Source organism: Grus americana, chromosome 3 (assembly GCF_028858705.1).
Source record: "Grus americana isolate bGruAme1 chromosome 3, bGruAme1.mat, whole genome shotgun sequence".
NCBI lineage: Eukaryota > Metazoa > Chordata > Aves > Gruiformes > Gruidae > Grus > Grus americana.
The window spans coordinates 75,223,564-76,376,996 of record NC_072854.1 but is presented as its reverse complement, the minus strand read 5'-3'; the positions used below and the strand labels follow the sequence as shown (position 1 = coordinate 76,376,996).

Sequence of the window (1,153,433 nt, the reverse complement as noted above, 5' to 3'; positions counted from 1 at the left end):
TTCAACTCCTGCCAGCTCACGTGTTCCCAACTTTGATTGCTTGTGATTGCTTTGGGGTGAGGAAGGGAACATATCAGATCTCTGCCAATCACGGGTCTAAGTTATTTGCAGACAGAAAGCTGCACTTTTTCTCCTTCGATAACAAGTAGTAACACAAGCAACAGCAGAAGCAGCCAAATCTTGTTTCCCATGAGCTGTGTCCCCAGCTGAGCTCCCATATGGGGTCTCTAGGAAAAGGGTGAGCTTGCAGCCCCAACCTCCTCCATGGTGGAAGCAGGAGAATGAGCTTGCACTGATGATTTCCTTAGAGCTTGTAGGATTTACTGTCCATGAGCGCTGTACCTCTCTGCCTCGCCAGGCTGAAATGAGCTCATGGGGACAGCTTGGAAGGGGTCTGACACAGGTACCCACACAGAGCAATTGCACAAATCTCATTTCATGGAAAACCTGGTCTGCATTCAGATCACCTTCTTGCCGAGATTAATAGCAAGACTAGAGGATTCAAGCCACAGCCTTTGGCAAGAACTAGCGAGGCCAGAAAACCTCAGCACCTTTTAGTGTTTCATTAAAAGCTGTCCTCCCAGTGGCACCTTGCTTGAGGAAATTACGCTCAGTTTATGGACAGGGAAACTGAGGAATGGCTTTTCCAAGAGATTTGTCAAACATTGGTCACAACTCAAAATAAAACCACTGCAAGCACGCTCCTGCTCCGGGGCGTGAGGCACAGCTCACTGGCCGGGTGAAGGTCTCCCTCGCCAGCCGTCAGACCACGGCGTGGGGTGACGATGGCATGGGCACGGGTGCATGGGGGCCATCGGTGGGAAGCCTTCTGCCCAGGCAACCTCCCTCCTCTGCCTGGATGAGCTGCGTGACCTGTGCGAGTGCCGAAACAATTGTTTTTGCAGTGCCAGAGTTAGTTATGTCTGAAAGGGTACCCGCGAGCACGGCGAGGATTGTCATTAGGCTGCTGGCTGGGCACAGGAAGATGGATGTGTTGTTCACTTTCGTGCAGGCAGTTAACAGCACAGCTATTTGGTTACATGAATTTACAAGCTTAGCTGCCGAATAAAGGAGACCACAGGTTAACAGCGAGGGGTGAAGGTGCTTGTAAAGGTGCAAGCTGAGCCCTGAACCAAGGTGATTACAGCTCACTGGGAGCTCCTGAGGCCCATTAGTGCCAGAGCAAGGAGCTGTCAAGATCCACAGATGAGCAGTTAAGTTTGCAATCTAGGAGGTGACCACGTGCAGGGAAGGGAATTTGCTTTGCTCTCACATAGTCTGTCCCTTTCCTCTCTCCCTCACCAAACAGCCACCTGCAAACCAGCCCCAGACTTCCCCCGGCAGGGACAAGGGACTCCCAGCCCGTCCTCCCCTCAAACACCACGCTCCTACCTTCACCCCTGTGTCTTCCCAGCTCTGCGGGCAGCGTCCTTGTACTCGCCAGCGCCTCTCAGGAGCCCTCTCACCAGAAAGTACTGCTGATCCCCGACCTGGACCAAGCCCTCAGGCGTGCACAACTGCTGCACGCTTTGGAAAACAACAGAAAATAGTTTTCCCTAATAGGCATCTTATTTCCTCACACTGTCCTCTCCCCCAAAATAAATAAAGGTACTTCAAGGTGTCAGACAAGCTGCCGCACTTTAATTTCTCCCTTTGGCAAGCCTGGCCACTAATTCAGTCTTGTTATGGTTTTCCCACTAGGGACAAAATACATACTGAGCTTTGAAAACCCATTGTGTAGCAGCAATTGTTGCTGTAAGCCAGTGGCTGTTTTGCTTTGTTCAGCACTGTGTGCTTGTGTCTCCTGTGAGATATTGTTTTGTTAAGGCCTGCTATTGATTAACAGGGAGAGGAATTGAATTCCAAATGGGAGTAGCTGAGAGGCTCCAAAACGCTGCATAAAAAATGTGAACATTTAAAATCATCTTAAAGACAGGTAGCTCTCCTAAACCAGATCCATTTTTCCCTCAAGCTGTACCCACCGCAGCATCTCACCTCAGGGCAGTCTGGCAGTTCAGGCTCAGGATAAGGGCCGCATCCTCACCCACATCTTTGGGGCTGATGGATGTTGCTGAGCAATCTGGGGGCTACACCAGGGCTGACATCAAACTCGGGGGCACTCTACAGGGAGCAGCTCTGGGGATTTGTCCTGTCTTCTAATGCTGCCTCAGAGGCATCACAGTCCCCGGTGTGGCTACAGTAATAAGTAAATAGGCATAAAGGTGTCCTAGGCTCCTACAGCTTCGCCTTCTACCCTGTACAAAGAAATTGATCATTCCCTGGTTGAGCATCAAATAGATTATCTTCATCTACAACGGAGGATTTTTATTGCTGTAAGTACTGAGCCACACCAGAGTAACACAACAGGGGCTGCTGCAGCAGAGCAGCCAGTGCTGAGCGCTGCTCTCCCGGGGCAGGGGCTGAGCCCCACCGCAAGCAGCGGGGAGGGAGGACAGGGCTCCTGTGGGGTGCTGGGCGGCAGCACCGCCACCGAGTCAGACCTGCTCTTCTGCCTCGCCAGCGCCGCACAGCACACGCCGTTACCTGTGCCCAAGCCACAGGCAATTGCCCCGACAGGTCTTGGCCCCTCTCGGTGGCACCAGCTGGACGCTGAGCTGCAGCACCGCGAGGCTCGTGGCAGTTTCACAGTCGCCTGCTCCAGGCATTTGCCGTGGATTGTTTTAGCCCTCCTGTGCAGAAACCCACAGGAATGAGGAGACACTGCGACACACTGTTTTTCATCTGTCTGGGGAAAATTTATTTCATTGACCTATGAAGTAATTTGTGGAGGGGAACTGAGGAGAGAAGGGGTAGATTTCTAAATCCTCTTCAACCAGTTTAAGCATTTGTACTAGAGTAATGATTGCAGGGTTGCAACATCCTTTGTGCAACCTGCTAGGGTTAGTGGATTTACCCAGCTGGGAAAACCTGATGTCATTTAATAAGAGGGCAATGCAAGACTGTACTGTAGGAGTTAGCCAGATAGGGAAAAGCGTAGATTTAGATTAGATATAAGGAAGAAATTTTTCACAAGGTTGATGAGGCACTGGAACAGGTTGCCCAGAGAGGTTGTGGAGGCCCCCTCCCTGGCAGTGTTCAAGGCCAGGTTGGATGGGGCTTTGGGCAACCTGGTCTAGTGGAGGGTGTCCCTGCCCATGGCAGGGGGGTTGGAACTAGATGGTCTTTGAGGTCCCTTCCAACCCAAACCATTCTATGATTCTATGATCTTCTGGTCATCCCATAGAAATAATAGAGAAAAGTGGAACCCATATCAGGTTTGCTGTAGGATTTAGTAGAAAACAGAGGTTTTCATAAGAGCTGACATGCAGCCTGACAGTCTTCAATCACAAAAAGTCTACTCGTGCCACTGTGCTGGAGGCAACTTATCAGAAGACACAATGGCAGAGACAGACAGGAGGAACCAGGTCCCTCTTCCCACCTGCTGCTGGAGGAATGGCCCCAAATAAATGCAACTGAAAAGCACAAGGGATCACAGCTCGTGCCTCCACCATTGAGTCCCATCCACTTTACCTTAGAGCCAATTAGCCTTTGTCCTCAAGAGTTTCAGCTCATTTTGCACATTACCATGTCAACATTTAGGTATGAATGATAGAAGTAGCATATCTGTAAGAACTCGTCTTGGACTCAAGAGTTCTCGATAGCCACTAAGTCCAGCACTAAAATCCCTATTAGAAGAATATGGAGCTAAAATGCTGCCCTAAAGCAGGTGATCTGGATGATCTGCTTCCTTAGGTGAGATCCTGACAGTGCTCTTACCATGAACAGCACCTTCCCAAGCTAGCTATGCTTGGCTGTGCAGCTCTCCCAGAGCAGCCACTTCTGAAAGACACGAACTCCGTGCGCTGAATAGCACAATTGTACTCACAATATCTTAGATTGCAGCATCAAACAGAAAAGCACTCGGCAAAAATAATGGTTACAAAACAGGCACACTTAATCGAAATGTTGTTATCGGAGAGATTTCTGGAAATGGGAGCTGTGCTTGGCAGGGACAGTCCCGTGTTTCAGCTGAAGGAGCACCGGCAGCAATGCACCCCACGGTGATGCGTGGCAGTGTTTGTGGAAATAAGGGTACAGGGTGGATCAAGAGTGTACACAGATTGCAGCAGCCTCCGCCCATGTATACATCCCTGGCCCCAGCCCAGGCTGCCACGTAACCCTGAGCTGGACAGTGATCAAAGGGTTCAGCATGAGCCGCGAAAGTCACACAGGGAGGAGAGGGAGCAGGGATCTCCAGCCTCCAGCCCGCTCTTTGTTTGGATCGCTCACGAGTTTCCCGGTTGTGTTTGAACTCCCGTCTCACACTCACCAGCGCTCAGTCACTGCCAGTGGTTTCAGGGAGATGAGCAATCAACCTTGACTTCACATTAACTTCATCTGAATTACATTCGAGTCCTTTCCAGAAGAGCATTTTAAAGCTTTTTGTTCAAGACAGGGTGTAGACAGGAGGGGGGGGGGGGGAAAGAAGAGACTGCAAACATGGGGGAGGGAAATAGATTTAAAAGAGCCCTTTGGAGTTATTTCAATTAATCTCGGTACTGGAGACCTCTGGAGAAAGGCTCCTCTTAGAGCTACTGAAGTAGAACAGAGCATTTCAGGGTCTCACTTTCACATTAAAATAGCAGCAGCACAGCAAAAGTGCTTTTCCTCCCGATTCATTTATCTTCACGAATGCATAGGGCTGCACTCGATGCCACGTAGCTCTCAGCAGCAGCTTACCTCTGACGTGTTTTACAGAAGCGTGTGCCCGTGCCCTGGCAGAGAGGACACATGCAGGCACAGCACCATTTTGAACCCTCAGACACGATGGTTCAAGAAGCCGAAACAAAAGTTTAATCCCGGCACTAGTGAAAAGCGGGGGCCTGCTGGTCATTCCTCACTTTGCTGGTTGTTGATGCTAGCTGGGTGGTGAACACTTTGAAGCATGGAGTATGAAACAGCACTTGAGTTAGAGGATCCATTTGTAATAGGCAGAACTTTTGTAAGGTGCTGCAAAAGCAATGTGTTTGCTTTCAATATTTCCAAATGTTTAAAAAAAAAAACCAAAACCAACCAAACAAACAAACAAAAAACACAACCAAAAAACCCTAAAAGGCTACGGTAGTGTTGCCTAACGGCCTCACACTGCATCGGTGGCAGGACTAAGAGAATCTAACATAGGCTGCCTCTCAACTATAAATTTCCAGGCTTTCATCAATCTTTATAATGCCAAGAAGATCCCTCAAAACCATCAGACCAAGACCCAGAGAAACTCACTGACTGGTTTGCTTGAGAAAACTCTTGCCATTTCTGTCTCTGGTAGTTCAGCTATTTTAGCAGGAGAAACTGAGTGACTGTGTACATTGGCCTAAGTACGTGCAGCAATATTTATTCACAAGAGCAACACGAAGCAGAGCAGTAAGAAGAGCAAGACTGGCTGAACTGTACAACGTGTGGCAGGGGAGGCTGTAAAGGTAATGTGCCTAGGCCTATCTATTTTTGTTGCAAGCTAACAGGCCAGGTTTCTCAAGCAGAAGCCCCTAATTGACAAGAGTACGTCCTGAAGGTTGGGAACAAATTGATGGCTGACACTGAATAAAAGCCTATTTCCTTTTGGCTCATGGGGGTTTTGGCACTGTTGCTGATACCACAAATGTCTGAGCCCAGTATCAGTGCGTATGTAGCAGAGCGAATATTTGTTGGAAACAGAGCCTAAATTATTCATGAAGGCTTTACAGTCTTGAATCCTTTAATTCCTTCATGTCTCCAGTACAAAAGAAAACACCAGTGGTCCCTACTTACAGATTTTGTAAAGCAAAATTGGCCAGCAAAGCTTGACAGGTGAAACAAAAAAAATTAATTGTTAAGCATCAGATACTGTACCTCCCCTGCTGACATTAATAGAGCCACCACTTGAAACAAAAACTGAGACAGGACTCTCAAGGAAGCAGTGGACAAGTTTGTTTGCAGGTTGTTTGTAATCATCCATTCCAGCAATATTTGCATCTTCCTCCAAATACTCAGCGCTACTACAGACAGGATTCAAGGCCAGATGGACTACAGGTCGGGTCCAGTTACTTGGCAATTCCCATCAATGCGCATTTGTTTTCCAGCTATTCCTTCCAGAAGAGGGAATCTGAGACAAATGTTTGCTGCCACTAGAAAAAGAAAAGACCTGGGTTCTGTAAACTGCTGCGTGGATTCCAAGTTCAATACCAAAGTACTTTGTAATTACTAGTCAAGTGCAGGTTTTGCAGCCCATAACTTTTCAGCAGGAGCTCACAGATACCATTAAACGTTAGAACGAGCTTTCTCATAGGCAGGAAAATTCACCGATGGGCTGCTGGAGCCATCCTTCATCTTCTCAAAGGGTGCTGTGGGAGCTTTCAGCTGGACAATATCGCTTTACACAGAGCAGAGAAATGTTAGCTTGGACAGAAATGCCTTCCACCTAAAAACCTCTGTCTCGTCTTTCCTCAGAAGGCACTGGGCTACAGGAGGAAAATAAGTCCTTTGTCAAGAGCAATGTCCAGGTCTTCCAACCAGGGCTGCATCTTACCACTGATTTTCAAAGGTTACTTCTCATTATTCTATATGGAAGATCCTCTCTCTGTTCTTAGAGGGGAATTGGCTGCACGGCACGGGATGGCCACCAAAACGCGCTATATGTAAAGTTGCCCACTACACAGAGCAAACAAAGGGAAGATGCAAAAATTTCTTCACTGACAAATAACCTTACATGTTACTTGTAACAGTGGGGAGTAAACAACATTCAGGCAGAAAGATGATTTTTCAAGCTGACAGAACTGCTTCCAAGCGTAGTGCCTAGCAGAGCCCCGTTCCAAGCGCGCAGCGAGCGCTTGCAAGGCCCTTTTCACTTACAGTGGAATAGATGGGGCCAGACAGTCTGGCAGCCTCACAAAGGCACAATGAGCAGGAGCCCTCTCTCCCCGTACACGTATAAACACACACACTCTACAATCTTTCACAGCAACACGCCAAAGCAAACACCAAATCGACTGTAGTATTTCAGAGAGATGGCCAAAGCTCACAGATATTTTCCATGCGATCCCCTGGAACAATCCAGTGCTTTCATTAGCACAAAGGTGGAAATATGCATAGTGGGGAAAAGAGAGATTAGTTTTAGAAAGGAACATAAACAGAAGCGGGTCTCGGCTTGGCCAGGGTTCACTCTGATCCCAGCAGAAGCAATGCCAAGGTTGAGCACTAGAGTGCAGGATCATGCCCGCCTCATGCAAGGCATCACGCTTTCTTGCCAGGTGAGGTTAGCTGGCAGTCACAGCTCCTCAAAACCCTGTCCTCCTTGGCACAGATTTTCTTGAAAGTAGCTGACGCATTCACGTTGTGCTCAGACACAATCTCTGGTTATAAAATAGCAACGAGGTTGAGGCAATCAGATAGAGAACAGCCACCGGGCTAGCCAGTCTTAGTACAGTCAGGGTAAAACAGCAGCAGGACCTGAAAAGTTGCAAGGTCCCATTCTGAATGGCTCAGGAGACACTGATCATCTCAGTAGGCCGACAATGAATCTCAGCGTCCAGTAGCAATGTGCGATGGAGCCAATTAACAAATGGTTAGATCGCAACCCAAAAAATGGCAAAACAGCATAAGTGAAATATTGTGCACCAGTGTTTAGTTGAGTTCCACCATTCTTTGCAGCCTATTTTTGCCACAAACTTGGCTTGAAATCTGGCTTCACAAACAAACAGAAAAGGATTACTTTTAGCCAGAACTGGTTCCCCTAATGTTTTGCCATGCTGCCTTACCAGACTTTTGCTGGCACCACTGAGTTAACAACACAGGAATGCAAGGCTATCATTGCTGCAAGGCAAATGCTCCTCAGATTGCATCCAAAGGAAAGCAAGGCTCATTAGTAGACTGCTATGGTCCACTTTCCAATGGGAAACATCTGTCAGCTAGGTGTGTAGTTTCGCCTCCCCTCACAGAGCAAGTGCTCCAGCTCTGGGCATCTGTGGAGGACCTCAAGATTTCCCAATTGAAACTTTACTTACTGGTCTAAACTCTCACTTAAAAACGTGCATTCACAAGATTCACAAGACTCTCATACCATTATAAAGTGAAACTCAGGATAAGTTTCCCAGAAGACTTGTGACTCTCATGTGAAACCACTATAAAGAAGATTTAATGGTTGTTGCAGTAGGAATCTTATGCAACAAAGATAACTGCACTAGGCTCAGCCTCCAGCACACTAGGGCCATGGACAGGGTTTCACATGAAGGTCATGAGAAGCTTCAAATGTTTTAAAACTTCAAAAAAGATGTCATAATAGAGAAATAAAGGCAGGGACATCTTGCATTTGCCTGGTAACCCAAAGGGATCTGATTTGCATCTATGGGATTCATTCAGAAAAAGCGAAGCTTGCAACAGCATATCGTTGGAGGTCCCTCCACACAGCATGGACCACGCTGAAGGCAGGGGTGAAACCAAGACAGACTGAGAAACAGAAGATGGCAGGAGGCCTGCCCTTCCACCCTTTCTTTCCCAAAGCTATTTCAAAGGGTTAACTCAAAGGAGTTCATCTCCACCAACAGCTCGCAATTTGGGCTGACTGGCAAACCACAGCTGACCAGATGGATTCAGTGCAAGTCACCTTCTCCCAAAAGGAAATAAAATACAGAAGAGCAATGTCAATTTTGAATTAATATAGGTAGAAAAGTACATCCTATCACTTCTTAATGTCATTCTACTTTATCTATGCCTAATGCTCTAATTTGTCACTGTGTAAGCTCCATTTACTGTTGGTGTTTCTCCCCGGGTGAGTAACAAAGATCAGAGTAATATAAGTTTTATTTTTAGTTTCTGATTTTGAGAGACATTTCATCTATGGCCCACAGAAGTTCATATTTCTCTATATTCAGTGGAGAAAGACTGTAGAAATCACTGGGAGGACTGACACAAGATACCCACGGCAAAGTTAGCATTTGCAAACGCTATCCTCTCCAGGCTTAAGTGCTGTAACTTTGTTGCAAATACAGCAAGGGCAAGTTTTAATAAAGTTATCTATTAGTTTCTCTAGTAATTTATTAATCTTTGCTTAATAAACTTATCTATTAGTTTATTTTCATATTACATTTTCTAGGGGGAAAAGTCCTACTCTGCTCATAGACTTTACATTTTTATATGCAACGTAAGATAAATTTTAAACCTAACATTTCATGCAGGTCCTTAGTTTTCAGAAATCCTTTTCATATCTATGTCTTCAGAATTACACAGCACACTTTGCTTATAAGCTATGTAATAAGTACAGATCAGTGAACACCTGAAAAAGGAAGAAATAATACTCAGAAAAGCCCACATCTTAAAGTACTGTATGAAATTCTGGTTACATCCTCTCAAAAAGCACACAGCAAAAAGAGGAAGGGGACAGATACAGAGATGACAAGGATGCACAGAGGAATGGGTCAGCTCCAGAAAAGGGGAGACTAAATAAACCTTGGAAAAGAAGGGGACAACAGAGCAGGATGAGGCAGACATCTCTCTGTTTATGAAATAGAAAAAGTGAACAGCTAACAATTATCCATTGCTTCTCTTAACACAAGAGTAAGAAGGTACTGAAAGAACTCATCAGGCAGAAAGTTGAAAAACAAGAACAAAAAAGTACTATTTTACCAAGCCACATGACAGCACTGTGCGACGCACCACCACAAGATGCTGTGAAGCCCAAGACTGTCCAAAGGTTCAACAAGTGATTAAACAAAGTAATGGAAGAAAGGGCCCTTCAGGGATGTTAGACAGGCACAAACATATCCCACAGCTCAGAACATCCCGAGCTGTGCAGGATGCAAGGATCAAAGAGGGTTATGATGTGGCCAGCATTATTGTACACTTGCCCCCTTTCTTCTGCTCCTTCCCGAAGCGCTTGCTATCGGCCGCAGCTAGGCACGGTGCAGGGAAGACTCTGGGGAGCTGAAAGGCCCTGCTCTCGCCTTCTCCCTTCAGGATTCGTCTGCTTGAGCCGGCACGCTCTGTCACTTAGCCGAGCTTCAGAGGTGACAGCATCGGGCAGGCTGAGAAGAAGCACCACAGCACTTCTAAATGCTTCCAAGAAAAACGATCCTTCTTTCTTTATTATGCTATAGCTTGTCATATAATAGCAATAATCACAATTGCTTTGTAATATACTTGGAGCAGCTTTGGAGATTGATTAAATGCTTCAGCTTCCCTTCAGCTTTAATCAAACCCAGCAGCTGTTTATCGCTCAGAATACTTTAGATCAATAGAGCTTATGCCTTACTTATACCTTTAAAATAGTATGTTCTATACCAGCTCCCTTGAAGCTGCAAGCAGTAATTACAATAAGTGATCATACATTGTAGAGTTAAAAGTAAGTAGCTGTTATAAAATTGATAAAATCACCGCAGCCAGTAGCGTAAGACACGTCTGAAAGGTGGCCTTTCCTAGTTGCAGATTTGTCCCAAGTTCTTTGACAAAGGAGGGACTGGAAAGGCTGTGAGCAAAATTCTGCTCAGCCCCTGCCGTCAGCTTGAACATAAGGACCACGAGACAGAGCAGGACACCTGCTCCATCAGCTGCAGACCTGTCCTCCAGGAGCCCAGCAGCAGGGTAAGGCTGCCAGGAAATCCTAAGCACAAATGAGAATACCTCAATTTAGATGGTAGTGCAACAACTAAACTCGTCGGTTTTAGTGACTCTATGAGATACATTTCTGTCTTGTGACTGCGCTCAGCTCGCGATTTCAGAGGCATTACATCAATAAAGCTTTAAGAATATTTTGATTACATAAAAATAAGCAAAATCCTACCGAAGACAGTGTAGAAAACTTCTGCTGACTTCCATGAGACCGGGACTTCATTCTCTGTGTTAATCATGGCAAGTTAAGCAAATGAAAGTTGAACTCCGGGCATAAAATCATCAAAACCAGATGAAAGATACTGGAAAAGTCCATTTCATCATGTTGCCAGACAAGACAAGACAAACTCTTGGCTGGTGCCTTGAAAAGACAAATATTTGGATAGGAAAAGAAAGAGCAGTAAAGTCATTGCTTCTAAAATGATATGTTATGGAAAATCATTGCATCACTTTTACTAGCAGTTCACAGCTACTCATTAATTTTGCAAAATTACAGCAGCTGCTGCTCTAAGGTCTTCTGGAGCAGCAGAGTGTCTTGCCTGCTCATAAGGGGACAAAAAGCAATGCCCAAGAGTACAGCCACATGAAAAATAGTGTTTATGTGGAAGGTAACAATATTTGGTTCATTTTATACACAGCCAGGACCTGTGTTTGAAAGAGACAATATTAGAACTGTTTTTTCCACCCACATATCCACAGCAATACAGGTCATTTTCAGCATCAGGAAAGACACTGTAAAGTGGTATTAATGTCACGATCTGTCAAGAGATACACAGCACACCAGGATTTAGGTGGGCTAGCCCTTGAAACCTCACCTGATCCCAGCACAGAAAAGGGAGAGGAGTGAGAAAATTGTCAGATCACTTTTAGAAGCACTGCAAAATATGCCATATACTACATTTGCTTTGTTAGAGATTGAGGCATATTAAGTTGACGATCATTAAAATCCAATTAAGAACGGGGGCAGGGGGGAAACACTCTGGGTGCTTAGAAGGCCCCAGTTTTCCAGTTGATCAGGCAAGGGAAGGAGAAAGTGGATAAAAACGAGATAAAGGCAGCCTGCTATTATTGTTGCCATTCAGAACAGGAGGAACGCTGGGGAATCTAGGGCTTTTCCATTTTATTTTGTTTTGCTGTTTTTCCTCAGACCTGTCTGGGACTTCAGCTGTTTAAAAAAAAAGGAGGGAGATGGGGAAAGACGGGCTCTTCAAGCAAATGCTTCACACGTTTCAATTTCTGCCACTCTGTGTTCCTTTTCACACTGCTAACCACTTGAAAGCATCTTGCAAGGGAGAAGCTACCAGTGAAAATAGTTTTGGATGCTCCTTGTTTATTATATGCAGATCAAGCAGTTCTTATTAACTCAGTTTCCGTTCTTCCTTCATAGGTAGCAGTGCTGTGATATTATTTGCAAGCAGCCAAGGTAATTACCATCCAGCAGGGTCCAATTGTTTTCAATTAAAAGCTTGACTGAAGTCTTTAGTTTTTAATACCATTGTGACCATCTGCTTTCACTGAAGTTCATCAGCAAAGGCACAGGCCTCATTCTAATGCTGCTTAATTATATGGAGGCACTTTTTTTTTTTTTTTTTTGGTCAGAGATTCATTTTTCCCTGCTAAAGAAATGGGCAGCAAAGGGGCTGCCTGGCTTTGCTAATAGCCTGCAGCAAGATGAATTATCTGGGAAGATTATTATCTTCCTGGGAGATCCAGCTGTTACGCACTGACAAGATCCAGGGGACCAACAGGAGAAAGCAGTTAACCTCAGCCGCCCTCCTCTCTGTTCAGTCACTTGCTTCCTTTTTCTTCCAGCGAATCCGAAAAGGCCACAAGGAAGAGGAGTTCATCTAAAACCAGGCAGTATGATCCTCCCCTGCCGATTACACTTTCAGAGTCTGTTCCAGGCCGGGAACGCAGGCAGGCTCTCCCGCCTGGGTACCCGCTCCCTCCTCTTTGCACGTGCCGTGAATCTTTTGCAGTCCTGTATCATCTCAGATCTGAGGATCTCCAAATCCCTTACAGGCATTCATTAAGCCCCGCGCAATCCTCAGAAGAAGTAAGTAAATATAATTTTCCGGATGGGGAAATTAGGGCAGCAAGAGGTTAAGTGACTAGCCTGAGGCCAAACAATAAATAAGTGGCAGAATCAGCATGAGGATCTGCAAAGTCCCAGGTTTAACACAAGTCTCTTGAGTGTTCAGCTCCAGAAAAGGAAAAACAACACCCCAGCCCTCAAATCCTCAGGACACTTAACTCATTTACTGCAGCTCTGCTTTATATGTGCCAGTGCTAATAAGCATGACTCTTAACATTTCCAACTGTACTGTGCGGAGAAAGGCATTTTGTAGATTTAATGTGGGAACCGCTGTCTCGAGGCAGGGAAGCATGCTTGATATTGCTCCGTACCATCGACCCAGGCAGGCACACAGTTTCCTTACGGGTGCCTGCTGCCACTTCTGTTACACATGGCTGTTTCCAAGGATTGTCCCCCAAGAGGCAGGTACTTTGCCAACTGCCAGTTAAAAAGGAAAAATACGTGGTACAACACTGTCAAAGCTGGGGCGATGCACTGCTCCGGTGCCAGTTTGAATCCCTGAAACAAGAAGCCAGAGACCTTTCCGTCATCTTGGCCAACCATATAGGTGCACCCCTCTGAGGTAAATATCACAACCGTTCATCCCGTGATTAAATCCCTGCCTCTCACTAATCTTCGGAGAGACAGAAAGTCTGAGGGTGCCTCTCCGCTTGGCACGTGTCTTCACTCCCAACGCAGTGTGTGTCAGATCCCCCTTAACGCTCCCTCCCAAGGGCCAGCAGTCCTGCTCTGAGTTGGTACATCACACAGGAGCTCTAACTCCACTTCAAGGCTGCGATACAGCTGAGCCCAGGTCCTTTATGCTATATTGAAACCTCTACAGTTCCTGTGCAGTAAACTGGAATCTGAGGGCTGGGAGATAATTACTGCAGAAAATGGTGTAAATGACTTCAGTATTTTGAAAGACTTGAGGTGTTGCTGTTCAACTACCTTCAGCTACTGCAAATGTAATTCAATTTGTTTCCATACAGATTTCTTTTAAAGCTGTGTGTAGTATGTGTCCTAAATACATAATTACACATCACAGTATAATGGCTCATTCGGGTTTATTTTGTAACCAATATGCATTTTAAAAGCAAATTCTGAAGGAATATGTGGCAACAAACATGCAGCACACATTCTGGAAGATGTTTTTTTCTTACATTTTCACTCCTAAGAAGCTCCCAATGGCCTATTCCTGCCAGAGAAACAGACAAGAAAAAGGGAGAAGAAATAAACCCTTTCTTTAAGAATTACCTTGAAGGAAACATAATGACCCTGTTAAGAAAATAGTCCAGTAAACACATTTTTGGCATGAGTGTCCTGTGAATTGGATGGCCTAGGAAATTGGTAATAAGATTTTGCATTTTTTTTCCTGCACTTGAAACTAATCTGTGCTCACAGCAAGTCAGCATAGCTATTCCAAAGAGTTTTTCATTGACTTATGCAAAATCATTTGGCAGCGTCCATTTGGGCAGTTCTTAGAGAGCTCTGTGTGCACTGCAAGAATTATAGCAAAATTTCTGTCTTTTTCCAAAGTACTCTCTATAATCCTCCAAAAAGCCAGTTTCCAATTAGAAGTCCTACGGTGACAGGAGCAAAAATGCATCAGTTCATGCAGGTGAAAGATTTGAACATGAATCACCTGGGGTTGATCTCCAAGAGTATTTCAGACAACCACTCTCACTTAAGTTATTAGTAGTTCAACATGCTGCTTTATTCACTAGTTCTAGCCAAAAATATTTGGACTCTTTTCCTTCTCTTGTAACCCCACGAGTTGCCTTAAGACAAGGACCTGCCTTTTGACAGGACTGCTTGACCGGCAGTGCCTTTACTTATGTCTTCTCAGCAAGCTCCCAACGCTGTGAAGAGCACTAGGTTCATCCTGTTTAATTGGAAGCATTTAGAATTGAGACACTGAAATCAGGTACCATCTGCATCAGGAAACAGGCACTTCCAAAGGGCACCTAAGAGCTAAATCTCCCTTCAGAAGCGCTTCTCTTTCTCCATCAACTACAGAGGCAATTTAGCACAAACAGGCTCCTAATTCTAGCACCTGAGTTAATTGCTTAAAGAAAAATAAAAATGAATCAATTCTGCCTCTTTGAAACTACCTGTTAGCTATGTCTAAGCAGAGGAACTTACTGGATGTAAGAAGTTCCCTGTTTTAAAGATGAACGGGAGAGAAATACTTTGCTTTCTACCTTATGGTCATTGTGTGTGTGAGTAGGTGAGGCAAAGCAAGACTTGAGATATCACGAGGCTGGACCCCGGTGGGCAAAGCCAGTGGTGTAGTCTGTGGGAATCCAGTTAGGCAGAGGGGCAGGCAGCTGTGTGGATAACAAGGACTTGTTCTGCTTTGGTATCTGCCAATGACTCTACAGCATCCTTCACAGCAATAAATAAATAAACTGACACTGTCATGCATGGAGGCTTTGCCCATCTTTGTAGAGGGGACCAAATCGAGCACAGAAGGCAGCCCAGGTTTAGCAGAGGCAGAAGGAAGAGCCTGAACTGCATTCTGGCTAAATATGAAACTACGCTACCAAATTTTACGTGCAAAGTATACAGCTCATCTCTCTTACTCTCTCGGTAGGCTATGCACCTGTACTGTACAGAAATGTGCTTTCCTGTCCATGTGGCAATCCTGTGCACCAGCTAGCAGACAAGGCCTGCACATAAACATCCGTGAAGTATAGCTATAGGTTTCTCAGTTTGTTTCTGGAAGTACAAGTAAGTCTGAGGGAAGCTGACATGGAAAGAGACAACAGATGGAAAGTAATAATCTCTTCCTTATCAAGTGAGAGAATCCCGTTTCCTGTACTATTTTCAATCTAATATTACTAAAGTCAAAAATCTAAATGTCATTTTTCTTTCTCCTTGCTCTTTTGATTAGTTCAATAAAAATACTACAGAATTTTTAAGTGAAAGTACATGGAAAATTATTCATGGCCCTGGGATTTGTCCAGAAGGTCTGCAGCACCTCCCTGCTGGAGCTCCAAAGTGAGGAAAGCTTCATTCATTTGCCTTATTTGCCTTCTTGTGAAAATTTCACATTCGTTGAATCCAGATGGGATCTGCATTTTCAGTGTATGCATTTGAGGTCAAAGAGCTGCAATATTAGCATTCAGATTCATCCTTTTTCAGACCTGAGGAAAAGCGAGATTTCCAAGAGCATCTGCATCATAACAACTCTATTGTATCTCCTGGTCCTTTCTCTTTAGATTTAATAATGTTGCAGTTCAAGTCAGAGGCAGCTGAGCCTGAGATATATTGGTGGAAAAGGACCCTTCGGCCTCAGGACACGATAGGTGTGTCACACTGGTCAGTGCTAAGGGGAAAGCTGATTGCTATTTCAGGTCTTTCTGGATGATCTCTGTTTTGGTTTCCTGACTTCTTTTACCTCTTCTCTCTAAGTCAGCCCCACACGTGTTTTTTGTAGAAACATGTATGGTGTAGCAAAATGCTTCAGACTCAGCTGGGGGGAAGAAAACTGGTATCTCACACTTTGTGCTTTTTCTTCCGTGTAAAAGGAAAAGCTCCCTCGTTTTTCCACTGTCCTTATCCCTTCTCAAAGCACCCAGACAGCTTAAAGACATAGGTGTAGAGTCTGAGTATCAAGAATCTATGTGAAAAACAATATCATCAGAGGATCACTCTGAAAACCTGTTTTTCAGTGAGCTTTGTGCCATTTCCTGAAAAACACCCTCAGATCTCATGTACTGTCTTATAATTATGAAAAATATAACTTGGTATAGCATGCACTATGTCAGCTTCGATTATGCCAGCAGAGAAAGACATGGGATAGAGAGAGAGAATAAAGGGAGAATGATGGCTGTCTACTGGCTTATCAATTTACATCTCTCTACAGTAAATCTAAGTCTTTTGTGCTGTCAGTCATGCACTCCTACGGCAGTGATTGCTGGGATATGAAAATCACGGCTTGGAGATACATTTGTACGTTCACATATTTGCACAGCCTTTCTGGGTTTATTGCTTCAGTGGCTGCAGCATCCCCCATCAGCGTGGGACCCATGATTTGAGGCTTGACGTTCCCTCTACTATGCAGCTTATGTGCAACAGTTCATACCAACACTCTCTGAATCACCACCTCTCCAGTTCAAATTACGAAGGAAAATGGAAAAAACCTTCAGGAAACTGTAAAGGTAACAAACGATCATGACAAATTTCAGGCCTATAAATCCCAATAACATGTTGTGATTGCGGCTAAAAATAACACACCCCCTCATCAAATATTTACTGTGACATAAATAGCCGCCTAGCCAACATCATGCTTTTGAACACATTTACAGCAACAGCATATTTTCAGCTGGAATGACACACTGGAAATTAATGAAGACAAGAAGACATGAACAAAAACCGTCTCACTGCTGCCATCGCCACTGTAGCAACTGTCAGCAGCAAAGAGCAGCTTCCTGGAAATTTCAGAGGCGTGGTGTTCAGAAAACAAAAATTATACTTGTTACAGGCACAACACGTGGTTATGCACGCATACACACACTGTATTTCCTATAAGCTGAGCAGTAATTTAGGGCCTCACAACCAAGGGCAAACACTCGGCCATGTAAAATTTCCTGCAGGACCACAGGTAACTAGCAAAGAAGGAAAGAATCGAAAACCATCCTCGCCCTAAGAACTGCACTCAGCTATTCCCTCAACATGGAGTAAGCATTAAAATCTGTAGCAGAGTACAACCCTCATCTAAATACTTGAATTTGCCTCTAATGGGTTAAGAATTGTGATGTAAGGAAAACAAAAGCCACTGGAAAATATGGCAGGATAATAAATTATTGCCAATTTCCTGAACTTACGTAAGTTGATCAGAATCCCTTAGAAAACTCTCCAAGCAATGTTTCTCTCTTAAATTTCTCTGCATTAAAAAACAGAAAACTGTCATATTCATGCACTCGGCTTTTGAGCTGCATTCCGTAAGGCAAGTACAATTCTTCCAGATCAGCAAATCTGTACAATATGGCAGTGTTTGGTTCCCACACTGAATAAAACATGGTCTGTGCTATCCGATCCATTTATTAGACTCGGCATTATTTTCTCACTATAAACATTCCTAATAGCTTTGGACCATTTTCATCATGAAGTAACAAGAAGAGCACGAAATCACTACTGTCTTTAAAATAAACACATACATTATGTTTTGGGTTTTTTCCTTGTGTTGAGGCTGAAGTCTCCTAACGCTTGGCACGCGATGGGGCTTCTACTGCAGAAGGTTATTTCCTCCTTGCCATCTTGTAAAATCACAAAATTCCTCTGCCTGGGAGGAAGGGTTATTGCAAGCAAGTAAATGAAAACAGAGAGAGCAGAAGGCCAGTGTTTTCCTAATTTACCCTCAGTTTTAACTGGCAAAGATATTTGAGTCCTGGAGTTTGATTTGAACCAGTAAGGATCCTTATTTGGGGAACAGAAACTTAGCAGCAACAAACACCATTTTGCAGCATGTGTTATTGGTAATAAATAACCCTATATTTGCTATTTTTGCAGCTCCTTAGATATCTGTGTTACTTCCACTTGAAGCCAGTCTCCCTTATGGCAAGACCATCACCTTCTGCACCATCAGGAGGAACAGCGCTGGGATTAACCAAAGGTCAGCTGAAGTCAGTAGCCTGTTACTGACAGTGGTCGACTGAAGATGTCCAGGAAGCAGTGAAAGAGCAAAGAAAGCCCACAGTGAGCCACAGTTATGGCCTTGAGTTTCTCTTCCATGTATGTGTGTCATTTGAACCAGCCTGAATTTTCATTTTAAGCTGCTGCCTGCTAAAATTGCCTTGGCGAGTCAAAGACAAAGCCCAGAATGTGGTGCAGTGAGTGGGACCTGAAAGCGGGACCCGATGAGATGTATCTGCAGGTCCTGAGGGAACTGGTGGATGAAATTGCTAAACCACCCTCTGTCCTATTTGAGAAGTTTCGTCAGTCCAGTGAAGTTCCCACTGACTGGAAAAGGGGAAACAGAATCCCCATTTTTAAAAAGGGAAAAAAGGAAGACCTGGGGTACTACAAGCCGGTCAGTCTCACCTCTGTTCCCAGGAAGATCATGGAGTAGATCCTCCTGGAAACTATGCTCAGGCACATGGAAAACAAGGAGGTGATTGATTAAACATTAGGAAAAAAATTCTTTACTGTGAAGGTGGTGAGGCACTGTAACAGGTTGCCCAGAGAGGTTGTGGATGCCCCATCCCTGGCAGTGTTCAAGGCCAGGTTGGATGGGGCTTTGGGCAACCTGGTCTGGTGGAGGGTGTCCCTGCCCATGGCAGGGGGGTTGGAACTAGATGGTCTTTAGGGTCCCTTCCAACCCAAACCATTCTATGATTCTATGAATGCACAGTCTGGAGTTTTAACTACCAGGCCTTGAAAATCTTGCCAAAACTTGAAGATGTATCTATGCCCATAACACCAGAAAATCCATTAAAACACTATTCATTCTTTCACCTACTCCATGTTCTTTCACCTTTGAGACATGTTTTTGCATGTGAAGTACTTGAATGACAGCCCTAGCAGCGGCCTATCACACCAGAATAATAAAGGATTAATTACCTCCATCATCAGCACTCTATTATTATTTGTAGCATCAAGCGCCTGCTCTTTTCTTGCGAGCTACAAATGCCTGGGAACATAGAAAAGAAGACACTTTGCATTAATTCAACAAGTCTTCTAGCCTGCACCTGCGTTTAATTAGTTACTCTCAAATCAGACCTGCAGAGCCAGAAGCAGCAAGTGAGAGCACCGCTGACTGCTGGCCTGGCTGGGCTGCCAGCGTAATTAATTGCATTCTTTCCGTGGCTCTGTCCTCTGCACAAACAAAAGTTAATCATGTATTGGGAAAGTCTGAGCTGATGCTTCTCCACCATTTAAGCCAGGACATGGAACATTTCAATAACGGCATCCCCCTCCCCTTTGTATTTACTGCTTGCCTCCCAAAATGGCATGCTGACCACCTCAGTTCTGCTGGAGACCTACATGGAGGCAGGCAGTGAGAAAATATAAAGGAAAAAAAGAGCAGTGAAAACCTGAACTAAAGAAGTGCTGACCACAGAAAACCACTACTCAGCAGCTGTCCTGAAAACAAAGGCTTGCTTGGGCAGAGGTTTGGCAAAATGACAGCTAATAACCTGGCTGTGTTGGCATTCCTCTAGCCCTCAATGTTTCAGTGTTCATGTAAGCTTCAAGCTATTCATACATATTAATGACTGTATCCTCAAAGCACTCTTTTGGAAAGAGGGAAGCATCATTATTGCTATTTAATACATGACAAAGAGAGTAGCTAAAGGTCTTCTCCAAAGTTTCTACAGAAACCAGCAGAAAAGCAAGGTCCACTGCACCTTGGCGTGGCTGCTGTTTTCAGCACAGGAACATCCCTCTCAGCTCAGGAGACCATGGGCTACACCTCACCAGAGGGCTGGCAAGGAGACAGTGCAGAAAGAGAGGTTTAGGCATGGAGCTGGTACTTCCGAACCCAGTGGTACCTGTGGGGTGTGTCTGAATGGAGAGGACAGGGTACAGGTCTGAACGGGAGCCTTGCACTTTGATCACTGCAGGCGAGTAGGTGGGTTATTGCTCACAGCTCCGTGTCTTCTGCCCCTTCCTCCCAGGATGGCCAGCACCATATTCATGGGGTTGGAGCAAGGACAGGAGGGAGAGGGATGGCGGAACTCAGCAAGCCTGGGAACGAGGAGATGTTTCCTTTCCCTGCTTGCTGGAATAACCCTCTGGGGTGATGTGAACTTTCTTCCATATGAATAAACTGCGAACGGACTGTTTGTTTGCAAAGGGGGGAGAGGGACTTAAGCAACAACCACCTCTGAAGCTTTTGAAACATGCATTTTAGAAATTATGGGCTTTCTTTTTAAATCTTTTTATTGCACTTTTTGAGAGCAGCCTGGTACATCGCTTTTTAAAATTAATGGCATATACTTGATCAAAAATGCTAAAATGCTGGTTCCAGCAAATTACACAGATAATTAAGCCTAATTTCAATAATGCTCCAAAACACTACTAATAAATCTTTGGGTTCTTGCATTCCTTGAATGTACACAAACTACTTCATGAACACCAAATTCCACCCTCACAGCTCCTTTTCTGTCGAGCTTTGGCAACCCCGAGCTAAATTCTGCTGTCAGTTATATCCCTGTAAGTCTGGAGCAATTGCTTGTCCTCGGTGGCATAACTCAAGATTACAGCTGTGTAAATGAGCACAGAATGTAGCTTGAAACGTTGTAAATCTGACCTTCAGCTTGCTTCCATGAAAGGGGAAAACCTAGGAACTTGTTTTCACATCCAGTAAGCTTCTTGAAATACTACCCTGCATAAATATTATGATTTCAGTCATAGATATAGCAGCATTAAAACAGAGTTAAAACTGCCCAGTATCTAGGTCTACCGGGAGGAGGCAAGATGCTGAGTGTTATATTTATGAGCTACCACGAGCAAGACTTGCTTTTAATCACTGACGTGCATGTTGCCCCCCTACTATGACACATCAAGACCTTCAGCTCATTCTTGGTTAACAGGTCGCTGTCTGACCTCAAGATACCGCAGCATTTCATCACAGGTAGCGCTTGAATGTTGATCACCCACCTCCCAACCCACATAGCTGGATCTGTTGTTTTGGGGGGACTCCAGGGGTGCGTGCCTCCCAGACCACCGGAGAGTGTGAGACCTCTACGGACCTGGGCATCACCGTTGCTCCTGCTGAGCTGATAGCTCACTGCCCCCCCACCCCAAAAAGGTAACCCGAGGCATTTGGGGCCACATCTTCACATGGGGATGGACAGATTGAGTCCTAGTACCCCCCACACACACCCCGCCATGCAATGGGGTTTTGCACTGGCTCAGTGACACGTCTGCCTGTACTCTCGAAATACCTGTGAGCAGAGAAGGACCGAGGAAGTGAAATCTTCCTTCTTGCCCCAAATCCTCATGATAAGCAGGTCCAGCAAATAAGAAAAACACTCTCATAGCCCTGAGTACTTTCCCAGACTCCTTTTAGCTGTCATTTCTCTGAAGGGTGTTGTAGAAGACTTGTCAAACGGAGGGTATCGTAACACACTTACCAACCTGAGTTAGAAGGAAGAATATCACAAAAAAAAGGCTTCTAAACAAAACACCAAAAAGAAAAGAGAAAATAATAATTTCAGTGTCTTTTGTTTGTAGAAGCGCAAGTTAAATAATTCATTATTTGTTAAACAACTGGGTTTGGAGAAAACATCATTTGCCAAAAGTGCAGTACAATCCTTGCAGGGTTGCCATTTGCAGATATGAAAGAATATCTTAGTTATTACTTATATACACATCTACAGCATTAGCTAGATTCAGGCTAGAAAAAAACCCTGCAAATATGTGTGCAAAATGCTGCACAATAAGTGCTCCTATACATGTTGATTTTGATCATCACACCATCCAAATCTCTTTACCCTGTCCTGATATGTCCATGTGACATTCAGAAATCTCTATCAGACCGCTAAGTATAACAAATTACTGGCCTATACTTTCAGTACTTCTGTCTGCCCAAAGAATAAAATGATGGCTCTGTACTACAGCACACAGCTGGACAAAGCTGGACAAAGATGCACATATCTGTGGCAGCAAGGATATTTATCAACGGAAGAAAAGCTTGCAGAGGATATGCCAGCATTTTATTCGCTTCTAGACTGCATTATCAATCTTTGGCATTACCCAAAATTAAAAGTCACTGCACTTATGCAAAATACTTTTAAACAAGCAGCATCTCTTGCCTTCATTTCTAACTTTCTTAAAGCATAATTTGATGCATTACCATAAATGAATGAAAGAGCCATGAAATCTCATCAAAATGTGAAGGGAGACTGGATCCAAGTACAACGGCTTGTAATTAACCTGCCATTGGGGGGCTGCTTTTAAAAAAAGGACCAAACTCACTTCATGCTGATTGCTATTTAAAACACTTTAAATATTTTAAAATAACATTTCCATTTTTCTTTCTGTATTAAGGAGTGAATGTGCTTTCTATTTTAATTCCCAAACTGAAAAAGCAATAGAACAGTGTTTGAAGAAGCCATTTCACATACATGTCAACACAGACATGTACCTGGAGATAGCAGAGGGGGCCTTATTCTTGTCTAGCACCATCAACAGATCGGCAGACTACTAGGAAACTCTGGCAGGTCAGCTAAGGACCTATATCAATGATGAGAAATAAGGGAATTTCTCTTCACTTAACAATCAAAACAGTTTCCATGATAAACTCTTCCTAGTGCCTGGTTTGTTTTGGAAACTCTGAGAGATCTCCAATTGCTTCTGCAAGAGGGGACTGTTTCTGTGGAATCACAACAAAACTATCCACAGGTATTTAAACTAAACAATCATTAATAAAATTACCTAGATTAAATTTATTTTTTTTCCTCCCTTGCTTTTTACTAGCTTATCACTTCTTCAGAGTTTGTCTTGAGCTAAATGTCACTGCAAACTGATGTGCTGGGTGCAGAATAATAAATTTTATCCAAGACCTTTTGAGTTACAGGTCATTTAATATACTAACTGTGGGCAAGCTGGGCCCCTATTGTGCTCCCACTAATGTCAATGAGTATTTCTTACCCGTGAGTTCAGAAATGGATACCATCCCTGGCTGTGACAGATTGCTCCTAATCTAAATTTGTCACACACTGCCACTGTCTGTACCTCATTTTCTGGGTGCCCATCTTCAGGCATCCAAAGATTAATTTGTGGAGTAGGCAGGTGCTATTGGAAGCGGAGGGAAGACAATCTCCACTTTACGTGCGGAGACTCTTGCCGTTTGGATGTGGTTGCTGTCCTTCACGCACAACCCTTGCGAGGGACTCTTCGCCGCTTCCATCCTAAATGCAGGCGAGTAAATGCAGGTGCAAAGGGGAGAGCTTATCTGGTTATTGCTTTGTGTCTGCAGCGGAGTGGCAATAGTCCAGGGAAGCAGAGAACATAAAAAAAGGAAACAAGAACTGGGAATTTATGCCCAGGACAGACCGAAAAAAAAAAAAAAGCCATTTTGAGTTAGTGCTGGCAGAAAGTTGGGTGCAAAGACACTGTCATTTGTTCTGTGGTTCTGGATGTGGTCAGGATTTACAAATCCTGCTTTAGTAAAGAAGCCCATCTGCATTTTAAAAAAAAAAAAAAAACAAACAAAAACCCCCACAACAAAACAACAACAACCACCAAAAAACACCAAACAACCAAAACAACCATCTTCTCTTTTCAGTAAAAACTAACCATGACTTCTTGTATCCGGCTAACTTACCGGGTGGAAAAGATTAACATCATGAAGCTCCAAGCAATTTCAACGAAAGCAAGGTCCTTAAGTTCCCTACAGGGACCTGCCCAGTTAGCTGACCCTTTTTTTGATTTTTCTCTCTACAACTAAGATTTTCAGGAAACAGAGTAAGAGCACTTCAGTGCGCCAGTCAGCTGTGAATATGCACAGGATGAAGATGCTCTGCTGAGAATGCCACAGGGAGAAAATGACTGATCCTCTGCAGAGTCCAGGAAACCCAAAGCCCCCTACTGAACAGTTAGAGTGAAAAATACAGAGATAAAATAACCCCTAGCCAACCACAAAGGATATTTATTCAGTCAGGAAACACCGTCCATCCATAGCCCAGTGTTTCATTTCACAATTCTGATATGTTTCAATACATTTTTTCTGGGCTACATAATATGCCATTCATTAAATGCATGCATATATATTAGTCCTAAAAGACCAAACAGTTTCCCTTGCCAGCTTTTCTGTATCAGATTTTTCCCCGTGTTTATAACTTCTTTCTCTGTTGCTGCAAGATAGACCTATACAAACAAAAATCAATCCCTGCCTGACTGCACAGGGAAACACTGACCCTGAGTAACCACCACATGCAAACAGTGTGGACAGCCTAGATTTCACTCCTTTAACCTGTTCAGCTCTTGGAAGATGAAAAGCAGGTCAGAATTTTTGCAGCAGGTCTTTGACTTTTTTTTTTTTTTTAACAGTCTTGTTCTCCTGAGGTCTTCACATCACTACCGGAGGATAGGAGTTGCTGGCTGAACATGAGGAGAGCCGCTGGCACACAACAGGTCAGTAAAACATGGAATCTGCAAACCCTTAGATGTGTATTTAAGCATATGAGTAGCAGGTGAAACCCTGGCCCCAATGATACCCATGGCAGTTTTGCTGTCAACATCAGTGGAGGCAAGATTTTGTCCAGTGAGGTTAACTTATGATACTAATGTAATAGACAGGGCCCAAATTGTTCTTTACTCATCAGAAATGAATAATACTGAATTTGAAGTAACGCCAGATAACCAAATTACACATGCAAATAAACACGTTATGATGGACTGCAGCAGTGTAAGTGAAAAATATTATTCACCTTCCAGGAGAAAAGAAATAGTTTTTAAATGAACCTTTAATTTAATCTATCCCTTTAGAATATTAGCTTAAAAGAAAAACTTATTACCCTTTAGGAAATATACCCATAATGGTGGCTTCCCAGGTAGCTCTCATGAAAACATTCAAAATAGATGTGAACACACACTCCAGGTTTCCATAAATGTCAACATTTATTTCTGGTAAATATTGTCCCTTGCTTTATCTCTGCTAGTGGTGTCCCCTCAGACCAATAAATCCATGCAGGAGTTCATACCTACTTATTACTCTCATTGGATTAGCAATGATTACAAGTGACTGCTGCATGAATGTCCTGGATGGAGTCCGAATTCTTCCCCTATGGGACATGGCCTCACACTGCTGTATGACCCCCAGGAGATATTTTCCTGCTCTCAAGCAGTACGGGTGTTCCTGGTGAACCAGGAAAGTGCAAGGTCTGCCCCTGCTCTCAGGTCAGCATGACCACCAAGCATTTGTTAATGATGAGTTGTCCCATAGCTAGAAGGGCCATTTCAACATCCTACGCTGCCTTGCTATGTACGTCTACCTGGTCGACATGCAGTAACCACATATACTAATCATACAGACCAGAGGTTAGGATAATTTAACATATCATCTTCTTCAGAACGCCCGTAGGAGAGATGGAAGAATTGCCATGCCCATTTCTCAAATGGGAAACAGTCCGTATGTACCAGCACAGGCCTATAAGCAGGGCTTTGCTACGGGTGTGGCAAATGGCAACCACAGCCAAAAAAGTGGGGCCGTATGGAGAAAAGACTCTGCGAAAAAGGAAAGGACTGAATTCACCCTGGGACTGCACTAGGCATACAGGGTCCTGCAAAGCAGACAGTCCGAGCACAGAGAAGCGGAGGCTAACACTAAGCAATTCACTTGTTTCCCAAAGAAGACAGTAATGGCTGTGGAGGGCTCATGGCCAAGACAAATAGAGATGTATTGATTGTACATCTGCCCACAGGCTAACTTTGTTATGGGAGAAGGGAGCCTCAGAAACCTTGAGCTATTTTCCATTGCAGGAAGCCCTTGGTGATAATGGGAATGCACAAATTGCCCGTCCTTTCCCTGGGAGTGACTTGTTCCTGGAATGCACCAGGCGTGAAGAAGTCTGCTGGCATGAGGTCCCTTGGAACCAAGACCAAAGACCTGAGGGGAGCAGGAGGGAAAGATGAAAGCAAGAACAATTTCATGGGAATGTGGATAAAGGCCTTTAGCCTTTTGCTGAAGGCAAAAATAGGAGCAAAACCCACTGGATGTCAACTCCAGTGCCCCTGAGTGACAGCCCATCCCTACCTCAGGAGGCTGAGAAATCGAGCTATGGAAAAGTAGCTGCGATAACACGTAGCAGTCAGACTCGCTGTGAACTTCTCTTTTATTGACCACAAGCAAGGAACACTCAAGGGAATCCAAAGAAAATACATCTTGTGATACTGGTGAAAAATAAATACTTGTTCTGTGGCAAAGGAGTAACCTGGAAACAAAAGAGAGACTGGGAAGCCACTGTGGTAACTTAGCCTAAATAGCAATTGCAGTGAAATGTCTGGGAACCCTGCCTCTGTACAAGTAACAATATGTTCAGTGCTCCTGAAGCTGTTCTCAAAACATGCTCTAACAATGATGCATTTGCACTGTTTCAAATTTGTGCTGAAGACAGTTAATTCATATAGATGGAAAAGGCCAAATGGATGGCTTGACCTTGGAACTTGGCCTGGAAGGTATTCTTAGTCTCAGCAAGAAAAGCACCGTTCATTTTGCATAGCAAAGCCTGAGAAGAGGGCATGAGAAACCCAGGGATGTGCTAGTGACCTACTTGGATTTTCTGTTCACCTAAAGCCACCTCAAGCTTCAAATGGAGTCATTTCTCCGTTTGCTACAAACATTCCCCAAAGCCCACAGGGGCTTGAAATCTGATCCAGTACTTTTCCCAACATGTTTCTGCACAGACCAACAAGTCAGGAACGATGCAACAAGCTGCAGGTCAAACTTTCTTCCCTGGTTTGGGGGAGGCTAAGGCCTGACCTTGCAGTGCATGTAGCCTTCCACTGGGAACTCACCCTTCTGCCCTAAGACCCTTTGACTGTCAGTAAATGACAAATGAAGCAAGGAGAACCTGCCCTCAGAGCCAGGTAAACCTGCTCACTCCTTTTCACAAGGTGGATGGAGCATTTCGGGAGATGTAGCTCCTGTCTCTGCAATAACAGCAGCTGGTTTGTCTTCTGAAAGGTGGGAGGTAGCTATCACCTAGATTGCTGTTACTGGAGCTATCCTGACTGTGGGTGTGGAAGATATCAATGGGCAATGATCCCTCTCACCTTTCAATCTCTGTGCTGGCTTATTCTCTTGAATAATGTGCTGCAGTCTATGGACTGGAGCCTGAACTGAGTCACTGAGTATCTTCACTGCAGTTAGGCACATTTAGATGCTGCCTTGATATCCTTCTCGAGCCCATGTAAAGCCCTCAGACTTGAACTCCGTGGGGGTTGTGTTCATATGCAGTGCTTTAAGTGCCGGACTCTGTCCCCCTGGGTTGACAGCCCACCTGCTTTCCAACAAGAATTCAGGGAAAAACTCCAGTGCTATCCATACCTGGATGCCAGGACGACAGCCAGGCTCTCCAAAGCGACATGGGGAAGAGCCACAAGGCACCCCAGTGTACTGCAACGCAACAGCTGCCATGAGAAGCCGGAGCAGATTCTCAGGGGTGGGGATGCAGCGCCGGTGGCTGTGATGTGGCAGCTCTCACGTGGGCTAGCCTAATCCATCATTGCTCCCACAGCCCTGCCACTAGGAGCCACCCTTTCCAAGGGTGACAGTCCTTCCTATCTGCTGCCTTCCCGGCTCCCAATCCAGCATAAATCATACCACAAGGCAGAAGAGGTAGAAGCCAGTTAGCTTTTCCCCTTCGCTCACTCACCTGTCCCTCTGCCCACGTCGCCTCACCAGGATGGGAAGCGGAGGCTCCAAAATGCCCAGAGGGCTGTCCCTCAGGTTGTCCAGCCTGGTTGGAAGCAGAAGGTCCTGATGCAGGTGTCACGAAACCTAGCCTTGTGAGAGCTCATCTTGGAAGTGCAGAGAGCTCAAGACATGGTTTGAATTTGGCAGCTCCCCTACAAGCTGCCCACTGATTCCTTGGCAGAAGAGTGAGCCTGGGACATGTCCCATCTGGAGTCTTGGATCCACTCTCCTCTATGTGAGGCTCTAAAAACAAAGGGACAGAGCCTATAAGCTGCAGAAGGCCTCCTCCTGAACTCAGTGAGAGACCAAAAACAAACAAAAAAACCCCCCAGTTCATTGAAAATACAAGCCCAAACTTGTTTCTTGGTCCTATGCAATATACCTTCTGCAAGTGCATTTTAACCATGTCTCTGTTGATCCTGCCTTGTGCCCACTCTGACTTGTATTTAACTTTCCACAACAGACCATACTCAGCTTTTGGCACAATAAAACAAATAGGTGTCTTCCTTTTTATTTGCGCGTGTCATTAACATTAAAGACATGATGCTGCAATGACAATGGAATTGATGGCTTAATGGGATGAATTTTAATTTAAGTAATATTTCCATTAATCTAAAAGCTCTCCCTTAAAAGTCTGTAGAATTTATTTATTGGAAAAATTCCAGCATAATTCTACTGAAAATTCTCCTCTGAATGATAATATGTCAGACTTTTAAGGCGCTCTTCTGGCAGGATTTTTTTTTTTTTTTTTGCCTCTGAATGTTACTGACATAAGAATACATTTCTCAAGTCTTCTGTGTAACAAAAAAAAAAAGAAAAGAAAAGAAAAAGAAAGAAGGACTGCTGCAGAAATCACAGTAGGCACAAAATGCCACAGCCCCAGATCTGTCCCCTTGGCTGGAGAAGCGCATCCCAGATTTGTTACTGGTTTATTTTAGGTTATGGAAAATGCAGAGGATTAAAAAGGCAGAGGGAAGCAGATGCCATGCAGGCAGAGGCAGCTAAAAGCCAATCTCCATCCGAGAGCGCAGAGGCACTGCACCCAGCACAAGAATGTGTTTTGAGGCAAAGCTAAGCTGCGGCAGCTGGGGCTGGGACAGAGAGGTGCAGCTGCGCTAGAGGAGGCAAACAAGCGGGTGGCATTCCTGCTCTCGGAAAACAGCAAAATCCACCGTGCAAACGAAATCAGCGCTGGTCTGAGGTGGGTGTCCTCACCCCCGCCCTCGTACTTGTGCACACTGGCTGCAGAGCACAGGGCAACAGGATGGGGTTGGAGCTGCCTTTGAGCCCAAGCTCAGCCTGCAGAAAAGTCCTGCTTCAGTTTTGCCCCTTTCCAGCTCCACACAAAGGGAGATTTTGTCTCCTCTAAGCATGGGCCATCAAGGGTGCATGTACATGTCTGCACATGCCTTTCTGTGGGATGACAAACCCAGGTACTCTTCTGTCCAGACTCCATTCAGGGAGAAGAGGGAAGGCCAGAGCCATGTGACAGTTGTCGTCACGTCGCTTCACGCTCTGCTGGACAGCACACGCAGTCTGGGACAACTCCAATTAGGCAATGGAAAGTGCCTAAATAGGACAGCATGGAGCAGCTCCCCTGGGAGCACAGCCCTGAGCTCGGGATGCCACAGCTCCATCCAGGTGCAGGCACATGAGGATGACTACCTCTCTCCTAAATGGCAGCAGGCTCCCTGCCAGACATCCAGCGCGGAGCCCTGTGAGTCAGCACAGACGAGAGAGGCCCACTCGGGCAGGCCCACTGGGCTCGCCTCCTCCCTGTGCTGCCCAGACCCGCCAGCCCCAAGGCACAGCCAAGGCTGCGTGTGCACGAAAATAAGGCACAGCAGCCCAGCACCACCCCCAGCACAGCCAGATCCTCCACCTCGCTGCAGCTGCTTTGAAGAGTGTAGATCCAAACTGAGCACACTAGACAAGCTACCTGGTCTGCTCTGGCCAGCACGGGTGGATGTCCCTGCACCATGGCAAGTCCTCTCCTGGCTGCACAGGAGCTAGGTACAGGGCAGCGCTGTGCTGAGATCCTGAAGACATCCAGAGCACAACTGGCGGGCAGTGCTGCTGTCCCCACCGCAGACCCAGGTTAAGCAGGAGGAGTGAGGTCTGGGTCAGGACACTGCATCTCTCCCCCTTCCTCTCCCCAAAACACCCTTGGCTGTACCAAACAACGCTGCGCTGCAGCCAGCGGACCATTCATTTTAATTTAGGGTAATTGTCAACAAAAGCTCAGAAATTAATCGTGCAAAGCAGCAACACCTCAGCACAGCAAAAGTTGCTTAGGTTTTGGAAGCACTTTAAGCCCACAAGAACCCGTCTCCACCCATGGGTCATACCTCCAAGACAGGCTGGTTTCTTGAGCAGGGGAGGTGGAGCTGCTCTAGCAGCAGGAAGACTTTCCACCCAACTGTCTAGCTCAGCAGTGGGAACACAGCACTTCCAGCAACTCTGTATGGGGCCAAACAAAACCCATTTCTCTTCCCTGCCTACAGGAGATTTCTTCTGGAAGATGGCACCAACCCCAGTTTCATGGTACTCGCACACAGACACGAGCAGAGAAGAGCGTGCTCCCTCCCTTCCGGCCGCAGCCCTGTCGAGGTCTGTCTGTCTCCACGGTTAGGGAGGGTCAGGAAGGGCAGGCAGCCCTTCGTGTGTGGCCTGAGCCTGCTCAGCATCTTGCACTCTTCATCGCTCAGCCATGCCTCTCATCTGCACCGGCTGTAGATCTCTCTCTCCCCTCCTCCTTGCATAGACTGATTTTGTGATACATCCAAAGGAAGACAGCGAAAAATACATTAACTCCTGCCTGGATGATATAAATGCTCCCACTTTTTGCCACCTGCAGAGCTAAGTAAACCCGCCTGCTTTCTACTACATAAAGCATACTGATGCTGACCATCTCCTTATAGTCTTGTGCAGGGAAACATCACTAAGACACAGCTATGCTAAATACCTGATACAGACCACATTGAAGGAAGTCACTCTTATTAGCAGCCGGTCAGTTAGTTCATAAGCCCTCTGGAGACAGATGAGGACTTTGCCATCACATGCCTCATTCTTCTCATTCATGCATTACCCTCTTTCTTTTTCCCTTGTCTCCCCCTCCACTCCTAACACCTCCCCACACCCACTCCACGTTTCGGCCATGGTCTAGTGGATAAGGCACAGGGCTGACTGGCAGCTCTTGTAACTGGGGAGCCAATTCACACCTCTGCAGCTGGCTCAGCCCATATCACTGAAGTCCTCAGTGGCTCTTCTTCCCCACCTGGGAAGCAGTTATGCTTATCTACTTTGGGAAAGACATTATTATTTCCACTTCATATATCTAAACATAGCATGAGGTGTTGTTAAACTGGAAATCTAAGGTGAGAGAGCGTGTCTACGGGCTGTTTTGCATGGCCACACGCAGCTCCAGGAGAGCCATCTAGGATGTGCATCCCCTGGGGCTGAACTAAAAAAAGCAGCATCAAGATGGCATCTGGAGGAGCCCATCCATCTCCCTCCCAGCAGGGCGTTAAGCAGCTACACTAACAGCAGTTGACAGTGGGAAAGTTAATGGGTGCGTGCATTAACCTACATAAGCATGTTTAAGCTAGAAGGGCTATGCAGAAATCAAATGGGTTAAGTTTCCAGGCCTTCTGTTCCAGAGATCGTGAAACCAGCTCCAAGGGCTTGAGCTCTGTCTTGGGATGGCAGTAAAGCGACTTCACATCATCTCATTTTTTTACCTCAGACTTGTATGTGTGTGCATATATGTGGGTGTCTGTATATGCTACTCAAACTGATTTTTTTTTTTTTAAATTCTCCCTACTACCTCCAGAAATGTAGATCTATTAAATGCATGATAAAGGAGGGGTTTATTTCTTTAGGCTCAGAAATTTTCAAGTGTAAACGTACCCCTACTGTATTCACTGGTCCAGGCAAGAGACAGCAGACAGCTCGCTGTGGCTTGGCATGGGCCCGGCACCAGCTACCTAATAGATCTGTGCTGTAGCACTGAAAGGTTATGGTGAAATTTTATTTCCTTGGCATAAGCAATAGACACTACTGTTGGGCTTAAGAGCAGATGCAGAGCCTTAAAGTAAATATTTCATGACAAACAAGAAACCTGTGTAAACACTGAGTATAGATATATAATTGATGATGGATGCACTTGGGACTGGAGCAAGATCTGGAGCACTTGGCTTTAGACACAGTATCCAAAGGAGTTACTTCTCCCTCCAGGTCTGACCTCTGACATGTCCTCCAGGGCAAGCTTGTTCAGCTCAGCTGTATTTAGGAGCTCGAGCTGCCCTAGAAAGCTTAAGCCATGTGGGCTGGGAAGAGGGAGAGGGAACAGGAGCAAAGCCAAACTTGGTGAGTGGAAAATCTCTCCCGTAAAAGCTTGCAAGACCTTTAAGGATCATTGTAATGGCTTTTTGTTGTTGTAGTTGCAGGGATCATTTTTTAAAACAAAGAGATAACATTTGGTTCATTTCTTTCATTTTGGAAAAGGGCAGCTCCTAAGCCCTTATCGTTAAGAAATAAGAGCAGTGTTACATGTTCAAACAATTTATGTGAGGATCCTGCCGTTTGTTATGGGAACAGCAAGTACAACTGCAAGTCCATTATCATCCCTCCCTGCCTCTGCATGCACAGCATGAGCAAGTGAAGAAGATTAGGGGTAAGAGCAATGGAGCCTGCAAAGTCAGTGACAAATATTCAGTACTCAAAACTCTCTCTGAGGCTTCCCACACTGAAGTGAGGCTTTGATTTGGTCAGCAGCCGGACAAGGACCCACTGATTTTTCTCCAATTTACTCCAAGTCTCAAAAAATAGCAACCTCTATTTGTGACCTGATGGCTGAGAAACCCAGCGGCACTCTCCCCGTGCCCCGACAAGCAGTTGGTGACGGGAGGTGGGTGGCAGAACTGATACAGATAAGTTACTAGTGTTAGAAGGAGTTTCTGGACACTTGCCCATGTTAAAACCTGCCAGTTTTATCTGCCTTTTTACTTAAAAAAAAAAAAAATCACAGAGCAGTGGGATTACATTCTGGTCTTGTTTTCAAACCCACACTTCCTCTGACCTCCACTCCCTGTATCTTCACCCTCCCACTCACAGCTAATCTCTCCATGCCTCCCCTTGCTCCTCTGTTGTTTCTGCAGATAACACGTTTATGTTGCTACGAGTCTGCAGCAGCCGACAGACCATTTCTCATAATAAACCACTCCTGGCTGCACAGCCAGGCTGGGCCCCACCACGTGAGCAGTTGCGAGTTTATGGGTCTTGAAAAGAAGGAGCTTTGCACATAAGAAGAAACCTACATCTGTAACCAGGGGGTTACACTGCCCATGGCGGGGCAATCGCAGCGGGGTGGAGGAGGAGGAGAGCGAGGACTGGGAGGTTTTGGTGCAGCCCTCCATGGCGTCCTGCGCGGTAAGTTCTCAGCAGGGACCCATCGTGGGCAGGGAAAAGGAAAGTCAGCTACCAACAGGCAGCAAGGAATGGCAAGGCACCTGCTGGATTTACTTAGCAAAAGCTTAGCTGCCTTTAAACAAAGAGAAGGTTTCTGAGGAGTGATAGAGATCAAAACAGCAATTTAAGCGGCTTTCTGAGAGCGTGGTCTGGCTGTTCAGGCACATCCTTCTGTTCAGCGCCTCTGCCTGCAGACGTAATTAGGCACAGGTGCAAACAGAGGGCCTGGAAAGAAGAGGCTGTCTGCTGTGCCTGTTTAAGCAGAGAGCTGCGACGTTCCCGTCACAGTGACCTGTCAGGGCAGCAGCCGATGCTGGGGCGGGTTTCAGGGGCAATTTCCAAGGAAAGGTGTCCATAAATGAGAAGTTGTTAGCTCCTACGCAGAAGCCGATAGCAGCGGGAGAGCCAACCCTGCGCCCGGCTGCCTCTGCCACCCCACAGACGCGGTGCTGCTCCCGGCACGGGGTCGGGGTCCAGCGTACCCGATTTCCCGGAGGGGACGGCAGCTTGCTCCAGCGTGCCAGGCTGTCACCGAGGGGCAAGAGGGGCTGGAGCAGGCGGCACCTTGACATCACTCCTGGCAATGATGCTTTACCATGGACCAAAGCAGAAAAGGGGAGGGGGAGAAACCTTACCCAGGGAAACAACTAAATAAAGCAACGAGACCCTGAGCTGATGAGGTGCCAGGGGGCCGACAGGGCCCCTCAAGCTGAGGGCCACCCCCCATACAGACTTGCTGCTTTAGGAAAGAGAGGAGCATCAAAGGAAACGCTCTTCAGGAAGGCTGCATGGGCAACAGAGGAGCACCTTGCCAGGGGAGGAGAGGAGGAATCTGAGGAAGTTGCAATAATTGTTCAGCCTAATTGCGATCGTGTCCTCCTCAGCCTCTCCAGCGGCATTCCCGTGCCTGTGGTGTCTTCCTCCCCTTTCAGAGGGAAACAGATTTACGGGCTCAGCTGACATTATTCATTTCACCGGAAATTTGAGAGGGAGCCACTTGTAAAAGTCTGTGTAAAACAACAAAAGAAAAATGGCAGAGGGATAGGGCTGGTAGATATTGGCAGTTACAGATGTCTTTATCTGCCTGAAACAGAACTGCACAGAGTACTCCAGCCACCCGCACCAGCAACAGGGAAAGGAAGAAAAGAAAAAAAAGGCATAGTTAAAGGACAAACAGGCCCCTAGGCTTGGAGAAACCTGTGTGTCCCTACACCTGAGCCGAACCGCTTGCTGCAGGTCCCTGCAGCCACCCCTGTGCCAGAACAGGCCTGTCGTGAGGGGCCAACACAGCTACAACGCCGAGCCTGAAGTACAGCATGGTAACTTCTAAAGAAATTGAGATATGATAGGAAGTACCAAAGCTGTGGGAACTGCAACTTTGCTCCCTTCTAGCTCTTCTGTTGGAGCCTCAGATGCTTTGGACAGTGATCAATGAGGGGAAAACAACAGCATTTTCCATCTGTACTTGCTAAACAGACATACTGGTATGAGCAGCTGCTGCAACCAGGGCATCCCACTGGCATCTTCTGCCCATGAAGCTGTGGCTGGAGCGAGATGACTCCTGCTACAGAGGCTTGGAAAACATACTGCTTCATAGAATAAGAAGTTTTGCACCAGTGAGAGAAGAATCAAAGCATTGCTCCAAGGAAACACCGCTTTTAGTAGCAAAACTCTGGTGTCAAGGCACTAAGTGAAGGCTGCCAAAGGGCACAGCCAAATGTGCTAAAGCAGTGCGGCACTGAGGAGTTGATGGCTGCAGCCTCCAGAACAGCTCTGGCACCCCAACACGTAGCAGATACAAGGCCAGACACCTGGAGGGTCCAAAAGCCCTGGCTCTGGGACTGAAAGAGACACATTTCAAACTGAAACTACCAAAGCTTTCTGGAACAAAAGAAATAATCACCTTATGGGACCAAGCAGCAAAATGAAGACTTTGAACCACAGGCCAAAATGTGGACAAGAGCCCTTGGGAGCAGAGGCATCATGAGATATGGGAGCTCAGAAGGTGGCACATGGTTAAACCTCCTTGTCTGAAGGGGTCCAGCAGAGCCACAGCCCAGCAGTGTGGATGGTACTGGCAACTCCACAGCGTAACGATCTCTGACCCCAGGGACCTAAACCTATCAACTGGTTCTGTGTCCTGGCAGCAGTAGGCAGGAAATTCAGAAGCTTGAGCACCCTCCCTGTGGACACAAATCCAGCTCTCCCGTATCTCCTAATGCTTTTTGCCCAGCAATCCCTCATGCAGAATTTAATTCATACAGTTCAGCACATGTTGGCAGAGATGCGCGTCAGAAGCAACGTGAAGGTGCCTCTCTTAGAGCCTCACCATAATTCCCCGGTTTCTGTAACTGAGTCCTGTAATTGAATGGATGGGAACATCAGCAGAATTTTCTATCACTTATAGAGAACAAAAGACTTAAAATTTAACCTGAGTGACCTCTGAGGGCTCAAAACCATAGACTCAATAAAATGCATGGCAGAGAACACCAACATGTTTGGGATTTTCATGAACATTTTTGTCAGCTAGTCTTATCATTTACGAGTCAGGGAGATCTGACTCACGATTTTATAATGTTTGGGGTTGGCAGCAAAAGATGCCCCATGCATGTTTGTACCTCGCCGTCTCTGAAAAGGTCAACACCACTCATTAAGTGGTGTGTCCATGCTCTTGCGAATAAAGGACCCACACAGCTGGACAAGAGATGTACAATGAAGTTGCGGTGTGTATTATGTTTTATGGAGTAGGATGCTCTTTCACTGAGGAGATGACCTGAATAGGCAGATTGGTCTCTTTCCGTCTTTCTAATTTCCTGACATCCTGTGATGTCAGACAAGGTTCATGCAAAGAAAATGTTACAATATCCAGCATATTCATGTATCCACCACACAGCAGAGGTGTAAATGTGAGATTTATTTCTGCAAAATTCACCTTTACCTCTCTATTCTAGTCAGTAGCATCCTTTCACACAGCTCAGGTGAAGTTCCATACTGAGCCAGAGAGTTCACCAAGTGCACAGAATATGTCACAATTTACTTTGGGGATTAAAATCCTTACCTACTGCTCGTCTGTTTCCAAAGAGTCATGGAACCTGTGGATGGGCAAACCTGCAAAAGAAAAATACAAGAAAAAACTCATACACATATATTAAAACATCGAAACTGTCTATAAAATGAAAGCTTTCTCCTTGCTCTTCTTAGAAAAACAAACAAACCAACCAACCAAACGTATTTGAAATCATGAGCGTATAAAGAAGGATTTGTTTCTATTCTCGTAGCAAGCAGGATGCAACGCATACTGCTGAAGGTTCACAACTATGCAGCTCTAAAGGGGTTTATGTCAGAAACACTGCAAAAACAAACATGGAGCTATACAAACCCAGAGTGGTTTGCTATGGCTCAGTCTTATTATCCAAGTTAATGATGCTGCCGTGCGACAGCTGCACACCCAGGCGGCATGGGTCTCCAGCAGCGCAGTTTGCATCCCTGGAGCTGGCTCAGCCTCCGGAGGAGCTGCCTGAGGCTGCGGGGCCAGGGCCCTTCCTTGCTTGGGGAGGTGGAAGTGGGGCAAAACCCAGGGGGTGGGGGGCAAAGGGGGGGGCTTGGTCGCAGCTCTGATGGCTGGAGAGGCAGGAGGGGAAGGGTGAAGATGGCTAAGCGTGAGGAGCACTGGGAAGGGCAACTCCCCTCTCTCGTCCCTTCCCAGCAGGAGCCGCTTCCCTGCATCCCCCCTGCCCTCCCTCCACAGCTCCACCCAGCTTGGCCTCTCAGGGCTGTAGGATGCACAGTGCAAACGATGAGGATGGCTGCCGTTTTTCTGCCAGAGGTTTGCATTACCCCTGCCTGACACCAGCCTCGTGTGCTGCACTTCGTGCTTGGTTATAGCTCTGTGATTTTGTTCTAAGCAGATAACCCACCTTAAGACCTGATGTTGGTTGAAGTTCCCTGCATGGACCAGAGATAGCTAATAAAACAATGTGTTAGTTTGGTAATAATGACTCTTATTGTCCAGAAATTAATAAAAGTTGTGCCTATTAACATGCATTTGATGTTTGCATTGAGTGATACATCCAAAGTCTGTTCGTTTAAGCCAGAGACAACTTAGTCATCGGCATGCTGGTTTTACCAGGTACGGTTTTTGGAAATCCTTCCCCTCCTCACTTTTTTTCAATCTACATCACCCATTTTTCTGCCTCCTCCCCAGCTCCTGTGCCCAACAGCAGAGCAGGAGAGGCAAGAGGAGCTGGCAGTCAGAGCCCAGGACCCTGCTACAGCACACAAGAGCTCAGGACTCGCCTCACAGGACCTGGCTTGCCATTGCTTTCAGTCTGTGTGCATGTATTGCACCAATCCTGCAGTTGCAAGGTCAATAAAATCAAAGCAGTGTAAGACTAGCGTCACGCTGCACTGAACCAGACCACTGACATCCAGGTGAAAGTTTCAGAGCATCAAATACGTGTTTCTTCTCCTATAAAGGTTGCAGCTAAGAAAGGTTTTGCATGAGATTCAGACAGACTCTCTGCTCTAACTCCCTGAAGAAAACCCCAAAGCAGAGAGTGAGACCAGCATTGCATTGGTATATTGGCTGATGAGTACAAAATCTTCTGACAAGTCGTTTGCTTGGCCGTGATTGGAAAATATCTTTAATTAAAACACCACATCAGAATCCTGAACCAATTTCATCCCAGCTCCACTAAGTGCTTTGTACAAAACATTAACTCTAAAATCTCATTACACATTAGCAATCCCTGTGACAAACATAAATGATAATTTAGCTCTAATGCATTCTGGAGCAAGCCATTTTTAAGAGAGGCACATGATATCAGCTTGCTAGGAGACGAAGAAGAGTTGAATTTATCTGTCTCTTTATTTTTTAAACAAATGGCTCTAGCTGGTTCAGCAATGGGCTGTACAAATCATTGTAGTGTGTAGATCTGACAGTACACAGCAGCTGTTTAGCCCAAATCTGGCACTTGAGCCTGGGCTAGGTTTTGAAATCCCACCAGCAGTGCTGAGTTCCCAGGTCTTTAAGCATTCAGAGAAGGGAAACAGGGATGGGGAAGGTGGGGATGTAGTTGATTTTGCAGGACAAAGGGGAAGGAGACATATCCAGAGACTGCAGGTAATCTGAGCTTGCTGAAAAGCACAGGCAGAGTCAGGGAGGGGGAAGGAGAAGGTGGGACTGCCTGCCTGCAGGCACCGCAGCTGGCTTCCAAGGCAAGACCCGTGAGTGCAAAAAAGGCCACACTTGCAGCGAGCGGTGGTGTGATCCCTAGCACTGGTGGAAATTTTGCACCACTAAACATTGCACAACCCAGCCAGGACAACAGAGGACGCTGCCGTGGTTAGTATTTATTTTAAGTACAAGAACTGTCTTAACAGCACTTCTAGGCCAGAGGGATGGCAGTGCAACTAATGTTATTTGCATTGTTTATTGTCAGAAAGATGTTAAACATCCCTTCTTTGATTAACAGCAACACCCTCAGTCTCTCCCCAGTCTTGAAAATGACCTTTCTACACTCTGAAGGCTGCATCTGGATCAATTTTTCTGTGTGCAAGTGGGCATGTGGGCATTTAACTTTGTGAAATGGGAAAATTATGGCTATTTACTATGGGATTATGAAGCATGTACATGATGAATGTTATACAGGGATTTTAAAACCAGGCAAAACCCACCCAGCCTATCTTCCCCCACGTTTCTTCCAAGTACCACCTACCAGATTTGATCATTGCCTTGAAATCTAGAGCTGGAACTAGGTTTTGTTCTGGCTGACATGAAGTCACTGAAGTTTTTGGTGAAGGGAGGGCTTTTCCCTCATCTGCCACTTTCTGGCTGCACGAGAGTCAGCCAGAGTATTTCCGATCAATTTTTTGGTTGGGAGGTGGGAGGAGAGAGATCACCTACATCTCCATTGTTTTGTCAGAGCTGAAACATATCTCTGTGGCTTTATGGATGTGACAACGTCTCCTGTGGAGAGAGACTGTTACATCTGGAGAGAAAAAGGTGCAAATAAAAAAACCTTGACTTTGACAATGCACATCTCTCTTCTGTAAAAACACTTGAAAACATGTATGTTTGCTCCAGCAAGGAAGAAATTCCCTTAAAACATGTTGCAAGATGGGTGCAATCTTCAACCAGCTCTTCTTTCAGCAGCATCTATACTTTAACTCTGCTCTGCAGAAGTCGAGAGATGTTTACCATCAGCTTCAGTGGGTGCCAAGGCAGGTTAGCTCCATATACTTTTGAAGCCCCTTTCTTGTATGGCAGAAGGAGGAAAATAACCACATTAGACTAAAAAAAAAGGGGTTAATTTTTCCTGGCATTCTGTGATTTTTCACATCTCCAGTCCTGGAGCGGCTGCCCAGTAATGACACAGCAAGGCAGCTCTGCAGAGGGAAAGGGGCTGTTCCTGCCCCCTCCCAGAGCTCAGCAGCGGGTGTAAAGTCCCACAGTCTCCATACAGAGACCTACTAAGTGCATGGTGTTTTACTTACACTTCCTTTCCAAAACATCTAAAAACTGTCACACAGATCAGACAATGAATGTCTGCCTGAGATTCAGGAAAAAAATGAGAAGCCCCATAGGAGGATCTTGTGAAAAGGCAATGAACTTTTCTGTAGGGAGGCTGACAGCAGTCAGATGCGGGGGGGGAGGGGGGGGGCTGTCTGATTACTGCAAGCCCAACAGTTCCTTGATTTTTGCTGCTTAAGAATAAATAGTAGCTTGGGGTTGCATCTCTCTCTCTCTGTCGTAGTCTGCAGTGAAGACCAAAGTCCCCAGATTGTTCAGCTTCTTCAGAAGACATTTCCTTGAAGCGTTCTGCTTTTCCACCCTGGCCACTCAATGGACCCACCAGTTCTCAGGAAAGCCTCTCTGATATATACTTTCTGGTTAGCTGCTCTTACCTCTTCAACTGCTAGCTCTTGCAAAATTCGAAGGGGGAAGCAACTAACATTTTACTGTCTGTATCTAATTTTCCTTCCTTTTAGTCTTGCTCAGGTTGGATTTATCTTTTCGGAAAAAGACAAGATGGGCTTAAATCAGGTATTGGAGTTTGCCTCTTTATTATATTGGGTTTTCCTGCTTGCCTTGCTGCTTATTGCTGCAAAAGCCTCCTCTGCCTTACATTCAGATCATATCACTTGGAGCCTTTCTGGTGAGCCCACAGATCTTAATTTTTTTCACTTACAGTAAAGCTTTCCCAAATTACTTACTTTCTTCTAGAGGATTTGTCTTCCAAACCACCCTGTCATACTGCCAGATTTCAGCACAATTTCCCTTCCTCTCCCCTTGCCACACTTGCCTCAGATACTGAACACTTTTATCATACACTTTAAAAAAAAATCTTATTTAGTAAAACTTTCATTAACAAGTAGCATGACATGAAGGTAGCCCTACTGCTGTAACTGCACCTGTGTCAGGTAGCTGCACTGTTTCTGTCCTCGGCTGAGACCAGCGCACCACGCTTCCAACACAGGTCAGTCAGAAACCATTGCGTGTTGCCCATGGAAGGGGTGGGGACTAATTTGAGCTGATGATACTCTTCTTTCCGACTCTGCGTGGCCTTTGGCGAATTGCTAAGTCATGTCTGCTGGCTCTGCAGAAGCAAGTCCATTTTGGAGGGGACCAGCTTGATAAGCACTGCAGGGTGGGAATGGGAGCTGTGCTTAAATTTGTGTTTGGCAGTGACGACCAGCATTACTGAGTCATGCTTCATTAATCAGGTGAAGAACTGGACAATGCTGTTCCTTTATATTACAGCCTTCTGCCTCAGTTACAAATTCATATCCTGACCTTGGTCTATATAACTCCAGTCATAACATTGTCCTTCTGCGGACAAAAAGTCATTAAGGTCTTTGATCACTCTTGATGTGCTTCACAGCTCTGTCTACATCCCTGTATGATGAGCACCACACCTGCCCGGGACCTCACCACCCTTGTTCAAAGGCAGCAATTCAGCCAAGGTAGCTTAAAAAAAATTTGGGGGGGGGGGGAAGTTCAACTCGTCCCACTCCTTAGTTCAGCTTATCCTTGCAGAAAGTCACTGTCAGTATATTTTGTGCCAATCACATGTTCAAAACCTACATTCGGTTCACATCAAGAGGAATTTATTTCTCAACACTGCTCCAGCAGAAAGCATAAGCTTCACTTTCTGTGGAACACATTGCATCATTCCAAAAATAGTCTGATACTTTTTCAGCTTGTTTAAGAACAACCAAGCTACCTGTTGGAGAGAAAAGCTATAGCTACAGGCAGGAAACATGCCGGAGCAAGGCAGAAGACAAACCAGCCCCTGAGAAGCAGCAAGGCAGCAGCAGGAAGGGGCAGGGGAAATAAATCAGGATGGGAAGCCTGGGGAGCGCAAGGAAATGGACACGCTGAAGGACAAGAGAGAAGTGTGGACAGCCATTGCGTATGCTCTCAAAAACCATGGATCAGATATGTCTGGATGTGAATCAGTTAGATGGGTGGGTTAAATACAAATAAGCGTGCATTTGTGAGAGATGAAGTAAGTCTAAGCTGGCAACGACACCACAACAATTAGACAACGACCATTTCAGACCTGCAGCTCTTCATGCTGCAGACTGTGGCTCACCCACTTGCGGCAGCAGGAAGGCTCCTCAGTGCCCTTACTGCTTTCTCCCGGCAAGGGCCCCCGTGCTGCTTGCTCAGCTTCCGTAGGCTGTTTCTCCATGGGTGCCCGTGCCATGGCCGGCCCCGTTAGGCTGCAGCTCCTCTGCTCGGCTGGCGCCCGGGGAAGGGAAGCGTGAGGCAGGGGCACATCACAGCCTGCTTGGGACCAGCCTGGCCGCGCCACTGCCCAGCCACCCCAGCAGCCTCTTGCCTCCCATTGCATGAAGGTGGCGTGGATGCATCAGTCTTCACAGGGTAACCATTGCCTAGGTGGAAAACACCCCCCTCGGGACTTCTGCTCTCCATTCCTTGCTCTCCCCCTTTGCTCGACCAGATGTTGTTCTCTGCCAGCAACATTTCTGGGAGGTGTTCATGGTAGGACACCCACAAGTGCTGCTGGGAGCCGTTGGGAAATGAGGCAGCAGGAGGACTGTATCTGCTCTCGCAGATCGGTGCCCCCCCTCAGGAGGGGCCAGTAGGGATCGTTTTCTAACTCTGCAGCCCTTGCAATTTCTGTGGCATCCCCTGCATAGTATCCTGCTGCTGGTTCTGCTACAGGGAAGAAATTCCCCACCCCATCACACCTGTACCCAGGCTCTACCTGTCCCAAGGAGTGGCTGCCCCAGCTCGTGGTGGTCGTGCTGTCCTTTTCAGTAACCTGCATTCACAGTGATTTGTGGCTGCCTATAAATCTGCCACCTGTGCCTGGTGGCATCAGAGCTCTCCCAGGAAAGCCCATCGCCATGGCCTCTCCACCTGATGCTCATCCTGTGAGGGAGGCTGGGATAAAAGCGAGCTGTGCCGTGCACTCTGCTGCAGGCGAGGCATCCCAGGGCATAAAGCACAGCCGTCCCTGGGGAGCAGCTAGGCTGGCCCGCAGGAGAGCACTGGGGTGGCCCACTGGCCATGCAGGCAAGTCCTGTCATGAGTTTTGCTCCAGCGTCATCCTGCGCAGCACAGTAAGGGCGCAGCCACGACCACCCAAGCAAATGCAGATCGACTGCATCGGCTGAGGGGATGACAAACATAAGGAGGAGGAACAGGGTGTGCAGCAGCTCCTGGTGGGATCAGAAGCAGTGCTGCTTTCACACAGGTTTTGCTTAGCATAAAGGCTCCTCTGATGTTTCATGACTACCAAAGGCTTTGAAATTCACAGGATTTTCAAGGAAGGCAGAAGTTCATCTGAAATGAAAGAAAGATTACATTTTCCCTCCCACCATATTTCCAGCTTCCCAAGAATTTTCCTTTGAAGACTCCACTGCTCCCAGAAATGTCTTTATGATATTTTTCAAGTCATTTCCCATACAGGTTAATCACTGCACAGTGCAAGCAAGAGGTTCTGAAAGCAAAGGATGGGGGGTGAGAAGTGAGGCTGTTGGTGAGCTTTGGCTTCTCAACAAAACCAAATCATCCCACCACGAAGTAGCGTGGTTAGGAGGCAAGTATACTAGGTATCCAATATTGGAGAGAGAGTGGAGGCTTTCTGAGGGGCAAGCTTGACTGAGCAGTTCCTTACTGCCTCATTGTTGACTGGAACAAGGATATAGATTTGGGCTAAGGGAGAAATTCTCCTTTTTCAAACTTTTTTCTCCAGTCTGGGTATGGGCAACTCCCATCTGGGAAAGAAAGCACCAGCAAACTGCCTGCAGCAAGGAGGAAAGGAGAAGGGTCTCACGGCCTGGCATTTTGCTTTCCAGCCCCTGGAAGGGGACTCCTCCAGCTGATCTGTTCTGATATCTGTCTGCCAGGGAATAGATAAGCATGGGGCAGACTGCAGAAACTATGACATGAAACTGCTCCTCTCCCTCTGATAAGAGGGAGCTGGTGTTGAACCTGTTACTCAGATTATGGTGGATCTGTATTCGTTTCCCCTTGAGCAGCAGCTACAGAGACAGAACAGTTGGATTAAGTTTCACTTTCCTATGTAAAATGACTTAACTGGGTAGATAAAGCTTAATATATTTGTGAAGCCTCATGTGTTTCCCTGAGACTTGATCTGAATAATGTCTTATGAATGCCTTGCTGATTGTTTAATGAATTATTTTTCTCCCTCTCAGACTGTTAATAATAAATTATAAGTAGAAGGAATGTACAGACTGCTTGAAATAATTTCTCTAATATGAGTTCAGTTGCAGAACTCGCACTATTTTGTCTCCTGCTACCTCTGAGCAAATGCTTTTTGATGAGGATTTTGGGGCAGAGGACTTCCCCCTCTTCTTGTGATGTAGGAAACCCTTAGGCACCTGAAGGGCAATGAGTGAGCCGCATCAGGGAAGGCCAGCTTGACAAACACATGAGGCTTCAGCGGAAACCAGCTACTTTGTGTGCACACCGTTGTATAGCTTCCCGATGGGCTTCCAGTCAGGAAAGCAGAGGCAGGAGGGACAGAGATGTTTTGGAGACAGAAGAGGGGAGATGACAGTCACGTTCTAATGCTGTGGTACAGGACTAGGACCTTGCTGTCCACCTCACCTGCCCGTGGCCTTTGGGAGAGGTTCAGCATGAGTCATATTCACCTCACATAGGTCTCGTTGTCTGAAGGGCTCGTGTCCAGCCAAGCTACCGACGGGGAGAATGATTCCCCCTGTTTGTATTAGACTTTTCTCCTAATCTGGGATGAACCGCCCTTAGAGCTGCCAATGTCCTGCAGCTGACAAGGGAGGCAGCCTAGCTGAGAAGCCCAGACCAGGACTAGAGTCAGGCATCCCACTGCTGGTGCCAACAACACGCACTCACATAGGACTGTTACGTGGATGGGTCTCTGTTAAAAGCTCTTAACTACAAGAGGGTTTTTTTAATAGCCATGAGCTATAAGAGCTTGAAGTTCTTAACATCTGAAACTATTTTCAGTATAATCCACAGATTATGAAAGTCCGTCCCTTCGCACAGTTCACCTTGGAAGTTTCATGGATCATTTCGCTTGCAGGGTTAAAATAACAGTCCACACTACACCCATAGGCATGTAAACGGATCAAACTCAGCTACCCCAGTTACTCTCAGCAGCACTCTGCTAAGGGGGGAGGGGGGGGGAACAACAGAGCGTTAAAAGAGAAGGCGAGAGTACCAGGAGAGTAAATGAAGGATGGCATGAAAGACATGGAGTGCTATAATGTCAGCTGCATTTATAAACTTCCATTATTAGCTTTCACCTTCATCCTTGCCTTTTCAACCTCGCCTTTTCCAAATCAAAGCGCTTTCACTTTAAATAGCACCATGCATGCAGGGGAAGCTGCTGAAAACATCCAGTGGTGCAGTTTTCCACATGCAGCCAAGCCAGCCCATGCCTTGCATTCAAACCAGAGGCAAACAGCTTTCATAACCCTTGACATGCCAGTACCACAGGTGGAGCTTAAAGCCAAGCGAGGACATTGAGGACATCAACTCAGCGGAGTGGAAGGTGGCAGAGTGACCTTTGAAGGGCTCTGATGGGCACTCCCACCCAGAACAGTTGTGGATGCCCCCTTCCTGGCAGTGTTCAAGGCCAGGTTGGGTGGGGCTTTGGGCAACCTGGTCTAGTGGAGGGTGTCCCTGCCCATGGCAGGGGGGGGTGGAACTAGGTGATCTTTGAGGTCCCTTCCAACCCAAACCATTCTATGATTCTATGGCAGAGGGGGCTGGCGTAATTTGTGCTGTCTCCAGGAATGCAGGGTCATGGATTTCCCCAGAGACGATCCCATGTGCTTCTCTGCCTGGTTGCTGCATACCAGCCCAACCAGCTCTAGCAAGCCAGGTTTGTGTGTGCAAGATGAGAGAGTGATCCACAACTGAAACCCTGATGGTGAGGGGTAAGAAAGAGTTATGCAAATAAAAAAAAAACAATTCTGCAGCTTTAGAGGGAAATGCCAAATACAGAAAAACCTTGGAAAGCTTCCTAATTACTTATACTGAGTGTTTGAGCATACATACATACTACAGAAGCATTTCTTCCATCAATAAAGTTTGCATTAAAACCACTGTCCTGGGTCTCCTCTGCCCACAACATGGCACTGAGGCACACCGAGACTGCAGGTTAACTTGGACTCTCGAGTGAAGACGCATGAGATGGGCAGGTCAGCACTTTTGGTATTGCTCGTTAGAGTGACTCACAGCGTAGTTACAAAGCCACATAGATGAGGATTACTCACTGCTCCTTTCAGCTAATCAGAGCTCATCTCTTTCCAAAACCAGAGTTAGCAATTGTCACCTTTGCAAGCTAAGGGAGAGCTGCACCTGCAGCTGAGCTCGTTACCATCGTTCAGACACGTCTAAGTCATCTTGTGGCGAGACACCACAGTGCTGCAGAAGGGCTGGGAGGATGCTCTGGCTTCTCTGCTCTGGCTGCTTTCTCTATGGCTCCCACAGCACCAACCGGCTGGTGGCACGCCAGCACTCCACCGCGCAGGGTGGGGGGCTCCCGATCCCTGCACAGGACACAGTCAAGTCACAGGTGGTCCCCAGGTTGGAGGCTGCCAGGTTTTAAGTCACTGAATACCATTGCTTCATGACTGTCATTTGTGTGAGCCAAGCTGTGGGTCTGCCTTTCTCATGGGACCCTGGAGTCACCGAGGTCATTTCAGAAGAAAAAAATCTCAAAGAAAAGTGTGAAAGAAAGAAAAATTATGAAGAACAAGTTTCACTAGAAAGCAAAGGCAAGAGGAAAGGGCTGGAAAAATATGAATGACACAAGAAGTCTGAAAAGTGGTGGCTGGCAGACACCAATGCCCTTAAAGACATGTAGGCACCTATCTGCTGACTGAAATCAAGGGTGAGGTAGATATCTTTGTACCTTTAAAATTCAGGGTGTGGATTCCTCCCAGGCTGACACCTGATCCTCAGAAGTGGCACAGGCTGAGTGAGGACTGAGCCGCAGAGCCCCAGAAAGGTGCTTCTGTTTCATCCCAGGTATTACAAAATGGGATGTTACAAACACCTGAGGTATCTCAGTTCCTTTTTTGCTGCTCTGATAATGAATGTTTTGACCTTAGCTAGTCTCCCCACCTCCTTATCTATATGAAACCACCATTTTAAAAGTACTGGTTTTGGTGCTGCATTGCTGACTCCTGCATTTGGGCAAAATCGCTCCAGAAATCAGAAACCACTTGCAGGTCAACATTTAATAACCTTGTATTAAACTGTGTGGTCATTATTGTCCTTGTGTTACACTATGCTCTTGGCAGTCACTACAAGTTCACTTGTAAAAATACCTACTTGTGTCTATACTTTCATCGTGCTGGCTTATTAAAATAGCACCCACATGGCAAACGCTCTGCCATGGCTACTTCTCTCTCTCTCTCCAGCCGTATTGCTTGTACAGCTGCTTTTCCTTTGGTTGTCAGACCCGCGTGGCACCAAACCACTGACATCTCCTGTGTTTCGCACAGGAATGCTAGGAAGCATTTCCATATTTCCCCACAATGGTAACATCATTATTTTTAGTGTTTGGGATATTAGAGAATAGGTAGAGAAAGGAAAGGAGATTTCTGCCAAAAATACGTGCCCTAGTTCTTAAAAAACTTCATGTTTCAGGCATTAATTCAGCCTCTAATTATTAGGGAGACAAATAAGATAACCCTACAACTAACAAGCACTATAGATTCTGGTCGAAAGATCTTTGGGCCTTCCTGTAACAAATCACAATAAAATGTCCGGTGGTTGGAGTTGTAGCTTATTTATAAGGATGCCTTAAGCAAAATCAGTTGGAGATGGAGAGGAGGGGAGAAAACATCTGACCAGAAATTGTATTTAATCTATGGAGGAGCAGGAGATCCAAGAATGCTGGTTTTACAGTCTTGAAAATAACACCAAACACTGTAGGTCTGCATTCAGGCCACCAAAGGAGAAATCTTGTGAAGCAAGCAGGTGGGGCTGATTTTAATGCAAGGAGGAAGTGTCTCTGAAGTTATCAATTTTCTTTTCAAAAAGATTCTTGCAGCAGGCAGGGATCAAGTAATTACTTTGCCCCTGTTCACAAGATATCTCAGAATAGTAACAGACCACACACCCAGGAGATGATTAAAGGAAGTCAGGGGTCAGGAACACAGAAAAGCTTGTGATACAGAAGAGAAGATTTGCATGGCCATTAATATTTCATGACTTACCAGCCATGTGGTTCAGAACAAGTATCTGCACAATAAAGTAGAATTGTCTGCCATCAGGTTGCATATTTCAAGACATACCTGAGTCATAAAAGTATTATTTACATGCCTTTGCCCACGAACAGAATGCAAACCTCTCTGGATCCCTGTACCCATCGGAGCGGAACCTGGAAGGCCTGTCTGAGGCCTTAGCAGGGTTTCAGTGGGGCCTCTGCCCTGGGCTACACCTCTGCACAGGGTGACTTTCAGCCTAAAAGCAAAGCATAAGCGGTACTTTTCTTACTGCAGGCCTATTAGATCCGGTACAAAGGAAAAGAGATATTGCGCCGTTGGTACGTCTCTTCAGCCATTATTCCAACCCATGAAACAAAAGCGCTGTTTATATGCAAGCGTATAGGTAGCAGCGCAGACAGAAGACCTCGTATTCTCTGCCATTATTCCCATTATAGCACATCAAAGCTGATAATGAAATTTGGGGGAAAAAACCCATCAATGACTACTTTTCTCCCAGTGAAAAGAGCAAGAAATGTCAGGGATTAAGCAGAAGAATCCGTCCCAGGATTTTGGCAATTACACTTTGTGAGATTTTATCCTGGGCAAACAGAGTTTACTGTGGCAGCCTAAGCAGGTCCTTTCCTCACACGCAATCAAAGCTAGGGATTTTCCCTGCCTGCACACGCCTGTACGCGGCTGGGGTAAGCGAGCGGAGCGAGTGGTTCGGCTGACTCACCGGCACGACCAGACTCTCCTGCTGCCGCCAGCCACTGATGTAACTTTTTTCCCTGCCTGGGCGACTGGGCTCTCCCTTACCCAACCTGCTATCAGCGATGAGGCTCTTGACTCAAAAGGAACGTTTAGAGCCGGAGTGACATTGCTAAATCGTCCGAAGCAGTCCCTCAGAGGAACAAGGCACGTTAGCATTGCTCACCAGAGCTGCTGCCGCTGCTCTCGTTCTTGTAGCGCTCTGCGTGTGGGAAGAAAATGGCGAGAGAAAATGAGAAGCTGTAGAAAGGCAAAAAAAAAAAAAAACCCAAAAAAACGCAGCACTGCACCAGAATTGCACCCAGTGTTTTACTGACAAGAAATATAAGTCTTTGCCCAGAGAATTTATAGCTGAAATGAGTCTAATAGCACCAGGCCTGATGGCCCTGTCTGTGTGCATTGCAAATTACTCACATGAGCAGCCCCACTGACTCCATCCGAAGGATTCTTCGACATGCACAGTCTGGCTGACAGTGATTAGTGACAGCAAACTGCAAGGGGAAAAGGGATGACAAGGGAGAAATTGCTCTAAGGCAACATTATTTATTTCTTCCCTCCCTCCTAAAAAGAGCCAGAAGTCTGACTATTTCATTCATCGGTTTCACTTTTGTTTTAAACTAGGCCTTTGCCAGAGTGGAAATCATTTATTTCAAGGTTCCCTCACACAGGGAAGTCACAAGATAAATCCAGAGTAAGTGAAAGTCCTACTTCATTGATATAATTCATTATTATCACTGTGACATACATGTCAACTTATAAAATGCAGCTGTTTACTTCACCAAGATAAAATCTTAGAAGAGTCTTGCCTGAGGAGCTAAATGCCCACTTCTCCACCTTCCCCCAACTGGGGTTGGCCAAAAGCGTTTGGTTGCCAGCTGACTTGTGGTTGAGTGTGACCAAGGATAAACCAGCTAATATCGGGCTTTGCTGGCACTAGTGGTATATGGCTGATGAGGTGATTCTGTTTCATACCTACCTGCTAACACTGGCTCTTGCTTGAGAAACCCAAAGCTCTGTCTCTTACAACAGCATTTATCTCTTTCCTTCAGAAGCAAACAGAAAGCTCACTGCAAAATTGGCATCCCAAATGTAACCATTCACAGCTACAAGCCTGAGGCTGCAAACATTGTTCTTTCATCGAAGTTAATTATTTTAAGGCATTTCAGTTTCAAAAATCATATGGTAGCCTGAGAGTCGAGTGATCGGAACCTCACGTGATTGCAGAAGAGACCTGGTGGTTTTATGCTAACGTTTGTTCCAAAACGCAGTTAAGGAAGAACAGTACTAATGAAATAAAAGGCAACATCCAGCACCCAGGTGTGGATTTTTTAAAAAAGCCACCCAATTTTTACGTTCAACTCTCAAATGGAGATCGAGTAGTTCACAAGTGTCCTCTCCTACATCCAATAACACTCGCACCTTTATTTAACACTAATGCAGAACGCTGCCTCACTGCATCTTTTTCCAGCCCCTTGAATTTACTGCATATTACAATAGATCTAGATTTGTAAAGGGCATCATGTGGTAAACCGTCGCTGTATTGTAACAGTACCAGGATTGCTACAGTCAGAAGCTCAAAGCTGTTCAACCTCAGCACACAAAGATGAGTGAGACTATCTGTGTGCTGGACTTCAGTGGGCTCTGTGACACCAAAGAGTTCTCGGAGCAGATGATAGGCATTTTCCCAAAAGGCAGCAGAAAATTTAAGCAACCTTGGTATTTTGCCATCTGACAATACTAACAATCCGACATGTAAAAAGCAGAGTGTTAGATACGCTAGCACTATCATCATGACTGTCCCCCTTATCGTACTGGGAAAACCTGACTTCCACCAAGCAGGGTTGCAATACAGCCCCATCTTGCCTGCCCTGCTGGGCCTCAAGTGCAGTCGGCACTCCCTGCTTCTACCTTCCACCCGTGAAGAGGCAAAGCAGCGCCATTCCCTGCAGCCGCATCTCTCTCCCTTCGCCTCTCCTCAGACTTCCCGACTGAAGAACTGGAATGCAGCTCAGCCCATCCACAGTGAGCCTGCAGGATGGAGAAAGTTATGAACACAAATCCAGGCAAAGCAAGAGACAGCCATCTCTGGCACTGCCGGTGCCCACTGAGTAACCTGGTCTGAGACTCGGCTGGCCTAGGACACTGTGCAACCTTTTTGTTCTGTGGGCTTGACTAAGTAAGAAGTCAAAGATATTTTGTTTTGCTTACACGCTTTATTTTTAAGCACATTCAAGATCGTAAAACACTTGGACGCCGTGATGATTCTAGAGAGCACTCAGCATTGTTCTGTCTGAGCACTCCAGAGCCTTGCATGCAGTCATCCACAGCTGACACGCTACTGGGGAACTCCTCTAACCTCATTTCACCGACGGGGAACTGAGGTGCAAAGATTCAGAACAAGAGCAGCAAAGGTACTTGAGTGAAACAGTACTGAGCTTATTTACGGGTAGCTGAGGAACGCAAAAGGCTTAGTTACGACCGTGCACACTGTGCATGTGAAAATAGGGAGAGACGTACCCGAGCAGCTGAGCTGCTAAGCTAGTTACTGTGGGTGCGGTTGGGAAACTGGGATTTATTGACCAGTACTTTCCCCTCTGCACTCGAGCAGTTATGTTGTCTCTGGGTACCAGGGAATTTCTTTTTTTTGTAGATATTGTTGCTAAAAACAGACAAAAGAAGATAAGGTGATGGTCTTTTCTTTTATGGAATAGCATAAAAAGACTTTTCTGTTGAAAACCTGGGCCATCACACCCCTTATTTTGACACCCAAATAAGGCCTAATTCCCACTTCAGGTGACTGTTTTTTTGTGGATTTGGCTGCAAGGGTCTTGTCAAAATTGCACAAATCATCAGCAATGAAAGAAGCATCTCAAACCTAGGTGTTCCAAGTGTTAGACTTGTGCCCTCGCCATCGAGACATTCCTCTTCCATCTGCTTGGACAGAGTCACGTATATTTAAAACAGGCTTTGTAAATAATGTCACACTTGCACATCCTGATTTAGACCTGAAGTCTTGCTTGTAGTCTTTCTATACCAAGACCAAACTGTGCCACCTGGCCATCCTAATGAAGGGAGCATTTGTCTATGAAATGTAAGACAGCACAGAAGGGGGCAGGGCAGAACCTTAGAAGAAAAAACATGAAATTCAAATTAGGCTGAAGAAGGGAAAGATTTCCAACAGAGAAATTAACAAGTTTGCCTAAGATAACAGGGAGATATGGCAAACCAGCTCTTCAAGGACTGAGATAATTTCAATTTTCTTCACTTAAAATTCCAGCCTACAGTCTCCGATGAACTTCTTGTCAACATAGCACGGGCTTCTTGACAATGCTGCTCTTGTTTAGCTTTGTCTTCTCCTCCTGGCTCATATAAAGTCCAAAGTAATTTTATTCATCTGTTAGGACAGGATTCAAAGCTCTGACATTATTGTCATTGTTTATCTTCTTTCAGTCCAGATAGGTGTACATTTCCTATTTTCTCTCAGAAACAAAGCTGAAGATCTGCTTCATTCATTGCCTTTCAGGGAAAGAATCAAAATTATCTCATCACTAAGGTTATATGGGAAAAGTCACACAAGAGCATGCAAGTAATGGCCCTGTGGTCCCCTCCGCGGTACTGGATCCACCGTCTATGAAACGATCCAGAGATTTACTAGAGTAATATGCATGTGAAGGTCTCCAGATTGCACCCATGCGAAAAATCAGATGGATTTTGCCGTGGCAATTAGCATGCAGTAACATCTCGGAACTGGTAACAGATGTTTAAACTTTTGGAAATTAGCAGGTAGGCTAGCAAATAAACTGTGCTCCCTGCATCGCAATTTTACCATGTGCTACCTAACATCTGAGGCCAAGACCTTAAAACCTTCCTTTGAAAAAGGCTGTGCTCCCTGGAAAGGCACATGCATAGCAGTGATTTGCAGTGTCTTGTCATTTCACTACCTCTGAACTGCACAAGGTACATCGTTAGTCCCGTGAAAACCACTTTGCCCATTGTTACAAATTACCAAACAACAGAGTCTGGAAATCATAGTTGGAATGGTGCACATGACTAACAACTGAATAGTACACTATTATTACATTGTGCATTTCTAATGTACCTAATACAGCGAGACTCCAAAATAGTGATCCTAGAATCTTTATTGTATAATGTGTCCCATAATACTCTTGCTTACACAATCCACCTTTTTACTGTAGTAACTTCAATTAAAAAAATCCCCCTTTAAAACACTGCCCAGAAGCTAGAGACCGATACATCTGTCATGATACAAAAAGATCTGGATACAAAAGATGGGGTTTCATTTTCATAATGTAAGAGACTCAGAAATCAAACCAGCAGTAACACTGAGCCCAGTGCTTGCTGAATGACTGACCCGTGGCAGGACCAAGAGGACCTGGGATCGTCCTAGCTTCAGGCAGTGGAAGCACCACCCGCTTCAGAAAGGCCACCCTCAGTGAACTGAAAATCAACAGAATTCATTCTGAAAAGGTCCCAGTGACAAAAGCAGTTTGTCTGCTCAGCCTCTTGGCTGCATAAGGGGTTTACGAATCTATAAAACTTACAGCAAGCACCTCCATTTGCTGATGAGCTGCTGAAATGATGCAATGTTGAGAGGTGTGCCATTATCTGGCATATTTTCCTTGAACCTCACCTCTGAGTTTATCCAGTTTAGTATTCTAAGTAGTCAACCTTGTTTATTGCTGAAGACGAAAACACTCTGAAAATGCAGTGACAGAAATTGAAAAAGGCAAATATATTCTATGCTATTTTGTAACAAAAGCTTTAAAATGTGTAGTTTGGGGAGTTACTGGTTATTTGTGGTTGATAATTTTAGAAAAGTTCAACTCAACAGGAACTGCCTGTCAGTTGTCTATTTTTAACTGAGAACTTGATATGGATACTGAGAAAACAATTGGATAGTATCTCTTTCTGCTTTTGCTGCTAGACCTGAATGTCAAAGACATTCATTTCAGACACTGCATTTGGCACTCTTTGGTACGAATGCCTCTCATTATTTTGCCATAGATAATGGCTAAATTTGTATTTCCTCAAGGGAACTACAGTAACTGTAGTAAAAACATTCAGGAGACATCCAGTAAGATGAGGCCATCCTCCATAACCATACCAAAACACTAATGCAGAAAGTGCTGGTAGAACAGTAGTAAAGTCTCTTCACAGAATTTTTCCAGTCACTGAATTCCACATCTAACTTTAATTTGTAGACCAAAAAATGCAATTTCTAGCATGAACATGATCATAAATAGATACTACTGACTTGGTGCAAGAGATAAGGAAGATCATCACAATTCTGTTTTCTAGGGGTCTGGATGGATGAAGGAGGGGGTTTGCACAGTGCAGCCAGAGACAGCACAGAAAGTCAGGCTGTGCCCACACTTCAACCCAGGACTGCAGCGCACAGGCGCGCTTGGGTTTGATGCAGAGTAACAGCAAAGATGTTGAGGGCTTCTTTACCTCCTCAGGTGGCACACACCAAATTGCATCTCTACGATCTATGAACTACCAAGATGAAAGCCAGCTCAGATACGACTATATGCCACCACTTGGATACCATGGACGATATTTTTGAATGCTACTTTTTTTGCCAATTTTTCGTCCTGCCTGCAAGAGGGCAGGAGAAGAAGTGTACCTAAATGTTGGTATTTAGCCTCCTCTCCCCTGTTCTACCAGACGCCACATTTAACCTCATCTGTTGTACACTTACTTCTGAAGCAAACCATTTTTCATTTAAGCAGCATAAAGTAGGATGACTTTTTAGCATAGTAAAACATTTCTTTGTAAAGAAATTGTCTTAAACTATAACCAGGTATCATCACATAAATATTAATGAAAGTGTTAAAAGACCATAATCTATTTCGTCTCCAAAGTGTGTTTCTCACTAGATTCATACCAGGTAGGGTGGCAGATTTATCATCTTCATTTTCTATAGTAACCAGAACCTCCCCCCCAAACCAGAATGTTAGCTTTGCTACAAAGTAGTACTGTCTTCCTTATTTGCCCTAAACAATTGTAACAGTGATGCTTACAGAAGTACAACAACATCATGGTCATCTTTAAGAAATTTATAGAACCGGTGCATCCACAAATCTATATTCAAAATGTGTATCGCATGTTTACGGTATGTAATGCATACTTGCTTCATTTACAGTTACAGACAACAACAACAGCATATGCAATAAGAAACTCTTAAGCAAAAAAACACCCTGGTAATCAGATGACCATGAAAATTTAAACCTCTTCAACAATTAACATCTTTCAGAACACTGCTAAAAGCATTAATGAAAATTGAAGTGTGAAAAATGTACATTCTTTATTCTGCTGTTTAGATACAGAATAGAATTTCTCTTTTCAGAAAATAAAACTATAGCTACAGCTTTGAGAGCTGTCAGTTTGCTTTTGAGGATAAAGTACATGCACTTTTTCCAGTTACTTTATTGCACATAATGTACAGTCATAAATGGTGTTTTATTTACATGTGTTTTGGCAATGTCCATGTTTGTTTTTCCCCTCAGAATACATTATTTTGCACAAACAAAACCTTAAATGTTTCACACAAACTGCCATAATACAAGTCAAAGCATATATGTATATATGTTGTTTTGTTGTTGCTGTTTTTCCAATTAATTCTCCTACGAGTTTCAGATCTCGGTTAATCTTTGCCTTGGGAGTCAGGATTCCTCCCAGTTAGTCTGTTGTCAAAGACGGACATCGGAACTGCTGGCACCAAGACATTAGCACTGCAACCTGCCGTGCCCAACACCCGCCTCCTACGCAGAACCACACCACCTGCCATTAGCGCGCAGGCACATAGAAGGAAGAGCACTGCACCTTCGCTAACCAGTTTGATTCAACATTGATTACCATGTGTTAATGTTACGGTTCACGTGTTATTTGGACAGTATTCCATTAATAGTGTTTTAGAAAAATATATCAAATATAGTAAAAACAAAAGAGAAATTCCGATAACAACTGTGCACTTTGAACCCTAGGAATGTGTTACGCGGATCCCATTCTGTACAATGTGCTGTTTATGATGACTACTGTTTTTACCCAGACACGAAGAATTAAGTTTCGTATACTCTTAAGTATGTTTTCCCCAAGTTAAAAGCAATTTCTTAACGGATGGTAACACACTTCAGTGTTTCCTTGCATTTTCAGGGCCGAAAACTTTTTAGTGGTCCCCCTCAAAGAGTGTGATCTGGGAATAAACTATTCATTACATGCAGATTTTGGACATACTTTCTCAAGATATGTTCAAATAAAATATCCATATTGTCAGTATACACTGAACATATGTTCAATTAAAAATATTTGAAAGATGTCCCTGAAGACTCTTATGAAATATATTCTGGATTGATAACACACACACAAAAAAATACTCTCAGAGAAACCAAATTTGTTGTACTTTGGTACAACAGTTCACTTTTAAGAAGTGCATAGCATTGCTCAGATTTTACTTCGAAAGGCTCCGTGATGTTTTTGTTTATATTCTGACCTACTAAAAGAAATAAATAGATTTACCCTAAGATAAATCCCACTTTATTGGATGGAACAGCAGCTCTCTAACTGACTTGAATGTATGATCTTCCAAATGTTAGGACAATTTAACCCCAGAATAAAAATAAACAACAACAGTGATGTAGCAATAAAAATAAAGAACAATCAGTGATGTAGCAATATCGAAGCCATCCTCAAATTCAGTTCTAAAAATATCTTCTTTCCTATAAGCAGGCAAAGTATAAAATAGTTAAATTTTCAGACAGGCACTTAGGTAAACTGAAAAATGCATTTGGTGGACAGCAATAATTAGTATAAAATTTTAGAGTTTTCCTTTTCTTGCTGTCCTTCAGCTCTAAAGTACTTTAAAACTTACAGCAACTTTCACTACTGCATATAATGAAGAATGAGATGAAAAGTATGACAGTAGTTCATATCTAATAAAAATACAAAATAATAAAAATGTTACAGAAAAGCAGTAGTTCTGGGAATAGAAGTAATCTTCAATATAAAACACTAATCTTTTGTCCCATCTAAATAGTTTCACCTATACTGGAGAGAGTACTTCACCAAGTTTAAATGTATGCCTCTGATAAAATTCTTCAGGAATATAAATTATTAGTTCTGAAATTACACTTGTGTCATTAGCCGATCAAAAGGTCCTGACATTATCTGTTGTAAATGTCTGATTTATCATCTCCCTGTGGCTAACTTTTAGGATACTAATATATTCACGATCTGTTAAATTAAAAATATGTCTGTACAAGTGAAATGCATTGATATGTCAGCTATACCTATACATTTTTGTAAAACAAAGAGCTACATGCCATTAAAAAACTAACAAACATCTTCATCAGAGCTAGACTATTTTTCCTCCATAAAATAAAGAGGCATTCTATTTTAATGACTACCAATACTGTGAGAACGTTTTAAAATTAAAGTTTTATATTGCATGGATTTCAAGATACGTAGTTTGAAACACCATAAATTAAAGAAGGGATCTGAACAGATGCAAAGACTCCTCATCTAAATTCTTACTATCTAGATGAAAAAGCCTGGGCTTTCACGAAAACTGTTGATATCTGAAGAGTGATCTACATCGAGGATCTCCCTCGACATTAGCTGTAATCACTGTCCACTTAAGACTACAAATCTAGGAGGATGACCCAGGATATGTAAAGGAGCCTCAGACAGCAGAAGCTTTAAAAAGGAGAAATGTTTCTGTAAAAATATTTGCATAGAAGTACATTCAAAACAGCATTTTCACCATTTCAATTCCCTGCGCTCATGTCGCTACAGTCATCCACGGGGGTAAAGATCACACAAAGGCAGCCCTGGAATTTGAAATGGCTGTTGCTTGGTAATTTAGCGAAAGGTGTATTTTTGTACTTTCTGCAGTCATTAGGAAATGATCCAGTCTGACCTTTGGCTTACAGAAATTGTACTCCCCTGAGCTAGGCAATACTGATAGACTATAGCAGAAGTACCAAAAAAAAAAAAAAAAAAAAAGGTTACTTAAAAACAGCGTGACATGAAGAAAACAAGGCACTTCTGGCAAGGAAAACCCCCAGATTTTGTATTTCGATGTACGGTACTTCTATCTAGAAGTATTTTGTGCTTAGAAATGTCACGTGATGCAACAGTGATTCAGGTGCCAAAACCAACAAATCACAAGCTCCTACGAGATTAACTGCAACCTCTGAATGGTTCAACAAAGAATCAAACTGGTTTCTGTACACTCTCACGATTTACCAATACACTGGCATCTTTGCTCTTTTGCTGTGAGCCGATAGTAATTATTTTAGAGAAAGAAAAAGAAAGTGTGGAATTAGTAATGCAGACGCTGAAAGGCAAGTGGCAAGACTCTACAAGAAGAATGCCTCAAAAAATGCTACTTTGTTCCCATTTCTACTGGCACCTATTCCCCACGGTAAAAGGCCAGAATGACCAAAGCCAATTTAATAGTAGTGTGCAGAATGTCAGCCGACAAACAACATAAAAACAAGTCACGTTGTGTTATCTGTGGTCACGTTCTTCAGGGTTAGTCCAGTAACTCAAGACTTTACATTCTTCCGTCTTTATTTGTTTATTTTAATTAAACATGTAATGGTTAATAAACAGACATAGTCCAGAGTTAGTAGGTTGGTATTATAACATTTATTAAAATAATGCTATGGGTTAATAGAAACAGCAAAGAACCAAAGAATTAAAATGCAAGCTATGTAAAAACCCAACTAAAACCCAAATATGTCTAATGTATTCATCCAGTAGCTAACTAAAAGCCCAAGAAAGACAACACTCCCAATATAATAAAGTACTGCAAAACAATTGGCAATTTTTCAGTTATCAAAATTGTGGGTTTTGCATTTTGTATCCTTTTTTCTCAATCAGGAAAAAAATTCTTTTGAATGTTATATAACATACATATAAAACAAGATAGAAAAATACATTATAAACTTGTAACAATGGCTGTAAATACATTATCTTACATGTTTCTCATAGGCAATAGGTTGGTTATGGTACATACATAGCATGAAACTACTAAGATAATAAAGAATAGACAAATACATGTCATCTGTACGGTTACATACAAGCGACACTCCCATCTACCCACTCTAAAAAAATTACATAATACTGTCAGAAAGAAGTCTTAAAACTACTTATTTTAATAAAGAAAAAGTCATTAAAGAATGATAATACTGAGAACCAAGGCATTCAGAGATTTCAAAAGTCATGCTTTTTTTTTTTAAGTTGATCCAAAATTTTGTCAACTAAGTTTTCAGAAGTTTGTTCAGAGCAAACATTACTTTCACATGTCACACATCTATTTCATACACTTCCCCTCCCCCCCAGTAAAAGACCTTTGATAAACATCTAAAATGTCCAGGTTTTATCATAGTTGAGATGAAACTGGATCAAATACTGGTACTGTTTTAGCAAATCTCTCTTCAAATGTTCGAGTGTCGCAAGTTTATTCAACCAACCAACCAAAATAAAATCAAAATGGCACAGCATATACTGTAAGTAAAATCAACACAACTGTATGTGTAACAGGAAGACAAAGCCGGTGGCACAATAAACAAAAAGCTAGCTGAATACGGAAGGATGAATGTCTATTGCATAGTAAATAAACTGATAATTATTTCCAGGTGAGACAAGATGTTAGATGAGGTCACCATGCAGGTGCTTAAAAATGTAAGCCCTCTTAGCTTACTATTGACCTTTCATTTGGAAGCTGCGAAGATTTGCAGGAGGAGAATAAGTTGACAAGAGGGGAATAAAGTTATCACCTGATGTTTGCCAAGTTTAGTACTGAGCCCCACGTGAAGTAATACTTAATGTTTTCAGAATTAAATACTGTGCGTTTAACAGCTTCAGCTCTTGCAATTGCCCAGCTATGTGAATCTCACGTGGAAAACAGAGCATGGCTGGACTTCAAACAAGTAGCTGATGTCCCTCTCCTGCTTATCTTATGACGAAAAGCCAGCGGGCAGATCGAACAATAGTCAAAGAGGAGCTGAAAAACAAGTAACTTGTATGCTGTTTGCCACTGCAGGAGCTGCTTGCAAAAACCGGGGACCTGCTCAGACTAGAACTGAAAACTAGCTAAGCGCTTTCAATTTCATTATCCGCAGAACATCAGTTTTCTGGGTGATGCCGAAGACTACTATATTGGATGTATATTTATTCCAACCAAAATCAAGAAAACTCCTCTCCATCCCTGAACAAAAATGACACACTTCCAGCTCTACAAACATTTGTCAGCTAATAGTCCCCTTTAGCATGAGACAGTCTGTATCACAGAACCCTTTGGTTTACATTGCACAAGTACGGCATTTGCTATGATTTAAAAAGTAGAGTTGCTGAAATAATGGTGGGCTGGTTTGACAAAAACTTAGCAAATTATTTTACGCAATGAGATTTTGGCAAAGTCACATCACACTAGTATGGCAAAAATCAGGTAATTAATATGGTCAACTCATCATTTGTCTTTCCTCACAGCTTCTTTCACATACTGGGCGACTGAGTGGCATGCAGTAACTTGTCTGAGGGAGAAGCTGATTATACAAGACATTTGACTAAATGACCATGAAGAAAATAAGGCACTTCCTTTTCTTTAGACTTATTCCAATACTTAAAAAATAAAAAAGAAAGACTAAAAGGCTCTTTTGGTCTTTTGTTTTCTTGACAACCACCAGAAAAAATCATTTAATGAAATAAAGGGTTTCTTTGTTCTTTTTTTCTTTTTTTATAACACTTGAAAGTATAAAATGCTACATTTCCAAAAATATATTTTTTTTCTGCACCAGCACCCTTGTATAGTAAAAGTATCTACTTTTTTGTTCATTTTGTTTCAATGCACTACACTTTATCTACAATTTCATTACATGTATACAGCAAATAGGCAAGCATGGCTTTTACATCCTTAATGAATTTTTTCTATACAGGGAGGTTTAAAAAAAATATTTGAACAGTTTGCCCAGTAATGTGACACATAATGCATGTACCTTGTTCTCATGTAATCTTCCGAGGAGATTAAAATATGGTTAAAATAATTTAAACTCAGATTTTGCTTTAATAGTGTTGCTGTTTTGTTCTCTGCATTAATGTAGTTCTGAAAAGTCATCGTAATCTGCATTTCATGGCACACTTTCCTTTAAAACGTCCAATTTGGCAGGCAATAGAAAAAAAGGCTGCAACATCTGCCCTTTGAGGGCACCGGTAGTGACTAAACAGCGTATCAAATTTTGAATACTTTTTGGAATCCCTTCCCCAATGACATCCCTGACCAAAGGTTCATGCATGATGCATCATCACACAGTACATTCAGAGAGAGCTTTGACTTCTTTTTTTCCTTTTTCTTTTTTTCTTTTTTTTTTCTTTTTTTTTGAGAAGAAAAATATTCCTAGAAGTCTCTCACAGTAACTGCCTCTGTCATCGGGTAGTTAAGGGACATCTGTCTCCATCTCGTGCGAGGCCTCCTTACCGTTCGCTTGGGGTGGGACACTAGAGGATGATCAGTGCGGAGGGATGAGTTGGACCTTATTGCTTTACTACTATTCAGTGCAGGTTCTAGAACCACTTTCACCCAAACAGGAGAACAACAAAAAGCGGAGTTGGAGGACAACAATTTCTTTGTCTGTTTTGTTAGATGGTAAGACGAACGGACAAGTGCCCCAGCTCGCTGCACTGAAGACAGGCAAGCAAAGGCGTTTACCAGTTAACTGATCAGCAGGCAGGCATGGTCAGGTCATCATTGGGTGAAGAGTTCAGAGGTCAGAAGGTCATAGGTTAGTTGCCGGTGGCGGCTGGGTGGTTAGAAACAAAAAAAAACAAAACAAAAAAAAGAAAGAAAAGATAGAGAAGAGATTAGTTCCAGCTAGTGACGGCTTAATGACAACATGAAAACTAATCACAACTAATAAAAAAAACAAGCATGTTTAATTCTGACATACTGATCGACACCATCTACAGAATGCAATAAAATCATGACAGCCCTCCATCATGATTTGGACACGTGAAGGAGAAGCCCGCTCCCACAAAACTGGTTAACAGGAGAAATAGAGATAAAATACGACTAACGACTAATGGTTAGTAGCAGTCGATGAAGGAAATTGGAAAACAAAAACGATGAACAGTTTTGGAACTGGGTAGAAGATTTCTGGAACAACAGTCAGTGCACAGCATCAGTATCTGACTGCTATTAAGCATTAGTACCTCCCCAGGTGCAAGCATTGAAGCAACTATTAATGATGGATGTGATTATTAATAACTGGTTGTTAAAAGAATGGAGTCATCTACGGAATTCTGGACTTAGAGAAACAATTTGGTTCAACAAACTATGGGCCAAACAAAGGGTTTTTGTTCAATAAATTTTTTATTGCCTTTCATTTATTCTATTTACAAACAACATGGAATTTCTTGGCCTCATGATACAAAGCAATACTAAACTGTAGTCTAGCAACGTAGGCATCATTGTGGGAACCAGGAAAATGCCCAGCCTGCTAGTTTAGCCAGCATTTTCCCGTTCAAAATACTATTTTACACATATAGGACACTTATAAAATGCACTTGCATGTAAACACTGTAAAAGTCCTGCCATTTTAAAGTCTATACTTAAAAAGCTCTAAGTACATCAAAAAATAGAGAAAATATCTAATTGATACTAATAAGGCATTTTAAAACTACAAACAGCTCTCTTTATTCATTTTCAAAGCTAATACTCTGCAAATACAATAAAATCTGACATTTCATATACATTCCTGCTTTATATTTTTATATTTTAAAAGAAGCCACCTGTAAATACTATTTTCTTTTGCAAAAAAAAAAAAAACCAAAACAAAAAAACCAACAACAAAAAAGTAAAACCCAAAAACACAAACAAATTACAGTAAAACATAAAAAAGTTCTCAAGTGGAAAGTTATCATTCCCAATGTTCTTGAGCTGTTCCTTCTTTAATCATTCTCTCACATTCTCCTTCACCAAACTTGGTCCACTTAACAGTAGTATGATTTATTTTTTTTTAAGACTCATTCAACAGCTTAATTATAGCTAATAAATTCTGAGGTTGATAAAGTTTTTGTACTGTTGCCATTTTTGACTAAGGCAGAGGAGATGAAAGTGAGAAAGGTATTCAGTGCAAAGTCAGATTTGTGCCATTACATAAAATGAAGTCCAGTAGGTGTAAGAGTCACAGATAGCATCGATTTAGCAATCTTTCTCATGGGCTTATATACTTTCACATAATAAAAATGGCCTATCATTTAGGATACAGTTTATAACACTACAAAAAATTACTACTGTAACGTAAATGAGACCACATGCTCCCTGAATTTTTTCAGAATCATGCTAAGTGGGATTTGTTTAAATTAAAATGGCTGTTTCAAAAATAAGCAAAAATAAAAATAAATATTTTATATGGCACAATCTCACCACTTTACAGGTATACTAGAAACAGACTCTTAAAGCATTTTGATACTGATTACAATTTTGATTAAATGGTATTAAAATTATATATAAAATTATGTGACAGTTGGTTTGGATAAAACATTCAAGAAAATTCTCAGCATTAATATTTCTTGTGGAGTTTATAATCAAAGCAAGCTACCTTTTAAAAATACCAGTACACCTGTGATACATCCTCTGCCAAGTCTCTGGCCTTCTACAGTACACACAGGTTTGTCAACTGTGCAACACCATTTACAGTTTATTACAATTAAATCAGTCAGTCTCTCTGTTATATGCATCAAATTCAATTTTGTATTATTTATAAATGGGGGTTTTATTCTTAGTTAAGATGAGCTATATTTTTCAACCCTTCACCAATTCTAAATGCTTAGTTGTAAGAGTAAAACATTTACACATTTGGGGATTCTTGCTTTAAATGCAGTGCTTATCTCTAAAAAAACAAAACAAACCCCAAAAAAACCCCAAAATACCTAGGCAAAGAATAAAAGCCTACTTAAAAAGTGAATGCAGTAGTACTACAAAGTCATCTGAAAGTCGATTTAGAATTTTAAAATAACCTTAGACCCAATGAATGCGAATATAAATTCAGTGACATTTAACTATATATAAAAAAAGTTTCCGCATTGAAAAAAAAAGTATTTCGGTTTGCTGACATTGTTTTTCATGGCTATACCTACAGAAGTATACTGGTGACAGAACAACCAAATAGGTGACTATGGTAAATATTGACAGTATTTTAATTCTAACACATAATTTTAGCACATTAAAAGAAACTGTTTTATTGCTGAGCAAAGTTCTCTTCAAAACCTTTTGTGAAACTGTTAAATCTGTGCAGTGATAATCTAGGATTTCAAATTCAAAATACAATGAAGTACAGTTGTAAAATTGACTTTGTGTAAGTTTCTTAATATACACTGGGATTATTTAGGTAAGACTTTAAAATATCATTCTCCTGAATGGTTGTCATGCTAAAAGAGAGAGGTATGCACGACTTATTCCACAGGAGATAAGCCATGTGTATTTATTAATCTATTTAAGACAGTAGGCATCCAATATTACTAGAGAAGAACACTGTATTATCAGTAAATAGCTGTATTTTAAAAGAAGGTGAAATTATACCAATAATTAATGTCAATTACTTGTAAGTGACCCAGGTGCAACATCTAGGCCCTTTGCAAAATATTTAAAATCTATGTTGAGTAAATCCTACAATGATGAACTTGGTACAAATTGGTATTTCCCCCTCCCCGTGCTTTATCAGTATATTTACTGGTTGTCTCAGGCAATATCTAATTAAACAAAAAGGTAGTCCCACCTGTCACCTGAAACTACAATTGCAGATCATGAAAGACCATTAGCAAAAACCTGATTTTTGCAACATCAGGTCAAACTTTCAAAGACAACCAAATCCTTACAACCCATTACTCTTGACAGAGATAGGCTTTAATCTTTCTTCTAGTTTCTTTTTTCTATTTCCTTTTGTTACTCTTTTTTTTTTTTTTTTTTTTGGTAAACATGGGCTATGACCTTATTCTGATTATACCCTGTTGCCCATTGAAGAATTCTCTAGAAATGAAAACAAGCCAATGGGCTGTAAATGGTGTGCGGTGATAAAAAAGAAAAAGCAATCTTCTAAAAAACCTAAGTAGTGTTTGTTATCAGCTTTACACTTTCTGTAAAGGGTAAGATCATACGAAAGATGAAAGTTTTACATAAATATAGCAAATATCCAGGATGGCCTTTTTTACTGTTTGGACTGAAATCTGTGTTGTTTCTTGTACTTAATTTATGGAAGGTTGTGAGAAGTGAAGTGTAGTCAATGTTAGGAGATGTCAGATCTGTCACCTGAATTTGGCTTTTGAATATTACAATATCATGGAAGCCTGCACAACACTGATTTTGATGACAGCAGAATAATAATACTTGGCACATAATGCTTTGCATCCTCAAAGCCCTGTACAAAACAAGAACCCCCACAACACCCCTGTGAGGTAGGGAAGTATTATTATCCTTATTTTACAGATGGGAAAACATACACAGAGAGATTAAATGACTTGCCGAAACCCACAGTGAGTCAGCAGCAGGGATGGGATAAGAATTCAGCCCACACGCTGCTTTCTAGCCAATGTCAATAAACCGAAAATATCACTTTTCTCAATAAGCTTAAATACTTCATTCAGGGGTCCAAAGGCATTATACTCGAGGAACAGGAGAAAAATGAAGATTTACTTTCCGTTCAAGGGTTAAAGAGAGATGCCCAAATATTGGATGTCATCTCACAAACAGGACTTCAAAAGTTGCTTCTCCTTCAGGTTACACATTTTAGCAGCAAAAGGCAAATACCAAGAAAAAGATTTTGGCAAAAAAACCAAAACACCCTCCCTTCCCCCACCCTTAGTAATTCAAACTCAAACAACTTTTGAAGTATTATCTTCACAGCCCTTACCTTTCTGAATTCAGTCAGGTATCTGAGAACATGCATCCTCCTCATAATATACAGTACAGTGGCTCAAAAGTTTATTGGGAAAAAAGGAATCTAAATCTTCAGATTTCTCCAGACACAGACAGGAGGCATTTATTCCTTTACTTCTTTCTCATTAAGCAACCATCCATTCATTTTATTTTGCAACACCAATCTGATATTTCCACACCAATTAAAAGAACAAATTGAGGGGAGAGGGGGGAACCACAACCAAATTAATTATTGCAGCACTGAATTCATAGTGTTTCCTGATGCAATGGATCTTTAAATAGTTTTTAAAAGGGAATCAGTTATAGCATTTAGATTAAATATATCACAAAGTTTCTATATTTAATTGAGCTGGGAAAGCCAAGTTTACAAAACGTTTTTAAAAACACAAGTATTCCCAAAGCTTTAAAATATTAACTATTCAGATTTTTGAGAAAAATAATGAATGGGTCAAAATAGGGTATTTGGTTAACCAGCTGTGGTGTTGCAAATCTCATGTACACTCAAAGCACTTCTTACAAACAAGAACTGCAGAACTAAACTAACCTCGGTCTGCGGTCACAATCCTTTGGTAAGGATGGACACGCATATCGTGCCTTCGAACTTTAGTAGCCACCGCACCTAGTTAAATTGCAATTACCAAGACAAAGTTAGAAAACATTCAAAGAAAACATTAACAGCAGGTTTATCAAAATGGATTTAAATGATCATTAACTACAAAAGTTCATTTTAAGAAAAGCAACAAGTTAAGGCACAGTAGTTTCAAATCTTAATCTTAAAAAGACGTTTATCTGTGCAGATTAATATTGCATTTATTTTAAACATCCTGGCCTTAACCTGTTTAATCCATTCATTTACAATCCCAAAATTACAGTATTTCATGAAATCTATTAGACCCAAGCACATTTAAGCTTTACTAGTCACATATTCACTGAAGTGCCTTTCTTGCAGCAGGACTATTTTAAATAATGCCATCTTTTAATACTGACAATTATTTGCTAACCTTAAGATCACTTCCAGTTCTACCACAAAAAAAAGTTTTAAAGCAATTCTTCAAGCCTACAGATTGTGATTTTTAACTTTAAGTCAATAAGTATGAACTGCAATGAATTAGGTGATTAGTAAAGCAAACACTATATAGAACACTTAGCAGTCAGTATACTACTATACACTCATAAATTACAGCTACTCTGTAATAATAGGAGCTAATCCAAATTAATAGCACTATTTTATTTTAAATCTATGTGCAAAAAAGTGCAAGTAAGTCACTGACTGCTAGGCCAAGCTTTTTTCAAGGCTGCTGAAACTAAGCATTTGTTAAAATTCAGATCTGATGAAGGATCAGTTAAGACCGTTCTTGAATTCTTAGCCTTTCGTTGGGAAAGCCATACCTGAAGATAAAAGGAAGGGAATTAAAAGTTAGTCACCAACTAAAATTTGATCCCAACACCAATATCCCCAAAAATACTAATAGGGATGCATTTCTCTGCCATTTTTAACAGAACTATTTTAAGACATCTTAAAGGTCCACCACAGAAATGGACAAACTATACCCTACTATTAATGAGAATGAGTGTATTACGAAAAAAACTCAAAGAAAAACTAATTTAATTCAATTAACTCCATTACAATTGCTCAGATAATACAGCAGATGTATTAAGAGTTATTGATTCTATGCTACCTAAGTGGGAGTGTGATTTCCCCCCCCTTTTCCTTTTTTAAATCAGATTGTTTGGTGAGATCTGTTTTGCGCCATAAACCTGTGCCCTCACAGCTAAGCCCAAAAGTATGCAATGATTTCAGATGCCATTTTAGGAGTAATTTTACACTCCTCTCTCTTTAGAGAAAATTCTGTGAGAAATCAAAGTTCCCTCATCCTATTAAATTATTACTATGGAATCGTGTATTTCTTTACTCTCTATTAACTGAATTCAGGAGAGGGGTTTGCCACTAACCAGCAACTGATAGCTACTGTGACAATGCCTGTAACTGTGACTTTACCCCAGGATGCACCACAAGTGGACTTGCAGATTGGGGGCAGAGGAGCTGGGGAGAATATTTACGTGTTTGTGGCAAATTAATAAATGATGACATTATCATATGTTCACTGAATTTTGGCTATGGGTTAACAGACAACAACCGTTAAGTTTCTCAGACAGACCTACTGCGTATTTTTGCCCTACTAAAGTTTTTATTATTGGTTCACTAACCCTGAAAGGCAGAAGTCTGAAATACGCTTTCTTTTTTACTGTACAAAATATAACATGGGAACATGCACACATACAGATAACTCAAAAAGTATTTGTCACTTAACTGAAACGCTGATTTTTTGCAATACTTTCAACAAAATAGTGACTTTGAACCTTATTGTCCAGTGTTCATTAGAGATGTTTAGAAATTGTGTAAATCAATAACTGCCCCTGAACAAACTAAGATCAAAGTCCTATAAAATCAACATTATGCAGCACCAAGGTCATATGCAATTCAGAACAAACTGAAGAGAAAAGATTATTTAGATTCTGTAGAGGGTAGAGAAGGAAGAAACTATTGGAACTGCTTGTTCCATATTGACCAGTTAACTGAATTGTCACGGCTGCTTTATCATTCTCGCCTTCACACAGCAAGTCAATGGTCTGAAATATTAGGAATGATGGATATTTCAATCCAATGTATATAAAAGAATCCATCAGTAAAGTTGCTAATTGTATCATCCTTTGGTCAGAACTTAGTTTGCTTTATAGTCATTCACTTTTCTACTTACAAAATGATTTACAGCTTTCTGACACTGAGGAGAGATTTGTCAGTTGTGTACTAAATAAAGAAGTAAAAACTCCAACAAACTGAGAAAACATCTTTCCATTCTCTCCAGTTTTGCTACTAAAAAGGTACAGCGAAATAGGAAGTTCTCTCTTCCAAAGATTACTGGAAATTAATTGACGTTAAAGAGAGCACAAACGAATCTGGTATTTATGGGAGCCCAAATGACATATAAGAGATGACAACTTCTATTTTTTTTTCCTTGCCTATGTATCCACCATCTAGTGTCATGGAAACATTAAGATTTTATTTTCAGTAATCTTATTAATATACTAAACACACACATACACTAATGCAAAACATGTTTAAAATGTTTAAGAGTTACACCATTTGAGCAGTTTTCCCAGGCAGTTTTGATATACGTGAGATAAGATTGTTACTTCAAATTTTTTTCCTTTGAGCTCCGTGACCTCTACCTTGCAAATATTATAAAAGCATAAGCAATATATTCTCCAGTCATCCGTGTACAAAGATCTTACCTAATACACCACTAGGTTCAATAGGATACTCAAGGATTGACGTAGCTGGTGCCAGCGTGTAGGGGTATTCATATGGTGTGTAAATTAAACCAGCTTCGGGTCCAGGTGGAACTATTGCAGCGGTGGGATGAGGAGTTCCGTTTGGCATGACAGCGGTTTGTATTTGTCTGATCAAAGGCATTATGGTAGGGCCAGCTGGCGTAGGAGTACGCAGGGCAGCTGGTGGGAGAACAGGCGCAGGCCCAGTAATAATCCTTGGAGCCTGGGCTGTTGCTGCAAGAGAAAAGGCAAGGGCTGCTACAGTAAGCAAAGAAATTTAGAGGAAAGTATGGAGATAGCAGTACAAAACGTGGAAAGAATGGGAAAAAAGGGGAAAAGTAGGAAAGAAGAAAAATAAAAGGAAATCATTAGTACATGCGCTGATCACACAGTGCCAAAGCACACCATTCAAATGCAAACAGCTTTCCATTTTCCAGTGTGATTAAGTATGAACATGCAAAATAAAAAAGCCATTGTAAAACAGTGAGGTAGATTTCTCAAACAGGTTACACAGCACAAAAGCTCCATTTAGACCACATTTCTTCATTTATGCTATCAAGACTGCATGAGACTGAGATGCATGCAGGAGATACAAGGAAAATACTGTCATAATCAAATACAGAGTACAAAATTTAGTGCAACTACAGAGTCCACAGATACTCAGTTATGCAGAGCTGCCATACGAGTCTACAGTTGTATACGTCTTAAGACTGTATTTAAACATATACACAATTCCAATTTCCAGGATCAGTGAAGATGACCCAGAAACACAATGCATCTCCTCTCCTACTCTAGCATGAATACTCACTCAAAAGTGATTTCCACATCAATTTCCCCGAAATAAAATACTTTCTTTGTATAAAAAGTTCACTATGGCCTTGCTTAGCTTACAGAAAATAGGTGGGGGTTTTTGTTTAGTGGGGTTTTATTTGTTTGGGTTTTATTTTTTTTAAACATTGCTAGCACATTTCATTAAGTGTTATTTGAAGCCTGTTGGCACAAAAGATGAACAGCTTCTTAAATGCTAACACATCAGCTGGTAACAGTCAATCTTAAATGGTTATAATTTATAGATTTCTACGCACTACATTGATTTAATTAACTTATAGGTGGTCAGAGAGAAATGTGGTGGAAGTTTCTCAGATTTGAGACTGTTGTGGGTTTTATTTTTATTTTTTAAACAAAAGTGCTCAGATTGAATATATTATTAAAAAACCCTCAAACATTTTCATTTCCTTTCTTAAACCAGTATGGATTCTACATCTTCAAGTTTTCAGTAAAATCAAAACACAGAGTGAAATTGTCTTATTATCAAAAAGTGAATATTAGTGTGGAAATCTCTAGTCAAAAAATGGAAAAAAAACCCAAAATTCCATCTTCCCACTTACAATGATAAAATAGACCAATGGGAATAGATCAGACAAAGAAATTGTCAAATTAATATAAAGGTTTCTATGCAACAGTTTGCATCAATTTAAGCTAATCTGAAAGCTATTTTACTCACACATTTGTAATAATTTAGAGACTAAAATATATTTAAAACTGATCTAGCTTCAAATATTACACTGTTCATTAAGGCTGAAAGATTTACCACTACCACTGTAGTGGTAAGAGCCCTTGCTTATGTCTCTTTCCGAATCAGAATAATTACACTGGTGTAAGCACTCTCAAATTGACCTAACGGCATTCCACCCTTTAAATATATTCAACATTGAAATGGTGACTGTGAGGAGAAACAAATTTGCAAATATCAGTAGGCCCTTAGTGAAAAGATTGATTTAACTGTGCTTACATTTGACATCTGTATCACAGCTACAGCAAAAATCTACTATGCAACAGTATCAGCAACTACATTTTCACGAGGAGAAATTAAGACTTTCAACTAGAGAAAATAATCTGTATCACGCATAATACATATAAGCTCTCATTAGTAGGTGTATGTAATTAATTTTCAAGTGTAAACCTGTGCATACATGCATTTGCAAAAGCATTCTCACACAAATGTAATGGAAGAAATTGTAAAAATGGCTCATTACATCACTGATCCCTGTGAACTCGGCTGTGAAATCAGTTGATGAATTGTTGGAAAAACATAACATTGGGGGGACACATGCAAGCAAGATGAAAGGAAGGAATATAATACAGAAAAATGTATTCACAGTATCCTCAACATCTGTAACATTTTTCAAATTAAATATCTTAAAATAAAATTGAAAAGGAGTCTATTGTCCTTTATATGTATTTAGGAAAAAAATGATTGTAAAACAGAAAAATCTAGCTTAAGGGTTGAATTTTTTAAAACTATGTATTTGTAAATATTTTAACCCAGGCATACTGTTCTAAAAAAAAAAAAAGGGGAGGAGGGGGGTAATGACCCAAACAAAAAAACCCAAAACTGACATAGCTTATCTCCAGAAGATCTTTTGCAACAGCTACCTATTGTTTTGTTGTTTTTCTACTGCCTTCCATTCTCCAACACAGTTGCTACTGCACATTTGCCAAAAAGTAGCTTTAGGAATCAAACCCTGCAAACATTATTATGGCATTGACCCTCAAGTTTATGACATGCTTACGTGATTTGATGTTGGCATCTCTGTAGGTGCCATTCAGAATTGCAAGCTCCATCAGCTGCATCTTTTTAAGGCTGTCTTCTCCTTCTGCCTGCATGTGAAAAGATGGGAAGAAAGTCAGGCTTATTAATTCACTAGTGCACAAGATTGAACGGACCTAGAATAAAATGCCTTCGAGTTTTAACCAAGCAAAATACCTGCTTACCATTAGTCACAAAAACAATAAGCTTTGTGAACTCTTCCTTAAGTGCAAGCTGCCTGTTGTCTATCACTAAGTGATGTTGATAAATATCTTGAAAGAGTTGGCTCATACCATAAATTATAAAAATAGGGTTACATTTTGTTTGATATAAATTAAGCACTTTTTTTCTCAGTTTTAGTAAATGTTTTCATGTAGTCCTAAAGGGATCTTTTACAAGATTGCAGTATTGGGCTAGAGGAAGAACAGACAACACAAATTTTAAACAACTTCAATTTATTGTAACTTGCTCCACTGTAGTTGATACTGACTACTTTTGGGGAAGTGGGGGTTGGGGTGGCAAACCAACAAAACTTTGACAGGCTTTCCAAACAGGACATCAACAACTGCCGTAAGGCAGAATTCGTAATTCTGGCACATGTAGATGTATTCCGATTAGGATATAACTGCTATTTACACAGCAGACATTATTCTTATTTCTGCTTCCATATAAATTACTTCCTTGAAGTTATCTAATCCATCGGTATCCTGCAGCTTGTATAACTATTACGCAGTATTCGGTAAAAAAGCTCACTTTTTCAGTTCCTAACAAAAACTTCTAATTAGTACCATTTTCGTTTTAAGACCAGACATTTTCTGATCTATCTCTCCAGAACTACTGTTTGTTCAGTCTACATCCTATCAACCAGAAAACAAGATTATGATATAGGAAACGCAACAGAGATGGTCAGCCACTATCTTAATGTTAACCACCTTACTTCTTGTATTGAATGCCACTGCAGAAATTCTCAAGTCAGATGGAAAATATGGCAGCTTCAGTGTCAGCTGCACTGCATTCTTCCTTTGCTAAATAGGATTTCTTCTATTTTTTACTTATCTTGTCTATTCACACAATGTTTTCCACGTATTCAGAACAGCATTTTCCAAGTTAATGGAAACCTGGATAATAACGTACTGTGCTATCCACTCTGAAATCTTAAAGTCTGATTTCAGAGAGAGTTGGTCACCTGTTTTAAAATACAACTCTTGCAGATGGTTTGAACTAGGACTTCCAAGAACATGAGTGACTACAAAAAAACAGAATTAAAAGCCACAAAGAATGGCAATCACCACCAATAACAGCAACAACAAAACATTTATTAAATAACTTACAGCATTGCACCAGTGAAACATCATCTCAAACTAGTTAAGAGTTAACGGTATTATCTACATGCAGTGTTCCAAATGTATAGGGAAATATTTTTTCAGGCTAGTTTGCAGCAAACTATTGTTGCACGTACTTTACTCCCAAACTACGGAGAAGTAATTTACTAAATTACAAGACACAGAAAGTGTTTAAATTATATTTAAGCAAATATAGTACTTAATGTGAGGTGTGCTCAAGGACCACCACCCCTTGCAATGGAAATTTTAACATCTGATTTTTATCAACAACTTAAAATCAACATGGTAAGATGGGTCAATGCTAAATTACTTTCAGATGTCAGAAATGAAAGTTCTAACTGTAATACTGAGGACTTGCATAAACACACAAAGATTACACAGTAACAATTTATGTTGTTGTTAAACATTCAGAATATGCTGAAAGTTAGACTTTTTCTTTATATATTAAATAATGTTTGACAGACCAAGCTAACACTAATATTGAAAAAGTAAACACACATTCAATTACCATTTTAACTAAAAATTAGTTGCACTGTTAAGTACTGTACTACCCAAAAACCTCAGACTCCATAGTCATTAAAATGAGACCCTCTGGAATACAAAATGTACTCATTATAGCATGCTTAATATGACATACTCAGAATAGACTTACAATTTACATGCAAAAGAAATGTATTTTGGTTTTAGAAACTATTATTTCATTGCATTTTTGCTGGCAAATTACCTAGACAATCACGATGCAATAACAACAGCTCCGAATCTATCTGCCTATCCAGAGCTCTCAAATTCTTGTCATTCTGGATATACCTTATCTAATTTATTTCAGCAATAAAGATTTTTAACACATTGATTTCTCTTTTCCTCTCCACCCACAATGGTTATACTTTGTTACTGCTTTTTTGCTTGGGTTCCTTTATTTATTTATTTGAAAGCATGTAACGAAAAAACCTCCTCACAACATCAGCTGCATCTCCCATATAGTTCCATTAATGTTACTAAAATTGCTCACTTCCTCCAACTAAGAGTTCAGGTGATTGATCTGACACCATTAATGAGTCTCAGTAAATGCTGAATCTTACGTTCCACTTGCTAGGATAATTTTAGTAACTCTAATCCCAGATTTTGCACCACAGTGATTTCCCAAATGTAACTATTTATAAGATAGTTTTAAGACAGAAAAGATTTTTTTCCCTTCTGACATCCCCAAAAGAAGGAGTTATAACAACATAAAAGCAATAAAAGATGGATATTCCTACTTTGGGTCTTTAACATTTTCCTATAGGTCTCTATGCTTCCTATGAGAAAAGATGTTGCAATTATCTAGGTTTTATAAAGTATGTTTACAAAAATAATAATGGACTTCAGCAGACATAGCAGACCAAGTGCTTAACTTTTATTTTTGAGATTTACCTCTCTGGAGTACTGCTCAGCAGTTGATAAACTTTTGTTCTTTTAAACAGGCTCCAAAACATAGTTTAAAACTTTTCCTTAAAGACTGTATCAGTGATAATTCACAGATATAAGATGTGAACTTGCATTATCAGACATTTACACTGTCTTTCAACTTGTGGTATTTTGTTTTTCAAAGCATTTATTAGACAGAGAGAAAAAACCCAACCCAAACAAACAAACAAAAACCCCCCAAAAAACCAATCAACCAAACAACCCCCCCCCCGAAATTAAAAACCATCTCTAACGCTGACCACAAGGGCATCATTCCGAGTCCTCCCAGAAGATGGCACTGTTTATTATACAATAGTATCTCTTCAAAACATGGGTGCTTGGCACTATTTGCACCACCCTACTACTACTGCTCAAAATCCTGCTATCCCCTCGCACCCTAAACTTGCAACAGTCGCTTGCCACCGCTCTTCAAGGCGTAAGTCACAGAAGTGGTGAGGACTCTTTCAGATATGCTGCCATGTCCTTCATTCCATGGTATCAAGCTCTCTGCTTGAACACCATTCACCAACAGCCAAACCCTCACATTTCCAAGAGCTGGGATAGAGCAATGGGCACATGTTTTTGCCGGCCCTATCCTCTCCCTCCGTTGCTGACAGATGATCAAATGAGACACACCGATGCAATCTATCTTAGCTCCAGGCATTTCTGCAGGCACTCTCTGTTAAAGCAAAGAGGTTGCATCAGGGATACAAAGGCAATCTCTAAAGGGACGGTTCGTTACCTTTACAATAGCTACAACAAAGCTCAGTCATTTGTACCAAAAGGAAGCTACTTTGAGCAAACATCAATAAGGTCACTTAAAGCCAGATTTGCATTACTAAGTTGAAGCTCAAGTGATTGACTCAAACCTCTCATCCTCTTAAATCTCTAGTGCTTTCCTTGTATTTCTCATGTACAATATAACATGCAGATTAAGAAAAAACCTTAAATGGTATCTCGAAACATAATTCTTTAAATGTAAGCACTTGCAGCTGCTCACTGAATACAAATACCGAAGGGATGCAAGCAGTAAATCCTGACAAAGCCAACTGTGCACAGACAACAGTGGTTACCGTTTTGCGAACACATGGCCAGTACTCCTCACAGTAGCTCAGCTCTACTTGGGCTAGCAATAAAAAACCCCGAAGGTGACCAAACGCCAGTGACCACTATCACTTTAAGTAACTTTTTTCTAATCTTTATCACAGCATGATTAATAGTCACAAGGTTCAAAATGCTAGTAACAACTACGTGTGCCACCTACATGAAGTCTCTGGGGAAACACTTACCAAAATAAATTTCAAATTAAATACACAACGCTGACCATATTGACGCCCAGTTAAAACCACAATTCTGTCTCCTACATTAGGCAACACTGTCTGTTTAAAAAAAAAGAGGAATGTAGTTATGTAATAAACTGCTATTAGTAAGAGCTTGTTTCATGTCATGAAATAGGGAGCTCAGATAAAGCACTCCATTTAATTTTTTTAATGACTTCTTCTCATTATCAATGTCCAAGCTATACTTTAACCTCAGATACCCAAACATCCTCAGAAAATTCTTTTAACTAATACTTCTGAAATTATTATTAGGCACTTAAATGCTTCAGATTCTCATATGCATACAGTGCACCCTTAAAAGTATCATACAGTTTAACTTCTTATTTATATACAAAGCATACACACACTAGATAGATGTGGCGTCAAGGTGGAAGAAGGCATGCAGACTCAAAACAGCAGCACATTCACTGTGCTAAGTCAATGAAGGACTTCAGAAGATGACAACAGTCTTCAGAGGTGACAGGTAGACTGTCAGATTCTGTGTACAGTCAACTCTGAGAAGCCTATAACAAATTACAGTAGAGAAGGAAAGAAAGATACTATCTTAAAAAAAAAAGAAGGATCAAATAGCAATGTTTCTATAGAGCAGAGATCCCTGAGGTAGCATCCAGTGGAGCCAGTCAGTGCCCATACTGCCCTGCCGTACTGCTGCCATCCCAAACTGACCCACGTGGAAGGTGACTGCAGCTGAGTTAATTCACAAACCAAACAATCCAGTCACTCAAATGACAGCAGAGATACCTTATCCAGGCAGAGCTCCTTGAGCCTCACAGTCTTACTCGGTTAAGACTCAGAATGTACTCTGATTCTTATTATTACCAATGCTGGCAGGGAATGCTTTCAGCATTTCTGTACAAACATATATACTTTCCTCGTATAATGCTCATTTTCCTTTTAAAGTAACTGCTTTGGAAAATATATTTTTTTTCCCCTACTTTCATAATAATATAGACACACTTGTTTAGGTGATGTCAGTAACTTTCACTGACAGTCTAGCTTCCAAATATAATGCATTCTGGATGACATTTTTGCAAACCTGTCACACATCCCTGCACTTCAGCTGAATTCTCATTAACTGAACTGAGCCCAACCCTAGGAAAGGCTGCAGACAGTTTTATCTTGCACCAAATGCAGCCAAGTCTGACTTTGGTTAAGGGAGCAGTCCTTTATAAGCTGTTCCAGGGCTATCCTTTCAGGATCAGAGCAGGAGCAGCAAGTGGGAAGAGGAAATGATGGTGAAGCAAAATGATGGATAAATCAACTGCAAATACAGAGGCCAAAATCAGTCTTAATCTTCCCTAGCCAACTGCAGCAAGCCTGTCCCACCAGGCTCATGGAAAGAATGACCAGGCAGGCAGCCTCAGCAACGCAAGAGCACCAAAGAGCAGCGCTCACCTTCCAAGCACCTCAGCAACTTCTCAAGCAGACTACCTGCCTGCCCGCCCCACACCACCTCTGGTTAAACAGCAATACTCAACAGCAGCTTGGCACCTTTCCTGCCACCCTCAGAGACACCTCTACCACCTACCACATTTTGTCCAAGTCCACATGCTTTTTTTCCACATTTACTTCAGATAGAGAATTTTTCCAGTAACACATTGCATTTTTCAGTACACAGGTAAGGCATTAAATCATTTTACACACACTCCAAACAGAAGGGCAGAGAATTTGGCAGTTATGGAAGAACACTATATTAATGAACAAGAACAGATACTTAAAATTCTTCCTTAAGCAGAAAAATTATTTACAATTGCCACATACAGTAAACGTAACTTTTATACCACTGTATCTCTGGAAATACACACATTAAATACAAAGACTTTAACTATTCTTTAAACTGCACATCTGTATAGTATAAGCCACCTGCAATTTATTAATTTAATACAGATTTTGGTAAAACACAATAGCACCACCAAAATATTTTACTGTTACTGATCTTATCCTCCTTACCCAGGAGGTGCTGCTGCCCCTAAGGAGTCTGTCACCCTGCCTTCCTACAGTCCCCAGCTGCTGTAGAGCCACACAGCTGCAGCTCCGAGGCTTGTGCTGTGACACTGCTGGACTCTCCAGGCTCTAGAATGCTTTTATCTCCCTGACAAAGAAAAACGTTCCACTGCAATTCACTTGTAGATCAGTAAGTATTCCTAACATACCACATGCCAGTCAAACAGCCTTTACACATGAATGTCTCCATTCAGGGACAAAACCCTTCCATTCATAATTTATAAAAAAAAAACTCACAAAAAATATACTACAAATTCCTAGACATACACGTATTAAACCAAAAAAGGTATACAAAGGTATACATACGTAAAATCCATTCTATGTTTGGAAGGTCTTTTGTTAACACCCAAGTTGTTAAAAGACTAAAGTATCTATGGCAGTGAAACCCTCGGCAAGATGACAGGTAACCAGATGTAAAACACAAAGAAAAGAGCTTTTTAAAAGAATCTGAATGTGAGTACCTAAACTATTAATCAAATACCTAATGCAAGACATCAGATTGCACTTTTGCAAAGGCTTACTTCTGGTAAGCTACTCCATTACTCAGTGTTAAGGGAAACATCTTGTCACCCCTTCTCCTCAAAAAAATTGACATAGACTTCCAAGTTTCCCATGCCCAGAATGTTAATATTAATAGTTAGAAGTTGTTGGTAAACACATGTTACTTAGACTTTCTCATCCTTGATTATTTACTTCTAATGGTGATGGAGCAGAAAGCCAACAGCATAGCTTTGTTCATGCTGAGAAGAGTTTGCCAAAGAGGTCTTTTCTGGCATAATTTGGCAGCTCTTCTTCTATCAGAGGAAACTTTTCCAAATACTTTAAAGACAAAGTAAAATAAATCACTACTTTAAGACCAGCCATATTTCTTAGAGCCCTGTATGCCATCAACAACACTGTGGCATTGAATAGGTGGCAAGCTATAGCTCAGTTATTTCTCTATTTCCTTTTCAACACTGACGCATACTGCTATGTCTATGAGGACAGGCAAAGATAAATTAGCATCATTATTTCTTCTGGGCAACACAGTCTGCTTATCTTCTTCAAAGCAAGCTCTCAGTTCAAATGATATGCAAAGAAGGCTGTGCTGTTTCACTTGACAAATTCATTGGTCATAATGTTAAAGATACACTAGGGGGAAAAGGCAGCATATCTTTTTACACTTCCCATCACCTTATCTGACATATCCCTGTTTAATCATGATACTTGGCTTACCAGCAATACTTTCAAGAGTCCTTATGCCCTCCCTCCCCCACTTTCCCTTGCTGCAAGAAGAAAATACAGATAAGGTACAGAAAATCAGCATGAAGCGCATTTTATAAGCCAGACTGAAATACAGCATCAGTGGAACTTATGGGTTTGCTTCATCATACACCCTCTGGGTATTAGTTGTTAATATATTGGCAGAGGGGAAATCACCAGTAGCATTCTGCTTGACCATAACAGATTTTTATGTCTGTCTCAACATTTCTTTAGGAGAGATGTGATAGGCTCATATTTAAATCACCGGGTTTTGGGCTTTCAAGGAAATAAGGTCCCTTGGGTCAGTCATACTAGACACTCAACAATATGTAATTCCAGAATTTCCTTGTTGTTTAGTCTTTTTTTTTAATTATCCCTCCTCTTTCCCTCACAACTCAATCTTTTAATGGTGTTAATAAAATCAGTGGCAAGAATCTTTATACACCACACAGAACAGCTTCAGCAATTCATAAAGCTCCAAAACAGAAAAGCATTTTTCATGACATATACACACACCAAACCCCCAAAAATCCTAAAAGAAAAAAACATTTATACAGTACCTTCTAAAATGTTTTCAAAACCACAGAATTATACTGAAATACATTAAGATTTATTTGTTAGCATAGACATTTGCTAGCATTTGTATTAAGATTCAAATGAGTCAGCTATCAATAATGCAAACTGAAGCATTAGATCTATTTTTAGCAATGTGCAAGCCCAGTTAAAAAACTTCCAGAGCTAAATACTTTATTTTTGGTATTTCTAATTTTGGAATGCTAGACATTCACAATTCCTCCTCACTGGGTAGTTTAATCCTGAACACAAGAGCTAAACCAGAAGCATGCTGAATGAGATACTACTGGGCAAGCCTCTGGTAAAAAATTTCCCACATATGGCTCTACCAGCAACATCCCGAGTTCCATGAACATCCAAGGAATCTGAACAGAGCAGAAATCAAGCACAACCTATATTATGCAGGTCTTTATTCCAGCTGTAGCCTTTTGAACAGACTGAACAGTGCCAAAACACTTTGAGAGACTGCATTGACACACTCCACTTATATCGGGACAAATGCTTTAACCTATCCTGAGTTTTAAGTAAATTATAAAAATAATTTAACCAACTTATGCTACACAACTACCTATGATCAAGGTGGTTGTTCTAATAGGTACAGATTAGAGGCAGTTGTTAGAAATAGAACAATGGAATGATTAATTAAAGTGATTGCAGATAAGCCTGGTCTGACTTGTAACATACATTTCTCCTCTGCCATCCCAGGAGGTATCTATTCAAAGTTTGAGTTTATACACTCTGAATGGCTGCAAATTTCCCTGCAGTGCAAAGACACTGAATTCAGATATCAGGGAGGGGGAGGAACAAACCTCATTAAGGGGTTTCAAAACTAATATTTTGTTGCAAGAATTCCAGCTAATTTTGTTTCCAGCTATGCTAATGTTTTAGTACATAAACAAAGCCTTTCATTCTCAAAATGGTTCTGAAATATGACCCCATGTTTTCATATGGAAAACATGGCCATTATGTTTTTAATCTGTTCCCACCCAGAAATTAAAAAAAAAAAATTTGTAAGAAAAATAACATTTCATATCAAATTTAGTAACCTTGAAAGCATGCAAGAAGTCTCTTTTTTAGAGCAACAAAAGAAAACTAACTGCTGGTGACAAGGAGTACAAAGACGGTTGCTGTGAATTAGTACACATCTTTCAAGTATACCTTCTCTTACGTGTTTCATTAAACACAGGATTCAGGGCTGCAGGCTACCACATGGGAATTCATGCTGCAGTACTAACTTTTAAGACATTTTTTGCTTCAGCTTGAGATGTCCTGAAAAGGTAATACTGACTAATTAAAATAAATTCATGTATTACAATACAAAGTAAAAACATGAATGTTTACGCTTGTCCAATTATACAATGTTAGTATTCAGGGAACAGTGGTCTTCCAATAGGTTCTTAGACTGTCACTGCTGTAGTCACATTTTCAACAAGAAAGAGTTGACACTCGTTTTCTACGCACACACACAACTCCAAAGTCTGATGACTATTTAATTTAGATCTCTGTATAAAGCTACCATCTAGAGAAATAACAGTATTTTTTTAATGTAAGATGCCCCAAAATTTAACTAACCTAAGCTTTAAAGTTCTAGTCCAACTGAGAAAACACAACATTGAAAGTTTAAAAGGACCTATGCACTCAGTATATACTTTCAGTAATTCTCAACAGCTGCTAAAAAGTGAATGAGTACTAAAAGCTCACAATGACTTCCAGCTGCTTACAAGTATATGCGCAACCCATAGCTCTGTTGAATATAATATATGTCTTATGTGCATTTTACTGGTACTCTAATACAAACGTTACTGTTTAAAAATCTAAGTTAACTCTGCCATAAACACCACAGATGCCTCTCCTGTTCTTGAATTCTCAGAGCTGATGAAGTCCGGGAGGCAGCAGCGGTAGTATTCCAACTGGCTGGTCTCCTCTTGTACGGCTGGCTAAAACCTGCTTTCACACAGCTTAAAAGTAGAGAGAAGTGAAAAAATGAATTGTGTGCACTCTCTTTAGGGGACAAATATGTCAATCATATGACCTTCCGTTTGAAGGCTCAAGCTGCTCAAGGCACTGTGTTGCTAGGGAGAAGGTTTTCTTTGCTATTTATTGAGCTTTCTTTTCAGCTTTTAGAGACCAGCCAATGCTTATTTTCCAGAGACAGGAGGGAGAACTCGGCGCTGCCTGGCCCTGGCGGGGGCTGGCACAAAGGGCCTTTGAGGAGCCTCTCTTCCCCAGGGGCTGGAGCAGCACCGCTGGGCCCACCTGACCAGCTAACCACAGTCCCTCACCCACATAGAGCTGTATGGAACCTGTGGGTATCTCCCGGCCAAGTAACCCTTCCTGCCCCAAGAAGGAAAATTCAGCCAGCGATTCTTGCTGTTGAAGGCTGCTACTAGGAGGAGCAGCCATACGTGTGTACTGAGTTGTTCACCAGGTAAGAGCATGAGCTGCTGCAGCATCATCTGATGAGAAACTAACAGAAGGCAGCCTGGTCTCCAGCTTGCCCTGAACGTTTACTCATCCCATCCCATTAGAGCCAAGGGAAGGCATGAAAGTTTCTTCTATCAGTTTGTATCATTATTTCTACATAACATAAGTTTAGCATTAAAACCAAGTTTAAAAGCCTTTTAACTCCAATTCTCATGCATTTAGCCAAAAGACTTTTGACATTTGTAAGCATAACAGCAAAATATACATGCAACAGATTTTCGTTTTGTAATCAATTCCTTTAATCTTAGCAACTTTAGTTACAAAAGATTAGTAAATCATGCAACATACTTCAGTTTCTTGTAACTACTCCAGAATGTCAGAAGTGATAATTTGACTTTTTTTTAATGCAGTCACATAATTTTCCAGTGTAATCATCCAGATTAATTCAAACATGCGCAAGTCTTATTTTAATTATTCATTATCGTTCTTGGGGAAAAAAATGGAACTTGAAGCTGGAGTTAGACCCATTGGTTGTGTTAAAGAAAATTAAAGCAGCTTCTTGTTTCAAGATATTCACCCCTTTGGCTTCGGGAATTTATCACATACTTAAAGGTCAGTATTTAACATCCAGATTTTGACAAATAAGAACCACTTATTTTTCATAATGTAGTAACACAGAAGAAGTTTCTTATGATGTTCAACTTCGCAATTTTATTATGCTGCATGTTTTAAGGGCAGATTATAAATCCTTAATATTAAAATTAGGAGACATTAACAGTAACAATAATTTAGTTTTGAAAGTGTTTCTAGCACTTCAAAAAAAACCCCTTTCTGAAAAAAGGCTACTCAATAAAAATACCTTTCCATTATTTACCAATTTGCACGAGAAATATGTATTTCAACAATTTATATATATAGCACAGTTTGAGAAACTTTCCTAAAACTGTTGTTTAATTAAAAAAAAAACAAAATAAAACAAAACAACAGAACCACAACAGAACAAGTTTCCATAAAAAATGTTTTCTAGAATCTGGGGTAAAACCTACACATTTTTCATTTTTTTCTCTACCAAAGACTATTCAGATGCCTTGCACAAATAACAGACTCTACCATTTTTGTATGTGGGCCATGTTTCAGAACTGTATCTCCCACAAGCAGTTATAGGTAACGACAGTTCACATACAGAAAAGAGACTGCAGTATAACAAACACAATGTAGTCTTCTGTCCAGAAGGGACTGGGATCGTGACGTATCTGAGTATCAACGAGAGATCCGCCAAAATAAAGGACTGTTTAACCTATTGGAAAGTCCCCAAAGAAATTACTGACCAGAAATTTTTCACCTCTTCTTTCCTAAAATGCTACGTTACCAGAATCTACAGAGCCTACATGATAAACCAATTAAAGGTCTTTCATTTTCTGTCCTAGAATGAGAGATGTGTGTATCAGGCCTATCTTAAATAATTAATTTCACCATCCTTCCCTGCTGCTCTACACACTAATTTAAAAATCTGCCTCCTCAGCAGAAACACAGACACTACACTTAAGTAATCATTTAGCAGGACTCACAGTATAAATTTGATCAAATTTCACTGCAAGTTAAAGGCTATACTGGGACAGAAATAATCCAAGACTTCTGTGCTTCTATTTGTTGCTGATCTTTGCATATTTTACAGTGTTGTATCTGAACAGCTTGCTACAGACTCTGGATCAGATATTACACCAAAACTTCATGTAATGGTTTTCCTTTTTCATTTTCTAAGCAGTCGAGTACCATGGCTGAAACAAACCACAGTCACCGAGCCATCCTGGATCAATGCTGTCATGTCACGCTCAGAAAACCGTTCTTGATAGGATAATCCTACAATATTTCTATGTAGGATCTCCCTTGCGGCCTTCTAACTGACCTTAAATGCCAAATGCATATTGCGTCAACTTTGGGGAGAACAAACAATGTTTACATTAAAAAAAGAACACCAAACTGTTCAGGTGGTAACTTACTTCCTACACATTCACTACCGGTGCCTTGCCTATCACTCTTACTCTATATTGTATTGTCAACCGCATATTGATATGCAATCTCCACCTGTTTTCAGAATGATCCTCGAGTCCTTGTTATACAAGTAAAACCCTCACATTTTCCCATTTCTAGATTTCATCCTCGATTATTTTTTTCATCTCTCTGTATAAATCTGCTGAAATATTTTTCAAACACTCTGGTTCTCTAAACACTTACTGTTCTAATCCAATCATTAGGAGAAACAAACTCTTTCCATTTAGATATTTGAAATATGTGCAATTAAACTGTCTTTCAGAGACTGTAGAATTATAATTTCATATTCCAACAGACAAGGTGCACACCCATAAGCAAAAGCAGCTTAAAATACATTTTCTACAACAGGATAAATCACTTTAGTCCCTCTTAATCTCCTGAACTCCAGAATCTCATGAATATTTAAAAATAATACCTAAATTCACATATTCTCTAAGTTTATGGATTATATACTTATACACAGTATTTTGCACTGAAAGTCTCCTTTAATGTGTGTAAACGTTATACATAGAAATAAAAAAAAAATCCCAAACCAACCAACCCAAAAAACCTCAGAAAAAGTACAATTAAAGCTTTCAGTTACAAGATGTGGCTGAAAAATTAAGAAGCAACCCTAAAAAGGAATGCAAAGTTTTGGACACTATCTGAAAGTAACTGAAGAATACTCATTTACTCATCATCAACAAGAAGAGACAAACGTAGTCCTTTTCCTTAAGTAGAGGGAAATACAGACAACAAAGGTCCAAAAGGCCTGAAAAGCTAGGGCAATTCTGAAGCAATTCAAATAAGTGGAAAAAAATGAATGGAATTTTGTTTCCCGAATGTGTAAAAATAAGCTGTCGTGTATCTGCACATGATTGAATTCAGAAAGATGAGACCTTAAAAAACAGAGAATGGAATGGGAATCAATCAGATGGAAAACTTACGGAGAATAAATTCAGAGGAAACATGTTCACATAGGTTTACCTAGAAAATACAACAGCCAATGCTAGAACATAAAAAATTAAAATGCTATCTTAAGATTTTTTCCCAGGCTACAAATTAGTTCTGGACGATTAGGCTGAGGTTTTACACTGCTGTCAAAGGAGTCAAAAATTGCTTTTGAAGATGTAAAAAGCCTCTCAGCTGGCACTCCTGTGGTACTTTAAGCCAATTTAACTGGTAGTGGTCACAATCCTACTCTTTCCTCCCTGTTGATCTCCTCAATCCACCACCATATGACTGAGTCATGTCAACCTGCTAATCTGGCAAGACAATTTTTTAAAATCTGAATAGTTTTCTGCAAGATTACAAAACTGAAAGAGCTCACTGCAGGCTCAAATGTGTGCCAGCATAAGGGAGGAGAGATTGAGGGGAGCTGAGACCTCCCCTGTGCAGCACTGTCAACTGACTCAGCTGCATGTGGAATTAGTCTTGCTAATTCTGAGGCCCAGCAGTCTAATTTCCAAACTTTTCTAACTGGAATCCACCACCTGACAACCAACTGAATTGTTTTCATATTAAAATATTTTCATTTTTCTTATTCTTCTTTCTCCTACAATATTATTTCTTATTTTACTCAGTTTCTGCCCATTTCTCTTTACTTAAAATCATTCTCCTTTCTGAGTTTCTTCTCTCTTGATGCTGACCTTCAGTGGAGGCATACCATTATAGCTTCCTTGACCAACTGTACTCATCACACTCCTTTAGTGGTTACCCTGAACTATGTGAAGTACGCTTTCTCCATTTGCAGATTTGCTCATCAGAAGCAAAGGCTACAAACTCAACCATTTACTACTATAAATATCTCTATACATTCATGCTTTGCAGAGACCTTTGAGCTGCTTTGGTATTTGCACTCCATGTTCTAACAACACTGAAAAAAGCTAGTTTTTAATCTCTTCTAAAACATCATCATCCTAAACTGGTAATTTTTATACCTTAGACCACCAAGTTTAAATCCATACCAGTTAAATGGTGTATTTAAAACTTACAAAGCTCCATGTCAACAAACTGAAAATAATGCATGAGTTGACAGTGTGAGGAGCCTACAAAAATCAATTTCCTTATTATTATTTTTTCCTTATTCTATATTATATTCTTCTATTGAACTACACTAAGTGAGAACTGTTGATTTTCTTTAGCCGAGAATTGTATGACTTAGAATGATGAATTTTCATTTTCACGCCTCTGCGTGCAACGTTAATTTTAGCGTAACAGTATATAAGCAATATTCTGATCTGGAGTTCAGATACCAGCAATATGCACGCGTAGCTTCTGCTCCCAAACGCTTACAAGTCAGTGACTAAGTGAAAAGAATTGCAGAAAGAAACAAACCGTTGGAATCTAAAGATCAGAGGCCAATGTAACAATGCCCCAGCAGAAGCAAAATTAAATGGAGAATGGATAAAAATACTTTAAGAGAATTTATCAGAAAAGAGGGAGTGCCTTGAGAAGAAACAGCTGCTACCCCTACTGGTCTAGCAGAATGCACATTTCTTTGATTCTCTGGATTCCTGGACCAGCAGGAGCCAAGAACCCTCGAAATACAACAAATTAAACACAGAGAACAAGTACGTTGCATAGCTTCCCACTCCTTCCCCACTATGGTATGACCACCTTTTCTGTGGCACACTCCTGACACTTCCTCTGTGTGCTCTGGTGCTTGTGAGACATTCAGCAAGGTGATTTACCTCTCAGAGAACACCAGAAAAATTTGTGGGTTACTTTTCTACCAGTCTGTAAATAAAATCAGCTCATGGAAAGGCCTGACAAGTGCTATTTTATTATATCCATCCACACAATAAGTAGTCTGCAGTTGGATTCAGCAGTGAAGCAGAAAGAGGACTTTTGCTTCTAACTGTTTAACGGGCTCATCACATCTCATGAAAACATACTGTAGCTGGAATCAGATTCAGATCTCAGCAGGTCCAACTCAGTTTTACATAAGGCAACATAATAGTTAACTTGCCTCCTATCCAGACTTTTTAAATATATATGTCATACTTCTAGATGATAAAACCGTACTTTTTTTTTCTGCACTGCTCATGAGGTAAAAGACAGAATATCCTTCAAAGAAAATATTCATCTTCTATCTGTAACCTGTTCGATGCATGTCTTCATTCACTTCAGAGAAGGATGTTTCTGATGTGACTGATCAATAATTTTTTAGGTTATGAAAACCCTTCATAAAAAAATTAAGTATTAGGTAGCGATTCCACTTTTCCCCACACTTTCCTCCCAGGTATTGCAGAACTAAGCTGTATATGCTACATACTATGCAGCCCAGATTCCATTATCAGTAATTATCAAATATCCCTATCCCAACATTTGACCTGGCAGAACAAACAGTTTAAGCTGTTCCTGTGCTCCCATTGTCACTTACTTCCATCTCAGCTGTGCAAGTTAAGCAAAGGGGAGGAGAGGAAGAGGGTACAATACTTGAACTAAGATAGGTCCTAATCAAGCCCCCACCCCCTGCCCCAATCTATAGAACCAAAACTCTGAAATGCAGAAAAAATCCCAGAGTACAAAATTTGAAAACTGTAATACCAGCAAGCCTTTTTTTTTTTTTTTTTTTTTTTTGCTGCCTGGTTTCTGTAAATAGCATTGATTTGCAGAGCTACTATAAACTATTGGTACTATGGTTTTAAGTGATGCACTTAGTATCCCAAACAGTTCTCTATAGCACTGCCTTTGCTATACTTTTTTTTTTAATGCTGTTAATGTTCTTTAATCATTTAGCATCCCTCTTATAATACAGAATGCAGAAGTATTCATAGTTTCAACTCCGCAAGCCACTTCACAAACACTTAGATAATACCTTTAAATTTTGCTGTCGCCTTCTACTAACTCATCTAAGAAAGCATGGGGGTGAGGATCAAGTCTGATGAAACAATTCGCTGGCAATTTTAAGCACACACACACACTGAGCACAAATAATTAATATGAGGAACCAATACTTCTCAAAGTAACTTTAAATGAACAGCTAAAATTCTGAGTATTAGTAATAGTAAATGCTGCTCTTGTCTTCATCTAATTTCTTTGGAGATAGTTCTAAAGTTTCACAGAAACAGTACCCTGAGGCTACCACACAGTTTCAGCTGCATCATTAGAAACAGTTCAGGAATCTGTTAGAACTTAGCAGCTGTTCAACTACTGAATCACCAGCACAAATTTACTATTTTCCTTTGCTAATTTACAGGATTCCTGCTAGTGATGTAAGATTATATCAAGGATTTCTAAGCATATTTTTACTGCTTTAAACAAAAGTCTAAATTACTGCCATTACAGCAGTACTGCTCTCTTTTTAATTAGTTCCTCCACCATATCCTAATAGTTATGATGAGTAAAGACTTGAGATACATATTAAAAAGGATCACAAGGAAACATTTAAGCCTTAAGCTACATAGCCAATATAAATTATTTTGGGGAAAAATACTGCATACTGTTCCAAGCATGACATGTCCTTGAATATATATATTTTAAATCTAATATCAAAATATTCAAGCACGTATAAGCTTCCCTATTTCTTTCTGTAAGTTATCAAATCTAAGTGGCAAGGAGAGCATTAATGCGCGCTTCCAAACAAGCGGTGCAAAACACTGGTCATCAGCTCTTGCTACTACAGCTGACTTCTTGAGCACAACTGAAGGTTAAACAAGCATAAGTGATGTTCATCACTTGAGGCATTTGTGAAAGCACCAAGTCCATCTTCTCACATTTCAATAGCATTGGTGCTGACAAAGAAGTCAGCAGGTCAAAGCCCAAGTCCCTCAGAGAGAAGGCAGGCCTGAGCTGGGAAAGCATTTACATGTGGCCCGAAAAAATCAGTTTGAAGGGCCATAGCACCTTATTTGTTTTCAAAAGAAACCTTTGATGCCCTCCTCCCCTTTCAGAAGGAGATTTGACAAGTGTTGTAATAAATATTACATGCACAGAGGAAAGTTGAAATCAATAGCAGGTTAACGTTTATTGAAACAATACAGAGAACCATTTTTAATAGCATTACTTGAAAACAGATCTAATCTAGCAAAGGAAATTCAATTTATGTTTAGAGCAATCAGATTTTGTTTTTTTACTCCAGGGATTTGTTGCAAACTCTGTCTCTCAAAATGTGCTTACTGTACTGTATTTAGCAGAAACAGTTTAGCCTTAATAAGCTGATAGTCTGCACGGGAGCATGGATCAACTTATTCTCATTAAGAATGTAAGCAGCTTTCTAACAGCCTTCTTTGCTGTTCAGCCTATGCCAGAGAAAGCAGGGATCTCTCCTCTAAACCCCGTAATTTATGAGTTTATTCAAACCCGCCAAATTGCTTTAAGTAAACGCCTCTTATATTTGAAAATTCCCATGGCAACTCATTTAGTTTGGCAGGAAGGCAGACCCAAATTCAATCCTTTTATCCTCCAGCTAAACCATTACAATGGTAATTCTGCTCTGACACTCTGAAGAGACTGCTAATTACTGTACTCGGGTCCCTAGACAGATTTCCCATTCAGATTAAAATGGCTGTGCAGGGCAGAGAACAGTAGCAACACCTTTGTGTACAGGAGGGGATGTACTCTCGCATTACTGCTTTTTACAAGAGAGGCTCCATGACTGCAAAGACAAAGAATCTTCTATCGGCAAAGTTATGCAGAACAAACATTAGGGAAAGAAGAAACCAAGGAGCATCATGACAACAAAGCAGACAACTGAACCACTGACTTAAGCGTTTCGACTACTGAAGACATTTAGTCACCTCTCAAATAAAATTAATTTGTCTTCCGTTATTGCTATTATATACTGAATGTAATCGTCTAAACTACAGATCAAGGAACTACATAAACCGCTACTGAATAGTGTGTCTTGTGTCATTACGCTGAATGTGTAAGCGCCACTGCCACACTGTCACCACAACGTCTCAATTTTTAAAAAGCCATCGAGGTCCTTCCACGACATTATTTAGTTTGAGAAGGGTGTGTGTGGGGGTTGTGACAATGCTTTTTTCCCCTGTCATTTCTAATCAAGAAAATGTGAAGGAAACTAATGACTGCTCCCTTGCCCTTCTGCCCCAGCTGTTCCCTCTACCATTGAAATGTAAACAGCAGCTCGATGTTGAACAGAATAAACATTTGCTGTCTCAAATCAACATCTATTGCATTGGAAAAGCCTAAACCCTGGCTTAATTTTGTCTTCTAGAAAGAATGAAGATGGTGGTCTTGCTGTCCTCCCATAAAATCTATTTTCTTAGTACTCTGAAGAAGTGGAAGGTCATTTTCACTTTTGAAAAATTGGAAAAAGAGAAGGTATAGGTATTATAAATGTGTACAGCAGCTGGAAAATCAGATGAGAACATCCTCCCTGAGGTGAACTAAACAAGACCAACATCCTCCCTAGACTAGCAACTTCCAACACATTTGAAGAAATGCCTTTTGGAAAAATCTTAAAATACATCAGCATCTTTACAAGACATCATAAAAACAAGCACTAAATCTTCAGATAAAATTTGAGTATGCTCTCCTATACATACTACCTTCTTCCCTCCTTAAGTGGCAGAACTAACTACCCTACCCCAATGGTTTAGCATAGGCACTGACAACAGGAGTTACCCACAAGAAAGCTAGGAGGAGAGAGCAAATGCACTAGGTCATAGTGATTACCAGCTTATGAACCCTTAAATATTTTTTCCAGTGGAGGCAATGACCTCTTTACCAAGAGTTCTGGGCACAGGAAAATAGGTTTATATGGTTTTATTTATTTTTACATCTTCCACAGTTCCTTTATAAATAACCTACAACTCCTCAGTGTTACGGGATTGTCTCTTGAAAACCTGTTTTAACCATCTATCCTATTTAGCTACTGATGGACTGTATTAATGAATCTGCCGTAGTTTTGATCAGCCTGCATTTCAGGTTCCACTAAATATCATAGCTCCATCCAGTGAAAGAGTCAGACATCATGAAGAAAGATATTTAAGTACTGCCAGACCATTCTGGCACTGAATTTGAGGACTTCTATGGCATTTAACCTGGAGAACAACATCCATGCCAGTGAGCTGCACTTCAGAATGCATGTGGCTGGTTTGCACAAGGCTGTTCATCAGCAAAAAAAGTCACTGGTGTGTGGTTAACCAAACACACATTTTAAAAAATCATAAACTAAGTGGTATGGCCATGGCTGCAAAATTATCACATAACCCTTTTCAGGAAGGTAAATATCAACCTCTAAATAGATTCCCTCTAAACAACAACTTGCTCATTTTTTTTCAGGAAAGCCTCTCCCCCTTGCCTAAGAACCACCTGTATGGTGACAGTGCCAGCTCCAACAGGTCCTTCCAAGTAACTGCTACAGCTGGGAATTCTTTGGATATAAACCTGACCTCCCTCTTTCTTAATACTAGATTTAAGAACTGACCTATCTTCAACGACTTTTCTTCACTTCCTTTCCCCTGTATAACCTTAGGATTAGATAAATTCTACTATTTCTGTAAGTTTATAAAGATTCTACTTCCTCTCTTGTTTATAACCCACAGAAGAAACTCATTGATACGCCTTGGCTAAACCTTTGCAAATCCACATATGAAACTGATTTCTTCACTTTTACAAAAAAAAAGGTTGAGGCTCTTGTCATAAATGCACTGCTACATCTGTTTTACAAGGTTCAGAGATACATGAATACAAATGTTCCTCCCACATTATCCAAAAATGTTCATGTCTACAAATTGTCTTTTTGTTTTGTTTTTGTTTTAAACTCCATCTCCTTATCAGCTTAGAGAAACAAAACAAGGATGCCATAGATATCAAGCATGCTTACAAATCACCCCATCACTTTCTAAAAATGTTTTATGAAGAAATATTCATAACGAGGCATACTGCTGTACCTTTCATATGATACAATCTGTTATCCGGATATCACATCCATTGGTCCATTCAGAAACTGAACTGGTGCACAGTTAGGTGACCTCTCAGTTGGAGTTTTTTTTACCCCTTTTCCTGAATGCTAAAGATCCACTAGATTCTAATAATTTATTTCAATACTGTATTCTTGCTATTTTTTCCCCATTTACACTTGACTTTCTCACTTGCTTCACTTAAATGTTTAGCTTAATAAACATGTAATTGACATTTCTAAAAAGCAAGTCAATGAGGAAAAAGAACAAACTGTTGAATACCACCTTCGGTCAGCCTGTTTTCCACCATTGACTCTGACCTGAATAGCTTTTGTTTCTAGTCATAGTTAATACAATTAATTTTAAAATAATCTGTTTACATGAACAATATTTTAAATGGTCCGAATTAAAGTCTTATTTCAATTTGATGGTTGCCACTGGCTTGTCACTGAGGCAACCAATCCGTCAGACGAGCTATCAGCATTTGCTCTGAAGTTTGACTGTCTTTGTGCAATGCTCTTCATTAGACGTAGGGTTTCAGACTTCTAATATATATGTGTAAAACCCTAGTTAAGCTTTGTTTACACAATGCTGGCTATTCTTGTATTTATCATCACATTTCATTCAGACATTTCAGCTGAAAAAAATGTGTTGTCAGCTTCCACTCAGAGGCCTCCATTTACTGCCATAAGCAAAGAACATTCACAATTCAAAGTGTTTTGACATTTTCACATCAGAAAACATTATCGCAGTGAAATGAAATATTTTCATACTACAGCTACTGTATTAGCTTTTAAATCCTCAGGATGCATGTATACATTTATTGTCTCTTTTTAAACAAAAGCATTGCAATTTTGGAACAATGAGCTGAGATGTCACAGCTGTAAATGTGTAAGTTCAACAGGTATTCATCACAAGAAAGGTAACTGTGAGATGCCCAGCATATCTAGGACTGTATGGCAATCAAGACTAACAACAGGAATATGTCTCCAAAAAGCTTATGAAAATGTAGATGCACCAGATCAAAGCTATGTGAAAAGAATGGTGTAGCATCACTAAATATTTCACTGATGAGATGAAATCAATTAGACACGATGCTTTCTGAGTCATTTCAGGGTACACAGAACGTAAATCTAAAAGCTGTTTCAGATATATGCCCAGGACAAGACGATAGCAAGGAAGGAAACAACAGCTGTGAGCCTAACAGAATTGCACTTGGATAGTAAGCTGTTGTAGGAAAAATGCAATGAACTCTTGCAGGAAAAGTTATGACCATTAGTGAAAATAGTGTTTTGAAAGGGAAAAATCTGACATGTAGCTGGAAAAAGACAGATCTTTTACATAAAATACAGGACTAAGAACAACTATCCAGCTGAACTTTTGACCTTTTTCTAGGAACTACTTAGTTTTGGTCATATTGCCATTTCTTTTAGAGCAAGAACACCTACAGCAAACATCACAACAACTTTTCTTCCTTCCTCCAGATGAAAATTTACCAGAACTGGTAAAGAACTGAGACACATTCTTAGAAAGATATACAAAATGGAAGCAAAGACAACTGTTAAAATGTTAGAGAGACATCAAGCAACACATTTAATTTCAAAACATATTGTCTGCTTTTCTCTTTAATCTAAAATGTCATAAAAGCTAACTTCTCATATTTGTTTTCTCGAAGAATGATTTTTAATTCCGTATTAGCTTGGTTCACAACATTTGAGAAAGTTAAAACTTTCAAGTAACCTTCATTTAAAAAATTACCGAGATATTCTAAACTTGCCACATTTTTCTTTTAAGAACAGATTTAGTTCTAAAATCCTATATGCAATGGCAAACAAGAAACCAAAAGACAATTTTATCATGAGACATTTCTAATGAAATACAGCCGTATTGTTAAAAACATCTTTCAAGTGTAGGCTGACTCATCTAAGAAAGCAGTCAGACCCATCTGGCCCAATTAGTGAAGCAGAGTCTACAACTTCTATCAACAGAAAAGAGAAAAGAAAAAAACCCCAGTAACTCCGATATATTGCTCCATCTGACCCCTACATGCAATTCATTCAGTGGTTTATACAGATGCTAGTGAAGTCAGGACTAGTACCAAAGAACAGATACAAACAATCAAGTAATATACTTTAATCTGACATGTAAGGAGCATTCAAGGTAAAACCATACTGATGCATTAATTATGCTTGCCCAAATTATTTTATTTTTTTCTAAAGTCCCTGTTGGTGTTCTAGAAGTCTGTTATATATCTTCATATGCCTGTAAAACAATTCAATGCATACCTATACTGTAGCATCAAACACTGCACGTATTCCTCTACATACAGCATAAGTACTACAACCAGAATAGAAGATCAGTTCCTCTAAACAGGAGCAATAGTGCAGAAGCCCATACAAGAAAGCTCTTGTAAGTCTTTTGTATGAAATTTCCCTTCAGTACGTTAGATATCGAAGTTTACAAGCATATTATATGTGAGACACCAACTACGCATACTAAATGTAGTATGTTCCCAAGTATTTAGATTAGATCATAGAATGGTTTGGGTTGGAAGGGACGTCAAAGATCATCTAGTTCCAACCCCCCTGCCATGGGCAGGGACACCCTCCACTAGACCACGTTGCCCAAAGCCCCATCCAACCTGGTCTTAAACACTGCCAGGGATGGGGCCTCCACAACCTCTCTGGGCAACCTGTTCCAGTGCCTCACCACCCTCACAGGGAAGAATTTCTTCCTTATATCTATATCTAATCTAAATTGACCCTCCTTCAGCTTAAAGCCATTACCCCTTGTCCTGCCACTACATGTCCTTGTAAACAGTCCCTCTCCAGCTTTCCTGTAAGGCCACAATCAGGTCTCCCCGGAGCCACCTTTTCTCCAGGCTGAACAACCCCAACTCTCTCAGCCTGTCCTCACAGGAGAGGTGCTCCAGCCCTCTGATCAGCTTCGTGGCCCTCCTCTGGACTCGCTCCAACAGCTCCATGTCTCTCCTGTACTGGGACCCCCAGAGCTGGACGCAGTACTCCAGGTGGGGTCTCACAAGAGCGGAGTAGAGGGGCAGGATCACCTCCCTCGACCTGCTGGTCACACTTCTTTTGATGCAGCCCAGGACACGGTTGGCTTTCTGGGCTGCAAGCGCACACTGCCAGCTCATGTTGAGCTTTTCATCAATCAATACCCCCAAGTCCTCCTCCTCGGGGCTGCTTTCAATCCATTCCTCGCCCAGCCTATAGTTGTGCTTGGGATTGCGCCAACCCAGGTGCAGGACCTTGCACTTTAAATTAGTTAGAAACGTTAGAAAGAAATTCTTTACTGTGAGGGTGGTGAGGCACTGGAACAGGTTGCTCAGAGAGGTTGTGGATGCCCCCTCCCTGGCAGTGTTCAAGGCCAGGTTGGATGGGGCTTTGGGCAACGTGGTCTAGTGGAGGGTGTCCCTGCCCATGGCGGGGGGGTTGGAACTAGACGATCTTTGAGGTCCCTTCCAACGCAAACCATTCTACGATTCTATGATACTACATACAAATTCTTCTACAGATGAACGAGTACCACTTCCACCCTCCCTAAGAAAAGCTCGACATCAAACTTCAACTACAGAAATATTGCTTGTCTTCATTTAAAACAAGTAAGAATTAGTGCCTGGTGTTATTACTTAATATTTTAATAAGAACACAATTTCATTTTCATTTTAGGGTTTCTGATCATTTTCTAGGTTGAAAACTATACTATATGCTTATATTTGGCAGCTTATGAACAGAAAGCTCCATTTGCCTTATTGCGAGTTAAAACACAGATGACCACCCACACCTCCTCATGTTGCTTTGTCGCTTTGAAGTATTTGTACACAGTTAATCAGCCCACCTGGACCGGGTCTGAAATCACTATATGGCTTTATATCTTATATTGCAGTAAGGTTGTTCTTTTTTCTTTGGTTACCTCATGAGCCACCAAACAACAACAACAAAAATCTGGTTTTGCTTAAGTTTTGATGACAGAAATAGATTATCCATTTACTAAAAAGTCACCTTTATTATCATTTGTGCCCCCAGTTTTAACCCTTCTGGAAGCTCCTATTTCAACAGTCTAAGACTTGTGTCTAAAATACAATTAAGCATTCTAAATAAGAAAGATCTTCAAAGGTGGCATTCAACAGCTTTCTTTGCTCTTTTTAGTTTGAACCTATTTATACTCGCATACCTGGAAGGTTTCTTGCTGCTTCTTCCAATCCCTACTTACACAGACTAATTTTTGGAGGGTAGAAACATCTCTACAAAGAAAGCCTTGAAACAATTTCCTGATTCACAGAAGAGTGAATTGGCCTAAAGCTTGCATTACAAGATACATATTAAGTGCAAACATGTACCATAACATATGACAGCAGCAATCAGAGAAATACCACTTACTCTATTCCCCATCACAAACTTCTTTTTGTATGTTTTACAGCGCAGCACATTTGATCTCAAACTCCTGCCATACAAAGACATTCATATGGATTAATAAGAATTTTTAATCAAGAGTTTTGTTACAGAGATATAATTAGCAGTACTGATATTGTAAGATAAATTAACTATCCCTCCACAATTTAAAGACTCACAATACAAAATCTGAAAACATTTCATGGTAAGGTAATGGTTAAGCAGTCATTTCTGGGAAAAGTTCTCCATGAAATCATCATAGTAAAACCAACACTTGATAAAGATATTTGCTCAAAATTCTGAATACTGACATTAACATAGACTATTTTGGAAATTGTATTTTGCAATAGAGAAACTTTCTCCAGGAAGCTGTCTTTATAAAATTATCTGTAAAGGAAAACTCTCGTATGTAACCTCCAGAAACAAAAGTTAAATAGCGTAAGGATGAAGTATACTAGTGTTTCTAATTAATTATCTCCTCCAAAGAATGCTACTTTCTTGTAATTTTTTATTAACTATGTGATGCAGAAGAGACATATGGTCTTGGGAACTACAAACTCCAGAACACATTCAGAGCCATCTCTAGTTTTTAAAACAGTCAGGAAAATCTTCACAAGTCTTACAATGACTTAATTCTTTTAGGATTAAAAAGTCAAAACAGTAAATGAATTTAATAACATTTCAACTATGGTACATTTTTCTTTCTGCAAAAACAGTCACCTTCATTTTGTGGCTACTATGATACTTCAGAAACCAAAATCAGCTGAGCTATGCTGCGGCAAGAAATGCCATCTTTACCTTAAATGCCCAAGTCTCTTGAGAGCAAGACATTCAGTATTAAAAAAAACTGAATCAGACATGAAACTGATTGGCAATGGAGAAGAGTATGAGTGGCCATTGGGTGGCTTTTCTTTTTAGCTTCCAAAGGACTGTTGAGAAATTAACAGGATAGTCAGGACAACTGGTGCTGACTGATCATTTACATATTTTGAAGGATCTTCTATCACCTAATTATTCCTGACATGAAACCATCATTGCCGCACTTCCCATTACTGCCAGCATATCTTGCCCAGGGAAAGCAGCTGGAAGACACCCATGACAGTCTGCAGTTCCAGGATCTGGATGTACAGCCTGTACCGATTTGAAATCCACAGACCTGTATCATTTGATCTTGAGTGAGGTTCACCTATCAGAGGCAATAATTATCCTTTGCACAAAGAAGAAAGACATAGCATCCCTTTACAAACACTGTCCAGGGTTTGCAATAGATGTCAAAACTTGGAAGGTTGACTGTTCCTTCATAAATCACTCAGTATCTGGCATCTGAGGTCATCTAAGCACACAGGTGCCAAGAGACCTGGATGTCAGTCAAAACAGCTGCTGGTATTACTGACAGATTCCATTTATGTTCAATGGATGAAATCTGCTCCAAGAAAGAAGTGGCATAACCTCTGAAAAGTCCAACATTGCTCTATGAATTCTGCATGGTAAGTAGGAAACGGATGTTATTTTTGTAAATTTCATCCTGAAATTTAATGGAGATACAATGTTTAAAGCAGGATCAACCATGTCCTTTGCAAAAAGCTAGGAATCTACAAGCTCATCATTCAGATAAGGAAAAAATACGATGCTTTATCTTTGTTTGGAGATAGTGCTTCTCTGAGGATCTTTGCACATATGGACAGACAAAAGTCTGCACTGAACTGACAGTGTCTCTGGCCTACTGGGAAGAAATGAAAACGTGTCTAAATCCCAAATCTGACTTAAATATGGTTCTTAACTCCTTCCCAAAGCAATGGTCCCATGCATGCCAGAGTCCAGATAAAAATACTTTCATAGATGAAAAGTGTAGTTGCTAAACTGCAAGTCTTTTCAAGATCCATAGATACATTCATCATTATGTGCCCACACATGAAGCGGCAGAGATGCTCTTGGCACCAACAAAAGACACTCTTGAAACCAGGAACCAGTCCTGAAATCATAGCAAGAACAAAGATTTATCTGTTCTACATTTTAGTGGCAGAATGGTACAACTATTAGGGAGAGTAAGGCGTATCTCAAGAGTAAGAAAACCAAACTGTGGTTTACCTAAAGGAAGACAAAACAATCAGCAAATAACATAGCAGAGGCTTTTTTGCAAGGCAGTACATAAACTGTTGAGTGTGCATAGAATATAGAAGCAACCAAAGGTACTCTTTGTACATCTTCTTATAGTTGTGAGTGCAAGGTCTGGATGTTAACCGCAGAGGCCTAAGTGACTGACTGGTTCATATACCATTTTATGAATTCTTTTCCCAGAATATCTTTTGGAGGAGGCTGCAGGACTCAGCAGGGATTCAGAAATACCAGTTGCTATGGTTTTCCAAAAGCAACGTATTTGTGACGAGGCAGCAGAACATAATGTATAGCAGAGATTCTGGAAGGTGGTGGAGAGTCTACAGAAGACCTAGGAGACTACTTCCAAAAGCACATGTGGATAGATTTATGTACCAAAGAACTCTGCTTGAGGGAGATGATCATTACTGAGATGAGAGGCAATTTCACTCACATCAGTTCCTTTAGGATTATACGCACTGTCCAAGCAGGATGATACTCTGGTTTTAAGACATTCTTCTCCTCCCTTATGTAACTGTGTAGAACTAAGATTTACAGGAAGGACAGGAACACCACACTCTGGTTAGCATCCCTAAGATGCCACACTTTGGGTACCAAGAGTACAGGTGGGCCCTGCACTGTAACAACAAGCACTTCTCTTAGGAAAAGGAACTGAGACTTAAATCATGATCTGATCTTTTTATTCTTCTAGATCAACAAACACTGATACAAGTGTAGGAATAGTCACCTGTATCAATCTCTCTTTTCCAACAAACTCAATGGAAAAACACTTCAGGTTCAACGACACTTTCTAGATGGTGCCATTGTTTGTCCCTCTTAACTGTGGATTATGTGCCACACAGGGAAGATGATGTTCTCTGCCAGAAAGGCAACGCATTGATGTTCTTGTGAGGAACAGCAACTTTTATCATGAGAAACACAAAAATGCTCCTGACAAAATTAAGGAAATGTAGCCATATGCCTGAGGTCCAAGCCAAGAAAAGAACTGGTCTAATTAGTTAGACATCTAAAGGATGCCCCAATAGTAAAGTGGAAGGTTTGTAGAGAGGAACACTGAAAGGATAATTTGAAAAAAAAAAGATTGTCCTCCCAAAAAATCCACAGTAAACCAGTATTTCTATGCTTTTAGGTGTATTATTTAACTTGTTTGGATTGGTAATACATGCTAATAAAATTAATGCTTTAGAGTAATATAGACATGTTTACTGTTTAATTTCTATAATTACAACTCTCAAACTAAGACTTTTTCTGAAATTACTTTTTTAATCATAAATAACATGATATTCTAAAGACCTTCAAAGACAAAACTTCATTTTTCTACTTTTTATATAAGCTTCCCTTGAAATACAAGCTGGTTAGAGAAGTCATAAAGGAGTGATATTTACTGTTCTTATGCCAGTTAAGGTTCCCTGCTAATAAACTGTTTTAATTAAACAGGATTCTACTTTAATAATTTTTCACAGAAGTGTCAAAGTAAAGCAAAGCTTATAAAAATCCAAGCTGATATCAGAACACCAAAAGGAGGGGTTTTTTTCTTCCTATGAGCTACTAGAGCCACCCCCATCAGAAAGAGTTTACAGAATCTAGTAAGAGAAGCCATGCCTTAAACCACAGGTGCTTTTCATTAAATGACATTTAATCATATATCTAGTTTCCTTGGTTCCCCTCAACCTTAAAATTGGGCTGAAAGGGTATGTGTGATTCACGTTTGAAGGAAACTGATTAAACAGATTAAAATGGAGCAAAACCAAATAAAACTAACACCTAGAGTATGTTGGGGATTATGTCTTAACTACTTCGTCATAAAAGTTGTCTTAGCAAAGATTTCCAAAGTTTCTAAACAAAAAGCCTTCAACACGGTCTCCCACAGCATTCTCCTAGAGAAGCTGGCGGCTCATGGCTTAGACGGGTGCACTCTTCGCTGGGTAAAAAACTGGCTGGAAGGCCGAGCCCAGACAGTAGTGGTGAACGGAGTTAAATCCAGTTGGCAGCCAGTCACGAGCAGTGTTCCCCAGGGGTCATTACTGAGGCCAGTCTTGTTTAATGCCTTTATCAACGATCTGGATGAGGGGGATCAAGTGTGCCCTGAGTAAGTTTGTGGGTGACACTAAGTTGGGAGGGAGTGTCAATCTGCTTGAGGATAGGAAGGTTCTGCAGAGGGATCTGGACAAGCTGGATCAATGGGCCAAGGCCAACTGTATGAGGTTTAACAAGGCCAAGTGCTGGGTCCTGCACTTGGGTCACAACAGCCCCAGGCAACGCTACAGGCTTGGGGAAGAATGGCTGGAAAGCTGCCTGGTGGAAAAGGACCTGGGGGTGCTGGTTGACAGCTGGCTAAACATGAGCCAGCAGTGTGCCCAGGTGGCCAAGGCGACCAACAGCATCCTGGCTTGCACCAGGAATAGTGTGGCCAGCAAGAGTAGGGAAGTGATTGTCCCCCTGTACTCAGCTCTGGTGAGGCTGCACCTCGAGTACTGTTTTCAGTGTTGGGTCCCTCACTACAAGAAGGACATTGAGGTGCTGGAGCGTGTCCAAAGAAAGACAACAAAGCTAGCGAAGGGTCTGGAGCACAAGTCTTACAAGGAGCGGCTGAGGGAACTGGGGTGGTTTAGTCTGGAGAAGAGGAGGCTGAGGGGAGACTTTATCGCTCTCTACGACTACCTGAAAGGAGGTTGTGGTGAGGTGGGTGTTAGTCTCTTCTCCCAAGCAACAAGTGATAGGACAAGAGGAAATGGCCTCAAATTGCTCCAGGGGAGGTCTAGGTTGGATATTAGGAAAAATTTCTTCACTGAAAGGGTGGTCAGACATTGGAATAGGCTCCCCAGAGAGGTGGTGGAGTCACCGTCCCTGGAGGTGTTCAAAAAGCACGTAGACATGGCATTTCGGGACATGGTCTAGTAGACATGGTGGTGGTGGGTTGACGGTTGGACTTGATGATCCTAGAGGTCTTTTCCAACCTTAAAGATTCTATGATTCTAAATCAATTTGAGACTTTTAGTAAAAATCAATTCCTAGACTTCAAACATAAACCATTGATCATTACTATCATATCCACACAATCGTGCATCGTACTTTCAAATTCCTAAAAGTATCTTAGACTAGGATTTTTAAAAGAGGCTGTATACCTCAAATGTATAAAGTACAATTAATTTTAATTGTTTTAATTATTATTAAGATCTACTTACTGGACTCACTTAGGATTTTTTAAAAAAATCCCAGCTACAGTAAGCAGTGAAAGAATGTACTATTTAACCATGATTAACATTTATATGTTGGGACTCCTACAAACATTACTTCTAACAGCTACAAAACATGTACAATGTAAAGCACGGCATAATAAGAATAAATTGCACAATTTATCAGCTTTAGTGTCGTACATGCTTCACTTTTCCTAGCACTGCAATATGATTTACACAGGAACAAGAGATGGCATTTTCTCAAATGGTACTGTTAAGAGTCCCTTTAAGGCTGCCCAGTTGAGCATGGCTCCTAGGTGACTGCAAAACTGCTAATCTTCCCATTTACTTTCTAAGGAAGACAAGACACATCATTTAATACCTACTTTGCTAAAGCCTAAAAGCACAAAGGCTACATAGCTGGATATATATAGTTATATTTTTTAAAATGGCTCCACAAAAATATTTCAGTAAAATGTAGAATTTACATGAAGACTTATGCAACAACACAATTTCCAAGATAATTTTAAATCAATTCTCTGCTGCAATCAATGAAACTATTTATTAGCACAACTTTCTGTATGAACACCAAGAACCCTTCAGAATTCCCCTCCCCAATCTCCGATTTTACAGGATAACATAAACTTTGATAATTTTTGTGTTTTCAGGATCACCTGCAAAACTACAGATTGCTACAAAAGAATTAGCATTCCAGTAATGACCTTTCACATTTTTTTTTTTTAAAGTAAACAGTTACCCCTCAGAGTATTTTACAAATCAGTAAGCAGCTATCACCACACTTTGCAGATGAGGAAGTTAACATTTATTTAAAGAGTATATTTGCTAGCACAGGGGAAAACAAGTGTTTCTATGACCAGAGGAATTTTAGAAGCCTGAATTTTTTTATGTGTATCTTTCTTGAATCTGATTGACCTTTGGATCTTCAAAAGTAACAGATTTCCCTGAAGCTTTTATTACTGTTGAGTCATAAAGCATCTATTTGCAGAGTTCTCCACCATCCACTAAGACCAGAGCTCATACTGCAAGGATCACTAAAGGAGTCCCTCTCTACAGCCCAACTACCTTCTTTGTAAGTCAATCACTAGTTTCAGGAATGACTACTGAAAGGCAAATACAAGCCTTGCTTTTGCAGGCTTAAGAAAACACAGTATTCTTCTCAATGCTACAGCAATAGTCTATCTGTTCCAAACAACAAGAAATACTGTTAACTGAAAAATCAGGTTAGCACACCATTTATTACCATACGTACTACAGTGGGTTAAAAACGTGGGAGAAATTCAGACACTCCTCTTAGCTCCCTTTTTCTTTCATAATTTATCTTCCAAGGCAAAGCAAGTGGTTATACTCTCTCAAACAGCTTTCCTGTACAATATGACATGAAGATTTTATTATTCAACTCATCTCTGTTGATAGCACTGATTTTGATTATAAAGTCTAACAAACTAAGAAAGCAAGCTCTCAGTTTAGAACTTTGAAACTTCTCTTTAAGAAAGCTTTAGGCCTACTCATTAAAAACTAAAAGAAGTGGACTTCAAGTCTCAGACCAGCAGGTACACAAAAGTAAGGCCACTAGCTGCCTAACATAGCCAAAAGGCTTAGAACTAGAATTGCCTACTTGCGTAACTTCCAGCACTACAACATTCAAGTGCCTGTGAGTACACAAGACAAATCTCTGCTCCTCCTTGTTTCATTTCACCTTTCCAGACGTATTATTTGCTTGTGTTAGTACAAGTCTAGCAGTATAGTTACTACGGTTCCCAAGAAAGCCAAGTTAGTCAAAGTTTAAAACTTTGTTTTCAAACTAGGACACATCAGCTAGAGAGTGAAGAAAACCTGAAGAAGCTGCTTCTAAGATGAAAGCATAGTGGTGCACGCAATTACACAACTGAAAATTAGTTTTCATCAAAATTACTACAAATGATCCTAAGACAGCCAACTCCAAATAGTGGTTTGGGGGTTTGATTTTTTTAGTCTCACGTAAAAGGATTTGCAACATACATTTTTGGAGACTGTAGAAAAGTACCTACTGAAGGTAGGAATTATTTATTTATAAACAAAGCAAGTGAAATTCTCTAGTAACTACAGCTGTGTTTGGTCAAAAATAAAACTTCACATCTGCCAATTCATTTATAAGAGGCTGCAATATCAAAGGATTGGATATTGTGTTAGAGACCCCTGACGTTGTCCTAAGATTTGCTGGTGTTCAGATTTCCTTCTATCCAGTAATTCCAAGTGATTTGGAATTTAAAATACACTTCACTTTCCAACACAATTTGAATTTGATGAATATAACTTACTATGTACACAGGTGTTGTAGAAGTATTAAAAATCAGCTAATAATGGTACTACTGAAGATGTAGAAGGCAGTTCTGTTTTCATTAAGTTATTCCTATTAATAAAGTATGTTTGAAAATAAGGCAGAGCTTTTAAATTACTTATTAAAATACATAAGATTAAAGAAAGGAAAAAAACCCCAACCATACCATTTCCAACAACACACACACACAAAAATGTACAACTTGATGGAGTCTTAAATGCTTCTCATTAATAACTGTGTTCCAAGCAGTGCAACTTTCCAGTAACATCTCATCTAATTTTTCACTTTGCAGGACAGTTTACCAGTCTCCAGTTTAAATTAAACTGATGTTACAAATGGCTAAGTCCAAAATGATGTAAGCTATTTAAAATAGTTAGCTCCAGTCTCTTATGTCATGCTCACCTATGTTTCTCCTGATAACAGGGTCCAGAACATTCCCATATTAAAGCCATAGCCTATAAACAACTTATGAGAGAAATCTTATTAGTCCTCCACTGGAAATGCAAGCATTTCTGTACTGTTTTTAAAAAAAAAGAAACACTTTTCTATGGAATAGTAAGTGAAAAACCCTGGGCGCTTTTCCAAAGGTCAGAATTTTCTGTATTCTGACGTCAAAACAGCATAATGTAGAGCAACTTGATGACTATAAATCATCAGTCAGCATTAAACCACAGATGTTTGTATGACAAGCTTTATTTCTGTATAATTAGAAATCTGGATTTCAAAACTAACACTAGCAATAAAGAATGCTTTAAATAGCTGGAAAAGGGAAATGTTTACTGGTTGCTTTACTATTACTTCACACAAAAATCTTTGCAACTGCTAAGATCTCTCCAGAAACCACTGCCAAGATAATTTGTACATAAAGTGATCTGACCTCCTTCACATAGTCTGGTTAGTATTTAGTATAAAAATGTGTTAAAAATGCAGGACAACAAATTTCTACTATTTACACTATGTCTACCCAGGAATCACAATTCTACAATTAGCATTTCTTCCACTTAGGTATAAGGCTGTGACTTCAAAAAAGAAAACCAACCAACCAACCAACCAACAACTGTAACTAGAAATTAAGGATAAGGAAAACAATGCATGGGTAATTTGTCCCAGTTTTCTCATCTTTATCAAGATAGACAAGAAGAATCGTAGTTTCATCATATAATTCTTGCATAAGGGGAGAAATACTTTTAACAAGATTTTACGTAAAGACCGCAGGTTACATGTTCTGTTCCAGGGCCATCAACAGAAAGAAAACAAAGCTGGGGGAGGGGGAAGACTACAGGAAGCACTAGAAAACCAGCCAAGAATAGAAGCAGCAAGTTTAAAAAATGGGATGAAGAATGAATTAGAGATACCACAAAATGAATTACCAGAATAGGGCAATGTCATTTTTTCTTCCACAACTATGTCTACCAAAAAACAAACAGATTAAACACATTTCTGGAAGACAGACAAAACCCATGTAGAACCTAATTAGAGCTTCCAATCAATGCATAATCCTGCTTTGGAAGGGCATGTGCCTACTGAGTTGCAGGCAATAGAGCTTCTTTGTTTCTCTTTGAGAAGAGATTATTTTGTAAGTTTCCTCAAAGTCTTTTTCAGAAATTATGATCTACCATTTCTCAAATTATACATCTGTAACACCTTAAATAAATGAATACAGAGGACGGTGACATACATCTCCAATAAATATTTTGGAGAAGAAAGAAAAGGGGAAAACAGATAGGGTATTCAACAGTAACTGTATGTAGGCACAATTAGCTGATTTCCCTGGGTTCTAGAAGCCATCAAATAGGTCCAGAAGAAGATTCAGAGTTAAAGTTGGATCAACGTGCCTAGAAATAACTGTTGAAGGAACTTTTTTCTCCCATTAATATAAGGAAATTCTAGGGAGAACAAGAATCAGTATGAACTGCTACCTAAGTTATAAGCTAATAAAACTAGACATATTTCATAGAATCACAGACTGGTTTGGGTTGAAGGGACCTTAAAGATCGTCTAGTTCCAATCCCCCTGCCATGGGCAGGGATACCTTCCACTAGACCAAGTTGCTCAAAGCCTTATCCAATCTGGCCTTTACTATTTTTACATAATAATATCTGATTATGACATGCCCAAATTTGTAAAATACTCAACTGAAATATGTGAGGGCATAGATAATCATAAATTTGTATCTACCCTTTAATTATGTGCCTTAACTTTCTGAAAATGTAAAGTTGAAAACAAATTTATAATCATAATATAGAAGAGCACATTTTATATCCCCTTTTAAAATTATTCTCATGAACAATATTCTGATGAATAGTATTAGTTTTCTCCTTAGTACCACAAATATAATTTCAGGAGTTAAAGAATTCAGAGTTTAAACAAGGTTTCATTCAATTAAGTTGCAAATCACCTGGATATCTTGTAGTAAATATGTGGTAATGAACCACTGGTCTACAGTTTCCATCACAGTACACAATGATGGAGAACGCTGCTTCACACTTGCAGCTGGCCTGAAATAATTTTGTTAATAGTCAATACCAGTGTAAACTCAAAAATGTAACACTGCAGGAAGTGTCAAGTACAATATGTAAATACTTCCTATGTGAACTGGTGTAAGAGATTCTTGTCCTCATTTTTAAAACTCAGACTTGCATTACAATAAAAACTTTCAGTGGAATAAGACAGTTAAAAGGCATACCAGAATTTACTTAAGGACTGCTCACCATAACTAATTCTTCATTCAATTTGTGAATAAGCTACTGAAATTACTAGTACTAGACATACTGGACAGTGGAAAACAGAAGAGAACCTACATACTAGTAGGCTTTTTTGAGGCTTTCCTCTTCTGTTTTCCACTGTCACATTCTGCTACACCGAGTTTCTGATTATTTTGTTTTCATTCTATCTGCAGGTGAACATACTCACAGTTCTACATAAGTTTAGGTTTATTTAAGGGTGGTCTGCTACCATCCCATTTTTCCCTGGCCGCGTGTTCTCATTCCGTCACTTCTGTCAGTGCTAAAACAAAACTGACTCCATAGCAAGTCTGCTAATCCAAGGTTAAGCTCTCCACCAAATGGCCTCGCTACACAGTCAGATGAAAGCCAGTGCTTTCTGATTCAAAACAGGAAGCAGGAACAGCAAATCATGAAGAATGGCAGGACTGCAGCAGCCCTCGGTTCATACTGTCATGGAAATATTAAGTCTGTTTCACACTACTAAAAATAACACACTATCACCTCTCCTCCACATCAAAAAGTTTACCATGTGTTATCTGGCAGTCACTCCCAAGAAGTTTGGCTGCTTCGTTACCCTACCCTACAGAGCTTCCCCTTTGATCATTTACATGATGTGCACTGTGAGAGACTTGCATCTGAACTGACAAAAACACGTGTAGTGCAGGAATTCCCTAAAAAGCTTTAAGGACAGCAGTGCCTTTTGTCTGCTACTGTATCGCTTATTCATTTCATAACTTTAATGGAACAGGCAGCAAACAATGGATTGCACGGCATGACCAACATTTCAACAGGGAGACTATAGAAGGCGGCACTGTATTCTCACTTGTGAAAGCAAAAATGTAAAACCAGCACACCATGCGGGAATGAATTAGAGCTATTCAGGGAAGTCAAACTTGCATGCAGAATTTATTGTAGCATTTTAGATAGCTAAAACAAATGAAATCTTCTTCTAATATCTTTCAGATTTGAAGCTTTTGCTAGTCTTAGCTAGAGCAACAAATTATGTACAGCATTACTACAAAATCTTTTTTTTTTTTTTTTTTACTAAATCTAAAGCACAATTAAGAATTCTTAATTTTTTCCTACTGTATCAGTTTTTTGCTATGGAATTCACAGCAAACAAAGTTCTCAGAGTAAAACTGAAGACATCCTTCAGTTTATTTTAAGAAGCTCAAAATAAACCACAATGGAAATTTCCAAATACACTTATAAGGAAGTTATTAGAAATTTACTTTTATTAATAAAGAAGCCCCATCTCACCACACTTGCTGAAGGCAGTCTTTGGGAAAGAAATGCTTTTTACTTATCCAACTGAAAAATAAAACATTCTGCAAATACTGTTGCTCCTTCATTATATACTCACCTGTTATATACAGAAAATGTATTGTATATAGGAATGACTAAAAATAGAAATACCGTCAAAATAACTTCTCTAATAACAGGGAGTAAACAGAAGGAGGGCAGTTAGTGAGTACTTACATACCAAGCATCACTATAAAGAGCTTCAATTTGTAAAAATCATGCAGTATACAGCACATTAAACCAGATGAAACACTAGAATTCCATTTTCTGCTGCTGTTTTGATCAGGAGCACAGCAAGCATTTGGAAGAAGAAAGTCTGTGAGTAAAATCGTTGCATATTAACTGGACCACCATGTAAAAGACTCACTTCTTTAGCAAAGCAAGCCGTTCAGCATAACCACAAAATGCTTGTACTGTGTTCTACTAACATCTCTTCACTATTTAAGGCAACAGATACCAAAGAAAAGATTCTATCCCATTTAACACAGATATTTTTGTTTAACCATTGGGTCACATACATTTGTTGTAGCCGTCTGCACTACATCTTCATACAAAGCTTTGCTGATATTTTTGTTGATATACTATGCTTCAAGACACTGAACATAAAGAAGAGTATCATGTTCCATGATGCTTACAGTGAATAGTTTGCCATTTCAATCTTTTATTCAATGATTTTGTTCTTCATAGCAAAAAGATGGCTAACATCATCTTGAAGGTGAAAAGCAAATCCTACTTCCCCGGACTTCCTTCCACTGTTTACTTTATTCTTAATTCCTCTGCCTTCTATACAGAATATAATAAGTCCTTTGTTTTATAAACAATGTATGTTATCTATTTTAATCTTTTGACATACAAAAAAAATTCTTAGAAGTTTTTCCCAGTCCCATCTTTTGTCACAGCTGATATTGAAGGCAGCCATCATCAGCACAGGTTTTCTCCATTTTCTGCATGATGTAGAATTCAGTTGCAACTTGGTAAGGCTGTTTTTATTGCATTACAAATGAAGTGAAATACAAGATCTTACAGTGTTAAGTTGCTTATTTTCCTCTGACAACAGCCAGTACTTCTTATCTTATTGCACTGGTTAACACATCTTCTAAGCATTCTGTTTGCTGCTCCTACTTTTACTTTTCTAGTAGTGCCTTGCACTTAACCTTACTGGCCCCTCAGGCCAAAGTAAATTCACCCAATAGTAAAACCTTAGCTCAGGAAGATTCAATCAATCACTTTCAGCAACTGCTTGAGCCTCTTGGGCAATTTTCAGGCATTTCCACAGTTGTTCTCATTCTGATTTTTACTACTCTATTATTTGTTAAGCATAACTATTTTCTCTCTGTTGTTTATGAAGATATTTAGAGGCAAGAGTGTATGCTTTACTTCCTTTATTTCACAGTTTCACTAATTCAGACTTAAACAGCTTGCTGGAAACAGAGCACAGTCATAGCTGCAACTATGATATGGTTAAAAGGCAGTAACATAAGTTAATCCAGCATTCTTCAGGTCAGTTTGCTATTTCTGCTTTAACATATGAGGCTTTGTAGCTCTGCAAAGTTGGTTTTGGTTTGTGGGGTTTTTGTTGTTTTTTTTTTTTTAATTTCACCTGACAACAGGCAAAATTCATTCCCAACCTCAGCTCCTCCATACGGCAAGAATTACCCAAACTTTCCTCTCTTATTAAATGGCTTATTAGGTTTTGGTAATTTGGAGACTCTATGAATTTATGTTATAGATCATCTTGGTGTGGAAACTGAATTCTAGTAACATCTTTATTTTGCATCCTTTCCTTACTCCATTTTTACAAACACTGAGACATCTATTACTAAACAGGATGAAATGCTTGAGAACACTATTGAAGACTGACGGCAATTGTTGTTCAATGCATAAAGCTGCTACCAAATACACAAAAATAACTATTATAAAATTGGTTGTTTGTTGACTCCCATCTACTTTAAGTGATAATTAATGTTATTCCATATTAAGGAATAATTATCTTTTATATAGCATAGTTTTATTTGTGTTTGAATTACCTTTAAAAAAATCATTGCCATTGACATTCATCTAGTCTAAGGATTTTGACATTATGAAATCAATATTTCTACAGTATTTATTTTAATTAAGCTCAATGATTTTTTTCTTGTTGAAATTATACCTTCCTCCATACCACACAGCTAAATTTAAAGATATCCAGGACTGAAAAGTCTAGAATCACTATTACAGGCAAGAACCAAACGTACACACAAAATTAAACAATCTTCTATTGAAACATTATTTCCTACCCATCACAATCTTAATATTCCATTACTGTAGTAGCAAATGATATACACAGTTTTGACAGGGACCATCACTGACTAATGTTATGTTGCAGCTGTCTTCAGACAAGATGGAGGCAGCAACCAAGTAAAGCCACAGGTACCTTGATGCAGGAAGAGTAATACAAAGAATTTGAAAAACACCAAATCCAGATCAAATTAGAATAGCTAACTAGAAGCCAGAAATATGATTTTTTCCTCAGAAAGGAAGAATGTGGAGTCAAAGGAAAAAGGGGTAAAAAGTATTTGCCTGAAATTTGAATTCTGTTGTATGTGCCTCATCCTATGTAAAGACAGTCAGTATAAAGGTGAATTGGTAATTAAAGAGACCTGGACATCTGTATAAAAAAGGAATATCAAGAAAGCACATTCAGCTATGAGAGTTTATTCAACACTACTTGGAACATGTAGAAGCCTTACATATTTCTAGCAGAGGAATTCAGCCCTACTGCCCAGGACCACAAAGAGTAATTTCAAACCCGTAATGACACTGTAACTCAGTATGCTACACTTAATTACTATATACATCCCCTTACGCAGGCTCTGCATTTTTTCTTACATTCTGCAGTGCACAATACAGAGCATCTTTTGCTTCTCCTTTGCAAAAGAACCACCCATCCTTACTGAACTCTTGTGAATAACAAATAAACTCTCAAAGCTCTCACAATGAAGAGAGATCAATAACCTGTAGGATTCACTTTAGAAGGAGACATAAGGACAGTACAGCTCAATGTGATCCCAAAAGCCTGCAGACTGCTTTATTCTTCCTGTTTTTCTTCCGAGAAAAACATGAAAGAAGCAGTACCACATGATCTTGCAGGTCCAGATAATGACCAGTATCTCACTGAACTATGGGAAGAGGAAAAGAATTAGTCCTATAGAACTTGAAGTACAGCCAAAATAAAAAAGTTTCATACCAAAGAAATGTAAATTAAATACAAAACAATAATAATTTAAAAAAAAAATTAGCCTTTCTCCTTAAGGAGAAAAAATGGCTCATTCAGCCAGTCTGCCTCAAGTTCTTTTCATTTCTAAAGATAAACTGTTGGACTACACCACCATCTTGGTAAAAATCCACGAGCAAGTGGAAAGGGAAATTAATAATTCACATTCACAAGAAAAGAAATCACTAGTGATCCAGATTCATAAAGATGAAAAGAAACACACTTTACTACTGAAATAGTCTCTGTTCACCCAAGTACCTTCAAATGGAAATCCATTTTAGAAATATGCCTATTTGTGCACTGTTGCTATAAAATGTAATTAGGCTTTTTAGTATCTTGAGTGTAAAAATAATTGATTGTTCCAAGAAATGAGTAACTCCTTCCCAACTCTAACACTAGCTTGCTTTTCTGAAATGTATCTCAGAGAACCAAAGCATTGCTACTATATGGCAAGAATGAGACTGAATCTTCTCTCCTACATAACCTTAAATTTTATTCAAGCTGGATGGACTAAAAACAGAAATACATTAATATCTTTTTATCAATTTTAATCCTCTGACATTTATTTAGAAAACAGTAATAGTTACATGTATTCTGCAACATGAAATGGAATTTCCCATTTTCCATTCATACATTTTAGAGCATCTTTGGAATCTTCCAACATCCACAATTTCCCCTATCTTATTATAATTAGCTAGGATTTCTTTTTTCGCTCATGCTTACCCTGATTATTTAAAGGTTTATGGCTTCCTTCATAGAAGTTTTCAATTCATATCTTTAAATCCTAAACCAGAATTCTTCAACTCTCCAACTGCCTGAAACCGTAATTTGATTAAACAGCCATCTTTGGTACTAACTGAACAGATGCAATAGGTAGTGCAAAAACCAAGTTCACCTATATACTAATTCATTAGTACTACACATGCCTGTTTCAACGAGGCATAATTTTCAGAAATGAGAGCCAACAGACCTTTAACTCTTGCGCATGTAATAAGCACCACCCAAATCTCTTATGCCAACACATATATATAAAGATGTTAATGAAATGAACTGACAAAGTGTTTTGCAACTGATGCTATATTTGGACAACAGTTAGCCCTGTGCTGTTTTCTTCTGAAGGGCAAAAAAATATTCTGTAATCAGGATTATAGAGCTCCCCCAACTGATTTACTGAATGAAGCAGAATATTTTCAAGACAAAGAGCTGGCTGACAATAACACAATGAAAAACTACTAATGTATTCCTTCTTTTTGGAGGCTGAAAGCACACCCATCCACCAGCTCCAGAAATCAAGCATAACACAAACATACACTGAGGAAACATGTTAGTACTTCAGACATACTGAGGTTTTGTGACCTATCAGGTCATCTTGAACATGACCCTTCAGTCAATAAGAGGGAGCTAGAAGAATCAACGGATGTTTGACAAAATTAATTCTGTATCACACAGAAGTTTGAGTTGTGCGTCTTTCAAACTATTTGCTGCATAGCTGCTACAGAATGAACGTAAGGGCTTCAAGTTTTGCCCATATAAAGTCTTTTTCTTATTACCATTTCTAATCCTGATTATAAACTCAATCGTAATGTGCTCAACACCTCTTTAGTAAATGAATAAATTCTGAAGATGTACTTTCTCTAGTTGTCTTCTGCTTTTAGAAACTGACAGTGTGCAATGTGAAGAGGTCTAAATTATGTTTTCTTCATATCTCATGCTTAATATTTTTACCATATTTTGTTAATTCAAAAATTATGTCTCCCTCCTGATCTTTGGTAACTTTTATAAATGTGTCCTGAATAAATGTGCTTATACAGCATGCGTCACCACAAGTTTCCTCACAGTCAGCATCTGTTAGCATTCACTAAGCACCCAAAATCGCTAGGCCATTTTAATACCAGCCACTACCTTCCTTCACAAGATAATCTCAATTTTTCCTCTTAATATGGAAATTTCTTCCTCCACTGAAAAAGATATTATTTCTTTTTATCATTTTATAATGGCACAAAAGCGGTGGTAAAAATCAGCACAAGATAGAAGTTAATGGCATGGGATGCACTATACAGCCAGGCTGAGTCACCTTGCTTTGAGTGAGAATACAGAGCAGATCAAAGAGAAGGGCTCTCACAGGGTAATTCTGGTCCCTGCAAAAGGCTTTAAGTCATCTGGCTGGGCAGAAGGCAGTTTATATTATCAGGAAATGAGAAAGACATCCCATTTTCCAGTTTCACTATGTTTATTCTTCCCCAGTATATTGACAGCAAATTTTTTTGATACTGCGTTCCTGAAGGGTTTTGTTCATTTAGCAAGGTGTTTAATGCGATGATTCAAGAAAACATGCCTTCTTTTCTTAAAGTATCAGAATCATCTCAAAGCAAAACATAAAAGCATGTCATATATCCCCAGCTTTAAAGTGAAGCATCCTTATACTGAAAGAAGGTGCGAAAGGTAGTGTTTGTAACAGTTGAACATTGCTTTTTAAAGGCAATAAGAATTTCCTGCATTTGTATCTAATACAGGCAAAAAACCCCCAACCATCTCTTAAGAATATTATTTTGTTCTGAGGAATAATTTGATCTGGGATGAGATAGTTTAAAGATCACTCGAGTATTACAAAATAATACCTAAACTTCATTTTAGGATGCTGCTCTGCAGGCTTACTCTTACTGCTGCAGTATTAATTGTATTTAAGAAGTAACTTCTGGAAATGGAAATCAAAGAATTGCATACAAATACTTACTGCAGGTATCAGTAACTTTTTTACTTCTTCAACGGCCCTCTTCAGTTTAATTTCTGCTCTGTTCTGAGCATCCTCCACAGTGATAAGTACATGTAAATCTTCATTCAGGTGTTCCCAGTTGGGCTTGCCTCGGTTCTGTTCTTCCTAAAAAAATTAAAACATGGAGGCTGTGAAGCACTGCTACATTCTGTATAAAACAATCACATAAACAGCAGACTAACTCAATTTTGTGAATAGTACAAACTGTATTTTCAGCAAGATGGGAAAAGATTTCTTCATACTGTGGAGACTGTTTTATTTTCTGTGGTTACTTAGAAGAACTTAGACCTCAAAATATCTTTTGGGGTATTTCCTCTGTGTTTTGGAACCTCATACTTTTTTTCTTTTTTTTTTTTTTTTTTTTTTTTAGGACTACAAAGCTAATGTGATTTCTTAGACTACATTTCCTATCCGAAGAAAGGAACAAGAAGTACTACAAACACAGCATTGCTTTCAATATTCTTTAGAGTCTTTCAAGGGCTGAACAGATAAAACACACCAGTGGTTAAGCAACCTAATATTTTCAAAAAAAGTGAAACAGACACCATACATAGAAACTCCATCAGAATCACTCTAAAGACAAGAGAGCAACTCTTCAGTGTTAAAATAGCTTTTAAATACTCATGAAGAAAAGATTCAAGAATCAAACATTACAAAAAGAAAAGAAGTTGCAATTTTCATAACAGAGCTACATGTACTGGATGAAGGGCAGAAAAGAGGAGATGACAAGGCTTTAACACTGAAGTCACAGAAGAGCATGTAACAACAACGTGACCATTAGACAGGTACTCTGTTACATTAATGGCATTAATAACCCCAAAGATAAATCTTAGTAACATTTTCAGAAAGGAAGGACATGCTAAAAACACATTTCAATGTAAACATTTTTAAAGAACAGATCTCAGTAAATTTAAGTAACACATTCATTCAAGTATCCAGTCTTTCAAAAAACAAGATAATGAACACAACACAGAAGAAACTTTCCAAATCTGTTTTTATTAAACAGTGAAAAAGGTAGCTAAATTTACTAGAAACAGAATTTAAAGTTGACAATATTTTAAATGTAATAAAACAAGTAAAAAAATGGAGGGAGGGGCAGGGTGGTGGTGTTAAATGAGAAAGGTTTATTTTAACTTGAATCTAAATAAAGTCCCACATAAAAGATAAAACACTTATTTAAAGTTCAAAATCCTGGGCATAATAAAAGAGCCTCCTATTTGTAAGACAAACATTTGTGGCTTAACCACAATTCACATTTAAAAAAAAAAAAAAAAAGGCAAGCGAATTACAAATATGTCTTTTCCCCCAAATTTCATTAATATTCTTCCAGGAAAGCACACATGCACAGGAAACGTTTGAAGATTTAATACCAACAAATATTTGCAGTACTTTATATACATATATACCTGAGGGAGCACTGTTCCTTAGATTTTTGTATCTTTAAATCACAGAATGGTCAAGAAGGGACCTTAAAGATCATCTAGTTCCAACCCCCCTGCCATGGGCAGGGACACCCTCCACTAGACCACGTTGCCCAAAGCCCCATCCAACCTGACCTTGAACACTGCCAGGGAGGGGGCATCCACAGCCTCTCTGGGCAACCTGTTCCAGTGCCTCACCACCCTCACAGGGAAGAATTTCTTCCTTATATCTATATCTAATCTAAATTGACCCTCCTTCAGCTTAAAGCCATTACCCCTTGTCCTGCCACTACATGTCCTTGTAAACAGTCCCTCTCCAGCTTTCCTGTAAGGCCACAATCAGGTCTCCCCGGAGCCACCTTTTCTCCAGGCTGAACAACCCCAACTCTCTCAGCCTGTCCTCACAGGAGAGGTGCTCCAGCCCTCTGATCAGCTTCGTGGCCCTCCTCTGGACTCGCTCCAACAGCTCCATGTCTCTCCTGTACTGGGACCCCCAGAGCTGGACGCAGTACTCCAGGTGGGGTCTCACAAGAGCGGAGTAGAGGGGCAGGATCACCTCCCTCGACCTGCTGGTCACACTTCTTTTGATGCAGCCCAGGACACGGTTGGCTTTCTGGGCTGCAAGCGCACACTGCCGGCTCATGCTGAGCTTTTCATCAGTCAACACCCCCAAGTCCTTCTCCTCAGGGCTGGTCTCAATCCATTCCTCGCCCAGCCTGTAGCTGTGCTTGGGATTGCCCTGACCCATGTGCAGGACCTTGCACTTGGCCTTGTTAAACTTCATGCAGTTCACACGGGCTCACCTCTCCAGCCTGTCCAGGTCCCTCTGGATGGCATCCCTTCCCTCCAGCGTGTCGACCCCACCACACAGCTTGGTGTTGTCGGCAGACTTGCTGAGGGTGCACTTGATCCCACTGTCCATGTCACTGACAAAGATGTGAAACAGTGCCAGTCCCAATACTGACCCCTAAGGAATGCCACTTGGCACTGGTCTCCACTTGGACATCAAACTGTTGACCACAACTCTTTGAGTGCGACCATCCAGCCAATTCCTTATCCACCGAGCAGTCCATCCATTGAATCCATGCCTGTCTGATTTAGAGACAAAATGTCATGCGGGACAGTGTCAAATGCCTTGCACAAATCCAGGTAGGTGACATCTGTCACTTTTCCCTTATCCACCAATGCTGTAGCCCCGTTGTAGAAAGCCACCAAATTTGTCAGGCATAATTTACCCTTAGTGAAGCCATGTTGGCTGTCACCAATCACCTCCTTATTTTCCATGTGCCTGAGCATGGTTTCCAGGAGCATTTGCTTCGTGATCTTCCTGGGCACAGAGGTGAGACTGACCGGCCTGTAGCTCCCCAGGTCTTCCTTTTTTTCTCTGTTTAAAAATGGGGGTTGTTTCCCCTTTTCCAGTTAGTGGGGACTCCACTGGACTGCCACGACTTCTCAAATAGGATAGATAGTGGCTTTGCAGCTTCATCCACCAGTTCCCTCCAGGACCCATGGATGCATCTCATCAGGTCCCATGGACTTGTTTGTGCACCTTCAGGTTCCTTAGACGGTCTCAAACCTGATCTTCCCCCACAGTGGGCAGTTCTTCATTCTCCCAGTCCCTGCCTTTGCCTTCTGTGACATGGGCAGTGTGGCTAGAGCACTTGCTGGTGAAGAGGGAGGTAAAAAAAACTTGTTGATACCTCAGCCTTCTCCATATCCCAGGTAGCCAGGCCTCCCGTTTCCTTCCGGAGACGGCCCACATTTTCCCTGATCTTCCTTTTATCACTGACGTACCTAAAGAAGCCCTTGACAGATTTAATGCTATCAGGGCTTTAGCTTTCCTAACCTGATCCCTGGCTGCTTGGACAATTTCTGTGTATTCCTCCCAGGCTACCTACCCTTGCTTCTATCCTCTGTAGGCTTCATTTTTGTGTGGGAGTTTGTCCAGGAGCTCCCTGTTCATCCATGCAGGCCTCCTGGTGTTTTTGCCTGACTTCCTCTCTGTTGGGATGCATCACTTCTGAGCTTGGAGAAGGTGGTCCTTAAATACTAACCAGCTGTCTTGGGCTCCTCTTCTGTCCAATAGCACTCTACCAAGAAGATCCCTGAAGATGCCAAGGTCTGCTCTCCTGAAGTTCAGAGTAGTGAGCTTGTGCAGGCTTGTACCCTCCTTGCTGCCCTGAGGATCTTCAATTCCACCATTTCATGGTCACTGCAGCCAAGGCTGCCCTTGAGCTTCACATTCCTCACCAGCCCCTCCTTGTTGGTAAGAACAAGGTCCAGCATGGCACCTCTCCCTGCTGGCTCCTCTATTCAGCACTTTAAGTCTGAAATGTTTTGTGGAACAGACAAGGATAAAAATGGGGAAAAAACAGAATCACGAGAGATATATGGAAAATCTATGTAACAGAATCAGTACTTTGAAGGAAATTTCACTAATCTTCATGTAACTTGCACATATGCACTACTCCGTACTATCAGCTACAGTGATTATTTTTTTTAAATGTTATCTTAGCCAACTTTCTAAACAATGGTGTCTGTGAAAATAACTCTGAATTTCAGAAGCTGAAAAAAGAGAGAGAGAAAAAATAACCCTCATTTATAAAACAGAACCTGACGCAAAGTGCAGCTGAGTTATAATGTGTTCTCTGCTGTAATTTAATCTTTGAAAGAACTATCTACCACAAGGTATTTGCAGCTTATTTCACTCAATCATGATCAAAACTCCACTATTACTGTTTAAACAATTCAATTTTTTATTATTATTTTTAATCCAAAGCAGGAGTGAGTTGTTTTCTTTTAAGATGATGACAAGCTATATTAATACAAGGTAGTACAAAGTATTATGTTACAGGTATGATGAATGAGAGATGGTTCCTAAACCAGCAGAGGGCAGAGCAAGAAACATGCTGCTACCACTGACTGAAGGTGAGCTGACACAACACTGGAATGGGAAAGGTACCAATTACTAACACATGAGATGCATGATCACCTGCACCACTCTAGTATGGGGACGGGGGGGGACGGGGGAAGGCAAGAGAGACAAACGACAAGGAAAGGTGTCCCCAGGTAAAACAGCAAGTTCTGTTCCTAAAAGAGAAGGAATGCCTAAATGCAGTTTTAGCTACCATGCGATTAAATGGCATGCTTATACATAGTGTGGGCAAACGTAAAGGGGCCTTACTGTGCTGCATCTGTTTCTTTCATAATGAAAATAATATGGTGCCAAGTCTCAAAAACTTGGAAGAGTTAGAGGAGTTACAACTTGTCAGTAACAAAACAAACAAACAAACAAAGGCATATTATTGTAGTGGATGTATGCCTGATCTGCAACTTTTAGAACACAGGAAAACACTTTGTTATATAAAACAAGGTAGCCTGCCTCTCTCTTATTAGGTATTTAAATATTTAAGATTAACATAATTTCAATTATTGGTGCTGTACTTCAAATTATTCTGTTGCAGCATGATGATTTTTTTGTTCAGTTAAAAAAAAAGCTGCACATAGGACAATAAGCAGATGAAACTGTAGATTTTTTTCCCCACACCCCTTAATTTACTTTTAGGTGGAACACGTTGTGTGTAAGGTCAATAATCACATGTATTATTAAGGCCAGACCTCACAGCACAATCATACAAATATCTATCAGTAAGATAACTAAACTAGTATATGACTAGTTCTATATATGCTCTTCTACCATCATGAAGTACATTAATAAAAGTCCTGTTGTTGTGCAGAGTACCATTTCTTAAGTCAAATGGTAAGACTGAAAGAAAGGTTAAGAAGAATAAAAGTCCGCACAATGAGTTTTGAGAAAACAATTACTCAAAAAAGATGAGAGAATAGAGTTTGAAATGGGCTTCCAATTTCTTCTGTTCTACCTCAACGCACTGGGGCTTGAAATTCCTCCACTGCTTCCATTCTGTCCCACGAGGTTGCTTTCTTAGTGGGTTAACAGTGTTCTAAGAAATGTCTTTTGGTTTATTGAAAGTGCTAGTTCAATGTTATACCAATACATATGTTCAATTGTTTGCTTGTTTTTACCAAAAGCAGGAAATTCAGATCTACACTAGGTCATTCATTCTAACAGAAAGTCAGATGCAAAATGTATGACAGGGCTAGGCTCAAAGGAGGAGAGAGAATCTGCAACCCCTTGCAGTTAAGAGCTGCAATTTTTTATGCTACCTCATTCTCCTTTTAAATCCTGAAATGATGGTTTGGAAAAACATATCTTCCCCAAAGTAAAATCTTTGCTTAAGTTAAACTAGTCCTCTGTCCAACAAGTCTTGAAAACATCTTTTCCCAACCCTGTTTTATTATAGAAAAGGCTGAATGGGTAAATTGAATGTACGTGGAGTTGGAAGGTATCTTTCTTAAGACACATGAAATATGGTCCAAGACTTTAAGGGTTGGTTAGTGTTTTCTTTTGAAATTGGGGAGAAAATAGTGAAAAGATGGGCAGGAGAGAATGATTACAACTTGCCCTGCTGCATAAGTCTGTAGCAAGAAACTACAAACTGTGGCTATCTTGAAGTGAATTGCAGCTAAGACAAACCAGATTACTTCACAGAACCAGAGAATGGCTGAGGTGGGAAGGGACCCCAGACATCAATCCAATCCCCCTCTCAGGGCAGGCTCAACTCAAGCGTGTTGCTGAGGGCTAGGTTTTAAGTATCTCCAAGAATGGAGACTCCACCACCTCTCCAGGTGACTTGTTCAGTGTTCAACCAGTGTTCAGCCACAACTAAAAACAAAAAAGCTTTCTCTTATATTTAAATGTAATTTCTCTCATTTCAGCGTACCCATTGCTTCTTTTCCTTCAGTAGCAACTGTTGAGCAATTCAGCCTGGTTGCCAGGTCTACCTACAGAAAAAGCAGCAAGGAGTAACAGAAATTGCCATGAGAGTTATTTTGGGCAAAAAACATTTGTTACCACAGCAGGAGGAGTATGCACATAGAAGAAAAACAGCACCAAGAAAACCAGAAAACCTGAATAAAAGACTCAGGGAAAAGAAATTCAATTGCATATATTCAAAATTGTATTACATACACAAGAAGTAATATACCGCATGAAGTTTTCCTGCATCCCAGAAATTGTTTATGGAAGAATTATACAGGAAAAATGGAGGCAGTGAAGATGCAGGAAACTATGGAGTAAAATGATTTATGCCACAACCTTGGGGAACAACAATATTAGAAAAGCTTAATTACAACCAAACTATCTTGTCTGCTAAATTAAAGAACATTAAGAGCAACATAACTGGCAGATGAAATTTCACTGTGCTCCTTGTTTAGGAGAAATTTCAGTATCCTTAAATATAGCCTAATTCTGTAAATAGATTTTGCTATCATTCTGTTGCCTGTGCATATACACTCATTATCCTCAGGGTACCTATACATAATAACAGACTTGAAGAAACTGCTCAATATTTATCTTGCTATTAAGGTCAATGGATCAGGTAGTTTAAAAAAAAAAAAGTCTTGCTACAACTCGAAATTTAGTTGCACAAAAAAGTAACATAATTACAGAAAATTTTGTGTGTTTTTTATCTAATTATTTTTACTTTTCTTGGGGAGGGATTTAGGGGGGAGACAAAAAGCAGGCAGAGGATGCAATAGACTTGCATCTATACAGCCAAGCATTAATATTAGAAAAGTTGTTCCATCAAGAGAAATACTGAAGTCCAGCTCCCTGTTGACTTGTGTCCTGTGTCCTCCATATACGTCACCCTGTCACAGTAATTACAAGTCGTGGTCCTATACATCCTGCATCTCAGTCTTTTAAGGCCATTTCTATTTACAACTTTGTATCCCATTCCAAAGCTTCCTCCTTAATACCTCAACTATTAACTTAACAAGAAAGAGACAGCAGCTTACTAGCCTTCTTCTAGTAAGCGATGCAAAGCAGATGACTGAAAACTAAGTAATCCCTTCCTTAAACTAAAGGTATTGTTAGGCCTCTCCTCTGTGAAGCCAACAATTTTCAAAAAACATTAAAACCAAAGGAAGAAGTGCCTGTCAAGCTTGACTGAAATTTTTCAAAAGACTCAAATGGTGAAAGGGGAAAATATTTTCAGAAAGGAAGCCATCGCAAAATATTTTATCAAGAACTTTTAAAAAAATGTCAAACTTTATTTCTCACCACACAGGCCTAAAGACCTTTACAGTATGGCCGACTGACTAAAAATAAGTTTTTAATTAAAAACTGAAGTAGAATCCAGTGACTTCCAGCTGTCACAATGCCACTAAAGGAAAATGAAATAAACACTGAAAAGAAATACTTTTTTAGTTCCTGCTTATATGCAGGCAGAGATATATTAGACAATAAAGAAAGAAAAAATACAACGTGGCAATAGTGGAAGGAAGTTTTCCTCACGGCATTTTTTTCAGAAAGCCATGGTCCGTAGTATTTAAAAAAAATGCAGCTCTATCCTATGCACTTTTTTCACTCTAACACATACACTTTCCAGTACTGTTGGCCACTAGAAAATACAAACACAGCTCAGTACCAACAGCAGGGGCCTTTTAAAGAAATAAAGGCACTGGCTCAAGGAAATGTTGAGAATGAACCCTAGTATCCTCACTCATCTTGAAGTTCTGTTTTCATCAACCCATCGCCACAAGCTACTCTCCCTACTGAATGACAAAAAATGTAGAAAAGCTAGAGTAAAAGGGAAGAAAGTTTTCATATAACATCAAATTGAACACTAAACCAAAAAGGCATCAGAATAGCTTTAGTAATTTAAACAGTACACAGGTTTAATTCAAGTACATTGTAAGAACTTTAAAATTATCCTAAGGTATAAGAAACAGTATGATCACTTACAGCCACTTCTTACAGTGAAACGGAGGAGGTAAGATGTGGAAAGAAGAAATTCAGCTGTTTAGTAAAATTACCACAATATACTTTGTTAAACAGATTGTGCTAAAGGTACATTAAAATTGACAGTAGTTCTAGGTCAATGTTTCTTTTACATAATGAAAACATTCACACATATAGATCAAATTTTTAAAAGTAATTGGAAAAGCAGTTTAGAATAAGCTGTATGAATTAAAAAGAGTTAACATGTTGATTTAAAGCAATTTTGAAACACAAGTTAAATTTAACTACAAAGTGATAAATTAGAAAGGTCATTGTAAGCAAATTCTAGTCCTGCTCTAGTTTAAGTATTTTAAAATAAGAGTTGATATGTATTGTAGCCATGAAACAATGTCAGGTCTGAATTAATGAGTCCGAGAAAAACATTATTCAACCATTCAATACGGATTACACCTTACTTAACAACCTTATGTCGACACAGTTGGACCGGTAAAACCAAGCCAGAGGAATTGAAGAAGAATGGTCTTTCCTTAGTGATTACTCCCAGCCTCTCATGGGCCACAAGAATTGTCCATCTTGTGTTGCTCAGCCTAACTTTTGTTCTCGTAACTGTTCTTTCTGCCAACCTGAGCTACAGAATTTTATTTTTAAGTTTTTGGCATCTCTGCTGCAGAGATAGTTCAAAACAAATATTTGGAAGACAGGATTTCTGTAACATATTGTGCAAGGAATAAGAGGCCTCAGATATACAAATAATTCCACATCAGCTGATACATATTCATGAGTGCTCTAGCTCTAATGAAACAAACAAACAAAAAAAAATCACTTGAATTGTCTCAGACTGTTGTCTTATTGTATCGTTCTGTGACCAATGTAACAACCTCCAAAGGTTTACTCCCCTTACCAGGCAGTCCTTATTCCTCCACTAGGAGTGATCCCAGTGCCACGCCAGCCTTTCAGGGACCTTGGCCAGCGTGCTGATACAGCACAAACACACCCTCCCCCCCATTTTCTGCTGGACAAGTGAGTTGAATAAAATCATAAGGGGCTACTGAGTGCCAACACAAGGTCAGTGCTATAACTGGGAAAGGGAGAAGATGAAGGACCATATTTAACATGTAACTGCCACTTAAAGACTGGCTTACCGTGTCTCATGAAACCATCCTAAGTGAAATCTAATTTTGCATGTGCCAGGGACAGAACACACAGTTATCTTTATTATCTGACATGAAGCAACTTGTTCATCTATGTAAGAACTAGGTATTAAATGCTAGTATGTAGTAATAATTGTAAATACAAACATGGAGTTTTCTCCTTCCGTTTTTGCCAGTGAATCTAAGTATTGACAGGACTGACCAGTGAAAAACAAACCAACCAACCTGAAAAACAACCCACCCACCTCAACCTGTATTCACATGATATACTCCTGACATTAACATTTCCATAAAAGTTGTTACTTTAGAAGAGGCCTGCAAACAAAATGAGTGCTTAGGTAAGTAGTAAAAATAGAGGTTTTTACCAGATGAAACTCCAAGTCAGCTCTGCAGAAAACCAGTTCAAAATGATGCACTAATTACAGTATCTGTTTGAACAACAGAAGTAATTTTATAACATGAAGCATCAGAACACACTGATTGTCCTAACCCCTGCTGATAAACTGCTTTAATTGTGCAGTTACAGTCAGGCAAATTAACATAGACTTTTGCTCCTACTGAGCTTCTAATGGTAGCAGTTCACAAGCAGAAAGCTGGTGAAAAAATAATGTAACAAAAGAAATGCTGAAAGGGTGACACCTGGTCCGGGAGAACACTGTAGTGAATGTGAAGTAAGCTTCACATTTAGAATTTCTGATTGAAGTTTTCTCCTATAGAAGCAACAGATCAATTGCTTAAATTAAGTCATGTACTTACCATATTGCAAGTCAGACAAGCTAGTATTATTTAGTGTGTCTTTAAATATCTATTATTATTGTATACTAAGCCCCCTTCAAGACAATTCTGGAACAAGAAGTGAGTGTCTTCTAGCTCATATTAAACTAGCTGGTAGCTGTCAAATATTGTCAAAGGACATTATAAAAAAAAAAAAAATCTAAGTATTCTGAAAAAAATCTGATGTCATAAACAACGTAATGTATAAACGCACAGAAGACGATTCTGTTCTCTTTCTCGGCACCCCAACACAGACTTTGCGCTCCGGAAACTTCAAACCAAGCATCACCCCAAGTTCAGGTCTGCTGTGCAGTCAAAATGGTTCCTACATGCCCAAACCCCATGCTGGATAGCTCTAAAGCTGTGGCTGCACAGCACAAGGGAGCTGATCCCACAGCCCCTGTCTGCTGACAGAAGAGATGTCCCTGCCACCACCCAAGCCAGGGCACTCACCCCCCTGCTCTGCACGGTTATAGCTGGAACGTGAACTAGTCCAGCAAGCGGAGTCAGCAGAAACTCTCCATTGCGAAGGGCAAGTTTCTGTGAAAGAGGTAACAGGATTGCATCTCTCCAGGATTTTTTCTTGCATATTTGTCTCAAGTTGTGCCAGTGAAAAACACAGCAATGATTTATGGAACGAGCTGTATTGGTGAGTGCTATCAAAACCCAGGAGGCTGTTAAGACTGAATATTTCACTGTTCTGTGATGAAAGGAAAGAAGTTTTATATGCATCAGTATCCTCAGGGAATAAATGAGAATTTAGCACATGAAATGCACAGCATAAACACCATATCTGGATGTACTTGTTACAGATGAATGCAATTGTTAATACTGATACTTAAAATTACCACGAAGTGCCAAACTTTACCTAGTCAGAGGAGCAAGGCTGTCTATTTCTCTGACTTCGGAGTACAGGTAAGAGTTTTAACATTTTAACTTTACCAGTGTTCCTGAAGTAGTACACTTCATATGGAGACAGAGTTATACTGATATCCAATTATAATTTTATTCCCCTACAGAAAAGGGGATAAGCAGTACAAGGCATTTCACAAAACTGTGATTATTTTCACATATTGACCACTGTTAATGTAACAATATTTGTAAACAAATACCAAATTCCCTCAAAAGAAAATGAAATACCAATAAATCCTGAATGCAGTAGTCTTCTTGATACAGGGTTACCTTCAGATGGCTTTTTGAAGGGAAGTACCTCCATATTCTGAATCTCAAGGTACAAAAGACATTTTTAAATGAAGGCTTAGATCAACAAAACCTAATCTGTGACAGCGGACGCATTCCTCAGAGCATTCTCTAATCAGGAAATACAGACAGTAAGTTTATTTCAACTCATGACTCAAGTTCATTCACTAGCAGTCACTAATGAGATTAACTTCAAAATAACCTGCGACCGCTCTAACATCGCTTCTGCATAAACCTATCTGCCTCTAAGTTTATGAGCATTATTAATCAGTATAAAACTGATTCTGCTATTCAGCTTTAGACAGAGAAAGGCTGACAAAAGTAAGTATTCTTTCATCTACCTTAGTATCAAGCAGCACCTATATCCCATGCACTTTTATACACACAGGTATTAAATTACTCAGTTTAGAGTCTTAACATACTTTAGAAGTTTAATTTTACCGATCAATAACAGGACATTAAAAACAAAACAGAAAATATATCCAGAATAGACCAGTTTTTAAGAACTAGTTATTCCCTGTCATGACCTAAAAAGGTATTTCTTAAGGTAGGATCAACATGTCAGTAACATCATATTTTACTATATAATACTATTACATTTAAAGTACATAAAGATTCTTCTATCTCCATTTTTACTTAAGCAGTATTCTAGTTGTATTGTATTTTAGTTTACCATTATATTTCTACCCAGGAGGAGGACTAGTACACCAAGGTACTAGCCTTGCTAACATATGCCTCTGCGTTCCACACAAAAACTTACCAAGGTGTCTAAAACTCTGCTAAAGTACATGCTGAAAGGCAAAATAGTCTTAATTAAACTGAAAGTCTGATACCTGTTTTTCATCTGGGATTCTCAAACTAGGAGAGTTGAAAGTGTTGACCTCCGAAAGGACCTAATCTAATATACTTTGCAAAACTAACTCAAGGCATGGCAGCTTCAAGAAAGTTGCTTTAAGAAAGAAGTTATAACTCCAGGAAAATGCAATGTAACAGTCCAGCGGATGGTACGTTGGTCCAGGAAATGACAATCAAGACCCTAGTACTGTCTCAGCCAAAAATTTATCAACATCACCATGCTGATGTTCCAGGAGTGCCCTAACGCCAGGCCAAAGGCAGAACAAGGTACTCTCCACTTCACCGTTTAAGAAAGCAGATCACTGCCGGGGGTGGGGGAGCGGGGAGGAGGAGGAAATGCATGAAGTGTTGGAGGCATCTCAAGCCCAGAAGGCTTGACATCAGGACATCCTTGATGCAGGACATCACCAGGAGGTGGGTTCCTGATCACTTACTTGGGACTGGAACCTTTTTGCAGTCGTAAATGACTGGGTAAAATGCATAAGTAGCACTTTGAGGAGATCCTTTATTTCCAACTTCAAGATGAGCCCATTAGTTTTACTTTTTTCCATTCATATGAAATTTTTACTTTCATCTGTGCAGTGAACACAGAAGATGGAAAGCATCATCAGAGCCTGTGGTTTACTGATTTGCGAACTTACAGGAAATACCCAAGCTGTGATTTCACATTTCTGAATAGTTACTCTATCATTTAAAGAAAAGTACTACCACTACTGCTCAGCTGTATTTAAAGGAGAAAAAAGTGTTTGTTCATTGGTTTCTCAGTCTTCTAGTTCACACAGTATAGTACTCCCAAATATTTCTTTAGAGATTTTTTTTAAGTTTAAAAAAAACCCAAAACAATAACAAAAAAACCCAATCCAACCCCAAAACACCGTTCTTGACTACTATTTGGACTACCGTTTACAGAATACTGAATTTTGAACACTGCAATCAATGTAGTATTTAGTCACTAGCACTTGTAAAAGTAAAAAAACATAAATTATATTTTTGTATTCAATGGAGAACATTATCAGCTCTTAGGCTAGTGGTATAATTTTACACTTTTGGAAACATTTTCTTTCCTCTTTTGAAGTACTATCATGTAACTTTCATCAACAGTAACTGCCCCAGATAATTGTGGCATCTGTCTTTACTGAATTTCGAGCATTTTTATTTCTCTAATCCATGTTTTATTTCATCTATGCCTTGCTTAGATTTGATTGCTACCTTGCATAGCAAACCTGGTCGATGCATGAATACTCCCCTCCTCAATAATTTGAGTTCAGTGTTAAATGATCGACTTCTCAGTTAAGCTCATCCTCAAACTGTGCTCTGGCTCTTCTATGACAGCTCCACATATAACTGATGTTGAACAAACCATGAGGGTCAAGAAATAACAAAATAAACCCACACTTTTCTTCAGGTGCTATTCCGGCTTAATTAAACATGAATTCCAGCAATTTCACTCATTTATGTTAAAAGTCTAAGAAACAGACAAAGCCACATAAATTCATACATAATTGTTAAATTGAATTTTAATATAATTAAAATATAATAATATAATAATAAATATAATTAATATGAGCAGGGGTAAATTTTTTTTTGTTTCTTTCAGACTGAATTTACAGCACTGTTAAAGAAAAGGAGGAGAAAGAAATGTAAAGAGAAAAAAATGTAATAGCTAAGCAACCTTTTGGAGCTATCAGAATAAACACAGCTGCTTACACCTTGCATTTTAATGCCAATATATCCACACTTCTACTTTCCTAATCTCAATTTGCCTATCACTTCCACAGTCCAGTGACTCAGCCTCTACTTGAAAATCCAACCATTTTGCTTGTAATGTTTCCTCAAGAATGAGATGTATATGTGTCTCATAAATATGAAAAATAAAAGATATATTAATAGGGATTCCTCTGCATAAATCTTGGTGAAGGTCTTAAGGGAACATATTGTAAAGACAACTTTGTAAAACAACAATATCGTCATGTCAACTCTTCACTTTTTTCAGTTACAAAATAATTCTAAGCTTTTAAGAGAGAACTACTCCTCCCCATTTTCTCATGCCGTTAAAATTTACAGTAATATTTGATTACTAACCTCCTTAACATCTTTTCAGAAACTGCTTAACACATAGTAAAAGTGAAATTTCACTCACTCTAAATCTTTGCACAAAAGTATATCAAGATGTTACTATAGAACATTTTTAACTGAAACTCAGATTGAACATGTTAACATATCCTCAGTGTGCCAAGAAAATTGAAAAGTACCACCTCTTAACCTGCAATGTAATAGACAAGTTTCAGATATAGTTACAAAACTGCCAGCTAGACTTAAGAAAATCAAAAGGAAGACTCTTCCCTATTCCCCACCCCCAAAAAAACCCCAACTGAAGTAAAAAAAGAACAGGTTCATAGTTTTTATTCTTTGCATGCACAAAAAAGTTGAAGTGATGTCTGTTTAAGAATATGAAGTTACCACTGTTTCTTTAAAATCAGATGACTTGTAATGTAAAATAAAATTATTTTTATAGTAATATGTTGTTAGCTTTATTTTAGGACATTGTGATCTTTAGGCTTTTACTATTTGTCAGAGCAACAAAAATAAAAGACTCATGACTCAAACCAAACATACCTAGGTAGTAGTTAAGCTCTGAATAACTTTCCAAGCCATAAAGAAACTGTTCTTGCTCAGTGAAGTTTAAAAAAAATTGAGAGATAAACATTCATCGCCTCTGGTTTTTTTTAGATTGGTTCAGGGGCAGGTTGGGGAGGGGAAAGGGTAGAGGAAGGGGAGTAACTTTTAAGGTTTAATACTTTAACCAGTGACACTTGGCTAAGAGTACTTTACTGCTGGGCTACAAGAACACAGCAAAATGCAGCAAAGCAGCAGTGCAGAGAAAAGCAAAGCTGTTTTTACTGCCAGGGCCAGGCTTACAGGGTTGCAATGCCAGAGCATTAGCTCAAAACCTGTATCTTACACTGCTTGGGAATGACTCTGTGTTCTGGATAAAACTGTAGGTTAACGATAACTGTGAGTTTTGACAAGAACATGCACAGTCAGACTGCAAAACACAGAGGTGGGGGGGAGTAATCAATGTTACAACATATCTCATGCATAAGCTGAAGTGTTTTGCGGAATCCTGACCTTAATGACAAGCAGGGTATCAGCATTGATATGATTACACCTAATATTTTTCTTATTTCCCCTTTCTTATTTCAGTCCTTGGGATGAATCTGCCTCAAAGATTTCCTCAAAGATGCATAATGAAGAGCAGGTGTCTGAATCACTCCTGCTTCCTGTAGGGTCTTGCAGGGATGGCAAGAAGATTCAAGTGCCTAGGCAGCTAAATGGTATCTTGAATAATTAGATTCAAATCACCTCTTATGCCAACAAGAAAACGTGGCACTAAACATAAACCAAACTTTTTCATAAGCGGTCGCTTAAATGAATATTGCCAGCTTTAGACACAATGTCTGTGCTTATAATTAGAATGCTTATCTTATATAGCCACCTCAGAGGAAGAAACTCTCCCAAATCACAAGTCAGAACTATTCTGAGTTTTCTTCTATAGAAGGGTTTCTTGCCTACACTTCAGTTCAAAAACAGAGCTGAAATGGTAACTGCGCACTCCCACTAACACAAGCGACTGCATTCCTCTCTCCTTCTCAGCTGCCTGCAGAGTCCTTCCCTCTTCCTTGCACGAGCACCAGCTCTCACTGGGCCCTTCTAGAGCCATTTTAACGTAGCAGCAAACTACTGCTGTCAGATGAGGTTTTGCCTGTTCAGCACGCTGAACTGGCTCAGTGACACACCCCACAAGTAGCAGACAGCACAAAGGAGGGCACAGGCACATCCCTTTGCGGGAAGCTGCCAGTCACACCTTCAGCAGACTGCACAGCAAGCCCAGGGGTGAGGGAGCCCCATGCTCTCATTGCCTGACTTGCAACTCTCTAGACATGTTGGGCACTTACCAGTGCCGCTTACATCAAATGTAATTTTACTATAATACATAAATTGCTATTTAAAAGTTAAGTATTCTGAAAACTCAGTTTCCACTCACCTCAAGTTAGGTGTGCAAAGCAATCAACATTTTCCACTTCAAATGTTACACCTCAGTTGCCTACCTGAGAAATGAACATGCTATGTCCCATTTGTTTAAATAAGGGTGTGGCAAAGAAAAAAAATATTAAAAGAATCACAGCATAGTGATTAACTCCAAGGGGAAGTTCATGTATACAAAAATGTCATAACTAGCAACCTTAATTGTAGCATCTTCTAATTTGAATTTGCAATCTCAACACTCTTAAAAATGTGTAATTTCACAGGAGGCATGAGCTGGGTTTCAGTGGCCTTGTTTCCCTGTTCATCATACAGCAGCACTAATACTGCTCTATTACATAAGGTGTTGGGTTTTTAAGAAAAACCCACCAAATTATATAGTTAATATGTCACTCTGGTATCTGTTCTCTCTCATTTCTTTACACTGACTTCTTCCACAGTACTAACTTCTGGAATTTTCAGACTCACAGAAGCGTTAGAAGCATGCCTTGTACTTTGGATTACAGAGGGGAGTGAGACCAAAAATGATGCTCGAAGTTAATTCTGCAGTCAGCAGGCCTCCTGAAACTACCTATTAGAGAAGTCCGTTACCTTAGTGACCAGGTACTGTTAGGTAGATGGCTGCCAAGGTTCTTATCCCACTGCTTAGACTGTGGCTTGCTCAGCTCTAAATAGTGCCCCCCCTCTACAATTTGCGGGTCTTTCGGACAAGATAAACAGTCAAATTCATTGACTAATGTAACAAACTTCTTTTCCACAGAATATTATTGTTAAATAGACATTATGTTACAGATGACCTAAGTTCACAGCATGTTACCAAATACATGGTGTTGTCCAGAAAGGGTAAGAGGTTCTTTACCAGTTGGAAACGACTGAAAAGCTAAATTTCTGGGACGCTCTAATTCATACACTGATTTGCTCCATAGCTAGAAAACTCACCAGTTCATTGTAATGTTTTTATTCAGGTTGAGACTTCATTTATACAGGTTTTCTGAGGTTTTGGGTTTTTTCCTTTTTTGTTGTTTTTGTTTTGAGGAATGAGCTATGTGAGCTATGTGTTGTCTGCTTTCGATTCATACTGTGGTAATACTTTTAAGCAGTGCATAAATAATAGCATAGTATGTTGTTGTCCATGATTTATTCAACTTTTTCTTCATCACCCACAATCAGTAGCACAGCACTGAGTGGAACAAAGAATATAGCATTTCTATAGCATTTTGTATAGCACTACTGTTAAGACTGTTAAACACATTTAATAACAGTCTAGCCATACATTTTATCTCCATTCTCTTATTTTTTCACTCAGCTATTAAAACAGCAAACGTTTACTCTAAAACTATAATAATTTAATCTTATGGTGACTACACAACCATATATAAATCTATCTGGTTTTTAATCATTTTACTCCCTCCTCCTGAAATAGGTTTGTTCTTTCCGTATTTACTCAGTTGTAACAATTACAAAACAAATTTACTTGTAAACAAACAACCCAGACAACAGTTCAAAACAAATAGAAAGTAACAGACAAGATGCTAATGCAAATTAAATACAACTAACTTCTACTTTAAAAATAAAACAAAATTTTGTTATAGAGAATACAGAAAACTCCCCACATTTGTCACTAAGTACGGAATTGATAATAAATATTAGCTAACGAACTGAAGTTGAATCCTTGAAAGAATTCAGAACTACTGCCTCAAATGATCTCAAGCAAACAAACTTTCCATGTATTTATGACTGAAAACTTGCACACGGTCTGTAATTATATTGGTTTATTGCAGCAGTTGCCCCAAATCCTTGCTACAATTACGTAGCATTTGACACACCCAAGTTACCGCCTAGATAACTCAAAGGGTGATCACTGCTCTAAACCTTCTTTATGACCAATTTCATGCAACAACTCTACTGATTATAATGACCACAGAATGAGAGGTATCCAGCACGTGGCACGTGTTCTCAAGGCTAGATTAAAATGTAGTAATATTCATGCCAGTTAAAGACTGCATAGCTGAGTGCCAGCTTGGCTCTGATATTAAATGGCTCTTAAGAATATCACTGATAATACATGAGGGAAGCCTTCCCTACGGTACAGAGATGATGGATCTTCAGGATCAGTGTCCCCCTTTACCTCCCAAGTGGCATCAATCCAGTGATGAAGAAAAAAAAAAATAAATCCATCAGTAAGCCAGTGGGTAGTTCCCTTCAGCAGTGCTACTTTAATGATTCATAAGAATTAGAACACTGCAACCCATCAGTACTCTCTGGTGGCTTTCACAGAGAGCTCTGGTCCTTCACAGAATCTGTCCTGAAGGTCGGGGTTTGGAATTCTTTATTCACTTTCTACACACAATGCGCTGAAAATCACAAATGTTTCAGTTCATTTATAATACTATACACTACCATCAGTTCTTTATATAGTATGGGTGCAACACATTTAAAATAAAAACCTTGTGAAAATACTTACTAGAAAAAAATAATTTTAAGTTAAATTATTGAAGTAACATTTCTGCTAAGGAGTAATAATGAAAAATATTTCTGACCACTTTCTAAACATGAGAATAAAGTGTAATAAACCCCTTGCTCATTACATAAACACAAAAGAAAGTGAAAGCTAGTCATAATTATAATTCAAAGTAAAATATCACAATAATTACATTGCATACATGTATATTGGTCTTACAAGAGAACGCCTAGATATGCATCCTTCACAATTATTTTCAATTAGCAGTCTCCTAAACAGCAGTTGTAGGACAACATTATCCTTCCAAAAAGACATCCAGTTTCACATGAACTTTTTGAATCCCACAAATTTTAGTAAAATGTACAAAAACATTCACCAAAGGAATGTAATTTTAAAAAAATCTCATTAAATAGTGAATCTGCCAACATTCATTTGCAACACTAAGTAAAACTGAGTGTGCAAACTGAATAAAAACTACAATTAACCAAATTATCACAGCTCCACTGCAAGCCACCGTAATGTGAAAAATTAAGACTTACTTAATTGTGCAGAATTTCAAGTTCTGCTTTTTCAACACAGTGCCCAAAGAGAAGTAATCTCCCTCAGCTAAACAAAGATATTAATAAAGAGAGAAGTATCATTGATAAATACTGGACAGATTAAAAGAACCAAACAGAATGTCATTACAGTATGAAGCCACAGAAGCACAGTAAATCCTTGATGGGTTAACCCAGTCTGAAGACATTTAAAGTGAGTAATTTTAAATAGATTCCAGTATATTATCAGAAACATGCAAAATGTTATTAAAAAAATTAAACTGCTTCTACTCTTCAGAAAACAAGTTCCAAACCTGTTTTGTTAAAATGTCCATTATATACGGTTTTAGATTGCATGCTTATCTGCCCACACAAAAATCAAACCAAAGTTTTACAGTTTAAATTAATATACTTCTGAATAACAAAAGTTGAAGAAAGAAGGTACAGCTGGGGGAGAAAAGGTCATTATGTGCATGCCTTTCTTACATGCTACAATGGTTTCACACATCTTAGAAAATAAGACAGCATTGTGCATGAATTGAGGACAAAAATAATTACATGCTCAGCTCACATCCTAGAGAGATAGCTAGGAGAAAGGTGGCTTCCTTCATTCTAAATGTTTCCTATTCTTCCGGGAAGCACAAGCATAATCCCTTTGCTCAAAATGCACTTCCAACTGATGACAAAGATTTACTGCCAACCGACAGGTGCTGACCTCCCACGTCCTGACCTGGCCACTTTCTTTTTCCCCTCCTCTCCCTTCTCAAACCGGCACAGGTATTAATTCGGGTCAATACAGCTTATTATTATTAGCAAAAATTGTTTATCCCACTGAACTATACTCTCACAATAGCTGACCAAAATCTAGCTTCTTTCGTGTCCCCATTGTAACCCTTTAACATGGAATAGCACGTTTCCCTCCACGTCCCAAAAGAGAAGTTGAGCAAAAGTGTCCCAAATACATGTAATCCTGTATTGTTATGGAACAATGCAAAATGTCCTTTTTTATTGATGATAAGGAAGAGGAAGGTCCAAAAGAATAACTAGTTTCCTAACTGAATAGGTTGGAAGAAAGTTCTTTACAAACCATTTAAAGAAACATGGTAAGAATTGTCATTAATATTCTCCATATGACAACTGTAGGCTGCCAACAAAATGAAAACATTCGTTATTACATTTTAATCTTTGCACTGTATTATGACTTAAGAAATCATCCAGATGTGTCACAAATGAACTTCACTACTTTCAAACAGGAATAAGATGCCAAAAACACTGAAAAATTCCAGCTCTTCCCAAAAAAAAGCTCTGATATTTCAATCAACTAAAACCCAAGTGTACAGTTTCACAACTTCACTTCTCTCAGCATCCATCTGGTATCATTCACGGTCAAAAAATTCTGATCTGTTTCAAATGTCTGCATCTTTAAATAAGGAAATTAAACACAGCAGGAAGTTCATTAGTGGTGGAAAGAACAGGTATTTCAAGCCTGTATGTTCCATACCTTGTGTCTAAAAAGCAAGCTGGGAACCCTGCATTTATCATCTGAAGATGTAAAAAGCATCATCTCCACGGCATACTAAGAAGCCACGGTCATCCAGTTCAACTAATTCAAGAACAATTTCTGCACTTTGCCTAAAGTTTGTAGTCCCACAACAGTTTAAGCTATTCTAAGTTGGCACTGCAAGTCCCACCGTGCTGTACTAAAGTGCTTGTGATCCAGTTCATAGTTCTCAAAAGCAACAGGAAGTTTCCAGCTTACTTAGCACTGAGGCAGGTCATCATATTCATTTAAACTGCCAGTAACTGTCACAAAGGGAGAAAGTATGCCTAGCCAGGGCTGTGCGAGTGGTACTGAGCAGCAGATTTTGACTTAAATTGTCATAAGAGCAGCCCTGGAACTGCAGCCTGAGAAACCTGAAGGAGTCAAATTTCCTGATGAGCAGTAGCACTCAGAGGCTGACTGATTTTTAAAAAACTTCTGCAATACAGATTGATAGTTCCTTCCTGCATATCCTTCAGCCTTCAGAAAAGAAAAAAAAATACTAATTTAAGAACACAAGTGATACCTTAAGGAGAAACCCAACATGAGCTCTCAGAATGTCCCCAGCACAGAAATAATGACAGGTTTAGACCCAGTATGTAAGAGGTTGTTCAACTGCCCTTAGTGAGACTGCTGAAGAACTAATTTGAACACCAGCAGTTGGAGGTAGCAAATATGAGCCACTTTTTTTTTTTTTTTAAAAAAGAGAATCACTATGATGAACGACCCAACACAATTTACATTTTGAAGATAGGTTCAAAAGAAAAAAACTTCAGCAACTAAAAGCCTTACTAATATTAAATTTGTATATTTTTCACACCAATTAAGAATTGCAATAGCGTGTAACTGATGTGAATGTCAATAATCATTAAAAGCTTAAATATATTTTTCCTGACATGAAGCAAACAAAACAAATTCACCATTTAGGGAAGGGGGGTTGAGATTCTTTTCCAATCAGGGTCTCCTCAAATTATAGGTGATTTGCAAAAAATAATTGGAATGTTTACAAGTAGTAAAACATTTACTTGCCTCTACCTCCAAAACTGCTGGATCATGGTTGTCTCTGCTCTTAAAGGAGACCTGAAAAGCAAAAAAAAATTGGGCTTGTGCCCTACTTTGCTTCTTTAAGATGTTTAAGAGAGGCATGAAGAGTTGGAATTGGGGTTTTTATTTTATCCTGTGATGGATGCAATTTATTCTTCCTTGTTTACACTTGAGATTGAAATACCAAAAAGCCGTAATATAAGACAACCTAGTTAAGGGAAAACAATAACAGAAGAAAGAACAAACTTCAGTTTTCTTCGCCTTGCCCCAACATCCTTCAAGTTCTCCTTCATTTGAGTGACAAATAACACAAAATCCCTTTCCAGACTTAAGTATTCCTGAATTATCACTACTGGTGATTTGCACACAGTTTTATGAAAACAGAAGGAGAGGAGAAAGAGAAATCAGTTAGAAATTTAATTGAGATTGTGTTTTAAAATTTTAAGATAAAAAGCAAACTGGAAAAAAAGCTCAAGTCCTTTTCAGAGCTTCTTAATGTTTCAAAATAGCAAAATAAATAAAAACCCAATTTTTAGAAGTTCTTTGCAAATGGGAAAGGGTGAAAAAAACCATGCACTGGCTAGCTATAAAAAGGGAGACAAATACGACTTTTTCTTCCACTACTAACATGCCTGTAAGACATTTTGTATGTATGCTATAGTGATGCAGTTATCAGAACATAAAAGCTGCTGCAATGGTTTTTCTAAAAAATAGTGCATTTCATCTGATAGCAAGATGCTAATTAAAAAAATAAATAAAAGTCAAAATCATATCAGGTGTAAATGAGCAAAGAGGATAGCTTATGAGCAAAGAGGATACTTTATTTTAACTAGTATCTGTTACTGTTGGGGCAACTATAATAGCTCATTAATTTTAAGCGAGATGGGATGGTACTACGTAATCCATTCAAAAAAATTCAAAAAAAGCCCCTTCTCTATTCTTTCAACCCACACTTCAACTATGTAATTACCATATATGAAAGAGGAAAGTCCAATTTTTTTCGTAAATAGGGAAGTTAAAAATCTTGCTTATGAAAAACATGCAATCATCGAGAAAAACAAAAGCAGGATACCTAAAAAATAATAAGAAAAATATATCCAAAGTACATTAAAGTACATACTTAAAACACTATTATGAGAAGTTACGTTGTCTTTAAATTATGTATCACAGCTAAGCTATGTTCAATCAGTACAGGGTTGTAATCAATGTTTTAAGTCAAATCAGTGAACTGGCTGAACTTCCTCATCGTTACATACATGAAATGTGATCTTGCTGAAATGCTAAACCAGCATTAGACAGCCTCAACACCTTTCTCTGACAAAAGCGTATTTTATTTTGATATACTTAGATAGGAACATAAGGTATAGTTTAATAAGTATTTCTTTCAGGGACGGCACTGGCTTAAGCAAGTTACTTAGATAACATGAATTCTGCAGAAGAGTAGGCCGAAGACCTGGGCATCTTTAATCCTAGGTCTACTCCTTAACTTCGCTCTCTATTAACAGCAATTATAATGTTACTTCTCCAGCTGCAATAAGCAGCAAACACCAATTCAAACAGTACTGGCACTGAATTAAATGCCCCAGTGTCATGATTCAAAGGTACGTTGTTTTGGAGGGGTTTTTTGTTGTTTTGGAGGGGTTTTGGTGTGATTTTGGTTAGTATGGGGTTTGGGGTTTTTTGTTTGTTTGCTGTTGTTGGGTTGGGGGTGGGGGGAGGGGGGCGGGGGGCACACTAGTGTTTGGGGTTTTTTTCCACAGATGAACTATAAGCAGAGAATGGAATTTTTAAAAAAAAAAAAAGATGAAAATTCATCTTTCTTTTAAATATTGAAAATAAAGTATTAGAAAATAAGTCAAAATTAAGAAAATTCAAGTTTAGTTCAGAAGAGAAACAGAGGTCTACAAAGCATAAGATTCCAGCATCATACACAAGATTCTTGTTTCAAAGCTATGAAGAAAATATTCACAAAATTATACTCTTTTCTCCTTTCCGTTGAACAAAAATCCTTTTCATCAAAAACTTTTTACTTTACTGGGTGAAATTAATAGTGAAATAGCAAACTAGGAGTTAAAAGTAAAAACATTTTTAATGCAGACCCTCATGCATCTCGTTTCATGGAATGTGAAGGTGAAGTTTAACTCTGCAAGTGAGTTTTATTTAACAGCCAGCTATCACCGAAAATAGTGGTTCTGACTCTGCTACTTCCCCTGAGCTGCCCCTGCTGCTTAGACAATTGTGCAGGGGTCAATTTAAGAGACTCACAAATTCAACTGACTCCTGAGGATGCACGTGAAACAGTGGGAACAGTCCCAAGACTTTTAGTGGGAACTAACCATTAGATCAATCCAAACAGTGCTATACCACTCACAGAAAACCCTCAATAATTTGCGATAGCAAGAAGATTTTGTCCTTTGCAGACTACTAATATGATTAATTTACAGAGCTCTGGCATTACTCTGCCTAAGAGTGTTCAAGCCTTTTCAATCCCGCATAATTTGACAAAAAAGAAAAGACCCTTTGAATTAAATTCTGATTTAAGGATATCTGTGGTTATTTCAATACTCATTCTACCACCCACTTAAAAGAAAAGTGTATTTATGTTGTGTTGAATTTAAGATTACCAAATATGCCAATGACATAAAAATATCTTACTTTAGTAATGTTTTTAATACCCTTTTTACTATGCAACATATCTTACACATGCAACTATTTATCTTGATAGTGCTGTGCCCATTGCCCCCCCCCCGCAACTATTTCATACAAAGCATTAAATACCATTTAAATGTTAAGGAGCAGAAGTGGTGACTAAAAGACTTTTTTAAATAACTGAGAATTAAATCAAAGTATCCCAACTAACTACCAGTTTCAATACTACTCTCCACAGTGATATACAGTAATCTGAAATAAATTTATCTTCTGCTGTAATTTACAAACAATGCCTAGACCATATAAACAAAGTTCTTGCAGCAAAACCATATGGTCTCACAGGGAAAGACACCTTCATTAAAAAGTGCACAGAAAAGAAAGAAAAAATTATCAGAAAAAGTTGGCAATAGGATTTTTTCACCTCTGTTAGTAAAGTATGTTTTAACTATTTAACAAACTACAATAATACTCAACAAGAGTAAAAAAAAAAAGTTTTCAGTACAAGTCATGCTCAGCCAAGCGTACACAGTGTAAGGTCCATATCCTCCTTGTCCCACCCCCAACCCTTACCCTGCAAGCAGGGTTAATAAGATGTATATCACTTTTGTAAGTAGAACGTCACATTCCCATAATGGAGATCAAGTCTGAAACCTACTGCAATAAAATTTTAGCAACTAAACTGACTTAGACAATATACAACTACTTAAGACACCAGCACTCAAGCTCCACTAGGCAAGAAAGGGATACATTGCAGTTGCAGCGTATGCAAAGTAAGAACTAGGCACAGCTCATCTTCTGTGAAGAAGTTAAAACAGATCAACAGGATAAAATGTACAGACAAATCAATGGATGAACAAAGCACTTCAAAAAAGAAAAGAAAAAAGCTGTCATCTTTGAGACGAGGTGTCTCAAAGCAAGATGCGAAATGTTTTTATTTGGGCACTTAAACATATATAAACTGTTTTAACAGCTTTCTCTAACATAATACAACATGCAGAATAACTTAACTATTATAGTTTTAAAACACTGCTCCATCTTAGGCAGGAGATGTTATTTCAATTCTTTACTCTGAAGATACCAATGATTAAACTCTTAAATCTGATAATCAATTAGTACATAAAAATCCCACACACAAAGGTTCAAAAAACACAGGCATGCAAACAGTTTTTCCCAATATACATACATCAGCATAGGCACTAAGAAAATAAAGAATTAAATTAAGAAATAAAGCTTGCACTGTATATATTCACCCAGTCCAAAGAGCAGCTGAATTAACTCTGAGTAAGCACATAACATCCGAAACTCCAGACACAGAAATAACTAGTACACAGCTTCATATTGAGCTTTTCATTTGTGTACTTCAAATGTTTCCCTTCCATAAGGGGATATGCATTTCTTTTTTGTAGACAAACCATACACAGTCCTGTTAGCTAACTCATCCCAGGATACTGAAATCCCCGCATTCTGCAAGTTCTGTATGTCCTAATATTCACCCCACCTCCAAGTAATTACGTAGCTCTTAACACTATAGCCACTGTAACTGCTGGTATGAAGACAGACTGAACAGACTAGAATTCAAAGCAGTATTAAAATACCTCATTTGATACATCGGAAAATTGCTCTTCTCAGTTGCAGAAAGCAAGAAGCTGTTCAGCATCATAGAAAAAGTATTTGTAAAAATCACAGATAAATCAGCATTTATGAATATGTTAAGAGGGAAAAAAATGCCTTCTGCTACTGTTGTCACTATTTTACAGAGACTTAACACCTTGTTCTCAGTTGCCTCCTGATCTCTCAGGCCTCATCTTGTTCATTTCATCAAACTTGCTGCAGAATTTCATTTCCTGTTGCCTATTAGTGCGATCATGCCTCACTTCCTTCTTTCTCTTTCAAAATCCTTGAAGACAGTCTCAAATTTGTCACACAAGTAAACATACTTTACTTCTTTTCTTAAAAACAAACAAAAAATCTCCAGGCTAAGCCTGTTAAAACTAAGAAGTTTCTCTAAGCCAAGTTAAGGGCAGTAACAAAACACACAACAAAAGCCCAGTACTCCAATTATTAAAATTTGTTGCTGAGTATTTTTCTTGAATTCAGTATTAATGAGGCATTGGCTAACTACAGAAGTGCCTATACACAGTATGACCAAAGCAATAGAATATAAAAAAATATCTACACAATTAAAATTTGAGTTCTCCAATAGTACATGTAGGTAAACCCATACCAGAGCCCCAAAATTTCATCTTGATCCTCACCAATAAATTATTTTCATTTTAACATATAAAAATACATGTATGAAGTCCGTGATGCACTAAGCTGGATATGGGGAAAAAACCCAAACCCTTAAATTCAACCTGACTGTAGAATTGTTACATAATTCTGTAGTATACACACTATATATATATATATATAGGGAGAATTAAAGTTTTTGTGATTTGTATAAAACTTTGATAAATTAAATGTTCCATTATATTGAAATTTTATGCAGTTCATCTGACTGTTATCCCTCTTTTCATACCTAAGCTTAACTCCAAGTAATTTTTTTTTTCCAATTTCAGGGACTTTGACCAGAAGGAATCATCAGGATGATCTAATGTGGCCTCCAATATATCATAGGCTGTTACTTTTCAACAGAAAAAGAACTGCTCTGACAGTAATCATTACAAATTGGTTTAGAGCGTATCCAAGGTCATCATAACTTGACTCTGCTAATACATGGAATTAGAGTTTGTTTCTAGATGGAGTCTTCACATTTTCTTGGAGAGAATTCTAAATCACTGAAAATCTGATTTTAAAAATTCTCAGCTTTGATGCGTAGACATTCCAAGGGCTAAATGGTAAATTCTCCTTACTTTCTTTCACAGTAAATCTTTAATTTTTACCCCTCAGAAAATCGCATGCTCCTCTCAACTGTCCAAATGGCTAAGAAAAGGGAGAGTGGGCATAAAGAACCTCAGTATCACTACTACCTGCTTTAAAATCTTATCTAGTTGTGCTCAGAATGACCTCAGTAGAGAGAAGACTTCAAATAGCAGATGCATGCAAGTACTTGGTTATGCAGCTAAAAGGCAAAAGTACAAATGTGAGATATGCTCTATAGGTTCCAACCATAAATAAAATATTGTTCACATTTTCAGTGTTTTAGTTGCTGATCCTACATAGGCAGGATCTGAGCCTGCTAGAAATTATGACTCTTTGTGTACATCTGTAATAAAAACAAGTTTTATGACATGCTTTCAGCAGTACTGTTTTCATCAGAGAAAAAAGCATGTTTAGCAGGTGTGTATATATATACTTCAAAGGACAAGTACCATCAACTCAGATTATGGGGGGAGATAAAGGGATCTGAATTTTCCTCACATGGTACTTAAACCCTGCCACCAGGACACTTAACAAACAGTATTCTTCTGGATGAATATTTGGAGAGCTGAAAGTCAATCCTCAACTTCTAGATTTTTCATATCCTAAAGCTTCTTGGTAGAAGAAATTTGAGGTTCTTTTTTTCCAAAGGTTAACAAGATAGTGAGCTTTTGCTATTTGAACTATAAACACAACGTTTTTGTCCAACTTAAAAATGAAATTCAGGGAAAATTGTCGATGGGGTGAGTGCAGAAAATTACCTGATTTTTTCATTCCAGCTAGCATTTTTCAAATGGAAAAAAGTAAAGAAAATCTTTCAAAGTTTTCCACATCTTACAAAGCCTTTTAAGATAAAATTATCTGCAATGGTTGTTTTGTGGGGTTTTTTTTGTTTAAGTCTAAGGTTATATCTGAGACTAGTCATTACTGCTAACCATTCAGTATGTGCAATGTGCCTTCTGAACAAACTTTATTAATCGTGCCTAATTATTGCAGGCAGCCAATCTTACTTTCTGCATGTGACCTCTGTTCACCTAAGAGTTGAAGCTCTGAAGTTCTAGTTGAATTACCATGCATGGCCATATCCACTGAGATCTTCAAAAGAATTTCATGTACATGCTTTAAAGCTGTTACATTCATTACTCCTTTTCACTTACTGTTTCACATTTTTGGCCAAATTAGTCTAGCATCAAACATTCAGTTTTCACTCCAGAATAAAGCTGTTCAAGCTTGTTGAACACAGACCTTCCAAATTTCGTAAGTAAAGCAACCAAGCCATTCCTTAATTTCCTTTGGATGAATGAAATCAAAAGCGTTTAAGTGTTACTCTAACAATTCTATACCCTTTCTGATTGCCTACTGATGTATTTTGTAAATTTTCAATGTTAGAATATGTTTCCTTCAGGTAGCAAAGCTGAAGAAAAGATCCACGCAGATTGCTAAGTCTTTCTTCTACATTAACTTACTCCTCCTTGTTATTTCTGTTTAGGTATGCAAAAATTAGCTGCTACTTAAAGAATCCTATCTCAGACTGAAGGGTTCCCACCTGAAATACTGCATTCAGTTTTGACACATTCTTAAGAATCTAAAAGGATTACAAAATCTTACAAAATCAGATCTGTTATTCTTATAACAAATATTAACAGAAGCTGGGAAAACCAGCTACGTTAGAAAACATGCTTCAAACACTTGGTATAGAAAAGCTCAGGCAATAAATTTCTTTAAAAAACCTCCTCTTTTTCTGACATGTAAGCAATGCAATAAAATTAAACAAACAAAAAAAAACCCAACAGTGACATAAGGACCCATTGCAACAGCTTCACATAGAGGAATGACACGGAACAGGATAGGGCAAGTGTCTTCCAAATTTGTAACTTCCACATTACAGTTAAGAATTCTTTTTAACTTCTACTGTAGCCACTATTAGTAAAGTACAAGATTTAAGAGTCATAAAGAATTAAAAAAAAACCCCACACCAAAACCAACCAACAACACACCAAAACCCACCACACCAAAAATTCAAACATCGTTTTTCTTTGCTGTCACTAAGTTCATGAAAAGAAAACAAAGCCGCCTCCAAACAGCTGAAAAAATCCTGTTAATTTTCCTCACCTCACGTCTTCCCCACCAGATAAACGAGGGCATTATCGCTGTTTAATACAAGTTTTAATTGAGTACTGTCGCTGGTGGGAAGAAAAGTGCGGAACCACTACTTTCCATATCAAACAAAGCAGGTAATTAACAGCTATTCTGGCACAATCCCTTATCACCAAAATACACAACACTGTTAAGTTCTCTCAATGCCAATGCTTTGCTTCAACAAAGGAAAGCTGATGTTTCAGGGTCACATTCACTCCTTTAATACACAGGCATAAATTTACTGTGCAGTCAGACACCTATAATTAAACACAAGAAGAATATAATTCTAATATTCAGACAGGCTTGCATATGAGTGGGATATTTCCCCCTGTATAGATGATTGCCTTTCATTTTTTGGTTTCAAGTAGCTACAGTTCACTAAGTTTTGATTACATAGCAATTAGATATGCAAATACAAGAGATCTAAAAAAATGCTTTTTCAAATGTCAGATTGTAAGCAATCAAGCTTATTCTTTTCTCCTGTACACACAAGCTATTCATTAAATAGCTATTGTCTTAAAAACATTCCAACAGATTACATTTATCAGGGTTTTAGAAGCAAATATGGGAGTGCGCATTACTCAGAACACGGCTCATCAGGAAATGAAAACGATCTTACAATTAATTTAATATATACATGATAGTGGTTAACTAAATACCATATTCTTTGGGCACTTTTCCCACTACTGTTATTATCAATACCTAAGCTCACTGCATCTTCAAATTAACAAAAAATCATTAGTTTGTATGTTTAATGATACTGTGTAAGTAGTACATTTCAGTTAAAAATGGAGAATTACTGCGTATCAATGATTTTTTCATTGTATATTGAAAATACATTCATATAAAGAAAGTCTCTATGAAACCATGTGGTTAGTACATTTTTGGCAAGAACAGCCATTTTGACACACCCACCCCCCCCACCCCGCTTTTTGAGGGCCCACAGATACGTTCTATTAGAAGTGCAGACTTACAATTTCATGGGCCTAGATCACATATATGAGCTTGGTTCTTTGTGACACATTTCATGGGGCCTCAAGAAGCAGCCCACAGAGATCCACTGATCATAGGTTAAAATGGTGGGAAAGGATGTTTGGCAGCAGCTCTGAAGAGTCTGAAAAAGCAGAACTACTGCAATATTAGATGGACTAGTCTATAAAATATTGTTACTCACAACTATGGTCTGCCATTGACAGTTTGAAAGCTTGCTCTTGCAAAACTCTAAAGAAGCAAGAATAAAATGCGATGGGGGCAGGGTTTGGTTGGTTGTTTCTCTAAGTGATCACAAAATCACCTCCACGCTAATAAGGAGGGGAAAAAAGATCCCTAAAAGCAAGCCAGTGTTTTCAGTGACTCAGCTGTGAAGAAATGTACACTAACAAAGGAAGCTGAAACAGTTCTTTCCTAAGGCTTAGCTTTCAAGCCAGGTAACTGAAGTAAACAATATGTTTTCCCAGTTGATTCCACGATTGCCAACCACCCTTCAAGATGTCTCTCGCAGGAGCACAGATCCTTTTTTAAGGTCAGGAGAGCAACAAAAATTACAGGAGATGCCTGATTCAGAGGTCTGTTTAAAAACCTGGAGAAAAAAATAATCAGTTTAACTCTGAAGCACAGCTGTAGGCCTTGAAACGTTCTGGAGACTCAGATCCAAGGAAAAGCTGGAAAGGCTTTTTACAAGAACTGACATTTATGAGCTAACAACATATGAATATGTGCAACAATTATTTGACATTTTGAGGGTCTTAAAATTTGCTTCATATTTTTTTCCCCTTAAAATGTTCACCTTATCTTTCCCTCCACTTGCAAAAAATAAAGGAGCTTTATTTAACCAGCCAGTAAGGCAAAAGTCATTGCTTGCCAGCTTGCTGTTGTTGCCCATGCAACGTTTATATCCCTTCTGTTCCTTCTTCCCTAAGGGTCACTATAAACAACTGTCTGAGCAGCAAACGTAACCTGTGTATTTCAACTCCTACCCACTACAGCCTGACGTAAAGAATGATACTGCTGATGGGGGAACCTGTATATTCCCTCCCAGTGGTGCCTCTGCAAACACTCCCCCATCTATTATGTGGTTCTCCAAGGAAGACACTGAAAAAATCCTGTATCTACTACTGTTAAAGGCCAGAATCTGAAAAGCATACTCAAAATGCCAGATTCTTCCCAGTTTCTCCATCTGACAAGATTGGTGGTACAGCATCATTTAGTCAAATTTACTATACTTAATACTCTGACTTGCAAAAACAGCCAATTAAAAGTGGGCTTAATAGGAACACAAGTAATAGGACAAATATGATTAATTTTAAACCATTACACTTTATTCTACCTGGTAGATTCTTCTACTATGTCATGAAACGCATATTCAATTAGACTGCAAATAATAGCTCTGAAGCCTGCAGTAACCAAATAAAATCAGACTTCCTTAAGAGAACTGAAACACATGATGAATAGGAAATGTGTTTTTCTCTTCAAAACATTTGTTTCTTCAGGTGTGCATAGAAGACATAGCAAATTCAAAATACCTGATTTTTCTTAGAAATGAAAAAGTGAGTAGTTTTTAAAGGGAGGGTTAATTTACTACCAAATTAACCATTCCAAAAAGATGCATTTCAAGCTAAATTGAACTTATTTAAAAGGCTGGATACTGAAGAATTCCACTAGTCGGGCTGCAAAAAAACCAATTTTGACATTTGCAATACTCTTGTCTCCTTACCACATACTGACTAATTTCCAGATTAGCTTCAGGATTTTAAACCACATTAATAACTATAAAGTTCATCACTTATTTTGGCTTGTAACACAGCTTATCTTAAGACCTCTTCTGATTAATGCTGTTGTGAGTCAGTGTGAGTTAACAGATTTAAGTTCTAGGTCTTCTTCCTCAGTCAAAATTTAGGTGAACATTCAATTCCAGTGTTGTCAACTTGAACCATAAATGACTGTTTCAAAGCCACCTCAAAGACTGCTTGGTCATTTGAAGATCACTTACTAGATGGAGAGTGAATACAACATATATTATCAACACAAAACAACCTATACTTTTCTTTGTAAAAAATCACTCTAAATCTTAAATTTGTCAACTACTAGCTTTTAGTTCTTCAAATTATGTATTACAATATGTTTTGTCAGTTCAGCAAGCTAGTTAAAACAAAATACCCCCCAAGACCCTTAGCAACCTAAAAATTAAATTCGCTTGAATACATATGGTATTCATATACATGGGGCATTTGAAATCAATAGTACTGCCTCTTAAGTGGCTCCCAAAACGTTTCCGTCAAGCGAATCAATTAAATCAGTCAGGTACTTCAGGTGGATTCAGTCGGCTAAATGTGGTTTGGCATTGCAATCCTTTAGCAACATCTGATTGCCAGGAAAGCATTAATTGTTTCTGTATGGCTGCAGGACTAAACGTTCCAGACGACCATTTATAAAAATACTCCAAACTGTACACAAGCAGTGACAGAGTCAGTATTAACGTGCTAGTCGTACCATATTTCAAAAGACTGCTTCTTCCTTATTCAAGACAGTTTTCAGCTTTTGCTTCATAACACTGGGGTCTGACTTTGCTGACTATTGAGCTGAAGAAGTTTTCTTAAGATAAATTGCTGTCAACGGTGTTTAAAAAAAAATCCAACAAATCACCACAATACCAACATTCAAAGAAAGTAATTTAAAAAAAAAATCTCCAAATAATTAAATAACTCCACATCGGAATGTCCAATTCCTTTTTGCTTCCATGAAATTTTACCCTCACTGGAAACAGTCATACCAACCTCGTGCCACAACACATGGTCAGAATAGGAAAAGATTGGGAAAAAAGTTAACACGTGCCCCAGACTTACTAACCACAGAAAAATTTATTATCATAATTTGCATAATATGTATTATATCCAAACATTTAGGTTATATACGCTCACTGGCCACATTCCAGATCAAGGCATTCAACTCTTCACTTTTGAAGAAGAAATCCTTCCATTTGTGCATGGAAAACCACCACTAGCATACTTGCAAAATAATGCACGAAAGCCAGGACAATTTGGTTCATTATTACATTGCCTATTTTACTTCTGTCAGGAATCAAAAGAGATTTCAATAATTCTAGTTGAGATACCAATTAAACTTAACCTTTAATTTTCACTCATTCCTCATGTCACACCTACTAATTACCTACAGTAACCTCTGGCCAAGTCTGAGGGCAACATCGGTATCTTCTCTCCACGTCTCTTCAGAAGCTACTACATTCAGAGTTGATGTTCAAGTAACTTCAAGGCAAGTAAATAGTGCAAAATCACCAATTACCCTGACTCTTAGGAAATATTAAATAATTTTTGCTGTTGGATTTTTTCTTCCCTTTCACATGGTCTTCTGCATGTTAAATGACTTTAACTGTTAATTAGTTAGTAGTATGAGAAGTCTGTCATTGATTTCCTTATGCCTCATGTTATCTACTTTGCTTGAATTACTCAAGTCCCCCAGTTGCAACACTATTTTAATTCCAGTGTTTATATTATTTGCTACCTTCATGCAAAGATATAAAGTGTTGTAGAAACCAAAACTCAGTTTAGTGCACTTTCACAGCATCTCATCATATTTTCAGACGATAAATGAAGCACCGTGGAAGTTAACCAACCTTTATTATAATGATTTATAAAGCACATGACCATTCAGGAGGAGGTCAGCAAGGACCAAAATGGAAAAAGACAGCCAGAGAAGATCTCCCTACAGAATTAAGAGGAACCATATGTCAAAGCAAGGAAAATGAATATAACTTATGAAACAAGGGAGAAATTCATGAAAGAGGACACACACAAAAAAACGTTGACCTAGTTCAAAACAAAAGGAACAAAAAGAGAGATTCATGATCCTACAAAGACTCAAGAAAAAAAATCTCCCATAGCTCTTACAATGAAAATATAACTGCTCCATAAATTATTTTGGATTGCTCTCTACACTACTGTGCATATGTTCATTCCCCAGAAATAGTTCTTCACACATGAAAACATCCCGCTTCTTCCCAGCAACTCTGTGGCAAATTCATGACATTTTTGTACCAACTTCTAATGAAACCAACCAAGAATTTGATATTCCTATTGTTTTCTTAAAACGAGAGTCTTCCTGTTACTTCAGCTGCCAGTTATTCCATTTGTCAGGCACACGAGCTATTGCCTGAATGAAGTCACTGTTTTGCAGATTTTACTTTCACCACCCAAAACTAGCCTAGTGTTTTCTTCATTTCAGGCTATTAAGGTTAGAAGACAAGATTTTGGTTGTCTTGTAGGAATATACTACTGAAGTGATTTATGATCCAAATTACATTCAAGGATTACTCACATTAACAAATTTGTCAAACAAGCATGAATACTGGTGCTGTGTGTGTTCCATAGCAAGTTTGTGGCACTTAACAATCAAATCAGGTAATTTACACAGAGTGTCAGATTCTATTAAGTTAAACAGCCTCCAAGCAAGTTCAGTACTGGCCGTTGCTAAGTTAAGTGTTCTACTACTGTAAGAGTAACAAGTTTTAACAGAAAAATAAATTTGTGTACCTGACCTTAACAAACATTTGAGTAAGTTCTCATCCTTTCATGCAGATACTCAACACATATCTTAAACTGAGTTGTTAGGAGTTTTAAACACATGGGGTTTTTTAAGGTATAGTCACAGTGTGAACACACTTCCGTGAGTCCTACATTCATCAAAACATTCCCCATTTACTGCCCAAAAATATCTAAAAAAATTATTTAATTAGCAGACAGAAGCTGCTAATTATTCTCAGAGAAGGCTAATAAAAATCTGCAACTGTCTGTCAACAAATTTTTATATATATATATCAGAAAACTGTAAAGACCAGTAATAAAATCTTGCAACTATAGCTGCATAAACTGTAAAATAAGGATACTGTCCCACTGCATACCCATTAACTTTTACCCAGCTACTTGAATTTCATGCATATCCTTAATATACTGTACTGTAGGCAATACCTAGCAAAATAACATTAATAATATCTGGTTTAGTCCAAGTCTAAGCAGGACAAAGGCTAACACAGAGCCAGCAGATCTGAAAAAAGTGGAAAACTGTCACCATCTAAAATCAAGTTTAAATGGCAAACCATTCAGACGTTTTAGGAATTACAATTTGTGATTGCTATCATACCGCTGACTTTTCCACGTTGAAGAGGAATCCAGTATCTTGCTGCAATGAAACACTACAGATTACTTATTTCTATCTGGAAAACAATAAAGTAGCAGAAAGTCAAGTATCTCTATCTTCTAAATGTTCAATTAGTAATTTAAGTATTTCGTTTCAGCAATAGCGGTATCTTATTTTGTGCCTTCCTATCAGTCTCAATAAAATTGCTAAATCTGGCCCTAAGGAGCCATATCCAGGATGGTAAACAACAACCCGAGAAACAAGACCTGCCAAGAACTGATACCTACTCGGGAAACACACAGGCATGCCGCTTTCCTCCCTGAATCAACAGGTTCTGCGTCCATTCCTGCATTTAAGTACGCTCAATCTTCACCCAGGACAGGGAAATTCCAGTAAGCCTCAAACTAAGTATGGTCTTTCCCACACAGAGATCCAAGCACAATTTCTTGATACTCAGCAAACACACTCAAAATGCAACCCTGAACACAAATTATTTCTGGTAAGCAAGCTTATAATATCACAATATTAATTCTTCAAAGTTCAAAAAAGCCAGCCACCAAACACAAAATCACCCACCAAAGGGCAGCCCTGTATGTTAAGGTTATAACCTAGAAAAATCTAGAATCCAGAAAGAGTTTAGTGGTGTTGATAAATAAGAACAGTGGTAAAGTTTGCAAAACCACTAGTTGCCCTTTCACAGCCCATCACGAAGCCAGGGAAATATCACTGAATCTACTATTTGTGGACTCTCACAACAATCAACTCCCTCGTTTTACTATTATTAGAGCGCTCAACACCATTACCCCTGAAAGAGAAGATTAAAGTTTTAAAAAATCATATGACTGTACATAAGAATGCCCATAGAACACTAAAACAAAGTCTTGCCTAGTTCAGTAACTTGTGTCTCATCTTTTTCTGCTGAATGTGTGGAAAAACTTTCAGGTTACAGTAGGTTTTCATTATTTACACCATTCACTACTTTGCTAGACAAAGTAAAATGTAGATAGATGTTTGCAGACAATTTTGTCAATACCTCAAAACAATTCAGTATGAATTGTCCTCCAAGCCTTTCAAAACTTCTATTCAAATGCCAGATACAAACAGCTGTGAACTCTGGCCTAGTCAACTTTCTATAACACTCTCTGTGCTTCCCACTTAACAAAAACTTAGGAGTAATTTTGTAGAAAGACATTTTGTATCAAGGTAAAGATTAAGATGAGTCAATTACCGTTCAATAGACATAGAATTTTAATTTATAAAATAGAGACTTGTTTATACACAGATGTTCAGACAATGATCAGGACTCCCTTGATATATACTTTTTCCACTACACTTCGTGCTACTTTGCTCCAATTTCAAGATAATCTAGATTCTCTTGCCTCTTAATCATAAGGTTTTTTGCTCATTGGGAACTGACAGAAAAACAAATAAAAGGAAAGTAAAGTATAATACAAATTGGTTTCTACTAGCATGGCTTTGATTACGCTCCTCCAGTCTACAGCTTCCAGTGTCTTTAACAAAATACTTCTTTAATGCCATTAAGTCAGTTACTTCCATATCTAATTAGCTCAATAACCAGTTAACTATTTACCAATTTAACTGCTCTAAGAACAAAATTACATATAATCAAGCTTTGATATCAAAGTTAATCAGTCAAAGGCTTCAGTTACTTTTCACATTACATAGGAAAACATGTGTCTTAATAGTGTTAAAATCTGCTCAAAGCTGCAACTTTGTATTGAGCACATGCAGAAATATATCCAATATATACCTGATGTATTCAATACGTAGCCAATAAAAAGCAAAGGTATGTACCAAATAAAGCCATCTAAAAGATGCATTGCATTGGATACATATCAGTAATGTTTTCTGAAAGACTAATATTGCTTTGCAATAATTAAGGCCCTTGGGCACCTAAATTTTTCTGTCCTTCAAAATAAAAATCATTCTGCTCTTGAAAGAGCATTCCTCAGAGTGTCAAGTGAAAACACTTTTGCAATAAATTACTCCAAATAAGTTTTATATAAGATTTGACAAATACTTCTTAAGGAAAACATTCTCTTCTTGTAAAATTCACATTCCCATACATAACTAAGCTAATTTGCCTACACTGTATTCTTCACTGCTGTCAACATGAACTGAACATTTGTTTTACATAAAGAAAAGATGTATGCAGGTAAGATTTCAAAGATGATACTCTAGAGACTCTGGACTACAAACCCACCATAAACAGGCTTAAAAGGAGTCAGCATTCAGTCAGGGGTAATTCAAGGAATAATGTCTGTTACCTTCAACATTGCTACGTTCTGAATTTCATGAAGCAGTGTTTCCACTAGTCAGCCTTTAGCATTTAATTATATAATTAAATCAGTAACTTGCTAAGAGGAATTTTTTTTTTTTCCTGTAATGACTTTTTTTTTTCTTTTTTATACTATTAGCTAATGGTGTAAACTCATCTCTTCAGAGGGCCACCACTCACAGACTACCAGGGATAAAACTCAAGACCTCTGGTTGGTGGGTGAAAAGGTGAAAAACCGTGCTTCAGCAATTCTTTAAATAAATAAATAAACAAACAAAATCCAGTTTTACAACTCCTCCTGCATTCAAAACAAGTGGTTACAAATGCAATAAAGGTTTTAAAATTGGAATAGAAAAGCCTATTTTCTGAAGTACTCACTACTGAAAAAAAAATACTAGCTTACAAGCAACCTAAATTATTTTCATTGCATCTTATGTTTTACAATGAACCTCTAGGAAGGCAAAGTAGTATCGACCACCAAGTACATTCTTAAACAGGCTTGGATTCTAAGCTAGAGGATTTTTCTTCACCACACACCCACATACAAATTCTCATACAACTTAATATGGTACATTCTTCACTGCGTATTAAAATGGAAGTTGCGATATGTTGAATATGTAACTTCAGTAGTACCTTTATATTAATATCACTTCTTTGTTTAGTTTAAGAATAAAAGGCCGATTACTACAGTGGTCAAAAATTAAGTGTGAAGAAAGCCTCCCAAGTCTGATGAATCAGTTTGAGAAATCCAACTTAATGCAGACATGCATACTTATGAGAAGGTTTGTTTAGATTTAGCATCACTGTAGAAGATGCTAGACGCTGAAGTTAATTGTTCCCAGGGTAATATCTTAAATACTGCATTCTGAATGCCTTAATTAATTTTCTGTTAAAAGTTTATAACCTGAATGCAGCAGATTCAGAAACATGCTGTATAGGTATCTCAATCTTAGCTAGGCAGCCTGCTCATATGATCACTTTTAACATATAGTCACAGAAGTTGATAGCAATTACAAGTGAACGTAACCATCACTTTGGCAGTCTCTCATACAGACAAGCTGCAGCTTTCACATGCAACAAAAGCTAATAAAGCACAATCCATGATATCCAACATGCTGAATTGCCATTCCAAACCCTGGCCATGATTTCTCAACACAGGTACATGAAATTGTCAAACAGCAGCAGCATGCTTGTGTGTAGAGGCAGATTTTAGAGGCAACAAAAAGAGTCACAGAACACAAGAATGATGATGGCTGGTCAAACTTTCATTCTGAAACACACAGAACAACTTTATCACTTGCTACCATATGCTAAATATATCCAATTCCAGCATATGTCTAAGCACCATAGCTTTATTATTTGTTCACACATGGTACTTTTCACAGAATATAAAAGTTGATCATCCTATAATCAGGGTAGCAATAACAGGGCTTGTTTAAGACGACATACTACAAAGTACACATTATTCAATGTCAGTAATCACTTTATAAGCTAAACTGAATGTTTGTTAAGACTTTCCATTGGAAATCAAAGTTTATCTGATAGTATTTCAGAGACTAAAAAGTATTAAAATATTACAAATATACAATACTTCAATTCTATACAGCATGTAAACGTAGTAAAATATCCTGACCACAAGACAGTTAAATTTTTCCACTGTAATCTTTTCCTCAAGCTTTGCATAGGTACCAAGGATAATTTTTTTAATTCCTTTTTATCCGTGCTATTAAAAGAAAAAAAACCAAACCAAAACAAAAACCACCAAACCAAAAACCACAAAACCGAAACTGGAGAGTCCGAAGAAAAGGAATTATCTATTTCCTGTGACAATGCCACACCAGCCAAAGGTCAACACTGGTACTAACCAAGACCCTGTCTTTTGTGAAACCTGATGTAATTTCTGCTTGCAAGGTGAACAGTGACGGAGGAAGAAGCTGTCAGTCAGGAACCATAAGTCAGCTCAAATGGTCTAATACGGAGCAAAATGCAACAGATTTGAAGCTGTTGCAGTGGCTGAAGGCATTTTTTTCAAATTTAGAATTGCATAGCTGGCTGCCTTTGTCTTTGAAACAACCAACTGTAAGAAAAAAATTCTGTGTATCATAATGAGATGCTTCCTCATGAAGTAAAAATGAATGATGCCCTCTCCTCACACACTGTTCTAGAGGAGATTCTTGACTGAAAGCAGGAAGAAATGGGAAAAAACAATGTAGTTGATCAAGACTGCCACAAGCCAGCAGCCTGATACCATAAGGCTCCATATCCCTCTGAGAATGGCAGTCAATGTGTTCAAGAGCACAGAGCTAACTCCCCATGGGTGTGTCAGTGTCTGTTTTATGGAATTCACGTAAGACAAGGGAGATGACAAAAAACAATGTTTTGCTTATGCATCATTGGACAGACTTCCCTTTTATTAAGCAGCATTCTTTGATTGGTGTGAAAATTGCTAGTTTTCCTCACTACCTAATGAGAGGTACATTCAGACGAAGCAAAAAATGCCTTGGTCTTAATAAAGTTACACATTCATTAGCTTTTGATGAATGCCTGCAAGCCCTCTCCCCTCCCCAATAATCTCCTTCAAGTACCTCCAGGCTCTAATCACAATGTTCTTAGTAATTAAGGTTTTGATTTTAAATTTTTCTAAAGCTGCCTAGAGAGATGTTCTGATTACCAGCTGAGCCTCAGATACAAATGATTCGAGGATTTCCCTTGCTTTCTGGGGGAAATCTGTCAGCAAGTTTCAAGATTTGATACTAGTTCAAGTAATTTGGCCATGTGAAAAAGATTTCTAATTCATTACTTCTGTTCACAGGCTCACACAGAATTGTATTATTGATAAAAACACAATGTCTTTTTAAAATTATGTTTAAATTGGAAAAAAATTGAATGAATGTTTAAGTACTCACTTTTTTTAAGGTATCAGTACTTTGCTTTGGAATTGATAGTTTGAGAATTTATTCATTGCAAACTAAATTTTAATATATTCCACATGGTGACAATTTACTTTGTTACATGTAATCAGAAGTCTTAACATCTAATTAACCTACCAGACAAAAAATGGTAGCTTGCAAGAGTAGATCGAACGGTCTTCTCTCATAAAAACTAGGTGAAGTTTGCAAACACTTAAAGGGAGGCAATATTTTCACTAAATCTCTTGCCCCAGGATACTACTTCCCCAACCCCCCCAATATGATAGAATAGGGAAAAATTTTACTATTAATAGTCACAAACAAAGCTATGTATTTAAGATTGTTCACATATTGGCAATCATACACTTTCCTTCAAAATATAGCATCTACACCCACACAATTTCGTATGTCAGGTGAACTACACTGAAATTTTAATACTCAGAAATTTCAGTGTCTTCTACCACCCCTCAGTTAGCTCTTTTTACCCATTTACAGATTAAAACCCCATAACAGTAGGACTCATTTGTATGTTACATGTCCCTCCAGCCAAGAGGCAGAAGGAATTCAGGACATAAACTATAATGTTTTAAAAAAAGAAACCTTCATAAATGAAGCATTTAAGACAATATCACCCTCTTACTTCTACAGAACCTAGACAATCAAAAACTCTCTCTCTAGGTTAGAATAGATCTTTGGTCAAAAGCTGACAATCTAAACATCCAAAATAGCTACAGGTAGAATAAGAGAAAGGGTGGTGACAGTGTTACAGCAGATTATGCAAACAAGAGACATCAAATGAAGTTTGAAAGTGACAGAGTCATAAGCTCTGGGAAGTCTGAGATTTTTAACTGGGTAGACATTAACTTTCTATTTTAATTGTTATGTGCTACATATGTATCAACAGAATGTATTATGTGGCTGATCAGATAAGGAAAAGAGGAAGTTTTCTGAAGAAAGAACAAAAAGAAATAATACTTATGGGAACAAAAAGGGAGAGCGTACTGTTAAGTGCACATTTCAAAACTGCAGAGGAGATGGTGGTGCAACTTCAGCAGTAGTAACCAGAGGTCGAGGAAAACAGCTAGAAACTAAACCTGCAAAAATAAATTACTTCCAGGAGTTACTAGCAACCTGACATTCAGGATGGCTCTATCTTGAAAAGGGTAGTTTCCTTATTTATATGTACAGAGCATGTATTATTATTGGACAGGGCAAGGAACAGCCCTAATTACATTGCAACTCCACCTGAACACAAAACAAATCCAGAAACACACTGCTTCTTGGTTCACTCGGACAGAATTCACTGCCAGAAATACATTAAACATTTTTTCCAATCCACACTACTTGCACAAATCATTACTTTGGTATTGCAATACAGGAAAGTTATTAAGAACACCATTAAGGTTAACAGCTCTTCCTTATAAAAATACATTTAACTTCAATTTTTACCTTTACCTTGTGAAACACGACACAATTAGAAGTTGGTTATTACTGTAGAATACTTTATAATTGCTAGACAGGCTCCCAATTGCACCGTTATGGAGCATGCACATTTAACTTCCTTAGGTTAGGTTGTGTTATTTACTAAGTCTGCAAAACACATACATAATGAAAAAGCATACATACATATGTATGTAAAAAACATACATAATGAAAAAGCATACAGTAAGAACACAACGAATAAGAGAGACATGAGCTTAACCTCTGTTAGGAAATAAAACTATACATCTGAAGCTACACTACCTTTCAAGATCTTACCTTCTTTTTGTCCCTCATTGAGCCCTTTCCTCGGACCATTATCTTGCATCCTGTTTCTGCCTCAAGCTGTTTAGCTGTTAGTCCTCTGGGCCCAAGGATTCTTCCAACAAAGTTAAACTGGGGAAAAAAAAAATATATTATTTCTATAACAGCAAGTAAACAAAATTAATTTAAAATGTAACAAGATGTATTTCTGTCTCTAAAATACCAAGTGTTTATCAGTTTAGAACACTACACTTAATACCTGAAGTTAAAGAATGAGGTAAGTACTGGTTTTATACATTAGATACCTATGTGACCCCTACTTTGGGGGATACAAGTTTCAGGCGAAAATAGTTTTTTAAGTTTAACATCCGGTTTAACTTCCATGTGGTGGGACTGATGGGGTGCCAGGTGTAGGTCCAGTCCCATAATGGCACAGGGCCTTCAGGAAAGGCCCCTAAGCCCATGATTCCTTTGCTCCCTGCCTACAGCTAAGGAACCTGCAGAAAACATTCCTTTTCACCCTTCCGTGCTGTCTGCTGGGCTCGATCTGGACAGCACACTGCTGGCTGGCCACACACGTCTACAGAAAGTCGTCTTTATCTACCCGTGCCACAGCATTTCCTTCAGAAAAAAACCCGAGGCTTGCTAGGTATTCACTTTAGGTTTCATGGGCAACATTTACAGAAAACATTGTCTTTCCCATATATATGTGTGTGTATATACAGATGCATGACAAAAGCATGTCATTTTTTAAAGTTGTATCCTTTACTCAGCTATGCATACAAATAGAGCAAGTATTTCATGTTTAGTTGGCTAACTTCAGTATCAGCAGAGAACCCCCCGCCTACACTTAACACAGTAATACTTCCATTTACTCATACATAACATTACTTCCTAGTTATTTTCCTGGAGGTTTTCCCTTTCATTATTTTCAATCACACATTCTGGAAATCATGACATAAATAAAAAAAGCACTAAGTGAAGGTAGCATTAAGAACATATAGCAGTACTCTGTGACAACTGCAGTGCAGAGATGAAGCACCAGGCTCAAAGGATACATAAACTTAGAAATTTCATACTGAAGATTAAATTCAAAGATTATATTAAAAGAACAGAAACTCTGCAGTAAGGACAGAAGTCTGGATATTTTAGATCCTGGTAAACAAAGCTATTCAATGGAATTATGGAGAAGTTGTTGGCTTTCATTTCCTCAGCTAATTAAAATCAGTTTTGAGTACTACAACTCAATGTACTTGAAATCCTTATAAAACCGCAAAGACCAGAAATGATTTAAGAGTGAGCAGAAATTATGAACACAAGTAAATGAAACAAAAATAATCATGTTTCACAACACCTAAACTGTTCATAGGGAAGATACACTCCCAAAATTATTTACTATTCCCAGCTCAAAAAACAAAGACATATTATGAAGTCTGAATCAACTTTCGGGAAGAAAAAAAATAACGATTAAGGGCAGTTGTGAATGCATACACAAACTGTGAATCACAGGAAATTAAGGAAGATTCACCGAGACTGGATAAAGCAATGAACCAGCTACAAGTGATAAAGTTCAGCCTTGAAATATTTTCAAAATCCTGCATTTGTTACACATTTCATGCTTAATACTAAAATCATACCATTATCTTACATAAACAGCATCTTACTTGCCTTTCTCCGTAACCACACTTCCTGCACACTAAATCTTTAGATATCTATCCCATTCCACTGGTAAAGCTAAAATAATATTGCAAACCTGACTTTAAACCACTCTTCTAACCAACACATAAGGTGACTATCATTACATTCTCTATCTCCCAAGAAAAACAGCAGCCTCTAATATTATTAACTTGGATCATGATTAAAAGAATAATCAAATTCTAAGATAACTTGGATAAAAAATTTAAATATAACAATTTATGATACTAAGAAAAAAAGCAGTAATTTGTATTACTCTCAAGCTTGCAACTTCATCCATATTGTCCGTCTGAACACTATTTAGAATTGTGGCTTCTAGTTGAGAAATTGCTGACTTAAACTGCAACACATTCTGTTAAATGTTAAGCCAGTTTCTTTTCCAGGTACTCCCAGAATATTCTCCCTATAAAGAGCCTTCATAAATTGTTCCAAGGTAGCTCACCCCGTCTTCTCTTTCCAAAGTATGCACATTAACACCTTGAACCTTTTTGGATAGGTATTCCTTCTAATACTCTGACTGCTCTTGTTACCTCTCTTGGACCCTCCAATTTGTTAATTTCTTAAAGTGGGATGCCTGGACACAGCAATACTTGAACTGAGACTTCAACAAGGTTAAGTTACTCAGAACAACTATATCTTACAAACTGCGTTCTATTAGCACATCCCAGCTTCTTCTTTCCTTCCCCCCCCCAAAATTCAGTTCTTAGGTTTGGTTCAACAATTGTTGATCCCAGATATTCTTCTCCATTACCTCTGCCTTGCCAGTTCTCCCCAGTTTTGTATTCATATACAACCTTTATGGCCACCTACAATGACATATTGCTCTACATTTGTGTAATGAATTCCACATTGTTGACTTCAGACACACTAATTTTCAGACAGTTTTGAATTTTAATTCTATCTTTAAAAGCATTTGGTATGACTTGTGTTCTAAGCGTACTTTCTATCCCACCAACCAAGTTCTTCTCGGATGTTAGAGATGCAAGCTGAAGGAGAACTCTGCAGGACCCCCACATGAGGTGTAGTCTTGAGTCACTGGTAATCAATTATCATAGTTTAAACCAGTTATTGCTCTAGCAAATTATTCCCAAGGTTTTGCACCAATGGACCTCTGTCAGTATTCAATTCCTCAGACTACCATCTCAAAGTCCTGAGAACTCCATAGGAAAAAATAATTCTGACTCTTGTGAGGGGTAGAAAGAGTAGTGACCAGGAGACCACAACTCAGGAATACAGTGTAAGCTATCAGAATCCAGCTGTATCAGCAGCTACTGCTTCTCTTACCTGTCAGGCCAGCTAGATTATCAAACAGAATTATCTGAAGCAGATACATCTGACAAATTCAAAAGATCAATTTTATCACTTTTAACTCAAGATTTCTCATGCTCTTTGTCCCATACTCTCACCCAGTCACAGTCATCTATCTTCACTGCCTTGTTTCCCTACAAATGACACATCTGTGTTCAGAAGTACTGCTTGTTCTAACATTTGTAGAGAGTCAAAGCTAGGAATATTTCCCTATAATTTCTTAAGGCTTTTCTCACTTGTCTAATCCTCTAGGATTCACCTTACCCCTAGTGAATTTCTAGAAAATAAACAGCAGTGGTTCACAAATTAGTTTGACCAATTTAAGACTGCATTACTCTGAATGTATCCAACCTCATACATGTTGGAATTAGAGAATACATTAAAAATGAAGCAGAAGTGACCCATTCTAAGATTAACTGCTTCTACATCAACACTACAGAAAAAAGCAATCAAATACTTCATTTTCCTTCATCGAGTTAGCCTCTCCATTCCCAACAATGAATGCGTATCTGTACTCAATACATTTTTAGATGTTTAACACTTTCACTCTTGGTATTTCAGATTTTTGTGGGTTTTTTAGAAGTGCTGAACTAAGTTTTATTTTTATGTTCTCAAATCTCCCTATATAAACTCAAAATTAGAACCCACGAAACAACCTCCAGAAGAATGTGCTTGTGACATGCATAAACACAGAAGCGTCCTATGCACCACCTATATTCCTTTACATTTTAGGAACAATGGAAGGAACTAGAAATTATACAACACTAACAATATTCATAAAAAGCCAAGAATTAGAGCAGTTAGTGGAGTTCAGGTGCCAAAGGGTTTTTCGCTGAAGTTGCAGCCAGCTACACCATCTTGCTCTCCTTCTCTGCCTGTTTCTCTGCATCATCACTCCCATTCCCTTAGTTTGCTAACCTTACAAGCTTGAAGCTTCCAGCACGTACAAAATACACGCCAGCAAGATCCTGTTGTAAGACATTGTTGCCTTTCTTTGAGAAGATGCCCAAAATACACACTCTTAAGAAAAGAGACAGACAGCATATGTTGGGAGACTCTGTACATGAGGATCTTTGCTACTGAAGGCATTCAAGCAGAAACAAATGTATTAGGAAAAAAGTTGCTCTAAATCCTAATGTTTGCACCTACTCTGGGATATTAATGATTACTCTGCAGCAACTGACGCTCCCAAGAGCTGTCAGAATTTCTGTCTGGTGTCCCACCTAACAGATCACTACATCAGAAATTCCCTGATAAAAACAGTTTGTATTCCCTATGCATAGAACAACTGTTTCCCAAGCAGATCAGGTGCTTTTACACTCCTTCTATGCCCCACCAGCCCCTACACCAAGAACAAAAGTAGTAAAGGAAAATAAGAACTAACTATGCCAAATAGTCAAAGCTGCTGATTTATAAGAGGTTCTAAAGAAGTGTGTCTGATTTTTACAGTGTATGGGAAATGCAGTGTTTCAGAAATTTTCCATGCAAGTTAAAATCGGAGGAACTTGTGGGAGTTCAGTAGTATTAAATTTCACACTATTATTGTGCCTTTTGTATTCTGTGTTTTCCTTTGAAACCTGAAAGTAAGATATGTCAAGATCTAATTTATGTCATGAAAACAAAATTCTTTCCTTCATTACTGGAGAAGAATTTGAAAAAAAAATCCCATTTGATTAAAATACCCAGATCTAGAAGAATGAACATAAGCACATGCATTTGGTTAAACATTTATTTTGATTAAAAACTAATTTATTCTACCATCTTATTAGCAAATGTTCCGATGATTTACTATACATTGAATTTGCAGAGCTAGTTACTTATCACTGGAAAAAAGCCAAAACAAGTTATTCCTAAAGTTTATTTCAACTTAAAGAAACCAAGAAAAGTCTTAGAAAGCTTGTATGTTCCTCAGATACAATGCATATTTGAGTACAAATGTTTTATACACAGCCTAAACATTATTTTAAGGAAAATCTCAGGAAAATCTCTGTAGTTCTTCATTATACCAAACCCAAAATATGCTCTATGCTTCATGTTGACTTTAACTAAGAATACTTTAAGACACAATAAAAAACATTTAAAATCGGCAAAAATTCTAAACATACAAAAAGATCCCCTTCTTTACCAATGATCCACAACAAATCCTTCACAATTTGTGCATGTTTCTAGTAATCTGTCATTTGGTCTCACGTTCTGATCTCCAACTTAGAAAAATCACATAAATCCCATTAATTCCTTAAAAAAACCCACAGTCATTACAACTCAGTACTTCTAACCATACATGTCCACTCTTCGTGATGTTATTTAATTCTCAACTGCCCGTAGAAATAGCTTCAGTATAGTTATGCCATACATGAAAACATGTTGTCCATTTTGAGACTACCTTTACATATCATTACTACTTTTTTTTTTTTAACCATAACAGGACACAAAAACTTCAGATTTCTTCTGTATCAGTTCCTTCCCTTATTCATATTTTTTTCCAATTACAGTATTTTATTTTACAGTTCAGTTAAGAGTTAGATATAACTCCACCAGCTATAAGTGGATTTTCATAAAGACAGAAACTGTACCTTATATTCATCCTTCCCACACCCAAATCAGCTTTCAGATTGTATACTAATATCTTAAACTAAAGCATCCCAAAAATGTGGTTCAAGATGTCCTAGTGTTTTAGTTTGGTTTTTAAAGACAGAGAACAGCATTTCCTGCTCACTTCATTTTCATATGCTTTTCCCCACCAAATAAAAAGCAGCTGAAGACCAAGACTCTGCATAGTTCAGTGGTTAAAATATGTCAAGGTTAAGAAGCAACTGAAAACTGGACGTTATAATGGAGAAGATCTGGTAATTTTATCTTAAGCAGTAAAGCTGAAAGTCAGTTTAGCCATTTTGGAGGGAACCTTCTATGTCTTCAGATCATAATAGTCCTATTCTAAGACCATTTGGGAGATAACTTAATCCGACAGAGTTACAGGCTAAAGTGCTAACTGTGGAAATGAAGTAATGAAGAGACACAAAGGAACTGCAGCAAGAAGAGAAAAGCATTCAAAAGAAAGTGTGATGAATGTGTATGACACTCACAATATTGTTTGTTAAAGGCGAGTACTCTTTGTGAGCAAGATTAACATTACTCCTAAGTTACAATTAAATTCAAGTACTTATTTTCATGCAGGGTTTTGATGAAGAAAAGCAGTTAATGCACTTAATTGAAATATATATATGCAAACTTAAATTAGAAATACTAATGTAGAAGATAAAAAATAGCACTATGCTGATAAAGCATCATAAATGCTCAGAAGACAAGGCTCTGAATCCAACAAAAGCTTTCACTGACCCACCAAAATTAGCCAATTTAGGGTAGGGGTTTTTTTATCATTTTCTTTTTAAAGGAACATTAGTTTATGATACTGGTATTACAGTTATTTTCCCATAAAACATTTCTGCATTTATTAGAAATAGCTTGAATTGCTTTAAGCTGAGTTTTAGATAATCATAAAAAAACATCAGATATACGATCGATTATATTTTTTTGAAAGCCTGTAACTTGAAACAAGAATAAAACCACTTGAGGTACTGGAAAACAAAATATAGCATATTAAACCTCAAGAAAGTAAAACTGTATACTTTCAGTTAGTTAGTTTAGTGTTTAATAAAGAAAACAAAACTTGTAGCATAACATTATAGACAGGTAGCTTTAAGATTACTTTCTCAAATTTAATCTGAAACATTTTATAGGAGAATAGAAATAACTTAAATGAGCAATTTACCCTACCTTACACTGAATATACTTTCTAACAGTAACATTTTCCAATGTTTATTCAATTAATGTATCATGACCAAACACCCATTTTCACAATGACAACTTTGTCACAAAGTTGGCTTTGGGTTTGTTGTGGGGTTGGTTTGTTTTACAAGAGCAGTTGTAGTGATTCATACTTACATACATATATATGTACACAAACACACAAATAGACATACTTCTAAGAGAACTAACATGTACACCTAAATTAGTTGGGGGTTTTTGTTGGGTTTTTTTTTAATTCACAATGACCATGAATAAAATTTGCCACCAACAGTAAGACAACATCTATTAAAGACCTAGCCTTTCAGTGCACATCTACAGCTCCCCTCCCCCATTTTTTCAGTCAAAATATTTTCTTAAATACTTCAAACTATTGCCACTATCTCATCCAGTACAGAAGATGATACCACTAGATTTTTGATAGGTGGCGATCAAGGAAATAGAAAGTCTCTTTCTTCCATGAATAGAAAACCTTAGATATATTTCATGCCTTATTAAGTATTTCCAGTGATTCAACACCACTCTCATCGTAACAGAAAACAACTACATAGCTTTTGTTGAAGAAAAGCAGTAATAAGAACTACTACCACATAAAAACAAGTGCATCTATACACAGCTTACTCAATGACCACACAATAGATTAACTGAAAACAAAAAATGGAAAATTTACATATAAAGCCACTTGTATACATTTAAGAAATCAAGTGGGAAAAGTATAATGTTTCAGGAATAAAATAATTGCAAAATCTTTCATTAACTGCATTAGCATGCATTTTGAGGATTAAATATGCTCCAGTGGAATTTGCCAAGTGTTTTGCATAGTTAAGAAAAACAGACTATCTGATGAGATTTTACAGGGAGAGGAGGCTGACAAAGCAGGTAGTGTTATCATTGTCAATACAGTGAACACAGACAACAGTAATATGGAAGTTAATTTTTACATACAAACAAGGTAATAAAAGAGGCTGCAGACAACAATGTATGAGAAACATTCCCTCCATCCCTTAATACAGCATGTCTTCTAAGTGAAATAACCAAGTAAATGCCGAAATGCATATATAGTGAATACCAGTATGACATGTATAATCTGCTTAAGTCAAATATATCCACTTATATTTGCTGAGTGTATCTGACATACGCCATTCTAACACTATAATCAAAGCTAAATGAGAACTATTGAAGCATTTAAGCGATGAAGTTAAGTAGTAAATTAGAAATGCTGTGCTGTAAGAAACTGACACATGTAAGTTACCATGAAATAATTTCTTCATCACTTAAACACAAAAATAAAACTATTAAGGTATTGGAGAACAAAACACAGGATATCAACCCTCAGAAAGTCAGGGTCTGTCATATTTGCAATTAGGTACTTTTGTGCTGGATAAACAAAACCAAAGCCTCTAGCACACCATTTGAAATATCTTTGAGATTACTTCAAGTGTGACAAATTTAATCCCTGACATTTAATAAGAGGGTTTTTACAGCTAAAAATATTTAAAGTAGTTCAAATTCTCTAAAATTTGCGTTGTCACAGAGAAAACAGTAAAATCTATATCATTGGTGAAAAAAGGAGATAATGGAAAGTTTTTTCTTTTTCTTAGTTCAGTAAATGTCCAAGCATCATTTTCAGTGCATATGTAATTCAGTAAGACTGGGTCCATCTTTTAGTTCATTATGTATTTTTTTAACATAGATTATAGGGATTTTTTGTGTGTGTGTTTCTAGTTCAGTTACCATAATCACCTTTCAACATCATAACCAGAGAGTAACTCAGCTTGTTACAGGCAGGAACTGATAATTATTCTGGGAGTAAAACAAGCTTAGTCTAGTTCAAAAACTTCTCTAAGTAAAATATTTATTAATGCAAAAATAAAGGCTATGAACATAATTGTAATATATTACTAAAACATATAGTATGTTTGCAGCAGGAGGACGAAGTTAACATTCAGTGGTTTGAGGCCTGTGATATTTTATACAAAAAATCAGCATCCAGAGGAAAATGAAAATAACACATTAGTGCAGAGGTTTTATATATTACATGGCTCAGAGGTTACAATGAAAAACTCTGCTAGTAACAGAGTGTAAATGAGTTCTCTCTATACAAATACCTACATCTATTACTCTTTCCCAGAACTACGTTCAACTAAGGTATTTCATAATGCAGTTACTGTAGCAGTAATTTTGGTAACATTGTAAGTTCCTTTAAATTAGATTATTTTTTAATTTTTTTAAAGCACAATTTCTTAAGTCAATTGCAACAGTATAGATTCTGTGGGATCTCCAGAAAGGAGAATGATCTCGAGAGAGTTTTTCAAGCTTACTAGCGAGCACTATTTGAGATGGGGGAGAACACGTTAAATCTCATTTCTAAGTACTAGGGTATTTCTGTGGCATGGCATGCATGAGTCAGTCCTCCTTCATGCTGTTTAACTTCTCCTTCATGCTGTTTAACTTCTAACTCACCTCATCTAGAAAGCTAGTAAAATGGTATCAGTACAATTCAGACACTTGAACAGTTAACATTACGTCCAGAAATAAAAAATCTTGAATGAACACGCACATGCTGCAAGCCAGTTGGCTGACCAAAACTGAGCATAATATTTAACATTTGCTGGCCAGTTAGTAAACAGACCTTGCTTATACAGAGACTGCACACAGTCTTTCAATAAGAAATGTTGATACAGATTTATCTATGTTTTCCAGTTAAGCTTTAATAATAAGATAGTAAAGAATCAGTGATGAACAGTAATACCTCGTTCTCCCTGTGAGATTAAGAATTGCAGCCTTCCCCCTTGGACATCAGCAATACATGCTTTCATGATTTCAAGGATGGATTGCCATAATAAACAGTTTGGTATACCTTAAGAACTGCTCCTTTACTACTGTTTTTCACTAATGAAGTTCTCTGAGTAACATTAAAACAGGTGGTACAATAAATAAGAACTTTTAATTCTAAAAATCAGGTATTTTTTGTGTTTAGATTTTTCTTTTTCACTTAAAAAAAGTAATTCTATTAGTTACAAGAATCACAAGTGTTACATTTTGAAAAGTGTAACCTTGAGCCCTACTTAACTATAGTTCTCTTTGCTAGTACGTATATTCCAGCAACATAACATTATTTAACAAATTAACTGCTTCAAATTGTGTTCTGGAATATGTCTAAAATAAACAGCACACCAAGTAATCTCAGATAGAAAACGGAGGTTGTTTTAATTGGGTGATAAATTTTAATAAATATATTGCTTGGTACAGTAAAAACTAAATTGTTTTTATGAAGCAGTACTGTACAGTTAAAGCCCCAAGACAGCACAGCAACATTAAAGAACATAACCATCTTAAAATAAAAGTATCAACTTATTCCATTTAAAGACACCACAATTCTGCAAGATTAGTCTTGTTGCTAGAATTGATGTGTCAATTACCAGACTATTTACATTTGTTTCTGACTGAGCAGAGTATCAGCCACTGGTGATCATTCAAAAAGCTCAGAATCTTTTTCTGATCGCTGCAGCTGTAAACCAGACAAACCAGATTATCCATGTGATGTCAATAAAATATAGTTTTTACTCAGCAGACTGCATCCTAATGCTTAAAATGCTCCTTTAAAAAAAAGCAAAACACAAAAATGCATTTAAAAGTATAGCTGGGATTTAGAATGAATTACTAAATCCTTTAAATCCACATTATTCACCTCTAATAACCTCTGTGCTGAAGTCTTTGAGAACTTGTTTAACTGACAAACAGCTTTACAAACCCCATGTAAATACAATGGATCAGATCTATAAAAAAAGGAAGAAAAAAAAATAAGACTAGCTTTCCAGGTCATTTTAATAATGGTAATAGAGCTTTCTTTATTAAAGAAAAGACAAATCCCAGAGCAATGATATTAAAAAAAAGAGTAACACACTGAAGTAACTGGAGTATACCGTTTTTCTCCACATTCTTAACTTGCATTCTATAAGAGAAACTCAGTAAATTATCAAGTATTCAGATTAAATACATGGTGTTTCATTCAGATGTTGAAGTTTTTTAATAACATTATCATGACAGCTAGACATTTATCTAAATAACACTTCACCTTTACCACAGAAATTGTAATGCATATGACAGAACCACTTGAGCAGTAGCTAAACCTAGCTAACTGAATGCATTACAACTAGTCAGACAAGCCAACATAAAGTTTCCTTTTTTATCTGTTTGAACTAGTTATCTGTCAGAACTTGTTATCAAAATAGAGCCATAAGAATTCAGGATGTAGTAATTTGTGTATATCCAAAAATCAAAATCTTCAAAATATATTTCTCTTGTTATCTAGTGTACCAACATAATTTTCATCCACCAAATATAATAGTCTTCCCAGACAATCTATTTTCGGCTCCTCTGAGCAGATATTCCACCCGATTTTTTTTTAAACACAATGCATACAAGTGTTATCAAAGGCAGAAAAGATGAAAAAATATTTTTATATGTTAACACAAAGATAGTATCTTTAATCTCAAGAGCACTGTTTTGCCAGAGTAGCTGCTAAAGAGCTAACATCCTTTGTTCACTAATTCTTTGCCTAATTTGAAGGTCATTCTATCTAACAGCATACAAAAAAATTAAATATCCTAACCTACTCGATTTGAAAAATTACCACATCTAACTGATGTTCAATTCCTTTTCTAAAAATTAACCCAAGATGTAAACGATTATGCCAAGACATTTACCATTTAGTTTAAAATTAAGTGATTAGCAAGGTGTTTTACTGTTAAAGGACTGTATAAGGATGTTTTCTTTTTAATTTTTCTGTAGCAAAATTACACCTCCATCATATCATTTTAGCATTAGATAATACAACATTCAGATGTAAGCTAGAAAGCAATCCAAACCAAAAGGGAGACCTACATTTTTTGTGAAAATTAATTCTATACTGCTGCCATAAAGACCTTTACATTATATTGTCAAAGACTGCAGAAGTTGCACTGCTTAAATGGCTTTAAACAGAAGCAGAAGTCAGATAAATGGACTATAAAGTTTGAGAGAATTTATTTAAGAATAACTCTTCAGTTACTCACCTCTAACACAAAATTATGAGTGGTGTATTTCTGTTTTTTACTGTACAGAATTAAATAATCATTTGGAAAAAAGCTAATAGTATAAACAATCAGCATATGCACTAGGTAGAAGGAATAAAGGCAAGTTTATTAAATTAGCTACAATTTTGCTAATATTTATTCTGATATTTTTGTATAAAGTATTACATAGGAAATATTTTCATTGACCTAAAAAAACTTAGAGAATTCCAAACAGAGATCCACAAAGGGCTGCTGTGCTAATTCAAAAGGTAACCAGTACTTCATAAATAGTATCATGTACTAAATGCAAAAGATTTTTCAAATGACTACACAGCTCCACAGCCATAAATCTCTCTATACAGAGATATTAAAAAAAAAGTAAATCTGACTAAACACAATACATCAAATTCTCTGAGCAAAAGAAGCTCAAATCTCTCTAATCTCTTTTACTCAAGGCCTGAAAACCATATCTGGTGCATCATCAGGCTACGTACAATCCACCTGAACTTTCACATACCTATTTTAGTACTCCCCATAGAAAAGATAAACACATACAAAGACAATAAATTAATGCAAGACCATCTCAAATTGATAGAAAACCACTTTGATATAGTACTATCATAACAAGGAGAAGCTGCTCCTATCACGGGGAAAAAAAACCCAGCTCTTAACATTAGGACAAATGAGACTCATCTATCATTGTTGCTGTCTTGTAAAAGCTGCCACTAAACTTCTGGGCCATACCTCCCTTCTACAAACACTTCAAACTTTAAGGAAGGGAACGTACCAGCTCCTCCTAAGAGGAGGAGATGTGGAATTTCCTGATCTCTTCCCACAGATCATGCTGCATGTACAAGGAGCCTGTTCACATTTAAGAACAAAAAAACGGTCAAGTCCTCTCCACTAAAGGCTTTTAGGCTGGAGTACAGTTTCACTCTCTTTAGCCCATAGCTTCTTTCAGAGAAAGGCTGGGCCCATTCCTTCTCACCTGTGAAACCCAGTGGAGGACTGCTTCTAGGGTGCCCCACCAACACAGACACTTGCTACAGATATGAAAGAGGACACAAAGGCTTGTTCATTACTAGTTTACCTGCTGAGGAACCACAAATGAGGTTTTGCTCTTCACTTCTCTTTGGATCAACTGACAGCTGTAAGCCAGGAGAAACAATCAAGTTTGGGTTCAAAAACTAAGTTTGTTCTTGAGAAGAAAGAGTAGAAACCTCAATCAACAAGCAGCAGCAAACCATATGAAGCAGGATTAATCTCTCTAACTAAGGTGCTGGACTCACTTCAAGCTTACATTCTAACAGCCTTTACTGCATGTAAAAGAACTAGATGTAGTTATGAGTTACATATCACATATAAGGCTTTTAAGCAATTAAATACTGATATTTTCGAAACATTAACCTTCATTTTGAAAATGCATAAAATCGCATTTAAATCACATACTTTTCGGGGCAGGGTGGGAAGGAATTAAGATATGTAAAGTTTATACTAAATCCATCCCACTCCTACCAGTTTGATGCCAGTGCCAGCAATAGATGCCCAGAGCCGGGAGAAGGATCCCAGGTCAGCAGGAGAGCACCTGAAGTGCAGCACAAAGGAATTCCAGCCACTCCAGCCAGTCAGTCAGCTTCATCGGAGACCCAACTTTAATGCCTCTAGGCAAATGCACTGGGCATGAGGAATGAACAAGAGAAGCTGGAGACTGGAGACCAGCTCATGTCTGCAGGGCTATGATCTCATTGGCATCACTGAGACATGGTGGGATGGCTCCTGTGACTGGAGTGTTGGAATGGAAGGATATAGGCTCTTTAGGAAAGACAGGCAGGGCAAATGAGGAAGAGCTGTCACCCTTTATGTCAGTGACCAGCTGGAGTGCATGAAGCTCTGCCTGGGGATGGATGAGGAGCCGACCAAGAGTTTATGGATCAGGATCAAAGGGAGGGCAGGGACAGGGGACATTACAGTGGGGGTCTACTGCAGGCCACCCAACCAGAAAGACTGAGCAGATGAGACTCTCTAGAGACAGACAGAAGCAACCTCAAATTCCAAGGAATTGGCTGGATGGTCACACTCAAAGAGTTGAGGCCAACGGCTTGGTGTCCAAGTGGAGATCAGTGATGAGTAGTGTTCCTCAGGGGGCAGTATTGGGACCAGTGCTGTTTAACATCTTTGTTGGAAACATGGACAGTGGGACTGAGAGCATGCTCAGCAAGTTTGCCAACACCACCAAGCTGTGTGGTGCAGTAGATATGCTGGAGGGAATGGATGACATCCAGAGGCACCTTGACAGGCTGGAGAGGTGGGCCCATGAAGTTTAATGAGGGCAAGTGCAAGGTCCTGCACATGGGTTGGGGCAATCCCAAGCACAACTGCAGGCTGGGCAGAGAATGGATTGAGAGCAGCCCCAAGGAGAAAGACGGGACAGTGTTGGTGGACAAGAAGATCAACATGACTGGGCAATGTATGCTTGCAGCCCAGAAAGCCAACCGTGTCCTGGGCTGCATCAAAAGAAGTGTGACCAGCAGGTTGAGGGAGGTGATCCTGCCCCTCTACTCAGCTCTTGTGAGACCCCACCTGGAGTACTCTGTTCAGCTCTGGGGCAGGAGGTTAGAACTAAATGATCTTTAAGGTCCTTTCCAACCCAAACCATTCTATGATTCTATACCATTCAAGATCATTCATGCTTTCATCTGTTACAAAAATAAATGTTTTTTTTTCTTAAATGAAGTATTAAATTGCAAGATACTTAAGCAAGTATCAAAATGTTTCCAAAAAAGTGTCCCATTAAGGACCAAGAAAACATCAAAAGAATGTTACTGTAAAATCATCTAAGAAGCAGTTTGAATCAAAAGTAAATAAGTCAATTTTTAAAATAACTTTATTTGGACAGCAAAAAAAAATACTCATTTCTTCTTGCACTGAACGAGCCATGGAAAACTGCAAAGTTTTAGACTAGTTTTATAAAATTATTTATATTAAATTAAGAATTTATGTTACTAATAAAAGCACTCTGTCAAAGTTTGTCCTTCCAAACTCTTTAACCTTCTCTGTCATTAGGACTGACTGATAAGCCACCAGCTGTTTTTTTTCTTCCTCATGCTACAATGCATTCTCTTCCTTTTTAAGGCTAGTATACCCAAGCAACAAACAGCAGGACTTAAGCCAGCTGCTAGAATGTCACAAACCTATATATTTAGCTCCCATCTCATCTATTGCCATCCCTCAGTGTCAACCATTTAATGTCCCTTTTGCTCTGGTCTACTGACATTCCTCACTGAGCTGACAACACTGTGGGCTGGATCAGCAGCCAGGAGGTGCAAGAACACACAACAACAAAGTGGATACCTTATCAGTTATCAGAGACAAAAGCCATGCCTTGTCAAACGTACTCAAGGTGTAAAAACATTTTGGGTTTTAATGTCTTCCCCCCCTCAATTTCTGATCTCATTTTCACTGTTTATAAGTTGTGCAGTTGTTAATATAAATATTAAGTTTAGATCTTTAGTGAAACAGCAATTTGTTCTTTTAGCATGTTTAATTAGCATTACTCTATCTTCACCTAATAGGACAGAAATCCTCCCATTTGTACTACATTAATTTGTACTATTTGCTTCACTTCTGCTTTCTCAATGCTTTTCATACATACTAATATAAACTGTACATTAAAGTCACATTAGCTTTCCGTTTAAGATTGTTTTAAACATTAACCCTTACCCTCATGCCACAAGTTTAAAGAAAATCTTAAGATAGTAGTTTCAGTTCCATTTCAAGTAACTATAAAATAATATCCCTCAAAATGAATTTTATGCTACATGTTCTGTTCATGTAAAAACACTAATCTAATTACTGTCATATTTTGGAAATAATTGGATTTTAAATTGCTTAGAATTATCAACATAAGTGAGAAAGCTGTAAAGATAGACAAATTAACAATTTCATGGTTTTAAAATAGGAATCTTTGTTATCGTTAGAGGCCCATTTGCAGTGATTTAAAGGCCCACAGTACAGTTTGGTAGTTCCCTCCTTTAAGTGGTCATAAAAACCTTTAAACAGTAATTGAAAGATTGTTAACAGAAACTCTTTCAGGAAATCAGATCCCGTGAACAATCTAATAGTAGGCATGCTCAAGTGAGATAGTGAATAATCTGTTTCATCCTATTCACTAAGATGAGGTTTTCAGAACAGTGACAAGACATCAGTTTCAGTAACACCAGGAGATGAGTAAAAATTGTTCAATTCCATGCTCCACTTAGGAATCATGACACATTTATCTAGAGAATTAACAAGTTATGCTGTGTGTAAATCGGTCTCCAAAACCTAATTGTAGGTTCCAGCAGTGCCCTCTAAGCCTCACAGTTTACATCATTAAACTCATATTCCAATAACAAAGGATCCTCAGGATATACAGTCCAACAACTAATTTCCATAATAATACCTTTTAATTAGATGTGACTACATGTGACATTACCCAAGGCACTTAAAGTTGGCAATTTTGCTGTAGACTACTTCCAATTCTCAGTAATTAGAAGTGAAAAAGATATGTTTAAATTGGAGCACCATTGCAGATGGTGATACTGTTGTTACAAATACTTTGCAGAAATGGAAGTTCTTATACTTATGGGACACCATTCCCTTTTTTTAAAATTATCAGAGAAATGCAGTCAATCTGCCTCCCCCAAAAAGGAAGAGCTGACCGAGCAGAAATGTCCTTTGAGGTTATACTTAAGTTTATACAAAAGGAGAGGTGCTCAGTAACCACTTCATTTCTCCTATTAGTTACTGGAACTTTAGATAAAGTTCTGCATCCCTTTCAGGCTGAATTATTTATTATTTTATGCTGAATTATTCAGTTTTTATAATGCTAAGTACCAAAAATAAATTTATTAGTCACCTTGAAAGTTGGGAGGAAACAGAAATTGCACTCTCTCAAATCAGAAAACTGTAAAGCTGTATTACATAGATAGTATATAAATAGTAATTACTATTTTTTCATCCACAATAGCACTCTGACAAGCAGTGTTAAAAAAAAAAAAAAGAAAAAGAAAAGCATCGCACCAAGCAACAGAGCAATTAAACCCACGATAAAGATGCATAGTATTGTTTTCTGGGTAAAGGTAGACATTACCAGTGACAGCTGTGATGAAAGTTTCCATATTCAAACAAGATATTTGGGGGGGGAAATGCATTTTATGAAATTTCTGAAATGAGTAACAAATTATGGTATTTAACCTTCTGAACATAAACATGCTTTTCATTCAAGTGACTGATTTTAATTACCTAATTTAGCTGACTAAATTGTAACTTATAATCACAACCAATATTAGATAATTTTGCTTTGCTCCCTTACTTTTACACACATTCAAGTAACGGTAACAACTGCAATCTGCTTCATAGAATTGAAGGTCTTTAGCAGAAACAAATTAATTTATACAAATTCACTGTGGGGGATATGAATTCTTACCTAGTTTGAGACAAATCAACTTCTAAAATACCTATTTATGTCTTTAAATATATTTTAAAAGGCTCTAAGTATTTCAACAATCAGAAGTACAAAAAGTCACGATTTAAACACAGAATGATAATGCTTATCCATAGGAGCTTTGTACATCGCAATCCATTTCCATGTACATATTAGGTTCATTAGGAGTTGTTTTACCAAACAAGGTCTAGAATTTCATGCCATGAAAATACTGAAACACGTCACAGAAAGTAATTTTAAATTGTTTGATCAAAACAAAAGCAAGCCCCCTCCAAAAAGTTTAGAACAAAAAAACCAGTAGGGTTATCTAATTGGTAGTGTTGATCATCCTACTACAGACTTCAAGTGACATGCTTCAATCAAGTGTAAAAGAAAAAATACTAGTAGCTTTCAATGTCTACTTGCTGTTGTCCAATTATTTCTTCTAAAAAAAATCACAAATAGATTTATCAATGTTGACCATATTTAAAGTGAAAAATTTAACAATTCCATTCACCCTCTGAAAAGGCTGTTACAAAAGTGTTCAATATACGTGTTCAGCTGCCAGAATCAGTAAGTTTCCAAAATTCAGCCCTAGAACTGCAGAACAGGTCAGAAATGCAGCAGATATCTCTAATTATAGCCCTCTGAATATTTCCTTCAGTACTTTAAGGTCTAATCCACCTTGTGTGCTTTAAATGATTTCTGCTAAAAGCTGTTATATTTCCAAACCTTAACTCTGTGCTCTATCTGTAAGAAGGCAGTACACAAAAAGACAAAGGAGGCAAAACTGAAAAGTGCCTGAAACACCTTAAAAAGCTCAACTGATCAGGAGCTTTTCAGGGTACAAGTCTCATGACATATGCACTATACAGTTGTGTGCTTCAGCCAGCATCAAGCAGTACAGAGCAGTATTTCAGTCTAGTATTACAGTAATAATAGCACCTTTGCATATGAAATCATATTGAATCTATTATCCTAAACATTAACAATTTCAACACTACTAAAATAGCAGCCTATCACTAATTACTACATTCAGGCTCATTTCTAACTAGCATTTGCCTTTTACCCAGGGGCTTTTAAAGTAAGTAGACAGACATTACCACATTCAACAGTTCTGTGACTACCACCACCACAATCACTACAACAAAAGAGGAACTACCTCATATTTACCACAGGGAAAAAAAGGCATAAGAAGGAGTTATCATAAAGCTTTGAGATGCACTTCAGGTTCCCATGCCAATCTACCTGTCTGTAGTAACATATATCTCCATATTCTATGTTCCAGCCCTATTTATGCTACAAAGCCACAGTTCCAGGTCTCTCTCTCATTCAGCTTGACCATCTGCTGACTCCCTGAAGAAACTGAAATCCTTCAGGAAGACTCACAAGCCTTGTTTACAACTTTCCAGGTCTCAAGGACCACATTTGGACTTGTGGAAGAAAAGTAAGATGCAAAATATTATTTTGGCCAGACTAACTTGAAAAAAATCTACAGCATTAGGACAGGTGCATGAGCCTTCCTGGAAGACGGGGGTACTATGCTATATAGTAAGAGACAACTAAAAGGAGTGCAAGTAAGGTGTAAAAAGGAACTGGTTGCTCATCAAGCAGCATTATTTTTCTTAAAATACTGAGTATATTTGAAAGACAAACAATGCACGCAGTTTCAAAGAAGTGTAGCAAATTTCAAAAGCAATCAGTGCCTTCACAGAATTCAACTATTTCACACTGCTTTTAAGAAAAAGAAACATATAAAAGCTTAGAATTGTGAATTAACATTATGCCAAAGTAACTGAAACAGCTGTCTCCAACTACTGTTCTTACCAGCTTCAAAAAATAGGAGAGACCAATTCAATAAATTGAGTAGATCCATACAACAATGGATTAGTTATGCAGTCTCAGAATCTCCTATGCAGAGATATCTATTGAGGTAGCATTTCTGTTTTATTCTAAATCCAACATTCAAAACTAAGGCAGGTAAACAACAGTTCCTAAGCTATGAAACAAAACATGGAAGAAGAAAGTAAAAATCTAAACAGAATGTTTACTCCACAAGCTGGTATTTGTATACAGTCTTTCTCTCAACAAGAATCTGGAAAAAGACCACATGACCAACATCAATGAGGCACAAATGCAGAGAACAACAATCCCGTTCTTTTGAATTATGGATCAAATCCAAATCAGAAATGAATGCTGTAAATGCAACATTACACTGAAGACTTCCTTGATAAGTGATACACACACAAAAATGTATTAATGAGTTAAGAACTTCAGAAACAGCAGAACTTAAAAACAGCTCACCCCTTTAAAAAAAATAGCCCACATTCTTGCTTAAAAAGCAACCTTTTTTTAGCTAATATGCACCCCCAAGGCTTGTGGGCAGACTTATTCTAATAATAAACAATAGACCTTTTAGTATTGTGGACATGTAAGCTTATTTTTACCTGAGAGTATGATTTAGGAGAGATACAAGGAAAAGTATCAGGCTGATACTTTGACTGGTACTCAAAACTAGCAATTCAGGATGGGGCTCAGTGCCTTCTTACCAGGCGAAACACAGAGAAAGCATAATTAGTGCAGACTTGTATTTCACTGATCTATCTATATCAAGTTACAGAACTCATGCTGTCCTCTGACAAGAAAGTATTGAATTATTTTTGCAAGGGCAACTCCATAAAAAAATCTGAGCATAGAAACAGTAATACCTAAACTACAGAGCTAGTAAAAATGAAGAAATATCTAATATGCCTGTCAAAAGCTTACTGACTACCAGTGAGTGGGGGAGGGAGGGAGGGAGGGAGGGAGGGAGGGAGGGAGGAAGGAAGGAAGGAAGGAAGGAAGGAAGGAAGGAAGGAAGGAAGATAGCATGGTATTTTAATCACCAGGTTAAGTTTCTGGGGTAAATACAGCAACTTATTGTTACAGGTCTCCTTTGTCAACTACTCAGAGGAAAAAAAAGTTTAAAAACCTCTTCACTCTCAAGAAAGTGGTTTTCTCTCTGTTTTACCTGCTTAAAACATTGTACTTCTCAACTACAAATTCCATCCTTCAGGAGTCAACTTCAGCTCTCTGAAGGAAACGGAAAATCTGGTCTTGACTGTGAATAACTGAGTGCATCTACTAGGGATTCTGATGCCTAAATAGTAATTTGTAAATAAATTTGTAAATGCACATGTGTACTTGAAAGACAGCTCTACCTTGCTCTATTAAATATGGGTTTAGCCCTTACTGATGTATTTCCATGTTCTGCAGGTATACCCAAGCATACCTGACCTATTCACAACAGCAAGCAAAAATGTCATGCTGAAGCACTTCCTCCTCTCTGTATAAAACTCTTATTTACTATGATAAACATTTGAAAGAATAGATTGAACAAAAAAGAAAAACAAAATCAATATTCAACAAATCTCTCTGCCCCACAATTGACCTTTCATTATTTGTATTTGCACACAACTCTTCGGTACTTAGTCTTGCAAGAGCTACTACACTAAGTAGAAGTTCTGAGGGAAAACAGTTCAGCAAAAGGAAACAGACAAACTGACACCACAGAACTGATCATGATCAACTGAAATCATGCACCCAAATATTTTTGTAGTCCATGAGCTAAAGAAATTTATGCACATAAAGTGTAGAATTCTAAAACAAAAGAGGGTATTAAGAGGACAGCTCTGATCAAATAGATTGCCAATTGAAAGCCTAACTCTGCTGAGACAACTACAATTGAGAGACGAGCCATAATAAAAGGCAACGTGTGAGCAAAACCAAGCATGATAGATGTTGACTACTAGGTCTTAACTCGCTCTTCAAAAAGTTCAGTTGGACACATCCTGAGCAACCTCAAAATTTGTAATTCCCAAAGTTAACCATTTTTAGTAAGATTAATTTATTCTAACTAAAATTTTAGATATTTCATTCACAGAAAAACAACAGGCATCGACAAACTATTTAGACTAATTTCCTAGCCTACCATTCTCCTTCAGCACTGGGCTCCCCTCACCCCACCCCCCGCCTTCCTCTTCAGCCATGGTGTACATACAGAGGCACCCAAGTATCTAGTGCTAGTCATTAATGTTAGATTAGAGGACTCCTACCCTTATGAGTTGGACTTGTACAGTGACTAAACCAGAGAAATAATCCACTACTTTCTACCAGCAGTGTCATATACATGCTGGACATCACTAAAAGTTTCATCCTATGATGTTAATTTGAAGAAGTTACTAATACAAGCATCACCATAACAAACTGGTATTCTAACAAATATGTTCAACTTGTGTAGCAGTACCAGATGCAACTCATTTCTTCTCACAGATTTCCAAATTTACTTTGAAAAATATTCAGGGAAACATTGTCCCTAGCCATAGCATGTGCTATTTACATAGTCTTTACTTGTCTTACCTCTACCCTGCCTTCCTTTTTTTTTTTTATTTCCATACACACAAAAACAGAGTATCTGCAAATAGTTAAAGAACAAAATGTGAAAGTAAGAATGAAACAGGAATAAGAATATTAACAAATAAGTGACTAACTTACCTGCTCTCAGTGCTTGAAGAGTTAAAATGGGGAAGAAACAAGTCTTGCAAGGATGAGACATGGACCAAGTTCATTGGTACTGCTGAACTGAGTCTGCAAGATTACCATCAGAGACTAAAGGTCTCTAAAGGGGTTTTATCTCCAATGTATTCTAAACTTTCATCCTTTTGCCTCCGAGGACAAACATGCTCTAGGGATTTGACAGGCTTAATTCTGAATAAAATTATGACAATATATGTCATCTTTCAGCAAGGTGCTACCAAAAAAAATCATCAGCTATTGAGTGTGAACCAGGGCTCAAAAGAAACTTATGTTTCAAAAGGTGAATCAGATGGTCACTAACAGAAGGATGTCCAATAAAATATTAGACAGAAAGGGTAAAATAGCTTCATACAAATATTAAGATATGTCTCCATTTTAGTAGCATCTAAACAAAGGGGTCCTTTCTAAATGAATCCATTCCCTTACCATTTGCAACCAGAGCACATAAAGCCTCTTATAAATATATAAATTTCAAACTCAAAATTAACTTTTTTGCTCCCTCTACTTCTACTAGAATGTTTTTCCAAATATCTCATTCAGACTGGAAATTAGAATCAATCTATTTTAGTTCTTTCATATACATTTGTATCAGTAGTCGACCTTTTGCCAAATCTTCCTTCAGCCCTACAGAACCCTGTAGCTCAAGTTTATTTACAGAGACCACTTTATATATATTTCTCTCTTTCCTTCCTATTGCAAGGGTAAACAAGGCCAGCTCTTTTAGCCTCCTTCCCTGTTTACCGCTAGGGAATGAAGAGCTTAAGTAAAAGAATCAGAACAATAAAGAAGATGTTATCATTTTCCTAATCCATATTAGGGATGCTATTAAACTCTGATATTACCACGTTGAAAAAGGATTTAAATGTTTTGTCAGTAAGTTCCCCATAGTAAAATGAATCCCTGTGTTCATCTTTCTGTTGTACTAATTAAACAGTTTTAACTAAAATGGTCAGAAACTACGCACAAGCTGTTTATCACTGCTGGCCTTTGAGCTCCAGTATACTCAAAGGACATGCTACTTTAGATGCAATAATTACTGAGTTCTTACATTTTTACTGAAGAGCCACAGAAGAGTTCCAACAGAGAATTTCACATTAATCAGAGCTAACAGGGTACTTATTAATAATAAAGCCATGATTATAATAGAAAAACATTTATTCGGTCCAACATTTGTAGGTACTAATTCCAAAAACTGTTTAAATTGATATCAGACAGAAAGTTTAGTCTCAGCTCTTTAGGGAAATTCAAGAAAATTAATCATTTATCTGAAGCATATGAAATGCTAAAGACTATTAACTATTCACCAAACAATAGCACATCCTCCATTCTTCTGCATCCTAAGTGCTGAATAATTTTCCTGACATCTTTTCTTCTTACTTTTTTTAAACTCTGATGGAAGATATTTCTCCATGAATTAGAAATGCCTTCAAACTACAACACCAAAGACTTAAATGAGTGTACAAAGATTTAACTGTAGAAAGAACACATTTTTAACTGTAGGGCAAATTATGGACAACTAATGGAATTTAATCTTCTGGGTGCCTTCTGCACAATTTCTCTCTGAAGTTTCAAGAGCATATACATGGTTCAGAAAAGCTAAGTAGCTCAAATCTCAGTTTTAAGACTAAACTTTCTATAAAGATCTAACACCTTCCAAGGGTGCTAGAAGAAAATAATATATACATATATACACAACTGCATTATTGTGGCTTCCCATGGAAAAACAATGAGCCAGAAAGCAGACCACCCCAAAAGTTATGCAATTTATCAGATTGTGATTACATCATAGGAAAATGCTCCTTATTAATCTTACATTCAAAAGAAAATTAGTTATTTTTTAGCAAGACTTTTGCATATTTTCCACTTACTAGTACAGAAGTAGAAATGCAGACTTCACACAGTCAGCATTTAAAAACTACAGGCTGTTTCAGACAATCGATTTGTTTGAAAGTTGAATCTTGCATCAACTATGGTCTTAGACTAAAAATTAGAATAAAAATACTCAATATACACTCATATAAAAAACTAAATTATTAAGAGACTATAAGGGATTTTATATATTTATTTTAGCTTTGTAATTCAATTTTATATATTCTTTCCTCTGTGTAGTTACTCAAAGGACAGTCAAACAGTAATATCAAAATGATGTAGGCTATGAAAATTTACTGTTTCATCTTTTATACATATATGTATATTTATATATACGTATATAAAACATAAGTTTGTTTAAACTTATGGCAGACCATTATCGTTATGCCTCACAATTAATTTAGGATTCTGTGCACAAAATGGCACTATAGTACTATTCATTATTCACCACAGTCAACTAATCTTTCTACTTAAAATAGTAAGACAAAAATATTTACCAGAATAAAAGTTTATTAGAATGTCATAAAAGTTTGATTATTTTTTACGTGTTATTAGTAATATTCCTAAATCTACATCAGAAGACAGTTTTTGGTCACTCTTCTCTGAATAATCTTTAAGTTTATCCATCTTTAAGTCTTTACAAGATTGTCAGTTGGAAGAGAATGACGGCAATAGAAAGAATTAACTGGATTTGTCGGATAAATTCACTGTGATAGTCTGCACAACATGTCTTCCCTGTATCTGATAAGAATTAAATCAATTGCTAGATATGAGTAATAAGTTTCATGTAACACTGTGTGATTACAATGAAATTATCTTTACAGGTGAAATTAAATCTCTGCAAGTTAATTTTACAGGTCTTTTTAAAGACAAGTTCGAATCACTGTACTCCACACCTTCTAAACACTGTACCAGCCTGAATGCAAAGCAGGTTACTTAATTTTTAACTTGCAGAAAGATCTTAGAAAGGGCCTACATACAAAACCACAGCTTTTTTTTGTATGTAGCAGTTTATTATAGTTGCTTAACCAATTATTGAGGCTGTGCGGTTCCCATTTGAGTAGGTAGAAACAAATACAGACAATACGTAGACAGGAAGGAGCACATAGAGAACACTGGGCTTGGCTCCCCAATGAAGCTTGAACTACCAAGTACCACCATAGTGTTAGAAGCTGTACATTTTCTAGCAAACATTTTATATCACCTCACCAGAACCAACTACCTTTTTATTCCAGGTCACATGTATACAAACAAGTCTCTCCAACTTCCGAGTTTGTAAGAGTTTATTAAAATAAATTAGTGACCACTTCAAGAGCATTCTTCTGAAAGCACACAAAGAGCTAGCAGTAGCTAAAGAAACTGTGCACTCGAAGTTACACAAGTGCTTTGACAGTAACTAGAGATAAACTCTTTCCTGCTTTGCTTATTTACACTGTATGTGATAATTAACTGGCAGTGAAGAGCTAAGCTACTACACCCTTGATTTGTAGAAGAAAAGCTTAAGAATAATAATTATAGGCAATCCAACCCCTTTTTCTTCCTTCTATTTCATGATCCGTATACAGCAAGCATCAACTTCTGTAAAAACTACAGCCAATAACTAAGGCAACTCTTCACAAAGGATGCATTGTCAAGTTATAAAACCAAGATTTAGACAACTAAGCTATTTTTTTTAAAAGCCAATAGCAATATAACTCTAAGGTATATCCACATATAAGTACAGAGCTACTTTACAGAGTAATTGCATAGTACTGTTCCTCTCAAAAATTTGTAATTCCAAGCAGTTTCAAAAGAATCACTGTTTTTGGTGTGGGGATATATATGCATGTACATATATGTACACAGATACACATATGCATATATTTAATTTGGAAGAAAAACAGAAGGGAAGGGGAGAGACATGTCCTTACTGCCAATGCAAATTCTTTGAACACTTTTCCCAGTACAGGTATTTTAAACCACAAGCAAGAAAACAACTTTGAAAACTGAAAAGGGAGAAGAGACATTTGTGTAAATATTCTGTTCTGAATAATGACTTGCACTTAATTTTCTTAATGGAGTATGATACAATGAGGTTTACTTAGAGGCCTGTATGTTCTAAGCAGCATTAAAATAATAAAGCTCAATTTGGAGAGCTTAGTTTTAATGATACAAAGAAAAGCCTCAAAAATACGTAAGTTACTTGCATTTTTTGCTGTTCTGTACTTTCTTCCACTTTATACCATTTCAGTGTGCAAATGCCTCACTTGGACCCTGCATTCCTCCACTGCAACTAGACCTCTAAATTCTATTAGGGAGAATAATACAATTTCTTATTTTGTCAATGAAAATGGTTGTGGTAGATTCTGACAGCACTATTTTTCCCAAGTTGTTTTAAGAACCCATTCAGACCACAGAAGTTCTAAATAGTTCTTCTAGTTAAATGAAGCCACTGTGCCTCAGAAAGGTAGGTGTACAATAGAAGAGAACACCCAATGGAGCACATAACATTGTCATGAAAGCAAGAAGCTTTGCTTGGGGGGGGGGGGGGGGGCGGGCGGGGCAGACACGGACACACGGAGAAACCAACCCCAAGATAAAGACACTTCTATATGCAACAGAACTGGTTACACAGGTATAGGACAAACAGTAATTGAGATTAAGTACAGTCCCCAAAAGGTCTCTAAAGGGTCTCTAAGGATTCTCCAACTGACTTTTACAGACATACTAAGAGCAAAAAACACTGTCCCAAGAACTATTTCCATCATAAAACTCACTCCACAGTGTCTCAGAACTGACAGTACTGAATGAATAAGATAATTCAGATTTTAGCTCTACAGGTTTATAATCCATACTAGTTTGGTATTTAACATAACCTTCTCCCACTCACACTCACTATAAATCAAGCCACCAAGTGGAAAATACACTGCTTCCCTAAGAAGTATCTTGTCAATAGCAATTCAGTGTGATCCAAGGGTGGATCATGTGTGATCACATGAAATTTACATTTAAAGACAACCACAAGGATCAAAAAATAATTTAGGGACTAAAAAGATATACTTACATCTGGATATTCTTTTACAGGCACATATAGTTTCTCTTGTAACTGTACAATAGGTCCCACAGCATCTGGTAATTCTGCACTTCTCTTCTCCGTACTACCATTTAATGTGTCGTTATACATGTCTTTCCGTACTCTGCTAATTTCTGTGGGGGGAAAAACGTATATTAGGTATTAAACACAGTAACAGATTATAATCTAGCATGACAGTCTTCTCTTTCTAATCTTTCCCAAATCCTAATGCCATATTCTTCCTTTCATCATGATCATCATGGTAACTTGAAAGAAAAATCTACTCTGGTTTTGTTTTGGATTTTGTGTTGGTTTCGGGGTTTGGGGGGGTTGTTTGTTTGTTTGTTTGTTTTTTTAAATTGCAGCACCCATCTTAAATGTTTTCTTCATGCCTACTCATCCTGTTTATGGAATTCAGCTACTCAAGTAAAAATTATGTGCAGCTCCACAGAACATTTACAAGATTGTTCACATCATTTAAAAAGTGTATAAACAGTTCTTTTACATACTTTTTATAATAAACCATCTAGAAAGCAAAAAAATTAGAAATCTGTACCTAACAAAAAACTACAAAAATGTATCTATGCAGTACTGTTTGCTAGTTATGACATTAACTATAGCATTTGGAAATGAAATGGTGCATCCTTCAGCAATGAGAAATCTGGCAACTCAAGGGTACAGTTACTGAGCACACAGTGTGACAACAAACTAGTAAATATTGTTCTACCAACTACCTCCAGTGAGATAATGAAAAAATGAAGACAAGTATGGTACCAGAGACCTGGGCAACCTCTACATACTTTACAATGAAGTAGCAGGACTTCTGAATGTAATGAAAAACTCCTTCACAGCACCAGGGAATGTCACGAGTGGAATTATAAGCACTGTTGCTACCAATTACACCTCTATTACCCACACCTGCAGGTATTTACTTACAAGTTGTAGTTGAGTAGTTATAAACAAGGTAGTTAAAAATGGATCATTTGATTCAAATCCATGTTAGTTTCACTAAACTGTAACAATCTGAGAAGGAACACAAAGCTTTCTGTTATTTAACCAAAAAACATATTTAACAAGAGCTTATATTTCATTTCTGAAACTGCTAAACTGGTATTTAAATTGCTGCTATAAGAATTTAAACCCCCACATTTCATAACTTATGGAATCCCATAAAATTTTCTCAATAAGTTTATTCCTGTATCAATAAAGAATTACTTAAAATGAATGTATTAACCAAGTTCCAAACTGAAAACTTTTAAATAGGCATTGTTCCCAAAGCATTAAGACTTATGATAGGGTGGGCTGTAAAGCAAAATCAGATTGCAATAATTCCAGTCTTTTACTTAGAATTGTTACAACTGCTTTCAAAATCTTCAGAATTATAATGAAACTGAAATCAGAAATTTTATGTTTTCATCTGACCACAGGAAGCCACAGAAACAAGAAGTCACTTGAAACTAGCAGCAGACAAGAGATTAATATAACCTCTGTTTCATAATCAATTTCTCCTCTGGCAAATGATTTATAGCTGAGATTTCACCACTTGAAAAGCCAGAAGGGAGAGGGAGAGCGTCAGAAATGACGAATCTCTGAAACACAGCAGACCTAATTTTCAACCGAGTTAGTCTGAATTAATTCTAACAAACTTACTCTGCATATTCAAGAACAAGTTGTTTCTCCACTGGAAACTGACACACTCAATCGTGTATACTATATAATGATTTGGTGGTTAACACCTGTTTAGAATGGAGAACACAAATTTCGTCATCATATAATCATAGCTCAAGGAAAAAATCCACAGCTGCTTCTACACTGACAATTTTGGCAACAGACACAAAATCCTCAGAACTACAAGCAGTATTTATACTGGCTTCAGTATATAAAGAAATTCTTTAGCACATCTCTTTGAACAAATATTATTATCTTTTGGCAGACTTTGTTTCCTTTTCATTCTCTTCAGATTTTCCATTAACTTACACTACACTGAAACAAGCTAGGCAGTCTGATGAAGTACTGAAGCATAAGTAGCAACATGGTCATTTTTATTTATATTTGGCAGCTACGGAGTAGTTGCACTGAAAATTTCATTTTAAATTGTATCTTTCATGAAGAATATAATCACTAACATTAGATATCCTAGTTTTCACAGGAGGGAAAGATGACTTATTTTAATCTTTCCCTTGCAAATACTCATACGTCACATTCATGACACTGTAGAGGCAAACATTCAGAACACGCATAGATAGTATGATAAGCTGACTTGAGGACTAACACTGAATTCTGGCTTGTGTGAAACCTAAGCCATCTATCACGCCTCAAATGTTATATAGAATGAAGATACCTACCAACTCAGTATTTTTTACTCCACCACAGGACCAGACACCTGAAATGTAGTTTTCTTTGCATATGTAGGTTTTTCTCTTCTCTCTTTACATTCAAGCCATCGGTAACATGGACAAACATCAGGACAGGGACAGTCAGCTATATCAACTAAGACCTCAGAAAAACCATTCAGAAGCAACAGGTGAAATAACAAGCATGTGTCCCCAGTTTTTCTTCTAACTGCTGATCAGGTCTCCAAACTCCCTTTCTGTATAATACACTAGCCTCTCTTGTCACTTATCTTGTATTTGGCAGAACTGAAGGACTACTGCTTAAATTTAAATTACTGATGTATCTTTTTACGCATCCTCAATTTTTTTTTTCTTTTATGACTAACAGCAGTTTTCTCCAATACCTGCCTCTTGTGTCTCAACAAGAGTCTATACAAAAGTATTGAATTTTGATCACATAATCTGTCCTTTACCGTCTCCACTGAACCAAATTCAAGCTTCTAGTCTCTTGAGTATCTTGCAATTTTGCCACTCACTCTAAGCAGTTACGTATACCTACAGAACTATTTGCTACTGTATTTCCAGCACCACTCACAAGAGTTTATCAGAAGCACAGTAAGATTCCAGAAAGCCTCACCAGCAGCATGTTACAAAAAGCTAAAAGCTCTACTCCTTTCACGTCTAGCAAGTATCTGGTTTATTCTGTTCTGAAATACTTAAAAAATACTTTTAAAAACCCACTTAAAAAACACTTAACTTTAAAAATACTTTAAAAATACTTTAAAAAATCTGAGGACAGTAGTACAAAAGTAGGAAGGTCACATCATCAAAGCACGTCTTTTTACCAGGGAATACACATATCATTAAAAATAAGAGAAACTCAAGTAAACAGCCTTTTATTTAGATTTATTTCACATCATTTCTTACACACCACTAAGCAAATGTCTCATCTTCCCTTCCCAAAAGCTTCTTTGGCATGTCTCAAGAAATCACACTTTCCAAGTTCATCTGCAAGGCTTTAGCTCCTCCACATTTATAATTCTTTACAAATTCTTCCCCCATATCTCACAGGAAGCCAACTGATTTAAAAATAAGGAAAGCTTTACTTTGAAAGTGAACATCTAAGTACAGTTCTAACTACCTCTATCTGAACACTGCAGTGGTAATTATGTTGTATAACACTCTAGGGATTTAAGAGAGTTAGTAAGGAGAGATACTTAACTATAACAGTAGATATGGCTAAAAAAATAGCACACAGCAGCTTCACCATACCTCTAAAACCTGTGAGCTCTGCAAATGCAGTAATAGGCCTCCCTTTGAAAGATCTAAGTACCCATCTCTACTGTAGGTAGAAGCAGAAATTCATGTGAAGAATTTCAAAATCCACATTATTGCTCTTTAACAATACTCTGGTCTGTATGTTGTAAGTAGTAAATTTAGCAGTAAATGACAAATTTGTCTTGCTCACAGCAGGTCAGTGGAGGAACAGAATCAAAAAAAGACAAACTGGTTTCGATATAACTATCTTGTTCCACCTTAATATGGTATGACATAGTCACCATAGGTGACAGTGACATGCATTCTGGTCCAGGAGAACACTTTCCTTCCTCTGTTCGTGAAGACTATTCAAGTCATGTAATCTTTGCTTCCTTTATCTACAGACAGTATTTTTCACTTTCTCTCACACCTTTCCATGATATGATCTGCAGCAGGACACACTGTTTATACTGACTACATTTGCCTACAGAAATGTACTTTTTTTTTTTTAATTTCTTCATGACACTTAACAATGAAGTATTCCTCCCTCTTGAGCACATGGACTGTGTTCAGATGAATGTTTGTTATCACATTAACAACCACCACGAAGTTATTGCTCTTCAGTTGTCAATTATCATTCCCTTAGAGGAAGTAAGACTCAGCACATGTGTTTAAGACTGTTGGATTCCAAGGTAAAATGGGTTTACATAAGCCACTCAGCAAACATATTCAAAGTAGGAAATTGCTGAAAAGGTTCAAATTCTTCCTCTCCCATCCGAGTTGCAAACCACCCTTATCCCTGGTGCCCACAGCTTTAGAATTTCTCATCATGAAGGCTTCTCCTAAATTATAAAGCTTTATCTTTTGAAAGAAGAGCAGACTTGGACACTGTTTTAAAACAAAAGCATTCCTCATTGCAGTTTAAACTAGAACTTAGAATTTGAAGAACTGAAACAAATCTTCTGATGTTAACAATTTGCTCCAATTTAGCTACAGTCGTTTAAACAGAGCTAAACTGATGCCACTCTCAGCCTATGTTCCTTTCCTAAGTCTAACACAACATTAAGCCATCAATGCACACAGAATTTAATCCTTTAAAATGAAAAAAATAACAAGTGTTTATCTGTCACAGAAGAGCCACTTATCTATCACTCTTGATTTTTAGAATACACAGCAAACGGGGGTGGAACAAACCAATAGCCACAATCAGTAAGAGATTCAGAACGAATCAAAACAATAACCATCTTATAACACCAGTCAGCATGCTTCTCATGATTCTCAATCACAAGCTAGTTTCCATATTAAAAAAAAGAGTAAATTTTTAAAAGTTAAAAATTTAAGAGGTGTGGTGAGAAAAAGTTATGTTCACATAGCTAAAAATCTACACAGTACTTGGATCTCAGTCCTGCATAGAACATTCAGTTTCAGTATTCTACTTTTTCACAGAAATCAAGTTATGCCCAAAATATCAATGACACCAATTTTTTTTACATACAGCATAATTTTATGTATTTTGACAGGAAAATTTCTTACAACAAATTTGTTTCCTACAGACTATGGCACTAAAACATAGTGTAAATAATGTCTTCCATATTTCCACAATAATTTTTTGTGAAAAGTAAAAAATTCTGATAACTATCTATCAAAGATGACTTTTGTAAGTGCACTCAAGTTCATGAGATCAGCATGCATTAAGCTGAGGGGGCAGGCAGGAAAAACAACTCATCTATGTCCCTTCTCATTCTTTACTACTAAGAAGTTTAATTATTATTTTTTTATGTGAAATGCAACAAAATGCATGCAAAAAGTTAAGATTTTTATAAAATATTTTTACTGTACACAACTACTGCTGAACCATCAATTCAGGAATTTAAGAGGTACTTTCAAGCAACAAAATAATTTTTATCCAATTCTTTTGCAATCACATAGGTCCCCAAACTAGTAAACAAAGATTACAGAAGTTGTAACATAGACATACAATTACCACTTTGGAGGATCCAAATCCACTGAATATGGACCCAGGGTTTATCCAGGCAGACAATCCATTCCATGTTCCATTAAAGCATTACCCATCAATTAGACAACTGCAACTAGATACCAGTTAGTTTTATATAATACGCAGTGTTTTCTTCAAACAATATCCAATAATATTGTAAACAAAATGTAACTAAGAATGGAGAGAAAAAAGTAGAAAAAGTAGAAAAAGTAACTAACTATCGTATTCTGTTCTTAGTGAAAAATCTCTAAAAGTCAGGTGGATTATAACCTCTTTTGAAAGTGTTCTGAAGGCTAATACAGAGTGTGTGCTCAAACCACAAGATGAATGGTGCGCTGATGCTTACTCCCTGCCCAGAAAGAACCTTGTTGGCATAGCACATACTAAATTTAAATAAAACCTTTATTATAAAAAATTAAACCAAGAATCAAAAGAACATGACATCGCCCCATTCATGCATTAAATTGATCAGCACTTTCTCTCAGAAATGAAAAAGTATCTGTAAGTTCCGGACACCATCACTCAGAATACGGCATAAAAGTCATGCAGCAGTGTCACCAGCCCCCACCCCCACCCCCCCCAAAAAAGTGTTTGTATTTCAAATTTCAATTCATCTTCTAATGCCTTAGAAAAACTCTAGTTTCTTCTCCTTTGTTCCTCTGAGCCCAATCTAGCAGTACACTTTCGATGATTAAACTGTCAGTCCAATGATAAGTGGGCAGCACTTTCAGCAATTTGTCAGCACTCTTGGTATCAAAATTCAGTCATTTCTTTTTGCAAGAGCAGCCTGCAAAACTCCTTCTGTTGTGGGCAGTTGTAAGGTTTGCATCAAACTGACTTCAAAACCAAATAGAGCACACTCATCTGTTCTCTTTGTATAAACGTCAACAGAAAGCTTTTAAGTGCTTTATTATCGGTGGAACATTGCAACTCATGTGTTTTCTAATCTAGCAGCTTTAGTATGCTTACTTGGCAAAGAAATAGTTGTTTTTATTCATCACAATTTTAACAGTCTTCACTGTTAACACCAGTGCTGTTTGCTACTATTGCTGATGCAGCAGAAATAGCAACGCTAGCAAAAAACCAAGTCATTTTTTAATATTGTGCCACATGGACCTGTACCCCGCATGCATCATCAGTGTACAGACTAAAACGTTGGCAAGCACTTACTCTACCCACCCCCTGCTATTAATCAGTGAAATGCCTGAGCATCAGGCAAACAAGATTCCTAACATCTTGCCTTCAGAAACCAATAAAAAGTAAAAAAACCCAAAATTTAGACAGGCATAATCAAGCATCAAAGCAGATAAAAGAGTCCGCTTCTGACAAATTTTCATACATCTGCAGTTTTAGTTTAGAGCATGACATTGAACTCTTGACATAATTAACTGGCAAATTCAAAACGGTTATGCATTTGTTCCCACTAACTCAAACTTGCATTTATGTTATTTAATACAATGGTATGTCAGAACGGCCAGAACAGGTCTGATCAAAAGTCCATCAACCTACATTACATCTGACAGTGGCAATCTGCATTCACTTAATAAAATAATATAAAGAAGATTAAATACAGTCTCCTCATTTTCTTGGTAAACTCAAAAAGCTATACATTTGAGATGAAGTCCTGTGTCTCCTCATATCCCAGTACTACTACTACTACTACTACTACTAAAAAAACCCTAAAAATCTTTAGCATAAAATCAGTTTCCAAGTTCCTAAGAAGATAGTTGAACAAGCCTTTCAGCAGTCTACTTGGTATCTTCAACTAACATAATCTAGCAACTGACGTACACTACCCATCCACATCCAAGTGAGTATCTTTGTAAAACTGAAAGCTTCCTGAGATAAGGAATTAGCTGACAGACAGAAAACAGTACAACTAAACTAAACTTTTAAGAGTCAAGGAAAATTAAGTGTTTTGAAAGTCAACATTAAAAATCAGGAAAATAAATCCAGAATATTCATCTCTGTTAAGTCTCAACATTAGATCAAACTTACACAATAACTCAGTTAAAAGTAAATGAACATATATTGTTCTGGTTGTTACAAAATTTCCTTACAACATGGGTTAGATTAACAGCATCAAACTCTTCAAAACATTTTCCACTAGTAAAGTCCATCACCACAGCATGACTACTGAAGCAGATTTAGTGGCTCAGATTCCTATCAGGCTTAATTATTACACTTTCAAAAATCTAGCCTAGGTCCCTTTAGCAGCAAGCTGCCCCCAAGTACTTAATTATAAGGAGCACAGTTATGCGTGCATCAAGCTGCTAAATATATTTGAGGTTTTTGTTTGGTTGTTTTCCACACCTGTAGCATGAATCAAATGTTTGGCAGCTAACCATAACAACAAAGGACTTGGATATCTTTGATGCAAGAGAATCAGCAGTAGTACAATTCTGTACAAACTACTAATCATGATCAGAAAGATGAAAGAAAGGAGCCATCCGTTCTATGAGATTTAAACAACATTAGTGTTACTTTTTGCTATTTAAAAACATCAGCTTAACAATATCAGCTCAAACTGATAGAACTTCCATGGTTTTAGTTCCTTAGGTGTGTATTTTTTAAACAAAAATCTTTTACCTCAGTTACCTGTCTGCTTTTGAAATTACTCTTTGTGAACAATGAAGATTGACTGGTCTGCAATGGACCTTCTCTACCCAGAAACTATTCCTTGCTCCCTACATGTAAATCCATCCATTCACAACAGAGTAAATTGCTGTCCAATTTCTACAGGTATCTTCAGCATATGAAATAAATTGTATTTATGTTGAATAACCATGAAGTCATGTGGTTCTCACCAACAAGGAGTGCCTGGTAGGGGATGTGAAGCTCAAGGGCAGCCTCGGCTGCAGTGACCACGAAATGGTGGAATTCAGGATCCTCAGGGCAGTGAGGAGAGCACTCAGCAAGCTCGCTACCCTGGACTTCAGAAGAGCAGACTTTGGCCTCTTCAGGGATCTGCTTGGTCGAATACCATGGGACAAAGCCCTGGAAGGAAGAGGGGCCCAAGACAGCTGGCTAATATTCAAGGGTCACCTCCTCCAAGCTCAGGAGCAATGCATCCCAACAAAGAGGAAGTCAAGCAAAAACACCAAGAGGCCCCCATGGATGAACGAGGAGCTCCTGGGCAAAGTCAAACAAAAAAATGGAAGCCTACAGAGGGTGGAAGCAAGGGCAGGTAGACTGGGAGGAATACAAAGAAACTGTCCGAGCAGTCAGAGATCAGGTTAGGAAAGACAAAGCCTTCATAGAAATTAGTCTGGCCAGGGATGTTAAGGACAACAAGAAAAGCTTCTATAGGTATGCCAGTGATAACAGGAGGACGAGGGAAAATGTGGGTCCCCTCCGGAATGGAACGAGCAACCTGGTTTCCCAGGATATGGAGAAGGCTGAGGTACTCAACGACCTCTTTGCCTCAGTCTTCACTGGCAAGTGCTTGAGCCACAGTGCCCAGGTCACAGAAGGCAAAGGCAGGGACTGGGAGCATGAAGAACTGCCCACTGTAGGAGAAGATAAGGTTCAAGAATATCTAAGGAACCTGAAGGTGCACAAGTCCATGGGACCTGATGAGATGCATCCACAGGTCCTGAGGGAACTGGCAGATGAAGTGCCACTCTCCATCATATTTGACAAGTCCTGGCAGTCTGGTGAAGTTCCCACTGACTGGAAAAGGGGGAACATAACCCCCATTTTTAAAAAGGGAAAAAAGGAAGACCTCGGGAACTACAGGCCGGTCAGTCTCACCTCCGTGCCTGACAAGATCATGGAGCAGGTCTTCCTGGAAACTATGCTATGGACAAGGGGTAATGACAGGACTAAACTATGACAGGACAAGGGGTAATGGCTTTAAGCTGAAGGAAGGTCAATTTAGATTAGATGTTAGAAAGAAATTCTGTACTGTGAGGGTGGTGAGGCACTGGAACAGGTTGCCCATGCCCCCTTCCCTGGCAGTGTTCAAGGCCAGGTTGGATGGGGCTTTGGGCAACGTGGTCTAGTGGAGGGTGTCCCTGCCCGCAGCAGGGGGGTTGGAACTAGGTAGTCTTTGAGGTCCCTTCCAACCCAAACCATTCTATCATTCTATGTACCAGGAAGCTCTCCAGTTAAAGCCAGAAGGGCATTCTCTCAAAAAGTATACTCTGCACTTCAGAAAACAATAGCCTAATTCACATCAGAATCCCCTGGGCATCAGCAAAGAAATCCCACACCCTATGCTATCCCACCAGGATTTGCAGGGAGCACCTAAAAGGCAAGATGCTATTTTACAACGTTTAAAACAAAACAGACTAATTCAAATAAATTCCTGGTTGAGACCCTTAAAAATAGTCAGTTCTGAAGTTTAGTAGAGAATGAAAATTCTGATGGAGTTATCTAAATTTCACTTTTGTTTATTCTTGGAACTGAAATAAAATAGTGAAAACTACTCAAAAAAAACTACTTGAAAGAACTAAGTATCAGCACCATCAGATTCTTTCCTGCTTTCCAGGGCGCATCTTAACACTCACCATTTACAAAGAATAACATAAAGCACATGCAAGTTATTTTCTCAGTCTTTCGGAAACCATCCACACTCATCCTCCACAGACTTGGCAATTACAAGAAAACATTTCATTGGTTAATGCACTCTTTGATTCTTTGATTTTTGTATGAAAGAAGTGAGGGCATTTTTTTTTACTTCCCGATCACCCAAAAATAATTAACTATTCACTAATACAGTAATATCATGGGAGTCTTCTCCCTATTTTACTAATTGTTTTAAGGCCAAAGTAAATTTCCCCCATTTTCCACATACAAAGGCAATCTGAGGAAACACAAAACTGTAGCTAATATAAAGTATTTCAGGAATTGTTGGAAAGTGAAGATGCATATCCTATGCCCTCTGTCAATTTTTCACATAGCTTTCTATCAGTCTTTGTCATAAAACTGAATCTTCTACAATCTATGCATACAGTGATCACCTGATACATTTAAAAAGTTAGCGAACTGGACCATACATACTTAAGTCAGTGAGTTGAAGGGGAAAAAAAAAAAATTAGTCAGCATTAGCTGATTAGTCACAAAGAATTAACATTATGCATTCTTTATTAAAAAATATACTATACTGCTATTGAGACGCTGATGAAGACACTTTATAATCACAAACATCTGGATTTTGGCACAAAGTTTTTTTTTACCTGTGACATCTAAAATAACTGTGATCATTGGTTAACAACCGAGGAATTTACCTAATACTGCAAGATATGAAATACCAAAAACTGAGAAAGCAAACATATCTAATCATGAGCAAATGACTTAGTTATAAAGTGAACATCTCTAATTCCAACCTGCTAGGATATCAAAACAAAGCTATTCCAGTATTTGTAAAAGCAATATCTCTTAAATATACAGAGTACTATTTCATAAGAGGCTGACCTGATGGCTTTCATCACTTCAACTGAAATCTAATCCATTTGAATAGGACCGACTAGATCCTCTCATTCTCAATTTACTTTTTTTTTTTTTTAACTAATTACGTACAACAGTAATACAATCCTACTTTTAAACACACTGCTCCCTCACACACAGTATTGTTTTACACACTGCCCTACCCTGGCTCTGTCAGCATTTTATTCAAAAGACTGTAAGAAAGTAACGATTTCGGGTTGACAAGTCCCAACACTGACATTGACAAGTTAGTCATCTACCACGTTAAATACATTAATTATTGGACTGCTCTGACATTAAATACATTATCAAGATGCGCCATGCAACTTCAAACTAACTTTTACATGCTGGAAGACTTCCCTGAGTTAGGAAGTACAAAATCTCTACTTAATCACAATCTCTACTTAATCAAATACATAAGCAATGCCATAGCTGAAGAAATTCGGTAGCCCAGCTGACCAAACTACAGCCCTAAATTAAGTATTACTCATCTGTGTTAAAAGAGTATGTATGTCCAACATACCTTTTAGCTTATATTTATTAAGTTACAAAGCTTAAACAGCAGAGACATCAATTCTTAATATAGCAGTAGTCAAATACTCCTGCATGTGATAAACTGATAGATTTATCTATCACTTGTTGATGAACCAACATACAAAGTTGTTTTAGATTTGGCTTTAGTAAGCAGAGAAGATTTCAAGCCAGATGACCATCAAATCAAGTTACAAGCCTTGAACAAACACAAGATCAACAAATTTTATTTAAGCTCAGATTTCAAAACAGGCGACTTGTTGGGAAAATCATCTGATAGAAGAGGTCAAAGATGAATATTGGAAAGAGAAAAACTGGAAATTCTGAGTTGGAAGAACAATAACCAAACATGTACTCATGCAGGAAAAGGCTCCAAAATTCAGTTCAGGCATAAATATTCCAGACAGACACTTCAGTCCATTTGTATTACTATGCCAAATTTAAGAAATGTTGAAGAACTTAAAATACCAGCATGAAAGTCTGTAAAGCGTATTACAAGTTTACCAAAGTTAGACTGCGCTAGGCTAACATAATAGCTATGAGAGTGCTTAAGAAAACAGAGAGTAGTGCTAATTTGAGTTTTCCATGCAACACTCCACATGGAATTTAACTAAAGAAATGAAGATTCCCAGAAAAGCTCTTCAAGGTATAAGCAAAACCAAAGTGACAACAGCTGCACTAAAAGTAAAACTAATTAAAAGGAGGTTGTCCAAAGGTGACAGAAAACCTCATAAAGGCTGAACTGAATAATCTCTAAAAATGACTTAGTGAAAGTGGAATATCACTCTGAATTGTTAATGCCACAAAACTAGGAGGTGCATGTGTCCCAGCTCCAACGAAGAATGTTCTGTTTGACGCTGACAAAATGTGTTATCAATCACACACTGACCAGAAGGGACCAAGCAGTGATAGCACTAGAAGAGCAAATTTCTTAACTGATACAGCTCTGTATGGTATTTTCAATAAAGAATGGAAGAATTGCAGGAACAACTCTGTTATAACATTGTATACAATTTTGGTCATCCTCATTCAGAAAAATTAATGAAAATGTAAAAGGATATTTGGATCATGTAAAAACAGACAGCCACTCGGGAAAAAATAAAGAGGTTGGCTTGAGGGGAAAAAAAAACCCAAAAGCAAAAAAAAAACCCACAATGAGAGGTTTGCTCATTATCGATACACTGACAACTACAACTGGAATAAGAGTTAAAAAGGCAACGTGCTGTAAAATTAAACAGATTTTAACTGGTCACGAGTAAGTGTAACAGTAAAAAAAAAAAAAAAATTCAGAATTTGAGACACATGATTTTGGAAGAACCCACAATAGCAAACGATAATTTTGATGGGAAAAAAGTTGTTAAATCAAAACATGATCTGTTTTCAGATAACATATATGATACATAGCTTGGGACAGAAATTGCTTACCAAGACAGTCTTCAAATTATAACAAATTAGACAGGTCACACACCAAGAAAGTAATTCTGTATGCAGACTTTTTTATCAAACTGCTGTATAACCCACACTTATCATATGTACAGTAAGATTAAGTTTTTTATTTCAAGCACCAGTCTTACAAAATATCCATTAATAACACTACATATGCTAATAGTACAGTTTTACCTTACTGAAAATTGTAATTTATTATACAAGCACAATCAGTGACAGAAATTTATATATGAGAAATACAACAAGTAAAAAATGTTGGTAACATCATTAAATACTTTAACCAAGGTGTTGAAAGGATAAAAAAAGTGCTTGCATTTATGCTAGGTAGTACATACACAAAACAGCACTACTGTCACTGAGTTCCTCTATTACAACTGTTAAACAACTTCAATTTCACATTGAAGTGATTAAGATAACCAGTCGGCTTTGAAAAGCTGCTCGTTTTTCATCAACCTAGAGGATAAAATCCCAGTGTGCTTGAATTCACTGCAAATACATACACCTGAATAATCTTCTAAAAGATAAATATACCTATGTAAACATGGTTCTCCAGGGAACTGAAACCTGGCAACAATCAAACTAAATCTTACACGACTAAGGCCTAACTTCAAGGTTAAAAAAATAGGCTGTTTGTAATTGTCTTTTTTACTAAACCTGAGTATTTTTCCAGACTTGAACATAAGTTAAACTGAAGAGACATATTAGTATACTAATCTTACTGTTATCCATCCTTTTGTACCACACATTAGTTCAGCCATCTGACTTGACACATTACCAGCAGGCAGGAAATCAGCAAGGCAACTTTTTCTAAACATGCACAGCCAGCAAAACTTTAATGAAGAGAATCAACTACCACTAAAGCATCAAGCTCTGATAAAGTGAGAAACAAGAACATTTTAGGTTTCTTTTACTACAATGGAAGGTACTAGCTGTTATTTGCCCTATTTTATTTATTGTTATTCCACATAGTGAATGGAATGTTCAACTTAATTTGCAGTTGGGTATGTTAAAACATACTCAGCCCATCTTTCAAAGTTTCATTTCCTTCAAGAAAAAGTAAAGCTTTTCAACTACAAAAAATCTCCATTAAGAGTATTTCTATACAATGACAAAATCCCATTTGACTATCAGAAGTATAAGTAGATTCACAATTTTTTACTCCTTTACATGATAAATAGATACTCGCTTTCCAAAAACTACAGTGTTATCTGCTCTGTAAGGTGGATTCTTATTTTGATAAACACAGAACCATGCTCATTCCCTTCAACCGTTAACAGAGCTTTCCCTAAGAATAATGAGTCTACAGGTGGCCTGCTTACTCTGTAAACAGCAGTAAATGTTTAGGTCACTACACTACTCTTCTGTAAGTAATCAGAATAAAATAGACCGGGCTAGGCCTTTTGACTATCCTTTTTTTCCATTTTACACACAATACTTGATTTGCAGGTAACATCAGGCCCCCATTAGGCAGATCTGCCCTGACAGGTGAGGTAGCCATAGTCAGAACTGCCCTCAGAGTATTTTGGTCAGTACAAGTCCAAACTACCTTGAAGACATGTTCGTAAAGGTGCATGAAAGGTAATTTATGCACTTTGCCACGAGAATCCAAGTGGCATGGTTATGCCAGCTGTCATAACAGCAATAAATTAAAACCTAATTTAAAGGGGGGAAAAAAAGCCCTTTTCCTCGAAAGACATCAATTGCACTGTCTTCAGTAAGGTGAAGAGGTTAGTACTTCTTGATAAATTACTACTAACTTTTTTAGGAACTGCACAATATAACTATCCTGGGAACTATGACAATATTTTCATATACACTTGATTCCAAAACACATAGCAAAAATGCCATTATTAATGGAAATCATTCTTTGGATTTCTAATCTACAATTATTATTACTAATCAGTAACAAAAAAGTACTATTACCAGATACTTAAGCCCTGCCTTGAGAGAATGCATCAGTAAGGTATCACCTTCAAGAAAAAGCACAATGCTTCTTTCCATGTAAATAAACATACACTGTCTTAGTCTATACCTTATTTAAAAAAGTCTGAAGGAATCACACTTTTCTGGAAGGTAGACCTTTATGAACAATCTCATAAAACACCATAAAGAAATCAAAGAGAGTTCTTGCAAATGTGATATTTTTTCCCTAAGATACTCAAGACAACTGATTCTAGAATCCATATCCCAAGCTCGAGTATTTGATAAAACACTGACTGCATATGTTTAACTTCTAAGTTGAAAACTGAATATACTTATAGAATGCTTTGGTGTACTTTACCAAAAAAGGAAACATGACTTTACAATGCACTTGAGGGCACAAAGAGTCTGTTTAATAAGCATTCAGACCCTTTATGAAATAAATCTTCCCTACATAGATGATTTCTTTTGTTTGTTTGGTGGATTTTTGTTTTTACAAGAAGTTATTTTGAGACAGCAAAACATGCATACACAGCATAACAAAACCACAGATGTGTTAAGCAACGTATTTAAGATAATTGACAAGTTTTCAGGTAATTCTGACTATTATTCATGAAGCAAAAGTGCGATCATTTTTTCCTCTTCCTTAACTTCCTCCCTTTGTTTCCTTAACAAGCTCATCATTATTCTACAGGTCACCTGTGGTAGTCATTCAAATCCAGTAGCAAGATGGTAGGACACTGCATCTTTCACAGAGACAGTTCTGGTCCTTACTCCTTTGCCCCCACCCGACTCCCGCAAAAAAAAAAAAAAAAAAAAAATAGTTCAGAGAACTGCTGCCTGAGATTCCTCAGTATCAGAAACATCACTCTTCCTGCAAGAAAAAAAGCATGCCTGAAAGTCCTCATCTGTGGATCAGTTTTACTGCCACAAAACAACTGTACTCATGTCTGGCAACTTGCTAAATTTAACCAGTCAGCTAAGCTGGCATTTTTACATTCAAAGACCTCTGCCACATGAAATAAGGTATTAACTGACAGCAGAAAAAGATACTGTCCAGCAACAGAGGAGGAATGAGACAATTTGCCTGTGGGTTTCACAGATATTTCCTGACAGCAAAGACATGGCAAGACTCCAAAACTTTGGGTTTACTCTAGGCTCTGGAAAGCAGTTTCCTCTGGTAGGCATATACTTTTGCCCACTAATCATCCCAAACCCTCTCCTACTCCCGCACTGTCTTGTCTTCATACTCGAGTCCCATTTTTTAACCTGTGGAAGATATGATTCTTCATTTCTTCAGTTAGTCAGCTCGAGTTCCCATTCAACGTTCTTGTATACCTCCAAACAGTCCACGAACCATGAATGTTGGCTACATCACCAGACTTTTTGTCCACACACAGCATCTTCCTGACTTTTTTAAAAATCAAAACACATTTCCTTCTTAAAAGCTGAAATTTCAGAAGTAAAGCAATTGCTCACAACACAGGAAAGTGAGTCCATTCCCTCAAGTCCATCCCCCAGATCCACAGAAACTGACAGCTGCAATTACATGGCCTTCTTGGGTTGGAGTAAAGCATGCCAATCCACTGTAAGATAGCTCAATAAGAGAAATTAGATGGGAGCGTAGCACATACTCAGCAGGATAGCAATTTTTGGACAATTAACTGCTCAAATGCAAATAAGTGATCTGTCTCATTTGAATCTAGATGAAATGATAAAAGCACTCGCTTTAGCAACCTCTCAGAGCAATTTTTTTTTAAGGAGTGTGGTTTTTGTTGTAAAATACTAAGACTTTTTCCCCTGTGTTCATTCTTGAAAATTTTTTCACTGTTTTGATCGAAGCTTTCAGTATAGTTCAGCCTAAATCACACACTTGGCATGAGGAGTTTTAGGTAATTCTGCAAAGTTATGTACAACACAAGATCATTTAGCGGAATACATAATGCAACCTTAATCATAAATTGTATTACTTAAAAGATATATGACAGCATAGCACATTCCAGAGGTCGTATCTGCAGCTTTACATTACATAATTAATATACTTCTTCAGAAACACACCCATATTCTGGATGGCCAAAACAGGATTTTAATTTATGCACTGAAAGTACTGGGATTATTGGTATGATATTAACAGTATATTTGTTTTCATTGTGATAGTGTTCAGTACTAGATACTACCGTGAAAGATAACATCACATTTGCTTGCCCATAAAGTCACTACCTGAATTTTGTTTCATGGTTTATCTTATGCATCTTAAAGAGAATTCTCACCCCCCCCAAAAAAAAAAAAAAAAAAAAACAAAAAACCCCATCAAAAACCCCCACAACCAATCCAAACCCCATCAAACCACCCTCCCCCTCCCACCCCCCCCGAACACTCCCACCATGCTAAGATGTATTTTAACTTTAAATACAGGGTATCGAAATGGAACCAAGATGAGGCCTCAGCTACACACCAGCTTACACTACTGCTTCCAACATTAATTGCCCAGAACTATATTCTGTCTGAGCAGATGCACCATTGCTCATTAAATCAGAGCCATGCACAACTACTAATGGCATATAGCTGAAGCTACATTACCGGAAGGGAAATAAAATTTTAACACCTACTATGTCGAAGAGGAGTAGGAAAGTTTCATTTTCTTCCTGCATTTAACATTCAAGACTTATTTTATAAGCTTTGAGTGCAAAAGCAGCCAAAACCTGAAACAGACTCTCAGGCTTGTATTTTCCCCTAGTCTCTGTCTCTTTCCCTCTAACTTTTCTCTTTCACCCACCTGTTCCCACATAGTGGCTGCAAGGGGAAACAATTTCTTTTGAAATAGTCTTTGAAGGGTAAAGAAAAAAGCATAGGCAAATAGTCAATCCTCTCCTGCCACTAGACTTGCAGAGCATCTGATAAAAGCTTGACTGCTTTCAGTTACATTGTACTGTGGAGGAAAAAAAGAAAAAAAAAAGAAAAAAAGAAAACCACCACCACCACCACACAAACAGAAAAACCCCACAGAACAGAACACAGTAGAAGAGCTTTCCTGGGTCCTCTATCCATCACTGACACTTTAAAACCTCATTTCAAGATGATTTTCTTACAGAAAATGGAACCAGACTATCACACTATAAAGCATTCTTGAAAGTACCAACAAGCACTCTAGTTAAAGTTTATAAATCTCCATACAATGTAGCAAGGAACTAGAAATACAACCAGTAACTCTAGTTATAATTACTATTCAAAACAGCCTGGATGCATGCTGAATACATTTCGGCTTGCCAGGAAAGGTTTATGTGAGTAAATTCTATTAGTTTCCCTCATTAATGTGATGAGTATGGAATGAAAAGATCTTGGTTGGTGTATTTTCTTCCCCACTTTGAAAGGCAGCAGCATTATTGGTATCAACTGTCATGCTTCCTCTCAAAATTAAAAAAAAAAAAATTAACAGTGAACTGCAAATTGTAGCTGTGCACTTCAAATCGGGACATAAATATTGGGGGCTTTACACTCCATTTAGGTAAGTGGATGCAATGATCCATAAACTCCTCAAGGAGCAAATAAAAAATAAAAAACCACCAACATAATATTTTGGTGAATAGTAATTTCCCCTTTAGGTCAATAATGAAATTAAAGCGAAGCATGGAGATATTGCTGATTGCATGATGAAGGAGGAAAAGCAAATTATTTCGATATCTGGACATCTCTTCACAACTTCCAATACTAGGAAAAGATCCTAAACTAAAATTTTCACTTGGTATCAATACAGAATCACATTCTGCAGCAAGATTCAAAGAGAATGTTGTATTTAAGCAACCTGCTTCTCATATTTACTAAGGCTTTGTCAAATTATTTCAAGGTTTTGAGTCACATAGATTGCACTGGAAAAACTTATTAAAATCTACTTTGTTTCTGGATTTTGGTAAACTGATTTTTACCCACTTAGAGAAGTAGTAGCAGCAATCATTTTCTTTTTTTTTTTTTTAATCAATTTTACAGATTCACACCCCATCCTCAATGTTTTAGTTTGTTCCCATGCTTAAGCAAACAGTACTAAATAAACAATCTCCTCTTTCTGAAATAATCTGCCCCTAACACAACTTTCACATCTGGTTAAGAATACAAAAGATAAAAAGTTGGCGGGGGAAAGGTGGCTTTGTTTTTAAAAATATCCCAATGAAATACTAAGAATGACAACAAAAACTGGGCTTCTAAGTTTTTCACAATGATTTCTCAAAATACCTTAATTATCAGCTTAACAGATTCTGGCCCACAATCAGATGCACAGATCAATTCCTAAACTTGGAAATGACTACATGCCCTATTTAAAAGTCTTCCTTAATGATAAATGCCCAGATATGTATTTATTAGAGACAAACTGAAAATAGAGCTTCACAAATTCAGTCAACAAAGCAAAACAGAAGCTAAGCTATGAATGGTAAGGCTGCAGTAAACAATACTTATGAAAGCTATGAAATTTTTAGAATAGATTGAGACTCTCTAGGAGGACTGGAACATAAAATATAGCACATTAAATCCAATACTACATGCAAAGTAAATTGCATGAAAAAAAAATTATGTACTCTTTTATACATTATACTAAGGTTCAACAGTAACAATTCACAAAAAAGTCCACACCATTCTGAGTAGCATAACAAAGACATTTAAAAAATAATGAATTTTAGGATTCCTAAAGAAACATAACGGATAGTAACAAACGGAGCATGCTGAAAATAAAACAATGGTTGCCATTACAGAGTGAGCAACACAGAACATATATCAAAGTTTAAATAAATAAGAAATTCAAAAGACACAGAGTGTCTTCATTGTAGTTTATATTATAACAGCATCAAGACCTTTTGTACTGGGCACTGCACAGAAAATCTCCTTATCTAGAGAAAAAGCTCTTTCTGAAAGCTTGTAATGTAGGTATCAGTATAGGGAAGTAGAAAAATGAGGTAAGAGCAGTCAGCACAATATATCTGGTTACAAGGAGAAACCTAAAAGAAAAACCAGTTTAGGCAAAAGATAAACAAGATGAGATATGATGAATAGCATAAAGAACGTAAACCAAGCCAGTTTCCCTTGTTGAAATGCAAGGTGAAGACCACAGTGGATCAAACAAAGGTGGCAAAAGGAAACCCATTTTGATATAATACAGACAATACTGCCCAACTGCGAACATGACTTTATGCTACTACAGGGGATAAACGCCATTGTAATCACTGTCATTAGAAATAGGCCATACAAGCCTGTAAGTGCACCCCACACACACAGAAAGAGTGACAAGAAGTTAGAAAACCCTCCCCGCTTTCCTTGATGGGCATTTGCTTTGTGTTGATATATGCAATACAAACAAAAGCCAGTAGGAAAAAATTAACCTGAAAGAAATCGATCTACACCAGAGTGTTTGAAGAAAATAGAGCATTAATCATACATTGTACTGAGAGTAAAATGTTACTGCTGACAGCTTTGTTACATCTTACCACTAGTTGTAACATGAATTGCAACTCATTTTTAGGAGGCTATTACATTATTTTGTTAAGTTTTACGTTTGTTTTCAATCTGAAACTTAGGAAAGACGAATGGCAATACAGAAGCTTAAGTCTACACAGACACTTAATCAACAGGAAGAACAGTGAAAAGAAGGCTAATCCTAACCAAATGGAAGATCCAAAGAACTATCACAGTGAGCTGTATGAAATTATTCTTGCTCTCCTTTACAGAAGCAAAAAATTGCATGGTTAAAAAGGCAGCACACCACTCATCCCAGAAAAGAATTACAGATCTTGAGCAAGCTGTAAAAAATAGAGAAAAAACTATGACACTACAAGAGACTTCACTACTCTAAAGGAAGGAGACTGCATATCCTGAATTATACACAGAAGTTCAGAAGAAATCAGAAATATGGACTATCAGAAGTGCATTACTCCAAAAAGTCAGGATTGTTATACCACTTCTCCTTCCTTCGAAGGGTAAGAAGAGTTACTAATCTTAACAGCACACTGCTGCTGAAAAATGAAGTCATCACTGTCTGTCTTCTCACTCCCAGCTGCATAGTTCCTTAACACCTCTCACACCAGCTCTGCCTTAGTAAACCAATTCAACTCACTAATCGAGCAAGACTATTCATACGTTTTCTCTTTTTTTTGCTTGATTAGCTTTCTTCCGGGTTACTGAGCTGAAACAGATCACTGAAGAATTCACTGAATGCCAGAATTAGCAGAAAGGAAGTAACTGGGACACCTTCCCAAGCAAGAATCTCCTTTTTGCATCATCAAGCTACTAAATTAGTTCAAAATAATCTTCCAAAACTTCTCTCCAAAGTTTTCCGGTAATTAAAAAAAAAAGTCCTACAGCTATTTTGCAGTAAACAGGTTGGACATAATCTCTTTTTCTGTTAACTATGCATACACATTCCAGTTTCAACTCTACCCAAGACCTGTACTTGGTCTTTCCTAATCAAATAGGCACCTATGAACGCTTACAGTCAGAAGACGATAAAAAGCACAGGAACAGGAATGAAAGTCATACCAGCTAACTCTTGATGTCGGTATATATCCAAACTTGTCTACCTGCAGGAAAATAAGAATTCTAAGGAAAAATTGGTCCCTCTTACAACAAAGCATGGAAGTCCAGTTAATCTACTGCAGTCTCAGAAAATTAACATAACGTAAAAAAAGATTATAAATGCTACTGCAAATTTCTCAAGCAAGTTTAGGCCATGGTTTTCCTGTTACTAGAAAATAATAGACATTTATATAGAAAATATATTCTATAGAAATTCTATATTTTCTATAGAAAAACAGAAATAATCCAAAAGGGTGAAACACATTCAAGAACTTGTCAACCATTCATTTTATTTTGTTACAAATCTAGACTTTAAGCAAAGGAGTATGGATGAGCTACTCATTAACTACAGAAATAGTGTGTGGTACACTTCCAACAACCGCCAGAATAATGCTCAACTGTTTTCACCACAGAACTACTTAATAATCCTTATGTCTTTTGGTAATAAAGGATACTACCTGTTACAAAAATAAAAAAATAAAATCAGAATTGATAACAGGTTTGATGTTCTAAAGGGCAAAACAAAGCTAAATCAAGAGCAAGAAATGAGCAGCTCCTGTTTCATATACTAGCTAAAAAGATTCTTCATGTTGGCCCAGAAATCAGGCCATATTTTACCTTTGGGAGTTTTACCTTAGAGATCATATAACCAAGAAAATCATTCTAGTACAGACCATGCTTCTGATTTCACTTAAGAGGAGAAACTGGACCAACAAAGTATTTGAAAGAATATCCTTACCAGATTGTTCCAAATGCCACAAGTTTTGCCATTAAGTATTCCTATTCTCTTCACCTTAACAGTGACAAAATCTAATGCTATTCCAATAAAAGAATATATTTCTAAATTAATTTATTTGCACTTATTTCTATGAACAGATTCTAAATATATAATCTTTCAGTAAGCTCGCTAACAAATGTTTTGTATTCTTTTTTTAATACAGTGCTTATCATATATGGGAATCAATCATATTTCTAAGTTCAGTTCCTAGTTATCTTATAGGAAAAACATCAGCATTTCGTACTACCAAAAATAAAAGATTATGAGTGTGATTCGCTGAAACGTATCAGTACCAACAATTTTGAAAAATGCAGTGCCTCTATCAGAATTTACATTACATACTCTTAGAGAACCTATCCTACTTCCAGTTGGACTTCAAGACCAGTTAAATCATTTATGGTGTGGCTTCTTGCATCAGTGTAATGCTGCAAACAGCCTTCAAACACATGGATGTGCTTTTTTTAAATTCTCAAATCACATTAGGGTTAAATCTGACATGAGGGGAAATCTGTGAAGCAGCTGATAAGTTTCAATTAATTATGCATATTAGGTCCTACTTTATAACAGGAGCAAATTTCAAGCTAATAAAGGAATAGATTTTTCCAAAAGCCTTACCATGTTTAAGCAGCAAGGTCAATTTTTTTTTTTATATTTTTAAAAAAAAAATCACAACACTGTATCTAGTTCTTAAATAAAGGAAGACTGAAGTGTCATCCATCTGAACTAAACAGGCGAGGCAAAATACCCTGCAATTCCTATGTTCTCCTCAATGTCGAAATGGGTGGATAAATTTAAAGCCTGCTCTCTCAGGAGTTGCTTTATAGGCAATTTTCTCCCAGTATCAAGGTCTGCAATTTCCATTTGGCTGCCAGTTTGCGATTAAATTCATCACCTTTATTATAAAAATGTGCTGCACTCCATGGCCTGCTGCACAAGAATCATAAGGAAGACATTTTTCACTGCTAACAGCAGCATCATTCCGAGGCAGCCATCACATCCATTCAAACATTAGCGTCTCCAATGTAATGCAAGGACCTATCATTCACGTGAAAAAGCCCTAACAGTGGGTACACCTCAGAGGAAGTTCTTCACAGGTGGTACCTTCAGTTCAACTTTTTCAGTAAAAGCCACCATTACCTCCTATATTAAATGTTTCTGGAAGTCAGTGGTTTAAAAACAAATACATTGACATTAAACTTGCCTACTTGCATTAATCAAAACATTTCTGAGAATAAATCAGTCCTCGTATAGACTACACATTCGTATACACCTTGTAGTCCTTAATAAAATATATGGAATTGTCCTGAAACATTTGTATTTTTTTAGTAAGCACTCTACAGAATTTTTTAACATACATTTTCTCTCCATATTAGGTATCCTATTCTTTCCCGCAAACTTTGTTTTCAAATTTCACTGATTTTTGCCACCTCAACATGACCTACTCTTCCTTAAAAGCTTTTGGGCAAGCCTGGAAAGTACTTACAAAAAACCGAAAAACAATCACTGAAAATTCATTGTCTTTATATGGAAGTTATAGGAGCGAACACAAATCAAGTAAACTAAACTACATGTATTAACGCCCTCCTCCACTAATAAGAAATGCTCTAGCTTCATTTTACTTCTTTTTATAAATGCTACCTGAGCTAAGTAGGATGAAATACAAAATTTGGCCTTAAAACCGAAAGTGTATTACTGGAAAGACAGCAGCAAAGTGATAGTGCTTGAGCCACAGTGCCCAGGTCACAGAAGGCAAAGGCAGGGACTGGGAGCATGAAGAACTGCCCACTGTAGGAGAAGATAAGGTTCAAGAATATCTAAGGAACCTGAAGGTGCACAAGTCCATGGGACCTGATGAGATGCATCCACAGGTCCTGAGGGAACTGGCAGATGAAGTGCCACTCTCCATCATATTTGACAAGTCCTGGCAGTCTGGTGAAGTTCCCACTGACTGGAAAAGGGGGAACATAACCCCCATTTTTAAAAAGGGAAAAAAGGAAGACCTCGGGAACTACAGGCCGGTCAGTCTCACCTCCGTGCCTGACAAGATCATGGAGCAGGTCTTCCTGGAAACTATGCTCAGGCACATGGAAAATAAGGAGGTGATTGGTGACGGCCAACATGGCTTCACTAAGGGCAAATTGTGCCTGACAAATCTGGTGGCCTTCTATGATGGGGTTACAGTGGTGGTGGACAAGGGAAGAGCGACAGATATCATCTACCTGGACTTGTGCAAAGCATTTGGCACTGTCCCGCATGATATCCTTGTCTCTAAATCGATGTACTACCCACCACAATCAGACAGACATGGATTCGATGGATGAACCACTTGATGAATAAGAAATTGGCTGGATGGTCGCACTCAAAGAGTTGTGGTCAACAGTTTGACGTCCAAGTGGAGACCAGTGCCAAGTGGCATTCCTTAGGGGTCGATACAGGGACTGGCCCTGTTTAACATCTTTGTCAGTGACATGGACAGTGGGATCAAGTGCACCCTCAGCAAGTCTGCCGACAACATCAAGCTGCGTGGTGGGGTCGACACGCTGGAGGGAAGGGATGCCATCCAGAGGGACCTTGACAGGCTGGAGAGGTGGGCCCGTGCGAACCTCATGAAGTTCAACAAGGCCAAGTGCAAGGTCCTGCACCTGGGTCGGCGCAATCCCAAGCACAACTACAGGCTGGGCGGGGAATAGATTGAAAGCAGCCCTGAGGAGAAGGACTTGGGGGTGTTGACTGATGAAAAGCTCAACATGAGCCGGCAGTGTGCGCTTGCAGCCCAGAAAGCCAACCATGTCCTGGGCTGCATCAAAAGAAGTGTGACCAGCAGGTCGAGGGAGGTGATCCTGCCCCTCTACTCCGCTCTTGTGAGACCCCCCCTGGAGTACTGCATCCAGCTCTGGGGGCCCCAGTACAGGAGAGACATGGAGCTGTTGGAAAGAGTCCAGAGGAAGGCCACGAAGCTGATCAGAGGGCTGGAGCACCTCTCCTGTGAGGACAGGCTGAGAGAGTTGGGGCTGTTCAGCCTGGAGAAAAGGCGGCTCCGGGGAGACCTGATTGTGGCCTTCCAGTACCTGAAGGGGGCTTACAGGAAAGCTGGAGAGGGACTGTTTATCAGGGAGTGTAGTGACAGGACAAGGGGTAATGGCTTTAAGCTGAACGAGGGTCAATTTAGATTAGATGTTAGAAAGAAATTCTTCCCTGTGAGGGTGGTGAGGCACTGGAACAGGTTGCCCAGAGAGGTTGTGGATGCCCCCTCCCTGGCAGTGTTCAAGGTCAGGTTGGATGGGGCTTTGGGCAACGTGGTCTAGTGGAGGGTGTCCCTGCCCATGGCAGGGGGGTTGGAACTAGATGGTCTTTGAGGTCCCTTCCAACCCAAACCAGTCTATGATTCTATGATAGCTACCCAACAGGAATAAGAGCTAACTAAAAGCCACATGCCAAATCTTTATGGAGCATGGGAGTTAAATTCATATTGGTTTGTGCTTCATTGAATAAAAGACTTTAAATTACAGTAAAACAATGAAAGATGATATGCAATCAGCAATTAAAAATATTAAGTCCGTAGTATTCTAGTGAAAAAGCACAAGAATGTCATTTTAGCATGTGAAATACCTGTACTAGTCACACTGAAAGGTAATCAAATTGTATTAGACGTAAGTATGACAAATTCACATTAGCTTATTTAAGTATTACTCAGTTGCATTAACTAACGCTGCATTTCAAAGGATGCGTTTCTCGCACCGTTTTTCAAAAATACTTTGTTATCACATAATATCTATCTCAACAGTCATATTATCCTGAGATATCTTCTTAACTCATTCCCTTCATGTGGCCATGTAAGTGAAGATAACATCGGAAATAGTAGTAATGTTGTTCTGGTCAATTCTTACGTGCCTTTTAAAACATAAGAAAAACAAGCTAAAACCATAAATCTCTGATATTTAACTGACAGAAGTTAAAAAATTAAGTAAATCATGGGCACATATCAGAAATTATTAAATCTTGCATAACTGAGATGTTTTGCACCATATCAGACGGGTCACATGAAATAAAATGGAAGTGCCATCTAGACTTCAATGACTAATTAAAAGGACAAATTGCATGGCATCAGCAGTAAACTGGAGAAATCATCTGAGAAGCCATTTTATAAGTATGAACTCTAGGAATCCAAGTTAAACAACCAAAGGCTCTTTTGTCTATTTGGCTATAAAATTAACTTAAATTTCAACCAAAACTGCCAAACATTTGTTCATAATACAGAATAATACCACAAAGTTTCTTTTGGCAATAAAAAATGGCATCTTGTCACACGGTAATTAATTGGTTTCCACTGCAATGCAGCATAGAAAGCTGATTTCAACTTTATTGAAAACAATAGCTTGGTATTTGCAAGCTGAAGTTCCGATTATTTCACAGCCCAGTGCGTTTAACAATTGGCACATCAAGTTCCGGGACTATTAGATGAAATTATCAACTAGATAAGATAATGCAGCATCAGTGTTTACCTCTTGCCATTACAGCAAAAGCTGAGATCAGAGCTTTTCTAACTGAAACCACGATGAGAGGAGATTACTGTTTTGTCAAAATCTGTAGAATTAACCAAAATGTGGTTCATTATAAAGGAAAGTGCTCTGCATGATACCAACAGATATCAGATGACAGGCAACAATCAGCATTAAAAAAATTCTATATGTGAATTTGCATGACGATATCCACCGCGTTCCATAAATAAATTTCAATATTGTATGTTAAGAATAATAGATTTTTTAAGCAAAATATTAATTTATTTTTTGCTCTCAAAATTCAAAATGTATTTACATTATTAAAACCACAAAGTTTTATTTTTAACTAAAATACTTAAGAGTAAAAATTTACAATTCTGATTTCTAAGCTACACGAAAACATTCTTCATTCATAAAGAGAACATTTCAATTCATAGAATCATAGACTGGTTTGGGTTGGAAGGGACGTCAAAGATCATCTAGTTCCAACCCCCCTGCCATGGGCAGGGACACCCTCCACTAGACCACGTTGCCCAAAGCCCCATCCAACCTGACCTTGAACACTGCCAGGGAGGGGGCATCCACAACCTCTCTGGGCAACCTGTGCCAGTGCCTCACCACCCTCACAGGGAAGAATTTCTTTCTAACATCTAATCTAAATCGACCCTCCTTCAGCTTAAAGCCATTACCCCTTGTCCTGTCACTACACTCCCTGATAAACAGTCCCTCTCCAGCTTTCCTGTAGGCCCCCTTCGGGTACTGGAAGGCCACAATCAGATCTCCCCGGAGCCGCCTTTTCTCCAGGCTGAACAGCCCCAACTCTCTCAGCCTGTCCTCACAGGAGAGGTACTCCAGCCCTCTGATCAGCTTCGTGGCCTTCCTCTGGACTCGCTCCAACAGCTCCATGTCTCTCCTGTACTGGGGCCCCCAGAGCTGGACGCAGTACTCCAGGGGGGGGTCTCACCAGAGTGGAGTAGAGGGGCAGGATCACCTCCCTCGACCTGCTGGTCACACTTCTTTTGATGCAGCCCAGGACACGGTTGGCTTTCTGGGCTGCAAGTAGCTACAGAATCGTCAATTTTCTCTTTAGTTGACAAATTCCAGTGAGTTTAAGAACAGCCTCTTCTAGGAACAAACTAAAAAGTCGAAAAAGTACAACCCACCATACAAATTAAACATCCAACATTTAAACTGAATGCTACCTTTAAGTCACATCTAATTTTTTAACACAATTGTATACACTTCTAACACTATATAGATTTGTTTTATACTAGTTCCATCTATCTGTTAAATCCACCAGAAAGGACCTTATAAATTAAGACTTTTTATTTAGGATTGATTTAAAAATGGATATACTACAGAGGCAGGATGTGCACCTGGCCTATGTATGAAAATGTTCTAAGTTACTACTTTTTTTTTTTTTTTTTGCCCCAAGTTCATTTATCACTAATACCACACAACAGGTCCTCTCAACTCAGAGAGCTGCCCATCAGGGGGATAAAGTTTGGAAAAAAATTTCCTGACATGTTTACAGCTAAAGCTACTTAAGCATCTGGAACTTGCTTTAATATCCTTGTTCATAAATGACAACAGTGTGGCTATTTTAATGGAATTAAAATTGAAAGCTACGGATGCCCTTAAAGATAGTTTACTACTGAAAGTATTTTATAATAATAGCATACCAAACAGAATTTAGTAGGTTACATCTCTTATGCCTACTCTTGGCAATTAACATCTTCATATTTTGGAGTTCCAGTGCTGCAAACTGGACTCTATTAATAAACATAATTAGATTCTCTACATCTCATCTTGAGAATGTCATCATACTCACTAGTTCAGTAAATATGTAATAGCAGGAAGTCCTAAGGAAAGAATAAATGCAGATAGGTGAAACAAGTTTCAATTTACAGAATGGTGAATGCAACTTATTTTTGTGATCTCCTACAAGTTTCTCATTTCAAAATTTTACCTTGGCCCATGGACAAGGACAATTGCTATAATGAAAATGCCTTTACATCAGTGGTCTTCAACCTCTTCCACTTACAGACTAACAAAAAGTTCCCAAAAGAAGTGAAGGCTCAGTGTAGCCTATTTAAATCTCCCAATAACAGACTTTTTTTGTTTTGTTATCTTCAACTCTTCATATGCAGTGGGTCTGCAAGTCTTAGATTGAAAGACACTATTCTGGTAACTCACATGCTACTTTTCACTTAGCTCCATCAACTTTGCAAACAAAAAAGATGCTGTCTATTTCAGAGGGAACACGGTCTCAGAGGTCTCATATCAAACGCTATTTTGTTTTCACACAATAGCAAAATATAAACCCTTAAGTTAGGTTTAGGAAAAAAAACCTCTTTGATGCTACTTTCTGTGCAAGTGACTGCACAGTTCACTGACGGTGCTTGCTAAATGAAATATGCCTGCTTCATAATTCTTTGTTATGTCAGAAAAGGTTAGGCCGAGGAGTGGCTAGAGTAGCTCAGTGTGACAAACATGAGGAAAAATAGTACAGATCAAGTTGGAAAAAGACAGTACATGCAGAGGAAATCTGAATTAGATTATACAAATATTAACTTCAATATAAAGTTATCTTCATCTCTCTTACACTAAGAAAATGTTCTGCCAAACAGATGATCCAAAAGAGATGACAAGGTACTTCAGATTTCACATTACAACAGTTACTGACACCTTTATGTGTCGATGTTATTCGCCTTTCTTAAATCAAGTGTAGTTACTTATACAGTCATATGTTCTCAAAATGCACTGTATCCTTTCTGTTATTTTTTTCATGATACCACTATTGATAGGTGCATAGTATTTGCATACATATTTGTGGCATTAAGTTCCAGGCTGTTAAGGTAATCGATGAAAGTTATCCAGACTTCATTACTAGCAATATTAAGTCCTTTGCCTTCCAAGCAAAAAAAAAAAAAAAAAAAACCCCACCACAACCAAAAAAAAAAAACCCCACCGCCCCCCCCCAAAAACCCCAAACAACAAGAAAAACCCCAAACCACATTTATAGCAGCATAAGCTGTGTTTCAACTACGTATATTACATACTATGAGAAACAAATCCATAACTAGTCTAGGAAAAAAGCTCCTTAAATGTAGTGCTTCATTACTATCTTGCCTTTATATCTGAAATTTATCACTAAGAGTACACAATAAAAGTTTGAAGAAAGAGAACACAATATCCTTCTGATTATTCAGGAACACATTTTAGTTATTAACAATTGCCCAAAACTTTCAGCAGCCAAGTTGTTTAATCCAGAAGAGAAAAATGTAGTTTGATGTGTGTAACAATTTATACTACAAAATATACACTAGTTATAACTACTATATGACATACTGAAATTCTTGTCTTCAATACTGATTTCAGTATTGAATTCTGCTCAGGGCTGAGAAAGTCTGTACATATACTCTTCAGCCTGCACGTGTAGATTTAGTTATCTACAGTAACTAAACAGTCAGAAAAAATCCAAATAAACAGCCCCTACAAAGTAAAGAACTTGAATGTTATTACTTTAAACTGTTCTCCATATATGAAGTGTTCAACAATTTGATATAATGAGCAGTCAAAAATAATTCTAGCACAAATCAAATTAAATAGGATGAGAAAGACCTGTGCACATGACAAAAACCACTTAGTTATGCTATGACATTGATAGAAGCAAAAAAATGAAAGGCCATTTTATTTCTGGTTTAACCCCCTTAAATTCACAACTATTTTTGGGGGTGGGGGTGGGGAATAAATTTAAAACTGAAAGTAACCAGTACCTGAACTGGAACTAACTGAAAGCTGTGAGATCTAAGAAAGGTTAGCACAAAACTTGAAGCAAAATTAGGTTCAGAATAAACTAAATCTGCCTCGAAGTCAACTTACACAAATTTTTATTGCCAAATAAGACTGCTGAGATTGCAAACATCAAGGCAAGTTCAAGAGTCTGTCTTCAAAACATAACTCACATTTATCAGTCCTAAAGATTGATGCAAATCTTTTTCAATAAAAGTACAAACCAGTTGTCCACCTGTCATTTTAAGATGTTGAATTTCATAACCGTCTTGAATTGTAGAAGGGACATGTTTCTTTTCCACTCAGCCAAGCAAAGGAGTGCAGCCCCTCCTCACTTAATTACCCAGCATACACCTAAATACCAACTGCCATCCCTCAACACCCTGGCGTTATCTACCACAGCATCCATTGCTCTCCAATTCATCATCGTCAGCTTTCTTGCTGACACTCTTCAGAGCTGCCTAGTTGATGAATTGCTCTGTTATTCATCCTATGTTAATCTGAGGCTGACACAAGAATACCTTTCTGAAGACACTTAACAGTATTAAAACTCGGCACTACCAAGTGCCCTCAGTGTGCATTAAACCTCCCATTTGGAACCAACAAGCTTCCTCATGAATAGTTATGAATAAAATACAGTTACTAAATCAAGAGGCACGAGGTTTATGCACCCCCATTACCTATAGACAGGGCTTCCGTGCAGTTCCTTGCTCCTCTGGAAGCTATACCTGAATTATTAGAAATTGGAAGTACTTTGATCCATATAGAATTTAACCTCAATTAAGTGGATACACAGAAGCTTTTCGCCTCCTGCTCCTCAAAATGTATTTCTGAAATGCCACAGGTCTCTCAAAAAAATTCTTTGAAGTCCATAAGCTTAATAAGCTGTTCTCAAGAAAGCCAGTTGTACCTTTTTTTTTTTTTTTCCCCCAGTTTCTTCCGAGGTGGATTTGATCTTTAGATAATGTTTGCTCCGGATATTTTCCCAAAGGATTATGTTAGTCTTGTCACAGAAAGAAAATTTATCCAGAGAACAAACACAAAAACACCACAAAAATTTTCAAAATATGAGATTCAAATCTCTGTAAACATGTTATTAGAATAGCTAAGTGTACTTTCCTTCTAAAAGCAATCGCAGTCACTAATTTTATACCTGAAAGACACTGAAGTATCATTCTTCCTCTTAAGATGTTTTAATACACATATCATCACTCTTCACGATAGAATCTTGGTTAGAATTCATTTCTGATCCCTACCATATCATCTGTGCCCAGATTTTGTTCAAGTCTATTTACTAGTTGAGCACAAAGTTGACAGAATTATGTGAAAATTGGGAACAAAAGAATCCGTATAGGGAGCCTTGCTTCAGGTTAATTCAGAGGCAGTATCAGATTTCCATAAAAGCTTCCAGTGATTTAAAGCAGTAGTAATTCCCTCGTAAACTGACTGCATACGAGCCTCTCTGATGATACTTATCTTTATAGATGATACGATACTTAAGCAATTAAAGAACTACCAACAACTTGTCTCTACCATCATCTAACACGCACCATTTTCTCACTGCACAATCTTCACAGTAGAAACACCATACTTTAAACAAGACAGCTGAGCCTATTACAGCATTTTAACCTTCAACTTTAACACACAAACCAACTGTTAGAGAACACACTTGTCAACAGATTATACATGTAGTATTTCAGCAAAGTTAGTTTGGAAGTTGGGGGCGGGGGGGGGAGATGACAACAGTTTGACAACTTTTTGAAAAACCATGTTAATTTCTGATGTAGGGGTGCAGCTCACACTCCTTCAAAATCAGACAAACTGAAACTAACTAAAAGCAGTACACACAGATGAGCAACACCACTCAAAAGCAAACAGCACTGAGCCTGAGAATTTTTCCTTGTGTTCTCCTCCTCCCCATTCCTGCAAAGAAACCAAAGATATTCCACAGCAAATAGAAGTGGATTTGGCTTGCTCTGCATCCAAAAATTGAAAATTATGCATTAACTTTTAATATAATTATTTGCAGATTATTAGATTAAACTGTATTAAGAACATTAACCTATTTGCTACTGCTTCAAAGTCCGATAAATAAATGGAAGCATTATGCAACATCAGCTGAATGTTTTATTTGAGTTGCCATTTAAATATATGAACCACAACATTAAGGTTTTTTTAATACTTGTGCTAGATGGATCTGTTGCTTACTTTTTAAGATTTCAGGCGTATTCCATCTCGTAGACACTAATGAAGAAAATATACTGCAGTTAGGATAGGACATTTTAACCAAGCAATAGTTACAGAGATTTCTAAAACAGTTCTTTAATCTGAATTAGACAAAACAATAAGGTTCCTTATTTCAACAGCTGAAAGATTTAAAGAATTCAGCAAAGGCTGGCTTCCATCTAGCGTCAGTTAGTCTGAAAATAGTCATGTCCTTAAAATTTTGAATGGACCAGATGCACAATCAGTTGACATCAATTAGGAGTTTCAGACTTTAAAGTAAATGTTTAAGCAAATCTACTTCTCTCCCCAAGGCTCTGCTCTACATCTTCAGTATTGAGCCACCTCAGCCATTGTGCCAACACAACTACTCTGAGATCACGTATGGCGAGTTCGATCACAGCTCTGATCTGTCTGAAAAGAAAGCCAGCACCACACAAAAACAAACTCAAAAAAGTCCTGACCAGTCCAGAATATCACCTGACTTTTTAAGCCAGAAACTGATCCACCAGATAAGAGTATAAATACTGTATTATCTTCCCCTGCCTCTGCTCTGACATCAGCTGCAATTCTGATGCATTACCCCTCAGAACTACGTCTACGTAACTTTCCAGCAAAGTAACAAGATTTTAATTGTTTGTCATGCTGGGATTTTTTTCCTTTTCAAATCCAAACTGCCCCACTATTAATATGCTCAGATGTCAGTCGGTTAACACACAAATTGCTTCATGGTTTATCCCCTTTAAAAACTAGTATCCTGAGGACCTTCCTGCCCACGCACTTCCTGGAGCATTGCAATGAAGCTACAAAGTATCCAAATATTGCTCTGGTACACTATGTGCTGGAAACACAGAAAATCTTCTCTAACCCACTACTGTATGGAGTGCAGTACAGGTGCAGTTGCAAAACGTCAAAAGTATTTTTAAAACTGATTAAAAAAATTGACTGCCAGCATGCTATTCAATCAACTATACACCACCAAAAACGCTAAAAGAAAACCCATTAGTAGCCATCTATTGCCATTTCTCTTCGAGAATGATTTTTTTTTCAATGAACTGAGAAGCAAAGTTTACCATTTTGACACCAAATATAAAAATCCATTCTCAAATGAAAAGTATTTGAAAACATTTTTTCAATTTTTACTTGGTATTTTAAACCATGCGAATAAAATTTAAAAAACCTGTTAGTGTTACCACACTCATTCCAAGCACTAACACCTGCTAAAATAAATGCAGAATATCAAAAAAGCTGCAACTTCTAGTACCGTACCCAGACAACAGAAGTTTAGTAACACAACTGCTTGAATAGAAGCACTTCAACTTGCACCATCTTGTTGCTGCTGTTCTCAGACACCCAACTAGCCTGCAACAGACGCATGTTTCTAACACCGTGGAGGAGCAGCTCTGCTAATGAAGCTGAATATTATTTCTCTCTAAAGCTGTCATGGTTGCTTTGCTCATTCAAGCATAAATTGTCTCAAAAATCTGAGTTCTGCTATTAAAAAGCTAACTCCACTTCTGTTAAGTGCTTCCAAGAAAAACAACCAAAAGAAACTCAAACCCGGAAATTACTTTAACTGCACTGTGCAAGGTAACACGGGATATTTTCTCAAGTCAAAAGTAGAAATGTATTATCACTTAACTTTCAGTAACACAACTCCGTCTCATCAAAGGAAAGGGATCTAATTCAGAATATAAACATTACACCCATCATTTGTTTCAGGATTCAAACAGCTCCAATGTGCATCACAGACCTAGATCCTCCTGCTGCAAAGCCACAGACGTATCTTACACGGTGCTTCTACTGACCTAACCAATTGCATCGAGCATAATAAGGTAAAACACATTGGCAGTTTTACTGCTCCTACTAGTTTTCTTAGCACAGGGTTATTAAATTTCAATAAAATGTCAAAATCACCAGAAGATTTTCATAACGTGCATTTTGATTAAAATCAATACAGAAAAAGTCACATAGCCCGAATGAGAAGTTGTGAATTATGTTTCAATAAAGACAAGGGTCAGTGAGTGAGGGCATTTCATTACTTCACAGCTTCCCTGGCAAGGTATTTTCCCTGTCTCCCCCCCTCCCACCCCTCAACATTCCATATAAGCAGTTGAACATAAACCACGGGGTCTGCATCGCAGATTCCTGCTGTACTTCAATCAGCCTGAGCTGTCAGGATGGTCTGGTAATTAACGTTAACACAGGCCTATCCTGTCAGCCACGGAATATATACCAGATCAGCATCTAATAATACACCCGATTAACAGGATATCTGCATCAGTATGCATTCCCCAAAAAGGAGAGCATTTTAAGGTTACAGACAGTAATTAAAGACAATTCAAATGTACTTGCTTTTCTACCAAAGTCTACACAACTCAAATCACTTAAGTATCCCATTCCTGATTTGGCATTATTTTGGTAAGCAACAATGAACAAACTGCTTTCAAAACATGAGCTTAAAATAATTCCTTTACTAACTTAAAACTTTCATCAGTCAAAACAACACCTGTATTTTTAAGTTACAAGCCAGGTGACTGCAATCCTATAAATGTTGAAGATACAGCTCCAAAAATAACTGTTTTTCAAAAGAACTGAACTGTTGCACGGGGTGGGGAGGTGGGGTGTGTGTGAATATTTTTCTCCAAGCTAAAAAAAAAAATAAACTTTTCTCTAGTGCAATGGAGCTTTTGTTTTGAAGTTATAAGAGGCTGCCAAGGAATAACAACAAAAAAACCCCCCACACCTCAGAATAAGCCTTATGAAGTTTTTGAACACACATGTTCTAAAAGCTTTACAACCTCGTTATGAGACAATCATAAATCAGAAAACTTCCTCTGACCATTATCTTAAGATTTACAGATAATTAAAGAATCAGATTCAAAAAAGCACTATTCAAAAAAGCACAAATAATATTTAATGCTCTTGTTGCATGCTGTTTGGTACAATTTTAATGTTAAAACATTAAAATTCAAAGTTTAAAAATTAGTCTGAGATTCTCTGGGCAAAAATCCATTATAAGGCCTTTATCCTAAAGAATATTCTTCTCTAACTTTGCATTAAGAGGCATGGTTTGTAGTGAAATAATGGGGTTTTATTGCAAGATCTGATACAACTGAAAAACAGACATGCTAATGTGGCCAATGCCCCTTCATCAAATCTGACAAGTCAGCAAAAGCACAAGCTACATTTACATAATCACAAACAATAAGGTCAGGTACAAAAGTAACCAGATAAGTTCTCAGGGAGAACTTATTTACAACACCAGAACACAGTTCTTCAGTCCTAACTCACGCAGACATTTTGGTTAAGACAATGAGACTGACATGAAACCTGCAGTTTTGGGCACTGGGCTCTGAAAGCTCACACGCACTTTTCTCAGTGAGCACAGTAAACAGAGCGCGCAATATTCAAGAAAAAAATCATGCTCCTTAACCCCTACCTAGATGTTTTTACAGTTAGCTTTGTTATAACTGCTAGTCAGAAAGATGCAGCCTATTTGACATGAAATTACATTTATCTCCAAAAGCTAGATGCATGGCTTAATTTATATTTAATAGTAGACACATTTTAAGTCACCTTCAACACAAGTTCGACAGGAAGGCAGAAATGTTTGAGGTACAGTTTACAGAGGAAAAATGAATTCCTGATAAAGTCTGCATCAGTATCTTTTCAAAAAAGTTCAGACCACAGGTTTGATCTGTGTGCATTCTGATCAAGTACAACATTCTGACCACTTACAGGTTCAAGAAAACAAAATGCAAATATAAAAAATATCCTACTCAGATCTCAGATAATAGTTCAGGCATATTTGTTAACAATCTGCTGAAAGAATAAAACCAAAAGTACCTCATTAATTTCAGTAGGTCAGAGTGCAATTGCAAATGCAATTGAAATGTCTAATTTTTTTTTTAAAAGAAGTACAAGAAAAAAAGGTAGAACTTTATTAATTTTCCACAAAGGGGACCATTAAAATACACAAGTTGTCAGAAAAAAACAGTCTAGGTTAAAATCATAAAAGTTAGTATCTGAGAAGCTGAAGCGCAAAAAAATCAGGTCACATTTGATGGTGCAAACAATTACAGGAAATACAGCCTATTCCACATTCAGGAAGAGCCCTCTCTTCCCACAGGTTTGCACTAGTCTGATAAAAACAATCCAGCTTCCTAGTTATTATGATGTGCACTTTAAACATCCTTGTTAATCCACAAAAGCCTTATTTACACGTAAGAAGTTGAAAGCACACATATGCAAAAATATCTGTAACCCAAACAGAACTGTGACTTTCGTATTTTATTATAAAGTAGTTCTTTTTTAAAAAAAAGTTTCCTCCATATACCTCTCACGTTCAAGCCCATCTTCAAAACCAAATGCTGTAAGGCAGAGACCATCTACTAAGTTAAGCACTACAATTTTCAAAGATCAAACACTAGGATAAAGCTCAGAAACAAAAACGTGTTTTGGGTAACACACACAGCACAGAAACGGGCCAAAAAAGCACATTCTGAAACCTAACCAGATGCACTGTACTTCATCTAAACCAACAGGTCCATTTCTATCTCTCGTTGCATACAATTACAAGAAGTAATCGCAACACAAGCCTATTTGAGTTTTGTTTTTAAATACTAGCATGTAAAAATAAGTAAGTAAATAAATAAACCTTAAGTAAGTAAATAAATAAACCTTAGCATTCCAGTAGAGAAAGCAATCCCATCTTTTCTTTCTTTGAACTCTTAGGGCTGTGACTTTATTTCTTCAATTTGACTTGTACAAAATAAAAGACAAAGCCTGATGGTAATATTATTGTTCTCGGGCATAAACAAAACCTTCAGGAAAATGGTTGTATAGTAACTAAAAAACCCAAAAACCCAAAACATAACAAAAAACACCTACCTAAAGCACAAAACAATAAACTAGAACAAGCAAACCAAATTGCAAGGGAGAGGGTGCAAAGAGGGAATGTGAACACTGTAACTTTATTTTTATATATATGTGTGTGTGCATATATATATAAAAAATCTATATATACACACACCTGGCCCCTAATATTTGGTATTCTCAAAGGTGCCATGAAACAACTGATGAAACTATTAAATATTATTCTTCTAAGTAAGTGTTCTAAATCTTGTAGATCTTTCTAGCAAACTACAGAACCCTTCTGGAGGATGTCAGTATAAACATATAGTTCAAGGTATTTAACACGGTGCCCCTTTGGTCACCAGGATAGATGTTTTACAGAACAACAGTTGTTCCAACTTCTTGACTGTTCATCGCTATTGACTATTCCACCTATAGAACACCACGTATAAGCATAAGATATACGTTAGTCCATGCAAATAGATACCTGCACAAATCCACAAGTATTTTGTCATTCTTTGGTCTCTTCAACTAGATTTGTTAATTTCACTACTCAGAAGCAGTCAGAAATGGTGTTCAGAGGCCAGTCTCACGCCTCAGAAAAAAAATAACTGGCGCCCCTTAGTGTTCAAATTCTGAAGTCTTGAAGCAATTTACTAGATTTGCATGAGCATTTTTTTCAACATTCCAAAAAGTTTTCTGCCTCCACAGTACTTCCACCCAATTGCCAACGTAAACAGGAAAAGCAGAAAAGCTTAAAGGGATAGCAGACTTCTTCCTGAGACTATTTAGAAACACAGATTGCATTTTATTTATTTTTCTTTTAAAGAAGAGTGTGAAGAATAGCTCCAACACAATCCTTAAACTTTTTCAGCAAGAGTCTCCAGTAGCCCTCATTTTGGAACTCCAATACTTCACAAATTTCGTGAGCCTTCAGTATTTAAAAATATATCAAAAGATGTAAGGATTTCAGACATTCCTTTTTCAGTGTCCTTTTCATATGGGGAAATGTTTTTCTTTCTTTTGTTCTCTGACAAAAAAAAAGTTTTGGGCCTCCTCTGGCCAAATACATTAAGTTGAAGAGATTCAGGAATTTAAAAATCCAACATCAAGCCTCTGGAAGGCTCATTTGTGCTAAAAAGGAGTCTTCTCAGTCAAGTTTCTTCTTGATGTTTATTGTAAATTTAACTATTCTGAGGAGGTGACCAAGAATTTAAGTTTTAAATACTTTTACTTTTCACATCTGTATTTTCTCCAATATAAATTCAAACTTCACCAAGAGTCTTGAAAATAAAAATAGAATCTCCCATTATATCGCTTCCCACAGTCTTTCAGTATTCTTCACTGGGTTTTTTTTTTTTTTACTCCTCTATCATTTATTTGAGAGGGTAGCATTTTCTCGATATGCTATTTTTTGTTGTACTACAGTCACTATCTCATTTTTACAGTCTTGGGAGAGGGCGGGGAGTTGTTCTACCAAATATAACCAGCTCTTTCATCTTCCGAGGTCAACAACTTCCCAAAACTTCTTTTAGCAGGAGGAATACGTCCGCAAACAAGAATCCTAACTCGAAATCTTGAAATTCAGTATTTCATGCCAAGAATCCCAACAAGTTGAAACTGTATAAATAATTTACGGTTTTATCATATTCTACAAAGCTACCAAATACGATTAAACAAACATGTCTCTAACTCTCCAGAAAGCCTAGGTTTAAGGTGGTAAGAAAGGAAATGCTTTTAACAAGAAAAGCAAACCTTTGAACCCAAGCATAAAGCGAATTTAAAATACTAAGAACAAGTGTATCGCCTTATTTTTAACACAGCGGGTCTGCTACTGTAGTGGGAAGACGTATGGGACGCATGAAGATCCCAGCATATACTTTTTTCCCCCCCTTTCCAAAATGCGATTATTTATTTGTAAAAACGCAACCTTAAAAAGAGCTATTTAGGGAAAAAAAGAAAGCGGGGAGCGGTGTCAAACACAGCAGCGGCCCCTCGCCCCTCTGAGGCAGGAGCGGGGTGCGGGGCTTGGGGCGGCAGTGGACGTTTGGCTGGAGTAGAGGAGGCAATTTCGTAATTTCTTGTTAGTATTTTTTTCCCTTCACTAAAGTAACACGTAGGAGTCTTTCAAGTTATTTTCTTTAAAAGGTAAGGATAGCTGAAAGAAGAATTTGTTCGCTTCCCTTACAATATAGGAAAATTATAATTAGTTTGTGGCCAGTTTGGGGTGGGGTAGTGCTGGAGCTAAGAAAGAGCTCAGCCCCCTCCGTCTTAGTCATTCAAGTTCAAGCAGCTTCCAGAACAGCCAAATCTCGAAACCAAACACCCTCCCAACCCTGCCCCCCCGCTCGGGGCCCTCCGGCCGGGCCGAGGAGCGCTCCCCGAAGGGCGCCGCACCGGACCCCTCTCCCCGCCGCCGCGGGAGGGGAGCGCCGCGCCGTGCCGCCAGCCAGCCTTCCCCCTCCTCCCTGCCTTCCCCCAGAGCACATTCCTGAGCTCCTCTCCTCGCTCCCTCCCCTCCGTGCCGTGGTTACCCTTTCCCCGGTTTTCGGGGACGGTGCGGAGAAGGGAAAAAGAAAAAAATAATGGAGGGGGGAAACACCCAGGGGAGAGCGGGGACCTGTGCGGCGAGGGCTGCCTCTTCCCCCTCCCACTCGCTCACCGAGTCCCCCGGCACCACACGGCAGCAGCCAGGGCGGGGAGAGCCCACACTTCCCCTTTGTTTTCGGCTCTCCAGCCGGGGGCCGAGAGCGTGCGGAGAAGAGCGGTGAGAGCGAAACAGGCCCCGGGCTCCCCCCGCCGCCCGGCCAGGGCTGGGGCCGGGGGCCGAGCGGGATCCCGGGAGCGGCGCGGAGGCCCGGGGAAGGGGGGGAGGCAGGGCAGGGCGGCAGAGCGGGGGAGGGGGCGCCCAGGCGAGCGCTTTTACCTTCGTCCAGCAGCCTCTCGAGGTGGTTGAAGATCCCGCAGAAGTTGGGAAGGCTGCTCATTAGCTTCTTGTCGTTCATCAGTTGCATCAGGTAATCGGGGCTTGGCTTCGGCTTCTCCTTGGTTTCCATTTCCCCAACCATATTCCAAGCCCGCGCAGAGACGGCGAGCGCCCGCAGCAGCTCCGCCGAGCAACGCGACCGCGGCACGGGGCGCCCGGCTGGATCCGGGCAGGCAGGGAGGCGGTGGGGGAGGGGAGGGGGCGGGGAGGGGAGCTTCCCCGAGGAAGGAGGAGAAGGAGGAGGATTCAAATCCGGAGACAAACGCAGACCCGCCGCCGAGTCCGAGGGACCGAAAAAAAGAGGAAACTCGGTAGAAACCCCCGTGCGGGCTGCGCCCTCCTCTCCGGGCACAAGGACCCGCCGCCGCCGCCTCTCGGTGCTGCCGCCGCTTCCCTGCTCCGTGCGCCCTCGGCCGGCGCAGTCCTCGGTGTGTGTCCCCCCCCCCTCCTCCTCCTCCTCCTCCCGCGCGCACACAAGCTGAGCCCGGCTTCTCCTCTCGGCGCTGCCCCCTGTCTCCGCGGCGGGGGAGGGAGGGGGCGAGCGGGGCGGGCGGGCGCTGCTGGCGCGGCTGCCGCTTCCGAGGAGCCGCCGCCGGTGTCTCTCCGCTGTTGCCGCCGCCGCTGTTGTTGCCGCCGCGCTGCGCCTGGCGTGTTCTCCTCTCCGCCTCCCGCCCGCCCGCCCTCCCGCCGCCGCTGCTGCCTGTGGCTGGTAAGTCTCAGCCCCGCCGCCACCTCCTCACTTCTCCTCAGTTCGCTCTGGAGTTCGCTTCAGTTCAGGCTGCGCTGGCAGCAGCAGCAGCGGCGGCGGCAGGAGGAGGGGAGGGGGCAGGGCCGGCGGGGGCGGGGACATGCCGGGGGGCGGGCCCAGGGGCGGGGCGGCCGTTACTCGGCGGCCGGCGCCGGCGGCAGCGCCGCTTGGCGGAGCCAGCTGTCGCTCCCTTTCCGCTCCGGGGGCCCGGGGCGGCGGCGGGGCGAGGCGAGGGGAAGGAGGAGGGGGCGCCGCCGGGCCGAAGGGGGTTTCCCTCCCGGCCACGCCCCCTCCGAGCGACTGCGCGTGGGCAGGCGGCGCAGGCGCGCGCAGCGTCGCGTGCAATTCCTGCGCGCCTCCCCCCGCCCCGCAGCAACACGCGCGCGCACAGAACTCTTCTAAACAAAGTCGCGTTGCTTCACCTATTCCGCGCGGAGGGGGCGGGGCCGGGTCACGTGCGCCCTCGGGGGCGGGGAGAGCCCCACAGAGGCGCGCGTGCGCCCGCCCTTTACAACGCCGTCGCTGCCTCGCGTGGCGACGGTCTCGCGCGGCTGAGGGGGAAGAACCGAGCGGGGGGCGGTGGCGGTTCGCCGCGCATGCGCCCGCGGGAGGTGGGCGGTGCGCGTGGCGGTGCGGCGCGAGGAGCAATTTCTAATCGGTAAAGTGGCCGCGGGGGCGAGGTGCCGGGGCCGGGAGGGCTCTGCGGCCGGGAGCTGTAACCGGCCCCGCAGGAGGGCGAGGAGAAGCGGGGGTGGCGGGAGCTGCTTTCCTCTTCGTCCTCGTCCCGTCTGTTGGCGAGGCGGCGTGAGCCCGCGTGCTACGGGACCGGTTTAACGGCCACCTTCGGCCTCAGAGGGGCCCGGAGCGGGCCGGGGGCTTGCTGCCGTTGCCCGAGGAGAGATGTAGGCGGTGGCGGCTCAGCGGCCTTTCCTCCGCACGCCCGACCCTGGAGCAATGACGGCGGCCCCCGCCTGCGGCTGGCGCCGCGCCTCGGCGCCCCGCGGCAGCCTGGGCCGTCCTCCGGGTCCCGGTCGCGGCGGTGCGTTCCAGTCCGAGCCTCGGCCGGCAAGCAGTTAGACGCCCTTTTTTGTTTACAGGGCAGCGCCGTGTTTTGGCATCAGCCATGGCTTGTTTGACGGGCTTGGATGGGAGACGTGATGGGAGCAGCAGTATCCGGCAGCCAGAGTCAAAATTAACGTGCTCCATCCACTGTAACCGCAGAGGCAAAGCAGCGCGACGCGGTTGCTTGTACGTATTCCTCCTTCCCCACGCAGCTACTTGGTGTTCTTATTTGATTTTTATTATTTAGGAGGCCGTCAGAAAGCTTTGATGCAATTTTCATAGCTTGGTAGAGCTTATGTTGTAAAGCTAGATAAATATCGCTTCATGCTTCGTTTAGTTCGCTGAAAAATACTACTTGAAGTTCTGCTAAATTCAAGTGTGTTTTCATACATACTGCACAGTATTTGAAAAAACTTTAAATATTAGGTTAATCGCAGTGAACAATGTTTCCAAAACTAACAAGAACGACAGACATGTCTTGACAGATGTGCAGTTTTATTGAGTATTGTCAAGCAGTGCTGTTCTACTTTTCCTGAAAGATGTGCATTGACAAAAATGTAGAGTAAATGTAGTTCTCATGGTAGTAAATATGCCTTGAATTGTTGCATTCCTTGTAGTGTTTATTGGATTTTTCACTTAAACATGCAGAACTCATTATTTGGGTATGAGAATTTTTATTTCATTTCAGGGTTTTGTTTACATTAGGTAAAGAATTAATGGCTTATGTAAGATAAGTCAGATTTATTGCTTCCATCACTTAATATTTTCTTGCTGAATATACATTTTTTATGTTTGTTATCAAAGGAAGAGTGGCAATATTACAAACCATTTTTTTAAATAGATTCTTAGTCCATCAATAGCATGCCCAAAGCACACCCCAGTATGGCCATGGATGATGAAACAATACAGTTTCTATTTAGTAACAAGGTTGTGTTTGCTCTTTTCCAACCTTATTTTAAAATTGTGACAAGCTAAAACACAACCTTATATAGTTAACAAAATTGCCATCCTTTTATTTATCATAAATCAGTCTGAAAGATGATGTGGTTTTTTAGCTCTTTATTTACTAATTTTTAACCAGTGAATGAAGGCTCTTTTTAACCCTGAGAAAACTTGCTGTCAAATCCTTCAATTTGATTAAGGGCATTCATCAAACGGCAGGCTTTCATCTTAAAATTAGATGAACTTGGATAATGTTAGAATAATTGTTCTGGACTGCTGATTCTCACAGTAAAAATAGCATATGGAGACTTTTTTTCAGCAGATTTGGTGCAGCTGTTCCCATACCACTTCATTATTGCTTCCTGCACATAAAGTGCTTCCAGTGCTTGAATATGAGCAGACAATATAAGGTAAGAAATACCGCACAGGTTGTTGTGCAATAGCTATCAGTTGTCTTACCTACCAATAGGAACAATATAGCTTACCCTAAGCTATTTTGTACTTATTTGCTGGAGAATAAGATGGTGCGCACCATCATTCAGGAATCATTCATGCAGTGCGATGCAAAATTCAAGCTTTAGTTTGCTCTGTGTTAATCTGAATTATTTTCTCAGTCTGAACAGTACAGAAACTGAGGCAAAGCTATGTGCAGAAGCTGTACATGTAATTAGGCATAAATGACTTAAAAAAAAATTCATATCCTTGATTTTTTTCCATAAATACTTCAAGACTCTGAATTTAAATCATTGGAAAAATGCCCTTGGAAAAGCTGAATGCTTAAACAACGTGTAGATAACTCACCATTAGTTTTAAATAAACAAATCAGGATTATATCTTTCTTCACCAAGTATACAGTAAAAACAAGCTACCTAAAAGCCCCTCTCAGCATATCTTACGTTCTTTTCTCTGCCTTTACCTTCCCACACTTCCATGTCCCAGGAAAGGGTGTATCCAGAGTGGCTGGGAGATGAAACTTGCATTAGTTCTGGTTAAAGACTGTGAGAAGGTACAGCTCCCATCAAGACTGGTGTGTCTACAGCCTGATCTACAGAGGCACCAGAAATACTCTTGCGCTGTACTGAACTTTGCCACTTTCCCATGGGGAAAGAAATGGGAGGGGGGCATAGGATTGGGTAAACTGGCCCTGTGGGTAAGGGGGAGAAGTTGGTTTGTTTCAAGGTAACCAGGTCTCGTGCTCATGTAAGGTTCTTTAGGTAACTACCCAACACCTTAACTTCTGTCTGGACACAAGCAGAGTCCCTGTCTTTTAACTCTTATGTTTTCATCTAGGTAGCCCTTCTTGTATCATGTAACCTGTAGTATTCTCCAACAGCTTCTCTTTTGAGGTGAAATTTTATTGCATTAATCTAATCTTGAAGTAAGAAAAATTATGATAATGCCAGCAGCAGCCTCTGTTTATTACAGTAAAGGCCGGCAATGATCATAAAAAGCAAATTCAATTACTGCTATAATGTTCATAGCTGATAGCACCTTGGGAAATAGGAGAGCTGAAGGCTGATGACTACTGGGAAATATACTCTTTTAGATAGTGTTAGCTGTTGCTTCCAGTGTTTCTGACCAAATCATAGGCATATACAGCTGGATGTCAAAATCCTTCTGCAATGCTGCCTATAATAGAAAGGTACTAATCTACTATACTACTGTACTATACTACTCTTGTTTAGGGAAAGAAGCAATTCTTCACTTACCCATTACAGTTACTCAAGGAAAAAAAATACCATGTTTGTGATTCAGTATTGAATTGTTCATGATGTACAAGATTGTAGCTGCTGTAACTGTAACGGAGCAGTCAGATGCGGTCACTACCAGATGGATGTCTGAAATTCATTCATCTCTTCAAGGTGATTAACACACGAACAGAATAAGGTCTAAAACCAGACTAAAAATTTCAAGAACCAGTTATATTGAAATTCTGTGATGTGTCTGATGACAAAAACGTATTTCCTTTGCCATTAAGCCAGACTGGCAGGTAACTTTTCAAACAGAAGCCATAGTAGTGCATCACTCAAAGTAATAAGCAGAAGACATAGTGTTCATAGTCTAGAAAGGGATATTTCTGAGTGTGTAATCTTGGAAGAGATAATGCCTAAATTTCTCCACTATTGATGCTAAGTGATTGCTGAAGAAGTAGAAGATACATGTTTTAAGCACCCCTTAGTCTGGAAGGATTCAGATCTCTATCTTTTATACATCAGGTACTTCAAGCTGTACAACAACTATGAAGAAGGGTGTAGTAACCCTCGATATCACTCCTGTTAGAACTGGCCATTCCTCAGGTTGGAATAAAGGAGCCAGAAGAAGAAAGATCTTTGTGATTTGTCCACTTACGTAGGAGTAGGAAGAGCTGCGTTCTCACTGTTCCTGTGGTTGTGTATTAATTATGCAGTCACTAAGTTGGGGAGAAAAGAAAATGCTAAGTGAAAGAAAAAAGTATTTCCCACCTTTGACCTAAATCTTGTACCTGGCAGTTTTCTTGGTAAGGTATGTATTCCATATACCATAAGTTACTGTGGTAGGATCCTGTTACATAGATAGGATGGAGGGGCCTAAATTCTGCTTAATAAAATAATAAGCATTTTGTTTAACTCCTAGTTAGGGAAGGCATGGATCTCTCTGTGTTGGGCTTCACCTGATCTAACTACCAAATAGTCACGGTTATGCGTGGAAAAGATGTAAGTCAATATATAGTGGAATGTATTACATCAATGTTCAAGATTGCCATAGATTAATCACCTAGAAGATTGTATTTATAAGTAGATAATTTCCATGGGTATGTAATGTCTGTACATGCTGTTTCTTTATGTACTACTACGTAGATTTTTCTCCAGAAAAGAGAGCATTCTAGCAACAAGAAAAGGTACGTCTGTCTAGAGAGGGTGGTAGTTCTGCTTGCTCCTGAGAAATCTCCGTGCGTTAAAAACAAAGTTGAAATTGGTTTCATTTCACACTCTTTAGTAGGAGATGAAGTCTCATGTGTGCCAGTTTTATTACAATGTTGCTGAGAAAGGCAGAAGACTCTGAGAAGGAGGGAAAGAAAAGCAATCTAAGAAAGCATAGAAAGGAAAAAATTACCAGCGATTAGAGAAAACTAAATCGAGGTACTATATTGTAAACATCAAATTTATGCTCTTTATCATCTTGTTCATAACAGCACTTAAATTTAAAAGCTGGGGGGGGGACACGGACACAACTAATTATTCACAGAACATATTTGAATCCTGTATTTTGAAGGTATGTTTTACTTCTAAGCTCATAAACTTTACTACATCTTATAATTTATAAACACTTGCATTGTTTTTGTGCACTTTAGTGTTGGATCATGAGTAATCGATATTCTTCCTAGCTCACTAAAAGAAGCCAGATCTCTTGAAATACACCATGCACGTTTCCAGTGTTTCTAATCCCATGGACAGTCCTATAGCTTCAGTTAGTGTGCTAGATACTACACTTTCCATCTGTACAGTCATGAAATTACTACCGTAGCTATACAGCTGCGGGCTTGCATAGGGGAGAATTTTAGGTGGCTTCTGGCCTGTCCTTTGTGGAGAACTCACGAATGGAAACCCCGAGTGAGCCAGCCAGTGCCACTCATCACAGAGGCGGGAGTAGCAGCAAACGTGTATTGCTTTAAGTGCTGCCTAACTGTGGAGGCACTGAACTGACCATTGCTAAATATAATATATCTGTTATTGGAGTCCAGCTAACACACTTGTGAGTTTAAAAGACTACAATATTAGGATATCTGGAAATCAAGAATATTAAGACATGTTAGCCATTATTTCAGACATAACCTGTTTTGGTTTTTACTTTCTATCCAATTTGCACTAGATATCTAACCTTAAAACTGTCCAGGATAACATTCTGCATTTTAATTAATGCAGTCATCTCAACTACAGTAGTACCCCCAGCAGCTCTTTTTATTTGCTACCTGTAACTCAGAATGTTGAAAGACATTTCTGTGTAAGATATGTAATCAAAAGTATTTTTACCATAGCAAGAAATGTTTTCACCATCACTATAGGATTAAAAAAAAAAAGTTGATGTCAGGGAAATCTGCAGATTTATTTTGACAACCACAGTGGCAAAGAGTTGACAGCTAAAGAAACTGGTAAGTTCTGTTTTTCAGGTGTACCATTTTTTGATAAAATACCGTAGTATATTGGTTACTGTTGAATGTAAGTGAAATGCTTTCAGTCTTAACTTTGTAAGTAGATTTAAATTAACCATTCTTCCCAATGACTACTAAAACCAAGTAGAGCTTAAAATTTAATTGATGCATTTATTTAACTTTTCCTTTTAACATATCTGAAATATGAATGTATACGTATATTGACTTACACTGAGGGATTGCTAGTGGTGTGTTGCTTATGCTTCTCAATGATCAGTACACAAAGAGCAGCAGTTCTTACACAAGAAGTTTATATTTAACTGGACAGAAAACATCTAAATGAATAAGAAAACTTTGCATTCTTTAAAACCTTCTGGTAATGAGCAAGAAACTTTTGTATTGGCTGAGCCTTCTAATAAAATGTAATTAATCAGTCTGAAAAATCCAACTAGAAACCTTTTTTCCTCCCACTCAAAATACTGTATATCTTCCACGTCTTTATTAAATACAAATTCTTTTTTATGTACTTAATGGTGAAGAGAAGTATCTGGAGTTATAAAGCTGTGGGGAAAGAAAGGGACCAAGCAATATGAATCTTAAAAGCTTTTGGAGATGAGACAGAATTGCTCAGCAGTGTTGATCCAAAGGAAGGGACAGAGAGCAGTGCTACAGTCATCGTTTATTTCCCGCACAGAGCATTGTGCTTCTATGCTATAGTATGCTCAGAAACTTGCTCTCTACTTTATCTTTTCATGGGTATTTGTGCCTTTTCTCTAAAAGAAACCAGCAGTGTTCAATCTCTTACATATTCTTACAGTCCTTTTTCACTTCAGGAAGCCAAAACTTTGTTTTGTTTGTGGATGACTTACTGTCTCCCATTTGCTCCTCCTACCCACAGTCTTTCTGTTGAGTGTAGGAGGTCTTTCCTGAAATATAGTAGCCACATATGTTGTACTTATGATATGCCCCAGAGCCCATTTCAGTTTTCTACTCTTCAGAAGCTATGAAACACTTTGTAGTGAAGTACTTCAAATTGCTTGGATGAAAGCTGTTAAAAAAGTACAGAGAATTACTGCTTAAGCACTTGGATAGATTCAGGATTTCCTCATAGAAACAGGAAACATTCCAAATTTTGTGCTGTCTTGGTTGGCATTTGTAGGCTGGTGCATCATAAGTCCCTATTTGACTGTCATCAGAGCTCAAAGGGCAAGTCATAACAATCAGTAAAACAAGACTTGGGCTCAAAGCCAAAAGGTGAACGTTCCTGGGTTGTTAGCTAATCTAGGAGATCTGACTCAATTTGAGCTACAGTCACCTCATACAAGATCATATGATCTTACTTAGCTAATACCATATCTGATTATTATTTAAAATTGGTTCATTGCTTGATTACAGTAATTCATTGTTACAAGTTCATAAGCACAATAAAGGGTGGGATTCACTTGCCTTATGGTGTTCCACTTGAATTTCCAGATGATCACTTTTCTATCATAGTTCCTGTTTCACATCTGCCAGCTCTGTGCAGATGTCTCTTGCACCTTTTGGACTTCTGGAGCGGCCCCTGCGAGAACAGTCAGCTGAAATCTCACTGTAAGCATGCAGAAACATTTTTCTGTTAACCACTTTTGCACTCAGTCTGAACAACAGCTTGGGTTCAGTATTTTGACAAGAACTAAATTTCTCTGTTGAAGGTTATGTGGTCGTTCCCTAGATTTGGCTTTTAGAAGCGTGTTAGTATTTTAGGTTCCTAAAGTCATTGTGTTGGATAGACCACAGAGGGGAGAGGCAAGGGAGTAGGCTGAAAAGTTCACTATGATGTAGAGACAAAATGGGAGTAATCATTCAGATTTAGATATAGTGGTCTGACAAAAAAATCACTGCAGCCAAATTCGAAGTGTGTAGAAATTACATTTTACCCTGCTGCGCACCTCTCAAATTCTCTTAAATTTTTATCATTCTTCCTAGTCTGAAGTGTTTCCTGTTTGGTGTCCAATTGTGACTGAAATATAGGGAACGGAAACACAACACATTTCCTGTATATTCAAATGACTTTTGTACAGATCCAGTTCACATGAGTCTAGCTACTCCTGTTCATTTAGAACATGAGATGTTTCCATGTACATGTTACAACTTTTCTTTTGAGAAAATAGTCTTAAAAACTTCTATAATAGGCAGCTTTATATTACAAATTTTATTGTATCATTCATAAAGAAGGATGATCACTGAAATGTTTACATCTCTTATGGTATTGTATTTGTTTAAAAATACATATTTGAAAGTTTCTTGGGCAGTTTTCTTCACCTTTCAGTGTTTACATAACTTGCCAAACTAAGAAAGAAAGGTTATTACACTTATGTTGATTACAGGTTTTTGTTTTTACAGAACAGGTGAGACAGTTGTCTCTGTTTTTTAGCGTGTGCATGCACCCCCCCCCCCCAAATCCAGATGGGACTGAAGAACAATTGTCCTATCAACTTACGGAGCAGAGAAACACAAAATTAGGTTTCCCAGAGAGTATACTTGCTACCCGGTTTGCATAACAATACTATTTTGTTATGTATTAACAAATTAATATTCAGTCTGGTCTGACATTATGCTCAAAAAACAACAGGTTGTGGCAGGAACTATAAAGAAAACACTGCTTGAGGCAAGGCAGAAAAAAAGTTATCTTGAATTTTTGTAATTCTGTTGATTAAAGGCTGTCAGCATGAAAACAGGTATTAAGTAATCCAAATTAGGCAGCCTTCCTTCTTCCCACCCTAGAAAGGACTGGAAAGTCCCTGTTACTTGGGAAGCTGGCAAACCACTTCTCTGTTAGAGGTGGAGAGGAGGCACTGCTGGACTTAAAGCATTTCCCCATCTCTAGAATTGTTCTGCTTGCTTTTAAAACATCATGATGTAGCCAATCAGATGGCCAATGTTCATGCCAGAAGAAGGTCTTCCACTTAGCAAGTCATTTAGAGTATGCGTCCCTACCTTGGTTTCCCTTCCAGGTAGTCTATTAATAGCTATCCATCTGATTTACATTACTAGCAGCATAATTGATCTTTTGTCCCATGTTGAAGTTTGTGTGCACCTGTACTACAGGTTAGTAGTGAAATCAATTATCCCTCTGGCTACAGATATATATTGGGACTTCATTAGAAGTTTGTCAGAGTAGGTGGAGTCCTTTGTGTTAGATTGACAACAGGTGATTACTGGGGGAGTCACAGCAGTGTATGTTCAACTTGCATGCTCAGGCTCGTAAACCTGATATTACATTGATAGGGTCACTGGTTTGCTCCAGTAATAGGGCATTGGGGAGGTCTGGTAACAAAAACCAACCAACCAAAAAAACAAAATCCAGCTGAGTTCATTTAAGGGGGGGACCAAAATACAGAGATTAATCTGAAAAAAAATATACTTGGACTTTTCTGTTATCACAAGTACAAAACAGTAGATTGGCAATGTAGAAAGTATTACAAATATGTGACCAAAATGACCATTTTGCATGTAGTATTGATGTAATTCTGTTCTATCTTCATATGATGGATGTGGAGCTTGATGAATTGAGGGAGTTCCATTATTTCATTCTAATTTGGTCCTCACAACAACCAAAAAACTGCTCTCTTTTGGCTGTTTATGATTAAGAATTGTTATCTGTGAAATCATTATTTGTATCTAATTACAGACTTCACTGTTTAGTGGCCTTTTTGTCGTTTTGGCTGAAAAGGATACCTAAGCACAGCAGTCCGAGATCACAAGTAATTGTACATAGGTAGTGTGATGTAATCCTTCAGAATTAATTTGATCTCAGATCATGAAAGAAAAATAATTATTGAATGTATTATAACATTCCCTCATTTTTAAAAATAAAATGCAGAATTCCACATGTGGTGTTGGACTAGATGATCTCAAGAAGTACCTTCCAACCTAAACAATTCAGTGACTCTGTTCAATTATGAAGATATATTAAATACCAAATTTCATTGGTGGTCTGGTTTTTTGTATCTGTAATTTTGGACTTTTTGACAGTGTTGTTAGTTAGAAATAGCAGAGTTTTTACATATAAATCAATACAGCACTAGGTCCAACTTGTATGGTTTTGTAGCTGTACAGCAGATAATAATATGCTTTAAACTACATTGTGATCTCATTAATTGTCAAATTACCTAAAACTGCTTGTCATAACCTACTTGTCCTTTTATGTAAATGTTTTAAGTTTGTATGTCAGTGTGTGGACCACAAACAAATAGAGAAGCATTTAACGAAATTTCTCCAGCCTTTGAAACATGAAGTATTTTGCTTCTCCCCTCGAAAAATTACACGATAGAACAAAACTAGGAAGAAAGCACGCACGTCTTTGCAGAGCTAGTGTGTTGGGTCATGCGCAGAGAACAGCCAGGCAGTGAGACTGAGATTGTATTGACAAGAACAAGATGAATGGCCCCCTGGAGACGATGGGGTTTGTATGCTCGTTTCCACCACCTTTTCATCCTTTTGTACCCCCTTTCAGTTCATATGCAGATTAACTCGAACCCAGTCCTCACTAAATGCTCTTTTTCACTTTAGTTTTGGAAGGTAGAGGATCTAAATATTTATGAGGCTTTTTTCCTCTGGTTTATGATGCACTCTTGTTGAATGTTGAGGAATTACGTTAATGAATGCATGCCTGCACGCACAGACACAGAAACCAGGCAAAAGGAAAAAAAACACACAAAGCGTTGTCAGCTCTAATGTCGGCACTTACTAAACAGTTCCCATGAAAAAAAAAAAAGGCAAAGAGATTTAAAATCTGTTGCCAGGAGAAAAATAAATTGTATGGCTGAGCACAAAAGAAAGAACAAAGTTTCATCTTTGCTTTCCTCAGCTGCAAATGTAACTCTTGTTTCAGCTCTGAATAAATTTGAAATAAAACATGTTAATTGAAAAATGAAAGCTTGTCTAAAAAGTCTTAACTGGATTTGGTTTTGGTAATGAAGAAAAGGCAAAGCTTCAGTCCTGTACCAGTTTCCTTTAACATCATAAGGTGTGGTTAAGTATCATTTAATTTGAGTTACAAGTCAAATAATTAAACGGTACTGGTTTTGCCCTGATTTGGTAACTTCAGTACATTTATTTAGGTGGGTTAGGTTTTGTGAGACTGATGGGGTTTCTGGAAACTGACTTTTTTTAAATTAAATACATAGTATATACTGAGATTATAGCTAGATATACTGGAATATGAATTTATTTTCAGGATGGGTAGTTCAAAACCGTAACGTAAGGAACATGCGTTTTATAGATGGAAGACTATATTGCATTAAAATAGTAGAACTGAAATATGGATACATGAATTCTTTTAATACTCTGTTGTCAAGAAGAGTCATCTCTTCAAGCTTAATCATCTCTACCTACCTTCCTTCTACCCCTCTTTATTCTCTGATGCACACATAGCTGTGGCAGACATGGCCTGAACTCATACAAGTGGGACAGTAAATTCTTTCACATTCATGAACCAGAACATGAGATCTTAAGATGTGTTTTTGTGCTGAAAAACTTACTGCAGCAACTGCAAAATGTTAGCTCTTCAAGTGCAATGGTATTTCACTGTCTAGGCTCTGGTTTTCATATTTATAATATGCCCATCTGAATTTCATAAAACATTGCCTTAATACAAATGTTCATGTTTATATTGTACTTTGTTTTCAAGGTATTCATTTCATATGTAATTAAATTCAGTAAAGCCATCTACATTTCATTTATTCTAAAGTTATTATCATCTTTAAATTGACTTTGCTATTTTCAGTGACTTTGCGTATGATACCCAAGGGTTAAGTGAAATAAATTTTGCTTAGCAAATCCCAAGACACTAAAGTTGTATACAACCTAATAAAAAAATAGTATTTGACAACTGAAATTGTATCACTTTTGTTCGGTCTTTCATCCTTTAACCTGCATCTTCTCCGCCTTGTTTTTTGTTTTGGTTTGGGTATTTTGTTTTTTTTTTTCCTATAAATCTACATTGCCAGTTGTGACCACAGATACTGTTGAAGTACTTAAACCTCTTAAGAGACAAAACTGAGATTTTTTTAAAATCACTTTTAAGTTTAAGTGGGGAGATTTCAAACTTACCTGGACTTGTCTGGCCCTGGCAAATCGCAGCACTTATGTGGGATCTTAGTGAAATGTTTTTGCACATCTTTATAATGACTTGCCTGTTTTTTCTGTGGGTGAAGAAGGACTATTTATATACATGTACAGGACACTGGATTAATAGGTGAATGAGGAAAATGCATCAAGCTGGTAAATGCTGGAAGAGCAGCAGGGAGATGAGATAAATGAATAAGCTTTGCAGAAGGAAGAATTGGAAGCAAGGGATGGAAAAGCTGGGGAAAAACACTGAAGAGTGATGGCAGACATAGCAAAAAAGCTTTTATATAGAGGACAGTAAGGAAAAAAAGTTGAGAGAGTCCTTGGCTTGAATAGGGGTGCTTTTTTTGGCTCCCTTTAAGCTATTAACACTCCCAAAGAGAAGAGGAAAAAAGTGTCACACAAGCCAAGGTCATTGAAAGTAGGTTTTTGGGGTAACAGAAAGGTGGATTAACTATAGGCCTAAGTCAGGGAGCCCGTATGTCAGAGTCCTGGTAAAAGGCTTTCATTTGTAACACCAGAAGAGTACCTCCTCAAAAACACCCACCCAAAATCCCAAAAGCCAAAGAGTTTGCAGCCCATAGGAGTGCCATATTAATGATGAGGAAAGCAATTATCTGGACTTTGCCCAAAAGGAAATGGCACAGGAAGATACAAGAATTTACAAACAAGCCTGAGCTAGACATCGTACACACGCTCATGAGCTGCATCTCAGTCCAGCTTTAAGGAGAAGCCTCCTCCTCCAGTCTCAGAAGTTTATATAGAAAGGGATCTGCATGAGGGGCCAGAAAGTAGTCCTGTCCAGACCAATGGGAGTTCTGGCCTGTGTATTAGCTAGTTCACATTCTTTAAATACAACATAGGACATAAACTAGTTACCTAACCCGAGCACTTATTTTCTTCCTCCGAAACCCATTTGCATCCACAGATTTCTAACCCATTAGAATAAACTCTGCTTCCAGAAGATGAAAATGCACAAATGCAATTGCACAAATACAACAGTGAAGCTTTCAGTGGATTCTTAAAGGCCACAAACCTACCTAGCGATCTTCTGCCTTGTGAAGTTTTGCTTTAAAAACTACCAAGGGCCGGAGCACATTCTTCACCATCCTGAATCAGAGCTTCCTACGATGGATTCAGACTTTAGGTCCCAGTGCAAAATCCTAATTTCTGGAGTAAAAAAAAAAGTAAAAAAACCATGGAACTCATTGTAAGGACCCAAATCACAGTGCTGCCAGGATTACCAAACAGGTTAAGTTTTACAACAGTAGAAACTCCCTTTCAGTTGTTTGCTAGGTGAAGAACTCACTTCACATTTTTTTACTATTTTCCGTTGTCTGAAGAATTTTGCTCAAATTCAGAAATCACAAGATATGTAAGGATTAAAAAAAAAAACCCAAACCCACACACCACTAGACATTGCAGGTAAGTTCTTTCAACACTCATCTTTTGTGGTGAATCCTAAAAATGAGCAATCTCCTTTTTTCCTAAGGCTGATTCTGAAGTGTCGTATTTTATCTGAAGGCAGTGGGGTGCAACCATGTGTTTTCAACAAAGTACTTTCTTGAGTCTGCTTATTTAAGCTGGGATATTTCCAAATGGATTCCTGCATAAATCAACCTTTTTTTTCCTCCCCAAAATAAATTTCCTACAGCTGAATCACAGCACTCTTAACAGGAATCTGCCACTCTGCCTAAGCTATGACAAGTCTAGCTGTTTCCATACTAGCGTAAGAGAGTCATCTCAGATGGAAGGTACATCTCCATGGATAGCACTGAACTGAAAGGGATTCTGAAAGGCTTTTTTTTTTTTTTTTTTTTTTTTTGCAACTTTGATGTACATGCTTACAGTATTCCTCTTTGGTGCCTAAACAATTGGTTTAGGTGTATAACATGAAAATTGTCTGTCTCCTTCTGTACTCACAGATGCCTCAATTTCTGCCGATAGGTAGACCTGGAGCTCCTAGCAGATAGAAAGCCTACAAAGTGCTGAAGCCACAATTATCAAAGCACTTAGAGGTCTAGCATAAGACATCCTAAGACAAATTTCTCAAAAGATATTCTCTAACATTAAAAAAAAAAACCCAACAAAAAACCCCCACCCAAGATTAGTTTGTTCATCATCCCTGAGAATAGCAACATAGCAGCTCTACAAATTTTTTTAAGTTATCATGAGTGATGCATGCTGTTTTCTTATCTTCTCATACGTAAGCAATGTTCAGATTCATAGTTCAGATTCGTGAGCATAGTTCTATTAGACTCCCTGCAAATCTAGTTTCCAGAAATATCTTTCAGACACCTAACCTTCATGAATTAATTGATGAAGGAACCCATGCCCGCCTCTAGACAGAAAGATGTATTACCATAGGTACAGAACTCTAAGGGTTGAGTGTTGTAACAGCAAGGCTGCGAAATGCTGGTGGAGTAAAACAACATCATTCCTCCCTCTTACACAAATCATCTCCAGATTTCTTCACAAATCATCAAGAGGTTAGCGGTTCTTCCAGGCAAGCAGCTTCCAATATCAACAGTGCCGACTTAGGAAGAAGTAAAGTGGATTTGGGAAAGTTTTCCTCTCCAAGCACAGCATTTTTCTTACCCTACTTTATCCTGTTTGAATTTCTCCACATAAAGGGGGAAGGGCAGAAGAGCAGGCTTCTGTTTGATAACTGTTTTCTTGCCTGTTATTTTTGCCAGCAGAATCTGCACACTTCATAAATACAAAGTGATTATTTGAAAGGCAAAAGATACAGGCAAAACTTGCAGACTTATTTAAAGAAGTATAACAGAATAAACTAATATGGAGCCTATACTGTTATTTCAAATTGCTAATTTGTTAGTCAAGGATTTTCTTCAGCAAAGCGTGAGAATTTTTGTTTTAAGAACTGTTGAATATCAGGAATTAAATCAATGAAGGAAGCTTACAGAAACATCAAGCATCATTCCTCCCTAAAGATCATTTACAGTTCCTAAACTGTGTGAACTGAATTTGTTCGCACAAGTGTAATTCCACCAAATGTCAATGCTCATAAGTTGAGTACTAATTACATGATCTAATTTTGGAGCATTCTAAAAGTTTATTTCTGAATCAGTTATCTTTTACTTTCTTTAATTTGTCATCTTGGTTTTCACAAAAAAAAAAATTGTCAAAGTTGGAAACAAATCAATTAACATTTTGTGATGTTTGTCTGAGGAAAATAAAGGAGTTTGTTTTGTTCTTTAAACACTGCCTTAGTCATTTTACCAGGATGATTCTTAAGAATAACATCATCTAAATGAGGGTAACGATCTAGAAAGGCGCTGGAATGAGGCAAACGGAATCTGGATTTAATGACAACTTTTGATACAGATTTTCTGGCCGCATCTCTTCTAAAAAGGTAAACGCACAGGACCAGGACCCAGCTGTGACTGTAAGGCCAGGCAGCCTGGCCTGGCCATGTTCACACCGTTAAGATTTCATCCAGCACAGCAGGGTCACCTACTGAACGGTGCCTGGGAAGCCTTTGGGAAAGTGCTAGTTGGCCTTGGGGAGCGGGGGGAAACTGTCCCCGGGGACGTTCTGACACTTGAACAGCACCGCCATCGGGATGCGCTCCCTGGCACTACTTCATTTCTCAGTGCAGACGTAGTCCCCGGCTGAGTTTGAGCAGAGCATGGGACTGTTCTGTCATTAAGTGCCCCATTAGTAGGGAATAACTGTTTTCCCTTTCTTCCTCCTCTTCTCTGCTATGTCTTTGTGGTTTACAGTATCACTGGTAAAAATCATCTCTTTTTGTTACGCGTAAGCCATCTATTACAGTAAGATCATAGCTTTAATTTAAAGTTATTACAGAGTACACTACTTAAGAGTAGTAACAAAAAGATTGCCAAAATTTAGAAAAGCCTGATAAGAGAAAAGGAAATCTTCACCTTCCAACACAAATATATATACATTTATATAAGTGTGAATATGTAAATATACTAACATATAGTAGTGTGTGTACATATATGTATATACACACACATGCTAAATACACTGTGCAAAAAAGTTCTGCATTACTGCATCCCTCTGCCAGCAGAATTAAGATAACAATGTATTACACAGCTATTTGACAGAAATGTTATAGTTAATTAGATAAACTTATTCTTGCATCATAAATGACTCTTCTAAAAACCTGGACACATTTCCACATAGACATATACAACATTTCACTCAAAACTGACAGTGTTTTACAGACAAAAAAGTGGTAGCTAGTTTCTTTCTTATCTTTTAAGATCTGGTTACATACAATATAATTTAAGTTATAGCATGGAAAAAACTATTTATGAAGGATGAAGTTAGACATAGAGATGAGGGACGGCACAAGAAAGTAGAACCCAAGCCCAGGTCAAGTTTTTTTAATAGCAGCATACCCGAAACTGAATTTCCTTCTAACAGCAGTAGCTGTACATGAAACAAGAAAGGTAGTAAAGAAAACAGCAAAGGACAACAGTAACTGCAGAGAGGGACCTTGCACAACAATACCAACAAAAAAGCAAGCCTGTAAATTAGAAACTTTAAACTAGGAATTCAGAAACTTATAAATCTTTTTTTTCCTTTTCTTCTAGTAATCATAGTTCCAAGTAAAATTGGGTAAAATAACCCAAAAATAAGCAAAGCAGCTGTCTAATCACATTTCAAAACTCTGATCTACAAATACTCCAGACTTCCTCTGGGTTTATCAGTGCTTGCAAGCTCCATCAAAAATGTGGATTTAGTACCAGCTGCCACCATTTCCAGGGACAAATGTATTGAATAAATACTACAGCGTGTGGCAGAAATTCCTCAAGCGATGGTAAATGATGTGACTTTGCAAACTGATACAGTACATCCTTCTTTGTCCAGGGGAAGGAAAAAAAAAATTTACAGAGCCAAACACTTATTAAGGCCCTTCAGACCTGATTAAAGTCAAATTGCAGGAAACATTTACTTTAATATAAAATATGCACAGCACACAACCTTAATTAGACACACACGTCTCTCAAGATATCAATAAATGTTTCCTTTTGATAAGTCTGATTTAATAGACTGTAATAACAGGGGAATGTTTCTGTAACATCATTTAGGGAAGTAGGAGAAATAAACAAGCTCAAATATTTAAACCCCAACACCAATTAGCAGGCCATTCTTTCCAAAGAAATATCTGAATTTCAAGTTTATTTAGCTTCAGCCAAACACGACAAAGGCTTTGTTTTGAGAATAATTGATTTTGAAACTTGAGAAACAGCTTCTGGGCGTTGGTATCTTCATTCACAGGAGGCTACAGAAGCAGCAAAACGTGTTGGGTGTTTTAGGTCTTAGCAGCAACTGAGAAAGCAAATTCAAAGCCAGACCTCTCCATCTGAAGGCTTTTTGTTTCTTTGTTCTGCCTTTGCATGAAGCAGAAATTGAGAGGTCAGAAATGAGATCTCTCGTGTGGTGCAGTTACCTGCTAACAGCGCGGTGCGCAGCTTCACTGTGCGAGTTCTCGGCTGGGTTAGCGCCTGACAAAACCTCGAAGCAAGCAGTATGTGGCACACACTCAGCAATTTCAGGGAAAGACTTTTGTGCTCATTCACAGAAGTACTCGCAGTCCCTTTTTGGCTATTTACACCACAGAAAAGCTTTTGCAGTTTGCGTAAAGCTGCCAAGAACAAAGCTCCAATATCTCTTCTCATAAAGGTTTTTGTTCCGATTCAGACACGGAGCGTTTGATTTGTGTTGAACGGTGGGCTGCTGGCCATATTTCAGAGGTGATGACAGGAGGAAAAACCATCACAGACTAAGAGCTGCTGGAAGAAATGAGGATCCAACGTGTCTCCAAGCACACGAGAGGGTAGAGGGCAGGGCTCGTGTCTGGAGCCAGTAATGAGCACGAAATTAAGGAGTGACCTGATCCTTCAATCTCATGTCATGCCATAACTGTCCTGTGAACAAGCCCAGGGCTGCAGAACAAGGAGGTCTCTCTACTCTGAGATGATGTTCTTGCCAGCAAGGAAGAGGAGAATGAGCACTCCCACCCGCGTGCAACCAGTGAAAACACTTACCTGCTTCTGCACCGATATTGTTTGATTTTTCTCAAAATGGTTTCCTGAGTATTGGTGGGCTCTGGTGTTTCCTGTGCAGAAGTGAACAGCCTCAATCATTCTGCTGTCATGGGATGTGAAGCAAACAATTGCATTTGCTCAGGTTCCCGTAGTTCAGAAATAAGAATATTTCAGCATAAAGCCAACAGTGGAGTCACACTGCACTCAGTTCATAAAACCAGGTAACACTGTTGGCTTTTTTAAAGTATAGGGAAGATTCAAGCCCACCTGACATCAACAGATATTTTGATTCACTGATGCCAGGATTTCATCCCTGATTTTCCAGAACAATGATTAAAATTACAATATCCTTTTGAAAGGAGCTTTTCTTAAAAAAAAAAAAAAAAAAAAAAAAAAAAAAAAAAGAAAAATAATAATCTTTTAAATTCCAAAGACGGTATTTGAAAGGTTTTAAAACTGTCTCTCATATAAATGGTGGCTGACCTGTACAATAAAAATGACAGGTATTTCGTCTGTATTATTGTTTCTGTTACATCAGATATTTAAATATGCTGAAATAAAAGATGTCAGAATAAACATCAATAGAAATCATATAACTTAAAATACCATAACACGTCACAAGATCATTAACCGTGCATAAACTGAGTCTCAATCTCAGCATTTTTTATTTCTTCATGACATGACTAGCTTTTTAAAGAGACATAAAATCAAAAGCACAAAACACTTTTTTAAAAGCGCACATACATGCAGACATGAACTGGGACATTCAAACATATTACAAAAGAAGTGAATTGAAATGTTTTTACATCGCTATATTACTGATTATTCCACATCAGAGAAAACCCTGCATTTTAGCAAAGGTTTTGCTATGCTAAGGTCAGTGGAACTGCCCAGGCTATCACTTTACACCCAGTGGAAGAGGATGGGTACTGCATGATTCCTAATAGGTAACCTCTTTTAAATAATTTGGATGTGGTGCTGGACTACGGGCATATTTCCCTTCAATCCAGCAGAACAGAGAAGTGGCCAATGCGTAATGAGGCCTTTGATGGGGGGGCGGGGGGGAAGAATAGGGCTGTAACTTAGAGACTAGGAGCGAGAAGCATCTGTCTTTCAAAAATATTGGGGGAAAAAGGCACTGTTCCTGGACAGTTTGATTTCTCAAAGGTATATGAAAAAATAACATGCCGAGAGGACATTCCCCAGGATCAGAACATGAGAGGTTTCTTCTCCTTCCCCCCCTTGTCACCACCCCCGACCTCGTCAGGTCTTCCAAAATTTAAAAACCATTGGAATGACTTTACCACTTCTCAGAGAAAGCCTCAGTCTCAGCAGATGGGAAGTAGGCCTTTCCCCCCCGCCCCCCCCCTTGCTGCCAGGAAAACACAACTATTCATCAGAAGCTGCGATGCATCTAAGGAAAAGGAGAGTGAATTGCAAACGGCAGCCAGAAAGCAAGCAGCAAACTAACGCTGTGGGTGCCGCATCACCTGCGGAAGAAAGCGTTCTCCCAACCAAGGGGGCAAATGTTCATCAGCGCATATAGGGGTCAGGACCTACAGACGGAAGGAAAGGATTTAGCATGCAGCTTTAAGTGCATCTCAGCCTTGGCAGCAGCAGAATGTAGCATGGAAGTAGACTAAGATAAAGAACTGGAGCACCTATCAGAATGAGCCCAAGAGGAATTCAGAGGGTGGTGGCGAAGGACACTCATCCTCAACAGCAGAGCGCGGCCGCAGTAAGCACGCCATAAACAGAGTGCCAGAGGCATGACAGCATGGGCTGCGGAAAAGAAAGTTTGTAACTGCAGACGTGTAAGAATGCGTTCATTCATTTAAAACAGCACAAAGCTCACCATGTCCGGAGGGCCAGGGAACTGTTCCTCCCTGAAAAGTTAACCCACTTTTAAAGAAAAAGTTACTTTTTTGGTGCAGACTGTACACTGCTACGCGTCACTGAAACTTCCTCCCTGTTTTGCATCTGTTGTGCTGAGCATAAAGGGCCTATAATTTTCCAGCTAAGAGTTTTTACCTGTACTTCCATTACTAGCAAGTCCATAACAAACTCTGTGAGATTGTGTACTGCATATAGATTAGGATACACCATTAAAAGCACTGGTAGCCCTCTATCCTCTGCTACTACTTTGCATATTATATTGCATAAATAATCTACTAGATCTAGTGCTCCCCTCTCTCCCACGTACAAGGGACATTTTTCCTCCCTTTTCTAACACTTCTGTTCCTTCTTCTGTCCCTACAATACACATCACACACCTTCAGGTTCCTTTTTTCCCCCCTTACCGAACCCTCCACTGCCATGCTTACCTCCAGAACAGATATACTTCATGCCCAGCTTTCCTTAACTTTACTGCTTCTTCACAGTTCAACTTCTCACCTTCCTTCTACCTCTGGCTCCAGATGATCCCTATAAAGCTTCTCAGATGGCTACATCTTCCTTATTCCTTTCACCTGCTACTCCAATCAAATCTACTCAGTTTGTTGTTCGGCTACGTCTCTTTGCATTTATCTCACAACTCCTGACTTTCCAAGCTTTCTGCGTAATTTTTTTCCTGCCTGATTATCCAGGCTTCTCTCGCGGTGCCACTCTCCCTGAGCTGTGCTGCTCCAGCCAGCTTCCCTATTCCACATGTCCCCTTGTCCTGCAGTAATATCCACCCTTTTCTCATGGCTGATAATCTCGAAATGTATATTTTGATGTGACCAATGTCATATTTTCCATTGTCACCAGTTTGCTGTGTTGTGCAGACACACAAAGGTTTCAATTAGTGTTTTAGCTTGCCAGGGCAAGGATCTTTCTTGCCTGAACTATAAAGGACCTTTTAAGCACATAACAACAAACACAGAGATGTTGACACCATCTTATTTCCAGAGGCCTTATTTTGTGGAAAGTAGAGCTCAGTGCTTCCTCTCCTCCCCATCTTCTCTTTGCTGTTCCTCAGACCCATTCGGATCTCCTGGCACAAACACGAGTTGTTCTCCAGTTCTGTAAAATTAAAATAAAAGAAATGTAGAGGTTTCTGAGGTGACTGCTACCGCCTGTTTTAATACAGCCTGCTGGCTGCTGTGTCCGAGCACACCGAGAATTTAAATTCACGTCTTATTCCAGCTACCCCCACTAAAAAGGAGTTAAGCAACGGGGAAGTAAGGAATACAAATTGAGAGACGTGCTTGATGTCATTCTTACAAAAACCCTTTATCTTTCCTACAATTAAAATTACACTTTACTGGCCTGGCTCACACTTTGGGTGTTTCTCAACTAAATCTTGTTACAGAAGTACTGTGTCTGTGTATCACAGACCAGACAAACAATTAATCTGAGTTATGTCAGTCACCTTATCGAATGGCACCTTAACTCTCTGCCTTTCGTTCCACTATTCAGTAAAGTCTGTATCTTGCTCTACTGAATACCGAGAGAAGCGTTACAGTGCAACATCTGTGTAGGCGAGAATTAGAGGTGTAGTTTGTTTAATCAGATTACATAGCATTGTAAAATGGAGGCATAATTTAAACAGCTTACAAAATTTCTTTCAAAGTGTGCTTTACACTCAAAGGATCAATTTCTTCTGCCAGTATTTTTGGAAAAAGTTGAATTGCTGATTATTGTAGCCTCCTCCGTGCATCAAATGGAACCCTGATCCCATATTCAGTTTCTCTGTTTTTCCAATAACACCGCTCAAATATCCCTTTAAATATTCCTCCCCACCACATACATATTACTCCGTAAGAACGGATGGAGTTCATGCACAACTGGCTTTTTTTTCTATAGCCAATCAAAATGAGCAGCCAGACAAGACAGAAATGTGCTGAAATTCTGAATTCTTTCTGCAGGTTTAAAGATTTTATAAGTTATCATTCATTGATTATGCAACATCCATGGTCACAAGCATCTGCTGGTTGCATGAGGGAATTTGTCTAAACTCCTTTTTTTTGGTGCTACTGCAGAAAGTAAGACACAAGCGTGTAACTTGATCAAAAAGAGGAGCACCACAGCAGCTTTGTTTGAGCTCCCCACCCTCTCTGAACTGGGGCAGAAGCCATCAGTGGGAGAGGATGTACCGTACCACGCACCCCGAGTGCTCAGGGACAGACATGATAAAGCCAAGTTTTCCCAGCTGGGCAGAAACCAGGGGAGCTCTGGCCAAGATTCAGCTCTAGGAACTTACAGGAAGATTATGAACAGTTCATAATAAGCAGAAGTCTTTCTGGCAACTGTTTCATAAGTGTATGCAGATAATCTATCCATTTGGAAAAACTGCAGACCAGGTATATTTAAGGCTCCTGAAACTCACGGATGTATTCCTAATCATCAAAAGACATGCTTATACATCGCAGAGCTTCATTATCAGAACTCTAGCCTTCAGATTTCTGCCTCCAACCTCAGCTGTTTGTTTCAGCCCATTCAGCTCTACAAACACCGGAAAAGATGAATAAATCCTATTTTATATTCTTTCCCGTTCCTGACTATCAAACATTCAAACCCAACCATTACAAATGCAACATTTACTTAATGGCATGCTTTGTTAAGTAGCACTGTTCTGTCCTTCTCAATATGCCAGGAACCCAGGAAAACAACTTAAAAAAAGATTTAGGAAAATTACACTGACTCATTCAGTTTGTTTCCGTTTTTTTCTACCATGATGAAACATTGAGCTGTAAGAATGGAGGCTTCCAGGGAGCACTACGGAATTCATGTCACTGCTGAGTCCATTAAACATATCACTATTATATGCTATTTTTTATTTTCCCAGGCTCAGAACTACCAGGTTTTTAGTTAGTTTGCTCTTCCTAAAGGTGGAAGAGAGCAACATACTAAAGAAGTAATAGCAAAGTCAAGAAAATATCTATCACTGGAAAAAAAGAAAAAAAAAAAATCCCACAACCCCAAATAGCAAAGAAAGACAGCAAGGAAATCAGAAAAGAAGCTGAATTGATTTGTCTTGACTCTTCCTAGATTTTCTATCCTGAGTTGAGATCAAGTTCCTTCAGTTCAAAACTTGGCACATTTCCCCTTCCTATTCCACTTTCTCTCACACATTGCCTCCTTCAGATCTCTTCTCCTTTCTACCCTCATTGTCTGAGTCCAGTCCTGGCTTTGAACTTTCTTTCCAAGTATCGCATCTTTATTTTTAAAAAGCTTTTCCTCTGTGAATCTCAAGCCATCTAATCAATTAACACAATACAGTTAAACTCACATAGCATGGTTTTCAACCGGTATTTAATCCAAAGTTCACTATTTCTGTTTCAGACCTGAAATTCAAAAACATTTTTCCAAAAATATCAGTCGGGCTAGTGTAAGAGATTTATTTCCTCTCTTGAAAGGAGCTATTCTTTTGTGAACACTGCCACCAGTGTGCTCTTGGACCCAGCTTTTGTATGTTGCTGTCCTGAGCTGTATATTGTATTTCTCTGACTTACATTGTAAATTGCTCAAAACCAACACCTTGCCTACGACAAGAATTTTATCGAGGATGGTCTACAAGTAACAGTACTCTAGGAGGTCAGTTTTGTCATTGCTTTACTGAAGTTCAGTGCAGCATTTTACTTACTCATTGTATAATAGTGGCTTGTTTAGGACTAGCCTGATCCAAAAAACCACATTCTTCAATGTTTATATCTAGATTTTAGAACTACCCCAAAGTTCAAGGCAAACTCCAAAGCCTGGGCATAGGTTTGTATTCTCACCCCCCCGCCCCCAAGACACTGTAGCTCCTGCAGTGCAGTATGCTCGGATTAATGGCTTTGTTTCTAGCCAATTTCTCATCTAATTTCATCTGGCTTTGTTTTATACTTTCACAATCCAGTGGCTCTGTTGACATTGCAAGACAGGAGTAAGTCACATACAGAATGTCATGTTTAGATGCTGCAATATATTGCAGAATACAGACAGAAATAGAAAATGGCAAAGCATGTGTAGAAGTCATCTCATAACTTTGCCAAGGCATTCTGGGTTTTTCTTAGGCCGAGTAGTATTTTATTCAAACTCTTGCAGAATACACATCAATTTGTTTTTTTTGTTTTACATAATGAACATGGTCTGTTTAAAGTCATGTTCCTCCTTCAATATAAACAAACCACAGCCTCTATACCTCCTATATTTAATCCATTGTAGCAAGTAAGGAGGGGGGGAGGGGGAAGAGATATTGCAGAAAAATTGTCTAGCTTCTGTTTCTTGACTTCCAAGAACTGTTGGTCTTTTACAAACCAAAAGGGGGGAAAAAAAAAGTCTTTGTATCTAGAATCTGCTGGGTGTTAATTTGACATGGCAATGAGATGAAAGTTGGATTCATGCTAGTTTCAACATCAGAGGATTGGAATGCAGCCTACTTAGCATAGAAGTCAAACAATTCACTGGCAATAGATTGCTTTCCACTTCTAGATCTGCTAAATAAATAGAAAACTAATTAACAGTGTAGTATGGCAGATGTAGCAGGTTTGAATTTCATTAGAGCACTCGCTAAGAACTCAAAGAATCGAGGAGTCGTTATATGTCCGAGTGTCTAATGAATCTTTCATACTGTCTTTACCGTGAGACAGACAAGATTTATTTATGTGCCCTCTGCGTAAGAATTTCAAGATATATTTCCACTTAAAATAAGAATGAAAGTGTAAGCCCTTGAAATTATTGCAAGCATTCTTTTCACTTTCCATAAAATTACTTTGGTTCCAAAACAGCAGGATTGTGTGTCTTTGCCTTCTGCATTTCTGTTCAGCTACTTAAAGCTTTTTTAAATATGTTTTTCACAGGGCATTTTTATGTTTCATTATCTCTGTATTTCTTTCTCCCTGATGAAAAGTGATAATAGGTTGTATTTCCTGTAGTAGTTAAGAACAGGGATCACACAAAGAAATATCTATACTCATATTCTGAAAGGAAAAAAAAAAGTTATTTCAGGCACTTATTTTTAGACTTTTTTCCCCCTAAACACACATTAAATTGAACTTCCTATATCCAGAATTGCATAACCAGATTTGGCAGTATTAATTAACAATAAAAGTAGTGTTTTGCCCCATAAGAATCAATAAGATAATTATGTTACTTAGGAAATGGTAGTCATATGATTTTGCTTTCAGTGCATAATGAATAACATTAAGTTCAGTGCAACAAAAAGGTTTTACAAACCAAACCAAGCCATAGGATCCATCTGAAATTCTTCCAGGAAAGCCTGATTGAAGCCCTGTAGCAACTACCTGATTTTACTAACTCTTATGGATATGTATATACACTTGCAAACACGTACTCATTTAATCAAGAAGTACATAAATTCTTAAACCATATACTCCCAGGAGGTAGTTTTGGCTGGCATGCAGGAAATACCAGGACCATTTCTGTATTTTAATATTTGGACCTTGGTACATTTTTGTCACACTCCACATAGCTTCATTCCTAGGCAAAAAAGAATTAAATGTCTTTCAAGTGGCCATTATAAAGCTAAGTGCTGTACATAAATATGCATGAGAGGTCATTATTGCCAAGAGATGATGCTTAAAAGGTTCAAGTGTCTCTTACTAAGATTTTCCTACTTGCTCTACGGCAGTAGAGCGAGTACTTCAAAGGTGTAGTTGCATCTCCAGGCACCAATTTCTATTTTTTGGCTTTTACCTCTTCTGTTTTCTTGTGGGGTCTCGCAGCGATCAAACCCAAGCTAACAGGTATCCTCCACAGTGAGCTGCTAAGGCTGTAGGCTGGAAAGCATCCTTGTAAGTAAGTAGCTGTACTGCCCTAGGGATGATCCGTACGCGGGGCCTAGCCGGGATCCCTGTAAATGTAAATGGCTGGGATCCTCCTTTCTACAACATTTGCAACGGGAAGGCATTGAAATGGAAAGAGCAGCGGTGGGTGTGATAGCAGGGCTGAGGAATGCAAACACACGTTCCCGGTGACTTTGGATTTCAGGCTGTGCTTTGACAAAGGAAAGGCCTCGGGAAAGATTGTGCAGTCAGTATATTTAGACACAAGTCTATAGCCTGCTATGTTTTCTCTTTCCAGCAGCGCTAAGCAGTTACATCTCCCAGTGATTACTGTGGGAGCTGCACACAGTCAACGTCTCGCCCCAAATCTTGGGGCAGAGTCCTATCAAACGCTATTTTCAGCAGTTCTGCATGCACAGGAGACCTATGGTGGCAGCAGCTGCACTTGTCAGTTGCCACATTTACTGGGTATTTCCCCCGCCCTTTCCCCCCCACAGTTCTTCCAGTGGGGATTTTGGCGCTCTCTCACGTGCATATTAGCTTGTTATGATGTCATTCTTCCAGCTACACAAACCTTTCCAAAATGCTTGTCAAACTTAGGACTGTTGAGGGGTTTTGTTGGGTTTTGTTTTTTTTTTCCTTTCTGAAAACATGTGGGTAGAAGTATGAAATATGTATTCCCAGCCTTTACTCAGATGCGACAGGAAAGCTCACACTCTCCTCAACACAGGGTAGCCTGGAGAAGGTGACTACATGGTCCCTGGCTGATGTTGCTCCTTTTCCATCAAGTCAGTCACATCCTCTGTTACAGATGGCTGACTTGTAGATAACCCCAAGGAGCAAATAGGTCCTTCACTCCTGATCATAAAGCTAATTTATTCCTGTGTCTCCCTCCTCCAAATCCCAGTTTCTACCATACAACATCATTAAAATGAAAACCTGTAATTATTTTTATGTTTCAGTTTTTTTGCTTATGATTTCAATCGCTTTTAGTAACGTGGTCTGTATCCCCTCAGTACATCCAATTCCAGAGCCATGGTTCAACTTGGGAGTATATTGTTCTTACTCTCTGGTTAATGCATCCATTTCTTGAGTTATTGTCTTTGCATTGATCTCTATCGATTCGGTTAAAAGACACGTTATCCTCGTTTCCATTTCTGCGAGGGAGATGTGCTTGCATTACGGGACCTTTAATGGCAAGGTAGGTTATCTCTCCTGTCACAGCCTTCATCTGCAACGTATTTTACTGATTATTTTTCATGACTAATCCTCAGCACAGAGGCTGCTCAGAGATGGAACAATCTACGTGTCAGACGCTGTTCGGTATTTTGCACTTAGCTAATGAACACACCCATGCAACAAGGGTCACTGCTGCCTTGGACAGATTCTTCAGTGCCAAGGAAGGATGTCGTCAAACCAGAAAGTCTATCCAGGGCACAGAAGGAACAATAGCCAAAAGTATGCACGTTAATCCAGCAAAATTAAAGCTGCAGTAAAGATTTGATAACATTGTCTGAGAACAGCAAGGAAAAGAGCAGAAGAACAGCTGGCAGAAACTTCCCTCCTCTTTTATAGCCAGATGTTAAATGAGGCAAGTGGAGGTTGTACGCTCAGACAAGAAGCTGTTTGGAAACAAGGGAAATGACATAGCCGTCAGGAGGTTCACTTCCTCTGCACAAAGGCAGCCTGGTTTCCAAAAAAAAACCCCCTGTGCTGATGAAAATGTTGCAAATGCAGCAAAAGTAGCAATAGATGCTTTTTTGTTAGCTCAGCAAAAGAAAAGAAAAAAAAAATCAAAACAGGATGGGCTTTTCCTCCCTCCTCAGCTAGAATCACCCAGGTCTGTGTGCTAGGACTGCAGTGTTTGCTTGGCAGGCTATGGGCTACCTGTTAGAGCAGAGGACAAACCTCAGGAAGGCGGTGGCGGCGGCTCCATTACCGAACTGAGCTCGCGACAGCCTGGGAGCTCATGGCTGAACACTCACTGCATTTTAGGGAAATGAAATTCTGACTCCCAAAAATAAAAAAGGAGAAATGAATCTGACTAGCTTTACATCGATTTAGCTTTGGTCTGTGGCATGTTTCAAACACCAGCTCAGCTGCCTTTTAAAAAGAAAATAGGAGCTGGGGCTAACGATGTTTCAGCAGGCTGGGTTTGCCTGATAAATACTGGTTAGATGCATCAGCCTCCAAGAGCCTCGAAGTCAAACGTAATCTCTGGAATTTTAAGCTTCCTCTTTCCCCAACATCCTCCAGCCCCTCCCCAACAAACTGTTAATTTTAAAGCAATATGTTCCTAATCCTATCCGCCGTTCTGTATGGTCACCAAATCACCAGACGAGACAGATCCTCGAGGGAAAACTCACGTCCCTGCATTGTCAGTAATGAATGGAATTATTTCATGCTTCACAATGCCCTTGAGGGGGAGTCATACCAATTAGCATAACTGGGTTTTTCTTATTACATGATTGAAATTAATGAGAGGAGAGGAAAAAAAAAGGAAAAAAAGGAAGATGGTATAGAGAGGTGTTTTGTAATGCATTTTGATGAATCAGTTGAGGATGCATGACTATATTAGCAAAGCCCAGCCCCTCAGAGATAAAAATTGCCGCAGGACTGAGGAATGTGGGCTCTTTTTGTCCATGTAAGTCCATCAAGACTGAGCCCTATTTCAAAATAAGCTTTGTGTAATATTTAAGTGTAGGACAGGCCTTGTGTTTACACCTGGCATGTTACTGCCTGAGTTCCCTAAGGGTAAAGGTCTCCTAGAAGAGAAGTCCACATCTGCTGATGGAAATATCAGGTCTTGACTATAAATGTCTAGACTGCGCAGAAGAGTTTAACACTCAAGGAGGCTTCGCAGCCATACCAATGCAGCTCTAGCATCCCTTCCTTTCTCAGTACCTACACACAAAAATGCAAAAATAATTGCTTTGAAGATCGGTAAATGCCAACAGCAGTTAGGATCTCTTACTGGCTTTGTCACAGTTGGGAGTTAATAAAGATTTTTCTGTCTTTTGGGGGGCTAGATTCACGAAAACATGCATGAGGATGCAGCTGGCATCTCATGGTTTCCCTTGCACCTTGGTCTACAAGTCATTTACAGTAACAGCTTAACAATACCAATTTGAAATACATAGGGACATTGATACAGTAAAATTCATTCATTAAGGGAAGAATTTCTTCCAGGGGGAAGCAAGCTCTTCACAGCAGCTCACTGTAAACATCTAACTTCAGTGGCTAACTGGGATCACCAGGCTGCCTCCACAGACACCAAAGCATTCAGAGATCAGCTCAGGGCCCCGGGGCATCAGCCTTCCCTCTCCGCTCATGCTGTGGCTGCACAAAGTGTTGTCATTACCTCCTTTTTGTAACGAGGTCATGGGGTCCTGAAGATGATTCTTGAGAAACTCCTCCATTAACTGCTCTCCATTACCTCCCCTCTCAAACTTAGCCACTGTCATTTCCCCATTAGCCAAATCTTTTTCTGTCTCTCAGTTCCCTTTTTAATCTTCAGGTCCAATCATGTTCATTTTCTAAGCAGGAGAACTAAGCATTTCCTTTATGTAGGACATAATTCAATTTAGTCAGAGAAAGATATCAGTCAATCTGGCACAATCTACTGCAGTAAGATCAAATGGAGCATTTTCTTCCAATTTCTCTTTTTGCCTCCATGTATCTAAATATTCTTCCTTTCAGAAATTATGCTAGAGCTCTACATACAGTTAAGGTTGCCCATTTTCTCTTTCTTACCTCCCTTTGGCCTCCCTCCTTCTCCAGATGAATGCTGGAACCCAAAACTTCAGTATTAACGTGTTCAATCTTTCCCACTCTTCATGTGATGCTGAAATATGAACAGCAGCAGGACAGGCACCCGGGCCACGTGGGCCAGTCTCGCTGGGCCGTTGGCCCTTGTTCTCTCTGCGCACCAGGTGCAATACATAAAAATCAGAATAGCTTTGCTCAGGAGGAATCTGAAAAAAACTATTCCGAGAAGGCATTACGCAGGAGAGCTACAGGCTGAAACACCTCCAGGAAGAGAGAGTGAGCTTTGAACCCAGTTTCCCCACATCCCAGCCACACACTCTGATTACTGCCCTCACGGGAGGCTGCGAGAAGTCACCCGAAAGGAGCGCCTGCGACCCAGCCCCAGCCGGGCTACGGTTCCACAGCAGCAAACACTGCGCGGAAATGGGCGCCGAACCACCTTGTCATGTATCTACAGCACTTCTTGCAGGTTATTTGCCCACTTAGCATGAAACAAGGTTTGGGTCCCATTGCTAGGTAGCTATGTCTCCTCACACACTGTAAATGCATATGTTAAAGTTACGAACTCCATAAAAATTAGATGTTGCAATGTTGACACTTACTTCTTTCATTCCCTGAACCTTAAAAAGGAACACAAACAGAAACTTGGCTGCCATCCTCAGATATTTTCCTTATGCTGACTTGCCCCAGCTATCTCCTTTAGGCACCTTTACCTTGACTTTCTTTTACCCAGCTTCACGTTTTTTCAGGTTGAATTCCAAATACCAGTACAAACATCCTCCACTTCCAAAAGCCTTCCTCCTCCTCCTCTTTGCTCTCAGTTACACCGCTTTCTTGTGCTTTCTTCCAGGTGACAGCTGTACAGTGCTAAGAGAGTTCAGCAGGGAAGCGTCTCACTCCATTATCCACCTCTACTCTAAACAACTTCTACGTATTTTTTTAACACCACCTGGATTCTGCAATCAAGCCCGGCATCTAGAGACTCAGTCCCATACCTCCCATCTTACACAGTGATGTCTCATCAGGAGCATCAAATCCCTGTACTCTTGAAATCTGAGGATGCTGAAATTAATTTTTTATTCCTCTTAACTTCCTTTTTTCCTTCTTTTATTTAATGAAGCAAAAGAATTGTTTTCCAGTTGTATCTGTCTTTCTAGTAAGGATAATCAGCTGTCATCAGCACTCCCTGGACCTCATAGACACTTCTTTTCCCACTAATCTCCTTTAAGTTTGGGATGCAACGATGTATATTCTTAATTTCCCAGATACATCTCCCATAGCCAGCTTAAGTTTCCCTGCTGATTTCATTCCTTTGGCATCTATTTTTTAAAATAAATCTTAGGCGTGAGCAACCCTCTTCTTTTAATAGTTCTTTATTTTGGCAGGTTTATTTAATTGCTTAATTCTCTGCTAGACTTTACAGTTAACAGTTTTTTATTTTCTGTCCTCGGGAAATGTATAGAAACATGACAGACTTTCCACTTCTCCCTGCTGAATACTGAGGTACGAGCAGTAATTCACTTTCCTGGCAATATCCCCCCTTTTTGTCAAGGTAGCCTCCCCGTTGCTGAAAAAAGCGATGGCTGTCTCCCCAAGTAACCTTTGGCTTCCTATATACCAAATTTATAAAAACTTTTATTGTGTTCACGTCTTTTCCCATCTCCTTTTCCTGTTTCAGCTCTTTGGATCGTTTTCTTACATTCTTCTTTCACAATAGGCTCTTGTACCCATTCCTGCAGCGCTGACCCTGCTGATTTATAGGTCTCATATTCTTCTCTCTTTATTGCTCTTTGTATTTCCCCAGTCATCCACAATGGTCATTTCTACTCCAAGTAGATTTATTTTTCAATGATATACAGATTTCTTGAACTCCGTGGACTATACCTTTGAGTATTCCCCCACCGTATCCTACCTCTTCACTGTCTTCTGCTGTTTGTTTAAGAATACATATGCCCCTCTCAGTGCTTCCTGTGAGTTCAAAGCTTTCACACTTCTAATTTTGGGGAGTCACAAGTTCCTGATTTCAGAATGCATTAAATTTGACCTGTGTTTTCATACGCTCCTCTGTTAGCCCTTCTGCATGATGCATAGCTTATCTGGGCCGATGCCAAGTGCCACGATGCAAGCCCACAGCTTTAACTGTATATCCATAGTCTTTGCTATAGTCCCCATATAGCATCTAAGTGCTTCCCAGATATAAACAAGCTTGTTTTCACAATACTCTGTGAGTAAAGAAAGTGTTATTATTTACATTTTATGGAGAGGAAACCGAGGTACAGAAGTTAAGATCCACATTTGTGAATGCACTTAAGTGCCTAACTCTAATTCAGCTGAAAATAAAAAAAAAAAAAAAATTCTGATTCTGTAAGTTATTCCTTTTTTTCAGAAGCTCAGCTGCTTTCCTCTGAGAAGCTTCTCATTTTCTACTGCTTTCCAGCCTCCTTGTCCTACACACAAGTCCTGCCTCCACCAGCACCATTTTGTTCATTCCTCATGCCCGCATAACTCCCTCTCGTCTTCCCCTTTGCTCTCACACAGAAGCTTAATGTCTATGTACTTAATTAACACAGCTGAAGGCTGGGCCAGCCCGCAGCCGGCATCGCTTCCAGCAAGGCAGTCTCTGGACTCTGACAGCAGGGGTTTTTTTCAGCTTGCTTTGTTTTCTCACACCACCTAAAGCATGGAGGACACAGATATGACCTGTTTGCTTCGTAGTGGTCTGAAGTATTTAATTCCTCAATGGTGGGAATTTGCTTCCTACACAGATGCAAAAAACAAGGAGATGAACCTCCTGAACACTCGATCCCCAGCAGATGTAAGAGGCAGTTGCTGTTGTGAGCCCCCAGCCCCCTGCTCCAGTGCCAGCTGCTCCTGGAAGACCATAAGACTCGCAGACCCGAATACTTCCCTCGCTGAAACCCCACAGAGCCGTTTCTGCCCGGACAGACACAAAACTCCTGCTGGTGCTGAGACAGTGGGTTGCAAAACCAATGCGTCCCCCCACACCTCTCCACCATTTCCCCAGCCTTTGCTCTCCTGCCCGCTCCCTGAGGATGCATGCTCTCCACCAAAACTGCCCGAAGGGAAGCCCACCCCAGCCATGCCTGTGGGTGCTCACGTTCAGGGCTGCGGGCCACCCGTGGCTGACCAAAACCCTGAAGTCAGGGCACTGTTCCTGGTGTCCTTCTCATCCACACCTCCACGAGGGGTTTGTTTGACAACACGCGGGGGGACGTGCAATACAGGCACTCTGGACTGAACTTCTCTCGATCTTTGCTGTTAAAGCTGTTCCACACCGTAAGATTTTGTCAGGCGTTTGAACAGGAACCTGGAAACCAGGGATCGTGCTCCCCTTTTAGTTAGTGGAGATCAGTCTGCACAGCTGGTGGAGTCGAGAAAGAGATTCACCTCATCCTAACACAGAGATGTCCACCTGGCCGGCTGATGTACTGACTCCATCCCCGTTGACCACCCTGAGACCAGGACCACCAGCTTGCTGCACACAGGGCCAGCTCCCCACGCCGCGCCGGGGGAAGCCCACCCAGGTCTCCCAGCATAGCAGGCCACCTCTCTGGCTGTGGGATTTTTCTTGCTGTCTCCCAGGTTACTGGCATAGGTGACATACGAGTCTCACCTACAGATGGGCAGAAATGCGGCGGTGCTCAGGGTAAGGGATTCAGCAGGAGCCCTCGCGCAGGACAGACAGTAATGCTCTGCTGACAGACAGACAGATGGAGGCAGATAGAGGGAAATTAATGAGGAGAGCAGCAGGAAGGCAGCCCGGCGTGGTGCCACAGCCCTGCCTTCACCTACATTGCCAAGTGATTGCGAATGACCCTGTTTTATCAGGCACTGGGTAATCACGCAGCAGTCACAGCGCTGGGCAGTTTATGGCACCAGCCAGTTTGCTGTTACAATAAGATGCCAATATTTTGAACAATCAGGTACTCACCACCATAAAATAAAGCTAAGCACTCTAGATCCTGCTTAACAAGCCTGCTAATGCACTATTGAAATCAATGACACATTTGAACAGTAAGAACTGCCCTGAAGCTTTTTAAAGCCTGCTGTCCTTATTTTTCATTTCAGGAGCAGAAGTGTTCCTTCCAGGAGGGAACCTTCTGTTTGAAAGACGACAAGACCAAAAGCACAAAGAAAAGGACTTTGGTTGGTAACAAGTGCCAGCCAACAAATAGCGTCCAACAAGTTACTTCATCTTTCCCTACCTCAGTTTCTTCAGCTCGTGGAGAGCTGGATATAAAAACAGAAATGGTCTTTTCCAGTGCTCAAGCGCTTAGCAACTTGTAGATAGATGAAAATGCAATATTAAAGGTTACAGAGAATTATTCTTAAATGGGCTCAAGTGATGTTTGTTTACACAATGCAGACTTGGTAAAGCAATTGCAGATAAAACATATATCAAAAAAAACATTTAAGCAGGAGCATCCATCACAAAATACAGAATTCTGTGAGAGGAAAGAATGAGAAAATGGGAACTGCATAATTGCAGACAGGAAAGGACAATGGGGAATAATGACAAATCAAATATAGCAACTTTTTTCTCTCTCAAATGACACTTCTCATCAGCTAGCTTATGTCAAAGGAAAAAAAAAATCTCTTGTGACTTTTATCTATTAGATTTTGCTCTGAATACCTGCCACGCTCTGGAGCTGCAGCTGCAAGAAGGCCCAGCTCTGCCACTCTCAGCTAATAGGTTTGATTGTTCTCTCTGAAATTATACTCACAGATACTGACCTGCGAGTCAATCTGACGCTCGGCTTCGCACTGGAAAGAAAGGCCCCCGGATAAGGTGGCGTGTGAGCGGCGGGTGCAGCCGGACCGCCTGCAGCACAGCCCCGCCACCCCACCGCCGCCTCCCCGCTCGCACGAGTTACGTTGTTGATGGTGAGACAAGTCATTGCAATCCACAAAGTGCTGGCGTTTAGTATACAGTATTTATATTTTATGAATGTTAACAAGCAAGAAGCCTTGCACAACTGAGCAGTTACGAGCTCAAAAGGCTTTGTGAGATATTTTCTCTAAGGGCTCATTAATGTGGTCTTTTAATGGAGTACTTGCATATCTGAATCTTTAACTGTAGCTATAAATAGAGTTTATAAGCACTTGACAGTGTGTGGCAAAGCTGTGTTAGCAGTGCTTGCCCTGCTTTTTTGCAAGTTCCATTTGCAAAGGATATTTAAGAGGTGGAATTTAAACGTTTCCCAAAATGCAGACTTGTATATATCCTAACAACGCTGCACTCTGACTACAGTTTTCACTGGGTTTAATGCATTTGGCCTGTTCCCTCAATTGACCGAGCATCACAACACCTCAACAAAACAGCTAGTATTCCCATGCCATTGAAGGGAAAATTAGGGCATAAAGAAGTCAAGCTACAACCCAAGTGTCCCACAGCAAGTCAATAGCAGAGCAGGGGAGGGAACCAATGAACTCTAATTACTTGCCCTAATCATTAAACCCAGAGCCACAAATTCTGCCATTGTTTTCACTGGTGCTGAAGGTCTCTCCAGGTGTGTAACCCACTGGCACTGACTGATGGAGCTGACAGCTGGATTTTCCCTCCCGTACCGGGTTCCCATACCCCGTGAAACATCCATGCCGTGCTGACCAGGTGACTTTTCCCCCCCTTGATGATCTGTTCAGAGTAACAACATTTTCAGCTCACCAGCCCACATAAAGCAACTTTAAATATACTTTTTCCAGCCCTAGCGAAGAACCAACAGAATTACCCAGCTTAATGTACTGTACAGGAATGTTAGTTTATGATGATATAGTAAAAGCTGCTGGAGGATCACGGCTTTTAATAAATCACCATATAGCATTATCCATAAAATCGCCATTTCCATGCACTGCAGAACTTGTGACAGCTCTCCTATTTTGCCTGGCCGCCTGGGGCGTACCCATGTAACGCACCCACAGCGTGTCCGCGCTGCTGCCCCGCGCAGAGAAGCCATCGCAGGTCAAGCGTGACAAATTGGAAGGGCCAGTTTCCAAAACGTCAGTGACTTGAGACCTCCACCACAGCCTAAGGAATCTGCAAGGTGTAAATAGGCCTTTCTTCACCTCTCTGGTTTTTCAAAACACTTTTTAAAAACAGACCTCTCAAATATTTCCCAGTTGAAGTGGGCCCTGGAAGCCTTCACAGCTTCGGTAGAGGACCACAGAGTGGCACGTCGACCTCCACGTGGCTTCCCAGCGGGCTCCTCCTGCCCAGCAGAGGCACTGCTGCACTCCCCCAGCCACACGGCAGGGACCGAGGCCCAGGCGTGCCTAGAGAAGGAAGCAACACGCAGCTCCTGAGGCCTCGCGGGGAGACGCTTTCCCACCCAGCTTCAGCGCTCGGTTCTGCAGTATATCCACTGGGACGGAATTACATGTATTTACTGGGGTGTGGGCCCTGGACACATTGAGAAAGTCCCTTTAAGATGATTACAGGGGCTGTGTTGTCCTCTCAGGCTGACATCTGTTATAGGTCATTATTTGGATTTTACGCTAGCAGTTCTGAACGCTTCCATTTTTGGTTCATCTCTGATGTGACTGCAATCGAGTTTTCCGCATGCATACATCCTGAATTTATTTTAACCGTGCTCAATGTTTAGAAGGTAAGTGAGGATGCTATTAGCTACCAGTCTGTGCCTATGAATGATCACTTATTACTTTCTCAGTGGTTTGGTTCAGACACGTGAGAGAATATGTTAGCTTGTAATGAGACTATCATGGGCTGAATTGTTTGAGGGAGCCTGTTGTCAAATGGTAACTTTTATCTGGGAGGGGGCAGGAAATCGACAAGAATAATTTATAGCTTCAAAATGCTGATTTTTTTTGTGAGCATGTATTAGATGCTTTAACACCATTAAACTATTGTAAACCAAAAGATGTTTAAATATTTAAACAGTATTCTCTTTCCTACACAGGGATAAGTATCAATTTGTCTTGTATCACAATTTTATGTGCTTAATGTCTTTTCAGCACCATGGTGTCCCGCAGCACAAGCTCAGGATCGGAATCTCCTGGAAGAGCGGGTGGGCAGCTCCAAGGATATTGTCTGAGCAGATCTAGCAGCCACATCCTCCTTTAGAGCAGAGAAAGCACAGTAAGAGTTTTGCCTCCTCCTCAGTCACCTGTGTCTACCTACCACAGGGATACATATTTTTCTTTGTTCTTTAGTTAATTTGCATCTTCATCTCCATCAATCTTCCCTGCCTTGACCTTCTCTCCCCTGCTGCCTTTCTGCTCCCGTACACGACTGGTCTCTTCCCTCTCCTCCCAGAACATTTGCTCCTTTTCTCATTAGCTTTTTTCACCTTCCTCTTAACAGAGCAAAACCTCCCAATCCTTCAGCCCTCTGATGTTGAACGCTTCCTCCTATGCTCACGTTGCCTTTTCAGCTCATCCCTGCAAACCTTCATTTCAGAGGAGCTCAGGTCCATTTTTCCTGCTTGCAGTGGGCTCTGTCCCTGCTCAGAGGCATTTCTGAGCACATGCTGGCGTGCTGAGCTAAACACCACAGAGAAAAACGAAGGACACGGGCTGGGACCAGGTCACCAGATCTGAGCAGCACTTGCCAGGAGAGCAGTTTATTTCTGCTGCTTCTCCGTGGCCTGGCAAGAAGACCATTTGCTGAGACATAATTTGCCGGGACATTTTTGCCCAGCGGCAGGTCAGCTCAGATCCATCCCCCTGAAACAGCAGCTGGATATTTCTCTTTCGGCACTATGGAGTTGCCCATGGAAGGACTTTCCACCTGGATCCCAAAGAGGCCATCAGACAGGGAGACAAAGCCTGATGCACAGCGTCTGTGTACCAGCCACCTCCTCGGCAGCAGTTACTGCTGTTCCGCTAGCCTGGTGTCCGAAAGGCTGCTTTAACTATTGACTCGGACAGCAGCCCTAGATCATCATTCAGCTCAAGGAGAACATGATCAAAAATCTTATAAACGTAGGACTGAGCTAGAAAATGACTGTCACCAGCTAGGAAAGCTGGTTCTGCTCTTCTGTACACAGCTATAAATCCGGGTTAGTGAGGCAGTGGAGAAAGACAGGACCGCAGCCTGGTGTGGGCGAGAGAAGAGGGCTCTGCATTTTGCCCTCTAGGGGTAGGTTTCCTTGTCCTGGAACAGAAAGAGAATCCAGGGACAAAAACCTCAGAAAGCAGCCCAGGACCCAGCCTCCGTCCGTAAGGGCAAGCGTTATGGCAGGGCTTGCGCTGTAGCCTGAACTCTCATTTGCTCTGCAGCAGGATGTCCCCGTCCATACGGGACACCTGCCCAGCGCGTCCCACCCTGCACCACGCCAGCTCTCAGCCCAGCTGGCAAAGCCCCTGAGCAGTCACATTTGGGTTCCTGTGTGGGATTTAAGATTCAGGGTTTGACCTATTAATCTTGTTCAAGGGAGACTACACCTCCAGCTGGGGCTGGAGGGGACACTGTGTCTTTGTCCCCAGGGAGTTTTGGCAGAAGCAATGGTGCCAGTCAGGAAGGAGCAGACGTGAAGTGGCTCTAGCAGAAACAGGGGCTGGTGAGGTGGGTCCCTACCATCTCCCTGCCTGTGCACGGATGATCACGTCCCCCTTGCTGAGGCGTCCTGCAATGTTCCTGGTATCACAGATGCAAGGTTACAGTCAGTCTAACAGCCAAGTTATTTTCAGCTTAGTTCAGCCTAAATTTATCTGGGTGGTTTTTTTTTTTCCCTTCCCATTTCTGGTATTTGAATTGGGTTTTATAGGAGAAAATGAGTAAGGCATAAGCATACAGTTTAATGTTTCCCTGTTCAAGTTTAAAAGCTATTACCTATTTCAGTACAAGCAGCTGCCAACACACAGTTTGGTCCCTTCCCCCCAATTTAGTTTCATTCACAAATTCCATGTTTACCTATGATGTGAAGCATGCTGACCCCAGCCTGCTGCACACCCCTCCTGGCAGCCCTTCCCCGCAGCCTGGGCAGCACAGTCCTCAGTCCCTTCATCCCCCCCTCTCCCCAGGGCGTGCACTCTCTGCCCCACTCCCTTTCCAGACACCTTTGGGCATCAGCCACCCCTGGGTTTTGCGGTTGCATTATTTTCCTCCGTCCATCAAGCACGGCAGCATCGGGGTGCGCAGCCCGCAGCAGGGTGCGCTTGGGCATCATGTGCTGCAGGCAAGATGGGTTTTTCCAGGCACATGGTGGGGAGGCTGGGTACCATGTGCGGCATGAAAATTAGGCAGCTGCAAAGCCCGTAGTGCAAACCCTCTATATGTGCTTTTATGGCATTGGATTTATTGCGCTTTTATTGGGCATTTACTGAAATAAGTGAAGAGGCGTAAAGTTCACAGTAAAAAAAGAAACGCCTTTCACAGCAAATTTCATTATTCTAATTATTGTCTGATAGCAGCAGTTTTGTATAAATTCCTAAACAAATAGATCATATCACTGATTTTAACCTCGGCCAGTCTTTAAAGCAAGGTGCGTGCTACTTTTATATCAAATCACCACATCATGTAAGAGACGGAGCTTTCCAGCCTCCTGACATTTTCTGTTGAAAGTCATTTAGACATAAAAATGCAGGTTAAGAGCTAATGAGTAAAACAGATTCAAAGTGCACAAACCAAAGCAACACAGAGAAACCAACTGAAATGACCCCACAGCAATAAGATGAAGATAAGGTTAAAATGCAAATACGGTCCTTCTAAAGTGCTGCTTGGGGTAGAAAACAAATTATCCAGTAAAAAAAACAAACACTATGCAACCTACTATATAGCAACGATGTAAGTTTAAGGTAAGGTCAAGGGCCAGTTCCTGGTCTCCTTTTTCATACGTATAGTCCCTTTGACTTCCTTAAGGCCCATCTGAAGGCTAGGAGAGGCAATATTTAGCTGCAAAGGCTGCTGTGTGCAACTACAGCTGGTTCTGTACGTGCTGAGCTGAAGCCAGAGCAGTCACACGGTGTCACTTCCCCATTTTACTCTCATTGAGACCAAGAAGTGAGGAGGAGGTCTGGCACCAGAACGGCATCAGCAGTTGTTAGGGCAAGTGACTGGGTTTTATCCTCTGCTCTAACACACGTTTTCTGTGTGACTTCAGCTTGCTCAGCTAAAAGCAGAAATAGCAACACTTCCCGACCGTGCGGCAGCACTTCGGGTTTCAGCTGATGTCCCTGGGAAGCTGCTGAACCCCCAGGAAGAGGGCTCTGTGGTGGTCCACCATAATGCTCTACCATGTCCACCAAGGAATAAAACAGAAAGTGGCTTCTGTCAGGCATTAGAAGTGAGCGGTCACAGCTCTTCCCCAGTCCCTTTATGTTTGCAGCATATATGTCATTCCTGTTCTTGCCTGCAGCAAAGCTAGTCGAGAGATGCAGTGAAGGCATCTCCCTTGAAAAAAAACAATCCCTGTGTTCAAACCCTTGCTCCGATGCTGCCTCTTCCCAACCACCGAGCCCGGCCGATGCCAATTGCTGGCTGCATTTCCCGGCTGCAGCCACCATCTGCCGTGGCAGGAAGGAAGCAGCTGTGCAGAGACTTTGGCAGCTCGGTACGCGCTGAGCACGTTGAGCACCTGCTTTTGCCAGGAGCCGGTGGGTGGGTGCTGCAGGACTGGGCTCAGCAGGCGCCCGACCACCCCTAGCGCCACGCGCAGCCGGGTGAGGTGGCCACTAAACACCCCCATTGGTGCTGGGGAAGGGTCCTTTCACTGACCTCCTTGCAGACCACGGCTTTCAGGGCATCTCCCACCTTTGGTTCACAAGCCCAGCCCCACATCGGGGCTGGGGCTCGGCTCATTTCACCAAACCCCCAGCCAAGTTTCCAGACCCTTCTGCACCTCAGTGGCAACATCTGTCCTTTGAGGTTTATTTGGGAATGTTCTTGAAGGAGCAGTCGCTTCCCCGAGCCTTTGGGCTGGGGGGTGCGTGTGTCCACACGGACCAGGCAGCCTGGGAGGGTCGGCCCCGTAGTTTCACAGGTCGGAGACAAATATCATGATATGTCTCAGGCAAAATAAGTGAAACTGCACTGTATCATTTAAGAAAAACATTTAAATTGTCATGAGAAACTCGCAACTGAAAACTGGAAATTAAAAACTACTGTTTGTACAACTGCCTTCTATTGATCAAATTATAGAAAACAGCCACGGGGGCTGAGGGGAAACCAAACACACACTCAGCACACCATCCATCTCCATTCCCCAAACATAATTATAACAATATGGGAGACACGAAAAGACAGTGCAACACTACACGCTGGTAATAAAAAGCTGGAAATATTTGCGGGTATGAAGGGAAGCTGTTGAGCAGAGGCAATGCAACCATCTTCTTGGGAGCTGAAAAATGCTCAAGGAATAACAGTTTTAAAAAAAAAACCCACTGAAAACAGACAAATGCTATTTTTCTTTCTATAAGAAGAAAAAAGAACCATTATATGTATGAAGGAACACTGCAGGGTTTGCAACTGCCCAATTTTCCTACTGCATGTGGTACCCAAATTGTCTTATAATTAAAAGCTGCTATATCACAGACCACAAAAACCAATCCTGCACTATGTCAGTAACAAAATTATTGATAGAAAAGGGTCTTATTGAGCTTATTTAGGCCCCGCTATTGTCATTACTGGCTTTAAGTAACAGGATCCATCCCTTAAAGAAGGCTAGAGCACTGTTACACAGGGGGGTGTGTATATATATATATATATGTATGTAGGACTTAAAAGCAAATGGTCAGAATTTAGTAGTTGAAATTTCTTTTCTGTGATGAAGATTTATTTTTTTTCCTTCTACTGATAAGGGAGAAACCTTATTAATGAAGCCTCAGTAGTAGTTACACTGCTGTCACTACACTGTAAGAGATGTACACATTTTTTTTCCCAAGGAGGGTTTAACTGCTTTGTAGATCCATAAAGATATTTCACAGAGAAAGCTTTATTCAATTGGAGCTCTTAAACCTCCTTTGTGAAATGTTGTGGTATTTTGTGAGATATGTGGCCTTTGCTACGCACATGATGCTGGTAGGTTTCTAGGCATGCAAGTTCAAGAGCTTTATTTTCCAGATATTTTTTTCAATCAATTAAGCTCGTTGGTAAGACAGCACCCACTTCAGAAAGGAAGGAAAAGAAAAATAACTGCTAAGTCTCTCTGCCTCCTGCAGTAGCAGCTGGATTTGCTGCTGTTGTCTTTGCAGAGCGGCTCGGGTGCCGGTTTCGGCAGCTTGCAGGTTCGCAGCCCTGGAATGTTTCTGGTGGGTTTTTCCTCCTTCGTTAGAAACATTCTTGTGATGCGGGGGATTCCTGTCAAAACTATCATCACCCTCAAAACGCGAGTCATTCCCCTGCTTTTGAATACAGACAGCTGCTGAGCTACAGAAGACATCGCTCTGTGTCTACAGAATTCTTCATGGAGGTTTTTTTTCCCTTAGTGTTGCATTTTTACGTGCTTGTGCACCCAGCCCCTATGGGGGAAGTGAACAAAAGGCCTTTTAAAGGCAATCTTTCAGAATGCTCCAATTGTGCCTTTAACTGCATCAAAGTACATGTGGGCTCAGCTTTATGCGGACATAGTTTTAGCTGTAGGTTGATTTTAAGCAAGCCACACATTTTATACCAAAGCAATGCATAAAAGCAGGCACAAGAAAAAAGCTTTAATTTAGTCACATTACTCCAGTAAGTAATAATGCATAGCAAGCAATAATTGGATGGAAGAAGTTTAGAGCAGATGTTCCCTTTACTTTGATTCTTGAGGCAGTGCAGTAGCAATTTCTTCCTTTGTAGCATACATAAATGATTCAGTGTTAATAAAAAAGTTTCAGTTGTGTAGTTCTTCCAGTGAATAGCTGAGGAATAAAACACACTGTGAAACATGGGGCTGAACAAGGGCTTCCAAGTATTCCCCCTCCCCACACCGAAAGCATTTTGAAAGACATCTGAGTTTTATCCTCGGACTTACAGTGGTGGATTTAAGCACTATTTCTGCTAGGTACTATTCTTTTTTTTTTTTTTTTTTTTTTTACTTGAAAAATTTAGTTGCTTTCCAAAGAGGTGGGGAATTGCAGACCACCTGCCTTGGGGTCTCTTGCCCAGCATGTGCCCTGGGGGCAGCACCAACAGCCTCGTGGGGGAAAGAGGGAAGAGGTTTGGCAGGTTGCGCTGCCAGGCAGGAGGAGCCAGGCTTGGCTCTGCGATGCCCCATGTCCTAGCTATGGTGGTCACAGCATCCAGCCCACCAAGACAGAACATTGCTGCAGGCGGGTTGGGGCAGAGGCGGGAGCACTGGAAGAGAAGGCGACTGCAAAAAGTGTCCTCCCTCCCCACCAGCAGCAGCGGTGGCAGCTCCAAGCACACTTTCAAAGTCACGTAGGAAGCGAGGATGAAGTCCCAGACCGCCCCATATTGCGGTGCTGGGGCACCCGTCCAGCATGTCACATGAGCGGAGCCTAGAAAGGCTCTGCCACAGAACACCCCGAAAACTCCCAGCCACAGCAATGCCCAGGTAGTAGCTGGAGGGGACAAACAAGGGCCCAGAGAAGCTGGGGTTTGGGAGGCCCAAAAAACTGAAGAAGCGCAGCCTCTCAGAGCTCACAAGCCAAGAGCTTCCCGCCATTTGCCCTCACTCGTCCCCCACCCACAGCAGAGCTGATATTTTTCTCCCAATACACAGCAGCATTATGCAGGAAGAAAAGGGAGGAAGGCTTATTCCAGAAATGTTTTGCCTCAGCTACTGCCCAGGGAGCAGCTCTGGGGTAAGAGAGATGCAAGTTCCCCAAAATTCACATTTTCCAAAACATTAACTGCAAAGGAAAAGCCTTTGCCGGAATAGCTGGTCCCTCCTGGTCTCTTCTCATCAGCTGCCCCTCTACCCCCCCGGCTCTCACAGTGTCTCTTCCAGCTCAGCACAGCACCACAGGGACCCGGGAGAAGCAGGAAACAAGAATATGCGAAAATGAAGTAATAGGACTAATGCACGAGATGGAGATGATGAGATGTGGGGATATAATTCCCCGCTTCTAGGGCTGGAGTTAGGTAAGCCGAGCTGCTTTTCAGTAATTGCTCCTTAGGGAAGGGTAATTAGGAATTACACCCAGAAAACAGAAATCAAAATCTGATATAGAGTTGGATGGATCACACATTTAAAGCCAGGCCCCTCCTGATCAACACAATAGTGTGCAACATGAGGTAGCCATGAGTGAGACATTAATTTTGTCTGGCCCATACCCCGTGGGCCTCAGCATCCAACACTGTTATACACTGTGTACAGGATGTGCTTGTGATGTGGACACGTCCTCGAGCTGCTGGATGTTTGAGGAGTTTGTCCACAAGTTTGCTTTGATCGCTTTACCCATATCCGAGAGCAATGTGACTCCATGGAGTCATGCTGACTCTGCATTGAAAGGCAGAGCTACAGTAGTTATGGACGCTAGCGGCTGCAACACTTAAATCTACACATGAATATGTTGTATGCCATCAAAAGTACCCATGCATTGATTGGCAGTCCCATTAAGTATGGTGGTATCAATTTGTCTCTACCACGTTGTGCATCATATAGTCAGAGGTAGAGGCGCAGAGATGAGACCCAAGGCCCACATGTTCCCATAGTATCAGACTAGAGCTGGCTGCAGCAGCTGTTCCCCTTCTGCCCTCCAACAGACTTAACCTCCAATTTTTATTTTAAAAACATGCTGATGCAGATGAACGCAGGAAGTTTGGATTGCCTAGATCATTTAATAAACTAAGGGTACATTGTACTAATTTCTTGAGACAGGCACGCAAGACCCAACACTACAATACTCTAGACACCCCCTTTCTTCCTGTCACCTCAATGCATTTACCTCACCTGCACCAAGGCAGAGTAAGAAGGCCAGGATTTAACTTCTTTCAGCATTTGTAAAGCACCAGGATTAGTTCCCATTTTTTCCCCTCTCACCCCATGCCCTGAGCAGCCAGGGTCAGCAGCACCCAGCAGATGCAGAGTTACAGAGGGCTCTTGCACACGCAGGCACCCACGGGGCCAGTGGCAGCAGAGAGGGCGCAGTCCAAAAAATGCCCCTGGCCACGGCCGTGCCAATACCCTGCGCTTCCTCCCCCATGAAGGTGCCCATTCCTCCATAGCTTGAGGCTTTTGCTCTATGCCAGGGACTCTGCTGGCAAACAGTCCGAGCAGCCATCTCTTCCCCCGGCCCCGCTTGCTGCTGAGGAAGGGGACTGAGGGCAGGCACCCGGCCGGCCCGTGCCCCAGCAGGGTGACCAAGATCAGGCGCTTCTGCCACTAATGGGGAAGTGTGGAGGGGGGAGCAGTGCGATGGCCAGCGCTGGGCACGCTGACCCCGAATGTCGCTGCACAGTCCTGCTGCACCCAGGGCCCCCAGGGAGCACAGGGGCTTGTGAACTGGCAGTTTGAGAGGGCTGCACTGTTTGCTAGCTGCCCAGCTCACTCCTAAGAGTTGGTAAAAAATTGGGTATTTGTTGATTTGTGGAATAAACACCCAAGCTGGCATCACAAAACGGACACTCAGCACACAGCTGACTCCCAGCTTTGCAAGAAACATACACTTCCCTCCCTGAGGCTACAGACTGCCTGAGCGAGGGGGACAGTCTCCCACCCACCTCAGCAGAAGCCATGCCAGAGGCCCCAGAGGTGCTGGCAGACCCATTCCTCCCTCTGGCCACGCTGCCCTAAGGAGGGGAGAGCTCTTGGCCAGGAGCCCCACAGACATAGCCAGGCTGTACTCGCTGGGCAAGCACAAGCGCAGCTGAGATATGCCCCACCACACGCGCTCCCCTTCCCTCCCCTCCCACGCCGGAAGGATTATGGGGCCAGGGCAGGGAACTTCTTGTCCTGCCAGGGCATGAACCTTCCTCTCCCGGTCTCCAGGAGGCACAAAGCAGCTCCGAGCTGTTGCAAGCAGACAGGCTTTGTACAGAGTTCCTGCAAACACCCCTGCTTTTATTTAAAGCAGAAAACACAGGATGTTACAGATGAGTGGAAAAATGTGAACTGCCCCACTGCCTGCAGAGCCCCTCAGACCAGAGAATGCTTTTCTGGAAGTCAGAGGGTCTCCAGACAGGATTAGGAAAGCACATAGTGTCTGCTTTAGCTTTTTATTTTTGCCCTGCTTGGCTGCAGCTACACCTCCCCACACTCAACACACAAACACCCTCCTCAGCCAGGGTCCCATACCTTCCCTCCCGCTTACGGCTTCCCATAGCCCTTTTGTATTTGACTCCTAGGAGGCCTTTTTCAAACTCCTTTTGTCAGCTCCGTTTCTTTGAAACACTGGAAAGCCACCAGTGAGAAGCCTGGCTCCAGCTCCCCACCGCCAGTACTGGCGGCCACTTGCCCGGTCCTCTGCCAGGCTCTGCCGCTCCGCAGGAGCCCAGGGCAGCCATAGCCAGGCAGGAGCTGCAGCCAGCTCTGTCCCTGCTCAGCTTCACACAGACAAGTTCTACCATTTGGTGGCTCAACAGCTTGCACAGTGGCTCCTTTATATCCCCCACAAAATGACAGAGGTCCCAAAACTCTGACACCTGTTACCAAGTTTCCTTATACAGCTTTAGGGAGGAATCATTAAAAAGATCCCACTTGATTTCTGTTTTGATGATTATGCAAGACAAAGGCCACAGGTAGATTATTTTTTCTAATGTTAGCATATGCTTTTTATTCTTCAAGCTAAACAACGCCCAGCCAACCTGTTTTTCAAGATAAGCCGGCGACATCTTAAACATGTAGTCTCAAAAAAGCAGCACTTACAACTTAACCATCCTTTACTGATGCTACTTACCTTGCAGTGGCTAGAAAGCAGCAACCCTCAGAGCAAGGCACAAACCACACCAATTCTATATAGTCAGGATACCTTTAATTTATACCCCTTGAAACACCTGCCCTGAGTGCCTTTTAATTGATGCAATTAGAAACTGTTGATTGGCTTGTCCCTAGTGTCAGTGACCACAATTATATGATCTGGCAAAAAGAGAGGCAGGTACTATTTTTTAACCACAATTCCATTTTTTGAGCATAGTAAAATAGCTAAGCAGTGTATTGAATGACAAAGTATTACTCATATGCTTAAGCACCTGGGTCCTTGATCTTGTGCTTTACAAAGTGCTCTGAGCTGTGCTGTAATTGCCTATAAATATGCTGCTGATCATGCTTAAAGGGACGCTGTCAAGGTTGGCAGGCCTACAGTTTGACTTAGTAAAATGACATCTTAAAATTGTTTTATTCTCAGTGTTCCTAAATTACCAGCCTGTGGTTTTCATCATGCTTCTTTTTATCAGTCCAACTCCTAGGATTAATAAGGTTATGGGAGAATGTTCACTTTTAAAGCAATGACCCACTCATAGAAATAGTATGATAGAGGCTAATGTTCCCATCCTGAACATGCAAGTGAAAGCACTTTGCTTGAAAAACCTATTTTTCCTGACGTGAATGGGCATGACCTCTAGTGCCCTTATGGTTTGCAATAAGGTCACCCCTTGCTGAAGCAACATTTTGTGAAAGAAATCTTCAAGAGCGAGCACAGAGCTGAGGGGATCAGGTCTGGGCAAGTCTGCAGTTGCACGAAGTACCCATTTTCCATGGTGTCTCTGTGTCAGTCAGTAGTCTTGTCCTAGTTGAGCTAAAGAGGAGGGGATGCAAAAAGAGCGAGTCAGGGAATAGAGTTACAAAGCTGGTGAGGAGCCTGCAACTTCGTCTCATCCTCAGCAGCGCTGCTGGGATGCAGGGGGTGACGGGATGGGGGAATCCCCGGGACCGAGAGCCCTTTCCTGCACTGTCCCTTCTGCCAGCAGCTCTGTGGCTGGCGCCCAGCGGCGGGGGAACTGAAGCCAGCTATTGAGGCAGTTTTTGATCTCAGGCAAAGAGCGGTACTGGGCTTTCTCTTAAGGACAGAATACAAATAGCTAAGGAGTGAAAGGTGGCCTGGGATTTTTCCTTTTACGAAGGGCCTGATTTGTTTCTGAGCTGAATAACTCGGCTCCCTTGGAGCGGCAGTCCTCCAGCACACTTTCTCCTTACAGGAAACCTGCAATGCCACAATAACCAAACCCATAGGTGCCAGTAAATGAAAAAGCATTGCTCCTTGGTGCCAGGGTCAGTGCAGGACAGGGGTCTGCTGAGGGGAAACAGAGGGAGAAACTGTAACCAAAGGCTGTGCTGATAGTGCCTGGGTGGCTGTGTAGAAAGGCATTTTTGGAAGAGAAGATGGCCTTAGCCCCCCTGCAGTATCCTGCTGGACTCTGTGCTGCAAGGTTTGAATATGAAGCTCTTGAGTTTCCCAAGACATGGGCCGATAGCCAGGCTTCACCTTCCTTTTCTGCCCAGGAGGTGAAAGATTTACAGATACCCTAGATGTGAGCTCATCTGCTCATCCATCACAAGTGTGTGTTAGTCACAGGATAGACACTGCCTAAACTCTGAGGACTTGAGGGAAGCCCTGGCAATGCATAAAAGAAGACTCAGAAAGAACCAAAAAACAAATAGAAAAGAAAGGTCTCCAGAGCCTGGGAAAAAGGCACACATGCAGCAGCCATGCCTAAACCGGGGACTGGTGAGCACTTGTGGCCGGTGGCATCACTTGATGCTGCAGTTCCTCAAAGAAGCAGGAAGAGTAAAAACCTTCCTCTTAACTTTTGTCCAATTACAGGAAAGAGAAGAAAGTAAAGGAAAAAAAAATCCTCAGGCTGAAGATCCCACAGAACAGAAGGTGGCAACTCTAATGTCAGTCTAACGACAGATCCAGCTCAAAGTTTCAGCCGGTGGGAAGGTGCTCCCCATGCTTCCAGTATGCACCCAAGAGAGCAGGGCAGCGGAGGGGCTGTCTTTCGCACAGGCAAGCCTTGTAGGGTGTCAGTGTGGATGTGGATAAGCGCTTGGAAAAAGTCTCATGTGTCTAACACCAAAGAGTGCATTTCGAGCTCTAACAGTTACAGAGAAACACTTGAAAGTGCAACTTGCGTATATTTTAAGAGCTTCCAGAAACCAGAATAAAAACAAAATGAGCCCAAAGTCTGTACTTTCAAAAATCTCATGCTTTTTAGGCAAAGCTCCCATCTCCTGATTTGTTTTGAGCTGACTCGATATTTTTAAATGGTTGTCCTTGAGAATTGTAAAACTTGTTTTATTTTTTGAAGGCTTATTCCATAGAAATGCTTAAAAAGCAATAAAGTCAATCTCAATAGCCTTGCTTAAATCCATGATTATATCAATTCTGTGTTGTGGGTATACAGGGAGAAACTAACTGAATAGGAAATTGTAAGGGATTCCTGTAACAATAGTTACATTGTTTGTATACATATATACCATAATAATAACAGCAGAAAAGCACTAGCAACCTCGCAGTTACAAAAATTACCCAGTGCCCTTTAAAAATATATGTGTATATTCTGTGTTTACCCAGATTAACAGTGTCGTTAGGGACTGATACATTATGTACGCTCTATCTTCCGTCTGATTTATTGAAGTTTTGTCTGGGCTTCTTTTCTTCAAAACTGTGGTTGTGCTTGATGTTCGCCAAGAGGAACCCAAGTTCCATGCAAAGGTAAACACCTGGAAGCTGAGATCAGGAGCGTATAAGAAACATGAATTAATTTAATGACAGTGCTTTATAATGGACCATATAAATTCTCCCGCTGTAATTGGTATATACATTCAACAGTTCTATTGTATGTCAGTGCACATAAGTCGGCACAGCTGCTAGAGAGGCATTGCTGAACTGGTGTTTCTCTTCCATGACAAACACCTATTAAGCAGTCAGCATAAACTCTTCTTGTTACAGCCTCTGACATCACCCTCAGGGCAGGCGGACACAGAACAGCAATTGCTGAATTGCGTATGAAAATTATAGTTTTATTGTCTATACAAGTGAAGGTTTAACTCTGATTCCTGCTCGAGTCAGCTCTGTTATAAAGGAGCGATTCTTTCAGGGAACAAACAAGCACAGTACACCATTGTAATCAAAGGAACAGGCACTATTTATGTATTGGAAAGCCTTGTTCACAATAGTGCTAACACTCTAATGCCCCAGAAGCCACTATTTTAGCAGCTGTAGAGAAAAAAAGCATGACTAACAAGATACCATACAGAGTCAGATACAGTTTTTTTAGAACACAAATGGAATCATCCCATTTGATACAACTCAGTTTAATATGCATGACTGATAAGTAGGGATCATGTATTTAATGTTTATATAAGCAGTTTCTCCACCGTAGCGTTCAAAGGCTTCCAGTGTCTCTTGAATCAGATCTCCAATATTTTCACGCTTCTGCTGGCTGTAGTCTATCCCATCGCCTGAATTAACTGGTTAATAAAAGAAAAAAAACAAACCAAGAATTATATTAAATTTACTGTTACACTTTGAAATAATGACATAGGAAATTGCCATTGCTTGTCAGTCACTGTGCCTCTATTAGAAATTTTGCTCTGTGACACGAAACAGAGCTGAATTTGAAAACAGGGCGGTTTTGGTGTCTCTTTAAGGCTCTGCTCAGTCTCTGACTTTGTGTGCCTTCAAAATTTGGTTATGTATGCATTACTTCAGTATCTAAGCAAAAATCCTAATAAAAATAAAGAGGATACATTCTTGTATGAGGTAAAGATGGAGTCTCTCTTACACAGTTAATCTCTGAAGACCATTACTTCTTTATTTCTAACATGGCTTATTTAGGACAAAATTCTACTGCCAGATACATAAACGCTTATCTACAAAATGTGACTTCAGCTAGACTTGTTATGGTGTGAAATCTGAAATAGGTATTGTTTGGGGATTGTCCCACGTTAGACATCAGATTCACACTCTTATGCTGTTTCTGGTAGAGGGGATGTCATGTGACCTAAAAGAGATATTTGGAGTATAACATGGCACTCATTCGATTTCTGCTCCCTGAAAAATGTGTAAAATTAAGTCAATGTCAAAAGGACAAATTATTGCAGCCCTTAGATGCAGTAACATTTACTGCTGCTTTCTCTAACGTGGACTAGCAAGGGTGACACACGTTCACACACACAGCGTAATTCTTTAAAAAAATCAGTGTGAACAACTGTGACAACAAAAAATACAAGGATAAGAAATAACTTCACCTGCAATGATGCTGAGAGATTTAAAGGAGGAAAATATATTTCATTTTGTTTTAAAACAATACTTGGAAAACTATCTTAATATGGGTATATTCCAATACATGTATAAAAAGTAATTTGGTAGGAGCACAAAGTACTCAGATCAGTGCGGTGCCGTGGCCAGGTGGAGAGGCTGTCACGCTGCTGTGGGGTAGTCCACACGCAGTCAGTCAGTGGTCTCACTCCGGGCAGCGGTGGCAATGTGCCCACGTCATACATTTAACATCTCAAATAACGCTGCTTGCTTACTGACACTCAGCCGGCCAGCAAAGGACGCATCTGTCAAGGCAACACGACCAGCTTCTCAGGTAGTGCCTGCCTCTCGCGTTACAAGCACGGCGCACGCGAGGGCGAGGGTAGATTTTGCTCCCACTGGTGCCTTCACATCCCCAGGCCGATGGGGTGTAGATGTACAACTGCACCCAGCCTCTCATCCTCTCCTGGATCTAAGCCCAAGGATCTGGATTTAAAGTTTGTGACTGTTACCAGTAAAAAAATGAAGAACCATGCTCATGAAGAAAGAGCTGATGAACACGGGTAAAAATCATCCTTTTGCTGAATTTTCCTGTAAAATATCTGATTACACTCCAAGAATATTATATGTATATTAGTTTTTTGAACTCGTTACACACATTTGTGTCACTTTGCTTTTTGTAAAATGTTTACAAAAATACGGATGTGACATACAAGGACTGGGTTTCTGAGTGGAAAGGAAGTAATTCTTCTGTGATGATTACTCTTAAGCACATGAATACTTTCCTATATATTAACTATTTATTTCACTGACATGGGAAGCCAGGGTTGTGACATCAAAATTTACTACAATGAATTTAATGTAATGTTAGAAATAACAGATTATGAGAGTGCACAGAAAATACCAAGAGCTACTAAATAAAAGGATTGGCTTATACAAAATACTGATGTGAAAAGAAAAGCACGTCACAATTGAGTGCAATTTAGACTAAACATGGTTTGCTCTTGCAGAAAACAACCGAGATCAACTGTGCCTCATCACCTGTGTTGCACGTGCACTGCCAGCACTCCCCAGAACACCTGGAGGTATTTCTGATTTCACAAAGGAAACCCTGAACCTTGACCTAAGTCTTGGCAAATATGTAAAGGAATTACTGACTTTCCAACCATTTGTCTATTATCTGTAATTTTAAGCCTACACACATGCTCTGCTAATGAGCTTACACAGCTTTCATCGTTCTTTCAAAGAAGTAGTAAAAAAATCAGCTCTCTGGAAGTAATGGTGATACATTGCTAAGCAAGTTTGGAGGAGGCCAACAAGATGCCCTGATAATGCTGGTAGCAGAGGTATTTACCAGAATCCCATGTTACAGTCTTTATTATAGAGCATAGTCTGTACAATAAATGATGCCTTAGATGCTTTATTAAAAGGTGCCTAAGAGAATGAGGCAATGATAAAGGAAATAGTCTGCAAGGGAAGACTGAATGTGTGATGTGCAGACCGTCATTACATTTTTTTTTTTTTTTGCTACAGACCATCTGTGCTATATGAAGGTTTGTATCCTCAAGACAGCCATAATTCACATTAATGTCATGACACAAACTACAACCAACAATACCAGAAAGGTTATGTCAGCGTCGAGGTCACCTGGTAAGTACTAAAATAGCTATCCTATGCAGATAGAGGAATTAACAAATCTTTCAGACAAAAAAGATAATCATTAACCTGACAGGACAACATCCACTAAACGGATGAGTCAGAATGATCTGCCCAATGCACCTAAGGGTAAATATCTAGTCATAATAATAATGATGATTGGTTGAAAAAAAAATAGCTACTAAAGTCTAACGGTCTTGGCATGCCCTTCTCTGGTTTGACTCTATTTCCAAGTTAGTTTGCATGAGAAGCCAACTTTGTCAGCCACAAAAATGTTGCATATATAAAGTGTGAACATGGATCTGATTCAAGCTCTTCATGAAGTTGTCCTTTGTGAGGGAGAATAAATCAACATGAAAATGCTAGGAAGCACATTTGTCATATCTTTGTCTCAAAGTGAAGTGTCTGGCAAATTCAGCATGCATCAAGAACTCTTTTCAGAGCAAATGTTACTTCTGTGTTTAGAAGAAACACACTGAAGGAATACTAACAGATCTAGAGGATTGCAATAAGGAAAAGATCTCATTTTTCCCTTCCTGGATCAAAAAGTTAGTTCCCGGTCTCCTAAATGATGCACCGAGGGTTTTATGGTCCTTCAAGTGAAGTGAAAGCCTTTGCACCTGTCGAGACCTGCACCAGCTGATGAAATCACCCAGCACACCAAGCCCAGGAGTGGCACTCCCTGCCCTGCCCTCAGCGCTGCCGATGCCAGCTGCCGTAGCTGAGGAAACCCTGCTCAGACCCTCAGGGACTGAACTCAGCGTTTGGCAGCGAGTGCAAGAGAATTTGAACTTTGTTTTAAGACATGGTTTGTATTTGAGTCTAGACATGCTTCTATTCATGATTCAGAATATTAAAGAAATTCTAGTGTTATTTGTATTCCATTTCATCTCATTCAAAAATTTCACTAGGGTAATGCTACCAATATAAAATTGTATTGCATTAAAGAAGGACAGGCGAGTTTCTCTCAGTGCATTAAGAACTTGATAGGGCAGTTTTGAAGTCCTGGAGTGGACGAGAAAGGTAAACAGCTCAGTCCGATCTGTTCTTATCTCTGGACATTTGTTAGCATCTGAAAGTGTCCGAGACGTTCTTTCAGTTTATTGGATTTCACTTCAAGGCAGGCCAGGTCTTGAATAAAAGGGGTTTTAATCCCCCGAATATGTCAAAGTCCCCCTCTGTAAGTATCTCACACATACCAGAGCTCGGTCCTGGTGGTGGCTGTTCCCAAGTTCTGCTTCATGGAAAGCACAAATTAAACCTGGAGTTTTTATACACCTGTTGTTGTAAGGATGCTGTAGATCTTAGGATATTAGAATTTCCCCAGATGTTAAATTCTTTACTGATGAACTTCTGAGAGCATATATAAACACATATATTTCAACTTGCAGTCTTGGAACAAGTGGGTCCTAGCAGAAATTTTATTTACTACTAGTTAACAACAGAGAGTTTTTGTATAATGGGATTATTTTTTGTACACAAATCAATAAAGCTACTTGGAAAGATAGGCATCATTCCTCCCTTTTTGAATGCTGATAAACAGAGATACTGAAAGGTAAAGTGACTTGCTCCAAGTCATGGAAGGGATCAGTCACAAATCATGCTTTTTGGCTTTTTATTGTAGATGATGAAAGTACTATTTATGGTAAAATATAACTATGGTAAAAATAATTTTTAAGCTGCTCAGTTCATCCTAGTCAAACCAACAGGTATTTTCAGCAATTAAAATGATTACAGTAATCCAACATGCTAACCACTTAACTGAGTAAGATTTTTACTTCAAAAAACCAACAGTGATGGGATTGTAAAGTGCAGATGTATTTCTCAGTACAGAATTGTATTTCTACGGAAAAGCCTATCACAGAACAATATACAGTTAAGCAGTACAAACTAGCATTAAAATGTTTTGTGGAAAATTTCAGGACTTTATCCCTTCTAGGAGTCAGCATCAGTACCAAGAAATAAATGGAAGCTGATTTCAGCTATAGATTGACATGCATGTGTGTCAGGGTTCACATTGCATGAAGTTCACTGCTCAGGTACGGTTCAGAGCTTAATTAATTTTTCAAAGTCCTCTTGCTGGGATTAGTTTAATTGTCATAAAAGATGTTGGCTTCCTGACCGGAGTGGAAAATGAAAGCCCCTGATGAGTCAGTGTGGCGGGAGGGAGGAGGGCTCCTTTGCACCGCTCCTCTGCTGTGACTCAGAACTGTGCTTTGAAATTGTCAGCTCCAGGAAGGATGAGGTAGTTCAGTCTCCCTGTTCATTTAATTGAAAGTCTGTGAAAAGTCACAGGCTAAGACTGTAAAACCCTCCTGTCTGCTCAGAAACGGAGGGACATTGCTGGTTCATTTCACTGAGGTGAAGAAAGAGCCAGGAGGTTACCAGTGCTGGTCGTTGCTAACCCAGACCGCAAACCCTGCGTTCCATTCCTGAAGGCTCAGAGCAACTGGAACACCAGTTCTACTTGTTTCTTAGGACGCATCTAGATTGTGTGCACACAGAAGAGCAAACTGGTCTCACGCACGCTCGTCCCAAAGCTAGAACGTTGGAAAGAAGAGCTCGTAGAGTAATTTATGTTGGAAGGTACCCCTGGAGCCATCTGGTCCGAATGCCCTGCTTAAAGTCAGCTCCATTTTCAAAGTGAGGTCAGGTAGCTCAGGGTGAAATATCTGCAGTTCCTCAGCGCAGGGTGATCCCAGAACGAGAAATGGTACAGAGATCCCCTTGAGCTGGCAGAGCTTTTCACCAGCTATTTCAAATGCAATGAGGGGAAGAGCTGCCCCTTAAATATTAAAACATATCTGGTGAAGGAGAATTTGCTGAAGTTACAAACTTCATAGGAGGAATTATTATCTGCTTTGATACAAAACAAACGTCAACTTTTGGCATAGTAACAGATTCTAACCTGCATGTATAACACTGCTTTTGGAAGCTTAATCATATATCGAAGAAAGAGGCACAGATTTGGCTGAAAAAATAATAACATTTCATTAACACCCTGACTTGGAACTATGAAAACATAATTAAAAAAAAAAAAAATGTATCTTTCAAAGCACTTTAAAACATTGAAATTGAAAGTAGTAATATACCTTAAGGAGGCCAGATCTTTGAATATGCACAGACCTGTTTTTTGACACTATAAACATTTAAGAGTTCCTTGTCTCTTGCTTTACTTGGCGCTTCCTTCTATTTTTCATCACTAGTGCTGAGTGTTTATCACTCTACAATGCTACACTGCTGCAGAGATTGCAGAAGAATGATCCAAGAAGAAGGCATGTATGCTTGGAATTTAAAAAGAATACTAATAAAGAGAAATTTCTGCTCATCATAGGTCTTAGAAAAAAACAATTTTATACTTTTGATATAAATCAGCTAGCTATTATCTATCTAAATAAGATGCTTCCAAGGTTTTCTTAATTCTTATTGAAGGCATTTTGCTTTAGCATAAAATATAGATTCTTTCTATAGTTATCTCCCATATGCAGCTAGCTTTTAGTTATTTCATAAATTAGCATTTATTTTAAAATGTAAGTGCTGTTACTATAAATACTATTCAGAAAGTCAACAATTCAGTAAGTGGAGGAAGTGCTCTGATTGGAAAGGAAACATTTGACTAACTTACGATGTTTTACTAATGATGTAAGCCTACTAGAGATAGCTGTAGCTACTTGTAAATTGCTGCAGTATAAAAAAACCCGAAAACCAACAGACCAAAAATCCCAACTGAAAATGAGCCAAGACAGCAGCTGTTATCACAGTTTTTCATTTCCAGGAAATGTTAGCAACATCAGATGTAATCCTGTCTAAGCCCAGACTTTTTTTTTTTTTTAATAGAAGTATAAAAATGAAAAAGCAATCACAGATTTTGTATCAAATTATATTAGCAAACATATTTGACCAATGAGGTAAAAAATAAGATAATATTGTGGGTTTTTTCCTCTATAACTACTTAAACTTCTCTGATGAATTTAGACTTTGAAGTTTGCCTATGTTTGTCAATATCAAACAAAGTAGTATTAAATAATCTTAGATAAACAGTATGCTCAACAGAGGAACAGAAACTGGAGGCCGAGATCTCTGTGGCCTTGCTACACTGTTTACTGTTGCAAAATAATATATTAGGTCACAAATCATGCTTAAAGTGCAACAAGAATTGCACCACTTATGTGAATCTGATGTCCTTCCAGTTGTTTTGGACGTATATAGGCTAGTAGAAAGCAAATACTGCTTTTTAGCTGGAAATCAGCTTGTGTGTGCAAAATTTGCATAGCTTTGCTGGACTGATGTGAAATACATTTGTTCATCACATTAATTTCTCATCCAAATATGGCATAATTAATGCAAAAGGAATTAAAACCATAGAAAAACAAATCTTTGTATGTGTGTAGAATAAACATAATTTATTTTTTAAAGTAATTGAAAGTGACAAAGCTAAAAGTCCCAAAATGCTTTAAAGATCGCTGATTTCAGTATGAAACGTAATCCTACAGCAGCCAATTTTTAACATTGAGTTTATTCATACTTAAACTCAAGATGCTTGGCAAGGCATCTTCCTTCCCCCACTGGAAGATTTTTATTAATGCAACCAACATGCTTTCGAGGGAAAGCCCTAGGTTTTTCTTCACAAGCAAAAAGCTCAGTAATTCATTACTTGGTGTTAATAACTGTTGATGTGTCTGTGTTGTGTGATCTGTCACGTACTAATGGAATTTGTTGTGTCGAAATTCACTGTTCGAAATCATTACCATTTAAGGACCTTATTTGGTATAGCTTGCCCATCAAAAATTTCATTGACAGCTAAATGACTTCAATCACTGCTTTCATAACTTTGTGACAGAAGGGTGAGCCCTTTATTGTCGTTGGAATGCAACCATATAAAAGTAGGTCAATATATTAAAAATTTCTCATCAAAATTATGGGAGCAAGTTGTTAGATATGCCTATAAGTTGCTGGATATGGCTGAAGTTGCCAGTTTTCTAGTTTTTCTGTCCCCTAATTAAGCAAAATAAGCAAGAACCTGAAGTCAACTTGAGGATGTTTTAGCAGTGATTTGAGAAGGGACAAAGAGATGAAAGCTACGAATGACTGTGTGGATTTGCCAAGATTTCTTTCATTGCTGTGGGACAAGGACAGAGTTTATGCAGTTTAAAGGACAGCTAGCATTGAAACTGGCATGTACTATTTTATCCTCAAGCCAGACAGAAAGGAACACTCTGCTCAACAAGATCTCTGTATTATAAGGCTCAGGATATCTCCTTCTGGTGTCTATTTATTTATTTTTTTAAATATATATATTTTTAATGTAAATTGAGTAATCTGATTACTGTTTCTTTCTGCGTTTTTCCAGTTGGATCAATGCATATGGTAGGTTAAAAAAAAAAATATTGCCTTCCCAAGATATGAATTTCCATTCTTTTTATGAAGAACAGGAAGGACATAAAAATACTTATCAAAAGCTAGTTAATTGCTATTCAGTTTACATTAAGAAAAGTGTACATTTGAATTTATACAAGCTTTTCTAGCAAACAGAAAAAAATCCAATTTTTTTCTCTACTGGAAATGTTTTTCTCTAACTGGAAAACTCTCACCCTTCTTTCAGTCTAAATTACACCTGTATCTTTTGTTGCTTGACCTGTTATTCAAAAGGGTCCCGAGTATGAAGAAAGCAAGAGGCTCAGCAGCATCCAGCCCAACTTGCTGAATGCCTGAGATCTTCTCACATCAAACTCAGTTTCATAAGGAAAGCTGTGATGCTTTGGGAAATAAAGTTACGTGCAAAAAAGCCGGTATCTCAGGTTATAGAAAGTCACTCTTCTTGTATATCAGTTCAGTCTTCTGAACCGATGCTTGAAGAGGCCGTGTCGATATGCCGAGAAGGCACTCCTGTGGCACACAGGTTGGTGATGACATGCTACTGCTAGCGTGAGACTACAGGTGAACAAAAAGAAAGTACAGCAGATGGTCATCCCAAACACTTAATCATTGCATCTTTTTGTGTCATTTTAAATTATTAACATAGTAATCTGAAGGAAGAGCAATTTGAGGAGCGGAGGATATGAGACCTCTCCAGTATAGCTTACTAATTCTTCAAATCTTGTTCTGACCTAAGCTAATCTTTACAATGTTATTTTAAATATTGACATTTAAATATCTTCCTTTAGAGAATCCTTTAGCACTTTTTACTGATATTAAAGGAACTGAGGAACAATATATTTCTCTGAACATGTGTTTCTCCTGAGATAAATTGATGAAATTGAGGTTGGTTGGTGGCACGTTGTGAAACTGCATAACCCATCTCAATAGTTACTAAAAGTCAACCATCTCAGGTACGACTGCTTATTTGTCTAGCTTGCCATCAAGACTGCAGGGATTCAAACAATGGAGCGTGCTGATACTGTGAGGTCCTGAATTGTCTGCTATTTTCATTTGTCTAAGAACCACCACTTTGCTGAGGTTGAAAAAAAAAACAAAAACCCAAACCACCAGAAAGAAACTGAACTGCAATGGCAGTTAACAGTAACAAATGCTATTGATAACATCAGTGGGTATGTACAAAGACAAGATATTTACACATTTTTCCAGTAACCTGACCCACTACTAGGACCACCTACCGAGATTTAGCAGACTGACACGCTCTTGCAATACACAGAATATCCTTTTGTTTGACCACTTATGCAATTTTTATTAGCTAACTTCCTTTCCTACCCAATACAAAATCATTATTTACTATGCCACTATAAGTATCATAGACTCTAGACTGTGTTTTTTAAAAAGTACTCCTAACTTGGCAGTTGGAGTAGATGATCATTGTAGGTCCCTTCCATCTGAAATAGTCTCTATTCTATTCTATTCTATTCTATTCTATTCTATTCTATTCTATTCTATTCTTAATTAACTTTCTCAAAAAGGGGTTGCAGCATTAAATTATTAACACAAGCATTTTAGTGATGCCTAAATACACTTGTTCATAACAAAGAAGTAATTGCACATAACACATGGTTATAAAACAATAGGATGGTAAATTGTTAGCAGGTTTTTTGAGATAAAACTATTATTAATATATGTTACAATATTTTAAGAAATGCTGCTATTTCTTACACTGCTTCCACCTGAAGAATTACAATCGTCCATAAGCACATAATCTCTTAAGGCCATACTTGCTTTTACACATTTACTGAAAAAGACTTATTTATTCTGGGACGATGAGTAGAAGTAAAAATGGCTTTTCTGTGTGCAAACAGGATACAAGGCATGCTCAGCAGGGTAAACTGGACCCCAGTTAACACTAGCAATACCTTTATGATATCTGTACGGGTGCCTTCACATAGCAAACATCCAACTGCTAACAACATCGCACTTCTAGTTCAGTGTGTAATAATTTTCTTAATACCCTTTCACTTCATCACAAGAGCAGTGGTCCTGAACAACAGTAAAGCCTGAAAAAGAATCTTTGCTTCTCATATGAATTTGTATTTGCTTGTCCTAAACTGCTGCAAATCTCCGGTATCTATATGCTGATGGCAGTGTACTAGTGAGAGTAAGTTTATCTTCCTAGGCCCCCCCGCCCCCCACGCACACACAGCCCCACGTGCATGTCATGACAGGGTGGAAGAGACAAAAGAAGGGAGTGATATGGCTGAATGCTCTTGGTCAACTCAGGCTAGCCTAAGGGTTTTGAACTAACAGCCAAGAAAACAGTTAAAGAGCACATCAGAGTACAGTGTGTTTGAATATTTTTAAGTTTGCATTTTCATGTATTATAATGAAGAACAAAAGTAAAGAGCCGTCAAGAAAATTCTTCCCTGGCAACTTAAATATGCTTTCTCATACTTGGATGATCTGAGAGTACCTGCACACATTATAACTAGCTTTATATTAATAACAATGAAATGGCCATTCCTATGAAGGAAAAGTCATGAGAGGTTTTTTAGATAAATTTGAGACACATTGAAAAGATAACCTGGAAGACAGCATGACTAATATCTAAGTGGGACATATTTCAAGAGTAATATTTTCTTGCAGTTTTCCTGGAATGCTTATTGCTCAGTGGATAGGGTCAGCCTCTAGAGGAAAGGGAGAAGTAACACCTCACAAAATCCCCTTATCGCCTCTCTCCGGCAGGCCACAGATGGCTGTTGCACCTCCTACATTGTTCAATGCTGATGGCTGCTGTGAGTTTACAGCTCTCTGATCCAAGTCTGCAGCTGCGGTGCTGAATGGGTACCTGTGGAAGCACTAGCTCAAGAGTAACAGAAAACTGCTTCAGAAAAATATTACTGACCATTTTTGGACAACAGCAGCTAGTGCAGAATGACGACTTTTGAAGGAAACTATGGCATGTTATTTTAAGGGAAAAGAATAACGTATACTAGTCTCCATAAATGAATATGAGCAAAATTCTTCATGAGTCACCAAGAAATTTCATCACTGAATGCTGATATCTGGAAAGGTCTTTCTGAATCACTTCTCCTAGCACAAAGTTTATTGGGTGCTTGACTGATAAGTAAAATAGACAATTCTTGTCCCGGGGACAAGAATGTGGACATGGGAGGAGTAGAAGACAAAGAAAAACAAAGGCTGAAAGTGGAGGAACAAAAGCCAAGGACATTCGTTTGGCTAATTAATTTTCTTACGTATGCTCCATAAAGGTTCTAATTTATAGGAATATATACATTATGGATTAGCATGGTTATTCCATAGTGTAATGTAAAGTATCACACTGGATGCCGATCGACATGTTATATCTGAGCCTGTTGAACTTCCACTGTCATTTTGTAGCAAAACAAGGTGAAAAGATAGATAGGCTTATCTGCACGTCTACGGCTAGACCCAGTATCTTTGCTTTACAGTTCTGAGTAAGAATCTCAGCTACTTACAAGTTCAATTTGGGAAATGATTAGAAAGGAATGTCAACCTTATTAATATAAGTATAGGGCCTCTACAGGAATGTGTGCTATCAACTTAAGTATTGACTTTTTAAGATGGAGGAGGTGAACTGAAGCTGTTACTAGTCCATGAGAGGAGAGGCACCAACAGCCTCCCAGCACTTGAAATCTCTCCTCTTCTATTGTCTTCCTTCCTTTCAATCATATTGATAAAAAATAGAGTCATCCAGAGATCTCTGTTTGGTAATATCCTTGTTTTAGAGAGGCATATACTTTCCTCTCTCCTTAATATAAAAAAATGCTGAAGAGTCAATAAGTCATTTTAGGCATGCTTGTTATCAGATCTAGTGCCTCAGCCATCTGCCTCAACAGCTCCTGAAACTGCTGATAGTTGTCTGGCAGAGATTATAACCACTGTCACTGAATCATCAGAAGTCATGGAAGAAGTCAGGCTAATATCAATTTACTTACATATCCTCACTATCATAATATATCCATATCTAGCAGCTCAGATTGGCTTAAAGAGGGGTTATGATTCTGTGTAGGGGAAATGGTACTATAAGACAACAACTTGATTTTATAGGAGAGGAACAATAATACCACTCACAACTTTCATGTAACAGACTGACTTGGCAACTGTGAAAACAGCCAGGCAGAATTAGAGACACAGGGCAGGAGACAACATCAAGGTATAAATCTCTTACAATCAGAATGGAGATTTCAGACCAAGTTAGGAATTGCAGCACTTAATATCTGTCACGTGGGCTCTGCAGGAGAATCGGTAGGGCTGCACTAGACTTACCTCATGGCATAAAGTAGGAGTTACATTCCCCAGAACAGTGTTCAAGTGAGTGAAAGGCTGATCAGTGAGTCTCACAGAGGTAGCCAGCGGGAATCAGCAAGCAGAAAAATGTCTAAAATTTTGCTTTTCTCTAAGACTCAAATGTTTGCATCCACCCTGGAGCTACAGCCCACAAGTTTTCCTCAGGGTAGATATCTATTGCCATACCTTCTGGGTGAGATTGAATGCTTTCTTTAAAAGCAACTTGTGCCACAAGACAGTAATGATACCTGTTTCCCATAGATGTGTGTTGGTTTTGTGCTACACCTCTGTACGATAATAATTCAAGTTTCCCATAAGTTCTACCAGCTAAAAGATAGTATAAGCTAAGGCCCGTTCTGACAGCTTGTATAGCCTACCAACATTTCTTTCATGAGGGGCATAAATTTAGATCTCTCCCCTCTGCCCAGATGCTTATTTGTCCAGAAATGCTGCCGCCTTTCCACTTTGATTGAATTTGGACCGTGAGTTTAAAAGTTACAGGAGCTGAGAGGGGGAAAGGCAGAACAGAATAACCTTGTGACCGTAAGCCTTGTATTCTTAAGAAGGCAGGCAACAAAGGGATGAGTAAGGGCAGCGGTGGCTGCCTCAGTTTTTATTGCTTGAAAACCTAGTGGTGAAGCAGCCTCCCAGGAAGTGGGAAACAAGTCCAGCGTCTTTCAGCCTATGTGGTTTCAAATCTACATCTTTCATGATCAGGGAGATTTAACCTAATTATCAAATTAGTTACTCATGGAGAAAGGCTCTTTTGACCTCTATGCTTATGATTTGGCAAGGAAGAAGCCATAAGACAGACTTTTTGTTTGACTATGAACTTGTGCCAATGTTTTCAGAGACCCAAAGTTTAGCACCTGAATCCAATTTTCGGCAGGTACCTGAATGGGCCGATCCTGAGCCCTTATCAGTTCCCAAATGAAGGCTGCAGTGAATCAGAACATCTGTACATGAGGCTAGATATTTAAATGCCTAAATACAGATTTACATGAATACATCTGCAGTGCCAAGTTTTAAGTGTTTTGACTTGAACTAACTTCCTAACAGATGGTTATTCTGCATCTATCTTCATTTATTTATGGCTGTTTATGTTTTTACAGACGTAATAGCTGATCTAAAAGTGATACAAGCCTATTCTTTGTCTTTTTATTTAGTTATATTGCAATAACAGTTAAAGATATTATTGTACTGCATAATCTATAGAAATTACATAATGATGGTCTTTCTGTGTTGTACTCACAAGAGGTCCTTCCATATATTCCAGAAAAACTGCTGTGACCATAAGGCAAAGTGAACAAACATAAATTAGATGTTAGCATCATCTCTAACATGCAAGCTTAAGCAAGATATTACCAAAAAATAAACGACCCCCAAAAAATCTGAAAAAGAATGAGGAGAAAACAAAGGGAGATTAAGAAAATATTTAAGTACGTGTATCAGAAGCTTCAGAAAATGGAATTCCACAAAATTAATGCAAAATTTCTCAATAAGATAAATCTCATGCTACATAAAATGCAGTTCTTGGTATCACAAGCAGATAGAAGTCTGATTCAGGAAAATGTCATGCAAGTGTGTAAGTGATTGCAAAATCAGGGCTAAAGCGTGTTTGTTTATATCAAAGAATTTCCTAACTAAAGAAGCAAGCAAGCAAGGCAAGCATGTACAAAGTATTAAGAAATGAAGGGCTGCAGAAATGAATACTGCTGAAAGAAATGAATACTGCTGTCAGCTATATTCCTGCCTCACCATGTAAATCAATGAGTTTCAGAAGACTAAATGAGAGAGGGAGTTAGCTTTTTTCTGCCCACTACAGTGATTAATCAGCTTATTTTCAATATGAGAAGTACCAGCTACGTTGTTATCTCACAACTTTTTTCACAGTACCAAAAGAACAAGAAAACAGCAGCTATGCATTACCCCTCTAACAGGAAAAGGCACATGTGACCATGAAACACTGTGAGACTTTGGTAAGAAATGTCATGAGAAAGAAGATTTCTCAGCTTTGAAGTTGTATTTATTTATATGTAAGTTGTAATATCCAGGGAAAGCAAAGTTTGCTGTAATCATTTTCTCACATTACTGCGACATTGATTTTTAATGCACAGCGTTAACTACAACTGTCTGAAGAAGATTCAGGACATCGTTACAGTTGCCAACATTTATTATACACCTTTATGTGCACTGTAACACCACTGCATTTGTATCAAGGAACCAGATCTGGAAGGAAAGACAAGGAAGTTTTCCCACTGAATGATAAAGATGGTTTATTTCCATAAGCCAAATAAATTTTTCAGGAAACATAAACTCAAAAAATTACTGATGTAGAACAGTTTTTATCGCATCAGTTGCAGAACTCCACTGGGGAAAACTGAAAGGAGAAGCCCTCAGGCCACATTTTGTGTGACCTAATTCTTTCAAGGGTATGTTTCTGCAAATTTTTCGGAAGTGACAATGCAAATGAACGACAGTTCCCACTGTGATGTTTTCATGGAATCTCTGCATAACCTCCAAACAGCAGACTTTGTACCAGCACTACAGTACATAGTTATGTTGTAGAGTTTAATTACTTTTGGATGTAAATGAGCAGAAAAACTATTATCACACACCCAGCAGAAGAAACGGTTATGCTTCTATAAATTTCTGGTATTCTACTGCTGCGATTGTCAATTTAAAGTTTCAGTCTATATGCTACTGCCAGTGAATGATTAGTCTACATTTTGGTGAAATTGCACTCCAGTCAAGGGAAATGAAGTAAAAAGATGAGAGAAAAAAGAAACTAATATTGTTAAAGTCTAATTAGAGCAGCAGGGCCAGTGCTGGACTTAGCTGTGATGAGGTTGTCTTTCTATTAAGTTCAATACATTGGATTCAGTGAGAGTAAGATTGCTATGATTTGATTTTCATGGCTGAAGTGTTAATAGGAGTGTGGATTAACTGTTTCCTCGTGTTATGAAATTGTTTTTATATTAATGTAAATCAGAATACAATCATTCTTCTCTCTGAGAGTATATTTTTAAAATCTGCCCATTTACTTTCAGAAGGATTAGTGCCATGCAGTTTATTTTGAAGGAAATCACATTCCTTTAACAAAGAAAAATTCATTCTTTTGACTTCAGCATCATCAGCAATATCCACCAGAACTTCATTTTAACTGTTTTGTATGTCAGACAACCATATCTTATTTGTGTGGTTTTAATTCATGCTGGTTTGTTTCTAAATGAGTACTTGCAGCAAGTGAACGTGCTTTCATTTAGCAGCTTAAGTTTTTCATTTAACAGCTTAAGACCACATTTTAGCTATAGTTGATTAAAAAATGATAATTAAAAAATAATGCTTTAAGAATGTAATTGGATTTTATCTCAAAAAAAAAAAAAAGGCAGCATATCTTGATATTAAACTCTAATTTCTCCCCTAGAACATCTAGATATCATAATATTTCACCCCTCCTCCAAAAGTATTAATGGGCATTCACAATAGCTTTACTAGCCATATATTCTGAAACGCTTGTGGGTTCATGACACATGAACTCACACTTGGTACAATAAGTGTTGATAATAAAACCTGAGTGCCCATAAATATGTATTGTGGAGAAATATTATGTATGAAGCTCTTCATCCCTCCACCTACAATTATTTAACACACAAAGATCCAAAACATATATAATTTAGATAAGGCAGACTAGCATTTTAAATGAAAACGTCAGATGCATGTAATACACATTTTTCACTTTAAATTGTGCACAAAGTTTATTTGTAGACCCTTGAAGTTGATGGGAAATGTGAGTGTTTATTCAGCTGGAACTTTAAGTATTTCATATATAATGCATATGTTCCCTGAAAGAGTTTAAATTGACTACTATAAACAAATAGTGGGATGTTGTATGCACATCTCAAATATTCCATAAAGCAGACTAAAAATGTAATTTGGACATCAATTTCTTAATGCTTCATAGGGCCTATTCAATAGCAAAAGACATCAATAGAATTTTGTATTTGATTTTCTAACAAACAGAACCATAATCCCTCCATTCCTTAATTAGTCCATGAATACAAAGAAAATCTAAGGAACACATATAAAGTCTATATAATTTTTTTTCCCGTTTAATTCTGCTGTTCTGAGGACTTTCTCAAAAATTCTGTGGATAAACATCCTTAATATAAACACCTATATTGGCCAGAATATTTTCATTGGGGAATAACTGTGAGAGTCCATAATCTCTGACGTCAGTATTTCCATCATGCTGTTTATTTATCTCTAATGTGTGTAACATTCTCAGCTTTCACCTTTCACAGTGTCTCACACAAACCAGGTCTTAGGATAGAGCAGTTGTATAAATTCAGATTCCATCAAGATAGAAAATGACGTGAGAGGAAGAGAATATTCTGTTAGATTTTGCTGAAGCTATCACCTTCCAGCCTATCACCTTATACTGAGGGTTTCTCCAGCTAACTAGACCATCAGCGCAGTCCATTTGGATGACCTGGCATTCAGTCATAGTTCTGAATAGTTCAAAATGTTGAGAAAGGCCTTTACCTGCCTGAGACTGACTAGAAAGCTGTACCCTGCTGTATTCTGATTAGGCCCTGGCTTTTTCATTGAAAACTGCCTGAATGAATTACTGAAATTTATATTACCTTGATATAAGTACAACAAACTCTGATACTGGTATCCTTCAAAATTGCCAGGCCAAAGATGTGGTCTCTATCCTAAATGTGAAAGTCCTTTAGGAAATGTTCTTCCCACGTACTGCAGAGTATATTTCTCCGTGAGGAGACCGACATCCTTGGTTGCTCTCTTTTGTATTAAGCATGAATCTATCAATCTGAAAAACAAAGCTAATGGGAGCAGAATATAGGCTAATTCAATAAATAGGACAAAAGATTTCAGATTCCCTGTCAGAGGATATTAGATTGACCACAATTCTCTCAGCTTTCAGAACAAAGCTGAAAACTCAGCTTCAAATTAGTATCCTCATAGTCACTATGCAAAGCAGCTAAGAAGAAGAAAGGACATGGATCAAGGTGGAAAAGGTGAGGTTAAGAGTAAATGAGATTACTGAGCTATTGTGAATCTAATCAGTTTTTGGAAAATACTCAAATCTTGTGATAGGTAACACTAAAAAATCTTATTTATATGAGAAGGTGAAAAATACCTGGAAAAGTATTTAATGTTGGGAAATGTTGGTTTAGTAGGAAATAAGATAGGAGGGGTTTTTTTAATTTACAATTAAATAATCACATTAAGTAATAAATGTTTTGTGGCTGTTACCATAATCACAACTGATTGCTTAGTTGCAATGGTTTCTAGAAAGGAAAATAGTTTAAGTTAAGAAAATGTGCTATTTAAAATGCATGTGTATAGTACTTTGTATTTGTAATAAGATAGGGATTATAACCGTGTAGTTGACTGACATTCAATTAAAAAGCTTGAAATTAAGTAAAGATGACTGTGTATTGAACTGTTGCATTTTAGTGCACTTCTGTTGGCAAATCAATGGATAGCTCTTGAACTGTATCATCAAGGGTGTAGAACTGTAAGTTGAAGAGCGGAGTCTGTAATCAACATGCTTATCTGTCCTTCAGAGCTGTTATCTTGAGCGATGCACATTTTGTTTCCATCTTTTGAAACAAACAGAATCTTTGAAAATATTAGGACAAACTTTTAGATTATTTTTTCATAAAATAAACTACAACTGGCATAAGATAACTTGTTCAGAGTGAAAAGCATTTATATGAGCTGAAGATAAGGCCAAGTCTATTTAATTACAAAAGAGGAAGAGTTCTTCCCAAAGATTAATTAATTTATTATTTTCTGAAACAACAACAACAAAATCATGTTACCAACTTAAAAGCATCTTGCAAAATATACTTAGAATGTTTGGAATTATAATATAGACCCTAAAGAATAATTTATGAAGTGGCATTAAAAGTCCAATATTCACTCAAGGTTTATTAACATAGCAGGAAAGAAGTGTTATTTGAATCTTAAAATTGCTAGCACATAGTATTCAGTTTGGTTTCAGGAAGAAGAATAGGAGTAATAGAGTGAGGGGAAAATGAACTTTTTAGACCTCAATGAGTAGTGTGGAACAGAGCCCACTATTTGATATTATGAGCGATCAGTGCTGGAGATCATTCCCTGGAGCTGTTTCATTTATAATATTTCTGTTAGACCAGATTCACCACAGCCCGTGTGAACGAGGAAATGCCAAGACCATGGTCTTTAGGGATGTCTATAAATAATAAAAAGATGAATCCACTTTTATTCAGGAAGATGAAGTAAATGACTAAGGAAGAGGTGTTTCCTAGTCCTACTATCTAAGGTCAAATTCACTTCATGAATATATGCATGTCTTCTATTGTAATTAATGGAGGTACAAATAAGTCTACAAACAGAATCTAAGATAAGGCATCTACCATTTTAAACAAAAATAACATTACTATAATGTATGTAATGCTAAATACCTAGCAAATTGACCTTAGTGGAGTTTACAAATTTGGATCTAAATACAAAATGTAGCTATTTGAATGTAAAATCACCATTTGTACTCCAGCTAGCTATACATTGTCAACATCCTTTTGCATAATTTTAACAGCATTAGTTAGTTATGTATTATTTATTAAAATACACCAATAATCTTTGTCTTATTTTTCAGATAAATATTTTCTTGCAAGTAACAAACAAAAAAAAAGCCTTCAATATTTTTCTACTGTACACAAAGTGTTATCAACTGCAGCACGTATTTTAAATGTTCCTGAAGAATTGGATGGTGGGGGTTTTTTTTAGTTTGGTACCTATCATTGCTTCATGTTGAACAATTAAACTGGTTAAATACATTGTCTCTCTGTGAATGAGGAAATAAAAAGTACACTGTCAGCATGTTTGTTAGATGTAATTGAATTTAGCATGTATGCTAGAAATGAAATCTCATTTCTTTTTCTAAATTTGTAGATCATAGGTTGCATTAAGTAGAGCTTAACTGCCACACGTTTGGATTTTGTACCATTACATCTCAATAACTTCTTCTACTTCTGATTTCATCATTATAGCATATCCTCCCACATTTTGAAAATGTTTTTCTGACGAATGCTATCTTTTAACATATTCTTTCATAACTTTCATATTCTGAATCCCATGATTGTGTAGAATATGGATTTGAACAAATAAAATATACATTTTTTCTTGTCCCTGAGCAACTGACCAAATACAAACATAGAAAAGATGAAAACCAAAACACAAACCCAGGTATAAAAGGCCCTGAGCATCAGTGAACATTGGCTGATGTCTAAAATGGGCTCCAGTAAAACCCTTAATCCATCTAGGACTCTTTCTGATAAACACACTGACTAGCATTCAAGTGCATCACTTATAAATAGGACCCCATAGTAATCTTTCTTTTCTCCTCTTTTTCATATCTATAGTTAGTATAATTTGATATTTATGTCAGTAGTTATTCACTTTATGGCTTGCTAGCTATGGTAGCAAGTTCCAATTTATGTTTCAACTAACATGTACATAAGTTTTTCAGTGAGCTACGCTACCTTGGAAGTACAGTTTGAAATATGTTTTCAAATGACAAACTAGTAATTAACATATAAGAAATGTGGGCATGGCTACAGTACATGGTGTCAGTCATGTAGAACTTGACTTTAGAAGATGATCATTTGGGCTATAGATCTTGATACACCTATTACCTTATACAAGCCTTAGTAATATTAATACCAGGCTTTTACCTATATATAATGCTTTTTAAGATTGTTGGCAATAGCATAAAAATAAACAAGGTGCAGAAAAAAGCCCCTTCAAACAAGAAGCAAAATAAAGCACAGGATCTTCTCTAAAATCAGTCAGCCCAAGAAAAAAATAATCTTTAAGTATTTTTCTCTTTCCACACAAGCTCTGGAGGTTAATAAAACACATAAAGTCGAGTCAGTAGCAAGATTGCTCAACTAACCCTGAAGTTTTCCAAAGACATAAGATAAAGATCATCTAAACTTATTCTGTGACCACAGTCATCCACATGATGAAATCAGTGGCCTGTACAAAAAGTTAAATCAGCTTCTGGATGAAAGGAGAGCATGTTTCAACAATATTATCAGGCAAGTTTTAGACTTAAATTGGTATGAAGACAAAGAGAGGAGATATAGGCGGCATGGTCAGTTGACACACTAACTGGCTGTTCACCCCAACAGATGAGAGTTGGAAGTCAAAGTCAAAGTATAAATGAAATATGTTTTCTGGTGTCATTTTTGTTCATTTGCTCACCATACAAAATCACCCTGTAATTTTCTCTGATTAATTGTGATTGGCAGCTGTATTCAAATAATCTGGAACTGTACTAGAAGCTGTGTAAAATGAGAAAGCTACAACATCCATGTAGAAAGGTAAGGCTGCATGATACTTCTACTTTTATGTCCTTTCCATGGTAAATAGCATTTTATTTTTCCGAGAACTGAAATCACACACAAAACAAGAAACCTCAGTAACCAGGACAAACTGTCCCTCTTTCCCCCAAAATAACAGTAAAATGAAAGAGTAGAAAGAGGATTGGAAGGAAATGCTGTGTGACAGGTCTTCTGGAAGTTTTCAGGAAGCGTGAAGATTATGTACATTCAAGAGGATAAAAAAAATCAGATTTCATTTAAACACAACTGAATTAAATTTCAGCTAATTAAGACAATTATTATGATGTCAGTAGATAAAACTTCTTTTGCTGCATGCAGTGGCCATCTGCCACTATTAACTTCACTCTCAGTTTATTTCTTGTAGGAAACCAGTAAGCCAAGGTTTATGTAAATAAACTTAATGATGTGGGCAGATAGGAACTACTTTTTTGATGGCTGATATTGCAGATAACAAATGCATTAGTTCCTGACAACACTGACTCAGTTTCCAGAATGAATCCTGTCCACAGGAAGAATTGTACAAGGCACATATGCATTTGTAGTTTAGGAAAAAAAAATTCACTGCCTGAACCTTCTTCCCACACAAAGGCTGAAGAAATGTAGAACTAGGTAGGTAAGATAAGCCATTAATTACCAGGGACAACATAAATTCCATGTTTTCCCAGTGGGGTGCACTTGCAAGTAGTTTATCTTTCCATTCCTGTTCCTGTCTGCCACTTCATCCAGAAAACATGGAGCGAATTACATAGACTTTAGTCAGTGCAGAACTATCAGCCTGGCATCAGAAAGGCTCTGTTGACTTTTCTATTCATTCCCAATTTGCTAATCTATCTGAAGGTTTATTTCAACTCCTTTCTATTTTGCAAAATTACAGGCCCATTTCTCTCTCTAAGGAGACTCCCCCACTCTCAGTGTTGGGTAAATGTCCAAAGTAAACCAAAATTTTAACTTCTTAAAGGTCACAGGCTACCAGTGCAAGTGCTGGTGATTCCTGTCCACAAACTTTTGCAGTCTCTAGTCAACAAAATGCAGGCAAACAGTAAGTTTGACAGCAAATATTTTCACCAGACAACAGTTAAATCAATTAAATCTGAAACAATGCATCGATAAGATGCATCATTGTTATTTTCCCAGGTGAAGACAATTGGAATGATATGAGAGTGATTTTGTGCTAAATGAGAGATAACATACTCATGCCCACTTTAATCTTTGAATTCAAATTAAGGTCCAGGAGTTCAACCAGAAAGCAATCAAAATACTTGTGTTTTAGACTGTAGGCCCCTACTTCAGGAAATCAGTTAACATGTTTAAATCCATCCTAGTTTAGGAAATATACTTGACTATGTGCTTAACTATAAGCCAATGCTTATGTTCATTATGCAATATTTACTTCAAATGATTATAAGCATGTGGGTAAATTCATTACCAGAAGAAACAGTTTCCCAAGTCGCTGCTGGAACATCCGCTATCCAAACCTCATAAATATGTTGCCAGATTGAAAATTAAATGTACAGGGTCTTAATACTCCTCTTCATTCAGGTTCATACTTGTTAATTTTTGCAAACGTATTTTCTGTCATATACAAATAAATATGTTCATTCACAGTGGTCTGAAATGGTGAATGGTAAGAAATGCAATAAAATGGTGTAAATAATAGCAGAGTAAACAAAGATGCTGTAGCTTCCTTAGGTTCCTTTTGTAAACAGGCCAGCCGTGTGTTCAAGAGGCAGGGAGGAGGCCTGGCTGGGCTGTCACACACCACGGGGAATGTGGCACATTCTTCTCGTGCCACAGCCTTGCATTCCTTACTGCTCTGGGCTGTCATCCGACTAGGGCCCAGCAAACGTGGCTTGATAGATAGCGCGACAGTGAAGTTACGTGGCCCTTTCAATGAATGCATCTTCTGGGGGATGCTGTTTAGGCTAATTGATTACTCAAGAGTCTTTAGGATGAACTATGACCCTGGTCTCCTGATTAGGAGAAACATAAGCGCTGAAGGCTACTTAGCCCATGGCTTTCCCCTTTTCATGTGAGGTCTCTGAAACATTTGTGTATTGCCTGGAATATCCAAGCTAACTTAATAAAACCCTCGTAACCCCAAATTCTGGATTCATCTCTGATTTAAACAAGGAAAATGCAAATCTGAGCAATCTTTCCCATTCTTGGCCGTAAACAGAAACGGAAGCAATTTAAAGTCAGATCCTGCCTACTGCTCATGCTCAGAGATACACAGGGAAATTAGAAAGAGATTTTTGCATTAGCAGAGTTTCTCTTGAAATTGTTTCTTGAATTGAGAAGCAATATTAAAGATGTAAAGCCAACGCTAAATAAGAAAACAGACACTTTGGTGCTTCTGCCTGGCTAGAAAGTATTTTGCTTCTTGTAAGATATTCTTTTAAACAGATTTCTATTTTTACTAATAAGGAGAGACCCAAGTCTGACACCACAACACTTTACAAAATAAGTGATTCTACGGAGTTAGATCATCTATGATCATCTATGAATAAATATTTATGCAATTAGACGTGTTAATTTTGTACATGACAATGCTCTAATGTAAGGCAGACAAAATGAAATCACAGAATTTCATTTAAATGAAAGTGAACATAAATTTGAAAAGCAGCAATATTTTAATAATGATGTTTACACACACAGTGATGTGTGAATTAATTTTCATAGACATTTATACTTTAGTATTCTTCTGACAAGTGAAAATAAGTTATGATTTAACATTTGAGACAAACTCTTGAGACAAAACTTGCATTAAAACAAGAATGAATTAGTGTTCAGGAATGGGTAGGAAGAATTTATCTCTCAGTCCTTTCAAGTCCTCAATTTCAGCTTCACAACTTAGATATTTTCACTTACAGTTTTGTAAAAGCTCACAAATCTCTAGCCGCTTTTGGAATTCCAGACATAGATATTCTATTTAGAGTTAGATTGTATATCTACGTTTTAAATATTCATACCATCTTCAGCACATCACTGTATGAAATGATTCATTACTTTCCTGATACTAAGTCAAGGAAACAGGTTGTTTTGTATTTATAGAAGATATTCTGTAAAGAAAGGAAATGTAAGGAAAACTGAACATAGCACTTAAAATTCTGGTCTACAAGTTACAGTTTGAAGTACTCCATAGGAATTATTGCAAGAGGCTTGTTCTATAATTAAAGTTCAGAAAGTCTCTACTATCCTATTATCTTCCTATTCTATGGCTTCTTGAAAAATTTTAGACTTCTAAAAAATTAAAAAGCCATTGAAGTAAGGTTGTGTTTTGGTTTCTTTTTTTTTTTAATCATACCATATGGGGAATGACCTTTTTTTGCCAGGAATATATAGTATTTTTGGATCTTTACCTGATACAGTGGAATAATGCCAATTTAGCATCAATGGAACGATATCAGTTTACAAAAGAAGATTTGGCCCTTGGTAAGAAAGAATCAAATATTCAGACATTATGAAAAATATTTTTACTAAAATGTTAGTTATGGCTGAACAAGTTCATGTTAAAACAGAAGTAGATGGATATTTTAAAATAAATGGTATCATTTTTTGAGGTTTTAAATAAAAACTGAATGGAAATTTCAAAAATATTGATTGGTGAGATCATAATTTTAAATGTCAACATAAGCATGGCAGTTTTCTGTTACTGAATCAATCCTTGATTTTTTTTTTAAATCAAAAATGTCAAACTAGAAAAATTTAGAAAAGTTTCCATGACTACGAGATAGCTTTCTTTAGAAGATATTCTTTAAGCAAAAAAGTTTATTTTTTGTTCAAAAAAGCTGAGTATATTTCTAAGCTGTCATTTGCAAACATTTGTATATACACACAAAACTTTACTCACACAATGAGTCCAACCAAAAGGCAGGGAACTACTCACAAGGATAAACTTACGCATATATTTATATGTGTTTGAAGACTCAAGGAGTTACTTTAGAACTTGGTAATACAGTGATAATAAAGCAATGTAGGTATTAGAGAAATAATTATTAAAATTTTAATGTAGAGCATGGCATGAACTATCGTAGATTGCTATAAAACATGTAAAGCAGATAAATCCCAGCTGACTGAAAGTTTTCCTTCTTTTGAGATAGAAAAAAAAGATATTATCCTCATGAGTAGGCTGTTATAAAAAAAATAGGGAAAGCTAAATCTGAGTTGACATAGTATAAGCTACCGATTCCTGAACCATGGCAGAACACATTACTGCCATTTTTATTTCTTTAGAAGTCATAATGGAAGACGAAAAAGACTTTAGCCTTACCTTCAAGGAGATATTTAGCATTCTGGTTTCTGTTTTGTCTTATTCTCATTTCTGTATTGTCAGAAATAGCAGTGGATTTCCTTCTCCTGTCTGCCAAACCCCCCATTAAAAATATTTGTAATATACCAGCATATAAACTCATCCTGAAACTTTTGTGGAAAATGTATTTTTGAATGTTTTATTCTAGAGTTCTAGCTTTAGAATTAAGTACTAATTTATTTATTTTAAGCATATGTTGAAGTTGTTCATTCCTTCATAGTTAAAGAATACATTTACATGGTAGAGATTTCTAACTACCGCCCCCACCCCCTGCCCCCAAAATCTGACAGTAACCTAACCAATACTGATGCCAGGAACTCTGAGATGTTTACAGGTTATGGATAATAGAACATGATATTTATTTTGCGCTAGGTAGATCTGCATACTCACTTTTTGAGGAAGAATGTTTAAAATTCACCCAGATCTGAATTCTATCATGAAATCTCTCACATTTTTAAAATGTGCGGAAAGAGCTGATATGTCAATACTGAATTTCTTTTTCATTTGGGGTACTAGTTTGTACACGTGCTACTTCATTTTTGAAAAAACTGTATTATGCTGAATTGTTATATAATCAATGGATTATCAGGAGAGACAGTATCACAGCACAAAGGCCTGCTGTATAGTAATGTAAGCAAAATGTCAGCAAAATAAAGTCAAAAAAGACACAGGAGTTCTATTAGTGATCCACATAACCTCATGTGAGAAGAATAGTAAAATTTTAGGAAATTAGAATACAAAATGAAAAAAAGTCCTACTAGAGTTAAGGACGTTTTTGGTCAAATCCAGCCCTAGAACAAATAGATGTAATTTCAGATATTTTAGTGTCTACTGGCTGAAATTAGCCCTTCTGTCTTCCAGTTGCTAACTTTTTGCCTCATTATAAACATTCCCAAATTGTCCTCCAGGGAAATGTATGTGTTTTGGGGGAGAGGGCAATCAATGCCAACAAATACAAGTTTCTTCTACTGCATACAAGTCTTTTCTACATTATTCTTAGGTTTCTGAATCATTTTCTGAAATCTGGAATCTCCTTAAAACTACCAAAGCTGAATTTTGCACTGAATTAGATTCATTCTTAGCATTTTCACTCATTAGAGTTTGATTTGCACATTCTTGAAGTCACTGGAAGGCAATCACAAAGGCTAATATTAGCCTAAGGTTGATGTCTTAGTCTCCTCAACCTTTATAGTACACATAGAAATTAGTTTCCTCCTGAGGTGAATCAAAATATCTAAAATTAGATTCTTGTTTGGAAGTGACTTCTAGAGCAGCTTTTTTTCTCATAAATGACTAGAGAGAAATTCTATGGAAATAGCCCTCCTTAGCCTAATTGCTAACCTTTTGACACTCTGATTCTTCTTCCTCGTCCTTTCCCTGTTAAAATCATCTCCTATTCTGGGTGGATTTTAATTTCATCTTAGGCAGGATTTCAATTTTTTTTAAAAATAAAAAATACAATATTTTCTTGTACTTAATTATTTTATATCTTGGGGCCCTAGATTTGGCTGAACTTGTGCTGTTTTTCTTCCATGAGTCCCGGAAGCATTTCTTCCTGTCACCTTCTCAGTGGATCTCAGAAGTTTGTAGGCTGATTCAGCTCAAACCCAGCAGAAATACCAACCATTATTTTTTGTTGCTAGATTCATTTTCTGCCAAAATACTTAATTGAAAATAAAAAATACAATATTTTCTTGTACTTAATTATTTTATATCTTGGGGCCCTAGATTTGGCTGAACTTGTGCTGTTTTTCTTCCATGAGTCCCGGAAGCATTTCTTCCTGTCACCTTCTCAGTGGATCTCAGAAGTTTGTAGGCTGATTCAGCTCAAACCCAGCAGAAATACCAACCATTATTTTTTGTTGCTAGATTCATTTTCTGCCAAAATACTTAATTGAATCAGCTGTCTTAGGAGTGAGCAGAATGAAGCTGCAGGACCCCTTGCCCAGGAGGGAAGATGAAAAAGCAACTGCCGTTTTCAGCAGTGGCAAAATACTGTAGTCACTCTGTGACTATGGTCAGACAATCTATTCCTGCTGCTGGAATAGAGCCTGTGACTTTGGTTAAGAAGTTGACATGTGAAGTTACCAACCCTGGAGACTCATCTTTGCTCCATCTATCCTCTCAGATTCTCTACATTTCATTTGACAACCCCATATACAAGTTTAGTGAGATAAGCAAGAGTAAAATGTAATGAGGAAAACCTTTTTGAGACAAGCTGTGATATGAAATATTTTATTTTTGTATACTTAATGCAAATTATAGTTATGTGCTGAAAGGTGGTAATGGTTCAGATAGCACATCACAAATTTTGTGAGAGACAGCAACTACAGTCACCAACACAAGGAGTTTTTTGGGTTTTGGTTTTTTGTTTTGTTTTGTTTTGGTTTGGGTTTTCTTGTTGGTTTTTGGTTGGGTTTTTGTTGTTTTTTTTTTTTAAGAAAAATATTATTTTAATGTATTGAATCACTGGCAGCCCCAGCTTGAACCTGTTCTTTCCCTTCCTCCCTCCCAGTCACCTAGATACTGGCACCAGGACTATGAGAATTAACAAATATAGGCCCTTATGCAGGACAATTCTATTGCTGTCCATAGCAGTCCATAGTATTAGCGGATCTTAAAAAAAAATCTATTAGGAACAAAAAATAAGAAGTATATCTGCAGTGTGGATACAACGTTCATAGTTGCTGCTGTGTCACATTGTCCTGAGGACATTTATTGTCTCACATGTATTAGAGTGGCTACAGTCTTTCTTGCACTTCTCCAAAAATCCGCCTTAATAAAAATCAGTAGGTGTTCTGGTAAGGAAATTAATGCACGTAAGCAGGGCATTACATTCCTGAATATATATGCTTTTCAACCTTCCTTGTTTCAAGATACTATAAGAACAATAGTATGTTGCTTGTGAATCAGAAGGATGGCGTGTACAACAGCAGCAAAAAATATGTACTTCTAATTGCTGTGAGTAAAAATTACAGTAAAACAATAATTTATGGAAGAATAAACAGGTTTGTCTCTTAATCATTCTTGTCAAACTCACTCTATTCTGGGCACATTCGTCATAGCCTCTTGCTCTCCTTGTGGGGTCTGTCTGTCCCCTCCCTTCTCTGCAAGTTTCTATTCAGGAAACCTGTGGTTTGCTTACAACTGAGTTAACACCTAAATTTCATCTATAGTAAAAAAACACAGAAATGTATTTTACTCATGTCTAACTATATTAAAAAAAAATATTTACTAATTCCAAAAACAATTTATGCTGTAAAAATCTTAATCGATATTGGAAATATCTTAATACAAATTGCTAAAACATCACCATTTAACCCCCCTCATAAGTGTGGACAGAAGAAATAAAATGTCGTATTTTACTTGTTGATGAAAAATTAAATTGGTAGAAGCCAGTCATTGGGTACAGAAGTATTTACTAAATGTAAAGGCATTAAGCAATTAAACTGTCAATTAATTAATAACTAATGAACTGTTATAATCTTCTTCCTTACGAAGCCTGGCCCCTTTTTAATAATTGAATATGAGTTGGTTTAAAAGTCAATGCATTTAAGATATGTTTGGTAATGTCAGTAAGTGGGTATTCTCCTGCCTTGTTCCACTGCTAATTCACCGCAATTGTGCTGTGCTTCATTAGCTTCCATTTTATTATACAAGAAGGTGGAATTTATCATGAGCACACATTAAATGGTGTGATTTCAGCTTCCTGCAATGGGCGAAGTAATGATTAAAAAATGTGTCTGCAACCTTATGGCCAGTTGGAGGGATGCCATTAATGTTTGAAAAATAATGGTCTTGGGCGACACGTTGTTATGATGGCGGGGGGTGGTGTGTCAGTCATTTATTCCCTGAGGTAGAAATTGCATATGGGGAAGGAAAGAAAGTGTCATATGATTGGCATTTATAAGTCTAACTTGTCTCATACTAACCAACTGGCTTTACTTCTCTTTTGTGAGGAAAAAAAAAAAAATCAGTGTTGATTTGGCCAAAGTGAATCTTATTAATTTAAGGAAGAAGAAGTCTGGATCCTGTGTCCTTTATGTAAATTCAGAGGCAGTGAATTTGCCTTAAAGCAGAGTGTGGACTAGAAAGAATTTATTCTAACATTACTTCACTTTCCATTTTAATTTGCCTTTGACCAAAAAAAAAAAAAAAAAAAAAAATTATGCACTTGGAGTTTATTAATATATGTAGCTTTACATGCAACCTTTGATGCTGATGCCACTCAAACTTGTATCATATTTCCAAGAGAGCAAAGGATAGTTATTAATAATATGTATATGTTGTATTGTCACACAGATAATAATGATAATAAAAATATTAGCATAAATGTTCTTTGAAATTTCCACACAAGAAATCTACGGTCTCTTGTAAACTTCACATTGGAATTCTACACATGAAAGGACAGAAAATTGTTTGAGCCGTCATTTACTCAAAACATCTGAAAGAATAAGTCTGTACAGTATTTTCACTGAATAAATAGCAATTTCAGCACACAAGTTAGTATTAGCCTAGGAGTTCATATTTCTCTGCAGTACAGTCAGGAGGAGAATGAATCTTCTTTAAAAATATTGCTCAGGGTGCACATTCATAAGTTAAATGTGTGAATGATGAACCAAAGTAAAAAACCAATGTCTGACAGAAAAGTAGAGCGATATAAAACATAAATGGTTTGAACAGTAAAACAGGCGTATTATTTTATGAAAGTACTTGTTCACCTACAGATGAAGATAAACTGAACTGATTAGGGATGCTTAATCAAAAAAACTCACAAACAACCCCCCAATAATTTCCTAGAAACATTTTGCAATCTTCTTCCACACAAATCATGCATATACTTAACAAAAGATCATATATCATATCTTATTTAAGAGCATTACAAAAACTAATTAATATCAGAAATTACATTGGGTTTGGAATGGATTTAGATTTTGTTAGAAATTGAGCTTTTTGCAGGTTAATGGAGCAGGAAAAGCAGTGATCACAGCAGTAGGCCCTCATTCTCATAAACTATTATGTAGTTTGGAAGATAAATAATGTGCATTGTTTCTAAAAACATAAGAAAATAGATTTACTACATTATGACTGAATACTTCCGCTATATATTAAAAGCAACTACAAGAAAGGAAATAATTAGAGTGAAAAACCTGTGGAAGATACGCACAGCCAGTAAAGAAGAGAGTGGATACATTATATAAAATACAATTTTAAAAGGGAGAAAGCAAAACCAGTCCCATTGTCCCCAACCTTATTAACACGGTGTGGGTTTCGTCTTACTGACTAACAGAATTGCAACATATCAACCTCATTATAATCTTCCATCTTGACAACAATCAATTCAGTTCTGGTCTCCTTCAACACAACTCAAAACACAGCTGCTATCATCTTTCTAGCCTGGAGCTCTGGTGTAAACGATCAAACCCGCTTTGAACACCTTTCTGACTTACCATTTTCCACTGTATCAGACTCAGAGTTCTGGTTCCACAACTATCACTCCCTCTTCTATTCACCCCTCACAGCGTATCAACCTACTCTAATTTCCATGCTACTCATCCTCTCAGCCTTGAACATGTTCTATTGATTGTTCCTTACAACCAGCTTTGTATCAAATGGAACAAATCATCAAAGTTGTCTAACAGGAAGAGCAAACCGAGATGTGACAGAGAAGGAATCCTCAAAATCCTCTGCAGTATGAGCTGGAAAAAATACCTTACAACACCTGTACCAGTTCTGGCTGTTCAGTTTCCCTACTGCTAAACTAACTGTAGAAAGTACTGATGTGTGTCAGCTCTCTTTAAAAATCTATGAAAATCTCGGCCAAAGAATTTTGACTAAATAGATAATTCAATCTCAGTGCAGTAAGGTGTTTTGGCAAGGAGCAGCCCCTAAAATTTTTCAAAATAAAAGAGTTAGTGGAAGATATACATGCCGATTCATCTTCATCCCTCCCAATTTTGCACGTATGAGCCAGAAAGCTCCTTAGAGGTGCCTTCTTTATATCCATCTAAGAGACAGGAAAGGGAGTCCCTCGCTTCCATTAAAGCTGGGGAGGGGGAGAGCTCATGAGAACCTACAGCTGCAGTCATAGCGGAGATCACAGAAGATTCTGTGATCACTGGACATTAAATTGCTGCAATTTATATTGTTCCCTTCTGTCCTGCCAACATCTATATCCTTCTAAAGCCATATCTATCCCGCTGCCATTAAGGAACAGACTGGAGGAATGCTGGAGAGAATGACAAGGGAGCAGCATGGAAGACCTCAACCCCACAGACAACTGAACATTAACTTTTCTGTAAAAAAAGGATGCTGCTATTTCCCCGTGTGCAGTCACTGCTCAAAAGCTGTGTGAATGGCTCTATAACTACACGCAGGTTCTGGGAGAGTTCTGCTATGCACAAACAATTGCTCAAATATGTGAAAGTTATGGGTTTGAATAAAAAACCCAACCCTGCACCTCCACGCTTTCTTTGGAACAAAGGGAAAGACTATGGAGAGGAATGTGGAACCAATAGGGAAGAATTGCTTTCCCAATAGAGGTAAACATTGACCTCCTTATTAAAGGGACACGAAGAGAAATGTGAAATGCAAAAGTTAGTTTTATTGTTTGTTAAATCTAGGAGTTTTGAGAAGCAATCTGACTGAAATATTTTAAAATAGTTAACCAAAGCTCAAACGCTGATTTCTCACACAGTTATGATGTCTTCTTTTGAAAGCATTTTAGCTGCTCATTTTTTGATCAAATGATTGCATCAAAAAAGGGTCAGCTTGGGTTCAGCTGAGGAGTAGAGCAGAGGAAATTCTGTGTATGCTAGTTACATAGCTACCAGAAGCCACCGTAGGCTATTTTAAGCTCTTTAACTATCAACCGATTCTACTTACTCAGCTTTAAATCTTAGTATTTATGGTTTAGTTTATGCTGATGATGACCTTTACAATCAAGGAAATCAGATGGCAACGAGTGTTAAGTATTGAAGGATTTATATCATATCTGAGTCAGTAAAAATATCTGTATAAGAACAGCAGCAGAAAAACTGCAAATAAGACCTAGCAATAATAATGTTTTCATCCAAGATTCTCAAAGCGCTTAAAGAATAGTTAGTTATTATAAATGCTAACAAATATCGCGGATAAATAGAAGACCTACCCAGCTAATGCAAAAGTCTTTTTATTTTGAATCCTCATACAGTATACGTTTGCTTATTTTCAGAACTACCCTGACAGGAAATAATGTGTGACTAGTTTCATTTTATGGACAAGAAACCAGAGGACAGGAAGCCTTGGTAGAGCAAAGTTAAAACCCATTTAAGGATCCTGAACTAACCCTAATTACAGATGTTTCGAAATCATTTACGTTGAACATACTGACAGACATTTTAGGAGGAAGTAATTTGCATCAGGACAATTGTTAGGTCAGGCATGAAAGGCAGTTTATCATGTTTAAAAAAAGAATGTAGAGATGTTAAACAATGCACTACAAGAAAATCTTGGATGCTGACACAACAGAATTTAAAAAATAAAACAACATTTCCTCAGCAGACAGTGGTCAAATTTCTCCCAGCAAAGGCAACCATAAATTCAAAAAGATTGAAAATATGCAAAGCAAGTAATTTCATTGGTCTAATAGTTCCATTTTAAGGGTAGCTTTTTCCCCTGTTAGGTTATCTCTTTCCCTTTCCTATGGTAAACCAGCACAGGCTGTCAATTAGGTTCATAAATAATCTCATCCCAGAACTTCTCCTATTCAGTTAAGCTAATGACTTGATCGCAGGCAGCCCAAACCTCAAGTGGTTGTTCCCTTCTACAATCCTGGCAAAGGCTTCAGGAGTTCCTGACTATGTTAAATAAAAATTTAACACACTGCTTACCACAGAACAGGTGGAGTTATAAACACTGCAGCAGGTATGACACTGTAGCAGGTTACCACTACGGGTTTTGTTTGCTTTTTTTTTTCAGTTCACAGTACCCCAATGTTACTGTGAAACCCTGAATTCAGACTGTAAGTCTCAAAAAACCCAGCTCTTTCAAGACCAAAAAAGATCATAAATAAAATACTGTATTTAATACAGATGACTAGGTGGTAGCTTTAATGATCAAACTTAATTCCATAACTGATATACCAAATGAAATAAAGGCAAAATAGGAAAGCATTTTTTTAACTGCTTACAAGTTGCTTATGAATACGACTGGGCAGATATATCTCTGTTTATGCTGAGAATGAAACAAATTAATTTCACACTTAAACCCACATAAAAACAGACTTTAACTTCCTTAAATAGCAAGTAAGCAAAGACTCTTTCAATGGGTATATATTTTTAATCAGGAAAAAAATAATAACCCTGCTTAGCATGCTGGCTTTGCTTATTAGATGTGAATTTTTTTTTTTACTAAAGGCATTATAAATGGCACTGCTTACATACAGTGTCTAAATACCATGACACCTGTTCTAGTGATACTATGGGTATGGTATAAACAAGCTTACACCAAATTTGTATTGATTTTACTATTGATTCTATCACTTCTCACTGCCTTGTGCTTCAGGTGAAGTGCACTTGTTTTGCTCACTGTTCCTCTTTTAACTACTACTATTTCTCTTCATCTAAAGAATCAACTCAAGTGATTGAGCTGAGTACAGGCAATTGATAAACACTGGCCAAACTCAACCATTAATTTGTTCAAACCAATTTTTGTATTATAAAAAAAAATAATAAGAAGAAATTTCTACTCCAGTATGCATAATATTTATGTTAAGGAGACAACTGGTTGTTGACTAAACTATCAACCATACAAGACACATTTCAGTTGTAATTTGCAATTCATCATTGAGTTCTCTTTAAATGTTAGTTTAGGTCTGAAATCACCTGGATATCAAAAGAAACAATTCCCTGTAATATTTGCACAGATCATCCTTTTTGAGCAGTGAATGAAAAATAATATTTAGAAGCCTGAAAACTGTGACACATAATGAATGACATGTTGGCACTAGAGTATGAGTTTTAAAAGAGCCACAGTTTATATGTCTTTTTTTAGATATACTTAATTAAATAGGTCCTTTGAGACAGAAGACCATTTCATCAGCAATACTAATTTTCTGCGTTTATAATTTTTTAACTGTAGGAAAATTCAATATTATCTTACCTTTTTAAAAGGAATGATAAAATGCAGCTTTAACTGCCTCAACCTGAACAAAAATTTCATAAGCAAGGAAGGCTAATTAGAACCTGAAGGTCATGAATAGATGCCACAGTGATTGTACCCTGCTAGGTTTCTTCACAGCACTTTTCCTCATATATTGGAAATACTTCTACTGAGGTGCTCACTGTGTTGCTAACCACAATTCCCATCTGTAAACATCCTGCATACAGTAATTCGCATTAGTTCCACATAATGTACAGCAGCATTAATTAATAGAGTGGATAGCATCTGTACATCTGTTAGCTATTAGTCCTTAATTCATTAGATCTTTATCATTTACCTGAGCAGCCCATCAAAAACAGGAAAAGGAGACCTTGGCTCATGTCATCTGTAGGATAGAACAACCTGGAATATTAAATTCTGTCGTGTATGTCCAGCTACTTTATATGAACAATGATCTCACAAATTTTGGTACAGCACTTTGAAATTGCTCTTTTTTTGTGAACTAAAAATTCAAAAATTATCTAGGTCTAATCTGTGCAACTGCTGTGAAACTATGCTAAATACCAATAGAGCCAGTTTAAATTAACATGCGCTTAGGAACTTCCTGATACAACTAACTGAACGGCATTCCTTCAGGTTGCCTTCAAGTTTTGGCCCAATTCAAAGCTGACAAATATTGCTATTAGAATGATACAACACATCTACGCAATCCGGTTGATTGCTGTGCTTATTTTTCTTTGCTGAGTATAAGTCATAGATTCAAATTTAACTGATATCTTTCCTTCTGGTTCAACATCATCCTTTATTATGTATCCATCTCTCAGGTAATGAAATTTAGATGGGATGTAAAGACTTTCCTCTGATTTGAAAACATGATGAAAAATGTTATTTCACAATCAGTGCAACAAATTGCGCTCTGTATAGCACTGTATATTGCATATATTAATTTCCAACCACCTCTCCACCCTCCAGATTTGATGGTTAACTCCTTTGGCAAATAATCTCACTGTACACCTCAGAAGTGAGGGTATCACAGACAATTTTAAATATTTATGCCAGTATTATTTTGGGGTCAATTTTACTTATCCTTATGGAAAGGCTTGTTGGAATCTCACTGACCTGAAATGTTTTCCTAAACTGTGCAAGGTTCTCTTAAACTGGGAAAATTTCAGGATTGTCACTAAATACGTTTTTAAAACAGATAATGATTGTGGGAGGAGGCTTTCAACAAAGAAAATGTATTTGATTAATGGACCAGAAAATTAATGATTAGTCCTTCTTGGGACTTCGAAGTTAAATCTATGTTTGTACTGATATATACTGTAAGGAGCCATACATCTTTGGTACAGCTCTTGGCTACAGACATGAAAACAGATCCAGGTGGCATAATAGCACAGCTTTAGAGTATTCCACCAATACTCTGAAACTATGACGAAATGGCTTATACACTAAAAGTTAGCAAGACCTAAAAAAATTATAATTCCAATTACCTGAATTCTTGGCCTGACATAATGTGGTAAAAGGAACATTTTTCACAGAGGCCAATACCACAGACACCTACACGCAAACAAACATGACTCTTCCCAGGAAAGTGATGCTATCAATGACTTATCTACATGGGTAGGCTTACTCAGCCACGTAGTACTAGACAGTTGATGGTACATAGTAGCTACATGCAAATGAAGAGTGCATTTTCATTCACTATGAGTAATTTCTTGCAGGGATAGAGGAACTTTCTCAGAACTATATGTTCACTATAAATTGTGATATAGCTCATGCGCTTTTGTATCACTGGTCCCTCTGGGAGGGATTGTGCAGTGTACAATGGAAACTTTATGAAAGTTAGCTGGGTGTTATTGCAATTCCACAATATGATTAGAATTCAAAACCTGCAATGAATTATCTCCCAATTCAAGTTTTTATGTTTGCAAGGTACATAAGCAAAACAGCAGTCTATGTTACAAAGTTGGCAATTATGACTGTCCGGTTAGGCGGACATTGCAGTAACACTCGATATTTCGCTGTGAAGCTGCACGTCTGCAAGCCAGTGTACTTCTCTGCAACCTTGACACAGTTGTTATTTGAACATAGTCTTGTGTTTGAGGATGTCTCGGCAGACAGAAAAGAAAGTGGGAGGAAAGAGAACTAAGGAAGAAAAGGGCATGGAAGGCTGACTGTTACAAGATAGTGATAGAGAAGATAGGTTACCTTTCTGAAAAGGAAAAACAGTGCCCAGGACTGGGAAATAATGAACAGAACTTTAAAAGCTCATATGCCAGCTCATGCTTCGGTGATTTTCTCCATAGCAATGCATTCTGAACATTTTAAAGGGTGAAAGGCTAGCTGGCAGTAAAGATGAGACACAGTCCACTTCAGAGAGATCTTGGCTGATTTTATACATTGGGTACTGTACATTGGAAAAGCCTTTTCGACTACTGAGTTATTGTTAGTCCTGGAGTCCGTGCTTTTTTAATCTCTGCAGTAGCTTTCAAAGGAAAGTGCAGGTTGATGCTTATGCCCTGTGGCAAAATCCTATTTATTCCTTCATAGTTTAGATGTCTGATCTTTGTTCTTGGACTTCTTGGATTCATTTTCATACTTTGGTTTTAATGTGGTATTGCAACTGCAATTCCAGTTATAATCAGGCTTAGCTATGCCTTTATCATGACTAAAAAAATGTCTCTGCTATGATTTCTTATCTGCAGGGCTTCTGGACTCTTTTCTGAGAGGACAAATAAATTTAGGACTTCTGCATAGGTCCAGCTGAAAAGATATCAAAGCATAGTATAGGACTAGAACAAAGTCCACACTACACTGACTCCAGGCACAAGCAAGTGTGAATATGCCAAGCCTTGCTGCCAACTTTAAAAAAGGCAGGTGACATTCAAATAAATCCAGACCACACAGATAAAGATAATAAACACACCAGACCATAGTAATGAACCTCTTGCTAAGGACACGAAGTAGTATGGCAGAAAGAACCAAGATTTGACAAATTTACACCTAAGACTAGAATCCTTGGAAAAGCATATGTGAGGACTAAAGTTTCAATCGTGTAAGCAATGCTATTTCTTATTATTCCTTATGTCTTTTACTGGAGCTTCAGTTATGGTTCAGAATCTCCATTGTGTAAAGTGCTACAGACATAGGTAAAAAAATCAGTCCTGTGTCAAAGAGCAAAATAGATAGGGTGGTGGACAGAAAGTAAAAGGCTAAATGTTCACCTTGGATGCACATGTCATTTAAATGTGAAAATAACTCCTGACAGCAGAGACAATGCTGATTCCTATCACAGTATTACTTTAGGTTGACTTCATATTAATTTTTATATAGATCACAGCTAGTCTTTTCAAACTCTTGTCATTATACAATTTACTTCAGCTTTGGATCTGAATTTCATTCTGTGTGACGTTTTGCTGATACAATCTGGTCACAACTGAAATGCTGAATTGTAAAATTAAGAAGATTCTAGATTTTTAGAGTATCTTCAAAACCTTTCCCAGAATCTATTGGATCACTTGAGTTTTGTTCCATTTGCTATTATTTTTAATTGTTTTGCATTATTGAGAGTCAGCTGCAGTAACAAAACTCTTTGATGCTGATAGGCGCTAAGCTCCTACTGATGTCAGCAGGAGATACATGTGATCAGCACTCCTCAGGTTTCACCCTACAGTCTTTATTGGGTTTACAAATATAGCCAAAGCCTGTGGGAGGAGGAAACCTTTGCAAATCTCTGCAGTCTCAAATGTTACAGCAGTGACAGTCTCTAGTAATTACAGAGCTAACTTCTCTGAAGATCAAAATAAAATTGTAGTTTTGTTATAAGCTGCATGGAGTTCAAATAAATTCCTTGGTAATATAAAAACAAACTGCTGCTACCATTCTACAATGTTAATGCAAATTATCTTTATGCCATCAATCAACAGAGAAATTTTATCAAAATCTAACATAAAAGATTTGTAAATGCTACCTTCTACAGCTGTTCTCTAAAACATTTAGGATATTTTTTTCACTTTGTTGATGTCTTGGAGCCAAAAAGAAATTTAATTAAACATAAAATCCATTTGCTTTTAAAGAATAAATAAAAAAAAATCTCAAGGAATGTAAACCAAGAGGTATCAGAAAGGATAATAGTTTCTGGCAGTAGTTAGTTTCTGTTAATTAAATGGCTAGTGTACAGAACAAAACATAAACTAAGAACCTGTTCAATGTAACAGTATCAATTTTATGCCATAATTTCTACAGGGACTTGATTTTCAAGACACAGCAGACTATATCATAGAGAATTTGTGGCCTTCTATTAGTTTAATTTGTGGTGGTTTATTTATTTCTTTATTAAAAATAACAGTATCATTTTGAGGAATAAATGCAGTAACTGTGACAATAACATACAGTATTCTCTCCTATTTGCCATGATACAGGAAATTCTTGGTTTTGCTCTTGCATGAAGTTATAAGTTTATCAACATTTTTTTTCATTATTTTATCAATATTTTTTCATTTTCTGACTCTTAAAGTAAAAGAAAAAAGTTTAAAAAAGTTAAAATGACTAATAAAACTACCACCTCAACCCAGTCATTGTATGTATTACTTTCTGGAGCCAACTTTTTGATGGAGATGGCCATGACCAAATGTTTGGAACATGGTATCATGTTCTAGGATCCTGTATAATGATGCTTAAGGTTCTTGAGTTTTGACTGGACACTACAGTGTGAAGCACTACTAAAAATATATTCTGCTCCTTTCACAGGCATACACTTCAAACACGCTCCATTCTTGATGATTTTCTGGGTAACATGAGTAGTCCTCAGACAAGCATTTAAACTTTCCTTTGAAACACACTTGCTGCTATGTTCCCTGCTAAACAGTTTGTTTTGTAATAATAGCTTCTTTAATGCTCATATTGGTTTGTTAAAGTTGAAAACTTCCCCTTTTAGCATCTAAAAAAGCAATTTTATATAGAAATATTATAATAGAAGCAAGGATAAAGAAGGGACTGTTCACTTGTTCAGATCTCCTCAGTGGCATAACTGGCCTTCTACTATGTTTTCCAAAGTTTATCTCCTCCAGTTTTAGAAGTCCTAGGTGACTGTTTCAAGAGATTTTTCTGCAGACTGAAATATCAGAACATCAGGGAGCATTCCCTAATTTCAGTCTGATGCATCCTTTCTGAAATTTCATCCTTTCACTCATCATTATGGCCCCATGGTATCAATCCACATTTTTCTCTTTCCTTGATGTGTATAGAATTCAAATATTTGCAAGCTGAAGTCCTGTCTTTTCAAAAGTATTCATACAGTTTTTATTCATGTATCAGTTCCTCCAGCTTCTAAGAATTTTTATTGCTTTCTTTAAGTGGCCTGCATTCAGAAAAAAAATGGAGTTTTTTTCTGGTAACCTGAAGTCAAGAAATATTCCCAACGGAGTGACACCAGATCCATACATGAGGGACTAAGACTTTCTTAGCCCTTTAAAAGCTTTGGCTACACAAGTTGAATCAGGAATTTTTGTCCTCTACAGTACATTGCAAACTTATTTATTGTCCACCATCACCCTGGTTTGTTTTAATCATTGCTGGGTTTTGGACTATTCCCCGCTGTCACTAATTGCAGAAAGGCAGCTGGATAGAAATGAAAACATGTAAAACTGCAACAACTTTCCTTCTGTTATCAAGTCTGAAGGGTGCTACTAGAGCTGAAAAATTAATAGTACCAATCTGGGACCGTGTGTGAACAGAGTACCAGAAGATGCATTACTTCAGTGCATTTCATAGCTGCTGCTATTAGCCAGTGTCTGATTAAGCCCTAACTACAGTTATTGCTGGCTTTCCCAAGATGTGTGCAGGCACATAGCAGCAGATATGCCAACTGCTCTTTCTCTGAAATTCCACCTTTTTACTACTGCCATGGTACAGTTATTGCTGGCAGCGCAGCAAAGCAAAATTTGTACTCTGTGCTGGTCGGGGTAGCTTGGCCTGATACGCACTGCAAACTTTACTTGAAAATGAGTATCTCACATCCTGAATTTCACATTGTCTACCACCCCTTATTGAATAAGTGATGTTTCTCTTTCATCCTCAAAGTGACTGATTGCAAGGGGCTATTTTTGTGACTAAGGATCACCAATGTAAAAAAAGATTATTGGCTCAGGTCTATTGCACTTGTATCAGGATTAGCCATCAACAAAACACAGAGGCAGAAATGGAGACACAGCATCACATATCCAGAGAACTACCTCTGCATCTGATCATCTATGTGTCCTATAGGGCTATGTAGAATATGGTATTTAGCTATGAACAGAAATCAAATTGGACAATGTAGTTGTGCTTTTTGCCCTAAAGAATGACACTGAGGCATGGCCTTGCTTCCAGTAAAACATAAAAATGTTAATTTTAGTATGAGGCACCTTTAAAAAGAGCAACATAAAACAGTCAGTGGTAAACACTGAAGAGGTGTAGCTTCATCAACATGAGACAATGCCAAGAAACTGTATGAGAAGTACAGATCAAAGACAGAGAGAGAAATTATAGCAGATAAAGGCAACTAGAAAAATATTTTCAAACTAGTTCATAAATATTGGACTTAGGAAAAGTATAGCTTGTGAATGGACTCTTTAATTCTGAATAAAAGAATAAAACTATTTAAAACCCAGCAATTAGAGCTGGTTAACCACAACTTTCATTTCCCAACATTGTAATGACTTCATTAGCAGAACAGGGTAACAAAGGCAGGCTAGTTTCTGGTTTTGACAATATATTGGATTTAAAAACTCAGTTTTGGTCATCCAGAAACAAGCTATATATTTATATGGAATTCACTGAACAGGTTCAAGTGAAACATTTTGGTACAGCATAACAGCCCGGCAAAAGTGATGCCCCCTTTCTTCAAACTAGCTCAGTAGCTAGAGTAACCTTCCCCAGGCCATTAAAGACCACTTCCAGCTCTCGATGAACTCTCACTGAACCATCTGTGAATTAACACTGACCACCTTTCGGGGGAGATACTTTTGAGTAGGAGGAGCTCTGAATCTGGTATTTAAATAAGTAATTTGCCTGGATTTGCAACTAACACATCAATGAAGAGATTGCAGAATAGGCTGAGAGCAACACACTCTTCAGTGTAACCTTTAAGCTCAGATTACCTTCCTTTTCCATCTAACATGCTGGCTCAGAATAAAGGAGAGAACTGAGCCCAAGTTTCCGTGCCATAATGAGCAGCAACTGTTAGAAAAAAGAGTTTGGTAACAATATAAATTCCTTGTGCCCCATGTCTGACCGGGATGCCTAGGAAAAGTCCATAGTTTCCATTACTTTGGTTTTGTTCATTCTTTTGCACATTGAATTGAAACATGCTGACCTGATAAAACCAGTACCTAATATGTTCTCAAATACTTTTCCTTTGATTTTTTTTGCATTTATTTATTGAGTAAAAAATTATTTTTTTACTTCTTAAGCAATGACTACTGTAGATCTGTCAGATCTAGCCTAATATCATTTATTTGCTAATTAGCACAAAAATTACTAATAAAAGTAAATACTAATCTCATCAAGATTTTAGCATATCTTTGAATGTACTCAATGCATTTTAAATGTACTGTTCTCCAAAACAATAACATTTCCTTTTTAAAAGTCAGAAGCCAGACATTGTAGTTAAGCAATTATTTACTGTACGAAAAGAAAAGAAAAGAAAAGAAAAGAAAAGAAAAGAAAAGAAAAGAAAAGAAAAGAAAAGAAAAAGTATATCTGATGGTCCCAATCCTGTAAGCATGGTTTTATTCAAGTGAACAGATCCTATATCTTCAATTTAAGCTTGTATACAAATGTTTGGAAAACTCTCTTTAAAAAGTCATTTTCTTTAGCTATTATGTTTATGACTACTCATATAAGAGATTATTACTAGGATAACTTATCTTTTCAAAACAATTTCATTCCAAGTTACGGAATTTGTTTTTTTTTTTTCCTCTGGGGAAGCAAAGGACTATTTCCCTCTACAGAGGAAGTTCTTAACCTAGTATAAAAAGTGCCTGCAAATGTACCTCTTGTGAAAATAGCTATCCAAGTCAAATGGCTTCAATTTCTTCCTGTATTGAGCTAAAGAACTTGGAGACTTTATGGTAAAGAATCTGCATAGAACCATAATGTATTAGTACATGAAAAAAGAACATACACACAAGGAACAAATCCTGATATTCCCTATCAGTCCCTGAAACCTAAACCCAGAGAAATGTTAGTTATAATCCCAGCCATTGCTTTGATCTGACTCAGCGCATGGCCCCATGAGTTGGCACTGGGAATGTGGTTGGAATGAATAGCCGGTGTCTGGGACCGAGGGCAGGCAGTGGTAAAGGACTTCCCTTTTTGGAAGCAGCCCATATTTATGCTTGACATCAACTATTGGGCAACCACAAGCCTATTTATAAAATGCACAAAACTAGCCCATAAAATCCTTCTGGAGCTGACCTGATCACTCTTGTGTACAGCACAGATTCGTTGGCTGTGTTCAAGAAAAAACATGTGGCCCTACAGGATTACTGGAGGAAGAAATGGAATAAAAGTTTGACTCTCTGAGCCATTTAGAAGGAAAAATTGTAGGACTTTACAGGGATATTAAAAATGCAGGTGACAGTGACAAGGAATTCAAACTGAGGCTAATGTTTTTCAAAGCTTTTTCTGGTGCTCTGACAGAAGATACTGTACTATCAGGTTATCCCATAATATTGAAATGTCTGAAAATAATAGCAGAAGCTGTAAGTTGAGAGCTCTTTGCTTTACTGAAGGAGTAAAAGGGAAATATATCTGAGAAAACCTCTCTTTGCTGTTAAAATTTATTTTAGATTTCTTTTTTAAAATATCCTTTACTGACAAGCACAACAGAAAGATGCTTGCAATGCTTTGGCTAACTCTCTGGATAAACAAAACCTAGGCTGACCACTTTTCAAAATATGAAAAAAAACCATGAGAAAATATGAGAAAGAATATGATTTGTTTGGTTTTGTTTTCTTTTCTTTTCCTTTTCCCAGAAATAAGATGTTCTACTTTTACAGTAAAATTTCACCTGAGAAACTCATACGCAGAGTTAAAACCTAAGATATTATAAAGCAGAGGCCTTCAATACGGCAGAGCTAATTTGGTAAAATGCTGGTTTGGGGGGGGGGTTGGGTTTTGGGGGGGGGGGGGTGCTAAAATTGCACAGACATTTAAACACTGACCCTGGAAGCACATGAACACTTTAAGTATTTGCTCTTAGCAAATATCATAACCGTCCTCAGTGAAATATGCTTGAATATAAAGTTAGTCACATATGTAACCATGTAAGGGGGACATTTTAGAGGAAGTAATTAATAATATCTACAGCGGCAAATAAATCACTTGGTTATGTACACACAGGGCAGTGGAACCCTACTGAGAGACCCCCCAGGTCAGCACCCAGTGATTCAGCTATACTCATCTGGATCCAAGTTGCCACCTCTGCTTGTCCCTGAACTGTGCTGCCCTTCCAGCTTGCTTGGTCGTCACTCAGACATCTCAGTGTGCTGCTGCACTGAAGACATTTCCTGATTATTCACCAGAAGACAATGTGGAACTTCTAGGCCGGTAGCTGTGATACTGTAGAGACCATAACTAGCAAACATTAATCTACAGGTGTCCGAGTTATTCTATCATTCATATCTGTGCACATGTTTATGCACACCTTATAAAGAGAGACATTGATAACAGTACACTGAGATTATATTAGGGCAGAAATTTCTACTGAGATAAAGTTAGGAAGACTATTTTATTATGAATCAGTGTTACTTACTAAATTGCTAAATTTGTCCTTTAAAAATATTTAACACTCCTTTGTTTAATTGAAGTGAAAAACAATGACAAAAATGTCACAGTATGTAAGCTATGTTCACTTTAACTCTTGGCTTTCTTGACAGCTTAAATTCTTTGGGTCAAATTTACTTTAGAACAAGAGGAAAATGCCCTTTGAAATCAGTAAGTATTGTGTGCTCCTTCTTCAGATATAAATTTACCCTTCTTATCAGAACACTTTTGTCAATGAGGAATATACTCTGTCCTACTTATTTGCTAAGTAAGCCTTACTTAAATAAATTCAGTTTTATGTTACTTGAGAAGTAAAAAATCTGAAAATAATCCATGAAAATATTTAGGTGAAAAAATCCTCTAATGTGGAGATGATAAAGCCAATACACTGACCTTCCCATAACCAAAAGCATACAATAAGATATTCCTGTGAGATCAATCAAAGCTGAAGTGTGTGTTTTTTGCAAACCTATTCTGGAACATTTTTGCAGTCAGCACCAGATATGTTAAAATACACACTGAAACTTCACATGTCTATCCCAGAACTACAAAGTATCGAAACAAATATTTTTCTGCATTTCATTGTAAACATTCATATTTTTAGTTAGTATCAACAAGAAAACAACTTATCACAACAATAATCAACTGAGGAAGAAGAATTTTACTCCAGTGACATACAAAACCATGTGCCGTGAAAAAGCATTATTAGAAATACCTTGTCTGGTAAGAAAGAAGTGAAAATAGTACAGCAACAATAAGGCAAGGGCAATGAAAGGTGGAGGCTCTCTTGCTTTAAAGACATACTGTGGATTGACTCCTGAAAGCCCAAGTTAATATTTACTAACTCTAAGCACATTCAGTAGCTTCAGATTTTTTTCTTTTAGTGGGGCCACTGCTCCTTTTGTTTGAAGACAGAGCGAAGCTGTGAATAATGCCTAGGAGCAAAACTAAACCAGAAGTAAATGACTTTTTTAATGTGAGACCTTCAACCTCAATTCCAGTTCCCCAGAGGCCATCTTTGACTCCTTCTCCCGTAATGCTCTCACAGATGCCAACTGGGGATAAAGATACTTCCACAAAGAAACTGATGAAGGAACTGCTGCAGAGAAAGGTGAGCTGACAAGTCTCTTTTGACGCTGGTGAAGGGAAGTTAGGGCAGTGTCGTTCAGAATGGCCAATTTAAATACATGCACTGGAGGAGGAGGTTAACAGTGGCTACAGAGAGCAAGCGCAAAATACATAGCTGTTCAACTAGTCAGTGAAGGCTACTGCCCAGCTAAAGCAGTGCTCAAAATTAATTAATTTTGGGTGTTATGCACCACTTGCTGAACTGTTCAAAATGCATTTCTTAGTGTATTGTGTTACTGGACCCTTCTGAAAACTTGTTCTGACCCAAGCAAAAAAAAAGAAGGAAAAAAAATCTTAGAAAAGAGCCATTTTACGTGGATAAATTACTGTTCCACTCTGTATCATAAGGGAATCAGGAGGCAAAAGAAAAAAAAGTCAGACTTTTTATTGTCTTAGTGACTGATGCAAGCAGTGCAAGTGTTAAGGTTGCCAGGAGTTAAGAAGGAACATCCCAGGAAAGGAATGACATTAACCTCTTCCTTGATATGGACCAAATATTTGAGCTGAATTTTTATTAACTTCTGATGCCTCTTCTGGAGTAAGACTTCCACTTATTTAATGCATATTTTGTTTGAATTGAAACTTGTTGGACATCCATTATGATATTTCATAATAACATAATGGTTTTGCCTGAGTTTACAACATATATAGTAATTTTTCAAGTAAGTGGTTTATATTTAAGTTTAATACAGCACTACTTTACTCCATCCTTGCACCCTCTCAAAAGTCAGAACTGGAGTTTTCAACTTCACAGCTAAATATGAATTTCAAAACTTATGTTTACTGATATATACTGGTATATATTTTATTCATTTATTATGTTAGTTTACATCTTTATATCTATGTTGTTCATTGCATATCTCAGCATTCATATGTTCGAGAGACCTTCTCGTCTGTGGCTTTTGAAATGCATTCCCTCACTGTTTTCACTCTGACCACATTAGGTGGTTTTGCCCTTTGGTCATGAAATAGCCAACAAGGCCTCTGAGACAGGTTTAGTTAATGACATATGAATAGAGCAAGTAAAAAATTAAAAAATGCTAGGGATATCATGTCTTATTAGAGCAGTGATTAGATATTTGCTGGTTCACCTTCAGTTAAGGAAGATAACTGAATGGATGGAGTTTTCATAATTTCTCAAGATTTAGAGTAGATCTCAGCATAACACAAACATGTTCTTGGACACCATTCATTTATCGAAGGAAAAACTACATACACATAAAATGCATACCATAAAGGTATATTTATAAGTAAAACTGTTTAACAAAATATTTGTATTTAAAAAGTGTGTAGCAGTCTTACATAAATTAACTTTCCCATGGAAAGCTATATTTCACCTACTAATTCAAAAGATAATGTTAATATTTTTTAAAGTCACTGAACTTTCTTCACTAGAATCTAATAGAAAACTTATCTAAAACAATGTTAATAATTACAAATCTCCTTATCAATTGCTCTGTTAAATGCTTCATATTTCATTATTTACTACTTTCATTAAATTCACCAAGACTATTGTCATAAGGGAAGGATATCAGAAAATTTATACAATATTTATCCCACTGCCTTATCTAGTAACTGAACCTGCAAAGTGTTTGTGTATGGATTAGGTAAGACTTGCTTTTATTAGCTGCACAAAAATGAGCCTGCCTTTCACAATCTGCTTCTTCACAATCAAATATCAACTAATATAGGTTGTTCGTATATACTTTAAACCCTCTCATGAAAAAATACACTTCTTTAAGTTGGAAAGGTAATATCTCTTTTTCTTATCCTCTTGTAGCACAAAATACTTATTGAAAGATAATTCAAGTGGTTTGACATTAGGTTTATCAATGAAATAAAAAAAATCAAACTATATTTTCCCGTATTTTTAAAAATAATATTTGAAATACTGGATTTGTTCCTCATAAATCAGAGATTCACTGCATCATAAGGAGTACCTTTGTACAGAGGCCTTTTGCCTTTGCGCAAATTTATCTCTATACAGATTTATCTTAGTTCAGGAAGCACCTACATAGCCCTAGATGACATTAAATATAGAATAGCATATAGAAAGTTATTATGCTTTTATTATGTCTTTGTCACCATATTTATTGATTTGTTATACTAATATTTTATATGAAATAACATTCACTAGATCCTTGCTATTATTATTTTTATAATAATTACTTTTCTTCCCTGATCTATCCCTTAGAAGTGGAATGCAGAAAGGCTTTTACTCAATGTGGATATATAAAAGTCTAAATTCACATTCAGCTGTACCAGACAAAATAGATTCTAGACTAAAATGTCTATCTCACAATTACAGAAGAAATTAAAGTTATATACGGATCTTCAGAAAATAGTAGTTTTCAGACAATTCTAATTCTAGAGATAAGTTAGATGGCTAACAAGTACAAAGAGTTTGTCAGAAATTAGTACAGCCTTTTAAACTGTGATCATATTTAAAGTCATGATGTCAGGAAAAAATGCAGAAGGCGGAGGAAACATTGCTGTGAGAATGTTCATCAAAAAAAGTTACTCCCATATGTCATTACAAAGCTAGCAGATGTGTTGATGAAATCAAAATTCCTTTTGGTGACATCCATATGGAATGTAGAGCTTTGACATTACCCTTCAGTAAAAGCCGTGGTCTGATTTTCTGTGTGTAACTGTATTAGGCAATTGTCAATTCTATTTGATATTTTATTCCAAAATAAAAATGTTGTGGAGCATAAATCTACATGAAATCCAGAGCTACATTTGGTGTTAAATATGTTGTGGTAGGCTTTGTTCCTGATATAAAGAAAATTGTCTGAGTCACAAAACTCATAGGTTTATGGAATCATAGAGTGATTACAGTTGGAAAGGACATGAGGAGGTTTCTCATCTGGCTTCCTGCTCAAAGCAGGGTCAGCTATGAGATCAGATCAGGCTGCTCAGGTCTTTGTTCAGTTAATTCTGAAAAAACCTCCAAGAATGGAGGCTGCACAGCCTCTCTGGCTGATCTGCTCCAGTACTTGGCTGTCGCAAGAATGGCTTCATATAGAAGTTTACATCAGAAATTATCTATCTGTCTCAAATTTTCTCAAATTGACGTGAATTTTCTACTTGGTAACTATCAGGAATGTTCTAATTTTTATTTCCATTGTACTCTCCTTGGGGCTTTGGTTCTTTTTTGAGTGCAAAGTCATGACAACTTTGGGAGTATCTTGAGAAAGCAGTTCTGCTTCCTTTATACTTCTCATAGATCTTGCGATCTCTTAATCCTTTTAAGAACCTCATTTGGTGATTCCTCAAGTCTGGAAATGGCCCTTTGGCATCACAAGACAAGAAAACTGAAATTATGAAGGTACCCATTGCGTAGAGAACTTCACTGAATCTAAACCACACAATATTTTCAGAAGAACTTAGTAATCCAGTCATTGTCACCCGCTGTAACAGGATATCCTTTTCCCACACTATGAGTGATGAAATGCCCTTGATGCCCTGCCATGAAGATAACGGGGACATTATGATATTGTCAATTCTTATAATCAAGGTGCATAAATAAAATTATATGCAAGTCATACTAGACAGCCATAATAATTTTTTCTGACTTAATTAATCTATAGATCAGTATATGACATACTCAGTGTAGACAAAAAGTGGAAAAAAGTCAGAGATGTTGTTTCCTCCCTATTAATGCCTACTGCATTTTGAAATACTAAGAAAAGTCCAGGGGAAAAAAAGAGGGAGCTGAGAGAATCAGGAAAGGCTAAGGAAAAGCTGCAGATCATTTTAATACAGGGTTTAAATATGGGACATCATATGTACAAAACCAGAATCACATACAGATCAAATTGCTGCACATCCAATATTTAATTCAAAATTTCTTATTTGTGCCTATCTTTATTAGCTATCTCTTGCTGCCATTTATATGAAAACAAGGTGAATAAACACCCTTTATGTTTAAGGTGAAGAGTTTATTTGATATCATAAAACGGTATAGGAAACGGATAGATATTAAAGAAGAGTAAATAAATGGCAGCAGGCTGTACCTATTATGTGGCCTATCATCTTTCCTTAATTGTCTCACCTGATACTACAAAAGTGAGATTACTAGAATTTCCACTGTAAATTAAATTAGGCTAATGAAGGTAACTGGAAGAGCTTGCCAGTAGTGACAAATATGAATATACAAACAGCAAAAGCAGCAGGATTTTAAAAAGTAGATTATACTTCGCGCTCTCTATTTTATGATACAGATAATTCACCTTAACAACAAATTAGATTGTCAGGGCTCTAGATGCACTAATAGGCCATAACTGCCCTGAACAGCCTCACCTGGGGCTCCCACCCACAGCCCTGCCCACGGGCACCATTTAAGCTCAGGACTGGGCCTTTGATCCCAGGTAGTGCCTGTGTGGGGCCTCAGCTTGGCTGGGCCCTGGATCACTGCTGCGTGTGGCTGTTGGTGGACCCTTTCACCAGCTCTGTCTGCTGTCACCTGTGGCTCCTGGCTTGTCCCCCTCCATGGAGCTTCACTGCTCTTGCTGCTCCCCAACAGAGATGCAGGCCCAAAATTGGTGAGTACCACCAGCAGGACTGGCATCCTTCCTGGGCATGGAAGGGCAGGGTGGAGAAGTCAGCCCTCTAGTTAAACCTGCACTGGAGCCAGGGGGAGTTTTCTGTCTCTTATTCTAAGCAACTCTATTGTCAGCTGTAATAATGACTCTTTTCTAAAAAAAAAAAAAACAAAAAAACAAAAAAAACCTGGCTTCACAGACTGCTTGAGTAAAAGATACTTGTTCAGAGCATCTTCTAAGAACTATTTTTCAATGAAGTTTGTGATGTTGAGGCTTTTGATCAGGAAAAACTATATTCAGTAGTATAAAAATCTAAAAATCCAAACCAACAGAAAGCTAGAAAGTGTCCACTTGCAAAATACCTGGATGGTGGAGTGTTTGTCATACTCCTGCTCCACCCAGCTTGACTTTAAACACCCAACAAGGCTTGAATTCCCTGATAAGAGAGCATTCAAACCTTCACTACATAGCTCTTTCATAAGATCTGCCACTGTTGCTCTTTCAGTGTCGCATAGCGGTGGGAAGTTTAGTGCAGAGAGGTCACGAGATGTTTTGTCATGCCTCTCAGCTGCCTTGGGTCTCAGCAGCTGGTGGCACCACGGCAGCAGGACTGCGAAGAGCCAGCCTATGCAAGCATTCCCTTCATCGCTCGCATTGCTGGAGCAGCACCCTGTGATAGCAGTGAATGTTAAGAGACTATAAATATGGCAAGAATTCAGAGAGTAGACAGGCTTTTGAGGCTGCCTTAGGATTTGGATGATCATTTAAATGTTATTGGGAAGGCTTGAAAATTAAAGCAACAGCTGCTTTTTCATTGGAGAGTCAACCAATACTAGACAAAATTCATCTCATAGCTCATTTCAGAGTACCTATGGATTAAATGGCAAAACTGACTATTTTTGTATGTATAAGGTATACACATGTGAATAGAAATTTTCTGCATTGATGTCCTGGCTTGCTGCTTTGTCAGTAACACCTGCCTCTTTCTAGTACTTAGCATGGTAACTACTGGCAGTAACTACATGGCACACTGAAGTCCTTTGTGGAGACACCTGAACTCTACAAGTTGTCATGGCATTTTGCCCAAGACATTGTCTTGCTCTCCTGCATGATTAGCTTTCTGGAGCAAGCTTACGTGGCTGTACTGGTCCCAGTACCTGAACTAAATTGCTCAGAGATAGCTTGTCTTACTGCTTTGTGCAACAAATATCCTTATTTTCTGTCAGCTATTGGAAAGCAAGATGCTTGCCAAATGTTTTAATATGTGCATGTCATGTCTAATGATTAAGGACTCCTGTTACACTTAAAAATCAAATTATTTCTAAATGAAAATGTTCAAAGTACCTGTATTGTAGTTTCTTATGAGTTTCTTTGTTCACATTAAAACCCTCCAATTGTGTTTATAATTTTACACCATTTTATTTCCTCATTTTCAGTATGGTGCAAATTATTCTACTGAATAGATTTCATTCAGGGAATTGAATGGATTCCCTGATGACTGTATTTTAGAAGCTTTTATGGACTATGTTTTATATAGGAAAAAAATACATATTTGGTGTTAAATCATGATATAAAAGCACCTATAAAACTGACTGAGTTTTTTCAATGGCACTTAAATCCTGATTTAATTCCTTGAATGCATCACTTCCGAGAATCAGACTGAGAGGTGTCTAGCTACAACTGTATTTGGTTAATTACACAAATTGGTATCTTCACTTTTTCAATGAAGTTTTAGTTTCAAAGTTCCAATATTACTTGGCAGTCACAAAAATCTGACAAATTTTATTGTTCCTGTTGGATATCAAGACCAGCACAAGGAGAGATATATGGAATTATAAAAGCTAATAAATATTCCCATGTAACAGCTGAAAATAACATTTCACTCATGGTATAAGGAAAGAAAACACCAAACCAAAAAATGCTGATATTCAAAACAGAAAAATACATATTTATGGCTAAGCATATCTTACAAATGTCATCTAATTCTTAATATTGGTGTTCCAAATCAATTACAAATAATCTGTTTGCATCTATGTAGCAGTACCACATCCCTTGTTAGCAAGTGCTGTGAAAGAATTAATTTACAAATTAATTAGAAATCCTTTTTTTGCCACCAACAAAATTGTCACAGTAACTATCTTAATTCCCAGGTAGAAAATCTGTTATGTGTAGATAAAGCTGAGAGTGTATTTTTCAAATGTAAGCATAAAAAAGATGTAGTAATTGTCCCAAACTAAGTATTAAGATGGCAGGAAATTCAAAGATGAGGTCATACCTAGAGAAAACCTGATGCTTTAACGTAATAAAATATGTTTAAGGCAGACAATGAAACTAACATTTGCTTGATAGTAATGTTATGTACTAAATACAGATCTATCATTAGGGCATTACTATTAGACAAAACTGGGGCTTGCAAATTTTAATAAATTAAATAGTCGAGATGTTAATATCACCAATGTTTGTTCCATGGTCTATTTCATTTCTCTAAATCCTGTTGACCCATTGTGTATTTGGATTTGTGTTTGTGTAAACCATTTAGTTTCAGGTGGTCAAAACTTGGTTTAGTGTAATAGGATGCTTATGCCATTAAAAATTTTGCCCATGTCTGCATGCTTAATACTGCTTAATTTTTCAAGACTTTTTTCATCTCTATCTTGTCTGTTGTAAAATGATTTGGCTTACAGTGAAGACTGCCTGCTCAGTATGAGCTATGGACTTAGATTAACTTATTGCCTTTAAGATATGGAGACAATCACTGTTATTTAACTTGCCAGTGTTTGCTCATGATCCTAGAGAAACAGGGGAAAAGACAAATGCCCAGAGAACAAAGACAAGGGAAACAAGTTAAAAGGATGAGCTTTAAAGAAAAATATGGACATATGATCATATTTAATGCATTTACATTAGAAAGACATAGACTGTTATGTTATCAAAATTCATATCAAAACTATACCTTATTTTCTTTACCTTGAGAAATCTACACTGCTGATTAGCACTTGCTGCTCAGCCCTGATTCTTATCATTGGATCTTGAACAGTATACATGGAATGAGATTCTTTGGTGCCAGACATGGATGAGCCACAATGCAAGCATGCATGAGTTCCCAAACATTTGGCATGAACAGAGTTTAGTGTGTGATTCTGCCATCTGTAGTTCAAGGTTAATACCTCTTTATTTTGAAACCCATAATGTATAATGGAACTGTGCATCAATTTGTTGTTATGATGTAGTAGGTATGAGCTTCATACTAGAAATAATTGAAAGCTGTGTTGCTTTTCTTAGGTGGAGACTGTCTTCAAATCTGCCTAGTCCAAGGTCTAGAAAGCAGACCTCACAAAGTTATAAGAAGCCTTCTATGCTGTGTTCTTGCCCTGCCTCCTTTCATGCTCTGCTCTTTTTTCCCCTTTAGTCCACTGTATTCTCCTGTATCTATGCATCCTTGTCTGCTACACTGCTGATTCAGACTCACTTGTTCCCTTTTAAATCAATCACAAAACTCCACTTGAAGCTCAGGATGCTTTTCTGGTGATAACATTTTTAGCCTTTTTAGCTATAAGAGTTAATAGGTCTAGTAAAATAACATAATTTTTAGTATGCTAATGAACAGATACATCTAGTTCCTAAATATGAGAAATTCCTGAAGAGAGACCACACTTACCACACAACATACTTTCTTCACAGAAAGTAGGCTACAAAACTCTGTCTATGGGCCAGGCCAATTGATTTAAGCTGAGAGACCAGATATAATCTCTAAAGCTTTTCTTCTCCAGTGTACCTGAGAGGAGCTACTTGAAAGGATGAACTGAGTTCTCTTCTCATCAATTCTGAACTTTTTTGACTAAAAATCTGTCTTGGCTTATGTAAAGCAAGTAAACACTATATTCTTAGCTGCAGTAGCACAGCATTAGTTATCTGTTCTTTTGATGCCACTCTGTAAAAGCTTTTAAGTTGTGAAAGTTATCTGATGTTCTAAACAAAAATGTCCAAAAATAGGTGCATTTAAAAAACCTCAAACACAAAAATAATTGCATCTCTAGTTCTTTTCCCCTTCATTCAAATGAATACAAAAACATAGAGGCATACTGCTGAGGCTACTGGCAAATTTCTAGGTAATCAGTTGTCAAAAAGAGCTCTGCCACATCCTCACTTCTCTGACAATCCACAAGCAAAATTGCTTAGCTGACAACTTCCAAAAAAATTTGACATGTTTTTGTACATAAGTACAAAAGCAACAAATGCCAGTGCTGTAATAAATGGTAACATGACCATAATCCTACAAATGGAGTCAGCAAACATGAGGATTGCTGACATAGAACAATAAAAATCATGGCTTTTTTCAAGGCATTAATAAAGTCAGAATGTAGTCTTCAACCCTGCAATAAAATGCTTTAGAGTTTATGTATATACTTAAGTTTAAATAGAGCTTTCTCTGATAATCAGACACTGCATGTAGTAAGTATTTCAGTGTGCTTCTGTGTTAAAATACTAGTGTATATACTGAAGTAGAGGGTCACTGATGTATAGTGGCCATTAAACAAAATACTAGGAAAGGAAAACATGAACACTACATTACATATCACCTATCTGAGATTTGCCAAATGAGTCAGAATGATTCCTTTGTAGGTAAGTCTTCAACCTATAACTAACTTTGCATTCATGTCTTGGATTTCTGTACATGCTCTTGAGCTAGAGGGTAGTGGGTAGTCTAGCACAATCAGTAAATTGAGATCCTGGGAGCCAACAGTTTGAGATCCTCTCCACAACAGCTAAACCTGTGACAGCTGTGAATTTTATAAAGCTGCAGATGTCTGCACCTGTCCAAAGCTTGACAAAGTTTTGACAAAACAGGCCCTAAGAACTTAGAGATACTCTGTTTCCACAAATTTGGGGAGAATTTTTTCCATGTGGTGGTCAAAATACATCTGACCTAAATAAAAGACATGAAAAAATATAGTCCCATGTTTTTGAAACAGATCAGGGTAGTAGGATCAATGTACAAGAAATTAGTTTAAAGACAGAAATTTTGTTAGTAAATCACAAAGAAGCTGTAATAAATAAGGCACATGGGTTTTAGTGTCTGACAAACCAGAAAGACAGCCTATCTTATAGTCCCACATCTTAAACCATGCATGCTATGTTTATAGTCATAAACAACAGATACTGTGTCTGTACATAGGAAAACAAAGAACAGTTCTTTTTTAGGAGCTATCTGTAGGAAGAACATACAATTTAGCCAACAAGGGAGCTGGAATAACCTCTTGTATTCTTTCCAATGACTATAGTTTAGTATTTAGCAGAAGGAATGTTATTGTTCTTTTCTGTGTGCTTTTTCTTGTCTGTCTATCCTCCTCCTCTTTCTAGTGAAGCATGGATTTTTTTTCTCTACTTGCACCTGGTCTGACAAACGTACCCCCACTATTTTTACATGTTCCAACCTGCAGCACTTTTTTTTAGACAGCTTCAATTGCTGTGCTCTCTGACCAAGGAGGCAAACTTCTGACCTCTGCCGCCAATGCCAATAGGTGATCAGACAGCATATAACGCTCCAAGTAACAATTTCTTCTACTTCCCATAATGAAAAACTGTACAGCAATCCTAGTCCAGCAATCCTGTCCTGAAATCTTCTGATCAACTCACTGATTTCATCATGAGATGGCTACTGAATTAATTTGTGAAAGTGTATTATGTTTTCTTTCTTTCTGAAAACCTGAAACTGTAGCAGGAATGCATGAAGTTCAGCCAAAGCGTGTTAAATACTAGATGGATTTTGAAGATGATCAAATGTTAGTTTGGCAACAGAAGAAAAGATTTCCTTAGAATAAGTTTCATCAACACCACAAATATTTTTCCTGTTCTATAAAACACACATTTTCAAACAAGGAAAACATGGGATAAGCATTTTTGTGCCTTGGGCCTAAATGTCTCTGTGTACTCTTGATAACTTCTATTCAGTTTACAGATGGGGTCAGAGGGGAAAACAATTGCTCAGGATGGAAAAGGTAGGAACAAGTAAATTTTCCAAATTAAAGTATGATCCAAAGTGAATATTGTCCAAAGCTTGACTCAAACCAAATATACTTTCTTGTTTTTGACATTTCCTGGGAATGCTATGGAAAAATCCTGTTTTAGAGGATTTTGCTTCTTTCTGGAAGTCTTTTCAAATAACCTGTTTTCTCACAGCTACTCTGTTAGTCTTGATTCAGATTTGGTAAGAGAAGCATTGAAAGGAAAGGTAAACTTTTAATAAGCAATCTACACTGCAATAGAACTTGGAAACTTCAGAAATTTAGATGAAAATAAGGATTTTTTTTGTTGAAAGAGCACGTCATATGGTGAAGAAATGTTTCTTTACTAGTGTGTTTGATACTTGAGGCTGTTACTGTGTGAAATGTAAGTATAAGAAAAATTAATTCCAATGTGAAAGAAATGAAAACTTGTTCATAAATTTAATGTGAATTATTTTAAAATGTATTTTCATATGAAACTGATAGGATCTGAGGAGCAGTAAGTCACAAAACATACATCATGCGATTTTCATCTCTTCAGCAAGCATATAGAAAAGTGCCTTTAAAACACAGGTGATCATCTGCTGAGAGAAAGTGAACACAACATTTTTCCATTTTTAGATAGTAATTATAGCCTTCAAATGCTAGAGAATCTTAAGAAGGTTGCAAATAACTTCTGGGTTTTCTTGGATGCAATTTTTTAAAAAATAGCCTTTTATATTATTTTTTCTTTTAAAATATATTTATTCCAGATGTCAAAACTTCTAAGCAAAGGGTATACCTACCCAAAATACCAAGTTGGGTCTGATTTACATTAAACTGTCAGTATCTCAGTATCCTAGAGAAATTAAATGATATAATTAAATCAGCAGGTTTTTCTGCACCTCAAACTCCCACACTTACTCCAGTTACTTTTGAGAAGACAAGTATTGTTAAGTCTTTACTCCTACCACATATTTGCAGTATAAACTAATCCCATTTGCATACAGATTTATCCCAAAGATATCTTTGCAGGATTTTGTAAAATGTCATGAGAATCAAGCTACTTTGGACCAGCATAAAGGGAGCATTCCATAAAGTTCCTTATGGGAAGCAGTAATAAATGAATGGAGAATGAGAGGAGCTTCATCAGACAACCAGATTAACCTGCACATGACTGGTTATGTAAAGAGAGGAAATCTGTCATGTGGGGAAGATTGATGTAGGGTCTTAAATTTAGAGGTAAATTTTTCAGTGCTTGACTTTTGGAAATTACAATTAAAAAAGTTAAAAGTTCCTGCTGTTTTCTGGGTGTAAATACTGTGCTTGATCCAGTAGTCAAGTATACCAGTATACTTTTCCACAATAAAATGATTCTAATACTTTACAAAACCAGCTCATGGCAGTTAAACTTTTAGCTTGAGTTAGAAAATCTGCCTATACCTTCCCTTTTGGGGGAGAAAAAGTTCACATTTTGAATCAAATTATCTTTAAAAGAAATATGGGAGGTTTAGAGCACCCGTTTGAAAGGAAATCTTCAGAACTTCAAGTTTTGTGAATGTATTGGTGTTCTGGCAAGATCAACCCTATAGAAGTATGTTTGGCCCATCTTTGCCTGAATATACCATTATTATGCTTAAGTAAACCATATACCATGAAATACATAGCTTAAGCAATGTATCAACTTAAGGTTGCTACAGACATCCTATGCTTTCCAGTTGTCTAAGTGGACTGATGCACTAAGAGGGAAAGTAATGGAGGGACAAAAGATTGGAAAAATGTTTGAGGGCAAGTTGATTTGGTTGATAATGGCCTAAGAACACATTCCTGTAAGGTTCCCTTCTATCTGTTTCCAGAATCCTACTGTGCTCCCCTGTAACTGTAAGCATCTATAAGCCTAATGTTCTTCTCTTACCGAAGCATTACATAGCACTAAAAGTATGTTGATGTAATAAAAAGGCTGGAAAGAACAGAGGAAAGACTGTTCTAGATTGTTCTCTCATTCTGCTAATATTAGAAGATACCAGAATGACATCACAGAATATCTTGATCCAGTTGATCAAGATTTTTAGTCGCTTCTCTAACATATCTTAATATTGCACGTCTACCTGATCATTCTGCAGAGATATGTATTTTTGTAAGGTAACTACTACATTCTGTCATCAAACCACTTGGGATATTTATTTCTCTGAAGAAAGTATAGCAACCTTTTTTCCAAATATCGAGTCTGCTGAACCACTGGCCATGCTATGCTTCTTTCGTCTTTACCCCAGCAATGCTAAGAAGTCAGATAACCAGAGCTCCCAGTGACATTAGTGGGTATTCTGCCAGACAGAAAAATCACATTTCATGTTATCTGTCTTCAGGACGTTCTCAAAACTTCCTGATGTGTAGGTAATGACTTTGCAGGATGAGAAGTAGTATTGCTTCAGATTTTCAGATGTTCCACTGCTGGCAAGATTTGGCTCTGGAAGTGAGCACTTGACATTGCAAGGTATAATTACCAAGCTGCCAACTAGCTATGTTTAATGTCTTAGAATGACAGTGTGTGCTACCTTATGTACATACTACTAGTTGTTTGGCACTGGAAAGAATATATATTTTGGGTGGCTTCTACAATTTACTCCAGAAACATCTTTTCTATAGTGCCAGATGCTGACAATGTAAACACTAAAATGTGGGTTAGCCCCTAAATTCAGTTCTGTTAAGTTTTTTGATACTACAGAAATACAATACAGGACAAATAATATTTTCTTGCAAAAAAACTTAAAATACAGTGCTGCAATCTATGTGAAAAATAAAAACAGAAGAGAACTATGTTCTGAAGATCTGATTTAGAACTAAACTCAACTAAAACGACATTCTGGTGCACTATATGGCACTACAGCCTAACGATAATCAGCTCATAATTTCTGAGTGAATCAACTTTCATTCCTTAGTCTGTATTTGTCACTGAGTATTCTTTGTTATTTGTTCCTGTTCTCTACCAGGCAGCCCACTCTTTACACATAAAACAAATGTCTATTTATAGATTTACATTACATTAAGCAAAGTGAAGTAATTATCTACTGTTTTATATACCCCATCAAAATTAGTCTGACAGTTCATTTGGTTGGTTTTAGCTACATAACATTGCAGAAAAATAGGAAATCAATAGAATTGCTAATATGTATTTTGATTAAACTGGGGTAACATGTTGTAATTCAATCCATAGTTTAGAAAAGTGTTTTTTTAAAATTGAAATCTATGTGGCTTCTATTTATGAGATACTGGATTATAAATCCTGTAAATAAGGAAAACCAATATCAAGTGTAATTCAGTTTTTAGATAAAATATTTAGCTAAATTCAGTTTTAAAAGATAGATCAACTTATTAATTTTTCTTTTCATTTATCTTAAACATTGTCATCCTATTTATCTTACTAGACACTGTCACTCCAAATAATTGCAAGATTTTCAGACTTCTGGTGCTATGGAAAAGATGTTTCTGGAGTAAATTGCAGAAATCACCCAAAAGCACAGAGTGTACTATTTTAGAATATTATGAAAGAAAATTACTCTATCTTGTGCCTGTTGCACTTTAGGAGAAATTAAGGGTGGTAGGTGTAATAGCAAGAGTAATTTAGTGGTTGGAGTACACAATAAGGGATGTATTCTTGGCACAGTCAATAGGTGGGTATATTTATCTTAGACTCAATTTCTCTTTATACACATCTTTAAGTAGGTCAATATTACCTTTTTAGAACAGTTACAGATCATCCAGTGAAATATCACAATATTGTCAGAGGATTATACTACAATCATCAGAAGATCAGTGAAATGTGAAAAAACAGCTCTGATACCTATTGTTGAAAAATACAATAAAGGCTGCAAATAACAATTATAAACACTAGCATCTTCAGAACAAAAATTTGGCTAAGCATTTGAGCTTTCTGCTATGAACTTCCAGAGGTAAGTACAGCTGCTCTTGAGCCTCATAGGAAACTGAGCCTATTCAGTACTATAGGGGAATATCAGTTTGCACCTGATTCAGTGAAGGGATTTCCTGCCTTAGCCAACAAAATTCTTCTTGGCTTCCTTGTTGGTCATTCAGGCTTTGGTTCCTAGTCCATGACAGCAGACTGTGCCATTTTAATAATGCCTCTTGACATCTTGTTATCTCTGACTTGACCTGTTTTCCCCAACTAACTGTAATCCCATCGTCTTCATTTTATCAGCTCTGGCTTGATCATGTCATACTGTGTTAGACTATTTCAGCATACTAGCCTGATAGCAAATTATAATCTTTTTGCTGGATCATATTTACTAGTAGGAAAACCAGCTCATTGTAGGGTGAGACAAGTAGCAGACCTGGCCCAAGAGAATGGGCAGGAATCTACAGCTGCTGGTGGCAGAGAAAATTGGAAATAGGATGTAGATTAGCTTGGGCTACTGTGGAACACCAACCATGTACAGAAAAGTCAAGCCTTCCAATGCTAGTCTTAAGATCCTGCATACCCTGATTAATATACCATTGTAAGTGATTCCAAGAACTATGCATCATTTAAAACAGATTCCTTAAATAATAAACTGTAGATTTTACTATAAAGGTACAAATGCAAGGTGGTAACAGTTAACTGACACATAAATTAAGCCATAATGCATGTGTTTTAATTATTCCAATGAACTTAAAAGATACATAGGTCCAGATTTAAAGTAATCAGATTTTTTAACAGAAATAAATTGTAAGAATATGTACAAAAATGTGCTACGCTGCCCTTATACAAAGTAGGAGCACTCTATAAATGTCCACACAGCCATACTTGTTCACCTTCAATTCCCTATTTAAAATCCTTCTTTGACATGATGATAAAACCAACCACAACAAAACCTTCATACACAACTACTAGATGGCTGTTTTCCTCACCACTGTTTTCATAGTGAACAGAGCTGGTTCATTGTTTTCTTGTGCTTCCTCTGTCTGTTTTCTTCCGCCTGTTAACAGCAGAGTTGCCCTCCAGATTGTGAGGCCTTTTTGGCAGGGAGTGTCCCTTCATGGCATGTTTGCGCTGTGGGGACAAGGGAGTCCAGGGATACAGAACTCTACAAGGGTGACCAGTTCATGGGACATAGGGCCTAGATATGGCACTTTGTTCTTGCCCCCAGGCTTGAAACATTATGCAGGAAGGAGTCAACCATGACAAAACCAAATCAGCATGAAAAAGTATCCTCAGCCACTGATGACATCAGATTATTTGCTACTGTTTTAATCAACCTGACTTGGTCACTTCTGATCTACTGTTCATTCCAGCCTTTTCTGTTTTATCTCATATTTATATTTATTTCAGTTTCAACCATATCTTTTTTCCTATTCTCATCTCTGCTTTATCTTCTGCTTTCACTCATTCTTCTATACGGATTTCTCTTTTTTATGAAATATTACCTGAAAATATTTAAGTTCAATGTAAAGCCCTGCACCTTTGACTTTATGGGTGATGTAGATCTCCACTGCAAAGAAGCCAGTATGTATTTATGGGGTACTAAAAAGGTGCAGTGAGAGAAGCAGAAAGAATTTTTAGTCTCGGTGAGGCTAATACTTGAATATTTGTATTGATCCTGTGTCTTGCTAGAAAAAAATGGAGGAAAAATTGGCAGAGGTACAGCAAAGAACCACAAGGCCTGAGAAAACACCAAACAGTGTGAGGCTGCAGAAGTGCAATGTGTTTTAGCTATTTAGAAAGACGACCGAAAAGTAACTTGACTATGGTACATAAATATCTTCATGGGAAGAAAATACTATCTACTGAAAAGCTCTTTGATCTTATGAAGAAGGATATCGCTAGAACAAAATGCTGAGTACCAAAGTCAAATTTGAATGCAAATTGAAAATTCAATGCAGATTAGGCATGCAGTTTCAACAGTAAGAACATCTGGTTGGTTGAAGAAATGCAAACCAAGCAGGGGTTTCAAATAAGGTATGGGTGCCTTTGTGGAAGCTAAAATTCAGTCAACCTTTGAGCTCTCTCTTTTACAATAAGTGGCACACTTTATTCAAACACATGTTATCAGGCATCAGTATCAGAGTCAATGGTCTGCTTATCTCTTTGGCTTTAAAATCTTTGAATCTCATGACATTCAGCAACTGAGTGGCCTCAGTTGTACCAATCTTGCCTGTGTATTATTCTCCTGATTCCGCAGTGATTGTGCAATGGGTGTCTGTTTAATATAGAGGATTCTTTTGAAGTACTGACTTAAAATATCATTAACTCTTCTGAAGTCTCAAAGCCTGCTTCCAAATCTGTGGCAAAGTAGAAAGATTACCTCATATTGCTTAGTAACTATAGAACTTACTAAGTCTTATTAGTTTATGAAGTTTGCTTGTTAATGTTTTGGGGACCAGGATAAGTAGCAAAACTAGGCTCTTTTACTAATTCATCTCAAGGAATATAAAAAAAATACAAATTTTGTGGTGTAATTCAAGAAAACTGAGACACATTAGATGTTTTCAGGACATTTGGTGCATCTTTCCTACGGCAAAAAAATATAGACTGCAACTGTATCAATGAAACAAATAGGGCCAGAGCATTGGCCAAGCGCTGCTCCAGTACTGCCTGTGCTGTTTAATTGTTAGCAGGCATCCAGGCACAAATGACGAACCACTAGAGAACAGGCTTGGGATATTTTATTTGCTAATACAGACATAGCCATAGAATTTAAGGCTATACATACAAAACAACTTCTTCCCCTAAGAACTGGATTAAAATATTTCTTTAATAAATCAATCCAGTCCTATCTTAAAGGCCATTGTAGAGTCTTGAATATGACACAAAATTGTTTCAGGGCATAATAATTACACTTGCAACTAGAACTTAATGTAAGTTGAGATTGAAGCTAACAACTTTTAGTCCTTGGAAACTGTATTACTCTGTTGGCAAAATTAAGAACTACCAAGAGCTTCTACCTTTTTTTTGTCATGAGTAGCTACTTACATCAAATGACTTAAGTCCTCACAACAGTTTCCATAGTGTCTAAAGGACTAAACTGAAGCCTGTAAATTTTGTTTCAGGGCATCCTTTCTCATTCAGAACACTTTGAAATCTTTCCAATATTTCATATTCTTGTGAAGTGTGAATATCAGCTTTGAACAAGCACTGTCACAATTTATAATGAAATGTGCACAGGCACCTTCTACTTCATAGTCCTCCTCTTGTAAACGTTGTATTATCCAATTTAATCATAGCACTGCACTGAGAATTCCTGTTGAGGCAGTGATCTTCAATGACCTTATGTTCTTTCCCAAGTCATGGTTTTCAAGGACAAGCTCTATTATGTAAGTATAAGGTGTATACTTTGTTTCTAGGTTTACTACTTTGCACCTAGCTGTATTAAACCAAATATAATTCACTGCTATCTGGTGGTTAAGGTAACTTTTATTTTGTCTTTTTTCATATCTTACTAGACATTTTTATCCGCCAAGGTTTTGTAACATTACTTGTATGATCAGTCAAAATGTTGATGAGCACCAAGTCAGGAAATAATTCCCTCTGAGAGATCTCTTCAGTTGTGGCCATTGGTATCTTCCCACAAATAACTGCATTTTGATATCTGATTGTAAGCCAGTCCTTAATACACCTAGGATATCTGATTAATTCCATATATTACACTTCTAACCAAAATGTCATACATAGCCAAAACAAATCAATCGGAAGATCCATGTATACTGTGTCAACATGTATCATTAAATGGCCTGTTTGCAAAAGAAATTCTGTGGATATTTAACATCAATTTAACAGTCTTAAATTAATTGGGAGAGTTTACCTTTTCTGTTTATTCCTTTTTTTGTCATAATCATCTCTCCATGAAGTTAGAATAATTATTATTATTTTGGATATGCTAGTTGTAAATCCATAGTTACAGGTGCATTGAAAATGTGGTTAAAATTAATTTTGATTTTTTTGAATAGGTAAAAAAATAAAGTATATTCTTCCCTAACTGAGATCAATTATTATTAGACTGAATATTTGTGAATGTTTTCTGTGATTCAGACGAAAGATTCAAACTTAGAAGATTTTTTTAAATGACTGATTAAAATAACACAGAACAAAACAGTGGCATAATATGTTACTTTGGGTTTCTCTAATTTTAAAAACTTAAAACTTCATAAATGCATTACTTATATGTGTAAATGTTGATTAAAATCTCCCAGATAGGCTGTGTTTCATTAACAACATAGAGTATTTCTATTCCTTTTATCTGCATTTTTTCTACTTAAAACTTGAGAGAACAAAGTTTTACAGAAATATCTTGCAGTTACAGCCAAATCCATGCTATACCCTTATTCTTGCTAGTGTGTCATATTCCAGCCCCCTTTGCTACTTGTCAGCTGTTTCACTTGCCCTTAGTCTGGTCCCTGATGCTCTAAAGTGCCATATGATAGGAGATACGTATATAGAGATACAGATACACACATGCCTACCAATAAACACCTGTGCATACATATACATACAATCACAATAAAGATTGTTCTATAAATTTTGATTGCTTACTTTAACTTTAAACACATTTGCATATGTAAGTTCATAATTGCTAAATTGGTCAATGAATCATAGCTCATGATGCTCTGGGGTTTTAATGTTTGTATTTAGCAATTGGTATCAGCAACCTTAACCACATATTAGCACATCTTCTGTAATTGTAGCAATCATGAAAGAAAGTAGAATGCAAATTTGGTCATTGATTTTGTCTTTTGTTTAATGTTTGTAGTTAATTTCAAAGGATGGAGAGAAGATTCTATTTTCTAGTGGCTGAAGTTCAATAAGAATATAATAAAACATTGTTACAGCAAACTTTTCACAATGAAATTTCTGGTAAAGTCTCACTACTTTCATTATGTTCTAATACAGACAAAGCAATGTTATAGAGAATTAAGCTCCCATAATATTGAAGAATTATCAGAGTACCTGGGATTTGTTATATTTTAATTTAAATGAAGACATCCTCATCTATTTGGTGCTGATTTAAGAATACACACTTGAAACATTTCATATCTAAATCAATAATGAATAGCATGTGATTCCCTGCACTTCTATTCTGAGTGATTCATCTGTAAACTGTGTGGAATGGAAATTAAGAGAATGTGTTGTGACATACTGTGTTCTTTGGTGGAATGATGTTTTTATTTGATATTGCAGAATTCTTTTCAGTGCAAGATTTTGGTGGATTTTCTTGAGTGGCCAGGGAGCCCTGAAGGTATATCAGCTAACACTAAGTTTTTAAACCTGTAATTCAGCAGGTGGAACTGGTTTATCAACTCTGGGAGCTAAATCAAAACATCTCAGTTTCTCTGCTAGTTTTCTTTTTTTCTTCTTAGTAGTAGGATTTTGTTGCCTAATTCTTGTGTTTGTAACTTCTTTTGCCGCTGAACCAAACTCTGCAAAAGGCAAGCTACTTAAGCTGCAATATATATTTATTAGCCTTTATAATATGCCATCATTTTCACATATATGTACTCTTTAGTTGCATGTCACGTTAACAAGTGTTAGAAAATTCCTTATAGGAGAAGATAGTAAATCCATTCTCTACCCGTATGTTTTGTTCACATGAAAATGTGAAATGTTTTTGGCCTTACACAACCCAGACATTCCTGTTGTTTCAATAACAAAGAAGAAAATAAATAAAGACAATACAATAATTGCAGAAGGCCAGATCCTAACAATAGCAAATGTCAACTGTCTGCATCACAAGTAAGATTTGGCACAGACACACGTAGAGAGAAAACTGAGTGTCACTGAAGTTCGTAGCAAAACCTCTAGTAATTTCAATACTCAGGAGTTTGTAATGGATGTTTAAAAGAAAAGTAAACAAGCATGTATAATTTAAACTGAAACCAGACAGGGTGATTTTTCAAGTAAATAAAAGGGACTGCTCTTAAAAACTGCAAAAGAAAATGAGAGGGTTTTTAATTACTCTTCATATGCTGTCAAGTACAGGTTCCCATAGCATCCCATTTATCCTATAGTTATACAGTTTCTGAAAGTCTCCCAAACAGATATCTGCAAAAAATTTGTGCACTAAGGTAAGCCTGAAGAGGACATGTTCAGAATCTTGCAAATGAGATGACTAATATGTATGAAACCATTGGACTCAATATCCTGAGGCATGAGCAAACTGTCACCACTGACTGGTGACTCAGAAGCGCAAATGCTTCCTTCAATCTGAAAAACATTAATGTGGGAGAAAGACAGATGTTACTAAAGAATACAGGACTTACTCTATAAGCCTGAAGATTAATTTCTCTTACTGAGCCTAATCAGCAGAACAGAGGGAAGAAGAAAAAAAAGACATAAATGCTTCTGATCAAGTATATTTCTGTGTTTGTTACTCCTATTGTATATGATTTGTATTGCTGTAAACAATCTTCTCCATGCTGTTACAGAGCTAAGAGCAGAACCAACCTGTTATCCACTAGCTGCCTGGATGTGGACAGTATTTACCTAGAGACTTTGAAGGTCTTTTACAACTAGAAACTATTTTAACTAAACATGTATATTTTTTGTAGCTAGCCTGCATTAAATTGTCTAATCTGTTACCTATCATCAATTTTTCATCAGTTAGATTTATTTTCTCCAACACGAATAAAGCATGTTTGATCTTCAGGGGGTATTATTACAACTGCTAAATAAAGTAGCACAAGGTAATTGTGTAATGTTATTTCAGATGAAAATACACTTTGGCCAATATTTCTCTTACTTTGATATATGATGCACATTTTCAATTTTTTACCACATTTCCAAAGCTTACTGTTTATTTGTGTCCTTCTTCAAAGAAAACTGCTGAAACCTACCAGGAGTTTATCTCGTTGCCACTGATTTTTATCTTCCTCGTGCCTTTTTCACAATTAGTACTGCATATTTTAAGATTAAATCTGTATGGAATATGCTCTATTCTATTGAACAATCTGCAAGAAAGAGAACAGTAGCATGGCACTGTCACCCCTTGGAATGTGTAGTAGGCTGGTAATTTTGTTCATAGCAGGCCACAGAGGGATGCAGAAGCAGCACATGATTTATTTTCTTGAAATGAGCTAAGTATAAAGGTCTAAAAGGTAGATTTTAAGGCTATTGCTGAGGGGCAGATTGGTTACTTGCAAAAACTGTTTACACAGAAACTGTGTTGCAAAACTGCTTGTAGAAGAGTGTTTTTTGGGAAGAAGAAATACTTAATGGTCATTCTAATGACCAGTCTTTATGAAATAACAGTGATGGGGAAATCTCTGAAACTTAAAGCCAGCTGTAATTTAGCAAATCTGTGTCGAACAAAAAATACATTTTCAAAAATTTCAGAATATGTTACAGTCTGAAGTGAACCTGGAGTTTGAATATCAGAAAATATCCTTTTCTCCAATTTTATCAGCTACTTTATTAAAGGAGATATTTCTCTACAAACAAGACCTATCATAATTTCTTACAATTTTGCTCAACTCTAATTAAAAAAAGTCACTTTGACAGCTCATTCCACCAGATGGAACTGTTCATAATACATTTTAAAATGTTCTTGTTCAGACATTAGCACATATATTACACACAGTATGTATATGCTGAGAGTCCATCACGGAGACAAAATAACAGAGCTACTAAGCATCCTGAACTTTTTCTAGACAGATTTAACTAAACATAGTAAGGGAAGACCAAATTTTAGTTATAAATTAAATTACAGTAGAAATGGGCAATAACCAATGTATCAATGTTTTGTTTTTTACCTCAGGGGACTGAATGCTTCTTAGTGGCCCAGATTCTGCTTCCGAAATGTTTCAAAGTTTAATGCCCTTTAAGGAGGCATTGGCATTGATAATTAGTATTGATAATTGGCATTTTGGAACAGGAAATAAGTCATTAATGCAGTATTTCTTAATAATCAAAATGCATACACTTTTCCTGTGATATGCAGTAGCTTTCTGACTCTTTCCTATTCTTTGGAAATTTTTGCATTGTTACTGTGAAATTATGCAGCATGTTTTACAGAAGCAAAGTATCAAGATTAAAAAACTAATAATGCTCAGCAAAGATTAAGTGAAAAATAACATTTAACTAATTAATAAAAGAAAATTATTGCACAATAAACAGGGTAGGTGAGAAAAGAATCCCCAGCATGTAGTTTCCCCCCAGCTCACGCTGGGACTCAACATATAGGATGACACAAAGAAATTCTCTTAAGCAGACTCATCCTCTGTCCTCTGCAGCTCTGCATCATGTTACATTACTACTTCCTAGCAGGTCTTTTGTCACAAGTGTCAAAGCTCTGCTTTGACAAAATAGAGAATCAAGACTGTTTTGATCTGCAATTTTTGTGTGTTGCGAAACCATTTCTTAATTGTTAACGAGGTAAGAAAAAAATGTAGACATCAAATTATTGTAATTTCTTTGGTAATAATTGCACATAACAAGTCTCAAATACACACTAGCCTTGTTTGAGAAAGTGACTTGAAAGATGCAATTTATACAACGTGCAAACTGAAACAATATATTCTTTGGTTCTACAGATTGCTTATCATAGAATCATAGAAAGGTTTGGGTTGGAAGGGACCTCAAAGATCATTTCGGTCCAACCCCCTGCCATGGGCAGGGACACCCTCCACTAGACCACATTGCCCAAAGCCCCATCCAACCTGGTCTTAAACACTGCCAGGGAGGGGGCATCCACAGCCTCTCTGGGCAACCTGTTACAGTGCCTCACCACCCTCACAGTACAGAATTCCTTTCTAACATCTAATCTAAATCGACCCTCCTTCAACTTAAACCCATTACCCCTTGTCCTGTCACTACACTCCCTGATAAACAGTCCCTCTCCAGCTTTCCTGTAGGCCCCTTCAGGTGCTGGAAGGCTGCTGTAAGGTCTCCCCAGAGCCTTCTCTTCTCCAGGCTGAACAATCCCAACTCTCTCAGCCTGTCCTCATAGGAGAGGTGCTCCAGCCCTCTGATCAGCTTCGTGGCCCTCCTCTGGACTCGCTCCAACAGCTCCATGTCTCTCCTGTACTGGGGCCCCCAGAGCTGGACGCAGTACTCCAGGGGGGGTCTCACAAGAGCGGAGTAGAGGGGCAGGATCACCTCCCTTGACCTGCTGGTCACACTTCTTTTGATGCAGCCCAGGACATGGTTGGCTTTCTGGGCTGCAAGCGCACACTGCCAGCTCATGTTGAGCTTCTCATCAGTCAACACCCCCAAGTCCTTCTCCTCGGGGCTGCTTTCAATCCATTCCTCACCCAGCCTATAGTTGTGCTTGGGATTGCGCTGACCCATGTGCAGGACCTTGCATTTGGCCTCGTTGAACTTCATGCGGTTCGCACGGGCCCACCTCTCCAGCCTGTCAAGGTCCCTCTGGATGGCATCCCTTCCCTCCAGCGTGTTGACCCCACCACACAGCTTGGTGTCTCCATTATGGAGATCTGATATACAATGATTATCAATTATGTACAACTAGAAGCTCAGACTTCATACATTTATCAAATGCTTTACATACAGTCCCTGGGAAATGATGGTATTTTTCTGAATATTTTCCTGCATTTTCTTAATATTTTTAAAAACATTTTAATATGTATAATAAACCATCTCTTTTAAGGAACACTAATATTTTACTTAAGTGCTATGACTATTTAGTATTCAGAATTTATCTCATAAAAATCTATTCACTACTGTACAGAAGCAAAGCTTTGTAGTAACATTTTATTTGTATAAAGCTGTGAATGACAGCACGATGAGCAAGCTCCATCTCCCAAAGATAAAACAAAGCTCAAGGAGTGGATGAAAGTAAACCAAGTATCGATGGCTGGCTGTTTTTGTAGATCATTCTATTTAGGTGCTTATTGCTATAAGCCGACTGTGTGTTACTTGAAAAGGAATAGTTCACATTGAGATGCATTGTAAATGTATCCCCAACCAGCACAGATGGCATAAAATGCTTAGTGTTGTTTTCAGACGACATGTCATGCTGTGGGAAGATATAGCTGGAATAAATACATTTTATTTTGCCTTGTGACATTTTTCCATACAATTTAATTATTCAGAGAATAGTATAAAAGAGAACTTCAGTGTGAGTGGGGTCTATTATATACTCATAAGTGAATACAATACTTTGTCAAATATGTTTTAGAAAATGAATTTGCATGTCATGTAAATAATATAACATTTGGTTGCACTTGGTTTAGCTTATGTATTTTGCCCAAAGGAACAGGTTATTATGAGCTTACTTTCTCCTTCATCTACATAGTCTGAGTAGTTTACATAATAAGCAATTATTCAGATATCAATGTATAAAGTCACAAAATAATTCTTTCATTGCCAGGGAAATAAAAGGTTGATTCTACCCTATTTTCACTATGTCTTTTGACGATAAAAGAAAGAAAGTAACAATAGTTACATGCAGAAGTAGAAAGAAAAAAGGACAGATTCTGTGTCAGCTCTGTGCAGATGCAGAGGAATCAAGTACAATAACCTTTTACATGCATTAGTCAAGAAATGGCACTGCACAGATACTTTTTTTTTCCTATTGCAGAACAAGGAGTCTGAGTTCATGCATCACTGAATGTGAGGCAGCAGCTTCCCATCAGGGACTGGCTCTTGGGGAGCCCACAGGCAAAACAATGCGAACTGTAATTAGAATACTTTTCTCTCCCATTCTGGGAATAAACAATCTTTTTGTTGTTCACGTTTACACAAATAACAAAATGCTCAGCTGTGTTGCAGTAGCTATAGATGATACAGTAGCAGTGTTGTTATAAATAATATATACGCCAATGTAATTTAGGTTTTCTAATAAAGGGAGAAATTCTTTAAGCATTTTCAACTCCTTGAGTTGCTCAAGCATGCATTTTCTGCATAGTATATGACTCAAATTCTGTAATGTATTTCTGCTTAAATATTTTCAATCAACTGATATTAAGTATGATCACTTTAAAAAGTATTTCACTTATATTAATTTTTTTAAAACTTTTGAACTTCACATTAGCTAATATGCAGAGTGAGTAGTATAAAAAAAAAAAAAAAAATCTGCTTGTCTGACCTCAAGTAACAGCTACAGAATTTCTTAAATGTATTTTGGTCCAATAAAAAAATATCAGTAGCATTTTTATTCCCCACAATTATAATTACTTTATAGTCATGGGAGTCTTCACATTTTAAGCTAGACTTCTGCAGTTTTCCTTTCTTACAAGCCCTACCTGCCTCTAAATTCATTATTTACTTCAAGAAACAAAACACATGGGAAAATTTAATATCTAATATAATTGCATAGCCTATTTATAAATGGATGTTATATTTCAGAAGTGAAAAACAAAGAGATTAATATTTTATTACTATTCTCGATTATGCATCTAACATACTATAGAGAGCAGACCTTCACTAGCTGGGGATGGGTTAGGAGATTTTTGTCTGAATTTTATCATTACCTTTAGATCATTGTGTTTGGAATGCATGCCATCATAATATTAACATGTACCAGTATGATGACTAACACCATCCAATGTTAGATGACTAACAAAAAACTAATGGCAATTACATGACTTGGTCAGACTGGTGTAAAAGAAATATGAGTTTACTGCTTGGACTTTGTGTGAGTAAGAAAAGTACCCCTTCCATTGAATAAGCGAAGGAAACCAATAAAGAGTGTGCTCTTAAAATATCTGCCATATATGAGAAAGTAAAATAAGGGTTCATGTGTGGGCAAAGATTTAAATTATTTTGGTTTCCTGCAGCGTAGGTACTTCTCCATGAGAAGCCATCCAAGCGTACTATAGGTAGTAGTTTACATTCTAATAAAATTATTATCTTTACTTTAGAATACGCCTGACAAAATAGCTCAAGAAATCAAAAGGGCATAGGATGGAGTCTTGCTAGAACACCATGAGCCAGCCTTGAATGGATTTTTACCTCTCATTATTATATATCCTTTACTACAGATTCCAAAATAATAAAGGTAGGGGAACCTTTAATCCATTATTCCCTAGTTCAGCTGTTTTAAGTGACATGTAGCCTTAGAACATGAAAAAAAGTAAAGAGAAGGATGATAACAGTTCTAATATTTATTTCTTGTTTTGGTTTATGAGCAAATTAGAACTCGTAGATGTCACGAGGTTCAACTGGGATTACAGAATTTCACACAAATTCTTTGACTTTCCAGCCAAAGTTGCTAGGCTTTGGGGATCTAAAATCAGGTGTCTAAGCCTACATTTCAGTAATTCAAAATGGAACTTGATTGTCAGAGATTGGAAGCAACTGCTGGAGAAATGAGGTCTGTGTTTTGTATTCTGAGGTCCTCTTCAGTCAACCCAGGGCTTTGAGGCAAACCAGATATGGCATTTTAGTACGTAACACTGAAATTCATGCAGAAGCTCAGACAAGTTGCTGTGACCATATGCAAAGATGTTTATCTGCTTCCTGAAATAGCCCACGAGAAGTTGAGTGTAAATTTGGCTTCAAGCCTCCCTGATACACAGCTCAGAATCTCAACCTGGGATGAGCAGTACAAGTAACACAGTTTTTAACCTGTAAATTTTTAACTTAACAGCAAAAAGAAGGCAGATTTTTTTGATGTTCATACCCATATATATTATAATATATACATTAGTAAGGTTAGACAAAGTTGCAAAGTAAAACAAAGTTTAGATTATGGGAAAACTTAAAATTGCCTTAAAGCTGCATGAAAAAATGAGTCTTTCGATTCTTCTTCTGGCAAAAAAAATTAAAGATCACCTTCCCTTTCACCTTTTATCTCTCCAAAAAAGACATCTGGATCTTCTTAAAAAGACATCATTGCAATAAAAATTGGGAAAATTATTATTTCCATCTTAGACATTTTAAACTATAGGAAACAAATGGAACTAAGGCTGAGACCTTCAACTCCACAAATTGGAAAGAGATGGTGGTAGCTTCTCCTGTACATAGAAAAAGGATAAAGAATACTGGAACATTCAGGTTCTCTTCTCAGATTGACAGGATTTATATCTACATTTCCTACTTCCCACTGAAACTGCTCTGATCATCATATTATGTATTAGCCTGTGTTTTATGTATTAGTTTGTGTTTTCTCAGGCATTCCTGTTAAATCTGTTCTGGTTTGCATTGGCTATTTAAATGCTTGCTGACACAGATAAGATGTAGGATATTCATCTCTAAATAAACCCCATAAAATATTGAAACTCAACTCCTTGCACTAAGAAATATTTAAGTATGCTGTACTTCATGGAATAACACCTAGAGAAAAAAAAAAAACCTGAAAAAACATTGTCAGAAGATACACAGCATACTACAGATCTGCTCGAGAAATTTGAATCCACACCTGCCAGGTTTTGGTGGGTGCTTTAACAAGTAGACTTTCAGGTTAAGGATGATCAGCTCCCTGCTAATATTATAACTAATTTTAATAGCTAGGAATGAAACCCACTATCTCTTCCTAACTACTGTAATTTATAATTCTAGCATACTTTGAACTGGTTGACTCAGTCTGAAAGACACCCCCTCCCCCAAAATTTCAAAACTTTAGATATACACTGTTTAGAATACAAAAACTGGACAGTAGCAGCCAGATAGACAACAGCTTCATACACTTAAGCTCCAGCCCAGAGGGTAAGGCTTCAGCTACGGTATCAAATCAAGATTTATTTCTTATTCAAGTTCATGGAATCTTCAATTTTTATTTGGAGTAAATACAACTTCAGTCTTTAATGTTTTGTCCAAGTACACAGCAAACTGCATGCAGTTTAACTTCTTTTTCTTGGAAGAAGTGCAGAGTCAATCATTTCATTATTAAACCTGTGATTCTCTGCAGTCTGGCAAAAAGAATTCTTTGTTCTTTTCAAATGATTATTGATTTGGAGAATAGTTCAAATTACAGTCTGATAAGATGAATTATATCCCATAATAGCACATGTAGACCTTCTGTTAGGAAGAGCTGAACCGCCAATTGTATGCATAGTCCTGTGATTCTTTTGCGATGACTAACTTGGCCACTTTAGTTAATTAAAAGGCAATACGAATTGTTCATTTATGGGCTGATCCAATTCTCATTTAAGTTAAAGTCAATGGGGATCTTTCCATATTGAGAACTGGGTCAGACTGACATTTTTTCTCCAGTTGCTGAGTTTGGAAGGATATTATGATCTAAGTTTAAGAAAATGTTAAAGCTGTAAGAAATGGGCAGCAAAGCTATGAGAACGTTGACAGAAGAAATCCAGTAAGATCAAGTACTAAGAGTTCTGCAGTATAAGGTAGCCATTTTCTCTGGTAGTTCATTTCTGAAGTAGCCCTATTCCTTTCCTCTCTATTGACTCCCACTTGCACCTCTAAAGGAAGTCCACCAAGTCCACTAATGTTGCAGTTACAACCAGCCACCGCAGAAAAGAAGAATTATCTGGACTGCAGTGCCACCCAGAGCAGGCACCAAGTGCAGGAGTGGAAAAGGGGCAATACGTTAGGTGTGTTCTAAGGAATACATTGCATTCTTCATACAGATGTAGGCTCTCAAATTTTTTTTGTGCAGATAATTTTCTGGTTTGTGGAATCCAGTAGGGCTCAGTTAAGGTTAAAAGCACTTTGGGTAGTTAGTGGAGAAGAAGAAATGGTTCAGTTATCCCAAAGAAAAACTGAGACAATTTTCTTTGATAATCCATAACCGTAAATGTTTAAGAAAAAACCCTTTTGCAATAAAAACATGGTGATTTCACAATTTGAAGCTTTGCCTAGTTATTGTTCCCAGCTCACAAACAGAAGTTCTGTTATTTGGACTTGAGTAATATAAAATAATTGGACTTTCCCTTTTTAAGGATGTACTTTCTGATTACCTATTCCACAAGTGGTCACAATGCACTCTGACAAGGTACGATAGTGCATACCCTGGAAAGCCTATTGTTTTGAAATTAATCTTTGATAAATTTATGATAACAGCTGTAATTAAAATTAAATTATATTAAGTGTTGTTGAAGAGCGGTATATAATATCATACCTATGCATTATATTAATTAAAATGCTTACAACTTTCCAGTAAGTTATATCACTTGCATCCACAAGCCATTTTAAAAATAATTTTACACTACTTATGTTTTAGTAATTCTTAGATTGAGTTATATAAAAAGCAGGGAAAAAATAGAAGTTCTGATGTATATCTAGATATTGTACAAAAAATTATATATTATATAGAAATTGGTGATATTTCTGACAATATGCCATCTGCTTAAGTTGCTTTCTATTTTATTCTTGTTTGTATAAACAGAGTTACTGTTCTGTAGCACTGATCAGAAAGAGATGCTTTGCACCTTATGGAAGGGCAAAAATCCATTCATCTGCTTGGCTGAAATTTAAGACTGATGGACGTCTGTACCCGATTCATGCAAACTAGGGGCCCTAATTCCCACTACACTCAGCCAGCTGCGGCTACGTGCCCCATTGTTCCATCTCTTTTTCTGTCTGATTACTTTTGCTTTGGAGAAATTTTAGGTATTAAAAATAATAATAAATAAAGGCAATTAGTTTGAATCAATCTTAAATTGAGAACAAAAAAACCCCACCACCAACAAAAAAACTCCAAAACCAAACCCAACTTCTGGTTATAACAATGGTTAAAGAATCCAACCAGTTTCTATCCTGCATGCAATTCAGTGTTCTCCCATTGACATAATTCTGTTTTCATGACAATAAAAAAGTATAATATCTTCTTTCAACATTTATTTTTGAAGAAAGATTTAAGTTCTGAAAATAAATTATAATCCTCAAAGCATCTGAGGATACCAAGATTTTTATTTTACAGTTGGAGAAATTACAAATGATAAATAGTACTTCTTTAATTGAAAGAAATAGCTTTTCTAACATGAAAGTTGGTCCAATTTCAGTCCTAAGAGAAATCAAGAAAGAGAGCTTACTTGAAAATTGAAAACTCTTTTTTTTATAAGCATTGCTCTAGTGTCAATGTTATGGCTACAAATACAGTGAGTGGTCAGAAAATGATCAAATCTATAAATGGGTGAAAATTCTTGATACAAATTCATCCTAAATTTTCACATTACTGGCTTGCTTCAGAAAGAATAACAGAAAAATATTTCTGGGGGCTATCAGGTTATTTCCTTAATGAAACAGGCCTATATCAATAAAGATACCCAACTTAAAACTTGGTGTTGAGTCCATAGATATGTGATATTTCTAGCTTACACTAAAAGAATTTCATTACAGCAGACCAAACAGAAGAGAGAGAAAACAATTGTAGTGAAAAAGCTATAATAAACAAAATAGAAAAGAAGTTTCAGGATAACAATGATTTATAAAATCATTGATCAAGGCACACAGGCTCGTTTAGAAATTTAGACTTGTAATTGGGCCGAAATTTCAAATGCATTTTGCTGAAAACTGGTATATGAAATTAATTTGATTGGTCAAAGCACCAGGAATCTGTTTTGCTACTGACTCTGTAATCCTGAGCAATTCATGCATTAATGGCACACTCCATTTGGTTAAGCTGAGCCTGGTGGATAGGCTGCCAGCCTATCCATTATACCCAGTATATACCCAGCCCTCACTGAAAGTAATTCCCCGCTATCAAGTCTACCAGCATGACTGCACATGGAATTGCTTCCTAACTTTGAGTTATTTGACAGACTCAGGGCAAGGAACAACGCAACTATACCAACTCTTAAGCAGATTGGGAGAAGATCCCACATTTGTCTTCTGTAACACCATCTTGATCTGGTTTGGCTGCAGCCATAAAACAGGTCTACCTCTACTGTACTTTCCAGTACAAAAATGTTGCGAATGGACCATCAACTCCCATCTGCGTGATTAACAACTTCAGTGAAGTATACCATGAATTACATGGCTGTAGGGATCCTCTTGCCTGTCTCATTTCAGTCTTTCCTTTGCATTCTAATCAGATAGAAACAAGGTCCAATTCCCAATTTAAAAAATAAACACATTAAAGAAAATTAGTTTAAGCATCATTACAGTGTACATACATGAGTGTCTACATTTTTTTTAATGGACACTTTCTAAACAGCATTTAAGTACAAACCATAATTTGTCTGTGTGGCTAATTTGACCACACATATTACAAACTGTTTTCATTTTCCTTTATTGTCCTCTAATGAGCTCATCAAGAGTATATAATTAGTGCAGTAAACTGCATAACACAGTCTCTGCCCTAAAGCAGCCAAGTAGAGTTCTCGACTAGCCCCCTCTCCCACTGGACCTTAGTACTGTTAATGGACCATGATCAGTAGGAAGTATATCGAGGGATATGCTCTTTTTAAAATAGCTTGTGATCTCTGGCTTGAAGCAACAGTTCTGGGGCTATCACCATCTGTACTGACACACGCATGAAAGTTGTTCTGTCTCTTTTTAATGAAGCTACCAAGGTCAATTAATAATGGCTTTGGATGCTGAAATACGCTGTAAGACAGAGCAGCTTGATTCTGTGGCAGTTTCACTTTATGTAGAAAACTTTTAATAATCACTGCAGTACATAATCCTTGAATTCTCTGCTAAAATCCAAAACTACTGGTAGATATGAGTTTATAAAGATACAACTTTCCAAAGTTAGAGAAAACATTACAGACACATAAGAAATGCACAAACCCAGAGATAAAAGTATTGTGGAACAGTTAGCTAGATTTGAGTCTAGGTGTGCTGTAGAGGACATTAAACTTGAAAGGTACCATTCTTCCTTTCCAATATGCAGTATATCATAAAATAATGGCATTTTTAAAAAACGGTCACCTTGATGACTTAAGCATCTGGTTTTTAAGATGCACAACATATGCTACACCACTGTCAATGATCCATAAGATAGATTCTCATGTAATATCTACATTACGATATATAAATTTATTCTATTTTTGAGATCTGCTTACCGCAGGAGATGGCTATATGAACACAAGGAATTACAGATGTTTGGTTTTGTCCCAGTGTTTTTGACCCCACCAGCCTCCAAAACATGTGGAAAACTGTCTGTAACCCAGAAATAACACTGTAATACCATCTCTTCTACTCCCCAACTAGCATCAACATGCTCTTTTCAAAGCATATATGGCACAGACTACAAATAAGCAAGTTTTAAAATACTTTTACAAGCTAAAAGTAAAAAAATTCTTCCAGAAGAGTAGGGTAGCATGTGTGCATGTGCATTAATATATATGTGTCTGTGCGTGTGTCTGTGTGTAAGTATATATACACACACATATGCATACATACAAATGATGTCCATAAAAACAATTTTAGGTCATTTCCTACTGTCAGGCAATTACAACTAGTAGGACAGTGCCTAAACACTGTGAACATGAGTAACTGATAGAAATGTAGGTCAGAGAGCAACAAAAGCTAGTAAAAATTGCATTAAAAAACAAGAGGAAAATGTAATCTCAGTTACTGTTAAATCTGACATCACCATTCCTCTCCAATCACTTTTTATTTATTAGACCCTGCACAGCAAAATGGCACATTGAGGAGCTTCTCTGGTAACTAGTTTATCAGTGTTCTAATCTTCATCTGCAATTAATCATGTAAAATCGTATCACCAGTTTAATTTTAATCCCTGCTGTTCATAATCTATAGAATGAAGTACAGATATGTAATGTGGTGGAAACAGTTTCCCATTTGAGTAAACACTTAAAATATCAAATAAATGTTACAAAAACTGTGCACAAAAAAGTATAATTCTTTACTTAAAACTAAAGTATCATTATAATTCATCTTCTGGTGCTGTGGCAGCAGATTTTTAAATTTCACACACTGCAATTAAAAGTGTTGGAAAAAGGAAATTTAACAATAGCTTAAGAATACAGAAATGTAAATAATCTTTTTTTAGGATTTGCTTACATGTGTTTAAATTTTTCTGCAAATAAATAAATAAATGCAAGCATACAAATTATAAAGATTCTTAAACATGCATTTTTGCCCAACTTAAATAACAATTTACTATATTTATTTTTATTTGCTATATAAACATTTGCAAATAAAATGGCAAATGTATAAAGCAAAATCAACAAGTACTAAGGATGTATAAATAAGAAACTAAGTTTATTACACAACAATAGGGAATTGTTTGTCACATTCTTTCCCAGATGACATTGCAAGCAGCACTAGATTTTAAACAATGACTCAAACAATCATGAATTAAAAAGAAAAAAAAAAATCCCCTAAACTTAATGTATTATTCTACTCTGAAACAAAGCTGCCATTTAAACTGAACCAAAGAGGCCCTTCAACTAAAGTTTTTCAGTAGTGAAATTCCATAATGTTTACAAAACTGCAATGCTTATAGAAATGGCATAAAGAGTAATGCTTTTTGAGTTTTAATGAAGATTTATAAAACATCCCAGATTTTTTATGTGTTCTCAGATCTAAAGCAGGAAATCTGGATTTTATAACCTTTTCCTCTTAGAAGGAAGGAGAAAAAGTCTGCACTTACCTACAACTTTAGGATAAAGCTGCAAGGCCTCAGGAGCGAAAGAGCATAAATACTGATGAAAACAAAGTGGAAGTGTAGAAAACATCTAAGTTAAACTAAATTTATACACTTCCAGGTCATCCATACAATTTTGGCATTAAAAATATGTTTCTAGTTATGCTTCTATATGTGGGTTAGATCTGCATTAAATCTAACCAAAGAAAAAATGAAATGTCATTCTTCATTGCAATCAATCTCTGTTCTTTACCTGAGAGCAGCGTAACTTACTAGGAAAAAAACCTTAAAAAAAATCTGGAAAGAGGTGGACATGAAATGAGACTGTTACTTTTGAAATAGAAGACTCTACTATTGAAAATAGTTTATTTCCTGCACTGCAACTTAAAGGTCATTATTTGTCTAATATAACAGTTCCTTCAAAAATATTTTCCCTCCAATAATTCTGCCATTGATGTCATTTTTTAAATTAAAATAAATTCCATACTGAGTAAGGTCTTGAAATAAAATTAACACCTCTCTGAAGACTAAATTACATTTAACAATAGATATTGTGCTACAGATCAACACGGATCATTGTAGATTTTCCTGTAATTTATAGTCTTTAATATTTGGAATTTGTACACTTCATACATGTTATGCAAGAAACTCTTGATTTTCACAACATTGTTTCATCACATATATATTCACCCAACTGCTAAACATTGCATCTCAATCCCAAATGTTTGATAGATTTTAAGAGTGTTCCCAGACTCAGCCTGTACCTGAAAATTCTCCAGCCCACAGTGGGAACTCACAAATTTGTGGATGAGATTACTTCCAAAGGAACTCTCATCTTGAAAGACGAGCTATGAAGTAATCCAGTGGTAAACTGTATAAAAATTTCTGAGACCAGAGAGTTACCTAGAGACAAAGCTGAAACCATTGAAGGACTTGTCTGCCATTTTGCAAGAATTCACAAAACTCTACTTTTGTTCCTATTCAGTACACACGCAGTCCTACTGTGGAAGACAAACAAGCATAGTTTACTGATATAATCATGATATAGCAGCAGCTAAATGGGTTTTCTGCCCAGCAAAGTACAGTAGAAAAGGTACAGTTGGTTCCTGGCCTGGTCAGGGACAGATGTTACACAAAAGTCTAATTAATAGGAATTGAAATAATATTGTCTGCTCACAACCACTTTCCAATGTGAAGATAATGTTATGTAAAAGGAACATAATATATAATTAATATATGCACAACATAATTATAAACATAATATATAATTAATATATGCATAACTAATATAATTAGTGTTTAGATAACTGAATTTATGGCATGGTGACTGTCACTGCATCTGATAAAATAGGCTTCTGCATTTAAACACTTCTGCTTTGATTAGCACCAGATTCTGCTCTTGTTAAGATTTTGAACAGGCTTTCATTTTATGAAATCCCCTGGCTCCCCCAGGCAATTTGTTTCTTTGCGATCAATAACTATAAAAAGTATTGCCTCAGTGTGAACAAGGGTATGAGAACTGGACCCATGGCCTCTAAATGGCTCCTTTACATAAACAACATATCACATGCCATTTTAACTACACAAAGTAACGCAGCAAAAGGGACCTTTTTCTCATGATGTTGATGAACAATTGAACTGGACAAAACATGCTAAATTTAATCATAGGAGAGTAAATGTGTGCAGAATCCTGCCCTTGAATAATGTACTATGCATCTCTGATGGCACTCATGCGAGCAGAACAAATATCTTTCTCTCTGCAGTAAGGAGAAGTACTTTTGTTAAATCAAAAGAAAAAGACCAAAAAATATTAAAATAAATGTAGAGCATAGTAAGTTAATTGATCACTGTTTTTCAAAATTAACTATTACAGAAAAGGCTTGATATAATTTTTATTGCAGTATCCATATTCTCAACTGAAATACAGTTCTTTAATAGTAAAAAAAACCTCAAACATTTTAACATGCAACTTTTTAACACATTTGCTAAGTCTGAGCTTCTGTATCTAATTAAGGCAAACACATAAACAGAACAAACCAATGAAGAATCTGCATATATTCCAGCCATTTAACAAACATTTTTGATTGCAATAGAGTATGCAGACAGTTGAAAGATGCAACGATATTTGAGGACCATTGGTTGTTTAACAACTCATATTGACAGAGTCTTGATTTCTTTTACCAGTCTGTTGCACTGTGGGATTTGCAAATCAACAGCAAAGCGACCCGGCTGCTGCCCCTGGAGAACCCCTATGAGGGCTGGGAATCTCCACCAGTATAAAGGTGACAGAAGTACCGGAGTAACCTTCTGTGCCAATTTTTACCTACATTTCCAATCCATCCAACTGTACCCTAGCATATCTGGTTTTGGTAGAAGGTGGTTGTAGAATTGTTTCATTTGTAGGGAAGGGACAAAGCCAGGGTGTGATATGTCGGGCGCCAGTCCCTCAGGGACAAAATTTAAGTAGCATTCTGGTGCGTATAGCATCTTTTGCTGCCGTGTAACCACGGACTAGACGTTGCAATAAGCTCCCTGGAGCTGCTAAATTCACAGAAAAAGGACTGAATTATTCACACAGTACAGTACACAGTAGTACATTAATACTTGCAAAGCATGAAGCTATCTCAGATTCACTTCCTAATCATTAAAACAAATTAAACCTGTCCTGGAAGTAACTGAAGTAACTTTTTTAGTTACCAAAGGAATAAATTTTTGGACTGTATCTATCCTCCTGGGGCCAATTGGCAAAAGCATGCTGCATAGCACTTGGCAGTGACTTTTGAGCCCCAGGTGACATACGTCTGACCCTCAGAAAAAGATTATTATGGTTTCAGTGCTCTCTTCAGTTCAACGTGTCTGAAATAATGAGTTGGCTTTAATGCAGCCCAGCAGAGTGGCATTCACGTAGCATGCAAACTAGGAGTGGAACAAAGATGGGGTAGAGGGTGGTGCCAAACATGCTGCAAATGAATTGAAAAACTTTGTGGGAAGGAGGTACCCAAGTCACCAAAGTTTTGTCCACACTATCTGGTGGATGAATGGTCCTGTGTGTGCTTTATATACAAAAAAGTGTGCCCATGACACAAAAAATGTGCCTCAGTTGTGCCACTTGGCACAGGCCAAATCCATGCCAGCCACAGTGCTAACAGTTAAGTGACATGGATGATCAGGGATCCAGTGCTTGAAATATTGAGCTCAATATTTACTTTTTTTTTTTTTTTTAAATTTAGCAGTAAGGATATAGCCTCATTGTCTCCCCGGCAGCCTGAGTCTAAATACCACAGAAGAAAAAAATTGGTCACTACTTGTTTTCAGTGTAGAATGGAAGCAACAAAACCCAAGCAAGGAATACTGCATAACATCACATCATAGTGTATGAATAATATATGCTAATTTCTGTATGAGATAGTAAGAAGACTTACTTTACACTTTTGAAGGTCAAAAATTAAATTTCCTTTTCTGTGAGCAAAAGAGACTGAAGAACATAGCTTTATGAAGGCAATGCAGAAAACATTAGTGTCTAAATGGGACAGGAGAAAGAGGTCTAGCAAGTCTCTCTCTACTATCAGCACTTCAAATGTGAAAATCAGAATCCCAAGAAATATGTTCCAGACTCTCTGTATTATTACTTAAGTTCACTTTTATTTATCAAATCATGTATATCAATAAACCTTGTCTTGCTGACTAAAAAAAATCCTGTCCTAAATACAGGTGTTTCATGTATCCATCTTTGGGAACAACGATGTCTCTATTATTGCTTTCTTAAGCACATGAGATAATGGTAGTGATAGCACCCTAAATCCTTCTTTATAGGGCTATATCAGTTCTCTATTAAATGAAGGGAGAATAAAACCATCTTTGTTCTAATTCACTAATTTAAATTCATCGGACTTTTAAGTATTTACTTATTCCCAGGCTGACAAAACATGTTTCTAATACCAAGATTTTAGAATGACAGATTTTCTTTTTTTTTTTTCCTTCCCCCCAGAGGTGAGGAATTAAAGTATATCTACTTTATTATGATTATTTTGTAATCACTAATAATTTTACAAAAAACATTCTCTAGCAAAAAGCAAAATCATCCTTGCAAAAACCAAAATCACCTGAGAGATGATGGGATAGATGTGATATACAGTGTATATTTCAGAGCAACTCTGTTCTAGTCAAACTTTCTCTTTTCAATACTTCACATAAAATAATATGCAATAATGTGCAGTATTGATAGGTTTTGCTGTCTGTATTGCAATATGGATTTACCAGATCTAGGTTAATACAATAACAGACTTGCTGTGGTACGCAACCAATGCTTAGTTTAGAGTATTTCTATCCCACTAGCTTTGCACATCAGCACATACTAACATAGACATTTAGATATGTTACATTACACAGCCATCATGATGTCAGGAATGTAGATGTACGCATTTTTAGTTCTCCTTAATCTTACTAGTGTTAAAAGTGTCACTTGAAAATATTCCTAAAGCGACATACCATTTTAAAGTGTTTAAAATAAATAAGTTACTGATTGTCCACATAACTCATCTTCAGTACTTGTGCAATATATGATATGCTTATGTAAATGGATGGAGCTAAAATATATATATAGTAATGAAAAAATAAGATAAAAATAGTAATAATATGTGAGTCAACATACAAGAACAGATACAGCTATGATGGATAAGAGCAAAACAGAAATAAACTTTAACCATAAATGATAAATAATTTACTTAAACCAATATTGTAAGTGATCACTTACTTACACTAATTTTGTTAATGATCAAGTAGCATACATTCAGGCCTAAAAAATAAAAATCCACAAAAGTTTGAACTTGGTCAGTTCACTTCCAATTCAAAAATCTCTAGTGAAGTTCATGTATTGGGTTAGGAAGTAAACAAAAAACCAAAATCAATGTGTAAAGCAGCATGATTTTTGTTGAATAAAATCTGAACAAGAGAACTATATTACATTTAAACACATGATATATTAAAAAGCTAATTTTGCACCCATGTATCATATATTACTCCTCAGAGTTACTTTTATCAAGACAGAGATTTGAGCACAATAGCTCAAATAGCAATTGGGACTGTATTTCTATTTTATTTGTTTTGATAGCTTTGTGAATTATAGTTCACAAACATCTTTGCTCCCTCTAAGAAGTAATACAAAGAACGAAGTAGGGACAGACCACAGCTGACAAATATGGTGTTTAACTTGCAAGGAATATGACTCCAAAAAATGGAAAAATTCTCATTGGATTCAGTGATGTCAACTTTTTATCTTGAGAGTCTGCCACTTGGGCAATTGCAGTCCTCAGTTCTGAGTAAGCTCTCCAGATCTTACTATCTGCATAACGATTGCAGATTGAAGCCCTTAGTCAGTATTATTCATATGCAGTATATGATCCAGATGTCCTAAACATCTGGGACATGGCTGGAATTACATGTCATAGCCCCGAAAAAAGGAACACTAAATTCTGAAAATATTAGGTTGCATCAGAGGACAGAATCTGAAACAAATAGGTAACCTGTATTTTGTATCTGTCTTGCAATTAAGAATATTATAATGTAAATGTAAAGAATTTTTTCATTTTATTACTTTCTAAATAGAAAAGCCTTTGGAAAAAAGAAAAAGGCTTGGAATACTCTTCTTGCATGAACACACACATGAGACATATTTAAACCTGCAATATGCCTATATTATAAATTCTGTTCAAGTTATGTAATATTTTGAAATCTAGTAATCAAGGGTTTGGTTTTTTTCTAAGTTACATATCAAATTCTTATTCTCCAGTTGGCCTCCACAAACAAATCTTTGCTCCTACCTTGAGTTTCATGGGTTTCTTTGGGATTCCATACAAGAAATACTGACTCTTCACTACCTACTAGTTTCAGGCAGAGCAGCAAGAATACTTTGTTTGATAAGAATAAGTGGAAGAAGAGTTCCTCTGCAAAAGAGGACCTTAAAGGTTTACATTTATTCTGTGCTACTTCTTTGTTTCCCTCCCTAAATTCAGCTGTATATCTGACCTATTCTCTAGACTCCATTAAAAAGTTGATATATCAAGAAATTAGTTTTCAAGAAGCTAGGAAATTACCTTTGCATCTCCTCAACAGAACCCTGAATTGCTAAACCCCTAAGAATAATGTAATAGGTTCTTCACTATAGATCTGCCTTCATTACACAAAGAAAAAACAAACCCAAAACCAACCCCCCCAAAAACCCCACCTGTTTTCTGGTTCCATCCCTACACATACAATATTCCAGATGGTAGGTTCTCAGTTTTCCTGTTCACAGACAAGTGTGTGTATGCCAATCTCTTTTGATCATTTAAGTTTGCTAGATACGTACCTCTTCCTTGTGGGGGCCTGTGATATAGTAGTCCCCCTATAACAAGTATTTGTTTACACCAATTCAAGGAACATTAGAAAAAGTATTCCAAAGCAACAAAATCATTCACATTCATATTTGGTTTCATCAAAGTGTTTGCATTACTAGTAGGTGGTTAAATAAGGTGTGAGGGAGTTCATTTTACAGAAAAAGAACACAACCAATTTAAGATCTTTCAAGAACAGATTCTGGGAGCCAAAGAGCATGTCTTTTCTGCCTCAGGGAAATTGCCTTTTCATAATGCCTACTGTAACTATTTGTGCTGCTGCTCAATTAACATACCACACAACGTTTTTATTACAGAGCCTGCAACTCAGACTATCCTTTTGCCTGATATTTATTTTGCTTAGTATGTAACCCTGGACCTCTATAAGGATTTGGCTGTTATGACCACTCCACTGTTTGGCTTTGATTTGCAACTGGTAGCCTTGTGAAAATAGTGGAATCTACTGGGACAGTCTGCTTCTCTCTGAAATCTGACACACGAACAGTTTATTCACCAACGCTAACTTCGCTCCAAGTAAGGCTAACCTCTCTGGGCTCTCCCTGCAGTCAGTGGAGACAGACAGGTTTCTCCAAAGATGAAACTCAGTTTCACATATCCAGCGTTTCTGAATACCTTCCTTCTCTTTCCATTGCTAGTCAGGAATACAATATGTAATCTACAGTTTAAAATACAGATCAGCTTTTAACACTGCACTCTTACATTTGTCAGTATAGCTTTTCATTAGTGTACAGTTCTCGTTAATCCAAAATACAGCGAGCTAAAGAGATTTGGGTATGTTTGCATATGTCTTCGTTCTTTTCATTCCTCTGGTGCTCACTCACTCAAGCAAACATGACTGAAAAGTATACTTGCTTTGCTCATCAAATCACAACACACACAGATGGACAACTTCTGAGAAAATGGCAAGGAAGAAATGGAAATTTCTGAGTACTAAACAGGTAACAAGAAGGAAAAATCACAACACGAGCACAACTCTAGGAGAAAACCATCCTCAGATAAAACTACAGAAATATCTCTCAACTATAGTAAATTCAGGAACTTCCTCTACAAAGAAAAGGTTAGGCAATTTTCTTTCTCCCACTTTCTTGCATACTATTATGCTATACTGGATAGAGATCTTAAAAAACTTTCTCTTCTCTTTAACTGCCGTCCCCCCCCCCCCCGCCTCCCCATTTGCTTTGGTTGAGGAGGAAAAATTAATTCTTAAAATATATTTCACTTCATTTGGTGGCATGTCTTACACATAGACACTGATAATAATAGTAAAACAGTAAAACCGAAAGAATTTTTTATTCTTAGGCTTGGCTTAAAAAATAAAAACAGTAGTAAAGTCTTCTGTAAGACTGACATAAAGCACAATGGGATTAGGAAATAAATGAAACATGGGGGAAAAAGAAGAAAAAAAGAGGGCTGACAAACAAACAAGTGAGGTTTGCTGAAGGAGAAAATTCTTTGAAAAAAAATTGCCATTTTATGGATCAAGTTTCCTTCCTCAATTATCCGTTAGAATTTGTGTTCTGTTTGTTCTACTCTGTTAATTACAGAAATATTATGAATATATATGTGTAATTGGAATTTCTGCTCACTTATCAAGGAATAAATTGATCATCATTGTTTGTAATACCCTATACTTTAATATACTCATAATAGCAATATATGGAGTATTATATAATTCAAAACTACACTTGCATTTAATTCCAAATCACAATCTCTAGCTCAGTTCAATGCCGTATAGTTGGTTTGTAGTTGTATTATTGTAGAACTTAAGAATCCTAGTCAGGGACCTCGAGTCATGAATTCATCATTGATAGCACCACACAAACACATCAGAAATGCGTCTGCTTCTGCCTCAGAGAACTTAAAAATTAAGTAAAAAACAAGAAACAATGTATCAATACACAAGGATTGTTGGGAGTGAAAAAAAATAAATTATACAATTACTATTGACACTATAGGAAATTGCTTCAGAATATTGATATCTTAGCCAATGTCCAGTAGAAAAGGCACTTTGCAGTGGCACATGAGGTACTGTACCATTTGACAACCTTCGCTCTGTATATCGGCTGTATATTTTACAGTTTTACCTGTGTAGAAAGAAAATGTTGATTTGGAAATTCTGTCACTGTGGCTCATTGAAGTTACAGTTTCACATAATTTTAATTTTGTTTCTACCTTTCATGAGGCACCCACTGACTAAGCAGTGATCAGTGCAGGTCCCGGATGAGGACTGTAACGGGGAATTTAATGTGGGTGAAAACTCAGGCTACAGTGGAGAACGAGACATCAAAATTAAACTTGAAGAACTGCAGCAGGAACTGCAAATATTTTCTGGTGCCAACTGATGATTTGTTTTGCTTTGTTTTCAGCCCAAGACCAGACCGAGTTTGCAGTGTTCTATTTTTTAAAGAGAAAGTCTCTATTTTTTGTAAAAAAAAATGTGTAGTTGACAACTTCAAAAGTTTTGGTAAGATTCCTCTTTACCAGATTAAATTTCTCCAGGAAGGAGAAGTATGAGCATTATGCAATTCCTAAAGAGACTTTCATATCTTTTAAAATAAGGAAAAGTGTTTAATATAATAGTCCTCACTGTGGCCACTTTTCCCTTGAATCCCCCTACTTCATATCCCTTGAACTTATACATCTTTTGTGGAAACAATAAATTGTAAACTCATTCCCTATGGCTCCCCAGGTAGTCCTTCCTAAGTATGTTCTGACACACACAATTTCATAAGCACTTGGCGAACAAATTGCAGCAAAGGTTGTTAAATAATGAAAAGATATTTAGATATATACTGCAGAGAGAAAATGCATACAGAAACTGTGTGTCAGTAAAATGTATAACGTCAGCACAGCAGTGAAAAACACAATGCAGTAAAAAGAATGAGTGTTACACATTTATCCAAGATTGTGAAAAATTGTGCAAAATATTTCTGTTATTTTATAAACAGCAGATAAACACTTGATTAGAAACTGTATCATAATACCTTAAACAACGTGAGAAGAGCTAGAATTGAATGTTAGCTTTGGCATTTCTTACCTTTTCCTGAATGCTTAATTTAGCTTTCAAATAGAAAATAACAGTGAACCTAATGTTGTGTATAAGTGGTGTGAAAGTCCTAATATAAAAACATGTGTTTGGAGTTGTGTTTGTTTGATTGATTGATTGTTTCCCCCCCAAAACCTAACTCTAGCTGAAACAGAAGTTTCTGGATTAGATGCAGACACTAATATTCTAATGCTTTGATCTAGTTCACCTAATTCTCAAGTAAGAAAAGTCAAAAGGGTACGTCTCAGCTAGTACAGTGCTGTCAAAAAAGCTGAGATTTCTATGTGCTAATTGCATCAGCAGATATTATAACAAGAATATATATTTTTGTTGGTGTGTCTAAAAAGTAGGATGATGGATGTGCAATATAGAAAAAGAAATCAATAGTCCAAAGCTACGGACCTCACAAAATCAACTTTGTTGCCTAGAGTGTTCTTCAAAAACTATGAAAAAAGCAATGCCTTGAAATGAGATGAAATGATATAACAGAATAATAACTGAAGGACCTGAAGCACTTTAATCACCTGAGTATTTTGGTGGTTTAATCACAGTGCAATATTTATGCTCCCACCGGTATCGTTCCATTACATGGAGCTTTAATCTGTTTTCCTTGAGGGCAAGAGGGAGATGCCACAAGGAAAACTGTCATCCAGACAAGGAGTTCCCTCTCTTTCTCAAGCTCTTCTCTCCCCATTGTGGTTTTTTTGGTTGGTTTTTTGGGGCGTTTGGTTTTTATATATATATATATATATATATAAAACCAGAAAGCCAGGTGCAGAGCAAATTTCTGTGATTTTGGCAACTTCACACTGACTTTCACAGAAATAGTCTTCTCAGAACAGGAATCCTAATTGAGCACACAAATTAAAAGTATCTGCAATAAACAAGCATAATCCACTTAGAATTATTAAATAAGCACATATTTTGGATGTATATTTAAAATAAAAAAATATGCTACCTTAATAAATGTGACAAGTTGAAACCATATGTTCCCTCAAACTTAGGCACATTTGTTTGCAAACAGACATAAAAAGAGAAGAATTATGCAGAAAACAAATATTTTGTCAGAATTATTTAACATGTACTCTGAAAGTAGTTCTAAATGAAGCAGGCAGTGCCAGTCCAACTGAAGAAATAATGTCTCAGTCCCACTATATGCAAACCAGCTATGTGAAAAACATAGAAATTAATTAGCAAGAATAGCTCCTAACTGGAAGGACAGCAAACAAATTTTTAATAATCTAGATTACTTGCAATGAGTAGATCCAAAGAAAGCCTTAACATTTAGAGAGGAAACATAGGTGTCTCGGCTCTTTGCAAATTGAATCAGGAGCCTCAGAAGGGTGACAAAGAAGTCCATAGGGATTTGCCTAGAGCAAATCAATTGAAAATGAGAAGTGCAGGTGCACATCTGAAATTCCACTCCTCCAAAGCTTAGTGGGTTTTAATCAGAATTGCAGAATGGAAGGTGCAGCTCTGATATATCTGAGGTAGCTGGGGAATTGTGAACCTATGGAGATGCAATCCCGCCAAACTGGAACATGTGCTGAACCAGCTGAATCTGTGGGTAGTACTTTACTAGATAAATCTATGTCAGTCTGCACCATCCTTCATGCTGTAGCTTGGTTAGGTTCAGCAAAGAATTCAGAACTCCTCTCCAAAGAAGAAATTTATAGATGAAGTAAGAGTCTGTGCCTAGCAGTTACACAGCCAAACAGCAGTTGAAAACTGTGGGTTCTAGTTGAACCTCACACAATCATATGTGCGTTTTATCTAAAAAAATGAATCCACAGAATCCTAGAATAATAGAATCGTTTAGGTTGGAAAAGACCTTTAAGATCATCAAGTCCAACCGTTAACCTAGCACTGCCAAGTCCACCACTAAACCATGTCCCTAAGTGCCACATCTACACATCTTTCAAATACCTCCAGGGATGGTGACTCAAGCCCTTCCCTGCACAGCCTGTTCCAATGCCTAATAACCCTTTCAGTGAAAACTTTTTCCTGACATCCAATCTAAACCTCCCCTGGTGCCACTTGAGGCCATTTCCTCTTGTCCTATTGCTTGTTACTTGGGAGAAGAGACCAACACCCACCTCACTACAACCTCCTTTTAGGGAGTTGTAGAGAGCAATCAGGTCTCCCCTCAGCTTCCTTTTCTCCAGGCTAAATGACCCCAGTTCCCTTAGTTTCTCCTCATAAGACTTGTGCTCTAGACCCTTCACCAGCTTTGTTGCTCTTCTTTGGACACTCTCCAGCACCTCAATGTCTTTCTTGTAGTGAGGGGCCCAAAACTGAACACAGTACTCGAGGTATGGCCTCACCAGTGCCAAATACAGGGGGACGGTCACTTGCCTAGTCCTGCTGGCCACACTATTTCTGATACAAGCCCGGATGCTGTTGGCCTTTTTGGCCAACCCAACACCAAACAAATCAAAAATAAAGCTGCAAGTAAAATAAATTAAAATTACTATGCCTGTTGTATTTTAATGTTAATGTTGCAGCAATGCATTAGATTTGCTCAAAGCATGCCTACAAGATGGGCTTCTCAGGTAACTTAAGCACCTCATTGTCTCATTTGGAGACCAGATACTTACCTGCTGATATTAAGACAGGTATAAGTATACAAAATAGGCAGATGTACAGATACTATTGTAATTCTACTTAAGTCCAGTCCTGAATGTCCACATCTTCCTCAAACATCAGATTTCCAAAGGTCATTATTTCCCTTAGGAACAGAAATCCCACAATAGTATTACAGCAAAGCATGACATGAACTCTTAACTTTATGAAAATGATGTCACCGATGTACATACCCACATTCCTGGAACTTTGTAAAAGTTCTGATTAATTGCCAAACAAATTGTTGATCGAGGCTTATAATCCCTTTGAGTTTATACCCATTTTACAAATGTTTACACTGAAACACAGGAAGAATTTGATGTTTCCACTATTTTACCCGTCTCTGAATTTCCTGTGAATTCAGAAGTCTTAAGTCTCACCTCCAATAGACAACCCTCCTTTCCTTGGGTCAACATACTAAAAAAAATTAAAAACTGAAAAAGGAAAAAGAAAATACTGGATGCATGTCACCTTCTGACATGGGAAGGTTTTTATTTTTCTTTTATCAAGGATTCAAGATGCTGAATTAATTAGACTATTAACACATTAAAAGTAAGTGTAAGTGTTAATAACATCAATTTAATCACTGCTGAGTCAGTTTTATTTTACACAGGCTGATGCTGTATTTTCAGCTAAGAAATTAGATAGTAATTAGAAATTACCCAGCAATTACGATCTAAGTGTGATAATTCTCTAAATGTGTTATAAAGTACCTGACAGGGTTTTGATTATATATTAAAAGTTTACTATATCATCAGCTTAAAATCACATCCTTTGTATTAAAGATACTAAAGTAACAAATGTGCTGATACAGGTGGGTCTCCATACTTCAGGACTCCAGTAGGCTTTTTTTGTAACTCCATATGCAAGAATTGTCATTGAAACAAGTAGGGATCGGCCAGTGTGCAACAAAATATGTGAGACAACGGCTGTTAACTGTTGAGGATCACTTTCCTGCTAGTCCATATTCAATTACTATATGAAACACTATTTTGGGAGAGTTTTGCTTTCAAGATGAGATCTTTGGCAAAAAACCAAAAGATTTTTAAAAAATACCTTTTAAAAGACCATCAGCTGTTCTCATAGAAGCAAAATGTTTTGATGTTCTTAAAAACATTCAAGTATATTTGCTAAATAAATAGTCTTAGAACTATAATTCATAGGAAGCGTGTTGAAATGATATCATTAATTACACTTGGGAATGACAAAAATATGTTTTGCTTCTCACCAGTATGCTAATAACTTTTTTGAGTGCAATCAATTTATACTTATATGTTTAAAAAGGTGATTTACCAGCACAAGAGATTCCATTTTGGGAAAACAACAATATTTTTCATTAAATATTGATGAATCAGAACATTCTGAATCCTCTTGTGCTAAAGGTGTATATCAAAAAATAGAAAATGTATCAAAACTGATTTGTTCACTCAGACCTGTATTGTCATGGTGGCCTTAATCCTTTGAAGTGTGTATCCTTAAAGCCATTTCAGAATCTTTGTTTTTAAATTGCAGAAATCATAACTAATTTCAGAAAATGGAATTCAAAGAAAGCTTGGAAATAATGAAAAAACTTGCAAAATATGCATAGGAATATGAGAAATAAATGTCACAATGAAGCATAGGAACAGTTTGAAAACTAGATTTAGTACACAGTTTATGTTACTGATCTGATATGACTAGTGTACGAACATGCCTTATTTTAGTGATAACCTTATGGTATTAGGTGATTTTTATCCAAGTCTCAACCATGAATCAATTAATTTTGTGGGAATCTCCATTTTCTGTTTAAAAAAACCAAAAAAAACCAAACAAAAAAAACCAAAAAAACCCCCAAAAAACCCCCAAAACCCAAAAAAACAAAACCAAAAAAAACCCCCACACCTAATCTTAGTAGCAGGGGAATCCTGAGAAAAGTTGCCTGAGAAAAATCTCAAATCTCAAAGTTCAGAGAAGAAATGAAGAGAACCTCAAATACATTACTTTATAAAAGCTGATGTTCAAGCTATCAGTTTTTTAATATCTGAAACATGATTTCTGAACACAGAGTTGGCAAACTGTAAAGCACTTTAGAGCAAGATTGACATTCTTTGTGAAAGCATTTTTGGATTCCCCAGTGGAAGGAGCAAACAGTTGAAATGTTCTGGGCAAGAGATTTTCTTTAGAGCATAGTCAATCACATTAAAGGATAATTGCTGCTTCTTACTAATAACCATGAACCACTCTGAGGAACGTTGCTGCCTCCAGAATACACAAGCAGTTCTGAAAATACTCCAACTCCAATACAGGGAACACTTTTACCTTTAGGCACAGTCTCTTGCTTCTGCAATTAAACACTTAAGTTGTGCTTCTTCCTTTAGAGTCTCATGTAGTACTATTGTATTTTGTAAAATAGAGTTCTCCAAAGTATGTGAAGTACCTTTCAGACAATGTTTTTTCCCCGAGTGAAGTTCAGGTGCTGTAAAGCATGCAGTATAATTCTGCTTTGAGGGTCCACACTTCGGTGAATGCTATGATTCAGCTACATCAGGTATTCTCAGTCATATCTCTACAATTTTATTTTAAAGGACTGACTAGATAGATAGAGACTGTCAGAAGTTTATGTTAGCTTTAAGTTACCGATAGTGTCAAAGCATTTTTATTGCAGCCAAAAGAAACTTGGGCTCCAGTCTACCTTGTTCCCGCTGTTTGCCTTGCAGTGACGGAATCAAGTCACAGACAAAATTACCGTGGTGAAGGACCTTCCACAGTGCAATGCCACCCCATATGTCTCTGTCTGAGGCACGTAAATCCTAATAATATTTTGTTTTCATCTATACTACATTATTTTATCTGCAAAGCTGCTCTTGATCACTGAATAACATAAACTGATGACATGAAAATATTTTTATGTCCATGAATTGATGTAGTACAGCTGTTAAGACTGCTTAGATTTGACAGCATAAAATAATTGTTAAATTAAATGAATTAAATTTTCATTTATCAGTCAGGTAAACAAGAGAAATTTACTGTTCATAACCATCTAATCTTTTTAATAAACAAGTTTCTGTTTCAGACAGTATTCTGGTATACATACACTCTAATAATATATTCCAGACTCTGAAGATTCCCCTTTTTTCCCTGTTATTTTTATCTTCTGCCTGCTTTCCTAAAATAACAAACTTATTCTATTTGTTCTTAAATTATATTTACCTCAGATAACTCACAGATTTATAAAAGACAGCTTAGAAAATAAGACATCCCAAAAGAAAAGTTTTTGTGATGCAAAAAAGAATATTTCTATTTGAGTCTATACATATTTTTCTTTCCTCTTCACAAGATTGAAATGAGTTTCATAAGAGTGCATTTAACTTACACATTTAAATGAAGACTACAGTGGCATTACAGGGTTCATGATAGATTTAGTAAGCATTATCATGAATTTTTTTGTTTCTTATATTATATAGTAGCACATCTGCATAATAGTCCATATGTTGGGGAGCTTGCTTAGAGACTGCTCGTCCCCTCTCAGTCTGCAGAGATTAGACAAACAGCTCCTACATGTCAGGAGTATTCCCCAATCACTGGCACAAATTCATGTTCCCTTCTCTTGCTCTCCTGCCAGACTCCTTATGACTCTAACAGTTTCAACAGAAAGCTTCAACCCTTTTTTAGAGCACACCATGGCCAGTTGGTGAGGATGCTCTCACTGTCCCCACCAGTAAAAGGACACTGGTGGTAGCAACCAACAGTAGAACTTTGCTCTTCTATGTCTTAATGCTCTGCAACAGAGGACTCAGGAACCCAAGTGGAAAGAAATGTCTACTGCAGGTCAGGGCTTTAAGCACCAGGGAGGGCACAAATTCAAATATGCTTTGTGCACCAAAAAGCCCCTTGCTCACCACCAAGACTCTTTCGAAGTTCATTGAGCTCTCTCCTCTGGCTTTCAGACAGACTATCTTTGGAGCCTTGGATCTTTTCCCTGGCATTGGTAACTTCAGTCGTATTGATTTATTTTTACCTGTATCTTACGACTCGGAATGGATGAACATGGTTTAGATTTTTTCAATAATTAAAACTTTTAATTTATCAATACTCTCCTTTTTTTTTTTTTAATTTACAAAAATTACCAGTAGCAAAATCATCTGTACATAAGAAATACGAATGGATAGAAAATGGCAGAATTTGCCCATATCCAACCAATAGACCTTCTCCATTTCTGTAATTCCAGAGATCCAAATTACAGAACATATGCCTGGCAATCACCTACCTGAATTATGTCTATTTTGTGGCCCACAAACTCTAATGGTAAAATATATTTGGCATAGCTTAATTTGTTGGTTAACAGCAATTCCATTTACACTGTGTGTTCTCACAGACTGCCATAAAATTACAGAGAATTCAGAAAACAAAATAAAAATTATTTCTTTGACATATGAAACTACAAGAAAAACGTACTTCACTAAAAGGCATTATGCAGAAGAAGTCAACAGACACTTTGTGAAGTATTGACTAAAAATCTTTTAATAAAGATTTCTATCATGGGTGCTAAAATTTTAAAATTAAATACCTAGATTATCTTCTGTTCAAAAAGGTCAGTAGTCCTTTACCATTTTTGTTGGTATAATACAGTTATCAAGACAACATATCATTATGAAGACACATTTCTAGAGACAAGCATGTCTGAGAGACATCATAAGATAGGAAAAGACATCAGTATCAGAACCTGCTAATTTACAAAAAGGGCTATGTTTACAAAATAATGACAAGGTGATTTGGAGGTAGCAGAAGAAGAAAAAAGTGGAGATGTCAAAAGTGCAATGAAAAAAGCAAAGGAACACATGAAAAAGTGTGTTTATGCGAATAATCAATATTCTGTATACAATTAAAAAGAATGCATTGATAACTCTGGATAAAGGAACATTTGAGGCTAGTTAAGAAGCAGTTTGCCAGCATGCTTATTAGGAGCAAGGAGATATCATCTTTAAGTACCAAAGACATCAGATCCCAGAAAAGAGGATTTACATAGTTCAGAGTCTCCCCAGCTAATCCAGTAACAATCTGCAGTGGGAATCAGTCGGCTGCACTACATGGCTGCCTGCAAGGCTACCTCCTTTTTTATCACAGAATGCCCCTTGAAGACAATGGCAGCTAAACAACACTGTTGCTCGCTGTGGAACTGTAGCCTCGGTGGTGGGAACAGCTGGGAATTTGGAAAGAATTGCTTAGACCTAAGTGGGACAGAGCTGAGAGCTTCTCAAACTATTGTTATATTCTGAGCTCGGGTAACACTGGGAACTCTGAACAATGATTTACCAATTTTGTTGGCTGAAGAACAATTCAAGAGATAAGCACGTGACAAGCAGAAGCTAAGACTACATTCTGTATTTGTTTTATTAAATACCTGTTTCTGATATCCTAACCTGAAGATCTTGCCAATACAAGTTTTTTACTGTCTTACTTATAAGCCTGTCTAATATTGTGAGGTGAATCATGATTTAGACAAATCATAGGTATGTAGTATGTATAAAATTTCTGAGGAACCTATATTCCAGAACATTTTTAAACTCAATGGGAATTGAGTATTTTTTGCAAGTCTGCTAGGGACCAGTGTAGGAAGAACATAAAGATGGATGGTTTAGGTAATAGCAAATGCCCATCTAGTCCAGAAGCATGTCTCTCAAAAAGAGATGACTAGGCCATGTGAATGTAAGACAAACATTTATGGTACTTCACCTAATATTTTCTCAGCTTCCACCATTTTGTGGTTTAGGAATGCCAGGAGCCAGAGGTGATCCATCTGTTTTACTAAACAAGCAATAGATTCTTTTTTATTACATTTTTGAGCCTCCACTGAACCCATGTAAACTTTTGGTATCCAAAGAATTTGGGATTATGAATTCCAGAGCTTCACATCTCACACACTGCATGAAGAATCACTTTGGTTGGTTTGTTCTGAACTGGTCATGACGTAACTTGACCTTAAGGTAAATTGACCTTAATGCCTTATTAATTAGTACTTTTTTTTTTTTTTTTTAAATAATCTTCTCTTGACTATAAGCTTGTTTAGTGTCAGAGTGGTATCCACAGATGCTGAATTTGGGAAAGAGTTCCTTTCAGCAGAAAGATACTGATCTAGCAAGGTGGCAATGACTAAAACATGGCTTCTTCCAGCTATCTTAATTCTGGACAAACTTGCATAGTGTCAGACTTAGTAGACTGCAATTCACACAACTGCTGGAAGATGTACCACAGTTCCTCCTTTCTCAAGCTATACATAAAAGAAGGAAGAAGAGTGTACACTCACTCATCCCGTCTTCCACCTGTATGAACAAGCAGTGGAGAAAATAGCCTGGATCATTATCTACACCTTCCTTATAACCAGGAGCAAAGACCTGCACTTGAGTTGCCTGTTAAGCATATGGGAGATAGAAAGGAGAAAGAAAGGAGCACACATGTTCTGTCAATCATCAGTGAAGGAAGTAAGAAATATAAGCTTTTCGAGGCAGGGGGAGACAGAGGAAAGAATCCTTTTCTATCACCTGCATGCAACTACTGAATAAGTTTCAAATGCTAGGCCTTGCAAATTGTATCCATTTCATTGCTGGTAATACTGAACTTCCAGAACATTTATTCCTAAAAAAGTAATGCTTTAATAAAAGGCATTATTTTTGAACTATTACTTTTCATTTCTTATTGGTTTTTTAGTTCTTAAACTGCAAATATCAAGATTTAGTGCAGTTTGATATAGGCACAAATTCACATAGCACAGATGTCATGCAATTATGTTGAAAATATGCTTTATTTTCCTCACAATACAGTAAAAACTTAGGATATACTTAGAATGTGTTTAATGCCTTGTTAAGCTATGTACCTAGTTACACATGAGCTTTCCCTATTATTCGTCTGAAATCACTGCAGAAAAGCCTAGTCAAGAGAATTTATGGGCTACTTCAGGCTGAAATTTGGAAAAAAAAGCATGTATTGTATATTCATTAATCAATGAGAGTCCTTTTTTCAGGGTTTTTTTTGTGCCAGATACTGAAATTGGAACTGTTAAGGGGATATCTTCTAATTCATAAGGAGCCCTATTGAAATTACTTAAGTTCAACCTATGGATTTTATTCATAACTTTTCATCCCACACCTTTTAGAAAGCCACAGTTGTCATCTGAACCACATTGCATTTGTGGGATTCTGTATGTTACTGCAAGTCTCTCACAAAGTAAAACAGAGTCAAAGACATACATGTATTTAAAGGGATCTAAAATCTAAATCTCATTTGAGTCTCCAAGTCAGTCTTTGGACAGGCAGCTTTCAATCTGACGTGAATCTTATACTCACTAAAGAGCAAGTATAAGATAATACATTCTGTAGTAATGCAAACAGAAAGTATAATAGGAAGCAGTCCTGTAGATAACTATTAAAATGCCATGAATTTAATGAAAAACCTCTTTTGCAAGATTGTGAGGAATTAACTTCTGTTGGTCTATACGGCTGCGTATCAATAACAGAAACTTTAAAGTCAGTAACTTGGTAGATAATTGAACAGATAAGTATGGATAGATTTACTACAGAAAAATATTTTAAAGATTAATTTGGCAAAAGCGAGATACATCATGTTGATTTCAGCAGGTCCCTACGGTATAAATGCATTCACAGTATACGGTACTCACAGTACCAAGACTGACACTGGCAATAGAGGTTTGCACTACAAAGAAAACAACATACTCAGCTGTAGATACAAATTAGTTCTAAATTTCTGTATAATAAAACCTGCTAAGTGAGCAGTAATAACTTCAAACTTCACTGTTTTGCTAGATGTTACGTAACTTGAGATTTTTCTACAACAAGGAGTTCTCTTGACCCTTAAATTAATTAGTTTGATTGCTACTTTTATTTTTATTCTTTCCTAAGCCTGCTGGTAGCAGTGAATTGCTTGTGAAGAGCACAGAATGGAATAAAAAGGCTGGACTGAACTAATGTGTTGGAGGGAGGAAAAAACCTTTGCAATTTATTAATGTATTCAAAAGACTGTTACAAAACTTTACAATTTAATTATTGGAAGATTATAGAACTGCTTCAGTGCTTCTGTACTGCGTTAAATAAACTGTATGTGCAAGGAGTAATAAATGAAATTGTTAATTTCAGTGCATCCTTAGGGAATAGTAAGAGGGGGTTTTCCATTATTTAGAGCTCCAAATGGATTTGAGTTTATATACAGTAATAAATCTTAACTACATTGTTAATTAACCCTGCCTCAAGCCCCTTTTTACCTTAGGAGTTGAAAGACACAGTGTCTGTGAGGATAACTCACCATTCATATTCTTAAAGATGTTTAGGACTGGGAGGATTTGCCGATAATAGGGCACCAAGGCCTCCCCCACCATGTCAGCTGAGACCACCAGGTGCTGGAGGACTTTCAGCGTGATGCAGATGACCTGCCGGTTACGAAGGCTCAGTGCATCTGTGATGTAGAAAGAACAACAGGCAGAAAGCAGAATTAATTTCTAAAATGTAGAGGGAGGGGGAGGAGTCCTCTAATGGACAAATTTAATTAAACTGTACTCTGCTGGGGATTGTAAGTGGGCCTTTATTAGCCCAGCTTTGAAAGATCCCAAAGATGGATTGCAGTCCTGATGTTATAAAACACTGCCTTGTCTGATTGTTATTTGTTCGCACAATTTGTGCTGACTCTTCAGTAACCCAAAGAATGCAGCTTATTATTCCCTCATGCTGCCTGTGTAATACTGGCGTGGTCCAAACAAATAAAAAAAAAGGTTCAGTAAGTACCATTTGGGGCCAATGGAACCGTACAACTGCAAGACAACCTGTAAAGGTTGACAACAGATACATTCTAGTGCAACAATTAGTGTTTGTATGTTTGTCCTCATTTATTTCACGATCATTTTATTCATTCAGCTAACAATTCCTACTATTCTGAGAATCAGTACAATGAAGCAAATGTTTATAGGGAAAAAAATCCACAAAAAACCCTTGTAGGCTTTTTTTAAAAGACAAACATTCTAGGGAAAAAAAAAAAGATTTTGTCTTGCGTACTTAGATTTTTCTCTTAGCTTTCAGTGTCATGCTTCTAATCTTATGACACCAAGACATTTCATAAATACCTTTTGTTTCTCTTGTCTTTTGATTTTACTAAAAGCAACTACTTTGCATTCTCTTTTGTAATTAAAAATGAGTCATGCTTGAAATACATATATTTTTTTCTTGCAAAATCCCTCTAGTTATAAAACCTCCTCTGAAATCATGCAGCTGGAAGTAGTTGTCAAATTTGGTATGCTATTATATATTGGTCTAATTCTCCAGTGTTCTGCCCACTTACATAGACATTTACATCATTGCACTGGGAAAGTAAAAACTGTAAACGATAAGCTCATATTCAATGCTATATGTTTTATAACCACAGAAATATATAAATATGTGATTCAACATAACATAAAGTAAGCATAAATACTTGGAAAAAATTATAGTAAAGAACACACTGAAATTTGAAGAGGAGTTACTAATGACTTCTTTGAGAACTGCCTTTTCACACTGAAGCAATGGGATTCAGTATTTCTGGCACTAAGTTTTGTCAGTGCAGAGGAATGCTGTTTCAGAGGGAATGAAGTAGTATTCTCACACAGGAGCAATGTCAGTTTTTCCATCTCTTTAAGCAAATGCACTGTGCCCCACCCCCTCCTGCTTCTTATCGTATGCCTGCCGAGTGTTAAAAATAAGAGCTAGAGCTCCAAAGCAAGGGCAAGGCAGATTGGTTGTATGACTGTGTAGAGACAACTCTGGAAAATCAGCTGGTAAGTAACCTCCCTTCATGCCTCTTTGCACACTAAAACTCCTGTTGAACAACAGAGTTAGAGCGCCCAAGGTGTAAAGGTACTATAGTGCACCATAGGGTGATTCCAAGTTAAAGAAGTGTTGTTAAATGAAAATACAGAGTGAATTCCATACTTATTTGCCAGTCCCTACTGTAGTCATCAGGCTACACCTAATTTCGTTTTGTCTCCGAGCACTGGACAGCAGGTCCATGAATGCAGCATGCTCACGCTAAGTTCCAGCAAAGAGGTTGGCTATTCCAAATTAAGCTCTCATGGGTAGACGTTCTAAGGCTGTTTTAGTAAAGAGACCCCCAAGATACAATTGTAAAGATTAGGTTCAAATCCTAGGCAGGAAAATATTCTCTTACAGAGGAACAGGCATTAATAATTTTCTTAAAGGAGTAACTGGAAGAGGAAGCTCTGGGGTTCCAATGCACAGGTGTATTCATGACTAATTTGTCATACACAGAAATAGTAGCTAAATGAACTAATAGGGAAATTATCATTAACACTTGTAATTTTCAGTACAATAATTATTAGTTATTCATACAAACATGAATTAATATTTGCATTCATTTGTGTGAATTAATTCATACAAACATGAATAAAATTAATTATACATACAAACACTAATAATTAACTTAAGGGACATAAAAATTAATCAATGACAGAAATCGCAGCTTCTTAATCATTAACCAACAAATTGTATCCGCTTCCAGAAATAGTTCTTCCTAACTGTGGAAGTTGTCCTAGAGGATCAAGGCCTTATTTTTAGGCATGCAGAGGGTGTCACATAAGTGGAAATGGCTGTCCAACCACCCCTAGGAAGAACTTTTTTCTGCAGATGGTGGCTCCCAAAAGTTTTCACAGTTTCCTGCTTTCAGAGTTCTGTCTTGTGCAAAGACAACCCTGGTTTGAGTGGAAGCCAAGACTGTCCTGGTAAAGATTAATTCCTTAATAAAATCAAGAGTATGTATTATGACAGAGAAGGTGTTCCAATGCGTGCAGCAAACCAAATGCATACTGAATCCAGAAGAATGTTTTCAAAGAACAGGTCATCACAGAATGCGTCACGCAAGTTTCCTTACATCCGAGTTGTGCTGTAGGGGTGCTTGCTGGAACTTTAAGCAGTGATACTAGCACTTGTTTCATCTGCATGCTAGAAAATCAACTGGATACTTGTCCCACCTCCCTCAAAACAGGGGCATCCCATTCTCCATTTGACATGCAAAACAAAAGACAGAATTTGGATCAAGATTTTGAGTGCTAAAGTGATGGATATGGTAGAATCAAACAGCCTGCAGAATTTCAGCCTGAAACCCTTAAAGTTGCAGAAATCTGCAGTGTATGTTTGGAAAACACTTGTAAATATCAGAAGAAAGATCAAATTGACTGCAGAACTGTTGTTATTATTATTAAATATTTGGACTGTGGTATGCATAGCAGTCAACCAGCTCCTGGCTTAATTATATTAGGCACTGTATAAACATTTAATTAGAGACAGTCCCTGCCCCAAGGATACATCAGTTTCTAACATATGTTTATCTTTTAAAAATCTGGTAATTATTTTCTGTGTACTACCATCACTACAGACCATTCTCCCACATGAATCAAAGGAAGAAATGCAGTATATGAAATAAGTACATTTCAACATTTTGAAAAATGTCAGTGATATCCGGAGGTTAACTGAAGTGGAAGAAAGTCCTAGTATCCTCACACAGGAATAAAGCAGACCATTTAAAACCCTTAGTACAGTATAGCTACATATCCCTACAGAAGGAAACATGCATAACAACCAAAGTATTCCAATTTGAAAGCTGTTGCCTCTCAACCTAGAAGTTTGCTGTAAGATGTGGATCTTCATAATAACAGCAAAGTGAATGACCGGTTTGCTTCTCAGTTAAAGATAACTTTCCACTCCCTAAAGGGTTTTTAGAGGACTTCCTTCTCTCAATGGTATATATTTCCCTTTTGGTCATCTAGTCTACATGCTATATATTGTACAATTCTCTTAAGTAGCAACTTTTAAAAAAACCCAACAAACCAACAACCCAATAAATTGACTCTATTGCTTGGTAGTTCTAATGTTTTCTCCTTTAATGATACATAAACTTGACAATTTTGCTTGTGATGAGCATACACACTTCCAGGAGATCCACCAGCTTAAATAATTGCTCAGTGCAAGTATAGAATCATAGAATCATAGAAAGGTTTGGGTTGGAAGGGACCTCAAAGACCATCTAGTTCCAGCCCCCCCGCCATGGGCAGGGACACCCTCCACTAGACCAGGTTGCCCAAGGCCTCATCCAAGCTGGCCTCGAACACTGCCAGGGATGGGGCATCCACAACCTCTCTGGGCAACCTGTTCCAGTGCCTCACCACCCTCACAGTAAAGAATTTCTTCCTAACATCTAATCTAAATCAACCCCCCTTCAGCTTAAAGCCATTACCCCTTGTCCTGTCACCACACTCCCTGATAAACAGTCCCTCACCAGCTTTCCTGTAGGCCCCTTCAGGTACTGGAAGGCCGCAATTAGATCTCCCCGGAGCCTTCTCTTCTCCAGGCTGAACAACACCAACTCTCTCAGCCTGTCCTCATGGGAGAGGTGCATATAATAATAAGTATTTTATATATATTATATAATATATATACATATTATATATAATGTGTATTATATATTATATATAAGTATATAATGAAGAATTTACTTCAAACATATTTTATTTTGTACTGTTAAAATTTTTTCCAAACAAGTATTTTCTGTAGTTCATCATAACTTTCTTAAATAAAAGAGAATGTTAGTAGGTTAAATATATGGTGTAAAAGCTCAGTATCTGAGTCAGCTGTGTGTTTCTACCATTCAAAGCCACAGTAACAGATAATCACAAAATTTGAAAGCATATTTGAAACACTGAACATTTTGGGGATGGAGGTTTTTCACAGTGCTATTTATTAAAGCTTGTTAGCAATGAACTGATATACAATATTGACTCATTGACAGCTTCAGCAATTTTTTTCATTAAATTTTATTGCCAATTGATACAAATTTAGAATTTTCTTTTGTTAATTTCCTTTAAGAGCAGAGACTTTTCTTAAGATGTATGCCACTTTTTTGCTTATCCATTTAGATAGAAGCAGCTTACATATGAAGCAATAGGAATTATTATTTTAAAACATTAAAGTCTTTTCCTTGAGTAACACTTCTGACATCTCAAAGAAAAAGACCTAGAAGCTATGTAAGTTGATATTTTTTTATTTTTATGTTTTACTTTTATGTGGCAGTTTGGAAAATCCTATCTCAGCCTCAGATGTTGCCTATGATAGAAGCCAGAGTTCTCATCTTTGGGATTGACACATTTTATAAGCCAGGAAACATGACAGCATTTCTCCCAGTATATGGTGGATCTTTTCAATGACGCAACGTATTTTCACAGAAGAGATTGCATCAGAACGTTCTTCCCCAGATAGCACGTTGATAGCCTAAACTTTACAGAATCAAATCAGATTCCCCAAACTTCCATCTTGTCTCTAAATATTAAAGTTTAGATTTTGGTAGTTATATTTGAAGTTATGTTGATAATTTAATTCCCTTTAATTTGCACTGGCCTTTAATTATATTCAACCCCTTTTTCAAATACACCTGTGAATCTATGTTTAGAAATGCACTGACAGTTTCCATTTTCTATTTGGGTCTTACAACCAAAGATTAAAATCAATTTAGTTTGCATTCATATCTCCCTCCCCGCCCCCAGCTGGTAAACGAGGCACCTGTTTTAGAAAATTCTTTGCCTGAAGCAGAACAAGATACATAGAGCAGGTCTCCTGCAGGGCAACAAGCACTCAGGATAAAGATGCTTCGATTGTGGTAATCTACTTAATCTTGCTGATCAAGGGCTTCTTTTCTTAAATTCACAGAGCCAGGTTTAAATAACTGCTAACATGAAGTGTTCTCAAAATGCAATTGATTAAAGTGGACATACTTTTCTTGCAGAGAATTTCGGCCAAACCTTTCAAAAAGTGTAATACTCAACTACCTGAACTTATATAATAGAAGTATTATGCTAATTTTACAGAACAGTAATGAAGGCTGTTACAAAATGGTGTTTCAATCAAGAGTGAATAAAAACCAGAATAACAACCTTGTGTTCTGCACTTTTCAAAAGTCAGGTAAGATCCTGATCCAATTTACAATATAGGTGTACAGCTATTCCTTCCAGGACAACTGAAGGAGTGATGCATTGCAGTGAGGTCAGGGGAAGGATGAACAGGGGGCAAGGCATGAAAACCTTAGGCAAATTTTGTCATCAAAGACTTTGTCCTGTAAAGCCAAAGCCTAAGGTGCAGAAAAGGCTAAGATCCATAACTGACTCATCGACACTTGCAAGAAACATGATCTAGCAGAATACTAAGAGAAAGTCAGTGGCTTTTTTTTCAGCTTTAGTTGTGCTTCTAATTGTAGTCTTTTACTAAATCAGCACCTATAAAACCTGAATTCTATTAACATTTGCAGACCTTGTTTAATTAACTAGTATAAATACCCTGAGAATAGAGTCCCAAAAACCTTCTCAGTGGCTATGCCAGTTGCCAGAGTTTCCACCCATTCCTAGATGTACATTCCTTCCCCTGTGCTGCCTCAAGCTACTAAACTGCACCCACCCTCTCAATGAAAACAGCTTTGTTGTCAATGAAATGTGATGCCATTTTTAAAAATGATTTCAGGAAAGTTCTGGGAAACCAAAGACCAGTAATATTGGTATCTGTACTGTAGAAATTAATATAGTGTTCTAAATGTATTGTAGGCCCTTGAAGAAGAAGAATGTGGACAAGAAAAGCCTGATAATATGGTTTTCTTAGACTTCCGTATTTGATAAGCCTAACTGAAGGCTTTTGAAACACTTAACTGCCATGGTGTCCATATAAATAAATAATTGTTTAGAGATAGGAAATGAAGGCAACAATAAATGGCCACAGAGGAGGAGTATCACTAGTAGAGCCTTGCAGAAATCTGTGCTGAAGTTCATGTTTTTCAGTAGTTTCATAGGTGATTTAGAAAAGATGTTTACTAATGAGTACCGAAGTTTTCTGATCATACCAAGTGATTGCTGATGCCAAAGACAAGGGCTGACTGAAGAATTGCAGAAGGACTTTAGAGTACAGAATGACTGGGTGATAAAATGGCAGATGACATTCAGTACTAATAAATGTTAAATATTAATAAATTAATAAATTCAGAGGAGAATAGCTCTAACTCCAACTTCAAAAGTGAGATGTTAATTGCAGATTTAACTTTCCAAACATGGAAGAGATTTATCTTTATTAAATGAGCAACAGTTTCTCCTCATAGCCAGGAGTAAAGAGGAGTAATGAAGAATCTAGTTTCTATACCATTTGAAACTACATGAAACGACCAGTTCTGAGTGGACGAATCTAACATAAACCTTCTAATTGCAATCACTTGTACTGGTTGATGGAGCCTACAGGGGAGAAATGCTTTGGTATTTAAGAATCAAGACTTTTTTTTTTTTTTTTTTTTAAATCTGAGACCTTTGCTTTCTTTAAAAGCATTTTAAATCTATAAAGTTTGTTTAGAGTTAATTTTCAGCCTATGATCTTAACCAGAACTGGTTCTGAAAAGCAACAGTGAGTCAGGAGGAAGATACCAATTCCATTAAAGGTTCAATTTATTTTCTGTAGATGACAGAAATCAACTTACATGATTTACAGAAAGAAAAAGACAACAGCCCAGAAAACCATATTTATTCCATAAAAATATTCCAGCATTCTGTGAGATAAGGAAGTATTTAATGACTGTTAAATACTCTTAAGTACAGTGAATAGATATGAGGAGAAATCTAAATATAAATGTACTTAGAACAACTGCTAGCAACAGGTTCAACTTATTTAAATGCAAGAGTGACACTGATTTGACATTAAATGGGAATTAACTACACTGTTGTCCAAGACAACAAGGCATATCTTACATGCAAATAGAATGTGGAGAATAAGAAAACAGAAATCAGTTTAATTTAGAAATTTATTAAAGATTAAAAAGGGCACTGTAGGTGACACTGAGGGAGGACTGCTCTGTGCATTTCTCTGTATCTGACTCACAAAAAATCTGTTTCCCTTAATGAAACATTTTCAATGAACTTTAAGGTATCTTTGATCTACTATGTCACAGAAGGGATTTTTAACAGCATAGAAAAAGCCTCAAACAGGAAAACTTCAATGCTTCTTAGGATAGAGATTATTCTTTTTGGACTCAATCAGAAGTGCTGGTCTGCTGACTGCAACTGTGCAGAAACAATTCTTCCATCTAAGTTAGAATTTATGTGTGAAGATGTGAGCTTTATTGGCTTCTAGGCCTAAGTTGAGATTGCCTACGTGTCTGTTTTAGGATTTACAGCACAGAACAGAAAAGATTCTGGCAAGAGGGTGATCCAAGATCTTCATTAGCAAAGCTATATCAAGATGTTCCTACTAATAATCTCTATTCACTTCGACTTCTGTGCTATTGCATACTATTCCTTCATTTGGGACAGTGCAGTTATAAAATAGAGAAGATCTGAGTTTAAAAGTAATGCCATTCTGAAAATATTTTGGTTTTATTTTAGGTTTGATGCTTTGTTGTGGTTTGGCTTTTTTTATATACATCTAGAAGGGAGATGCACTGAGTTGCTCCACAAACAATTGCATTAGCAGAAGTCAGTTGCGACGAACTAGAGTGTGGGAGCTGGAACGATTGGTCGCTTTGTGTGTGAAGGGGTTGGACACTCTTACAACTACGTTGCCAGCAAAGAAAATGTAAATGGTAGCATGCTCACTGCCTTTGAAAGGAGAGGAGGTGCTTCTACACACTGTATTGGATGTTGCTGATATTACTCGTAAAATATCAGGCAAAGGTGTAGAAAATTCCTGCCCCTTCAGTGTTTCTGTCTGCCCGTGTGTCTCATTTTGAATCTGAGGAACTCTGCGGTCAGGAATCTCAGAGTTGCAGAAGCCTAATGAAAGCAAGCGAAAGGACTTATGGCTTTTCTGATCTGTCATTTGCTATGGCAAATGTAAAATTCAAAGCAATAATTTGCCCAAAAAATGAGTATCAAAACAAATTTTACATTTCCACAATGACCACACAGAATTTAGAAGAGGAGTTTTCCATTGACAATCATATGGCACAATAGACATCTCTCACCCTCACACCCCTTTTCCTATCTATTCTTGCCTGGCTATAAGTAATGGTAGGCCACAAGTAAGTTTTAAGATACATCAGTGCATTATTGAAAGATATGGTGGGGCCATGATCCCTCTGTTCCCTAAAAATAAGGGAACTTTCACGTGACCTACTGGAAGGTTTGCTTGCCACTTTTTGTGTGTCTGGGTTGTGTTCTGCTTGCTGCCACCAATGCAGTTTGTGATGTGGGGCAAAATTAGCCTCCTTCTACCTCTTTATCTGTCTGTAATATGAAAATAACTATATGGATCTTTCTGGTAAAGAAGATATTCTGCTGTGTGCTGTGCATCAGAATTTTCTTAATACCACTACAAAGTACATTGGCCATATATCTCAATTTATGAATCTTTGCTCTAGTTTAAATAACTCAGATGATGGGTTTGTCTACACTTTCTGTGACAGGGAGTAAAAAGTCTTAACATCTTAAAGTATTCACATTTTCTGATTTTGCATTTTTTTATTTTTAGTTGGATTCCTTACAAGTTTGACATATACAGGTACTTTGTTTTTCCTGGGTTTTATGCCATGCAATGACTATATTTATAAACTATTTTATCATGCTTTGCCACTGCAAGGTACAATATATTTTGAATTTTTATTTTGAGAAATCAAAATATATTTTGAACATTTTTCTCTTTGAGAAATCAATGCCTCCAACCTGAGATTTTTTTCTTCCTCTGAATTTAAAAAAAAAAAAGATTGCCTTTCAACATGACAAACAGAAATAAGCAATTACTTTTCAACTAAATAGCATTATTCCATATTATTTTAATCATATTTCAGGTATTTTATGAAAGAAACTGGACCTGTTACTTTCAATTATCTGCCTTTTGTTAGTCATTGCCTGTTTGCATAACAAGAAGAAAATTTGTTGAAAGGATTTGGGCTTACAAGAACCCACAGATTCATTAAATAATTTTCATCTTTAATGATATAGTGTTCAAAAAGTGTGAACTTTCAGCAAGGATGGGTGGAGGACAGATTTCTTCAATCATTAAAATACAATACAGAAGTCTAATATTCAATTTAAAATGCTTTTAGAGAGTAATTCTTCACTAATATTTCCCTTTGATGAACATGCAGGAGAGAAAACTGCTTTTAAAAGCATTCTATCTGTAGAGTTATTTTTCTGTCTTTCTTTTATCCCTTTCTCCTCCATCATACATATTACCTTGCTTGACAATCAATTGATTCACTCTTTCACAGTAGAAATATGGTAGTGGTCTAGAAGAAGACTGGTTAATCAGATATAACTCACCCAGTGGGACACCTTAGGGACAGTAATATGTGTAAAACATAGCTGAGTTTATTGTGGATGCAGCTGAGTCACAGAAATGTATCACTTTGACTACACTGCTATATTACACAGTCATGGCAAATTTAAAAACTCAGCAGTGCACACTTTCAGATTCCTTGAGATGGCGGTGTCTTTTTTTAATATTAATATGGCTTTAATAAGGAAGAAGCTTTTATCATTGATAATACTTAGATTCACACATTAAAGCCAATACAGAAGCTTTTTTAACTAAAAAAATAAGCACTGTACAATAAAGCAGAACCAGCAACTAAATTTAGCTAGCAGATTCTTGAATGTGTTCCAGCATCATAAATTCTGACTTGATTTAAAACCCATATAAATACCCTTACCTAGCAGTCTCTTTCCAATGCTAAAAGCTGTGTAACAGCTAAAGCTTCCAGGTAATTATTTCTAAGCTAGATTCTGGTCTCAGCAAGACTTTTAAATCCTAACTGAGTAGCTGCTGTCATAAACTTGCAGTCTTTTCTGAAGAAATGATTTCAGCTTTCCAAAAAAATGATACTACTATAAATATATTTGAGCGATGTTTGGAATATAAAGATTTAAAGAAATGACATGATTCCTCTTTTTATATGTTTCTCTTTTAGAGAGAAAACCCTGTAACATTGTTTTCATAACCTTTCACAAGTGTCACTTACAGAATAACCATTCTGAATATTATATATTCCTTTTGACATTTTCAAAATCCACAGTAAGCTAGAGATAATGACATCTGTAATTTATCTTTTTAAATGGAGAATAAATTGAATGAAAAATCTCACCATTCTAACTCTTCCAACACTATTATTATTATTATCATCATCATCATCATCATCATCATCATCAGGCTCCAAACTACATTCCCTTCCCCCTTTTCCAAAACTGTATTCAACTATTCATTCTGTATCATAAATACAATGACCCCGCTTTGTTCTGTATTAGCATGGATGCTGAATCATCTCAGGAAAACAGGACAAAGGACAGCAATGATACCATTACTGATCAACAATAAAAGAGAAGCCAAGTTTAACAAATATGAACATCTATTAGTATAGGTGTAGCATGCAGACTTAGGAATCATAATACCTGACTAAAGAAGGATGATGGTTCAGAATAATATCTCCTCAAGGTACTGATCTAAAGAAACAGGAAAGAACAAAACAATATATCTGAAAGGCTAGGTGTTTCAAGAAAAGAAGTTTTAGTTTCAGCAGTATTACACTTGGAGTTTTCATGATAGTGTGCTTGTATTACAATAATTTATTACCTTTCACATAGTTTTTCTACAAAAAACTATGTTTTGAATATATAAAAGCTTCAAGATTAATATTTTTTTAAATGCCAAAATTTTGTATACAACATTAATTAGTCAGGCAGAACTCCCAATTTAGATAGATATATGTATATGCAAAGTAATGAGAATGATGATAGAAAAGATATCTAATGAATAAAGATAAGACAGCTGTAGGATGAACAAAAGGACAAGGTCTGTTCTTCTGGATTACTGCATGTACCAGGTGATTGAAGGCATAAGCCTCCTGGCCTTATACCTTACAATTTACTCACGTTTGCAATAATCTCCATGAAATATATGGCCTGTCATGTTTTATTGCTTAATTAGCAACTTGCCAAAAATCTACACTATATAAATACAATTTTAGGGATTTTTTTTCCACATGTTCACCTACTTTTTATTGGGATAATGAGCTGAGGAATGACAGGAAGAGTCTTGTTTCCACCATGTTCCAGCATATCATGGATTCCTTGACGAGCAAAAAACTCATATGGAAATGTCATCTCACAAAGCCCATCAAAAAACAAAGGCAGATAGTAATGATAGTCCAGCTTTTCAATCTCTACCTGGAAATACAAAATAAATAAACAAATAAATACAAATTTTCAATACTAAAGCAATGTGATCAGGTGGACAGATAATTCATGCCATCTACACAGGTATTTAGTAAATAATAATTCACTTTGTATTGCTGCAGAATATCATTAAATCTCAAATATGTTTTATGGCCAGATATTGAAATCCAGAAATATTTGACCTAAAGAAACCAATGAAAATGAATATGGTCCCATACATTTTCACTTTTTGATAAGTCAGTACCAGATTCTGATATTCTTGCTTATATACCTTACTTTGTAAGTTATCCATAGGAATCAAAGCAGCCATTTTAAGAATAACTTTCTGTTTATTTCAGAAAAATCTGATCTTTACATCGTCACTTGGACACTCAAAAGAACAAATAAGGGAAAGAAACCTGTAACCAACAAATATCCAGCATAGCACAAATATCAATATTTGTACAGAATTCCCAACTTTCTAGAATATTGACCTAATTTTATTTCCTATTACTTTCAGGAGCAGAATTCTAAAGAAATTCCATGGGTCTCTACTGTGAAAAAAGGTAGAGAAATTAGTTACCTATTTCTAATAGGAGTCTCCCTCCAACCTTAAATTACGAAGCGTACTAACCTTTCCAAATTATAAACTTTTCTTCCCTTTTCCTTCTACCCATCAGCACTCTGATACTACAAACACTCAGGATAGCCAGAGAGAACCAGCAGTTGTTTGCTTTCAGTCTGTCAAAGCTCTGAATACAGCTAGGAAGTGACTCAACAGCAAAGCATTTTCTCCGAACAGAATATGATCCTCAAAATCATTTGGAGATCAGTCCAACTCTTTAGGCATCCACTTCCATCTTTAAAACACTGCTTAGCTGCTACCCTATTTTTCCAGTGAGATTATATTTTGGAATTGGGTAGATGCTTCCTCCTTCATACCTAACAAGCTTTGTTACATAGCCCAAGCTGAAGCTCCAAATATCATAAAAAACATTTGTCAGGTTAAGCAAACAAATACCCAGCCCTTGATTTGGAGCCAGTAATCACATTCTCACTTGAATTGTGGAAGAAATCTCTTATAGGAGACTAAAAATAATAATTGCGTAATACATGAATGAAATGAAGTCCCTGTAATGAACCTTGCAGAAGAAGCAACAAATGAAACCCACATTTCCTATTTTCACAACACCATATATGATGGCTTTCCTGTCATTTTTGCTCATTGGCTTTTTATTTCAGAATGCCTTTAGGGTCAATATCCCAGAGTCAATTCACAAGAAAATTCAAAAATAACTATACCAAGCAACCATGTGTAAAGACCTTTACAAAACAAGAATCAGAAGACATTTACATTCCTAAACTGATGGTGTTTGTATTTCTTGAGGACATTCAGCATGCTATGAACAGTACTTGTGAGATGGTAAAAGAAGTCTGCCCCCAAAGTCACTGAGAACAGAAGACAGTAATATAGCAACTACAAACTTCTGGTGACAAGCCTAAGTCAGAGGCCAAATTGTCCATTGCAGCAAGAAACCTTTATCAGGAAAGAAATGGCCAGGTGGTCAAAAAATCATTGACAAAAAAGCAGGACAAGAAGCAGCAAGTTTTCCTGTTCTCTGTCAATAGGACAATAAGAAGTATTTTTCTTTTTAACTTTTAATTTGTAATTTATTAAGATTATTAGGTTGCAATTTTTGTTATTGAATGTTCTAGTTTCAGAAAATCAAAACCACCACCTGCAACAGCTACTTGTGTCTGGGGAAAGCTTTAGATATGAAAGAGAGAGATACAATTAGTAATGTGTGGGCTTTTTTTTAAACTGGGGAGAAGTGTTTCACAAGGAAAAACATCTTTATTGGATTATGTCCTTTTTTTTTTTTTAAAGAATCCATTCATTACATGGTTTTTTGACAACTCTTTCAAAATGACAAACTATTTCCAAAGTATAATCAATGTTAGATTACTGAATCAGGATTTGCAACTATTTTGCTCAAAACACATACAGTAGAATCTGTCATTTCTTTTCTCCCACTCTTCACTAATATCTCCTGTAGCTGTATCCACCATTTTTTTTTCTCAAAGATGTGATATTTCTGATACTCTGAGTGATTTTTCTCAGCTATTCTTTGCCCTTGAAATATGCTTTTTCTGTTTCAGATATCAAGAAAGCTTATGTGTTAAAAAGCTTGTCAATGTTTCTCAGTGATAATAACTGGTCAATAAACGATATGACCTTTACCAACTCTGTCTTACAGTTATACATTACATATACATAGGAATGATATATTAACTTTAAGGTGAATATGCTTTCTGGGTTTAAAAACAAATCTGAATTTTACACATGACACAAAAGCTTTATTATGAAAAAAATCTCTACAAAATATAGGTATGACAAGCTATAGATCATAAAGCATTTGTGTGTATCCCTCACTTCTCAATTGGTTCCAAAGCCATAAGTGGTTGGCAACTGGCATGGCTCTGAAAAGGATTCTGATTTCCAACTCATTTCTTGAAGTGTCAGCTGTCCAAGCATACAGCAAATTTTTACTTAACATTTTGTACTCTATAATAACTCCCACAATATGGAAGCCAGAAATATTTTGCCTTACATTCTATGGTGTGAAACCCTTTCCTTCTGTATTTACTATTTAGCTTTTAAAAGTGGCTATTATACAGCTGTTCAGAGAAAAAATGTGATTTTTTTCTGTTTACGCCCACAAAATTCTTTTGTTTTTCACATCCACCCACAATAAATGCTGATTAAAGCTCAAATTCTTGGCAAAACTTGTCCACATCTGACAATAATGCTGCAACTATGGATTTTTAAGAAGAAATCTACCAAGAATTATTATGAACTTCTGTACTAGTGGTTGTAAGAGACTATGTCAGTTGTGAGAACCCAGCCTCCAGGTTTTCAGTAAATAGGCCAACTAATAAAAATTGATATATTAGTATAAAATATGACCACACAACAAAACCAACTGTATTATAATCAGTAAAATCATCTGTTTCATGGAACTTCCATGCTACTTATGTACACTACAAGCTCGGTACGTGAAAAAGAACAATATACAGTTTATAATTGTTTTATCAATGTGCATAACCAATGCACAAGATGTGAGGAAACTAATGGCAGTATCACAGTTAATTTGTCCAGCAGAAAATCTGTTCCTATGAAGCAGCTCATAGTAAGAGCAAATCTGCTGAGATAATGAAAACCCAGATAAAGGGTCTAGGTTGTAAATAGTAAAAATAAGCTTCATGGCTAATTTGCCTGTTAGATGAAGAAAGCAAGCTATCTGAGAGAACTTAAGGTATGGAGGTTTGACAATAAGGATGTTATTGGCCTTTCTTAAATAATCATATTTAAAGTAATCTGGTAATCTCTAAGGCAAACCTGAGTTTTAGAAAGTAGTGTTTAAGGTACATAACTGAATTTTCCATCTCATTTCATGCAACTAATTACACAATACTATATGCCACTGATATGATTATCCAAAAATTGGACTTGATCTCCTAGAAACATTATATCTAACTGTTTATGTACTCATTTAACGTCTTTATCTAAGGCATTAAAATGAGGTAAAGTAAAAGAAACTCTGGAATTGTTGGTTTGATAGGGACAAACAGGAGTTTTTGTAAAGATTGTAAAGAGTTTGTAAGGATTCTTTAGTAAAATAATAGTTCCTTTTAAGATTTGTTTTCCATTCTGTACCAGCTATTTCATCTCTATTGTCTAGGTTAATGGAAAGAGAAAAGCAGAAACATTCTTGAATAGTTTCAGTTTTGAACTTCCTTTCTGATTTTTCTTCCAAGATATCTTTCAGCTTTCTTTCAAGGTTTCTTTTTTTCTTCCAATATCCTCTACCCATAGCCAAGAGGAAGCCTGTGCATTTCACAGTTTTTAGTTTCTTGCTTTTAGTATGTTTGTCTCCTGATTCATAATAGGATGCTTTAATCTTCACTATGGAGCAAGTAATGCTCAGTAGTATTTTCTAGCCTTGTTTAGATGGAGTTTTTAATATGGTAACTTTGCTTATGGTACTTACGGTTCAAAGCTCAATTCTGCTGTTGCATTTAGTCCCCACAAGTTTTCCAGCAAGAAATTATTCTCTTTTTAGTCTGCTGTATTTCACCTTTCAATACATATTACATACACTCCTACTACAAAGATTCTCTATTGAAAGAGTTTTAGTCTAAATTATTACTTGTGTTCTATCAAAAAAAAAAAAAAAAAGAGGGAATTTGGACCTGTATTTTGCATTCTGCAATGAAATGATAAAATACTTATTTTAAATCAAATGGAAGACTATCAAACTTGAAGAGAAACAGATAATGGCAAGGGAGAAACTAGATGAACATCCCAATAGAAATCTTTTAACTCAGTCAACTGAATTTAGAGCCTTTTAATACATTCTGTAGATATTTAACTTCCCACAAGAAGTTAAATAACTTCCCACAAGAAGTTAAATAACAAAAGAAAATATTTGCCTCCCATGGATAAATTAAAAGAAGCAATAATAACAAATGTTTTTGGAATGTTACTGTACTGGCTATCTGAATTCAGCTCTGAAATACCACTTCATGTAAAAAACACCAATAAATACAGGAACATTACATATATAATAATTTTGAATTTACTACATTCCCTATTACCTCCATGTTAATTACAAGGGTAATGCTGTCATCAACAAAAATAGTTGAGAAAAGCGAGGAAGAGATATTGTTCTATTATATTTTATATAGCAAGATATAATTCAATTTTCCATAGTATTCTCTATATCTTGATATCCTATTGCTCTTTCAAATGAAGTTGGAACACAGTAGCATTTAAGTCTGAAAACACCAAAGAGGAGTATGATGTGAAAAGGTTCCCAACTATGATGCATACCTTGAAGTAAATGTAGTTCTAAACTCTTTTTCTCCAAAATGAAACAACACAACTCTTTATCCCTGCAGACTAGTTGCCTCGTTTGCCTCTCTCCCTCATTTTTCCCCTGCTTGCTTTCAGTTGACACTGCTGCCTAATCCATGTGGATTCTTTTCAAATTATGGGAAAACTCTCATAATAAAATGCATTCACTTACATTTGGCTCATATATTGATATGTATGAATGAGAAATGACTGAAGCAGAAATAGTTTGATCAAAATTATTTGGCAATACAGCAAAACTAGTCTATAGGCAATATGGCAAAACTAGTCTATTCATAATCTACTGTACGTAACAATGGCTAGAATTGGATATGATCAGGACCTCTGTAACGTTATTGAAAATCAAACACTCAAATTTATGTCATTACAGCAGACATACTCCACAGATATTATTTGGAGAACAATTGCTACCACCAATGGTGATGGTCCTGCATATGATAATCAAAACATTTTCTTCTCAGTTGCCACACCTGAAGGTGATAATCTAATCTCACTAGCGTTACTGAGGTGAGGAAAAATAATAGTCAAGAAGAAGGTCATATGCTTCCCTAAATAACTAGAGAATCGATGAGTGAGAAATGAGTGCAAGGAGAAGGAAGATATAAATTTGTATAAACTACCCAGTTAAAAAGAGGGTAAAAACCCAACCTAAAATCTCTTTCTATAAATGAAACCTAAGAATTACTTTTTATTTAAGAAATTGATTCTCAGCTACACGTGTGAATCTCTAACAGCCTGTGAGCTATGCCATCCAGAAGATAATCTAGGACATTTCTGGGGGGAGGGGGTTCTATCCCTGCATTTTCATAAATCTTTTTATTTGTACTGCCTGGATTTAAATTTTATAAATATACACTTTGCTGGTAATACAGATCAGGCAGGTCTTTCCAATATAGAGGAGGGTCAGCATACCATACAGGAAAAACCAGGATGACAAAAAACCCCCTTGAATTATGAGATATAGGCCTTATAGTATGACATGCAATGTTAAAGTGACAGACTAATAGCAAGGATTTCTGCTACAGTAGTAAGACAGGAAAGAGTTCAGCAGACTAATTAATCATTGTGAGCCACCAGTATGATGCATATATGAAAAGGGCAAATATTATTTAAAATGTATGAGATATTTCTAGTATATATAGAGAAGCATTAATGCTACTACACAAGGCAGTTGTGAGAGCTCACCTGTTATTATCATCAATTTGCCCTAATATAAAATATCCAGATTTTATTCCCATTAATTCTTCATTAGAAATAACAGGGACAAACTGACATACAGGAATACCCCCAAACTCAAAAACATAAAGGAAATTAAGTGTTTTTAAACTTCTTCTTATTTATTCGGATTCACATCACATTAGATTATCCGAGTCAACTATTTCTAGGAAAGCATGTAAAATATACTATTCTTCTAATACAGCAAATAGCTGTAGACTATGCTTAAAGCATTGCTTTCTTTTAATTGATGGGAAGCATCTATAAATAGAAGATGAATGTATTCTGAGAAAAGTGCTCTGTAAACATGACTCTGAAAAATGTGGAAACGTACTCAAGAATTGTTTGCGTGAAGCAAATAAAGGACCACACGATAACCTCAGTGGCAGACAAAAGTATCTCCACTACTTCAGAATGTATGCTTATCTAGTTACATTCTTCTTGCTGCTCAAAGACTTGCTGACACCTTGTTAGACACACCCAATTGTTCCATTTTTTCCTTACATGATTTATTAATATGATGTAAGAGTTACACAAGCACAATAAATGTGAAACTTTAGATTAAGATAGAAAGGCATTATTTCTCGACATTTTGCTAATCTCTCTTATTTGCAATTGCCTGATGGGAGCATTACATGATGCGTAAAGATAATTTGCACTTATAATAGCCATGCAATATTATATGTATCATATACACCTACTGTGAGAGGTGAATGGGAATTAATGACTCCTCAGGGGTCCATGGCCCCCATGGTAGATTAAGTTTCACCCTCAGCTGCACCATCTGAGAAATCCTCCCCGCCTAGGCACCAGCATGAAGCAGAGTACAAACTCTGTTCCTTCACTATAGAACACACAAAGGATTATCATCGTGAAGAAGAAACTTTCAATTTTGCAAACACTTAATTAGACACCAGTGGACACCTCTTCACTGAAAAGGAAATCGTAGGATAATACTGTCCCAGTAATAGGCAAGGGGAGGAGGCTAGGTAGAGATTAACCCCCTCCCCCTCTCCAAGGCAGAGATTAAAGGTAGAAGGACAATAAGAAAGTGGCTGCAAGACCCTCCCACTACCTTTTTGAGGAAGACATATTGATCTTTTTTAATTTACTTTGTGCAATATGGAGTTCATTTTAAACTTTATTGGAAGAAGAGTGGACCAGTTTGTCTATCCCAACAAAACACATACAATGCAGTATGGCTGTACAGAACTAATTTAAAATTGACTTTTTGGAAAAAATATTCATCTTTTGCTCAAAGAATATTTGCTACCATTTTAATAAGATGAAACTTAACACTGTTGTGTTATTTTTCAAGAACTAATTGTGAGGGTAAATCAGGAGAGAATGTCAACTGATTCTATCCCGTTCAGAAAGCTAGTGGACAAGTAATTGTTTTCTTATTTTTTGGCATTCATTTTCTTTCTCTTTGCCAATTATTCATGCAATGCTGTCTGTCAAATTAACCTGACATTCTTTGGTTTTAATAAAAATAAAACAAAACAGAAAAAATAGAGACAAACAGGAACATTGGGACAAAGGCATATTGAAAAAAGTGTCTATGGGAAAAGTTAGAAACAACTATCTGAAGATTTATTTTGTTTTAATAATTAAACCATAGCATAAAATACGAGAAAACCTTCTACTGTGTAATGCACAACTAGAATTGTTCATCCATCCAATTTTGTCATAAGTTTCAGACATACACATAGTGAAAAACTGGCAGGTTTATGGCTTTAGAAATTGTGGAAGCTTCTAAAACATGTCATTAAACATTATCATTTGCTTTTTCACACACAATATTTTTTAAAAATATAATAGAAATGATGAAACCAAATGGCTCAGAGGCAAATTAGAATAGTTAATTTTCTACATTAAGAGCATTCTATGAGACTGTTCCTATCACCTTCTGACTCTTGACATTTATCTCTAGGCAGGAAAGTGGGCAGAATGGCCATGATAAATAGAATAAAATAGTGGTACTGCGTTCACTCTCCCCAACAGAAAAGGAGAGATTTCTTCAAATGATTTAAGGTGAGTCTACATTATTATCTTACTTTGGAGATGTTATGCAATCTCAAAGTTGATCCAAATAGGGAATAGTTGCATTTTGCAACAAAAGCAAATGTACAGCAAACATGTTTCTGTATTGAAATGACATTAACCTATTCCTTTTTTTTTAAGCCTTTCTCATTATTCCTTTATTCTGAGCAAAGTAAAGGGGTTACTGATGGTACCCTACAGGAACAGATATGTTATATTCTTGCTCACAAATTCCAAAAATGCTTTGCCATGGGGGTTTTCTGAGCATTGTCAGAGAAAAATACACCTGTCATACACCTGTTCTAATCTGCAAGTGTTTAGGTTTTAGTCCTATACAACCAACATTGGAAAAATTCTTCCCTTACATTTTATTAATCTCCAAAGATGTAACTGTATATTTGTGGATAACATTATTATTAAGCAAGGAAAATTGTACAAAACAGGAAGGAAGACATAGTCAACAGTCTATTCATTCATTTCTTATTATACAGTTAATCTTATTGATTTCACACAGCATTTGGATAATTCTCTTAATGAGAACAACCTGCTTTTCAGGTTGATTTTTTAAAAAGAATCTATACTTCTCAGAAGTATAATCAAAATCCTACATGTGGAAGAGCCCAGTGACTTAACTGCTTGTCTCATAAGTTTAGCAAGGACTGAGATGCTGGTTTAGAACAATAAATTAGAGGTTTTATATGTCTCTTGCTCTTATGAAACAGGCTTACTAGACAGAGAGCAGAAATCTGTAGACTGTACTGTGCAGATTCAGCTTGTTGAAAGCAATCTAAGGCACAGTTTTAAGAGTTAACAAAATAATAGATAAAGGATATCTGGCTCTGTAGATATTGCATTAGGATTTCAAAAAGCTTTCAATAGAGTCCTTTTCAGAAGATTATTAAGTTAGTAGCCACAGGAGGCAAAATGAAGTCCTTTCATGAATTAAAAGCTGGTTACCGTAGAAGAAGCAAAAAGGCTAATGGTGCAGTGCCCTAGGGATTAGCAGAAATGATGCTGCTTAGTATATTGTCATAGGCCACAACAATTTTAAATTAAAAGTATTACTCAGAATGAAATAAATTATGGAATATTGCAAAGAATTGAAATTGGCTGACAAAATGAAATGATTTACCAATGTGGTAAAGATAGAATGCAAGATAAAAAAGTAAAAGCTATAAATTACTTTTGCAACTTTTAATGCTGCTGCTTCTGGTAATTGCATTGCTTAATATTAAGGCCAAATCATGTTGATAACTATGCAAACATATAGGAAAGGTGGTTCTTATTTCAAAGACTTGCAGTTAACAGTCTGATCTGATTTGTAAAAGCCCCAGCCTGAGGAAAAGGTCAACAACATAGGAAGTATTAAGAAAGATCACTTTCTAATATGGGTACTTTCTTGAATAAAAGATTTTAAAGCCATGAAAAAAAAGAACAGTTTTTTGAATTTAATTTTTGTGATAGTCTTTTCTAACTGCTACCATCTTGAATCTTCTGGAAGCCATAAAACCTTCTGAATTGTGGAATACAATTTTGTAAGAAGACTTAAAGTGATACATACAGTGCCAGCAAAGGAAAGATGATAAAGACTTTTATGGACTTTAGTAACACAATCTTCTCCAAGAGCTTCAGGGAGAAGTTCATTTAAGTTCATATAAAAATGAGTTTTACTTGGGAGCAAAGTGAGAAGAGTGAGAACAGTTCTCTATCTCTAGGTCTGGAGCTCCCCTTATGAGACTTGCTCTCTGCTTGCTTTGTCAGTGGCATGAGTCCTGCCTTGCATGTTCTCCTCTCTGAGGGGAGCATTCCAGGAGGAAGGTGTTTGCCATAGAAGGTCAGGTCATCCTCTGGTGACTCATTCTGGTTCTACTAATGCCACATTGGCGCTGCAATGTGCTGCACTGGCCTACTTAGGAGTTCTTGTCTGGAGCTAAATAAAAGTTTCTGCTAACTGAACAGAATTATCTATATCTGAGCTGTCACAAAGAGGAGTACCCCTCATAGAAGGTTGGTGAGCAACTTCACCTAATTTTGGATGAATTTAAGTTTGCTACTTGTAGTTATAACCCTTCCACGATTAATCCAATGGACACACAGGAGCTGAGATCTACAATATTTCAAATGCATATAGTAAAATCTAAATGATTTATAGTATGGGTTCAGATGAGGGAATAATTTGTCACAGCAAATTGTGCTACAGAAAATATGGCAAAGCAAGTCATTACTGTCAGCACATTTGCTGAACTTACTTTTAAACGGAAATTAACACAACAATATCAGCTTAAAAATCAAACCACTGAGATCTAGTCAATCTCTTACCAGACTTAAATTATTCCATTTTAAAAATCAAGTCACGAATGTAAGATGCACAAACTACTGGACTTTCCTCCACTTCCTAGAAGCCCTAGAATAGGGCTCCTAACTGAACTTGATTAGCATACTGATTAAGCTTAATTAAAGAACAACTATGTGTAAAGGTAACCCAGTTACTCAGGACTTCTAATTATATATCTCTAGAGCTAATATAACTATGTAACAAACTAATTTTCAACTGAGTTAAAGAAATGTTTAGTTTGCACCCAGCACATTTTTCTCAGTATATGTATTTTAATGGGATTTCATGTAAAAAAGCATCACAGTAATATTTAATACTATTTAGGATATTATATGTAGTGAAATGTATAAAAACATTTGGTTTTTGTGAGGGTGAATAAGATTATTCCAGTAACTGGAATATTTTAAGATGTGTATACATCTAACATCAGAATTCTTCACTCTCCTGGCATAGATTATAGACACGAGAAAAAAACACATTTCCAGCAAGGTGAAGTCAAGCATGCGTAAAAAGTGTCTGACCTACCTTGTGGCTTCTTCAGAGTCACAGCAATTAGATTAAGCTCTGTACTGATTAACAGGATCTCTTAAAGGGGGAAACTTTGGTTAAACACTTACTGATGTTTAAGACCAAGGGATTTTCAGGAAGTGCCAAGAAGCTGTAAGGAGTCTGTGGCATATGCTGATAAAGTAATTGCATAACTGATTGTCTTTTGACTGACAAGTCTTGAAAGTCATCTCTCAACTTTTAAAGTGATTTAGTGGTACATCTATTTGGGAATCTGTTCCACCAGCCCAATTTGGTGGGCTCATTTGGTTCAATTTCCCACATATCAAAATTACATTCTTCCCCAGGAAAAATCAATGTCTGAACATTTCCAGATAACTGTCCAGAATCCAGAAAGATACTAAAATGTATTGGGACAGTTACCATGAATGTGGTATATCTAGGCCAGGAACTCTTGCATCTTACCAACAAAGAAGTTCTGCAACCAAATCTTCCTGAAACAAGTTGGAGAAAGCAGGGCCCCAATGTGTGAATCTTCACTAACTTCAGAAATAATACAGAAGAAAACAAAACCATTCTCACTGCCTGTAAGCATGTCTGAGAAGGAGCATGGACCAAGAGCAGTTTTGGAGCAGAGAACTGTTTAAGAAGAGGTCAAACACCGGAAATCCTTTGTCCCATGGCCTCCAAGAGTCCTGGAAGATGGCTCTGAAGTTACTTCACACTTTTCAGTCATGGTCTGGTGGAATGAAATACCTGAGACGATGTGCAGGCAATGCCGAAAGGTCCCCAAAGGTAAATGGCAGACAGTTGAATTAAACACTAAAGGACCCAATTCCAGACGTTGACAGAGCCTCAGAAAGGGAAGGGAATACTGCACCATCTGCTGGCTGATACCAAACACTGTGAAGGTGGTGTGCCCTCTATTTCAAGAGTAAACTATGAAACAAGATAGCCAGGATAATATTGTACATTCCAAGGTAAGATTTTGGAACAAACAGATTGGGCTACCACAGAAAGGTTAAAATCGTCCCCTTATGAAAATCAGTGTTATTCCAAATAAGTGAAAACTCAAGACTAGCACATAATTTTCAGAATTGATAATCTACAGTGTCACTAATAGATATTTGCGTGAAGTATATCTATACTTAAAACCAAAACAGGGTGGGAGTCATTCTCTGAGCCTGATGCACAGTAGTGTGCAAGAGATCACTTCTGCACAGCTAAATGCTTTGAGATACAAAATAGAGTGGTTCCCTTTAAACTGTATACTATGAATAGTTTCAGCAGCTGCTTACCTTGAATCGTGGATGAGCATTATCTAGGCAAATATGCCCCGGACAAAATCATCCCAGGGACTGTGCTACCTGAGTACTTAACAGCGCTGTGTCAACGCTCAAGGCCATACCATGATGGTGTTAGTTTTCTAGGATAAATGTGGAGGTCGGCATGACCTATGCAAACTGAGGTGGAGCGAAGAACACAAATACATTTGCAAAAAATAAATCAATAGAAGTCTGCTTGCATAACTTTTAAATATTGTATTAAATATACCAAAACATATTTGAGCACAATGTTTGGTGCAGATGTATCACTCAAGACTATTAAGCAAGCTGGGTTGATTAGACAATACTACTCTCAAAAAGTTAAAAATAAACTCTGCTTTAGGAGGAGATTACAGTCGCTTGTGGCATCTGACATGGGTGTCTGTGAAATGAGTCATTGAACACAACTGTTACATTGATGGTGTCACTGAAAATGGCATTTCACAGTTGGAAAGAAGTCTTCAGATGACTTTCAGTCAATACATCCATATGACTTTCACTGATTTTTTTCTAAGATCATATGTTGCCCACAAATTCAACAGAAACTTAAATATCGAAATTATTGATTTGCTTCTTTGTGGTATATTCATTTACCTGTGATAATATATCTAGCTAGTCATTTGGATTTCTGTGCAAAATGCCATGCCAGCCCAAACAGTTTTGTTCAGGATACAATGTTAGTGTTATGACAACTGAGTACACTCATACCAATCAGATAATTCAACAGATCTTTCTAAATTTGGTACCCATAACAAATGTACTTAGGTATATCAAAATATGGCACTTCAAAGGGGCCAACTGTGATCAAACACTGAATTAACATATTGAATTTAGAAACCCTTCCCCATGTAGTTCTGATTGCTTTATTAAGCATTTATCTGCTCTTTCAAGAAAACCTTTTTCCAAACTGTATCCATTTCAACATGATAGAATGAGTCCCTGGAAGGAAGGAGCAGTTTTGGTGAAATCTGGATGGAAAGTATTAAAATGTACCACAATACTCAGGGCTTTATTTTGTTGGGTTAGAAAAGTAACACACAAAATTGTCTTTGAAATTTAAAATATAAAAAAAACTTCTGTAGTGTGAGTAAACCCAATGGTCATTTGCCTAAGTTCAAGTAAAATTTCTTATAGTAAAATGTCTTATTCTTACTTAGCAACTGAATGAGTTGGTAAAGGATTATTTTCTAATTAAAACCAAAATGAGCAACCCTACTTTAAAAGTCAGAGTATGGGTCTTTTTCTCTTTGGAATAATATGTTTTAAGTTCTTTAATTATGCTTCTTTTGTTTCAATGCTAAATTTATCTTAAAAATTTATATTCACATGTCATGTAGTGCTGAAAATGTATAATTTTAAAGGTTTTTAATTTCTTGTTGACAGAGTCCATGTTATTGAGAGTCTAGATAAATTCAAGAAGGAAAATTAAAGTTTATGCTCATTATTATAAGGTAACATATGTCATGTATGTATTTAGAAAGCATAAAAATATTATAAGGTATGCCATTTTACATTGTCTTTTCTGTGCAACTGATGTACACGTCAGAATTGCCACTATGAAACATGATAGCTTTGTTTATATTGTATTAGTGCATTTTTCTACTTTAATAGCATTCTTTAATACTGAAACAACAAAGAAACCATTCCAAATTCTTTTCCAAAGATGCCAGAATCCTTCTTCCAGTGTGTGGATCTACTTTGTAGGTATATCTATAGTCTTTATGGGAATCAGCAGAATATTCTTTTCAAAATATACATACTTAAGGTCTGAACATACTGCAGATATTGTGGCAGCAGTTGTCAATATAAAATCCTAACATACAGACATGGATAGACAATGAACTGAAGATAAGACAAGAATATTTTGAATATATATTAATAATAATAACAACAATATTTTGAATTTGTATAGTAAACTCAAAAATTGTTCCAAATCAACTCCTTTCAAAGGCAGAAGCCATTAAGAAAACAGTAAAATCTTGCTTTCTTAGTTCAAAATTAGACTTCTCCCAATAAAAAATGGGGATCATGTTTTCTAAGGTTATTTAGTATGCTACCAATCTGCCACAGCAATACTTTAAATTTGAACCATCCAACATACTGCCTCAAGAACTTTTTTCAGGCTAGATGAACCTCTTCTCAAAATTACGGGAAACGAAAAACTACCACAGAGGCTGAGATAAATAACAGCAGTAGACTATGGCAATGATAGTTCTGGTTGATTTTTTATTTTCTTTGAAAGTAATAAAAAGTGTAAACCAAAGACAAATTTGTGGAAAGTAAACTGAACTTAAGTAAAATAACTAACAGTAAAACAGTTGCTAGCACTATGCTTTATTATCTTTGCAAACCTCAAGAATTACATTATACAAAATCCAGTATCATACAGTACAGCAAGTCAGAGTGTATTTCACAGGATCATTGCCCAGTTCTTTGTCTTTTTGTATTCAATTTATCAGTGAAAGATGAACTGTGTCTTCCAGTGTGTTGCAAACTAAATTTGAAACAAACAGGGTTTTATAACATCGTTTTTACTAGATGAAATGAGATCAGGGCATTGTATTTGTAAACTGCCCTTGAAAAAAATGTACCAAGGAGGTCAACACATCATGTTGTGTCTGTCTGTAAGTTATGGCATCAATATACATTCTATATATGTATCTTTATACATTTATTTAATAAGATTTTTCATTGGTACTTCTAAGAGTTTTGTGCTTAAGAGAGTTCCTACATTCACTAGGAATGCTGTTCTGTTTTCACATTGACCAGAAGAATAAATGGTAATAAATTTTGCACAGAAAACTTGGGAAATCACGGTTATACATATGATTTTTTTTTCAAACACTTTGTTGGCCATAGCTATATTCATTCACAGTTAAGTAGCATACATAAATAAGCAATATCAGTAAGTTGAACATAAAAATCAAATGGACTAAACCCAATGTCAAATATAAAGGTAAGGTTACAAACTTAAACATTTACTTGGTTCTCAGGTCATATGAAATAAAACTGTATAATAGGGAGAGAAAAGAAGTTAATGTCTGTAAAATAAGTGACTGCCTTTAGTTTGGGTTACACTGTTTTGTGCCTAAGTTCTATATTGCACTAGTTGTCATGTCAATACTCACAGTTGTTTTATGTGGACATAGGGTTTTACACCCAATTTATAAAGTTCTCAGTTCTCAGTTCCTATGTATTTTTGTTTGTTTTAATAGAGTTGTAAAGTTTGGGGTAGCCCCATTAATGCAATCATTCTTATGCAGTCTCTAAAGGGAAAAGAAAGTAACTTTGAAAAGCAGAGACTGACAACTAAGATCAGATCATTACCCATTTAATTAATTTTTGTCAAACGCAAACATCCAGAAGTCATTAAATCATAACAATATAAATTCTGCAAATGTATATAAAGTAAACAGAGAGTGTTCTTTTTTTTTAAAGTAATCTTCAAAATAAAGTTAATGATGATAGTAAAGACCTCTGACTAGCAAGGCAGGATCATTGAAACCAGCAGAAAACCTCACTGCTACAGTACAGATTCTAATGGACAGATAAAAAAGGTATCAGGATGGAAGTAAACAATCAAAGATAGCTAAGAAATTAGAATTTTTATTTGAATACTGGGATATCGTAGACAGGTTTTGATACAGAAAATTAATGTGAGCGCTGAACTCCATCAAAAATAGATGAAAATGCAAGAGATTTGTTCTAAATTAGGCACTGCTAACATCATCAAGTGCAGAAGCTTCATGACAAATATTAGTTTTGTGAATATCTTCTCTTCAAACTATAGTCTGAATAACTTGCAGTATAGTCAGACTGGGAAGAAATGTATTAAGAATTATTCTTAAAAAATAGTTCAAATGCAATACATAGGAGACTAAATACACTATCACTAATCAATTTGAGTTGACTGAATTTGTAGATATAGTGATTAGCTAAGCTAATATTATAGAGTCTTTTTGCACAGTAGAGCTTGATAAGAAACACTGCTAAAGTATAAATAGACTTCACTAATACAATGGGTATCTCAATTTTTTAGAAGCCTCAGTAGACAACAATCATGCAATGAAGAAATTCCTTGTGACTTTTCTTCCATAGACCTATTTCCTTAGCAATCACTATAACATGGTATGTTTGCCATGCAGTATAGGGTAGCCTTAGCAATCTTACTAGGAATTCTGCACTCATTTTAGCGGGGGGGGGGGGGGAAGCAGACAGGCTACCATGGACTGAGTCCCGAAACAGCAGCACTACACTTGGGCTTTAATTACCCAAGCTATCTCACTGTCTGCTTAGCTACCAAAATAGTGCTATGTAGTGCAGAAAAAAATGCAAATTATGATCTATTATTTAACCATTACACCAGTATTCTCAATATTGGTGTATTTTATTAAAAAGTGACTAAAATTTTTGCATAGCTATATCAATTTTTATATTGTTGTAATGTTACTTCAGTAACTTAATTTGCTGTCCGGAAGATAAAATGGGTGTGTCAGTGATGGATTTTTCTACATGAATCTCTCTTTGGACTAAACTGAGGCATTTGCCCAAACCAGTACATTAGCACTGTCTGTATTGTCTCAGCATTGGGGCAGAAAATTAATTTTGCTGTGCAACAAGCTAAAACCAAAAGCTTGTCACTACAATTTTTTTCACAGATTTTCGTTTTTGGGAGTATATTTTATGTGTCAATGAAGTCTTACTTGCCACCCTACTGCAGTAAGTTTCCACGCGGCTCGTAAGCTTAGTTGGGATTGAAATGTATTATAAAGGCTAATAGAAACATGCATTTATATGAAATGTAATATAAATCAAAAAAATGGAATAATAAATAAGAAGGAAAGTGGAATCTGATAAAGATTTATATTAAAAGCTGTCAAATGCGCTGTGGAAAGTAAACTTGAAAACAGGGTGTATAGACATTGCTGGAACACTATAGAAAACCTATGACAATATTCTTTTTTACTGTTTCCCACACCATCATTAAGTATCAGTTGTGCCTAACAATACCTCAAAAACCACACAATTGTCCAAATTTCTGCAGGAATCCAACAAAGTTTTAAGCGGGTAATTACTCAAAATCCTCTTAATCAATTTTTTAAGAGAGTAACAAATGTTTTCATTATTTGAATAATCCAAACTATATTTGATAGACCATTCAGTGGCTGCTAAAGTACTTACAGCTTTGTTCCTATAATATGAAATTCAGAAAGATCAATTAAACCTTATGATATAACAACTTCATCTAATCACACCAGACAAGCATTCAAGATGGATATTCTCATAGAATAATGAACACTGAAAATAATTAAACATATTGAGATTTAAGTGATCATAATCAAATTTCAGACTTAATATTCTATTAAGATTGATGTTTCTGTTTTTATCTCCCATGGCATTATCATTATAACAAAAGATGTCTTCTTGAGAATACCTAAAGAGACCAAAATAAGAGTTTTAATATTTAGATACCAACAGTTTCTGGTGTAAAAAAACCCCCCACTCTATTCCATTTTAATAATTGAAAATTATCTCATATCATATGCAAAGTCTAGAATTTCAGTAGATATTTAGGGGACATGATGTTAGGACAATTCTCTGTGGGAACTGGAGACAGAGGCTTGTTTTTTTATAACTGAGCCACTACTTCAAGCTTCAGTAGTCATCTATGCAAATTCAATTGATGTTCCTAGTTCATCATCACAAGTAAAGTGAACTTGTCTGGCAGTCATAGGATGATAAGTATTGACCTATCATTTTAGAGGATGAATTTACTTTCTAAAACCAGAGGCCATGTCTCCATTTCAGATAGAGGCAGAATGTTTAGGGAGTTTGGGACACACTGTAATCCCAAAGACTGTTCTTTGTGCACATGAGCTTTGCAAAAAGGAAGGAGACAGTGGAAAAAATGGAAAAAGAGAAAGTGATAATAGCTAGCAGGTTTAAAAAAGAGAAATGTAAATCTGCCATTCTGAGTCAGAGCAGCAAACTATCTCATGTCTCATACTGGCTAATACTGATACCTCAGAAGAATGAGCAAGAAACACCTGTTAAAAACATGTTTCTCTCCAACACTGATAAATGAAGCTTACAAGCAGGATGTGTGCATCTTTCAAATTTTCAAAATTTCATTTAACCAACAATTAAAGTTCTGATTCTTGATATGAACTATTTCTTAGCCTCAGTGGTTTCCTGTAAGGATACTTTTCATTGCATAAGAAACAACATTCGATCTTTTCTTAATTTCAAACTTGTAAACATTGTAGTTTCTCTCATCACTATTTAGAAGTATTTTGTCTGCCAGTGGAGTATGCCCTCAAATAAAACTACAACTGAGAAATATCAGGCCTGTGACAGTAATACCCAATCCTTCAATTTCTAATCACCAAACTTAAGTTCTAAGGCTTGTCCAGTAACCACACTGAGGTTGTGACCAAGGTGTGGTTTAAATTGCATGTGAAACAAGAATAGCTTCCAGCTCCTCAGCACTGGATAACTTCCAGGCTCCATGCTAGAGAGAAAGTATGAGGACATGTACCATTTCCTCTCCCAACTTCCATCCTCCTTCAGAGGGAAAGGCACCTAAACAGGAAGGCTGGAGAGCATTCCCTCTAAAGCCAGATCCCTCAGTGTCCCAGGGTATATATACAGTGGCAAGCGCCTACTTCACAGGTCAGAAAAACCCCAAGATTGTACCATCATATTCATGATAGTTTGGTTCAGTGACCAGCAAAGTCTATGGAAATCCTTGTTGATGGGTCAGAACTTAAGTCTTTAGATTATTCCAAAGGCTCATTAGCTCCACTGATTTTGAAATAATGGATTATTGTCATGTATTACCAAACTGATGAAATATCCTGATGTACCAATTTCATGGTACAAAGAAGACAATTTTACTCGAGCACTAGCTCCATCATGGTTCAGCCCCAGATCTTTTACTGAAAACGGATATGGTGTCTAATATATTTCATTTTGAGAGCTCTCACATTCTTTGTGAGACCAGAACAATAAGAACTCACATTCCATCTTTCTCTATTTATGGCAAAACTGCCTGAGTAGGACCAGCTCTATCAGAACTGGTCTTTTGGAATCATTTAGCCAGGTCTAAGTGTCAGGTACAAAGTTTAAGGCCTGTTTTTTAATTAAATTCTGCATGGTTGATACCACATCAATAAATACATTTACTCATCTGCATCAGAAGAGAAAATTCTGGAATAACTAATCCTTCTGAAGATAACAGGTGAGAACACTGAAGCTATTTGTATTTTCCATGTTTCTTCACTTATAGTTTCCTTGACTTCCTTATCTCCTATTACATTCTTGGAATGACAATTCCAAGTCTTTAAAAATAGCTCTTTCAAAGTCACAGTGCCTTCAGCTCCCAACAGTATTATTTTATCATTTGATAGTAGGTATCAAAAGTATCTTAAATACCATGTTTAGGAGGTTAAAAAAAAAAAGTTAAGGATTACTAAAAAGTACATCTGGAGGCAAAACCAGCTGCCACTTCATCATGTAGCTTCAGTCAAATACATCCCAAGCAATCTCTGTCAAGAGAAACACTTATAACTAATCTCTTCATACCCTTATGGGCTCCGCACATATAAGAGTATGCTTATCTAACAAACTGTATTTACCATTTTGGGAAAAAAATATTTCTTGCTGTCATGCCAAACATATTCTCTGCAATCACACTAACACTTCAGTTTTGAATTCAGACTTCCTGTCATCTTCAATATGCCAAAACATTGCTGTTTAGCTCTAACACACAGTAAAGAAGATATCCACCAGAAAAAAAACCCTCACCAAACCAAAACAAAAAACACAAAACAGAAGAAGGGAATTAACAAACTACCTGTTTGGTGGTAAAGCAGATTTTATATTACAGCAAACAAAGCTACACTTAATCCATCAGTTTACAAAAAAACCAAAAAATAATTATAACATCTATCTACACTGAAGGGTAAGTTATCTAAAAAAAAAAAAGATTCTCATTAGTTGTCAGCTCAGAGTAACTTCAAAAGCAGTCCCTGAGCATCCAATAATATCTTTCTGACAACCTCCTTATCTCTTACAAGCTGTTGTGAGAGTTGAATCAAACCACCATGCCATGAAAACTGCTTTCTAACAGTGTAAATCAAAGGAATCAAATGCGTCTGATCAGTTAACTACTCCTTTACAGATCATCACAACAGGTTAAGTTTATAACACAAAAAAATACCATAGACAGACAATCTACTTCTGTCACCTGAACCTGGTTTTTTTACTATAACAAACAGCATGGGAATATATTAAAGATGATTTAAATATACAATTCAAAACTTCAAGCTTTTCTAACTGAATTGTGATTTCACATTTCCACATTTAAACATTACATTTTGAAAGCAGAGTTAGGAAATTATCTTGGGCTCAGCTTTCACTTTCCAGTTCTTTCATGTGACATATTACTGCTATCCGCATTCACATCTGCTTTGTAAACATATTTGCATTGACAACTTCCTGAACACATTGCCTCAATACAAATTCAGGCTGTGAAGGCTGAAATTACTTAAGTATTTATTGCAGAACACTTCAGAACCCAAGATAAAAAGTCATATATTTGTGTTTAAATATTGTCACTTGTAGAAAAGTAGGTGGTATGTGAAAGTGTCATTTTATCTCATTTTTGTAGCTTTTGAATTTACCTGAACACGCAATTTCTTTTTCTTCTCTGCTCATATAGAGAAAGAGAATAAGGCATAGGACATTGGACAAAATCTCTCTGTAAGTCCAAGAGCAATGTGACTTTTGAGTAATAATTATGGTAAATTCCAGACTAGACAAAAGAAGGCCATTACACTATGGAGCCCATGAAATCCCATGTGTATAAGTATATAGATGTTCATGTACATTCTTTCCTTTTTTTATTTATTTTTTTTTAACAGTGCACAAAGGAAGAAAACAAGGAAAGGAGTTTGACCACGATTTCTGATTGTGGTATAAAATACCCTCCAAATGGCAGAGAGAGTAGGAAACCACTGACATGGGCTAAGTGGAAGAAAACAGCTAATCTGTTGAAGAGTTCCACATCCTCAGCCTTGCAGTCTCCAGAAAACCTTCATTAGCTGTGGCACAGTTCTAGAAATGCCCAGAATAAGATCCTCTAGTTTTATTCAACCTGCCCCTAACACCCACCATGTCCAAAAGATTTATCTTTAATTCATCTGTTCCCACCTAGAATCATGGAATCATTTAGATTGGAAAAGACCCTTAAGATCATCGAGTCCCACTGTTCATAGTACTAACTGACAGAACAAAGTTCTAGATCTGGTAGTACACATCTAGCTGACCAAGCCATTAAAAAAACAAAAATGATTTTCAGGAATAGATTAATTCGACAAATTTGATTGGCAGGTATCTGATTGTTCATGCCTTCTGGGAGTTGATATTGTCAGCATTATTTTTTATGCTCTTGAAATTCAAGAGGTTTTAGAGACAGGTGCCAGCCTCAATGCTATAGTAGAACTCTGCACAACTGATTTCATATCTTGTGAGTCTCACCTAATTTTTCCTTTTATTCAGTTCTGTTTGTGGTTTTACAGCCTCTTAATAAAATTATTCTAAAACTACTAGCACACAGACAGCGAATGTGACAAGACAAAAATTAAATTGTGAAATTAATACTTTCAAACATCTGAAACTTAAATGCCTGAAATTAGTCTGAAAATCTGAACAGCTGAAATAAACAGCTTTGTAAATGTGATTCCTATATCAAATGAATGACATTATTGATGTTGTTAAAAAAGAGGTTTCAGCATAGCATAACATTTCTGTAACTTCAATATGCATTTGACAGTAAGCCTTTAAGGGTCGCAATAGTTTTAAAAATCAAGTGTTTTCTTTTAATTAGTATTAGCAATGCTTGAAAGACACTTCTTTTTTCACTGAAGAATGCATATTCCAGTAATTTAATGAGACTTTGTGACTGATAAATAAAGGAATTTGTATAATATGACCCTCTATCATTCAGGTCCGAGAGAAAGAATCCATTCAAAGGTAAGAATAACTTTTGCAGTCATAATATTTTATATCTGCAGTTACACTGTGTCCTATAATGACAAATCCTAAAAGGCTTAAAAGAATCAAGAAAAAGCCCCGCATACATACACATATCCACATGCTGTTTTCTTCAGCTGCTATTATGTTCGATAGTTTTAATATTTTTTTTAATTCACAGTGAAGTTAAAGATGAGGTAATACATTGGATCAAGCCTTAGAAAAACTCTTATATTTAAGCTATTTCCTTCTAAGAAACTGTATGATCTCTGTGGAAGTAACAGCTTTTCTGATTATTGTTTTAGGCAGAGTACGTTTTGTGTTTGTGTGTGAATGAAGCAGGCCAATTTTTGAAGGAGATATCTTCTAGAAAAAGGACCAGACCTCAGATGTATGCGTTCTAGGAGAAAGCTTGAAATTAGGCTTTTAGTGCAGAGTAAAGGCTAAAAAGCAGGTGTCGTGAGTAGAAGCTGTTTCTAGTTGTTGAATTCCCCTTGTATTTAGGAAAGGAGGACTTCACACTTTCTTGTAAATAAACAAAATTGCATTAAAATCATAAACTCCATTAACAGTTTTTCCTCCTAGCTGGAAAGTTGTGCAAAACCTTTAACTCTAGTTAATCACTTTGGTCAGAAGATATGACAAACAAGTAATCTGTCTAGCTGAGAGAGAATTATGTTGTACATAACATGTAAATATACTTGAAGAGGAACACAGTAAGGATAGCCATAGGCAAATGAAATAGCTCAGTAGTTATTTTCAAATTCATGTACATCCTGGTTTCAGCTGGGATAGAGTTAATTTTCCTCCTAGTAGCTGGTATAGTGCTGTGTTTTGGATTTAGGATGAGAATAATGTTGATGACACAGTGATGTTTTGGTTGTTGCTACGCAACGTTTACACCAAGTCAAGGCCTTTCTGTTTCTCATACTGCCCTGCCAGCGAGGAGGCTGGGGGTGCACAAGAAGCTGGGAGGGGACACAGCCAGGACAGTTGACCTCAATTGACCAAGGGGATATTCCATACCATATGATGTCATGCTCAGTATATAACTTGGGGGAAGATGGCTGGGGGCAGAACCATGGCTCAGGAGCTAGCTGGGCATTGGTCAGCAGGGGTGAGCAATTTTGCTGTACATCACTTGTTTTGTATATTCTTTATTAATATTAATATTATCATCATCATCATCATCATCTTCCTTTTTTGTCCTATTAAACTGTCTTTATCTTAACCCATGAGTTTTACCCTTTTTTCCAGTTCTCTCCCCCATCCCACTAGGTGGGTGCAGGGAGTGAGCGAATGGCTGTGGGGTTGTTTTAGCTGCCTGCTGGGTTAAACCACAACAACACTGTACTGTCATGCAATATACTTATCAAAGGATTCAAATAAATCCAAGCTGAATAGATATAATAAATCTCTGAATACTAAGATACAAAATGTTCCTTTATATTATGCATCATCTCTCATTTTAAGTCAGCTTTTCTCTGTATAGAAAATGTTTTTCCTGTCCAATCACCTCAGTGAAGCCTTCCTTTTTTTTTTTTTTTTTAATTCACATTTCTCAGGCTTGTGCCTGCAAAACCCTATTCACTAACTCTGAAAAGAAAACACCACCACCACAAGTTGATTTGGATCACTGTAATACCACAGAACAAATAACAGCTAGAAAAGATGGACAGAAATAGGAAGTTTCTTCCAGCCAGTTTGAGTGGCCAGCTTCAGTCATTCTACAGAAATGATCCCCCAATGCAGATGTATCTCGATCCAGGGCTAAACTCTAGTATGGATTGTGTGTATGTGTTGTTTGAATGTTTGTTTGGTTTGTGGCCAGACAGCGACTGGAGTGAACCAGGATACACCTGAAATCTAGAAGGGGAAGGAAAGAAAAGATCTTGACTAGAAGAGGACCAATGGAGGTCTGTCCCCTGGGTATAGCCAGACGTCAGCAAAAATTCTCAGAATGTATGGGCATTCAACTAGTTCCTTGACAGTGAGCTTGGGCATGCAGATCATGAAGGCTATAGAACTTGCTACAGAATTGAAATCATTCCTTGTGAAAAAGCAAGCAGCTACCAAAAGAAGATACAACTTTTTATTACTCTTTTTATAAGCCACTGTCTAACGAGTTTGATGGAAAATGTGGCACCATTATGGTTTATCTGAATACTTCGAAAAGCAATATATTTGTTTTCAAAAAAAAATAAATTTACAGTGGGGATCTAACTTCTGAATACATACTATGATTTATGACATAGACAAGAACAGATACTGCTAGAAATATAATAGGTTTTCCATCAGGCACATTAAAACACAATTTCCAAAACTGTTCTCATATAGAGCAATCTTTACCAAAATATTCATAAAAATGGTTTTGAAAATTGGTTCCCTGGAATTCAAGCAAGGGGTTTGAACAGACAGGATAGTAAGTTGGCCTCATTTCATCACCCCTCTATTTTACTCCTGCAGAAATCCAGGTTTGATTTTTGGTTCTTTACTAAGGTTTTGGGTCAAAAAAAGGTCAGTATGTAATGGAAAAATATGGTTAAAAATACAAATATATTTGGCATTTGAGCATATAAAAGATCTTTAAATTTTGTATTATCACTACTTGGAAAGCATAATGGGTTTTTTTTTATCTTAATTGTGGCAGCTAAGAGTGAAAAAATCTGAAATGAAAAAAGACATTTTAGAGGGAGCAAGCTTTACACTGAACTGTTTAGAGAGCACAGGACTAAGTAGCATCCTATATTAACAAGCTGGGAAAACATAATAACAAATAGCAGTACAAGTTTTAGGGTTATATAGCCAGTTCTTTTGTTTTCCCTCCAAGCATAAAATATGGTTATGTTTCTTCAGAGACATGTCAAATTCACAGGTCTTCAAGCTTTCCCTATAATAACTAAAAATTACATTGACTTTAATTTCCCATTGCCTTATGAGATAGTGTCTATATTTTCCCAAGAAAATAGAATTCTCTAATGCAGTTTGTTTGGGTTACTTCTGAAAATACAGAAATATACACTACAGAATAAAAGCTGCTTGTGCAATGACTTGTTAGTATAGAAGGTGTCATCTCCTCCTGTTTAAACTTGAATAATTGGCATTCATTGGTAGGACCACAGAAAAGACAAAATAAGAGACAGCAAGGGCTGTCAGTCAAACACTCTTACAGTTCCAGGCAGGCAGTGAGACAGACAACTGATACCTGAGTCTAAGCACCAGTCACTGAAAAATCTGCAAGTGACACAAAAGTTAGCAGTCCTAATCACTGTCTGCAATTTCACACAATTCAAGTTTTAGGGGGAACAGCGGACTTTGATGATTCACTAACTGCCAAGAAATATTTAAAATCACTGAGAACATCCCACTGTCAATATTATCTTTCATCTTTTATTGTTCTAGGCTAAAGAAAACTAGATTGTTTTTTTGTCCTTAAATAGACTTGATATACCCTCACCCACTTCAGTAGTCTTCTCTGCACTTGTTCCAGTTAAAAGTAATATCTTCTGGAAAGAGATTCTGAGAGCAGAATACAACCTGGTCTGTAAGACTTTATCAATGCCTTGTGTAAAGACTGGATCTTTACAAAAACACCCTGCACATCCCAGAAGTCCACTAGCATTTTTGAATTATGTTGGCAGTTTACAGTCGTCACAAAATCATGCAACTCTCTTTGATCCTTATTATTTTCCTCACTTTCTCCAGATGAAGAGTCCATTGTTTGAAGCCAGAGATCTTACTATTCAATTTCATTTCAGTTTAACTATTTGCATTTTCAAGGTCATACCTTTTTTTTTTTTTGGTATGATGATCTTACTATTCAATTTCATTTCAGTTTAACTATTTGCATTTTTAGGTCATACCTTTTTTTTTGGTATGATGATCTGATCTTCTTCAGTAATGTTGAAACCTTTCAACTTCACATTATTCAACACACTCTAATTCTTCTCTGTTGGTTGCTACAGGACTTATTAAACATATCGTTCCTAGGTCTGATATCTGACAAAAATTATGAGAAAACTTTTTCCATCCCAATAATTTTCAATTACCTGTCTCCATTTTACCCATCTCTTTATCAACTTTGAGATTCTTGTATTAATCCTTATTGCTACATTAAATATATATATAAAATAACCAAATGCAAAAATAATTTTTTTTCTGAAACAAGACTATATCAAAAGCTTTATTTAAATCAAGACAGATCATCATTGCATTATACTTAAACCAGAATTTTTTCAATTAGAAAAAAATGCAGTTAGTCTAACATGATCTATTTTTTATAAAATCATGCTTTATGTTATCACCTTCTTTATTTTCTTCCATGATACTGCCAAACTGATTTAGTTTAGCGTTAGTGTCTAAGTTTTAAAAACCCCTCTGATTTATTGAATCAGTCAGCCTTCAGGATTTTAGTTTGGCTTCCTAGTGTAATTTTAGTCATATAATGTAGCTACTCATTGTGTTCTTAGTTTAGCCGTGCATCAACTTTGACAGGCATAGATCAAAGAACAAATACGAATAACAGATTAGAAGTGCATATTCACTAACATTAGAAAATGGGGAGTCTGTCGTAATTTTCACCCCTATAGAAGACTTGTCTTTGCCACTTCAGATATCCTTTTACTTTCCTTAGACCGAACTGCAAATCTCATGTTTACAAGATGAATAATATCATAGATAATAGCATCTGAAAATGTACACAGCTTTAACATACCAAAATCTTTACTACAAGTAGACCTATAATTATTTAATCAGTAAACAAATATTAGCAGTAATTATAGATATATACATATAGCTATATACAGAGAGAGTATCATCTGTAGTATTTACCTATTTTTAGTGATAACAGGTTCTAAATTAGTCCTACATGAGCAATGCCTTCTTCTTGAAGCCGAGTTATATGCAGAGGATATCAACTGACCTGTTTAGACACTTCTGCAGGTATGATGCCTGAAGATCTACTAAAGTTTTCCATAAATATAATTTTGCAAGGCTCATTTGTTCAGGAAATATATCTCTGACCTCTAATGAACATGATCACCGATGAATAGTAATTGATTAACATTTTCCTGCTTCCTAACTCTTAACACAGAATGCTGTATGAAAGACCATACAGGCAAGAAACAACATTCAATATATTTAGCAAGGGAATCCATTCAGGTTGGAAAAGTGTTTTTCCTTTGTGATATAAAACTCAAGCTTTAGCAAAGGTATAATATCACTAAATATGATAAACTCCTTTCTTTTATTTGCAATGTACAAACAGATTTTAGTGGATTGCCAAATTAGTTGAATGTGTACTTTCTAAGTCCGGCCATGAAAGACATACTTAGAAGAAGGTGTTGTGGAGCAGATAAAACAGACAAAACAAAGACTCTCCTCCTGACACTGTTTGTACCATATTGTTGAAGACTTAAGGGTGCAAGACCTGCTACAGACATATAATGTTGTTATACTTTCTTAAAAATTATTTATTTTACCTTTTTCCTTAAAAAAAAAAAAAACTTTCACTCCTAGGAATTTACATTTTAAAATATTAAAATAAACTTATTTCAGAATGTCATTAGATTTAAAAGTCAACATCTCAAAAAACATTGGATTTAATTGTCTACACAATGTTAAATTGCCCCTTTGTTTATCTGCACCATTGCACTCCCATTTTTCATACTTCAAACCTGACATTCGGTGCAAAGAAAGAAGATGCAAATGATCAAAATTTAAGTTATTCAGGCAGCTCTGGTACTTCCTGGCTTTCAAGGTCTTAAAACTACATCTCAAATAATGCTCTCCTAGCATAGCTGTCATGTGTAGTCCCACGAGATGATGTTTTCAGTACTGGAGTTTTTGTTATCCATTATTCTATGTTGTAGCTAGTCCTCTTTAGCTAAGTATCTACATATTTAGAATCGACAGTTTACTAAAAAGGACAAAATATGGTTATAAACTAAGATCGTGAAGTATCACTGCTGTAAGTGTGATAAAATATAGGGGTCATTGTGAATCATGGGATAGCCAGTTATTTCTCTGTATTACCTCTTTAAAACTTACACTAAGTGTATAATGCAATTTTTGTCTTAAGCTAAAAATTGCCGAGAAACTGTTATCTATGAGATCTGGAAGACAACCTTAACCAGGGGACTATTGTGAAGTAGTAGCGAAGACTGTGAAGTATATTTTTTGTCAGAAAGGAAGGAAAAAGGAAAAAGGAAAAGGGAAAAGGGAAAAGGGAAAGGGAAAGGGAAAGGGAAAGGGAAAGGGAAAGGGAAAGGGAAAGGGAAAGGGAAAGATTTCAGTTGGAAGGGACCTACAACAATCATCTAGTCCAGCTGCCTGACCAGTTCAGGGCTGATCAAAGGCTAAAGCATGTTATTAAGGACATTGTCCAAGTGCCTCTTAAACACTGACAGGCTTGGGGCATCGACCACCTCTCTAGGAAGCCTGTTGCACTGTTTATGAGTTATGCAGTTCTTCACTCATCTTTGTTTTCAACAGTGATGATACATTCAGTGATAAAAGCAGTTAGCAGCATAAGGGAATTTTAACAGATGTGAAGAGCAAAGAGATTTTAAAACATTGTTGTGTTGACCTTTTTGTTAAACAAAGGGCTTTTGGGAAGGGACACACATTCCTGTACTGAAGTCAGTATTTGAAACATCTCTTAAGTGTGCAGGAATGCAGCATTAGGGGCAAACACAGTAATTTTAGTGCACTGATAGGTGACATCTTTTTACTTCTATCAATAGCTGAGCCAGAAAAAAAAGTAGTGTTACTCAGTATCAAACACCTAATAAGTAACAGGTGTTAATGCTGGCATCAGGTATCGATTGTCTGCATTGATACAAGACTGAAGAACTGCTGGAAGGTTTGGAGTAAGAGAAAAGAGGAGAATGAAGAAAAAAATCAACTTCTAATCACAGTGTTTTCCAAAGAAAAAAATAAAATTTTTGTGATAGCATTCCCTAGGTACTGCTTAATAGTAGTGGGAAGAATGAAACAGTTTGGGTTATTCATAAAGTGAATTAAAATTAGTTGTATGAGAGCATTTCGAGACAAATTGTGTTTAAATTTTTTTCCAAAACTTATTTTCACTGCAATATTTCACTTTTTTCCTAGCAATATTCCTTAAAGCTGGCCACCTATAAATGAATTTAAATACTTTTATTTTTTCAAACGATGGCTGTTGTCTCTCCATATCTTTTTACCTCTCATCTCTTCCATCAGCCACCCGTTCTGCCTACTGAAACACCATCATTTCCACTGCTCAAAAAATTTCAATTTTATCCTTTTAAATAAAGAATGCTTCCAAGGATTGAGATTATTTCACATGAACTATTCTCCAGAAAGGCTTAAAATGAGTTCTTCAGCATACCTGCCTATAAAGTTGGCAACACATCAAACATTGCTTTTAGTTTGGGTTTTTCTTTGCATAACTTTTGTAACAAAGTCATTATAAAATATACTAAACATAACAATTAATTGCTAGTGAAAATCAGACGAGTTTCTAAATGAAGACATTACTTTTTTTCTTTACTATAAAAATCTTTATTTAAAATTCACAATTTAATTTTAACTTTGAATTTATTTTTAGCAAATTTTTTGGCTATATTTGTTCTTTTATCCAGTGAGAAGACAAATGTTATCTCTCAATCCTCTACTATTATATATGACCACCTGGTCAAATTAAGCAAGGAAAATGGAAGACAAAGGCTGTGGATCTGTTACATCCACCAGAAGATCTTTGGTACAGGATACATGCATCTGATTCATAATTAGTCTCTATGGAGCTAGGTGCCAAAAAATATCACAATATCACACTCAAGGATTTCAAATATGTATACCTCAAGATAGAAGAAAACAGATGAATTCAGTGAAAGATATATCTAGAACACTCTTAAATATAAGTAAAGTTTCAGTTGTAAAAACTAACTGAAACTCTGAGACTTTTCTTCTACTTTCAGGACATAAAAGATATAATGGTAAATGTACCTGGATTGTAAAGTTCTGCCATCCATAAAACATAGAGCAGCTTTTATTGTGCTTGATCACATTACAGTGCAGCTGTGTTCCATTCCAAACAGAAATAGATGAATTTAAAATGAAGTTGTTTGCTTAAAATATCTTAGTCCCTGTTTTTAATTGTTTTGATAATAAAAAGAAATTGTTATAAACACAAATAAATATCATGCTTTGTAATACCGGCATAAATCAATTGCACTTGCTAAAGGATATATCAGATACATTTCCTACAGCCTTTGTTATCACCAAACATATTTCAGAGCTGGAAAAGTGTTCTGTGGGCATCTGTCTCTATTTATACACATTAATGTTTTGATCCATTACAAAGGAATTGCATGACAAAAAATCCTGAACAATGTATGAAAAGGCAATCACACTACCCCTTAAAATTCAGATAGATAGATCCAGGAAAAGTAGAGCAGTGGTAGGTCATTGAAATAATTTCTTCACTTGAGACAAAATGATAGAAAAATGAAAGTTTAAATGCTATAATCTTTTCTCTTAAAGAGCAAAAGAAACTGGGATTCATCGCCTCATAGGGAATGATATGAACTATACAACCTTCACCGAACTTTTCTGTAAACACTGGGCAGTTGCTGCGACCAGTTTAACTCTGCTACCAATTTTTCAGTTACCAAAGTTAAGAAGGATAGAAGTTGTTTCAAGTTGCATCAGGAATGGATGATGGTTCCTAACACGTCTTATATGAGGCTTCAGAATAAAAGACTGTTTGACAAAACTAATGGGAGGGGATTTGAGGGAATTTGCATTTGTTGAAGGATCCTGGTGAGAGGAGTTTGGGGAGACTGAAATGGGAACTTTGATGGAATTAACACTTATTTTCTCAGGATTGTGTGTGTTACCAATTTGTGGGAAATAGTGACATTTTCTGTGATGCAAAGATGCCATCTTCATCCATAAGAATGTTGTTTTGCTTAAACAACAATTGTTCCTAGTAGCTAACTAAAACTAACATTCTCAACAAAAATAATATTGCCAACAAGTAACTGTGGACTTTGGAATCTTCAAGTGCCTGCTCCTGGAAGAATTAATATAGTTGTACTCTTTTGAATTGCTTTTGAAGATTTTGTAATACAGTCCAGATGACATAGGTGTGTTAGAGATGTGGAAGCTGGAATATTGGTGTTCACAGTGGCTTACCAGGAAACTGTATAGATTCATAGTGGGAATTTGTTGTGATTCAAAAGTTCAGTTTTAAAATACTTCCAAAAAGTATATTTAAGTAAAACTGGAGGGTTTTTTCAGATAAAATTCACTTTTTTAGAAAATTTCTGCCAATTTTATTTTATTTTGAAATACCTTCTGCAAATCTGAATAATCCAAAGCTAAACTTCAAATATATGCTTAAATCTTTACAGAAGGGAGTAAAGTGTTATTGACATCACAATACCACATTCAGTTAGGCTGATCAAATATGAAGTAGACTGTAAAAAGGGGAAACATGAACAGGTTGCTTTCCTTTAAGGCTTCTTATGTGAAACCTCTTTTTCTGGCCAAACTTTACGCTTGGTTGAAAACTCAGTTAACTTTGTCAGCTATATTTTAAATATTTTCCTCCTGGTCCTGCTTTTAGGGTCATACAGTGCTTCTGTAAACATATTTTACAGAATTATGAGCATTACTTTTTAATGAAAACTGCACAGACCAAGGCAAAACAAGAAATATCCATATGCAAATTATTTCCTTCGCACTGAAAGACCCTTTTAAAACATGAGATCATAAAGTCTGAACTATAAAATGCCCTCCAAGAGCCATCAGACAATCCTGGCAGTGTCAGAGGTCCTGCATAATGCAATGAAGTTTCAATGGAATCAAATCTGTCCTTTAAGAACATCACATGGGGCACAGCTTCGGCATTTTTACAGCAGCTATTTACTTTCCCAGTCACACAGAAGAATAGCTCCAGTCCATATGCAAATAAATTGCATATGCAAAGGACCTCTAACACCAAAGATTTTACATCTATCGTGAAAGCCATGTACAGCAATGCTGTGTACAAAAAGAAAGGAATAGTGAGATTATAGCAGACCTGAAGCAGCACGGCCCTCAGCACCTGCAAATTATTTGCAACAGCCCCTCCCACTGGTGCCCCACACTCACCCCGATTAAGCTTCTGCCTCTCCCTGACCTGACAGAGCACCCATTTTCTCTAAAGGAAGGTTCTGATACTTCCCATTATTTCCATGCCAGGATTCTTTATGCTCACTGTGTTCAAGTGAGGCTGCTTTCAGAGGATGTTCAAAGTTTATGGTCCATCCCGTGAACCTCAACAAGGTATTTGCAACTGTTACTCAAAAATACCATTTGGCTAATGGTGCTCAGTTGTTGACAATCTTTGGTATATTATCCCGATATGGAAATGTGTTCCATCTTCTCCAAGGTTTCCCTTGGAAACTTTAATTCAGATTGGAGATTAAATTCAGAAAGCAGAGTTAAAGAAATAAAAATAATTTAGAAATTTACATTAAAGTATTCTCAAAAATGTCACATTCTTCTTGGGTAATTATTTCTCTGTTTCCTAGATGATAAAGTTTACCAGAGGAAAAAATGTGATCTGGAGTCTGAATTTCATCAGTTTTCATACCTCATCAATCACCACCCCCCAGTAAAACAGACTTTTCAAGACATTTGCTGACTGAAGTTACTCAATCTTTTTTTCTTTGTGGGATCCCTGTTGCTGTAACTGAGGCTAGGTAACCAAATTAAAAATATTTTTGTCACCAGTATCAGATATGACTCAAATGCCACAATAGAAATAGATCTACCAAATAAGGAGTTGACATTTTTATAGAATCACTTCTCAGAGTAGATGTTTATTTTGATGCTGTCAAGAGGTATTTCTACTTTATATGAAAGATGTCTTGAGACAGGAAAAATACATAGCCTAGATACTGAATTGGAAAATGATTAAATGAAATATATTTATATTTGTACATATGCGCACACACACATTTATAATACACATACATACATATGTATATAAAAGTAAGTCCTCTTTCCTTTGGCAAAGGTAATGTCTCAGATGAGTAGGCAATTTTCTCACTAGTCACTAGCCTTACGTAAATATACATATCTTCTATTTCTCAACAATTGCAAAGATTACTTAAAAAAATAAAACCAGTATCATCAGATTTTGATAAATAAAGACTTCCTACAGCTTCAAACAAATATTTTTATAATTTATTTGAAAAATTGAATGAGATTTGATGTAAACACTTAAATGGACTTTCTTTCACTGAACATGTTATGAATAACATGATATAGTGATCAGAATATAAACTAACATACATGCATTTACATTGGCTGAGAGAAAAATAGTAAATTCTGGAGTAACTCATTTAGTAAGAGTTTATCTTATTTCTTCCACTTCTCTGTATTTAAACCTATGTCTACTCCACTTAAGTACCAGAATAAAAGATTTACAGGCCCAGCACAAGAATCAAGGTCATCCCTATACCTGTACACAGAAAACCACAGATAACCTTCATCCTCACCCCCTTTCTCCTGGGTGGACGTTTGCTGGGAATCTATTTCCTCTTTCTTTTTCTTCATTGCTTTTTAAAATGCAGTTTTAAATCTCCTATTTTCTACATACCCCTTTTCTCAACTTCTGCTAATCCATTTTTACTCTCCCTGCTCTTTTCTGTACAACTTTTCTAATCTTCTCTCCTCTCTAAACGTTTGCCTCATCTACTTTTAGTTTCTCCATTCAAATCACATCAGCTTTCTCAAAGACTGAAAACACTGAATGCAGAAATACAAAATAATATGCATTGTCATATCACTTCTTACCTTGTAAACCATTATACTTTCTTAATCCTAGGCCTATAACCCTGTGTCAGTGTCATATCTTCAAATTAATTAATGTACCTCACTCAAAACATTCTAAAGAAACAAGTACATTAATCAGTCCTTTTGTTACCTGTTACTCTGCTATTAAAATTATTTCCTTCACTTGTATTTCAATCCATTTTACACTTTTCCTCTTTCCAGAAATTATTCTACAACCTTTTATTTCTACCTATGTCAGAATAGCAATTTTAGCTGAGTTTTCCAGCTCTCACAATTAAAGTATGATATGTATATTTTCCTACCAAAATATTTTTTTTCAATGTTACCCCCATTAAACCTACGGAATATCAGTAGGATGTTTGACAGGCTGTTCAAATGTTATTTCATATCAATTATGTAAGATGGAAGAAATTGCACCCTTTACCTGGGTGAAATCCAACTGGTTTCATATTAATTTCACGATGGTTGATTTTTAACGGAAAAAGGAGATTTAGAGAATGATAAATGCTTTAGATTCAAAAGCCAAAAGCAGGAGATCTCTTTTGGTGCTTTCAATTTGTTTATTTGTTTGCCTTTTAAAACTGAGATGATCCAATTTTTGCTGACCTACTGTAGCTGCATTTTTTCAGTGAATGTATTTACAAGAAAGTCTCTTATGTCTTTCACCAGGCCAGAAATGTGAAGTAATGCACATATTCTGTTAAACATGTTCAATGACCTAACTCTTCCTTCTAGTATATCTAGTGAAACGCTGTGCTGTGAGGTACACCCTGAAATACTTAGACATTAATCTTACTGACTTCAGTGAAAATTGTTTATTTTCAGGAACTCATGAGTTCAATCCAAATATTTCGTGGCAAAAGGCCCCTGTGGTGGGTTGAGCCTGGCTGGGGGCCAGGTGCCCACCAGAGCCGCTCTCTCACTCCCCTCATTCACTAGACAGGGGAGAAAAGGCATAACGAAATGCTTGTAGGTCGAGATAAGGACAGGGAGAGATCACTCACTAATTATCGTCACAAGCAAAACAGACCGAACTTAGAGAGGAAATTCATCTAATTTATTACTAGGCAAAACAGAATAGAGGAATGAGAAAATAAAATCAACTCTTAAAACACTTCCCCCCACTCCTCCCATCTTCCCGGGCTCAACTTCAGTCCCGGCTTCAACCTTCCCCCCCTCAGCGGCACAGGGGGACGGGGAATGGGGGTTACGGTCAGTTCATCTCACGGTGTTTCTGCCGCTTCTTCATCCTCAGGGGGAGGACTCCTCTCATCGTTCCCCTGCTCCAGCATGGAGTCCCTCTCACGGGGTGCAGACCTTCAGGAGCAAACTGCTCCAGCGTGGGGTCCCCCACGGGGTCACAAGTCCTGCCAGCAAACCTGCCCTGACGTGGGCTCCCCTCTTCACGGGTCCACCGGTCCGGCCAGGAACTTGCTTCAGCGTGGGCTTCCCACAGGCCACAGCCTCCTTGAGGTGCCTCCACCTGCTCCGGCATGGGGTCCTCCACGGGCTGCAGGTGGAATCTCTACACCCCCTCATCCTTCCTCCACGGGCTGCAGGGGGACAGCCTGCTTCACCATGGCCTTCACCACGGGCTGCAGGGGGATCTCTGCTCCAGCGCCTGGAGCTCCTCCTCCCCCTCCTTCTTCACTGACCTTGGTGTCTGCAGAGTTTCTTACATCTTCTCGCTCCTCTCTCCGGCTGCAAAAGCTCGCCCTCTCTAAGTGTTTTTCTTTTTCTTAAATATGTTATCACAGAGGCGCTGATTGGCTTGGCCTTGGCCAGCGGCGGGTCCGTCTTGGAGCCGGCTGGCATTGGCTCTGTCAGACACAGGGGGAGCTTCTAGCAGCTTCTCACAGAAGCCACCCCTGTAGCACCCCCGCCACCAAAACCTTGCCACACAAACCCAACACAGCCCCACAAACAGAGAATACATTTATTACTGAAGAGAGACAGACAACTGTAAGTTCAGTATATTGGATTTGGATACAGAATTAAGAAATACCAAACATCTAGATTTTAAAAAAAAAAACAACAACAACAAAAAAATCTCTCTGTTTTCTACTGAATTCTTATGTTGGGAGTTTATGACAGTTTTTTCCCCACAGTAAAATACATTTTAATCTTGTAATTTATATGGGGTCTGAGCAATAGTACTTAATAATTTCTTTCCTAAATGTCTGCCAATTTTCAAATATGTATTCAGGTCTCCTTAACAGGTTTTGTTTCTTTTATTTTGGGCCAGAATGTTCCATGCCACTGTTGTTTATTGCTGTAGCTTGATCTCTTAAAGAAAATATGCAAAATTATATTGGCATTGCTGGCGTTTTCCAGTATTTTACAGATAAGTTTAGGTTTAATATTTGATATGATAAACATAAACACAAACTCCAAACATCTTAAAAGAAACTTTAAAGAGAAAGTAATCAGAATATAAAAGTCCTATCAGTTTATTAGGTAGATACTGATTTAAGCAGTGACTGCAAGTCAAATATACATTTTTAATAAAAAGGTACTTCAGCCTAGATAGCTTTGTGTCTTATTCAAATTCAATATGCAACTATATGTAAGAAAGAAAACAGCCATCCATGATTGTTTGATCACAGACCACAAAAGAATTCATCAGTTTATTTTGACTTAAAAATATTACTGGAGAGTTTTTCTCTGACAAGGCTGATTTAGATAGTAAACAATGGACTTCATTCATTACTGCAGGAAAGATATCTGTGAGATCTAGGTTAAAAACTAATAAATCATATTTTTTATTGCTTAATGCAGCAACTGAGAATAATATGAGGTTACAGACTTTTAGTTTTACTATTGGCATGTTTCAGGTCTTTCTCAGAAATACAAACTTAAAAGCCACATACCTTAAAACATATGCTGTTTTTTTCCCAAAAACCCAAAGATTCTAGACATGCTTTGATAATGATTCTATGGGTGATAATAAAGACATAATAAAAATAGGTGCTAAAGAAAATCGTTACTTTAGAAAGATTATAAAAAGTTGTATCAAACTGAAAATTATGCTATGAATTGTGCAAAGGCTTGGTTTTCAATGCAAACTGGTTTTTCCTGTATGATAGAGCGCTCTTTTAGTTTGCCTGTAAATGGACTTTTAGATGCAGAAGCTCCAGCAGTCTAATCTGCTTAACTCAGAATGGACTTTCACATAATTTTCAGAAAAAGGGAGATCCCTCTCCTACTGAATTCCTCAAAAATTCTACAAAATGGACAGGACAAAATGTCAACAATAACCTGTGTCCTGCTTGTTACTGAAGTACTGAATGAATACATGACCTTTTAGTGTTACTAAATGCAAAGCAAGCCATACAGGTGGAAAAAAAAACCTCTAGCAAACTGGTAAATGACCTCAACAAAAAGGCCAACTCATCAATCTTCACATATAAACGAAGAAAGACTGTGCTCATTAGGGAGCTGTGTCTAAGCAGTAAACCAAAAGAGTCTAGAAAACATGCAATAGAAAGTACTACAGAAAAAAAAATGTAATGCCAATCATCTGGAATATTGTAGGAAGTAATGATCACTTCCTTTCAAAAGAAACTTCAAGATTAAAGATTGTTCAGAGATAGTGAAACAGTGAGACTGGTTAAGGATTTAGAAAAAAATGTCAGGAATTGAAAAACTGTGATCGATTACTTCAAAAAAGTGATGAATAAAAATGATTATATTGGAAGTGTATGAAATAGTGAATGGTATATGTGAAGATAGATCGGGAGCTTCTGTTCCTCCTGCTGCAATGAACAGTGGGACAGTCAGTGAAATTAAGAAATGAAAAAAATAATTTTAAAAATAGTAAATATTTATTCATAAGGTGCATAATTAATGCATGGAACTTGTCATATAATGTTGCAAAAAAACTAAGGGAGATTCAAATGACTGAAAAATTATTTGACTATCTTACTGAAAACATATCAAATCATGAATTTAATAATACAACACAATAACACAACAAAAGACATTAGTCAATCCTTTAAAAAGTATTTTTGGAGTCAGGAGTGTGGGATACCCTCTCTGATCTAGCATAATAATTCCATTCTTTAGTAGCTGTGGTGCAGAAGTAATGCTATGGTATGGATGAGGAATTTGACAAAGAAACAATGCTTCAGGTAAGGTAATACTGGGTCTTTGTTTTTCATGTATTCTTCAAGGTATTTAGAACAAAAAAGGCTGACCTTCTGAAGAGTTATACAAACAGTAGATGGCTGTCACCTAGAACTTTAAAACTTTTCATTTAAAAGTGCAATATAATCATTTATAACATCAACTATTATTAGCAGGAGGGAAAATATATATTCAATAGGAAAAAAGGCAAACAAAAAGCCAATCATTGTTTAGGAATGAACCTTAGTAGCAATTATGAGTTACCTTCCATCTTATGCTGCTAAAGACCAATATTTTTCTTTGAGTGTGTGAAATTATTAATTGCACCTTCCCAGGTAAAAAGGTTCAGGGTTTACCCACTTTACAGTATAGTACTGAAATGTATAAAAGTAGAGTATCTCAATAATTTGAAATATAGAGTACCTATCAACAGCTTAACTGAAGGGAGTCAAAGAGTTTATATATTACACAACTACCCAATACATACCGTCCATTACTGAAGAAAAAAAAATACACAACTAAGAAAAGGAAAACAGTATTCTTGGAAGATGTGATATTTAGAACTATCAGCCCAGACTCAATGTTAAAAAATCTATTAATGACAATGTGGCAGTAAAATAATTTAAAGAGTAAAAATTAAAAAACATTTCCTAAATTAGATTTCAGCTGCCTGGCAGTCAGTGATAGAAAGAGTCCTGGTTTAAGTTTTTTAGTTTTATTATCGTCTGTTAAACACAATTCACACAGAGATGGACTGCTACATTTTAACACTAAGTGAAAGTACTAATTAGCAACAAACATTTTTTCTCATCTTTTCATTCAGTCAGTACAGTCAGAATTATTAGTATCTTTCAGAAAGTGCGATTTTCATGGGACTCTCTTCTACTATTATATGAAAAGGATATATTTCTCATTAGTCTGTGTGATTTTGAGGAGTTTTAAAGTTAGTATCTCTCTTCAATTTTCCATTTTTCTCCTCAAAATTTGGTTTATCTTTTAGAGCTTAGAGATTAGCAAACTACAAATTTGCCTACAATACATTTCTTCTGTACAAGCTGACAGTTTACATTGATGGTATATTCTTTCTGATTAGATGTGCCAATGTACTTTTAAAGAATCTGTGTGCCATCACAGATGGATCAAAAATTTTAATAAGAATACAGCAGAACAGAAAACTGCCCTGCAGGACAAAGGGGGCCAAAAGAGCTGCATGACCCATTCAAAGCATGTCAACCTCTTCACAGTCAAGCAAGCATGGCAGAAGGACAACATAGATGACTGCAAAATTCCTATCTGAGCTCAAACATCAAAAGAAAGTATACAGTACATGGAAGCAAAGATGGACTACCTATGATGAATACCGAGACCCATGATGACTACCCATGATGAATATGGAGTTAGAGTTAGGAAAACCAAAGCCCACCTGGAGTTGAAACTAGTGAGAAATTTGAGGGGTAGCAATTAGGGCTTGAAAAAAACATGTTAGAAGCAAAAGAAAAACTCGGGAAAATGTGGGCCCAACATTCAGTAGGACAGGGAAATGAGTGACAAAGGACATAGAGTAGCCAGCAAGTCAAAGAAGTAATTCCCCCCCTCTGTTCTGTACTTCAGACACCACGTCTAGAATACTGTGTCCATTTTGGGGATCCCCACTTCAGGAAAGACATTGATATCCAGCAGAAGGCCACCAAGATGGTCAGGGGGCTGAGACATGACATATGACAAGAGGCTGAGAGAACACCTGTTCAGCCTTAGGAAGGGAAAGTTAAGGGGGAATCTCACTGCTGTCTTCAGCTATATAATGCAAGAGAAGAGAGAGCCAAACTCTTTTCAAAGGTGCACTGCCATAGGACAAGGGACAATGGGCACAAGTCATGACATGGGAAATTTGAACTGGATACAAGAAAAAGAAAATTCACTGTGATGACAGTAAAATATTGGAATAGCTAGTCCTTGGAGGGCATAGAATCTCCATGCTGGGAGATGTTAAAAAAACTCACTTGGGCACAGCTCTAAGCAACTTCACCCAAGTTGTTTCTGCATGGGGGTTTGGATCAGATGACCTTTAGAAGTCCCTTCTAATTATAAAGCATTTTATTTTTATAACAACCCAGTATGAGTAATGGAAGTGTAATAAACTACACTTATTTCAGCTTGTATTTCAGCTCTGCCAGAGAAAAAGAACCCTTTCAAGTGCTTACCTCCCCATGGAACAGACAGTTGCGTCCTACTTTGTTGCCAATGTCCCAGTGAGAAATTGTTATAAAACCTGTTTTTGCAAACAGGAAACCAAACTTAATATCACTTTTTTCTAAAGCATGTCATTATGGGTAATATAGTAAATTCTGAGACAAGTTTTGAACCATTTTCTTCTTCCAAACGTTTGCCAAGAATTTAAGACAGAAATTATAAAGATTTTATTTCTTTAACTTCCATGTATTTTTTTAGAAACTATCTTTTTTATTTTTTTCCAGTAGTTTCTAATTGTTAAATCTCCATGTAGTGGTGACATCATGCCAGAATAAAAATCATGTTGCAACCAAAAATACCAGACAATGATACTCTGTTTATTTAAATCTTTCCATAAACATAGAAGACATGCTATTTTTACATCTAAGGAAATACAGTATCTGTTTCATCATTATGGTGCAAGTCCTAATATTTAAGCTGAAGATACCACTTTTTTTTCTTTTCTTTCTTCATGAGATCATACATTCCTCTGTATGTAAAGGCATGTTTGAAATCACAAACAAACAAACAGAGATAAAATGACTCTGGAAATTTGGAGAATATAGAGGATGCAATAGGAGGGACAAAAGTTATTCACAACCCCATGAAACTCCTGCATATTAAGCAACCATGCTTATTCAAAGGAATAAAGCAGCATAGAAACATAGAGCGGTGTTTTGTTTGTTTATTTTTGGATTTTATTAGTGGAAGCTCTTCTGAAGCACCAGAGATTATAAATACTGAACTTGAAAATTTTTGTCTCTGCTTGATACATCTTTGCAATGTAATGGAGGGACTGAGTGGGACACTGAAAAATAGATACCTTGGAAATATGGTGGAAGGAAGAAAATCAGTGAGAGGTATTAACAAGGTCCAAATTTTAACTGAATCCTGCTGTTGGAGGGTTGCTGCTACATGTTAAAAGAAGCAAATACAATGAAGTAAATGTTAACTGTAAGAAGATATACCAGAAGCTCTATAGGTTTAAATGCTACATTTAATAATAACTTATTTGTATCAAAGCTGCTCATAACAATTCATCTTAAAGGCAAATACAACTGTGAAATTTCTGCATCACCTACTGTATGGTGCATCCTATTGCTTTAGCTACTGGTAGCAGCAGAACAGTACATGACAGATGTGACAGCACTGGAACTGGTAGAATGGATCATAAAATTAATGGATACATACATAAATATGATTTATTTGGAAGGATTCAAAGAAATCTCAAAAGCCATATAACAGCCAAGCCATACAACAACCATCAGTACATGAACAAGGATGATTCTGTCTTTACATCGGTATTTCTAGAAACCTTCAATAAAATTGTGTATTCATGCCTGTGAGACCCTAGTTTAATACCTCTGGAGTCCACCACAGACAGCAAAGAGAAACAGAGGTTCTTTCTGGGGATGATTCTGGATAGGAGTCTAGCTTATTCTGTGTGGGAAAGGTCTATATTAGAGCATGAGTGAGAAGTATGCTTTTGAAGCAAATCTCCTGATCATCCTCATTTATATCATACAGTGGTTTTGGAGTGCTTGAATTGGATTCCTTTTAAATAAAACTAAATCAAAAGATGTGCTCCAAGAGCATATTTAGTCTATTCCAACTGCTGATGGGTATTCAATCCACAAAATCAAACCACAGCTACTCAGAAATAAATCTCCCATTACACATACAGTATGGATGCAGAGTTATCATTACTAACTGTTTTCCAGACCTGTTTCTATTGCACCATACTGTTTGCTAAGGTAATGATAGCTCGAATTTGTCCTTGGGAAAGTTTCTTCTCTCTCCATTGTCTACAGAAGGAGCGTACAAAAGATATTTGGCTAAGTTAGGTGTCTGAAATTGCAGATGTGCATAGAGCCCCCAATCCACCACAAGATTCTTAGGCAAAATAAACAGTAATAAGATAACAAGGAAAATCCTTTCATAAATTAGTAACTTGTTGAAGCATAGTAATGAGGGATAGAACTGAACAGTCAGTTTCCAAAATGTGGAGAAGTTACTGGTAAGATTCCAAAGGGATATGTGCTGGCCCATGCTGTTCATTATATTTAAAAATGAGCTAGAAAAGGGTGATAGCATGATAGATTAAATTCATTATTGGTAAATGCAGAGTAATACATATGAGGGGAAAAAATCAAACAATCCTAATTATATCAGTGTACTACTCAGGAAAAGGATCTTGAAGCCCCTGCAGACAGTTATCTGAAAATGTAGGTACAGTGTTTGGTGACAGTTAGAAAGGCAAATAGAATGGTTGCAATTATTACTAAATATTAAGTACTGGTCATAAAACTTCATTATGTCAGACGGCAAATCCATGACGCATAGATGCGGCAAAGTTTTGTAGTCATATGACCTTAAAGAGTGTGTAAAAGAAGTTCAGAAGATAAAGGACAGCATGGATTACCAGGGGTACAGAATATTTTTTCATAGGGGAAAGACCTAAGTGGGCTAGAACTATACTGTTTAGAAAAGTGATGACTGGGCAGGATACATCAGAAATCATGAATGGTATAGGTGGAGTGAATCCATAACAATAGTTCAACTTTTTTTCATGATACAAGAGAAAAATAAGCAATCAGGCATAAACTTAAAATCAAAGGAAGCATTTTTTTTTCATATAATGCATAATGAAATTGCAGAGTTTATTGACAAAGTATATTGTGGAGATCAATTAATAAATACATTTAAAAGGATTGGGAAAGGTCCATCCAGTCTTCCTGAATGCAAAAATTTGAATTCAACATCCCAATTAGGAAGCTGCTAAGCCACAGATAGTTGGGAACTGGGAGGATATACAGGGGAATATAGAAGAAATATTTACCCTGTTGATGATACTTTTCCTAAAAATGAGACAGACCTTTGAATGAGTACAATAGTGTCTTGTTCTTATAAATAATAAGATAAAAAATTTTCTTGGGTTCAGAATTGAAAAAAGAATATGATCATTGGAATTTGAAATCTACTTTGGGTAACAACAATGAATCTACAGTTTTAATATCCACTGAATTCAAGTGTAATCTTTTTTGTTCTCATTCTGGGCTGGGATTGTGCTTATTAAAATGAATGGGAGGCTTTTTATCAACTTCAGTAACAGGCTTGAAATTCAGTTTGAAGTGACAGGTATAATTGTCAGTCAGATATATGAGCTGAATATAAAAAATTAAAAAGAGAAGATCAATTCTTTCTCCATGTAGTTTAGTAGTGGAAATAAACCAGGTACTATTCCTGCAACTAGGCAAATGACATCTATTTACATGTCAAAGGAACTTTAAAGATATAATATACCAAAAAGTGAATGTAGAAACAGACTACCAAGGAAACTTATTTACCTCTCTCCCTAACAGAAAACACAAGCATCACTTCATTACCATGCACGGAAACTAATCACAAAATGAGGGAAAATTACTGGAAAAGAAATGACAGACAAAATAATGGTGAAATTAATGATACTAGAATACGGAATTGACTGTAAAATTCATTAACAGTAATATTTAATACATGGGGTTTTTTAATTTCCAGAAGAAAACTTGTCAGAAGTATTTCAGAGGCAGAAGTATGTTTGGCAAGTATTGTAACCATTAAGAATACCACTACTGTAAGATAAATAAAGCCTGTTTTGTAAGAATAGTAAGACTTTTTTTAAAAAACAATGCAACATTCCTTCAGGGAAAAAGTTAGATAGGCTACTAAAAATCTCTCTCACTTGTTATTGAACTATTATATGGTATTCATTACGCGTTCACTCGCTGCAGTATGAAATAAGTCTTGTTTTACACAGCTATATTTATCACAGAAAGGCACTAGAAGCATCCTTACAATGCATATCCTTATTTCCAGAGATTTTTTTGCATTGCTACTTTGTAACTTTCTAAAGGAAGTAAATGGTTTTGTGTATTATGAATAGTAGGTAGTGCTGGCTTCCTCCAACTACTCATTTCCGCAGCCCAGTACTTTTTAAAATCCTTCTCCTGTCAGATATGTATTCCCTGACTGTTTTAAATCTCATTAAAAGCATTCTGGCCTCCTGGGTTTTCATTAAACAACACACATTTTAAAATGAATTATATAGACATAAAATGAATTATATACACATGATTTTGAGGTGTCTCTATTTAAGCCTTCTCTTAGAACTGTATCATTCTCTATGCTATGACCATTATTGTTACTATGCAAATATATCTTAATCTATTGGTTTAATGTCTGAACACACTATTAGACTTGCGCTATAATTTCTTTCCAAGTTGCATGGACCAGTTTCCATTTAAAAAGTTAATTCTTATGGCAGGACTTACTCAGAAGTTTCATTGAGCAGGATGGAGAAAAAAACCAAAAAACCAATACGAACTTAAGTATAAAAACAGTTTTGTGATTTAAAATTAATTCATTAAAATGTTCTCAGCAAAGTGATATACAGTTTGGTTTTGATTGCAATGCAACACTTCAGCTTCTAAACTGTATAATACTAATTATACTAAGTATTTATTGTCATATGACAGTTCTAGTTAATCAGTAAAAATATTTTAAAACTATCATAAAGAGGTTAATTAAGCCATGTCTGTGTGCTTTTACATGGCACTATTGTTCCTGGCAACTGATTTGGCACAACTCAGTGACACATATGTCTTACTTTAGTTCAATTAAACTGTATTAATATAAAATTAATAAGAAAATCCAAGGGATCATAAATATGTCCTGTAAAACTTCCAGCAAAAATAAGGTAATTTTTTCAGTACTTGTATTTAGATTGCATTTCTTCTAATTCTTGACTAAATATCACTGCCCAGAGGAATGCTTGCTGTACGATATTCTTACTGGAGCAGCTGTAGAATACCCAGCAGCCTGTTCATATCAATTCCTGTGGGTCCTCTGTCAAGAGCAAGAAATCAGTTACTTGCTTTTCTTTCTTCCTTCCTTCCCTTCTTTTAAACTCTTCTGAAGAGAACATTGTTGTTCCATAGTCATATTGCAGAACCTACAGACACTATACATGAAATTCTAAACATACCAGTTGACAAAAGATTGTGTCTAATTGCAAACAAATACTTCACTTTTCTGCCTGAAGATTGCAACAATGTTTTCTACAAAAACACCCACAGTATGTCATTAACAACCTTCAAATAGTTTCTTGCAACATTGCCACATAAAGGATAATCAAAGTCCTTTTTTAGCAAAAGGATACAGATTTAGCTGTTCTGGTTATTTTACACACTAAATTGTAATGTTTATGGCATTCTAACATACATTTTATTACAAATTAGTGGAACACATATCAAGTTTTAACATTAAAAAGATTATCAAATAATCACTTGTCAAGGTATTTGGAGAACTTAGTTTTCCTACTTTGTTCCAAACTCCCAATTTTTGCAGAGATATATTTGTAAGTGATAGGCCTCTGTATTTTAAAAATGTTCATAATTCCAAAATAAAATTAAATATTAATAAGTGACATTCCATGTTGTAGCTCTCACCTCTGCAGTAAAACATAACTTCCTCCATTTTTACTTTGTCTAGTTATGTGACAAAGATTTTCTAAAACAAAATTGTGGGGAAGATGAGGAAATTTTTTTTTTTTAATTTAACCTATAATTAATGAGTCTGAGCTTGCTATCAAATGAAATACTTTTTATATCAATAATTACTGTCATATGTCAGTACTGGAATCTTCTGGAAATTATAATTTATAATGTAGGTATATTGTCACCAAAAACCTAATGGGAGTTTAGATCCAGTAAGTACTGAATACTTCCACTGACTGTTGTGCAATTTTGAAAATTTATGTCAACAGTGAGGAATCATGATATGACCTTTTCCTGCGACCACCATATTACTATTTTATTATTACTTAAACTTGTTTCAAGAATATTGCTAAAGAGCCTGTAAATCTCCAAATGTAGTTGGAGTAGACAGATTTTTGCCACACCTTCTAGACCACTGAGTAAAGCTGGAAATTATACAAAAAATTCTCATTCTCAATAAATTTGCAGAATAAAACTACTGACATTACTTCCAAGTATCTGTCTTGATTTAGCGTGCATCATGATGGCAGAATCCATTCACAGCTACAAGAAGTATTTTTTTATGTTACAAGCATAGGTCAAACTTCTGGAGAAAAATTGTCCTGATAACTTGTTGTTAATTATAGAAATGCTGAGTGCTTCAAAGCAACTAAACAAACAATTAAATAAATAAATCAAGAGAAAAATTATCTATTTCTAATAAAAAGGTTTTTGCTTTGCACTCCTACCGGCAACGAAAAGGAACCCTGAAGAACTGAACAAATACAGTGCAAATAAGAAATCATCCTTTTCTTTTCAAAACCCTTTGAGATAAACATACTTATGGAGTCTTACACAAAATAATTTATTTTATTTTCTACACAGATTTATTATCTCCAGGAATTGCCATTTTGACACATAACTCTTCCATAAGCCTTTCAAGTAGCTGCTGCCATGCAATTTTGAAGATTATTCCAGATTTTCACTCCTGACTAAATTTCTAGTCACAATTCATAACCATCTATTTATTCTGAGTAGCCATATTTCCTTCTCAAGTTTTGTTTGGCTCAGCTAAGTATGCCACTCTCTTTAAATATCTCTCTGTAAAAACAATATTTCATTCTCCTAGTCATCCTGGGAGTTCTCTACATCTGTTTAAGTTAATCTTTCTTGAACATAGGTGACTAGAACTACAGAATATTCCAAATGAGGTCTTATCAACGCCTTGCACAATGCTGTATTTCCTGTCTCTCCTAAATGCACTAATGCATTGTAAAATTGCATTAGAGTTGTATCATACCAGTATCCCATAGCCATCTTCCAGTCAACTGACATTGCCAGATTTTTTTAATCTTCTCTTTTATGTAAGTTAAGCACAAACTCCCACTTGTATCAATGAGCAAAAAAATCCCTAAGAATTAGGTTAATATTACTATCAGTAACTTTTACTATTACTCTCTATACACATAACTTGTTGGTGTTAAGTTTCAAGCCATTTCTAGCACTCCAGCTGGCAAACTTGTCTAACTTTTCTTATTTATGGTCCCTCTCTGCATTAGCAATACCTTCCAACTTTGTATTACTATTACTCTCATTAAGGCTTGCAAATACCTCAAGAAAAAGGAAACGACTACAAAGTATAATAGGTCCTAGCAAAAAAACCCAACCAAACCAAACCAAAAAAAAACCCAAAACCAAAAAACAAAAATAAAGAAGGCAATGGTATTGTGATTAGACTGAAATTAAAAGTAAAAATGTTACTATAATAGTGAGAAAACAATTATGAAGGAAATGGTTGGCAACATCAAAGATGTAATGATCAATTTTATTCATTACCTGTAGAATATCTTTCATATGCTGCATTACATATATACGAGTAATACACACTAACGTACACAGATATGAGAGTCCCTAATTCCTCCTACCCTAAGTGTCATTGAGATAGGCAGGAGTGGCGTAGACAGCAAACTGATACAGCTCCCTGATTCATAAGTAATGCTGCCCCTGGAGAGCACAGGGTACTGTTCTAACCTCAGTATGTTTTCCAGGATACTTTGTCAATTAAGTGCCTCCTGTTCCGAAAATGAAATATCCAAGCTGATGCTTGTGGGAATAAATTGTCAGAGATGCCATTAGAGCAGCTGAGTTTCCTATATCCCAAAAGTTTCTGACAAGCAGAAAGAATTAACTAAGTCAGAGTGCCTAGATAAAGCATCTGTAGGTTTTTTTCTGGGCATGGACCTAGTTTACATCTGAAGTAACTGCATAGAGCAGTTTATGCTTCATTTTTGTGTCACAGTAACTCAATTAAGAATACAAAAAGTCATTGTAAAGCTATTTATTAGAGAAGATCTCTGACCTGCTCTTAGATTTCAGGGAGGATATATAACCAAATGCAGGGAGCCAACAAGCTGATATCTACAACATTCTGTGATACACTGTTAACTGACAGAAAATCAGATTTTCTTTACACTTACTTCAAATAACATCTTACATAAGCCTGTTCACTAAATTCTTTTCTTGATAAGATAAAGAGCTATTTAGATTGCCCTACTACAGCTCCATATTGCTAATACGAAAAAAAATATTACGCTGAGAAAATAAAGGTTTCGTAGGCAATATGTAGGTCATCCAAAAATGAATGCCAATTAAACCTTTATATTGCACCATATCACTATGTATTCTATAAATGTTTCATATTTTAAATAAATTCTATTTTACAGACTGGTAATGCAAATATAGCAGTCTTAATTTTACTCTCTCTCCAATTACAATGTTCCTTTCAGCCTAAAATTACAAGTAATGATATCTTAAAAAAATTTAATGATCTTCTAAAAACTAAGCCAAATACATTTAAAAGATTTTTTCATATATGTTTTTAATATAATTTTCACAATCTAGCAAGGCTAAACAATATTTTAATCCATTGGAATAGCGCAGATAGCTAGCTATGGCTATCTAACAGCAGAAAAGCCTTATTCCTACCTGCCTCAATGCGCTATGCATTGTTGGACTTCTTTGATGTAGGAATTATTGTTTCCTATCTTGGTTTTCATACCAATGAAGGATAGAGACACCTTTCTTGGACAGAAAAGGTTGAAATACTCCTTACTCCTATTCCTTATCAAAATAAGAAGTAGTGATTTGAAGATGCACAGAAGCAGGGGCAAAAGTAACTGGTCTCACCAGTGGGTAAATTCACAGATGAGATTACTCTATGTGCATCACATGCAGAATTTTTCATAAGATTTTCAAGATAAAAATCATAAAAAATCATGGCCATAATCAAGAAAGTTTCTCTTTCACATCATGTCAAGTGAGAAACTGCATCTAGGCAAAATGATTACATCTGCTTTTTGTTAGATTACGTACAGTGCGTGTGACCGAGCTATGAATTGGATTACCTGATTATTTTTAGGATATCCAAGAGTTCGGCATTTGACCTAGATGGCTTTAATTTGCTGGACAACTAGAAAATCAAACAAAAAGATTACACAAAGGCTTTTCATACAAAAGCATAGGTATTTAAGACACATTAGATGTTATCAAAGGAGGTAAAAAGCTTTTGAAGAACACTCCCTGAACAATTTTGTTAATGGAGGGAACAGAAGTAAAGGTACTAAATACAGTCAAGGCCTCCATAGGACATAGTTTCAAGAGATGACTAAAACAATCTATCTGCCTGACAAAGATGAAGAGGTGAGGTCCCACTTCCTCCTCTCTTTCCCCATCTCTGTGTCTGGATGTGCACTACTTTCCTGTCCTTCTGCTTGCTCCGGTATTGCCCCTATCCCTCGCTGATCAATTAGGCTCACCAAACCAGCAGAATACTATATCCACTCTTGGTTTAGTGAGCAACACTGTGTCTCAGGCTTAGTTGAGCAGTAGGACTTACCCAAGGGAAGCAGCAGGAGCCAGCAGGGGCAAATTATCATTTTGGCAGCAGCAAGCTATTTCGTTGCCTCAATCATTTCTAGAAATGCTATGGATCATGGCTTATCCAGAGAAGTCTACAAGTCTGGGCCTGGTTGAAAGTAGCCATTCCATGATCCTTAATGAGAGGTTTGTGCACTACTGGATCATTCATAATCCATAATATGACAGAAGTGCTGCCAAATTAATTAAGGGGTGTACCAGAAAGTTCCTATTTATTGCCACCAAGGCCTCCACACAGCCAAACCACACTATGAAAATTACATGTTTCAAGACAACTGGTAATGAAAGTAGTACAGGAACTTAGGCAATACATCACTGCGTGGTATAAACATGACAAAAGAATCAGGGACAAAAGTTTTACTCCTTAGTGGCAAGGTTATTAACAGATCTATAACATCATGTGAAACAAGCACCAATAGAACCCTTAGATTAATTTGTTAAGGTTATTTTAGCACTTCAAATCTAAGCTTTATGATTTCTAACACCAAGATCTCACAAAATACCAGTGATTAAATCTGTCTAGTCAAAAACTGATATATCCAGTAAAATTCTGAACCTGTGCATCAACCTCATCAATATTTTTGGCAAGGAAAAGACATTTTGTGTACTAAAAGATCTTTCTAATAGAAAATGGCCTTTGGACAAACTGCTGACTTGTCTGAATGACAGAAAAAGACCCAATAAAACTAGTGAAGACGTATCCATACAAACATCAATGGTCCAAAACAAATGCTATTTACTTTATGGTTTGTGGTTTGTCACGTGGCAGTACAATAAAAGGAATTTATTCTATAGGTTTTCTGAGCACATATCTTCAGACTTAAAACATGTCTACAGAGACAGAGACAAATAGCTTCCCGAGGATGAACACAAACATGCTGGAAACCTTAATACGAAGAATTATTGTTGTTATTATTTAACAACTGGTGCTCTTAAAGTTCAAAACCCAAATGGCTCCTCTCAAAGGTTATGTCAAAGCAAGGTTTCACCAAAGTCAAATATACAGGTGATCCCTTTACACCAGCTGAATCTGCAAGAAAAAACCAGTTCCTCAACTGTTCCCTAATGTACTGAAGCCAGGTTATGTGTTACTCGCATATCATTATCTTCAGTATAGTGCTTATTTATGGACAAACTAATCTAAGGATTTTTGATATGAAAATATTGGCTCATGTAATAGAATGTTTAAAATAAAATTTGGAATATGTGTTAATACATCAAATGAAAACTGTCCTGCCCTCAAAGTTTCATTGCCAAAAGATCAGACTTCATTTGACTTTACATATATGCTGCTAATATTTCCTTATTCAAAAATAAGATGATAAAAATTAAAAAAGACACCTCATGACTATTTAGTAATTTATTTACATTAGCTTGAGTACAACTGTCTTTCAAGGCAGATTTAAAATCTGCAGTCTTTGGAGGCGATGTCAAAATTCCCATTTACTTCAGTAAAATAAGGAATGAGGGCAGTAATACTATGACAACTTAAAGAAACTTCCCCGTTTTTCCCAACGTACATAATGGCACTGCTAGCAAGGCAAATAACAGCGTGTTTATTTTTCTAACATTCCATCTCCTTGCCTGAAAACCAGGTTGCAACACGATTGTCACAAAGGGAAAGTCAGCATATTTTGAAACAGTTGCATTTTATCCAGTGAAAGTATGAGCAAAAAGGAAGCATTCTTACTCCTTAGACTAAGTCTATTAAAAGAATGCTAAAGAGAACAGAGCATGCAGATCATCGGGAGAATTCAGAACTTAAAGTGATTAATTAGACCTTATTTTGTCTCAGGCAGATTTACTAAGCTTTTTTCAACTTAGCCCCATTGTTTGTAATTACCAAAATCACACCTCCATTGGCGAGCCGTAGTTGCTTCATGCATGAACAGCAACCTGATTGAGCACTCTTGTTAGGATTTCATTCGTCATTGTAATTAGCCATAATCATAGTCTTCCTGGGTGCATGAGAATGTGCAAACGACCGATTCACAACCCCAACCTATTTGAATATGAATCTTCTCAGTAAGTAGCAATAAAATAGAGGAAACAAAGCAGTTTCTCTAGGGAATTTTGTAAAGCATCCCTGTCTCTAATTCTCCCCCCTTAAAAACGTTCCCTTTTTAGTATCTGAATTCTGTTTGCTAAAACAAGGCTTGCTTAATGAAGACAATGGCTTATTATTTCTTTAAGTGGCACAGCAGGGCCCAAGTATAACAGGCCCGGCTCTTTCAGCCTCTGCCAAGGACACAAGGAACAAAGGGGCAGGCAGTAACGCGCGGCAAATAGACCTCTCCTCACACTGCACTTTGTGAGCACTTTCCTCGGAGCGAGACCCAGGTCCCGGCTATTCTGGCGCTCACAGACGGGCTCTTTTTCTCCTCGTTCCTGTAAATGACTCACGCATTGCCATAAGAACCCCCCCGGCCGCAAGGCCCCCTGGTCCCGGCAGGCGCGGCCCCGGGGGGAGGCAGGCCGGCCGGCCGGCCGAGCGGCGGAGGGTGGCGCAGCCGGCTCCGCCACAACGGCATTCCCAGGGAGCCACCTAACGGCGGCCCCGCGGCTGCTCCCGCCCGGCGCCAGCCGGGAGTTCCCGCGGGAGGCAGCCTCGCCCGTGGGCACGGCGTCACGGGCAGGCTCCTGCGCTGCCGAAGCCGAGAATTAGGAGGGGAAACGTGAACTTTGACGAGCGCGGCTCTGGCGCCATGATCTAGTCAATTTTTTAACAGGTTTAGCAATATTTCTGTAAGACGTCTCAGAGGCGCATGAGGTGTCAAACAGAAAGAATTCTTAGTTAAGTTGCCACGCACCTGTGGGCTGAAATGAATTTTTTACTTGTATGATCCCAAAACCAGCCTTTCCTGAATAATGAATATGATTTTTTTTGTTTGTTTGTTTATAGAAGAAATAATAATTTGTAAATACAGCCTGGGATATCTTGGCGTATGGGCTTGCAGTTTTGTTGATACATTTAATTCTGAACTTGTATTACTTTTATTTAATGCAATATGTTAAATTAGTTTTCTTGCTACAATTTCTTGTTTCCAGATCCTCCAACTTAATAGCACAGCCATGCAATTATATTTTATTCACACAAATGTTTTATTCAACTAACCCTATTAATAAATAATGTTAATTATATCAATAAACTATAGATTAAGTAAAAATTGTAAGTAGAAAGTCCCTTCAAATGAGCATGAACCTAAATTCACAGTACTAAACTTAGTTTCAATGGAAGATAAAGATACAAAAGATTTTTTATATAAAGGTGTCTCTACCTATATAGCAGAAATGGAAGGTCCAAGTGACCTGAGTCAGCGATTGTTAATTGTTGTAATTAACATAGTGCCTTCCCCCCCCCCATAAAAACAAGTCTAACACGTTCATGAAAAAAAAACAAAACAAAACAAAAGAACCAGAAAGCTCAGGATTTTTTGCAACTAATAAATGTGATAACTACTAGATTACATATTTAATAATTTTGTAGATTGATCTTCACTGCTTTTAGAAATCTTGCTAAATGTTGGGGTGGGAGGGTTGACATTTGTACTATTTCTGAGGAAACAATTCATTTCAGTGCTGAGCTGCACTTTCTGGGAGACTGGTGAAATCTATGGTCAGACCATCCTGAAAAAACTGCAGCATGGAAGAGATGCAAATTAAATCCTGCTAAATGTTTCTTTGCCATACTAGCTCAGAAAACAGTTCCATAGCAACCATTTCCCTGTCAACCCTTACAGTCCATGCTGAAGAATATTTCCCAGATGCCGAACAAACAGTACTGTTTCAATTAGAATAGCAAATACTTTTTACGTAACAATGTTCAGCAAGATGCCACATAAAGGCACCTAGTAACAGCGGTTTATATCCTCTCAGTCTTCTCCATTACCTTAGAACAAACAGAAATCAAGGAAGCAAATAGGACAGACTCAAAGTTTTGTGCCAGGAGCTGTTGCTGTTGCAGTTGTTCTCCTGTTTCATCCCTTTAGGTACATCTCGGTATGTTGCCTGTTGCTGCAAACAGTCTGTAAGGGTATTTGTATTCTGAAGTCATCATTAGAAACCTCACAAGATTGCAAGATCACCTCCTGCCCTTCAGGAAACAGCCATGCTCAGTAATCCCCTCAGCTTAATATGCAAAACATTTACCACTAGAGACAGGCCATTCAGAGAAGTGCTGCTACTTTCTTTGGGTTCAGTTTTGTTGGTCAGTTGAAGCAAACAAAAGAGTTTCTGACACTTCTACAGCATGCCCCTTCAGTAACTTTCAGTAAAGGAAATAGGTGAAAGAGATTCTTCTCAGTTCAGTGACATTTATGTCACTCTTTACTGTTTAATTTAGATTTTAGGACTTCATCCTCCATATTTGACTGATGTATTGGGTAATTGCTAGAGAAAGAACTCTTGAAATTCTTTATACCGGTACACTTAAGAACATATGCCATTGAAATTGAAAGGTAATATCTGGAAGAAAATCTTTTAGCTCATTACATAAAATTGTTTAAATTATAGCAATATGGAATAAGATACAAACTATTAATGAATCATCATTTTATTATAACCTCTCCCATATACATTTATCATGACAATATTTCACTAAAATATTTTAACAGTTTTCTGCATCCAAAGTCATGAAAATATGAAGAATGAACTTTGCCTCTCACATTCAATCTAAATAAAAAGTATGTGCGGTGGAATTGGCACATTCCATTCAAATAAGATTACAGTAATCATGAAAAGAAAAATCTTGGCATGTTTGTGAACTCTTTGGAAAAGAGTATCTTAAAGTTATTCCTCTTTCTGTGGAGAAGTTAAGGGATTCTTCTTATGCCCTATGCTTAACATTGCTCAGAAAGATGAAATACTTGTTATGAGTGATATTCCACATCACCTTCTCTGTAAATATCGAGATTCTGCTGCAATGGATGTCAGCTTGTTCAGAAACAGTTTCTGCTGTCTCAGTATAATCTTCCATGATATGTATGTGTCGTGGTTTTACCCCAGCCGGCAGCTAAGCACCATGCAGCCGCTCACTCGCTCCCCCCATCGGGATGGGGGAGAGAACTGGAAAAGTTAAAGTGAGAAAACTCGTGGGTTGAGATAAAGACGTTTTAATAGGTAAAGCAAAAGCCGCGCGCACAAGCAAAGCAAAGCAAGGAATTCATTCACCACTCCCCATGGGCAGGCAGGTGTTCAGCCATCTCCAGGAAAGCAGGGCTCTGTCACGCGTAACGGTTACTTGGGAAGACAAACGCCATCGCTCCAAACGCCGCCCCCCAAGCTCCTTATAAACTGAGCATGACGTCATATGGTATGGAATATCCCTTTGGTCAGTTTGGGTCACCTGTCCTGTCTGTGTCTCCTCCCAACTTCTTGTGCACCCCCAGCCATCCCGCTGGCAGGGCAGTGCAAGAAGCAGAAAAGGCCTTGGCCCCGTGTAAACACTGCTCAACAATAAGTCCATAGAACAAAAACATCCCCATATTATCAACACTGTCTCCAGCACAAATCCAAAACATATCCTCACACTAGCTACTATGAAGAAAATCAACCCTCTCAGCTAAAACCAGGACAGTATGATAGATTTGCTTTAGCTCTGCTGCTGTTTTTCCCACCACTGTGTGGCTACTGAAAATTTGTGAAATTTAATGTTTTGGTTGCTATTAAAAGCTTTTCTGTAAATTTTATTAACAAAGACTAAGTTAAATGAAATTTAGATAACTTTGCCTTATTATTCTGTCGTATTTGTTATGTAAGTCCAGCTGACTGAGACCATGCAGCCTTATCTGGAAAACAGAATAAAGATGATATTCTGAGCTAGCTATAAAATACATATATATTTTATATAAGTATATATATTTACATAACTATAAATATGTATGTTTAGTTATTTGAGTCTCTTCTCAGTTGCAGTTATTCCTGGCAAACTGTTCTCCAAAACCACAGATTCCATAGGATTATATTTATGACCTAAACCTTTGAATAGCCCTCTGATTGCATAAACACAATGCTGCACAGTTTACTTTGTACTCTGGGTTCCATAAAAATAAGATTTTGTACCAATTTTATTTTTTGTTATAGACCAATATCAGACTTTAACTAGCTCATTTTCCATTGGGTTTCTATATGGCAATGCACTTCACTGCCCAGTGTAGACAAGGAATAGTGACTTAGCTTAGCTTGGAGTCACACAGAGGTACAGTGAGAGGTGAATACTTGATTTTAAGTTGGGCACTTCCAGTGTGGTTCGAGATAGCAGTCACATACATAACATAATTCCTTTTCTTACTAAAATGCATCCAATTGAGAATAGTCATAAACAAATGTATTGGTTCTTGATTCTATTGAAATAAAACCCCAAAGCATTCCTACTGATTCCATGGGAGTAAGATTAGGCTTCAAACTATTAAAAAGCATGGATAATAGCTGCTTACCAAAAGGTATTTTCTTTAATACATATTGATGCATAAGGTTTCATAGCTGTCTGAAAAGTTGAGATGGAAACATTTGATTTTGGCCTTTGAGTTTTTGCTTATGTAAAAGGTAAGGGTTTTTATTTTTTTTCTTAATTAAGATAACCCTGTATTCATCTGTGCAAAAATTTTCTTTTTTTTCTTCAAAGTATATCTAGCAAATTCAGTATGCTAGAATTAGGTTACAAGTAGCTAAAATATGGCATTACAAATAGAAACTGGATTAAACCTTCGTTCTAGAATACTTTCAGTATGTGTCTACACTGCACAGTATAGGATAGAAAAATATATATTTATCTTTAGGATTCAGGTAGAATAGGAATACAAATATTGTAGTCAAAAAATTACAGAGCAGTTCCGAAGTTGCACCGTTGAGCACTATAATCTTAGGAAAAGTAATTGTTACACTTGCTGTATCTAAAATGTGATCTTTGTTTTTCACAATAACGTCATAAAGTTTTTAACTACAGAATCAACCTTCTTCCCCTCAACGGGATTGATTTACATATTCTCTAGAAGGATCTTACTCTGAGAAGAAGTATGGTGTAAGTTTATTAACAGCTTGGGGTCTATGAAACCTTTGATTCTTTGACTAAAGAAGCTGAAAGGCATGTTCTTGATAAGAAAGAACATCATCAGGACAAGAAGGAACTGGTGCAATTGAAAGATGCGCTGGAGGGCCCTGGATGCCCTCTTTCTGCCTCTGAAAAAAGCTAACATTTAAGGCCATAGAATATTTTACTTTAAAATTTTCATATATCTCCTTTAATCTCCACTCCTTGTTTTCCAGGGATCATATTTCAGAGTCCTGGATCTGATTTGCAGAAGTATCAAGTACAAAAATAAACAGGGTTTGGTTTTATTTGGTTTCGAAAGGAAAAGATTTTTTCAGGTTTGGCTGTAAAGTACATTGTCTAGGTTGTTAACTGAAACATTTGTTTCATTTTACTGAAATAGTATACTTTGATTCTAAGCAATTTTAAGACATTTAAAAATCTGAAGAATAGTTTTTAAAGTCTTTCAATTAGAACCTTCATAAAAATTGTATAAATCAGCAGGAGCTACATCTTAAACAGATAAAATAAATGAAATTAAGTAATCTGAACAGTCAGGTCTTAGAATAAAATTACCAGCTTCTAAATAATCACTAAATTATTAAAATAATTATCAGTGTTAGGTTAGAGTTAGAAATCTAATATGAAGTTTCCCTCTGTGACCTGTCTCTTTATCTGCAAGACAGGTTTAATAACACAAACTGTATAAAATAAACTGATGAACATTTATGAGGCAATCTGATATTACACTGAGAGCACTATAAAAAAACCCCACAAATTAAAAAGATATAAACCAATATATTCTTCACACAATGTTCCTAGGGACCACTGATTTGATGTTTTACATTTTAAAATTTTATCCATGTATAAAATAGATTTAAGATGTCTTCCCACCCTCTCTCCCTCTGCTGCTTCTTCCTACTCTACTGCCATGGCTCACACTCCTTTCATTTGTATCAGTGCAAATGTCTGTGTGGGTGGACTCAGGTTACTGTAATGACCTGATTAAAAATAAAGAGAAAAAAACTCAAACCACAAAAAAACCAAGAAAACCCCAAACCACTACAAACATATTTTTTACTGGTTTTAAAACCTACCATTTTAGTGATCTGATTAATAGAATGAAACCTAAGTGCAACTGAGGGAGCATTGAACTGTGGCACAGGACATGAACAAACAGATGGAACTTTTTAATCTGGTTCTGATGCAACAGCAAGCATTTATGTAGCTCTATCCCAAGTGAACTATCCATCCTGCATATTAGATGAAGTGGGACCCTAAGGGAAAAATATATAATTCTGTAGTTAAAGAGCATAATAATAAATTAAAATACAGTTTTTGTTAATTGTGATGTATGGAGTTTCCTAGTCTGTTAAAAAAGAAAATGAAAATTTAAGAAGATTTATGTGGCATCATACCAACACCAAGAACATTTATTAGCAGGGACAGAACACGTAATCCAAAACTGTGACCATTTCCACGTTAATAAGGATATGTTGTTGGTCATCAGCCTTGGGTATGGAAGAACAGAACAGTATCTGAACATAGAAATTTTCACAGAAATCAGTGGTATCATCAGAGCACATAGACTCAGAAATCCTGAACATCACTACAACTTTCTCCTAGCCCAGTATCTCCATTTGAAGAAGTCTGTTTTTAAAAACACAAGTTAGTCTTGCAGATAACACTACAGGTAAGTAAAACGGGCCAAAATGTTACCGGCCTGGATAACTACTCCCAGGTATCGTTCTTGGATTTGTATTGCTTACTTTGGTATAGCATTAGCAAAGGAACAAACTGCAGCCAAAGGAGTGCAGCCAGATCCAAAAGCCTGGAAGGATTTTTGGATCCCATGGGTTAGATACTGTCTGCTTGTCCAACACCACATCTTTGAGGCTTTCCAGACATTTCTACAGTTGCATAGTTTCTACAGTTCATGCTTGAAAACTCATCTTTACATTGATCATTCTAAGTTATCAAAATGAACCAAATGTTAATAGAAGGAAAGAAAATATAGATATTTAAGCACTTGAAGACAGTAAAACAGTAAAGATAAGCAAATGGAGAATGGGAGATTCACAAAATCGAACTTTTGTTTCTCTAACTTCAAAATGCCGTATAGCCTTTCTGAAATTATTGGAATCTTCATATGTGTAAAATTATCCATGTATACAAGACTTCTCTGGAGCAGATCCCCCATTAGACACCCTTCAATGTCCCATATTTTTATATAAAATAAAGCAAGCTAAAATCTGGTGTTAGAATTTTAGAATTTCAGTTTTCTACATTCATATTTACTAAAAAAAAAAAGGCTTCTGTCTGTCTGTCTGTCTGTCTCAAGTCCTTCTCAAGGGAGCTCCCTTGAGGGTTATGGTGATTGTGATGTTGAGTAACAGCCAGTGGTGCTCCTGTCACAAAGAAAGCAAATCACATCCTGGGCTACATTAAAAAGAAAGCAGCCAGCAGGTAGAGGAAAGCTAATATCCTCCTTCAATAGGCAATGGTGAGGCTATATGTAGAATATTATGTCTTGTTTCCTTGCCACACTTTAAGAAAGATGTTGAAGAACTGGAGAGATGATTCAGTTGATGCTTACCAAGATGGTTACCAGATAAATTAATTATTGTTTCATATATTGCTTCTAGGTTCTGGTATTCAATACCTCTGTAGGAGATTTGTGAGGCATTTTATATTTTTTCCTCTTTTTTTTTTTTTTAAACTCAAAAAGAAAACAGATAAGCCTCTCTACTTGAGTCACTTTTAGAACCTAATACTACATGACAGGTACTGTTAAAATTCTTCTACTTTCATTTAAATCACATGAAATCTAGAGGCCCAAAGCACTTTGTACAATGTCAATAGACTAATCAGAGTAATTTTAAATGTTTCTGGCTTTCCTGCATCAAGAAGGGATTTTCCTCAGTAAGCCACATCAATTTCAAAGTCTTCAAGAAGAATCAGACTGACACAAGTTTAGAGAGCTGTTACAGTGTGTTGACTGTAGGATCTAAAGCTGGAGGTATTTTTACATTTAGCATATAGTTATGGTAAACTGAACATGAATAGGAATCTCAGACATCTTATGAATGCAATTGTAAATTTACCTGATATGGCTAGCAAGTGATAATGATTATGTACTGAATAAATATATATGTATGTATAAATAGTGCAGATGGAAGAAATGTGAGTGTAAGTTAAAGGAATGTTAAGAATATAATGGAACAAATTAAGTCCATTAACAGCATTTAAAGTTGTACTATTACTTCTGTGTCTCAGTTCCTTTGCCTGTAAAACATCTATGTTTCAGAAGCACTGGGAAGTCTTACTCATTAAGCAGTAGTATGTTTTGACATTTTCAAGAGAAAGGTAATGCAGAAATAAAATAATAATAGGCTCATCCATCTAATTTCATAGAATCACAGCATAATTTACTTTGGAAGAGATGTCTAGAGATCATCTCACTCAACCCCCTGCCCAAAACATGAATAACTATTTTTCTACTGTCCAGCTGGAATTTCCCTCATTGCAAATTGTAACTGCTGCCTCTTGTCTTTTTGTTGTGCACCACTGAAAAGTGTTTGGCTCTGTCTCCTCTATAACACTCCGTTAGGCACTGGATCTCCCTTAACCTTCTCTTGCCCAGGCTAACCCAACCCATCTCCTTCAGTGTCTCTTCACATGTCATGTGCTGCAGCCCGTTGGTCACCTTGGTGGCCTTGCTGATGGACCCTCTCCAGCATGTTGATACGTGTCTTCTATTTCTGTGGGCCCCAAACCAGACACAGAATTCCAGATGCAGCCTTATGACTACTAAGTAAAAGGGAATAATCCTTCCCTTCAGCTCCCTGACTTTATATTGCTAATATCATCTAATATGCAGATAGCTGTCAATGCTGCAAGGGTGCACAGCTGAGTCATGATGACCTTGTTTCCACCTGGACCCACAGGTCCTGTTCTGTATAAGTGCTACTAGCCAGTCAGTCATTCCTCAACATCTAATTTAATTTAATTTAACCAAAAAGAAATCTGTCAAATTTTGGACTTAAAAATCAAACTCTCTTGGAGTCAATAAGCATGAACTATAGTAAGACACATGTAAAAAAACCTCAAAACCGGCCCCCAAAAAAACCTAAGAACTAATACATAAAAGTATAAAGACAAACAGTGAGAAATATGATAAAATGCCAGGACGAAATATTTGTAAAAACTCAACATGATCTGGGATCTCAGATCGTCATTTAGAAAGGCAAGGACTCTGATGAGAAAGTAAATACCATCTTTGTTATAGTTTTGAAAATACAATGTAAAAGCAAGATATAAACCCAAAGACTTTCTGTTTTATAGCAATAAAAATTAAGTACCAACAGCAGTAAATTATGTGGGGGGAAAAAAAAAAAAAAGTGAAGATTCTGGAATAAACTCACAAACTAAACCAGATGGTGGGAATTTGAAAGGACTACAGAGTGGTTAATGTGCTAGAAAACATTCACACTGTAATTAATAGCAACAACTGGGCCAAAGATCTAATGAACAGGAAATGTAGTAACCTTCCAGAAATTATAGAACAATAGTTATTACACCCCTAGTTGATAAAAATGTTGGAACTTTTAAAAAATATAATAATAAATACTCAGATGAACATTTTACAGGATATAGGTATAAAACTTTTTGCTAAGGAGGAATGAATATTTTGAACTTATTAGAATTCTTGGAAGATCAATAAAGTTATAGGCAACCAAGAAACATTTGATATTATAAGCTGCACTTTAATTAGAAGATCTTTCTTTAGAAGGTCATTAAAATGGCTTTATCATGCTTCTTCATAAAAAAAGTAGTATATATTTGAGAATAAGTTAATCATTTCTATGAGAAACCTCCCCAGGTGTAAAGTTAGAAATAAACAGGAATAGAAAATATCTGGCCCACTAAAACTATGATTTAGATAGATTGACTTAAATAGGAATTTCTGAACAAAGAATCTGGCTATTTAACAACTTTACCAAGTATTTTAAAATATTCTGCAAGAAATACTGACCAAACAACAGGACTGAGGCACTATGTTTTGCTGAACGACTGTAAAGAATTCCAAACAGCTGTACAATATTTCTTGGTAGGTTCTAGGTAGGTCATGGTAGCTTCTACTGGTTTAGTGAAATTTGATATGCATGGAAGGACATGGAAGAGCTGAATCAAATCTCTCTCATATAAGGTCATATCAGATCAGACATAACTACTTTTAAAAATTCCTCTGGAAATAAAAGGCAATAGGTTTTATCTAGATAGTATTTTAGAGGCTTATCCTGTTATGCCACCATTTTCATTACCTGCAGGTGAGAATGTGCATGTAAGTGAAGAGATTTCTTAGATGATACGAAAATATTAATCTTTTAAAAATAAAAACTTAGAAAAACCATTCTAATACACTCATGCACATTATACCCTATCCTGTGTAAGGACGGGGGAGTAGTTTTGACTTCCTTACAGTAGTAACAGCAGTATAAAAGGGTGCCACTTTATAATGAAATATACATGGGTACAGAATTAATTATTAAAGCAGAGAAAACATACTTCACTCTCAGGGAGAACTCACTTTTACATTCTAAGGTTTATCAGCAAACTTCTTTTTGATAAAATAAAAGATTAAGAGATACAGCACAATTCTAGCAATCCCAACGTGTATTTATTACCTTTAAATTTTCATGAGATAACCCAGTGCTTACCAAAACTTAAGCCACTTTTTGGAGGATTATTCTACCATATTAGATGCTATCACCACATTAGGTTATAATGTTTCAAAAAACTAGATTCGTGATCAGGGATCCTAAATACATAAATAAACAATTACCTAGGGAAAAGCTATGGGGCCGATGTTCCTGCTCTCTGTGATTGTTAGTACTGATGGTTACTAGCTGTGTCTAACTAATGCATCAGGACGTGGTTGAGCAGTTGGACTAAATGATCGTTGTAGGTCCCTTCCAACTGAACTATGCTATGCTATGCTATGCTATGATGTCAGCATTCTAAATCAACTTCATGCAAAATCAGTCAGACAGCTTAAATCACCTGCTGAGGTATTAAATCCATAAAGTTTGTCTTTCCACGCCCTTGAGAGCAAACAGATTTATTGTCCTAATTATCTACAACTCTGTACACAAGAAAGCATAAATATTACCTTGTTGTCTGTAATCAGAAATGTCTGGTGACAAGAGATCTTTGATAGACTGATGGCAAGAGCTACAGGAACAGGAAGTTGTATTCACTTCATCTTTTCATACTTATACATAGCATAAGGACTTCTATTATAGCTGGACTGATTTTTATGGCCTTCTTTTATTATCTCACAGAAATAATCTATCAAATTTATCATAGCTGATGATAAACATATTGCAAATATTTTACTATGCATTTCTGATTTAATTTGTGAATGAATTATTTGAATAAATTAAAAAATGAATAAAAATACATGCATAAATTCAATAAAGATAAAGCTTTTTCCTTATCAGATAATCTCTAGCTACAAAAAAAAGGTTGTCTTTTCTCATTTTGAGAAGGGTTTGTAGTATCATGACTGTGGCTCCATGCTGCTTATAGTTTGCCAAGAAAGAACAGGGCAAATTCAGTAATGTTACTGAAGGGATTTAGACAGCTATTTTTCCTACCTCTTCAGAAAAGAATCAAAACATAAAAGGAATGAAAAATAGCATGGCAGAAACAAGAAATAAAATACAGGTTTAATTCTACAGGAAAAAAATGAAATGTGGCTTTCCTAGTCTTTAGCTTAAACTAGAAATGTCCAGCTAAATCACAAAATTCATAGAATCATAGAATCATAGAATGTCCTGAGTTGGAAGGGACCCATAAGGATCATCGAGTCCGACTCCTGGCTCCCCACAGGACCAGCTGAATCAGAGCATATGACCGAGAGCGTTGCCCAGAGGCTTCTTGAACCCAGTCAAGCTCAGTGCTGTGACCACTTCCCTGGGGAGCCTGTTCCAGTGCCTGAACACCCTCTCGGTGAAGAACCTTTCCCTGATATCCAACCTAAAAATTGCAAACTATTATTAGAGCTCAGACTGAATCAATCCCTGAGAACTGTATGACGGTGAGAATTTTAAACAGGCAAGTTTACTTTAACTCTGAAAGGAGTAAAGTAGTCTTAATATCTGTGACAATCAAATTCCCAAACTTATGTATGCTATGCCATTTTGTATCAACCTATAGCTGCTCATGTTTCCACCCCAACTGCTGCACAAGAACAGGTTAGACTTTGGCACAGACATAAAAAGCACTGCAGTTTTCACCTGGTTGATATGTGGTTTTTGTTGGTTGGCGGGGTTTTTTGTTTGGTTTTGTTTGTTTGTTTGTTTTTTTTCCCAGAAAGCATATGAACTGATTGGTGAATATATTAAGGAAAAAATACTTTAAAAGATCAGCTAATAATATTGTCTTTTACATTGTGGAAGCACAAGGTAAGCAACAACTGAAAGGAAACTGAAATTAACCTGAGTTCAAGTGTGAACCTGACACTCCAGCTTGGCTCTGTTAAAAGGAATGTTTCTGCCTCAGTCAGGGGCTTTATCCAGGGCCTCCAGTTTACCAACCTAGGAATACTATGAGCAGCAAGGTTCCAGTGCTGTTATTAAATGGCAAGGCAAAGCAAGGGTCTCCCATCTGAAATGGCCTTGTAAAGAGACTGAAAGGACAAGATAAGAAGCACAGAGTGGGAACATCACTTACTGCACAGGCTGAGACAGGTATTTATGATTTCTTAAGTGTACGACCCCTGGCTTCTGACCCTAGTGGAATTTCTTCGGATATGAACAAAACACACCAACATGAATTGTGTTACTTTTTCAGAGCAGAACTGTACTTCAGTCCACTCAGTCTTCATTATGAGATTCACTGCATTACAATATAACTCATGTTCCTGAAGACATATGTATTTAGACTGAATTTGAGATTACACTGGAAGCAACACCCTTTTTTAGCCTCATTTTAGCCTGAAGAAATTTTCATCTAAATATTCATACCTCTTTAAAAATCATTATTTGTGGTCTTCTGAGGTATTATTTGTCTAACTTTTTTGAATAATTCTTTAAATAAGGCATGGATTTACCTGCACATATGAAGATAATGTTAATTAAAATGTAGAAAATAAGTTCCAATGCATAGTATTTAAATTATTTTTAAGTATAATGTGCCAGTTAGGTTTCTTGGGGGTTTTAACTCTGATATTATAAATATAGACTTCCACTAGGTCCTACAGCACTTAGGTTGTTTCATTATACATAGATTATTTAGCTGGCATTCCTTTAAAACCAAAGAAAGATACATTTTTTGGTGTGATACTGAAGGAAGTCACAGGAGACAAAACTAGCAATCCACAGATTCTGTCACTTAGTACAAAAAATGCAGTATTTATAGTTCCCTACAATAGCCTATTTCCTGAGCATTAATGTGCAAAAGCTGAAAGCCAAGGGGAACTATCATCTCATTTACATATTTAAGATAATTTTTTAGCCCTGATAATCTACCACATGCTACTACTACTGTCAAATATCCACACTGCTATGTGAAACATAAATATAGATTCAGTCATCAAAGTTTTCATAAAAAAAATACAATTCAACCACCTCAAGAGGGTTTTTATCAGACACATTTAAATGAGTTTCACTTTTAAAGGTCTTGGCCATTAATGTCTTAAAGATGCAATAACATTAGTTTGAAACTAGCACTTATTAAGAAAGTTACATGGTTATGAATGAAAACAAACAAATGTAAATATCTTTGTCTCATTTTAGAGGTAGCTACATCATCTCACTAACACCACTGCTACATAGTATAAGCAAAAATATTGCTTCAGTGGGTTTGATTACAAGGCATTAAGCACATGCTTAAATCTCTGCAGGAACAGAGCTCTTTCATGCCACATTGATAGCTATTTTATTGAATCGAGTTGTCAACAAGTTTCAAAGGAAGAGGGAATTTGAAAAAAAAAGGTTAAAATTTAGATCTTATTCTTTTAGGAACTTTTCATGAATCTTAATCTGAATTATTTCTATTCAAGGACACATTTACACATAATAAAGCATGTAAAAAGCATTTCTTATTTGAGTATAAAGCTTAAACCAGTTCCTGCTGTGCTGTCCTCATGAATAACTTCATATGAAGAGAAACTCTTCACAGATAAGCAAGAGGAGATACAGATGAAAGAACCAACAGGGAAGAACGTAAAAGGACAATAAAACCAGGTATTTAGCAAACAGATATTATTAATTAGCAGAATAACAGTGGGAGGATGAGAGCAGTGCTGAGCCGAGATCAGAACTCTGCAGCACAGTAGATGTGAACATGAATTTGATGTGAAAGGTTCATAGAGGCTAGTGATGAAAAAATGACACTGAAATGATGATGAACTAATTTATGCTTTGGAAACAGTCTAGGAAATTAATTGGAACTGAGGGGGATAAATTTGCCCCGTGCACATGCCTAACATATAGTAGACAACAAAAATGAAACAATGAAAGGATAACAAAATACACGGTGTTTATCACAAACCTGATGAGAACACACAACCACTATAATACATTTCTAAAGTAGAGACATTTGTTGAATATGTTTTTAGAATATATGTTTTCAGTGATAGTGAACTTTTCTCTATTAATATTTATGAGACAATCAGTGTGAAGTTTTCTTCAATATCTCACATTCTCCTTTACACAATTTATGATTTTATAAAGCCATATTATAACCGTTTAAAACATCTCTTCAATACAGCAAAATAAGATGTTTACAATTTGTATTTAATTGTCACAGTTCATTAGCTCTACAGCTTTATCATCCTTAGTCAGTCAATAGTATACACAATATACCAATAGCCAGTATATATGCTGAGAACTGACTTAAATGTTTGAGATTCCATTTATACAACAGAAGTAATTCATAATAGTGATCTAGTTGATCTGTACTGCTCTGCTTTTCTTTATTGAGCTATACCATGTTCAGAAAGTATACTTGTCTATGTGAGTTAGGTCAGGATATCCATGGCTACATGATATCAGATGATTGTGGAAAGCTACAAAGCCATTTTTTTCTTACAGACGCTACAGATACCTCAACAAGCAATAAGCTCATACTTGTTTATACTACAGCTCTGTGTTTTTCAAGGGAAAAATCTGCCTCCAAATTTTCATATTAAAAGACTCTATTTGCATCATTTCTACATTAGCTTTCTTAAATTAAAATGCACTTAACTATACGCCATTTTAAATGTGAAATTATTAAAAAAAAAAAATCAGACTTGATAAGACAAAGTAGTTGAAGAAATTATTCACTCTCAGCCTCAAAGTAGAATGGTCACAGTATCTGACTACCAGAAATTAAGACATCAAACATACATTGATTTTTATGTTGTCAATTCCATTTGTTTTGTCACTTGCCAGAGAACTCTGCAATATTTGGGTAAAAGGAGGAAGGCTGACAACTAATGGACAGAGAACAAGCCATCCATTAATTGGGATAGGGCTCAGAATCAGAGTAGATACAGAAAATTCATCAACGCTGTGTTTGTGGCACTGAACAAAACTTTCTGACAAGAACAAGAAGCAGTTTTAAAGACAGATGTTTCTGCTTGCAGCTTAAAGATTAAAGGGGAACAAGTCCTGTCACTTCTAGATGGCAACCTTTGTATCTAGGAAAAGCTTATTCTGCCTGAAACACAGTATAACAAGATGTCTTGGCTATATTACCTACTTACCTTCTAAAAAGTTTCCATCTTTAGGAAGAGAAGTAGCTGTTTAACTGAAGGAGGAGGAGCAATTTGGTTTTGTCCTATATGTGAATCTACCAATTTCTGAAGCTTACAACATCACTTGTGTCCTCTAGGGTCCATAGTAATGTGAATTGTCTTTATCCAAGTGCCTAGCAAATCATGGTCACATAGCAGCAGTCGACCTTTCTTTTCAATCTATGCACTTCTCAGGAGTTATAAATCAGTTGACTTTCAAGCTCGATGAGATGGCATATGCCCTGGTTTGAAGAACAGATGGAGGCTTGGGGGAAAATTGTTTCTGCAGGCTTGCTACAAGCAGCACTGCTCCATAAAAGTGAACCATTCGCACTAATTTCTCACATAAATTATACAGGCAGGGAGCACCAGCCCATTCAGCAGAAAATCTTTCATCTAGCTTTCAGAGGTCATTTAGCAAATTTAAATTAAAGTTATTTCTGATACATGGCTGGGTTTTCATTCCATACGCTTTCAAGAGATGGCAATTTACATCAAATAAAGGAATGGCTTTAATTGTGTATGCAGGGAAAAAGGAACAGTAAATTAACTGCCACAATATTACTGTTTTCTAGAATCCTGGGATAAGTTGTGACTATTAATTAGTCACAGAGGAATTAATAATTGAAATATGGCAGCTCTGTACTATAGGAATCAGGTAAACTGTCACTACTCTTCGCACGGCCTGCTTTAGACTCCAGCTGAACATGAATCCCCAGATTTCACATTTATGTTGTTAAAAGAAAGGAGATCTCAGTCATTTCCAGGAAAACATTCTTTACTTTTTAAGGGAAACATGTTATTCAGCTGTTAAGCAAACGTACATGTCATATTTTTAATAAATATGGTACTTTAACTGAGCATAGAGAAAAGACATTTCATTAGATTTTTAAATTATAAGTATGAAAGAAATGGAAAAGACCAGAGGACTGTAAAAAACCTAACTTAGAAAGAATTAAATTTTTGTGAGCCACAAGTGGTAAGAATGAAGAGATTGCATTGAGTAACCTCTAATTCATAATGTGACATAATTCAGTGTTTCACCAGAAATATTAGTTTAAATGTACAAACTAAAAACAACCAATGAGAATGCTGAAGTATTGAAATAGTTACTTTGAATTTTATAGGATTTCATAAAACCATAGTGTTTTGCCGCAGTGTTTTGAAATAGCATTTTGACAAGTTTCTTTTTTAATCTCTAACATCACAAATTTCTTCTAAGACCTGCAAATATATCTCCCTTTCAGATGTGAAAAAGAACTTAACAGAAGAGAGTAAAGTCATGAGTGGTTTGTAGATTAATATTAAGAATTACAGAGCCAACACAGAAATGCATGATATAGAGCCATTGGCTATCTAAATTTTTAATGACTGTTTTAAGCATGCAGTTAGTTGATGCACTGTTATTAAGAAATGTTTTTCAATTGAAAATTAATTCTAGTATAGTGCTTTTGAAAAGCAAGATTTGAACAGACTAAATTTATTTGGAATTAATGTTACTTAGTGGTGGGATCAAACCAATGTAGAAATTTCAAACTTGAGAAACCTATCATTTCAACACTCTCTGTGACTATATGTATCATGGGATGGAAATTGGAAGCACCAAGAGTTACTCAACAACTTTAAAAATGTTGTCTTAATTGAAGGACATCAGCTTGGTACCCTATTTTAGTCTGTAAATAAAGATGGTTAATCTTAGCTAACTCACATAAAATGCTAAAGTCAATATAAATAGTGACTTTTGAAGAAAAAACCAACTACATACATATTCAATATAAATATAAAACAAACACATTAAATATAAAAGTAATTAGATACAAACTAACACTTCTTAGATGTAAGAGAGAGATTTAAGTCTGCTGTTATCAAAAGTATGATCATAACTTATATAATTTTGATAACCCAAGACATTATAATTTATAGCTGATCAGAAATGGATCCCCATGAGCATTATCAAGGACTAAAACCATAATAGATCAGTAGGAAAATTTGTAGTATCACAGGGAGAAAAAGGGACAAGATAATGCATAATATTTCTCTATGGCAACAAGGATCCCATTCCAATGCAGTCAATAGGAATTCTATTGTTTTATTTGCTAGAAAAGATATTGCATCTATTCTGTAGCTCTTTTGCATGATTTCAGGTGATAGAGTGGGTGTAAGTATAGTACACACAATACTGCTTAAGAGATTTAAAGGAGTTTTCATTTAAATGAAAATCAGGTCATAGTCGGTAAGATGTGGCCATTTTTTAGTATTACACGTTTAAAAAAGGAAACTAGAATAGACTTGTGATTGTAATTTTTAACAATCTCTAAGAAAAAGTCACATGCACATCAGCAAAGACAGCAATTTTGATAGTCACAAACAATAATGAATGGCATTTGTCTATACACAACTGTTTATGAACAGGTTTTGCTTGTGCTTGACTCAGTAAGCCATAGTATACAGATTACTAACAATTTCTGATTTAACATGATGCAACAGATCTATGGCTACATTTTTAGTTTGAAACTTTCTTGCTACCATGCTACATCTCAAGGTTGCTGTATTATTGTCTTCACATAAAACTGAGGTTTTTATTGTCCTTTAAAAAGTAAAATTATTATTTTCCAAACTATTCCTTTACACTAAATTTGTTAATATATCTGTGGTGGTTTTTTTTTTTTTTCCCCCAGAAGCAGCATTTAAAATTTGTTTCTCCAAGACTTTATTTCTTTACCTCAACTCATACTTCTAGTCTCTCTAAATTATTATGTATTATTTCTGGCTTAAGAAATTCTTGCTTTCAGTTGCCTTCTCTTGAATCTGCACTGCAATTTTCTGTTATACCAACACAATTGTATTGGAGACAGGCTTAAAAAGGATCACTGAAATGACTAAAAAAAAGAAGCCCTCTGGAGAAGATAAACAGAAGTCTATTGCAGAATGAAATTCTGAACCATTTCTTAAAACAATAATGAAGACATTAAATAAAATAGAAGCTAACACCACTCTGTGCCTAAGCATGATACATGGACACTCCTCTTTGTATATAATCTTGCAAAAAGCTTTATTTTGCATGACAATACTTGTGGGGGATTTACAAGTTTTCTTCAAGATGACAGCGTCCTCTCAACATCTTTTATTAGTAAGATATTAAACATAGTTTAGGAAAGAATGGAAGTAGGAAAAAAACCCTCTATATATGAAAATAAATCCAAGAGAAAATTATTATTTTTCACAGCCAGTTTGTTCTCCTTTCTTTCAGGTAGCTGAGGCTGTAATTCCATGAGCAGCTAAACTAATGTAGCAGTTGATTGCTGTCAGGGGGGGAAAAAAAAAAAGAGATCCTTCAACTCCCTCCCATTCCTCACCATATTTCACTACTGTTTCTCTCTCCTTCACCAACACAAAGCTTTAGTACTCATGGACCCTTTTGTAATCAAAGTTCACAGGACTGTGAACATGTTGCTAAACATGTCCACCTTTTTAGAGAGAGAAATTTACTCACAGAGGGCTCTGATAAGCATCAGTGCTAGTGCCAAGTATGCCTTAGAAATAGACAGCAGAAGAGGTGAAGTTGGACCTTCCCCTTCTGATGGTAATAAGCTATTAAACCCCCTCAACTTCCAGAATTACTTCTCATCTCTATAAATTGCAAGACATTAGTATAATAATGGGGTCATTCTGTAGGGTAAATGAGCTCCCTCCAACTACTTTTAATTTGTTCTGGGATTTGAACTTTGGGAAGTGTAACCTAAGTTTACTTAATACTACATAGGGAATAACATACAGTGTTTATTCATGTGGTTTAATGGTGAGAAAATGCCACAAAAATAAAAAATACTGAGACACATTACTTGAGAGCTCTGCAACTGAAAACTTGTCTCCCAAATGTATCGGTTGATATGAAAAAAATATATTATCTCATGCTTAAAACTTATCCCTCAAACAAGTAAAAAAGGTTGCACTTCCAGGAAAAGAAAACAAAATTTAAACCCCAGCTATTTTATGGAGAAAACCCCAAAACAAAGCCCAAAACCAAAACTAAAAAAACCTGAACTGAACCAAAAAAAAACAAACAAAAAATTTCTTGCTGCTGTGTATAAGTACCAGCTTAATCATAGCAGCTCAGAATTTTATATAAACTAATATACAACATGCTAATAAAATCAAATGAAGAATGAGAGATGCTAATAAAAATTGCGGTTCTGTGGCATGTTCAAATTATTTGTAGTCCCAATTACCAAAAGCAACCTTCAATAGTCTGCACAAGGAAAAAGAGTACACACAACTCAAATTCATGATGTTAAGTGCAGAACACTGTCTTCTACTAGTGTTATCTAGTTTCTATCATACAGAAGTAATTTTGCTACCATAGCTTATACTTGCCCCTGAAAAAAACCAAGCTATGTAGAACAGAGAGGATGAAGAGAAATTAAAATGGTAAAAGTCACATCCTTAGCTGTTCTGGAAAAAAACATAAACCCCAAAAGATGGAAATCATCTTAATTTTGACATTTTGCTGAAGAAGCTTGCATTTTTGAATTTGGTTTTATTTGTTTTGAAATTGCTAAAATTCTTTTGAAGAACAGAAGCTTCCCCTCCCCGCATAATGACTTTCATAATTAACCCCACTCCCTAAAAAAATAATTTTTCAAACATTCTGATGACTCTGTACGATACAGAAAGTCTGCATTTCAAACACATTCTTAATAATTCAGAAATACTTTCTTGGTTTTATCAACTTTCTTAGTCAAAGGTTTAATTGCATTGTGACCTTTTTTAATTCAGTAATGTATATTTAAAAATGGAAGTCCTTTTCGGACCTGGACTATGAGCTTTTATTATTCGTAGTTTGGTATGAGATTGTGCAAAAGAATATATTACTACATTTTGAAATAAAATTGTGTTAAACACAGGGAAAGAGAGAACTGCAGGATCCCACATAAGTAGTCAAAGGGCTTATAAATATTTTAACACGTTCTTTTTCTAAAACAATCACTTTTTACTATTATCTGATTCTAAATTAGCAACAAGTTATGTTCCAAACCTTTATGCTTGATACACATCAGAAACACATTTTCCAACCATACCATTATTATTCACTCTGTTAGTGGACAAAAATTAATGCTTCAAATTTGGAAAGTCCTTTGAACATTTGTTGAATAATTCAACCGAAGAAATGGTTTATTTCTAGATCTCAAAAGCTATTGCTTTATCAAAAATATGAATATTATACATTTGCAGCCATTTTAAGGCACTAATAGCTATATAGTTCTATTTAATGACCACTGTCTATTCAATGAGGGAGTATGAAAACAAACAAATTATTTAAATTAGATATTAAAATATTACATTGAGTGTATGCCATTTAGCAAAGAATTCACTGACTGCTAGTAGATCCCTTGAATAGAGTCTAAAAGTCTTGAATTCATTTTGTACGGATTCTTTCATTTTAGATGTAATCAAAGCCATAAATTTGTGTAGTGTTACAAAGGTGGTGGGTTTCTTTTAACAGGCATAATTAACAAGTCATTTTCTATATTCACCTTCTGAATATGACAAAAGGACTTTTCTCCAGTTTTGAAAACAAAGATTAGGAACACCGAGACAGTCACGGTGTCTTCTTTTCAATTACAGCCTCTAACACCAGATAATTTTAGTTTGGTATTATCAGAGCTTTTTACATATTTTTTTTTGTTTGTTTCCTTTGGATGGTATTCTTTAAAACCAGGTTCAATTTCCTGTTCTTGTATATAATGATTTATATGTTGTAAACATATTTTATCTGTTAATCTGTTTTCTTCCATTAGGTTGAAACAGGTTTATTTGAACTTGCAGTGATAGTAAAACTTACGAACCAGAATGCCACTATTAGAGGAGTATTCAAAGAGATGCCTTTCTAAACTTAAAGACTTAGACTAAGAATTCACATAGAAGACACATCTTGCTATAATGATCTTGTAGTGAGATCTAATTTGCTTTGGTCCCATTTTTAAGGCACCAAGGTAAACACCATGGTTTATCTGCACAGTTTAATCTTATCTATGCTTAGGATTTATTTGGAATAAGAATGCCTCTTTCTAAATGTAGTGCATTTTGGAAATAATTAAGCTAAATAACAACAACAACAACAACAACAACAACAACAACAAAGTACTATTATTTCAGAATTAAAGACTCAACAGATGCAGTTATTCAGAAATAGTTTCGATTAGTTCCTGAACTTTATACCTTATCTAGGTCTACAACCATAGTTATATGTAGCCAGCCCTTACAGGAAATTAATCATGGGCCTAAAATTAGGGAGATGTAGAAGTTACATAATCAAAGGTCATTTGTGCATATTTTTTGGTACATATTAGCACAATTCATGAATATGAAAACATTTCAGATTCTTCTGTTCTAGCTGAAAATGACTGTATTCTGTCCACAGAATTACAATAAGGTGAATATGGTGGATAAGAGTTCAAAGTGTTTTCAAAAAAATATTTAATGTCTGACAATTACAGTTATTTTGTTTTGTTTCAGTAATTATAAAAAAAAAAAAAACCACAAAGAAAGAAAAAACCAAAAATCAACTGTGTGTTTTGCAGGAAAGAACAAAATCCTGTAGTATTTTCTTTTGTCAGAACAAATCATGTTTCTGAGACCCCTCTGCATTTCTTCTTATGCACTACTTGGTAGACAAACTAACAAGAGTGAAATGAACCATGATATACATTACATCTAAACAGAGCAAAAAACCCTTTCACAACAAAACATTATTGTGCAATTATAGTAGGATTAAAATATCACTGTTACCATTTATTTCTTCTTTTTTATCCTTCCACTAGAATCACAATTCATGCAAATAAATATAGTTCAGCCAAGATTTTATAGAACATTTTGCCTAGACACGTTCCATTATTAAAATATTTTTTCATTTTCATGAATTTAAGCAGTATTGAGTAAAATATATTTCTAAAAAGGATTACTTATTTAATCAGATTTACAAATAAATATGATGAACTGAAGACAATTAGCCATTAGATGTATGTTGGATATTTTGTCTATTTTCATGTCCTTAAAGAAGTGAGAAATACAGACCTCAGTTTACCTGCACATTGAAATATTAGCTAATGATGAACAACATTCCCACCCTTTTGCAGTGTTGGGCAACCTCTAAGACTTTAGAAGCTATATAACGTAAAGTATGAACTAGAAAACTCCTATTTGCCTGCTTCATCTACTTAAACTGCACAATAATCAATGATGGTTGCATGCCAAATTAAACAACAGCTTCAAGTAATTCTACCTCAGTACTGTTTTCTTGAGTGCCTGCCACAGACCTCAGTCTGGATTGATTTGTGACTAAATCAAGTGGCATGGAATAAGGGAAATAAGGTTGGACCCTGCCACACGCTCATGTAAGAATGGAACAGTCCACTACTATGCTGCCTTCTTGCATGCATGCTGAACTAGTGATAATTGGTTTTGAAAGAAAGGATTAACAGCAATAGCAAAAGCAACTGTTGCATGACATCTCAGTCCTACATTGCACTAGCTACATGCCAATGTTTTACTGTGGTAGGTGGACACTGGGGAGACATTAGATCTGTAAGATTGCAAATTGTGTTAAGAAAAAATACATGCTGGATCTTTGACTAGAGACTCTGCTATTGTGACTGTCTTAAGGTAGTATGTTTTCAACAATTCAAACTGTCAGATACAAGGAGCAAACACTTACTCTAGACATTCAGCTGTGGTCAGAAGGCTTGTAGATAGCAAGTTAGCAAGATGTCATAGAATCAAAGGGTCATAGAATATCTCAAGTTGGAAGGGACCCAAAAGGATCATCAAGTCCAACTCCCTGCTCCTCACAGGACTACCTAAAACTAAATCATATGACTAAGAGCATTATCCAGACACTCCTTGAACTCTGATGGGCTTGGTGCTGTGGCTACTTCCCTGGGGAGTCTGTTCCAGTGACTGACCACCCTGTCAGTGAAGAACCTTTTCCTAATGTGCCATCTGAACTTGTCTTGACAGATTCATTCCATTTCCTTGTGTCCTAAGTCAACTAAGCAGTCACTAGCATCATCTAGTGGAATGCTAGTCCTTACAGTGGAGGTATATGCATCCGATAGCAATTAAAATGAGGTAAATTGCCTGTACCTCTCAGTCTGATTTTCAGAAATTAGAAGTTATAATGCCTCAAGATAAATACTAAATTCTGCAGATTTTTGCAGTTCCTTGCAAATCACCTTTGGGTCTTACCTAGTGCAGACTTATGCTGTAAGCCTGTGAGTTTTAGTCCAGAAAGGGCATTTCTAGGGTCCCCTAAAGACCAGTTGCAGTGGAATCTCATTCTGATCATGGGCGAAGTGTTGTTGGATAGAGATTCCCTTTGCTGCAAGAACTACTAATTGTTTCTTGTGCTGATTCAACACTGCTATGGACAACAAAATAGTAGCACAAATCTCTCTTCTATACTTCAATAAGCAAAACCCCTACCTTAAAATCTAATTACTAACAAATTACATAGTCCCACTTACCATGCTGCAGGTCTAATCCTGCTGGCTTCATTAGGAGTAGAATCAGCTATAAGATTGCAAAATCCCTCCTTTTTGTGTTGAATTAACATAGCTATACCTTTAAAATTGGTGTCGTGTTCTTGACACGAACAATTTAAAACATTCTACAAATCTGACATATTTTGCTCATGCATATCATGTTCATTTTCTGTAACTATCACTGCTTCCAGCAAAATCTTATTCTAGTCCAATAAAGAACACAAAAACAATAAAGTAATTCGTGATAACCAAAATAATTAAATAGTAGGAGCAGGTTAAAGATCAGCATTCATTTTTCAAATTAAATTTAAAAGTCTGCGGTAGTTACTTAGAAGATTGGCAAGTTTTACAAATAACATCACCAAGCCTTTTAGAGAGAAACACAGCCGCATTAGAATGGAGTCATTAGGCAATACATTTATTTTGAAGCCAATTAACCTTTTGTCAGAGAAATGTCGGAGCTGTAATGGTTTCAGCAGTGGAGGTCAGCCTCTAACAGGGGCACGTATGACAGCGATTACGCTGTCTGACATATGCTGTAGACTGAGAGTACAGCTGTGGAATGAGAATCTGCCTTCGTTTGTATTCTGCTCTGCATTTTCAGGGAGCAGGCAATCTTGACCTATCCATTTAGGTAATTAAAGCTTCTATTTGGAAGTGTCCTGCAGGAAGGTGAAATTTGGGGGAGATAAATGGCTGCTGCTCACTGTATCCAGCCACTTCCATCATTTGATGGACTGCCTGAAACAGGCTGCATTGCCAGGTCCTCATAAAAATAGAGATGAATTGGGCAGGAGACAATTCTCTAAGGCAAAGCAACTCTGTCATCTTCCTTTTTGCAGCATATAATTTAATTGTTAGCCAAGGTAGACAGCTGACTCAGGGGCCTTTCTCTAATGGCTTCCCCACCATTTTCCATTTGCTAAGAAATTATTTCAGTTTATGTACTTATAAGCCAACTTTGTTTGACAATGAGAGATGTCACTTCAATAAGCTCAGCTGGCTGTCACAGCTGTGCCATGACTTACCTTCCAGGCGATTTTGTTTCCTTTAGTATCATGCTCAAGGGCAATTGGGAAGTCTCCTCGCTCATAAAATTTGCGAAATGCTGTGGGCTTTGTTGGTCTTTCTTTAAATGCTCCCGCAAGTGGGGGTCCTCTTACCTTAAAAAACAAAACAAAACATAGTTCAGTGGTAATATACTTTTAGAAAAAGCCTACTTTATATGGCTCAATATAGAAACAGATAAGAAAGAATAATATTGATTTCCCAAATTATAGTTTGCTTTCTTCTTTACATGTTATACTTCACTTCTTTGAAAGTACACTTTAGTAATGATCTTTAGGTTTTGTTAATTGCTTTTTTATTTTGTTACTATTTTCAGATTGTCCCACAAAAACTGTTTATATTTCAAAGTAGTTATTCCCATTACTGCAGCATTTTTAAGCAAGAATAAAACACCAGGAACATATTCACATTATGTAGTAGAAGTTCTAGGAAAATTAACTATTTGTCCTTGCAAAATATTTTTCTATTTGTTTCTTTATAGAATTCATTGGACTTGGTTTCCATCTAATATAACCATCCTTAGTTTCCATCGCCCTTCTCTGGCCATTACTTAATCTCCTTCATTATATCCCTTCCTCAAATGCTATGGAGCTGGCTTCATTTGATTTCCAGCTCTTCAGTATTGATGGCTGAAGCACTGGAAGAAATGAAGGAAAGCCTTCTCTCAGACCTCTCCTCTCTACCTGTGTTGCCTTGGTGGAAGAAATTTGATTCAGCTTGGCTTTGTTCCTTATCTGAGTTATTGCTGGTCAACATATTGGGTAGCCTGAGTGCCTGAATGACAGTCCAATTCCAAAATGCTCACATTGAAACTTTTTTCTCAGCCAAACATAGCAGTAACAGCAACTAACAATTGGCACTAAGATAATAGAATTTCAAGTACTTATAAGAAATCTATTGTTTAAGCTAATTAACCAAGCTAATCTCAAATGCTAAAAGTGACTAAGAGAGCTAAACTAATCTCAAATGTCCTTGACAACTGATTCTTCCCTGAGAAACTCTTGCCTCTTTTTTGTTTGTTTGTTTTTATACCCATAAATCTGGTATAAGAACTTCCTACAATTCTCTGTGTATCTCTTTTTTCAAAAATGCCTTTATGACTTGGTACCTTTTATAACATGGAAAATGTCATTTTCAAAAAAGAGGAGAGCTTCAAGGATCACAAATCATGCCCAGTTTTTTGTATTGTTCTACTTGTCTTTAAGTCTTCAGTGACCCTTACATTAGTTTCCAGCAGTACACACATTCAGCTTTCCAGTGAACAGAATGCAAACATGTAACATCCTTTGCTTCATTTGTGCTACTCTGTAATTTAACTCTGCTAACTACAGATTTAAATACAACTTGGCCCTTTTTTCCTCCTAAGTATTTTGACATCATTTTGCATCAACTGAGGTAGAGGGGTCCACTAGTGATATGCCGACACTGTGCTTTACTACAAATTGCTTAAACTAGGGCTATTAAACTGTGACCTATTGTTGCGTATTGCTGTCACAGATAGATCAAGTCTAGTGAAAACAGATTTGATATGCATAGTTGTAACTTTGCTTAGTAAACACATCTGCAGCAGTTGAGAAGAAAAACTCCAAGAAAAACATTTCTAACCAATGTAAATAAATCTACATTTATTGTTCTGCAGAGGAACAATTTGTTCTGTGCCACTAGTATAAGTAGTTTCACTTGTCTTTAACTTTTTGTTTTGTTTTATTTCAGGCAAGTCTATGAGTCAGTGCTCATTTGAGGCCACTAGAAAAGCATCTATGCTCTCTTTGCATATTTTTCACACATAAGACCTTCACACGTCCTTTAAAAATTATTTTCTGTAAAATATTAGGAGTCATTGTTCTATTAAATTTTAACTTAAATTATTGATAAAGAATATGTTGTCTTGATTACATGAAACACAAACTTAATTATTTCTTGGAGACTATCATCATGCAATCCCAAACTGCATCTTATCTGAAATCAAACATTTTCTTCTTCCCAATGCATGATCGTAAATTTGCTATGAACTTTTACAAGTTTTCTAGAAAATATGTTTGTGTTAATTCAACTTCTTCCTATTCTTTATTCAGGAACAAAGAAACCAGAAGGACTAAAAGAATCTTGGTTATCAAATCCCTTCCTCTATTATTTCTCTAATATTTCTCTATTATATATACAAAGTCTTTCAAAAGTTCATTACAAATTTGTTTATTTGTCCCCTGCCTGTTGAAAGGCTGTTGTGCATTATCCTTACTTCAGTGGTTAGAAACCACACCTTACATAGCATGCCTACTCTGATCTGCCACTTCAAAAAAAGATATGGTAGAATTAGAAAAGGTTCAGAGGAGGATAATGACTGAGGGTGTGGAATGGCTTTCACAAGAAAAGAATAAACTGGGAAAATGATGACAGGAATAAAGACCTATAAAATCATGACTTCATGGAGAGGATGAATAAGGACAGATTTTCCACTATCTCCTTCAGTAAAAGTACAGGGCATCAAAAAAATCTAGTAAGTGACAAGATTGGAACAAACAAAAGTAGTTATGTATTCATGCAGCAAGAAGTGGATTTATAGAACTCCTTGGCAAAAGTCAGTGTCGGGAATCCTAAAAGTTTCTGTGCATTCAAACTGTGACTGGAGAAATCGATGAAAGAGAAATCCATTCAGGTTTACTAAATCCACATTATCAGTGATCAGAAACACAATGAGTATTATCCTTTTTTACATGATACAGTCTGTGTGGTAGATGTCCCAGCACTACATTTAGTCTCTTATAGCCACATCACACCGGCATCCCATAGTTATCCTTTGGTTAACTGCCACAGCAACTATCTTTTCCAGTTGATGAGCTCTATGTTAATAACAGACTTTCTTGTCATTAGTTTTAAATGCATTATCTTGTACTTTGTACTATTATATTTAATTCAATTTCTATTACACCAGTTCTCAAGGGCTTCCACTTCCATCTGTGTGACATCATGATCTTCATCTGTTTTAATAACAACTCCAAATATTATCTCAACTATAAATTTCATTATATAATCTTTTTCTTCTTTGGTCAAGGTCACTAATGAAAATATTAAATAAGGTTAGACCTATAACCAGTTCTTAAGAAGTGTCATTAATCACTTTCATCTATTATCATATATCTGATTTCAACATTATGTGTCATTATTGTTTCCATTTCAATATGGAGTTTCTTACCTATCTTACCCATCTCATAATTCTTGTACTGTATAACTAGCAAAGTACTGTGTATAGCTAGAGAAGTACCTTGACAATAGTCTAGAGAGAGAGCTGTTGTTTTTCTCTTTGCCTTTAAGATGTTTTTCGGGGCAGTTTGGTCTGTTATAGGCATAGAGATCTTTTAATTACCAGGAATAGCAACTGACTCCAAAGCAATGACATGATCTAGACAGGAATGAGCCTAAGAACTGTCTAGAACAAAGAAATATCACCCATGAGGAAGAGAGTGGAACTGTCCCTGCATTGAAGAAAAGGTACCTTGCATGATTGAATAGTACTGTTGCTCTACTCTAAGTTTATTACATGGAGGCAACTTGTTCTTTTTGTTTGCATCTGATAAAAGTAGATTACGAGACATTCACTAGAGTGGCTGCATTGAGCTAATACTGTTTACCTTTTGCAAATAGTTTCCTTTCCTTCCTATCTTTATTACTAGGGAGACCATTGCTATCATATTTGGTATTCTGAACACTGTTCTCTTATGCAAACCTCTCTTTGGGTCACTCTAGCCATGCATCTTCAACAGTCTCCCTGAGGTAAAGTATATGTGTATAATTTACTTTTTCACTTTTTATAATTCCTCATCTATTTTGTTTTATGTATTTATTTTCCTATACTTACATTTTTAAGTAGCACTTTTTGAGACTAGACTTCTTTTTGTTTTCTATTTGCAGACTATTACAATGCAGGAATGCCAGTCACGGATTCAGATTAATTACTATAAAAAAGTAATAAAAGAGCAACAATTTAATTCTGGAACCAAGTATCCACAGCGAGAAGCTGTCTCAAAATCTTTAGGCGAGTTATGTTCTCCAGGAAACAAAGTCAACTTTATCTCATTTTTGCTTTTCATACTGAAGGTATATTTCTCACAACAGAAAACTGTTGAACAGTCTTTCCTAACAGCTGAATGACCATTCTTAATAGCTCTTTTCCTCATGCAGATTTAGCATTTCTCCATGTACAAGTCATTAGGACCTTCCTAGCTGCAATGTCACAGTTTCTGAACACACATCTAGTCCATAACTTCAGGGAAAAAATCGTAGAAATCAGAGGGATAATACCCACTGATCCTGGTGACAGTTGAAATACTCTGATTTACCAAGCTGTTTACATAAACTATATTTTTCAAAATCTTACAGAAATGTTATGGCTTGAACTTTTAGGGTAAGACTAATATGCTTCTACTGGCTCATGGGCAGCTGGTCACAAAGGGAGTTCCTAGAGGTTGGTATTGGGTTTGATACTGTTCAACATCTTTATAAAGGATGTGGATGACAGAACTGAATGCTTGCTTACCAAGTTTGTGGATGATACCAAACTGGGAGGAGAGGCACAATACGCTAGAAGGAACAGCCACCATGCAGAGAAGCCTTCACAAACTAGAAGACAGGGCCAACAAGGATTGCATAAATTTCATGTGTTGCACATGAGATAGGATAATCCCAAGCGGCAGTACAAGCAGAGTGGGATCTGACTAGTTGGGGTGTAGCTTTGCTGAAAAGGACCTGGGGATTCTTGCGGACAGCACTGAACTTGAGCGAGCAGTGCCTTTGTAGCAATCTAACATTTCTAATATCTAATCTAAATCTACCCTCCTTCAGCTTAAAGCCATCGCCCCTTGTCCTATCACTCCATGCCCTTGTAAACTGTCCCTCGCCAGATTTCTTGTAGGCCCCCTTTAGGTACTGGAAGACTGTAATCAGGTCTCCCTCGAGCCTGCTCTTCTCCAGGCTGAACAACCCCAGCTGTCTCAGCCTGTCTTCCCAGGAGAGGTGCTCCAACCCTCTGGATCATCTTCATGGCCCTCCTCTGGACTCGCTCCAAAAGCTCTATGTCCTTCTTATGTTTGGGGCCTCCAGAGCTGGACACAGTACTCCAGGTGGGGTCTCACAAGAGCGGAGTAGAGTGGCAGAATCACCTCCCTCGACCTGCTGGTCACACTCCTTTTGATACAGCCAGGATACAGTTGGCCTTCTGGGATGCAAGCATGTCATTTTGAGCTTTTCATCAACCAACACCCCCAAGTCCTTCTCCTCAGGGCTGCTCTCAATCCATTCTCCCTCCAGCCTGTAGTGCTTGGGATTGCCCCGGCCTATGTGCAGGACCTTTCACTTGGCTTTGTTGAACTTCATGAGGTTCACACGGGCCCACCTCTCAAGCCTGTGAATGTCCCTCTGGATGGCATTCCTTCCCTCCAGATGGCATTCCTTCCAGCGTGTCAACTGCACCATGCAGTTTGGTGTCATCGACAAACTTGATGAGTTCATGACAAAAACTGAAAAAAGGGCCAGTGTCTAGCAGAGGACCATGAATATCAGAGAACTGGTGGAATCTACTTGAAAATATTCAAGACTTGGCTTGGCAGCAACCTGAAAAAACAAATCTAAGAGCCAGCTTTCAACAGAAGGGTGGACCAGATGATCTCCAGAGGTCCCTCTCAGCTGAGGCTTCTCTGTGATTTGTGATGTGTTGCTAAGTAAAATATACAAAAAGAGAGCACACAATGCTTTTCCTTGTGATAATAAGATCTGTCTTACATTTTATATTATAATTACTGACTAAAAAGGTCATTCTGAAAGTACTCAGTTTATTGGAAAAACAGTAACAAATATTATCTTCTTTAATCTAACAAAAATATTTCATTGCAACATAGCTAGAAATATTAAGATTAGAGTTCCATTTAATTAAAGGCTAATATTAATGATCACAAAGTATACGAAGCAATAAACAGCTTCTGAGGTTCGTTAAATGCCAAAGAGAAGTTGAAGAGTTTGATGATTGCAAAACTAATTTATTGTAATTCTGTGTCATTGAACTATGTGAAAAGACAAAAGAAACAAGCCATTAAGTTAAAAAAAAAAAAAAAGGAGAAAGACCATATTTCTTTCATTGACTTGTGGGTATTTAGAACCATTGTATCAGGTTGCATTCTGAAGACTCTTCAGTGATGACACATTAGGAAATTGACTAAGAAAAATTATTTGAAGCTAGATTTAAACAGCAATTAATTATTTGAAGACTGAATTTTCCAGATTTCCTGAGTGTCAAATTGTATGCATACTCAGGGACCTAAACACATACCTGCATAGGACAACTGGTGATTTTTGTGAAAACTAACACTAGTTTCATGACCAGTTTAAGCCAGACAAAAATTGACACTGACATGGAGATAAGTGGTCTTTCCCACATCGTGCACTTGGATGCTACCACAATGTAGTGCCCTCCATCAATGACAGAAGTTTTCATGTAGGTATTCAGAGGATCAGATCAGGAACAAAGGGATGTTTTGTTTTGTTTTTTGGTGGTGGTGTTTGGGGGTTTTTCTGTTAGTTTCGTTTGTGAAGTATTTGATCCTTAAGGTGGTTTACTGAGATGAGTAAACACTTAAGCTGGCACAAGGGAGGGAGCAGCATGGAGTGGGGCAGGAAAAAATAGATGACTGATTCTTTGAGGAGCAGTGCTGAATTTATATTGAACATCAAGAATTAATTGAACATGCAGTTTCTGATCTGCCTATGCAGACATAGGTTGTTCTATTTGAATCAGAAGTCAGTAATTGTTCAAGTGCTGTGTGGAAAATAAAGATGAAAGATGAGATCACATATTAAGTTGTAGCGAATAAAGGTGTTAAGAGACCAATGTTTTTACTTCCTATAAGTAGAATAGACTGAGATTCTACTGTTGTTCTATAATGATTCATATATTAAGAAAAAAAAATGAGTGACGCTGTAATCAAATTTAATGATTAAAGACATATCTTTATTTGATTAACCCAGACTTAGATGACAACTGGGAAAAATGAAAAAACTTCCAGTTTTTTGTCTGCCAAGATCCTTACAGGAAAATTGGAAATTAACTAGATCCGTTTGTGTTTTTCCCTCACAAAAATATTTCATTGAATTTATTTTTGAAGCTATAGGGATCAAAAGTTATATGATCGATCAACTGTCTGACCTAAAAAATGCAGTCTTCCTTGAAAATATAATACCACATTATCATTTTGAAGAGTGAAATTTTCAGAAATAAAATCATAAATCTCCTTTCTATTCAAATTGAAAAAATGTATAAAATTGCACTGTATCCACAGAATGGAGTCTACAAATGCATGCTACTGTCTCAGGGCAAATGTAAAGGTGATCACATCAAGGAAATGTTTGTGTAACCACTGACAGGGTCTTTGTCTCATCCTCTTCTTGTACTGGTGTTAAACTAACACTCTACTTGGCTAATGCAGCATAGTCCAAATGGCAATTCACTGATTTCCACACAAGAAAGATCACCATTCATTTCCTTGTGTACTGGAGCCAGAAGCTGCTGTCACATCCTAATATAAACCTCAAGTAAAATGCAAGACATATTAAATCAGTCAAATAAATTACACCATGCAATGAAGAAATACTCAAGATAGCAGGAATAAAGGCCACATAATATATTTAGCACTACGCAGTACCATGTTGATATACAAAGCTTTACTAGAAACATCAAGCGTAAGGTCCTCATTAATATAGCGTGATAGAGTTCTCAACATGGCTGACCAGGCATCGGCACAACACTGCCTAGTTACAACTCATGCCCAGAAAGCAAGCCTAGGTTAAAAAGCCATGATCCCCAGTTTGTGGTTCTGGAGTTAGCATGCACATAGATACCTTCTGTGTTGCTATACTTGTAACACAGACGAGCCCATCATCCAGACAAGCCCAGCAATCACATATGAGAAAACATCAAGATTTTGGCAGTTACCTACCAACACAACAAAACAATAGCATGGTAATAGTATTTGGTGACATATCCACACATTTTCTAGTAAATCTAAGTAGTAGTGGTAGCAAAGATTTGGAAACACAAATCTTAGCAAGTGTTAACAATCAGAATCTGCACTGGGCATCCCCAAGAGTGTCTACTCTAACTGACAATAAGCAATAAAGGCTATACTGCTCTGTCTTCATTTACTGATCCTAATTTGATTAAACTAACATAGGTGGTTAATACAGTCTACAATCATGTTTTGATTTTGCTATGCAGGCATACCAAAAATTGAATGAGAAATGTCAAATTACAGGAGAGGCACAGTAAGATGTCCCAATAGGTACTCTTGAGTTCCATATTAATTCCTTTTATTTAATATCAGTATCACAAGTATTCTATATCAAAAGAACACGATCCATCAACATGTATCAGACAAAAGCTTTTTATATCCAGAAAGAAACAGGGAGATCTTTCTTCACATGTAACACTCTTGATATGCTTTAAATAGTGCCACATCTAATGCTTAAAAGCTGCTTCTGGGGCTACTGCACAAATCTGGACAACAGATCAAAGCCCATCTCATAGCTTCAAAAGTCAAAATAAGAGAAATCAATTTTAAGACCCCAAAATGAAACTACCGATAGAAGGTCAGCAAATATTATAAATGCTTCTAAAGCACCAGAACTTGAAAGAAAAATCAGACATGTGATTTTGTACAAAGATATTGTATCTCATTATTGCCTTGAGACACTACTGAAAGTAAGTCGTAAGCTGCATACAGAATTATTCTATTTCATCACCTCAGAAATGTTATTTTTGATTGGGAAAAAGATAAGCTGTTTCGATAAGCCAGATGTGCCTGTGTTACAAACTGCTCTACAGCACTTTGTTCTCAGAAGGTCCTCCATCTCTTATTCTCTGCTGGAGTGTAGTGTAACTATTTCATATCATTTAGATTTCTCTCCTGATGCTTGCCAAGCAATTTCCTTTAATGCAAAGGGAGAAGAGTGACGACTGCTAATATATTTTTCTCCTTCTTTCAGTCTACAGATGAACACAGTCTTTTTTTTTTTCTTACTTTATTAGTTTCACAAGGCTTTCTGGTGCATCAATTCCACTAAATCTGGGAGCCTCCTAAATTTTCCCTGACTGTGGAAATTCTTCCATCTGCAGTCTAATGTTTAGAAAAATATAAATTCACTGCAAGTACATTTGCATTCATGTTTCAGCTGGCATCGCAAGTGTGCTTCTGAAGTGGCACCCAGTTACAGTTCACATCATGAAACAGTTTATAAGTGAATGAACTGGAGTCCTTTCAGACAACAGTCAGTTTGAATGAAGAAAATCCCTGAAATGTATAAAACATCATATCCTCAGCATCAGCTTTTTTCCTTTGGTGATCCTCTCCTATCGGCCTGCACTGCTCCCTCATGTAGAAGTAACCACAACATTCTTTATGGCTGCATGTGTATTTTTGGATACCAAATCAATGTGTTGTAGTTTTATATTCTGCAAGTTATAAAAATGTTGTTGGCTAGCAAACAAAATGAAATGTGGCTTTTATTTTTAAAAAATCATATATATAATTCACTTACAATGTTTCTGATTTCTGTAATCTTTAGTTCTTTATAATGCTCCTATACATTATCATGGCATATCTGTGTGTATTTCAAAGTACAGGACAGTTGGTAAAACTGTAAAATATTAGGAGAGTTATTCTCAGCCTATTTTGCACTTCCATCACACACATGTGTATGAAGGTCCATGCTGGAATATACCTAACATCCTAACTTATTATTGTGACCCTGGCAGAGGATATCTAGGGAAGAGAATAAAAGCAAGGCCATAATATAGTGATCCTGCTTTTTGTTATTCTAAATTGCCAAAGTCCTGCCCTCCCTTCCAGTTCGATCTATACTATCTCTTCTTCTTTTACACTAATTTTGGTGCTTGTTCCTGCACTGAGCCATTTCAATGCTCTAATCTACCAGGAAACTATTCACATTATTTTGTTAAAATAGTTTTTTTGCTGGAGAATGTACTGAAATGGTTCAACAGAGTTGGAATGCCACCACAGTTGCTGAAACTGAAGGGGAGGAAATGGCATGCCCATGGTAACTAGAATTCAATTAACTTAAACTGCCATAGAACCAAATCTGATAGGAGGTTAATTTTTTTCCCCTGGCAGTTATTCCACACCTAGGAGGTGGTAAATAAGTTTCATTATATGTTTTGTTAGGTATGTTTTCTAATGCTTATGTCTTGTGTAGGTCTAATGTCTTCCATTGGAAAGCTTAATTCCAAAGGCATAATAAAAAATTCCTTCAAATTATTTAAACATTATTTTCTGAGGGTGAAAAATAAATATTAGTTAGTGAGAATAATAGGTAGGTGAGATGACAATATGGACCCTATGACAGCAACTTTCAGAATATATTGAAATAACACTAACTCCTATTAGAACTGTGCAAATAAATTTTGCTCCAACTGGGAACAGTGTCTAAAAGTATAGGTTTTTCACAAAAGAGAACAGGGCCCCATTGGATCAGTCAGCTTTTGAATCAGTGGCTTATTAGTCCTAAGACAATCCAGGTGAATCACTTATCTGAAGATATTGACCCTGAAAGGCTGGATTGAACTGTGAGCTAGCAAGAAACATGCTTGGGTCATGACAGAACATTGTTTAAAGGATTAGACACTGGACCAGGAAGATAAAATTACTGCATTCTAATTCTGATCATGACAGACTCCATCCATGGTTTTGGTGACACAACATTTTGGCTCTGATTTCCCATTTTAGAACTGGATTAGAATTACTTCCCAACCTTATAAAAATCCAGAAAGTCAAATGGAGTTGTGATGAGTCAGATATCACCTTTCATAAAGTCATGCTTCAGCTCTCTATAGAATGCCCCTGGAAACTACCCATAGCTAGAGGCTTCAGCCAGAGAGCACAGTAGTTAGTACAGGGCCCTCATCACACTCCCATAATAAAAAAAAAAAAAAAAAAAAAAGACTGCATCTGAAGAGATGGAATAGGAACACTAAAAACAAAAGCTAAAGAGGAAAGGAGAGGAACGCTGGATTCCTCATTAACCCCATTACCTATCCTCATTTGCCCCATCTTGAATAAACAATACAATTCTATGTCCAGACCTCATATCTCCTACAGTCCCGTATATGATTCCCCACCTACTACATTTTAAGTCTAAAGAATCAAGTGGTAGAACTGAATACTGAACCACTGGGAGAAGCCATTATCTATTAAAAAAAGTTGTAAAATCAGAAGCCCCTAAAATAGATTAAGAAACAGCTTAAAAAGCTACTACATAGTTTATTCATTTTATCAAGTATTTATTTATTAAACACAACAAAAGTAACCTGAGAAAAAGAACAAAAACTTTGTATCTAAACAGCCAAAGCAGTTCCATTTTCTTTCCAACTTCATGTGTGACTTGCTTCCAAACCCCAAAAAAATAAAAATAGAATAATGATGGAACTAAAAGTGGGATTACACTAACAGCTAGATGTAAATCCCCCCCCCCGCCAACTTCACTTCTTTCTAAACATAAAGGAAATTAACTGGGTTTAATTGTCAACTTCTTTTGCATCACTTGATAGAGTAAGTTTACTCACTGTTCAATTTCAGAATTAATGCTGAAATATTTGTAAAGCATTTAGTAGTTGTTCATTTAGGAACTTTTCCGTGTCTGTCTTAAACAGATAGCAAATCTCACTTGTAGGAAATGATTCTGCATGTGCTATAACCAGAAATTCAGATATAATAATATTTCATACACTATTCATAGAAATAGGAAACCTTTTATAAATCCCAATGATTTTGAAAGGAAAAATAAAAGATGTTATTTCAACCAATATAGGAATATGAATAAATCCAACCTCCCCAAAGTCTATTTTATTTCCTTTTCAATTTTTTTAAGGTTCAAGTTCAAGTCATTACATTTCTGTTATAACTTTGAACATTAAGGAGATTGTAGGTCTCAGCTTACTCCCCACGCAGGTGTTAGTGGGCTGCATTAATTAAATCAATTGCCAACATTTCTTCATGACCAAAACTCAGAAGACAGTTTCATACTTTACTTTGTGAGATCTTAAGCCACAGAGGTGAAGGCATGATGAGAGAGTACGTTATATGCATGTTTGCTCTGACTGCAGCAATAAATTGTGAAATCTTGCATTTTTGTAATAAACTTGAAAAAAACAGTATTTATCAATAACAATGAATTTTTAAGATTCCCCCAAACCCAATCTTTACATATGTTACGTTTTTCCCCCTCAAATTACTTTATGAGTAATATACTATGCTGGAAAGAAAACATTTCTGCTTTAACATAATTCAAAAGAACATGACTGACTATAAGCATCTGATGATTTGCACTGAAATCAATATATGCTCATAGCCCCAAGCCACAGTAAAATTAGTATGTGATTATATTTTTCTGATTTTTTATATGAATGAAAACAGCTTCTTATACTATTATGAACATTATTATCAGTAACAGTAGAAATCACTGTCACATGAACTGATGCCACCATCAAAGAGCCTTTCAACACTCAGTCAGCTGTTTGCCACTTGACTACCTGTGCCTTTTGCAAAGTACACCTTATACAAATAATAAACCGACAGTAACAACATAGAGACCAGACAGCGTAGCTGAGGTATCACCACATTTACCTGTAGTTTAACCAGCTTTCAAAAAACGGCATATCAGAAAGCATACGTGAAAAGACTTTTTGTGTATCTGAGTGGGGTTCTTGGTTGACTTAGTGGGCTGTCCTAAGGCTTTTAGGAGAATCTGAAAACCTTAGAAGAATCAGCATTCTTAAAGCTATCCATACGTTCTCTGCATAGGAGGGGTTCTGCCTCTGTTAAAATTTTTCTCCATGTAATAGTTGAGTTATCTTCATGCTTCTTTCCTTATATTTATCCAGTTAATTGAAACCCAGTCTAGCACTTCAATTTATTTATTTCTTTGTTATCCTTGGAAACATACACAGAAACTCTACACACATGAATCCTTCACTTTTATTCGTTTCTTCTAGGCATATACATGCAGCTTGTCAAGATCTGGTTTGGGGTGTAAAGTTTGATCTATGTGAATATTTTTCTACTGATCTAATTGCCTTAGTTCTTTCAGATTCAAATCTATTACAAACGATCATGTGAGATATTACTGGGACAAAATATAGAAAAGTGAAGAGGAGCTCTCACAGAATATATCTTCACAGATACTGACAGTGGCTAGATTGTGATTGTGGAGGGACAGACATTTTTTTGCATAAGTCATTGTTGTGGTTTAACTTGGCAGGCAGCTAAAACAACCCCACAGCCATTCCAAAACACAGCACTATACCAGCTGTGAGTAAGAAAATTTAACTCTAAGTCTGCATGCGAAAATATTAATCTTGACCAGAACATATGAAAAATTTAAACAAACTTTGAACTTTCAACTCTGTGGGCTCCTATTACCATTTCTATTTATTGAATATAGCTGTTTCTGATACTGAAGTTCTTACGCAGCATCTTTAATCCACACAGCATTGTTACTATGGGCTAAATCAATCTGTCCCATATTCAGAGCAGGGAGAATTTTGTGGTCTCTGAGGTCTAGGAGATACAGGGGACACTTTTGCGAACTTGAAAAAATTTCTTAAAATGAAGTTATTATCTTCATACTTTTTAGTTTGGCAATTATATATTGATTTTTGTTAATCTTCAGTGACAAGTTTAAAATCTTTCCCATATCAATTCCCATGCTTTTCTTTAACAATTCCTCCATTTATGTGTGTTGTGACTTAAGAAATGGCTTTAAATCTTTAAATAGATTTAATCACTCTTTGCCTTGAGACCTTTTCTGAAGCGTCCTCTTCGTTCACTGAAATTGCTGAATTTTCTTCAGAAGTATCTAAAGTTAATGAACTGTGAGTTCTGCCATCATTTATTAAAAGATCATTTGGGCAGAAGTTGATATTAACTATTTGGACATCGTGATGTCTCAGGTATGTGGTGAAGTAGAGCTAGATTAACTTTTCTTATTGAATGTCAAAGCCCTTTAAAAAAAAAAATCTTAGTATTGTTTTTGAGATCCATTATTTCTGTCAAAAATTATCAAAAATTTCTTCGAATATTACAAATCTCTCTTTTCAGTAAGCTGATTAGTTTTAGACTGGAGAGTACTGACAGGGGGCTCAGGGCTTTTTTTTTTGCCATTTTGAAAAGAAGTTTGAGACACAGACTCTTTTCAGCATCGTCATCATTCACTAACATATGCTGTCCAACTGTTTCAGTTGTAATTTCCTCAGTTTATTTCCGCATAAGATAATTAGGCCTTAAAACATCACTTCAGCAGCTTGTCAGCCTTCCTGTCCTATTTATGTGCTTATAGATTCATCTAGATATAATTTTTTCATTATTACATACATCTTTTATTCCACTAGACTCGAAGTAACACAGAAGATTGACCTAAGTTGTGCTGTGGTTCATAGGAATCTTCTCGGATATATTTTTTTGCACAGAAAGACACCTTCTATCTAGCAGTCAAAACAGTTTTTACAAATTTTTTGCACTCCAGGAATCCCCATGACAGATGTAGAGCCTTTTTCTTTATCTTCCAGCAAATGTGACCAACTGTGTATTTTATTTTTCTCATCATGATTATTTCCTGTTCTTAGAGTCCTCATCATCTCAGGAGCTGATCTGCTAGGGTGCTGATGGAAGCAGAATCTTAACCTCCTCCAGTTTTGAGCTTAGCAAGAAGTATGAAGATACTCACAGGTGAAAATTAACAGAGTATCTTCAGTATATTTTGTTAGCAAACTAGCCATAACTACCTACACAGGAAATGCATAAAACTTAATGATAATTTTCTTTTCTTGGTGATTTGAGGATTCTCAAAAATGAACAAGGACTTTTTTACTTAGGAGAAACTGAAAGGTATGCATAATGGCATCCACAATGTGCATACCTCTTCCAGAATAAAAGTGGTTCTTTTAGATGTTATGCTGGTTTTCAGTCAAATTATGTCTAATTCATCCCACTTTCTTGCATTTTAACATCCACATTCATGCTCAATTCAGTTTAAACTGACACTTTCAATTTACTGTGTATAGATTCCTTACACAACTAAAGGGCTGGTTCTGGCAGAAAAGGGAGAATGCCCCAGGCATGGAACTACAGGGTATTGAGGTGCTTTTTTCCTAGCATCTTCTGATGTAACTGTACCAATTTTTTTATGCTACATATGCTATTCTGAGCAGGACTGGAATGAAGGTATCTAGTTTCAACAGGGAGTGCCCCAATATAGTTATTTTTATCATCTTCTTCCTTGTATATTTTGTCTACAAGTAGTTCCTACAAACTTCATCAGTTTCAACATCCACAACAAACTCTGGTTCTAGAACCCTTGACAATATTGTTTTAATTGATTAAATAAGGATTAAATCATACACCAAACGCATCTGTTCCAATGCTAAAACTCCATAAAAACCTAAGGTATACATATCACAGATGAGTGTCTTGACCTCCAGGATACCACCATAAAACAATATTTATTGAAAAACTGAAATTTATCAGTGAACTAAAAAAAAAGAGAATAAATTAAGGTGGAACTCTGAAGAAACTGCTCGTCATAGTGTTAATAATAAAACTATTAATTAACCTCCCAAATAGAAAATTGTCTCAAAATTGTACGCAGAAATTGAAATGAAAGGTTACTGGCTCTATATGTTAGTCAAAAGCAGTTGTTCCAAACCCAAATAAATTACCCACACTGAGAGTTGAAAAGTATACATTATAGAAGAGGGTGATAAATAGGTTGATTACTAATGCTGATAATTAGTAATTGGAAACTTTAAGTGAGCATTTTCTATTTATTGAGTCCTAGCTCCTTAATACAGATACCAAGAGATCTGAGTGCATCATAAAATCTAGCACCATAAACAACAAACTGCTACAATTACATTGAATAATGTAATATAAACCCTTTTATTTTGAGTTTCACCAAACTTCTGGGGAAGTAGGCACAGTTTCAGGGAATCACATTCTTTCTACACTTATGACGGGAAGATTGTTTCCACTATAATTACAGAATCTTTATCACCACTTTAAAAGAAAAATAAAGAATAAAAAAGATTTTAAATCTTTTCATGTGTAGTGTATTTTTAGCCTGGTATTTTAAGGAAAGAAACTAATCAGGTTCCTATAAGGCTGTATACTCTGCCTTCTATAACTTTTGAGTACATTGGTCAATTGCAAAAAAATTTCAGAGTTTTAAAGGGATACAATTGGAGTCCTAGAAGATTTGTGAAACCTGTAGCACATTTAAGAAGGCAGACCTTAATTAACATTCCACTGAGGGAGGGGTGATAACATGGATATATCAATTAAGTGTTCTGTTTGACCTGTTGAAAGCTACTCTGCCTGCCTGTACTATCTGTCCAGTTAGCACATGTAGGTCAGAAACAGCAGCAGCATGTACTTCTCTCCCAGACAATAGTTAGCAGGTATAGGAGCATTTGGGAATGGGGGAAGAGACAAAACAGGTAGAATTCATACCCAGGGAAAAGGGTGTGAGAAATGCCCATCATTGGGAAACAAACCTTTGTTACTTTCTTCACTTATAAAATAATTTACTTCTTTACAACATCCTGCTTACTTTTGCCTTTTTAATAATGGGAGGGCCATGACAAATGTACTTATTTTTATCAATGAACTTAAGAATTACCCAAGTTATCACTGTACTGTGTAACTCCACACAGTTTAACATCCACTTTAAGACTGTTGATAAAGTCACTGAATGTCTGTAAAAGCCTGGCTAAAGCACTGTCATACCTTGCATCACAGCTAAAGGTATGAGTTGGATTGATACGAAAAGGAAATAAATAAGTTCTAAATATCTCCTTTCCTCTAAGGACTAGTTTTAATGCTGTAGCTTTGATAAAGATTCAGTTCCCGATCCTATGATGAGATGATGTTTCCTCTCTTTACTGTAATGGTGATCACTCTCACTAAGCTCTATTGTTAAAACCATTAGTATGAGGTTTTTCCTCCCACTTCTCAGGAGGCAGCTATACTTCACTGTACTTTATGATTATTTTAATATTGAAAATTAACACCTTTTAATTGTTTGGTTTTCAGGATGTATCATATCAACACAGGCAAATATTCTCTGTAGAGATGGAAGTTAAATCATAATAAAAGATTCTTGAGTCTATATTAACATTTCTATTCTTTCTTCCACCTTCCTACTGCTTGAGAACTATAATCTCAAGAATATGCAGCACAGGCACATTGAAGAGGACACGAAAGTGTAAATCAGTGGTGACCAAGAATGTAAACATCATGGTACCAAGAGTACAAATGGAAGGCACTGTAATGTAAGGCTTTCATCTGGTAGATCATTAAAATATAAAGCTATTTTCAAAATTTTGATATAGTCACATAAGTTATACAATTTAATTGCTAGAATAGTGCAGGCATTTATATACATTAGCTAATGCTGATTAATCTCTCTGATAAGGTAAAAATAACATCTACCTACTGGTAACTAGTCATTAGGATATGCACATATCCAAATTAAGAGTTACAATATCTTGCAATAACTAATAAAAAACCTAACAAAATTAGAATATTCATGAAATAACATTTACAGAAACACTCTTCACAATCTATAGCATTGACTGAGGATTACATTCATATTGACTTCTATATTCAGGAAGTCCAAGCTTCTACTGTAGCTTAAGAAAAATGAGAATACGCCTTTCTATAAATACTAAAAGTTAAGTAAATGTTTAGAAATATTTTAGAAAAAGTGATTTCTCTTCTCTCCAACCCACACAAAAATAAAAAATAATAAAAGCAACTGAAGCAGCTATTTGTGACGAAACAACAATATATATGTATGCATTAAGTAATGGAAGAAAAATATTTTCTCTTAAAATCAATCACTATGTCCTAGATTGATAGAAAGAAAAATATTAATGTCTGAATGCTCCTTGGTAGTTTGCATCAAATTAGTCAACATCTGGCATTCTCTTCTCTCATGTATAATTTTACAACTTTGAATGTTTTATCTTTAATATACATTGAACACAGCCAAATCAACAAGAGAAACTTAATTGCTTACCAAACCATCAACCTTTTCTTTTTTTGCATCACCCTGGAAAGTTTTAGCATCCTATTTGCTCTGAAGTCCAACAGCCAGTGTGTGACATTTGACCACTTCTTCTTCTTCTAGCTGGCATGTCTAGGCCATATCCTATCAATTACATGTAAAGAACATAACCTGAAAATATCTTTTGCTACTCTTCTATCCCACTTTTAGTATTGTGATAAAAATACATAAGTAACATGTTGCTCAATTTCTCTTCTTCAGGAATAATATAATATCCACATACACAGATCTTTTTTCAACAGAGCTCAGACTATTTGAAAGAAAAGTCGATATTGCTGTTTTGCAGGTGAGATCTAAGGAGGCACAACAGATTTCTAGTTTTGCTACCAGTCTTTTGCATTAGAAAGTCAGTGACTCTTCAGTCCCACTCAGTGCTGCAGCCAGCAGTTCCCAGACCAGGGCCAGTCACAGTCATGCCATTATCAATGGTGCCAAAAATGACAGAAATATACACATCGGCAGCAGCTCCAGCTGCCTCCTAAATTACAACACGAGAATTTCTGATCAAGTACAAGGAAAAAATAGTTTTCACAATTATGATGGTCAAACATTAAAATAGGTAGCCCAGAGAGCTTGTGGAATCTCCACCCACTAGAGATACTTAAAATTTGACAGGGCCCTGAGCAACCTGGTAGACCTATAAAGAAGTTGGATCTAAATTAGAGTTTGGCCCTGCTTTGAGTAGAGAGATGGACCAAATGATCTCCATAGGTCCCTTCCAACTTAAATTATGCTATGATTTTGCTATATTTCTTGTTTACAAGTCTATGCCTCCCCAAAATAAATGAGCCAAACTTATACTGAAAGGCTTTTTTTCTCTCTCGATTTGTTTCAATTCTTCTAATGCTCTTAAAAGTCATTGCACTTATTCTTGTCTCTGGCAATGCCCACCAGTATTATTTTGTTGGGTCTTTGCTGTGATTAAACCTTTTCAAAAAAGGCTTTTGATAAATTGGCTTTTGCTAGTACTACTATGTTCCTCTTTTCTTGGTCCTTATTTCACTCTGTTCACTGCCTCTTTTGTCCAAACCAGATTTCTTCTTCATGGTAGTGTATCGTGACAGGAGGATGAGACGTAAACTGAAACAAGACAGCTTCTATCAGGTTGTCTTGAGAGAGGTTGTCCAGATTTGTCCTCAGGGATTTTCAAGACCAAACTAGGTAAAGTCCCTGGCAACCTGGCCTAATCTCATAGCTGATTCTGTTTTAAGCAACAAGCTGTACCAGTGATCCTGAGATCCCTTCCAACCTGAATGATTCAATAATTCTATACTCCATAATACACCATATATGTTAAATCTCCCCTACTCCAGCATAACTACATTCATATTCCTCCTAGGAAACTTTATGGATTGAGTCTGTCATCATCTATTCATATGGAGTAAGGAGAAACAAAAGTTTATGCTAAAAATATCTAGACTAGAAATTAGACAAACAACATATTTGTCTGAGTTGTGGTGTCTAATCATGTCAGAATAAACCCTTTGTATTAATGCTCTGTTTTCTTCTGTCGACACAAGATATCAAACACAAGGGTATTGAGCCAAACTACTAGCACTAATGGCAATTTATACGAATAAACAGACCATGAGCTGATGAGGTTAGGGAATGAATGAAAAAGTTATTTTCCCGTAACTGATTTTCTTTGTGGTGATTTGGTGATATGTATGTTGCAGGTGTTTATAAGACTGAGCAGTGAAATCCAGACAATTTTTTGTCTTGGCAGTTTGTCTGCAGTGAGCTCTAGCTCTTTTTTAAATGCATGTCCATCAATGATGTAGCACGTGCTTTTTTCTTTTTAATTCTTCTCAATCCTCAAATTTTAAGATTCTATCAGATTCAACAGGAAAGGGGCTGTGAATAACACATATAGGTGACATTCTTTGAAAAACAGCGGTTACAAGTAACATAAAACTTTTTTGTCTGCTTTCCTACATGTCAAGTTTCAATTTGTGCTCCCCATGAGCCACTATTTAGCTGAAGAAGTGTTGTAGAATTCCTTGCTATATATAGAGATGAGGGCAGCTCTTTCAAATCCAAATTCATACTTGGAGGCTTTGGCTTGGCAAAATATGAATAAAAGTTTAGGATAAAACTCTGCAGATGTCAGAGATAGACATTTTGCAACAATGCCATCAGAGTGACAAGTTCTGGTGAAGCTTGCAATGGTGACTGCAGGTGACTAATTTTACAGGTTCTTATGCAGTTTGCTGTCTGAAGAGGCAGTTAGTGCAGTAACAAAGCCAATCACGTACATAACCCAGCTTTGAATAAGAAATAGGGAGTTCCTCTGAAGAGAAGAGTGAAAAGTCCGTATCTCTAGGGTGTTTCAGTGCACTGGAACCTGTAAACATGACAGTGGATTGTTTGAGACCCCAAAGCAAATTGACATATGGGTTTATCAAGAGAGTATTGTAAGGGTAATCTCATCATGTACCTTCTTCATGCATAACTGTATGGGGTTTGTGTGGCAGGGTTTTGGTAGCGGGGGTGGGGGGGCGGGGGGCTACAGGGGTGGCTTCTGCAAGAAGCTGCTAGAAGCTTCCCCTGTGTCTGACAGAGCCAATGCCAGCCAGCTCCAAGACAGACCCACCGCTGGCCAAGGCCAAGCCAATCAGTAGCAGTGGTAGCACCTCTGTGATAACATATTTAAGAAGGGAAAAACCAATCTAGAGAGAGCTTTTGCAGCCAGAGGGAGGAGTGAGAAGATGTGAGAAACTCTGCAGACACCAAGGTCAGTGAAGAAGGAGGGGGAGGAGGTGCTCCAGGCATGGGAGCAAAGATCCCCCTGCAGCCCGTGGTGAAGACCATGGTGAGGCAGGCTGTCCCCCTGCACCCATGGAGGAAGGATGAGGGGGTGTAGAGATTCCACCTGCAGCCCGTGGAGGACCCCACGCCCGAGCAGGTGGAGGCACCCAAAGGAGGCTGTGACCCCATGGGAAGCCTGCGCTGGAGCAAGCTCCTGGCCGGACCTGTGGACCCGTGGAGAGAGGACCCCACGCCAGAGCAGGTTTGCTGGCAGGACTTGTGACCCTGTGGTGGACCCATGGTGGAGCAGTCTGCTCCTGAAGGTCTGCACCCTGTGGGAGAGACCCACGCTGGAGCAGTTCATGAAGGACTGTAGCCTGTGGGAAGGACTCATGTTGGAGAAGTTTGTGAAGGACTGTCTCCCATGAGAGGGACCCCATGCTGAAGCAGGGGAACGATGAGAGGAGTCCTCCCCCTGAGGATGAAGAAGCGGCAGAAACAACATGTGATGAACTGACCGTAACCCCCATTCCCCTTCCACCTGTGCCGCTGAGGGGGGAGAAGGTTGAGACCAGGAGTGAAGTTGAGCCCAGGAAGATGGGAGGGGTGGGGGGAGGTGTTTTAAGATTTGGTTTCATTTCTCATTCCTCTACTCTGTTTTGTTTGGTAATAAATTAGATGAATTTTCTCCCTAAGTTCGGTCTGTTTTGCTCGTGATGATAATTAGTGAGTGATCTCTCCCTGTCCTTATCTCAACCCACAAGCCTTTCGTTATACCTTTTCTCCCCTGTCTAGTTGATAGAGTGATAGAGAGGCTCTGGTGGGCAGCTGGCCTCCAGCCATGGTGAACCCACCACAATAACAACAGGGAATTAAATACAAAACTTTTGTTTTAGCAATTCAGACACTTCACAACTACTTCCACTGTTAACTCATCTCATGTATCTATATTAATGTTTTAGTTCTGATCAGAAAGTCACTTTTACAAATGAATCTCCTGGTTTGGGTGGGGGGTGGGAGGTTTTTTGATAGGTAATTTCAGAAATGGCTTAATAACATTGTAGAGCTGTTAAACCATGTTTGTCGTCTTTATTCTTGAGCAGGGATAAGCAGTAGAGCTTATGACAAGCACTGTGTTGTGAAATAACTGTGATAACATACCATTGATATTGACATAACTAGTAGATACTGGTGACAAGCTGTTACTAGGATATTGTATCTGATTCTCTACATATTTATATAAAAAGCCTTGTAGGGCACTGCTGTGTTTGTAAGCTACCAAAGGCCAAGTGCAAGGTCCTGCACCTGGGTCAGGGCAATCCCAAGCACAACTACAGGCTGGGTGAAGAATGGATTGAAAGCAGCCCCGAGGAGAAGGACTTGGGGGTATTGATTGATGAGAAGCTCAACATGAGCTGGCAGTGTGCACTTGCAGCCCAGAAAGCCAACCATGTCCTGGGCTGCATCAAAAGAAGTGTGACCAGCAGGTCGAGGGAGGTGATTCTGCCCCTCTACTCTGCTCTTGTGAGACCCCACCTGGAGTACTGCGTCCAGCTCTGGGGGCCCCAGTACAGGAGAGACATGGAGCTGTTGGAGCGAGTCCAGAGGAGGGCCATGAAGCTGACCAGAGGGCTGGAGCACCTCTCCTATGAGGACAGGCTGAGAGAGTTGGGGTTGTTCAGCCTGGAGAAAAGGTGGCTCTGGGGAGATCTTACAGCAGCCTTCCAGTACCTGAAGGGGGCTTACAGGAAAGCTGGAGAGGGACTGTTTATCAGGGAGTGTAGTGACAGGACAAGGGGTAATGGGTTCAAACTAAAAGAGGGTCGATTTAGATTAGATGTTAGGAAGAAATTCTTTACTGTGAGGGTGGTGAGGCACTGGAACAGGTTGCCCAGAGAGGTTGTGGATGCCCCCTCCCTGGCAGTGTTCAAGGCCAGGTTGGATGGGGCTTTGGGCAACGTGGTCTAGTGGAGGGTGTCCCTGCCCATGGCAGGAGGGTTGGACCTAGATGATCTTTAAGGTCTCTTCCAACCCAAACCATTCTATGATTCTATGATTCTAAAGTCTCCAGAACAAGCATATATGTTCAACTAGGTTATGCTAGTTAAACATTATTTATATTATCAGAAAGCCACAGCTTAAAGGCTGCTGAATAACAGGATTGTAACAGCCTCCCCACCTAAACCAGACATGAACAAGTATACACCATATGCAAAATGTATAATTTATAGTAAATCTGGATATAATGTGGAAATGGAGACCAATGAAGAAAAGGCCAAGTCTGAATGTATAAATGCAAAAAGCGAATATATAAATGTGATGTCAAATAGACCCAAGGGGGACACCCTTGTAAGGAGGAAGAAATCATCAACATAAACATCACATTCCTTCTATCACATTCCTTCTATCAAAAACCTGGGATGCCGACGACTTGCCATAACCCTTTCTTCTGAGGACTAGTACCATTGACTTCAGGACCCAGACACCCATTAGAGGGGTGAGCACAGCATCAGCGTAAAGCATAGGTACTTGAAAGCTTGTGTGTATAATTTTTAATAGTTTCATTATCAGGCATAAGCAGTAATAATTGGATAATTTGACTATAAATGTAAGTATCTTCTTACCTAGACTGATAATAATTTTTTTATCAGACTGTTAAGACTTTAATTAGATGAATCATAAATTCTTGGTTTCATGCACACAGCATGTTTCTGTAGCCCACAGAAATTGCACAGGGTGTTTAGTCTGGTAACCGTGCCCCTGAGGCTTCACTACTAAATCTCAAAGCAATAACTGATGGAGAATGCAGGTGACCTAGGCTGTATCAGATGCAACAGCATGTATTTACCATGCTACTAGAGACAATCCTTGTTTATTACGTTTTTTTTAAGAGGTTTAAGTGTTTTATTATTCAACTTTATTTTTTGCCAGAAAATTCAGACTATCATTTCCTGAGACACATCTGGACTGCCAATTGCTTCAATTATTAATTTGTGGCTTAATTTTCTAACCTAGGTACTTATGACTACTATACCTTTGTATATGCAGCATCTCTTAGTGAAGAGAATTAATTTTCAAACTACCAGTTTGAACTTCAAGACAGAGAGATCATACTTTGAAGACCATGGCAATGAAAGCAATACCATTTCTGTTGTTTTTAATCATAAACCACAGTATTTTTAAATAAATCAACCAATACTTAAGGAAAACAAAATCCCAGTAAAAGTTTCAATTTTCAGCATCACAAAGCATAATTCTGTTGGGACCTGGCAGAGTCGTCAGGTAAGAATGAAAAGATAGAAGAAACACAGTTAACATAATGTAGGATCAGATGGAGTTAAGGGAAAGGAGCTAATCTTTTAAGTACCAAAAATCCTGAAATGCAAATTATTTTCCTCATCACAAGTTCCAAGGGATTCAACTAAAAAAGATAGAAGCTTATCAGAAGGGCATTCTCCCATGAACACAAATGAACAAGAACTATGGCTCTGAGTCATGGAATTTTCTGAAATGGTTTTCCATCGATTTCACTATATCATTTTCCCACATACAATGCAAAATGAAAAAAAGTCTTTGTGATCATGAAAAAACTTTTCAGATATGGAGCAAAGAAGAATGTTTGAAGAAACATTGAAAACAGTTCCAATAGACATGATATTCCCCCTCAGTTCAGAATCTTTATGATGACCTTTTTTTGACATCCACAGCAAATTTGTTGGTGGTCATTTAACTGGATATAAAAACAAACACTAGGATGGGGACAGCAAGGCATCTGGCTATTCTGAACAACATTGTATAGTCAGCTGTCATCAGCTATGGTATATGCCATTTATTCTGTCAGAGTAGCCAGTTTTCAGTAAGCTAACATGCATACTGGAAGATCACTGGCAGTATTAGCAGATTCTCCACATGGTAAAATTTATTTTAATTTTTATAGCTGTTTTCTCCACTTTGGTGGGTAGAAGACATTGCAGACATGACAATCACAGAGAAGCCGACATTGGAAGAGACCTCTGGAGACTCTTTAGTCCAATCCTCCTGCTCAGAGCAGAGTCAGCTACAGCAGGTTGCTTCAGGGCTATGTCCAGCTGAGTTTTGAATATCCTCAAGGATGGAGGCTCCACCATCTTTTTGGGCAATCTATGCCAGTATTTAATCATCCTCACAAAGAAAGAAGTTTCAGTGTTTCAGTTTATGCCCATTGCCTCGTGTCCTGTCAATGGGCACCACTGGGAAAGAGTCTCTCTCCATCTCCTTTATCCCATCCCCCTGGCATTTAAATACACTGATAAGATCCTCCTGAGCCTTCTCTTCTCCAGGCTGAACAGTCCCAGCTCTGAGTCCTTCCTTGTATGTCACATGCTTCAATCCCATAATCATCTTCGTGGCCCTTCACTGGACTCAATTCTGTATGTCCATCTCTCTTTTACTGGGGAGCCCAGACCTGGACACAGTGCTTCAGATGTGTCTCACCAGGGCTGTGCAGAGAGGAAGGATCCTCTTCCCTTCCTGCTGCTGATGCTCTTCCTAATGCAGCCCAGGAAGTTCAGAATAATCCTGTTGGCCCATTTCTTCAGCCTGTCATGATTGCTCTGACTGGCAGCACAACCATGTGGTGTATCAGCAGCTCCTGCTCACTTTGTATCATCACAGGTTTGCTCAGAGTGCATTGTGTCCCATCAACCCCTATACTGGGGTTCAGTACCCCTGGGATACACCACTAGTGACTGGCCTCCAGCTGGACTTTGTGCCATTGATCACAACCTTTCAAGCCCAGCTGTTCAGCCAGTTTTCAACCCACCTCACTGCCCACTTATCTAGTCCATACTTCAGTTCTAAGAGCATGTTATAAGGGACAACAATCCTTGCTAAAGTCAAAATAAACAACATTCACTGCTCTCCCCTCATCTTCCGAGTCAGTCATCTCACTGTAGAGGGCTATCGTGTTGGTTAAGCATGAGTTTCCTTTTATAAATCCATGCCAACTACTCCCAGTCACCTTCTTGTCTTCCATATATTTGGAAATAGTTTCCAGGAGGATTTGCTCTACCACTTTCCTAGGGATCAATGGCCTGTAGTTCTCCGGATCCTCCTTGCCCTCCTTGAAGATTGGAGTGACACCTGCTTTCTTCAAGCCCCGAGGAACCTCCCAAGATTGCCATGACCTTTCAAAGATTATTGAGTGACACTGAAGTGACATCAACCAGGTCCCCCCCGGGTATCAGGGCCTGCAAATGTGAGGTTTCTTCCAGGTGTCTGAAGAAGGCCTCATGTTCTTCTACCTGGTTAGGTGGTCTGTAGTAGATACCCACGGCAATGTCATCCTGTTTGTCCTCCTTCTAATCCTAACCCATAAACTCTCAGCTGGCTCATCATTTGTCACAAGGCAGAGTTTCATGCACTCCAGCAGCTCTCTCATATAAAGGGCAACTCCCTCTTCTCTCCTTCACAGACTGCCATTCCTAAAGAACCTGTTTCCAACCAAAAATAAATTTAAGTGGAAATTGCATAGAATTTTTTATGGTCAGAATAGCAGGACAGGTTTTAACATGAGAAGTTCTGGTATCTTCAGCAGGATAACTGTTCCAGCAGCCAAGTCTATTTAACAGCTGTACTTTTCACTTTCTGAAGTTCATGCTGTGTTGGTCATGACTCAAGTGATCATAGCTTCAGACAGAAGCTGATGACAAATTTGCCAGTAAGTTCCATAGTGATATCACCAAGGCCCCCACTTTCATAGTGGTGTAACTATTGCATAGTACCTATCAAAACACCTGCACAGTGCCCCATGAAAACAGGGGCAGCTGGTCCAGCTTCACATCCAGCAGCCCAGTGTCCTTGAGAGAAATCACTGGTTACTCCATCTTGCTGCTGCAAACTCTCTCATCTCAAAAAAAGACTTTACCTAGTTTCCCTTAGTCCTAAAGAAGAGGTAAACCTAGTGAAGAGTAAAAAATACAGCTGAAACCACAGCAGAGTGACAACTGGAAACTAGTAGTAAAACGTTAGGCTTCCCCCATCTTTTCTTCTTAAACTCACTCAGCTTATCATAAGGTAAGCACAAGCATGAATTCTTTGCTTGACTGAGGATCAACAAAAAAAAAAAATTTATTGTTGCCAAAGATGAACTATTGAGTCATATAAAACCTTTCCATCCCTTCATTCCTGATCATTTTCAAAATCTAATGACTCATTATAATGCAGATTTCAAAAAATCAGACTGAAGAAATGGAAGATTATGCATTAAATAATGGTTATAAAGATACTTAGGTTTGTAGTAAATGACTTTGTTTCTAACCTATTACAATTAATTTTTTTATCAGCTCTATTTTCCTTGACACATACAAGCAATGCATGTAAAGATTTGAGGTGTACACAGAATCTAGCAATAAGGTTTGCAGATAGGGTGAATATCTTTTATTAGATGATTTGGTATACCTGGCACAATCAAAACAGAAGCTGTAATAGAAACTGCAATTTCAAAGCTAAACAGAACTGAGAATAACTGCTGCCAATTTAGTTTGATATATATCAGTCGCATCATCTCAGGAATAAAAGATAGTTGGGTAATTGTGAAGTAAAGATGTGGAAGACAGGTGAGCAGTAACTATTATACAGTTATCAGACCTACTAGTATTTTAAGAAGGAATTCATTTTCAATAATACAGTATTTGACAGTTCAGCTGTCAACTGAGAGCAACTAACAATAACACTGATGGAATAAAGTACTGCAGCTAATCATAGCACAGAAAGAAGTCATATGACTAAACTAAAAAAGAAAAAGGATATATTTATAATGCCTTTACTAGTTTATTGCAAGGTCTTGCAAAAATTAGTTCCTTAGAATCATATAAACAGTACAGTCGTATTGTAGCAATCAGACAGAATGTATCAATCTAGGAAATTTGCTGACACAAGGAAATATAAAGTGTTTGTTATTAAAGAGTTTCAATATTTTGTAGCTTCTAAAAAGAGGTAATAAGGCTACAAGTGCATCACCAGCTTCAGTAAAATTCATAGTTCTTTTAAGACTGACAAGATCAGAAGAAAAACCCAGATGAGTTACACATAAATGACTAATCTTGTATCAATCATTTCTTCTGCTATCAAGCAAACGCTAAGGGCAGATCACACATTTATTTGTCTTCAGAATACACAGTATTTTTATGATAAAAATATATGTCTGTATTTATAATTTGAGTATAGTGGAAATACATTTATTTATTCAGGACCAACAAAAATGGCTACCACTAAATGAAAGTTTTCCCCAGCAGCTGAGACATTTTTTTCTGAAGGATGGAACTTCTACAGGAAACAAGCAGAACACTTCATAACTGTCTTTCCTTTCACTGAATACATTTCCTCAGATGTAGACAGATGCAGAAGTAATGAAAACTTTGATGAGAATTTTGAAATTTCATCATTTATTCAATACAATCAAGTATTTAAATAGGAATTTTAATTTTAATATTCTTCTTACTGTGAAGAATACATTTAGCTGCAGCTGATTTTTAATTTTACTAATTAGAAACATTTAGCTAAAATTTTCTATCCTTATTTTCATAATGAGTTCTCTAGAAACTTATATGGAAATTATTTCTAATAAAAAGGTGTATGGACAACATTTACATTTTCAGGACACTTTCTTTCTGGGAAAAGGAACTGTAATCCAATGAAAAATTATTTGCTACACATCTGACTGAGAACAGATCTCCTGGTCAATTTATATGATTATTGAAAACAATGAAAATATTCAGCTGATCGAATATTCCATTTTGCATTTTATATGCCAAAGTACTTGCAATCTCACATTTTACTGTCCAGTATGAAATACTCATAGTCTTAAGTTCCTCTTTGAAGTCTTGAGTACAGTGTTTCCATTATGCATTGCATTTTCTTTTTCAGAAGAAATGATGGTCTTCTGCTAGGCACTTACTGTGTTGACTAAGATGGATTGAACAACTTCTCCTTATTTAGAAGGCTCACCTAATTGAAACTGTGTTTTAGTATAAAACCAAATATTCACATTAAAAATTCATTGCCAAGTTGCTGAAAATATTTACAGAATGATAAGTAAGATTGAGGGAATTCAGATATTCTCATAAACACTTCTGGAACATAGAAGGTAAACTCATTTAAACTCATTGATGGAATTGTTTGCTATGAATTATTTCCTTTATTCCTGAAAAAAATGAGGCTCTCAAATCTCAAGTTTATGTAATCAGTCACCTTTTGCTTTATGTTATCAATCAAAAATTCTTCCAGCTAGTAATAACACAAGGAAGAAACTAATCATATGGTTACTGGTGAGATCACGACTTTTAAAAATCTCAGCAAAAGATGTTTCAGAGGATTATACATCCAAAGATGCACAGGCAGAACATGCAATCAGTTAGAAAAACTAATTTCCTAAATTAATCCAGATTGTAAGTGGCATAATAAAGACATTGATGTCAGAGACTGGAGTTTGCAATAATGAAGGGACTTAGAGAGGATTAAAGAGGATATAAGAGATTATCAGACTAATCACAACTGATATTGGCACAAATTAGATATCAGAGGCCATATTGTACAACCTTTAGATGTGTCTTCTAAATTAGAAATATCAAGTCCTAACCTCTCAAAAAAATAAACAGAAAAATGTAGATTCATAATAAAGACTATTATTTTGAAAACCTAGTAATTTCAATGATTGTTCCTTAGTGCAATATGTGAACATGCATACTGAATGTCTCCAACTATTTATGTTCATCTTTCACATACAGAAATTAATTTTCAATACTGCCATAGGAACTGGAATATCATTCAAAATAGGAAACTTTTTTTCAGGTTATGTAACAAATTCTCCGTTACTTTTTGAAAATTAAACTTTTAAAAGATATGTTTTGTGTAACATGGACAAGACAATAGTACAGGAAGTGAACATGATATTACATGATACACTTTTCAAAAGACAGCTTCCATGGAATGCTGACTTAACTGTCCACCTAGTATTTAGCAATAAGTAACATAAAACTCTATGTAATAATTTGCAATTATGTAAAAACTCTGTCAAATAATCTCAAAATGGAAAAAAACCCCACCAAAATTAAGGACAATTTTTTTTTTCTTTTTATACCTTCCCTCTGTCACCAAACCAGAATAGAGAGATTGTCAAGGTATATGTAAATCAATAAGTGGAAGGAAAAACTCTCCTTCTCATAAGGTTTCCATCTGTCTGAATAGTTTTTTGAATATTTCTGACAGTTGGCTCATTCTGTTTTAAGAAAGCATCTGCTTAAAGTAAACAAGAACACAAACTTGTAAGGATGTCACCATAAGAGAAAAAGCAGAATGTCATTAAACTAGAGGAATTTTGCCATGTTAGGATATAAGGCAGAAAACACTTAAAATTCAGAAGGTTCCTCTATCTTAGATTTTTTTCTAACAAGCTGAAATAATCTGTAACACTAGAGATCTCTGACAAAGAGGAACAAAGAGTAACAAATTGTATAGTGTTATGTTAACTACACTGAAGTTAAATACAAGTTGAAATGTAGATGTAGAATCTAGTTTCCAAAATAAAGAATGAGTCTGGAGGATCTGGTGACTAAATCTAAGCTAGTTATAAAATGATAAGGCTTATAAAAGATTCTCAAATCTCAGTCTTCAAAAATTTTGGCAGATGCTTTTGTAACCAGGGTGCAATGTTGATTCCTTGTAAACAAGACTAGTAACAGATTAATTTAAGCATATCTTTGCAAAATCTGATGCCTTACACAAGAGTAGAGCTTAAACAGACCAGAGGCTAGCAATTTTCTTCTCAATTTTCTTATTCAGATAGAATAATGCACACACCCAAACAACCCAGGCACTTTCAAAACTAGAAAAGACAGAGAAATGAAAAATAGTATGATCTTAGAACAAATAATTAAATGATAGAAATGCTCTGAGAATGAGACTATGAATACTGGACATTTACCAAAGGTAAAATAATCTTTGAATGCCTTTGATGATTGTTGTTAACATTGTAGTTAAGAAAAATTATTGTCTTTATATGTAACAATGCTACTTTTGTTATTTGCACTAGTGTCAAAGAAGAATCAGACACTTCTGCTGAGACGGCTAATTTTCATGTATCATTTCAGGGATAAGAGAAGAAACCTCTTGGACTTGAAGGAAAAAGACAGCTTTGAAATTTAAACACAAGAACGTTTCATTGTACCTGAATAAATTTAGCACTCAAAGTAAATACAGAGACCATAAGCTGACCAAAGATGATGATGTGGTCTGCCCTAGGATGACCTGAATCACAATATAGGCAAGCAGAGGTGATAATTTTTCTAACTCAATATGTATTCTAAGTTCTACGAATACCTCATTTTCTTCTTACCTCATTTTTTTGGTATGCATCTACTTTTGGCCAGGTGAATGTATTGGAAGCCTTGTGGAAGACACTGTATTCGAGGAGTTAGTGATCTCAAGCAAGCCACATTTGCTCTATTGGACTTTCTACTTACAGCTTGAGAAGCCCATAAGTTAGTATGATTATGGCATTGTGCACAGCAGTTATCTGCTAGAGTGGCCCACATCTGCATGGGCTGCGTGCTGGTGAAAGTTATGACAGAGATAACATTCCAACCTGCCAGGAGAAGATACATGATCCTGTGTGCTACATAAAATAAAAGGCACCATGGTATGGGAGGGAAGAGGAAACTCTACAAAGAGTTTATAATGTGTGGAGTGTGCCATGGGGATCAGTGTAATGCTGCATGAAAGGAGGGTTCTTAGCATCTGAAAGGATGTAAGATTTACTTGCTATCTATATTCATCTTTTTATTCTGTCTTATTAAAATAGCTATTTTATTATGTCCTTTGTTGTCAAGCCTTTCTAACTGAGATCCAGAAAGAACCAGACACCTTCTCCCTGCATCCCCTAGGGGTTGCAGAACAACAATTCTCACCCCAAGGGTCATTAGCAGGCAAATGCATTATCAAAATCAAGAGTGCCTACATAAAAAAAAGTATTAAATCATCAATTTTCTTTAGATCACCAATGAACAGAATCTACTACCTAAAGAATCTAGAAAAAATTTCCAAAGAAGTTTACACATGTTTTTAAAAATAATAATAATAAAAAGCAAAATAGGTACAGTTAACCAATAGGATTGTAAGAGCTGGTGCCAAAAATTTGGTTCTGTTCACAATTTTTTGTGATTTTGCCAGTTTCAGCGGATTGCAGGTAAGAAGACAAAGAAAAGAATGCATTCATAAAGCTATAGGTTCTGTGGAGGTCAAAACCGTATTGACTATCTGCATAGTGAATTCTGAAAATCCAAAATTAGACCAATGACAGGAGTTAGATGACAGGTAAAACTTATTTTCAAAACTACTGAAACTGTCGACACCTAAAATCTTAACAACAATTACAGCTCAGTGACAAAATTGGTCAAATAAAGATTCAGCTTGCTTAAAAGTGAAGTACAAAGAAATTGCTCCTCAATAACTTTAATAATATATTTTCATATTTTTTCCCACTTGTCTCCTCTTTTAACCCTGGAAGAGAAAGGTTATTATCCAGCATGTCGATCTATAAACTGGATTAGACATAGTAAAACTGCAGACAAATGGAATGAGAGTAACATAATCTTGCAAAAGGACAAAGACTAAATGCCATTTTCACTGATGTAATTTACATTTAACTGTATGCATGAATCTCATCACACTATCTGATGAACTAGATAACCTTTCCATGCATGTTCTCATTTTGGCTGGTAATACAGAATCTAGTTTTCAGAACTATTTGAAGTACTGCTTCACATTTCTTATTTTATCCTTTCTTATTCATTATATTTTCCCCCCAAAATTAAAACATTTCATAAAAATGAAAATATAATGTTACCAATTATCATTAGGTGATACATACATTTCCATAGCTTTTCTGTAGTTTTCTGATAATATTCTCCGAGAATATTTCTCCATGATCTCTAGTCTTCCGTTTCAGTGAAATAACTACCTTCAAATATTTCTATCAATCACATGCATAAGATACATTTAAGATTTTTAAAGGAACAGATACAAACAATAACCTTGAGCTTCTCATTTTGTATTGCGTTGTACACTGCCATCAGCAGATCCTGTTATTTTACTATGGCTTCTAGTGATAATGTGATATAAATTTGCAATAATCAAGTAAAGAATATTTGATGCCAAGAAAGGAACTCTCATGAAAATTAAATACCTGACCACAAATCTCTTCCCTAATAAAAATGCAGTAGAAAGTTGCACCTGATCTGAAGAAAATCTTCCCCTAACATTGAAAAAGCTCTGATTGTTTCTGAATCAGCAGTGTTGTAGTAATTATTACTGCCTGTTGCAACCAATGGGACAGTACATGAATGAAACTGCCTGAAATGAGGTATTTCAATACACATACAAGGTTGAAGAATTCTGGTATGATTCAGTATGAAGACTGACGCAGTTATATATACTATAAATTAAAGAATAATCTTGCCAGATAGTGTATAGACTACATGGCTAAAAGTGTTTTTCTTAGTCATTTAAATTATGAACACTCTTAACTTTGTTGATACATAAAAAAAATCAGATAATATCTCACTGTCTTCAAGAAACAAAGATATGCTAAGTGACAACACAGACTGTAACAGCAAACACATACAAGGTGAATAAAATAGATTTTGAGTCAGTAGGGTAAAATGATAATTATTTTGTGCCTTTATGAATTACTCCATATGAAGATCTCCTGAGACTTTAGGAATATTAATTAAATATATTTCAACTTTGAAAACCTGATTGCTGCCACTCATCTGGAGTCTCAAGACAAAAGCAACATAGCTACACTGATCAGAGCACAAATTAATGATCTTAAAATGTTTATCAGTAGAAGTTAAACTAAACCAAAATGCAGACAAGATTTTAGAGCCCTTCTAGAATTTATGGGCCTAGTAGTTTAACGAAATGCAAAACCTTTACAAGCAGACTGGACAAACTCTTGAAAAAATCAAAAGCACATGAAACATATGAAACCAATAGTACATTTATTCCCAAGGAATTTTTAAGGTTAAAAATTGTACTTAGGCAATCTTATGTCCAGTAATCCTGCAGAATTAAGAGTTATGTAGTAAGTCCCTAACTCTCTAACCAGCAATAAAAGGGAAAAAACCCCCAAACAAACCCAAAAAACCCCCCAAAAATCCCCCCCAAAACCAGGAAAAAAGTATGATCAAATACAGGCGTAAGTTAAAACAGCTATTTTAAAATTTCATAAGATGACATTGGAAACTGTTCTAAAGGGTGAAAGCTGCTTTGATACTAGAAATCCATAATCTTATTTCTCCATCAGCCTTGGTGGACATTTCAGTAATATAATCAGTGTTTTGTTCCTACTATTTTAAGATATCCAGCTTAACATTTAAATCCATTAAGGTCATCAAGTAAAAAACTTTAATATGCTTTTCCTTTTTACTGCCCATTCAGTAATGCCTTAAACTTTCCATTTTTAAGAACTGAAACTGTATTAAGTAGAAGAGTCTACAGATCCTCTTTACACAAGAAACTTCAGAATTTTACTCTATTCCAAATTACAAATAGAGATGAAGCTTAAACCTAATGATAGGAAAAACATGGCTTGTTGTTAGTGGGTTTTTTTATTTGGATAAAAAAGACAGATCTTTTTCCCAAAAATTGACACATCAGTTTGCCTAAAATTACCCATATTCCAAAAACCTCTTCAACTCCTATAAAGAGTAATGTGATCTAATGTCTGGGTAATCCAAATAACAACATAATATAAGTAAAATTACAATTATTAAAGTTCAATTGATGCAAACTCTTAACTTTCTGGAAGAAAAAAAGGCACAGATGAATATTAACATTCACTGTAATTTTAATCAGTAATATGCAAAAAAGGCTGTGACTTTCTGATATGAAATAGTCCTTGACTTTCATAATTCTTAAGCACATTCTTTTACCATTTTGCTGATGTATGTTCTATTTTAAAATCAGAAGGATAATGGATGTGCTTCTTAAACAGTAAATTGGGTTTTATATCAGAGACCTGTCAGCACCACGACAGGTTGACCTGACAGTGGTCTTGCATTTGCAGCTCTCCTTCATGACTGCTTTTCAAGGTGATAGGTCAATCTTAAGAAAAGTGCAGATTTCTTGATCCCTCAGGAAACATCTTAGAGTCATAACATTCAGTGCTTTTATGGTCTTCATAACAGATTAAAAGCAGAGCTATCCTTTGGTGTCACATATATTTTTATTAATCAAGGGCATTTAAGGTTTGGGTAGATAATGTAAATTCAAATACATTTGATTTTTCTACTGCCTCTAGGACAAACATCAAAATTCAGGAGTAACAGGTTATCCCTCAGTGTTAGTGATAACTGCAACACAAAAAAATTAAACCACACTTGGTTTTAGTCAATCATTTCTTTGATTTCACTAATTTTTAAATGAGTGTGTTAAGACAGCATCTTAGTATAAAAATTAAGTTTAAGACTTTCCTTTTATTTTGGATATGAAGTTTCAATAAAATAATGAAAATCAAAGCTTGGAAGATAAATGGTTAATGGCAACATCAGTTCCAACAGAGTACTGGAACACCCTGAACTCCCATCTTTGTTCAACAAGTGCTGATCTGCCGCAGTACCTCACAGTACATATTCATTAATTTATTTGCTATGCTGATTACTCCAAGCCTAATGATAATGGTTTTTAAACAAAATGATAATGCTTTTTAAATGAACTCACATTGTAGAAAGACTGTTTTGTCGGTATTATTAAATAGAATATGATTGATCATATCCTTGAAGACTGCTAGTTCAACACTGCTCTATCATGCAACATGGATGAAAGGGAAAAAAATACTCAGAAAATTAAGAGTTCCCTGTTACAGAATGTGCTTTCTAGTTTATTTTGCAGACTTCCTTGTTTAGCTTATATAGCTGTGCTAATATTTTAAATCTACCTCACATGGAGTATGTTATTTTGGGTTGTTACAGAAATTTTCCATAAAAGCTTTCTAAATTTCTAAGAAGAACAGATGCAAACATCTAAAATGAACTTTTGAGAGCTTGCTGTATTCATCCACTAATTCTAATTTGTACACTGGAAATGAGCTCTTAGTTATGACTATAGGCCCACTTCATAGTGCTGTATTTACCAAATTTGTATTTATAGGAATGAAAAATATACAAGAATTCAGAATTTAGAACACAGAAAGCTGACCAAAAAGCACAGATGATGAAGCACTTGGTGTAAATTCTTACCACATTTTTTTTAAAAAAAGGATTATGATTCTTTTAGCATCACATCTGCATGTTTCTACTGCAATAACTTTTTAAAAGTAAATATTGTTCTTTGGTGCTGAAAATACTATAGTAAATCTCTTAAATCAATTTGGCCTTTTTATTCAACCAGCTATTGTAAGTTTGCATTTCACTGAATGGTAAACAAATGCTAACACTGCTTTGAGATGAGATAAAAGAAACTTACTTTGAAATTAGAAATCTTAGAATCTTGATGATGACTCAAGTAACATACTAAGTAAATCTGCTAGCATCCATTCCAGGATGTCTTTAAAATCAAAAAGGAGTAAGGCAAGCAGACACTGGGAATCAAACATTTGTAGTGTGTCAGTTTACTTCTCCAGTCACTTTTTCTATTACCATTTTTAAGATACTCATGTTTCCAGAACAATTACTTAATTATGTCCAGTATTTTCACCTGTTTTCTTAAAGTGTAATCACAATAATTTATAATATTTTACTTAATCTTTAAAAAGGTGTCAGTTATTTATGAAAGTTTAGATACCAACACTGTTATAAAAGGACAGGGAACAGTGCAAAGACAGAGGTAAATATATCTACTCTTCTAACTAAAATGTCTTTTAGTATGCTCAAAGCTGCAGTGCCACAACAGGCTTATCCTTGGTGCAATGTTTCCTTTTCCTCTCTTGCCTTAGATCTGGCTATGCTGAGCTGTTTCTATGCACTAAGTAATCAGAAAAGTATATTCATTTTTAGGGTAAAGAGGGATTACTTTTCTGCCAGTTTAGTGTGTTAAGACAGCTCCTCTCAAATGTAAAAGCTGAAATCTTTTCATTCTGGCCACTGTCTTGTTTGACATGAACATCAGAAAGCAATAGGAAAGGTTAAGGATATCTATCTATACACGGACGCTTTTGTGAGAAGTGGACCTGAATCTTGTCAGCCTAAGAGAATCAAATCAAATTTTGTTAGCCAAAATCTCTAAACCTCAGTTTATTATATAGAGAATAGCAACTGTAGCAGTGGCACAGGGAGCAAGTCCTGACTTCATTTGTTCAAAGAATACTGGTAGCTGTTTATTCTTCAAAAATTCTTTGATCTTTTGACTTCAAGTGAATGAGAGTACCTCCCTGCACCTTTAAGCCAGAGGTGATGACTCTAAGTTGATGTGATACTGTATGACACCATAAGTTTCACATTTCCTATTGAACAGACACAAGAGGCACCTGTTCAGAATAGAAGTTTCACGACTATCTTTTTATGGCACTTATTCTCAAGATGCTATATAGGGAGCTTAGTGACTAAGCTGCAGATCTCATATTCCTCCATGGGGATCAAGAGCCTAAAATTTAGGATTGCTTTCTACACCCATTATTGGGATTTGCAAATCCTCTTGATGATTGCAATGCCTAATCAAACAGCTGGTACCTGGTTCAAGAGGCAATGCAAAACCACAGGGTTTTTGTAAGAGAAATGTTATACAGTCATCATCACAGAGTAAACCAGACTCAAGACAAGGATTTTATTGTTGGCAAAGAGCCAATTAGTTATATTTCTCTTGTGACTGGATGAGGAAAAATAAATCCCAGTAACATATGATTACAATGACATTTTATATTTGAGAATGTGTCATGTTATGCCACACCAAATTAACAGGAAATGTTTTAGTGAACTGTGAATTTTATGGTAGCTTCCCAAATACAAAAATCTATAGGAATCAGCATTAATCTTTTATAGGTTTGCATAAATCTCTACCAGGGTTATTCAGTTATGCTAATCATAGAACTTTAAGTAAAATGGTTACTGTGGCAGGAAAAAAATCCTCCTCGATTCTCCTTTTCTTGCTTTTCTAGCTCTACTAAGGTCCATAATTATGTCCTGACTTATGATTTTTTCATCGATGTAACATGCATCTCAGTATAGGATATGTAATTAGCCTTCAAGAAGCTTTCAAGAATAGATTTGTCTGGATGACTACTACTTGAAGAAATGCTATAAAACAGCAAGTTGAAATTAGATCTAGAGAGTAACTGAAGTTCATTCTTTCTCGCAGACAGTTAAGTGAATAGCTTATTAAAGATCACTACATGGAGATACACAGAAGTAGCAGAATTCACAATGAATGGAATAATCCTTTTTTTCTGACTGACCACTTAAGAATGTCATATCAAAGGAAAAAAAGCTATTCAGACAGCCGATTGTTTAGCACACTCAAAATACCAAGTATTCATAAACATGAAAAAAATTCACCTAACGATGTTTGCAAGCAGATTTATTCTGAACAGTTTAGAGACGGTGGAATGGCAGAAAAACCCTTCATTTTTTTAACAATGATTATTCTTACTTAACAAAGCAGTAGTATAAACAAGCCAGTGATTCAAAATCAGAGCCAGTCGTGTCTCAATCCTTGAGTACCCATAGTTGTTATTATATATGTTGTTAACTTTTGTAACCTTTATAAATTAAGGCAATAACATGTGTTCAAAGAAAGAGCTATGCATGTTTTCCTTCCCCTGGGAAAATCAGGTATAGATACTTAATTAGTAGTCTTACTATAGAATCATCATCTAGAACTTGAAAAGTACAGAAATATAAATACATATTCAGCTGAGTTATATTCCTTTATGACAGCAATTTATGCGGTAATATCTTAATTTCAAGAAATTAATCAAAAATAGGTATAGGTTCAGAAATATAGAATTAAGAAATCAGGGCAGAAACTGACAGAACATTGTTCGGATTGAAAAAAACCCCACCTTATTTCCAGGTACATATGAACCAGTTTATTGCATTTTTGACATGACAGCTGATTGTTAAACCTTCCAATTCTGGTCATTTGTAAACAACGGAAATCACTCTAACATTGGGGTTATTGTGAGATTTTTCTTATTATATTATGAATAATCCTCCCTAAACCCACGTATATATATATTTAAAAAAAAAAAAAAACCACTATAAGCTGAACTATTCAGAGCTATTAACTAATCTTACAACACTAGCTCAAGACATCAACAATATTTTTTTTCTAATAAAACATTCCAATGTGCCTGATGAGGGGAAAATGTAAAAGTTGAAATTATAGCATTCTCAAAATAAGTTAATCTAACATCGATATGATTTACATTTGGAGGATAAAGTTATAACTAATGAAAGATGAGTCAAGGTTCAGTTTTTGAAAAAGTAAAATATCCTTTCAAAGAAGAGATGTTATTGCTTATGCTCCATTTCAGTTGCCTTTATTTAGAATTAATTTTTTTAGAGAAAGTTTATTTAATCATTTAGTTAGCAATTCAATCAAAAGTTTATGTAAGAATTTTTCATAACTATTTTTAAGACCCTATAAAATATATTTTAGAGAGTAATATATTCTTAGCATATAAACTGCATATTGGGTTTAAAAAAATCAACATTTACAAAACACATATAAATTAATTTTGTAAGTGAAGATTTCAACTGTTTTTTTTACTCAAGCTGTAATACAAATATACATCAAATATAGTTTTCTATTTACAGAGAAGCAACAGAAGAAAAAATGTTGATTGTAACAATAATTACTATTGCCTCCTGATAGCTAGAAAAGCAGTAAATACCCACACAGTATCCTGTGTTAATTCTTTATGTGTTTATCTTCAAAAGTAAATGCATTTTAAAACAATTAAATGTACTTTAGCCCTAACAAACTTGGTGAGAAATTGTACAACTCTGTATTTTAACCCCTGGGCTCCAGAAGACGCATCAGTACCCTAGTTTTCCAGTTTAGCTAGCCCTTTGGAAAGTTAAATAGTCCCTTAAGGGCAAGTTTAAATGCTTCTACAGTGGCAATATAGAAAAACAAATTGTTCTATGAATAGGGAGACTTCCAAACTGGAGTTTCCTACTGTTTTGTACTCTCCTCCATAGATCCCAACACCACAATAACCTCAGTTCTTTAACACGTCTTATGACCTTACCTTGCTCACAGTAACTCTAGCTTTATCTCTCCCCCTTTGGAAACTAGGTTTAAAAACACAGAAAACACTTCTGTAGAAAGAAGGGCGGATCAACAAAAAAGTCCTTTGGAAGCATATTTTAGAGACCATATGTGAGGAAAAGTGTCATGTTCTCTAAATATATGCTGAAGGTAGCCCCTTCTGCAGACAGATGAGTAAGATGGAAGTCAAGTAGCCAGCAATTTGAAGAGGCAGAAGGAAAATGCTATGATATTAAAAACTGTCAGAAGACCATAAGTCAAAAGAAAGGACAGGTAACTCACAGAAGCTTTTCTCTCACTTCTCAATCTGCCTCTTTAGAACTACTGAACAAAAATGGAACAAGATCTGTGAACAGCATTAGCCAGGAGAATTTACAGGGTAAGTAGCATGAATCACAAAGATAATCAGACAAAATTGAAAAATCTTTAATGTATGAAGAAGTCTGCAAGCTTCAATGGAATAAATGTGCAAAATTCATAAGTATTACAATCTGATAAATATAACTTTAATCTGCACACAGTAAAGGATGCAAATATAAGGGTGGTCATCACCATAATGATTTTGAGTGACATCATTTTTATGTAAAAGGAACTCTACTATGTTTTCTAAAATTTGTTTTGTTCATAACACTTAGCAACTTAGAATTTTACAATGAGAAATTCTTGTCTTCATTGTATGCATGGACACAAAAATGGTAAATAAAGTTAGATATATACTTCATTAATTATTACTGATTATTGTCAGTATTTTATTTATAAATTTTAGCATTTCTGAATAATAAATACCCCAAATAATTGAAATAAAATGCACCTGAGATACATACATTTCTAAAATATTAATTTCCCAGATACCTGCTTACTAGATTTTGTCATATTTGTTTACATACACTGATTGAAAAAATATTTTAATGTTGCAAAATAAAGTAGTAATCTAAACCCAACAGATTTAATACATGCAATCTCATTCCTGGCCCTTCTGAGTTTATCCTGAGGACTGAATAATAAAAATTAGTATACTGTAACATTATTAAAAAATATAGCATACTATAAATGCACGAAGAAGCAGCAACTAAGGTATCATGGGCAGTCTGGAACCCGGCATTTCCTAATTTCGGTTTGCTTTACAAGTAATATAATACTTGTTCCTTGTTTTAAAGGAAAAAGCAAACAAGCAAATAGTTCATCCTTTGGCACATGAAACAGCTTCACTCTTTTCCTCCTCCATCTCTCATTGTTTTTGTTGGAATATTAAGATACCTTCCTGACTATATGGTGTTTGTGTCAGAGGCAGAGAAGGAGGAAAAAAGAAGGAAAACTATATGCAGGAACAAAATTCCCTGGACATGGGTAAATATTTACAGAGAGTGGGAACTGAGCTTTATTTCTTCTGCAGACAGTTTTGTCAGGGGTAAGATAAAACTGAGTTCTGAAGATGGGACAGCTTTGCTTGTTTCGGCTCCTGTCCCACCCCTTCCAACATAGAGCAGCTCAGAGAGCTCTCAAGCATTCATTTTGGCAGAGAGGGCTGTCTGCCTCCAAATTTTGATGCAGTATTATTCTGGTAGTTGGCCACAGTTCTTCCGCAAGTAAGAAAGGAAATCTCAATATTCAAGTTTATATACCAGCAAAAGCTGAAGAGAATTTCATGTTACAAAAAACCACACCGTAGCCTGAAGGGTTTATTTACATCAAATTAAAGATCTGCTGCAAACACTGTAAATGTGACAGCTTCTCAAAGAAAAGAATGTAAGAATCTATTAAACCGGAAAAGGTTATGCTGTCTAAGTATTAGGGTTGCTAGCAATGCCCCTATTAGCTACCAAGCTATGCTATGAAGGCTGTAAGAGGAGGAAGCACAAGAAATACTGCCATTATGAACTCTTACTTTCAAAAATTTGTAACTAGGAAAAGCAGTCTTTGGGCTAAATTTTCTCATACTAATTCTATGCTAAAAGGTTAAGCTTTTTAAAAATGCCTAATAATGATCTCTGTATGTCTATATATTCTAATTAGTTATGCAAGCATGGTAACAAATAATGATAAATTGGCTTTAAGATTGCATACACATTTTCTCATCCATGTATCTGGAAATGTCTTAGTTTGGTTTTCAAATTATCACATATCCAAATGGTATGAAAACAGAATTTGAAAAATGGATGAGAGTAACTGAACTGAATATAGCTATCTTTGTGTGTACATACAAGAACACATGGTTATTTATATTTGTACAGGTATCTGTACAAAGTATCTGTGTAACTACATGTATTTACAATTCAGTAACATATTTTATATATTAATATACATCATATTAAACATAACTAGACAAACATCGAAAATCTGATAGACCTGTATCGTGAAGGTGCTCCACTGTGAGCAGGATTATCACAGCACGTGTAAACACACTCCATACCAGCTTTAACTGAGCTGACACAGGTAGTGGAACTGTCAGTAGCTCTGCAGTTTCTGGCGCAAAAGTGTTCATGCAGATTCCCCGGTACTAACCCCAGTAGCTACCCTGTACTGAACTTCATGCCACAGCAGCATAAATTTTTATGTTCCTGTTCATGATGAAATCAGACATATGCCAGGATTACAGACAAATCCTAAATATCCCAAAAAATTTTTAATTTATACCAACTATTTGATGATATGGGTTCAAATGGACACCTGTGCTTGTATACAGCTCATCTGACTTCTACAAGGAAAATAAAAATGCCCATGGGCTCAGGAGCCTACATATATGTAGCTTAATACCAAAAGTGATCTTAGATATTAAAGTATAAAAGTATTATGAGAGATATAGATAGCTTTGTGTAAGCACAAAAGCATAACTGTGTAATTGATGTAATGTGGTTTTCTTTATCTAGAATCTTTTGGGGAAAAAAAGATCAATGAAGTATAGGAAAATATTAGGCTCCATGTACCTTCTTTATTTCTTTTTTCATAAAATACTTATGCAAAAGCCTTACAAATGCAAACTTTGATGGAACTCTATACCCATCACTTAAATTCTGTAAAAGCATAGTAAGTGATCAAGCAAATGTTACTATAAGAGCATTATAGTAAATATATTATTTATTCATAGGCTACATTAAGTGTTATTAAAATGTACATTCTGATGAAGAGGACACATTTTTATTTAACATGCTGATTTAAAAAAAATAAACTCAAAACATGATACCATTTTTTATGACTTGCAGAAAAGAGCTCATTTCTTGGCTACATTTGGAGAAAATACAGACAGAAGTTCTCACATCCTAACATTTTGTAATAGAATATTAAGCTTTTTCACTCTTAGTTACATTTCACCTTATCCACAACCATGACAGAAAGTTGTGTATGTACGATTACTGTTTGCTGAGTTAGGTTGGTGGCTCTATTTAGTCATGAGTTACCACACAAGCCATCATTACAATTGACAGTATGGAATTATTATTAACAGACAGGCTAAAAACTGAACAAATGTGGCGGGTTGACCCTGGCTGGGGGCCAGGTGCCCACCAGAGCTGCTCTATCACTCCCCCTCATTAACTAGACAGGGGAGAAAAGGTATAACGAAAGGCTTGTAGGTCGAGATAAGGACAGGGAGAGATCACTCACTAATTATCATCACGAGCAAAACAGACCGAACTTAGGGAGAAAATTCATCTAATTTATTACCAAACAAAACAGAGTAGAGGAATGAGAAATGAAACCAAATCTTAAAACACCTCCCCCCACCCCTCCCATCTTCCTGGGCTCAACTTCACTCCTGGTCTCAACCTTCTCCCCCCTCAGCGGCACAGGTGGAAGGGGAATGGGGGTTACGGTCAGTTCATCACACGGTGTTTCTGCTGCTTCTTCATCCTCAGGGGGAGGACTCCTCTCATCGTTCCCCTGCTTCAGCATGGAGTCCCTCTCATGGGAGACAGTCCTTCACAAACTTCTCCAACATGAGTCCTTCCCACAGGCTACAGTCCTTCATGAACTGCTCCAGCATGGGTCTCTCCCACAGGGTGCAGACCTTCAGGAGCAGACTGCTCCACCATGGGTCCACCACAGGGTCACAAGTCCTGCCAGCAAACCTGCTCTGGCGTGGGGTCCTCTCTCCACGGGTCCACAGGTCCGGCCAGGAGCTTGCTCCAGTGCAGGCTTCCCATGGGGTCACAGCCTCCTTTGGGTGCCTCCACCTGCTCGGGCGTGGGGTCCTCCACGGGCTGCAGGTGGAATCTCTACACCCCCTCATCCTTCCTCCATGGGCTGCAGGGGGACAGCCTGCTTCACCATGGTCTTCACCACGGGCTGCAGGGGGATCTTTGCTCCCGTGCCTGGAGCACCTCCTCCCCCTCCTTCTGCACTGACCTTGGTGTCTGCAGAGTTTCTCACATCTTCTGACTCCTCCCTCTGGCTGCAAAAGCTCTCTCTAGATTGGTTTTTCCCTTCTTAAATATGTTATCACAGAGGCGCTACCACTGCTACTGATTGGCTTGGCCTTGGCCAGCAGCAGGTCCATCTTGGAGCTGGCTGGCGTTGGCTCTATCAGACACAGGGGAAGCTTCTAGCAGCTTTTTGCAGAAGCCACCCCTGTAGCCCCCCTCCCCGCCCCCTGCTACCAAAACCTTGCCATGCAAACCCAATACAACAGGGTAGAAAAACTAACTTCTGTTTTTACCCCAAATGGGATTCTTTTCAGTTGCCTGGATAAATATGTTGGTATAGTACAATGAATTTTGAGGACAAATAAAATACTCAAGTTCAGTCAACCTACAATGATTGAAAACTTTTGATTTCCCCTAAATATTTTCAAGTTTTTAGAGTTAATTCTTACAAATTAACCTGTACTACAGTGCAATGGATCACTAGCTATACAGCTGGTTAAATGCAATGATATTTTATAATAGAAACTACAAACTATAGGTTTTTATTATTCTTTTACTGATTTGGAGAGAAGTTTCAAACGGCATTAGAAATTTGATGATAACAATACTTTTTTTTAATAAAAAATAGAGTTTTGGAGAGATGGTAAAACTGAAAATCATTCACCATTGGCCTTTCACTTCACTGAATAACTTTCTGACAACCATGCAACTCCAGAAGTCTATGACATGTGATCCATTAAACACATGCAGAAAAGTTGCTTGATGATGATTCCATTTTTCTTCTAAATATTATTTCAAATGGAATTAAAAGGATTTTCCTTTAAATTCTGTCTGATTCAACCACATACACATTTCCTTTATGCAATGTGATGTGATTACCAGAGATAAAGTACCCAACGTGAATCATATACATTGTGAAAAATGTTATTCAGTATTTTATAGAACACACTCACTCTGCAACAATTTATTAACAGAAGAACATCTTCAGGATGCTAGTTATTATGAGATAATAACTTGGAGAATTAGTAACACTTGACTTCTGCCATGTACCTCTAGGGATGCTTTGTTTAATTCATATTCACTGTAATTTGTTGCTTAATTATATCCCTGCTCACTTGTAACTGTGGTCCTTTTGGTCAAAAGCAAGTCAAATGTCTATTGATATTGCAGACTGACTGCAAACTAAGCTACAGAAGATAAAGCTAGTTTTGACACCTATAGACTGTCACCATCTTACCATAACCACTGAAACAGTAATGAAAGACAGCTAATATGATTATACAGTGCCAAAGTGCTATATAGAAGAAGACTGCTACCCTTTAGATCTCATCAAGTCAGACTACCACAACAAGACTCTTACAAAAAGTCAGACTGTAATGATAGAAAAAAGGAAAGAAGCAGTAAGTAAATCTTCACTTAGGCTAGTTACAAAATAAGTACTGGTTATCAACCTTTTCAACATGTTTTCTCTACTTACATTCCAATACCTGACAAATTTTATGAAATACTAATGAAATCATGTTCAGAAAGATGACAAAAAGCAAAAGGCCAACTTCCGAAAGAATAAAATCAACAGAAGCCAAGATATACAATAGTACACGAAACTTGAAAAGTTACATGAATAAAACAGTAAGTTTGCTTTCATTAAGAAATCCTGACTCTCTATACTCTGTCTATGAGGACAGGCTGAGAGAGTTGGGATTGTTCAGCCTGGAGAAAAGGCGGCTCCGGGGAGATCTTACAGCAGCCTTCCAGTACCTGAAGGGGGCCTACAGGAAAGATGGTGAGGGACTGTTTATCAGGGAGTGCAGTGACAGGACAAGGGGTAATGGGTTTAAGCTGAAGGAGGGTAGCTTTAGATTAGATGTTAGAAAGAAATTCTGTACTGTGAGGGTGGTGAGGCACTGGAACAGATTGCCCAGAGAGGTTGTGGATGCCCCCTCCCTGGCAGTGTTCAAGGCCAGGTTGGATGAGGCTTTGGGCAACGCGGTCTAGTGGAGGGTGTCCCTGCCCATGGCAGGGGGGTTGGACCTAGATGATCTTTGAGGTCCCTTCCAACCCAAACCAGTCTATGATTCTATGATTTTAAGAAGAATGAGAGAGGTACCAGAGCCACTTTCTAATTATCTTCCTTCTGTGGAGTACAGTAAAGTAGGTCTGGTTTACCTGATGTCTAAAAAATGAATCTTCCAATGATGTTGGTTAATTTATTCATCTAGCTTTCTTCTAACCTACCAATCCAACAGTATATTCAGCCCACATTTATTCTAATCACAATCAAATATAATTACAATAATATAGCCAAGTAGCAGCTAGCCATCTGTCTTTCTCCACACGGAAAAGTTCTAAGTGAAAAATAGCTAGTATTCAAATGGTAAAAACCTCAAAAAGCATTTCAAACACTGCATTGTAATATTTATTAGTGCCGTTAGTATGCTGAAATTTTACTTGTATTACATAACCAGAAATCTACATAATCTAGAAATGCATAGTAAAATTCATGTAGCCCTGTTAACACTACATTGCTGCTCTTTCTCATATCATGGAAGTGTAATTATATAATTTTTTCAAATTGAAATTTTATATAGAAAATATAGAAAGGCCTGCACACTTTCAGGAGGAATAATAGATATAAGAGACAGTGATTAAAGAGCAATAATACTGATACAAAAATATATAGTCTTTATATTCATCATACTGGGATAAGATATGCAATTCTTGTCTTCAGGAAATGGTGGAGAATGAGATTTTAAAATTATAGAATATAAAAAGAAGTATGTCAGTTGATTCTTATTCTCAAGGAGCTGGGAGTTGATGTAGAAATGATTCCATGTATGGACCCAGGATCTTAATGAGATGGAGACATTCATAAATGTGTAGTGTGACGTCTAATGCCATTTGGCAAACTATATCCCATTCACTTCAAGAGAGTTCCATGAGGAACTGACCACAAGGAGGGTGGAAAATGGTGAGCTGTTGGGACCAAAGGATAGCAGTTAGCTGGCCTACTGGTAGGGGTTACATGAAGGGCTCAATACTGAGCTATTTAACATCTCATTAGGAAGCTGGATGATGGGACAGTGTACCCTGACAGACTTTGTGAATTACATCAAATTTTGAGGTGAGCATTCAGAAGTACCTTGACAGGCCAGCAAAATATCTTGACAGGAATTTCACAAAGTTCAGCAACAGCAAAGTTCTGCACTGGAACAGTTCAGGCCAGGCACTGACTGGCTAAAAGGCAGCTTAGCAGGAAAGATCTTGATGATCCTTGTGAACAACAAGTTGAACAGTTGTGTACCTTGTGGCAGAGATGGGGCAACTGCATTCTGGACTATATCAAGAGCATTGAGGGAATTAAGCACCCCCCTTTATCTGACGCTTCTGAGACTGTATTTAGAGTACAAGATCACACTTCAGACTCCCCAGTACAGGAAAGACATTGATATACTGGAGCAAGGTTGGTGGACGGCCACCAATATGAAGAGAGGGCTGGAGTACATGGCACAGGAGAGGCTGAGAGAAACAGTTTGTTCAGCCTTAAGAAGAGGAGGCTTAATGGGAATCTTATCTTAATCTTCAGTTACCCAGCATGACAGCACAGTAGAGATCAGTCAGGCTCTCCCCAGAGACCCACAACAAAAAGACAAAGGCAACGGTCACAGATTAAATAAAGAAAATTCTGACTAGACATTAGAAAAACCTTTTTCACAATGAAAGCAGTCGTTGGAACAGGCTGTTCAAAGATGATGTGGAATTTCCATCCTTGAAGACAATCAAAGCCCAGCTGGACAAAGTTCTGAGGAGCCTAACATAATCTGAACATAATCTGAATCTAAATCACGTTTTTTAAACCACCATGAAAAAGTAAGTTTTAATGCCCAGGCTGAAAAACTCCTTTCAGTCTGAATGTTCTATCCAGCTACTACATAATATAGCTTTTTATTCTTGGGAAAAATGATCATAAACATAATTTAAAAAACCAAACTAACATACTCTTCTACAGAATTTGAATTCTCTGCCAATGACCTAAATCTGGGCAGTCGGGCTTTCAGACATGGTAACAGCTTTCAGAGTGCATTAGTCTTGCTTGCGAACTATTTCCTCTCTGGCACAGCTAAGAGGTAGATATCCACACTTACTTCATTAAACCTATCAGCAGTGTTTGACACTGAAGATCGGCATGTGCAGCTGACTTGCCTGGGAGACTGGCAGAAATGAATCAGTCACCCTGAACTGGATAGGTCAATTCCTATCAGTCAGCTTCAAGACAATTCTGATGGGTAGTTTCTTTCCAGCCCCGAAAGAATTTATTTGTGTGATGCTACAAGGATTGGTTCTACCTCTTGTTTTGTTTAGCACAAAACTTTATGAGAGATCTTGAGACAACACACTTCTTCAGTGACAACAGAAACTAGCAGATTCCTTACTTTATTTCGTTCCTGCAAACAGAGACGGACTGCAGACCTAAGGCCCTTGTGAAAAACTTGGATGTATTGTTAAAAAGTTCCTGGAATGAGAGAGAGAAAGGTGTGGTACTGGAAAAAAAAGACAATTAGAAGATACTCAGGGCCAAACACTGGTGAGAAGTTTGATGAGGTACAGGTATATCTTCCCTGTGGCTGTGCTGGAAAGGAGAAGGTTTGTCAGGAACACTAGTATGCTCTGAAGGCCATAAGCAAGACTGAAGAGCTGGCCAAAACTAAGTTACTTAGGCTCTCCTGATTCTTCACTGAGCATCAATCCACAAACAGTGCCACTAGTCATATATACATACACACCTCACCATCTTTGCTTTCATATTTTTGAGTTGTACATTGATGTTATTAGCTACATGTTTGCATGGAATATTGCGAGCACTATAGTTTAGAATGACATGAATGACTCAAAAAAATCAATTTGGTCTATCATTCTCGAGCTCTTTATATCATACTTCAGAAAATTAGGAGTTTAAAGGATAAGCATGTATATTTTAGTTTTAGACAAATAAATACAAGGCTTTCCATACTAAACACCTACAGTTCTGCTTAGCAGGTTCATTTAAATTTAAAAAAAAACACTTAAGTGAAAATGGGAAGGTTTTGTCTTTTTTACATCCATTAAGGTTTTTGTATATGAATTCTGAAAATACCAAAAATTTCTCCTACTAAAGTCTTTAGCAAAAACATGATTTTTTTTTCAGGTTAAGAAGTTATATTTTGATAGATGAATTTTGGTTGCAGCACAGAGATAGTAAATCATACTGTCTTGAGAAAATAAACAGCATAAATACAGAGCTTATAGCAGCAAAGAAAAAAAAAAAGGCTTATTGATACTTGTTCCATACTCTATACTCTTCATAGTCAAAGTCCTCAGCTATGTGTCATTTCAATTTTTGGTAGCACACAGAAAGAATATGTAGTCATTAAAAAGTAATGTTTTAATGTAGGATGTGAATCTATCTAGAACACTAAATAAAAATAATTATATACTGTGAGAAAACTAAATTAAGTATCCAATACGAATTCCTATGCCAGGAGTAAAATTCTGGCTTCTTGAAAACTATAAAAATTACCATAGCTTTCACCAAGACATTTCATCTAGTACCTTAAAATAAATTAATGTCATCACTAAATATTTATGTTCCATAAGTGTATTAACTGAACTCATAGATCACTGAATAAATGCTTTTTAACAAAAAAAGCAAAATGGATTTTTATCAATGAGGTAAGAACTTATTATCCCATGATAGCATCTTATATCTATCATTCATACCATTTTATCTCTAAAACAAAGTAAGTTTTCTAATGGTAATTTTCCATAAAATGCCTGTTCTTGGAAGAATTGCTTTTATTACTCTTCCAAGGATAGAGTATTGTACATAAGAGCTGGGAAATTAAGTGGTACTTCCATGTTATAAATTGTCCTTCACTTACATAAGTAGCAAAACCACTTTAATCGCACAGGTTTACTCATACAGATTACATAAATTACAAAACCATATGTTATATTATAAATGAACATTGATACAACTCTTCTTCTCTTATTCTCAGTCACATGTAAGCACTGACATTTGGTTTATACACAAAGCATTGTTTCCTCCATGCCTTTTATTTTTATCTACCACTTCATTCTATTCTATTTATAAGAACTTACTGTTGCAAAGCTGGTTTTCATTAACACTACACAAATGTTTTATATAATAAACTCTTTAATATATATTAGAATGCTTAGTCTTTCTGGTAGCTTTGCAGTTGCAGTCCTTGACTGTCGTTGCAAAACAAAAGTTTTATCAAGATTATTAGCTTCCTGTGTTTACAAATGTATGTTATCGGAAGACATTTAGTAAAGTTTGAGAAATGTTTCTTAAATAAGTCATACTTTTTCATGAAATTCCTGTTTCTAGTACATTAAAATCAGGAGGTTAAACAATCAGACCCCATAAACAAGAATATACTTGCTGGTTGATTACAAAACTTAGTAACAGATTAACCTTTAGTCATGTGGAGTAACACCTACAGGCTAAAAGTGGAAGCTAGAAAGGTAGTCAGAGGTTTCTCCTCTGTCGCTATAAGAAAAGAACTACTTTCTAGTGAAGTGACAAAAAGGATCTGCTTCAGATATTCTGATTCTTCAAGAAGTTCTATATTGTGCTGCTGATGCATCCTGCTGTCAACTTTGGTGATACTACCAGTCACTTCACTGGAAAACCACTGAAGTCATTTATGTTCTCATAGTTCCAAAGCTAAGGTTTAGGCTCTGAGGGAAACAGTTTATTTTCACAATAAAATTCTGTAACTCAGTTATTAACTGTTCAGACATTTTGGTTCATCTTCAAACAATGGCTTCTGATTGAAAGGAACTCAATCTTTTTCTTGCTTGTATGATTCACTTGTGCCATTACGATAGTTCAATTTTAATTAGTTTGTTATCTCATTTTATTTCTCGTGAATGGAACAAATACCCTTTTATAAAGGGTTTCCTTTATAAAACAGCTTCATCAAGAAACAAGACTTAGATATCCATGCTGTGTGTACACTTGCCTGCCTTCATTCCTAAGGAATGTGTATACATTGCTCACTTTCAAGTGAATTTGAGAAAAAGGCAGATTACAAGCATATTCACCTGCCTTCATGTGTTATGGAAATAGTCGAGAACAGAGAAGAGTGCTCCAATCAAGATGCTTGTGTCTCAAGTTATTAGACACCAAATACCTTATTAAATATCAGGAAAAGCTTAATTTTGAGACTAATCAACTAGAAAACAAAAAAAACCTGCAGGATATCAGGCTTTGTTAGTTTGGATGGCTATTGGAAGTATCTAGTGCAATGGTTTATTTTCACTTTGTGTTTTTTCATGTAGTAGCATAATCTTCCAGTGGTTAGGCTGCAAACATCACACAGCTTTAGAGTCCTTTTAAAAACACAAGAACTATGACAATATTTATTAAGGTCTCCCTTAAAAACATATCTTATTTCCTTTCTTTGGAAAAACATGATCCAAATGGTCATTTTAATCAGATAGTTTGTAACTTGCAAGAAAAGAAGATGCCATAATAGCTCCTTCAATGGATACCTTGTGTACTGCTCTGTCTCTCAGAGTGGGTCCATGGGACCCAGTAAAGTAAGCATACATCTAAAGAAGTCAGACAGGGATGAAGAAAATCCTGAAACAAACTGGAGAAAGAAAGAGTACAGAAACCTGAAAACACAAGCTAAAGATGACAGTACTAGATACAACAGAGGATGATAGAATCCCTGCATATAATGAACATATTACATGAAGTGAAACTTTTTTTAATCTCCCACTAATTAATAACCAATGTTTACATTATAATATTTTCTAGATACCTAATCAACAACTGTCTCATTGAGTTATGCATGATACAAACCCAAAAGGAAAAATATGATCTAACAGTTGAACACAAACCCCCAACATCAGGGCAATTCAAAAAGCCTAAATTAGGCTCTGAACCCAGGCTCCTTCGACTGTTGGGAGAAGAGAATGAGAGACTTCAGCAACTCAAAAAGATTAAGCGCTGGGAGAGAAATCACCTACAGGATGATGAATACAGGGATGTATGTGAATTTCCATTCATCTTTGGAGTTCAGTCCCTTGAATCAAGATTATAAAAATTATAAAACTACCTAGTGAAAATGTAGACCATGAAATTCTTTTCTGAAGACTAAAACCTGCTTTCAGTAAGGTCCCCTTAAATAATACTATTTCCATCTTTTGCGCATTTATTTAGGAGTTAGAATACAAGCTCAGGAGGTTGTGACTTTCTTAATTTCTCTTTCCAGTTCACCAAATTTCAAGTCTACAACTTTCACTTCCCAGCAGCATATCCTGATAATCCAACTGCTAAACTATCTTTGCCCAGTAGGCCACACGAGTTAAAACCACTAGTTAAGGCTTTAGAAGAACTGCTAACACAAGGGAGTCAGCCTTCAGTCTACTGAGAAGAGCATTCAGTTAGGAGTCAGCTGATGTGCATTTAGCCACTCTGAAGTAGGAACACTAACCTGCGACTTCAGGCAGAAAAGGTCATATGCACATCTCGGCTAGAGCCACTATCAGAGGAACTGTTTCAGCATTCAGAACAAACATTTTGCTTGTATTTTAAAAGTTAAGAAGTGCTTGCTTAGCCATGTAGTTGGCTAAACATTGGTGCTAAACACACTATTGGGCAAGCTTTTTTGTTATCAATGTTAAAAGAGTATTGACTTAAAACTAGTAAAAATGAAGAGTATTTAATATTATAAAAGAACAAGAGCTCATAATGATCCACTTGCCGGAAGCAAGAGAACAAATAAGATAAAATATAGGGAAAAATCACCTAAATCCTACTTAAGGATGACCTGATAAAGAACAACATAAGGAATATCAAACAAGGGGAAAAAAATCTAGGCTTTACTGATTTATTAGTGGCAATTTAGTGATTACCTCTGCAAATGTATTTTAATATATCCCCTCAATACAGATTTTGTTATGTGTATTGAAGGGCTGTCTACTGGAACACTGTACAAGAGAGGAAGAATTTTTCTATTGCTACTACAGGAGCATTTGTTTTCTCACTTAGGCTGGAAAAAAGTTCAGTTCTATCTGGTGACAGGGTGTCCTGGTTCTGGCAAGGACAGAGTTAATTTCACAAGGAGCCAGGACAGGTGAGCCAAACTGGCGGGGGCTATTCCATACCGTGTGACATCATGCTCACCATAAAAGGGGGCTAGTCGGGCAGGGGTGGATTCAGTGTGGCTCCGCAATAGGTTGAGCATCCGGTCGGTCGGTCTCGTTGGATCGGTAAATTGTTCTCTGTTATCACCCATTGTTAATATCTGTTATCAGTACTGTTGTTGATTGTTTCCCTCTCCCTTGCTGTCCCAGTAAACTGCCCTTATCCCAACCCTCGAAGCTTTGCCGTTGTTTTTCCGTTCTCCTCCCCAGCCCGCCAGGGGAGGGGTGAGCGAGCGGCTCGTGGTGCTTAGCTGCCGGCTGGGGCTAAACCACGTCACAGGGAAAAGGAAAAATGACAATGCAAACAGAAACAATCCTGTTAAAGCCCAGTAATTTCCTCCACAAAATTTATATCCAAAGTCTGAATGTTGTATACCATTAGCACGCACAGCATTGTCAATGGTTGACACACAGTTCTAAGATTTCTGTTATAAAGATTTGTTTGTCAGATAACAGTAGACAGAAGGGTTTGTGAAATCTCATGCAAGTTTAAATGTGTAACTCATCGATTTGCATTGATACAACTGAACTTGTTTTTCTTTTTTAAAATCAAGTGCTGGATTGTGTTGGGTTTGCGTGGCAGGGTTTTGGTGGCGGGGGGGCTACAGGGGTGGCTTCTGTGAGAAGCTGCTAGAAGCTCCCCCTGTGTCTGATAGAGCCAATGCCAGCTGGCTCCAAGACGGGCCCGCCGCTGGCCAAGGCCAAGCCAGTCAGCGCCTCTGTGATAACATATTTAAGAAGAAGAAAAAAAAACACTTACAGAGAGAGAGCTTTTGCAGCCGGAGAGAGGAGTGAGAAGATGTAAGAAACTCTGCAGACACCAAGGTCAGTGAAGAAGGAGGGGGAGGAGGAGCTCCAGGCGCCGGAGCAGAGATCCCCCTCCAGCCCGTAGTGAAGGCCATGGTGAAGCAGGCTGTCCCCCTGCAGCCCATGGAGGAAGGATGAGGGGGTGTAGAGATTCCACCTGCAGCCCGTGGAGGACCCCATGCTGGAGCAGGTGGAGGCACCTGAAGGAGGCTGCGGCCCGTGGGAAGCCCACGCTGGAGCAAGTTCCAGGCCGGACCGGTGGACCCGTGAAGAGGGGAGCCCACGCCAGGGCAGGTTTGCTGGCAGGACTTGTGACCCTGTGGGAGGGACCCCACGCTGGAGCAGTTTGCTCCTGAAGGTCTGCACCCCGTGAGAGGGACTCCATGCTGGAGCAGGGGAACGATGAGAGGAGTCCTCCCCCTGAGGATGAAGAAGTGGCAGAAACACCGTGAGATGAACTGACCGTAACCCCCATTCCCCGTCCCCCTGTGCCGCTGAGGGGGGGAAGGTTGAAGCCGGGAGTGAAGTTGAGCCCGGGAAGATGGGAGGGGTGGGGGGAGGTGTTTTAAGATTTGGTTTCATTTCTCATTCCTCTACTCTGTTTTGTTTGGTAATAAATTAGATGAATTCCCTCTCTAAGTTTGGTCTGTTTTGCTCGTGATGATAATTAGTGAGTGATCTCTCCCTGTCCTTATCTCGACCTACAAGCATTTCGTTATGCCTTTTCTCCCCTGTCTAGTGAATGAGGGGAGTGAGAGAGCGGCTCTGGTGGGCACCTGGCCCCCAGCCAGGCTCAACCCACCACATGGATGTTACACAATTTTAGTCCACTGCCTGAATTCTTCATATTGGATGAACAACTGGATGACCAAAAGCCTTCAGACACTACCAAATAAAGTATTAAAACTTGATTGTTGTCCTGTATAACAACAATGTAATACATGTTAAATATGTCTAAAGGCATACTAGAAGCTCCTAAAATAATCATTACTTAAACAGGTTTTAAGTAGAAGTCTGAAGTATGCTACAACTTTTGTGGATTTTTAAAGACGGTATCTCCCTGTATGTGGTTGTCTAAAGTATGTACACAGTGAAATTTGACTATTTTGTGATAATTATATTTAGGTATAAGCTGCAAATTTCTAATGGTATTGCATTTGTTAAGTTAAGCATTAGCATAATTTACAGATATAATAGACTTTCTGCCACCACTATTACCTTCAGATTGTATTACTTTCTAAAAAACCTTATCTTCTAGCTCAACTAAAAGTTATACATTTCATGCAGGAATCACTTTCTGAATTTGACGCAGGAGATCATGTCAAGTTGTACTAATTGTTCCTCTGACCTTAAACTATTAATCTAAAACCTGACAAAATAAATGAAGGACACACAAATTAGAAGGGCATGAGATGAGTTGGTAAAACACTGTATAAAAGATGTAAAAAAATCAGCTAATACATGTACACTTCCTGTGAAAAATATTTTTTCAGTCATACCATACAAAGCTGCAATTTAAAAGTATTATGAGCTCATTCCTTTGAGATTTTTTTACAGTAAAAAAAATCTAAGGTATTCTTATATGCTCTGGGGAGAAGCTTTATACATCCTCTGAATGGTTTCTAGCCATGTGGAAATGCCATCCCCCCCCCGCCCCGAAAAACACCTGTTGAAAATCATTGCAAGATAAAACCACTGATATTAAAAAACAACACATCTGGAGGATAAGTAAAGAAAGTCAGAGAAAAAGTGAGCATGAAGCATTAGCTAAGAGTGTAGAAACAGAGAGTTCAATAGGCCTGCTTTGGGAAGTAAGAATGTATGTTTTCAACTTCTGAGGAAAGAAAAAGGTTTATCAAATTCTGGCTGCCAATGTCAGTAAAGTATGCATGCATGTTTGCCAAAATAGTTTTAGCTAAGAAGATATCTAATACAGAACACTAATGTCACATTAATTCATTAGCAATAGGACAGTAAGAAAAGCCAGGGCATAATTTATTTTTTCTACAGATTTAAATGTGGACCACCAATGATTAGTCTTGAAACAGAAAACTTGGATCCTAAAGTATCTCCCCTAATTTTATGCAACAAGATTTACAATGAAAGGAAACTAATTCAAAGCTTTTAGATTCTTTAGAACACGTCTAAAATAGTATTATAAAAAGGAGGCTGCAGTGGCTGCACTTGGGGGCGCGTACGGGAGTGGGAGCGTGCACCAACCTCACACATGTGGCCTTACATGAGACCTTGCATGCTCCCAGCCTTGCACAGGTCCTTGCACCCGCACTCCCTTGCAGGGATGCTCCTTGCACAAGCCTTTGCACACTCAATCCCTTACAGGAATGCTCCTTGCATGGGGCCTTGCTGGCTCACTCCCTTAAATTTTAAAAAAATAGGTAGGAAATAATATTTTATTTCATAAAACATGGGCTTAATAATACAGCTGTCATTAAGACAAATCTTACACGGAAATAATAGAAAAGAAATTCTATCTGAATAATTATTGAAAGAATGAAAGATCTGCTAAGGTTTAGAAGACTTAACACCTACAGATATTTTCAAGAACACATGGGTAGGTCCAAGCAACTTGTGCAGAAGTAGTTCTTCCTTTCGTATAATAATAATGAGATGCACAGTGAGACAAACAGTATAATAAAGAAGTTTATGTGATAATGGCAAAACTAATGGATATCTTAGGCATGCAAGACATGCAAGAAAATACTTTTATTTGGATTTACATTGGGCTTTGTGCGGAATACTATATATTGCCTACCAACCACACAAAAAAATATCAGTAATATGTTTATGACTAATGAAATAGACATCAAAACATCAGTTTAAAGACCTATTCTTCCTCCAAATGGTTGTTACACAGGAACAGTATGCCATGCTTGCTTCAAGGCATTCAAGAATTTTCATTCCACTCTCATTTCTACATTGTATTTTATCATGTTTTCACTTTGTCACACATTGTGCAGAACTTTTGTACTTACTGCAGTATGCATTTGTTTATTCTAGACAAGTGATAAAAGTCTTCCATCACAAAAAACCCCCAAACTAATCTGATCACAAACAGGCTAATGACATTAGCTTTCAATTAATGCATGACATGCTATCCACCTATTTCTGTTACCAAACTGAAAACAAATCTGTATTCACTCTTGCTATCAAGATCTTGACATCACCCTTTTCAAAAACATGGATGAAGAGTAATTTTTTTTTTTTAAGAAAAATCTCGCTTTCAAACACAAGCATGCAAACTGTTAAATATACACTAACAATCACAAATGTACGAAAAAATAAATTGTGTGTTTACTATCTTATTATAATTCAGACAGGTTTTATAATCTAATCAGAATCTGTTTTGTCAAGTAAAAGGCCCGACTGAAGTTCTATTGGAGGTCTATTTGACACTAGAACTACATTACTCTTGGGAGCAATCCCTTTACTTACACTCATTCCCTCTACTTACACACATCAGAGACCAAAATTTGCAACTGTAATAAGCATAATATTTGTAATGTACGCTCAGAGTGTAACTATTAAACACAAGACTTCCATAACGCAGCCTTCAGCACAATACTAGACCTTTACAGCTTTATCTTATCTGATGTGTATTTTATCTAAGAGAGGCAGTTATCAGAAAGCAGTAAATTTTCCATAAAAAAATTATATAACTATGCTATCAAAATGAAAAGCTATGCCAAATTGTTTATATGAATGTCAGGTATATCAAAGAATCAACTATTGCTGGGAGGAACCACTCAGTCTTTCACAGCATTTTTTCTATCACATTGTCTAAAAATGTTATCAACATACCAACAGTATTGTTTGCTACTATTTTTTGGCTTTGTAGTAATTGTCATTTCAGAATGGATAAGAAAACTTTGTGAAAAAAACAAAACTTCCCTAACCACTTCAAAGCCTTACCAGATTGTTTCAGTTAAATATAGGCCAAGCATATATATTAACTGCAAGTATCAGATAGGAAAGGAAACTTCCCTTTCCCCAGTATGGACTCCCGCCCCCTGTCTGCAACAAGGCAACAGCTGACTTCAGCACATCAGTGCATAAGATTGGGGACCAAAGCCATAGCAAAAATCATATTGGGTTAGTGATCACCCAGGTCCCCACTTTGGGGAGTGACATTTAGTTCCTCTCCTATTTCCCCAGTGTTCTCCCACTACCTTCTCTAGCGCAAATGCCACTATGCTACCTCTCCTGTCTCCTTCACCCACTTAAAGCTTCCAATGTCATTTAAGTTATAGCAGTGACAAGAGGAGACTGTGACACAAGGGACAGCATCCAGAAGTTGACAGCTACAGACACAGCCTGCTGCTTCAATTCCTCACAGCATTCACTGAGTACTTGGCAGCAGTACTCGCAATATACTTGTTGGAGCAGACCATAGAAGAAGAATTAGCTGTAGTAAGGATCTCAGCTGATAAGCAAGTGTTGCTGCTACCCAAGCACTGATGCAGGCTTACTCAATTGTATTTATAAAGTCAACCTTAGATTTATGATGTAGTTCACTATTACAAGCAGAACAACGTGGTGTTACATAGTTTTTCTGAGGGTCAGAAGGGAGACCCATTTATCAGAAAAATAAAGTATCTTCTCGGTTGTAGTATTTGTTGCACCCTTCACATCACATCTTCAGAAAAGCAGCAAAGATATTAAAACAAAAACTCTCAAATGCCTTTTTCTGTTTTTCTTCCCTCAGTTTGAGAGTCATTTAATTATCACTAATTTGTCTGGCTTTAGTAGGAGTAGAGCCATGGAGTGGCCACAAACCACCCTCTTATGGAAGAGGAGGTAGAATCATGGGAAAACTCAGGTTAGAAAGGACCTTGGGAAGTCTCTAGTCCAGCCTCCTTCTCCAGGCAGGATTATCTCTGAGATCAGACCAGGTTACTCAGGGCTTTTTCCATTTGGGTCTTGAAAACCTCCAAGGAGACTGAACAGCTCTGGGAAACCTGATGTACTGCTTGATTATCTTCAGGGTGAAAAAGCTTTCCACCATCCTAAACACCTTGTTTCAACTCATCTTCTGTTCTCCCATCATTTACTAGAGTGAACAGACTGGATCTATCTTCTCATATTTATTGGACCATTAGGTCTGTTAGGACCTAATACCATTAGGTATCCTGGTAGCTTTCTCTTCTCCAGGCTGAAAGAAATACAGTTCCGTCAGCCTCTCCTCATGGAACATGTCCTCCAGGACTCTGTCTTGATGGCTCTTCACTGAACTCACTCCAGGTATCCTATAGCATCCCCAGTCAACTAACAGGGAGAAGATTAAGATAAAGGCTGAAGCCTACATAGAGGCCAGCATTTTTCTTAGTTGGAATGAATGATATCAAGTTGAAAGAAAGAATATATACATATGTTCTTTGGAAACTGTTCTGAACTCTGGGTGCTAAGAAAGGTGTATGGCAGATGCTTTCCAAATATTCTCTTTCATATTTTCTATTGGCTAGTTGTAGAGGCATGCCCAACTGCACATGAGAAATGCTGACTTTAGATAAATCTCTACTCAGCAAGTTGACTGCTTAAAATCTCATTCTGAGACTATTGTTATTAACCATTTTCTAACGCTTTGTTCTGAAATCGCACACTTGCAATAAACATCTGAAAACTGAAAAATCCCTACTTCATTGTGAAACACCAGATGAAGATACCCATGTATAAAGACCACTGCAGTATTTTAACTTTTATGAAATCTGTAAACATGTAAGACCTTTTCTCTCATATACTTAGAAGAACTTAGTCTGACATTTGGTCTTTTATATTAGTTTCAGATTGCAAACTTTCAGTTTGCAAACTTTAAAATAGTTTCATTCCAATGCCAGAATTGACAGAATTTGACATCTATCTCTATAATTGTCTTCGGTCAGAATATTTTATTCATTAGTTCACAAAAAACTGAGAGTTTGAATCATCACTGTCATAATGTTTTAAAATCAATTTACATTTACCTCCTCTAGGAATGAAATTTAAAACCTTCCAAGGTCTTTTTCTACATAAAATATCATGAATCAAATGAAGTGATTTAAGACAACAAGAAATGTCAATCAAAACCATGAAATGGAGTCTAATTCATAATTTACTTATCTATTTTGCGTTATATAACTGAATTATTAAAAAAAAAAAGATTTACTGGAGATTCAAGTGTATAACAGATTTCATACATGAAACAGCATGATTTCTTCATGCTTGAGGATATTAAACAAATCTTATCATCTTAGCACTGCAACTATGAACATTATCAACCTCCCCTCACATTTGCAAAAATTAAGGGCTGATTTTAAAGTCTTTTAAAATAACAGGAGCAGTATGATTAAGCCATGTAAGTTATAGCTGGGAAACATAATACTAAATACAGGCTTTTAGAAGACATTATGGTCTTAAGCATTAGTATTTTTCCTGTGTATTCTGCTTTTACATTATACTATCAATGTGGTCATTACAGTAAAAACAAGCATGGAATTGGAAAGGAACATAACTTTCTGAGGGGAAATAAAAACCTCCTTGCGTTGAAGCTTTTCATGTTTGGATCTAATGCAATTGAAGTGCCTCATCAATTCAGCTGCATTACTATGTGTATGGGCACAAAGGAGGAGGTACAAATATACACCAGAAGTAGGCAGGGCTGTAGCAGCCACAACTGTTGTGAGCTTATACTGTTATCGAACTGTATGTCAAGTCTACACTGCTGTGAAAAAAACACCGAGCTGCTTTTAATCTAGGCTTAACCAAGACCCCGGTCTTGTTCAATGCATGGCCATGCAAAAGTTTATATTGCACAAAGAATAAATGTCCAGGGATGAAAACCACACCTTTCAATTGTGGCACAACTTTATGCTGCTTTAAATGCTTGTGGAATTACTCTGCTAGAACTCAGTTCATAACTGGTTTTAAATGAATTAAGACCATGATGTTGCCAAGAGGGACATTCCCACCTACACACCCTGTGCTGACAACATACTCCTCTTTCGCCTTCTCCTTGCATATGTTAACAGCTGTTAGAGCTGATCCAACCTCCTCTGTAGTTGCAGGAAACACCAATGTAAATGCGAAAGGGGAGACAGAAGCACGCTGTCAGGACAAGGAGGAGGGCAGAGCAGAGGAGCTTGATGGTAGCAGGAGCTTTGCTTGGCTGAATCCCAAAGACTGCAGTTTGACACTGTTAGCTTAAACAGGCTGGAGTATTTTTCAGCAGGATGAGTTCCCTGATCAGCCAACATTGTACAAATGTGGGCACAATAAGGGGCAACAGTAATAAACAGCCTGAAACAGGAAGACGATAGGGCTGCCTTCCAGAACACTAACAGTTTAACTCACAGTGTTCACTAAAGTATACTCATAGATTGTACAAAATTGCTATTGTTAAATTGGAGCAGTTCCTCCTGCCCAATAAACATTTATCAAAACATTCCTTTAACTTGACATCTATTTGCCCCCCAATTTACTGCCTTTTCCAATAAATTAACTATTACAATAGAAAGGTAAAACTTTTTTCTTGTAAACAATACTTTTCTGTAACCTTAAAATCAGATCAGAAGTTGTTACAAGGTAACAGAAGTTAACAAGGTACAAGAAGTTGCTACAAGGTAAATAACAAAAGTAGTTTTAGTTACACAATGTGGATGATTATAAATAGAATATCAAATTACAAGTTTCAGATTGTAAACAAATCACATGATAGTTAAAATGAAACCCTTACTATGAGTTATTATCAAAGGGTAAAGGGTAAGAAAGTCCTTCACAACACATACTACTAATAATGGCTTGAAAGAAGAGTTTAAACAATAAATATTGAGAACTCATTCCAATACATACAGACTGTAGACTCCTGAATGAGGAATCGAGGGATAAAAATCCAGAACTGCAATCTAAATAACCTTTTTTTCTGCTTATTAGCAATTACACTTATTTTCGAAGATGGAAGTTGTGCTTCTGCACATAGCTAATACTCTCCCAGGTTGAATAGCTCTGCTTTGGTTTTTGAAATCCAGGAACAAAACAATTCTTAGCATCACTCCCCTTCCAAGGGCTTCTAGTAGATATTCTCACTTTATCTCTTACACACAGGCTGGCTGTGGTCCATTACTAGTAGCAGTTTCTGACTGCGTTCATGGAACATGGATGTAATTGTGATATATTCTGTATAAAAGCTACTGGTTAACACACTAAGCCAGGAAGAAAATCTGAATTCAGTACTCTGGCCAGAGGAGTTCACATTCATATGCTGCAGAAGGATACTTCAACTTACTGTCAGTAATGTTACTAAAGGAGGACCTGTAGAGGAAAGATAAACTCCTCCTTTCCTGCTGAAACACTGCCATTGTAGAGGAAGGAATTCAAGGTTCAGGAAAAACAGAAAGAAAAAGAACATCCTTTCATAGCTTTATTGGCTCAGCGCTCAGGAGGGGATGTCTGAAGTTCCAGTTCTACTCCAAAAACATCAGATCCATTCTAGCAAGCAACAATGGACATAAAATACCAAAACCCAAAGCTTCCAAAACTCCTGCATGAATGATGTATGCACTAAAATATACTGTCTAGTGAGTTTCTTACCTTGCCATTTTCTAGCCCTATGAATCCTAACTCTTCGCAGCACAGTAAGCACAGTAACAGCACTTTGAGAGGACATGTGGAGACCTTTCCCTCTGTGATCTTTTTCACCTCAGTAATCTCGTAACTTCTTGGTTAAGAATCTTTTAAAAGTTGGGAGATAGACTGCAATTCCCTTCCTACAGTTCCCTTTAAGTAATAAAATGAATCTTCTTGTAAAAGTGCTTTTACCACTAGTTTATTACAGAAAAGAGGGCATTAACACTTTATTCGCTCATGTACAGTTGCAGAAAATTTGGAGAGGATCAGAAGTGAACAGAGGTATCTTCCTGTTGTCCACATTTATGTATAGACACTTTTCTCCTTGCTAGCTTGCATATTAATTTTTAATTCTATTCTTAATTCTACCCATGCAGTACATATGAAGTATGAGCACATATCATGGCGTTCTTGATTCCACTTGGAGGACAAAACATTAAAACGTACATGTCACAGTATCTAGCTTGTTAGTGTAAAAGACCTTTATTTGGTCTTGCTCTTAATCTAAACTGCTATATGGATTTACAGTTTTGGAATAACATAAAACTAAAGACTTTCTTCAGTTCAGGAACAATTTTTTGGTGAATATTTAGTAAGAAGTAATGTATTTCAATAAGTAAATTTTAGATTTAGCCAGAGCTGAGAAAAGTCTTGAATATTGTATGTACTTAATTTCTGTACTTACTACTGGCTATGAAAACAGACTTGGGAAGAAAACTTTATCCAGCAACTTTCATGAAAAATAGCTTAGTAAAACGCTCTTTGCACAAGCAACATCAAAGAATTCTGGAACCTTTACTATAATATTTACAGTCATATATGCATAATGGTAATCTACTAGACTATGCTAAGAGTTTAAGACTCTCTACATGCTTGCATCAAAGGCTATTAATCTGTACCTAGTTGTTTGACATGGAGACGCTGAACACGTTGCTGACAATGCTGTGCCTTGTCATGCTGTTAACAAAAAGAATTACCATGTCTTAACTATATTTGCCTGCTGTGCTTTCAACCCTCAAGTCAACTCCTAAGCCTTCCATGAGAACTTCATCGATGATGTCAACCTCTGACAAGTGAGTACTTAGTAAATTGGAAGCTCCATTTAACCAGTTGTTGGAAAAGAGAAGAGGGACACCCACTTCTGCACCGACAGAGTGGCAGTGAGATATTCCATATGCTATCCTGATTTTTTGCACACTCACCCCCTGGAAATGATTCCAGTTGCTGCCTGTCCTCACTTGGAGCTTTTGCAAAATAGAGCCCTGGCACTACGAATCTTCCAGGACCTCTAATATTTCCACTGCTTCCTACCCAGTTATGAGCAGAACCCGTGGAGCGGGTCAGAACACTGTTAACCCTACCCCTGACAGGGTGCCAAGGGGGCAGGCAGGCAAGGCAGTCACAAAACAGGTTACCCGGAGAGCTCAGGGAATCTCTGATGATGTTGGAGGGTTTTTCACAGCTTAGCTAGAGAAACCCATGCCTGAGCTGATCTAGTGCTAGTGACAGGCCCATGTCAAATGGGAAGTTGGGTTAGATAATCTCCAGAGGTCCATGCCAAAACCCCATCATTTCTATGATTCAATGAGTAGCTCCAAAGGCAGCAGAGTTACCCATTTGCTGTTGCTTAATGACGGTACCATACCATTTAACATTTAGAAAGTTAGAATTGCAGCCATAAAAGTTAAAACTCTATAAATATTTAAAAGAAAACTTACATTTGGATTAAACTCATACCTAGTTATGTTCACAAGTCAAAGCTCCTTTTTTGAAATTAAATATATATTTCTCAGACTCCACTGAAACTGCTGATTCTTCTACACAAAATCAAGCATATTTTACATATCAAGGTGTAAACAAATATGTGCAAATATCCATGACTTAAATTTTGTCCAGAAAAGAGGAAATGTTTTTGAAAAATTAATCCTTAACCTCACTGAAGTGTTATAGTCTATTCCACATATCTCTAGAATTAAAAACAAACATACCAATCTGTAAAACAAAGAAGTTTCTTGGTTGTTTTCACCTTGTATTCTTCCCACTAAGGTGAAACATGTTCTAGTTTTACTAATAAGGAGAAAGTTTTTAATGTACACAACTTCTACTCCATTTAAAATTTGTTTAAAGATGGACTTGTTTGGGGTTTTAAGAGGATGTTCTTACAGATAACAAGTCCAGAGAGACTGCAACAGGAAGACTGTTTCAGCAAAACAAGGGAAATAATGTATTTCATTACTGTTGTCAGAATAATATATAAAATTAATAAAAAACCTGAGAACACAAGACTGCTAACACCTTGAATTGTGTCCAAAAAAAGAAAAATACAGTTCAGGAGTTTAAGCACAGATGAGTGCTCATATTATTAGCTCATCAACTTATTGTTGAAGATTTGCATTCTGTACTAGCTGAAGCTTTTTTTATTCCTAAAATCTGACAAAAGCAGACAAATAAAACAATATAAAGCAACTGAAAGGCCTTTATCCTAGTATTTTTACCCACATACCTCTAAATGAGTTAGAAATTGGGACTATTACTGAAAGCGAAGCTTGCTGGATCAACTCCTCTTTGTCTTTAAACTATGAGATGGGAGACCTAACATTTGTTTCCAGTTTAGTATTCTCCTGTACCATGTGGAAGCTTTTTATTCTTTTCCAAGCTTATTTTAAGAATGAATGTCTTTTCCAGATCTTTGCCATCCTATGTGACATTCACATCAAATTTATACCATACTGTGCCAGTACATGAAAACACTTTAAAATAATGCCACAGCATGATTTAACAGCATTTTCCTAAATGTGAGGCAGTAAGCCTTGCACACAATTCCATAGGCTGACAGTTTAATAGAACGTGCATGGCCAATTCAAAACAATACAGAAAAACTGTGGCACCAAAGCAATACACTTGGAGGCGAAGCAGCACAATTTCCACAGGCACAGACTATTACCTTATGATAATACTTCTGTAAAGCCTGAAGGTAATTTCAGCAACCAGCAAACTCCAGATAAAGTTTTAGCAACTCACACACCTTCCTGACACGCTTTATCCGCAGGTCTAACTCACTATACTTTCCTGGGCACATGAGAGTAAATGAATTAACATCACCTCTCTGCTAGCAGCAAACATACCACAGTGTTTTTCATCATGGCTTTAACAGTGAATCCGTCGGAGACCTGCTGCTTGCTTTTCTTCACGTGCCCCAGTGGCTCCTGCTGCTGGGGGCATCTGTCACCTACGGGCTTTGAGGGGCTTGAGGCCACTTTCTCCACTACCATCTCCCCACCAGCGTCTGCGACGGACAAGAAGCAAAATACCGACTGGAAAAAACAAACAAACATCAACGCCCCGCCCCATTAAGTTAGAAAACGCAGCAGGTCTACCACTGTTGCTCCCTTCCCAAGCAGCGACACCCCCCCCACACCCCTCCCGCGCCTTCGCTGCGCCTGACAGGCATCCTCGCCTGCCCCTCGTCCCTCGCCCCTCCAGCCCCCTTCTGCATCCCCGCTCGTCTCCCTCCTCCCCACCGCGCTCGCTTCTCCGTCCCTAGCCCTTCATCACCACCTGCTATTCTTGTCGCCCCGGGGCTTTTCCCACCCGGCCTGCCCGTCCCCCCGCCCGCCGGCTCCCGCCCTGCCTCACCCCTTGCACCACCCGCCGGGGTCCCTCAGCGGGGTCCGTTAGGGGCGGGGCGGGCACTGGCTGGAGCTAGCACGCGTCTCCGGCCTCGCGCCCGTCACTAGGCAACGCGTCAACAACCCGCCGCCTTGCCTGCGGGGGGGGTGTCACGTGCGCGGGGGAAGCAGGAGGTAAAGAAGCAAAAACACCCCAACGACAAACCCCCGGCACGCGCAGCTCGCAGGCAGGTACACCGAAAAGCGGGCAGGCACCACGCCGCGCGACAGAAGTTAGCACAAAGTAATTAACACAGGGGGAAGAAGGGGACAGGCGGCCACGTGAGGAGAGCTGGGCGGTGTGAAGAAGCGAGAACTACATTACCCAGAGGGCCCCGCGCCTCGGCGCATGCGCAGTCCGCTGCCGGCTGGCCTAGCCGCTCGCGCCGGCGCTGAGGGCTGCAAGGGAGCGCTCGGGCGGTGGCCGGCACCGGTGGGTGCGCGCGCGCGGGACTCGCTTCCCCTCCCCTCCCTTGCCGCCGCCATGATGGGTGAGTGAGCGCGCCAGACAGCGAGTGAGCCCGGATGCAGATCCGCCTTTTCCTGCCCGCCCCTCTGGCGCTGCCACATCGGCCCCGGGGGGCGGCGTGGGCTGGCTTGGCTGCCCTCGGTCCCTGTCGGCACGTTCGCCCGCGCCGCCTCCCCTGGTTCCTCAGCAGAGTCGGGCGCCTGGGGCCCCGCTGCGGGTGGTGGCGGGTGGCAGCTCTTATGTCCCCGCGGGGACGAGCTGGCAGTGCGCGGCGCCCGGTGGCCGCGGTTCCAGGGGGGTCGGGCTGGAGCAGGGGGTGCCGGCTAGGCTGTACCCTCGCCGCCTCCTTGTCTTCGTTACTGCGCCTCTGGTTAAAGCACTTCGTGCACTTGGCGGGGCCGCGGAGAGGACTCGGGGGTCAAAGTGCTGAGGGGTCAGTGCTCTCTTTTACCCCTCTGGCGGGGAATGACCCATCAGCGGCCAGCCCGGGGCTTATGATTGAACTATTTTTAAAATTATTTTTTATTTCCCTTCAGTATATCGATTGTAAATACTGTTGGGTAAGGTGTGTGAGATCTGTGAACCTATTTGGCCTTGTTGGCCTTGTTATTTGCTGGCGGTGATCTGAAAAACAACAAACTTAGGCCTAATCATGGTGGCAGTTTGGCCCTTATGGTCCTTGGGTTGGCTTCTGTACCCATCTAATGCTGGTGTGACTTGTGAATCATTTGTTTCATCAGCGGCTTTTCTTCTGTTCTTTGTAAGATGAATCCATACCTGGGGAGTCCCACAAATTATAGAATCCATTTTGTAGCCCTTGCCTCTCATTACACATTTTATCTGACTTTCACCTTCTCGATTTTGTGAATTTAAAATTTAAAAGCTATAAAATGTAGTTGATGCACCTGTATCTTAGCAATTCCTTGCCTTCCTCAGGCTTGCTGTTTCATCCTCAATGTAAGTGTCATAGTTGCTGTCTATGTAAGACCTGATTAAGTTGAAAAGCATGCAGTTTGTTGTCAAAATATTTATTGTTTTTCAATTAACTCAAAAGTATCTGAGAATCCTATGGGTCTTTCAACTAGACATAATTTTGTCTTAGCAGTATATGAACTTGAGTATTTGGGTAATGTTCTTTCAGCTTTGCAAAGCTAAAAAGTTAAAAGTAGTTATTTGTATGGTATATTCTGTATAAATATTTATGCAAATAGTTTCTTTCTTCTTGTGGGACCTCACTGGGTTTTCTTGTCATTTGGACTATTGTTTTTTTTTTTCTTATGTAGAAGAAAATTAAAGGCTTGGCTTAAGGAAAGCACAGAGGGTCAGGTATTCCACTGTCTTTCATCTTGCAATGTTATCTCCTCTGCTGATTTGATGTCTTGCTATGGTATATAAAATACATGTGTCTACAGAACTGCAGTGTGTGTTTGCTTTGAATGCTTTGGAAAAGTAAGTTGAGTGTACATAAGGGACTGCCCAGGTGGTTACAGTTAATGCCTCTAGTCTTCATATTGAAATCTAAATGTTTACTTACTGTGCATGAAGATAATATTTCTATGACTGAGGAATTATAACTTTATTTTCACTGTGGCAGACAGAAATATTTCTGAATATTGATTATGAAATGTACATTCCAATTAGTTGCAAATTCATAAACACAGTTTTACATGAGTTGGAACGTTAAATGATTTAAGCAGCAACCTTTTCTTTTAGTGAGGAAACAAAAAAGTGGAAAAAAACTACCCACTCTGAAAATACAAGAATTGTCTTCGAAGTCTATGATGTAGAGACCTAGTCCAGTTTCCTGCTTCTGAAAAGTCTCCTCTAAACACTTACGAGCTAGGAATATCATGGCAAAATTGAGGGCAGGAGGGGAAGGGAGAAATAATTTGTGTAATCTGTGCCCATTTTTTTCACCTGAGTGTTTTAAAGAATTATCCTATGAAGCACATGGTATATTTTCCAAAATGTTTTACAGTTTCAGATGTCTGGAAATGCTTTATGTCCTCATGAGTTCTTGTGGCAAGGAATTCTACAGTATAATTGTGCAACATGTGACAATTAATTCCGTTAATTGATTTTTAATTTCCTATCTAATCCTTTTTTTAATGTCCCTTTGTTCTTGTGCTATGAAATAGGGAGAACAAACCTGATAGCATGTTAGTATTACTATTTTTTCTTATTCTTTCCTATTATTCTGTCTCTGGTTTTATTCTTATTTTTCATCCAGGGAAATAAGTGAACCTTTTGACTCCATCTTCCTCTAAGTGTTTGGCTGTGCTCGTGGTTCTTCTTTGAACTTTTTATTTTTTCCCCTCTATGAAATTTTTAAGGATATTTTGCTGTGGAAGACTTTTTTCCATAGCACCTATTGTTCCAGAAGAGATTAGACAATTGACCTGTATAACTGGCTTGTAATAGTCTTCATATGATTGCCCTTCCTGCTTGTTATTACATTCTTCTGCCTTGTTAGTTTTTGTTGACTGAGCAGAGATTTATGGAGAAAGATTTGCTTATAAATGGATTTCTGAGTGCTAGCCTATTACCTGGAGAAAAAAAAATACAAAATTAATGTATGCTTATTTTCAGTAAGAGGTTGTTTCTTGAGGGAGGCGTTCAAAATATGTAGCTGTGTTTATTTTTATCTGTGTGACATCTACATTTAGAATATCATAACAGCAAGTTAATTATGTAACAGTCCATTTGTGTAGAAATTCCACAAACAAATTATCTGGAAATTCCATGGCAGCTGACACATGCATGGCATTGCACTGAATTCATGAGTGCTCCTGGAATTTTAATTCTAGGGTATATCTTTAAAAGTATTTGTCAAGATAAACTGTAAAAGCAGTTCTTGCTTTTATAAATGCTTTTAGAAGATTGTTCTGTAATGTGCATCACTCTTAAGTGAAGTTACCAGAATAATTCCTCAGCAGTCCTTTCTTTTACACATATATTGCTTTTTTTTTTTTTTGAAGTTACAATTTACTTGCTTGTGGCCTATTCAGTTAAGGACTTCAGGAAACTTCTCTGTAGAAATGTATTTAATTTTATTTTGATAATGAAAAATAATTATATAAATGAAGGAATGTTTAAGTTAAAGTTTTTCATTTTGACTAGAGAATACTATATGTATATATTCTGACTGACACAAGATAGGAATCCTTGCATAAATTACTGACCATTGGGGAGCCAAATTCGTGTTGCTTTCCATATTCGTAACAGTGATGCAAGTTAAATGAGCTGAATGTCCGCTGCTTGAAGGACTTGTCATACTTCATTGTCTTCTGTCAGCCAGTCCTCAAAGGAGTTTACTGTAGATGAAACCATTTCTATGGACAATGTCTATGCTACCATTTAGCTTAAGCTTATGAGACTTCATGTTACATTTCCAGATTTGTGTCTTTTTTTTGTCACTGTGCTTCCTATCCCCTATTTTTTTCTGCATTCACATTTTCGTAGCAGCTTTGTTGGAAGCACAATGGAAATGCTTGTCTATTGCAGCTAATTCAAAGCTTTTCAGCAATGTAGGTAGTGAAATTTAGAAGCATGAGTTTAATGGTAAATTATGTCCAATGGACAGAAAAGGGATCAGCCTAGAGGCCCGATGAGCGCTAGCTGGGGTTGTCACCGCTTGCGCTCTCTGTCTCTGTCTTGTAATGCTGGGCTAGTTAGATGCCTTGAGAGCACATTTTAAGGGTTTGTGGCTGCCGTTGGGGTAGGGTCTGCTGGTGACTCCTTGCAGTGGCTTTTTCCCTGATCAGCAATACTCTTACTTGGACACAAACTTAGTGGTGATCGAGATCAACCGTACTAGGGCTGCTTAGCAGCCCTAAACGATGCTAACTGTGCTGATGCCCAGAGCTTACTCTGTCATGTGGTCAAGAACCAAGAAGAAATCTTGGATAACATCTTAACCAAACTTGAGGTTCTGGCAGAAAATAGTATTTGATTACTTTTTGTAAATTCTATCCTAATAGTGGCTCCAATGTGCCTGTGCCAGAATTGATAAGGTACTTGCACACTTTTGCCTTATGTTTCAGTTGTTTTAACCTACCTTTTTGAACTATAATGACATGCATTTAAGTTCTCAAACAGCTTAACTGTATCATATTTTTGACTTAACGTACAGAGAGTAGCCCCAAGCAGAGTATGCTTAGATTTTCAGATAGCAGGAGAAACCCACTGGAGTTGTTCATAATTTTAAGCAGCACTAGCTTTACAATAGGGTGAAGGACCTATGACTAGATTGTGAGTTGAAGGTGAAGAGTTGTGTTTGTGGATTAATATGATGCTTTAAATTTGACATTTAGATTTGGCAAAAAGTTGGAAATTATGTTATGTTGGAAAAAAACCCCGACAATTTGCTCATTTGTCCAAAGGTTTTCACAAAATCTTAAAACTTTTTAAAAATATCTTTCAATATTTGAAAGATAATATTTTCTTAGCATTTTTTATACAGGTGAGATTGCATTTTTCTACCTTAGAGCAGAAAAAATGTTTATACTGAAGATCTCAACATTAGGTCTTCCATTTTTTTATTTCTGTTTTAAATGCAGGCTTATCTGTATGACAATGTTACACAATTTTAGTCTGTTGTGTTTTTTGTTTTTGTTTTGTTTTTTAAAACTGGCGGAACTCTGTAAGGTCTGATTAATAAACTCAGTACAACATCCATGTGGATGTATTGCACTGCTTGTCTTTTTCTGCTTATGTCATAGTTCTGCTGTTTCACAAGGACCTGTTGGTGGTGGTGCTCTGTCAAAATGTTGGAGAGCTTTTGTGACGATGCATAAAGAATATAGAGCAGGGCCTGAAGTATTTAGGAAACGTATTCCGCGATGAGTTTGCAACTAGCTTACATATAACTTCTTTGTGTTGTTTTAGAATAGTTATTGATGATCGTTTTAAGGCAAATTGTTTCCTACCACTAAAAGGGGAGATAGAAATCAATATTAACTAATGATGTAGTCATGAAGTAAAAGACATGAGGAAATGGTGAGAGGGCTGTATTTAAATATGTGTTTAAAAACAGAACGTGGTTGTTCTTGTAAACCAGGAATTAATGGAATTGATAATATCTTTTGTAATGAAGATTTTGTGTAATAAATACCTTTTGGTTGACTTAATTACCTATTCATTGATTAATTTTCAGTAAAGTTTTTTATTAGCAATTACAGTAAATTATTAGAGGTTCTTTACTTTGGAAAGAAAAATATACGTAACAATAGGGCTCATTATCTGCTTGGTATAGTAGAAGATACTATTTATTATTTATTTACTTTAAAGGATAAAAATAAAGGTAGTCACCTAAATATGAAGATTTAATCAAACCGAGGGCTTATTTTTAAGTAAGCACTGAAAGACATCAGTTGACCTTCTAGCATTCTGATTTCCTGTTCGCACTTCTTCCATGTTGGTATCAGCGTCAGAGAGAGAGATTGGTCAGAAAGTGTAATACACGGATGTTGGTTTGAAGATAATACAAGATAGTCTTTTTGGGTTGACAAGAACTGGACAAAAACTTCCCAGAGGCTTGTGTACCTAAGTTAATTTGATAAGAGAAGTTTTTCAGTTACAAAATTTTATGTATCTATGATTTGATGTAGCATTGCTAATTTCTGTCCTGTGGTAAAGAACTTTAAGATTGTAACAGGGAATGTGACTTCAAGAGCTAGTCATAGACATAGTCATAAACAGCAAGTAACCCTTTTTGCAGCTGTTAGCAGCATATAGCTTTTATATTCGTACCTGGTCACAATAATGTTGCCCTTTTATAAATAATTAATTTACCATTTCACTGTTTGATATGTCAGTCAAGTACTTGTGAAATCAGTAAATACTTGTGTTAAAATTTAGAAAAGGAGGCAAGGCTAACATGGTCTAATGTTATTGGATATTTTATATTATTCTTGCTAGCTTCTTACCATAGCAAGCTAGCAGTTCTGTAACTGTAATAGGCTTCCAGTTTTGATTTTTTTTTTTTAGATGGTAGGATTAAGTAGGCTTCTTAAAGGTTTAATTAAAAGGCAAAATAATTCCAGTGGAAATTCAGTGCATAGTTGGTTCCCCAACTTCTTTCCCCCCAAAAAAAATTTTAAACAATTTTAAAATTAGACTATGGAAATATATTTTCAAACAAGGAAAAACCCCTATTGTTCAGCCAACTACAACATTGATAAACAGCTCCTTCAAAAGCTTCTATTTTATATTAGGGGGAAAAAACCCCACAACAACATAAGTTGCAGACTCAACATAAGAATATATCTATTTTCTAAGGGATTTTCACAGGCATTTAAAGAAGTTATTTGTAGCACCACAGTACCTGAGAGGTTTATAAATACAGAACAAACCCCCACCCCGTACCTGTGCTAAATAGTGTAGGTATAACACAGGAGAAGGATGAAGGTTAGTTTGTACACTTAAAACATAGGTTAGTATGAGGCTTTGTTTTCATATTAAAAGTCATGCTACAGCAGTGCTGTCTTTAGGTGTTGCTGCTTCTCTCAGTGCACGGTACTTATTCCTGCCCTGACACCAGCAAACTAATCTTTCAGTTGCAGCAGAGCAACCATCTGTTCAGGCACACTGAAGTAAAAAAATAATCCAGGAGAAATAGTTTCTTTTTAATCTGGGTCAATTCCCTGATTTGATTCACAGTGCGGTGACATGAAAGTTATCAAAGTGTAACTAAAGGGACATCCCTTAACCCTGTTTTATTGCTTGACCCTTTAAATTGCCAAGTTATGTGCAAACAGTGATGTTGTGTAGTGCAGCTAATTGCCACCTGAAGGAGAACGTTTTGGTGCCCTCCCTTTCCCCTTACTACCCAGCTGTGTGTTCCTTGAGCTGACGTTGATATTCATTTGACTCCAAAGTGAGCCGATTGAGTGACCTGGGTTGTCAAACACCCCACTTACTTAGGGGCATGGGAAGTTTTTGGTTTGTGTTTTGGTTTTGCTTTGTTTTTTGTGGGTTTTGTGGTTTTAGGGATTTTTTTCTCATTTAATACCCTATATCTGCTTACCACTGGATCAGCTGAGAACTGGCGTTGGTGCAAGCAAAGTGACAACCCACAATTGGATTGGCTGAGCTGTTACTCGATGGCATTGGCAATAATGTCACCTTCCTGAAAACCTGTTCTTGAGTTTTCAATAGGTATTATAGGAAAAAAACCCAAAAAAACCAACTGAATTTGAAGGAAGATATTGGGGCAGCTTCATGGAATTTTTCAGGGAATATCTCTCAAACAAGAAAGAGGGAGAAGGCCCCAAACTGATGGGCTCCAGATAGCTAACATTGGCAGGTCAGCATTTCAGTAGTGAATGAGAGATGAAGGTGGTGGTAGAGACAGGTTGTGAAGGGCTTTGACAGTGAAATATGATTCATACAGCAGTAATCAAGTTAAGGAAGAATGGGAGCCTGGGTAAAAGTTTTAGCTATCTGGATGACTGATCACTCCTCTGTGTTGCAGTCTTTTTCAGTGTGTTGGTAATCTTTACTTTCTGCATAAATATTTCTGTTTCTCATTGTTATGAAAATAACCTTGAGGAAGCAAAATGAGAATAAACTCTTTTGGAATTTCCCGGAATGAATTCAGACTAAAAAAAATAATGGTGCCAGTTTAGCAACCAAAGGAAAAGTATTTTGGGAATTGTCTACTTAAATATTTTGATCTTATGTTGCAATTTTAGGTTTCTTTCTTTTGTTATTGTCATCTTGGTGTACTATTTCGGTTTATGTAATGCTATGGATAGTTCCACTACAATATGTACATTTCACTGGAATAATAGCTTGAGTTGTAGATCACTACTACACTTCACAAACATGTGGAATAATCTTTCCAATTGTTAATTTGATTAAACAAAACCTAAATCTCAGAATATCAAAGACTACTCGCATTTCATATGTATGCCCTGTTTTGCTGGGGTTGAGTCTTTTTTTTTTTTTTTTTCCTCTGCTAGGGTAACTGTATTGTACTGTATGTACAGAACTGCATCATGAAACATTGTGTGTTTTACAATATTTATATTTTACTGATTGTTTTCCTACAAAATGCTTTGTTATGATTTTATTAGCAAGGTTTTAGAAAGTTAGTATCACATGAAATCTGTTATCTTCAAAAGATATCTGGTTTCTGTTAGATATAGGTGACCATTGTGGATTTCTTTGTTTCCTTGAAGAGGGATGGGAAGATTTTTTGCTTGGATTTCTTTTTGAAAGTAGCAAGGGGAGAGGAAAGTGGTTTTTTGGTTGTGGGTTTTTGTTTTTTTTTTTTTAATGGCCACAAAATAACAGTATTGTAATATGAAGACACATTAGAGACTAATTAAACAGTGGCTAAGGATGTTTTGATGCAATTTTCTGAGCCTTTCAGGTAGGGCCCTACAGATAGAGTATCGATGTAGCAATTTCTTGAAATTATTTCTTATTGCTAAAATCCACATCCCTTCCTGTATTATTTGGTTACCTGGTGATATATTAGTAAAAAGAAGGGTGAGTGGATATATATGTACGTATGTTAATTTTAAGACCTGACTCTGTATTGTGTGAAATTCTTGTTGTGATAGAGTTGTGTAAGTGACTTCTGATCTAGCTGAATCAGTCACGAAAAGGTTTTGCTACCATTTCTTTTTTCCTTGCTCCTCCCTCCCATTCTCTGCTGCCATCTGTGCATCCTGCCTCATTCCTCTTACTGACCATATCACTAATTTGACTGTTGAACTAATTCAACTTGCTATTGTAGCAAAAACCATGCCATTTTTCCTGGATATTGTCCTCAATGAAGGGCCCAGTGAACATCAAGGTCAGCTGAAGATAAGTGGAAAATGCAGAAGGAGATAGCAAAAATGGGACTAAATTCTAGCCGGGTGCTTTTTGATCTGTTTAGCCCTTCTTGTGCATCTTCGCCCTCAGTTGTTGCAGAGTATGCTCAGCTCCTGCTGATGTTGGGAACATATCCAGAGCTGACAAAGGATTTCACAGTCCTTTGGACAAAAGGCATTGTAAAGGAGAAGATTATATTTAAATTCCTATCTTCTTTCCCTGTGTGACAAAGATAAACTGAAAACAACTTTTGTAGCAGGAAAGATAAATTCTTGCATATGTAATGTGTAAATATAGGCTGCACCAAATGTTTTGGCAATGGATGCTATCTGTGAGATGACAATAAAATTAAGAATTTCAAATTTCACTTACAGAAGCAGTTAGGAAAAGGCATATGCTGACAAAGTATGGAAATCAAAAAATATTTTGGAACACATAACAGCAAATACTACTCTTAAGCATGTCTGCCAAAGTAATGTATGTGTCTTTTGTAGGTACACTGAAAGCCAAAAACATTATTGGATTCTGGTTTGATAACATTGCCTCAAGAGGTAGAGTAACTTTCTTAATTGGAACCACATTTATCCCCATTTACTAAAAAAAATAATTGGGCTAGCATACACTGTATCATGGAACTGTCAGTTGCATAAGTGGTCAGGTCACAGAAGCAAACAATACTGAGAATGATACAGGTTTTTCAAGTTGTTATATTTAGTAGAAAACAAAAGGGAAGTGAAGTCATTAGTGGAAAGTTTGTTACTTTGCCAAACAGGTTTATGCAAAAGTGATACAAGTCATTCTTTTAAATAAATTTTATTGCTTAATGATTTTTTTTTGTGATGCACTGTGTATAAGTATTGGTGGACTGAAAATCAACTTCTAACACAAATATAGCCAGTAATGTATGCAGTTGTCCATTAAAAGAAGAAAAACTGGAAATGTTAGAAATGTGCAGTTATATACCCAGAATTCACAGAATGCCACTGGAGAGGTTGGTTTGGAGATAATTAGCAGACAAGCCTTAATTATATAATTGCCAATTATTTCACAATACGTGATTTCTTCCTTCTGAACTACAGTGTGTGGCATCTTGGAAATATTTGTGTTTTATGAGGACTTCATAATCATTAAGAACTAATTTTTAGTATAGTAAAATATGTTCTTCAAAATCTCTATTTTTAGCAATTTTTCAGTTTCCAAATGTTGTACCTTAGGCATCTCCTAGTACCTTTGTATTTTGATCAGTGCAAAAGGAGTGGAGAGATGGATGACCTTAGAAAATAAGGATAAAAATCTATCAGATTTGTCTGATGTAGAAAAATCTATCAGTATTCTCTTGTCTGTTTTATTCCCAAGGCTGCACAAGATGGGGAAAGAATTAGTTCATTGCTGTGCACTTTTTGAGGCAGACTGAAGCCTGCCTGATTGCAACTAAACCGGCTTTTAAGCAGTAACTCGTACGTTGCGTCAATTTTCTCAATAAGCATGTTCATGTCTACATAAATGTTTGTAAAAGTTTGACCGAGGAAGGATTGTAGCACAAAAGTTGTTCTTTGAGGCATGTGAAAATAGCTGTAAGATGTTTGCCTGGTTATTACAAAATCTCTGTTAAAATGACAAGAGGAATCATTTAAGTTCTCCAGCCATTAGTCAAATATTAAATTTGAGTTTGGCGATTTTAAGGGTAGATATTAATGAACAGTTAATTGTGAGACTGGCTTTTATTTCATGCCCTTGAGAAATTTGTACAGTGGTAGTTGGTATTTGTGCTGGTAAACATGCATGTCCTCTGAAGAAGGCAGTCTGATTAATGAAATCTCATGAATTCAGGCAAAAGATTGCAGTAAGTAACTTGTCACAATTATGGTGCATTAAGTACATGATAGCTTTATGTAGGACATTTCAGTGATGTCTTTTTTTACAGTGGCTACATGCCTATCATGAGTAAGCTACAAAATTTTCAGCAATTCTTTCTGCATATATCACAATGCCTTCCAAAAGAAGTGGCATTGTAAATTATTTGCTTCAGAGAAATTAGCCACATTAACTGTTTTCCTGCTTTGTTATCTCTAAACAGTTAGAGTAAATTTTTACAGCAAAAGCTCTCTCTTGGACTTTAGAACTGTTTGAGGTCATCTGCAGATGTTAATACCCCTATTCATGCTAACAATCTTAACAGAGGAAAGTTTTTAATCTCTGACTCTAAAACTATTTTGAAGTTTTCATCCCCTCTGATGACCTCTGAAATTGTGATATTATAAGCCATTATTTTCTTCTCCATTTATCTTTAGAGGGCAGAAAACAATGACGATGGCACACACATCTAAAAAGAATGATGGGTCATTGCTCATTAAACATCTCCAAAAGAAATTATCTGGATCCTGCATACAGTTTTTAAACCCACACCTCTTGGCTTTATTCCAGTTATAATTAAGGAAGACATGATTTTCTATACTCATTTGGTTTGAGCTAAGTTGAAATGATGAAAGCAAGCTGGTTATCAAATGAACGTTCTCAAGGAGTGCCTTGCCGTTAATGTTTTCCCATTTTTAACCCTGATTTTTTGGAAATCTGATCAATGAGATTGTGTGTTTATTTTCTGTATATGTCAAAAGAACTTCTGTTATGTATTATTTGTCCCTATAGCATAGATCTTTTGGTAAGAAAACAACAAAAATATTTTTATGTGCTTTGTTTTACTCCATGCTTTTGGAAATTCTTTTGACATTCTCTTATGATTTGGGGTCACAGTTTTTCTTTGCCTCCAAGCTGTAAGCCTGAACCCTTCTGCTGAGGGTGCACACAATCCTGACGTGAGTATATGAAAGAAAAGCACTTAGAAGTTGATTTGATTTATTGTTTAAGAGCTTCAGAAGCTGGTAAAGATGAATGAAGATACTAATTGAGGAAAGAGCTTGTCATTCCGAGGCAGTTTGAAGGACAGCAAGGTTATAGTATGTTAATGTGTAGGAAATGAAAGCACAGCTTTTTAGAGAGCAGTTGCCATCAAAAGGTGTTGATTGTGCTGTGTTATTTGTGAAGGTGGTATGAACAATACATTTGTTACCACAAGAGTTAGACATCCTTGTTCACTTTAGTTATCTGTGAAAACTTATGTGATTACAAATGTCTGAAATCGTATTGGTCTACTACGTAAAACACTAGGTTTGCATTCTAAGCTTGCTTATGATGACATAGATGAGTACTGAAGCAAATTCATTTACATTTGTAAATTGTTTGTGATATATAAAAACCACAAACAAACAAAAAAGCAAATATATCTTTCCAGAAACAAGATATGCTTGGTTTTGTTTGTCACTGTTGGGATGACCAATGTGAGTGTTGTTTTATTAAAAGTATAAAGCTTTTCTGCATGATGATGTAGTTCCACTGCTGGAATGCATTGATGATAACTACCTTCTCCAAGTGATCGAGGAACCAATAAGGAGAGGTGCCATGCTGGACCTTGTTCTCACCAACAAGGAGGGACTGGTGGGGAATGTGAAGCTCAAGGGCAGCCTTGGCTGCAATGACCATGAAATGGTGGACTTCAAGATCCTCAGGGTAGCGAGGAGGGTGCAAGCTTGTACAGCAAGCTCACTACCTTGGACTTCAGGAGAACAGACTTTGGCCTCTTCAGGGATCTGCTTGGTAGAGTGCCATGGGCCAAAGCCCTGGAGGGAAGAGGGGCCCAAGACAGCTGGCTAATATTCAAGGGTTACCTCCTCCAAGCGCAGGACTGATGCATCCCGGCAAATAGAAAGTCAGGCAAAAACACCAGGAGGCCTGCATAGATGAACAGGGAGCTCCTGGACAAACTCACACACAAAAAGGAAGCGTATAGAGGGTGGAAGCGAGGGCAGGTAGCTTGGGAGGAATACAGAGAAATTGTCTGAGCAGCCAGGGGTCAGGTTAGGAAAGCTAAAGTTCTGACAGAATTAAATCTGGTCAGGAATGTCAAGGGCAACTAGAAAAGCTTCTATAGGTACATCAGTGATAAAAGGAAGATGAGGGAAAATGTGGGCCTTCTCCAGAAGGAAATGGGAGGCCTGGTTACCTACAATATGGAGAAGACTGAGGTACCCAGTGACTTTTTTGCCTTACTCTTCACTGGCAAGTGCTCTATCGATACTGCCCATGTCACAGAAGGCAAAGGCAGGGACTGGGAGAGCAAAGAACCACCCACTGTAGGGGAAGATCAGGTTCAGACCATCTAAGGAACCTGAAGATGCACAAACAAGTCCATGGGACCTGATGAGATGCATCCATGAGTCCTGAGGGAACTGGTGGATGAAACTGCAAAGTCATTATCCATCCTATTTGAGACGTCGTGGCAGTCCGGTGAAGTTCCCACTGACTGGAAAAGGGGAAACATAACACCCGTTTTTAAAAAGGGGAAAAAAAGGAAGACCTGGGGAGCTACAGGCTGGTCAGTCTCACCTCTGTGCCTGGTGTGATCGTGGAGCAGATCCTCCTGGAAACTATGCTAAGGCACATTGAAAATAAGGAAGTGACTGGTGACAGCCAACATGGCTTCACTAAGGGTAAATTGTGCCTGACAAATTTGATGGCTTTCTACGATGGGGTTACAGCATTGGTGGATAAGGGAAGAGTGACAGATGTCACCTACCTGGACTTGTGCAAAGCATTTGGCACTGTCTTGCATGACATCCTTGTCTCTAAATTGGAGAGACATGGATTTGCCAGATGGACTGCTTGGAGGGTAAGGAATTGGCTGGATGGTTGCAAGTCAAAGAGTTGCAGTCAATGGCTCAATGTCCAAGCAGAGACCAGTTGCAAGTGGCATTCCTCAGGGGTCAGTGTTGGGACTGGCACTGTTTAACATCTTTGGCAACATGGACAGTGGGATCGAGTGCACCCTCAGCAAGTTTGCTGATGAGACCAGGCTGTGAGGCAGAAGCTCAACATGACCTGGCACTGTGTGCTTGCAGCCCAGAAAGCCAACCATATCCTGGGCCGCATCAAAAGAAGCGTGACCAGCAGGTCGAGGGAGGTGATTCTCCCCCTCTACTCTGCTCTTGTGAGCCCCCACCTGGAGAACTACATCGAGCTCTGGGGCCCCCAACATAAGAAGGATATGGAGTTGTTGGAGTGAGTCCAGAGGAGGGCCACGAAGATGGTCAGAGGGATGGAGCACCTCTTCTATGAATACAAGCTCAGAGAGTTGGGCTTGTTCAGCTCCAGGGATAGCTTACAGCAGCCTTCCAGTACCTGAAGGGGGCCTACAAGAAAGCTGGAGAGGAGGAACTTTTTACAAGGGCATGGAGTGATAGGACAAGGGGTAATGGTTTAAGCTGAAGGAGGGTCGATTTAGATTAGATGTTAGAAAGAAATTCTTTACTGTGAGGGTGGTGAGACACTGGAAGAAGTTGCCCAGAGAGGTTGTGGCTGCCCCCTCCCTGGCAGTGTTCAAGGCCAGGTTGGATGGGGCTTTGGGCAACCTGGTCTAGTGGAGAGTGTCCCTGCCCATGGCAGGGGGGTTGGAACTAGATGGTCTTTGAGGTCCCTTCCAGCCCAAACCGTTCTATGATTCTATGATGCTTCCTTTTCTTTGTTTTTGTAATATTTTCCTGTGTTTTGTGCTGCTTTTTTCTCTGTCTTCTATTTAGCATTTCTAAATGTTTTGCTCAGTGGTGAATTTCCTCTCTTAGTTCATTTATTCATTTTTTCTAGTAAATTTAGACAATAGAACTGTCTTTTGTCAGATCTAATATATCAGATTTAATAACTTTCAGTGCATAGAGCTAAGGATATTTAGTTAACTTCAAAAGAGTAAGAATCACAAGAAACTGACATATCTGGGCTTTTCAAGACTACTGTGTAAGCTATTTTTCTAAGACACCCTTTCCATTAGTGGAAACATTAGCACTGAATTTTTCCCTCCAAAATTCAAGGAACAGTGTTCAGCTGCTTTCTGACTTAGTCATTTTCTGTGTGTTTCTTCCTTTTTAAAATATGCCAATGCTGTAACTTTCTGGTAATGTGCTTTGAGGTCATGGAAAAAGTATTTTCCATTTTCTTCATTGGTGTTAAATAAAGGGATTGTTGTGGATGATGGAAATGAAAGTTGTTCATATTGGACATCATATTGCATCTCTGGCATATGGTTATCCTTCCAATTTTAATTTTTTTGATGAGCTGAAATATTTTTGGTACATTTATGTTTGCATTTCTTCCCTTTTCTGATACAGTGTCCTCTGTGGAATACTCTCAGTGGAAACATATGTTCAGAACTTCAAAGTAATTACACTATTACTAAAAGCTTCATAATCAGATTACTGAAACTAAATGTTGAAAAAAATTGATTTTCCTTTATCCAATCATATCAATTATCATTCCAGTCTGCTCTCTGATTGAAGAAACATGGCAGGGCAAAGTCAAAGACTGTTTAGAATGTCTAAGTCTGGTATAGGCCAGTTCCTGCAGTAGAAAAGGGAGCTTAGAGCAGTCTTTAGTCTGAGAGAGCAAGGTTAAAAAAAAAAATATATAGCCCATCTTAACAGTAAGGTTTTAGTAGTACATAGCTCTGCTTGGCAAACTAGATGGGGATAACTGAAGCATGAGCTTGTCTCTGTATGATAATCAACCCTCTTTCTCAGAAGTAATAGGCTCAGTATGGATCTAAGATGTTTTGTTTACAAAATATTGCCTTTATTACCTTTTCTTTCCTGTAAGAACAATTTGTTGTTGTGACCAAATGGTTGTAGCCTATGTTGAAAAGCTATTTATTACCAGGAACAGTTTTCAGGGTCTACAGTCTAAGATACTGATGAAAAACCCCAAACAAACAAATGAAAAAAACCAAAAGAACCCAAAACTTTCATTTTGGTCTAGCACAGTTAGGGCACAAGACTTCAGAAATTCTCAGTCAGATTTACAAGAAGACATCAAGAACTTGAAGTATACCTAATTGCCTTTTTTCTTTGTCTTTTATAGCTCATCTGGAAAATACGAGGTCTTTTAAGAACATGAGATGTTGTCTTAATGGTCTTGAACAAAAAGGCTGTGTCTGTTATGGTCTTACAGGCTCTGGGTGTAGCAGTCTGTTGACATGCTACATATTTTTCCTTCAAGCTGTATGAAGCTACAGGCTGACCTTTGAGTTCAGTATTTTGACTCACTTTACATAATTTTAAGGTATTTTATTGTTACTAACTCTACTATTGTAATAGATCTAGCTTTAGTCTGGTGTGTGCTTTATTTAAGCAGATGGGGTTCTGAGGCATATAAATTCTAAAATTGGTTAATGATTAATTTTTTGGATTTTCTAGGGTTTTTTATATAGTCTACTTTTCATTCTACTTGCCCTCATTGTACACAATAAAATAGCAGATGAAGCTGAAAAGTTTATTTTACAGTACTTTTAACAATTTCCATTAGAATTATCTTGTTGGAAGCAAATATCCCATCTGGCTTACTCTTTAACACAGCAAAACTCCTTAGTGAGCTGTGTGGCGAAGCCTGGCTGAATTCCACACAACGAGGCTCTTGGCCTCAAGCAAGATGAGCACAATCTGTTTCCCATATTTCTAATAAAGGAAAAGAAGAGTTTCTTCATTTGTGGTTTTTTTTTTTGCATTATGTTTATGTTTTATGCCTTCCTTTCTTAGAATAGCTGCTTTCCTGCTGTTCTCCGTTCTTTTTTTTTTTTTCAGTACAGGTAAAATGAAAATGCATTACAGCCTTATAAAAGTACCAAACGTTGCTCTGAAATAACATTAAAACTCAATTTTTTAAAGCATAGCATGGTGCTTTGGCCACATCAATCTCCTTAAACATCTGAAGCTTAGAGGAAGTGCTTTAGGAGCCATTTGTGTTGCCTTACTTGTTCTGCAAATAAATACAAGACTGGAGTAACCTGTACTAAAATCGATGGGAGTTACGCAGCTGATCCCAACACTGCTCTGACAGTTTACCTGTGCTGTCTGAATTCAGCCAACTACTTCGATCTGTAACTTTATTCTCTCATTTGTACTTGAGGATTATTGAGTTATATATACTTAACACAAGTTGATTTTACTGTGGTGTGTGTGCAGCTCTGCTTAGGTGTTATGAAACTGCATGTCTGAATTAATCTCTGGATTAAATTTACTATTTTTCTTTATATGAAGATAAAAATAATTGCACATTTAAAAGGTAAGGGTCAGATGCTTTAAAATTGTATTTAACACCATACAGTTAATCTAACATTGTATCAAATCAGTGAATACATGCTGTATGTTCACATACTTACACTTTTGCAGAGATTTTGAGGTTTTAGCCAGATAGTATCCTGACTGAAGGACATGTAACTTGCATAGAAGTGAGTAGGCTGTTTCATGACATGTCACGAACACGTTTAGAATTTAATTTTTTTCTTCTCACTTGTGTAGGGTTTTACATTCAAAATGACAAGTAGTACTCAAATACTAGTAAATAACTCGTTTATGATATTACTTGTATTCACCGACAGACTTAAAATGTTTCTTATGGTGCATTCCACTTCTGAAAGCCTGGCATTTCCCTGTTTCATCTGACAGTGACACTAGTTCCAACATACGTTTTCCATTCCTGATTTTTCAATCTTAAGAAATCAGCATTTTTTTTATAATGTAACTAAAATTGAAAAAAATTAAGCACTTTCCATGGGTTATAGAGGAGCTATTGCTGTAATTCTGGTAAGGACCAAACACATCCTTGCATGTCATTCTATGGAATGAGTATTCAGTATCAATTCCCATTTAATTTCAAATGTGTTATTTTGGAACTCTTCATATAATACGTTTCCTGAACTAAGAGAAAACAGACAGCCAGCTGTAAACCAATTTAGGATGCAATTGCCACATACAAAAAAATCAGATAGTTGATTTCATGTGAATACAGCTTTTGAAATCTTATTTTATTCCTAGACATTAATATGATTAGGCAGTCCTTTGAGGACAAAGGATTGTGTGCACAGGAAGAATTTTGATTTACTTTGCCATTTGTGCAAATGGAGGGGTTAAGATACAAAATCAAGAAATGTTTATTTTCTTTGTTCATTTTATCTACACGAAACTGTTGTGCATATCGACTTGCTGCATGTCATTAGTAGAGAATTAGACTTTAATTCAACAGTGATGGCATAGTCAAATAATACAATGCGCATTTCTTGAGAAGGAGAGTGTAGGTCACTTTTATTGGTTTCCAGCTGCATTTAGACATCAACTGTGAGATGGGAGAAATAAGTGACTTTTTGAGAAGGCTTGTCAACTGTTTTGACCATAAGGCACTAATGAAATTCTGTTTGTCCTTGGGATTTATGTCAGGGAGAGCAACTTTCCTGGGCTAATACATTAGTGGACAGGGAGTGAACAACAAGCACCAGGAAATAGGTATTGTGTAGATGCTGCAGAATGAGTACCCAAAAGTCTGACCCTCCTTGTTTTCTCCAACATAATCAGAACTGATTTATCTAAAATTTGCCTCTACAAGTATATAGATAATGTGTCTGTGGAATGATGATACAGGCAATAAAGACAGTCTCCTTTATTCTTGTACGTCAAAAGTGTAACAATAAAACACTTAGTCCCACATACCTCTGATCAGGCCTTTGCTCTTTTAGCCTTTACGTGTGCTGGACACTGACTGCAAGTTACAGCAAGCCACTCACTAATACCTTATTTCTTAATACCACATTTTTAAATATTATCATTACTTCTCCAAAAAGTCATACAGATGATAGATGAGGAAGGCCAGACCAAAGCCTATTGAAGCATAGAGGTGGGCATGAGTTGAAACTGCTTGCTGGAGGAGAAAAGCAGAAGGGAGGAACTTTTACTCTCCAAGTGCTGCTGCTAAAGGTGTGTTCCTCCTGATCCGTACTTCTGTGTGGTGAAATACGGAGAACTTGGGAAGGAGAGTTCTACCCTTTATCCTCCTCTTGGCTGGAGGTGGTGACCTGTTTCCCTTCCTGGTGCTTTTCAGCTTTCCTTTTACTTAAAAACCATTCATACTGCTTTGATAGTGATGCTATTTAGAAAAATAAACTTTCTCCTTCCTGCTTTTTCCTATTTCCAGCACCCTTCCACAGGCTGTGTAGCCACTGTGGCTGTTCATTCCCATTATTTGAATGAAGTGATGGTCTGGGTGAGTTTGAGCTTCATGTGGAGGACTGCCAGGATCTGACATTTTACATGAAATCAGTAATGTTGAGCATTTTGATTCTCAAAGGTGTGTATCTACCAGATTTTTATATAAGCAACGGCTCTGCCATCCTTTTGTGGCAGCATAGGAGTATAGCTTCTTATGAGAGTAACCTCATACGAAGATATTAATCAGCTATAATTCATGCATAGCAGACAGATCTCAGTTTTTCTTTTGAATCAAATGTCATTTAGAGTTCTGCATTTTGCTATCTGTGAAGTCCAGCTTTTTTATGAAAAATCTCATGTTAAAAAAAATTAAAGTACTTCTGGAACTCAAATAGGTGACCAAGAAGGTGCAGTCTCTTATGCTGTATGAAGGACCTACAATATTGATGACATGTACTTGGGAATTTTGTCTGTTTCTCAAACTCTACTAGGTAAAAAGAGTATTTCAGTAATAGGTGCTTCTGAAATTCAGTATTTTAAGTTACTAGTTAAAAGTTTGTCTACTTTTCCTTTTTCCTTTAAATTAAGGTTTTTCTTGGTTTTTACCCTTTCTTAGAGAATTAAATTGTCCAAATGAGTGCGAGTACAATGCTTTTGAGAAATGACAAGTAATATTGATTTGTCTCCTCTCAATCCTTCAAGCAGAACATCTTTTTCTTTATTTTTTTTTCTTGTCTACAGGTGTGGGGAAGATAGGAGACTATTGACTATTCTAAATGTTTGCCTTCAAAGCCCAGGAGATAAGCTTTGTACCAAAAGAACAACAATAACAAAAAAATCAAATCTCAATGACAAATATTTGTACTACTCACCCCCCTCCCGCCCCCCAAAAAAACCCCAAAAAAACGCAACCCAAAAAAACCCCACTACACACATAGATGTGGATTGTCGTAAAGCTGAGTGTACATAGACAATTGTCTTCATACTTTGGATTAGGGTTCTGTCTTAGCCAGCTGGTGCAAGGCTGGGTGCAAGGACATCTTTCTTCATTTCTTAACACCTGTGTAAAAGATGGCATAAAACCTATATTAAGGAACATTATCACTCATACAAGTTAAATCCAACATTAGTGTAGTAACAGATTAAAAAAATGTGGTTTGGAGGGGGAAGGCAGTTAAAACACTAAAAGTATTTTCTCTTGTTATGTAAAAGAACCAAAGATGAATTTCTAATTTTCATATGACTAAAAGTTTTTAATATATGGGTCATATTTTACTCAGAGAACAGACTAAGCTTTTGATGTGGACTTGGTTTCCTTCTACTCCAGAATTAACTATGTAAGTATAAACCTGTTTTTTCCATAGGGTTTTGCTGATGCATGAAAGCTAATTTTGCTCCACTGAGCAAATTAGAAAAATGTAGTTTGGATGTCTAATCCCTACCTTAATGTGCTTATACCGTATGCCATTTTTTTTTCTGAATCTGTCCATCTAGTTAAGGTCATGTGCATTGTAGTCAAACATGTTAGTAATATGTGACATAATTCTGTATGAGCCATCTATTCCATGACCATGAAGAATGAAGTCTTGTGTTCTTTATTATACATACAGTAATTGGTGTCAATTGTAACTGCTTTAGTAATATGTATTTTTTACTGTAGTAAAAAGTGTTCCAATTCCAAATCATAATATTTTTGCATCATAGATAGGTTTAATGGGATATACTTCGTTTAATCCTTAATTGAAATAAAATATTTTTGTTAAAGGGGTCTATTTCAGAGTAATGAGAGCATGAATACTTTTCCAGTATAGCTAAATGTGTGGAAATCTGACACTTCAAATATGCAGATAAGCCAAATTTCAGTAGCTAGAAGGAATTTGTTGGTTTTACTCATCTGTTAAATTAATAACGCTTTTTAGAAAGAGGTGTAGAATGTTGGATTTACCCTGGCAATTATAAGAATTGAAATTCTTTAGGGATTTCTGTGTCCCCAGGTTCATGGTAGGCTTCTTCTCATTTTGATGGTAACACTGTTTATCTGACTTTCCTGTTAAGTTCTTTCAATAAGAGTGATGCCCCTGTACTGAACTAAGGAAGTTGCCATGAATTATTAATAACAAGCTGAGTTTAATGTGGTTTTATAGCCCCTGAAGGAGTTGGAATAGTGTACTCTGTAAAACCATTCAATTCACCTATCTTGACAAATTGGAAGCATCAAAAACATACTCCTACTTGTTAACACTAAAGGGGGGAAAAGGTGACTTGGGAATGCATCAGTGTTTAGCCGCCCTGTAGAATTTGAAAAGGATAATAGTGAACAGTGTTCCATAAATAACTGTCTCCTGTCTTTGTGCTTTAATGCAGTCAGCTAATACTTTTCTGTGAAGTTAACCTTTATGGCTTCATTTCTATTTCACTGGAAAAGAAAATGGCAAGTTTGTGATATTGCAGCTGTTGTTTATGCAGATAATATGCTACAAGTTAAAAATGTTCTCTATAGCAATATAGTAGGTAACAAAAAATCCCCAATTATTTTCAAAACCAGTAATGTTTTAGCAATAGATCAACTAAGCTAAAATTGTTTTGTAAGTGCATTAAGAATTCCAGAATTGATGAAATATACAAAATTTGTTGCTGAAATTGTAAAGATCTAATAGTGAATGTTTGTCACTAGAATATTACCTTTGAAAAGACTGTTCAAAATGAGATTCATCATATCTTTATTAATATTTAGCAATATGTCCATCTCTCTCAATTATGTTTATTCATTGGTCACTTAATGACTTAATTTAAAAGCATAATGATCTTTAGTATTCAACCAGGATTTGGCTAGTTTATTACTCGTCACCAAAAAGTATAACTGAAGAGTTTGTGTATTCAGTACTATGTTTTGTTTAGCATATGCAGCCTCACCTGCAGCAGTGAGATGCTAGGCAGTAACCGTCTTAGCAGTGCAAGTTTGTACAAATTCTGTTTAGTTCCCTCATAAGAAACAGAATGTTTCACTTGATGTGCGTTAATGTTACTTATAATGGCTGTTGACTATAAATTATCATTCTTACAGTTATGCTGGGAATGAAGCTGTGATTTTACTGCAGCAGCTCTCTTCTTAAGCTACTTAAATTTTGATAATTTAAGGTGGAGTAGTTTATACATCCTTTCAGAGTGAGCAGTTATTTTATCAGCCTTGCTGGGATTTCTATTCTGTCTGGTTTTATAGTATAATATAGCTTCTGGTTCTCAAAAGCTATATTAATTTTCTGTTAAGTCCAAATTACTTCTCTAGTTACAAACATGCTGAAATTTTCTCTTCTAAGGCATAAATCAACAGTAGTTCAAATAGACAAGCACTTTTTTTAAAAAAAAGTTTCCCTTTGTGGTATTAGTGAGGCACCTTAGCATTTCAATCTTGAGTACTACTTAGGCTTTTCACTGTATTAAAATTTTGTTTCAGTAAAGTGATATATGAAAATACTTCTATACAATTCCACTTTTGTATTTTCAACATGTACATTTGTTCTTTTTACAAGCTGTTGTCTGGCTTAGTTTGAATTTGTTTTTAGGTTGAGTAAATTCTAATATAATTCATTTGTTATTACAAGGTGTTGTAATAATGTGCAAAATATTTGTAAAGCTTAAGACTCCCCAACTGCTTTCATTACTGTTGATTTGTCTAATTGTAACAAACTACATGCTAGTCCATTTTGGTGCAAAATAACAAATTTGCTGTTATCTCCAGCTGTGGTTTTGGACTCCTCTTCAAGCTCTGATAGATAAGATCTGGCCAACTTTACTGTGGCACTTCAGAAGTTACTGCATGCAACCATCAACAATATACTGCCAGAGGCAACTGCCCTCAAGCATAGTCAGCAGACCAAGGAGCATATTGAGAGGCTTTCCTCAGCTGCTCCAGTCCACTGCTGGGCATCACCTGGAGGATTATTTCCTCTGAGTTCGAGTGGTCCATTCTGATGTGCAGGAAACGTAGCATGGGTTAACAAGGAGCTCCTGATAAAACACTAAAATAAAAAGGAATCATGCAAGAGCTGGAAGCAGGGGCAGGTGACCCGGAAGGAATAGAGACACTGTCCAGACATGCAAGGGTGATGTTAGGAAAACAGAATCCTAACTGGAGTTGAAGATGGCAAGAGTTATGAAGGGCAAAAAGAAGGGATTCTGCAGGCGTATTGACTCCAGAAGGAAATCTAGGGGAAGGGAAGGCACAAAAATGCATCCCCTCTGCCAACCATTGTGTAATGATGTTCAGCAAAGAGAAACTAAATAGCTGCAGGAAAGTATTGTCTTAAGCTGTAGCTGTGTGCTCAATAAATACAAATCATGTATCTCATCCAAGCATCTAGTTTTATATTTCTCTGCACCAAAAGGACTATCTTAGAAATGGTCACTTCATTGATTCATTCCTCTCCTCCACACACTGCTTTTATTGAGAGCAGTATAGGTACAGTGTTAATTTGGAAAACTTTTTCAAAAAATTATGAAAATATGATGAAAACCTGAAATATCACCTAGCATGGTGAACTTAAGAAAATATTGGAATGCATTTCCACCTCTATAAGGTTAGAAAACTTTGCATCTTTCTGCCATGCATGGTTGTTGCATTCTGCCATTTGCTATAGAGAAGAAAGGACAGTTTTTGAAGTGCCTGAGTAGTGTTTAAAAAAAATGCCTTTTTATATTCTGTGGCCTATTATGAAAACACTTTTGCATATGAAAAACACCTCTGGAGATGAGGTATCGTACTCAATGAGAGAATTTGTAATCATTAAACTAAACCAAGGCTTGTTACATACATGCATTTGTGATACGAAGGGATATTTCGGTTGACTTGCCATTACTTACAAGCCTGATTTCCTAGAGTAAAACTTTTTATTCCACTTTTATGCGATGGGGAATATTATCCTAGTAAAGGCAGTTTTGATGGTTTAGTCTTTGTATAAATAAATCCCATTCAGCAACTGGCAGCTAACTAGAAACAATACTAGTTTTCTTTTACCAATAGTACTAGTTAGATAAGAGGAGAACAGAATTTAAAAAACCTAATGCACTGCAAGAGTTATTTCCCTGTTGTAGCAGAAAACTGTTACGTAAGCTTCAGCTAGTTAGGTTGTTTAACATTTAGAGCCTGAGATTTCATTTAAAACAGTAAAAGTTGATTTTGGCATGATATGTTAGACTGAACTACAATAGTTGTAGAGCTGGCACACATTCATCTCTGCTGCCCTCCTAAGGAGGCAGGTAGCTTCCGGCTGACTGTGAGGCTCACAGAGACAACTCTCCCATCTCAGTGTTACGGGAGTACTCTTAAAAATATTTCTCTGAGATGATGGCAGGAGAGAAGGAATTGTCCAGCTAGAGAATCCATTGGCTTGTAGATTTTGTTTCCTTCTTCTGTATGTAACTATTTGTTTAATGGTAGATCTTTATTTGGTCATGTTTGTTTTCATTATATGGTTTTCTATGCGTGCAGAATGGCACATTTCTTTTGTGTCATACGTTTCATTGATAGTCAGTAGATTTGAGAAGAACCTTAAAATTAAATGTTTGAATGTTTTTGAGGGTTTTTTTATGCCAACAGGCTGAAAAATAACTTATCATAAGCTTGTACTCTTTCAAATCCAGCTAACAATTGACACACCTGCTTGCTATTCTTCAGTAGTCATATTGATTTCAGTGAGGGAAATGCTGGAACTATTCAAATATGAGCTTCTGTCAGAGGTCCAAAAAGGATGAAAAATGTTGAAAATTCTCATTTAGCTGCAATAACATTTGGTATAAGAGTATACCAAAACCAAATAGTACATTAAAATTAGCCATCATTATATGTTAATGTTGTTTTAACTGAATAAGTTTATAACATAGCCATGTTTAAAGGTAAACTTTAAATTTGCTGTTTCTTTTTCAGAAAAATCACTGTTGGTATCAAATCATAGGTTTCTACTAAAAAAAAATTATAAATTTTGTGTTGTTATGAGGAAGGAATGGAATTATGCATGAGCAGTTGGGTTTGACATTTGCTTTTTTATTGTACAACACTTGAATTTTTTTACTGTAAGAATTTTGGCTGTGAACTATTGTTTTGTTCTGTTACTAGAACTTTTATGGAGCTCTGTGTCAAACTTCAGGAGAAAAATAGTTTTAAAGGACTAGAGGTGTATTGTGAAGTCTGAAGCGCTGTTCAGAAGGATGTAAACCGATAGTGTCAGAAGTACAAGTAGAAGCTTTTGGTTTCTCTGTATGTATATGCAGCTAGCTGAGGGGACCTCAGCTGGTCAACTGAGTCTGTTGGTTTTGGAATATTGGCCTTAAAACTAATGCATTTCCAAACTTGTGACAAGTTATTCTAGTTAATCCAGGATTATGAAAATGTAGAGCTTTTAAAATGTATTGCATTTTTAAGAATCTCATTGCATGCTCAAATTTGTGATAAAATGCTGTTTTCCCTTGACAATTTTACCCTATATTTTCAGACTTCCCCATTATGTAATATTTTCTCATGCACCTGTGCTCTGATAAGATCATGTTTGGAAGTAAGTTCATATACCAAGATTTCAAGAAAAGAGTCAGGAAAGACTAGAAGCAAGCATGCTGTCCTATACAGTCAATTTCACTTTTTATAGCAGTGCAAAGTAGTGTCTTCTAAAATTATTTGGGTTTAGATTTCAAATATTAATCTGGCCTAAACTGATTAGCAATCAAAACTGGTTATCTAAAAGATGTAAAGTTAGTTAACATTTTCTGTTTACATCCTAAAGAAAAATGGCCACGTTAGCGTCCTAGCAGTAACCTTATTGGCAGTATTGGCAAAGTGGTGATTAGAATAAATCACCTTCTTAATTTGTTCTGGGTAGCTATTAGTAGTTGAAGCAATTAGTGAAGATTTGGTTAGAAGGGAAGGGTTTAGTTCATCACAAACTTAGTAAATATTCTTGTTAACTCTAATTAGTTCCTTCTAAACAGTAGGCTCTAGGCTAGGGCTCACACAGCCTTATGATGACAGAAATTCCTGTCTGAACATGTATGGAATGAGAACTCTTAACAACAGCAAAAGCCCCAAATTATCCTTTTTCAAAGAATTTTGGAGAGGGGATGGTAATTATTAGAAATACACACACACACATATGTATGCTGGAGTAGACAAGCCTCTATAAAAAGATCAGAAGACAGAGAAAAATGCAATGTAATATTTTTAGAAAATTAATTAGGAGACTTGATTTTGGAAGTTGTAGTGACAACTTTCTCTTGAAAATGGCAGTGCTGGGGTTTAGCAGATAATTTGAATTCTCAGTCTTTTGTTTTCTTCTTGAAGGAAAGATACGATTATGAAGTGGTGGAATTGGCATGCCAAAACTAAAAATGCAGGCAACCTTTTCTTTCTTCCCTCTTGTTTTGCCTTGATCTCTCATCCTTGCTTGTTCTTCCACTTACTGTGTATCTACAGCAAGGAGAGGAAATGGCAAGCAGATAAAATAAATACGGCAAAATATTAAACTAATATTGCTTCAGTCACATTTCTTCCAAACATCAGGTGCTAATTTCTTCCCACATTTCAAGTACATGATTAGATCAGGAAATGGCTGAATAAATTATTTAATATGACATATCTTTTACTGGACAGGTAGGTAAAATGAAGTGTTCTCAGCAGTGATTTAAATTTAAGACTTTTTATAAGGAGAAGCTTTGGTAAGGTAGTAACATTCATACATTGTGTGCTTATCTACTTCTGTAAGTGTAAGGAGGAACACTTGGATTTGAGCTTGTACTGGATTTTGCAATATATATATATAAAAAAATACAAGCACCAAAATAATATTTGTTCCTAACTCTTACTTAAACACAGCTATCAATGCAAAGGTCCCTTAATATATTTACTCTGATTTTTGCTGTGAAAAGTAGAAATTAGGTAAGTTTATAACATGTGATGGCTAATCTGTTGCTTTTACCATGATACTGGTGAGCAAATTTTTTAAATATCTCTCCAGTTTTTAATTATAAGTTAGTTTACACATGTTAACTTTTTCTTATTAAAAACAAAGAAACATCTAATTTCACTTAGCAGTGTCAGTAGCTGATGTATTAGGATGACTGAGCATTCATGTTAATTGTTTTGGCCCTCTATACAGTTAGGTTACAGTTTCACAGTATAATTAATTTGTTAAAATGGGTAGGCAAAACTAAAAAAAGCTAAATCATCTCTTCCAACCTCTGTCATGTGCCAGTACTCTCACTTGCCTCCTTCAGTGTTGAGCTGATTCGGAGAGCTAAACTGACAAAGTGTTCATGTTTTCCCCTTTGTGCTAGTTTTGGCTGGTTTAGCTCATTGAACTGGCTCCCATTGAGACCAGATGAGTACCAGGAGGTGGGTGTAAGCAAAGTGAAGCAACTGCAGAAGACAGATACTCCTTGAGAGCAACTCTGAAACTCTGGCTTGTGTGTGCTGGTAAGGGCTACAAATAGGACACATTATTCAGGGTTATATCTGAATCTTACTTTCTACAAATACTTGGCATCTGTACAAGAATTTTAAATGAATACTAAGCTGGTGACTGTAGAGGTGTGGTTGGAGTGACTTTTTGAGGGTCTGTTTTAGACACTTAGATCTCCTTCACTTACATAAGTACTTTGAAGCTTGCTTAGCAACTTTGAAAAGCCTTATATGCTATCACAGCTGTGTTAAGCAATCTTAGGGTATTCCTCTTTGTGTATGAATTAACACATCTTGTCTGCTTTCTGATCTGATGATGCTCAGTGAAGCCAGTGGCAAAACTCCAGGTGACTTCCCAAGGATCTGAGTGAGTCCTTTAGTCATGGTACGGAGTTATCGCTCCTGGACATGCCTGTGATTTATAGAAGAGCAGATTTGGATTCCAGATGTTTTGTAAACTTGGTCCTGAAAAAGACTTTGTGCATAAATGCTTTATGGAATTTTGGCTTAAGTTCTTAGCGTTTTGCTGGTACAGGACTAACAGTATTAGCCAGACACTGTAGTACTCGTTGATCTGATGTTCACGGTTCTGTGCCTTCTATTACCTAAAGACCCCTTGAATCCTAGAGCTCCATAGGGTCATTCCTTTAAGCACAATAGAACTATTCTTGAAAGTGTTAAAGCTTATCTTACTTGTCAGAGCTTTACTGGGAGATACTTCAAAGCCACAGAAGAATTTCTGGAATGATTTAAGCATGACTCAAAAATTTCTACTTTGTGTTCCCAGTACTAGATGTAGTTAGCACTGCATTCACTGACACCTACAGAGAATACCAGATGTAAGATGAATAAGTAGTAAATTAAATGAAATACATTTCTTGAGGGATTCAAATGGAACAGTTGAGCATCACTCCTGATTTTCACTGTTGCTTTTTTGATTCATATGCTGTTTAACTTGTGAGATTTTTGTCTTTAATCTTTTTTTTTCTTCTGAGTTTTTTTTATAAGTGGCTAGTAAGAGTCTGCATAGGATTGAATGAGTGTCCAGCATAGGTTCTGATGACAGTCAAATGCAAACAGTCTGATTTCAGATGCCTATGTGCTTATTTAAATATTCATTAAAAAGCTCTACAAATTTTAAAGATTTTAATTAAATAATTGAAAAATAAACTACTATTTAGGCTTTCTTTGCTCTACCCTGACTGTTGGTTCTCACAGTAGCAGACTTCCCATTCATTGTGGCTGTGTTTCACAGTAAAAGGAAGCCCTGTGGCTTCATTTCTGTTTCCAGTTCTGCATTCTTTCCAGGCATCTCTTATCCACAGCACCTCGTGGATTATGTGACTATCATACAAGAATTAAATCTTGGTAGCCTTTTTCCCTTTTCATTCAGTTTATGACTCAATATAAAATTCAGTTTATTTTGTTGCTTTTCTTTCACGTTAGTGGTTATTAAGTTTTCCACATTTTGCACCTGAATTCTAAAATAATAAATACATTAATCTTCTAATGTTTTACCAGAGTTGCTTGCTAACATTGGTTCAGAATACCCTTTGATTAGACAAGTGAATATATAAACTTGTGTGAATAAACAGTCGTTATATCTCCTCATTTGTTCTCAAGTAGCCATGTAAAATCCACTCAGATTTTTCTTTTTCTGAAGATATTAACCTAAAATCTTATAAAATTTCCCATTTCGATTACTAGTTATCCCCTACTGAAAAAAAAAAAAATCACAATTTTGGCCTGGCTGGTAATGAGAATTCTTATGAGGCCCATTAAATTTAGAGATTTTTATTGTGCTTTTAAGTTTCAGCAATTTATCATTTTAGAGTAGCAAATTACTTCATGAAGTTACTGTCCATGTTGAAAACTGGAGGAATAGAAGGTAAACTTTCTTCTTTTAACGATACAGTCCCTGCTTTGCATTCAGCACGTACCTTGTCTTTGTACTCACTGATACAAATTGTCATGGAAGAAATGGACTCCTTCAAATCAGGACTTGATGCCTGTATGAACTAGTGATACATCCTGGACTTGTTATATATGAATCCATGGAAATCGATATTTCTAGAAAGAAACACAATTGGTGTTGGGGGGTGGTGGTGAGAATTTCACTGCTGTACAGGCTTACACAGCATCCATTAGTGGAGACAATTAAATATGCAAAGATACAAGCACATTTAAATACTACTCCCTGAAAAGAGTCGATTTTACACACATACACAGGGTCACCAGCTGTTAACTGAGCCTATCTTCATATCTAACAATTTCAATGTGTTTGAAACTTCATGAAAGTCCCTGTGATGATATTATGTCTCATGCTATGAGCACTTGAGAGATACTGGCTGGCATGTAATGAGACAGGAATTGATTTCTTAATATTGGTTACAAACGATGATGATTTTAAGAAAATCTGTTTGAATATTCTGGCTTATTTTGAATATTCTGACATATGGTCAGTAACATTATAAGGAATATGAATTTTAAAACCTATTTTTAAGAAATGAATTTAACAAATACCTTTAAATGTTGCAAAAGTTTGAAGTTCCAACCTGTCTTTTTTCGTCTTGGATTTCCCTTTCATTGCATAGGAAAACAAAATTCTAATATAGCCTTTTTTTTTCTTTTCTTTTTCTCTCCAATAAAATCAACATAGGTGAAACTGAAGTAAGACAGATACCAAGCCTTTCTCTTAATTCCGACTCGACGATCTGGCTGGTTGGAGAACGGGAACTTGACCCCTTTGTGTTGCTGTCTTGCAACATATGAAAGCCAACACAATCTGCAAAGCCAGCATAGATAAAGAGCTCTGTAGGTTTGTAGGATAGTAGCAAGACTGTTTTGTGACCACATTCTGAAGGCAGACTGGAGGTGACAGTATTATTTACTTTTCTTGCTTGGGGTCCAATGAGAGAATAAATTGCTATTGATTTTTGGGACATTACGGTGAAGTGTCTGAATGCCTGCAGAATAGCTGGGTGGTGAGGTAGTCAGAGTCTGCATGGAGACTGCTTTTGAAATGAAAATTAATTTTCTTGTTCTGTTGTGTTTGGTGGGTTTTGGTTTGTTTGGTTTTTGGTTTTGGTCGGGGGTTTGTTTTTTTTTTCAGAACTAGAACACTTTGTTGTGGGTGCCATATTTATTATAAATGTATTTTTTCTTTCCAAAGAATAGAATTCAACTGCCATTTTATAACAATTTGAAATAGATGGATAGAGCTTGGTATATGGCCATCTGTATACATTACTGTTAAGAAGGGAGTGCTGAGTCTTTGCATGAAATTAACCACTTCATTGAAGACATCTCTTCCAGAGGTGTAACAATTTATAAGATGAAAATGAGCTGTGTGGAAGTGGAAATGATACACAACTAACAGTTTTCCACACCCTCTCCTCACAGAGCTGATTTCTGCAGATTATTCAAGTTCGACATAATTAGTTTATGGGGTTTTTTTGTCATTTGGGGGAAACCCCCCCGTTGCTTTTATATGTGTTACTTGAAGGTTTTGTAGCATTGCTACCTTGCAGTGACACCTGCTGGGAGAGAAGGAACTGAAACATCTGAAACCATGGCTGCTGCCTGTCAGCTCTTCTCCTGGAGTCAACCGCGTGTGCCCGGGGTGGCAGTGCGGGATGACTCACGGTGCGTGGCTCCCTGTAGGGCATCTCCTGTCATTCCTGGCCCAGCAGCCCGACTCCCCTGCCAGATTTACTGAGCCTCAGAAACTCACTAGAATGTCGTTATACATTTGGGTCTCCCAGCTGGGACTTCAATTCACAGCACCAAAGAGCCTAGGTGGATGTGTAAAATAATGATGGAGGCTATTCAGAACAGTGCATCGCAGGAATTCATCATCTCTGCTAAGGGAGCCATATATCAAAACAAGATTTCTCTCTATTTTAATTGACCTACATTTGTGTGTTTACCATTCTGCAATGATGATTCATGACTGGATTCAAACCTATTTGGCTGTTTACCATGGAAAGGGGGTTTTCCTATATGATGAAGCTTCTCAGGACCACTTCCAAATGTAAACAAACAGAAGCTGATTGATTCTTCAGCTGAGATAGTGTAAAGGGGAAATACAGCATCCTCCCACCCCCAGGCTGAATTGAGTGAAATTTCCAAGACTACTACCAAGTTGTAACTTTCAGTTTTCAAATTATGTGGAGAATGGTGAAACTTGCAAATATTTTTTGACAAAAGTGAGAAGCAGTGGCACCATGTGCTTGTTCCTGGGCTTCTGTAGTCCTATTTTTGCATGCATCTAATATAGTTCTCTTATTTATAGTTTTGATGTATTTGTCTTGAGATTTGCCTCAAAACAAGCTGGATACTTGAGCTTGAGAAGTAGCTATAATTATTGTGGTTTCTGTCCTGGATACTGCCTCTCAGAGACTTTGTGAAGATTTATGTAAAGCAGTTCCCTGGACAAGATCATAAGGCTTTTGTCTGTTCTTAAAGCTACAGAAACTTATTTTTTTTCTCTTAAAATTCTCTGCTTTTGTTTCTCCATTCCATTAAGAAAGTTCTCAGAAGTGACACCAAAACTCTAAGGGCTTCAAATAGTTACCTGTAGTTTTCCCTCCCCTCCCTCCTCTCCTTTCCTTGCTCTGAAGGCTGTGTCCTGGTGCTGCATGATGATTCTGGGTTAAGATGTATTTCCATTGATACCAGTAGTGCCAGAATTTTTTCCCTGTATCTGGGTATACATATTATCCATCCATAAAAGCTGTGTGATGTTCAAGATTTAGTTAATTGCCGTAGACAAAGAAAATACATATTCTGACTTCTGAGCAGTACAGCTCTGGAAAAGATGAAAGACCCTGAAATTACCTTCCTTTATCTTTCCTAAGTAAGGACTACTTTTGTTTCCCAGACTGACAGACATTAAGCTAGCAGCCTCTCTGTAACAGTGAAGCCATGTAACAATGAGGCTGTGCCAGCAAAGATCAATAACTGCCACTTAGTTGAAGGGTAACAGTCTGTTCCTACCTGAACCAGTAGTTTGCCCATGACAAATAATCCTTGAAGATAATCAGATCACACCACTTGATTTAATTTACTTCCTACAACAGGAGTATTTGTTCAATGGACCACAAAACTCTCTGGTTTAGCATGGCTTCATATATGCTTGTCCATTCATCTTATTCCAGACTATTACATTTGGTTTCTATTTCTTATATCTACAATTTCTTGCTATATAGTATTAAAAATAATTTTTCCTTTAAAACATTCCCTGCTTTAACTCCCTACAGCAACTCCCTAGCCTAGTAAGCACCAGCTTCCAAAGAGATAAAACTAATTTTAAGTTCTGATGGTGTCATTTAACATCATCTGATGAGAGACTGGTGATGGTCTGTCTGCTCCCTTTCTGATGCTCCTGGCAGAGTCTTCCAAGATGTCTTTTACAGCTAACTTTCTGTGGAAGCTACTCAAATGTCTTGCCCTGAGTTTTCTTGAGAGCTAAGAGAAAGCTCAAAAGTGAATTTCTAGGAGCCAGGCCAGCCTGTCTTCCTTATGTTGATATTCTGTTGCTGTCCTTAGATTCTTTATTGTTGAATAATGGACTTCTAAACTTGTGTAATGATGCTTGATCTTTATGCTTGTAGTTACTTATCTAAGGAATGTTTTACTTTTTAATATTTAACCTATGAAACAGCACAATGAATTTTATATATCTTCCATTAAGTATAATATTATCACTGTTTGGCTCTGTAGGTTATCATCCTTTACAACATAGCACCTGGTATCGAATGAGTTAATGCTGTTAGTCTGCACAGAAACTATTCTTATGATAAAAATAAAATTACTCTGAAAAAATGTAGTTTAATTGAAATCCCATTTAAAGGGAAAAATTATGTTATTGATTATGATCAAAATGTCCCAGACGCTGATGAATTCATCAATTCCTGTTTTAGACATGTTATAAATCTTTTAGTGGAATGTGAATGAGATGAATATTTTCAAATTACAGTGGCACATTACTTTTCATGTATAAGTTTTTTGTTCTTTGCAATGTACCTGTGAATGGAAACGGCTTTTTAAGAGCTGCTGCAGAAAAATAACACACAATGAAACCTACATTATAAATCAAGCTGAAATCAAACTGGTTTATGCCAACTAAAAATATGTTTAAAAAATCATGACAAACTGTTTCAAAGCTTGCTGAAAAATGATTTCAGTAGTTAGTCTGTTAGAGGAAAAAATGTTAGTAAATAAGTGTAAAAGATTGAGCTTTCAAGTATAGTGAGGAATTAGACCAATGTTTTTAAAGTACTGTAAGTTGCAACATCTTTAATTCAAGTTGCCTGGTCAAGAATCATAAAGCAGTATTTATTTCCTGCATTAATTTGAAGATTATCTATGATGAACCTGTATTACAGACCTATAGCATTATTATTTGTGGCAATGAGAAAGTCTTAAGAATAGAAAACACTCACCAGTAATCGTATTTCCAAGATGTACAACACCTTACTATAAGTGGGAAATCTTAAATTTTGTGTATGGAGGAGGTGGATTGTAAATTGGATACATTTTGGAAGGTACCTTACCTCCACCTAAGTTCCTGGAATAATTGGGCTTCCTGGGCACACCTAATTTACTTAGCATCAATTTCAATTCAGAACACACCTTGTGGTACCAACCTTTTACACAGGCGGTGGGTGGTTAGAGAGCACAGACACTGTGTGTACAATTCTTTGCTTCCATACATGTATTCCAAGCTCCTAGCCAAGCTAGGACAGGGAAACTGGCAATCCCTACCATTGGAGCTGGGACCTTTTGTGGCAATACAAGATTCATGAGGCAATAGAGACAGCTTCAGTAAGTGCTGAGATTGGTAGGATTTGTAGGCTGTGATCGCTTTGTGTGCACAATGACCCAGAGTGGAAGAACCCCCCTCTTGGTCCTCTCTGCAGCTTAGAGCTTTTTCCTAGAAAGAAGTTGTAGCTTCAGGGTGACTGTGGCCTGGAAATCAGCACTCCTGCTTTCAGATGAGTGCTCTAATCACTATATTATTGTATAAAATGAGGACTCTTATTCTTTCTCTAACTGAATTAAAACTAGTATCGGTGTGCTACTACCATAGTTGTACAGTCATTTTTTAAACTATTGAGTATTTTTGAGCTCAGTATTGCTTACAAAATTTTACTGAGCTGTGAGGATTGTTCCTTCTTGAATGGAGGGTGAGGCTCCTTGGTTTGTGATTCATGATAGAAGGTACCTGCTTAAGATATTGCCATTGTTCCTTGTGCTGCTTGTTAGCCAAAGGATGATCTGTGCTCTCTCAATTTTAAGGAGCTTATGACTGTGCTATATAAACTGCACTGAGACAGTGATGATGTCTTTGAGAAAAAGTTTTTACAAGTTTCTTTTTCTTTTTTTTAATTAGCTCAGTTCCTCATGTCATAACCAAGATGACAATCTCCTGCTGCAGTAGTGGGGAGAGTGGCAACTTCATAATGTGGTATATTAATCAGAGTGTTTGTAGCATGATGCTATAGACAGACTGCTTTTTATAAAGAGGTCCTTTATTATGGTTGGTCTGCAATGCTGAAAATACTAAGCATGCTGTTTTGCTTTGTAGAGAACAGATATTTGGTATACCTGAGTAAAGCTAGGTGTACTGAAGGATGGAACAAACGCTAGTGTATTTCTTTGGTTTGCTATTGAAGGAAGTGCCTGGCCATCCAGAGGAGGGGGTGTGCATTCTTCAATGCAGGAAGAGGGCAATAGAAAGGCAGGAAAAGGGAAATAGAAAGAAACAAATCAGTTTTTTTCTGTGATACTTGTTGCAGCCTTTTTTCCCACCCCTATATTTAGCCATGGCCCTTGTAAAGGTATTTAACTTCTGTGCAATTCTTAGAATAATAAATTGTAAAAAGAAAGATTAGTGGTGGGAAAAAAAGCATTATAATTATTCTAATCTTACTGAGAAAATGAATTGAGCTCCAAATTAGGGGAATGTTTAATTTCAAAATAAAATTAGAATCTGGAATCAGAAACTCCATAAATAATGATAATAAGTGTCCTGAATATAATTGGAAACAAAACTTAGATCTTTTAAAAGAGGGTGCATTTTAGTAACAGAAAAAGAGTACCACCACCAGATAAGTGGCTTCAAGTCTGTGGCATGAAGGTTTAGGTGGCAGTTGTATCAGAGGTATTGTCCAGGCTTTACTTTCCAATCAAAACCAGTTATCTTTTATCTGTCAAAAACAGAATTCACACTCTACTTGCAGCAATTGTAATCTTCAAAGATGTAAAACTACCTAAAGAAATGCTTTTCACATTTCTGAGGAAATGTTATGCTACAGGTCCAAGGCAGTGTGGGTGGGCAGAGAAGCTACCCTTTGGCGTAGGCTCTGGGGATTTGTTGTAGAGGTTTAGAAATCTTTGAGGTTGTGAGCAATGTTTCACTCATCTGATTAGTGAGAGAGGAGAAAACAGCTAACAAGTTTTTGTTCTTAAACTATTTTCTGCTGTGGCCTAGAGGATAACAAGCTGAAGAGAAACTTTATAATAGGCTTTATTCTGGTTGCCTCCATCAATATTTATTTTCTTCTGTGGAGATAATTATCAATTTTTCCTGATTACTTCTGTATTAGAGGTTACTGACTCATGCTACTATTAAAATTATTTTAGGCCAGGGTTGCCTTTGCTCAGGGACTCTGGGCATCGACTGTCTGGTGGTGACCATTTGGGAGGGTTTTTTGCATCACTTGGTTTTGTTTTTCCTTTGGGTTTTGGGGTTTGTTTGGGTGTTTTTACTTATTAAACTATCTGTATCTCAACCTATGAGTCTTCTAAATTTTGCTCTTCTGATTCTCTTCCCCATCCTGCTGGAGAAGAATTAGCAGCTGTATGGGGCTTAGCTGCCTACGTGGGTCAACCTTACAACAGCGAATTCTCGTCTGTAGCCCCCATCCGCCAAAACAGAGTCGGTATTGACTTTGCGGTGGTGATAGTATATAATGTATGGGAGCATGTCATTTTAAACTTTCTTGACTTAAAACAGTGCATTATTGGACAGCAAAGGTTAGTCTACCACATGAAAGCTATCCAAATACATTTCCATTTTTCAGCTAGTGTTATAATTCAGTCAGAAGATCTGTTCAAACCATGAATCAACTAGCAAACAGGAGCACATGCATAAATTAAGTTGAAATGAAAACAAAGCCTAGTCACTGATCAACAAAAACCTGCACTTAATATCAGTGTCTTCAAAAGGTTGTATTATCTCCCTTTTGATTTTATATTACAACAGAGAAGCACAACTTAGTGATGTTTTGGTTTGGTGATGGGTTTGGGGCTGTGTGCGTGTGTGAGAATCCAAGAAAATGCTCAAAAATTCGGTGTTTTTAGTATTTGTGATCCTGTCTAAAAGAAGAAATACTATACATAATTTTGAGGTCTTGATATATACTTTACATCTTACTTGCAGCCTCTAATTTTTGAAACTGGTTTCAAAAGTAATCTGAATGTTTGGATTGTAATCTATTGAAAGGATAAGAACAGTATTCTTGAAAAATAATTACGTAGATTGTAATCACAGGCAGCACAAAGGTTACATGAGAAGTATTGGGAACTTCATCCAGCTTTGTTCAGGGATTGGCAAAACAAAGGTCTGAGGTTATAAAGCAGTAAAGGTGTGTTTTAGTAGAGCTTAAAATAATTTTTTTCACTAACATAACAGTAACAACTCTTAGTCTTTATTGACTGGCATTGTGTTTGTAGCAGTGACCTAGAGGTGAAAGGCTCCACATCTCATTTCCAACCCTTTGAGCCATGTAGTCCTCCATAACTCAATTTGATGCAAAGCAATTATCAGCCAATTGATTTTCATTGATTGTGCTATAGGACAGAAACATTCCTGTTGCAGCAGACAAGAGCTACTTCTGGGACAGCCTTCCACCCATACTCAGAGTAAGCAGAGAAATGTTTAAAGCTAACTGTAGCTCTTAATGACCTTAGACATCAGTAGATGTTTCTTGCTTTACTTTTTGTGTCAGCATATAACCTCTGAATTTTCTTAAGCAGTTCATTGTCCTTTTGGTTTAACACTTACTTTCTCCTTTTTCCCTCCTCCCTGTTTCTTGAATGTTTTCTAGTATCTTTCCACCTTCCCCATTGCAGTATTTGCAATTGATAGGTGACTCTTCAGTCTTCCTCTCACACACATTTTCTGTCTCTCCTTATTAATTTCTGCCGTATTGATGACCCTGTATTGCTCTTCTCCCTGGATCCTGGATCCCCATTCTCTAGTCTTTTATCTTCTGATTCTCTGCTTCTCTCTTGCTAACAATTTCAACTCCTTTGCATACCTGAGTTGCACCTGTAGAGCTCTCTTTAGAAAACTACAGCTCTGAGTGTACCATTTAACCCAGATGTGTGGTCGCTTTTGTGGTGCGGATACTTCATCTAACAGGCATTGAATTGAGAGTTATTCAGATTGTTTCAGATAGAAAAGACTTTAATTCATAGCACAGTTGCCTGTCTCTTCTAACTTATTAAGAACAAGAATATATACCACAGGATTTAATGCTGGGATATAATTTCTGACAGTCTCAATGTTATATATAGAAAATAATGTAGCATAGATTTAAGAGTTTAAAAAAGGGGAAGAAAAGAGATTTTAAGAGTTTTGAACTATTCTGAATAGTTAAAACTTCATTTGCAAATAATAATTTAGTTTTGTGATTATTGTAAATACCAATGTAGGTTTTTGGAGTGTATTCACTGTGCATTAATAGATGATTTTCATTCAAGATTCTTTTTTACATAAATGACTAACATGCACTCTTAAGAAGATACTGGCCAAATTGTCTCATAGGGCTGACAAAGTTTCCTTCTGCCATCATGTGTTTGCCAAAAAACGTGCTTGAACATTTTTGTAGTTGTCCTCTTAAATGTGATATTAGAACTTTTAAAGCCACTTTGGTCTTTTTTTGAAGGATTCCAGCATGTTGCAATCCTCTCTAAAATTACTATCTGTTGCTCATTTTGTCTTTATATTTACAAATTGAAATAATTCATATGATAAAAATGCAGAAAATTCTATTGCCTGATGGAAAATCACAGTACTCTTTATGTTACAGTAGTTGTTTTCTTTGATAAATTTTCTGTGTATTAATAAAAGCTATTTAAAATCCTTTTAGAGCAATTTGGAGAGATGTCCTCTAATTTGCAGAGTTCTGGAAAGAGTTTTGTATCCATAGTTTGGAGATTTGGTGGGAGAGAGGAGAAGAAATGACCACTAAGGGAGTTTAATAAGATTCTCGACCTGCAGAATTGAACACTGAATTATAACAGAGATTTCCATCCTCAATTTCAATAGAGCATATCTGATAAAACAGCGCTAGCACTTTATCTGTTCTTGTTTTTCTTAACACATGTTTTACTTTAGGGTAACGTGCTGTTAAACAGGATAATTTTGTTGCTTTGTTGCTCTGTCCTGGGCATGCTTTTTTTTTTTTCTTTTCACTATTAATTTACTGTCTGTCTTTGGTTTTCAACCTTAAAGTAAGTGGCAAAGTGAGAATTTTTTTTTAATTTTTCCTTTTTTCTTCTCTTTTAACTTAACCTTTGAAAGAAAGGCTAAAAGTATTTCAGATCTGAAAGTGAAAACACTTATGAATGAGTCTTTTTGATGTACCACATAATAATTGAGGTTTGGGTTTGCTGTTTTAGATTTGTAATGCTTTATTCAACTACAGAGGGTAACTCTGTGTTGTGGTTTAACCCAAGCTGGCAACTAAGCAGACTGCAGCCAATCACTCAGTCCCCCGTGGTGGGATGGGGGAGAGAATCAGAAGAGTGAAAGTGAGAAAACTCGTGGCTTGAGATAAAGACAGTTTAATAGGTAAAGCAAAATCCGTGCATGCAAAGCAAAACAAGGGTTTCATTCACCACTTCACATCAGCAGGTAGATGTTCAGGCATCTCCAGGAAAGCAGGGCTCGGTCATGTGTAACGGTTACTTGGGAAGAGCAAATGCCATCACTCTGAATGTCCCTTCCTCCCCCAGTCCCTTATATGCTGAGCATGACGACATACAGTATGGAATATCCCTTTGGTCAGCTGTCCTGGCTGTGTCACCTCCCAGCTCCTTGTGCACCCCCAGCCTACCCGCTGGTGGGGCAGTGTGAGAAGCAGAAAAAGCCTTCGCTCTGTGTAAGCGCTGCTCAGCAGCAACTGAAACAACCTTGTGTTATCAACACTTTCTAGCACAAATCCAAAACACAGCTAGCTATTATGAAGAAAATTAACCAGCCAAAACCAACACACTGTGGATTGGCTTTTGCTGGTCTTCTGGATTTAAAATGTTTTAAAGCATACTTTGTATGGCATCAGAACAAAGGGATTTATAAATTTTTCAATGGTGATCTCAAAAATAATTTAACGGCAGAGCTTGCTTTTTTCCCATCAGAAATTATTTGCATTTATCATGTACACTAATAATTTGCATTAATAATTTAAAATTATTAATATGTTTGAAATTATCTATAAACTTAAAGAATAAGACATACCTGTGACCCACCTCCTTGGCAATATTATTATATTATATGCAAACGATAACTAGTGATACTGAGTGGGTTGATGGTTTTTTCTTTTTTTAAGATTATGTTACAAATCTTGAAAAGAGAAAATAAAGGCACTCGAGACACATTTTCTGTGAAGTACCTGTTTCATACAATTGTAGGATAATTCAGATTGGAAGGGGCCTCACAAGGTCATGTAGTCCAAACTCCTGGTCAAAAGACAGTTGTCAGTCAATTCAGACTAGGTTGCTCAGATCTTGAGTCCAATCAGGTCTTGATAATCTTAAAGAATGGAGTTTCCACAACCTCTCTGGGTAACCTCTGCCAAGGCTTGTTTGTTCTCTTTTAATAAGCAACAGATGAAAAGAGAAGGGGTTGGATATTAAGACAAACATTTCTATGTTCTTAACCTACCTGGAAGGTTCAGTTCTTGCTTCTACGAATTTATGATCTGACTGAGAATGATGACATAGGCCATGTATGTAATGTCTTGATAAAATAAGTATATTCATACTGTCTTCCTTGTTTGGCTGTCTTACAAGAGCTAATGGAAAATATTTTGAGAACATAACAGCAGCCCAAATTTGCAAGTGTTTTGTGTCTAGTAAAGTTTGATAGTATCTTCAGAAGTTAGTGAGCACTTTGGGAGTACTCTTCCCAATATCCCATTGTAGTCCCTTTTTTTTGGTCTCTTACTCCACTCTAGTTATGTTGTCAGTTCTGCCCCTTTCTGAGAGGGTTTTCTGTTTTCAGGACAGACTGCAGCTGAACATCACTTTGGAAGGATGTGAGAACAAGGCAGACATTCAGTGATGTATTATTCGTCAGTCTTTCCCTGCACCTTAGGATTTTTCTGAGCCAGAGTTTGAAGCTGCACTTTTATTTACTAGGCATTGATAGTGTTTTTGCCTTCTACTTATCCTAATTACCTTTTGAACTCATGTATAGATAAGGAAAGAATTGATTGATTGGGGGAGACTATGGTCATCGGAAATATGAGGGGGAGACTGTTCTGTGTAACTAGTGGCAATAGGGCACAGTTAAGGAAAGCTTGATGTTAAGGAGAAAAAAAAAAGGTAGGCAATGAGATTATGGAGAGATTTTAAGGAGACATGTAGAAACTTTAAATGAAAATGTTAGTCAGAAACTCATAATGTTTACCAATTTACCAGTTTATTCCCAGGAAAATGAACATTGAGTATAAATTATTAAGAGGAAGGATGTAGTATCCCATAGTTCATGCTTCTGAGCTCCATGCTGAAACCTTGGGAAGTTTGGCCATATTGTATGTATAGGTTACATACAAGGTTAATGTATAACTAATATAATATTTAGGTTTTCATTAGTTTTATTTCTGATCAGCAGCACATCCAGCAAGTTAAAATCACTTTTCTGCTATTTGAGCGTAGCTATCCTTAACTATTTTTCTGTGAAGCAGGAGTGAGTAATATTGGAAAGAGTGGGAATGACTGGCTTACTACCTAAGAATGAAGATAATATATGTAGCTTCAGAGTATTTATATAATTACAAAGGCAAAGGTGACAACTATTTTGTAAATTAACTAAGGGAAATAAGAGACAGATGAAAATTAATAAAATAATAATAAAGTTAAACCTATTAAAATAATCTTCCTCAGCCTAGTGAATAACAGGAAAAGTGAAGTAATATCTTAGAGTGTCTGTTAGCAATTAGCATTGGGAACATTTATTTGATCAGAATCAGTTTGTGAAAACAACAGTGTGCCACTGCAATGTTGTTTTGGGGTTTTTTTTCCAGTTTAGTTTAAACTTAACTTGCAAAACTTAAGATTTCTTACCTTTTTAGATACTGCAGGTAGATGCATTTAATCTGAAAATTAGTCTAAAAATCAAGTCAGGCTGTGCCGTATAAAATCTATAACATCATCAGTTCCCTTTGAATACATGGCTTCTGAGAGTGCTCAGGGGTATAGGTCAGCACATTGCAGAACTGAAATCCCATTCAGTTGTCCTGATAGTTCATATTAGATGCTTAAAAAAAATAAATAAAAGCTTGGTATTCAGTGAAGATGGATTATTTTGTCTGCTCAGTGATTACAGTGGACCATAAGAAAGGATGCGGTATTTGCCACCCAACGTGTTCTTAGTACTGAGCTCTTGTAAGTAGAGCAAGGAATTACAGCCACCTCAGGTAAAGCAGCACATAGAATTTTAAAACTATCAGTAGTGGGCAAAGCCTACTATCTTATAAAAATTTTTTTACAAACACTGTCATCAGAGGAAGAGAGCATGATATAGGATCAAATATTTTGCCCTATATACTATTTTCCTAGTTTGTTAGCATTCCTTCATCCAGAGACTTATGTCTAGTGAATCTAGGACACTTTCATTAGGTTAGGGGTCTTGAAATTCTATACTAGGGGTCCTAAGCAGTAGTGTGCAGTGAAGAACTTAATTTAAAATCATTTGGGGGCAGAATGACAGATCAATGGTGAGATCAATTAAATGTGTAGGGGAGAAATCAATTTATAACAGATAAGTCACTACTTATTAATAGCTTAATTAAACAGCCTAGAGTAATCCCTTAAATGTTTTCTAGAATACAATGCATTAATTGACAGTATTGTGATGTTCTTTGAGTTATTATTCTTTTTTCTCTATGTATTTGAGGTAGAAAACTGCTTCATACATAAGGAGGATTCAATTTTATTGATAGTTTATTTGTCAATGAAGTTCAAAATATGATTACAAGCATTAAGCAGTAGATCATAGAAATGAAACAGCAACATTATTCTTACTTGATAAGTTTTCAGTTTTCAAACATCATTTAGCATCAAATCATAGTCATCTTTACACATGTAGTTAAAAGTCCGTTATCTTAGCGTACTAAGATATTGCATGCTAACTAATATATCTGTGGACTTTTTGCAGTATTATACCAGTCAGGCATAATTACAGCCTCAGGTGACTAGAGCTAAGTTTCACAGTTTGCACACACACATACTTACAGATCTGCAGTAAGAAAGAAGAATTATTATTTTGGATATAACTAGCAGGATCATGAAAAGAAATAATAGGTCATTTAGGATAGTGGAGACTTTAACTTTGGAAAAAAAAACAACCCCACAACCATAAAACATAAAGAGACTTTTTTAGGTGCCTGTTGTGGTTTAACCCCAGCCAGCAGCTAAGCACCACGCAGCTGCTTGCTTACTCACCCCCTGTGCTGGGATGGGGGAGAGAATCGGAACAGTGAAAGTGAGAAAACTCGTAGGTTGAGATAAAGATGGTTTAACGGGTACAGCAAAAGCTGCACGCACCAGCAAAGCAAAACAAGGAATTCATTCACCATTTCCCATGGGCAGGCAGGTGTTCAGCCACCCCAGGAAAGCAGGGCTCTGTCACGTGTAACGGTGACTGGGGAAGGCAAACCCCATCACTCTGAATGTCATCCCCTTCCTTTCTCTTCCCCCAGTCCCTTACATGCTGAGCATGATGTCATATGGTATGGAACACCCCTTTGGTCAGTTGGGGTCAGCTGTCCCAGCTGTGTCCCCTCCCAACTCCTTGTGCACCCCCAGCCTACTCGCTGGTGGGGTGGTGTGAGAGTCAGAAAAGGCCTTGGCTCTGTGAAAGCGCTGCTCAGGAGCACCTAAAACATCCCTGAGTTATCAACACTGTTTTCAGCACAAATCCAAAGCACAGCCCCATGCTAGCTACTATGAAAACAATTAACTCTATCCCAGCCAAGACCAGCGCAATGCCAAATGTATTTCAACAATAAACAGAGAATTCAGTGTTACAGAAAGCAGTGTTTTAAACAGGAATGATCAGTACTTTGCTATTAGTAATTTATATGAGTCTTATTCAAGGCATTGTTAAAGATGATCATTTTGAGTTCTGAAGTCTCCCAAAAATATAAATTGATTTCAATTTCAAAGTAGGTTGAATGTCCAACTACAAATCACTTCAAATGAATCAGTCCCTTCTACAAGATTGTTTTCAAAATGGTTCTAATTCATTTTGTCATACTTTCATTGGTTTGTATGGTAGCAGTAATTCACATAAATATTTGAAAGACTTGACTGCCTGTTAATAATTCATTTTTTGGTTTTCATTGTGATGCCAGATATACATTTTGGAGGAATATGCACATAACCAACTTCATGTGGCTTATATTTGTATCATATATGTTAGGAGTAATTGACTTAAAATATTATAACAATAGCGGCGTAAAATGGTGTGAGTCAGGTTCACTCTGTGAAAGTACAGCTAACTTTAAATACATTATCATCACAGTGTTGTACTAGATATTTATTAACCTTTACAGAATTAAAATGTATTTTAAGCACTCTTATTTGCATATTTGCCCTATAATAATATCTTGCCATTAGGGATCTTACATAAATAGACATTTTCAGAAACTATAATTTTCCTGCAAGTTTGGTTTTGTCACTGAACACTAGCCAGACAATGAAAATATTACTGTGGTTAACACTTGCTTTTATTCAATTAATGAATAATTATGAGACAGCTTACTTTCCTTAAGTGCAGTTATCTCCTCGTGTTTTTAGTGGCTTGCAGTTCATTATGTTTCTAAATGAATAATAATACAAGACAAGGAATAAATGCCATTTGGGATTACAGTTGATGACGACCTCCAGTCTGGCTCATCACTTCCAATATTTCTGTCTTGTGGTTCTAAAGACTTTCAAAGTAATTGAATCTTTCCTTTTTGTGACTGAACTCTAGAGGGGCTTTTTCAATTCCCCTGTTTTCTACTATAGCCATAAAATTAATTTTTTTTTATCCCAGGGCCTCTATGTTAGTAAAATTTCTTTAGACATAAATTAAATATGAAAGCTGCCTAACTGGAAATAAAAGAGATTTAGCTTCACTTTACTAATCAGGTCTGAGGAAAAAAAACCAGCTCTTAGAAAATTGTAGGCAAGGAAAGAAATTTGTGGAGTTGCCATTTAAAAAAAAAAACCAACAAACCCACAACAAAACAAACCTGCTATGTTTCAAGCTATGGGAAGCATCGTTGAGAGCACTCTGTATATTTGTATGTCTTAAAATAAGATCTCCTTTAAAGGTCTTAAAAGTTTTATAGGAATATCCAACTGATTTGCCCTTTAAGACTAGTAAGATTTTTTTGTTTTACCTCAAAGGCAACTCAGTTCTCAATTGAAAATGTGTTCTTGAATCACAGTCTTCAACTTTTAAAGTCAATGTGGTCTAACCCTGTCTGTCAGAAGCAGGAAAGGAAGACCTCATTTCATGAGTTTCTCAGTGAGTACTCCTAATTCGGGTACCTCGTGTAACTGTGCAGCACTGCAGTAATACCTACTCAGCACAATTCAAGGTGAGGGCTTATTTGATGGAAGTGAATCTGTGATATTGGTGCAAATCTCATTTATTGGTGCTAGAGAACAATGAGGGAATATTTGAAAGAAAGGAGAAATGGCTTTTCTTTTGCCATCTTAAACTAAAAGGTGTTCTTGATGGGCATTTGACAGAAGGAAATAGACTACTGAAACCTTGATAGCTGAATATAAGACTAGAATATATGAAGAAGTCTTCATTTGATAGAAATCAATTTACTGGCAGAATTATGACAGAACAAATTAGATTTCAAGACCTTCCTTCAGCTGGCTTGTATAAATCTGCAGGGTTTGATGGGGGGGAGAGGGTTATTTGATTGGGGTTGGTTTGTTTGGGTTTTAACAGTGACTGGTGGTGGAATTTTTCAAAACCAAGATCCATTTTTCTGCATTGCTGTGACCTAGTGACCAAATTATCTAACAAGGCCATGTGAGCTACCTGAAATCTGTTTGTTCTGGGTTTGATATTTTTCTTTGTTTGAATGCCCTGTTGTATAATAGAATATTTAAGTAATTTGGAGTATATGTGAAAGAATAACATAAATAATTTTATTGTGGTGATGGATGGCATAATGACATGATATGAACAAGAAATTAAATAATAAACCTTCTTAATTCTGGATAGATGTTTATAGCAGTAGAGATTGTTGTCCATCTTTTTAATCTTGTTTTGTTTTGCTTTTTTAAATCTATTACAGTGATCTGCTTGGTAGACTTACCCATACATTCATAAAAAGTCTTCTCTTTCTGGTGATTTTCTTGCAATCTTCACTTTACCTGGGAGACCTTAGATTGTATACATCTTATTTCACTTTGGATGTCCATATTTAAAAACATACTCATTGTCTAAACCAGAGACACACTGTCAAGAAAATCCCGTTGCACTAGATCGTGGTGTTAGTATGAAGAAGGAGGAAATATATTTGTTTTGCCTGAAAATCTTTAGATTTTTTTTAAATAATAATCTATAGATCCAGTCTGTTTAGGAAGCAAATATTATCCAGAATGGGGACATCGATTAATATAGAAAACTTCAGGTTTATTCATATGGGGAACATTCCTGTGCTCTGTAATGGTGTGAGTGTGGAATTGGGGCTTTTATGTTGGTGGTGGTTTTTTTTTTTTTTTTCTTTAAAGTGTAACTAACGCAATCTGTTACTCAGTAAAGTAAAATTCTTTCTGTGGAAGCTGTACTCAGAAGAAACCCCAGGGCATGAGGCACTCTCTTGCTGCCAGTGCGTGGCAGGTCTACTGTTGCCATAGACCAACATACAACTTTTCTTGCAACAAATTTATGGATATTAATACTTGAAGAAAGTAAACTTTCAGGTGTGTATGATAAATATTTAATTTCTGACCTAGCCTTGATCTGCACAGCCTTGAAATCTTACTATGTTAATCATTGGCAATCTTTGCTACTTGACTTAAAGTAATTTTGTGATTTTTTTTGGGGGGGGGGGGGGGGGGGAGGCAGATATTATACCTTATCAATTGTAGATTTCTATTCCTCTTAGTTTCAACTGCAGCTTCTTGAAATGCTATTAAGCATTTCAGTGTTTCTGCCATGTGCAAGATAAGTCGCAATTTCAATGATGGATTAAATGTTGCGTATTTATAATGGAAATTGGGAAAATTGGGAAAGAAATATGCCATTAAATACTAATTCTGAAAAAAAAATCTCAGTGATGAGAGTATATATGAGTTTTCTTACCAGTTTGTCATTGTGTAGTACGTTTTTAAAATTAAAATGCTTATGATAGTGTTGTATTTTAAATAGTTGAGGTGGACTAATTAATGCACTTTCAGTTCAACTTCCCAATTTTTCCTTAATACTTTTTGAGGTTTAGATTTTTTTTTTCATGGACTATTGAAATTGTATTTCAGAAAAGTACTACATCAACATTACACATCTCAAATCATATGATGAACTCCTGCCTCTCCCCAAGTTAATGTAGGAGCCACATTTAGCTCAGTGTTTCACATAATGATTTTTAATATGAATGTCAATTTTGGGATACTATAACTACGATGCTAGGGCTGAATGAGAGTAAGGTCTCTTGTGTAATTGTCATGTCCTGTTTTTACATACATATGCTGTCCTTCTGACCTTTCAGTTCAAAGAGCAGTTTTTTAATAATCCATTGGTCAAAGCAAGCAATGCCAGGTGAAGAATTGAGCATTAACTTAGTGGCAACATGATATTTAATTTTTAAGCAACCAATTAACTTGAAGTGTTGAGTTTTATAATGGAACGTGGCAGGTGCAAGAATATATACAGACTAACAATGACCTGATGTGTGTACATCTGGAAGGAGTGTCCAGAAAGAATAATGATTATTAGACAACTTTCATAGTGATGCTCTGCTTTATAGGAGCATTTTCAAAGTAGGAGCTTGATCCATTCAAATTTGTTACAGATTGTCCTGTGAAGACTGAGAGCCTGCAAATTGCAAGGCTGCCTCTTGAGTTGCATTGGAATACCTTCCCTTTAAAGGAAAAAGATTAAGAGTTTTTGTGAACTTTAATATTGTAAACACCAGCTTTGTGCTTTTTCACCCCTTATTCTCATGTTCTTCTGTCATGATCCTGATGTCTTTTGCATTGGCTGCTTATCACCACTGCCACTCATCTTCTGTAGGAGCCAACAGATAGGACATGGTTGGCAGTCTATGGATGTGCTTCATAATTGCACCTTGCACATGGGTTTTCAATGAGGGGAAGAGATACTATAATGTGCAACAGTTTTTGGTACTGCAGCCTCCTTGTAGATGTGTGGGTGAATCCAGTAAGGTGTGACCAAGACGCTTGGGTTTATAGAGCCCACAACGTATGAGGAGAAAAACAGAAGAGGATGTATTTGGTCTTAGGAAGAGAAGGCTAAGAGGTGTTATTGCTGTCTAGAACTATTTAATGGGAAGATAGACAGTGAAGTGGAGCTCTTCTCACAAGTGCACAGTGATAGGACAAGAGGTAACACACATGAGCTGTAAAAAGGAAAGTTATATATTAGGGGAAAAAAATAATCATGAGAGTACTCAAACATTGGAACAGGCTGCCTGGAGAGGCTGTGGAATCTCCTTCCTTGATATTCATACTTTGACTGGACACAGCCCTCAGCACCCTGATATATTTGAGTCTGCTTTAGGCAGTGGTGTGGACTAGGTGACCCCATAGGAAGGTCTCTGCCAGCCTTAATAACTCTGTGATTCCATGATGCAACCCAGGGTTCCTGTCTCTCATGCTGGTACTAGGTGTCTATCACACTGTCAGACTCCTTGTTCCCCTTGTCTGTCTCTGATATTGGTCTCCCATGCATTTCAGAAAACTGGCTTAGAGAATAGTGCCGGAAGTGGCAGGACTAATCCATCAGTTCATACCTAAAATTCAAATGGAAAGGAACTGGAAATTTAATGGCAGCAAGGCTGCCTATGTGGTAGTTCAATCTTCTCATTGATGGACAAATCTATTTCAGAGGACCAGGCATAGAGCACGCTATTTTAGCTGTTTATAGCACTTGCATCCATATCTTAGAAAGCATAATATGTTCTGGGCAACGGCTTTGTCTGTCAGCCAGATGTCTAACTATAAGAAGTGTGTTTTCTGAAGAAGCAGGTGCAACAAGGCTACTATGGAAAAAAGCAAAATGAAGGGTGCATCTTAGAAGTGGCCCTGTTTTATATAGTTAGAGGACAGCTATTGTCATCAAGGTGTCTACTCAGGCAGCATTCTTTATGATGAAAGCTTGTAGGCAACGCTGAAGCCGATTCCCTGGTTCAGCATGCTCAGCTGAAGAAGCTGAATAGTGTGTGGGAGCTGGGTCTCAATTCTGCCAGTGTGGGTCCGTCCCCACACATGATACTTGTACTGGGTCCACCAGCTCAGCTGGGCGTGGGGGGAGCCAGTGGTGTACAGCAGAGTCACTTTTAGGCTCTGTAAGAGCTGAGCTCTAAGAGGGGGCAGCCGTGTATCAAAGCTAACACGCTCTGAAGGCAAACGAAACGTGCTCCAGGACCCTTCTGTTCTGCTGTTTGCCTTTGTGAAACTAAAATCACCTGATAGTCTGACAAATACTATCAGTAACAAGTCTGTAAGACACTGTCTACAGGTGAAAGTTGCATCAATATCAGTAAATCATTTTCGAAAACCTTTTAATTAATTCAGTGAAACTATGTTGTGTTGGTTTCTAAGTTGATTAAACTGACAAAGTATGTCTTCTGTGAGTAGAAATGCAGGGGGTGGGGGAAGTATAAGACAATGAAATGGGTCTTGCACCCCAGAAGCCCTAATCTCACATTTCCAAAAGCCATTGGGACCTAGTGCTTCTAAATACAGTTTTCAAATACTTATCTGCAACAGTAAAACACTTGACTTGGAGTGCTTTGTCGCATTAATTTCTTTGAAGTCAAAAGGCTACTCATGCTCTTGAGCACCGTACTCTTTAGAAAATGTTTGCAAGATTGGGGTTTTATGAATACAGTCTTCATAAATACAGGTTTCATAATTTAAGTATGAAAGCATTCTCCCACAAGGGTGATGACTTTGAACAGTAGCCGGTGTGTGTGTGCTATGTGAGGAACAAAGTCACAGCACAGCCTGCTTAGAACCTCCTGGCAGCAGCTGTTCAAATATTGTTTCTCTGCTTCCATCCCTGCAGAGAATTTGGCTCACAAATATAAAATCGTTAAGTCAGTAGATGGTCTTATTTGCTAAAAATAACGACTACTGGTAAGTAATAAGATAATACACTATTCTTTTTCTAGCTGATGACTGTAATGTTTTCAGGGAGGCAATTGGCAAACAAATACTATCTTGTTTAGTTATTCAGTCCAAACTTTTCAGTGGTCATTTACAAAATGAAATAACTGATATGGTGAGACCAACATGCTAGTAGAGTTGGCTGCAGCAAATCTTGATGAGAAAGCTGGCTTGCAGGCTACAGGGTCAGGTACTATGCTGTGAGATTTTTATTTATTTTTTTCATGTACTTGGTGAAATGTTGCCAAGAAAAAACCCAATTGTGCCGTTTCAGTGTATATCTGACTGCTGTGTACATGGGAACCAATCAAATACAATAACACAAAATTATTCAAATGAAGCAAAACAGACTGCAGAATAACAAGTGTGCTGGGTTGGCCCAGGCTGGATGGCAGGTGCCCACCAAAGCTGGACAGGGGAGAGAAAATATAACAATAGGTTCGTGGGTCCAAATAAGGACAGGGAGAGATCACTCACCAATTATTGTCATGGACGAAACAGATGTGACTCAGGAAAATTAATTTAATGTATCACCAATCAAATCAGAGTAAGAGAAATAAACCCAAATCTTAAAAACACCTCCACCCACCCCTTCCTGCTTCCCAGGCTCAACTTCACGCCCGATTTCTCTATCTCCTCCCCGCTCAGCGGCACAGGGGGACATGGAATGGGGGTTGTGGTCAGATCATCACACGTTGTCTCTGCTGCTCCTTCCTCCCCAGTGGGAGGACACCTCACACTCTTCCCCTGCTCCAGCCTGGGGTCCCTCCCATGGGAGACAGTCCTCCACCAACTTCTGCAATGTGAGTCCTTCCCCCGGTCTGCAGTTCTTCATGAACCGTTCCAGCATGGGTCCCTTCCATGGGGTGCAGACCTTCAGGACCAGACTGCTCCAGTGTGGTCCCCCACAGGGTCACAAGTCCTGCCAGCAAACCTGCTCCGGTGTGGGCTCCTCTCTCCATGGGGCCACAGGTCCGGCCAGGAGTCTGCTCCAGTGCAGGCTTCTCACAAGGTCACAGCCTCCTTTGGGTGCATCCAACTGCTCTGGCATTGAGTCTTCCATGGGCTGCAGATGCATATCTGCTCCACCATGCTCTTCTCCAGGGACTGCAGGGGAATCTCTGGTGCCTGGAGCACCTCCTCCCCCTCCTTCCTCACTGACCTTGATGTCTGCTGCAGAGTTGTTCCTCTCACATATCCTCATTCCTCTCTCTGGCTGCAATTGCTGTTGTGCAGCGACTTTTCCCCCTCCTTAACTTCATTAGCCCAGAGGTGCTACCGCCATGGCTGATGGGCTTCAACTTGACCCGTGGTGAGTCCATCTTGAAGCCAGGTGGCTCTGTCGGACATGGGGGAAGCTTCTGGCAGCTTCTCGCAGAAGCCACCCCTGTAGACCCCCCACTACCCAAACCTTGCCATGCAAACTCAATACAGCAAGGTTCAAAGAAACCCTGGAAACACCTTTGTCTTTAAATAACTTTTAAAACAAGCAAAATGAATATTCATGAACTTCTAAAACATTTATGGCATGAAATGAGGGCAAACATAAAATTTTTATCATCTTTCATGGAAGCAATGTCTATGGCTAGAAAGTAGTCAGGTGACTGATAATTAAGCAATTAAAGACTTAAGAAGCAAGGCAATATATACAAGGGGGAAGAGCCTCTTTTGACATTACATTGTTCTTTACCTTATTCATAGGATTAGAAAACAGGGCTGCAAAAAGGATTTTTGATCTCTGTTTCTTCCATGCTATATTCCAAGAAAATATTTCTAGGGTTTTTTATATGTCTGCTGCTAAGGGTTTTCAGCCATTTACTTGGGAAGTAGTTCAGAAGTCTAATAGATCTCTGTCAGAAAGTATCTTGTGAATAGTAACCTACAGTTGCTCACTAATACTAAAAAAAAATGAAACAGTCCTGAAGAAAAAACATTTATTTCCTCCATCTCATTTCATTCTTCTTCATTTGGTACAGCTAATAAATTTAAGTATTTGTACAAGACTTGCATGTAACAATGTTTTCACGTTGAATCCAGATTTGATATCTGAAGAGACAGCAAAGAACCTGATTTCATTTCTGACTCCTTTGTTGTCTGAAAATGCTTTGTAAAATTTTCTTTTATATAATCATCGTAGCTGGTTTTTTTTTTTTCTTTAAACTAGAGAATAAGAGAAATGGTTGGACTGTAACTTGTAATACTGAAGTAAGTTGCAGATAATGTATTTTAATACCTGTCTTTAGTGTTGCAGTATCCCTGTTGTCATATGTCTTACTGACCTGGAAATTGTTTAAAGATGGGGGAAAAGACTTTCCCTATTACCAGTAGTCAGATAATTCAGGATCTGAAATATTTGGAATGAGGATTACTGAAAATTTCTTCTTGAATTATTCTTGTGCCACGTGTAAAACATAAAATAGTGAAACTGTGAGTAAAGAGCTGTACTAACATTTATAGTGGAAGAATCTTCATGTTAGTAAGCCCTGTGCTGATGGCCACATTGAAATATGAAGTAATTTGTATTACAGCTGGTAGTAGCTGGAGCAGGCCTTGAAATCTGCTGTCACAGTGCTATTTTCCAGTACAGTAAATTGGATTGCAGATTGTTCCTAAATTATCAAATTTGGCACAGATTTTGATTAATTTTCTTTTCAAATCTGCAATTCTCAGGTTTGGTTTGGGTTTTGTTTGTTTGTTTCAAGTGATTGTCTGAATTTGAGGTAATAAATACTAAATATAGTAAACCCAAACTTAATTATTTAATTTGTTGCATATCTCTTTACTATGTTACTCAGCTACTGCTCTAGACACAGAGCCCCAGATTATTGTGCTATAAAGGCAAAAAGGGGAGGGGGTAGAGGTCAGAGCGTTTTCTCAGATGCTTTAGTACATTTGGAGAGTGGAAAGAATGGCCCAGCTTCTGCTTTCCTAGTGAGATGGGCAGTAGCTGTATTTGAGGGAGCCCTCAAATACCCAAAGTCTTAAAACATTTACAGTGAACATGAGTTTCAATTCCTTGGAAGTACAGCTCCAAGGAACTCTTGAAAGCTCATTCTGAAAGCTTCAGATGGAATAACACAGCAGCCTAAAGCTTTGTCCAATGTATCTGCGGGACACATCTCAAATCATGGATATATGGATGTTTCGGACTTAACTGCTCTTGTTCTTTTCCTCTGAGTTACTGGGACTACTTCTCAATTCACAAAATCAACATAATATCAGGAGAATATTTAAGTGTATGTTTACATCATGTCCTGAGTAGAGATGTTCTTACTAAACAAAATGTACAAGTAATGTAATTCAGCCTAGATGTTTGTGAAATGCTTGGCTGGAGCTAGAAGTGCTGTATACTAAGTATGCAGTATATTAAAAATTGAGCTGAAATCAACTTTTAACACTTAGGTCACCAGAGTTTCTGAATTAATCAGTAATTGATTTTTTTTTTTCAGTACAGAGGTACTCTGCATTTTTAATTTCTATCTAAATGTGAAAAAATACAAAATTAATGCGCCTAAAAATTCTGCAAATGAATACAGAAAGCAAATACAGTCTAAACCTTAAAAGCTAGCATCCACACAGAGATGTACTTAACAGATTGCATAACCCTTACTTACCTAGTGCAGCAGAACATTTATTTTTAATTAAACATCTTTGGTTTTGGGTGGGCATGTGGCAAGCAGGGTTAGAACTGCAAACATTATACATAAGCGTGCAGGCGTAAATTAAGACTGCTGAGATGCTGCTTCCAACAAGTGATTGTATTTTAGCAATGAAAAGGCTTTATATTTCAGTCATCTAAAAGAAATCAAGGAAACAGGTAAGTGCCTAAAATATGCTTTTCATCACTTATCAATATGTAATGTATCATTATTGGTTAATTAAACTTTACTTGGGAAACATTCAGAAAACAGACTTATTGGAGTTAGAGGTCTGGTTGACAGGCAAAGCTGCTGCCCAGAATATATTATGCTTTCTAAGGTATGGACTTAAGTGTTAGCAACAGCTAAAATACTGTGCTCTATACCCAGTCCTCTGAAAAAAACATATTTACAATCATAATGTAAGGGTAACATGCCCCAACATTTGAATGAATAAAAATTGAATATTTTTAAGCTAACTCTCAAACTGATGTGTATAGTATCTTAAAATAAAAGAAAATCTGTTTGTATTTATTTTTTCCTTAGACTCTGGGTTTCCCTAAAGTTTTCCCCTTTATGCTCAAGAACCACTATTATTCACTTCATCCCCTGAAATCTGATTATAGGGCTCCAGGGCCATGATATGATGCAATGAGGATGTGTTTTTTAGCATTTTACAATAAAGACTAATTTTAATATATTAGTTTTCATAAAATTGTATCTGAAGACCCTTTAGAATATGACAAATTACAAGCCATAAGACAGTCTGTGCTATAAATCATGGAAAAGACTTGTGCAAATTCATTAGATGGTGAACAAATTAAAGCACTCATTGCGCATGCCAAATAACATTTTCATAAACAGGTATGGTATTTATTTCTATAGCACTAACGTTTGCTGTGAGTGTGTTGCTTTCAACAATGAAAGGTGACAGCAAATCTACTTCTCTGAAATAATTAGCACATTCATCAGGGCATATTAAGCAATTCCAAATTATTTTTTCTTGCAGACGGTTTTTTTTTTTTTTTTGGTAGTACAACTGAGAATCAGCAAAGTCATAAATCGCAAAGACAGCAGAATGCACTGAGTGCCAGCCAAACAGGAACTTAAATTTTCTACAGAAAAGTAATAAAAACAAATAGTGTTTTGTTAAGTACAATAGAGAAACATTAATAATAAAATAAAAGCATGATAGAAAACTGTAGTGTCAGAATGCATTTGGGATGTGGCATAAAAATAACATTGCTGCTGGACATGAATGGTCCGTAAACTCACAATTTTAGTCCTATAGCCACATGTATACTTCTTTCAAGAAATGCATTTGTAATTGTATTGATGGGTTTATCCCTAGAGGGCCAATATTGCTACACTTGATTTGAGTCTTATAAAGTCTAATTTTCCTTCTGACAGAATAAGAAAATGAGAAGAAAGAACAGGAGGAGGGGAAAAAACAACAAAACAGCTATTTAACAAAAGCTTTATTACATTGTAAATTTGTAGGTTACTCAATGAAACTATTACCTCCTGTTTTAAGTTAAAGCCTTTGAAGATCATTTAGTCCAACTCACTGCTTAAACCAGAGTCAGTTCAGTTGCTCAGAGTTTTGAATTGCTCTGAAGGTAGAAAATGCACAACCCCTCTTGGCAACCTTATTCCAGTGTTTGACCACCCTCATGGTGTAAATTTTTTCCCTTTTATCTAGTCAGAACTTTCTCTCTTCTAACTCATTGCCCCTTGTCCCATGCCTGGGCACCAATGAGAAGAGTCTGGCTGCATTGTCTCTGTGCCCTCCCGCCAGGCAGCTGAACACAACACAAAGATCCCTCCTCAGCCTCCTCTAAAGCTGAACAGAGCTAGTGCCCTCAACTTCATCTTTGCATGCTGTCTTCTACTTGGGCTTGCTCCTGTCAGGTGTTTTCCAAGACTGGAAAGCCCAAACTAGTCACAGCACTCCAGACACATTCTCACAAGTGCTGGAGAGAGGGGAATAATCACTTTTCCACCTTTTGGCTAGACTGTTGCTAATGCAGACCACTAGGCCACTGGGTTTCTGGGCTGCAAGAGCACACTGCTGACTCATGTTCAATTTACCATGCACCAGGAACCCCAGGTCCTTTTTAGCCAGCTTGCTCACAGACTATACTGTAATTGGGCTATTCCATCCCAGGTGCAGGGCTTGTTTACCTTTGTTGAACTTTGTGAGTTCTTGTAGACCAGTTCTCCAGCTTCTTCTCCAGGCTGGCTCTGCAGCATGTTGACTGCTCTCTGCAGCTTGATCTGAACTGTTTAATCACTTGTTCTGCGACAAAGCTCTGTGCCTGTGAGAAACTCCTTTGCACAGACTGCAAGGCCACATCTTCACCTTCCCAGCCTATCTTTCCCAAAGAGCTTCTATCCATCCACTGCAGTACTCCAGTCATGTGATTTATGTCTCCACGTTCTCTCTAATCCCAATAAGATCATAGCTGTACAGCTGCACATAGATTTCTCATTCTTCCTGTTTTTACCCCATGCTACCTATATTCTTATAGAGGTGCTTGAGATGAAGCCTCAGTCACATCGCTTTCAAAAGAGGAGGTGTGAGAGCCTCCCTCATCATGTTGTCCTGTGGTCTATTTCTCATTGCCCCTGCGCTACTCCTGTAGGTGCTTTCTCCAGCATATGTAGTTTAAAGCCCTTCTCGTCAGGTCAATAAGTCTGTTCTCTTTATGTCCTGAGGGAGATCCTCAAATACTGTAAAATGGCATAGCCATGCTGACAGGAAGGTACTTTGCTGTTTTGCAGCACTTCAGAAAATTATGGTTTCATTTCGAAGGCTGGTATTCACTGCGTTATTAACTTAAGGTGTAATTCAGCAATTACATTCATCTGATTTTATTCCAAACCTAAAATGCAGAGCTCAGGATTAGCGATGCTTTGAATTTGAGTTTGAGTAGTGTTGATAGAGATAGGAACACAATAGCTGCTTAGTGCTGCTAATGCAATCAATCTGTGCTGTGTGTTATTTCACTGTGACTGCTCTCTCCTGAGCTAGGTTAACTCAAGAAGCGATAACTCTCATGAAAATTATTTCAGCTAGCTGTAGTGAAACTGCACACTTAGTCTTTTTTTAATTTACTCATGCAATGTTTTCAGCTTCCCAGGTGGGTGGTGCATCTTCCTTTTCTTCCACTTTTTAAACATCTTTTATTGTGTATGTGAATCTTAAGAAAATATGTCTATTTTCTGTATGAAATGTCTCAACAAACACAAAAATTATAAATGTATTTTATCTACAGTACCATCTTTTAATTTATATTATTTTTCATAGAAAAAGACTCAAACTAATTCAAGTTTTCTAGCTCTTTGATAGGGAATTTGTTTTAAAACTTAAATCAGGATTGTGATTCCATTTTTTGCTTTTTATTGATAGTCCCATACTTCATAATAAGGCCAGCCGAAAACTGTTAATCTAAACAAAGTGATTTTATTCCCCCCAGCACACTGCTAATTAACCTAATTTTGGTCATGCTGTGGGAAAGAAGTAAAGTAGATAGGAGAAAGATAATGCTTCCTCATTAATTGGCTCGTGCCACAGAAGGCCTTGTTGCAATGAAGTCAGACTTGGCTGTTTCAGACTGGCACTGCTGACCCCTTCTAAGGTGCTGAAACACTCAGTTGAAAAGTGAGTCAAAGAAGAAAGCTGTCACTGCTCTTGGGGCTAGGGTGCTAGCAGCAGGAATGTCTCATCTGGATTTTGTACTCTGTGCAACCACAGATATGTGGCTTTGGATTGGCTTTGTTGAAGTTTTTACCCGCACCATAAATAAGTTCTTGTTTTGAAGGATTTTCCTGTCACTTCAACAGCTGGTATTGAAAGTCATGGGGAAAAGTTTCCTAATACTTCAGTACCCCATATTTTGGCAGTGCGAGCCACGGAAATACCTGAAATGAGATAGGTGTCAAGAAGGTGTTCTAAGTTCATAAGCACATTTTGTCAGATTGCTGTGAAAAAACAGCTGGAACAAAATCTCCCCTTCACTGATATTAAGGATTGATGAGGAAAGGGAATCTCTTTAGAAACAGGGAGCAGAACACTGACTGAGAAGGCTGTAATATGGGAGAAGAAAAGATTAGAGAACAGCTGGTTGGGAATCTTCTGAGCAGATGTCTTTTTGTCAGAAATCATTTGCCAGTTGAATTTGAGTAACACACTCATCATACATTTTTCCTTGGTGCTGTTGGAATTCATGGTCAAAATATAAAGGTGAGTAGTAACCCTACCCCAGGAAAAAAACCCATGAGCATAATGTTCCCTTCTTTGCCTCTTGCAGGCTGCAAACATGAATATTGTTAGAATTTCCCATATCAAATACATGTGTTAACTATCACATAGTTATTTGTGTTTCTTTCCTCATTCCCTCTTTGTGTTGTCTGAAAATTTTGAGCAGAACATTTCTGAAATCTCAAGAGTTCTGAGACGCAAAATCTGTCTCCTGGTCATCTCTATCAAACAATAGATGTTGGAGACAGAGTGTAGGAAATAAAAAGAAATAGTGAAAATGAAGGTAAGACTGAGCTCTGCCTTGAAGACTGTAGAGTATAAGAACTTGATATGAAAGGTGATGTGATGCCAGACTAAATATTAAGGCGTCTGGAGGTGATAATTGGTGAACTGTGAGAGATACAGTTTTCGTTGCAATGGCTTAGATATCACAGAAGCACAGAATGGTTGAAGTTGGAGGTCATGTTGTCCAACCCCTCTGCTCAAGCAGGGCCACCTAGCACCACATCATGTCCAGATGGCTTTTGAATACCTCCAAGGATGGAGACTCCACAACCTCTCTGGGCAGCCTGTGCCAGTGCTCAGTCACCCTCACCACCCCCTGGGCCAGTTTTCAGTCCACCTCAGCGTCTGCTCATCCAGCCCACACTTCATCAGCTTGTCTATGAGGATCTTACGGGAGGCAGCGCCAAAAACCTTTCTGAAGTCACGTAAGATTCTTGACTGAAGTATCTTCATACTGAAGATACGATAGAGAAGAAACCATAAAGGCCATCACTCACTGTGATGAGTAGGTAAAATTATAATTTGTAGTTTGGTCATGGTAATTTGCATTCCTCACTTAACCCTGGTATTTATAGGTTCCTTACTGGAAATAAAAAAAGAGCAAAGATTTGCAGATCTAGAAGTTAGTATCAGACAAGTGGTGTATCAGTGCACTGATAGCTTGAAACAACTAAATAAAAGAAAAAGAAATAGTGTAAAAATAAGATATTATTGGCTTTTATTTATTTGAAACTCTCCAATTAGTACAATTTATGAAAATGAGGAAAAGTTAATTTATTACATATTTTTTTCTGGAAGCCAAGGATTTTTATAACGAAGATGCATTACTTATACTGTTAAATGTGAAGTGTCTTACAGTAGAGAAACATTTTGATGCATACGCCTATCTAAAGGAAAAGACTAACATATTTATCTTTGTAGAAATGTACATTTTCGTATAAAGTATGGAGATGTCCCTGTTTGGGAATGATTTAAAGCAAACTTTTAAAATTACTGTCTTCTAGTTAGTAATTTTGGCTAGCTAAACCTGGAAATCCAACTGATGAACATTTGTTTTACAGTACATGAAAGCTGTTGTGGTTTGTTTGGTTTTGGTTTTTGTCTTTTTTTTAAACTGTGATGATGTTTACAGGACTGCTACTAGAGGAATATCTGAATAATTATTGATCTTGGGAAATTGATTTCTTTCTTGAACAATATAAACATATGAAGGAGAAAAATAAAGTATGCGTAATATAAATAAGCTAGGCAAAGTCATTTATTCCTAGCTGTTGGAATTTTAGATCTGAATTTGCATAATTAGTTGTTAATCAAAGAGTAGAACTTCAAGGCTCTTCGGGGCTACAGGGTGGTTAAAAAAGGATTTTACTTATTCTTTTAGTTTTGTCTAGTTGGCAAGAATGCCTCAGCTGTGTTCTGCGAGTGATTGTAGTTTCCATAATTGATAGTTATGTTAGAGTTCTTATATTGCAAAAGCAATAATTAAGATTTAAACTCTAATACATGGATGGTGAAGTATTGTTAGAAGCAGATGCCCTAAATTAGACATGGCTTCTACAGAATGGATCATTAAAAAATGCTAATTGCTTTCTATATCAAAAATCATTATTGCATCATTTTAATGCTTGTCAGAGTATATGCCCAGGGCTATATTGTTTTTACACAGCCAAAGAAAATCCTGATGCAAATATGACTGTTCTCAATATTTTGAACTTCCACTTTTAAAGCATTACAAGGTGTACGGCTGTCGCTTTTGTGCAGTCAGCTTTTTGTTTGGGAGGTGTCTCTTTACAGGACTCAATTGTACAAGGTATCCTTTGCGATTCAGTCCATTAAGCATCATGAATACTAAATGCATTTTCTCTGGTGAGGCTGAAAAGATGTGAGAGAGAGGAACAATACTCAGGAGGAAACATACTCCAGTTACTAATAACCAGCAGCAGTAAAATTGGAACAGCAATTTGTATGTAATTAGCCAACAGGACAAAAAGACCATATGGTCAAGCATTATGCATTACTTACTTTTCTGCAAAAAATTGTTACAGACTAGGCCTTTTGTCTAATTAACTTAGTATTATTGTTTTATTTATGCAGCATATTTGATACTAAAATAAAATGTAATTTATAAATTGATATAAATATGTCAACATGCTTTGGTTATTTTTGGATATGTTTTCTCTTCCAGGTGGGAAAGCTGATGTCATTCATTCTCGCATCTGATTTTAGGTAGCAGGAGACCTGTAGAAGTATAATTTTAGGTTTGTTTCTAGTATGTTGGCATTGACTAGAGACATAGATCTGCATATTACCATGATAATGTCAAGATTTGAATTACACAATTAATCACAATTTTTCACTTGAATTTTAAAATTTTAGGCAATTGCAATATAACTGCTGATCGTGGCTAAAGGGGAATGCAGAAGTGTAATGTCAGAAAAATATATATGCTTTCAATGGAGATAATATACAAGAATAAATCACTGTCAGCTAACTGTGTTACAATAATGGCAGTAAGAAAGGAGTGTTTCTCAAACATCCACTTGTTATGTACATTTATTTCATAGAGCCTTCTATTTATGCGGTCTCTGGGGACATTTGGGTGTTTCCGTCAGCTTTGCTGTTGTAAAATCTGCAGGCTAGTTAGGTGAGAAGCCACAGCTTAGCCGAGCTAGAATAGCAGCAGGAGATTAGCTATGCATGAATAACGTTAGGACCAGGTCTCTCAGGTCATCAGATGTTGACATGCTGACCTCTTCCAGTCATTATTGACTGCTTAAAAAAACCCCTACCTCCCTGCTTTACCTGAGATTTCAGGACATCCTGTCACATAGCCAGTTCTGGAAACACTTTTTCTAGGCTGGTTTCCATCACGGAATGATGTGATGCCCAAAGAGCCACAGTGAGCTGGTGAGCTGCGTTGTTCTGTGTCCTCTGTAGGACTAAATATGTTGGGTGCCAACATCATGTTGACAGGATTGCACTGTTCCATGTTTTGGAAGTAGTTTGGGCTTCCCATCTCTTCTGTTGTGCTGTGTAGTGGAGACGTGATGAGTCCAGGCACACTGTAAGAGTTGACCTCTTGAGGAAGAGCTAAAGAAGAAACAGAAGAAATTAAAGAGAAAATAGTTTAAATACAACCTCCATAAAAAGTAAAGAATTTTTTTGGCTAAACTAGCTTGTTTATATTATACTAGTCCTGCAATTCGGTATTTTTTCACTACCAATTTTCATAATATACATTTTATAAATGTTATTCTGTTTCTTAATCCCTAGTTCAATGGACAGGCTCCTATTCCTTTTCAACACATGGGCTTCCATCTTGTTGCCTCTTTCATTTAGCTAGCCCCGACCAGCAAGGCCTCTAGATCTTCACCATCAGCAGATGCCCAGCTGGGATCTCCATGTGATTAAACTTCCAAGAGTTGCCTTTTGCATGTGTAAATGCAAGCACTTCAAGCATGTAAGAGCAAGCAGCTGAACTTCAGCTTGGGCTGACAGAGTTCACCTACCAGTATCTTTAAAAAGATATTGAATATTTAATGGAAGCTACTCTTCTGCTTTGACAATCTTATACCTGCAGAAACACTAATGTAACTGACTGAAAAGGAATTTAAAACATTTGTCATGATAGAAATACTTGTTGAGAAAAACCTTTGTACTTTGCTGAGGAAAGACAGACCCTGAGCAGTTTTTTGAAGTTCAATTACACAGAGTTTCCAGATGGTCATTAGATTCTGGTGGCAGCCTGAAGGATTTGCTACTTGACTGTGGCTGAAAAATGTAATAAAATAAAAACCTAAAGACATGAAATGAAATATTTCATGTTTCAAAATTAATCTACTAAACAGTTCTGTTTAAAACAGTTCTGTTTAAAACCAGCATGTTCTAATTTAGAGACCACGTGATCATTTATTATAATGAATGTTTTATTTTTATGGCCTCTTGGAATACTGCCATTGTATTGAAATACATCTGACTGTTATCCTCTTTCTTGAGAGGAGATAACTAATTTATCAGGTCTCAGGTGATAAAATCTGTGAAATAATGGAATCTTTTTTATGGATAGTAAGATTATTGTAAAAGAAAAAAATAACTTGCACAAAGCAGCATTTCTTAGACATCAGGAAAAGTTTACACTGTACTTGATGAGAATTACTGTGTAGTTACAAACATGTACAATGAACCCTCTCTTTCCTATGCAAGAAAATGTCCCCAAAACATCTGGAGTGACACACTGAAATTAAATCACACTGTCTTAATAGTACCTGCAATCTGATAAAATTTCTAACAAATGAAGATACACTTGATACTGTCTTGAACCGTACATTTCACTTGATTTAAAAGTTTCTATTCTGTACATTTTCAGTTAAAACTCTTGAGTCTGAAAAAAAGAAACAAGAATCACATTTTGTGTGTGTGGAATCAATTAATTTCTATTACTTCTGTCTTAGTAGCAGAGCAGCGACCATACTGATAGGCAGGGTTTTGATCCAAAAGGTTTACTTGCTTCACAAAGCTGCGTGCTTGTAGCTTTTACACGTATACATATATTTATGTATGTAGTGACGGAGTGAATGATTTAATAGATCATAATGAATGACACAGAATTAAAGCCCAGTTCCAAAAAGGTTGAAGGTACTCAAACAAAACATTAGATTTTGTTTGTAATAAATATACCTGTCTGATAGAGGAAAAAAAACATGAAAAAATGCATTATTTTTCCATTCCCTAGAGAGACCGCATACTGAAGCAGAGAAGGAGCCAAGAGTGAGAAACACACAAATATGTCTCAAAAAAATAAAAAAGATTTTTTTTTTTAAGCTAGTTCTAGGATTATGGCTGAGATGAGCTTATTAATTTTGGGCTCTATATTTAAGCTCTATTTGAGGAAGAAATGCTTTTGTGGTAAAAACATTTTACTCTTGTGAGCTGACCTAAAGTGCTGTGCATTTGCTTTCTCCATTACCATCCTTGCTACTCCTGCTAATAATACATTTATTTGCATTAGAGAGAACATGGGAACCAAAGCTGGAATCAATTTTGTGCCTGACCATCAGTAAGCTATGACAAGAGCAGGTGCCGGAGACAGAGCACGTGAGCTCTCACATCCATACTGTTTGCCATCTGCAGGTCAGAAGGACCCAACAGGTGGGAGTGCATTAGAAAAGGAAAAGGAATGCAGGATAAGCAAATGGGAACACATTCAGCGTAAAAGAGAGGATCCTTGTTTCACCTCCATGATTATTCAGCCAACAACAGACAACAGTCCCGTGTAAGGGATTGCAGTGAAGGTACAGTTTAAAGGGAAATTTAACAGCACATAAGGCTCTATGATTTTCAGCGACAATGTTTTTCCAAACATGGGAAGACATGGGAGAAAGCCTGACAGTGGCAGGAAGGAGCAGGCATTCCGAGTTGGTACTGGTGGCAGAACAAAGGTGGGTATTGGAGACTTTTTAGAGGGGAATTAAGTAATGAAAGTCCTAAAGTGAGAATGGGCTCTTTAGGTACAGGTATATTTAGATACAAATATCTCTTACGCATTTATAGCACACCTCATCCTGTGAATTCCTTTGCCTGTCACCTCTGTGATCAGCTTTCCATAATGTGTAGATGCATCAAGACCCTGAGTATTTCTGACTGGACATAGTAGTCATAAAACAGCCTAAATACTTGAAATAGTGATAACATGATATGTTATACTGTCAATCTATTTTATGCTATTTACCTTTTTACCCAAAATTGTGAGGTAAATTTAGTTCAGAACCAGACAGCCTATTAGCCAGCACTTTATAGGTTTTAGACACATTTTGTGAAGATGACTTTATGCTCCAAAGAAATTAGCATTCAAAATGACAAATGTAAAATAGTGAATGCACCCAGAGATTTAGGCTTTTTCTCTTAGCTGAGAAGTAGAAATAAACTAAGGAGTCATTTAGCATTATACTGATCTCTCTTCAATCTTCTAATCAGGAAATATATGTTCTTTATAATAAATGAACCAGTTGTAATTCAACTGTAGTTATGGCAATAATTTTTGCAATGAGATACAATTTTCTTGGAGAAGACCTCTTCATTTTCACTGCGTTAGAAATAAAGGGAACATGTTGCATTTCTAAGAGAGACTATCTGTAACTCTTCTTGCCTGTATAAGCATCCTGGTGTTGCTGTTGCCTTGTGGCGGAAAAGGGGTAACACTCTTGAGCCAGGATGGTACAGAATAGCCTAACTGTGCCTTGCTGTCTGAAAGAGTTTACAATCTGAAAGACCTACTTGAATGCAGGCGATAGACTTGTTTATAAGCTTTAGCTACAGCTACAGCGGTCTAAACTTCCTCTCTGTATGCAGTCTAAAACCTCACAGAAAATACTCTGATATTATTTTAATGCTGTAAATTAAATCATAAATCAGAAAAGTCTGGCCCAACAGAAGTTGTCTGTTTATCACATTCAGATGAGATGTCCCCATCTGAGATGTCCATAGCAAGTATGATTTTACCGAGTCTCTATCCATGCATAATTAAATCTATTTTATTTAAAGCTCTTGATTGCACATGTTTGTGTATCAGCTATGATTACAGATGACATGTAGTGAGAAAAATAAAAATAAAAATATTATGAGCTACTGGATATAGATGCCAAACATGGTTTTAATATACTTTTATTCAAACAAAACTGCAGAAAATATCCTAATGTTATCTAAAATCTTTGAATTCTGAAGATAGACCCTGTTCTTACTTATCCAACAAAGACTGCAAGTTACAGGTCAGGACTCAATGTTAGAAACAATAATTATAGAAGTGAACATTCAATTCTTCTGAAAGAATAAGATGAACTTCCTAGTCATACAGAACAGAGAATTCAGATCACGTTGGTTTAAATTCATATATTTGATATAGTACATGAACTTTGAGCCTTGGGCAAAAAGGTGACATTCTGCAATGCTGTCCGAGAGTGACAGATATTAAAAAATCACTACAGGTACATTTGCTAATCAGTGTTCTAACCTCAGAGAGGGAAAATGCTTCAAAACTTGGAAAAAAGGTGAAAAAATATTACAATATTTGAGATGTACATTATATACTAGGCATAATAAAAGAAGGTAAATATTTTTATCAGCAGTTGCAAATTGATTTTAAGGAAATATTGAAGATTTCTCAAAGTATAATCTGTAAGAAAATATGAGAAGACCGCTAGAAGAAAAACTATAAATAAACTTTATCTAGAGCAAGTTATGACACAATTGCAGAATGTGTGCCTTTGGAGGCACCATCTGTTCCCCTTCATTAACGAGAGATCACAAGAAAGTGTAATACTTAATTACACTGTTTGCTTTTCTTGCTTACATAATTTCAAAAACTTTGATATCATTGCAAGTGTAACACATATACCATAAGAGAATTATTAATGCTATCTTTGGGGTTTTTACATCTACAAATGAGAAAAAGTGAATAGTTACGGTTCACAGAGTAAATATGCTTACATTGCTGCACTGATGAAAGCTGATAGGATAATTTTTTGATGATCAAATCATACTCTATTAAAAATAACATGTAGCAGGAAAGAAATAGTAGGTGCTATATGGTGAGTGATGTTAAAGTTGAGACATAGCTTTCCATAAAGTGATGTTAACTGTATAAATGTGTGTACATGAAAGAGATGTGCAGGTATTTAGTCTCTCAAAAGTACATAAATTAAAATATAGTTTTATGGCTATGTCTATGACCAATGTACTTAAGGTAATAGTACAGTTATCTGACTGTGATGTTACTTTAGCTATGAGAAATGAATTCACATGGAATTTTATCTTATAAAAATATAGTCTTTACAATTGGAAATCTTTCTTTTAAAATATATTGTGGAATCCTTTACATGGGAAGCACCATGAGGTCCTTTCCTGAAGAAAATGCTTAAGATTTCATTTCATTGTTTAAGCTAGATGAGGCTTTCTTTTAAAAATATTTGGGTACAGGAGGCAATCATAACGGTTGTTGTTGCAGCCGCTCGCTCACCCCTCCCCCCTTAAGGAGGTGGGGAGGGGAATGGAAAAAAAAAAATCATGGGTTGAGATAAAGACAGTTTAATAGGATAGCAAAGGAAGAGAATAACAACAACTTAAAAAACCAAGTGATGCACAAATACGGTTGCTCACCACATGCAGAAGAGAAAAACCCAACCTGATTCCCAGTCTGTTTCCAAGCAGTGATCCCACCTCCCGACTGGCTTCCCCAGTTCTACAGGGAGCCTGACGTTCTGTGGCAGGGAATGTCCCTTTGGCCGGCCTGGGTCAGTGTCCTGGCTGTGCTCTCCCAGCTCCTTGTGCACCTGGCAGGGCGTGGGAAGCTGAAAAGTCCTTGATTTAGTGTAGGCACTACAGCTACCCAGCAACAACTAAAAACATCAGTGTGTTATCAACATTATTCTCATCCTAAATCCAAAACACAGCACTATGCTGGCCACTGGAAAGGAAATTAACTATCATGTCAGCCAAAACCAGGACACAGTTTAACAGTCCAAATAGATTTGATTATACAATTTTATTGAACGTCTTGTGGAAAGTAATTATTATGGATGATACTACATCAGGAATACTTCCCACAAATAGGCAGTGCAGAGGAATCAGTCAAACATAACGACATCACAGCAGGATGTTGACCGGTATGTCATGTCTGAAATTCTGCACTTCTTACTTACAGTCTTTAACATAGACCTATTTTTTTTTAGTCTGAGATTTATGGAATTCTGGATACAGTCTATTATTTTAATAACTTAATGAAAAAAATTCTGTTAAATAAAAGTTCCCTAACTTATAAATAAATACTACTTCCTCTGCTCTTCAAAATCTTTTCCTGCTTTTGATGTTTGTAATCCTTAATAGAAAGTCTAAAACAAATGTTCAATATAGCATTGTCAAATATAAAGAACATTGATCTGAATATGACAGCCAATGTATTGGAGCTGCCAAAACAGTGAATTGGTACTCTTTATAAGTATTGAAATATCTCAGAAGTGATGTATTTAATTATTTTGAAAGCATGGTTTTTATAATACCTATTTCTCCTTCAAATCTAATCAATTCTTTGAATTGCTTCAAAAGAAAGTAAAAGTAGACGTGTATTCTCAGAATACAAAAAGCATTGAAAATGGAAAAATGTGTTCTGGCTTGTCTTTGTCTGAATTTTGAAATGCGCTCTTTGAAAACTCCCATCACTATCAAGAAAAAATGCATGCTGAGGTTATGAAATCAAATACACTGAATTGTGGCCAGAGGCAGGTTTTCTAATCAGAGGCGCATATAATTGAAATAAGTGTTAAAGTGGAAATGCCACTGCTCCATTGGTGCTCCCACTTTATTGTAGTAGTCTTCTTAATATTAAAATTTGGCAAGGTACTGACAGGCAATAGTTTATAAAAATTTTCACTTTCAGTCCATTACTTCTAGTTTGGCTTAGATTAGGAGTAACCGAAGTTGCAGTCCACTAAATTAGTCTCTGATCTAAGGGTTTCATTCTGCTTGGTGACACTAATAGCAAAGCATCCATAGTTTAAGTGATGCAGACCTTTAACAAATAGCTTCCTTTATTAAAGAAATAAAGGTGAAAAAACGTAGCTGTCATCCTATTGGCAAGGCCAATGGAATATTAAAAGAATCCAAATTGAGACAAAGTCACCTTTTCCTCAGGTAACAGCTGCTTTTTGAGTAAGATTTAGAAGAATTTATAACAGACTGTTGAAGACTTGCTTCAGGACCTTCCTTCAGACTAGCTCCAGCTGTGGGAGATAAATAAGCTATAGACCAAAAATCACATCATAATGTATGTTAGTACAGCCCTGAGCCCAAAGTGATAAGTTCTGCCTCTCAGTTTAATGCTACAACACATGCATTCAGATGTTTTTTAGACTTTTTTTTTCACATCCTTTATGTTAAGACTCAACAGGAATCAGTAGGTGCTGCAGTTATGGGAGTCACCTTTGACTAGCTCTTCAAAAAAATCTCATGAATATGCGTAAGTCCATGAGGCAAGCAGACTACATGTAAGTGCCATGCTCTTGTCTTGTGCTTTATTTCCTGCCTTAAATTTTTCTTATTTTTCCTGCTTTAGCTCTGTCCTCTCTGCTCTCAACTATATCTGGCTTTTGTAGACCTTCAGCCCAGGATCTATGATGTCCTTCATACTGTTTGAGGACTCTGACCCACTCTTTGTTGCCTTCCAAGTGCAACACAGTTGACGGCTGCTTCTCCTTTAGATTGCTGGCTTAGAACAGGAGTTGTACTTATGAACGTGAGATCATGAGGAAATCGGATTTGAGAGTTATGCCTTATTGATTGGATGGATAAAAGGAGAAGACTCTTCAACCACGGAGATCTGGCCTTTCTTACATGGTAGACTTTCAAACACTCCTGCTTGTAAATGACACTGAGCTGTCCCGGCAACTGTTCACTATGTCAGGTCCTAAGTTGGTTTATATCACCGTTGTTTGACTGGCTTAATTGAAGTTCTGTTGATTTACACTGGGTTTAGATGAGGCATTTTGTTACTGAAGAACTAAAATGGAGTTGTACAGGAAATAGATCATTACAGCTCTTGGAGTGGATTGATGAAAGCAAGAATAGTCTTTCCTGTAATTTCTGAGTCAATCCAGATAGATGATGCTCTAAAGTTTCATCCACTTTCATCACTTAGCATTTTTTGTGTCTGAGTATAGTAGACTATTTAGGGTTTCTGATCTAAGAAAAAAAATGAACATTCTTTACAGATAGCACTGCCTGATTACACTGCCTTGGTGGCAGTCTGAACAGAAAGCAAAGCAATATAAATAAGGGTGGACTATGAACTACTGCCATGCTGAGTAAGCTGTCTTTCAGAATTGTAGCTGGTAGACTGGTATAAAGAGGTCTGCACTACCAATTCAGAATCCATTCACAGACATGGAAGACTTGAGTCTCCAGATTTTTTAAATTTGATATCTTTTATATCCAACCACAAGAATAAAAAAAAAAAAAATAGAAAGTTATTTTATCTGTTGTTAATATTTACTTTTCATTTGGTAGACCACAGCCACAAAGATATTTTGAGTACCATGCAGTTCAGGGAGCAATATATTACTATTTTCACAGCAACTGTGTTCTGCCCCATAAAAAGGATAAATATATCTGAATAACTTGAGGCAACAAAGAGAGCATATAGAAAAGCAACAACAAAAATAAAACACAGCATAACTCTACTCAGTTTATTAATATACTGGTATGCAGTGCTTATTTTCTTAGGCTGTTTTGTCAAGTTGTTATTTGGAATTCAAAATTTACCTGTTTTTCCCAGCATATCTTTCTCAAAGACTTAATACTAGGCAGATATAATCATCACTACAATGATGTTTGCAGTTTGAAAGACTGCTTGACATTAAAGAATCATAAAATCAAACATGAAATATTTCACTCAAGAAAGTATGTTCTTTTTGAAATATGCTTTCTAATATTCTTAGTGACTATGTGCTGAAAACAGTTTCTTATATAAACTGCAGATGTCTAATATTAAATAATATTCATCACAATTCATTGTGGTCAACTAATTTTTCAAATCCATCATTTTACTGTGATAGCAATTTTCAAACTTCATTTGTCAGAAGACTACTTCCAGTAAAGGAACGACTTTTCTTTTTTAATGATGAATACTAACATTCATTTCTTACTAGATATTTGAAGACACATTCTTTTATATTCTAAGTACTTGGCTCACATCAGCTTTTCTGTGAATTTATGATAACGTGAATTCTTCAATGAAATTGTTTGTACATTAATATAGCATATGGCTTCAAAGGGAGTGCAAGCAAAAATACTTTGGGGTTTTTTTCTTTAAAAATAAAAACATGAATTTTTGTCCTATCCTAGATGAAATTAAAAAAACTTCTGATTTTTCATTTTATGAGGATGCTAGCAGGTTGAGTGTAGAATAAACCTGAATCTCAACTCTGTGCTGCTTCCCCCTTTCTTAAAAGGAAAAAAGTTTGCTATTATTATTCGTCCTGTAAATTATTTGGAAAACCTCCATCCCTCTTCCTACAAATAGAATCCATATTCTGTTTTTCTGTTCACAGCAGTATTTCTGCTTATGTTTCCAGAAGATTTTGCCTCCATCCATGTGACAGAGGACAGTACTTATTTATTGAATATATAAACCAGAGTGCCTAATTGTTACTTTGAATTCAAGAGGTCTTTCATTCTGCAAGTAAGACCAAGCTGTGCTTTTACTATAGATCAAGTGAAAAAAATCAAGACCTCTACTTTAATGAAAGCAAATTTAAGTAAGTGGTCTTGTCTTGCTCTGTTGTGACTGAGAATAGAGGCTGGTAAATGAAGATCATTCATCCAGATTTTGTCGTGCAACACAGTGCAATGAAAACTTAACTAAACATATTTATTGAGTGCAAACAAATGAACAGGAACAAAAAACAGACAGAAAATTGAATAAATTGATGTAATTGAACTGCATACAAATTTAAAATGGCTAATGCAATCCAAAAGCAGGCGTATCTTGGATCTGTTCAGCTTTCCTCTCTCCTTTGGAGCCACACCTCTTATACTAAAAGCCATATTTGATCTAAGTTGATCTAAGACCATGATGTCAACAAACTTGATGGTCAGGTACTCTGTAACACCTCTGTCTGTTTCCTTGACCTGTCATCTGTCAGTGATAGTCTTCATGCTACTTTAAGGTGGATCAGGTAAGGCCATAGACCCCACTGAAACCTGATCTTGCAAGAGGGGAAAAAAAGGGACTTTATTTTTCTGTGGATCAACTTACACTGCCCATAAAACCTATAGGAAACTTGGACTCCTTAGATTTCAGTGAAGCCACTTTGCTTTTAAAGTTAGTAGCCTGAAATGTGAATTTAGAAATGCCACCACATTACATTATTTCTTTTATCCACACTTACACTGCGAATATGTTATCATATTTAAAGATAATGGCAGTCAGACTGCCTCGTTTACCAGTGTTTGTGTCCTGAATCAGTTAAAAGAAATTCAGCAACTCTCTTTTGCTCGAGACTTATTTCTATAATGTAGTTAAGTATTAAATCGCTCATCGTTTTCAGTAATTTATCTAAAATTGTCACTGCCTTGGTATTTTTTTTCATAAATATATTCTTTGTATTTAGCAAAATAGAAAAATTAAGTAAGCAAGGATGCCAGGTCATGTAAATAATTTTTATGGCTCTTACATGCTTAGAATTAACATTGGCGTTTAGGATTTAAGGCTAACAAGTAGATTAACGGAAGGGAGCTGGGCAGAAGATAGTATGTGTTTTATGATTAATTTGATCTATTAGGGAGGAAAACGTCTATGGCTCTGTCAAATTCTAGTTCTGATGAATGCACTGTGATTAATAAATTACTGTAACCTTTTAAAATAATAATAAACCAGCCATTATTTTATTTTCATGTGCTATATTTCTTTTAACCCTTCCTTAATGTTCATTAAGTTTACAAGCTCACAGAGAATTGTTATTTGTGGTCAAAAAGTTTTAGAGTATATGTTTTGTAAGGTCTATTACTGTGATGGCTGCATTACTAATACCAACATACATCATTATAGCCATTAAGTCATCAGCAGTGTTTTCTGGAAAAAAAATAAACAAACCTCTGTGTAAACAAGGAAAGCAAGGTTGTTTTTTTTCCCCACTTCTTCTTAAGCATTAGGCATAAAGGATGCTTGGTTATGCTTATATTATATATAAATAGCTAAGAAAATTGATAACCCTTTACTGATGAAAGAGATACCTTTACCAGAAACAGCTTATTCTGAGCTGGTGTAAATCAGGCAGTTTGTTGGCTTGAGGACGACTGTGCCTTTGACAACAGCAAAGAGATGTTACGAATTTTTGACTAGTTCCCAAGTCTATATGTGTTTTCTTAAGTCACGGGAAAAATAAAAAAAAGAAATTATAGAATTTTTTCTGTCTCATTGGATGCAGATTCAGGTGCATACATTTTTCAGTGTCAGGGCACCACTGAGGCATGATGAAAACATGACTCTTCAGGTGACGACTCCTCAAATTTCAAGTAGGCAAACCAGCAGTGGGCAAATCAAGTCTGTCTGTCAGGATGTGTCTCTAACACTGAGGGAGCTTTTCAAAAAGTGCAAATACTATCTTGCACCAGCTAACTTTCAATTGCTCTTTTTCTCCCTCTGCCTAGAACTTGAGCTGTCAGACAGCTGGCTTAAGAGCTGGTTAAAACAGTAGCCAGGTAGTAGCGGTAGGGAAGAGGTATTAAATCAGGATATTGCAGTCTGTGCATTTAAATGCCGACCTACGTGTCTTTAAACTTGTACTAAGCACTTGCCCTGAGCTATACTCAATACAAAATGTAATAATTTGACAAAGACACTATAGCTACCATATGTTCTTAGTATTTGGTGATTTAGCTTTCTGACTGGGTTCATGGTTTTATTTATAAAATGGAGTGATCTGGGACTTTTCAGCCCAACGATATTCCATCTTCCGCTGGAAGTCTTTAGCTGAGATCAGTGGGGATGCTCTAGTGAGAATCTCAGGGCATAATCAGTACAGCTGCAAACACAGTTTTTCCTGAAGAACTACTTCTTTTTGTACTGCTATCCAAATCCAAAATTGCTCACACCAGCTGGCCTGCTATGTATGCTGTTAAGCTTACTTGACAAAAAATAAATACATGTATTTTCTAGGTCTTCTGATTGTGTGGTATATTACATTCTAACCCAACAAATAATCTTAACCATTTCCTAATATGAGTCGGTCTTTATCCTATTGAGACTTCTACCAAGTTAATTCAGGTCACTTTCAAGAGTTGTAGAGAAATTATTATACCATCGCTTCAAGTTAACATACGATGTTCATCATTCTGTAGTTCTTTACATTTTAGAATATAGTAGTCACAGAACATAAAAAAGAAGATACATATCTTACTGATAGACAAGCAATTAATTTTTCTTTGAGGGGAGAAGATGGTAAAGAGCAATAATATACATCTGTCAAGATTTTGGAAATACATATGTTTTTAAAATTGATAGACAAACAATTCAGCTTTGCATTTGTGGTGCCAAAGATATGTCAGCACTTTTGTAATAAAACTAAGGGATATATAAATCTGCAATAAAAATTCCACCTAGAATGACTTGTTTTTATTTAGATTCCTAACTCTAGGGGAACATATATATCACATAGGAGAAATAAATTTCTATTTCTTGTATCTTATTTAAAATATATTTGATGTTTGCATAGCATCTTCTAACTATCATCATAGACAGAGTTTTCAATATGTGAACACATGACTGTTCAAATGCAAATGCTACAGGGGTAAAGGAGGGAGGGCAGTAAGTTTGTAATGTATGATACCAGCAGAAGGAGGGTAAAGTTTTGACTGGGCCACTAGATCTGGAATAATTAAGCTCTTTTTTTTTTTTCCCCCTCTTTTAATTTAGGGGATATGGATACCCAGTATATCTGCAGAATAGTTTCTAAGGTCACTTCTGAAAGATTATAATGAATTGTGAATTTGTACGCTAAAACAATGGTTTATGGCCTGTATGTGGCCATAAAAAAGTGACAATTTGATAGGTTGTCTGGTGAACTCTGTTGTGAAAGACCCACTTTATATTTTATGTCCCTTTCATTTGTGGTTTAGTGCTGCTAAGTTGCCACTTAATGTTGCAATTGTGTATAAGCATACAATATATTGGCTGCCTCGCATTTGAATCTACAGGTTACTTGGTAGTGCTAAAAGAGGCTGTATGCTTTACTCTTCCTTTGGAAATAATAGGTACAATTTATCTGTATGGCTAATTAAACCAGTTCTCTAGGGAAGTGAGGCTTGTTCAAGATCACTATCAGTCCATTTGTCAGTCCTCCCTGTTGCCTCCCTACCTCTCCACTCCCTGATAGATTTTGAACATTCTGGCCATGAAGGCTTCTGATAGATTTTTGGGATAACTTCTTGATATGGTACTGAATGGGTCAAGCAGGAGTGATGCACAGCTGGATCCTGCTGTTCACTAACAAGGAAAGAAATGGTTGTACTAAAATGTGGTAATCGGTGACAGTCTTGGATTTAACGACCATGAAATACAGTTCAGGATCCTGAGGAGAGTGAGGAAGGAGAGTAGCAGAGTGCAGATCCTGGTGCACAAGCAAACAGACTTCACCTTATTCAGGAAACTGTAGTGGGGGTCCCATGGGAAGCAGCTCTGAAGGGTACATGAAGTCAGGAAACTGTCAGGTCTTTAAGAACAGCATCCTCTGGGCGAAAAAATGGTCCCTCCCTGCAGAGATAAGGCCAAGGTACTCAATGCATTCTTTGCTCTAATCTTCACCAACAAGGTCTCCCAGGCTTGCATGCTTAGTGATTCGGTTTGAGGAGAACTACCAGCACTGGACATGAGTCAAGTCAAGAATTACTTGTGAGAAATTGGCCCATACAAGTCCAGGGGACTAGATGGGCTCTATCCAGAGATGTTGAGAAAATGGGTCATACAGTATCTCTTTACAGTATTTTATAAAGACAATCTACATCAGAAAGTAAGCAGAATGATCGGTGATGCATATGTGCATGTAGAGGTATATATACACCTATATGTACACACAGAGGTTTCCATATACAGAATTATGTCAGTTACTTTACAAATAGAAAGTACCTTCTAGAGGTTTCTTTCTGCCACAAACTTATTTTTGTGATTTCATTATTATGTATTCCTGCATGTAATGTCTAACTTTATAAAGCACTACATTGTAGTTTAATATGTATCATATGCTTACTTACGGAATAAATAAACCGATAATCTAAGAACTGCTTATGAATCTGAAGGGGTACAGCAGTATTTTCATAGAAGCATCATCTAATACTATGTTTTTGCTGATGTTGCTGACTTTAGACAAGATGGCTGAAGTGGAAAAATTACAACAGTAGAGATTATTTAGTATGAAATGACCTAAGGAGACTATGTTTTTTTCATTATTGGCAAGCAAATGCGCTGTTGTTACTTAAAAGCATTTTGTGTGAGGAAACGGAAGTCCATTCAAATTTCAAGAAGTTGCAGTGGAAAGGCAGACAAGATAGATTAAATGAAAAAATCAATACAAATTTCTGAGGGTCTTTCTGAATAGAAATAAACCCTTTTCTTTGTTGGAAATAGCCAAGGAAAAAAATACCATATAGATATATTGTCAGTCTCCGTGATATCCAGCTGACATAAATTTAAAATGATTCTATGATTCTAAAAGCAAACCAGTTTTTAATTCTGGAAACTGAGCTTTTGCAACCAAACTTTTGTGGATTTTCTTTCTTGGGGTTTTTTTGCTTGTTTTATAACTACACTCCTGCATGGATTAGACCGGTTGTAGATTTTTTTGCCTGCCTTAGTGGCACATCTACCTAGCTTATAAACAAGCTAAAAACTTTTTATATGTAGAAACTTCTTCTGGCTAAGGAATAGAATAAATAAAATCAGTTATAAAGCAGGCTCTTTCCTTAGATGCAGATGGGTTAACTAATTTTAATTAGTTAGTCTTTAGTCAACACCTTCAAGTTTTTGATGCTTCTCTATTTTGACAGGCCGAGAGAGTTGGGGTTGTTCAGCCTGGAGAAGAGAAGGCTCCGGGGAGATCTAATTGCGGCCTTCCAGTACCTGAAGGGGGCCTACAGGAAAGCTGGAGAGGGACTGTTTATCAGGGAGTGCAGTGACAGGACAAGGGGTAATGGCTTTAAGCTGAAGGAGGGTCGATTTAGATTAGATGTCAGAAAGAAATTCTTTACTGTGAGGGTGGTGAGGCACTGGAACAGGTTGCCCAGAGAGGCTGTGGCTGCCCCCTCCCTGGCAGTGTTCAAGGCCAGGTTGGATGGGGCTTTGGGCAACGTGGTCTAGTGGAGGGTGTCCCTGCCCATGGCGGGGGGGTTGGAACTAGATTTGAGTTATTTTAGGTCTTGTGGGTTGTCATTTTGTTTTCTTTAGGAAGACTTTAGGGATACTGAAATTAACACTGCAGAAGTCCTTGGACTGGCAAAATTGAATGAAGCAGAATTAACCTAAATCTCTGAAATTCTAGGGAGCAGGGAGACAAGTAGTCATGGAAGTACCATTAGGCATCTGCCAAAGTCAGGTAGGTACCCGAGTAACTCTGGATATGCAATCCTTCAAGCTTAATATTTTCAGAAGTTGTGTCAGTGTAAGCACTGGTTTTGAAACATTTTTTTAAAGCTCTACCATATCTGCTACCAGGTAAAAAATTGTACAAAGTTCAGTTTTGAGGATAACCTTATTTATAGAGCTTCCTTTAAATGCTAGACATTGGGAAGCACAGATTAATAAAAGACTATGTAACAATACACCATAAAAATAATATCAGAACAACACTTGTAAATAATTCTAAAATTAGTCCAACATTTTAAAGTATCAGTGAGTTCTTTAATATGAAGAATATATATATCTTAGATAATTTACAACTGCATAATTGAAGTTTGAAGACTTTATAGTTATCAACAAATAAAGTATTAGAATAGTACATTAAATATTGCTGGTGTTTCCTTGAGTCCATTCTAATATTTTGCAACAACTGCACATTTTTTGGTTTTAATAGCCTCATTAAGACATAATGATCTTCTTGCACTGTCATACCAGATAGCCTGTTAATGGGCTAGAATAAAACAAAAAGCTATCAGGGGCATATATTAGGTTTGATTAAGTACAGCGTTGCTTCAGTTCTACTGTAGTGTAGCTCCACTGAAAGCATTTGAAAGACACAGATAGACAGGTATAGTAATGCAGTGGTGAAATGGATCTCTTAACTATGTTTTGGTTATTGAAAAGCGAAATGCCTGCCATAAGGAAAGTGTTTCAGTGCAGTGAGTTATACTCCAGGAAGTTTCTGTGTGATCAGCACTGTACCTGAGACACTCGATTTGAGAAATAAGCAAGCTTACTACAACTTCTTCAGCATTTGGTCTAAGTTTGACTCTTACAGTTGAATTGCCTGTCATACACTGAATGAAGGTTTAGTCTTCATAGATGTATGGATCGTTTTTAAAATTAATCTGACAGATCTCAGAAGACAGGTACGGAAATATTTCCAGAAGTAGTACATGAAAAGGTGGCAGTCATTTAAGACCCAAGAAAACATTCTAAAGAAAAGTAATGGCATGAAAGAAGACCAGTGGATCAAAAAATACAGAAAAGGAGACTGAGGAAGAAAGAGAAAAGAGAAAGGCAGTATGAACTGATAAGTGTCAAAAGGCAAGACTGTTTCATTGTGGTGAGGATGGAATGTATATTGGTTAAACACAGATATATTTACAGGTTACTTCTTTTTCTGAATTATAAAGGACACTGTCTTTTTGTGTTTAAAAAAATAAAGACATTTCAGGCATACAGCAGTGTAAGAGAGAGGGCAGTATTCAAGGAAAGGTTTTTGTTTCCAGAGAACTGGAGCAGAATTAGTTGCCCTAACCACAGGCAGAAGAGGAGGTTTTGCTGTGAAGAGTTACCATAGCAAAGTGAGAGAGGAGCAGGGCAGAGCATCACCTGCTTTTAATAGCATGTGCTGTCAAGATCTCTATCTATCTCTGTATCTATCTAATCACTGTCATAAAAATTTCAAACGATACCACCCATGAGTAGCCAGGGCCCAGTATTAGACCCTGTCCTGGAACAAAGGAGAAACTCGTATGTCAAATCTAAGTATGTCATCCATCAAATATGGACTAGTATCTTGCTTTCTGACAGTTAAATTGTTTACATGCTTACACATCTGCAACTGAACCTACTCAAAGTACTCACCATCTAGGTATGCAGTAAAGGCACCATCTGTATGCTCCTACCACATACTTAAACTTGCTTCAGAATTCACAAACCAGATATTCCACTCCAGAGCAGCAGAAATCCTTGGACCATACCTAATGCACATCGTAACAGAACAGATTTCAGCACACCAGTCACAGCAATTGTGCTGTCCACCATTTACATCATCATATGGAGATTTCAGCATTTAATCAATAACCATGGTTGTAAACGTGCTTCAGTCAGTAGCAGTGGAAACTCTAACCTTTCAGAGGATCGGCCACTTCTTTGCCACTGGAGTAGAGATAAGATTGTCATGGCAGAGACTTGTCTTCCATCCCTTCTCTTGAAGAAGGGACACAGTGCAACAAGAATAACAGATTTGTGAGGCTGGAAGCAGCGTAATCAGCTTTGGCTTTGTGAGAGACGTAGCTTTAGTATTCTTCGTGAAGTGATGATCCTGACTTCTGTTCCCTGCTCTCAGTGCTGTTTATGTATTTTATGTAAAGACTGCTAAATGTAAAAAGCTAAACTGTGCAGTAATGCTGGCCTCCATTCACCTGTGTTCTCAGGTGAGTGTCCTCATTCATTCAGATGCCATGTCTGAGTCATGCCTGTTTCCTTAGCTCTGTAAACTTTGATCTCCTCACTCACAAGGGTACCCCTGAACTAAACAGGCTAAGAATGGCATGAGCTTTTTGCTTGGTGGTTAAGGAACGAAGCATGAAGTGATCAAGGAACTGTGGGATATTGGAAACATAAATTTAAATTAATTCAGGTGGATGGAGACCTAATCATAGTATCCTATATCTCTGATGATTGTTCCAAGGTATTAACTGTATAAATTTTCCATATTCAGCTGCAAAGCAGGCTAAGCTAGTTGTCCACACCTAGAGGGGTATTTTTTCAGTCCCTTAAATAAACAAAGGGTAACAAGCCAAATCTCTCTTAATCCTTTGCCTGCAGGTCTGTTGTAGAAACCTAGATTCTGAACAGCACCCTGTCCCCCTGTTGCTAGATCTGCCTGTGTTGTACAGTGCAGCAATGTGTAAAGATATTCCACCTGCTCCAGTGCAGCACGGAACACAGGTATTCTAGCTCATATTCTGGAAATTACAAGCCCAGCTCAATGCTTAGGCCAATTAACCCTGCACTTTGCAGAACTGTTCAGTTCTGGTGAACTGATATGCGGACACAGCTTCTTTTGGTTTCAAGGGTGGAACCCTTTTATTCATTGGTAGCCCCTGCATCTAGATAGCATTGCATTACACAAGGACAACACGCTCTTCGTGTCTAGGTTTGGTGTATTTCTGCTTTGCAGCCTGGTTGTGAATCCTGTTTTCAGGCCCTAAGCTCTCCTGATCTAGGTCATTTGCATGCCTACCCTAGATTATAAAGTCCATGTTGGGATCAGGTGCCTTAGAGTTAGGTGTGATGATATTCTATGTCACCTCATTGAGTGCGATCAGGACTTGCAGTATAAATAGAGAAATGAGACAAAATAAATGGGAAAGAGGTGAAACATAGCTGAGAGATCGCAAAGCAGGACTGTGGCAAAGTGAAGTGTAGAATCCAGATACCCTAAATCAAGTCCAGGGTCTCAATCAGTACATTGCGTCATAATTTGAAAACGTATCTGCCTCTAGACACAGATAGAGGAAGTATCTGTGAACACTGAAGACAGTTTTTTGCTTAACATTTAAGTAAAAGGAGTCAGTTTCAGCCCTTACCTCTTCCCTGAAAACCTGAAGAAGGGATTCAACCGTAACTCAAATTAAGCTATAAAGTTATAGAGACATTGTGGGTCTCTGATAATTTCTTAACTGACGTATTTTCCTTGGCTAATGGGATTTTATTAAATGTGATATGTAGCTGTAAGATCACATTTATCTGGGTAATGTTTCTTTATATCTGTATTAGAAGTAAGTAGACAGACCAATGTGTCAAGAATTATAGTGGGAAATAATTGCCTAATGTGATAAAAAGTAACCAACAGTAGCCTATTGTGCCCAAAGTAAAAGGCTAGCACACTACTCATAGCTGTGTAAATCAGTAGAATCATTTCCTAAGAGGTTTTGTTACTAAGAATCTACTATATAATAATAATAATACCATTTCATCAAACATTTTCCCACTGATCAGGGTGTTTCAGTGATAACTCTTTACTGATATGCTCAAGACACCGTTAAGATAGTTAAAATGCAGTTTCCGAAGCAAACCCAGCTATACAAAACACCCATTTTTTATTTTTAACATAAATAATAATGTATTTTTAGTGGTTTGATGAAGTGTTGTGAGCTTTCAGAGTATTGTCTTAGAAATGAAATGGTACAATGCTCAATATGCATTTCCAATCATTTTATGTATATGTGTCATAAGACTTATTTTAGTTTGTTTTATTTTCTATTAGTAGGTCTAGTGTATAATTTTTCACTTCTACTAGAAACGAACCCCCTTTAAATATGATTTTCTTTTCATTGATATAAATGAATTTCTGTGAACTCTGAAAACATTGTTCTTTTCATTTCTCTATGAAAAAGTCAAAATAATTCATGAATAACAGAGTGTTATTAGGAATTTTGGTTTGTATTGATCTTACTTAAAATAAGTGCTTGTGCATTCAACACAGATCATAAAAAATTGCGATCTGCTGTCTTGCTGAGTGCTTTGCTGTTCTAAATATGAATAAATGCTCCAGGCTGCATGTGCTGCATGTGTTTCTGGAAGAATAGAATTTTATGAACAGTATGGGTTCTTTTTTCTTTCTGTTTTGAGATTGATAGTGCATATGAAAAACTGAAATGGAAGGTGGAAAGACCAAAGCTGAAGAGCTTGTTTTGCCAGATTTACTTTTCTGCACAATTTGTTTGGAAGTTTGGAGTAATTTAAATTAAAAAGATACAGAAAAATAATGCCAATATAAAAAAAAAGTGATCATGCTGAAAAATTTACTGGGTTAGCTAATAGTAAGAGATTTCGTATTACCTTAGTGTACCCATGAAGTGATTTGATTGCTAAATAGTTCAAAATTTTTTATTATGTAATGTTTGCTATTTTCCCAAGTTCATATCAGTCTTGGTAAAAGACTGTACAAAGTACATGCACATAGTATATTTATGTCCCTGCAGGTCATTAGATTTCTTCTAGGAGTGTCAGTAATTGATTTGGGTAAATTTGTCTTTTTTTGTGGAAGTGGTACACTGGTTTTTATAAAATTATGAAGAGTGCACAGCAGTAATATAAGCCATGAGGTTCACCTCTAGCATCAGAGGACATCTGTAATAATCTGGTAATTGGTGAAAATAACTTACATATATTGTAAAGATTAATTAGGAGATATATTAAAACAACTTCAAAGATTAAATCTGCCATAAAAATTTTAAATATTTTATCTTGAATGGTGAAAATGAACAATTGTTTTGCTTTCATTATTTAACAAACTGTTAAGACAGGTCTTTGCTCTAAAGCCTTCTTTAAAGACCTCCTAGGTCTTGGCAATGGATATTTAATTTGCCATCTGAATTTGAAACATATGAATTTAGTATCTGCTTTAAACATACCCCAATTTATTTAATATTAAAGTATTTAAATAATTAAATCTATTTTAAAAATTTTCAGTTTGCAGCTCTAGTGGAATTCCAGACATCCCCATTCAGCCATTGAGGGCTTGGCAGAGCCAATGAAACTCTAGAATCTCAGTCACAGACTGTAGGTTTGCTCTTATAAAAGAAACAACGTGAGAAGAAACCAGCGTTGCTTAACGTAACTACTTATTATAATGTTTATATTCACCATATATTAATGTTATTTGACATTACTTTAAATTTCTCTGTTCTTTGTGTGCCTTTACGTATTGTAAATTACACTGTAATTTTTATTTGGAGCTTATGTACTACATTAGATTAAGCTTCGCCACAGGCTTTGTCCTGTACTTTTAGCCAGTATTAAACAACAATTTCAGTCATTTCATAATAAGCTAACAGTGTCACTACAGTCTCAAACAAATAAAGGCTTAATATAGTTCCTGAAATAAATGGAAATACTTCCATTAACTTTCACCTTTCATCAGATCGTCCCTAATTATTCATCATGAGGTTTGTTAATCACAGAAGCAGGATAGGGTTTAAATGATTTGACCTTGCGTACCTGAATGACCGTTGTATCATGCCTAGATAGTCTGGTGAATCTCTTTCTTTTAATTTTCTGTAGTTGGCATACACAGTCATAGCAACGCAGTGGGCCTTTTTCTTTCTTTTTTTTTTCTTTCAGTCTACAAGCAATGGAAAAGTTGTGTCTAAGTGTGGCTTTGAAAAGAGACATTTAATGTGTATTTCTTGTATCATATGATACTAATAGAAATATACAATATATTTTATGTGAAATACAGAAGAGATTCAGAAACATCAGATGTCTTATAGTAAGGCTATATTCCTAATTAACATCAGCAACTATTCAGCAATAGTGCAAAAATTAATTACGCTGTTGGTTTCTTACTCTGTTTCTTTTTGAAGCGAATTTGGTAATGCAGCTAACTGCATTGTCTGCTTGACATTGATATTCCACATGCGCAAGGAATAGAAAAAGTGTGTATTAATGGCGACCGTAGTATTGTGATTTTCCAACAGCAGAATAAGAATGGATTTGTAGAAGAGGAAATATTTCCTGACTCCTAGTGCTTTAGCTGCAGGCTGATAAATAGTGTGGTTTGGAATCAATTTCAGCATTGATCTGAAAGATAATCCTCTTCACAACAACCACGTCCTGAGGTTTTTACTGTCAGGTGTGAAAATGAATGGCAGGTTCTAAATAAATAAAAAAAAAAAAAAGAAAGAGAAAACGGAATGAGGCCTACAGGGAGAGGGGTAGTTATTTGTCTGTCACACATGAGCTAATACACTGCAGACATCTACTTAGAAAAAAAGCGAGCTGTACACGGAAAGGGTATTTATTTTCTTAATTGCCAAAACGATGCTCTGAAATTGAAGAATCAATCATGTTTATTGTTATATGTGGGAAATTAAAAATATACAGTGTACGGTAATTTAACTTGCGGCGCAAGGAATCCATAGTACACTTCTAATCGATATTCTGTACTTCATGCTAGCTTGGTCATGTAGGGCACTGGGAGGGGAAGAAAAAGCTATGGATGTAGACTCAGCTGTTCAACTTGGAAGGCTTTTATTCTAGAAATGCTCCGCAGCAAATAAGGATTACAAGAGATACCTGAGAGAATACATTGGAGTTGGAATGTGTTTAACGCACTAAGAATTTCTGGGAATTGGAAATTAATAGCTTTAGCTTTCCAGTTAAAATATACTAGAGGAAAGAAAGAAAAGATTTTACTGTCCTATCAAAAGATGAAAAGCTCGTCCTATCCCATAGGCCACAGCCAAATGGAGTTAAGGCACTCCATTCTATCTAAGCCCGTACCATCTTCATTACGCTGTCACATCATCATAACCGGTTGAAACACAAGGGTATTTTTGAGTGAAACACAACTCAATTACACTTCCGAGAAGCTGAGCAAATGTTTCCCTGTGGTACAGAGTGTCTCCATACCGCAGCCTTCAGATCCTGTTGGAACTTAATGTCACGTCATGAACTAGTTTGCTGACATGAGAATTCAGGAACATCTGACTCGTAATTGTAGTTTCGCTCTGCTTATCTAAAGGTTCCCAAGATTTTGAAATATTATGTCTCTACATACAAACAATTTAATTTCTTTCAGACTCAGCAAATAGCCTTAAAATGTATCAGGTCAAGACAGGTAGTTCATTACACTACGTAAATCTTTGTTATATATTATGACATCTTCCTTCTTGCATCATTTAAAGCACTTTAAAAATGAACAATGATGTCATGCAGACATTGGAGTTTGTCCATCACCAAAATGAATTTGATCTCACATCTGAGATGATACTGCATCAGCATTCTGCCAACACAGATAGCCAGTATTGTACTGGTTGGACTGTCGTTCGCTTTTAAGGCTCTCCTGCTTCCCTGCAAACAGTTTCCACACTGGGTTGAGGTTGTTGCTATGATGTTTTATCATCTTAGGTTTTCAGGAGCTTTTCAGGTATTCTTTTCACATATCATTCCATTTTCTAAGATAATTATTTCCATGTGATCCAGCTTTTTTCCAGTCCAATAGAACATCTACCTGTAGGCAAAAACCTGGCCTCTGTGAAATGAATGGGAATTTTGCCACAGACAAAGTAATGGCCAATGGTTTCACTACCTTTCCTACCTTTAATGAGGATCCACTATAGCAGAGAGGACAGAAGTACGCGTGTCTTTCTGATGTGGGTCTCAGCGATTTATTTCAGTTTTGGAGAGACCACAAAGCTTGTAATAGTTGAAGAAGTGGAGACTTCCATAGTGGCTGAGATACATTTCAATAAAGCTAAACACGGTGGATAAAAGCTAGGTAATGATATGCGTTGTTTGTAGCCTCAAAAATATTTTGACTTCATCTTTGAATTAATATTTGCAGGACACTTTGCAAAATTAGAAAAGAAAAGGCAAAGTTTGTAAGAACACTAGTGACCAATGAAATCTGTCTTTTTTGAAGTGAAACTGGAATACAGAAAACATTTGAATTGTGCAGAATATGGAGAATAAATAATCCAAGACAAACTGCCGAGGGATTTTCAAGGAGCAAGAAAACAATTACATCTTTGGAATTTGGCCACAGCAGTAATCCTGGGAATGATATTCTCACAAGTCACGATGAATTCTTCTGTGTTTTGTAGTCATCAGGACCTAATTTTCATAACCTCCAGTGGCAGCCTGATGCTCTATCCACTTTGGGAATATTAGATTTTAAAAATATACAAATAATTTTGCTACTGCTTAATCTTAAAGCCTAACAGAGATTTATTTGATATGGAAGATATATCTGCAAATGTAGGGTCGTTGCATTTGGCTGTAAACAATAACTATTCCTCATCTACATACCTTACATTTGAAATTGGATAATCAGCTGCTGTTTAATAGTGGTATCTGAAGCAAGCAGTTGTTTTCTGTGAGTATATGAGTAAATTTACTGTTTATTAATTCATACTTCTGATCTCTGTTGGAAAGTGCTGACTTTCATTGGTGAGTGAAATAGTTCATAAGTGCCAAATTTTACTAATCCCACATAAGCCTCTGTGCAAACATCACTAAATCAAAATGTATATTGGCATAAATAAAATAATCTCACTTCGATAGTTACTTTCAAGGTGAAGTATACTGAAAACAATTTTATTATCACAAATATTAATTAATGGAAAATGATTGTGCTTTTGATTTTCAGTTCACTTGACTATAATAGTGAAAAAGCACACAAAAGGAAAGCGAAGATAATTGTAGTTCAAACCATCTAGGAGTAGTGCTGGCAAAAAAACAATTTATTAGCTGCTTAACTTCTGTCTGGGCATGGATGATGATATTGGCTTTTAGATACTGATGCAAGTCTGGATTAATATTGCTGGTTTTATTGATTTAATCAGTCATGTGCACCTTCAATGCCATTAATGTTTTTTATTGGCTGAATCGATACAAATTATATTAGTGCTTCAAAGCATGCATATCAATTCTGGTAGGCCTTCTGCTAACACTTGAACTTTAGGGATTATATAGAGGAAATGACTTGTACTTTTTCAGACTTTTAGAAACTTTTCTTTCCTTCTTGAAGGAAATTATTTCATTAATCAATAATTCCCTTCTATGGAGAGAACTCTTTCTGAGTATAATACTCAGCCTGCTCTTTCAGATCCAAAAAATCTAATTTTTGGGGGGTGTCACCTAATTAAGTTTGTGTCTGCATTTTAATAATGTTTAGAAGAGGGAAAAAAAAGAGGCGGTATGGTGGAATGAAAATGTAAGTGAGGAAATAAGAATAATAAGAACAATTGGAAGTGAGATAAAAAATGTGCCCTGCAAGGTCATTAGCTTGGAAGTACGATGAAAAGTGCTTGTTACTTAATATATTTTCATGGACATTAACGGTGCATTGTTGATCTGTCTGAATCTTTGCTAGTTGCTTGATGAAGATCTTGGTGAGTGACAGTGAACAAAGGAGATGAAATTAAAATCAAATTTAGACATGAGTATTCAATAAAGACATAATAACATAAGACTGGAATAGTGATTGAAAGTAGAACAACGTACAACAAGTGCTGAGAAGTTGCTCACCTAAACAAAACTTCCTGGACACTTTTGCACCTGATTCACAGTGCCTCTGGAAGACTTTAAGAAGGACGATTTACATTGAAGAGTGCAACATATTCCTCCGTTATTCACAAGTTTCTTCACTGTGTTCAGTTGCTTTGCAAGAGGAGCATGAGCAGACTCTCCAATACTCCCTCCTCTTTGCCATAAGGCTTTAATAAAGCATATTGGAGGCAAATTAGCTAAACAGAGTTCACATGCTTTATACAGTGCTTGCACACAGGCTCATTATATCTCTAAGATAATAGGAATAATAGCAATGCAATTAAAATTGAACCGTATCTTTTCTGCTGCACAGGTACACTGTTATAAAGGTGTTTTTAAATAGGAAATCGACAAAGCCTTTCTTTGGAGCTATTAAAATTATAAGGGTTCCTCTTCATGTTTGGTCCTTGAACTGAATATTTCCAAGACAGCTCTTATGGTTATAGAACTGAATACATTTGAGACAATCATGTTTTGACTCTCATTCTTTAGAAGTTATTTTGCTGTGAGTCTTTGGCAGAACTGTATTGTACAACAGACAGAATGAGACGACTCTGATCCTGAGTGGAGCCTCTCTGCAGCAATCACGTAAATGTAAACGAGGAGGCTAACCTAGTCAGTTGATGAAATTATTTCTTCTGAGTCACTCCTTTGGTAGCTTGCTACTAGAAAATTGAATGTTTAGCAGAATTGACTTTAAGAAGGGAAGCAAAATGGAAAGCACCAACCAGTGTTAGCCATTAAAGAGCCCATCACTTTTTAAAATGATGGTTTTAAACTCTAAGAAACTTGTCAAATTTAAACTATATCTGTATTAATGAAGTTCATTTATATTCTAGGATAAATTGTGACTCTGGCTAGGCAAGGCAACAATGTCTCTGTGACCTTTGCTCTGCCGTGTAACACTGCAGTGTCAGACGTTCTCTGAACAGTGGCTTCAAGCCCAGGGGGGCTTTCAGCTTTCCTGGGAGGAAGATCCGTATTCCCTCTCTCCATGTCTCACAAGCCACCCAAGTGGCAGAGGAAAAATAAGATATATCCTGAAAAGACTGTATATATTTACATGAGGTCAAACTGGATGACTTCCAGGGGTCTTTTCCTATCTGATTTATTCTATGGTTAAATGAATTGAGCTTTCATGCCAGGTTGTTACAGCTATTTTAGCAGATGTTTAGCATCTAGTGAGTATGGTAATAACTGTGGCTATCACAATCTTAACTTATAACTCATCTGGATAAAAAGGATGATTTCCAATAATAAAATATTGACAGAGAGGAGGAAACGAGGAAGATAGCCCATAAAAAAGACCTAAGAAACTATTTTATTGCCACTTCATTTTCTTAAGTTAACAGTCCAGCTGATGGCTTGTTGGAATAAACTCACGGAGTGCTTACCTATTGCTTGCTGCCTTTGGTCTGGAGGAGGTACAAAGTACTTGCTTGAGAAGTTCAGAAATAGCTGACCAGCTCCTTTCGCATATTGCTGGATCAGAGTCGGTAGCTGCTGCTGTATCATAACACACAGGTACTGCTGCTGCCTCTACAGGGACCTGCTGGGGAACTGCAGCACTGGGACCCAGCCCACCTGCCTCCCAAGTCAAACCACCTCACAGGTTAACAGGACAGTAGCATAACTTTGACAATGTTAGAAAAAATGAATATGATAAACACGAATGATTTTTCATGTGCGTTCACTATATTGAGTAGATATTTATAAGCTTCTAGACTGTTTTGGATTTACATAAGTTAGGTGAAAACTCTGGCTTCACAGTTTTAATTACTGACAGATTACCAGCTGTCTTTGATCTTGATATTCTAGCAATACATTCAGTAAAAGAGGAGCAAAAAACCATCGTACACTTGATGTTACTCAGAAATATCATTGATTTTTCCTATATTGGCAGCTGGCCTCCTGGACAGGATTCACAGCTTATGAATATGCCAAGGTTGATTTTACACTTCATATGGTTTGCTATTTTATTACAGCAGAGCAAATAACCTTGGATATTTCTGTAAAAAAAATAAAATATTCATGTAACTGATAAAACTGTTCAGATCTTAGGACCGCAGCTATCAACAGTAGGTTTTCATTTAGACGTAATACACTTAAATACATTTTTGCAAGACCTAATAACATATTGTACAACTTACAGCATCACCTCCTCCTATTCCATAATACCAAATCTAATGTAACAAATGTAAAAATGTAAAAGTCTGATGCTGCTCTTATTCTTGCTGTTACATATAATATTCCCTTTCCTTTAACTGGAAATAATTTTTAGAAGACCAGTTTATTCAAAGTAGGACACAATAGGTGGAAACAATATTTCTCCTCTAACATATATGTGAATTTTTAATAAAGTTTAACGTACCTTTAACAGTCATACCATTAATGTTCTAGAATAATTTCTTATGGCTGCTCTGTGTAACTACCATGGGATATTCACAAAAGAAAAAAAATATTTTAGCTCATTGATTTGACTCCAAACATGTGCTTCAAGTCAGTTTGGAGAAATCTTTGTTTCCACAGTTGTGCTTTACCTCCTGTGAATTCTTGTTTGGGAGCCTGTTGCCCCCAGTCTCCTCTTTAGCGTGGGTCTCCCTGGCTAGAATGTATTTCCCTTTAGTTACTCAGAATATACAATCATCAAACGGATCTTGATCAGAGAAAAATCATGTGAGATCATGCAACATGTAAGATGTGGTCTTTCAGCAAGTTCCATGTCTGTAAATCTGTTTGCAAATAAGGGAATGAAATACACTCCCTTGCATAATGTTTCGTAGAATCATAGAATGGTTTGGGTTGGAAGGGGCCTCAAAGACCATCTAGTTCCAACCCCCCTGCCATGGGCAGGGACACCCTCCACTAGACCACGTCGCCCAAAGCCTCATCCAACCTGGCCTTGAACACTGCCAGGGAGGGGGCATCCACAGCCTCTCTGGGCAACCTGTTCCAGTGCCTCACCACCCTCACAGTACAGAATTTCTTTCTGACATCTAATCTACATTCTTTTAGTTTAAAGCCATTTCAACTTAGTCAACTGAAACTAAATCCTTGTTTTGGATAGAGCTTACCCCAAACCAAAGATTTCATTTTGACCTTCCAAATGGAAAAATCACATTTTCCCATCAAAATGAGAATTTTCTTGTGGTAAGGTTTATAACTTCCTATTGCACTTCCTTTCAGACTAATGTGGTGGAAGTTCCCAGCCAGCTCTGCTCCTCTGCGTGCATGTGCTCGTGTGCATGCCTGCACTAGATTCTGCCTCTCTGAGTGGGACTGGAATAGGTCTGTACCAGGCTCCAGGTTCTATAATCTTGTTTGGCTGATAAACTCTTGTGACAAACTCTCTTATAATCTCTGAAGATTTTGCTCATTGTTTGTTTAAAGAAGTTAACTTTGCAGCTTTCCTATTTTCCTCACACAGCTTGGTACATAATGTAAAATAGGGATACAGTTACGTAGTTTAGCTTGTTTGTTACTATCAATTTGTAATACAATCATATAAAATACCTGATCTGAAATAGAGATTTACTTTCATTTATCACTATTTTTAGAAAATAGCGAACTATGCTGGACAGCTTTTAGTTCTAAAGTGTAATATCTATTTATTTTTGAGTCCAGATACTCTTCAGAGAGCCAATATAATCACTTTATATTGATGAGTTGCTCTGCGTTGTTTTGGTAAAGACCTCTTAATCTGGAGTTGATGGAATGGTGCTGAGATGAAAACTGTACCTAACATACTTAGATGGCAGACAAAAATTTAAGGAAAGAAAAAATAAAAAGCAGCATTTCTGTTGAAAATATTTGAGCTTCCTAACATTGCAGCCTGTGATTTAGAACTGCATTGAGTATAAAATCTATGCCATTGTGACTTAATTCTAAATTAAGGATGGCAAAAATTTTTAATTCTTTTTTTGTTAGAGTTTTGTCATTGTGTCGTATCATTGTGAATTATGCATGAATTGAAAAACACCCTTTTATATTGCAGAGAAAGACAATAGCAGACAGTGCTCTAATGCAGAAAATAGTTAACTAGACACAAAAGCTGGAAGAAAAAAAGAGTAGCTCATACATTTTGTCCCACAAAATTTAATATAGCATTTCAATGATGTTTCTGGTAGAACGGACAACTCTGACAGCTTTATAATGTCTTTGTTATTTGGACCAAGCACTAGTTTGTGTCTGTACCACTGAAATCTCTTTGAAGCTCTTTGAAGCATGGTATGTCCCTCTGTGCCGTCTGTGGTGTTCACTGGCATGGCAGATATGGCACAACCTTTTGGACCTCCTGTGCCAGCTGCACCGGGCATATGGCAGGTTGATCACAGTGCCCTGTGGGTAGCAGAACGTGCTTTATGCCTGCCCGTGGCCGCTGCGCTAGCTTGTTCATTAGACAGGCTATGAGCTGCCTTGTGCCGTTCAAGAGACGGGGTGGCAGAAAGTGGTCACAAGGCCGCTGTGAAGAGAAGGGCCATCCACTATGTCAAGGGTTGTTGCCATTCTTGAGCAACTAAATGCATCTAGATTTTCAAGGAATGAAGAAAACGCCTGCCTGGGATGTTTCCCAGCAACATCTCTTTCAGGCAGTTACAGCCGCACTACGCCTGTAGTCCAGGTCAGCCCCACTCACCGAGGGAAGTCGGGGCCCATCAGGGCCAGCATACCCTCCTCACGTGCAGGCAGACTTCTGGAAAGGGGCCCCTCCATTTCTAGGTGGAGTCTGGCAATCCCAGACTCATACCACTATATCGTCTTTAAGTCTGACTGAAGGGAGATATTATGTCTCTTCCATCATATTTTTTTTTTTTGTTTTTTTTAACCAAGGACAGTATTTGTCTTTCTACAAGTTAGAGTGCACATGCAAAATAAGATATATATGTTTGAACAAGATACCTAGAGTAACATAGAGTGCCACCTTGGCCATAAGGATAAACCCAGATGGAACATCAGAAGTATCCTCCTCCTCCCAGATTCTCAAAACACCTAATAAATATCAATAATATTTTCAAAATATACTTGACATTGAATTTAATGAGACTGTATTTTTTCACACTTGTAAATATTGATATCAGAAAGAAAATTTATATCAAAATAACGATGGACGTAAGTTCAGATCTCTCTCTCTCATGTCTTAAACTGATTTGTGTTTCAACAGTTTGAAACAATTACGTGGCGGCCAGGATCTCAGCACTTCTGTAGGTTTCATCTCTGCTTTTGTAGCATTGAGATAACTCTACTGTTCATGGGCAGGCAGGTCACTTGCATAGATGAGAGGGGCAGCTACAAGCTCATCTGATAAAATGTATACTCTAAAGAAACAGTAAATTGCAGAGATTGCTGGCCGTCTCCAACAGCACATATATTTTTAGAAATCCTTTTCTCTGCAATCACTCAGTTCTTTGTGTAAGATGAAGGTTCTGATCTCAGTTTTTGGACTGAAAAAAGGAGTCTATTTCTCATAAAATGTTTCTGTATTTTCTATTTTCATTTGGTTGCACAAAACCAGAAGATCAAGTGTATTTGTGGTCTCACATGTGGGGCTATTCCACTGGGTAGCTTGTATATCCCGTATATCCGCCATTGGTTTCAACCAATCTGTACACTTAGTAAATGACCAGTGGGGTACATCTGCTTTATTATTGTATTTGCCCACCTGTTTGCCTGTCAGTTTTTATATTAATCTATTTTATTGTTTTATCTACATTGATTATAAGCTGTTTGGGGCACGAATTTTATATGTTGGTTATTCACTTGTTCAGCACCTAGTGCAAGAGGGCTGGGAACACTAAGCCAGCCTAAGGCACCATCACAGTTTTAATAGCTACCGTTCTGCTAATAGCGGTAACAAGTATTTACGTTGCAGTCACTGAGGAGCACTTATGAAAAGCTGCTTGTTCTTCAGCTGCTTCTAGGTAGTTCATTTCTTAGAGGAAACCAGAAAGATGGTGTTTGTCTTGCTGGCCACCAGCGGTGGAAGTGGCCATTGGCAGTAGAAATACATTCCAGAAAGATGAAACAGAATGAGGCCTTGGATATCCAAGGCACCATGTGAAATAAATCCTTTTAGCATCTTTTCCTCTCTCACCTGTAATAGATTGTCTTTGTTTCCATAGCTGCACCAATAATAAGATCATATCCATCTCCTGGTTTCATTTACAGGTCAGACTTCTATCTGACCTTAGATGTCTGAAGCCTTACCAGAGAGTCTTGACAGTATGAATTGTACCTTGACTCAAGCTCAGATGTTTGTAGAGTTTATCCACTGCAACTGTAGAATCCAGTTACTATTTACCCACTGTAACTATCTCAGCCAGTTAGCGTTTACAAGAGTTGAACAGGAAACGGGAGAACAAGAGTAAGAAGCAATTAGCAGGATTGCCAAGTATATTTCCCTTCACCAATTCTGTTTTAGTTATGGTTTGAATGTCAAAGCATTTCTTCATTTACAAAGATGCTTGTCAGAAATGTAGTCAAAAACACCTACTGGGTATTTTCAGTAAGTCAGAGGACCCATTTTGTCCATCTTGATGAATGAACCACAGCTACTTCATTTCTGTAGTTGCGTGAAATGCAAAAGGAGGAAGACAGCTTGTTTCCCCAATCTTGACACCTTTAATTTTAATGACTATAAATAGTACCAAAGAATACCATATTCATTTTTTAAAAAGTACTCTGGTTTGGTCACAGGCTCTTAATGGTTTCAGCATGTATGACATACTAGGTGACTTCTCTAAAAATTCATCACAGAAGGTAAGCTGTGATGCAGGTTTATTTTGGTACATATCTGAGGCCTTGAAAGGATGGAGGTGCAACAGAACAGAAAAAGTTGGGAGAATAACTCTTAGGAATTATTTCTTACTGACAGCAAATTCTGACAAATACCTTTGAATAAGAATATGTGTTAATTCCTTGACTTGCATAAAAGTATGCCTTACTGCTTAAAATGCTGAAAGAATTGTGACAGACTGTTTTCTAACCCATCCATAGTGACCAAAGACTATTTCATGGCACAGCTGTGATACAGCATCAGTGGTTATGACAGAAATTCCAGTTTTCAAGGCTTTGCTAACATTACTTTTATATTTTCTTGACATTTCATGTTTGATTTTTCTATTTCTTTTTTTGTAAACTTTCAGAATATTAAGTCATGTCATTACTGATGACAAACCAGAATTTTTAATAAGTTCGCAGAAGCTTAGTGCCCTTGCTTTATCCCAGTGCGTTCCACTCTGCTTTTTTTTCAGTGAGACAAGTCCATCTTTCTCCACTTAGTGAATCTTACTAACTAATCATGTTGCAGAGTTTTGTGGACTTCCTCCTTTCATCCAATACTTACCTATTCCCACCTTTGTCTGAACAGACTGTACAGCTAGAGAGAACTCTACAGCGTGCCAGTTTCTTATACCCAGGGCTCTGTTCTTTAAAACCGTATGTCTGCATCGGATCTCTTGGTCAAAATAGGGAGCTCACGAGACCACAACTGCCTTCTCTAGCCAGGCAAGTCTACTCTGAACATAAAAGAAAATGAAAAAGCAGAATGTCTTAATATTATAGTCAGTATGTCTACTCTGATTCTGAGATCAAAACCACAAAGTTTTTCTTATGCCATTGCATGTGCTTTGTAATATCATGACACTGAAAATGAAAAAGTTCTGTTCTCCCCAAGAGGAAAGAAATCATGCCCCAAGATCTTCTCAAGCGGAAAACATAAACTTAAGGAAAAATAACTACAGATTAGAAAAAGAAAAATGGATTTTTGCTAAATCTAATACTTTGGGGTTTGGAATCATAAAGGTCTGATGACGTACCTCTTACTCACTTCTATTTTTTTCATTTGTTGCCCCTTATCTTTTTTAGGGGAAAACCAGTCTAATTACCTTATTTTATATTCAGTTTCCTGGTTTTATTTGTAGCATACTACCCAGTTCTTTAAAAAAAACCCCAGACAAACAGCATTTGCTCTGCAGTAATTTTTTTTTTTTTCAGTGTTATGCTCTCCGGCACACACAAGTGAACAGGTGTTTGCAATGGTTACCTAGGACATGTGAAAACTGGAATGATCAAGACAAAAAGTAACAAAAGCAAACAAGAAAAGAGAATATTATTATTGGAAAAAATTAAGAACGTTTTTCTTCTGACACACACTTGGCTGAAAGTATTCTTATGAAGATGAGCAGCTGTGTGCTCATAAGATTAAGATCTAAGCATGAAAAAAGAGATTAAAAAAGTTGATTAGAAATTTTTCAAGAAGGAAAAGTGTCAGTCTAGTATGAAATTACTCATTCATTGAGGAAAATGTCGGAAACCCATCTGCTTTCCCAATATTTGAGCTCATGTTACTGAATTTGAGGCAATGTTATAATTTTTAGTTTTCATGATTTGGAGTGTTTAGAAACAGGTAAATCAAAAATTAAATCTGCAGTCTCCATCAGAACTCCCTGTGGGAACGCTTCTGAGCTTTGAGGGCAATGCGAGTCATGTTCTTATGGGTCAGGATTCTTCTCCAAGAGCAATACTTTCAAAGAACAATTAGAAAATATCCTTTTTTATATTGTGTTCCTCTGCCCTTTGGGCATGTTATTTTGTCTGGATTTTATTTTATTATTTATTTTTATTTTTTCCAGTGTACTTCAGCATCCTCTGGATATAGATAATTAGGTGATATACTGAAGTGATCTGTAAAAACAGGCTCTCATCTAACTAGCATTATATATAGTGCCACATGCATTCAAAGAATGACTTCTATTGACTTCAGTTGCAGCTGCTTCTTTCCCCCCCACCGCCCCTGCCCAGTCAGATCCCGGAATCTAAATTGAGCACTAAAAAAAGAATAATACACAATTGCAGACCACCTCGAGAAGTGTTGTGGAAGACCATCTAGAGCACGTAGCTCCAGAACAGTTTAGTCTAAAGCAGATATCAGCTATGGAGTATGTAAGCTTACGCATTTAAAGGTTTAGCAAAGCTATAAGAAGAAAAACAGGACAATAAAGAGGAAAGTGTTGAGCAGCTCCTGTGGCAGGTGTAGTTTGTTTTCTCACTATTGGCCCATGCTGGGGCTGAATTAAGAGTTTAGGTAAAATTTGACATGAATTCACTACACTCTCCACTTCACTCTCTTCATTCACTGTCCCACCAGCATTTGGCATGTTATGTGGCAAACTTCCCACAGTTCAGTAGATTTGAAAGACTCTGGGTCATATGTTCATTAATTGTGGTTTTCTCTCTGGAACCTATTGTGTAATTAGAAATCTACTTAATGTGATGGTAACTATTAAAGCCAAGCCATTTGATCACTTAATTCTTGTTATAAAATTGTTACAATTCTAAACTATACATGCAGAACACTCAAAATTCCTGTTAAATTAATTTAATTAAAGTTTAATTTATGCTTGCAACAGTTTAGAGAGCCTGAAAGCTACAAGCGCATTTCACATTTAAAATATTTTACGAGTTAAAGTGTATCATTTTCTTACTAGAAAAAACACAGATTAGGTTATATAGAACCCGATGATATTTTTTATATAATTTAGGAAATACAAAGATAAAGTAGGCAAAATAATTTTTAAATGCTTACATTTGCAGCAATATTGAATAGCAGACTGCTGTCCTTTGAGTGTGGTGTGGAGAAAAACATTTCTTCGTGGTTGGAAGCCAGGAGTTTTGGGACCTTTTCTTGGCTGTGATGCTGACTTATGTCTTATAGTTTATATAACTTCTCTGTGCTTCTGCATCAGTGAAATGGGCAAACCTACACTTCGTTAGTATGTGCAAAATCCTTCAGCATCATTTGTGATCTCAATAGAGAACTGTGTTGGAAAGTCTATTGAAGATGTGCTCAGTATTTTTGGAAGTCTGGCCTTTTCGATTATATACCTAGATGACAGATGTCTTTGAACATCAGACATGACTTTTGAATTCAAAGAGCTGTTAAAAATCTGACTAAAATTGATATTTAATGTGTGCATTGCACATAGAAGTAATGTGAGTTGCTAGGTATATAAATGCATGATTTGAGAAACAGCATTTAAGCATGCAGTTCATTACTGTATCATAACAAATACATACTAAGCTCTTTCATCCCATACCAGGAAGCCCTTTCATATAAAACCTTTTCCTTAGAAGATGGGGGGGAGTATGTGAGTTTATTTTGTGAACAAAACTTCCTACAGCACTGAAAAGTTGTGGTTTAGGGCCATAAGTATTTAAGTGCCAAACTACTATTGCTTCATGTGGAAAACTTAGTGCAGAGTGTACCTGAAATTAAGGATTGTAGAAAATGTACTTCCCAGAATAGTAGATGATGTGGAAATAAGGAATAAGTTTTTGATTTTTTTTTCTTTTCCTGCTCAGCGGCTGAGTGTCCTGTTATGTCGAAATGACAATTTGTACCTGATGTTATTTCACCTACTTTGCAACAACACTGAAAAGTTATTATTTGTTGTATTTTACTGTATTGAATTTCTGTGATTCTCAGTCGGAAATGTGTTTGTCTTTGAAAGACTTGGTATTTTTTCTTATGGTTCATGAAATTGAGGGAGTTTGACTAGCATTAACATGATTTGATCTTTACATTAAAAAATAATTATTTTTGCCTTGACAAGTGTTTTGTTTAGTTTTCAGATGTCGTCACAAAGAAATTCTAGTGTTTTGAGATCTTGTGTTTCCCATTGGCTTGCATTTCCATTGCATGGTACCTTTCAGTGTAATCCTGCAATTTTGATAAAGTGCCTGTTTGTTCTGCAAATAGAACACTTGCAGGATCAGACTGGATAGCTTCTTTTGAAAAGATTTCTTTTTGAAATACCTAAAGCAAAGAAAATTACTTCATTTTGATCTTTATTGAGACCAGCTAAATGTAGATAGAAATTAAGAGTAGAAAGACTGTTGGAAAGATCGGCAAATGCTTTAAAATTGATTTTGTTAGTCACCAGCCTTTAAATTTTCTTTAAAGTATTTTCCCAGTAAAGAGAATGGTAGCCATGCAGGCACTGTCATTGATATAAAATTGAAACAAGTATTTTCACTTGATTTTTGTATGCTTTTTGTCTTTATGAGAACATCCCTTTGTAAATCTTGAGTTAAGGAGATTTCATAAAAGAAAAAGAACTGGACTTGCAAGGGAACAGACTAAGAAAGTACCTGTTTTGCACAAGATGGCACTAACCTTTGAAAAAACTAATAGAATAATTTTATTTCTGGTACTGATTGCCCTATAGAAGGCTTGAAATAACTGGATTGATGAAAATTAATGTTTGACATAAAAGGCCACATTTCTTGCTATTTTTGATATTCAGAAATCTCATAGCACCTTTTCAAAGGGAAGACGCATTCATTGTTGTTGCCAGTAATTAAATTATGTCCTTTTAATATTCTTCAGGAGTTCGAGTAACATTACACTGCCTAAAAAGAAATATTTTGCATTGTAATGACAGACTGCTCAATAAAAATATATTGGCTTTGCCATATGGACTTTCTTAATGCAAATTAATTTAAGCAGACTTTCTAAAAGTTGGATAGGATGGTGTCTACTTGTCAGGAAATGCTATGTGGTAATGTTCCTTTATGCTATTTAAAGGCTGTCTTCTTTCTTTAAAGAGAAAATTGTTACATTTCAGAGTGAACAATAGAGTGGCTTCCATTCTGATTAACAAAGTGCAATTCTTACACCTCGGAAGAAATTCCATCATTACAAAATGAGAGATAAAAGACAATGAAGAACACAAGGAGTCAGATGAAGACAGAAAACAGATAACAAACTGTATATTAATTTCATTATATTGATTTAATGGTATCCACAGTTTAGAAAGAATAAAAAAAAAACTGAAGAAAACACCAAGGAATCAAATAAAACTTATACAAGCTTTTTCAAAGAAGACACATGTGGGACCAAAGAAGCTAAATTAAAGTAGTCTAGCAGAGAGTTGAGCATATAAAAATCTAAAGAGATAATTATTCTTTTTCTAAAGTCAAGCAGTAGCCTGAAGCTAAGAAATGAAAGTTTAGGTGAGTTATTAAGAGTAGGCACTTAATATCTGAGCACTAGAATAGCCTACTGAAAGGAACGGTTCAACTACATAAATGTAGGTACTTAATAACAAGCTAGGAAAAGACAGTATTTGACATATATTGCTGATCCAGGACTTGATCCAGGGCTTACTGCAGTCATCATCTTCCTAGAGGCTGGATTAAATGTGCAGTGTATCAGAGCACATAAAGTGCTTCTTTTTACTATGATTAAATAATACATATATAGGGCTGTTATGATTTTATTTATTTAATCTTCTGTAATTCAGATGTAAAATAGAGATCCAGGCAAACATTGCTAAACAGGTCAGCATAGGCCTGAGCCCCGTGAAAGTCAAATGCGTTCAAATTTAATACCAGTTTAAATGCTTACCTAATTTGGATCTCAATTTTGCCCACTTCAAAATTTCATCTCTTTAACTATCTCTGCTAACTATCAACTCTGGGTTTCTGTAATATGTCAAATGTATAGAAATGTTTGGCATCCAGCATATCATTAGGTGTGAAAGGGAATTGAGGATGAGGGAAAAGGAAAGGAGCTGTGCCAAAAAGTGAGCTGATTGTTGAAGTTCAGATGTGACCACAGATCGCAGTATGGAACTGCTCTCTGGTGACTTAATTAAGGTCTTCTATTTACTGGTTTTGTGTGGGTTTTTTCTTTTGTGAGATAACTAATATATGGCAACTGTCTTGAGATTCAGAAGAAAGACAAATTGTTTTAGTTTCACCACGGTTGTGTCATCTCTTGTCATATTTTGTCCAGGTAGTTTTCATGGACTGCTTGCACAAGTAGGCTTCTGCCCAGTGGAATGCATAAGATCCACCTTCTGCTTGACTTCTTCCTCAGAAAGTAATAATTTCATGCCTTCTGATCTACACACCTTTCAGGTTTCACTAAACTTTCAGAATTATATGTTTTGGTATTTCTACTCCTCTCTTGGAATGTTTGAAAATCGATGAACTCAAAAGTTACTAGAGGGAACAAAGGGCAAAAAATTGTTTTAGTTTGTTTCCCAAAGAAATCAAACTAAGAACACATTTTCAGATGTGCTTCAACTATTCCCTTCATACTCCCAGTTCCTTATTTGCCTTCACAGTCTGGGTTTTCTAGTTAATATCACTAATGCAAGGGTACCCATAGTAACAGTGGCCATTCTGGTTTTCTCATTTTTCATCATGATTTATAAAATCTACAAGGAAAAAAGCAGCTATTTTTTATTGTAAGTGATCGGTGAATATATTAAATCTGCAACTCCAGACCAGCTCTGTTCCTGATCATTGTACAAAATACCTAAACCAACTAATCATAGAGCAGTGGTAAAACATGTTTGCATCATCTCCTCTGACAAAAAGTCTGTATTTAATATGTTAAATCTTTTTGTGAACTGCTGAAGTTCAGAAAAAGTTAAAGAAGTTAAATAAATTTCTCTGTATAAAATAATCAGCAGCTCCATTCTGCTGTCAGTGATGTTGGCTTCTTTTATTTCTACTTTTCAACAACTTGTGGATGGGTGCAATGGGAAAACAGAATTCCATGTGCAAGAAAGAAACACTGTTTTCTAGCAAGCTAAGGAAAAAAGATGACTATAAAATAACATCACCCCTGTAAAGGTGAGCAATCTGGTCACCCAAAGGTCCAGAATAGAGAGATGATCAATGTGACAAACAGAGGAAGGTGAAAACCATTCTCCACAAGATTTATGAATAGAAATGCTACCTACTCAATCAGGCAGCGAAGTAGCAAACTGTAACAATTTGAGAGTTTTATAGTTTCCTTCCCTAATTTTAAGGGATTGTTTACATAACTGATATCTGCTTTGACTTAAATAATGGAATTTTTCTCCCAGAGTTCATAGATCTTGACACATGCAGTGAGGGATAACGTTTGAGAATGGTTTCCCTGTAGAGAGGGAGGCAATAAATAGAGGGATTTTGAGTGAGAAAGCATTACTGAACTGACATATCAATCTTTGAAATAATTGTTGAAGCTGGCTTTGTGAAGTCCAGACTTTTCTCTGTGGTGATTAGTAACTGTAAAGTGATACAGAGGATATAATGTAAAAAAAAGAAAAAAAAAAGAAGAAAAAAGAAGAAAAAAGAGAGGTGGAAAAAGAAAATATGTCAATTATACAGTAAGAAAAAAAAGAAATGTGTTCAGAGTTCCATGATCACTGAGTTATATTAATTTACATTAGCATCATTGATGGGTTTGAGGGGAAGGAGATTGGAGGACAAAGCTATTGGCTTTGTTAAGACTGATGAATTAGTTCAATTACTGCAGCTGGAATTCAGATAGAAAGGCCTTTTACTGCTTCTAGGCTGGTAAATGGGAGAGTGAAGTAATTGAACCAAGGGTAATTTCAAATACTGACTGACAGCACGTGAAAAAGACACCAAGTAATGTGTTGGGGTCCCTTATATAGTCCTTCATACTTCCCCCTTAATACTCACAAACAACGCAGAAAGTCAAATTCTGCTTTCCTGGTACGTAAGGTTTCCATGCTGCTAGAGCACGATCTTATCTGTATGCAAATCCATTTATTTTTACAATTTCTCTTCCTGTGTTTAGTTCTCTGGAGTATTTGTACTGACCTCAATGTTTCTTTTTATGATGGTACCCAAACGCAGCTTTTTGGAGAAGACAAGAATTCTCAATACCACTGATAGTTAACTTTTAAGTTGTCTGTTGGAGAAGGTATTTTCATTTCTTGGAAATTGTTTGTTTCAAGGGAGGTAAGTATTTTGTATTCTGAATGATAGCAAGAAGATTAATTTTGGCAATAATGGAGCAGAGCTGGATATCATTAGCTGGAATCATGCACATTCATTATACCTACGATAAGTTTTTCCAGATGACTCCCTGAAGACACGTCTGTATGGGAATATTACTTCAGAGTAACTTTAATGCATTGAACTTGTATTACCTGGCAACCACTCACATCTTTTTAAAAAGTGAGTTATTTTGTGCCCTAGTAAGTAATCTTTGGAACAGCATGCCTCCTATAGTGAATTTGTGTACTTAGGGTTTGCTAGCAGTCCCCCAGATATCTTTGCACCGTGACTGGCGTGTCTGTGTATCTGCGGGTATTGAGGACGGCTTGACCAGCTGTCACTTCATTCAAATGCTGGCAGTCATGCAAGCATTCATTTTTCAGTACTAGTAAGTTCATATTCCTCTTCTAACAACTAGGCCTTCAGTGAAATCCTTTTTGGATCTCTGCACAGCCTGAGAAGTAGACTATCCTTTTGGGAAACAAAAGGTACATTTTTGCCTCAAGAAGGGTCACTAGAATGTAAATGTCCAGAATACAAGGTACTACACAAGGAAGAACAGCTGTTCCTGGAACTGGAATAAATCGTAACTCAGAGCGAAGGGATGTAATCACAAAGAATGCTGATTTATTTGTTCATCTGCTAAGGAATTAGCCTGGTGACATTTTTCTGTAGATCTTCCAGGTGACATAGTTAAACATTCAGCACACTGGTAAAAAATTACGTTACCCAACTACGCCTTCTTTGGAAATCAAGTGGAAAGGACTGGCTGTGTGACCATGCACTGTGTAACCTATGAAAACACTCAAACTTTGGAAATTATACAAAAAAAAATCTATTTAAAGAGTCAATGTGAAACCACAGTGAAGGAAAACTGCATTCATATTTTATGTTGAAAGAACTGAAAGAAAAACCCCAAAAGTTGCATAAGCAGTTTTAATGGCTGTTTTTTCCTAAACCATTTAGTTTTGACTGAAATGAGTAGTGAAATGCCCAGTCAGCTGTTGAATGGGAGATCAGACTGGACAGTCAGGACATCCCCTGTGACAAGTGGAATGGTGGAACCCCTGGGAATGGACTGAGAACACTTATTTCTTCAGTACGCTCAGGAAAAGGAATAATCTCCTTCACTGGGACACCCTATGCTGTGTGAGAGCACAGAAACCAATTATGTTAGCTATAGAGGGCAAAAATCTCCAGTGTGGGCGGCAAGGCTCTGGGTCGGGTTGCTCAGAGAGGTCGTAGAATCTCCGTCTGCGGACAAAGCCCCGAGCAACCTGCTCGGGATTCGAAGTTAGCCCTGCTTTGAGGCGCGAGTTTCTTTGCAGAGCTACTGACTTGCCCTGTGACCCGTTGCGAGTTGTGGTTATACCCTCAGGTCTTTTGATCTAGGATTTTTATAATAGTAATACTGAGAGGTATCGGAACAAGGAGAGTTATTATTTCATCGTGGAACATATGCATAGAAAAAAGACACACATATGTGAGAATATGCCATCTTGTCCCTTATTTCAGCACAAACCACCTGTGAAAAGTCAATAGCAGAATTACCGGTGTTTTGGCTTGTACAGAGGACTTGATTGTTCAGTATACACATAGTTTTTCTTCAAGCTTTTTAGTTATTTTTTCTGACTGTTGAAATTTTTAGGTTTTTTTTCATCTAGCCAGGAACAACTCTTAGAAGTGTCACTTGTCTGATTTACACAAGTGTAATGGATAGAAATGCATTTTCCAGGAAGGGGAAAAAGGTCCGACCAAATCAGTGCTTTAGTAGTTATTAGTACTTGACAATTACAGTAACTGTTTCAATTAGACAGAAGTCTTACTAGTGTCCATAGCAATAGATTTCATTTCAGATACTGATATGGTGTTGCATTACAACACTTACAGGCTAACTGACTGAGGTGAGTCAGTGAGCAACTTAAAGCTTACTGATTACACCCTAAAAGAAATGCAAAGAAATATTTTAGCAGGTGTCTAGACATTTGAATTACTGTATGAAGCATTAATTTAGTATTTGCATTAAAAACCAATGCTATTTCTCAAAGACTTTCTTTTTATATGTTTGGTCTGATGGAACTGTTTGGAAGATTGAACCGTTCACCATAGCGTACAGGAGACCTTTTAAAATAAAAACTATCATATAAATGACAGTTCCACATAAACTGAATTTCAGGATATGTAAACTATGGTGTGATCTTATAATTAAAGAACTTATCTAGCCTGTAAATATAACACATAAGTAGATACAGCTAAAACCATGTATTTGTCCTTAATTACAGCCTTTTCTGGGTGAATGTTTGACTGTGTATCCTTAATGTTGCAGGGACCCCTCCTCTAAAGGTTCAGGAAGGGCTCTGCTGGTCTGACCATCCGCTGGGATGTAAATGCTACAGGGGATTTAGCTGGAGGCAGAACCGAGGGAGTCAGACCAGTAACAGAGGAAACTGCAGGCAGCTCCCTTAGTTTTTCTTAGACATCTGCCTCTCCTTTTTTTCTTTTCTTTTTTTTTAAGTAACTTTTTCTATCTAGATTTTTCAGTCCGTGAACAAAGTGCAGACAGATCCCGTGACTGTGTTTAGCGTCAGTTAGGGTCCCCCCTGTGCTAAGAACACAAGCTGTCAGTGGGAAAGTGCCCCTGGCTTGCAGGGGCGGGAGCTGTGGGCTTTGCCAGGTACTTCGGACGGACGTTCCTTCCCACTTGTCTTAGAAAGCAGATGGCAGTCCTCAACTTCTGCACGTGTAGGTTCTACTCTTGGCCTAACGTGTGAGACATCTGTTTTAAGCTTGAGTGGTTTTCGAAGTTGCTCTGCTGACTCGACTTAATTACTGGATCAGCTTAAGTTGCATACTTTGAGAATTATCTTGAATTTTTCTTCACAAAGGAAAATGAAATTCCTTTAAAGAGAAAGGACTTAGTGATAAGTGATAGTGATAAGGCAGTCATAAGAGAAGAGTCATCATCCTGGATCCTGAGATACATTAGAAAGAGTAAATGGTAACGTGGAGAACCATTTAAAATGCATAGATTTTGATACCAGCATAGGACCATTAGTGGTCATCAGGTTTCACCTATTGAACAGAGGTCAAAAAATGCTGCTTGCTAGTTTCTGGTTTCTGCCCAAACCTTCTGTCTGGACTATAGCATCTCTTCAAGAAAGATGTCTGGTCACAATTTAAGTGCTTCAAATCATGGAGTATCCCTTCTGTACCTGGGTAAATTATTTCAGTGGTTAATTGTCCTTAGCAGAAAAAAGAAAAGAAAAAAAAATATATGTCTTAATTCTAGTCTCCATTTATTGGCAGTTAAGTCAATTTTAACTTCTTCATGGATTAAAAAAAAAATAGATTGCAGTTTTGTTGTCTAATTATAATGGAGGTTATTTCTAATTTTTAATCATTCACACAGCTCATTCCCTCCATCTTTTTTCAGTATCCTTTTTAAAGCAATGACAGTAGAAATAATTCCGGCATCCCAGCATTAATCTTTCTTATTTTCTATACTGCAGTTATAAAGTGGAAAGAGAAGGAGTTATATTCCTTCGCTTATATGTTCAAGATGATAGAAATATTAATTCCACACATTGACAGGCTGACTTTAAACTGAACAATTACTCAGAGCTACAGTTAACTGAATGGTATTTTGCCTCCAGTTTCTTATGTAATACTAAATGGCCCCCTAACAAAGAATACTCTGGGGTATGATGATTCCTGATTTGAAGCCATCGGTTAACCAGTTATATATATTGTATAAAATGTAATTTTCTTTTGAATACTTTGTATTGTTAAAATAGATTTATGTAGGATAAATACATTTTCGTAATGGTGTGTTAAGAAATGCAAAGTAGAGTACCAACTGACAGTGCTTAGCATTAGATTCTCCTGTGCTTATTTTCAGAATTTTATAGCTATATTACTCATTTTAAATCTCTGTTCTGTTAAAGATGAACCATTCTCCCTAATGAATCAAAAATGTTAAGGCTCTCATACTATTATCTTTTTTGCCTTTTTACCATTTCTGAGTCTCAGTAGAAAAGTTGTTTCATTCTTTTCTTTTGGTCATAAATCTTCTTCAAAGTCTAGCAAAAGGTATTTTTAAGACCCCATATATTGTGCATCTTCCTAATAGTCATCATGCAGCAGGCTGCAAAATAATGGGTCTAATTTTCCTTTTGCTCCACTGCAAATCTCTTGAACTTCATAGTTTCACATTTCTGCACCTCTCTGAATTTTAATTAATTCTAAAGTTTTGTAAAATAGAAATCTAAAAGTTTCACGTATAAACACCATCATGCAATTATTCCAGGATGAAATCCTGAACATTTCTTCTTTATTTAATATTACTGTATTGTATCCATTTCTAGATACCCAGTTTTAATTTGGCCAGATACTATTTATGATGACGAGGGCTGCAGGGTCTTAGATGTATGTCTCATTCAAAACAAGGTCATTTTGCACTCTGAAATAATGATCAGACACTAATTTTGCACCACTTGTGGAGCATCTGCCTTAACAACTTTTATCAGGATTGGATCAATTTCTTTCAGGCTTGACCTGAAGACCGATCAGACCACACCTTACGAGGCTGGTGAATGTACCCCTCCAGAATACTGAACTCCTGGTCTCCTTCATGGAAACTCATGTTTCCCACATTGGTTTTAGGGACCTGCAATAAAGATGTGCAACTGAGAGAATGAATCCCATTATTAACAAAATAATAGTATGAAAAGACTTACAGAATGTGTTTATCTGCTTTTTTTTTTTTTTTTAAATTTCCTCTTATGAGGAGAGAGTTAACACTGTAGATCAGTTTTAAGTGGCTTTAATCTACTAGCCCCACTACTGTCCTTTTTTCTCCTGCATTGAGAAAGGTAGGTAAATTATCCATAAAATAACGAATACCAGAGGAAAAGCTTGGGTATGAAGGGCAATCTAGTTTGGGTTTGTTTGTTGTTTTTTTTTTTTTTTTCTTCTTGAAATCAATTACAGGTCAAAGGGGGAAAATGGTAGTATATTAATGTGATCACATCTGAAATTTTATCAGATGTCTTCTGAGTATGTTGTCCCATGATATTCCAAGGTTTTGTTGTAAAAACTGACATTCAGAAATTTACATCTCGGAAGCATCAACGTAAAGGTTGTATCAGTGGAATCAGTGTGGTTTTTATTTACACCTGATTTGTCCAACTCTATGCTGATTTCCTTTTATATACTCCATGTAGAAAGAAACCATATAAATAAAATCTGCAGCGTAGGCCAAAGATGCACTTTTAAGTAATTGGATGTTGCATTAAAATGTCCCTGGGTTTCTTTTTTAGGGATGCTTCTGCTTAGAATTGAGCCAATCTGTCTTCATATTTCCTCTTCTCCACCATTATAATTGAGCTGGCAGTTCGCCACACTTAGACCCAGACTGTAATCACTTGGCATAGAGGATATTCTGCCTCCCTAATTTGACTGACAGAATAAATCCTGTTTTTAAACTGCTGTCGTGTGGTTTTTATCAGTAAATAACACACATTTTACTATGGCATGTGTACATTGAGATAGACAGCTATGTCTTTTTAATGTGCCTAGCCAGCAGCAGAGGAGGAGTCATGAAAAGCAATCATGTTTTCATCAGCTCTACTGTACAAATGCAAGCCTTGAAAGTGATTCTTAGAAAAAAAAAACAACCCTAAAGCCTGAAGACATCTGTTAAGTTTTCTTGTAGAGGAAGTCATATGTGTGTTATACCAACTAACAAGCTGAGGAAAATGGGCTTTACACATACAGGCTATTTCCCTGTATAAAACATTGCAGATTTTTTTTTTAATATTCCATACTATAATGCAGATGCAATCACTGAAAAACATTACTAGTTTTGGGAAAAGTATCTGTGCCTGTATAAATAATTTATCTATTAGTAGTGGTAAAGCTAATATTGTGCTCTGTTCAAGTTGCACCCAGTTGTAGTTTGCCTGGGAGAGGACAAGCTATTTGGATGGCGTGTGTACTGTTTGCAATTATGTTCAAAGAAATAATTGTTTGGTAATGAATAGTCTGCTATCAATAAACAACAAAGTCCCCACTGCAAACAACATATGCTGACTGGAATCACCGTATGCACAAAGATCTCCTAGAAGCTCAAACTGAGCCTCATTGACACTGTTTGGAAATTAGTACTGAAAAAAAATCAAAAAAGAAAGGCAAAACAATTCTTCCATGATGGCATGTGAAACCATCTCATCAGCATCCATTTTGTTTAAAACAAACAGAAATAAGTCATTACAGTAGTAGAAATAAGTATGTTCCAGAAAAACAGCATTTTTCACGGAATATGAAAGATTTGAGTTTGCCAAGAGTACAATATGAAATGAATCCCATCGTTCAGGGCATTTTAAAAAAGCCTTCTGAACCTGTTGGAGTCAGAGGGTGCTACTGAATTTACTGGATTTTTGTCAGAGTGACCTAAAGCTAGTTTTTCATCTGAGCTATAGTTTTCAACCTAAATGCCACATTAAAATGTAGCCTTAAATTTGTAGCATGTTTATCAATGAGGGCCGGGCCCAAAACTTTATTAAGAATGGTTTCTTTATCTTGCAAACTTGGAGACTGATCACTCTGTGATGGTTCTGTCTTCTGTACTCATGCATGTGAGCCTTTTCGTACAGGGGTTCTGTTGGATGTGTCTGCCATTGGGCAGGACCCTTCTCAGAGGTATTTTAGTAACCCAGGCAGATTGCCATAGGAATTTTAAATATCTGAGGAGATAACACGTTGTTTCTCCATTGAATAAAAAGAACTGCTATAAAAAGCTGGACTGTGGGAAATGGGAGGGAGAGGGAAGTGAGACACATTCATAGTGATTGTATTGCTAAGAAATTGGGATGGTGCATTTTGTACCTCTTGGATTTTTTCTAGGAAATGCAACTTTAGTCTCTGCATGGTTTTTGGTTGGTTGGTTGGGTGGTTGGTTGGTTGGTTGGTTTTTAAAGAACAAAAGATGGCTGTTATCTGTGCTTAGAAGTTATGAATGTTTGGACATTGTAGGCTACTTTGTGAATGATAAATGAGAAGTTCATATAATTGTTGAATAAAGAGAGAGAAGACCAAATCATAGATGTTTCCAAGACTCTGAGATAGAGAAGTTCTTTCCCAGTCTAAGGCTGGATATGATTTGAATTACTTTAGAGTATACGTCCTCAACCTTCCAGTCATTAAGAACAAGACATACCATTTGGTGAACAAGTGTGTGTAATGCTAACAGGAAGGCTACTAGCTTTTTGGTTTTACCCATATTCCGGTTTTCTCCCATTAAAATGTGGTTGCTTTGCACTCTGAGACAAGTCTAAGTTATGCATTACAATCAATGAATTACATAATTTCTTCTTGCAGAGCATCCTGTTCTTCAGATGTTGGTTTGCAGCACCTGAGCAGTCAAGTGCACTTGATATGTATCTTGGTCTCTGAAAATCCTGCTGAAGTTGTCAGTGAGCAAAAGAGGATAAAACCAGAATCTCCAGTACAAGGCAGGATTCTGTACCTTTAGGAGGTCCCTAATGAGATTATTTTCTCAGCATTCCCAAATTATTGGACAAATATCAGCGTCCGTTTCCAGAAGGAAACAATCAACCAGGATATACCTGCCTTTAGTCAGACCTTCTCCAGTAATTATGAAATTAAAGTTTAGTCTGAGACTAATTAAGTAGTATTTTCCCCTTTTTATCTTCTGTCCATTTCTTCCAACAGTTGGGGTGAGGTGGATTGTAAACATGTAATTTAAATATGCTATATTGCTATAGAAAAGAGGTCTGGAGCAAACACCGGAAGGTAATCATAACTACATTGCCTTACCTAAAACCAGAATCAGTTATATCTAATCATCAAAACAGCCTATAGATATAAATTTGACAGTCTCCTGCAGCTTTGATCCAGCAATCCAAACTGAGATAGGACGTTTGTTAGACCTTGTATAATTTGAATATCTAGAAATTCAAACCCCTTGTTTGGTAGAAAAAAGACAGGAGACCTTCAGTTTATTTTTATAACTTTACACTTGTATATTTTTTCTAAGGAACCCAAGAATAATTAAATTTCTGAAAGTGTCAGATCTCCAAAATATTACTTAGTAGTGATTTTTAAAATATTACCTTATCTTTTGGGAGTTTTCGGTCATTACACAGGATAGATATAATGATGATACGTGTGGTCTGGCAAATGTCAGAGCAGTACAGCCGTATTATCACAAAGAAAGGCATTGCTTCCACAGCAGCAGCGAGTACTACTGGAAGTTCCTGAGTCCTCTGGGAAACCTTTGTATTCAACTCTTCTGCTATTCCTTTGGATGGCAGTTTTAAATTACTAAAAGAAATACAGCAAATGAGCCACCACCAAAAAATAACTCTTAAGGTGTTTATTTCTTATGTATTGATCACGATATGCTACTTAATTTGAATACTGCTGGTAAGTATTGATACAGTGCTTTTTTGCAGTGTTGTCCATAGTTGGCAACAATGGATAAAATCCTTGTCTTTCTCAAAAAAAGAAAAGCTATAAAATAATTCTTCTCTCAATTTGCAATCATAAAGCTAAAAATTTTAGCTTTACTCAGAAATCATTTCTGTCTGGTTTTGAATGAAAATATTTGAGTCTATTTCTCAGGTTTATGTAATTTTCTTTTAAGGAAATACAGTGAGTAAGACAAATTGATTTGTTAATCAGTTCAAGGTTTGTCATCATTTATCAAATCCTTAATATTTAATCTGAAAAATTTTATTACTCTGAGAAAATAGCATTTTAAAAGTTGCAAGGTTACTTGTCAGGCATTCAGCTCAGATGATAACTGAGAGCATCATGATGTGAGATTTTTCTTGAGTGCCTTCTGTGTGGATGATTGTATTTACTATACTATGGAAAAAATGATGATGTTACACACTATTGTATGTCTTTCTTTGCCCTGAAGAAAGGCATAATTTATAGTAAAAATTACAAATAGATTTCAGAAGCTTTTTAGCTAGAGCTATTCCTCTTGTATCCCATCAAATGTGTTTTCTATGGTGAATTATTATAGCAGGTCATATTTCCACTTTCTTTTTTGGATTTGTGTCTGATGTCATAACCTATAAAGGAAAGCAGGCTACAAAAGGCATCTATGCATAGGGGTTTTTTTAAAAATGCAATTTACAGGAAAAAGAGTATACCTCTTTTAAGGTGATTTGCACAAAGAATATTACTTTAATCAAAATAAGCCTTCATTGTAAAACCTGGATGAAAGAAATATATTTTGTTTAGCAGAGGCTAGCTCGCGTGGTTTAGCGTCTTATACTGAAGTACAATTAGAACATAAAAGTAATTGACAATGAAGACAGAAATGTCCCTTGGTATTAATCATAGAGCTATTTAGGATATGAAAAATAAAGGATATTAACAGTATTCAAATGCTGCTCTTGAATGTAGCATTGAATGAATAGCATATTCTTATTATAAGAATATCAGTACCAGAGGATGTTCCGAAATATCCTTCATATTGTAGGTTAGACACATCTCAATACATCTGATGAATACCTTTGACCAGAAAGTGTTACTTAGCTTTTGAAAGTTTGGGAACTGATGCTGACAATGCAATCTCCTGTCTTGTTTAAAGTGAGGCTAAGAAGACCCTATCATCTGGAGTACAACATGCTGCAAATTATATTTCCACCTCCTTCAAACCGGAAGAAAATGTCATTTATGAGGAAACTAACCTAAATCCTGCGGAACAAATATATTATTTACATTCTAATTCTTAAAAGAGCTAATAATAACTTCTAAAAAGAATATGTATTTATTTTTAATTTATTTTTTTTGTAAAATCTATTAGGTACAAAAAACCTAAATGACATTTCTTCTGTCCTGACTAGAGGTGAAAAGCTTGTGGTTTTAGAGAAGGTACACTCCTGAAAATATATAGAAATATGTATTGAACAACTCTGTATTTTAAATAACCTCCCCCTAGATTTTCCCTGTGATCTAGTAGGTTTTGAAGTTGTAGCTGTCAGAAGGGTATATAAAGAAGTGGCTATATCACTTGTCTTAACTGTCTGTTAACTGCTCTACACATGGATTAAATATAGGGGAAAAAAATCTCATGGGTGTCTACGAATGCATGAAATACGTGAGTTCTCACATGAGTAAAACCACTTATTAGCAGAGGGTGCCATGTGTTTTCCACAATAAAGATTAGGTGGGTTTGCTGTTTTCACTCGAACTTGCCTGTGCGTTCAAAGTTGCTGAGCTGGTAGTTAGTTTAATGTAGTTCCTCTATAAAGCCATTTGAAACACCCAGAGAACCAGATAGTGGGACTCCTGTTGTCACAGTTGGGTCAGTAATCCTGGCTGCTTGTGCCATCTGGGCAGAAGAAAGGGAGGTGGGAGTGACCGGTCACACTCAGTGTGTGTGCGCACTCTGTGCTATTAACAAAAACCTTCAGTTTTCATAGGGTGAGAAAACTTATCATGAAAACCACCATAGCTAGTGAAATAAAAATAGAATTTAAAACAGGTTGATGTGGAGCTGGGAAGAGAAGTGAGGATGGGTCGGTAGAGTGCCCCACACAGCCATGGCTAGGGCAGAGCTCGGGCAGAGCCAACGCGCCTCGGAGGGCACGTGGGCAGAGGTGGATGTCCCGCAGCTCTCTCACACAGATCGGTCTGGGTTTTTCTGTGTTATCTTCCCTTGCACTGACTTTTTGGCTGGTAACCTGGAGTTCCAGGTTTCCTTTTGCTGATGCGTGCGGCTTATAGAGCCGTCTGTACATTAGATATCTGCGGTATCTTTGGGATGGCGTGCTTGAAACCCTCTGTCTGCATCTCTCTGCTGCTGGACATTCTGCTGCTTCTGGAAATCCCATCACATGGCCAAGGGCATAGTAATGGGAGCAAAGACTTTTTAAGACATGCAGATATATGGTATTTCTCAGACATGTTTCCTTCTTTTCTGACAGATTTGGACCTACCTGTACTTATTTACAAATAGTACATCTTGTCTGGGCTACCACAGTGCTCTAGTGTTAATCCACTGGTAACACTGATAGGAGGTGTATCGACAGGACTTAAGATATGGCCAATATGTCACTTTCCAAACGTATGAAGAATATTGCTGGATCTATCTACTGTGAAGTACTGACTTGATCCATCAGCTAGTTTGCTAAACAATTTTCTCTTGGAATATTGCATCTGTTTGAGATGGTAGGAATACAGTAACTTTGATTATATGGAAAACTGCAGAATGTGTCTGAGGGAGAACGTCAAGATATTACAGGTTGTTTGAGGCAAAAAAATTCCAGACACAGAGCAATTCTCCATCAGAGATCTGGGTAAGATATGCCTGCCTTCATTTTTAGGTAAAGCAGATTTTGCATATTTATGCTTAACTATACGTGTGTGTGTATATATATATATATTTAGCTATGTTGTATTACTCTATTAGAGGAAACAATACTTTGGTGATTTATCACAGTTCCCAAAGAAAGGAACTGCAGGTCCCAAATCCAGCAGGATGTGCAAAGCGAGGAAGTTTGTTCACAAGCTACTCTAGCCTGTGAAGCTGATTGTGGGATTCAGGCCTTTAAGCCAGAATTGCAAACACCAGAAGGCTGACAACAGTGGATACCGGAGAGGCAGGATGTAGCTGGCTGTGAATGGCAGGAACTGCCAGCTATGACCCAGGCTTACGCGTCCTTGCATGCCCAGTAGCTCACTATTGTCAGGTATATTAAAACCAGAAAATATTTGCCACCTTCAGCAATGTACAGCATCAGTAATCCCAACACCTTTTCTGATGATAGGGCTCATTTCTTTGTACCTCAAATTAAAAACCACATTCAGTTCTATAATCTTTAAAATAGCAAATATAGATAACTATACAATCATTTACTAGGTTTTCGTCTCATGCCAGAAAGACATAGTGTAGCTGACTGTGCAGATCATACTTTGCGACAGTGTTCAGTGTCTGACGGAGTCAGTACAGTGCATGCAGTTTTCTTGGCAGAGTCTAGATGTATTATGAAGGAAAGCTTCAGATGTGGTCTGTTTGATCTTGTCCATTTTCTTCTAACTTTATGATAACATTTCTCATCTTGATATAAAACTCGATTCTTCCATTTATAACATCTGCATTTGTTTTATGCACCTTATGTATACCTTTGTTTTTAGCAGGCAAACTGGGAAAATAATGCATTAGTAATGTACTTTGGACAGTCAAAACTGTTCTTAGTAATTCTGGTGGTAAAAATCGTTGTTAAACTCAGCACTTTCAGAACAAATGATAAGTGATTTCATTTCACCATGTCACACTTTTGTGTACCCAACAGCCAATCTTTCCATGTGCTTGGAAGGTTGAACCAGGGATTTTAGGTACACAGAGTTTATCAGTAATGGATGTTTTTATATTCTCTTTATTGCTACATCAACAACATCTGAAAATGTAATTTTCTGTAAGTGTATCTCTTGGAGGGGAGTTTTCTTCCCCTCTATCCAGTCTTTTTGTTTGGTTTGATTACTGACCAGTTTCTCCAAGTACTAGTAAGGGAGTGTAAGGTTTTCCTCTTTGGTTCTCATTTGAATGTATTTATGTACACAGAGCATTATATGTATTTCTGTTACATAGGAATATGAATATTTTTATGAATATTTGAATAAAAAACTCCTTAGCTGGATGCATTATCAGGAAGTATCTATCACCAGGACTCTCTCTCTTTTTTTCCCAAAGGAAACCCAGACAGTGTGATTGCTTATCACCTAAGCATTATCTGCTCCAAAGTAAGAATCAAGAGATCACGAATCATAAAAAAGAGCTGAAAGAGACTTCAACATATTATCGAATTCCCTTTCTCCTGCTCTGTCTCTCTTCAGTTAACTCTACAAATGTGTTTCTTCATTGATGTTTCTTTAATCTTTCGATTGAGATTCCACAGTCACCTGAGTTTATCTATTCCAGTAGTGTGCCTCTACCCTTGGCATTTCTGTTACTTTTCCCTAATGCCTAACTTGACTCTTTCTTGTTGCAATTAAGCTCCTTTACACCTTGTGTTATAGATCTCCATGGATATGGAGAACAGATTAGTCCTATCTCTTTGCAACAGCCTTTCACAAACTGCCAGACTGTGTACTAGGCTCTCCAGCAAGGAGAGGCTCAAGACCAGTGCTCTCTGCTCTTCATGTTCTGCCGTGAAGCAGATCTTCCCTGAGAGGCAAAGGAAAGGATTCCAGAGGATCTTACAGTCTAGTTTACTGCTACAGAGACATAATCCATCTCCTGCTGAAAAAAGGAACAACCTGGTGTCACTTAATTTTTCCAGTTTTCCAGGTCAAGAGCTCACTTCCTCAGTTAGTTTTCCTGCTGTCACTCTCACCCACCACAAAATATATAGCTAAGAATGATGGTTTAAAAATTAAGATGCTGACTGAGTTACTGGGAGGCTCAGATTCAGTTCTCTTCTTTTCTTACACAGCTTTGGATAAACCATGCTGTCCTAAACTCTGGAAGAGCTGTGGATTCCTAAGGTTTGTTTAAGGAAAAATTAATTTAAAAAGAACAAATCAGGAAGACCCTCAGCACCAATGACACATAGCTTTTTGCTGTTAAACCTTCCTGGTTATCAGCATTTTTGCCTCTGCACGGGCTCAGATGGGCTGCTCCTTTGGGAGCTCCAGGGAGGGCTTTTGTAACTGTTTTTCCTCCCAGGCTTTTGGGAATCCATGAACTGGTGGATGGTCCCTGTCTATGCCCACTGGAAAAAACAATCTAATAAACATGCTCTGGGTACATCTTGCCAGGGAGCAGCAAGGAAAAAAAAGCGTATTCAGACTTGCTCAAAATTCTTTGTAAAGCTTCCTTTATGAGTGGCAACTTTGAAAGTTGATTCAAGTCAAGTGAACAGCACGCCCCAGATAAAACCTTCCTGACCACCACCTGTGCAGCTAAGCAACGCTAGCGGTGACCCTGGCTCTGTTACCTGGGCAGTGTTTTCTGCAGAACACATTGTTACTGGGCACAGACAATGATTTATTTCCAACTTCAGGCATACGAGCTAGAGAGGATTGTTTTCTCACCTGCAGAAAACTTCCCCCAATACCTCTCCCCATTTCTCAGTGATCCACCACTGTGTGGATAGTGAAGCATTACATCATCCGGCCCTGATGCTCATGTCCGTTTCAGAAGTGAGCTGTAATTTAGTAAGAAAGGCAAGTGCTTGACTTTCTTAGTACAGATTATCTCTGCTTTCATAGGAACTACAGGAAAATAGAACAGCCTCATTGCAGAGAACAATTACTGAACACATGTTTTAAATCAAATCAGGACTGAAGAGGTTTATTGATTTATTAACAACATGTAATTAACTGGCAGTCAGTGAACTGTACTTGCAGGATCAATGTCAGCATACAACAGATAAACCACAATACGAAGACACCGAGAGACCGTAAACATATTCTTACAATTCGCTAAACACCCTTCTGTCCTCTGTCTGAGGCAGTTCTCCTATCACCGCACACAAACCCTTCCCACAGCTGGATGCATGCAGCCCGCTGGCCCAGGCAGTGGGGGTTACAAGCACCCCCTTTTCTGTGAGTGCCAGTTCCTATATTTACACGCACCTCCTCCGTGCCTGTGCTGCTCCCTACAACCCGCTGATCAACACGCTGGCGAGAAGCCACCCCCAGCGTCCCAGCTTGTGGCACCCCGTCCTGCCAGCCCACTCGTGGGAGGGCAGGGTACAGACGGCATCGGAGGGGGATGACGCTCCATCGGGCCGAGGCGGACGTTGCAATGGCAGCAGGGCAGCTTCCGGGAATACCAAACCCTGGTTGGCTGCTGCTGATACCAAGGTCTCCACCCAGCCAGAAATTTTCCTGCTTTTTTTATACTTGCAAACTCACTCCTCCTTCTCTCAGAAGTCTCTTGGTAAGCCTTGGTACCGTTCGATCCAGCTGGTGGTCACCTTAAGCAAAACGTCACTCCTAATTTCCTCAGCATTATCAGGTTTTGGGCAAACACCCCCCCAGCAGAGGCCGTTGTAGAAACTCTGTTCACACACACTGGCTACACTCACACTCTTCTCACATCACCCGCTGTTATCCAGGTCGCGTTAACAAGAGCAGACTGTACAGATTCCCCCATACCATTTCCTTAAAATGTTGGTGCAAAACTGTGCTTCATTTCACAGAAGTAAATCCGGGGGAAAAAAGTGTAGAATCATACAGCGCCCAGATAACCACTATATAAATATAGGACTGGCAGATATGGATTGAAAGGCATAGAATAATCATTCCCAGGTGTTAATACTGGCCTCTTGGCTACAGAATATAACATTTCCTACAATGGGTTTGTTTATTAATACCTTCCCAGCGTTTCAAAGTAAGCATATAACCGAATACATCTTTGGCCTGATGCATGTTTGATTTAATGAGCTCTTGGATTTTGGTCTATTTGAATGCTGAACATAGATTTTCTCACCCACAGTATCTGATTGTAGCTACAAGAATATATCCCATAGTTCTTCATGCAAGAATGTCACATGATGAATGAGGACATACAAGAATCATGAGGTTGTGGCACTGTGAGCGTTCAAATAAACAGATTTTTCTAAGAGTATTTTTCTTTGCTGTGACATTAACCCAGGCTGGTTAGTGGCTACCTCTTTAAGGAATCTAAGCAGTATAATGTGCTGATGAGTTACGAATGGCCGAGTTACCCTGTTCCACAAAATGTTCCCATTTCAGGATTCAGGTTTCAGCGTGCTGTCTTGTCAAGGCTTCGTGACCGCATGTATCACCACACTGCTAAAAGATTCTGTATTTCCTCTTAATGAATACTTTGGGGCGGGGGGGGGGGGGGGGGCGGGGAGTAGAAAAATTACAACTACCTAATGATCAGTAGTAGGTTCTCTCCTGTGGTTTCCATAGGGTAGCCCGATAAGTTAAAATATTAGGGCATGGTTAATGCAGAGACTGTCACTTGAAATAAAGAACAGGGAGCTGTGCAGGTTTTGCATAGAGTATTTCAGCGTGCTGTGCAGAAGTAAAAGGTAACATTGAAATTCTTCCTTAGGCACCCTTCTTAGTATCAGCTTAATTGAAATCACAAAGGACATTTAGAGCTTTTACTGGACTCTAACTAACCCGTCATGGTAATGAACATAATTATTGTGGCTTTTTTTTTTTTTTAACCTGCAGCAAACTGTGATCATTGAGCTTTGTCTCACATCATTCATCTGCATTAGTAGCATGTACAGTACTACATCAGCAGGAATGGGGAAAGAAAAATGTGTAGTTACTTTTTTCAAATTCAGATACAGGGATCTTTCAGATGTTTATTATTATTTTTGTATAATTTCTTAAATTTACAATTAGTGTATTATGGTTGGATGCTATAGTCTTTATTTTGCTTAGAAAGAAAATTGTGCTTTTTTTCCAAATGACATCTGCTGGTATGCACAGAGCCTCGGATTTTCAGTTTTCCTGGTTTATGTTCCGTTGACTTTAGATTGTGAACTCTTTATGACAGAGACTATTTCCTTTTATGTTTATACAGTGCTTCACATAATGGGAATCCAGTCCTAACTGGTAGCATCTGGGGAAAGTACCATTCTTGAAGGGTTATGTAATTTATGACATACCATTTTCCAATCTGGAAATGGTAAGGTTTGAGATAAGCAGAATTAATACAAATTGTTTGCTTAATAAAGACAAGAGAAATACATTTCCAAGGATATCTTACTTTCATGACTGTGGATTTGAAAAATGAATAATAGATGTAAGGTAGGCCCTTTTTATTGCCTACCTAATACCTCCAACATAAAACTGTAATTGAGCATAAAAACATAAATTCTCCGAGCACAAAACATTTCTTATTAAGATAAACCTGTCAGTATGATGATACAAGCAATAACCTTGGATTACAAGAATGTGGGCTAGAAATCTTTATAAGTAATCTCACAAAAGTACTCCCTTATTGACTTATATTTTAAGAATCAATTGCTTCAGATTTTCATTGGATTGAGAAATTGGTTGAGAAAGCCAGAATAAAATGTATATAAAATACTGATATCCTTATTTCTGCTTTCTGAAAACCTCAATCATGCAGTTTTAGCACAGGAATGACTACTGTGATTTGCTCTTTTTTTTTTTTTTTTTTTTCCTTTCTCATAGCACTCGTGTGCATCCAAGTGCACCTGAAAAGAAGCTGAAAAAGAAAAATATAGGGCTCAGCCCCATTGCAGAATTACATCTGAAATTCTGCATTGTAAATACAGTACTCTCTACTGTCTCTGCAATCTGCATTGTAATTTACAATTTAGGATATTAGCACCATACATTTAAAAGTAAATATCTGGTGCCATCATCATATATTCATCGTTTATTTTTCTGAATGAAACCAGAGCTGGTTCACTTTTTTTTATATACCCTGTATTACAGATAGACAAGGGGAATAATGTGCATAGTAAGAGGCTATTTAAAAAAAGGTGGATTCAAGGTCTGTCTCTCCTGGTGCTTGTAGTTCTGCATAAGGACAGTTCGATAAGTCCGATATAACATAGCAAGAATAGAGACGCTCTGTTTGTTGGCCCATATTTTTGTGTTACTGTATATGTGCGTATGTTTTATTTCATACATCTTGAAAGCAAAAATAGAATTTGCTTTTCACAAAATAGGCAAACCTGTAGCAATTATAGTGTAAAATCAGAAAAGGAATACTGTAAGTTTCAAATTATTACTGAAACATTTCAATTAATATGTGATTTCATGAAAGCTGAATTTTTAAGCACCTACATTTATAGCTGGATTTGATTTGAAAGTGTCCTTTAGTGAAATGGAAATCATTAGTCAGAAAGTATGTAATGCAATTAATATCAAAGAAGGGTTTCAGCACTTTCAATTGGAAAGATTCAGTCTGTGTTAGAGACAATATGTTTGGACTCTCAATCTTTTTTGTGGTGAGTTTAGTTGGTTGAAAATATAAGAAAAACTGCCTCCTGGCCCACTCCCCACTTATATACAGAGCATGATGTCATATGGTACGGAATATCCCTGTGACCAGTTTGGGTCAGCTGTCCTGGCTGTGTCCCCTCCCAGCTTCTTGGGCACCCCCCACCTGCGTATTGGCAGACCAGTATGAGAAGCTGAAAAGTCCTTGACTGCTTGGCGACAACTAAAAACATCCGTGTGTTATCAACATTATTCTCACCCTAAATCCAAACCACGGCACTGTACCAGCTACTAGCGGGAAAATTAACTCTGTCTCAGCCCAAACCAGGACAGTTTAATTTCCCATTCAGCAACTCAGCGCCAGTAGCAATTTAAATCTAGAAAGGACAAAATTCTGTGTTACTTTGTAGGGAAGGACTTGTAAAGGTGGTAAATGGATAATTAGAGTGCAGGTTCTTCTGGATAGCAACTGTTCCTTACATTTGTGTTTAATGTTAAACACAAGTCCCTGTTCATGCAACAAAATTAAAGGAGTTCAACTAAAATCCTCTTAAAGCCTGTATCTATTAAAGTCAGTGGTCATTTTGCTACAGATGGCAGTGATGAGAAGAATAAATCCCCACTTATAAGCACAAGCCACTAATGTTTACGAAAGATTCTATAAAAAGTGTTTATTGTTTTCTTTAAGTATAAATATGGCTAATGAAAGAGAAACAATAAAAGTGGAGAGAAATGAAATTCTGACAGGATAGGTGGTCACAAAGATGATAGTACCAAAGTTTCTCACAGTCCCACAGCACTATTTACTGCATTTGTCTTAAATAGAAATGACATTTCTAAAAACAGTTAAAAATAAAAGATAGATTTGTCCTAGATTTTTCTACCGGTATGTCACTGAAAGTTTACATTGTAAGCTGAAAATAGTTTGCTAAGTAGTCAGAATTTAAGAGCAATTTAGATTAAAAGTTTTCATGCTCATTTGTGCAATGCCTCTGGTATTTTAGCAGTATAAAAAGATTTTCTTGGCTTCAAACCATTGGATCAGGGTTATTTTGACATCCTTAATCTCTCTTTAAGAGCATTAGATATTTTTCTATTTAAGAATCTGAGTGGTAAAAGGTAGAAAGAAGTAATTTTCTAGAAATAGTGCTTTTTAAAAAGTTATGTCAGCAAACACTGGAGATAAAAGAAATGACTGAATTCTAAGCTAATGGTGCCAGAGATAGTACAGACGTACAGAGTTTGCAAGGTCTAAGGATATGATTTTGAATAAAATGTATAGCCCTGAGCTGACTAGTCTACATGCTCACATATATGCAAGGAATTCAGCCCCAAGCTAAGAATCCTCATTGCAGGGTAAAAGACGATTCCAGAAGAAATAGTCTTTAGGGATCTGCAGCACATTATTGAACAGCTAAACCCACAATCCACTCAGCAGTAGCATTGCCTATTCCTACTGCTACCAGCGTGGGAACTGTTCTTCAGGTGTGTGACTTTTTAGGCCAGTGACTCATATGTTAACGAGTTAATTATTAATAGGTATTCCATTGAATAAATGAACAATCCTTTTGGAATTTTAGCACGAGTTAAAGGTGCTTTCAGTTCCACCATAAAGCTACTGGTAGCACTCAAGTGCACACTAGATTATGAGATGATGAGAGATAAAAATCACAGTTTATAAAATCTTCGAACACTGCCATTGGTGAGGGGAGCAAGTATACATAGCTATAGTAGCTATGTTACATAGCTATAGTAGATCTGTTCTACAAGGCGATCTGGCTGGTACATTAACATTCCCTAATCTGACCAGGATCTGTTTAAATAAAAATTAATGCAAGGTCACACGCCCATGAAACAAAGATTATGCCACTTTTACAGGATGGTCATTTGGAAAACAGTCAAAGAACCTAAGGGTGAAGAAGGATGCTGTTCAACTGAACATGAGCTCTGGTGTGATGTGGTGGCTGATAGAGCAAATGTAATTCCTGTACACAAGCAGAGAACCATCACTTGTAATTGCACCTATACATGACATTTATGAGAGCATTTTTGGGATGCTGTGCCCATTTCTAATGTCCATATTTAGAGGAGAATGCTAATAATTTGGAAAGAACTTCAAGAGCAATGCAAGATCTGGGAAACCTGTCTTATGGTGGTAGGTTAAAGACAACAAATCAGATTATTTTGTCAGAAAGACAGTTGCAAAGTTCCCCAAATATAGTCTGCAAGTACTAACATGAAAAGAAGTTACCTTATAGATGGTTTTAAAATCTAACAGGCATACAGGATGGAATGCATGGAGACTAAGGCTAGACAGATTAAAGGTAGACAAAATTAGGCTAAAACTAAGGTGCATATTTTTACAATGAATTTAACAAACCACTTCTGCAGCTTACTTAGAGGTATGATGAATTCTCAACTATGTAGAAATTGGCTGTCTTTCTGTCGCATGTGTTGTGTCTCAGTCTAAACTTATTAGGAGCATATAGAAATCATTTGGTAAAATTGTATTGCTTATGTTACATGGAAGGAGGCAACACACAATAACACTTCCATGCCTTAAACCTGTAAGTAAAATTCTGGCAGTGTGGAACACAGCGAGGCCAAGATTTTACCTATGAACTGCTGAGAAAAAAATCCATGATAGGCCTATGAGAAAAATCAAGATACTCTCCAAGGGTTTGTTGGTCCTGCCGCTGCACTGCTACAGCGATACACCAATCTTGCTATCATACGTGAAGTGGCAGAGGTGACTACGCTTGAGAAGATTAAACCACCCCATGTGAGCAGCCTGCCAAAAGAACTAGTTAGGACATTCTCCCATAAGTTATGCAGCATGTAAATGTCTTTAAATGTGATGCTAGTAAAAAACTCATATTTAACACTCCAATATCTTGCAGACACCAAAATGACATGATGGTGACATTTCTGTCTATACTGGAATAGCTCACTGGATAAATTGTAGGATCTCACTGCCTTTTTGTGATTAATTACTGCATCTATTTTGGCTGTATATGCATAATAAGCCACCAGTTTATAGCAGAATCTTCTACTATTCCTTAAATACTGTTATATTTCATCTTCTGTGGTTTCAGATTCCTAGATTATCCAGCTCTTCTTTAATCCTATGCTGTACTGATGATGCCTTTCACCTTTGGAAAGTACAAATTAACAACTTTAAATATCTAAAAAGTAAAAGTCAAAGAATTAGAGAGTTATTAATCCCAAAGCCAAACCTTATGGAACTCTAATAATAAAATTATTGTAGCATAACTCTTTGTTTTCTCCTTTTTAGCTTTTAAGATCTTACACTGGAGAGAGTAATACAAGTTCGACACTTTCATTGCCATGCGTTAGCTCCACTGAACTCCAGACCAATTTAATCTTCATTTTCCAATCTTAAAAGAAAAAACAGACAAAAACTGTTTCATAGAAAGATGCATATTTAGCTCAGCACAGAGCTTTACAACTTTGTAAACTTATATTGCTTTTTATCTCATTTTTCATTTACCTTTATAGGTTTAATTATACTTCCCTTCAAAATTTCTTCTAAAGCCTTTCAGCTATTAAGGTAAGATTAATGAGCCTGTAACTGCCAAGATCACTTTTATCAGTTTCTTAAATATACACATGGCACTTGCTACTCTCCATTTATATATTATTTTATTAGCAATACTTTTTGGATTTATGTTTTCATGTTCTAGTTTTCCCGAGATTGGAAATGATCCAGTCATACTGGGATATTAAAATTTGGCTGGTGCTTCATGCTGATATGTTATACTCTGTACACTCATTTCCGTTAGCCTTCTGTGTTTGCTCACATGTTTTTGATTATTATTTTTACTGATGTATCAGATAATATAAACCAGAAGACCAAAGAAAAGGCCTATTTGTTATAAAGAATGCTGGTAGATACTCACCTGGCATACAGGTATCGTTCTGGTCATTCATATTCAAGAAAGACTAATGGAAAATGAAACAAGAAAATAGCGCCTTTTGGGCATTTCAGGGCTGCTAACTACGATTGAGGCAGGTCCGGTTCAACTGTCTGGCAACTTTGGGAAGATGCAAATACCTAAGTTAAGATGCATTCATTTCGGCACCTGCAGGAGTGCCTGGCTGGCTGCGCTCCCATTCCTATCACTGGGCATCCCGGCTTTACCGACTGTGCAGTGTTGAGGGCTGAGAGGAGCAGAGGGGAGATAGTGACTTCTACCCCAAAAGCGGGCACCTAGGACGTGATTCTGTTTCCTACACACTGTCATGTTGTGCCATTCAAGATCGTCTCCTGTTTCTTACCTGGCCTCCGGGTGTCGGCACCTGGTGAAGCGAATGGTCTTCCATGTGTTCTGTGCCCTATCTGCAAGCCCCACGTGCGTGTCTTGGATATCATGGTGCATCTCAAATGACACAGGGAACTTACTCTAAAAGAAAGGAAGTAAGTTTCAATCAATAACATTACTGTATGCCTGAGCATATGCCGTGATACTAGGAGATGTCCATCTCTAGCCTGTCTGCAGTCTACAGATGTTATGGCCTATGCAATTCTGTTCTGTAAAGGTCTCCAAAAGTAGTGTATATGCTTGACGGCAACTGTGACACGTAGGTTACTTCTTAAGCTTCCCTAGCTATTGCTGAGAACTGAACAAAGTCTACCAGAGATAGAATATGAGCTGTCTAAAGAGCAAAAAGAAGGGAAGGACAGGGTTAAATACTTTCTTATGTGTGGAGAAGGAAAGTGTGAAAAGGAAGACCAGACTAATATTTTCAGCATGCCTCCTTTAGTAGCTATATTCCTTACATATTAGACACATTAATTAATTCTCACTATTTTTATTTTCTCAATAATTGATTAATTCCATAATTGATTCATTGCATACATACTTATTGACATAACTGGTTCACTTCATTACTGATTATCTATATTATTGATTCATAATACTTTATTTCTCTCCATATTTACTTCATATATTACTTGATTCATCATATAATTACTTCACAGCTTAATTGAATCGTTGCACTATCGAGCAATTCCACAGTAATTGCTTTCAAGATAATTGATTACTTGTCAGTGTGACCAATCATAACTCACCTGTCATTCTTTACAGTACACTTTGTAGTTCCTCTTTCCTCCTTCTCATAACTGTCCTTTTGTCCTCCTCTTTCTGTGGTTTCCATTAACTCCACATATCCCTCTTTTCAGTATCCATGAATTCATTCCCCATCTCTTTCCCATTTGGTTAGTTATCTCCTTGACCATGTGCTTGATTTCCAGTTTTCCCACTCCAGCTACATCCCCTTCTGTCAGACATTTGCTCTTTCCGGCTTCCTGATCACAATATAATGCTAGAATCTCAAAAGGAACGATTTTGGTCATTTCTCAGATCCTCCAAGTAATTTTTCTTACCTTCCATCTGGTTTTGATTTTTGTTGATCATATTAACCTAGTGAAAAATCTAATTGTGCATTAGCTTTAAGGCCTCTGAATCCTTTTATTTCTCTTGTAATCACTTCTTTGCTTCTTTGCTTTATATTCTCACTTCCATTTGTGGTGATAAAAGAGTCCGTCAGTACCTCTTTCTTCCATTTGCACTTTGTGTTTTGGTGATCATATCCATTTCTGATTTCAAATGCCAACTTTCTACTTGCCATTAAATCTGCCGTTTGGCCCTGATCTCTTTGCCTCTGTATGTTCTCAAATTGCACTGGTTTTAGGCAGTTTGTGAACATTTCCTTTTTTTTTGTTTAAATGTGGCCAAAATTGAAACTGTTTCAAGTCATAAGGTACAAAGGCAATGCTAAAAACATGAGAACTGATTTACTGGGTTTATGTGGCGAGGTTTTGGTAGCAGGGGGACTACAGGGGCGGCTTCTGTGAGAAGCTGCCAGAAGCTTCCCCCATGTCTGATTGATAGAGCCAATGCCAGCTGGCTCCATGATGGACCTGTTGCTGGCCAAGGCTGAGCCCATCAGCCATGGCAGTAGCGCCTCTGGGGTAATAGAGTTAAGGAGGAGAAAAAGTTGCTGCGCAACAGCAATTGCAGCCAGAGAGAGGAATGAGAATATGTGAGAGGAACAGCCGGAGAGAGGAACAAGTCCGCAGACACTAAGGTCAGTGCAGAAGGAGGGGGAGGAGGTGCTCCAGGCACCACAGCAGACATTCCCCTGCAGCCCATGGAGAAGACCATGGTGAGGCAGGCTGTCCCCCTGCAGCCCATGGAGGTCCATGGTGGAGCAGATATTCACCTGCAGCCCATGGAGGACCCCACGCTGGAGCAGGTGGAGGCACCCAAAGGAGGCTGTGACCTTGTGAGAAGCCTGCACTGGAGCAGACTCCTGGCCGGACCTGTGGCCCCATGGAGAGAGGAGCCCATGCCAGAGCAGGTTTGCTGGCAGGACTTGTGACCCCGTGGGGAAACCACAGTGGAGCAGTTTGCTCCTGAAGGTCTGCACCCCATGGAAGGGACCCATGCTGGAACGGTTCATGAAGAACTGCAGACTGGGGGAAGGACTCACATTGCAGAAGTTGGTGGAGGACTGTCTCCCATGGGAGGGACCCCAGGCTGGAGCAGGGGAAGAGTGTGAGGTGTCCTCCCACTGGGGAGGAAGGAGCAGCAGAGACAACGTGTGATGATCTGACCACAACCCCCATTCCGTGTCCCCGTGTGCCGCTGAGCGGGGAGGAGATAGAGAAATCGGGCGTGAAGTTGAGCCTGGGAAGCAGGAAGGGGTGGGTGGAGGTGTTTTTAAGATTTGGGTTTATTTCTCTTACTCTGATTTGATTGGTGATACATTAAATTAATTTTCCTGAGTCACATCTGTTTTGCCTGTGACAGTAATTGGTGAGTGATCTCTCCCTGCCCTTATCTCGACCCACGAACCTATTGTTATATTTTCTCTCCCCTGTCCAGCTGAGGAGGGGAGTGACAGAGCAGCTTTGGTGGGCACCTGCCATCCAGCCTGGGTCAACCCACCACAGCTGATTATCCTGGATCACATCAAGGTCAATCTGTATCAGATTCTTATCTCCAATGGTAGCTTGTAGCAGGAAAAAAGTGCAGAATGATACTTTTGCCAATTTCCCCTCCCCTATTGCAGCAATCCTCTATTTCCAGACTTCCATGAGATGCATCTCTGAATTTGTCTCTTACAATGTGAAAAGTTACAGTCAGTTTAATTTCTCCCTCTATAGATGCCAAACTAAACCTCTTATTATTCTTATCACCATTTTCAGTGCTTTTTCTTATTTTACTTTATGAAATGGAGAAATCAAGATTTTATGCAGCTGCTCAAATTATGGACAAATACTATAATGATACAGTAGCAAAATGAAGGTTTTTGTTGTGTTCTTTATACCCGTTTTAAAAAATCTTACATTTAATTTGTGTTTTTAACTACCATTAATGTGATGTTTCCAAATAACTACCTATGATCTCTATCCTCAAGGATAACACCTACTTTGGAGCCCATTGTTCACATTTATACATATATTTTGCAGGTGTGTTACATGCTTTATTAACATCTTATCAACAAATCTCTAAATATTGTTATTTTGTTAAACTGGTTTTAGTTTTATGTCAGACAATTTTATGTTGTAAACAAACTATGTCATCTTACTTTTCAACTCTTTTCCTGTTCATTTATGACTATCATGAACAACAGAGGGTCTAGCACAAAGTACTGCGGGATTCTAGCAGTAGTCTCCATGCGTTACGAAAACCGGTTATTCATTTGTGTCCCTTGCTGCTTATTTTTAATTCAGTCAATAATCCATGAAAGAGCATTTTTCTTTATCAAATGTTTAGTTTCTTTAAGAGTTTCTTATAAAGTATATTGTGAAAAGTTCTTTTAATCTAAATGCAAGTTTTTGACCAGATTACTCTTCTTTCTCATGGTCATCCTTTCCACAGTGAAGGATATCTTTTTAAAACTTCCTTCCACCAAAACTATGTGGACTCTTATTCATTGTACCAGGAGACCTGTATCTCCCTCATGTTCTCCTGTTCCCTCATATTCTGCCACTGATGGAAATTCATGGACACATTTGGCCTGAGCCTGACTTAAATTTTGGCCTGTAGCTGGTGGTTGGTAGGTTTGCAATTACATATTTAATCTTCTTCAGAAGTCTTGCAAGAGTACTGCCAGTTATGGTTATGTCTTAGTATTTTCTCACTCATATTTTCCATTGATACTTCAGTTTGATAAAGTTCCTTGGACTTTTCCTTTCCAAAAATAAACCTACTTAACCTTTTGTATAATGCACATGGGGTGCAAATTACCCCGAGATCTGGGCTTTCTTCTGTAATAGCTGTATCTTTCCTAGGAACTTCTGTTATGCTTTTATTATTCTATGACTGTACAGACTTTATAGCATGTTTCTTCCCTTAGATGTATTTGAAAGAGATTTTTACTGAATTTTATATAACTTTTGCAAGTCATTTCTCAAACTCTTGTTGAGCTGCATTTATAGCTTTAGATACAACTTATGAGAGCACATTCTTTACTGTTTTCAGCACGTGATCAAACATCCTTGTTTTAAAGGTATGTTATTAATTCAAATAACCTTCTATTTTGCCATGTGACTTTTTTGACACTTGATAGTCATGATTAAAGTTTTTGTGAAAACTGGTATACGGTTACTCTGAGCTTTTAATCTTGAGTCTTTGAACACTTACTCCACTGATGCTGGTGTTTCATTCGCTTAGCTTCTTCTTTTAATCTCCTTTAAAAAGATCTTCATTTTCCTATAGCTCTTTAGATTTCTTATGTTTATTATATGATAGTAAACAGCTGGTTTTGTTTAGTTTTAGTGCATTATGATCACAGTTTGTATTTTAACCAGGAGTCCTGCACACTCAGGATTAGAAATGGTCACTAAAGGTATCTAAAACTTTAGGCAGCATAGTCCTTCCTGATATGAGACTACGTTCACTAAGAGGATTTTCTCATTAATGTGTGTTTTCTGCTCTTGCATCTCAATGCCCTTTTTTTACAAATTCAGTCACTGTTGTTATGTTAGCTGACTGGTAGAGTAGTCCTCAAACTATATTCTTCCTTTTTTAGCCACTCAGTTTCAACCTATAGAAATTCTGTGGTGCACGTTCATTCAATTAACTTCATTAGTCTCAAGACTTCCTTGAGCATTCATTACCAATTCTTCACAGGCACATCTTGTGGTTCATTTTAATATAACTCATTCCTGGGTATCACAAAGTCTCCTGCTGACTACCTTCCAATTGTGCCAGACGTGCCTGTTCAGTTAATGTTGTCAATTAGAGCCAAGCATTCCATTTGATTTCTTTATCTTTTTGGTGGCTGAGTAGAAACACACTAATTTTTGATCTTGGTCTGCTCAGCTGTTTTAACTAATATTTAAACTGAACTCTAGTTGGTGAGATTATTCTTCACTATTTAATGCCTGAATGTTGCTAGCTTTTCTGTCTTCTCTTTTCCTGAAGATGTTTTATTGCCCTTTGCCCTGAAAGATATGTCATTCCAAACTTGGTTCTTCTGTACCAGTCTGTGTTCCCCACTTATTAGTTTATATCACTGTTCTCTCCTCTGGTATACTTGAGTGCCAACAACTCAGTTTCCTTGTTGGTTTAGCTGAAGTCCATCCTTTCCATACCTGCTCTTTATATTCTAGAAGTTCTCCAATTCATAATAATTATAAACCTGCATCACTTTCTCAGCTGTGCATTCTGACCTACAGGATGTAGGCATCTCAGAAAATGCTACCATGATCTCTGGTCTCTTAGAGAATGGCTTAAATTTTTCCTCTGTCCTTTTTCTGTTGTAAGAGATGGTCTATATTTCATTGCTTTCATCTCCAGCAGTCAAGTCATAGGCATTACACACCCACCTATGCATTCAGTAGCCTTTTTCAGATCCCTGCTCCCCAGAGGGGTATACTGGATGCAGGATGATGTGAAGCAATCATTAGGAGGAAGGTCCCAGTAATTGATTTGTTTCCCCTTTTCAGCCAAGTGCACTTCTACTTCATGGAGTTCTCTCATCTCATCAACACAGAGTCCATGAAGGGTCTGCAGTGTAGTCCTGGGAACTTTTTATGGACTGAACCAGAGTTAATTCTTTCTTCAAGACAACTGCTTTCTCTAATAGTTTTCGGTTTATAGGAGAAGTTGTCATATGATTGAAAGGATGTATTATAATACTTTTTTAGCAAGAAAACTATAGGAAAAAAAGATGCTCCATTAAACAGAAGTATAGTATTTCTAGCATAGAAAAGAGATGGTCAACAGCAAAGGTACTGAAATGCTCAAATAACTTTGCCCATGTAAGAAAGTGCAAGTTCAAAACCACTAGAAACACAAAATGTATTTGGAACCATGCTTCAGATTTGGCCATTTAACATCTGTTTGACGTAGTGCAATCCTAGAGAATAGATCAATAGATACATTTACATATCTATTAATTTGAAATCTTTTAAGTCAAAGTCAGGCCTTTATAAACATGAAAGAATTTCTGTCTTTAAGTAAAGTTCTTCTCATAAGCATTTGTTAAGCAACTTCACAGGAAGATGGAGTATTGAGGAGGGAAGGGCAGAGAAGTGCAGTAGAGGAATTTATTTTAATTGTGCACAGAGGCAGATTGCTTCTTTCCAGTTAGAATTTTTCTAATTTGTTTTCAGCAAACACCACTATCGGCTTAGTAATGATGAATTTATATTTATTTAACACACTTCATCTAAATAATTCCCAAAAGGATTTAATAAATGTACTAAGAGATAGAACTAATTGTAGATAGTGTTTAAAAAAGTGTTTAAGCCAGCACTGAATTTTAGTTACCCATAAGGTGAGCAGTAAAAATAAAGAAAGAAGTAGTTTAGATGAGTATGATGTAAGCATATCTGTCTTTGAACGATGTGCCACGAAAAACATGCCAGAGAACATCTGTATTTCACATCAGTGCTGTAGAAGCCCCATAGTCCTTTTTGGTGAAAAGACCATGTCTGTTTTGTATGTCGGGGTTGAATACCAGTGGGAGTAGTCTGCACTCTGGTCCATGTTCTCCAGAGACCAGCTGTGCACTTGGGTGAAGCCAGGCTCATCTGAGACAGTAATACTAAGGCTAAACAAAGGCTGCACCTTCAAAGCAGTATCACCGTCAAGAGTATCAGTGCAGGCTCATTGTGGAGCATGTAACAAACTTTAATCAGATCAGTCATCTCATTTTGTAACATTGTCACTGCCTTTTTCTTTTCTTTTTTTTTTTCTTTAAAAAAAAAAAAAGAATAGAAGTGATGGTCCAGTGAGTGAAGCTCTGAACTGGGACCCAGATGTTCTGTGTTCACGTTGAGTTCAGATTGGCTTCCTGAAGGACCATTTACTACTCATGGAATTTGTCCTATGCTTCTGTTCTTTCTCTGCTGCATGGAGCTAGCATTTATACTATGAGAAAGTCATTGTGGTTTGGTGGGAATACAGAATGCTGATAGCTAAGGGCTATACTTAAAAAGCACACTATGCTGGAATGAAACAAAGAGAGATATAATTAGAAAAAATATAACCCTGCACATGTAATTTGTTATTGGAAAATCATCTAGTACATCCCATCCAATAGTAAAATGTTTACATTAACACTGGAGATGTTTCCATGGGAAAGTCTGTAAAAATGTCAGCAAGTGTCATCAACTTACTTTATTGGTGTGCTGGTAACTGAAGCTTACTAGAGGATTATCTTTCTGCTGAACCATATGCTTTGTAAGTGTCATACCTTATACTGAATGGTAAGAAAGTAGCATCAAATTAATTTAGACATTTTTATTATTAAAGTTAGTTTTTAGGCTGGGGACAATATCTCTCTAAGTAGACTGGAGACAGAGACTGGTAATGTATGCAGCAGATCCAAGCCCACGTTAGTTAGCGTGTGCATATGCTGCCATTAACCCTCACATTGTGTTTTATACATTGAGGCATTAAGATGAATGAGACCCTGTTGCATGTTCACAAAGGTAATTGCTATGATGTGTCACATAATCTGAAGATGCTTTGTATAAATAATTCCTAACATTTTTTCAAATATCACTTCTCTATATGGCGGATGTATATCTGTGGCCAGCCTTAATGGGTTAATAGACATTAAACAGATGGGGAAATAGCACGCAGTATTTCAAGAAACCCTTACCAAAGGTAGGATTGATCTAAAATCAGTTTTTCAGATTGAAAGAATTGAGTCACTTTGACAGAGTAATTTATCCTACCACTTTATCTCCATTAACTACAGATGTAGCCTGGGTGACTGTTACGTAGGCTGTTGTGTCTGCAATAGTTTATATGCATCGAATACTCTCAAGGATAAATGATGAAAGTTTCACATGGCTAACACTGATCAGCTACTTAGGATCTCATCAGCTGTCATTTTTGCCAATAACCTTTCCACTGCTAATAAAATTTGTTGTAAAGTATACCTACCCCTTGTGGGTGGTCCAAGGTCATCAAAATAGATTCATCATTGTCAACTTCCATGTAACTTGGAAGAAGTCAGTCTATATTTTAGACCTGAGGAAGAGCTTATGTGCCTTAAAGCCTGTCTCCTCTTTATCTGTCTACAGCAGTCTGTAGGCATCCTGTCTCCTTAAAAATGTGTCACGATCACATCTTTAGACTATCTCAGTACAACAGGATTGCTGTCACACAAGTCCAACCTATTCATCTAGGTTTGTTCTATAGCTAGGGGGACGGATGCTCTGCAGCTGCTAAATTGCTGATCTAAGAGGGAATCTGGAGAACTAATTTAGATTAGATGTTTTATACAGGTAAAGTGACAAAAATCCAGTAACAAGTAACAACATTCTGATACTAAACTTAGTTTCTACACCATTCAAGGATAGTAATTTTCAAGACAGTATGAGCATGCATGTTGATTTTTAGAACGCTCAGAAAATGTCTGTTAATTTAGAAGCTCATCTCAGTTTAACTGTGGTGTCACTCCACTAATTCAGACTCATAAAATATGCAGTGTTTATGTGCAAGAGTCATCTCATATAAAAAAAATTAAAATCAGCTACATCCTGTATGTACACACTAGTCATCTGAAAACATGTATTATTTCTCTGGTCAGATGGTAGTTACTCATATTCCATTTTTTTATTACATGCATTATTTATAAGAAAAAAATGAAGAGCTTGGCTATTGGGTAAATTTATATTGTCACATGCATGATAATTTTTAAAACTTCCATTATTTACTGGATAGACCTGCTAGACTGCTCCACTGAATAAACAGAAATCTTGGCACAGTCAACAATTTTGCAAATGCCTGTTATTTACATAATCCTTTTCACAGAAGTATGCACACTATTTTCAAGGTCTGTTTGTGAATAGTGTTAATTAGAAAGGCAATTTATCTTCTAATGGACCCTAAAAGTGATTATGGTCTCCTCCATTGTTCTTTCTTTGTTTACAGATTTCAGCTCAAGAGATTTTTGGGAGTATCTCTTTTGTCAGTGTAGGTGTAGTGCTAAAAGTCCATGCATGTTGTTTTCTAGGGTGTTAAATCATGTTTCCTCCATTTTAAAGACATTAGTTTCAATATCAAAGAAATTTTGATTTACACTTGTTGTGAAAATGTTTGAAAGCAGTACTCCCCCATTCTCCCAATTTTTATTTAAGTTATTTCTGTGACAAATGTGGATGTTAAATCTGTACTTCTGGAAAAGTTGTATCTTGAGTTATACCTCACAAAATGCAGATTTATGTACTTGAACTACTGATTAATGAAGTTATGATATTTGTGACTAAAGTCAGATTCTTTGATATGATAATTTTGATGAAGCTCAACAGTATGTAAGCTTTTGGGTTTTATTTTTACTTAGTGATGCAGTCTTTGTTCTGTCTTGCACCATGTTGATGAAAGTCTACATTAAAAGACTGGAAAATCCAATTACTGGCTTTATTTAATGTAATGAATAGAATTTTTTTTTTTTTTAAGATTGGATAGGGTTTCGTTTCTATTAAAAAAAAAAAAAAGGAAAAGAAAAAAAAGGAAGGTGACATTAGTTTGTGCCCTATATTTGGATCTGCTTTGAGAAGGGTAACTTGTTTTCAAGGTTCCGGTTTTGCCATGCTTTGACCATGGCAGCTGAGCGTGCTCCCTGGTAGGAGTCAGTAGCTAGTGAGGAGTGAGGCCTGAACAAGTTGTCTGCACATTTCTGCAGATTGCCTAAGGAAAAACCCGCAGTGATTGCTGTCACCCTGTTGTGATGTGAGAAAAGGATTCTTCTGACAGAGACAATTGCTACCCCAACATTTCTGTTAACATAAAGATTGAGTCTGCCCTTAGGTGTGATTTTGAGGTCTCAGTGGAGCTACTGAAGTTTTTTTTTTTTTCCTTGTACATACTTGTTTCACATTAGTAAACATATTTCAAAATATAGGAATTAAAATTGTAGACAAAGGATGCTGCTAGATACAGTATTTCTTCAGATTGACCTTACTTGGATGCCAGGGTGTGGATAAATTTTCAGAGAAAAAAACCAGAAAATAAATATTGGGGATGGCCTTCATGCAGGATCTGGTGTTGAAATATTGTTACCATCACTGTATTGTTATTATCATAGAGATAACATTTATTTTTAGTTGGGAAAGATTCTAGAAGAGGGGGTTTTTTAGTATGTGGTTGGTGGTTGGTCAGTTTTTATATGATAAAGCTTCAATTCCACTTCCCAAGGATATACGTTAGTCCTTAGATAATCAGAATGTTGGGAATGATTTGGTATGACAGCTGAAGAAAACATTTGTAATCCCTTCTGATAACCTAAGTTATTTAGTATTTTTAAAGTTAATTTATATTTCTGGTTATAATCAACTTCAGAAATTCCTCGCACAAAACAAATCTATTCTTGAAGAATTCTATAGTAGCTTAATATTTATTATATTTAGCTTCTCCACAGCAGGGTTTTTAAGCTTTCATAAAAGAAGCTGGATATGAGTGCCAGAGGCTAGCAGATAATGAGATAACTTACTCCACAACTAGAAGGCGCTATTAGAAAAATTAATTTTTAAGATGTCAAATGCAGTATAAATGCAGATAAAACTAACAAAAAGGTAGCATGTTGTATCCCCTATCTTATTTTTGTATTACTATGATTTATTTCTGCAAACAATAGTTGCTTGAAAAAAACGCAGTTACTCCCTGAGTCGTGACAATGATTGAGAGCTGGTTGAGCATCCACCTGCTTGAGTAGGCCTGTTTTGTCACCAAATGCACACTTCTGTAATCTACAAACCAAATGTAAGACAGTAAAATTTATTCAAGCAAGAAATACAAATTTACCTCTCTCTGATCAGGTTTCCCAACAATGCATCATTTTAATGTATGCTTTGCCTCAGCATAAAAACCTACTTACAGGGCTTCAAGTTACTCTGATATGACATGTTGAACAAAGCAAGTCTACTTAAGAGAACAAGTCCTGCTGCAGTTAGCATCACAGTTAACCTGATGAATTCTAATACTGAAAAGAGTTTACTGAAAATGACCCGTCATAGTATCACCTGTTCAATGATGAGACAGGGGAGAGTGAAATCCCCCTCAGGACACAGCTGCAGAACCAAACGAAGGTCGCAGGGTCACATTTCAATATTGAGCTTATTTTCCCTTGCATTCTTTGTAGTCTATGAACTGCTGACTTTGTTATTTAGTATGTTTGATATATCGATCAGTAAAGGTTTTGTTAGTTCACAGCACTGGAAAAGCTCAGTAAAGCTAGAAATAACCACCCCTTCTATCTTATTTGCTGTATTAAAAATAATCCTTCAGACACAATTTGTTATCGTTTGTCTTTCCCTGCTGAAAGTAAGTAATCTAGATGTTCAAAGTTTATTTGCTATGGGTAAATAAATGGGCATTTTATGTCAAGCACGGACTACTATTTGTCCCTGTTGGAGCCCAGTACACTCTGACCATCTTCTTTTAGATATTTCAGATGTAGAAGGCTTAATGTTTAATACTAAATCTGCTTATTTGAAGTTAAATGATGTTACACGGAATTTTGAGTTAGCAGAGCAATACAACAATTCACTTAAATCACAATGCCAGGACAAATTACACTTTGCAGAGTATAGCAATTTTAATGTTGAATGACCATGTGAATGTGATTCTCGTTACCAGTCTGTATACTATGCTCACTGTCATGGCAGTGGCCAGGAAGAAATACATGGAGTGAGAAGTCAGCTCAAGCCCATGGCTACATCCAAAGCTCTTTTCGTTCATTGTTCTATTATTTCATACTCTATGTTTGGCCGAGGTGTGTATATACCGGTCCGGCACATGCAGGAAGACATTTGCTCTCTTTTGATTAGCTCAGAGATGAACACTTGCACAGCTGGTTGATTCACTCGGTTGACATAACCAGTTGATCTACTAAACTGCAACTGGCTGATGCACTCAGCTGATACAGCCATTTATCTAGACCAAACGCCACCCTCTGGGCCTCTTCGTATGGAGCTGAGTTCAGCTGTCTTCACAGCAGCTGTCACCAGTCACTCCCTACACCCTTCCCTGGGCTTCAGAAGCACATTGCCCTTGGCCATCGCCTCTGAGCCTTCTTCTGTTGTAGGCGTTCACTGATTGATCACAGTTCCCCAAAACGATACACAATTGTAATTTAATATCTGTCTACCACCTTACAAAAGTCTTAGTGGCACCTTTGCAAGAGATCCTTCCTTCTACGCGTCAGTCAAGCTGTATCCCTAGTGCAGCCCATGGTTCTCCGCACACAAGAACACAACAGGGTGTCTCACAGCAGTGAATTGCAGTGATAGTTCACGATATTAAAAACTCATCAGACAAGCTGGTTCTAAGTGTCAGCAATCACTGTGGATACTGATGTTAAGTGTAACATGGATCAGACTAAAAAGAGATAGTGAAATTTTTTTGAGTAAATATTATATTCAAGGAAATAAATAAATTAGTAACATAATAATTGAATAAAAAGCCACACAGCTGTCATTCAGAAGCTGTTTCTGAATTCAGGTCGGTCTGACAAATTGTTTGTTCAGAAGATTTTCCTGCAAGATTCACAAAATCAGCAAGGAGGTTCCTGTCTTCTTTTTACCTAAATACAGGTACAGAATTTACTCTGTATCTAATTTACTTTAGATACAGAAGAGTCAAGTTTCTATTTCCACTTGTTTGATTTTATTATTCTATTGGTCCATATTTGGATTAACAAATCCTGTGTGAAGCAGTAGAGATTAATTTAGATTTTAATCCTAGTTTCATCACAGTTTTGGTTGACTGTAAGCAAAAAAAAAATAGCATGTTTGGATTTCTTTTTCGTATAACATACTTGCACATTTATTGGAGCAGAACATGGAAGAGGTTTTTCTATATCCCAGGTTAGTATTACAAATACCCAGACACCAGTTAAACACGAGCTGTTTCAAATTTCTGTTCAATGAATGGCAAAACTCACCAGTGAAATAGAGTGTATCACTTCAAGAAAACTCAATAGGATGATGAATAAAGCTCCTTAACAGTCCTGAAATCTGTATCTTCTCACACCTTTGAGTAATATCCTAAGCACTGACAAGCAGGCTCCTTCCCCCATTTTTAAAGATAGTTCCAAAATCTATCATTTGTATTTTCCATCCCAAAAAGAAAAAAAAAAGAAGTCACAATTACAGGCTGGAAGGAACACATCCTAGATTGGGATGCAAAGCCAGTGTTTTGAATTCTTTTATTAAAATTTGAAAGGTAAATTTATCTGGAATTAATAAAAGAACATTTTTTGAAAAATTCAGAATGCCATATACTGGCTTTTCCAAAACTGAATATTGATGAAGTCTTAATGCACAAAAGTTTGCTAAAATATTTTCATGGGAAAATCAATCAGTTTATCAGAATGCTAATTGGTTTGACAGGTCCATAAGATGTCTTCAGTCTGTATATTAAATATTACTCTATTACTTGAATTGAGTATATACTACGTTATATCTGACATTCATAAGAATAACAATATAAGTAATAATCTGTAAGGTCTTATATTCAGAGTATTTTTTTAACAAGTACCCTTTGGTATGTACTTTAAAGAAAGATAAGTCTTTATCAAAGCTACAGAATAATAAAATCTGTTTTAATATGCTGACATTTTCATGAATACATATGAACATGTAGTTAGTCACAGACTTGGGAAATGATAAATGCTAGAAAAATATATCAAAAGTACTCAGAAGTGCTAATTTTTAATAACTTAATGAACTAAAAATCCTTTTTGAAAAAAAATATGATTTCGTGTTTATAATTATTTATAATCGGTGAGCTAAATATTTATAAGAAAAATTCTAAAATATTCAAAATTGTGTAGTCTCAACCAGATGGCAATAATATAGCCATAGCATTTTATACTTTTTAAACCTATTTTAGGGGTATAATGTTAGTGGAACACACTTTTATACTGAATGCAAAAATATTCCCTTCTATTAATAAATCTGTATTCATTCTTTGGAAATGAGCAATAGAGACCACTCAGTTTTATTCCCCAAATCATGGCACTGACTGTAGGTCCTGCCTAATCCTGGAGAAGCCTTTTCTTCCTCCTCTGATCTATTTCTTTTCCACTTCCAATCTTTCCTCTCTTAGTTTCGTTATTCCCTTTGTCTCCCTTTTGAATTACCCTGTCATGCACTGAAATTTATTTACTATATTTTTCAAGTAATCTTTTATGAGTTACTCAGAGTGTTGTCTGGACAGAGGCCTCAGGCGTCTGAGGTCCCCTGGGTCTTCCTGGCATTTCAAGCTAAGGATTATCACTTTGTTAAATCATGGTGTTTTGTGCTCCTTTCTGTTTTACAAGGCATCCATTTCTACATCAATCCTGGCTCTTTTTGCCATGAAAGGGCTTAACAGTATTTCATGGCCAGGCCAGAGCACCACCACTGAAAATCCAGGGTAGCCAGAGTCCACTGATTGCTGGTTAGCTTGCACTCCTGGCTCCTACAACTTGTGAAAGCCAGAAACTTTAAGGATTTTATAATTTTTCCCTACCTCTTACAAGGCCAGTGAGGATTAGGAGTGAAAAGCACATAAAAATGCTGACTTCAGAAAAGCTGGATTCTGGGGGAGGTAACATTCCCTTTTTAATCTGATTTAATACACTTCTGGGTTTCTCTGCTTGTTGTAATATCCTTATAGAAGTTGCTTATCATGGCAATGAAACAGTTTCACTAACACAGTATAACTGTTTAATTGCTGTTGCTGTTTCAATTGCATTAATCATGCAAAAAAATCTTGCATGGGATGCATTATTAAACTAAATAATGGTGTATTTTGGCAAATTTAAAGAAACCCTCCTATTAAAGTGACCCATGTTAATTCTCTGGAAATCATGACACATGTGCTATGTCTTCTGGATTTTTTTCAAGAAAGAAAATCAGGGTTTTATCTGTCTGATGATAAATGTTTGCAGGTTTGCAATTACCACCATATGTAGTATCACAAATAAATAATGGCTCAAAGTCTTTTGTACATATTTTTTGTTACTGATGTAACTTCCTTTCTCCATAATGAGAATTACTATTATTTTATTTGAGAATCACTAACTGTTCAGTTGTGATCCAGCTGTGTCATTTATGATTAATTCTTTGGAGGAAAGAGGAACTAAAGAAAACCACTTTTTTGTGTAGCATAACAATTTATAAGAAATATGTCCATATTTTACTTCTCTTTTCTAAAATGAGGATTCCAAGAACATTGTCACCTGTTTGTACCTAACACTTGATGTACCCAGTTTAAAGCAGCATTTTTTGTTCAGAATTCTTATTCATCTTGAACTCATTTAATTTTACTGCTAAGTTCCTCTAAATACATTTCTAAATATCTAAACAAATGACCTATTTCTGTAATTTTTTTTTGCCTTTTAGCTTGCCACTGTATTTCATTTTTCATTTCAGTCACTAGTCAGAGCTCACACATGCCATTACAAAGGTGTGGTTTTAGTTGGATGATTGGCTTAAAACATTTTACGGTTTTATTTAAATAAATCTTATTCTGATTTTATTCTTGTTTCACATTTTTCACTGGCCCAAGTTGACACAGTTCATTTTATCTATATTTAGAAGTAATTGGCTTCATATGTTGTTAAAAAATGTGTTACTAAGATGGATATATTGACATTATAACTATATCTGTCACAATCATTTTATCCCTAAACATTGTAGAAATGTGAAAGTCTTACAGAGCTCAGTGAGGTTATTTCCATACAGAATTATTCATATGCCTAACTTCATATACTGGTAGAGCCTATGTATGGAGCATATGCTACAAAAAAATTTACTTATTTACAGGTATAAAGCTGCTGACATCCAAACCATTCCAAATAGGGTGGGAGGGAAAATTTTGATCCGCAGAACTTGGCAAGCATGCACTGTATCTGAAGACACTATACAGTTTGTAATGTCAGTATTCTACAAAGGAACACAATGCGTGAAAATCCTTCAGTTTTATTTCTAAAAGCCTCATATAAAGTATATTATATGCAGACTCAGTATTTCTGATCTACTGGTGTCTTGCTTCCACCATCTGCTTTTATGAAACTATTTTTACCTTAACAAGTATCAGTGGCTGCCATTGAGTGGCCCTTTGATGTGCAGTCAATCACAGATGAGAATAAAATTGCATAATAGACCATAATTTCCTGTCTGATCATAAGCTCAGCCTTGTGTGCTGGGAGATTTCCTTCAAACTAATTGACAAATGCACTGGCACAGGGAGAGATGGGCTGCAGCTGTGTGCCTGTTTTGCCAGAAAGACAGAAAGAAAGGAAATCTTGAGAAGTATCGAGTTGTTCGTGATATTGAGATGGATCTTCTTCTGGGAATATTCATAGTTAGAATGAAGAACTTGGTTTTCTCAGCTAAAAAGACTGCCTGTTCTTTCAGGCCTCAAAACGGGTTTTGAAAATGAGCATATCCCATAGAAGACTACATTGCTCTTTTTAGCATCATTCCTCCTGACAACAGAAACAATGGAAACACAGCACATGGCCCAAAATAATAACTTAATGCTGGCCTACCACATTTTCTTCAGAGAGCTGAAAGACTTGGTCAGCACAATCAGCGTTTAAAACCAGATTTAAGAGAGATTCTGCTGTTTCAAATGGTATTGCACCTCACATGCCTCACAGAAATGGTGGTGCATTTCTGTCTTCCACCCATGGATGTAAGGTGTGCAAAATGGGATTTTTGCAAGAGAATTTGTGGATCTGTGCTGTGCAAATACATCTTGGTAGCAGCGTTACCCATTTCCAAAGGTTAGATGCAGCCCGTACTTGCTGCCTCTCACTAAGCTTCAGCTTTTCCAGTGTAAGGCGGAAAATAGCCTATATATAGAGAAGTACATGTAATCAAACATAGATCTATTGTTCTGCTTGTTCAGAAATTTTAACTTCATGCCAGGTTAGTTAGAATGAAAATTCTGACCTTCAGGGTTTTTTTGAGAAAAAGTCTAAATTTTGAGCTAAGAAAAACAAAAGGAGTATTTTAACTTAAAAATTGTTTTAAATAAGCTTTCACTTCTGCAAGAAAGAACTGATTCATCCTGTCATCATCAGTTCAGCTGTTATTTCACATTTTAATTCATGTGGATCTTGCTTTTGTCAAAGCAGATCTTTTAAATAATTTTCTTTATCTGACATCCATGAAATTATACATACTTTGGCTTTAGTACATTACATGTGCCAATGGAAATGTGTTCTTCCAGAGGAATTATCACCTGACCTAGTTATTCTGATATCTGAGATATTTTGATCTATCATGGCGATGAGCTAAAACTTCAGATTATGAGGCCACCTTTTTAATGGTGAAATTATTTTGTATATCCATCTTAGCCTTTAATAAAAACCCCTGTAGTTTCTTAGCTTTCTAGTGAAATATGCCTCGAAATTATAGGCCTGCAGGCCTTGAAATATCTAACTTCCTATCAGCCATGGACCTAGATCTATGAGAGAGAGAGGCAGAAATCGTTGTCAAGTTACTGCTGTGTGGGATAGTGAAGGTAAATCCAGCAAAACAGATTGGCAGACAATTGGTAAAGTGGCAAGAAACATCATACACAGCAAATTTGTGGCACAGCATAGCTCCATGTGCTCTTCTCTGTTTGGTGTGCATATCTATAATATATACATGCTTTGGCTCTGCTTGGTGTTGATTTAAAAAAAAAATCAGAAGTTGCTTGTACAGTATATGAAACGTTTCACAACTTCTATGCCATTGTATTCAGCTGATTTACTATATACATCACCATTTATCAATCTGAGGCCTCCTACTGTATTTTGGCATTTCATTATGATTTGGAGTTTTTAATTTTTCATATTTGTAATAGTGTTTGAGTCATGTGCCCAGTAAGCATTTTTTGTGAAGTGGAGTCCCTACTCTCATCCTATTCAGCAAGTTCAAATCTACATCTGCTCAGTGAATAAGGATCTCACTCTGTACTGAAATAAAAACTTTCTGAGTTAGGGATTTTATACATATGTATCTATATGATCTATATATATATCTATGTACACACCCACTTTTATACATTTAATATAATTAAGGGATGATTATAAATGACTGTATTGCATATATTTTAAATAGGTCAATTAATATCTGTGTGTTCAGAGAATATAATCAATTCATAGAATTCTGGTGCAACACTGGGATATTTGAAATTGTGTTTCTTTCTTCCAGCTAACTAGCAGTTTTATAGTAGGAACGATAGACTATTTTTGGCGGTGAATTCGGGCCATATGTTTTTGCCCAGCAAAAGTAGCTGCTGGGTATTTTCTTGTGTCAGGGACTTAGAGATATTTAATCCGGGAGAGTTTGTTATTTGGGTGTGAAATAGATAGCAAAAGTAGATGTTAAAAAAACCAAACCAAAAACCAACAAAGGGAAGAAGAGTTTGGAAAAACTCAAGAGGGTTGAAATATGGTAAATCTTCAAGCTTAGCCACAGGAACTTCTTTTTTTAACTACTTCAGAACAAAAGTTGGGTATGCATTTCTGTTACGCAATTGGAAATTTCTTTGGTAACCCATCATTTTATAGTTCTTTTTGATTTATAGGGTTAAATTTTACTGTCAGAGAAGCAAATAGGTAAGATAGTTTTACTAAAGCTAGTGCAATAACTTAGGATCTTTAACTGATCTTCACATTACATCTCTAACAGATGTAACTTTGCCAAAAGAATTTAACTTGGACCTGTCAGGGTAAATTCCAAGTTGCTACAGGAGTGCTGTGCATTTTGGAAGAAAACACATTTTTCAAAAGTTAAAAGGCAGGGACATTTTCAGATTGCTTCAAAACTATCAACAGCATGTCCTTCTGAAAACTTTGGAGCTGAAGCGGGCTGCCTGGAGCCGGGGGTGTGAAGCATGGGCAGTCGTGCTTCCTGCAGGCCAGAGTTCCCCGTCGGGAGGCGGCATGGCCATGCCAGCCACGCATCGGCAGGAAGCCAAGGGCTGCAGAGCCGGAGGCCGAGTCCCACGCAGAGGTGGAACACCCAGCAGGGCCTGAGCGGCTGGCTTTGACCAGGCTTCTGTTGGTGAGGAGGAGGCCAGCCATTCTGGCACTGGCAGGGTGGAGTGCCTCTCACACAGCCCTGCCTGTTCACAGCCACCTGGGCCAAATCACCTCTTGATTAAGGAAGAGGAGCCTGGCTCCCACCAGCAGCTCTTTGCCTCACACACACACGTGCATGTGTGATTTGAGAGCCTGTTTGGAGACTCTCAGATTTACCACAGCTGAAGGCATGTTATGTTTCCTCTTATGACCACGCTGCCTTTTCCAAGAGTGGCGAGAGCAGGCTGGCCCCACTAGGGCAGAGCGGCGGCCGGGGCCTGGCTGGCAGGAGAGCAGCCCCACAGCCCTGCAGCGGGGTGGGCGAGGCTGGGTGTGTGGCCAGGGACAGAGCAGGGATCCACCACCAGGTCAGTGCAAGGTGGCGTGTCAGGTCATGTCTGCGCAAGAAGCCCAGGCAGGAACAGCAACAGGCTGGTCTGGGCATGAGCCCTGCCATGGTGTCACTGAGGTGGGAGCTGACAGACCTGGGGGCTGACATGAGGCCCTGGGCAGGGTGGGGAGCCTGGAGGAAGCTGGGAAGGGACAGTCAGGGCTGGTGGTGCTCCCAGTGCCCTAACGTTGTCTCTTCAGGCCATTCTGCAGAGCAGTCATCCTCCTAAGTCTGCTCTGCTGTTGTGGTAATTTTAGATGTTTCATGCGTACAGTTCGAAAGCAAAGCAAAGGATTGGGATGCAGGGTGAGGTTAGCATTTAAAGGTGAAGGGCAGGGATATGACTGTCCCAGAACATTGAAGCTTATTTATCTGCTAGTAGAGAACTATTTATCAGTAAAACAGGTAAACTGGAAGGGTGCCCAAGGAAAAGAGGCTGCAGCATGTAGCCTTAAAATTGAAATATAATTTCATTTGTGCATCACATGTTTTAAAGCAAATCGGGAAGCAATTGTAATGATACTGGGATTCCCCCAAATATGATGAGTAAAAGCAAAGAAACCTAGAGATTCAAAAACTAACACTGGACCTGTAAACACCAAGGAAATAAGGCCTATTATGTTTCTGTTCCCCAGAGCAGCTGGCTTCATCCCCTCCCTCCAAGCAATGCATGTGGCTATACTGGTTACAGCCATGTATTGGGCCAACACTGTCCTGGTCTACAACAATTTTTATTCCCTTGAGTTTTGGCTTGTTTTTATTTGTAGTAGCTCTTGTAGACATTAAAGTGAAAACAGAGATTTCCATCTCAGTAGGTGGGTAAGTTTTCTCTGGGACTTCTGGGATTTTATATGTGGAATTAATCTGTTTCTACGTAGCCATTCCAATGGTATATATACACAATTTCTATCCATATTTTAATATGGATTGTTTAATTTTTTTATACTCATTTGTCCTATACTGAACAATTAACAAACTTCATGAGGTTAGAAAGCTCCTTCCTTAGTCAAGTGTGACAGCTGCCGTATTTATCATACATTTGTTTGAATGGATCTTCAGCTGTCCACCAATGTTTCTAGTGTTTAGCAGAATGTAGACACCATAAGAAAAATGTGTTAAATGTCCTGGGGAACTGCAAATGAGTGTAACTGCTGAAATAGTGGAATCTCACTATTGCAGTCCTTACCTTGCAGTCCCCTTTACAGCCTTGAAGCTATTGCAGTAGTCCTACTTGAGAGTTTCTGACCCTCTTACGAATTTCATTGAACTCATGCAGTCTCTGCAAAAATACCGGCACATTCTTCCACAGGACAGGGTTAATTTAAAAGCTGCAAGAGTATACATTTTTTTTTAAAATTTAATACTTCTTATTAATATGGAAAACTGTAGCATACAGCTGGAAATATGTAGAGTTTAAAGACTCTTATCCATATCCAAGCACATTAAAGAACAGTATGCGTCTATTTAAAATGAAACATGAATTTAGCTTGATTCTGTATCAAGGAAGTTCATGACAGCTTTGTGCTGACATAAGCATCCAGTAAATCAGGACAAAAATAGCTAGGAAAATATCATTTTGACGAGACTTTTTAAGGAAATGTCAACATAATTGTAGTGTTGGGTTAGCTAGCTATGCATTCCTCCATCTTTAAAGAGAATTTGGGTATAGTAAAACTGAATGAATTATTCACAGGAAATAATTCACTGGACAAATTTAGCTTGTCTCTTGGATTAAGAGGCATACTTCCTAGAACAAAATTAGGTTACTCTGAGAATTGCTGAGTTTAAAATTTGCCTCACTGCAATACAAGAAAGCAACTGCATGTGCATGCATAGTTCTGGAGGAAAAAAGAGTACTGCTGAGCTCTTGTCTTTTTTGTTTGCCTTTGTTCTTGGTTTGGATTAGTTGGTAGCGAGGAAAAGTCAGGAGTAAACTGTTAACCTGCCTACTTGCTAGATTTTACTGTTACATTCTATGGAGTACATATGTGGAAATACAAACCCATGACATCCACGGTAGAGCTGCCATAGTGGTTCAGAACAAGTGTCTGTTTAACTCCATGTATTATTGGAGACCCTTCTGAAGACAGACAATAGGGCAAGCATGGATGGTATTTCTCCCTGATGTTCTCACAGCTATTTTTATCTCAAATGACAGGAGCTTTAAAATGTATTTTCCTAAGAATGGGAAAAAAAAAAAAAATCTTATGACATTATCTGTTACTTTTTACCGTCCTTAGTTCCTCTTTGGCTCAGCACATGACTGGACGACATAGCCCTTCTAAGCTCAAAACTTACATATAAACTATTAATTTTGTACTAGTATATATTATCCCCTCCTTTTCACTAGAGAGATTACTGAGCTGTCTATGCAGTAACTGCCAGTTTCTTTTCTCCCCTTGACCTAAAGTTATACATCCTGCATCTACCACTTCTCTGGCAGAGTTTTCCAGAAGGTCTGTTGCGACTAGGAAACATCTCATTTTTGTTTGTTTGAACCTAGCTCCTACAAGCCTACTATCATGCCCCCTAAATCTTGCAATGGAAAGGAGTGCCCAGTCCCCACTCACCCTTTCCATGTTGCTCATGACTTTGTAGAAAACTGTCATCGGGTACAAATGTAGCATTTGTGAATACTACTGAATTGCTTTCCATAAACAGATGTTTGAGTAAAATTTGATCATGATTTTTATTTAAAAAGGAAAGAAAACAATCAGAAATCTCAATCTTAACATTTGAGTTAACAATCAAGGAACATTTTTCATTATATTCGTTTAGTGTTAGCTAGAACTGTGTTTCTGTGAGAGAGTTTATTCCTTGCTAAGGAGAGAAATTACCTCACCAAGGATGGGGTTTTATAGATGTTGCTTATGTTAGGTTACTACATTGCTCTCTGTGTGACTACATCATAAAATCATTTGTTAGGTGAAGGTAATTTACAAATTATCAGAAGCAACCAAATTACTCTAGCTTAATGAGTTGCCACTTATTGCCTGTGTAGGCTCTTTTTCTGCTGCGGCTGTGAAGTTGACTTACATTAATGTGCATTAATTTTATTTCACAAATGCAATGATCAAGGAGGCCTCACGCTGCCAGTTATCATGGCTCAGCAGTGAGTGGTGACTCATTAAGTCATGGTTAACTTTGTTGCATATACCTGTCAGTCTGGACCTGGTGCAAAATATGCAGCAGGGCATTTTGCCAGGAAAACATCATACCAACGCATAGATATCCGCAACAGCAATCCGCTCATTTCAGGGTAGTGTTTAAGGTGTTGATTTTCAGCCATACAGACTGAAATGTGTGAAATCATTATCTCCGAGACACTATCTCACTCCTAGTGTAGACAGCAGAGATTCTGTAGTTGGATTTCCGTCTTTATAGAAGGGAATTGTTGGCAGGATGTTCAGTGCAAGGGCATCAAGACTTGGGATCTTGCTATCTCAACTTGGCTCCAATTTGTTGGAATTTGGCAACTTTTTCATGAAAAGACATCTGTTTGAGTGGTTTTTTTTGAGAGAACTGAGGATATTTTTGCAAACTGATGAAAGGGCTACATGAATTCTTATGGGACTGGTTATTCTAATGCTGATGAGATTTTATTTTATCACATATATATGTCAGGAAAAAAATCAGGCAAGCCAGTTGGCCAGAGCTTTGTGACAGTGACAGCAGCCTCCAAAGCAGGACTTGATGTAGTGGAAGTAGGGTAGAAATTAAAATGGAGCTGACTGAACCGTCCTGCTCTCCAGTGCTCCTGGGAGCAAAAAGTGTTGGGAAGCTCTCCTATTCTGATGCAGAACCTAGATACACAAATCCATGAAGAAGACGACTGCAACCAGTTCCAGTTTGCTGGAGTTGCTGTGGAAAGACACTTCAAAGAACTTTGCCCAAAGTTGTTTAACCATTTAATTGGACTTTCAGTAACAAGCACTGACTGCCTGTTTAGTAAAAGCCTGCCACAGCTCTGAGCTATTCCTTTATAGTCCTGACCTCAGCCTGCACAGTCTCAACTCATCTTTTTCTTTCCATTTTTTGTTCCTCTTTAATCTTTTGCTTTATTTCTTCCCCTTTTTGCAATTCTCTTGACACACTGAAAACCAGGAAATAACAATAAAAAGTTGTGGAACAAGATTTACTGCCATCACATTATATTGTGTTCTGCTGCTAGTTTCTCACACTATGTATATATTCTACAGTTGCATTTCTACTACTTAGGTTGTAGAAATTCCAGGCAGCAACTGACATTCACTCGGGGTTTATAAAGTGCATACGAATGTATCTTATGTTCATTAAATATAAAGATTAAAAAAACAGAACAATATCTTGTCGTATGACTGAGGATGCAAAGCCCCAAGCATCTGAAAAGTATGTTTTTATTTTATTTATTGAAATAAAAAAGATACTTAGGACTGCTGCCTTCAGCCCGTACCTTGAGAGGTGATGCACAGTTGTGCTGTAACGGAGGGACTTACAGAACGTTTCCACAGTACTCTAGCAGATGGTGAGGATTTTACATTATCTTGATTTCTACCTTCTCTTCCTTTATTTATCTTTTCTGTGGATTTTCCTGGTTTTAATCTGCACTAAAAACTGGTTGTACTGGATAAATTATTAATCACAGTTTATGAGAAAAATATTGAAAAGGAAGGGATAATACTTTCTAGCGTGAAGTAGTTTGGATGTAGGTGTTTGAGCTAAGAAGGCTGGGTTCTCAGGTCATGTGCTGAGCCAAAGAGGATCTGATCACCACAGACAGATACTGTTACAAGATGGTTTTGTCTCAGTCTTAGGAAAATATATTTCAAAGGTCTTGTCACCTGATCTCAGTAGGGAAAGGGCTTTTAAAAATCAAAAAAGTTTCACATATTTCACACCATCCTTGGGTTAAACTGTGGTTATATTCTTTTTGTCCTTAGGAAGAGTGGGGAATAAGGAGTACTTGCAGCTCTCGTAGTTATCACGGATACAATATAATTGCTCAACAATAAGATCTTAAAGTTTAAATGCATGCATTCTGTTGCTACAGATCATATATTGTAGGTTATAGCTTTTGTTTGGTGTGCAGCGAAGCAGGATTGTGTGATTCACTACTGAGACGTAGGTATACATTTCTTTCAGTATCACAGTTATATGTGTAGCAACCTCCAGCATAAGGTCTAGGCAGATGGCCAGGAGCAGTTCTCTCTTAAACTACCCAAGATTTTAGTCACAATCTTCTTCACTTACTTGTATTCCCTTCACTAACAATTCTTGTATTACTTCATGGGGAAAAGTTCTTTATCATATTGTATCCTAAGTGATTGAATTGTGCTGCTGACTCCATTTTGATAACGGATGCAATGATATATCATACTGGTTGTGAAACAGGAAGGCTTCAGGATGGCAATACTTTATTTGGGAAATAGTGCATTTCTGTATTGTATTCATATGAATGAAATGGCTCGATGTACATGAATTTATTAATATAAGTCACGTTAGGGGTGATAACTTCTTAATTTTATTACAGTTACTTCAATACAAATCAGCTAAAAGCCAAGAAGTAGAGTTCATAGAATCATAGAATGTTTAGGCTTGGAAGGGACCTCAAAGATCATCTAGGTCCAACCCCCCCGCCATGGGCAGGGACACCCTCCACTAGACCACGTTGCCCAAAGCCTCATCCAACCTGGTCTTAAACACTGCCAGGGAGGGGGCATCCACAACCTCTCTGGGCAACCTATTCCAGTGCCTCACCACCCTCACAGTAAAGAATTTCTTTCTGACATCTAGTCTAAATTGACCCTCCTTCAGCTTAAACCCATTACCCCTTGTCCTGTCACTACACTCCCTGATAAACAGTCCCTCTCCAGCTTTCCTGTAGGCCCCTTCAGGTACTGGTAAACCGGAATTAGATCTCCCCGGAGCAGCCTTTTCTCCAGGCTGAACAATCCCAACTCTCTCAGCCTGTCCTCACAGCAGAGGTGCTCCAGCCCTCTGATCAGCTTTGTGGCCCTCCTCTGGACTCGCTCCAACAGCTCCATGTCTCTCCTGTACTGGGGCCCCCACAGCTGGACGCAGTACTCCAGGTGGGGTCTCACAAGAGTGGAGTAGAGGGGCAGGATCACCTCCCTTGACCTGCTGGTCATGCTTCTTTTGATGCAGCCCAGGACACGGTTGGCTTTCTGGGCTGCTAGCCCACATTGCGAGCTCATGTTGAGCTTCTCATCAATCAATACCCCCAAGTCCTTCTCCTCAGGGCTGCTTTCAATCCATTCCTCGCCCAGCCTGTAGTTGTGCTTGGGATTGCCCCAACCCACGTGCAGGACCTTGCATTTGGCCTTGTTGAACTTCATGCAGTTTGCACGGGTCCACCTCTCAAGATTGTCAAGGTCCCTCTGGATGGCATCCCTTCCCTCCAGCGTGTCAACCCCACCATGCAGCTTGGTGTCGTCAGCAAACTTGCTGAGGGTGCACTCGATCCCACTGTCCATGTCGCCAACAAAGATGTCAAACAGTGCCGGTCCCAGTACCGACCCCTGAGGGATGCCACTCGTCACCTTCTCCACTTGGACATTGAGCCGTTGACCACAACTCTTTGAGTGCGACCATCCAGCCAATTCCTTATCCACCGAGTGGTCCATCCATCGAATCAATATCTCTCCAATTTAGACACAAGGATGTCATGCGGGACAGTGTCAAATGCCTTGCATAAGTCCAGGTAGATGATCTCAGCTGCCCTTCCCTTATCCACGGATGCTGTAACCCCATCACAGAAGGTCACCAAGTTTGTCAGGCACGATTTGCCCCTCATGAAGCCATCTTGGCTTTCACCAGTCACCTCCCTGTTTTCCATGTACCTGAGCATAGTCTCCAGGAGGGTCTGTTCCATAATCTTGCCAGGCACGGAGGGGAGACTGACTGGCCTGTAGTTCCCTGGGTCTTCCTTTTTACCCTTCTTAAAAATGGGGGTTATGTTCCCCCTCTTCCAGTCGGCGGGAACTTCGCCAGACTGCCAGGACTTCTCAAATATGATGGAGAGTGGCCTGGCCACTTCATCCGCCAGTTCCCTCAAGACCCGCGGATGCATCTCATCAGGTCCCATGGACTTGTGCACCTTCAGGTTCCTTAGATATTCTCGAACCTGATCTTCTCCCACAGTGGGCGGTTCTGCATTCTCCCAGCCCCTGCCTTCTGTGACCTGGGCACTGTGGCTCACGCATTTGTCAGCGAAGACTGAGGCAAAGAAGTTGTTGAGTACCTCGGCCTTCTCCATATCCTGGGAAACCAGGTCACCCGTTTCATTCCAGAGGGGACCCACATTTTCCCTCATCCTCCTTTTATCACTGACATACCTATAGAAGCTTTTCTTGTTGTCCTTAACATCCCTGGCCAGACTAATTTCTATCAGGACTTTGGCTTTCCTAACCTGCTGCCTGGCTGCTCGGACAGTTTCTCTGTATTCTTCCCAGGCTACCTGCCCTTGCTTCCACCCTCTGTAGGCTACCTTTGTTTGTTTGACTTTGCCCAGGAGCTCCTTGTTCATCCACGGGGGCCTCTTGGTGGATTTGCTTGACTTCCTCTTTGTTGGGATGCATCACTCCTGAGCTTGGAGGAGGTGACCCTTGAATATTAGCCAGCTGTCTTGGGCCCCTCTTCCTTCCAGGGCTTTGTCCCATGGTATTCTACCAAGCAGATCCCTGAAGAGGCCAAAGTCTGCTCTCCTGAAGTCCAGGGTAGTGAGCTTGCTGAGTGCTCTCCTCGCTGCCCTGAGGATCCTGAATTCCACCATTTTGTGGTCACTGCAGCCGAGGCTACCCTTGAGCTTCACGTCCCCTACCAGGCCCTCCTTATTGGTGAGAATAAGGTCCAGCATGGCACCTCTCCTCATGGGCTCCTCTGTCACTTGGAGGAGAAAGTTGTCATCGACACATTCCGGGAACTTCCTGGATTGCTTACGCTCAGCTGCGTTGTCCCTCCAGCAGATGTCAGGGTGGTTGAAGTCCCCCATAAGGACCAGGGCTTGTGAGCGTGAGGCTGCTCCTATCTGCCTATAGAGGGCTTCATCTGCTCGGTTTCTCACTGTGTAGGTGCATGCTTGAAAAAATGGATATTTTCATAGGAAACATGAGAAATTCCTCTGGAAATATGTAAAAGTTACTTCACTACAATTGTTCCCTTATGTAGCACTTGCTGATCTTTCCAAACAAGAGATTAATACTATCCAACTTGTTAAATGTAAAATCAAAATTTTTGCATGAAGATGTACACCTTAGATATCTGAAAGATGTAGTGAAATATTTATATACTTCTTTTTTATTTGCTCTTTCAATTATACCACTTTTCTCCATTCAGTACTGGACTTAAAAGTGAAATTTTAAAGGTATGTAGAGATTCAACGTAGATACCAAGAGAGATTTACAAAAGCGCCTAGGTACCTCTTGATCCCTCTGGGAATCAGACCCTTGTGATATTTACAGAAATTATCTTTTGATGTGACAGTCAAGTCTCACAAAGTTTCCTTTTATCAGACAAATTTTGCTGTTTACCACCTCTTACAGATGTGAGAGAGGAGCCGATCTAAATGGACCCTCCTTTTTTCAGCTAGGTTTGGCTCCTTAGTTTAGTAACTTGAGTTATTTCTTTTGGATTTCCATCAGCAGTTTAGGCTTCGTGTAAATTCTGTAATCTTCTGTTAATATTTATTTAACTTCCAGTAGACAAACTTTAAATTCTAAGCCTTTTCAAAGTATGTATTCTTTGGAAGAGGTCTTGAATGTCTGCATAACTTCACCTGTGATCTCTTGAATAACATGTGCTGTTAAGAGTATCAGCTCGATAGTGATTATTTAATTATTGAGGTGAAATGTCAAAAAGAAAATTAGAAGTTTCTTTTTCCTAAAAAGACAGCTTGCAATATTATATTCATGAAATTCTGGTTTTATTCCACAGACTGAAGTTTTATATTTGATTTTTTTATGCTCTGTGCAAGTAAGCAAAGGTCTCTTCTGTTCTTTTACTTTAAAAAGAGTTGATGGATTGCATACTTTATAATAGAATAAATATGTTTAAGGGCAAAATTTTTATGGATTAAAACTTCCCAGCAAGCAAAGTTTGGCATTCTAGCATTTTTTGGAGTTAGCTCTTCAGGCTTTAAGACAGTAGTTATATCTTTGCTGTGGAGTGCAGAATGTTGCGCTCACACACCCGTTTCCCATGTTTGCTTGTGGTTACAATTGTGAGACTGAAACCTCTACTACTTCATACACATTGGGAGGAGGAGACTATACCTGTTGGAAGTGAATAAAAATACACTTATTTGAGGGAAGGGGTGGGGATTGGTGGTGGTGAACATGCATTATGTTTGCAGTAAGTGTGTTGGATTTATACTGTCCTTAAAAATGAGTACCGCTTTATAATTAATTTAAATGACACTTGTTTATGCTTCTTTTATCAAGCACTTTCCTCTTATCAGCACGTTTAATTTGCAGAGTCAATGCACTTGCTAACTTTTTTTCTATTCCAAAACCAATAGCACTTGCTTTTGAAAGACTAACGTTAGAGGCTTATTTATTAGTTAGTCTTTAAAGATGCACATGTATGCATTTCATGTGTGTATGTGAGCATATCTATATAAACGTAGTAAAAAAAATATATGTGCACATAGTCAGTCAGAGCTTAGCATAGTAAAAAAAGTATATTCCCCAGTGATTTAACTATATATTTTGCTACGGGCCCAGGTAATGTTATTTACAGTTGAGCATTATGAGTGTTCCTGGAAAGATGGGAAATATTCCATTCCCATTAGCTGGAACTACTTTTTGTCATATAAATCCTCCTTTACTCTCCAAAGCACAATCAAAATAAAATTCAAATTCTGCTGATTTTTCTGAACAATCTGAGTATACAGCTTGCACCATTTAGTTATTTCCAGAACACCTTTAAATACAAATCAAAACCAGTAATGAGAGTGTAACACACTGCCAGGCATATGCACTGCACCCTGCCTGACATGGCATTATGCAATCTTACCCAGTATTTTAGTACATTAAGAGGGTACTTTCAAGTGTAAAACTTCAAATGTTGTGTAAAATTTTAATGGTGTACGGCCTTGTCCCTTAAAGATTACGGAAATCTGAATTGAAGATGTGAAACTGCAAATACTTACAACATTCATTGCTCAGCAAAACAATGGCAGCGTTCTCAGCCATATTCAAATGCTCTTAAAGTATCTGACAACTTAGGAGTGCTCAGGTAGACTATGTGTTTGAAAAATCATAAAAATCCGATTTTCAGTTTTAAAAATAGTTATTTCTTCAGACTATATAAATACTTTTGAGCTTATGCTTCTGTCAGTCATCAAAAATGCAAAGGAATAACATCTTCAGCCAAAACATTGCAGTGGTAATGGGAAATAAATCTTTGAGAAAACTGGTTATTAGAATCAATACCCAAGCAGTTTAGGTGACAGGTACCCACTATCTAATTGATATAAATGATTTTTTGTTTTATATTGAGTTTTGCTAATTCCTTTGCTTCCTGCCTGTGGAGCTATTGGTTGAAGCAGTCCACTTGGGGACATGTCTACCGTTCATACGATCTCCATGACTGGTATGGATGTAATGAGGCTTTTTCCTGTTTCAGAGTTCTTGTAGTCATTCCCCTGACCATGCGCTCAATGAGCACAATCAGACTCCTTATGAAAAACAGCTCTGCCAGCTGAATGGCAGGAAGCTTGTGAGTTTATTTTGCCAAACTTCTCTGGATGTATAAACCAGTTGCTGCTGCTCTAAAAATGATATGACTGGTGCAGTAGTGATTTTCTGCACTGAAGGTGGATGCCGGCAGGAGTTATGTGCTGCAGATATTTTAGTGATCTCTGAAAAGACCACGTTCTAATACAACACTCCCAAATGTTTCTGCTAGTCTGTGATTTTCTCTCTATCATTATCTTCTGTAGAATTATATCTGTGGAAAACCAGTTTATATGGCTGTGCTTTACTATATAACAAGAAATTGTTTACCCTTGTATTATTTAATGCATTTTAGCTCTAAAGCATACCTCAGTTTCCTCCATTTATTTGTTATATGCAGTGGGGAAGAGCACGAGAGGCACAGAAAGCGTATGCCCCGTGCTGGCTAAGGTTAGGACTGAACTGAAAATCTGTTGTGCGAATTAGCAACTACTTAGACAGCTGCCTAGCTGGGTCTCTTTTGATTTTGACTGTTCTCTGTAATTTCTAACACTGTCAAGGGGAAATACATGTTTGTTATTTATTGGTCACTAACTATTCTGTGATGGGTTTCAAAATGGTACACTGCAGTATTAATAGCTTTTCTCTGAAGATAGTGCATGCTCCCTGGAATTGAAGAGTAAGCCTCTTGTAGTCATTCTAGTACAAACACGCTGTGAGAAATGCTGGCTTTAACAGGTGTTTTGCTCTTGTTCAGTGTTTGTCAGGTTCAACTCCAGCCATGGCTTCCCGGTGGAGGTTAGTTTGGACACCAGCATCCTCCAGCTGAAGGAGGCAGTTGCCCAGCGACAGGGAGTTCCAGCTGACCAGCTGCGGGTGATTTTTGCAGGGAGGGAGCTCAGCAATGACTTGACACTGCAGGTAAGTCTCCCTTGGTAGCTTCGCTTCTGGACTGCTGCCAGCTACAGTGCCTCTGCCTCTAATGCTGCCAAACTGACATTCATGCCTGAGATCTAATAGAATAAATAGTGCCTGGGGATTCCTTGAACTTTACTCCACACTGCTTCATTAATTCTGACCTTCTTAATTATGCATTAAAACAGCAAGCAGGAAGGATAGGGGAAGAGAGAGAATATGAGAGAGAGCACGAGAGCGAGCTGTGCCTGGTGAATAAATGTTTACTGACTACAGAAGCAAGCCATGCACAATTTCTGTATCTGTTCAATTTCTATCTTACTTATTCCATTTGAATCTTAATGAAGAAGGATGTGAATAAATTGCTCTAAATCAGGCTGCACAGTCATCACATTTTACAGAATTTGTAACCCAATTGTGACCCCTGGAGGATAGCTACAGGGCTGCTGCTGCTCTGTGTGCTGCTGCGCATGTGCGCGTGCGTGAATGTGCTGCTGGAGGGATGGTTCCAGATCAGAAAGCCCACAGAAGTGTACTCCAAACCACTGAACTCATAAATGTGTGAAGCTAAGAGAGGAGCAGGGAACATGGAAGAGCTGCTCTAAGTAGGTATCTGAATTTCAGCTCCTGAAGATTAGCTAACTCTTCTCTTCAGTAAAGGCAGAGAGGTGTTCATCTGTGGTGAGCAGTAGTAAGCATGGAAAGATAGGTTCAACTTTCTCTTGTTGTCTTTGCTACCATTACCAGTGCTACTGCAGTTGCTTTATAAATATTTTTGTTTATCCTGTATGTAGATTTGGCAGTTTACTTGGATAGGCAGGGCTTAGCATAAGATCACACATTTAAGACATTTGGGGAACTTGGGGAAACCTACTGGCCTTTCAACAGAGCACAAATACTCATTTAATGTAATTACTGTCATTCTGCAGTGGAAGCAAAGAACTGCAGATGCAATCTGTAGTAGTGCAGGTGATTATATGAAAGATCCCTCACAGGCAGAACTATTTCAGACTAATTGGCACTCATATTTCAGAGGTATGGCTATACTTAGAATGGCTGCTAAGCCTGGGTACAGAAAGTCACTACTGTATTGATGACCTATCACTATTTCTCCTTGGGTATGATATTTATTGTTTTGCAAAGGGTTTTAGGGAGTTTCAGCACACAAACGAAGGTATAGAAATGCAAATTGTTGTCAGTCTCCAATGCATCACCTGTGGATAGTGCATATATTCACGGCATAAACAGCAATGTGCTTCACTTACTTATATGTGAAAACATATATATGAAATGTAAGAATAAAAAAAATAATAATGTGAATTGTAGAAGTTGTCAGGTGCCAGTTGCTAGATTTTGGTGTCTGTGGTGTTCTGTCAGAAGCTTCTGAACCACTTAGCATTTCCTGGGAAGCTGTAGGTATTGGCGTTACTGCCATTTTATGTCAGCATGAAACACAGATTTTGAGCCCAGTTTTACACTTGCAACCAAATTTTGTTGTCAGCTACAACATACAATGTGTTGCCAGGGTAAATTAAAAATTGCTTTCCAAATATACAGGCCTGCTGATGACTTAATTAATTTCATTGCAATGTCAGAATTACCATGTGTAGTGAAGACTTTACTATTTAGTAAATTAGACCTAGGCTCATTGCTTTGACTCGGCTTCTAAAGCAGATAGGAAGTTCGAAAGCTGTTTCAGATGGTATAATCCATGCTTCTGTATGAAGTATCTTAAATATTGAAATTATTAATATCATCAGCAGTGTATCAACTACATTTTTATTCTTGATATTTAATTAAGTGTATTTTACTCTGCTTCTATGTTTTCATTTTTTATGTCATATATTTGTGTATGTGTATTTATTTATTATGGAAATTTGTCAGCACAAGAGGGACAGTTGAAGGTTTGAGATGTTTCAGTTCCTGCGGTAGGCTGTTTGGGGCTTTTTGCATAAGCAGCTGAATGCTAGTAAAACTTGAGTGTTAGTGGCATACTAACTGCTAGCTCTTCTTTTCTATTGCATGCAGATTTGTATTTTCTATTGCATGCACGAGAAATACAACATAGATTTGTATTCAGCTGACGCTTTTAAGTTATTTTATTTTATGGTAACATAGAATTTCTAGTAAGACTATTTCGTCCTTCCATTTTTCATAAATTACTTTTGAACTTATTTGCCCAAGATGCTGTGGGAGAATCTAGAGGTCACGAGGGAGAACTGATAGTAATATAGATATTGAGATTATAGAGAACATGGGAAAAGCTGTGATAATTGCAGGAGTATGGAGCAGGGATATAGGAAATACTCTAGCAAACTTTATTGGTTTCACAGCTCACCGAACAACTAGATTTGGCTTGACAGCTACTTTAGGATCTCAGGCAGCTGATGCAAAACATAACTCAGAATGTGAAAACTATGTTTGTTTTCCTGTTTGGAGAGAAGGAAAAATCTTTCATGGTAGCTGAAACCTGTAAAAAAGAAATGAAGCTGTAATGGACAAACATTAAAAAGAAATTATTATAAGAAAGAAAGTGCCAAGCTGAGACCTTAAATAAGTAATTTGATATCAACAACAACAGTAAAAAATTTGTAGGATGGATAGAAGTTAAATATGTGTGGAGACATTTAATTTGGTACCTCAGGTAAGTGTTTTGTCCTTGGAAAAAAAAAGGGCAAGATTAGACACTGATTCAACTATGCACTGGGGAGATCAGTATCTTAGCTTGTGACTAAGGGGCAAGTAGTGATATTAGAGCCATGGTAAGAAAAGATTGGTAATGACTGGATGAAGAATGAGACCTGTGAAATTTGGATCTCATAAGAAGGAATTAGAGCAATAAGCTGCTTCCTCAAAGCACAGCAAATGGTGTCACTTTAAGGTTGCTAAATATTCCGAAGAATGATGAAGAGCTCCCTGCTGATTACAGTTCACTTTGGAATAAGTAAAGTAATTAATTAATATATACTCAAAATAGGAATTCTTTCAGAAGGCTGTCATGAGTATATGAGAACAGTGGTAAGATCTTCTTGTGGCAATCATGTTGGTGAAAGAACAGAACCATAACAGAGTCACCAAAGGAATAAACTGGAGGTAGCTGTGTATCAGGAACATTGAAGTGTTGCAATGGGAGATGACTGCTTACAATAATATTGTCCTTGCCTCCAAGAACAGCAAAATTAGTTAACAAGCTTTCTGGAAGCAAAATATGTAATATTTATTGATGCACAATTTTGCTCAATGCAAACAATTTGAAATTTATTACTGGTAATAAAAGTATTATATTAGTACACGCTTGCCCTTTCTTGGAGAACTCAAAATCCCCTTGTGTGAAGAAGCTCTTGCAAACAGTTTGTAAGAGATATTCCCTGCTTTGCAGAGCTTACAGTGTAAATTAATAAGGCAGACAAATGATGTTATGGGAATCAGTAGCCTGGCTTGTTCACAGTCAGTAGCAAAACAGGGATAGAATTAAGTCTTCTGTTTCCCAATCCAGTACCATGTCTTTTTGACAGTGTTTCTTCTATGAGGTAAATGTAGAAAATACAGTTCTTTGAAACAGAAAAAGCCTAAATTAGTAGCAGGACTTGTTAGCTTTAGCACAGTGCTCCACTGAGACAGCTTCTAAATCAGAGTTAGCTTGCATTTGACTGGAACATAGGCTTGAGGCTTGGAGCAAAGGCTTCACTTGAAATTGGTTTTGACTGCATCTATCCATATAGGTGCTTTCCTAAAATTATTTATACATACATTCAAGAAACCTGACTAGAAGTATTGTTAAACACTAGTGTGTGAGCTGATGAGCATAACTGAAAATGAGTAAAAAGGAATGGCATAACTGGAGTAGCAACATAAATGATTGTCTCTACAGAGAAGGGAAAAAAGAAATGGTAGGGGAGAAATCATAGAATCATAGAATGGTTTGGGTTGGAAAGGACCTCAAAGGCCATCTAGTTCCAACCCCCCTGCCATGGGCAGGGACACCCTCCACTAGACCACCTTGCCCAAAGCCCCATCCAACCTGGCCTTGAACACTGCCAGGGAGGGGGCATCCACAACCTCTCTGGGCAACCTGTTCCAGTGCCTCACCACCCTCACAGGGAAGAATTTCTTTCTAACATCTAATCTAAATCGACCCTCCTTCAGCTTAAACCCATTACCCCTTGTCCTGTCACTACACCCTGATAAACAGTCCCTCTCCAGATGGTGCTATAAGTAATGTTAGCATGCTGCAGTTTGATAGTGGTTTAGAAAGACTATGCTTCATTGTAGAAGAGTTTCTGAATAGTAAACATTAGAGGTCAATCCAGACCTGGCTCTAATGAAAGCATTTTCCAGGGCTATTCTGTGAAAAGCTCAAGGACAGAGAGAGCACCTTGTGGCAAATGGTCTTAGTTTATATCTCTCACATTTTAAATATTTATGAAAATAGGGTATTGTTAATACCATTGTTCTCAGTGAACAACTTTTTTAGCAGAAACAGGTATTTGAACAATGGAACATTGCATTTTATTGAAGAAGGACCTTGTGTAACTAAATGTATGGCAACTTTCTTACTCTCTAAGCACAGCTCAGTACAATAGAGCTTCCAGCAGTTCCTGTATTTCCGTGTTTCAGTTTACTGAAGGTACAAAGGAGAAACCAGGTGGCACAGTGCAAAATGTGTCCCTAACCAGCAAAAAACCCCCATGTGTTCAACTTTAGCTATAAACCCATGAACACTAAGATTAGAATGGGTCTTTTGACATACACAACAAGTAATGCCTTTTGTTAAAACCTGCAGTTTTGTATATAGGATACCAAATCACTCACGGGAACATCTTTGATATTCAGCAGTTTTGCAGGTTACAGAATACAGTTGAGCCAACATTTGCATACATAAACGCTCTTTGGAGAGATTTGCTCACAAGCATCCTGACTTGAGTCAATCCTCCTATGTGAAATTCAAAGAGAGAAAATGATTTTATGTGTGTGTGTTTAAATCAATATTTTGGGTCAATATTTGATCGACCTGTGGATCTTTTCTTACTTGTAAATCTGGAAGAGATGTGTATTGTACTTCTTCAAAACTGAAAAAGTTAGCTGAAGAATGCTTAAGTATATTATAGTAATAAAGGAAATCTAGAGGTGCCATCTGTGTTGCCAGGTAATATGGACTTGGCTAAATGAGTGGATAACAGTACCGCTCATTCTTGATTCTTTTGATGGCTGCAGACTCACTGTATGTGACAACAGAGACTCTACATGTTGAATAAGTTTTTCCAAGACTTGTGATGTGCCTTATGGTATTATATGTCCATAATGAATGTGGAAAGTACCATGTAGCCATATTTAGTGTGAAATTAAGTCAGGGCCAGCTGAGGTCTACAGATTTTCGAAATCTATTTAAGAGGATACGTTGCCTGTTAATTGTTCTGGCAGATCAAGATCTAAATGCATTATTAGACTTTGGCGCCCAGTAACACATTTCCATTCTGCTTTTAAATGCATTGCTGTTCTATTCTTTTTATGCTAAGTTTTTCCTGAAAGTAGGAGACTATGAAAAAGATTTACCTATACCTAAATAAGGGATAAATTATCTTCAAGTAGATCAGTAACTCCAGAAAGTTTGAGGGGGCTGCAGCACAGAATCATAGAATGATTTGGGTTGGAAGGAACTCTAAAGACCATCTAGTTTCAACCCCCCTGCCATGGGCAGGGACACCCTCCACTAGACCAGGTTGCCAAAAGCCCCATCCAACCTGGCCTTGAACACTGCCAGGGAGGGGGCATCCACAACCGCTCTGGGCAACCTGTTCCAGTGCCTCACCACCCTCACAGGGAAGAGTTTCTTCCTTATATCTAATCTTAATCTACCCTCCTTCAGCTTAAACTCATTGCCCCCTGTCCTATCACTACATGCCCTTGTAAACAGTCCCTCTCCAGCTTTTCTGTAGGCCCCCTTCAGGTACCGGAAGGCTGCTGTAAGGTCTCCCCGGAGCCTTCTCCAGGTTGAACAACCCCAGCTCTCTCAGCCTGTCTTCATAGGAGAGGTGCTCCAGCCCTCTGACCATCTTTGTGGCCCCCCTCTGGACTTGCTCCAACATGTCAATGTCCTTCTTATGTTGGAGACCCCCAGGCTGGATGCAATACTCCAGGTGGGGTCTCACGAGAGCAGAGTAGAGGGGAGGATCACCTCCCTCAACCTGCTGGTCATGCTAACATCTAGGATTGCCTTGAATTTTGCTGGTACCATCTGGATTCTTCTGAGATTTCTTATGTGTTTTAGTTGGTCTGCTGATGATTCAGAAGGAACTGTGACAGGGTTTTGTTTGCAAACTTTCTGCAGTGTGCACTCTCTACAAATTTGTATTTAATTTCTAGAAGTATCTGGGGTTTGGTACCTACATGACTTCTGTGTTGTCCGCTAAATCTGGTTCATGGTTCCCTGGAATAGCGTTGCTGGTGCCAGTATTCTTAAAGGAGTCTTACTGACTCACAATATTTCTGAATGACCTGTGTTGTCCTTTTAGAATAATTTCCAAATTTCTAAATGTGAGTTTCTTTTGTTTTCCACTTTGCTGACAGTTTCAGTAAGTTGGGAGTCTATTGAATTAATTTCCATTCCATCTATGGTTGTTATTACTTTCTTATATGTGAGAACATGTTCAGGCATCAGATGAATTTTATTTTTTTTAAAAACTTCATTTCTCCTAGGCAGTTCAAATTCACTACATTGAGGCCATTAAGTGAATTTTACAAAATCCATTTCTGAAAGAGCAGTTGCTTTGCATGGGACTGACAGAGAAACCACAATACTATTTGCATGAGATACAGTATGTTGATAAGAAACTTCTCTGGCAAACCACTGTACTTCTCAAACACGTATAGTGTTTCAGAATGAAATTATCTTAAAATTGCACTAATATTAGATGTGCTTTTGTTTTCTACCTGAATACTTGCATTGGACAGTTGAATCTTTCTCCCTCATCATGAGTATAATCCAATTCATATGTTTATAATACTGTCCATTTTTTGATTCAGATCCTGTTTTAGATTGCAGGAGGGAAAATATGTAAGAAAAAACTTCAAAAAGCTGTAGTTGTTGGAGTGGTGGCAGTGAGTAATAACTTTTATGAGTTTGTAAATCATGACGGTAAAATAAAGGTCAGCCCATGTCTTTCATTCATCACCTTTCTAAATTGCTCTGGTGAAAAAGTGTTTAGCATATTGCACACCATTACCGAAAACTACAGTTGAACTAGCAGAAGTTCAAGGGTAAAGAGGGATGTTTCCTTCCTTCTTCCTCCCTTTTCCCCAAAAGAAAAACATGGTATTAACTATTCTGGTAGATTGCATTTATGAGGAAGGATCCATAGAGGATATGTATTTTCTAACTCATAACTAAAATAGAACAATCATTGACAAATATTTGTATTGTGTTAAAAAACAAGCAAAAATAGGATTTATTTAACACTTTACAAAGTGATAATACTGGATTATGAAATGGGAAATTGGGACAGAGGATCTGTGCATTGTTTTTTAACATTGAGAATTTTGTGTCTGGAAAATAAAATCTTCAAAGAAGAGATGGAAACTTCAGTGTTAGAAATATATTTTAAAATAGCAAGTAGCATACCAAATATACCTCCTCAATAGAAAGATGGAATGTAGTCCCTTGCTATTATAATTTCTTTGCTTTAGTCTTAATTTTACTTATTTAAAATTTTACAGCTCTGATCGTCTGAAATGTCATCTGTAATACATTCATATTTGTAATTATCAAGGTCACACAGCTATTTAGTAAGCCATTCTGGGTTTCCTTCTTCTTTTATTTTTGTTTTTCAAGCTTTCTCACTCATTTTAATTGAAAATGTGGGAAGGAAACATAAATGCTTCATATCTGATTATAGTTTTCATCACAGATGAACCTCCATACTCTAGGAGACACAGAATTATTCCTGTTAGGAGTGACTTTGATGGGGGCGTGGGGGGGAAAGAAGAAATCAAAAGAAAAGTTGTTGCATTATGACAGCAAAGGCCCCATGAAAGGAAATAACATTGGTCATCCTAAAAAAATAACAACGACGCAGGCTTTAAGAGAAAGAAGACAATTGTTTTAGGAATTATTGAAGCAAAAGTAGCTCTATAATTCCTTATATATAATTTCATCAGAGCAACTCTCAATGAATTTACAATTCCTCAAAGCTTTCTTATGAACTCTAAAATCCTGTTGAAGAAATGAATGCGAAGTGTTTAACAAAAATAATCAGTAACAAGCAGAGCAATAGAGCAATACAATTTTCTCTCCTCCTTTCAACTAAATAAAGCAGCAAAAGTACCTGTTCCACAAATGAAATAATTTTCACTTTCTTCTTATCCAGAGCAGGTTGTTATTTCATATTTTTCAGGTAGAACTTTGGCTCCATTGATTTAGTGAAAGTGATGCCATTGAGTTTCCACGAACCAGCATTCTCCATTCTCTCTCCCTCTCATTTTCTTTCTCACTCATTCTCTCCCTCTTCTTATCTCTCCCTTTCACACACACACACACACACACACACACACACATATCCTTACTGTCCTGGCGAACCTAGTGTGAAGTGCTGTACCTTCCATCCATAAAAGAATGGATATGACTACCATTCCCACTGAGTCCAGTTTTCAGTGCTGTTCCTAAATTAATTGATCAGTGTTTTCCTCACTTGTCCTGCTTTTCTTATTTTTAGTTTCCCACAGTTCAAGTCACTTTTCCTGCTTCCATTTCTGCCTCTCCCAATCAATTCCAGTTCTTTGAAATCCTGTGTCCGTCTAGTATCTGTTGCCCATTGCAATGTTAAACCGGCTTAGGAAACTAATTTTTCCTTCTAATCTTTCCCTTTCCCAGCCTATGAAATAAAGGGGAGGAGAAAATGAGAAGTTGCCTTGCAGATCTGCTCTACCTGCCAATAAGCCCACATTTTCTTCTACTGATGGTTTCTGTCTCTCATTAGATGATGTGCGTCTGTACTAACTATTGACCTCCTTGTTTTCTGATCTTCTTGTATCTAACCAAGAAGATGACAGATCCGCTGGAGGCTATAGAGTTACAGGATAATCTGCAGGTAGTGGAGGAGGCCTTGCGGGCAGTCTGGGGAGGATTATCTCATCTCAGATAGTTTTGCTCCTGGCAGGAAAACAGTCAGGCCCTCTTGTGAGATATTGGACTTCAGGCATATCTTCATATCAGTTTGTCTATATATGTGTGATAATGTATAAAAGGATATCACCTTCTTTTAGGTAATTTTGAAAAGGCATGTACATATTGGCAATTTTTTGGTTGATGAGGTTACATTTCTCATGAAGAGACGTGTACGTGACAACGCAGTTGCTAGTTTTATGGTAGAATTAATATAAAAAAAGCTACCACTAATGCAACATCTTTAAACTTCAAAAACATTTCTAATACAGTTTTTCCCTATTAACTATTTGACATAAAACAGCATGATGGAAACATATAAAAGTTTTATTGTCATATATTTGGTATGCGTGATATACCAGAGCTCTGACTTCGTGATTTGTTTCTTATGCAGCTCATCCCAAATTATCCTATAAAATATTTTTACTGTACTACCTTAGCAACTTTAACATATCAATCTATTCATTTGTATCTTTCACAGTATGCAGCATATTGTGAGTACAAAACAGATAAATGTATGCAAGCATGTTTAAGTACAGAAAATAATAGCTACTTTCCTCTTTAACCAACATCATATAACCTTTATTCCTGCATTATTTTCATTACCCTAGACGGTGATTTGGGGTCTTTGTTTACCATTTATCTTATAGCAGAGTGTTTATTACTACAGCTTAAGCACACATAATTTAAATTGTCTGAGCTTCAGGAATGGAAGAATCAATCCAATTTTAAAAGATCTTCATGTTTCTACTCGCAGAATTTTATAGCAAAAATGTCTCAATGACAGTAAATTACAATAAATTGAAAATGACCCTTTGGATATATATCATTGAAAACCTTATTCTTTATGAAAGTGTACCCATTTTCTTTATTAATTGTGAAAACTGTAGTGCCTTTCTTCTGAATGTACTAAGATGCTCAGCTTTATAATACTGGAATTTTTATGTAATATTTTATGTAATTTTTGTTTCTAGGCAGCAAGTAGTAGTGGAAACTTCTGTTAGTTTTCTCAAAACAATATGTCATAAATTTTTATGCTGTCATAGGAAGATTTTCAATACATTCTACAATGAAAACACAGAAAGAGAGGAAGTGGTGCAACAAAGCAGCAGAATAACAAGGGGAAGAAAGGAAACATGTAGAAATATATGCCATGCTGATGTAGACATTGCCAGATTGAGTATCAGAAGGCTAGAAGGACTGCGGGAATTTCAGATAAAAGGAGTTCAGGTAGACCTGAAAGGTTTGACAGAGAGGGTTATGCTTAATTATGTGGCATTTACTAAATGTGAGAGAGATTAGATGAGCAACTGAAGAAAAATCTATTATATGGCAGGGTTCACGAAGCATCTGAGGTTGTCCTGCCAGGCAGGAAAGCAAGAGATAAGATGAAGGTTAATATCTATTAGAGATGACTGCAAAAGCAAGGAAACCCAAGGATATGAATTGACAGCAACCACTGGTAAGCTGACATTTAGAAAATTTCCAGTAACTATTGGAATTGGAAATTTTCAATGTGTTAACATAATTTGCAGTGTAAGGCTACTTGGGAAGAATAGAAAGAACTACATTCATAGCCTGACACCTAAAATAAAAGAGATGAACATATTATCACCTTCAAAAGAGGTGTGATTGCATCCAGAAATCTGCCTTAGTGGTAGACCCACTTAGTGGGTCACCAGACCCAAGTGATTTCTTAAGCATATAAGCAGATAAGATTAAAGACTTGTTCCTTGCAAAATGGTGATCTTTTTTAAAATTAAAAAGACTAGAACTTTATTCAGTACATTTTTAAAGAAGAGAAAGAAAATCCAAGCTGCAGAGCAGTAATCCATGCAAGTCAATTGTCTGGGAAACTGATTTAGGAAATACTGCAGCACATTTGCCGACTAGAGCTAGGCTGTGAGTGCATTACCTACAACAATAAATTGAAACAAAATATTAAACTTAAACCTCTCAGCATACTTAATATTACCATTTATAATGAAGGCAGATACTGGGAATTGTTATCATATAATCCAGCAAGGCAACTGAAGAATTATGCACTGCAGAATTGTATGCAATTCTAAATAAATTATAGGAAACAAGATCTGGGGAGGCTGAACTGGTAATTGTTGATTTTGTGGGATATATTTTCAACCAGAAATGCTGGCTGTAATCACTGTTCAGCCAGGTAAGCACTTAGCCTTATTATAAATTAGAGCTATGAGTTCTAATTCTGATTTCAGAAGAGTGGAGAAACTAGATGCAGTAACACATAACTGTATTAATACCTACACTGTATGCATGCAATGATTTGTGCACTTGCTTTTCAGAGGACCATTCTATAAATGCCAGCCTTTATCACTGCAGAGGTAATAAAAGCAGCATCCCCAGAAGTGTTCATTTCTGATGGAATCCGTTGCTGATCTCATCTATTTCAGTGAATGCAAATGAAAGTTCTCTCTTCTGTTTCTCTGAAGGATTGATGCATTTCTGACTGGTGAGCACTGCACAGTGTCAGTCTCCAGAAACAAATGGAGGAAGATTGACACAGAATGGGTTCATACCTCAAGTAGCCACAGGATTTAATCTCCTTGCGTTTCTGGGTGTGTATGTGTCAGTCATAAAGTAGTCTGTGAATTACTTATCTCCTGACATAATTCAAATCTCTCAGAAATGTTATTTTTCTATTAAAAAGAAGGATTGACTTTGCAAGGCTCCTGTGGGTTATAGAAAATACTGGAAAAAATTGCTATCGATAAAGAAATGAAATATAGAACTGGAGAGAGAGTTCACTTTGGTCACTTTTATGGAAACTTTCATATGTTCTGTTGTTTGCATTAGGAGACATGCTACTTCTGTTGTAAGGTAATTTAGCGTGATGTATTGTGTTTTTATACTTAAAGCTAAAATTTTAACTTTTCTAGCAGCAGAGAGCAGTAATAGCCTTGCAGGATATACACTAGCTCACAGTAAGGCCAGTATCTGCAGTTTTAAAGTTTTACTGTACTGGAGACTATCAGTCATCACTGGGGTTTCTAGTGCTGCTTACATGAGAGAAGTTGCATTAGACTTTAGAAAAGAGAGGATCCGAGAGAGAAATAACCTTTCCTAAAATGAGAGAAAGATGAGTTTTTCTTTTCAGGCTTGTTTTGTCATTGCCCACTTTGAAATCTCTTTGTGGTAGCTTCCTTCAGTCCTTTTTAAAATGGCATTGGTGTGCTGACATTTCAAAAGGTGCATACCACGAATGGCATGTGAGGTCTTGTTGCTGAAGAATTGTGTGTCGTGTCCCGACTTGATCACACAACGGGGAAGAGGCTGAAGTATGCATTTTAACGTCCGTATAACTCAGTAATCCTGACAGTTGTGTAACTTTATGTTGTTTTAAAGAAGACTTTACATTATATCAGTGGCTAATAACTAAAGCTTACTCTCAGATTATTTTCAGCTCTTAGTTTCGAAATAATAAAACAACACCTGGAAAGTGAAAGCATGCATTAATGATGACCGCATATGTTAAGATGCCTGCTTTAGGTAGTAAAGCTGGGCAGGTAATACTGCCAAAGGTTGAATCTTTGTACGCCCTTGACTGACTTACTATAAAGCTAATTACTGAAGTCCTCTGACAACTTAATTTTGATTAATCTGTATGATTAGGATGTTTTGGAGGTTGAAAGAAATAGATCAGAGACTTAATTGAACTTCATGAAAAAGAAACTCAAACTCATAGGACCTCCTGATTCACTTTGGTACAGAGCAGTCAATCACGGTACCAGAAATTTCATTTGCATCTCCAGCCACTCAGCACTACACAGTGGACCACTGCTGATTTCTTGCTGTCTCTCAGTACTGTCCTTCTGATGCAGAACATGATAGCTCAGGATAGCCAGGAAAGGGAGCACACAGATCTAGTTCATGCTCTGTGAGTTTGGGAGCCAGAACACTAGATTAGCAGAAACAAATTAGATCTTAAGTGACAGTGTATTTAGTAATAAGGCTTCTTCCCATTTTCTACCTAAGCACTGGCATATAAGTCAGGTGTTTTAACTTTGGTAAGGAGTGCACTTGTTTTTATTTCTTCTGCAGTGCAGTCTTGGAGTGCATAAATATGGATATTTTGGTTAAAAAGAAGATGTACTCCAGCTGCTACTGGCATTCAGTCTGTGGAACCTGACTGAAGTGATTCTGAAATAAAATCCCTCTGAAATGCCCATTTTGTGGATGTTGGGTCCTCACAATCGGTTCTTTGGCTCTGCAGACTTGCTTTTGCTGGGCATCGCTACTTATTGACACAGGAATAGTCATTCCTCAGTGAGAGCTGCTCATGTGAAGAGGGACTGCTTATCATCTTCAATATTATCTTTCTCAGAAGTTTCTGGACAGCTTTGAGGAAAGATGAGATTAATACAATATATTCTACAGTAAAAGGTACTCTTCAGGACAGGTTCATCCTTTTGCTATATGTTTCTAAAGTTTGGTCTTGCATTCAAAACATGCATGTTGAGTCAACATTCACCAACTTGTAAAGGAACTTGAATTATAAAGTAGTCCATACTTAAGAATGCAGTACTATATATCTCTTCTATCTCAGACTGTAATTTATTTGTGGTAGGTGTTACATTCTGATACACTCAATTGCATATTTACTCTTTCCTGTGGTTATTAGGCTGTTGTGTTCTAAGGCTCCATCAAAGAGTTGTGATTTAACTGGTATTAAAGAAAACAGGCATTTTCATGTCTGATGGCAGAATTTGTTTCTATATATTTTGACTTTTCTGCCAGACACTGAGGATTAAATAATCTTTTAATAATAATTTGATTTCTGAATGGAAGTTCTGCAAACTTTCCTCATATTATGAAACTGGGAAAAACAGGACTACAAAATATGTAAGGCATAGTCTAATGTTCCAGGTGATGTCTATTGTAGGGAGTGGTTGTATGACTGATTAAAGGTTCAGTGGTTGATTTTAGAAAGATATTTCCTAATTATATGATATGATATTATTTTAATCAACTCTGCGTAACATGCAAAACCAGCTGAAATTTTCTATGTGGATGTGCCCTTCTTCAAAATAACAGCATGTGCTCAGAAGCATTTGTGAAACCTAACATAAATATGAAAACTAGAGTAACTTAAAATCTGTTCTTCAAAAAACAAACACTTTTTCCTGCCATTGCCAAAAACCCCACTCTTGTTAGTTTTAGAATTCAAAGTTACATTTGGATTGTCATATTTTACAGGTGATTCTACTTCAGTTCTGTATTTCCAGTCTGTCCTATCCCAACGAACACCAGATTTCCACAGAGAAATAATGGGGTTTGTTACCTGTACAATAAGAAAACGATCTGGAAATATATTATTACAAAGCGTTGCAGAAAAACACATTGACATAGTATTGTGTGCTCGTGATTTAGCTGCAACTGCAGATGTGATTGGTTTCAGTTTCATATAATTATTATAGGCAATAGCTCTCTATAGTTTTCTGTAGAGGAAGCCATGCTTTCAAAATGATGTATATGTGTGTCCAAACAGTATATAGAACATAATTTTCTGAGCATTATAGTGAGTAGTTCATTTGCATTTTGGGTATGAAGGCAATTTAGCAAGGGCCATTATCATAAGCAATTTTTACATCCTATATAGCCTGCACCTGTTGAATGTACAGTATGTATATGACTTTCTAGTCTTTCTAGCTCCCAGTAGAAAGTTAGCCCCAAAGCCACTGTTTTATTTGCCCTGTTGTAGGTATTTGGAAGATCTGGGAGGGAACTTTCCTTGCAATTTATTAATTTTTACTGGTGTTTTTATTCACAGTAAGTAATTATCTCAACTGCATCTCTTACATATTTTTCAAATTTTGAGTAATTTCAGAATCTGTGTCAATGTTGTCAGAATACTTTCTAAAATGGTTAAACGTGCACGTATATTTTTGCTAAGGAGTTCCTGTACAACAGAAAAAGAGATTGGGGAGGCAAGTGCATGAGTTGTGTTGAACACTTGGAATCACATTAGCTATAGAAAACCAGAATAACCTAGGGAGAAATTGCTACCCTATTTATGAATAAACTCTGCTTGCAGACTTTGAAGAAGGGAGTAAACAATAATAATTAACAAGTTTAAGCAAAAATTAAAACAAAGTTAATACTCTAAATTTATTGGCAAGTCTGATATATGAGACCCCTTTACAAAACCAAAAAATATGAATAAAGAACTGTTTTCAGTCAGCATTCTTTAAGGTAACCGTTTTCCTGTGGTTTTAATAGAATCATAAACATAAGAAAAAATAAAGTAGGAAATTTCATATTAGTATTAATAACATTCTCCTGTTTTCTTTTAAGGCTTCTTATGTGTTACTGGTTCTAATAAAATCAAGCTTAGTTGTTTCAATTTGGATTCTTCTCATGTTTCAGAAACTAATGGTGTTCAAATTTTAGATGAGCAGGACAAACAAAGCTTTTAGGTAGGAGTTACATTGCTTGAAATTGGAAGCAATCATTTCCCCATCCTTTCCTTTTATGATCATTTTCAATTGCTAACGGTTTTCAAGACGAGAAGACATGGAATCAAGCTTTAGAATAATGCCCCGTCTAATTCTAAGGTTTGTTGCATAGCTGAGCACCAAATGAACGAAATCTCTGTATTCTCCTGACTTAAGTAACATGGAATTATCTGGGAAGAGCTATATTTGCTCAAACATTTATTTGAAATATGGTTTTAACAGAAGAGAGCAGTTGTTCAAAATAAATGTATCCAGACACAGAATAATTTGGGAATATGTGGAATTCTAAGTCCTTAACACCTAAGCCATCAGGTAGCTCACGCTTCTGTCATACCAGAACAGCAGCAGAAACTCATTGTGGCACAGTGGCATCTCCTTCCTTGTCTGGAAAGCCGAGGAACCTCTAACAGATGTACCTTATGGAGATAATTGCTGCTAGAGGTGCAGATAGGAAAAAAACAAACCATGCCCTGATTTACGCCATTTTTGATGATAGAGTGCATTGCCTTTGCAATATGAAGTGTGTAATAGCTGATAGTATATTTTGCCTCCTAACTACAAGCATAAAATTAAAAATAAATTTTAATTTAATGAATTTTAAATAGCTTTAAATAGAATTAATCAGGCAAAAATGTGTGTGCATTTAGCTTGAAAGGTAATTTTTTTCCAAATAAGACTCCAAATCAGTTGACAGTTTCTGGACATAAAAAATGTTCTTTTAGCCAATTTCAGTGTACTACAAGCTAATAATATTTCAGCATGTTTTGCTCCAAATTTCTAATGCATAAGAACACAGACTTGGTAAATGCCAGGAAAAGACTAGTTCAGAAAATATTGAAATTTATGAAATATAAATGAGATCTGTATGTCTCAATTACAAACAAAAATATAATTTGTTGCTGCATGTTTGTTGCTAACTCTTTCCTGAATTAATAAACATCAGCTAAATTGCTGGCCTGAGTCACTTGTTCCATAATCCAACCATCCTCCACATGAAGAAACTCTTCAATTGCTCTTACTACTTCCCATCTTCATTTTAAGTATATGATGTATTACTTTTCAGTTAGCTACTAATTCATTGAAATTGTTAATATTTCAGACAAATATTATCTCGACTCCACATTGGCAGAATATTTGCGTAATTTAAATTATTTATTTTACTTCTGCAACTTCTGGAGATGCTATATTGGAAGTTTAGTGTGACTTTTACGTCGATACATTGACAGGAGTAAATATAAGAACATGCAGAGTTTGGGAACCCTGTGAAGAACACATAAAATCAGCTGGGTAACTGCGAGAGCTATTGTAATGTTTGGAGGCAATATACCACAGGTTTTATCTGGATGTCATTTTTTTCAGATAAAGGTATGTCATTCCTTGTGAGAACTTTGCTATTTCTCTTCAGGTTAGGAAACAGCAACCTTCATGTCAAAATACTAAAGTGCCTTTTTGGAAATAGCTGAGAAGTCCTGCTCATTACTTCTGAAAATGTTGGGGTTTTTAACATAAAATAGCACCCAATCACTGAATACATCTGGTATTATCTCCATTGGGTAGTTCTCTGCAGAAAGAAAAAATTTAATGTTTTTTTAAATTCTGCTGCCACGCTTTGGCAGTTAGGCATATCAAGGAAAGAAGTAGATATTAATTTATATTTGGATGTGATTTTAAATCAGTAGAAGTTAACAGCTAGCATATGTGTTACTGCCATGTGCTAAGTGGCTAGTCTTCTTCCAGTATAAGAAAGTGTTGTTTTGGTTTTGCTTGCCTCACTTTTGAGGTGGTTTAAACTAAACTGTAAAACCTTAGGAGCTTGAATAAAAAGATCCATGTGGAAATTTGACTTGCAATTACCTTATTTGGTAGAATTTTTCTGGGTAGGTAAATGCTCAGATGGTATTGTCAAAATTTGAATCCTTAGAGCAAAATACCAAAGCTCAGGATCTGGTGGAAAGACGAAACTAAGCCTTGAATTGAAAGGGAAGATGGGAGATAATTGAAATTCAGGCTCCTTTCTGTGATCCCATTCAGGCTCTTTTTCTTTGTTAAAACCAGGAAAAAAAAAAATCCCATGCTGCAGCATTTCTTAAGAAGGTCACAGTAGATGTTTGCTTGTATCAGAACGCTTTTGTCGCATATAGTGACCACTCTTAAAATATAACCTCTGCTAATTAAAAATAAACACAACAATCAAAGAAGTAACAAAGCAATTTTTCCCACTCCAAACAGTGTTTTCTTTCAAAACAAACACGGGCACACATATGCATGCAGTTTGCTTCACTGAAAAGAAATCAGACTTCAATTCCCAGGCCCAGTAAAGCAAAATGTGAGTTAAGTTTTTTGTAAGCTAACAAATGCTCTTGTTCTTTTGAGTGGATAACTAAATGCAAGAGCTACAAATAGATCAAGATGATTTTACTGGGGTATATTGGAGGCCCTTTGGCCCACTTTGGTAGAATTAGCTTAGAAATTCCCCCACTAAGCCCTGCTCTCTAGAGCTCGTGTTGCTTCTTTTCCCCGTGCCCTCGTTTCCCAGGTGTGCCTCAGCAGATGATTTCATTCTCTCCTGCCACTCATCCCACTTCAACCTGGCCAGTCCTAAAACACTTGCTGTTCTTATGCCCTCACCATTCTCCCTGTCCTTACAGTATGTGGATTTCTGGCAAATATTTTTCCAGTTTGTCACAATAAATGTGTTTATGTTAATTAATTATGACATCACGTACGGTTTGATTCAGCATAAATTATCCCTCTTTAGACAATCATTAGAAAGCATACATAAAAATATATTTTTATAAGTGCTAAATGTCTTTCTGTAACAGTGTTGGCTATTGTCTGTATGGCATCATTCTGTTATTTAGTCTGTGATTTCTAATAGCAAGCGTTAACACTGATTAGTATCAATTACTTGTTAGGGAATAGAAAAGCGTTCCTTAGTGTTCCCCAGTAAAAAAAATTCTAATGCATGCAGAAATAATATTATACAAAGCATTCACAATTTCTGAATATATTTTAAGCAAAAAGTCTTTTAACAGTATTATCTCTTTATTTTGATAATGACTTTCCCCTTTCATGCAAGATTCTGGCATTACATCAAATTCTACAGTTTAGCAGACACTCATTTTCTTGCAGGTCACCACACACTTATGTATCTTACTGATATCAAAGACCAGCACACCTTGTTTATAGTATGACTCCAATATGCAGTGTGTGTCACTTGGCATCTTCACATGTTGAGAACATAGAGCAGCATCCTGCTTTTTCCAGATCAGTTAGGACCTTCTCAGCAAACAAACAACTTCATGATGTCTACAGCTACCAGCTGAGTATCCTATGTTAGGTAAGAGGAAAAAGACAGCCATATCCTGTGACTAGGTATGAGTTGTGGGAAGGCTGCCGATCAATAAAACTTCAGCTGCAGAAACAGGATGAAGAAACAGCCACTGGAAAATTGTCACAGTCTACTTTCCAGACTATTGTAACTTAAACTGTCCTGTTTTGTTCCCCGTCTTTATTCTGTAGTTCAGAGCATTCCACCTGGAATCCATCTCTCCTTTCCTTGAACCAAAGAAAGCCAAGTTGCACATGATCAAGTTTGTGAGTTGCAAGAGTCCTCCCTGGATTTTACGTACAGGCATTAGTAATGCAATGTTTTGTTCCTTCTTTCCCAATTGTCTCACATGAATTTAAACTTGAAAAGTTCATTGCCTGCAAAACTGTTCTAAACAAATCCATGGGTATTTTTGCATGAAGAGTTATGCTAGGAGATAAGGACAATATTCAAGCCACTTGCTGAGCCACCTATTTGACAGTGTTATCTAGGTTAAATGAAATTTTTTCTCAAATTTACTGTATTTGTTGTATTACATTAATATTTTTTCTCTAAGTACTATTTAATTATTTTAGGATATTATTCTATGATTTTATGAATTATGGAAATGGTATTTTGTTTTGCTTTACTGAGCGCTTAAGTTTCTTGACTTTTTCTTGTTTCTCACTAAGATAATCATACCTTTTTTAATCCGTTTCCAAGCTGCTTTAGCACACAGCACAAATTCCGTTCTCTATCTTCTATCACACTTATCAATTCCATTATCTATCAATTCCATGATGTATCCTATGTTATTGCATTGATGGGCTTGTGATTACTACTTTCTGTTGTTACGAGAGAGGCATGAATTTGATTCTTATTCCTGTCTTGTTCCCTAAAGTAGTAAATCCCTGGAACACTGCACAATTAGTAACCTTAACACTGGTGAGAAGAATAAGAGAGAAGCCCTTTTCCTCACTCTCCACTGATGTAGCCTCTTAGGAAGCCATGTTAATGAATTCTTAAAATTGGGATTCCATATTCACCATCATCATGGAAGAAAGTTTGTTTAGGATGTAAATAGCTAAAAGTGGCCTATAATGAAAGGTCACTCCAGACCTTTCGTATGAAAGCCTTTCATATGGCTAGAGATTGCAGAGTGATGGCAACCCTCCTGGGACTGTAGTACTCCTTTACTAATGAGGAATCCCTTTTCTGCCTTTACTGCTATTCCATCCCATGGAAATTAGCTGGTCCCATCATCTGTTGTCTGGGACATTTCAGACATAAATGGACTGAAACTCTCACTTATCACTCGTGTTTGCCTGCACTGTCCATGCAGTCTTTATGAACATTTTCAACACAAAATTTAAACCCCTTTTCTTCATTAACAAACACTTTAAACTGACAACCTCTTGGGGATCAACTCTTGAATTGCTATCTAAAACAGCAATTGTCCAATTAAATGGGCCTCAATATGGTTATTCTGCCCAGCTTTCATACGTCAGCTGTCCCCTTCCCTGCCTCTTCCCACGAATCTTTCTCTTGAGAGCCTGCTGCTTTGGCAGGTCCTCGTATAAGTAGCTCCTACAAAGGTGCTACACAACAGCTACTGCTTAGAGAAGGAAAGGTCATTAACATGCCATTAAAAAAAGGAGAGTCATTTTTTGGAAGTTTGGAAGTTTACAAGTGATTACTGTCATGGTTTAACCTGGCATGCAGCTACAACAACCCCACAGCCATTCGCTCATTCCCTCCCCCAGTGGGATGCGGGAGAGAATCAGAAGAGTAGAAGTGAGAAAAAGATAAAACTCATGGGTTGAGATAAAGACAGTTTAATAGGGCAGAAAAGGAAGATAAATAGTAACAACAATAATAATAATAATTAGAATGTACAAAACAAGTGATGCACAGCACAATTACTCACCACCTGGAACTGATGCTCAGCTAGTTCTCGAGCCAAACCAGCTCCCGGCCACCCCCCTGTTATATACGGAGCGTGACATCATATGGCATGGAATATCTCTGTGGCCAGTTTGTAAGAGTCGCTTTCCAGGACTCATGTCTGCCACCTTGCCTTGACACCAACCAGAAGAGTCAGTTTTCTGTTTCAGTTTTCCTGTTAAAAACATTTTTAATTCCCTAAAGATTTTGATAAATCTATTTCGTCAGGTGCCTGCTCTGCTAGTGCTCAACACAGTATAAAGAAAGATGCAGTTTCAGTGATCATGCTACTGCCAGCTGACCAAGACATTTTTGGTATCTAGATCCTTGCCTCTTTATGTTAAAAGACTAAAAGGCCACCTTCTTCACTGAGCCTCTGCTTTCCTTTTACAGTGCAGGACCTGGAGGGCTTTAGGGACTAGACTACTCTTGCCAGTCCACAGTCAGGAAAGGCATGATTAATAGCAGGGACATTTCCACTAGGTAACGTAGTGTGTGTCTCCATCAGTATTGCCCTCTCATGCAGCTTTGTTATTCTGCATTGCTTATCATGGTGGCAGCTTCTCCACCAGTTCCCACAAAGTATATTAGCAGCTGTATCTAGATACCTCCTATAAATGGAGAATTTATTCTTTTTCCACTCTAAGATCCCTTAAGGATTTGTTTGGAGGCTCCTCTTGTGTTCATTTCTTCTCTTGCCCCTGGTAATAAAAGACCTAGTCCTGCTGTGTGACATTAACCTAGTCCTTATAGCATTAATGTACCAAATCTTTGAATCTATGGTCATGACTTCTAGCAGGAAGGCAGAAGAAAGCCATTCCTCCCAGGTGATCTTTCACATACTTTTTTTTTTTTAACCCCGTTTTGCTTTTCAGGACAGGGTCTCTATCACAATCCCCTTTAGAGCCCCAGAGTGGTGTTTGAATTTCATTGAAGTCTGAAATTAACTGTCAGTTCTTTTTGCTAAGCTATACACTTGCAGAACTCAGATGTCCCCTCACATTTAACATACCAGGAAAGCTCTCTTTTCTTTCATTGACAGAAGAATCCCTTCTGGAAGATTCTTTTTTCTGTTCACATCTGTTATCAAGAGAGCTAGAAAATGAGTACTTTCACCGCAGGTGATAGCTCCCTGTCTAAGTGTCTAAAAAATAGTTATAAAGCTACATAGAATGTTCTGTTTGTGGCTACCAGACCACTTTCTGTGGAGTTTAAGCAGAAGGCTGACTATTTTTTGCAGAATATCACTTGCTCTGAGAGCTGCAGAGCTGGTACTGGGATCTTTACACTCCAGAAAGTCTAAAGCAGAGAAAGGTTGCAGCATACACTGTCCTTTTATTTCAACAAAAAATACACACAGAGGGCAGACCCAGCAAATATTTTTAAAGGAAAGGATGTATAGAGTAAATAAGAATGCACTCCAGGAAAAAAAAGTATATATACAGACAAAGAATACAACTGAAAAAAACAACCTTCCTTTATTCTTTTTCTTGGTCCAGAAAAAGGTGTGACCCTAAAACACTTTGCCTTCAAGGTAACTCAAATCTTTTCGTGCTTGAATTTCACATTTAAGTAATCGTCGTCTTTTTTTTTTTTTTTTTTTTGTCTGTGGTAGATTTCTTCAGGAGAGGAGAGCTTAGAATTATGTGGTCTGTTATTCTCAAGGAGCGATTTTCCATTCAAATGAACAGTATCGAAGTATTTCTTATTCTGAGTTTTCTTTTTTATTATTATTATCATGGCTTGAGGAGTTTCAGCATCTAAACTAAATCAGTTGTGATTTCTAGGGAAAGAATGAACAGGTCGAAAAGACTCTCTACTGTTGGAAAAAATAAACATCAGTAGAATTCGAGCAGCTTCCAAAAGAACTCATCTCTATCAGAAATTAAAGAAAAAAAAACAAAAAACAAACCACAAAACCAAGCAAGTATTTATTCTTTGCAGGTCATTTCTGTAGCAGAAAAAAGAACTGGGAATTTTTTCTCTCATGAGAAGTATATATTCACACAGCTATAAAGTGAGAGACATTAGAGTAGTTCAGGACAAAAAAAAAAAGGTTGCATTATACAGTAATCTTATTTTCATTGATAATGTATTTTGTTAGATGTGCTGGCTCAATGAAAGCTGCTCAATTGAGAACTTGTTTTCAGTTACGAAAATAAAATTTGTTTACTTCTTTTTACAGTGGCATAAATGCATATACCTTGTAAAAAGACAATTCAGCCATGCTTTCTTGCTCTCCCAGAACTGAATTTTATACATTAAATCTCTGACTCCTCTCTGGATGAATTAGTTTTGAAACATCCTTATACTGCTAAATATAAAAGACATGTTTTTATTGTATTATTGCATGAAAAAATTCATTGATGGGAGTAAATTTTAGTGATACTGTGAAGTAGACAATATAATAGACTTAGCAGAACAGAAACAAGTATACATTTGACAACAGTGAAGCTGTAAGTGTCAAATAGCAAGAAAGTGTGTATTCCTGTGTTCACTTGTGAACTGCTAGAATGCTGCAACTGGATCTGCAAGAACATGGACCTAACATTTAAGATTATGTGTGAGGCTGGTCTCACTAGAGCCAAGTTCAGACTTTTGCAAGAATGTTTGCAAGACTTTACAGATCTTTTCTATTCAGTCAGCTGAAATTATACGCTAAATGAAATTGCTAAGGTTTTTTTAAAGTGCAGATTGCTTTTCAACTGTTGCTTTACCTCTGGTCTCCAAGCCTATAAATTACAACTTCTTTCTCTTATCTTTTCTTATGCCTCTGGTGCTTCTTTTCTTTAGCCTTTTTCTGCAAACAGATATTTGATACTGAGTCACATTTTGTGTATTAATGTTTGTTGCATTGTCATGTGTAGGCTCATAAATCACTCGTTCATCCTGGAACTCTTTCATCCTGAGACAAAACATATTCTGTATTTGATCGTAGTCTGAAGTGCTTTCTGTCTGGCATATTCCAGGAAGGGCAGAGGAGCGGTGTTTTAAGCACAAAAGAAAAAACCTTACAGCTACATGGGAATTAGGCTATGGCAAAGTCTTTGGCTGTCTAAAGCAGTATTTGTCTGACTCCCACATATTGTGGCCTATGTAAGGTTGAGGGAGATCCTGTACTGTGGATTCCTTATGGTCGTCTAGAGTTTTTTTGGTTAATCTGTTTCAGACTGTTGTTACTGCTTTTAGAAGAGTTTCAGCTGCAGTTTGTAAATTCCTATAAATCAAACTAAGACTGCTATGGAGAAACTGAATTATAATCTTAGGAAGGATGTTTAGAAGTTGCTTTTCAAAACCCACTCCTATTTTTTTTTTTTTAAGACACAGTTTGTTCTCTTTATTTGTTTAATTATTGTTGGCATTTAGTATTACAGCAAATTACTTTGGGCCTGAAAGGCAGGAATGTATTCTGTGCTCTAGATTTGGGTAGAAAATTGCAAGAGCCTTGGAAATCAGTGTTCCTGATAATGGACATCACCTGCTATTCTCTGTCTGAAAGCACATCCCATCCAGGACTGAAATGCTGATAGAAAGCAATATAATTTATTAGAGTCACACCATCTGCTTCTTCCAAAAGAAGAGGATCCTGGAACAACGTGTGCAATACAGTAGAGGTTCCTTACTATCGCCAAACTCTTTTCGGTCTCTAACTGTGTCTGCAGTAGCTTTTGCATTCTGTACTTCCCCAACATCTGACATGTCCCAGGGCTGACAGAAGCGGTCCCTAGCAGGCTCGGGGCAGGATGTGTTTCAGGAACGTCCCAGCCAGAAGACTGCCCTGCTATGTACGGATGGGCAGTGACACCCAGAGTCGTCGCTTCTGGCTCACTTTTGAGAGCATGGAAGCAGAGACAATCAAATGGTGAATGCTCTGCACATTTGTTTTGAGATTTTAATGTATTAATCTTCAGCTGAAACATCTGCTATAAGAACTTGACATTTGCACTAATGACAGCATCAGTTTACTTAATGTCTTGCATTAAATTTGCTTCCCAAAAGAGTTGTCCTTTTTCAAAGAGGAGGGCGAATTTGCTACTGGTGTTTTTGGAAATTGCGGAAGAACTGGCTTTGTAAGCATGTGGCTGATGGCTGGCAGAGGGGCTGGACTCTGGGAAATGGAACAGGAAGCAGTGGGGTTGGCTGAGGAGGCATATTCTAGATTTGGTGCTTACGGGGCAAATTTGTGAATCCAGGGAGCAGCAGTGCATGGGAGCAATTAATGAAGACTGAATCCAGTCTCCAGTGCTTTTTGACTTTTTTTTTTTCATGAGGCTTGGAAGATGGGACAATTTATTTTAAAAAAAGAAGCAGAATGACCGTGACATAAGATTGTCTGTATATTTTAGTCCTATTTCTAATAAAAAACCCCAGCTGCATGTTTAGAAATTCGTGCTGGCTTTGTAGAGACCGTTAGAAAACTTCCTTCAGAGCAGCTAGCTAGAAAGAAAAGAAAACAGCAATTCAGTGTTATAAGAGAAACAAAGAACTGAGGTCTTATTTCACAGGATTATATCTTTAGCTATCTACTTGATTACTATTTATTCTTAATTTTTTCGACGTAGTAGAACTTGTGAGATCAAAAATATCCATGGTAAGAGAAAAAAAAGATCTTGGTGACTGAGGTCTGTTCTCTGAAGGGAAACGTCTGAAGCAGAATTCAGTGCTGTATGTAAAACAACAGAACAGTGAGGATTTGTTTTCCAAATGAGAGCCTTTTTATTTACATTTCCATAATGGTTTTGTATGGTAGTGCAGTTAATCACAACATGATGTGTCATAGCAAGAAGTGTTGAGACAAAAGGAACTATGCCTTTCATGTGACATCAGTTATATGGCTTTGGATTTGGAGGAGATCTGTAAAAAAACATTAGACTCACTTCTGTGCATAAACTAGCAAATACCATTTTAAAACCTCATTTAATTTGAAATAACAATTTTAGCCTGGTAGTGATTGTTTTAGCCATAGCTGATTTTTGCTAATAAAAGCATGAAAATGTAAATTAAACATAGCCTCAATTTTCTGGATGACTGACTATGCCACAGGGCTGGAGCTTTTGACATTGGTGCATCTCTTGGGTCAGTTTCTAGTTCTTTTTCAGTTACATCTTTTATATACAGACATTTCTGTAGAATCAAAGCCAGTGTAACCCCATTGCATCTTAGAAAGACACTCACTCACCTTTTACAAAAGGACAGATATTTTTCCCTTTCAGCATATGCTAAGCTTGAAGAATAAGCAGCAGATTTTAGTGCTTACCAATTTTCCTTTTTGGTCTTCATTATCTTTGTTATACTGCAGTTTCTGCAGATTATCTTGGAAGGGTTAAGGTCACAAGTAATAACGCTATGGGTTTGTGAAATGTTTTGAAATATCTAAATTATGATGATGACTTTGTGTTTGCAAAGTATATTCAACCATGTAGGTATTAACACCTCCCGCTATTCTTATTAATTGCATTGATGCCAGTCATTTATAAATAATTCATCTCCCTCTTGCTGCATTATTCCTTCAAATCTATGTATGTTTATATAATTCAAATTTTATTCAGATTTGTGTCAAAAGAATGTAACTTTGGTTGCAAAGTCAAGCACTTGCAAATTGAAAACGGCATTTTTATGACTGTCAGTACAACGTTAATTCAGCCCCCTTCTGCATTCATCTGGTGGGCTGAGTGATGTCCTGAGAAAAAATAGTATCCAATGGGGTAATTAAAATTTATATCACAATGCATAGATATGAATGTAGCGAGGGGAGAATTAAATTTGAACAGGCCACTGGGTAAGTCTGGCATTTCCCAACTTGCAAGTGCTCGACTTTGCAACCTCGGTGTGCTTATAAAGTAGGCTGTTGCAGACAATTCCTTATTTCTTTTAAAAGACAAAAGAAGGAAGCTGTGATAGACTGTACTACTGCAAACCCCTCATCTCGCAGCCTCTCTGGGGATGTTGGAGACTTGAATTCTTAAACTAGGCAGCTGGCCCCCGAGCTACACGGGAGTGTATTAGTTTGCTGCTAATGCCAAAGGGGATGAGAGTGTATTGATACAGATTTCTTATTGATTAATCAGACTGTAGTCCTGCATGCAAAGGTATGGATTTCTGCTGTGTTGGAGGGCTGGAGTGGAGTAAGTGCCAAGTTATAATCACACAGAAGTGGGATCATCCAACTGGCAGGCTTAATTAGGTTGTATCTCCACTTACATGATACGTGGTAGGAATATTTTTAATGCATAAAGCAATAAATGCAAAACCCAGAGAAATCAGTCTGTCTATCAGTATAGAGTTTAAAGGTAGTTTTAGGCACGAAATGAAGAAACACACTGTACCCAACTGAAGTGAAAAAGGGGTATGTAAAGAATACACAGTGACACTGGGGTTTGGATGTGTTAGTTCTTCCCAAAATGCATTTAAGTTTCATATCCTCTCTAAAACTTGGCACCTAACCTGAAAAACTCATTCACTTCTTGCATACTACGAATTTAATGATACTTTTTATTTATAAGCTTCATTGTATGAAGGGTTAATTGCTGGTTTATAGGTAAGAGAAAGTAACAAAGGACACTAATTTCCATCTGCGTGATAACAAAGAAGTCAGTAGTGCTACTGTTGCATGGTGATTTGCTATTATTGTGGTTACTTTTTTCTGAAGTTTAAAATAATAAATTAAGTTGGAGGTACCAGAAATTGTGGCTCTGAGGGAAAGTATGAGTTCTGTATCAATACTACCTGTCAATACATTTACATTCACATGGAAAATGGAGATATTTATTTCACTCTTAGAAGAAAACAGAAAGATGTGTACTTCATGTACACCAGGGAATCTTCTTGGATTGATCTGGATATCTAAGGAGGGTGATTGGCAGTGGTTCAAAATATTTTAGACTAACTATCTCTGTTATCATTTTCCCTCACATCCTTATAATGCCTTCACTTGGCCCAGTCTTTACTTCTGAATTATCTTTTTAAATTCGCTTCCTATTTTGTGTTCTTTAAAGCCATAACTAGCGCACAGAATAATGGGCCAATACACATGTACTGAGGCTTGCTCTGCTTTTAGAAAGTGGCACAGATGGCTGTGCAGGATAAGAAGTGCCTAAAAGTGCAAGTGATTCAGCAGTGCTGGTGGAGTCCTGATGCAGACGTGGGTCCTGTGGCAGAAAATAGTTCTTTTATCGATATTCCATTCGGAGATTGATACAAAGCTACACCATCAGGAGTTTTTTCAGCAGCATAAAACACTTCTGTGTATTTGCTAGAACTCTGCAAAGACTTATCAATCTTGACAAACACAAAATTGTCTCTTCCATCCACTACAGGTCTGGACAACAAACCTTTTACAGAAATTCTGAACATTCAAGAGCAAACATGAGAAAAACCTCCTCTTTTTATAGTACAAATTCCACAAAGCATGTTCCATCTGCACACAGACGTACCATTAAACACTCTTTCATCAAACTCTGCACTGTTCCCGCTGCGGGCTTCTCCAAAGTTAGTTTTGTTTAACATGTGCCAGAATATTTTCTAATTTCCTTTTTGCTTTGATAATTCAAATTAAGGTATATTTTGCAGGTAGTATTAGGTGGGAGTGAATCTGAGTCTTCCTGTTCATAGTTGACTGACCTAACCCCTGAACTGTAGAAATGCTCATAACATATTTAACTTGGACAGTAAAACTTCAGGCATCAATTGCGAAGTGCCCCAGCACAGCACCAGGCAGCTGGCTGGGACCCGCACCCAGGCGCAGGCTGTGACTCAGGTGGTGATGTAAGGGCCTGGGCTTCCAGGGTGGCCCATGGATGGATCTCACTTATGCCAGAAATTTCATTCTTGACTGAAAAAACCTTTCCCTACAAACAAATCATTGAAACTAGTATGCTTTGGCAGTTTCGGTTTTAACAAATTGTCATCCTCTGATAAAATGCATAGCTGAAAAATGCCTGGGAAGCCCCATGTAGACCCTGTTTTCCTGTTTGGCAGACAATGGATACTTGATATTATGTTCTAGTTTTGTAACTTGCAATGTTTTATGTGTAGTCTTTAACTAACCAAAGCATTTAGTGATGCTGGATTTTATTATTCACTATTGGCTTATATATATTAATAAAGGACAATAAATCTTGCTTTTTATTACATCTTTAAAAAATATAGTAATTTGTCTATGATAGCATCAGGAGCCACTGTGAATGTGGACCCTGAACTATAAAACAGATTAAAAATATGTGTATATATCTGTGGGGGTTTTTATTTTCTTCTAGTGATTTTCATTATAAATGAATTAGTTTTTCTTTTTAAGAACACATTTGCAATTTAATTTTTCCAGCTATCAAGCATTAGACACTTGATTAGCTTAAACTAAGAGGATTCAAGAAAAATTCTTCATGCATGATTTTCAGCTTCAAGTAAGATGTAATAGAATAAAATAGATGTTAATTAAATACCTCTGGTGCTGGATGACACTACCACATTATACAAAATAATTCCAATACCTCTACCCCCCATGTTAGTATCTAGGACACTGTCTTGCCGAATTTAATTCTCCATGTGGCCTTGCAAAATTTTATGCCCTTGAAATTTTAGCACATAGGGATATAAAATTTTGAATAGAAGAAACCCATTCAATTCAGTTACAAATACAGTAAGTACAACTACAGGTAAAGACTAGGAAGTTCAAATACTAGTGGCGGTCCACAGGAAACGGTCACATTTCTTCCAAGCAAAAGTATCCCAAAGGTTCCTGAGCATCTCTTCAGTAACTGCAGTTGAAGGTAAGGCATATCAAAACACAGTTCTGGCTCCAGTATAGGCTATGAGGCTCTGCTGAACTGATACCAGCACTGGTGGAATTTTTTAGTAATTTTCCTAGAGTAAATCAGTATTACAGACCCATCCCCTGAAAGGTACATGTGTAGATGAAGCAGGGCCGGTATGCTTCCCTGCTCATACTCAAGTTCTGCTGTCATCCAGGCAGTTGAAAGCCCTTCTGTCAGTGTTTGATAGAATTAAATTAGCTTTCTGTATTTTGTTAGTTTGAACAAATCTTAAGTGAATGCTTGTCTAACTGTCTCTCAGTATGGGAATGAGAGAGCAGGGGCTGAGCAAGCAGTGAGCTTCCTGGGAAGGGCAGATAAGTAAGATAAGAAGGGGCTCCAAGAAATGCTCCTTGTTTGGCTGAGTCTACAGTCCTTTTTTACCCTGCTGTTTGCACTGTCATAAAAGCATCTATTTGTTCAGCCAGTCTGTCGGAGGGAGATATTCCGTGGGCTGGAAGCAATTCACCTGTGGCACTCAAAGAAGCTTGTGTACTGTGATCATCTCAGAGGCACCATTGGGTCTTTGCGTTGTCAAGTCCTTTCCCATTTGGTTTCTGTTCTCTAGTGCTGCTTCTCTCAGATATTGAGCAGGGAGATACTGGAGGGATGTCTATACCTAACCACTGCAAAGGCAAATTAAAGCCTTGTGTACTCACTTCCCCTTCTATTTCATTAGTACAGCTAAATATCCCATAGCATCGTGATTTCACAAGTAACATGCATGATACTGTTTCTCCATTGTTATTGTGGTTTAGGATGTTTTTTTTTAACTTTCGATTCATGCTGTGCATTGATAGCCATGAAAGAGCGTATACACCCCGCAATAGTTCCTTGCTGAATTTTGTAATAGAATGTATTTAGCTAAATTGTGTCCTGGAGAAAAACAGAAGGGCAAAGCTGCAAATTGGCCGCTTTGCTGGCTTTCCCATTACACCTTGAGGGCGAGTTCCTGATACACAGTGGTACATTTGCAGTCAAATCCCAGGAGCAAGCTGCCTCTGGCATTTATCACTGACAAACAGCTAGCCATAGAAAGCTGGCTGTGTCAGCAACATGAAACATTGGCCAGAAGCCTACTAGTGTGACCCTCTGACTGGTTAAGAGAAATACTTGCACTGGAAGGATTGACTGATCACTCAGTTTAATTGATTTGCACAAAGACAGCAGTGGCAGCATTGTATAAACAGGAGGCAGAAGTGAGTAGTTTCCATTTCTTGCTTGCTTATTTGCCAGTACAGTGGTGTAATTCACTGTAGGCTCCTGCAAACCATAAGCTTGTTGGACTGCATGAGATTTTTTTCTTTGTGAGTATGCCAATATTTTTAGAAGAACAACAGAATTAACTCAATTGTACTGCATTGACTTCAAATACCAGATAACAGTATCATACACCACCTCTTAAAAAGACTTTTAACTGTAAACTTTGAAGTGCTTTTTAGCCTTTCCTTTGGATCTTTTCATATTCAGCTAGAACTGGAGTCTATTCTAGTAGAGATCTCTGCAAGGGAAGTGTTATTAGCAATTAATTGTATCTGGATTTCTTTAATTTTTTCATGTATGGAAATTTTAAAAAAAAATTACGATAGTTGTTCTATAGTGTTTTCTTCTTTTTTACCCCTAGATCTTCCTGGGCATTTTTTTGTGTGCATCTTTTGTAATTTGTCCTTGTACAAGATACCCAGAATTTCAAGGCAAAAAAATGGGTTTCATTAACAAGCATGAATGCACTGTGAAACTGAAGGTGATATATTAATGTTACTCTGAAGCTGCAGAGCACAGGCATACTGTAACATGTTTCTGCAGTATTTTATTCAAGCTATGTTAGATAAGAAGGACATTTAAAAAGTAATTATTAAGCATGACATTCCAATTTTTTTTTAAATACAGATAGATATGGAGTACCTATTGATTGACATCTGCATGTAATCCTACTTACCGGATTTAACTAAATCTCTCTTTGAAGTGTTGTTAGACTGAACTGAGATGCTTTCATGAAATTTCATATTAGATCGTAATAGATTTTTCTAGTTTGTCATCTATTGAATAAAATGTATAAACTTAAACTCTTTAAAATATAAATAGAAAAGGCAAAAAATATGCTCTTTCTCTGAAACTCACTTTGTGATTAAATCATTCTGTACATGTTCTGAGAGTTACTTTTTTATTTTAACTCCTTATAGTGTATACTTTCTAAAGGGCAAGGCATCAGAATATTCTTGTGAGCAAATACTGACAAAATCAGTTTAATCAGTGTACTGGGCTGGGTTTGTAGATTTTGGCTAGTCTTTCTATCTTTTATGTGTGTGTGTGTGTGTGTGTTAAGGTTTTTTTCATAGTGTTTTCCTGAGTTGTATTTTTGTTGTTGTTGTTGTTGTTATAGTTTACTTTCTATTGATTAGTACATGAATAACTCTGTTGGCACCATCCTCTGTTGGCACCATCTTTCCAGTACATTTCTGATTCATGATTTGTTTATTTCTCTGCTTTTGCATAAAATTTTGCCTTCATAGTGGTTTTCTATTACTTGTAATTGTAAAAATGTATTTCAGTTTATAAGACATTAAATCATGATCACTGAATGTGCATTCTGTGTATCAGTTGAATTAATATCTGAAATCATCATTTCATCTAGCATAGTTGGCTTTTAGGGTTGTGTATTTATTCTGCTCATTTTTCATTCATTGTCATTTTTTGCCCTGCAGTTTTTAACCACCGAGTTGATAATTCAGTCAAAATAAGACTACCGCTACTGAACTGAAAATATACCCCAAAATTTCTCCAAACTTTATGGATTTATTGATCCCTTTATGAAACATCTAATTGACCTGGCATTTCGAATTAGAGATGTCAGCTTCTTCTACTGGCAAACTATTTGGAAATGCAGTACATTACATTAGCTAGCAATTTTATTTTGGTAGCTTTTCTGAAGCTCCACTAAAATGAATGAAGAGTATGTTTGCACATTATTTAGGTTACTGTGCTAGTAGCATCTAGAGCCATACCCTGCATATGGCTAGTGCAGGTGACTGTCGCAGCGTCAATCCTACACGGGTAGAGGCTTCACTGTGGACTGAAGAAGCTTCCCTGAGCAAAAAAGCTGTATAGAATCATATGCCTCTACATTTCTATTGTGATTGTTACCTGAGGTAGATGCAATTAAAATGTTTGAGGTATGCCTACATGTGTTACCCTTTTCTGGATGTAAATTTGAAATTCCCAAAGGCACTTAAGTGGGTAAAGAGTGAGTACCATGAAACAGCTGGAGAAATAGAACCAAGAAATAAGCATTTTTTAAAAATAAAGTTTGTAGGATTGCCTCTTTGGCAAAGTCTTTAAGAAGGATATAGATGTGGAAAGCAGAGACTTTGTGAATGTACTGAAGAGCATAGCGGGCATTGAAACAGTACTTGAAATTGTACAAAAAGGTAATAAGCTGGCGTGTATAGTGACAGTAGCATAGCAAAATAAGAGATGGCTTTTGCCCTTTGTGTTACTCAAAGAACGACTAGCTGAAAAACATTAAGTGCTAGGAGGAAAATGTTAATGAAAATGAGAAGCAAGGAGATAAAGCAGAGTACCTCCAAGTATCAACAGTTTACAGGATAAAGATAGGAACAGTAAAAGATAAGGAATGAAAGATTTCTCCTGACAATTACTTCGGGTGAATTGAAAACACTTTTGCAAAGAGAAGAAATAATGTAAGAAAGAGGAAAAGAAGTCCAGTAATAAATGAGGTGAGGAATGGAACTGCTGAATGGAGCTCCACCTGGGGATGGAGGAGGAGCCCACCAAGAGCCTATGGGTCAGGATTAAAGGGAGCACTGGGGCAGGGAACATCATAGCGGGGATCTGCTACAGGCCACCTGACCAGGGGGACCAAGCAGATGAAGCCCTCTATAGGCAGATAGGAGCAGCCTCACGCTCACAAGCCCTGGTCCTTATGGGGGACTTCAACCACCCTGACATCTGCTGGAGGGACAACGCAGCTGAGCGTAAGCAATCCAGGAAGTTCCCGGAATGTGTCGATGACAACTTTCTCCTCCAAGTGACAGAGGAGCCCACGAGGAGAGGTGCCATGCTGGACCTTATTCTCACCAATAAAGAGGGCCTGGTAGGGGACGTGAAGCTCAAGGGTAGCCTCGGCTGCAGTGACCACAAAATGGTGGAATTCAGGATCCTCAGGGCAGCGAGGAGAGCACTCAGCAAGCTCACTACCCTGGACTTCAGGAGAGCAGACTTTGGCCTCTTCAGGGATCTGCTTGGTCGAATACCATGGGACAAAGCCCTGGAAGGAAGAGGGGCCCAAGACAGCTGGCTAATATTCAAGGGTCACCTCCTCCAAGCTCAGGAGCGATGCATCCCAACAAAGAGGAAGTCAAGCAAATCCACCAAGAGGCCCCCGTGGATGAACAAGGAGCTCCTGGGCAAAGTCAAACAAACAAAGGTAGCCTACAGAGGGTGGAAGCAAGGGCAGGTAGCCTGGGAAGAATACAGAGAAACTGTCCGAGCAGCCAGGGAGCAGGTTAGGAAAGCCAAAGCCCTGATAGAAATTAGTCTGGCCAGGGATGTTAAGGACAACAAGAAAAGCTTCTATAGGTATGTCAGTGATAAAAGGAGGACGAGGGAAAATGTGGGTCCCCTCTGGAATGAAACGGGTGACCTGGTTTCCCAGGATATGGAGAAGGCCGAGGTACTCAACAACTTCTTTGCCTCAGTCTTCGCTGACAAATGCGTGAGCCACAGTGCCCAGGTCACAGAAGGCAGGGGCTGGGAGAATGCAGAACCGCCCACTGTGGGAGAAGATCAGGTTCGAGAATATCTAAGGAACCTGAAGGTGCACAAGTCCATGGGACCTGATGAGATGCATCCGCGGGTCTTGAGGGAACTGGCGGATGGAGTGGCCAGGCCACTCTCCATCATATTTGAGAAGTCCTGGCAGCCTGGCGAAGTTCCCGCTGACTGAAAGAGGGGGAACATAACCCCCATTTTTAAGAAGGGTAAAAAGGAAGACCCAGGGAACTACAGGCCGGTCAGTCTCCCCTCCGTGCCTGGCAAGATTATGGAACAGACCCTCCTGGAGACTATGCTCAGGTACATGGAAAACAGGGAGGTGATTGGTGACAGTCAACACGGCTTCATGAGGGGCAAATTGTGCCTGACAAACTTGGTGACCTTCTGTGATGGAGTTACAGCATCCGTGGATAAGGGAAGGGCAGCTGAGATCATCTACCTGGACTTATGCAAGGCATTTGACACTGTCCCGCATGACATCCTTGTGTCTAAATTGGAGAGATATTGATTCGATGGATGGACCACATGGTGGATAAGGAATTGGCTGGATGGTCGCACTCAAAGAGTTGTGGTCAACGGCTCAATGTCCAAGTGGAGAAGGTGACGAGTGGCATCCCTCAGGGGTCGGTACTGGGACCGGCACTGTTTGACATCTTTGTTGGCGACATGGACAGTGGGATCGAGTGCACCCTCAGCAAGTTTGCTGACGACACCAAGCTGCATGGTGGGGTTGACACGCTGGAGGGAAGGGATGCCATCCAGAGGGACCTTGACAATCTTGAGAGGTGGACCCGTGCAAACTGCATGAAGTTCAACAAGGCCAAATGCAAGGTCCTGCACGTGGGTTGGGGCAATCCCAAGCACAACTATAGGCTGGGCGAGGAATGGATTGAAAGCAGCCCCGAGGAGAAGGACTTGGGGGTATTGGTGGACGAGAAGCTCAACGTAACCTGGCAATGCACACTTGCAGCCCAGAAAGCCAACCGTGTCCTGGGCTGCATCAAAAGAAGTGTGACCAGCAGGTCGAGGGAAGTGATTCTGCCCCTCTACTCTGCTCTTGTGAGACCCCACCTGTAGTACTGCGTCCAGCTCTGGGGGCCCCAGTACAGGAGAGACATGGAGCTGTTGGAGAGAGTCCAGAGGAGGGCCACAAAGCTGATCAGAGGGCTGGAGCACCTCTCCTGTGAGGACAGGCTGAGAGAGTTGGGATTGTTCAGCCTGGAGAAAAGGCGGCTCCGGGGAGACCTGATTGTGGCCTTCCAGTACCTGAAGGGGCCTACAGGAAAGCTGGAGAGGGACTGTTTATCAGGGAGTGTGGTGACAGGACAAGGGGTAATGGGTTTAAGCTGAAGGAGGGTCGATTTAGACTAGATGTCAGAAAGAAATTCTTTACTGTGAGGGTGGTGGGGCACTGGAACAGGTTGCCCAGAGAGGTTGTGGATGCCCCATCCCTGGCAGTGTTCAAGGCCAGGTTGGATGGGGCTTTGGGCAACGTGGTCTAGTGGAGGGTGTCCCTGCCCATGGCAGGGGGGTTGGAACTAGATGGTCTTTAAGGTCCCTTCCAACCCAAACCATTCTATGATTCTATGATTTTTCTACCCAAGAGCCACATCTTCCAGGCAGTAGAGAGACCTTGTTTTAAATGCTATTTTAGAAAATGATTCCGCCTTGCTACTTTTTCAGCAGAAACAGCTTCTTTGTATTTTTATCCCCTTTGTGTCCCTGTAGTACCAAAGGGAATAGTTTCTTATTTCTAGTTGATTATCTTGTTATGGATAATTCATACAGATTACAGTACTGCTTGCCTGTCCCTACCTATGCAGGTAAAGGCTAAACCAATAGATACTATTTTTCATCTCAGTGCCTCTCAAACTGCAGCCAGCTGTGAGACCACACATATGGCAGGACGGAGGCCTCAGTGCCTTGCACCTCTGTGAAGGCAAAGCATGCTGAGCTTCACCTGCACTGGGAATCCAGAGTGGTAGCTGCAGGCACTCCATGTCTGCCACCTATACCTATATCTGACTTCTACACTCTGCTCAAACAGCCTTCCACCTTATTGGTTCTTTGAAAACGCTGTAAATCTTAATAAGTTTACAAATTTCCAGATTTTTAATATCAGGAGACTTTAGGCTGAGACTTCATGGGATGACATTTATACCTCTGATAGGAACAGTCTAGCCTTTATTATGTGAGGTTTGATTAATTCACTCTCTAAGTATGTCAGTACCTTTTGCACTGTGTGTTTTTATTAGGTAATTAACACACAATAGCTAATATGTCAGTGAATCACTGTCAGGGTGCAGTGAGGTGGCTGCCCCGGTGCTGTGCCATGCCAGGCACCACGTGAGGTGAGCCGGCCAGCCCGGCAGCAGGAGCTGGGGTCAGCCAGGCTCGGTAAGTTCCGGTAGTGTGGCAGGTCGAGGTGGAGCCTGGACCTTGAGTCAGGGTCCAGGAGATGCGTGGCCAGGCACGGGCATGGTGTAGCCCTTTGGGTGGAGGGCGGCTCCCCAGGGAGAGGGGCTGTCCTGCTGCTTACAGCCCCATCCCAGCAGCCTGGTCCACCGGTACGCTGCACCGCAGCGGGGCCGGCCCTGTGCACAGAGCCTGATGTTAGCCACTCAGTCTGGCCTTCCAGGGTCCTTCTTGCCGCCTGGTGATTTTTCAGCTGTGAGGAGCTATGATTGCAGTCTCAAAGGAAGAGCTTTGTTAGCAGAAGGGCATATAAAATTTTCACTGTACAAGCAATAAAGATTGAAGAGGGTAGGATGTTTTTGCTCAGCTTTCCCATGTGTGCCTGTGCTGTCTCCATATCTTCAAGCTCTCGCTGTCATAGACGAGTTGCAAAATTTTCTGATCCTTGCTGCAAATTGGCCCTGAAGTGCCACAACATCCCAGGAGTTTTGTTTATATCTCATCGGTCAAAAATAAATAGGCCTGATACATCTAGTTATTTTGAACAGTGATGAAATGCAGTAAATAAATGTCACCCTTGATGCTAGTAGAAGCAATACAAGAATATTTTATAGGCATCTGCTGTATATTCTGAAATGCTACCTAAATTTAAGATAGCTGAAAATGCAAAATACCACATAGGGATTTTTATTCTAAATATACAAGTGAAACAATTCCAAGAAGGGGAATGGAAATGTTGCAATATTGTTTGAGCGCTACCATGGCTTGACTAACAACATTCAGTACGTCCTTACTTCAGAACTGTTTGTGCGAGGTTTGATTTCAGTCCAGGTTCAGTGATGTGCTCGCATGTTTTCTGTACTCTTCCATAGCTGTTGTCTACATTAACAAACAATTGAGCGGGATAGGAAGGGATCAGTAGGTCAAGTATTTTGTATTGAGGCACCAACATCTTTACTATATGGGCTAGATTTAGTCTGGTCCATGGACTGAGGTGGTTTATACCACATATATAATTCAAAATTGTCCAAAGGACCGCTCCCCCTTAGGGATTGAAATGCATTTTGTGCACACCTGGTTCAGTTTTCTTCACAAGGAGTCTAGTTCACATGCACCAAAACTGCTCTGGAAACCTGACCCATGTACTGAAAAAGGGAGAAGTGGGGTGATTCTTTTAAAAACTACTACTGATACATACTATTGTATCTAAATATTTGAAAACTAATAAGACTCATCTTCTATAACATAATAAGACCTGTGATTAATGATAGCACTGCATTAGTGGTAGAAGCTGTGAGACTGCTTTCAAATAACATACTATCCAAACCCAAGTCTAATTTTGTTCTTCAGGATGTAATTGATGCATGTTTTAATGTTTAATTTTAGTTCTATACTCAGTATCCAAGGGGAATTGGAAACAACTGGCACGGCTACTTGCTTTAATTAAAATACTGTAGGGGGAAAAAAATGATCTGGTGACACATTATTCATGCTTTTTTTTTTTTTTTTTCCCTATAAGTGATTTTGATTTTAGAGCTGGTCTGTATATGGAGTGTGTGGCAATCTAAAGTGAATATGGTATTCCAGGCTATGCTGATGGAACAGCAAAAAGCAATATGTCAGCAGTAAGAGGAGAAATTGGGCTTTGGAATAACAAGAACAGAAGTTGACATTGGGGAGAAGATAGTACATCTTTAATATCCTTAAATAGAAGTGGGGGTTTTTTCTTAATTCTCTGGAACTGTGAAAATTTTCCACACCTGTTGAGGATTCAGTAAGTACAATAAAATATAAATGGCTGATAGCTAGATGTTTTGAGCATAAGAAATGTTTTAGTTCTGTTAAAAGACAGAAAAACTGGCTGACAGATCTACTCTGCACTTCCCACCTATGCTTGATAAATAGAGGATAACAACAGTTATTGCTTTTAAATGTCTCTTTTAAATCTTTGTCATTTTCTCTAAACTTCTTTTTGTTGCCAGACAGAACAGGATGTTTGGGGGAGGGGAGAACAAAGAAGATACTTGAAAGAATCCACTTGTTTGTATTGGTAAAATGACCAAATTCATGGAAGAAAAAAAAAAAGATTAAGGAGCTGGAAGCTGCATTCTGCCCTGCCTTAGTTGATGGAGTGAGAGTGTTGTATTGCATGCTGTAAATTGGCAGTCAGCTATCATCGTTCCTTTGAAAGTCAAATGGCTTTAAATCAGAGCTTCAGCTTATGTTGGGAGACATTTAAGCCTTTTTCTTTTCCTTCCTTTTTTTCCAACATAAACATCAGTCATGCAGCCATTTTCTATTACAAATTTGAGAAGACTTCAGAGAGGGGCTGATTTCCCTCCATCTTAAGGTAATCTTGTAAAGGTCACTGTCTAACCAATGTGAACTTCCAAGATAAGGTACTAAGAGTGAGTATTTTTTTATTATGCGATCAGATATTTGAGAGCTTTCTTTGAAGTTTGCAATTCCTTTGTCAGCCGGTCCTCAGTTTGCCAAAGCTGACCTAATAACATGTAGCTGGTAACTTATGAACTTCCAATAATTACAGAAGCAGTGGAACAAACCTCCTAAGCTTGCTGTCTCTTGGTCAGACATTAGGCTAAAATCTGAGAGAAAAGTTAATTGCTTTGACTGTTTCAGATCCTGCTGTTTTTCTGACAAGTGAATGGCTGCTCTTTATGTTTTCTAAGAGGCCAATGGAGTTACATGGCTTTGTTGGGATTTACGGTCTCCCGTAGCACTTAAGACTGTGAGCCAATAAAGGTGTGGATTTGGCTTTGTTACAGTACTTTCTGAAATGAATAAGGATAAAGAACATGAATTATGTTGGTTTCTCATTTCATAAGTGATACACAAGCTCATATTTCAGTTTTCTTTTGGTACTTTTTACATAAATTGCCACAGAGACTATTAGTTGCTTGAAAGCAGTTTGTTATCCTTAAGTGATAGTGTTAAGGGACTATCTTTCGACTTATTTTGCTGCAAGCAGTCTTGCAAAGCTTTGTACTGTTTTTTTATTTTACAACATGCATCTATAACTTTTTAGAAATTTTATTCTAAGGTGTTAGTTTAAAAAAGGCAAAAAGGCTACTCTGGTCAACCTTCAAAACAGACCGTTCTTTACATTAGAAGAGTCAGATCTCCAGGGTTCTCTTGTGTCTTTTATGTTGCCTCTGTGTGTTTGCTCTTAGTGTGGAAGGACTGCTTTGAGAGGCAGGAAACCAGCTTGACCTCACTGCTGGGCTTGCCCATAGACTCAGCTGACGCACCATGAGTACTTTCCATGAGAACAAGACTGAAGACCCTGCTTTTCCCAGCTCCTCCCAAATACATTTCATACAAACTACCAAACAGACAGGATGGCAACTACAGCTGTTGGTCGCTGTCAGCACACTCTGCTTTGGGCCACTGCTGTAGCTGAACTGCTCTCTGTTCCTTTTCTGATCCTCTGAGCTACCCAGGCATTCCTCCATCCCTTCAGAGCTCATTCTTTAGCTGGGAATTATGAAGAAAATTTCCTTACACCTATTTTTTCCCCTTGCTAATAAGTGGTTCTGCAATAGAAGAGAAAGCTCATTAAAGCTGTAAGAGTTTGAAGAAGGAAAGAAAAATGAACAATTAAGGAATCTCATAGAATTTAAGCATTACTGCCATAAACTCCTAGAATAAAGGAAAATAGGACTATTTAACATCCGCTCCCTGACTGAAAACTGGGGTTTGTTTCCACTGTAAGAATATCAAGGTTTAAAAAGATATTTGCCAGGGTTTTTTGATGAATCAGTGGCTGACCACCAATGCTGTGTTATTTATCTCTTTCAAAAAGAACCAGATCTTCAGACAGACAGACCTACAAACATATGCCTAAGTGAAACATATGCTCACTAGCTGCTATTAAGGTCTTAGATTATATGACTGATCCAAATTGATTTTTGTAGTTGAAGACTTTGTCAACAAAGGAAACAATCTCAGAAAAAAACCCCTCTAGTTACCTTCAAGACTAAACAAGTTAGCTCAGGGAACTTACTCTCCTTCAGCTGAGTTTACTTCATTTAAATAGAGATTTTCAGAATGTCTTCATGTCACCATTAGTGAAGTATTAGAGTGGTAAAAGAGAGGACTGCTGGAAATGGTGATGTCAGATCCACCACCACGCTGCATAGTGGTGACCATGTCTCCCCAACACGCTCAGAAGAGGAACAACGAGGACTAATGATTTTACCAGCTGACAAAAAACCCATGTAGAGACTTGGTGTCTGTGGACAGCCGCAGTATGCTATGGCTAGACTTACTTGATTCCTTGATTTATTTGAACTACTGGCATTTTTTTTTTGCTATTTTTTATGTACGTTGAAGAACTAGAAGGAAAGGATTCTTTGATTTTAAGTGTATTTCTTTGTGCCTCATTTCCCATTTTAATTTACAGGCAATCAGCACTGTATCTATTGATCCTCAGGGATGGTATCTCTTAATTCTTTGGCACATTGCCCTATGTATTCTGCATGTGGTCCCTACCTATCTTTTCATTAGCTATTACTTAGTGGTAGAAGAAGGAGAAACTTTGCTTATCAAATTGATTTTGACATCAATTCCCTGGTCAAAAAACAGTCTGAAATATCTTTAAAGAGCTGTGGACAGCATATCACCTGCCACACTAACAGGAAAAAATGCTGTAGACAATTCCACAACTGTGCATATATTTTGAAGGTGAACAAGGTGGTCTTTGTCTACAAACTTCTACTGCATCCTACAATCACTAAATGCACGTTAAATTCAATATTGTTTTCAGAGGATGTATTAAAAAAAAAAAATCTCTCTTTCAAAGCACCTGGCACTGTAAATATTCATGCTGCCTGGACTTTCAGGTGGGTAAGGATGCACAAGATCAGACTTCTCAATGGCTCTACTATTGACTCCACTGAAATATTGTAAAAAAGTTAATTTGGTTGTAAATGAAAATTTCCTTCCTGTATGTTTTCTTGATTTGAGTGAGCAATTTTTTTCTTGCTTTTTTGCTTAGTCAGTGCTCCAGAAAAACAAAATAGAAGAGAAAACGCTTTGAGCTGCCATTAACATTTAAATTTCTTTCCAAATGAATCCTCATTACTGAAAGACTCCATTTGTCTTGAATCATGGTAATTTCAATAGTGTTCGAATCTCTTATTAATAAACTGCATAAATAATTTTGTATGTACTGAATTAAAATTCATTCAGTGGTGGCATCACAATCTGCTTGTAAGAAATGTATTCAAATACTGCAAAAGAAAACAAGTTTTTAATGTAGTTTAAAAATGGAGATACAATAATTGAAATAATACAAAAATATTTTTGAACAGATTTAAAAGATTTGATGTAAAAAATAAGTGTGGCATTGACTAGTACTGATATTCTCATTGAATGCAGTCCCATAGAACTACATATTCTGGTTTAAGACATAAAATGACAGGTATGTATTTTAAGAAATAATAAATTATCTACAAAAGCTAATTTTTAAGAACAGTGTAATTTTTAATAATCTTCTCTGGAACACTTCATGTTTTATTTTGAATTTTTTTCCAAGCCTTTAGTGTTTTCACAGAATACTGTAATGCAAGCTCTGGATGTGATTTCATAAATTCATTTGGTAACATCTTTTCAGTATAAAAATGGTACTTGAACCCTGATTTTTTATTAGTTCTCATTTTAACTCCTTTTTATGTGCTTACATTCCGTTTGCCTTGCAAGTGTGATTTTGATATTTAACCTTAACTACTCACATAGACATGAACAACAGGAGTAAATAGTAGATTCTGATATAATAGCCTTAATCTATATACATTTGGTCCAAAATTTAATAGGAGACTTTTGACTGATTGCTCCACAAATACTCAGTCAATGTATGTAATCACTTCATCACAGCTGGCTAAAAAGGTTCGCTCTGGAATTAAAGAAAGAATGTTCTTTAATGTCTCTAAACAAGCATACTTTTTCATCTTAGATGTAGTAAATACCAAGCCAACATATACAGCAAAAATGCAGGCATTTCAAATTGACTGATGTTTACAAGCAATAGTTTCACCACTCTTTGAAGGGCATTCCTACCCAGCTAATAAGATGGATTGTCTTGTTTTACAGCCAACTTCAAAGGTACTGGATGAGATGCCAAAGTTTCTGATGAAAATATTTCAGTTGTGATGAAAGGCTCTTTTAAAATGGTGGACTTTCTTTTCCTCTTCTAATTTTCACTAAAGCTCAAAGCTGTCGAACTATTTCATTCTAAAAGTCAGCATATATCTACCTACTCATGAAGACCAACTTTCGTTCATGAGAAAAAGTTTTTTTAAAAATCAGTGGAATGGCTTGTGAGTACTATTAATGGTTAGAATCAGGATATCTGTCCTCCTAGGCTTATTTTATACTCTGGCAGTTACCTTTGATTATTTTTCATAAGCAAAGGTTAAAAAAATAAAGTTGGACAGTTAAAAAAAACGGTTTAGATTTTCATGGTTTGATTTTTTTTCCTGCAGTGTGTTTTACTCTAGTGCCTCCTGAGATCCCTTTTAATTTTCATGGCATCACAGCTTTCTCACTGATCTAAATGGATGTTGACATTTGAAGTTTGTTGATTTACAAAATGTCAGATAATTATACGGAGAAAATGAATTACATCCTCCTTTCTCCATATGAATGTTAGTATCATATACTAACCTGGGATTATGAAAAAGTTAGTTATAACTGACATGTTATAAAAGAGTATTTTATTATGATCCTGTGAGTCTTCCTGTAGTCTTACAGGGAAAGCAACAATTTTATATAATTAATTTCCTTTTGCTTTTGATATATAAGTACAGCTGCTGGTAATTTTTTCAGGAAACTTTCTCAAAACACCTCAAAAGATCTATTTTTGGAAAAGGTTATGGTAGTCATTCCAAAGAAAATTGTCAAAAACCTGGGGAAATTAATGCTGTTGCAGTGATAGGCTTACCAAAACTATACAAAAGTTAAAGAGAATGCTTTTATCTTCCTCTTTCTGGCCACAACAATAAAAAAAACAATATTACTAGGACTGACTTCCCTTCCAGTTGTTTTTTTTACCAACCATTTTGTTCTGGTCACTCGAGCCCTTTGCTGAATGTGAGTCTGTGGACACAATACCTAATTCAATAATGCTGCTCCTTTTTTGTCCACTGTGTTTTGCTTGGCAGGCCACTCTGTCTGTTTGACATTCTGTAGGATTATTTTCAGCCTCATTCACTACTGGCATTGATTTAATTCTTTATTTTAAAAAGATATATGCATCTTTCTGACCACACAGTATGTAACTGCAAAGCTGCAGATCTGCAGTAGTGATCACCTGTCATAGCAGGGTGCAGTAGGCTCTAAACATTCATTTCAAAATTTCCTACTGCTCCACAGATAACTTTCCAAACTGTGGGAAGAATGTAAGTAGGAGCTATGGTCGTGTACTGCTGTCCTTCTGATCGTTCAGGCAACTTGAAATATTATTTCTGAGGTGGAAGGAGGGGAAATTCCTCATTTATATGTAGTCATATGAACTATGAATCCAAATTGTTATCTGAAATGTCCACATTATCCTTTTGAAATGGGAGAAGCAGCATGGACAAAAGAATAGTAATGTTATCTAGGAGAACTGGAAATTCACTCTGCACTTTGCCTTTTGGTGGCTTTTCTCTGTGCCTTGTATTTTCTTATCTGTCTTATCTATTGCAGGCACTTTGTGTAATTTTTTCTCCTCTGAGCAGAATCTAGTAAAAAGTAGCCCAAATTTCAGTTGAGAGCTTCAAGCATTGCTGAACTATGAACAATAATAATTTAAACTGAATTGGTTAGGCAAAAATGTGGTTAGGTGGATTTTTCAGAAGAATACAGTAGGAGAGCTGGCTGCCATTCAGAGTGCCCTTTCCCAAGTTCATATTTAAAAAAAAGAGCCATTTCCTCCTTAAAGCCTTGGTCTCTTAAGTGTCTAAGCTATTTATCACAGCTTATTAGGTAGCCAGAGCTCCAGCTGCACCCATCCTGGCTGCCAAAATCTCCAGCTTCAAACCTGACAACTTCTACAGTTATTCATAGGTTTGAATTTTTCAATCCATGACCTTTTGAAAATTTGTGGCAGCATGAAATTCAGTTACTTACCTATCTAAATGAATAACAGAAGGGATCCTAAAGTGCTTGTATTATTCCTTTTCACATAAATTTCATAATACATTTTTTCTTAGTGTACTTGAAGTTGGGATGGCTGGAAACATCTTTTTTCTGTGTGGAACAATGTTTGAGTTTTAGCATTTTACATAGAAAGTCCATCTCCTGAGATGTTGATGAGTTGCAGGTATCATGAGGACACCTATTATCTACCAACAGCAAAATTACTTAAAAATACTTTTAAAGAGTAAAGTAATTGTTTGGGTTTTTTTCTGTTTCATTTATTAAGCATCAGAAAAGAGAGGTCATTTTTGATGATTCCGTTTTTGGCTGGTGCCAAAACACTGTACACGCATAAAGTCTTCAAAGCGTCATTTCCAAAAACACTACCCTTTTTCAGAGAATGAAACCTTAAGTTAAACAGAAGGCTTCAATCTTTTCAAATGCCAGTTCATTTCTCCGGCCTCTCCTGCTGGGAAACATATGGTGGCATAGCAATGAAGTAGCTTTTCACCAACTAGATTTATATGCTATACTGCAGGATCAAGAAAACCAGACTGTTTTCATTCATCTCGTTGTGGGAACTTTGATGAGACATTAAATGACAACAGTGTCCAGGTACTTCACTATTGAACATTTTTGCATAACATGAGGTGGCATTACCCGGTGGTCAGGTGATAGAATTACATACTGAGTGCTTTAGGAAAGCTTTGCTATTGCTCACAGCATGATTTTGTTCTTTCAGCAGATTTTATTTTAGGAATTGCTCCTTAAAAACTTCAGAAAATACCTCAGTGTTGACTCGAAATTTCTTTTCCATTTGTATACAAGAATAGACTGTGAAAACACCACCTTTTTTAAAATTTCAAAATACATTAAGAAACAGCAGGTATTTCATAATTGACAGCCAAGCTGCATTTTCTGTAGATCTGCACAAAAATAAAGGAAGATGAAAGAAAATTAAGCATAAACAGATCTGTTCTTTTTCAAAGAACAACTTTGAAATACTTTTTGGATTTTCATATGAACATGGAGAACTAAGGAAAGTTATTAGTTTTGTCACTGAATTAAAGGAGGATGGGGGCTAATCCGATACACAGTTGTTTATATGTAATGTTTAAGACATAGATTTAAAGTTCCAGTTGACAAATGTCTTTGACAATTACTATGATGGCTCCTTTGGCATTTAAAATAGATTAGTTCTTCAGTATATGTACAGAAAATATATTGCTTTTTTTCTATATTTGTATTCCTTTCTGTACAGCATCTTACTTACTAGTCCATTGTACTTGTTCATCACTTGGAAAATTTTAGCGGAGTTCTGTGAGATGAATACTCTAGCATGCTATGAACAGAAAATATTTCCATGTTTTACCACTTCATAGAAAATCCAAATAATGAAAATGTGGGGAAATGGAAAACATGTAATGCACCTTAATCATTAAATAGAAGAAAAATTGTAAAATAATTGAGAATGATTGTAGCAAAGAGTATTTGATGCTATTTGAGTCTTCACCCAGAAAGTGTGATCTAGAAATTCTGGCATTTGGCTTCATGCTAACACTGCAATCTAACCAGAAAACTAACCAAAAATGTTTTCATACTAATAAAAGGCTAATTTTGTTCTAGTTAAACTGACAAATTCTTCTGTATTTCTGACATTTGTTTCTTATGTGTTTCTCTCTCTCCTTCATCTTATGAACTCTGTATATCCAGTTATTCTTTGTCCATTTGATAGTGCTTATGTACTTGCTGTTAGTATAGATAATAACCTTGAAAGCATGTCCCCCAAATTTACTAGAGTGATGGAAGATCCATCTTTTATCCAGATAAAATACAAAAGAAAATGTCTTTCTATAATTGAGCGTGAAAATCCTATTGAGTTTTATAACTTCCCCTGAATAGCAAGTTTCTCATCTTCATTTGTAAATAGTAGATTCAGTTTTGAATAGAGGATTAAGACTACTTTCAGAGTATGTAACCACACAACTGGTAATCCTTAATGTCTGCTTAGTTCTATAATAGGCAGTTGCTAATCAGAGCATTTTGAGGTCAGCTGAATGTCTTCTGAATTAGATTTACTGTCATTTGATAATACGTAACATCTTTAATCAGAAAAAAAAAAGTAATAGAATTTAATGCAAGCAGCAATCTTTTGGGTTAATGACATCAGACAAGGGTGCCCTGTTTCTATGAAATCAAGGATGAAGGCTTAACACAACAAACTGGTTTGCAGCAGTAGGATGACAGTGTGCTCATTCTAAGCCAAGGGAAAAGAAGTGAAATACAGAATAACTCTTGATTGCTTTCACTATTGCAGTTATTCCTAGCAGCCCTGATTACAATAAATCGTCTAATTTTTGCTTTATGAACTCTGAAGAAGGCATTACGTTGGTCACAATACTTTGCTTCCCATTTTTTCTCTGTTGTTGAAAAATGGGAGGAAAGGAGAGCGATCCTGAGAAATATAAACAATATAATTGGTATAAATGAATCTTTGTTTTGCATGCTGTAGTCTTAAAAATCTGCTTTCATTCTCACTGATTTAGTGGTTGGCTTCACAAGCTATTGAATTATAGCTATAAGTCTCATTGCTGATGCCATAGTCTTCCAGATTTTGTCATTTGATTCAGTTTTCTTAGATTTGTTTCACATTCAGTAACTTGTTAAGCACTTAGATTTCTGGTTGTAAAACAATTTTTGAGTCATTTTATGCTCTGGCAGTATGAGTCATAAAAGTAAGAAGAAACTGTCTTATGTGGATATTGTAGGGCTTATTAAATGGCTTATATATAGAGACAGGCTTTCTTATGATTTAGAAACTTTATGGTAGGATTTGCACTTAACTGTATTCCTTTCTCATGCTATTTCTGTGATGTTTACAATGCTCCAAATGTAATGAAGTCAGATTTCTCATCCAACACACATTGACCTATTTCTCACTCTTTTTGTACATAATAGTACCCTCTCTGTGCCCCCAAATCCCTTATGTTGCATATTAGTTAAGGTGCAATTGGTGAAGCATTTTGCTGTATAGTTCTTTCACGCCTTGCTTCTTCACCAGCCTAGAATTTTTCCATATCTGAGGAAAGATTAATTCACCACTGACTAATATAAGAAGAGTTTTTCAAAAAATAATGTAAAAATAGGCTTTTATTTCTATCCTTTTCCTCCACCGGACAATGCTGGGAGAGAAAATTTTCAAAAGTGTTCAGCCTTGCCTATTGTCTGCTTCCATTGAAGTTCAGAGTAAAAGTTAGTGAGAACGATACCAACTAAAAGCAGAATTTCTAAGAATTCCATGTGTAAGCTAAATATATTTATTTTGTAAGAAGAAAAGGAGGTGCTAAGTTGCAGGGTTTAAGTTCCTAACAGCTCAGAGTTGGTTTTAGCTAGTCGATTTAATTAAGAATGAATGAATTCAGGACTGTGTAATGCCAGCCTATGTTAAAAGTACCCTCTTCCAGATTATCGTCACTCCTTATCAAAGGCAGGTTGAAAAATAGCTTCTCTTTTTTTGTTGAACCTATATGTGTTTGGAGAAGAAATCTCTTAGCTTTTATTTGAGGAAATATCTGCATTAATACTGTTACTAAATATTTTGTTTGATATTCTGATGGGAAGTCAAACTCTCCTAAATGATATAGTTCCTGGAAGAACGTAGTTCTGTCTTTTCCAGATAACATAATCAGCAATATTCTACCACTATTCTGTGACGAGATATCAATTAGTAAATAAAATGAGGCAAAATAAGGAATGACTACAAGCACTGGAAGTATATTCTGGCACATTTTCAGATCTAGTTCCTCTCAGTGTGCATGCCTAGACCATAGAATAGTACCTGTGGATGGTTCTCAATTTTCTTAAAGGTGTTTTCTAAAACTGTGGGAACAAATAGTCCAAAGACATTACTAAAAATGTAAGCTCAAAAAGATAATGCTTTAAAAATAGATTAAATGTGAAGTAGGGGCGGAAGCAATGTCACAAAATCCTTATGAACTGCTTGTTGACTCCGCACCAGATTATAGTTATCATGCTGGCGAATGCACTCAGAAGTTTACAGTTCAACAATGAAACCAGCAAGACCAGTAGGACAGATTATTTCATTTTTATTTTAGTATTTTGTTACTCACAAATCTTAACAAGATAATAGTGACTTCTTTTTAGGTTAATAGCTGTGAGCTTTTACCTAAAAACTTTCAGTGGTCATAATTGCCTGAATAGTTACTGAATACTTTCCTGTATTAAACATTTAACATTATTATAGCTGAGTGGTTATATCAGAAAGAATAAGAAAGGTAAGCAGACAAGAAATGAGGATCTATATGTGGGAAACATGTCCCTAAATGATGCAAAACTGCACGCTCAGTACGTCTAAAAATTTTGCCAGTTTTTCCAATACATACATCATGTTTTTTCGTGGCAAACTCATGTTAAAGTAGTGCTAGCCTTCCCAGTAGCACTTGTTGATTCTCACCATCTTGTTATAAAAATTGGAGAAACACAAACAATACCTTATTCACAGGGAAGCCGAGAAAATTAGAGACACTACAGAAATTTCCAAAGGGCAGACATGGTAGAAGTTAGAATACAGGTACTGAGGATGACAGAGAAATTTTCTAAGAGTAAAAAACATTTTACTACTGAAACAGGCCAAAGTCAAATTGTTGCATTCATTGGAAAAAGTACTTGTGTAGAAGTGGTAAAAATAAATAGAAGAAATGCTGCAGATCTCATTGTAATAAATTTTGCCATACGATTTGAAAGGTTTTCAGTTGAACGAGTTTACAGTATTGAATTTTCCTTCAGTTTCTGACTGAAAAAATTTCATACAACCTCCACTATTTATTGAATAAAATGGGTCATAAATTTTAACAGATCTGTTACATAAATGATGCAACTGAGATGAGCAGAGTAGAAATATCTTTATAAATGAACCGATCTGGGTATATTTTAAATACCATGGCATTGTTTTGAATAGGGAAAGCTTCACCAGTACAATTTTCCAGCTAGTGACAATGTGCACAGTACGAATTATGAAGCCTAGAAAACATGCAGAACAGCAGTTCCACTTATCTGTAGTGAAACACTGGATCCACTCAGGTTCATGTCTCAGTTCCCACGGATTTTGTTTTCTTCTATTGCCTGGATTCCCACTATTGGTTTAGGATCCAGAACAACTGCTACTTGCTTGAGTACTCTTGTCCTGTTAGATCTGACCTAAAATAGTAACATAAAGTTCTACAATAATGAATGCCATAATTCTGAGGAAAGAGAAACCCAGGCCAAAGTACATTTCAGGCAGCACTTGGAGAAGAAACCAGATATTAGGCCTTTTTTGCCAGCTCCTGGAGTCACGTGGACTGATGGGACATTGAGCTTCACGTCTGAAAGCAAGAGGAGAACCTTTTAGCAATCTCCCTCTGTGACGTCTAGGCATGTTAGGTCACAGTCATCCTAAGTGTCTTTGTCCATCCTTCCTGAAAGCATAGGATTGAAAAAACCCGGAGCAGAGGCCCTTTCTTTTCAATGAGATGGGGCTATAGAAATGTTCTAAATTTTTTTATACTGTCCATGTTAAATAGTAGATATTACCTCAACTTCATTCTGTTTTGTTTATGTCAGCATAGTTTTTAATGCATTTGTTTAGTAATGTTTCTCTAAGTTTGCATTCCTTTATGGAGTTTTCTCTCCTTTATGGAGCTTTGTGTGCCTAGCCACGAAGCTCCTGGGTTGAAGTAGTTTCTGCTTGGGGAAGCTGCTGTATCAGTAAATTAAGGCTATATTAGCAGCATGGTACATATTTCCAAATTGTAGCCATCTAAAAATTTCGTGTCTAACCTAGGCTGATTGTCTCAGTTCTGTTTCTAATCAATGGATAATGTTAGATACCTCCAAAAGAAGACTTAAATTGCCCATCCTATTAAACTGCCTTGGTGATTTGCCTTGCTTTTCACTACAACAGTATCTAGATGGCACATCTGAGTTTACTTTGACTCTGTGCTGCAGTGTCAATCACCTTGTAGTATGGGAAGGATGGAGCAGAAAATGGAAGCACACATGGGCACACAGATGCACAGATGCACACACACAAAAAATGCTTCTTACAATCTTGTTTACTGAACCCAGTTATACAGTTATATAGTAACAATATTTATGTGTATGATTATTGAGTCCACAGTAACAAAGTTCAGTGATTGGCAAATGAAAAGCAATGATCTTTCTCCATCAAAGGGGGAGAGAAGGAATGCACCTTGCTGTCATTGAAGTGCAGCACTGATCAGGCACAGCATCCTTAGTCAGCGAGACAATAATGAAACAACTCTCAGTGCTTGCTTGCTTCTTGTTCTTATTGGCGTTGTGACTGACTTACACCTCCTGTTATGTCCTTTATGTTCTGAATGTGCATGATATAGTTCATCTATGTTTGGTATATGCTCCTTTGGTCTCTTTCCTAGGTATTAAATCCTAGGGACTGTAATTTGCCATTTGCAATTTGTACTTTAATCTTTCGGGCCTCTGATACCATCCTGTGCTTGCACTTACAAAGCATATGCTGTGAGCCTGTGCATGTATTCTTGGAGGCTTCTGCTACAGAGAAACCTTTTTAGAACTTCACTCTTAAATGAAGTTAAATTAGATGTTAGAGGTAGAATTATTTGATGTCTTTACCTCAATTAGCTAAATGTCTTTTTATCTGAGGAAAGTTCACATCCTTAGTTAATGTTTTAACAGTAAAGCTCTTTAAGATAAATTGGAAGACTAGGAAAGCTTGTCTCCAGTCTGTTTTCTTGGGTTTTTTTGTGGGATTATCTACTGAGATCAGCTTCAAATACAACTTCAGCAATTCCATGGATAATGTTCTAGCTAGGATGTTCCCTGTCAACCTCAGCTTCATCAGTTCTTGTGTCTTTACATTTATAGTTTCTGTGCCAGATCTGCATAAGGCTGTATGACTTAAATCCTCATATGAAAAGTAGCACTTGTCTTGACATGTGAAAACTGGGACCCCAGCTATTGCTTCTATAAAAAGAGCTGAAATCTATGCCAAGAAATACTTTTCTAAAGACTCCTCAGTCTGACTTCAATACTGCAGCTGAGTCCTGCTGAGGCTTGTATAAGCGTGTGCATCATAGCAGGCATACAAAGATCATGCTGTATGTTAGAAAAGCAGTGACAGTTTTGGTGCTGCTGTTTTCAGGAAGACAACTTCAGCGCATCAGTATTGGTCACCTAGCTTGCGTAGCTACAAGTGAATGAAACAGGGCGATGGCAAAGGCTCAAGCACTGCTAAGCATTTTTATTGCTAGCATACTCTCTGGTGTAGGTTTGATCTGCTCCCAGACAGTTCTCAGGAGTGGCTTGAGTGAACAGCATATGGTAGGATCTGTTCCCAATAGGCACTTTAGACGCTACGGTACTATTTTGAGGATGAAAATAATTCTGGCAAGTGAATAAAAACTGCTCTGTTGCCAGCCTGAGAACCAGAGATTAGTCCCTAGCCCATTTTATTTACTCTTTCCCTTCTCTACACCAGTGCCAATCTCAAAAGTATGAGGGATTTATTTGGAAGTGATTTAGTCTATCTGTGGGGCTTTTTGAGTCTGGTAGCTGTGTGGTTTATACAGGACATTACTCTACTCTTGTCCATTTAGTTTGAGACTTATCTAGTGCCTTGGTATCCCTCACAAGCCAAATGGTGTTCTTTATCTCACCAGTGCATTCACTGACCAGAGATCCTTCACTGAGACCATTCTCATATTCACATTTTCATATAATAGAAGCTGTTTTGAAGTTTAGGTCCATTTAAGTCATGGTGATTTTGACAGTGAACATACAATGTTAGAATCCCTATCCTTACAGTATCCCCTTGGGTCCTATTGGAGCTCCCAAACTATTGCAGGAGATGCATCTTCCACATCTCCTTGGAGAGTCTGTCCATTCCTCCTCCCTGAGATCCAGTCCCTGTTCAGAACCTGAAAGATATTACAAGATCTGATGTTTTTAAAAACTTGTTTCTCAAACCATGACTGAAAACAAGCTCAAGGAAATGTGAAAATATCAGGAAATTCAAATAAAAAGCATAGAGATGTTTAGAAGAGAGCAGAAAGCTACACACACATACTAGGATGTGCTAAAAATTTAATCGTAGGAAAATGTTCTCCGTCCGATCAACTGAGTATCATGAATGCTATAAAAAGAAACAATATATATCACATATATGGATATGTGGATCATCAGTATATCTGCAGATACTACGTGGTTGTTAAGAACTTAAGGATGGATATGTCTAATTATGGTAAGGCAAAGAATAAAGTTGCTTCTCCTCTGCAATATGTCCTAATAAAGAATGCTACTGAGACGTATAAGCATAGTTAAACAGTGGATTTGGCAGCAAATGTAACAGATCAGGCAGCACACAAACCATGGCAGTCAGGCAGCCCGAAACAATTAGTCTAAAATCTGTAAAGACGTGGAGGTTTTGAGAGATGAAAAGCAAATTTGTGTCCCTGTATGGACACAAAGCAAAAAATGTCAGCCTCACTGTGAATTTTATAAGAACTGGCTTGCTGGAGAGCTCACAAAACAATATTGCTGAAGAAAGGCAGTATGAGTTTTGTTTCAAAGACTTGGCTTCAGAGCAAAAGCTGGAATGGGAACTTTTTGTAATTGCCATTTCTAAATCTCACAAGGCAGGAAAGTAGTCATTTTCCCTATTAAATTGCACATTGCTAATCAAGCCCTTGGGAGAATTCAAAGTTAAAAGAAGAGGTAAACAAGACACAGAAAAACAGAAAGAATAATACTAAAGCAAAATGAATAGCTAACTCTGAAGTTGAACAGAAGAAAATTAAGATTAGACAAAATGCAAAGAGATAATCCCTTCCGTTAGTGTTAAAGTGCCAGACTTGTGCAGCTTCTGATATCAATGGGTAATAGAAGGTAGGAATGCAAAACCATGCGTGTGCTCATAATTTAGAGAGTGTTTCTGCAGTGATGACAAGGGAAATTCACAAAAAATGTGCTTCAAAGTTAACAGCACATCTTGCTTTTGAGTTGCTTCTAATCCAAATCCTGTCCCTGTTGTAACTGCAAAGCCTTTCTCAGCTCCTGTCTTCTGTCCTCAATGCCACGCAAAAGAACTTCATTGCTAGTGGTGTGTTAACATACATTTATGAATTTTAAATGCACTGTGGTTGTTCAAGTGGTCAGTCATCAAGTACGGGAAAATGAAATGATACAACAGAAACATGCAAACTGCCGTAGTTGTGATGCTTCATTAAGGTTCCTGAAATGGGAACGTTTATGAGAACTTGACTTTGAAGTCCTTATCCATACAGCTGTTTTTCAGAAGTACTGCCAGGACGAACTGATCTGGTCAGACAAGCTCTTTTAAGACATAATGAACTATATAGTATCTTTCTCACAGCTGCGTCAGCTTCCATAGGAGTTAATGGGGCTATGTAAACAGGATGTAGATACTGGCATAACTTTGGATTCCTTATCAGCCCTGTCATGTGCACTACTACTTACAGTCATCAAAATAAACAAACAGTTTAGTAGAAGGAAAACGTAGAATGACGATTGGGTTTATATCAGAATATTTATATCATTCTATATTGGCCGCAAATCAAGCAAAGTGGGAGATGTGCTTAAGTACACAATAACCACTGTAGCTGAGAGGCACTTTTATTATGTGCATCTCTTTACAGACACACGTGACTTTCTGAAAAATTCTTTAACTGAAGTCTGTCATTTTTTTTTCAGCAAAGACGTGGTTTTTTTCAAATTCATGTAAACCAATTTTTAAATGAGTTATGAACTTAAAAAGGATACTTCATTAGATGAGACCTTTGTCATTTTTTAAAAAATCCAAACTGTAGGATAAATGACTATTCTGAGAATTTATAATTTTTTAAAAAATTGCTGTTCGCATGTCAAAATTATGTTTTTCATACAGTGAAATATTTTCATTCAGATACACCAGCAGCATATAATAAGAGTTAGGGCAGACCAAGTGAGGATAGTGCTCTTTTATCTGTGAGACTCCGTATTAGGAATCTAGAAGAAGAAAACCAGCCAGATGGATAGAGAATATAACTGGTAACATTTGTTTGCAATACAGTTAAGTCTAAAACCCTTTGCAAAAAAACCCAGAGTGATTTCTTTTAATCCCCTAGTAGGAAAGAAAAAAATGGAAATCATGTAGGAAGGTAGTAACTCGTGCTTGAAAATTTGAAATCCAACAGATAAATTCCTCCTCAAAGTAATAAATATGTTAAAAGTAAGTTAACTGAACGAGAAATTCTGTGAAGCTTTAAGCTTTCTCTCTGTTCGCTTTCAAACTTGTATTTGAATTTTTTCAGGAGATTGTAATTGCTGTCTCTGAAGACACAGCCCGAAGCTGGAGCTTTAAGCTAAGATTTTATTTTCTATATATTAGCATTCAGAATGTTGGGGATTTTCAAAGTCTACATTCAATGCCACGTATGCAATTCCTTTGCTATCCAGTGGTTTGTGTAGCGTTAATTTACTGGCAAATGCTCAATCAAAACCATAATGCACAAAGAAGGATGGAATCCTTTTTACTTTCTTCTACCTGTGCTGGAATTAAGCACTTCAAAAACTTTGAAAACCTAGGAAAGAATGTATACAACTTTATTCAGTAAGATGAACAAGTAAGTCTTACAGATGTAGGCATAAATCAGATCTCCTGAGTAAAAATATTTTTCTTTTTTTTTTTTGGTCCTGAGACGAAAGATATTCTAAGTATACCGCTCACTAGTGTTGCCTATTCTATAAAGCTCACGTAACTTTGTTTTCCACTAATATTTTTAAATGATGCACAAGTTACTGCTCTTCAGTCATATCCCTGCATTCAGTTACAGAAGAACCTCATTCATTAGGTGACTGAGAAAAGCTTTGTACTTCAGACTGTGAAATGGTGGTAATTATGTGACAAGGATACGGGAGAAAGTTTATGTTCATATCTCTACTTTTTACCTTTTTTGTAGAGGAAATAGTTAAAAATTAGAGCCTAATTATATACAAATGAAAAAATTTGAAGCTTTCTGCGCTCCAAAGAGGAATGCACTGAAATATCAATAACTCATTTTAAATAGTTGAAGTATTAGCCACTACTTACAGAGCATTAAAATAAAACACTTCAAGCCCTTTGTGCTCCATTTTGCAGTCAAAAGATAACATTCTACATTGGTGACTAATAGTCTGGGATTCAACTATGCAACTTAAAATATATTTATTTAATAAAAAATGCAATGGTTTGTAATAAGAAAAGGAAATCAACAACAAACACTAAATGAAAAAGCAAAATAAATATATTCTTTTTAATAAGATCTGATGGGAAGAGGTATGTCTAAAACAAGTGCATAAAGCCCAGGAAGCTGGTTCTGTGCAACTTACTGCATTCCAGACCCCTTTCCTTATGTATTTTTCTCTTTATGTTTTATTCACAAGTAGTACTTTTTTCTTTTTTTTTTTTTTTCTATGAGCATTACTCCATCTGCATAGGGCGAGTACGTTCCTTTACATTGCCATCTCCACTGAAAGGCTTTGGTCTTTTTTTTTAATGTGTTTTGTACCATTCTGTTACCTAAATGAGCACTGACACATTTTTGATGATGAAAGGGACATTGCAATGGAGTAGGTTCTTCATCAGATGAAGTATAAACCAAGAAGAATGCCTTTCCAAAAGAAATTCTTTACCTCACACAATTCATAGGTTTCATGCAGAAACGACTCTGTAAAGCTCTGTGGCCTTTGCTGAATCGAGCCAGACCCGAGAATCATAATAGTCCCCACTGACTGTAAAAGCTGCAAACTTCATTTAATACAAGTCATGGACAGCTTAGCACCTCGAGATACCTGTGTCTTTTCTGATCTATGTTGAATTTGAACTCATAACCTGGAAGTAAAGACCCTGCTGTCAAATGCCTGTATTCTGAACTGTTCAACAACTTGGTAAATTAGGTATTTTAATTTTTATATGATGCATATAAAACATTTATATAGAATGCTATGTTTTCCAAATATGCCCTGAGGAGTCTAAGAATAATCAAGTGTAAATTGCTTTTAACTTGAAATACCACTAATAACAAAAATACAGATATAATAGAGATTTTAATAGTAACTAGAAACTGTGGTGATTAAAACTGACATGACCTGAATGTCTCTATACAAATGTACTTAAATTCACAATATTTTGCAATACTGCTCTGCCAAAGAATTAAAAATATCCACCAGAGAATGATTCAACTTTTGCAGCTCTTCAATGCTAAGGATTATGTTTAAGATAACTGTGGCAAATGGGATTCTGTATCACATCTGCACCTGCACATATGCTATTGTATGATACTTCAACAGCTCTGGTTTAAGTAAGAAATTTGGCTTCATTCTTGTTTGACACTAAGGCATGGTCATATCTTGGAAGTGAGAAATATTTGGATGATTAATATATTTGTCACTATTTAGAAACAGATTAAGAGAAAATGGGAAATACCATAATGAGAATGGTGGTGTCACTAGCTTCATTCGATCCGAGGCAGTAAAATGACAATGTGCCTTTCTTTATGAGGCAGTTTTGCCAAGACAAATATTGTTAGGTTAGAATGAATTGTGCAGAAATTTAAATAGATTGATCTTTGTTTTGAAATGAAATTACTGCTGCTTCTTATAACAGAATCGGGTATCCTGTGCTTTCTTGTTAAAAACAAAGTGGAGTATATAAGAATAATATTAAAACAAATTAATCATATCTGGTGGAGTAATTTGCCCTTGGAAAATGCTCACTTTACACAATAGAAATGTTTCTCAAGACTGTCAGTTCTGTCAAAATTGTCAGTGGAAGTCATGCAATCAGTAGTAACAGCCAAAACCCAGAAACTCGATTTTGCAAAATACATGGAGGTTTGGACATCTGATTCCATTTCAGATCTGATTCAAATGTTTTCAGGAAAAAACAACAGAGACAGATTTACATCTTTGTAACATTTGCTGTGGTGGCAGAATCAGAGTCCCATATTTTTAATGAGTGCCCTAAGAGCAACTATTGGGTCAGAGAGTCACGCTCAGTCTCTGTCTTCTTCCATCTCCTTCTAAGTTTTTGGAGGATTAAACTTCTTTTGTTTACCCAACTGTAAAAATATAATGTATGATTTTATGTCCTCTAATAGTGTATGAACTCAATTTCCATCTTAAAAAAAACCCTGTAGGTTGGCTGCCATGTTATGATGATCACCAAAATTATTATTATCATTTCGCTGATGCATTGCCTCTTGGACAAACCATTGCCTATTTTTTTATGGGCTGCAAGAATACACTTAAACTTTAGACTCCAGCTTCATATCACTATCCAGATTCTCATTCTTATAATTTGACGGCGGGGAGGGGAAGAAAAGTTTTGTCTCTTAGACATTTTTTAATCCAAGGCAAACTTTTACTTATTTTATTTACACATATTTTAATAATATGTTTCTGTCATAAGAAAAATTCTTACTCATATCTGATCCAAAGAAAAAGTTGTCATTTCCTAAGAAAAGTATTGCTTTTTCTTTTTTTTCTCCCTCTTTCCTGAAAATTTGGAGCCATGTGATGACCATATGAAAATTTCATAGTCCAGTGGATTATGTATTTTTAATAGAATTTTCTTACCAGAAGCTTTACCATTCAGTGATATCACTTTCCATAATGTAACTCTCAGAACTGCGGCACTCTGGCTGTGTTCCAATTTATAAAATTGAAGTGGCCACAGTTCACTAATTTTTCTATGTAGGAAATAAAGTTGTGAGATGTAGATGTGATAAATATTGCTAAGTAATGGATTACACTGTATAAACCAAATAATAATTGTTTTATGGTAGTTATTAAAATGTTCTTTAAGCCTGTGCCCAGAATCAAAGTTTAAATGATTAATATTTTAAAGTTTGCTGAAATTTACCCATCTTACTTTAAAGAAATCCCTGCTTATTGATAGAGTACTGGCAGTTTGGTGAAAAATTCTAAAAATAATAAAATATGATAATATAAACCTACTTTAAAGTTAATAACATGAAATAAATTTCTCAAATTATGTCTATACTGGAAAAGTTTAGTCATTGTAAATACATGTTTTTTTTCTTCAGATTTTTAAATCAGCATTTTCTTCTTCTAAGGAATAATTACAGGATTTTTTTTAAATAGCTTTTCTTTTAAAGTAGTCATACTATCCATATTTGTTGCTGTATTTCTTCCTTGCATGTTATGTTAGTTTCCCAGAAGAAATGTATTTCCTCTATCATCTGATAATATTTGGAGGTTTTTGAGTAACTGTCATCATCTCATCCATCTCCTGCAGATTTTCTTAGCTATGGCTTGAATTAGTTTTAAAGTCGTTCATAGTATTTTCCCCAAGTTTTATAGTACTGAGGTTTTAGTATGTGAATAATAACATATGACTTTATTAGAAGTGTATGTATGAATAGGGAGCAGTTGAAATTTGAGCTTCCTTCTGACATCATTCGTAGACATTCATGAACATATAGAAGCAATATGAGAGACAACATATGGAGGAAGAGCAGTTGACAAACTCTCTGTGAGACTTTTAGTGTAGTTCTCCGTCATGAGTCTTCTCAGTCTGGATATTTCCAAGACAGACTCTCAGCAGTCCGCAGAGGACACCCACTCAGTGCAGCAGGGCCAAAGCAGCACTTTGGGTGGGATCTTGTCAAATATTCCCTATGTCTTTCTGCAGATGACTGTAAGGTGAGGACAACACCGATGTTCTGGAGATGATAGCACATGCTATAAAGAACTAATATTTTTAAATCTGTTAGAGAAGATACAATCCCAGACAAACTTTGCCTCTATGCAGGCAGGCAATTCGGTATAGGGTAGTTTTAACAGGTTATGAATGTATATGCACTATTAATTGTACTAAAAAGACTCATTTTAATAACTTGCCACCGTTAGGAATGTCTCACTAATGTTTCAGGGATATTGGCGTGGTTCTCCATCGGGACTTTCAGTACAAACTTCACACTAAATACAGTCATACAGAACACATATTTATCTTTACATTGCAATTACCATGAGAGCAGCAGAAGCTGTGATAAGGCTCACATTTTCAGTTACAAGTATTAATTATTTGATCCCAGACTCAAGTGGCACAATAATCATCATCAAGCCCAGTAACTAATGATAATAGATGAAAACCTGCTGATCTTCCAGCTGCCAGTGACAATGAGAGAGATATTATGGAGGCAGAGTAGCAATTTCTTTGTTTAAGACTGCATTGCACTATGAATATTATCTTAACAGCTTTTCCCAGCTTTGGTTATGAATAATAACAGCAATAATCTTATCTGTATTTAATTTAGGTATCAAAACATCCATGCTTTAAATATACATCATATAAATTATTTCAATACAAACTCCATAACACAGAGAACTTTTCACATATTTTACAATCAAAAATGAACACATAGAAAAGTATGCTATAATATTTTGTGATTTTTTTTTAATCTTCAGTTTTCTCAGTAGATATTTGACAACTTAAAATCCCTGGGTTTTATGCTGTCATTTTTATTTGATTAAGAAAAATAACAATTATTCATTTAGTCACATAAATTGCAGAACTTGATTTTGAGACTCAATTTGTGCTGGCAGGACTCAGTGGCATTGTGGAATTTCAATGACTTTCATAAACTCTGAATAGAAGTTGGAGTTTTCAGCGATTGATACGGGTAGAGCCACAGGGCCTTCTCCCAGACAGTTTTAGTAACATTTTTGGTCTCCACTTGGGAATTTGAAAATATGTATTTAATAGTGTGTCATCTCTTGAATTACATTAAAAAATAGTATTGAAACTTAATGGAATCTTTTGTTTTGGAAAATTGACCTTGTGTCATCCTAAAACTGGACAGAGATAGAAACATAGATTTTGGATCTGGAAGAAAATGATCATTTTTGAAAATCATGATGTTTTCTTGTCCATAGTTGTATGATAGCAGAACCACCAACTGCAGTTACTGAAACAGAAGCAGAAATTGGGGCATTATGAAGAAATGTGAACCTTTGGAAAAAAGTACATGGGAATATATCTCCATAGAGCTGAGATTTGACTGCACTGAGGAGGCCTAAGCAATGGTTTTGGTAGCGTATATTTTTGGCTGGGTTCCTGTACAAAGATCGCTGTATCTAACTGAATTCTTGATAAATGGGGAGTAGACCTTTTCTTTCTCCCATTCTCTGCAGTGAAATTCCTTAGTAATCTGACAAATTATTAGGCTTTATCCTAATTTTTGATTATTTGTAGTTTTTAACTATGTAAGTCATGAGCTGGAGTATCGTTTAAAAACAGCCAGCAGTTTCATTTGAGTTAATATAAGTTGAAAGGACTGTCTTTTGCAGCACAGAAGCTGGAAAGCAATGCCATCATCCAGGCTGAATGTTGTCTTACCAGTAGAAAATTCACACAATCCTTATCCAGCTTTGGAAATCCCTGAGTTGGAAACAAATGGAGATTTCAAGAGTGAAAGGGAAGTATCATATATGCTTGCTCTATTATATTTCTCCATCTGCTGTTTACAGCCACTGTTGAAAACAGGTTTTCTAGGATAGAGGGCCCTTTGGCTAGCTGACTTTATATTCTTATTTAAAGAAAGACAAGGACAGTATATACCAGAATATGAGGTTTTGAGACTGATTCTTAATGTTTATATTAAGTACTAGCCCAGCCTATTTGTAAGATGAAAATAAACCTATAAAACTATTCACTGATCTGCAGCTGGAAAATTCTAATTGTTTTTGACATGAATTGTTATTTTTGAAAATCATGTACCACATTTTTGCCACATTGAGACTGAAGTGAGAAAAAACATTGGACCATGAGTTATATCAAATGATGAATAGTTTTTTTTTTAATAGACAAGAGGAGGGAGCAAAAGCAGCAACAAATCTTCTGCACCTGTAACCATCCTCCTCAGGGCCTTCCAGGATTCTTCATTTCTTTTCAACTTAGACCCCTGTTCTTTTTCAGACTTGACTCTGTATGCCTACAGGATCTGCTGTATTATTAAAGGTCTTATTTAGTCTTACTTTATAAGGAGTGTTTTAACCTGGCAATTGTGAAAGGTTGTTTTAACCTGGCAATCTCAAAGCACTTTACTGAGAGAGGAAGATTTTAGATCTCCATTATATGAAAACTATGGCAATTGAAAACAGCCATCTAGAGTCTCTGTTAAATGTTCACTGGATCGTACTGTTATATTTGTGCACACAAGCTTTTCCTGGGCTGATCAAGGAAAGTACTCAATAGCATGTATGGATAATAAGGGCAGTTTATAATAGTAAGTTAACACTTTTAATATGCTATTTAATTATCTTAATCAATAAGGTAGAAGAAATAACTGATTAAAGAATGTGCTACTCAAGAGCCAGGGCTCCCTGAGGGCTGGGGGTGTCAGGGGCTCCCCATAGTGGGGTAGCAGAGCAGGGCCCGGCAGCCAGGGCCCGTCCCACCCCCAGGCAGGATCCGGCAGCCGGGGGAGTGGGGCAGCCCCAGCCCCGGGCATCAGGCAGCTCCCTGGGGATGGGCTGAAGACAGGCCGGGACATGGGCCTGTGAGTAGGCCCGGCTCGGCAGGGCCCATGGCAGGGCAGGGCTGTGGGAGCTGGAGACCGGCCCTGCTGCAGCGCTGCTGGGGCAGGGGCTGGCGGCCCCAGGAGCTGCTTAGGGGTCACGGGCTGTGCGGGAGCCCCGGGGGGGATGGGCAGGGACAGTCTGGGCTGGCGGTGCCATCAGGGCCCTGACTCAAATACACAGATATATAGGTTTAATTGATGAATTTAAAACTCTCAGAAAGACCCCTAACATGTCTCTTAATTAATATCATAAAATGCAGTCCTGGAGATTCAAATACATATTTTTCCCTTTGTATTTAATTGAACTTGCCACTACTAAAGCAGGGACAAGTTTCAGTACATTGTTTTTAACACCAGCCAGATATTATTCCAGTGAACAGTCTTTGAAGGAGAGGATGGTTTGACTTGGGTTTTGTGAAACTACTTGTAAAATGAGCTGGAAAGCTGAAGTAGCTGCCAAATTCCTTATATATTTCCTGAAAATGTTGGCTTGGCATTATTTGAATCATTGACTGGAGTTAAGAGTAGGAGATGCTGTTGATGAGGCATGCATCAATCATTTTCACATTTTAATAGCCTCCATATTCATTCTACTGTTCTCATGCAAAACATGAAGAGAATTAGCATTTTGTCATGAGCCTCTATCAGTTCAGTGCTTAACAGTTGGCATCAAGTTATGTGCCAGATGGGTGGTTTTAACTTTTAGAACAGGAATGGCTATTTGGATAAACTACCTTGCATTTCATAAACACACCACTGAAACATCAGAGGACTGGAGTTATAAAAAGGTTGAAACACATACCTGGGACAAGAAAAAGAATACATTGAAAAACACACACAATGGAAACCTTAGTTGAATGTTTGAGATCTGCCAACACATTATGTTTCGTGTGACTGTCCCTTCAGCAATGGGAGTTTGGTCTAATCCTGAAGCTGTTTATAAAAGGAGAGACTATAAATGGCTTTTTAAAAAAAATTCAGAAAAAACACTGGGTTTATGTCCTTTCTTTTTCCACATGTTTCTATCTTTTGGTCTAGGCCATGTTGAAACAAATGTCAACATGACTTTGATGAGATAGTAGTTTCACCCATATTGAGCTTTAGGAATATAATGAATACTCCAAGAGACAGAGCCTAGAATGTAGTATTTAAAAAGCCCTGATCTGAGGGCACAGCTATTTATCTTGAAGAAATTTATGTAGGGCTCCCTTGATTTTAACTATTATTGTAATGCAGGTTGCCCTCTGTTGATTTTCACACTTTATGAAATGTGTATCTATTTATTGCAAATGTAAAAGCTAATAAAATTATAATTATAAATTCTTCCTTCCGCACAGTTGCAAGAGCTTGTCTGTGATCAATTTTTTTTTCCTTTGTGTGATCACACAAGTACTGAAAATCCACAAAGGAGACACATAGTACTATCTCTTGTGTAATTATATAAAGGATTTTTAAAAACAGAATGAGGTTGTGGAAAATGTTTTTGAAGAGTTGTGGAGGCAAAGAGGAAAATTATTTCATGATGGAACATGAAGAAAAAACTGAAAAGTTTATATGACAGGATAGGTGCAGTCCTGAAATTAGAGATATAAGCATTAGATGTGCAGCTGCAACTGATGATTTTATTGATATTCCTTTAGACATAACTAAAGAAAATGTTGATCACTGTGCTTGTGTAACATATTTGTATTGTATTTAAATAATCTCATGGTTCAAAGTTTTTGCTGGTCTACTGCAGAGAGTAGGAAAAAATGTGTTACATTTTTATGTGTGATACAGATTCTGGGTGTTTTTCATTTTCTTTTGGCCACAGATAGAGATGGGATACTGGTCAAGAAAGCCTTAGTGGATCTCTGGAACCTCTCAGGGGAAATGCGTGATTGGTGTGTCTTGTTAGGCACTTAAAGCGATGACTAAGATGAAGAAGTTTTCATCCATGTTAGCTTAGAATAGATTGAAGAGATTTTCTGGTCTTCATTTGTAGCATGGTTTAGTTCTTTTCATTGAATTACTCAGCTTTCTGTGCCTGATAAATTCCCTTCCAGTACAAACAGAGAACAAATGTATTTTCCATTATTTCTTGGCACTCACTCAATTTTTTTTTAATTTATGAATTTTAGTACTTATGTTTCAAGTTTGTTTGTGGAACAATGCGTTGAGGAAGAGTTCTCACTTGTCAAGTGTGAAGGGCAAAGAATGATTTTTCTTGTGTACCCTTCTGGATAAATATATATTATATGGTAGTCTGTTATGGTGAGGGACTACATTTAATAATCAGGTAGTGCCAGATAGCAAATAAGCCAATAGTGCCAAATAAATCAGTAGGAAGTTTTAAATCTCTTACAACTATTCAGTCAGCCTAGTCTAAGTGACACTGAATATGTTGAAGTACTTCACCAATTTTGTTGATATATTTTTCAGTAGAGTGTTAACCATGCCTGAAGGAGTCTGGTAAAATATATTGAAATTACACAGCATAATCACATCTGTGAAATTCTTGAAAAAATAAAACTTCCCAGAGAGCAGTTGTCAACCTTATACTATCCCCTGGCATATTTTGAAAAAGGCTTCAACCTGATGAATAATATTCACGGTACAAGCTATGCTTCTTTGCAACTTGTGAGCTTGTCATCTTTGATTCTCATAAAATGTGTTGGTTCTCCACTGGAAATATTCTCACCATCGTTTTCTGTCCACTGATAACTTAACAGCATATCTGCAGTTTAAATTCCCTTAAGATGATGAGAATCGTAAGTGTAAATCTATCGGGGAAGCTCTTGTGATTATTTTTGTCATCTTTGTATCCATCAATTTTTTAAAAGATTTTCAGCAAAATTGAATGTAAATGTATTTTGGTGATGTGAATATTTGTCTCCTCTCAGAAACTGTAGAAGCATAAACTGTGGCAGTGCAAACTTTTTTCCACTGTTATTTGAAGACCAAACAATAGGGTTATTATTGTGATCCAACTGATTCTTTTCCTTCTTTGTAGAAAATATATATATATCCAGGTTCAGTGAAGAAATGTATAAAATATTTATAATTCAAACACATGCGTACTCAATTAATCTGTCTATTGAATACAGATCTGTCATAGGAAAAACAAATAAATATGTCAAAATGAAATCATAATTTAATCTACATACAGGAAGGAAATGTGGAAAAATAAGCCAGCCATGGTAATAATTTTTTTTTGAAGTTTTGCAGAATAGTCAGACTCAGGATATATATAACATTCCAAAAAGTCTTTCTCTTGTTCTTTAGTGAAGCCTCCCTATATGTATTTTTGCCATGCTGATTGATATGATAAGGCTAAATGAATGCCCAATTATCATAAATAGGCTCCAAGTATAGTTCAAAACTTGTATGACATTCTTTGAACAATTATTAGAGCCAAGTAGTAAATGTTTTTTCATGGCAATGGAAAGAAAATGAACAAAATGCAAATGAAATCTACAGAGCCCTTGGGTTTTGTTTAAAACAAAATATTTGTAAAAGTAAATTCAATAAAAATCACTAATTAATTATGAATTGGAAACCCACTGTGGAATATGCAGTTTTTCATATTAACAAAATCAAAGATACTATATCACAAAATGTACTTTGTTCTTTCTTTTGACAAGTTAGTTTAATTATATTTACTTCACTGAATCACAGTAAATGTGCTCTAGAGTATCCTGAAGATACTTTACTGAAGATTTAAGGTCTACTCCAGTTCATGCTGAAATCTGTAAGAATAGGAATTATTCCTCATATTCTGAGTCCACTAAAAATTCATAGGTATTGCTTTGCAAATGTTACTATGTTTATTGCTGACACCCAGGTTGGCTAAAAGGTGGTTGAAAAAGATTTACCTAGACCTATTTCTGCAGTGAAGTGTCTGAAGGCCAAAGCCTTTTAAACTCAACAGCCCTCACCCACTCAGCAACTACTCCTCACTCCAGGTTTTTATTGGCTTATAACTAAGGTTAACTTTTTAAATCAGGAAAACTCAAGGTGATTAGATAAAAAGGAATAGAAATAAAAGCAGTTTATAAACGTCTTTGCTCTTTCCACATTGTGTCCTTCTGGATGGGTTCAATTTAGTGTCAGCCAACTCAGTTTCTGAGGGACAAAAAAATGGGTTCTCCTCCATCACCTGTAAAGCTTTTCAACTCCCTTCTCCTCTTAACAGTCTCTTTCCTTTGCTGCATCCTTGTTTTTCTCTTAATCTTTCCTGTCCCTGACATACCTTAGAGTCTAGTCTCTTCAAGGTGTCCTCCTGGAGCTTACCTAGTTCACCTCCAAGCAAGAGCATTCTTCTTACTTATCTGACGGGGCTCACCTGTCCCAACCTGGGCTAAGCTAAGCAGATACCTGAATGGTTTAGAGATTGGCATCTTGAGTAGCGGCAAGAATATTTTCTGTACGATGTGTCTAAGAAGTCTTACTCTCACTAACCTCCTGCTCAGCTGTAGCTGTGCAATTGCTTCTGAAGCCATTCTGTAAACTGGATTGGTGAGATGATGAAAAGTTCTTTGCAAAAAATGAGTGGTTTAGTCTGGACCATACTGGTCATGCTGTCGCAGTGGAGGAGATGGGCAAACTGTCCCATGGTTGAATGAGCGGCTATTTGCGTGATGGTCAAGACCTATTGGTCTTGGCTATTTTTAATCAGTTCCTCAGCATTTTTAATCCAGTTTCAAACTAGTTGTGACCAACATTTATTTATTTTTCAGTGCACATTGTACTGATCTACATATGTTGTAAAATGGCAAACATTCCATTTTTGGCAAAGGTACTGCAAACATCATACTGGTTTCTTGGGGCTGAATTTATGGAATATCTTTCATTTTACCTCCTGCATCTCCAGAAGAAATAACATTTCTTAAACAATAACCTTGTTCAACCTCCCCGTCACCTTTCTGAACAAGACTTTTCTTAGTCTCTTAAACAGTAGCTGAAGATAACATCTTCCAGTTTAAGGCTAGCCTGTAGCCTGCCAAAGTACAAAGGAGGTACTGATCTGCCCTCTGTCATCCCATACACCATTGCTGTAATAAGGGTCTTGGAGAAAGCAGAAGTAGGTGGACACATCTACTGCTTAGAAGAAACTTCTCCATTTTCTGTGATTTAGGGTGCTTACTTTGCTATTCTTACAAATGTGCTTATGTACACACATGTCTTACTCACTTGACAATCTGTTGTGCTTCAGCAGAGCTCCACAGTCACAGTTTCTAAATCTAGTGCCACGGAGACAATGGCTGATGTCTCAAATGAGGGCATTTGTTAAGAGAGGAACATCATTATTTTTCAACTTCCTTACTGCCATTTTTCCTTTTCATAAAGGCTGAGGTTGTTTTATATCAAAGAAAAGTTATATGGTTTGGAGAGCTATTTTTAATCTCTTGAAGTTTGAGTAGTAGGGACCTCAGGCAAGAACAATTCTCACTGTTAAGTAGGAGATTAGAGCTGAGGTCTAAGATTTGCATAATGTAAAAGGTGTACATCATTGTAAGTATCATTAATATTTTTGAGTCCTTAGGCAATTAATAAAAGGACAACTTTAGAATTTGCCTTTGGGTGATATCTTTTAACATAGCAATGTATCAAAATATTATTTCTTTAATTATATTTGACTTTTATTTCCCAGTTATTTGTTTTGTTTTGTTTTCTGAAAGGAATTATCCAATGATCTAAGTAGATTTTAGTGGCAAGGCTAATGCTTCCATAAAGGGTTTATAATAAATAATAAATAATTTTTCTAATCTTCAGTATCATGAGGCAGATAGTATATAAATCTTCATTTTTCTCTTTCAAAGCATATAATATTCTGAGGCAGCCTCTGAAGCAACAGATTATTGCTAGCACTTCACTGTGACCCTCAGTATGACCTTTGATGAAAGGAATCTTTATGTCTTTGTATCTCAGTGAGCTCCAGCTGGTGGTTTCCTTGTATCTTGCAGACCAAATTCACCAATTTCTATTTGATTTTTGGTTTTAAAATGAAAATAAAGAAACCTCAAACTTCTTTTCTTAAATGATGAGTCAATGGCCGTAACATTGCAAAAGACTTGCAAATCTGCCCACACATATGCCCAGGCAAATGGGGGATGTGGGAGCATTTGGTTTTCTGTGAGGGTTAAGTGTGAAGTGGAGAGACAAGGAAGGAGCTGAGGCATGAGTGGAATATCATTTCCTCTATATCAGTTGGTATGATAAAAGTCAAGTGAGTCAATTTTATGCATAGACTGGAATTTTCCTTGGTAGCATGGTTGAAATCATAATGCATGATCATTGTGGAATTAAACACTGTGATTTCTAAAGCATTCCTGCTTTGCATAGACGTGCTGTGAAATAGGCTAAAATGTATGGAATATGGCATATTAAAGTCATAAATGATGTTTCATGCTAATGCTAAGGAAACACACTATCATGGAAACCAAAATAAATAATTTAAGGTTCACTTTAGTATGTCCTGGAAATGAGAACCTAAACATCTTCATTGTTACTCCAGGTCTTGATCAAAGATTGGACTTAACTTCTGCCATATTGGAGGGGGGGGAGAATTTTGCTTTATTGTAATGTATGTTATAATCTTTATTTATGTAGTTGTGGTTCAGTCTTCAACCAATGTTATCTCTTGATTCAAACTATTATCACTAATCTGTAGAGCAGACAGAAAAGAGGAGACCTGAAAGTTATGATGATTAAGGTTTTTGTAACATCTTTGAGAACCTATTTCTACATGCTGGCTCAATTCTAGGTACTGTAATTGTGCTCTGTTGACTTCAGTTTTCTGTGGTTGTAGCTGGGTTAGGTTTTGTCCTTTTTTTTTCCTGACCTACTGAGTGTCACAACAGTTGCCAGATTACAGCCAAGGTTTCACAGTATTCTGATGGTTAAAAGAAGTGAATCGTACATATAGTGTATGTATATTCTGACTTTAGAAAGTATCCCATTGAGAGCACACAGAGATGTATGTCTCTTTTCAGTGCATGACTCGTAATTGTAGTCTTTGATACTCGAGGACAGGAGAGACTCTAATCAGCCCCTCTCGGACTGCTGTTTGGCTTTTCTCTTCTGTCAGACGTCTCCTGAAATAGGGGTGAATAGTTCTATAATGTTTACAGTATGGGAATAGTGATCTATATAGATATCTGTAGATGTATGTGGTTTTGATAAGCACTGTTCAGGATCCTGTTGTGATAAGGGCACTGCAACCTAGAAAAAAATATAAGTAAGGTATTTTCCACCACAAGGTTTTGGAAAGGTAGAAGAAAGTGTGGAACAGAGATTCAAAGCCAGGAGGTGAGCTCATTCACATGCCACTAGTGTTCTTTCACATTTCACCCTCTCATTTATCTTCCATCCTGCATGGCTCAGGAGGAGCCATGTTGTCCAAGATGTCTCTGCTTGAAACTACCGGTACTCATAAACAAGAGGATCCTGTCATGTTAGAGAATGAGTAGAACAGCCTGTGGATTCCTCATTAAATTGTGCCCACAGACGCTAGAGAATTGTTGCAGTTTAGCCAGGAAGATACCTGCACTAGCTTTAAAGTGTTTCAGGTGGGACTACTAGTATAGCTGTGGCAGCATGGATGGAGCTTAGTATGGGGACTAAGTTGCTTCTAAGGCCATCAGTAAGAACATACACTGTAAATGAAAATACATGCTATAGAGTCAGAGCCTTCTTCTCTTTTGCAGGGACAAGGAGACCTCCAGCTAGAGGAAAGCCCTTAGGATGATTTTGTCTCACAGTGTTAAATAGCTATGTGTTAGTATAATTATCTGTATGGGGAGCAAATTGAGGGTAGGTACTGTCTCCTGCTGCTGAATCACACTGAGTGCCAATGTCAGGGGATTATGCCAGGAGTGTAGAAATGTTTTTCATTTACCAAGATCTATGTATGTGTTGCTCTTACACAAACTCATTTAATTCCAAGAAAACGGTTAAAAATGTTGGGGTAGACAGGAGGGTGATACTGAATGATTCAGGAAGTAGATAGTAAAGATATGGGTCCTGTCTAGTCAGTCCGTTGTTGATACAGACAAAAATATTACTATGGTTTCTCAGACAGGGAGAGTCTTGAGTTATAAAAAAAAATTAAGTTCCAGAATTATATTCTTCTTTGTTTTGATACCAGCTGTCAGTTGCTGATATCTTATGGTTCTTAAAATTTATAACCAGATCCTAGCATATACCTCCAATTTAAGATAATTGCCTATCATGTGATTGCAAAAAATCTAGTGTTTTTTTGCTGTATTAGCCTTTTTTTTTTAATTCTGTGATTTAACTACAGCTAACAAAAATGTCAAATGTATCTCAAATAGGAGACATTCCATTTCTATCCTGTTTCTTCTATCAGTGAGTCATGGGCAATACATGCTGGTTTAAGCAGCTTAGACAAGCAATAGTGTAATTGCTGCCATCAGATTGTTCTCTGATCTGTACAAAATTGTAAATCTACTTAAAGGATGTGTATGTATTAAGCCCCATTATTCAGTTTAATGGAAGAACCTACATAAAGCTCTTTTCTGTGGTGGGGCTGGTAAAAGATTCCTGTGCAGTGCAGTGACCACATAACCATGGCTGACCTGATCAGAAGCTAAGCCAGATGGATCAAGAAGTTGCCTGTTTACAAACTCGAGAGAGGTTGCTTGGCAGGTTGCATGAATGGGAGAAAGAGAAAGCTGGGTAGCATATGTGTAAGAAACAGCAGTTAAATGGCTTGGCTGAACTAGTCTAGCTTGTTGTCATCAAATGGGACCCAGCCAATTCCCTTCACCTCGTTTCCCCCAATGTTTTCCCTCCTTGTAGCCACATGCTGCCACCACTTACCTCTTGAGCAAGTGGAACTTGTCTGTGATCTGGTGTAATACCCTAATCCAGCAAACATGACTCCTTTTATTGTCAGGTTTGTTTTCTGCTGCTTTCTTCTTTACGTGTCCTCAGCATGAAGTCCAGAGAGGATCACAGCAGTGCAAGGGAGGGTGCAGATGGGCTGAGGGGACCCATAGAGGCATCTGTTGATAAGGGTTGCTCCTGAAATATGTTGGACTCATCATTCAGAAAAACAGGGCTATGACTCATGAGATTTTTGTTAGCATTACCAAACCAAATTACAACAGTTTGGTCGTATTGAGAGATCATGAGAATGGTAATTGCTGTCAGTCAGGAAGTTAGAAAAGTGCTGTTGTGTAGCACTGACTAGAGAAAACGTCAAACTGACACTTTTATAGAGGCATCCATCTATTCAATTTTTTGATGGTAATTACCAGCATTATGGGAACTTATAAAATGTTAAACTGTTTCTGGCTTTATTAAGAAAGATATGTAATCCTGAAAAAGGTTACATGAGCTTTTGTTGCTCATATATATAACAGGTGCACGTACACTCCCTATTTAGGAGGAATCCTTTTAAAGAAAAACTTCATCAAATTATTTATATCTTTTCTTCTTAATAGCTTAGCTGGAATTTCTAGAGACCTGTTTTTTGAAGATTTGGATTTTCAGACAATCCTGTAAAAGTAACTGAAGTAAATACTAGTGTAAATCTAATGTGAGTAAGATTAAAAGGAGCCTTTCATTGTTACAATCTGGCTGCTAACTTCTTTACAAAGTGGTTCTTAAGACATGGAACCAATTAATGTAAGAACCATTAGTCTTTCTCTTGTTAAGCTTTATGGTTTGAATGACTTCTCAATGTATTCTGCATTTGATATTTCTACCTTATGCAATCAAGTCATAAATCAGTTTATCAGAGTTCAACAGATTGAGCTCCTTGTTTTAAGTTGTGAGTAATTTTTTCCACCAGCTGAATCTTTTTTATACCTCTTCTCTGCATCCTTCCTATATTTTGATATCATAAAAATAATTGAGATTAAAGCTGTACACATCAGATACAATGCAGGGCTTCAGTATGTCTAGTGGTTGCTCTGGAAGACAAACATCATAAATAAGGAATGCCCCTCCCCTCCTTCCTCCTCCTTTCTCTCAGCTTTTATTGCTAAGCAGATGTCATATGGTGTGGAATATCCCTTTGGTCAGTTGGGATCAGCTGTCCTGGCTGTGTCCTCTCCCAAGGTCTTGCCCAGCCCCAGCCTACTGGTGAGAGGGGGAATGTTGGAGAGAGACAGCCCTGGTGCTGTGCCAGCGCTGCTCAGCAGCAGCCACAACACTGGTGTGTTATCAACACCTCGCTGGCTACGAATACACAGCACTAGGAGGGGTGCCGTGGAGAAAATTAACTCCATCCCAGCCAGACCCAGGACACACACTTAAGCACAGATTAACATAAGGAAGTCAGAGATCTTCACTGTCTACGTCATTAGAATCCTTGAACCTGGACTACCCAAGCCTCTTCATATTTTAAACTGCTCATAGATGTTTGAACATCCCCCTTAGTTGCTAATAGGATGGAAATTACTTCTTCATCCTTCAATCTTCTCTATAAATGGAGAGAAAAAATATTTTGTGCACTTCTTTTGCATTATTAGTATTTTTTCTGTCTGTATCTATAAGTGGGCTTACGTTAACTCTTCAAATTCCTTTTTTATTCAAAAACTTTTTAAAACCCTGCTTAGTTCCCCATGAAATAAATTTAATTTTATAACTTTGGCATCTCTTATTACTTTTTACATCAATATTAAGTTCTATTTGTTGATTTTTTTGCCCACTTCTTTTTCAAGTCCTGTTGTCATTTCACCACTGAACAAGGGAGTATAAACAAAGTGATTATTCCTCTTGACTGTGGAATCCTTTGATAAACTTTTATTGAACGAATACTAGTGGTAAAGCTTTTGTAAAACACACAGAACTATAACTATACATGAAAACCATACTAGTTTGCTACTGCATGACAGATACATTCATTTAATATTTACTAGTAAACCTTGTAGTATGTGCAGCTAAAAATCTCTTCTTATTTATCTTTGGACACAGAGGATTTAAAATATATTAGATCAGAAATCAGAAGAGGCATCAAGGTAATTTTTTAGTGAATACACCTTCACAGTCTAAATTGTGGCAGTAGCATCATGCATCTATAAAGTATGCTTACATGCACAAAACGTGCAAAATGTGTATGAATAGTATATGAATTAGATTCCAAATACTTTAAAAAAAATAATGAATTATTCCATCAAATTCTATAACTTAGCTGATTCTGGGCTAGAACACAGATGTGGAAATAGAAATTATTTCCTCATTTCTCATATCCTCTTCATGGTTATATTGGTCTCAGAGCAGATTTGACTGAGAAACAGGCTTCTTTGGCCAATCATTTTCAATACTTTATTTCAAGAATTCCCTTTCTGATATATTTGCCAGCCCAGTTTGTAGTAAGAATTTATTAAGGGGAAGTACATTTTGATCTAGTATCTTCATGTTCAGTTATATTTAGTCTGATTATAAATGGGAGAAATAATATATTGAAATTAAAAATACTATATGTCACTAATATAGTCCTGAATATAGCTGAGAGAAATGTATTAATTGGTCCAGGAATTGAAAATTCCTCTGTTGGTGCTATAAATTTACTTGATTTTTCTTGAGCAGTCGATTAAACATTTCGGTATTTGATTTACATCAGAGACTGGAAGAGTTCATAGAGCTCTTAGGTACCTGTATCTCTACATATAATTATACACAAAAATTATCTCAACTAGGACAAGTGCTAACTTACATTGTCCACGCTGCTGTGGCGTTTGGTGAGTAGAAGTACATATATCCTTGTCTTCATCAACAAATATCCACATTAGGTTGCATTCCTCTTTGTGGATCCTCTTGGAACATGCAGAGCAGAAGATAATCGGTCTTGAAGCGTAAGGAAAACCAAAGAACACTAATTAAGAAGGAATTATTTCACTTCCTCAAAAAAAAAAAAGAGAGAGAAAATCAGATGGAGGGGATGACTTGACTAAGGCTACACAAATCCTTTAAATATGAATGTCAACAAACTTCAGGATGCCTAAAATACAGATCCAAATCCACACTGAAAAAAAACTCTAAGGAGGTCAGCAAATTATGCAGATTTTATGTGATGCTATATATTAGAACTGCAGGAATGAAGCAAGATGGCAAAATTCAGATCTTCAGCAGTGAAAAAGTGAAATGGGAAGCAGGTGAGCCATGAACAAAAGAAAAGGAAAGAATACTGGGGAAAGAAATCTGTAAATTAAGGAAGAATGGGAATGCCATTTCCAAAGAGAAGCACAATTTTTTGTATGTTTACATAAAGATTGGACTGGGTAGGTCTACGCTATTGATACAAAGAGGAGAAGGTACTGGGTCCAAGATCAGTTGGTGAGGATTGGCTCAGAACAACGATGCTGATGTGTCATGGCAAAAACCTGGGTGCTTCCACACTGTATACCGCTTAGCTTGAACACCTGCCTATGGACTTTCTAGGTTTCCATTTTGTCATGTCTCTTTCTGCTTTGTCTCCTCATTTCCCATTTGCACTACAGACTTATAAAGCTTTTATCCTTTATCTCTTACTGCATTTTCTCATGAAACTATGAACTTTGTGAGTTTTCCTTTTTTTTTTTTTTAACATCTCTATCAATTTGTTGTGACATCTATTTATGATCTGTTGGATGTTCTTTACTACTTTTTAATATTCCATCCTCTTTACAGAGTATTCATAATTCTTTAAACTTTACTTATTTAAAAAAACCCTCAGTGTTTTCTCAACAAATCTTCTCCTTGGATTCAAGAACTGACAAAAATGAGCATCAAAAATGACCATCGCACTGAATTATGTCTTCAATGCCATCACTTTCTTTGCGAGTAAGAAAGTGATCTAGAATGACTTTTTCCCTGCTTAGATTTTGTATTTTCTGTACAATACAGATAAGTCAATAAAAAGAAGTATGTGAAGAGGGGGACAGTGACACTAATTTAAGAAGATCTGAAGCATATATAAATACATGTTTATCCAGTTGTGCATCTTTCTTGGCTGAGACAAAAATCTACTGTGCTTGTGTGTAAAAATTAGATAACTGCTTACTCAAATAACTGAAGACCTCACCAGGGTCATGATAATACCTAAGAGATTAGTCATCCTATGGAAATGTCTCTAACAACCTTCCCACATTTTTTCCAGCTTAGGTTATAATGAAAAACCCTTTCTTAAGTGTTATTCAGGCTTATTCCCTCTTTATCCCTCCTTCTGTATATCAAATCAGCCATGAACTACGTTGTTATTGCTGAAAGCTGCTAGTGCAACATTTGGATCAATTAACATTTTTTACTTTTGCTGAAAGAAGCAGTCACATCCTGAGCTAAGAACTCTCTTTTTATTAGATCTTGCTAGCTAGAGAATTAAGTTTTTAAATTCAAAAATAACATAGTTTTGCTAAGTTTGTCCTTGAAATAGAGAAACAATAACTTATGTCAAGGAGAACAAAAAAAGGAAATAAATACTATGAACTGCAGTGGTATAAACCAAGATACCGAAAAAACCCAGACAGGATCCTTTATATTGAAGTGTCTTGGTTCAAATCTGAAATAATAACTAGCATTGGGCAAGTAATAGAAAAAAGCCTGTGTAGGCTGGAGGAGGAGGAAGTAGTGCCTGCAAACATCAGTGCAACAGACCCAGCATTCGTGTCCCCAGATTGGATCATGCTGCCTAGAAAATGATCAGGAGATATTGAGCAATTTTTATACTGTCCATTGGTAGATGGGTGGACGTGTGCTGGCTAAACCTAGTCTGCTTCTTCACTTTGTTTCACGTTTCTGTATGATCTGGATACAGGACAGATCCTGTTCAGCTCCAGGAGGTATTTAGACTTTGTTCTGAGATGACTTCAGACTCAGTAGAGGCACGCACATAAGGAAGAATGGCAAAGTCGGCTGATGTTACTTTAAAAGCAAATGTAATTTATGGTGCTATACATCTGTGTGGTGGCTGCAGCTGCCCTTGGGTTGCCTTACAACGTCTAATCAGACAGGCATACAGAATGCATCAGCTTACCCCTGGGCTACAGACGTGTATCCTCAACAGAAGGATGCATTTACATACCATGGACATGATAAAGTTTGGGCTAGAGGAAGGGCTTGTGCCCAGGTATGGCATTCAAAAAAGTCCCTTACAGCTTCCAAGGAAGAAGCATTAAAGCTGACATTCCCTTACAGAATATTGTGAAGCTCTGCCATACTCCCTCCTGTATCCCTCCTCCTTTCAGTTCCCTTCTCCATCCCACACAATGTTTGCATAAATTCCCCAGGCACAAAGCAGTGTCTAGTAGCTCAGGGATTTACCAGACTTGAATCTGTATTTTCTGAACTGCATATATTATGCACCAGCACAAGGGCTAGATTGTTCCTTCTTTAAAAACAGGAGGCCTAGCATGCTTTAATCTTCTAAGGTTGTTTTGTTTATTTAGTTTATCCATTTTGTTTATTAACTGATTATAGATTACCCCATAAGATGTCATATCAGTTTTGGGAAAGTCACAGGGAGCATAACAAAATACAATTATACATTGTATGACACATAAAAAATATGTAAGAGTGTCACATTGTGGTGCATGGTGTCATAATTAGAGAACTAACAAACACTTGACATAACAAATTAAGACACCCAGCTCTTATAACGCAAAGTGCAATCAGTCACTAATATCCCTAGAAATAGCTTTCAAAAAAGCAGTAGACCCTCCTGTTTCCTCTTTAGCTACTGTGGAAGATAAATTACAGCTTTGCTGTCATTGGACTATAATTTTTAGGCTTGTTTTCTAAGGAAGTGCAGTTTATTGTTATTCCATTACTTTCGTGTGCACATCTGCCTGTTCAGCTGCCTGTCTGTGCTCTCATATGAACTTTCTAAACTGATGGGCAATATCAACCAGATTTTACAGGAAGGTAAGAATCTCAGGGATTTTTTTTTTTTAAAAAGAAAGATAAATTGTGAAAAACAGTTTTTCAGTAGACAAGAAAAAAGCAAGTAAGTGTCCCCACGGAGGAGAGGACAGGCAGACCTCAGCTGCCAACCGCTCCTTCTGGCAGCAGGACCAGCTGGTCAGCCTGTGCGGCTCTGAGGCAGCCACGGTGTATTCTGCCAACTGCTGGGGTCAGAGGGTGTGTGAGGGAGCTCAGAGAAATGCAGCAAGATCTGTGGATGTGGTGATGACCTGGCAGTGTGGCAGACAAGCAGAGAAAGCCATCATAGGAATGCACAAGGAAATCATGTTTGTTACAGTAGGATCAGTGGGATGTGGAACTAAAATCCTTAGGAAATCAGGCTTTATTCATTTTTTCATGGCACAGGTTGGTTTACTTGTTGGGTTTCTTGTATTAAAAAAGAAAAAAAAAAGAAAAAATAAAAGATGTTTAGCAGTTCCTTCATGATTAAAGCTCTCAAAAAGATTTCAGAGATCAAAATAATAATTGCTATGTAAAGTGTGAGACAACCAGATTTTATTTTTGTAATAATCTGAAGGTTCCCATGGTGGATTTGTTTAGCCAACTGCCTGTTGTCTCTTTTGTTTACTCTGGCTATATGGAGATAAGTCCCTCTTTGCTGCTAATGAAGTTTGTAATGATGATTTGTATCTTCATCTACATCCAATTCCATACCAATCTGGTAACAGCTGAAGCCCTGTAAAAAGAACATCCTTCTAAATATAACCATCTAGCAAATAAAATAGCATAAATAATGTATCTCAGATAACTATGATACAACAAAAACTAAACAGCTTTTTCTTATGTCTGGCAGTTTTTTAAATGATCTTTTTTTTCAGATCTGTTCAATATCCGGAGTAAAACAGATGAAATTCCCACTGTCTTAACCAGTTTCAAACACAAATAGGAAAGTGTCCATCATAGCTGTTCCCCTAAATAACCTGGGTTTTGCCATCCTTTATGCTAGCATTAAAAACACTCTAGCCTGTCTGTTCTCAGTAAGGGACAGCCAAGTAATGCAGAAGGAAAAGAAGACATAGTTTATGTCAAGATGCATTTGTCTTGGAATAAAGAAGGAACAGAAGTATGTGCTATAACCTCGTAAGGATTAGTAGAAAACTAGATTTTTAGATCTCCTTGTAGATGGTCTGCATGGTTTATGATGTAAGCTTTAATGACACAGCCAGACTGCTGTTTTCTACAGAATAGTTGGGTTTTTGTAAAGGTAGGCTCTTCATTTTTTTCCAACTTGCTGCACAAAAATTTGACTTCCAAGACTTATTTATTACACAGTATTTATGTCTCAAGATAAACACATAGAAAATTTGGAACACTCAACTAAAGAACACCTCTGAAACATAAGTTAACTTGCTTTTTGTTAAGAGCACTTTGGGAGTTCATACACTTGTTCGCTCAATCCCCTTCTATTTACAGAAATGAAAGATATTTCTTTTGTCTTTTGAACAAGAACTTCCTTCACAATCTTGCAGATGATTCTGTCACTGAATGAAGCAGAGAAGCTGTAGAAAAAAATTTATGTGATTATGTAATTTAGGCCAATAATTAAAGCATTTACCAGGCTTGAAAATTGAAAAAAAATACTGGAAATAAGCAGCAGATTTGGAATCACTGATACACCACACAGACCTTTGCCATGTGAACATTGAGTAACCAATGTTTGCAGTAAGTTACAAGCATACCTGGTTTAACTTGGGAAACAATTGGAGTACTTTGCCACCTAGTTTCATTTATATTTTCTAACAACAGAGGTTGTAGGTTCCAGGTTCCATTGCAATTTAAAGAAAGAAACATGCTCCACTGGCCTTTAACTTTTTTATTTTCTTTGGTCATGACTATTTCTGTCACGTCTTTTCCAGTCTGAGCTTGGCATGGTTCTCCCTTTTCCCTCTTTTGGAGTCAAGTCCCTGTCTACTCATGGATTGTCTCTGTATGGTGATATGCCCAAGCTTTTTCTTCAAATCCCATTGTCTCTGACAACTTTGTTATTGAACTTCAAGTATCATTAGGGTCTCAGATCTTTTCTCACATTCACAGTCCAATATCCCATGCCAGTTACTGAGTTTCTGTACCATCACCATGCATTTCATTATCATCAGAACTTTTTCTAATAAGGGAGAAACATTATATTTTTCTTTAGTCTCATTCCTACAAGTATCTGAACTGTTTAAGCTGAAAATTTTCCCTGAAAATTGATCTCTAAGCAGAATTCTGCCAGAAAAAATTATTTCAGATACTTACAATGTAGCATTATATTATGAAAAATGTTAACCAGAGCATAGTAAGGACTGGTGTTGAGGACTGGTGAATAAGCCATCAGCCTATAGGACATTTTTGTTAAATACTTTTGTATGTTTACTACCTCATCCCTGTAAAAAAAAAAAAAAAGAACAAATGTCAATTAATGTGTAATAAAAATTATCTTCTTGAGTTTTCAAAACAGATAACAGGAATCTTTTAGTACTTTATTTCTCCCCAGGTTCAGTAATTATTATTGCAAATTGTATTAATGAAATATATTTTTGATGCACATTTTTAATGTGTGTTCTGTAGGACTTTATATAGATTCATAGCTGGTACCTCAAGATTATTTGAAAAACTTGAGTTGAAACAAAACAAGACAAAAAGATACTCAAAGGTTCTTCACCAGAGATATATTTCTTTCTTTCAGGCTGACATGCCTGCTAGAGCAATTACTATGTTCTGCATATCCATACATTAACATTAAAAAATTACAGGAATTTAGCAAATTTTCTCCCTCCTTAAAAAAAAGATGTCATCATGCCTGTCACTATTGCAAAGCATATTTACCAGGACAATTCTCATATACAAACCTCAAGGACAATTCTCATATACAAACCCTCGGTGTTCCTCAGGGGTCAGTTCTGGGACCGGCACTGTTTAACATCTTTGTCGGTGACATGGACAATGGGATCGAGTGCACCCTCAGCAAGTTTGCTGACAACACCAAGCTGTGTGGTGTGGTTGACACGCTGGAGGGAAGGGATGCCATCCAGAGGGACCTTGACAGGCTGGAGAGGTGGGCCCATGCAAACTTCATGAAGTTCAACAAGGCCAAATGGAAGGTCCTGCACGTGGGTCGGCGCAATCCCAAGCACAACTATAGGCTGGGTGAGGAATGGATTGAGACCAGCCCTGAGGAGAAGGACTTGGGGGTATTGATTGATGAGAAGCTCAGCATGAGCCGGCAGTGTGCGCTTGCAGCCCAGAAAGCCAACCGTGTCCTGGGCTGCATCAAAAGAAGTGTGACCAGCAGGTCGAGGGAGGTGATCCTGCCCCTCTACTCCACTCTTGTGAGACCCCACCTGGAGTACTGCGTCCAGCTCTGGGGGCCCCAGTACAAGAAAGACATGGAGCTGTTGGAGCGAGTCCAGAGGAGGGCCACGAAGCTGATCAGAGGGCTGGAGCACCTCTCCTGTGAGGACAGGCTGAGAGAGTTGGGATTGTTCAGCCTGGAGAAAAGGTGGCTCTGGGGAGATCTAGCTGCGGCCTTCCAGTACCTGAAGGGGCCTACAGGAAAGCTGGTGAGGGACTGTTTATCAGGGAGTGTGGTGATAGGACAAGGGGTAATGGCTTTAAGTTGAAGGAGGGTTGATTTAGATTAGATGTTAGAAAGAAATTCTTTACTGTGAGGGTGGTGGGGCACTGGAATAGGTTGCCCAGAGAGGTTGTGGCTGCCCCCTCCCTGGCAGTGTTCAAGGCCAGGTTGGATGGGGCTTTGGGCAACGTGGTCTAGTGGAGGGTGTCCCTGCCCATGGCAGGGTGGTTGGAACTAGATGGTCTTTGAGGTCCCTTCCAACCCTAACCATTCTATGATTCTATGATTCTATACTATCAGTAGGCTCTACCATTTTGTCTGTTCTGCATAAAATCATAGATTAACTATCTAGTACTAGTTTAAAACACTAAAGCCTTCTTAAGGTTAAGGCACAACAATTTTGGATCTTGCAGTAATTTAAGGATCATTATAAAAATGCATCTTCTACATTCTTTAATGTGATTTGAAAAGAAATATTGTAAGAAATAGGTTTTCTTTCATTTACTGTCAGCAGAAAAATGGAATACTGTTTTAGTGACTCATCTGCTTCTCATCATGTCATCCACAAAGACAGTTTCTTAAAAAATTAGCATATTTACTTCAGTTGCTCAAATCTTGGAGACCTTCTCCATTGATTGCAAAATCTGCTACTGACATGTTACATGAGAAAATCAAAAGGGGAGGCATTTTGAGAGATTTGCCTTAGGAAGAAATGGTGGAAGACTTGAGCCTTAACCTGATAGCTACTGATAACTTCCAGATGAGAAAGGATCATAATGTACTTTGCCTCCAGCCTCCAGTTAGCAAAACTTTTCCTCTTTTCATCAGGAACATGGTGAAAATGTTAAATGTTTGCATTTGGCATATTTAAGCTTTGTTTACAAAGAGAACTTTTTCTTCTTTTACATTATCAACATCTCACCTAGGAAGAAAAATCTTTACCAAATCTGCCAACTTATCCTGTAGACATCCTGCCAGATATAGGAATAGTTTAAAAAAAACACCACAAATAAGTATAAACAGCATAACAGGAAGGAGTCCTCACACAGTGCGGTTTTTTAAGAGATAAATGATCTACTTCCCTGTCTGCTGGTGACCTTCTAACCATCAAACACACACAGCCCCCAACCTCCCTGCACCTTGAGGCAAAGCAGCTACAGACAAATAAAATATAAAATTTTGTATGAAAATTTCAGTCTTTATGTTATCCCTGTCATTTTCGTTGTATGTTTCCTTGTTATTTAAGAGTGAATGATCATTCTTTCATCACCTTCTGTGTGCCACTCATGACAAAATAGCCCCCTCTCTCTCTCTGGAATCTTTCATCCCACAGTCAACACTGACAAATCATCAGCTTTTCTCCAGCATTCTCCTGACAGGCTACAAGCCTGCCACTTTTGTGCTGAGTGGCATCAAGTCAAAACATGCTCCTAAAACCCAGCAGTTTATGTGCCTAATGACTGAGTCCTCCTGGCTGTCTTCATCTATGCTCATATGTGTATTGCCTGTGTGAGAAGATACCGTGACACAAGGTGAAGATCTGTGTTGATCCTGTCACTGGGAACATTTCTCCTGTGATTCAGCTTAATGCTTTCCTACCATGAAACTTCCCTCTTTAGCAGCCCAAGAGCTGAGAACCTGGTTGGAGCAGCTTAGGTATAGTCTGTCTCTACATCTATAAATTTCATTTATGGATTCATCTAAAGGAAGCACTTTGTCTCCTTAGTGCTTCTCTGTCTGGCATATTCCAGACAAGATTCTGTCTGTGAGTGGCAGGAGCAACCTGATGCTCATGCATACTTATGAAGCAAACACCTACATGGCGTTTGTGTGGGGAGCACGAGCCTCCAGTCATTTGCCCATGAATTCATTTGTAATTTTTTTTCCTTTTCTCTTAAGGTGGTTTTATTTATGGTTATTGTGGTTTGTTTTTTCTCTCAGGAGTCAGAAATGGGTAATTTTGCAGCCTTTTCCTCTCTACCATGGAAATCATTATATATTCAAACTTTTGTTGCTGCAGCAGTTCACTCTGTTCTGGAGTTCTGTCACTGTGCATTGGCCTCGGTGTGCTGTGAGCCTTTTGGAATTACATTTATTTGTACAAACTGAGGATCTCGCCCAGATACATTGAAACCTTGGTTGCTGTCCAGCTTTAGAAGCAGAAAACATGTGGTATTTGTTCAGAATGTTTTCTTCCTCCACAGCCCCTGGGTGACGTTTGAAATGAGCCTTCAGACTGAATAGTTCTCAATACATTATGAGTTCAAGGAGGTCAAGCAAGACTTACAGGCAAAACATTTTAGACTCACAATTTTAGTAAACATAATTTATTGTCAATTAATACAAACTTCTGATCACTGAGTTGGGTATTGAGTAAAAAAGAAAACATAAACAAATAAACAAACACTTAAGTAAAGACCTCACTTCCCCCTTCCTATTCTGAAGTCCCCTTATTTTCACTGCAGGTTATGCTCAATCCCTCCCGGTCTCTTTGGTGAGGCGATGGGCAGCACAGGCGGTTGGAGTCAAGAACATAATGGTTTCTGTCTGACACTCCTTGCTACTTTCCCCTTGCCTCTCCTTCATTCTTAGTGTCCCTGCCTGGCATGGGTCACCTGTGGGCTTCAGTCCCTCAGAGATGTCCCTCCTCGGTGTGGGGTGCCCATGGGCTGAGTCCCTCAGGGATCTCCCCACCCTGGCGTAGCTTGCCTGTTGGCTGAAGTCTCCTATCAATACCCCCTTTTGGCATGAGGACCTTCCTTCAGAGGGTGCCTCTGGCTGTGTTTCCACCACAGCACCTTCAGCAGCACATCTCCAGCTGTCTCCTCAGCCACATGCCTCCAGCCATCTGTCTCCATGAGCATCTTCCTCACCCCGGTGGCAGCAAGTTTTCATAAATAGTTGGGGTGCCACTGGCTAACCTGCCTGGCTGCAGTTTTGGCACACCATGTGTTGCTGTCACTTGTTCCAGAAGTGGCTGGGCTCAGCTGTGGCACTGTACAGGGCAGCTCATGGCCTCTTCCTGCACAGCTCCCACCACAGACCCCTCTACCCTGCCATGCATGGCCCACGCGACAAGTAAGGCTGAAAGCCCAAGCTGCTGTATTAGTATTTTGATAATATATATTCTCTTTCAACTTTGATGGACATGCCAGGAAGACATCTGGAAACCAAGTCCTCTGTTATATCTTTGTTTTCTCTTCTTAGAAATATTTGGCAATGGAACAATTCCTTGGAAAAAGGAATATTAACACATTCGTGTAGGCACACATGCGTTCCTCCTTTGTCACTATCGGGCACAGTGGAATCACTACATATGTTTCTGTTGTTTGGAGCTCTGAAGGGTCATGACATATCCTTCAGACTTTTTATTTCCTGATCGATGGAGATGCAGCCACAGTCAAGTGTAAAATGATATTCATGTACCTTCTGCCAAGAAAGGAAAAAAAAAAAAAAAAGAACAACAAAGGAGAGAAGCTTTTCTGATAAGACTGAAATCAGAACAAGATTGCTTTTGATAAAAGATTGATGAAGAGGCATTCACTGCTTGCAGGAGAAAACATTTGTGAAAACAATTGATATTGGAAGCTTTTGATAAGACATGCAGAAAAAATTCATTTTAATATTTATCGCTTGTTGCGAAATAGATAGGCAGCTTCTGCATGATGAGGTCATGAAATACAAGATTGGTTCAGGAAAATTCATTACTTTTTTTTTTTTCTTTTTTCTTTTTTCTTTTTCTTTTTCTTTTTTGTTATTAGTCTGCCTCTTCCAAACTTTATATAATGTAATTTTTCTGTCATCTTTTATAAGATACTTGTGTGCCCATCTGGTATGAGAGCAGGCATAAAAATATCTTTCAGAGCAAAGAGGGCCTAAGTTAACACGCTAAGAGTCAGTATTTGTAAACCATATTAGAGATAAGCTCGGTAAGATCAATCCTCTTTTATGGATTTGTGTTAAATTACATTGACTGGTGCCAGGGCAGTCTGCCCTATTTAGTTTTTTTAAAATCCATGAAATAGACCCTATGGGTTTAAATCAATAAAATAAATTACTTATGTAGGTATTCTGCAATATTCCTGTAGAATTCTTGTGTCATGTGGGACTTGATTTTATGTCCAGTTTAAACAAACAGGAAAATAAATACAAAATGGAAGAGCAGGGGAAGAATAGGTTTCCATGAAGCAGAGGTGCATCATCCATTAATACTGGACCACACCGTATTACTGTTCAGTCTACACGTTAGCATTGCAGATGCTGCCACGCTTCTTAGTGCTTTTTTTTCGGACACGTAGCAGGGCTGCTACAATAATCAAATGCTTGAGGTAAGATCAGAATATCAGCTGAGGGGGGAATTGTGAGCCATTTACAATCATTAGTACCAGATAAAACTTTTCTATGAGAGAAGAAAAGGAAAAGACTTGAACTACTTATGTGAGAGAGAAAATCAGTGAAGGGACATGATAAACATATATAAAATAACAGCTATAAAGTGACTATAGATTAGAAATTTTCATTCAGCTGTTTTGTGTGCATCATGTAGTGGGAGTTTATAGTATGAGTGCAGTAGTTTGAGGAAAAACATCATTACAGCTACCGTGTTGACAGGCCCATTGGAGATGAAGGCAGTAGGTTTCCTAGAGATTTTCCATTTGATTTATAAAACTACACATCTGTATACAAATAATAAAAATATCTAGAAAGACTAGAAAATGAATGGATCCTCACACAAATATTACAGGTGTAGGGTAAAAAACTTTCCATGGGCGAACTTCGCTGTAGCAGCCTTCTGCAGAATTTCTTATAATTTTCCCTTGAAGCAATTGATAGTGAGCGAGCCAGACCCTTATGGGTCACCCTCTGTGGCTATCAGATTATTTGATCGAACTTTGTATCATAATCCTCCTATTCCTTGCTGCCCCCAAATTTTTCCTGCTAAAGTATAACATTTTAGTATTCTTTAAAATTACAAAAAACAGTGTTAAGAAATAAGATTAAAACTAAAAATGATCTTTTCTTACAATTAGAAGTACTGTAGAGTGAAAATCGTTGCAGTTATTTTGATGAGGAAGGTGTTTGAAGATTCTGTTTTGCAGCTCAAAGGGAAAAGACATCTCACAGGATGTTAGGAATTTATGAAAGTAATTAGTGATGTTTTACTGAATACTAGATTAAATATTAGCTTGGAAAGCTATGTAAATGTCCTGAGTGCAAAAAAGAGCTGTCCCTGGGCTTCAAGCATTTGCATACGTTCAGTTAGAGAAACCTTCAAGTGTAACTTAAATATGTATAACTATGTTTTCATCTCTATCACTCAGTGATTTGTGCAACTTGTGGAGCACAGATTAAAATTAGCTGCTTTTTTATCATTAGAAGACAGCTTTTAATAGTGAATCGCATCGTTTTGTCTTTGCAAGTATATCAACACTGCCCGCCTAAGTGGTGCACCGGTGTTTATACTGAGCCAAACTAAGATAAATCTGTTCTATGTGCATTTGTGTTCTGCATACGTCCTGGGCAGCAGAAGCTGGCAGAGGATTCCTCATCCCACAAGGTCTCTGTTGTGCCACAGCTCCTGCAGTACTGATGTATTATGATTAATACAAACATTGAATGGAAGTTTTTTAAGGATTTAGAATGTAATTTGGAAAATATGCCTTTTATCCTTTTCTTCTGAGGGTTCTTTTTCCCCCCCTCCTCAGGTACAGTGGGGGAACTCTCACTGGTCATTTCTGTCAGAAAATGACAGCACAGGTTTACAAGTATAGTAGTCTCATCTGTAAGAACACTGACCCCCTGTAGTAGTACCTCTATGATTTTTCAGGATTTTTGGAAAAAATTTTATACATAAAGCTCTATAGGGCAAAATTCCACAGTTTTTATGAGTGTCCTGTGGCTGTATCTTTAAAAGTTATAAATAGCAGCAATTTTGTATATAACAAAGTTCCAACAGAAATATAAACTATTGCTGATTAATAGAGAAAAGGAAATCAGATACAATTAATGTGGTTACACTTAATTAATACCTAAATAATTTGCCTTACCAGTTTTCTTAATTTTGCAGTAATTTTTATGTGTTCCTTTTAAAGAGTGGTGTTAATATATTGCATGTATGCACAGGTGATCACAGACAGGTGAATGTCCAAGTTCACAAATGACCATTAAGCTGTGTTCATGTCCCTTGCTCATTCTCCTTGTGAACTAACACTTGATAGCTTAACTCTCCTGGATAATTTAAGGCAGAGATGTCCATACTCTTGGGGGTGGAGGTGGGAGTGCATAATTTTGTGTGGAAGGAGGCACATACTGGCAAACGTCTGCTGCTGTACAATCAGGTGCATGCCTGTGGTCAGAGTGCAGCTGTGGTCAGGGACTGCTGATCACATCAGAGGATGGATTGTTCTAAAACCCCATATGTGACTTGTTGGCCAGGCAAGAGGTTGGAAGTGCACCTAGTACCATGACAGAGGACGTGGCTGCCTGGCCCCAAAACAGTTCTGGTCTCTTTTCTACTGGCAGATAAGGAGCATTCAGAAAAAAGAAATTATGAACAGTCTGAGTTTGCTACAGGTACTGTACATGGTGTATCCTTGGAGGTGTACTGTAAGTACTGTGGATGAGTGATCCTTTAGCAACTGCTGGAGCTTTGGCATCTCCACCATTTGCAATCATACCCTGTTACTGAATAGAACTTTCCTTCCATAATTAAGTGGCATCATAATGACAGTTTATCCATGCAGCCTATGCTTACAAAATCAAATTTTTGTTTTATAGCAAAGAAATCTGTGGCAAAAGAGGTGATTCCATTTCTATATTAAAATACCTCATGCTGTCTCTTAAACTGAATTTTGGGTTTTGTGCATTGTCAACACAGGACAGTGAAACACTTAATCATCTCCCAGTTGTCTTTGGGTTCTTCACAGGATGCTAGATAAAGTCAGCTTCTACACTGAGCTGTTTTCCAGATAGCCTGTACCTTGAGCCCTCCATGTCCTCTTAGATCTATTAGCTATGTCTGCACAGATGCCTTCAATCCCTTTCAAAATGTACAAGTGCTCTAAGGCAGCTTGGATCCATGAGCCAGCAATGTGCCCTTGTGGCCAAGAAGGCCAGTGGTATCCTGACTGCATTAAGAAGAGCGTGGCCAGCAGGTTGAGGGAGGTTATCCTCCCCCTCTACTCTGCCCTTGTGAGGCCACATCTGGAATATTGTGTCCAGTTCTGGGCTCCCCAGCTCAAGAAAGACAGGGAACTACTGGAGAGAGTCCAGCGGAGGGCTACGAGGATGATGTGGGGACTGGAGCATCTCTCTTGTGAGGAAAGGCTGAGAGAGCTGGGGCTGTTTAGTCTAGAGAAGAGAAGACTGAGAGGGGATTTCATCAATGTTTATAAATATCTGGAGGGTGGGTGTCAAGAGGATGGAGTCAGACTCTTTTCAGTGGTGCCCAGCAACAGGACAAGGGGCAATGGGCACAAACTGGAATACAGGAAGTTCCATCTCAATATGAGAAGAAACTTCTTTGAGGGTGACCGAGCACTGGGACAGGCTGCCCAGAGAGGCTGTGGAGACTCCTTCTCTGGAGATATTCAAAACCTGCCTGGACGCCATCCTGTGCAACCTGCTCTAGGTGACCCTGCTTTAGCAGGGGAGGGGTTGGACTAGATGATCTCCAGAGGTCCCTTCCAACTCCTACCGTTCTGTGATTCTGTGTAATTCTGATTCATGGGTGTGGGTGTGCAGCTTCTTGGAACTTGAATACGCAGCTTGGGTGCTGCCTTTCCAGACCAGTTAAAATAGTGCTAAAATCTAAATATGCAGCTTGAGCCCAATGGAGCTCTCATCCTGCTTGTTTCATGTGAAAGCCACATCCTGCCATATCTAGAAAGCCATACTGAATTGGCAGTGCCCTGTGGCAAACAGCATCCAAAACTTGAGCAATGATCTTAATTATTTGCAAGTAACATTGCATCTTTTGGCCTCATTTGTTGTTCCTTCACCTTCCCAATCACAGGACAAATGAAAGCAGTAATTGGTAATTTCTCATCAATCTAATCGTGTTGAAAATCTTATTTTCTTTGTGAGTTTGCTATATTAAAATACTTGTATACGTTTGATTCTTGTACTTAAAAAAAAAAGAAAAAAAAGTTGAAGAGGAGGAATTCTTGCTGGTACAAATTTACCTAAAGGCATGAAAGGCGTGGATGCCCTAGAATACTACTGGCACTAGAAACCAAGTAAACTGAGTTTCAGTACTCTAACTGAATTTAAAAAAATCCACACATTTTAGAGATAAAAAAATGCAAAAAATTATTGAAATTTGCAAATTAAAAAAGATCTAGCTGCTGTCCTTTGTGTTTAACTTACACAAATATCTCAGTGTTGAATAAGGGAAATTCCTTCCCTTGGTAGAAACACGGAAAGTTCCCAGATCCATGGCCTTCCCTATCCACTCAAACCAGCCCATCCCTGTTTCCCTTGCATCTTTTCTATTTTCAATTCCAGTGGTAACTTGTTTGAAGAAAAGAGGATAATTTATGCCAGACTTGTGATGGTTTCAGTTTTACATCCGGTTAACTGCAGCCAGCCAAATCTAGCATGGAGTGGACACTGATAAAAGCATGTGAATATAAACTCTCTTAACTGTGTGCTTCTAAACACACACATACTATCATTGAATTCACTTCTGAGCTTTTCTCACTCAAGGCAAAGAGGATAAAAACAAAAGGAAAACAAAAAAAATAAATGTGACTTTGTGCTTATCATTGGCATGAATGTTCTCAGTCAGTTTTTGAGAAGGACCTAAGTTGAGACTGGACAAGATCAAAGAGCTTTAGGAAGCTGAATTTGTAGCATCTGTACCTCAAATTATGGTGTTGACCCTTGCAGCGATAAGAGCAATGTCAGCTCTTACTTCTCAGTAAGATGAAAATTCCATGAATGTTAAAGCCAGTCCCCAGCTGAAGTCGGAAAGCGTTCTCACACCATGAAATAATAATTAACACAAAGAGGCGCTGTGAGGGTAAGGGTTGCGTGTTACCCATTGGAGTAGCCATCCACTCTGATAAAAAGCATGCTAAAAGACAGGGACGAGGCTTGCTGCGTTCTGATGTGACAATCTTTGTCACAAAGAGCTAGAAGCCCTGCTGGTAGTCTCTGTGCTTTTTTCTTATTGAAGTGTGGCAGTCATTGGCTTTGTCCTGGTTTTTTTCTTCCCTTTATTGCGTAGTTGAATTACCTGTTCTCCAGCTTTAAAATGTGTCCATACTGTACTGTTTGTTCAGCTCTAAGACAAAGATGGTTTCCAAGTCCAGCCTTACAAAGCTGAATTCCCATTGCTAAGGAAAGTTTACAGGCGTTTGTATGCTTTCTTGGCACAATTGTTAACAAGGCAATTGTTTTTGAAATAGTAGATTTTTAAAATTGATTTTTAGTGGAGCTAGCTGAGTGAACCAGGTCTGATCCTCTGAAGAAACCATTACCGTGGTTTTACTAGATACATCAGCAGAAAGAAATAGTTAAAAATTGTTGTAAAACCTGTTGAATCTCCACCCTGTAAGAAAAATGGTCAACAAATCTTTCAAGCAGAAGGGTTTTAGTTCTAAACAGAAGGCATCACACATTTACTAATCTTCATTTAGTCATTCTATGGTACCTTTATCTGTTTCCTTCAGTCTCACTAAACCTAGGTAAATGTAACTTCCAGCAAATCACTGCACAAAACTCTATGACTAGCCAGTTGTTGTGGGCATCAATTTTAATGAAAGTATTGCCTTTAAATAACAGTAGTAACCCCCTGCCTCAGATAATCTGAAATGTGTCTGCTGATGCCTTTGATGGGAGCTCAGAATTAGGCAATTAGGATGTGCGTGCACTAGTGTCTTAGTTTGAAACAGGAGTGGAAATGGATCTCCTGATCATCCCCATTTACCCTGCTTTTGTTTGCATCATGGAGCATCCTCAGAGTGAATTAAGTAGATGCCTTTTGAATGAAACTAAACAGGGAGATTAATTTCAGGACTTCACCTACTGCCCTCCAGTTGCAAAAGAGCGTGCAGTCATTAAGGCAAGACTAGAGGTAGTCTAAACTCAGAAAAGCCACCCACCCCAAAAACCTCAGTCCCCAAACTCTAGTTTGGGTGTCAGGTGCTCGGCACCAACTGTTTTGCTGTGGAGAGCTGCTTCTATTGGTCTGCCTTGCTTGGCAATGCAAGTTAGGGTGCTTGCTGGGCTGCTCGGTAATGCAAGCGTAGCCTGACCGATCTGAAGAAACTTCCATCTTACGAAAACTTAAAATTCTTGCAGCCTTGGCACCACTGAATTTCACAGCACACATCCCTTCCCCGTGAATTCTCATAGATTCTCATTCTTCCTGCATGTGTTTTGAGAATCTGAATCTTGATCTGAATCCAAATTACACAGTTTCTCATCCACATGAAAAGATCTACATATTCCAGACTTTTTGGATGTTCAGAGTAAGAGTTAGAACTTATCCGTGACACATCTATAAAAAGCGTGTGACATGTTGTAAACTGAATGCATGCAGAAGAGAGAAAGCCATGATACAAAAATCTTCAAATTAATTTTCAGGAACCTTATTTGTCTTAATAATCTATGCTTTCCTAACTAAATCTGAATACTGAACTTCCCTATAGCTTGATGCTATATCACTGGAGATTTCTATCTTAAAATTGAATGGCCTCAGGGGGGAATTAAAGATTTTTCCCAGATAAGGATAAAAGCAAACTCTTAAAGCAGGTTTCCTTTATCTTTTTTTATGGGTCATTATTCTTTTGTTCTGATGTTCAAAACCATCTTTCATCTGTGATTCAACAAGGCTTTCTCACCTCCCTTTTATAGTGGTAAATTTAATATACAGGTTGGTTATTTAGCAGAATGAGTCTGGATTCACATTTATGTCAAATTTTCCATTTATGCTAGACATTTTTTAAAAAATCACACAGATTACTTAAAAGTAAAACAAAAGATCTTTTCATTTTAATAGCAAATTTTAATTTTTTATATTATATCTTCTTAGCATTCACCTTGTTTGTGTTCTTCCTTTTAAAATAAGATGTCATTGCATATGGGATGGGAAAGAAAGAGGTGACAAACTATACCCACATGTACTAGGTGTAGAGATTATTTTATTTTATTTTATTTTATTTTATGAGTGTTTTCTGATATGGCATGTATCTTACAATTAGGGATTGTGAAGAATCTGTTAGCTAGCTATTTTGTAACATGTTTAACTATACCTCTAGCAAACTCTTCCCAGCCTTTTCTTCCCCAAAGTAAACTGCAGTTAGAAATGTAGCTGTACTGCATGATATTGCACTGCATAGATTGTCCAGCAATGCCCAGTAGGTTTGTTTATCCCGCTGGAATATTTTTAGTAGGCATATCCCAAAAATCAAATCTAAGATCATTTTCACCTGATATAGTAACTATTAGGTTAAAAGCAAACCTTCAGGTAAAATCAGGGAAAGCTCTGGAAAATATTTTGTCCATGTTTATACTAGTGAGTTAACAAGTTACCAAGCAAGCCCACTGAGGATGCCCACTAGGCTTTATTTATGGCTGCTTTCATAGCAGCTGCTCAAACTGATATATAGATGCATGCACTGGGATAAGTAGAAGACCAAAGTGCTCTTTGGTTGAGATGTATAACAGGTTCTGGCCATAAAGCATGAAAGAGACATCTGTGAATGACCAGTTGAAGCAATTGAAATAAATATTTATAGCTATTCAACTTTTGATGCACTAGGCAATAAAGTCATATGAAAATTCACTTTCCACAGTGGAGTATTAACTATACGTAGGAATTATTTCAGATCTCTTTGGAGAAAGGAATTTCCCAAATTCCTTTCTGCAACCCTACAGCTGCCACTGTAGTCCCCCCATCCGCACGAGGGACCACAGAAGCCTTTAGGATGTTGTCCGAGTTCTGCGTAGTAAATGACTCTCCACTTTTTCAAATACAATTTATGTCTCGTTTATGTCCTGACACGTATTGGGTGTCTGTGTGAGGCCACTTTTATGCCTATTCCTCACATGCTCGCTAATGCTTAATGTACATGTTAAGTGAAGATGGAGAAGTGTGACCAGACTGGCAGCTTCTACTTGGCTGAGAAAAGTTAAAGAAGAATTTAAAGGGAAGAGGAATTAAAAATTAAATCTTATGTTAATCAAACAACATATAGTCCGCAGTCCTGAGGCCATGCTGCAGACTGCTAACGATGCTAGTTTATGAGACCTTTTCTTAGCTTTTCTGAGTACCATTTATCACCATTTAATCCAGAATAAAATATGGCTAAAATGTAATTCATTCAAGCATTTTACAGTATAAACTTGTTACTTGTTCTTTTTCGGTGTGGATTGAGAAGAAATCAGAGCAATGGAAAAAATGATCCATACCTGGTAAATAATAAGCTTTCTTATTTTATGTTTACAGCTGGAGATAACACGTGTTTAGAGAGTGTAGGTTCCACCAGGTAGTTCAGTGCAGAAGATGGAATAATAATGAGGTGTACTCAGCTGCATTTAGGAAGCAAGAAGCAATCACAAAAACTTAACTGTATTCATTTTTAATTTAGTGTTATAAACTTTTCGTTGATCTGTTACTTTCTATACAGACATTATAATAAATTGAGATTTTATACGTTGTTGTTAGTGCATGATACTTGAAATTACTAGTAGGAAAAAAATTTTCATTTACTGAGGAGAAAAGTTTCATGTGAATTTAGTGTTCATTTGACTGTATTTCTCTTCCATTTTATATCAGCATGATATGCTCTTAATGTCACTGTTGAGATACTAATAGCTTTGTAAACATAATATCAAAAACTTTGGCTGCCTTCTATGTCTTTTACAGATCATTATGCAGTGTTTTAAAGGGAATAACAATAATCTAAGCAGGTATTTTAATGTTGCAAACTCTCTCATATGCTGCCAATAAAACATTTTTATTTAGTTTAAGGATTAATTTATCTTTTGGGAATTTGTGCTAGAAGGCCTACATTCAAGAAAAGTTATCATATTAATAATGTTGTGGTATTAGTAACGCCATTTGGAAATATATATATATATATATAGCATTGCTAAGTTCTTAGATTGTGTGCAAAAAATAACAACCCTGCAAAGTTCCTAACTAAGAATTATGTCTGTGTTCCCTCCACTGAGCTAGAAAGTAACATTCAAGTTTTGTGTCTTATAATGTGAAAAAGATGGAAATGAAGCTTAAAGTGGTTTGTAAGTGAAGGAGGAGGGGGAATTCTGAGTTAGTTTAAATTTAGGGTGAGAAAGTTTAAATATTATTGGTTGAATACATATCCATTTCCAGCAACTTATTCACTCATTAAGGGACTAGTCAGTATAAAATCATAAGTCTTGTGCTTCTCTTTAAAGAGTGTCATTCAGAGCAGAGACCTATTGTGTTATGCTGTAAATCAGAGAATTTTATTTTTGTAAAGGCTAGTCAGGGCTTCCTGCTACATGGAGAGACCACTAGCTGGAGGAGCTGTAGTAAATCACACAATATCTCCCTATTTCCTCCTGTCCAACTTCCATTGTTGTCTTTGCTAAAAAATAATGGAATCTTAATTCGAATGTGTATGGATTAACCCTTTTTGTATGGCATTACATAAAAAAAGTACCTGATAGAAATTAAGTAGCAAGCAGTTCTCATAGTGGTTATATCGTGTTTCACATGGAAATTCAAAGCAACAGTAATATTTATGATTTTAAGTAAATGTCTCAGGACTCTTAGCATTATCTTTCCGTACAAAGGGTAGATGGAGTTTCTTCCTCTCACCTGGCACTTGCATATGGGACAGAGTCTTTACAGAAGTTTTCAGAAAGTTCAGTCTCACGGGAAGAGCAAATATGTAGCAATATATACCAATACAGCTCCTATGCCTACTGTTTGATCTAATCCTGAATTATCAATTGGCAAACACAATCAGGACTCTGCCAACTTCTCAGAACATGTCTGTTTCTCTAGGGGAGGTTATAGAGTGGTTCTGATTTGTTTCTCAGGAGCCCTTCCTGGATTCCACCACATTTCATTTGTCTATGTAAAAATCATTATTTTGCCTTTTGCTTTACCGTTCTCAAAGAGTAAGAAAGAAACTGTCTATCATACTTGCAGTATGGTAACACCAGACTAGGTCTTTTTGTATCAAAAGATTTTTTGTAATGCTGTTGTGTTGTGGGATGAAAGTTTCAGAGAGTCTTGAGAGTGTCAAATTAGCAAAAATTTGCAAGCATCACACTTCATCAGTGTGGGTCACTTTATCAGTCCCTAAAATGAGTCCGAAGTGTATTGTGTTCAATGTGGGATTGTAAAAAATCTTGGTAAGAAACAGCTTATTACCTTATGTCTCAATGAAGGTGAGGTTTTAAGAAGATAACTGCAAAGACCACCAGTACTTAAAAAAAAACGTACCATGTAAGAGAGAGAGAGAGTAATAAAGAATAATGTCAGAAGGTCTATTTTGAAATTAAGACATACTGAACATTCTAGGAACACTAATTCAACCAAATCCCCAGTTTTTAGGTTTGTCTGAAGAAGGTTTTGCTTTTTTATAATGGGAATGTCTTTCAGAAACATTTGCTTGGGTTTTGGTTGCAGTCCTAAAGCACACATTTCAAACACTGATTTAACCAACTTCTGTTTTCTTTTTTTTTTTTTTTTTTTGGCCCTTCACTTCTTTCATGGCACAGAAATGATTTTTCCCATCACATGAATCAGCCCAAACTTTAGGCTTCTGTGATGGAGAAAAACTTTTTCATTAGCAAGATATGACCGCAAAAATCTCATCTTTCAGGAGGCATCTTCCAAGGCAGGTTGTGACTGGGAATCAGTCTATTCCTTTCTGAAAAGACTTGAAAAAATATATTCTGTGTTCATTTCTTACCTGTAAGGCTCTGAAGTTTCCACCCTTGAGGAAAATTCAGCAGATACATTGTAATTCGAAATTTTTGTCCTTTATATAGATATCATGGACTGTGATTATCTTGTCAAAAGGAGAAAATCTGAGTATCTTGGCAGCTTCTAGCATACTTTATTTGTGTAACATGAAAAATAAATCAGTAGTAATGAGCAATCATTGTGTTTCCATTTCCTCTGTAAGGCCAATTTAACATTCTCTGCACTTCTCCCCATCTTAGATGTCACAGTCCAGGAGTCATCGGCAGAGATACCCCTGCCACTCAAACAGAGTTGCAGTGGTGTCACTGATTTTTAATGACTTACCTTTTATTCCTGTTCCCCAGGAGGGCAATGAATGGAGAATGTCTTGGAGGAATAGCTGTGCTTTGGGCCAGTGGTTTTCTGGTATTATTGCTGTCAATAGGATCACAAAAATCACCTATCATCATTTTCTTACATTGGTAATTGGGGTGCAAAGCTCCACAAAAGTGGACTTGCAACTGAAACCTAGAGTGAGGGCTGGAGGAGTCTGACTTTGCTGAGTGAAGAGATGATCCAGTCAAGTATGTTGGTCAAGTTGGTGAGGCACTGGAACAGGTTGCCCAGAGAGGTTGTGGATGCCCCATCCCTGGCAGTGCTCAAGGCCAGGTTGGATGGGGCTTTGGGCAACCTGGTCTAGTGGAGGGTGTCCCTGCCCATGGCAGGGGGGTTGGAACTAGATGATCTTTAAGGTCCCTTCCAACCCAAACCGTTCTATGATTCTATGAAGTATACCTGTGTTTAAAAGGAACTTTCACTGTGAAGTCAGTCAATTCAAAGTGATGACCTTTATAATGCCCAATGAGGTAGCATAACATCTCATTACCTCTAATGGCTGGAGGTGGTAAGGAAACCGACAGGTCAGATATCTCTCCCGTGGCTCCCATCTAAGTACCACACTTCTATATAAGCTTCATCTCCTCACAAAGAGTCTGTAAGTAACAAAACTCTCAGACTTTTTTCCATATTTATTCCAGACTTGGGACTCTTCAAGTTATCCCTGGACTTGCTAATGTGATAAAATAAAAAGGATACAAATACACAGACAAAAATTTAGGGCGGGAGGGGAGGAAGAAGTGGGAGGTAAAAAAACCATTTCACAAAGGAGCCACCATGAATGTGGCTTATCTGGAAAACAATAAATTTATATTGCTGTTTACTGTATCCATCTTCATTAGCTGTCATTGCAGAAAGAAGTTTTAAGGATCATATCACATTAAGAATGTCCTATCCTTATTTTAAAGGTGTGTTGAAGATATATTGTTTCATTTCCTGTTAAAGCAAGGCTATTTATTATATTCCAGCATCTTAATATGCCAAAGGCCTGCCTCCTATGCACTGGTGTTTGCCACTGGTTGTGTTAAAAATGTAGTGATTCTACATCACTCATTTGCATCTGGTTACTCTCAGCTTCACTGTTACCTGCTGAACTGAAAGCTCCCTTCCTTCATTTGCTGCAATAGTCTGTCTTTGGAACACTAGTAGTTGTCTTTAAAATGATACTAGGTTTTGGATTTACAAAGCAATTAATCCTTCTTCATAGCACATTTTTTATTTCTTTCCTTTTATTCTATTTCTTTGGCATGGTCAATATTTAAACTGCTGCAAGAACTGAACAGGAAGAGATTATAAAAATTAGGGTACAAATATTCTGCTAAAAGTGAAGGATTTTCTACCTGTTCATCACATTTATTTGAATAAATAATTTCAATAATACATCTATTTTTCCTTCTAGGTGTTGCTTAGCACCCACAATATTCTGAATACTAAACAAGTACAGTAATGTATAACTCTGAAAATGTTCAAAAGGTGAACTGAAGTCAAATATAGATGTATTCCACAGCATCATTAAGTAGCAAGTAGTTTCTGATTGCTGAAATTTAACTGCTAAGTGGTCTGTGTAATTTAGGCCCAGTGGTGCGTTGGCTTTTTTCCCTTGCCCCATGTGGAGCAATATTTAGTTCACTGCCACTCAGCAGACAGGGTTCACATAAATGGATGGCAATATCAGATCAGGGTGCTGATTTGCTTCATTATTTTAATAGTGGTTAATTTCCCTTCAGATTTCCCCTTGCCATGACCTGTGGAAGAGTCTCTGAGCCCAAAAGCTTATTTGGTTTTTCTTTCTGTATCAACTGGTTAAATAAAAGATGTTAAGTCTTCTTGCGAATCTTGCTTCTCATTTCTTAGACCATCATGGCTCAACAGAACATAATACTATATCTGTATTTTTTATTTTAGGTAATCTCTACTTTCAAGTTCATTAATATTTCAGCTTTTGCTCCCTGTGTAACAAAGGATATTTTTTTGTTGTGGCTTTCTTCTTCTTGCTTTTTTGAGTCATTGGTCTGTGTTCAGGGAATGAAAATAGCGTTGTTGTTCTTCCAATTGATTTCCTTTCTGTGTCTGCTGCTTTTGAGACTTGGTCTCTGTCCTTGGGTTGTGAGAGGGTTAGAGCAATAGTAGAGTGAGGTTTGGTGTTGGGTTTTTTTTCTTTCTTCTGGGAACTTCATATGCTTTTTTTTTTTTTTTTTCTGTTTAGAAGGTCACCTTTAATGTCTCTTTACACTATCCATGGGAAAAGATTTTCCCAATAAAGTTGGTGTGCCATCTGGACTTTTACATGGGTTTGAAGAAGTGTATTGTGCTATAGGTACTCTGCAGAGCTTTTTTATTAATTCTATTATTTCATTAATTCTGCAGATTAATGAGAAAAAAGTGTTTGCCTTATTTTCCCATCTGGTATTGAAATGCAGCACACTTAAGAAAAAGCCTAACTGGAAAGCCAACATTTTGATTCTTGTTGACCGTTCCTAGAAGTTTAAAATACCTTTTCTTGAGCATTTACCTTGTGTGAATCTCTACTGAGTGGCATCAAGCAGTCTATCATCTGCTTAATCTAAATAGGGAGCAATTAGGCAAACTATTATTGTTTCCACTCTATAGGCCCCAGGGAGTCACGGGCAAAGATGTGGCTCTCCAGACAATAAAAGAAGTTTGAACTGGATCTCAGGTAGTGGAGTGTGAACATTTGCTTTTTGAGTTTGGTAGGTAATAAAAAAACCCCAAACACCTTAAAAAACCCAACTGGTGGTTATCACAAAATGAAAATATTTCAAATTCCTTTTCAAGACAAAACACCACAAGAAATTAGCTTTTATACATTTATACATCCAAAACTTTGAATTCAAACTATTCTCTGCTCTAGTGTTTCTTTAAATAAACCATTTCAAAATAAAGTGTATTGCACTTCAGAAAATATGACTTCTCTAGTGGGCTATATATTTGCTGGATGGAGAACACTTCTTTCAGTATTGATGTCACTATCAAAATACGTTGTCAAGAAGATGCAAAACAGAAATCTGTCAGCACAAGAGGATTTCAGAGTTACTGAAACAAAGTCATCTTTTCCCTTTTCATAATTTAGCTCAGTCTCCTGAAGTGACCTTCTAATTTGGCCACAGCTGGCAGCACCAAAGGATATTGTGTTATTCACTCAGGATGTGCTGATTCAGCCTTGTGAAATTCAACTTGAGAATTCAGAAAAAAACACAAAAGCAAAAGGTCTGGATGAAAAAAAAAAAAGTTTAATTTCATCTGCTATGAATTCATTTTTCCAAGTTGGCCAAAACCCATTCTCTGTAACGAACTGGTCCTTAATACTGGGCTTCATCACTTCTGGATCTTCTCGGCTCCCTTTGCTCCCGTGCAAGGAGATACTTCATAATCTACGAAAGATACACTTGCAGTATTTCCCTTTGGAACATGGATCACAGGCATTAATTTGGATCAACAGATAAGACAAGACAATATCTCTAGAATCATTAATAATAGATATTCTCAAAAGAAATGTTTCCTGAGGCATAAAACAAATGCTTGAAGAAAATGAAAGTGACATTGACATAAACAATTGTATCTTAGATTTGTGTTACAATAGTAACCTGAGGCAAAACCTAAACATTTACAGAAATAGTTTGAATTCTACCTCTTTTCTCAGAGAAAAAAGCTGCAGACCTAGTCCATCTGCCATCTACAAAATGTAGTCTGCTATAAAGCATTAATTACCTGAATTCTGGGAAGTACTTGGTGATATTCTCATCCACATCTCCAGTTCTCTTCATGATTGATCACAAACCTGTTGGGTTTGGTTTTTTTCTTGTACTGTTTTCTCGCTTTTCTGGCAAAGGTTGAGAATTATTTTCATTTAAACACAAGCCAAATTCCCTTCAAATGTAGTCAGAAACAGAGTTACAAAACTGATGATTTGTGATTCCATGTTTATTACTGCTCAGTGCCTTCCATATCACATATACTCAGTGTACAAATCAAAGGATGTTGATTGTTTTTCTTAGCTGCTATCTTTGAAAAGTTACCCTGGGATCTGCTAATTAAGCTTTTCTGTGTCTATGACCTACATTATAATCATCAGTAGTAATCTCAGTGTTCCAAAGTTTGTTCTTGTTTTTGATAAAGACATGCAAGAAAGCTAAGATACATGTTCACCTGCTCTTTTAAAATGAAAACTTTTATTAAGTGAAATCCAAGGATACGCTATTGCTATGGTCCTACAGATGTATAATTGCCCAAAGTGCAAATTTTACATCTTTTTTTTAAGTATGTGGTTCTTGACCTTATTGGAGAGAGAATAGTATATAAGATGAGTCTCTATTTTGTCAGCCCTTACTTTGTTTCTAAGCTAACCACATACACTCCAGCCTGCAAAAAAGAACTGGAAAGGAACTTACACTTTTTAAAGATCAATCGATTTTAGCCATGCATCTATATGTGTACAGCAGTCAAGGTCAAGCAAGAGTGGTTGAAAAAGGTTGTGGTTTTGCAGGGGCATTTTGATTTAAGCAGCCCTTGCCATCCTTCTCATTCTCTTCTGCGCCATCCCCTCAGTGTGGCTAGCACAGCATCAAGCTGTGAACTGAATCAGGGAACTGATGCAAACTTTAAAAAGAAATGAACTGAGAAGGAGAGTAGATGGCAAGAAAAAATAAAAGGCAGGACAGGGGCTGCTTAGGCAAGCAAAACTGCCAGAAGAGATGCTCATTAAAACATAGTTTGACTGATTGACAGTTGATTAGGGGTTTCCAAGGTTGTGCGTTTTTACATATATAGCTATTTCCCTTTGTAATTCTGGCTGTAACTGAGCAAATCACTTTTGAGCTTCTCATTGTCCTAGGTTATTAATTTCATTATTAATTTCTCTTGTTATTAAATTCTTTAATATTACGCAGTATTCTTAGTTGGAGAAGTTTTAGAGTGACAGCCGTGTTTTGGATTTTGTGTTAATGAATGAATTATTAAGCTATTTAAATGGATCTTGTTAAAATGTTATGGGCAACAAGTTGGACCAAAAAAGGAGGCCTTTAATGTCAACATAATGTTTTAAAGTTGAAATCTAATAACTGCTTTGTTTGAATATTAATACTGCAGTGTCCTTGCTCTGACAAATCTCTGCTGGCTGATTACTGCTTCACTAAGGAGAGAGTGTGTTATTAAAAATTCAATTTAAAAAGTCCACAGATTTTTGTCTTTTAGAACTGCATTACATAAGAAAGAAATGGTGGAGGGGGAAGTACTGAGAAACAATGCAAGAGAAGGAAGGAAAACCACTAAACAGAAATAAGGCCACAGGATAAAAAGGGGTAGAAGAGAGAATGGGATAATAACAAGGGTATAAACAGCACTAAAATATCTGTAAAGGAATCTTTTGCAATTAAAAATGCATGTAATAATTTCAAATACAAACTAAATATTTAAAATATTATGTAGATACTGAGACAAATGCTTCTGAATTCTCTTTCTGTTTTTCCCAAATGTAATCAGCAATCTGTCCTGATATGTCAGTGTAGACATGACCAACCTAATGATTCTGAAAAGGGTTAGAAAATTATTTTCTTGAGGGAAATTCAAGCTTCTTTGTTTGTAGGTGGATGTTTGTACGTGTTTCATTCATTACACTGGAGAACTAGGTGTGGATCTCCGGGAGGTGTCACCCAAAAAAGAACAGTTTTTGTTGCAAGATGTGCTGTGGAAGGATCAATACAAGTCCTTCTTGAAAGCCCTTCATTAATGATAGTTCATCTAAAAGCTCTGTAATTTCTAGTTCTAAGGTAATATTTTGTTTTCCTATTCTGTATTTGGAAAATGCTGAACAAAATGTGAATTTACCATGGTAAACCTCTCTTAAGATCCTTATTCAGCCTGCTTTTTTCTAAGACATAAGATCTGGAAAGATGGTTTAAGAATAACCAGTGATGCGAACTGAGAAAGAGGAATTACTTATGTATATATGAGACTTCTTGAGCTAATGTGTAGCAATCCTTTTGTTTCACCAGGAAAAACTATAGCGGTCACGAGATCTTCCACAAGCTTCCTCTAATTCTGAAGAGAATAGGTGAATGTCATCTTTGGAAGGAATGAGAAACACATACCGAGTCTACATCTAAAGCCAGCTTTAGATTAAAAATTACATTAGGGACAAGAAATAAGTATCAGTCTTCATCAGTAGCATCATCTTCCCTGTTTCTCTTTACAAAGATACTTTGGAGTAGCTTGGTCATGAACTCTCTGTGATGTCAAATGTGACTGTAAATTGCTACACGAAGAGCATGTATCAGCATTATCTGTGCAAATGCATTTTATCTATTGAATATTCTTAGCACTTGATTTAGTAGTGCTCCCTCTGGAGTTGTCCCTTTGTGCCAATATACCAGACTTATTTAGAACTGTTGGCTCTGGTCCACCATTTCCTTGTTAAATGTTTAGAATTTGTAAGTGTTGTGACCCTTTTGCCAACGCAAGCAATCCTAATTCCAGCAATTTACACTTGTCACTTTGCTTTAAACTCCATTACCACACTGAAATTCTACACAAAATGGCTTGGAAACCGTTTAACAAATAACAAATTGGAGATAGATGGATTTTGTCCCTTATGTCACAATTAATTATTTATTGGGATTTTGCTTTTGTGTTGCAGAATTGTGACCTGGCCCAGCAGAGTATCGTTCATATTGTTCAGAGTCCACAGAAGAACAGTCAGAACAAGGATGAGACAGGAGATGGCCATGCTGAGACAGACGATAACCATGCTGAAGGTGTTCTAAGAGCCTTGGAAAGAGAACCTGAAAGTCTAACTCGTTTAGATCTCAGCACCAGCATCCTCCCATCACTCTCTGCAGGGCTGGCTGTTATTCTGGATACTACAAAAACCAGCATTTCTCTTCCCTCTGAAAAATCAGGTAAATCAGTCATTTGGTACATTTCAATGCACAGACCGGAACTTTTGTCTGTTTCTTTCTTGGATGAACAGTTCTATACCACAGCAAAAAAGCCCAACATATGATTTCTTTTAGTTATTAAACAAAAAATACAACTACACTAAGAGCTGATAAGCATCTGATATGTATTCTAGCAAAATAATTTTGCTTAGTGAATAAGCTGAGTTATGTTATTCCTGTCTCTAACTTCTGTTACGCTAATATTTTTACAAATTATTACAAGCTGGCAAAAACCTTCAGAGATCTATGAGAGGGCAAAAATAGTCTCTGTAAAATTTCCATAACAGAAGTTTTCTTAACTAGAATGTTGGGCAGGTTATGCATTGGAAGTGCATTTAATTCCCAGTCTGTTGTAATGTTTTCATATCCATATATTCTATAAAAATATTTCTATACAATAGAGTTATTATTTATAAAAACATAGCTGCCACAAAATGGGATGATAATTCATACTTTTAGTAGTTCTTCATCCACCAAATTATTACTGAGAATATCTTCTCTTCGTCATGAAAAATCATCTGAGGCACAGGTTAAGTTACCGCAAATGGGTTGTGCTGTAATATTTAAAATTGTTCATGAGAGAGAAGCTTGAGTCAGAAGGAAATGTAAGAATGTTAGCTATTACATTAATATCTTAGTAACCCCCTCCTCACACACAGTCTAGCTAACCCTTACTGACAACTGCGTTTGTCCCCCATAAAGAGACATCATTCTGTGCAATACCAGAGTCTGAGTTCTGATTTGGTCTAATAGTCCATCAGAGATATCTTTTTAGGAAGAACAGCACACAAATACCCTTTATAATACAACATGGAAGATTAATACCAAACACATGGGTCCAAAGTACAGAATATGCTTTGTGAATATGACAGAGATACCTCTGTGACTAACCTGACGACAGAAATCATCACGCTTAACATAATGGCTACTAAAACTGTTAAAATAACTTCTAGAGAATTTCTTGAGTAACTCATGCAGAAAATATACAATTCGTGGGAGGGTCACAGAAGTATTCCACAACTGACTTGATCAACCTTTCACTGCCAACTAATGATGAATGTGTGCAGTTTAGGAACAAATTAGTACCCAGCTTAATGATCCACATCTCCCAGTCTGAATGAATAATGAGATAAAAGGGGTGCATGCCAATTTAAATCTGTTAAGCTTGGGACAGGGTTTCAGGATGGGCTTACTGTCAAAAGCAAGGCAATAGTGTGAGCTTTTTAATGCTACTCTTTATTTATTTTTTTCACTACTGTACATGATATGTACAGGGCTTTAATAGTTGTGCTGGACTTTACAGAATAGTTTATACGTGTGTAAGGCCTTTTAAAATTTGTCAAGTGGTGTGTTTTTCCAGAGACTGCAAACTCTGTGAAGCCAAGTACAAACTGACAGATATCTTCTTTTGCAGCAAATATTTTCATGGCAGAATGACAACTGAGGAAAAATGTATTGAGAATATATGTGGACAAGTTTTACCTGTGATTAAGTTAAACAGATTTTTTTATCATAAGGGAAAAAAAAAAAAAAGAAAAAGAGCCACTCTAATGACTGGCAGTTCTGCCTGGAAGGATGTTAATAACAAGTACTTTTTAAAGGACGGTTATCTTCTCTGTGGCTTGTTTTGACTCTCACTATGAAAACTTGTCCTTGTGTCTGTTCAGCCCCACCACTTTTATTCAATATGAAGGATTTTGATGTTTTTGTTATTAGGGTTTGAGGCAGGTTAATATGTACTCACATCATTCACTGAGTTAAGGAGTAGTCTGGGTTAATAATAATCCAGCAAGAAAAAAGGAAAAAAAAATAAAATAAATCCAGAGATCGGTTTTCCAATCAACTTTACTGTGTGGCAAGGATTTTCTTTGGCACAGCTGAAATGAGTAGTAGTAGTGGAAATGAGTGGCTGAAGACTGCATATGCCACCACTGCCACTTGAAATTATACTTATCAAGCTATTGTCTTAGAAAGTGGGTGGTTGTTGCAGTGATCAGTCTACAGTAGAAACCTATGCAGTAGAACCAAGTATAATCTTTTTTTTTTTTTTTCTGTGTGTGTGAGATCACATGCAATGAGTAGAGGACAATTTTAAACTTACAATTTAGGGGAAGAGGATTCATTAATTGATTATTGTTTAGTCTAACATGCTACACAGCTATTCCATAATTGTAGCAGTAGACCCTAAGAGGCTTCATCTCTTTCTGAAGCCTAAGGTGTTTCTGCTTGTTACCATAGGGTGCTGACCCTATGTCCCTGCCCTGCTTTTATTTTATTTCCCCTCCTTTGAATTCTGAGAGAAGAAAAAGTTGTGGTAACTTTTGCATCACAGAAGCTTCCCACAGAAGCTTTTGCAGCATTTCACTGCAAAAGTAGTATTTTTGAAGTATTGAATGCTTGGAGGTCAAACTAGAATTTTACCAGACAACCAGGAGGAAGACAACTCTTGTTATATTGTACTGTTCTTATATAAGTAATATATTTATGTAGTATAAACTGCTGCACTTGATCAGACAAAAACCCTGACATCCTGTCTCCACTGAGAGGCATTATTTGCTTCTTGCAGAAGAAGGGCATCCTCCTCCCAGCTCACCCCCACTTTAGTGGTGAGTAATGAAAGCAACTCTTGATTGGTCTGGAGCACCATCTTACTTATATTGTGTTTTTAATATGTACAATGTGTGTTCATCCATCACAAATTCAGAAGTGTGAATGTCATTAGCAGGCTGAAAAAAATATGAAAATGAATCTAAATAGTCTCTGCATCAAAGATTACTATTTTTCCTCTCTTTGCAGACAAAGGTAACAGAAACACATTTTTCTGTCTACTAAGTAACACCTTGCGTGATTTCTAATGAACACTTGAAAAATTCTCAGCACATGACTTTCATCCGACTTCACCCTCTCCTAATTTACAATCTGTCCAATATCTGGGACAGAGTACTTTGATAAACAAGGTGTAAGCAAATAAACTATGTTCCATAATGGCTGCATAATAGTAAATACACGTATAGGGTGAAGGGATTTTGGTCTGAGAAAGAGTGAATCTGAAAAACATAAGGGTTTGTATGGCTCATCAGCTGAATATGAAAATATATCATGATGCCAGGTCTAAGAAATCTAATATGATCTTTAGAAGTATAAACACAAAGCACTGAGGGGAATTAAGAGTATGTTTTCCCTCTGCTTTTGATAATTACATAACTAAAACTGGAATATAACACAGTATTTTGATGTCTAAACTTCAGGAAAGCTGCTGAAAAAAATGTTAGAAGATTCGGGAGAAGAGTCACAAGAATCCTACAAAAGTGCAGGTCATGACCAGTTTATATATATTGGTCTCGCTTACATATGTTGGCATAATCTTGTGGTATCCATGTGAGTGGAAATTTGATAATTTGGGAGTCTTAGATCTTAGAGGCTATTTTGGGATTTAAGCTTTCATTGTCTAGAAACTGAAAGCCAGCAAATATAAATACCATGCATAGATTTTAACTTGCCAGGAAATCAACCACTGACGCAAATTATCCTGGCTTGTAATGAATTCTCCACATTTGGCCATTTAAAAATAAATATAGGACAATTTTCTGAAACATATGTCCAGTAATACAGATTGGACTTGAACCCAGAAGTAGTATGGCCTGTGCTAGGCAGGAGGTCAGACTACAGAATCACATTGTTTTCCTCTCTAGATGTATTTATCAGCTATCCATGTCATGCAAATTTGTAATCTCAAAAAAAAAAAAAAGTTAGTTTGACAGCTTCTGTTTTCTGTAAGCTAATATTAATGTTGCTACTTCTTTAATTTCCAGTTTAATCCATTATCAGCTGGTTTATTATTTTATCTGAAATTATTTGTCTGAGGCAATTGTCCCCCCTGTATTCAACACTGGTGAGGCCGCACCTCGAGTACTGTGTTCAGTTTTGGGCCCCTCACTACAAGAAAGACATTGAGGTGCTGGAGCGTGTCCAGAGAAGGGCAACGAAGCTGGTGAAGCGCCTAGAGAGCAAGTCTTGTGAGGAGCGGTTGAGGGAACTGGGGATGTTTAGCCTGGAGAAAAGGAGGCTGAGGGGACACCTTATCGCTCTCTACAACTCCCTGAAAGGAGGTTGGAGCCAGGTGGGTGTTGGTCTCTTCTCCCAAGTAACAAGTGATAGGACAAGAGGAAATGGCCTCAAGTTGCTCCAGGGGAGGTTTAGATTGAATATTAGGAAAAAATTCTTCACCAAAAGGGTTGTCAATCATTGGAACAACCTACCCAGGGAAGTGGTTGAGTCACCATCCCTGGAGGTATTTGAAAGATGTGTAGATGTGGCACTTAGGGACATGGTTTAGTGGTGGACTTGGCAGTGCTAGGTTAATGGTTGGACTTGATGATCTTAAAGGTCTTTTCCAACATAAATGATTCTATGATTCTATAATTCTATGATTAAATGTGGTCATCATTACTTATGTCTTTTTCTTTACAACTTTTAAACAGCAGTCATCTGGTCTGTTCCCTAGGATATCCTGGTCTTCTCTAGCTAGCCTTTTAAAGATGCTTGCATGCAAGTCTTCTCTGTCTCCTTATCTTTCCATGTCCCTCTTTTCACAGAAGAGTAAATAAGGTACTGGTATATATTGACTTAGGTGTGCCAAGCTGTAAATTCTAGCAAAACAAAGGATTGATTCTTTTCCACCTAGTTAGGAAATGCTTTACTAAAACTTACTATATGTTAAAACCTCCTGTCCTTACAAGTAACACAAATATGAGTTAGGGCAGATAAAACTATCATTAGCAAAACCTCGATATTGTTAGTGCTTAAAAGCATGAAGTGATGAGCTAGTTCCCAGTCTTTGGAAGAGTCTGATATATGAAAGACACAGGCAAAAACTTTCAGAAGAAAAAGCCACAATTTAGGATTTGGGTAGTCAGAACTGTGCATACTTCCAAGAGAAGCTCTGATGAAATGAAAAAACTGTATCAATTTAATTGGGGATATTGCTGACATGTTATGAATACTTTTTGAATAGCATTCTGTTGATTGTGTGTTAGAAAAATCCCATGCTCTGTAATTGATATTACATTTTATTATGATTCTTTTAATCAAAAAGCCTAAAAGGATAAGAATTTTTGAATCAGGTTTGTTTGAAGTAAGTGCTCCTGAGGTACTTTAAAATTACTTCACAGTTTTATAAAATTTATTGTGTCAAATTAGTTCCAGATAGGACAATGGTTCGGTGCACATCTCTGCTTCCCCATTTTAATATGGTGTTAGGCTGACTACCTTGACCCAGTACCAAGCTGAGTACAACTGCAGCTTTTTCTTCTCCCCTTTTTGAGAATGCCATCAAAATGTGAGCACTGATCCATCCCAAATGGCCTCCAGCACTGCAAGAACATCTCTATTGATACTCTGACATGACGCTCTGTAAGTGTTCAGCAACTGCACCAGACAAAACTAATACAAGTACAACAATGAACATATTTTCTCATGACCTAATTTTGGTTCACCGTGTCACAAAACTAAATATGTAAGAATTTACTATTCCCTTAGAAAAGGGAAAAGGATTCGTAAAGTTTGTCTCCTGTCATTTAGCTGCATTTTTACATGGGAAATTAATCAGTATAAAGACTTTCTCCTTGGCATCTGTACAAATAATTTGTGGATTAATTATAACATAAATTAATTAATTAAATGTACTTTAGGTCTGCAGTATTGTAAATCAATATTTTGAGGAAGGGAAATCAGTATTCTGTGTAATTTGCATTTAGTAATTACGTCCTTTTTTCCCAGAGTTATCAAAATTTTGTTCTAACAACAAATGATCAGAGTGCTTACAGTGACCTTTCTTAAATTTCTTGAAATATTAATACACCATTTAACGGTGGTTACATGGTTCTTATGGTAGTTCTTTTGACAGACATTAATTTGAATAAGATTCATATAGCTGTACAAGAAAAAGTAATAAATTACTTAATACGCAACCAACGTATTGTTTCAGTAGACACATTCAAGTAACTACTTAGGTTACTATGATATTTTTGGATTTGGTAAATTGTCAGTTTACTTTTGTATTAGGATTAAACCACTTTTAATGTAAATGAAAATGCATTATGTAGCACGTTGTGATTTAGTCTACATTTGATTCAGAGTTTTAAAAATGCATCATTTTACAAACTTTTAAACATGAAATGCAAAATCAATTTGAGGATCAATGTACATCCAGAAGAGGGAAGGAACTAATTTACTTTTTTAGAAGAAAATAATAAAGTACCAACTCAGCAATAATATACTAGTCCTGATTTTGGCAAACACTTTCTGGGAAGTGTGGCTGCACTTGTCTTCATTACACACTGTGTAAGTTTACTATGTGTATTGTTTTGCTTTAAATTTAAAAACAAAACTTTACAAAATTCCTGCATTAATAACTTACTTTGTGCTAATGGCTAGTTCCTGAACATTGTTAATCATTATCACTATGCATTTATTATATATGCGAAGCTGTTAGACTTTACCTGTTATGCTTTTTATCCTAAATTTGCTGTGAATGTGCATTACCACAGAGCTGATACCACGTAGGTTACACTGATACCTTATAGTCACAGAAATCAAATTGATAAGGCCTGAGAGGTCCTTGACAAGAGAAACTGGAACAAAAGCAGACTTGTCTTCCTTGCTCTCCATCTTTCCTTTTCTTGTTTGATATTTTTATACTACTTGCCCCTGTCCTGAAAGGGCATCTCCTCTGTGCCCCTTACTGCTTACCTTGATTTTGGTTTCGCTAGCTCCCCTTCATGGGTATTCCACACCTGCAAGACATTCTGCCCATTTGCAGTCCCTTGTACTTCTTTGTTTTGTTTTACAACCTTTTCTCATCTGGATGTGCAACTACACACATCTTTGCCCCTTTGGTGATCACATTGCTCACACGCTTAATGCAAAGTGCTTACACATTGTGCCCGACTAGGTCATCACAGTGTTACAATATGCTTTTCAGAGGTAACCGTATTTTAAGTATGGTCATCTGACATCTGAAAATCCAGGTGTGTACTAAGAGAAGATTATGACCATAACATTTGTATATGGTACAGTGAGATTACATTTAATCCTATGTGTTGAAAGAGAACTTTAAAGTTTTAAATGAGTTTACAAATGGATTGGTAAATGTTGTATTGCAAAAGTTCTCAAACTGTGATCCATGTTTGAAGCTCTGAGATCCAGAAGGGTACTGATGATCCATTGAGATAATGATCACAGTGCTCTAGGTCCACTTACTTGTTTTCAACTTCTAAAATATATTACAGTCGCATCAGTGTATGTTAAATTATCCCTCTTGATTAGTTGCTGTAGCTTCTTGGATTATGCTGTTTGAGTATGTTTGTAGGTAGGGGAAGGCATGTCCATAAGACAATGCTTCCCATTAAAAGTTATTCATAATATGGTGATGTTTCTGAAATGACACTCTATTTTTTGATGCACAACGTAAAGGAGTTTTTCTGGATACAAGTCACATCTCAGCCACAGAAAAGCTGTTATACAAGATGAAACCAATTGTCTAACTAAATCTAGTTATTTTTCTCTTTTAATACTTACCCGTATTGGAAGTATCCAATACTTCAAAAGAAAGAAAACATTATGTAATGTTATATTTAGAGAAGGAGTATTCCTTTTTGCAAGTAATCACCTCTGTCTGATTATCCTTCAAGTCTGCTGTCTGGGTAAGCTGACAACAATGAGAATGCCATTCTCTAATCTGACCTTCACTGAAATAGCACTTCCTAAACAGTCTTCAGAGTCAATTCGAGGGTTAATTGGAGAACAGAGGGAGAGTTTTCAGCCCACCAGTTAGCTACTTTTAATTCTGTCAAAATTTCTTTCGAAATAGTTAAGCTTAAGAAAAATATTCTGGTTATTCTGCTTCCGGTAGGGTTATGAAAATTTGTCATTACAAAGTCCTTGGAAGTTTGCTGTTATGTATATTGTATCTTCTGTTAGGGTTATTAACCCTTGACAATTCACTGCTGCAATACTTCCAAGTTTTATATATAAAAATTGATATCCCCTCTTCACCTTCCAGCAACAGCAAAAAGTGATTTTATAAGACATTAGCATAATGGAACCTTTTCAATAAAATGATAAATTGAGCCCATTTCAGGAAACAGAACACACACTTGATAATTTATTGCAGTCAGTGCCATGCTGGAGACCTCATTCGTATCATAGGCTTTTAACACTGATGAGAATGGTGCCATTTTCCCACACCTTGCATGTCTGCGAAATGAATTTGAGAGGAGAAATGTTCTTTTCTAATAGAGCCAAAAGCACTTCTGGGAATGCTCATCTTTACATGACATAATTATCTCTCATGAACGTGTCTAATTGCTGTATTGTTTTTAAAGGCCCTTTCATGTTAACTGAAGCTGGTAACATTTGCTAACTCCCCTGTGTCAAGGGATGGGGTGGGAACACTGTTGTGTCCTTGGAATGTATTTTGATTGTAAATGGGTGACAGCACGGATGGGCTTTCTTCTGCAAATGCATCACTCGCATCTTTATGCCATCAGCTGGAGGTGACATTCGTAGGTGGAAAATGTTCTGTGTTGATGAAACAAAACTATACATGTTATATTTTCCAAACTGATTGTTGGCATGAATTAATTACTGATGGCGCAGGCAAAAATAGGAAAGTAACACTTAGGAAACACCTCTTATGTGTTAAAACATGATAATAGATACGTAGGGTGATTCCTTTTTAACAGGAAGAGTCCAATTATGAGGCACAAATAAGAAGAATGCTTTGTTTAAAGTTCATTAAAAACCAGTAGTTGTGCAACTTGGTGCTTGCACTACATGGTCTCTGCTGTGAGCTGTTACCACTCAGAATGACATAAGAGACATAGTCTTCTCTCAAATCACGTGCTTGAGATTCATTAATGTCATTGGGAGTTCTGCGCAGGCAGCAAGGACATTCTGAGAAAAGACCTATTAGAAAGGCTTGATCTACAGAAAGTAATTACATGGAACAGATAGTTTAATAAATTCAGTTGTTACTGGAAGATAAAAAATAGCCATACAAACTACATCCTGCTCTCTCTTTATAAAGACAAATAGCTTCAGTAGGACTAAATTTGAACTTCTGTGAAAGGTAAAGATCATTGTATTTGGCAGGGGAAAACAGATTCTCGGATGGTGTTTTTTTGAGGAAAATAATGGTTGTGGTAGGGAAATGGACAGTTAGTTCAAAAGATCTAATTCATATTCATGGAAAAGCAGAATTAAAGTCAGTGCATGCTCTTGCACTGCTCTGCCAAAAAGTCTTTAGAATTTTGCCATCAGCTTTGTTTCAGTGTTCCACTGCTACCTGGCTGACTGTTGCTAGAGATGCCAGGGCAGTGGTCTTCGTGTCCACTCAGGCTTCTCTTCAGTGACCGCCAACAAGGATTTCAGTTGTTCGTCTTTTGTGCCTCTGTTTTTTTGTCTTTTTGTTCCTTCTTTTCTTTTAGAGAATTTCTAACAATCGGAACTGAGATTCTGTCTCAGCTTTATGTGCATTTCCAAAAATCCTTTAGCGTAGGGTTTTTTCCCCTTGCTCTGAGGTACATTGAACCTTCTGCTTAAACCTTGCTTATCATTACACATTCTTCATGAGGCAACACTGCCTATGTTATGCTCAGCAACTAAGATTTTTTCCCAGTTGTAACTGAATAAAGATCCATGCTGTGTAAATAACTATTGTCCTATGTAATTATTAAATATTTGCTACAAACTTGTGCAATGTGGATATTCTATGGGATCTGTTGGCACTGGGCAGAAAGCTGAACTGATTACAGCATTTGTGATCCAATTATCAAACTGACAGGAAAAAAGAAATGAAGAAAATGCCTTTCTTGACCTGCCTTTAACTTATGAGACAGAATGGTGCAGTGACCTGCAAGTAAAGCTGTCTGGAATATTTCTGAGCTGGATTATATGTTCTGTGGCACCATTTTTGGTATAACTACTATGTCAGAATCACAGTTTCTTGGTGAGGTATCCAGGGTCTGTAAGTCCCTATTAAATGGTTAACCTTAAGATTCCAAACTAGAATTTTTGAATGCTAGTTCAAAAAAACTTGAATCTTTGTATCCACTGATACACCTGAAACTGTATTTTACAAGCTAATCTGTACTGTTGGTATCTGCGAGGGTATTCAGTCTTAGCTATTTGACCTTGAGAACACGTCAGATTCTGATTCAGCAGCTACATCCAACTACTGCCGTAAGTCGTATTTGCAGATGAACGCTTCAGATTTAGTTTTGACAGTCTATCTACCTGTAATGATTTCTCATTTCTGGAGTAGAATATCTGTAACTAAACTTTCACTTAAAATGCAAGCCCATTTGGTATATCTATGTGTGTGTGTGTGTATGTTCATATATTTTAACTAGCCTCCCAGACAGCAACAAAAAGATTAAAAAATCAAAGGTGACAGCTGCATCCTGGAGCAAAGCGTCCTAGGGTACTCCAAGAGACTCAATGTTTGCACTCTCCTTCTAAGCTTCCATGACGCCCTGCTGGTGCAACAATCAGTTCTGTGGCTCTTGATGTTTACCTGTCAAAAGACGGGGATAGAGAAAAAGAAAGAAACATATGGATGTGGGGATGTGGATTTGAGGTGCCAGGGAGGGGGATCAGCAGGATATCATGCTCCGGGTTGAGGCTTTTCACTATGTACAGCGTACATCAATGTTCAGCTTCATGTAACACTGCACAACTTACCAAGGATTTTATGATAAGTGTCAGTATTCTGGTTTCCAATGCTGGCTGATGTTAGTGTATTGCATATTTGCTATGAAGATGGTTTAGCCAAAGTTGTAACATGCTTCTTATCAAATAACAGACAGAGATGCTCAGCAGGCTGTATATGTAAACGTGTCAGTGAGGATTACTGTGATGCTGTTTTCTGTGCATTTAACTCTAATGCAATGAATCTTGCTGCCTCTCAGCTAACCTGTGGATGGGGAATTCGGTTTGTTAATTCAGGGCTAGAGGAGCTTTGAGGTTCAAGGTCTTAGAGCTCAATTGCAAGTGTCCTCTGTCTCTCTCTTTGTCTGTCTGTCTTTCCTTCTTTTCCTGAAATACTTTGCTTTGTGTTTTCCTTCCTCCACAGGAGGAAGTTAGCTCTTTGCATGCGTAAAAATGGAACACTCTAGTACATGTTACTTTAAATAGTTGCTGTTTACTGCCCATTGCTTAAATATCTAGGGCTGGTTTTAATAGCCTGGAAGACCTGCATTCCTTCTTCCCAAACCCTTTTGCTGAATGGTTGAAAGAGATAAAGAAACCTCTTGCCTTAGGTTTATATTTTCAAAACAGTCTTCTAAAAGCCAAAGGGTGTTACTGCATGTCTGACATCTCAGCTTAGAGCACATATGATCACAGTATGTGAAATTCTAAATTGACTTTTTTCTTAAAATCCATTCATACTCACCACAACATTGTCCTGGAATTACATTATATGGAAGTGATGCAATGACCGTGTCATTATGTTATGGCAATACAGTATGGTAAAGTGCCATTTTTTCACAATGATTTCCATGTTTCTGGACAAGTCTTTAAGAAAGATTGTCAGCTAATAGAAATCTTGTCACTTCTTCAGAAGCAGCTAAGGATCTTCCTCAAAATACTATTTTTAATAAGTTATGCATGGCATTAAGTAACGAGTTTTGTAAACTAAATAGTTCAGTTTTGAAGTATCGGTACCGGTATTTTCTTTCTATAGTGAAAAACATTTTATAAACTGAGTTATAGATGCATCTTTCCTGAGCCATTTTCCTGCTCCCTGTTATCTCCAAGAGAAGTAAATTGTCTTTAAAATTCTAGTTCTGTGGGAGCTTCAGAGTGAAGAGCCTGACACGCAGGACATCATTGAGAATGAAAAGGAATACCACAGATCAATCGAAAAGGCAGCTTCTGTGGTACACTGATATTGTGCAACATTTTGTAACAGGCTGAAATACTTGTTAGAATAAAAGCACTGGCAAGTTATTTAGTACATTAATGGATAGTCCTGTTTTCACCAATCATTTATTTTTCTGCTAGAATAATGATGTATTGCTTGTTAAGGAAAAAGAAAGAACATGCAGGGTTAGCTGTAGTTGTGAGCCAGATAAGCAGTTACTTGTCATATTTTTCTTTATTTAAATACACAATAGTTATATACAGTATAACTAAAAAAGAATAGCTTTGACTTGGGAGCACTCTTGCCTTAAGTAGAGCACCAGTTACGGATAGAAATATTATTATAACATTTGGTAGTGTGGATTTGTCAGTTATCTCTACACTTTCTGAAGACCCATGCTGAGTGTTGGGTGCACAGATTTATACTATCATCTGTGTAACTGGTAATGCCATTTCTGTGTGTGTCTCTGTATCACTGGTGGAGATCCCTGAAACCAGTACATGGAACCATACTGAACCTGCAGCACATCCACTGAAGCTGGAAGGAGGCAGAGAGGATTAGTGTGGCTTCCAAACAGGGATGATATGCAAAGAGACAAGTTCTCTCTCAGTTTCTTTTAGTTTATAAAGAAATAATGCTGTTTCTTTTATGTTCAGTAAGTCAGGCTAGGGACTCTCTTTTGGTCAACAAAACATGAAAGCCTTGACAAACAAGTTATTCAGCTTGTCCCTCAATATTGGGATTGAAAAAAAATGGACATTGTGGTAGGGGAATGGATTAGCTGTTTGGTTATAAGCTCAATTCCTGCTGGGCTTCATCCTCAATTTCTAGAGTAAACACCCATCTTGCAATCCCATTCATAGTTTCTGGAGTGTTACTTAGGATTATCTCATACTAAGGTGTATCTGTTATTAATATTTATACAAGGTATATCTCAAATATTTTTCCAAAGATATTTGTGCCCCTCTTTTGGTCAGCAGTTAACTGACTAGTGTATACTATCAGTAACATTTTATTAAAAGCTTATAGCATCTTCCATAATGTGGTTTCCAAATATTTGTCATTCTTCTCTGCTGCATTGTAGCCTGTCAGTAACTGTGGGTTTCTTTTACTAAGGGCGAACTGGAGTATTTTCTGAGGTCTGCAATAGGTTCTGCAGCCCTATATTATGATATTTTTACTGATTTATAAATATATCACAGGTGAGAGGATCATGTTTTAAAATGAAAATTTCTGAAAATCTGCATAGTATTCGGCGCTGAAACTCTTCTAAAAGTGTATGTATGTGTGGAAGTAACTGTAAGACAATTTTAAGGAACAGATTCAATGTTGGTGGAACTCTTTTTTTAATGCAAGTTGCATTCCAATTCCTTTTTATAGCTTTGTTGTTAAGTTTTGAATAATGGGATTTATAATGTATAATTTATACAATGATTTTGCTTTTTCAATAGTTGATAAATGTCACTTGATATATGTTTATTTAATATTTTAAAAAGCTCTGTGTTAAATTTTAAACACGTTTATATGAGTGTAAATGCGTGTGTGTCTGTAACCGCAGTATCTTTACTCTGCTAATCAACTGTACATATATCTGTTGTCCGCTTTTTCTGATGGTTGTCACTCAGTCTCTGATGCAAGAGATTGGTGAAGAGGGAAAACAGAAGTTCCTCTAAATTCTAGCTTTTAATATAACTTTGAAACATAAATTTCACTTATTTCCATCTACAGAAATGTCCATTTGATCTGTTTTATAAGAGATTATCACTCTCTATATACATACAAGAAATTTTGCTTGCAATTGTGAGTGTGCAAGTCTTTGCATTCATAAATTCCACATATACATCTTATCCATGAAAAACATCTGTTCTTTATAAATAATATGGTTTGGGAAATTGAGATTCTTGCTAAATGTCTAGGTTGGGAGTTTGGATTACTTTGAGATTTTCAAATCTCAGAGGTCTTTCTAGTCTCTATCAGTACCAAATTTTACAGGTAGCAAAAGTGCTTTACAGAAGCTGATTTTTTAAAGCGGAAGGGCATTGGTGAGAAGTAACTTAGGTTGAAGTTACTGTCCATTATGTTTATTTTAATATTTGTGTGGAAGTATCTTATTGCTAACATGAATTTTCAGTAGGGCCACTCCCAATAAAGTTCTTTGATTATGCTGAAGTGTTCTATGTCTTGATGCTATGTATAAACTTACTTTACCTTATTTCTCTTGTGGTAAAAAATTGATTTCTATTTTGTGAAAGCAAGATGATTGCATTTAAACTTGGAGCTCCTTTGCAGTGTAGCTACCCATATAGTCCCTATATAGAGTGACATACTTCTTAGCTTTTCACCATTTTGCTGCAAATAGGATGTACCGTCATTCTTACTAAATATGTATACACCTATGAATGAGATGGATGATTCAGATGAAAGTATTTCCTACTCAAAGAGCTCAAGCTCTTTGATTTAACTTTTAGCTCATCAAAGGCAGGTAAATTTGTAACATATTATTTATAATGATCGCTCTGGTCAAACCCGCACACTACTATCATCTAGTATACAATAGCCCTTATGAAATGACAAACACCTTCTTTCACTTTTTAATCAATACAGTGTGGCATCCGTTTTGAAAATTGCCAATACTTCTGCGTGTTCTCTCTTATACATTCTTCTGGTCCAGCCCTTATCTTTTTGTAGCTCATCTCTGATATAATACAGCAATTTAGCTTTATATATCCTGTCAGGGAGAATATTCCTTTCACTCATCATTCTTCCTTTATTTTGAGCCTTTTTTTCAGAGGTAAAATGTGATTTCTTCATTGTTAATTTCCTCTATTATTTTTATACCTCTTTGATCGAGTCTCTGTCTCTCATCTCCAACACTCAGCTTGTCTGCCTATGCAAAATATCTCTTTGATAGTATGCCTGTTCATCTGTCATGTTGTTCAAAATCAGCAAATCACAGTGCTGCTGTCTGATTCTTTTTCTATGTTGTGGAAGGAGCTGATTCGACTAGCAACTTCCTCTGTTTATTGTACTCCCGCTACTGCTACTGTCCCAAAACGTTTCCTAGATCCATATCCATCGATGACATTTTCTGCCCTCTGTTTTTCCTGGCAGTATGTCTTCACATGTGTGACTTCAATATTTTAATTTTGTTCACTTAATATAATTGTTTTAAAAAGCATTTCATTGCAATATTTTACCTATGCATTTTTTCCATTCCATGTCTTCCTTTTCCCTTTCTCCTGCTGCTCCCATTTCCCTGCTGTCATTGGTTTTGTTCAAAAAATGGCAGAAAATGAGTCAAAACTCAATGTTCAGTTGAATGAATTCATTGCAAACCTGAAAAGGAATCTACAGCTAGTATAGCTAGTGAATATTGGTGTTTAACTGTCATGGACCTGATCTGCCAACAGTCTGTACCAGCTGACCCCTGGGTAGAGCACCATTAGCATTTTCCTACCCATGTGGGGTCTGTTGGGCAGCTGAGGACGAGACATGGATTTCTTAAGTCTTCCCAGAGGTAACAGCTCTTCCAAAGTTTTTCTCATTTCTGCTGAGAATAGACATAGGGCAGTGGAAGCATCAACTCGTATAAATGTATGTAACTTAAACAAAGTGTTAATTCACATCTTTTCTTACTATTACTGAAACATACGACATTTTTCAGTAATGCTTTTGAACATGAGAAGGTGCATGTGGAATACTAACTTGTTGCAAAGTTACTGATGTTCTGTATGCTCAGTCATCACAGTTGGCCATTGCTACAAGTTTATTTGGTATATGTTTCTTTACATCAGGTGGAATGTCTTTGAAAATGTCTCTGAATATCAAAAAGTATTCAAAATAATATTTCTTTATAAAAGCAATCTTTAGAAAAGTAAAAGAAACAAAAAATTAAAAACAGCGGACAGATCTTATTCTTTTGAATGCTCAAGGGATCAGAACTAATAAAAAGACTGAAAGCATTAGCAAAAGAACAGAAAATGAAGAGCACTTTTTAAACAACATTGTCGTACAAGTTATGATCATTTTGTAATCAACATGAAGATACTTAATACTTTAAAGGATATTACTGTGGGAGAAATGTTCTTCGGAAAATTAAGGTGTGGTGCAGAACACAATTAGTTTTTAATGCTTAAGATGACATCTTGAAATTGAAAACTAGTCGAGGAAGTTCAAAGAAAATGCATAAAGATTTATAATCTAGTAGTTTAAACTCCTAAGAATTGCAAAAAGACAATGGTCTGTGTTGGACAGAAGCAGGACTGTGCTGAAGCAGGACTATCCTAAGTCTTTCTCATTGCAGCCTGGAGATCAAAATAAGTTGGACCACCACAATTAAGCTACAGTCTTTCTGAAGGGGTACAGCAGCACAATGAAATGTAGTAACATTACTTAATCTCTTTCTCACATGAAATATGACAGTGGCTACACCAGCTCAGATCAAAGATTCATTTAGAGTAGTATCCTATTGGCAGTCCATAGCTTCTGCCAGTAGCTTGTCTAAATCAGTCTGGTAATGATATTTTCCAGGATGCTGTCCCACTCTTGGTCACTATGCCTCTTATGATTTTGTAGACCTCTATGATATTCCCATTTAACTGTCAGGTTTTGGGGCCAAAAAGTCATGGTCTGTTTAAGTGATTGTGGCATGGATACTATGATTATCCATTCCCTCTTTTTTTTTTGTATGTTTTCAGTTCTACCATATCCTGCTCTGAGATGGAAAGGGTGGAGTTGCACATGCTGTTGAAAATGGAGCACATAATGGATTTTTACAGCATTTGTACAGCACTGTTTTCTGTTTTGTTTGGGTTTTTTTTTTCCTCTCTATTCCTCTCTTAATAATTCCTAGCATTCAATTTACTTTTTTGATTGCTACCGAGCACTGAGTTGACATTTTCATAGAACTGTCTATTATAACCCCAAGATCTTGTTTCTGTGTGGTAATAACTAGTCAAGACCATCACTGTTTGCGTAAAATTATTTTTCCCATATACATTACCTTACATTTATCTACAATGAATTTCATTTTTCATTTTTTTATTAGTCACTCAGCATCCTGCATTCTTCACTATTTTTTCCAGCTGGCCTTCATTTTTACTACCCTGAATAAAATCATATCACCAGCAAACTTTGTCATTTCACTGTTCATTTCTCTTTTTCTGATGGTGAATGCTCAAGTCCTAGCACAATTTCCTTTTGGGACTGCACTGAGAAAACTGATCATTTCTTCCTGACCTTTGTTTCCTACGTTTTAACCAGTTATTTGGCCACAAGGGAGTTTTCCTTTTTATTCAGTAACCATGTAATTTCTACTGAAAAATTGCTGAGGAACCTTTTTTAATGTTTGAGAATCTTGAATAACTTAATTAACTTCCATAAACTTTGGGACCTCACTATTTATGCCTTGGGTGCTCTGAAAAATGAACTTTTCCAGAATGTTTTGTAATAGAGTAACAGACTGTCTAACAAAACTAATACCAATTCCGTTGTTGCTGCTCGTTACTTGCCTGTCATAGTTACTGGTAGTTACTATTGATGTATTAGCTTACCTATACCTGGACAACATTAGTTGAGTAGAACTGGGTTTTTTTGGACACTGGAAGTAAGTAGAGAGCTAATACAGAGTAGAAGCTCAGTAGGAATAGCCATTATTTTGACTGAAGGTATGTTGTTATTTGAACTTTCAGTCAAAAGAAACATCTAATTAGATACTGTGATTGCACACTAACACTAGGAATAAAATTTCAAACTAACCAAGAGAGCACAATTTGAATTTTACATTCTGTATTATCAAAAAGGTGGTTGCCTGAATTGTGCATGATCTCCCATGCAGATGTACCTTTGTGAAATGTGACATATTTGAAACTATAAATAAGCAGATACAATCTCATCATCAATTTGCAAATGCAGGCATCCATTCTATAAATTTAAATATAGTTTCTTTTAATTCTTTTCCTAAGTTCTGTGGTGCATTCTCAATTAAGAAGCTGATGATTTCATGACATTTTACCCTTTCCATGACCTGTCAGTATTGTTTCTTGTTGGACATGACACAGGTATTTTCTGGGATATCGCATGCTTGGTGTGATGGTACCAAGAGGCTCTGCAACTTCTTCTCCCTCCTTGGGTGTTTAACTGAGTCAAAGGCCAGCTGTGAAATGAGGCAGTTGTGTAACCTTGGATCAGACTTCTGTGGAAAGAGCTGTGTGAGAAAGTGCTCAGAGATCTCCACCTCACCCATCCTCAGTGGGCCCGCTGGCCAGGGAGCTGCATTTAAGCTCAGGTCCTTACCTGTGTTCCATCCCTGGGCTATGTTTTTAGGTATGCTGTATCTGGATGTATATCTTCTTGATCCTGACCTTGACTTGATTTCCTGGCCTGACCTGGAACCAGACTCATCCTTATGGACTTGCTTGGTGACCACTGGTCTGAGTGACCATCGCTGCACCTGCCCTGCTCACCCTGCTGAGGTGCGGTGGGTCTGAGCCCCCATTGGCCAGACCCTGGCTGCTGTTTGCCATACCATCACCGTTGACTCCTGGCTCCCCTGTCCTTCCCCTGCTGTGCTGCACCCTGGCACCCGAATGTTCCAGATTTCTGGGGTGTCGAGCTGTCCAGTCACAGCTATTTCCCTAAGCATGCCGCGCTCTGTACAGAAATCTCAAGCAAGCGCACACGTTCTCAAATTCCACTTAGACAAAAGGGAGGAAACCAGAGCTGTGCTGGAGCTGATCAGTACAACTGGCTTTTAATTTGTAGGCATTTCTTAGTTTATTTGCTGCAATTGTGCTCAACTGGATCTGCTGCTCATACTGAAGCCTACAGTAGGAAATGTGCTTAGTTTTCTGGAGCAGCTCTGCTTCGCCTGGTGTGCTTAGGCTTGAACCCAAAAGTCCCTGCCTGCAACTACAAATAGGCCAGTTCCAGCCAGTTGTTATCACCCAGGTCACACTCCACTCAGTCCCTTCAATGAGGTAAAAAGCAGCTCAGGGTGATGGTTTGTGGGGGATGTTACAGGTGGTGCATAGTGGTTTCCCCATGCACAAGGAGTACATTTTCAGGGAGACCTTTTGATACCTTAGTCTTCAGCGCTTTGCTGATGTACAAGGTATCATTTGTTTGTCTCCCACGTATCATTTGCCAAGCTTTCAGCAGTCTCATGAAATTGTCTTTTTTTTTTCTTTCTCCCCCTGTGTTTTGCTGTCTGGCAGAATCATCACAATTGTCTTTTTCTCTTTTTGCTGCTTTCACTCCTTGTTAATACAAACCATGCTAGCTTTAGTGTTGAAGTTTGCTCCTTTGTCTGAAAATCAGAATGCGAACTGAAGGAGAGAAGGATATATTATGAGAAGTAAGAGAAAGGTGAAGCTTATGTAGAGGTCAGGAAAGGAAATGAGAAGGGGGAAAGGTAATTATGGAAGTTACCTGGGTAACAAGATAATGAAGGAAGAATTTGGGTGAAATATGAAAGAAAGTGAAGCTAAATGATTCTGGGACTCAGAAAAGGGAAGCAGAAGATTCTTACATGATAAAGATTGAAAAAGCCTAATAAACTTTTTCCCTACCCCATTCCAAATTCCAGCAATTTAAAATAGATCAAATACTATTCTTTTTGCATTTTTTGAGTTAATAGAAGCGTCCTGGTTTTTTCCTGTCCTGTGTTTTTTCACACAAAAATTTTTCACTGAGAAGGAAGGAGGTAAACAGATAAATGTCTCCCTCTTGTCTTTGTCAAGTACTTCCGATATTCTACCTTTTACAAAGGCATTACACCCTTTTCAGCCAAATTCCAGCTCTTCTTAATATCCTCTCTTACTTTCATTTGTAGTCCTTGTTACAGTGACAAGTCCATTTCTTTTTTCCAAATAGCTGTGTCTTCCATATACTTGAATTGCCTGTGATCCCTAGACTTTCTGCAAATATTTGAGTCTCGAGAAAAGGAATTGGTTTTTAAGGTTTAGACTATTTAATATTGTTATCCATACTGCAAAATCCCGCAGCTGTTTGTCACGAGTTCTTGTGTACAGCATCACCAAGTGGGATTCATCTCACCTAATTTTAGAGGTTTGCAACGTAGATATCTCTACCAGACCTAGTAGTCCTAAATCCCCACAACAGAGAGAAACAGACCCTTTTAAGTACAATTTATCTGACATATTTATATCTTTTTATATCTACTTTAGGATGAATTGAATCAAACCATAAAAGTGCCCGTTTTTCTCACTAGAATATAGCACCAGTTTAGATGAATCTAGCTGTCAAATAAATGCCATTCTTATGGTCTAAATTAGATAGGCATCGTAAAGAATAAGTATTGTCATCAACAGGTAGAAATGTTTTATAAATGTGTGCATCTGCATATATGTGTCTGGGGGGAAAGCTATGTGCTCTGTGAAATCTTTGCAGGTAAAGATGGGCAGTTAAAAAAGAAAAGATTAGAGGCAGAACATACCAGTTTAATTTTTGGAAAGTGAATGGAATCTTTAAAGTCGTTTTCTTAGGTGAAGAAGTGCAACCTCCATGTTTTTTTTTTAATTTAGCTTTATGTGGAAATTTTCACTACTTTGAGACTACTAGGCTTATACTGCAGATGTTTTTTCTCCTACTGTGTTGAATCAAGCAAAGTTCTTAAAGTGAAGACAGTGGGAGAAATACTTTCCCTTTTTTTTTTTCACTTCTAGCTATGTATTTTCCATTACGTGGGTGCAAATTGCTAAAATGGTCTGAGAGGTCTCTGACAGTCAGGCTACATTTATAAATCACGGTTAGTCAAAATGTAAATATAATGGAATCTGAAACCATGTTACCTTTATGTACTTTTCAGTCTGTTGAAAGACTTCCTGTAGCTGTGTCCTCTTTCAAAGAGCGGAGGTAAAGCCAAGGCTCAGTAATCATTATCAGCTATATGAAAATGCAGTTCAAATGAAAACAGTAGGTTAGCTCCTAATATCCCTATTCAGATTTTATTCACTTCTTAAACAGTCCTATGGACGATAATGGGTGTTTTGACTGATTAGAGATTTCAGCATCAGGTCTACAGTCATTATGACTAATGTTTTCTGATTAACTAGTCATGCATATCAAAATAATTGGTCTGTGCTATCACTAACATGTATAAAGCTCCCACAGCATGTTCATCATTAACAACACAGAAAAAAGGAGGTAATTCAGGTCCTAAGGAGCTGAAAATTTAAATGGGGAGACAGTACAAAACACTGGGATACACATCAGAGAAAGCTACTTCCTCTTTTTATATAAAATACTAAAGGGAGAGAACAGTTTTAATACTTTTTGAGATGGCATATTTGTGGGTAAATTAGCTTTGAAGAGGAAGAAAAGAGAGAGGTTGTCTTATTGGGATGAGAAGACAGGTCCTGACATAGATCATAAATGGGCAGCCTTTTGCATCTTCATAAATTTTTTTTGGCCAGTAAAAGCAACATAATTAAATGAACTCAACAGAGAAAACCACCAAGCATTTTATTAAAACTAGCCTGTAGTAAATAGCTTTATGTGATAATATTTGAAAGTGAAAACTTCAAAAGAAGGATTGTTTCCTGTATTAGTATTAAACTTTTTAAAGTTACACACCAACAAAATATGTGCCTCATACATTTACATTATACATATATATGTATAATTCACATATGTACAAGTACATATATATTTATACATATTAGCCATACATACTAGCCTGGTCCCTGTTAAATGTACATTGTTTAAAAGTTACTGGAGATGTTGGAGGTATAAAATGATCAATAAATTGCTTTTGAAAGTGCAACAACTGATTTTGTCTCAGACCCACTCCTGCTTTTTGGCTAGAAAATTCTATCTCACACTTCTGATATTCAGGTTTGGGTACTTTATTGTATATTTCTCTAAAACTGAACAGAAGGAAGCGGTAGGTCTGATGTTATACAACCTGCAGTGTGGCTTATTCGAACTGTCCTCATGTCTTTTTTTCTATGGCTAATCTGAAGACCTACGTCAACAAATAGCTAATGTAGAAAATACACTGAAGAGAAAAGCAGAATCTGAATTAATAGCAAAAACATTGAGAAAAATTTTAATGGAGACCAATGAGACTACATGAAACCTGTCATCTGTGTATCTTGGATCATTACTGTGAGCTCTCAACATACAGCGTCAGATCAAACAACCCCCTCAGGTTTTCCTTTGGGATTTTATAACTATCCATTTTGGTAGTGTTCCCCTTGAATCCTTGGCCTAGTGACTCCATGTCCACAACTCTTTCTGTCTGACATTTTAATTTTATCCTTGTACGGACTTTTTCACAGCTCTTTCTCATGACTTGGTCATTTCCTTAGAAGGCTGAGCCAAGGTTCTGCTGGTGGGCCCTAGACCTGCGACACTCTTGAACGCAGATAACTAAGCCTGAGGTGGAGATGACAGGGAACAATGCTTACAGAGGAGCTTATGGAGAGGGGGTTGCAATACTTAGGGTATTTCTGTGTCTCCTGATACTTTGTCTTGCTCCAACGCTTTTCCAGTCATCTTTCTCACATGTCCCTACTCTAGTATTGCCCTCAGACACACTTTCAACATTTCCAAGTGGGAAGTCATTAAGTTTCTCCAACAATTGCAAGCTTCACTTGAATGAGAACATTGGTAGAAAAAATGGCAATATCAGCACCACGACACCATTTTAACTAAATAGCATTCATTATGATTCTATCTCAGAATTATTTTTCATGTATTTAAGGAGCTATTATGCATCCATAGAAGTGCATTCAGTACAAAATATACTGGAGAAAAATTATTGTCGTTGTTTTTCTTGACCTACCATGCATTCCTGAGTGACAGGGATGCTCTCCCCCAGCACTGAAGGATATTAAACTTTAAAAATTGATCCTTAACCCTACCTCTGATGACTTAGTTTAAGCAATTCAGTTTACATAGGGCTTAAACTCATTTTTTTTTTGAGACATTATTTCTGGGTATTAGAAAGGACGTGATGAATTTAGGTTAATATGTTACTTTATCTCTTCTGTCATGTTATTTGATGGTTAATATAGAAAGATAATAAAAATTGAAATAATTTATTTCTAACACTGTAGCATGACCTGAGGCTATAACTTATCTCATTACCAGAGTTATCTTAGTAGGTTAGCCATACCTCTGCTTTGAATTCTGGAAGGTCTTGGAACCTTCAGTAGCCATTCTTGATCAGTTTCTTGCTTTACATTGTACTGCAATTTTTGTTAGGAAATTTTGTTAGGAAAATATCAGCACTAGATATTGCTTGTACTTTAAAAACAGAAGAAAAAACAAAACAAGAAAAAACCTGGAACAGCTCAGACTTATTTTCTGTTTGCTCCCACATGGATAATTCTGAATTTGCTTTAAGAGACATTAGTGTAATTTATATTCTTTCAAAGTAAATGTCCTCCTTATTGAATGGAATCTCAGAACGATTGAAATAATAACTTCTAGAACTCACAGAAAATAAATCATATGTAGGAATAATGGAGGTGACATTTTTAAAAAGTAATGGAAAAGTCTAGGAATTTTAAACCTAAAAGCTTACTTGAAGTTCCTGAAAATTATTGGAGGAAAAATCTAACACTTGGAAGCAACTTAAAGAATCCAAGAATAAGACTAACAACCAGCTTGGATGTATCAAAAAACAGATCATGTTGAACTGTGGAAAGAAGAAAGCAGTAGATATCACATGCTCACCTTTGTAAGGTTTTCGACAATTTAGCATGATACTGTTGTTAGCCCACTGGGGTCCAGATATAGATAAAAATATAGCAGGGTTGCTGTGAACTTGTCTACTCATCTGTGGCTGGGGAGTAGTTATTAGTAGTTCATCATCAAAATGGAGGGATATATTGAATGGGTCTGCCCTACATCTGATATTAATCAATATTCTCATTAATGAACAGGAGGAGGGAAGAGGCACAACACTTATTAAATCTGTAGACATCACAAAGCTAGGAGGGACTGTGGGTAAACTGGACGATAGACTGAGAATGTAAAGTGATCATAACAAATTGGAAATATAGTCTGGAAAGAAACACCATACTGTTCAGAAGGGGCCAGCACAGGGTATTGCACTTGGCTGGCAGTGTTCAGCAACACAAATACAGAATGAGTTACAACAGGTGGAAGAGATAAGGCTTTGAAGGTTCATTTTAGATCATAGACTGAACAGGAACCAATTAAGTTATGCCCAAAATGTTAAGCAAAATATTATACAGAAACAGATAAACAGAAGTATAACCTTCAAGATGTCTTAACAAAAAAAACCAAAACCAAAACAAAACAAAAAACCAAAACCAACCCTAAAAAACCCACCACAAAAACAACCCTATGGTGCTCAGCATCAGAAAGACTTCAGCTGGAAAATTACATCAAGTTTAGGGAGCTGTGCCTAACACTATTTAAAGAAAAGTCCAAGAGAAATATTTAGAGCTCTAGAGAGTATAAGAAAGGAATGACCATATTGGGCTTGACTAGCCCATGAAATAGAAAACCAATATAAAAACCCTACTGCAAAGAGAAAGAAAATAAATTGGTTTCCATATCTTTGGTGGAAAGTAGAGGATGTAACTGTTAAATTTCAGCAGAGAAAATAAAAGCTAAAAATAAGGAATATCTTCTTAAAGATAAAGATATTGAAGTACTAGAACAGATGACCTGAGGAAGGAGGTTGTGACTTTTCTATGACTGCAGATGGGAGAGGCATTTCTTGGGACTCCAGACAGGAGACATTCCCTTACACTTTCCCTGAAGGAGTCAGTCCTGTAAGTGTTCTCACCAAATGCAAAGGGCAGTTAACGTAGAGGGGGTTAGGGCAGTTGTGCAAAGGGCAGTTAAGGCAGTATAGCCAGGCAGTTGTGCACTAAGTGAGTTTTGCTGTATTGAAACAAGTTATGATAGGGATTCAGCAATGCAAATAGAAATTACTCATTTGGCTGCTAATTTATCACATGTGATAATTTTTCCTGTGTTTCCAAGTCAGATTTATCTAAAGCTTGACATATTGGAGATGGCTTCTTGAAAAGTTAGCCTGTGATCATGTGCTGAAAAATGCTTTTGGACTTCTAAGAAACTCAGGTTTGTAAGGTTAACTTTCTGGTGGAATCTTTTTCAGTTTCCAGTAAATTAAAGTAAAATACTTGTCAACAAAATGACAGATCCTTGTTGCACCATCTTTAAGGATAAGAGTAATGTGACTCAAAGTAAAGAGACTCAAAGTAAATGGCTTCTCAAAAGACATACTGATGTACCAGCTGGTGTGGAAAAGCTAGAAAAGAGTGTCCAGACCAACAGATGAATTGTTGATGGTCAAAAGAGACTAGCCCTTGACCTCCAATGAAATATTTTGAATACGGACCTGAAAATTGAGATTGCTGTGACTTTACCTTCTCAGAAAAGAATAACTGCAGATACAGAACATTTGTTTTTCCCTCAGTCTTCCTCCACCCACCAATGTATGTAACTACAAAGAAGACTAGTAGTTATAATTTATTTTATTTATTTATGGTGTTAATGCCCATATTCAGTATCAGAATCAGCATTTATGAAAGGACTTCCATTTTTTTTAACTCGTAATTTGCTGTGTCTGCACATTCTTGCTGAGTGCCAGTATTATAAATTATTAATGGAAAGCTTTATGAAAACTTATAGACCATAATTGAATGAGGAAAGGTGAGGTTCTAAGGTTGGTGCTGCAGCAACTTTAGAGATTACTGGCACAGTGCCATAATTACAATTCTTATTAATATTGCTACGTCAGAGCTGGTGCCTGAAGCAGATTTCTTTGTTCCTGTTTCTTTCAGTTGCTCTCTGAAAAGGGATTCAAGAGGATGCAGTCTCAGCCAGGGACCATGCTAAAATGCCCAGTGACATTAAAAGTAAAGGGTTTAATGCTGGCCATCAGTATTGTACTGTATGCTGACTTTTAGCATTTGCGTTTTTAATTCAGTCTTCGCTGCTCCTGGTGATGCTTCTCAGGACATACACCTAACGATGTAACTGCATTTTGTGCGACTGAGATCCGCACATCTGCATAAAACCGTGAATGGATTGCTGAAAATCTCCATTTACACTTTCTTCCTAAAATCAGCAGATCCATCTTGTTGTTTTGTGCCTTTCTAGCAGCCTTGCTATAGCAGACATTTCAAAAGTTATTCTGGGTCTCTGGATAGATCTGTGCTGCTTAACTGCTCCAACTCATTATATTATAAATTTGTTTCTTGTGTTTCAAATTTGTGCATAGGGGATGTGTTTGGAGGTACTTTTTATATTCATGAAAAAGGAAAAAAAATGGAAAGTGCTAAGAAAAATGAATATTGAGCTAATGTAGTCTATTTTTGCACGGAGTAAATATCAAGCTAATGCATAAGATTTATCCTCTATAGTAAATCAGCAATATGTCTCATTTTAGGCCTCTCCTATGACTGCTATTTTGTACTGCAGTATTCAGTCATGCTGATTTATGCCATACTATCCTGTGAATATTTTGCAGAGTATTATCAATAATACAATTTTATCTTTGGGTCCAGACGGAATGAGCTTAGAACTCAAAGCAGGCAGAAAGCATGATTCCTGTCTCAAGTAGTTTACTTCTTGAAATAAACTTGGTATAAAATGTGAGAAAGGGACACAAGACATCAGGGAGCAGAGGACTGGATCAGGAAAGGCATCAGCCCAATTATGTACTCGATAAGATCGTTCTGTTTGATTGGAAGAGTTTCATTAGAGTCATGGCAGGAGTCCTGCTGGAGAGTAGGATCGAATTAGGACAGTGAGTAGTGGCATCACAGATCTGCTCAGGATGGGTGCTTCTACATGTGAACAGAAGCAGCAGTCTCATTAGTCTCATTACACTCCCCATATAAGAAATCAGAGCCATGGGAGAGGACTGGTGATACCAAAATAAGCAAAGGGCTCTGGTCTCCCTTCCTGCACTTGGGACTGAGTCAGGAATAAGTTGCCAAAATCATCTCGCTTATTGTGGGCCTCTCTTAGCAGTAGCATTCTCGCTTCCATAAAAGTCAGGTAGCATTTCCTTTGAATTGTGCTACAGGTATTGCCCTTTTGTTTTACCGATTCACCTGCTGATCCTGCATAGAGGAACTGCCAAAAGTAAAATCCAAGCATTTGCAAGTGTACTCCTCCTCATTTAGCACTATTGTAGGTTCGATTTTTGTTGTGGGTTCTAGCTCAAATCGAGTCTAACCCACACATGCTCTCAGTCCTAGGACTTAGGAGCCTCAGGCAAAATATGAGTGCGTAGAGATACAAATGTCCAAAATTTTGTCATATTTAGTTTGGATTCACCTCTCAACATTGCACTATATATTAAATAGTTCAGCATAAGCCTTTTTTTCTTTAGATGAACTATTTTAATCTCAGAACTGTGTTTAATACTGATTTGAGAAGTGTACTCTCAACCTTTTGAGTTGCACTTAGCTATAAGAAAAATGTGTATGCTTGTGAATGTATGAATGTGTGTTAATTTTCCACAAAAACTGAATTCAGTTTAAATTCTGCTGTGTTTTATATTCTGCTATGGTGATTAATATTCCCCAGGGAAGCATAATGAAAACACTTGATAGATCAGTTGACTAAAATTAATATTAGATACATCATTGATGTACTCTTATGTATCTTACATTTCTGAAAACTTGAAAAAGTGTTATAAGATTTCTTCTTTCATCAGTGTACATCTTCTCTGAAGACATCTACATTTTCTTAGATAAAAGGTTTTTGGATGACATAGTTCTCTGAAATTGAGTTGTGGAAGCTAGTTACACATGTATGTTAGGACACCTATGAATAGGTGTACCATGAAATTGGTAGGCATTTTCACTGGCAGAAGACAGGGTCTGACCTTTATCATGTGAAGGATATGTAAAAATAAAGTAAGTCAGTCAGTCATGTTTAAAAATATTATTCCAGATCATATTTACTGTTGTAACATGTTAGGATTCAAATATACATTAAAAATATATTGCTGATAAATGCAGGGAGAAGTAGAAGAATGGGGAAGAAGACGTTGGAAAGCTTTTCATCTCTAAGGGACTGCTGTAGATTCTCAAGTTCACCACTGTCTAACGGGTCAAATCTCCACAACCATTCCTCTTGATTTTGGGAAAAATCTGTTAAAAACTTTATTCTGGACTCAGTTCAATGGCTGATAATAAGCTGGAGTCTCTGAACTTGGAGATGCCTAGTCTGGATTAAAACCACACTATGAATCTTCCATCATTTTCTAAGGAATAGCACTGGCCATCCTAAAAAGCGGTTTACTCAAAACAGTGATCAGGATTGCATGTGAAATGAAATTCATTAGCATTGCCCCAGGCTTACACAAGTCTCTGCGTATCATCTTCTGTTCCATAGTTTCACAGAACAGAATGCATTTCATTTCATTTTCCTTGAAAATTTACTTGGCCTCATATCTTGGCAGCAGTTTACAAACTTTGCTAGGTTATACTGCTGCCAGCAAGAATAAAGAAATGGTTCCCAGTCTTCCATGAATAAAACTAAATTTGCTAAATTAAATATTTGTTTTCTTGCTGTGATATCAGTCAAACTAATCTTGTAAACTTCATCCAAGGAAATATTCATGCAATTTGAACTCACTACAACTTGCAGCTAGACAAATTTAGACTAGGAGTAAGATGCAAATTATGGAGAGCTGGGGTAATTAATCTCATACATCACTTGCCAAGTGCTCATCAGTGGTAAGCTCAAACTCAAGACAGGATGCATTTTCTAGGAGTTATGGTGTAGTTCACATACAACTATTGATCAAGAAGCAGGAGTTACTGAAAAGTGTTAAGAACTAGACCAGGCAAGAAAAGACCTATTTTTTTTTACTTATCACTTACAAAGTCAAATAGAAGCCTGTCATTACAGTTTGTTACTGCTTTTCAGTATACATTAAATGTTTCTGTTTGTTGTTTGTTTGTTTGGTTTTTTTTGTCCTAACAGGTACAGCTAGTTACAACAGTTTTTATGTTTTTTGCAAAAATTTCTGCCAAGATGTGAAACCTGGGAAACTGAGGGTCCGCTGCAGTGTGTGTAAGCAAGGAACACTGACGTTGGCAAGGGTAAGCTTTTTTGTTTGTTTGTTTGTTTCAAGGTTTTGGAGAATATGGAAATGATATATCTAGTTTCATCTATTTGCATACCTGTGGCTATGTATATATGTATTTCTACTTAATTTTTTTCTTGCTGTTTATAACTGAGAAGAGTAATTCAAAGGCTTGTGAACGTTTCACTTATGTCCATTATTTGCAGCACACATAAGGAACACATTGCAGACTAGAGCTCAAAAGACATTCTGAGCATTATATTTTAAGGACTAATGATTAACCTGGTAGTATGCACAATGTATACAACTACATGTGTGCTGAAGAGTTAGAATTATAGATGCTTATACAAAGCTTGGAGCAGTTGTTAAGGCCCCGGAATACAAGAGAAGTTGTCATTAATGTACATTTCCAATGGTATCATATTCAGGATGGATAAAAACACAGACAGCATTCTATTTAGCTTGAATACAAGCAGTCAGTGCTGCTGAAAGACATTGCCGTTATCACTAGATGAGTTTGAACCTTGTGTATTGCATTGACCACACACAACATGTGCCCTTTGCTACACTCAGTGGCTTCCTTCGGCATGCCGACTTTTGGAAATAATGACTTTCACACCTGTGCCATCTGGTTTGGAATTGTTATGTTCCTTGTATTAAGTAGACTTAAATAAATTCACAAAAATTTCAGTTTTTACAGTATCTGCTAAATAGTGTTCTTCATTTTGGAGACTGGGGGAGAAAAAACAAATCTCATATCTCTTTATTGTGTCCCAAGAATTCCTCATAACTCCACAATAAAAATCTTATTATAACAAGTTCCAGTGTGGCATATTTCTAAATACACATTTTTGTATCTGATTGCCTGGAATGTACATGGGCCTACATTATTTTGACAAATACAGGGTCAATAACACAGTAAAAATGCACAAGCTGATAATTTCCATTGCATGAGCAGAGTGCAGCTGCTTCTTTTTCTATTAGCATACTTTACAGTAGGTATGAAAAGAAAGTAGCTGGAAACTTGTAGTGGAAGCATTTGCAATTTTCAAGATTTATTCAAAAATTCCCAGCTTTCAGAAGATTTGAGAAGATACTTCAGCATAAAGGTACAAAAGAGAAAAGGGAAATATCTTTTAGAGAGTATCAAATGATTTTTTTTTTCTATTTTAGTTATAAAATAATGCTTGTCCATGAAATAATTCACACTTAAGTTTCTTGTTACCTTCTCCTCAAAACAAAGAAAATCTGTTATTATTTGTGTCCTCTCGAATTCATGCAGAGCACAGTAGTTTAGAACAGCGAATGTGCTGTTCCAGCGGTTTGGGTGGGCAGTCCTCAGGACTTCCAAAGTGCAACATTTGCAATATGGGCACGCTTATTGCCATGAATGTGCTATGCAACAGTCAGTCTGGTTTATAAATACATACCGTCTACCTCAGTCCTGTGGTTATGAAGGTTAGGTGCAGATTTGGCATGTGCCTGGCCCTCGTGACTTCTTTTCTTCTCACTTTCTGGTCCATCTTCCAAGGAGGCAGAAAATAATTCCAGCTGGGGAAGCTTGAAATACGTACAAACCCCCATTTATTTTTCAGTACCGTGAGAGAGATCTCTGCATTAATGCAAGGCAAAAGTGTGGTCCTCCCAGCAAGTGCGTTGTATCTACTATACTTTCTTCAATGCATTGTGATCTACAGTAGGCAAGTTATGTCAGGCTGAAAGCGTTACTGTCAGTTGCTTGACTTTTGTGCACATAAAAAAAAAAAAAAATCATGTGAGTTAGTATATTACCCCAAACCCTTCATCTTGCCCCTCCAATCCCAGTGGACTATGCCAGTGATTGCTGATAGACATCTTATCTACTGGTACTGCAATTGTTTTCCTTTTATAGAGAAATTAGTCAAAATAAAGTTGACACAAGGAAACTATGAAAAAGCTTGTTTGTACCATCATACTACAGATTTGTCAGCAAAACTATTTTTTTAAAGATTTTTTTTTTCCAATTCTCTCTAAGCTGTGCCTGACCTTTCCATGGCAACACAGCAAGTTTCTTGAGAAGCTCTCTTGTGCCATAAGCAGCAAAGCACCGTGTAAGCCAGCGTTTGTTACACTAATTCTTTTATTGAGATGAAAGTGAATACCTGTGTAAAACCCACACAAAGCTTTGGGCAGCCTTAATGTACTCTACATGCTAATCCTTTTCCTACCTAAGCCACAAATGACCAACCTAATTAAACTGAGCTTTCTTTTTTCATGGTGTGTTGACTGACATTTTAAAATATTACTTATTCATTTAAACAGTCTAATTCTAATACCTTATTTAACTGTCATGCCTATTTGCATAGCATTATTTTAATATATGATGCTCAGGCTAAATTTATGATACTATATTTCTATGAAATTAGAGAGCCCACTGTTTTTATTTTTACCTAAGACATCCATCTAAATATTAAATTTGTAATTTTCCAGATGACATTAGTTTGGTGTTTTATGAACATTTCATGACCTAATGCTTTATGGGAGATATATACCAGACTGATTTAATTATAAGAAAACATCAGTCACTGCAAAAGTATCACCTCTCCCTAGTTTCTCTAATTAATCAAGCACAAAAGCATGTCTGGAAAGATTGGAGTGTGGGAGTCTTTTGTAGACCACCTACAAGCCTGTCAGCAGATTTCTTCAAATAGCTCGAAAATTTTAGTCATTAGTTTCACACTGGTTTATACCTTTCATTGCTTTTAAGCTTTTAAAAATATTTATTTCATACACATGCAATGCTGTATTTTGTTTCAGTAGCCATGATTTAGATAATTAGGGTATTCCTCTTTCCAGAAAACAAAACAAAACAAAAAACTCCCTAACCACCCCCCCAAAAAAAAAAACCAAAACCAAAACACAAAAACCAAACCCAAAACACCCCCCTGACTACAGCAGTCACATTTACAGTTCTTTTTTTGGAGCCATAGCAGTGTTTGTTAACATTCACAGTGTTAACTCTGGAATGAAAAGGAAAATGCCTACCTGCAAATGGAAGGCCTGATTCTGCAAACTGGTATACACCAAGATTTAGACATAAAGCACACATTTTCAATGTAACTGACTCTGTGACTTACTTCTGGTGTAGGAGACAGTAACATTTGATTTGCTATCTGTTTGTCATAATACAAAGTTCAACCAGGGTAAGAATCTGGATTGAAGTGCGGTAAATAGACTTTAGGTCTCCCTGCTCAGCCATAGGTGCTATGGTGAGGCCGTTTCTACTGCAGGCACTCAGGACTCAGGACTATTTGGTAATTCTTCACATTGTGTCCTTAGTACTACTGGTTGAGTTTTTGGTATATCCTCTAGTACAAGCGCCAAAGGAGTTTTGCATAACTTCTATAGTTTTCAAGTGTTCCTTATAGCTCACATCATTATTTCAGATTTTTTCAGACATGAGTTATGTTCGGATCTGATTTAACTCCCTACAGCTGAGATGAGAGTTAGTTTCTGGCACTGACAGCACATCTGGGTTTTATTCAGCAGCTGGTGCATATGATCGTGTTGCTGTCCCTGCCCTCCGTGCTCCAGAGGAGCCTCCTCAGTTCATGGGGTTCCTTAAACGGTCTCTGCCAGAGAGCTGCTCTTTCATTGTTTGTCATATTGGGAATATTGCTTTCATCTATGGCTTTTCATCTTCAAACTAGCAAAGAAATGGACATTTGCTGAATTGTGTTCCTGTGGCATGATGAAAAGCTTGTCATTTAGGTAGCTTGTCAGTTAGTGTAGGCTGTGTGGTACATCGCAGTTCTGCAAGGGAAAAGCTCGAGTGTCTTCCGAGTGCCTCCCAGTGACTGACAAATAACAGGTCATAGATAGTTTAAGTGGTCTTTCTAACAGATGATAGTGATACTTCCGTATTTCCTAGGAAGAGAAAGATCTTTAATGCAGTCATTTTCTTCGAGTTCTTACTTCCTAATTCCATTTTAATCAAATTATTTGTAGGGTTTTAAGTACAGTGTTTTCTTTTTAATGAATATAAACTTAGCAGAGTAATATAAAATAACAAGGCAGTTTACTTTTGATCTCTCTTTTTTTAATATATCATTGTGAAACTCCATTGCACAGTGCACTACCTCTCACCACTGCTCATTTCAGATCACGCATTTTTCCTAGACTTCATTACTTGTATCCTGGCTTGATGATGGAGGAAAGAAGGAGTACCACTCATTGCATCAGAGCAAGGCTGACTGAAAGAGAAGGGCAAGTAGCACCTCTGCGATTATGTAGCCCTTACCGCTGCCGAGTCAGCTTCTCCCCACTGCTGGTTACCACTGCTGGGGTAATATGGCAAGCAGGTTACAAAAAATCGATTTGTCCTTTGAAGCTAAACTGCAAAATAAACTCCTCCCGGTGGAGTGCAATGTGATAAAGTGTGATCTCATTCACAGGCTGGGGAGATATTAAACATGTGATTGAATTCTTGAGGCTGGATGGCACAGGTATTTGTCTCTCCAAAATTACATGTTTGCTGTGAGGATAAAAATGTTTTTGATACATCTTAGCTAACGCATGACAAACACTGTGTGTTAAAATACTTCTGCTGAATATTGTGCATCGGAAAGTTACCATTGTAGTGTGTGCTCCTTGGTCAAACTAACAAATGTGAAGCAATCATTTATTGTTGGGTTCCTGCTAATGAATGTGGCAGTACAAAAATAGCTTAATTTCCCTGCATTTGGCCGACAACAGTAGTACTTACAGGAAATTACATGTATTCAATATATGTGCTTCTTTCTACATAAATAATGAAAAACGTCTCAATTCTGACACCTAAATTACCACCACTGGGCACTGATGCTAATGCTGTTTTGAGAAGAGCAGTGCAGAGAAAACGAGCTCTCGGATCTCTTTTTTCCAGGGTTTCCACAGATTCAGAAAATCCTTCTGCATTAGTTATACTGTCATCATACTTAATAATAAACCTAATTTTTTTTCTAGTGAACCAGTGTTTTTTGAGAGTAAGGAAACATCTTAAGATACAGATATGTTATTCTGTTGTGTAGCCCAGGCCTAGATGTGGCTGGATGCCAGAGAGAAATCAGGCATATTCTGATTCTCTCCCTACCTGCTATGCAGGCAAATCTACTCTTCTGTGCACTCGTTTCTCTCCTGACCCGATCTGATGGTGACAGGCCTGCTGAGACTCTTAGTGCAGGACTATATCATGGTAGTAAGTCCTGTCTCCTCGTGGTGTTTGTAGTTCGTGCACAATTCCATGCTAAAGTAGATACAAAACCTCTATCTCTCATATCCATTAGGTAGTTTGAACAGTTTCCAGTAACAAAATCTGTCTCAGAAGAGGACATAGCAAAGGAAAATCTATCACTAATTGGCCTGACCAAGGAGGCCAATATTTTTTACTACTTTTACTGTAGTTCCACAGATGCCATCCTTGTAAGGAATTTGTGTCATCCACTCGTCCTTATTGCTCTGCTATTGCTTGCAGTGACTTGGAGCAGGGCATCAGCATTAAATAAATTTAGTGCTGAACTGACCCAGCATCCTGAATTACTGGTGGAACCTTCCTAAGAAGGATCACGTGGGGTGTGAAGGTCTGATTCTGCCATCGTTCAGCCAGTGGCTTCATTGCATTTAGTAATAGGAATATCAGAAGACAAAAAATAATGCCTACATTTCTACATTAAAAAGTCTGTTTTCTTTGATGATGTGTTAGATTCTGCCAAATCCAGCCACACCCTGTGGAGGCTGCCCCAACACATGGTCCTGGAGCCTGTTTAAGATACTGTGGCACTTATTACTTATTATAGGAGTGAGAAAACTCAGCATTGGGTGACTGCAAAATTATTTTATAACCATTTTATTCTCTCTTCTCCACTTCTTTCTTTGGCTCTGAGTCTCACTTCATGCTGAACCCCTTAAAGGACAGCCTCTCTCTTGCACCTGCCTTACATAGTGACACTGCCATTGAGGCTGGCCTCCAAAGTGCTGAGCTCCACCTGAAGAGAAGACAGGCCCCAGGAATGTGTGTGTCCCAACTGTTGGGAGGATTCAGAAGACTTGATACAGTTTTATTCAGGCTTTTGGCTACCTCTTTCATTTCTTTTTCCAATATCCCTTAAGACAAATTTCACTGCATTGGACATCAATTGTTTAATTTTTATATATATAGTAAATGAAACCAAATGCATACTTGATTTATGAAGAAAATTATTCCATCCATTCCAAAAGAGAGAAACAGCAATTCTTTGATGCAAAATAAACTTTGCCAAGGAAACAGTTTTGACTCTGTGTTGAACAAATAGCATATAGGTTTTTCCTTTCATTTTAATAGGATAAGAAAGTATATTTTATCTTCTAATTCTACTAGAAGCTCTGAGATATCTATGCATGATTTATAGTATTTATTGCAGTATGTGTTTTCAGTGAGATTACACATTATAAAGTGCCTTAAAAGCTGGAAAAAAATACCAATTATTGGAAAGAGGGAAAATTACTTCAGTGTTATGTACCACTCCAAGTCATGCTGTGAAATAAAACTGCCCTTTAATGTGGAGCCTAAAGTGGCTTTCTCCAGCCTGGGTGACAACAAACATAAATGAAAAAGAAAATAGTTACCAAATTTACTTTCAGATTAGACTTTTACATGACTCTTTGAATCAAATGGCTAATGAACCCTTTCTGCCAGAGAATATAGATCTATGCCTAGGAATATAGATGGCGTTCAGTGTATCCTATCTTCGCAGTTGCTGTGATATCACAGAAGCACAGACTCACAGACTGGTTGAGGTTGGAAGGCACCTCTTGAGGTCATCTGGTCCAGCCCCCTGCTCAAGCAGAGCCACTAGAGCCGGTTGCCCAGGACCATGTCCTTTTGAATGTCTCTAAGGGTGGAGACTCCACAGCCTCTCTGAGCAACCTGTGCCGGCACCCAGTCACCCTCACAGGAAAAAGGTTTCTCCTTATGTTCAGACAGCACCTCCAGTGTTTCAGTTTGTACCCATTGCCTCTGGTCCTGCTGCCGGGCATCTCCAAAAAGAGCCTGGCTCTGTCTTCTTTACGTCCTCCCTTCAGTTATGTATATGGTGAGATCACCCCTAATGTATATTTCAGTATATCACTGAAAGCCTGGGCCTAGTAAAAAATACCATGCTCAGAGTAAAACTTACTTTCTCAAACCTATTTGTTGCACTTGAATTGCTTTTGTGTAACATTGCACATTCTCTGAATTGTAATCAAGGATCCTTTGATAAATAGATCCTGTGTTTCATAACTCCTCCAGAAATCCTTAGAAATTTGGAGCACTTAACCATTGGGTGGCATGGGATCACATCTGCATGTAGGTCAGATTGTGGACTTTGTTTCATTCTTTTATAGGTCTTGTGCTACTTCTGTTCATGGGTTTTGTATCTTTTTGTTTAGAAGAATACCTTTGGGGAAAAAAGAAAAAAAAAAAAGGAGCACCAACAGATGTGATAAGTGAGCTTTATTCAACTTTAGTTGGAGCCGTTCTTGGGGGCAGAAATGTAACAGGAGAGGGACCACTCTTTCCCTCTGCTGGCATATGCACAGACAATACGACCACAAAAAGGTATTTTATATATATGTGTGTGCATATATATGTATATATATGCATTTTGGATCCCTTTTTCTACTCAGTATGACCATAATGTGCTGTGGATGTGTTGCTGGAATGTATTACAGTACAAACAAATCTTGGACTGTGACAGTGGAGTTTTTTTTAATATGGCAGCTGCCACTGAGATTCAGATGTCCCAGTGCATAACTCTCCTAATTTGCTTCCTTTATTAAAGTACAGCCAAACTTCTGTCTTCCCAGTATTATTCCTTAGATAGCTGTGGGTACAGAGAGATCATGCTCGCACTACATTACTTCAACATTTTTCATAGTGATGAATATTAAACAACTCTAAAGGGTCAGTAATGTTTTCCTAATTCTTAAGGTGCTGGAATTTTTGATGCACCAGCTGTCTTAGGAGGAAAAAATAACTATATTTACTTAAGCTGTTGTAGTAGCAGAAGTAGCAAATGCCAAACTATTTTCTTAAATAAAGATAAATTAAATAAATTCCCACCATTAAGAAGCTGATGTAATTCCTAAATAATCATTATTAATTATAATATTTTAATATTAATTATTGATAATGAAGGTGATTAAGTAAAAACAGATTAAAGTAACTGCTTACCTCTAAAAGAACTATAAACAGGTCTCTATTCTACCTCATGTGGAAAAAATCTCTCCAAATCTGTACATTTTTGCCACAACCATTTTGGTTGTGGGGTTTTTTTTTCTGGTTTTGGATTGAATTAGTTCATTAAAAAGGTTTAGGGTACTTAAACTTGATGTAAGTAAAGACTCAGACTTCTGTAACTAAAGCATCAGCTAATTTTAAGTTATATTGATTAGACTCGTTTGGATAGGGTTGTGATGTAAAGGTATTAAGGTCAAACTCATTAAACCTGTCCTCAGAGCTTCATTAGTATAACACATCTTTAACATGACGCAGCCACAACCGTGGTAGTTATATTGATTTAACTTTCTTGGTAGAGGTATGCAGTGTTATAATGAAGATTTTCCCTCTCTTCTCAGGGAAATTTTCCTAATATATAAATAGGTCCTTAGGGACATGTGGTGTTGACCAGTTAGTAATCCACAGATACATTGTTAGTATTTATATCAGTTTTACTGCTGTAAGCAACTGGGCAAAACAAGACATCCTTGTTTCCCTGTATTAATTGCCATATGTTTAAAGCTTGCTCCTTACATGGAAAAAAGGCCATTTGAGTTCAGTGGTATATCCTGAATATAGAAGAGGTTTATGTTTGTTTTGGCTTTTTTTTTGATAGATGGCAAAGGCTTCTGTGTTAAGAACTTCATTATATTAGCACGGGGTTGTTGGCATTTTTTCCTGTTTTAAACTATAAAAATATAAATTTAACATTGAACCCTGTAACTTTCCTAGACTTTATTTGGAGAACTGTTCTTTGGCAAGAGCTCTGAACATGGGTTTATTATTACGTAATACTTAATGGTTTAAATGGTTTCGTTAAAAGCAGAAATAAAATTGTGGCGTCTCTGTAATAAGTATGAAACATATTTTGGAAGTGACTTGCAGAGAAATATTCTAGCATTCTAATGTAAAAATCTCAATTTAACTGAAAGAGCATTCTTTTGTCAAGACAATACATGTAGACTTTTTAGAAAAGGGAAAATACTTTGTGAAGGAAGAGGTTTTTAACTTTTTTGTAGGCAAAGCAGTATACTTCATAGAGTGGGTACAACTACCTCACAACTCTATAAATTCAAACAGTTACGAATGAGAACAATGTATCCTGATACAAGCATTTTTTTAATCTTCATGTACAACTGCAGCCATCATAGGATTGTGGTATTGTTTGAATGATGTTAAAATGTAGTTAAAACTGCACAAATTTTGGACATAGACACAAAGAATGAATTCATGAAGCTTTTCAAGCAAGAAGTGGTTGAATATATTTGACTTGATAAAATATCTGATAGCATTAGATTTTAAAAAAGAAATCTCTCCATGGAAAGATTTTCATTAAAATACAATTTCAGACTATGTCTCCTAAGACAATCAGAGAACAAACAGTACTGAGAGACTGAGATTTCTTTTTTTTTTTTTTTTTACACCAACAACTATTCCACCAAAACCACTGAATACTTGAATCTAAGCCTTATGTCATTTGCGTATCCTGGCATTTAAACTGTTTTAGGAGGAAGATAAAGACACTAACTGCAGCTATAAAGACATTTCTTAGCCCGTCTTGAAATTCTTGACACTTATGGTAAGTTTAGGGATTTTAGACTGTACAATGATAGGCTTGCTCAAGCTTTAACCAGTACTCTCTGTTCAGACTGCCTTGCTATTTTTACCAGTACATAAAAGTATAGTATCCTAAACTGTGTTATCTCTACCACTGACCTGATACAAGCATCAACTGTTCTTGTTGTTGCATCTATTCATGGTGATACTTGAGCAAACTAAGTTTGGGTACCAAGGGCAGTCTGTCTTATGGCTAAGATAGGTGTGCACACTGTCATAACAGATGAGATAAGAGAGTATCAGTGGTATTTTTACTTAGATTTTATCTGCATGTGCTCATCAGCTATTTATAATCTGATGGTGGAAGCATTTTGCAATTGTTTTGAATTTGTTTGTACATCCTCAAGTTCTAAATTTTACTGCTCTTTTAATTTTCAATTCAGGCTGTATTCACGAAAATCAGTATGTTCTGCATGTCCGTATTTCCATAAGCACCACTCGTGCTGTCAAAAAAGTCAGCTCAGCTTGGCAGAAGTTACCTGTTTCAGAGTTAGGCACTGCATTTTAGCTGATGCCTCAGGTTCCTGTAAAGAGCACCAAGAGATGTTTTCACTAGCTTTCTTCTGTCTAGCTCTGCATGTAGCCTGCTAGCCGAAAACACTGATGTCTCATCCCTACCCAGGAGTGTTGCCCAGAGTAATGTCCATAACTTTGAAAAAGAAAAATATACCAACCAAGTGTAGTATTATTTGTCTGTTACCAATATAGTTGTCATAGATGGTAGGGCATGTTCTCAGAATATTAAAAAATATTTCCCCCAAGTATGTTGGTCCTCTCTTGGGTTGCGGTTTGGCTATTTGCTCACACACTAACACCCATACGGCTAAAAGGATGTACAGTTTTGCACTGTCCTCATCTGAGCACGTTCATTCTGGGTGTTAATATTCTCTCTGTATATTTTGACTTGCTTGATTTTAAAAATTCAGTTTCAGATGGAAGAAATTAATTCCCCTGAAGTTAGGTTTTTCATTTCAGTCAGGTCTAATTGCTTGCTTGCTTGCTTCTGAATTTACAAACTCGGGCAAATAGGCAACAATGTTTTTAACCCAAGCTTTACCCAGTGTTTTATATATTACTTAAGAGTGGGAGAGTAATTTTGTTTGAGTATTCATTCTCTTTGGGATCTTTAGATATATCTGCTTTAGCTGAGATCCAAAACTTCCAAGTTCCTTCTAAATATGGTTAGGAAAAATTTCATACAATTCGGTAAAAACCAGTCACCAAACTGAAAGACTGTCTGGTTACCTGCATGTGTCTTGAGCCTCGTGGAGCTTTCTGTCGACATCAAGTCACCAGATTAAGCCTCTGCCTGAAGTGTGGCAGTACTTTTGGTGAGAAGGAAAAAGGAGTTAAAATAGTGCAGTCAGGTGCCATCAGAAGGAACAGTTTATGCATCTCCTGCCTTACAGGATATAAATCAGTTTAGTCAATTGTAAGTGATGAGTTGAGGGTTGTTTTTATTCTGGGCTAATAGGAAAGGATATTTAAATGCTGCGTGGTTTTGTACAATACTAAAAATCCCTCAAAGGAAAAGCAAACAAAAGCCAAAATACCAAGTCATGTAAGCAATGTGCATCCATTGTGCAGTAGTTATATTTTATCTTCTAGAATTTCACTTTTTTACTTGTACTTTAACCAATGTATTCATTATGTGGTGTCATACATGGGTTTTTTAGTATAAGACAGTGTCAGAAAATCCCATCAGTTCTTGACGGTGATGTACAGGATTATTTACTGAGGATGGATTTTAAAAATAAAACAATGTTACCTCACTCTCAGGCTTTCGAAACAATGTCAAGAGACATTTTTTTCATTTTTCTCTTAATTTGCCTGTGGGTCTTGACCTCATGGTAATGATTCCTTAACGTGCATTCATAATTATTCAGCTGATGTTATAGTATGTTAGACCTGGTTTCACCCTCTCCCTGTGGCCAACCCAATTAAGAGGACTGCAGGATGAGGCTGTTCAGGTTCTAAGCTGTGATCAGAAAGGAGAGCCAGCAGGTCGCCTCTTTGGTTCTGCTGTCCCCTTCTGCCTCAGGGCTGCATTTTTGCTAATGTAAAAAGCTGTCTCCTGAAATTCAGGCCTAATGATGAAGGCTAAGATTGCTGACTTTGGGATTTTGGCGAAACAGCAATTTAAAGAGGAAATTAGAATTCATAGGTTTTATTTACTTCAACTGGAAGGAAATAGCTAGATTAAGGTTATTCTTACCTCCAAGCTTCTTTTAACTCTGCGAATTGTGTAGTTTTATTTAAAATATTTGTACTCTGCCGGAAAACTTTTCTTTCAGTTTGACTCTGTAGTTTCTCTTCTGCTTTTACTTCTCTCTAACATATCTCAAATTATAAAGTCTGTTAAAGAGAATTGACATTTTGTAGCTTTCTTATTTAAAATATAACTGATATACTTGAATCTTAAGTTAGTGCGGTAAGCAGAATCTTCCTGTATATTCAGGGAGGCCTCATAGTTAGCTACAATACATTTTTCCTCGTATTCTCTGATAAAATGAATTAGGGGGCCTGAGTGTTCGTGTCTATCTCAGGAGAGAAGAGTAAGTGGGAGAGTAAAAAAATAAATAGTTTACTTTTTCCAGTACAGATACTCATTTTGTGCTGGCTGGCTATGTTTCTGCATGAACAGTAACACATCACAAGAAAATGAAGGTAAAATTGGGTATGAGTCCTGTTATATTCTGATAAAATCATGACTATTCTTTCCTAATGCTAAATTTGTTGAATGCCAGCTCGTCCATAACTATAAAAAAACCCAGCTAATGCATAAATGGATTCTGGCAATTTTAAATAAAATTTTAAAACCTGATATGACAGGGAAGAATGCTAAGAGGTAACCAAGTGTGTAAACACTAAATGAAGGATTATCCTTATTTGCAAAAAATCCATTGCAGCGAGAAATTGAATTGGGGGCTTCTCTCAAAAAAGAAGGGCTACTGTAGCTAGTGAGCCAAATCAGTGCCTGATTTTATTCCCTTTACAGTAATAAGGTTATGTGAGACCCATATACAATATACAAATGAGAATAAATGTAACTGAGTACTACTCTCTGCTCCCTCCTCTTTAAAGATTCTCCTCCAAGTAGTAAAGTACTGATTATGCCAAACTTTTAAAACTGGGTGTGATCAAGCATATTAGGAGTGATGCACTTCATTTGTTAGAGCATATTGCATGAACAACCTCACCTCTTCTCCGGTACTTTTACTTCGCCGCAAGGATTTTCTGTACAAAGTGCATATGAATGGTATATGCATAAAACAACTACACATATAAACCAGTAGATCCTGTATGTATTACTCTTTCAACTGAAGAAAGAAGATTTTACCTGATCAGTGAAAACAGCTGGTCCAGAACCTGGTCTTTGTCAGTATTTTAAGTGACACAGAGGTTAATGATAAAGAAAAGATCACAAATTGCCACGCCACTGATACTGACTTTTAATGAATCTCAGCAATGTGTAGCAGGCAATTTCAGAAACCAGACCTGTAAAGAATCAGACTGCAACGATCTTGGCACTAGTTTACTGTAAATAGATGCATCCCACTTAGAAAAACAATTTGTATTAAAGTTACCTGTCTGTATGTACTTTAATTATACATAAATGTTCTCCAATTATACAGCGTGCATAAATCCAAAAGCTGCTGGTGAAAGCTAAGACAGTAGATTAACTTCTGGGACAGGCTCTTTCTAATAAGTAGACTCTAAGCTTCCTGTACTGTCAGGAATTTAAACTGTCTCAGTATACAAAGTGCTCCCCAAATGCTGTGTCTTATGCAAAAAAGACAAGTGTTGTATCAACTAGTATAGGACACACAAAAAAAAAGACAAAAAGAAGGAGAAAAGCATATGGATCTGGTCCTTTTCAAATGCAGACTGTTGAGGCTGGAAGTCTACCACTTAGTCACTGTGTTCTCCATTTGACCATATGGTTGCAAAATCTTGTGGAATGGTATGAAAACCCTAGTTCTCCTCCTGCAAACAAAATATAGTAGAATAAGGTGGAAAACGGAGAGGATTTATTTTATTAATTCTTGCTGTTATGCAATTTTAATATGTTTTATTTTCAATGGCTTTGATCCTTTATGGAATCTGTATCTATCTCTTGGTATTTGACTCGGTTACTGTCTTTGTCCCTGAAATGTATGGGATGAAATCTCTAAGTATGCCCCCTAAATTTAAGACAAAATCACCAGGATTTTTCTATCTAGTTCCAGTACTCTTATAGCTGTACTCCATACACAGCTAAAACTCAGCAGAATACAACACATCTATTAACAAGGTATCTCATATTTGTGCAAAAATTGGACACGCACAGGTGGAAAAAGAAGTTAGTTTGTGGTCCGTTAAAACCTTATGTCAACCTCAGCCCTGCTGCTAAAATTTTGATGAATTTACTTGTAGTCAGTCTCCATATGAAATGAAAAAGGACATGACCGTCTGTAGCAACTCCTTGCCTATCCTCCTGCTCTTACTTTGCAAACAAGACTCAAGAGAGGAGGGATAATGCAGACACAGATGAGGACTTTTAGATAGAAGTGGAGGAGGGTGGAGTTTAGAGTGTGTGTAAAATCCCTTTCAAATGGGGGTCATGAGGGAAGAGGTCTCTCACTCTGTTACCACCAGCACCCTGTCTACATCAGAATAAAATTTCAGCTTGGGAGTATTTTGGAGCAAATCATGTCAGGATCGTGTCTTTTGGACAAATATCAACAGATAAGCAAATCGGATTTAAAAGAGCGCTTTGCTTGGCTTCAACTATGGTATTTTACAGTTACGGTCTAGTTTTAGTATAGTGTAAAATCATGTAAACAACAAGATCCATGCAGTGCGACTTGTATCTGCAGGAGGTCCCGCTGGCTAAGGCTCTCCTCAGGCACTGATCTCCTTGCTTGACGCTGGGGAACGCTGATATGGAGAGACACACAATCTGTTTACAGGGATGTTGTATAACAAACAAGAACATTGTTCCCTCTTTATTTTAACAGATTATTTTATGTCTGTTCATGGTTTGAAAATCACAGTGTTGCTGTACACAGGCTCTTTTTATGTATACATAAATATACAGTATTCCTTCATGGTTAATTATCTACATGCTGTAAAAATAATAATGTATATAATAATAGTAAGACATTAATTCTAGTCTTTATTAACTGAAAAAAGGTATATATGAAAGACAGAAGGCCTTATTCTTCATCACTTATACCTATTTTACATTACAGTAAAAATTTAGATCTGTAATAATGACTTGAGTGAAGTTATACCTTAACCTCACCCATAAAAGTGAAAGGAAAATTAATCCTCCATGAAAAATTAATCTTCAAAGGTTTTACACTCCTCTTCATCACCTTTGGAAATTATTTTGGATGAAGGAACCCTTTCCTGCCTTTCTATTATGGTAGAAACTTTTCACCATGATTTTGTATCTTTATAATAGGGTTTAGAAATTAATAGTATTAGCTGCAGCAGTTACTCAGCACCGTAACAAAGCCACAAACTACAGACTACTACGTCTATGACTGCTGTAGCAGAAAATCGTATGTGGAACACTTAAAATGCAGACCTTGTTGGTTAAATTGACCTGTTTGCTACACAAGTGTTTTCAGTTCAGGTGACAGTAACAAGGACGGAGTTGAAAATTTCTCTTGTGAGAACAGTAAATCTGGCATTAACTATGCCAAGAGATTTACAAGAATGGTAATTTAGCTTCCTAGATTTAGATTCCTGTCACCACTTGTCTGCACTTAGATTTGGGAATTCATTTTAATTTGCTAGCTTGTTGTTTGCCAGTGAGATGGTCCTCATAGATAATAGAGCAGAGAAGATCTTTGTCCCACGTTGGTGGTTGTAGCTGAGCTTCCTAACCCCTGAGACGCATGCCAGCATGGTCTTCAACCTTGGTGCTGAAAGGTCAGCTGTAAAACACTTTCTAAAGATGCTGTAAATCCCACTGTAAAGCATATCTGTTAAGGGTATTGTAATTGTCACCTATCTTCTCCCCTTGCCTGAGGACCAAGCATATCACTTTCAGAACATATGGTTTCCCTGAACAGATAAGGTACCATGCAAAGTTATTTCTGTTCCTTCTGTATTAGCACTTCTGCTCTTCAACCCATCAGGAACTTGTACTTCTTCTGTTCATGGTTTAGGGATTTAAGGAGAGAGTCTATTTATTTATCCAAGAAAACTCTTTTTTCTTTCTCTGTGAGATAACAGTGAAATTCTTGACAAGTAATTTACCTAGTCTTTACATTTGCACAGTATTTTTCTTTCTAAAGGGAAACAAAATGTTTTATACTCTCAGTGTCTGTATGTGAATATAATAAACATACACGGGAAGAAAAAGACTTATAAATTCAAATATTGAACTCCATTGTGGGATAAGGGAGAGAAGTCTTAACCAGACTCCATACACTTCTTTGCTGGAGACAGCAGCGTAGGGTAGATATACCAGAGTGGGCTTGAAACTTGTGAACTTGGACCCCAGAAGCAGAAGGTCAGGAACTCAGTACTGGCCACCTGACTCCACTTCTCTGAAATGTTTGTAGCCTCTGTTGAGTTCCAACTTGCTCTGTCTAAACTTCTACCAGTACCTAACATAGCTCTTTTAAAGGTCTGGCATTTCTACATCCATAGGCCTACTCAAAGGAATAAAGCCTATTTTTTATGAAAAACAGAGTAGGATCTTCAGCGTCCCGTTATGCAGGATGAGCAGGCAGTTATTTCCCGTTTAAAGTATCAATTAAAAGTTAATAAGTGAATTAAATTCACTTTATTGAATTTAGTTACATTATCTCTGAGAGATGGAGACCAAGGAGACTTACAGACTTATAGGAAGTAGAGTTATAGGATATGGCTCAGTCTTTAAGCTTAGACTCTTCACCCATCTCCATCAGCAGGAGAGCAAGGAGCGGGTCCTTGGTTCCTCAGTAGTAAAACAAGTTTTCCTCCCTTGTTTGGCACTGAGGAGTTTACCTCAGAACTGGAGTTTCTATATTTGATGTCATAACCTAGTGGCAAGGTGTATAAGCAAAGAGACAATAGACAATTTGGAATTATAGGAAGTAAAGGGATAGCTGTTGATAGGTGTAAATAACAGTTAAATGCCCTCCCTTCTCCTTTCCTTCCCCCATTCCTTTTTCTCCCCGTTGGTGACTTCTGAGGTCTCATTTGTTTGTTCCTGTACTGTCAGCTGTCTGCATCTCATTTACAGGCAAAGTGAACCATCTCAATTTACTTGCACTGATTTTGCTTTTTTCTACTGTCAGAATATGATCTAGCTAACCTTGTATGTTCACATAGGAATATACTATTTATGCACATGTTGTACTACTTGTCCCTGACAGTGATGGGTATGTGATAACTATTAAAGAAGTTAACATTTTACAGAAAATATCAAAAATATTTATATTTAACCACAAACAAACTGACAGTCAAGTCAGTAGCCTGTTTTCAGAACCCAGACATCTGTCAATAAACAGCTCTTGCACAGCCAGATTTCTAAAAATAAGGTTATCTAGTCAGAAAATTTTAGCTATTACACATTATACAAAAGCGTGCACAGAGGAGTAACAAAAGAGATTTGTTTTCTGGGTTGTGCTAAAAATTTCTATCATCTCCTCCCTTTATTTTGTCTCAGGTTTTAATGTGTAGTTGTAATCAGGGAGGAAAGGAGAAAAACTTCAGTGCATTGAGTACTGAATGAAAGAAATGGAAGCAAACACTTCTCAAGTGAGCTTAATTGCTTTTTAATTAGTGCCTGTGGGAAGATACTTGGCTATATCAGTGCCGTTTATACTAGTACTACCTTGAAACAGTGATGTGCAAAATTTCTCCCACATCTCCCGCCACCTTGTGTAGCCCCAGCGCAGACGTACATAAATAAGTAATGGAACAGGTAGAAAACAGATTCAATCATGCCTGTTTTGCTGATGCCTGATTAAAGAAAAAAAAGGGGGGGAGTGTACAGAGGAAGATGAAGAGTATATACTTCATAAATTCACTCTAACAGCTGTTGTGTGAAATGCTGGGATTTGCTATTCCACATAGCACAGGACGAAGGCAGAATTTGCAAGAGTACATTTCTCTATGTAATGAGGCAGGCAGCCGTGCGGTTAAAGCATTTGCTTTCTCTGGGACACTGCTGGGTTCTTTGCCATTGCATTTAACTGCTCTCAGGTACCAGAGTGTCATTCTCACCTTCTTTATTATAATTTTTCCCCTTATACTCCCCAGTAAATAGGAAGTTTTACAGTGGAGCAGCTGTTGGCAAAACCATTGACCTAAAATAAAGCAGTCAGTAACTTACACACAGTTGGTCGAAGTCGCTTCAAACTTCTGGGTACAAAAAAACAGAAGCAATGGTGGGATGACAACTGTTTGTTCAGGAACTGTTTTTGAAAATTTTATTAGGCTTGTGAATGACTTTTGCCAAAGTAGTTTTCCTGTTCACCCAGCTGGATTTCCAAAGATAGTCTTAACTATTCTGTTGAAAGCAGAGTAGAGCATTGAGAAAGTAGGATATTCTCTCTCAATTAAGTCTTACACAAATAAAAAAACTACTTAAAATAATTGATAAAAGCTTTAAGATTTTGTATAGAAGCAAAAATGAAGGTGTTTTGGTTTGGGGGTTTTGTGGGGTGGGTTTTTTTAATATAGAAAAAACTTAGCTTGATATTTTATATTGGTGAGTTTGGACAAAAAATGATCAGTATAACACTGATTTTACTTCAAAAATAAGTCAACTTATTAATTAAAAAAAAAATTTGCAGTTTCTCTTTGGCTGAAATAAGGCAAGTTGAAAACTGAAAATACCTTCCTTGTGGGGTATCATAGGCCTGTGAGGTAACTGTAGCACATCAAGTTGATTGCACAGTCTTAATTTAAGTCTTTTAGTTTAAACTCTGGTGTCACATCTGTTTTCTGAAACTATTTAAGATTCTAACAATGTTTCTTTTCTTCCTAACCATGGAAATTAAGTTTAGTTCTTGAAAACCAGGAATCCCAAATAATATGTGCTCTGTTGTCATGGCTGTGACACAGCATTGATTGCATTGCTTTCATGAAAATTTTCAAATAAAGACACTACACGGAGCCAATCAAATACACAAGGGAAAAAATTCTGACTGCCATTGTGGTTCTCCTGACAAGTGTGTTTGCTCCATGTCTTCAGGTGTATTTAATGTGGAGTGCAGAATGTAAGAAATGGAATGATCCCCTCAGAGTGTTTATAATTAAATATTATTTACCCAAAAGGCCATACTCTGATCATTTGTGTAAATATGTACTTAGAGAGGTTTGTTCATATATTAAAAATCTCTGTGGACCAAATCTGCCAGATTTTATCTGTCTTTTCTAATGAAAATCTTTTTTATTGATGCCTATTTAATTTTTGACTAACCATAACATTATTTCACGTTTTGAGTTATTTTAAACTCCTCAAATGCAGATTGTATATTTTATAAAATGCATGTTTTGAGGTTTTTTCCCAAGGTACATATTTTAGCTAGTGGATTATTATATCTTAGGGATAGTAAAAGAGCATAAGAAAGATTTTAAACCTCCAAATCAAGAGTAAGGCATATTAATCAAGTACTTCAGAGAAATGGCCTTAGATTTTGAAGTATTGTGATACCATATTTTTGATAAATATGTAATGGTTTTTAATCCCCCTTCTTGTTTATTCTGAATGAAATATTTCTTAAAAATGGAATTCAAAAAAAGTGTTTATGACTTAGAGTCTTTAATTACTGGGAAGTGTGTAGTTTTTTCCTCTGCAGACAGAGGATTTAATAAAATCTTGGCATTTGGGCTGAGATGTCTAAGGCTCCAGAAAAGAGCATGCTTTATATCACCTCTGAAAATGCTGGTTTATAATGGAAATTCTGATGGATCGATATCTATGGCATCATTAATAGCTATGGCATGGTATTGAGGGAGGTAAAATGTGTTCATATTAGTTCTATGTTGCCAGAGCTATTAATGACTGAAATCCTTTTGCTGTTTTTCTGTGTCTCTGTAAGCTACTCAAATGCTGCTTCAATCTTCTAGGAAAACTACTTGAGAAAAATGTATGAGTCCTCTGGAATATATTTTGATGAATGTCATCAACTCCTGAGGGTTTCTAAATCATGACAGAATTTGCCACACACCACACAAAGATTACTTACTGTGTTTATTAATATAGATCCGTTTAACTTGGGGCAAAGATCTTCAGAAAATGCAGGCAATGTTATGGAGTGGAATAGAATTTATTAGAGAAGGGGGATGTTATGTTTTCCACTGGTACATTTTTGCTTCTTTCTGAACAATTTAGAAAGTGCCTGACAACATGTAGCTTCCTGTAACACTGTGGGGTTTGCATTCTAACTATTGCACTTGAAATGTATTTTGTTTTGTAATCTTTTGCTGTATCTGAGGTAATGCCCTGATGGAACCCTACGCAAGCCCCTACGCAAGGTGAGGTGTAAAATCCATGGATGTCAGCCTCTCATATGTCCGGCTCGGATCACCTACTAGAGCATCTTTAGTTTAAGATCCTGACATTCTCTGTTGTGCAGTGAACTCCAGCGTATAAAGTTGAGACCACACTCTGATATCGAATTGTTGAGTCTGTTCTTGTTTCCACTGATGTCTTTGAAACAAACAAACAAACCAACAAAATCTTTCTTAAATGATAACTCCAGTGTAACTGGTAGTAATGAAAGTGTTACACTCAAGGATCCAGATTCTTCTTCCTATACTGACTCTCTTCAGGAGCTCAAGGGAAAGCAAATTTAGACCCAAACAGATTACAGAAAAACTGAGCTGGGGAGATACCTATGGAGATCGTCTAGAGGAAGTTGCCATGGGCCATGTCTGGTTGGGTTGTGAATATCTCCATGGATGGAGAATCTACAGCCTCTCTGGGCAACCTGTTCCAATGTTTGACCACGCTCACAGTTAAAAAAATAATCCTGTGTTTAAATGGAAATTCCTGTGGTTCATGCCCATTGCCTCTTGTTCTTTCACTGGGAACCACTGAGAAGAATCTGGCTTCCTCTTCTTTAGTCCCTCTGTCAGGTATTTGTGCACATTGGTAAGATCCCCTGGAGCCTTCTCTTCTCCAAGCTGAACAGTCTCAGCTCTCCCAGCCTCCCCTTGTGTAGTCAGGTGCTCCAGTCCTGTTAGCATCTTTGTAGCTGGACTCACTCCACCATGTCCATGCCTCTATTGTTCTGGGGTGCCCAGAACTGAAAATGGCACTCCAGATGCATCTAACCAGGGCTAAGCAGAGAGAAGGGATCACCCACCTCTCTCACCCTGCTGGCAACACTTCCTAATGCAGCCCAGGATGTTGTTGGCATTCTTTGCCACAAGGGCACATTGCTTGTTCGTTGTCCACCAGGACGACCTTTTCTGCAAAGCTGTTTTTTAGCTGATCAGCCCCTCTGGTGCAATGCGAGGTTGTTGACAGCTACAAGCAAAAATACCTGGCGGAAGATCCGTGAAACTGGAGAACTCACCTAAGAATTATCACAAAGATATATACAAAGTCTTCAAGCCATCTCAGACCTCAGATATTAGCAGATCATACGAAATCTGAGCAAAAATCGTTGCCAGTATAGCCTGAAAACTGCAGAAACACACTTGATCTAGAGTAGATGCCCATTATCACTTTTTACTTTTTAAAAAATTGTTTTATTCAACAGATATTCAGAGTCACCAGAGAGCCTGCACAGAGTTGTTACTGATCAATTGTGTAATTCCATTTCTGTATCACTCATACTTTGAACCTTATACAATGCAGTGAAACAATGAATGAGGATCTAGTTCACTCTAAGTAATGTATCCCATAAAGAATCTTGTTAAAACTTTATTTTTATATTGAAATAGTCACCTATTAGAATACTTTTTCCTGTGATCCCTTCTTGGTGTCGCATATTTTGGATAATTCACTGCTTAACATCTGGCATTGCTTTTCAAAGACTGAAAGAATTTTTTTTCTGTCTCTGTGCAATCATCAACATTCAAGAACATGTTCAGTTGTCTGAGGGCTAGGACACAGCTGCTCCAGCAGGCAGCATGGCAAATAAATGTATTCCTTCTCAGCATAAGTTGCATAGAGCATTCTTCCAGTACAGAAACAGAGACAAAGAATCTTCCATATCAAAAGATTCACTGTGGAGGCATTTCCAACAGGAGAAGCCACTCCTACAGCTCCACTCCACATCCACTGATCAGATTCTTATTATTTAGAATTAAATACCTGTGCATGAAATAAATTATTGTTCATATAAAGGTGCTATTCTAAGCAGAATATAACTCAATTTAGACTTCCTTCTGGGAAACTCCTGATTATAAACCAATACTAGATGGGTATTCTCTTCAGAACTTCAGAAAGGCTGTAGCAAACCATCTCTGATTGCAAGCCTCATGTTTTCCAGCCATTCTTCACAAGCAGCTCCCATATCGTGACTGCCCAGTTTCGAACCAGAGGTCTGGATGTAACTGCTGATATAAACAATTAATCAGCTGAAGAAACTTCTGCTGAGTAACACAAAAGTCTTTTCTATTTGCCTGGAGCATGTGCACGCAGGAATCTAAAAAGGAATGTGAAATGAACCTTTCTTTCCCCGTAGGTTGTTCTGTGTAAAGTCAGAATATGAGTGCATACATCCTCAGAAACATGCTTTAAAAAATGTTTTGGGGACTCCTATGTTCTCTTTTAGCCAAATGTGAAATTAGGCATGCAGTCAGCATGGATTCTTCCAGGGCACCATGTCATTGCACGCACATAGATGTCCTTTGGCTGATGCTTTCCTTTGTGCATGCACATTCCCATTCACTTGTGCACATGTTGTCTGCTCATTTTCTACACAATTAGCTTTGAAAGTGTTTAAGCATGTGCCTATGTTAATAGTTAGAGAGATGCATTTGCTGGTTAGTAAGATTGGTAAGATCTGCAGCTCACCGTGGGTGACAGCAATAAGTAGAAGCTAAGTTGTTTAGTGGTACTCTGTCTCTCATTCACAGAGGGCTCTATGGTGACAGCCCTATTGGACTAAATGTGGTTTTTGGAAGTATCACACTGTTTTATGGAGCTGCTTAGGACTGCACGATGTGCTGTGTTCATTTTCTGGGTTATTGTCTGGTTTAAAACCATTAGAATTTGTCCTAGCCTATTTGTGTAGTCAACTGAAACGCATTTCTTTATCAGTCTTCAGCTGCAGAAGCTACCTGCTTTGCTGTTTTCCTTCCACCCCACTTCTGTCAGCCTGGAGCTCTGTCATTTAAGTTGCATATATATCTGCTAGTGGTGATGGATTTTAAGACAATTATTTAGGCTAGAGAAAAACAGTGGGATGTATAGTCAAAAGTGATAGTCATTAGGAAAATGCTGTAGGGGCTTGTGGCAGTTTTAAACACTGAATTTGATTAATGAGAAAAAGTGAGCAACATTTACTGCAGAAGGTTTTCAGCAATTTTTTACTTCCTATAAAGATAAAATGAGGCTTTTTAAAACTGGAAAACATTCAAATAACTTTCATTGGTAAATATACTTAAAGACAAGCTTCTCTGCTTTTATGTGTGTCTGCGCATCTCCTAATTGCCTGTGCCACTTTTGCTACTGTTAGAAGGTGTTTGGATCTTTGCCTTTTCCACCCCCTCTTAGTAGCATGCAATAGGTACAGTTTTCTCCACCATCATTACCCACAAAAAACCAGTTTAACATCAGAGCACCCTGGAGGTGGGAAGTTACAGGTGTGATGCATCCAGCTCTGGAACTGTGGGTCCCTTTGAACACGTAGAGTTGGTACTCTGCTTTTTTACATTGGCTTTTCTCTGACTGTACAGTCATGTGTGAAGTCTCTAATAGTTGCTAATTAACTGACCTTTACCTAAGAAACTGTTGTGATTCCACCTTTCGTAACAACACTGAGGTCTCATATATGTGAACATACCGTGCAGACCTCGACTTCACTTTTTAAGAATGCTTGAAATATGCAAACTCATGGTATAGCTGATCTTGCCATAAGCCAACTGGTACACAGCAGAGTATTTTCTAATGCTAGCAATAATTCTGCATCGACTTAATACGCACAGTCCTCTACCAAGCCTAGTTAGTTGATCGCCACTTTCTCCATTAAGAAAACAAGTGGTCTGTTGTACTGTTAGATTTCCTAGACACCTAAAACAATTTATTCTGATGACTTTTTAAACTTTAAGTAAAATCCTTTATATTCCTTGCTCCAAGTGTTAGATTATTTTCATACTGTATTTGAAGAGAACATTGGTGACGTGCAGATATTGCACAGTTTGCTATCCTTCCAGTAGGCACTCTGAGAATTTTCTTAGCAGTCACCTTATTTTGCTTAGTCACCCCGCAGCAATTTTATGTGTCAATATCCTATGAATTACAAAAATCCTGTTGTTTATTGTGAAGGATTCTGTGTGCTTGTACCTGACAAGATTTTGGAAGCAAAAGCACCTCACAATTTTAGGCTCCACTTTCACTGGCTATATAGGTAGAAAATAGTTACAGATAGGCGTAAAGCTAGTAAAGATCAAAAGGAATGAAGGGATAGTCTTTATATTGGCTTGGACACAGTAGCTTTGATGGAAGATTTTGGGATTCATGAGACCACAGACATCCCTTCAGCTTTGCATCCTGCACCTTTTAGTTGTTTGGCAGTTCCTTGTGTGCCTGTGTTGCAGGTTTCATGCAGGACCTGTGCTCCCGAAAGTTCAGATTGGTTCTGAAATCCAATTTTTTAGTGAGCTAAGGACTCCTTTGTCTGGATGCAAAGCATAGTGCATCCCTTCTGAAAAACTGGGAGTGATTTAAGCTGTCTGTATAGGCAGATGCTGTAGAGGAGGTAGGTGATGAAACAGAATTGTAGGGAAAGCTAGCACGTGGGACCATTTCAGAACTAAATGCAACACACATTTCTTAGAGCAACTCTTCCAGTGAACTGCTTTCCATCTCTTTTTCTCACACTAATTCAAACAAGTCTAGAAAGACAAATGTTTTCTCCTAAGGATGGAAGGAAGCAAGGGAAAGATAGCCATTTCTGTATCTATTTTTCAATATTTGCAAAGTTCAGTACAACAGAAATAGGGACTGTGAAAGATGAATAGTTCAGTATCAGTCAATTTGTCTTTCAACCAAAACCTGCAGTGAAGACATTATGATTGATTTCTGACAGTACATTTAGCTGTTGGCAAATAAAAATTTCTTTATAGTTGCAACCTGAAACATGGTGTAGATTATTAGGAGGGACATTCCTGCTTAAAGTTAAGTATTTTCAACAGTACCAGAGAATACACCAGTGTTTGTTGGTAAATAAAAATGGTGAGATGGCTCTTTTATTGGTTTTACTAACACAGAAGATTCTAAAGGAAACTCGGTAAAGTGGAGAATTAATTTCTCAGTGATATTTTCTAATTTCTAAAAAGTTCTTAAAAAGGACTCTTATATGTAACATCACTAGCATTGTGAATGTGATTTTTTTTTTTCCTGTTTTAATAAAATTAGGATTTACTGAAAGTCTGGTATTGTATTAGTTTATGCAACCAACCAGCCTGGCTTAATTGTTTTAGGTAAGCAAAGTAAAGAATATAAATAAGGAATAAAAATTGTAAATTAAATTTGGGATACAATATTTATAGACAGCCAGGATTTCACAGTGCCCTTTCTAAATTAGGGAATAAATTTACAAAAATTAGTTTTTCCTGGGAGTAGTTAAGCTGACCGAAAGCCCAAAGTAAGCTGGAGCCTGTGAAGCTGAACTAAGGGTCAGTCTGGTCACTGTATTTTAAATGTCTTGTCACTCAGCAGTACGGGACTGTCTCTTATTAGAGGAGAAGCACTATCACATCCTTCAGAAGCAGTATGTTCCAGCGGCACAGTGCTCTCCAAGCAACCCAAGAAAGTGCAGCCATGAGGGAAAGGAACAAGCACAAAGGCAGAGCAATGCTGTTAGAAAGTCCTTCAGCAGGGAAGTACCACGGATTTAACTACGTGAGTTTTCTCTGTGAGGTTAAGCTTTGTTTTAATGCTAGTTTTGGTTTCTTTCTTTTGCATTTACAGTAACAGGAAATAAAAGACTGCTTTTAGCATAGTGACTATAAATTTATTTTTGGAAAGCCTCAGAGCAGAACTGCCTAAACAAATAGACATTTTTAGAAATTCTTTTAGAGTTTTTTTGTTACTTTTGCAGAGATATTTGGCTAGCCCAAAACAGCTCATTCTAATGTATTTAATAAAACAGTTCACTTAATCTTTCATTTTTCCTACACTAATTATTTATGTCAATATGCTGAACTATTACATAACCATATTAAAATATATATTAAAATAAGATAAATATTTTTGCTTTTAAGAATGCTTGAGATCCAGGTCTCACACTTTTCCTCACTTTGTTTTTTGTTGAGGCCTTCAGTTCCTTCATGGCTGCTTGTACATCCTTCTAATGTTGTCTGATTTTCTGTTAACCATGCAAAAAGCAAAAGTTACTTCCTTTACCTAACATACGTTTTATGTGATTAAAAGAGTCCGTTGTTTTACTGCAGTGCCACGTTGCACATACCTGATGGAGCCCAAATGTTGGGCAGGCTGTAAAATGGAAATGTGGTCAGTAAAATCTGGTAAGACCAAAGGAGGATACTGCTCCTGTTCCTGAGAAAAGGAGTTTATCAGTTGTTTAATTTACTTCTGGTTTAAGTGTTCTGTAGTTTTTCCACTTGACAGAAGAGAGAGATTTTGAGTGGAAGAACCAAACAGAAAAGACACAGTTTTCCCTGTTTGGATCCATTCAAAGGAGCCAAACAGAATACCATGCTATTGAGCTTCAATAAAAAACAAAACAAAACAAAAAATCAGATGTGTTCAGAGGACTGGGAAAAGTAGATTCTCAAAATCTTTATAATATCATTTAATAATAGAGTTATTAACAGCAGCATACTGTAACATACTGATTAGGAATAAGTTCCTTTAGATTTACAATGTTAGATCTTAGACCGACATTTTGGCTTCTTTGCCTTGTGACTGAATTACACCTAGCAATTCAGATCCTTCTTCTTTTCTGTGTATGAAGTTCACAAGTAAAAGAATATAGCTTGCGGAAAATAATTGTTACACCTCAGTGCTGAACCAAATCCATGATGTGTCAGCTTCCGATGTGATGAGGTAAAGATTTTTTTCACCTTTTACCTTAATTTTTAAAACCCCTGTGTTATAGTGGATGCAGGCTCTTCTTTCAGTGATTGAATCCTAGTACTTTCCAGGGGCAGCCTGAAAGTACCAACCCATCTTTGTTACCAAGGAGAACCTCCCAGAATTGCAAGGGTTTTGCATTATCATCTAAAGTAAACTGCAACAGGGATTTTTTTAATGAGGCGACTGAGAGGATGGAGGTGGTAGTTAGGCTATGTGACACTGTCAGAATGTTGCTAAGCTTTAGAGTGGAATAATTGCAATTGGCAACATCCTCATTAATCATAGCTAATGTTAATGATAGCTCCCTGTAGTGACTCATGAAGAGGTGATGGCCTTAATGAAAGCTGCCTTGGAGGCTAACAGATGGTGGTTGAATTTCAGTATTTTAAATATACAATTGTTCAGTTCTTTTAAATAAGTTGATTTTTTTTTCCTACTGAGTAAATAACATGGGAAACTTGATATTCAGTCCTACTCTTTACTGAGCTTGTTTTTTTGAATTATTGAGTACATAATAGACAAGAGCAAAAGGAAAACATTACAGCATGCATTGTAAATTCAGATCCATGCATACAGGTTAAACATTATGTTTTCTGATCTATATTTAATACTATAGATGTCATTGTGAATGTACTGAATAACACAAGAGTGTTTACCGTTACATATTGTAAGAAATATCGACTAAGATGTGGGGAAAAAAACCATAATAGTTTGCTGCTTCATCTCTCTGCTAAGGCTTCATAGCTCAATATTCAGTGTTTACCAGTGTTGCTAATCTCCTGGTTATGTTTAAGAGTGCCTTTGGCTTCTGCTGCTCTTTTTGGGAGCTTAATGAATAGAAGAAAAAGAAAAATCAGCTCTTAGGTAAGGCACCGGGTTAGAATCTGAGAGAACTTCAAATTTTGGCTCTCCTAGCATTTTACTCATGAGCCTAGATATTTAAGGGCTCTAGTCTTGAATGAGTAAGATACTTGTAGTTCAGTTAGAAGGCTGGAATTAGTCAGGTGCTAAAACTTAATACTTCAGTAAATACCTCACTGAACTGGAACTCAATACCTATATTGTCTAACGCAAAAAGCAAAATAATACATCCCTATTTCCCTAGGGTATTTGAGGATTAATGTATTAATACTTGCTAAATGCACATATTTTATAATAACAAGAATAAAATTTTTAAATACATTTTCTGGTTTTTTTTTTTCATAATTTGCATTCCTCTTGCTTATCAGGTTACTCTTATGTGCTTCTTTTTTATATGCTTAATCATTTATTCTTTCTCTAGCAAGGTACAGCCTTAAAATGTATAAATGTTTGTTACCTTAGTTGTTGCATGCATATTTGTCAATAATATTCTGGAAACGGAATTAAACAAAGGTGTGATCATGCAAGAGCCAGATAGGAAATGCATTTTGTCATCCTTTGCAGTGATGGAATACCTTTTATGCACTTAGGTGAAACATATATTGGCCCTTTTCATTCCCATTACGTGCACATCTCTACATCATCAAGTGCCATGACATCACATCACCACATGTCTTTCAGCATTATCTTTGTCTCTGAAAGGGTGGGTGTCAGAATACATTCCCTAGAATTATCATTTTACCTTTAGATATGTTTCAAAGTGCATCACATTTTATTGTTTTGTGCCCAAACTTGTCTGTGAATTTCCCAGTCTCTTTAAGTATTAGCTCTTCCTTTCACTTCAGTATGTAGAAGAATGCCAGTTTTGGAAGATTTAAAGTAGATCCTTGAAGAGAAATTCTCAACTTGCTTATGGCAATAGCTTATACTGTGTTGAACTAAGGCCAGCCTTAAGTCAATTCACCTTCTTTATGTACCAGCACCTTCTTTACCTACCTTTCAGTACTTTGTTGCTAGCACTGCTGCTTGTCATCTTACAATGAGTTTCCAAACACGGCAGTTGTTAGAAAGCAAAGCATATCTGTATATACATGGAGATTTTCTGACATATTGTGTCAAAACGTCATCATTTAATGTTAAGGGACCTGTTGATTAAGAAATACTGCATTGAGTTCCTCATGCCTCTGAACATTACCATATTTCTTGAGCATCAGTGTATCACTAGTATGCTATTTATGCAATAAAGAAAATGTTAAAAGTACTGTAAGGTACTACTAGATTTGTTATCCCTTGCTTTTTTAACAATTATAGTATTTAGGGTTTCTTTAAGGGTACAGTGTTTTGGCCTAAGAACAAGATACACTGTGGTATCTTAAGTTAATTCCAAGGAAAATCTGCAGGTTTTCTAATGATGTGAGCAAACTTCATTGCAAGCTTTATCTGATTCTGTATGATTCCCTCTTGGGCTACCTCCTGATTTTCCTGCCGTCGTGGCAGGCTTTTAAGAGAGTCAGATTCTTCCCAGCTTATGGAATTCTTTTTCATTGCTCTGTTTTGAGGGATTTTAATATGAGAAACGAGTCAGAAATTCCAAAGAGCTGGGGGGTGAGGGTAGGGGGTCACTTTGTTTATTTTCCTCCAGAATAAGGTTTTGCTTCGATTGTCAGCTCCCATGAGCACACTGATATCTGAAGTAAAAAATCTGACCTTTCCCTATATGTAATCAGATATGGGAAAACGGTGTAGGGGACAGGATGTCAAATATCAGAGGTCATTGGGATGGAGGCGTTGCCACTTCCCTGGAAACATAGCATGTTAAAAATCTTTTGTGGAGGAATTACAAGCTGAACTGGTGAGACAGAAAACGAGATTCATGATTTAAAAAGAGGAAAGCAAAGAGCATCCATCATCCAGACAGATAGCGGCCTTAATTGTATTCCCTTTTAATTTGGGCTGTTCAATAATGCATCATGTTAGTCATCCAAGTTGCACCTCTCTGTGTTACAGTGTGTTGCAGGTAGGAAAGTAAGTTTATTACACCTAATCAAACAATTACAACACAATTCCAAGGCAGGCAGCTGATGAAGGATTGAAATAATAAATTGTAACCTCCAAGTGAAAATTCCAGACAAAAAAAAGCCAAAAGCAAAGAAAGGCTGTGGGCTAAATTCAGGCCAGCCAGGGTTCATTTCAGGGAGTCACATATAATAACTTATAAACCTGTTTCCACTGTGACATCTAACTGTAATCCTTCATGCCTTATAAAAGCTGGTAAGATAAATGCTTTGTATTATATTTAAAAATGAAAAAAAAAAATCCTCTTCAGGAATGGTTTTGTTTCACCCAAGTTAACTAAATATTTGTGCTACTTTATATCTATACCACAATATGTACATATTGCAGAAGAAAAGAAGAAGAAATCAGAAGATCTTGTTTCATTTTCCACAGACTTAAATTCTTATGTTTATATTTTTCCTTCATGTAATAATGGTAATAATAATTCTCCCTTCTTTTTCTCCAATTCTGTAAGATCACAAATAGATTGTTTCTTTCATGGTGGGATCTGCCTTCTACAAAACTCTTTCCAAAGGATATGGGAAGGTAGATTTTACTTTATTAAAACTTCAGTGTTTAATAGCTAATGAGAATAAACTGCAAATTTCAATCATCACTCTTGCCATGCTTACTTGACAATCACATTCCTTCTTTTTACATTCCAGACGTGATTTGTGGACCTAATATCATTCTGAGGCAGCATGCTTCAAGATGGTGGTATTGTTTAGGTTTCATGTTTTAATCTGTCAATTGATAAGCAGACAATGATACTGACTTCATTGGGGTTGAATCAGGTCTTAACAATGGGCTATGGCTGTCCCTAAAGCAAATCACGTTCTCTGGTCTGCTAGAAATTGGAAGCACTTCTTCAGTCATGCCAGCCACAGGGCTGTCCATCAGAATTCTTTGAAAGGGGTTTTTTTTGATTGCTATTAAAGTTTCACAATAGTTTTGTAGTGAAGACATCTCATTGTTTCATCTGCTGTTCTTTCGGAAAAATAGCATATCCTCTACAAATTACTCCTTTTCTTGAGCACAGAATTAATTTTATGGAAGTCTGTAAGCAGGTCCATTTAAAAAATTAAATCTGATTAGGCTGGAAGGTTAAGAAATTTGGCAGTCTTCAGAGTCTTCTTTCCTAGCAGTATTTGGAGCGCAGAATACAATACTTTTAAGTTGCTAAACGCGCATACTATACTTTCTGTAGTAACTGTACTGCTTGTAGAGGAAAAATCATACTTAACAAAGGGAACTTTCTTCTGTTGAATGTTTGTTCCTGAAATACTACCTAATAATGTCAGACTTTTAGCCAAAATTAATGTCGATTTATCAGATCTTTCTTGTTTGCAGATTTTTTCAGATCTTTTGCTAAGCTATGTTTTTAATCAGATTTGATTTGTGGCTTTAGTTTTTGTTTTGGTTGCATCCACATACATTTTCTCTTCTTTTTTTCATGTTAAGTGTTAGTTGAGTCCTTATTCTGTCTTGGTTTTATGCTCTGCTCGTATCTCTTGCCACGTTGTGAAAAGTGCTCCTTAGCGTTAGATAAAAGCTGTTTCCCTGAATATGGAATCGTTGTAATCCTGTGAGATTGTCTACGCATTTTAGTAGCATGCACTTTTGTATGAACTTTTGTGAGACTTAAAGCATATGATTATACTATTATATCCATTTTTATTCCAGTTGATATTAGACATTAACCAAATGTTCCTTCCAACAAATAGTCTGAGATACTTTTACAGGGAATGTAAAATGGAAACTATTATGAGACACGTATGAAAAGTTGCTCTAAATGTATATTATTATTTTAAAACTGAAGCTCATTCTTCTCTAGATTACATGTTGAAATCATATGGAGAGATTCATAGGCTATCTGTTCAGTATTATTATATGTAGTCAAGGACGAAATTCTCTGCAATGATACTATGCAAAGGAATCAGATCAATTCAGATTTATATAGCTTATATGTCTGAAGCGTACTTTCTGCAACACAGCACTGCCAAAGATGTCATTTTTTTCCCTGTGTTATGTAGTGGTATCATGGGTTGATGGGATGTCAGAGGAGCCACAATGCCAAGTACCTTCTAGTTCCTCACATAAAGTTCACTTTCAGAGACCAAGCCAGCATTTGTTTCAGTTGTGTGGCTTTTGAACAAGTTGCAATTATTATGTAAAACAGAAGGCAAACATACATATATATATATAGAGAGAGAAAGTACAAGATGAATTGAATAGAAAACATTGTTTGAGTCTCATCACTGATTCAGGCTGCTTGGACACACAGTGGAAATCCTAGCTTAGGATGTCATGTTTGTCTTCTGAGCAATTTGATTTTAAGGTTTGGATGTCATTGACTTTGTTGAGATCAGTAGCATTTATCAGTCCATTTTCTCTCTAAAATGCTGTGCAAAATAACAACGACAATAAAAGAAGGAACAGCGAAAGCTAATTTTGTCAAATCGTCCTGAATAAAAACAAACAATCAAAACCAATGAGCCCTCTTAGGCAGAGCGTCCATGAAATTAAAGGGAAATTCGAATCATATGTTGCTTATTATGCGTGACTGCCACAGTTTGATGTCTGTCTGATGGTAAAAACCAGTAATCTATTTTTCTACTCTGGCTTTTTCATCCCATCCCTCTCCCCTCCTGGCTCATTCATCTTCCTTGTAGCATAAGACCTCTCAGTTATTCAAGTCATCTTGCTTAAGCATAATACCTCTGTTATTCAAAATACCCAAGTATTAATTTTTCTTCTCTCCTTCCAGTCCTATAGAGGAAGTGATTTCTTTACTCCTACATGGACAAAAGATTTAAAAAATAGGTACCCATTTGTCATTTCAATCCCTTTGGAGACAGAGGTATTTTTCTTTGGGTTTCCAAAAATAATTACTCTGTGAAAGATGATTAAGTGTCTGTCCAAATACATTTTAATGAATTCTTTTACTCTTTCGTGTGAGTTGCCCTAAATATGATTTATACACAAATCTTACCTGTGACATAATTAAACTATATTAATAACCTTGGCAAGCAACCATGTTTTGTTGTTATTAGAAACATAATCTGTCACTTGAATTTATGCATTTATTTGTCCTGCTTGTGCACGTTATTTGCCTTCCTATTTACGCTCTAATTAAAAAGCCAACCAGAATAGGTTGGCGTTACATTAATCTGCTGCGATTCTGTGTGCATTTCCCCTGGACTCAGTCTCCTGTTGGGTCATAAGATATTCTAAATTCCTCTATAAACACAGTTAATAAGAAATTTTGGAAAAACACAATGGCTCAGTTTGCTAGGGAGAAAGCTGTTTGGAAAGCCCATTTGAACCACATTCATTAGAACTAGGGTAGATGTGTTACAAAAACATGGTTGTATTGGTAGAGTAACAAGGGCTTGCTTTGGTAAGATGTCATCGTAAAATGTAGGATGGATTTCAGTGGCTGGTTTTATATTTTCAAAGGCCTGTAATTCTTTGTTCGCATTTTAACTTATAAGCAAATGAACAGAGTTTGGGGAGTTTTCTTTCTGTTTTTGGTTTGTTTTTTTTTTCCCCAAAGTGTATGAATATCTTCTTGGCATTCTTATGCTGACAAATAGGCAAGCCTGTTTGGGATTTCTTTTTCCTGTTAGGGAAACAGATTTTAATTGACATGCTTCAAGGATTAGCAAAGCACGAGTAGAAGGGTAAAGAGTTATATTGCTTTGCCTCATTTTGTTCTATGCTTGCAAGTCTGTGAAGAAGTCAGCAAAAAGGGGAAGCAAGTGAAAAAGATAAGAGCCCTGCGAGGAGTCCCTGCGTGGCAGGTGTGAGCCGTAACTTAGGTCCTGGTGGGGAAAGCTCACCCTGACACTCGCAGTAGTGCCGCTGGCCTGTCAATAGCTCAGTCTCTACCTGTCAATCCAGAAGTTTCCACAAGCTTGCAAACTAGTAACAAATACTTGAAAAAGTTATGAGGAACAGCTTGACAGTGTCCTTCTAAGATAAATGTGTATATTAGAGATTACACACTTGAGTTATAACTCGGATGAGTATTTTCATTTCCAACATGCTTCGGTTATTTTCTTAATATCCATCTGTTTCTGTGTTCAGTAGTTTATACTTTATTTTTTGGCACGAATTTAGCTCATAGGCTCAAAATTAGGCTGTTTGCAGTGTGTTTTCTGGACCGCTTATGCCTTCCCACCCTCCCCAAGTCCTGCAAGCCAATGTTTGGACAGACTCCCAAGCACGCGTAAGGCTCTATTTGAGGCTCTACCTCTGTGGTGGCCTCCAGGAGCTCAGTCGGAAAGAAACACTCTGTTTTGTGCATCTAATAGAGCCACGGCACGTGATCTGCTACAAAATTAGAAACAGACTTCTTGAGACTTTTCAATTATCCGGCAATACCAGAGAGCTGCAGGAGGCATGCTTAGTGTTTCAGAGTAAAGTTTGGATGCTCCTTAGTAGATTACAGAGGAAGTCAAGTGAACAAAGTAAGGAAGAAGCTGCTTCATTTTAACACAGCTGTTGTTGGAGATCTCTCTAGATCCTTGCAGATCCCTGTGGATCCCTACAGAACCTTACAGGCAGGAAGTTGTAGCAGGGATGAAAGTTCATCTGCAAGGTGTAGTGGTTCCAAGATTACATCCTATCCTCTGGAATGCCTTCTTTTCCATTTTACCTGAATTGCATTAATTATTAAAACTCTGCTTTAAAGAAAGAAAATTATGGTGGGAAAAATTAAAAATGACATATTAATTTTCATAAGATTGTTTATCATGATGTTTGACATAGAAACAAATATTTTGCTTAACATGATTAAATGGAATATTGGATGAAATATGTAGATATTTTAAAGATTTTGGGGGTAAGAATTGTAAATTATTGTCTTTCATTATTGGCATCTCATTAAATCCTTTGGCACATAAGCACACATTCAAATATATTGTTGAAAAGACTGGGTTCAAGCACAAACTAAATTTTGTGTATGTGCTTTAACATTGTTTTTAGTAGTAGGCTTCTGAATCAATGTCTTCTTTGTTTCTTTGTCATTAATACAAAGGGCAAAAAATGTCTGACTTTTTTTTTTTTTTTAGATTTCGGGAGAAGATTTTTGTCTTTTCAAATAGCAAGGAAATGTTTACTTTCACATTGTGTTTGAAACACTTCTCAATTCACCATTGCAGAATCTCAGCTATGTTTTGTGTCAAGGGTTTCTTACTTATGGAGGTCTTGGTCTGTAGTGCATTGTACATATGTAGACCAGTATAGTCAAGGAAAACCCCACTGCTGCTTACAGCCAACTTTTCAAATATTTTGTATTGTACAATGTTGTACTGTATGAGAATTTATTCTATGATTTCATTCCGTGGTTAATCTGTTTTCAAAAGCAGAAAAGCACCTACACTCTCATACTTACACATTGACAGTATGTGTTGACATTGTTAACATTTCTATGTGTAGTCTATAAATTTATGGAAAGTAGGGTTGAATGAAATAGGCAGATGATAACTTTTTTCGTATATAGTGTATGGTATTTGGTATAGTGTCAAGCTTAGTTTTAATGTATTTTCACTCATAACAATAAGCTTCTAAGTGTAACATGGATTTAAAAAAGAAAATGAAGACAACATTTTTAATTATGAGGTAGGTTGTGATGATGATGATGATGTAATATTCCACACAAAGTTACCTTCTCTCCCCCATAGTTTTCTTGTGAAATTCATATTTTCCAATTGCTGCTTTTTTTTTTGGAACATTTATAGTATAGCTTCTGAGTGTAGAAAAAACCAAACTTGTAGCAATAAATTTCTACTGACATAATTCATCTGCGTGTGCTGGACTAAATTGCTTTCTTTTTGTGCACCTGTTTCAGGGGATTCTTTTGGAAATGCTTGAGGTTGTTTGGCACCTTTCATAAATGCAATAGTTGTCACTTTTCTTCCACTGGCAAAACTATGCTGCTTAAAGAATACAGGAAAGCTAACATAACACTCTTTTTCTTTTAAAATAAAGCTAGAAAAAGTGAACAGCTTCTACATTCCCAGCTCTCTCTCCCTGCCCCCCTACTGTGCTTTATTTTTCAGTTGTCATGATTGTTTTTCTTCACTGTGTGGCACAGAGCACCTCTGAAGCCAAGCACAATTTATATTGCCAAGACAGATGCTATAAAATGAAGCTGAACATGGCAGATGTTGAAAGAGTTGTATGTTTGCAAATGATTACCTGTCATAATATGTTTCTCTGATTCTTTATTTTTTCTGAAACACTGGACTAGAAAAGAAAGCAAGGTGGCCTGGTCTTTCAGTGCAGGATTTGATGCCAAGGAAGAGGAAGAGTTTAGATGCTGTCTTTTAGACTAGAAGAAAGAGCTGACGTCATAATAATTTAATTCCAAATAACATGTTGACAACAAACACAATGAAAAATATTATACAACTTTGACTAAAGACCTTCTGTCTTTCCGTGGTGTAAATGAACTTTGCCTACCTGAAAGTGACTCTGAAGGCTTGGGTAGAGAAAATCAAGACAAAAATCTGAAATTGTCATTACAGAAGCTTATATTGCATAAACTCAAATAGTTGCTTATTACATGATGCCTTTGTGTTCATAATTTTGCTTAGATCTGATTCTGAAAGTTTCATGAAGAAGAAAAGATGGAAGAATGTTAGTAACAGGAACTGTTTTCCATTGCACTCTCTAAGAATAAGTCTAAACAAGTAGGAGATAAAGTGAGAGTTTTATTTTAGTTTAAGTGAGACATTTAAAGCTTCATTGAAAATAGTTCACAAAAAAACCGATTGGATTAAGATTGTTCAGTGATCCATTTTGTAATTCAGCTGAGTGTTTTCATTTGAAATACAGTGAGCAATTAATGCTGAGGAACCTGTGCTTCACTGTGTCTGATATTCTCTTGGACGATGGAAGGTCTGTTCAGAGAAATGTTACAACATCAGAAGTAAACCCAAAACTCCACGCTTAGGTCATCCTCAGAAACAGATGATTCTCCTAAGAGCATTTGAAGACTTGAGGGTGCTGGGGTTTTGTAAAATCTGTGCATCCTCCAGACTCTCCTTGACAGTAAGGCATTTCTCCTGTTGGTAGCTTTTTCTATGCTCCCCTGGAAGTCAATATCTCCTTGGTACAGGTGGATGCAATTTGCATCTGACTTTGCCAACTGTGGTGACACATTTTATTCCCAGGAAAAGTAAAATGCACTTAGTCATCCTAGATGATGCTAGGTCCAGCTGGCCTTATGTAGTCTGTGCTATTTGGATGGATAACTGGTGTTATTTCGTAGCTGGCTAGTCACTGGAGCTTACTTACATTCTCATTATATTGTGATTCTTGCTAGAGGAAGATGAATGTGTTAATACACAGCATCTCTTACAGCATACATATCAAAGTTAATCAAGAGATAACCAACTTGAAAGAAAAAACAAGTACTCTTTAACAGTAAGAACAGTGACATAAATGGTATTTACACCATGAAGAGATGTAGGGATAGATATGGGAAGAAGAGCGCTGAGGTTAAAAAAAAAAAGCAGGGAAACCAGAACACAAGTAAATGAATGAATGAATGAAGTTGAGAGCAATAATCAAAATATCTTTATAATATTTCCCTGCTAATAGTAGAAGACTAAATATATTATTTTATATATATATAAATGGTCTCAGTGTTGCATCTTGTAAGACCTACAAGAATGATTTTTGTTGTATGATTGGAGGATACTGTACAAAGATGGATTTGAAGAAGTCAGTAGTAATATAGCCATTGCAGAATGGCTTTCAGGTCTTTACTCTTTGTTGCGCAAATACCCACTCGACAACAGAAATGTCCATGCCTGGCTGTAAAGCTTACTGCACAGGATTTTTATCACCCCATTTCCTTTCAATTCCAAGGTTATTTGTTAAAATAATCTCTGTAATTCTTAGTGCATCCCACCATCAATGTGAAAGAATAGATATTTTAGAAAAAGATCCATATCATATAGCTTATTAATTATTTAGAGGATCTCATCTTGTATTTGTTATACTTAATAGCTTCAGAAATTGTATAACGGAATTAATTGCTCCTAGATGGAATGCTGTGTGGAGTGAGAGGTAGGAGACATACAAGGAAGCCTTGCAAGGCTAAACAGTTGAGCTGTGGGAATGGTGTGCTGCCCCAAGGAGTCTGTTTCCAGAAGAAAAGGTTAGATTCTTGAGGAACAAAAGGCTTTTTTAAAGCTAGATTTGATTCTTAACTTTACCAGAAGGCAGTCCTATACTGGTAGGAGCAGCTCCCTGGGTCGCTCGGTCACTGCCCTTCCTATAGCTTCTGGCAAAGGCTTATGGATGAGACTGACATCCGTTCACCTCCAGTTGGTCATGACTCTGGGAGACGGGGTGGTCAGGGCAGGCAGCACTTAAGTGACTCACCGTCCTTTTTCCATTTGGCTCAGGATGTTTAGGTGGGCCTGCTGTAAAAGGAGTTCTCAATTTTTCTGTGACTGTGACTAGTACTAGAGCTTATGCCTCTTAACACTCTTTTTTTCTATGAACTATGCCCATGGTATGAGACTCATGAGGTCTGCAGATAGTTATTTGCCAACAGCACTTCCATTTCCAGAATTTTGCTACATTTCTTTCATCTTCCTATTCTGCCTCTTTTATAATTTTTGTTGGTAAATGTGTCAGATCAGTTAATAGCTTTTCTTAATGCTCCTGTTTATACTTTGAAAGCCTGGAAGATGAAAGACTTTCAGGAAGAAGTCGTTTCTGCTTTTCTCCTATTTAGCTGATATTCTTGTGGAAAGAGACATGTTCAAAAGACAAGTTTAGCCAAGCGGCTTCACGTTGGATTCCATTCTCTTTGTTGTGCTACCTTCTCAACAAAAAAAGTAGAAATGTAATATTAGTTCATTTTAGGGTTTACAGGATATGGCTACATTTCAGATCAAAAGTGAAACTTCAGTTTTCCACTGCACAAAGGTAGGTTTGTTTATTTATGTCATTACAGGTATTTCTTAAAGACATTTTATGGCATTCTTCAATCTAATAGTCCCTGTCCCAGCTTTTATGACTCATGCTCCATTTTACTGCAGCCTTGCTACCAGTTGTAGTTGTCAAGAAAGTCTGGTTGAATTAGTTATTTCTGCAAGTTTAGTTTCTTTTAGGAAAGATGAATGTTGTGACCCAAACCAGCTTATTTGAAATAAACTATTGTTTAATTCATTAGTAGGAACAACATATAACAAGAGAAAGTGATTTTAACACAAGCGAGCATCCATACTTGTCACTCTTAATTCAAATACTCTATTTCTGTTAAATGGGCTTCAGTCAACTTCCAGGCAGTGTTTGATTTTCTCTCCTTCTCTCCTTTTGGGACTTTTTTTTCTTGGCATTCTCAGGATCTTTAGTTTCTTCATGTTTTGGGGTTTTTTTGGTTTGTTTCCCCCCACCCCCCAATTTCCTACCAGGCTTCTCCCTGTCTTGCAAATTGTGATATTGATCTCTACACGAGCAAATAGCACCTGCATGGTTTACTAAGAGTGAAGGAATGAGGCTTTCAGAAGTATTTATCAGCTTTCTTGTCTGCTAGCAATTAGCTCCTGCTGGAATTAACTCCTTGTAATTGCATAGCAAACATCACCATAATGACCAAAGGAATGAGTGGATCATATAACATTATTAAAGCAGTATAGGCAAGTTCCAGATATTTCAGGGTTGTCTTACCAAATAGTTAAGATAGTACAAAGATGGAAGGGGCAGAGTTTCATTAAACTATTGCATGTTTAATTATTAGTTATGGCGATGGGTGACAATGTATGTGCAACTTAGTCAAAAAGAAAGGCAAAGATATACAAGTTTACCTGCCTTTCTGTTAACTCTCACTGTAAAATAAGAACACAGTACAGAAACAAGTGGTTGATTGATAACAGAGAAGGTTACAGGTTTGAAAAATACAAATGGCAAATCAATGATGGAAGAACCACCTTGCAATGCTTTGCTCACATATTGACTGTTTTAAGGTTGCCATACGTAGCAAGCTGTAACCTCAGCATCTTCTACAGTCATGGTACTTCATGTTCTTAAATAACAAAGCAAGGACAATGCTCTGAACCATTGATTTCAATCCCCCAAAGAGAAAGCTACTGATGTAAAAGGTCGGTAAAAACTGCCATTTGCTCTACAGCAGTGTGGTGGGGGGGAAGGTAGAAAAACAAGAAACTAATGCTTGATGTTGGAGTGAAATGTATGTGTGTCTAATGAATTGGAGACACTGCTCAAGAACAGTTCACGCTTAAAAAGCATCATCTGTATAAAGCTGCCAGAGTCAGCGAGGGGCTGACTTAGCTGTGCCACAGCTAAGTGGGAGAAATAATAAACCTCTACTCCATCTCATTGTCATTCCCTAGTTTTCTCATTCACTGTCCTTTTTTCACCTTTTCAACACCAAAAATCCCTCAAGAGAGGCAGATAATTTCTTGTGCTGTCACTTGAGTTGATTTTTTTCCATTTTTTTAAGTCACACAAGAATATTCTGCATGATATTTCATAACAATGAGCATGTGGCATTTTTAAGAGAAGTCATTCTTGCATAAACATGACTTGAGCAACTAGCCATAACTGTACAGTGATTCACTTTCAGCTCCAGCCCTGAGAAGCCTTTGTATTGCATTTCTAAAAGGAACAAAATTCTGACAGGTGCTCCTTAAAGGCTTCTTCTTTCTGTGCCCCTGACCCTGCTCCCCCCATACCAGCACTGAGGGAGAATCTGTGGACCACTGGTGCGTGCCAGAGAATCAAGAATTATGCCTGCAGTCTTTGGGCTTCAGTCTAAGAGAAAGAAGGCAATCGTTTCTATCCATCTCCTCATTGCTGCAGCGTCTTGAAAAAAAGACAAGGGAGTATTTAGGATCTGATCCAAAGTCTGTTCAAGTCAGTGAAATGTTTGTGCCAGTCGTTGAGGAGCAGCATGGGAAGGATGATTGATTTGCATGTTCGTGTACTCCGAGGCATATATTCCGTACTGCTTAGATATTCAATGTGTATACTATCCTTACGCTTGGACAGTTGAGGTATGATCGTGAGGAGAGGCTTCTATTCAGAAGCATTGCAGGTTATACTCACCTGTCAGTAATACAATAGCACGATTTTAAAATGTGCTCAAATTTCACTGGGATTTTTACAGGAACATGTTTAGGAATTGTGAGCCATTGTACTAAATTGTATATAAATGAATTTGGGAAGTTGAGTATTGCTTATACATTTCAGGATCCATTGAAAGAGCTTTAACTCTAAAAATACATATAAAATTGAAGAACAACAGATCTCATTTCATAGAATCATAGAATCATAGAATGGTTTGGGTTGGAAGGGACCTCAAAGACCATCTAGTTCCAACCCCCCTGCCATGGGCAGGGACACCCTCCACTGGACCACGTTGCCCAAAGCCCCATCCAACCTGGCCTTGAACACTGCCAGGGATGGGGCATCCACAGCCTCTCTGGGCAACCTGTTCCAGTGCCTCACCACCCTCACAGTACAGAATTTCTTCCTAACATCTGATCTAAATCGACCCTCCTTCAGCTTAAAACCATTACCCCTTGTCCTGTCACCACACTCCCTGATAAACAGTCCCTCTCCAGCTTTCCTGTAGGCCCCTTCAGGTACTGGTAAACCGGAATTAGATCTCCCCGGAGCCTTCTCTTCTCCAGGCTGAACAACCCCAACTCTCTCAGCCTGTCCTCACAGGAGAGGTGCTCCAGCCCTCTGATCAGCTTTGTGGCCCTCCTCTGGACTCGCTCCAACAGCTCCATGTCTTTCCTGTACTGGGGCCCCCACAGCTGGATGCAGTACTCCAGGTGGGGTCTCACAAGAGCGGAGTAAAGGGGCAGGATCACCTCCCTCGACCTGCTGGTCATGCCTCTTTTGATGCAGCCCAGGACACGGTTGGCTTTCTGGGCTGCAAGTGCACACTGCCGGCTCATGCTGAGCTTCTCATCAATCAATACCCCCAAGTCCTTCTCCTCAGGGCTGCTTTCAATCCATTCCTCGCCCAGCCTATAGTTGTGCTTGGGATTGCGCTGACCCACGTGCAGGACCTTGCACTTGGCCTTGTTGAACTTCATGCAGTTCGCACAGGCCCACCTCTCAAGATTGTCAATGTCCCTGTGGATGGCATCCCTTCCCTCCAGCGTGTCGACCCCACCACACAGCTTGGTGTCGTTGGCAAACATGCTGAGGGTGCACTCAATCCCACTGTCCATGTCTCTGACAAAGATGTTAAACAGTGCCGGTCCCAGTACCAACCCCTGAGGAACCCACAATGTTTTGGTACAATACAGAATGTGAACTACATCATTAAATGATCCAGAATAAGAATCACAGAATCAGAGGACACCCTCTACTACACCATGTTGCCCAAAGCCCCATCCAACCTGGCCTTGAACACTTCCAGGGATGGGGCTTCCACAACCTCTCCGGGCAACCTGTTCCAGTGCCTCACCACCCTCACAGTGAAGAATTTCTTCCTGATATCTAATCTAAATATTATATTCCTATTTGTTATAATCTGTGTTCAAAAATATCACCGTTTTAGGAAGTTGTCTTATCTTTGTGGATCATGTCTAAACTGAGACATTTATTTCACACTCCATAGATAAAAAAAAAGGATCAGGAATAGGTTGTGTAAACAGGCAGAGTAAGATCTTCTCATAAGGAAAAAAAATATATTTGCTTATACACAGAAAACTTTTTTTTTTAATTAAAAAAAATTAAACTCTCTTATAGCTATTTTGACATTTGAAACTATATCTCACTCACTGAACACACTTGTTCTTATGACCATTAAAAAATACTGTGTTTTGAAGGTACTAATACAGAAAGGATCTTTCTTTAAAACCAAGTTACCAGCTTCTCTCCAGGAGAATCTTTTACAGATTTACATTATTAAAGGACCATTCTTTGCCATCCAAAGACACCACGACAAATATCTTTTGGATGCATAGACTAAAATGTGAACTGAAAGACTGTTTTTGCTCTTTTTTTCTTTTCATGTTTTTTCTTTTTATATCTTCTTCTCTTTATATTTGAAGTTTTTCTGACCAGAAGGGGATGCAGATATTAAACATGATTCTTCGATATACACCTATTCTTTTCTTATATTTTTTACACGTTATGGTGACCTTCACATCTTTGTTTCAAATACCTCAAATAGCTTCCCACATATGATGATTTATTTTTAATCATTGCTCAGTACTTAAATTGTGTACTCTTGTGATCATGCTGTGAAATAGAAATTGTTATCCTGTATTTTTTGCAGATGGTTAAACTAAAGTGCAGAGAAATAAAGAGCCTTTACTGTAGGGAACTGTCAGGCATGATTTTTCCCATCAGAGAGAAGTGCCTGATTTGTAGGTCAGAGATCCACAAGCAGACAGAGAAATGGTGCATGAAACTCATTACTACAGTGGGGACAGAGGAACGATTACAGAGAAACTGATGCAACTGCATTTTATTGCTTTTTTTTTTTTAAAGTGCTAATTATAAAATTTAAGGCATGCTGAATGGTCCTAAGTGCCACATTACTGAGTATCTGTCTGTACAAAGGCATAAGGTAATAATTATGCACATGCGAATTGTACAGTGCTGCCTTGGTGTGCACACTAACGCAAAACTGGACTAACTCGTCTTTTTCAAAGGTGCTGAGCAAGAAAAATTCCTTTTAAGTCTATAAGAATTTCTGGTGCTCAGTGCTCTTGATCATCACTAGCTTTTAATATTTTATCTGAAATGTGCTTCATGTAGCAAATTGCATGGAACGCACTTTACCTTAGAAGTATAATGGGCTGAGACATTCCTGACGAAGTTTCAAATGTTAAAAAATGAATATGAGGTTGATGTAAAGTGTAAAGTAACATGTATTTTCCATTTAATATGTGTTTTTATTAAATTTGTTGTAGCATATACAAAGCAATTATTTTGAAGTCATAAAGCACATCATTGTGTAGGTTAGGAAATTATTTATAGGGTCATTCGCTGTACTTTGGATGCAATTTATTCTGTAATTCTTATTGTTTAGCTACTTTTTGTAATGGTTTCCTAAAAGGCTGTGTGGGTTTAACCTGAGCCTTCAAGCCTCTCCTTTCAGAACTCCTTAGGTAGCCCATAAATGTGGATGCAAGCAGCTTCGGTGGTATGTAGCAAGAGCCGGCCCTTGTATCAGACCATTTCTTCTCCTCACTTGAAGAAGCAGCAAAAAATATTTCTAAGAATCATCTGCATCCTATTCCACCGTCTCCAACACATCTTCTGATCAAATGCAGAAAGGGAGTTGAAAAATCACCAAGTGCTTTGCAGCACAATTAGCCAGCTGCCACGCTCTCACTGCTCCGCTGCCACCGCGGACCCCGCGCTGCTCACCTGCCAGCAAACCCTCACATATCCTCTGGAGGGGAAGCCCTGTGTTTCTGTGGGAGATGGGCACGTGCTTATTTTATAGATTTGTTTTGCCTTCTCCTGCGAGTGAGTCTTAATCATGAGAGAGCTCATTACCACAGAAAGGTTTCTGACACGCAGTTTCTGCCGTTTCTCTTGTCTGTCCCTAAAAGGGACTGATGAGAGCTTGTGGAGCTGTGGAAAATAATAGTCTCAGTTGAGGGGAGGAAAAAGGAGAGCAGGAAGTGAAATTCAGAAGAGGAGGGTATCAGCAGTGCAGAAGAGGCCGCTGAACTCTTCTTGAGGGGGAATACATTTGCAGTGAGAAGGTGATGAGAGGACGGGCAGAGGGAAAGTTGCTACAGGACCACCCCAGACAGAAGGAGAGGGAAAGAAGTAGGGGCTGGTGGGGGAAACTGCTAGCCTGGGGAACAAAGCCTGTTGGGCAGGGAAGGGAAGAAGAAGGGCAGGCAGCCAGGGTGCAAAGAGCAAACTGTGGGAAAAGGAAGGCACTGTAAAAAATTATTATGGGAAGGGAGTGAAAAAACAGTAAAAATGAAAGAGAACACAAAGATGAATATGAAAATACTGTAATAAAAATCACTGTAATTTTAGTGTTTAGCATACAAGTAATATGTGTGTAAACACCTGATGGGAGGGAACAAAGAAGACAGGCAGTGATGGGGTCCAGTGACAGCACAAGGGGCATGGGCACACTTTTTTTTTTTCTTCTGTGGAGTGGTTGAACTTTGAAACAGGTTGTGGAGTCTCCATCCTTGGGGATATTCAGAACCCAACTGGACGTGGTCCTGGGCAGCAGCTGATCCTGCTTAGAGCAGGGGGCTTGGACTAGGCGATCTCTGGAGGTTGCTTCCCACTTCAGCACTTCTGTGGGCATTTCCAAGGGGTTATGAAGAAGATGGAATTATTATTTTTTTCTTCGCAATAGTACTTTCAGGGTTTCTGCTAATAATTTGCAAGGGCCTGGAAGGATACTTCAGTACCTAGGCACATAATTTGGCTCGATTTGTTGGGGTTGAGGTTTTCCTCCTCTTCAGAAGTAATGGAAAAAGCCACAGCTAGATAAAAAATGTATGCAGTTGGTTTTTTGTTATAACAAAATCTCTCACTTTGCCTGATATATCCCACTCATGTGCTTGGGCTTAAACTAATTGCCAGCCCCCTGTGTAACAATACGGTTGTGGCTTTTTTTTTTTTTTTCTCACTGCACATCTTAAGTTTGGTTTAGGACACAAAAGATATTTTGTGGTCATGGTCTGACAGTGTGTAAAGTAGATATTTTATAGACAGCTTTGTATTTGACAACTTTTTATGGAGATTTGCACTTGCAGAGAACTAACTTTGTAATTCATTTGGTCCCTCTGCTGTCCTATGTTTTTATTTCAGCAAGGAGATAATTTCAAGAAAATAAATAGGAAGGAATCCTTGTGATTTATGAGGGAAAAATATAAATGTATGGTCACATGCAGACATTTTTGGAAACACATTTCATATGTATAATTAGCAAATAACACCGAGTGTGGCAATACATTTCTTCTGTAGATTTCAAACTGTCTCCGTTAAACCGTGTTTCTTACCCTGAGATCTCAGCAACATTGGTTTATCAACATGATTGTTTTAATTAGTTGCTTAGTTTAAGTCCCTCTTTATTTCATTCTTGACATTCCTTACCACAGTATCTGAGAAACTACACAAATATTTTCATGAAAAATACTGTTTAGGTGGAAGTCTCTATCTTATAGTTTACTTCAGCCTTATTTTAATTACTCTCATGGCCAAGTAGAAAGCTATTACAATGCAATTACAGATAAAACAAACATAAAAATGGAATTAATTTTGGATTAGCCTCTGCTATGACTCTCAGTTATTATCCCTAGAAAACATAAATATTAAAGGATTAATGAAAGCATTCTGAGACAAATGGTTATAAATAAAAATAAAAGAACTTACTAGGGGAGAAAACCAGAAACAGTAGAATGCAGAATAAATTTGTTGGGTCAGATTTTGATCATCAGGCAAAATAACTCCAGCTCATTGTAGATCTGATTTGGTTCACTGTTAACACTGCTTTATAATACATCATAAATCATTGTTTTACTTCAGATTCTTTTTGCTTTGTTAAATATATCAGAAATTCATCTCACATTTAAGGTACATGGACTTCTCTTTACCTTCACTGAGCTAGCATCCATCACAGGTTCAGGGAAATGATTGACAGCACAATGCTGTGGATGTTAGGATCCACAGCATGGCTTACTGTGCATATTTCTTATATCAGTGAAATCTTGGAATGTGCAACAGTTATGTAAGTTCAGGAATATGAAGAAGACTCATGAAACATAATTAGCTGAAGCCTAGGTGCAGCAAAGCTCATTATTTCGATGGAGAGTGTTTTTACCTTTGAAAGTTAATTCTGTGCTTTAGTTGCTGGCTTAAGGCTTTTAAAAATACACCAGTTATATAAAGCTTGACTTGCATTAGCGTTAATATATTGGTTGACAGAGCAAATGATTGTCAATGGTTTGCTATATATTATTTTGATAACTATGGAGATACAGATCTAAAGTAATTACCTTCCTGAAAAAGCAAAATTAAATGAGTTGTATCTTTGATACACATTAACCCATAGCTTTGACATAATATTACTCCTTTTAGTAAGGTTAATGATGGTTTCTTAAACTTACGGTCAATTGTTGCATCCCCTGCTTACATATGTCTTGTTAAGAAAGCACTGATTTCCATATTCAATGTTTGCAGCAAAATCTTACTTTGTGACAGATTATGAATCATTGACCAAGAACAGGATTCTGGTCTCAACTAAAAATACTGTAATACTGTTGAAGCCATTATATTTAAATAACGAAGACCATTCCTTGCCATATGTAATAGTTTCTTTTTCTTGAATACTGTCAGGAGTTGCTTTCTGAGCCATCACTACCTATTCGCCTAGTCCCTGTGTATTGCTTGCATTGGTGGTGAGCTTGTGTGAAAAGCTGTGAGCAGTTCAATGGTTCAGTGTGCGTTTCGTAGGTATTACTTTTCATATGATTCTGCTGAGGCTTGCTTTGGTTTTCTATTTTGTAAAAATAAAATCAAATAAAATATTATTATTAATAATAATATTATTATTACTGCTGTAAGTATTTTAGATATTATAAATGCCCCTGGATGACTAAACCAGAAACTTCTATTAAATAAAAGGGAGGTTGGCAAAGCAGGAGAGGGAAAAATGAGAAGTGGTAATATGATCACAAACCTTATTCTCAAGACTATATTAGCTTCATCTTTTTAATCTAATACGTTTGCCTCTTTGTTTGTCTAATTATTTTTTCATTAGAAAAACTAGATAGATGTAGTTTTAACAGATTAAGTTTTGGAATGTATTACTAAAAGCTTCATTGAATAATTGACATTTCAATCTTATGCAACAGAAGTTTATGAAATATTGTTTGCTTATTTCCAGAAACTAAAATTCTGGTTTCTACATTACTTTTTTTATGTTGGCATTTTAGTCAGAAGTTAAATTAGAATGAGACTGGGGAAACACAGCCACACAGAGTGGTTTGATTTTTTACTTTGAATATGTTCATTTTAAATTCTATTAAATTTTCAGCATATAGTTGCCCCTGTCAATGGCACTAGATGTAAATCTTAAGCATTCACTTGAATACCTTGCTGAATCAGGGCCGTTCTCAGGGCACGTGGTACTGGGAAATAGCTTTATTCTACCTTACTTGCAGGATAGTTCTAATAGTAATAATTCTTTGCAGGTGGAAACATGGATTGATAAAATCCCTCCCACTTCTTAGTAGTAATTAATATTATTTATAGTCTTAAGTAATTTTAATGTAGGAGAGGGAAGCCAAAAATTGGCAGATTGCAACTAAATTTCTACATATGTAAACAAATGGAAAATGGGATTGACTTTTACAGAGTATCCACTCACCCATTGATTTATCTTCTGCAAAATCACATCCTTTTCACTGAGATAAGTAAATCTATATGTAGACTCTTAGTGTTTAATATCCAAAGTCTACTTTCTAGAGCCAGGTAATCACAATTATTATTGATTATCTATCTGTAATTAGATTGTTTTGTAGTATAAAGGAACCCTGAAAGTCACGATTCTGAAAATGAGTTTCAGACTAAGAAATTTGCCAAGTATCAGAGAGAACATTAGCTCTAAAACTGGGGGGTAGAAATCAGAAGTTTTACCTCCATTGGTCCATAACAGAACCAAAAAGATGCAGAAACATTCCATTTGGGATTCTTACTCTAGTCATCTCACATTCTCTTCTAGTATGATAATGTGTGGCATAAATGTTTTTAGATGCAGTTTGCTACTGTCATGCTTCCCTCCAGCATTCAAAGCAAGCCAAAATTATCTCTTTACACCCTTGAAATATTTTATCTTGTAATTTATTATTATATCCTCCAGTTAGCTATCTTGTATGAGATTCTTTGTGGAAATTACTTAATTGTGCTTTTATATATATATATAATTTGGATTTATGTTACTCTTGAAGTAAAGATGAACAATCTATTTAAATTACAACCTAAAGCTACCCCAAAAGCATTTCATTCTCTTACACCGTCTTATTCTCCTTAAAAGCTTGTTTGTTTGGTAGTTGTATACTAAGGATCTTTAATAATTTTCTCTCTACTGTTAATGTTGATCTTTTGAAAAAAAGGAATTTACTACTTTTTTTTTTTTTTTAAATCTTTCAAATGTTTTCCAATCCCATTCACTCCTCTCCCACTCTTATGTATTGGGAAGCATAGTGCTATCTTCTCATCTGCTTCGAAACCAACAGAAGATGGCTGGGTGCAGCACCTGCTCTCTTTCTTCTGAGCAGACGTATAGCTTGCACATTTAAATCTGTAAACCAAACACCCAGTCACTTTCAATGTCAACACTCAGATCCAGAAGCTCATCATGAGCTTAAGTCCACATCTGGCACCGAACAGTACAATGTCTGAGTACTGAAGCAAGAAGTAGTTGAAATATTGAGAAGAAGGTTTCACAGATGAATTTTTATGGATATCAGCACAGAAGGGTGTTGGCTATAGGCATGTATGGAGGGCAGAGTTAATTGGGGAAAAGAGAATTTAATTCGTGTGATAAACTGAATTTTTTGGCATTTATTTCCCACAATGCTAACTAAAGCATTCCCTCTCCCCTTACTTAGCCCATGCCCTTTTCTGGCTTTGTATCAAACGTTTTTAAAGGCTGTTGATTCTCAAAAGAGGCTTTGAAGTGGCTATCTTCTAAAGAGCAGGCAAGGATATTTTTCTGTAACCTTTAAGAAGTAAGTAGAAGGGGGGTGGTGATCATGCATAGAGTGAAAAACATAGCTGCAGATTGACAGAAAGTAGTGCTTGAGCAACTGAGAAGAAATTGTATTTATTTGTGATGATTCTACCTTGATAAAACAAAAACCAGGGATAATACCAAAGTTTTTAGGTATCGTGTGAAACAACTCTTCCTGTTAAATTTGTGGCTGAGAGCTTTGAAATAGCAGAAAGATGGGCAGTTTTTAATGTAACTTTGCTATTTGTTATACTGTATGCAGATATAAATGGTACAAATAAAAACATCTCTCCTCCTGTTTAGTTTAATAGAAAGAGCTCTAAGAAATAACTGTAGATCATAATGTTGACTTTACAGCAAAGGAGACATTACATTCTAATGAAAAATCTGCCATGAATCATTCATAATTTGCTCAATAATAATTTACACATGGCTGCACTTTATTGTGTTGAACAGAATGCAATCAGGCTTGATGACCTTTAAGTCCTCTTTTAAGTTAGATATCTAAAAATGTGATCTGCACTCAGCAAGGTCTCAGAATTGCATTTTGTACAGGGCTTTGAAATAAAAAGCTCTGTCTGCAAAGACACGATTCATATCCAATCTGTGGATTGGCAGTACATTTTAACATTTATTTTCAGCTTCGTGCATAACTCTGATCTTTATTTTGTTCGTGTCAAATTGTAATGTATTGTATTAGTGATTAAGGAGATGGTGCAGCCTGGAGCCAGAAATAACAGAGCAGAACACAAAATGTTTATCTAAGTAAAAGATTTTAATGATATTAAAAATAAGAAGTATATATAATGTATATAAGCTGTTTGGTAGGATACATTAGCAATATACCGACTTCATTTCTAGAAAAAGATACTTAGGGATAAAGTATGTTCTGCTGGTGAAAATGGCAAGCTCTTTTGAAAGTGAAAAGTGATGCTCCTATCTGTGTTGTCAAAGAGAGCAGAGATCCTAGTACTTTTTCTTTTTTTTTTAACAGCCATGGACTCTAATATGCAACTAGAAAAGAGTAAAGTTAAACTCACTGTACTTGTTTTGGGTAGAGCATAATCATAAGCCTTTGGTATAGGTAGAATCACTGCCAGCCTCACTAAAAGCAAAAGACAAAAATTACAAATCTCCAAATTTAATTTTTCTCATCAGAAGCTTTTTCCTAGCATACCCTAATTGTCCTTCTATGAAGGCCCTCTATTCCTGCTTCCTACTTGAGATAAAGTCTAATGGGGCTGAACTTAGCTTTCCTCTTCTCCTCTGAAAGCCTAATTCCTTCCCTGCCATGCCACAGCAATATGTTCTGACTTGGCTAAGCAGCTGGACTGCTATGACAGCAGGTTGCTGAGCCAGTGTGACCTCTCACAGGAATTCTCCAGCCGTTTCACTATTGATATTAAATATATACACCTGCTCAAATAAAGAGGTATTTTCATGGCATTATGGAGGTGTAAATTAAGGCTCATGAGAAATAGGATGTGTACTTGTTTTGTGCATAATAATTATCAACAAGAAAACAAATTCACTGTGGTCCCCTACCTTCCCCCATGAGGAGCCATATAGATCTAGGTGAAAGAGGGAAATGCAGCTTAGGCATACTAGGATCTGCTTGTTGCTTATTTCAGTGCTGTTTTATGTGCATTATACTATTAACTAATATAAGTGTATTAGCCATCTACAGCTTGATAGATGATCATGCTACCCTGGCATTTGGTGTATTCATCAATTTGACTTAAAGTATTTTGGCATGCAATCGCATGCAAGAAAGCCCAAACATTACATTCCTTTTTAATTTTGTTCAAACTATTGTCATGAATTAAAAGGCTAGAGTTTTGTCATCTTCAATAAAAAACCAACCATCATCAAATGAAAATGTAAGTTAGATAGCAAAGTAAGAATGGAAATCATTCATAGGTAATACAATTTCACAGTTCTTTTTAAGATACAACATCTGAGACATTATAAAATAAAGGTTCTTTCAGCCTTAACTAGATGCTCAGTTATGCAGTTGTAATAATTTGATAAGTCTGATTTCAGATTAGTATTCCCAGCGTTCTCCAGACAAGCAAAACCAGGAAACAAACCTGCAGCTTCACTTTTTCATCCTTAGGCCAGACAAGATGCTAATTACTGGTTATTTTGTCAAGCTGAACATTACCTGACATGTAAACATCTAATTCTGGCCCACAAAACCTACTTTTTATTCAGTTTTGAAATAATTTCTTTTTTTGAAAGATTTATTTATTTATTTACATCAGATTTATTGCCTGTTTCTGTATACTTCTGCCATCAGATACATATTGTGGACCTAATCTCTATACTTAGCATTGTGCCAAGGGAGTTTGTATAGTCTAAAAGTAGTAACTCTTCCCATCAGACACATTCCTATGTGTTGGTAATGCCACTCCATTCCCATTACACCTTTTATTATGCCTTAATTAATATGCCTTTATTAGGATTCAAATACTTATTTCTTATTTACTCTATGACTATGTGCTAAAGACACATCAACACTGTAAGCCCCTTTTATTATGAATCAGTTTTTCCCTGACCTTATATATCCTGAAAAGGTACAAATAATTAATATCAGCAGTTGTCTTAGTGAAAAAGAATAATAAGTATCTTCAATAGTTTTTACATCAAAACCAGCAGAGAAAAAACAGTTTTCTTCCATCCGAGTATCCGTAAGGAATAGATTCACCTCACCTAAACTTTAACATTTATCACAGATACCCGTGTTCAAGTTAACTCTACGTTCTCTTTATTTGTAAAAGGAATAGACAATTTCAGAACAGAATTCACCTGACCTGTTCTAGACATCTGCTTGAGAATAAGAGGAGTCCAACTCTGAAGCTATGTATTTTTCTCCATTAGAAAGGGAACTTGCTCAGACATAAATGTCTATATTTGGTTAAATAAATACCACTGTAGGTGTCTCTGGACCAGACTTTCACAGATATTAAGTAGCCTGTATGCTTAGCATTGAGATGTTGATGTGATTCATATAACTCATATTTTAAATTGTCATTGGTCTGTCAGTGGAACTGTGATTTACTGGTGTCTCACACTTTCCACAGTGGGTCTTTCCCACTTTAGTTGCATAAACATTCCAAAACTGAGTGGTGTAATGTCTAAAAACCTTCAAAAATCTGAACCTTTGTCTCAAGATAGATAATTGGTGTTAATGTAGAAAAAATATTGCCTTGCTCAGTGGTAAAAAGTTGCAGCACTTAAAAAGGGTAAACAGGGAGTAAAAATAAAATGTGCTTTGTAGTTTCAGTATTTTGGATAAATACCAATAAACAAAGTTTGTAGTTTGCATAAGTATTATTGAAGTCAAATACATACTTTCAGCTGGGTTAATACATTATGTCATTTACCTTGTTCAGAGTTACAAAGCTTGCTTCAAGTAAAACAAAGTACGTGGGATGCTGATGGAAGTACATAAACACAGAGTTTCAGCTTCTTTGACTGCTTTAACCGTTAACAGAAAGTGCTTCCTCGGTATTTTTTAATTCTGAGTAATTTTCAGATAACTGCTTCGGCCAATTTAGGTGGGAGCACCCTGAGAGCAGTTCAGGGTGTAGTGTTGTCTGGACATACTACCAGAAAAGAATTTGCCGGTGCATTTTCCAAGCAATAATATTAGTACCTCCCAGCATCTGGTTACAAAATAGAGATATGACTAACCTCAATACATTGTCCACATTCCCTGTTCTATACCGGAAAGGATGTGACCTAAATAGAGCTATTGGCATTTGCAGAGACCAGAGCTCCTATTCCCAGCTCTGGATTGCTTCAGTCTTTCCCTGGATTAGCACAGACCACCTCTTCTGCCTAGTTTGCAAGTAAATCCAGGTGCTACCTCAGCACACAGAGCCAAGACTTTGTCCTGCAGCTGCACCTGGTCTCAGCCCACACCTAGGATCCACCAACTGCCCTGGAACTGACCCAGTGCCCCCAGCTGACAGTCACCCTCCTGATTTGGGAATTCAGCTGCATCTGAGCTACAAGCCATCAATGATGATCATGCTCACCTGTTCATGTGATGATCCTCACCCTTTATTCCACCAGTCTCGAAGGGAAATTCCTGATAGCAGCACTGAGGGGGAACTTTATCAGTGTGGTGTAATGGTGAGGTTTGAAGATGGATGTCTGCTGCTTCCAAAGGCTTTTTAGGGTCTGTTTCTTATCCTGGAAAGAAGAGAGATGTGTTTCTGGTAGGTGATATTCTTTGTCTTACCTGTCTCTACAGTGCTCTGGACAGATAGAACTTCAGTAGACTGGGGTTACAAAATCCAGACATTTAAAATGTTTCTGTTTTTCCCCTACTTGGATCTTTAAAAAAATCTTCTATTGGAACAGATTTCCTTCTAATGCTGGAGACTACTTTGGGAAATAATTTTTTTTTTTTTACTTATATCCTTCCTTGTTCCCTTCCTCTTGTTTCCCTCTAAACTCCACCCTTCCCTGGGAAAACCAAACCAAACAAAAGAACAATCCAAAGTAAAAAAAAAAAAATAAACAAAACTTGTATCTTTGTTTGACAACAGCTATCTCTAAGAGTGCTTCCCAGGACTGTGCTGTATTTTTTGGTTTGAGATTTGATTTGTACAGGAATTTTTCATTATTAATCTACAATATTTTAAGAAGGTATTTCCTTTTACCTATATTTGTTCTAAAGGAATATTTGGGAATCATATCTTGAGTTCATTAAAATAAATGTGTTCTGATGATTAGAAACTAAATATGTCCTGATGAGTAGACTCGAAATACTCCTTTTCAGCTTACATCTGCTTTCTTTAGGGTGAAACTACTTAACATGAGATGTGCTGTGGAATTACCTGACTTGAGGGAGTTTAAGTACAACTAACATCAAATATGCATCTCCTCTTCCCCTCAGTATTTTTCTGTTTATTTATATCTTTGTGTCTGTTTGTGTGTTTCACCAAAAATAACAGCACTCAGGTTGATAGAGTACAAACATTCAGTAGCTGATTAGTGCAGTATTTAAAGAGAAAGTTCAGCCAGTAAATATCTGTGATGTTCTCAGCAGGAACCAGACAACTGGAATCGCTGATAGGAGTCAAGGGAAAAAGCGCAGTTAATAATTTGTAGATATTTACACCTTTGCTGGTTTCTTTCACGGTACAAAGGCATTAACGAAAGTGACAGAAAAGTGTTATGAGCCATTTACTTGGGCTATCTGGAGGGATTTAATCTCACTTGGGTCATGGAGTTGAATTCTCTGGGAATTGGTGTTACCGTGATAGGCTGTATCTGAAGGCCTGGAGTGCAGAGATAAGACTTTTAAGTCCAGCTGGAATTAGAAGCAATAGAATTAACTGGATTGTAATGCTGTAAACCTTTTGGTTCAGATCCTGAAATGCCTCTGGATGGTAGTTCAAATCTCTTCCAGATGGAGGTTTGGCTCTGGGACCTATACGCAAGACAAACTTTAGCAATGTCAAGGACTTTTTTGGAGCATGCACAGTAAAATCAGCGTTACATGGTTCAGCATGCTTTTTGTTGTTGTTCAGTCTTACGGTTTTCTTAATATGACGTGGAGGGTGGTTTACTTGCTTCAAAAGGCTAATTTTCCACTTCACTGGCACTCACATGTCTGTCTGTGGTTATTTCTTTTAGAGGAAGACTAGGAAAGTGTTTGAAAGGTCATTGCTTTTATAACAAATGAGACCAGGCTGAATATAGCTACCATATGCATATCAATTCAAGATAACAGGGATTACTATGATGAAACTCATAAAACAGATATAAAGGAGCTGTTACAGGTTGGGGGTTTTTTGTTTGTTTTTGTTGTTTGGGGTTCTCTTGTCATTATTCCTTCTCCCACCTTGAGTTAGCTTTTCAAGCAAACATTTTAAAATAGTGGATGCATGGAGTCTTACCAACACATGCATATTTTTCATAACGTACTGTGGTTTTGTGATCATACAGTATAATTAAACAGAAGTGACAAAGCATGAGTTGATAGATTAATTCTATACTTAGATTAAGGATGAGAAGTTAATTGCAAACCATGATTGTGATGTACAACAATTTGGTTTTTGAGCTTAAAATCAAGTGGTTTCCCCTAGTGCAATAGGAAATACAGTCTTTAAGTCTGCTGAAGAGAAATAACATTAGAGATCTGATGATATTTTATGTTGTTTTTTTGTAATACTGACAGTACTGGTTTAGGAATTCTTTTTTTTAATTTCTTTTATTCTTATTTTTTAAAGATCTGAGTAGAGAATAAATTCTTCTGATTTCAATGGAAAATACGGTTCTAGAGCAAGTTGGACTACTTCAATTTTTCATTTCTGTAATTATTTTTAAATCAATGTTGCTGTTATTAATATTGTTAAATTTATACTAAATTATGGGTTATACTAAATTTAAAAGTGAGGGCCTCTGAATAGCTCTGAGGAAATATGAAGGAAATCAATATATCATGGATTTAGAAACTGGTGGGGAAAGAGAGAAAGCGTCATTCCAAAAGCCACTGAATAGGCAAGTGAGAGCTCTGAACAGAAGCCTGGTTTTTCAAATCCCAATGCAGAGCTATTCCTTTTAGATATTGGACTACAAACCCTTTCTATAATACAGTAAATTGATTGCTAGGAAGCTGCAATCTTCTCTTTCCTGTTTGTACTAGGATTGTGTTCTGTGCTTGTGTGACTGTTTACCTCAAAGGAGTTATACCTGATGGGAGTTTGTCCAATGCCGTGCATGAATATCTGCACAGTGTAAATAAATGCTTATGAATAATTATCATGCATAAATGTGTATCTGTAGTCTATGTCGTGGTAGCACCAAAGCTCTAGAGAATAAGACTTCTTTTGAAAAGCATTTTTCCACCTAAGGAAGCTTGGAAGAACGTAGCAGGTGAGAGCTCAAGAATCAGAGAGCATGAATATGTTCTTTATTTTATCTTGTTTAAATTTTTAAGGTGGGTTGGTTTTTTCATTTCTAAATGTATTGCCAAAATGCACAATAGCTCGAGAATATTTGTTTGGTGCTCCAGCAGTGTGCAAACTCAGAGAAATTGTATGAGAGGAAAACTTATGACCCTGTATTGACAATTCCGAAATTGTTCCAGTGGAATTAGTGGAAGGATATTGGTATGAATTAAAAGGAAGGTAACATAACACTGATGTGTAAAGTAGCACTCTTATTAGTGTATATTAGAGTTCTATACATTTATAATGTATCATTTTACTGATTTTGGCTGTTACTGGCATTCCAAATTAATAAAGGTTTGAGAAGAGACATTAGATCCTGTTTTAACTTGCTGCCAAGAAAACCCCCCAACACCCGAACAAAACAAGTCCAGGTGGTGACTCATAGTTTTTCTTTAGTTCTAGGTATAGATGAGTAAAGCACCTCATAACTTGAGAGACAGGAGTAAAGAAGCTGTATGAAGATGACTAATTATTTAGTTTTCCTCTCATCCAGGAAGGATCCGGTGTATTCAAACTTTTTGGTTTTCATCAGAAGCATTCACCGTGTAGTATCTGGTATCAATTTTTGCAATAAGGAGATATTCCACTACACTTTCTCATCTACAGTCTGCAATCTGTAGAGATGATAGGATTACATATGCTTTATCTTTGAAAAGAGAATCCATTACCTCATATTATAATTACCTTGTTTAGAGAGTTGCAGTTGTGGGATATTAGTTGTTCTGCAGTGTCTGTTCAGACCAGACCAAAACTTGAAATAAAGAGCATGAAATAACAATGAAGATCAACTTGTACCTAATAGATAAACTAAGTCTTGGAGAAATGTGTAATACTTGGAATGGCCAAACACAGTTATGAAGAGCAGTTGTGTAGAATTGAATGGCCGGGCTGGTGCCTGTGTTCGAGAAAGTTCTGCACATTCTTGTTATATTAATATATAGTGTGCTGTAGTGCACATCTATGTTCTGATTAAAATGCCAGTTCTAGACCCTCTTCATTATTATAACTAAATTTGTTATAGCTAAGCCTGATGTTGATAAATAAATAAAAAGTACTGATTAAGCCACTGCCATAGGCACTGAACTGTGAATTAGTCATAATATTAATTTTAGTTAATCACCTCAATTTTATTTGTTGTCACAGTTTACACTGAGCTATAAGCAAGGAAAACAACATCATAGTGATAGTTAGAATGTTAGTCTTGCATTATAAAATGCCACACATTTAAATAATCTATCTGTTGTCTTTTCCTGTGACAAAAGAAACAGATACTAGAAGAGATTGCAATCAAAGGAAAGGAAACTCTGTCTTCAGAATAAAATGTAATAAAGTCTGTGGAAATGCAGATTAGTTTGCAATGACTGTTAAGCCAGTGTGGAAGTGCCCTGATTTTGTCTGAGGGCCTGCTCATTTCTAAAACTAAGAAATGCTTAGCATACACAGTTTACAAGTGGTCTTAGCCTGAAATGGGTTCAGTAATTTGAATGCAAGTCATAACCTCCATAAATGAAATACAGATATGTCTACAAAACTAAAATCTTTCACTTGCACTGTTCACACTGGAAATCTGAAGTATACCATGAAATTAAATTGCATTTTATGTAGCTTCTAGATGATCTATCCTGACTTGTGCATTTCTAAATATCTTGATAGCAGTCACCTTTACGTAACCTATTTCTATATGTTCTAATACTTGTGAGGTGACTTCAGACGTACCATCTGTGACTACAGAGTTACTCATTTTATACTAGAATATCTCACTCTATGGAAGGATACCAAAAGCTGAATCTAGGAAAGCACTGATGAGCCTGAAACAGAGCGGGTGCAGAGTAGAGTTATTCAAGCAATGCCTTGCTCAGGTGCCTTTTAAAGCTTGCAGGTGTCTGTCTTTTCAGAAAACTGGAGCACAGGGAAATTCAATGCTTATGCCTAAAATTCCTCTTATTTAAGCAAATCAGCTCCTAGAATTAAATGAACAATTTGGAGCTGGTATACAGAAATGAGCCATTTCTCCAACTTAATCTCCTTCAAAGCCTGATGCAGTAAGATATTCACAGAGATCACCTTGTATGCACAAACAAGATTGGGTTGCTACAAAACTCAGGTGGTAGAAGCACCCCTTACCTTTAGTGCAGGTGCCTCCTCAGGAGCTTCCATCAGAAAATGGGAGAACTGGGTTCAAATACGCCTTTAGCCTGAGTTGGTTCATCTTTTCTGTGATTTAGATGAAAACCATAAAGATTGACTTGAGATATTTTTTTCAGTTGTGCCAATAGGTAGAAAATAATTCAAAACAATGCACAGAGAGAGATGGAGATGAGGGGGGAAAAAGGGCTGAGCTGCAGTCTTTAAAGCACTGCTTTAGAAGAAAAAGTATGAGAATTTGATACTAGATTATAGGAATATATCTTTGTTTCATTAAATTGTGTTATGCCACAAAAATGATCAGAGGGATGGAGCATACCTCCTATGAAGAAAGGCTGAGACAGTTGAGGTTGTTCAGCCCAGAGAAGAAAAGGCTCCAGGGAGACCTTATAGCAGCCTTCCAGTACTTCATTTTTTACAATGAGGGTTGTGAAACACTGGAACAGGTTGCCCAGAGCAGCTGTGGATGCCCCCTCCCTGGCAGTGTTCAAGGCCAGGTTTGGTGGGGCTTTGAACAATGTGGTCTAGTGGAGGGTGTCCCTGCCCATGGCAGGGGGGTTGGAACTAGATGCTCTTTGAGGTCCCTTCCAACCCAAACCAATCTATGATTCTGTGATTCAGAGACTGTTGCCTGTATATGCACTACCTTGATGGCAAAGGCAGAATCCTGAACTTTGCTTTCATGTCAGATTTCTAGAGGTCAGACCTTTAGAATTTACTGGACATGGCTACAGACAGTTTTTCTTTTAATTAATGCTTGTATGCTTCAAGGGATTTAGCATATCGTATAAGATTCAGAGAAAATTCGGTTATCATAATCCAAAACAGTTTCTTAGCGGGGGGATTTTCTGCTGTGAGAAGAGGTCCTGTACTATCTATCATGCATCACTGGAGCAGCAGTTTTATTTCAACAGCAGTTTTATTTCACGGGGTGAATGCTCCCTTATATTTATTTCCTGCTTATTTTTATTTTTTAGTGTTTTGGTCCCTTTTCCTGCTTTTTCTTAATTTCTTCCCAGGCTATTATACTAGCTGCTCTGACTGGCGTTTGCATGTTCAGATGTCTGCCTGCCAGCTGGGGGTTCTGTGTGATGGATGGGATCTCATAAAGCTTTCACTGACCTGCCTGGCACACCCTTAATTCTTTAACACTAGCTATGTGCTTGTGTAAAATTCTTGAAGAATTATCTTTTAATTTCTTTTGTCTGTATTAGCAAGATTGTGTTTGGGGAGAAAAACCCAAACAACTAAACCCTAAAAGCACTATGCTTGCTACGTAACCTTAAATGAATCTTGAAGGGCTCTGAATAATCCACATGATGCAGAGTTTCCTGTATTTTTGAATACCTAAAATAGAGGCATTCACCTGTGAATGCTGTGGTAGGTATGTAAAGTTTACAATTGTAGCACTCGGGGGAAAAAATAGCAAAGATGGCAATGTTGTTTAGCTTTTTAAAAAAAAAGTCTTTGATATCCTATTACCTTTCCTTTTGGAACATAGGAATATTGTTGCTGAAATTGATATGGCTTTGTCTTTCAGGGTTTCTGATTATATAGTCCATTTTTGATTTTACACATAGCAATCTATTTTCTTCAGGTACTGTAGTGCGTAATCTTGATTTTTACGGTTATATATAACTGCAATAACTGAAAAAATTGCTTGAACACCTGATGAAGTTAGTCTCTTGCTAGTGGCCCTTTTGCTTTAGACTTTTGTGTTGATTAGTTGAAAAACTTATTCTTAGTAAGAATGTGGACTGGATTCTATTTTTCTTTTTTTCCTTCATGCATGTATCCAGTATCCTCAGAGCATGGGTCTTTCCACATGAATGGGAAGGGAGAAACTTTGAACAAAATAAAAACAGTGGGAATAAGAGCACAGTCGATGATAGCACAGAGAGAGAAAGGGAATGGCTGAGGGCAATATCGTCTCTATAGATCTACCACAGCCTGAGAAGGTGATTTGACTGTTGTTTCTGGATGTGTTGTCTCACGGTGACTTAGGAAAGTGAATCGATGAGCTAATGGCTTCTGTAGGTATTGTCTATAATGGGAATGCTCTAGCTTCATCTCTCTGTCAAAAGATGTTTAAAAATACTTGTCAAAGACAAATATTTAAAATTGAATGATGTGACATGCAATTATCACATCTGAATTAAATTATTACTGTGGAATATTCATGAGGCTTGGATTTTAATTTTTTTTCATTTTACATCTCTGGTTTATTACCTTTGTTTAACTACAACTCAAGTTAATGCTAATTAGACACCTTGTAATTCAAATTACTAGCAAAATGCTAATTGTAGTCCTTGGCTTGAGTACTGGCTTATTTTAGATTTTGTATTTTTGTGTACTTGTTCATTTAGTTCATATATTTCCCATGCAGATGTAGGCTATGATTCACGTGAATTGCAGGACTGACCAGATCTTCTCTGACTAAAATATATGAAGTTGCTTAAATGTTTCTGTAGAACAAAACTTTTAGATTAAATTGGTTTTTTCCAGTTACAACTATGTTTCATGTTCAACATGAAAAAAATGCCTTCACACAGAAAATATGTCTTCCACTTACCCTGTTATGAAAGATTCTCTTTAAGGAAGGAAAAGTTAAGTGTAATCCCTATTTATTGTGAGTTACAGAATCACCAGCAGGTTTTCATACTGAATTTCAAATATGTTTAATGAATTTTAACCCTACAACCCAGTTATGGAGAGGTGAAAGACATGAGGATTTGCTACCAGATCCTGAAGGCGCTTCACTTCCAAATGGTGGACACTTTCTCGGAGCTCTCTGACTCAGAAGGCTTGACTCCTCGTGTGGTTAGGAATAGTTTATCCTTACGCTAATAACTTCTACTTTTTTTTTCCTCCCCACTTGTGCCAAGTCTGTCAGGGCCCCGAGGGCACAGAATGGGCCTCAGCAGGCTGGAGCAGCCCTGGCCTGGCAGCCCCCTTTCGCCCTGGGCAGAGCTGTACTGGGGGCCCTGGGGAGGCTGCCTCCTGCCGCACCGGCCCTGGTGGTGTCTGGGGAAGGGCGGCTTCACCAGGCCGCTCCTCACAGCCCAGAAAGTCCTGTGGGGCAAAATCCATGTGCTGCGGGCAGCTGCCATTTTAGAAAAAGCTGAGGTACAAATTAAGTTTTAGTCAGTTTACAGCTTGTTACTGTGACTTGGTGTTGCAAAGGATAGGAACAGAAACAGTATTTCGGGTAGGCTTTGAAAATAGCTTTTGCACTTTCTGTTTTCAGCTGAAAGCCCTTAAAACACAGACAAATATTTTTAACATAGAGAGTTGTAGCTCAAACAACTGTGAGTGTTCTCGCTCCTGTTGGGGTGTGCTCAGCTGAGCCCAGAAACGGGATGTGTCTCTGAGGTTTTGATTTCTCCTGTCTGTGGGCTCCTTCGGAGACCCCTGAAAAGTCACCACAGCAGTAACAGCAACTGCAGCCATAGGGCCCCCCCCCCTTTTTTTTTTTTCATAGATTAGAAATCATTAGTCTGACATTATTTGAATGGCATTTGGTCAGTGGTTTTAGAAGACTCTACATCTCCTTCTTTCAGTTAGGTGTCTCTCAAGACTAATGTTTAACTACATTCATCTCAACTAGTCAAGCAATAGCAGGACTTTTTCAGTTTCTCAGCTGTTGTACTGGAATTCTTTTTATTGTCTTCTTACTCCTTTTTGGTGGGGAAAGCCCACTGAAATAACTGTCCAAAAGCACATTTTTTGCTAAAATTGTTTGTGCTGGCAACATAGTGCACATTGTAAAATATTATTGATGAAGAGCTGACTCTGGAGACCTTTATCTTGGATGTCGTTGTATGAGCCTTCAGTATTTAGTTGAGATCAGTGGGATTACTCTTGCAAATCCTTGTCCTATAATACAATATGAAGGAAAAAAAAAAGACCAGAACTTATTAAAAACATCTTAGTAACAGGCTTTCTTTTTGTTTTGGTGTGGTTTTTCCTTTTTAAACAAAGATACCTGTAATAAGGAAGAAAAAGTAATGATCAATAAAATGACATGATGGAAATTATTTTTACTATACTTACCTGCATTTTCAGTTAGAGATGTGATTCTCTAATCTTTGATTTGAAATAGCTAGCATGCAGGAAGTCTTCCTAATTGCACAACTGTGAGCAGTTCAGCAAATTGTCAGCTACTTCATTTTGGAAGAGTTATAACTATTGACATAAAACTGACAATTTACTAATTAGGCTGGGTGCTCTGAAAGGAAAATTTCATCTCTAAGATACCACTATAAATCAAACCAGTAGGTTCAATCCCACAAAGACTTAAAACATGTGATTTACTCTACTTTGGTATTATTTCTCATATGAATAAAGCTATCCACGTGCTTTATTGATTGCTGTAATGACCAAAGTCAATAATAACCAAAAGGTTTCTTCTGATGGTTTCTTTAATGTGCTGTGTAGACAAAGCAGTTAACTTCAACCCTCCCATTCCTATTCCACAAACCCCTTTAAAAGTAGCCCCAGGACTAATTTAGTAGTCTTTTCTATACTGTACTCCCTGCTGTATGGGAGATTCCATGTCAAAGTTGGTCCATGGTCAACTGGTTAGTCTTACCCACAGTGAAGCGTGCAGTAGGAGACACTCTCACTGCTACTCTGGTATGATATGCAGAGTCACGTCATTCACAGTAATATTTATTAAAATGTGGAGTGTAGGAGAGAACTCCACTGTGTTATTAAATAAACTACGAGTTGCCTCTTACATCCATGTATCCTATCACCTGTGTTCTAGTCAGTTGGTATCAATCTTGGCAGAAATGTCAAAAGAAAAAATAGTTTGGGAACAAAAATTACCTTCTCACTGCTAGAAGTGGCCTTTGCAGGTCTGCGTAAACTGTGGGTAAGCTTTAATTACCTCTGCTTTTGCGATAAGCTTTGTGGCGAAGCAGAGGATTTTGATCGTAAGGTTGCCGATCTGGCAGTTTTTACCTCCAATAGATTATCTAACACAATAAAATTTCAACTATTGTAAATAGTACATCTGTAAAAAGGCTAGCAAGCACTTCCTGGCAAAGTCAGTAGTAATCTCTTTTTATAAACTTTATTTTTACCTTCCTTCTCTGGATGCTGTTAGACTGTGCTTTGGGAATTTGGAGAAATGCATTTTGTGCAAAACTGGATATTGCTGTTCATAGTTTTACTTAGGAACAAAATAATGATGTCTATATATCTGAGCATTCAGTAGAAATCTAGCAAGTGTCTTATAACATAGTCTAGTTCTATTCATAATTGTCAAGATAAAAAATGCTGAAATAAATATGGAACTTTACATGAATGTTGCTATTCAAATAGATTTAATTCTTCTGAATTGAAATGAGATCTCCAATTTCTTTGCTATTAGAAACGTGCCATATGAATCTTTTCTGCTGAGTCTAATTGAGTATTGCTCACATAACAGCTAGATTTTTCTTAGTAGGTGCTTCAAAAGATGATCACATTGCTCTCCTAAATTAAGCCTGTTAACTTATAAAATATGGATCGGTGTATCTAAAAGTCTTAATTTTTCAACTCCATTGCTGCACTAATAAAATAGAATGAAAGCTTTTATTTGAATGTATTGTATCCATACTATGCTCAGAAGAAATAATCTAGCATTCAACAATTCCCCTGTAATGACAAGTGTGGAATATGATGAGAAAATCATGTTCCACGTTAGGGATGCTGAGAAAAAGTATGAATGCACTGGTTTACCAATAGTAACATCAGACTTAATCCCAGTTTGTCTATACAAGAAAAAGCCCTGTTCGTTCTTCCTTCTCACAGACTCTAGACTTTGCCCAGTTCCTTGGGGATTTATCACTTGCTGACCCTTCTCCAGCCTTACCCATCTGTTCAGAGACATTCATGAGCCTCCAGGATCTGACTATCTGCAGTTGTCTTGCAAGTCACTTGCTCTGAAATATTACAGAGGTAGCATAATAAAAATAAAAGTCTTGGAATGTGCTAGATTTTAGAGAAGCAGACAAGCTTTAGTCAGGTGGTGCTGAAGGAAGCAGCTCTGATTATTTAGTAAAAATGTCTATGCTGTTGTAGGAAAATGTGCGTTCCCTTATACAATTATTTTTCTAGGCTGAAGTGCTTGTATTGTGAAAGTGAGCTCAAACTTGCATTGAGAAGAGTAGACCAAAACAACAGTAAAAAGATTTTATCATCCCTGCTAAGACAGGTTAGGTTTGTGACAGTAGGTGGAATCTATTGCTGTTCATGTAATATTCGTTGCCTGTGTTAAGCTGTGTTTTCATATGTATGTTTACTGTCAGAATACATCTTGGTTCCTCCTATGTCTGGGGGACAGAGTCGACTGTGCGTACTGGCACTGGAAGCAGTGAATTGTGGTAGCTTGGCGTGGATACCCATTAGAGTGGCAAAAAGGAAAGACATTTTCATTAAGTAATCCTGCCAATCTGGGGACCCTTTTTTTTTTTATTTCCTCAAGATACTAAAATCATGTTGATGGGTCACCATGCAATGGTTAGCTCTTCAAATACTCTCATGTAGACAGATCAATAGCCATCACTTCGCAGAGGAGTCTTGAGTGCTTGCATGGTTTGCATTAGATTTAGCAGTTTTTCAGTGGCTTGTATGCTGATTTTTAATTTTTTTTTAAACTCTCTCAAGTACCTGAAATTATTTCTTACATTATTTTAAAAATCCTTCTGCATTAATACTTGTCCCTTGGTTGGGTCATTTGCTCAACATTTTAATGATTTATGTCTCTCATGTAGATATTAGCAGGTACAAAGATGTGTTTTAATGATATTCTGCTGCATATTGTTCACTGGGGGAGAATATAAAGCAGGGAAAATAAAAAGCATTGAATACATGGCTAGTTTCCAGCCTTTTAAATGATTCAAATTCTTTGAATCACTGGTTTCTATTGCTAACCTCTGTTTCTAACCTTTCCCTGACTTCACAGGTCAACAGTTCTGTCAGCAACTGCATTTTGAATAATTTGTCATCTGAGATCTATAGGTACTATTTCTGTTATCAGAGATATTTTAACACTTTTTAAGTGGTCGTTGACCAAAATTGTTATGACTTTACAATACAAAATCAGATCTGGGCTACTGGATGGAAAGTACGCTGAGAATAGAGTGTGCTAGCTGCTGTACTGGGCACCAGTACAACATACTGGTGGAATGTACACAAGTTTCCAGTACTTCCCTCATACATTGAAAAAACACCTGAGTCCTCCCTGTTCTTCACACACTGAAGATGAGCTTCAGTTCAAATTTAATATGCCAATTGCCAACTTTTTCCCCTCAAAAAGGGAAAGGAAAAGGAAAACTGCCATACACCCAAAGTGTAAAAATTTCCAAACCTGGTTACTTGGGAAATACTCAACATTTGACGAGACTTTGTCTATTCAATGATATACTGGTGTTCCTTCTATTTCTTTATTCTCTCATTTTCCTTTTTATACACCAGAAAAGCCTCCTCTGATACATGCATTTTAATGCATAGCTTTCTCTGAGCCATTTGGCTGTGTACAAGAGGGGCAGTTGCTTTAATCTTGCAATCAGAAGGCTTTGTTCTTCTCACAGTGTGTTCTTGATTAATGCAAACTAATAATTACAAACACTACAGTGTGCAGTGTTACAACACCACAGTGATTGGCTGGCCTGCGCTTTGACAGGCTTTTCTTAGACTCAAGAAAGAATGACACAAAAATTGCATTTCAAAATGTTTATCTCACCAGAATTCCTAATTTTATTTTGACACAATTATAGCAATGACATTTAATAGTGCTGTTGCTAAAGAAACATTAACACTTTGAATGCTCAGTATTTTTCAAGGAGAAATGTCTTTTCTTGCTAATTTTTTTGAAGGTAGAAAACTAAAATTCTCAAGCACACTAAATCTTTTGGAAGTGTATTATGTTATCATTAATAATGACCCTGAAGAATGCCAAGCACAGATATGGGAAAGGATAGTTTTCCCCTTCTTACAAGTTTTGGAAAGTGAGACATAGAATTTTGTAGGTGTTTTTTGTTTGGGGTTTATCTTTTGTTGCTCCTCCTCTCTCCCCTCCTTCCCCCCCCCCCCCCCCCCCCCCCCGCCAGATAGGTACAAGCTCAAGGTATTCTTCCAGTCCATCTTGGACTTTTGCTGCCAGGTTAATTTCTCTCTTAAGAATTTGATCTAACTCTTGCTAGAACAAAGAGAAAATGCTGTTGACTTAAAGCTGGGTCTGGTTAATGTTATCAGCAGTTAAATGCATCTGAGTTTCTTCTGGGCTTTACGCTCATCACCAAAGTTAAGTAAAGTCTTGAAGAAGGTGGGGTTTTTTATGAAGGAAAAAGAGGAAATTGTTAGCTGCAGTGTGAGTGAACAGCTGAGTAGTCGCTGATAGAGTGGGACTGTGCTACTAGTTCCCTGCATATATGCTTTTAGCATGCCTTAAGTGGAAGATGACATTTTTATTTGAAGCAGAGAGCCGCTTCACGCAGAAAGTACTCTTGTGTGCATGAGAAATGTCGTGAGGAAATTATTGCAGAGAGTGAGAGCACTGTAAGTTCATACCATGCCATATAGCATGCTAGCTTTTCCTTCTACATAAGACCTTAAAAGGTGACCACAAAATTCATACAACCATTGTTACTATTAATAAATAAAAGGATATTGCTATATTAAGCATATTTGGACCTGATCCAGTGCTGTTTGTAGTAGTTGAATTCTAACTAACAGTACTCGATATTGGGTCAATTCCTTTCTGTTCTAGTTTCTTTAAGGATGCGTTCTTGATTATATTTTGCAAATCAGCTGCTTGTTTCTCAGCTCCTATAAGACTGTGGTGTAATCAATATAGTGACGCTGTTTCTGTTTCAAATCCATTTTAAATATGTACCTTCTAGAATCTCACTCAACCTTATAAATGGTCCTATGCATGTTTTATTTCTCACTTAAGAATTACTATGCCTTCTTACTTTTTTTTGGTGATTATGGACCTAGACCTGCAAACTACTGAATACTGAAGTTTTCTCCTGAAATAACTTAAATGAGGTTAAAGGATTAATTTCTCTAAAGAGTTTACCTTTAAATACTATCTTCTTATGAAATCAAGATAATTAGTACCGGAGTTGATAGCATATACCTGTGAAACTGCTTCTATGAGACTGTCTTAAATTATCTTATTGTGTAGCAATCTTGTGGTTTTTGTGTGTATACTAGCATAGCATCATTAACTTTGAAAGTCTCATATTAATCATGCAGGGATGAAGTAAGAGAAAGATTTACTGTTGTGTTATTATCAGGATCAGGAAAAAGTGATTGTGCTTGGGGTTTGGCTGGGGTTTTCTAATGAGTGTTCCTCCTTGCCCCAAAATTTTATAAATCACACTTACTTCTTATTTCTCACCCTTTCTTTCTAGTGTTGTCTTCCCGAGTATCAATTATGCAATGATTGTCCAAAGATATACAAACCTACAGAATTTCCCTAAATTGGAAAAATAAATAGTCTAATAAATCTATACTAACAAATTTGTGAATATGAAGAAAATGGGATAGTGTTAAATAAGACTAACAAGTTAACACTTCCTTGTCTTTAAGTCAGTGATTTACACAGTATCCTTATGGAGTGAAATTCTAGGCCTGAAAAGGTGGGGCGGGGGGGGGGGGGATAGAAGGCTCCCATTAACAGCCACTTGGCCAGATGATGATAGTGAGTCTACCGTGCTGGGGAATATCAAAAGCTTGAAAGTGAAAGTGTAGGAAAAACAATGATAGTGGAATATTTAAATTGTTTTCATGTAAGTTGGGTAAGTATCATGTCAAACCATGATCCCAACAGGAAACTTTTAGAAGCTGTCAGGTTGTGTTATGGAAAAGTTGATCAAAGAACCTGCAAGAGAAGGTAATGCAGAGGACCTGGTTTATAATGTTAGTAACAAAGACCTAATCTTTAACAATGACTGTAATGTATTTACGTTCAGCAACTTCCAAAAATCTGAGAAAGTATTGTGCTTAATTTTAAAAAAGAGAAGCTACATAAAGGTAAAGGTGCTTGTTGAGAAGAAGGTAAGAAGGGGCAGCTAAAAAGAGTTAACTCTTTGGAGGAGAAGCAGAAATTATACTGGAGTCAAAGATAACATGCACAGAAATTTAAGGAGGACTGAATGGAAACTAGTATGACTAAATTGTAGGAGTAGAAATAAAAAAGGAGGTTATTAGAATCAAGGATGCATCTTTCAGAAAAATGAGTAATGAGAGAAATTAAAACAAAGAAAAACCAAACCAGCAAAGAAAAACAAATTCATAATTCCAGCATCTTAAATATAGAAATTCAACTGGGCAAGCAAAAAAAGTTTACAACTTGCAAACAGCAGAAAACTGTTACTGAGTAATTTTAAATAATGAATTCAAGTTGTTTGGTTTTTTTCACAATTTCAAAAAAGTTTTATTACTTTATGCTAACTACACTATACTGCAGCTGTTCTTCCCAGAGTCCTATCTATCAGTAGTCACCCCTGTGTCTGCCTGCAATACAATTTACACCTGTTCAAACTTTCTTTTTTAATGATCTCAAATGCCAGCACTCAGCTATGGCAGTGAAGAACAGGACTCAGTGCAGACTGATCTGTTTTACCCAAATTTTCAGGTAGGCTGGATTAAGCTTTTATAACTTTGAACTGACTTAGTAGTAGGAACTTAGCTATCTCAGCCGTGTCTGCACTGTGCTGAAGAAATGCCTCCTATGGAAGTAAAGAGGAGATGGATCTAGATGTGATACTGGATTACTTTGCAATCCAATCATGATTTAAATAGGCACTAATTTCACAAGAATCATAGAATATTCTGAGTTGGAAGGGACCTGTAAGGATCATTGAGTCCAACTCCTGGCTCCCCACAGGACCAGCCGAATCAGAGCATGTGACTGAGAGCATTGTATAGATGCTTCTTGAACTCAGTCAGGCTCACTGCTGTGACCACTTCCCTGGGGAGCCTGTTCCAGTGCCTGAACACCCTCTCAGTGAAGAACCTTTTCCTGATATCCAACCTAAACCTCCCCCATTGCAGCTTCATGCCATTCCCTCGGGTTCTATCACTGGTCACCAGAGGAAGATCGGCGCCTGCCCCTTTGCTCCCCCTTGTGAGGAAGCTGTAGGCTGCAATGAGGTCTCCCCTCAGCCTCCTCTAGGCTGAACAAACCAAGGGACTTCAGCCTCTCCTCATACATCTTCCCCTCTAGACGCTTCACCATCGTTGTTGCCCTCCTTTGGACACTCTCCAATAGTTTTATGTCCTTTTTGTACTGTGGAGCCCAAAACTGCACACAGTACTCATGGTGAGGCTGCACCTGCTCACAGTGGGACAATCATTTCCCTAGACCGGCTAGCAATGCCATGCTTGATACAGCCCAAGATACGGTTGGCCTTCCTGGCAGCCTGGGCACACTGTTGTCTCCTGTTCAACTTGCTGTTGACCAAGACCCTCAAGTCCCTTTCAGCATGGCTGGTCTCCAGCGTCTCATCACCCAGTCTGTACGTATAGCCAGGTGCAGAATCTGGCACTTGCCCTTGTTAAACCTCATGTGGTTGGTGATTGTCCAGTTCTCCAATCTGTCCAGATCTCTCTGCAAGGCCTCTCTACCCTCGACAGAATCGACAGCTCCTCCCAATTTGGTGTCATCTGCAGACTTGTTCACAACACCTTCTAGTCCTACATCCAAGTTGTTTATGAAAACATTAAAAAGAACTGGCCCTAAAATTGAGCCGTGGAGAACCCCACTAATGACTGGCTGCCAGCCTGATGTAACCCCATTTACCATAACTCTTTGAGTCTGACCTGTCAGCCAGTTGCTCACCTGTTGCACTATGTTTTCATCAAGCTGTGTGCTGGACATTTTGTCCAGAAGGATACTGTGAGAGACAGTATCGAAAGCTTTACTGAAATCTAAAAAAATGACATCAGCTGGCTTCCCTTGGCCAACTGGATGGGTGACTGTGTTGGGTTTGCGTGGCAGGGTTTTGGTAGCGGGGGGGCTACAGGGGTGGCTTCTGTGAGAAGCTGCTAGAAGCTCCCCCTGTGTCTGACAGAGCCAATGCCAGCCGGCTCCAAGACGGGCCCGCCGCTGGCCGAGGCCAAGCCAATCAGCGCCTCTGTGATAACATATTTAAGAAGTAGAAAAACACTTAGAGGGGGAGAGCTTTTGCAGCCGGAGAGAGGAGTGAGAAGATGTAAGAAACTCTGCAGACACCAAGGTCAGTGAAGATGGAGGGGGAGGAGGAGCTCCAGGCGCCGGAGCAGAGATCCCCCTGCAGCCCGTGGTGAAGGCCATGGTGAAGCAGGCTGTCCCCCTGCAGCCCATGGAGGAAGGATGAGGGGGTGTAGCGATTCCACCTGCAGCCTGTGGAGGACCCCACGCCGGAGCAGGTGGAGGCACCTGAAGGAGGCTGCGGCCCGTGGGAAGCCCACGCTGGAGCAAGTTCCAGGCCGGACCGGTGGACCCGTGAAGAGGGGAACCCACGCCAGGGCAGGTTTGCTGGCAGGACTTGTGACCCCGTGGGGGACCCCACGCTGGAGCAGTTTGCTCCTGAAGGTCTGCACCCCGTGAGAGGGACTCCATGCTGGAGCAGGGGAACGATGAGAGGAGTCCTCCCCCTGAGGATGAAGAAGCGGCAGAAACACCGTGAGATGAACTGACCGTAACCCCCATTCCCCGTCCCCCTGTGCCGCTGAGGGGAGGGAAGGTTGAAGCCGGGAGTGAAGTTGAGCCCGGGAAGATGGGAGGGGTGGGGGCAAGTGTTTTAAGAGTTGATTTTATTTTCTCATTCCTCTACTCTGTTTTGCCTAGTAATAAATTAGATGAATTCCCTCTCTAAGTTTGGTCTGTTTTGCTCGTGCCAATAATTAGTGAGTGATCTCTCCCTGTCCTTATCTCAACCTGCAAGCATTTCGTTATGCTTTTTCTCCCCTGTTTAGTGAATGAGGGGAGTGAGAGAGTGGCTCTGGTGGGCACCTGGCCCCCAGCCAGGCTCAACCCACCACAGTCTTTTTGGCGCCCAACGTGGGGCAGGAGAAAATCGAGATAAGGACAGTAATTGGAAGAGGTAACGAGCAAAACATTGACTGAACATAGATTGAGAGTGAAATAGTGGTGAAGGGACGAGAGGTGGATTCTGTGTGTATTGTCTACTCTTGTTTAGTGTTGTGATAGTGTTGCTTTGATTCTGGTGGGGGGAATTTTTTTCCTTTTTCCTTGTTGATGTGATTAGTGTGTGTGTAGTTTTTCTGTTGAATGTATGTTTTAATAATTCTTAAATATGTGATTCACAGAGGCGAGGGGTGGAATGTGTTGGGTTTGCGTGGCAGGGTTTTGGTAGCGGGGGGGCTACAGGGGTGGCTTCTGTGAGAAGCTGCTAGAAGCTCCCCCTGTGTCTGACAGAGCCAATGCCAGCCGGCTCCAAGACGGGCCCGCCGCTGGCCGAGGCCAAGCCAATCAGCGCCTCTGTGATAACATATTTAAGAAGTAGAAAAACACTTAGAGGGGGAGAGCTTTTGCAGCTGGAGAGAGGAGTGAGAAGATGTAAGAAACTCTGCAGACACCAAGGTCAGTGAAGATGGAGGGGGAGGAGGAGCTCCAGGCGCCGGAGCAGAGATCCCCCTGCAGCCCGTGGTGAAGGCCATGGTGAAGCAGGCTGTCCCCCTGCAGCCCATGGAGGAAGGATGAGGGGGTGTAGCGATTCCACCTGCAGCCCGTGGAGGACCCCACGCCGGAGCAGGTGGAGGCACCTGAAGGAGGCTGCGGCCCGTGGGAAGCCCACGCTGGAGCAAGTTCCAGGCCGGACCGGTGGACCCGTGAAGAGGGGAACCCACGCCAGGGCAGGTTTGCTGGCAGGACTTGTGACCCCGTGGGGGACCCCACGCTGGAGCAGTTTGCTCCTGAAGGTCTGCACCCCATGAGAGGGACTCCATGCTGGAGCAGGGGAACGATGAGAGGAGTCCTCCCCCTGAGGATGAAGAAGCAGCAGAAACACCGTGTGCTGAACTGACCATAACCCCCATTCCCCATCCCCCTGTGCCGCTGAGGGGAGGGAAGGTTGAAGCCGGGAGTGAAGTTGAGCCTGGGAAGATGGGAGGGGTGGGGGGAGGTGTTTTAAGAGTTGATTTTATTTTCTCATTCCTCTACTCTGTTTTGCCTAGTAATAAATTAGATGAATTCCCTCTCTAAGTTCGGTCTGTTTTGCTCGTGACGATAATTAGTGAGTGATCTCTCCCTGTCCTTATCTCGACCTACAAGCATTTCGTTATGCCTTTTCTCCCCTGTTTAGTGAATGAGGGGAGTGAGAGAGCGGCTCTGGTGGGCACCACCCCTTGTCATAAAAGGGAACTAAGTTTGTTAAACAGGCCCTTCCTCTCATGAACCCATGTTGGCTGTGACCAATGACTGTGGTGTCCTTCAGGTGTTTTTCGATAATTCCCAGCATAATTTTCTTCATAATTTTACCAGGCACTGAAGTGAGACTGACAGGCCTGTAACTACCAGGGTCTTCTTTCTTGCCCTTCTTGAAGACTGGAACAACGTTTGCCAGCCTGCAGTCAACTGGGACCTCTCCAGATTCCCAAGACTGTTGAAAAATAGAGAGAGGTCTCGCAATGATGTCAGCCAGCTCTCTGAGCACCCTGGGATGAATCCCATCAGGCCCCATGGACTTGTATGCATCCAGGTGGAGCAGCAAGTTCTGCACAAGCCTGGGGTCAGCTGGGAGTTTATCGTTACTGCAGTCATGGCCCTCCAACTTGGGGCAACTGGGGTCTCAGAGCCCGTCATCAGTGTTGAAGACAGAGGTGAAGAAGGCATTTAAACGTCTCTGCTTTATCTATGTCCCTGTCTGTAAGGTGACCGTTCTCATTGAGTAATGAGCCAATATTCTCTCTGGTCCTCCTTTTGTTATTAACTTAAAAAAGCCCTTTTAATTGTCCCCTACAGTACTGGCCAGCTTCAGCTCTATCTGAGCTTTGGCCACACAAATTTTCTCCCTACAAAGGCAAGTAGCATCCCTGTAGTCCTCCCATGTTGCCTGACCCTGCTTTCAGTGGCCATACACTTTCTTCTTCTGCCTAAGCTCTAGAAGATCCTTGTTCAGCCAAGCTGGCCTTCTGCCCCACCTGCATGACTTGTGGTATTTTGGAGTCGCCTGTTCCTAAGCTCTTAGGAGGTGGACCTTAAAAAGTGACCAGCACTGATGGACCCCGATGCCTTCAAGAGCAGTTTCCCAGGGGACCTGACCAACTAGTTTCCTGAGCAGCCTGAAGTCTGCTCTCCCCATATCCAGGGTTGAAGTTTTGGTGGCAGTTTTCTTCCTATTGTCAAAGATTTTAAATTCTACCACTTCATGGTCACTATGGCCAAGATAGCCACCAATTGCCACGTCCCCCATGAGACCATGTCTGTTCATGAGTAACAGATCTAGGAGGGCACCTTTCCTCATTGGCTCCTTTAATACCTGTACCAGGAAGTTGTCATTGAGGTGTTTCAGGAAACTCCTGGACCTGCTGGTATCAGCTGTGTGGTGTTCCCAGTTGACATCTGGCAAGTTGAAGTCCCCCATAAGGACAAGGGCAGTTGATCTGGAGGCATCTCTTAGTTCCTTAAAGAATAATTCATAGGTGGTGTCGTTCTGGCTGTGTGGCCTATAGTAGACTTCCACAACGACATCCCCCTTATTTGCTTGTCCCTTAATCCTTACCCAGAGGCAACTGTGTCGTTGCCGACTGACAGCTCCGTACAGTCCAGCCCCTCTGTTAATAGAGCACTATCCCCCCACCTCTCCTGCCCTGCCTGTCTCTTCTGAAGATCCATCACAGCACACCAGTCACAGGACTCTTCCCACCAGGTTTCACTTATGCCAATGATGTCATGGGACTGAGCCAAGGCTTCTAGCTCTTCTTGCTTGTTCCTCGTGCTGCATGCATGGGTATAGAAGCATTTCAGATGTGCTTCCACATACTCAGCACCTCGTGGAGCAGACTGAAGAATCTTACTAGCACACAGCCCCTCTGATTGTGGCCCACCTTCCTGTAGCTTGTCACTGGTGATGTAGTTACAATTCAGCTGGGCTATTGGTCTAACCCCCATCTCTGACATGGTGCCCCTAGGCTCATCTCTAGCAAGCCTGGTTCTATCCCCTTCCCCCTTCAGATCTGGTTTAAAGCCCTCTCCATGAGCCCTGCCAACTCCTGGTCTAGAATCCTTTTCCTCCTTTGAGACAGACCCCATCTGTCACCAGTTTAATGCAGTTAAACCTCTTGGCTGCCATAGTTTTTCTTCTGGGTGAAGTTTTCCTGTTATTCCTGAGTAGTGACACTATCCCAAACACTGAATAATCCAAGTAGCAAATATTTTAATTATTGATACCTTCTTAGTTGTCTATTTCTACTATGTATGTGGATATCTGTAAGCTTCATATCTATTTCTCAGATGAATTTTTATTGTCTATAAAATAAATATCAGTTGGTGTGAGATTAATGTTAAAAGAGAAGACTTGCACTAGCATCATGTAAATTTTTTATGTGCTGGGAAATATTTTTATAAATGTTCCTATATATGGTATATATAATCTTCTTTGATAGACCATCCTGTTGAACACACTATTTTGCAGTTGTGAAATATTAATAATGCTGATTTGTAATCTTTAAATTTACTGTGTTTTGTAGTACACTCATAAATGAACTGTTTATATTCAAAAAGTCATAGCAGTTTGTTAAGGATTTTCTATCAATTTTCTTTCTGGGTTTTTATGTTGTTTTTTTTATTAACAATGATAAATCTTGAAGCTAATGTAAATGTCCGGGACTCTACTAACAATCCTCACTTCACATTTTTGCTATGTTGAATTATAGTTAGGTAAAGGCTTTATCTGGTGATATGAAGTCTAATTTGTTTACAGCAAACACTATCAAAATTCACATTAGCAGCCCATGAAAACAGAAACAGATTTCAGTAAAGTTAGAGCCATTTAATACTTAAACAACCAAATACAGAAAAGCTACTTAACCTAGTCTTTTTGTTATGCTCCAGTCTTTCTGTGTATTCTACTTCCAGCTGTTGTATTTTTTCCACTTTTTGCCCTTAGTCAGCTGCAGGCCAATATGTAAACAGTGTTGAACCAGATGATGAGTGTAGGTTTTTTTAATCACAATTGTCAATCCCTGTCTTAAGCTGAGATAACGTACCTACTGTTTGACTCCTGTTCACAATACTGACCTCAGGATGGAGGGGCTGTATGGCCTGTTAGTGACTGAGCTTTACCGATTAATATCGTCATATAATCTGTTTGGATTTTTTCGGTGTAAACATGAGAAAAACTGTCTAGCTAAAGTCTAAAAGAAATGGGGGTAGGAAAAGAGGCAACAAACCCAAGTTTTATATGTTTACTTATTAAGTAGATTAAAGCCTTTATATGCTTTGGTTTTACTTTGAAGGGTCCATCTTGCTGGGATGATGTGCTGATTCCCAACAGAATAAGAGGAGTTTGCCAGTCCCAAAGGTGCAATGGAAACATAGCGGTAAGATTTTGTCATGTTTCTCTAAGTACTGTGGCATTTATAAGAATAACTTTGTGGCAATTCTAACCATATTAGAACTGCAGAACTGAGCTGTTCAGCATCAGATAATATAGCTTTGATGTTTAGCAAAAGGAAGGAACTTGGTCAGTTGCTGCTTGGAATGAAGGAGGAAATAATTTTATGTTATCTCTTCCACTGAAGTAGAACTCTTAAATATTCAAGTATGCATGGGTTAAATGCAGAATGTAATATTTAAATGTTTATGTCAATGCTTATTTTATAACTATTGTGTATATATCAGTGCTCTGAATGCTTCAAATTTCTATGTCATCTTGCATATCGGATCTTTCATATCAGATTTTCAGGCTTTGTCCAGAGAAGCAGATTCTTCACACTGACTACTTTACAATCTGTTCTCCCACATGCTCATTACTGTTGTTTACTTTAAGTGTTTCTCAATGTGACATCAGTGAAAAGCCTGAGTAAAAAGCAGCATAGATGTCTCAAATTCTCAATGAAGATTTTTTCAAAACATTATTTACGTATACTTATAGGTTTTCATGTGTTAGATATTGTTCAATAGTATTTAATACTAAAGAAGTCTGAGGTATTTCTTTCTTAGGAAAAAGCTTAATTGGAAGTGTTCATTCTGGACACAGCTTTTAAAGACAAACACAATATACATATGAAAGGATTCTATTCATCAAAGATTTGCAGACTGGGACAACGTAAGTGCCTTTTTTTCAGAGGCACTCACCTGGTCTGGTTTGGTTTTTTCTGTGTCTTCCCTAACAAGACAGTTGTGAAGTGGTGCGTCCATGCCGTACTGTAGGTGTCTCCTGCTTGGCCACAGATGATGTCAGGAAATATTTTATCTAACTTGAGACACCAAACAGTTGTTTTAACAGCATGGGATTTATGGCTGTCTCCATGCACAGCCAACAGAAACAGGTCTCACAGCTTTTGGGCTTTTGCTTCTTGGTGTACTCCTTGTACTAGTGGCTCAACCACCCTCTTGAAGGTGGCAGGTTTTAGACATTCATGTGCTATTCTCTCAGCAGTACTGAGCTCTGTTAGTTGTGTAAAAGAAAACACCACTTTGCCTCTGGGCAGATTGGCTGATATCTGCCTGTTGTTATGTCTCAGGAAACTTATCCTAAGAGGGTTGACTGCCTCGCTTAACTTTTGCTACCTATTTGTTGTCACTATGCCACTATGTTCACTGGGGAGAAGTCCTTCCTGTTGTCCCTTCGTTCTTTAAAGACACAGGAAAATGAAGAAGATAAAACTTGCTTTCGACAAGGATAGAAGCTTCCTTCGCAGGTATCCAGCTTGAGCCCTTAGATACAAAAGCATGTGATGAAGATTCTCAGTCTTGTCGCCTATGGGGACTTCCAGAACGTATCTGACTGACTTGCATCTACCAGCTTACAGCTTTTGTTACCCAGTCTGTCTGAAAAAGGTGCTGAAATAATGCCACTTCTGGCAACCCTGCCTCCTGAGCTACAACCCATTCCCTCATTGAATCAGTTATTTTTAATTTTTTTAAAAAGCAGAAAATGGAGCAACATACCATCCTGGCTTTGGGGGGAAGGGGAGAAGCACAGACCATAAAACCAAGATCTGAACTGACTAATGCTGTAGCAAACAACCAATACCCAGTCAACTAAGTCCCATGACTACAGTTGCTGTCAATGCTTCTGGCAAGGTGCATACTTATCAGAGCCAAGGATCAATGTTATCTTTCAGTAAGGCATCACTGAACAAAAATCAGGAGACATCTTATTTTAGGCAGACTTTACAAATGCAGCTTCGGACCACCCGAACTACAGGCATGAGGCTGTTATTGGAGAAATGTGCTGTTCCTTCATTTCTAGTCTGAAACATTTTTCCTTTCTACTACCTACAAACCACTCTATCCAAAGGTGTTAGAACTGAACCCAACTGGGATGCAAGAGTAATCTTCCTTTTTATGATATTGAACAAGAATTGCCAGCAATATTGATCTAGTAAAAAAAAAAAAAATTAAGTCATTAAAAAAATTAGTGAGATTCACTTATCTACCTATCCAGTAGCTAGCCCAGTACCAGATATTTGAATTTGCGACTTCTTGAGGTCCTCTAGTCCCTGAAAGGTACCCTTCTTGTGTTTTGGAGTGGGGTTTTCCTCAGCCTTAATCACTGTGAAAAACAGATCTTTACTTTCTGGGAAATATTCTAGTCCAAAGGCTTAAATCACTGAGCCTTTTGTTTCGTGTCTTGCCCAGAGTTGGAAACAATAGAGATCCTACAGATGTGCCTCCAGGGATTTGCCACTCTTTCCTGCTCTGGTAAAGCAGTCTTTCTGTACTGTGTGTATTCCCAGAACTTTTCCTACCCAAAGTCATAGTCGCTTGTCATCCATTTGTTCCCAAATCCCATATGTACTACAGATATAAAACTTCTTTCTGAGGTGATCTGCAGCCGGATGGTTAAATCCCACCACAAAAGCAAAGGAAGACAGTAGCTAACTTGCCTGGGCTAGACCACGTGCGTGCCTTTGCCAATGTCTTTTCTGTATTATCATCAGGAGGCAGAATTAAGTGTCTGCAGATGTTGAGGATTAGTTTGATCTTTCCTCTGGAAAGGAGTCCAAGAATTGTTTGAACTTTGCATTATGTGTGAAATCTGCCTGGGGTTTTTTGTGTGTGGATTTTTGGTGGTTGTTGTCGTTGGGTTTTTTGTTTGTTTTAGTGTTTGGGTTTTTTTGGGGGGTAGTTTGTTTGTGTGTGTGTGTGTGTGTGTGTGTTTAAAAAAGACCAAAGGTCTTCAGCAGAGGTTTTTGCCTTGGCTTTTTAAATCAGTTATGAACTTCATGTGTGTGTGACTTTCATGAAAGTCATCATACGTCCTTGCAAAAGAGCAAAAATAACCTTAACTAATTCACAAGTTAAAACCTCTAAGCTTTTCTTGGGTGTTACAGTCTTTGGGAGATTAAGTCATGTTTTATGATTAAGTATTCATTTTTGCATTGTAATGACAAAGTTTGTGCAATTATATTGTCTGTCTTAAATAGCTCCACAGTGTACATGCTTCTTTACAGTGGGTAACGAAGAAGCTTTGAAACTGTTGTCACTTATCAACAAATACTGTGGTTTAAGCAAAGAAAAAAATTTCTCCGTTATGTCTCCCCTGAGACAGAAATTGTTTTTCATCAGTTTCTACTTCTCACAAACACCAGTTTGCAACATACCTTCAAGAGGCAATGTATTTTTTTCCTGAAATACTAATTTGTATCTATTTTGATATAAAACTAGTCTCTTGCCAGAAGTTACAGACTTTAATTCTTTTGGTTGCAAATATGAAAATGAAGTAACTGACAATATTAGAGAGCAATAGAAATAAAATTTCAAATTAGCTAAATAAAATTTAAGATATATCTTTTGGCAATAATTTATAATGATAAATGCACTGTGATTCAATATGTGATCTGATGTGCTCACAAATATGAAATATATCTGATTAATTTTTGTGGGTTTTCTTGACATAAAATAATGTGAATCAAAATTTTCATATGACATGCTGTATGTGCTTTATCTGTGATTCCAACTACTTTTGAGCTTGGAGTGAAAAACAAAGTAAGTATTTTGTGATTTGTTTCAGTCCATAATTATGAGAAAAAAGAAATGCAAGAGAAACAAATATGAGAGGTAACTGTTGCAACTGTAACATCTTAAAATATCTGTTTGCTGACTGAGAAAATGAAGAACCTGGAACATCGAATGTCAGTCCCCATGCTGCCTGGGGGACTTCCCCACAGTTTCTCTTCATGTTCATTTTAGTTATAGGCTGTTACTCCATCACCTGGGATAATAGGGTCTTGAAGTTGTGTGCTTTATCCAGAAATACAAAAGCTTACAAAAACAGGTGAAAATGAGGTCGAAACAGAGAATATGAATCTTGAAAAGGTAATAAGCAGTGTTTCTTTTGGAGATGTAATGTTAGACTACTTTATGAAACAAAATGAATAGTCTAGTGTTTTGAGAAATAGTGAACAAAGTACAGGGTATCCAAAGCAGAACTCGGTGATTTTTTTTTCACATTAGTTACAGTCTATCTGAAATAATGCATTCACTCAGAGCTTCTGCAGCTCCAAAAGGATGAAGTTGGTGTGGACACTTACGTTACTGCAATTGTAGAACACTTGAGTCACTTCTGTGATAAATTTCAAGTATATTAATTAGAAAAATGAAAAATTTACTTTAGCTGATTGACACATTTATGAACAAATTGGAGTCTTTCAAGTTGCTTTGCAAACCAGGACCACTCAGTAAATGAAATGGAATGTTGTACTTTTGGTGGCTGTCTCAAAACACTTTCAACCAGAAGCACTGTATATAGTTGTGTGGGTAGACACTTATTCTAGAGAAATGATTGAATGCACCAGCAGTTCTCCAGGCTCTGGGGTTTCAGATGTATTTTTTTGCTTTTCTTTCTGAATTTTTTTTTTCTTCTTGTAATTCTCTGTATTCTTTGAAAAGGGCAACCCAAAGGCTGTGGAAACAGGCATGGTTCCCTGACATTCCAGGTACTGCTCTCACATGAGCATAATTAGTTACAGCTTAGAATCATAGAATCATTCAAGGTTGGAAAAGACCTTTAAGATAATCAAGTCCAACCGTTAACCTAACACTGTCAAGTCCACTGCTAAACCATATCCCTTAGCACCACATCTACACATCTTTTAAATATCTCTAGGGATGGTGACTCAACCCTTTCCCTGGGCAGCCTGTTCCAGTGCTTGACAACCCTTTAGTGAAGAAATTTTTCCTAATATCCAATCTGAACCTCCCCTGGCACAACTGGAGGCCATTTTCTCTTGTGCTGTTGCTTGATACTTGGGAGAAGAGACCAACACTCACCTGGCTACAACCTCTGAATAGCTTGAACTGATTTTTTTGTCACTTAGTAGATAGCCAAAAGTTGCTTTGTTCAATGCAGAGCTGCACCATAGTTCAAGTTTCACAAACTCATAAAAGTGTATGAAGGCTTTACTGATAGGTGACAGTTGAGGTTAATCAGTAAGTGATTTATGAACTGGTCTTTATATCATGAAGAAATCTCATCTGTACCTCTGAGGTCCTTCCTGTGTTATGCCTGAATGTTATCAGACAGGTTGTTGTAGAAAGGGGGAGATGAAATCTTGTTCTATAGATGAAGAGCCATTTTTTTTCTACATGAATGTACTTCTATGTGAGTGTACTTCTATTGTCTGTGTCACAAAACAGTGAAGAACTGAAGTATTGGTTTCTCATTATTGGCCTCTCTTTAAATTATTTTAATTATTTATTTATTTTTGAAAGAATGGAATTCATTAAAGGAAGAAACAGTTAGCTCTCCATTTTTGTCAGCCAGTTATTCTTTGACTAGAAATATTCCCAAATGGCTGCATAACCAAAAAGCAAAGATTATGGCTGTATTTAAAGAAGAGTCTTGTGAACAAGCTCTTATTATTCTTTAAAAAGACAGGAATGAACTTGTTCTTTTTACAAACCCAGTTCTCCTATTTAGTGTAACAGTGATCCAGTGGTGTATTTAAAGTAATGATTCAAAATTTTCCAGTATTTCTCTAATATTTGTAAGACTTTAAAATAATCTTAGAACTGTTTTGTATAATTACTTTGTCCAAATCAATGACTAAATCATGATAGTGAGATCACAGTAAAATTTCCAAGAAATAAAAAAAAAAGCTTTGCAAAATATAGTATCAGTGATGTAGAATTTATGTTAAGTAGAATGTGCCATAGCATGGAGTTAAAATTAAAGTGCTGCTTTTCTGAGAGCATTATAAATAATCAGTTCCAGTAACTCAGGGAAGTGGACAGAAGGAAACTATTTCTCAACCAGTTGCAAGCTTGAGTGAGTGCTACTGGAGCTGTCTCGGGTTTGAGTTTTGTTTTCAGTGTAATGGGTAATAATTGGAACATATGCTTTTTACTGAATAAATACAGCTGTCATGTGTATTTGAGCAAAAATTATAGATATTGTACCTCAGATTAAATTTTAGCTGATGTCCTGTTGAGGGTCTGGTATTTATTACTTTTTTTCTTGTTTGGGGGGGGAGAGCTATTTTGGTGGATTCAGGTTTGTCCTTGCAAGCAATCTGAAGATATTTGATACTAAACTCTTTATTCAGTCAGTAAATACCTTTCCTTATTTGAATAAAATATTACTGAACAAGTGTTTTTATTAAGCTCAAACTTCTGCAGTTCTCTAAAATACATACAGAATACTTTCTGTTTATTGTCCAAGGAAGTGAATTTCTGATTGTGAAGAGGAGGACTTTTCTGCTTCTATGTATAAAAATGCTGTTACATCTTCTTTCTCCTCATAGGCTCCTGTTATTCAAAAATTATCAAGAGCCATGGAAATAATATGGCTCTTCTTATAGAGCTGTAACACCACTATAAACCACTGAAGTGGTGATTTCATAGGAATCTGCTCCACATCAGTCCCACGCTTAAGTGAACATGCATCAGTCTCTGAAAGACATTGCTATGTCTCCAAGTTAAAATATAGGGTGAATTGTTTTGAACTTTAGAAACCTGTGAAAAAGTATTAATGTTCTATATGTGTTCTTGAGATTCTTGCTTGATATGCAGAAAGAGTTCCTGTAGACTTTAAAATCTCAGAAACAATAATGAAGGGGTTAAAGAGGTTTATAGGTCAGATATGGTTTAAGCCATTGTGAATAAGGAAAAACAAAAACAGTTTTAATGGAAATATAAATGTATTTCTATTCCAGTTTGATATGTCTCACTACTGTTATCTTGAATTTTCTATTCCTGATGAAGACTGCATCAACTGTCCATCATCGTAACTGAACAGCATTTTAATCTCTTCTCCAGTCCCTGAAACATGTTAGGTTTCAGCAAAACGTTTCTGAAAGAAGAAACAGGACTTCTGTGAACTTAACAGAAGCATCTCTAAGTACTGAGTTTCCTTAAATATCAGTATATGCTTCTAATCAAGCTCTATAGGAATCTCCTGTGTCCAGAGCAAAGATTTATTTTTGTTTGGTCACTTATACTAATAATTAAAAAAGAGTAAAAATAGATATGATCATTATACATGGTTTTAAACAGTCAAATTCCACTAGACAGTAGCCTCACTGTTCCAACATGTGCTGAAGGACAGAGTTTGCAATAGGAAGCATGCTACATTTTTTTCCATTGTGTGACTTTTCCTGTTATTTTTCCACATTCCACCTGTGTGATTTGAATCTCACAATTTTATTATATTGAAATTTTGGAATATTTGTCATGAATATTTGTCCTTCTCCATGTTTACTGTCATTAGGTTTAACACCAAGGACAGCAATATTATGTAATCTTTGCATAGCCAATCTGCTCCACAGGGAGTCTGTGCTCATCTGGAATAGGCTGGACTAAGAAATCAAGGGAATAGTGTTCAGCTTGGATGCTTTAAATATGCAGCTTACCAAATGATTTTTTTCTTTTAAGCATCCAAAGCTATTCTTCTCAAGCCTCGCTGTTCAGATGAAATAGGTTTCATTTTTTCATCTCATTTTGCTTTGATCAGCTCAGACCTCTGTTTCAGTTGAGAATAGAAGTAAATTCTGTAGCAGTATCAAGAGTAAAGTAGTAAACTTAATGATGTTATCAAATTGTGAATATAGTAAACTAAAGAACTATCATCTCGTTATAGGAAGGCTCTGATACATTGCTATAGTATTTATTCATTGTTCTTTGTGTACTGTGATGTGGTTGGTTATTTGTGAAAGGAACCATGTCTGTCTGTGCTTGGAGCCATTAGAATGTTTTCGATGTCAAAATATTGCTGTGAGTAATTCTAAAACCTCTGAGATGATTCTTAATTCCAAGAAACCTCTTCGTATTTATTTTATTTCATTGCTGTCCACATTAGTTTGCTGTGTGCGTTAGAGATTAGTCCAGATATCACATGCTTTAAAAAAAATTCACAGTGAATATGATAGAACAGGAGTGCTAATTAAAATACCAGATAATAATTCTTGTAACACAACCTAATATCTGTGAAGTAAGATTATGACAGCTCCTTTATCCAGACTTGAGAATTATCCAAATTTCATACAAGACAAGTTTCATATTTACCAGAGACTCTGGCCATTGCTGTTAGTATTTAGGAACTGTCACATTCTTTTATGCCCAGTGATATGGCAAGTAAAAGGAATAAAGCATAAATGCAAGTAACAAGCAAACTGGACTAATAGTTGTAGTTTTTACTCTATCTTTTCTATTTTGTAATATAAGAAGGGGCCAGAGCTAACAAACAGGCAAATAATTTCAGAGAATGTTCTGATCTTAAACCCTCTTTCCTTCAGAAGCTTAACCATTCACCAAATTAAAGACGAAAATGGCTCAGTTTTAATCACTAAGTTGTCCTATTAAACACATCTAATGTTTTGGCTTAATTTATGCTTCCACAGTGAAGATGAATCAGTTTGGGCATGCCTAGTCAAGTTTCTCTTGCATAACAAAAGAAGCTTCTAAATTGTTTGTGAAGAGCATCTTTTAAAAGCCTAGTTAACTGAGAAGAGCAATGTCCGAAGTCAATCTGACTTTTAAGTTTATAACTACAATTAATGTACATGCATTTCTTACAATAACTAGAGTAACTATAGAGCAGAGGTAGTACCCACTTAATGGTTTATTTCATATCATAAATTAATCAAGGCAGTTACTTGACCCTGATTTCTGTAGAAAAACATAAGAATCCATATGCATGACTGAAACAATCAACACCTCACAGTCTGTTAAGACAGATTTCATGGTGTTGTTAAATGTCACCTTTAAGATGTTTGCCAGCCTTCTAATTGATCACAATACATATAATTCTAATATCACATCTGTAACGATATAAATGCAAGCCTGTAAACAATTACTTTGAACTACTCTATTTTTAAATTACGTGAACTATAGAAGCAATTTTTAGCATGCGTTAGCTTTGATCCTCCAAAAACTTTCATAAACATGTTAGTACTTTTACCAACTTTTAATGTTTTTCATAAATTTCATACATCAGAATCAAGCACAGTTATAGCAGTGATGTCATCAGTGCCAACTACAGAGATAATAGTTTGCTTACTTGTGATGATATCCAGCAGTTTTATTAGACAATTTAACCATCATGCCATCCTGAGGGTTCCAGTTCAGCTGATCATCTACCAAAAACCTCAGTCATTTCACAGTACAGCCTCCCTGGACAGAGTCCTTCCTCCTGTATGCATGGCCCTTACTTCTCAAGGTGTGACTTCAATTTTGGCTGTTTTAAAATGCATACTATGTGTTTGATCTCAGCTGTTCATGTGGCTTTGTTAGTGACACTTACTTTTCACTATTTCCACTCCCTCAGATTTTGTGCCATCTGAAAAATTTATGAGTAATTATTTTATGCTTTCTTCCAGATCATTAGCAAACATTTTGAATAGTATAGGGCTAGGAGATGATCACTGCAAAACCACCTTGAGTAACAGACATTTGATGATTCACTGTGGGAAATTACATTTTGAAACACATCAGTTAAATCTATCTAACATTGATCTCATAGTGTTCTAGCTTCTTAATCAAAATGCCAGTGCTATATCAAATGCCACACACAAATCTGGGTAAGTTGCAACATCGCTATTATGTTGTTCCACTAAATTTCTAATCTCGTAAAAATGTCAGGTTAGTTTGATAGGGTCTAGTTACCATAAATCCTTGTTGATGGACATTAATTACACATCCTTCTTTTATTAATCAAGTATCCTATTAGCTATTTATTCTATCCAGGGCTGGTGTCAGGCTTACATGCCTATAATTACCCAGATTACCTCATATAAAGCTGCTCTAAACTATGGCATATGTGGTTTTATTCCTTTAAGGCTCTCTGTTTTAAATCATCTCCAAATGTGGGGGGGTTTGCTTTGTTTTGCCACCAGCGCATTTCCTTAAGAGGAGCAGAGAGGGGGAACAGTACTGAAAACAGCACCTACAGGACTTCAGAATAACCTGCAAAATGCTGTGATTATATTACGGTAATTTTTATAGGCCTTCAAATTAATGTCCTTAACAGCAATTACAGATTCAGAACGCTTACTTCAAGCACTTGATTAGTGAAGAAAGAAACAAGGCAGTTGACTTGTCTTAGTATTTAAAGATCTTTAATATGTTTTGGAGATCTTTGCATTGTAGTTACAAATTATTTCAACTCTATGTTTTTTCTCAGTTACCTCCTTAGGAAACTATAATTAGATTTTTTTTTTACAGATATTCTGAAAGTAATCTCATTCTGGAGTAGATCAATTTTTACTTTATAAAGAAATTATGTTATTCCACTTCTTAGTGCAGAAAAATCAATGATAAGTAAAAACTGAATTATAAAATAGAATTAATTCTATTCAAGGACAAAAACACTAAATTACTTATCTTGGAAAGAAAAGTTATAGCTTTTAAAATTAAGACCTATCATAATTTAAAAAAAAAATTAAAAAAAGTGAATACTTATTCACTCTTTCCCAGAGTATACCCAATATTTCCACAGTATATCGGACGTGTTTCATGGGCCACAAATGGTGTCTGCATCAAAATCCACCACCAGCAAACATAACAAGTGTGACTTAGAACAGTTGACTGTGTATTAAATGATGGTTTTCTTTTGACTGTTTCTTTAAGAAGTTTTTTTAACCAATGCATTATTTTTGGTACCACACTGTGTTGGGTTTGCGTGGCAAGGTTTTGGTAGCGGGGGGGGCTACAGGGGTGGCTTCTGTGAGAAGCTGCTAGAAGCTCCCCCTGTGTCTGACAGAGCCAATGCCAGCCGGCTCTAAGACAGGCCCGCCGCTGGCCAAGGCCAAGCCAATCAGCGCCTCTGTGATAACATATTTAAGAAGGAAAAAAAAAACACTTACAGAGAGAGAGCTTTTGCAGCTGGAGAGAGGAGTGAGAAGATGTAAGAAACTCTGCAGACACCAAGGTCAGTGCAGATGGAGGGGGAGGAGGAGCTCCAGGCGCCGGAGCAGAGATCCCCCTGCAGCCCGTGGTGAAGGCCATGGTGAAGCAGGCTGTCCCCCTGCAGCCCATGGAGGAAGGATGAGGGGGTGTAGAGATTCCACCTGCAGCCCATGGAGGACCCCACGCCGGAGCAGGTGGAGGCACCTGAAGGAGGCTGCGGCCCGTGGGAAGCCCACGCTGGAGCAAGTTCCTGGCCGGACCGGTGGACCCGTGAAGAGGGGAGCCCACGCCAGGGCAGGTTTGCTGGCAGGACTTGTGACCCTGTGGGAGGGACCCCACGCTGGAGCAGTTTGCTCCTGAAGGTCTGCGCCCCGTGAGAGGGACTCCATGCTGGAGCAGGGGAACGATGAGAGGAGTCCTCCCCCTGAGAATGAAGAAGCGGCAGAAACACCGTGAGATGAACTGACCATAACCCCCATTCCCCGTCCCCCTGTGCCGCTGAGGGGGGGAAGGTTGAAGCCGGGAGTGAAGTTGAGCCCGGGAAGATGGGAGGGGTGGGGGGAAGTGTTTTAAGAGTTGGTTTTATTTTCTCATTCCTCTACTCTGTTTTGCCTAGTAATAAATTAGATGAATTCCCTCTCTAAGTTCGGTCTGTTTTGCTCGTGACGATAATTAGTGAGTGATCTCTCCCTGTCCTTATCTCGACCTACAAGCATTTCGTTATGCCTTTTCTCCCCTGTTTAGTGAATGAGGGGAGTGAGAGAGCGGCTCTGGTGGGCACCTGGCCTCCAGCCAGGGTCAACCCACCACACACAAATCCTAAAACTGAGATCAAGGCAGGTCTTTGGATCTGTTCTTCAGTTTTCTCATGTTGCCAACAGAGTAAAGACTTGCTAATAGTTCTTGTGGGGAGAAAAAAAAAGGAATTACGTAGATGTTCTGGCAAACCCAGAGGAACTCATGCATTTGTGCTCTGTGTTGAATGATCTCGGGAAGTTTAGCTCATCACCATTTCTAGTCACGTGTGGGGAAATGTCGCAATTTTATAAAAGATCAAACAAAATATGCTGAAGATTATAATGCTTTTTTCAAACAGATCCTCTGCTCTTTGATGTTATTCTCAAGTTGCTAACACTGCCATTGGAAAAAATTAAAAAAAAATCCTTTGCTCATAATTTTTTGCATCTGTGGTTCAGTTACAGAAAAACTTACCTGAAAACATGAGCATTATGCACTCTTTCAGAGAAAATTTTTTTCAGTGTTTTATTCTGTCTTATATGAGCAATTACTTTGCATGATTGTGCTCAGATACTAGGTTTTGCTGGTCCTTCAGAACTGCCTTTTAAAAATAAGGTGTTGTTTTAAACACAACTTCACATCTCCTTCAATGATAAAGTTCTTGAAAAATTCTTTGGATAATGTAGATGCTTCATCATTTGATGAGAGGCAATTTCAGGTGAGGAGAAGATTTGTCCTGTTACAAGAATCAGTGAGAGTTCTGGCAAGACTGATACCTTAGATTAACAAGTCAATGGCTTTTCTTCAAATGTTGTGATGCCCCTGGATTCACTGAAAAAGCAGTTAATGTTTTAGAAATTATCACTTTTATATTGTCCTTGAGACTGTCAGTATCAAGGGTTCAATGTTATGGGAAGTGAGCAGAGCACAGCTTGTTCATCTGACCAAATCCTAGATCATTCACAGCCCCTGCTGAATGGTAGATAGTATTCACAAACCAAAACTGAATGTAAATGCATCTGTAATATTTTTAAGAAATTTTACTTTTAGAAATGTCTGAAAAACATGCTGATGATGCACTGCAGCCAGGAACTCACTTCGTACCCATGCTGTGTTGGTTGTCATAAAGACTTAACATTGTATGATTGCTACATCCCTTTTTTGGCCTGATATAGTATTCTTTTCCAGTTATTGTGATGTTCAAAACAACCACAAGGAGATTCCTCTTTGCACAGTATATAATTAAATTGCAGAACTCTTTACCACAACATATTGTGGAAGTTATAATGGATTCAAAAGTGACAAACTAATGGAAGTCATAGAATCATAGACTGGCTTGGGTTGGAAGGGACCTCAAAGACCATTTAGTTCCAACCCCCCTGCCATGGGCAGGGACACCCTCCACTAGACCACATTGTTCAAAGCCCCACCCAACCTGGCCTTGAACACTGCCAGGGATGGGGCCTCCACAGCCTCTCTGGGCAGCCTGTTCCAGTGCCTCACCACCCTCACAGGGAAGAATTTCTTCCTAAAGTAAAGAATTTCCATTGAGAACAATTAAATGTGAAGATACCCCTTCTGTTTTATGAAGTCTCTGAGCCACAAGTTGCTGGAGCTTGGGAACATACTCTAGGTGAATACCATGTTAGGTTTGTCCTGTGTGGTGTGTTTTGGTTTGGTTTTTTTAACACGCATTCTAGGCATCTACTATTAACTTCCTATTAGAGACAAGATATTGAGCTCTATGGTCTAGTGTGGCCAAGTTCCTGAACTAAAATGTTACCTGAACAGATTTCTTGTAGAAACCAAATAGTATAAGACTGAAATATAGAAGATAAATATGACCAGTATATTTATTACAACGTATATGTATTTATACTCTGTATGTGTGTGCGTACACATATACACATTTCCTGAGTCTTAGTTACACCTATCATGAATACTGAAGGGAAGTGGACTCCAGATTCAGTATGTTGTGCTCTTATGCCAGAGAGGAATGTGGGGAAAAAGGTGTGTGAGTCCTGCTGATGTGTTATTGCCATAATGTAGTCCTGAGCCTAGTAGTGAGAGCAGTGTTACAGTTACTCTGTTTATGTTGTATGTTACTCCACAAGTCATTTCTGCATACTATTTTGAGGGGATTATACCCTTTGTGCATTTGATCCATTAGAGTTTTAGAGAACTTGCTGGCATTCAGGGACCTAAATAAATTGGGAAGCAGTAATTGAAACCTGTGAATGAAATGCTATTATATTAAAACCAGAGAAACAAACTAAGGAAGATTCAGTAGAATCTGCTCCAAACGTCAACATTGTGCTTAGTCTGTCACTTGTTTCACAAATCAGACCTGCTTTTTTTTTTTCTTAATACAGCTTGTTTTATACATATTTTTGCATATGCTGTGGCAATGTGTCTGATGTGTTCAGGGATAGCTTTTTGTAATTCAATGAATTTCAGTAACGCTTTCACTGAGTCTTTTGTTTCTCACTGCACATGACATATAAACAATATGCTACTGTCTGCAGGTGCAGAAAATTCATTACTGGTGATTGAAACCTTGGATTTCTACTCAAGCATGCAACATGTTCTTGCAATCATCTTATCAGCAATCAAACCAGATGAAGGTGATTTTGTTAGGGTACAGAGTGGTTATATAGGAGTCTCTCCTTAAACATCAGGCAGCATTTATATGGAAGAGCACCATTTCTTCATTCAGATCTGGCAAGTAGTGTTATTGAGTGTTTAATAACTGTGTCATTTTGCAGGCTGACACACTGTGTGATATATTCTATTAGATCTAAAAGGCACTATGAAATTTACCTTGGCGTAAAATCTGTTTCCCACCTATAGTTTCCGTGTTCAGTGAGCTAGTCTGAGATCCTAAAATGTGAAGGTTTTGATTAGCAATCGTCTACTCTATTTTCGGTCTAGCTATTTCGAAGAGATCACCCGTGTAACTGATTCAGGATCAGTCTGTAAATGCTTTAATTTGAGTCTTCTGCTTCTGTGCATGCAACTTATGGATATACGCTCATTTTTACAAATCAGAACTGAGAGTAAAATAAGCGTGCGCTGTTTATAGGACATGGTGGTGTGAGATAACGTAGTCAGTGGCATCATCTGTGAGCTGCTCTCACTAGGGGCTTCCAGGTAATTCATGTTGGAAATACTGCTACAAATTATGGGCTCTGTCTTGTGGTTCATGCTAATGCAGTAGGTAGTTCTTGAATAATTGCTGTCAGAAATGCCTGGATTCTCATAGTAGCGTAACTATATGGGCTCAGGCAAATGTGGTTGTCTTCAGTATACAACATGTGTTTCTACCTCAAAGAAGTCGGACGTGAGCAAAACTTCTTGTTATTTTGAGTCTAGAAAGCTTAAATTGTAATAACGAATGTCTTTCTGATTCTGTTTTCTGCATTAATGCTCCAACTCTGGAAGATACTTAAAGTATATACACAGCTTTAAATATACAAACAGCCTGCTGAAGTTAACACTGCTCTGTGATTTAAGCACTTGCCCCAATGGGATAATTTGAATACATAACAGTTAACTGAATAAATACATACAAAATGGCTTAGTGAAGTTCTTAGTGTCATTAGAAACAGTATTTTGGCCTGTTTGCTGGGAGGATGCTTGGAAGTCAAGTATTTCCTTTGCTTCAGCACAATGGATGGTTAGAAATATATGGTCAACAAAAAAACCAAAACAAACTCACACCCCCACCACCCCACAAAAAAAAACCCCAAAACACACACACACCCCCCCAAACACAACAACTTAAGAGCATGTTATCCACAGGCTGTTTTTGGCATCTATTGCAATAGTTCTCTTTCAAATCTTTGTGAAATCTCATGTGTCTAAGTAATACAGTTGTGCAGTATGTCATAGAAGCTCTTTGAGACTTCAGTAAATGTTTGGGGCATTCTGAAATCAAATGTTTGAGTTTTTCCACTGTGGTACTTCAATGTACATGAGCAAAGCAAATGCAGTTATGAATTGTTCTTAACAGCTACAGATGCTTAAACCGCTGCCAGGAGATGAGGAAAGAGCGTTCTAGTGAAAAGTGGGGTTTGTCCTTTTGATGCATAAAGTTGTCTCACACTCCTACTACCCCAGCATTGCAATACCAGAACTGGCACAGGAGTATTCAAGTTGCATCAATGGCTTTTATTGTCTTCTGCTTTGAAGAAAAGCCACCTACTTCTGGTGTGTGTGTGGTAATTCCTAAGAAATAACTTCTCACTGAATACCACTGATACAGTGCCATTAGAAGAAGCTGTAATTGTGCATAGCTCATTCTTTTCAATTAAAAAAATATTGACCCCACATGAATTTGAGGTTGTAAAAGGGAAAAATAACAAAATTCACTGTGGAAATATCTATTAAAGGTGCTATGACTTCTATGCGTGTTAGAAGTGGTACCCACAAACAAATTGATTTCTGGAAGTTTATCTTGAACACTGGTAGGCAATAGTGCATTGCTTGCAGGATCGCTAACCTGTCAATAAGGATTTGCTGTGATAACTTAATTCTTGTGCTGTGATAACTTAATTCTGATAATTCTGGTTTGTGGAGCATTTGTATAGCTGGAATTCTATGAGAATCTCCTTCAACTGATTTTCTAGCTCAGACACACCTGACCTAATAAATTTGTGCTGTTTAAATAAACTTTAATATAAAATATGTAGTTTTCTAAGTAACTGTAAAAGTCGTGACTATTCTTTGGAAATATATAGAAATAAATATGTAAAGTATATGAACAAGAGAAGAACCATACTGGAAAACACTGGCCCATATTACCCTTCCATCACCCTCCCCACCTCCCCCAATACCCCTCCTAAGAAACAAAAAAGCACAAAAACCCAACAAAAACCACACAACGGGAAAAAAAAACCCTAAACCCAAATAAACCCCTCCCAACAAAAACCCAAAACCCAACCCAAACCAATAAACAGCTGCCCCACACAAAAACCAAACAAGTAACAAAAATGAGAAGGTTAGAACCTCTTAAAAACAAATAACCCACGTACATTAGCATAATACTTGCTGCTGCATTTAAAGTAGCGCTCTTTCCCTTGTTACTGCATATGTTTTGTTTTTATTTTAAAGATTTTAAAATGTCATGTGTGTCAGATATTGAATTCATTTTGAATATATTTAACTAATGTCTTGGAACATGCTTCTTGAGGGCCTGTGTCTCATTTTGTTTTTTTTGAGAAAGCTCCTATAACCAGGAGAGGCTCAGAATAAACAGCGTGGGTTACCTAGGAGATGGTGTACTGTAGCAAAACGATTTTTCTTAGGGAAAAAAATGTTCATTCTTGCATAAAGTGATGTTCTGTATTCATTTTTTTTAACTTTATTTTTCATGCTTGTAGAGAAGGTCAGATTGTTCTTAGCAACTTTAGGATGGACTTGCTACCTGTCTAGGTTTGAACCAGGAATTTTCAGAGTGCCTGTCAGGAATCAGAGTTAGAGCCTGGTTCAGGTCCCTAGATGTATGAGAGTGACACGGTTGGAACTGTCTTTCAATTTCATGAAAATGTTAGTGTGTTATATCTGGGACATCTTATAGTCCATGAATTTCTGTTCTCTCTGCTTGTGTTCCTCAAGAGCAAGGGAATTGCACATTGGAAAAATTTCATTTGGTACTTGCAATGTTACTGGTGTGCCAGCCTTCAACAAGGTAAAGGCACAGCCCACATCTTGTTCTTGGTAACAGCCAGTGCAGGAATCTGAACCAATGTAGTTTGGAGGGAGCGTGTGCTTCTCTGGAATTAATTTCCATCAAGGACTGTCTTTTGATGTGTGTAAGATGATTGCTGCTTGTTTCATCCAGTCTGTGGAGAAAAGAGTATTTTACCTGTTAAAGCAAAAGGGCACCACCACCCCTGCTGGGCTTGTGGCTTATGGTACTTTGTGTGTTAAGTACACCAGAACAACCAACTGGAGCAGTACGCAGGGGACCTTCCTTTGGGTATAGATTTTGCAGATGGTAAGCTTGAGCATAGTGAGTATTGTCCCTAAGCTGTACTGTCCTGGGTTCCAGTTCCCGTGCTCTGCACTAATTAAGCATTTTGCATGACAGGCTGGATAAAATATGGAGCACAAGAACTAGGTATTTGTGTCTGCAGGAATGCAGTTACATATAAGCTCTCCTAGGAGCTGAATTAGGAGCTCTGTGTGTTCAGGAAAGAACTGAACACAGGTTTTCTGCCTTCTGTATAAACGTGTGTTGCTGAGGGAGGTCCTATTATGGATCTGGAAAAAGTGATAGGAAAGGTCACTTGTCATATTAAGGACTGAACTCCTTTGCTATGGTAGTTAGTGTTTTAGAAGTGGCAGGTTTTGTTTCTTCAAGACTGGGTCACAGTATGATAGTGGTTAAATGAGGAATTCAAATTGTAACTGTGCGAAGGGGGCAAGGCAAAGCTAAAAACCACATCTGATACCCAGCTGTAACTTCTCTCCAAAATTGGAAGGCTGCATTTTTAGAATTTAGAGGCTTGCACATTTGAATAAAATGTGTATGTTTTACAGACAAATGTGTTTCTGCTTTCAACTAGCAATTACCCTGAAGGGATTGTTTTATGCAACGTCTTTTTATCCAAGGTCTTCTTACATATGTATTACATATTCATGAACATATAGGCTGTGTGATGGAAAGTTTGTTTTCAAGTTGTGAGCTTGCCTAGTGAACATCGCTACTATTAAATGAGATAATGCCTGTGCAGAAAGAATAGCAGTCAAGAAACTGCAAAGGCAGTGATAGGTGCGTGGCAGTGTTTGGCAAACTGTTTAATTACTTATGCCATCTATGGCAGAATTTCGGAGTCCGAAAAAAGATTTGTCAAAACAAATGCTGTAATAGACCTGTTATATTTGTATGAACACCACATTCGTGAGGCCAAATTCATCTTGTTAGCTCAGTTACCTCTGCAAGCTGTACATCCTACATAGGGAACTCAAAACAGATCGGTATCTTTGCATTTGGCGCTGCCACCACATACCTGTAAGTCAGGGGCAGCTTTAATTTCCACCAGTCGTTTTGCTAGTGTGCTGCTGGTGCTCTGGACAGTGAGAGTTAGTGCCTGTCGGCGTGAACACTGTCACGCCACTGCGGTGCACTCAGTAGCATCAGCACCCGTGTATCTACAGCACTGGGGATTCAGCAGGGTGTGTTTGAAATTTTGTGAATAATACAATGAATGCATCTGGACAATTGTTTTTGTTTAATGCCCATGGTAACGTCTGTGGCTCTGTTTTTCTGTTCTTTTTCTGGTAGCCTGTTACAAGGCAATGATTTTGGTCATGCATTTGCGTCTTTCAAATTACTGCTTTTCCTTACATAAAATTGAAGCAAAATAGTTTAATAATAAATACTTTTAAATAAAGTTGGCTTTTCCATTTTTGAGGTAATTTGCAAATTAAAACTTTGACTTTTTAGTTTGTAAGCCGGATCTGATAATAAAAATAACTTTTGAAATGTTAAATGCAGACCCTACCAATGTGTGGTGTTTGCAGAAAACATTTTATACCATTTATGCACTGTTCATGCTCTCATTTAAAGATTCTGCTATTGTGTAAATCCATTTTTAGTCACATTTTCAAACAAAATCAGTTTTTGATCTGAGTGAAGGTATGAATTTCTATTTACACAAATTGTTTTGATTAAGTATGAATTTACAACTATTTCTGTAGGTAGAAACCTACTTAATAAAATCAGGGAGCAGAAATTGTTTTGCACTGGAGAAGGGTAGAAGAGTTCTGCCCACAGTTGCCTGCCTGGTCAGAAGACCAGAGGAAATCGGAGCAGGAAATAGCACCGCTTAGGAAGAAAATCTGTATCCAGTAGAGATGCAAACCATGCCCCGCTCACTGTTCCTAGGAGGACCACAAGGTCAAATGTGACTGGTAAAATTCTTCATGCCTGAAGGCCAAATGGCACAGTATAGCTTATCTGCAGGTAGTAAGTTTTCTCAGTCCCCAAACCAGGGATGCAAACCACGTACTGCAAACTGCACCTGGGTGTGCCCGCTCCTGAACGCCGCTTGTGAGAGATGCTAGCCGGCACCATCTCAAACATATTGCAAACACTGCAACTATATGAATGACTGTGTTCAATCACCCAGAAATGCTCTTGGATATTCTTTAACAATAAGCTGTTTGCTAGTGTGGAGGTAGCCTTATTCTCCTTGGATACAATTTTTTAAGTTAAGAAAAAACAATTCTTATTTTTTCTTTTTTTTTTTCTCTGCTTATTTTTACAATGGTAGTGTAAATAGATAAAGGTTTGCAGGGAAAACTAAATCATTTTAGTCAAAACAGTCTATCAAGACACCATCAGCATTATATTAAAGCTATGCAAATAGTCAACTACACTAGATAATGTCTATGTATAAAATTGAAAGGAAAAATGTCCATCTTTCTGGTTTTAATAATAGAAAATACCTTTTCAAATCATATGTGCTGTCAGCTACTGATAAGTGTTGGCTGGTTTTGTACTGGTATGCACATGAAATAATTGTGTTGTGTTAAATACTTTTTTAACTTATTTGCGGCAATTTTTTCAGATTTCTTATGCTAGAAACTATAGGTAAGAGTTAAATGCAAACATAGATTTCTTTTTTTTCCTAACAAGATTATATAGGAGATAAGTTACACTGAGAAATCCGTTATGTTTTCTAGCTCATCTTGCATATATATTGCATCTAGCTCATCTGTATATATTATATATTGAAAATATATTAAAAAATAAAAAAGACATCAGAGAATGTTAAGCTAAATGCCAGAGAACAAATTCAGTTTACTGCTAAGATTTTAGTGACTTTTACAGTACAGGATTATTCAGAGAAGAGGGGGTTTTTTTTGTGGGTTTTGTTTGTTTGTCCCCTCTACCCATGTCACTTACTACAGCCCTCTAACTTTCAAAAACATCTAGTAACCTGTAAGAACCTCAGGGGAAAGATTTTTGCATGACTTCAGGCTATAATGTCATTTTATTAGGTACTGGTATACTTGATTCTATAATAATGCTGGGGGGGTGTTAATGTATGAGCCATGTAAAACACTGGACACGTATTTGTATTTCATAAGTTTGAAGTAAGAAATCATGCATTTATACATTGACAATTATAACAGGATTGTGAGGTGTTTCTACTAGATGTTATTGTTCAAATTTTGCTTTTTAAAACATTATCTAAAATGCTTATCTAATGAAACATCTTTATCTCATTTTACAGAAGTGGAAGTAACAGTTGTAATGTTCCTTGTGTAAAGAGTTGTGTACAGATTATACTTAGCTGAAACCAATACAATGAACTAAACTTATACATAGTCCTCTTCCCTCTCTGGATGATGTCAATACGAATCAACTATTTGCTTCTGTCTATTCACGTGACTATATTTAACATCAATCCTCCTCTTCTATTTATCATATATTCTCAGCATCATGCAGCATATTTTGTTTGATTGCTTTTTGTTTTAAGAAAGCTTCAGTTTGTGATGCAGCAGAAATATTCTATCCAACCGCTCATTCTATATAGAAGTAAAAGATTTAAACCAGAGATCCAGGGGAGAGAAAAAACCTAAACATCTAAATTTACTCCCAACCATATCAACTCTAGCAACTGGACAAACTTGAAAAATAATTATTGGAAAAATTTTGCAGAATTTCCCCAAACTTTTGGATTTAATGTGTCTTGCTGTATGTGGGTTAGACATTACCTCTGTGTGTGTAGGTGGGACACAAGACCTGGTCTTTAGCACCTTTGTGGAAAGGAAACTATTAGAAGCATAAACGCAAATAATTAAGTAGAATTCGATTAAGGCTTTAAGGACAGCATAGCTATAGGTGTGCTAACAGAATGCATAGTCACGGCAAAGTGCATGCTTCAAAAGACAAACAACAAGCTGCTGGTGGCAAACAGACTTTAAAAACCCCGTTGCCTATTCAGTGAATATTCAGGAGGTGCCAAATATTCATTAGTGCATTTTAAAGTCTTCAGAGCAAAAAGCACGCATATCTTGTACAGAGGGAGAGAACGTTTCTGCCATTTCCTCCCTTTCCTCCTGTTACCATTCCCAATGTAACTGGACAGTGTCTTGGCTGGTTTGTTCTCATTCATATCCTGATCTATAGCAGGCATTGGAAAGGTGACAGAACAAACTGTCCAATTTTTCAAAGCCGAGACACAGAGATGAGGCAAAGAGCTACTCCTGTAGTATTACAGCCTAATTCTGTCTGCCCGGTGTCCTCACATAAACACTGATACTCCCCCTGAGGCAGCCTTAGTGCTAAATGAAAGGTGTGGGACTGCCTTTCAGATATGTTACAGACTTGTAGCTCATCTATATGGTTAATGGATGGATGTGAGGCTCTGAGACATTGGTCGTTTTAGCTGAAGGCTGAAAACCTAAAACCAAAAATAACAGGGTTTGGGTTTTTTGTTTTGTTTTGTTTTGTTTTTTTAAGATGGCTGTTGGGTTAAAAATACCTTTTTTTCTAAGCTTTGAACCTGACCAGTTCCTTTGATGTCAAGGGATGGACAAAATTTAAATGTTTCAGCTGTAATAGGATCAGATGGATGGGAATCTACTGCATATATTGAAGAAATGCAGCAATATTTGCAGACTAGACCATAGAATTGGTCTTATCGTATAGAATACTCATGAAAAGTAACAGTCAGTTAAAGAAATTGTGTAGTTTACATATATATTTGTGATTTGTTAACTCTGTGGGCTTTTCTCTGAAGCTCAAGATAAGATTCTTTGGGAGACCTTACAATGTAATGTCACTTGTGCAATATTTAGATCCTAAGTATGGGAGTCCTGTTTCTTATACATTTTAGATTTATTCTGTAGTAATTTTGAATTCTTGATCACTATCTTTACCCCAAGTGCTTGTTAGCATGATTGGAAAAGAAACAAATCACTCAAACCTGTAATTACAAACAACTTTTTGTGCCATAAGAAGCACAGCCTGAGGAACCAGTATCGTAGAGTATTTGAGTTTCTTCCCTCCTTGAGCCCTTTTTGCAGCTTACGTTCACATAAAAATTCAAACCTGATTGCCAGAGGAAATTAAGCTCAAAGTAAAGGATTGATTCTCTACAGGAAACACTTGATAACAAATTTAAACAGTTGGATTCTACTTTAAAAGAGGCTGATGGGAAAGTTTAAGTCCTAGAAATCAGCACTAATGTTCGAGATATGATGATTATAATACATTCTAAGTAGCTACTCTGAAACTGAGACTTCCTCTGTGGCTCAAGTAATTCAAAGGAACTTTTCCAAAATAAACTGCTTCATACATGCTGAAACCTGATGAACAAATTCAATAGAACAATTTGGGTTGGGCTCCGGAGGCTGGTCTAGATAGTTTAATCTTCCTGACAACTATAGTCTTGGTTCAGCCCAGAAGTTACTGTTTATCAGAGATTGTATTTCTAAATGAAACATGGATGAAAAAAGTTAGGAGCGAAGAGGGGAAGGGGAGAGTTTGCTGTCTTCCAGGACAAGGAAAGTGTAAATCTTTCACATGATTTTCTATGAAAGCATAGCCATTCTCATTGAAAAGTTGTTTACTTACAGCTATCTTACTGTATCTTTACGTACCACGGACATTACAGTGCCTGTGACATGTTAGTTGTGCTTTTCTGGTGATTGCCTAACGTCTACAGAGCCTTTGATACCACTGTGAGGTACCATTCCAGGCAAAGATCCATTTTGTAAGGAGAAAGAATGCCCTACAGCCTTCATGTCTTTCTTTACACTATGAGAAAATGAGTGAGAGAAGAGCTGGGTCATGCTGAAGAGTCCTGTTCATTCTGGTTTTATGTCATGGAAATGTAGCTACTTGAAGGAATGACAACAGAATTAGTGACAGGATTTTTGAGCCTGAACCACCACTTGCAGAGAAATGAAGAAAGTATGGTGTATGGCTGTCTTTAGACAAGTAAAGCCAATGAAAAAAGCTGTGTTAAAAATGAGAAAAGTCACTTTCATACAGAGTACTTTCCCGGGTGGTTGAAATAGTATTGTGTGGGCAGCAGCAGCTAAGAGATTGTCACGGTTTAACCCCAACCAGTACCTAAGCACCACACAGCCACTTGCTCACCCTTCCCCCACCACCAAGGGGAGAAGAATAGGAAAAAACCCTTGCGGGTTGAGGTAAAGACAGTTTAATAGGATAACAAAGGAAGAGAATAATAATAATAGTAGTAATAAAAAAAATGTGATGCACAAATGTAATTGCTCACCACATGCAGAAGGAAAAAACCCAGCTTGATGCCCAGTCTGTGTCTGAGCAGTGAATCTGCCTCCTGGCTCACTTCCCCAGTTCTACAGGGAGCCTGACGTTCTGTGGCAGGGAATGTCCCTTTGGCCGGCCTGGGTCAGTGTCCTGGCTGTGCTCTCCCAGCTCCTTGTGCGCCTGGCAGGGCGTGGGAAGCTGAAAAGTCCTTGACTGAGTGTAGGCACTACAGCTACACAGCAACAACTAAAACCATCAGTGTGTTATCAACGTTATTCTCATCCTAAATCCAAAACACAGCACTATGCTGGCTACTAGAAAGAAAATTAACTCAATCGCAGCTGAAACAAGGACAGGGATTCCCAAGGCATTTGTGCTTGTTGTTTCCACTGTGTCTTTTCTAGTAGATAAGGAAAGAATAATAAGTGATAGGTGCTGCGTTTGTCATTGCTTTTCTTACACACAGAAGTCCTACAAAATTATAGTCGCACATTATCTCCAGGGGCCAGATGTCATTATAACCTTGTATAGTTAATAACCCATCATGACAGTTATTTGAATCTTAATTATATCCCTCCTCTTTTTAGATTTTAATAAAAATTATTAACTGAAAAGTAATAACTGTGTGTTTTTGTGGGGGTTTTTTTTGGGGGGTTGTGTTTTTATTTTTGGTTTGGTTTTTTTTGTAGTGGGGACAATAGATGCGCAAGCTGTATGCACCATTGTACAAAAACATCCTTGTTGGTATAAATCACTGAAAATCATATATAAATGATGGCTCCCTCAGAAATGGATAGTAAGATCTTTTCAATCATTAATAATCTTGCTTATATCACATTAAACTGCTGATTAAAACTGAATGATAGCTGTAGCTGTCCTGTTATTAATTTTTAGGCAACACTTCTGTTGTTCTTCCAGTGAATTCTGGAAAAATGAAAGATAGAAATGTTGTCCCTGGGCAAAGGGAACAAATACATAAACAAAAGCTTGTTTGTTTGTGGTGTTTGGAGTTTTTTAAGAATGTGGATAAAAGTGGAATCTGGGTACGATGAGAATAGACGCTGTTACTATTTTGTAGCCCTTGAAAATGTCTCATAAAAAATCATTTTCAATGAGTTATTACATTCATTTTTGTATGCCAAAACCTTAGCTTTAAGTGATTTGGTCAGGACTAAAACACTAGGTCTTGTAAAGAATTATGAATAGCATGTACATTTCCCATCCCATAATCCTGCTACACTCAAAATAATTTCCATATTATAGGCTATCTGTTCAAATATTTGATGTACAACAAATTGGTTTTGATATCCTCAACTGAATAAAAGGTATGGTGAATATGTTTGATTCTGAGAGAACGAAGTGGAACTGTATATTTTTAATGTTTTTCTCACACGAATTTATTCAAAGTCAACCAAGAAAAAAAAAAAGGAGATACTGTTTAAGATGTATTGATACTTCTTTCTCTGAAATACGATGTGTCTTTTAGTCACTTGGACCCATTTAGATTGCAACTGTTACTGCTGAACAGAAAAGCAAGTTTGGAAAAATACAGGAGAATAACATTTCTGCCCCAAACCGGTGCTTGTCTCAAAAATGTAATAATAATTTAAAAAGTTAACTCCATCCCTCCCCCATTCTTCACACAGGTCAAAGTTGATGTAATCACCAAGACCCAGCATACTCTGACAGCCTAGCAAAGAGCTGGCAAAGGAGATCCATCCTAAAGAGCTTTTGTCATAAATAACAGATCTTTGTTCTTCTTAGCCAGAGGCATTTTGAGAAGGGCAATGGGGTTCGGTCAGAAAGCAGATATTAAAGAAATGCTCATATTTCTGCTACATTTTTATGCTGCTTTTGTCTCTTGCCAAGTTAAATAAATAAATATTTCTTATAGATATTGAAATTTAATATATCAGTACTTTGTTGTCATTCTTCATAACAAAAGATATTTTATCTTTGAGGTCAGCTTAATTAGCAGCAGTATATTAACAAGACTTACTATATAATATTTGATCTCTCCTGGGATATCAGTTTTTCTCCGTGTATCCCATAAAGGCATTTCATTCAAAGTTCACACTTCTGACAGTGTCCGTGAACTGCTATGCTGTCCTTCTACTGCATGTTCTACAGCAGAAATTCTGTGGATTTGAAAGCATAAGGGCTGGGGAAGTTTGTGTAGCAACGTATAGAAGATATGCTGGTAATGGTGACATCCTTTTATTTTCATTCCTGCTGATTATTCTGATTCCATTCTGAATATGTAGGTCCAAGATCAGGTGCTGAGTTTTTCACAGGACCTTCTCTTTCAAATAGAAAAATTACTTTAAGAATTTTTGTATGATAAATATTGTCTGAGTGTAGTGATTATGCTTTTGAAAGATTCATATTAGTATTGGTATGTGAATTGTTAAAGTGACCAACATCTTTAATATTTGCATTGCAGTATACCTAAAAATCTATGCTAAGGATCTTCAAATCTACTGTCACTTAATAACCTTGATTATTGTCCTGCTTAATCTTAATAGAGAATTAGCAATGAATCACATGCATTATTCTACTTTTTGTAGTGATCGATTTATATATTTCTTTAACATTGAAACAGTACTTAAGGAATTACATGCTGCAGTTTGAATGGTGGTCTAATACTACGCACAAATCCTTTCCCTCAAAATGAGTTAACGGTTTGTCCGTAACCACTGAGTCAGTCCATGAGAGCTCTATTTGTCGCTCATTTGTCTAGGAGGTGATCTGGCTAGCCATACCCAAGGGGCAGTTCCATTTCCCAGCTTAGGGAAGTTGGCTGCCCTTTGGAAGAGTGTTTACATTATTAACATCATGATCAAGCTTTGAGTTTGAGTCACAGGAAATTCACAGTGAGAAGGTTTGATTTTGATTGGAACCTCAAGTAGGAAAGAAATATTCTTGAATGGAGATCATCTTAAAAGAAAGTAGCGCTGATGACATGAGCAGAGCCTAAGGTTAGTTTCTCAGCCGTAAGTGTTGCAGTAACAGTTCCAGATGAACTCCAAACATAAAAGAAAGAAGACTTTGCTTGTCTGAATTTTAGGTAGTTATAGGAATACTTTGTTTTATTTATGTGGTTTTTTGATGCTAAACCTAATCATATAGCAAAAATTTGGATTATGGTTAATAATTTTCTTCCTTTGTTCTTAACAGCTGTTTAGGTCTTGGAGGCATTGCTTAGTAAAAACAAACTATACAGAGCAGCATTCACCACATAATTGGTACTAGGTGACGCTCACAATGCTCAATACCTGATGTGAGGTTCTTGGTAGTATCTGCTGAGCTGCATGGGGGAATTGGGAAGTTGGTAGTGCACACCACTATTTTGAGGAACATGTCTTCCAGTAGCCAGAGCTAGTCAAAATACTGTTGGCTTACAGAAGAAAGTGGAGCAGTCTTATGTATACAACACATTCATGAGTATCACAAAATCATTTAAGACTTGATTGCCGTAATCTCTAAGAATTATTCTTTGGCTGTACAGCCTTCCTCATATTAATTAGCCAGTGTAATCAAACAGCTTTTCTAACACTTTTTACTTTTTAAAAGCAATGCCTGTTCCACATATGAAATGTGACCTTGTACAGATTTTTTTTCACCAGAGATATTCCTGTGGCCTGGAAAGCCACTGCCTGCAATTCTTCTGGGATGTGGGAACCCACAAGTGTCTCTTCTCAGAGTTGAACCCAGTCTTCCCCAGAACATCCCAGAAATATTTGATTTGACAGTTGTTCTGAAGTGGATTTCTTTCAACCTGTTGTCATACCTACTGAATATCTACTTAAAATTTCAGTTGGAAAAGGAAATGAAGCATTATCACAGAAATGTGCTACAGTGGCACTGAAGTTTTCTCTCATTCAGGTGAATAATTCTGGTGATACAGATGAAAGGAGATTTAAGAGTACTGGTAATTTGAAAGCTGAAAAACTACACCCTCAATGGCTGTAACACATTGTATTGGGTTTGCGTGGCAAGGTTTTTGTAGCAGGGGGGCTATAGGGGTGGCTTCCGTGAGAAGCTGCCAGAAGCTTCCCCCCTGTGTCTGATAGAGCCAATGCCAGACTAGCTCCAAGATGGACCTGCTGCTGGCCAAGGCCAAGCCCATCAGCGATGGTGGTAGCGCCTCTGGGATAACAGTTAAGAAGGGGAAAAGTTGCTGTGCAACAGCAATTGCAGCCGGAGAGAGAAGTGAGAATATGCGAGAGGAACAACTCTGCAGACACCAAGGTCAGTGAAGGAGGAGGAGGTGTTCCAGGCACCGGAGCAGACATTCCCCTGCAACCCCTGGAGAAGACCATGGCGAGGCAGGCTGTCCCCCTGCAGCCCGTGGAGGTCCATGGTGAAGCAGTTATCCACCTGCAGCCTGTGGAGGACCCCACATTGGAGCAGGTGGAGGCACTCAAAGGAGGCTGTGATGCTGTGGGAAGCCTGCAGTGGAACAAGCTTGTGGCAGGACCTGTGGCCCCATGGAGAGAGGAGCCCATGCTGGAGCAGGTTTGCTGGCAGGACTTGAGACCCCATGGTGGACCCATGCTTCAGCTTCTGTTCCTGAAGGACTGCACCTCATGGAAGAGACTCATGCTGGAGCAGTTCATGAGGAATTGCAGCCTGTGGGAAGGACAGGAAGGACTCACGTTGGAGAAGTTGGTGGAGGACTGTCTCCTATGGGAGGAACCCCATGCTGAAGCAGGGGAAGAGTGGGAGGAGTCCTCCCCCTGAGGAAGGAGGAGCGGCAGAGGCAATGTGTCATGAACTGACCACAACCCCCATTCCCTCTCCCCCTGCACTGGTGTGGGGGAGGTGGAGAAATCAGGAGTGAAGTTAAACCCGGGAAGAAGGGAGGGGTTGGAGGGGAGGAGGAAGTTTTTAAGATTTGAGTTTATTTCTCATTACCCTACTCTGATTTGATTGGTAATAAAAGAAATTAATTTTCCTGAGTTGAGTCTGGTTTGCCCATGACAGTAATTGGTGAATGATTATTGGCTGGATGGTCACACTCAAAGAGTTGTGGTCAACGGCTCAATGTCCAAGTGGAGAACAGTGACGAGTGGCATTCCTCAGGGGTCGGTACTGGGACCAATGCTATTTAACATCTTTGTTGGCGACATGGACAGCGGGATCAAGTGCACCCTCAGCACGTTTGCTGATGACACCAAGCTATGTGCTGTGGTTGACACGCTGGAGGGAAGGGATGCCATCCAGAGGGACCTTGACTCCAGAGGCTTGAGAGGTGGGCCCGTGTGAACCACAAGAAATTTAACAAGGCCAAGTGCAAGGTCCTGCACGTGGGTCAGGGCAATCCCAAGCACAACTACAGGCTGGGCAGAGAATGGATTGAGGGCAGCCCTGAGGAGAAGGACTTGGGGGTATTGATTGATGAGAAGCTCAGCATGAGCCGGCAGTGTGCGCTTGCAGCCCAGAAAGCCAACCGTGTCCTGGGCTGCATCAAAAGAGGCATGACCAGCAGGTCGAGGGAGGTGATCCTGCCCCTCTACTCCACTCTGGTGAGACCCCACCTGGAGTACTGCGTCCAGCTGTGGGGGCCCCAGTACAAAAGAGACATGGAGCTGTTGGAGCGAGTCCAGAGGAGGGCCACAAAGCTGATCAGAGGGCTGGAGCACCTCTCCTATGAGGACAGGCTGAGAGAGTTGGGGTTGTTCAGCCTGGAGAAGAGAAGGCTCCGGGGAGATCTAATTCCGGTTTACCAGTACCTGAAGGGGCCTACAGGAAAGCTGGAGAGGGACTGTTTATCAGGGAGTGTAGTGACAGGACAAGGGGTAATGGGTTTAAGCTGAAGGAGGGTCGATTTAGATTAGATGTTAGAAAGGAATTCTGTACTGTGAGGGTGGTGAGGCACTGGAACAGGTTGCCCAGAGAGGTTGTGGAGGCCCCATCCCTGGCAGTGTTTAAGACCAGGTTGGATGGGGCTTTGGGCAACGTGGTCTAGTGGAGGGTGTCCCTGCCCATGGCAGGGTGGTTGGAACTAGATGATCTTTGAGGTCCCTTCCAACCCAAACCATTCTATGATTCTATGATCTCTACCTGCCCATACCTCTACCCACAAACTGTTATATTTTCTCTTTCCTGTCCAGCCAAGGGAGTGATAGAGTGGCTTTCGTGGGCATCTGGTGCCCAGCCAGGGTCAACCAACCACACACATATTAATAAATGGCTTTATCTATCAGTCCTAAACAAACACATGTGTGGGTAATTCAGGGGGGAAATAATGTAGGGCCCCCACCTTGTTCTGTTTCTTATTAAGAAAAGGGAATAAGAAATGCAAAGGCTGAGCTTTCTTAGGATTTTTAACCAACTTAGAGGAGTGAATGAGAAGCAGGGGTAGGAACATGTATTTTCATGTGTATATGTTGCATATCAGCTGAGGTGCAGGCTATCTTAGTACTTGTTAGCAAAGAGCAGTGTTTTTTCTGACAGGGCAGTAAACTGGATTGGGGAACATGCATCAAAAGGGTAAAGTTTGTTCTGGGCCTTATTCTGTCTCAGACCCTTGTTTCCCACTGATGGTTTGCATATTACTTTGGTCTTTTTCTTATGTTGGTTGCCATATAGAAGACAGTTTGCTTATCAGCAGTTAGGGGTATGCAAACCCCTGCTTTGTTTGAAAAGACAAAATTTAGGGAGAAATGTTTTTCATAAAGTATCAGAGAAGATTATTTTTATGATGAATTTGTACATTTTCTTCTTGAGTTTCATAAAAAGTAGTTAACACTGACCATGTATCTTTGAACCTTTTCTTCCTCCTTGCACTTTTTATGATGTTGTGTGACACAAAAGCGATAACAGGAGTGAAGAATATGACAGAGCATGTAAGAGAAATGCTTGCTCCCTTCTCTGAATAACAATCTATCAAATACACTGCCAAAAGGAAGACACTTGTAGTGTTAAACAGAGTGTTCACAATTTCACGGGACCTATGCCTTTAGGCAAGAAAATGATCTAAAGGTATTCACTGCAGTAGAAGGTAACCATAAAACTACTCACTTTCAGAACTAAGAAAAGCACTAAATTTTGTCTCGTCTTTCGCAGTAATTTTTTGACATCCTTACTCATTGGTGAACAGATATACTTAAATAAAAAGGCATTCATCAGAAATTTTTGTACCAAATGAGAACACAAGTGCAGAAAGGAGATTTCTTCTATTTTAAAATATTTTAGCAGTGGTCTGATAGCGATGTAGACTGCAGGAATTTTTGCCTGTCCCTGTTATGTTATTCTGTAAGGGTTTTTTAATTATACAGTTAAAATTCTGAAAGTATTGTCTAATATAGGATAACATAAGTTATGGCTGAATGGCAGGGCTCAGAGGGTTGTAATAAGCAGCGCAGAGTCTAGTTGGAGGCCTGTAGCTAGCGGCGTGCCCCAAGGGTCAGTACTGGGTCTGATCTTGTTCAACATATTCATCAATGACCTGGATGAAGGTGCAGAGAGCATCCTCAGCAAGTTTTGCCAATGATACAAAACTGCAAGGAGTGGCTGATACACCAGAAGGCTGCACTGCTGTTCAGTGAGACCTGGACAGGCGAGAGAGTTAAGTGGTGAGGAACCTAATGAAATTCAACAAAGGGCAAATGTAGGGTCCTGCACCTAGGGAGGAATAACCCCAGGCACCAGTACAGGTTAGGGGTTGACCTGCTGGGAAGCAGCTCTGCAGAGAAGGACCTAGGAGTCCTGGTGGACAAGAAGTTATCCATGAGCCAGCAATGTGCCCTTGTGGCCAGGAAGGCCAGTGGTATCTTTGGGTGCATTAAGATGAGCATGGCCAGCAGGCCAAGGGAGGTTATCCTCCCCCTCTACTCTGCCCTTGTGAGGCCACATCTGGAATATTGTGCCCAGTTCTGGGCTCCCCAGTTCAAGAAAGACAAAGAACTACTGGAGACAGTCCATTGGAGGGCTACGAGGATGATGTGGGGACTGGAGTGTCTCTTGTATGAGGAAAGGCTGAGAGAGCTGGGGCTGTTTAGCCTGGAGAAGAGAAGACTGAGAGGGGACCTCATCAATGCTTATAAATACTTAAACGGCGGGTGTCAAGAGGATGGGGCCAGACTCTTCCCAGTGGTGCCCAGCAACAGGACAAGGGGCAATGGGCACAAACTGGAACACAGGAAGTTCCACCTGAACATGAGGAAAAACTTTGAGGTTGACCGAGCACTGGGACAGGCTGCCCAGAGAGGCTGTGGAGTCTCCTTCTCTGGAGATGTTCAAAACCCACCTGAAGGTGATCCTGTGCAACCTGCTCTAGGTGACCCTGCTTTAGCAGGGGGGTTGGACTAGATGATCTCGTGAGGTCCCTTCCAACCCCTATCATTCTGTGATTCTCTGATTCTCTAATAAGTTTAGAGAGACATTTTGATGTCAGCCTTAAGAAGTAACAATTCATATGAGTGTGATGGTCTGTGGCAAAATTAGAGGGTTAGTCCTAAACTGGCTGGCTCCGTACCTGTTTGGAGATTAACCTTGGAACATAAATGATTTAGATTAAACAATCCAGCAAATTTGCCTCCTTAGACTATCATATACTTGGTGAAAGACTAAATAAAAGAATAGCTACCTTCTATATGCAAAGCTGGAGAGTGAGAAGTGGCTAAATGCTTCCCCCTTATTTTTTTACTCTCAGCAATCTCATTGCTGGAATTGCTGCTGAGAAGCAACTTGTGCTGGTGGGTTATCTTTCTTCATAATTTCATACATATATGCCCTGACATAAAAAGTTGTACTTGCATTGCAAGAAATATGCTAAGTCTCTGGGAAATCTGGTACGTGTGACAAATAAACACTTATGGATAATTGAGTTTGTCACTTTTAAAAACCTTCAAACAATTGGAATGTGTATTACTATGATTAAAAAAAAATAAATGTGGAAATGTGGTCCACACTACTCCAGAACTGTCAGGCACTGAGCATACTGAATTTTTCAGATTCAAATCTTTCCCTGTACTTCTGGACTCTCATCACAGCACTGATGTCTCAGGCCTACAGATGTAGACTGTTGTGTTGATTTTATAGGGTTGTGCATTTTGTGGGTTATACCTTTTGTTTTTGAAAGGGTCGACATGTTATAAATGGGTTAGTTTTACTATACTACTAGTATCATTTGTTATAAATGACTTTCGTATTCTTTAATCTTGAAGATTTCTTCTCAACAAATACTTGACGTATAATCTTGAGGGATTTCTATTTTGTATAATTTTAACTAATCCTGTGTTCTGTTTGCATTTATTATTAAGATTTACTATTTCTTTAATTGCAGTTTACTCAAGCAGGGAGTCTTTTGATGGGTAGTTTTGGAGAGTGGCAATATTTTCTTTTGTTATTTCAAATGATATTTTCACGTTCCATAACATTCTCCATTCAGCAATGCCAAAGCACATCATAAATATAATTAATAGAGGAATTTCCTTAAAGCAGTTTTTGGGCTGATAAACAGAAGTATAGAGAAGTAATTTTCCTAATGCTACAGAGAAAGTATTTTGGGAATACAGCACAAGATTTCTTTTTCTTTCTCTCTTTCTCTCTTTCTCTCTTTCTCTCTCTCTCTCTCTCTCTCTTTCTCTCTTTCTCTCTCTCTCTCTCTTTCTCTCTTTCTCTCTTTCTCTCTTTCTCTCTCTCTCTTTCTCTCTTTCTCTCTTTCTCTCTCTCTCTTTCTCTCTTTCTCTCTTTCTCTCTTTCTCTCTTTCTCTCTTTCTCTCTTTCTCTCTTTCTCTCTTTCTCTCTTTCTCTCTTTCTCTCTCTCTTTCTCTCTTTCTCTCTTTCTCTCTTTCTCTCTTTCTCTCTTTCTCTCTTTCTCTCTTTCTCTCTTTCTCTCTTTCTCTCTCTCTCTCTCTCTCTCTTTTCCTTCCTCCCTCCCTCCCTCCCTTAGTAATATTCCATACATCTTAGAGTATGGAATGAGAAATATATTGCTTTATTTCCCTTCCATCTTCATTAAACAGCTTCCATGACAAGAAACTTAATAGCTGTTATGAGGTATTATCAAAAGCAATTAGAATCATCAAACAGATGCTCTTTAGAAAAAAAAAAAATTAAGTCTAAAGCTATTTTAAGTGTTCTAGAGCTTACTTCCTTTATTACTATTTTTCTTTTTGCTTGTGACCCAAAAAAGTTGTATTATAGTGGGTAAGTAATTTTATAAAAAATTATTTTTCTTTTGTATATTTCCTTGCCCATAGTTTATCTGTTCTGGAATAGTGAGTTGTCAATATTTTCTTAGTTGTATGCAGAAGATGTACTGCAGCAAGGAGATATTTTCAAGAATTCTCCTGCATTGAAATAAATACTTCTTACCATTTAATTCAAACAAAAGTAAAATCAAATTAAAGGGCAAAGAAAACCCAAGCTCCAAAACCCATTAGCAAATAACACAAAGATTAATGGATACATTTTTAAAGGTTGAAAATAAATTAAAGTTACAGGTCATGGAAGGTTTCCATGTGCTCCAGGTGAATGTGTAGTTCCATTGACTCATTCTCGTCTGCTGAAATGCTTCAAGTTGAGCTGATATTTAAAAGCTGTGTGTGTAACTGGGTCTTGAACAAGAGAAGAAACATGGAAAGTCTAAAGTCTTGTCGAAGGATGACTTTAAGCGTATTTTCTTGCTTGGGACTACTTCCTGATGTTATGAAACAAGACAGAAAGATGATTTAGTTATTGAAAAAAGTTAGCTCTACGTAAATATGTACAGGTTACTACTTCAAAAGTTTTGTGAGCAATTGCTTAGTTTTAAAAATAAGCTTTTCTTTAAACCTTACCCCTTAGTTCTCTTAAACTGCTACTAACACATGCTTCAGAGAATGAGTCCTTAACTTATAGTGGAGTTTGAATATTTTATTTGTGTTGAATCTAATGCCTACATCAGTGCTTCTCTGAGAAGCAGGATTGACTAACCTAGGAGGAAGGTTGTATTAATTCTTCTCATATCCCAGTTACCAGGTTCCACCTTAGAGGTGTTACTGCATGGTACTCTATTTGTCTCATGTGGAAATACACAATATATCTAAATGATCACCACTGAGAAGAAACAGTCATTGACAGCTGTTTCACAGATAAACTCCCTACTGCAAGGCTTAAGGCAGTAAGAAAGTAAGAGCTTTTTCTGGACTGATTTTAATACAGTATTGTTGAAAATCTCAGTGCAAGGCTGTATAGAGGGGCAGGTGATTTTGTATTAAACTGGATTTCATTCAGCCACACTCATTCTCTTGTATTTCTATACTAAAAAACGCTAAAATATGTGTCCAGATAGTCTAGCTAGGAACTTGGAGTGATACTAGGAAACACCACCTAGCAAGTGTTTTTCATGGCTTTTGGGTTGCTTTTAGTGCTGGGTGTTGGAAGTGACTTTTGCACCCTAAAGAAGTTGACAGTAACTGTAATTTTTTTCCATCATCCTGTCCCACTTCTGTGAGTTACTAGGAAATACTGCTGATTTATTCACTGTCTCTGTGCCTTTTTCTCTTGCTGCGGTTTATTCTTTTTTTTTCCTTTTCTCTGGATTTTTTTTTCCAGTCTGCATGTCTCGAGAATCATCTGTGATCTTAATACCTTGATGCCATCAACACCTATCATTCTTTTATGCATTCTCCTTGTCATTTCTTCTGATGCTTTTATACCCTTACCTTCCAATTCTCACTTCATTTCTACGAGTTTTTAATGTTTTCAGTGCAAACCTCTACAATCTGATACTGTAAAAAAGGGCTCATAGAAAGAAAGAAACTGCAAACTGTAATCTGTGGCTCCTATTGCAAAGCACATGTATTCAGACTGCTTTTATTTACATATGCATAGAGTGATTTGGGCAATTAAAACAACCTTTTATAACAAAACCTTATCAAAGTGCAGCATGATTGGTATGGCTTTCCCTGGGGTGCAGTGGAAAAGAGAACAACACACACAGTTGTGTAAAATGTACTATGTTAATGAAAGGAGTCTAAGAGGTTATATAGAGTGGTATATGGACTAAAGAAACTTAATTCAAACACAATATAATATATAATTGCAAATGTAGTATGTCCCCCAAGAGAACTGGAGCTTCCCTTTAATATGATGATAAAATTGTATCATATAGATTTCCAACACCACAAAAGCAAGGCCAGACTTTACTAATTTAGAGCTAAAATCTTGTGTTCTAGAGATCAGAAAATGGTAACATCTGTAACAAAAAAATGTGGAAATATTAATGCATAGTGACAATGCTTAGTATTCTGCCTTTGATGATTATACTTAGATGAAGTCAAGATGAAGTAATTTTTTTCTATAAATCCAGAAAATCACAGAATGTATCACACTGATATCAAATTAGCACACAAGTAGATATCTTCTTTGCTAGGGAAATCACTGAACAAAATACACACCTAGACTGGTATTTTTGCAAGGGCTTCCTTGTAAACCTTTCCTAATGATTGTCCTCCTTTTCTGTTGGCAGTGGTGATTTGTCTGTTGTCTCAAATGTCAGTTAGCCTAAGATAAAGAAAAGACATGAGTGGCAGATATGTAATCTTCTCTTTATTTCTCCTTCAATATTTCAGGAGTTTTACTTTAAATGTGGAGCACACCCAACCACTGACAGTGAACCATCTGTGGCTTTGAACCTCATTACAACAAACAGTCGCTGTATCACATGTATAACATGCACAGATATTAGGTAAGTACAACAAAAAGTGTCAGAGATGCACGGTCTCGGTGCTTCAGAGTACTTATCACTTTCAAAGAGCTTTTTTTTCCTCTGCTGGCTTTCCTTTTTAAGCATTTTTTGTCCCTGGTATCATGGTGGAAAATGGGCCACATTTTCAAGTGTGTTCTTTGTTTTGCTGGTATGATTACAATTTATATTTTTGTACTCTAGTTGAGTTACAGGTGGAAATATGACTGCTTAAGTTCTAGCTACAGCCTCAAGTGCTCAAGATTGTGGCATAAGTGTGTAGATCTTTGCTGCTAATCCATATGTAATAGTGAAAGAAAGCCTGATTTTGAGTGGGACAAACTGTTCCTGCAGAAAGGAACATTTTGGTGTTTGTTTTATAAATCAAAGTATAATTTCTTATGATGCATCTGTTCTCATGTTCTCGTTTATTGCAGTTTTAAATACTGTAATCCATCTTACCGTATGGTATTTGGGCACATACATTCAAGAATACCATTACTTGCAAATGCATGGATTAAAAACCAATTGCCCGAGAAAGACAGCTACCATTGTTGTGAAGAATTACCTGAAACACATTTACCTACTGATTAGGAGACATTTTGAGGTGGAACCTCAAAACTAATAACACCGTGTTATATACTCTAAGTATTGCTATTGATTAGTCTGCCTTTTGCAATAAAAGAATTCAGAAAAATCTTATAGGATAGCAGGAAGTGTGAACAAAACTGTTAGGAGGTATCTTTGCGGGGAAGAAAAGCTTGATTCCTGGAAGTAAACTTCCTAATGAAAATAATAGGTTGTCGTTCTGATTCTATCCCAGACCAAGTATTATTATATTATGTTGCACTTGCGTGCTACTGCATTGATAGCAGCTGATTGGGTGCTGGTAGTATTTGGCTCAAGAAAATGAGTCTTAGTTAGAGATTAAAAGATAATAGTGCATTGAAGAGGAGTATGGTGTCCATCACTTCCCATATATGCAGCATTTATAGCGTTGCTGTGTGTCTCTTTCAGAGACTACCTTGCAGGCAGCACATGCTGAATCCTCATGCTCATCCTCACTGGTTAAGTATGCAGCAGTATTAACCTCTCCGTAATTAAGGATAATATGAAGGTTTCATTCTGAGCCCAGCTTTCTCTTTTTTCCAAGAACAAGAGGGAAGAATATCAGTCATAAATACACTTACTTAGGCTTGAGAACTGGTTATAATTATTTCTATCAAATTTGAAATGGTTATGTTGACATTTTCCTGAATTGATATATTCAGTACAGACCTATTCACCCATATTCATGAAGTTGTAATTTTTTCCTCTATTTTGTGGCAAAATCCCAAAGGAAAGAAAGAGGTAAGACTTAATTTTCTGTATTTGCTGTTCCTGGAACTAACTATTGGCTTCCTAAACTTTAGTAGTAAAATTTAGTAGGATTATTTATTGACATGTCACAAAAGCATATCAATTCTCATTAATTTAAATTAAAGCATCAAATAACTATGGGAGACCTAAGTTTCAGTAGGCTTTTAGCTCAGCACAGAATCTGGGAATATTTATTTATGAATAAGCTTATTGGATTTATAGACTAAACAGGGAAGGAAGACATATCTACCTGTTGGCCTCATGCTGTTCAGATTCTTTCTAGGTTATAAGACCCCTTCTAAGATGCCATTAAGTGATCTGAAAGTATTTTATTTTTTAAAGTTTGTAGGAGTTCTGATGGAGTACCCTAAGAAACAGGGTAGGATTTGGGTGCCTGAGCATCTGACAAGGAACTAGCAATTCCTAGTTATCCATCCATCATGGGAGAACAGGTTCTTTGAAGTTACCATACACATAAAAAGTCTTTCAGTCTTCTATTTATTTTGCATAGCAGATTCAGTTGTTCATAAATAGGTTTGTCTTCTGTTATGTAGCACAGAGATACTTGAAAGTTCAGTTTAGTTTTCTGAATGGCTGACAGATTTTATTTGGTCACAGCAAGATTCCTGAAGCCTGTGACATGAGAAGAGGATTAGATGGCAGATATTATAAAACCAGCCTACAGCGCAGTTGTATCCCCTTCACTCTCCAAAAAGTCAGGGGAATACTCTTCTGACCCAGTATCTGTAGGCCATGGAATTGATTGTTCGGTAGGAGGCAGTGAAATCAATTATCCCAAGAGTGAGCAGGAGAGTACTCCAGCAACATTCTTGCAGGTTTAAAGGTTGTAAATGCACTAATACATTTATGTAGCCAGAATTTGACTTCTCATACTTTCTAGAGCTATAGGTGTAGGTTTCCTCTCTCGTTCCTCAAGTGATGCAGTGAAATGATGAAGAGGATATTCTCTCTTCTGGCTTAATGTGTACTTCATGAGATTTTTGTGGGTGACCTCCTGTTCCCCTGCACACCTCCCGTCTCCTCCCACGCATGAGCAGTTCTTTTATACTGGCCTGTGGAACAGCAGAAGATGAAATCAGCAGGAAGTAGGCAATATATTTCAGTTCCTCCTCTCTGTCATGGTTAACTAATGTGCAACTATTGTACCTCGACTCTGCCTCAGTTTAGGTAGCACCATTCCGTACATGAAAACGTATACCAAAGAGAATTGCAAAATGATAGTTGTTGGTCACAAGAGAGAAGTTGCGAGGGACACTTGAACTCTGTACTGATTCATATGGTGTGTCTTCTGGAAAGAGCTAATTTTGGCAGCATCCTCTGTGGTGTATTTACGGAACTGGATCCAAGGTACAGGTTAAAGGCCAAATAGCAGTCTCTGTCAAATTGGTACCTCAGCATTTTGCAGCAAGGGTGCAGACTAAACTAAAAGTGGCTGGTTCTCCTGTTCCTTCTAACCATTCACTGGGCAAGTGAAATGATTTGACTTACAGCAGCGCAGAGCCCTGGTATGTGTCTGTACTTGCTAAATGAAAGAGGGCCAATGGCTCATCCCTGATCCCAAGCTAAATGGCAGCAACTGACAGATATCTTACACAGTACTGTGATAGGTAGCCTGGCTTTTTGTCATACCCAGATTGGGATAATCTTGAAGCTGAAACCCAAAGGCTCCTTGCTGAAACTAGATCTGCAATGAAAGCATACTTTTTATTCCAGCGGTAAGATGGCATGGAAGGGGGTTATTCATGTCCTACTATTCCATGTGTAGGGCTTGGGAAGCATCAGAAGAGGTCACCAAACACCATGAAGTACAATGAAGGGGTAAAATTGCTGAACAACTGAACTTCTTGGGAGAAACAGTACCTATCTCCAAGACCTGTGTTCTAAGTATTTCTAGGCTACAGGAAAAGTTGTCTGTTCCTGACAACTTACTGTGTTTTTGTTAAGCTGTCCTCTTTATTTAAACAAACAAACAAACAAAAAAACAACAAAAAAACCCCAAAACCACACAAAAAAAAGAAGAAAAGAAATAAGAAAAAAAAAAGTGCCTAAAACCTCCTTCTCTAGGCAACGTTAGAGGAACTAAAATGGAAGAAATTTTTCTGTCTCATCATGTCAAAATATTGATACACATTTCTGTGATAATTCTAAAATTTTGAGAATGCATCCATTCCTTAAATGCTGGTTATCTTTCAGAAGTTTGATTTTTAAAGCCATAAAAGCCTATTATGCAGTTTTGTGTAATATAAAACATTTGTAGGTGGTACCGAGAAGGCCTTATTCTAGTTCATTTTTCGTACGGCCAATCTTGTGAGTTGTTAAAATATAATTTCACATGTATCTTTGGGTGAATGAAATAATTTTCCAATTAAAGCTGAGAGAAAAATTATTTTAGTTTATATTTCTGATTTTCTTTTTTTTTCAGTTGCAAGGATGATGGAAGGTAAGCCCATTTTGCAAAGAGCTAGAGATTGGACAATGAAAACATTTATCAGTGTTGCACAAAGGTCATTGTAAATTCTTGGACTACTTTTGACATCTCTGCTCAGTTTTTTGAGTTTCTAATTCTGTTCTCTGACCTAGTGTTCTTGGAATATTTATATGAAACTCAAAGAAATGATACAAATACCTATAACCTTTTTACTTTAGTTAAACACTTAGGTGACTCTATGAATTTTTGCTGGTGATTACTTTCTAATACTCCTATGAAGTTGAAAAGTGGCATCCAGGGCACTCTGCAATTTGTAGTATTTTCTGAAACCTACTTTCATCATTCAGGTGGAAAAGAGTAGTAACTGTATTTGGTACATTAACTATTACTTTACATTAGCTTCACTACAATAAAATAAAAAAAATTGTGTCTGTTCTTCAAAATACATTTTTCTCCCTTTTTGCTGAAAAATTTTAAACAGGAAAAGATGACAACCAGGTACTGTTTACGTATTTCTTAAATATTATTGTTCACAGCAAGATATACCATTTCTCTAGTTGTTTCTGTCTGTTTATCATAGACAGTTAGTCCACCACAGGCAGAGCAGTTAAGCTCCAAGATTCTTGCCACAGCATACGTATGGTTTTAGCAAGGTTTGCAGAGCTCATAAAAATCATATTTAAAGCAGTAGTGTACTCTATGGTATATAGAAAAAATGCAAAGTGGAAATAATATTTAAGCCTATTGCCAATTTTTTATTCTCAAGTTTACTTTAGGCACACTTTCTGTTTGCCTTGGGTTTATATTTGATATGAATATTTTCATGCAGCTCTGACCAACAGAGTGAAATACTTCAGAGCCAAATACCCTTGTAGGGTTATGCTAAATCTATAGGCAGTATTCCATGTAGTGTAATGCCTTCCAATGTATTCTGCTTATCTACAGCAGAGTTATCGTGAATTGGCAGCCTTTATGCATTTTTTTTTCTTGTAGCATTCAAGGTGATGGGTTGCTATTTTATGTCTTTGAGGAAGCTCTTAATGGGTTGAGCAAATGGCTGAAAGTTGAAACAAATACTAAAACTGTGCAATCCTCAAGGGAAGATCTGCTTTTGTCAACTGCTTCCAGTAGAAATAACATCAAAAGGGGTTAGGAGTACCCCAGGGTACCCATAAATCAGGCTCAGGAATAACAGCAGTGTTAAGCAGTGTAAAAATAAAATGTGCAGAACAGAAGTGCCTCTTGTCATCTTTCACAAACTAGGTAGGGTACTATTCCTAAAGCCACCATTATTTTTAGCTTCCAATGGATACAGATAAGTGTAAAAGATACATAGGCCTTGCTGTCACGTAATCGGTAGAAAGAACTCTCCAGAAGAAGTACTTGCTGTTGTGTTATCAGAATATTTTATCAAATAAATCCATACTGCATGATCTTGGACAAAAAAATATTTTGTTTTGCTTAGACAATGGAATCTTGTAATACGTTTTTCTGCTATTTGGACTTCCTAATAATAGAGTTGGAAGCGAGAGCTTCATTTTGCTAGTGATGAGAGTTAGAAGTGCATATGCTAGATGTTCTTCAAGGGTAACAATGATGTAAGGTCTTCGCCATAATTCAGCCAAACCAATTCAGACTGTGATCACATTAGACTCCATGGGCAGAAGAGTGTTGGAGAAGGTCAGTACTTGGAGGGAAAAACTCAAAGTGAATGTACTATAGGAAGTCCTGTTAGAAATTCAGTAGACAGCTCTCTTCTCCTTCAGTCAATAAAGAATGAATGACTCTGTATGTCGTTAGGGATAACTGTGTGTTAATCTGGCTCTGGTGGGACTACTTTGAACCTCCTGAGCTTCTCGCTAGCTCTTAATCAGCCATCTGTTTTTTTCAGTCTGTTTTTTGTAAGTACAACTTACAAATTTTTTCCCTCCAGCAGCAGTTTGTGCTATCCCCCATCACTCCTGCTCATTCATTTCTGTTACTGTAGAGTCAGGACTGAGACTCATGAGCTTTATTTTTATGGGGTAGTATTTCCACATGGGTAAGGGATAGAATCATTTGCTTCCTAATAGATATATATGTGACTGATTTTCAGTTGTGGATTTTACCTGCCAAAGGAAGACCATCTGCCCTAGGTTATTATGGGGATTAGGATTTTTGTAATGTAATATTTTGGGGTTTGATCTTTATGACATTATTGTTGATCTAGAAGTTGTGCCAAATTCTTTACTGCTTTGAAGTAAAATATTTCTTCTGTTACAGTCTAAAAGATTGTTTAGAAATGTCTGAAATAATTTGGCTTACCTTTCTTTCTTTCTGTAAATAGCTGGTATTAATGCACTCTGGATTTCAAAAAAAGAAGGGGGAAAGAATATCAGAGGAAGAATGTAGCAGTGAATATGACAAAAAGTATATGCGGTAGCAGGTCTGCCATGGTATTCAAAACCTTTAAAATATAAATAATTCCAGAATCTTTAGTTTCACGATTTGAATCAAATGTTACAGCTCAAGGGACAATTTGCAAAATTCAGCAAATCGTGATAAGGATCCATATCTGAACTGTAAACATTTTCAAAGCGAAGAAGCTGCCCTACAAATTTGATTCAGGTCAATTTTGCTGTTATTTGAAGAGAGTTTTACCAGGGACTTTCTGTTCCCTTCTGAGATCAAAATGCAGACTGTGTCCATTGAAAGACATGGCCCGTGTGATGTTTTTCAGAAGAGTAAATAGCACCTTATTCTAGATTTATAATTGCTATTGCTCTTCGCTTCTGGGGTATGGGATCCTAAAACTACCCCTTGGGCCATTATAATCCCAGTAAGTTATTAAATCTATATTTAGCTCATCTTTTTAAAGTACGTTCTCTCTCTCTGTAACCTGTGTTCATAATAGGGTCTCTGCTCCAAATCTCTGCCTGTTACATTCTGTTGTCTTTATATACCTTAAGTAGTTCAAAGAGAAATGGGAAAAGATTGTGTTAAGAATTAAATCTACTTTGTCTAAATAGTATGACCATCAGGGAAGATGTCTACTGCTTTCTCTCCTAATGCTCCTGAAATTAATGGGATTTCTTAAGAATCATTTATTTAAAGTAAGAAATTAATGAAATATCAAACTAAGGACTGTTACTAATTGGTTTAGAGCTTTTTTCTTTTCCCCAGTAAGGTAGCCTGTAGAATACTGATTGTTACAGCTGTAATAGCTGAGTTCTGATACAAACAAAACTGTGAGCAAAAACATTTTGTTGGCAATTTTGTTGGTATTTTGAAACATGAACTAAGTCTAATAATGCCAGTAAGTAACCTTCATTTCTTTAGTGGTGCACACCACGGGTTTTAGACTCAAACACTTGTACCATGGGCTTCTGGAATATGTGCCTCATGCATGAAATTCAGTTGCCTTAACCTTTCCATTGAATTGTAACCACTAGTATAGAGTAGCCCCCTGTGGCAATGACAGGACAGCATTGCAATTTTTGCTGTTTTGCCTCTGAATCTATTAAGAGCTGCACTGCAACTGCAACTCAGTGAGACAGCTTCCAGGTTCTACAGATTTGTGAAGAAAAGAATAGATTGGCAAAGCTATTGTACTGTCATATTGTACATGTCCTTTCCTGGCAGGGGACAAGTGAGGAGGATTTTATGCAACCTTACTCGTCTCCTTTGCTAAACATAAAGCATGAACTTCTTTTCTCTCCATCTGGGAGAACAAAACCTGCCTTTTTTCCCTTCTTTAAGGTGCAGCAGTTTTTCTAGCTTAATCCTTTTGTTTGCTTGGCATATGTGTTAGTGTACAGTTGACAGGAAGGACAAATGGAAGGCAATGTCTTGACTACCTGCTGATTTTTTTACACCTTCCCATATATTTCTGAATGTAAATATATATGACTTGAGTTATGTTTACATGCTTTCGAAATAGCCACATCTAAGAATTTTTAATATTAGTCACAAGTTAATTTTATTTCTAATTTGAATTTATTTCAGTAATGTGCATCTCCAGCTTCATATGGGATGCAATACCTATCATCAATTTCTTTTTTCATTTGAAGTTTCACCTGAAGCCTGCAGATTGCAGAATATTATCAGTAGGGTCTATATTAGATGTTGTATCTTCTCTGCCATTCTTATTTATGGCATGATTAATAGCGTGAGCTGTTTTTGCAGGTTTCTTCGCTTATGTGTTTTAATACATGTTGCAAGACACAAAGACTTAATAGTTTAAATGTATTTGGAAGAATTAATAGTTTTAAAACTGAAATGTGTCAGGTATCCAAGTACACTGTGTGCAAAATTTCATGGACCTCACTTCCAAAATATTTTGAGGAAGCCTAAGAATACAACTACTTGCATATGAGCAGTCAATGAAAAATGTTAGCTAATGAATATAATTTTTGTGCAAGTGCTGTAAGTTTAAATATATGTTAGAATTCATTTGCTGCGTCTTAGAAAAGCAGAGTAGCAGATATTTGTAAAATGTTCAAAGAGACATTTTTGAAACTTGCAAGCCCACAGTATGTCTTTTCTGGCATAGAAGTTTGCAGGTTCAGGTGTCTGTGACTTTCTTTTCTTTTTAAAATTAATTCCTTAACACAGAAGACAAAAAATTGTCATCTCTGGTTGGTTTTGCTCCAGGCAAGGTTAGTAATAGATGAATATTATCACCATCTGATAGCACTATAGTGACCTATGAGAAATGTTATTGGAGGTGACAATCCAGTTGTCTTTTTGAAAGCTGTCCATATTTCAGAGACACATTGTCAGAGGTGATACTAATTAGGAAGCCTAATAATCTCAGCAGAGACCTGCGGTCTGAAGGAACAAGGTGAGCAAATTGCAGAGAAATGTTCCTTTCAGTTCTCAGGTGAAGTATTGTGGGAGGGTTTTGTGGAGGAACTTCAGATGTTGCTGTCTGCTGAGCAGCTGGCCATTTGGCTAATCTTGCACTTCAGTAAGCTGAGAGCTGTTGGGCCATCGCCTTTTACTGTCTCTGACTCTCCTTTATAATATTTTAAAAACAGGCAACAATAAGGAATTGCATGTGAATATGTGACAGCTGAAGAAAATCTTACAAAATCAAGTGCAACAATGAGAAGTCTGCCCTTTTGTAAAAAATGTCACTGCTTTAATGTTTTTAATGAATTGACATTTAGTAACTAGCATTCAATGTGTCATTAATGAATCATTGATGGAAGATGGGAGACAGATAAATGTGCTTTGGAAATGAAGATAAGCATAGAGAAATAACATGTTTATTGTGTGAAAATTGTTTTCAAATATACTTCAGATAAACCATTGTATTTTAGCTGTGTATATATACACAAAAATGTATAGGTACACATATGGATCAATAGCATGTATAAAAACCCTCACATGACTTTTAAACTTGTGTGATATTTGTTTATCTAAGAAGCTGATTTTGTGAAGAATGGTGCTCTGTTTCCCATTTTACTCACAGTTAGGTATTGTTTCTATTGTATTGAAGCAGATTTGAAATCTAACACATCCCTGAGAGGCCACGTTATCAAATGAGGAGTGTGCTTATTGTTATATCTTTCCAACTTTCCCAGCCATAACCCCTTCGCAGACACTTTCCAGCTACTTGGGGGCAGAACTACTCTGTCCTGATTAACTGAACATCAGCAGAAGTAGCAAAGGCAGAAAATTGCATTAATTTTCTGCTTAACTGAAAGAACTTATCAAAGTTAGGATGGAGTGTCTTGACTCACTGCCAATTTTTTACACTTATACATATGTTTGTACATATAGATATATCTGAATTTTTATACGTTTAAGTGTTTTTGAAACAGCTACTGGTAGGAGTGTTTGAAAATCACATCTGAATTTTATTTCAGTTGTGAATTGATTTATATAAATGTATTTCTAACTTCATATGAGATACAGTACATCTCCTCAATTTAATTTTCCCAATTTCAATTTTATTCAACTCTCCTTTTTGTTTTATTCTTTATTTTCAGTGTCCCAGAGAGAAAGAATATATGTAAAATAGAAAATATTTTAGTTGCTACTAATGAGTATGTATTTAATTGAGTTTAGTTTTGATAAATTAATTTTTAGACTGTTATCATCAGTTAATTAGGAAAGAAGTGCATTGCACTAGGACAGAAGAAATGGAGAACATATAGACAACTCAGTGAACTGAAAAAGCTGTGGAGAGTGTAGGCTGTTATTGAAGCAGAAGTCAAAAAAATAAGTAAATTCCTAAACACTCCTATAAAGGGCATTGAAAAATTATGAACACTAAGTCCAATAAAGCCTAATTTTTGAAAGATGACTTTGTAAGGCAATTGTTTAACATGGAACTAACAGAACTTTTAAATCTGTTTCATACAGAAAGTCACAAAGAGTTAGTAATTTTTTAGCGTTTGCATTGATAATTGAATAATCCTTTTAGGCTACTATGTCTTGAATAAAATCTACAAGAATGAATGTAACTGTAGCTTTAAATATACAGAAAAATAATTATTCTGTATATTTAGCTTTATAAAGCTCTATAGAGGAAAAAAGTAACATGAACATTTGCTTTCCACTATAGTTCATTTTTTATAAGTTGTTTTTGAGTCATAAAATCATAGCAAGATCATTGACATCTGCTATAGCAGTATTGTCAAACTCTTATTATTGTAATTTAGCAAAAATTGGAAAGGAAAAAAAAAAGGTTTGTGGAAGATGTGGTTGGCATTTACAGCACAGAGAAACAAGAGTGAAAATATTAGAGAAAGAATGAAGCAACCCAGCAGCAAAAACCTAAATATGCACATGGCAGAATAATTTTAATTTGCAGAAACTTGGCAAAAGTTGAAAGTAGCTGTATCAGGTAAAAATACCAGGATGTAATTTCTGAAATGAAACACATGAAGGACTATTCATAAGACAGAGAACCTGTCATTAGATGCAGGGAACTTTATTAAATGTTGCTTGACACTTCATAGAGTCACTTAATGATCTAATATGGAACAGTAACTGTTGTCTTAGGTAATGTCTTTAATAGCCATTCAATTCTTCAGTGTAATAGCTCAGTAGGGATTGTTATCAGATTTCATAAATGCCTAATTCAAATAAACATTTTAGGAAAATAACAATGTGTATGAAATTCAATGGCAAGTGTATACATATTACTTTCAATAGATATCTGGGGCAAGGTACTAATCCCAAATTCTAGAATCATATTTTTGATGTATATCAGTTTCAGAGGCATACACATACAAAATTTTACCTAGAAAATCAAGGAGGGATTGAGAAATATGCTCGAGAAATATGTTAATTTTTAGATGTACAATAAATGGGCATACTTATTGTTTTATTTCTCCATAAACCATGGTGTAGAATAAACTGGCACAGCACTGTACTGAGTTGACAGCAGTGTAAGGAAAATAGTTCACACATTTTCTATCAACAGTTATAAACAACTGAGCGTGCAAAGCTCTCTTGGTGCATTACAGTCTTGTAATCGTTCAAAAGCAATTGATGGAACTTTAATGGAATTTATTAGCTAGAAATACTCTATGGTTTTGTTTTTTTTTTAACAGCCCATGATCATTCATAGCTTTCCTCCTCTTCCTCTCCCTCATTTTTTGGATGTTGTTAAAAGTTGACTCTGAAGACAAGACAATTTCTGAAGCCAGTCTTACAAACAGTCTGGTCTTTACTTTCTTTGATAAGACAAACCAGTAGAGCTCTAATTTTCTCAGATCTTCTGCAGAGAATAACAGTACCATTGTTGTATAATGGTAAATGATAGTAAACATTTTAGTGTAAATTGTGATGTGACGGACTAAGTTCATTATCAGCTAAGATATCAAGATAACTAAATTTTCATTATAAAGGAAAAATCCAGGACAAGGTCAGGCAGGGACAATGAAAATAAATTCAGTCCCCTGGTGGAACTTGAAACATAGACAGAGCCAAGTTAAAATCGTTTCTGAATAACTGTTATGAACGTGGTGCAAAAAGATGCTGATTTGCAATGTGGTTTGAAAATGACAAGAAATAAATCATAGGGGTTTTCTTGTTCAGTCAATGTCTGTGACGCGTTAAGGGAGCTGCCTGCAGACATTTGAAGACTGATAAAAATGGAGACCATTAAAGGAATGATCATTTTCCCAGTACAAGTTTGTAAATGGTAGTGATATTGCACTGGCAAGTCAATGTAAGAATACTACAAGAAAAATGACACCAATTAAAACACATTTTTATATTGGTACAAACTCCTATGCTAAGTCTTTTATTTTCACTTGAGATGTTTATTTTAGTTTATTTTAAAGTAATTCCTTATCAGCATACACTGAAATGCAATAAGCAGGGTGAAGAAAAGTACAGTTGTCTGTCAAAAGGTTTTCAATTATTTTAAATGTAATTTCTCCAATTACACTGATATAACTTTCTCTTGCAGAGAAGACCTATCTTACAGATGATCACTGGAGATCAACTGTGACTGTGGTTGAAAATGCTAATGGAGGAGTTCAGTATTAGTAAATAGTGAATAAAACAGTAGCGAAAGCATACATTGCTAGGTAGCAACATAAAAGAAAAATTATACCTACCCTGCTGAATACATGAGTTCCCATAAATGCTGCTTCTTTGTGCAAAGATTTCAGAGCTTCCTCAGTTTTTCTACAGCTATAAATCTTAAAAAAACCCTCCATTTCAGTTCTGTGTCACTTTAAGTGTATGTCCTTCTACATGTTTATTAAGCAAAATGGAGCTTTGATTAATTTCTTCATCTATATTTATATATCATACATATGTGTATAAGTACACATATACAAAAACATATGTATATGTACTTGTTTCTTTGTTTGTCTTCTTTCTCTGTAAGAAATCTTTAGTTATTTGAAGTGCATTGCATTTTTAAATTTTTTTCCTCCCTCGTAATTACACTATTCTTATTTCACTTTGCACAGGAGAAAAATCTGCCCATATTTCTGGTAAAAGCAGGAACCAGAGACAGTGCTCTTTTGGTGTGCAAATGCCATTTGCATTTTTCAAATTGCAAATTCAGTTCCTCTTTCTTCTTGTTTTGTTCGCAGCAACAAAAAGAACGGTCAAACCTCTTCCCGTAAGGTACCTTCTCTGTGATCACTAAAGCCAGTATCATATAACAGCTGCCAAGAAACCCAGGACCAGCCTTTTGAGAGACACTGCGCAGCAAAGTGACTGCACCCAGATGTGTCACCTTTATGAATCTGGCCAACCTGTTCTTGCAAGCGGATTGACAATGCTGATGTCAATCTTGAACTATACTTGTGAGCAAGACTATGCCTTTGCTCCCTACAGAGCCTCCAAACTGGCTGACTTGTATTGGATTTCCTGACAAAAGAAGTTATATTTATTCGCTTTTGGTATATATGCCTCAAAAGGAATGTCCTGGGATCAGTAGAGAAACAGAACGACTGCTCAGAGCTGCATTTTGCTTCTTGCTGTGCCCTCTTGGCCAGTCTCTCTTCCTTCTCCCACCTCCTCCTTGAATGGAAGAGGAAGCTGCACTGGGCAACATAAGGGAGGAAGAGGAGATCAAAGCTATATCTACTGCCATTCTTCATCCCATCCTGCCTATCCCATAGTTACCCAGATTCGAATGGGAATGACACATTCCTGTGGTGAGTGCCCTTCCTCTCACCTTCAGCATTTTCTTCTGTCAGCTGGAAACCCTGAGATGGGTGTGCAGGCACCTTGGGCAACTCTCATCAACTGTAGACTTTGATTCTGCAAACAATTTTGTGGGTTTGTTTTTTTTTTTTTTTTTAATGTCAATGGGGATAAGTGTTTGCAGGTTTGGACTTAAGTACTGCGTAACCACATATCATTTTCACATAAATAGAACTATATTTTTTCCAGAAATAAGTATCTTCTACAGATGCACAGGCTGGCTTTCTTGCATTCAGCTGTGACCTTGAGAACTGATTAACAAGACTGTACTCTAAAGGATGCAAGGCTTCACATAAAGCAGTGAAGCATGTACAGGCCCTTGAGGGGTGCTTAAGAGTATCTCATAGACACTAATGGTCATTCCTTTCTCCTTAATGCTATTAGGTGATTCTGGCTTATGGCAATCTGTAGTACTTTTCCCTTTATTTAATTTCTGTGCTACAGATTTTATGAATTATCCTATTACAACCCCTCTTCCGTGTTTTAAAGACAAAGTGCTCTATATGTCTGGTAGGCTTAGTATCTTCTCCAGCTACTCAGATATTTTGGTTTGTTTTATTGGTTTTACAATGCTATAAACTTTGGCACAGTAAGAAGATGAAAAGTTAAGGAGAGTTACGATTAGCTAAACTTGAAAAGTAAGTAGTGCTTGTGAAAAGCATGCAGAGTGTTCTGAGTACAGAATACTGGAAGGAAAAACACTCTACATTCAACTCATGGGCATTTCTTCCACTTTAATGCAATAACTTTTTGATGCTGCGTCTAATACATATATAAAAAAAACCCCTCAGGAAATATTTTAGGCATCATTTGTATAGCTTTTGATGGCAATCAGAATGCTGCAAAAGCCTGGCTTTTTTCACAGGTGCAAATGAGAAGAAAATCATACTGCAATGCACAGGAATTTTCTCCCGGTTGATGTGCTGCCTATACATAAGTCAGGCAGCACTTTAATAGGCTTCCTCCCAGTATGAGCTATTCAGATTGGCCTACATAAGCAACAAACTGTATGACCTTCTGCTACTGTCCTCTGAAAGGCCTCAAGGAGTTCCTTGGTCAGAGGCAGAATAATTCATTTCTTGTTTCTGAATTTAGATATTCCATTATGGCTGTGTCAAAACCAGAGTGTCTTCAGTTTACAAGTGCGTCAGTGTTCGGAGAACTTGCCACAGAACCTGGGCCTCTGAATTCAATAATATGACCTTCATAACACTGAAATTTTTATGTTATATTTTATGCTCTTGCTTCCAATGTTTCATTTATATAAAATTATTATTTTGTTAAATTTTAATTATTTGCAAGCAGACAAGTAAATTGATTGTCATTAGTGGCAGCCCAGAAAATATTTGCAGAGAGCAAAGGGATTAGAGCTCTCTATTCACTGCTAAAATATCTCATAATAAAACCAGAAAAATGCAGTTTCTATATTAAAAAAAAAAAAAAAGGAAAATGTGAAATTAAATGAGTGGCATTCATGTAGCAACTTGACTCATCTCAACAGTTTGAGCCACTGGTATAATCTTTGACATGGGATGAATTTTCCTGGATGTGCCCGCATTTCAGAGAATCACAAAATTGCTGATTGGTTGAGGTTGGAAGGGATCTCTGGTCATCTGGTGTATCCCAGCCTCCCTGTTCAAGCAGGGTCACCTAGAATAGCTTGCCTAGATCATTTCCAGAGAGCTTAGGCTTATCTCCAAGGATGGAGATTCCACAACCTCTCTGGGCAACCTTTGCTGGTGCTTGGTCGCCCTCACAGTGCCACAAAGGCACATTGCTGGCTCATGTTCAACTTGGTGTCTTCCACAACCCCCAGGCCCTTTTCTGCAAAGCTGCTTTCCAGCTGATCAGCCCCATCATATACTGGTGCCTTTTTCTTCCCCAGGTGCAGGACTTTCTTGAACTTCAAGAGGTTCCTGTCTGCTCATTTTTTCAGCCTGTTGAAGTCCCTCAGGAATGGAAGCACAACCTTTTGGTGTATCAACCACTTCTCCCCACTTTGTATCAGCAGCCCTGCTTGAGGGTACACTGCCCCATCGTCCAGATCATTAATGAAGATGTTGAACAGGGCTGGACCCAGAATTGCCCTTGTACAGTTTCTGGCAGCTCTCTGCATTCTTGAAAGTACCATAGTGTATGTTCTAAAAACACCCTTTAGATTTCATCTCCTGGTTTGTCTGGAATTTATAATTGAGGTCTGGTAATTTCTGAAACCAGCACAATACCAGAATCTCTCTTCCAGCTACTTCTAGCGCATAACTTCTAAAGCACCTTTTCTCTAGGCCATCCTGAGATCCTTTTCTCTTTTTTTTTTTTTCTTTTTTTTTCTGTCATAGTACTGTAATCTTCAGTCTCTATAATAAGTCTTTACTGACTCCTTGATCATCTTGTGCTTTGCTTACTGCAACCTTTTCATGTCTCTCCCTCTTTCTTCCTGTGAGCCCAACTGCTCTGCCATTACTGCTCCAAACGTCTAGCTATTTTTTCTTAATGTTTTCTAAATATTCCTTATCTTTGGCCAGTGACTTTGAAATAGTGGTAGCAAATGATATGTTGATTTAGAGGATGTATCAAAAAATTTCTAATTCTCCCCTTATCTGTTGAATTAATCCTCTAGAGTCAAACCATTTAGAAATGAAACACCATCTGATTATGAAATGGTGTTTATTTGCATGGCTGTAAATTTTCTCAGTGTGCTCTACCTGCAGATTTCTGCATACAAATTTCTGCATACAGGCTTCACTGGTTCTCCCCGCTTAATCTGATTTGACCATTCACTGATTACTGAACGAATGCTCAGCACTGCTGTGTACATCTGATGTCAGTGTTCATGATGCCTGCTGATTTCATGTACTCTGCAGCCATTTGCCATTGCTTCTTTGTTGTCTCTCTTATGTTCCTAAAAGTTCTTAAGCATAGTTCAGAGCCTGTGTATGCTACAAAAGTATCATATAAGGCAACACGCCACGCAGTAGCAAAGGAAAGAGAGGAGCGTTTATCTGAAGAGCATCATGCCATTTGCCGATTCAGTCTGTCCTGGTGAGGACATGGAATACTGGCAAAAGCTGTGAAGTGTACTCTAACATTGCAGTGTTAGCAGCTGAGGTCAGAGAGCATGGTACTCACAAAATCTTCTAATGCAAATATTTATTGAGTGGTGATAGAGACATTCACAGGCTCTGGGGGTAAAACCTGAGAAATTTAAATGCTCGTGTTCACCTCCCTGCCAGCTCTAGCACGCCGTGGTCATCATTTGAGAAATATACCATAAATAACACAACTCAAAATATTAAAAGATAAAAAGCTACAAGAGGCTATAGATAAAACAGAACAGGGACAACTTTAAGATTTTTCTTTTCATTACAGAAACAGCAAAAGAGATGTCAAATTTAAGGAATACCAAATACAGCAGAGGAAAAACAGCATATAGGTTCTGGGTGACATCCCTAAACTCCCTGGAAGAGGTGGTTATCTTAGTACCATCGTTGTCAGGGATAGCAGAATGCTAACAGCTTTCGGTTTGGAATATCAACGGTTGTGGCATAATATTGCAAATGAGTTCTGATATATATTCACATATAGATGTATATATGATTCCTATACGTCTTATGTGTATATATGTATATCTCTATATTGTGTATGTGTATGTATATACGTACGCTATATGTGTGTGTGGGGGGGTGTGCATATATGTGTATGTCACTAGAGTTACAATAAACCCCCAAGACATTGTCCTGTATTTCCCTTTTGCCAAATTGACAAAAAGCTGACACGTGAGGTCATGGTACTGAGGAACATCACAAAATGATATTCAGTGCTTTCAGAAGGAGTATTTAACTTTTAATGGTGAAGTTTGTTTAAATCCTCAGAATCAATGTGTTTTTTTCGTATTTTCTAGATGTTAGTAGGCCTCTAAAACTAGAATGGATTATACTGGATATATAGATACAATTTTTTTTTTTTTTTTATTTTTAACCTCAGAATGAAAGGTCAAAATTTAGACGAGATTTCTATGGAGTCTTGCAAAACATATAAACCCCTTGAAACTTAGTAAATATTTTAGATATTGGTAGATCGTCGCAATATTAAATGGATCACAGAAGACTGGAAAAATATTAACTTTAACATTGAGAATGTGATATTGTTCCCACTGGGGTCATTGACAAAACTCCCCTGACACTTCAGCAATGCAAGATCATTGCTGAGTCAATGACCCACTTACTCAAAATATACCTGAACAGGACCCCTCTCAAAGTATTGTTCATGTTTTTAACCCTTGCAGACTTAAATGTCAGTGAAGGACTTGTTAGTACCCTGTAAGAGATATTTAATCTTTCATGGAAGTCTGTAATAGTTTTCTTTAGAGGAAAACTAGATAATGGTTTATTGTTTCATTTGCATTCTTTAAGGTATGCGATGCCTTAAATAAAAAGCTCACACATTTATTTTAAATTTCAATTGATAAAAAATACTGAGAGAACTGAAAAATATTCAGTAGATTTTTGAATAAATCATTAGTCAGTATGAAAGTCTGTACCAGGGGCTACAAGCAGGTGGACTGGCACATACTTTGGTAGATCTGTGATATCTGTGCTATTCATTGCACATCTGCAGTGTGATTGTTGACCACTCCTTCAGGAAGTATGAACCGTTCGGAAATAAAGTCATATTAGAAAGTCTGGCCAAGAAAGTTTTAATGATCTAGGAGGCAGGACTCATAGCTGAATTACTGTTAGTGTCTGCTGGGTTTTTTTCTTACCTTATTATAAAGGGGAAAGTTGAATCAGAAGATTTAAGTATACTATTTTAAATTTATAATAAGGAAAGTATGAATTTAATATTGCTAAATTCAATTCACATAGCTTTATTATAGAAGCTACATGCAGTTTGATAAATATGCCTTCAGACTGTATTTCTTTATGTTTTTGTATTGAGAAATGTTGTTCAAACAGATTTCATTTATTTCAGGAACACATAGTAGAAGTAGTAAAAAAATTTCAAGACAACTATGATTAGCTGCAAAGGTTTGTGTTTTTATGTAAATGCTTTATTGTGTTAAGGTACATAGAATTATATCATACAAGGTAGCCAAACATGGATTGCTGTATCAATAGAGATTCTGGGGAGTTCACAGACGCAGGCTGGAGCTGGACTCTCCTCAGTGCTCGTTAAGTAGTGTATGCTCTTAATTTTCAGTGGAAGTTGGTGGGAGTTTGTCATCTCTGGATTTTAGGCGGTTTTCTATAAATTTCACCAACTACCTGTGTGTTATTTATGCATAGAAAAATACATATTCGAATTTCCCTCAAGTAGTTAGATACTGCAAGTCCTAGTAAGGGGTCATCTATGGACGGTAGTTGTTCTACTATTTGCTTTATTGTATGGTTGCATCATTGTTTTCTAATACATTATCCTGTCCTTTGTACTGCAAGTTCTCACTCATAGCCCATACTTTCAAGAAATTCTGAAAATAGTCTCACTTAAAGACTCTCCTTTTAGGACTTTCACTGTCCAGCCACAAAAGAAAAAGGGTGAGACTGTCACATTTAAAAAAAAAAAAAGTCACTTTCATTCAATCATGTTGAAATATCAAAACGTTTTGGGGTATGAGTTCAAAGAAAGCTATTTAAGACATTAATAGCATCCAAATAGCCATATTCAGTTAGTTAAATTATCAGAAGAATAGCTATTTTAACAGTGTATCTTATTTTGGATTTAGCACCTCATTTCTTTCACACAATAAGAAGTACTATTTGAAAATACACCATTTGCTACATGCAAAAGGTAGTACATTTATTGTTATTTAGTGACATTGGCAAGCTGTGAAAGTTTTGTTCCAAAATTAAATTCCATTATTTAGAGGTTCATAAATTATTGTACCTTTGACTTTCTAACTCTCTATGTTTGTATTTGAATTATGCTTTAGTTAATGAAACACTACCTTCTGGAAGTCTGAGCAATTTAAAATAACGATTTAAAGCATTCTACACATCCCTCTCAATCTTGCTGCCAATTTTTGTGTCTTTAAAGTCAAATTCCTATTGCACTAACAGGGAAGAAAGCTATTATTTTAAGAAATCATTAGAATAGCAGAGGATATTGAAAGAGGTTTTGTGTAAGTGACAAAATGAAAAGAGAAGGCAAGGTTGAATAGTAGCTGGTCTTGTAGACACCATAGTGTGCCAAGGTACAGGAAGAGTTAAATGAAGCACTCCCCCATCCCTGCGTTTCTATTCCTTATGGTTAAAAAACCCAAGTACCAAAACCTCAGACATTTTTGTAGGTTTTTTGTCTGTCAAAGTTAAGGTATTCCGGTGTTCCTGGAGCTAGAAAGAATGGGGAGAAAATACAGAAGTGAGTAAATGAGTTTAGTGGTTTAGAGATGCTGTGCACCCACGAGAGGTGTTTGCTTCACGTGCTGCTGGGGCAGTGGGGCCACTTGGCAACTTCTGCTCTGGTTGTAGTGCATTTCCCTATCCTAGGAAAAAGAACAGAAATTGAATCTACTGAGATATCATTTTCTTTTCTCTGTCTTTCATTTAATACAGTGGTTAGTGTTACTCGTAATGGTAGGGAATAAAATATTTCTATAGAGATGTCCTTATAATGCGGATAGTGTCTCTATGATTGTTAGAGGTTCTGCAGAGCATTCAGACCTGAATCACAGCCTCCACTCAGTAAGCAGTTGAACCTGCAATTAGCTTACTGCATCTGAATAATCCCACCAAAATCAACAGGATTTAAATGCAGGAGTATGTGCTTTGCTCAGTCAGGACCTAGACTCATCCAGTCTAATCCTTCTACTTTTTCTGAATGATATTCTCACATGCAAAAAGTAGTCATGGAATATATTTAATGAGTCTGTGTGAAGTGGGATTTATAATGGTTTTCATCACAGGAAGCAGATCTAATAGTGAATATTCAGATTTTTTTTTTTTTTTGGGGGGGGGTGCTTGTTTGGTTGGTTGGTTGGTTTTTGAGAATAAGACAATTCCTGGAAATGTCTGGAATCATGAGAATCAGAGTATCACTGGAGAGGGCTCTGTCGCCTACCATTTGCCATCTTTTCTGATAATCTGTGCTAATCTGTATGCACACAAAAAGATGTATTATATATGCTTTATCCTTCACTTTGCTGTTTATCCCGATGCCTTGTAATGACCCTTTGTTTTCAGGGAGATATTTATATTTTTTGTTCATACCATATTAGAGCTTCCTGTTGTCTAGAAAATACATTATACATAATTGCAATTTAGATGTTATTTATCTAAAGGTTAAAGTATTAACATTATTATTAAAACATGTTAAAAATATTGGTGGTGAAAATTAATATTTTTCTCAGTGTGGTGGAGAAAATTTTGGCATTTCAGAATGTGTTACAGAAAGTGAGCTTTCCTTCAGATTCTAGTTGCTGATCAAGAAAAACGATACTGTTACTCTGTGTTCGTGTTCCTTTCCTCTTTTAGATTGTTTGTTCTTTTCCAAGTGTAAGAATATGTTATTTCTTCCTTTTCCACAGGATTCATAAGATTGTATTAAGTACCTAAGGAAGCCAGGAGAATATCCTTTGAAGTCCCTTCTTCCCTTGTTCCTCTCCTTCTTCCTTCTATGTTTATTGATTCTGCAAAAAAAATTTTTTTTTTTTTTTTAAGATCAAAAGAAAAAGGAAAAGGGGAGGAAAAAGAGAAAGAAGTCTTTACATTAGATCTGTTAAGAATGTGCAGGAGGACATTTTTTATACCAGCAAGCATCTTTATTTCATTTTTTCATTTTAAAAGAAAAATCTTTTATTAGATGTTTTAAATGTGCAATAAGCAGTCATGTAGTTGAATTGTGCTATAAGAAGATTTAAAAAAGATCAGGTATGAAGTGGGTTGGTCAGTATTATATTGTCCTTGATTTTAAATACCAACATTAAATAGTAGGTTGTGTCACTTGGGCAGAGTATTTCATAAAAATGATAATCTCAAAAGTAACTTTTTCTCTTAGCATTTACTGACATCGGTCTTACTGTTTACTATGTGCAAGAGTAAAAAATATCATACAGATAAAAGGATCTATTTTCAGTTATTTTTTAAAGTTGCATTTTTAACATTGCATTTCACAGTTATTTTAGCTTGGCTTTTCTTACCATGCACGTAATCAGATGCCAATGAAAGACTGATTCTGCAAAGCTCTGAGTACTCAAGTGCTAATATAGCATGTCATTTAAACATATGTTTAACTTCAAACATGTGAGTAGTGGCTAAATTCACCAACAGACGAACTAAGTCTTATTCACATTGGCTTTTTTTCAGTTGCCCTTACTAATTTTTTCTTCTCTAGTGGTTTGCCTTGTATAGGTTAGGTCGGAATATCTAGATTTTGAGAGCCAGGAACAAAGGTGCAGAGATACCACAGAAGCAGGTACTTGCAGAATCTCAGTGGGGGTAACTATCAGTCTCCTGGTGGATGTATTCAGGACCTGAGGCAGAAGAAAGGTCAAGAATTACTTTGTTAGTGGGAATAAGGAAGCTTAAAAGGCAAAATTATTTTGGGAACTAAAGGTTGGACCCTTCCTTCCTTGTTGGGACATTTTTTTTGTTGTTCCTTTTTAAAAAATAACTCTTGGTCTCCATGCAATGTCATGTTTCTTTGATATTTAAACCTTCTTTGGTGCTTTCATGGCAGTATACTTTTCTTAAGTTTAATTAGTTTTTGGATAACAACACAAGTTAGTGCAGTAAGCATGAAGCCAATGATTTGAAGAAGGGGTATGATCGTGTAACTAACAGCAGACACCCTAGAAGCAACAGCTTGGTGTAGGCTCAGTTGACTGTAGGTTAAATATTCTGTAAGCATTGACACACAGTCCACTTTTCTACCCTGGATTTCTGAAACACCACTTGTGTAATTGGCATTGTGATAGCTGCCTGTTCAAAGTAAAATAAATAAATAAAGACTTTGCAAATCTGGACCTATACAATCATTTTCTTAGCTTGAGTGTTCAGCGCTTGTCAGAGAAGAAATTTGGGCAGCAACAACTACATACACACCCCCCCCAAAAAAAAAAACAAAACCCCAAACCCAACAAATTTTCAACTGTGTTGGAGAACACAAATGTCTGGAATCATTACATCTGCGTGGAGTTTCTTCAGAGACTTTGACACCTCTTGTTAAAACCGAGTCATTCAGTGGTTACATGTTGTTGGATACTGCGAGATGCAATGAGTAGTTTGAGCATTTTGTACAGGTTGCCATACACTGCGGTTTCACTCTGACACTCTAAATATCCTGATCTTTTTTGTTGAGGAATGTGATACTAGCCAGTTTGGGTCTGATTATGCTATCTGCTTCCTTCATGTGCTGAAAAAAATACTGGAAGGTTTGCTTGCAGGCCTTCTTGCAGGTGTGACTTTCAACAAAGGAAAGTGAGGAAGCCTACTTTTTCATAACTGCAGGTCCTTGGTAAATGATAATTTTCCCTGTGCAGAACAGCTTGGTTTTAGAAGGCTTTGTAGATGTAAGCAGAACTAGAGCAGTTTGTATGAATGGTTGCAGTCTTTATAGCTTTTTTTTTATTTAAACAACCTTGCTGTTTTGCTCAGCTGCTAGTGGGGCTAGCATAAAATTGGCATGACTGCACTGAATCAGCTAACATAGCTGGCTTGCTGCTTGCAAATTGTTGTTGGAAAAGCTGAGCAACGAGCAAGCCCTGTAGTGTGGCCAACAATATGGTATATGTTCATATTCCAGAAAAGTTGTGGCATTTTCAAATAAGAGTTGTCACCGTTAGAATTACTTCATAGAGAAAAGGAATCTCTGGTTACGAGTTAGTAAATCAAACAATGCATCCATGGTTGCAAATAAAAGTGTTTTTCTCTCTGGCTTTAAAAAAATCTGAGGGCTGTCTCCCCCCCATGAGAATGGGGATCAAACATCTGTTTCAGGTGAGGATGTTAACTGCTGCCATGGGGTAGGATTTTGATTCTGGGTCTGAGATCCAGTGCAGACAGTTTTTATATTATTTTTTCTGTAAAAGGAGATTGATCCATCTGGTATTTTGATATAATTTAATAGGAAGTATTCAGAAAATATTTGTTGGAAAAAACTGTGGATGCATTGACAAAATTTCTTACAATTCAGACAAGGAGATTAAAAAAAAAAAAAAATCAAGACCAGCAGCCTTGTGTATGCCAAGACAAAGGATTTTAAAGACAGTGGAAAGATTTGTTTTCAATTATATTTTTATACACAATTGACAGTTCATGGATCCAATGTTGAGCAACCTAAAGAAAAATAAATTTGTTAGTTATGAAATCGATTTTGAACACACATCAATAGTCAAAATCCATTATCCCTGGTAACAGGATGTTACAATGACAGTATCTAATGAATAAATTTATTTGATTTGTTGAGCAACTAAAAAAATTGAATTTTTTAATAAATAATTCATCTTTAGTTAGTTTAGAATGTGAAGGGGCAATTGTGTTATGTGACCTCATGCTTTGGGGAGGTATGGTTAATCCTGATGAGATGTTTAAAGTGATGATTTAGTTCAGCATAAATGTGTATCCATTTTGCTTCTGCAGATCTTTAAGATGTGCTAGCATGCTTGTACTGTGGATATGGAGTCAGTCTGCTGGAAACTCAGGGTTTACATAGAACACATTTGACCATATTTTAGTGTGGGAAGTAGAAAACTGAATACCTACTTTGGGAATCATTTAGACTTCATATCACCTTTGAAGCTTAAAACTACAGCATTGCCTGCATGTCAGTAGTGTCTCAGTATTAGGCTGTTATATCAATGCCACCTTTGAAGATGTGCTTATTGCCCAAAATCATTGTTGATAATCTCATAGCTGCTTTTAGGACAGCATTAATTTTTTCCCCCTTCCCTATTGCAGTGAATTTAGAAGTGATTTCTGCATAGCAGTGGTACAATTTGTACCCAAACAAATGCTTTTCTAGAATTTGACCAATTATATGATGTGGCAGACAAAATCCTGTTATCTTTTGAAGTCGACCGGTGTTGCTCTCATGTGCTGGTTGAATGCTGGGGAGGTTATCCTCCCAGTCACCACCAGTGGGTTTGCTCAGGATTCATTGGCTCACACGACTGGTGCAGAAAAAAAGGATTTTGCATGGGTCGAGGTACCTAACATTGCCCTTCAGTAAGCCTGTTTTATATTTCTGTTAATTTAGAATCGAATCTGCGTATTTTGTCCTCTCCAGAAGCAACTATATGTTCTGACCTTGGCCTTCAGTTTTGTCATCTATGGACCTTGCAAAAAATAAGCCCTATCTATAAACTTGGCTTTGCTATATCAGCTTCCAAAAGACATTGCTGCATTTAAGGTGACAGCAAGCTGTGCCACCAGCTATGTCCATAGAACCCTTTATGGAGACCACCCTGATCAGGTTAAAACTGCAGCTGAACTGCTTCCTTTCTCCCTTATTAACTTACAGCTTTTCCACCTATTTCAATTTAACTGTTAAAATTTACGAGTTCTAGAATTTCCCCCACTATTTTATTTTTTTTTAAGTGACTGGTTTAAAGTTTTGAGGTTATTACCATGAAAAAACAGCAGAATAATAGTTGTCTGTCCAGGGAATCATAGTGTTATCTTTGTCCCTGTGATGTTATATTCTTTCCACGAAAAATTTCAGACCTTTGTAACAGTTTCGGTTCAAGTGATATTACTTTCTTTAGCTTGCTTCACTGTTGTCAAATTCTTGACGCTTTTTGCCTAAGTATGTTCGCCCTCTCTGTACCAAGTACCTCTCCAACTCATTCTACCCTGCAAGTACTGACTTAATCTCTTTTGAGGTCTGCAAGTTTTTCCTTTTTTTCAGAACCCCAGAGTTCTAGCTTATTTGTATTTGATTGGCAACCTTCAGTTTTGTTTGTTTGATTTAAAAAAAAAAAAAAAAGCAATTAGAAAGGTTTATAGAGTGAAATATTTTATGTGCTGATTTTATGAGTATAGCTTTATTATTGTCGTGATTTTAAATGGCAATGACATGAATTTTCTCTGCTGGGTGAGTTACTAAGAACTTAAAAACTTTTCAACTCCCGCCTTCAGAATAATCTCTTTTTTCTTATTTTTTTATTCTATTTTTATAAATCTCTTTTAATGGTGCCTTCTAGGTAAAGAGATAATTTCATGGGAAGTTCTGAAAACACAGCTTTGTAGCTGAAGCTTTGCTTACTTTGTGACCTACATGTATATTTTGACAGTCAAGGATGTTTCATGACTGAAGGTAAAATAAATAATTTGCAAAGCATATTTTAACCAAATACCAAAATAGAGAGGTATCTACCTTGGAATGTAAAGGTTTTTTCATTTAAATGCTTAATGGTTGAGTCAAATACAAAGCTGATATTCTCATTGCTCTTGTATGCTGCTAAGTAGTGTGCGTAATGCTTGACAAGGTACCCCCAAAAAGCAGAGCTGAAATAGATTGATCCCCTGCAACCATTTTTCTACTACTTTACATTTTATTCTGACAGGTGATTCTCCCGACCATAATTACAGCAAGGTTGGTGCCAATTACAGAATTGTACCGCTTACTTTGTGGCCATTTTTATATCCCAAACTTGACCTTTCCATAATGTCACACATACAAGGCTTAGCTACATCTTGCTCAGAAAAGGAAAAAAAAATCCTGAAACATTTAAGGTTAGTAAGGTTATCTTTCCAGTGTAAGACTGTTCTGTAAGAAAGCCCGTGAGGTTTTGTCTAGCTTAAATGACTTTTGAGAACAGGACTTGCAGAATATCCTACTGAAGTTTACATTCTACATCTTCACAGGTTTCATCTCGAGGGACTTTTTCATTGTTTACACTAAATTTGCATGTATTCCATTTTATCTAACTGTTTCTTAGTTATTACATACTCTTTGACCATTCTTAATGAATATATTTTGTATGCTTTAAAGCTTCAGTATTTCAAAACCACTCTAATCTTCTTTCTGCTCAGTACTTAATGTTGCACTATCATATAAAGCAGGGAACAAGTGTCAAGCCCATCACTGAAGATGATGGTATTTTACTTCTGAATTCATTAAATGTTGGGGAAGGAGGTAGCAGTTGGACTTCAGTGTGTTTTACAGGCCATATCTATCTGAGATAGACATATTCTAGGGGGGGGAGGTAAACCAAAATATGTAATTTAAATGTCTCCCAATATCAGTTGGCTGCAGAGGAATATATTTTATAGTTGGTGATTCTCAGTCCTATTTTCTAAACAATAGACATGCTTTCTTTTTATACTATCATCTGTTAATTTTTCATCCATTCTGTCTCTCATTTACTTCTCTGGGCTGGATTGACTTCATTTATTGTCATCCTAGACTTGTTTTCTCTTTGTTTAGTTCTCTTCTTTCTCTGTATTTTGTGAGATTTACGTTGTTTGAAGTGATTGGAACTAAAAGTATAATGCTTTGAATCTAGAATTGAATCCCAGATCTGTTTCATTTATTGCCTGTAGTTCTATTTACCCTGAGTGCATGAAAATTATTTCCACATGAATCTCCTATGGCATGTAGCATTTGAGTTCAGGGCTAAATTTGACCAACTGCAAGGTAACAACTTTTGACAAAAAATTGTTCATATTTCACTTGTTAGATCCACAGAAATGGTTTATTCCGTCCAATGAATACCTTCTTGGAGATTGTGCACAGTCTGCCCTCTACTCACTTTACGATATCATTCCATCTTTTTTTTTTCTTTTTCTTCTTTGGTAGATTTCTTCTGCCCCACGTTCATTTGAAATTCATTGCAGAGACTGACCATTCATTTGAAAAATTAATTTACTAACAAAATTAAGATTACCATATGTCCTATTGGAACTGAACTAACTTCTGTTCTTTACTACCTCCAAGTTTCTACAAGGATCTGTTTCTCTAAATAGTTGATACTTCTAAGTGGTGGACAGCAATTCTGAAAGCTCAGTTCTACGACAATTTTGCATTAGAAGTGTGACCAAAAGAGATAGCATAGTTTTATGCTTGAGCAGTGAATGGCAGGAGCTTTCATCTCTGCAATTCTGTGGGAAAGTAGATGCACAGTGAGTGAAAGTAGGAAACAGGAAATGCAGGTTGAATCATGAAGGATATAATTGAGTTATCTGTATCTCTTTGGGAGAAGGGTAGTTGCTTTGGATGGATAATCTGTCACACAGGATCGGAAAAGCTATTCAAAGCATAAGCAAGTATCACAGTAAAAAAAAGCTTTGCTATGACCTTAACAACCTTTATTCTGAAGTTATCCCATAAATATATAAAAGGAATAAACTAAGAGTTCTGTTTCAGCCTGTTTAGTTATAATGTTCCAAAATTAAAGCATGAAGGACTTCCTAAGCATTGTAATTGAGCTGAATGTCTGCACTTCTAGTTGACAGTAGAGGACTGAATGCACATGGAGACAAAGCTACCATGTATGTCTTCTTTATTTTTCATTTTTCTACTGTACGTCCCACAGCGGTACCTATTTTTTGCCCTTTCTACAAACAGGAGACTTTTTTTTTTCTTTCCCTCCCTCCTTAATGTATACGTAGAAATCAGCAGCCATGAGACTTAATTTCCAACCCCATTCAATGCTTGGGCTTGAACAATAGTAGTATCCCCCCAAAATGTTACCACTGTCATCTGTATTTTAGAAGTTGGGTGCCTTATTTGCCTCAGTCATTGGTTTCTTGCTAAGTTATCATTAGGCTTTAAAAAAAAAGATCTCATTTTGTTTCTTAACTTAGATTGTTGTTAGGGATGCATTCTTCTTATTGTTCTTTTCTAAAATACTTTTGAGATATGCGCTCCCACAGAAAGTTACAATCACACTTCAGTTCACTATCAGTCCATGATACGTTATGATCCCATTAAGTGGAGTGAGACAGTGTCACTGACTGAGGAACTTTGCTGCTGCTCTCAGAGTCTGAAGAAAGATCTTTTCTGTGTGACGTTGGTGCCAAAGTTATTATGCATGTGCATATGGGCATCCTGTAGACACAGCAGTAAGAGTTTCAGCATATACTTTTCAAATTCCAAGGAAAAATGTTTCAGCTTCTCACTAAGGAACCTGACTACTCAGATGTGAAGAGACTCCCCATGGACCTTGCAGTATTCTTTAGTTCCATCCAGTAACTAGAGATTCATCAGATCCCAAGTCCGTATAAATTGGGCCTGGCATCATCTTTGGAAGAAGATAGAACTCCCTAGTTTGCAATGACATTCCCAGACTTTCCTTGCCTTAGAGTGCTGCTTGCTGTGAGGGAATGGATCCATACTGAAAATGCTCTGTTACAAGAATTTCAATTTATACTCAGAATACAGTTTTTTCTATTGTTTTGGTCTCATAATCTTTATCAGTCAGCAAATTAACATAGAATAGATGCTTTTGAAAAATATACCTGTAGCAGAAGTAGTTCAGATGTTCATTACAACAACACATTAGTGACTGAGGTATATGATGTGTCTCAGTTTAAAATGCAATTTACTTGTAGCTAACGTGAAATTCAGAAATTTTTGGACACTGTACAACTGTCTGCTCTTTGAGTAGGTATTTTAGGAGCAGCCTGCAGCAGGCATAGGAACAGTTGCATAGTGACTATTCAGTTGCTGAGGCAAAAACAAGTTTCTGCAGCTATTACTCTGATGGTGCTACAGGCAATGGTCTATCAGCTAGACCATCTAATTTCTCTATAGGTAGAAACATGCTTAAAACAAACTTGTGTAGGATTTTATTTTGGGAAGTGTTGAAAACATCCCTCACTGAAGAAGTAATTTCTGCTTCTGATTTTTTCTAAACAGCTTGCAAATCAGTGAAAGGTGCATTTCACACTTGCTGTGAATAGTCATACACCTCCGGCAGGGGTTTTCATGCACAGGCGAAGTCAGTCACTCTGCCTCATCCTCTCTTAAAGATGAATTGCTAGTTCTCAGCAGGCACATTCTGAAGTCTACCAAAATGCCATTTTCTGTATATTAGTAGAACGTTAAGGCAATATATGAATAGGCAGAATTAGGGTCTCTTCCACTATATATGAAAGATGCAGTCTTGTGGGACACCTTGCCTTCATCAGAAGCACTGGAGGAGAGACAGTGCCAATGAAGTTGCTTTTTCTTTGCTTTGCTTTTCCAATAGGAAAAGCAAAATGAGGAGACAGCAAGCCCTATGTAAGTGCCAAAAAGAGAAGAAGTAACAGATTGACTAATTGGCTCTCCCTAAGGCCATGCTTGCATTTTTTCAAACATCTATAAGATTAGAAGCAAGCATTAAATAAAAAAATCAGGTGAGTCTGGTAATGGTGCTTCACAGTATGCGAGGTTGAAACTGGCCTCATTCCTTTTCATGACAGATGTGTTTGCTGACCAATGTGGAAGGCCAAAATGGTAGAAGAGATGCGTATCTTGCACATTTGGTTGCACTTCCCTTGCCCTTTTCTTAAACAATCATTTACTGTTAATTATGATGGGAAACAATAATGCTTTAACAAAACATAAGTAACTCAGATTAATCAGCTGCTTTGCAGGCAGACACTTCCTGAGTTCCCTGGGGTTTCTATCAGCAAATTGTAGTAATGATGCTGATTTGCGCGGAGCTATTGTTTCAGCTGTAAATACCTGAATTGATTACCCAGGAGCCCTGGTCTCACTGTAGCATTGTTTTGCTTTGTTCTTTATTATGTTAGGTATCCTGCATAGCAGGGGGCCTGTAACCACGGCAGAGTCACCTTGGGACTTCAAGTATGGTAATCTAAATGAATTCTTTGTTGCTGTAAATTACCAACAGAACAACAGCAGCCTGCTCCCACTTTTATAAATATGTATGGTTTCCCTGCCAATGAAATTATGGTGAGGGATAGATCAAAGTGAATTAGTACCTGTCAAGCAAATTTGATAGGTCATTTTGTACTTTAATTTTATTCCTTTTTCTCTGTATTGTGACACAATAATAAAATTAACAGTTCTGCTCTCCTTATAGCAAAGACTGTTGACCACACTAAATATTGTTTTCAGAAAATGAAACATTGACAAATGAGAGATTCTTCCATTCAGACCAGCTCGATACCACATCTGGTGCATATGCAAAGTGCCCGCAGCCGTAGTGTGTGCTTGTACATGGTGATGTATGAACTCTGTCTTGTTGAGTGCATCTGAAACAATGCTAGCTGTGTAACAGAAAGCATCTGATATCTTCTAGTTCTCTCTCCCCCACCTCCTTTTCTCTCTCTCTTGTAAAATAGGAATTTCTGGACCAGCCTCACTTTAAAGTGGCTGAAATATTCCAAGAAACCATCAACATTTTTCTTGCCATTTCCAGTTTCAACCTTTAATTATCACTTACCAAATGGAGACAACTCCATAGCAGGTGGCATCTCTTCACCTTAAAATGGTCTCTCAGACAATAAGTGATCTACCACACAAAGCAATTATTTTCTGCTGTTCCCACACACCATAGCAAATATCTGAAAATAGGCACTTTGAAAGAAATAGTCATGTGAAGATCAGAGATGAGATTAGAGAAAAGCCATCTACAGTTGGTAGGGAGAGCCATGTCTCACAAACAACTTTTTTATTTTGCTAACCCAGATCTGCAGTTAGATCCTAAAGATCCGTGTTAGCAAAGGGGGACTCCTTCCAGGATAAGCGATGTAAGACAGACAGGAGAAATCAGAGGAACTGGGACAAAAGAGCAGGAGTTTCCTGTTGCCTTTTTCCTTTTTCTTAGCACACTCTGAGGCTAGAATTCATTTGTTTTAAGATAAAATGAATGAAAAAAGGAAACATTTTCATGATTTCTTATTGCTGCTATTGTTTTGCCAAAGCATTTAAATAGTCCTATACACGCTTCCTAAAAACAACATTCCCTTGAAATTAATTTTAATAAAACATGAATGGCTCTGTGATGGGTACTTTACTCAACCCTGCAGCAATAAATTAAGGACACACACCCCAAGGGGAAGTCCTGCCCAAAACAATCATGTTCCCATAGAGTAGAAGTCTAAGATACTGGAACACTGATATTGTGAAAAATTAGATTTTGATTCTATAAGCATATGTTAGCAACATTAGTGCAAGTAGTCTCCAGTGGCTTTAACTGGGTAACTGCTTATCTTTACTATAGAAAGATGCACAGTTATGTCCTCTGTATGTGTTTTTCTAGATCCAGTCTCTGATGAATTACTGGCATTTTCAGAACAGCTGTAACTGTCTTCAGTCACATGCCCCACATCATATTTTAGATGTGGAAGGCATGCTTACTTTTGCCTACCTGCAAAATAAACAATGGCAAGAATTAATAGTTAAAGAATATGCTATGCTGTGTTATGCTGTCTTTAGTTTTTTCAAATGCTTTGTGAGAACTGATGCAAACCAAAGTACTGTGCCAGCTGAGTATTTAATGCATCCATTTTATAGGTAAGATAATTGTGAAACAGAGGAGCCACACATCCAAAGCTATGGGCTTGCAAGGGAATGCTGAAGTAAGCAGCGTGTGTTTAATATCTGCTGAACTCTTGAGGATCTTGTTTACTCTCAAGGGACTTAGGTATCTTCACAACCTTTATCAGTGAGATGATTTGTCAAGTTAACAAAATGCTAATCTTCAGGCATTCATGTTTAAAACTACTAGTCTAGAGAACTTCTCCAACTGACGCAGTGAATTGCGGAGTTGGGACAAAAGTCTTCTCTGCACTGCTGCTTCTGCTGGCAACAGGATCCAGGAAGGCCTCCTGCCATGATGCTGTGTGGGGCTTCTGTGGCGGTGTGCTGGCAAGCAGCTGCAGGGCAGCTCCTGCAGGCAGCAGATGGCAAAGAGATCCAACCCAAGCTCCTGGCGAACCTCAGGATGCTCATTTCTGTCATCCTGCTTTCGTTTGGTTCTTCAGCTCCTCAAGAGAAGTATCATCCATGCCTCTGCCTTTGATTTTATCTAGAACAGCAGTGTACCTCCCTGACTGAGGCATCTGGTTACTGCAATAGTGTGAATAAAAACAACATTAACATAGAAGTTGTGCTATGGTTTTCTCATACGCCTCTTGTGGCCAAGCAAGGAGTAACATGAATTTAAAAAAAAAAAATAGTCTAAGGCTGTTTAGTCCAGCTGGATGTACAGAAGTTCCGTCTAGAGCTAAATATCAAGCAGCAGGAACAGAGAATGGAAAAGGCGCAACTCAGAATAACTCAGTAAATGAAACTGTTTACTTCAGATATATTTTCTGTGGCTGAATAACCTTCGTCAGGCTTTGGCCAGGATGGATCACAGAAATACATTCTTCAGTGCCTTTCACTCCAATAGTATCAAAAAATTGCTTGCTTTCCAAAAGATGATACTGTTTTCCTAATTGTTACAGGCTTATATATATTTATATACTGGTTGTGTAGAAACAAGTTTTTGGGATTTCAGCTTAAGAGCAAAATATGGGGTAGATTACAGTGTTTGGGCATCTTCCTGCTGGGGTATCTTAGACAGATATGTTTGGTCCAAATTCTTCCCTGATGTAATTTTGCCAAGCTCCAGTGATTAGGAAAGAATTAGTTCGGCCTGTTGAGTCTATAGGAGCTAGAAGTCAGTTTTCTGTGAGAAAACAAAAAAGTGGCTATACCAGTTGAAAAATTACTTACTTGGATATTGGAAAAGGGATTTTAATAAAGTATGTGTTTATTAAATAATGTTGGGAAGACAATCATATTTTTAAAAGAAGAACAAGAAGAATTATTTCTGTTGTTTATATTCTTTGAAAGAGCTACATATCATCCTGAAACGGAGATCAGGGTGTTCACTATCCTAACAGGAAAGAAAACAGTATTCTGAAGAGAAGTCTCATGTGGCTGTAGCATATGGTCTGATTCATCAGTTAATGGGCCAGGTTAGACTTGGCTGCCTATCCCATTGTCATGGTTTTTCCTGTCTCTGCTGCTTCAGTGCAGCTGGGTTCTCTGGTAGTCCACAGCTGAAGAGTTGTAAACAGCTGCACAAGGACAGGAGAGTTCTCTAATAAATGTCTTTTTACTAATTAATATCTAAAAATATTCCAACCAATCAGGATTGCAGGTGGACAGATGATATTCCAATAACCATGGTGCGTGAGACTGAGGCAAGTCTTCAAGATGTAATAAGTTAGTGGTTGGCAAGGGAAACTATTGGCTTCTTAAGCTTAATTAACTCAGAAGCTTATTTGCTCAAGAAGTGTGGGAGTTTGTTGTTTTTTTGAGATACCTTGTAGCACAATGATCTTGTGTTGCATTAGGAGCTGGGGAGTTGAATCTGCATGTGAGGCTTTAGGCTGATGCAGAGGTTGTGTACAATACGCTGCTGAGCTACTACAGCTATACTTGGCACACAGCATCCTCTACAGGTATAGGCTAATGTATACCATGGCAGAATAACAAACTATGAAGCCATCATGGCTTATGATGGCTTTCTGACTTAGTTGCATTTAGAAGGTTGTATGCCATAATTGTTTCTTTCATTAATCAGGAGGATCATTTTAAAGCTAGTTTCCAGTTTTGCACCTTTTTAAGATTGCCTTTTTCATAGCTATTATTTTGTATATGTGAGACACTTGGGAAGAAATAGAAGCCATCCAACCCATATAAAAATGTTTGCAATAATGCTTGCAATAGTCAGTAAGTGTTGATATGTCTGCGTTTTCCTGACCTTGCAGGTGGCAGAAATCTGCTGTGATACCAGATGTCAGGCTAAAATAAGAAATAGAGCGAGACATTATTAGGACACAAATTGCTTCATTTTTACTGCTGGCATTTAATTCAAAATATACCACATAGGCTTATCTCTGAGATTCTGGAGTGTATGTTAGAATTTTAAATTTTAAGATTTTCAGGCTTAAAACTGTTCTATGTTACATGTACTCATAATCATGTTTGTGCTCTAATTCTGAAGGGTTGAGAACTTTGTCTAAGAGTATAAACTAACAATGCTAGAACTTAAATGGTGTCACTTGGTTCTTGGCTAATGGGTGAAGTTCTGGTCCCTTCTTTTACCAATTAAGCAGATGCTAAAGGGACACTTCCACCTCATTTCATACACGCTTGTTGTGCTTCTTGAATCTTCACAAGTAGCTTCAGACTGTAATAATGTGTAATAAGTTTTGATAATTTTAATCCTTAGGAGAAAAAGGACCGCGCTCTGAATTTTTAAAATGTAAATTCTATTTGCCAAGTATTCCTGATTCATATTGCTCTCTAGAAAATTTAAATTTAAAGAAGCAAACATTTGTGTTTATTCATAACTTATTTCTCCAGCAAATCACAAGCAATCTTACATGAAATCAAATTTTATGCCTTCTTTGTTGCAATCTAACCATACTAGATATGCTAAACCCCACACATTTTGCTCTTCTGTGACTGCATATGCAAACAGAGTATGCGTGTATTTGTGAACAAGTGCGCATGCATTTGCACATCTGTACAGGTGGATGTATAGATGTATATACTTATGTGTACATATATGCATATATATGTACACACTTACAAATGAAATTCTGTAATAGGGAGCTATAAATTTAAACTGGCTAGATTTGTTCATCTTTGCTTGTGTTTTGTTGTTAAATACACACCAAAGATGGTTCACATTCTTTTACCTGCAGATTTCCTTCCAAACTCTGAATTAATTGGAATATTAAATTACTTTGTTTTCTAATGCTAATCACAGTGCCTTCGCCCTTTACAACAGGAAGGTTAAAGCAATGTAAAAGAATACAACAAATATGATACATGATCAAAGGTTACAGCAGCCAAGAGTAGATGAGGTGGCCGTGGAACACTAAAAGATTAAAAGAGGGTAAAAGGCTAAGGAAGACCAGCTGGCTCCATAACATATTGCTGTTCAGAGTGCATTGCTGCTAAATTGAAAAACGGGTTCAGACTGCAGGTTTCCAGGATGCTGCAGAGTGGAATGCATACCAAATGTGGTTACTTCAGCCTGGGTAGAGAGTAAGGGAACATGAACTATTGAATGTTATTGGCACCTTTAGCAGCTGTTTACTCTCTCTCCGGGCATAGGTTAAGGACAGGGACAAAGCACAAAAACCAAGAGAAAGGAAGTGGATGAAACCAAATAGACTTTGGAGACACTGTAATCCCTTATCAATTGCAAAGTAGGAGTAATGTATCTTCTTTTCTTTTTTCAAAGTTATTTATTTTACATGCACGCTATCAGAACGAGCCTACAAGGCATTTACAGGGGTTTTTGACATTTACTGAGAAAAGATGATTCTCTCAGTCTGGAAGTAGAGATCTGTGACTTCAGCCCCTCTCTTTATCACAAATGTCTGTGTAACCTAGAGCCCATCCGTGGCCCACTGCCGCAGGTGTTATAAATAATGTCAACAAGGAGAGGTAAGAAAAAGATGATGCCTAAGGCACCAATCCGAACATAGAAAAACCTGTATTTCTGTTCCCTTTCTGATAGCAACTTCCTCTGCGACCTTCAAAAACTTGCAGTCTTGTCTAAGGCTAAGGTCCCCATGAGCGGAGTAGCACTGCCAGTCTGTAACAGTGCTGTGAAGGTAGGTGCCCTACACGTTTAAAGATGTTTCTGGTAAAAGTTAGGGTTAGGCAAGCATGTTCTTTATTTTCTGGGGTATTTCTATAATGACATATCGGTAGACAGAATAGTTAAAAAACCCCAGCAAACCAACTGTCAGTTTGAAATATTTGGTAAAGGTCTGCTTCATAATTGTGAAATGTTTGCCAGTGTTTCCACACACCTAGCAAAAGCAAGAGATCATTCTCAAAACGGGATTTTTCCAGGGTTTTTTCCATATCCATTGAATGGAACTGAAAAAAAGGTAATTCGAAATCAAACTGACTTATTTTTTTACCATGCCAAAACAGTAGGTATTCATGCAAGGACCCACACTGAGGAAAGTGAATTCTTCCACAGAATAAAGTAAGGTTGTGTCCCCAGGTGGACACTTAGCACTTATTTTATGTTCTCTAAGGGAATGTAGAATGTATTACTTATGGAGCAAGATATCAGTGAGTATGGTTTTTTAAATTGTATTAAAAAAAAATCTCTGCTCTTTTCTTTTAAATTTTGTGCTTTATTGTAAATTGGCATTCCATTCTTCTTGTGATTAGATCAAACTTTGTTAGAAAAAGCCATCTTTATATACTTTCTGGCACAATGGGTTTGAAGCCAGTTTCCCAAAAAGCATCTTTAATTGAATCTCTACTTCATGTATTTTGTGTGTTGCAGCAAAACATCTGTTCAGCTTCTTCAGCAGCAATGTGCAAAGAGCAGATTGAGTTTAATTATTTACACCTTGTATCAAGCAAGGCTCAGCTAGAAGTTCTCTCTCCTAGTTTTCTTTCCAAGAAAGGCTCCAATCATAGATCCTAAATCTATGATTTCCCTTTCTAGGAAGGGAAATTTGTAACACCTTCTTTGCATTCACCTGTTTACTTCCTGCAATGCATTAATCCTTAGAATTTTTTCCCCAAAACAATATCTAATTGTTATCATGTCTATATATACAGGAAAATCTTTTGAGCCATTATTTGGAAACAGTTGTGAATTGCAGAAATGTTTGTGATCAAGAAGATCACTTGCGGGGGCGGGGGGGGCGAATAGTCAAAATTCAGTTTTATTAAAACCAGATCTCATCACTGTGGTAGTGTATAGTAACATAAAATCACTGTAGCTGTACTACTGCGGGGTCTAATGATTTGCATGACTGCTGTATAGTTTTCTAAAAGAAGAAAATAAAAATAATTAATACTGCAAGAGACAAAATATTTTGTCTTCTGCTCTGTTAAAAATCAGATTGCATGTTAATGTAATTTCAATGTATTGACTTCCAAATTATCTGTCAGTGACTAAAAAAAAAGAAAAAATCTTGAAAGCTATAGTTCAAGAAGACAAAACATTTTAAAATAAACATAGCATTTTAAAATCAGAATAATAAATATTAAACTATCCTTTAACAGATGTTTAAAAATATAATTAGATTACTGCTAATATCTATTTAGTCTACAGACATATTGTACGATATTGTTAATGCAGCCCTGTGAACCCTTTAAAACTGAAGAGAAATTGTAGCAGTCATCAATGACATTTTAGCTGTTTACTGAAGTAGCAGCTTGATAAGGTAAATAAACTGGCACTAATGAAAGGCTCATATTGCAACCTAAAATAAAAAATGAAGATCCGTATTATAGAATTTTTCTGCAAAGATATTAGCATACTCTTATTGTTTAAGCACTAGAAAGCCCTGATTTTATATTATTCTGTATTGCAAAGTATATATACGTATTATAATTATAGTTCTTACAGGACATGCATTGCAGTCATGACAGTCTGGCACAACTGGCAATGTGACATGTTGGATCTAGTGTTGGAATGCAGGGTGCTGCACTGAATTGGTGCGTCGCTAGTAGCAGATAAGGTTGGGCTACAAAAAAGAGAAAGGCCAGCTGAGACTTTCTGGACTTTTCTTTTACCAGGAGTCTTTAACATCTATTTCAGTCTGTGTGGGAAGATCTTTTCTGGCATCATGATGTCTGATCTCGTCCTTGCCACTTCTAAGATTGTTTTTATACCTATTTTTTAGACTGCACACGCTGATGGGAGATAGGTGGGAGTAAAGAGCGGCTGGCAATGCATTCTGGTCCCTTTGCGCCTAGCTCTTTTAACACAAATAAACTGTCTTTCAATAAATAAAAAAAGGGGAAAAAAGTGACTTTTATATTATTCTTCTGAGCAGCTGAAACAGCTCCTAGTAGTCCCTTAGGGCTTCCAAGAACACAGTTGTGATGTTGTCAACAAAGGAAAAATAGCATAGCAAAGCGAATGCAGTGCTCTTGCTCATCTGTGCCTGGACTGACGCAGCATTGGAGCGGCAGCTGCTGCCTTTTCCCAGCAGTGAGTTCTGTGCTTCTGAGTGTGGAGTGGCTGTGAAACTCCCTTGTTATCCCTTTAAAGAACAGCATTGGTTAGAAATAAACCAATGGAGCTTTATTTATTATTAGTGTTAAACTGTAAGTGCCCTACAGTCCAAGTGAGTTTGGGCTGGAAAGTATAATGAGATTTCTGTTCCGGGAAATGATTTCTGTTTGATTTCCTGACATGTGGTCAAGCTGACCTGCTGCTTGATATCTTGGCCAAACTTGTGGTCATGAGCTAATGAATGAACTTAAGGCAGAAAGTGCTGGATTCTATGATTCTATGTGGCAACAGAGAATGAGGAGATAGGGTAAATTTAATTTAACTTGTGGAAAAAAGATACAGATAATCAGCTTTCCATATGTTCTGGGCTGCAGAAAAACATAAGGATGGTTATGATATTAGGGAGAACACAAAGAAAAAGAGATATTCAAAACTAGAGGTGCTGGATAATTATTCTGTCAAGTTCTCCCAAGTACATAAGGAGTGTGTAACTCTGTGTGACCTAGTATAAAACATACCTCTCTAACTTTCCCTAGCTACAACTCTGCTTGGGCTTGGGAAATTGACTTTGAGTTTTGCTGTGGCCCCTATGCTATACCCAGGACATGTTAAGAGTAGTGCAGTCATCCCTGTCGCTATCCCCGTATGCTGGGTTAGACTTGGCTAACAAACTCCCACCCAGCTGCTTGCTTACTTCCTCCCCACACACCCCTCCTCAAGGAAGAGCAGGAGGAAGACAGCTCATGGGTCAAGATAAAGACAGGAAGATCTCTTGCCAGTAACTGTCATGGGCAAAATGGACTCAACTTGGGGAAAATTAACCTAATTTATTCCCAATTAAAATAAATATTTAAGCAACAAAGGCAAGAGACTGACACGATTCCTCTTCACAGTGCTGCTCTTCAGATAAAGTGCATTTACCTGCCACTGCAGACAAATGTTTTCCTCATTGTCACATGCAGCAATTAGCTTACCCCTGAGATCTGGCAGAAAATAGAGGGCAAATTTTGGGAAACAGTGATTACATTCATGTGGAGAATTAAAAATAAATGCATACATATATTCAAAAGGCAGGATGAATGGGCTGAAGCTTTTAAAAAATAAGGATGGGGAGAGGTATTTTGTTATGGTGGGCTGCAGAGGTTCAACATCACTTCAAGAAGTAAATAACTTTATTACTTGCCAAGTCTGCCCTTGCTTCTGGATAGCTGTTGCATTCCCAGGACTACGCCAGTAGTAGCACTGGCTGCTGTAGCTCCGTTAATTTCCCGGACTTGCACCTAGCTGTAGAAGCTATAGTGGCCATTCTGGGTGACTGCTTTTGCAAGCCGAGGTGCTTTTGCTACTTGATACATCTCTTCATATTGGTATATGAGGACTGGCCTTGGCAATCATTGTAATCTTCCAGATCTTTCTCACCTCCCGTCTATCTTGGAAGCAGATTTATCTCAAATATCACTTCAACAGCTGCAGATTTCTGGATGTCTCAATAACAATCAGAGGCTTCTCTGAGTGGGAAGTTAGCTGTTTCTCTGGTTTTCAGTACTTGGCTGGAGCGGTTAAATCGTACAACTTTTCTAAGACAATGATTTCGAGTATTAAATATATATATAAAAATGATTTCAAGTATTTTTATATAGAGATTTAATACTCGAAATCATTGTCCTAGAAAAGTTGTAGAATTTAATCTAATTATAATATTATATACATATATGTATGTAATTCCAGATCATTAAGGAGGTAAATCACCTGTTCATGTTAGTGTACAAATTATTGTAATTGAATCCTATCTCACAAAGAATATCCTGAGATACCTCACAATTTATAAGAGGTACTGTATAGATGATGTCTTTTTGTTTTCATCAAAAGACTATGAGGGTAGAAAAGTCAAGCACTCCAATATCAAAAATATGAAAAGTGAAAGCAGACTGACCACAGTTTTTTTCCATCAAAACGCTTTAAAATATGGTTTCAATTTTCAAAAAGTTTAAAGTGTTACCTGCACATTTCTTGTTCTCATTAAGAATGAGGGACCTCAAATATTTTATCTGATAAATTTAAAAGAAATCTATTAAGAAATGCTGATTCAGTGCCTTGTGGGAGCAGGAAGTTTCTTCGTCTAATATCCCCCTTGCTCTCTATTGGTTTAGCACTGTCTTTCACACACATTTTCTATTACCAGGACAAGGGGCTGCTGTCTATCATGGAAGAATTAGTGTAATCATGAAGTCAATGAATGCTTTTCTGGACAATAACAGTGGAATGTGTTGTGGTAGCAAAAGTGACTGTTATTTACAGTGTAACCAAGCAGATGTATTTGGCATATTTGGTCTGGACTAAAGTATTAGACTTCGCTCTTGCTTAATTGACACATCGACTTCTCTTTGTGCTCTATCTGAAGTAGCTTTTTTGCTAGTTCTGTTGTTTTACTTCTTACATAGGAAGGATTAGTGAAGTTTTACTGGGTTAATTTGCAAGCAGAAGACCCAATACTGCCTTAATACCAGCCTTAATATTGAAAACTCCTATTTTTTAAATATGAAAAGCAAATATATGTTTGTATTCTGAGTGGCATTTATTTTAGAAAAATACAGAAAAATACTGAAAAAAACAAAAAGGGAAAGCAAAAATTATGTCTCCAGGAAAGAAACAACAAATAAACCTCCAACTTGCATGAACCCTTGCAGTGGCATTTGGCACTCTTCTAGAAATGGAAAAGTCAGTGTAGGAGAAAAAAGTGAACAGCTGTTTAGCTGCACAACATAATGATAGTACTTTACGCTTTCTGTTTTTGCATGCATTTTAAGAGACATGGAGTTACTAATACAAGCTGGGCACTTTATGCTTGCCTCAGCGAACTCACAGTCAATTTCAAACTGCAAAAAATGGAAATTGAAAACAAATTGTAACTAAGAAAACCATTTTGTAAGATGAAACTTCACCTTAAACTTCCATATGAACACAGTATTACAGTACATTGCAAGAACTTCTAGAGAGGTTTTTCTAGTTTGTGTGTGTCTAATTTCAACTGCTTTAAAATATCTTCAAAGATTTTCCTTAATCTAAATGTATTGTACTCATAGCAAGTCATCTGGGACAAGTATGCAGCACATTCCACTTCAATTAGAGCAGCTATGCGTATCTACCGTCTTAGTGTGATTATTCTGTACAAATTAAGCAAGTAGTTTTCTCAACAAAGATGGCAAAATATTTTAGGCAAGAGTATCACTCTTTCTTTTTAACAGTTTCCTACCCCCATCCAGGTTTTACATGTTCAATATGCCTCACATCACTAAATCTTTCATCTGACTGATTTCTTCAATATTAGACATCTCAGATAAAGCCTTTCACTGTGATTACTGCCCACAACGCATTTCATTATTTTGAACTGCATTCACCTAATATCTGCCTTGCCATAATAGATCTGTGTTAAAAATCCTAGTCATCCCTGAACGACCTGTCTCTCATAAATTAATCTTAACACCTACCAACACCAGTTTTATTGTTGTTAGAAAATACATGAACTAGATTTCACATATGGATAAAGTTGGTTTTATTTCAAAATAAGGAAGGCCCAGTCATATTCTGATGTCCTTTGTGGTAAACTGTTCAACAGATAAATTAAAAGCATTTCATTACTGTCAGAGATTTCATTCAAACCCTTTTGACTAATCAACAGCAGTGCTTATTTTGCATTGTAAAAATATCCTCCGCTAAAAATTCTTCCTTTTAAAATTCTTAGAGTGGCAATCTTTCTCTAAAATGGAGATGAATTTCATTCTGGTGTAACAGTAACAGCCATGAAAATGTAAAATGTATTTCATATTTCACTTTATATGAACCATACACAATATAAGCATAATTTCAAATATGTATTTCTGATCCAGCTTTGGTATTGGAATCCAATCTCAGTGCGGAAAGTGAAATACCTGCTGGGTTGCATTTCCTATCATATCTTTAGGACCCCTGTCTGCATCTGAAATGTGTATAAGCATTTCCCAAATTCTGTAAAAATATTCAGCTTGAACATGGACTGATCCAGCTCTCTACCCCAAACAGACCTGAGCCCCTCAGCATTCTTACAGATCAACTGACCGTGGCTATTCAGTTTGGCCTGCTTACATTTTGTTCCCCTTCCTCGACTGGATGAGCAAATTTTTCTAGAGAGATACTTCAGAGCAGATGGCAAATGAGTAACAACTAGAAACAATTGCATCCTTGCAGCACTTCTGGTGACTTTGTCGTAACAACAGTGACCTGATCTCTCTAGTCAGCAAAGGTGATTGGGGTTGGATGGAAATAAATATTACCACATCTAAACCTGTGATTTGTGAATATGCTCACTGAAAAAACTGTTCCTCTTACTGCAAGGAATACAACCTCACAGCTGCCTTGTTACTTCTTTTTGAATCCTAAAATACCATTAAATCTGTATGATTCAACAGGTGTCTGCAGGGCAGTTTTTATACATACAAAAGGAATATTCCTTCTGTGGTGGACCAATGTATAGTCAGACTGTAGGGTTATACATATGAGTCTGGACAGAGGTTGTAAGTCAGTGTCAGGATACGGGGAAAGAAATCCAGTAACATTTTTCCTTCTACGCTCTCTAAAAATTCTTCTATTACTCCATTCAGGAATTGCAAAGGAATGCCTCTAGGATTTTATCTCAGGTAAAAGCTCAAAAGGGAATTGCATCACCAGAAAATACACTTGCTGTTCTGAGAGTTTCTAAATCATATTTTTTACTTAATATGCATCTTTTTGAATTAATTTGAGTATCACAGAACAAATTTTGGCTTTGCGCTCTTCACTAAGGCAATGATTTCTATTTACATATATATATTACCAAACAGCACGTTGTAAGGGGTTTCCCTGTGAATGGTAAATCAGAATAACTGTATTGGTGGCAGGGCTGCAAACTCAGTCTCTCTGCCATTGAGTTCAATAGGTCTTCCTCCATTGATTTAATAAGGAAAAGATTGAGTCCTCATGATAAAGCAGGGAATAAAATAACAGCATAAAAATAATAGGGAATAGAAACATATCATTGACTTGTGCGGTCAGATCCAGGGTTTTGGAAAATGAAAGGGGACTTAACGATGAGCAATTTGCCTTACTGGAAAGAGTATCTTATAAAAGCAGAGTGTCCTTGAGATAGAATTGAATAATTTAATCTTTAGGCATTATTTTCATCGTGTATGCTTCCCTATGTAGATAACTACCGCATCTGACTATCCGAATAAATAAGTCCAAAAGATCTTTTACTAGCCATTGAGGTGAATGAAGAAACTATGGTTTAACTCCTTTCAAGTGAACTTATAGAGGATTGACTTGAGAAAATAAGAGAGTAGAGACAGGACCTTAGTGGTGTATTTTTGTTTTCACCTGTGAGTTCAGGAGCTGTAAATTTTATGTCTGCTTTGGAGTTCAGTTTGCACTAAAGTGCTAAAGGAAATACAATGATTTAAGTTGTTCCTAGACCTTGCTGCTTTGCAGACTGTGCTACAAAAAAAAGAGTAGACATCAGTAGTCGTTACATCTTGTTTAGCCACAGAAAGCTGATCATCATTAGGAAGACTTTCAGGAAAGTCTCAAATGGAAGAAGTAAACCATGATACTGAAGTCTCATCTATTTCAGGAATTCTGCTTGAAAAAACAATATGAATGGAAATATGTATTTATGCAAGAGTGGGATCTTAGCCTTGGGATCTTAGCCTGGACGATAGAGAAAAATTACTACTTCTAATGTAATTTTGATTTAAAGATGTTTGAATTTCAATTTATGCAGTTAATATTATTTAAAAATTTTGGATGTTGTTCTTCATTTATCTGGCAACTTAAAATCATAATTAATACATTTTTTTATGTCCTAATTCCAATTACATATTTTTTTAAAAAAATATTATGACTATCCTATAGAAATATGAGGTAGGAGGTGAGGAATGGGCATGGGTTCAGAATTCACCTGTTCAGCAATAATCATATACTTGAGTTCTACATTTATGTGCTATGTCAATTAATGTTAAACCACATTCATTCCAGTAAAATTGAATCATTTTATTTCCTTCCAGTAGGATTGTTATGGTACATATGAAGAACTCTGCCCAAACATATAAAATAGCAGATATTACCTGATAAGTTTTTGCAGAGGCAGTGATAGCAGTTATTCTTGTTGCAGAACATTTTTACTTGCTTTTGTTTTAAATTTAAAAAGAAAATCGTGGTCTTAATTCTGAAAATGTAATAATGCATTGCCATTTCTTTTTATTCAGCAAACAACATGGACAGAGAAATATTATAGCCTGTCCTGAACACCAAGGGAGAAACATATATGAGATTATACATGCTAGTTTAACTGAATCTTCTTTTTATCTAGTTTTTGAGAAGTTTGATTACCTGATATGAACTCAAGCTAAAAGAAGATAGGAGTAGTGAAGACACCATAAAAATGAAGGTTTCATTGTATGTGACGATTCTTATGTTCCATGTGATATTATTTTTCAGAAATGAGCAGTGGAAGATGTTTGAAAGAAAGCTGTAAAAACCTCGAAGGCACTTAGTTGTGTAATACTGTACCACAGGGAGAAATTTCTTTCTGACTTATAATTTTCATCCCCTTGAATGTGACTGCAGATACTGTTCTTACTCATCTAAAGTGTCATAGCAGTACCTCCCAGGGACAAGTACAGTACTGTACAAACATCCACCTAGGGCTACAACAGTTAATGACTGTTGTCTGAAAGACTAAAGACCAGGAGAAATGGGCATTCACCTCTTTGCCTAGAGCAGCAAGTAACCCTACATCTAGTACTGGGACTATAAGTCCCATTGTAGATGAGGATTAGTGCCAGCACATTATTTTTCTGTGTGCAACAGCTGTGAGTAATCTCCCCCTAAAATCTGACTGAGAGCTAACAAAAATAAAACTAAAACATCTGTGCCAGCTATGCACAGCTGTGTCTGCCTCTGTGGATATATCTGCAGAACATTCGGTCTGATAGTTGCCCATTTTTTGTGCCCCGTTTAGAAGGATATCAATTTATAGGAGTCAACAGCACAATTAAAAGTAAAATTTGGGAAATCATTTAATGTTTTATTACATCTTTCCTGTTTCCAGTGATTGTTCTTGCTTTCCCAGATTTCCATACTTTATTCATAACAAAATACTTTCAGGCAACCTTGGCAATAAATAAACAAGCAAAAGCGTTTGATAAGAGCAAGTTCGCTTGCCAGGGAAACTGTTCTATCACTCCTAGACTACTCCTTCAGTTCATCACAATATTACTCAGAAATCACTTCTACTGAGCCCTATTCAGGCAAGGACCTGAGCATACTTAATAAGAACTTTGAGTGTTCTCATTTCCTATGTCTTGCACCTGGGTCTATGTTTTCTGTCTACATCCATGCACCAAGTGATCTTTTAATCAGATGTAAACCTGGACCAGGACACCTGGTCTAAAATCCCTTTTACTCGCACTGAATTTCAGATCCCAGCCTTGACTTGTTTACCTCTGCTACTTTATCACCACTTTTGAAGTAGTGTTGAAATCCCCTTTACAAGTTTCTGGGGGACTTACTGAGGATATTAAATCCTGGTATACCTGGTGTCATCATTACATCTATGGGCTAGTATAAGCCAGAGGTATGGCCATCATAATAAACTTTGAGCAGGTCTCTCATTTTATATTCCACTTCCATCCCCTTTTAAATTTCATTTAAAAAACAGTCTTTAGCTTGATAACAGCATTTTTTTCCTGCTCAGTCACATATGATATGCGCGTCTAACATTTCTCATTTTCTGATAGTATGAAGTAATGCCTACTTAATATCCAGATTAATTCTTCACATTAATCCTCTCACCAGTCACGTTAACACATGGATATCTGTATCTCTTGTGCTACCCTTTTTTACTACATTTGTGGCAAATTCTGAATGATAGGGAAACACAACCAAAAATGAACACCCTTCAACTTGAGGCAGCCCCAGGAGTTGCTTTAAATGACGATATCCTTAGTGTCTTCTTTAGCCCTTGTTACAAATACAAATAGCATGTTTTCTTTGCTAATAAATCCTTCAGTCTGTCTTAGATACAAACTTCAACAGAGGCTTCCTCAGTTAGTCTGGGACGATTCATGACAGACCTACTGCATATCTGATGTGGACATTCTCCGTGGTTCCCTATGAGTTGTTTGCAATTTATTTAAATTAGAACTGATCGTCAAGATTTCCTAGAGGATCAATGTTCCACTGGAATCATATTTACAGTATATTAATTTTATTGGAATTCATTCTAGGAAATAAGAAAAATATTTACTTTGATATTTCTGAAGAAAAAACATCTAAAATGTTATTAATTGGCATAAATGAAAAGCAAATTTGCATAGGCTGGCCATGAGTAAGTTTTAAGCTAGAAATTAGAAGCCTCTAGCCATGAGAGGAGACCTTCTGAGTAAGAACGATGCTGGGGAACCCCACTCCACCCTTAACTAATTTTAAGTTGGAGCTCGATTACTAGTGGGATAATATCATGTATTTTATACAGTAAAAGGTGGATTTTGACTGCTGTCTAAAGCCATCTTGACTCTATAGGAAGCCTAGATGAATAAATTAGATGGTCTACAGGGAAGATTGTGTGACTTATTTGTTAGCTTTGTCTTAATAAAAAGCCTTTTCACGGTTTGCTTTGTGCTATTCTGACCAACATGAAGGTATTGATAAGTCCATGAACTTATGGTTCCAGAAGCAGAGTTGCTTGGTTTCTGCTGCTGTGAGAAATGAAATTCCTGCTTCTTCTCCAGCATAGATGAACCCAAGCAAGAGCTTGCATAGCACCTGACATTGAATGCGACAGTAAAAAGTTTAGGCTTTAATGAGAATGAAGTGTACTTCCCAATGTACTTAAAACAAGGTTTTTTTCCAAAATCAACCTATCATGCTTTAGTTATTCCTTAAATTGATAAACATCTGAAATACAGTCATAGAGCATTACTACAACCTACTGTGCGGGGACTGTGTTAAGAAACAGTCTCTGTGTTGAGACTGAATTTCTCCACCTCCACCCTTTGAGAGAGTCCAGAGAATAATCACCTTCAGTTTTTTTGGATGGTAATAGAGTACTCACTCATATATTAGAAGTGAAGAGGAAGAGAAGATGAAAAGGATTTGGTTTAATTTAGTGAAATAAAGAGTAATTATATAGTAAGGATGAGCTGTAAATACGTAGCATGTGAGTTGTGTTAACTCCTGATTTTTACTGCCCACTGTAATCAGCCTGGAGAAAAAGTTGTTACAGGAATCATATAGAAGAATCATACATACAAGAATCGTACTTTCAACTTTACCTGTATTTAAAATAAATCTGGTATACATTATAACACTTCTCTCTTCACTCATAATAACCCAGGATGCATCATTTTAATAACTAAAATAAGTAACTGAGTTTAACAAAGTTGAAAATGTTTACAGCCCGTATGGCTGGAGAGTGGAGTTTTGAGTCAGTCGTTTGAAAATGTCAATATTCTTATTAAACTTTACAAGTAAAAAATAATTTAAATAATTTTTACTATATATTTGATGTTATGTGCATCTTCTTTGATAATATCCTCAAAACATCATAGTTTAATAACATTAAAAAGTCCTGTCTCTTCTACATTTATATTTTAGTATCAAACTGTCACAAGCACAGATTTGTCTGTGTTTTAACAAACTATTGACAAGTTGCCAAAGCCTGAGCAAACACAGAATCAAAATATGCTGATTATAAACTTAATCCAAACCAAATTTATAGCTGAAAAAAGTTAAACAAACTTCTGCTGTTATCATTTCTCCTTGATATTGTTCCTCATGTATTTGGTTTGGTTCTAATTATCCTTGTAAAAGTTTTAATGGTCAAATTTAATAGGAGTTACAAGGGATGTGTGTGTGTCTTGTTTCAAACAGACCAATTCTGATTCATACCAATTATTCAGTACTTTTTTTGCATGTAGCCACCAAGCATCATGAGTTAGTGAAATACATTTGGTGTTCTTAATTATTGAGATTGGAGAAAATGATTGAGATCAGCTTTGAAAAAGTAATTTTAGTGCTTTTTCATTAGTTGCTAAAGTTTCCACTTCCAGTTAATGTTCTACACTGTTTACAGTATAGAAAAGATTGAGATTATATAGCGAAGACCTCTGGATGACAGAAGAACAAAAGTTAGATGATAATCAAAGATTTGATGTGAAGTACTATTAGAACAGAATCTTTGATAAAAACCAGAGCCTCTCTCTCAATTTCTATTTAACTAGTAGTCTAGTGTATACCTCCAAATCGCATCGATATTAATGTTTTTGCAAATTCACGTGAAAAATGAGGCATATTTCATGAAGCAAGTGAACTAATATTCAAACTAATTAAGTAGCTATAAGAATGATCTCTTCATAGGCAACTTCATCTAATTTTCTGTCTCTGTTTTAAGAAGTCTAATTTTTCAGGAGTCGAAATTTCAAGTTTCTGGAATGTGATTTCAAGGTGAAGTAATATAAACCTTCCCCACTGGTGTAGAGTTTATGTTGTTCATAGTCTTTCGTTTTTGGTGAATTACCTGTTTGTCCTTAATAATAGATGTCATTTGTATATTGCATTGGTTCATTTTACATTTCCCAACAACTGTGTTATTTACTTCCACACTCAGAGAGAACTAGTTCGATGCTCAAATTACCTGAGAATGCCAGAGAAGATGTTTAACTTGCAGTAAGCACAGGGGATTTTTAACACATTACTGTTAGAAAGGGAAAAATAGAGTAAAACCTGTGTGAGTCTGCAGGGAGATAAAGAAGTGAAAAGCTGAAGACTTCATTTGATTAAGAAAAATCAGACTGAAGACTGTCATAGAAATGTAGAAGTAGATATACCTCATGAGGCCACCTAATCAAACCTCTCATCCACGGCAGGATCAAATATACTGAAATTAATCCAGACTGATATTTGTCTAGCTTGCTCCTAAAAACCTCTGAGGATGGAGATACTGTACCCTCCAAGCAATCTGTTCCATGGAATATCTGTTCTTTACTATGAGAAAGGATGTCTTGTGTCTTCTGCTCTGTTAGGCAAGCTGATGTTTTTAAATCCTTTCTCATGTGGACACTAAGAGCAGAGGGTCACTGTGTTCTTCTGGCTGTTTGCCTATTGGAAACCCTCCATGATATCTACCTCCTTTATCTCTTTTCTAACCTGAACAAAGATAATTCCTTCAGTTTCTCTATATAGTTCATGTTGAACAAAAGACTTAATTTGCTGTTGTTTTCCTTTGAAATAGCTCAAGTTTAGCCATATTTTCCTCAAATTGTGATGCTCAACACTACACCGAGTATTCCAGCTAAGTATTCTTCAGCAGTAGACAGAGCACAATAATTGCCCTCAGTGTATTACATATGTCATATATATGGCATGTTGAAGTATGTCTCAACATGATCTCATTGCTCTGTATAATTCATGGGTAGTTTGTATTTATTTAAGGACGTACTCATTTTTTTATTTATGCCTTTCTGCTGCCTAGTAACTTATTCTACATTTTTAATCCCCATTTGATTTTCTAAAGTTGCTCTTTTTACTGTATCTGGTTCTTTTGAGGGCTATCTCTTCAACTCTGATCCTGTCTCTTTGACATTTGTAATCTTTCCAAGGCTAGTGTCAGAGGTGAAAGGTATGGTCTCTATTCAGTCCTACAAGATGTTATTGAAAACTTTGAATAGATGAAGATTCAAGGGCTGATACCGATAATTGCTCTGGGCACAAGCATTAATTGATGTGTGCATACCGCAATAGAAATTTTACCCGGACTATGTTTTTCCAGCTTGCTTCTGAGACTGTTGTAGAGGACACTATCAAGAAAAGACCTCATTTCTAAGCTACCCAGACTAGACTGTGGATCCAGCAGGTGAGATTTTCTGGCAGTGAGTCTGCAGAACCATAATCAATTTTTAAACTGTATGAAACACTAGAAGGCTACTATGGCTAGGCAGCATGTGACTTCTGGGCTAAATAGAAAACAAAACACAGAAAAAGCAACCACACAATTTATTTGCAAGGAAAGAAAATAAATCACAGGAGTAAGAGTCAAAAGAATGAATGTTGACATTCCATCCTAAATGAGACCAAGGAAACACTATTGCTGCGTTGTTTAGACTGCTTGTTGGCTTCCCCTGGTTCTGTCTGTGTCCTAGTATTCTGTGTTTAATGTTGTATCCTTGGAGATTCATATTCTTGACAAGCTCACAGAGGATGCTAAGCTTCTTTCTTTGTCTAACTGTGCAAGAAAGAATATATAAAGTAGAAAAGCTGTTTTGTTTGATAATGACAGTGTGTTAATGATATCCACCAAAGATTTGGAGCTTACTTAAAAAATCATGTGTTCTTTTTTTCAAATCAAGCTGATTAAATACAAAGGAAGAGAACAAACAAACAAACAAAAAAAAAGGATGATCTTTCTTGTTTGATTTGTCCCTTGGGGCTTTGGTTGTTTTTAATTTTTCTTAAAAGAGGTTCTTATGTTAGGTTGATATCAGTTGCTATCAAATTTTGGACAGAGTGTTGGTTTTTCATCAGACAAATTGAGTCTGGTCCATCTAAGGACAAAGTGGGAGGCTAATCCAGAAAAATCAGACCACTGTTCAACAAAGTTAATTTAATGAATGCAACAGATCCATGTGTAAAATTTAAGATACTTTAACATCTCAAAAGCACTGTGGCTCAAGTTTCCATTAACCTTGATACCTATCAGCAATAGTTAGAATAAAATACTATAAAAGAAACGAATTATCAAAAGCAAGGGCAAAGATGACCAGGGTGACTTCATGGTGACCATACAATTTCTGCTTCTAAACCCATAGAAACCTATAAGGCTGTACCCATTAATAGGTAGAGATTTCCATTACATCTTCTAATTCAGAAAATTGTAGCTAGAGCATGAGGGAAAGTTTGGTTAAATAATAAGTTGGGTAAATAGTTTAGGAGTCCTTTTCAAAGTCCTGGAGCAGACCATATATATTCAACCTATTAGTATTTTTCTTAAAAGTAGGACATGCCATTTGGTCTTACTGCCACAGTACCTCATCTTATGCCTTCTGAAATGGTCCCCTTCTTGACTTGGGGCTAGAAAAGGGGAATGCCAGCTAATAGAGTCTGTAATTAGCACTGACTTTCTGCCCTGGAAGACTATGAGAGACTATGGTTTTTTACATATTTATGTAGTATTTTACTTTAAAAAGATATTGAAATTTTTCTTAACTATCTTTGTTATGATTTCTCTCATCCTCCCTCTGTAGTTGAATTTGAGCACAAAAGCTACTTGTCCATATAGAGGAAAGTAAGGATAAAGCAGAATTGTCGTACTAAAACATCTGGAAATCTCCTTGTAGGTATGGAATGCAAAATGCTGTAGTGTTATATGAAGATTTTTCTACAGTTAATTTTGACTTTATTCAATGATCTGCTTTCCTGAACTTGTGGCAGTAAAGTGTACTACCAACCCACTTAGCCAGATCTTGAAATGTACGATTGCATATAGGGAAGGCTAATTGTGCTTATTTTTCCTAGTGTTACCAGCCTCACACTGGTTTTATAGCATAGAATGCATTAAGGAAGTAAAAAAATATAGCTGTGGCCCACTTAGCTACCACATTATTATTTATAGACTTATCTAATGCCATTTACAGGATACGAAAGAGTTGGACAATAAAAAAGTACAACTGTGATTACATTACACCATAAAATACAACATGCCAGCCTGTTAAAGGCTAAATCAGTGTGACTCTCAGGCATCATCAGTTCCTTTCTAAATATTTTTTCTCCATATAATGAGGCACTGATGCTGGATAATTTATATTCTACTTTCATTTTCTATCTTTTAGTGGTTTCAAATTTTAGTTATGATAATCATGTTCCACAAATCATTGATGGAATTCAGGATTTGTTCTTAAATACAGAATCCGTATGCTTTCAAAGAAGAATCAAATTGCAGTGATTACCTTGCAGTCCCTGCTTTATAAGATTTAGGGTAGTATTTGTAAATGGCTTATGCAAAATTAATCATACCTTGCAAACTACATGAGGGGAATCGTTCACGGCAATGCAACATAATCCAGCGGGTGAAGCGTTGGTCTACAAGGCAAGAGAAGAAGGCTGGTGCAAAATGCTTCTTGTTATTCCTCTTCTGTGTGCTATCATATAAACAGTGTCATGTCCCTGAATCACTCTTTTTTTTTAGCCATCTCTTACATTACATGGGTTTTGGAGGAAGAATTATCTCTTACAGTGTTTTTCTTCACTACCTAGGAAAACTGAGCTTTGATATTACAGCAAACTATTAGGCACAACTGTAATGCAAATAATAAGTCATAATTGCCATCCAGTGTTCATTAATGGAAGTCATTTATCATTCAGGATTTACCTGATATAGCATCTTAAAGGCACCTAAGGCAGATGCAGTGTTATAGCTAAAGGAATATATAAACTCATGGCTGGGATAGGTCACTGGAAAGGAATGGGAATTCAATGCAAATAGATGGAAGCAATAGGATGACAGTCTTCTGGTCAGACAGCAATGAAAAATCCTGCTGAAACAGCATAGCAGTTTGATTCTCTAGTAGCACCAGGAGGTAGAATGTTCCCAAATTGCGAATTTGAATAATAAGTAGACACAGTCTCAGGAAAAGGGCCACGTATAATCTTGACATTAACTGTGATAGCTTCTGCCGCTCTGCTGGTATCACATCCGTTTCCTGAGATTCAATTTTACCAACTCATCTTCTGCGATATGCTTCAGTCTTGACCAGATGCTCTGTAACATATTTGGCAGCATTTTCTGGGTCAGATGGAAGAAGGGGCTATGCAGCTGCTTTTCAGCACTATGCAGAGCGCTCAAATAGCTTTGCATCCTCACTTTATCTTTCAGCACCCAGATATTCATTGATATTTGTCAATAGTGAGGAAAAAGAAGAAATCTTGTAGCATTTCATATAATAATGTTCTTAGGAATGACTGACAGTTCTCTTTGGCAGTACTAAGTACAGAAGGATCAGAGTCTCTTGTAGAGCAGCCTTATTTGCTCCCAATATACAGTTTATATTTGGAAATGTGGAGCTGGTGAAGAGCTTACTTAATTTGGGACTGACATGAGCATCCTTAGAAAATACTAGAAACTCATCTTGTGCAAGAAATGCCATGAATTCAGCCCTGAAAATCCTTGAAAAGGGCTTGTTTGGGCCCTGCCAAAACTAGGACATTCAAAATCAACTGCTTTCTGAAAAAGATTGTTTTTCATAGTGGACAGCAGTGAAAACAGTTGATAGATTCAGTAGTAGTACAGGTATCTGTCTTCATCTGTGATTTCTTTTCCTTGTCTAAAAATCTGCAGAAGTGATAAAATAGTTGTTTTAATATGAAGTATTCATAAACTGTTTGACAGGTTATTTCTTTAAGATTCTGGGTGTGACTGTGTGACAGAAAAGTTTGAGTCTGATGCCTTTTTAGATTAGATACATTTTCCTTGTATAAAGACTTGCCTGGCAAAGCATTACGGTGTGAGTAGCTTCTTTTGTGAAAGCACTTCTCTTGTGCTTGAAATAATTCATGGGTGTTAATGTTTGCACTATTAGTTTTAGGCTGAAATAACTAAATTATGAAGTATTATATATTATATGTTTCACCAGAAATAAGAAAATACATATTTTGGTGAGAAAATTGGGTAATTAAATATGCAAAAGGTTGCAGAGTTACCTGATCTGCATACTTAGATAGACATTCTAAATGAATACATATATGCAGATTTGGACTAGATTGTTTAAATAGTAACCTAAATGCTTGCCCATGTTTATATGAAATATGTACAAATATGTTTTGAGGAAAATTTCTCTAAGGCATGAATATATATTTGTATATTTTGGAATTTTTAATGAAGAGAATTGTACAGACTGGAAAATAAAATACTTGCATATTAAAATAATAAATGCTGAACATAAGTGAATTCTTAATAGGTTCCCCTCTCCCATTGGTAAATTGGCTTCTGTAATTTTGTTTGTTCTTGCTTAGGGTTACTAATTACACTACTTATTTGAAATACCGGTGTCTTAGTCCTTCTGCTGTTTGATGATTGAATAGCAGAGAGAACCAGGGAAATAAAGATTCAGTGTTGTCAGCATCAGAAAATTATTTTCTGTATTTTTAGTGTGTGCTTCCATATTTTTCATTGAAAGAGAATTCCATATTCTTTGTATGATATTTCTACTGTGAAAATTGAGTATCCTTTTGGGATAAATGTGTCAACAGAAAGGCACATCACAAAAATAAATGGAATAATTGCAAGCAAACAATTTTCAGCTTGTGTTCTCAGGACTCTTTATTTTGATTGATGTTTCACTCACACTGGGAATCTTTCCTGATAATGTAATCTTGAAAACAGTTTGGTTCTTCTATGACCTTTGCATTCAGAAACATTTGTTGAAGTGGTTTTGCATGCAATTTTTTCCCCTAAGGTACTGCAGGAAATTCTGATCAGGGACAGTTTCGCTTAAGTGTAAAATGGCTCTGCACAAGATCACAAGTTTAAAGGAGGCACACAGATAATATTTCCTTCACATTTTCCGTACAACTGCCTCAGTTTTATCAGTCTGGCACTTTTGCATCTGTCTACCCTAATAAATTAAGAAATATAATAGCAACAAGGTTGCACCATCAAAGAAAGGACATTTGAATTTAGTTTCTCCAGCGTGGGGATTGACTGGACTGCCTTGCTATCACATCTTTCTTGTTTGGATCAGTATATCTATCTGTGTTCCAGACCCTCAAGCCCAGTTTCTATTGTGTCACCAGAAAAATTTGGAGCTGATTTTACTTACTCTTTGTTGACTCCTAGGTGTGAAAAGATAAGCTCAGTACTTGTTGGAAACAAGGCGTAATGAGCCCTGTTGCTTTCGTACCTTACTTGTGGGCTGCAGGCCCCCAGGGAGGTGTTTGCGCAACTCTGATTTTGGTGGCTGCTGTGCCCCATGCCACTCGCCATGGTCTGCCCACACACTGGGGCCACAGCCTCTGCACACTGTTTGGCCTGAGACTGGAGCCGAGCCATCCAGCTGACTCTTCCATTGCAGTTGAGGTAGTGCATCAGCTCTCTGACTATTTTTTTCCTTTTAACCTTACTTTTCTGACAACCTGATCTGAGCTATTTACTAGTAATGCCACCTTAGGGTATAAATCACTTTATCCTTTCCAGATCACTTCATCCGAAATGCCAACCAGCAAAAAAGGAGGTCTCGAAACTGATTATGTAGCTCTGACATCTAAATAGAAAAACTCTTTCTTCACGTCAAGATGACTCAGAGCTTTTCCCTCTGTTCAAAAATCTATAATATCCTTGTGGCAGCTGCAATGGCTCCTCACATGACATGAAGTGTGCTTTAATTAATTAGAATCAAGAAGCTATTCTAGCAGAGGAAAGAAAAAAGGGTGAGTTAGCACTTTGCCTAGTTATCTTTAGCAAGTGTTTCCCAATACCAAGCTTTGAGGACAAACTATCACATGCAAAAGTTTAAAAACCTTACTAACAAGGATAATCAAGCTTTTTAATGACCCAGTCTTTGCAGAGTCACTGTGCAAAATTACGATTATGATTGATTTCCTTAGGGGCTGCATGAGTGACAGCAACTGAAGCTGGCTATCGCACAGCCATAAATTGAGATGTGGTTAAGTTGCACTGTTTGCTAACCAGAGGCAAGAAATACAGACTGGCATGTTGAACTGCACAGGACATACTATATTTTTAAACTGTTTTGTGTTGCCAAACTAGACTAACAGGGCCGGATTAAATCTTCAGTGCTTTTGCCCCAAACTCTTTCTGACCTTTTGCTGTGCCAGCTAGTGCATTTGATATTCCAGAGGAAGACACGAAGCAGCACAGCAAACATTTTCAAGGTTTTCTGCGAGGAAAATTATACAAGTTATCCTGAGTCTAAGTTGACGTTAGTGCTACCATTTGCATTTGTTGTCTCAGTAGCATACAATAGGTGGCCGAGTGGTTTGGTTAGACTTTTTGCATCTGTTTGGTTTCTTCTTTCATGTAAGGGCAACCTAGAGCTAACGGTCCTTTTTAGCCTCCCCTTGTCAAGGTACCATCAGAGGAGATATGGCCAGAATGCATCTGAAGTGCTGGACTGTCCAGAAGGTCCTAGCTGCCTTCTGAGGTGCTCAGCTTTTTGGCATTCTTCTGAAACAGCTTTCAGCTTCTTTAATCTGTGCCTGTAAGAACAGGACTGCAGCATCCTGTATGCCATAAAAGCAAGTCCCCTCTTCATAATTTTATTTATTGTGTGTGGTATGGTTTGGGCTCGGGAATCAAGGGTGAGATTCTCTAAAGAAAGGTGTCTATCATCACACAGAAGCCAAACTTCCAAGTTTTTTAAAATAATTTCTAAATCTTCATATAAACTCTACAGAATGAAAAGTCATCTTTTAAGAGTGTTTAGGGACAAGCCCATCTGCAACAAGGAACTGAGTTGCCTAAAATAAAGACTTTTTTTAAAAAAAGGATGCAAGGAATAAAAACTGGGAAAGAGTTGCGTTTTTCAGCAGCAAAACACTACTCCATCTTCTATTCTATATTCCTCCCTACATTCATTATAAGCTGGAGAAAAATCTTATAATGAGTTTTTGAAGGTATATTTCTTTTGTTTGTTTTTAAAAGAATATAGTAATTTGGGGGCCCAGACTTCATTAACTTTCAGTGGGATCTGTGATCATAAATGACCCAAGCCTTTTTGAAAATCCCACCCTCAGTCATCACTGTGGCTGTGTTGCCATTGCAGCTAGTCCTCTGTCTGGTCTTTGCAGCATCAGGTGCCTTCATGAAGAGGAAACAGTCCTGCTTGACGAAGAGGTGTCAAACCACGGCAGGATAGCTGGCCTGTTCTGGAATAACAGCTGTCAGAAGAAAAGAAAGAGCTTGAGTCTTTCTTTTCCTTATCACAGGTGACAGCTGAGGGAGATAGAGCTAGATTTTAATGCTGGAAACAGGTTTGATTTTAGAAACCCAATTGTTTTCTTCTCTCTTATTTTTCTTTTTTTTTTCTTTTTTTTTTTTCTTCCTAGTGTATTCAGATGTACTGTGTCAAAAATGTTACAATCATCCCATGGAACAGAACACTGTCAAACCTTTTGATTTTTCTTTATGTACATAAACTTTATCAGAATATTTCTTTTTCCTGAAGACTTTTGCCTCCAGTTGGTTTGTGACAATAAATTTATTGTAAAGACCAGTGAGCACACTGCTAATGTTTTTATTCAAATTCCTTCTCCTTAGGATGTAACCCTAGCAGAAAAAGATTTTATAGTGAAGATGTGTATATTTTAACTGCTACCAACCCAGAATGAGAAGTACAAGCTTCCTTCAATGATAGGAGGATACATAAATCTTTGACACTTTTCCTTCAGTTAGCCACCTATTAATATTCTAGTTCTGGGATGGTTTTTTCTTCATAGGTGGTAAAGCTGGTGGTTCTGGGACTTTCAGAGATTATTTTAATCTTTTTCACCTGGGCAGGGTTGTTTATCAATATCAGTTTTCTGTTCAGACAATAAAATGAAGACTGAGGTGCTTGTGAAATTTCTCCCAGAAGTGAAACATTCAGTCTGACTCGCGTGGCTAATCAAGACAAAAAAACAAGCCTAAGCTTAGTTAACTGAAAGGCACGACTAAGCAATTACCCACACTGTATAATACTGTTTCCATGCAGCCACCCACACCTTTTACTGATCCCGAAGACAATCATAATGCCGTTCTGTCTCCTTTTGAAAGGAGTAAAGAGAGGCCTTTTAGAAGTATGACTTCGTGGTACCCACCCCATCAGGAAAATAATATCCTGCTCAGGAAAACCTTATGTCCTTGAATCATAAAAACACCAGCTGAATCGTGACAGAAAGGAACAATTATATCTTACGTAGTAGGCAGGCACCTTGTAGGAAAACTACAGTGATTATTTTTAATTCTTTTCAATACTTAAACAATTACTTGATAGACAGAAAGTGAATGGCCAAAATGTTTTTAATTCTCGTCACAGTTAAGTAACTGTTCAATAAGAGAGTCTTTTAGACTGGATGATACTCTGCTAATATTTTTCTGTGATAACTTGCTACCAGGAGATGAGTCTCCATCCCAGTGTAATGGTTATAATGAGTTTTTGAACCACAGGAAGATGCATCATGGGTGGTAGGCAGTCAATCTCCAGGTGTACCTTCATAAATCTTGCTGTGGCAATTCTAAAGGTATATAATCAGAGTGTGATCTAGATATATTTCCTTTAGAGCTGTAGTGAACAAAGCAGGCATAGCCTTCATGACTTTGCTGTGCCTCTTGTCATCTTCAGAGTTCTCAAGGCACATAGTGCCTCCTTTTAATGCCAGTGCAGAGTATAGGCTTGTTTCACATTAGAATGGTCCAGTCTGCATGGCATTGATAAGACAAATCTGAGTTCGCATTATTCAGTTCCTTGATCTCATGGAAATAGTCTTTCACGTAGTTCAAAATACATGGATCGCTGCTCATGGTTTGCGAGTTTGAACAATTTGGGAGAAGTCAGCCATGGTTTTGAAAATCTGTTTCTTCTTCCTTACACAGACTTAAATCAGGAAAAAGTACTGAAAGTAGTGGGTGTCACATAAGGATCAACTGGTCATAAATGAAAGAAGAATCAGGCCTCAGGGAATTAACTGAATCCGTGCCATTTTAAAATGGGTCTGTGTAAAATTTTGCTGTAAACTTTAGATAGCCTACTTGGAAAATTATTTCCTGTAACTCTTAGCCTTTCAAGGACTGTCATGATGCTACCTACAATGAACACTGTAGTCTCTGGATAAATAGAAATTTATCCTAGGATGGTGATATACAGTCTTGACAGAACTCAGTGGGATGTATATTAACCTGAATATCCATTAACCACCTTCCTGCCTTGAAAAGGCCTGCTTTTAAGAGCTTCTTTAACTCTCACTAGTTCTGCAGTACCTGATGGAATGACGGAATTTAGCGCAACTGCTAGCAGATGTTAATCATGTAGCTTAATGCACTGCTGGAGGGCGTTCGCATTATGGTGAGAGCATGGTGTAAGTGCCTGTACAGAACAGATTAGACCATGTTGCCCTGTGTGTTTTCAACAGATGCCACGCTCTCCACTCCAGAGAACCCGCTTGCAATGAAGCCATCAATGACTTTTTTTCTGGCTCAGTGTCAGTTTTTTAGTCTACCCTAACTTCAGGCAAACTTTTGGCTGGCTTTATTGTTCTGGGCTACTTCATTTTACTGTCCTCGGCACCTTTATCCTCTAGCTCTCATGTTTGTCCTGTCTTGGCTTTGCTATCACTCCCTCCATTTATTTAGTTGCTGTTCTGAAGATTGTCCTGTATAAGTCCTCTTTCTGAGCATGCTTTAAGATTTTGCTCTCAGCCACTTTTGTTGCCTCATTTTCTACTTTCACCTCTGGGGGTCTTTGCTAATTACCTCCATACCTGCTTCTTCATTCTAAATCTGTGTGTCGTGGGAGAAGCCCACAGTGTCCTCCCTAGCTCAGCTGGGAATTTTCTGTTTACTCATGTATTGCATGGGTCCAAAGTAATCCAGATTTTTGCTTTCCAAATTGTCCGCCTGGTATCCATTTGCCAGTTTTGCTGACAGTGCTTCCACTCCAATTCCCTGGGCCTGAATCAGTCAGCCTGTGGGACTTGCCCAAAATTTGAGTTAAAATCAAAGTTGTCAAAAGTTTCACTGAGGAAACAAGGTATAATAGGAAAATTCAGTTCTATGAAAAATGAAGCATTTCACATAGGGACCTTTATTTTCTCAATTAATTTTAGTGAACAATCCCACTGAACATTGTCTAATTGGCTCCCAGGTCTCGTGAGCTGCAGCCAGCCCACCCAGCTTTCTACCTACCCAGACCTGCTTTTCTTACAAGGCAGAACTTGAGGTTTGCTGATTTTTTCTGTATTCTATTACACACACAAATTGAATTTTTGGTAGCATTTTCTAAATTCCAAATATTTGTAATTTTTCTCTGTTAAAATGACTACTCCACACTAAGATCCAGTCCTGTCTCTCATTCCTCCTCATTAGTGAAAGCATCTGTCAGAACCTTTCGATTTTACTATTTAAATCAAACATGTTGAAAATATTTCCAGTGCTAGCAACTTTAATCTCCTTCTCTCTGATATTCTTTTCTTTGTAGCAAATACTTCCAAAGTATTGCTCATAAGTAGTCTATCTCTCCTGTCATTCTGTTGTGCAATGTGTTTAGGGTCTCAAAGTGAAACGTAGCCTACATACAGTTGTCGAAGGAGCTTGATCAAGTATTTTACAGTAATTTATATTGTTTTGGGATTAAAGGAAATGGTTTTCATTTCAGTTCTAAGTATAATGATGTAATTATGAGGACTGATTGTAGATGCTGCAGACTTGCCTTGACCATATGTTTACAAACTCAAAATATGGTTAAGACCAAATACTATGAATTCATAGTTATTTTCCCTTTAATTCTGATTACACTTATTATTAAGAATTTTCATTTTGTCATTTAAAGCGTCATTGATCATTGTAATCAAGTCCTTCACACTTGACCAATAAAAAGCAGACATAGTGAGTTCCATTGAATCACAAACCACTTAACTCTAGATATGGAATTTTCACAATTCAAACTCTTTTTTTTTATTTTCCTCCATGCTAGTTACACATAACATTGTTGAGAGAGAGGGAAAAAGTGCACATGTACTCCCTCTCTCTCTGTTATGTTTTCCTTTTTTTTTTTTTTTCTAATTTACCCATATCTACTATTTATATTATTAAAGCACTGAAGTATACTAGTAGTATATCCTGTGTCAGGTTATGTATCAAGTGAAGAATTAGACTAGACTTTTTCTGTCCACGTTCAAAATCTGTCCATTAAATCATGCTTTTAGTCGATAGGGCTTGGGGCGTTGCATGGCCAGATGAATAGTTTCTCATTCACCTGGAGTGATGACCTGCACAGTTTGTATCCAGGGTGGTCACTAAACCACTCAAGGTCTGGTGGTTCCCCAGTGACCTCCTTCACTCCTTCATGTGCATAGAGGTGCAAAGGGAGTTTAGTGTGCTGAAGCACAAAGACTGAGGTGATATGTGTCTCCTCTAGTGGCATGGGGAGCGGGGGGGGTGTGTGGATTTTGCTGTCCTGTAAAGACAGGGAAGGACACAGTAACTTATGTGAGACTGTACTATGTGGCTGCTGATACCTGAGCTAGGCAATTTTGGTGAGTCAGGCTGGCTGTGCTGTGAAACCTGTGTTAAAACCTAACAAGGTTACTCTTGAAATCTCCTCTGACAGCTATTTAATGCCTACCAAGTGCTGAGGCTATAAAAATGCATTTTGCAGCAGCATTCAGATAATAAATACCGTGAACAGTTTAAAGTCACTGGCTTGTCTTTACAACTTCATGCTGTAACAACAGTAAAGTTAACCTTAAGCCAGTTCTTGTTTAATATAAAGAGACTCAAGTATAATCTGCATGTTCTTGATACAATATATACAGTATCTTTTAGAAAACAACCGTGACAAAATCATCATACAGAACATGAATATAGTCAAGAGGAGTATTTAAGGGAAATCATTGCTCCTCAACAGGTATTGTTCTGTTTGCATTACCGAAGTTTTTATTTTATTTAAGTATATTTTGCACCTTTGGATTGGAAATACTAAGAAAGAAAAAGGTGTGGGCTTTTTTGTCCTTTTAAATTTTCAGTGCATTGTTAGACTACATCCAAAGTGCTTTGTTTTTTGACAAGTTGAGAAATTGAAAAATGCAACAATAATAAATACAGTTTAATTGTTTGCATACTGAGTGTGGTCTTAGTCCAATTCATAAGTTTTCCAGCATGTATGTAAGAGGGATGAAGGCACCTGAGTTCCTTCCATGGGTAAATTCTGTATTGCCTTGTATATAGACAAAGTCTCCGCTGCTTACACAGTTCTGTTCCCAAATTCTGTATAACATATAATGTACTTAACTTGAATGTCAGAGTGGTCCTTAGTCTCCAGTGTATTTTCAGCACCTTACTGGGTATCTTTATTGTATATGCAAATATGGTGCTCTTTGAAGTTTTATTGCGTGTATAAAAGGATACTTGGCTAAGGCATGCCTGCCATGGTGGAGACAGTTTATTGTATGTCCTTGAGTGACTCTTGATACAGTGTTTTTTAAGTTAACACACACTTAAGGAATGTCCCTCAAAGCATTCTGACTGCTTCAACTGTAGAGCAGATATGCAGTGTAGGTCAGAGAAACTCCCCTCAGTGCCCAGGACTGTGTTCTGTTTTATCTTTTCTGGGGGGAAAAAAAAGACATCCTGTAGATCTACTTGAGTTATGTTATTAGTACAGTTATCAGCTTTCCTTTTAATTTTCTTTAATTCCATCTGGAAATACACAAGTGTTGAAAAATTATCTGCATTATTATTCAGAATATCAATATTTCAGAAGAAGTAATTGAACCTTTTACTTCAAAAACAAACAAACAAAAATAATCCCCACAAAAAAAAGAAACATAAAAAGAGGAAAAAAAAGAGGGAAAAAAAGAGAAAAATATAGGTTCATTTGCCTTTGAAAATTGTCAATATTCTTGGCTACCTGAATTGTAGCCATAAATACCTGTATAACTGTAATTTAATGCCGTGTATATAGAGTCAAATTCAGAGGAACCAATGAAGTGGAATTGAGGCATATAAGAGGAAAGATGACAAATGCTGGCAAAAGTATATAGTCTATTTTGTATAGCTTTAGTAAAAATATAATAATATTGAAAAGTAATCTGCGTTATAAAATTTCAAAGTCTGATCTGGTTAGAGTCAATCCTTTCCTTTCCCTCCCTCCTCCTGTCAGATTTCTGATGCATCTGACAGTGCTACCAGGCTGTTTATTACCGCTATGGATATCGGAGCCCTGGAAGCTTCTGTCTCTGAGCAGAAAGCCATATTCAGTAAAATGCCCTCTGAGGAAGGATGCTTATGCAAACAAAAAGACATCTTTGTGATAAAAAGTAGATACGAAAGAGTTTCAACAAAACAAGTCACGATGACATTCTTTTAGGTTTCATAAGTATCACCCTTGTATCACTACAGCAAATTCCATTGGTAAATGTTTGATATAATGCCCACCCTCCAAGAAGTTTTCAGTCCTTAGCTTCTAAAATAGTGCAGTGATATAATGAAGTATACTGAATTGTATGCAGTTCAAAGCAGTGATTTATTTTTAGAGAGTGAAAAGCTGGTTTATTATGCTTTACCTTTTCATGGGTTCTAAGGAAGCAGCATAAGTTATACATATGACATCCTTCACTATTGACTTTATTACTCAAAATTCTTTATATTGGGTTTGTTACTAAGGGAATTAAAACATATTCACAACTGGGATTTTTCATTCTTTAATGTATTTACCTTCCTTTTGAGGTAGGGAAATATTATTTGCTTCAGCTCTTCATCGGTAATATGTGGATAAGTGATGTTAAAGGCTTAATTGCAACAAGGGATTCAAGTGGAAAAGCTATTCTTATAATAACTGTTGCACTCTGCATATCTTGCTGTATTTCTGAACAAGAACATATTATCCTGGAACAGAATATCTGCACAATATAGTCACTTCAAACATGGTAACTATATCAGGGTATTTATTGTGGGATAATTGTTTCTGAATATCTGTTCTAGTTAGTTGCCTTTGAACAAAAGACCTCTCTCTGTGTATACCCAGCAAACCCTTGACAGAAGAACCTCAGCATACCTCTTCCAAACCTTAAACTTCTGGTGCAGGGACATCAATCCTTTCATGAAACTCCATGTTACAAATTCTTGAGTTCTTACAGTGCTTTGACAAAAAGAAAGCTTTATATAAACAGTAACTAACATATTTATATTTACCTTTTTTCCTGAGAAGTGTGGGGTTTTTTTCTATCTGGGAAACACATAATAGCTGTAAGGGTGCAAGTTATTGCACTTTGCTGGCATAATTATCATGATTGTCAGCTACATTCTGATTACTTATTTTTTTTCTTACTAGTGTGATTGTCAAAGGCAGCAGTGCTGGGATTTTTGGTTTCCCACATGGCTTGAAGAACTAGAAATTTAAAAACATCTTCTCTTTGACAGGTAATCTGAACATATTTGATAGGCAGTCATTAGAGAATAAAGCTGGGATTTAGCAGTCTCATTTTACAGGCTCACTTTTCTACAGCATTATGTTAACAAAAATCCTGATGACAGAATATGAATATGTTGAAAATGAGGGACTGAGAGCCCAAAGTGAGAAGTAAAGCAGTTGTGAACTCAAAAGTTTTCATCTGCACTCTGACAGGCTCTTTTATCCTGATCAACTTCCCACCTATTTAAAATCCAGGTCTTCAGTGGGGAACACAAACATAAAAGGCCTCTCATCATAACGAGCTGTGTGGTATTTTTTCTGTGCCTTGCAAGGCAGCACATTAAACATTAATAAATTATTTTCATTAGTGACCTAAGCTACTGTCTGAAAAACACTCAAAGATTTAAAGGTTTAAAACTATGTTGAACATCATGGCTTCACTCCGTCTTCTGTCTTCTGCAGATAGCTGTTTTCCTTAAAGCTTTCACAACCTTTTTTTTTTTTTTTTTTTACTTTAACATATAATTAATCTTATTGTCTGTTTAGTAAATGCTACTTTTCTCGGCAAAGCATTCTTATTGAAAATTTTATCTCTGAATTCAGTTTCCCTCTGGTCTGTGATATTCTGCTCTCCCATTGCTGGTCCCAGGAACCATTCAAAGGAAGCTTCTGTAGGGTCACCTTCCTACATCCACCATCACTGTCTGGTATTGCTGCAGGTCTCTCTACAGATAAAGGTGGCTGCCTAATCAGCTTTCCTTTTGCCTGTCTGTTCTGCTTTTGGCTGAGATAGAGTTAATTTTCTTTCTAGTAGCCGGTATAATGCTATGTTTTGGATTTAGTAGGAGAATAACGTTGATAATACACTGATGGTTTTAGTTGTTGCTGGGTAGCTGTAGTGCCTACACTCAGTCAAGGACTTTTCAGCTTCCCACGCCCTGCCAGGTACACAAGGAGCTGGGAGAGCACAGCCAGGACACTGACCCAGGCCGGCCAAAGGGACATTCCCTGCCACAGAACATCAGGCTCCCTATAGAACTGGGGAAGCTAGCTGGGCGGTGGGATTGCTGCTTGGAAACAGACTGGGAATCAGGTTGGTTTTTTTTCCTTTCACATGTGGTGAATAATTGCAGTTGTGCATCACTTGTCTTATATTAATGTTATTGTTAATTAATTATATCATCATCTTCCTTTGTTATTCTATTAAAGTGTATTTATCTCAACCCACAATTTTTTTCCATTCTCCTCCTCATCCCTTAGGGGGTGGGGGAGGTGAGCGAGCGTCTGCATGGTGCTTGGTTACTGGCTAGGGTTAAACCGTAACGCTGTCTTCCCAAGAAATGAGTAAATTTTTCACAGTTTGAATTTTACTGAAAAAGTAAGAAGGACATTGCATTCCCTGAACCTGTGACCGTGGCAATCATGGTAATCGTAAGCTCTGGTTATTTTTCTCCATTTGAGTTAAATGTCTTGATTTAGACTGTTTGTGAAAGACACTCATTCTGTTCCCACTGTGACGCTGTGAAGCACAGACATCAGACACTCATCCTGATTCAGGACACCTACGTGCTGTCTCTGTTGTTCACCAGGTAAAAATGTGCCTATTATTTCAGACAAGTCATTTTATTTCCCCACACCTTTTTACCTCCTTTGTTTATTTAGATTCTTATCTTTCTCATGTCAGGAACTGTCTTTCATTCTGTATTTTATATTGTGCCCAGCACAATGAGGTATCAATCTTCCTTGTGTCTTCTGGTATGACTATAATTCAAATAATGAATAGTAATCACCTTTATCTTTGACCATCTTGTAAATCAGTGGCATTTTCATGAGCTGAGAATTGAGAGAAGCTTCATGAGTGTCTTCCTTCTGTTGTAAACAAAGAGTTTGATTTATCTTATTGTAATGCAGGGGATTTATATGTTTGGAACTGAAACACCTGAAAAAACTTCGGAACTCAGAAGCCACCTTTGCTAGTGGTTCCTCAGTGGCCTACTGAATCCATTCAAAGACACATTTTTGAGTTTAATCTCAGACTTCCTCAGAAGACAGCCTCTGAATTATATTACTGTGCCTAACCAGAGACCATGATATGGTTTCATGTACTGTTTCAGGATTGTGGTAATTTACTGTTGATGCAGTCCAGGTGAAAATACCCTGTATGAGGACAACCTTTCTTCTCTTTTCTCCTCTTTGTTATATGTTGTTTACATTGAACAGACCACTGTTCAAAAAATTGTGTTGTGGTCTCAGAAAAAAAAGACATTTAAGATAAGTAAGAGAAGAAAGAAGAAACAGAAGAGTAATCTGAGCAAGATATAAGCCATAATTCTGAGTGCATTTTTTTGAGTTCTTGGGCTTCGGGAGGAGTTTCGTGTATCTTTTGTGATTTTTTAAAGGAAATTAATTCACAGAAAAGCCTTTTTTGCTGTTGGTGAGGTTAATAGTAGAATGGCAGAAGTCTCCAGAAGTTTTGTCAAATGTTTTAGCAACATGCAAAGGGAGATACAGAGAAGAGGGACAAGGTGCACATAATACAAAGGAGGTCAGAGAAATGCCAAAGCATATTACGATCCACACTCCATTAAAATCCTGTCTGGCAGAGGTGGGCCATTTCTCTTTAACATCTCCTTCAGGGCAAGCATGTGAGACACTGCTCTGATGCTGGCAAACTAAACTTTTGTTATGTATCCTTTATGTTTCTTTAAAGTTTCCATAATTTACTTCAGTGGTCTAGATGCTGCTCAAGGAGATTTCCATGCACAGGGTGGATGGGAACTCTTGAACTGACAATAGGGGACTTGGCAGCCTTTAAATTTTCCAGCTCTTTTTATGCCTTTTCTTTCCCTTGTGGCTTATCTGGCATGCAGTGTTTCAGAGTTAGTCCAAGAAATGCTAAAACCTCTCCCACAAAGTTTACTTAATCAAGCTGGATATAAATAATACTCAGTAGTCTGATTTTCCTTGTTGAATTTACATCTTAATTAATTATGTTTAAAGTGTGTAATGTGAGCTTATGTTTGGAGAACAAATACCTTTGGCTGTTTTCTGACTTGTGTTTAATTTCTTAGCATTTCAGGTTATGTTTTGCTTTGATTTGGATTGGGTTTTTTGTTTGTTTCTTTTTCTCTGCCACATCATTAAACATTACTGAGAAGGGGGCAGGGGGCGGGGGGGGAAGCAAGACCTTGCCAACCACAGTACCCTGTCGAATCAGGATGCACATCATATCCTGTATAATTTACTGAGCAAAGCCCCTACCTGTGCTTTTTTCATGACAATCTTTCTAGAATTTTTCGTAGTTCTTTTCTTTTAACATAAATGTAGACAGGCTGAAATAGATACTAAGTAAGAAAGCAAGAACCAAAGAAGCCACTATGAATTATTCATAAATTGCCTTCTTTTCTGATGTATTTGATATTTTCTTTCTTCCCAGAGGATAAAAGATATTAGGAATGGGTATGTGTGCCAACCTTAAGGTACATCAAGCTTGGTATTGTTCAGTATTACAACAGGAAATCCTTCAGTGAGGGTGGAATGTGTGTACATAGATAAGTATATTTTATATCACAGTGAGCTAGAAAACTACTGCATATTTTTATTATCTTTTCCAAACTAAACTTTTTTTTAATTATTATTTTCTGATACAGTGACATAACAATCCCAGGAAAAAGAAACAAACAAACATCCCCCCCCCCCAAAAAAAAAAACCAAAACCAAACACCATAGCATATTTATTTTCTGTTTTCAGAAGAAGCATCTAATACCCTTGGGGAGGTAAGAGGGCTCTGCAAATGCTTTAATTGACAAATACATTCTACAGCACCTATAAAGGGATTTTTTGTGAACCAAGGAGCAGTAAAGAACTGTAATTTTTTTAATGCAGTTAAAAACCATACCATGTGCTAAAGAGATTATTTCAAATGTCTTTTTTTTATTTTGCTAATATCTCAGAAAATACTGTTAAGGGGGTTTTTGTTTGTTTTTTTGGGATTTTTCTATGTAAATCTGTTCAGGTACAAAGAAACCTGAAGAGTCATTAATGGGAAAACCTAAAGACAGGAAACAGAGAAAAAGAATGAAGATACTCGGTACTAAAACTTCTAATTCCAGAGCTGAAACTGTGGAGTTTATCTCTGATTTCAGATCTGTAGGAGCTCTGTGGTGTAACCTTGATTTGAAACTGAAAATAAGAAGGCACATTATTTTTGACATTTGGAAGAATATAATATATTATGTTTTCACAGAATTGCCGGTTTAGAATAAATTTAGGGCTTACTATGGGGTGGGTGTTGCTAAGGGTCTTTTTCCTTGATGGAAATATCAGACCTTCCATCCCTGAAATACATTTCCTGAGGGCTGTGTATCAGCAGTGGGCTCTTTGCCGTACTGAAGATGATGTATTTCATTTGAGAAGATAACTGACAAGATATCAAGCTTATTTTGGCAGACAATTTAACATTCAACCCCAACAGTTGCAATTGCAGAAGTAGTTTGCAGATTCCAATGGTGAAAAGGGGAATAAAGTGAAATCTTAGTGTAAACTCCCTTTCAGCTATTGTTGTTGCTTTTACTAAAATAAATTTATACAGAGGGAGAAGAATACAGGAACCAGCTTGGTTTTCATCTGACCAGCAGTGTAGAAGTTTTAATTTAAAAATACAGATGGGGTAATTAATGCTGAAAAGATACCATTTCTAAATGCTCAAACTTTAGGCCAGCTTAACTGGCCTAAGGCCACTTCCTCATGAAGTGACTGGTAGTTACAGCTGTGGTAACTTCTTTTAAGCATGTTCTTACTGTTAAGAAAAATGGGTCCCTGAACCTGTCATACCGGTAAGCATCCAGACGCTGTATTTTTCTTGGTTTTGGCTGCTGCATGTAGCCTGCTCCCTGGATAATCAGACAGACATGCTTCAGCTGCTGGTTTCCAGTTGTTGCAATAATGTTCTAACATGCTGGTCCCCTGAAACAGCCTGCTTATTAACTGTGATGCCCAAAATGCCATCTGGAGTGTTATTCAGAAATCTATAATTATTCTGTCTACTTCTATTTGATTGTCTGCTTTGTTCCACTAGCGTGCTCTTTAGTCCTTTTCATTTTTTCTTTCCTTTTTTTTTTTTTTTGGACTTAGCATGGAAACATTTGATCTTCACATACAGCAGTACCGACAACTCTTCTGTAAATTCCTTTTACGTAAAGGTGAAAACACAAACTTTCTGGAAGTAGTTCTATGAAAGAAACTGCAGAATCTCTCTGTCTTCACGTTAGAGTGGAAAGAAATAGCATAATTATCACTTTGGCAGAGACTAGTAATCATAGAGGACTGAATTCATTGCTTCTTGTCTTTGTCCGTTTACACTTGTACATAGTGGATATAAAATATATCCAATATATCCAGTGGATATAAAATATTTCCAGTGAGTTGCACTGTCAGTGTATGTGGAAATGACTTTAAGAGGTGCAGGTCAGTGTGGGATGGGTTCCCGAAGCAATCAAGTGGAAAGGGACCTGTAAATATGCAAAGTATTTTGTTTGGTCTGTCTGTATCATCGCTGTTCATTCTGCTGTGCCAAATCACTTGCTAAAATCATAAAGAATTCATGAAATGATTTTATTTGGGTGTTAAAAAGAGTCTCTAGGGATTTGCTTTGGCTTTTCAATATAGTGATCGTTAGTTGCGACCAGCCAAGAAAAGTCTGATGCTGAAAATAGAAAATAATATGAAGGAGATAACTTGCATGGCAATAAATGTGAAAGATGTTATGTGCCATATGAATTATACTGAAAAATTAATACATGCATCCCCTAGGTGTTTTAAACTTTATTATATCTTGTTGAAAAATCTCAGTATTGGATCTTGTGACAGAATTGTCTGTACATCACTTGCTGGCTGCTGCTAACCTAGGAAGCATCCAGAGCTTTCTCCAAGCAGTCGTTAGCTCTTCCTTTTTCTGGCTAGTTTTATGTGATTGGGAAATAGCTCTTATTGCAGGGTAGAAAAGGGATGAGAAAGAGTTAAAGATCTTAATACGATCACTGGCGTGTGCCAGCCGAGGCCAGAGAAGTATGTATGAGGGATGAGGGGGTTAATAAATGGGCCGGAGATTAATAAATAGTCAGTACTTAATTTGAGCTTCTGGTGCTCAGAGAATTGAATTTGAAATCCCCGTGCAGCGATTTGCGGACAGTAGCCCCATCTAGGGGTAGATCTCAATATTGCTGCTGTCTGGAGTCTGCCTGGTGGGGGAAGGGAGGCTGTGGGAAATACCCAGATCCAGTCGAGATACAACTGGAGAACAGAAACAAGTACATACAAAGCATGATGCCTTTATCAGTAGGATGTGGTGGAAGAGGCTGCTTAAAGTAAGAATTTGAAAAATCCGGAGGAATTCTAAACTTGTTTAATATTGCAGTGCTGTGGTCTCATGGCACAGTCAAAAGTGGGAAGGGAGGGCTGAGTCCTGCCTTGCCAGCACCCGGCCCATCATCTGCAGCAGCAGGGAAAACAAGCGATTCGCAGTTTGGGCTGTCAGCAAGGCCAGAGCAAGAAAGTGGAGCAGGATGTTTGTAAAAGGCCAGCTGTTTCGCTGCAAAATGCCAACGGGTATCCGCTGCTTTTTAAGTATCTTCCCTAGCATTAATTTTCAGTTTTAGTTGTTACGCTTTAGCTGGGCTCATGTAGGGTCCTCTGATGAGAAGAAACACGGGACCTGAGCTGTCACCCAGACTAGATAACCTCATCTCCTTTGAGAAAATGATTTTACAGATGAGGGCTGAGGTCACTGGCAGAACAATGTGGGAAAGCTTGCACTGGGGCTGTATAAATTGTCCCTGATGTGGAGAGAGGAGATATTTTGCTCTCAGGCCCTTAACTTTCATGAGCTGCTTTGTTCACATAAAATGTGTTTGGTGGCTTTTTTGTTGCTGTTTTTTCTTGCCTTTTTATATAAAAATGCTCTATGTGAAAATTCATCTTTGAAGTTGAAAATATAAATAGTAAGGCAGTTAGAAGAGAAAATTTTCTGTGATGTTATTGAAGTGACCTTGTTGCCTTTCTTTTCACTCCATCCTCTTTTTTTTCCTGAAATAAAATTATTTGAACAAGATAACCTCTTTGTATCTTTATAGAAAATGTGACCTGCTCAGTCAGTTGCCTTTGCAGGGCTTTCTTAGCTTGGGGAGAGAGAAAAACGAAAAATGACCACATGTAAGACTCTAGATTTAAGGTCAGCCTTTCTGGATGACAAATTTAACAGAATTATGTACAGCACTTTTTCCCTCCATCCTTATTCTGATCAAGTGATCCTGAGTAGAAGGAATAACCAGATTAGGACTTCAACATGATGACTATTTGCATAAATGAGCCTGTATGTGCAACTGGAACGAACAGCCTAGCATTGGCAATGCTCCAGAGACCCTAAATCAAAAACCAGAGAGACAGATAGAGACAGAGAGGGAGGGATGAATATTGTATTCAAACACAAGATACTGGGACAAATATTTGCACAGTTGTGTCACTGGGGGATGTTTATGATAAAATAATCCTGCTTAGCTCTCCCACACTAATAACTTTGCACAAGTTGTGATGAAGCAAATACTTGATTGAAAATTTATTTTTTTTTTTTTTTTTTTAGAAAAAGATATTGTCTCAGTGCAGCACAAAATTCCTAGGCCCTTTTGAAATAATAAACATATTTTCCACATTAACACACACACAAAAAATATACTGTTGCATAGCAAAGCCAAAGTCCAAGCAAGGCTTCTTTCTTTAGTAATAAAACTTCTGAGCCGTGTTGCTGTTTTTATGTGTGCGTGTGCTGTGTGGCAGCCCATTTATGCATTTTCCACTGTGCTGGGGCTTACATCACTGTCGTATTAGTCTAAGCAGAATGGAGCAGATTGTTTATTTTGGTTTAGATCTGCTTCAGGCTGTAACATCAGATGTAGCTCCTAGAGTGACAAATTCCAATTGCAGTGTCACAGATTAAACAAGGGTACAGAGGAGCCCTGCAAGCAGTTTTGTTTCTCATGAGGGGGAAAGGATACTGTGCTTGCTAAAGTTAGTATATACAATCCCAACATGAACAAAATAATCTTCTCCCATAACTCTTTTCTGTTTAAAAAGTACATTTGTTGCCCAGAACCCCTCATGCACACTCTTCAGTTTGGGGTTGCATTCTTCAGTTTGTTAGTTAGTTAGAGTTAGTCACCTTTTATTAATGATTGGTGCAACTCTTCATTACTTTTATGAAATATAGTTGTTTTTAGCTTTGTTTGTTTGTTCTGCTGCAGGCTAATATCTCATTCACAGAATCACAGAATCAAAGAACAGCTGAGGTTGGAAGGAAGCTCTGGAGGTCATCTGGTTCAGGCCCCTGCTCAAGCAGAATCACCTACAGCAGGTTGCTTGGACCATTGCCAGGCAGCTTTGGAGTATCTCCAAGGACGGAGATCCCACAAACTCTCTGGGCAACCTGTGCCAGTTCTTGGTCATCCTCACAGTAAAAAAGTTTCTCCTTATGTTCAGACAGAAGCTCCTGTGCTTCCGATTGTGCCCATTGCCTCTGGTCCTGTCACTGGGCACAACTGAAAAGAGCCTGGATCTGTCTTCTTTACACCTTCCCTTCAGATACCTATACATTGATGAGATTCCCCCAGAGGCTTCTCTTCCCCAGGCTAAACAGTCCCAGCTTTCTCAGCCTTTCCTCATATGAGAGATACTCCAGTCCCTTAATCATTTTAATGGCCCTTTCCCAGAATCTCTCTAGTAGCTCCATGTCTCTCTTGTACTGGAAAGCACAGAACTGAATGCAGCACTCCAGGTGTGTTACATCAGTGCTGAGTAGAGCGGTAGGATCACCTCCCTTTACCTGCCTGCTACACTCCTAATGCAGCCAACGATACTGTTAGCTATCTCTGTGGCAAGAGTTTATTGCTGGTTCATGTTCAATTCAGTGTCTACCAGGACCCCCAGCTCCTTTTCTGCAAAGCTGCTTTCCTGCTGGTTGGCTCCCAGCATATATTGGTGCCTGGAGTTATTCTTCCCCAGGCCCAGGACTTTGCACTTCTGCCGCTTAGGTAAGCCTTTCTTGTTGCCTTTGACATCTGTCAACAGATTCAGTTCCAAGTAGTCTTTGGCTTTCCTAACTGGGCCTCTACATACTTGTACAGTGCTTTCATATTACTTCCATGTTACCTGACTCTATCCACCTTCTCTGTACTTCCTTTTTATGTCTGAGTTTTCCTAGGAGCTCCATGTTCATCCATGCAGGCCTCCTGGCATTTTTGCCTGACTTTTGGCGTTGGGATGGACCACTCCTGAAGTTAGAGGAGGTGATCCTTGAATATTAACCAGCTTTCTTGGGCCCCTCTTCACTCCAGGACCTTATCCCATGGGACTCTTCCAAGCAGATCCTTGAAGAGGCCAAAGTCTTCTCTTCTTAAGTCCAGGGTTGTAATCTTGCATTTTGCTCTGCTTCCTCCCCTCAGGATCCAGATTTCCACCATCTCATGGGCCCTGCAGACCTTACATTCCCAACAAACCCCTCTTTCTTTGTGAGCATGAGGTCCAGCAGAGCACCTCTCCTTGTTGCTCCTCTTTCACTTGAGTCAGGAAGTTACACATTCATACAATTCACTTAGCAGCTATATATTGTGCTACACATGGTTGGTGTCTAGGGTGATTAGGTTATCTCTACTGTGGAGCATTAATATTGCCATCAGAAAATATCTGAGGGCACTTTCTTCCCATAAACAGGCACATTGGCTTTATTTCAGCTAGGCTTTTCTGAAATATCCATGGCAGATAAGGATAGAGACCTTTTAGAATATAAGATGGTTATATAAATAACTATAGCAAATAATAAAAGAAAAATAAGTAAATTGGATAAAATGGCTAGGGATGAGTTTCTCACACTTTTCATTTGACCTATTTGCCTCATTTGAAGACAGGTATTTTTGTAATAGGCCTCCTTTCATTTTATCTTTAAAACATGCACTGCTGTTACCTGTAACACCCAACTTTGAAGGTTTTGTCTTCCTTAAGACTGTTCCATTAATTTTATTTTCTTTGCATGATAATTGAGGTGACATTTTTACTGCAGTTTTCCGATTGTTCTGATTGTGACCCATTATCTGCGAAACACTGCGAGAGAGTTGCTAGTATCTGGTTTGCCACAAAATTTTGATCTCCCACTTGTTTTACAGTTGACCAGTTTTACGGTCCTCAATGTGTAGTCAGTTCTGATTAATGCAGAACTAAGCAAGATTAAAATTAGGCTCCATCCTCTGAGTACAGATAAGAATCTCGACAAGGTTGCTTCACCTTTCAAGGTACATAACAAATGTCTCCCGTGCAATTCATGGCATGCGCAGGATGTTGAAAGTCATGTGGGCACATGTGGCTTTTAAAGAGCCACAGCTTTCACCCCTGCTCCCCAAGAGTATGCGTTTAGAGCATAACCAATCCCATCATCCAACTATTAGGTAAATGAAAGGTCTTATTTCCTCATATAACTTCTCAAATATTGAATATTAAAAGGTCAAAAGTTTCTTGGTAGTTAATTGAACGTAAAATTAAGATCTGAGTAACGCTAAGAAGAAATCCTTTGGCAATGTACAACGTACTGTGTTTATCATAAATGAATCTATACCTTTTTCCCCTGTGTTTCTAGAAACTGGAGTTTATACAGTAAATACAGAATACAGAATCAGATGAATAGGAAAAATGTAATATGGCATCACTTGAATGGGAGGGTCATCTTCTTTTATTGAACTAGATTTCTGGCCCCGCGGGAACCCAGGGTGACCAAGCTGGCCTTGATTTGGAAACAATAGCTGAAGGTAGAACTAGAGAGATGTTGCAGGAGGAATCTCAAGGACAGAAAAACAAAGTAGTAGGGAAATTTTCTGGAGGAGGAGTTGCTTCAGGGAGTGCTCTGTTTATTTAAATGATGGAAAAACTAGCTGCTGAAAGCATTGTCTGTCAATGGAAGATGCAGGAAAATATCTTTTAAAAGAAAATAGCTACAAATATATGAAATAAACAACTAGCTACCCCTATTTTTAGATCTCTGGGATGTCTCTGTAAAGTAGAATAGGTAATTGTACAGACACAGAAAGAGGAGCAAAGATGAAACTGTGCCTGGGGGCATGCAAACAAAATTCCTGATGCTTTATATATATATATATTTAATTGTAGAGTTCATGATTATGTATTTTCAGTTGTCTTCTCTGTTACAAGTATTTTGTGTTAGGAAAATCAGAACACCTCAGCAGAGGTCAGGGATTTTTTTTCTGTTGTCAGCTGACATGTCAAGGTGGGTTTTTTAGCTGTTATGTTCACAGAGTGCAGGACACAGATATTTCTACACTTCTGTCACTTCATGTTTAACTTTAAAAGGAATACGCGAAGCAGAATTGGAAGATATGTAAGCAGCTGACATGTCATATGCACTTGGAAATGTGTCCTGAATACCAACAGTGTTGCTTCTAATCTGATAAACTTCACCCCTTGTAACAAGACTGTCTGTAGCAAGGCCAGCCCTCAAATAAAAAAATCCTTTGCACAAGTACCCTGACACCCTGTGTAGGCACTATTTATAGAACCTGCGCAGCTTCAGCCCTCAGCCGAGCACGTGTAGCGTGGTGATTCAGAGTGCCAGGAGGCTGCCAGGTGGCGGATGCCACAAGACAAGGAAATGTCATTGACTTCTCACACTTCCCCAAAGCAGGCTGGGGTTCAAGGGCTGCTCTCTTCTATAGTTTGCGTTTAGAAACAGAGGACAAACCCGACGAATCATGCACTGCTGAACAGATCACTGCCAGGCTAGCTAATGTAAGAATGAATGGGAAACATAACTGGTACATTATATAACCAGGAATGTGTGAGCCAGTTTTGATAAGAATTGACCTGAACCTTCTTTGGGGGATCAGTCGTGCTCATAGGGTTTGGTAGTATCTGTGAGAGCTTTGAATTGAATCCATACACTTGGATTCCTGAGTATTCCTAGTATTCCTAGTTGCTGTCATTTCAAGGGTTATATTTGTTTTGGTTGTTTGGAGGTTTTGGTGTGTGTGTTGTTTTTTTTTCTTTCCTTCCCAGTCTGTGCATCGCCAGGAGATTATGAAGTTGCCACAAAGGAGGAACAAGGCAGAGGCAGCTCCCTTACCTGTGCAGCCAACAATGTAACTGATAGGGAGCTTGGTGTAGTTAGCAGCATGAGATTCCTAAAAATGGTGCCTTATGGCACATTCAGCTTAAACTTGGCTGGTGAACTTTTGTTCTCTCTGATTCTGAACTCTAAATCAGGCCAGACAGAGCATAGCGGTGAGATTCACTGGCCTTAACCAGTCCCCAAACTCCTGAACAAGTGGTATGAGCAAGATGTTGATTACATTATTTGGGGTAGAGGGGGAAAGGTGCTATTTTGACAGACAAGGAAATTCTAGTAGAACTTTTATCAGTTAGTTTTATTTCAGAATGGAACTTTCTGTCTTCCTCCACTTAAAAATACAAAGATGTCCAATGAATGCTAAAGCAGAACATTTTCCAAATAAAATTAAGCAGATGTACAGGTGCCAACTTGTTTTCTGTATGCAGCTGCTGTGCAATTAATTTTTTTAGGTGTGATTAAAACACCTGGTCTGCTCCTGTGAATTTAAGGTATTATTATTTTTCTCATTGAATTATATCTTTGCAGTTATTCAAAGAAGTGTAAGGCCAAATTTTGGACAGCTAAAGTCAAAGACATTTTAGCTATTGATTATAATGAAAGCAGAATTAGACCTAGGAAAGAAGTGGCAAGTCTCAACTTTTCTGTTAGTCATTTTGGTAACTCCCTTGCTAGTGTCCTGTGTAGTTTTTCGTTCCTGTGATATTAGTTGTTCTTTTGCAGACTGCAGCCAAACACATTTCTGTAGTATCTTCAGAGAGGGAACACCAGATTCCTACCAGATTCAGTTATTGCTTTTGTGCTAATCAAAGTGTATGCTGTGTCCATCTGTATAGAAATGAGTGGGTCTGAGCACAATACAGCACTCTTTCTCTTGAAGAAAGCACAAATCCTTTGTATGAACTTCTTTCAAAGACATGAAATGACATTGAGAGCAGAATGTATGACTTCAGGCAAGTTTGTACTCCTACTAGCCCTCCTTGTTAACATAATTTGCACAGCTGCATTTTCTGTGTGCCCTCCATTTCTCATCACTGAATTTCAAGGCTGTTTTTATTATTACCAGAAAAGTTTCTGTCTTCATGAGATTAGAAAAATCATACATATGTTAGGAAAGAGATTAATTAGAATTACTTAAAAATTAAATATCAAATGGAATCATAGACTGGTTTGGGTTGGAAGGGACCTCAAGGATCATCTAGTTCCAACCACCCTGCCATGGGCAGGGACACCCTCCACTAGACCACGTTGCCCAAAGCCTCATCCAACCTGGCCTTGAACACTGCCAGGGGTGGGGCATCCACAACCTCTCTGGGCAACCCATTCCAGTACCTCACCACTAAATTGACCCTCCTTCAGCTTAAACCCATTACCCCTTGTCCTGTCACTGCACTCCCTGACAAACAGTCCCTCTCCAGCTTTCCTGTAGGCCCCTTCAGGTACTGAAAGGCCGCAATTAGATCTCCCCGGAGCCGCCTTTTCTCCAGGCTGAACAACCCCAACTCTCTCAGCCTGTCCTCATAGGAGAGGTGCTCCAGCCCTCAGATCAGCTTCGTGGCCCTCCTCTGGACTCGCTCCAACAGCTCCATGTCCAACATCCTTTGACATTTCCATTGTTACATGTAAACTTGGTAATAGTGTAATTAAATCATGTTTTACATGAGCCATTATGAGTCGTAACTTAGGATATGGAATTTAATATCCCATGGAAGTTCTTACTGTCCATTCTGTGAATGGAGCCTTATACCGTGTGGCCTTTTAGATTTTTTTTAAACAGAATAAAGAAGTGAGACTCCTTAATTTAAAAATATATTTTTCCTTAGCATCTCTAAGGGTTTTCTATCTGAAGGTAATGCAATGCAGAGATTTAAGGCAGGAGATCTGATTTTCTTGTGTTCCATTTTTTTTCCTTACTTTAACTGACAGAATCTACAGACTAGTCTAGCTAATGTACTTTTCTCTTGATTACTAACATCCTAAAAAAATGTTTATTTTTTACCATCCAGAATCTTAATCCTAGAGGTTATTTCTACATAACATCTAAATTAAAACCCCAAATCCAATCAAGCCATTCCCCTATATCCTGGGTTGTTTTGGTTTTTTTTTTTTTTTTGAAAGAGAGTTGGTATATGTCCTCTCTCTTTTAAACAACACTAATCTTAAAAAAAAAAAAAAAAAACCAACCAAAACCAACAAAACCAACATAGGAGTGTAAAAACTTTAAGTGAAACTTTAAAACTTTAAAGTAAATTTTAAGGGTAAAAAGTATAGCTCGGAGTACTATTTTGTTATATAATATTTCAACTGAGTAGAAGTGCAATAACATATCTCTTTTTATTCCCTGAACAAAAGAAGGAGCAGGAAGGGTTTTGTCTCAGAGTGTGAATATATTCCTTGGACACATTTTAGTGGTGTACAGATTCTTAGGACTGAGCCAGCTCTTAGTCCCCCTATACAAATATACTCTCTTTGCCATTGTAATGGAAGAAATCCACCATTTGTAATGAAAGATTTCTGTATATAAATTATGGTTTGATCAGCCAGTGAATTAATATAGGCAGACCGTGAAGCTAAGTAATGATTTTATCCATGATGATTGCAAGACATCTCCTGGATATTATTTCACACATTAAATGAGTTTGATTACATTAAAATTTTGGTTTGCTTTTTTTCCATTCTGTTACCTTGTTCTTTTTACTCCTCCTTTTTTTCCTGTTAGCTAGACTGTAATCCAGACCCTAGCTCATATGCAGTAGGTATAGTGTGTTAAGGGAATTGTCAAAAGGAAATTGAAGACAGAGGAAAACTTAGCTTAGTAAATACCTGTTAATATTTCTGAATTTATTTGTCTTAGTTTTTCTCAGAAATTACTGGGATACATACCAAGGTTCTACCTATAACCTGTCTTCTCTCCCAAGGCAGGGTTACTTCCTTTATCAGAGAAAGAGTGTAACGGAAGAATGAATATGAATAGTGTCTATGGAAATGATCTATGTGTTCTGGGAAAGCTGTAGATAAATATGAGAAGTCAAACCTATTCATTAGTGCTGACTATTATGGCTGTTATATCCCCTCCAAGAAAGTTGTAGAGCTTGCTTGCTACATCCTTCTCTTTGAGCAAACACTCAGTGAGGACAAGGAGGGGGTAAGATCAAAAATCCATATGCCTATCCCTCCCCATGTGTCAGTCCACTAGCTAAGTGTGAGGTGGTAAGTAAACCGCATCATCAAAACAAGAGAAAGATGGGCAAAAATGAAATATTAATGGGGGTTCCCAAGGTACATGCCTTTTCATGTACACTCTTTTTTCCGATAAGGGTCTTCATATAAGTTCTGTGACATTTATATGAATAGTGTGTTGCTATTTCATTAACTAAAAACCTGGTCTGCCTGAAGAACAGAGGAAATAGTCACCACAACTTTTTCCCTTGCAATATGTCTTCTTTCAGAAGTCAGTTCATGTCAGCATCACAAACAGCTTCCACAGGATTGTCAGAGATGATATTCTAAAGCAATATTGTGAATACTCTTGCTTCCATTCCTGCAATATTCAGTACATTTAGAAGAGGGATCAATCTCACATGTGCCTATTTGTTATTGTCTTTTACTGTACTCTGTGCATCATTTGGGTATCAAGATCTGGAACTTAATGGTCCTAGAGAAATGCAAAGTTATATTTGGATAAATGTCAGTCTTCCTGAGTGTTACACGGATCATTAGGTCAGGTGGACAAATGGGAGAAGATTTTTTTCTGAGTTCTCCTGTACAACGAGCAGTAGATTACCTGAGTCCTAATATATACTGTAATTCCTTGAAAGAACTGGCACAAAGACGTCATCCAAGTAGGCAGTACAAAACTAATGAAAATATGTGCTGAGATTAAAGCAGAGAGGCACAGAAAATTATTTGAACTTCCAGAATCTTCTTTTGAGGTGCGTTTAATCTCTGTAAATCTTTAGCATTTTCTGCAAACTTTTTTTTTTTTATTGGCCCAATTACAAATTCAGAATTGATACTTCCCAAACTTTGTAATAATTTGTCTGATTTTTACTATTTAATTTGTGGATTGTTGGGGGGGTTTTTGTTTGGTTTGGGTTTTTTTGTATTTTTCCTGGTTGGAAAGTTGATTCCATTTACTCTTCTATGTAATGGAAGTTGACATGTACGGAAAAGGATGGAGGAGGCAAATGAAGAAATTTAAGCATAGTGCTGTGTGCACATTGGGCATTTAAATTGCACGTGTGGTTTTGTGACAAGGGCCATAACAAGATCAGAAAAAAACCCCACAATATGAATATCTTATGATAGTGGTTGTAAGCAGTATAGAAAAATGACATAAATAAGACATTCTCGCTGCTAGTACAATTTTCTGGTGGACATTAAAAATTATTTTCTTCAGACTATTAAGGGGATTTAACTGCTTTGTACACTTACAATCTACCAAGTCAGAATACATTCAATGAGACTTGCTAGCCCAAGGCTCGTTCTTCTTCCCTTTGAGTGAAGGTGCTGATGTAGAAGGTGTTCTCAGATAACTGCACCCTGATGTTTATGCTAAGGTATTTGCCTTCAGGAGGAAAGGGTGAAATATTATCTGTAAATTATAATGATAGTGAGGAGTTGAAAAAAGTGGTTTTCTATGAAGAAATCTCTTTATTATAACAATAACTTGAGGGTGTTTTTGTTTATAAGATAATAATCATATCTTTGGTTGAGACTGAAGACTCATTTAATGGGAAGCACCCTCAAGTTATTGTTTGGATGAACGTATAAATTGAATATTCATATTTGAAAAGAAAGATGAGAAAAAGCATAAAACATGATTTTAAGGTGGTGAAAGATGATTCTCAAAGAGCAAATGCACTTAATGTATCACTTCTACCTGCTGCTCCCGCTTGCATCTTTCTTTCTTCTCCTCCTTCCCTCCTTCTCTACCTTACCTTGTTTTCCAGTCATTGTCTTTTCATTTATGCATGTTAAGAGACACAGTCTTAAAATTCATGCACCAGGGTGTATTTTAAAAGTTAACTGGAAGGGAATAACTGAAATTTATAAGGTGAAAACATGCTGTATCCAACAGTCCTAGTCTCTCCTGGAGTGCTAGGGAACGAAGAGGATAATGTGACAGCATCCCTTAAAATGGTATCCAATATTCTTTTCCTCCTGTGTCTTTCCAGGAATTTCAGCATCCACAAGAAGGCAAAAAGGTCATGATTCTGTCTTGTCTGTCATGTTGGGAAAGTTTTCTTCTATGTAATTTACAGACAATATAATTTTCATAGGCTATCTCAAAAACTTTGGTTTGGGGAATGGAGGTGTGAGTCTAAGAATAAGGAAACAGAATGATTAAGTAAGCTCTGGTATTAAGTGCAGAATAAAGCTCTTCTACCATAAGTCTGTACTATTAAACTCTCTTAGTTTTTAAAGCAGGGTGGCTACGTGCAGATTGCTGTTGCCTGTTGGAGACAGCAAATGCTAGCCCCTGGACTATGCCTGGGGACTGTTTGGGACTTTGCTATTTGGCAAGCCTAAAACGATGCCAGGGCCCATTCTAACAATTTAACAGCATAGACAGTTGCATTCCAGTGGCGTAAGAACATTTTCCGACAATGTTAATTTTACGAGCATAGATGTAGGGAGTAAGACTAAATAAGGTTTAAATCGTTGGAAGAAATCAATGGGATCCTCAGCAACCAGTCAGGGAAATAAGAGGCGAGTAGAGTACAAAGACATTTTGACTTTTCTTATTTATTCATCTTTATTCGTTACTGAAGGATCACATGGTGCTGCTTGTGCAGGTGGAGTTGGCTCTTCCTCTTATTATGCTATCCCATCGTTATCCCAACTTCATCAGTTACCTCACTGATTTTTTTCTGGTGTTTTTTTTTTTTTTTCTTCCTGAAAACCAAACTAGGCTGATTTCTGACTATATGTCTCTAGTCTGTCAAAGTCGAGTATCTCTAGTCAGAAAGTTAGGAGCCTGTGAAAGGGAGGCTCTGGGCAAAATGGAGCGTGTGGCTGGTGTGGACTGCCCGCCATGTGCAGTTTTGCCTGTGCTGCTGAAGTCTGGGTGCTGCCTTGGGGGACAGGAGAAGTCTGCATGAGCTGGCTTAAATCCAGGGGAGGGTGAGAGAAGCAGTTGCCATCCTTCAGTGGCAAAAGCTGAGGGTATAAGTGACATAGGCTCTAGGAGGTCATTGCATGCAAAAGAGCCAGTATGGAGGAATCAGTGTACAGTAAGCTGGTGCTCAGCAAGCTACAAAGGTTCAGAGCTAACATTTAAGGATGCTGCTCTGCCATTCCTACTGTGTTCCTACTGGTCTTCTGGTCTTCTGGTATGCTGGTATGCTACTGAGCACAGTTGCGTACACGTGTAAAAAACCATGGTGAGCCTGATGTCGGGGCAGTCCTTGAGCTCCCAGGAGATTGCCGATAGGAATAGAGCAGATCAATGTCCTATGGTCCCTGAGCTCTGAAGAATTACATCCATGCAAAGTCCTCCATGCCCTGTGAAAAGCAAAGACATTGCACACTTACACTGCCCCATTGGTTGTTCTAATATCAACAGTTCTCCGTCAGCTGGCGTCAGGGCTTGGGTTAAGGCAGCTTATGAGCTGCTTCCTTTGTTCCCATTTGTCATCTTTTGCTTCCATTACCGAAGTTGTCTCCTTTTTTCTCCAGTGGAGCATTAATGAGTTTTTAAAAGCACAGATGAAGGAAAAGGAGCAGGTTCTACTGATCTCCTTTCAAAGCATGACAGATTTATCAGTTATTTGCTGTGCAGAGGAGCACTGTGGACAGCTAGTCTGATAGATTACAGGAAAGGTTTCTTCTCCGGTCTAATCACTGTCCCTTCCTTGACATCATAAGATTCAGCTGTTAGTGACAAGGGTGGTTATTGTGTCTGAACACGGAGCTCAGACAAGGCAGGCCTGAGGAAGCAGGCATAGCACATGCATAACGTTGGGCACTAATATGAGTGTACCAGCACATGTAACATAGAGTTCCCTTGCCTGCGTCCTCAGGAGGCAGATGCTGTTGCCTGCCACAGTGATCACAGATTTTACAGGCAATAATGTGTCACATCCATAGCATGAAAAAACCCTTAACAACAGTGTTAACAAGAGCACTGCTGAAAGGAGCACTCGCCATCGTGCGCGCTAATTTTAAGTGTGCCTGTTCTTCCCTCTTATATTCTGGTTTATTACTGTCAGGCTGCTCCTGGGTTCTGGGCTCTTGGCGCTGCTTTCCAATAGAGATAAGAAACATGAAAGCACATTTTAGAGGAAAACATGTAACATAGTAGAGGAGAAAGTAGGTCAGATTTCACTTGCCAATGCCCCTTTAAGTTAACAGCTGTGGGTCAGAATACATTTTTATACAGAAGCACAGCCAGAAAATCAGTTCAAACAGCAATGTCTCATGCTGTTCGTAACCTTCACTTTATGACCTTTGATGCGTTGTGAGGCAAGTGGTCAAAGACACCAGCCCAGAATTGTTTTGGTTGTTTTAGTGGATTTAAAGTGCCAGTTTTCTGAGAATACTGTATTTGTATATACTGGATTTTTAATTGGTGTAGTCTATGTAAAGATTCATTTTCATCCCTTTGGAAGGGGGAAGCAGGGATGCATTTTTTATGTGTTTCTAAAAGTCCATGAGATTGATTTTTCTCATACCAGTGAGGTTTCTTTCTTAGTACTTTATCATTGTTTCTTCTCTCTTGTAAGGTCTTGATACCCATTTCAAATGCCTACCCTTGTCTAAATATTGGGGGCCTGCATTGCTGCTTACAGGTTGTCTGCAATTGCTGGGTCACCATTTCTATTTATCTGTAATTGCATATTGCTCACTAAAAGGCCGTATTTGTTGCTATACTTTCCTCCAAACTGCCACAGTTCTAACAGAAATCATTGTGGTAGATTTTCTATATTTCTATAGTTATATTTTATATAAATAGTAACATCTTTCTAATGGAATTTAGTAATCTACTCTAACTGGAAGTACTTGGAAGCATGGTAAGAAAACCATGCACTTAAAGCATCATAAACAGGCAATTCTTTCAATAGTTTTGAGTAAGACTGTATGTGATAGACAGGAAAAGCAGATGTAGCACCAGCTTTGTATGAATTAGAAGACAGTACTCTTCCTACATATCGTTCTATGAGGAAGCCATGTGAGGCATGAAAAATTTGGCTTATTTAGGCATTGTAATTTTGTTCTGCTACAACAGTAGAGCCAAAACTGATTGAGAGCTGCTCAAGAACAGTATTTCTGTTAATTGCTTTGATTTTTTATGAAGTATGAGAATCCCTCTAGTGTCTATGTCACCAAAGTTTATCTTTTTCATAATTTTTTTTTGCACATTTTATTCAGCGATTCATCTTTTCTTGAATGGTGCTTATTGATCTGACCTGTAAGTTAACAAAGATTCATTTTGGAATGGCATAGAGATCCATTTATAAATGAAATGATTTCATGGTACTTATATAGAAAGCTTTTTGAAGTGCAGGAACATTGCCAACATGGAAAAATGTATTAGAAATGCAGAAGTGTGTTATGATAAATATAGCGCTCATAGGTGGGGTTAAAGGCTGTGATATAGCTGTGTGCATTCAGATTTATTTCCTGCACAGAAATGAATCCCAAATGGCTATTTTTGCTTCACTGACTGTAATCCCAGCAAGGCAGCCTTATAGACATCTGCTAAGATTTTTTATTATTATTTGGTTAAGATTTTGAGATTGAGGTGAGAAAAATCCAACTGTCACCTAGAAATGACCTCAAGGGGGTTTCACAGATTTGTCCAACATGTTTTTCACAGATTTCTACAGGCTTAGATACATTCCTTGCTCCAAAGTGCTTCAGACTGTGGCTACTCACATTTTCTAAAAAATAATGGACTGATGTATGTGGTATGCTGTTTAACCTTTACTCAGTCAAGCTTTTTTCAAAATATGAAGGATAAAGACCAAGCAAGGGACAAATTGCCCCACATTTTTCTTCAGTAAGCATTGGAAGATCTATCAGTTAATCCACTGTTATGTCTGCAAATAATTCCTTATGCTAAGTAGCCCCTCACATTCATAGCCATTGGACTCACTCTCAGAACATTAATAACCATCATGAGATTTTGGGATATACTAGAACAATTTATTTCCCAGTGGGCTTCTTATCTAAACAAGATCAAGTCTTTGTATCTTTAGTTAGCCAGTGTACTGTTGTAGTCTATCTGAGAATTATCTGTGTCTTGCTGCTTCTCAGGAGAAGGAGGAAAGAGCGTACAGACCAGATAGCACTTCCAACCGTGCTGCTGTTGTGCCACACAGTTATCCGACAGTAATAACATGAAGCAGAAACATTTAGGTTCTCTTTTCTTTTTCATTTAAGTAAATGCATGCTGATAAAATTCTAATGAAAAGGAATCAGAGCACAGGAGCAAGTGACTTATTATGGAAATTTTCTGTGATGCATTGTAATGTTGGATTTTCAATTTTTAAAAGTGGTTACATTCCTAATTGGTGAACAAAAAGGACCAATTTATCCCTTGCTGTGAGAAACATTTTTCTTATATATTATTCTCATGAAGCCTCTAATTCAGCCAAACACATTATGTAAATGGAACCTATGAAATACCTTCTAAAATGTACATCAGATTTACATTACTAGACCGTTATGTTAGATTGAGCAAGGGCCCTTGTTACACTATATGGCAAATTTTTTTACTTTCATAATACTACTTTCTAAAATAAATTGTGTTTGGTTCAAGCAAGGCTTCTATTAATAACTCTTGGGGTTATCGTAAATGAGTATTTACTAGCTTCACCTGGGCATTATGAACATAATCTCTACATCTTCATCTTCACTGATGTCAGGAACAAAAGTTTTATCTCTCTTTTAAACTAGAAGTGCTTTCTTTTGATACAAAATCTACAAATGTTGGAATGTAGTGACTGTTCTAGTGCCGAATGAATTTGGATAAATCTGCATTGCATACAAATTGAGTTTCTCAAAGCCTTATGACGCAGATACTGTGGACTGCAAAATTAGTGGATAGTGTAATCTATGAAAGCTAGGCTTGTCTTTTGCGACACAGTCAGAACCCAAACATATCTAGTTTGTATGTGTTGCTTGTGAGACTGATAGTGTTAAAAGATAGTGCATTTTAACATTAACGTTGTTCCTAAGGATGCTGTTGAAATGTATACATATATGACTGCCCCTTCTGGAGAATATAGTTTGATTTCAAACAGCTGTAATATATTAAGAAGTAAAATTGATTATCACAAAATAATTTACATCAGTAACTGATTGTAATAGTTCGTTTGCATAATGAAGTGCTATTAGTCTTGGTTTCAAACAAGTTTAGGTGCAAGTGTTAATAATGCCGTTTTCATTTCTGGCCTGGCTTTTTTTAAGATACTCAACTTTTGATGGCTTTCTCTTGTGTATCTCTCCTTACACATAAGATATATTTTGTCTTTGAAATGAAGGTCAGAGAGGTATGAATTTAGATCCAGGGAGCTTCCCATGAAACTAAAAAAATACTCACATACTGCAGCAATAAAAATGAGCAATTAACCCTAAAAGAGAGATAGCCATTACAGCTATAGGCAAATTTGATTATATCCGCATTTCAGGAAGAAATCTTTGGGGTGTTTTTCTTTTCTTAGGGTTACGTTTGAGTGGTGAGCCATGGGGACTTTTGCATGGTAGAGACAAGATAACTGCTCCTCCAGCTCTCTATAATTATTTTCGGACCATCCAGAGCTAAAATGATACAGATCAGCTTCTCATTTTGCCTTACAGCTGTCTTTTTAAAATTATTATTTGCTACATTCAGAACAGCAAGTGGGCAACTAATGAGGATTAGTAATGGGGAGGTTTTATTTAATTCAGTTTTTAAGCTGCTTTATTCAACAAAATCCTAAAAACATAGAGATTATATTTTTGGAGATACAAACACACTGCCATGAATTCTATAGTATGTGCAACTCTAAAGCACATTTTCATGGAAGATTAAATACTTATATACAGTATCTGAAATTATTATTGATTACATTTTACAGTTGTATTCCCACATTGAAGGCTTGGTGATTCACTGTTTCAGTGGATTTTTCAAAGCATCGTGTAGCAGGATTTATAGAAACTATAGCAGTATTGCTAACTCTAATGACTTTATCACAAGTCCTTCTGTATTTGATGTTGTAGTTTAATACCTATCTCCCAAAGTACAGTGAATATGTGAGAATTCCTCCTTTTATTTTTAAAAATAATTCTCTTTCTTCCTAGTTACTAAAGGAATGTAACATTTAACTCATTTCTACCTGTGTTTGCCCACAGACAAATAAAAGGAGTAAAGTAGTACAGCATTTGAATGGGATTCTCACTGTTCTTTTCAGCTTAACACACATCTCTCATTATTTTTACAGTTTTGATACTTGGGGTTGGTAATACTCCTCAAGGAGAAGAGATAAGTAAGCAGCATTGTATAACACATAAGAGCACATAACTTTATCAAAGGAGTCATAGTCATTATTTTGGAATTGACAGTTAAGGTATATCCATCAGGAGTTAGCGGAACTTACCTTATATCAAAGCAAACTCATTAAATTCATGAAGTTTAGCACTGTGTTCCTGCAGTGAAGATACATTTCATCTGTATGTAATATTTCCTATATTGCTCATTTTTTCTTGCACGTCCAGTGCACTGGTCCTGAGCAGGATTTTGGGACCCGCTGCTCCTCCTTGCTGTGGTTACCGCTGGAGTGTTTCTGAGTGCAGGCCAGATCAGGAGTAAAACTGTTTGTCCTCACTTGCTCCAAGTGTTTCCTCTCTGCATCTCCATAAGCCATATTTAGTTGTCTCCATGTAGGTGTCCTTGTGTGTGGCAGGTGTCTGAGCTCCCATAATGGTCCGTGGAGATTAGGTCCATACAGCCAATGGAGCCAAGTGGGTGACTCAGCTCACCCTAATGCAGATACCTGGAGACTGATCAGCTCCGACCTCCACTGAGAGTATTGACTATAATTTCTCACTTAGCATGCGGGTAGATATTTGTATATAGCACTGAAGTTTAGGTGTCTTGTTTTCAAGTTGAATCCCATACCTCTGACCAGAAGCTGACTTATTTTTCTCATTATTACTAAGGGAATGCCCTCTATGTAGAGTTCCGGTGGCTGCCTGGAGAGGCTGAAGGCACAGGGTGGTATTCACAAAGTCCTATTTAGCTTTCCTAAAAGCTTTTTTTGCAGCCGGAGGGAGGAGTGAGAAGATGTGAGAAACTCTGCAGACACCAAGGTCAGTGCAGATGGAGGGGGAGGAGGAGCTCCAGGCGTCGGAGCAGAGATCCCCCTGCAGCCCGTGGTGAAGGCCATGGTGAAGCAGGCTGTCCCCCTGCAGCCCATGGAGGAAGGATGAGGGGGTGTAGAGATTCCACCTGCAGCCCGTGGAGGACCCCACGCCGGAGCAGGTGGAGGCACCTGAAGGAGGCTGCGGCCCGTGGGAAGCCCACGCTGGAGCAAGTTCCTGGCCGGACCTGTGGACCCGTGAAGAGGGGAGCCCACGTCAGGGCAGGTTTGCTGGCAGGACTTGTGACCTCGTGGGGGATCCCACGCTGGAGCAGTTTGCTCCTGAAGGTCTGCACCCCGTGAGAGGGACTCCATGCTGGAGCAGGGGAACGATGAGAGGAGTCCTCCCCCTGAGGATGAAGAAGCGGCAGAAACACCGTGAGATGAACTGACCGTAACCCCCATTCCCCGTCCCCCTGTGCCACTGAGGGGGGAGGAGGTTGAAGCCGGGCGTGAAGTTGAGCCCAGGAAGATGGGAGGGGTGGGGGGAAGTGTTTTAAGAGTTGGTTTTATTTCTCATTCCTCTACTCTGTTTTGCCTAGTAATAAATTAGATGAATTCCCTCTCTAAGTTCGGTCTGTTTTGCTCGTGACAACAATTAATGAGTGATCTCTCCCTGTCCTTATCTTGACCCACAAGCATTCCGTTATGCCTTTTCTCCCCTGTTTAGTGAATGAGGGGAGTGAGAGAGTGGCTCTGGTGGGCACCTGGCCTCCAGCCAGGGTCAACCCACCACAGTTGGAGAGGTTGTCAGTCACAATCTCTGAGTATTCAGTGGTTTTAAATAATGTTCCATCTAAACCTAAAATTGATTGCTACCTCCGTCAGTTCTCTTTGTTGCGTTATCGGTTCTGTATCAATAAATACATTTGTAAGAATTATCTTGCAGGCAGCTTTGTGAGATGAAGAATCTGATCAGTGCTGTTTTAACTTCACTGGTCCATTTCTGCAGCTACCTGAACCTCACTTTCTGGTATGCAAGAAATGTGGTTGTTTCTAGAATTAGGTTATATTTGAATTAGGAACTGATGACTATTTTTTGACCTTTGAGAATGTCATGAAGCTGAGTTGCATCACACCTGTGAAGAAGAGGAATGCCTGAGTTGTCAACCCCTTCTCTCTTCAGCTGCAAAGGATTTTAGCCTCCCTTGTAGCTATGGATCCAGCAGCTTTCATCAGCAATGAATTCAATTAAGAAACATTCAGAACAGTATCATGTGATTTTCTTTTCCACTTATCATGGCACTCATACTTAATAGGAGCATCTTCATTTTTGCAACTGCAGTTTGCAGTTTGTATTTACATGAGAGGACAGTAAAGCACTGTTTGACACAACTTTCTCTAATTACCTCAGTGAAGCCTAAAATCAATTCCCCTTGACAGGAATGAATACCATGGGACATGCCAAGGAAAGACTTTTCTTTCTTACTGTGGTATTGTTGGTTTAATATGTTATCTCTAACAGAGCATGACTCAAAGCAAAAAATATTAGATCTGAGCTTTATTGAAAGGTTAGACATTGATTTGAGCCTGCTTCTAAAAGGAATACAAAACAAAGTCATATTTACTGTAATGAGATTTATGTTATGGTAGGTGACCAGGTTGCACAGACAGATCAAAACAGTCTGTATTAATACATGTATTTTTAAACATCACAGACTAATGCTGAAGTCGTATTTATGGTGTCTTGAATAGAAAATGCTAATATTCTGAGTTTGGACTTTGTAAAAAATATTTCACTTTTCCATTTTCATTTAAGAATGGATTTACTTAAAAACTAACCCATTTCTTCAAGGCATATGTGCACACATTGCCCTAGAACTGTACAGGAGGGTTTGGTTTTGTAATTAATCCTATTTAAATTGTTTGCACTTCGAATTAGTTCTGTTCATTCTAGTGTTTTTCAAAAACAGAGATAACATAATGAACATAGCCTGCAGTTTCCATTAACATTTGACCCAATGTTCCCGATTTTTATCAAGGGAATGTACCAACATCACAAGTTTTTTATATCTTTTATTGGATCAATCTAGAGGTGAAAGCATCACACACACACCAGAATAAAAATAAACAGCAGCTGCTACAGCAAAGGGTCACTGTGACAGACAAGATCAGTGTTATCATATGTGTATGATAACTTGAGCTGGAAAGGATCTAGGGATTTCAGATAAACAGTGCTTCTCAAGTAGGTTTAATTTCTTGCTTCCTGGCACAGATATATCAGAAGATGCATTTTGTCATTGCGTTTGGTTATTTTGTGTGGTTATACCCTTGTTTTTCTTTGATTTCTGTTATGTGACCTAATTAAGCAGGAGATAGTATGTGTTCAGAAGAAGGCTATCATCTCAGCTGATGAGCTATGATGTATCACCTTGATAATGCCATAGCTTCACTTTGTTCCAACACAAAATGTGTGATTTCTGTGATTTTTGGAAGAACAACATTAATTCCTTAGTGCTTAGCTGCTAATCTAGTGCCAGGCAGCGCTGCTCCAGCTGAGAACAGCCAGCGTAGAGGACCAGAGCTCTGGGCACGGTAACTGGTGCATTGGTATGGGATTAGCTGTCCAGTGTAGTATGGCAGCAGTCCCACGACTCGAACCCACTGTATCAGCTCAGAGCAAGGATTTATAGATAGGAACTGGCTGTATTTCACTGGTCATTAAAATAAAAAAGTAAACACTACGGACTATACTCTCTCTGCCCTTGTTAAATGGCAACAAAAATCTATCCCATCTCTCTGTATGGTGTCTTGTATTAATGAGGCTTCATGCATAGAAATTTCCATGAGTGGTGACCTCCAAGTATCTTTGAAATAATTAATAAGGTGCTTAGAGGGACAGATTTGCATATGCATGAAAGATCATTTATGGTTATTTAGTTACTGTGCAAGGCAAAGAATCTCACAGCATTACCTCAAAGCAGGAATTGTATACAAATATACAATGTATTACCCCATTTAAACACATACTGTTCCTACTAACACCGTTTCATTTTTAAAATAGCATTACAGCATTATGGGTCTTGGTCCCCAGGGTAAAATAAAATTCCACAGATCTTTGGTAGAAGAAAAGTTGGTGAGGCCAAGGAAAGGCAAGGTTTTAAATTGCTGCAGGCACTTTGCAAAGATGTCTTTGCATCAGTTTATTTCGTACAAGTAATCATATGCATGATGTGTTTTAAAGGAATCTGGATAAAAGATGCAATTCTCCTGATGACTGTAAAACACTATTGTATCTGGAAGTAATCTGATTTTACCACACAGATATATAAATAAATAAGTGAAATTACCACCAGTTTGTGTATGGAACTGCTAAAAAAAGGACTAAAGCTTTAAAGTATAATAAATTGCCTTAAGAGCCATGTTCCATTGAAAGCAATCTTCTGGGGAATGATTAAGGAGGCATATGTATCACGATTAATTTTTTTATCCCGATTACATGCTATTTGTATAACAACAGTGTGTACTTATTCCTATGGAGGATGTCAATGCAGTGGTGAATCTCTGAATCGTCTTTCAAAATCATAGTATCCAAAAAGAAACAAGGACAATAAATAGGTAGCCTAAGCAAAGTTTGCAAGTCAGAGGAGGAGGAAAACTGTGTTTGATTTGAGAACTCCAAATAGCGTGTTTGAATCTTTTCTGTTATAGACAAAATCTCTATTAAATTTAGGAAGGCGCGTGTGTGCAAGGGGTTTTAAAGTGAAGGTCAGTAATCTATGAACAGAGCCTTCTCAAGAATGTAATGAGGAAGCAGACATAGTTTAGCAGGGCCTAAAATGAAAGAGTGCACCAGTTGGTACAAGAAATAAGATTTACCTGATGTGAAGCCTCAATACGTCAACAGTTGCTGAAATCGTTGTCCAATAACCCTGCTTAAAAATATTTGAAGTAACTTAGGAAATCAGAAAATGCAGAAAATGTCAGTCTATTATTAGAGGAATAAAATAAAAGGACTTGAAAGCACACACGTTTGCAGCTTTAGGAAGTTCCGCAAAGTACTCCTTAAGTGTAGTATTTAAGGGGCGTTAAATTCTTGACAGCTATAAACTTTTTCTAATTTCTTGTTGGTATTAAATATCTGAGTGTACAGAAGGAGGTGTAGGAGGCTGGAGAAATGCTTTTTAATTTTTATGTATTGTACCTCTTAGAAGAGTTTTTTTCTACTCTGAGGAATTAATAAGCAATTACAGTTTTCAGAGCATTTGTGGTGACAGTTCTAGTTGTATTTTTCATTTTCCAGCATTGCCCATGACAGGGAAAATGCAGATATGTGACCATGTTGTCTATACATGTACTTAAAGGGATATACGAGCATCTTTTGGAAGGGCATTTGGCAATAGCTTTTTTTTCCTCTCTTTCCTGGACTCTTTCTATCATTCATTTGCCATGGCTGAACCCTGCTATCTAGTGTAAAGAGGGTTTGCTTGCCCACTATGCTTCTTTTCATTGTCTCCAAGTGGAAGCTGGTTACTCCTTCTGCAGAGGGAATTCAAGGACCACAGTGGTGAAGGGTGTTATAGAGGAGGAAATCCTTTTCTTCCTGTCAATTCCAAAAAGTTCTTCATAAAAAGCAGATTATACAAGCTACAATACACGTGCATTGGTTTGATAAACAATGAACCTTAGATAATTTCCCTATGTAAGAATAACTCAGATGCTCAGCCTACTCATTAATTCTGACCATTCTTTCCTGTGTATTATGGGCAGAATAAGTATTTGTTAGGGATTATTTCCCTTCTTCATATTCATACTAAAACAGCTATTTCATTATTCACCTTATGGTAGTTTGAACATACTCCCTTGACTTAATTGTATATATTTCTTACTAAGAGGCAATATCTGTCCCTTTGGGCTTATCATTTGAGTAGATATAACATAGGATGAGAAGCAGAGGTGACAAATCCCATAGAAGTTACACAAGAGATTACTGGCAGATTTTGTGTTGGAACCCAGGTGCAGTCTCATTACAGTGCTTTTCCCATGAGCATATTGTTTCTTTTTCACCCCTAAAGTGTTTTAAAAGTAGATTCCTCTAACTTCCCTTCTTTTAACTTTCTACAAACTCTTGGTCAGTATGCAGAGTAATGATTTTTTTTTCTATAAGACTGTATGTGCACTGAACAAGTGGCATGGCTCTGCAGCACCCTGGAGGAGAGAGCCTTGTTGACAAAAGATCATCCACTTCACCTATTATTTTCTAAAATTGTTGGAAGCTTGTCAAATACAGGTAGACTGCTTCCTACCCTGGTCTAGCAGGTGAAGCTAACCTGACCTCGTCCAAGTAATTACAGGTTTATTCCAACCAGACATTGACAGAGAAGGGAACCAAAAGCTTATAGATAAACCAGATTTTTACTCTGAAGAGTTAATTAATTTGCAGCATTTTCCTGAAGAACTTTTTATGGTCTTCTGCATTCTCCTCTCACTGTGGGCATAAAATAAACATGAACCAACAGCGTATCAAGTGGTTTTTTGTGTTGCTTTACTAGCATAAGCGCGTGAGGCTAGCTCAAAGGACGTGGTTATAAGTCACAACAGCTCCTTCATTTCCATTTTCAATGTTGACTGAAGTTCAAGCAGCGTCGTCTGAGGTTTGTTCCCTCAAGTCTTTGCTCCGTTTCTGTAGCAGCAGATTGCCAACTCCATATCTAAACAGACTCAAAATCTATAGAACAATCAGAGCTTGATCCCGTGGCATATTTGAGGCAAGCATTGGAGTCTTCTCTGGGAATAACTACAGTGAAATCATGATCCTTACAAAAATCTCAGTTGCCATAATTAAATTCAACATGGGATATTTTACCATAGGTGTTTTTCACCCTTATCTCTTACTAGTTCTTCTGTTGCAATACATTTAATTTGTAAATTGGATGGAGATGACAAGCACACAGGCTTGCTCTGGTTAGTAATAATGAAGGACAAGAGATATTGAAAAAAATCTTGCTTAGAAATTAATTGGCTTTAAGAGCAACTAGGAATGAGCTTTCAAAGCAGACATCTTGTCCTATAAAATAAGGTGTCCAGTATCAAAGTAAAATAGACATACTGAAGCAGTGGCAGAAGAGTGTGTGTGTGCGGATGTATCCATCTTTCATAATTTCTGTGTCCAGCTGAAGTGGAGGTAAATTTTTGTCTCAGCTAGAGTCAGTGAGAGCTGTGGCTTTGTCTTTAGAAATGAAAGGTATTTGCTCTGAGTGAGAGTGCTTCTGCCCACATTGGTTTATCTTATAATCATCACTTGATGTGGGTAGATGGTTGGCAAGTCACTTTTAAGCTGCTGCCGATTGAGAAAAATCATCACCTACATGAACAATAAAATCAAGTAATGGAGTCTTGTTAGTCATCAACTTCACACTCAACTGCTTGAATAGGTTTTTAATTCAAGCTATTTTCTAATTCATCTTATATAAGTGCTGTTATAGCAAGTACAATGATTGTGACTGTATCTCCTTGAAGTCTATCTTCTCCAGAAAAATGTATTTTTTAAGAAAGAAGGATCAGCTTCTGAATGAGAAACTTTTGTGGTCACCCATGACTGTAACGTCACTTCAAACCAGGACTAGATTCTGTTGTCCTTGGATGGTGGTTAGACATCCTGAACAGACGCTCCCATTCTAGTCCATGGGCAGTTAATGTTAATGAGGAAGACTCTGAGTGAAAGATGGGGATAACAGAGATAAATGGAAGGAATAGTATACAGGAAATAGGAGGAAGAGGATTCATGAAGGGAAGGAACTGAGAGAGAGGCAAAAGAGGCAACACATTAAGGAGAAGTGTTGGTGACTATTCAAGGAATTGAAGAAAAAAGATCTGAAGAGGGAGGGTGGGTAAAATGAGAAGCTAATGCCTCCAGCTTCCCTCATCTTTTGGCGAGGCTGGGAATTTAGTTTTTAATGACAATAGTTCAGTGTTTTATATGTGGTTTATAAGTTTATATTCTGAAGACTGGAGACACCTGTGTGTTTGTCCTAAAAACGTCCAACAGACTGTAGAAGATGCTAATTTTTACAGCTGGAATGTGCTTGAGGTGTTTATCTTAGACTTTTAGAGCAGCATGAGTGGAAGCTGACCTTTCCTGCCTGGATAATTAGAGGTTTCCTAATGGATTAGTTTTCATCTGGGCAGAGGGTCTCTTTCAGTATAGCACCATCTCTGAGGTGGGCTGTGCAAGCAGCAGCCTTTATAAGAAATCACTACTGTTTGCTACCTTGTATACTCCATAAACAACCTGCTGGGACCAACCGTGGCACATTCAGCATGTGTTTAGTCTCTGAAGCCTGGTGATTAATATTCCCTGAGTAACTTTCTGAGCCTTGGTCCCCCACATGGCAGCATGTAGAGCTGCTGCCACGTCACAGAACCAGCTAAGGACATTCCCCTTCAACAAGGAGTTGACTTTAATTAAATTTCTGTGTCTGGAAAGTGAAAATCTAATTTTCTTTTTGACATTTTCTATATTACTACTTAGACAAAATTATGAAAATAATTAATCGCTGTGAAGCAGACATCAGCATTATAAGGGGTACAAAAATATTGCATATAAATAATACTACTAATCACCAATCTGTTATAATTTATTGATGCAAGTTCTTATTAAACCTCTTAAATCAGATTTGTTCTCAATATAGTAGATGTGTCAAATGATTGCACGATGTAGGTGCAAGTGAGGGTTATAAAAAGTAGCATGGTTCAAACTGCATCTCAATAAATTATATCTCCCCAGCAATGTATTTGAAAGAAAGAGAGAAAGAGAGAAAGAGAGAAAGAGAGAAAGAGAGAAAGAGAGAAAGAGAGAAAGAGAGAAAGAGAGAAAGAGAGAAAGAGAGAGAGGAAGGAAGGAAGGAAGGAAGGAAGGAAGGAAGGAAGGAAGGAAGGAAGGAAGGAATGGGGGAAAGGAGATAAGGTGTATGATTTAGAAAAGACATTTTCATTCGGTATCTGGGTCAAATACAGTCCAATACAGTGGTGGCTGAAATTGGTGATAGATGAAAGGTCTGTATGCAGAAACTTAGTGTTCTCATTTTGGTCTATGGGGAATCCATATTCACATTACAAAAGCCATCATGTCACCTACTGTCAGTTGGTAGCCTTGTTTCCTTCCCTAAGAATGCAGAGAAGGATCTTGTAAGCGTGGAAATCAAACTGTCTCTTTGTAGCTGAAGCACTTTCTGGAAATCAGAAGTGAGGGTGGAACAACATGATGTCATTTGCACTGATGAAATGCCACTGAGATGCAATCTGCAGTGCTTTTATCAAGGTCCTTTCATACTAACTAAAAAATAAAACATTTATGAAATCTGAACATCTGCACATTGTACCGTGTCAGTCTTGGCATTGACAAAGTATCACACTTTAGTATTTTTCCTTAGAATTTGATTCACAGGGACACCTTCTATAAAGGAACTTTCCTAGTACACGATTTAGTCTGATTCATAGCCAAGGTAGGGGATAAAAGGTGGAAGAGATATAGTTATTTGAGAATGACAGTGGAACTTACGTTTTGCTTATACATTGTTTAAATGGCTTGAAAATTATGGTGAAGGAGGTTCTCTTATAAGACTTTCCCACTACTGGAAGTTACTTCCATTAAGCATGGAAGTGAAACTTGGCAGACCCTTCCTAGCTGAATCCTTCACTAACAATTTAAGTTTGAACAGTATTCATACATTACCTGTCAATATTTTGCATACTTTGCTTACTCCAACTGCTCATGGATAAATTTCAACAGTAAATAATATGTTGTAACATAGCAACATTCTTAAGTTTACCTATGTAGAATGTTATGTATTACCTGCCTTGAACAGGCCTAGACTGAAGCACCAAGATGCATCCTATAATCTATTTGTGACAAAAGTCAGAATGTTATGGGAACAACTACATTTGAAACTGAGAGCTTCTAGTAGGATCCTGGTGTGCTCACAGTCACTCACTATCTGCCTGTCACTACCTGTTTTCTTCTCTTCTCTGTTCCCCTTTGCCCTGATGTCTCTTTTCAAACCTCATAAAAAATGAGGCACCTGCTATAAAAGCAATGACCCAGCAAAGTGTGCAGTTGTTGCTACTTGGTGCACACCTCAGCTACTTCACCTTCAGCTTTGTGGCTCACACTGCACGAGACACTCACCAATGCTTCAAGAATGCTTCTACTGTTAGACTTTTACTGAAATGGCCAAAATATCCAGGGCAGAATTTTATTGTATTAACATCAAATTAGAATTCTGAAGAAATTCTCACCCCTGTTTAAGATATTTGATTGTGACTGTGAATTTGTTTTATATATGTGTAAAACATAAATAGCTTAGTTGAAGGTGTTAAAAACCAGACAAATGAAACATCTTATTTGGAAATACAGTGAAAAAGGTATGTACAGTAAAAGTCTCCTGCTTAGCTCTGCTGATTTCTTTCTCTCTCTTTGTTCCTTTCCTTCCCCCCCCCCCCCCCCCCCCGCAAGAATAAGCCTGTCCTGGTTCTACATTGTTTCTTTCCAATTTATTTTTTCCATTTTTTCGTCTTTCCAAGGAGCAAAATATTTTCTATTCTGTCCTTCACTGCCATTCCCTGTGCTGTCTGCCCATCTTTGTTGCCTTATTTGCTGATCCCTCAATATTACTGGCTTACCCTCTGATTCTTTTCCATCTCTTTTTCTCTTGCTCTTCATTTCTCCTTTTGTCTTTTTTTTTTCTCTTCCTCACCTTGTCATGCCTTCCTGTCTCCTCCTGCCCTCTTTTTTCTAATTGAGATTCCAGTCACTCTTGATCTCTTCTGTAAGGACCACAAAGCAGTGAGGCCTCTGGGCAGATAAAAGCGCAAGGAAAATTGACTCTGGAGGTGGAGTAATGTAAAGGGGTCACTTCTGAGGGTCAGTTTTATTGTCTGTGATCACTAGGAAAAGGGCGTTTGGTATTGTCCCTTGGCTGCATAGGTGAGCCAGCTAGGTCTTAATACCTGACCTTTTTCTTTCCCATCTGTCTATGCCCAGCTTCGACACCAACCGGTGAGTCGTGAGCAGGAATATTCACAGTCACTTGGTGCAGTGCACCCGAGGCTGTGACTGCGTCTCCCCTAGAGAGAGGCAACGGGAGGAGTTACAGATTAAGGCCGGTCCTCTCTTATAACTTGGCTCAAGACAGCTGCTTGGGGAAAAAAATCCTGTGTCAAATGGAGTGTGGGGCTTGGAGGCCTGCTTATTTGTTTTGGGACTAAGGCATGGTGTTTCCTTCATTGTCCTTACCGGGCAGGAAAACAGTTAATAAGAGTTTGGGGCTTTTTTCTCTCTTTTCTTCTGTAGCCATGCATGCACATAAATACACATAGGCACAGCCTTCAGCAGAATTTCTGGCCAGCTAAAACACAAACTAAAGTACCAAAAAGTTGAAAAGTTCTTTTGTTTGCTTTCTACTGCGTTTGTAATATGAAAGAATGCAATGCCAGGTACAAAGGAAGCTCAGCTTGTCAGTTAAATAGGCTGGCTGGCACAGTCAGATTTTGTTTTTCATGATCCATTGCCCCAAGTAATATCCTCTGTTTATATCACTGCTAGAGGAAGGCTGGAAATTATGGAGGCGGTTTTGGTAATAACTGCTAGCAGGGAGACAGTATTTACCAGAGAGTCTGCGATGAGACTCTCAGGTAAATAATAAGCATTTTAGAAAAACTACCTAATTATGTATTTAATCGCTTGGAGCCGTTCCAGTCACTTGGGAAAATAACGTGCATTTTGTAAATCTACCTAATTATTTATTTTTGAAGGAAGTCATTCTAGCCTCTGGGGTAAGTAGTGTGAATTTTATGACTTTCCATACAGATCTGCTCAGCTTGAGAATGTCAGAATTTTAAAAAAAAACACCCCACACCCCCCAAAATACCAAACCAAGAGAACACAAAAATAGGTTATTAGCAAATGCAGAGGTTTCTCTACTTTTCTATCAAGGGCTCTCGGATTTCTATAAAGGCTTCAAACTTTATTGTGCTTTAACATAGCTGTCTTCTATTCTCAACGGGAAGGTGAGCAGTGAAGTTCAGGCAGCCATAGCTGTAGATGGCACACCGTCTGAACAGCAAGTTTTGAGGCCACTGATGAATCAGGCTAACTCTAGTCAGCAGGTATTAAAAGCTAGAGCACAGTTAAGGTCAGAAACTGCAGAGCATCTTCACACTGGATATGACAGTTTTCTCTTACAATGATATGAATAATGGATTGCATACTTTGACCATAATTAGTTACTAGCAAGGAACTGAATGTCTGACATATATCTGTCAGAATTAAAATAAGTAATTTTTTTACAGTGTATCTGCTAGTCCGTAGGGAGTTATTTATTCTACTAGTATACATTTTTCCCTCTCTCAATTTGTGCTTTTTTTCACTCTGGGCATTTTACTTTATTGAAGAATTTATAGACTAGTTTCCATAGACTATTATGAAAGCTATTCTGAATTTACTTGGTGTGACTCTGTTTGCTGTGTATTTTTAAGTGCTACAGAAATCCACTTGAGAAATTAGTTTTTGGTTTTGCAAAAAGCTAGAAATAATTTTCATCATAAAATACCTCAAGGCAGAAGTATTTACAAATGGTATATTTGCCCTAATTGATGAAAAATAGAACTTTCATAATAATAGATCTAGTCAAGAGGAATTATGCTAAGAATCAATTTCTTGACATTGCATTTTCTTACAAAGTAAATTAAAGTTTACTTCTAAAAATGCAAAATACTATCAGCATTTAGAATATTTTCATTATCAAAACAAATACAGAATATTGTTCAAGAAAAAAACCTTAACGGGTTGATTTGGAAAACTAGTCATAGCTTCCTTATCTCCTCCTGACTTCATCTGGATCTATGGGCATGTTACATGAAATTCGTTTCCCATCACAGAAGCAACATCCAAAAGCTGAGGACAAAACAGTCACATTATGCCTGTAACAAATGTTACCCCTAAAGGGCCTAATCTCTTGTGCTTAGTTGGATGACATCCACAATAAATAAGAGGAAGAAATCCTAACAAAGATTTCGTATGTCATTCTGTCCCCATTTCTGTTTCATCCCAGGGTAACTTAGGACTCCTCCACCTTTTACTCATTGCCCGTATTTCAAGTAACCTGTAGCTCACTCCTTTGTTTCCCTCTTTTTAGAAAATTCTGGGTATGCTGCAACTTAGATTCAGTCCTTCACCAATGGAAGGAATATTGCTTGTCTGCAGCACACAAGAACATGCATAATTAGCAGCACATGCTTAACCCAGCTGGTTGGTACTCAAATGCTTATGTTTATGCATGGACTTGCGTAATTTCCTGGATAAAGGAATTATTTTCATGCATCAAACTCATTGCTACATAGCATCAATGTCATCAAGATGGACTGATTCACTGAACTGCTTTATTATTTCTAAATAAACCCATTTTCCCTGCATTTTTGCAGCATATTTGGAAATACATTCTAACCTGAAAAACACATTGTTTCAAAACACATTGTATTCAAAAGTAATTTCAAGCCGTCATACATTGTCTGACTATCCAGATGCACAGAAAGCATAATAGTGTATTTCATGTAGTGGATGAAGCTCATGAAAGCATTTTCCCTCCCTTGTTCCACTGCTTTTAATTCTAAGTCCCAGTTAAGCGGCATTCTGTACTAGATTTGACATTTAAATGCTGAACATATAAAATTCAGGTTGTTAATGTTAAAAATCCCAACAAAACAACCTCCAATTCATCTATATTATTCTAATTTTGTTTACAAAATAGTAGGCATTCACAGCATTTTTAGAACTGAAAGAATGTATGACACAGTGGACAGATCTCACAGTCTATACCTACATATTGAAGCAAAACAGCACTGTGATTTAGTGCAAATAGCAAGGTCCAAACTTAGAGCAAACCTAAGATGATTTAACTTGTGCTTTCACTTTAGCCATAATGGAGCCCGGACATTAACTAAAATTTGGGAAGGGAACAGTATTTCTCTAGTATGGACCAGCTCTATGCTGGGTTTGTTCTCCAGACGCTTTACAAGTTGTGTAAGGGATGTTGTTCAACAGACTATGAGCACAAAATTCAGAACAGCCCCTGCTCATCTTGCACTGGGGGCATGTCCGAACTCCAGCGTGGCTTGCTCCTCCCGTGGCTGCTGTCTGTGCGCTGAGCTCACGTTCTCTGTCTCTCGCAAAGCTGCCAAAAGCTGTTGATAATCAGTTTGTAGAGATTGACAGGAAAGTAGGATAATTGAAGTGATATTATATGCAACATAAGGAAATTTGTACTCATACTTTTGGTATTCCAGAAATCAGGACTGGTTTGTGACCAAGATGATTACTGCTTTAATTATGGTAATTAAAACTACTATGTAATTCATATTATCTCATAGGTTAAATATTTGAAAGCAACACTGAGTTGCAAATGAGAACTACAGCTTCTTTTTACTAGAAACATGTATAGTCCTTTTAGAACAGTGTTCTAAAGTGATACATATTGTCCTACAATTACTGGAGTTACATATTTTTAAAATAGGAGATTTTGCTGCACAACTTCCAGTGAAACTAATGGGAGCTCTGGATGGATCTTGGTATTTGAGAATTGAAGCTAAAATTTTTCATGGTTTAAAATCATTCTCCCCTAAAGTTTAAAAGAGTAGCCATTTGCATCTTGAAATTGAAAAGCACCTAGGATTGGGAGAAGGGTTTCCTTTTAATCATAACACTGAAATTCTTTGTAATGAACTCAGCCCAGTAACACAAGACTCCTGAATTTGAAAATTTCGGTTTTGATGGGCCCACAGGCATGTAGGGAGCTTCTTGGTCATTTAAATAAACACCAGAAAACAAATACTATTTCTTAGAGAAATTAAATGTTTATCTTAGGTACTATTGGAAAATGTGGATTTATGCCAACCATGAAGACAAAATGAGATGAAATTCAGATCCTCAGAATTCAAAACCGCAAAAGAGTCTTCTTATGAATGACAATTCTGTATTTTGGGGAGGTTGTAAATATAAAACGTTCTCTAGACCATATGTTGTGATATATCCAAGGAACCTGAAAATATGGTCCTCTGTCTTTTCTAGTTTCTCACAGTTCTGGTATGATGACATTCTTTTTTAATTCATTCTTTGCTCTATTTTGAGAGGCAGTTTTACATCTGAAATTAAGGCATAGTACTAACAATATGACACATACAGTATGTTATTGTTTGCAGCCAGAAAGTGTATAGTAATGCACCGGAAAAATCTGGAAGAGATAACACTGAAATCTTGGCTTGCTTCAGCCACCCACTTACAAACTGCTGATCTGGCAGCATGTAGACTTACACCCAGAAATTTGGGCAAATCCAAGCAGTATGAAATGATTTGCACCTGCAAAGAGTAGTCCTGATTCAACTTGCTGCTCTGCTGCTTTGAGTGTTTATAAAATGAACTGCAAGGACTAAGGTAGATTGACATTTCTGATCCATGTCTATCAAGTTTCATATGTGTACAGATAAAGTATTCATATCTGTATTTTGCTTTCACTTTACATCATCTAACTTCATCATGATAAAAATTTTATTTTGGGAAGATAATGCAATTCAAATGGAAAAAGTACATCTTTATTTAGCTTTACATTACATTTTTACATTTTTACATCAAAGTATATAAATTATTTAGCTTTATCAGCTAAATTTAACTATATCGGCTAAATCTTGCTCTGACCATGCTTTCAATATAAATCAAACAGCTTTCCTGAATTTTTCAATCCGCAAGTGAATAGCTTTACACTGTAGTTCAAATCCAGTCACCTTACTGTATGTTGAATATCTATATATAATAATGAAGTTATCACAACTGAAAGCAAAACATGATTACAATCAAAGTGAATGCTTTTAAGAATGAATTATCACTTTAGTTATCCATGTTTAAACATGTATTCTTGAAAGATGATTCTCTTAAGCACATCTTGTAGGTTCTTAAATTCTGTCACATGAGGCTTTCCCTTTATTTTAGAAGTCATTCTCTATTCCATCTAAGTGGCTAGAGAAATGTAACTTTGCAATGTAAATATATTACTTTGCCTATTAGGCTTAGAAGAGTTTTTCTCTTGCCCTTGGAGAAATGAGATCTTCCAGGCTTCTTGAGGCAATCATCACTCAGAAACTGGCCTTCTCTAACAGTCTTAATCCATTTTGTTGAAGCCAGAGTTGAAAAATTTACTGCCAAAACACTTGTTTCCATTTCCTTGTGTGTAAACTAAAATGCTAACTTTTGTTTATGTTATCTATAGTACACGTTGGTAGCCTATATGTAAAAGGACAAATTTAAACTCAGGTCGTGTAGGAAGCTTCCTGCGTGGCTTCTCCCAAATACCACTCTTCGCAGTTTCCCTTGTGTGCCGGCTCAGCCAATCTCACTGCTGAAAAGGTCGCTTATTTTATTTGTGTGTCACGTTGTATAGTGCCACACACATTAGGGATTCATGTGATCACTTATAGGCTGTGTGGTTACGTGCGGTTATAGCCACTTTAATCAACTCTCCCCCCTTGTTCCACCAGGGTTTAACTGGGGCGCCTTTACAATTCCAGACCTCTGAGGAATATCAATTTGCACAGTTTTTAGTGCAGCCTGCAAGAGAAACATTTTTTTGGTTTTCATGGTTTTGTCCTCTCAGCATGTTGACAAACACTGCTAAAGGTCAGATTTGTTGAAGAGCTGGTCTGGGCACAGTTCAGTGCTAGAGCTGTGCCGATTAGAGATATCTTGCAAATCTAAGGAATGAAAATGGATACTTTATGCTCTTAGACAAGGAAGAATCCCTGATTTCCATTGGCACATGCTTTTAGCTCACAGCAGACTTTAAGATTATGACACTTTTTATATGTTGGAAATCTGCTTTGCATAATTTGAGAGGTTTTAAAAAAAATATATACTATTCCTCTCCCTCAGGGCCCTCTACAGTTGGAATCTTAGTGCTAAGGGAGCCTGCTTTTACAAGCAGATGGATATGAAAAATAATCCTAATAAAATCTGTAAAACTCTTTTTAACATTTTTATAGGAATATATTTGTAAAATATATATAGAATACAGGATGAATGATGGGGTTTTGCGGCTTAATATTGCTCAGTTACGATGACTTGCAGAGCTCCCTCATGGTTTTTCCACTGTTTATTTTATCCATTACAAACTCATGTTATGCATTTTATATCAACATAAATATTTGTATGTGTGAGTGACTAGTATGTATATATATTCCAACACAATACATATGTGTATACACTCACACATGGACATAGGTATAGAGAAAGGTATAGCTTTCAGGTTAGAAGTTAAGAAATCTTAGAAATTGCCGTACTGCTTTGGCTACTTCATTTACTGAAGTCAGATTTTCCTTTTAGATATTTCTCCACAACTCCAACTGAAGTCATTGGATATGATTCTTTAAGTTATTTTAGAAAAATTGAACTACTGACTATTAAGAAACTATAAACATTTAGCATCATAACGTGAAGCATGCATACACTGCAAGTGGGTCAGTTACGGTTGGAATTTCTGCCTCTTTTTTTCACCATTTCTTTAATTTGTATTGTTATATTCTTTCCCTTACTGTGGAATATTCTGTTCTTTTTTCTGTTTGTTGTTTTGTTCATTCATGGAATGAACGGCATGGAATTGGCAATGTCTCCTTCCTCTTACATACTCTTCACAACAGTGTGGGGGGAGATGATTTCCCCACCCTGGGGAAAGCTGCAGTGTAGGCGATACTTTTCTTCTCTCCACCTTTTGGCCTTCAGGGTTAAAACTGCAGAGACGTTCAGCCAATATCCCTACTCTGAGGAACTGAAAGGGACTTTCAGAAAGCTGTTGTTTTGCTGTGACTGTCTCTTCCCTGTGCTGAATGGCTGTTTTCTCAAGCTGCCTCCTTAGCTTTACTCCATAGCTGCCCATTTACTCACTTTGCGTACTCTGTTCATTCACCTTTTCTTCTGGACTACCTGGCCATTCACATTTCTTCCTTCTTTTTATCATATCTCTTCTTACTGACACTTTTCCCATGTCATAAAAGAACATTTAAGGAAGAAATTATATTTGACAGTAGGGATATGTTGACTCCATGCGATGTTTATGTCTCACCACTTCTTCACATGTGTGTCTAGTTTACTTAAGACCTATGTAGTTTATTTAAAGTAAGGGTTTGTTTGACAGTCTAGCTCAAGGGGAGTTTTATTGGTCCTTACTATTGTAAGCTTCAATCTCCACAAGAAATGAAAAAGGGATTTAAAGGAAAGTTTTAAGGGGAAAAAAAGATGCAATTTAGAAGACTCTAGAAAACATTTTAAAAGCAGGAGATTGAGAAGGATACTGAAATATGCATAGGGAGATGAATCAAACAATGCATAATATTGCAAGACTTAAAGATGTTCTGGATGAGTCACTGAACATAGGTGAAAAACAGATGCAGAACTCCAATACCATTAGATACTGTGGGCATTACATTTGAGATAAATATAAGCACAAGAAAAAGTTGGTAGAAAATTATTCTGTCATCTGATTTTGCTGGATAGTGAGAATCTATATGGCTATTAAGCTCTGAGTGGTTAGCATCTTGGAAACCCTGCTGAAGGACACATAGAGATCACAGTTATTAGAAGTTAAATGGGATACAATAGCTCTATTAGAACCCCCATTTCTAATAGTCTTTTGCTGCTCTCTGAAGTGGTCAGCACGGCATCTGTCTGTTTCTTCACTGTAAATGGCTGAGTATTCTCTGCAAATAATGCAATCAACTACATTACTGATAATGCTTATAAAATCCTTGGTGACTGGGAAAGGACCTTTGTTACCTCAGATGTCAGTTCTAGGAGAAAATAATGGACGGATGTAACAGATTATGTTGTATGTGGTGGTACAGTCCCTGATAAATCAGAATAGAACTGAGGCTTAGAAAACTGGTAATACCACAACTCTAAAACCTAGTTTCATATGTAAAAAACTCTGTTAGAAATTTGGATGTCTGGCTTCGTTGTGAAATAGGACACTTCTAAATAGTGATCTTGCTGGGAGAAAGAACATTAGTGACGGATGGAAGCATCAATGAGATATGTAGTCCTGAAAGAGTTCTCCATTGGAAAAGAGCTGTTGATTTGAACAGTGCTGTTAAAAGTGATTCCAGAGTATTTTGGGTTTGTGTGCCTGTGTGTTTCTGGCCAACAATATAGAACATTAATGAAACATTAGTCAAATGTATTTCAGGTTTCTTCTGAAATAATTTTAAAACTTTCATTTACATGTTAGGTGTGTGATCAGACCTATAGACTGTTCAGAGCATAATCTGAAAATAGAATTACTTCTGTTACTTTACCACTTATTTTTTCCACAGAATTTTTATTGTGTCTGGTCACTCTACAGAATTTATGGTGCGCTTTATATGAATTGTGACTTATTTGGATTTTTTGAATGACTTTATATTCAGAGTTTCTTAGTGGAAATTTTGGTACTAAAACTCAAGTTTCCAGACTGACCAAACAGTATGGATTTGTAGATTCAGGTCTGGAAGTCACTAGGTGCTGGCAAACTGCAAACAAAACTGCAAACCAGCAAACAGCTCAGAGCTCCAGAAGCAGTGATATTGCTGGTCACTGTACTGGAAACATCCTTGATCAAAAGCTACTATAGCTCATAAGAGGGAATCTGCTTGCAGGACAAAAAAATAAAGATGAATAAAGTTATTCAGTCTCAAAGGATTCTGTGCTGGTATATCTAGTACTGACTAGATCATCTTACGAGTCATGCCAATGTACATACATCCCGATCACTACTGGGCATCCTTTCTGGGCGCCTTCAGAACTTGCCAGTTCAGCTTGCTCTGTTGCAGTATTTCCTCTCAAATTTGCTGGAATACTTAGTGGAAGGTATTTTTTCACTTCTTTGGTTTTAACATCTCATTGCTCCCCTCATTATCTCTCTCCTACTCATTTGTGTTTTCACTTCTCACCTTTAGTCAGCTGAGATGTCCTGACGTCCTCAGTGCAGAGACACTGTCTTTCCAGGCTTTAATTCCCTCCCATGTAACTCTCCTTATCTGTGCACTGTGTCTTTGATTGCCCCCCACCCCATCCTCCCTTCTTCCATCTGCCACTCTTACTGGGCCATTTCCCTTCCATTCCTGATTGAACTCCACCAATTTTCCTTTCTCTCTTCTTTTCCAGACTCTCACTGTTTTATTGCTTTGGCAGCATGAGGTATCTAATTTGCTTTCCATCCTCTCTTTTTAACTCCATTGGCCAGCTTTACCTTTCACTCTATTCTTTGGCCTTGTTATGCCTCTTCCCTGCTTTTATCACCTCCCACCTCCACTCCAATTATAAACACTGAATAGGGAAGCAGTTGGCAGTCAGCTTTGCGACTGCTAATGTCCTTTGAATGAGTCAGAACCTATGGAGTGAATGAAAGGCAGCCCAGTTTAATTTGGTCAAGCTGTCTCTTTTTATAAGAGCATGGGTCCCAATCCTGTATTCCTGGTGTCACCATTTCCAGTTGTCTAATGGGTGAGTGAAGCCCCTTACACTGTTCCTTGGCACAGATGCTGCCATCTGTGCATTTCAGGGTTTGGGGTTTTTCTGGGCAGGACGGCGTGCAGGGAGGGGATCCTATCTTCTCTTTGCTTTCTCTCTTTTCTTTTCTTCCCCTTCCCAAATTTCATCATTCTCTTTCTAATGCCCCTTTTTTAACTTCACCCACCTTTAAGGCAAAAACTTTTGAAGTTGGTTTCTCTTCTTGAAGCTGCAGGAGAGGGTAGTCAGGCTTTGCATTTCAGTGATTTCTCTCAGCTGCGAGTAGCTCTGTAAAAGAGTGGTTTCCCTATGAATTGGTGATTCCTGGTCAATTGACTGTTGTATCTAAGAACATACGAGCACTGACTGAAAAGTTTCTCACAACTGAGACATTTAAAGGTCTGTCGTCTTTGTGGATTCTCTGCCATCTAATACATTGTGAGCTTTTATATCCATCTTTCCCTTAGACACTTACAAAGTCCCTTTCTTCAGTCTGTCGTCTTATTTTCGCAGGACTTGTGATAATTTTAATTTGTACTCCTCTGCAAAATCAGCCCATGTGTTAAAAAAAAGGGGTGGATGAGTGGTACATGAAAGTGAGGGAAGAGACTGTTAGATGCACACAGTAAGATCATTTTTAAAAAGTCCAGCTCCTGAGGCATAATGTCAAATGTGCCCTAAATGTCTTAGCTGCAGCTCAGGTTTTTTCCATACTGCCGTTCTGCTGAGGTAGGGAAAGGCAGTCGCATTACCTTCCTGATGACTTACGGTAGTAGTAATTACATATATGATGTTATTAGATTCTCAACATTCTGCGTTATGACAGTTATGATTGACTTATTGATGAATTCATTAATTCACTCCAGAGGACAGAAGTTTAAATATTGACTTTTTAAGATTTTCACATATAGGCTTGACAGGCTGAAAAATGTCTTAATGTCTAATTTACAGTTCCTTGAATGACCAGTTTTTCCAGACTTATTAGTTTCAACAGTTATTAGGAAATAAAAGTCAATTAGCACTTCCAGTACATACCATGAAAAGATATTTCCCCAAGGTGTAAATGTGTTACTTGGTAAAATTGCTAGCCAGTTACATCCTGTCAATACCCAGGATGTGAAAGGTTTGGATACATCTAAATAATAATGAAAAAATCAGTTTACACTTCACATACTGTAATAAGTCGATAAACAAAACTTCCAAGTGTCCTTTGGAAAGCTGTGAGGTATGCTGGGCTGTCGTTCCCATTAACAGATGCATAACTTAAACCAGTGTGAAACTTTTACATACTGAGTAGATGAAAGGAGTGACTTTCAGTGAATATATTAGTATTTTCTAACCTCCTTAAAGTGAGAGATTTGCTCCCCGGAGAGGAGAAAAAACCTATTTTACTGAGATTCCTAACCAGGCCAGGGAGCGTTGGTTGTTAGCAATTAACCTTCCAACCAACTCATCCTTCTGTTGCGGCTTCATGTGTTAGAGGAGACACACAAGCTTTCAGCCTGGTTCCTGCTTTCAAGCAGTTTCATCATTCCTTCAGGCTTCTTCCTCCTCTCATCCTCATTCCCTCCTTTGGTCCTTTGGCATAATTTTTATATCAAATGAGAAGAGATCAGCTTTTCAGGATTGCTTTTAACTCCTTGCTTTAATATTTGGAAAGATGTTTGCTTTTCTGAAAGGGAACAGTGTTTCAGGGTGAATTTTTCACTCTCTTTTTTCTTTTTCTTTTTCTTTTTTTACTGTCTGGGAGAGAATTCTCTCCTCAATCCATTGAAAAACAGACACACATGGATTTTCATATCTTGGCAGCTTTTACTTCCACAATCCCTATTCATTCCGGCTTCATTAGAAAGACCTGCAGAAGGTAACAAGCTGTTAATTAATGTTGAGTTAAAAATGGCAAAATAAACTTGCTTTAATTGGGCCAGGATCATAAGAGCCAGGATTTAACTTCCGCAGAGATGAGTCACCATCATGAACTAACGCAAGTAGTAACTGTTATCTTGTTGTCACAAATCAAAAGATATACAGAGGCAGGCAAGACAATATGTTAAAAGGTCATGTATTCAGAATCAGAATAACAAAAAATATTTGCTGTGATTAAAAGAAGGAGCTCAAAAATATTAGGGAAACTTTTTTCTAGACCATTCTTTTATGTTTTTTCTTTAAAATGAATTTGTATGTATGTGTGTGTGTTAAAAGAAGCTTATGATGTTTGTGCATCTCCATGGTTATTTGCATAAGTATAGTAATAGCTATAGAAGACATGTTTTTTAAATACATATACCTAGACAGTTAGAAATGTGCTTTTTTAAAAATTAAAAAAAATAAGTATTAGGTGTTCTTCAGAATTATATAAACTTTCTGTTATTCAGCCTGACATACGAAGCCAAGAGGTGTATGTCACTGACAGGAGAGGGTAAGGAAGATTAAATGACAATATTATCATTCTAATAATGAAGGAGATCTAACCTTGCTATATGCTTACCTATGAAAGGTGAATTTCACCTGTATACAGAGAGTCCTGCGGAAGACTGTTCCTATAGCATTGTGGAAGACTGGTTTGTCAGATTGAGTGGTAGCCATTGTGAACAAATGAGTTATAATAACCATCAGGTAAAATGTTAAGAAAATGTTCAGAGATGGATTCTCCACTACCTTCAACTTTCTCTAGTAATTTCCATCTGTAGTGTTGTATATCCACTTCACAGAGTTGTAAAGGGCTGAAGATGAAAAACGGCTGGAGCCTTGTGTCAGGTCCTCCTACTCCTCTTCTCCCCCAGCAGTGCTGTATGTGAATGGCTTGAGAATTGCAAAATCATGTTTAGAATGCCCCAGCCATACAGAAGAGAAACACTAGGGACCACATTTTTCTTTCCTGTTTATCATCAATTTGCAGTAGTACTACTTAATTCAAATTTAGGTAGTCTAAATTTACCCTTTATCTTAGTACAATTAAATAGCATTCTGCTTGTGTATTTTGTACATACATTTAGATGAAGCTAAAAACCAGTAATACTGAATTGCTTCTACCGCATGGGATGTTGCAACAGAATAGTTCAAGTGTCTTGCTGTGGAGCCAGGGCTACATGCCTGAGCCTTGTCCTGAGCTTTTGCTTTAACACCACCCTGTAATCACCCTGTAACTGGGGACCTCGTCCTTTGAGCTGGGTAATCAAAGGCTTCTGGACACAACATCAACCACATCACTTTATTGTGTGCTATCCACCACAGAAAGGGACATAACTTTTTTTTACCAGTGCTAGACCAATGGTCAAATGGACTTTTTGTTGATGTGGAACACTTTGTGCACAAAATTGAAAAATACTTTGTATGAAATACTTGATCAAGATTTTTAAAAATTCCATCAAAATCTAAACGCATGAGTAATTTTTGTTCACATAAAGAACATGGTGTAGTATAACTAGTCTCCCCTCATCAGCTGCTGAATCCCTATTAAGATATTTCCCCTACCTTTTAACTATATTTGTCATTGGAGATTTCCACCAAATTCCATTAAATTCTGGTACTCTGCGCAGTAAATAGCCATGAAAACACCATGCTTCTTAGCACAAATCCTCAATCCCCTGCTAACACCTTATATTACAACCGTCTAATTACCGTGTTCTGCAGTAACCTTGTGGGACTTCCATAGGTAATTAGAACTCCAGAGTGTTTCTGCAATAATCCGGTAAGGACCTCTTAACTAGAAAGGATTATGTGGTACTAATATTTTTGCACCCACGTGTTCTTCACAGTTAATTGTTTCAATTAATATTTGGCAGCAATGAAGAAATTCATAAAGGTTCATAAACTGAGACATTTCTCAGGAAAGTTTTGAGGCAAATGAGTTGTAGTTGTGGTCACTTAAAGATACAGGGCATTTTAGATAAAAAAAGAATTCCTAGTACATTAAGCTATTGCAAAAGCAGAGTTTTATATTGCTTCTAGGAGAGATGCCTTAGCTTGGCCCTTCCCCACTTTAAGAACATAGTATTTGGGTAAATTCTCTTTTCTTTCCTTGGAAGTTTTAGCAAGTAGTTGTACATGAAGAATACCGCATGAGTAAAAAGCATAGTGAGTATGCTCCGATACTGTTCTACAGAGAATTCTTTGATGACAGAAAATAGTAGGAAGAGCTATTGAGATGTTTCCTTGACTCTGGGTGGCTTTATTTCACTTTAACCTTACCTTCCCTATTTTTTTTTTTTTTTCCTTTGAGAGTTAAGGATTCAGCAGTACAGGCCCTGCGTACACCGTATTCGCTGCACACACTGGCAATCACACAAGCCCTTCAAACCTTGGATTTATATACTACTTACTGTTTTTAATAATGAACCTGATTCTCCACCCCTTTAAAGTCAGTGTCAGACCAATGGTACTTCTGTAGAGTTATAACAGCGTAAAATCTGTGCAAAGAAAAGAATTACTCCATCGTTTCTGAAGTACACAGGGATGTAGAAAGCAGCTTTGATCCCAAGCGCACGTGTCCCTCCTCCCTGACTCTTGCTCCCCTCAGCCTTTGGGCAACCCTCCTCCACCCTCACTTTGCTGCTTCCTACAGCATCTTCCATGGCTTCGGAGTAGCCCCAGACACGCACTTACTCTGATGCCAGGATAGGAGCAGCAGCCCTAGGAAGACCAACAGAGAGAGCGAGCTTGTGAGGGGTATGGTGGGTGTAAGCGTGTTACTCCCCATTCAGCCATGTGCCCAGCACTGGTTTCCATTTCACGCTGCCCTTTCTACATTGTCAAGTATATGCTTTATCTTGAACTGAAAGACCTAATGCCTTTCAAATCGGCGTGTCTCATCATAGGTACCAATCTATTTCATTACTTGGCTATTGGTAGGGTAATGACTACACTTTATTACTTTGCTATCAGTAAGATAATGACTACATTTTATGGTTATCTAGCTGTACCCTTTTAGTCTTAAAATGCCTCAGTTTTTTGTTCATTGTTTTCTGCTTTCTGTATTGCGTAATTGTAATTATTGGTTAACTGTAATATCCTGTAAAATAAGGAGAGGTCTGGAAGGAGTCATTGGACAGGTTGATTAGAAGGCCACTTCTTTTTCTTGCATTAAAAGGGCAGAAGAACAAATGCCATACCAATTTATCATCATATGCAACCTTTGATTAAGCAATTTTTTACTGTATCAGTGTGAGTAGCTTTTGGCTTCAGAGCAGATTTCTGAAATTAAGAACTTTAGTACAAAATAAAGAGTCATTTGTTTAGATGATTATTAAATTAAAAAGTCCAATCTGGAAGTCACCTTAATTAAATGTAAAATTGAGTCTACTGAACCTCTGTGCATTTTCAAATCAGAGCATGATACTTCCCTAAAATATCATAAATTGCCCCTATTCTGCGAGTTAGTTCTGCTGTTTTGCAGCCAAGATTGTGAGTTAGACTTGATTAAAATAAAACGAGTTGTTTCTTAGAATGTCCTATTCTATGCAGTCTTTCCTTAATGGCCTTCTATCTATTATCAAGTTATGAATTCCATTTAATTTACTTCCCAAAGCTTCCAAAGAGAATACATGATAACAGCCTTAAAACTGTAAGGGTAATATATTTATGTTTATGCGATTTCTTGTTCTTAGTACAGCTTTGAGAAGGTTGTATATTTTCCCTCTGATGCATCTAAGAGGGTAAAACAGCAAGTACATAGGTGAGTAGGTGTGTGCACAAGGAGAACCACATGTAGTTTTCCTGTGAGAATAGACAGTCACCATGTAAAATTCTCAGTGCACTCTCTGAAAGATAGTACAAAATGTTCTCGGAGAGAAAATATATCACCAAAAGAATACCTCTATGTGGACAAACATTTGAATAATGTCCATACAAATCATTATTCTTAGTGAATGGGCTGTGGCTTCTGTTTCATACTGAACAAAAGAAAATTTACTAGCTGCCACACAGTGTGGGGAAAATTCAGATTTAGTGATGCCAGCAGCAAAGCCAGCAGAATTTACATGTTTCCATAGGGTAGGATTTTGATACAGTTGTAGATTTTTACAGCCTAAAGCAAGGACACAGTCACTGTTGCTGTATTGCTGAATAAGTTCTGCATCAGGTGGATTTTGTTTTCCTTTTTTTTTTCATCTTTTATGTTTAAATTTGTTATTTATAGCCTTTGGAGATAAACTGTTCCCAGAAAATATTTAAAACTCTTTTTTTTTTTCTTGAAACAGATCTTCAACAGACAAAAAGTCTGATTCTAGGTATGGAAAGTTTCTAAGAATTCTCTAAACCTCCAGCAAATCTTAACTGAAGATATGTACTGTTTTTCTCTACATGTAGGTTTATTCTCCTGTGACATGAAATTAAAATCTTCACAGCAAATAACAACGCAGAGCTTCTTGGCATAGCAAAAATGAGTGTATGCAGTATGCCTGCAGAAGGCTTTTGCCTGTCCGTGTGGGTTCTCACTTCTTCTCCAGCATTTAACTTTTAAATTGGGTTTTCATTTCCTCATTTTCTCAGAACTCTTTTAACAGTCAACAGAGGCTATGGACATGCAATTTCTTAAAATTGGGGGTGGGTGAGGGGGTGCTGGTGAATAGACACACACTATTGATCCCTGTAATGAATCCATACTAATTATGATGGACCTGGGCAGCCCATACGTATAACCCATGCCAGCTCAGTCACAAGCATGAACAGTAGTCTTCATAGGACCAGAAAATGAGTAGACAAATGCCTGTTTCTTCCGAGGGAAGGCAAACCTCCCTGGATGTATTGATACTCTGCTACGAAGAAAGTCTGTAGAGTCTCCGCTTTGGAGGCAAGCCAATGTTTTTGCTAGGGCTAAATGAACTACTCTCTAGACCCAGCTTTGTACAATTTGCTGAGCTCAATGAACTCTTTTCTTTTCTCCTTTCCTCCTCATACTTCTTTGTTACTTTTAACAATGTGTAGTAGAAAAATTGGCAGTTACTCAATGAAATCACTGTTAAGCTTACACCAAAAGGAAGATTTTTTTTTTGTGAATTTGTACTTCCAAGAAGATGTCATAGTTTTCAAACGAGATGGTGAGACTTTGAGTTAACGTTTTTTGAATAGCTTGAATAAAAGGTTGTCCCTGAGTCTGTAAAACAGAAGCAGTGAGGCACAGTACCTCCTGGAGTTCCCTTTGGCCAGTTAGTCTTTGCACTGCCCTTAACTTGGGTCTTTGTCTGATGGGCACAATCTTGTGCAAAGAAGTCCTCAATACAGCTTAGAAATATCAATGGAATGGAAGCTCTGACTGATTTATTCTTCCTCCTTTTTTGTTTGTCTACATCAAAACAGAGCTGGCTCACAGTATTTCTTTGCTCCATCATTACTTTTCTTCAGGGCTTATTCATTTAAGCCTCAGGGGGACAATGTCACATTTACCTCCTTTTTTTTCTTTTGTCTATTATTGCTGTACGTCGCTGCTGCTCGTAGCATGCCATTTCTGTCACAATTGTATGTGGCCACCAGAACAAACCTGCTCCTTGGCTGTTATATGCAAAAAGCTATACAAAGCATAATTAATAGAGCGAAGCAAAGCAACTCACATGTGACATTTGTTCTCCTGAAGATTAAATGGACGTTGTGAAGACCCTGATGAGGATGTAAGAGAAAAAGGAAAGGAAAAAAAGTAGGTAGGATTTTGCTAGTTTCTTATGTGTGCTAAAATGGAGATCTTCAGCAATATCCACCAAGGCCTTTCCTTTTTATTTAGTATTCTCCCTGCCCCAGTCTGTGAAATATGAATGGATGAATTTTCTTTGCAAGAATGAATCAGGAATGTGATGTCCAGTGACTATTATTCTCATTAAAGTCACAGAAACCTTTTTATATAGAAATACTAAAGTTACCAGGTTATCATTTGTATGGCACCGTTGATATTGTAATGAAATCTGTCACGTTAAAACCTAATTGATGCCAATGAGGAGGTATTTCCAGGACACCATTATAAATAACACCAGTGGTCCTTTTCTCAGCAAAGCATTAACTATCAGAGATGATTTCTGAGTGTCTCCTCAATCCATTTTTGCTCCTGATATTGTGAAATTAAAATATGAAAGCTGTCCATACACAGTACTTTTGGCAAGCTCACTTTATGGCTAATAAAAGCAAGGAAACTAAAAGAGATCACAGTAACAAGTGATCATATCAGTGTACTCCCTGGGGAGGTTGTACCTTTTCCCAAAAGAATAGGCAGATAACACTAATACAAAATAATTATAAGAACAATTTTGCATAAATGGTTCTTTGTTTTATTAAGATCATCAGCAGGATGGCATTCCATCAGTTCTGTCCAAGTACAAACTTGTGTTATTTCCTTTTGTTAAAAAATAGAGTTGCCATAACAACTTAATGTAAATTTCATGTGGCTTATATAGAACATTTTTTTTAGAACTTTGGTTGATTACAAACTGAAAAATACTTCTATGTAGATAGCAGTGTTTTGTCTTCAATCCTTTTGCTTTTCTTGAAAGGAGAATCCAGTGTTTTGTTTTCTTCAATAAGCTGATGAAATGAAAGTGTTTAAAAAAAAAAAAAAATTCCCAAAACCACAGCTGAAATAAGCAATCATATTTTCAAGATAAAAAAATCATCTCCATAGTCTTTGAAAGGTCTGAATGATATATTTTGTTACAGTGAAACAAAAATAATGAAAAGCATAGTTGGGTCGTTGCTCTCAATTATTTCTAAGTGAGTGGGTTACAATATCACTAAACATATCCAGCTAGCACTAACTAGTCACCATTTTGTGTGCTTCAGTAGACAGTCCCTAAGTGTAACAGGCATCTAAATCGACCCTCCTTCAGCTTAAACCCATTACCCCTTGTCCTGTCACTGCACTCCCTGACAAACAGTCCCTCTCCAGCTTTCCTGTAGGTCCCTTCAGGTACTGGAAGGCCGCAATTAGATCTCCCTGGAGCTGCCTTTTCTCCAGGCTGAACAATCCCAACTCTCTCAGCCTGTCCTCACAGCAGAGGTGCTCCAGCCCTCTGATCAGCTTCGTGGCCCTCCTCTGGACTCTCTCCAACAGCTCCATGTCTCTCCTGTACTGGGGCCCCCAGAGCTGGACGCAGTACTCCGGGGGGGGTCTCACAAGAGTGGAGTAGAGGGGCAGGATCACCTCCCTCGACCTGCTGGTCACACTTCTTTTGATGCAGCCCAGGACACAGTTTTAGTTTTGTATAATTGTTAATGGTTATAATTTTAATTTTAGTTTGGTTGTGAAGCTAAATATTCTGGTACATTATATCAGTCTTCATTGGATGAATTCAGTTGTCACAGCTTTGAATGTTTATGGTTTGGGATTTGTTTCCAAGTTCATAGTAATTGTTCTGATTAACGCTTACAAATATCTAAAGGGCAGGTGTCAAGAGGATGGGGCCAGACTCTTTTCAGTGGTGCCCAGTGACCAGAAAAGGGGCAACGGGCACAAACTGGAACACGGGAAGTTCCACCTGAACATGAGGAAAAACTTCTTCACTTTGAGGATGACCAAGCACTGGAGCAGGCTGCCCAGAGAGGTTGTGGAGACTCCTCTGTAGATATTCAAAACCCACCTGGATGCAATCCTGTGCAACCTGCTCTAGGTGACACTGCTTTAGCAGGGGGGTTGGACTAGATGATCTCCAGACATCCCTTCCAACCCTTACCATTCTGTGAATCTGTGTGCCTCACCACTATAACAGGAAATACCCTGGAGGCTTATCTTTGCTCTTATGATAACTGACCAAGTGGAGAGTTTGGTAGTTGGTTGTCAGAAGGTATATATAGCATGTCAAATATCGCCTTCAATATTTTCTCATGAAAATTAATATATTACTTGAGTTTTTGTCATCGCTAACAGTAAACATGTAGATAACTCTCCAAAGTTCACTCTGGGACTTTTGTTTTGGTTGGTGGTTTTTTTTTTTTTTTCTTTTTTAAAATGTGTAATAGTTCTAGATAAACTCCAATCTTACTTGCTTAATGCATTGGTGATGCTTTTATCTACTTTGGGCTTCTAAATGTTCTGATGTCTTCACTATCTTTGTTTTCATCTTGTTCTTTTACTACCTGTTTTTCATATGCTTTTGCAAAGTAAGAAATGGGATCTGTTTTCTCTGGTTTGATTTTTATTTGACTTCTAAACGGTACATGCCATAATCCAGCAAAATGAATGTTAAAAAACAATTTGTAATTTGTCATAGTTAATGTATTTTGTTCTTTTACAGTAGGAAAAAAATTTAATCTCTATCTTTGTGGTGTGTCCCACCATTGATTTTTCAAAGCAAACCCCACTGAAATCAATTGGGAGTGCTGCATATAAATCCATGCCATGCTATGGTTCTTTATTTATGGGTTTAGTTAAACGGGAAGGACGCTGGTAATCTCAGCACAACACTATCGAGGTCTTTAGGATTTTTATTTTTTCAAAGTTCCTCCCCTTTTATGATCCCATCAAAATGCCACAACAAGATGCTTATCTAGTCATGTAAACCAGCCGGGGAAAGTAGATAAATTTAATAAATTGAAGAGCTTACAGCATCATTCAAGCGATTAAATGGATTCTGCACCACCTCTTCCCTCCTCTGTATCCCCACTCCACATTATTCTTATCTGCAGGATTAGATTCCCTATTAGGTCGTCTGATAAGAGTTCTCATGGTTTCTGAGAGGCTCACAATCCTCAGGGCACAAGGGCAGAGTACTGTGCCTGTGGGTTCATACATTATATCACATATTAAATCAAGAAGAGGATTCAGGCTGCAGTAAAGACTGAGCACAAGTAAACCTTTAAGAAGCAAGGCATGGAACTTCACTCTAAAATCTGTGTCATGTTTAGATACTGAACCGTGTGCACTGTGGTGTGCTAAAAATACCACTTACTGGCTACAAATCAGACCCTTATCTTTGAAAACAAACTAGACTATATTTTCAGTAAAATTAGCACATAGAACAGTTGTCTGAGATCCCAAGTGAAAATGAGATATATTGAATAAAACACTTTCTTAATGTAGTTACAAACAGGGGTTTAGTTGTGGGTTTTGGTATTTGGGTTTTGGGGGGTTTTTTCCACTGATGAGCAGAGTTCTCCAGGTGAACACTTGAATCTGTTGCAGTTATTAAGGTCACCCATCAGATCCATTGTAGTCAGATGACTCAGGTCAGTCCTTAAAGAGAAAAGATCTCCTGTCAGCCTGGAGGTCTCAAGCTGTGACCAGGGGTCAGCTTGTAGGTGAATGGTGGATATTTAGCGTTGAGAAAAATGGATGGATATTTCCAGATTCAGTCAGCCTGTGTTTCCTATCTCTTACAAACATAATCCCTAAATAAACCAGAGGACTTTTAAGTATTTTCTGCCAGAGGGTGGCCAATATCCACACATGAGAAACAGTTTATGCTTTCTTTTTGTACGACTACATTTTCAAAGATACATACAGGTATCTGTACACATTTATATGCACATATGCACACACATTTCCACACTTGTTTTCAACCATATATGTTGTGTCTATCTATATAACTTTGCCTGTATCAAATACTGTGGTGGGTTGAGCCTGACTGGGGCCAGGTGCCCACCAGAGCCGCTCTCTCACTCCCCTCATTCACTAAACAGGGGAGAAAAGGCATAACGAAATGCTTGCAGGTCGAGATAAGGACAGGGAGAGATCACTCACTAATTGTTGTCACGAGCAAAACAGACCAAACTTAGAGAGGGAATTCATCTAATTTATTACTAGGCAAAACAGAGTAGAGGAATGAGAAAATAAAATCAACTCTTAAAACACTTCCCCCCACCCCTCCCATCTTCCCGGGCTCAACTTCACTCCCGGCTTCAACCTTCCCCCCCTCAGCGGCACAGGGGGACGGGGAATGGGGGTTACGGTCAGTTCATCTCACGGTGTTTCTGCCGCTTCTTCATCCTCAGGGGGAGGACTCCTCTCATCGTTCCCCTGCTCCAGCATGGAGTCCCTCTCACGGGGTGCAGACCTTCAGGAGCAAACTGCTCCAGCGTGGGGTCCCCCACGGGGTCACAAGTCCTGCCAGCAAACCTGCCCTGGCGTGGGCTCCCCTCTTCACGGGTCCACCGGTCCGGCCAGGAACTTGCTCCAGCGTGGGCTTCCCACGGGCCGCAGCCTCCTTCAGGTGCCTCCACCTGCTCCGGCGTGGGGTCCTCCACGGGCTGCAGGTGGAATCGCTACACCCCCTCATCCTTCCTCCATGGGCTGCAGGGGGACAGCCTGCTTCACCATGGCCTTCACCACGGGCTGCAGGGGGATCTCTGCTCCGGCGCCTGGAGCTCCTCCTCCCCCTCCATCTGCACTGACCTTGGTGTCTGCAGAGTTTCTTACATCTTCTCACTCCTCTCTCCGGCTGCAAAAGCTCTCTCTCTCTAAGTGTTTTTCTACTTCTTAAATATGTTATCACAGAGGCGCTGATTGGCTTGGCCTTGGCCAGCGGCGGGCCCATCTTGGAGCCGGCTGGCATTGGCTCTATCAGACACAGGGGGAGCTTCTAGCAGCTTCTCACAGAAGCCACCCCTGTAGCCCCCCCGCTACCAAAACCTTGCCACGCAAACCCAACACAAATACATATAAATTACAAATAGTGCTGCTTTCTGCCAGTTTGAATACCACTACATGGAGCATGTGTTCACTAATGAGTAGAGTTCTCCAGCTGAGCTCTTGATACTGTTGCAGCTATTAAGGTCACCTGTTTGGTGACCTTATATTACCTTCACCTATATGTTTGGGTCCATTAGTTACAAATAATTTTTTCCTTCATTTCTGTCTAAATCTAAGACTCTACACCATCCATGGATTTCAAACAGCAACTTGTTCTCGGTTAACAATAACAGTGTGATCCAACCAATCTTTCTACAGAATTTTAACTCATGGCTCAGGAATAAAAGCACCTTTTTTTTTAAATGGTGATTGAGGTGCTGTGAGATTACTGCTACTGGAAATGAGTGTAAGTTATCTACAGGCTAGACTAAATTAGTTCCAGTGATTTTTATATCAACAATGAATTGTCTAATGTATTGTTTTCCATTTCAAAATGGTAATACTAATTTTATCACAATGGTATAACATGCCAATATGAGTCAGGGAAATGATGTTGAGTTGTATCCTTTACATGTTATGGTTTGCATTACTTTTGGGGGATTCTCTTTATCAGTAGAGAGCAAATTCTGTTGAGTTACTCCTTAAGTCAAATCAAATAATAATAATTTTCTACCAGACAAATATTTCTCCCCAGCTGAAATTTACATTCCAAGTCGTAATCTGGAGCCGCATTTTGGTTTTTTTGAATGTCAGATTATACAGACTAGTCAACAGAGACTTTGTAAGTGCAGCCAACCCTGAATTGTTCTATCAGAAATTTATTATTTAAAAGTATTGGGAACCTTTGGTTTTCAAATCCAACTTCGTATAAATATAACTAAGATATCCCAGGTACCACGTGGCTTCTTAGCATCACCACCAGCAGCTATACAACATCTGAGGTATTAGTATTTCCCTACTTAACTGAGTTTAAGATAACTGGTTTTGCACTCACAACCAAGTGGAAGCAGTAGCAGTGTGGGGTTTTATATAAACGTACACTTTTAATCAAAGGATTAGCAGGCCGCCAGAGCTGTGACTAAGGAGCAAGGAAAATTAAAAGCTTCTTCAGCATTAAAAAAATTAGAAAATGAAAGCAACAGTGCTTGGAAAATTGAAAGTTAAATTTGGATTGCTGCTCAGGAAAAGCACATAATAAAATTGGACTGTCCTGGAGATTAGATTTAAAAACTCTGTGTTTTGTTGTCCCAGTTGAAATACGGTCATATTTACTTACTAAACACTTGCTTCTCCACCTCTGTTTAAGGACAGAAAATAGAAAGATGTTTGAAAGGAAAAATGAGTAAGCAATGTACATTTGTATGTCAGTGTTGTTTGCACTGGATGAGAACACAAGTCATTTTTTACTTTAATTACTGCACAATTTGTTACTGGAAAATACCTCTGGTTCTCTAGACCTAAGATTCTACCTGTTTTGTAGGGTGAATTCCTGTTAGTATATGTTTGAGTGCTTCTTTCAAAACAAAAATACATTTTGAATGGTAATACAGTTTTAGGGTTCAGACTATATGGACCACTGTGGTGTTGGTCATCTTATGATAAGCCTGACTTACCAGAGGGTAAGACAGAAACATGTAGTATTATCCAGAGTTCTAAATCCGTGCTATCATAACTCATAAATGCTGTCATTCAGGGCTTCTTGGCAGCACACTGTAATGAAAAATGTCCAAGAAGTTATACTGGAGGAGCTTCTTCCCAAAATTCTGCAGCAAGCTATAATGGATCATTTCCAAGAGGATTTGAGATTAATATGACTTCTCCTTTTCCTCTTACACTGATGAGATGTCTCATTATGCTCAGTCTTTTCTAATACATGGGCCATACTACAAGATTTAATTTATTTATTCGGTAGGTGATTTCCATTTCCTTTCATTTAGCCTTCAGGCGAAGTAGTCTACTACACAGCAGCCCCTGCTGTTTGGATGGGACATGAATGGATGTCTGAAACTTGGTTTATTTGGCATAAGAAATTGAGTCACTCAATGCAGCTCCAACGTGGCTTCATAAAAGAGAAGTAAATGATAGTGAAGTATTCCTGTGGTTCAGTAGGATTCGTTTCACGGGACTTTGAATAGTACTTTTTTATCTGAATATGATTTTGCAAATTTTTTTTCAATCATTAGCACCCCAGCTTCTAACTGGAAAAGGATTTGAATCTATACAGTTGTATATTATACTGAATATACTGCATCTGTAGGTATATTTTTAAATGTTATATCGAATGTTTAAAACATTTCAAGGCTTCACAACTTTAATAGAGTAGGGTTTTTTAAATATAAGATTTTCACTATTAAAATATGAAAAAGGATTTTAAACTTTCACAAGAGCAATCTTCTCTTTAATATTTGAAAAGAGACTCTTCTTGCTCAGTCCTTTAACTGTCTTTCAAAAAACAGCCAATGAAGCGTTCAATGCACGTGTTATATTCAGGCATTAAAAAATACACTTGAACAGGATGCGTTTTCTGTGAACAAAACAGTCTTAGGACATACATAGAACAAATCTTGTTTCATCAGATTAGATTATACTGTGAGGTTTTTATATTTCATTTTGGGGGATTGGGCACTGTCCTGGAAAAGTCTGGTAAGGCAGGTCCAATTCACGGCTTTTATATTCAAATTGCTTTTTAAATCCCCAGATAAATACTGAAACACTTTCTGCATACTAAGCTCCTCGAAATTACTGCTTTATTCAAAAGGAACAGCCTCAAAGTCTCCTTCAAGTTTCATTTATTTGTTATGATTTTTCATCTTTGAATTATCCAACACCTAACACTAAGGGTTAATGTTCTTTATAATGACAGCCTGAAAGTGTCCAACATGGGTATATTGGTAGGCATGATTACAGATTTGCCTGACATAATTTACCACACTGAGGAGTCTAAAAGTCAAAGTTACTACATTTATTCGCAATAATAATTTTTTACTTCTTAGTAGTACTAGTGAGGTTACTAATACTTGCAGGGAGTACAGATTTCTTCAGCACAGAGCTGGTCAGTTTTTCCCTTTCCTTTTTAAAGTCACTAATGCTTTGAAGTACTCCAGATATTGCAATGTACTGATTTTAGAAAATGATCGACTCTTTAATGGTGCCCATTTAATTTGCTTGGAAAGATTCAGTAGCTTTAACATTTTCCATTCCATTGATACAATATAATTATGCTGCAAATGCATCAAAGTCTTTCTGTTCATTTTTCACCTTGCCACCATATATGTTAGTCGAAACAGAGGAAGCAGCTCAATTCCTGATTACATTCTTTCAAATACATTTATGAACCAGTTTGGTCTATGCCCACTATGGAACTTTTGTTTGGTGCTTTATGGTAATTTCTCAGAGTCCATAAGCTTCAAACTCATTAAATATGAAAAATCATACTTTTCTTGACAAAAATACATAATTATCTATTGACTAGGTTCATTATCTCTTTTAATGTTTCATTACATTAGTAGCTTTCTTTTCCCTAGTGGCACGTTTCTCTCCTGATGAGGCTAGTTATTCTGTATCTAATTAACAAAAAGTTGTTCATCTAGTAAAAAAAGAAACAGACATGCTATTCATATTCTCCTTAGTAAACTGTCCTAAATAATTAATGCAAATAGACTTCCAGGGTTGTGAATTCTGATGAGAAGATACTCTCAAAGGTGAATTATTTGTTTTAGGATATTTTCCCTGCTAATCCACAGGTTTTTGTGTTGGTTCATCTAAATCTGGTTTTGCCTTACTCTGGCGGGGAGGATGGGAGTACAACATTTAAGTTTTTGAACAAATGAGAAGTGAGCAAGTGCCATCAAAACAACAAAAAGCTAGATTAAGTTAAAACTCCTCTGAAAAGCTGTAAGACATTTTTGATGGAGTTTGCATGTGTAACAGAACATGGATTTGCAGTGCTGGAAAATCTCACGGCGAGAACAGTTTCCTTAAGTTACTATAATATTTGAGTTCCAGCTTTATGTTTGATTAAAGGAAACTCAGTGCAAACACAAAATAAAGGACTGTGAGAGATTTACAAAAGAGATCACATTTTCCCCCTTCTAAGCAATCTCTTGGGAGGGGAGGAGGGAAAAAGGAGCACATTTTTGTGGGATGATGCATTCCATCCATCTTTTCATCCATATAGTTTGTGGAATTCTTCCAGCTTCCCTGGTGCTGCACAAAAGCACACAGTAATACACTTGTGCAGCTCTGCGGTCTGAGAAGAAAATGAACCCTGCTGATGCCAGCACCCTATCAAGCAACATATCCTGCGAGCTCAACATTGCACATTCACTTCGCTTCCTTCCTGGGCATTCAGGCGCGAGTGAACTCAAAACAAATACCATCAGTAGAGTCCAAAGTGTTCTAAAAGGCTTAATATAAATTCCTTGCTTCTGATGCTGTGATTCAATTGAACTCTGGGAATTTATATGTATATCTACTACTGGTTTTTTTCCTTCTTACACTGAAGACAGGGGCACAGGGTTCTTTTCCATTAGCCCCTTTTTCAGTCCTCGTCTCTTTTTTTTTTTTGCTTGCAGGCAGGGATTGTCGGAGGAGGGTTATTTTATGTGCTTTGAGTTTTCTTTTTAGTAAGCCAGCATGCATCTCTTGGTGTCTTGTAATATCAGATGCAGTGCTAGTGGAGTAGCTGATTTTACAAGACACCTGCCTTCATATTTGAGGGCAGGATCAAGCCCTCCCTTGATGACTGATGACAGAAGCTCACTGCTTATTCATGATGCTGTATCTAACTGTGAACAGGAGCTAGACGTTTTGTCTCTCTTATGCCACAGGCTATGTACTATATGTTAATCCCATCCTGTCAAACTACTTGAGTCCACTTTTTAATAAATTGGTAACTGTTCTTTTGGAAAGTTCACACTTCAGACTTCTCTTCACAAGTTGCACATGCATCTGTACTTGGAAATGCAAATACACACAGAGTATTTTTTAACTAAAGCAGTATTGCACCACATGTCAGCTGTTTCACGTGTCAGTCTGCCTTTGTCATGTAGGTGCCTGCCTGTGTTGGTGAAATTTGTTTATGTAAAATTATTTCTATAGGAAGGCCAAAGATACATATTGAAGGGAGGCTTTGCTTTGGAGAGGCTTTGCTTCTTAATATATCCGCTTTCTACCATTTGACCCCGTTAAGAGCAACTTCACGTACATGTAAAAAGGTTTGAAAATCTTTCACTCATTTAGTGTCCCCTACTGGTGTTTACAGGAACAGCCAGTTGAAGCAGGGTTTGAGTCAAAATGTATTTGTGTTCTCTTCTTGTTTTCTAGCACAAATTAAGAATTATGAGAAAACAGGAGCACATATTTCAAATCTTTACCTATTCCTGAGATAACTTAGCTTGAGTAAATTTTTATCCTTATGGAAACCTTGGCTGGGGTGGAATGGAAAAGTAGTACTTTAGGTTGAATCCAAATACATCCTCTGTCTTACGGAAACAACATCCTTCTTTTTTTCTTTCCTTTTCTCCTACCTCCTTTGAGAAATGTCATTCCCTTTACCTTGCATTCAGATTCTTCAAAAAACAAAAGGCAATTGATTTTTCCGGTTGCTGCCATTATCTGAGATGCAGGAATTTCTATTTTTCTCTTAGGACAGAGGTAAGCAAAAGTAACTGCTATGCAAGTGTGGGAAATAATCAAAGCTCATGTATCGAAAATCCTTTCTCATATGATATTTACATTGATCTCAACAGTAGTTTTACGTGCTAGGAAATATTGAGTTAGGACTTCATGGCCTGCATTTAAGTCTACAGACACCCAGAAAACATATGTTGCAGAGCAGGTCTTAATTTGACCATAATTGAGTTCTGAGTCATTTTTGGACCTAACATCTTTCCGTTCTGGAAACCTCTCTTTTCCCCCAGCCGTAATACTCATGGTTGACAGGTGCAGCATGCAGTGAGGTTAGGAGAAGCAGCTTCCAGATCCATCATGAGCGCTCCCTCTCCTGTTCTCCAACAGAGGATGCAGACCTCATTGGGAAGGGTGAGGGACCAGTGCGTTGCCTCAGCAAGGGTTAGGCAGCGAAGATGTAGGGCTTTTTTCTTTGCTCCCCTCTCTCCCTCCCTTTCTTTTCTTTGAGATGAGAAAATAGGCCACCAATTTAGTGGGAACTGAGACTGGCCAGGCAACGCTGTCAGCTTTGTGTGCTCTGTGGCTGCCCGCCATTTCCCAGACCATCGGCAGCCCTCTCTTACTGTTTTCCCTGGCTGCATAAAGAGAACATTGTGTCTCTTGGAAGCTCTGGCTCATACCCTGCCCTCTGTGTGAGAAAAGGAAATGTTCCCTCTGTTCATGACTTAGCAACGGTTGGCAAAAATGATGTCATATCCATGGTAGCAGCAAGACAAAAAGAGAGAGAGAGACTGCTTTTTTAGACAGATTTTATGCACCACACTGTTCCATGGAGGGCTGAACAAAGAACAGGCATTGTAATGTTCCATTTAGAACCGAATACCAGCCTATTTTTTCAGGCTGGAAAGAAATGGGGATTATTTACGACTGTGTTCGAAAGTCCCATTTAGTAACACTAGAGCATGGAATATACGGGATTATTTCTCTCTAGGTTTGCATCACTTTATTGTTTGCTACAGTCCGTCTGTTACAAGTACATGTGCTAGCATGCTCTCCTTTATTCTCTTTCTTTATTGCTACTAAGTATAAGTTCATATTAAGTAAAAGAATATTGCAAATTGTGCATGAAATGTTACAGGCTATTACACAACCGCAGTATTTTACTTTCATGGTCCCTCACTCTATGTGTTAATAATATAGTTTTACTAACATTCTGATATGGACTTCAGTGAACTGAGCATCAAAATGTGAGCTTTTCTTGGCCTGTAGTTCTGTCTGTTCAGATATGCTACACAATACATATGTATAATTAATAGGTTTTGGAATAAGCCTATTCAGGAAGTGTGTGTCTGTGTATGTGTTCAAGACTGAAGGGGAAAGAGAGGGGGAACAGGGAAATTTGGTATGTCCTATTATAAAGCCGATGACACTAACCTCCGGCTGAGATTTGAGCAAACTCTAAAGCTGGTATGAATTGAATGAAGGCCCCTCCCTAGTTCTGTGGCAGGTGATGCTGTATGATCTTCAGTGGCTAGTTATTAAACTTTGACAGATTTATGATGAAAGTATACACATTTAATCTCCCACTCCATCTCCATTCTGTAGGCCTTTTCCTGGAGAGCAAGGGGTAACCTTCTTTGCTTAACAGCAAAATTTGGAAACTCATAAAAAGACAGGTCCCTGGATATGTGAAGTGCTCTTGTGCTGAGCATCCTTCACTGACTTGGAACACTAAGTGCCTCCTAGCATAGATTCAATCCAGAGTGCAAACTAATGCTCTGCATAAATCCCAGACATGAACTGAAAGTAAGTTTCTTTCAACTATATATGCCAGGTTCTCCTGCTTTCTTTGCTGTCTTCCTGTTGTGCCTGTTCTCGCTTTTTGTTCCTTATAGACAATGAACATTGCTGTCACCAGAGATTCCCAGATGCAAGATATCCAGGTTATTGGCAGATGTCACATTGTGGTTGTTACTGTAATGGTCACTACTTCCTCAATAACTTTCTCTAAGAAGGAGAAATAGCGCAAGAAATTGTAGCTTTTGGGAATCAAATGAAATAGGATAATACAGCTTTAAGTTGAAATGAAAGCTTCCAGTGGGCTGCTTTGAAGAATGTAGTAATAATCTGCATTAGCTGCTTGTCCAATCTGGCTTTCCCTTGTACAGCAAGGCATGGCTTTGTTTTGCAAGTGAATAAAAATATTTCTAAGAGTATCCTATTTTGAGGTAGAGAAAAATTGTGTTGGATCCTAAAACGGTTGTCGCCAGCCAGTCTGGTATAGAGCTTTTTGCTTCCACGAGCTCCTATACCATTTTGTTTATTCTTTCTGCAAAACAGAATGAACCTCTTTGGAATAGACATTGCCAGCCCTTCTTGAATCAGGTTTGATATGATTTTTATCACTGCTGCAAATTGATTTGGAACAGAATTTTATTTCTGTTTTCTGCCAAATTTTTTATGTCATTAATCTCTACTGACTGGAAGCACCATCATAAATACCAGCTCAGGCAGGTGTAAGGAGGCAATCTCCCAGGTACACAAGGCACTAGGAATGGTCTCCGGAGACCCTCAAGCATCAGTTACAGACTAAGTAACACTGCACACTTACTTGTGTATGCCCTGCTTAAAACATGGGCTTCAAAATTCCGCATCACCTTTTGGTTTGGAATGGATTTGAACTGTAGCCACAATAGCAATTCTAAAAGTATAGCTATTTTTGAGACATCAGAGAAAAATTGCACAGGTGGCATATACATCCAAAATAAGCACTTGAAACTTGGTAGAGGGCTGAACATGATCATTTATTGTAGCCATGTTAAGAATTTTTTTCTTTTCTTAAGGGGCATCCTTTCTGACTTTTTGGTATTCTTCCATTTGAGGGAAAATTGTTGCTGTCTTCATTAAAATTCTTTTGTGAATATTCTGATGGATTTATGGTAGGAGGACAAGTACATCAAGGAAAAATAAACAAAGGTTCTCAAAGTGTGTTTGGTTTGTTAATTGGCTGTGTCAATAGCAGATGGACATTTCTCCCTGTCCACATGTCCTTATGTGCTTGGAGCTACTTCATCTAGCTGCAAATTTAGTATCAGCCAGAAACAGAGAAAGAATGTCCTGCTATTACGACATGAATCTTTTCTGAAGGTTTCTCTGATGACAAAAGATTAGGTTATTTCTCTCAACTGCCAGATAACACCTGCTTACCTAGGGAAGGAGCACAAGCTTTTTCCCTATGAATTTTCAACACCTGTGAAAGAGTTTGGGATCCATAAACATTGTGTGTGAGATACTGTAAAAATTGGTATTTTTTAGTTTGAATGAGGAGGCTGAATTACTGATTGTAATATTCAAATATATATTAATTTACTGCCAAAAGGGAGGGAATAACCTATTTCTAAAATCGCAGAAAGGAGGTGTCCATTGCACAAACTTCTAATTCATTTAATTTACAGAAAATTTATGTTCTGCTGAAAATAAAGATTTAATTTTAAAAGTACTAGGCAAAGTACACTGAAGTGAACGTAGTGGGGCTTGACCTGGATACAGTCTTGCAGGTCCCAATTTTCCTAAAGGTAGGAGGTTTACTTTGTCAGAGAGGCTGTAATAAAAACCAGTTCCCTCAAAGAGTGAGTAAAAAAAAGAGCACTTCTCATCTTTTAGCATGTACTCAGGCTTCTGAAAGCTGTTTCTTCATGAAGTCCATCTTTGTGTGTCTGCCTTTTCTATATGAGCCTTTTAATCTGAGCAACATCTGCCTTCCCTACTGAAAGGCCGCTGGCATTTCTCTGAACCCTACCTTCTGTGCACCCAGGTGGAAATTATCTGTTTTCCTGAAAGAAACTGGGTCATGGAAGAATCCTGGCCACAGCGCCCTGCATTTGCATCCAGGGGGGCTGAATCGGCTGTTGCATGCAGGCCCTATTCTGGAATCTGTAACTTCAGTGGACCTAGGTGTAGTGATAAAACCTGGAGTTGTGGCACAGCGTATTTATTCACTGATTTATTTATCTGCAGGAGCAAGCCTGTCCTAGATGCCATGTAATAATGAAAAGTGCAGCAGTAAAAGAAACAAGCTTTCAACAAAGTTGAACATCATTAAAAAAGCCAAGATATCCACTTATCTTCTCTAAAACCAAACCTTTTGACAACTCTTATAGCATACAATGCTCCTGAGTCCACAAGGCAGGTTATCTGAGTGAGCCGATACACTAGAATGCAATTGAGATATGCTTACTGACAGTGTTGTAGATTTTTTTAAGTCCACATAGCACAAGGTAGTGTCATTTGGATTTTACCAGATGTGTACAGGTGCAGTCAAGCAATATCAGTCTGGTGTCAGCATACTATTGTCCTGAGATATTAGATCTTGCTCTCTGACCTCTGTTAGACTTCGAGTCCCAGCTTCCTACAGCTGCATTGTTGAACTCTGCTTCATGTGAACTTTTGTGTCCTCCCACACAGACCTTCATATTTTTTCTTACCTCCTCTCTTGTCCCTGCATACCCACTGCATTTCTTTTTATGTTTTCACTCCTTACTGTCAAATACAGCACCAAAACTGATGCCTGCTGACTCACTCTTCCTTCTGGTCTTCTGTCTTATGATGCCCATTGGTTTTCTGGTGCTGTAATAAATTCCTTGCTTATTAACCTTTACATCTTTATTGTTTGCTTGTGATATAAGTCACTTCTTTTCTTTGACTTTAGCATGATCTCTGCTTCACATTCACATTTCCTTTCTTTTCATGCTGACTTATGATAGGAATGCAAACTCTGTGGTACAAGAAGCCTTTTAAAAGCTATGAAAATAGTGTGAAAAGCTATGCTTCTTCAAAAATATTTTTTAGTAATCTTGCGTCTGTTGGGGAACATAGTATGCTTACTGTCCTCTTGACCATAATGGTCTGCCCATTTCAGATTTGTTGCAGAAGTCCTCCACAGTGTAATAAAGTACCATGTTACTAGCATGAAAATCCATGCTAGCATGAATGTCAGCAATTTGTACTTGGTACTCTTTTTTTTTTTTTTTTTATATAGCGCTCTGATATAAATATTCTGAGCAATGCTGCTGGTGGCTAATTGACCATCTTACTTGGCATGCATGTTGTCATCTTCACCAGGGATGCCAAGAAAGATAATGCTCAAGGAGAATACACCATATATTTGCTTTCAAGAGTGGCCCCCAAAGCTTTAAATTCAGGAGAAAGGAAGCCAACTTACATTGAGCATCAACCTGCATTCACTTCTGAATTACTTTTTTAAAAAGAGATCTACAGTATTCTATCTTCAGGTGTATCTGTCATTTCAGTTATTGATACACTGTTCAGTTTGGCTTCATAGTGGCATAACTTTAAATGCCTTCAGTAATTTTTCTGTTTATTTGCTGGAACGAGGGCTCCACTTTTTGCCAAACATATCAAAATGCCATCACACGTAGCGCTGAGTTTAGTTAAACCTGCTGTTAAGCAATTTGTTTCCTTGTGATTTGCTTGCTGTGTCCAGGACCTTCCAGTTATTTTTCAGAAAGTTCACAAAATTAACAGAATTCCCTTATTTGGAGAACAGACTAACACCTAATGCTTAATGCTTGCAATTTCAGTATTAGATGAAGAATTTGTATAAAAAAATGCATTATGAATGCATTTTGGATTGCTGCTATCACTTTCTCCAAATCAGGCCAATATTTCAAAACTGAGCTTGCCAGCATCTTTGGCACTCTGTTGTCCTGTCACCTGATGTCTGTACTGCTAAGTACTTGATACCTTGGCTGCACTTTTACCATCTATCAAATATCTGGACTGGTGGTATCAAAACAACAAATTAATGCTTTGTGGCAGTTATTCTGAGAAGAGGAAGAGTAACATTTCATGAAATCATCTAATTATGAATATTATTAAAATAGCTGTGGTTCCTACTGTTGAAATCAGATATAGAATCTAGGTATAGCACAAAGCCTCACATCATTCATGAGAAATCATGTAAGCTTAAATTAAAGCCCACAAAATGTCTAATTTTTGTTTGTGTTTGTGATTGATACACTATGACATTAGAGTGATCAGATGTAGAGCTGTTCATGGGAGCAGTATTAGTTTCTACCTAGACTCAGTTATTAGGTGGCTTCATGAAAAAACCAGAAATCGCTCTGGGATACAGAGGTTGCTGTTTCTAAGAAGTAAATGTTTCAGCCTTGGCATTCAGAGACTCAGCTCTGTGGGCAGCCAAATTCTGTAAATTTAATATCTGGAGTAAGAGAAAAGCTCAAGAAGTGTTGCCAGGTGTGTTCAGCTGGCATGGCTCTGAAGTCCTTGGGCGAACTCGGTATCACATGAGCACATGTTCTGTTGTATTGTATCCAGAAATGAAAAGCTATTGTAAACGATGCCTACATTCTTGCTGAAATTCTCAGCCAGCACTAGACAGCTGTCGTTCTGGTTTTGTATCTATTGTTGTTCTGTCCAAGTTATTCTAGAATAAATAGTGAAAAATTCTTATAGACATAAATTTGTGCTGTTAGAAGGTGTGTTTTAAGAGACATTCCTCCTGAGCTGTCTAGTTGATGCTACTTAGTTTCAGCAAGAAATACTTGGCTGAGTAAAATAATTAATTAAAGACAAAGGTGAAAACTGTCCTTTATTTTCTTGAATGGGAGAATACATTACACTTCGAGATCATCTGCAGCTCTGCAGTTTTACACACTTGGCTACAATACTGTTTCTGCTAACCATTCACTCTGTGTTAAAGAGGTTTATTTGTTTCTCCTCACAATTCTTTTTTGCTCATAGTTGTTCTGCTTCACTTTATGAGGTATGAGGTGCAGGTTGTATCTATGTTACATATGTATATTCTGTGTACTTCTGTATTTGTATTCTCCACATGATCAGAAGAGACTTGGCAGCACTATGACGCTGCTATTCTGCAATACAATATACTGCTATCAGTCTGAACGTGTGTTGACTTATATTCATTATTCCTGGGACAGGGTGAGTAAGGTAGGAGTTCCTGTGATAAATGTGAATACTTGCATGTACTTCACAGCGATCTGTAGACATTCAGCGAGGTGGAGTCATGCCTACATTAAGGATACAGGGTTACCTTTTCGTCCTATAAAGTTTGGAGCCTTGTAATTTTCTTAACGTATTCAATTATCTCTCTACCTCAGTGTATGCACAACTGCATACAACTGCATTTGAATGTGTTTCTTGGGAATCCATTTGTTAGAGAAGGGCGAAAAAGAAGGAAAAATTCATGGAATTAAAATGTTTGACTATGAAAAGAGATTCCAGTATGTGGAGGAAAATTCAAGTGATTCATTCTGCATTAATGAATGTAAAGGTACCTTCATCTCCTTTTATGAAAGCAGTCCCTTCTATAGGGTATGACATGAATAAAAATGTAATGCATGTGTGCTAGAAATATGTTGATAGAACTTTATCTATAATCAATCAGTGGATACTATTCTATTTACAAAAGCAGAATAAGACTAGGATTAAAATTGGACTGGAAATATCTATCTTTTGTCAAAAGGGAAGGATTAGATGAACTAATGAATCAGTACAACAATTCTATATTTTTTATTTATTGAGTCCTTGTATCACTCTCTGTTAGTAAACAAGAGTGTGCAAAAAAGAAGCTAGAAGCCCACTGCCCTTCTTCAGTTCTTCAATTTATAAAGCTCGTGAGTCTATCCATACCTAGGATACATCACGAATGGAATTGTTATTATTTTATTATGCAACATAAGCTCAGTTGTTCAGGCACGTTAAGTAAAAAACTAGACTCCAGCTACATTGCCATAATGATTTTACAGCACATAATTTTTAAGTATTTTTCCCTAATTCTGTCTCTCCCCATAGCTATCAGAAAGAATTCTGCCAAAAATGTCAGGTTTGGTGCAATTCATATCTGCCTTGTGGCTGAACACAAATTGCTGCTTTCTTTCACAGCCACAGTTCCTGCATTTGAAGTAACAGTAGGGGAAATATCTACTTTTTTGCCTTGAACTTCACAGAAACAGAGATCTGTGTTCCTTTATCCTAGACAAACACTTGAATAACAAGTATGAGGAAGCTCTAAGTACCTACTTAGTAGACATGATCCAACAGTGAGAGATAAATAAGCCACAGGTGTAGGCTTCTTTCTACCTATTAATAGGTAATAGGAAATAATATCCTTTTTCAGGTTTATTTTCTATTTCGTGTACTCATATGGCTTCCATTACTACTCTCAAGATAAACTTACAAAGAAGAGAAATATTAGTATTCCTACTTTACTGATGAGGAACTGAAGCATCGAGTCTTTGGCTTGCCCAAGGTCACAAAGGAAGCTGACAGCTGAGTAGATGTCCCAAGGAGTATTTTTGTAATTCCCAAATCTGATATCACCATTTTATGGCCCTTGAATTATTCATTTCCCATTGGAAATAATTACCACAGAGAACTTGGGCATTTCCAAGGTAGAATACAAGCATGCCGTAGTACTGCTGTCATGAGGTTTATATAAGTTTTTCTTTAAAACCAGCTAACCCTATTTTATGTGTTAAATTTATGTATATATTGTGCACTGGCCTTTGTTATTTCCACATATTGCATGTGAAGTATATACAAAAAACCCAAATAATGAATACATATACTTCATCAAAGAGAGAGAAAGCATAGCCAGACAGAAAAAATGTCTGAGTGGGAAATTACAGGGTTTCAACAGCAGCAGCCCAAACAAGCATGATTCCAAGGGAAATTTGTCCTTCATCTCCAACACTAACATTACAAACCCTTTGCTGGAGTATCTTGGTAGTAATAGATGAAAATGTAGTTCTATTACTGAGTGAAAAACAATTTTGCCACACAAATTACTAGTGAATGTTTCTCTGATATATCAGGTATCAAAGACAGTGAAAATACACATGTTCAAAGTTTTTTGATCTACTGATTTTTTTTCTTACACAAGTAAAGATTTAAGTTGAATTATACAGCTAATCATGCCTCATATTTTCTAATTTACAGTACATTAGATTTGATTTTAGGAAGTGTTTAAGGGATAGCAAAACTATTTAATATAACACATTCAGTGTCCTCTCTTTCTGTGTTTCCTAGTGGAAGTACAAGTGAGAAACTGCTACATGGATAATTATTTATGTGCATGTGCTGTGCTGTAAAGATGCTCTGTGTTCCAGACAAAGAGGTGTTGCACATCAGCACAACACAGCGCAAGATAAGAATAGAAAGAGATTGAATTCATGACTCTACAACAAAATATAAAAAAATCAGGATTGAAAATTAATACCATAGCTAAGATTGTGACCAGGAGAGAATGCATGGGCTTGCATATATGAAATTCGATGGATATTTAAAAGACTATAGGACAAAAAAGCTCTCCAGAAAAGTACAGCCAAGGCATGTCAGAGGTCTTTCTTACCCTTACTACTAAGGCTGCAGGAATGTTATTGTGAGCAGTGGATTTATTATATGAAATTATTATTGTTCAAAGTATAGTGTTTGGAAACACTATTTTAATGTATTTGTTACAAAGAATACGTGAAAATAACAGCATTGGTTAGTCACCCATATGTCCGTATGCCTGAATGAGATTATAAATTTAGGGAAGTGTATAGCTCTCTTCTGGCCTATAGAAAAAAAATTTCATGAACTCCAAGGGGATCACTTACTCTCATTTACCATTGCAGAACTGGACTAGAGGTGCTGGCTTTGTCTCAGTGTGCTATTATCTACCAGTAACTGTAACAGCAGCAAACTATTCAAAACCAATTGTAACTGTGTGCCTGATGCCTGTGCTGACTTACTGAACTCTTAGTGCCTTCAGCTGAGCAGCTGATACTAAAGCTTGCTGATGGTTGCTAACCATTTCAGCAGATGTTATTGTCTGTGTGGCTTAATAATTCAGTGGAAGTTAGCAGTAGGGATAAAACATGGTAAAATTTGAAGAATTTCAGGTTTACTTTTTGTTCTGTGAATTGCAGTGCATCACCCGAGCTATGCTTGGCCCAGAGCAGTGAAGACACTTTGCTTCACCTTTTCCAGTTAAGCTCGAGACTGGATGGGCAGACAGTTATCACAGCTCAGCTCTCACAGCTGCCGGTAGAATGTCTAGATGTACTAATTTGTGATATATATGAAGCCTTGTACAGTAAAGGACACTTACAGTGCCAAATAGTAAATAAATATGGAAATATAAGAGGTTGTGAAAGTTTTTGGGTAATCTTTCATTTCGCGGGAGTCTATGCGGGTGCTCACATCATAACACATGTTGTTCTCGTTGCCAGTTCAGGCAAATTGATATACACTGAAAGAGGTGTAACGTATTTTGAGGTTGAAAGGAGAATGGGAGAGAAGCCAAAAGAGTTTGGTCCCTTTAACCTAGAAAAATGAAGATCTGAGAGGGGATGTAACTGCTGCCTAGAACTATTGCGGACCTGCTAAATATTAGAGCATGAGAAGTGCTGAAGAGCTATGTTCACGTAAAACCAAATGGGTATAAACTATCCAAAGATCCGTTTAGGATGGAAAATATAACTTTTCTAACCATTGAAAGCTGCTGTTCTAGAGCAAGTTTTGTGAATGTTAACAGCCTCAACACTTTAACAATATAGCATGATAAATTTCAGATAGGGACTGTAAGAAGTAGCTGCCTATAGAAGTAAATACCCATACTTGGTACTTAGGAAGTGCATTTCTGTGATATGGTTTAAACTTTGTTTTTATTTATATTTTTTTTCTAGTTTCTCTTTTTTTCTTGAAGTCAAAACATACAGGGGAGAGAGATAAGAATGCATGGGAAGCCAATCCTGAGATTTGTGAATTCTGTTTTAGAAGAGGTACAGCAGTAGGTTGTCCTGTATGTTTGAGATTTTCTGGAGGTTATTTTAAAGCTTTTTCTCTTTGTTGATAAATAAGGTTCCTCCTTTAAATAAAAGAATATATCAATACAGTATCAAAACATAAATAAGCAAAATATGCAATATAATTAAAACATTAATAGGCCGGTACTAAATGAACACAATATTCAATGATTTTTATATCTTACATTTGATCTAGCTAATGATATTTTATCTGTTAAAAAGAGTAGTGAAGATAGGACAAAGCCAAAATATTTGGATCTGAGTGTTCAGAATATAGGAAAAAAATTGATCCAAGATCTGAACTTTATGCCTCCAGTTCATTTTTAGATAGCAGATGTTAAGAGCTACTATGCTCCAGAAGTCAAATTTTTTGCACTGATAAATATCATATTATTCTCGTGAATTTATCATTTTAAATTGCTGCACAAATAAATTTGTTTTCCAACAAAAATCTTCAAATGAGAATAAAATTTTCTCAAGTCACTGCTTTAATGCAACTATGCTATTTTATATTGGGGAGAATCAAACTATTACATATATTTAGTTCATAGTATAAAACTATTAGATCAAAATTCTCCTTTCATTTACACTCATGCAACCACACTGAATTACTAACTAAGCAGAGTAATATTTAGAGAGGTGCTCAGGGACTTTGTTGCATAAATCCCATTAATGTTAATTCCTAGGCACAGTGCTGAAAATGTACCCTTAAGTGTCTGGCAGACCAGCGATTCTTATAAAAACTTATAAGCCAATTTCATTTTTAAGTAGCGGTCTAACACAGTGCAAATGCAAAGTTATTAAATATTAATGTTTTAAGAAATCAGTCTCAGGCTTTTCATCTAGAAAATAATTGTAACCAATACGTCTTCCATTGATTTAGGAATACTCTCTACCTATTATTTCAGGCGGTTGTTAGGTTTTTTCTACCTAAGCTTATCTTTTCTGTTGATTTAACATGTCTGTCATACTACTTATCTCAGAACTTTTTTCTTACTTCATTACTTTTGAAAATGTAGAGAAAAATCTTCCAAAAATGCCATCTCTAATTTGTTTAATCATCTTCAGCTATATTAATAAAAATTCTTTGATTGTTAATATTATTGCAAAGTATTTCTTTGTGATTTCCAGGTTAAACACATTTTTGAGAAATGGACAGTGTGTCAGAATATATCCCCTTTTTTGTGATTTTAGTCAAGCTGTAAATACTCATTGTACTTCAGAGCACATTAACCCAACATATACGTAGCGGTATGATGACTCAAAGCTTAGGTAAGGAAACCTGGTTACTACCACGGTCATTGTATATTTGCTGAAAAAAGCACATGCTACTGATTTATATTGAGAAATTCCAAGGACGAAACTGCAAGTAAATGCTACTGCGCAACAAAAAGAGAGTTATAAATTCAGCTTGCAGCTGCAGGAGCGTAATTGCATTGAAGTTTAGAAAGTGCAGGTAGAAACATTTTTAAAGGCGAAACAGAACCCTAAGTTTTGTTTGGACAGGTTGAGTATAGCATTACAGTTTATCCTAAATGAGCTTTATGGATGCTAGATCTGATTCAGCCCTAGCACATACTACCTTAGAAATGATATGAATGCTGTTTGGTCATGCATAAAACCTCGTGTGCACCATAACTTCAGTGCTACTGTGAGCCTGGGGTTTCAGAGCCTGCTGCTGGCCTACACCCCAAAACGCTGCCGAAGCGGCTGGTGGCCCCACAGCAGCGGTGCCTGGGGGAGGACGGCCACCCTCCTGCCCACGCCGGGCGTCCCCCAGCATCTCGCTGCTGCTGCTGCAGCAGTGTTTCCCTGAGGGCCTCCTGCTCCGGGGGAGAGATCCATTTTGAGCAAGAAGCATGTTTTGAGAGGGTGGTTACTGGCTTTTCTTCAAAAATACTGGCTTTTCTTCATCTCTCCCCTAAGCCATTAGAGTTTCCATACTCAAGAAGACTTTGGGGAAAGGAGGCAGCTTCTGCACACCACAGGCTGTGTCGAGGCTGACACTCCTGACAGAAGTGGCTTGACAAGACTGTAAATAAACAAAGACTTCCTGGCGCATCTGGGTCTCCTGCCAAGAGTCCCCGCCCAAGCATTTTGAATCTGTTTTTTCGGAGAGATTCCCAAGAAGATTAACCAGATTCTGCTAGACAAGTGGTATAATACATTTCTGCTCTTGTTCTGGTTCATTTTCTAATGTAAAGTTTGCTTGCAAGTTTTCTGATATCCTCCGTTTATCAAAACAGCAAAAATATTTTTCTTCCTTTCTGACATTATTCTTCTGGAATGATGTCAGCTGTTACAGCCGGAGCCCCTTGCTGCACTGCTTTGCTTGAAAGGAACTAGCTGAGAAGCTTTGCAGACTCTTAATGATACACAGTAGGTTTTAGAGAACAGTTTTGAAGGAAGCCAATGTGCTAGAATGTTTCAGAAAGGAGAAACCAGAAACCTCAAATAAGTGAAGGCCTGTCATTTTGCTTTCAGACTCTCATAATGAAGAGGTAGAGAAGGATCATTGTAAAAACAACTAAAACTGAATTGTGGAAAAATACGTGTTTTAAAACTAATCTTAATAATTGTCCTGAAATTACCAGTTGTGTTAGAAAATGAATAATGTTGAAATAACAGACTTCTTGAAAGCCTTTTTTCACAGTTTAGTAAGGCATCAGATCTTAATGCACTAGAAGAGCACAAGGTACATGTCATGTTTTTTGGTTATGTGAAAGATCTCAAATGTCATTGTAAATGAGGAATCACAGTTAAGATGCTAGATTATAACAGAAGCATGAGGTAGAAGAGAAATATATTCTTGGTCGTATTTAACTTTTATGAAACAAACAGTTGCAGAAGAAATGAAGATTGAGTAACTGTAAATAATAGAGAGAAAACATCAGTGATACAGAACAATGGCTAGTTGACAAATTGGGAAAAGAAAAAGTGGGCATTTCATTAGGGCAATATATCTGGAAAAAAGGAACATGAATCATATTTAAAGAAAAAAGGAATCCATCCCTCAAGAGCATTTAGTCTGAAAAAGATTCAACGGGTCGCAGTAAATAATCAATCTGACACTGATCTCTGTGCAATGCCATGGCACATAGAGCTAAAGTGATCCTGTATAATCAGGTGAATATCACAGAAAGAAAAAAAAAAAGCTATTACTCCCAGTTTTGGCAGTGCGCTGGGAGCTTCTGCCGGTCTGAATTCCATGCTTGAAGAAGTCGAATACTGTGGAGGTTTCAGCAGAGTCGCATAAATCACAACAGGAGAGAAGACAGATGTCACAGGAAAATAGTTTCATGGAGCACAAAGAAATAAGTGTCCAGGTCTTTTAGTTTAATGGTGAAAAACTTAAAGCATGACTTAATGAGAACTGTTACATCTCTGGGAGACAGAATTTTGACAGTAGCAGGTTTTCACTCTATTGGGTGGTGGTGTTGAAGACAAGCAAAGATAATATTTTTAACAGTGAAGGCAGTTAAACATTGGATCAAGTTATCAAGGTTTGTGATGGGTTCTTCATCACAGGCATCTTTAAAATAAAAGCTGCATGTTTCCCTAAAGGATAAAATTGTGTTTGACTTGAAAAGGAGTTAGTTGAGGAAAGTTTTTCGGAAGGTATAACAAGCCACATGTACACAGAGGTTCCTTCTCATTTTCAAATATATCAACCGGTCAAACATAATAATCTCCAATTTAAGTATTGCACAGTGTCATGATCTACTTCATAGGCTTTCTACAAGAAGCATATTTATAACCCCATAATTTTGAAATATTATGCACAATGTTCTAAAATGCTTTTTCTGTTTTTTCTTCTTGAAAGAAATAGCGTTTTCTATTCTCACGTTCCAGTTAAGCATGGAGACGTGAAATGACTTGCCCCATAAAGTACAGCTCCCCTTACTCCCAGGCCAGTTTCCTACCCACAGCTGCGTCCCAGCACCCTGATTCCAAAGGATCGCATTTCAGGCTATTTTTGTAGCAAGTCGTATCCCTCAAAGGAGGCAGGCATTTGCATATTTTCACCTGGCATATTTCATTTAAGAGGAATTATTCGTATGGAAGTTGTGTACGCATTGGGGAGTTAAGTTGAATAAAGACACATTATTTTGTGCAATATGTGGCAGAAAATCATGGACAAGATTAGGAAGTGAAACTCTGCTTTGTTTTCCTTGCCTTTTCTTCCCCATTGAAATAAAAAAAGAAACATAAAGAGGTAAAATATATGTGCCATTTCAAGAAATGAGTGTAATTGGTGGAAACTAAAGGAAGAAATGTTTCTAAATTGGTCAAGCATGTATACCTGCATGCTATTGAATGGTGTAGTAGTTTAGCTCGTGGGAATAAATCTCTGTACAAGGAGAACTGCATGATCACTCTATCTTATTTTAGCAACGCTGTTAGACATAGTCACACTTATTTGTCATTTGATGAGTTCTGCACCTATCCCTTTACTAGCCTTTTTAATTTCTTCATCTTGCTGCCAAAATACTAGCTTTATGCAGTACTCTCATGTAATCCTCCAGCTTTCCATGGAGAACTGTTGGCAGATGCTGGCAATCTTTCACTCTGCTTTTATCCCTTCATAAAGTAAACTGCACAACTTGTGGAAACAGTATTTACCTGCCAAGCACTCGTTATTGATCCCACTCAGTGCTTGCAACCTTTGGCACAAGTGATAATCATGCAGACTAAAATAGCACTCCTGAAGCTCTTTCTCACTCTTTATGACCCCCAAAGTAGTACTTGCACAAAAGCAAAACCACCACCTGTTAATCATTTTGCTCCTTAATATATTTCTCACCTGACAGACCTAAGTTTATCAAAGTTTCTCTGAACTTTTCTTGATTTCAAAGAAATAGAAATGTAGTCTATCCAGATGCTAATTTCTAAATAATCTAGTTACTTATTTTAAAGTGGGCTTTACATGTAGCCAGCTTTGATTAGTAGTGTTTTAGAAGACACTTAGAAATTCCCCAAGGCAAAAATGTATTTATACTAATTGAGAAGAAAAGCAAGCAGATTTTTTTTTCCAGAGTATTTTATGCTATTTCATGCTATACAAAAGCTACCAACCTTCCATTTTCACTGGACACTTTGAGTGAGTTATCTGCCATAAGAAAACATTTTTTCTTCTTTTATGAAACGCTCTTATTTTTCATTATATATATATGTATACAAAATAATGTGGGGATAAATGATTGAGGAGAAAAAAGTATTCTGTGATCTTTAGAATCTCAACTATTCTGAGGTCTGAGCTACAGTCTCACTCTTCAGGTAGAATTTGACATTTCTTGATTTAAGCAGAAGGATAAACCTTACCTCTTCAGAAGTACACTCTTTATGGAATCTCTCCCTTCTTACTACCACCTCAAAGCTTGGGCCATGCTTGTGTTGTCACTGAAGTTCCTATTTTCTCACATTTTTCCTTACCATTTCTCCTTTTTATCATTATTATTAGCACATAGTACTATTTCTTTCTAACTTAAACTGTGGGGTTTTGTTCCCTTCTGATCCAGCCTATTCATTTCTCCATTCTCTCTCATGCAGGATGTACTTAGTAGTCCTAGCTGGAAAAGGCATACTATCCTGCTTTGTACCAAAGAGTTCCTGGAAAGATATTTACCTGCTAAAGATGACAAAACCATTGATATGATAAATTACAGACAAGACTTTTTCCAAACTATATAAACATACACTTTACAGTAAATTATATTTCATTATGTATTTTTAAATATACTTTATACATATATTAATCGCTACGAGTCTCAAAGAAACCACATATGCATTCATATTGGCAAGATTCTAGGAGATTTAGCTGTTTAGCTTGCTATTTCAGACATGAAACTGTAATGGTGGTGCTAGAAATGGAACCACCTTTCTAACCAAGGTGTTTTAGTGGATTTTGTTGGAGTTTATGTAATTGTCCTTATCCTTGTAGATAACATTATGGTTCGAACAGCAAAAAAAAAAAGGGGGGGAGGAGAGAAAACTTTGCAAACATATAGACCCTACAATGGAAAACTGTATTTCAATTTGAAAATGACAGACATTTGCTTCATTGTTGTCCCTAGCTGATATTTAATTAAAGTATATATACGATTTAAATTAAAATGCCTAGTCAATTTAAAGTTCATGTCAAATTGAGGGTTTTACAGATAATCGACTAATGAAATATGTTTTAAAATAATTGTTACTGATGTGACTGAGTAAAGAAGAAAAGAATGATGCATGCTGAATCTACCATTCATATATATTTATGTTTGTGCTCTTTCTGGGTTTCAGAGGGATGTAAATGTACCAAAGGTATAGACTGAATAGTACAAAGTATCACAAAAGGGCCTTTTTCTGTGACAAAATTCTTGGCATCTAGGCAGCTTTCTGTCTACAGCCTCTATGTAAATGCCAAGAAAATTGTTAAAGCGAGTTAAATGTCAGTAGTGTCCAGCATAAAACCCCTGATTTCCAGTGTTCCCGATAGCCTGATGTAAGTTCCTTGGTATCTCTGGCTTACTGTACACAAAAGCAATTATTTTACTGAAACCACAAATCCTACTCAAGTTGGTCTTTATGAAAGAAATCAGATCTGGCCTCTATGGGGAGAGTTTTGTACAGAGTACAACAGCTCTCCCTGCCTACACTTATTAGTTCTTAGTCTTTTCTACTCCCCATAGGCAACGCAGATCACACTTTATCATGCTAAATACCATGTGAAACACTATCAGTGGAATTGCTACTAATTATCAAATACTCTAGTCTATTAATTCTGAATTCTCTGGTTTCTGGGAGATCCTAGCTTGCTTCCTTTTTTCCTTGTCACGGTGGGATTTTCAAAGCTATCTACATGTGTAAGATATGTGGCTATCACTGGCTGTTAGTAGAAATTGTGTATCTGGCACCCTAAGCCACCTCATAAACTCATTCAGAAGAGGCTTCCACCATTTCCCTGAGAAGCTGAACCCCCTTTTTTCTAGAAAAGCAATTTAAGTCTGACCAGGAGGATGGACTTACAGATTCTAGACCTTATTCACATGCATATTTAATTCTGAAATATCTAGCCGGTAATGAGGAAAGAAAGAGATGGGAAAGAAATTAAAATGAAGCTTGCAGCTGGCTGCTTAAAGTTATCAGAGCAAATGAAAACTCAGTGACTGATTTCCCAGATGCTATTGCTTATCGAGGCTCCAGGCCAATGAAGAGGGAGCATTATGGAATTTGGTTAATAAAGTTTTATTTGATCTATTACTAAGCCCCTGTAACAAGCCTTTGCAGAACAGTTTCAGTAGTTCATTTGAAGTTGGATCCATAGGTGATACCTTCCAAAAGGAACTCAGAAGCTGCTCCATGGAAACTGGCATCACTAAACAATGTGTTCAAATGCATGCACACAAAAGGGAAGATCTGGGCCTAATTTTAACTTACATCATTCAGACATACCTAACTCCCAAATATTCTTGTTAGGTTTACTTCTACTTTAATTTACTAGTTTACTTGGTTTCTACTAAAAAATAGTAGAATGCACATGCGATTCAGTCAAACAAGAGTTTGATGCTTAGGTTTCAATCTGAGCTGAAAAAAAAATCTTTTATTTTCTGCAGTTTCTTTGAAGTTGTGAATTGGCCAAAGTTCACTTGAAAAGGTTTGCAGGCCTTAGGACATCTCTCATTGAACTTGATATCAGATATAAAAAAGAAAATCAGGTGAAGTTCTCTTTTCATTGAGGTTTCCTTGGAAACATTCCCTCAGTACTTCAGCACAGTACATTTTACAGAGTTCTACAGAGAAATAGGGATTTCTGAGTCTTCTGTTAGAATCTCAGGTTTTCATTGCAGCAGCAGTGAAATTGCTGGAGTAGACTAGACGAAGAAGAGGCAGTTTGGAAAGAAGATAATTGTTGAATTCTGGAGGTTCGCTGTTGTCCAGAGGCCCAGTGAAAATGAGAAAGGCGTTACTTATCTCCTTATCTGAATGTACTTTGTGACATTTTTGGTTTGGCCAAGTGATGAAGAAGAACATTGGTTTCATGGACATAGGGGAAAGGTCTACAACAGGGCTAATATTTCTGAGTTGTTTGTTTCTTAGCAGAGGCAGATGCAATGGGATATTTCAAAGGCCTTTTTGTATGCTAGGTGATGTCCTAGACATAGTCATCAGAAAAACAAATTGCTCTCTGCACTCCTGCTTTCAGCGGGAACAAGGATTTTGATATGTGCATTCTATGGCACTGCTGGCTCTCCACTTGTCCAAGGAGCTGGCGGTGTCAGCTAACACAGCTGTAAGTTCATCACTCCATAACAAGGCAATGCTTACGAATCACAAAGCTGCCAGTTCCCTCAATATGTAGGTCGTGTGTCCTGCCAGGTGCAGAATTACTGATATAGTTGCCCCATTCCAAAGTTTGTGTTATGAATCATTCAGATGGAGTCACCAAGGAGTTTGTAGCCTATGTGATACTGAACCAGATACCAAAAATGTGGAGTTTGTGCAGCACCCTATATACTATGATTGCACTCTGAATAGTGAAAGAAACAATGGCGCTGCAGTGCAGTGTTTATTGTGGGTTTGAGTGCTACTAAATATACTTTGTCTGCAACTAAAAATAGCATTTTCTCTATCAACCCTGAAAATTCAATGGTTAGCCTACAATATGAAAATAAAGGTTGGTTGGATGTCTCTCTGCTTACTTCTGCTGCTGTTACAAACTTCCTCATCTCATTTTCTTCTTGCCCCTTCCATAAGATTCCTCTTATAGACTTTTCTGATCCTCATGTTTCTGCCTATGAAGATTCACTGTCACGACGTTTATACATTCTACTGTGAGAAAAATTAAATTCATAGTCTTACAGAATTCTTTTTTATTCTGTGAGTGTTATTTGAAGACTAATCAGGAAGCACACATGGTGAGACCGTTGAAATAGTGAGACTGGGAAAGAGATGTTTATGTTCAATAGAACTCCCTCCTTCCCCATTACATTATTCTGATTTTGCAGAGATTTTTTTCTAAGGACATGTAAGTAAATAATCTTATGACAAAAATTGAGTTTTTAGCTACTGTTGTGTGATGATACTCTCTGTAAACCTCTTTGTTTTGAGCAGTGACTAACACAACTGTAGACCTGTGGCAAGGTTTTATTAAATAATTCTGAGAACAAATAATGAACATAAGGTAGTTCATTCATCCTTGAACTGTGCTTCAATAATGAGTTAAGAACTAAAATCTAATAAGGATAGTACAATCAGAATAAGTTGGTTGTGGAGCAATATAAAATTCATATGGAGTCGCTTTTGGATTACAGAATTACACTTTGCAAGGTTTTTTTTATGTCCTTAAGTGTATCTTGCAATGGCAAATTCAATTTAATAGACACCTGGTAAAATTAGATTATTTGAATGCATAAACTGAATTTGTGCACTTTTATGGGCAGAAGGAACTATTACAATTAAAACAGTATAGGGTTTTCATGTGCAATTAGCCATTGATTTCACATGCACATTTCTTTTCACAATGTATTTGGGAATCAACAGATTAGATCCTTTTGTATGAGGTAAATTGAGCATGCAAATATTATTTCTTTTACAATGCAGTAACAAACAAATAGCTCATTTACTTGCATAATGTTAATTGGTTATGTTAACCACATTCATGAATGCACATTTTATCTTTGCTACATGTTCCTATAGTTCTTTATAGTACTGTAAAAATATATAGTACATAGTCCTAGACAAAGGATCTTACCACCCTGCCTTACAACACAACGATAAACAATATTGGGCCAGGTTTTAAAAATAGCTTCCTAATGCCGTAGCTCCAAGTCAGGCGTCTAGTACCGAGAGTGGTTTTTTCAAAAGCGCCCAGCACCCAGCTGTTCCCACTGAGAACAGTGAGAGCTGATGAGCAGTGAGCATTTTTGAAACTCTAGGCTCTTGTTCATATCAATTGAATTTAAACTGTATTTGCCAAGAAAATTCCATGCTGTCATCTGTGCAAAACCTCTCCTTCCTAGAGATAGAGTATTCCACGTATTACAGTTGCAAAATAACCTTATTCTTTTCTGTTTGAAGAAGTGACTAACTAGTGTCACTGATGGGGCAGGAGGAGGTGAAATAGCTGTAGTATAGCTAGCACAGAAAATGGAAGAAAATTAATTATTTCACCAGAAGCTGTTTCCTGTCCTGTTCTGCCTTTGCAGATGTACGCCAGATCTGTTCTTAAATTTTTTTGATTGTGCAAATGTCCCTCATTCTAAGTAATTTTTGTTGCTTTTTTTTTAATAGATATACATAATTTAGCTCAGTGCATGCACATCTACTTTTCAAAACCTTGCAACAATGCTTCAGGTTAGTGAAGTTAGATATTTCTCAGGTAAATCTGGCATTAGGAACCAGGGTCAGAAAATCTTGAGGAGAAGGGGTTGCATCCATTAACAAAAAAGAAGAGTAATGACCACGGAATCCAAATAATTCCCTACATCAGTCGGTCAATGTGTTTCAGCTCTGAACAAGAACGGTTTTCTGCAATTAAAGAAATTAGTCTATTTACAGTCAGTGGCTGGCTTCTTCACTGAGTTGGCAGCCATCAGGGTCGGAGGCATTTTTTTGGCAAATGAAAGATGGAGAATGCCATCAGGATACATAGCGAATCCAGCTTTCATGATCCAGTGATGTGAAATTTTGTTATCTGTGCTTGAAATTCTAGCTTAAAATGACTCTTCCGTTTTATTCTGAAAAAAAGCAGGGAATACTCAGTCACATTAGAATTTGGCAAAAACTGAGCTAGAAAATTGATATTTGTTGATTTTGTTTTCAAGTAAGGCACCAAATCATTTGTTTTGTCCTGCTCCTTCCCACGCTTTCTAAGACATAATAATGTGAGGAGCCTTTCTCACAGTTATTGTTTGTCCTGTATCTTTGCAAAGATGGCAGAAATATGTCATTTCTGTCCTTGCTGGTTTTAGCCTGCCATCAAATTCATTAAGAAAGCACTGAAAACTTGCTAAAAAAAAGGAAGAAATATTCTGATTTACTAGAGGTGACATCAATTCCATTGTATGTGAAATAAGAAATAATTTCTGAAGCAAGAGTTCAGGTTAAAAGGAACATCATTCTGTTCTCGTATTGTGTAGCTAGCTACCTTTCAAAAGTTGCAAAAACTTCCTTTTCAAAACTACGGTTGAGATCATTTTACTTTACCGTCTTGCACTCTGCTTTCAAGTAATTGCTCATTTTTGTTAATGTTATTCAGTACAATCTATTTGCTATTGAAAGAATAGTATTGAATTTGAATTAAATCAAGCTCCAAAGAAAGTATACTTTTCTTTCATGAAGGATTGCAACATACTCCATTCAAAAATACAATTCCTTTTCAAGAAACTGAAAGATGAATAATTTGTAAAGTTTAATTGCTCACAGTTTAGCCATGAACTAGTTCAAAGGGAGGGAAAACAATGGGTATTTTATTTTAGATTAGTTCATATTTCAGTGTTTTACCTGTCGATGGTCAGTTATGTGCTATTTAACCAGAAAAAATCGAACAGAGAAGCAAAACGAACAGTGTTGAGAATGCTAAAGAGTGTGTGGCAGAAGTAGTTTTGAGCACTAGAGTAAAAACAGCAATGGCAAAAGCATTTTAACAATACTACTAAAAATATTTCGATAAGATTCATAAACTCCATATTTTTGTTCCCACATGTAAGAAAATCTTCAACTTTGATAATAAATGACAAAAGGAAGAACAATAATCAAATCAGATGGTAAACAGCCTATAATTTGGAAAATTATATATTCAGCCCACTTAACGTATCCAAGCAATCGGTTCCCATTCAGTACATTTGAGGAAATAAGAATTAATCTGGCAATTAACCAAAAAGTAACAAAAAATTTAAAGATTATTATTTACATGTAATATGTTTGCTAAGGGCAACTTTACCTCTTTGCAGTCGAAAAAGAAAGAGGTGTGTATTTTTTTGACTTTGTATCTAAATGTACCTGCAGTTCTAGCTAAATTCATTGTTACCTTGATTATAGCACTACTCTTGAGGCAAGTACATTTTTCTCCATGCAGAAAGAATCCCTAAAACACTGACTTTACACCCACAAAACACATTTTGTGTTTTCTTTTTCACTTTACTAAATGAGGATGAAGAAGAACATCAAACAGCTCAGTTTGAATACAGTATTGCAGTTTCTCTAAGTTACATAGAAATTATTCCACCTGCCCCTCATCTTCAGATCAAGAAGCACTAAAGGTAATATTTGACTATTATTATTAAAGGTTATTTTGTTTAAGAGTTGTGCACTTAGGTCTAATGTAGTCATTGTATATCTTGCCAGGCGTGACACCAGCTACAGCATAAACTTCAGTGGAGGAGGTTTATTTATTAACAACCTGCTCCAAAGCTGCTAACTGTCATTTAGATTGAAAAATTCAGTAAACTAAAGAGATGAGAAGCTCTCTGTACCCTCCAGTGATTCTTCTGTATAGAAAGGAGCATTTTGTGTCTCATGAAGCAAATATTCTGACATGGTTCTGATCCTAAGTACTCTGTTTTATAGGAAGCTCGAGGTAACGGAACTCACTGCTTCTTTTCTCCCTCTCTGTTGAAGATGTCCTTCACAGAAATGCAAGGACTTTTAAAGTGATTTCCAGGCTTTCAATCCTCCTCTATCAGCTTCTTAGTGCCTCAAGCTAATCTAACTATGATATATGGTAAATATTTTCCCTTGCAGGAAAAGTGCTTAAAGCTATTTCTATGCATTGATTGAGCACATTAGGCTAATATTTATCCATTTGAAACCTGCAGGTTTAGCAGTACATCACTTAACAGCTATGCACCGATTATAAGAAGTAATTATACGTAAGAATATCAAAGAATATTAAGTCCCTTGTGGAGGAACCGTCATAAATGGTTTAATGGTGATTAAATCTGGGGAAGCTGGTGTAGTTTGGAACGCTGCTTATTAATTTTAGAAGGTGCATGGCTTTCTGAGAATTACAAATAAATAGGAGTACTAACGTTTATGCATTTAATGACATTTTGAGCTGCAGGAATGTGGCCTTCACGTTTGCAATTGTGTGCATTTGTTTGTTGCAGAGGCTATGGTCTGTGCATTAAATTCACGTTGTTTCAGAACTGTATCAGTGTGGCGTAGGTTCTTACACAGCAATACAGTTTATCCCTTCTGTTTGTACTTGAAAGAGTTCTTCAGCCAGTGAGATCTCTTCAGCTCTTGAGACCTTTTCTTCCTCTCCTTCTCCTCACTGTCTTCCTTTGAAACACTACCACTACCCTTTGTCTTCACCGTTGCTGCACACTTTCTCTCTTACATGAAAGAAAGGCATTTTTCTCCTTGTTCAAGCCAAGGACCTAGTACAGGAGAGACCTACCCTTCCAATTTCCTCTCACCAAAAAAAAAAAAAAAAAAAATTGTTCTTGATATTGTGAGTTTGGCTTAACTGGGGATGACAGGCAATGCCTCCAAGTTTGGCGTAGTATATTAAAAAAAACATTTTCATTTGCAAATTTAGCTTTAGTTGCTGCCGTTGCATCATATTGTGAAAGCACATAACAAAAACATTCAGTATTTGTTTGCTGAAATATTGTTCAGTTTCTGTGGTAGCATGGAGCTAGTGTGATTTCACTGGAACCACTATTAAAACTATAAATGCTGTTGGGAAAATGAAGGCATAGATTAATCCCATTGACTTTTGAGGTTTGCTTGCACACTGGCCTTAAAATCTGACCTATTTTCTTTGTCTGTGCTACTTGAGGAAATGACCCATCATCTAATTCCACAGAGTTACATCAGAGAGAAAATTGGCATATGTACAATAAATGTACGCCCTTTTAATTCCCTTATGGAATGGAGGACATATGTTATTTATTATGTACAGTGATGTCAGACATTAACTTAATTTTTCTGCAATTTTATCTTGTTAGCCTTAAATGTAGATGGAATGCTAACTTGCAATTACAGTCTTTGGATAGTGTATGATAGAGTGATCTATACTCCCACAATTGATTTTAATACTCTTTACAGTCTAGACACTCTTCATGTTATTGTTTAAAGTGCAGCTCAGCTTTCCAAAGCAACTCTGTGAAAATGCTGTAGTATGATTCTGTGTTTATTCTCTGCCAGTAACTCCAAAATACAGCTTATGCATTTAAAATACCGGTTTGGTCGCCGTTGCGTTTTTTGTAACTGAAAGTCTCTTTTATATTGAAGTATGAGTTCTTGCCGGCTGTCTGCCACCCAGTCCTCTCCTCAAGTTGACCATCATAGAAGATGATGCCATCATCCACTGTCTTAGAGGAATGGATGCTAAATCTACTGATGTGAGATATGATATGCTATATATGCCACTGGCATAGCTCATGTGAGACAAAGATTAGAGATCCCCCTTTGCCGTGATCCCTTAGACCAGCTAAAAGGGCTGCAGTGTTGGAAAGGGCTCCCATTTCTGCCAAGAGGGGATTCTGTAGTGGCGGTGTGGTTGAAGACTGATAATGTTTTGTCCTGAGTACTCCTCTGGAACCCTGCTATAAGGATGCATGAGAACTGGGAAGGGAACATAGGGAAGAAAATGCTGTGGAGAGACTGGGAAGCTCTGTAATATATAGGCTCTCATAATTTAAAGTGTAAATCTAAATTCATTATTTACATAAATTAATGTCAGGATTTTTCATTAATGCTACAAGTTATTGTCTAAATTCAGTGGTGCATTCCAGCTCACAGAGTAGCCAAGAATCAAGATACTTCAAAAGATTATATCAAACCTTCCCTGAGTTTTATCTGACCTTCTCTCAGATGCCTCCTCATTCTCACTTCCCTGTTGTAAAACAGGGAATGTCATAAGAGCTTCATTTCCTTGGGGAAGGGGGTTAAGAAATAACTTTGGTTCAGTACATGAGACTTCTCATCTGTAGCTTCTTCTTGATTCGCTACAAAGAAATTTGTGGAAGACAAGGGTAATGAATATGCAGATGTCTTGTTTATCTTGTGAATTAAAAATGCAACAGAATACGTTGGCTGCTTATAAGAGAAACTGGAAGTATATCCGATTATATGCTTGCAGTATACTGTATTATTTTCCCCTGAAATAGGTAATGGTAGGCTTAGAAATCATCTATAAAGCCTGAAAACTCTATGACTGCATCACATAACACAAGGTCATTATAGTGGTGTGTACATGAAGTTCACCTGCTGTGGAATGCCAGGCTCTCCAAGAGCCGCCATTCGATGATGCTTCAGGAAAGAATTAAGAAAAACCAGACTGATCATGGCATAGCTATTTGCATTTCAGAAAATATACAGTATTTGGCCTTCCTGACCTCCAATATCCTTTGGACGAGGTGTCTAACCTCTCTTGGTCCAGTTTGTCCCTGTCTTCCTCCAACATCCTGGGGTACTGAGTCCCAGGTTGTATGTATTGTGGAAAAAGGGGTAGAAACAGTCCTAAATACTGATCCTCAGAGATTCATATACAGTTAAAGACAGTTTTCTCATTGTTATGGGCTATTTTAATTACAACTAGGTCACAAATTTACAAAACAAGGCAAACAATGTCCTAAACCATCTCCTAAATCAAAACTGCCTAAATAACTTTTAAAAGTCAATAAGATACAAATGAATAAACAAAAAATAATGTGGGCAGAATCATTAGATGAGCAATTTTATGTAGAAAAGAGTCTTTTTCAGAGGATCAAGTATATGCTTATGATATATATGCATATTTATAACCAAAACTGTTCAGTGTGTAAATTATAAATATCACATAAAATGCTATAATACTGCAAAATCCTGAGCACAAGAATGTAGTGTATTGCTCGATATGAAAATCCGTACAATCACTTATGTTAACGAGCAGTAGTATCTGTTTCTCTTGCAGAAATACTGGAAATATGTTCCTATGCTGCTGCATATTTGTGATTGGGAGAAGACTGGAGGATCTGTCATTTTTCCTAGAAATATAATCCATGTTTTTGCATTTAGCTCAAGTCATTCTGATAGGTTTTGATGAGAATTAATAGGGAAGTTTAGATAGAGGCCCACTTTTCTTCAGCTCTTTGGCACAGGTCTTCCACTGTTAACTGAAAATATCTTCCTTTTTCCACCTGCAGTAATGACAACTTCAAATCTACCTTTTTCAAACAATAACTTAGGTACTTGTCTGCTACACCTCATCATTCCTCAGCAACATAGCTTCTGTCTTACCTGCCTGGTAAGAGCAACGCTGAAGTGTCAAGTTTTTCAAAACACTGTGCATTACAATAAGCTGAGCTGTGTATTTCTGATATACCTGCATCATTTATAAATGTGTACATCTGTAGTTTTTGGCAGTAGAGCGAGCCACAAAGCTTGGATGCAGGTAGGAAATTTCATAATCATTTGCTTATTTAACACTGGAGATCTGGTTCAGGTTATTTCTGATTTTCTGTCATATCTTTAAAAGTACATAATTTATTGCAATCTGCTGGTAAGATATAGTCTGCTTTTTTCATTACCTTGACTAATAGTCAATTTTAATTACTTAATTTTACCTTTTTTTACACATCTTCATGTTTACCATTATTTAAGAAATGTTACTTTGAAGGATTTCTTCAGAGTTTCCCAATATGTGTGAAATATACTGACCGCACTCAGAGGAGAAAAACTTCTCATCCTTGTTTCACCCTGGCATAAATTCACTGCTTTTTCTGCATTATTCACTGAAGAAATAAAAATATAATTATTCTGAGGGACTTTCAGTAATGATTTTTCACTTCAGTCTGCAAATCCTAAGCCAGTTATAGGAAAAGTTGGTATTTTTGCTAAACCCTGCAGTCTGAAGATTCATAAAGTAGAAGCACTTTTCACCAGGAATAAAATGCGAATGTATCTGAAACCAAAGTTTTAATTACACTTGTCATGTCACAGCAAGAAAGCTGTCACCAGCCAGAGGCTTGAAAATGATATCATCTGACACTGACAGGTAGTGATCCTATTGTAAGAGACTGTAAACAAATTTCCAACCCGTATAATACTGATTTAGCAATCAAGAAGAAAAGTTTAATCTTTAATATTTAAACAATATCATAAATATTCAAGAGCAGAATATTTTATTTTTCTGTGATTCATCAACCAGTATTAAATCAGGATGGACGCTTCTTAAAGTAGCTCATCTCTTGCAGCTGTGTAGCTAGTGTCACAAATGATATTACTTTTCAGGCAGATGGATTTTTCACCCTTCAGAGGGTGACTCAAAAATCCCTGCAGTAATTACCTTTATTTTCAAATACCTTTCTCAATTTATTCATTATAAATGAAGGTTTAGGTTTTGCAACTTTCATTTTATAGTAATTGGGGTCTGTTTTCTTTTAATGAGCGTAGCCAATATTTGCAGCCGTCAGTTATAGAAAATACATAAACATTTTTCATGCTAAAGTTTAATCACCTCCCTGCAGTATTATGGCTTCATTAGTGGTAAGTCTACAGTCAGTGATTCAGAGAAAACTAGAGCTAAACAGGGGACCTTTAGTCCATCGATCTATATGAAAATACATGTCCCTTCATACCATTTTGTTTGGCTTTTCTCCCAGGCTTACCTGAAGCTGTAGCATCTCCTATGCACCCTTTACATAGCATGCCATCCTGTTTGTAATCTGGCGTTACTATAAAGTTCCAACAAATTGGATAACCAGGGAACATGCCCGGCTTTGTGAGAGATCCTTTCAGTATCCATCACAGCTTTAGTGAAAATACAGTTTTCCTTTCCATCCCACCTCTAGAATGTCTTCTCTCCTTTCCTGGTGAGGCAGAAGCAGAGACGACAACCACTATTCTTGAAAAGTAGGCCCCAGAAGCAGAGTAAATTACTGTTTCAAAGCAGACTAAGCAGTATATTCTGTTTCTAAGCAGAAACTACTTTGTAGAGAAAAGAGGAATTCACTTGGGATGCCTGCGAAACTAGGTTTCAGGTCAACAGGCCTAAGCTTTTGTTTTCTCATTCTTAATGGCAGTGGAACTTTCTTGGTTGTGTTGCTTTTTTCCCTCACACGTACCCTGTGACCCTTTTGTGACATCTAAAATGGGCAGTATTTGAGGATATCAAGGCCCTTTCATGCATTACCACTTAAGTATTTTTATTTCTTAAAGTCTCCTCCAATTAGTCTAGTTTTTCTGCCTGCCCTTGGTAATGACTGCTATAGTGGGATTTTCCCCCTGCAGTATAATGGCAGTTTTGCTCGGGGTTCTGGGGGCCTCGGAGTCTGCTTATGACCAATCTTCATTAGGTTCTGCATTCAGAGCAATTGCTAAGAAAAATCAGCCTCCCAGCGGAGGATAACGAATATGAGATAAAAACCCTAAAATTGCCTTTGTGCAAAAGTTTACCTTAATGAATCTATCTAATTGGTTTTGAAAACAGAACGAATCAGCCAGGCAGTTGTTTCAGAGTCTGTGTTACTATAAGTTTAGGGAACAGTGAATGACTCTCATTCCCAGAGTGCTCCGATTTCTAGTGAAGAGGTTTATGTTGTATGATTGCTTCTAACTCACTTGCTAACCATCTGAATGCAGATACTATATACATGATGGATGGCCCCTCTGCTCAGAAAGAGAGTACGTTTTTCACTATTAGTTGTAAAAGACTGAGGTGTGTTTTGAGGGTATGAAGTCTGTTATATTCCGTATAGTTGCAGCTTAGATTGCTAAGAAAAGTGGTTCTGTGACCAAAAATACAGCTTTACATAATGACTGAATGTTTGTCAGGTTTTCAGTAAGTTCAGTCAGCAGCTTAGTTAAATTTAGTGCCAAGGGGAAAAAACGGGTAGCAGAATTTTAGTGTCTTATCTTCTTGTAGGTTTCAAATGATGGTGGTTTCTGGAACACCGTGGTTGTAAATTATTGCAAAGTATGAAATATTTTTGCTGTACTACAAAATGTTAAAGGGAATCCCTGGGGTAATACATTGCAAAGAAAAGAAATCAAATTATTTGCATACAACTGAGTGGTAGCTTTAACTTCATATTATAGTAGTCTTCCAAATCTTTTGAAAGTCCAAAGACAGTTAGCTGATGTCTGCTTTTTTCTTGCTCTATTTTTCCCATCACATGCTTCCTGGGTCCACACATCTTGAATAAGTCACTTCGTTCAGCTATCTCTTTCTCTGTTAGAATTGCATATTGGCTTGAGTGTATTGCATTAAGGTTTTCACGTTTATGAAACAGCTTCATAAACTCACCACTTTTCTAGCAGATCTTGTGTTGAACTAATTCAGATGTAATTTTCAACAAAAACTGGAAAATTTTCATGTATCAAAGTTTTGATCATTCCATTCTGATCAGATTTTTACCATTACCTTATGTGGGGAGTTGGAGCAAAATTAGTGAAAAAATATACTTACTAAAAGCAGAAAAAACTATTTCCCACTTTTTCTTCTTTCTCAGTAGGTAATGGTGACTGGTGCAGGATAAAACATTTGTTGTGTTTTCAGCATAGGAAATTTGCTGAATGGCTGAGATTTGTTTTCCACTGTTCTGTAGATGTATTTCTAGTATCTGGTTGACCTGTGGTTGACTTGTAATGCTGATATTAACCTAAATGTATCTTTGCTTGAGTTGATTCTTGAAAATGAGCTGCAGGTCTTTTCTCTTTAGGCTTGATCCTGTTTGCAGTGCATTGCTAGATTTTTAAGATTCATCCAAGCAGCCCACAAAGCCCTAAATTAAACAGTCAAAAACTTCAAATAGTAAAACCAGACTGCTTTTTAAAACATTTTTAACACATCTAGAGAAGAATACTTTATTGCACAACAATTTTACTTCCTTTAACAAGCTATAATTCCTTACCATTACATTTTTATCTAATTTTTTAAAGGAGGGAAACGTAAAATGTGTGGTCTATATTTTTTGTTTAATAAGCATTCAACAGCATTTTCTCTACAAAGAAAAACCAAATCTTTTAAAAGAGTTTCCTTCAAACAGGGCAATTTTCAACTAGTTCCATAGCCTTATAAGCAGGCAAAGGCCTGATCCAGAGCCCACTGATTTCCCTAGGCTTTGAACTGATTCAGAGGGCTATGACGAAGAGTCAAAGTCACTTCTGTGGGGAAGAAGAGAGGGCACACTTCTGTACTGATACAACTTTTAGCAAGTGTGGTCACTAACAAGAGTGTCTACAGCTGATGCCATCTACTTCTGCAATGTAAATTGATATCCTAGTTTTATGCCTATTAACCGTGTTACTAAGTCTGCAGATAGTGTATGCAAGATCGATAATTCATAAAAAGGAATAAAATAGATATAAGAATTTCTTTTAGTAGTGCACAAAGGAAAAAGAAAAAACATCTAAATGTTTTTCCAAATCAGTGGATGAAAAAAAGGCTGAATCGCAAAGGAGTAAAAAAAATATGTGCCATATAAAGCCATGTCAGTGGGGACAGACTCAAGCTGTTCATGTTCCAAACCCGTATTTGTCATTTTACTTCTAGTTAAACCATTAACAGTCTGTTATGATGCTTTCAGTATGTGATGTGTGACAGAGTAGGAATATAAATTTTGTAATGTACATGGCCAGAATATGGCATAATACCTGTATCAGAATGTTGTGACAGTAGGTAGATATATTGTTAAAAATGGTGATGTGCCTATTTAGAACATTGTAAGCCCAATATTCAGCAAGCGTTGTATTTTTCACCAAGCAAATACAACAAATCCCAAAAATAAATTGTATGTATTTGGTGATCTGACTTACAAAGAAAAGCATTAATTGTGAATCACTAAAGTCTGAGTGTTGCTCAGATTTGAAGCCAAACATTTCTATCATTTAACACATCTGCAAATTGATTGCATGTCTGGCAAATTGCGAAGATTAAGTATTAGGAAATTGATATTTTAGTTAATTTTAATTTTTTATGTTTTCAGATTATCCACTGATTTTATTTGTAGTTGAGGAAGCTAAGAACATCTAGTAAATCATACCAAAGGACTTAGGTTTCTCTGCTTTGGTATCTGAATTAGTGAATGTGCATTTTTAAATTGATTTCCATATGCTGAATTCGGAAGTGTGCATTGACCCTCCAGGTTTACTGGGAACTATGAGTTCTTTAAGCACTCCTGGTGTTTAGTCCATTTCCTTCCCATGCAACTTATTTTAACATGAGTTACAGTTGTAGCAGATGTTTCTCTGGACTTCTAGAAAATAAAAGATTTTATTTTTTTTTTAATACACAAAACCTCTTCATGAATTGTGGTCAGTTGCTTCTATCGAGTGGCTTTTCATTATTTCTGGTAGATTCTATTTTTCTGCAGTATTTATGGAATCCTTTGATAAATAACCAAGCACAAATTAATTTTGACATTAATAATTTCCCCAAAGAGAGCAGTAGATGCATACAAATAACTAGACATTTCCTAACCAACAGAGGAAAGAGAAGCAAAATCAGTTTCCTGATGTTTTCCTTAGCACATGAGAGATTGTTCTTGCAGGATTGTCGCACAAGTTTTTATATGGAAAAGTTTTTGTGTTGTATTTACAGTGAGTGTTCACAGCATAACACCTCACTGTGTGTACCAATCCTTCTTGTTTTGCAGCAAATAACATGAGCTGGATACGGCTCTTGACTCCTACTGTCTTCTCAGCACAGAGGTCATCGCTTTTCCATCGTCTTTTTAGCTGTGTAAATTGTGCACTGATTTTGCAGTACATTTACCCTGACTCTGTGCACATAAACCTGAGTGGCACAAGAACTGAACTGTTCTGAGCTCCACTAAAATCAGTAGAAATATTCTGACTGACTTCCATGGCATTTAGATGATGTTTATAATATAATTATTACACTTTTTAAGAAAAGAAAAAAAAAAGGAAAAAAATCTTATAAGCAAAATGTTACTTTTTAGTCCCCTTGATTTAACGCCAGTTTTATTTTTCAGTTTTCAAGAGCATCAGGATTTTTCCCACACATCTTTTGTTGTTTCTCTGTTTTCCAAAGCTGCTAAGATTTCCCGTTATCTATGGATAACACATGGCAATACAATTTTTTATTTTTTATTTTTTTCCAGCAGGAAAGGAAGTATTGCTCTTTAAACATGCCTTCTAATACTTGTCCCTGCTAGTTCTGCAAATCATAGTAATCCAGGTTATTGTAAACCTAAACATGTATGTAAAGCTATGACTTCTCTTTGTTTCCCCAAGACGGAGCTGTCTCAGAGAGACAACGTGACTCACCTTTGCCTTCCAGTCTGATGACTTCTGAGATTCTAAATTTGTGTTTGCCATTTGAATACTCACTGGTGCATTTTGCAGCAGGTTCACAGTAGTAATCACGATAGTACCTTATCTCTGATCCGAGAGGGGCATCCCTTCATTTGGCAGGTTTCAGAACAGCCGCTTGTTGCTAGTACCTAAGCATGTCAGTAGTCTGACTGCTACAGCCATGCAATTTATCCTGCACTTTGGGAAACTGGAGTAGTTCCATGGTAGGTTCATAGAGATCTACCTGTTTATTAAAGTGTGTTGGCATTTCCTGTAACTTGAAAATGGAAGAGTAAAGGAGATCTATATTCTGTTGTTTCCTGGGCCACTCTAAGCTATCACAAGTTTCAGTCATTAGAATGAAGCAGGAAATAGAGGCTGCGTTCCACCTCCCTTGGACAGCAGTGCAGTTGGTCCCTTGCTTAGCAAGATGGAGTCAACAGATGGCAAATAGTTTGCGTTATCTTCCCAGGTACATGAACATAAGAGTATTCGTACGTCCCTGTGATCTCATTCCTTCGTCTTCTAACCCCCAAGAGATAGCCTGTGCCTTGCAGGACAAAAGGGAAAAGAATGAAGAGGGGGCAAAATGAGGCAGGGGGAATTTAGGAAGGAGTGTGATGCATGCAGGCATAGACAGGATGGGTGAAAATTGTAAAACCAATTGAAATAATTCATTCTATGACTTAATTCTGTTCCTCTTGGAAGTTACCAACTGTTTTACCATGAAATTCCATAATGACATCCTACTTGTACATATAACTATTCTTCGGTGGTACAGTTAATGTGACTATGACATTTTCTTCCATAGGACCACCTACACAGAACTTTGTTTTGCATCCACTCTGAATTTAAGCCTGTCTTTAACAGCATAAAAACTAAACCAAAGCTACTATATAAATCTTTCAATTGGCATTCATCGTGTATAAAAGCAGCTTGATTATTTTTGTTTTGTTTTGGAATAACTTATTTAAAAATGGGACTCTGTATATGCAGATTTAATCTGAGGACATAATGAATGTTGATTGTCATATTGAGATAAAAGTAAATCCCTGTAATAATACTACCTTAGACTTACTCATAGATTACTCAACATATTTTATTTATGAATAACTATGAATTAATTAGCAAGACAATTTGGTCTGAATTCTATATCTTTTCAGTAATAGTTAAGTAATGTTTGTCTATCTTAACCCTGTTTCTGCTGACTTTATTACAATCACTCCTGTTGGTGTAAGAATGTCTTCTGTGGTCTCTCTCAGCAAGTAGTTATACCATCATTATCAAGAAAACATGGTTTACATTACAGGGTTCTGACAAATAATATTGTCAATGATAATGCCCAGCAGTTGGAATTTAATTGGTTTTCTTGAACCTATGTTCTTTTTATGCATATGCTGCATTAGACAAAAGGGAAAGAGTGGAGGAGGTTTGGGGTCAAATTCATGCTGAGTTTGTTTACTTCCTACAGAGAGATTTTAAACTGCTTGGTTTCATATGACTGTATGCTCATTATCAGGAGACAAATTAACCATGTTTAAATCAGGTCTTCTATGAAATAAATAGAATAGGAGATACATGGGAATTCACTAGAAATGGCAGATGAAATCTGGACAGGCAGAATGTAGAAGCCAGTTAAGCAATTTAGCTCTGAGATTTCTCTTTAATAAGCTTCTTTCATAGAAAAAGGCCTGTGACAAATCTATACCAGAACACTTCCAGGTCACCACTGCATGTCTCAGTATAACAGAATTCTTAATACTCCTCACATTTTTATGATTTTACAAACCCGTATCTCCAGGGTTTCTTTCATGCACAGTTCTCCAAGTTCTGCCTTGTCTTCTCTTCCCCTTCCCCATGAGGGGATAAAATCATCATCCTAGGGTAGAGGTGGTGAAGGGAAGAGTTTAGAGGGAAGTATTACTGTGTCAGAAAAAAAGGAAAATGAAAGACAGATTAATGAAAATGAGAGAGGAGAAAAAAATTAAAAGAACAAAAAGAGAGGAATTCAGCTGCCAGATACGTAGTTGATACTTGTTAATTGGTAGTGCTGACATACACTGTTCCTTTACCTGTATCCGCCCACTCATTGTATCCTTGACTTCTTCACTCAGCTGTGCTCTTGTTTTCAAATACCATTTCATTTTGATATGCCATTTTATGAAGCATCTGAAAAGCTAGATATCATTGAATCCTCACTGGAATAATGTGGAAAACATACACTGTAGATAAATGTTTGGAATTTATTATTAGTCATACACATACCATTCATTCTGATGTTCTTACTCTGAAATTATGCAATTTTATTTCTTGACTTTTACCTTATATATACCTTCCACCAATGTATTGCTGAAGAGATGGCAAAAACAGAGGAGATGGCCAACAACATCTGTACTCTCAAGGAGATCCGGAACCCAGGAGTGGGGCTCCTGATTAAAAGGATCCTCTGTCTCCATTCACTGACTAGAGAAGGAGCCTCAGAAAACTACCTTAAACACCTAAACTAATTTTTATAAACACTTTTCTTTAACAGTAAGACCCAGGTCAAATCATCCACTAAGGTTATTTAATGCTACCTGATGCTTGTGGCATCAATATACATTCAATAAAGTTCAAAATCTGCTTAGCTGTTTGCAAACAAAGATCTAGAAGTTTATTCAGACCTCTTGAGTTTATTAAATGGCATTGGAAATCTCTCTACAAGAGGCTTTTGAGAGAAAGCCATTAATTCTTCAGCTTGTAGAAGGAAAGCAGCATGAAAATAACCTTTCTTACATGAAAAATGCTTCAGAGCATTTTCAGCCTCACTAAGGCTTCAGTTCCAAAAATGGAAAGGGGCTGGATCATAAAATTTTGTAAAAGCCTTTAGTAAAAGCAGACGATGCAAGAGAAGGTTCTTACAGGCTTTTTCCCCCTCAGTCTTAGTATTTTATGCATCCAAAGATTTTTCCATAGTGAGCTGATATATATAAGATCTAAGAGTAAGATGGGGAAAAAAAGAGCATCTTTATCTTATTTTTTGGACTTTTTGCATGTACTTTGACAAATCAGACTATTTTCAAAAAGTAATACTCTTGCTTTCCAGTGCATTCTGTCTTAATAGAAAAAACATAATTTTCTTCCTCCACCTTTGACATTGTTTTTTCCCTAGTCTTCATTTGTGAAAATATTCTCCCACAGCAATATAGTGGATACTTACAAAGGATAGTCCTGGCTTTGTGAAGCCGGGTGCCTTTTTCTTCCCATGTAATCAAGGATAGCAAGTCCTCCAGCAAATGACACAGAGCACCAAAATTAGGCTCGTGCTTTGAACTGGCCTCTGGAGAAATGAAGCTCTCACCATCAACCACAGGGAAAGACTAAATGGGCTAATCTTCCATATCTAAAGTTATGAACATAGTAAATTATAACCATATTTGTTAACACCCTCCTTCACATTCAATTAAATAGTAAGAAAAGCAGCTTGTAAGCTTGTGATTGTGAGGACAGCTCTATGTCTTAGTTGATAGACAGGATCAGTTGGAGAAATCACCATGTTTCCATCCACCCAACTGCAAGGGATACTTTTAGTTATGGAAGTGAGTAAAGGACCCCTCTTACCAGAGTCTTCACTCTTTCTAAATTGGTACCTTATCATTGGAGTCAGCAAACAACTGTTTTTATGGCATAGTGACAAACAGGAATATCTTTTGATTGCTGTAACAACTCTACTTGGAAGTGAACTTCATTTCTACTTGCCATGTCTCCTTAAATCTCCACTTAGTCTAGAGGAGATTTTCCTTTAGAACTGGATTGATTTCTGTTAGGCTGTCTGCCAGATAGTAATGCTTGAGATTTGGCATCTTCGTTCCTCAGCTGTTCCCTGAAGTACAGTGCTTATAATTTAGTAACTCTAAATTTCCTGTTAGCATTTTTATAAAGGGGAACATAAATGTTCTGGTGGTATTTTGGAGGATGATCCCAAGGTTTTTAGAAATATATTGCCAAGCAGACTGTTGATGGTCAGTGTAGTCTTTCTTCTAATCAGCATCTGAGACAGAAGAAATTATACGCTCTTTATTGTCCATTGAAAAATTACAGGTGTTTTCAAATAGGAAATAATCTTTCTTTTAGTCCATATTCTTCTCAATGACTGCAATTGCTTTGGAGAGGGATTGTCGCATACAATATCACAAGCTTAATTTTATGGCGTTTAACTCAGTGAGATATCTCTCTAGATCAGTCCTTACACTTTACCAAATACACATGCAAAATAAGTGTAATTATTCCCCTTTTGTGATGTCAGCAGCAAAAGTAAATCCTCTATTCACCAAGGCTGTAAAAAGTGATGCAGAAGAATGATTTGCAATAAAAACATTTGACAATGTACTTTTCCTTTGTATTTCAAGATAAGGATATTTTTCTCTGGCTGCTACTGTTTGGAACTTTTTACAGAAATGTATTCCTCTGATGGTTAAAAACCATCATCCAATTTCCAGTCTAAGTGTATTCATAGCCAGCTTATATCCACTGTTTTTATGGGAAAATGAACGTTGACTGTATTTTTTTTTTTTTCCTGCCTGGTATTTACCTGTATCATGTCATATCACATATCCTGCACAAATTGCCAGTCTTTCTGTCTGCTTGCCTGGACTCTGTGTTGATTTACAAGCACTTTGACCATTTTGCCTTGACCCCACCCAACTTACTAGTCTAATTAGGTGGAGTCCTAATGTACCTCGTTATAGATATTTCTTTCCATATTCGCATGTAGGACAACTCTTAGGAGAGCATTTTTCTCTGGAATTGTAAGAGACTTTACCTTTAGAAGATGCTTTTGCAGTTCTGTTGAGCCATTTTAGTGAGACAGTACAAGAAGCAGGTTGTGAGATAGATAAAAGAAAAAATAAACAGGATGGGATACATGATAACTGTAATGCAATATGAAGGGAGAAAGACAGAACAGCATAGCGCACAGCGTGAGATCATATAACCCAGTCACTAGTAGGTGAGGAAGATTGATGCTTGCTGCTCTGCACCATTGCCCGTAAACCTTGCTCACCAGCACGGTGCAACAAATTAGATGGCACCCCTGTCTTTGGTTTCTGCTAGAATTATTAAATTATAAATTTTATAACATAAATTATTATCCTATTTGCAACTATTATAACTTCGTATTGTTTTATAAGACATATTTGTTATTCCGATGTGAAGGCTGATGTTGAAGTAGCTTCTTTCTTTGTTTCCTTGGTGACTGTGCCTGCTGTCTGATCATACAACAAAATGCAGACGTGCAAGCAGGATGAGCAACTTGTACATAATATTTGAACCTCTTTGTTATCAGTACTCTGCTGCTAAAGAGGAGACAGATTCTGATAAATTCGCATTATAGGGACAAACTTTTCTAATTAATTGTGTGTTGCTTTCGAAATTTGTTAAGGATACGCATTAACAATTTGCATTCACAAGGTAGCAAATAGGACACCCTATTTGATAAGAATATCAGTAATCAGAGTGTTTGTTCTTTGGGAATTTTCAAGGAAAGAATTACAAATCAAATCATATTAGTGCTCTTCATCTTGTTTAAGTAGCTTTCATTAGTAAGTAGATAAAGAAACATGCATTGTGATAGCAGGGTAATACATTATAGTTCCATAACCCAATTAAGCTGCAATGATGACATGGAAATGAATCCATCAACTGTTCAGATTATATCATCTCAGTGTTGTTTACATTTGATTTTTAATCTTTTTTGTTTATTGTATACCATTAAAATCTTTGACATAGTAAAATGACTTGGTTTTGTTTTTCCCTAGTAGAATGCTGTATGGGCAAAGCGATGGATTTTTTTGTGTCACCAGCTCCTACTATTCACTAGTGGAGGAGCGCAAATGAGTCATGTAAACAAAAATAATGTAAAATTCCCTCTACGTTACTAGACTCACCCAGTCTCTATGAACCACAAAGAAAATGAAAAAATCCTCATAGTGCCAAGTCAGAAATGTTGATTTTTGTTGACAAAAGTTTTATGGTATGCATTCAGCAGGATTGGGAGGCATCTACCCCTGCAGATTCCAAAACTGGAACACATATTAGAAAATCATAAGTTTCTACTAAACCTATCAAACAAAAGTTGAATTTTATTTAATTTCAATGCTAGGAAAGAGCTAGTTATTTGAGGAAATGTGTAACAGTCTAAACCAAGAACATACACGTAGTATAAATTGTGTTATTTGGTTTAGTGATATCAGCCTTTGCTGCACTAGTGTCTCCACTTTTATAGTATCTGGAGTTGCAGGGGAAAATGTTATCTTTTTATAGTGTGGTATGAAAATTTTAATGCCTAATATATTCTGTGAAAGACTGTAGTATGTTTTACTACTTTGATCTTTTCAGTGTTCGGTATTTTGATTGGCTGGGCATTTTGCTTCTTCCCCACAGATTTCTGAGACTGTAAACAGGGGAAAAATTAGAGTAGCCAGTCAGTCAAATTATGGAATACTGAAAAGGTCAAAGCCATACAGAACTGTACTTAGCTTATAGAATATATGAAGCATTAAAATTCTGATAGCTCATTCTTGTGCCATGGATTGCAACAAGAGAGAAAAATGCTGCAGTTTGAATCTATACCTGTGATGGTAATTATAATGAGAATGGAAAATGGTACAAACATAGCCTGCTGTCATTCTAACAGTCTTTTGAAATTTAGTACAAAGGCCTTTTAAAAAAGTGTTCTACATGTAGATCTAGAAATATATTTGTAAGTTTATTGAAACTGAGGTCTCATACAGGCCCAAACTGTAACTTTCTGTATAATCACAGAGAGTCTGACTGTAAAAAACAAAGTGACAGAATAAAAGCAGAAAAGTGCTATCTCTCATTTTAGAGAGCTTTGCATAATGTAATGGCCACAAAGATGTGATCATGACTATAGAAATGAGATTCAGAAAAAATGTCTGTTCTGATAGTTTGATATAATATCTTTAGGAAAAACTGGTGTTCCAGGGGAAGACAAAATATGTCCAAAATACCACACATGTTTGCCTTTGCAATGCAGATATTATTTTCCAAAGTAATGGCAAGGGAAATGAGTGGTGGAAACACTTTATTTAAGAATTAAATTTAAAATTCTAATTTCACTGTTCTTTTCGTAGCAGAAAGAGACTGTTTCCTTATTTGAAAACTACCTAATCCCTTTTAAAATCCACCTACACTAATTTTTTTCTTCTAGTTTCTTTGTAAGTGTGAATAGTCTGACTCTCTAAAGTCTCCACGTGGGCCTGAGCTGCAGTAGAAACATCAGGATATGGAGTTAAATTCTGCCAAGCATGTTAAGTATTTTAAAACTACTTAAACTTTTAGAAACTTGCAAATTCAAGCGCCAGCGTAGCCAGCTCAAGGACAGTCATAGAATTGTAGAATCATAGAATGGTTTGGGTTGGAAGGGACCTCAAAGACCATCTAGTTCCAACCACCCTGCCATGGGCAGGGACACCCTCCACTAGACCAGGTTGCCCAAAGCCCCATCCAACCTGGCCTTGAACACTGCCAGGGAGGGGGCATCCACAACCTCTCTGGGCAACCTGTTCCAGTGCCTCACCACCCTCACAGTAAAGAATTTCTTCCTAACATCTAATCTAAATTGACCCTCCTTCAGCTTAAACCCATTACCCCTTGTCCTATCACTACACTCCCTGATAAACAGTCCCTCACCAGCTTTCCTGTGGGCCCCCTTCAGGTACTGGAGACCCACAATTAGATCTCCCCGGAGCCTTCTCTTCTCCAGGCTGAACAGCCCCAACTCTCTCAGCCTGTCCTCATAGGAGAGGTGCTCCAGCCCTCTGATCAGCTTTGTGGCCCTCCTCTGGACTAGCTCCAACAGCTCCATGTCTCTCCTGTACTGGGGCCCCCAGAGCTGGACACAGTACTCCAGGTGGGGTCTCACAAGAGCGGAGTAGAGGGGCAGGATCACCTCCCTCGACCTGCTGGTCACGCCTCTTTTGATGCAGCCCAGGACATGGTTGGCTTTCTGGGCTGCTAGCCCACACTGCTGGCTCATGTTGAGCTTCTCATCAATCAATACCCCCAAGTCCTTCTCCTCAGGGCTGCTTTCAATCCATTCCTCGCCCAGCCTATAGTCGTGCTTGGGATTGCACCGACCCACGTGCAGGACCTTGGACTTGGCCTTGTTGAACTTCATGCGGTTTGCAACCCAAATGCTTCATCACAACAGTCATATGCTCTGATTCGGCTGATCCTGTGTGGAGCCAGGAGCTGGACTCGATGATCCTTATGGGCCCCTTCCAACTGAGGATATCCTATGATCCTATTAACCCAAAGCAGTTAGATACTAATTGGCTTCCCACTTATTAATTATAAAATCCCAAGCACGTGGATTTTACTTCCACGTTCTCTCTTAAGACAGTTCAATTCAGATGGGAAAAGCAGAGAGGGATGGGAAAAGTAAGAGATGTGGGAAAGGAGAAGGATTAAGGGGATTTCTAGCCATATCAGGTAGTCTTTTAGACCAGTTCTTCTGCCTTGTCGTGAGATTTACTTTTTGCAAGGTAGCAAAAGTTGATGTTTCACCACCTTTGTAGTGATTCCTTTTATTACAGTGCAAATGCTTCTGGACTAAAGAGATTAATGATATATTTGAATATTTTTTTTATGCGGTAGCGTTACTTGGTGGAGCATATAATGACTGAAAAGAAGTGAGTGACATGTCCTGGTTCAGATCTTGTTAATTAAGATACAAACAGGTTTTCCACATTATTTGCTTCTCTACCACTTTCGATTACATTACTACCCCAAACTGAGGTATTTATATCAAAGGGTGATGTTTATATTGGCTGGCTAAATCTGTGAGTTGTGTGAGTGTTAGAGACAAAATCTTTTGTTTATTTAAAGTTTATACAGCCGGTAGGGCCATGGTTTGGCGAAGGACATCTCAGTAGGCACTGTATTTGTGATGTCCTTTTACATGGCCTGGCTTTTATTATATGTATGTAGTGGCATTATCTCAGATTAGGAAATAGGAATATCTAGGAACATTTGTCTAGTGTCTGCCCAGCTAAATTGGAAACTCATATCTCTTAAGTAAGAGACTTAAGTACGTGACTTTTCCTATTCCTCTTAAAATATGTATTGATGCTATGAGAATAAAAATTTGGTACCACAGGAACATTTTCTCCATATGGGAGTATGTGAAAACCTACTGCTTCCTACGGACTGTTCAAACATGCCCTGTTGTATTCCATTTTAGTAATCCCCTTTTAGCATTTTAGCATTTACTAAAGGAATAACAATAATCTCTGTCCATTCCCTGCCTCCCCTTTGCCTTGGAAAATTAAGATGACGGTTGTTGCAACTGCTTTGTTTATATACCTCTGATACAATGGGCCTGTTGTCAGGTGACTGAGGGGCACTGCTATAAAAAAATTATGAATATGCATATGAATATGAAACCTTTAAAGAATTCACAGCCTTACATGCTAAGTTGGAGACAATAGTCTGAAAAAACTTTAATAGGTCCTTGTCCACCCACCTTCTCAAAGGCAAATCAGTCATGTCATGCCATGCCTAAAAGGTAGTAATCTGTTTTGTTCTCCAAGAAATTCCAGTGACATAGGTTTTACCTCTTCTCCAGTCTTCATCTGTCCTTTACATCAACAAGCTTCCTGGAACAGATGAACTGAATTTCTTTTGCTATGATTCATTTGCATTCTTCCTCTGTTGGCTGCGTTCACGGAGAACTCTCTCTTCTTGCCTCCTTGCAAGCTTTGAAAGCTCTTACCATCCTTTTTTCCAGTCTTCTCTTGCCTAGGCAAAACCAAAAACAAGCAAAAACCAAAACAAATAAACAAATAACCATTTGTTTTTTCCTACACTACCCCAATCTGCTGTCTTGGACATTTGTGCATTACACAAAACATAACATGGTCCATTTGAGTCAATCTTATCCAGGACAAGTAGAGTGGAAGAACTACTTTGCATGCTCTGTGCATGACATTTGTCTTCACGTGAACTTATTCCATATTAACTTTTTCTGGCTGCCGCATGATATCAGATATTGTAGAATTGGTCTTCACAAATGCAGAACATCTACAACTCCATGACTAAAATCATAAGGCACTGTGGATACTTAAGTACGCTGAATATTGGTTCATTTTATTTAAATTTTCAAATGAAGTTAAAAAATTCAGGCCAGAGAAAATCATGAGGAGCTCTGCTGACTGCTAATAAAGGTGGAGGATTAGGCAGCATGAAGGCAAATGAAATTCAACATGCCAAATACAAGGTTATACATACTGGAAGTAGGCTGAATCATACATGCAGCAGGGTTCTGAATAGCTTGTTTATGTTTAACATTGCTCTTAATATGCAGCAAGTATAGATATTTTAAACCTAGATATAGCTGTGTTAGAAAAAAATAAGTAGATAAACTTTCTTGCTAATTGGTAGTTCTTTTAGCTTTATTAGTTTCTTCCCCTTTCAGTCTCATAAAACATCAGATTAATCTGGTTTTTTAAGCTCAGATTTTAAATATAGAGCTATTCTTAGTGGTCATTTAGGAATCACAGACAAAAACATAATTTAACATCTTTCCTTCACAATAATACCGTGGTATGATAAATGCCAGTTTACTATACTTAAGTATTATTCTCAAATGAAAGAACAAGTTTTACAGTACAGAAATGACTGAATATGTTGGACTGATGAGTTAGCTACACTGAAATTAGAAAAATATATAATATGTGCAATAGACCTCCACTAGTTTTAATTCTCTGTAATTCTTATAGCAGAAGGCAACAGATTTTCAAAAGAGGAAAAAGATACAGATTTAGTGTATTCTTTAAAATCATGTGTGTCAGAGGGAAAAAGGCAGAAGAAACTGACCGATAGGGTGAGCATTTAGACAAAGAAAAAGAACGCTGGGAATCCAGAAAACATAAACAATCTCCAAACTAGTGAACTATGATGCCGTTCCAAATTATGTTTATGGAAGTATTTGCAAGAAAAATTAATGTAACTCCTGAGATATGTATTACAGCTAGTTTCTATCTGGGGCCAATAGTGTCCTCTAATCCGACCACAACGAAACTTCTGTTCCAGTACCTCTTTGTTTGTACAGACCTACATTTTAAATGTTAAAATGAAATGTGCCGTTTGTTAACATGCCTCAGTGGTGCTGTTCGTAGCAGACAGTGTCACTGGACTTTCATGGTATTGGATTGGGGGCTGATGGGTTAACAGTGGATTCTTGCAAACTTGGCATCTATTCTCAGCAGATTTACGCTACACTCTTCATGTGTCCGTCACCTTGTTCTGTAAATGTAATGAGATATCTCTCTAAAATTAGTCAGAATTAATGATGTAATCTGTTTACTGCATATTATTCTACAGAACATAATATCTGGTTTTATTTTTTATGATGCCAAAAGTATTAAATAAAATGTACAGAATATCAAAATTCCCAGTAGAAGAAATTAGACAAAATGATCTTTGGATGTTAGTAGCCCAACTCTTAAATTGTTTGTAATTTCTGCAAATCAGTCTTTTATTCCCCTTTCATTTTAATATTAAGTGGTCACTTTACGTTCAACTTTGCTCTTATGATACAAAGGGCTTGTTTAAAATAATGATGATTTGAAGAGACTTTCACTATTAAACATCAAAGTACAATACAATATATTAATCCTGCCTGCAGATGCAATAGCACAAGGGGCAAATTCTTTCAGATCACATTTTCTAAATCTTCTTTGGTGTATTGAATGCTTACAGGTTGAATAGTTTATCCTTCCTTCCTAAACTTAATTAGATTAACCCTAGATTAACCCCCTGGAAGAATATTAGAATAGCTGCAACTAATTGATTGTAAAGTTATTACTGATATATACTGCAAAAATATTATGCAATAAATATAAATAATGTCAATGTTATTGCATGTTGGGATGTAAATTTCCCTTAATTTTTCACTGAATCATTTTATATATCTGTGCAATTATGCACTTAATACTCTGTTATCACACTGTTATCTTATTTACTTAATTTTGATACAGTTAAGGAGAAGGGAATAGCCTCTTTGGAAACAGATAAAATGTTTTACCCATTGTCACTTGAAAGTTAAGGAATTTTACTGCATCCTGGTGATTTTAACTTAGAAATTGTTTTCCTTGTTTCTAGTACACAGGTAAAACTGATTAGCAATGTTCCATAACAAAAGTTAATCCCAATGCTAAAAATCACTGATGCAGTATGAAAGGTTCTTCAGCCATAAGAAAGCAGCAGTTTGTGGTTCCAGAAAGAAGCTGAGAGTTTGTATCCCCAGGAGCAGTGGTGGAGCTTCTCAAGTGATAATAGATGTGAATGCTTCAGAGGAGATAGCAAGTTAGCTGATGATAGAGCAAATAATTGTGAACAATACAGAATGATCCAGAGGGATTTAGATGAGTGGAGTGTCTTGGCCAGTGTATGGTAAATGCAATTAAATTTAGTGCATGCAAGGCTGAGGCTTATAAATAAAAAGAGGGAAAAAAACCACAAAACAAAATATTCTGAAGTTCTTCCTCCAGAGAGCATTCTGTACCTCTTCAAAGAGGAGAGAGAACGCTGAGCCCTGCTGCACTGACACCTCCTGTGCTGATGCAAATGCTTGCCCTCTTTTTCTGGACATCTCTGCTAGCACCCTCTCATGTTAATACATTGGATGCTGTCACTGGGTCTTTTATAATGAATAATTTCAGGGAGTCTCTGCAATGCAACTAAGAGTTCTGTGCTGCCATTGTAAAGGAAGTGGGCATGTGAAGCACCTTCCAGATCACAGAATCGCAGAATGGTAGGGCTTGGAAGGGACCTCTGGTGATTATCTAGTCCAGCCCCCCTGCGAAAGCAGGTTCACCTAGAGTAGGTTGCACAGGATCATGTCCAGGCAGGTTTTGAATATCTCCAGAGAAGGAAAGAATAACATTTTATTAATTTGATTTTTTTTTTCTGTTTCAACTGAGTCAAGAGACAGAGAGAGACTAGTTAGAAAATTAACACCCGAGAGTCTCGATTTGGGAAGCTGTACCACGAACACAGAGACAAGTGGTATGAACAATACTTTGTTAATCCAAAGTGGTAAGAACAGCAAAAAATTGTATTTTAACTAAGGTCTGGAAGAGTTATACCACGAGGGAAGAAGGTAGAGACCAGGGAGAGCATAAATACTTGGAGAAACAAACATCATCCCTCATTTTCTTGAAAACCCCTGTATTTCTTTTGTCACTGTATAGGTTTGACACTATGCTTAGAAATTATTCCTTCCATTTCTCTTCCTCTGTCTTCTGCAAAATGGCCTAGGTTCCATTTTATGAGCTCACATATCATTTAAGAGAGAAAGACAGCAACATTTTATAAATGGACAGCTATGACAGTAAAGTAAACTGATGTCAAATGTTAGATGAAAATCTGAAATTTTTGTATGCATAATTTAGGTCTCCTGAAACACAAATGTCTGACAGTCTTTAAACTGGAATACTGGTGCATATATGCAGGTAATTTTTTTATTCTCAACATCTTCATTGCACCAATAGCAACAGCATCAATATCCTCGATACTGAAGCTACTTAGGAGAAACTTTAATGTGCTTAAGCATAATATAGTAAAGTTCACTGCATTTTATTACAGTAAATGGCTTTTTAAGTTAAAAATCAGAGATATTATTACAGCTTTCTCAAATTTGCTGTCTCAGAATAAGAGAGATTTGTTTTTGACTGGAATTTTCACATGTATTTTAGAGTGCTTGGGCATGAATCAAAGGAATATTGAGGATCCTAATTGTGCATTCAAGTCAATGGTTATTTAGGAGCTTGAATAGGCGTTAGACACCTTAAGGCTTCACTGGATCTATGTGATGCCTCTGCTTGGATATCAATGGCTGTCTACGCTCTTTATTCCCATTTAAGAATTCCAGACCTATTTAGGTAAAAAAGTTTAGATTTTGTGATCATGTCACAGTATCAATTGGTTGCAGCAGTTAGTTTTCCTTGATCCAGCCAAGGACGTGCTCTAGCCCTGCTGCAAATCTCATCCTGGAGAGGCATGTCCATCATTTTTTGCCTGAGAGAGAAATGCTAGCATATTTATTACAGAGTGTTTTCTCAGGAAACTGATCAGTAACTGAGATGGAACTATGAGGGCTGAAACAAGTTTTTAAAATGCTTCTTAAAAATGTTCTCATTTTATTGTACCAAGTTAACATATGGATCTATAAGTCAAATGACAAATGTTATCTTTCAGAAACAACAAGGTTTAGAAAAGTATTTGAACCTGAAAAATCAAACTAACATCTAATCCTGCTGCCATGATCTATATAAATGATTGGAAGTGGTAATAATAATAATATATTGTGCTGATATCAGGTACAATGTATGTGCAAGCTAAGTTGCAAATACTGCCTGCCTGCCAACTATAATGGTTGGTAGCATAATAGATTTTCTCACACGAACACATTCTGCTTGTTCTGTATGGATACATGTATTCAATATACCTGATATTCTAAACTAGAAGAGAATCAATGACTGAAAAATTTTATTTTAAAAAGAATTTATATTATATTTTTGACTGATATGCTTACCAGATAGATCGATATCAATGTAAGACATCCTCACAATGACAACACAGTTACAAAAATCTCAGCTTCAGTTTCATCCATGATGTATCCTCAATATACTGAGTTGCAATATTTGACACTTTCTTTTATCACTTCAGTCTTGTTATCTTTGACAAAATTACATATTTCTGAAGTTTTGCAAGTGAAACCTAATCTGTTATCTCAGTGTATGACAAAGAATCTATTGTAACAAAATATGCTAACGACGATTTTTTTTACCTACCAAGATCTGTTCAATCTTTGAAATGCTTGGATGTGAACTGCCATATAATAATAATATCAACATACTGCATGGGATTTTGCATTATTGCAGGGTGCAAAATTTCTGACAAGGAAAACTGGTACTTCTCTTCCCACTTTGCCAGTGAGGGAAACTGATGTGCAGAGGAGTCAAGAAATGTGTTCATGGCTGGGGCAGCAGCAGCAGCAGCAATAGGGCCAAGCTGCTGAGAGAGAGTTCAGTAGCTTGCTGGTTAGTCCTTGTCTGCTCTGGGTGGCTTGAAGAGCACTGCTGACCTAGCATTGCTTGTTGGAGGTTTCCATATGACTGTGACTAGGTCACAGAGGTTTTTGTAAGCTTTGTCGCCCATTTTGCTAAATACATGCTTTCATCATGCCACTATTTTTGCTGTTTCCTAGCAAGTTTTTTGTTCAGGCCTCATTCATTTGAACACATGAAACATCATATAATATGTTTCCCCTACTACTGAATAGCTTGCTTCCCCATGTGATTTTTGTAGCAAAAATTTCAGTGAAATTCCTTCAGCTATACGGGAAATTCCTTTCATTTGTTTTTTCAGTACTTAGCAGATATACTGGGTTTGGCTGGGATGGAGTTAATTTTCTCACCACACTCATGATACTGGGCTATGTTAAGAATTACCTTCATCCAATATCTTGATTTTTTTTTTTTCTTTTCCTCCAGGAAATGGCTGGGCTGAAAATACATATTTTGGGTTTGCAAGGGTGTGATCTCTGATTGTTGGTGTTCTTTGTGGCATACATTGTTCTAGTAGTCCATGACGTGGCAATCTGATCTATGCATACACAGTACGGTGAAAACACAGCTATCATCAGCTATAATAACCACTCCTGCATTCAGAAAGTGGTTCTGCAGCATGCACAAGCATTTGTTGATGTTGCTGGTCTTCATACCTAAGTCAGAAAGGATGAATGTTAGACTACAGGCTTCACTAAAAGAGAACAAAAATCTCCCACAAGAATACGGTACCTACCAAAACGGAAACAAAAGCTTAAGTCTAGAATATTCACTTCCTTTCAGTTTAAATAGATTCTGCTGAATGGAGCTGACACAGGGACTGTCCCTGCTAGTAAAAGTCATTGGAGGATATTGATTTGAACTTACGTGTCCTGGGGAAGTCTTGCCAGTAAATGTTCATCTGTAAAGTACAATGGACATATGGAGCATTTTAATAATATTTGCCTATATCTAATGTAGACCTGCAACTAAAAAACCTTGTGTGGACATCAGAAATAATCTGATAACACTTTGTTGCAAAGTGGAAGTGTTTTGTATCTGTCTACTGGCCTGCTGTTGGCTGCACATTCACATTCACAACTGGAATTGGAAGAAAGTTCATAGGACTTAATAATAAATATGGTTTTAGTTGTTGGATATTTTTTTAGACCTCTATGTGAATGTTCGAACTTGCCTTTTCCTGGTCCTGCATTGAAGCATTTGAAGAGAGGTGGCCGTGGAAAGTGCTTATCTCTTGGATTCTACCCTCTGTTCTGCTTCCTGGCTTGTTATGGTCCAAACAAAAGAAACAACTTCTGTATTGAGAAGAAAGTACCATGTGCCACTGCTTTCCATTTTGCTCCCTTTCAAGACATTTTTTGTTGTGTTGAGGAGGATGAGGTAATGGAAGCAGAGAATGGGGAAGAAATTAAACTGACAGAACAAGAGAAATGTTCCCTCCTCTGAACACTAAGGCAGTTAGAAGAGCATGATTATATGACACCCAGAAAGGAAAAACTTGACTTTATGGACATCCAGGTAAAACGCTTTTGTGTGTCGGAAAAGCTGTTACGCAGCTATTACATTAATAGGTGCTAGAATGCCATCTCTTATATCTCAGTTTTTAGGAGAAGTCTTCCTGATGTTTTTTGTTGTCCATCATCGTGGTATTTTGTTTCCTTTTCCACTTTAAAAAGCATACAATTCATTTTTTATTTTGCTGATGGCTGCTTTTCAGCCACTTAATCTTTTTATTATCACCAGGGGACAGTCTCTCTGGCGCATATTGTAACATTCTTTAGAAACACTTGACTCCCAGAGGTTGTTGAGTACCATAAGATACAGACTGCCCGCAAGCTACTTTCTGAGTTCCGCCCATGCGACAGAAGATAGTAAAGCTTTAAGTTTCATTCTCAGAGTTAACACTGAGAGCACTCTGGCAAAACGATTAGCCTTTGAGGTGATCATTGCTATGCATTGCACACCAACTGGGTCAATCAATCAGATTTTACTCTATTACTAAATTTCAAAAACTTAATAGCATTAGAGGTCCAGAACAACACAAAAAAGCACAGATTTAGCTCATTCTCTATGTTAATTCTAACAACAAAGGGAATCTGTGATTTGTACAAATGCATAACTACTATAATAAAAAATCTGACCTTTATCTAAATTCTTCTGCATGCACACTTAGAATTTCCTCTAAAGAGCAAATTCTCCAGCTGTTATTGTTATTAAGGACATGTCCACAACTAACTTCTCAAGTATACTTTCTGTTTTAAAAGACTAGCTTGGTTACACCACTATAAGCCAATTGATTGGGGTTTATAGTAATTTTACTTGAAGCAAAGATTTTTTAAAAAAACCAACCCAAATAAAAAACCAAAACCCCACATGGTGTTCCTTTTATTGAGATATGAAGCTATAATATACAGTAAGTGGCCAAAGTTGCCGATTAATGTAATGACCATCGTTCATTCTGATGTCATTTTTTCTTCACTTCCCATTATAGCAGGGAGGAGTATTTTTAAGGAATATAATTTGTACCATCTGATCTATCTAAGCTCTGCATACTTTGTTTTCCTGGCAGACCAACTTACTCAAGATGAAGGGAGAAGAAAACAATTTTGTGGTAAGCTAGTATTTTAAGTCAGACATTTGACCAAACAGAACATCTTGTTTGGGCAGGAGGGAGTTCTGTGACATCCTTCACTTGCAAGGTATTTCTCTTGGTTTAAACTTCACATCTCATCTTGGGATTCTGGGGCTGTTGCTCTTTAAACTCTTTTGTTACAATAGCTAAGCCTTTTATCTACCTTTAACTTTATCTATCTTTATCTATCTTTATCAAGACATTCAAGATGAAGCAAATAGTTGAAATCAGGGACATTACAGCTATCTTTATATTTAACTCTTTATTTACATCTTATTAAACTTTTTGTAAGTGAATTTAGCATTTACTAACAAAAGTCAGCTAATATCAATGGAGATAGGGCACTCATTGTCCATGGTGTAGATACATTGCTGTTACCAACGTACTGCTATCTGGAACTAGTGTTCTTTTAAAAAAACTCAAATACTCTTCAAAAAATTGAAACTGTGACTCTGTATCCCTGCTCTCTACTGAAGAAGCTAATGTTATCATCATTATTTGTTTGTCATTTGCCATGACTTTGAGGAAGAACCTGCACATCAATACAATTTGACTCTAATTACTCCAAATAGTCCACAACTGCATCTTCTGATACAGAAGAATTGTTTAGCTAATATTGCAGTGCACATGATTAACCTGAATGACTCTGAACTCCCACTAAGTGAATAAATAAAAAGAAAACCCCTTTTTCTGGGCATTAAAATACAAGTTTTCACCCTGTCTTTCGAGAGTGATTTATATTAAGCTGTAGGTTGACATTTTAGTTAGGTCTAGAATTCTTTAGCAGACCAGTTTAATGCTGCTTTTATTCTGAGCAGTTTAAGAAGGACACCAAGAGAATGAAGGAGAACTTCTAGGACTTTTATCTAATATTACCTTTCTACAGAGCCCCAACTGATTAAGAATCACTTATATTAATATCAACATGAACTGTAATAATACTAAAAATCTGTTCCTGAATTTTAAGTTGCTCAAGAAACCATCAAAAATTGTATTCCTGGAAAAATGTGATCCTGTAGCAACCAAATCCCCCAAAATTCATGAAGTAGATACATATTAACTGAGAGAAAATCTTATAATACCATGAACTAGCTATTTCTCTAGCTCAGAACAGGTCTAAATGACCTCCTGCAAAGCCATTATTTTATGTTAATAAATTACCAGAAGGACCATTTAGCAGTAATTTATTAAATTGAGATTAAATAAAGGATGAATTTAACTTACCATTATGAATTAAACCAGAGCTCAAGGCCATAGAGTCTTGACAAACAGGAGAAAGGGATGATGGATGCAGGCAGATAGAATCTATTTTAAACTGGCTATTTCTCTGGTTTTGAGTTGTGAGCAGTTTTGTTCCTAAGGAGATTTTAGGAGAGCAGAATGATTTTTTTTATTCAGTGCAATTTTCTTATTTTGGTAGTTGAAGTATTGCCTACCGTATTTGTAAATTGATAGTGCAGTAACAAAGATCTTGAAAGAATCAAAACCTGAAAAGTTTGTTTGAAATAATGCCTTCTGTTATTTGTTGTATTCTGGTGAGGCAAAAGATAATATATTGATCAGAAAGAAACAGAATATGTAGAGTAATAGGTTCAAGGAAAATCACAGGTGTGTGTTACATGGCAAGCGTCATCTTCTTTTCTGCGCATGTAAATGTCAAAATTCCAATGCCGCGCACTACTGGGTAGAGAGAATCAGGGTTGCAAGAGCTTTCTGAAGAGGAGGCAACAACCAGAGTGCAGTGAAATAATTTTTGGCATGTGAGGAGCCCAGGTTACATCAAGTTTTTATGAGGGATTTCCTTTACATTTAGTAATTGAGTTATGCAATAGATATCTGCAGAGGACTTCAGACAGAATAAGAAGAGCGCTGTAGTCATTTGACTCACACTTGGCAAAGGTGTCATGGCTCAGAAACCCCATGGAGAGGCAAGACCCACCAAATCTCAGTAGCAGGGGTCTCATCTGGGGGGACTTGGAAGGGGGAGTAGATTATTCTTGTTGATGTGTATGTCCTTATGTAACTCACGAGTTTGTTCTGTGTGTTAGTGACCAAATTTTTGCCTCTGGGATGACTTCCTTGTTATTAAGGATCAAAGATACTGGTCAGATTTATTCACTCTGCTGATTTTGGTAGGTTTTAGAACTCAGTTCCTTGTGGTAATTAGTCTTTATGCAGTTCTTTCATCAACTCCTCTCTTTAACAAATAAATATAGCAGATCTCTCAGCATGGCTAATATATACATCTCATCAATATATAGTCCTTTTTACATGCAGAAAAATTCAGTGTGCTTTATATTACTTTATATCTAGCTTTCATTTCAGTAGTCTTTGATGTAGTGAATCCTTAACAAGTTGCAGTAGGTTATGGCAAGTGGGTAATTTAATTTTCTGAGCAGTCAGAAATGGAAAGGAGGAAGAAGCAGCTGTGGCAACCATTGCAAAAAAAAATGAAGATGGCACTGGAGCAGGACGTTGAATACACCTTATAGTACTGTTTAGTTAGTCTATACAAGTGTTCTGCAAACGGGGTAAGATTACCTGCTATCATGCTAGTCAATTTGTCTTGCTGACACTGTTTATTCCTTTGTTCTCTTGTAGTTCTTGGGGTTTTTGTGGAGTTTTTTTATTTATTTTATTTTTAAGTTAGGACATAGACTATCTTTATATTCACTGTTTGTACAGAATGAATCACTTGTTCTTTAGTTAGATGTTATGCTGATGGTAGTAGTGATAATCTCAATAACAATAATACCATAAATAATTGTTAGCAATGATCAATGTTTGGCAAAGAAAAAAACTATTCAGGTTCTGTTTTTTATGGCTGGAGTAGCTGACCAAATATGTTTGATAGGATGTGTGCGGGCCTTGGATGGCACTTTTTGTCTGTAGATTGTAAACTGCCTTATAAATGTTGATGCCACCAATTTGCAATTAAGGAGATTGAAATCCAAAGAGGCTAAAATGAAAGGTCATTCAGCAAGTCAGAGCAAGGGTGAGGAATAGATGCCCCAGTGTCCTGACTATAAGATCTTTTGCCCCATCTTCTACATGTTGCTGTAATTACACAGAACCTAGCAAGTACCTCATTATTCTCATCTTCTAAGGAACTCTGCAGGGCAAGTGATATTTTATTATATAGGAATAGGAAACTTTTGTCCCTTTAACTACTTCTGTTCCTGATATGGGCTCAGCACAAATCTGGAAAAGGTTAAGCTTCATGGATATACTGACATATCAGATAAGTTTCTGATTAGCAATATACCCCATGATGTACCTTAATGCTCAGCTCCATAAATATTTACCTATCTGCTGATGTGAGATCTCATGTCATAAAACCTACATGTAAGTGAACTGAAACTATGGCATATTGCTTATGTCATATGATTGCATAATACCTTCACTTATCTCAAAGTGTTCTAATTCAGTTTATGTTCATGCTCCACCCACCCTAATGTGCAACACTTCAACGCAACTGGGTTTAGAGTTTTGCAAAGAAAGAAAGAAGATATACACAGAAATGCAGACACTGACTGATTTCCCAGTCAACTTTAAAATATCACATATGACATTATTACCATAAGTGGTACTAGGAAGTCTCAGCCATTCTTGATTGCCTGTTTAGCGATGGCAAAATGGGGCTTGTTCTATACTTCATGGCTAAGAGCAACACTGTGGTGGATTGGCCCCAGTCAGCAACTAGACACTCACCCAGCCACTTGCTCACTCCTCCCACCACAGCAGGATTGGAGGAGAAAATAGGAAAAGCAAAAAAAACTCATGAATTGAGATAATGACAGTTAAGCAAAGCAAAATAAGGAACTTATTCACTACTTCCTGCAAGCAGGCAGATGTTCAGCCATTTCCTGGAAAGCAGGACCTCAGCATACATTCCAGCTACTTAAGAACCAAAACACCATCACTATTGCCCAATCCCTCCTCCTTTCCCCTGAGCTTTTATTGCTGAGCATGATGTCAGGTGGTGTCAATATCCCTTCAGTCAATTTGGGTCAGCTGTCCTGGCTGTGTCCTCCCTCAACTTCTTTCACACCCCCTGCCTACTCACTGGGGTGCAGAGTGGAAAAGGGAGAAAATCTCGATGCCATGCAAGCACTGCTCAGCAATAGCCAAGAGTAGTGTGTTTTAGTCGTAAATCCAAAACCCAGCACAGTATGGGCTGCTCTGGAAAAAATTAACTCCATCCCAGCCAAACATTTAAAGGTAACATCTATATCCCAATACAAACACTTTAAAATCCCAGTACAAACAGTTAAAAATAACATTTATGTTTGGTAGCTTTACAGTGGCAAAAGAACTTCTTTATTTCAAATCAAAAGGTAGATTTATAGAATAGTTTTGCAGAGTCTCTGTTTTTATTAATATTACTGTTGCAGATGTGCTTTATGCATACATTAGGCAAAATCATATCATACTGTGTTTTTCATGAAAAATAAAAGAGGAAATCTATTTCTTGAATATATTTCCACATTCCTGGAATCTGATGCGTGCTTTTGACTATTATGGATAATTTGCCAAAGAGCCGTCTATTACATGGTAGCTTTGATTTTTTGCTTCAGGACATAATGTTGCACTACAAACTGTGCTGGGAGTCCATGGCAGAGATTTGAAATTAAATATAAAGGATTATGCCTTGTAACTAATGTATTTGTATCAAAGATTGATCAAAGATACAGACATCTGTATCAAAGCTTGAAAGGTAAATTATGCCTTACCAGATGCACATTTAAGTGTCAGACCAGTGTTTGTTCATTCGTGTAGGCCCTTATTATCTCTTCATGAGCATTTTCTCATCCACCATTTTCCCTGAGGAAGTACTGGAAATATTGATTCCCAATACCTGATCATGCAGGTTTGGAAGCTATTATTCAAATCCTATGGAGATGCCTGAAGATTGGTTGTTGGTGTGTTAGCAAGAGCATTATAGAACGAACTATCACGTGCAGTTTGGCACAGCTGGAAGTCCACACGAGGGTAAAAAATTGAGTGAACCTGAAACCTGACTGGCCATTTTGCTTCAGAGGAGATGGCACTATTAGGTCAAATGTGAAGTGGATCTGCACTGGTGGAATAACTTTGCATTGCTTCCACTTGAACTATTCCTAGCTGGTGCCTATGTAGAGGACTTGAGGCTTCTGTGCTGTCATTTTTCCACCCATCATGAGCACCACGCTGGTAATAAAAGCTTAAGTAAACAATGAGGGGGAAAAAGCAAAACCTTATTGAATTGATTTTATTTCAGTGAGCTGCAGAGCATATTAAATTTCTTAGATGCATGAAAATATTAGGATCTTTATTGCTCAATTAAATTATGCTTCTTGCATGCTAACTCTGCTTCAGAAAAAGGGTACCAAAAGGCTAAAAGCACAAGACAGAAAATAGGCTCAAAATATACAGAATTTGCAAGAGATATCTCCATGATAAAATGTGCTTAACACTCCAGTAAATAAACAAAACCGATTTGTTTGCTGAGGTTGAAAGATTAAAAGCATTAAGCAAACTTGTCACCTAAAAGTTAATATCTGTTCCTGAAAATGATAAAAAGATGCTTGCATCAGCATTTCAAACATTTAAAAACCTTCAATATTTATACTGATTTAAGGAAAAACCTATATGCTCTTGGCATCTCTTTTATCATCCTACTCCTCCTGCACCCATATTTGGCGTTATAAGCTGAAGTGATTAGTTCTCAAGAAAGGGGGGAATTTAATTGCCTGAATTGTCTTTTTGGCTTTCATTGTCATCTCTATTCACTATGTTTTCTTTCCAAATATTCAATGATTTTGTTCACTGCTAACAGTTGATTGGTAAAACTATTCAGGACTAATTGATAAAATGGTGCTTGCAATAACAAATAGAAAACAACACCAGCTATTAGTTACCTTAGATTAATCTGCAGTATTCTCACTAATACAAACACTAATACAAAAAGCTGAAAGAAGTCTGTAGGCTTTAATGTTTAGAAAAGATTTTCAAGTTTTAACCGGTAGACCAGGCATGGACCAGTTGAAACCATTAAACTACTGTAAATTCCTTTTTTATCAAAAAAATCTCCCAGAAAACAACAAAGTAACAATATAATTAGTAAGCGTGAGCTCTCCAATCTAGTTTGAAATGATTTCTTAACTTTTGATTTCAAAGTTGTGATCCTGTTCCGTTACTGGACTTTCTAGGAGGATGTTTGGGTGATGTTGCAGGTTTTGTGTGAATCCCTGTTATGTGATATACATCATTTGTGCAACGAGTGTATGGTTAGCTATCGTATGATTAAGACATTTTAATTTGCATTGTTTCATCCAGATAGTATGATTTTGTGTTGGTTTTTTTTTTTTTTTTAATAAGGATTTGCCATTTGCATTGGGAATGCTATGGTGCTCTGCCTCTGTACTGAATGCCTGATGAGATTTTATGCTATGCTTTGTGGTCTATCTGCCAAAAGTCAGTATAACCTGGGGCTTGGGTGTTCAGTTTAACTGTTGTTATAACTTTTTTTTCCATCCCATCATCTTTTTTCTTTTTTTTTCTTCTTTTTTGGGTGGCTTTGGTGGGTACCTGGCCTCCAGCCAGGGTCAACCCACCACAGGGATGTGAGCCAAGTCAATTTTCAAAATACTCTAGACAGTAAGGAAAAACATCAACAAGTGCTGTGCTTTTCAGATGATGCATCTAAGCAGGTTGTGCCAACTATATTGAAATTCACTCACTGGCTTTAGAAACACAGCAAGAAAAGTTCCGTTAAGGCAGAGAAAGAGAATATAATAGAGTTTCTCTGAGTGTTTACGGATATGCATGTTCACACCGCAGAGTGCGCATATGCAAGCGCTGTTAGCCAGGGTTACTAGGGTCATGATCTAAACTCCTTGCCTCTGCATGTTCTTCTGTGGCTTTAAAAAGAGTGAGGCAGACTGTTACCTGTCTCTTTCTTCCAATATTCTGCTGAGTGAAAATACTCCTTCTGTGCCTGCCTAAAGCGGAGTACCGTCAACTTTTCATTATTGTTGAAACCCTCTTATACCTTCCTTGAGGACCCATCTGTATTCCTCATAGACCAGCACAGCCATTAAAGTGGCCCATCTTTGACAGTACTACAGACAAAGTTCTAAATACGCCTTTCTAGTGTGTACCATGACCCCGTTTTATTCAGATTGTTCTGTGAGTTTTTATTCTGATAAAAAGTCCTTTTCTGTCACACTGCAGCTCCCATGCTCCATTGCACCTCCTCTCAACGTAGCAGTACTAAAAAGGGAGCTCTCTACTATATTGTCACTAGCCTCAAAGCCCTCAGATTCTTTTTTCCGGGAAAGCCTACTTTAATTACCAGTAGGAACTGCAGTAATTCATGCAGTGGCATATGATACCTATTAGTCATTCCTGGAGCTTTTAAATAGATTAGCTTCCTCTTTGACTATTTCCCTTGAAAAATCTTCTGGATAACACATGGTCTTGTACCTCCACCATTATTCAGCTTCTAAATTTTTCTTGGCTGTTAGTGCAGAGCTTTTAGATCCAGCGCATTTAATTTGACACAATGCAGTTTTGGAGAGAGATGGGCAGGGGAAGAGTGTCTAGGTGAGAGAGAAGGTCTTGTATTCCAGGATAAGATATTAAATTTAATGTAGTCCTTCCCCTCTGGAAGCTGCTGCATCTGCTGAGAAGAACGAGGAAACTAAGACCTCATGTATTTGTGGAGGGTGGTGTGTGTTTGTCTTTTCAGAGGTTTCTGCTGCAGGAATTTAGGAAGGGACTCTGATATTCTTTTTAGAGTTGCAAATGCAGCTGTTTTCCAAGATCCCTAAATATCTGTTACTGGTCATCACAGCTGTGGTTCATAGAAGACGTTCCTAGTAACAAATGTGAGGGATTCCAGAAGGTATGATCTTTGATTACAGATTTTCAGTAAGAGAGCAAAGACTTACTCATTTTTTGCATGTTGAGGTACTCCATTCACATGGAGATTTTTGAGCACTCCAGGTAGCCTTAGTTATTTAAAACTAAAAAGAGGAGATTTAGCAATCAATATTCCATTTGTTTCAGATCCCAATATTCTGTTGTATGATTTTTCTTTCCATTGGGGCACCAAGAGTGCAAAATTCACAAACTGTTTTAGTTGCTGCTGCTCACTAGAAATGCATAGCAGCAATACAGCCCTTAATGAGAGACACACCTTCTGAAGTCATATCAGATAGGCACAAAGTATTCCCTTCTTCGATAAAATCCCTGTGTACTTTAAACCGGTAACCTCTGGTGAGCAGACTGTCATATTTTTTAACCAAATTAGGTTATCTATCATGTGAAACAGATGGAAACTTCTGGGTTTTCTTGGCCTTGCCACCTTCTGAACTGTCTTTGTTCCTTCTTCAGTGGCCACTCTCAGGAGGGTCAATCATGTTTGCATCTCTCATGTAAAAGAACTGGTGAGAGTTCATCTCTCAGGGCAAAGGGCTCCACAACAAATATTTCTGGTTGCAGAAAAGAACAGAGGGTGGAGAGCAGCCTTAGATACTAAAAATTTAACTCTTTTTATTAGAAAGTTAACACACAGAAGATGACCTTAATGACAGTTATTCCATTGCTCCAAAAGGGAGATGGGTTCACATCTTTTGACCTACAAGATGCTATCAAGTTGTTACATTGGATTATATCTAATATTGGAAATGGAGTGGAATTGTTACCAAATCAGGGTCTTGCTTTAGGTCTTTTCACGGCAACCAGTATCTTCACAAAGACTTTGGCTCTGATTGTTCATGGAAGGCTATGATTATGCTTTATACTTGATTTATAAAGAACAGCTCTTTTCATCAACTGATGAACTCTGTCAACCTTATTCTAAATGTCTTAGATTTGCCGAGTTTAAGTGTGAAATACCAGTTGGTTCACTGTCAGTGCTTGGCATTTACAATAGCAAAACTGGACTTGATAGTAGCCCCTTTTTAGTAGCTAGTGCTCTTTAGTAGAAGGAGCTTTGTTCCTCTGTTTTCAATCTCTGTTGAATCTTTTAACACTAGCTAGCATTAAAGCCTTGCCTTACTTGGATGGGTCATGTGATTGTACAAATGTAGCTAAGTATACCAGACTTTGAATATGATGTTTGTAAGCATCATATCTTTTCATCAGGCATCCCTTAATGAAAAAGCAGCATCAGTCAGACCACTACTTGCTTGATACATACCACAGTAATTATTGTAATTAATATTCATATTTCCACATGCTACTGAGAGATACTAAATCACATCTGCAGAAGCATACCATTTTATTTTCTTACTTTGTGCAGGATGATAACTGAAGATGCTTTTCTTTAATACTGAAGAACCCATTTGACTGGACCAAGAGCTAAAGGATTATATGCTGTGAGCAAGTTCACTGTGCCTGAAGATATTTTTGTCAAGCCTTTACACCATGTATTGCAGAATAGCAAATCTGTAAGGTGATAGGCAGTACTACTATCATTCTCCTACATCAAACAATGGTACAGTTAGATCCTTTTAACTATGCATTAATTATGCATTTTGTCTCTGGACTTGGTGCACAGGTCGTCAGATTCATCTCTTAACCTGTCATAATTCAAGGATGAAAACTGTGGGAGAGAATTTCAGTTATTTGATGATGCTAGATCATGAGTAAAATGTTAAAATGATGGGTTAAATCATTTTAACAAGAAGCTTTTAGAACTGAATCTACTCTAACGCTACTCTCTTTTTGCTTTAAGAATCATTAAAATAAGACACCAAAATTCTGTTCCAGAACAAAACTTCCTCTTGGGTGTCCAGGATGCATTCTTGATTTCATTGCTGGGAGAAGTGATATATGTTTCCTTCAGTTCCCTTCCTTCCTTCCTGAATTAGTGCACATAGCAATACAGAACAGACTACCCAAGCTATAGATGACTCCAACTACAAGCCCAGGAAGTAACATTTTCAAGACATTTTGTGGCCTTTGTTCCACCAATGCAAGCCCCCTAGAAATCCTTTCCTAGAAATTCTTGATTGTTCACTGGAGCTAAAGAACTTTGATCTTTTACTGGTTTCCTCAGATTTCATTAAGGTGGTGTTTCACTTCTGCATCCTGAAATTAAACTCTTATCCATTTTATTCATTTTTCTACTGGTAGTTTTTGACGTCTTTAATTAGACTTATTTTGCCTGTCAGGAACACTGTCATTCGATGAAGTCTTGATCTTGTACTCTTTTCTCTAATTAAACAGCCATTTGATCTACTGATGACATGTTCCTTTTAGGGTGGGAGAGTCTTGATCAACAAACACACTGGTTGCCAGAAAATCTGACCTAAGAATGGACATACATCCTCTGTACGTCTTCTTATATTGTTTTCATTAAGGATAAAGCTTTTCCTTCAAATGCTCTCAGAGGGTTTTTTTAAGAAGGAAATAACTTTGTCATCATTTTTCTCAAAATCATATGCCTCCACTGCTGAGACAGCATTGTTTACTGTGGTTGTTAGACATGTCTTAGATTTTCATATCTGGTAGAGGATTCCTTGTCTTACATGTAAGTTTTTTTGACAAAGTTATCCATGGTCAAATACTATCAGTTATGAGTTATCAATCTTATCATGTCAATTGTCTTACCTATTTTGTCACAGAGACTTGCAGATAAATGATTGTATAAAGATGTAACACAAAATGCAACTTTAATTCTGACAAAACTACCTACAGAAGTTGATGTTAATTTCCTCCATCTATCCTGGGAGATGCAGACTGTCTTGAAATCTCTGAGGTTATATCTTCCTCTTCAATTACTGGGTTGATAAAGTGCATGTTTCCATGATCCCTGTCCTTGTGTCCATATCCTAGACAGTACTAACAAGGGGCATTGTCAGGGGAATCTATTAAATGTGTTGGGTGAGCAGTGGGATCTTTTGCAAACATATGGCTTGGCTAATCATAGTAGCTATTCAGCATACAGGCTTTTCCCTCAAGTCCAATAGTTGTGTTTATATTCATAGGTTGTCCACAGCCCCTTTCTCTTCGCTGCTGGACTGAATCTTGTCATTGCCCTCTTTCAATTAGTATAAAAACACTGGTAAGTTTGAGGTTTGCCACACAATTAAAAAGCTCTTACAGCAGCGATGGTGTAAGTGCCACATTACACTGAAAATGGAATATGGTTTTGTTATCTGGAATTGCATCCTACATGGGCTGAATACTCAGTTCCTGCATGAGAACATAACATTTGCATGGGGCAACAGCACTGCAGGGAATGTCTCCAGAGAGAAAGATGCTGTCCTCCACAAAATGATACCGGGTATTCTTCAGCCTCAAGACCCTATGCCTGAGCTACTTAGAAAGTCACTTGGCAGTCAGATTTTTAGCGTAAGTTTCACACTGAACTGAGTTCTTAGTGGGTGGAAGAGTCTTGCCCAAAACATAGCCTGGTGTGGTTTATAAGAACTTCATGACTACAGGCCTGTCTTAGTAGCTGGAATTTTCTTATAGCTGTGTCCCTCTAAAACAAATTTTCCTCAGGCTCCTAAAATATTCTTCATATTTAAGCAGAATAGAAGAATTGGGCATAATATAATCCATATTATTCTCTGTATAAAGATACAAATATGTATTTAAACAAAAAGATACAGATATGTACTTATACAAGAAATTACTGCCTCAGACACAGATAATAGGTCTTGTGCAATCTTACTTTGCTGTACACCCCAATATCGTATCCCATCAGGAGGGCTTTACTGAAATATGGATTATTAATCAGAAAGTACAATTGTCACTTAATACTGAACATTTAGCTCCTCCTTCTGAACTCAGGGATGAGAAATCTGGATAATTGTGACAGTTGTTTAATCTATCGCAAGAAAGCTGCTGTATTGCTAAAAGGTCAGGGATTTTTATAAGATTTAAAACGAAGACCCTTGAAAGTGTTGGTGCACATTCAGTCTTAATTCATGTAGGTATTAGAATCTGTGGTTATTATTCAACAACTGAAAAAGTGATATCGTTAAACAAGCCAGAACTTGTTCTTTCATTTCAAACCAATATCATCTAATTGGCACTAATAATCACATCTGGTTTTTCAGCATTGCTGAGTATAAAATGACTTCTGCATCATCTGCATATGTCTCTATGGCCATTCCAATATATTCCCTCATAATCATATGCAATCAGAATGCCCTATAGAGTCCTTCAGACTTTTATGTCAAATTTTGTGTGGTTTGGTTGGGTTTTTTAATGTTTTTGAGAAGCAGAAAAGGGTCTAAAGCAATTAAAATGCAAGTTGTTCAAAGTACAATGGTTCCTCTTACTTTCTTTCATTAACTTTCCATTGCCAAAAACTTAAAAAGCTGAATTAGTAGTGTACTGATTTTGTAAGCAGAAAGCTTGGCTGGAAAAACTATCCTTGAGTCATATTTTCTGTTTGTCTTTTTTTTAATCAATCTTTTTAGGAACATTATAGTTTGTAATCAGTTGGGGTTTTTTAACCTACTTTCATTTCTTCCCCCATTCTCTGATGTATGGCTTATGCAGATATCTGTGGCATTATGAAATTAGCTTTCAGAAACTAAATAGGTTGCACCGTTTTCAGCTGTATTAGCAACCTTATATGTTAATTTCTTGACAATAACAAAAAAGTGATACAGTCTGATGTATGCAGCATCTATTCTTGCTACTTATTTTTTTACTTGTCATAAATTCCACCTATAGGGAACATGTAATAACTTGCCCTGAGGGTATTTAAACTAATCTTCATGATTAGAATGATGAGATTAGATGAGAAATGTGTTCTCAGCACTTACAAGTGGCATGTAAAGTCCATCCCAGTACTTAGAGTTAGCACATATTTGTGCTTTATTTTTTTCTGTCTTAAAAATTGCAACTCAATTTTCTAATCCATTTAAAGTTTTAACCACTGATACCATTCTTTTTTCTTCCAGGATTATATTGGGGTTTGCTTTGATGGAAGTTTTTTAGCAAAATATGGCATTAGCAACGGTCAGTGGCAATAGTGACTGCAGTATCAGTTGGTTAGTTGAGGGAAAGGATGGCTAACTTTTTTATTGCTCTGGTCAGGATTTTGGAAAAGGTTTAGTTCCCAGCTATCTCTTTGAGAAATTCCTTAGTGCTATTGAAAATTCAACATTTTGTATCCTATCTGTAAAATAAGCACAACAATCTTTCAAATAATATTGCCCATTCTGTAATAATTTTGAAAAAGTAGGCCATAATCTGTCATAATTTATAGACTACTGTCTTTTCAGAATATACTACAAGGATGGGAAAATATATGCTTATGGGATTGCATGTAGATTTCCCCTTTGTTTTCCCTTTGTTGTACAGTTAGCCTCCTAGTAACTGTGGCACTAGACAATTAGCGTGTCCCAAATATTGGATATATGGCAAGACAGGCTGCAGAACTGCAGCAGAGATATCTGCATTTCTCTTCACAGAGTCAATGAATATCTAGTAGGACTTACAAGATCAGATTTGATGCCACACTTGGCCAGGCTATTAACTGTTGTGGTGGGTTAGCTTTGACAAACAGCCAAATTCTCCCCCAGCTGCTTGCACACACACTCCCCCTCCCCCTGTCGAACAAGAGGAGAAAATAAGATGAGAAAGCTCATGGGTTGAGATAGAGAGATCGCTTACCAGTTACCACTGTGGGCAAACCAGACTCAACTTTGGGAAAAATTATTTCATTTATTGCCAGTTAAAATAGATTAGGGTAGTGAAAAACAAAGACAAACATTAAAATACCTTTCCTCCCCTCTTTCTCATGCTCAACTTCACTCCTTCACTTTTGACTCATCTACCCCACCCACACCTCCCCAAGCAGCAGTATGGAGTGTGGGGGGATGGTTATGGTCATAGGGATAGTCACTCACAAAGATTGTTCAAGACTGAGTCAGTGAGATCAGCCAAGAGACACTGAGCAAATGCCCAAACTGCAGTTTTCTCTGAACAGAAAGAAAGAAAAAAAACTTTTTTCCTTTTCTCTTATTGTGCACATTTTCCTGTTCACATATACTCCTTTTCAAATGCCTCTATCAATTCAAAGATAACTTTTACTTTTTTTTTTCCTTTTCTTTTTTTAAGTGTGGTAACTGTGCTATATCGATAATCTGATTTTAGGCATTGCAGCAATCTGAAGTAGAGATGGAAGCTTTCTTTTGCCTCTCTTGTCCAATGTTATAGGACAGGCCTAATACAGTGAGGATTTTGTTTTGTTTTTCACTGTTGTTTGCTGTGTTGTATGTGGAGCGCTGCTGGAGGCAGACAGTGGATTAGCTAGGTGATTCATCAATTTCCATAGGGCCAGTTTTTCATGCCACAGTTAAAAACTCATTGTGCCTTATATTGTGCATAGTTGTAAACAGAGATACAAGTGAACAGCAGGGAGCAAGCACAAGATGAATAATAAATCGGGAAGAAAAATAAAGATTGCAAACCCAAACTGGGAAATGACCTAGAAGACACATCTGCAAAATCAATACAGCCATATCATATAATACTAACTCAAAAGTAATTCAGTATCTATATTAGTCTAATAACTAAACCAAATCCACCTTCAGTTACGTTGAACATGGTTTGGACTCAGCCCAAAGCAAAGTTTATGCAAGAATGGTGCACAGCTAACTCTAACCTGTTGAAAGTTAGACAAAGCTACTTTGCTCATTAACTCGAGCCAATTCAAGTCTGTTATGATCAGGGAGCTGTGTAGCTGGGACAGGAAAGGTGCCTCATCACGAGCAACACAACTCTGAAAGCAGCAATTGGGGAGTTTCTTCTTTGACCATTTCCTCACTGTCTTCAGTGGGCTGCCCTGGGGCCAAGCTCACAAGTGAGAGCTACCACTCCTGTCATTCAGAGACCACATCTTTCGCCCCTCGTGGGAGATTATACCATCCCGTGCTGCCGGGATGTACTGAGCACTGCTTGCTCGTTCTCTCCTTGTTGATGGAGCATAGCACAACCAGGAGGTGATCAAAGTCTGGCCACCGGTCTTCCAAATCTGCACGTTTTCCTGATTCTAACTCCATAAAACACAGGGTTGAGTTGGTTCCAAGAGGTTTTTTTCAAAACAACCTTATTTAAGGTTTAGCTCAGAGATGGCAGTTTGGAAATAACCCCAATTAACTGTATTTGTTAGCTTAATGTAACTGTACTTTGCCTTAGGCAATTTTGATTAAGAGAACATATAAGTTAGTGATACTGCCAGTTTGAAGGGCTGCATCTCCTTTAGGTAACCCTAAACTGTTATTTTCAATCCATTTAGTTCTGATATCCTGTCAGTCCACTCTTTCTTATACATAATGCATGAGAATATTTAAAGTACACTCGTGTTTTGACACTAATGAACAGTACTCATAATACTTGTATTTTCTCTGAGCTAAACCCACAGGAATGAATAATGGTTGAAAAGATACGCATGTACAGTATAAAAATGTCTAAGTCACAAGTGCTATATTGCTACTAGAAATCATCTCTCTGAATTTATAAAATAAACGAATTTCAAAATTAACGTTACCACTTAATCACATTCATCTACAGTTCAGTATTTATTTAATATATGTAAAGGTTAGTACCTTCAAAGTGACTGTTTTGAAATCCAAGTTTTTTAAAAGGTGGTGCTTGTTACTAAACCTGAGGACCTGAACATCTGTTTCCAGAAGAAGGATTGTCTTTTGGTTGAAACCTCAGCCAAGAAAAGCAGCCATTGACAACTGTCTTTGGGAAGTGTCAGCTCACTTTTTGTATTATGTAAAAATCACTCACAAGATACTCATTTTTTCCTTCACTCTTTTTTCCCCCCTTTTTACCGTAAGAGGAATAAAAGAAAGACACAGTCTTCCTGCATGTTCTTGCCCTTGACAGTTTAATCAGAGAAAATGTATTTCAGCGATTTGACATTTATTTATGGTAATGAAATTGATTCAGATTATGTAACCTCCCAAAGCTCTTGGAGGTAATGTGCTTTCGGCTTTTATATGTAGTAAATTTAAGTGGACGACTGGGGAGAGTAATATCAGCAAGATAAAAAGAATGTCATGGATCTAGTTTGCAAAAGTATAACTACAAAATAGAAATGATCAACCAGCAAAACATGCCACAAAGTTTGTAACTCATTCTTACTTTTATTCAAGAAGTCCCATTTATTATAGAATCCCATTTCAAATCCCGTTCTTGGTCTTGTTCTATTAACTCTTATGAGAGGTCTCATACTCCACCAGTTGCTGTTTATTTCCGATAAGACGCTTGTGTTAGATGACATGGCACATTCAGTAAAGGCTGTTAATTCTGTGTGCACTCTAATCTAAAATCACAGAGAAAGATCATAAATAAACATTCATATTTAAGGAGTTCAGTGCACTGATTAAGTATCCCTGTGCTTTGCAATTTTTTTTGTTTGTTGAATTTTACTTATGTATGTTGAACATTACCAGAACTTTTCTGGTAAAAATACTGATGTGCATTTCAGATTTTCAGAATCTGCCGTAGCTGTCAGGTACCTCTGTGAGTTGTAGCATTACTAATAACAGCCTGACAGGCCAGCATCAGGATTGGTGTCTGGCATTCAAATGCATAAATACTTGATGCAGAGTTGCATAGTTCTGCTCTGTTTTGAACTTGTCCTCCTGACCTGATACCTTCAGCTCTTCTGCTTTATATTCTTTCTTGCTAGATATCAGGGGACACTTTGGACAAAACCCTGTTTGTGAAATGCCTGCCAAAAGCAGTGATAGCTCTAGCTTTTACGAAATTCTTCCAGTAGCCCTTCAGCAAAGTATTCTCTCTTCTTTTTGAAGTTTCTTATCTGGATTTGACTGCTCATACAATGCTTAGCCATGACTGTCCAGCAGACTCAGTGAGAGGATTAGCATTCAGTTGTGTGGTGCATTGTAGTCTCCAACATTTTTTAATGAAAATGAAACCCACCTTCCTTCTAATATTGTCATTAGTCATGTTTATTGCAATACCATGTGATAGCCAGTGAAAACTGGAACCTGCCATGCTAGCCCCTGCACAGGAGAGTAGCAAACAGGCCCTCCACATTCTGACCAAAAAAGAGCCAAATTGAGGGAGGAAAGGAGGTAGGAGACCATGTAAGCAGACCAAACAGTCAATGGAAGAAAATAGCATATCTGTTCTAGCATTTTAGAACTATTTTTGAATGCAGATGGGTTAAAAAGGGAAAGAAAAAGCTAAATGTGCAATCTGAAAGGAAAGGGAATGATGGGAAAAGAGGACTCTTAGGACTGTAAGACCAGCAGTTACAATAGGATTCAAAGAGACAAGGGATATAGGAGCATATGTCTGCCAGTACATGGGAAATAATGCATACCTTAATATTAGGATAGAACAGAATTTAAGACCAGAAATATACCGTGATGAGTATCTGACCTCCTCCATAACACAAGTCATATGGATCCTCCTTCAGTAATGTCATTCTCAAAAGGAAATAGCAATGCAAATAGAAATAAAAACTAGAGAGCGGTGAATACATGAAGTTGAATTTGCTTTCAGTTTAACCTTTATTTATTTTATTTACATCAAAAACATTTTTAAAAGAAGTTAATTAACTCTGCTCCCCCTAGTTTTTATTTATTTTTGTTTATTTTTTCTCATTATAAGAAGGGCCAAGAATGAAGGGAATTGCACATGTGCGGTAGAGAGCGCCCTTTCCTCACAGTATTTTTACCTGTTACTAACCTGGAAGAAGTGGAAATTTCACAAGAGATTTTGTTTCAGCATTTCACATTTGGCAGATATTTACAGACAAACTGAAATTTTGAACGCTGATTCACATTGAACCTGATGACATGTTAAAATTTCTTGTCACCGTTTTTCTTACCGGTATTATATACCAAATCTGAAGCTTTGTGTTTGAGAACTTGCATTACTAAGCAGTCATTGAGTATAACTGTAATATATTTATTTTTATTTTAAATCAAGGATGAATGTGTCAGGTAGATATTCTTTACAACTGAATTGAGCTAATATTGCCCTGCTGTTGTGTTCCATTGACGGAATCATTCAGCAGCACATCGCAGTATTATATGATCAGTACAGCACTTAGCCATTATGAATGTCTGGGAACACCGTGTCTCAGCCATTTATCATTATACAATTATTCAACTTCCTCATTGACGGAGCAAGGTGCAGGAAGGGAGGAAATGCTTTTATTTTGGCAATTATTTTTTTTGAAACGTATCTCAACTGATAGAATAAGACCTTCCTTTATCCTTTTATGAACGCATGGCAACTGCATGACCCTAAATGTGCTTTGCACCATGGAAGCCTATCTATCTGCTGTGAATTCTCTGCCCCAGTATAGATGTGCTTGTTGCTTTAATGTGTGGTATTCTGATCAGGTCTTTTCAGTCTCTGTTAAAAGTCCATAATGCTAATTTGTTTGATTAATTTCAAAAGAGCCCAGCCAGATTATCCCATTAAGTTAATGCTACTGATTTTTAACAGATGTTTAAAATAGAAAATGCTACTAAGGGGAATTGCAATAGTCTTTTAGAAGCTGAATTTTAGTTACAACAGTCTAAACGATTTTAAAGCTTTGTTCTATAGGTACTCTAGTAAAGAGCTATGAACTGCGGGTTTATCTAAGATGATAATAGTTTATCTTTAAATAATGTCTAGAGAGTCTCATTTATTTTGTACTGTGAGCTATTTAAGTCTCTCAGCACCTTCAGAGGAAGGTCTAAGAGGCCTAGGTCACTTGCTGAAAAAGTCACTCTGACAGTGGGTGAGAACCTCTCTTGAAAGAGCTCCAAGTGAAAACCTTTCAAGAGCTGCCGTGTGCAAAATTGTTGGTGCCTTCTGGGGGCAAAATATGGGAATGGTATGGGAATCAGAAGCAGCAGATCAGTTGGGGAAATAGTGTCCTGAATACTCCCTAAAAAGCAAAATATTAAAGCACTTCACGTTCAGTAGCATCACAATTCTTTCTAATTGCAATGTAGGCGAAGATTAAATCAGCCCAGAATATGTATCCATACAGGATTAGGCTACTGTTGTTTAAAAGAGACATAAGAATTTGAGAAGGGTTGGAAGATAGTCAATTAATCAAAGAGAAAGTAATTCACACCACACTGTTTAGGGTAATCACATATGGACTGACTAGGATTTAGAGGAATGTGGGAGAGTTGGGTCAAACCACTGTGTTTTGAGTAATAGGGCCAAGGTTGAGCAGAAAACATTACACTTTAAAACTAAGCATAGAGAATTTTCAAAGTCAATTTTTCTTGTCCAAGGATCTTAGTTTAAAAAACATGTATTTTACAGAGCCATCTTTGAGTCAAACAAGTTCTGTAAAGGACAAAGGTGCCATACTTGCGTATTTATGCGGAAGGTTGCTCTGTAGTCAGGTGCCGCTTCATCATTTTTTGCAGTGTAGTAAAAGACAATCTTGAGATTAAGGTAGATCCCTTCAGATAACATGTTAAATCAACAGAGGGTCAGAAAAACAGCCTAGCAAACCCTGTCCCTCAGGTACTTGCACTATGAACTGTACTCCAAAGAACATTTTAGTAAAATACATGTACACGAGATATATTTCATGAGGCGAAGAGTGAAGAAGAGTGAAAGAAATATCTCCCAGGTCTTTCCTAGGGTTTTTTAATCCTCCTTCCCTTTTCCTTTTGAAACATCAAAATAGTGCAGAGTTTGTAGTTTTCTTTCCCATTAAACTGAAAAGGTATAGTGCAGCAAATGATTAGTGAAGAATGTAGTTGAAATGGAAAGAGCCTTTCTCCCAGTTTGCGTATTCATTTATAACACAGAAAGTCTTTTCACTTCTTAATGTACTGGCATTTCATGGTAGACACAGAAAAGCATTCATTGTATTTACTGACTCTTCTGATTGCACAAACACATGCTTTCTATAGGTTTGTTTCTCCTTTTTTTAACGTTATTTTCTATTTACCTGAAAATGAGAGTTTGAATTTTAAGCATCCATCCTCTTACTATTTCACTAAATGCAATTGATACAAATAATTGGTTGCTGTGGAAATACTTATGATGTCATAAGAACATTATTGTGCTTTTAAGTGTTTAATATCGGGCAGGAGCAGATAAGCTTGTTAAAAGACTACCCTGTTTTCATGTGACTTCTTCACAAAACTATTACTGATAATAAAAGAGAATATGCATTGCATGTATCTTGCATTAAAATATTTGTTTGTAAAAAGAATTTTATTTAAAATATTTTAATTTTCACTAGTTTATGAACTGTTAGACCTCTCCATGAAGGATGAAAAACTCAGGCCAATTGATGAGTAGTGTTGCTCATCTCTAAGCTTCTAACTTTAAAAATGTTGGCTTTAGCCTCATGCCAGAGGATTGCCTTACTCCCTTAAAACAATAATCAATTTGGCCAGTTTGTTTTAGCACTTTGCTATGGAGGAGATTGAGGAAGAAAAACGGGATATGCTTGGAGAAAATTGTACAAGACTTTCTGTGTCACATATATTTTTGCCTGCCCCCACCTACCCATCCAAAAAAACCTGAAGTCCTGTATAGCTTTTGGACTAACCAGCTAACACATGGATCCAATAAACAGAAGCAGAGGGATTCTACATGACAAGACCTTACAGCGTTTGCCTGGTCACCTAGTGCTCATCTGGAAGTTAAAGAGCTCCTTGTATTTCTTTTTATATTGTCTTGTCCAGGACATACTGCCCAGGCACAATTAAGTTTTATTTCTTCCACAGCTTTCATAACCTTAGGCCTCATCTATATTAATGAAAAGAATGTGTAAAGATAGAGAAGCATTGTTAAACTGAATCTGTTGTGGGGGTTTTTTTCCCAATAGTCTCTTCTCACTGTCAGCTTGTAACTCGTGGTGCTGTGAAGGTGCATATATTGCTTTTAATTGGTACAGCAGTTCTTGTCCTTCTGTATACAGACACGGTCTGCTTTATTTTAACATTCATCAAATGTTCATGCCAACAGCCTGTTGAGAATATGTTTTGTTTCTAAAGGAAAAGATAAAGATAGTTACCAGATTAGCTGTTGCTTACAACAATTGCCAGAATCTTACCTGAGAGTAGGAGGTCTGGGTATTGCTGAGATAAGCTGCTCAGAGTTGAGGTCACCACTGCTACCTTGAATTCTGCCGAAAGTGTGATCTACACTTAAAACCGTGTAAAACAAAAATGAAGAGCTTATAACACAGAGAAAAAAATTAAGAGTTTAATGATGCAAACTTAAACTTGTAAAGACCAGGAAACATGGTGCATGTCCTCTTCACTGTGTCATCCTGATTCTATCTCTGTATCTCCATGCTTTTTGATGAGGAAGGAGATTAGCTGGAGCACACTGATGTAAAGTTATTGTTCTGATAAGATAAGTGGTGTGTGTACCTCTTGAAGGACAAAATATATCTAATTTCAGTGCTAAATTCTAGATAGTATTTCGGGAGTGGTGCACAGATGGGATTTATCAGCAGTCTGATGGCAAATATGACTGTTGTTTATGGGCCCTTGTGAGGGATAAGTGAAGGTTATGTCTCAAAATGAATTCTAAGGGCAAAGGTAAGTAAAGTGATGACTTTCTCCTTTCTCCTTGGCTGGAGATGAATTTTCCTTTCCATGAAATAGGGAAATAAAATGTTAATCACATTCACTATGCATTCAAATATTTATTGATAATAAAATGATAACCCTTCCTAATGTGGAAAAATAGATCAACTTTGCCATTTGCAACAAATGCTACTGTAGACTCCAGGAGTTCCTCAGCTCTTCCTTTTTTTCTAGTGTTTAATAGTAGCATCTTCACCTGGAACTTAGGTGGCTTTTAAGTTAAAGTAGGGCAGTACCAGCATGGGATTTTTGTAATTGTTTGTAATTTGAAACCTTTATTCTTGGAACTTTCTCAGTCAACCTAGAAAGCAGTTCTTGTTCAACAAAAGAATGTGAAGGTACTGCTTTGCTTTCTTGGAGGTGCTCACTAATTATCTGTCTATATTAAATTACTGCAGCCTGTTCACTCATCAGTTCTCTTCCCTTTCAAGCAATTCAGTGGCATAAAACAGAGTCCATTTAAGCAACAAAGATCTTTTGAACTCCTAAGTTTGGCACAGTGAGATGAAAGATAATGTCATATGCAGGACATAACTGTACATAGAACATGTAAGACTACCTAATATATTAAATATTATCATGTTCATATGATTAAGAGAAAACTCTAACATATGCAGTGCAAATTATCTATAAATTGGTAATCTGCATCAAATATTAGATTTAAACCATAGCCTTCCCCTAGGCTTTTTGCTGTTTTGTAAATTACTTCTCAGTACCAACATATGAACAAATGAATTTAACAGTCATACTTCAGCTGTTGTGCACCAGTACAACAGTTTTGTTAATATATGAGTAACCAGTGTGATTTCACCCATTTACAATAATAGAGCTATTACACGTGTATATTGGGAAGGCCATAAGATGGGTTTCTTTTAAACCTGGAATGGTAAAAGAGCAAGGCAGACAAACAAACAAAAATAGTCTTTCTTCTTTTCTGTAGCCTTTTTCTTGATTTTTAGCACTGCTACTTTTACTTGTGTATTGGGTCTGGCTGAGGTGGAGTTAATTTTCCCCATAGCAGCCCTCCCAGTGCTGTGCTGCATATTGGTAGCCAGCGAGGTGTTGATAACACACCAGTGTTGTGGCTGCTGCTGAGCAGCGCTGGCACAGCACCAGGGCTGTCTCTCTCCAACATTCCCCCTCTCACCAGTAGGCTGGGGCTGGGCAAGACCTTGGGAGAGGACACAGCCAGGACAGCTGACCCCAACTGACCAAAGGGATATTCCACACCATATGACATCTGCTTAGCAATAAAAGCTGAGAGAAAGGGTGGGGTGGGGCTGGCATTCCATATTTATGATGTTTGTCCTCTGGAGCAACCGCTGGACATACTGAAGCCCTGCTTCCTGGGAAGTGGCTGGACATCACCTGCTGATGGGAAGTAGAGACTAAATCTTTTGTTTTTCCTTTGCTTCTGTATATAGCCTTTTGCTTTTGATTTATTAAACTGTCTTTATCTTGAGCCATGAGGTTTTTTCCATCTTATTTTTCTCCTCTCCCTGTCCAGCTGAGGAGGGGAGTGATAGAGCGGCTTTGGTGGGCACCTGGCCTCCAGCCAAGGTCAACCCACCACAGCTTGCTTTGATTTCTGTCCTTGTGACACTGTCTGCTTCAAAACTTGGTAACCATTTGTCTGATTCTCTGATTATCTAGGATCTATCTGGGTTTGTGGTTTTGAAAAACTAGTAAGACCAGCCCTTTCATTTTTTTCTATGCTAGAGAAATGACATGGGGATAGAATCTTTTCTCTCTGTTCTTTTTCTGACAGTCTGCTGACAGGCTGGAACTTGGTTTCTTCTAAATTAATTTTTTCATGTGCCACTGCTCTGAACAAGCAGATCTGAAAGGATGTGTTGCAGATGTTGGCCTGCATCTTTAACTCCTCACATGTGGATTTATGGACACAGTTGATTTCCTTATAAAAAGCTGGAGATTTTACCAGGCGCACTTCCCTCTGATATTCATATTCTCATTTCAAATTGTCTGGATTCTTCACCTTGACTAGAGCCCAGCTTTTCCCCATTATCTCCATGAGCTCTTTGGAATTGAACAATGAAGGAGCTGTGCAGGTTAATTCGTTCTTACCCGCAAGGTCTTTTCCTTTTCCTGCCAAAGGGGCAGTTACTAGTTAAAGTCCCACTGGCAGAGTATCTGCAAACAGAATAAAGGAATAGGGAAACACTGTAATGGAGTAAAGGGAAATAGAAATTATGGCTGTCCCTGTAGGCTGTGGACAAGGAGTAGGAAATTATATATCTGGTGTTCTGCCCCAAAATTGGACCTGGTGTCTGCAGCATAGAAGGTGTCAGAAGATAGGAAGTGGCCTCTTCATCATACCATGATGTTCTTAGCTGAAAACATCTAGTGGAGATAAATAAAGTTTGAAACAAGACCCTGGCGGCTGTGAATTGCTCCATTCATCTCAGTGTTCTCCTTCTCTGTTTGAATTCTTCTGAGCCCACAATACTGCCAAGTATGTCCATTATTTAGTGTGAAGACGTTCACCTTACCTCTGTTTAATGCTAGCATCCTCAATAGTACCAAAGCAAAATCTGTGTCAGCCTTTGAGCTGAAAAGCTCATTCACTTAAATGAGCCAGATCTTAAACTAGCTTGACCCTTTACACCCTGAGAGGCAGAAAATTTAATGGTATGAGTCAGGATTTTTGGAATAATTGAACTTGAAGAACATCTTTTATATAACTAGCAATACCCCTTAGCTGGAGCAGAGTCACTAAGTCTTTCTAGTTCTTTTGAGACTGACTTCTGCAAAACTGTGGTATGGCTTGTAGGCTTGCTTAATTTACCTCCCTTTCTAGTGACAGAAAGCACAAAGGAAAGATTTCTGTGTTCTCCTAACCTATACAGTGGAGGCTATCAAGTTACTGGGGTCTCTCTCTCCTTTTTTTGTTTTGGGGTTTTTTTTTGTTGGTTGTTTTTTTTTAACATACAGAGTCAAACCAAAATTCCTCTGTCTGATGATGTTCTGCTACACAAGTGGGCACATTTTTCCCTCAGAGGACAGTAAGGGAAAGAGTATGACAAAAGCATATCAGCATGTAAGAGCAAGCCTATAGCAGTGCTTCCTCCTGTACAGATTCCCAGCTATGTCTGGGAGATGGCTTTCCAGCCATCTGCAGCTTCGGACACCCTGATTAGGGAACCTACTTTCATTTCACTTCGCCTCCACTAGAGTTATGTTTAGCGAAATGAAATTGGAATTGGACTGAATATTGAAGCCAGTTTTTTTGTGTTTTGGTGGGGTTTTTTTTTTAACCTTCTAACCTTTTCTAAAACGAGGTACTCCAGAAGTGTTAGCTAGGCTAGAAGCTAGCGATTGAAAAATCTGAGTGTGAGCATAGATATAGGAGTCGTCTTTGAGTGTTAGATCTGTGAACCAAAAATATGGTATCATCATGTAGTAATAGATTAAAATTACAGACTGTTCAATACTTCTGATGGCAGTTTTTTTCTGCGGCAACTACTTTAATCATAAAACTGAGGGCTTTTTCTAGTGCAGTGTCAAACTTAAATATGTTATGTTAAAACTTAGTGATTTCCCCCTTGCTCTTTGCCTGCATCTTGCTATGGTCACATAAAGGACAAATATCTCTATATAAAGGGCAGAGTTGTAAATGATGAGATAGTGTCTGAAGCTGACAGCCTTCACTCATTGTAATATGTGTAAAGAAATACTGTTATTGTCTTAAGTGGTGCTGTCATGTTCAGCTTCTGCTCTTGGAGGAATTTCTGTTCCTTTCAGAGCAACAGACAGACTCAAAGAGTCAGTTTTGTACTGTGAAAATAATGGAGAAGATGGGTATCAACTGCGACATTCTAAGTTTCTCTTCAATTTCTTCTTGGGTCATTAAAAGCTGGAAAGCTCATTATTTGGGTCCTACTCAGGTGTGCTTTCAGTACCCCACTCACTATGTAGATGAAGGGCTGCCTATTGCCTGAACCCTGTTACAGAGCAGAAAATCTGCTCTTTTTACTGTATGGCATGGGGAACATTCCGGGCTTGTATGATGAAATGTTATGAATATTCACGGAAATACAGTTAAGCTACCTTTACCCTAAGGTAAGAGTAGACAGAGTAGGCAATTACCTCCCTAACAGCTAAGTCTGTATGTTCCTTGTCCGCTTTTGCTGTGGAAACTTGTTGGCCCATACCCTGAAACTGCATTTGCATGAGGCTCATTGCTGCAGTTTTCAAACGGAGTAAGCTACTTGGTGGCCAAAATGGACTAAGAGTATTTACAGATCTGCTGCGTCTTCATGCTGCGGCTTACTGTGCCTTATCCTCTTTGTGTAGACAAGCCCACACAGACGCTTTTAACTTTCTGACAACTAAGAGAACTGGATTTTTCTGTTGGTTAATGGCAAATACTTGTGCCAAATCCTACTTCTCATTGTACCCATTTTTGATTTTTATACTGCAGGTTCCAGTCCCCTAGAGCAATAAAATGTTACTGTTCTTTATTTCCCTTAGGAGAGCAAATCCTTCACTGTACCCCACCCACAGCCAAGAAGCAGTAGCATAAGTGGCACATAAATTTGTGTGGTGGCTGGTTTTGCTAATGGGTTTGGTTCCGCTGGCTACCCACATCATGTCATTAGAGTGCTTTCTGTAACCCGTAGTGTCTTGAATCAATTCCAGATAATGCGTGGAATACAAAGCCATATGTCTTATCACTAATGATATGTATCCAGTGTCCCTGAGTCCATTTCCCTGTCACCTGTCATGCTATTTTTGCATGAGATCTAGTGAAAACAGTATAATACTTTTCTTACCTGATTCAAGAAAATGATTTGGTGTGTAACATACTCTTACAAATGAAGTTTTCTCATTCCGCTTTAAACTGCCATAACTGCTGATCTGTGGGCAGTCATCCCCACCCCTTCTTAAGTTCCTCTTTTTCTCCATAGAGATCTGCAGACTCTCTGACTTTTTAACACTGAAACCTCTTTCCCTGGGCTCTGTTAAGTAACTCTCATCTCATTCATATTACCTAATTGCAGAAAAATTTAAAGATAGTATTAAGGTCAGATTCATGATATATTATGGTATAGCTCTGTCTGGAGAGGACTAAGAGAGAAAAAGAAAATAATACTGAAAATCATGTAAATCAACAACATGGAATTGCTTTTTTAAAATAATACACCGATGACTATTCCACCATTGAAAGGAAAAGAGATCTTGCAGCTGGGTACAGACTTAAAACTATAACGGGCAAGTGTCTCATTTTAATGTTTCTGGACTGGTTTATTTGTCATGTTTGATGCCTATTAAGAAAAACCTTATAAACATTTTAAGTAAATAAATTTATGGAACCAAGGAAAACAAATGGCATTTGTGCATTACCTATTTGTATATATTGTTAAATGTTTTAAAATGAAAAATATTAGCTAAAGTATTGGAAAAACAATATTGTTTCAGTTACTCTTAAGATCACTTTAAATTTTCTTTCTTTTGTAGACGTTTTAAGACTCTTTTTTATAAATTGCCTTTAGCCCTTTTTATTAGCTTTGGTTATAGCTCTTGGCTCTGTTAATGGATTTTATTTGTTTCTGCTTGTGTCCCAAAACCAAATTACTGTAACTAATGTACCACTGTAACTTTTCATAACTGTCTGCTGCTGAAAGCAAAAAGCAAATTCATCAAGTCAAAATATTAACACTTTTATGTCCTATTAAATATAAAGTCAAAGGAAATTGTGCCAGTGTCTACAGGACTCAGCATTAAACCTACCAAGTTTAATGTACTGTAGCAGATTGAGATTTGACACAATTTCCCTCTGTGGAAATTGTCCTCACTATTACAATGCTCATACTAAGCAGCAGAACTAGGATAAAGCACAATGGAAATGAGCCCCATTTGGAACATAGGTTAGTCTTCCAGCAGGTTGAGAAGTGTAGTAACCAGTCTTTAAAATAGTCTCGGTCGTGCCTAGAAAATTTTAGGGCTGGCTGGCTGGGTACAGACATGATGCCATTTCTTCACATTTAACAAGCCATCTTCTGTAGTTTTCATTTGTGAAACTTTTTGGCTTTTCACACAAATAGACTTACTGAAGTATTAGGGAAATAATGGATGGATGTACCACCAACCTGGAGTGTATATGCAGGTGTTACAGCAATTGATGAGGAAAGAAAATGGCTTTCCAGCTCCTGCAGCAGTGGAATACTGTGGCATTGTACACAAGAGCATTGTAGAAATTAGAGTAAGCAAAGCAAATGTTTGATTTAAATTTGTTTTTCTCCAACCAAATTCAATATGTTCCATGCCTGGTTTGGTTTGGGTTGAGTTTTTTTCCTCAGTGACTGTATTTCTCTAGCTTGGATTATGCTGGGCAATAGCACTGAGAATAATTAGCCCAAAGTCATCTATGATGAGCTAAAAAACTATTTTTTGTACCCTGTATCTAAATCACTGAGAGAGGTTATATTGTCATAGGCTCTGCAGTATAAAACCTTCATTCCTACTAGTTTCCCATTAATTTTTAAAAAAGGTGTTTAGAAACACATTCTTAGATATCGCTGTAGTACAGACTGTAACACAGAAGAAGCCGGAAGGTTGGCACTTACCATGACATGCAAACAAGGGAGAAATTGCTGCAGATTTGAAGACACTAAGAAGTAAACACAGTCCATGAATAACCAAGGATGATACTGTATATGCATGGAAGCTCCTATGGATACTTCAAGCAAACTTGCCCAGATGCTTTTGAATAGAAACATTTGTTTAGCATTTTATCTTTCTTGCATTTTATCTTTTTTTGTCTTCCATTTTACATACTGACATTTTGGAGCATGGCAAGTAAGTTTTGAGACAATGGCTCCTTACAGGGCCCATTTGCTTACTGCAAATAGATTAAAAAGAGCAAATCCTAAATTTGACTAAAACCAGGAAAGGGGACATAAAAAGTAGTTTAAAGTTTTAATTTAATTTCTTAAAAGAGAATAACAATACTGAGTGCTTAATAGACTAAAGTTGATCCTTTGCTGTGTTTTTCAAAATATTTTGTGTGAATAGTTTTGCAATATTGTAATTTAAACTATAACGTTAAGCTTATGCATTATGTCTTTATTTTTCAGTTTTTTCTTTTGTTTTCTAGTCTTCATAGGTATCTCTGTATGTACATGCATTTTATTTGTATGTCAGCTTTTAGAGATGCTCTATTAGCAATAGTGACAAAATATCCCCTATAGAGTGGTTGGCTGTGCTAGGGTTCAGGAGCATCACTGGCATAAACCTGATTTTTGTCCAGTTTAGATGTTGATAGACTGCTTACCATCAGATTATCCTGACATTGGTAAAATGTAATTCATACTTACTACTTTTGTAAGACTCAACTCCTGTTAGGCACACTAAAATTAATACGGAAAGTCACAAGCAAACTCAAGGGGAAATGAGGAATTAGAGTTAATGCTCTCTATTTATAAAGCCAAAGAAGCATTCCTATGAAGCCAGATCTTGCTAGTAATTTGTTATCCCTTTCATAGTTTTCTTGGCCTGGCAGAACAAGGTGACCAATAGCTGTTAAAAATAGAATTTTTTTACGAGCTCCAGACGGCTATTTTTTAAACATGCTCTTTCACAAACAGAACTGTCTAAATGAGAGATGTTTCAAAATACATTTTGGGTGTTTTATTTCATTGGTTAAAGAGCAACATATTTACATTGTCTTCCCTTCTGTATCTGTAACATCATTTAGTTCACAGTGAACTATTTAATTCAATATTTTATTGAAATCCTTTGTGGTTATATTGGCTGTACTTGTATCTTATCAAAATCTTTGGTGTAAGAACAGTCTAGTCTCCAAACACCTTGTTAAAATATCTTTGCTACAATTTCACAGCACTTTAAATACTTTAAATACTTTTCAATCTGACAGATTAGCACATAACAAGGCAGTGTGTTTTATCACCTTGTAGCCAATTAAAAATACTTTCAATTGTTTGAAGCACAAACCATTCCTTTTACTGTCACACCAGCCAACAAGATTTCCAGTCAGCAAGGTGTGTCAAGGCCTACTTTTCTCCTTCTTATACTACTGTAGTACAAAACCCCTTTATATAATCAATTGCATCATTTTATCAGTGCTTATCAGAGCAATCCATGTGTAGAAGGGGATTTTTTTTCCCCAACTTGAAGGCTAAAGTATTGACAAAGAGAAGGATGGGTAATTGCTCTACTTCATTCCTCCGTGTCATGGAAAGTGAAAATTACTTCATTGCACCAATAGGTTCAAATGCCCCAATTTTTAGCCTGGGGAGTGTCTTCCATTCTGAAGCTGTAGGTCCTGAGGGAACCTTGTCTTCGTCACTGGTTCCTAATCTGTAAACAGGCAAGCAGTGGCCCAGCTGGGCTGTGATCCTCAGGTGATCCATAGAACTGTATTACCTACTTCCAATTAATACATTAATTAGTTATTAATTAGTTATTAATTATTATCTGCTTCCAATTAATACCTAATTAATACATTCCTTTCATTGCTGGAAAACAGAAAGAACAACCTTCTCAGATATTTATTATTAGATGACCCACAGAATTTATTATGATTTACTGAAGAGCCTCACTGATGAAAGAAGCACTTCACAGAGGAACCATACAGCTATAGGTTTTGGGTTATGGGTTTGTTCCACCCATACTCAGACCAATGGCATAACAGAACAATAATCAAAACTCTTGCATAGAAAAGAAAGGATCTTTAGGGGTTTAATGGCAGTGCCAGATATCAAGCTCATAATTGTATTAACGTGTAAAACCATGAGTATTAGGCAGCTGTTAATATTTACTAACAACTGAGACTATCTTCTCAAAATCTAATTGTTTTCTGTTGGACTGATAGTACAAACAAATTTTCACATTTTATTACTCTAATTAGTCTACTGTTACATACTTCAGCAAGCATGCTGCCTCTAATGCTCCAAGGTGACCCTAAAACTCCTAAAAAGTTCTTGTTTCTTCCACTTCATGCTCTCTTTTCCTGTCTAAATCTACATCTAAGATGCATTTCCATAAAACCCCTCTTAGAAGTGTCTTTTATTTACAGAATAACTCAAACCACTGGGATGATGTATCTATAGCTGACTGAATGCTTTTGCCAATTCTTGTGTGTGTTTCTGTCCTTGTGATCCTTTTCATGTTAGAAAGTTTTGGACATCTCTTTAAAATTCTGAAAATATTCAGAAAAAGTTCTTTGCAGAAAAAAAAGATGATTTCTTGGATGAAGGCCACAGCACTTTGTATGTTGGCATTCCTCCTGGAATTATCACAGCGTTTCCTGAAGATTATTTTCATTTTTGTTTTGCACTGTTTATTATTGAAAAATTGATTCCTCAGTATTTCAAGCACAAGTGGAATGAAATCTCCATCCTTTTATTTTCCGGTGTTGCTGAGGCTTATAGCATACAAGTTATTTCCTTGCACATATATAACAGTTCCTCACCAGAGAACCCAAAATAACAGCCAGGGAATCACAGTGCATTTTGTGTGGGTTCATGAAAAACTGTTAATATTCAATAGGGTTTATCGGGATAGCACTTCTTATCCACGATATCGTGCCTTTTCACCAGTCAAGAGGGCTGGCATGATGGAAGAGGCTCTAAAACCTGTTACTGCTGAAGGAAGAGGTCCATTTGGCACTGGAATAAACCCCCTCCCCAGGCAGGCAGGTCATCAGAAATCATGGGATCCCACAGAGGGGTACCACCTTGAAGCTGTAGTCTCTTCCGTTCCACGTCCCACTTGATTGTGAGTGGCACTTTCCCTTTTCTCCTTTTATCCTAGCACTTTTCTGCACAGGCTTTTACTCTGCTCTCGTTTCTTGCTGACACAGCCAGTCTGCCTCACTCATTGTTTCAGCACTTTCTGTCGTCAGTCACGGTTGTGTAGAGTGAGTATAAACGCCGCCTAATCAGAATGCACCTACTACAGTCATCAAAATGATTACACAGGTTGCAGGGCAATGAATATTCAGCACTTCTACCTCCCTTACTGAAACAGGGACTTCTCCTAGTCCATAGTCCCGTTTCCACTTTACCTTCATCTGGACAATAAACACCCCTTGCTCCAGGAGGAAAGGGGGAGAAAAAGAGAGGGAGCAAGTGAGCATATTGAATCAAAGCATTTTTTTTCTTTCTTCGAATACCTATATTTTATAATTTAGATTGAGGGCAATATTGAGCTCTTTCTTGCATTAGAATCATTCCTCCAAGACTAAATTTTTAAATATCTTTAGTTACACTTAGTGAAGGTAAGACATGAGTACTGGTTTAATCTTCTAGATGGTCTTGCGGATTAAAATTAGATTTATACATTTGCATAATAAAAGTAATGTTGTGAAAGAAAGCAGTTTGAGTATGTGAGAGATAATTGCATTTGTACGAGTTGCCTTGGGGCAACCCTTATTGGATTGAGCTCAGCACCAGCCATTATACCACTGGAGCATTTTGCATTTTTATGTAGCAGTGCAATAGAATTTAAATTTTATGCACAATTAGTCTTGTATTGATGTATAGTTTGTAGGTAGTCTTAAGCAATAAAACTGAGTGTACGTCTCTAATGCAGCTTTTTGTTTGGTGGAAGAGAAGGGAGCAGAAAAAAAAAATACCAAGTTTTAAAGACAGTGAAATTTCTAGGAGTCCAGAGTCCAGTGATATTAATACAATTCTACTGGTTTCCATCCAGTAGCCTGAATAACTAATCTATGGAGCCTCCCCTGGTACAGTATTTCATATACAAGAAGTTCAACGTGAGTATTGACAAATCCTGTGACAGCTCTGATGACATCTCTTAAATTTGAATTTCTCCCCTACCATTTGCCTTGACACACTATGATATTTGAGAAAAGAGCTGAAGTTGAGGTATTTACGAGTTGAGTGCATAAAACAGAATGCTGTTGCCGCACACTGTGTTCTAATAAGCAAACAGTATTTAGCAATTTGCTCAAATATGGACAGCAATATTAGCAATATTAATGTAGGAAATGGTTATTAACAGTTTTCCACTCAACACAGCAGAACACACAAACACAACGGCAGAAATCGAAGGCTTTCTTTGCAGTACTGACATCTCGAGAGTATTTTGCAATATTCCTTCATGGGTGACATGACAATAGAATGACCCGATTAAGTGTGACACAATATTTTACACAGTTTTCAAATTTAAACACAAATATTCAGTTTCTTTGTTCGTTCTGATGGACTTTAAGTAAACCGAATACCCGCTAAGAAGGCAGATATCCTTACAGCAGCACAAGAATTTATAACACTCTTAGCCTCCCAAATACATCTTTCATTCTGGCAGGAGTGGGGCAGAGTCAGAATGCTAATGTATCTCCAAAGTCTCATGGTTTGTTCTTTTAAATTTATCCTTATGACTCCACAAGTCTCATCTTTGTCAACTGCCCTCTTGACATGGCACCCACCAAATCACTGGAGGTTTCTAATAATGAGCCAGAAAATGACAGGCAGGCAGAAGTCTCCTGCACATGCCTAGTCTTGTGCCTTTTATGCTTTCTAAATAATACTATTGAAACTAGTGTTGTTATTGTTCTGGAGTTTTATGGTCTTGAAATACTGTCTTCTCACTGCTTCTTGCTGATCACCTCTTCCCTAAACGTTTTTTCAGTGTTTGGTTTTAGGGTTTTTTTGCACTGAATCTGGAATGAAGAATACTCTGTGATTAGATTTTAAATGCATATGAAAATACCTTTTGAGATGCAGGAGTGAAAAGTGCTTTTGTGGGAGGGAAAATCGGTTTCCCTAGCAGGGAAGAGTCATCTTTTTGTTCTAGATTTGGTTTATTGCATTGCTTAGGTTAAACCAGACCTCTGCCACTCTCCTGCTGCCTTCCTTCATCCACGATGGCTTTTACAGAGACCCTTCACTTAAGGTCTTAACTTTGACCTCTCCTGTGACTCCCTTAGTTTAAGGGTGTACTTAGATGGAGTGATGTGTTCAGTAGCAAAAATGTCTTAAGAAATTCACGTGCACTCCCCTCCCTTCATGTCAGCCGCCTCTTACCCTTGCACCTTTTTTTACTACCTCTTTAGTTCTATTGATACAATTCTTTCTGAGCCAAGGAACTAACCCAAATCATTTTTATTTAAAAAGCAAAGCAAGAAAGCATATGCAGTCTGGATGTTTCAATATCAGGTTTCCAAGGAGCTGGGTTGACATGGCTGAGAGGATAATGGAGCGGAGAAGCCTGTTCATCTAGCCTTGCTACTGCAGTTTCTTTATGTAGTCAGTTCTTAGAGAAGTCTAGGGCTACAGCATTGTACACATCAATTGTATTGGTCCACATCAGGACCAGCTATGTAATGAGTTTGTTTTCTATGATACATTTGTGCAACATGGTGATTCTATTTACTTTCTTAGTCTTGCCTAATATTTTACATAATTCAGGATTATGCTTGGAAATATTTGATAGCCCTTCACTGAAAAGCCAGTTGGAGAACATTTGTCTTGCCTGCTCCTGTGAGTCTTCCAGATAGAAGAAGAATGCTTACAGCTTGAGGTGCTGCCTTGGGAGAGTTTGTCAATTTATGAAGAAAGCTCTGTTTATTTGGACAGAGCAGAAGACACAGTGTTTTTTCATAGTACCTAATGCCTTTTGGGCAGCAATCGTCCCAAAATATTCCTTTCTAGGCTTTTCTCAAAGCTGTACTTTCCTTGGACTTATGTTGCTGTCTCTCTTTCATATTGCACTTCCATGTACCAATTTTTTGACAGCAGTGCCAGTTTCAGGTATGCCTGAACTATTTGCCTCTGGATCCCTGGCCCTAACTCCTGGCCATCCCCATAAGTAGGCCAATGCATTTTTTGTGGCTGCGTTAAGATGTAAAGCAGAGGAATTAGCTAGATTGACAACGACAGGGTTGTGGTGAGAAGTTTGCAGTTCCCTTACATAATTCACAATGTAGACTCACAACAATTGTGCTAGTATGGCTTTGGGGCAATGAAAGACTTTACCCAGATGTTCAGGGATGGAGTTCCTTAAGTCAGTTTTACTGATTAAAAGATGTTGCATGGAATGATCGTTTCTCCGTTCTACACCCAATCCTTCACAGAACAGTAACCAGGAAAACTCTTCCACTGACACATACTGCTGTGGTTGCCTTTGCTTTGCACGGTCACCTGTGCTTGTATTTGGGTGGGAGGCCAATATTGACTCAGTTGCACCATCAGAAATGAGCACAATTGTTTCTTGAACATCTCTTTAAAAAAAAAAAATCAGATATTTCTACAAGCTTTTTCCTTCATTATGAGGAAAGGTGGGAAAATGCCTCTCAGATCTCTTTTAGATCATTATAGATGTGATGGAACCCAATTGTCTTCCAAATTTTGGATGATCTTTAAAAACCTGTCTTTTAGAAAAATGTCCAGAAGGAAGGGAACTTAATTTCATTTTGTTGTGTATTTTGACAAGATAATGATGAACTTAATGGCACACAATCTTAATTAGGTCCTCCAAACCCTAACTGCATTATGAATTCATTATTAATTGTTATCTCCATTAAACTGAAATTTTCCAATGGCCAATTTGAGGAATCCAGGTTTTCAAGTGCTATTAACATTTACAATGGTAAAAGAAAACATAGATTATTTGAAATCGTCATTGGAATACTTCATCTTCTGTGTTGATATCATCATTGGGAGTGAAAATAATGCAGGTGTGGTGTGCTATGCCAGGCAAGCTGTCTTCAGCTGTACACACTATTCACTTAAATAACACATAATTATATTTTGGGGAATATTAGCAAAACTGCTTTAATTTTCTAATCTGAACTCTTTCTGAGGTTTATGGGGTGGATTATGGTATTATCCAGTATTGTACGAAAAGGAAATTTAATGTATATGATATCATGACTGCATATCCTGTCAACAGGGTGAAGCAGAGGCAGAGTGAGAGTGACTACTGGGGAAAGAGGCAACATCTTCAAAGACTCACTTCTGGGTTCTAATCTCGTAGGTTAAAATATGGGGATTAAAGCAGGGAATTATTGTTTTTCTGTGGGTAGCTGAAAGAGAGTTCAAGGTCATGATACATGATGAGAACTTTCCCTCTAAAAATAGCTAAAAAATGAGTCAAATACCATTTTGAAATAATTGACAAAATTTTGGAAATATACTGACATTTGGACCTATTTTGGTAGCATTCCATCATTTGATTAGGGAGCTTTGGAATGACAAATGAATGTTCTATAAAAACATCAGATGAAATATTTGGGTAGTTTTACTGAAGTGAAGGGATTTTTTACATGTGGGCATCTTTAGTGATACTTGGGGGAAAAAAAGTAAGGTAGTGGGGATTTTTAGCTAATTGGTAAACATAGCTTTCTCTGTGGGATTCTAAAGATAATATTTCTATTTTGAATATCCTGGGTTTTCAGACTTTTTTAAATTTTAGTGTTATAATAATGGCAATGTATTTAATTTTTAATGCTAATTACAGAGTTACGCATCCAATGACATTTCTAAGCTATCACAACACTGTATTATTATAGAACCAGTTAAGGTATGAATTTATGAAACTCACTCCTAAGAGCCAAATCTGTTGCTTTTCTGCTGCAGGCTAAACTTAATCTTTTGAAATTATATTTATTCTTATCTGTTGGTTTTTAGAAGTAGACCCATTCCATATTTGTGAATTGTCTGAAAACTACTAAGACTCTATGAGGTTTTTTTCATTTTTCGTCAACTACTTTAAACAACCAAATTATTTCTGTGGCTTATAAGCAGTATAGTGGAAGCATTTATTACACTGAGTTCAAAGTATTTTGAGCATCATATATATTTTACCCAACTATATAACAATATTTTACATTGGAATTTTGAATGCAATTGCTTACAATTTAAAAATCCATTTTTTTCACTATGTATCTAAAATATTTATTTTTAAAAGACTGTTTCTGCAGGGTTCTTCACCAGTAAGTGCACTTTCAAAAAGAGTTGTGAAATATTCATAAACAATTGTTTACCAATTTTTGTGTTACAAGAGAGGTATTAAGTTAAAGTAATGTTCATAGTAAGATCATTATCATCATTTCATTCATCCTGAATTATAGAGATGTGATGCTTTGTTCCAAAATCTAGCATTGTAAACCAGAATAAATCAGCAGTAAAGTTATGTTGAAAGTAAAGTAGGAGAAACACAGCTAAGACATCTGGAAGCAACCTTTATGCAGTTACATAGTGTCATACTGCAGTAGCCATTCCATTCAAAATTTTCAAATAATCCTTGAAAACGTGCAGCTCTGGCTATGTCTTAAATAGTCACATAACAAATTCCACCACCACCACCCCCTCCCAAAAAAACCCAAAACAAAACATATCAGGTTTTAATATGCATTATAGGTCATAGAAAGATTGTGTCATTGTGAAAACATGGATGTAGAACAGAACTTGTTAAAATACAAAAGCATTATACTCAAAAAGTCATATCTCTGAGAAGCTGGTTTAAAACATTATTTTGAAAATATACATTTAAAATATGTTCATATGCGGCCCCTTGACCTCTTGCTTTTCAGAAAAGGTATATGAGTTCACCTGCTGGGAAAATGAATATTTCTCATACGATGTTGCTTGTTCTGTTTGGAAAGTGGCCAGATCTGCTGCTTTGCTTACAAATATATCAACACAAACATCCACATCCTTAACATTAAACAGTTCTGCCGTACCCTTGGCTAGCAGTACCTCGATGCTTTACAGTTATGTACACTGTGGTCTTTTCCTTCGCTTTCATTCCTCGTGTTATCATTTATATTTTTGGGTCTTTTCTTCTTTTTAGAATGGGAATGATAGCTGAACCCCTTGAGCGTATCTAATGATAATCTTCTGTGCAGTCAACGGAGACTTATGGAGCTTTGTGTTGGAGCTTCCACAGCCCTCCATTGCACAAATACTTGAGTACTAGATGAAGTATACAAATTTACTCTGCTTTTCTACTGATAATTATGTGTGCTTTATACATTTAAACATTCTGGAGCAGAAAAGAAAGCTCTAAAATAAAAAAAAAAGTTTGAGCTTAGGTTGTTTTAGGAAATTAGCAGTCATTTAAACTGCTTCTGAGACTTGATACTGCTGCATATTTGCTGTCCAGCGGAAATGAAGCCCTTATTAATTCTAAACTTGTAAATTTCTTCTCCGTAATAAAAATCTTTCATTATAGACAACTTAATGTTAACAATTTGTAAGGGAAGATAGTAAGTCCTAACTGAATTTAAGTAATGATTTCCAACATAGAGCTATAAATCTACTGTAGTTGAAGTTCAAAAGGTCTCAAAGGAAAGAGAATTTGTGGCCACTGAAATGAATAATCTGTAAACTGCCGGTAACTCACACTGTTATTATGACTAGTAATTTCTTTGATAGGAGCCTTTGAGTTAAAATATTCAAACAATTGAGTGATAAGCTAATACAGCAGCTCATACACATGAAGTTCTATTACATCAAATTATTTGTGTTACTTATCTTTCCTGCAGCTCTAGCAATTAGTGTAAATCTCAAGTAACATTTTAATCCTCAGGACATACTATAAATCAAAACCTGAATTTCAGAAATTGTCACCCCAGCAAGTGAGGTTGTACAGAATCTCACTAATAGGAATTGACAGATAGCAAATTATATTTCCACTCTTAGCTTGACCTGAAATGTCTTTGAAAGGAATTTAGCGTTTGCTATAAGCACCATGTCTGTATTGGCTTTTCAAAACCACTTCACTCTGGACTAGCTCTGCTTCCATTTTAGGACAATGAGAACTTTAGCTTTGCTTTCACTGAATTAAATAGTAAGTTAATACAAATTACATTTGAGGGAATAACTGACCAGTCTGAAACGGGTTGAAAATCTGATTGCGTCTGATCAGAAGGAATTGGCTTGCAATCTTACATCATCCTCTGTTTTCTTGTAAATTCAGAAGGGTGAAGGACAGAAACTGAATATTTCTGAGCCAATGTCTTGCTGAAAAGACAGTTCCAATGAGAGCTTTGTAGTCTGTTAAAATATTTTAGGTATTTCACACTTGGCTATATCCTTAACTTTTCCACATTTGGGTTGGGAGGGGCTTGGGGAACATTTTCAGCCATGTGTTAAAATACTGAAAATAGTGTAGGTTTAGGGAAGAGGTTTTCAGTTCCACGTCTTTCTGCTTATGTAGATATTGATGCACATAAAATTGTTCCAGGGTTCTTCATAGATATGGTCTTGAGTAAGATGATAAAACAGTATTGAAATAAATTATACTTTCCTTCACACGTTTCTTGCTTAAGAATTAATCTTCTAGGTATTGTTGACTAGGGAACAAAAGAAAGGCAAGCTTTCAAAACTATTTGGACTTCCTTGCTCAAAACTTTGCAAGATCACAGCATCCCTGTATAAATTTTCAGCTTCCTCTGAGGATTGTGACAGGATTCTGCCATATTCGGTCAATAATCTTGCCTCATCACTTCCAAGACCTTCATGCCCAGCTCAGCAAGGCCTTGATGTTACAAGGTCCTTTGAATTTTACCCAAAGGGAACTAAAGCCCTTTCACACTCCAGTCCTGCTTTTTGTTTCATTTGACATTACTCAATAGGTTTTGCTGTGTCTAAATTAGAACAGTGTCTAATAGCTGTCTGATTGCATTCATCATTGCTACAGCTTGACAGGTCTGCAGCATGAAGGTCATATCAAATCCCAGTTCACATAAGGCAAAGTTCTGATTTATTTCTGTCCAGAACTCTTGCAAGGCAACCACAGCCTGCCGGACTTCTTTACACATATACACTGTGGATTATTGGTTAGAATCAGACTTGTAGATGTAAGGGTTAGGGTTTACTTAGTCAGAGTCTTGGCGTACTCACTCTGCTATATATTGATACTTGGTTTTATTACTTCTTTGGGGGATGAATCTTCAATTCTCTTTTTGCTGCATCTGTTTTCAAACCACACGTCTATTTTAAACCCATCATAAGTTTCTTCTTGCTGATTGACCTCAAGGTCAGTGATATGCCCTTCCAAAAATGTATCTTTTTAGAAGGTAAGTTTATTAATGCCTTATAGTGATACAAATATGGTTCTGTTGTCGATTACACAGAGAAAAGCCTTGCAATACTAATCAACACACTGCCTATATACCTTCACCATGACACTAAATCACTTTTTCATTTCTATTGTATCTTGTTTCTCACACATGTCTGGAAAGGATTTATCATTTGGGTATCTAAAACTGTATAAACCTTCTCCTGTTCTGACATGTACAGTACTGCACCTCACTTCAGCAGGAGTCATATATGATGCACAGGAAAGGGAATTTAGACCTACAAAGAAATGTTTGCACATCCTTTTCTGCAGACTGAAGAAATGACCTTCTCAGTCATTGGTAAATTTTTATGCTTTATACAGATAAGAGATGGATAAATACTGTGTTGGTCACATTTATACTTGGTAATCTCCATTTACCTTTTTCTACAACAGCAGTGGTTTTATCTTTTTAAATGTTGGCATGCTGTCATGGAGCACATCCAGGCCCTCATCAAACTGCAAAATTGAGGTGACATCAAGTAGTCAGCTGAGATTTCCCTTCCTGACTGGTGGCACAGAGCGATGGAACTGCCATTAGAGACTCTAGAGAGGGATGACTATAAAAGAGGTGTCTCTTTAAGGCACGCTTAGCAATCTCTCAATGCCAAAACATCTTTAAAATACTTCAGTTGGCAAAAATTAAAATACTCCTTAGGCTGCTATGAATCATGCCGTAAGCTGAATTAGCTTCTGTTTGACTCTAGAAGTTAGGGATGGAAGGGGCAAGGACTGTACCTCTTAATACCTCTTCCATGCTATGTCTCTCTTCATTCAGCTTCCTCCTGAGTTCTTATGTGTGATGCACAAATGTTAATATATGTCACTGTTGGAAAAATTGCATGTGAAATATGGAGAAGTGACAAACACTGAACACAGACCCTGCAGCTATCACTGTCAGTTGGATTTCACAGAGAATCTTGAGTGATAGGTCGGCCCAAAATTATTCTTAGGGGCAGGGATCTTGTCAGCATTGAGCATACTGTCAGTCTGGCTATTTAAGTTTGTTATTATTTCTTATAAGTCAAGGACCTAAAGACATTTTTTTCTGGTTTTATTAAGACAAACCTGTTCTCCCTGTGTTCTCAAGGGAAACTGCTGGAAATTGTGAGTTTGCTTCACTCACTTTTTTAACTGCCCTGAGAACAACTTTGGGAAGTAGCATTCGTGGAACACCTTTCCATGGTTGAGAAAACTGTCTTCCTGTCAGCACTAGCTATGCAGTCTTAATGTCTAGATCATATCTGTCTTTATGTGATTTTTGACAGTCCTCCACAAGGACTAATGGGAATAACTCTAGAATAGCTTCTTCACGTATGCTCAGAGAGCCTCCGATCTCTCTTGATCTTCCCAAGATCATTTTGCAGTGTAGCTCATGTCCACATAGGTAAACATGGACAAGGATAGAGCTCATTTGTATGCAATTTGCAGTGCCTTCATGCTTCTGAGAAGCAACACATTAGCTCATGTGTCTAGCATATTTGGGCAGAGGGCTCCTTTTGTCACTCTCATGCTTGTCACCAATTCTTGGATAAATTTTTGTTTGTTACTAGTTCCATCCACATATCTGTTCCTGCTAGGGAGTATAACACTCTACATGCAAAGTGACCAACCAAATTCTTCCCTGCAGAGGGGCCATTTTCTCCTGGGACATGTGCATTCAACTCTTCTGTCTTTAGATGTCCCCCACATACTATATGGATATTACCATCTCAGTGAGGTCTCTCTGATTACAGATGTGTCTCAGCACAGGCCCCTTGTTCTGCACCTCTCCTTGTATCAGCGAGATGCTGGCAGCTGGCAGCTCCCTCGGTGCAACCCATCCCTCTCCTGGCCTTGTTTGTCAGGAAAATATAGGCCAGAGTCCTGCAAATGCAGTCGAGTGCCTGGGTTGAGGCATCATGGTCAGTGTGCTAATGGGTCTGGCCCTGAGAGCTTGCAGGTTAGAGAAAATCTGACGTGAAAAATAGCTCTGCTAGTGCTGAGTGTCTTCAGTGTTCTGTATTTTTTCTGTACGCTGCAATCCCTGTCTCCTCTTTCTGTACATCCACCTTCAAATTTCCCAGTGAAACTATCCCCATTTGCTCTTCTCTGTTCACTAGCTACAAATGATTATTTAGGCTGCTGGTTTTTCGATCGGTCCTCCTGCCCAGCTAAGCCTACCTTCCTTCAAGATGGAGAGAGTTTGTTTCTGAGCACTGAACTCAAAACTCATCATAACTATCACATGAGAATATTACAGACTGAATAAACCGCAGATTGCATCCTGCCAATGAAGCAATTTATTAGCAAAATTTACTTTTATAATAGAGCTACTCCAGGCCCTAAAGCTTGTTTTAAAAGTAGTTATATTGCTAAAGCAGAGGAATGATAGGAGAGCTGTACCTTAAATGGCATCCTCTGGCTTTTTGTTCAGGTTTCAGGGCTGGTAACAAGTGGGCTCTAAGAAGTCCTTTCCCAGCAAGTCACATAAATAATCCAGGTTAATTGAAGGAAAGGAAAAAAAAACGCGCTGTACTTAGCACACTGAAGTTGCTAATTTCAACTGTTCTGGTCTTCTGGGCACACAAAAAGCTTTTTTTATTATTATTTTGTTTTCTTTTTTTTCTTTTAAATCCTGCCTAAGCTTACCTTTATGCAGAAGGCTGAAATGTCTGTGAAGAGAAGACTTCAGTCTCTTGAGTAAAATGTACATTAATGTATTATAATAATAGTAATATAATAATATATTGTAAGACTTTAGGGGAGCCAGATCTTCTATTTTTTTAAACTTATATAATGCATGCATTAATGTGAAGTGAGCCATATTTAAATATTGTTAAGACTTTGAGAGAAAAGTCAGAAAATATGAAACCGATGTTTTGTCATGCAGCTATGACTGTTCTTTCTCCACAAAGTTATAAAGTGAGGATTCAGAGCCGGATGTTATAACTTTCAATTGCCATTGCCTTCAGTGGAGGTTCCCAAGGTAACTGCATGGCAGCATTGCCTTGTCATTGTCAAACAGATTTGAGTCTGCTACAGATTGTTGGTTTATATTCTGTAAATTCAAGGCATGGGATTTATGGTCTTCTGCTTGTAAAGGGTAGCTGGAGAATTATCTTTGGCAATGTAATATTTTTCTATGTAAGATTACTAAGTTAGGCCAAAGTCACAGCTTATGATGCTGAGAGACATAGTTAAAGTCCCAGTTTTGCATTGGTCGTTATACCCATAGCACAGAAGAACGTGCAGCTTTCTTGTACTGCTTCAGCCCCCTCCCTTGGGGAAACTGTCGTAGATTCTGCATCACCCTTGCACATGGCATCCTCTGGTAGACTTACAGATGACCATACCGTCTATTTAATTTGACATATTCAGCCACTATTTAGCACGGGGGGATTATTAGCACAAGAGAGACTTCCAGCTCAACTGTAATATAAATCAAAATAAATGTTATATCACCTCTGCATACTTTACATAACCAGCATTTTCAATCACAAAAGAGCTTGTCCTGACACCTACCAGAGATGAAAAAGAGGGAAAACCCCCTAAAACCCCCAAAACCAAACCTGTAGAGGGACCTGCAGATGAAAGACTAAGGTACAAATGGAGATTTCGTTTTCCATTTATTATGGGTCAGCTGCAGTCTATGTTTGTGGTCCCTATTTCTCCTAGCACAGACAAGAAAACTGAGGGCACCAGACAAATTGTCTCATCCTCAGGAATTTTCTGCTTGAGTTCAAGATAGGCTCTACATAAACAGGGAGTGCTGAAGCGTGCTGTGTGGACAGGTCAGGTTGCGAGGAACCTTGTACCCTTTATGAAACTCCGGGGTTTCACATCTAAGTTTAGAGAAATCATTATTCATAGTTTTCAAATTCAAGTCTATAAGGCTCGTGCAAAAGTGGTTTTGGTTTCCATTTCTCTGCTTTGATGAAAGGAAAAGCAGCTGACAATATCATATACAATATACAGCAGAATACGATGCCTTTGCAAACATTGTGTATTTAAGGGTTAATTACACTACACTATTCTCATATTACTTAATAACATGCTTTGGGGACAGCAGAGAAATTTCACTGAACATCAGTCATTGTCTAGCGTTGAATTTCCAATCTTGTGCCATTTCATCTGTCAGAAAATAAAACGATCCTTGTAATTTTCTTGTTATTGCATGATCTTTATAATGAAAATTACAAGGCTACTTATTACAGAGTAAATATAGTGCTCTTTGAGAAATATTTGTCCTTTAGAAGATGAAAAGGAGGAGGTTGATGGTAGTTTTCTTTGTTCTTCCTATTTGTTTCCTATGCTGATGTTTTGTTCCTCAGTTTCAACTTTCAGATAAAAGCTTTTAGTTGTTCATTTTCATGTGTTAGTTTCTGATTATCAGATTTTTCTCCATTTTGTTTTCTTCCCTCATACCTCACACCACGGCACGGCTCCAACATCCTTAGCTCCTTAGAGACTATGTAAGGGATGTTGCAGTCTTGTATAGTGACTACTTGCAGGCAGGACGTGGTGAAGCAAGGTGGCAGGGTGATCCGAAGGTGGCAGTGAGGCTGGCTGTGCCGTGCCGTGCCGTGCCAAAGGGGCATGCCGTGCAGGGTCAGCCATGGCCCTGTGACCACTAGGGAAGTCCCAGAGCTGGGCCAAGCTGAGGTAGAGCCAGGAAGGCAAGACATGGCCGTGGCCCAGAGTTGGCTGCAATGCTTCTGCAGCTTTGCTCAGGTGCAAGGGTGGAGTAACAAACTGATTCAGTTTACAGAGCTGACTGTCAGCGTGACACTGCTAGTATTTTTGAACATGCTTTCCAGTAAGGCTTTTTAAGAAGCAGGGCTGGCGTCGTTTGGAGTGTACAAGGTAAAAGCAGTGAGGGTGGCGCTGGTCTCTCATCTACTGCCTCATTTATTTGGCAACCTGTTTGGATGGTTCACTGAAAATATCATCTGAGCACTTAGTGAAAGCCAAAAGGGCAATTAAGATCTGAGGAATTGTTAGGAATGGCAAAATGTAATTTTTCTGTGGTAAATTGAGAGCACACCCTGCTCTACACGTACCAAGTGTAGTTTTGGTTATTGCCTCTGAAAAAGAAAGTGCTAACTATTGTTTAAATATAGGGCAGCAAAGAAGGCTGGCGGTGTGGAATAGTTGGCGTATGATGAGACGCTTATTCTTCTGTTCTGACAAGAGACATCTGGATCAAGATGTGACAGAGTTTTCTAAAATCATGAGAGGAATGGAAAAGATTAAAAGGGATTTACCCAT

General features: G+C 37.7%; 3 protein-coding genes and 1 long non-coding RNA gene across 20 annotated transcripts; 2 read left to right on the top strand and 2 right to left on the bottom strand.

The window, feature by feature from the left end:
- Nucleotides 1–55,319: 55,319 nt before the first annotated feature.
- On the bottom strand, nucleotides 55,320–225,405 carry QKI (QKI, KH domain containing RNA binding). 13 transcript variants are annotated; one of them, XR_008576701.1, is made up of 9 exons: nucleotides 224,233–225,026; nucleotides 183,678–183,820; nucleotides 156,878–156,994; nucleotides 136,096–136,150; nucleotides 114,227–114,366; nucleotides 71,880–71,967; nucleotides 69,268–69,564; nucleotides 66,518–67,362; nucleotides 55,320–61,840 (listed from the first exon to the last, which is right to left on the bottom strand). XR_008576701.1 is itself a non-coding variant. In XM_054822732.1 (9 exons), exons 1-9 carry the CDS (start codon nucleotides 224,372–224,374, stop codon nucleotides 61,824–61,826), a joined length of 1,074 nt encoding a protein of 357 aa, XP_054678707.1. In that variant the 5' UTR covers nucleotides 224,375–225,113; the 3' UTR covers nucleotides 55,320–61,823. The 13 variants fall into 13 exon arrangements, 12 of the variants coding, with proteins under 12 accessions (XP_054678707.1, XP_054678704.1, XP_054678706.1 ...); XM_054822732.1 differs by having other exon boundaries at nucleotides 66,518–66,592; nucleotides 224,233–225,113; XM_054822729.1 differs by having other exon boundaries at nucleotides 66,518–66,592; nucleotides 69,268–69,561.
- A 45,257-nt stretch (nucleotides 225,406–270,662) lies between these two features.
- On the bottom strand, nucleotides 270,663–530,702 carry PACRG (parkin coregulated). Of its 3 annotated transcripts, none has more exons than XM_054822696.1 (6): nucleotides 530,477–530,697; nucleotides 529,966–530,154; nucleotides 463,634–463,768; nucleotides 386,065–386,236; nucleotides 374,329–374,478; nucleotides 270,663–275,078 (listed from the first exon to the last, which is right to left on the bottom strand). In XM_054822696.1, the coding sequence occupies exons 2-6, from the start codon at nucleotides 530,110–530,112 to the stop codon at nucleotides 274,918–274,920; spliced, it is 765 nt and encodes a 254-aa protein (XP_054678671.1). In that variant the 5' UTR covers nucleotides 530,113–530,154; nucleotides 530,477–530,697; the 3' UTR covers nucleotides 270,663–274,917. The 3 variants fall into 3 exon arrangements, with proteins under 3 accessions (XP_054678671.1, XP_054678672.1, XP_054678673.1); XM_054822697.1 differs by having other exon boundaries at nucleotides 529,966–530,126; nucleotides 530,477–530,566; XM_054822698.1 differs by lacking the exon at nucleotides 374,329–374,478 and having other exon boundaries at nucleotides 530,477–530,702.
- Nucleotides 530,703–530,877: 175 nt separating this feature from the next.
- Nucleotides 530,878–935,879, top strand: LOC129204553 (E3 ubiquitin-protein ligase parkin-like). Its single transcript, XM_054820775.1, has 8 exons — nucleotides 530,878–530,999; nucleotides 685,306–685,469; nucleotides 788,576–788,837; nucleotides 817,777–817,895; nucleotides 894,190–894,273; nucleotides 930,806–930,921; nucleotides 934,721–934,738; nucleotides 935,720–935,879. The coding sequence occupies exons 1-8, from the start codon at nucleotides 530,993–530,995 to the stop codon at nucleotides 935,877–935,879; spliced, it is 930 nt and encodes a 309-aa protein (XP_054676750.1). The 5' UTR covers nucleotides 530,878–530,992.
- LOC129205342 (uncharacterized) lies at nucleotides 546,263–564,539 on the top strand. 3 transcript variants are annotated; one of them, XR_008576696.1, is made up of 3 exons: nucleotides 546,263–550,015; nucleotides 550,618–558,334; nucleotides 560,979–564,539. It is a non-coding gene; the product is annotated as an uncharacterized LOC129205342 (long non-coding RNA). The 3 variants fall into 3 exon arrangements; XR_008576697.1 differs by having other exon boundaries at nucleotides 546,263–551,213; nucleotides 558,196–558,334; XR_008576698.1 differs by having other exon boundaries at nucleotides 546,263–551,213; nucleotides 553,616–558,334.
- Nucleotides 935,880–1,153,433: the final 217,554 nt, after the last annotated feature.

Bases quoted from the DNA above. Each gene is read 5' to 3' on its own strand.
- LOC129204553 (XM_054820775.1), top strand. The intron at 788,838-817,776 runs GTAAATCAGTCA...TTGTCCTAACAG, and splicing joins TCTTCCCTCTGAAAAATCAG to GTACAGCTAGTTACAACAGT. The intron at 817,896-894,189 runs GTAAGCTTTTTT...TTTACTTTGAAG, and splicing joins GAACACTGACGTTGGCAAGG to GGTCCATCTTGCTGGGATGA.
- PACRG (XM_054822696.1), bottom strand. From the start codon at position 530,112: ATGGTAGTGGAGAAAGTGGCCTCAAGCCCCTCAAAGCCCGTAGGTGAC. The intron at 463,769-529,965 runs GTATGTTTGCTG...TTGTTTTTTAAG, and splicing joins CCATGATGAAAAACACTGTG to GTAAGAGGACCCCCACTTGC. The intron at 386,237-463,633 runs GTAAGTCATGGC...TTGTATTTCCAG, and splicing joins GAAACAAAATCGCCTGGAAG to GTAGAGATTGAAAAGCTGGA.
- QKI (XM_054822732.1), bottom strand. From the start codon at position 224,374: ATGGTTGGGGAAATGGAAACCAAGGAGAAGCCGAAGCCAAGCCCCGAT. The intron at 183,821-224,232 runs GTAAAAGCGCTC...TTCCCCCCACAG, and splicing joins CGAGAGGCTGCTGGACGAAG to AAATTAGCAGAGTACGGAAA. The intron at 69,565-71,879 runs GTAAGCATGTCA...TGCTTACTGTAG, and splicing joins AGATGCCAACATCAAATCAC to CAGCCCTTGCCTTTTCTCTT.